General features: G+C 49.6%; 3 protein-coding genes and 1 pseudogene across 7 annotated transcripts; 3 read left to right on the forward strand and 1 right to left on the reverse strand.

Annotated features, from left to right (window-relative positions):
• The first annotated feature begins 20,497 nt into the window (after positions 1-20,497).
• On the forward strand, positions 20,498-159,912 carry LOC138528724 (zinc finger protein 585A-like). Of its 2 annotated transcripts, none has more exons than XM_069640587.1 (5): positions 20,498-20,649; positions 68,556-68,751; positions 113,260-113,499; positions 116,493-116,717; positions 151,432-159,912. In XM_069640587.1, the coding sequence occupies exons 1-5, from the start codon at positions 20,626-20,628 to the stop codon at positions 153,906-153,908; spliced, it is 3,162 nt and encodes a 1,053-aa protein (XP_069496688.1). In that variant the 5' UTR covers positions 20,498-20,625; the 3' UTR covers positions 153,909-159,912. The 2 variants fall into 2 exon arrangements, with proteins under 2 accessions (XP_069496688.1, XP_069496689.1); XM_069640588.1 differs by having other exon boundaries at positions 151,435-159,912.
• Positions 159,913-241,728: 81,816 nt separating this feature from the next.
• LOC138528725 (zinc finger protein ZFP2-like) lies at positions 241,729-431,478 on the reverse strand. 4 transcript variants are annotated; one of them, XM_069640590.1, is made up of 6 exons: positions 431,256-431,478; positions 404,443-404,560; positions 370,876-371,080; positions 312,357-312,488; positions 277,118-277,325; positions 241,729-244,635 (listed from the first exon to the last, which is right to left on the reverse strand). In XM_069640590.1, the coding sequence occupies exons 2-6, from the start codon at positions 404,529-404,531 to the stop codon at positions 243,443-243,445; spliced, it is 1,827 nt and encodes a 608-aa protein (XP_069496691.1). In that variant the 5' UTR covers positions 404,532-404,560; positions 431,256-431,478; the 3' UTR covers positions 241,729-243,442. The 4 variants fall into 4 exon arrangements, with proteins under 4 accessions (XP_069496691.1, XP_069496692.1, XP_069496693.1 ...); XM_069640591.1 differs by lacking the exon at positions 431,256-431,478 and adding an exon at positions 425,697-431,238; XM_069640592.1 differs by lacking the exon at positions 404,443-404,560.
• A 17-nt stretch (positions 431,479-431,495) lies between these two features.
• Positions 431,496-883,873, forward strand: LOC138528241 (zinc finger protein 729-like; annotated as a pseudogene).
• A 185,268-nt stretch (positions 883,874-1,069,141) lies between these two features.
• LOC138528728 (zinc finger protein 85-like) lies at positions 1,069,142-1,104,184 on the forward strand. Its single transcript, XM_069640596.1, has 2 exons — positions 1,069,142-1,069,276; positions 1,098,229-1,104,184. Exon 2 carries the CDS (start codon positions 1,098,600-1,098,602, stop codon positions 1,099,698-1,099,700), a length of 1,101 nt encoding a protein of 366 aa, XP_069496697.1. The 5' UTR covers positions 1,069,142-1,069,276; positions 1,098,229-1,098,599; the 3' UTR covers positions 1,099,701-1,104,184.
• Positions 1,104,185-1,153,433: the final 49,249 nt, after the last annotated feature.

Raw genomic sequence — 1,153,433 nt, forward strand, 5'->3', positions numbered from 1 at the left:
TCCTTGGAGACACAGCAGCCTTTAGATCGTGAAGGAGAGCCACGGCAATCCTTCTCCTCCAGCAGGGCCTCAAGGTCAAGCGTCAGTTACTCCAGTTACTCGTCGTAGTGGACTTCAGCTTCTGAACAATTTCTAGTGGTGAGAGGTCCCCAGATATACTATTTGGTCTCTCATCCACACTGCTGGCACACACTCAGCAGCCAATCGTACAGAAGGGCATTCATGCAGTCGGTCAGCCAATCAGGCACGCAGGGCATTCAGGCCACTCTTCTCCCGCTCAGACACTCACAACAAGGAATGTGGATTGAGACAAGTACTCAGCCATTCAACTCTACATACTGCATTCAGTCCAGTTTCGGGCAGGGCTGTCTCAGTCTTTGTCTCTCATGGCAGAAACCAGACAGCCACAACACGGAGTGCATATTGGTCACACTCCCCATTCACCCAGGTCCCACCCACAGGCGGTACCCACAACATACAGTCAGCGGGAAGGCTCCAGTAAGTCTAGCTGGGCCTTCACAACAACACCATATACGGAACTTCCACCCAACAGCCAGTCAGGGGGAAGGGACAGAGTCAGGGCTTCCCAGGACTTTGGGAAAACAAGGTATCAGGCGATAGAAAGCAAGAGGCCACCGGGGCCATCTTGTTTCCTATCGGGAATCAACTGATTCCAATGGCAGGGCCGGGGTACCCTAAAATGGCGGATACCCAGTGCACCTGTCAACGTCAGCATGTAGCTGCCACCAGCCCATACCCAGCTCTGTGGGCCACCCACGGGTGCCCAAAAACATACACTAGGGGCACAGGGTTGCACCCCTACCCATGGGTGCCCTAAGGGTATCCCATGGGTCTGTTCACCAAACCAAAAGAGAGAGCTGCACCGCCAGGAGTCCCGCAGGGACTTCTGCGCGGAAAACACGACAGAACACACGATAAGAACAGAAAAAGGACAAGGATACGGAGGCCCTGTCCCTCCGATGCATTTCCAGCATCACAGTCCCCCTGTCCTGCTCTCTGCATGTCTGCCACTCCTGTGCCACTTTCCCACTCCTCGTCCCCCTGTCCTGCTCTCTGCATGTCTGCCACTCCTGTGCCACTTTCCCACTCCTCATCGTCCTGTCCTGCTCTCTGCATGTCTGCCACTCCTGTGCCACTTTCCCACTCCTCGTCGCCCTGTCCTGCTCTCTGCATGTCTGCCACTCCTGTGCCACTTTCCCACACCTCGTCCTCCTGTCCTGCTCTCTGCATGTCTGCCACTCCTGTGCCACTTTCCCACTCCTCGTCCTCCTGTCCTGCTCTCTGCATGTCTGCCACTCCTGTGCCACTTTCCCACTCCTCGTCCCCCTGTCCTGCTCTCTGCATGTCTGCCACTCCTGTGCCACCTTCCCACTCCTCGTCCCCCTGTCCTGCTCTCTGCATGTCTGCCACTCCTGTGCCACTTTCCCACACCTCGTCCTCCTGTCCTGCTCTCTGCATGTCTGCCACTCCTGTGCCACTTTCCCACACCTCGTCCTCCTGTCCTGCTCTCTGCATGTCTGCCACTCCTGTGCCACTTTCCCACTCCTCGTCCCCCTGTCCTGCTCTCTGCATGTCTGCCACTCCTGTGCCACCTTCCCACTCCTCGTTCCCCTGTCCTGCTCTCTGCATGTCTGCCACTCCTGTGCCACTTTCCCACACCTCGTCCCCCTGTCCTGCTCTCTGCATGTCTGCCACTCCTGTGCCACTTTCCCACTCCTCGTCCCCCTGTCCTGCTCTCTGCATGTCTGCCACTCCTGTGCCACTTTCCCACTCCTCGTCCACCGTCCTGCTCTCTGCATGTCTGCCACTCCTGTGCCACTTTCCCACACCTCGTCCCCCGTCCTGCTCTCTGCATGTCTGCCACTCCTGTGCCACTTTCCCACTCCTCGTCCCCCTGTCCTGCTCTCTGCATGTCTGCCACTCCTGTGCCACTTTCCCACTCCTCGTCCCCCGTCCTGCTCTCTGCATGTCTGCCACTCCTGTGCCACTTTCCCACTCCTCGTCCCCCTGTCCTGCTCTCTGCATGTCTGCCACTCTTGTGCCACTTTCCCACTCCTCGTCCCCCTGTCCTGCTCTCTGCATGTCTGCCACTCCTGTGCCACTTTCCCACTCATGGTCCCCCATGTCTGCCACTCCTGTGCCACTTTCCCACTCCTCGTCCCCCTGTCCTGCTCTCTGCATGTCTGCCACTCCTGTGCCACTTTCCCACTCCTCATCGCCCTGTCCTGCTCTCTGCATGTCTGCCACTCCTGTGCCACTTTCCCACTCCTCGTCCCCCTGTCCTGCTCTCTGCATGTCTGCCACTCCTGTGCCACTTTCCCACTCCTCATCGTCCTGTCCTGCTCTCTGCATGTCTGCCACTCCTGTGCCACTTTCCCACTCCTCATCGCCCTGTCCTGCTCTCTGCATGTCTGCCACTCCTGTGCCACTTTCCCACACCTCGTCCTCCTGTCCTGCTCTCTGCATGTCTGCCACTCCTGTGCCACTTTCCCACTCCTCGTCCCCCTGTCCTGCTCTCTGCATGTCTGCCACTCCTGTGCCACCTTCCCACTCCTCGTCCCCCTGTCCTGCTCTCTGCATGTCTGCCACTCCTGTGCCACTTTCCCACACCTCGTCCCCCTGTCCTGCTCTCTGCATGTCTGCCACTCCTGTGCCACTTTCCCACACCTCGTCCTCCTGTCCTGCTCTCTGCATGTCTGCCACTCCTGTGCCACCTTCCCACTCCTCGTCCCCCTGTCCTGCTCTCTGCATGTCTGCCACTCCTGTGCCACTTTCCCACTCCTCATCGCCCTGTCCTGCTCTCTGCATGTCTGCCACTCCTGTGCCACTTTCCCACTCCTCGTCCCCCTGTCCTGCTCTCTGCATGTCTGCCACTCCTGTGCCACTTTCCCACTCCTCGTCCCCCGTCCTGCTCTCTGCATGTCTGCCACTCCTGTGCCACTTTCCCACTCCTCGTCCCCCTGTCCTGCTCTCTGCATGTCTGCCACTCCTGTGCCACTTTCCCATTCATCGTCCCCCTGTCCTGCTCTCTGCATGTCTGCCACTCCTGTGCCACTTTCCCACTCCTCGTCCCCCTGTCCTGCTCTCTGCATGTCTGCCACTCCTGTGCCACTTTCCCACTCCTCATCGCCCTGTCCTGCTCTCTGCATGTCTGCCACTCCTGTGCCACTTTCCCACTCCTCGTCCCCCTGTCCTGCTCTCTGCATGTCTGCCACTCCTGTGCCACTTTCCCACTCCTCGTCCCCCTGTCCTGCTCTCTGCATGTCTGCCACTCCTGTGCCACTTTCCCACTCCTCGTCCCCCTGTCCTGCTCTCTGCATGTCTGCCACTCCTGTGCCACTTTCCCACTCCTCGTCGCCCTGTCCTGCTCTCTGCATGTCTGCCACTCCTGTGCCACTTTCCCACTCCTCGTCCCCCTGTCCTGCTCTCTGCATGTCTGCCACTCCTGTGCCACTTTCCCACTCCTCGTCCCCCGTCCTGCTCTCTGCATGTCTGCCACTCCTGTGCCACTTTCCCACTCCTCGTCCCCCGTCCTGCTCTCTGCATGTCTGCCACTCCTGTGCCACTTTCCCATTCATCGTCCCCCTGTCCTGCTCTCTGCATGTCTGCCACTCCTGTGCCACTTTCCCACTCCTCGTCCCCCTGTCCTGCTCTCTGCATGTCTGCCACTCCTGTGCCACTTTCCCACTCCTCGTCCCCCTGTCCTGCTCTCTGCATGTCTGCCACTCCTGTGCCACTTTCCCACTCCTCGTCGCCCTGTCCTGCTCTCTGCATGTCTGCCACTCCTGTGCCACTTTCCCACTCCTCGTCGCCCTGTCCTGCTCTCTGCATGTCTGCCACTCCTGTGCCACTTTCCCACTCCTCGTCGCCCTGTCCTGCTCTCTGCATGTGTGCCACTCCTGTGCCACTTTCCCACTCCTCGTCCCCCTGTCCTGCTCTCTGCATGTCTGCCACTCCTGTGCCACTTTCCCACTCCTCGTCCCCCTGTCCTGCTCTCTGCATGTCTGCCACTCCTGTGCCACTTTCCCACTCCTCGTCGCCCTGTCCTGCTCTCTGCATGTCTGCCACTCCTGTGCCACTTTCCCACTCCTCGTCGCCCTGTCCTGCTCTCTGCATGTCTGCCACTCCTGTGCCACTTTCCCACTCCTCGTCCCCCTGTCCTGCTCTCTGCATGTGTGCCACTCCTGTGCCACTTTCCCACTCCTCGTCCCCCTGTCCTGCTCTCTGCATGTGTGCCACTCCTGTGCCACTTTCCCACTCCTCGTCCCCCTGTCCTGCTCTCTGCATGTGTGCCACTCCTGTGCCACTTTCCCACTCCTCGTCCCCCTGTCCTGCTCTCTGCATGTGTGCCACTCCTGTGCCACTTTCCCACTCCTCGTCCCCCTGTCCTGCTCTCTGCATGTGTGCCACTCCTGTGCCACTTTCCCACTCCTCGTCCCCCTGTCCTGCTCTCTGCATGTCTGCCACTCCTGTGCCACTTTCCCACTCCTCGTCCCCCTGTCCTGCTCTCTGCATGTCTGCCACTCCTGTGCCACTTTCCCACTCCTCGTCCCCCTGTCCTGCTCTCTGCATGTCTGCCACTCCTGTGCCACTTTCCCACTCCTCGTCCCCCTGTCCTGCTCTCTGCATGTCTGCCACTCCTGTGCCACTTTCCCACTCCTCGTCCCCCTGTCCTGCTCTCTGCCACTCCTGTGCTACTTTCCCATTCATCGTCCCCCTGTCCTGCTCTCTGCCACTCCTGTGCTACTTTCCCATTCATCGTCCCCCTGTCCTGCTCTCTGCCACTCCTGTGCTACTTTGCCATTCATCGTCCCCCTGTCCTGCTCTCTGCATGTCTGCCACTCCTGTGCCACTTTCCCATTCATCGTCCCCCTGTCCTGCTCTCTGCATGTCTGCCACTCCTGTGCCACTTTCCCACTCCTCGTCCCCCTGTCCTGCTCTCTGCATGTCTGCCACTCCTGTGCCACTTTCCCACTCCTCGTCCCCCTGTCCTGCTCTCTGCATGTCTGCCACTCCTGTGCCACTTTCCCACTCCTCGTCCCCCTGTCCTGCTCTCTGCATGTCTGCCACTCCTGTGCCACTTTCCCACTCCTCGTCCCCCTGTCCTGCTCTCTGCATGTCTGCCACTCCTGTGCCACTTTCCCACTCCTCGTCCCCCTGTCCTGCTCTCTGCATGTCTGCCACTCCTGTGCCACTTTCCCACTCCTCGTCCCCCTGTCCTGCTCTCTGCCACTCCTGTGCTTTTCCCATTCATCGTCCCCCTGTCCTGCTCTCTGCCACTCCTGTGCTACTTTCCCATTCATCGTCCCCCTGTCCTGCTCTCTGCCACTCCTGTGCTACTTTCCCATTCATCGTCCCCCTGTCCTGCTCTCTGCATGTCTGCCACTCCTGTGCCACTTTCCCATTCATCGTCCCCCTGTCCTGCTCTCTGCATGTCTGCCACTCCTGTGCCACTTTCCCACTCCTCGTCCTCCTGTCCTGCTCTCTGCATGTCTGCCACTCCTGTGCCACTTTCCCATTCATCGTCCCCCTGTCCTGCTCTCTGCATGTCTGCCACTCCTGTGCCACTTTCCCACTCCTCGTCCCCCTGTCCTGCTCTCTGCATGTCTGCCACTCCTGTGCCACTTTCCCACTCCTCGTCCCCCTGTCCTGCTCTCTGCCACTCCTGTGCTACTTTCCCATTCATCGTCCCCCTGTCCTGCTCTCTGCCACTCCTGTGCTACTTTCCCATTCATCGTCCCCCTGTCCTGCTCTCTGCATGTCTGCCACTCCTGTGCCACTTTCCCATTCATCGTCCCCCTGTCCTGCTCTCTGCATGTCTGCCACTCCTGTGCCACTTTCCCACTCCTCGTCCCCCTGTCCTGCTCTCTGCATGTCTGCCACTCCTGTGCCACTTTCCCACTCCTCGTCCCCCTGTCCTGCTCTCTGCATGTCTGCCACTCCTGTGCCACTTTCTAACTCCTCGTCCCCCTGTCCTGCTCTCTGCCACTCCTGTGCTACTTTCCCATTCATCGTCCCCCTGTCCTGCTCTCTGCCACTCCTGTGCTACTTTCCCATTCATCGTCCCCCTGTCCTGCTCTCTGCATGTCTGCCACTCCTGTGCCACTTTCCCATTCATCGTCCCCCTGTCCTGCTCTCTGCATGTCTGCCACTCCTGTGCCACTTTCCCACTCCTCGTCCCCGTCCTGCTCTCTGCATGTCTGCCACTCCTGTGCCACTTTCCCACACCTCGTCCCCCTGTCCTGCTCTCTGCATGTCTGCCACTCCTGTGCCACTTTCCCACTCCTCGTCCCCCTGTCCTGCTCTCTGCATGTCTGCCACTCCTGTGCCACTTTCCCACTCCTCGCCCCCCGTCCTGCTCTCTGCATGTCTGCCACTCCTGTGCCACTTTCCCACTCCTCATCGCCCCGTCCTGCTCTCTGCATGTCTGCCACTCCTGTGCCACTTTCCCACACCTCGTCCCCTGTCCTGCTCTCTGCATGTCTGCCACTCCTGTGCCACTTTCCCACTCCTCGTCCCCCTGTCCTGCTCTCTGCATGTCTGCCACTCCTGTGCCACTTTCCCACTCCTCGCCCCCCGTCCTGCTCTCTGCATGTCTGCCACTCCTGTGCCACTTTCCCACTCCTCATCGCCCTGTCCTGCTCTCTGCATGTCTGCCACTCCTGTGCCACTTTCCCACTCCTTGTCCCCCTGTCCTGCTCTCTGCATGTCTGCCACTCCTGTGCCACTTTCCCACTCCTCGCCCCCGTCCTGCTCTCTGCATGTCTGCCACTCCTGTGCCACTTTCCCACTCCTCATCGCCCTGTCCTGCTCTCTGCATGTCTGCCACTCCTGTGCCACTTTCCCACTCCTCGTCCCCCGTCCTGCTCTCTGCATGTCTGCCACTCCTGTGCCACTTTCCCACTCCTCGTCCCCCTGTCCTGCTCTCTGCATGTCTGCCACTCCTGTGCCACTTTCCCACTCCTCGTCCCCCTGTCCTGCTCTCTGCATGTCTGCCACTCCTGTGCCACTTTCCCACTCTTCGTCCTCCTGTCCTGCTCTCTGCATGTCTGCCATTCCTGTGCCACTTTCCCACTCCTCGTCCCCCTGTCCTGCTCTCTGCATGTCTGCCACTCCTGTGCCACTTTCCCACACCTCGTCCTCCTGTCCTGCTCTCTGCATGTCTACCACTCCTGTGCCACTTTCCCACTCCTCGCCCCCCGTCCTGCTCTCTGCATGTCTGCCACTCCTGTGCCACTTTCCCACTCCTCGTCCCCCGGTCCTGCTCTCTGCATGTCTGCCACTCCTGTGCCACTTTCCCACTCCTCATCGCCCTGTCCTGCTCTCTGCATGTCTGCCACTCCTGTGCCACTTTCCCACTCCTCGTCCCCCTGTCCTGCTCTCTGCATGTCTGCCACTCCTGTGCCACTTTCCCACTCCTCGTCCCCCTGTCCTGCTCTCTGCATGTCTGCCACTCCTGTGCCACTTTCCCACTCCTCGTCCCCCTGTCCTGCTCTCTGCATGTCTGCCACTCCTGTGCCACTTTCCCACTCCTCGTCCCCCTGTCCTGCTCTCTGCATGTCTGCCACTCCTGTGCCACTTTCCCACTCCTCGTCCCCCTGTCCTGCTCTCTGCATGTCTGCCACTCCTGTGCCACTTTCCCACTCCTCGTCCCCCTGTCCTTCTCTCTGCATGTCTGCCACTCCTGTGCCACTTTCCCACTCCTCGTCCCCCTGTCCTGCTCTCTGCATGTCTGCCACTCCTGTGCCACTTTCCCACTCCTCGTCCCCCTGTCCTGCTCTCTGCATGTCTGCCACTCCTGTGCCACTTTCCCACTCCTCGTCCCCCTGTCCTGCTCTCTGCATGTCTGCCACTCCTGTGCCACTTTCCCACACCTCGTCCTCCTGTCCTGCTCTATGCATGTCTGCCACTCCTGTGCCACTTTCCCATTCATCGTCCCCCTGTCCTGCTCTCTGCATGTCTGCCACTCCTGTGCCACTTTCCCACACCTCGTCCTCCTGTCCTGCTCTATGCATGTCTGCCACTCCTGTGCCACTTTCCCATTCATCGTCCCCCTGTCCTGCTCTCTGCATGTCTGCCACTGCTGTGCCACTTTCCCACACCTCGTCCCCCTGTCCTGCTCTCTGCATGTCTGCCACTCCTGTGCCACTTTCCCACACCTCGTCCTCCTGTCCTGCTCTCTGCATGTCTGCCACTCCTGTGCCACTTTCCCACTCCTCGTCCCCCTGTCCTGCTCTCTGCATGTCTGCCACTCCTGTGCCACTTTCCCACACCTCGTCCTCCTGTCCTGCTCTCTGCATGTCTGCCACTCCTGTGCCACTTTCCCACTCCTCGTCCCCCTGTCCTGCTCTCTGCATGTCTGCCACTCCTGTGCCACTTTCCCACTCCTCGTCCCCCTGTCCTGCTCTCTGCATGTCTTCCACTCCTGTGCCACTTTCCCATTCATCGTCCCCCTGTCCTGCTCTCTGCATGTCTGCCACTCCTGTGCCACTTTCCCACTCCTCGTCCCCCTGTCCTGCTCTCTGCATGTCTGCCACTCCTGTGCCACTTTCCCATTCATCGTCCCCCTGTCCTGCTCTCTGCATGTCTGCCACTTCTGTGCCACTTTCCCACTCCTCGTCCCCCTGTCCTGCTCTCTGCATGTCTGCCACTCCTGTGCCACTTTCCCACTCCTCGTCCCCCTGTCCTGCTCTCTGCATGTCTGCCACTCCTGTGCCACTTTCCCACTCCTCGTCCCCCTGTCCTGCTCTCTGCATGTCTGCCACTCCTGTGCCACTTTCCCACACCTCGTCCTCCTGTCCTGCTCTATGCATGTCTGCCACTCCTGTGCCACTTTCCCATTCATCGTCCCCCTGTCCTGCTCTCTGCATGTCTGCCACTCCTGTGCCACTTTCCCACACCTCGTCCTCCTGTCCTGCTCTATGCATGTCTGCCACTCCTGTGCCACTTTCCCATTCATCGTCCCCCTGTCCTGCTCTCTGCATGTCTGCCACTGCTGTGCCACTTTCCCACACCTCGTCCCCCTGTCCTGCTCTCTGCATGTCTGCCACTCCTGTGCCACTTTCCCACACCTCGTCCTCCTGTCCTGCTCTCTGCATGTCTGCCACTCCTGTGCCACTTTCCCACTCCTCGTTCCCCGGTCCTGCTCTCTGCATGTCTGCCACTCCTGTGCCACTTTCCCACTCCTCATCGCCCTGTCCTGCTCTCTGCATGTCTGCCACTCCTGTGCCACTTTCCCACTCCTCGTCCCCCTGTCCTGCTCTCTGCATGCCTGCCACTCCTGTGCCACTTTCCCACTCCTCGTCCCCCTGTCCTGCTCTCTGCATGTCTGCCACTACTGTGCCACTTTCCCACACCTCGTCCTCCTGTCCTGCTCTCTGCATGTCTGCCACTCCTGTGCCACTTTCCCATTCATCGTCCCCCTGTCCTGCTCTCTGCATGTCTGCCACTCCTGTGCCACTTTCCCACTCCTCGTCCCCCGTCCTGCTCTCTGCATGTCTGCCACTCCTGTGCCACTTTCCCACTCCTCGTCCCCCTGTCCTGCTCTCTGCATGTCTGCCACTCCTGTGCCACTTTCCCACACCTCGTCCTCCTGTCCTGCTCTCTGCATGTCTGCCACTCCTGTGCCACTTTCCCATTCATCGTCCCCCTGTCCTGCTCTCTGCATGTCTGCCACTCCTGTGCCACTTTCCCACACCTCGTCCTCCTGTCCTGCTCTCTGCATGTCTGCCACTCCTGTGCCACTTTCCCATTCATCGTCCCCCTGTCCTGCTCTCTGCATGTCTGCCACTCCTGTGCCACTTTCCCACTCCTCGTCCCCCGTCCTGCTCTCTGCATGTCTGCCACTCCTGTGCCACTTTCCCACTCCTCGTCCCCCTGTACTGCTCTCTGCATGTCTGCCACTCCTGTGCCACTTTCCCACTCCTCGTCCCCCTGTCCTGCTCTCTGCATGTCTGCCACTCCTGTGCCACTTTCCCACACCTCGCCCCCCGTCCTGCTCTCTGCATGTCTGCCACTCCTGTGCCACTTTCCCACTCCTCATCGCCCTGTCCTGCTCTCTGCATGTCTGCCACTCCTGTGCCACTTTCCCACTCCTCGTCCCCCTGTCCTGCTCTCTGCATGTCTGCCACTCCTGTGCCACTTTCCCACTCCTCGTCCCCCTGTCCTGCTCTCTGCATGTCTGCCACTCCTGTGCCACTTTCCCACTCCTCGCCCCCCGTCCTGCTCTCTGCATGTCTGCCACTCCTGTGCCACTTTCCCACTCCTCGTCCTCCTGTCCTGCTCTATGCATGTCTGCCACTCCTGTGCCACTTTCCCATTCATCGTCCCCCTGTCCTGCTCTCTGCATGTCTGCCACTGCTGTGCCACTTTCCCACACCTCGTCCCCCTGTCCTGCTCTCTGCATGTCTGCCACTCCTGTGCCACTTTCCCACTCCTCGTCCCCCTGTCCTGCTCTCTGCATGTCTGCCACTCCTGTGCCACTTTCCCACTCCTCGCCCCCCGTCCTGCTCTCTGCATGTCTGCCACTCCTGTGCCACTTTCCCACTCCTCATCGCCCCGTCCTGCTCTCTGCATGTCTGCCACTCCTGTGCCACTTTCCCACACCTCGTCCCCTGTCCTGCTCTCTGCATGTCTGCCACTCCTGTGCCACTTTCCCACTCCTCGTCCCCCTGTCCTGCTCTCTGCATGTCTGCCACTCCTGTGCCACTTTCCCACTCCTCGCCCCCCGTCCTGCTCTCTGCATGTCTGCCACTCCTGTGCCACTTTCCCACTCCTCATCGCCCTGTCCTGCTCTCTGCATGTCTGCCACTCCTGTGCCACTTTCCCACTCCTTGTCCCCCTGTCCTGCTCTCTGCATGTCTGCCACTCCTGTGCCACTTTCCCACTCCTCGCCCCCGTCCTGCTCTCTGCATGTCTGCCACTCCTGTGCCACTTTCCCACTCCTCATCGCCCTGTCCTGCTCTCTGCATGTCTGCCACTCCTGTGCCACTTTCCCACTCCTCGTCCCCCGTCCTGCTCTCTGCATGTCTGCCACTCCTGTGCCACTTTCCCACTCCTCGTCCCCCTGTCCTGCTCTCTGCATGTCTGCCACTCCTGTGCCACTTTCCCACTCCTCGTCCCCCTGTCCTGCTCTCTGCATGTCTGCCACTCCTGTGCCACTTTCCCACTCTTCGTCCTCCTGTCCTGCTCTCTGCATGTCTGCCATTCCTGTGCCACTTTCCCACTCCTCGTCCCCCTGTCCTGCTCTCTGCATGTCTGCCACTCCTGTGCCACTTTCCCACACCTCGTCCTCCTGTCCTGCTCTCTGCATGTCTACCACTCCTGTGCCACTTTCCCACTCCTCGCCCCCCGTCCTGCTCTCTGCATGTCTGCCACTCCTGTGCCACTTTCCCACTCCTCGTCCCCCGGTCCTGCTCTCTGCATGTCTGCCACTCCTGTGCCACTTTCCCACTCCTCGTCCCCCTGTCCTGCTCTCTGCATGTCTGCCACTCCTGTGCCACTTTCCCACTCCTCGCCCCCCGTCCTGCTCTCTGCATGTCTGCCACTCCTGTGCCACTTTCCCATTCATCGTCCCCCTGTCCTGCTCTCTGCATGTCTGCCACTGCTGTGCCACTTTCCCACACCTCGTCCCCCTGTCCTGCTCTCTGCATGTCTGCCACTCCTGTGCCACTTTCCCACACCTCGTCCTCCTGTCCTGCTCTCTGCATGTCTGCCACTCCTGTGCCACTTTCCCACTCCTCGTCCCCCTGTCCTGCTCTCTGCATGTCTGCCACTCCTGTGCCACTTTCCCACTCCTCGTCCCCCGGTCCTGCTCTCTGCATGTCTGCCACTCCTGTGCCACTTTCCCACTCCTCGTCCCCCTGTCCTGCTCTCTGCATGTCTGCCACTCCTGTGCCACTTTCCCACACCTCGTCCCCCTGTCCTGCTCTCTGCATGTCTGCCACTCCTGTGCCACTTTCCCACTCCTCGTCCCCCTGTCCTGCTCTCTGCATGTCTGCCACTCCTGTGCCACTTTCCCACTCCTCGTCCCCCTGTCCTGCTCTCTGCATGTCTGCCACTCCTGTGCCACTTTCCCACTCCTCGCCCCCCGTCCTGCTCTCTGCATGTCTGCCACTCCTGTGCCACTTTCCCACTCCTCATCGCCCTGTCCTGCTCTCTGCATGTCTGCCACTCCTGTGCCACTTTCCCACTCCTCGTCCCCCTGTCCTGCTCTCTGCATGTCTGCCACTCCTGTGCCACTTTCCCACTCCTCGTCCCCCTGTCCTGCTCTCTGCATGTCTGCCACTCCTGTGCCACTTTCCCACTCCTCGTCCCCCTGTCCTGCTCTCTGCATGTCTGCCACTCCTGTGCCACTTTCCCACTCCTCGTCCCCCTGTCCTGCTCTCTGCATGTCTGCCACTCCTGTGCCACTTTCCCACTCCTCGTCCCCCTGTCCTGCTCTCTGCATGTCTGCCACTCCTGTGCCACTTTCCCACTCCTCGTCCCCCTGTCCTTCTCTCTGCATGTCTGCCACTCCTGTGCCACTTTCCCACTCCTCGTCCCCCTGTCCTGCTCTCTGCATGTCTGCCACTCCTGTGCCACTTTCCCACTCCTCGTCCCCCTGTCCTGCTCTCTGCATGTCTGCCACTCCTGTGCCACTTTCCCACTCCTCGTCCCCCTGTCCTGCTCTCTGCATGTCTGCCACTCCTGTGCCACTTTCCCACACCTCGTCCTCCTGTCCTGCTCTATGCATGTCTGCCACTCCTGTGCCACTTTCCCATTCATCGTCCCCCTGTCCTGCTCTCTGCATGTCTGCCACTCCTGTGCCACTTTCCCACACCTCGTCCTCCTGTCCTGCTCTATGCATGTCTGCCACTCCTGTGCCACTTTCCCATTCATCGTCCCCCTGTCCTGCTCTCTGCATGTCTGCCACTGCTGTGCCACTTTCCCACACCTCGTCCCCCTGTCCTGCTCTCTGCATGTCTGCCACTCCTGTGCCACTTTCCCACACCTCGTCCTCCTGTCCTGCTCTCTGCATGTCTGCCACTCCTGTGCCACTTTCCCACTCCTCGTCCCCCTGTCCTGCTCTCTGCATGTCTGCCACTCCTGTGCCACTTTCCCACTCCTCGTCCCCCTGTCCTGCTCTCTGCATGTCTTCCACTCCTGTGCCACTTTCCCATTCATCGTCCCCCTGTCCTGCTCTCTGCATGTCTGCCACTCCTGTGCCACTTTCCCACTCCTCGTCCCCCTGTCCTGCTCTCTGCATGTCTGCCACTCCTGTGCCACTTTCCCATTCATCGTCCCCCTGTCCTGCTCTCTGCATGTCTGCCACTTCTGTGCCACTTTCCCACTCCTCGTCCCCCTGTCCTGCTCTCTGCATGTCTGCCACTCCTGTGCCACTTTCCCACTCCTCGTCCCCCTGTCCTGCTCTCTGCATGTCTGCCACTCCTGTGCCACTTTCCCACTCCTCGTCCCCCTGTCCTGCTCTCTGCATGTCTGCCACTCCTGTGCCACTTTCCCACACCTCGTCCTCCTGTCCTGCTCTATGCATGTCTGCCACTCCTGTGCCACTTTCCCATTCATCGTCCCCCTGTCCTGCTCTCTGCATGTCTGCCACTCCTGTGCCACTTTCCCACACCTCGTCCTCCTGTCCTGCTCTATGCATGTCTGCCACTCCTGTGCCACTTTCCCATTCATCGTCCCCCTGTCCTGCTCTCTGCATGTCTGCCACTGCTGTGCCACTTTCCCACACCTCGTCCCCCTGTCCTGCTCTCTGCATGTCTGCCACTCCTGTGCCACTTTCCCACACCTCGTCCTCCTGTCCTGCTCTCTGCATGTCTGCCACTCCTGTGCCACTTTCCCACTCCTCGTTCCCCGGTCCTGCTCTCTGCATGTCTGCCACTCCTGTGCCACTTTCCCACTCCTCATCGCCCTGTCCTGCTCTCTGCATGTCTGCCACTCCTGTGCCACTTTCCCACTCCTCGTCCCCCTGTCCTGCTCTCTGCATGCCTGCCACTCCTGTGCCACTTTCCCACTCCTCGTCCCCCTGTCCTGCTCTCTGCATGTCTGCCACTACTGTGCCACTTTCCCACACCTCGTCCTCCTGTCCTGCTCTCTGCATGTCTGCCACTCCTGTGCCACTTTCCCATTCATCGTCCCCCTGTCCTGCTCTCTGCATGTCTGCCACTCCTGTGCCACTTTCCCACTCCTCGTCCCCCGTCCTGCTCTCTGCATGTCTGCCACTCCTGTGCCACTTTCCCACTCCTCGTCCCCCTGTCCTGCTCTCTGCATGTCTGCCACTCCTGTGCCACTTTCCCACACCTCGTCCTCCTGTCCTGCTCTCTGCATGTCTGCCACTCCTGTGCCACTTTCCCATTCATCGTCCCCCTGTCCTGCTCTCTGCATGTCTGCCACTCCTGTGCCACTTTCCCACACCTCGTCCTCCTGTCCTGCTCTCTGCATGTCTGCCACTCCTGTGCCACTTTCCCATTCATCGTCCCCCTGTCCTGCTCTCTGCATGTCTGCCACTCCTGTGCCACTTTCCCACTCCTCGTCCCCCGTCCTGCTCTCTGCATGTCTGCCACTCCTGTGCCACTTTCCCACTCCTCGTCCCCCTGTACTGCTCTCTGCATGTCTGCCACTCCTGTGCCACTTTCCCACTCCTCGTCCCCCTGTCCTGCTCTCTGCATGTCTGCCACTCCTGTGCCACTTTCCCACACCTCGCCCCCCGTCCTGCTCTCTGCATGTCTGCCACTCCTGTGCCACTTTCCCACTCCTCATCGCCCTGTCCTGCTCTCTGCATGTCTGCCACTCCTGTGCCACTTTCCCACTCCTCGTCCCCCTGTCCTGCTCTCTGCATGTCTGCCACTCCTGTGCCACTTTCCCACTCCTCGTCCCCCTGTCCTGCTCTCTGCATGTCTGCCACTCCTGTGCCACTTTCCCACTCCTCGCCCCCCGTCCTGCTCTCTGCATGTCTGCCACTCCTGTGCCACTTTCCCACTCCTCATCGCCCGTCCTGCTCTCTGCATGTCTGCCACTCCTGTGCCACTTTCCCACTCCTCGTCCCCCTGTCCTGCTCTCTGCATGTCTGCCACTCCTGTGCCACTTTCCCACTCCTCGTCCCCCTGTCCTGCTCTCTGCATGTCTGCCACTCCTGTGCCACTTTCCCACTCCTCGTCCCCCTGTCCTGCTCTCTGCATATCTGCCACTCCTGTGCCACTTTCCCACTCCTCGTCCCCCTGTCCTGCTCTCTGCATGTCTGCCACTCCTGTGCCACTTTCCCACTCCTCGTCCCCCTGTCCTGCTCTCTGCATGTCTGCCACTCCTGTGCCACTTTCCCACTCCTCGTCCCCCTGTCCTGCTCTCTGCATGTCTGCCACTCCTGTGCCACTTTCCCACACCTCGTCCTCCTGTCCTGCTCTCTGCATGTCTGCCACTCCTGTGCCACTTTCCCATTCATCGTCCCCCTGTCCTGCTCTCTGCATGTCTGCCACTCCTGTGCCACTTTCCCACTCCTCGTCCCCCGTCCTGCTCTCTGCATGTCTGCCACTCCTGTGCCACTTTCCCACTCCTCGTCCCCCTGTACTGCTCTCTGCATGTCTGCCACTCCTGTGCCACTTTCCCACTCCTCGTCCCCCTGTCCTGCTCTCTGCATGTCTGCCACTCCTGTGCCACTTTCCCACTCCTCGTCCCCCTGTCCTGCTCTCTGCATGTCTGCTACTCCTGTGCCACTTTCCCACACCTCGCCCCCCGTCCTGCTCTCTGCATGTCTGCCACTCCTGTGCCACTTTCCCACTCCTCATCGCCCGTCCTGCTCTCTGCATGTCTGCCACTCCTGTGCCACTTTCCCACTCCTCGTCCCCCTGTCCTGCTCTCTGCATGTCTGCCACTCCTGTGCCACTTTCCCACTCCTCGTCCCCCTGTCCTGCTCTCTGCATGTCTGCCACTCCTGTGCCACTTTCCCACTCCTCGCCCCCCGTCCTGCTCTCTGCATGTCTGCCACTCCTGTGCCACTTTCCCACTCCTCATCGCCCTGTCCTGCTCTCTGCATGTCTGCCACTCCTGTGCCACTTTCCCACTCCTCGTCCCCCTGTCCTGCTCTCTGCATGTCTGCCACTCCTGTGCCACTTTCCCACTCCTCGTCCCCCTGTCCTGCTCTCTGCATGTCTGCCACTCCTGTGCCACTTTCCCACTCCTCGTCCCCCTGTCCTGCTCTCTGCATGTCTGCCACTCCTGTGCCACTTTCCCACTCCTCGTCCCCCTGTCCTGCTCTCTGCATGTCTGCCACTCCTGTGCCACTTTCCCACTCCTCGTCCCCCTGTCCTGCTCTCTGCATGTCTGCCACTCCTGTGCCACTTTCCCACTCCTCGTCCCCCTGTCCTGCTCTCTGCATGTCTGCCACTCCTGTGCCACTTTCCCACTCCTCGTCCCCCTGTCCTGCTCTCTGCATGTCTGCCACTCCTGTGCCACTTTCCCACTCCTCGTCCCCCTGTCCTGCTCTCTGCATGTCTGCCACTCCTGTGCCACTTTCCCACTCCTCGTCCCCCTGTCCTGCTCTCTGCATGTCTGCCACTCCTGTGCCACTTTCCCACTCCTCGTCCCCCTGTCCTGCTCTCTGCATGTCTGCCACTCCTGTGCCACTTTCCCACACCTCGTCCTCCTGTCCTGCTCTATGCATGTCTGCCACTCCTGTGCCACTTTCCCATTCATCGTCCCCCTGTCCTGCTCTCTGCATGTCTGCCACTCCTGTGCCACTTTCCCACACCTCGTCCTCCTGTCCTGCTCTATGCATGTCTGCCACTCCTGTGCCACTTTCCCATTCATCGTCCCCCTGTCCTGCTCTCTGCATGTCTGCCACTGCTGTGCCACTTTCCCACACCTCGTCCCCCTGTCCTGCTCTCTGCATGTCTGCCACTCCTGTGCCACTTTCCCACACCTCGTCCTCCTGTCCTGCTCTCTGCATGTCTGCCACTCCTGTGCCACTTTCCCACTCCTCGTCCCCCTGTCCTGCTCTCTGCATGTCTGCCACTCCTGTGCCACTTTCCCACTCCTCGTCCCCCTGTCCTGCTCTCTGCATGTCTTCCACTCCTGTGCCACTTTCCCATTCATCGTCCCCCTGTCCTGCTCTCTGCATGTCTGCCACTTCTGTGCCACTTTCCCACTCCTCGTCCCCCTGTCCTGCTCTCTGCATGTCTGCCACTCCTGTGCCACTTTCCCATTCATCATCCCCCTGTCCTGCTCTCTGCATGTCTGCCACTTCTGTGCCACTTTCCCACTCCTCGTCCCCCTGTCCTGCTCTCTGCATGTCTGCCACTCCTGTGCCACTTTCCCACTCCTCGTCCCCCTGTCCTGCTCTCTGCATGTCTGCCACTCCTGTGCCACTTTCCCACTCCTCGTCCCCCTGTCCTGCTCTCTGCATGTCTGCCACTCCTGTGCCACTTTCCCACACCTCGTCCTCCTGTCCTGCTCTATGCATGTCTGCCACTCCTGTGCCACTTTCCCATTCATCGTCCCCCTGTCCTGCTCTCTGCATGTCTGCCACTCCTGTGCCACTTTCCCACACCTCGTCCTCCTGTCCTGCTCTATGCATGTCTGCCACTCCTGTGCCACTTTCCCATTCATCGTCCCCCTGTCCTGCTCTCTGCATGTCTGCCACTGCTGTGCCACTTTCCCACACCTCGTCCCCCTGTCCTGCTCTCTGCGTCCTGCTCTCTGCATGTCTGCCACTCCTGTGCCACTTTCCCACTCCTCGTCCCCCTGTCCTGCTCTCTGCATGTCTGCCACTCCTGTGCCACTTTCCCACACCTCGTCCTCCTGTCCTGCTCTCTGCATGTCTGCCACTCCTGTGCCACTTTCCCATTCATCGTCCCCCTGTCCTGCTCTCTGCATGTCTGCCACTCCTGTGCCACTTTCCCACTCCTCGTCCCCCGTCCTGCTCTCTGCATGTCTGCCACTCCTGTGCCACTTTCCCACTCCTCGTCCCCCTGTCCTGCTCTCTGCATGTCTGCCACTCCTGTGCCACTTTCCCACACCTCGTCCTCCTGTCCTGCTCTCTGCATGTCTGCCACTCCTGTGCCACTTTCCCATTCCTCGTCCCCCTGTCCTGCTCTCTGCATGTCTGCCACTCCTGTGCCACTTTCCCACTCCTCGTCCCCCGTCCTGCTCTCTGCATGTCTGCCACTCCTGTGCCACTTTCCCACTCCTCGTCCCCCTGTCCTGCTCTCTGCATGTCTGCCACTCCTGTGCCACTTTCCCACTCCTCGTCCCCCGTCCTGCTCTCTGCATGTCTGCCACTCCTGTGCCACTTTCCCACTCCTCGTCCCCCTGTCCTGCTCTCTGCATGTCTGCCACTCCTGTGCCACTTTCCCACTCCTCGTCCCCCTGTCCTGCTCTCTGCATGTCTGCCACTCCTGTGCCACTTTCCCACTCCTCGTCCCCCTGTCCTGCTCTCTGCATGTCTGCCACTCCTGTGCCACTTTCCCACTCCTCGTCCCCCTGTCCTGCTCTCTGCATGTCTGCCACTCCTGTGCCACTTTCCCACTCCTCGTCCCCCTGTCCTGCTCTCTGCATGTCTGCCACTCCTGTGCCACTTTCCCACTCCTCGTCCCCCTGTCCTGCTCTCTGCATGTCTGCCACTCCTGTGCCACTTTCCCACTCCTCGTCCCCCTGTCCTGCTCTCTGCATGTCTGCCACTCCTGTGCCACTTTCCCACTCCTCGTCCCCCTGTCCTGCTCTCTGCATGTCTGCCACTCCTGTGCCACTTTCCCACTCCTCGTCCCCCTGTCCTGCTCTCTGCATGTCTGCCACTCCTGTGCCACTTTCCCACACCTCGTCCTCCTGTCCTGCTCTATGCATGTCTGCCACTCCTGTGCCACTTTCCCATTCATCGTCCCCCTGTCCTGCTCTCTGCATGTCTGCCACTCCTGTGCCACTTTCCCACACCTCGTCCTCCTGTCCTGCTCTATGCATGTCTGCCACTCCTGTGCCACTTTCCCATTCATCGTCCCCCTGTCCTGCTCTCTGCATGTCTGCCACTGCTGTGCCACTTTCCCACACCTCGTCCCCCTGTCCTGCTCTCTGCATGTCTGCCACTCCTGTGCCACTTTCCCACACCTCGTCCCCCTGTCCTGCTCTCTGCATGTCTGCCACTCCTGTGCCACTTTCCCACTCCTCGTCCCCCGGTCCTGCTCTCTGCATGTCTGCCACTCCTGTGCCACTTTCCCACTCCTCGTCGCCCTGTCCTGCTCTCTGCATGTCTGCCACTCCTGTGCCACTTTCCCACTCCTCGTCCCCCTGTCCTGCTCTCTGCATGCCTGCCACTCCTGTGCCACTTTCCCACTCCTCGTCCCCCTGTCCTGCTCTCTGCATGTCTGCCACTCCTGTGCCACTTTCCCACTCCTCGTCCCCCTGTCCTGCTCTCTGCATGTCTGCCACTCCTGTGCCACTTTCCCACACCTCGTCCTCCTGTCCTGCTCTCTGCATGTCTGCCACTCCTGTGCCACTTTCCCATTCATCGTCCCCCTGTCCTGCTCTCTGCATGTCTGCCACTCCTGTGCCACTTTCCCACTCCTCGTCCCCCGTCCTGCTCTCTGCATGTCTTCCACTCCTGTGCCACTTTCCCACTCCTCGTCCCCCTGTCCTGCTCTCTGCATGTCTGCCACTCCTGTGCCACTTTCCCACTCCTCGTCCCCCTGTCCTGCTCTCTGCATGTCTGCCACTCCTGTGCCACTTTCCCACTCCTCGTCCCCCTGTCCTGCTCTCCGCATGTCTGCCACTCCTGTGCCACTTTCCCACTCCTCGTCCCCCTGTCCTGCTCTCCGCATGTCTGCCACTCCTGTGCCACTTTCCCACTCCTCGTCCCCCTGTCCTGCTCTCTGCATGTCTGCCACTCCTGTGCCACTTTCCCATTCATCGTCCCCCTGTCCTGCTCTCCGCATGTCTGCCACTCCTGTGCCACTTTCCCACTCCTCGTCCCCCTGTCCTGCTCTCTGCATGTCTGCCACTCCTGTGCCACTTTCCCACTCCTCGTCCCCCTGTCCTGCTCTCTGCATGTCTGCCACTCCTGTGCCACTTTCCCACTCCTCGTCCCCCTGTCCTGCTCTCTGCATGTCTGCCACTCCTGTGCCACTTTCCCACTCCTCGTCCCCCTGTCCTGCTCTCTGCATGTCTGCCACTCCTGTGCCACTTTCCCACTCCTCGTCCCCCTGTCCTGCTCTCTGCATGTCTGCCACTCCTGTGCCCCTTTCCCACTCCTCGTCCCCCTGTCCTGCTCTCCGCATGTCTGCCACTCCTGTGCAACTTTCCCACTCCTCGTCCCCTGCACTCCTGGGCCCCTCCTGCCGCCCCTCTCCCTGTCCTGGGCTCTCCCATTCACCCCCTCTGCTTGGCTGCCCCTGGCCCCCTGTGCTGGGCAGGGCCCCCCGGGCCCCGGGGCCTGTGCTGGCGCTGCCTCTCTTCACCCGGATCCGGAAGTGGCTCCGCGTCCTGCTGCTGCTGCTGTTCCTGCTGCTGCTGCTGCTTCTGCCCGCAGCAGAGGCAGGCAGGGAGGGCGCTGGGGGCTCTCGCTCGGCCCCTCCCCGTGTGCAGCGCCCACCCCCGAGCCCGCAGCAAGAGAGGGGCCAGGACATGTGGGACCAGCGCTGCGCCCAGGTAGGAGACCGCCAGCAGCGCCCGCCCCCCCCCCCCCGCCCCCAGAACCAAACTTAGTGCGCGTGGAGGGGACCACCCCCACTCATGTGTGTGCCCGTGTTGATACGCCCTTCCTAGTGATGTGTGTGCCAGTGTAAATGCAAGCACAGGACCACCCCTAGTGATCAATGCAAGCACAGGACCACCCCTAGTGATCAATGCAAGCACAGGACCACCCCTAGTGATCGATGCAAGCACAGGACCACCCCTAGTGATCAATGCAAGCACAGGACCACCCCTAGTGATCGATGCAAGCACAGAACCACCCCTAGTGATCGATGCAAGCACAGAACCACCCCTAGTGATCAATGCAAGCACAGGACCACCCCTAGTGATCGATGCAAGCACAGGACCACCCCTAGTGATCAATGCAAGCACAGGACCACCCCTAGTGATCAATGCAAGCACAGGACCACCCCTAGTGATCGATGCAAGCACAGAACCACCCCTAGTGATCAATGCAAGCACAGGACCACCCCTAGTGATCAATGCAAGCACAGGACCACCCCTAGTGATCGATGCAAGCACAGGACCACCCCTAGTGATCAATGCAAGCACAGGACCACCCCTAGTGATCAATGCAAGCACAGGACCACCCCTAGTGATCGATGCAAGCACAGAACCACCCCTAGTGGTCGATGAAAGCACAGGACCACCCCTAGTGATCAATGCAAGCACAGGACCACCCCTAGTGATCAATGCAAGCACAGGACCACCCCTAGTGATCGATGCAAGCACAGAACCACCCCTAGTGATCGATGAAAGCACAGGACCACCCCTAGTGATCAATGCAAGCACAGGACCACCCCTAGTGATCAATGCAAGCACAGGACCACCCCTAGTGATCAATGCAAGCACAGGACCACCCCTAGTGATCGATGCAAGCACAGAACCACCCCTAGTGATCAATGCAAGCACAGGACCACCCCTAGTGATCGATGCAAGCACAGAACCACCCCTAGTGATCAATGCAAGCACAGGACCACCCCTAGTGATCAATGCAAGCACAGGACCACCCCTAGTGATCAATGCAAGCACAGGACCACCCCTAGTGATCGATGCAAGCACAGAACCACCCCTAGTGATCGATGCAAGCACAGGACCACCCCTAGTGATCAATGCAAGCACAGGACCACCCCTAGTGATCGATGCAAACACAGGACCACCCCTAGTGATCGATGCAAGCACAGAACCACCCCTAGTGATCAATGCAAGCACAGGACCACCCCTAGTGATCGATGCAAGCACAGGACCACCCCTAGTGATCGATGCAAGCACAGAACCACCCCTAGTGATCAATGCAAGCACAGGACCACCCCTAGTGATCGATGCAAGCACAGGACCACCCCTAGTGATCGATGCAAGCACAGAACCACCCCTAGTGATCAATGCAAGCACAGGACCACCCCTAGTGATCGATGCAAGCACAGAACCACCCCTAGTGATCAATGCAAGCACAGGACCACCCCTAGTGATCAATGCAAGCACAGGACCACCCCTAGTGATCAATGCAAGCACAGGACCACCCCTAGTGATCAATGCAAGCACAGGACCACCCCTAGTGATCGATGCAAGCACAGAACCACCCCTAGTGATCAATGCAAGCACAGGACCACCCCTAGTGATCAATGCAAGCACAGGACCACCCCTAGTGATCGATGCAAACACAGGACCACCCCTAGTGATCGATGCAAGCACAGAACCACCCCTAGTGATCAATGCAAGCACAGGACCACCCCTAGTGATCGATGTAAGCACAGGACCACCCCTAGTGATCGATGCAAGCACAGGACCACCCGCAGTGATCAATGCAAGCACAGGACCACCCCTAGTGATCAATGCAAGCACAGGACCACCCCTAGTGATCGATGCAAGCACAGAACCACCCCTAGTGATCAATGCAAGCACAGGACCACCCCTAGTGATCGATGCAAGCACAGAACCACCCCTAGTGATCAATGCAAGCACAGGACCACCCCTAGTGATCGATGCAAGCACAGGACCACCCCTAGTGATCAATGCAAGCACAGGACCACCCCTAGTGATCGATGCAAGCACAGGACCACCCGCAGTGATCAATGCAAACACAGGACCACCCCTAGTGATCAATGCAAACACAGGACCACCACTAGTGATCAATGCAAGCACAGGACCACCCCTAGTGAAAGCACAGGACCACCCCTAGTGATCGATGCAAGCACAGGACCACCCGCAGTGATCAATGCAAGCACAGGACCACCCCTAGTGATCGATGCAAGCACAGGACCACCCCAGTGATCGATGCAAGCACAGGACCACCCCTAGTGATCGATGTAAGCACAGGACCACCCCTAGTGATCGATGCAAGCACAGGACCACCCGCAGTGATCAATGCAAGCACAGGACCACCCCTAGTGATCAATGCAAGCACAGGACCACCCGCAGTGATCAATGCAAGCACAGGACCACCCCTAGTGATCGATGCAAGCACAGGACCACCCCTAGTGATCGATGCAAGCACAGGACCACCCGCAGTGATCGATGCAAGCACAGGACCACCCGCAGTGATCGATGCAAGCACAGGACCACCCGCAGTGATCGATGCAAACACAGGACCACCCGCAGTGAACAATGCAAACACAGGACCACCCCTAGTGATCAATGCAAGCACAGGACCACCCCTAGTGATCAATGCAAACACAGGACCACCCGCAGTGATCAATGCAAACACAGGACCACCCCTAGTGATCAATGCAAACACAGGGCCACCCGCAGTGATCAATGCAAGCACAGGACCGCCCCTAGTGATCAATGCAAACACAGGACCACCCGCAGTGATCAATGCAAGCACAGGACCACCCCTAGTGATCAATGCAAACACACAACCACCCCTAGTGATCAATGCAAACACAGGACCACCCGCAGTGATCAATGCAAACACAGGACCACCTGCAGTGATCAATGCAAGCACAGGACCACCCCTAGTGAGCAATGCAAGCACAGAACCACCCCTAGTGATCAATGCAAACACAGGACCACCCCTAGTGATCAATGCAAACACAGGACCACCCCTAGTAATCAATGCAAGCACAGGACCACCCGCAGTGACCAATGCAAGCACAGGACCACCCCTAGTGATCAATGCAAACACAGGACCACCCGCAGTGATCAATGCAAACACAGGACCACCGCAGTTATCAATGAAAACACAGGACCACCCGCAGTGATCAATGCAAACACAGGACCATCCCTAGTGATCAATGCAAGCACAGGACCACCCCTAGTGATGAATGCAAACACAGGACCACCCGCAGTGATCAATGCAAACACAGGACCACCCCTAGTGATCAATGCAAACACAGGACCACCCCTAGTGATCAATGCAAACACAGGGCCACCCGCAGTGATCAATGCAAACCCAGGACCGCCCCTAGTGATCAATGCAAACACAGGACCACCCGCAGTGATCAATGCAAGCACAGGACCACCCCTAGTGATCAATGCAAACACAGGGCCACCCGCAGTGATCAATGCAAACCCAGGACCGCCCCTAGTGATCAATGCAAACACAGGACCACCCGCAGTGATCAATGCAAGCACAGGACCACCCCTAGTGATCAATGCAAACCCAGGACCGCCCCTAGTGATCAATGCAAACACAGGGTCACCCGCAGTGATCAGTGCAAACCCAGGACCACCCCAGTGATCAATGCAAACACGGGGCCACCCCTAGTGATCAATGCAAACCCAGGACCACCCCTAGTGATCAATGCAAGCACAGGTCACCTCTAGCAATCAATGCAAACACATGACTACCCCAGTGATCAATGCAAACACAGGACCACCCGCAATGATCAATGCAAACACAGGACCACCCGCAGTGATCATTGCAAACACACAACCACCCCTAGTGATCAATGCAAACACAGGACCACCCCTAGTGATCAATGTAAACACAGGACCACCCGCAATGATCAATGCAAACACAGGACAACCCCTAGTGATCAATGCAAACACAGGACCACCCACAGTGATCAATGCAAACACAGGACCACCCGCAGTGATCAATGCAAACACAGGACCACCCCTAGTGATCAGTGTAAACACAGAACCACCCTAGCGATCAATGTAAGCACATGACTACCCCAGTGATCAATGCAAACACATTGATCAATGTGATCAATGCAAACACAGGACCACCCGCAGTTATCAATGCAAAGACAGGACCACCCTAGTGATCAATGTAAACACAGAACCACCCTAGCGATCAATGTAAGTACATGACTACCCCAGTGATCAATGCAAACACAGGACCACCCGCAGTGATCAAAGCAAAGACAGGACCACTCTAGTGATCAATGTAAACACAGGTCCACCCTAGCGATCAATCTAAGCACATGATTACCCCAGTGACCAATGCAAACACAGGACCACCGGCAGTGATCAATGTAAACACAGGACCACCCCTAGTGATCAATGTAAACACAGGACCACCCCTAGTGATCAATGTAAGCACATGACTACCCCAGTGATTAATGCAAACACAGGACCACCCGCAGTGATCAATGCAAAGACAAGACCACCCTAGTGATCAATGTAAACACAGAACCACCTTAGCGATCAATGTAAGCACATGACTACCCCAGTGATTAATGCAAACGCAGGACCACCCGCAGTGATCAATGCAAAGACAAGACCACCCTAGTGATCAATGTAAACACAGAACCACCTTAGCGATCAATGTAAGCACATGACTACCCCAGTGATCAATGCAAAAACAGGACCATCCGCAGTGATCAATGCAAATACAGGACCACCCTAGTGATCAATGTCAACACAGAACCACCCCAGGTATCAATGTAAGCACATGACTACCCCAGTGATCACTGCAAACACAGGACCACCCGCAGTGATCAATGCAAACACAGGACCACCCTAGTGATCAATGTAAACACAGAACCACCCCAGCGATCAATGTAAGCACATAACTACCCCAGTGATCAATGTAAAAAATGGACCATCCGCAGTGATCAATGCAAAGACAGGACCACCCTAGTGATCAATGTAAAGGCAGGACCACCCTAGCGATCAATGTAAACACAGAACCACCCCAGGTATCAATGTAAGCACATGACTACCCCAGTGATTAATGCAAACACAGAACCACCCACAGTGATAAATGCAAACACAGAACCACCCTAGCGATCAATGTAAGTACATGACTACCCCAGTGATTAATGCAAAAACAGAACCATCCGCAGTGATCAATGCAAAGACAGGACCACCTGCAGTGATCAGTGCAAACACAGGACCACCCTAGTGATCAATGTGAACACAGAACCACCCTAGCGATCAATGTAAGCACATCACTACCCCAGTGATCAATGCAAACACAGGACCACCTGCAGTGATCAATGCAAACACAGGACCTGTGACATTTTCATGTAAACCAGCGGTCTTACAAATGTAGGCTTGGCCCCAAAGGGGAGCCTATAGTATGTCAGTGGTGAAAAGAGACAGGGAACTGCTTTACTGGAAAATATAGGTGACTATCATTTTGTGAGACCTAACAAACGTGTGGGTCAGCAACTGATGTAAACACAAGACCACCCTACTGATGCACGTGCCCCCATGAATGTAAATGCGGGACTCCTCGAGTGATTCATGTATTAATGCAGAGACAAGAGCCACGTAGTGCTTTATATGCCATTGTTAACATAAACACAGGACCGTGTTAACGATATTTGGACTAACTTTCTGTTTTAATCATTGGTCACCGTTAAGGTAATTGCAGGACTGTCACAGTAATTTTGCTTCTCCACTCTTTCTGACTGCTTACTCTCTGTTCTCTCCTCCTCTCCCTTTTTCCCTTTTCCTATCTCCTCCCCCTTCTTTCTTCTATGCAATTACTCTATCAGAATTGTCCCTGGATCTAGTATGATAGCAACCTCGTCTGTCTCCTCCCTCCTCCCCTGACTTGTCACCCCCCAACCCCCTCTATCACTATCTGAAATGTCGTTTGGCCTAGTACGATAGTTGCTTGTTTTGTTCCTCCCCTCCCTTTCTGCACCCTTCTCCCTCACCTTTTGTTTTTCTCTGGCGCTACCAGAAATGTTGTCAGGCCTAGTACGGTAGTCGCCTGTCTATTTCCATTTCCTTTCCACTTTCCCCCTCCCTTCCTTGGGCCTCATCACGACTTGGGCGGTAACGGTAACGCTATTAACGCGGGCGGTATTAGCCCTACCGCCGAACTCCCCGGCGCTAATAGCGCCGGATCACGAGTTCGGCGGTAATGTCAATCCCCATTCCCCATTGAGCCCATTCGGGAATGCCCCATTCCCCATTGGGCTCAATGGGGAGATTTCACGCTAATACCGCCGGCGGATTTCCCGCCGGCGGTAATAGCGCAAAATTTCGGCAGATTTCCCCCCAGCTCAGAGCTGGGGAGAAATCCGCCGAAGTCCTGCTTTGGCGGACCCTTAAATCCGGCAGTAATAGCGCTACCGCCGGATTTAAGGGTTACCGCCGAAGTCGTGATGAGGCCCCTTATCTATGTTTTAGCTCTTGCACTATCTGAAATGTCGTCAGGCCGAGTACGATAGTTAATTTCACGTCCTTACTGTTCATGGCCTGTAAGAATGTCATTGTATTTTCCCTGGTTCCCTCACTTCCCTTGAAGCGCTTTGAAACACATTGTGTATAGGCGCTATATAAATAATCAAATCATATCATGGTAACACGTCTGGTTTTATGATGTTTATAGACATGATGAATTTCTGTTTTTCATAATTATTTTTGTGCACTTATTTTTTTTCTTTTTACTCTTAAAAAAAGAATCCACAACTAGATATATCCAACTCTTTATTTTTCATTCTTTCCTTCAAACACTGAAATTGTATGTTTAAAATAATCTCAAAAAAGCAAGTAGGATAAATGCCAGTGTTTATGTGTTTAGTAAAAATGAACAGACATGGAACGTCCTCTTGTTCTCAGTCTCCAGTCCCCACAAAGCCTGCTAAGGGGCATGGCCAGCCCTCATATGCCCAAAAGCATATATTGCAGCCCTATGGCCTGTGACATTGTTTTCCCTGGCTGTACAATGCCCGCTCGCAGTTGTCTCTTTAAGAAGCATGGTTCGCCACTGCGTGTGCAATAACAGATCTAACTAGTCACTGTGTGCCAAGGAGTAGCAGCCCATTTGCCTCTGTCTGCTACAGTGGAGATCTTGTGTTCTTAGTTGGTTTCATATAGAGCATCCTCTGCCATGTTCATGGTCTCTTGGTGTGTCCAGTCCTCATTGCTAAGCTGCTGTGCAGGCGAGCCCGCATCCTAAGAGCTTTACATACCGGTTTCAGTGGTCCAAGTGACTGCTCTTGTGTGCCCTTTGTCTTGATTGTCTATGATTAGGCGTTACCATGAGCCTCTTATCTCCACCTCATTTGAGGCTGTGGAAATAGATCGCTGGTCATCAGTCATTCATGTCAACACTCACCCTAGGCTGTGTCTCAGCGCTAAAAGACAGGCATGCCTAGGTTCCTGTGCTTATCACCATGATTAAACATATACAGTCAGGAATTGTAAAGTTCTTGGACTCAAAGAGATACCACTTGGATGCATTACTCTGAATCATACACTTGACACAGGAGTTATCATGTTAATGCATTTAATATCACCCCCTAACTTCTGAGGGTTCTTATTTTCATTAAACAATCTAAAGCAAAAGCAGATATAACATAACATCACACCTACGAACAAGATTGCCATGTGGGCAAAGTGCTTGTTTGAATAGATAAATAATAGAACAAGTGGTGGTTTTAGTTTAACAGCATGTGTAACCTTCCTCTCTCATTAAGCTATGCTACACTATACTATACGCCATTAGTCTCAATGCACACAGCAAGCCCCCATCTGTCACTCACTGAAGGTTAGAGCGGAGTGTGCTTCAAATGAAACAGCTCCTTCTTGGGCTGACAAGTTCTGCTTAGCTGGGCCTGACTGGCTCGCTCCTATGCTGCTCTGAACTCCTTCCCAGCCCCTCCGCTTGAATGGACTGGCAAGTCTGCTGGGCTTCCTCCTTTTCCCCTTTTTGTGCTGGGCCTTATATGTATCAAATAACATGGTTTCCCTGCACGTGTGCGTTCACCATATCCGCTATTTGGAACAGTAAAGGCTAGAGCTAGCGTGTCACTGTTTTCGTTCGATTTAGGCCTCCTATGTAAAACTACATTAGGTGGGTTTTTGCACCTCTCAGTGAGATCTCTGCAACCGTTTAGTAAATGCCTTCACTGTACTCTGTCATTCATGAAGCTCTGTAGTATTACGCATGGTAAGCGTCTGTGGGCTATGATATTAGTCGGCTATCTATTATCAAGAGATATCTCTCTCACTTGTCACTCAGTACTTTATATGGCGCCCTATGGGCCTTAACTGTGCAAATGTGCACATTGTTTCTGTTTGCAAATCCTTATCAAATGGGACGCTCCCCGTGTGAGGTCAAACGACTGCTCTCAGATAGCACCTAATGATGTGAAGTCAAAGCTAACACCTAATGGTGTGAAGTTAAAACAGGCTGTTAGCTGTCATTTTGTGGTTGGCTCATCTGCCAGAACAGGAAAGCACCACTTCCTGGACATCGGCTGCTCTTGCAAAGCCTACAAATATTTGTTAAGCAAGTACTGCACACTAACCTTCTGTGTTAAAGTGTGCTGTATGTTTGAAGAACATCTTTCATTGCTTCAATGGCGATAGGCCACATGAGGTATGAAAAGCTGTCTTAAATTAGGCTGAGTTCATGTCACCCCCTTCAAGACAGTTGTCATACATAAAAGATTTGTAGCACTGTGAAGCCATCATTAAACCTTCTAGGAGCTAAATTTGCAACAGGCCCCCTATATTGGTGGCAAAAATAAAGTATACACATCCTGCAATGGTGAGTAATGATTACTGCATGCAAAAGTAAACGAGTTGCTTGGTGAATACATGAGCGCCTAGAAACATATTGTAGGTGCTACAAACAAAATCAAATGAATATATGTTATGTTATGTTATGAAGGTGGACACCCAGACTGAGTTCTGGCTGCGTTAGGCCTGAGGAGAACTCCTACGCTAGCCGGTATGTGCTAAGCTAGCTGTGTTTTATTAGGATGATGAGGTGTTCATGGGGTCATGTTAGTATGAGAAAAGCCAGGCTGAATTTTGTCATAGTATACCTGTGTTCTAGTTGAATGATGGTGTATAGGAGAGAGTGAGCGTAGTATTGTGATATGGTGGTTATCAGTAAAGCGCCTGCGACCAGGCACGAGAGCAGGACAGGGGGGTGTACATAGCGGCATACATATATAAAGCGACAGGATGGATAGGGGGTAAACATTTGATACAGATAACATGGGGATACAGGTATTTAGCATATATACATTTTGATTCTATTAGTTACAATCAACGATGCTGGGAACACTTCCTAAATTCAACTTTAACACTGTGATGCTATTAGGCACACTACCTAAATTCAACTTTAACACTGTGATGCTATTAGGAACACTTCCTAAATTCAACTTTAACACTGTGATGCTATTAGGCACACTTTCTAAGTTCAACTTTAACACTGTGATGCTATTAGGCACACTTCCTAAATTCAACTTTAACACTGTGATGCTATTAGGAACACTTCCTAAATTCAACTTTAACACTGTGATGCTATTAGGCACACTACCTAAATTCAACTTTAACACTGTGATGCTATTAGGAACACTTCCTAAATTCAACTTTAACACTGTGATGCTATTAGGCACACTTTCAAAGTTCAACTTTAACACTGTGATGCTATTAGGCACACTTTCTAAGTTCAACTTTAACACTGTGATGCTATTAGGCACACTTTCTAAGTTCAACTTTAACACTGTGATGCTATTAGGCACACTTCCTAAATTCAACTTTAACACTGTGATGCTATTAGGCACACTTCCTAAGTTCAACTTTAACACTGTGATGCTATTAGGCACACTTCCTAAGTTCAACTTTAACACTGTGATGCTATTAGGCACACTTTCTAAGTTCAACTTTAACACTGTGATGCTATTAGGCACACTTTCTAAGTTCAACTTTAACACTGTGATGCTGTTAGGCACACTTTCTAAGTTCAACTTTAACACTGTGATGCTGTTAGGCACACTTTCTAAGTTCAATTTTAACACTGTGATGCTGTTAGGCAGACTTTCTAAGTTCAACTTTAACACAGTGACGCTGTTAGGCAGACTTTCTAAGTTCAAACTTTAACACAGTGACACTATTAGGCACACTTTCTAAGTTCAACTTTAACACAGTGACACTATTAGGCACACTTTCTAAGTTCAACTTTAACACAGTGACACTATTAGGCACACTTTCTAAGTTCAACTTTAACACAGTGACACTATTAGGCACACTTTCTAAGTTCAACTTTAACACAGTGATGCTATTAGGCACACTTTCTAAGTTCAACTTTAACACAGTGACACTATTAGGCACACTTTCTAAGTTCAACTTTAACACAGTGACACTATTAGGCACACTTTCTAAGTTCAACTTTAACACAGTGATGCTATTAGGCACACTTTCTAAGTTCAACTTTAACACAGTGACACTATTAGGCACACTTTCTAAGTTCAACTTTAACACAGTGACACTATTAGGAACACTTTCTAAGTTCAACTTTAACACAGTGACACTATTAGGCACACTTTCTAAGTTCAACTTTAACACAGTGACACTATTAGGCACACTTTCTAAGTTCAACTTTAACACTGTGATGCTATTAGGCACACTTTCTAAGTTCAACTTTAACACTGTGATGCTGTTAGGCACACTTTCTAAGTTCAACTTTAACACTGTGATGCTGTTAGGCACACTTCCTAAGTTCAAACTTTAACACAGTGACGCTATTAGGCACACTTTCTAAGTTCAACTTTAACACAGTGACACTATTAGGCACACTTTCGAAGTTCAACTTTAACACAATGATACTATTAGGCACACTTTCTAAGTTCAACTTTAACACAGTGATGCTATTAGGCACACTCAATGATGTAGGGAACACTTTCTACATTCAAATTGTAACACATTCTAGATGTGAGATTCAACACATCAAGGCTCTTAGGGCACACTCAATGATATTTGGGCACGTTTTCTAGATGAGAAACTCAACACAGTGAAGTAATGTGGGCACACTATCAAGATGTGAAGCTCACCAAGTCAAACGATTTGGGCACACTCAATGCTCTTGGGCACACTTTCTAGGTTCAGACTTTAGCACAGTGCCGGTATTAGGCACACTTTCTAGGGTCAGACCTTAACACACTAAATGCATCACACTTCGAAACAGCGGTTATGGCCAACACAAGCATAAATGAATACATATATTTAGCAGTGAGGTATTCAGGATAAGTCCAATATACTGTTACTGGAACTAGCTAAGAATGCATGAATTAATGCATGTAGTTAATGTGAGGTATTTAGGTTAATTCAAACTCCTTACTGGCAATAGTTTCAAGGTAAGACAAGTGATTCTTTGAGAATCCATTAGAAATGAACAACCAGCATATTTGGCTTCTGACTTTCTGACCTAATGCGATTTAGAACGTGTGATCTTGAGCTTATAACCACATGTGTAAACTGTCCACAGTTTAAATTGGTGTTCCTTAAGTAGACCAAAATGTGAGTGCCTCTGTTACCCACAGTGATTTGCAAGTGGAGGTCATCCAATACGTATGTATGCTGTGTGCACACACTTGTATCTTGAGGTATGATGCAGTATATTTTCAGTTATGTTGCCCCTGATTGTGATGCCAGCAGTGGCAGAGTTCGCAGAATTTCAGGCTTTCTGAACTCGGGGTTTGCTGCTAATCTTATTTTGATGTGCGTTAGGAAGCAAAATGGTGAAGGAAACAAGATTTGCATATCAGATTTCTGCAAGGACATGTGCATTGGGTCATTCGGCATACACTCCTGGAACCAGAGGTATCCCTTGTCTCGACTGTGGAATCTTCCTGGGCCCAGGGTTTGAGAGTTTCATCTTGTGTCAGCCTTGAATCAGGCTTTGCGACTCGAGGCTCAGCTGTTTCACTTGCTGGTGTGTTGGTCTCACGGGAGACATCTGGACATAGTCATCACTTTTGTCTTACTCTGAGCAGTTTCATTTTCCTTGACATTCTCCCATGCCGAACCGTGGCTTCTGGGGGGGTGTCAAGTGTTTCCAGGAAATCACAGTAGAACACTTGAGGGAATAATCTCTGGAGGCCACACGCAAGCTCTGTGCACGGACAACGTTTTGCCAAGTCTGGTATGCCACAATGCAAGTTTGTATGATGAGACTCTGACCCCCACGTTCTTGGCAAGAAGTGATTCCTTGGCACAAACCATGCATCTGGCAATAGCTGATACCGCTGACTTCTTCCTGATCAATGAGAAAATTAAATGTTTTTGAAATTGAGCACATTGCTGGTACCCAAGGTGTCTGCATAGCTCAGCTCTGAGCCGAAAATGAGTTGCTTCAAGGTGCTTCATGTTGCAAACATTCATAATTCAGTGTCTACAGCAACATAAAAGAGAGATTCCAATTATTAGCAGCATTCCACAAAATGAACTAATTGGCGAATAAGTCAGTGTTTTAATGAATGTGTCCAGCGTGGACAGCCCTTTTCAAAGAGCTTTTTTTGGCAGCCATTGTAACCACAGAAAAAACAGTATTCATGCCAGTTAACTCAATTCTGTCTTCGGAGGCAAGTAGAGATGCCATCTGTTTGACCACTGTGGAGTGTGCTTCAAGATAATACTCTTGGAAATTCTAATGGTCGTTACTTGCGACTAGCCTAGTATACGAATTTGAATTGTGATGGCCTGGGTGGATTCAGAATACACCCACAGCACTTAACTTGTGTACTCACAGTGACCAGGGTTTGAACCCCAATTGCAACATGACAACAGGACTCATTTAATTGCACCAGATATGAGCCATTAGATAAGCTGCGTACTTGACTGTGAAAAAATGCAATTGGTGTAACATGAAGTGTGCATTTTTGTGTTACTGTCACAGGAATTCACTGACTCAGCATGCGCGCAAACTATGTGAGTGGAGCCTTTGCATTCACGTAATGAATACAGTGTTATTTCAGGACTTGAAGGTGACAGACATGCATGTGATTAAGGCACAACATAGCCTTCCCTAATCCAAGTGTCATTAACCAAGTGCACATTACCCCAGGAATGCAGATCCTGACATACCATGGAAGGTGTCGCCTGAAGGGGAATGTGAAACACAACATGCAAAATCCAAATAGTTGAGCCACGGTACCCAGGCAGATGATGCTGACGTAGAGCCTGACATTGCCTGGCGTATTGCAACCTTGTACAAGTTAACTGCATTTATTTGTCCTGGCCATAAAATAACATTCCAATCTGGGACTCCTCTGCTAAGAGTGTCCACAAGATCTGTTACCACAGAAAGACTTACTGCGGCTTCTTGGTTGCTTCTAATCATAATCTGGTAATTTTTAACCAATCGCACTACATCTGTAATGACAACTCTTAGCGCTTGATCATTAGAATCTGATGCATGAAATCCTAGCCGTACTGCCTCACTTTCAGTCTGCAGGATTAGCTTTATTGCTTGTGACCAAGTGTAAGTTCTACCTGTTATTGACGCTTGTCCCACCTCACAAGGTACTCTAGGTTTAGAGCTTGTGCAGGTAGCTGATCGCCTGGCACGCCCAATCTGTGTGCACCTCAGAACAGTAGCTGACTGCATGATAGCTGTCAAATTCTCTTCTTTTATGAAGTTATCTAGAGATTGTATCACCTCACTCAGGTGATACTGCGAAAGCATTCCTTGTGTAAGGAACTCAGTGGCAACAGTAAAGACAGACAGAAGTGATCACAGTTCAAGGTTGTTTATTAATTAGAGGTAGGTTGGAAAAACACCTAATCTAAACCTTGATCTAAGATGGGAGCAAGCTAAGACCATCAAATAATAATAAGGCAATCCTAGTGGCTGTTTGTCAAATAAAAGGGACTAGATGAAGAAAAACCTATTGCCAGTCCTTACAACTAAATACAAAAGAGTGTCGGATAGGATTCACAGCAAAGAAAGAAGGATTCATAAATGATAAGTCAGGAGGTGGTAGCCAGGGGTCTCCCTTCGCCACGTTTTGAGCACGGGACAATGCAGGACTCCTGAGCACAGGACACACTCGAGCTTTCCCAGCACGGGACTACAGTTCCGTTCTCAAGCATCAGGATCTTCAGTGGTTAAGTCTCTTTTATACAAAAAAGCCTCTTTCCTTCGAGGACCTGATGTGTTCAAAATAGGCACGTTGGGTGAGGACTTTTCACCCCTGGATCTCCCCCTTCCAGACTCAGATCCACAAAAGTTCCTAGCAATATCAGGACCTTCAGTGGTTAGATCTCTTGCTTCTGAGGGCCTGGTAGTTTCAAAATAATAAACCAAAGTTCCTTTCTGAATTGTACTTGGGTGATGATTCTTCACCCATGGGTCCCCCTCTTCCGGGCTCAGACCCCTCTCGAATATGAGCCTCCCTCCGTCGGGTTCGCCCTGGCTTGTATTCAAAAGATTTCTCTGTTGCATTCACATGTCGGTGGGGTGATGGTTTTTCACCCCTGGATCCCCCTCTTCCGGGCTCAGACCCATCTCAATTCAGTCTCCCTGCATCAGGATCACTATGGATTTTTTGGTGGGTGATGGCTTTACACCCCTGGATCCCCTTCTTTCGGGCTTAAACACTTCTTAAATGTGTGCCTCCTGCTGTTGGGTTCACTACAGCTTTATTCAACTCAATTTCACTTCTAGCATTCACAAATCTTAATGTATTTTTAAACAGTTGATTGTGGACATCCATCTGTCGGGTACACTCTTGTCAACACAGTGTTCTTTGGGACTTTAGGCTTCGTCCCATTCCATCGGCATCCCTCTGTTGGGTTCACTCTTGCCAACCTCACGGTTCCTTCTATTTTCTTATGATACAGGATTCAATTCCCTTGGTTTTTCACTGGTTTGTTGGTCAAAGACTTTCGACTGTACAGGAGATTTTGCTAGACCCCTGGATGACCACTTTGACCTTTTTCCTGCGGCTCTCCTAGGGCCTTGTGGTATCAGTAGTTTTAACAATCAATCAGAGTCTCTTGATGAGCACCCACACGGTGCCGGGCCCCCACATGGTGCTGGGCCCCTCTGCAGCTGGATTTCCCTTAATGTTAAAAGATCTTTTCTGCCATTTTGTTACTTTCATTCATCACAGTTCAGTTTGTTATCAGTTCTCCCCTCGAACCGCTTGGCATTTTTTGTCTCTGGAGTCAAGGACGGTACCTCGGTAGCAAATGTTTCTCCCTGGGTTGGTTATCAGCGGAGGAGGGCTCTGTGTACTGCTTGCATCTGCTGCAACACACGTCAGATATTGTTTGCGATCTTATGATTCCTTCCACAGACGTTTTGCAGGTCTGGGTCCTAAAGGGCAAGGTTGCGTCCCTCCTTGTCACACTTTCGGTTGTTACCGCCTTTTTCCTCCTCTTGAACTGCCGTGCTTGGATAGCTCTCTCATCGTGCGGTCTGCTTTGCTCGTAGTGTGCTCCGTGTTCCACCTTTTATCCCTGTGGGGAAAGGAAAGGGCCGTCAGTGTGATTCTGATCATTTGCCTGACTTTGCCTCACCCTTGGGTTGGGACATGTCAGGTGAAGAGTTTTTGTATTAGTCTGTTGTCTTTCATGGGGTAAGAAAGTGTTTGTGTCGGAAAGGTAGGGGGTGGGGGTTGAGTGTCTGAGTGTTCTATGGAGTAGGATGGGGAAAAGGTGTTATATGGAATTACAACCCTTGTACTAGGGTGGGGTTGATAAACTCAGAAGGATGGGATTGGTAAAGTTTGTGAAACAAACAGGAATGACCGGGATTGCTATCGTGAAATGAACAGAGGGGATTGTGGGAACGGTAGTGTTTTGGTAAAGTAGACTGGGTGTTCAGGAAAGAATAATCAGAGGGACGTGGAGAAGAACGATTGGGAGTTTTTGGTTAGGAAACAGGAAAACAGGGAGTCTAGGAGAGATAGTTTCTGGGTGGAACAGGGTTTGGGGTCCTAGAGCATTTGTTATATACAGAGCTGTTGGTCAAGAGAGATTTATAGGCAGGATGGTCTCAGAGATCTCGTCCTCCTCTCCTTCGTCTCCGGTATAATTCTGCACCTCACACAACCCCGGGCTCCCCTACCCAGGTGATCCTCCCTCGCTCGCCCAACCCCAGGGCTGGAATCTGACAGTGCCAGCCCTTCCCTGGCCACCTGAATAAGGGATTCTCGAGGTCTACTCGGGAGAATACCCTCAGGTTTCTCACACTTGGCACAGGTTACCTACCAATCTAGCTTGTGTCAGGGAAGTGTTGTGGGAATTCCAAGCCCTATATGAGCCCACACTGGTTCCTGCCTTTCTTTTATTGCATTAGTTTGCTTGAAAGCCCCATAATACAGGCCTCCCTGATGCATAGGTAATATGTTTGGTGCCATTGCGTTCTTTTTCTTCTCTATAGGGCGCACTCCAGAACTCACCTTCCCTCTTCCATTCTGGGTAGAAGCTCAAGTTCCTACTTTGCCATGCTCCAAGCCAAAACCAATACCAAAAAAAGCCACCTGTCTGACTCTTCGGGCAACCCCCCTACCTACAAACCCACCCCACCTAAACATTACTTCAAGCCCTTTAGCTTCACACCCCTCACTATCAATGAGGTTGAAAAAATTATCCTGAAGCTCAAGCCCTCCAACTGCCAAGGTGACACTTGCCCGGGACCGATCATACAGGACGCTGCACATGATCTCGCCCCATTCATCACCTCTCTCATCAATGCCTCCTTCTTATCGGGCACTGTTCCTAACAATCTCAAGGATGCGTGGGTCATCCCGTTAATCAAAAAGCCTAATTTTGATCCTAGCAACCCTTCCAACTATAGGCCCATCACCACTGTGCCTTACCTTCTAAAAATCCTTGACCGAGCGGCCTATCTTCAAATACAGGACTACCGTTAGAGCAACAATCTACTTGGGCTTAGGCAGTCCGCTTTCCGCCCCAGACACATCACTGAAACAGCCCTGATTGATTTGAAAACCCAAATCGAGGACCTGAAAGACAAGGCAAACAGGTGTTCCTGCTCCTCCTTGACCGCTCAGCAGCCTTCGATTTGGTCGATCATCAAATCCTTTGCCACCACCTTAAGACTGCTGCCCATTTCTCTGACGCAGCTACATCATGGATCAGCTCATTCCTTGCAAACAGAACCATGAGGGTCTTCTCATCCTCAGCTGCAGCTGACCCAGCACATGTCCTGTGTGGAGTCCCACAACAACTATGATGTTGATTTATGTTAAATCTATTTTTCTAGAGAGCTCTCCTGATGAGCCACTGGAAAACAGTGGTGAACCACGTGTAGAGAGATAAATGAAATTGGATACAATAAACAAATTGAGAAGGAATTTGAAGAGAAGTTGACTGTTCATTTGATTTACTATACCAGCTGGCGCACAAGACTAATACCTTTGGTTATGAAACCAGTCCTGAGACCACCCTCAAAGCAGAACATTGAGTCCTGGAGAAGATTCATGATAAGAGACTGTTTGGCCCGTGCTACAGACCAGCGGTGCAAGGAATCAGATTGAAAGGTTCCAGAACTGCTGTCCTGCCCACAATACCCCCCAAGAGAAGCACCGTTTCAGTGGATCACCTGAAACCCACTCCAGATGGTTACCACAATGTTTCCACGCAATCCTCCTCTTCCAGGTGAGGAGGCAGAAGAAGAGATGGAGATCCGACAGATGATGATGATTGGCGTTCAAGACGAGGAAGCATGTGCCGCTCATGACTACAACTCCACAATTCAGGGAAGTACTGCAGGGCTGCCAATTTGGAATCAGAAAGTCTTTCTGGTTGCTAAAGTGATGAAAGAATTCTTTTGGACAGACTTTATGAAACGGTTTTACATAATTCTGGCAGTAGATTTCCTTCTACTGTGGCTGAGCCTCACTGTGTTTCTCATCTCACTGACTTCGGGCATTTTCTGAGCAAGGTTTCCACTCCACCTGCAAGAAAAGAAGTTGTTCTAAAGCCTTTAAGGTCTCACACATGTTAGAGAAAAGAGAGCTCCAAGAGTTAGGAACACAAGCCTCAATACAAATGTTTCCTCTAGCCATGGATCATGTGTTGATGCTATCATTTAAGAGGTTGAAAGGCCCAGCCAGGCAGCTGCAAGTCCACACTCTTTCTGTGATTGATGAATCCAGACTGTTTGCACCCAGGAATCCTGTGCCCAGAACATATAGAGAACTGTTAAGAACTAGGCTCCAGACATTTGCGCAAAATGCGTTGTTTGATGTTTTTGAGGATCCCCATGAGATGGGGTCCCATGTGTGTTATGTGCGATATTACAATGCCTTTTTACTTGTCAAGCGTGAGCCCAGCCTGTGGCCCAAATACACTTTCTGGGAACACTGTGCAGTACCTTTCCAAATCGATAGTCCTGAATTCCAAGCACAGTTCACATATATTTCACTGAGACCATACCAAGCAGGGGATTACATGTTTGAAAATCAGTATAAATTACCTCCAGAGCCAAATGGTGCACAGCACATGTATGCTGCAGATTCAGTCGTTTTTGACAGAGAATACTTTTCAAACATGACTGAACAAATATGGCGGGAAACTGTCCCTCTGTGGTCTTCTTGGGGTGAGCAGATGTGGCAAATCAAAGGTGTTCTCATGTTAGACATGGCATGTAGGTTCCCACATTTGATGTATTTTTTAAATTATACACAGTTCCAAACCACTTGCAGTAGTATTTGTATTTAGTTTATTTATATTGCGCGCCTTGCCCCGGGGCATCTGGGCGCATGTTTTGTGGACAGTTACAAGTTAAATGTTACAGGTATATACATTGTGCAATTTACAGGTTATATTATACAGTTTCAGCATATACCATTTAGACATATTTACAAGATAATATTAAAGTGAGGAGGTGGCCTGGGCATCCCTTTCATGTAGCCACTGTTTGGTTTTGTGTTTGAAAGAGTGGAGATGTTGAACAGTTCTAAGCGTATTGGGTAGGGAGTTCCAGAGCCTAGCTGCAAGGACTGGGAAGCTCGAACCTCTTGTGGTGTGAAGCTTGAAGCTAGGGATAGTGAGGGTGTGAGCCTGGGCAGATCTCAGGGGTCTGGATGCTGTATGTTGTGTGAAGCGCGAGGATGGGTATGCAGGTGCTGCATTGTTCTGGGCCTTGTGAGTAAGAACTAGAGCTTTGAGGGATATGCGATGGGCAATGGGGAGCCATTGCAGGTGGTTTATAGTGATAATACCGAACTTTAAAATCTCGAAAAAAAAAGGCCGAAAAAAAAATATCGAATTTTTTTTATGACGTTTTTTTTTCGAAATGGGGGGGTTCCCCCCCAACCCCCCTTTTTTCTATTTTATTTTTTATTTTAACCCTTTTTTTTACTTACCTGACCCCAAAAACACATATAAATATATAAATAAATAATTCGAGATTTTTTTTTTCCGAGATTTTTGTAATTCAGTATTATTTTTTCGGCCTTTTGACTGACCACCATTGCAGGTTACGTCTGGTGTGGGCAATGTGGGATCGCCTGGGAATGTTAAGAGCCGCCCGTATGGCATTGTTCTGTGTGACATGGAGTTTATCGAGGTGCCTTTGACTTGTCCCTATGTAGAGGGCGTTGCAATAATCGATTTTGGACATGATGAGGGTTCTGGCGAGGATCAGGCAGTTGCCTGTTGTCAGAAAGGGACGGCATGCTGTGATCAGTTTGCAAGTGTAGGCTGACGCTGAGTCTACAGAATTGGTTTGTCTATTGAGAGAGAGGGTAGAGTCTAGGTAGATTCCGAGTGTTTTTGTGATGTTAGAGACTTTGATATCATTTCCGTTGATAGAGAAGGATTTGTATTTGGGATCAAGTTTGGCGAGTTTGGAGTGGGAGCCTAGGATGAGTAGCTCCGTTTTTTCATCATTGAGGCAGAGCGTGTGATAATCAGATGTTGGAGTGATGCCAGCACGTTAATGCTGCATAAGCGGCAACATCGTTTATCGCGACTGAGGCCTATCCATGCGCCCTTTGTCTCTAATGCTTCTGAGACGTTAACTTTCATGATTACATACGTGCAAAATGTTCTCACGCTAGGGTAAGCCTTAAGATACTCTGGTGTTTGCATACGGATGGCCCTAATAACACAATACAATCGACTATTAGTCTTAACTGCGAGTGCGTTCATATATGTCTCTTGTCCATAAGTTCTTAGGGCCATTTTTAACTTAGATTTCAGACTTAACTTCATAAGGGGAATTGAATTGGCCACTGTCCGTTGCACATAAAGGAGTTGCAGAGTACAAATTAACCCATGGGGCTGCCTACCCTTTAAGCTCATAAGTGCTTGAACAAAGGGTGCTAGGATCGTCTCAGTTTGAAGAGTACATAAGTCATGAAATAATACCAATTGGCTTATGTAGTCTTCATTTACACCTTTTAATTCCAATTCTAAATAAATATATTTGATTGAAACACTCGCAATAACTTGCGTAACATTTTAGCTTCAAAGGCCACTAAACGTTTACCATACTTATGTCCCCAAATTGCAACGGCATACATTAAAACAGCTCTCACAACGTCAGTATTACCATGACAGAGTGACCTACATTTTGCCCAATGAATACACTCAGTGCATTATTTGCCAGCATGCAGCGGTCTTTAACAGCTGCCCAATGTGCCCCAACTCAATCTCTTGTCAGTGATAATACCGAGATATTTATAGGTTCTTACTTGTTCTAACCTGAGGTTATTTATTTTCCACACGTAGTTCTTAGAGGATTTATTTACAGGAAAAAACATTATATTGCTTTCTGATATATTTATCCCTAGCCCATTATCTCTGGACTATATAGGCAATGTATCTGGCATATTCTGCAGGCCTTTCGGTATAAAGTCCAGGATCAACAGGTCCTCGGCATATGCCAAGGAACCCATGATGACTGAGCCTATTTTAATGGAATTTGCCAGAGTATTAGCAAAAGCTTCCTGCATGTCAGCCAAGTACAAGTTGAATAAGATGGCAGGGACTATGCAGCCCTGTTTTACTGTGATAATTGTGGGCATTAGTCCTGACAAGCTCCCTTTAGCATTGAGGCGGATCTGAACATTAGTGTCATTGTACAAAAGCATCAACATTCTCAAGAGACCTTGTGGTATATTCCAATTACTGAATGTTTCTCTGGACCATATCGAAGGTGGCTGAGAAATCGATATATGCACCATATACATTTAATTCTCTATTAACTCTTGCATGTTCTAACACAGATGCTAACAAAAATAGATTGTGCGTTGTGCTGGATTTTGCCCAGAAACCTATCTGATTTGGAGGCAGGATTTCTTTCGCAGTAATCCACTTGTTGAGTTCAAATAACAATACACGTGCAAAATGTTTTGATATATACGGGTTTAGAAAAGTGCAGCTCTGATCCCCAAACCTCTAATGCCTTTCTCAGGACCCGCCCAGCGAAAGCTGGACCATTATCAGCATGGAGCGTTTCAGTTGCTGCCATGGCTACTACACCGCGAAGTGCCTGTATGACTGATTTGCAGTCTGCTCTCTTTTGAGGAATCATCCAGGTAAACCTAGTGTAAGAATCCACTATTATTAGAATATATTTGTACTTTTTTATTGCTGGTAGTGGGCCTATATGATCCAGATATTGAATCTCAAAAGGCGAGGTTGCCTTTCTTGAAGGAGCAGCTTTAGGTTTTTTGCTGTGGTCCACAGTTGTCTTCAGACATGTGTCACAGTTTTCTATGTATACTTTAACCTGTTACCTTAATCCTGGCCACCAATACCTGTCAAGGAGCAGCTGTGCAGTTGCAGTGACCCCAAAATGGGTAGATGCAAGACCAGCTGGTGTGGCTGCTTTTAGCTTTTCCCTGTCTGCTCTATTAGGGATTCATCTTTGAATAGGATCCCCTTTTTTCATAGGAATTGTGACTACTGCTTTAATATTATCAATGTCATAAATGAATTCACTTGGGAAACCTTTCGGCCTGGGTATAATACCCAAACAAGCTTCTTGTATTTCCTCATCCATTGCAGTTGCTGAGCGAGTTATGGGCTGCTGTTGTTTTTCTCATTGTGTGCTCTTTTGCATATCTGTCCGCTTATGCATTGCCAGTGCTATGAACGTGCCCTTTAGTATGTGCTCTTGTGTGTATCACCCATAGCAAAGGGTAAGTCTGTTTAAGGTCCCACACTTGTTTCCGGAGTTGCCTGGAAGCAATAGTGTTATGCCTAATGTCTCTAAAGTAATTTGTATCCACCAATGCAAATCGGTGTTATAAATCCTGACAATGTAATCTGAATCTGAGACTACTAGTGCAGGCTTCCCCGAGTCTGCTTGGCGCAATGCAAGCAACAATTCATGCAATTCGGCAGTCTGGGCAGACATGCTCCCAGGTGCTTTTTTGTAATATCAGTGTGTATAAATGCTTCTTCATGTGCAAAATGTCCTACCGCTGCTGCACACGCAGCAGCATATTTGGAACGTGTTCCAACAGCTGGTATGGCGGAGCCATCACAGTAAATTATTTGGAAAAATCAAACAATGGCGTGCCAGGCAGGGAGGTGTCTGGTTCTGCATCTATTGGCTAAGTCAATCCACTCATTCTTTGCAATTCTACTTTATAATTATACTTTGCATCTGGAGCATGTTGAGATGCTGACCGTTGAATCCATCTAGTATGTAATGCCTTTGCATTGAGCACGCTAGCTTTTGTGGTAAACTCATGATGAGCTATTCTTGTGAATGACTCGATGAGTGTGTGGGCTCTGAGTTCTGTAAGAGTGAACCCTAAGAAGGTAACCTCATGATGAGCTATTCTTGTGAATGACTCAATGAGTGTGTGGGCTCTGCATTCTGTAAGAGTGAACCCTAAGAAGGTAACCTCATGATGAGCTATTCTTGTGAATTAATCAATGAGTGTGTGGGCTCTGCATTCTGTAAGAGTGAACGCTAAGAAGGTAACCTCATGATGAGCTATTCTTGTGAATTACTCAATGAGTGTGTGGGCTCTGCATTCTGTAAGAGTGAACGCTAAGAAGGTAACCTCATGATGAGCTATTCTTGTGAATTACTCAATGAGTGTGTGGGCTCTGCATTCTGTAAGAGTGAACGCTAAGAAGGTAACCTCAAGATGAGCTATTCTTGTGAATTACACAATGAGTGTGTGGGCTATGCATTCTGTAAGAGTGAACCCTAAGAAGGTAACCTCATGAGCTATTCTTGTGAATTACTCAATGAGTGTGTGGGCTCTGAATTCTGTAAGAGTGAACCCTAAGAAGGTAACCTCATGATGAGCTATTCTTGTGAATTACTCAATGAGTGTGTGGGCTCTGCATTCTGTAAGAGTGAACGCTAAGAAGGTAACCTCAAGATGAGCTATTCTTGTGAATTACTCAATGAGTGTGTGGGCTATGCATTCTGTAAGAGTGAACCCTAAGAAGGTAACCTCATGATGAGCTATTCTTGTGAATTACTCAATGAGTGTGTGGGCTCTGCATTCTGTAAGAGTGAACGCTAAGAAGGTAACCTCATGATGAGCTATTCTTGTGAATTACTCAATGAGTGTGTGGGCTCTGCATTCTGTAAGAGTGAACGCTAAGAAGGTAACCTCAAGATGAGCTATTCTTGTGAATTACACAATGAGTGTGTGGGCTATGCATTCTGTAAGAGTGAACCCTAAGAAGGTAACCTCATGAGCTATTCTTGTGAATTACTCAATGAGTGTGTGGGCTCTGAATTCTGTAAGAGTGAACCCTAAGAAGGTAACCTCATGATGAGCTATTCTTGTGAATTACTCAATGAGTGTGTGGGCTCTGCATTCTGTAAGAGTGAACGCTAAGAAGGTAACCTCAAGATGAGCTATTCTTGTGAATTACTCAATGAGTGTGTGGGCTCTGCATTCTGTAAGAGTGAACCCTAAGAAGGTAACCTCATGATGAGCTATTCTTGTGAATTACTCAATGAGTGTGTGGGCTCTGAGTTCTGTAAGAGTGAACCCTAAGAAGGTAACCTCATGATGAGCTATTCTTGTGAATGACTCAATGAGTGTGTGGGCTCTGCATTCTGTAAGAGTGAACCCTAAGAAGGTAACCTCATGATGAGCTATTCTTGTGAATGACTCAATGAGTGTGTGGGCTCTGCATTCTGTAAGAGTGAACCCTAAGAAGGTAACCTCATGATGAGCTATTCTTGTGAATTACTCAATGAGTGTGTGGGCTCTGCATTCTGTAAGAGTGAACGCTAAGAAGGTAACCTCATGATGAGCTATTCTTGTGAATTACTCAATGAGTGTGTGGGCTCTGCATTCTGTAAGAGTGAACGCTAAGAAGGTAACCTCATGATGAGCTATTCTTGTGAATGACTCAATGAGTGTGTGGGCTCTGCATTCTGTAAGAGTGAACCCTAAGAAGGTAACCTCATGATGAGCTATTCTTGTGAATGACTCAATGAGTGTGTGGGCTCTGCATTCTGTAAGAGTGAACCCTAAGAAGGTAACCTCATGATGATTCTTGTGAATGACTCAATGAGTGTGTGGGCTCTGCATTCTGTAAGAGTGAACGCTAAGAAGGTAACCTCATGATGAGCTATTCTTGTGAATTACTCGATGAGTGTATGGGCTCTGCATTCTGTAAGAGTGAACCCTAAGAAGGTAACCTCATGATGAGCTATTCTTGTGAATTACTCGATGAGTGTGTGGGCTATGCATTCTGTAACATTTGCAGGGATGCAGTGTGTTTTTTCTCAACTTTCACGTCCTTCCCCTCAGTTTTAGAATGGTCTGGCATCTTTGCCTGTGAGGAACGAGATGCACTCTCATCATTGCAATACTTTTGTGTACTCTTCATTTGTCTCCTGTCTCTGAAGTCATAGTCAGTTGGTCTAAACTGGGACTGCCCCCTAGGTTCACCCCAAGATCATCTACCCCTGTGAGTGCCTTGTAGGTTTCTCATTCTTTGGCACATGCTCTGAGTATTTTTCTTCCTCTATTGGTCAAAGCTGTCGTCTATGTATCACCCTTTTTACCTTGAAACAATCCCCTTCCTTTTGAGGGTCTCCCTTCCTGGTGTGTCTCCTTGTCTGGCTTACTATCCCTGTTAGCCTTCTCCTCTGCCTCTGCAGGTCTCCTGCATAGGTTGATCTCTGCTTAGCGATTGATAAGTGGATGTCACTATATCCCAAATTGCTCCCTGTTTTCTTGCTCATTTAAGTGGGACAATTTGCTTTGAACCTCTAACCTTGCAGGCGCTCCTTTCAATAAGGGTAGAATTATGCACTCAACCATTTGATAAATATTGGATGCTATGGCGACAGCAGCAGCGCCGTGTGTTCCTATGATGTCTGCCGATATTGATGCTAAAGATGTGCTGCATGGAGTGCCTATCACCTGTAGATAAAGCCCGTTATACATTGAGATCCAGCTGTCACAGCCCACTAAAGGCGGTGTGCAGCCAGAGGGAAGGGACATGGCTAGTGCCCTATCCCTATGCTGTGGTGTAACCTGGGCATAGGCTGCTTGCAGCTGTCACAGCTTGCTAAAGGCGGTGTGCAGCCAGATGAAGGGACATGGCTAGTGCCCTATGCCTATGCTGTGGTGTAACCTGGGCATAGGCTGCTTGCAGCTGTCACAGCCCGCTAAAGGTGGTGTGCAGCCAGATGGAAGGGACATGGCTAGTGCCCTATGCCTATGCTGTGGTGTAACCTGGGCATAGGCTGCTTGCAGCTGTCACAGCTTGCTAAAGGCTGTGTGCAGCCAGAGGGAAGAAGCAAGGCTAGTGCCCTATGCCTATGCTGTGGTGTAACCTGGGCATAGGCTGCTTGCAGCTGTAACAGCTCGCTAAAGGCGGTGTGCAGCCAGACGGAAGGGACATGGCTAGTGCCCTATGCCTATGCTGTGGTGTAACATGGGCATAGGCTGCTTGCAGCTGTCACAGCTCGCTAAAGGCGGTGTGCAGCCAGAGGGAAGGAGCATGGCTAGTGCCCTATGCCTATGCTGTGGTGTAACCTGGGCATAGGCTGCTTGCAGCTGTCACAGCCCGCTAAAGGCGGTGTGCAGCCAGATGGAAGGAGCATGGCTAGTGCCCTATGCCCATGCTGTGGTTTAACCTGGGCATAGGCTGCTTGCAGCTGTAACAGCTCGCTAAAGGCGGTGTGCAGCCAGATGGAAGGGACATGGCTAGTGCCCTATTCCTATGCTGTGGTGTAACCTGGGCATAGGCTGCTTGCAGCTGTCACAGCTCGCTAAAGGCAGTGTGCAGCCAGATGGAAGGGACATGGCTAGTGGCCTATGCTGTGGTGTAACCTGGGCAGAGGCTGCTTGCAGCTGTAACAGCTCGCTAAAGGCGGTGTGCAGCCAGAGGGAAGGAGCATGGCTAGTGCCCTATGCCTATGCTGTGGTGTAACCTGGGCATAGGCTGCTTGCAGCTGTCACAGCCCAGTAAAGGCGGTGTGCAGCCAGAGGGAAGGGACATGGCTAGTGCCCTATCCCTATGCTGTGGTGTAACCTGGGCATAGGCTGCTTGCAGCTGTCACAGCTTGCTAAAGGCGGTGTGCAGCCAGATGAAGGGACATGGCTAGTGCCCTATGCCTATGCTGTGGTGTAACCTGGGCATAGGCTGCTTGCAGCTGTCACAGCCTGCTAAAGGCGGTGTGCAGCCAGATGGAAGGGACATGGCTAGTGCCCTATGCCTATGCTGTGGTGTAACCTGGGCATAGGCTGCTTGCAGCTGTCACAGCTTGCTAAAGGCTGTGTGCAGCCAGAGGGAAGAAGCAAGGCTAGTGCCCTATGCCTATGCTGTGGTGTAATCTGGGCATAGGCTGCTTGCAGCTGTAACAGCTCGCTAAAGGCGGTGTGCAGCCAGACGGAAGGGACATGGCTAGTGCCCTATGCCTATGCTGTGGTGTAACCTGGGCATAGGCTGCTTGCAGCTGTCACAGCTCGCTAAAGGCGGTGTGCAGCCAGAGGGAAGGAGCATGGCTAGTGCCCTATGCCTATGCTGTGGTGTAACCTGGGCATAGGCTGCTTGCAGCTGTCACAGCCCGCTAAAGGCGGTGTGCACCCAGATGGAAGGAGCATGGCTAGTGCCCTATGCCCATGCTGTGGTGTAACCTGGGCATAGGCTGCTTGCAGCTGTAACAGCTCGCTAAAGGCGGTGTGCAGCCAGATGGAAGGGACATGGCTAGTGCCCTATTCCTATGCTGTGGTGTAACCTGGGCATAGGCTGCTTGCAGCTGTCACAGCTCGCTAAAGGCAGTGTGCAGCCAGATGGAAGGGACATGGCTAGAGGCCTATGCTGTGGTGTAACCTGGGCAGAGGCTGCTTGCAGCTGTAACAGCTTTCTAAAGGCGATGTGCAGCCAGAGGGAAGGAGCATGGCTAGTCCCCTATGCCTATGCTGTGGTGTAACCTGGGCATAGGCTGCTTGCAGCTGTTACAGCTTGCTAAAGGCGGTGTGCAGCCAGATGAAGGGACATGGCTGGTGCCCTATGCCTATGCTGTGGTGTAACCTGGGCATAGGCTGCTTGCAGCTGTAATAGCTTGCTAAAGGCGGTGTGCAGCCAGATGGAAGTGACATGGCTAGTGGCCTATGCTGTGGTGTAACCTGGGCATAGGCTGCTTGCAGCTGTCACAGCTTGCTAAAGGCGGTGTGCAGCCAGAGGGAAGGGACATGGCTAGTGCCCTATGCCTATGCTGTGATGTAACCTGGGCATAGGCTGCTTGCAGCTGTCACAGCTCGCTAAAGGCGGTGTGCAGCCAGATGGAAGGGACATGGCTAGTGCCCTATGCCTATGCTGTGATGTAACCTGGGCATAGGCTGCTTGCAGCTGTCACAGCTCGCTAAAGGCGGTGTGCAGCCGGATGGAAGGGACATGGCTAGTGCCCTATGCCTATGCTGTGGTGTAACCTGGGCATAGGCTGCTTGCAGCTGTAACAGCTCGATAAAGGCGGTGTGCAGCCGGATGGAAGGGACATGGCTAGTGCCCTATGCCTATGCTGTGGTGTAACCTGGGCATAGGCTGCTTGCAGCTGTAACAGCTCGCTAAAGGCGGTGTGCAGCCGGATGGAAGGGACATGGCTAGTGCCCTATGCCTATGCTGTGGTGTAACCTGGGCATAGGCTGCTTGCAGCTGTAACAGCTCGCTAAAGGCGGTGTGCAGCCGGATGGAAGGGACATGGCTAGTGCCCTATGCCTATGCTGTGGTGTAACCTGGGCATAGGCTGCTTGCAGGTGTCACAGCTCGCTAAAGGCGGTGTGCAGCCAGAGGGAAGGAGCATGGCTAGTGCCCTATGCCTATGCTGTGGTGTATCCTGGGCATAGGCTGCTTGCAGCTGTAACAGCTCGCTAAAGGCGGTGTGCAGCCAGATGGAAGGGACATGGCTAGTGCCCTATGCCTATGCTGTGGTGTAACCTGGGCATAGGCTGCTTGCAGCTGTCACAGCTCGCTAAAGGCGGTGTGCAGCCAGAGGGAAGGGACATGGCTAGTGCCCTATGCCTATGCTGTGATGTAACCTGGGCATAGGCTGCTTGCAGCTGTCACAGCTTGCTAAAGGCGGTGTTCAGCCAGAGGGAAGGGACATGGCTAGTGCCCTATGCCTATGCTGTGGTGTAACCTGGGCATAGGCTGCTTGCAGCTGTCACAGCTTGCTAAAGGCGGTGTGCAGCCAGAGGGAAGGGACATGGCTAGTGCCCTATGCCTATGCTGTGGTGTAACCTGGGCATAGGCTGCTTGCAGCTGTCACAGCTTGCTAAAGGCTGTGTGCAGCCAGAGGGAAGGGACATGGCTAGTGCCCTATGCCTATGCTGTGGTGTAACCTGGGCATACGCTGCTTGCAGCTGTCACAGCTCGCTAAAGGCGGTGTGCAGCCAGAGGGAAGGGACATGGCTAGTGCCCTATGCCTATGCTGTGGTGTGGTGTAACCTGGGCATAGGCTGCTTGCAGCTGTCACAGCTCGCTAAAGGCGGTGTGCAGCCAGAGGGAAGGGGCATGGCTAGTGCCCTATGCCTATGCTGTGGTGTAACCTGCGGATATGAGGCTTACAGCTGTCCTATCTTTTCTGAATACCACTTGGCTATGTCCTAATTTCTGGAAGGGCATGACCCTAATATAATTCTCAATTTCTGTACTCCTCCCACGTCTTTCTATCTATGTGGCTGCTGGGCAGGCGCTATGCCGTGCTGCGCAGCATATTGCAATGCAAGGTTACATACGGTGTCACGATGTGCAGCCAGCAGTTGATAGTCTGTTTGTAAGAAGGGGCCTCTGCAGTTTGGATGAAACCTGGCAAACATTTCTAGTGACAGGTTGGGTGTGGCTAAAGGTCCATGTCTAGCATTTGTTTGTGGATAAACTAGATTACCTCAAAACCAGTTGACATAATTTGTATGTGTTAAAGCCAATTCAGGAAACTGGTATGGGCGATATTGGATGATGTGTAAGTCTCGCCTTATCAGGAGAGTTGCATACACGTTATTTGCCTTGTTGGCTGGGGTTTTCAAATAAGTGAAGAGCGATTCAGCGGGCAGCCCTCCCAGTTGCCCAGTCGCAACTGTACATTTTATATTAACAACCTGACAGTGTTATGACCTAAGCCAATAATAAACCGGTATTCTGCAATGGATGGGAATATTTATTTCCTGATGGGCCATCTTCTGTACCCACCCAACCTCCTTTGATTACAAAGCCTTTTAGAAAAAATAGGTTTGCCTGGTTTGTTTATTGTGACTGGGGCCTGAGGTTATTATTAGCAATGCTACGTCATCTCTAAGAAGACCCATCTCCTTTCGGTGCCACCTGTCTTGATTGCCTATGATTAGGCGTGACCATGAGCCTCTTATCTCCACCTCGTTTGAGGCTGTGAAAACAGACCCCTGCTCATCAGTAATTGATGTCAACACTCACCCTAGGCTGTGTCTCAGCGCTCAAAGACAGGCATGCCCAGGTTCATGTGCTTATCAACATGATTAAACATATACAGTCAGGAATTGTAAAGTTCTTGGACTCAAAGAAATACCAATCTGATGCATTACTCTGAATCATACACTTGACACAGGCGTTATCATATTAATGCATTTTATATAACCCCCTACCTTCTTTTTTCTTTTTAAAAACTTTATTTAACCTTTCAAAAACAAGACAAACAAGATACAATATGAATATATTCATATCATCAGTGAATTACATTCCGGGTACATTATTTATATCAAATAATCTAATCTCTATAATAACCGTATTCATATTTTGTAATATTATCCACTATAATGAAATCTATGACAATCCAATACTCATAACAAAACCAGACAGCACACCTCTGACAAACACAGACAAACAACAAATAGCAATGTTTATCAGTCCCCTCTCCTTTCACATCATATCCCCTATTAGCCTAAGAATGCTAGCATCAACCATACAGTCCATTAAATGATCCCCATAACTCAGAATAAAAGTCCTTCCGCTTCTGGTTTTTTAGCATAACTCTCTCATAACTAGACAAAGTACGCAAGCCTAACAGCCATCCCTCCACTTCGGACTTTTTTCTCGACTTCCATACCTTTAGAATTTGCCTTGCTGCCTCCATCAAAACTCTGTTAATCCATCCACTATACTCTCGAGCCACAACACATCTCCCAGCATCTGACAGCAAAATTGTAGAACATGGCATCCTTGACAGTGCGACTCAAAGTATTAAATCTAATCTGTTCAGCGCATCATCCCAGAAACCAACCACTCTTGGACAGTCCCATAGCATGTGTAAAAGGGTAGCCCCATGTCGGCCATTACCCCAGCATAAGTCATCAACAACCAAACCTAAGCTAGCCATCCGTGCTGGGATCGAGTACAGGCAACACAAAATCTTTTGATGCACATATCGCAAGTTCAAATCCATCTTTGATTTTGTGCCAGTTCTCACCAGGCTATCCCACTCCTTAACAGATATATATTTCCCTAATTCCTTCACCCATGCATTCACACAAGTATCATTTTCATATAATTCGATACCATATATGGAGAAGGTTGGAAAATGCTGCAGACCATTGGCCTCTCAGCCATAGAGCTACACGACATCCCCTGTCTTTCTGTTAGGAAGGACTCCAATTCTTTACAGCACCTTTGCTCTCTTTCCCCTAATCCAACAATTCTTCTGATTAACTCAAATGGGATCATTTGTCCCTCCTCCTTAACCCAGGTCCGCCAGCACAAGGTCTTATTTCCAATCTGTAGCCTCATAATGAATCCGAACATTTTCTCCTCGATCTGTCTTAAAAGACCTCAAAGCATCTGCAGTCGATTTTATAGTGGGTAGTTTGATAACTACATTGGGCATCTTCCCCAATGTATACACATCTTGCAAAGTGTATGGTAAAAATGTCTCTTTCTCTATAAATGTCTATAACGGCATGTCATCATCCCTCCCATCAAAGTAATGTGCTGATTTCTTCAGTACAAACCCCTTACAATAATTCTACGAATTAGGGTACCCAAAATCCCCCTCACGCACTGCCCTTATTAGAATGTACCGTGGAATCCTAGGTCTTTTGCCCTCACCCCAAAGAAAACGAAAAACGAAAAACATTGTCAATGCGTTTAATAATCTTCTTTGTAAATCGTAGTGGAATAGGCTGAATAATATATAGAACTTTGGTCAAAAGTAAACATTTTATTGCATTGATTTTCACCCAAACATTAAGTACTAACCAACCCCATTTTAATAGGTCCTTCCAGAGTATCTCTATTATCGTACATACATTAAATTCCACCATTTTATTCAGATCTCGAACTAGATGTATAACCAAATACTTCACAGTTCCTGTATTCCACTGACAATTCCACAATTGTAAATCAGTCCTAGGTTGGGTAACGTCCAACGGGAAAACCACTGACTTTTCCCAATTAATCTTGTGACCAGGGAGGTGTCCCACCTCCTCAAACATACTCCAAAGTTTATTCCCCCTCCTTAGGATTAGACAATAGTATTGTCGGTGTCCAGTCAACTCGTCGAAAAAAAACTGGTCGACTGCAATTTGGTCGACGCAATTTGGTCGAAAACCATTTCGTCGAAATTTTTTTTTTATTTATAGATTTATTTTTTGGGTTTTCGTTTTGTTAAAAAATGGGTTTTTAGAGAAAAAAAGGGGGTTGGGGGGGGACCCCCCCAAAAAAAAAAAAAAAAAGGGTTAAAATAGAAAAAAAAAAAAATTCGACGAAATGGTTTTCGACCAATTTGATTCGACCATTTGTCTGGTCGACCAATTTTTTTCGACGAATTGACTGGCAACCGTATTGTCATGTCATTCTTATAACATAACACTTTGATTTCCTTTTCCCCCAACTCTGAGCCCCTGTATGCCTTGTTACTGTCTAATATAGGCTATTAATGGTTCAAGTGCTAGGTTAAAAAGATAGGGAGACATCGTACAACCCAGTCTGGTACCCCTAGTCAAAGGAAAGGAAGCTGTAATGCTCACCTGATTCCCACGGAGGTGCAGGTCTGGCTTCGAGTGCTGATGCTTCTTCAATGGTGAAGCGCAGGACTCTGAAGATGGACAGGAAGGGCCCCTCTACTCTGGCTTCTCCGGCTCGCAGGAATATTCCCCTGTGCGTGGAAAGGGAGTATTACCTACTGACTGAGTTATGCTCAAGCCTCCCACTCTCTTCCAACCCTCCACGATACCCTTCAACGATTCCCCGTGAAGTCTCACCTTAGGGTCAGGAAGGATGAGCTCTCCATCCTGCTTCTGATGCAGGGGCGCGTTAAAACCTAGTTTCTTCACTGGATTGAGGATTGATGGGAGTTCAGGTAAGCTTGACTATTCAGGTAAGGCTCTGTAAAAGTTCTGTTGCAAGTTCAAAAGTCCAAGCTTAATAATAATGTTCATTGTCTTTTTCCCCTTAGGGGCCGGGGTTCGGAATGCCAGAGATATGGCGCCGACCCGAAGTGACACGTGCTGTTCCAGTAAATGACAGGTAAGTTCTGGATGAGCGCTCGGGTAATGTCTTTGCATTCGCTCATTCAATGTCTTTGTCTTTTTTCCCCATAGGGGCCGGGGTCTGGATGCCTGGGAGCGGCAAGACCCGAAATGAAATGGGAATGACCCAACAGGTAAGTCTTAGAAGGAAACTGAGCTTTTCCTATTCCCTTCCTACTCTCACCTTGTTCTTGTCTTTTTCTCTCTAGGCTCTGGGAAGTGGCTGTGGATCCGGATGATCGCTGCTGAAGATGGTGGCGTCCAGGAAAGGTGAGTGAAATGCAGCGCTGCAGCGATCGTAGCGAAATGCTTTCAAAATGATGTCTTCCTTTTCAGGATCGTCGGTGTGATGTCTCTGTGGTGCTGAATTAGCAGGTAAGGTCTTTTGTCTCCCTTTGCAGGCGACCCAGGATACTGACCGGCGTGGCTGAGGTCCAGATGCAGGAGCTGACACGGTGAGCGTCCAGCTGCGAGGAGCAGAACAACGCGAAGTGTGAGTTGCTGATCGGGTGTGGTTTAAATAGCTTTGGAAGAAGTTCCAAGTGTGTATCCTTCCTCCGATTAGGTATGTATCCTTCCCCGACCACACCCGGGTGGAAAGTAGTCCCACAGGTAAAGTTGTTCCATTCAGGCCTCAAGAGGGCCTGGATGTGGCAGCATGGTCTGCATCAGGTAAGTGCACATTAAAACACTTGCACACATGTCTAGCTTTATGAGCCTGGCGCCTAAGGTGCCAGGACAGAGGTCCAACATGAGCCTGGCACCTAAGGCGCCAGGACTGTGTCCAAAGGGCCCCAGCTTGGGCCCGCTGGCACTCCCCTGGGGGAAATGATGCCTGCCTCTGGGGTTGCTGGGTCGGACCTGGCTCCTTGGAGGTAGGCATCATGACAGTACCCCCCCCTCAAGGCCCCTCCCAAGGTTCCTCCCTCCGGGGGTTTTGGCTTGTACGGAAATCTCCGGTGAAACCTTTGTACTAATCGAGGTGCGTGGACATGGTTACTAGGCTCCCATGATCTCTCCTGAGGTCCATATCCCTTCCAGTCAACAAGATAGAAGAGTTTCGACTTTACCACCTTGGAGTCTAAAATGTCTTTAACTTCGAATTCTAATTCCCCTTCAATTTGAACTGGATCTGGAGGCTTGGACAATCGGGTTCCTGGTTGTACGGGCTTCAAAAGTGATGCATGAAAAACTGGATGAATACGCATGTTGGACGGTAGATCCAGTTTCAAGGCCACTGGGTTGATTATAGCCTTGATGGGATAAGGTCCTATGAATCTGGGATTGAAGGTTTGCGGGCCCTTGAGGGATAAATGTTTAGTTGCTAGCCATACCTGGTCTCCTACTTGGTAAGGAGGAGTTTTACTTCGGTGCAAATCAGCGTTTTCTTTATACTTTTTCTTGGCTTGCTGTAAATGAGTTGCAGCTTCTTTGAAGGCTCGGGTTATTGTGGAATGCAGATGATTTACTGCGGGCATTTCCAGGGTCAGAGGTGGATCTAGGTCAGAGGTCCGAGGATGGTGACCATACAAAGTATAAAAGGGGGTTTGTCCGGTTCCAGAATGCACTGAATTGTTGTATGCATATTCTACGATCCAAAGGATGTCTTTCCAATTTAACTCGAATTGGTGTAACATGCACCGAAGATATTGCTCGAGAGTCTGATTGGTTCTCTCGGTTTGTCCGTCGGTCTGGGGGTGGTGGCTGGTGGATAACCGCACATCTATTTGTGCTAGTTGGCAACACTTCTTCCAAAAATGGGAGATAAATTGACTTCCACGATCCGAGACTAATATGGAAGGGAAACCATGTATGCGAACTATATTCTCCAGGAATTCCTTGGCCAAGGTGGAAGCAGAAGGCAAACCCTTTAAAGGGATAAAGTGGGCCATTTTGGTGAATAGGTCCACAATTACAAGGATTGTGTTGTAACCAGCACAAGGAGGCAGGTCGGTTATAAAGTCCATTGACAGGGTGTGCCATGGTGCCGGTGGAATATCCAAGGGTTGAAGTAGGCCGGCTGGCCTTTTCTTTTGAGCCTTGTTTTGGGCGCAAATTCCGCAAGACAGAACAAAGGACTTTATGTCTTTTCTCCAAGAAGGCCACCAGAAGTGACGTTTGATTTTTTCCTCCGTTTTAGCGATACCAGGGTGTCCTTCCATTAAAGATTCATGATGATGGGCAATAACAAGTTCTTGCAATTCTTTACTTGGCAGAAACAACCGCTCCTGGAAGTAGGGTAAATCATCCTTAACGGTGTAATGAGGACCCTTCTGACTCCATTTCAGTAAGGTTGAAGAGTCTAGAAGTTGTTTTACTTGCGTTTGGATATCCTCAATAGTTTGCAATGAAGTTAAGCCTAAGATTCTTTTCTCAGGTATGATGGGCACAGGTTCTAAGCTCGAATTAGGTTCTTCCATGCCAATCCGGGATAAGGCGTCTGCTTTTCCATTCTTGCAGCCAGGGCGATAGGTAATTACAAAATCAAATTCCGCAAAGAATAGAGCCCATCGGAGTTGTCGTGAAGATTGAGCTTTGGCCGTCTTTAAATACTGTAAGTTTCTGTGGTCCGTAATTACGGTAATTGTGTGTCTTGCCCCGAGAAGGTAGTGACGCCAAGCCTTGAAGGCAGATTTGATGGCCAGTAACTCTTTATCGGTAATTGCGTAGTTGATTTCAGGAGGTGAACATTTTCTGGACCAAAAGGCCACTGGGTGTAGCTGATTAGTTTTTGGGTCTCTTTGCAACAGGACAGCTCCCATGGCCGAACTGGATGCATCGGTTTCCACTATGTACGGGAGATCTGGGTGCGGGTGTTTCAATACAGGTGCAGAGGTGAATTTGGTTTTCAGAACCCTGGAAGGCTTGTTCGGCCTCAAGAGTCCATTCGAAGCGTTTGTTTTTCTTTAGGAGAGCGGTGATGGGTTGGACTGTTTGGGAAAATTCCGGGATGAATCTTCGATTGAAATTGGCAAAGCCGAGCATGCTCTGAACCCCCTTCACCAAGCTAGGAGATGGCCATTTGAGGATGGCGTCCACCTTTCGCGAGTCCATTCGGACTCCTTGAGGTGTCAGGATGAATCCGAGAAACTCAACTTCTGTGGTATGAAAAACGCATTTTTCGAGTTTTGCAAATAGTCTGTGATGGTGCAATTTCTCAAGAACTGCCCTAACATGTTTTCTGTGATCAGATTCTGAAGAAGAGTACACCAGGATGTCGTCAATGTAAACAATGACACAGACATCGATAAGTTCCCGAAGAACATCGTTCATAAAGTACTGAAAGGTGGCAGGTGCATTGCACAACCCAAAGGGCATCACCTGATATTCGAAGAGCCCAAATTTGGTGCGGAATGCATTCTTCCATTCGTCGCCTTCTTTTATGCGCACCAGGTAATAAGCTCCTTGGAGATCTAACTTGGTGTACACACAAGCGTCTTTCACCTGGTCGATAAGCTCAGGGATCAAGGGCAGAGGATAACGATTCTTAATCGTTATTTGATTTAGGGGGCGATAGTCTATACACGTTCTAAGGTCGCCTTCTTTTTTCGACACGAAGAACAGAGCTGAAGAGACAGGAGACTTGGACGGGCGAATAAAACCATTGGCTAGGTACTGATCTAAATACTGACGCAAATGCAGGTTCTCAGGTTCCGTAAGAGCATAAATCCTACTACAAGGTAGTTGAGCATTGGGTACCAGATCGATTTGGCAATCATAAGACCGATGGGGAGGTAACATGTTAGCCTGTTCCTTCTGAAAAACGTCTTGGAATTCTTGGTATTCTGACGGTAGCTGTACAGGGGTGGAAGTTGCTGAGGCTAGACCCATAACTGGATTTCTTGGATAACAAGTTGGTTCACAATCAGGAAAACTTATCTTCTTTGCTCGCCAGTCAATTCTGGGATTATGTGTTTCTAACCAAGGAATTCCAAGAATTACTTGAAATTGTGAGGCCTTGATCACATCAAACACGATTGCTTCCCGATGTCCATCCTGACCCACCAGAGTCACTTCAACAGTGGAATGCGTTACAGGCCCTGAGGCTATTTCGGTTCCATCTACTGTAGTAATGACATCTTGGGTTACTTTCGGGCGGAGAGGAAGCTTAATCCTGGAAGCCAATTCACTGTCTATGTAATTTCCAATAGCTCCACTGTCGATGTATGCTTTTATAGCATGCAACTGCTGAGGCTGTTTTGGGTCCACGAGCACCATCGGCATGACAAAATGCGAGGTCAAAGAGTTAGTTTTCAAGCTCGGCAAGCGGACCCCTACGCTTGTCGGGCTAGGTCATTTCCCGAATCAGGTGTCAATAATTCGTTATCAGAGCTCCAACCACCTTCTTAAGTGGTTTAACTGGACAATTTCGAAGAAAGTGACCGGAAGTCCCGCAATACAGACAAAGTTGCATTTGTCGCCTTCTCTCTCGTTCTTTCTGCGTTAATGGTCCTTTAACACCACCGATTTGCATAGGTTCAGATACGTCGATACTCTTGGAGTTAGCGTGGGTTTTGATCGGTACTCAGTTTTCATACTTGAACCGATCTGCTTTTCTATTTTGAAGTCTGTGATCAAGTTGAACCACCAAGTATATGTAGTCTGCGCAGACCTGGGGTGGGTTTAAAATCTGAGCTAGAACATTCTTAAGCTCTCCGCGCAGGCCTCGATGAAACAATGTGATCCTTTTGTTTTCAGGCCATCCAGTTTCCACAACCAGTCTGTTAAAGGTGGCAATGTAGGACAGAAGATCCTGATTACCTTGTCGTAAGGATAGCAGTTCGTTATCAAGGGCCTGTCCTTGAGAGTGTCGAGCGAACAATCTTTCCATGCTGGCCTGGAAGCCCTGAAAATTCTGGAGAATGGGATCATCCTGATTTACCAATGGAATAGACCAATCGGCAGCACTGCCACTGAGGTAAGATAGTATAAAGGCTACCTTGGTCTGGTCGTTAGGGAAGGCCCCGGGTCTGCATAGAAAGTGTAAACGACATTGGTTCATAAAGACGGCATATTTCTTGGGATCCCCCGCAAAACGTTCAGGCGGGGCCAAAGGCATGTGTCCAGGTAGATTGATTTTTACCGGGTTACTCAAACCCATTGATGTGGAAATGTCTCCGGAATTAGGTAAAGGAGTGTGCCCTGCCTGGGCCTGTAGTAACCTTTTGGCTAGGTCATCTGTTCTTTCCTTGGATAAGATCAGTTCTCTTTTGAGAGCGTTAGTCTCCTGGCGGGCTGAGTGCACCTCCGCCCGTAATTCCCCCAAAAGCTGGGCCAGCTGGTCAGTCTCGGAAGTCTCCATAGCGCCCGGGTAGGAAATTGTGGGTAAGCTTTGCGTTCTGTAACGCTCACCTGATTCCCACGGAGGCGCAGGTCTGGCTTCTAGTGCTGATGCTTCTTCAATGGTGAAGCGCAGGACTCTGAAGATGGACAGGAAGGGCCCCTCTACTCTGGCTTCTCCGGCTCGCAGGAATATTCCCCTGTGCGTGGAAAGGGAGTATTACCTACTGACTGAGTTATGCTCAAGCCTCCCACTCTCTTCCAACCCTCCACGATACCCTTCCACGATTCCCCGTGAAGTCTCACCTTAGGGTCAGGAAGGATGAGCTCTCCATCCTGCTTCTGATGCAGGGGCGCGTTGAAACCCAGTGTCTTCACTGGATTGAGGATTGATGGGAGTTCAGGTAAGCTTGACTATTCAGGTAAGGCTCTGTAAAAGTTCTGTTGCAAGTTCAAAAGTCCAAGCTTAATAATAATGTTCATTGTCTTTTTCTCCTTAGGGGCTGGGGTTCGGAATGCCGGAGATATGGCGCCGACCCGAAGTGACACGTGCTGTTCCAGTAAATGACAGGTAAGTTCTGGATGAGCGCTCGGGTACTGTCTTTGCATTCGCTCATTCAATGTCTTTGTCTTTTTTCCCCATAGGGGCCGGGGTCTGGATGCCTGGGAGCGGCAAGACCCGAAATGAAATATGAATGACCCAACAGGTAAGACTTAGAAGGAAACTGAGCTTTTCCTATTCCCTTCCTACTCTCACCTTGTTCTTGTCTTTTTCTCTCTAGCCTCTGGGAAGTGGCTGTGGATCCGGATGATCGCTGCTGAAGATGGTGGCGTCCAGGAAAGGTGAGTGAAATGCAGCGCTGCAGCGATCGTAGCGAAATGCTTTTAAAATGATGTCTTCCTTTTCAGGATCGTCGGTGTGATGTCTCTGTGGTGCTGAATTAGCAGGTAAGGTCTTTTGTCTCCCTTTGCAGGCGACCCAGGATACTGACCAGCGTGGCTGAGGTCCAGATGCAGGAGCTGACACGGTGAGCGTCCAGCTGCGAGGAGCAGAACAACGCGAAGCTTGAGTTGCTGATCGGGTGTGGTTTAAATAGCTTTGGATGAAGTTCCAAGTGTGTATCCTTCCTCCGATTAGGTATGTATCCTTCCCCGACCACACCCGGGTGGAAAGTAGTCCCACAGGTAAAGTAGTTCCATTCAGGCCTCAAGAGGGCCTGGATGTGGCAGCATGGTCTGCATCAGGTAAGTGCACATTAAAACACTTGCACACATGTCTAGCTTTATGAGCCTGGCGCCTAAGGCGCCAGGACAGAGGTCCAACATGAGCCTGGCGCCTAAAGCGCCAGGACTGTGTCCAAAGGGCCCCATCTTGGGCCCGCTGGCACTCCCCTGGGGGAAATGATGCCTGCCTCTGGGGTTGCTGGGTCGGACCTGGCTCCTTTGAGGTAGGCATCATGACAGTAGCAGAGAGTTCTCCATTGTCCCCTATTTTTGCACTAATTAAAGTGTGTAGAGCTTTAGTGGTTATCAAAAAGGCATCCCCAAATCGCATCTCCCTAAGTGTATAGTCCAAAAAAAAACAATTGACCCGATCAAATGCCTTCACTACATCCAAAAATATTAGCATGTTCTTTACCTTATCTTTGGGAAACCCCAGTATCTCCATGATAGTTCTGATGTGATCATAACCATGCCTCCCACGCATAAACCCAACCTGAGAATGTCCAATCAGTCCACCAATATGCATGTCCAACCGGTTAGTCAATATTCTAGTAAATATTTTTGCGTCCACATTTAATAGTGATATTGGCCTGTAATTTCCACATTTTGTGTGATCTCTGCCTGGCTTTGGGATTACTGTGGCACACGCCACTTGCATCGTTGGGCACATAATCCCTTTCATCATAAAATCATTATACAAACTACATAGTAATGGAGCTAATTCAGGTCCAAGAGCCCTGTAAAACTCCACTGGCAGCCCATCCAGGCCCGGCGATTTACCTATGTTAAGTTAAGATATACGATATCAGTCTCCATGCACACAGCAAGCCCGACCTGTCACTCACGTTTAGAGGGGAGTGTCCTTCAAATGAAACAGCTCCTTCTTGGGCTGACGAGTTCTGCTTAGCTGGTCCTGGCTGTATCACTCCTTTGCTGCTCTGCTCTGCACTTCCCTCCAGCCCCCCCAGCTTGAATGGACTGGCAAGTCTGCTGGGCTTTATATGTATCAAGCAACATGGTGTCCGTGAATGTGTGCATTCGTTATATCTGCTATTTGGGAGAGTGAGGGCTGGAGCTAATGTGTCACTGTGTTCGTTTGACTTAGGCCTCCTATGTAACACTACATTAGGTGGGGTTTTGCACCTCACAGTGAGATCTCTGCACCCGTTTAGTAAATGCCTTCACTGTACCCTATAGCATTCATGAAGCTCTGCAGTATTACGCATGGTAAGCATCAGCGGGCTATGATATTAGTCGGCTATCTATTATTAAGAGACATCTCTCTCACTTGTCACTCAGTACTTTGTATGGCACCCTATGGGCCTTACCTGTGTGAATGTGCACAATGTTTCTGTTCGCGAGTCCTTATCAGATGTGGCACTCCCTGTGTGAGGTCAAACGGCTGCTCTCAGATAGCACCCAATGGTGTGAAGTTAAAGCTAACACCTATTGGTGTGAAGCTAAAACAGGCTGTTAGCTGTTATTTTGTGGTTGGCTCATCTGCCAGAATAGGAAAGCACCACTTCCTTTACATCGGCTGCTCTTGCAGCGCCTACGAATATTTGTTCAGCAACTGCTGCACACTAACCTTCTGTGTTAAAGTGTGCTGTATGTTTGAAGAACATCTTTCATTGCTTCAATGGCTACAGGCCGCATGAGATATGTAAAGCTGTCTTAGATTAGGCTGAGTTCATGTCACCCCCTCAAGACAGTTGTCATACATCAAAGATTATTAGCACCGTGAAGCCATCATTAAACCTTCTAGGAGCTATATTTGCAAAACAGGCCTTTATTGGTGGCAAAAAGAAAGCAGACTAGACACTCGAAGGAAGCAGTAGGCCTGAGTGGGGATGATGGACACAGGTATCCATTCTGGAAAGATCAACACCACTCCCACTGCTGACCCGTTGGGCCTGGGCACAGAGTGGATCTTGTATCCTTCAGGTAGGAGTGTGTCAAAGCACGTGACAGAGCTGTCCTTGAACCATGTCTCCGTGACGGTGAGCACATCTAGATCCATGCGTACAAGGAGGTTGCAGATGTCAGACGAGTGTTTGACAGCAGAGCGAGAGTTAAGCATGGCAATATAGAGCAGCTTGCCTTCATTGAAGGTCTTCCACGGGGGGGCAAAGGGGATGGTGGTCCCCCCACCCCAAGGGTGGCAAGAGAGCCAGAGGGATGGTGGAGGATGGCAGAGGAACCAAGGCCGACAATGGAGCCGGGTCAGTGAGGCAAAGCAAGGGCGTCTGTGCAGAGGAGGAGGGAGGCACAGTAGACAAGGGAGCCTGTGCAGATGCGGAGGAAGGCTCAGCAGGCAAGGAATCCTGTGCAGAGGAGGAAGAAGGCACAGCAGGCAAGGGAGCTTGTGCAGAGGAGGGGGAAGGCACAGCAGGCACAGGAGCCTGTGCAGAGGAAGAGGAAGGCACAGCAGGCAAGGGAGTCTGTGCAGAGGCGGAGGAAGGCACAGCAGGCAAGGAAGCCTGTGCAGAGGAGGCGGAAGGCACAGCAGGCAAGGGAGCCTGTGCAGAGGCAGAAGAAGGCACATCAGGCAAGGGAGCCTATCCAGGTGAGGGGTAAGATTTTAGAGGCGAGGTAGGAGCCTGTCAAAGAGAAGAAGGTTGGATTGAGGACCCTGAACCATGATGGTTCCATTTCGATAGACATTTATGATGACCCTTGTCGTGCTCTGAAACACTTGTGTACGAGCGCGATAGAAATAAAATATCAATCAATCAAAAAAAAAACTGGAAATCTTCAGAGGACGTCCTTGTACATGCCTCTTGTGCCAGCATGTATGATTCACAGACATTTCCTCTTAAAGAAATGTACGATGGTGAATGTTCTGTACAGCAGAGCTTCCTGAGTATGCGAGAAGAGTCCACTACAAAATGTCTCCCGCTTCCAACAGGGGACACAGTAAACCAAGATATCACAGATGATTCTATGTTGGCCCCAAATTGAGAAAACGAGTCCGAATGTAATTAGGGCCTTGGACACAAGGTGGCATTGAAGACGTTAACCTCTTTGGGGTAAGATCTACTGGCAGGAATATGCCATATACTGCTAAGGAGGGTGACAATTTCCACCCTCTACCGCTACCTAGTGCATCTTTTAATAATCCCTCTGTGGGTAATGACCTTCAACAGTTTGAGGTGACTCAAGAGCTTGCGGAAGGGGAAAGAATATGTTTAAGCCTGGTAGATACAAATCCACTATCACTGCCACTGCAAGAAGCTTCCCAAATTGCTTTTATGGGAGCCTCTATTGCTCCCAATGAGTTTGAGACGGCAGAGCAGTCTTTCCCTATACTATCAAGGATTTTAAATTTGCTCGATGAGGGCCATGAGTTTACCCATACAGAAATAAGAGAATTGAAACAACTAAATATGGAAAATCTTGCAGAAATCAGTAAAATAGAGAGGTTTCTTTTGGGGAAAATTAATCGCCCTGTAACTAAGGATAATAAAATAGTGCCCGGTGGAAATAGTATTGCAACATCCCAGAGCACCCAAACACAGCAAACCAATTTCCAGTCTAAAACTGTGCAAACCAATCTATCTGAGAAACCATTTGCGGTATCATCGAGATCATATGCTAATGATCTTAACAAGAACCCAACGATGAATAAAAGTACGCAAGCCGAATCACCTCATCAGGAGAAATCCCCTATCGAAGAGATAAACAACAAATTGGAGGTGATGGAGAGCTTGATAATAAAGCTGGTAAATAAGATTTCTCAAGCTTCCACTAGCAGTTCCACGTATAATTCGATAACCGGGACACTTCCTGGTACAGAGAAAATGGATAGCCCGTCTGCTCTAACCGATCTGATGAAGCAGGAGGAAGCTGGTTTTGCTGTGGTAGATGAAGCAAACATTTCACAACTTGAATGCTCCATAGATCATAGTGATAACACGGGGCATACCTCTGGCCCCTATATGTCTCAAATGCAAAAACGTACTTATATGAGAACAATTAAAAGAAATACTCGAATGAAATTGGAGGTGAAGGTAGTACCAAAAAAAAAAGAAAAACATGCAGCAAAGTAGCATTGGACAGAAGTCAACAGTAGGTGCTTGCAGTGATATACTATCAGAAGATGGGGTGTTAGACCTAGAACAACTGGATGATGAAAGCAAAAAAGCTCTCCAACTATCTGACATACCAACCGGAGCATCGACTGTGTTTACTAAATCAAATGACCCTGGAAATGGCAAAGAGGTCAAGGAGGCCCTCCCAGTGTGTGCCACCATTAATGGGAGAAGAGGCGATAGGAGAGAGAAAGGCGACCATGTACTGGGTCCATAGGTCGGTTGAGGTAACGACAAAGAGGATGTCTGCGAGAGTCTCTCTGGCGAATGCGGTGACATAGGTGTCCGCAATAGGAAGGCCTGGGTTGGAGCCCAGTATATCCTTCTTGAGTTTCTTCCAGCCATATTTAGTGATAGGAGAGGGATAGGAACTAGAGAAGCAGCTAGAGAACATAGGAGAGATAGATAGCAAAATAGCTGGCTGCAATGGTGAGGAGGACACTTAACAAGGCTAATGTACTGAGGCACCTGGAGGGTGGGGGTGGGACAGAAACACAGGGGGTGGGGGACAAGAGGATACGAGGGGGGGCACTGAGGACTGGGTTGGACATGCAGGACATTAATGCAGGATGTACTCAACAGCAACCGCTGTTTGTAAACATGTGGTAGGCAATGGTTGTGCACCCAGCAAGAAGCGATTTTAAGAATGGTAACAGCAAGTACACAGCCAGTTTTGGTTTTAGCTAAGGCATAAAGAAGCACAAGGCAGCTAGTGCACACAGCCAAGTTCGAATTATAGCTAAAGCAGAGAGAAACTCAAAGAACAGCAGTATGGTGAAAAATACAGTTTTGAACCTGATCCACTTGGCACAGTGGCAAACAGGCACTTTCAATGATGCGGACTGGCACAGCTAAATACGATTTTCAAAGCAAACAGGCTCTTTCAATGACCACTATCATGGCCCAGGGCTCTCAGCCCAACCTCCTTTTTCTTGACGGGTGTCTTCCGTCTCTCATTAACGTCCTCCCTTCTCCTGTCACTGCTCTTTCTGCCACTGCTCTGGTCTCTTCGCCCCCACCAACGGGTGTATCTTGTCCCTGTACCCCACCTCGGAAGACCTTTTAATGTTGGCAACCTGTTTCACCTAGCTACCCTCAATTCTCGCTCTGCTGTCAAACACTCCTCTGGCATCTGTCACCTCCTTGAAGACTTTGACTTTGACTTCTTTACTCTCACTGAGACATGGTTCAATGCCAGCTCTGTCACAGCTTTTGCTACTCTCCTTCCTGAGGGCTACAAGATCCTCTCCAAGCCCATGTCTAATCAGTCTGGAGGCGTAGTTGCCCTGGTCTTCACTGAATGAGTCCCTGATTCCATCATACCCACTCAATCCTACTCTTCCTTTGAATGTCTTGTCTGCAAGCTTTGTGTCTCTCCTACCCTCTTGCTCACTCTCGCTACCATCTACAGGACCCCTGGGCCGATCTCCCTCTTCCTCTCGGAGTGGGCCGACCTCGCCTCTTCTCCTCTGACCTCTACCTCTCCTCTCCTCCTCAGAGACTTCAATATTCATCTAGATTCTCCTGATGCGGCCCCTTTACTCTTCTGCTTTCTCTGCGACTCTCTTTCCCTCACCATTCTACCCTCTGGTCCAACCCACTCAGCCGGGCACACCTTTAATGCACTCATCTCAGCTGATATCTCCTTTTTCAACCTTCTCACTACTCCTCTCTCCTGGTCCGATCATGCTCTCCTCTCCTCCCATCTGAAACTCCTGGGCCCCCCAGCTAAGCCTCTGCCTGAGCTACTAGTCTGCTTCGCCATCATTCGACCGATGAAGCAAGTGTCAGAGCTAATTTTGCTGCATCCTACACCCCCCCTCCTCCTATTGACCTCTCCATCTCCAAGACCCTTGATATCTCTGCCCTTGAAATGAGGATCTGTATGAAGACTGCTTCCAAGTGCAATAGCTGGTCTGATTCCGACCTTGCCGTTGTGGAACGGAAGTGGCTGGCTTCTAGCACAACCTCTAACAAATTGACCTGGCGCCTGCTCCAAAGGCAATACAGACTCTAAATCCGCTCCAAGAACTGGGCCCATATCCAAGCCCGCATCTCTGCACCTGTCTGCAACCACTTGACAGGTTGCAGGTGTGAGTCCCCAGCCTCAACTGCCTGACTCCAATTAGTGGAACCTTTTGGACATGCCTGACTCTTACACCAGTTAGCAGGCCTCTTCCTCGTCTCAGTACTAGAGTGGTGAACTGACAAGTTAGTATGCATTGCTCTTAGTCACCTCTTACTCGTCCCAGTACTATGATGGTCTGGATGAGGGGAAAGGGTATAGAATAGCCCATAAAGTCAGGGGGAGGAGGAGTTTGGTTCTCAGTAGGGAAAAGGGGATAACATGTCTCGCCTGTCGATATACTCTCCCCAATGCCCAAGGATACTCCACCCAGTTTATCCATCCTCGCTTCTCCTCCCCTAGGGTCAGGTTCCACAGACGATGGCCTTGCACTGGCCACCTAAGCAGAGGATCCAAGGGGAGTAGCTGTGAGGATACCTTTTGAGTTTCTCACACATCCAAGTGTTCAACAACTCCCTTGATTATTGACTGATTGCTGCATTTGACGCATTCGATCAACACCCACTTCTCACACTCCTTGCAGAGAGAATGGGATTCTCTGTCAATGTCTAAAATAGTCAATATCCCACTTATATTGCAGACACCAGGCTGCCGAGATGGGCTCCCTCAAGTCCGAAGGCCATCCCATCACCTCAGGAGTCCCCCAGGGTTTCAATCTCTTCCTGGCCATCTTTTACCTCTGTATGGGACTGCTCGGCTCCCTCGTAGGCTACCCCAACATTGTGATACACCAGTATACAGCTTATACATTGTTCTTCTAAACATCAGTGGCCCACGAGATATCACTTACCTTTGCCATTGCATTCAAAATATTCAAACATGGATGACAAGTGCCTACTTAAAGCTTATCCCCACCAAGAAGGAATTTGTTCTCACTGGCCACCACTGCAAACAGGAACTCACTAAAAGGGGGCAGACGAAATGTGCTTGGACAGGTTCAGCTCTCACCCACTGAGCAAAATCCCTAAGCTTCATTGTGGATCCTTCCAACAACGTATAATACAAAAGGCTGATATGGCTTGGCATCTGATCGCTCTATTCCGCAAGAGAAAGCCCTTCTTCCTGCCCCAATGTTTTCCCAGCAGTGATTGATGCCCTAGTGATCTTGCTTGTCGGCACGGGGTATGCCCTCCTTGCAGGGCTCCCGGCTGCTCACCCATGCATCACCGGCACTAGGATACTTGATACATCACACCCGCCTTGTGCAGATTACGCCGATTCCCCAATCCCGGCTACGATCTGGTTGAACACCACATATCTCATCTACAAGGCAATCAAAGCTGGTACGGCAGACTACCTGTGCACACCCCTATCCGTACATTGTACTGTGATAAGTATTACTAATCTTTACTTGATGACTTCCTAAACACTCTTATCAATGTTTTGCTCTCTAAACTGTACAGTGTGCCGTTGCTCCCTCGCTAGATACATGATAGCAGTATAGAAGGACCTAGCAGCAGTGGCTGAGAGTGGGTGATTGGAGATGGTTGTGGTGAATGGTGAGACAGTATTCGGGTACAACAAAATAGAATGTGCTTAAGGAGAGAGACAGGTTCCTGTGTGAGAGCAGAAGTTGGTAACAGAGGAGGTGGTGGTGGTGGCAACTGAGGGGCAGGAGTGTGTGCCAGAGGAGGAGCTGACGGCACGATTGTGCCTTTTGCCTCATAGTTCAGATTGTGTAGTCCACTACACAGCACTATTATTGATGCTGGAATTTGGGGCAGCACTGCCCTGGCAATAGAGTGGGGTTACCTTTAGGGACTTCCCAATTAAACCTGCCCATTTCATAAGCGTATCTCCATCCCATTGACCTTTCAAACCCCCCCACTTACATCCCAGTCTAGATACCACTGGCAGTGGCACAGTACTGTGCACTGGTGGAGTATAAAAGCTGTTTGACATAACATCTGCATCTGCCACCTGTGTCCAGACCTCATCCTCACTTTTCAGCAGCGTATCTGTGGGCCTCCAGCGTCACTGGTGCCCAGGAGCTGAGGGCATGTGTAATTCACAGCAGGTGCTTCTGTGCCGCATCTGTCGGGTCATTGCCATTGCTTTCATCTCGCTCTTGCTCGCAGTCCGCTTTTCATGCTCAACTGTTTCCACTACTTCCTGCAGATGCTGAGCACCGGGACCAGCACCATGGATGAGCTTGGACATGAGAAGAAGCCGAGCCTCCTGGACCTCCAGACGAAGCTGTGCCACAATGTGCTGAGCATGAAGGAAGAAGCGCCAGAGCCCATGGGTAAAGACCTCCAGACGAAGCTGTGCCACAATATGCTGCGCATGAAGGAAGAACCGCCAGAGCCCATGGGTAAAGACGGTCTTATTTTTCATTAGCCCTGGGGTGCATCTCAGAATTTGAGGTTTATAAAGTCTTTAGTCCTAAAAAACAATGTTAGCAGCAAAAAGGTCAAATCATTGTGATGTGGTGGGTGTTGCAAGTAGAGTGATGGCAATGCAGCCGCTGAGCTGCCCAGTATTCCTCTACCCCTGCCTTTATGGGCACACTCAGTGAATCTGAGTAATGGGGTGGCAAAGGGTTGGGGTTGCCTCTTGAGCACATGGGGAAAAGCTGTGTATGGAAGGCAAGTGCACTCCTGGCATATTCTCAGTTATAGACTCATTATCTTGATCTGTTCTGTCTAGATGAAGCCCAGGCGGCGGGGAACAGCTATATATTTGAAAGCAGTGGGGCACATCGAATCAGGGACTGCGGGCTGTTTCTACATTGTGGGGAGTTGCACACATTAATGATATATTTTTTTGTTTATCATTGGGAACATAGTGCTCTGAACAGAAAACAGTACAAAGTACCTAACGTGAGTGCAGGGTAATCTTGCTACGTGCCTTACAGTAGCGGGGTAAAGTGGGCCCAGTTGAACATAAAACGGGTGGTAATGACGGAGTGGAACTGTGCAAACGGGGATAACGTTTTAATGATGGATCTATGAAAAGCAATTGTCAAAGAGCGTAGACCATAGGAATTCAGTGAAAATGTCCTATTCTTCTTTTGCCATCTTTCAGTGGCAAACCCTGTCAATCTGCTCCATGGTCTCTGTATGGTGATTTTACACCCTACATGCCTCGCTGACAACCATCAGCTGCCCTCCCACCCCCCATTTCTCTAACCAGAAAGCCAAACTGCCTGACAACCGCTAGGCTTATCTCCCCCCTTTTGTGTAAGCAAGGGAATCAGCCAGGCACCCACTAGACCACCCCAGCTCCAACTACATTTTCTCTCCCTCCAACCTCTTTTCAGGCGGCAGCAGACCAGAGAGACTAGGCAGCTCCCTCTGTATGTGAGGCAACCACTCAAAAGAGTCACACTCACTAGAGGCTACTATCACCTTCTTGCTTCTTTCAGGAGTCAGGCAGACACTTTGCAGAGGACCATATTAGTTTAACAAATACCAATCATTTCCAAACTGACTGGGGTAAAGTAACCTCCTTATTTAGGCAATGGACTTGTGGGAACAACAGGGGGTCAGAAATGCAATCATCCATTTAGTGAGAGCCGCACAGAAAGCAAATACTAAACTCTAGTGTGGGGGAATAATATTTCGACTGAGGCTCAGTTTAGTTTAGTTTATTTGATTTCTTATATAGCACAACACGCCCATAGGCCTCATTGCGCTGACAAAACAGAGAAACAATAATACAAAAACATAACATGATCAGTCAATAAAGGAACAGCAGGACAGGAAAAAGTACAGAGATTTACAGGACCATGTACAAAAAATCAGTTCACAATTCTTCAAAAACAGAAAGTCCTGAGCAGGAAAGGAGAGAATACCCTGAGCTGGAATAAAAGGGATCTGAGTAGAGCCTCCTACTGAATCCTGAGTAACTGGCAAACTGGTGAGGCGGAGTGCCATCAGCCTGGGGAAAGGAGAGAATGCTGGAAGAAAAGGGATCTGAGGAGAGCTCCCTACTGAATCCTGGGAAACTGGCAAACTGGCGACGTACAGTGCCTTCAGCCTGGGGAAAGGAGAGAATGCTGGAAGAAAAGGGACCTGGGGAGCGCTCCCTACTGAATCCTGAGAAACTGACAAACTGGCAAGGTGGAGTGCCAGGAGCCTGGGGAAATGAGAGCATGCTGGAAGAAAAGGGATCTGAGGTGAGCTCCCTACTGAATCCTGAGAAACTGGCTAACTGGCGACGTACAGTGCCTTCAGCCTGGGGAAAGGAGAGAATGCTGGAAGAAAAGGGACCTGGGGAGCGCTCCCTACTGAATCCTGAGAAACTGACAAACTGGTGAGTTGGAGTGATGTTAGCCTGGGGAAAGGAGAGAATTCTGGAAGAAAAGGGATCTGAGGTGAGCTCCCTACTGAATCCTGAGAAACTGACAAACTGGCAAGGTGGAGTGCCATGAGCCTGGGGAAATGAGAGCATGCTGGAAGAAAATGGATCTGAGGTGAGCTCCCTACTGAATCCTGAGAAACTGGCGATGTACAGTGCCTTCAGCCTGGGGAAAGGAGAGAATGCTGGAAGAAAAGGGACCTGGGGAGCGCTCCCTACTGAATCCTGAGAAACTGACAAACTGGTGAGTTGGAGTGATGTTAGCCTGGGGAAAGGAGAGAATTCTGGAAGAAAAGGGATCTGAGGTGAGCTCCCTACTGAATCCTGAGAAACTGACAAACTGGCAAGGTGGAGTGCCAGGAGCCTGGGGAAATGAGAGCATGCTGGAAGAAAAGGGATCTGAGGTGAGCTCCCTACTGAATCCTGAGAAACTGGCGATGTACAGTGCCTTCAGCCTGGGGAAAGGAGAGAATGCTGGAAGAAAAGGGATATGAGGAGAGCTCCCCGCTGAATCCTGAGAAACTGGCAAACTGGCGAGGTGCAATGCTGGGAGCCTGGGGAAAGGAGAGAATGCTGGAAGAAAAGGGATCTGAGAAGAGCTCTCTATGGAATCCTGAGAAACTGGCAAACTGGTGAGGCGGAGTGCCATCAGCTTGGGGAAAGGCGAGAATGCTGGAAGAAAAGGGATCTGAGGAGAGCTCCTTACTGAATCCTGAGAAACTGGCAAACTGGCGAAGTGCAGAGCTGGCAGCCTGGGGAAAGGACAGAATGCTGGAAGAAAAGGGACCTGGGGAGCGCTCCCTACTGAATCCTGAGAAACTGATAAACTGGCGAGTTGGAGTGATGTTAGTCTGGGGAAAGGAGAGAATTCTGGAAGAAAAGGGATCTGAGGTGAGCTCCCTACTGAATCCTGAGAAACTCACAAACTGGCAAGGTGGAGTGCCAGGAGCCTGGGGAAAGGAGAGCATGCTGGAAGAAAAGGGATCTGAGGTGAGCTCCCTACTGAATCTTGAGAAACTGGCGACGTACAATGCCTTCAGACTGGGGAAAGGAGAGAATGCTGGAAGAAAAGGGATCTGAGGAGAGCTCCTTACTGAATCCTGAGAAACTGACAAACTGGCAAGGTGGAGTGCCGGGAGCCTGCGGAAAAGGAGAGCATGCTGGAAGAAAAGGGATCTGAGGAGAGCTCCCCGCTGAATCTTGAGAAACTGGCAAACTGGCGAGGTGCAGTGCCGGAAGTCTGGGGAAAGGAGAGAATGCTGGAAGAAAAGAGATCTGAGAAGAGCTCCTTACTGAATCCTGAGAAACTGACAAACTGGGAGGTGCAGTGCCGTCAGCCTGGGAAAGGAGAGAATGCTGGAAGAAAAGGGATCTGAGGAGAGCTCCCTGCTGAATCCTGAGAAACTGACAAACTGGCGAGGTGCAGTGCCGTCAGCCTGGGAAAGGAGAGAATGCTGGAAGAAAAGGAATCTGAGGAGAGCTCCTTACTGAATCCTGAGAAACTGACAAACTGGCAAGGTGGAGTGCCGGGAGCCTGCGGAAAGGAGAGCATGTTGGAAGTAAAGGGATCTGAGGTGAGCTCCCTACTGAATCTCCTGAGAAACTGGCAAACTGGTGAGGTGGAGAGCCGCCAGCCTGGGGAAAGGAGAGAATGCTGGAAGAAAAGGGATCTGAGGAGAGCTCCCTGCTGAATCCTGAGAAACTGGCAAACTGGCGAGGTGCAGTGCCGTCAGCCTGGGTAAAGGAGAAAATACTGGAAGAAAGGGGATCTGAGGAGAGCTCCTTACTGAATCCTGAGAAACTGACAAACTGGCATGGTGGACTGCCAGGAGCCTGGGGAAAGAGAGCATGCTGGAAGAAAAGGGATCTAATGAGAGCCCCTTACTGAATCCTGAGAAACGGACAAATTGGCAAGGTGGAGTGCCGTCAGCCTTGCAGAAGGAGAGAATGCTGGAAGAAAAGGGATCGGAGGAGAGCTACCCGCTGAATCCTGAGAAACTACTAAACAGGTGAGGTGTAGTGCCATCAGCCTGGGGAACGGAGAGAATGCTAGAAAAAAAGGGATCTGAGGAGAGCTCCCTGCTGAATCCTGAGAAACTGGCAAACTGGCGAGTTGGAGTGCCGGGAGCATGGGGAAAGGAGAGCATGCCGGAAGAAAAGGGATCTGAGGTGAGCTCCCTACTGAATCTTGAGAAACTGGCAAACTGGCGAGGTGCAGTGCAGTCAGCCTAGGGGAAGGAGAGAATGCTGGACAAAAAGGGATCTGAGGAGAGCTCCCTACTGAATCCTGAGAAACTGACAAACTGACGAGGTGCAGTGCGGTCAGCCTGGCAAAGGAGAGAATGCTGGAAGAAAAGGGATCTGAGGAGAGCTCCCTACTGATTCCTGAGAAACTGTCAAACTGCCAAGGCAGAGTGGTGTCAGCCTGGGGAAAGGAGAGAATGCTGGAAGAAAAGGGATCTGAGGAGAGCTCCCTACTGGATCCTGAGAAACTACTAAACCGGGGAGGTGCAGTGCCATCAGCCTGGGGAACAGAGAGAATGCTGGAAGAAAAGGGATCTGAGGAGCGCTCCCTGCTGAATCCAGAGAAACTGACAAACTGGCGAGGTGGAGTGCCGTGAGCCTGGGGAAAGGAGAGCATGCTGGAAGAAAAGGGATCTGAAGAGAGCTCCCTACTGAATCATGAGAAACTGACAAACTGGCGAGGTGCAGTGCCTTCAGCCTAGGGGAAGGAGAGAATGCTGGACAAAAAGGGATCTGAGGAGAGCTCCCTACTGAATCCTGAGAAACTGACAAACTGGCGAGGTGGAGAGCCTCCAGCCTGGGAAAGGAGAGAATGCTGGAAGAAAAGGGATCTGAGGAGAGCACCCTACTGAATCCTGAGAAACTGACAAACTGGCCAGGCAGAGTGCTGTCAGCCTGGGGAAAGGAGAGAATGCTGAAAGAAAATGGATCTGAGGAGAGCTCCCTACTGAATCCTGAGAAACTACTAAACCGTGGAGGTGCAGTGCCTTCAACCTGGGGAACAGAGAGAATTCTGGAAGGGATCTGAGGAGCGCTCCCTCCTGAATCCTGAGAAACGGACAAACTGGCGAGATGGAGTGCTGGGAGCCTGGGGAAAGGAGAGCATGCTGGAAGAAAAGGAATCTGAGGAGAGCTCCTTACTGAATCGTGAGAAACTGACAAACTGGCAAGGTGAAGTGCCGGGAGCCTGCGGAAAGGAGAGCATGTTGGAAGTAAAGGGATCTGAGGTGAGCTCCCTACTGAATCTCCTGAGAAACTGGCAAACTGGTGAGGTGGAGAGCCGCCAGCCTGGGGAAAGGAGAGAATGCTGGAAGAAAAGGGATCTGAGGAGAGCTCCCTGCTGAATCCTGAGAAACTGGCAAACTGGCGAGGTGCAGTGCCGTCAGCCTGGGTAAAGGAGAGAATGCTGGAAGAAAGGGGATCTGAGGAGAGCTCCTTACTGAATCCTGGGAAACTGACAAACTGGCATGGTGGACTGCCAGGAGCCTGGGGAAAGAGAGCATGCTGGAAGAAAAGGGATCTAATGAGAGCCCTTTACTGAATCCTGAGAAACAGACAAACTGGCAAGGTGGAGTGCCGTCAGCCTTGCAGAAGGAGAGAATGCTGGAAGAAAAGGGATCTGAGGAGAGCTCTCTACTGAATCCTGAGAAACTGACAAACTGGTGAGGCAGTGTGCCGTCAGCCTGGGGAAAGGAGAGAATGCTGAAAGAAAAGGGTTCGGAGGAGAGCTCCCTACTGAATCCTGAGAAACTACTAAACAGGTGAGGTGTAGTGCCATCAGCCTGGGGAACGGAGAGAATGCTAGAAAAAAAGGGATCTGAGGAGAGCTCCCTGCTGAATCCTGAGAAACTGGCAAACTGGCGAGGTGGAGTGCCGGGAGCATGGGCAAAGGAGAGCATGCCGGAAGAAAAGGGATCTGAGGTGAGCTCCCTACTGAATCTTGAGAAACTGGCAAACTGGCGAGGTGCAGTGCCGTCAGCCTAGGGAAAGGAGAGAATGCTGGACAAAAAGGGATCTGAGGAGAGCTCTCTACTGAATCCTGAGAAACTGACAAACTGGCGAGGTGCAGTGCGGTCAGCCTGGCAAAGGAGAGAATGCTGGAAGAAAAGGGATCTGAGGAGAGCTCCCTACTGATTCCTGAGAAACTGTCAAACTGGCGAGGTGCAGTGCCGTCAGCCTGGGGAACAGAGAGAATGCTAGAAAAAAAGGGATCTGAGGAGAGCTCCTTACTGAATCCTGAGAAACTGACAAACTGGCATGGTAGACTGCCGGGAGCCTGCGGAAAGGAGAGCATGCTGGAAGAAAATGGATCTCAGGTGCGCTCCCTACTGAATCCTGAGAAACTGACAAACTGGCGAGGCAGAGTGGTGTCAGCCTGGGGAAAGGAGAGAATACTGAAAGAAAATGGATCTGAAGAGAGCTCCCTACTGAATCCTGAGAAAGTGACAAACTGGTGAGGTGGAGAGCCTCCAGCCTGGGAAAGGAGAGAATGCTGGAAGAAAAGGGATCTGAGGAGAGCACCCTACTGAATCCTGAGAAACTAGCGAGGCAAAGTGCTGTCAGCCTGGGTAAAGGAGAGAATGCTGGAAGAAAAGGGATCTAAGGAGAGCTCTCTACTGAATCCTGAGAAACTGACAAACTGGCCAGGCAGAGTGCTGTCAGCCTGGGGAAAGGAGAGAATGCTGAAAGAAAATGGATCTGAGGAGAGCTCCCTACTGGATCCTGAGCAACTACTAAACCGGGGAGGTGCAGTGCCATCAGCCTGGGGAACAGAGAGAATTCTGGAAGGGATCTGAGGAGCGCTCCCTCCTGAATCCCGAGAAACTGACAAACTGGCGAGATGGAGTGCCGGGAGCCTGAGGAAAGGAGAGCATGCTGGAAGAAAAGGGATCTGAAGAGAGCTCCCTACTGAATCCTGAGAAACTGGCAAACTGGCAAGGTGCAGTGCCATCAACCTGGGGAATGTAGAGCATGCTGGAAGAAAAGGGATCTGAGGAGAGCTCCTTACTGAATCCTGAGAAACTGGCGAGGTGGAGTGCCGTCAGCCTGGGGAAAGGAGAGAATGCTGGAAGAAAAGGGATTTGAGGAGAGCTCCCTAATGAATACTGACAAACTGGCACGGTGGAGTGCTGTGTCATGCCCACCAACAGGATAGTCCCACCGGTTTACACCTTCCCATCACCTACGATCAGGTAGGCTGGGCATTCTCACATATTCTCCCCTTCCATAGGGCACTTCAGAGGACAGTGGAAAAAAACTGGGAGGTTCCTGATACTGCTTTTGCTGTCAACAGTAATTTTCCGAAGAAGTACAGAACTGCGAGTTCTGACCCCCATTACTTAAGGAGGCATCCCACTCCAGAAAGTCTGGTTATTCAGGCAGCAACTTCGTCAAGACAAACAGCCTATCCATCTATCCCCCCGGATAGAGAGGATAAGGAGGTGGATGCTTGGGCCCGTAAGGTCTTTACCTCGGGTAGCATGCCTCTCAAGTCTACAAATGTCACCTGTACCCTGGCCAGGTTCACCCATACCCTGCGGGACTGCATTTCGGCGGCAGCTGATCATATTCCGGAAGGCAAGGAAAGGGAAGGCTTCCTGAATATTGTCAAAGACGGAAAGGAGGCAATGGGGGAATGTCTCCAATCTGGACTGGATACTGCTGAGAGTATCAGCAGATCCATGGCTGTAAGCACAGTGCTATGCAGATTTGCGTGGTTGAGGAAGTAGGGGTTTGAACCAGAAGTGCAGGCCAGACTTCTCAACATGCCTTTTGATGGCTTGAGGCTGTTTGGCAGTAAAGCTGATGAAAGCCTAAAAAAACTGCAGACCTCAAAAGCGGCAGATAAATCTCTCAGCGCCTCCATGCGACGGCCTCAGAAACCTTATTCGGGCTCATCTTCCTGGAGAGGTCGTTCTTTTGATAGAGGAAAAGGACAGGCCATACAAAGAGGTAAAAGAAATGTCGCTCGTGGTGGACGAGGAAAAAGTGGAAAACCAGCCTCCTGAATGGCATCTTTGCCCTCAGCCGCTCCTGCAGCCGCCTCAAGTCACTCTGAGGCCTTATCACACAAAACCCTGGTGGGAGGCAGAATCTCACAGCATCTGAAAGAATGGCGGGGCATTACTTCAGATGCTTGGGCACTGGAGACAGTAGCTCATGGTTACTGCCTTCCCTTACTAAAAAGGCCTCAGGACCATCCACTGGGAACCAACTCTTTCAAAATTCCAGATCTGCTCCTTGTGCAGGAAATTGTAACTCTGCTAGAGAAAGGTGCAATAGAACATGTACCTGTAGCGGAGAGGAACAAGGGTTGGTATTCCCCCTACTTTCTCATCCCTCTGTGCAGGGAAAGAATGTCCTGATAATGACGGACAACACGGTGGCCATGTACTACCTCAACAAGAGAGGAGGCGTAGGATCACAACCACTGTGCAGAGAGGCAATGCAGCTCTGGTTCTGGGCAATAAGAGAAGGAATCTCTCTATCGACATTTCACCTAGCCGGAGAGCAGAACACAACGGCAGACGCTCTGAGCAGGCAGAGCACAGTCTCCCACGAGTGGGAACTAGCTCAGGAAGTCCTTCTGGAGATCTTCGCCCTTTGGGGAACCCCTCAAGTGGATCTGTTCACGACCATGTTCAACAGGAAGTGCGAACAGTACTGCTGAAGGGAATTTCCTCCGAGAGGAGCTCTAGGAGACACGTTTGTGGTGGACTGGAAGTTTCCACTTCTGTACGTCTTTCCTCCAGTCCCCGTGATTCCTCATGTAATCAGGCGGTTGAGAAAGTTCGGGAAAACCATGATCCTAATTGCCCCGGATTGGACCAGAAGGACGTGGTACCCAGACTTTCTGGACATGTCCATCTGCCCTCCAATACGTCTTCTGCAAAGAGAGGATCTCCTCTCGCAAGAGGAAGGTCGGGTTCTCCATCCAGAGGTCAAAACACTCAACCTTCATGCATGGTTTCTGAGATGTTGGTATACAAGGAACGGGATCTTCCGGATGACGTAATGGAGATTTTGCTTTCAGCCAGAAGGCCAGCAACTAAATCCCTGTACTGATGTTGTTGGAATAAATTCAGTATCTGGTGTAGGGATAAGGATGTGGACCCTTTTCAATGTGGCACCCCAATGGTGCTTCCTTTCCTATTACATCTAGCCAATCTGGGACTCCAACTCTGGGCAATTAAAGGATATCTTGCTGCGCTGTCCATTTTCAAGCGCTCCTCGGAAGAGGTTTCCTACTTCAGAATTCCATTAATCATTCAATTCTTGAAAGGGCTTACTATTGTGTACCCTCCAGTCCCTTGTATGTCCCAATTTGGGATTAAAATATGGTACTTAAGTTTCTAACTTGTATACCTTTTGAGCCTCTGCACTCCTGTCCCTTGAGGCTTCTAACATTAAAAATTGTCCTTCTTGTGGCCTTAACATCAGCCCGCAGGGTTAGTTACCGGCTCTCTCATGCAAACCTCTGTATACTACTTTTTACAAGGACAAAGTTAAACCCTCTTTCTTACCAAAAGTAGTTTCTGACTTTCCCTTGTCCCAAAAGATCATATTACCAACGTTCTTCCCTCCTCCTCATTTGGGCAAAGAAGAGGAGAGACTGCATAGACTGGACCCTAAAAGGGCTCTAAGGTTTTACATTTCAAGAATGTCAAAATTGCGTCAGGATGACCAACTTTTTGTAGGTTATACAGCCATAAATTGGGATTAGCAGTGACAAAACAGACCATATCCCACTGGATCATCTGGGCTATAATTGAGTGCTACGGATTGGCAGATAAAGGACCCACCGGATGGGCTTCAAGCCCATTCCACTAGGGGGGAAGGCTACTTCTGCGGCTCTGACGAGGGGCGTCCCTGCAGCAGATATTTGTTCAGCTGCAACATGGGCATCAATGCATACCTTCATCAAGCATTATTGCTTAGATGCTTCTTCTTCCAATGAAGGCTTATTTTCCAAAGCAGTACTCCATTCCGTCCATGACAGATCTAACTAGTACTCCCACCTCCAAAATTACCACTGCTATGGGAGTCTATCATAAGATGAGGAATACATCGGAGGACACAATCCATTCGAAGAACAAGTTACTTACCAACTGTAACATTCTTTTGATTGGATGTTCCTCCCACGTATTCCTCATCGCCCCTCCCATCCTACCCCGCAGTACAGTTTACGTTAGTTACACTTCTCTCACATGAACGGTCTTTCAATCATGAGGCACACCTGGGTGTTCCTCGAATATTTCCTCGAAAAAACATAACTGAAGCCAATGGGCGCGGCACGAGCTACTTATACTGATGGTGACGTCAACACGGTACGGTGCCCGTCGAGGGACATCGACGCCACAACCTCGTGCACAGCGCCCTCTGCCGAGAATATTTTTTCCGAAGCAGCGAAGCTGGCGGATACGAAAATCATAAGATGAGGAATACGTGGGAGGAACATCCAGTCGAAACAACGTTACAGTTGGTAAGTAACTTGTTCTTCCCGGCTGGTGTAGCATGGAATAGCAGGTGAAAACAAAAAAAACGCAAAGAACACTGCATGCGACTAATGTGGTCCAAAAAGTTCTACGTTGGCAGTACTATACTGTTAGCTATTTCTGCAAAGTTTATCCACATGCAAGATTAAATAATACAACTGCTTTAAATCTTCACAGTGTGTATCAGTGTGGGTACGATCAGACTGTGTGAGTGCTTGTTCCTACTAGTCCTCTTGTAACAGACGTGAGCTAAACCAACACAACCTAATCCTAGTTACCTTGGTGTTAGGCAGAAACCTGTGCAGTTCCCTCTGGGACCACTGCAAAAGATTTAGAACTACAGGTGTTTGGCAGTAAACCCACTTGGTAGCAGTCTGTACCACACAGATTCACTTGGTAGCTGTGGCTGAACAGTCAGACTTCCCTCAAGAAGAGTTAGGCAGTATACAGAGTATTCACAATAGGTCAAGAGAACACAATAGAACAAGTAAACACTGACCAGGGCTTGGTGTAAAAGAGATATAATTATTTATTTAAAACCACATCTAGAAAAACACACAGGCACTAATAGTAAGCAATTCAAAAACATGGTCACTAAAAGATATACACTCCCTTGAAAGAATATTACACAAGTCTTAGGTAAAGCCCCACTTATTTTCAGACAGCGGTGAGCGCTTAATGTAGATGGTACGCTAATAATTCGTTTTAAAAAGGGAGAGAAAAGCAGAGAATAAATTGAAACAGATCCCAACACTTTTTCATGAACACAATAGAGAGGAAGGCAAAGTAACACCAAGAATTCAGAGTCAGTAGGCCGGATCCGCTTTAAGAGGATCAAAACAAAATGTGTCCAAGGTCACACGGTTGCAGTGCACAAAAGTCTTGTAACGGTTCAAAAAGGAGTTGGAGGGTCAAGGCGGCCAGCCCAGTCCAGAAGGTTAAGGGGTTATTATTACCTTGTAGCAATCTTTAGAAAGGGAGGCCTGGCGGACACGGTACCTTAAAGTGGTGAAAACACTCCAGCGGGGGCAGTTGTTCCTGGCAGCGGATGCAAGTCAGTGCTTCGTCCGGGGGAAGAGAGGATCTCGTCGGGGAGGAAGACAGGAGTCCGTTGCACTGCCAGGGAAGAAACCAGCCGCAGAGTTTCTCAGGTACAAGGCGCGGTCCGTTGATTCGCGGTTCTGTGGTAAGTGGCTATCCGGCTGCCGGAGTGCTTCGCATGGGCAGTTCGACCACAAACCGGTCTGGGGTGCGAAGAAAAGAAGAAGTTAACTGGTTGTGCCCACCAGTCAGGGGAAGAAGCCTCTCCAGCCGGCAGATCTTCTCTGTCGTCGGGAAGTGGTGAGTTGGTTCCGCAGGGCTCCACCGGTGGTGTCGTCGTGGTAGGTCGGCTCAGCTTCTCCCTCGTTGGATTCTCAGGTCCTGTGGCGACTTCTGAAGTTCCAGTCCCAAAAGCCCTGCTTTTATGCAGCATACCCCCATTCACTCAGCCTAGCTGTCAATCAAACATGCTAAGTGGTGAGCCGGCCGGCTCACTAATTGGGCCAATCACACAAGAGTGCGACTTGAATTACCAAGGTAACTCAGTCCAGGGTGCCTAAACCCCCTCCGACAACCCCTGTGGTACCCAGACAGAGTGGCACCACTTTTGGAGGCTTCTGTGGAGAAGCCCGCCAAAAAGTGGAACAAAGGGATCGACTTGGGTTGGAGTCACAGAAGAGAACACAAAAGCCATTTTAGAATCAAGTCCTGGCAAAAAATACCAACCGGCGATTTAATATTAAATAAATAAATCGGCGGTATGTTCGAGGCTATGAGAATTAAATAATTAAAGTTGGTAGCCTCGAACAATGGGAAAATCCCATAGGGAAATATTTGCGGTCGAATATAAAAAGTAGTATCCACTGCCACCAGCCAAAACTCGATCAGGGGGGACGGAGATGTGCCCCCTCGACTAACAGACCCCGGGGCAATCGAATTGCCCCGACCAGTACGTCCACAATATGATGGTTTGTACTGGTTTCTGTTAATAATTTGGGACTAGTAAAGCCAGTGGTGACTTTACATGCCCTGGGCGACAGTAGTCAGTCCCAGGGAATGGAGTCTATGGTGGGGTGTCACTATGACACCCCTGTGTTACTGCACAGAGGGTGCTGTGTAACACACATAGTAAAAACACATGAGACCCTATGGAGTAAAGGACCCCATAGCCCATAAAACACATTAACAGTCAAAGAAACACCATAAATCATGTTCAAGAGTGGGAGAAAAAGAGTCTCACTCTTGGCAGGAGAAATAAACAAACTCCAGAAATCCAGCAAAGCTGCTGGGGGACTCACTAGGTTAGGAAATTCAGCGTAAAGAGAGAATTCTCCCTAACACTTGGAAACGCCATAACAATCTTTACTGGGTGTGTAAAGGGCAGAGTATTTAAATGGAGGCCAGCGGGACCGGCGAAGACCGGCTTGGCAATGAAGCGTTGGCGCTGAAGCGCCTGACGTTCCAAATAATGGGAAGCCGGGGCTCCTGGGCGTTGTAGTTCCTTGGAGCGTTGCTATTCAGTAAATATAATTCCAGCCTGGTGTAGCGCGGCATAGCAGGTGAAAACACAAAAACCACAAAGAACACTGGGTGCGACTAATGTGGTCCCAAAAAGTTCTACGTTGGCAGTACTATACTGTTAGCTATTTCAGCAAAGTTTATCCACACGCCAGATTAAATAACAGCTGCTTTAAATCTTCACAGTGTGTATCAGCGTAGGTACGATCAGACTGTGAAAGTGCTTGTTCCTACTAGTCCTCTCGTTACAGATCTGAGCTAAACCAACAGAGCATCAATGCGCTCAAAACCTAATCCTTGTTGCCTTGGAAACGCCCTAACAAACCTTCCCATGCCATCCCACTATAAGTGCCTATCATAAGGCAGAGGACTTTGTCACAAGTGACATTGTGACTACTGGAAACAAGTCAGCAGAAATGTTCACAGGTCGAAATTATTACTGGGTAAATAATGGCATAAAACACGTGCAAACGGTAGCACCCATTTGGGCGTGAGAGAGGGGCTGGTGCAGGTTTAAGTGTACAAAGTACAAGGAGTTTTTGAGAGACGCAGAGATTGAAGGTAGAAGTACAGTAGGGAAATGCCTGTCTGTGACTAGTCACCGTCAGGTAAAACGTGACTGTTTGGGATGTGCTGTGAAATGCATTGTAAGTGTTGTAAAAATTGTATCCCACAACAAGGTATGGATTTCAGGAGAAAAGATGTGGCAGCCAGGAGTACTCAATATGAAGGTGAGAGATGTCCCTGTGCTGACCGTTTTGTAGAATCTAGATTTAGCTCTAATAAATGCACAGAACAGGAAGGGTGATTATTCTGCATACTCGAAATGAGACTACTACCCTACCCCCGGAAATGTTCGAAGTGACAGAAGTTGCTCCTAGCCCCAGTCCCAGGCTGACACAAGAGAAAGAAAAAATCCCCAAAATCTAAGGATATAAGGGGCGACGTTCACTCTAATATGTTGGAAATACAACAAAATGAATCTGTATTTGACCCGACTACTTTGGGGTGTGGCGCGTTAAAAGAAGGACACTGGTTCTTGTTAGACATTTCACTGGGTATCAGTGGTCGAAGTGAACAGGAGCGGATGGGAGCGGTGTTCCTCTACTTTTTTAAATTAAATTTTACAGCTCCTATACTTTTATTTTTAAAAAGAAACCATTCCGGAACGGTTTTGTTTTAAAATAACAGTGTAGGAAGAAGCTGAAACTTGCACTTTCAGTGTACTGCACTGACCATTCCCTTAAACAGCAGGCAAATGTGTTTGGGAGTTTGTATTGTGTGTGGGAGGGGGCAGGGCAATGGGGTTTGTAAGGAGCGGGGCAGGCCAGCAGGGAACATAGTTCCGCTACTTCTTTTCTTACACTTCGACCACTGCTGGGTATGTTTTATTAAATAATAAGTTAGTCGTTGCAGAGTCTTTGGAGTTGCAATAAGTGAGCGGAGCATGTGGCGCTTTCAGTGTGTAATGGACTTTGTTCTTAGCAGAAGGAGTCTTTTGCTCTGTTTCATTAGTGGAGGCGGAGCTGATCATCCAAAGACCCCGACCCACTGAAGAGCGGCACAGAGTCGGTGCAGAGTCTTTGGAGTTGCAAGAAGTGAGCGGAGCGTGTGGCATTTTCAGTGTGTACTGGACTGTGTTCTTGGCAGAAGGAGTCTTTTTCTCAGTTTCATTAGTGGAGGCAGAGCTAATCACCCAAAGACACCGACCTACCGTGGCGCGGAGTCGGTGCAGAGTCTTTGGGAGTATTTGGGAAGCTATGTGGGGACATAACAGCGGGATCCACTAACTTTTGAGAGAGGAGGTGCCACCCGACTACGAGGATACAGAGCTCCGACACCGAGTAAGACACAAAGCTTAATGTAAGCTGTGTTTTTTTTCCTTCCTGTGAGGAAGCTGAGGCACCTCAGAGTCAATTGAATAGTGAAACACAGTCAAATCCCCATGGTTCCAGGAAGAGTGAGCTGCAGGAATGATGTCATAAAGGGGTCTTGGAGGGAGGGCCTTCCTCTTTGACAGACAACCAAGTGCCTCAATGGGAGAGAGAGTGAGCTGGGAGTAAAGGTGCTTTGCTTTAATACTGGACTTTTGATGTGGCTGTTTTGTTTTGTGTTGGTAGGCGATGGAGAAGGGCGAAGAAGAAAAGGCCCTTTCGGAAGAAGAGCCAGTTTATGAGTGGGCCTATTAAGTAATCCTATTCCGTGTTAAGATGAGGTACGTTCCGGTTGAACGCCTCGTGAAGAATATTGTATAAAGTTTAAGAGAAGCCGAGAAGTTATACGGGGAAAGACAGTGTGGAGAAACCAGGAAGCTGCTAACCGACAAGTGTCTCACAACAGTTAACGTCGATCAGCTGTCGACCCGTTCGAAGATAGAGGTAGTATAGCGTCTGGAGGCCTGAAGCAGCACTGGGTCAAGCCCCGATGTAAAGACTGGTACTGCGCAGCTGCCGGAGTTGACAGATCAGCTGTGAGGAGGGGGGCAGACAGCACCCGCTTTGCTTCAGCTCTTGCCAAAGACGAGCTTGCAGCGAGCGCATAGATCAGCTGGAAGGAGCGGCTGCTGAGTGTCGCGCTGATCGGAGCCCCCACCTTTGCGGGGGCGGAGCTTGCCTGGGAATGAGGAGCCGAGCCCCCAAGAGGCTTAGTGGAGCCGCAGCGATACGCATACGATAGAGGCACAGAGCCTCTGAAGACACAGAAGTCCGCGAAGGAATGCTGTACACTGTCAACCGGACAAGGAGCCTGGAAGCCATGTAACGAGGTGAGAGGCGTGTACCGAATGCCTGAGTGCCTGGTCTTACAGAGCCAACGCTTACACATGGAAAACAAAGAGAGTGATTGGTGGAGCCCAACAAAAGGAAAGAACATTTAGACTGATTTCCTGATAATCTATGTTGGGTGAAGGAGAGGCCATTAAGGGAACAGCCGGATACTGTAGGACGTGAAGTCCTAGCACGAGACATTGCTTGACAAGTGTAGTTAAAGGCAAGAGGGGAGAATATCAGAAGACAAGTCATATGGTCTTGGCAGAACACCTAAAAGACTAAGGATTGTCCATTTGAAGCACAGGGACTCTTCCCTCTGATCTACAGTGCTGGTGGTTAAAATATCAAGGCAAGGAAGCCGGGCAGGCGAATTTAAGACCCAGCAGTTGCACATACTGTTAATCTTTTCTGTTATGAAAGTGAAAGGAGTTAATTAATAAAAACAGTTCAAATAAACCGTGTAGTGTCTAGCATATCTCTATCTGCTCTATCACACTTCCCTTTTGTTTTGATTTGGCACCGCCTGTTAGTAAGTCCTCAGGTGGGCGTTCAGACTGTTCATATGAACTAACATAACTCTTTACACTTCGGTTCAGAGCAATTTGCCCAAGGGACTTAACGCAAAACACGCTCGAACATTTTCTTTCCTCATTGCTAATTGAAGAGTTTAGGTTCTGTTGGAAAGTGTGCATAATCAAAGTATCCGGAGAGAAAAAACACTTATAGTCCCGCAACCTAACAGCTGAAAATGACTTCCAGATACAATCTATGGAGTGGTTTATTGACAGATGATTTAAGGGCTCCAGAATGGGAGGGCTCATTTCTAACTAAGCTCCAACTCTGTGAAGGCAGGTCAGACTTCCAAATGCAGCAAAGCATACCGGCTGGGCAGGAAGTGGTCGTCTTTGCCCAAGTACATAATATGGCCAATATTCAAAGGCCACTGGGAGGCACTGTTAACAGGGTCATAACATTGGACTCCATCCTAAAGGGTGGGAAAGACTATACCCTCACAGCAACAAACATCAAAGAAAAAATTAACCAATGCTTCTGTAGGCAGAGACACAGGAGCATGGGTGACCTCTAATACTCGACTGTATACGATCAAATGAGGGGAGAAAGCCTTGGGGGTCGGGAGCCTCAATGTCAACGGAAGAAGTAGCATTTTTGATGACACTCCGCTCTCAGAGTCGGTATTGGAGGAATTTCACCGTTTGGCTCATGTGGTGGATGTTGATTCCTGTGGAAAAATCACTTGCAGTGAGTACAAAACCCCACCCCAAGATCAGGAAGAAACTGAGTGGGAGGGAACCTGGAAAGAGAGCTCTCAGCAAACATCTAGGGGGAGAAGACGGGCTAAAAGGAAACTAAAGAAAACCGCCTTAAGTGCCCCACCTCCTGCGACCTTTCGGGAGAAGAAATCGGAGAATATGAAGATGAAAACGCTGAAGAATTCAGGCGCAAATAGTTCCATCAACGGCCGAAGTTCCTTTCCAAAGAAACAACGGGCAGACCAGTCTGAGTTGCCTCAAAGTGGGTCAAAGGAGTGCTCGACTAGATCATCAAAACCAAAAAAAAGTCAAAGCTAATCTACTCGGAAAACAGGGTCTGCTGACATAGAAATGGTTAAGGTGACTATAGGCATTCGAAGAGACGTTACCAAAGGGACTAAAACGGGTACCCCTACCACTGGACTATTAAAGCCCGCTAGGATGGCTGACCGTGAGCCAAGAGATGCAGTCAATGGCAAAAAAGAAGCCATTAGGATGGGAAGACCGGTGAAATTGGCTCTGATTTTTCTGCCAAAAACGAAGCAGGAATTAAAACACAAATCCAAGAATGGCAAAACTATGAAAGTGGCACTGATATTTCTTAGATGGAACAAGAAAGAGAAGACCCTAGCCCCGACGGCTACGAGCATAGAACAGCCATCCTGTATGGTCCATCGGATCTTGATATAGCGGGGGGGAGTCACTATGGCCTCCAAGGATAATGATCATCAGAAGGCATCTGTTATGGGAGCCGAAAAACTCCCAAACCATCCAGTAAAGGATACCAGTTTGAGAAACAAGGTCTCGGATGCTCGCCAGGAGGAACTGCCAATGGAGGAACTGCCACGATTCGCAGTACTGAGACTTTGGCTATCGTGCCATGAACATAAACTCAACACCACATTTTTGAATCGAAGAGCTATTTTGTCTTTCTTTAAGAAAATACCAGATTTGTATCTTTTTTCAACCACAGATATAGAATATGTACAGTTTCCTGATTCTCAAATAGATTATGTGACAGAAATAGGCTTTACTTCAAAATTTGGGGCCAAAGCTGTCCTTGCTGCTGTCAGCCTCCTTCAGCAAAAAGGATTAGAGGTTTATAAATCTTTGCCTCATCCAAATGGGCAAGGTAACAGGGAAGGCCCAGTAGAAGAGGGTGGGCCTAAGGAGAAGTTGGATCTAACTAAGAGGATGGTAAATAAAGGCCAGGGTGATCCGGGCTTTTCGCCAAGAGAACGCTATCTATGCTACCAGAGATTATAACACAGGTCTTTCAGAAGGTACGAGTGGGCCAGGACTGTCTTTAGTTGGGGAAAATTGAGGTTTGTGAGTTGGAACACGCAGGGCTCCAGTTTGTTCAAAAATTTGATTTGATAATGAGAAAGGAGGTTTTTGGCACTAATGATATGGTTTTCGTTCAAGAATCTTGGCGAGTCAATTCCCCACAACTGGTGGGTCTCATAATTTTCCTCCAACCAGCAACCTCCTTAGGGAGGGGAAGACCGAAAGGAGGGTTGCTAATAGCATGTAAGACATCTTTAATCAAGGAGGCGGAACTTGTTCCTTGTAAGCAAGAGGGGATTTTAGCAGTAAACCTCATGCTACCAACGGAAGAGGGCTTAAAGAAATTGATAGCCATAAACCTATACTGGAACCCCACCTGCGTAAAACTCTCAGATTTCTTGGAGTCCCTGGCCATTCTCCTGACACAGGTGAATTTGTCCAACTCAGGGGCTCATGTCTTAATAGCAGGCGATCTGAACTTGCAATGTGTTCCCCAAAATCGCTCGTGAACATGTTGGTATCTCTCCATGAGGGCAACATGGTCAGAATAAGATGAAACACTGATGGTCAACTCTCCGAACATGTCGAAGTAGGAAGAGGTGTCCGACAAGGTTGTATGGTCGCCCCATTCCTATTTAACGCTTATCTGGTGGACTTTGGAAGGGAAATAGACTACGCAGCATTGGCAAGTCCAACGATCGGTCTTAATTCCATCAAATGGCTAATGTATGCGGACGATATTGCCCTGTTAGATAATACAGCAGTGGGTCTCCAGAGGCTTTTGAATTCTCTGGCTGTATATATGCAGAGGAATGATTTGACCATCAATCCAGAGAAATCAAAAGTAATAATCTTGGGTGAAATGGGCAACCATGGTCACAAGTTCCCTTGGTCAGTGATATGATATGATATGATAGGTTATTTATAACGCGCTTAATACCCAGAGGTTTCTAAGCGCGGACCCAGGGATCGAACCTGTGTTGCTCCGTGTCGTCTTGTTTCCAAGTCGAGCACGCTGCCGCTGAGCTATCCTCCTGGGAGGTCCCACGATTCCAGTAGAGGAGGATGTTGTTTATCTGTGTTACACTCTGAATGCGCTTCCAACAGTGGGTCAAAGGTCATTAGACTTTACATCTCAGGCTCTCAGCTAACATCTGAGGTGAAGATGATCTTTGGGCTTCACTGCAGGTTTTCTTTGGTTCCTGCAATAAGATTCTATGGGCCTCATTACGACCCTGGCGCTAAGTGAAAAACGATGGCGGTAAAAGATTACCGCCATCGTTTTCCGCTAGGTCCGATCATGACCCCTGACCGTTAACTACGATGCCATTAGCGGCATCGTAGTTAACGCTGCCGGTAACTGCACCAAGGACGCGCGCATGCGGCATCCCACACCGTAATCACCGCCATGGCGGAAAGGTACGCGAATGCCGACCCAAGCGGACATGTACCTAACGCCATCACCCAGCCCGTAAAGTAATTTACCGCCATGGCGCTAGTAACGCCATCGCGAACCAACCGTAAAGGGCCTTGTGCAGTGAATCCAGCTGCCACAGGTGCACAGAATCAGCACAGGTGGAGGCAATACAGACTCAGGAAGTAGAAAAAGAGCACACCCAACCCCTTCCCAGACCCAGTCACACTCCACAATGATACCAATAGGACTAGCAATGTTGGGGCAGGAGGACCTGATAGCAATGCAAGTGCTACAACTTCAACTACAACAACAACAACAACAACAACAGGCTGCACAGAGGAGACGCAGGAGGAGAAGGAGGGCAAGGCAGGGCCAGCAAGCCCCACCAGCACAGCCAGTGCCACCACAGAGGCAGCCCCCAAACCCACGCATCAGAGCCAGTCCATTCAACCTCACCGCTGAGCAGATCCACACCCTGTACCGACTGGACCGGGACACCATCACCACCATTGTGGACATGATACACAACGACATTGTCAGCATGATTGAAACACCCACCGCCATCCCCCCCTACTGAAGGTAGTGTCTGTGCTCCACTTCCTGGCCACAGGCACCTACCAGCACACAGTGGGGCACTTGCATGGCATATCACAACCATTATTCTCACGTGCACTGATCCAAGTGCTCGATGCCCTCCACAAGCACACAGACGACCACATCTCGTTGCCACGGTCTGCCCAGGAGATTGCTAACACCAAAGTGGGTTTCCATGCACTAGCTGGCATACCTGGTTGCATTGGTGCCATCGACTGCACCCATGTGGAATTGGTGGTCCCACATGCCATGGAGGTACCGTACCGCAACCGTAAACTATCTAACCAATCAACGTGCAAATGCTCTGTTACTCCAACAGGATCTTCACACATTGTTGTGCCCGATTCCCCGGATCAACCCATGATTCAATGGTCCTGAGGAACTCCACAATACCACGCTACATGGAGCGACATGCAGGCCCAAGATCCTGGCTACTCGGTGAGTCTAATGTCATGACCATGGAAATGCAAAGTGGGTAGGTGATCGACGTACCAATGCATACTTCACCTGGCAGAAAGGGGGGGATGATGCATACTTCACCTGGCTGCGGCTAGCAGTAGCCAGACCATACCCTGAGGCAGCACTTACGTCATCTGACAACTGTATACATGATGCCTGACCTAAGCAGCCCTAACATGGGAATGAAGGTGTGTCCCAACCATGACACAACCATCTGCAAGTGTATTGTACAAAATGTGACAACATTGACTCCAACGAATAGCAGCTACATGCACATCACCAAACACCATCTACTGATAGGCCTGTCCCCCATAACTGCGCACAAAGGAGGCACATGACGGACAGGAACATCAATACACCTCAAGACAGACAGCAAGGCCCACAAACTGTCCACATTGACATCAGTATTGTTCACTGGGGTCATAATGTGCCAGACATCAATGTTGCAATCATGTGAGCGTTGACCTCACAGGACACGTGCCAGGTCACCTGAAATACGGCCTGAACGGACACAGTGGATGTGCACTCACAAGGCACTTGTCACCCCTTCATTGTGACTTGGCATGCAAAACAGTACATGAGAGCCATGAACATATACCGGTTGCATAGTGTGAATCCATTAGTGCGACTAAAAGTGGTGCAAAGTAACAGTCTAATGCAAGGCATGGCGTCACGTCATGTTCAGTAATCATTCTCATCCCTGACACATACATTGTTGTCCACTTACAGGTGATGCAGGCTATCCCCTGAAGAGGTGGCTCCTTACACCAGTCCGGAACCCACAGAACCAGCATGAGGAGGACTTCAACCGTGCCCATGCACGTACCCGTGTGGTGATAGAGCAGGCATTCGGCCTACTGAAGGCACGTTTCCGCTGCCTCTGCAGGTCTGGCGGGGCACTCCTGTACCGCCATGAGAAGGTTGCGAAGATTGTGATGGCATGTGTCATGCTACACAATATGTGCGTCAGACGAAATGTGCCCCTGCCCCCTGACGCAGACCTGCAACCACCTGGCGATGAGGATGATGAGGGTGGGGATGGTGCAGCACCTCAAGGAGGCAGCGATGCACAGGAGGGGCGTGAAATGCGTCAGAATCTCATTGACCAATGCTTCTAGCACACACGTCGTGTGCGTGTGACATGGAGAGGGCACTCGGGCCAATGTGTGTGTCTTGAAAATGCACACTGCGGACTATTCAACAATAAAGCACACATACGCAATGAGCAATGTCCACACATATGATTTGTGCAAAACGAAAAAGTGTATTGTGATTTCAAAAAGGAATGACACACCCCCTCCACCCTCCCACCTCCCCCCTGAACACCCCAACACACCCCCTCCACCCTCCCACCTCCCCCCTGAACACCCCAACACACCCCCTCCACCCTCCCACCTCCCCCCTGAACACCCCAACACACCCCCTCCACCCTCCCACCACCCCCCTGGAATCCCTATGAAGGTGTGGTACTGTCTGTGCAGCAGTGTGTGAAGGAGTCCTGCTCAACTGTCCAGGCACTACTGACAGTCCCCTCCCATGACCCCCGGGACACCCCTGCCCGTGCTGCGCAGATTCCTCCCAGATCTGCGGATGGGGCTGCTCTGTGCCGAGCTGGTTGATGAGGAGGGTCCTGGCTGCACGATTGGACGCGTGTCCCTAATACCCTGTACTAGTTCTGTGAGGACGTGCCGCACAGCAGCGAGCTCTGTACAGATGTCCTTTGTGGAGGACTCAATGGCATCCGTGACTCGGTCCGCACTTCTCTCCATGGCAACACTTGCACCCCCACACTCTGCTACGTGTTCATTAAGGAGGGTGGATAGCTGCTGCTGGCGGGTGACTATCTCTTGCAGGGTCTGCTGGTTGCGCTGGCTCATGCCCAGTGGCATTGCCATGTCCATTGGGCTGCTCGCCTCAGGCTGTGGGAATGGGGTGGCTGGCCAATCCTCGGCCTCCGAATGCCCCTGTGTGGCATCCGCCTGCAGGGGGCTTAGGGATGTGTGGGGGGAATGTGGGTGGGCAGTGGGGCTTCCATCATCGATGTCCTCGATGCTCCCTGTCTCACTGTCTGAGGATGCTGCTATGGCAGCAATTTCCCCCAGGGTGCTGCTCACAGCGGAGCCTGTCCCTTCGGTGGGCACAATTGTTGACGTGTGCGGTGCTGCTGCTGCGTCTCCGAAGACTGTTGTGGTGGCTGTCACTGGCCTGGCCTCTTCCCCTGGCAGGGTTTGTGGCTGCTGGTGGGTTTTTCCAGGGACGGCTGAGGTGTAGGCTTGCGGCCTTGCCACTGTTGTCCTGACCCTCTTGGTGGCTCTGGAGGCAGTGGTGTCCTCATCTTGGAGGTCTGAATCAGAGCCTGTGGTGGAGCAAAGGTGGGATACTGTTATTGATGGGTCTGCGGACATTGGCCGTGCATTGTGACGAGTGACATCTTAACAGTAGGTACATGCAGAACATTTCCGGCAGGGGCATACAGGTTTTGTGCCTTTTGTGTGGAAGTTGCATGGTGGTATGTGGGTGCCAGCAGTTAGGGTGTGCATGCTGCATGTGTGCAGGGTGTATTCCGGATGTGTCTGTGGGCATTCTCCTGCCGATGTGTTGCATATGCACTATGGGTCAACATGGTACTTCACATGATTGAACTTTGTTGCTTTTAGCATGGCTTGATTTGGCCACCTACCCGCATCTCCAGATGTCGGGACTCCTCTCTCCATCCCTCCGACTCCTTCGATGCTCTCCATCCCAATGGTGGAGGCACATATTTCTTCCCATGCCTGAAGCTTGATGGGGGATTCTGATCCACTCCCGGTTGCCGTCCCCAGGTTCCGGTTTGCTGAGAGTATGCTCCGGACCCGTAGCCTCAGATCGTCCCAGCGCTTCCTGCACTGCTGTGCAGTGCGGGGTACGGCCCGCACCGCACTGACACGCTGTGCCACCAAGGCCCATATGGCCTTCTTTTGGACTATTGCCGGCCTGGTCATCTGCGTGGAAAATACTACTGCAGCATTGTCCTGCAGTGTCTCGGCAAGCATGGTGAGCTCCTCACATGTAAAGCGGTCCTGGCGCTGCCGGTCGCATGCCTTCTTCACAACTTTCGGCATTTTTGGGTGGGTAGTAGGGTGGGTGATGGGTTTGGAAAGGTTTCAGGGTCGGATCTGGTATGGTTGGGGAGGATGGCAATGGATTGTGTTTTTAAAGATGGCCGCTGTGCTCCTTCCCGTTCCGCCGCGATGACGCTACTTCCGCTTCCGCTTAATTGCGGTCACCGTTAATTACGGTCACCGCTAATTGCGGTCACCGCTATGATGGGTGGCGGTAGTGCACCATGCGCAGCCTACGATGCCGGTAGGGGCCATTACGGCATCGCGTTCTTTGCATTACCGCCATGGCGTAATGCTTGTGCGCGATGGGTCGGAATGTACCGCACTTTACGGCATCCGGCCATGGCGTAAACGTTAATTACGCCATGGCGGTAATGTTCGGTACTTAGCGCCAGGGTCGTAATGAGGCCCTATATGTCCAAAGTTGTCCCCGTACTCATGTACGGGTTAGAAGCTAGACCCTTGGCCTGGGACATGAATGGCAGAAACCAGAGGGTAATATCTGGAAGAAAGTTCTGCTTGCCCAATAGTTTATCAACTGTAAGCCTGAGATATGAATTAGGCCTAAGATTACTCAAATCACGGGGCAGACTGGAGGCTGCTTTCCCTCTATAGATGGATAACGGACTCTCAAGTTAACATGCTATATGAGGATTTACTGGTGCATCTTAAATCTGACCAGTCATCAGTTCTGAGGAACATAGAGATTTTGGTGCAAAGAATTCTCGTTAACTGTAATAATGATCTTGATACCCTAATTTCCAATCCCATGAAGACCAAGAAGGCTCTGGTAACTATGGACTGGATCAATACAATAGATCAAATGCGGGGATCGTCCGTAGCGGCTTGGTTTTTCCCTGCGATAAGAAGTTTGGCTCTCTCCCGAAGTATTTACTAAAGTTCCCAGATGTTAAGATGAGGAGGAACATTTTGAGAGTCTGACTTAACGTAGTCCAAATTGGAGCGGTTCTCGAACGCTGGGGCCTAAAGGAGAAAGCAAAAATCCTGTGCCCCGAATGTGAGGATCCAAAAAAACAGACTATTGAACATCTGTTGAGAGCTTGCCAGGGGACGTGGGAGGCTAGAGAGAAACATCTTGGTCGTTATGTTGACTCTGCTGACCGTCTGTTGACAGAAATGTTCTGGGAAAGGCTGATTGCTGGACACGAGACAGCTTTGACAATAAATGTGGTCCGCGTCCTACAGCAGACAAGGTTAATTTCCCCAGAGCATTGTTGAGAAATTTGTGCAACCTTGAGAGCTGATTTGTCTAGGTCAATTTGGGGGTTGGTTGAGCACTCGGAATTGTGGGTTGCTGCGCCCTGGGTCTCAGATCTCTGGTGCACTAGCAGCCGGTGGGTAGAAACTGGGAGGCCCGTGCTTGTGGTGCCTGTTCTGTGTGTCCTGGTAGCTTGGTTTTAGTTACTACTCCAATGGTGCTTGTGCTGTAATTAATGTACAAGGTGCTTCGTATCCCCACTCAGCTGAGTAGGTGGTAGAGTCCACAAAATTCATTGTTACTCATGGGTTTTTATTGCTTAGCTCGATCAATTTGTTGATGAGTTTAATACAGTAAACTCTTGCAGTTTAAAATGCATTGTTTAGCATGTAGTGCCTTGGTTTAATCAAATTCCTGATGAGTTTAATACAGTAAACTCTTGTGGTTTTAATTTGCATTGTTTAGCATATGGTGCAGACATGTGTTTCGACCATACAGGGTATTGTACATATCAAGGCTGGTTGGTGTCAGTCCATACTTGGATTGTGGATTCGAGCAAGGGGAATTTGCTTCGGAGCTGGAGGGTGTCCAGGTTTCGTTCAGCGGGTCAAGATCCGCCCACGCTCCTTGGAATTGTGCAGGTTGGACTAATATTAGACGAGCAACGCTGATGGACTAACATCAAGCTGATCACAGGTACCAACCTGGACAATTCAAAGGAACGTGGGTGGATCTTGACCCACTGAACGAAACCTGGACACCCTCGAGCTCCCAAGCAAATTCCCCTTTCTTGAATCCACAATCCAAGTATGGACCGACACCAACCATCCTTGATAAAGACATGTATGGTCGAAACACGTGTCGGCACCACATGCTAAACAATGCAAATTAAAACCACAAGAGTTTACTGTATTAAACTCATCAACAAATTGATCGAGCCAAGCAATAAAAACCCATGAGTAACAACACATTTTGTGGACTCTACCTACCTACTCAGCTGAGTGGGGATACGAAGCACCATGTACATTAATTACAGCACAAGTGCCATTGGAGTAGAAACTAAAACCAAGCTACCAGATTTGTCTAGACTCTGGGCCTCATCATGAGTTGGGCGCTAACCCTGGCGGTATTAGTCCTATCGCCAACCCCCCGGCGCTAATAGCGCCGGATCACGGGTTTGGCAGAACGGTAAGTCCCCATTGTGCCCATTTGGGAATTTCCCATTCCCCATTGGGCCCAATGGGGAATATTCGGCGCTATTACCGCCGAAGGTAATAGCACCGAAAATCGGTAAAATCGCAGCAGTTTTGCCCCCCAGCTCAGAGCTGTGGGAAAATCCGCCAAGCCTGTGATTTGGCGGACCCTTAAATATGATGGTGATAGCGTTACCGCCACATTTAAGGGTTACCGCCAAACTCGTGATGAGGCCCTCTGTCTTAACTCTACATTTTTAATTTTCTCTTATTCCTTTTCATTATCTTTTGGAAAATTTATCAAGGGAAATGTGTTCTTAATGTTTTGGGAAAAATAATGAAATGTATATGTAATCATTCAATTTTGTATTTGTATTTGTGAAAAACCAAAATTTGGTTGTACCACAATAAAATAAAAATAAATGTAAGAATAAGTTAAACGCCTACTATTATGGGATATTTCCTACATAACATGTACAGCGCTTTGGCGGAAGGCGCTTTATAAATCAACAAATACAAATAACAAAACTAGCTAAGGTGGTCATCAGTCATCAGTGAATTGTCTTAAAAAGAATCTGTCCACTGTTCCTACTAACCTAACTGACCCTACCACTATTGATACCACCTTAAGACAGACGAATGGCTCTCTTCTGTGTTCCTGCTCTTCGCAAAGTTATGTTCAATAACTGATCTTCAAATAGTTCCATGCAACATCTTTGATTAGATCACACAGTTCTTTTAGCACTTGGTTACTCTTCCTGTCCTCTTAATTTGTAACTCTCTTGATTTCCTATTTATATGTCTCTTCTTGTAAGTGTCTTTTATTGGCCAATTACTTTCTTCTTTAACTTTAATTCCAATCTTTATTCTTTTCTCCGACCAGGGAAGGGTTATCCAACCTGTATATGATTCTCTGTTGCTTTCTTTACTGTGACCATTATAAGTCTGATTATTCTCAGAGGGTTTTTTCCTCAAACTCTTTGTCCTTCCTGATTATGTTTGCAATATCTTTACTGAGACGAGTAGGAATAGTTGTAAAACAATTCCCCTTTCCTTTTATTATTCTCAACGCTGTATTTTCATGATCTCGACTGTGATGAGTAGGAGTACTCTAATAATGATCTTCTCGTCCTCTTCTCCAGGTTATTTCCTGGGTATCATGACTTATTCGTATAAGGATATTGTTATCTTGTTTCTCAGTCACTTCTCTTCCTGATTGATTCCCAGTATATTGACAGGGATGAATATGTTATGTTATAAAATGTGTAGCACGTGCATTCCCAGAGGCATCGAACCCAAACAGGCAGTGCCACCAGACAGCTCAAATAAGAGTCTTCAGGGCGCACCTAAACATGAGCCGATTCCCTATGATTCCAATATTTTGTGGCAGAATGTTTCATTCACTTATTTTCTTCTTACTGATAGACTCTTATTATGTTGACTAGGACGAGTATGAATGTCCATATAGTGATTTACTGTCTCCCGATTTCCCTGTTACCTGCTTCTCTCGCGGATAACGTCACCGGGTTTCCGTTTCGTTTGGGTTTTTCCTTCACTCATCTGCAGCCTCTTTCTCTTGCATCCTCGCGTTCTTGGCTTTGTCCACTCTGATGAGTGCCTGGTGTCTCTGTGTCTGGTTTGCAGTTTCCTCCACACAGCGGTATCAGCATGCTTGAAAGGACCCCCAAACCTCCATTGCTTGGTGTGGCCACGCCATGGCTTACTACTTTCTCTTCTGTTGTGGTTAAGATAAGGCCCCCTCCCAAGGGCTCCCCTTGGCATCAGCCTCAGGTTGCAGCAAATAAGACGATCAGGCACAGACTGCTGATAAATAAAGCTTATTGTATTAGATAGAAGTGTCCCGGCAGTCAGCACACTCTCTCTCCTCCCCACAACTCCAGAGTGCCGGTTTATATATCACAACGGCGGTGCTACTTGCCACAATATTGCAGACATTTGGAAAGAACTGTCGACTTGTCACTTGTGACCTTGTGACACAGCCCTGCGGGACATTGTGTTTTATTATGAATAAGCACCATTTGCAGAAACCCTACTGTTTTCTCCCAAATATGGGGCTAATGCTATTCTTGTATAGAATAAGCAGAAGGGAAGGTCTGTTGTGTCCTCTGCTCTAGGAGTGGTTTTGGCCTGTCCGGGATGCTGCCTGTAGATGAAGCAGAGGGAAGTGACATGGAGGGTCTGAGCCCTAACTGTATGGGAGAGCCTAATGTAGCACACCATAGCATAGCATTGCATAACATGGCATAGCATTGCATAACATAGCATAGCATAGCATAACATGGCATATCATTGCATAGCATAACATGGCATACCATTGCATAACATGGAATAGCATTGCATAGCATAACCATCCTGCCACATCAACCTCCCCACTGTTTGGTCGTCCCTGAGACAGGGCATAGACTACAAGAGCAGGATTGGTGCATAATCACAATCAAAGAAACCCAGGTATATGGGTGACATAAGGATAAGGTGGAGCGGCACAGGGATTGCTACTGAAAGGATGTTGTTCCTAGAGACATAGATTGTGGGTCTAAAATGTCCTAATTCCAAAATTCAGCCCAATCGGTGTTGGACATTTATCATTTCCTGTTAATGTGAGGCGTCCTCCGTAATATGAGATGTCTCGATTTCAAGTGGCAGCAGTCCGGCCTCGGTGGGCAAGTGTGAGACACCCGTCTAGTTCAGCATGACAGAAGGCAACAAATATGAAAAGCTATCATTGCAAAGGTGACCATTATAACAACAATAATACAAATACCATGTAAAATGGAAGAGCCCAGTTAACCAAAAGTGTTTGAAAGCCATGAAAGAGATCAGATTGTGTGTAATAAATGTGGTTGGTTTCTTGGGTGGTAAATGGGGAAAAAACAGAAATACTACGGCTCCAAACAAGCCTTAAAAAGACTTGACAACACATACAGCTCCTTCACCATTGAAGACACAATCATTACAACCTCGGCCTCTGTGAAAACCTTAGGCGTCTACTTAGATTCCACTTTATCTATGGATAGGCGAGTCAGCTCAATCTCATCAGCAGCTACACTCGCCTCAAAAATCATAAATGCTGTGAAACCCGACCTATCACCAAAGAACTGTCTCAACATTGCCAGAGTCATAATAGGTGCAAAACTTGACTATTGCAACGTCCTACTCCTTGGCACATCCGCAAATAACATCCACCGACTGCAGCTAGCACAAAACAACGCCCTCAGAGCTGCTCTTAGCATTACCAGGAGAGAGCACATCACTCAGGCTATAAGAGACGCATAACATTCAAAGCCCTCCCCATCACACACAGATGCCTCTCCCAAACTGCCCCAGCCTACCTAGTAGAAAGAATACACCCAGCACCAACCCACAGACCAAAACAAAATAAATACTCACACCAACTCTCAGTCCCAGCCTTCCACAGAGCAAAAGCTGGCAGGTCCAGCTTTGAAGTTCTAGCCCCCAAAGCATGGAACTCGCCACCACCCTGCCTAAGGAGTGAAGAATCACTCTCTTCGTTCAGAAGAGCCTTGAAAACAAAGTTGTTTAACTAAATCCTATTGTCACCTTGCACTGCCTATAACACTGTTCCTCTGTAACCACGGAACACCTGCTCGACATACTTATCTGCTGTAACCAATGTTGTTTAACATGTACTAATTCAAATATTCTGTAACGGCGCCACAATGCCTCTGGGCCGCTGGGCGCTTGATAAATCCAAATAAATAAATAAATAAAGTATTGGCGTAGCTGAGGTAGACAAGAATCCTTGGGGAAAGGCATGCGTCATATTGAGACAAGAAGAGTCACTTGATTAAGAGGTCATAACACCATTCATCCAGATTGAACCGTACAGGGATGAAAGGAATCCCCCCACTGGTATACACAGGGGAATGGGAGCATACATAGCAATCAGAGGCATTCCTTAGGTCAGCGTAGACCCAAGACAAGTTGGTGTTGGTGTCTGGGTGTAAGATGGTGGGTGTAAGATGGTGGGTGTTGGGTGAGGCAGAACAAATACCCTGGTAATGAACAGCAACATGGTGCAAATACTTTTACGTTTGCAATAGTAGCGCTATTCCTAGCTTTAGCAGTCCAACCCTACAAAGATTGGGGCCCTATGCCCAAAAGTTCCAAAGAGTGTCAGTCGTTATAGGACCCGGTAGACAGGAGAGACAATGATGCAAAAGTTCAGGATCCCTGCCAGGATAGTAATGACAGATGCGTAGAGCTGGAAGAAATCAGCTGCCGCGCTTGGCCTATTCAGCTGGCCTCCAAAACCCCCTTGGGCTGGAGCACTTATGTACCTATCCCCAGGTGCGGAGCGTTATAGTGGCTGCTTGGTGACAAAAACCTTTGAGAGCAATGGGCCACCAGCTGGAGACAAGGGTAGAAAAAGCTTGGGAGAGGTAGCAGAACTTCGTTGTCGAGGAGTGCCTGAAGTGGAGTAACCAGGGTTTTAGCCCTGCAGATTGCAGCTTTGCTGTGTCTTTAGTGTTGGTGGACGGAGGATTGGCTTTGTCCTGGACCTCCTGCTGTTTTTCATTGTTGAGTGGAGGTGCTGTTTTCACACACTGGCTGGCGTGGACCCATAAGTTATGGCCTCTACACCGTACAGCGGTGTGGGTTGTCTGCAGGATCTGGAAAGGACCTTTCCAGCGAGGATGCAAAGATGATTTTCGCTGATGCATTTTCAGGACCACCAAGTCCCCAGGCAGGAGGCTGTGGCACGGTGTTTCAGGTGGTCGAGGCAGAGCTACTTGGATTTGCTGGAAGTGAGAACAGATTTGCAGGTGAGCAAGGACTTAACATAAAGGCGTGGTGTTCCGTGATGGTACCAATAGAAACAGACAATGCATTAGATACCGGGTGTGGGATAGTGGTGTTAGATGTGCCAACAACCATGACAATTTTCTTTGAGACATCCACGTAGAGAAATCCAGCAGCTTGCAGCATGGAGCGCCTGGCACCAGTGTCAATAAAACAGTTCACCTTTCCATTGGATGTCACATTTGAGATAGGGACCGGACCAGTCCAGTGGTAGCACAGCAGCAGACAGCATGGCAGGGTCCCTCTGGCAGTGTTATGGTGGACCATAGGAGATCTGAATGTCCTGGTAGCCCCTGTTAGGAGAAGTAGGAGGGGCAGGTAGTGTGGGTGTAGGGTAGCAATTGGAACTGTTAGGAGGAGTAGTGGGATTATATTTCCATGGTCTGGAAGGTTTGGTAAGACATTGCTGGATGACATGGTCCATCTGCTTGCAATATCTGCAGAAATGGGTGTGCAAAGGTCTGTTGTGGCTGGTGTCCCTGGTGAAAAGGCAGCAGAGGATTCCTTATTTTATTTTTTATTTTATTGCACATTTCTATGGCGCCTATACACAAGTGTTTCCAGGCACCAGAGCACAAGATGGGGTGTGGCGGGCTGAACAAGGGAATAACAGCAACCAAAAACGGTTATATTGGCCTTGTGACAATCCTACCATGCAAGATCTTGAGAAGGTGGTAAGGGGGTGAGGTGGTAGAGGGAGAAGTCCAGGAGTGGGGTGCCCCAGAAAGGGGTCAGGGAAGTGATGGGGGGGCATAGAAGCCAAGCGCCAGGGGAAAAATGGGGGAAAAGGAGGAAGAGCGCAGTGGGCATGATGGACAAGATGGGCTAGTCCGGGAAAGGGGGCCTGAGGCAGGGTCAGACTGCAGTATAAAAGTGTCTCGTGTACCAATGAAAAAGTGGACCATAGTTGCAAAAGGCAATTAATTCTTTTTGTGACTGACCGCTTGGTGAAGTAACTTATCAAAGTGGCCCACATTTGTCATAAAAGTGGTCCACTTTGACCCAAGAATCTGGTCCATACTATCATTTTGCGTTTTTGGTTCGGGCATTGGCCTATTGCCCTATAGGCAAGTCCGAGCCTGGCCCAAGGGCAAGTGCTGGCAAAGGGTGCAGGGGGACTGGTGGGGGTTGGTCTGGTCCCTCTATGACTCATAGTAGCAGAGGGAGAGTTAGCAAGTGAGGGGAGAGGGAGGGAAGAGGAGAAAAGGAAAGCCTTGAGAAGTTTCCAGAACTTTAGAAGATCCAGCTTAAGTCGGAGGGGTGAAGGAAGGACATTCCAGAGGGAGGAGCCAGCCGCGCAAAGGGATCTACCTCCCACTCTCTGCTTGGAGAAATGTTTGACCTGCAGAGAGCTGGAGCCAGAGGACTCTGGTCGGGAGGGATTTAGGAATGGAAAGCTGGATGTAAAGAGGTCCCTGGCCGCAGACATCCTTGTAGATGATGTAGAAGGTCTTGAATGGGATCCTTGCGGTCACCGGGAGCCAGTGGAGAGATTTTAGGGCAGGAGAGATGCGGTCCCTGGGCTTGGGCCAAGGATAAGTCTTGCAGTCCTATTCTGGATTAGTTGGAGTGGGTGAAGGGAGAAGAGAGGCATATTGAGGAAGACGCTGTTGCAGTAGTCACGCCTAGAGAGATCCAGGGCTCTGGAGACGTTGATCTTCTGGGGGAAGGTGAGGAAAGGTGAATGCCCCTGAGAAGATGGAGCTGAAAGTTGGACTTCTTGGCAAGGTTCATGATGTCTGGAGAGAAAGAGAGAGAGGAGTCAAAGATGATCCCAAGGTTTTTTTGCCTCAGAGGTGGGTGAGGAGATGGCACTCAAGGAGTGTGGCCAGAAGGGACACCTGGGGCTTTCTTGTTGTTTACTTTATTAACAAGGTCTCTGTAGAAATCCAGAGGCCTGCCACTTCCAGATCCATTTTGTTCACTGAGTACTTTTTATAAGGATGAACACAGTTTCAGTGGGCTGAGTTTAGATAGACTGCAGACGTCCATGTTTGAATGGTGTCAGGACAGATTCTGAAGGGGTTCCCTGTCTTCCGCCGCCAGCAGCTTGAGTCTGTTGCTTTACTGATACAAATCGATGTTATGTCTGCACAGAAGCTCTCCTAGAGTTTCAAATGTAGATTGCAAAGTAGATGTGAAAAGGATGGAACCTTGAGGGACTCTACTTTTGCTAGTGGAATGCCTTGTCTGTTGTGGGGGGAATGAGGTGAACCAGCAGGGAGCATTGTGCCTGCACTACCCATGTGTCAGAAAATATTGGTGGAAGAGCTTGATGACCTACCGCGTTGAAGGTTGTAGAGATATCTAGGTGGACCAGAAGAGAGAGGTAGTCCTGTCTTGGTTCTTCTGTCACTGCTCTTCAGGGAGGCATCAGCAACTTGAGTCATGGATATGCCTGTACTTCGGCAGAGACTAATGTCGGGTTTGTAGGCTTGCAAAACTATGTTGTGATTGATTTGGTCTTGTAGTTGGGTTAGCACAGCCTTTTCCAGCACCAACAAATGGTAGGTGGGTGATAGGGTAGTTAGAGGGCTTCACTGGGGACCAATGAGGTTTCTTAAAAAGGGGAAAGAGTTGGCTGGATTTTGGGGAGGAGTTGAAATGGCTTTGCAGATGACATGTTCATAATGTTCAGGGATGCGGAGGGCAACATGTATGACGCCTTGTAGTTGGGTTAGCACAGCCTTTTCCAGCACCAACAAATGGTAGGTGGGTGATAGGGTAGTTAGAGGGGTTCACTGGGGACCAATGAGGTTTCTTAAAAAGGGGAAAGAGTTGGCTGGATTTTGGGGAGGAGTTGAAATGGCTTTGCAGATGACGTGTTCATAATGTTCAGGGATGCGGAGGGCGACATGTATGACGCCTTGTAGTTGGGTTAGCACAGCCTTTTCCAGCACCAACAAATGGTAGGTGGGTGATAGGGTAGTTAGAGGGTTTCACTGGGGACCAATGAGGTTTCTTAAAAAGGGGAAAGAGTTGGCTGGATTTTGGGGAGGAGTTGAAATGGCTTTGCAGATGACATGTTCATAATGTTCAGGGATGCGGAGGGCGACATGTATGACGATTTTAACAAGTGGAAGATGAGGGCATTGAATATGTCCTGTAGAGAATCAGCAGTCAGGTGCTGGAATGAATTCAATGTGTGGATGTTGCAGCATTGACAAACCTAGAGGCTGTCATCATACGTGCTCGGAGGATCAGTGGTGTTGCATATGGTGTTTATTTTGTTCATGAAGCATAAGAGGATATTGGCAGTATGTATAGCAGCATGTCGGGTGATAGTTTGTGGGGGCGATCAATTGCAGTGGTTGACCAAAAGACGGCTCTGCTTTCACTGTCAGTCTTTGGAATGGTGAGGTACAGTTGTCAGATTAAGCTGTTGGGAGAAACCTGAAGGTGTCTCACCCGCTAGTCCCTGGGAATCGGCCATCGCTTTTGGATCCAGTTCTTGTGGGTGGACCAGGATGGGAGAATCACCTGGATGATGGGTCTTTGGAGAGTGAAAGTGGGACACCGGATGGTGAGACATGGTATCCCTTTCCTGTACCACCTTTTCCCCATCCTAACAGGTAGGATCCATAGGAACTCAACCCCCACCCTCTTTCCCGACACAAACACTTTCTCATGGACAGATCACAGTGAGCGAAAACGGACTAACACCAGAGCCGTATACCTGTCATGTTCCAATACAATAGTTAGGTAGGGTTAGGCAATTCCTGATCATTACACACACCTGACTTCCATCACACTTCCCCCACACGGATAAAAGGCGGAGCACAAAAGCACACACTGAGCAAGGCAAAGCACATGAGGAAGCAGCAGTTCAAAGATGGCACTTTAATACGTGGAGAAAGACGGCGAGACCAGAGAGGGTTGCAAGGAGGGAAGTGGCCTTGACCTTTTCAGACCATTACTTTCATGAGCCTTGGAAAATAAGAAGCCTAAGACCTGTAATTAATGCTGAAGAAACCTGCATTGTGTGACTGAGGTACCCGGGGCTCTCCTGCATTGATAACCAAGGCGTGGAGGAACGGCTGCCGCCGTGGACTGTCCTTGGCTCCTGCAACAAAGCAGCGGCAGTAAAGTCGGGGAAACTGATACCAGACCGGCCTGTGTTAGAACCAAGGTTGCAAGCGGCAACATTGTATTGAGAAATCGAGAGAGAACAGCGTGTGAATCGTGTGTGACGAGCGACGTGGATATAATTGAATAACAGAGGAGTGACTGAACTTTTGAAGGCAAGAAAGATACCGTATAAAAAGGGAATCAGACCAGTCTGCACCAGTACACCAGTGTGAGAGGACGTGCCTCTGTGCTTCTCTGTTTTGGACGGCTGCTGCTTTAAGGAAAAGAAGCTCCACTGCCTACAAAAACCTACCTACAGCGTGGAGCGGGCGGAGGGGAGGGGAGGGGGCTTTGCCCCCCTGGATCATCCGCAGGGGTCATCCGCTGCTGCCCTGGCACGATCCACACGATCCACACGGAGGTGAGGTGAGGTGGGATCCACTATTTCTCTATTCCCCTCATTGTTGGAATTTTTCTTCCCGTCTGTTTGCACCTGCCACTTTTCCTGAAGCACTCCGGTTTCGTTGAATATCCTGCTGAACATCCTCCTTCAAGCCACTCTTTCCTACACGCCCCCTCAACCCCCGCCTTTGGTGACCGCGGTGTCATTCTATCTGCATTCCAGTACCTGAGTCTGCATTGCCCTATCTCCAGCTGAGAATGGAGGAGGATGCCGAGCAACGCTGTCTCAGAAGCCATTTGAAAAAAAAATACTGTGTCCACGCCCCATTCCCAGCTTCCTAACTCTCACAACTTTGTACCGACGCTTAAGCTAGGACCTGCGCAGGGCTCAGTCGGCTCAGTCATACCATCACGTCAGACGCAGACACCCATGGCCGCGCTGGGATCTGGAGGTGCAGAGGGATGTGCCTCTCTCGCCCTGGCACCGGAGAACAGTCGGATGATGACTCCGCCTACCCGCGCCATCGACCTCCCTACCGCTCTGGCGAGTGGCCCTAACATCGAGCAGATCGGAGGAGGGCGGTGGCAAGGGGGCGTGGAGTTAATCATTCACCCGCACAGGAGCCACGGACGACATTTTTGGGGCTCATGGGAAAATCTCCAGAAACCCAGATAATCAATCCTGCTAGTATGTCTAGCGAAGGCGGTCCACAGGCGGACTTGAATGTGGCGGCGGAGATATTGGAAAATCACAGTTTACGGAATCTGGACCCCGGAAATAGGGGGACCTCCTCCCAGTCGACCATAATGGCCTTGGTTCACTCTTTGCCGCAAGAGATTATGGCTCATTCTCCTGAACAAAGTCTCAAAGAAAATGTATCACCGTCAACTGCTCTGTTATCACGCCATCTTGAGGAAACTCACACATCGATTCCGCAGTCAAATGATGATTCATTAATACAGATCTCTATTTCACCTACAGAAGACCCCACCTGCCCTCAAACAGTAGAGGTCTCAAATAACCAAACCTCACCTTCCATAATGAGCCTAGACTCAAATGCTGATCTACAATCCAAGGCCTTGGACACTTCTAACCCTAAACTGAATTCTCTGCCTAATAAGAAAAGAATTCAATATAAAAGAAGAGGCAAGCTGCCTCCGCCACAAGGAACTAATGACCAAACATCTATTCAAAAAAGAAAAGAAGATGATGATGTTAAAGAAAACAAAACGACCAGAAGAACTGGGTCACAGTCTTTGACCAAAAAACGAGGGCTGGGGAAGCAGTCCCTGCCAATTCCGCTGCTCTCTAATGCCCTCTTGAACTTCTTTAAGATACAAGGAAAACGGAAACTCTCTCAGGACTCCGAACTTTCAGATGCAGAAATTCTAGAAGCATTGGAGGAGACGCCCCCTTTACCAAAATGCAGAAAACTAACATCTGGCCAATTAAAACAGTTAGAGGTGATCCCGACGGAAGACATCCAGCCTCAACCTACGGATGGGAACGTAACCAATACAGCGCACTGCTCCCCAGCATCAAAAAACAGAAAATCAGTACCTGGCCGCAAAATACAGAATGATGGGACGCTGTCAGATGACATCTATCCTCAATTTATCGACGTGAACACCAGCGATACAGAACAGTGCACCCAATCAGATCGTCTGTCTACGAAAGGGGTCCATACAGTTCCATATACTCGACAAATTAATTCAGGCATATTGGATCTACCTGGACCTGAACCGCCTATATCCGTTCAGCCTACCCAAATGCAACAGCCAGAAATGCAGACAGATCAGATAGGGCTCTCGCAACCTGTTCTGTCCTGCCCGAATTATAGGAAGCAAAGTCAGGCCACAGAGCCGCAGTCAGGGAGTGGCAGCCACTTGGACCGAAGAAATATGGACTCTATAAGAGAGTCTACAGCGCCTGAAGATCATCGGCATCAACAGGGAATACTGGACATCTTGGATCTGCTCCAACCTAAAGTATATCCCTCTCAGACACTAATGAGCCCACAACCCTGGGCAAAAATTCATCTTCCATCCTCCAATCTTCGGTCTACCCCACAAGACCCCACTCTTGATTCTGTGCCACAACGTAGCTCGATTAATGGCCCATGGAACTCCTCGCCCAGACTACCAAATCTTCCGGAGACTGAGTACACCACAACGAGACGCCGGCACTCAGTTTCGAACACTCTACCCACAGAGGGTAGAGACACCTCATCAAAAAACGGAAGACCACCTGACTCGCAAGCATCAACACATAAAGATTTACCAAACAACAAGAGAGACATGACTACGATCATGTCAGCAATAACTATTGCGATGGCTCCCTTTTGCAAACTATATGAAACCTTAGGCGAAACATCAAGAGATAACACAGCTACCTTAGCAATTATCCAATCAAAGCTGACTTTCCTTGAGGGGTTTATATCGGCAATAGATCTGAAATACGATATTGCCCAAAGGAAAAGAGAGGAAATTGATCTAGATTTTGAAAATACGACGGCGATCAAGTTTCAAAATCCCACTGCACCTGTCCTTGTGGAACAAAAATCCACACAGACTATATCTAGGAAAGGAGACGATGAATTAGCATCAATATTCAAGCCAAAACCAGCCACAATGACGAGCAGAACTAACCTGAAGACTACCACACTCCCGATACAAGAAAAAAAGGCCCTTACACTAACAGAAAAAGCGAAAAAAGATCCACTGCGACGACCGCCCTCTCCAGTCAAGTCAGCATTGGCCACACAGGCAATCATGGCAGGTAAAGAAATTACGGCCAAAGGGAAAGCAATGGCTGTATCAGCGACTGACTTAGCTCAATCGCCCAAATCAACTGCTGATTTCTTGGACTCTAGCATCTTGAACAATATGTCTGTCCACAGTGAACAAGATCTATCTCCTAAGCCTAAAGAACAGCATGAGACAGAAATCAGTCCCTTGACAACCTCAATTCCGCCTCTAGCTAAATGTGCTATAGTGGAAGGTCCCGTGATACTACACACAAATGAGGATGAATGCGCCACGACACATATAGACGCTGCCCCACAAGGGCGGCACATACCCACCCCCAATGCAGGCGCAAAAGGAACCCGGCAGACGCATCCTAGCCGGCCAGATATACCAACACAAATATCAGAGGCAACGGCTAAAGTAGAGAAACCAACTCGACTCTTCAAACTAGAACAAATATCGAGCAGAGATAAATACATGGTCCTTAACCGCAGAACAGTCCTAAAGATAACATCGTCCATATCCAGCCTGAAGTCTCTGAAAACGGAAGACTTCAATTTAATAGAGCCATATCACAGAGACAACAAGGCTAAAGCCTATCTCCATATTAAGGCAGGCGCAATTCAAAATCTGAGTCAGGAAGCGGCAAAAGAATTAAAAACTGCTGGCCTCCTCCTAACCGAAATTACAACCCAGGATCCGTCATGCAAAAGAGGAAATCAGAAAGAATCGTATACTAACAAACGGAAAAAGGAAGCTAATTACGACGAGCAGTACTCCGCTCGAAGAGCAGAACTAAAAAATCATTTCCAGGTCGAGCCAGACAGGAAACAGGAGACACATAGGGAAGATCTCAACACAGCACGAAGAATGGAGCCGAGGGTCAATCCGGGGAAGCGCGAAGATAAACACAATCGTAAATACTCGACTGATACCTATGAAGTCTTTCCGTCCCAAAACTATCAAGTAAGATCAAGAATTAGCCCGGACAAAGCGACTCTAATCAGACACCGTGGATATCAAAGAAATGAAAGGCTACGACATGGCTCTCCGCAACGAAGAAGACTCGACTCTAATAGAAATCGCACGCACTACTCCCCGAATAAGCGACACTATGATCCTCCGGCTAAGATAAAGAAAGATACATCTTCAGGTGGTCCGTGGAACTGGCTAAAAGGAGCTCTCAGCTCTAATAGAAGCAGATAGCAACTACTTAGCGAAGCGAAAGAACCCACCCCCCCTAAGGCGGTGACGCTAGCCTCATGGAACACCAGAGGTCATGCACATTTAACCGATCCTAATAGTGAAGACCTGGGCCGCTTCGACATTCTCTGCCTCCAAGAGACATGGCTCCTGGAAAAACCGAACATGGATGGATTTGAGATAGAGACCTCCCCGGCAGTTAGAGGATTCCTAGGCCGGCCTTCGGCTGGCCTTCTGATTGCCGTAAGGACAGGACAACATCTGAAAATCATCAAAACGTTTGTTAAAACCTATGGGATCCTGGCAATTCTTATACAATGGACTCACTACTCAGAAACCACCAGACTTTGGATAGACACCTCCCTTGCTGTCATTACGACATATTGGAACCCTCAAAGAACGTCCACCATTGCCTTCTGTCAATCTATGGCCGAAACGATTGACGCCATTGTGATTGAATCAAACACGACGCATATCATAATATGCAGGAATTTGAATTCTAAGTGTCCTCATCCGAAAGAGGCTGATCTAAAAACAGTCCCGACCACGCAAACTGAAGTGAGAGGACAGGCCTGGATGGAATTGATGGCTTCCAGAAACTTACACAATGTAGCATGGATGAAGGACTGGCAAACCCAAATTCCGACCTGGGAAAGAGGCTCTTCCACAGCCACGCTCGACTATATTTACACCTCTAACGCTATGACTTTAGAAATGGAATGTTACAAGGTGATCAAAACCCTCGCGAGCGATCATAACATGCTTACCATAAGATGGACTTCTATCGCCAGGGAAACCAGAACTTACACCCCTTCGATTGAGTGCAATCCCCAACAGACTCGATTGCGCATGACAGCTGCCAGCGTTCGAGCTATGACGCAACAATACTACACTGTGGGGGCTCATGCAACTTTTTCTGAGACGGGCTCAAGACCAAACTATATCCCGCTCCTGGCAAAGTTCAAGACGAAGCAGAAGGAGCCTAAGGTCAACCAGACCACCTATAATCACGCATATGACAAAATTGTAGCGGAAAAGAAAAAGACAGTCATAAAATTGAAACGACGCGCCAAAGTGGAAAACTCCATTAAGGGGTGGGCACTTTGGACAAAAGAACTCAAGAACTATAAAGCCTGGGTTAGACTACGCAGGGCAGCTCTTTACCAGAATGACGCGGAAACTATGATGAGAGCCTTAGTGTCCAAGAAATCAGCTGACTTCTGGGCCCTGATTAACAACTCGCAGGGAAATACACGAATTAATATGATCAATTCAGTCCCCGAAGCCGCCTGGGTAGAATTCTTCACCGATCTTTTTTCCTCTCCCACAACAAATATAATGTGTGATCCGGAGCCAAGACTGGCTCCATGGATTGATTTATCCGAAAAGGCAGATATAAGTGAGGCAATTCGAAAGCTAAAAACATCCAGAGCGCCTGGTCCAGATGGCCTCACGAATACTGACCTAAAAAAACACATTACCGAATGGACGGACTTCATCAGTCTTTTGTTCAAGCACTGTACCTCCAGTAGACATATTCGCGTCTCATGGACAAAAGCCACGATTATTCCCATATTCAAAAAAGGAAATAGAGAGGACCCGTCTAACTATCGGCCGATTGCCCTATTGGATATCATGGGCAAATTATTTGCCACGCTCCTTCTCCAACATTTTCGCAGTTGGGCAAAAGTCGCGCCGTGCGATGACCCATTCCAAATGGGCTTTAAGAAAAACGGGGGCACTGCAGTGAATATTCTCATATTAAGTATTCTAAAGGCCAAAATAAAACAAGGAGCACCAACAGTTTACGCAGCCTTTATTGACCTCTCGCAGGCGTTTGATAGAGTCGATAGAACGCTTCTCTGGAACAAACTAAAACGCTGGAGCTGTCCAGAAGAAATTCTCCAACCTATCATAGCTCTGCATTTGAATACCACTCTTCATGTCCGCCTAAATCTACAAGGCACACTGACTAAAGAAATTCATGCCGACAGAGGAGTGAAACAAGGCTGCCCCCTGGCTCCGGCCCTCTTTGTAGCCTTTCTTGGAGACTTTAAGGACTCGGAGGAAGCCGTACGTAGTTTCCCACCGAAGTTGGGCGCAATCAAGATGTCCCGTATGCTATATGCTGACGACATGATACTCTTAGACCAGACCCCTATAGGTCTCCAACGTCAGCTGGACAATCTGGGAAAATACATGGATAACAATAACCTCACAATAAACAGCAATAAGACAAAAATCATGATCTTCGCCAAAAACAAGCAACCGAAGAATCCTTCTCACTCCTGGTCAGTGAACAAATGTCGAATCGAAGTCGTCCCCCACTTTAAATATCTGGGAGTCATCATTGATGGAACAACGCAGGAGAGAAAAATGCAATTATATCTGTGGGACAAAGCTAAAAACTTGTCCTCCCAACTGCGGATGATTGATCGAAAGTTCGGGAAATTCTCGATGATCCCAGCCATAAAGTTCTACAAAGGTAAAATAGTACCCGCACTAACTTACGGCATGGACGCTACCATCACTATGCCCAATCTATTATGGCAGAGACTGGAGGGATACATCTGGAGAACGGTTCTAGGTCTACCGAACTCGATCCCGATGGCGGCCGTCAGAAGAGACCTCGGTCTCCTGTCACTGGAAGCCACTGTTAGCATTTCGTCCCTGGCCATGTACAGAAAGACGCTCATTCAAGATGGCCTTCCCATCTTTAATACCATCGCCAAAGAGCTCGAACTGACGAAATGTAAGCAGATTCAGAACTGGATCAGACGACAGGAACATAAACTGGAAGAAGTAGCCTGTACCAGTGAGGACTTAATATCTTGCCCTCAGAGAGTGACCCAGAAGCTGAAAAATTTAGACTGGATAAAGACCGGTGAGAAAATTAGTGCGCTCAAACTCTTACAACACCTTCCGCCTACATATAACAAGTTAAATTCCCCGCTGGAGTACTGTAGAAAATTCCCAGACAAGAAACTTCGAACTAACTTCTTAAGAGCACGTTTAAATCTCCTACACACCAGAGAGATTCTGGGGATAAGAAGTTTAACTAGCGATACAACATGCAGACTGTGTCATATCGAGGACTCTAAAGAAACAGTCCGCCATCTTCTGTTAAACTGCCCGTCTCTTAACCATGAACGCACAGCCATATTGTCGCCTCTGTGGGTGAACTCTGTGTTGCTGGAAGAAGATACATGGTGGTGTCGTCTCATCTCCGGGGAAAAGGCTCGTTGGGCAGTGGCTACATGTAAACTAATGGAAGCCGCATTTGCTAAAATAAACGCAAAAGGATCCCAATGATCAATCACTAACCAACCTAACCAGGACCAACAATAACAATATAACATAAACAGGTGGTTTGGTTTATGCTGCAATTGTATCCTCAACGGATGCCCGGAAGTCAATGGACTTAATGGAACTAAACCAATAATCTACTGTTATCTTCACACGGAAAAAATTGTACCTTGCTTCCTTGTAAAAATCATCTTTCTTTTGATTGTACACAAGTAATAATAAAAAAAAAAATTAAAAAAAAAGGGAATCCAGTTTGAAGAGTGAATCTTTTGAATTGAGTACTTGTGAGAGGAAAATAACTTTTCGTTTATTTTTGTACATTAGACCCTCTGAATCAAGAGATGTTTGAGAAGTAAAGAGACTTGCGTACAGAAGGCCGTAATACTGGTAATTGAACTGTGTCCTCGTGCCGAAGAAGCCAAAGAGTGTGCTATGCTCGAGTGAACTGCCTTGTACCGTGCCGAAAACATGGAGAAGGAGGCCAGCGGCCTGAACATCCTGACATATAATTTTGAACACTTATTTTTTTCATAACATTATTCCCTACGCTATTTGTATTTAGAGGTAAGGATTGGCAATTGTTTTTTTTTTAGTTTAGGCCCTTTTATTTGACAAGACACCACTAGGACTGCCTTCTTTATTATTTGATGGTCGTGGCTTGCTCCCATCTGTAGATTTAGGATTAGATAGGCGTTTATCATACCCTCTTTGAAGTTCTATAGATTCCCTTGAACTGTGGTCACTTGTGTCTGTCTTACTGTTGATACCAGGCCTTCCTTACACTGAGCAGAGATTTACTTTGCTCATGGTGGATTTGATTTTGAGAGTTTGGTTCTTTTGTTTTTGGTCCAACAGGATCAGTAGTTCTTGTTTGATTTCCATATGAAGCATGTTGGTGTTCAGTTCTTTTGCATGCCATGGTGCTGAGGGGTTGGCACTGATCATTTGCTGGAAGGGGGTTGATGAGTGTTTGTGCAGGTGCATATGAGGGATTTGAGATTAATCAGGAGAGGTGGTGGGAGTGTGGGTGTCTGTCTGTGTTTGTCCGTCTGTGCTGCTTAGCGACAACATACATGGACTGTGTGGTGAATGCAAGTGTAATGTTATGGGTGATGTCTTGTCCCATGGATGTGTGCTTTGAGAGCTGCTAGAGTGATGTCGGATCTCGTGGTCATCTGAAATGGCTTCACCAAAGACATTTGACTAGGTGGGTGTGGGCCGGGTGTCTTTATTGAAGAAAATATCTTAGTTGTGCTGTTTATGGCTAGCTGAGCCATGCACCAGTTAAACGACTAGATCATGGAGAATGTCCGTCTCCATTAGATGTAATCTTAAATTGAAGAACTTTGTGGATGTCACAGATGTAGTTTAGACATTCCTGTTGTAGGTTACCCCACTGGTTCCACCAGTTAAATGCTTTGTAACATATGTGTTTGATTGTTTTTATAAATGACCACACCTCTGCACACTGTGAACAGCGACATCGTTCCTCTTATGTGGTATGTTGTGATCGCCATTAGTGGTGAAATAAATTAGATATTATTTTTGTTTTTTGTTTGACCAGAGTTGGACAGTTTCCGACCAAGTGTGTTCTTGTTAACCAAGGAAGAGGAGCACTCACCTGTTAAGGTTAAGCTAGAATCCCAGGACGGGCAAAGCTTTGAGGAACAGGAGTCCCTGCCACTGCCTACCATTGGTCACCACGACTTTGAGGGGAGCTGGTGGTCCAACAAGAAGTCTGAGGGTGGTGCCAGCATTAGCCAGGATTCTGCAAACACTGAGAGTGTTGAAAAGATCTCTACAGGTGAGCAAGTAACGCAGCAACAGCAAGCCTCGTTTACTGTTGCAGGCACGTTTAATGTAATTTTCAAATTCTCTGTCGCCATCTGCTCCATCTGATGCAGGGAAGCGTGGTCATGCCTCTTCCTGGGTCTCCCATAACCCTCTGATTCTTCCTGTGTGTTCTTGTGATAACAAAGAGATCATCATCTCTTCAATGGGTAATCCATTGGTCTCCATGTTGGTCCTCTTCCCAGTCCTCCCCCTTTCATCACACCCCTGGAGTCAGTTTCTGAGGCTTTTGCAAGATATTTTGTGTGTTTTTCCTTTAATGTTTTTTGAGAGTTTCCTATGCCTGCCTGTACTGAAAAGGCGAGCAATTGGTGCTAAACCCATCCTTAACATGTTCTTGCACAGCTGAGTGAGTGAATATATGTGAGTCAGCATTCACCATAATTACGAAACTACAATGTTTTTATTCTTTATTTGTGCAAATAAAACAAAGGATACAGGGAGGACATATGAAACACAGTTTTTACCCTTCACAGCAGTACAGTCTAGTCCAGAAAAACCACAAGGACCAGTTAGAAGACACATTTAAATTAAATGTCAAACTTTCTCCCAGTCGACGTAGAAGGAACTAAAAAGGCCTCTAGTGGGAGAAGAGGGTACAGAGAGGTGCACAACTGAACTGCAAAGCAAGAAAGCGCCCAATGCACAGCACCTATGAGGGTGTCGGAATGGGTTTACTCAAAACGCTGGAAGAGTCTGCCTAAGGGACCACCACACCTTTCTGGATTCCTTACTCTAATACATAATATGAATGATATAGCTTCCTTCTCACTACTTGACTTCTTTGTCCTAGGGAAACAGCGTTGTGCTTGCTTCTTTGCAACCGGGGGATATAGCTCTGTGCTTGCTTCTTTGCAACCGGGGGATATAAGCTCTGTGCTCACTTCTTTGCAACCGGGGGATATAGCGCTGTGCTTGCTTCTTTGCAACCGGGGGATATTGCTCTGTGCTTGCTTCTTTGCAACCAGGGGATATAGCTCTATGCTTGCTTCTTTGCACCGGGGGATACAGCTCTGTGCTTGCTTCTTTGCAACCAGGGGATATAGCTCTGTGCTTGCTTCTTTGCAACCGGGGGATATAGCACCATGCTTGCTTCTTTGCAACCGGGGGATATAAGCTCTGTGCTTGCTTCTTTGCAACCAGGGGATATAGCTCTATGCTTGCTTCTTTGCAACTGGGGGATATAGCTTTGTGCTTGCTTCTTTGCAACCGGGGGATATAGCTCTGTGCTTGCTTCTTTGCAACCAGGGGATATAGTCTGTGCTTGCTTCTTTGCAACCAGGGGATATAGCTCTATGCTTGCTTCTTTGCAACTGGGGGATATAGCTCTGTGCTTGCTTCTTTGCAACCAGGGGATATAGCTCTGTGCTTGCTTCTTTGCAACAGGGGGATATAGCTCTGTGCTTGCTTCTTTGCAACCGGGGGATATAAGCTCTGTGCTTGCTTCTTTGCAACCAGGGAAACAGCGCTGTGCTTGCTTCTTTGCAACCGGGGGATATAGCACCATGCTTGCTTCTTTGCAATCTCAGTCCTAGGGCTATAGCCTGCTGATATCTTCTTAGCATGCTGTGGATATAGCATCCTTTCACTCCTTGGCAACCTCAGTACTAGGAGTATAGCCCCCTGCTCACCTTTTAGCAATCCATGGTTCTAGCACTCTTTCCGCTTGTTGATTTCACCTTCCGGTGAGTCATCCTCCCTCTTTGCTTTAGGGTTCAGATGTTATCGACTACCTGGACCAGCAGCAACATCTTTCACTTTCCTACCAGCAAGTATTTCTTCCCCCTTGCTTAGCGTTTTTCTCAGGCTCTGCTCTTTTGACTCGCCTGCTCAGGGACCTCTGCTCTCTCTTAGTGTGTGGTCTCTTCCCATAGTCTGGCTCTCTCTCAGGTTCTTGTTCTCCCCTTGGGTCTTGCTCTCACACTGGTTCTGATAGATAGTCCTCACTAGAGTGATGGATCTTTCACTCTTGCTGTTATAGGGTGTCCTGCTCTCCATAAAGGGAGCATGGTGTTCTGGCATCTGCAGAGTCTCCATTTCAATGACACATCTGAGTCTTCTTAGTACTCCTGATCCTTCAAATGGATCTGCTCTCGCAGCTCCCCAATGTACAGCCGCATCCCTGCTTCCCATCTCCAAACATAGGAAACAGAGCCTCCTTCATAGTACCTGTGCCGGGTGCTTGCCTCCCGATTGGCCAGAATGTTTGGGTCTTTACCGGGAGCAATCTGTTTTTGCAGTGTGCCTTTGTAATTCATAACTTGGGTGGAAGGGTTTAATAGGGCTGGTGGATATTTTGAATTCATGACATGTGCTTTTGCTGTTTTTTTCTGCTGAACAGCCCGCTACCCTCTGTCCTTGCCTTTAAGATTACTGGGGGCTGTTTTCTTCACTTTTCCCTGGGAATGTTATCCCCATGTTCACTACAGGGTTTTAGGGCCATATACGTTTTGGATGTGAAAGCCCTGCTGCTCATCGAGGTACAGAGGTGTTCCTCAGTGCTTGCCGTACCTTACCACTAAATGTCCAGGAAGGTGTCCTCAAGATGACCCAGTAACAACTGGTCCCAGATACCCAATACGCAAACAGAGAGTGGCAGGTTATTGAGCGTGTGGTATATTGGGATATTGTAGCTTAAGCCCTTTACAGGGTTACACATTGCCAGGAGCTGGCAGCTATTTATCTCATGTTTGTAGCTTAAAGCCTGGAAAGCTTGACTCCATCAGCGACCTCAAGCTACTTTTGACTCCCCAGACTAGTCAGTGACATAGAAACATACCTGTTTGATATTAATTCTAGGTGTTTGAGAATGAGTCTGGAGGAACACTGGGGCATAGCTAGAAGACATTGAAATTATAATGGGAGGGTTAGCAGTAACACTAACATATTGAGCGCATGACCACCGTCTCTATCATCAACATCATCATTGTTGCTTTTCTTTCCTAGGGTTGGTCACTTGCAAACCAAAGACCGTTTTGGTGACTGAGGATGGCCACAGTCCATTTGTTCAGATTAAGCAAGAGCCCCAAGATGAACTAAGCTTTGGAGAACAAGGGCCGCTGTCTGCTGGTGGTCACCAAGACATTGCAAGGAACTGGTGGTCAGATGAGGGATTTGACAGCGATGGGCAGGATTTTGCAGACCATGAGCACATTGAGCACCCTCATGCAGGTGAGAAAGGAACTCTAGCACACTAGAATCCATCATCTCTAAGGCCAAAGGCAGCGCAATGATGTAGGCATATGCCTCTGTTCTCGTTGTTTTGCACCTCCATGCCAGTTTGGATGGGTTCTACGTAATTTTGCCGTGGGATTTTTCGTCGCTGTTTTTTTATCTCGAAAAAATGTTTTTTTTTTGTTTTTTGTTGGTGGGTTACCCCCCAAACCTCCCTTTTTAAAAAAATGATTCCCTTTCACCCACAAATATTTATTTCATTTTGAAACCCCCCCCCCCCCAAAAAAAAAAAACCCACGGCAAAAGAACTGTATACCTTTGGATGCCATTGTGCAGTGTGTCTTTTAATTTAGGCTCTCTATTTTCTCTTTTTATTGATTTTTGCATATAAATACAGATGGAAACCACTGAGCTTCCTGTCAGTATTTATTTGTAAATGTTATATCAGATCTGTACCACCCTCTGTTGAGAATACTGCAACCACGAACCCTAAATGGAAGCCAAACCTCTCTTAGTGTAGGTAAGGTGGCTCTCAGGTAGGGGTAGTACAATCAGGCCACACACAGCTCTAGAAATTACACCACTTCAATATACTGGAGAATACATCCTTTCATAAAGTAGCACATATACAACTATTAGGTCAGTACTATGGACCGTAATACACAGAGTTAAACATTATAAGAACAGTAATGCGTATACATGGATCTCCAACCCCAATGTCTATAAGTGGCCCCTCTACCAGAGGCGTGCACCCAACATAAAATAACAGAGAGGTAGGGAGAACCAGGAACCCATACAACCTACAATCAGGGAAGTACACTAACTAGTGCAGTGTCCTAAAGACACCACCCGACCCTAGTATATGTGCAAGACCCTTGACCTGATGGCCTGCACCAAACAAATGGGATAAAAAAGGGAAACACACTATTTAACCAACAAGAAATGTGGGTTAGCAATTCGTAAATCCTAAAACACCACTCACCATTCATTTAAACTTGCAAGGGCACTTTAACGATATTAATGCACAGCCACATATAGTAATACATGAAAGCCAAATAGAAGCAGTCAATCACGGCTAAACTGTTGGTGCCTTCCTGTTTTGCCGTCCTTTTTCCCTTCTTAAGCAGCCCTACCGCCTTTTCCTTTGCAGTTGGTGAGCAGGTGCAAGTGATCTAGGTCACGCGGCATAAGCCCCAACCACCTTCTTAGCCCTGCCTCTTCCTTTATTCTCTTAACTCTTACATCAGGTTTGTCTCTTACCTGGGTGCCCGAAAAAAAGGGCAGAGGAAGATAATGGCAATTCCTGTTTGGACCGAGAGGATCCAGGGCCCGAACCCCTGCTTGGACAGCAGGTAAGCATGCACCGACGTGTGTTTTCTCACTCGGTCCCCACAGGCCATCCCCTCCATCACCAAGCAACGCCAACATCGGCCCTCCTCTAAGGCATGTACTTTGCAATGTAGCAACCTCCGCCACATCAGCCTCAAGCCCATCAGCACCCCCTCACTGTCCACAACACAGAGGTTGATGTTCGCCAACATCCACTCAATGTCAGCGTCATTCAGCAGACATCGCCGACCTCATCACTACACACAACCTTGACACCATCTTCATCATGAGAACTGGCTGACACCCACCTCCACCTGCATCCTAGATGTGCTTGTCCCCAACGGTTACAGCATCCAACACAGAGACCGGCCGAACAAGACAGGTGGCTCGTCTTGACGTCGACAATGTTGGCTCGTTCGAAATCCTCTCCTGCCACTTCCAGCTCTCCCCGACGGACACAATCACCTTCCATCTCACCTACAGACCAGCAAAACCCAACACTGCCTTCATCTTAAACTTCATCAACCTGGCCACCACCATGTCCCTCACGCACAGCAACAACATCTTCCTAGGCGACTTCAACCTCCCAGGCACCAAACCGATGAAGGAAGCTCTCCTCTGCCTTCTCAACGCCCTCAGCCACACAAACAAGAAAGACCCAACATACAAGGAAGGTAACATCCTCTGCCTAATTGTTAGGCAAGATTGTATGCAGTACCCCTTGGGTGCACTACAACAACCATGACCTCCTGTCAATAGGAACCCAACCTTTGGCATAAGTCTGTACTACACAGGTTGGTAGTGTGGTTGAGTAGCCAGGCTTATCTCAAGAGGGGTCAATATGAGCTGTAGGGGAGTTACACAGAGATCCAAAGTGACTCAGTTCACAGTAAACCCTTACACACAACGTTTCTTGATTAAACAGTTATTAATTTATTTAACAGTCAGTTTGAATAAGCCTTCTTCAGAAGGGAGCAATGTAAGGCAACACACAAACAAATACACTTAAAAAAATACACACTATTAGTTTTCTGAATCACAAATACCCATTTGGGATGGCTCACAGACACACACCCTCAGGTGACTTCAATAGCTAATGTGTTGTGGACATTTATATGCTCTTGTGAGGAGTGCCAAAGAAAAGAGGTTTCAGAATAAGACAAGTATTCACACAATTATTCTTAACCAGGTAAGTACTTTAAAAAAATCCCCAATGCAAAGTCAGTTAACCCTTTCCTGGAAGGAAGGTAAAACACATCAGCAGAGGAGAGAAGAGTAATTCAGGGAGCCAGGCCAGCCAATGTTAAGTTAGCAAAAGTCAAGGTGAACTGAAGCACTTCTTGCAGGTATGTAAAAGTCTTGCACAATGTTTTAGAAATCTAGTAAAAAGAGAATCAAATGTAGGGTCACAAGCTGTTAGGCCTGTGAGTAGTAGAAGATGCAAGCAACTCTACCAGAGCAACCGAGAAAGACATGTCTCAACTGAGATCAAGCAAGGTGGCACAACAAGAGGTAAGTTCTCTTAGACTATACAGTGCCTTTAGGTTGAAGAAAAGTGCAGAAGATGACTTTTGTTCCTGTGCAGCTCTGCAGATCCTGGTGTTCCTGTGCCTCAGTCGTGGGAACAAGAGGGAGGACTTCTGAGGACTCCTGCACAGCAATTCTCAAACAAGTGGCACTTTGGCGTTTCAACTCCTCGCGTCGAAATGGGCTTTCCTTGCATCTGGGGTCCAGCACTCTGTTGAGGTGGCTCAGGCTTGGTCAGTCCTGCTTCCTCGGAGTCCGGAGGATCTTCCTGGAGCTCTTGGCCAGCTTAAAAGCAACACACACGATCCTGTGTTCCTCTGCCTGGCTATTCAGTTCCAGCAGCGACTGCAGTGTAAATTCAACCAGCTTCGAGAGAATGTCCAGGTGGCTTACTTTGGAGTTGATCGGTGCCACCAACTGAAAGGGAGAAGTCATCCTTGTGGGCTTCTCTGTCTATACGAATTTGGAGTTTCAGCACAGCAGCATGGCTTCACAGGGCAAACCAACGGTCCAGGAGTTGCAGCAGGCGTCTCTTCCAAGTTCTTCTTCGGATTCCTTCGTCCAGTGGTCGACTCTGCCTTCTAAGCCAAACAGCCTTGCCTTTTATGCAGGTTTCTCTCATTCTGTCCAGCCCAGCTGTCAGTCACCCAGCAGGGTGGCTGTCCTTGCCAGACAGCCTGCCAGCCAATCACCTAAGAGTGCATTCCTGTCTCCTAGGAGATTAAGCACAGGGAGTTTCTGGCACCTCCCTCGCTTCCTGCCCCCACCGGACACCCTGGGGCTCAATGGGAATGGGGAGTAATTATTACTGCCACCTGGCAATGGGGATGTACCGGGTCTGTCGGTGCTGGAATGCCCCGATACATCCCTTTGCCGGGTGCCGGTAAAAAAACGACTCCAGCGACAGCCGTGCCGGTAATTACCGGCAGGGCTACCGCCGTAGTCGTAATGAGGCCCAATGTAAAAGATGATGCCTATGGAGTTTGTCAGACTCCACAACCAAAAGAAACACAGTGTTCAAATAGTGGGAGAAAATGGTCTCACTCTCTCCAGGTTAAAAATTAAAAGTCCTAAAATCCAGCAAAGTTGCTGGGGGTCTCTAATTTAGAGAGGTATTAGCACATTTCTGAGAATTCTACCAAAAACTAAACATCACTGCACTGCCTTCTGTAAGGAAGGCATGGTATCAAACAGTGAAGACAGACACAAGTGATCACAGTTCAAGGGTGTTTATTGAACTTCATCTGACACCTATCTAACCTAAATCTAATGATGGGAGCAAGCTACGACCATCAAATAATAATAACGCAGTCCTAGTGAAGTCTCTGTCAAAATAAAAGGGCCTATACTAATACACCTATTGCCAATTCTTACTTCTAAATACAAAAGTGGGTGGGACAATTCTGTATGCAAAAAGAAAAGTATTCAAGAAACAATATGTCAGGTTGGTTGAGCAGTTGGCTTCCCTTACCCACTTTTTCAGCACAGGGCAAGATGGCACACTCGAGCTTCACACGCACTCTGGCTTCTCTGCCAGGGAGATACAGTTCAAAGCAAAGGTATCAAGGCCTTCTGCTGAAGCCTCTTTTCCAATTACAGTCTCTTACCGCAGAGGGCCTGTCGTAACAAACAAATATCAAAGTTCCACTCTTCTCAGGATCTTCACATGCACAAGTTCTCTCTTTCAGTGTTCATCATGGGTCTCCCTCCTTCAGGCCTGGACCCACTTTTGACCAGAATGTTTACACTTGGTCTCCCTTGTTCGGGCTCGGACAATCACTCGGAGTCTCACTTTCTACGGTTTCCTCTTGATAGCAAAATGAAAGACATTTGAATGTGCGATGGGTTTTGTTTAAACCGTCGCAGGACCACTTTGATTAACTTTGTACGATGTTCTGATCAATCTTGCGTTTCCACCACTTCTTGGTGGGATGCCTTACAGAGATCTTCGATTGAGCACATTCACGGTGCTGGACCACTCTGTTAACGGTATTGTACCTTTCATTCATCAGTCGTTTAGCTTTACTCCCGTCTTTCATCACGCACGATCAACAATGATCGTTCCAGCGCACGTTATACAATGTTGCTGATTGCAACCTTGACTTCAAAACAGACCGGTCTTGCATCAGTCTCCCCAACTCACCGGCTGTGTTGATCTCTCTGGCGCTTCTTTGTTCTTGAAGCCAAGGACGATACCACGGCGGCTGCTGCTCCTCCCCGCCTTAGTCAGTTACGCGGGAGGGCCTCCAGTATCTCCGACACACAATGCAGGATTCTTCAGGCTGGTTTCCTGGCCTTATGCTTTCTAACTCAAAGGTTTCTTGAAAGTAACGGTTTCTTGCGGAAAATGTCCAGGGTATTTACCTCCTTGCGAAGCCTTCTTGGTTTGCCGTCTTTGTCCCCTCGTTCAGCTGCCGACTCAAAACTGCTGTTCCTTTGTGTGCTTTGCCTCGCTCAGAGTGTGCTCTCCTGCTCCGCCTTTTATCTGTGTGGGGAGGTTTAATGGAAGTCAGGTGTGAGTGATTGTCAGTAATTGCCTGACTTCGTCTGACCATAGTATCGGGACATGTCAGTTACACTGCTCGGGTGTGAGTCTGTTTTCTCCCAGAGCGGGCTGTCCATGTGGAAGTGTTTGTGAAGGGAAAGGGAGGGTAACATTCCCACATATCCTGGTAGGATGGGTTAAAGGTGTTACTGGGGGAGCGATACCCCGTCTCCCCATCCGAAGTCCCACTCCCCAAAGACCCCTCACCCAGGTGATTCTCCCGCACTGGTCCACCCCCAGGGTCTGGATCCAAAGGCGATAGCCGTGGCCCTGGCCGCCTGAGCCTGAGAGAGAGATCCACAGGGACTAGTGGGTGAGACACCTTCTGGTTTCTAACATATCCTTCCACTATGCGATGTAGCCGCATCTGTTTCACAGGGAAAGCGGGAAAGGAAATTGACGTTCCCCTGGTCTTTGCCTTTGCGGTGTTCCACAGTGAAACAGTAGGGTTGCAGGTCTAAGGACCATCGCATGACTCGGTTAGAATCTTTTCGTTGACTTATCCATACTAAACGTGAGTGGTCTGTGACAAGGGTGAACTTCCTTCCTTAAAGATAGTACCTTAGATGGGTGATTGCCCATTTGATGGCAAGGGCCTCTAACTCCAACACAGAGTATTTTCACGAGGGAAGAGTTTTCGACTAGTGAATAGGATAGGGTTTTGTAATCCATCACAAATGTGTGATAAGACTGCTCCTAACCCTGTCAGAGAGGCATCAGATTGTAAAGCAAACTCCTTTGAAAAGTCTACCACCTTTAGGATTGGGTTCTGGCACAAGGTTTGTTGTAAGTTGTTGTAACATATATCGTCCTCAGTCCAATGAATCTTCTGGGGTTCAGAGTTCTTTAATTTGTTGTTTAACCTAGCTGGTTATCTGTGAAATTAGGGATAAACCTACGATAATAACCAATCAATCCTAGGAATGCCCTGAGGTCTCTCTTGGTCTTAGGCATGGGGGTATCTAGGGCGGCTTTCACTTTTTCTCTTTGGGGCTGAACACTGCCATTTGCTACAAAGAAACTGAGGTATTTTACAGCTGATTGGCCCAGCTTACCTTTAGATTGATTGGCAGTTAGGCCGGCTTCTCTGAGGGTTCTCTTAATAGTAAACAGATGGAAAAGACGGTCTTCCCAAGTCTTACTGTAAATTAATATGTCGTCAATTTAAGCCCCACAGAAATCAGAGTAGGGCTGTAACATCCTGTCCATTAGCCGTTGGAAAGTGCCTAGGGCCCCATGCCGGCCAAAAGGGAGGACCTTAAACTGCAATAGCCCCCAGGGGTGTCGAAAAAGCGATCTTCCTTATTAGGTCCATGTACGGGGACCTGCCAATATCCCTTAAGTCTAGGGTTGATAGAAAGATGGTACTTCCAAGTTTATCTATTAACTTATTAATGCGCGGCATAAGGAAGGCATTGAAGGTTGGAGTTGGCATTAACCTGTCTGATGTCTATGCAAAAACTCCAAGAATGATCAGGTTTTGTTAGCAATACTATAGGGGAGGACCATGGGCTTAAAGAAGGCTTTATAATGTTTGCCTCAGCATTTATTTCACTTCCTCTACCATTATTTGTTTTTAGGCTTCTCAGAGTCTATAGGGTTTTAAATGGACCACTTTTCCCTTTGGCGTTCTGATATAATGATAAGTACCATGTACTCTCCCTGGTTGTTTGTAGAGTACATCAGGGAATGCCATGACCAGGTTGTTTAAATCTTCTTGCCTTTGTCTAGATAGTACTTGGGGAATAAGCTCTGAATTGTCTACGTCCTCCGGTATCAAACAAGATAATATCGAGGTTGAGGCAGTGGATGGATTTTCTTTCCACTCCTTTAAGAAATTTACATGATAAAGGTGGGTTTTCTGCTTTGTATCAGGTTGGGCTATTTTACAATTACAGGTCTTTGTTTGCTCTAGTACCTCATAAGGCCCATGCCACTTTGAGACAAGTTTATTTTCAGAAGTAGGTAAGAGGCCTAATACCTTTTGTCTTACTGAAAAGGATCTTACATTTGCTTTCTTGTCATAGGTTGACTTCTGTCTTTTTCCATGTGAGTGTAGACTAGATTTTGAACAAGGTTCATATGCTCTCGTAATTAGGTAGCTGTTTGTGAAAGGGGAATAGGTGCCTCTTCCCTTTCTTCCCAGATCTCCCGGAGCATGTCTAGGACATCTCTTGGTTCTCTACGGTAAAGTAGTTCAAAAGGAGAGAAACCGGTGGATGCCAGAGGGGTCTTTCTAACTGCAAATAGGACCCAAAGGATGATGCTGTCCCAGTCTTTTCCATCCTGATCTACCAGATTTCTCAAAATCAACTTAAGGGTTCTATTAAACCTCTTGACCAGTCAGTCCGTTTGGGGTTGGTAAACTGAGGTTCTTAAGCTGGAGATATGTAGTAATTCCTTGACCTCACTCAGCAACTTGCTCATAAAATTGGATCCCTAATCCATTAGAATTTGCTTGGGGATACCAACCCTAGAAAAGAATGGTAGACGATATTTCAAAATCTGTTGGGTTGTATTGCTCTGCATGGGGAACGCCTCCCGGTATTGGGTAGTGTAAGGAAGGAATGGCATCAATCAGTAAGACAGACACAATTCAAGGGTGTTTATTGAACTTCAATTGGGTTTGAAAAACGCCTATCTAATCCTAAATCTAAAGATGGTAGTAAGCTATGACCATCAAATAATAATTAACGCAGTCCTAGTAGAGTCTATCAAAATTTTAAAAAAGGGCCTATACTAATGAACCTATTGCCAATAAATACAAATAGTGTGGGAAACAATGTTATGCAAAGAAAAGTGTTCAAAAAATGATATGTCAGGATATTCAAGCCGTTGGATCACTTCTCCATGTTTTTAGCAAGTGACAAGGTGGCACACTCGAGCTTAACACACTCTCTGGCTGCTCTAGCACGAGGATGCAGTTCAAAACCTCAACATCAGGGCCTTCTGTGCCAAAGTCTCTTTGCCATTCAAAGTCTCTTATTTCAGAGGGCCTGATGCAACACGAAAAACATGAAAGTTCCTTTCCTCTTAGGATTTCACATATACAACTTCTGAGGTGATTTTCTGTTCACCCCAGACCCCCCTCCGCTGGGCTCAGACCCCTTTAACACAAAACCTTTAGTGGTCTCCCTCCGTTGGGATCAAACCAAATGGATCTACTTTTCTAAACTTTCTTTACTTCATCAAAATCAAAGATTTTCAACTATGCGCAGGATTTTGCTTAAGCCGTTGCAGCTCCACTTTGATTCACTATTGCTCCTTCTCTTCTTGATATAACCCTTTTCTAACTTTCACTTTTGCCTCTACTCAGCTGGATTACTTTACAGAGACCTTCGATTGAGCACCATCATGTGGTGCCAGACCACTCAGTCAAAGGTATTATATCTTGCTTTTAAAGTTCAATCACTTATCAGCAGCTCAACTTTACTTGCATCTCTTGCTTTCTTTCCTCCTCTCCCCAGCTGAATTTCTGGCTGATACTGTACTGGTTACCTGGCCACCCTCTGATCTTGGGCCCAGGTCCCCTCCCCCACCAGTTACACACCTGCACTGCCTGCCCCGCAACCCCTGCACTTGGGAATGTTTTCTGTGTCCCTACAGTCCCTCACCAGCACTTGAGACCTCCTGATGTCTGCACTTACTCCTGCACTTGCCACCAGCTGGCCCTACTTCTCTTATTGTTATTTATTCTATTACCTCATGTACTGCACTGTCCCCTTCCCACTTCCCACTCCGCACTTGCACGATCTGAATGACACCTGGCCTTGTAGGATCGCTGTCTCTGTCTTCCCTCTGTTCCCCCTCCCTTGCTGCGTCGCGCCTTGAAACACTTGTGTATAGGCACGTTATAAATGCTATATCATATTATGATCACACACGTTTTAACAATGCCGTTCCAGCGCTCGCCATACAATTTTGCTGCTTGCAGCCTTGGCTTCAACACAGACCGGTCCTGTATCGTTCTCCCCAGCTTACTGGCTCTGTTATTTCATGGACACTGCTTTGATCTTGGAGCCAAGGACGGTACCACAGTGGCTGCTGCTTCTCCCCGCCTTGATTATTGACGCTGGAGGGTCCTGGGTATCTCCAACACACTGTGCAGGATTCTTCGGCCTGGTTTCCTGGTCTTAAGCGTTTTATTCTTGAGGTTTCCTGGAAAGTAACAGCTCCTTGTCAAAAAGGTCCAGGGAACATCCCTCCTTGCGATACCCTTCTCTTTTGCCATCTTTCTTCTCTCGTTCAGCTGCTGGCTTGAATCTGCTGTTTCCTCGAGTGCTTTGCCTCGCTCAGAGTGTGCTCTCGTGCTGCGCCTTTTATCTGTGTGAGGAAGCTTAATGGAGGTCAGTGTTTGTGATGGTCAGTAATTGCCTGACCTCGCCTGACCATTGTATTTGGACACGTCGGGTAAACTGCTCGGGTGTTAGTCTGTTTTATCCCATAGCGGGCTGTCTGTGTGAAAGTGTTCTTGTTGTAAAAGGGGGGGGGGGAGAGTAAAGTTGCTAAATATCCTACCTGGTAGCATGGGGTAAAGGTGTTATAGGGAAGGGGATACTGCGTCTCGCCATCCGCTGTCCCACTCCCTGAAGGCCCCTCACCCAAGTGATCCTACCACACTGGTCCACCCCCAGGAACTGGATCCAAAAGCGATGGCCGTGTCCTGGCCACCTGGATGACAGATCCCCTGGGACTAGTCAGACAGACACCTGGTTTCGCACAGTAGGGTAATCAACGATTACAAGGACATATTTATTACCCCATCTAGAGGTTTCCAAAGGCACAATTATAACCGCCCCAATTCGTGAAAAAGGGACTTCTACAATTGTTCAGGGGTTTGGAGGGGCAGGCAAGGGAATATGTGCACTGGTTTTCTGGCATATTTCACATGTCTGAATGAGGCTGATTATGTCAGCATGGATACCGGGCCAGTAGAATTCCCCAATGATGTGAGCTTGAGTTTTAGATTGTCCTAAATGTCCCCCTGTCAAATGACCATGTGCAATCTCTAAAACGATCTTACGATGGGTGTTGGGGATTACTAATTGAACATTACTTAGGCTTTCTCTGGAGGTTTCCTTTCTATACAGTAATCCCTGTTTCAGGAACAAAAAAGGGCTCCCCAATTCCCGTCCTTCTCCCTCAGGAATCACTTGTACGAAAGCCTTTGCGAGTGCTGGATCATTTCGCTGGGCGAAGGCTAAATCGGGGAGGATGGTAAGTTCTTCTTACCTCTTTGTCTCAATTATAGGTGGTTCATCAGCCTCTCCAAAGCCTAAGCTACCTCTGTTTCCTCTGGTTCACTCTTTTCCTTAAAACAGGGAAATATAGCCTTCTCAAGAATTCCCTGTGCAATTTGGTTATCCACAGCGTATTTCAAATGGAGTTTCGGCCATGATTCTGTAGGAGAACCTTTGTCTCCCCGGAAGTCAGGATCTATGATGCCTGCTAATACATCCAGACCAAACTTCCAGGCTATGCCACATTTTGGGGCCAGTCTTATACAACAACCTTCAGGGGGTATTAGGATTAAGTCTGCAAGAACCATCGTTCTCTTCCCTGGAGGGATAGTAGTGTCTCTACTGCTACAAATGTCAAAGCCTATGGATTCTTTTGTGCTGGTAGAGGTATCTGAGGCTCTGTGACTAAGTTTCTGGGATTTTAGGGTCCCCCAATGTGTCTTAATTGAGTCAATTCCCATTCTGACACCACATTTTCGTAAGGCATGGTATCAAACAGCGAAGACAGATACAAGTGATCACAGTCCAAGGGTGTTTATTGAACTTCAATGGGTTGGTTGAATGCCTATATAATCTAAATCTAAAGATGAGAGCAAGCTACGACCATCAAATAATAATAACGCAGTCCTAGTTAAGTCTCTGTCAAAATAAAAGGACCTATACGAATACGCCTATTGCCAATCCTTACTTCTAAATACAAAAGTGTGTGGGACAATAGTGTATGCAAGAAGAAGAGTGTTCAAGAAACAATATGTGAGGCTAGTTGAGCAGTTGGCCTCCATTCCTCATGTTTTTAGCACATGGCAAGGCAACGCACTCAAGCTTTGCTCACACTCTGGCTTCTCTGCCACGAGGATACAGTATCAAGGGCTTCTGCTAAAGCCTCTTCTCCAATCACAGTCTCTTACGGCAGAGGGCCTATCGTAACAAACAAATGTCAAAGTTCCACTCTTCTCAGGATCTTCACATACACAAGTTCTCACTTTCAGTGTTCATCATGGGTCTCCCTCCTTCAGGGCTGGATCCCCTTTTTATCACAATGTTTACAATTGGTCTCCCTCGTTCGGGCTCGGACCATCGAGTCTCACTTTCCATGGTTTCCTCTTGATATGTGTTGTTTAAACCATTGCAGGACCATTTCGAATCGCTTTGTAAAATGTTCTGATCAATATTCTACTTTCGTTTCTACCACTTCTTGGCGGCATACCTTACAGAGACCTCCAATTGAGCACATTCACAGTGCTCGACCACTCTGTTAACGGTATCGTATCTTTCCTTCTCAAGTTCAAACATTCATCAGTCGTTTAGCTCTACTCCCGTCTTTCACCACATGCGTTCAACAATGTTTGTTCCAGCGCTCGTTATACAATGTTGCTGATTGTAACCTTTACTTCAAAACAGACCGGTCTTGCATCGGTCTCCCCAACTCACCGGCTGTGTTGATCTTTCTGGTGCTTCTTTGGCCTTGGTCAGTTACGTGGAGGGCCTCTGGAGGGCCTCCGGTATCTCCGACACACAATGCAGGATTCTACAGCCCGGTTTCCTGGCCTTATGCTTTCTGACTCAAAGATTTATTGAAAGTAACGGTTTCTTGCCGAAAAGGTCAAGGGTATTTCTCTCCTTGCGAACCCGTCTTGGTTTGCCATCTTTCTCCCCTCGTTCAGCTGCCGACTTGAAACTGCTTTTCTTTCGTGTGCTTTGCCTCGCTCAGAGTGTGCTCTCGTGCTCCGCCTTTTATCCGTGTGAGGAAATTTAATGGAAGTCAGGTGTGAGTGATTGTCAGTAATTGCCTGACTTTGCCTGACCATAGTAGTGGGACATGTCAGGTACACTGCTCGGGTGTGAGTCTGTTTTCTCCCAGAGCGGGCTGTCCGTGTGGAAGGGGTCATGTGGAAGGGTTTGTGAAGGGAAAGGGGTTGGGGAGGGGTTTGGAGGGGGGAAAGTTCCCCCGTATCCTACCTGGTAGGATGGGGTAAAGCTGTTACAGGGGGAAGGGATACCACATCTCGCCATCCGGTGTCCCACTCCCCGAAGGTTTGGATCCAAACGCGATGGCCGTGCCCTGGCCACATGAGAGAGAAATCCACAGGGACTAGTGGGTCAGACACTTCCTGGTTTCTCACACTTCCCTCCACTACAGCTCTTCTCTCCCGCTTGACTGGTCTGACCACCTTGCGGTACCTTTCAACATCCTGCACACCACCCCAGTCAGGCCCTCCCAGCAGAAACCCATCAGACAACCCTTCAGGTCCTTCTAAAACGTCCTGGTGGAACCCCTCACGGAGGAACTCACCAGCCTCCCCCTCACATTGACCCAACACCCCCTTCAGAAATGCAACACTCTACTGGAAGCACTCAACACTACCCTCTCATCCCCCATCGACTGACAGGTGCCTCTGAAACAACGCACTTTCAAACCGAAACCATCAGCACCCTGGCACACGTAACAACTGAACCTCAGGAAAAGAGTCATCGGGAAACAAGAGAAAACCTTGCGCTGCTCCAGGTCCCTATCCGACCTGGCGCTTCTCAAGGAACTCTGAGCAACCTGCAGACACCTAATCAACACAACCAACGCCTCCTACTCTCAGAATACAATAGCAGGAACCGACAACAACAGCAGAGCCCTCTTCAAAGCGGTCAATCGCCGCACCAACCCACTACCCGAACCAGCTATAGCACACTCCTTTGAAAAATCCACCGCCATAAACCACTTCTTCATCTACAAAATCAGCAAGATTCACCAGCACATAGACGCCAGCTCTGCATCCACAGACCCACCTCATGTCCCTCCTAGCGAAATTGCCACACCCTGGACATCATTCAAGATACTCTACAGAGGACCTGTTAGAAACCCTGGCCGCCCTCAAAGCCACATCGTATACAGACAACATCCTCCCAGCATCCATCCTCAAGTCCCTCCCCGTAGAAGCTCTTCTTCCCTAACTGGAGATCATCAGCAGCTCCTTAACTCAAGGCACCTTCCCATCGACCCTAAAGACAGGACAAATACTCCCTCTACTAAAGAAACGCACTCCGGATCACGACAACCTTGGTAACTATACCCCATCACCCATCTTCCCTTCCTAGGTAAGATCGAGAAAGCGGTAGCTGCGCAACTGCAGCAACACATTGACACCAACAATCTCCTCCAAACCTACAACTCCATGTTCAGACCCAGATGCAGCACAGAGACGGCAACCATACAGGTGGTCGACGACACCCTCAACATCCTTGATGACGGCGACCCCTACCTCCTGGTTCTACTCGACCTCTCTGCCGCTTTTGACACTGCAGACCACCAGGCACTCACAGACACCCTACATCGGCGCATGGAGATCAGCAACCTTGTCCTACGCAAGTTCAGGTCCTACCTCGCAAACCGCCAGCAGTTTGTTCAGATGGACTCCTCTAGATCGCCAATGCTACCCGTCACCTGTGGAGTCCCGCAGTGTTCCATCCTCTCCCCAGTGATCTTCAATCTAGGCATGGAGCCGCTGGGAGCCACATCCACCAATATGCCTGTTAGGACAGTTGTTCTGAAGTCAAACCAAGGGCTTAGTAAAATCATTCAACTGATACAGTACAAGACTCCACTCTTAGTATGAGGCTGTGCCACCTGAGTTCATGGTAGCGTAGACAGAGCAGCCAGGCTTATCTTAGGAGGGAGAGAGGGCTCTAGAATCAGTAGAAAGAAATTGTATTATACATATGGTCCAATACAGTGGGCCTCATTACAAGTCTGGCGTTAACCCTGCCGGTGCTACCGGGGGGTTGCTGCTGGATTTGCAATATTTACCAGCGCCTGGCTTGCCGGAATCACCAGGGGATTACAACCCTGGCGTTCCGGAAAGTCAGGCGCTGGTAAATGTTAATCCCCATTCCCATTTGAGTCCTGGGGACCACGGAAGCACCGGCACCGTTAATAATGGTGCTGGTGCTTCTGTGAAACTCTGCAGGTGGGTGCCGTTCCGCCCACCAGGTCTAACCCTGGCCGGCGGAAACCTCCCCGCTGAGTCGTACTATGCCGGTCCGGTAACAACAGTGCCAGTAGGCTTACCGGCACCGTTGTTAACATACCGGCATACTTAGAATGAAGCCCAGTATGTATTGTAAAAATAAAGGATTTATTTTATATAGAAGCTGACCAAGAGATTCTTGGGTAAGTAAGTACTATCATAATGCATATAAACACATTGTAAAGACACAACAGTATGCTTTAAATACACAGATCAAAGCACATACCTTATTTAGAACGCCTAACAGTATTTCTAGGGGGGTAAGACATTGATTACTTTCAGTAATACAAGGGTAGTAGACCTTGTCGGTTATGTGTGTAGTGACACTCAGCAATGAAATCAAATAGTCAACCAACTTGCAAATATACTTTTCTAAATAGTGGAACACAGATTCAAGCAACAGCTACACCTAAAGGAACACTTTTCAGGAATGGCACACAGCTATTCTAGGCACGTAAGGCCTAATGTTGTAATATTGTATTACAGTTGGTTTTTAAGATCAGTGGAACACAGATTGAGATAAGCAATAACTCTTTAACTTGTTTTAGGATGGCACACAGCTAACCCAAGGTAAGTAAAACCTATATACTTTATAAAGGAGCTATCAGCAATTTAAGAGGTATGTATTACCTAAGGCAGACTTATTCTGGACAGGCTAACAACAGGTCAGGGGAAGCAAGACCCAGTTGGGGACACTCATACATTTATCCTAACAGGAAAGTAAAGTAAAATCAACAGCATTACCTCTGGGGAAGAAGCACAACCAATTCACAGGTGAGTAACTTAACCTTATATGTACTTTTCAGAATAGAGCAACACCCATTCAAGGTAAGTAAGAACATTTGTAACTGTGCACTCTGAGTTACAGTTACCAACCAACTTTTTTTACAAGTAAGCAACTTGTGTACGCTTTTTATTATTTTCAGGTCAGAACCCTTTTCTTATCCAGTCCTTCCCTTATTCTATAGCAGGAGTTCTCAGCGGCAGCAGATGGACCATAGTGGTCTAGGTGTCAGTAAGTATTTCCCTTTAAGGTTCGTTGAGGGTCCAGGCACCTCAGAGAAGACACACTAGGAGGATTCCACAGTGGGCCTTGGTGAACTGGATGAGTGGCCTCCCAGTCATAGTACAGGTAAAATACCCCAGCCAACACAGTACCTTAGCACAGAAGAAGAGTTGCAGCAGGAAGACTTTCGGATCTGCAGCCAAAAACCCGGTCAATGGATTCCTTCGTCAAGAAGACGCAAGATAGGACTTTGGAAGGACTTTTGCAGCAGGGATCACAGGAGAAGGCTCCAGGCAAGAGTGTCCTTGTGGCTGAATGCGGCTCTGTGGATTTGGTGCCTTTTCAGGAGCACAGAAGTAGACAGAATATCGCTGGTCGGATTCTCGCCGTTTGCCAGGTCCAGCACTCTGATGAGAGGACTTTCCGGATTTGATTCACGTCTCTGGAGATCCAGCTGGATGCCCACAAAGTTTCAGCAAGATTTCGAAATTCAGAAAACCGTGCACTCGAGGTCCCAGGGCATTGGGGTATTGCAGCCATGCAAGGTCGCAGCACAAAATGCAGGTCGTCTTGATTCTGGTGAGTCTCACCAGGCTCTGGGTCAGGGTCGTAGTTTTCAGAGTGCCCAGGTTAATTGGAAGTAAGGGCTACAGCAGACTCCAGTTACACTGCAGGCTCTCCGGTCGCTGGAAATCATCTCAGCTGCGGTTTCTTCATCTTGCTCTTTTGGTTTCAGTGGTCAACTACCTATTCAGCTTCCAGGATCAGACTTTTATTCAGGAAGCCCGCCAAAGGCAAAACACACAAAGGGCTCACACCTGGCTCAACGCACAGAGTAAACCCCAAGAAAGACCTCACAAACAGAAAATGGTGAAAAAAGAAGACCAGGCCATTTTGTCGAAATGGTCACCCCTAGGTACTATTCTACAGCTGAGGATATAGCCTGTGGTAGAAAAGCACTGTGGTAGGAAAATTAAGCCATTGCCATCAGCTATTTAAAGTATGGAGGGTAACATAAAAAAGTTACATGATAATGTAGGATACAGCGCTACTAGGTAACTCCCCAGCACGCCACAAAAGATGGGGTGTGCTGGACCTACCAAGAGGAAAGGTAAGTAAAGTCAATTTCACTTTACTATTCTTGGGAACAGTAGTATACACAAAGGAAAACGTATTTAAATCTTATGAGAAATCTAAAGGATTTCTCTGTGACACTACAGTGAAGGAGCTTTGTGTCACCAAACAACACATGAGAGAGTAAGAAAAAGGTCTCGCTCACTCCAGGGTTAGAAATTTAAAATTCCTAAAGTCCAGAATAGCTGTGGGCCTCTAACGTTGAAGGGAATTAGCACAGAAATGAGAATTCTCTCTAACATCGGGTATCCTCCTCCCAATCCCTCGTGACCCTCTAACTCAGGTGATCCTCCGTTGCTTGTCCACCCCCAGGGTCAGGATCCAAAAGTGATGGCCCTTCCCTGGCTAGCTGAATGGAAGATCCCACGCGAGTGGGTGGGAGAATACTGGCATACCTCTCACACTAGGTAAAACAACAGGCAGCATTGTGGCGAAATCTCCAGTTATAACTCTAGATGGAACATTTAAGGGTTGTTTAAATATATCAGTTCTTCTAATGTGAACAAGCACACCAGCCGGCAGCAAGCACTGAGCTTCATGTGCTAATAAACTGTCCATTCAATTATTTGCCATCTACTACACATGCATGGCATCTGTGTTCCACTATTATTCTTTGGCCCCTTTGCTTCTTCCCCAGATACATCCAATAAATCCTCCCTAATAAGAGATTTTCAACTACTCACCTTTCGGACCTAGTGCGGAGCTTTGTTAACTAACTGCTCTCTGTTTTCAGTGTGAGTTGGTAGTTTAGGACCATCCAATACATCTATACAATCAGAACCTGGACCAGGCCTCCTCTCCTCCCACCTAGCGCCTCTGCCAGAAGCCTGACGGAAAGGATAAATCATGCGCGCCCTTTCCCGAGCAGGCCCTGGGTGCAGAAAGTATATCTTAGATAAGATCTTCTCTGTGAGAGAGACCCGCCTTCCCCTTTATCTAGGCCCTGTAATATAATTTCCAGCCCATGCAGGTGTTATCCAATCGCACCCCTCTGTTATATAAGAGTGGGAGAATGGAATGCACCTCAAGGGGATCAACTCGAAGAGATCTACTAGTTAAACACACTAAATCCCACCAGGGATTGGAGAGCTGTCACTTCCCACCCCGTCTAGACAACATATTTCTGCAATACTGAGTTGAAATGGCTCAACGTAGTCCAACTGGACTTCTGGATAACAGGAACCAGGAGGGAATTGCTAGAGCTCCATCCTGCACGCAGCCATCTGGCCGCCAGTGGCGACTGCAGGATGTTTGGGGGCTCGGGCGGGATGTGAGCCTGGAGAAAACTAAATCGATGTATGCAGGGGACATTAATATTACTACTCCCCAGCATGGTAGCAGGACAGGGGGCCAAAGCCAGTTTTCTGGGCCAAAGCTAGGTTTGGCATGTGCACCCATAGTGGACCTTTTTCCGGTAATGCCCACAGTGTTAGTAAGATTGGCTGCCAATGCAGCATTGCCCAACCATTCAGAACGGTGTCCTTGGTCTTTGCCATTTTGAGCAAACCCAACACTACTCCTTTCTCAAGTCTACATAAATGGGCATTCAAGAGGAAACCATACTAAGTTAAAAGGCAGTTAAACATTAGTGCTCTAATTCAGATTCCAGCTCTTTCTGTCGTAGGCTTGGTGCCTCTGGCCAGATGTCTGGAGAGTAGCGCACTTGTCGTGTTTGGTGCACCCACTCCTTCCTCCAGCTAGCTTCCGGCACCTCCACAACGCAGCCCCGATGATTGACCAGGGATGAATGCAATCAGCCATATGTCAGAACTGGTCAGGCTCCAGACCTTAGTTGCCACCGGATCATCTGCAGCCGAGGTACGGTGGTCAGTGCAACAGTAAATATGCCCATTTGAATGAATAATGGAAGTATGACAGGTACCCGGATGCATTCTTAAACCTGTGATTGGAGCCTCCTCAGTGACCTCTATATTTGTGGCTATAAGCTACTCACCACCATGCACACTCACACATCTACTTGTGGAGGCCATGGATAGACCAAGAGGGAAACATGGACTTGAGAAGGGTATGTGCTAGGGGCTCAGCCACGGCAATGGGCTGCGGTTGCACCTGTAACCAAATGATGTTTCCAATAACTGACAACAAGCGGAAGAGACTAGGCTATGCTCAAGAACCCTCACCCCCCCATTAAGATGGCACTGCACACTGTGGCAGTAACAGTTACATACCATACAGAAGTACACCAAGATCCTATTTTGACACTATTGACAGACAAAGGGGTTTGCTTCATGTAGTCCCGCTCTGTTAGCTCCTACTGTCACAACAGTACAGCATACCTTTTCACTGCACAGTACAGCATACCTTTTCACTGTCACAGTACAACATACCTTTTCACTGTCACAACAGTACAGCATACCCTTTCACTGTCACAGTACAGCATACCCTTTCACTGTCACAGTACAGCATACCTTTTCACTGTCACAGTACAGCATACCTTTTCACTGTCACAACAGTACATCATCCCCTTTCACTGTCACAACAGTACAGCATACCTTTTCACTGTGCACAGTACAGAAAACCTTTTCACTGTCACAGTACAGCATACCTTTTCACTGTCACAGTACAGCACCCCCTTTCACTGTGCACAGTACAACATCCCCTTTCACTGTGAACAGTACAGCATACCTTTTCACTGTCACAGTACAGCATACCCTTTCATTGTGCACAGTACAGCATACCTTTTCACTGTCACAATACAGCATACCTTTTCATTGTGCACAGTACAGCATACATTTTCACTGTCACAGTACACGATACCTTTTCACTGTGCACAGTACAGCATACCTTTTCACTGTCACAACAGTACAGCATACCTTTTCACTGTCACAGTACAGCATACCCTTTCACTGTGCACAGTACAGCATACCCTTTCACTGTGCACAGTACAGCATACCTTTTCACTGTGCACAGTATAGCATACCTTTTCACTGTGCACAGTACAGCATACCTTTTCACTGTCACAACAGTACAGCATACCTGTTCACTATCACAACAGTACAGCATACCTGTTCACTGTCACAGTACAGCATACCTTTTCACTGTCACAGAACAGCATACCTTTTCACTGTCACAGTACAGCCAACCTTTTCACTGTCACAACAGTACAGCATACCTTTTCACTGTCACAGTACAGCATACCTTTTCAAGGTCACAATAGTACAGCATACCTTTTCACTGTCACAGTACAGCATACCTTTTCACTGTCACAACAGTCCCGCATACCTTTTCACTGTCACAGTACAGCATACCTTTTCACTGTCACAACAGTACAGCATACCTTTTCACTGTCACAGTACAGCATACCTTTTCACTGTGCACAGTACAGCATACCTTTTCACTGTCACAGTACAGCATACCTTTTCACTGTCACAGTACAGCATACCCTTTCACTGTGCACAGTACAGCATACCCTTTCACTGTGAACAGTACAGCATACCCTTTCACTGTGCACAGTACAGCATACCCTTTCACTGTGCACAGTACAGCATACCTTTTCACTGTCACAGTACAGCATATCTTTTCACTGTCACAGTACAGTATACATTTTCACTGTGCACAGTACAGCATACCTTTTCACTGTCACAGTATAGCATACCCTTTCACTGTGCACAGTACAGCATACCTTTTCACTGTCACAGTAAGGCATACCTTTTCACTGTGCACAGTACAGCATACCTTTTCACTGTCACAACAGTACAGCATACCTGTTCACTGTCACAGTACAGCATACCTGTTCACTATCACAACAGTACAGCATACCTGTTCACTGTCACAGTACAGCATACCTTTTCACTGTCACAGGACAGCATACCTTTTCACTGTCATGGTACAGCATACCTTTTCACTGTCATGGTACAGCCGACCATTTCACTGTCACAACAGTACAGCATACCTTTTCACTGTCACAGTACAGCATACCTTTTCACTGTCACAGTACAGCATACCTTTTCACGGTCACAATAGTACAGCATATGTTTTCACTGTCACAGTACAGCATGACTTTTCACTGTCACAGTACAGCATACGTTTTCACTGTCACAGTACAACATACGTTTTCACTGTCACAGTACAGCATACCTTTTCACTGTGCACAGTACAGCATACCTTTTCACTGTCACAGTACAGCATATCTTTTCACTGTTACAGTACAGTATACATTTTCACTGTGCACAGTACAGCATACCTTTTCACTGTCACAGTACAGCATACCCTTTCACTGTGCACAGTACAGCATACCCGTTCACTGTCACAGTAAGGCATACCTTTTCACTGTGCACAATACAGCATACCTTTTCACTGTCACAACAGTACAGCATACCTTTTCACTGTCACAACAGTACAGCATACCTTTTCACTGTGCACAGTACAGCATACCTTTTCACTATCGCAGTACAGGATACCTTTTCCCTGTGCACAGTACAGCATACCTTCACACTGTCACATGTCACAACAGTACAGCATACCTTTTCACTGTCACAGTACAGCATACCTTTTCACTGTCATAACAGTACAGCATACCTTTTCACTGTCACACTACAGCATACCTTTTCAATGTGCACAGTACAGCATACCTTTTCAATGTGCACAGTACAGCATACCTTTTCAATGTGCACAGTACAGCATATCCTTTCATTGTGACAGTACAGCATACCTTTTCACTGTCACAGTACAGCATACCCTTTCACTGTGCACAGTACAGCATACCCTTTCACTGTGCACAGTACAGCACACCTTTTCACTGTGCACAGTACAGCATACCTTTTCACTGTCACAACAGTACAGCATACCTTTTCACTGTCACAGTACAGCATACCTGTTCACTGTCACAGTACAGCACACATTTTCACTGTCACAGTACACGATACCTTTTCACTGTGCACAGTACAGCATACCTTTTCACTGTCACAACAGTACAGCATACCTTTTCACTGTCACAGTACAGCATACCTTTTCACTGTCACAGTACAGCATACCCTTTCACTGTGCACAGTACAGCATACCTTTTCACTGTCACAGTATAGCATACCTTTTCACTGTGCACAGTACAGCATACCTTTTCACTGTCACAACAGTACAGCATACCTTTTCACTGTCACAGTACAGCATACCTGTTCACTATCACAACAGTACAGCATACCTGTTCACTATCACAGTACAGCATACCTTTTCACTGTCACAGAACAGCATACCTTTTCACTGTCACAGAACAGCATACCTTTTCACTGTCACGGTACAGCATACCTTTTCACTGTCACGGTACAGCATACCTTTTCACTGTCACAGTACAGCCAACCTTTTCACTGTCACAACAGTACAGCATACCTTTTCACTGTCACAACAGTACAGCATACCTTTTCACTGTCACAGTACAGCATACCTGTTCACTATCACAACAGTACAGCATACCTGTTCACTGTCACAGTACAGCATACCTTTTCACTGTCACAGAACAGCATACCTTTTCACTGTCACAGAACAGCATACCTGTTCACTATCACAACAGTACAGCATACCTGTTCACTGTCACAGTACAGCATACCTGTTCACTATCACAACAGTACAGCATACCTGTTCACTGTCACAGTACAGCATACCTTTTCACTGTCACAGAACAGCATACCTTTTCACTGTCACAGAACAGCATACCTTTTCACTGTCACGGTACAGCATACCTTTTCACTGTCACAGTACAGCCAACCTATTCACTGTCACAACAGTACAGCATACCTTTTCACTGTCACAGTACAGCATACCTTTTCACTGTCACAACAGTCCCGCATACCTTTTCACTGTCACAGTACAGCATACCTTTTCACTGTCACAACAGTACAGCATACCTTTTCACTGTCACAGTACAGCATACCTTTTCACTGTGCACAGTACAGCATACCTTTTCACTGTCACAGTACAGCATACCCTTTCACTGTGCACAGTACAGCATACCTTTTCACTGTCACAGTACAGCATATCTTTTCACTGTTACAGTACAGTATACATTTTCACTGTGCACAGTACAGCATACCTTTTCACTGTCACAGTATAGCATACCCTTTCACTGTGCACAGTACAGCATACCTTTTCACTGTCACAGTAAGGCATACCTTTTCACTGTGCACAGTACAGCATACCTTTTCACTGTCACAACAGTACAGCATACCTTTTCACTGTCACAGTACAGCATACCTTTTCACGGTCACAATAGTACAGCATATGTTTTCACTGTCACAGTACAGCATACCTTTTCACGGTCACAATAGTACAGCATATGTTTTCATTGTCACAGTTCAGCATGCCTTTTCACTATCACAACAGTACAGCATACCTTTTCACTGTCACAGTACAACATACCTTTTCACTGTCACAACAGTACAGCATACCTTTTCACTGTGCACAGTACAGCATACCTTTTCACTGTCACAGTACAGCATACCCTTTCACTCTGCGCAGTACAGCATACCTTTTCACTGTCACAGTACAGCATATCTTTTCACTGTTACAGTACAGTATACATTTTCACTGTGCACAGTACAGCATACCTTTTCACTGTCACAGTACAGCATACCCTTTCACTGTGCACAGTACAGAATACCTTTTCACTGTCACAGTAAGGCATACCTTTTCACTGTGCACAATACAGCATACCTTTTCACTGTCACAACAGTACAGCATACCTTTTCACTGTGCACAGTACAGCATACCTTTTCACTATCGCAGTACAGCATACCATTTCCCTGTGCACAGTACAGCATACCTTCACACTGTCACATGTCACAACTGTACAGCATACCTTTTCACTGTCACAGTACACCATACCTTTTCACTGTCACACTACAGCATACCTTTTCAATGTGCACAGTACAGCATACCTTTTCAATGTGCACAGTACAGCATACCTTTTCAATGTGCACAGTACAGCATACCCTTTCACTGTGACAGTACAGCATACCTTTTCACTGTGACAGTACAGCATACCCTTTCACTGTGCACAGTACAGCATACCTTTTCACTGTCACAGTACAGCATACCCTTTCACTGTGCACAGCACAGCACACCTTTTCACTGTGCACAGTACAGCATAACTTTTCACTGTCACAACAGTACAGCATACCTTTTCACTGTCACAGTACAGCATACCTGTTCACTGTCACAGTACAGCATACCTTATCACTGTGCACAGTACAGCATACATTTTCACTGTGCACAGTACATGATACCCTTTCACTGTCACAGTACAGCATACCCTTTCACTGTGCACAGTACATCATACACTTTCACTGTGCGCAGTACAGCATACCTTTTCACCGGCACAGTACAGCATACCTTTTCACCGGCACAGTACAGCATACCCTTTCACTGTGCACAGTACAGCATACCTTTTCACTGTCACAGTACATCATACCTGTTCACTGTCACAGTACAGCATACCTTTTCACTGTCACAACAGTATAGCATACCTTTTCACTGTCACAGTACAGCATACCTGTTCACTGTCACAGTACAGCATACCTTTTCACAGTCACAGTACAGCATACCTTTTCACCTTCACAGTACAGCATACCCTTTCACTGTGCACAGTACAGCATACCTTTTCACTTTGCACAGTACAGCATACCTGTTCCCTGTCACAGTACAGCATACCTGTTCACTGTCAAAACAGTACAGCATACCTGTTCACTGTCAAAACAGTACAGCATACCTGTTCACTGTCACAACAGTACAGCATACCTTTTCACTTCACAGTACAGCATACCTTTTCACTGTCACAACCGTACAGCATACCTTTTCACTGTCACAGTACAGCATACCTTTTCACTGTCACAGTACAGCATACCCTTTCACTCTGCGCAGTACAGCATACCTTTTCACTGTCACAGTACAGCATATCTTTTCACTGTTACAGTACAGTATACATTTTCACTGTGCACAGTCCAGCATACCTTTTCACTGTCACAGTACAGCATACCCTTTCACTGTGCACAGTACAGCATACCTTTTCACTGTCACAGTAAGGCATACCTTTTCACTGTGCACAATACAGCATACCTTTTCACTGTCACAACAGTACAGCATACCTTTTCACTGTCACAACAGTACAGCATACCTTTTCACTGTGCACAGTACAGCATATCTTTTCACTATCGCAGTACAGCATACCTTTTCCCTGTGCACAGTACAGCATACCTTCACACTGTCACATGTCACAACAGTACAGCATACCTTTTCACTGTCACAGTACAGCATACCTTTTCACTGTCACAGTACAGCATACCCTTTCACAGTGCACAGTACAGCACACCTTTTCACTGTCACAGTACAGCATACCTTTTCACTGTCACAGTACAGCATACCTTTTCACTGTCACAACAATACAGCATACCTTTTCACTGTCACAACAGTACAGCATACCTTTTCACTGTCACAGTACAGCATACCTGTTCACTGTCACAGTACAGCATACCGTTTCATTGTGCACAGTACAGCATACCTTATCACTGTGCACAGTACAGCATACATTTTCACTGTGCACAGTACAGCATACCCTTTCACTGTGCACAGTACAGCATACCTTTTCACTGTCACAGTACATCATACTTGTTCACTGTCACAGTACAGCATACCTTTTCACTGTCACAACAGTATAGCATACCTTTTCACTGTCACAGTACAGCATACCTGTTCACTGTCACAGTACAGCATACCTGTTCACTGTCCACAGTACAGCATACCTTTTCACCGTCACAGTACAGCATACCTGTTCACCTTCACAGTACAGCATACCCTTTCACTGTGCACAGTACAGCATACCTGTTCACTGTCCACAGTACAGCATACCTTTTCACCGTCACAGTACAGCATACCTTTTCACCTTCACAGTACAGCATACCTTTTCACTTTGCACAGTACAGCATACCTGTTCCCTGTCACAGTACATCATACTTGTTCACTGTCACAGTACAGCATACCCTTTCACTGTGCACAGTACAGCATACCTTTTCACTGTCACAGTAAGGCATACCCTTTCACTGTGCACAGTACAGCATACCTTTTCACTGTCACAGTAAGGCATACCTTTTCACTGTCACAACAGTACAGCATACCTTTTCACGGTCACAACAGTACAGCATACCTTTTCACTATCGCAGTACAGCATACCTTTTCCCTGTGCACAGTACAGCATACCTTCACACTGTCACATGTCACAACAGTACAGCATACCTTTTCACTGTCACAGTACAGCATACCTTTTCACTGTCACAGTACAGCATACCCTTTCACTGTGCACAGTACAGCACACCTTTTCACTGTGCACAGTACAGCACACCTTTTCACTGTGCACAGTACAGCATACCTTTTCACTGTCACAATACAGCATACCTTTTCACTGTCACAACAGTACAGCATACCTTTTCACTGTCACAGTACAGCATACCTGTTCACTGTCACAGTACAGCATACCGTTTCATTGTGCACAGTACAGCATACCTTATCACTGTGCACAGTACAGCATACATTTTCACTGTGCACAGTACAGGATACCCTTTCACTGTCACAGTACAGCATACCCTTTAACTGTGCACAGTACAGCATACACTTTCACTGTGCGCAGTACAGCATACCTTTTCACCGGCACAGTACAGCATACCTTTTCACCTTCACAGTACAGCATACCCTTTCACTGTGCACAGTACAGCATACCTTTTCACTGTCACAGTACATCATACCTGTTCACTGTCACAGTACAGCATACCTTTTCACTGTCACAACAGTATAGCATACCTTTTCACTGTCACAGTACAGCATACCTTTTTACTGTCACAACAGTACAGCATACCTTTTCGCTGTCACAATACAGCATATCCTTTCACTGTGCACAGTACAGCATACCTTTTCACTGTGCACGGTACAGCATACCTTTTCACTGTGCACAGTACAGCATACCTTTTCACTGTCACAACCGTACAGCATACCTTTTCACTGTCACAACAGTACAGCATACCTTTTCACCGTCACAGTACAGCATACCTTTTCACTGCGCACACTACAGCATACCTTTTCACTGTGCACACTACAGCATACCTGTTCACTGTGCACAGTACAACATCTCTTTTCACTGTCACAGTACAGCATACCTTTTCACCTTCACAGTACAGCATACCCTTTCACTGTGCACAGTACAGCATACCTTTTCACTGTCACAGTACATCATACCTGTTCACTGTCACAGTACAGCATACCTTTTCACTGTCACAACAGTATAGCATACCTTTTCACTGTCACAGTACAGCATACCGGTTCACTGTCACAGTACAGCATACCTTTTCACCGTCACAGTACAGCATACCTTTTCACCGTCACAGTACAGCATACCCTTTCACTGTGCACAGTACAGCATACCTGTTCACTGTCCACAGTACAGCATACCTTTTCACCGTCACAGTACAGCATACCTTTTCACCTTCACAGTACAGCATACCTTTTCACTTTGCACAGTACAGCATACCTGTTCCCTGTCACAGTACATCATACTTGTTCACTGTCACAGTACAGCATACCTGTTCACTGTCACAACAGTACAGCATACCTTTTCACTGTGCACAGTACAGCATACATGTTCACTGTCACAGTACAGCATACCTTTTCACTGTCACAACCGTACAGCATACCTTTTCACTGTCACAGTACAGCATACCTTTTCATTGTCACAGTACAGCATACCCTTTCACTGTGCACAGTACAACATTCCTTTTCACTGTCACAGTACAGCATACCTTTTTACTGTCACAACAGTACAGCATACCTTTTCGCTGTCACAGTACAGCATATCCTTTCACTGTGCACGGTACAGCATACCTTTTCACTGTGCACAGTACAGCATACCCTTTCACTGTCACAGTACAGCATACCTTTTCACTGTCACAGTACAGCATCCCCTTTCACTGTCACAACCGTACAGCATACCTTTTCACTGTCACAACAGTACAGCATACCTTTTCACCGTCACAGTACAGCATACCCTTTAACTGTGCACAGTACAGCATACCTTTTCACTGTGCACACTACAGCATACTTTTCACTGCGCACACTACAGCATACCTTTTCACTGCGCACACTACAGCATACCTTTTCACTGTGCACACTACAGCATACCTGTTCACTGTGCACAGTACAGCATACCCTTTCAGTGTCAGAACAGTACAGCATACTTTTCACTGTGCACAGTACAGCATCCCCATTCACTGTGCACAGTAGAGCATCCCCTTTCACTGCCACAACCGTACAGCATACCTTTTCACTGTCACAACAGTACAGCATACCTTTTCACCGTCACAGTACAGCATACCCTTTAACTGTGCACAGTACAGCATACCTTTTCACTGCGCACACTACAGCATACCTGTTCACTGTGCACACTACAGCATACCTGTTCACTGTGCACAGTACAACATCTCTTTTCACTGTCACAGTACAGCATACCCTTTCAGTGTCAGAACAGTACAGCATACTTTTCACTGTGCATAGTACAGCATCCCCATTCACTGTGCACAGTAGAGCATCCCCTTTCACTGTCACAACTGTACAGCATACCTTTTCACTGTCACAACAGTACAGCATACCTTTTCACCGTCACAGTACAGCATACCCTTGAACTGCGCACAGTACAGCATACCTTTTCACTGTGCACACTACAGCATACCTGTTCACTGTGCACAGTACAACATATCTTTTCACTGTCACAGTACAGCATACCCTTTCACTGTGCACACTACAGCATACCTGTTCACTGTGCACACTACAGCATACCTTTTCACTGTGCACACTACAGCATACCCTTTCACTGTGCACAGTACAGCATACCCTTTCACTGTGCACAGTACAGCATACCTGTTCACTGTGCACAGTACAGCATACCGTTTCACTGTGCACAGTACAGCATACCTGTTCACTGTGCACAGTACAGCATACCGTTTCACTGTGCACAGTACAGCATACCTGTTCACTGTGCACAGTACAGCATACCCGTTCACTGTGCACAGTACAGCATACCCTTTCACTGTGCACAGTACAGCATACCCTTTCACTGTGCACAGTACAGCATACCCTTTCACTGTGCACAGTACATCATACACTTTCACTGTGCGCAGTACAGCATACCTTTTCACCGGCACAGTACAGCATACCTTTTCACCGGCACAGTACAGCATACCCTTTCACTGTGCACAGTACAGCATACCTTTTCACTGTCACAGTACATCATACCTGTTCACTGTCACAGTACAGCATACCTTTTCACTGTCACAACAGTATAGCATACCTTTTCACTGTCACAGTACAGCATACCTGTTCACTGTCACAGTACAGCATACCTTTTCACAGTCACAGTACAGCATACCTTTTCACCTTCACAGTACAGCATACCCTTTCACTGTGCACAGTACAGCATACCTTTTCACTTTGCACAGTACAGCATACCTGTTCCCTGTCACAGTACAGCATACCTGTTCACTGTCAAAACAGTACAGCATACCTGTTCACTGTCAAAACAGTACAGCATACCTGTTCACTGTCACAACAGTACAGCATACCTTTTCACTTCACAGTACAGCATACCTTTTCACTGTCACAACCGTACAGCATACCTTTTCACTGTCACAGTACAGCATACCTTTTCACTGTCACAGTACAGCATACCCTTTCACTCTGCGCAGTACAGCATACCTTTTCACTGTCACAGTACAGCATATCTTTTCACTGTTACAGTACAGTATACATTTTCACTGTGCACAGTCCAGCATACCTTTTCACTGTCACAGTACAGCATACCCTTTCACTGTGCACAGTACAGCATACCTTTTCACTGTCACAGTAAGGCATACCTTTTCACTGTGCACAATACAGCATACCTTTTCACTGTCACAACAGTACAGCATACCTTTTCACTGTCACAACAGTACAGCATACCTTTTCACTGTGCACAGTACAGCATATCTTTTCACTATCGCAGTACAGCATACCTTTTCCCTGTGCACAGTACAGCATACCTTCACACTGTCACATGTCACAACAGTACAGCATACCTTTTCACTGTCACAGTACAGCATACCTTTTCACTGTCACAGTACAGCATACCCTTTCACAGTGCACAGTACAGCACACCTTTTCACTGTCACAGTACAGCATACCTTTTCACTGTCACAGTACAGCATACCTTTTCACTGTCACAACAATACAGCATACCTTTTCACTGTCACAACAGTACAGCATACCTTTTCACTGTCACAGTACAGCATACCTGTTCACTGTCACAGTACAGCATACCGTTTCATTGTGCACAGTACAGCATACCTTATCACTGTGCACAGTACAGCATACATTTTCACTGTGCACAGTACAGCATACCCTTTCACTGTGCACAGTACAGCATACCTTTTCACTGTCACAGTACATCATACTTGTTCACTGTCACAGTACAGCATACCTTTTCACTGTCACAACAGTATAGCATACCTTTTCACTGTCACAGTACAGCATACCTGTTCACTGTCACAGTACAGCATACCTGTTCACTGTCCACAGTACAGCATACCTTTTCACCGTCACAGTACAGCATACCTGTTCACCTTCACAGTACAGCATACCCTTTCACTGTGCACAGTACAGCATACCTGTTCACTGTCCACAGTACAGCATACCTTTTCACCGTCACAGTACAGCATACCTTTTCACCTTCACAGTACAGCATACCTGTTCCCTGTCACAGTACATCATACTTGTTCACTGTCACAGTACAGCATACCCTTTCACTGTGCACAGTACAGCATACCTTTTCACTGTCACAGTAAGGCATACCCTTTCACTGTGCACAGTACAGCATACCTTTTCACTGTCACAGTAAGGCATACCTTTTCACTGTCACAACAGTACAGCATACCTTTTCACGGTCACAACAGTACAGCATACCTTTTCACTGTGCACAGTACAACATACCTTTTCACTATCGCAGTACAGCATACCTTTTCCCTGTGCACAGTACAGCATACCTTCACACTGTCACATGTCACAACAGTACAGCATACCTTTTCACTGTCACAGTACAGCATACCTTTTCACTGTCACAGTACAGCATACCCTTTCACTGTGCACAGTACAGCACACCTTTTCACTGTGCACAGTACAGCACACCTTTTCACTGTGCACAGTACAGCATACCTTTTCACTGTCACAACAATACAGCATACCTTTTCACTGTCACAACAGTACAGCATACCTTTTCACTGTCACAGTACAGCATACCTGTTCACTGTCACAGTACAGCATACCGTTTCATTGTGCACAGTACAGCATACCTTATCACTGTGCACAGTACAGCATACATTTTCACTGTGCACAGTACAGGATACCCTTTCACTGTCACAGTACAGCATACCCTTTAACTGTGCACAGTACAGCATACACTTTCACTGTGCGCAGTACAGCATACCTTTTCACCGGCACAGTACAGCATACCTTTTCACCTTCACAGTACAGCATACCCTTTCACTGTGCACAGTACAGCATACCTTTTCACTGTCACAGTACATCATACCTGTTCACTGTCACAGTACAGCATACCTTTTCACTGTCACAACAGTATAGCATACCTTTTCACTGTCACAGTACAGCATACCTTTTTACTGTCACAACAGTACAGCATACCTTTTCGCTGTCACAATACAGCATATCCTTTCACTGTGCACAGTACAGCATACCTTTTCACTGTGCACGGTACAGCATACCTTTTCACTGTGCACAGTACAGCATACCTTTTCACTGTCACAACCGTACAGCATACCTTTTCACTGTCACAACAGTACAGCATACCTTTTCACCGTCACAGTACAGCATACCTTTTCACTGCGCACACTACAGCATACCTTTTCACTGTGCACACTACAGCATACCTGTTCACTGTGCACAGTACAACATCTCTTTTCACTGTCACAGTACAGCATACCTTTTCACCTTCACAGTACAGCATACCCTTTCACTGTGCACAGTACAGCATACCTTTTCACTGTCACAGTACATCATACCTGTTCACTGTCACAGTACAGCATACCTTTTCACTGTCACAACAGTATAGCATACCTTTTCACTGTCACAGTACAGCATACCGGTTCACTGTCACAGTACAGCATACCTTTTCACCGTCACAGTACAGCATACCTTTTCACCGTCACAGTACAGCATACCCTTTCACTGTGCACAGTACAGCATACCTGTTCACTGTCCACAGTACAGCATACCTTTTCACCGTCACAGTACAGCATACCTTTTCACCTTCACAGTACAGCATACCTTTTCACTTTGCACAGTACAGCATACCTGTTCCCTGTCACAGTACATCATACTTGTTCACTGTCACAGTACAGCATACCTGTTCACTGTCACAACAGTACAGCATACCTTTTCACTGTGCACAGTACAGCATACATGTTCACTGTCACAGTACAGCATACCTTTTCACTGTCACAACCGTACAGCATACCTTTTCACTGTCACAGTACAGCATACCTTTTCATTGTCACAGTACAGCATACCCTTTCACTGTGCACAGTACAACATTCCTTTTCACTGTCACAGTACAGCATACCTTTTTACTGTCACAACAGTACAGCATACCTTTTCGCTGTCACAGTACAGCATATCCTTTCACTGTGCACGGTACAGCATACCTTTTCACTGTGCACAGTACAGCATACCCTTTCACTGTCACAGTACAGCATACCTTTTCACTGTCACAGTACAGCATACTCTTTCAGTGTCAGAACAGTACAGCATACTTTTCACTGTGCACAATACAGCATCCCCATTCACTGTGCACAGTAGAGCATCCCCTTTCACTGTCACAACCGTACAGCATACCTTTTCACTGTCACAACAGTACAGCATACCTTTTCACCGTCACAGTACAGCATACCCTTTAACTGTGCACAGTACAGCATACCTTTTCACTGTGCACACTACAGCATACTTTTCACTGCGCACACTACAGCATACCTTTTCACTGCGCACACTACAGCATACCTTTTCACTGTGCACACTACAGCATACCTGTTCACTGTGCACAGTACAGCATACCCTTTCAGTGTCAGAACAGTACAGCATACTTTTCACTGTGCACAGTACAGCATCCCCATTCACTGTGCACAGTAGAGCATCCCCTTTCACTGCCACAACCGTACAGCATACCTTTTCACTGTCACAACAGTACAGCATACCTTTTCACCGTCACAGTACAGCATACCCTTTAACTGTGCACAGTACAGCATACCTTTTCACTGCGCACACTACAGCATACCTGTTCACTGTGCACACTACAGCATACCTGTTCACTGTGCACAGTACAACATCTCTTTTCACTGTCACAGTACAGCATACCCTTTCAGTGTCAGAACAGTACAGCATACTTTTCACTGTGCATAGTACAGCATCCCCATTCACTGTGCACAGTAGAGCATCCCCTTTCACTGTCACAACTGTACAGCATACCTTTTCACTGTCACAACAGTACAGCATACCTTTTCACCGTCACAGTACAGCATACCCTTGAACTGCGCACAGTACAGCATACCTTTTCACTGTGCACACTACAGCATACCTGTTCACTGTGCACAGTACAGCATATCTTTTCACTGTGCACACTACAGCATACCTGTTCACTGTGCACACTACAGCATACCTTTTCACTGTGCACACTACAGCATACCCTTTCACTGTGCACAGTACAGCATACCCTTTCACTGTGCACAGTACAGCATACCTGTTCACTGTGCACAGTACAGCATACCGTTTCACTGTGCACACTACAGCATACCTGTTCACTGTGCACAGTACAACATATCTTTTCACTGTGCACACTACAGCATACCTGTTCACTGTGCACACTACAGCATACCTTTTCACTGTGCACACTACAGCATACCCTTTCACTGTGCACAGTACAGCATACCCTTTCACTGTGCACAGTACAGCATACCTGTTCACTGTGCACAGTACAGCATACCGTTTCACTGTGCACAGTACAGCATACCTGTTCACTGTGCACAGTACAGCATACCGTTTCACTGTGCACAGTACAGCATACCTGTTCACTGTGCACAGTACAGCATACCCGTTCACTGTGCACAGTACAGCATACCCTTTCACTGTGCACAGTACAGCATACCCTTTCACTGTGCACAGTACAGTATACCCTTTCACTGTGCACAGTACAGTATACTCTTTCACTGTGCACAGTACAGCATACCTGTTCACTGTGCACAGTACATCATACCCTTTCACTGTATAAGGGCGGTATATTATGCAATGGTGCATCTAACCATCTTGGCTGACCTTGTCTTTGATTTTCCATCTCTCATATTAACTTTGAAAATTTAAATTGTTTCTTTATTAACATGTATTATTTCACTTTTGCCAATGTTCACCGTTTAATTTGTTTTTCCTAATCTTTGATGCAGTGTTTTGTTTTATTTCAGTATTATCATATCTATCATATTGGGCATGTCAAACATTTATTCTTTTGAAACATGCTAATCAAAGCCCTATTCCAAATGTCTGTGATTTAATAATTGATTTTGTAGCCGTTACCTGTGGCCTTGTCTTAATTATTTCTCAGGTCACCTGACTTATTACTGGCCTTTCCCAATGGCGTGTGAGAAGTAAGCGCTCACGCGGAATGTGAGACATCTTAAGTTTCACTTATTGATCATGTAAGAAGACATTTTAGAGGTCTTCTTAAAGACCTTCCTAATGGGTTCCATAGATAGTTGTAATGCTGTGAGAATCCTCTCCTTTCTTGAGAAAAGATGGATTTATCAGTAATTAAACAATGCCCTGTCTTTTTATCCAGCAGGCAAGAAATCCAGGGTCAAGCATGAGCAGCGTCATCGAGACGCCTCCAATGACTTGGAATCCTATCAGACGGTGTCTGGTTCCGCCAATGAAAGAGCAGAGCAAGCGGAAACTGGTGAAATGCAGAGCACATCGCAAAGGTTTCTTAATGAGAACGAACTGCATGCACCCCTTGAACATGAAGGAGAAATCCCCAAATCCATGAACCCCAGCAACGAGCAAATCACGCAAACATCACTCATGACCTACATATGCAACAAATGCGGCAAATGTTTCAGTGACGCCTCCTCCCATATAGTCCATTGCAGCTGCCCAAAAGACAAGCTATACACATGCGATGAATGTGTGGAGACCTTTCTTGACTCATCATCACTGCTGGCACACCAGAAGATTCACATACAAGAAAAACAAAATACATGCAGTGAATGTGGGAAAAAGTGTGTTTCCGCACTCTTTCTATTCAAACACCAGGAAAAAAAGCACCCCGGATTAATTCCAAAGAAGGAAGTGTATCAGTGTCATAGGTGTGTAACATGTTTCTCTGACTTAATAAGCCTAAGGATGCATGTGCAGGAACACGCAGGGAAAGAAATCCTATATCAGCCTGCCGACATGAAGCCGGAAAAGAACAATCTCAGCCTGGAACATATGAACATACGTGAGAAAGTGCACTCAGCTAATGAGTGCAGAGAAGGCTGCACTGATGCATTGGGCCCAAGGATCCACATGCAAGAGCTCACAGGAAAGGAAATCATAACCCAGCCTAGTGATATTGTGCCCAAAAGGGAGACTCTCATAGTGAAAGAAATAACCAATAGTGAGAAAGAGCACTCGTGCAATGAGTGTGGGAAATGTTTCTGTGACTCACTGGGTCTGGGGATACACAGGCAGGAACACAAGGCAAAGGAAATCCTACCTCCGCCTGGTGACACTAACCCCAAAAGCGAGACTCTAAGCCAGGAGAAGGCAGACCTGGGAGAGAAACAGCACTTGTGTACTGTATGTGATAAAACTTTCTGTGACTCAAAGAGCTTAGGTATTCACCAGCAGGAACACCCAGGGGAGGAAATCAAAACTCAGCCTGATCATATTAGGCCCAAAAACGAGCGATTCACCTTGGAGGACGTACATTTGACAGAGAAGCAGCACTCATGCAATGAGTGTGAGAAAACCTTCTGTGATGCACTGGGCCTCCGTATTCACCAGCAGGAACATACTGGAGAGAACATGTTGACACAGGCTTTTCCCATTAAGCTCGAAAGAGAGGATTACAACTTGGAAGACACAAACGTGATTGGGAAAGAACACTCGTGTAGCGACTGTGGCCAAACCTTCTGTGACTCACAGAGCCTAACGGAACACCAGAAGGAGCATGAGAAAACTGAAATGGTAACCGTGCCAGGCGAGAGTCGGCCCGAAGGAATGAATGCCAGCGAATCAAGCCAGAAGGAGAAGCAGCACTGCTGTACTGAATGTGGTAAACGGTATAGATATGCACCGCAGCTTGCAAGTCACCTGAAAATACACACCGGGGAGAGACCATTTCCATGCGGTGACTGCGGCAAGACGTTCAGGGACACAATACTACTAAGAAAACACCAGCGAATACACACAGAGGAAAAACCATATTCATGCGATGAATGTGGGAAAACCTTCAGTGTGAAAGGCTATCTCTTCAGGCACCAGAAAATCCACACAGGAAAGAAGCCACACATCTGCAAGTTGTGTGGGCGAGGCTTCACACATGCATCGACGCTTATCAAGCACCATCGGACGCATACAGGTGTGAAACCGTACAAATGTGAGGAGTGTGGGAAGTGCTTCAGTGAAACCTCATTAGTAGTGAAACATCAGCTGACGCACACAGGAGAGAAACCATTTACTTGTAGTGATTGTGGGAAGAGTTTTGGTCGTTCTTGCCATCTCATCAGGCACCTGAAAATGCACAGTGGGGAGCTGCCCTATGTTTGTGGTGAGTGTGGGCAGAGCTTCGCCGACTCATCCTCACTGACTAAACATAGGCTAATGCACACTGGAGCAAAACCGTACACATGTGACTTGTGTGGGAAGAACTTTGGACGTGCCTCTCATTTAATCCGTCATCAGCAAACACACACAGGGGAGAAACCACATACATGTGATTTGTGTGGCAGAGGCTTTGGTGCCCTGTCGACTCTACAGAAGCACAGGCGAGTACACACTGGGGAAAAGCCATTTATGTGTAACGAGTGCCAAAAGTGTTTTCGGGACGCCTCAGCATTAAAAATACACAAGCGAGTCCACACAGGTGAAAAGCCGTACGTGTGCGCAGCATGCGGTGTTAGCTTTAGCCGCTCGGTCTACCTAAAAAGGCACCATGTGCTGCATACAGGACTGAACTCCTATACGTGCGACTGTGGGAAGAGTTTCCCTAGTGCTTACCTTCTTAGTGAACACCAGCTGAAACATACAGAGGTTGTGACTCACACCCTCTGAACAAACACTGGTGAAGTCTATGTAACCCTGAAAAACTCACAAAAATGAGCACAGGTTGCTTTGAGCCCAGTTATTGGTCCTAGAGACTGTGAAGCTGGAAAGACCTCGAGAAAGCAGGGGGAGCACTTGAAGAACTTCACCGTACAATGTTTAATCAGGAGATGCGTTTGACATGAATGGGTAATGCAAGTAAGTTATTGGAAAATATTATCACGTGATGGCAGGCATGGGTGATGAGGAGAGCAGGGCTGTCCTCCGAGAGGTGAAGAACGAAGAGATCATGTGGAGCGACAAGTATGGCAAAAGCTGCAATGATTATGCCTTTAAGCAGCAAGAAAGTAGCATTCTGAAATCTAGTCTAACCTCTTTCAACAAAGAGAGATAGTTTGATCGGAATTGCTGATGTATTTCAGGTGTAGCCCATACCATGGGTCTGCCACATCAGACTAGAATCCGTTTTAAAACACTGATTTTGAGTTTCTGAAATGTACTTAATAGTGGGACTTTGAGAAGCATTTTTGTGTCAAACGATTCATCAGGTTTACTATCAGAGATGATGTCTAAAGGAGAAAAGGACTTGAGGATTGGTTTGGGAAGCGAGGAAAGGAGTTGTGTGGGCAATAACAAGCAGCTTTCGAGGTTAACTGTGGTTGAATGTGTTTAGGCAAAGAACACTTCTCCGTGCACTTGAGGATATTCCTTGTATTTTTTGTGTTCAAGCAGCATTTAGTCCACGACTAACCATAGCCTTACCATAGCCTTTCATCTATTTAATTCTGCAGATAGTGAATCATATTATGTATTTTTATATTGCTGTTGCTATGGAAGTTTTGCTGCCTTTTTTTAGCCCTGTAAATAATGTGTATATTGAAGAACCATTCAATGGTACTCATTAGCGTTGGAAGAAGAAAACGCAAAGCTTTAATCCTTTAACTTTCAGGCACACACAAACCTCAGTAGGGTGTGCTTAATTTACGTGCTCATCCCAGCGAGTCCTTGCCCATCTGAGTTTAAGTTAAGACCATGATGTAAACTCTATCCATCAGTTTGAGTTCATGCTGCCCGAATGTTCTGAGTATCCTGAGAGGGGTTAAGACCTCTCAGTGGCTGCTCCTCAGGCGTGCATGTTTCAACGATGGAGGGGCGGCCTGCATCCCACTCGCTTCTAGTCGGTTCATACCACGCAATTGGCACAGTGGACACCCACATCATTCAAGCAGATCTGCGGCCCAGAATCATTTGGATACTAGGATAAGTTGGGATAGGATACGATTATGGACCACAATGGCGAGGTCAGCACTGCGCATCACCGATGGCCCCTCCTGAGTTTGTGCAACACTTTGGAAGTCAGGCGGAAAGGGGGAAATGCGTGAATGCGTTGTCTGGGTATATCATGAAATCAGGGGTCAAGCTGTCGGCCGCTGTCTCCATACCGCCTCAAGTGAGTGCAGTCTGTCAAACGTTCATTTCAAGCTCTGGATCCTGCGGAAAGTGCTTCCTTTTCTTCCCTCTGCACTCTGTCCTTTGGTTGCAGGCTCTCCTGACTATTGTAACTCTCTTTACCTGGGCCAACCGAGTTACCTGCTCCATCGTCTTCAGCTTCTCCAAAACCCAGCGGCTCGCCTATCCACTGGTGCCCGCATCTTGCTCCTGCCTTTGCTGTTCTGAAATCCCTGCACTGGTTCCCGTTAGCCAGTTGGGTCAAATGTAATGCTCTCTGCATAGTGCACTGTGCCTTTACAAAATTGGCCCAAAATATTTGCAGAATAAATGTATTTGCTATGTTCCACCACCCCGTTCTGCCAGTGCGCTGTGCATCGGTGTGCCTTGTGTCAAGAACTCCCATGTAGGGGGCTGCTCCTTTTCTGTTTCTGCAGCTCTCTTGTGGAACTCTCTCCACTTCTCACTTCTTAGCATCCATGAATATCTGTCATGTAGCTGCGCTGTTAAAACATTATATTCTCGGCCTGATTTCTTCTTTCTGCTGCTTTTCTCGCTTTCCTTCTAGTTCTTGCCTTCAGCGCCATGATGCCCCATCTGGTGTAGATTTGCGCTATACAAGTGTTTATAACATATCAAATCCTGAGCTCCCTAATACGCAAACGTCAGCCACTGTGCACGACCCACTGAAGGAACCTCTGCGGAAATAATCGCAGGGAGACCGCTTCCCCTGGTTCTGTACATAACATATGGCACCAGTGTTCTCTCTGGGGACTAGAATTCATCTGCCCTGCACTAGAGACAGAAATGCTTTCAGTGCCCATGTGTTGGTCTTCAACTCTGATATGTTCATGTGGAGCTGATTGTCCTCAGAGGACCACACATCTTATTGTCCATGGCAGCACACCAGCTGTAGTCCGATGAGTTAGTCGTGAGGGCCCCATGGTTTGGATGCAAACTCCTACAAGAACATAGGCACTTTCTCCACCACTCTACATCTCTAAGAATCTCCTGTGGGTGGGATCATAGTTGAGAAAGTACCTCCTCTTGACATCTCAGAGATGTAAAACACAGCTGCATTCTCATTCTGGCATTCATGACCACCTCGAAGCACATTACCAAGCCCATAGGTATCTATACCTGCCAGAGGAGACCACCTGCCGAGAATCAAACCAGTGTAAGTTCGACATTCCTCTTCTATTGAGACAATGCCCGGGTTGTATTGCAAACTTACCTGATCAATTGGATCTTCTGAGTCAAGGGCAGAGTGGATCGGGGCGCATTGAAGGCCAAACCCATTGTGAGGAGAAGCCATAAGGTAGAATCCTGTACGTGAAGTAGGAGCTGTTGGCTGTAAACCCCAGAAACCTTGAATGGAAATGCCATGTTGGGATGCAATAACATGCTTCCTTGAAGTCTGTTTCTTATAGCTTGCCACCTGGCTGTTTGTATATTAAGATTTGAGCCCCGATACAATGTTCACCTGCTGTCCGGAAAAGGACTTGCTTTTTGCAATGGAGGTTGAAAATCCAATGGGACACATGGAAAGTAAAATCCATGCATCACCCCCTGAAGTGGATCTGGTCCCACTTCTCTCTTCCATTACCCCATGATTACTCATGACCACGCTCCAGACCTGGAGGAGAAGTTTATGCTTCTGCCGAGAAATGCTCTCATGCCCGTACCGGGGTATGACATCCCGAGTCTGGCAGAATGCAGCGCCAAGATGCCTCTGGCAAACGTTGCGCATCTTTCTTTCATTCATTCATTCATGGAAGTAAACCTGAGAAAATCAAATCGAGAAGAACTTGAATCTTCCAAATGTCAGTCCTTTCGACCAGATGGTTCTCCTCAAACTTTTAAGTGGCGTTCAGTCAAAAAGTACTGATTGGACAGGTGCAATGTTGCAAACCAGGGATGAAACGTTCAGGGGAACTCAGCCACAAAACTGATACAGTTTACGTTTTCTAACTAGAAGCAGAGTTTTTGAAAGCCTCGTTCAGAGAAAATTAAAGGATTTCCAAAAAGGTACATAAACAATACATGTCTGTCCTTACTTCGGACAGACTGTCCTTTCCTACTGCTGGTGCAGGAGGGATAAGAACCATAGGACAGGCCTTCTCTGTCTAAGACCCAAGGCTCTGGAACCTCCTCCCGTCAACATCAGACTAAACCCCTCGCTTTTACAGTTCAGGAACGAGCACAAGACCCTATCTTCAAAGAATGGCTCCTCCCTAACTCCTAGCTCCACACAACCTCCACTCCCCGCCATACCTAAGACTGGGTAATCTGCCTCCCACTGTTTCCTCCCCTGGTTGCTTGTTGATCCCTTTCTGCAAATGTACCCCCCTTGCCAGCGCCATAGATTCTCTGCTCGCCTCACCGGATTCTTCCCTCCTAATTGTAAAGTGATCCATTACTTCCCGAAGCTAGGTCTGCGCTCAATAAATAAAAAGCACACAGAGAGCAACTCCTGGTGTCAGCCTCCCTTCTGCAGGGTAAAGCTGAAACCTCTAGCAGGTCCATCAATCATAATTATAAAAACAGCAAAGAAAAGCAGAAGGTTTGCACTGTCCTCTGTATGAACCACCCTGTGCAACCTGGTAAGTAGTCTACTTTTTTGGGCTATGACCTTAAATAGGATAAGTAACGTTATTTTCTCTATGTAGCTGGCTATATACAACTGTTTCTCAGAGCCGAGGGTGGTTGTGTTTCAGAAACCTTTCAACACTGTTTGGTGTTGCGATTGATGAGGGACCTTCGAAGCATTTCCAGAGATGGATATTCCATCTGACAGCTGGTACCATTGATGGGGAGGCCACCCGGCAGCTGGTACCATTGATGGGGATGCCACCCGGCAGCTGGTACCGTTGATGGGGAGGCCACCCGGCAACTGGTACCATTGATGGGGATGCCACCCGGCAGCTGGTACCGTTGATGGGGAGGCCACCCGGCAGCTGGTACCATCGATGGGGATGCCACCCGGAGGCTGGTACCGTTGATGGGGAGGCCATCCGGCAGCTGGTACCATTGATGGGGATGCTACCAAGCATCTGGTACCATTGATGGGGATGCCACCCGGCAGCTGGTACCATTGATGGGGATGCCACCCGGCAGCTGGTACCATTGATGGGGAGGCCATCCGGCAGCTGGTACCATTGATGGGGATGCTACCAAGCATCTGGTACCATTGATGGGGATGCCACCCGGCAGCTGGTACCATTGATGGGGAGGCCACCCGGCAGCTGGTACCATTGATGGGGAGGCCACCCGGCAGCTGGTACCATTGATGGGGATGCCACCCGGCAGCTGGTAACCGTCTTGCTTCAGCTGATCAGCGATGTGTGCTTTTTCACGTTGTTCCTGTGGTACAAGGAGTCGAAGACAACGGTTAGGAAGCTACTTTAATTCTGCATCAAACTCAGGAGAAATATAGAAGTGATCATTTGTAAAAACCAAAATATAAAATACTAAATTATGAATCCCAAATACTTACCTTTAAAATCTTTATTCTGAAATAGTTTTAACCACTTATTGAGAGAGACTGCTAATCAGGGTATGTAACCAAGCGTGGTCGTCCTTGTGTATAGGTAATATGGACGGATTTTTAGGAGACTGGTCAGAAGGGGTGCCTATGTAATGCAATACTTGTAAAACCTGTGAGTCAATGATGTTTCTCATCTTCTGCTTGTCCGCCATCTCACTCTAATACTGATTAGGATCCCTTCCGATGGCATTACTCTGGCACACGAAAGAGGTTTAACAAATTTACTGTTGGTTTGTGGTTGTCATGGTCCCCAAATGGTTTCAGTTGTACCTATTGGTTCTTTTGTGCAAATGTAAACTAAGCGCTGATTTGTTAAAAGCCCCCCTAGTTCATCACTCCTTTGGAGATCTACTCATGGACTTTTACACCTGTCGATCAGCGCCTTCTAAACTGATATGATGATTTGAAGTGGCTCATTGTATATAGCGTGCGTGGTGCCACCATAGGGAAAGCCGTGCCAGTATACACACTACAAGCGATGATAATTTAGCAGCCCAACAGATAAGCTGTGTACCAACCACCTTTACTCCATACAAACAGGCACTTTCACCGCAGCAAAACAGGGAGTACAACACCTTCTAACAGATAATAGAAACCAGCAGAGTAGAGCCACTTTATAAGGTAGGATGATTCCTCTAATGTTCATGAAGATCTAGGCGCAAAGAAGTGTGGATTACAAATCTGTTCCCCTCCACCTAAAAAAGCGCCCATAAAGAATGGAAATTACATTTTTACTCTAAAACATTGTTGCATTCCCAACTTTCGAAAAAAGGGAGTAGATTATCTTATCCTGAGCCCTGAGTTCATCCCTTATTGCGTAGCTTCACTGTGGGTAGTGTGGGCATAATACTGTGTGGTTGTGTGTGCACGCGTGCGCGTATATATGAACTTTGGTCAATAGAATTTGCTTTTATTGTAATCATGCCATCTTAATCTAAAGTGTCTATATTTCTTTCTTATGAATTGTTATTGTTAGGGCTACACTAAGTACAATAAACTGACAATTGTAATAATGTATAGTTTGACTTTGTCACACTAAATGCATGCTCATTGCCACACGTGTTATGTTTACGTGAAAGGCTTTTCACTAGAATAGTGTCAGCATGCATGTATGCTGAATATAGATAGCTGTTTAGGTTATGTTAAAGGATATTTACACCGCTCACTATCACCATCGGAGTGGTCCAATGCCGCTCTGGGGGATTGAAAAGCAAGAGGGTAGGGTAAGTTAGTAGGATTGAGTGGGAAAAACACAAGAGAGCTGTGATGTGCTGTTGGCAGCTTCAGTTTGTTTTACAACGCTCGCTGGGAGTAGGTGTGTTTTCTTTCGGTCGTTACTTGTCATGTGCTATTGTGCAAGGCTATGTGTGGTGTGTTTCGTTCTTGCGGTGTAGTGAATTGTGTGCAGTTTGTTGTGAAATATAGGTATGGTTGTGTTATGTTTAGAATTTCAGAGTTGTGAGCAGAGGGATGTGATTTTACCGGGTTGGTTGGTGAAGAGATTTCTATTTTTGTCAGAATTTAGACCAATTTCACCATTCTGGTCATTCATAAATCTCTGACCGCAGTAGCATAATGGACATGTTTGAAGTCCTTTAAGCATTTCTCCAACTTTGATGTTTTTTACTGATCGGACTGTGATTAGCCTCCTGGAACCGTCTGCCAATCCACCCGGCTAAATGCCAGCATTTTGGCAGGTGATCTCTACGCACAGATGCCATTCTGAAATATGGTTGAGGCTTAAAACTCATCCCGTTTCTGGTGTTGCATCTTGAAGAAGGGACACCATCAGCACCAAGACGAGACCATCGACCTGCACCGTCCCAACCGACTCCTACCGATTCTCCTTTCACTTGATATCTGGTAAGTGCTCTATAAAGGCCAAGGAGGATGCACCTTGTACGAGAAAACAAAATTCAATGAGAAGACCCGCAGGGTGGCTTGTTATCTGTTTGTGATCTCTAGTGTGTTGTGGATTCCATATCAAGTTTTTGTGTCACATTCAATCGTTTGCACTTTCTACGTGCAGTTTTCCTTGATTTTACCTAATTTTTTCGGTACATGTGAATATTTGTGTATGGGGACAGAGTGTGCGGGAGTGCGGGTGTGGGCTAGAATTCGGTTATAATCAAAACGAGTAAAAGTGCACAAAGAAAGTACACATGAGGAAATCGAAGGGGAGGAATAAATGTAAAACTGTGCTTGCTTTCATTTATATTGTCTTAAGTATTGTATATGTGTACAGATATATGTGGATCGTCTTGCAGTGGCTGGCCTTTCGGGTCAGGTTTTGGCTTGGTTCACCTCTTTTTTGGCTGACCGTAGTCAAACACTGATGCATCGCTTTTCGGCCACTTTAGGTGGTCCCCCAGTGATCTGCCTTGTCCCCGGCCCTTTTTAACATCCACATTCAGCCTCTTGTTCTGCTCTCACAGTTTCCATTCCATCCAACCTGACCTATCGTATCAGCTTAGGACGTGCCTGCGGGCTGTGAGTAAGTGGATGGGTGACAATTGGCTGAAGCTAAATGCGGACAAGACTGAGGTCCTGGTGGTCATTCGGTCACTCTATCCCCAGCCCCAATCTGGTCTCCGGCCTTTTGACCCTCTGAGCTTGGCTCCTGTCCCTCTCCAGTGTCAGAGGTAAAAAACTTGGGGAGTGATCTTCTCAGCCTCCTCGTCTGTGGACACCCAAGTTGGGACTATCTGTAGGGCTGGGTTTTTCCAACTTCGAGTTCTTCGTAAAGTTCTACCATTCCTTCCTATCCAGTTTAGGCCCATTGTAACGGCCTCTCTAGTCTTAAATCGGCTGGATTACTGCAATTCTCTTTTTCTGGCTCACCCTTTGTATCTCCTATATCGTCTGCAGCTCCTCCAGAACTATGCAGCCTGCATCTGCACAGGTACGCCGTATGGAGCCCATATTTCTGCCATTCTCCGGTCTTTACATTGGCTTCCAGTTCTTCAGCGGGTTTGCTTCAAATCGTTGGTGATAGTTCACTGGGCTTTTTATGGATCAGGCGCTGAATATCTGCAGGAACGGTTCCGCCCTTACATACCTACCCGCAAACTAAACTCTAAAGGCTCTTGCCTTCTTCCTATTCCTCGTCATCAGTTTCAGCGTGTGGGCGGCCGCTCCTTTTCTGTTGCGGCCGCAAAATTATGCAACTCCTTGCCTGTATCATTTTGGGCTACAAAAAACCATCTTACTTTTCACCGGCTTCTAAAAATCAAGCTGTTTTAAATGGTCCTTTTTGCTAGTCAGTTTTTAAAACACCCTGCATCATTTCTAGTGCCAAGATGCTTCGGCGTACATGCGCTTTATAAATATAATTAACATAACAAACATAATGAATAGACATGTCATTCTATTTGTTGAACGAGTTTCTAGTTCTGCTTTATGTTCCTCATATCACTTTTTAATCTTTTTGGCTTTCACGTTATTTTCCAAAAAGGTGTTCTCCTTCATGTGGATCTTCTTTTGATGAACAATTGCAGTTAGTGCTACAATCTCGCTACAACTAACAAATACCAACAATCCACAGTTATCAAAACGTCCCAGAGGCATAGCAGTGATAACATCAAAAATGTCAGCTTAATAAATCGCTGAAAAAATGATTTTGAAATTCAAACATTAAATTCTTACAGGTATCACTTCTTCTCTGGGAAAACTGCAAAATTCTGACAATTGACAGTGTTATGAATCCGATCGTGTCATCACTCCTTTTCCAGCAGTAGCCTCTACCCATGTGGACTGGGGAAGGTAGCCGCTACCTGACCCTGGGGGTGGCTATATGACATGGGGGCAACCCTCAAGGGAGTGTGAGAAACCAGAGGGTGACTCTGTACTCCTGCTCTCTATATGGCAAAGTAGAAGCACAGAGCACCCCAGAACAGGATTCTCTATTGTTGGTAGCAATGGACGAGCAATCAAGGCTTAGCTCTCAGGAGGTGATGCGGGCTGGTTCTTAAGTATAGTGTACTCCCCAAACACCCACAAAGGAATGTCCAAACACTATGTTAGTGATGAGTTCTTTATATAAATACGGTTCACGTTATATACACAATCACATTAACACACTTTGTACCCTGGCAATACTATAATAGCAAATATATACAGGTCTACGTGGTACCGCTCTTAACTATCGATTCCTTTGAAATGCATCAACTGCTAACAGTTCAAATGGCATACGAATCAGATCATAAAATGAATCAACGATAGACACAGAAAGAAAGCAAGTTAAATCAAGTAATGGCAGAACAGCCTCCCGTCTACCTAGAGACAGTTCTGTGTGAGGATCCCCCCACTTGGGCAACCTGTAAATAAAGCGTATTGATATGATATTGTATTTATAACGCGCCTATACACAAGTGTTTCAAGGTGCGTATTAACAAGCCCAGTCCAGATATTCTTAATGTAGTCTCAATTCCTTCTAAAGGTTCAACAACCTCAATGTACCTGGTTTCGTAGAGTTCTTCGATGAGTCGTTGACGGGACCTTCTATAATGAACTCCCTTTAAGGCAGGAGCCACGGGTCATTGAGATTCCTTGGTGAATAAAAGGGGACGTTGTTGTTGGGGAAGCAGCTTCGATCCTCTCGGTGCTCGTTGGCGAAAGCTTGTGAACGTCCTGTGAAGATGAGGCGTGCGGTGCACCTCGATGGCAAGAGTTTGTTGCTGCAAAGAGTCAATGAAGAACTTCGGCTCAGCACCGGCGTTGGGTCGTCCGCGTCTGTCGTCAGCAATCGGTATATGACCACGGCTGGCTCCTTGCATTTCGTCGGCGTCTTTGAGGTCTTTGGGTGGCGTGAAACCCACCGGCAGATTCTCTTCGGTCGTCAACGACCTTGACTTTCTCCAGCCGGACAAAGTGGTTGACGATAATGAGCAAGGGAGTTCTTGGATCAAATGTCTTAGGCAATGGAGCGCTGCGGCTCCGGTCGTTGAGCAGCACAACATCAAGTTGTCCCCGGGTCTGGGCACACACTTCGACGGGCTTCCAGCGGTTATAGCAAACCTGCAAACCCTGGTCAACGACGATGGATGGATGTCCGGGTGTTTCACTTTGGATTCCGTGACGGTCCCCTTCTCTGGTCAGCAGCCTTTCGAGGGTCTCACTTCCAGGGAGCCTTGGCAAAGATCAGCTGGTGCACGATGGTCCCTCGTAGCTCGGGAAGAGGTCTCCTAGCCAGGTCCTCTCTTGGATCAGTTTCTTGAAGGTACAGCAGCTTTCAGATTGCATTGAAGGGAAACAGCAGTTAACCTTCTTCTTCCAGCTCGCCTCAGAGTAAGCATCAAGTATTGACTTCAGCTTCTGAACGATTTCCATCAGTGAGAGGTCCCCAGATATACTGTTTGGTCTCTCATTCACTCAGCTGGGTCACACTCAGGCAACCAATCATTCAGAAGGGCATTCAGGCAGCTGCCAATCAGGCTCACAGTGCATTCAGGCCATTCTTCTCCATCCAAACACTCACAATGCAGAATGTGTATACGGACAAGCACCCAGCCATTCAGTACTCCACACTGCATTCATACTAGTTTCGGGCAGGGCTGCCTCAGTCATTGTGTCACACACCAGATACTAGACACTCATAACGTGAAATGCGTATTCGTCACACACTTCTTTCACCCAGGTCACACCCCACGGGCGTACCTACAACATACAGTCATTGGGAAGGCTCCAGCCAGTCTGGCCTGGACTTCTCCACAATACCATATATGGAACTTCCACTCAACAGCCAGTCAGGTGGAAGAGACAGAGTAAGGGTTTCCTGGGTCTTCCGGAAAACAAGTTAACAGGTGATAGAAAGCAAGAGGCCACAGGGGCCATCTTGTTTCCTTTCCCTAACCAACTGATTCCAATGGCAGGGCCTGGGTAGCCCAAAATGAAGGATACTCAGAGCACCTGTCAAATTCAGCATGGAGCTGCCACTAGCCCATACCCTGCTTTGTGGGCCACACACAGGTGCCCAAGAACATACACTAGGGGTATCAGGTTGAACCCCCACCCATGGGTGACATAAGGGTATCCCAAGGGTCTGTTCACCACAAGCAAAAAGAGGAAGAAATGCACCACCAGGAGTCCCACATGAACTCCTGGGCGGAAAACAAGACAGAACATACATGATAAAAGGACTACAGGACAAACACGTGGAGGCCCTGTCCCTCCAATGCATTTCCAGTATCACTGTGTCTCACCCACTAGTCCCCGGGGATCTTTCTCTCAGGTGGCCAGGGCACGGCCATCGCCTTTGGATCTAGACCCTGGGGATGCAATCTTGAGTCCAACACAGTCCTGCCCACTCTCAGGTACGTCCCACTCACCAGCTGTGTTGAACTCACTGGCGTTTGTTTTACAGCAGGAGTCAAGGACGGGGCCACGTGCGACAGGGTTCCATGTACCGCTGACATCTGTCACGCCACTCCCCCGTTGCGATCCCCGGTCTTATGTTTCTTTTATCGGAGGCCAAATTTGCGGGTCTGGGTTGAAAAGGGCAAGGGCAACTCCCTCCTTGACCTCCTTTCAGTTCTCACCGCCTTTCTCCTCTGTTTGAACTGCTGTCCTGGAATAGCTTCTTCCTCGTGCGTTTGGCTTTGCTCAAAGTGTGCTCTTGTGCTATGCCTTTTATCCTTTGGGAAAGGGCCGTCATGTGTGTGTAGTTGTTGGCAATTACCTGACTATGCCTGACCCTTGTGTTGGGACATGTCAGGTAAACGGCTCGGGTATTAGTCTGTTGTGAGAAAGTGCTTGTGTTGGAAAAGGGGGTGGGGGAAAAGAGTTTCTAGGTATCCTACTGGGCAGGATGGGGAAAAGGTGCCATAAGGAAGGGGATACCGCGTCTCACCCTTGGGTGTCCCACCTCCACTCCCCGAAGACCCCCCCCCATCCAGGTGATCCTCCCGCACTAGTCCACCCCCAGGAAATGGATCCAATAGTGATGGCCGTGTCCTGGCCACCTGGATGACAGATGCCCGTAGACTAGCCGGTGAGACACTTTTAGGCAGAATCCTGTGCAGTGCCCTTAGGGACCACTACATACAATTAAGACCACAGGTGGCAATACACGTTTTACATATCGTACAAGCCTATACCGCTATGTCAGAGTGGTAGCAGCGGCAGAGCAGCCAGGCTCATCTCAAGAGTATATGAGCAGTAGCAGAGATTACACAAAGGGACCACAATTACTGTGACTCAAGCAAACACTGACTCAAGGTTTCAGGTAGAAAAATATAAGTACATTTATTTTTAAACCATTCATTATAAACACAACACTTCTATTAAACTTAAACAAAAACCACACGTTAAATATACTACAACTAACCAATTCACTTTGTACAGTAAGTCTCAAGGTAAGTACCCTGTGTTTGAATGAACCGGTGTTACGAACAAAATACGTTACCGTGAATACGATTGCGATCACTTTTTGACCGTTCTGTCTACTAAATAAACGTGTATCCGTGACATGAAATGCTACCGGGGCAAAAACACACTTAGCACCTGAGATACCCAGAGGGAGTTGGAGGCAAAAATCACAGGCAATATTTTGGTTAGGCAGACAGAATCGAGAAACACTCAGGGACAGGAGTTCAAATGTCAAAGGGCAGGAGCCAGGGTCAAGTGACACCGGGGCCTGTTGCCGAAGATCACACAGTGAGACAGTTCACGATTCAACGTAGCCATAGGTACTTCGATATTGTCAATGTTCGGAAGCAAAAGTTATAAGAAGGAGGGAAGACAAGGGCAATCCTTGGAGATGAAGAAAAGGGGATCACCCAGTTTCCTCAAGCAAAAGACAGTACCTTATTCCAATGGTGCAGCTGGTGCCCTGGCAGTTGTTCATGTTGGTTTCCCGCAGACCCACGGTTCCTGGAGCTTCGTTGTGAAGGAGGACGTCTGAAGGGGGTCTGCACCACACACGGATGAGGCCAGCAGCAGCGACGAGGAATAAAAGGTGTGCTCCTTAAAAACAGGAGAGGCTCTTCAGGCGGCTATCCGGACCACTACAGCAGCGTGCAGCGATTTCGACCAAGGAAGAGGATCCTCTGGCTGTGGAAGATGAGCTGGTTATCCTCACCAAGCTCAAGGGAAGAAGACTCCGGACTGGATCTTCTCTTAGTTGTTGAAGGGAAGATAGCTCAGGACTGCAGCAGGGCTTCACCGGGACGGGGTAGTTGCAGCAGCCGTCGTTCTCTCCGCTTCTCTTCGGTTCCTTGTAGTTCCAGTGGCGACTCGCTGACTTCTAGCCCAAGAGACCTGCCTTTTATGCACAAAACCCCCATTCACACAGCCTGGCTGTCAATCCCCCAGCAGGGGGGTTGTCCAGCCTGGACAAAAACCTCAGCCAATCATGGCAAAGTGTGACTTGGGTTTCCAGGATACCCTGTGCAGGAGGTGACTACACCTCTCCCTCACATTCAGCCACATAGACACCCAGGTGCCTGGTGGAGGGCTTCTGAGCAGATGCCCGCCAAAAGACGGTGAACAAAGAAGGCAAACCTAGTTCGCCGCGCAAAGTAAAACACAAGAAGGACTTTAACAAAAAGAAAGGGCGAACAAACCCAATCGGAGCTAAAAGAAAGACAATTTGGTCAAGCGGGTTTATGTTCGAGGCTAATATAATAGCCAAGAACAGTACCATGTTTATCTAATATAATCGTGGTAGAAAAGTTAGGGTAGATACCACTGCCACCAGCCAAGTCTAAATGTTAAAAGAGGGAAACAATGCTCTAGGAGGTACAGATAACAAGGGATACGAATGAACCCTTTCCAGTACTCCATGGAAGGTCGGGTGTACTGGATCTGTGGTAGATTGACTAAGTAAAGTTAATGGCAACTTTACCCTTTTCTGGGGGACTGTAGTCAGCCTCAGAAATGGAGTCGGGGAAAGTCTCAAAGACAACCCTGTGCCACGTCACTGAAGATGCTGGGTGACACACAAAAAGAAGGGGGCTGCTGAAGTGGTGTACTTCAGAGTCTACAATCATAGAAACAGAGAAATACACATGGCAAAACATAGGTAAGAGTGGGGAAAAGCTCACACTCTTACAAAGTGGAAAAAAATGAACTGCTGGGGGACTCACTAGGTGAGGGAAATTAGCCATAAATGAGAATTCTCCCTAACACTCGCCCCCCCCCCCCCCCAGACTAAGGGACAGGAGGATTTAATCCACTCCTGGATGGGCCTCCTACTTCTAGTCGGCAATGGGATGCCTGAAGATCCACTGCAGGCTTATTGCAGTAGAACCGACACACCCATCCAGAACAGAACCGCAAGACTTCTCCCTGGCCTGAAGCCCAGGGACTGCATCTCTCTGGCGCTGAAATCCCTTCACTGGCTCCCCATGGCTGCAAGAATCAAGTTCAAGACCCTCCACAAGGCTTTCTGGGGCCTGGGACCTACCTACCTGCGATGTTGCCTACCTAAATAATGATAATGATGTGTTATTTATATAGCACATTTGTCCAAAGCGCTTTGCAGAGCACATATTTACATACAATATCACCCAACCGAAATTGGTACTCATTTATCAACCTCCGAAGGATGAAAGGCTGAGTTGGCCTTGCCGGGATTCAAACCTGCGACCTGCAAATCACGCTCAGATCGCAGCAGGGAGCGCTCAACCCGCTCAGCTATCTTACCGGCTTAAATACTGTCCCTCACGAGCCCTCCGCTCATCTACCTCCAACCTTCTGCGAGTGAGCTGATTCTCCAAGCAATGATTTGGAGGGAGATCCTTATCCTCAGCAGGTGCCTCCTTCTGGAAAAGCCTGATCTTCTTAAGTTCCAGAAACTCAAGACCTTCCTCTTCTCCTCTTCCTTCTCTCCTTCTTTCCTGCTAACCTAGCTCTCTGTTCTTGCCCTCCCTCCTCTTCCTTACAGCTTGCTGACTTACCAGCTATTGTACCACGAAGAGACTCACAGGTCCCAGGCACCCACGCCAGTCCACTCTCGCACTTGCCTCAGGGCCCTGCACCCCACCCACCTTCACTGCGCATGAAAGTGGCTCTGTCTGCACTTACCCCAGTCTCCACCGAATGCGTGCACGTGGACCTCCCCCTTAATGTAACCTTCTGTGCACTTGTACGATCCGAATGCACCATGCCTGAAGATCATGTGTCTTTTCTCCCTTGTCCTCACCCCTAATTACACTGGTAAAACTGCAGAATCATTGTCAGGCCTATTTGCTGTGTCTCAACTGTTACATGTATTCTATGCACTCCCTCTGCCTCTGCAGACTATTATCATTTCAGAACTTCAAGGGCTCTGAGTGACTGTTGTTTTTTCCCCATGTTTCCCACTCTCCTTGAGCGCTTTGTAAATAAACAATACCATACCCCACAGATAGCCGGTGAGTCCCACGAAGGGAAACTGGGGCACCGGGGCATGTCGCCAGCCCTAAAGAAGGGGAATCAGAGTAAATAATGTTCCAGCGCAACTAAAGCATAGGAGAAAGAATGGGAGACTCGATATTCCCTAATGAAATATAACAGGATGAATACAAAATATTAAGTTTGCAAGTATGCCCAGTAAAACATATGAAAAAGTTCTGCCAGGAGAATATACTAAGCAGTTACAAGTTGCAAGACTATTGAGTGAAGTACATAAAAGTGCCCTGGTAAGAGATTAATACCAGGCAGATTCAAATTGCAAGTGTGTTAAGTAAAGCACAGAAGAAAGTCCTGGCAGGAGAGATTACCAGGCAGATTCAAGTTGTAAAAGTGTAAAACAAATTACATGAGGGAATCCTGATAAGGATACATCAACTAAAGCAAAAACTGTATTGAAATCATGCTAAAAAGGAGAAGAAACTTGGCAGGAGAGTATACCAGGTATTCTACCAAAATTAGGATTGACAGCCAAGTTGTTTTGCATACAAGTTGTTTTGCGGACCAAAAGAAACCCAAGGAAAACAAATGTCCTTAAAAGTTTAAAGTACAGTAAAGAGAAATTCAGGGGAAGGGAGTCATCTTCTGGAACTGTGAACTTTATCCATCTGGAACATTTGTGTTGGAGTTACGCCTTTTCATTTTTGAACATTTGTGCACCTTTCAAGGCCAAAGACATTCCCCCTTTTCACCTTAGAGTTAATTTATAGAGAGTCCGAGCCATGATAGTATTTCCGACACAGGATGTTTTTGCGTTGGACAGCTTGATAATGGACAGAGTCTTAGTTTTGTGTTAGGCAGGGAAATATCTTCTAGAATAGGGATAGTGAGGCATGTTCCAGCCCCTAGTTTCAATAAAGGTTCTCTATGTCAGCGTGACATTCCTGGCTCCTTATGACATCTTTTTCCTTACTCATACTTGCTGCCATTTCAGAACAAACGTGACGAACAACATTCTTCTTTGTGGCCCTGCTTTCCAGAGATAAGCATCTGTCTGAGAGGTGTGTGGAATTGGGAGGAAAACAGTGGGGCGCAGCCACTTCTTTGCTCTTGCCAGGTTCTGTCTTAGAACGGTTCCATGTCATTTCATCGTGGGATGTTTTTTCGCAGGGTTTTTTACCGCAGATTTTTTTATGAAACAACTCATCGGATTGATTTCTTTTTTATTTTTGGGGGGGTTCTGCCTTCAAACTCCAAACCCCTTTAATTTGTTATATATTCCTGAACACCCACACCCAATTTAAATATTTTTGACCCCCCCCCCCAAAAAATTTAGATGAGTTTTTTGGGGCAAAAAATGTCTGGTAAAAAACTCTGCAAAAAAACATCCTGCAATGAAAGGACGTCATACCCTTAGAACATACATTTTGAAGGCCAAAACCTACTCACATTTGAAAAGAGTTGGGAGGCGATGGCAGAGCAGACACGTTCTCCTGTGGGACTTGGGGTGGGTTCAATGAAATGGGAGATACAGAGAAGAAGATTGGAGGAGCAATGATTCCTGGGTGGGGAATATTGATGCAATTTAGAACAAATAAAAGGTCACCAGGTGGTAGTAGGCATATAGATTTGAATTTGATATGTTTGAAGCCAATGAAGAGAGCACAGAGCAGGGATTGTGTGGTCGGGCCCTAAGGAGGACCGAAGCATTTTGGTTGCGTTGCAGTACATGGATAAGCAAGGCAGGGCGACTGACATTTTCCTGCTCCTGTAATCCAGGCTCCAGGGGATGTGGCTCTTTGTTGTTGTTTCCCACTATCAATTGATTTGCAGACCACCGACTCCTCTGCGTGGTCTGGGTCAATAGTATTTCACACTTGATCAAAGGTTCTGGAAAGGAAAAGAAATAGTGGGGAATTAGTTTGACGAATGGCATGAGCTTTAAGTGATCTGCACTGATACATGCTGGCACCCGGGAAAGGGTTAGAAATTGGGTCTCACCCCCCCAGCCATCTTCCCCTTCAGGGCCAGGGCTGTCTTTGGAATGTTTTGTTGCAAACCTCCCCCTCCTGACAAGACCAGGCTACTGGCCTTATATATTGAACAAGTGGACCTCCCACAAACAGGAACAATGACCAGCACTGGACTAAAGTAAATTTAAAGAGCTGTCCAATGATCACATTCCTTATCTAAAGTGATCCCTTATCCTGAAAGGGTGGAGATTAAGCAATGGGAAAGGCATTCTGTGAATAGGTCTTTAGAGTTAAAAAAAAAGCATGCTGCTTGCCAAAAACCCAAAATGATCTGGATGAGAATTTACATAGGAAATGATGTATGAAGCTTCCTGATCACCACAGTTCTGTGTCACGAGGCTCACGGACCAAAGGCATGCCCGCAAGTGGTGGGAATGAGAGCTAGGGTAGCCAATTGTTTCAGTATACCCCTCTCCCATGGCCACATTCTGGCTTCTGCCACCTGAATCAGTTCTCTCGCTTCCATGATACAAGTTATTTTTGATCTGAAGTGGCACTGATGGAACAGGTGAGTCAGAGGCAGGCCTCCATTAAGGAGCATGCTCAGGATCTAAAGACAAGCACGAAGGATGTAAATAATCAGAATCCAAGATTGAATGCACCAGGGACTCAGTGACTGGGAGTCATTCCTAGACAATGATGGGAAGCTGGTGTGAAGTTCAGTAGACAAGGGCAGACCATCAGCCCTTTAGCCACGAGTGGACAATTGTGAGGCTTAGAAGCTGAAGACAGGTTGACAAAAGGCTGAAGACCTCACGTTGGATACTCTTGAGCTGAAGTCAGGCAGTTGGGAGTAGTTGCTTGTGCAGAAAGCTGTTAGTCTGATGGTCCCCCTGATGCGGAAAGCAAGCAGGCTGGCTGAAGGTGCTTGTCAAGCAGACGGCTGGAATTTGGGAAGACTCTCTAGAGATGAAAACCAAAAATGCATCAGGATCTGAAACTGTAGATAGGCATGTCTGAATCATTGGCTCTGAGGACAGACATGCCGCAGGTGGCCCATGCGCTGAAGGCAGACATGCAACAGGATCTACGACTGAAACTAAGCATTTTGCAGGATTATTGGCCGAAGATAGATGTGCCGGAAGTGTCTCAGTAGCTAAAGACAGGCAACTGCTTGCAGCTTTCTCATAATAAGACATTTTATGTAAGTAACAGTTTTCAAATACAGCCTCACTTTACCGAGGAATTCCCTACCTAGTCTAAAGGCTAAGGGAACAATCTCTAGCATGGGAGTAAACTGGCGCTCACTCTAAACAACCAACATTCAAAGAAAATTATAAACAACACAAGACAATAAACAATATTGAATAATATCTGGATGACCTTCACCTTTCCTGGGTAAATAAAAGTCTTGAGCCAGTTCTTATCAGTTCCCAGTCAATGCAAATGTTTATCAAACAAAAATCCTCTGGTATCAATTCTCTGGTTTTGGTTGAAAAGATCCCCTTCCAATTTCAGCAAAGAAAGTAGCACCAATGGTAATCCTGGTTATATTCTCTTCAAGAGTATTTGTCACAGTTCAAAAGAATAGTTACTTTTAGGACATCTGCAGTATTATATCATCATCATGTTTATTTCGGATATGCATGGAAACAATCCACAAAAACAGTATAAAATGCAAAATTACATACCAATTGTAACACAATAAAACATGATCATAAAAACCTCTCCAGAATAAGAAGAATCTCAAACACAGATCATTAAAAGTTGTACATAAACTCATTTCAGGGCGGTATACTTTGCAGTAGCTTCCAGAGGTAAAGTGCTGTTTCAGATATGTGAGTAAGGACAATCCGACACGTGGCGAGTCCACCCACAGCAGACATATTAGGGCATGGCCATATTGTGTAAAGGCCAATGCCTGCAATAGAGGTCGTATAAGCCGTCCTCTGGCTTGTGCATAAGCAGGACAAAGGAATACCAAATGGGCAAGGTCCTCGTTGGGTGCTTCACACAGCGGGCAAGGTGGGTCTGCACTCCCCTCCGGACCACGCTGCCACCAAAGCCCTTAGGGGGATGCAGTTGAACCTTGCCTTAGAATTGAGAATGTGATCCGCGGGGAACTCCGCCCTTAGCAAATAGCACTGGACACCCGGGGGCATGATGGTCATTAACCCACGGTTCTTTGGCCTCAGTGTTTCTGTACTTTCTCTATCCATACCCACAGACTCTTAACAGCATGCAGTCCATCTGTGTATCCCTCCCCTAGAGACCATACTACAGGGTGAGTACAGGTGCGTGATGTTAATCGCCCTCAGCTGTTTTTTGATGTGGGACAGCCATGGGACTTTACCTCCCGAGTCCTTGTCTATCAGAAAGATGATAAATTTGTGGGCGAGAGACACTTTACCATTAAGCCAGAGCCAGTGTAATACTGGCTGCAGGGAGACCATGGGCCTCATTACAGGTCTGCAAGTAACCCTGCCATTGCTACTGGTGGGTTGCTGCCGGTCCCATAATAATTTACCTGTGCTCGACTTTCCGGTGCCACCGGCTCAATATGAGTCTGGCGGGCCGGGAAGTCAGGCGTGGAAAATGTTAAGTCCCATTCCCATAGAGTCCTACAGAACTCTGGGAGTGGGGACATGAAAGCACTGGCAATATTGCCAACGGTGCTGCTGCTTCCGTGAGCAGTCTGCCTACCTTGGCCACAGCGCCCGGCAGGGTCAGACCTGTCGGGCACACCAGCCATGGCAGACAGACTCAGAGTTTGCCGATCTGGAAAAAAGGGTGCCAGTGAGCTTACCGGTACCCTTGTTTCTGGATTGGCAAGCTCGTAATGAAGCCCCATGTCCCCCAATTGGTGTGCAACCCAATTCCATATGTACACCAAAATTCTGAGCCGAAGCTGACAGCCCCAGCATATTCTTGAGGAATTGATTCTCTGTAGTCTGGACCACACTGACATTTGAATAGCCCCATAATTCCCTCCCAAATCTGGCAACCAAGGCCGCTTTATCGATGTACAGCTTCAGCAATGGAGCAATTGGTTTTCCTCTAAACATAGACATGGCCCTGGAGACCCACTCAAAGCATGCTGAACTGCCAGGCCTGTTTGGTTACATGGGCCGTAACGCCAACATTAGCTGAGAATATAACCCCTAAGTAGTCAAATAAATCAACCCTTCAGATAACACTTTTCCTGCAGTGCATGGCCCTAAAAATGATCCTCTGTCTCCCCTTTCACCAAACCATCACTGCCGACTTCACTGAATTTACCACAATTGTTGTATTGTGTTGTATTTCACGAACTCCTAATTAGCTTGGACCTCGACATCTTAGCCATCACCGAGACTTGGCTGCACAGCGCTGCAGGACCAGCCCTCAACCTTACTATCCCACAGGGGTACGCCATTATCCGGCAAGACCGCCTCTCCTCAGTAGGTGGTGGGGTAGCATTCATCCTGAAAGATCACCTCGAGGCCAGACAAATCACCTCCAATCTAGGTGACACCATAGACTCTCTAGCTATAAAAATTGCCCTCTCCCCTAACTCCACCATCACCTTCAACCTAGTCTACCGCCCGCCCGGCCCACTAACAGAGTTCCATGAGAACCTTGTACACCGCCTAACAGAAAACCTAAAACTCACCTCCAAAAGCATCCTTCTAGGTGACCTTAACCTGGGATATAACGACAAAAAGGACAAGCCAGCTAAATCTCTTGCACTAGCCTTAAAAGAACTAGGCTTCGACCAAAAAATAACCTCACCCACACACAACAAAGGCCGTATCCTGGACTGGATAGCTGACCACAATTGTCACGTCGACATTAGCTCCATCACCCCGACTCCTTGGTCAGATCACCACCTCATTCACTTCTTTATTCCCGCCGTATCTAACACAAACAAACCTAACCCCATCCCCCCAGCACTGGCAAGATGTGTAAAAAATCTCACGAAAGATAAAATTACACCCCACCTTCACATCCTCTCCACAGACCTCAAGTCATCTGACCCGTCAGAATTAGCAGATATCTACAAGAGCACCATAAGCACCGCCATTGACGCCATTGCCCCCTTGCAGACCAAAAAAGCCAAAACTATCAAACACTCAAATACCTGGTTCTCCACTGAACTCAAAGAACTCCGCTCACAGAAAAGAAAAGCACTAAACTCCTGGCAGAAATCGCCTTCCCCAGCCACCCTATCCTCCTACAAAAAAATCACTGCCCAATACAAAAAAGCCATAATCACAGCTAAATCAGTCTCTTATAATGACAGAATTGCTAATGCAAGCTCCGAATCCAAAGAACTCTTCGCCATTTTCAACGAACTCACCACACCGGCCTCCAAATCACAAGACATTGTTAAAGACCAAATCTGGTGCAACTCCATACAATCTGCCTTGTTAAATAAAATTGAACTCCTACAAACAAAAATTAACGAGCACCACAAAAACCTATCACTGCACCTCAAATCTCCCACCACCACGAGCCACATGCCCACCCCTAGCTCGGGAACCACATCCACCAAAGCCCCCACTACCCCGTTCAAATTCAGGGAAGTCACAGAACACGAAGTTATTGAGATAATGAAAAAGATCAAACCATCCAATTGTAAAGGAGATCCCTGCCCCGCCAGCCTGATCAAAGACTGCACTGAAACACTCGCCCCTTTCCTTAAATCATTCATTAATGCCTCTTTCAAAGCCAATACTGTCCCTGACAGTCTAAAAGAAGCTTGGGTGCGCCCGCTTCTAAAAAAAACCACCCTCGACCCTGAAGTAGCTACCAACTACAGGCCCATCACCACTGTGCCTTTCCTGCTCAAGATTCTGGATAAAATGGCCTACACACAAATCCAGGATTATCTCGAAACCAACCATATCCTAGGAAAAAGACAGTCAGGCTTCCGACCAGGTCACGGAACAGAGTCAGCCCTACTTGATCTGAAAATACAGCTTGCAGACACTATGGACAAAGGCAAACCGGCACTCCTTCTCCTACTGGATCTATCTGCCGCCTTTGACCTTGTCAACCACGATATCCTAGGCATGCACCTAAAAAATGAAGCACACTTCTCCCCGGAAGCCATTGCATGGGTGGCCTCTTTCCTAAATGGCAGACGCATGAAAGTCTTCTCAGACACTGCCTCGGCAACCCCTACCATCATCCACTGCGGCGTCCCACAAGGCTCCTGCACCGCCCCCACTCTCTACAATATATTCACCCTTCCTCTCTTCAATGACCTCGACTGTCGTAACATAGCGTACACCAACTACGCAGACGATACGCAGGTACTACTCCCTCTAACTGGGACCTACGAAGAAGATGCGACAGCATTAACCAAAATCTACACAGCCATCCAAACCTGGATGGCGGCCAACGGCCTCTGCCTAAACGGGGACAAAACCGAAATCCTCATAGTAGGGACCAATGAAATTCTCAACAAACTCCCCCCCCAATACAAATCCTTCAACATCGACAACTCCACCATCACAGTCTCCAAGACTGTTAAAACCTTAGGCGTTCACCTAGATGCCTCACTATCTATGTCTCGCCAGGTCAACGCCATAGCCTCTTCCTCGGCACTTACCACCAAGATGATAAATGCTGTCAAGCCTTTTCTCTCCGCTAAAAACTGCCTGTCCATCGCCAGAGCCACTATAGGTTCAAAACTAGACTACTGTAATGCCCTGTTCTTAGGCACCTCCGCCCACAACCTAAAAAAACTCCAAATCACGCAAAACAATGCGCTCCGGGCAGCACTGTCCATTCCAAAAAGAGAACACATCTCGCAAGCAAGGAAAGATGCTCACTGGCTACCCGTGAAGGAACGCATACTTTTCAAAGCCATGACCATCACACATAGATGCCTATCCCTGGATGCCCCACCCTATCTCGCAGAAAGAATCACACCGAAAGCCTCCATCAGACCCACCAGAGCTCACCGCACCAACATGATTGATGTCCCCACGTTTCAAAGACCCAGGGCGGGAGGAACCAGCTTCCAACACCTCGCACCTAAAAACTGGAACTCCTTACCTACCTCACTAAGGAACGAAAAATCATACCATACCTTCCGTAAAAACCTCAAAACCCTCCTATTCCGCTAAAGTCTACCACATGCACTCTCATGCTTGCATTGTAACCACAGCATAGCATAACCTTTAAGCTCAATGTTTATTACCAATGTGAAATGTACTCTGTAACTCGGTTTACATCTGTAAACACATTCCTATGCTTGTGTTCATGACTAAGTCTGCTGTAACAGCGCCACGATGCCCCAGGGCAGTTCTGTGCGCTTTATAAATGCAAATAAATAAAATAAAAATAAATATTGTAAAGTTTGTTGTCTTGTATTGCTATCCGTTCCACTTTTGATGTTTGCTCTTTTGCTTTCTTCCCTTACCGGTGATCTTGCCGGCCCAGCAGAAGCTGCGGAGCTCGAGGCGGCAGCCGGAGGGAATGAGGAACGAAGCTGTAGCGGTACAGTAGCTGGTAAATTGTTAACTAGGGGGCGTGCAGGGTTCAAATGCGGCGCAGCCCTAGGACGGGTGTTCTAACCTTGTCTTTCTTCTTCACAGGGTCTGGGTTTGTGGATGCGGAGTGTGGTGCTGCGGCGTCAGGATCAAGATAACTGGATGTCAGGAGATGAGTCTGCAGATGAAGCGATGAAGCACCGGTTTCCTGGAAGTGGGTATGCAGGAGAACGCCTGGTTTCAAAAGGTAAGTAAACTGGTCCAAACGACAGTGAGCGTCACGTTGCACGCGAGTGCACAGTAACGCGAAGCACCGGCCTTAAGGATGGAGCAGCTTATATAGCTGAGCTTCTGAAGCCACGCCTACCAGGTTCAGCCTGCCTGCCACACCCGATGAGTCAGCACATGAAGACCAGGCCTACGGAGCCACACCCGATGAGTCAGCACATGAGGATGTTCTCTGGAATAAAGGCGTTCAGCTCCTGGAAAGTTCTTGTAAAATAAAAGCACTCCTGCACTGAAATAAAGTGTTCCTGCTCACATCTCTATATGAGCCTGGTGCCAGGTCTGAGTCCAACCAGGGCCCCTGTGTTTATGGGTCCCAAAGGGACATAAGTGTGTCAAGTGACCCATTGCCCTATCACTAGATGGTGTGGTTGTTGTGTTCTGGGGCTTGTGGCCCTGACAGTTATACATTGGGACCATTCTGTGATACAACTACTGAATTTAAAACAGTAGATCTCAACCACCCTTTATTGTTTCTTTTAAGCCTCAACCCACATTGTCGGTCACTTCAATATACAATAAATGCAGTAAACAAAATCACCCTTCTCTAGGAAAGACATAGGGCCTCATTACACGGATGGTGGAGAACCATGGTGCTATTAGCGCCATGGTTCATGCGGGTAAAATACCGGCACCGCCTTGGTGGAAAGGGGAATTACCGCCCCATTCCAAGGGTGGCGGGGCGGTAATGAGGCCCACATATTCGGAATCAATAAATTCATATCTTTATTCATATTGTCAAAAAAAACGCATAAAAAGTGCAATGAATCACACCTCAAGAAATGTTAAAAAAAAGTGTTTTGCTGTGCAAAACATCAAAATCACTAAGTACAACCACATAGCAAAATACATAAAAAGACTGACATCGTTGGTCAATAAACACAACTTACTTTAGTAAATAAGTCTAATCGACTAGTTTAAATCTACAATTAACGGATATCTCTACTAGGTCCTAATACAATTCAATACCTCAGTATTACTGCAATGTTGAAAATTAAAGTGGTTACAACTTATCCCAACATGTTTCGGTCTTGAACTTTGTTGTATAATATTATGGAGAACTTTCACACAGTACCGGTGTAACACTATGTGCAGTTAGAAAAACCGTTGACAGTCTCTTCACAACAGATTAATTGGACGAGGCTATAGAAACAATCCAAACAGCGTGAATTAATGGTGCTGTTTTCTAACAGTCTACTACTAATAGGTAATAAATACCTATAGGGATACTCACTGTTAACAAGTCCACAAGGAGTAGATTCACAGTGTAGTTAAGACGCCTGATTAGTAGGCTGCAATCTGGAAGAATGTGACGAGACACCGTGAGTTTGAGGCAGAAGGCATAGGGAAAAGGATTGGGGATCTATGTATGCAAATAAGGGAGAAAGATGGTTACAAAACCAAATAAATTATCGAAGGATCACCACCAAAAGAAGCAGGAGAAAAATTGGATGACATATTGATGGACGAGCATAGAACACTGTCCTTAGATCTTGATGGCGAGGAAAGGGACAGAGATATGAATTCTGAAGAAACCACAGTGTGAAGAAAATTGAGGTGTTTGACGACCAGATGGGGCAATGTAGAGAGGCAGATGTACACGTCATTTCTACTGCCCACACCCTCACGTCTGTCATATTGGGAGAATAACAAAAAGGTACTGTGTTTGACACCTGGTATCATCCCAATAACGCATCGCAGATATGAAAGACGTTATGTGCTCAGACAACCATATCAAATGTACCCTCACACTGACGTGGTAGAAGGAAGCCTGCAGACACAACTGAACATAGAAGTACTATAAGTATCTGTAACGCTCACCTGGCTCCCACGGAGGCGCTGGTCTGGGTTGTTGTGGCCTCTTCAAGCGTGATGCGCAGAATTCAGACCACCGATTGAACAGGACCCTCAAATCTTGCTTGTCTGGCCCGTAGGAATATCCTTCTGCAGATGAGAAAGGGGATTAACTGTCTGCTGAATAGTGTGCTTGCTCCCCCCTTTCCCCCTTCGTTCTTGTCTGACTTCCTCCAAAACCCCCGGTTTAAGCTCACCTTATGGTTTGGAAGGATGAACTCTCCATCCTGCTTCTGGTGCAGGGGCGCACGTTCGTCCAGTTACTTCACTGGTTTTCAGAATGGCACTGGCACATCCACTTGACTTTTCTGAGCGATACGCCGTAAATATGAAGATGCAAAAGTTCAAGTGTGAGCCTCCTTTTATGTTGTTTTTTCTGACCTTTATTTGAGGTGCAGAACAAAGGCGATGCGTTGAGGGGTTAAATTGCCGGTGGTAAATCAGGTGAGTTAGTGATAGTTATAAATGTCTTTATAATTCCCCAGTAATGTCTTTTGTCCTTTCCCCATAGGGGCCGGGGTGCGGTACCTGCCAAAGATGTGGCGCCGACCCGAGATGTGGAATGGTTCACCAAGAAAAGCCGGTAAGTAATATGGCTGAAAATTCGGCTTTCCTCTTGTGTTCCCTTGCTCACCTTTTGTCTCTTCTTCTCTCCCCTAGGTGCAGAGATGTGGCGACTGGTGCTGAGAGCCGCGATGGAGCCAGGCGGCGTCTCGGGAACAGGTGAGTGAAGCGCGGCGCTGCAGCGAGCAACGCGGTGCTTTTAAATGGAAGTCTTCCTTCAGGAATGCTGGCGTGAAGATTCCGGATGCAGGTAAGAAGGTTGAATAAGTTCTTGGTTTTCACCTTTCTCTTCTCTTATTCCCTTACAGGTGTTCCAGGTTCGAGGTGGGCGTGGCTGGAGTCCAGGAGCAGGAGCAGACACGGTGAGCGTTCAGCTGCTGGGATGCAGAACAACGCGAAGCACGTGTGGCTGTCCGGGCGTGGCTTAAATAGCTTTGGAAGAAGTTCCAGGCGAGTATTCTTCAACAGCACCACCCTAGTAACAAAATAGTTCCTTCAGAAAAATAGTCCCTCCTAAGCCTCATTTGGCTTGGTTCTTCATGCAGCATGGTCTGCATCAGGTGAGTGTGCAGCATGGTCTGCTTCAGGTAAGTGCACCAAACACTTCCCCTTATGAGCCTGGCGCCTATGGCGCCAGGATTGATGTCCAACATGAGCCTGGCGCCAACGGCGCCAGGACAGAGTCCAAAGAGCCCCTATAAAGGGCTGCTGGGCTTTTACCCGGGGGCATGATGCCTGCTCCCGGGGGTGCTGGGCCTGGCCTGGTGCTCCGGGGGTAGGCATCATGACAGTATCTGACGAATGTAAAGTAAGGTCATGAAGAAAAGACATGAGGACACACTGAAACAATATGCAAATACTTAAAGAAGAAAGATGTGACTGAAGTAACATGCATAACTGAACATGCAAATACGAAGAAATCATATATACTAAGAAGATAAGTGAGAAGAGACGCAGTAGATGTGCATATGCAGAAACACAAGGTAGAAGCTTTCTGCAGTAGAAAATATAGCACGGGTAAAGCGACCGTGATGAAAAGATGGACGTCAGTTTCGTATATTAGTAGGTTAAGAAGGCTGAAAGAGAAGGACCATGGTTGCATAAGCTGACAGGCGCTGGAAAACAGTGTTGTGCAAGGAACAAAGAATGTCTGGCTTGGGATCAAGGATGCCACATCAAGAGGTAACTGCAAGGCACAAGAGGAGTTGAATAGGATAAGCTAAATACGCATGACACAATTCTCTTAGATTAAGTAAAGGAGTGAACATTTTCAAGTGCCAAGTATTGAACAAAGATGCAGAAAGCATATGCAAGACGGAGCAACCAAGTCTCCAGAGACCAAGAGGAGTAATAGCACCCAGTATAACTGAATCACATAGCACTAAATTGAAGGTTAGAATGGACAAAATCGTGGTCTCCACGCATTGTGCAAGACTGGAAAACAGGCTTATTTATTAAGCTCCAGATGAAGATAGCAATGTACCTTCACTCCCTTACAAGTCCCAAGGAAGAGAACAGTCAGCAAGGTCAACTACAAGGAAGAAGCCTTGGCTCGGGCCTAACTGAAGAGAGATGGTAGGTGTTACGCTCACCTGATTCCCACGGGGGCGTCGATCTGGACTGGTCCGCTGTTGCTTCCACCAGAGTAATACGTAGAGCCGAGATGACAGACTGGACAGACCCACTTAGCTTCGTTTGTTGGGCTCGTACCAATATCTTTCTGCAATGGAGAAAGGGAATTAACCTCCCGTAATCTGAGCGTTAACCCGCCTTCCCACTCCCCTTGTCTGCCCACAGAACACTCCTGAAGTTCCCTCTTAATCTCACCTGAAGATTTGGAAAGATGAGCTCTCCATCCTGCGTCGAGCACAGGGGCGCGTAGACGACCAGTTACTTCACTGGCGTGGAGGAATTGGTGAGTTCCAGAATTGACTAAGTCCAATTGTTCGTAAGAGTTCAAAAGTCTGATCTTCACTCTGCCAGATTGCTTGCAGGTTGCGGATTTAAACCACCAGAAGAGTTCCAAGTGGCAATTGGTAAGATCCTGGTAAGTCTATTGTGGTTCTCCCCTTTGGGGCCGGGGTACAGCGATGATGCAGAATTAACTGTTCCGACCCGAAATGAGGCGAGTACCCCCCTGTGGTAAATCAGGTAAGTCTTTGGGGTTAGGTTGTATTGTCCTTGTTTTTTCCCCTTAGGGGCCGGGGTGCGGCAGTGATGCAGAATTGACTGCGCCGACCCGAGATGAGGTGAGTACCCCCCTGGTAAATCAGGTAAGTCTTTGGGGGTGGTTTGTATTGCCCTTGCTCACCTATCTGTTCTTGTCTCCCCCAGGTGTTGAAGAATGGCCTGGAGATGCTGGGTTCGCGATGAAGTAAAGGAATGCAGCCCCGGTTGGTGAGTTCAGCGCGGCGCTGCGAGGTGCGTGGCAATGCACCCGAGAAGGCTTCTCTCTTCCAGATCGACGATGTGCTGGATCAAGGATTGAGGTAAGGGTTTTGTTCTGACCTCTTCTCCTTCTCCTTTTCTTGTTCCAGGGCTGAAGCGGGCGTGGCTGAAGACTGGAGCTGCTGAAGACACTGTGAGCGTTACGCTGCAGCAAGCAGAATAACGCGAAGCACGTGTGGCTGTCCGGGTGTGGCTTAAATAGCCTTGGAAGAAGTCCCAGGTAAGTATTCTTCCACAGCCCCACCCGAGAGGAAAGGAGTCCCTGAGGTAAAGTAGTCCCTCTAAGCCTCATTTGGCTTGTGGCTTCGTGCAGCATGGTCTGCATCAGGTAGGTATGCAGCATGGTCTGCAACAGGTAAGATTTCTGTAATGAGCCTGGCGCCCATGGCGCCAGGACTGACTTTATTCTTATGAGCCTGGCGCCATAGGCGCCAGGACTGTAGCCAAAGAGCCCCTAACTGGGGTTTTTGGGCATGCTTCAAGTGGCATGATGCCTGCTTCCGGGGTTGCTGGGCCTGGTCTGGCTTTCCGGGGGCAGGCATCGTGACAGTAGGCTAATTGACCAAGTGGGCAGTGGTCTGAAGTTGTTCCCCACACCTGGGTTTCGTTTTCCTTACATGCTGCTAATAAGCTCAATGTCCAAGGTTTGGTGAGAATGGTAACCAATCATGAGGGCCTATGTAGCAATGCACCATGTATTGTTGCAGAAGCAAATCCACTGCTGTTATTCTGCTATTAAGATGTATTATACATACAGGTAGTTCAAGGCATGCCTGCCAAATAGGGGGCAGACAATTGTGTTACTAACACCTAAACAAAATATAGGTATATATGTTCCCTTAACCAATCCCTCCTTTCGATAGGTTTTTACTGTTTGCCACATAGGATAATGCCATAGCTGACGTACATCGAGGTATAAAGCTTTTGTGCAATAGAAATGTACTTGAGAGTGAGTGAGCTGCAATCTGTTTTTCATCAGGTTTTCCCCTACTTTATTGAGCTGATAATAAAGTAGTATTTTGCCATATTCTTTGAGTCTGTCTGGTTATTTGGGTTCAAGATGGTTTATTGACATTTCGGACACAAGGACGGCTTTTGATTTCTGACACAGACCGGTTTTTAGGTAGGGAAATTCCTCTTAGAGCAGAGTAAGAGGGGCATGTTCCCAACCTTTTAATGTTAATAAAAGTCTAACAAATAACATGACAACTTTGTGTCCGGCTTTCATTTCCGACTTGCCCCGTCCCTCTCTTTGCAATCCCTCTCTTAGTGTTCACCTGTTGTAAAAAAGGAGTGATTCACAGTTCTTGGAGGTTGGATTGCTGCCCCACATGTTTTTTGGGATGGTTCATCATTACTGTTAGGATGTCGTATGTTTGCTTCTCATAATTATCACTGAGTCTGCGTCTCATCCTCATCGCAATGGTGCCCAGCCAGACAAGGTTGGGCTAGTCCTAGGGGACAATAAGTGAAACCCCTCGTTGGGTGGCAAGAGAATTCAGGTCAAGAGCCCTGTCAGAACTCCCCCTCTGGGCCAAACTTTCTCCTCCCAATATTCAACTCCCCACTCCTTCCTCTACGTTCTCATGTTGTATCTTCTTTATTTATAAAGTGCCACAACTGGCCTGGAGGCATAAGGGCGCTGACACACACAACACAAGACACAACAAACAAAGCATACAGCATGCATGAGATGTTAATCAGAGGCAACGGGGATACCAAAATTGACAGAAAAGTGCATTTTTAATTTATGCTTGAATGTGCCCAGTAAGGCCACGTCCCTCAAATCCGGAGGCAAAGCATTCCGCAGTCTTGGGAGGCGGCAAAACCATTACTCGCCATTGCTAGTTTAGGTCTAGGGATCACAAGAATTTTTGAGTGGTAAGATCTTAATGTTCTACGGTATGTCAGGCTTTCAGCCAAGTAAACAGGACCCCTGCCACATAGACACTTATGCATGGTCAAAATCCGGTGCACAATTCTGGCTTCTATGGGAAGCCAATGTAGATCCTTCCCTGCACGTGAGACATGGTTGCGGCTGCCCAAACCCTCCACAGCCCTCACATCGCTATTTTGAATCACTTAAATCCTGGCACAATCTTTCTTACTAATGCCCTAAAGGAGGTCATTACAATAATCAAGTTTGGTACCAATAATGGCCCTAGTGATTGTGTCACAATTCGTTTAGGTCAAGAAGGGCGGAATTTGAGTGACAAGTGCAATACAATATGCTGAGCCTGGCACAACATCCTGGTCATCGATTGGTAAAAATAGACTCCAAGTGTTTTAACCTTTGATCATGTGCTAAGCTTACAGCCTGAAATGATGAGATATTGGTATTCTGGCCCAAGCTTGCGTTGCTCACTAGCTGTACAGTATTATAAGCTCGATCTTCTCATCATTCAAGGCTAGCCCATTTTTTTACCATCGATGACTGAAGCAGGTAATACACTCAGTTAACCTCCTCTGTATTCATAAACCCCAGACAAGGGAATCAGGCACTGAGTGTCATCAGCATAGTTGGTGAAAACAATTCCCTTGTCCCCTAGGACTTGAAACAATGGCAAGGTAAAGAGGTTACACATAGGGAACCGGAGAGACAAGACCCCTGCAAGACTCCAAACTGAATCTTAACTGGGATGGCAGCTGCATCATCGCTGCAAACCCTGGCAGAGTGGTTTAACCCAGTCCGCTGCTGAGATGGAGAAAGCAGTGACTTGTTAGAGTCTCTCGGTCAGGATATGATGGTACACTAAGTCAAACGCAGCTGAGAGATCAAGCAGCATTAATAACACCACCCGTCCCTTATCCAAATACGTTGGAATGTTAGTTTTCAGGTCCGGCCGTGCTGCTTCAGTCCCAATGGTGGGTCTGAATCCGGATTGCCTTTTGCTCAAGATGTTATTTCTGCCCAGATGGTCTGGACCTGCAAATAGGCCGCCAATCTAGTATCTTAAGCAAAAATGGGACATTTGTTAGTGGCCTCTAATTGGAGGAAATAAAAGGGTCAAGTCCAGGCTTCTTCAGTAAAGGTGTGATCCAGGCATGCTTCACACAGCCTGGAACCTGGCTCTCCGCAAAGGATACCATGACGAACTTGGTAATGGTTTGGATTAGTGATGGTAAACATGCCTTCACAGCCAATGCAGGGATATTATCCCCCTTGCATATAGTGGGCTTCAATTGAGAGATGATTGTCGTCATCTCAGCCTCTGTGACCGATCTCAACTCAAAGTTTGAGGGGCCCCCGACTGATGAGAGAAATTAGTATCTGGAGCCAACATATCCAACACTGAGTTTTCTGCATCAGACGACACCCGGTTGACCTTGATGTTCTCCTGAATTTCATATTGCTTATTGGATAAGACCAATAATTGCCCTTTATTATATCAGAGTCCTCCCTTAAACAGGGTTTTTCCAAATCTTTCAAGATTTTAAAGAGTTCTTGTGCATCCGATGCAGCATTAATAATCCTAGTGTTGTACTCCGATTTCCTGGCCTGGGTGACGGCTATTTTATAATCCTTTGCTGCTTCGGTATAGCTCTCTCTGTCTTATGCCAATTTCAGGAAACATTTCCTCTTGAGTATTTTCAGACCATGTAATTCAGGAGAGTACCATGTGTTTTATTTCTTAGAGGGGAAAGATCCAGTTTTCAGCGGGGCCATTGAGTCTACTGCCTTAGAGAAGGTCTCATGTCCAAGCAGTGAAGGACCCTCTGTTGACTCTGTAATAGCTGTGTTTTCTGCAAGTGGAGCGATGAATGCCTCCAGAGAGTCCGCCGTGACCGTCGCGTCTAACAGATTTTGGACTTCTTCACTAAGTCGTCAAGAGATCGGATACAATAATAATATGGTCGGACCATGGACATGGCGGAACAGTGGGCATACTGACTTGGATATTAATCGTCAGCCCAATCCAGGATATTACCTTTAAAATGCGCTGCTTTGTGTAAATGATGATCAGATCTTCACTCACTAAGAGAGGACTTCAATAGAATGCTGTTTGATCCGACATGTCATCCATCCAAGGACTGAAATCACCCAACAGAGTAAATTTGGAGCTAACATGTTCAATAGCTGGTCCGAGATGCCAGGCATGGATAAAGGTTCTCTATACAACAAAACACAGTTCACAGGACTATGTGGGTCTGTGTGCACCTTAATATATATTAGCTCACAGACACTGGGTCTTTGAATAGCCACCACATGGACTTTCAGGGCGGCATTACAGATAAAAGCAACCCCACCCCCTTTGCCATTCCACACCCCACTATAAAGGACAAAGCCTGCAGGAATGGTCAAAAGGACCAGCAGCCTTATTAGGCAAAGCTTCAGTAATAGCACAAAGATATGTCTGCTGTGCTCTGTGTAATGGTTTTATAACACACCACACTCCCGCCAGGGACTCCTTCCACTGACAATGAATCTGGCGCACAATAAAAACGCTTTTTTATCTGTAATCAACCACGGTTTCTTTATTTAAGTAGGCCCCCCAACACGTCTCGCACTAACAAACATCCGGTGTCGCAATGGACCAGGAACCAGGCCAGTGTGTAACAGTAGGATATTTATAAATTTGATGGTCAAATGAAAAATTCAAACAATTGGGCAGCAGCAGTGCCTCGATGCCCTTTGGCTATAGCATGGTTTACAAATTCAAATAAAAAATAAAAACCACTAATGTTGTGGCAATACAAATGCAAAAAACCCCACGACACAGTTAATTCAAACTCCTACCATAATATACAGAAACCTTTAATAGCAAGCAAAAGAGAAATCGTTTTTAAAAGCAACAGATATCGTTCCAGTTAAGCACTCCCCTGCACACTCACCCCAAAACTCCTGCTAATTACATTCTTTGTGGATGGAAGGCAGTGGCATGGAGTCAGAAGGACGAGGGAAAAAAAAAAAATTTGGATTTTTAATTCAGCCCACCACCCCAAGATGGGAGGACAGAAACGAAAATGAAAACCTTATTCATGAGTAAAACAGCAGGTTCTGATTTCACTTGTTACTCGCACAGCGGTTTACAACGGCAGCGGGATAGCTAGGACAGAAATTCTTCTTGCTACACTTGTGAGATAAGGAAGCTTACAGACTAATAGCAGGGCCGTGAACACAGGTAAGGAAATCAATTTGGGAATGAAAACAAATGCAAGAGAAAACACACGTGGCAGAATGGCAATTCTTTTCTACACAGGACTTGGGATGACAGGCAGCCACAGAAAGGGCTGGGCTATCAATATCGATTTTTAGGACAAGGAACAGAGGCATATAACAAATAGGATTCTGACAGAAGGGGATTGCTTTCAATGGGACTACAGTTTGGGTTTTTCTATGGGGCAGAAGCAAATCGGAATTTGTAGAAGGCACACAATGCACGGGCAAATTCGTTTTTTTTTCTATACAGACTAATCCCATTTAGGCTGTATTATAATGACTATAGTTATTTAAAGGAAGACACTGAATGCAAGGGGGTTAATTTCTCACCAGCTTGCACCGTGAATTTTTTTTATAGGGGAATTACTTAAATTACTTCAAAATGGTACTAAGGTACCAAGGATTACACAGATAACAGAAAGAACTATAAAGAAATACGCTAAAGACACAGGCTAATACAGATTCTTCTATGGAAATAAGAATGGATCATACTGGCAATTTGGGATTTGAATGAGATTTCAATGGGGTGCAAGGGTCAAAAGGAGCAGGATATGCAGTTTTGGGAACTTGCTACTTAGAATGTAAGCTTGAGTTTAGGATTTGGGAAAGCAAGCGAGGTCTCTGGACAGCTAGGCCACGGGATCTGGTCACTCTGGACAGCTGGGCCAAGGGATCTTGTCACTGGGCTCTCCTGGATGGGATGCTGGACAGCTGGTCAAGGTCTGGTCACTGCACTCTCCAGGATGGGATCAGTTGCCTCCTCTCCTTTCTCCCTGGATCCTTGGGTGTGCCTGGATCTGGATGAATGGATGGGTCTGCCTGGATGTATCTGGTTTCTTGGATCTTGAAGGGATTCTGCGTCTTGAGTGAGTGAGTCTTGAGAGTCAGTCCCTTGTGTTTCTCTGTCTTCCCCTTATATAGCCAAAATGACATTAATCAGAATTTACAACCTGGTGTTGCAGGGGGTGGGAGGGATGGAGTACTCTGGAATTATTCCTCTCCTGGGATAGGACAGCCTACCGGTCTGCCCTCCTTCCCCTGAGCCGATTGGTTCAGGGGAAATGACATAATTTATGTGTTTGCATTTATGACCTTTCTTTGTCTTTCCAGTCTACTTTTTACTAAAAATGAGTTATAGATCAAAACTTCAAACTTATACTAGCCACTGCCATGAGAAGTAGATATGCGGATTCACTAGGTCACAGGGAATTGGACAATCACTAGGTCACAGGGAATTGGACAATCAGACCACCGACTCTGTGCGAGGTCGCATCGCCATTTGGCACTTTTTGCCATTTTTATGAAATGCATAATGCTTAAAATTCTGCCAATGACTAAACATAGTTCCAATAACAATTTGCATCATCCCATCTAGTTTCATATTTGTCCCATTTATATTTCACCCCGGAATGCGTCTTTCATGGCCATTTCAGTTCACCAAGTGCTAGAAACATGTACTTGGTCTCTTTACATTTGTCCAACAATCACATGGAAAACTGGCATCATACAAAATCCTTACTTATTCAGGGTGCTGGGAGAAATGTCTTAAAATACTGCAGTCCTTTAATGTCAATGGGGTGGATTTGTAACATGGGTGGGTGGTACTGCAGACCCCCCCACAGCAAACTGCCTCTGCCAGACTTGGCTTACAACAAAGGACTTTTATGATGCCCTTTGAAGGAGGAACTGTCAAACTTCAAAGGGGTGCTGGAGGAAATCGCACATCTCGGCCATGCACCAGCCCTACTGGCTTCTATTGTTCCTTCTGACAGGGCTGCCTGCCAGTCTAGCAGGGCAGTGAATCCTCACACTCTCAGCCTTTTCATATGTCATTGTGGGCTGGGTTCACTTATCGATGCGACTCTTCTTTCTGTGGGAGGCAGGGCTGGTCATTGAATTCAGTGCCTGGGCCAAAAATCCAGTTTTACTGGTTTCGGAGTCCTTTCTATGTAACTAAGTCCTGTGGGGACAAATATAATGTACATTATATAGCTAAAACCACCACCCACATATTCAATCACATTTCTGGGCGAGCAAAAGCTGTCATTTGACATTAGCTCTTAAACAGCATTTCTCTTACTTTCAAAAGAGCAGATTCACCCGTGTGTTCATTTCCTTTCATGTCAAGTTTACAAATGCGGTTTCCTCAGGTAACAGGATGGTTTTTTAATTAATCTTCTGGGGTTTTGCATATACTGTTGATTTATGGACTCAAAAGGATGCTGCACAGGATTTCTTTGAAATTGACATGAAGTAAAGTAATGCCACGTTATTTCTTTCATTTACTGCAATTTGAGCGCAATGGTTCACTTTAAAAAGGAAGCAAAAACTGTGATGAGTGAAAAGCAGAATTCGCTGCCTCTCAAGTGATTTATAAGTAGACAATGCCGTTCTTGGGCGGTATTGCCCATCTTTTTGGCAATCAGATGACATAAAGCACACAGGGGTACGTTTCCATGGAGGGCACAACTTTATGATGTTTTAAAAGAAAGAAAAATGCAGGGCCGTCTTGAATGCAGTGCGCAGCTTTAGTATTCAGGGGACAGAACAGCAAATGTGGTGCCGTTCTGAATTCAGGTCATTTTGTTATGATTCAACTTGAAAGAAAAACAAATGCAGAGCCACTCTTTCGGTGGCAGTGTTCAATGCTCGCCACACGTGCCAGGTAAAGAAAAGCACAGCCGTTTTTGTGGCATTATTTCAATGCGGTTTTTGGTTTGAAGGGAATTTCTGCTGAGGGCCTTAAATGTACCCCACAGATAATATAATCTGCAGCCACTGCAGCATGCTTTATTAAGGTGTGTGTGCTTAGCAACATACATTAAATGAACTTGGAACTGCCATATCCGCTATTGGCCTCACTTTTCTGCTGAATAGTTTTACAGACGAAAGAACCTTCTGCGACTTCAGGAAGAATTCCCTCATTTACGGGACAAACCTTGTCTTGAGCTGTCTGATGCAGCTGTGTTACAAGCATGCCAAGAGACATGGCTGCCCGCCTCACAGGTGGGCCAGCTTCCTGAGTTGACCCTATATAATCCACTATGCTCACATTGGGCAAATATGGCGAGTCAGTATCTGAGACCACGCCATAATCACTTCTACCCTCATACTGTGGCGCATCAAATGTCCGCCAAGGCAATCTCCAATCCAGAATTCTTTCCCACACCTACCATCCCTTCTAACTCCCCTCCATTTCCGGTGCCGCCGCAGACACATGTCTCAGTTCCCCTAGACAATCACCACCCAGCAGCATACCGCTACTACTTTCGAGGAGCATTCTGTGTGAAACGATGGGGGGACTGAATGCCATCAATAGGTAGCATTGTAAAACACTATCAGCCCTTTTAGAGTTGAGGGTGATCCTGCCCACAGGAGTAAATAGAGAAGCCGAGATTGCCACCATCCAGAGCAACATTGCCGCAGAAAGCCACAGGTGACATTGTGCTAACAATCCGAGGAATCCGTTCATGAGTGCAAGCTAACGAGAACATACCTTATAACATGAGCTACTATTGCGCGTCGAACCGCTTCAAGCAGTTGCTAACCATTGCCTAACCAGCCGCCCCAACGCACAGTCAATGTCAATTAAAAGGCAGCCAAAGCTGCTGGAGCTTGTAGTTTCCCATCCTGATAGCTAACTAGGCTAAAACAGAATTCCAAAGCTCAAACTAACTGGAAACAATGCTGCACACTTGAACAGTACACCACACAGTCTGAGTAATACATAAAAGTGATTTGTGACAAATCCTGGGATATCGTCATTTCTCCCCAAGGGAGAGCCCCTTCCCATGAGGCCAGGGGATTAAGCCATTACCCGATAGCCCCCCTGTGGGAGGTGCATAGTGGGAGGATCTCATGGGGGGGCAGGAACTCCCTTCTGGAGACAAGGATGACCATCTACGGGAAACAGTATAAATCACCTCCAAACCAACCCTGACATCCACACTCTGACACCCCAACACCATACCTTGTCACCCCATGTACATGTGTAGGGTCATAGGTCTGACACCTACTGGAATGAAGAAGAGTCCAAACTACCTAAGTGATTCTTATGGACTAAGTACTGGGACGGGGAGGAGGTGCTGAGCCATGAAGAATGCTATAACAAGAGGTGCTAATTCCAGTTGTTCACAAACATCAATTTTATAAACTGTAATAAATACCGACAAGGGACTAAAGAGTTTGTCAGCTCCAGCCAGGACGGACAGCGAGTAGTGAAAATCTCAGGCGTGGGAGTTTCAAAGCCTCCTGGGGCTGAGGAACTTGAAAAAGTGAGGACGGACGTTGGAGCGGAGTCGCCGCAGCCGTTCTACTTGGGCAATGCAAGAGCAGTCCTGAAAGATGGCAAGAAGCTTAACCGTGTGTAAGCAACCACTGTGTTGCTGTGACAGATGCAGAGAGAAACCCAATGAAGCCAAGCTGCAGAGGGAGACTGTACAGCCACCGCAGACACGGGGAGAACTGAGGGAAGCTGAGTCGTGTAGCAGACACGGAGAGAAGCCCGAAACAATGAAGAGGTGAACCCTTGTCCCTGGAAGCCCTGGCTCCGTAATTACACCCTTGTGCGGGTAAAGGGAGTTATGTCAGACCCGCAGTGGACTTGGGGTTAGAAAGAGAGTCATTAAAGATTTTTCCTGGCCCAATAGTTGGGGCACTCAAACTGGCTCTCATGTGCATCAGATCTACCTAAAAGCTCCTCTTCCTCGTGTCAGTGGATGGCAGAGTCCTACTGACCAGCAGAGAAGGAACAAGGCTCCAAACCCAAGTAGAACACAAGAAATTAGAGTCAGTAACCCTAACCCAGATAATACAAGCCAGAGGAAGAGACGCCTGGGTCGAGACCCCAATTTACAGAGGGACACAAGTTATCTTCCTGGTGGCAGTAGTTGGTAGACTATTGAACCAAGTAAGCAGTCAAAGAAGAGAAACACCTGTTGAGGACCCCAATTCAGAGAGTGATATGCGTCGTGGTTTTGCTTGCTGGCCCACACATTGGACACACCTCTGACCCTATGGTGCTCCATGATTTTGTGTAGGATGCTGTTTGCAGAATCTCCAGCCTCAGTGGTAGATATAGTGATCGCTCATATGGTGGTGAAATATTATCAAGATAGGGGTTATACCTGTCCCTCGTCCTGAGCATGAGGTACTCTTATCCCATTTATAAGTGCACTGCTTTGGCTTCATGCTGCTCCCTTGCTCTAAGGCTTGCATTGTTTTTCAGTCTCTTAGAAGCCAAGCCCATTTGGTCTGCCTGGCTATCCCATAAACCTCTTGCTCCTAAATCAAAGATAATCTTCTTCACATGTGTGACCCATTTGGAGCGTTTGCCCCCGCTGAGTGACTGGATGACAACAAACAACCTCAAACTGAATCCGGCAAGAATGGAAATAATGGTCTCGGCCACAGAAATCAACTCGCCCAACCCACACAACTGGACTGGCTGACATGGCATGGCATGGAATGACAACAAAACCAGAGACCTTCAACTTTGTAAATAACCTAGGAATACTTATTGACAACAGGCCATCTCTGGAACCACAAGTCAACGCAATCATCACAAAAATGCCTCTTTCTCCTAAGACTACTTAGTGGACTACTGCCATTCCTCTCATTTGCTCACAGAACCCTCACAATCATATCCCTGATACTTACAAGAATTGAATATGCAAACAGCCTCTACCCAGGAATGCCGAAAAGACTCACCAAGAAACTCCAAAGGGTGCACAACACTGCAGCCAGGATTCTACTAAGATTAAACAGAAGGGGCCACATCAATCGAGCTCTGAAAAGCCTAAATTGGCTAACAGTAAAAAAACACATTTAATTCAAAACACTCTGTATTGCTCACAAAGCCTTACACAGACAAGGAGCCAAATTCCTCCAAGCCAATATCAGCCACAACCAGCCAAGAAGGTACCTAAAATCAAGTGACACCCTACATATAGAGACAAAACAATATTCTGAGGAACAGTGTTTTCCTGTCTTATTGCTAACCTCTGGAACAACAACATACCCAAAGAAATTAGCACCGCAGAAGACCACATCACCTTCAGGAAATGACTCAAAACCTGGTTATTCAACAGACAATGACAACTGCAAAGGGACAACATGCAGCAATAACATTGTGAACCCAAACAAGAAAAGAAATACACTAAGGGACACAATTAAAGATAACAGCAGCATTATCTTAGAGGACAAGAACACCACACCACCCCCTACCCCTCACCCGCCCCCAACCAAGCCCACCAACTAGAGTGATCAATGAAGAGAAGACCACCCAACCAACAGACAGATACAGGGATAACACCATGCACTATATTACACACCAAGGAAACTCAGACAGGTAAACCACTAAAACCCAAGTATAACCCCAACCTGCCCACCCACAACTAGGGCCTCGCTAACCTGCCGACCCATAACTATGGGTGCCCAGCTAAGCACCTCCCCCCTATAGCTATCTTTATAACTCCTGCTGCACACCCTTTCGCAAACCGTTCGGACATCAAATCCACACCAAACGACCACGACTAACCTGGACGAGTAACCAGGAACACACTAAGGTACAACCATCCACCTGCGACCATAACCCGCAGGGAGGTCAGCACCCTGACCAAAAGAGTTGGATGGGTTACTGAACCACAACCAAGAACGTTGGCAGATACCATTAAGTGGCAAACAGACTCCCACAGGAGACTTCACGAAACCGACCGACTTATTAACCCATTTCCCCTTCCTGCTCCTCCAACAAATCCAAATACACTTGACTAGGGGCTAGCCCCATGACACAAACGCACATACAATCAATCTAATGCTTACACCCTACCATCTATCTGATATTCTGGAAGCAAACCTAGAGGGAACTCCCCGACAAATAGTTCATAAATCCATCAATTACTCAAATACACACCAACACAAGAGATAGACATAGACCAAAGCCATCAGTAACTCTGGACTCCTTATGGATACAACTAACCAGTGCACACAACCACAATCCACCCGAACATCACATGACAAACACACCAACACAAACACTAGCACACATCTGAGGCACTGAGTCCTACCCATACAGTTACAACTGTGAGAAACCTGAAGGTGTCTCACCCACTAGTCCCCGGAGATCTGTCATCCAGGTGGCCAGGAGATGGCCATCGCTTTTGGAGCCCGTTCCTGGGGGTGGACCAGAGCGGTAGGATCACCTGGATGAGGGGTCTTCGGGGAGTGGAAGTGGGACACTGGATGGGGAGACATGGTGTCCCCTTCCCTCTAACACATTTTCCCCATCCTACCAGGTAGGATACCTAGGAACTCAACCCCCCCCACCCACTTTCCCGACATGAACACTTTCTCACGGACTAATACCAGAGACGTATACCTGACATGTCCCAATACAATTGTCAGGCAATTACCGATCATTACACACACCTGACTTTCATAATACTTCCCCACATGGATAAAAGGTTGGATCATGAAAGTATACTCGAGGGAGGCAAAACCCACAAGGAAATAGCAGTTCCAAGGAGAAAGACGGCAAGACCAGAGAGGGTTGCAAGGAGGGAAGTACTCTTGACCTGTTGAGACTGTTACTTTTGTGAACCTTGGAAAGTAAGAAACTTAAGACCAGGAACCAAAGGTGATCAAACCTGCACGGTTTGTCAGAGGTACCCAGGGCTCTCCCGCGTCGATAACCAAGGCAGGAAGGAGCAATTGCCGCCGTGGTACTGTCCTTGGCTCCTACCACAAAGCAGCATCAGTAAAGACAGCACATCTGGTGAGTGGGAGAGACTGATACCAAACCAGCTTGTGTTTTAACCAAGGCTGCAAGCAGCAACATTGTATGAAGATATCTAAAGAGGACAGTGTGTGAGACGTATGTGACGAGCGATGTGAATATAATTGGAAACCAAAGGAGTGATTGAACTTTGGGAGGCCAAGAAAAGATACCGTAGACGGACTGGTCCGGCACCATGTGGGTGGTCATTCGAAAGTCGCTGTTAGGTATCCAACTGATGCTAAGTATGAGAAAAGGGAATCTTGAGATAGAAGTGGTCCTGCAATGGTTCAAGCTAAACCCTGTCACATTCAAAAGTCTTCGATAGTGTAATGTACACTGAAATTGGTCCAAGCTGGCTGATGGGGACTAATTGGGTAAATGAAAGGGATCTGAGTCACCCGAGAAAGAAGATTCTCTGAACATTGTAATAAGGGAATGTGAGTCTGGAAGAGGGGGATCCAGGGTGAACCCCCGAAATTTGAATACTTGTAAGAAGAAAATAACTTTAGCATCTTGTTTTTTTACATCAGACCCTCCGAGTCAAGAGACTTTTTAGAAGTAAAGAGAGTTGGACACAGAAGGTCCTGATGCTGGTAATGGAACTGTATCCTCATGCCGCAGAAGCCAGAGCGTGTGCTTTGCTCGAGTAAACCGCCTGCCCCATGCTGAAAACGTGGGGATGGGAGGCCAACGGCCCGAACATCCCGACATATGATTTTGTGAACGATTCTTTCTTTTTCATGAACATTACCCCACATTATTTGTAAATTAATTGCACGGATTAGCAATAGGTTTTTTTCAGTCCAGGCCCTTTTATTTTGACAAGACTCCACTAGGACTGCATTATTATTTGATGGTCATAGCTTGCTCCCATCCGTACCTTTGGGTTTAGATTAGGCGTTTATCACACCCTTTTGAGAGTTCAATAAACACCCTTGAACTGTGGTCACTTGTGCCCGTCTTACTGTTGATACCATGCCTTCCTTACACTACACACAGTCTCCCGAACCAACTGCCAAATGTATTTATTTATAAAGTGCCAAAACCTGCAAGCATCAGGGCCCTACACGTACACATAGGACTTGAAAAACAGGATAACATAATTCATAGGGACATGTATCTAATAGGGGAAAGGGTGTGATCAATCAAACAGGCAGGTTTTCAGCAATTTCCTGAAAACTTGCTGTTTGGTTTCTAATCTCAATGCAACTGGCAAGGAATTCCAGACCTGAGCAGATAGTAACGTCAAAGGATCTGCCCAGGCCACTTCTTCTTTTACTCCTGGGCACCATCAGCATGCCTCCATTACTGGATTGCAGTTGCCTAGCATGGATGTAGGGTTTAATTTTCTCCTTTAGGTAAGTAGGGGCATTTCAATGAATGAATCTGTGTGTTAGAGTAAGTATTTTGAATCGTATTCTAGCTGACAATGGTAGCCAGTGTAGGTTTCTTCTGGCACTGGTGATATGCTCTCTCCTGGGGCTGTCGTAGATGACGCGTACAGCCTTGTTCTGTGTTAACTGTAGTTTTTTAAACTGCAGGCATTTGCGCCAATCAGGAGGGCATTGCAGTAATCGATCCTATTCTTTTGTGATAAAAAGGGTTTGGCCTGCCGCAGTACTTTCAGATGGTATTGGGTCTTGTTGATCACCCTGTCCACATGTGCCTCCGAGCTCACTGCAGCATTAATGTAAACCCCCAGTGTTTTAACTTTGTCTTGGATTTTAATGAGGTTATTTCTGATATTCGTGGAATATTTCAGACCAAGTTTGGATCTGGCCATTGATGAGCCAAAACTCATCAGCTCCGTTTTAGCTGGATTAAGACATATTGAATTTTGCGTCATTGATCAGACTATGGGCCTCATTACACGGATGGCGGTAAGGATTTACTGGTACTGGTAAAATACCGGTACCAGTAAATCCTTACCACCTTACTACGAGGTCCCTTTGCGGGTTGGGGGATTTAACGCCTGCTTTTTGCAGGCGTTAAAATCCAACCCGCAAAGGGACCTCGGAGCTAATTACGGTACCGCAAAATTGCGGTGCCGTAATTAGCGCCTTCCCCATTCCCATAGAGCCCTATGGGGCAGAAATGGGAATGGGGACGGGCAATGGTGGAAGGGGGATTTACCGCCCCTCAAACCTTGGAATGGGGCGGTAAATCCCCTTTCCACCAAAGCGGTGCCGGTATTTTACCGGCATGAGCCATGGCGCTAATAGCGCCATGGCTCACCGCCTACCGTGTCATGAGGCCCTATATATGTGATTTAAATGACACAAGTCATATTCATGGTTTCCGCTCAGTTCCATAAGGAGCTGCGTGTCACCCACATAGTTTGAGAAACGTAAGTGTAATGTCGTCAGGAGGTCACAGAGGGGCTTGAAGTATAAGTTAAACAATGTGGGGAATAGGCACCTTGGGGAACACCATCACACATGGGTTCAGGTGCTGAAATTGCCTCACCCCAGCACACTCTTGATTTCCTGTTTTCAAGGAAAGAGCCAATCCATTTGATTGTTTCTTAGGAGCATTGCCCAAAGGTTCTTAGACAATCCAGGAGGCGAGAGTGCTCCAGCAGATCAAATGCTGCAGATAAGTCTAAAAGTATCAATAAGGCTAGTTTCCCATCACCCATAGTGCTTAGCATATGGGGTTGTAGATCAATTAATGCCATTTCCGTGCTGTGGAAAGCCCGGAAATCAGAAACAAATATTGGACTTTTCCAGATGTTGTTGAAGCTGCTTGGAGACAATTTTGTCAATCACTTTTAGCAAGAAGAATGTATTGGGAATGTGACGCAGATTACTCGGGTTGTTCTAGTCCGGCCCAAGCTTCTTAAGAAGAGGGGTAACTACCACCTCCTTGAGACTGTCTGGCACATTCCCGTGACTGAAAGAGGAATTCATGACACACACTAGGAACGAGGCAAAGATACTAGGATTTTGTAGTGGGGGTTTGGAAGGTAGAATCTCCCCAAAACATGATGTGGGACGCATAGATTTCAGAGATTTAAGCATCTCTTCCTTGGATACAGGTGAAAAAGAGAAGCAGGTGTTTTACGGAGCTTTGTATTCTGAAGATAGATGCTGCTGAGAAGGGTTTTGTTTTAAGGAGTCCGACATCTTTACGCAGGCTAATGCAATTTTGTTTGCAAACACCTGCCATACCTTTTTGCAGTTTTCGATCGTAGCTGTGAACTGCAGAGAAATTTGGGTTTTTCCAGATTCTGTTAGATTGCCATCCATGCCTGGATGATGAAGTACACCCTGTTCACCAAGGCCAAATCATGGTTGTAATCTCCCGTCAACGGGATGAGGATCTGTATATCATCGGCATAGTTAGTGTAGGGGACACCCAGGCCATCGAGATCATCAAACAGGGGCTTCGTGAACACGTTGTACAGTGTGAGGGAGACACAAGATCCCTGAGGGACTCCGCATGTGATGGGGATGGGGTCGGCGGCGGCTGAGGTGGAGAAGACACGCATAGATCTGTTACTTAGGAATGACTCGATCCAGCCGATGGCTTCTTGGGAGAAGTGGGCAGCAGAGTCCAAGTGGTTGCATAGAATTTTGTGATCTACTAGCTAGGGCTTCCTTTTATCTATTGTCTAACTCTTGCTCTCCCTTTGTGGTTTCTCCAAGACCTTCTCTTTCAGCACTTCCTTTATATTTAATTATTTATTTATTTTGCATTTGTATAGCGCACACAAACCTTCAGGCATCAGGATGCTTGTGGAAACCAGTTACATGTGGCCCATGTGCAGGTAGAGTACATATTCTTTTTGTAATACTTTTTTATTTTTATTGCATTTGGTGTAAAAAAAACTTTTACAAAAAAAGAACAACTTATACAAATTAATACATAAAAAAGAAACAACCAAAATTAGAATCAATCGCCAAATTTCTTTTCCATACACATTTTAAACTTTCAATATTAAGATATCACATTCTGCCCCAGTGGACCTTTAAAAACGTCCATATACATCACATCCTTCCAGGCTAATCGGTATGCAGTGATAAAATTGTGGCAAAAATGTTGCCTGTACAAACAATTGTGGCAAAAATGCTGTGGTTTGATGCATTAAAGGTGTACCCCATTACAACATTTAAGGGGAGCAGGGGTTGTCGGGGTGTACCCCGTGGCCATTAAATGCTATAATGGGTTTGGGGGTTGCGGGGGTGTCTCCTGCATCCTTTACATGGATTGCAGCGGCAAAACCACTGCCTTTTTGCCGCTATATTTTGTGTCCACTGACATTTTAGCTGGGATTTTAACACATGGAACCGGCTAATCATAATCCACAGTTCAAAACCACACTATATCTCCTCCAGAGAATCATGCCCCTTTCAATTCAGAGTACAATGTTACCTCTTTCCAACATCTGAATCAGAGCTATTGTCATTCCCTGAGAGTAGCCAGAAATCAGCCTGTCCCAAAACATTTCCGGTATATAATGTGTGGATTAAAAGCCGAATTTTCCAAAAATAAGAGACCTTAACATGCCATGTAACTTCACAATCCATTAGTAGAGGCCCGATGGATTGCTCTTCAGGATTTTTGCAGACCTTACACAGTTGGATGGCTGAATTTCCAAGACCTCTTTTTGCAAGGACCTCCCCTATGTGTATACCATTCAAATACAATCTCAGGAATTTCTTCCTTATCCTCCAGTCAGGGTATTTCACCAAATATTTAAGTACCCCAATTTTTTGTCAGCTTTAAACAGTGGATTAGGATTGACCACAGAACGCACTTCCTGGATAGTATTGATCCAATCCATCTCAACCCATCGTTTTTTTGCTTTCACCGGGTTCTCAATTAGGGTCTGGATATCTATGTCACTCTTCTCCAACAAACTTTTACCTCGGTGCATAGATTTATTAGCATCTTTGATCTATTATTTTCCAGGGGCGCCTTTATATCTAGATATAATGTTCCTTCTTTGGCTATATGAATGAGTCCGAAGAGGAAGACTATTTTCCACCTTGCTTGGGCCTTTAATGAATTTAAGCCCAATTCAAACCTAATAATTGCAATCGAAAGACACATTGGTAGACCAAGGACATTTTTCCAAAGTAGTCCCTACCATCTATTGCCATATAACTTTCCAAAGATAAGGTTCTGCTTCCGCCCCATATAGTATGACTGGAATTACCTTTGCCTGATAGAATTTAATTAATGGTTAAAGGAAAAATCTACAGTCTCTCATCGATACTTTTTTCATCTGAGCAGATAGTTTTTAATTTTCATAAGAATGTCTTGTTCTGCTTTGTAGGCTGCCGGCGAGGCTTAGATTTTATACCCCAAATATAGCAATCATTCTACCCTTGGGATTTGGTTGCCTCCCAACACCCACTGAGGGAACACAACTTTTTTGTTCTTATGTCTGAAAACCATTATCTTCGATTTATTAGGATTCAAGGCCAATCCATTTTCCTCAGCATAACAATATAATTTATTCAGGAGGTGCTGCAGCCCGATTGCCGCCTTATCAAGTAAGACGACATCGTCGGCATATGCTAGCCAGTGTATCTTAACACAATTCAACGTTGGAGTACATATTAAAAAACATAGGGTTTGCAAAGTATTAGATTCATAATGAAGGCGTAACGTACATATATCAGAGACAAGCAAGTTACTTACCTATGGTAACGTTCTTTCGACTGAATGTTCCTCCCACGTATTTCTCATCTTATGATATTTCCATATCCAGCTTCAGCTGCTTTGAAAATAAAGGGCACTGCGCGTTGATGCCTGTTGACTTCGGAGGCCACCATGTGTCCTCTCACGTATTCCTCATCTTATGATAAACTCCTAAAGCAGTGAAAGTATTCCAGGAGGAGGGATTCAGAATGTTCAGGCTCATGATAATTTAGGAGTTCCTTCATAAGATTTTGTGCAGGGAATGTAGCGCTGCCAAATAAACCTTCCCAGCTTGAGGAAGAGTCCAGATTATAGTGTTTGGTAAGAATGTACGGATGATCATGTGGCTGCCGCACAAATATCTTTAATTGGGACCAAACCCTATATAATGCAGAGGAGGAAGTCATGCCCCTGCTCGAATAAGCTCCAAGACCCTTCGGGGGATCCTTTCCCGCTAATCTGTAGCATTTCAATATTCCTAACATGATCCATCTTGACAAAATTTGTTTCAAAATTGCCATACCCAACTTGTGGCCCGTGTAACCTACAAAAAGTTGGTCATCGTGCCTTATTTTAGACATCCTGGAGATGTAAAATGTCAGTGCACGCCTTGGATCAAGCCTGTGTAACCGCTCCTCTTCCTTTCCAGGATGAGGAGGATAAAATGAAGGTAAAATTATTTTCTGAGTTAAATGGAACTCAGACACAAGGACCACCTTATCCATATAGAAGATTGTATAAGGAGGCTTGCAGGACAAGGCCTGAAGTTCACTCACTCTTCAGGCTGATGTAACTGTCACTAAAAGGGTGGCCTTAACGTAAAAGGGCAGGTATGGATAGCCTCACAAGGAGCACACATAAGAAATTCCAACACCAAGTTGTGGTCCCAAATTGGGACTGGGGGGAATGCATTTGTTAGTCCTTTTAAGAATTGTATCACAAGTGGGATCTTGAAGAAAGATACTTCTTCAGAGGAGCCCTTAAAAATAGAGCAATGCCAAATACCCCTTAATTGTACCAACCTGGAGCCCCAAGTTGGCTAAGTGTAATAAAAATTATAACACCAACACCATAGGTTTATTGCATGGAAATCGATCTCTACACCAGCTGCAGAATTTGTTCCAACGGCAGCAGTGCAAAGACTTTGTTGCTGGCCGAAAGCAAAGTATCTGTGTATATATATATATATATAGTAAAAAAAAAACGTTGTTAAAAGGACGTTATGGTTACAAGTAAAATCTAAAAACCCCTGAAATTCGCCAGTTATGGTAAGCTAAGCAACCATAACTCGCGCCACCGCCGTGCCCTGCTAAGACTAACACCCAGGACATCAATGATGACATCACAAATATCATTGATGACATCACTGATATCACATGTGCATTTACTTTTCATACAAGGGGTTGTGAATGTAATGTTGGCAAAAAAGTATCAGGGATTATCGGGAGATGTGTAATAAACTACATTCTTCATCAAGCAATGTAGTGTCATAAAGAACATCCCATTGCAGTGTTCTTTCTAGTACAGGAACCCACTCATACAGAAATGTAGGTATGGGCTGCAGCACACACCACAGAGGTGCTATATTTGTCATTTTCCAAAGTTATATAATGAAACAGTGAATGCTTCTGTATCAGACTTTTCCGTACTGTGAAACATGTACTAAGTTGCTAATAATGCATCACTTACTACATATTTCTACTAATACCCACAAAACATAAATAGACTACAATGCATACACATATGGGGCTTATATATGGAGAGTAAAGTAAGCAAACCAGAGGCAGCATCATTAGCATCTGTGTATAATCTACATGATTGTATTCACACACAAAAATGATTGCTGTGTTTCAGGGCTGCTTCTTCCCCTATATATGTACATCATAAGATGCAATTAAATTCTAAGGAAAGTAGTTTAAGAACATGTGAGATTAGCAATATCTATAAATGTAATACCTTTTGAAAGTTAAGTTTCTGACTGTCAGTAAATAAACCCACCTGGCCTAGATATGGCAGTGAACAAAAAGAAAGGGCTAGACATGCGATGTCCTCAGTGATGTCATCAATGATATTTGTGATGTCATCATTGATGTCCTGGGTGTTAGTCTTAGCAGGGCACGGTGGTGGCACGAGTTATGGTTGCTTAGCTTACCATAACTGGCGAATTTCAGGGTTTTTTAGATTTTACTTGTAACCATAACGTCCTTTTAACAACGTTTTTTTACTGAATTTCATAGGTTTTTATTAGTGCAACTTAACCATAATGTCCCTTTAAGAACGTTTTTTTGCTAAAGGTCATCGGTTTTTAGTAGTGGCATGTACCCATAATATAAAGGAACTTCTGACTTAATTACACACCTTGCGGAGAATGCCACATGACCATATGCTGGCGTACAGCACGGTGACGTGTCCGAGAATCCGTACACATTTAACAATAAGATGTATGCCTCGTGGACAGTGTGGAAATACATTTTATATTGATGTAGGAATGTCCACCTTCAACATTTCCCTTGCACAGCTCCAACACGTATTGGTAGTCAGCCATTAGCAATGTAGCACACATTACATACTTTTAGCAAAAGTTCTAGTTAACTGAAAACGACATCAGCTAAGGCCATCCCTCCTCCCCAAGAAAGAGCACCACTGCTGTAATGAAGGAGCATGAGAAACACTGCCCCTACCTTACAAATAACAAACGCACAACATTGTTTGCCGTCCACCTACCCTCCCATATTACTGTTTGGTGCCTCTTTCCTCATTTCCGTTCGCAAATTTCCTCATTAGCTGTCCTACCAAAAGAAAGAAACGCCATCCGTAAACAAAGCAAATGTTCCTGTAAGAACCACCTTTCACAGTGTAAACATATATTTTTTTTAAATGGCATACACTCCATCTACTTTATATTTCTAAGTAAAGGATATAGATGTAATAAGATTTGCAATTAACAATCTAGATTTGCAAAGCAGTAACGTGTGCTACTAAAAAATAGGATTTCTGTTATAATCCGGACCGCCTGCGGTGTCCCAGATTACAAAACTAAATCCTTTTCCAAGATGCCCACCAGAGAAAGGGGAGGTGGTTGTTCCATAGATGGCCCCTCTTCGCTTTCCATGGCAGCCTGCAAAAAGCAAAACTACGTGCCGTAGAACCTGAACATGAACATAGAGCAACATACAACGTAGCACGTTGCATTTTGAAATAATACACTGGTTTTTAAAAGAAAACATTAACATTTTAGAATTTGTAAAGTCGTTTTTTTTACAAGAAACTGTCCGAGACCATGGGACTATTCCCATTTTCAATCAAATTGTAACATTGTTTCTATGTGCGTCATCGAAAATGTTAATGGGGAGGCACACGTTGCTCTTTTCCCATAGACAAAGTATGCGTTTTCGATAAAGCAACAGCTTTGTTCGCACAGTGATTTCCAAGACATCGCCATGACCTTCGGCCTACACCACCATAAAAGATGTTATTTTACTCCTAATGGCCACTTTAGCGTATGGACAAAGGGGGCCGACACGGTCATCCCACAAAATTGTGACGGACAGGCACCCGGTCGCGATCAGTTGCATTTGGCGTCCAAAGAAGCCATCACTCGGCATCTGGAATCCATGGCAAGCACAGTGAGGCAGGATGTAGCTGGTCGGAAAACGTAAGAGAAAGTACGCATCAATACCCAGCCTTCAGCAAACAATTTCAAAAAAGACAAAAAGAATGTGGAAACTAATACACAAATCGAAGTGTTCATACATGAAATTTTAACTAAATATTAGTGTTGAACATGGGTAAATCTAGTGACAGGCTACAAACGCCGAGAAGCTGCACTCTCTATAAGTGACAACTGCACAGAAAGATGGTGCTTCAGTTACAAAGCGAAAATTAATGTTCAAGTAACAAAAAATTGCATCTCATGATTTCAAAAAAGACCAAAAGAACGTGCAAAGTGATACACAAAGCGATGTGGTCAAACATGACATTTTAAAGAAGAAATTTTAGCGTTGACCAAAGGTAAGTCTAGTCATAGCCTGGAAACGCGTAGAATCTGCACTCTGCGTAAGGGAAAAAAATGACAACTGCACAGAAAGACCGCGTACACCAAAACACAAACAAAAGATGGCGGGCGCAGCGAAAGAATCTAACGCACTTCACACTGTTCCGCAACCAATCAGTGAACGCGTCACATGTCCGCAGACATGACGCTACGGATTAGCCAATTGATTTCTTGTCCGCGGAGCGAACAGGGAACTGTGACCGCGGAGTGGACATAGATATCACTAATTTTTTGAGACATACTTTTTGGTCGTTTTAAAGGAAACTAGTGGACGGATTGTCACCAAATTTACAAAAGCACGCTTTCAGGACCAAGCTCCTGCCGCAAATTTGGTGAAAATTCGTCCAACGGTTTGGCCTGTAGTCAAGTTTTTCCCCCATTCAGTCTATGGGAAAAAAATACGTTTTGGGACCCCCCCCCCTATAACATTTCCCCCCCTGGACCAAACATCACCAAACTTTGCAGAAAAATTCAGAGTGGCCCATATACTTTTTTACAAAGTTTGGTGAGGATTCGTCCAGGGAGAGCGGAGTTATAAGCCGTCCAAAAAGTGCTCTTCCTATGGCAACAGCAACTTAACCATAACTACACAGCCACTACTGTGGCTATGTAATATATATATATATATATTGTATATTGTATTTGTATCGCGCTCGTACACAAGTGTTTCAGCGCGACAAGGCAAAGCGAGGGGAACAGAGGAGAACACAACAACGAACTTACTAGGCCCAGTGACATTGAGAACACACAAGTGCAGGGGAAAGGGAAAGGGGAAAAGTGCATGGAAGGGGGAGATTGGAAAGTGCGGAGCGGAGGGGAACAAATAAATAATAATAAATAAAAATAAATAGATGATGCAGGCAATAAACATTGGTAGTGCAGCCAGCAAGTGGCAAGTGTGGTGTTAATGGCAGCAGACTGGGTAAGTCTGATAAGTGCAGAAAAAGAAGAAAATTGAGGGTGTGGGGGACTATATGGATACAGATACAGTCCCCAGTGCAAGGGGTGGCCAGGAGGCAGTGCAGGAGGATGGCAGGGTGAGCAGGTACCTGGGTGCAGGGGACAGAGGGTGGCCAGTGCACAGTGCCAAGAGAGCAGATCAGCAGGGGAGAGGGGGAGCGAAGGCAGAAGCAAAGAGGAAGGTCTTGAGGTGCTTCCGGAACCAGAGATGGTTCTCATGGAGTTTAAGAGTGGCAGGGAGGCTATTCCAGAGGGAGGCCCCAGACGAAGATAGAGATCTACCCCCAGTTCATTTCTTTGAAAAGCGACTGACCCGGATGGGAGTTAGAGGACATTGTTAAAGGGACGTTATGGTTAAGTTGCACAAGTAAAAACCTATCCAATTCAATGGAAAAACGTCATTACAGGGACGTTATGGTTACAGGTAAAACTGAAAACCTCCAGAAATTCACCAGTTATGGTAAGTTAAGGAACCATAACTTGCGCTACCACTGTGCACTGCAAGGACTATCACCCATGACATCAAAGATGACATCACAAATGATGACATGATATGATAAGGCATTTATAACGCGCCTATACACAAGTGTTTCAAGGCTCGACGGGGAAAGGGAGGGGGAACAGAGGGAAGGACAGGCAATGATCCTACTAGGCCAGGTGTCATTCAGATCGCGCAAGTGCATGGGAAGGGGGGAAAAGGACAGTGCAGTACAGGGGAATAGATAAATAACACTAGGTAAAAGTAACGACCAGCAAGTGGCAAGTGCGAGGAAGTGCGGACAGCAGATGTCAAGTGCTGGAAGGGGGACTTGTAGGGATACAGAAACAGTCCCCAAGTGCGGGGGTTGCCGGCAGGCAGTGCAGGTGTGAGAGATTGGCAGGGGAGGGACCAGGGCCCGAGATTAGAGGGGGTCCAGGTGATCCAGTGCAGATCCTGTTACACCCAGGAGGTCAGCAGAGGAGAGAAAGCAGAAGCAAAGAGAAAGGTTTTGAGGTGTTTCCGGAACTGGAGATGGTTCTCCTCAAGTTTAAGGGAGGCAGGGAGGCTATTCCAGAGTGAGGCCCCAGTGATGAAAGATCTACCACCAACTCGTTGCTTGGAGAAGCGACTGACCCTGAGGGAATTGGAGGCAGATGAGCGAAGAGCTGGAGAAGGGAGAGTTGAAGGTATTGAGGCCCCAGGGCCCTAATGCTCTTGTGGATAATGCAGAGGGTTTTTAAGTTAATCTTCGCAGCCACTGGGAGAGAGTGCAGAGATGTCAGTCCTGGAGAGATACGATCCCTGGGCTTGAGGCCAAGGACAAGTCTCGCAGTCCTGTTCTGGATGAGCTGCAGAGGGCAGAGAGTAGAAGCAGGCAGATTTAGAAAGAGGCTGTTGCAATAGTCCAGCCTAGAGAGAACCAGAGCTCTGGAGACTGAGAGCTTCTGGGGGAAGGAGAGGAGTGGATGGGTATGTGTATATGTAGTTTTCATGAAAAGCTTCCACAAGGGATGGTCATTGTAATGTGGGCAGAAAACTATTAGAGATCATTGGAAGAACTATCAGGAGATAAATAGTGTATTAAGCAATGCTTTGCTATAAACACCATTGCATTGCAGAGTTATTTCCAGTACATGAACCAACTCATGTAGAAAAGTAGGCATTGTCTGCAGCATGCGCCATAGAGGTGCAATATTCACAATCTTCCCATGTTGGAGAGTGAAATGATGAATGCTTTCGTGTCAGAGTTTTGTGTACTGTGCAACATGTGATAAGTAGCTAAGCATGCCTCACTTACTACATAATGGTACTACTATACACAAAAACATAAAGTGACCACAACGCATACAAATATGAGCATATGCATGGAATGTAAAGTAAGCAAATGTAATGTCATCAATGACATTTGGGATGTCATCTTTGATGTCATGTGTTTTAGTCCTTGCAGTGCACAGTGGTAGTGTGAGTTATGGTTGCTTAGCTGACCATAACTGGTGATTTTCTGGGGGGGGGGTTGGTTTTACCTGTAACCATAACATCCCTGTAACAACGTTTTTCCATTGAATTTCATAGGTTTTTACCAGGATACCCATAGTTTGTAAAGGTGTCCTGTACAACATGAACCCGCTGGCACCATATTAATGCACACAGCAGTCGCGGACTATGCGTCTGGTTGCGGACATCGGGTGGCATCCAACCTGCTCAGAAAGTCAGGGGCTCTCATACATAGTGGTACCATTCAGGAAACACAAGGAGCATATACAAACCGCACCATGTACATGAATTGCAAGCGAAAATAGAGTAGGTCTGCAAACTGTGCACTTATTAAACCAACAGCACAAAGGCTTAGGGAGTACACCATTAACGTAATGCACCAACAAGAGAAGTGACGTCTGCCTTCAACAAACTTACCGCACTGCTGCTTTGCATATGAACAAAGAACCAACGGCCAGAGTAAGGACTGGAAAGAACCAAGACCAGAACGTCACTACAACGTAGTAAGCACACTAAAGTTTGTCTGATAATTGCACAAGTGGTGCAGTATGCAATAGTAGATAAACATAACGTTTCTTTTTTTATGCAGCAAAGACAAGCACCTTAGAGTGGCTGGAAGAGAATTTCCCTCATGACGAAATGACTAACGATAGTAACCCCATTGGTACGCACCGCAATCTGAAATGTAAAATATTTCATATCCATTGCTTCATGTACACCCAACTTTTTTTTTCTTTAAAAGAACATATTGGAAAGTAAAGCAAGGCAGCACAAGCGGCACCCCTTCCACAACTGCATACGGGCACAGAAAAGGCATGAAACACTGTAAATAGCAAACTGGACAGCCTGGAAGCCAAAATGGAACAATTGGTGAACAATTTAGCCGCTTTAAAAGGTAACGTACAAGAACATATTATGGAAAAAATAAAATACCACTGCCAGACCTGCATGTGTAACCCTTCCACATTTCACAACCCGCCATCCCCTCAAAATCTGTGTAATCAGAGACGTTACGATGATCCCTCAAATCCCTTCCTTGCCTCATAACCAACTTGTACAAATCCCCAATTCCTCACAATATGTTCTACTTCTGCTACCTCTTCTCTTTCCTAATAGTATGTATGAATGTGTGGAAGTAAAGTCTGATATTTAAAGTGTTGCTGATTGTATATGTGGCTTTTACTTTGTTTTTAAAATGCTGTTATGACTCAGTGGCGCACAGTAATGGTGGGAATGACCGCAATTAAGCATAAGAGAGGTGTGTCCTACAGACATCCCACCTGCCCCGCCGATTCGCAATCACAATGAAGGCATCCGTACGACGCCAGTACGACCCGTATGTCTGCATCTTGTGAACCATCTATAATTAGTGGTGGGAACGGATGTTTGTCCGTTGCACAAGTACGTGCATGCGTATCCCTTCCTCTATCTCCTGGTGACACCGCCCCTGTCCAGCATATGCAAACACACTTGTGAAAAACTTTAATTAGTTTGAACCGCACACCCACATCTTACAAGTAGCTGTACACAAACATCCCGCCTGCTATACCCTATAAACACCCAGCTTGTCCCAAAATGGTCGGCGCATGTATGTCAGACTATTAATCTGCCCAGAGATCCCAACGTTGTGCATAGGACACCTATGCACATGCGCACAAACTATTTGCCCAAAACGCGTCCTGCAGACAGCCGTCCCAATCGAGAACATTTGCAACTTCATCATGCGACCGCACCCACGCTGCGCCTGGGACCTTATCTTGGCGACATCGTCCGGACCCTAGGACAGCGGAAAAGTACAGTGTTCTCCAATCTACGGAGTGTTATTCAGAAAGTACACGCTTACAAACACCCCACAATGTGCCATTGCACATGTGTGTATTTGTTTGAACTATGTAGGCCTGTTTTCCAGGTGCAATGTCTCCACAACAGCTCTACAAAAGGCCACACCCCAGAGCAGCTCCGCAATCTGTTTGTAGCTTTTCAGAACAGAGTAGTGGCTCACATAGCTTTGAGCTGTAATTGATGTTGCGCCAAATCTGCTGTGCTGCATTACCTTTGCAAGTAATGGCAACCATTTCAGCCTGGCTCACTACGCACAGTAATGGAGAAAAGTGTTAACACCCCTTCCTGTGAACCACACCCTCAGTACCGATAATCCCCACTGTCCGATTCCCATGGGTAGAATACTGGAAACGTTAGTATGCGGCATGTGCGCTTCCCCAAGTACCGCGAGGGCCACACCCCACTAAAGCTGAAACAGTTCTTCTTCCCTTTCCACAATCTTCATTTCCTGCACGCCCTATTGGGTACTGTTAAATAGTCACACACGAATCCACCACTCACATTGAAGAGCTCTCCATGTAACAGTATCAGTTCTGTGCAACAGTCCTCTGTGTACACACCACACCCAGAAAGGTTATTGCACAATCCCTTAGCCTCCAGAGTCCCATTGCCATGCCCGCCATCCTCAAAAGCCTGCATGTGCTTTTTCGTACTGTGTGCGGACGTGGGGGAATTAATTGCAACCAGGGTAACGGATTTCGTCTCTAGTGGTGGCTCCGAAAAGAGCCTTTTTTTGGTGCTTCTAGAGAAACACATTGTTTTGGTTTTTATAGCATTTTTTGTTTTCTTCTCCTAGCATTCTTACAGTAAACTCTTCAACGCATCCTGTAGATGGGCAAACAAAACAGCATCACCAATGGGCAACAACAAAATGCCATTTGCATGGAAAAACTCTGCATTTCAACAACTAATAATGTCATTGTTACAGAAGAACATCCCACGAGCGGACAAAAAAGTACACATGCTTCTGTTGATGAGACACATTCCAAACTCTGGCTGGGAACAACATACATTACCATTGTCCCATACTCTCCTTGGTGGTATGGCTGAGAAAAGCACTTGGGCAGTGGGAAAAAGCCTCTTCACTGCATTCTGCAACCTCTTCAGTTCATGGAACAAACTTGAACAAGCCACGTAACCCAAATGCATGCCGCCATAGTGCACGACGACAACATGAACAGTAGCAACACTGGCCACTTTTTTGCAAAGGTCAAGCATAACACCGAAACTGCGGACATGGACAGCGCACCACAATGCGTCCACACCTTCCAAACCAAAATTGCCATCAAAGTGTCTTTCCTGGGCTTACTTGTGCAGATCTATCACAAAGAGATCACCCAAAATCAACACAATGCGTCTCTCAATGTCAGCCTGCCTCACTACGCAGAGTAATGAAAAACAATGTTACCGCCCCTTCCTGTAAACCACACCCTCAGTACCTGATTGGATAATCCCCACCGTCCCATTTCCATTGGCCACCATGGTGACAAGCTCAGAATGTGGCATGTGCACTTCCCCCAAAGTACCACGTCCCTGTAAAGCAGGAGCAGTTCTTCTCTTTCCACTTGTTACGCTCACCTGGCTCCCACAGGGGCGTCGGTCGGACCCGGACAGCTGCGGTCTCCACCCACGTGATGCGTAGTGCAGCGATGACTGACTGAATCTGCACTCCTAATCTTGTCTGCTTAACCCGTAGAAATATTATCCTGCATGTGGAGAGATGGATTTAGCCACTTGTGGATTCAAGTGATGGCACCCCCACAGTCCTCCCCAACTAATCACCTCCGAAATGCCCTCACAGCAATCTCACCTTATATTCTTGAAAGATGAGCTCGCCATCCTGCGTGGATTTGCAGGGGCGCAACAATTCCAGTTACTTCACTGGTTTGAAGGCTCAGGAGAGTTCCGTAGAGTATTGACTCTGAGGTTCCTGATGAGGACCAGTAAGTATTAAGTTCATAGAGTTCAATATGTCCGATGTTCACTCTTGTCCCCCCCCCTTCCTTTCTTGTCTTGCAGCTGGCTCGTGAAAAGATGCTCTTGTGGCAGCTGGTGGCGCTCAGGTAAGAGTCTGTATTACCCGGCGCTGTCCGGTAAATGTTGCACGAGGAAAACATGTTGTTTTGTCTCTCTTTACAGATGCGGCACGTGAAAATATGGAGAGTCACAAAAGGATGCCTCCGGTGGTAAATCAGGTAAGTATATGGTGGCAAGAATTATATTTGTTGGTTCCCTCGGCTCACCTTGTGGTTTTCTTTTGTCTCCTAGGTGCCGAAGAAATGATGGAGGCAGCGCCGACCCGAAGGATGCTGTAAAGACTGGCGAGTATGGCGCGGCGCTGCCGCTGGAGGTGCGGCGCGTGCAGAAATGATGTTCTTTACAGGTCCGGAGACAAGATGGATCCAGAATCGGGTGTGGAATAGAAATCAGTTCATTTTCTAACCTTGTCCCTTTCTTTCCTCTTTGTTTTAGGAGCTCCGGATTCGAGGCGGGCGTGGCAGAAGACTGGATGCAGGCTGCAGGCACGGTGAGTGTTACGCTGCTGGATGAAGAATAACGCGAAGCGTGTGTTGCTGGTCGGGCATGGTTTAAATAGCCTCAAAAGTAGTCCCAGGTAAGAAGTCCCTAGAACCACACCCGAGTAAAAAATAGTCCCTTTCAGGCTTCATGTTGGATTGGAGTCATTTGCAGCATGGTCTGCCTGAGGTAAGTAATGACTATGAGCCTGGCGCCTAAGGCACCAGGACTGAACCCAGATAGCCCCCAGCCGGGGCTGCTGAGGTTTTACTAAATGTCTAGATGCCTGCTCCCGGGGCTGATGGGCTTGGTCCGGATGCCTGGGGGTAGGCATCATGACGCCACTATTTTTTGTCCAGCACTACCTCATTGGGTGCTGTTAAATAGTCACACATGCATCCAAGACGTCAGCATCCAACACTATCAGTTCTGTACAACACTTCATGTGTACCGTTACACAGTCAGACTGCAAGTGTCGTGTGAGTGATTCAAAAGCACGTCCAGTAGAAAGTTCAGTAAAACTATAAAACTATGCAAGATTTCTGCATCCACATTCATCTACATAGGCACCCATAAACACAAAGTAGAGGTATGATTAGTTTTCCTGCAGTATGTTTACAACTCTGTTATTAGTGCCTCTGAGCACGGTGTCTGCCACTGAACGTCCATTACATACTTAAAATACATAATGTTTTTTCTCCCATCACCTACCATCAAGTGGCCCTTCAATGGTATATGTTTTCAATGTTTTCATTTACCCATATCAGCCATTGCAATATCCAAACTGCAACTGTCTTCTTTCCTTCCTCCAATGCTACAATTTCCTTTCCGCACTAACCCATCTCCTACATAAATCGTACAAATATCAAACAAAAGCAGCACTGAATGTATCTTAGGCAACCTAAACCAAGTTTCCAAAAGCTCACTCCCTCCACAGCTGTGGGTCTTTGTAGGCTGGACTATTGCAACAGCCTCTTTCTAAATCTGCCTGCTTCTACTCTTCGCCCTCTGCAAGGCACCCAGAACAGGACTGTAAGACTAGTCCTTGGCCTCAAGCCCAGGGATCGTATCTCTCTGGGACTAAAATCTCTGCACTCTCTCCCAGTGGCTGCGAGGATTAACTTCAAAACCCTCTGCATTATCCACAAGAGCATTAGGGCCCTGGGGCCTCATACCTTCAACTCTCCCTTCTCCAGCTCTTTGCTCATCTGCCTCCAACTCCCTCAGGGCCAGGTGATTCTCGAAGCAATGAGTTTGTGGTAGATCTCTTTCTTCGGCTGGGGCCTCCCTCTGGAACAGCCTCCCTGCCTCTCTGAAACTTGAGGAGAACCATCTCCTGTTCCGGAAGCACCTCAAAACCTTTCTCTTTGCTTCTGCTTTTTTGTCCTCCTCTCACCTGCTGACTTCCTGGCTGAAACTGATTCTGCACTGGTTACCTGGGCACCCTCTGATAGCAGGCCCAGGCCCATCCCCCCACCAGTCACACCCTTGCACTGCCTTTCTGGCAACCCCCGCACTTCGAGACTGCTTTCTGTATCCCTAACAGTCCCATCACCACCTGATGTCTGCACTTACCCTTGCACTTGCCACCAGCGGCCTGTATTTTTACTTATTGTTATGTATAATTTTTTCCATGTACTGCTCTTTCCCCTCCTCCTACCCATGCACTTGCGCGATCTCAGCGACACCTGGCCTAGTAGGATCGTTGTCTCCGTCTCCCCTCTGTTCCCCCCTCCCTTCCCTAGTTGTGCCTTGAAACACTTGTATATAGACGCGTTATAAATGCCATATCATACCACATCATATCACACACACATTGAATGTATAACAGGATGCCTACCAGGTACCTTGCACACTTCAACCATAGCCTTCTGCATTTCTCTGTACAAATACACCTTCTTCCACAGTTGTTGCGTACACACCACAACCAGAAACCTTATTGAGCAATGCCTTAGCCTCCACAGTCCCATTTCTATGCCTGCCGTCCTGAAAAGGCCCGGATGTGGCACGTGTAATTCTGAAACTACTGCAGAATCCACCGAGTTAGCCTGCTAGCAACGGGAAGGGGTGGGGGGGGGGGGGAGACATGTGAAACAGGGTAAGGGATTGGGTCTTTAGTTGTGGCTCTGAAAAGGTTTGATTTTTTTCATGCTTTTTTTAACGTCCTTGCAAACAACCTTTTTTGTTTTTTCTCTTTATGAGTTTCTGTTTGCTTCTCCTCCTCACATTTTTACCGAATTCTATTCAACGCTTGTTGCACAGTGTAAAAGAACATAGCATTGCCAGTGGCGGTCAAAGAAATGCCATTTCCATGGAAACAGTGCATATTTTGCCACTTCATTATCTCATAGTGGGTGGAGAACATCCCATCAGTGCACATAAAATGCACACATGCTTCTGTTTATAAGACACCTTCTGAGCTCTGGCTGAGGACAAATTACACCGGCATGGTCCCATGCTCCTCTTGGTGGTATGCATGAGAAAACTACCTTGGCAGACGGAAAATAAATCTGCATCACTGCATTCAGCAACTTCTTGGTGAGGGAGCAAACATCCACACGACATGTAACACAAATGTACACTTCCATAATGCACCACAACAACATTAACAGTAGCGACAGAGGCCACGTATCTGCAAAGGTCAAACATCCCGTCGAAACTGCACTCAGAGACTGCGCCACAAAGCCTCCACTCCTTCGAACCCGAAATTAGCAGTAATGCCTCTTTGCACGGCATACCTGTGCAGATCTTGCACAAAGGTATCACCCACGATCAGCACTGAGTGTCTCCATCTCTACGAACCTCACTACACACAGTATTGGGAAAAAAAAAATAGTACTGCCCCTTCCTGCGGAACACACCCTGAAAACCTGATTGGATAATCCCCACAGTTCCATTTCCATGCCCACCATACTCTTCCCAGCTAGAGCGAGGGCCGCACCCCAGTAAAGCAGGGACAGTCCTCCTTCCCATTCCACTGTTCTTTTTTTTTAGCACTCCCTTATTGGGTACTGTGAAATATTCACACACGCATGCACTAATTACATCCAAGACCTCTGCATCTCTAACACTATCATTTCTATACATCACTCATTTACCGTTGAACATTCTGAATGCACACTGCGTGTGCTTCCAAAGCACCACCAGTAGAATGTTCTGCAAAAGAATCCACAATTTCAGCATCCAAAATCACCCAGAGCAGCACCCATCACGACTTTGGCCATGCACACAAGAGTCTAGGCCTTGCCCACACCCAGCACAACATAATGAAGCCATACATGCTAACATGTGGCAAGGTACTACAATCCACAAAACTTACATAGCCAGCAGCACTTCTACCCAACCCCTTCACCATAACACAGCGATGCATGGAAACATGTAACAGTTAGCAGAATCACTAAACATACCCACTTCCATTCACAAAGTTTTGTGTCAAACCAAACCACAAAATCTTCACAACATTGTGCCTAATCCCAGCAATGTGCACAAAGCAGAGTACCCAAGCACATAGAAGATCCAGTTCAACCCTACCCTCTTCTATACTGACAGTGTTCCAACACTGCACCCAGTGGGCACATTGCACCATCCCCAGCCATACACCCAAAAATGTAGGATGTTCCAACAATCACCACACCCATGTAACCAACAATATACGTATGTCAGCTCACTTCCGGTGCTCTATGAAGTCTAAAATGTGCTCCACAACCATTCTTTAAAGGTCACCACCCTCTGAGAGATGCAGAGTTAAAACTGCATTGCTGCGGTGGGTATGCTCAAGGCCTTGGCTCGTGGGTGCATGGCCTACGGCCTTTGGCAATGCACCCAATAGTCTAGGCCTTGGCCACACACACTGCTACGTAATGCAGCCATGCATGAGAACATGTGACCAAGTACCATGATCCACAAACGTACCACAGCCTCCGGCACCGCTACCCACTTTAATTCACATACTATGGTGTTACTGCCAACCAAACCAGAAAATCTTCACAACAGTGGCCCTGCTCCCAGCACTCTATTCAGTGCACAAAACCAAAACTTCATAGTTCAGTACAGTAGTCAGCACTCAGCTCAATGGACACTACCCAAGCCTACAAAATATGCAGTTTAACCCTACCCACTTCTATGCACAGACTATTTGCACAATTCGCCCACTTGACACACTGCAGGAGTGTTCACACCATCAGCTCCAGCCATGGACTAAACACTGCAGGATGTGCCAACAATCACCATACCCATGGAACCAACAATGTATGCAATGCTGACAAACCACACACAAGGCAACAATGTCAAACCTACTTGCAACCAAGGCACATAGTTGTCGGGGCAAGGCCTCCAGCCATGCATGGAAGGGGCTACGGGCTTACCACATGCAACACAACATAGTACACGCTATGTTAAAATGTTCATGTCATGTGCAATGCACTCCCCTTCTGCAATTCACCTGCCACCAGTCACCGCAGAAAGAGGTTGCCGCACAAGCTATTGTGCCTTAACGAAAGCTGCCTGCATTCACCACACAAGGTAGTTGCCTGTGGAGGTACCCGCTATTTGGCACAGTATGCACGGATACTGCAGGCACACCACAGTCTTCTTCCACCTAATAACGCAATAAATCTGATGAACCACTTCTCACTCCCCCACCCTTTCCATCCCTTCAACCTTTGCCCTTTCGGCGCCGCACTGTCCAAGGATAGAACATGGCAGCGTAACCCAAAATGTTGACGCACAACACGCTTTCTTCCAGCCAACCACCGGCCGGCGTCCAATGTTTGCTGACAGCATGGCATACTGCAAGCCAAAGAGACTTTTGACCGCGGAGCGAACAGGGAAATGGGCCCGCGCAGTGGAGCCAGATATCCCTAATTTTTTCAGATGTACATTTCAGTTCTTTGCAACAAAAGTATTGGTCGGATTTCCACCAAACATACAAAAGCATGCTTTTGGAACCAAGCCCCCGCTCCTGCAACAAATTTGATTAAAATCCGTTCAGGCGTTTGGCTGTAGGCATGCGCACATTTGGTTAAAATCAGACCAGGCGGTTGGGCTGTAGGCGTGCACAAAGTATTTGCCCATTCAGTCTATGGAAAACAAAATAAGTTTTGGGCTCCCCCCTATAACTTTGCCCCTGCTTGAAGAAACCTCACCAAACTTGCCAAATACATTCAGAGTGGCCCATATACTCTTTTTTGCAAAGTTTGGTCAGGATTCGTCAAGGGGGAGCAAAGTTATAAGCCGCCCAAAAAGAGGTCTTCCTATGGGTTTAGCAACTTAACCATAACTACAAGCCCGCTAACACGAGCGGAGATAGAGATTATATATATATATATCGTGGCCTGCGGAAGCGGCCATGTAGTTATGGTTAAGTTGTTAAACCCATAGGAAGAGCACTTTTTGGCCAGCTTATAACTTCGCTCCCCCTGGATGAATCCTCACCAAACTTGCAAAAAAAGTATATGGCCCACTCTGAATTTGCAAAGTTTGGTGAGGTTTGGTCAAGGGGGAGAAAAGTTATAAGGGGGTCCCAAAATTTCTTTTTTTCCCCATAGACTGAATGGAGAAAAACTTTGCTCATGCCTAGAGCCCAAATCGCTGGACAGATTTTCACCAAATTTAAAGCAGGAGCGGCGGCGTGGTCCCGAAAGCGGGCTTTTGTTAATTTGGTGTAAATCCGTCCAGTTTTTTTGTTTAAAATGACCAAAATGTAAGTAAAATAAATTAGTGATATCCATGTCTGCTCTGTGGACACACTTCCCTGTTCGCTACGCGGACAGGACTCTGATTGGCTTAGAGGGCAACGTGGTGTCCGCAGACATCAGATGCATCATGGTGAAAAGCATGAAGTGCGTCAGATTTTTGGAAACACCCGCCATCTTGGATCCACTGACATTGCGGTCAAAACATATTAAAAAACACAAATAATCTCTGGGGAGGTGAGGGGTGATGAGGATGGGATGCGATATGGCTGCAAGAAGCAAAAAAACTGGTGTTTTTCGCCACAAAAGTCCGCGAACAGTCCGGATGTTCGCGAACAGTCCTGTAAAGTTCGCGGACACCTCTGCTTTATAGGGTTGGTGAAAAGCAGTTCTTGAATGGCTTATAACTTTGGCGCCACTTAATGAAACTGCATGAAATCTTGCAAATTTATTCCTGACCTGATTCTGAATGAGTGTGCAAAGTTTGGTGGGATTCTGTCAAGAAGTGGAAAATTAGAGGGAGTTCCAAAATAATGTAGAGGCTTATAAATGAGGTGCCATTTGACAAATCAACACTTATTTGGTAAACTGATAATAGATCTAGATATTAATGTTTTTGCAAAGTTTGGTGGGAGTTTGTCAAAAGGGGGCAAAATTAGAGGGGGGTCCCAAAATATTGTAAAGTCTTATAAATGTGGTGCCATTTATCAAATCTACACACATTTTGCAAAAAGATTATCGATCAAGATATAAATGTTTGTGATGTCATCGTTGATGTCATGGGTGTTATTCTTAGCAGTGCATGGTGGTGGCGCGAGTTATGGTTGCTTAGCTTACCATAACTGGCGAATTTCAGGGGTTTTTTGGTTTTACTTGTAACCCTAACGTCCTTTTAACAAAGTTTTTTCATTGAATTTCATAGGTTTTTATTAGTGCACCTTAACCATAACGTCCCTTTAACAAAGTTTTTTCATTGAATTTCATAGGTTTTTATTAGTGCAACTTAACCATAACGTCCCCTTAAAGTATTTTCATTCTACATATATATATATATATATATATATATATACACACACACACACAGATGGACATGTCCGAAGGTCCAGGTACCATATCCTCCCGGCCCAATCCAAAGCAATTAGAATCATGGATTTCCTGAACCATCTCAACCTCCTGATGACTTGAGGAATGACGGGGACTGGAGGAAACACACACAGGAGTAGAATCTCCTAGTCCACTACAAGTGCATCTCCTAGAGCTCCTATTAGGGGAAATTCCCTTGAGCAGTACCGCTCACACTTCGGGTTGCGAAAAGATCCACTTGGGAGTTCCCCAAATGGTGAAGATCTCTTGAAGGACTTTGTGAGCTAGTTCCCACTCATGGGAGAATGTGCTCTGCCTGCTCAGAGTGTCTGCCGCTGTATTCTCCACTCCGGCTAGTTGAACTGCCAATCTGCCCAGTACAAGAGCTGCATTGCTACTCTGCACAGTAGTAGTGGCCCTACGCCTCCTCTCTTGTTGAGGTAGTACATGGCCACTGTGTTGTCCGTCATTATCAAGACATTCTTTCCCCGCACAGAGGGCAGAAAGGCCTTCAGCGCTAGTCTGATTGCCCTCTGCTGCAAAAGGTTGATCTGTAGTTTGGACTCTCATGGAGAAAAGCTTCAGCTGATTGTCAGATCGTTGGCATATGCTCCTCACACGGTGACTGAGGCATCTGTTACTACTGTTATCTCCGGCCATGGCTTCCAAAAAGATACTCCCTTCAGAATGTTGTCCTCGCAGGCCCACCACAGGAGATCCTGTCCGACCCTGCTTGGAACCTGAAGGAGATCTGACATCCTGCCTGAGAATTGAGACCATTGAGTCAGGCACGCCTCTGGCACCAGAAAAATGCAGGATGCCATGAGGCCGAGCAATGTCAAAGTCGAAGGCCGGGAGACACTAGGCACTTTGGAATTTGGTGACCATCTGCACAATGTCTTGAGCACTCATCACTGGTGGCAAGGATTTTCCCCAAGGATGCATCTAGGACTGCTCCAATGAATTGGGAGCCTTTGAGATGGTATCATGTGGGACTTCTTGAAGTTGAGGGAGAAGCCCAGTTTGTGAAGGGAGTGACAGGTGGAGCCGAGATGTTCCAGGGCCCGTTCAGGGGAAACTGGCCCTGATCAGTCAATCATCCAAGTAGGGGTAGATGTGAATTCCCCTCCCCCCTCCTGAGACTCGCTGCAACCACTGCCATATACTTGGTGAAAACCTTTGGGGCGGAGGTCAGCCCAAATGGCAGAACTCAAAACTAATAATGAGAACCGCCAACGGCGAACCTCAGGTACTGTCTGTGCTTCTGATGGATCGGCACATGAAAGTAAGCATCTAGAAGGTCCAATGATACCAACCAGTCCTGAAGCTGGAGAGCCTAAAGGCTCTGAGAAATGGTAACCATTTTGAACTTGTCCTTCCTGACGAATTCGTTTAAGTCTCTTAAGTCCAAAATGGGTCTCAATCCTCTGTCCTTTTTTGGAATTTGGAAGTAAGGGGAATACCAACCGTTGTTCTGCTCCGCTACAGGTACTGTTCTATAGCACCTTTCTCTAGCAGGGTCATGATTTCCTGCATAAGCAGATCTGGAACTTTTTGAAAGAGGTTGCCTGGTGGACGATTCTGGGGCTTTTTAGAAAGGGAAGTGGAAGGGAACCGTTTCCAATGCCCAAGTATCTGAAGTAATGTCTAGCCAATCTTTCAGATGCAGTGAGAGTCCTGCCTCCCACTGTGGTCTTGTGAACTAAGACCTTCGAGAGGTTTTGAGGCATCTGGAGCAGTGGCTTATGGTAAAGTATCTGCTGCTTGGGCGGTCCTAGCACCTCTTCCCCGTCCACCACAGGGAAATCTTTTCCGACCTCTTTGATTGGACAGTCCTCTCCCCCTTCCAACTGAGTAGTAAAAGCGAAAGGACCTACCCCTCCAAGGTGTGCCAGTGGGGTGGTTTGGTGGCTGTATAATAGCAGCACCAAGGGATTTTGCTGCTGCTTTGGAGGTCTGCAGTTTCTCCAGGCTCTAGTCAGCCTTTTTACCAAATACATTTGTCATTGATGATATAAAGCACGCAAAGCTGCTTTATGAAGAAGTGGGCTGCTGAGTCCAGGTGATTACATAAGACTTTGTGGTCCACCAAGTCGAACGCAGCCGAGAGGTCAAGAAGAACTAGTAAGGCAGACTTCCCTTTATCTCCAAGTATGTCTATTTGGGCCGTGAGGTCGATCAGTGCCATTTTGGTCCATTATTGGGGCCCGAAACCTTACTGACGAGTGTCTAGTAGATGGTTATGTTCCAAATACTCCTGTACCTTCAGGGCATCATGTAGAAGATTCTCTTTGGTGAGTTTCCTGGAACTGCGAGCTAGTGACAACGGTGGCTGCTTGGCGGGGGGTTTGGTGTGCACAAGAAGAGGGATTGAGAAGTTAATGATGTGGTTGTCTGACGAAGGACATGGAGTGTTGGACTCAATTGAGATATTACAATTGAGGTCTGCTAGCCAGTCAAGAGCGCGCCCTTTTAGTGTGTATAGGGTTACTGATTACATTTTCAGCCTTTTTCTCCTCTTCCTCAATGGTGCTTCCACGCATCTCTTTTGTCACCACGGCCCAACACTTAGACGATTTGATGCAAGAAGAAGAAACACTTTGGCAGATACAAACCTGGGCAAGGACTAGAGCTAGACGAGAACAAAATTAAAAGTTCGATTAGGCATATTGGGCCTCATTCCGAGTGTATGGGCCGTAGCACACGGCTGATCTGACCCTGCCGGACGCATCGGCCCCAGTAGGCAGAGTCATCACGGAAGCACCGGCACCGTTAGTAACAGTGTCGGTGCTTCAGTCTCCCCACTCCCATGGAGTCCTATCAGACTCCACGAGAATGGGGAGTCACCAATTCTGCCGCCTGGACTTGATTTGTCCCAGTGGCACCGGGAAGTCAGGCAGCGGATTCAGTGTTTTGGGGGTTACCGCCGACCTCGTAATGAGGCCCATTGTCCTTTCCTTACACTAGGTACTCATTGTGAAAGTTTGGACTGATTTTGGCTAATGATTATATGCCTCGGCAAATTTTGAGAAGCACTTTTCCAAATTTGTAGCCACACCCGGACAAATGATACCACCTAAGCTGTTCTTCTATGATTTCCATCTGTACGTGGCACACACTTACCCTATATCAACTCAAGGTGATACACTTGTTATTGCATTGCTTAAAAGTGCCAAAGGATGGGTTGGCTGGGAACTCACTGACTCACTATTACCACAGCAGAGCTTGACTAATGCAACAAAAGAGTATTGATGCATTTCAAATACTTTTTTTCAAATGGTCTCATGTACTCTATGGACAATATAATGCCTTTTTACAGACCAATCTGACGTTCTCCCCATTTAGGCATTTCTCTCACTCTCCCGGTGTCCCAAATCTAGGAGCTACTACGTTTTACTGTCTACTGTGGTGTTAAGACTGATTTTCTATACTCTGTCCTGGGGGACAGATGTATAGAAGGCCAACCTATATTGTGACCAGGACAACTCTGGGAGCTGTAGCCAAACCAGTTTAAGGTAGCAGTGACGAGTGGTCTCAAGAGGTGGTGAGCTTGTAAAGGGTCCACAATGAGTACCCACAATGGGAGTCACAAATTACACTCAGACAATATGTATAAAAATACAGTTACTTATTTATGACCAAACAACACTATGAAAAATTACCACTAGCAGGTAGAAGTATCACACAACACTAAAAATAGGATAAATATAGAGAGTCACTAAAGTAGGGCATAATACAGATCAAACCCATGTAAAGGAAAGTAAAGATTAGATTATCCACAGCGAATTAGCCCTAGCTTCAAAAGTCCTTCCCTAAATTGTCTGGGGCCTTATGCCCAAAAGTTCAGGAAAAGTTCTGACATAGTTTGTAACTCTGGAAAAACCGAAGGTAGGGTACCTGGTGACCAGTGAACAATTCCAAGGGTTACAGGACAGGTTATTCTACCTAACAAAAGTGTCCTCAACTTTTGGAAGGCTTGTGCAAGCAAGCAATGGCAAAGCCAAAGTGTTATATAAGTTTGTAAAAGTTAGCAAAACTTTTAAAGGGAGTTTAGGGGACATGTAAGAACCACTGTAACTCACCCCCCATACTGCGCTTCTTCACAGAACTTGGCAGGTCGATGGAAGAATGTCCAAGGTCGCTTTTCCCGCTGTCTGCCTCTGCCCTTGATTCGCCTGTGTTGCAGGTTCAAGCAGATCTCTCGTTGGCGTCTTTAGCTGGTGCAAGGACTCTTGGTTGAAGAATGAAGCAAAGCACAATGCAGGACCCCTTTCAGGACTGGACTCGACTCAGGTTAGCTGTTTCGGATGGTGGTCAGCTCAGCATGGCAACGCAAATGGACTCACTTGTCACGATTGGACTTTCCCTTATCTCGGGTCCCCTTTATGCTAGAAATCAGAAATTCTGCTGAGGTAATGCGCAACGGTGACAGCAGCACGGTAGCTCAAACTCAGAGCTGGTCAGCCACAAGTTAGTCGTGGGGCAAATCCAAAGGCTCTTCTTCGCAGGGTAAGACTGAGATTCTACTCATCGGCATACCCACTCCCTCCTTCCCTGCAGCTCTCTGGCCGGCCTCTCTTGGCCCTCTTTCTGCTCCTACCTGCAAGGTAAAAAACCTCAGGGTCATCGACCCCACACTCTCCTTCTCTCCTCACATATCCGACATCTCTAAGAAGTCACACTACCAGCTCCACCTCCTCCGAGGTATCCTTCCTTTCCTCTCCTTCCCCCAGAAGCTCACTGTCTCTAGAGCCCTGGTTCTCTCGAAGCTGGACTACTGTAACAGCCTCTATCTAAATCTGCCTGCCTCTACTCTCCGCCCTTTGCAACTCATCCAGAACAGGACTGTAAGACTTGTCTTTGGCCTCAAGCCCAGGGACCGTATCTCTCCAGGACTGAAATCACTACACTGGCTCCCAGTGACTGAGGATCAAGTTCAAATCCCTCTGCATTATCCACAAGGCCTTCTGGGGCCTTGGACCAAAATACCTTCAATTCTCTCTTCCTAAATATCTTCCTTCTCGAGCTCTTCGCTCATCCGCCTCCAGCTCCCTCAGGGTCAGCCACTTCTCCAAACAACAAGTTGGGGGCAGATCTCTCTCCGCTGCAGGGGCCTCCCTCTGGAACAGCCTTCCTGCCTCCCTGAAACATGAGGAGAACCATCTCCGGTTCCGGAAGCACCTCAAAACCTTCCTCTTTGCCTCCACTTTCTCTCCCCCTCTCCCCTGCTAAACTTCTGAAACTGCACTGAATCTGCAACTGGGCCACTCACCGTTCTCGGTCCTTGGCCCAGCCACTCCCCCCTGCACTGCCTCCCTGGCTACCCCCTGCACTGCGGGACTGTGTCTGTATCCCTACAGCCCCCCTTCCCAGCACTTGTCTGCACTTATCTCGCACTTGCCACTAGCTGGCCCTTGTTATTTATCCTGTATGCTATTAACCATGTACTGCACTCTCCCCTCTCCACTTCCCCCTTCCCCCTTGCACTTTCCCTTCCCCTCTACCCTTGCACTTGCGTGATCTGAATGACACCTGGCCTTGTAGGATCGTTGTCTGTCTCCCCTTGTTACCCCCCTGCCTCGTCGTGCCTTGAAACACTTGTGTATAGGCGCGTTACAAATGCAATATCATATATCGAGCAGACATCAGGAATGGATGTTCCCTCCACTCCAAGGGTTGCAGGTCCCTTGCAGGACTGCTGGAGATTGACAGCAAGACACGTCTCTTCCAGCACAGCAGCAGACGTTGGTTGCCAGGCCTCCTTCAGACAGGTCACCAGTCTCCTCACAGGTCTCATAGCTGGACAGAAGTCTTGGCTCCTTCAGGTTTCTCCAGGATCTATCCAGAGTGGGTGCAAGGGTCCTCTTATCCCAAAAGCCAGGTAAGAGCAGACACTCCCACTAACCAACAGTAGAACTAGCCCCCACACACACCCCAGCAGTCAGGACAACTGGCAGGAACACTCATGCATATCACTCAGTCACACTGAAATCAGTTTGTGGATTGGGACCAGAAACTCCCAGCCCACATCCTGCCAGCAAACACACATAGCCCACCAAAAACCTGCAGTACCCCCCTTTTAGGCAACCCCCACTACCCTCTATCCAGGTGCCCAAACCCGATCCTAATACCCCGACCAGTTGCCCAACACCAGTTTGTACACATCTAGTGTGGTAACCCAGTTGGACATGCCCCCTCTAGTCAGTCACATAATCCGATGTACCTTTCCCACAGGTTAGACACCATGCCACACACTGGCAAAATCAGAGCCATACGCTGGCGCACCAGTAGGCCTGACGAGACTCACCACAGCCTAACTCAGACATCCTGAGTGCACAGCCCATCATCCCAGTCTTCCTGCTACACCCTCCAAGCAGATCTCGCTCAGCTCAATCAAGAGCGGCAAGATGGAGAGCGAGAGCAGAACACATCGACCCCCGGAATACTCAATACTGCTCAGCGACCCAGGTAAACCAACCTTCTCACCCTACCCCTATCTACTCACCTGCACCCTTTGCTTGCACCTCGCCCGAGCACCATTGCACCCACGCTTCCTTACTTTTAGTGCAGCAAGAGCAGCCCGGGCCAAAACCCGACCTCCACAGTCACCCCCCCACTCTCACCCACACCCCATGGCCTGCCCAAAAGTCAAGGGAAGGTACAACCCTTGACCCTGCCAACACACTATAGGTCCCATCCGCCCCGCCAGCACCCAACCCGGTCCTAGCCCTATTCCCCTCTTCGCTCATCCCCTGGTACAACTCTAATTCCGTATACATCCTCCACACACCCTTAACCTCCCACCCCTTTGCTCGTACCCTCCCCAGCCAACCCCTTTTCCTCAACGCCACCATGCCCCCTGCTCACACCCTCCACCTGCTAAAACAGGGCAGCCTTCTTTTCTTCTGGCCAACCTGTTTCTGCCATCAGTTGATTAAATCGGGCGAGATAGGCGAACAGGCTCGTATCCCCTTGCCGCTCTAGTAATTCCAAATCAGTAGCCTGGGCTTTGTAACGGGTATCAAAAACGCGTGACATGGCTTCAATTAAGGCATCACAATCGTAAAACAAGTGGCTCCTTTGCTCCAACAGTAGATTTGCCCATATAGCAGCCGTACCTCCCAAATAAGACAAAACAAATGCTGCTTTGGTAGTTGCGTCCGGAAAGAAGGAGCGATGGCACAAGAAATGCAGACGACACTGATTAATGTAAGTCCGGAACGCTTTGATCCCAAAGAACCTCTCCAGAGGGGCAAGAGGGAATTAGGCGGCCATAAATACTGGGGCATTCTCTTGTCTGGTAGACGGTGCCCCTGACCCAGAGGCAGAGGACCCTGCCGCTCCTGCCTTTATGCCCATCTGTAAGTCATGAATCTGGCGTTGTGTGGCATCATACACAGCCGTCATGTCTGCTCGCAAGCCTGCCACTAACTGAACCAAAGCAGCCAGCGGCTCGTCTGTGGGTTCCATTATATGGCTTCTGAATATGTAAGAACTGGTCTGGGAATACCGAGTAGTTTTGTTCCGGCAATTGAACCCGTTGTGTAGCCGAGGGATTCTTTCTGCCAATGTACCTCCGAGTAGTGCATAAGGACTAACTGAGATGTCTATTGACCCAAAGATGGGAAAACACCACAGGAAACCGCTGACCTGCAAAGGAAGGCACAGTTATAAAACCAGGTAGTTCAAAAATGCCAATAACAAAGAACGAAAATAGTAAGTTATACCTTGGTAAGCAAAATTGTGGACAAGATATCAGCAGTTAGCGTTTCCCAACAAGGGGGACGTTATCCTGCAATAAGGACAACATAAGACTAATATGAGTATACCAAGAACTAAGATAGGTAAGTATAAAACAGGTGCAAATACGATAAGGGACTCACCACAGAACTAGTGAAGAGATGAGTGTGAAAAAACAGGGTCAGGAAACAAGACTGATGAAGGTGCTTCTATCCTCGATGGCACGAGGACACGTGAAAAATCCCCAGAGTGTCTCTAGTCCAAAAATGTTGCAAACCTATCACCGCCAGCACGAGGACGCCTGAGTGTATTCCAATAGGCAGTCTCTAGTCCGGAACACTGAGGAACGGTGCAGCTTGGAATGTCGAGAGCTGAGATGAATGAAGAGGAGATTTCCCAGATGATTCAGATAGGAGAGAGTCGGATTTCAAGAGCAGAGATGATAAGGAATGCAATCCAAAATGCAGTGAAAAAACAAAGTCCAGAACGGTCCAAAGTCAGCAACATGCGGGCAAAAACAAAACACACTCCATAAGCAAAAACGGGTCGGATGCAGTCCGGATTCGGCAACATGCGGGCATCAGACAGGGTAATTTCCGTGGGCAATAGCATGACAGGAGAGCGAGCCGGGGTCAGATTACCAGTTCAGAATATGACGGTACCAAGAGAAAAGCACAAGACGGGTCGTACAACGTAGCCAAGGTCAATAACAGAATCGAGTGCAAGAACGGAACGCTGCAGAAAAACGCATTCAGAAGCAGCGAGTGTTCTTACAGGCGGGGTTTAAGAATGAATGAATGTCACATGACTAGCAGGAAAAACGCGTCAAACGTGCCGGGACACGTGACCCACGGAAAACAGAGCGCCAGCGTTTCCAGGATTACCCCAACGCTCCTGAAACGACTGGCGATGTGTTGGAGCATAATAACAGCTAATGGGTACGGTTGGTCTGCATGTAACAGAGGGATAGGTTGCACCATGTGTGGAGGAGGGAGATAACAATCTACGAGATGGTACGGCAGAGTTCTAACACATAGGCGATTTCCTGACAGATACCCACCCACACTGGAGGTCTCACCCGCGATGCGATCTTCACCACTTCAAACTTATCCACACGGCCCCCATGCCCTCTATCATGGACGGATCACTCATAAATCTTCTCTGCACCACTAACCACCCTGGCTCGCACCCAAGGTCACGACCGACCACCAACCACCCCACCTCTCATTCCGCTATGGAATAAAGTCAGTATAAAGCCAACTCCCTCATCTCCTCTCCCCCAACACTATCCCCATGCAGGAAGGGCCACCACATCAAACTCTTCGACCTCTGGCTCTCGAACGCCCTTACACCACTCCCCAACAAAACAGTCCTCTCAGAAATCAGGAACCACACCCAGGTGGTACACCACCAACCTTAAATCACTAAAAACCCACAAGAACCATCTGGAACAGACCTGGAGAACCATCCCTATGGCCCGGAACAAAACCACCCTAGCACGACTAACCAGAGCATCCAGAATAGAAATCAGAAAAAGCAAGAAAGCATTTTATGGGAACAGAATCTTAAAACTCTTGGAACCCGAGCAACGAACTACATAGAATCAATTTCGAATTCAACACCCCAGCCTGCTCCAACCCACCTCCCAATCCCTATATGACACCTTATTAGAACACTTCCACAATGTCACTATCGACAGACACTCTGCATTCATCGCTAAATTGGAACACATGCACCCAACCCTTACACACCCACAGCCCAAGCCCTGTCGAAAAACCCCACTTCGATACAAACTTTCACCTCTTTCACTCAAATCATACACCAGGATGTCCTCTTACTCCTAGCATCCACCCTCCTCAAAAACATCCTAGCCTCAACCTGTGCAGGCAGCTTTGCAAGTTCAATCCTCAACCACTTCCTAACATTGGGAACTTTCCTGGATGCCCTAAAACCCTTCTACATCAAACCCCTCCTCAAAAAACCTACACTGGTCCCACTCCTCCCCAAGAACTACCGGCCTATCTCCAACACCCGCTTCATGGCTAAACTCATGGACCGCACAGCATACAAGCAGCTTGGCCTTTCATCAAAGCCAACAACACCCTGGACGCTGCACATCTGGCTTCAGATCGCTCTGAGGAACAGAATCCTCCCTAGTGTCCGTCTGGGACGACCTAAAAAGAACAGCTGATGCAGAAGGCTGCGCTGTACTCTTACTTCTTGACACCTCTGCCACTTTGGATACCATGGATCACACCATCCTCCTAGACCGGCTACAATTATTAGGAATCAAAGACACAGCCCTCTCTTGGATCTCCTCTCATCTCATCCCTAATTGCTCACAAATCATGCTCCTCTAGGGGTTCACCTCCACCTCACGAGCAGTAACAATAGTGGTCCCAAAGGAGCATCCCTTTCTCCCCTGCTCTTCAACATCTATCTAAACCCTCTGCCCGCACTCATCTGCTCCCACAATCTTACCTGCTACAACTATGCAGACCACACGCAGATCATCAAAGAACAAGTTACTCTCTAACCTGGTAACGTTCTTTCGATGGGATGGTCCGACGACGTATTCCATATCTATGACAGTAATCACCACAGCTGTGCTGCTTCGGAAAATCTTTCGGCGTCTGCGTCCTGCATTGATGACGTTGATAGGCCGTCCTCGAGGGCCTCCGTCGAGCCGACGTCACCGGATGTTATAAGTAGGACGCACGACACCCGTAGCCTCAGTTGTAGTTTTTTCCCCAGAACGTGTGGCACCAAACCACTGCCAGTATGACCACAGAAAGCCTTGCAGAAACGTAAGCTGCAATCACATAAGAAATTCTGTAGTGGGGCAGGCAGGGAGGGAGTGATATGGAATACGTCGTCGGACCATCTCATCGAAAGAACTTTACCAGGTAGGAGAGTAACTTGTTCTTCGAGGGGATTGGGTCCTCTGACGTATTCCATATCTATGACAGACTCCCAAGACACTACCAACGTATGGAGGAGGGAAAACTAATTTAGAATATAGAAATTTAGAATGCCCAATCAAATTGCATAGTAAAGGACCGCCTTGCCAAAGGCCAGATCCTGCCTGTGGATAGAATCTAGGGAGTAGTGTCGTACAAAAGTATGGACCGAAGCCCATGTGGCTGCTTCACAGATGTTACGAATAGGAACACCCCCCTGCAGGGCAGTAGAGGCAGCCATACCCCTAGTTGAATGGGCCCGTAAGCCTACTAGAGGATCTATATCTTCGCCAGGCGGTAACATTCCGAAATTTCCAAGACAATCCATCTAGACAGAGTCTGCTTAGTTAAAGCTTGTCCCAAATGCCTTCCAGCATAACCAATAAAGAGATGATCGTCCACTCTGACCCGGGACATGCGTGAAATGTAGAAACTTAAATCTCTCCTAGGATCCAACCTATGGAGCCTCTCCTCTTCCTTACTAGGATGTGGAGGAGGATAAAATGGCGAAAGAACAACCTTCTTAAATGAAATTCCGACACCACCTTCGGAAGAAAGGAAGGACGAACTCTAAGGACAACCCTGTCCTTATGAAACACAGTGAAGGGTGGCTTAACTGAAAGTGCCTGTAACTCACTCACTCTGCGAGCGGAAGTGACCGCAACTAAAAATACAGTTTTCAGGGTTAACAGTCTCAAAGGACAAGAATGCAAAGGCTCAAATGGAGCACCCATTAGAAACTTGAGAACAAGGTTCAAATCCCAACCGGGCACCTGGAAAGGTGACTGAGGGAACACATTAGTGAGCCCTTTCAGAAACTGAGAAATTAAAGGAATTTTAAAATAAGAACACTCCTCAGACGAGCGCTTAAATATAGACAGCGCCGCCAGGTAACCTTTAAAGGTACCCACTTGCAAACCCCTGTGGCCTAAAGAAAGCAAAAAAGACAGAACCACAGGAATGTCACATGAAAAAGGATCCACATTCTGAACCATGCACCAGTCAGGGACTTTGTTGCCGGCCGTCTGGTCGAAAGCAACACCTCCAGCACGTCGTCAGGGAGGTCCCAAACCTTATACCTCAACCTTTCATAAGCCAAGCGTGAAGGTTCTAGGGATGGGACCTCTGGACGGAGAACCTGTCCTCACCCCCGTGAGAGCAGAGCGTCTCGGTAGGGAAGACGACGTGGAGGGCAGATGGACAAGTCAAGAAGGTCCGGGTACCAAGTCCTCCGGGCCCATGCCGGAGCAATGAGGATCATCCGGGAACCGAACCTCCGTAACCTCCTTAGCACTTGCGCGATGCTGGGGACTGGAGGAAACGGGTACAGCAGTGGGAAGGACCACTTCACCACGAACGCGTCTAAGGCACCTTTTGGAGGAAATTCCTGCAAGCAAAACCTTTCGCACTTCCGGTTGACACTGGATGCGAAGATCCACTCGAGGGGTCCCCAAAGGGCAAAGATCTCCAGGAGAATCTCCTGAGCCAACTCCCACTTGTGAGAGATTGCGCTCTGCCTGCTCAGAGCGTCCGCCATCTTGTTTTCGTCTCCGGCCAGATGAACTGCTGAGATCGAAATTTCCTGCTGGATGGCCCAGAACCAGAGCTGCATCGCCTCGCTGCACAGAGGAAGTGACCCTGCCCACCCCTTTTTGTTGAGGTAGTGCATGGCCACCGTGTTGTCCGTCAGAATCAGGACATTCTTCCCTCGCACAGTCGGCAGAAAAGCCTTCAGGGCAAGCTTGACGGCCCTCAGCTCCAACAGATTGACATGGAGTCTGGACTCAGACGGAGACCAACGACCGCTGACTGTCAGCTCGTTGGCATGAGCTCCCCATCCTGTGAGGGATGCGTCCGTCACGATCGTCACCTCCGGCCAGGGCAGCCAAAATGGAGCCCCTCCTCATCAGATTGCCTTCAACGGCCCACCACAGAAGGTCCTGGGCGACCGAGGGCGGCACCTGAATGGGGTCCGACAACCTGCTGGAGGACTGTGACCACTGAAGCTTGAGGGCCCATTGCAGAGATCTCATCCGCAACCTGGCCTCTGGCACCAGAAGAATGCAGGATGCCATGAGGCCGAGCAACCTCAAGAATTCGAACGCTGGGAGGCCCTGGGCATGCTGAAACTTGTGCACCATTTGCTGAATGTGTTGAGCCCTCACCTGGGGAGGAAAACACTGCCCCAGGGATGTGTCGAACACTGCTCCGATGTACTGGAGCCGCTGTGTTGGCATCAAGTGGGACTTATTTAAGTTGAGGAAGAAGCCCAGCTTGTGAAGGGAGTGATCAACCAATCGTCCAGGTAGGGGTAGACGTGAATTCCCCCTTTCCTAAGATGCGCTGCCAACACCACCATGAGCTTGGTGAAGACCCTCGGGGCGGAGGTCAATCCGAATGGCAGGACCCGAAACTGAAAGTGCGAGTCGCCAACCCCGAACCTCAGGTACTTCTTGTGCTTTGGCTGGATCGGCACATGAAAATAAGCGTCCTTGAGGTCGAGAGACACCAACCAGTCCTGAAGTTGAAGGGCCTGGAGGACTTGAGAAAGAGTAACCATCTTGAACTTGTCCTTCCTGAGGAGCTTGTTCAAACCGTGCAAGTCCATGATGGGTCTCAATCCCACGCCTTTCTTCGAAATCAAAAAATAAGGGGAATACCATCCCTTGTTCCTCTCCGCTACAGGCACCAGTTCTATGACGCCTTACTCCAGCAGGGATTGAATTTCCTGCGCAAGGAGCGGATCCGGACTCTTCAAAGAGATTCCCTGGTGGATTGTCGTGAGGCCTCTGCCGGAAAGGAAGACAGTAGCCGTGGGCTATGATCTGCAGAACCCACACATCTGAAGTAATGGCACGCCAGTCCCTAAGATGCTGTGCCAGCCTTCCCCCAACCGGAGAAGCATGGGCCTCATGACTGAGCTGAAGCGGCAGTGCCTGAGGGCAAAGAGGCAACTGCTCGCATGGCCTTGGCACCTCGAGTACCTTGTTTTCCACTTCTGGCACTCCTACGGTTGCCCCTTTGACTTGCAGCTCCTCTCGATTTACTAAAGGACGAGTAATATCGAAAGGAACCTCCCCTCCATTGCTGTCTCCTAGGACGAAAAGGCAGAGGTTGGTGAACTGCAGCGCCCAACGACTTCGCTGCAGCTTTGGAGGTCTGCAACCTCTCAAGGCTCTCGTCAGCCTTGCTGCCAAAAAGATGGCCAACATCAAAGGGCATGTTGAGGAGCCGGGCTTGCACATCAGGAGCAAACCCCGACTTCCGCAACCGCGCAAACCTGCGTATCACGGTGCTCGCCGCCATGGAGCGGCTGACGCAATGAACCATGTCCAGACCCGACTAAACAGACTCACACATGGCATCCTTGGCATCCTGCACAATAGCAAGGAAACCATCCCGTTCCTCCTCGTCGGGGATATGATCAGCCGCTAGGGAAATACAGTTCCACAGAGTGTGCGTGAAACGAGACGAGGCACAAACGAAGTTGGCAGCCTGAAGCACCATACCCCCAGAAGAAAATACCTTCTTCGCCCAGCCGTCAAAACGTTTGTCGTCCCTATCAGGAGGGATGGTAAGATACGACACCTGCTTTGCTGGGGCCGTAGCCGCCTGCACCACCAAACTCTCCGGAGTAGGGTGCCTGGTCAAGTAGCAGGGGTCGCCACTCGTTGGGCGATATTTCTTCGGCAAGGATTTGCTCACTGCCGGGAAACTCTACGGAGAAGTCCAAGCCGCAGCCACCCTTCTCTGCAAGGCCATATGTAAAGGCAGGACCGGGTCAGTTGGGGGGCCTTGGTCGAGGATATCAGTCAGGTCATCCTGCTGAAAATCCCCAGGGGGGGGCAGACCACCCCAGGTAATCCGTGACCCTCGACATCAGGCGCTAATAAGAGGAGTCGGCATGCTCAGGCCTACCAAATTCCACATCCGGAGAGGTGTCGAGCCCACTGGTGTCATGCAATGACTGGTGCAGGTCCTCAAGCTGCTATGACCAGAAAGGAGGCCATCAGGAACTTCTGCAGGAACCTCACCTTCCTCAGACCCCTCATCCACCTCCGAAATATAATCTAGAGGCTGGAAAGAGGGAATTGAAAAAGGAACAAAGTCATGTTTTGCCTTAGCCAGAGCCTTTCTGGGGGGTTCCCCCGTACCACGAGGCATCCCTGACAAAGCCGCCTCGAAAGGCTTTGAGGGCGTCGATGGAATCGGCGTCGACGTCGAGCGCGGCGCCGACAGCTTTGACGGCGTCGACACAGGCCTCGAGGGCAGAGCCCCGAGCGTGTCTCTCGACAGCCTGGGTGCCGATGGCGTCGACGACTTCCTCGGAGGCGGGCCTCGAGAGAGTCCGTCGACGACCTCGGCGCCGCCGGCGTCAAAGTCTTCCTTGAAGACTGCCCAGGTTCTCACGGTCTCGAGGGCGTCGAGGACCGGGACCTGGAAACGGGCATGCCTGGAGCGACCATTCTTGTCCGACCGGGACCTCGAAGGCGCCCGGTGGCCACGACGACTGCTCGAGCCCGAAGGCGGACGAGCAGTGTCTCTAGCATGGCCATGACCGGCGTCCTCAGACGGCGCGGACTGCCCGGAGCTGTGCGATTGAAAAATCACCAACATCTCCTTTCGGAAGGAATCCCATTCCTCAGGAGTGGAATGCTTGTTGGGACAAGTGACCCGCCGACGGGCGGAGTTCTTAGAAGAGGATGGGGAAGGCGACCTGTGACGGCGCTTCCTGGAGTGCCTCGACGAGGTAGAGGAATGGCAGGACCGACTCCAAAACCGAGAACCCCCGGACTCACGACGAAGATGCAGAGAGTCACCCCTTGAATCGTCCGTCGAAAGACCAGTGGAATGGAACTTCCGGAGCTTGGCCACCTTACCGACCGACAGCGTCTTCTTATGCTCCCGCAAGGCCTTCGTTGTGAGCGATTGGCAGTCGACACAGTCGTCCGTATCATGGTCCTCCCTGAGGCACCAGAGGCAAGCGGTGGGCGTATTCGTCAGCGACATCTTGGACCCGCACACCAGACACTTCTTAAACCCGGACCGCGGGGTGGAAGAAGCCGAAGACGACATGCTCACAAGTAGCAACGAATAAACAGGTTCAAAGAACCGAAAGAACAGGATTCAGTAGAATCGAGGCACGCCGAGCTCTCCGAAGCGAACACGTTCACGGAAAAAACGGAACGGAGGCTACGGGCGTCATGCGTCCTACTTATAACATCCGGTGACGTCGGCTTGACGGAGGCCCTTGAGGATGGCATTATAGGTAAGTATAAAATTAAAAATAAAATAAAAAAAAGACTGCGGGGGTGTTCCTCGCAACACCCTGCTCACTATACTGTGTGGTACAGTGAGTGGGATGTTGCGGGGGACAGCCCCGCAACACACCTGCAAAAAATTAAAAAAATGTAAAAAAAACAGTGGGGCTGCAGGGGTTTCCCCCGCAACCCCCGCTCACTATACTTTATAGTATACTGAGCAGGGGTTGCGGGGGAAACACCTGCAGTACGTAAGTGTGTTCGCATGATCAAGGTGCTAACATTTGGTAGTTCTTACCTTTCTCATGCGAACGATTTGCCCGCGGTAATTTCAGCCACGGGCAAATCACTCGGATTCGTATTAACGCATGAAGAGGTAAGGGAATTACTCTCATATCTGGGTGCTTAGGTGATGGGCACATCACGCTTAAGAAGTGTTGTCATTAATGAGACCTTTTCTCTACTCATTTGGTGGTTTTCAGAACGTTTGCTCTTTTAGGATTGGACCTGCTGATTAAGTTACTAGGGAGCATCTGGAACTCCCTCATCACAGGTGCAAGCATTAAGGCACATACATACAGGTACATTGCTATTAATACTATGGGATGCCATTGTGTGGGATCTTAAACACGAGATAAGGGAACACTTTTATCTGTATGCTATACCTATATACATAAATCCTTCTTATACAGGATTTTATGTTGAACACCGACTCTCACAACCCTAGGTGTCCCAGGTGGATCCTGCATGGGCCACGAGGTATAGAGAAAAGAAAGGTAATTGGAGTTTGATTGGTCATTTATGACTTGTGACTAATGCCAATAGGGTGATTTGGATTGATACAAGCAAAGACACAGGATTAAACTTAGACATAACTGCCTGCTGCCCATTTGTAGACTTATTTTTAGTGTCACTGGTTTAATCGGGCACTTTGGTGTTTTGTGACAATGGTGGTGTGGACACAGACTTCAACAATGGTGAATGTTATGTAATGGGCAATAGATATGAGCACTGGTTTGGGTGTTGCGGTCTTTGTAAATATTGGATTAATGATGAATATGCAACTAAGTATCTTTACCCTCCTCTTTTCCCCAACCCTGTGACCTCCCTTGTTCCCATGCTTTGATCATTTCTAACATCACTGTGGATGTCTCGGTCCATATGCCATGTAAATACAAAAAACATTCGTAATGTATCATAACATTTATTTTTTATTATTATTTTGTTACCCTTTTTCATATATATTACATGTGTTGTGTATTATCAATATTGTGTATGATTGGGATTGCTTAGCCCTGAGGAACACCTGTATGCTTATGGGTCGAAACACGTGTTGGCTAACCATTACAAACTGAAGTGGATTAACAGCCCTAAGAATTTTATTGAACTTTGATTAATAGAGATTAACTAATACTTAATATATTAGGGTGATATGATATGATATGGTATTTGTAACGCGCCTATACACAAGTGTTTCAAGGCGCGACGAGGCAGGGAGGGAGGGAAACAAGGGGAAGACAGACAAACGATCCTACTAGGCCAGGTGTCATTCAGATCGTGCAAGTGCAGAGGTAAGGGGAAAAAGGAGAAAGTGCAGGGGGAGGAGGTGGGGGGGGAAAGTGCAGTACAAGGTAAGTAGCGTAATAAAATAATAAATAATAAATAATAAATAAAAGGGCCAGCTGGTGGCAAGTGCGAGGTAAGTGCAGAGCAAGTGCTGGGAAGGGGGCTGTAGGGATGCAGTGACAGTCCCACAGTGCAGGAGGAGCCAGGGAGGCAGTGCAAGTGGAGAGTGGCTGGGCCCTGGACCGAGGTCACAGAGTGGCCCAGATGCAGGTTTAGTGCAGACTTCAGTGGGGAGTTTAGCAGGTTTAGCAAGGGAGAGGGAGAGAGAAGGCAGAAGCGAAGAGGAAGGTTTTGAGGTGCTTCCGGAACCGGAGATGGTTCTCCTCAAGTTTCAGGGAGGCAGGAAGGCTGTTCCAGAGGGAGGCCCCTGCTGCGGAGAGAGATCTACCCCCAGCTCGTTGCTTCGAGAAGCGGCTGACCATGAGGGAGTTGGAGACGGATGAGCGAAGGGCTCGTGAAGGCAGATATTTAGGAAGAGAGAGTTGAAGGTATTTAGGCCCCAGGCCCCAGAAGGCCTTGTGGACAATGCAGAGGGTTTTGAACTTAATCCTCGCAGCCACTGGGAGCCAGTGAAGAGATTTCAGTCCTGGAGAGATACGGTCCCTGGGCTTGAGGCCAAGGACAAGTCTCGCAGTTCTGTTCTGGATAAGTTGCAGAGGGCGGAGAGTGGAGGCAGGCAGATTAAGATAGAGGCTGTTACAGTAGTCCAGCCTTGAGAGAACCAGGGTTCGGGAGACAGTGAGCTTCTGGGGGAAGGAGAGGAAGGGAAGAATACCTCTGAGGAGGTGCAGCTGGTAGTGTGACTTCTTAGAGACGTCAGATATATGAGGAGAGAAGGAGAGTGTGGAGTCGAAGATGACCCTGAGGTTTTTAGCTTTGCAGGTAGGGGCAGGAAGGGGGCCAAGGGAGGCCGGCCAGAGAGCTGCAGGAAAGGAGGGAGTGGGTGTGCCGATGAGTAGAATCTCAGTCTTACTGGCGTTAAGGCAGAGGTCGTTGGCGGCACACCATTCCTGGATAGCAGACAGACAGTCGGAGATGAGGGAAGGAGAGGAGGAGGCCGAGGGTTGCCTGAAAATGAGCTGGGTATCGTCCGCATAGCACTGAAAGTGGGGGCAGAGAGCGGCGATGCGGTGGGCAAGGGTGAAGCGCTTTGGTTACTTAACATCTTACAGGCTGTAATGTAATGTGATAAGGCTTTTGTATAGCACCTACTGTCATTGGTAGGACCTCAAAGCAATGTGGTTGAACGGCCTTGGAGGACCGAAGTCCAAGGTATGAGAGATTGGTCAGAGGAGATTACAATGCGTGTGAGCATTTTTGCCAGCATGAAGATACTTAGGGGTGACTAAGTCCCTGCTGGCGACAAACGTAGAGCTGGCTTGTAAGCGGGTGCTGTGAAGGCTGTAGGGAGAGTTTGCAAGTCAAGGAGACTGTGTCCAGCTAGAATGAATTAGTGTTGTGGGACTTAGCTGCATTCTAGTGACATGGTGTTGTGCGATGTGCCATTGATTAGCACATGATTGCATGTGTGCGTGCAAGTGGGTTGCCTTGCCTGGGGCTACTTTCCATAGGAATGGAGTGTGATACTCGCTAGTCCTGGGTGGTTTCTTGTTTCGTTGACTTGGTGTGGATCCTGCCCTGCGGTCTGCTGGAGTCCTTTCTGCGTCACTCGGTGCATTCGATGAGGGGCTCATGGATGCCCCACCTAGCTGAAAGTGGGTGCAAAAATTATGACGGGCAGATGAGTTAGTCAGGACGCAGAGGGGAAGAGCCATGTCTTGAAGGCTTTCCGGAAGGCAAGGTGATCGTCTAAGCGGCAAATGCTGAGGGGAATTTGCACTCCAGATAGTGGGTGCGTGGACAGAAAAGGATGATCCCCATAGTCAATTTGAAAGGGGGGGATGATGAGGAGGAGTGCAGTGCCCGATGTCAGGTTTCTATGGGGGGGGGTGTAAAAACTGAGCAAGCTTGTGCTGTAGGTATTCTGAGTCAGTCTTGTGCAAAGCTTGGTGGGAGAGGCACATAGCTTTGAAAACGGACCACCACCCGATAGGGTGGCAGTGGAGCACTCTGAGGGCGCAAATGATGTGCTCTCTGGGGCCAAGGACTCAGCGGAGCTTAGCTGTGGAGTTTTCTGAGTTGAGATGGAGGGGCGCCCAGGTATTGGAAGTTAGCATAGTCAAGGCGAGAGGACGATATTCGGGTTTGCTGTGACTCTGAGGGTAGGAGATGGAGGCGAAGATGCAACGGAGAATGCAAAGGTGTAGATAGCACGATTTAGAAACCGCGTTGATGTTGTGAGTGTTTATTTATTTGTAACGCGCGCCAGACCCGAAGTATCAGGGAGCGAAGATAAGAATACTTTAGGTCAGATCTGCGTCCATGGTACATCCCAAGTTCTTTACGGAGTTGGATGTAGTGGGTGGAGGGCGTGGAGAGGCCGGCCAGGGGCAAAATTGGTGGGAAAAGGGCAGTCTTCCCACAGATCATGATTTTGGTTTTTCCAGGGTTGAGGAGTAGGTATCTGGCCGTCATCCAGTGGTTGATTTCTGTGAGGCTTGAGGAGAGGTCAGGGGGTGGGTTGGAAGAGGTCTTAAGGATCTTGAAGATTATCTGGTTGTCATCTGTGTAGTTGTAACCAATTAGGCCATGTGAGCGAATGAGAGCGGGGGGGGCTCAGGTAGAGGTAAAAACGCAGGGGGGGATAGTGAGGCACCCTGCAGTACTCAGTTTATGACAGGACGTGGAGTCGAGCAGAACTACCTTCAGCCCGTTTCCTCTCACAATGGTTCTATATTCCTCTCTGAGGAACTAGCATTCTTCACTTCACCTCCACTTACTTCCTTCCTTTGTTGCCACTTTCTCACGCCCTCTCTCCATTATTTTCATCACTTCCTCTCCTCTTCCTTTCTCCGTCAGTGTTTCCTCTCAATTTATAGTTCACCACCTTCTTTCCTTTGCTTTCCATTGCCATTTCACCTCACTCCCCCTTTTACCTTTCTTCTGTGCTCTCCCCTCCTTCTCTGTACTGTTCCTAATAAAACAAACTTTCTTGTCGTGTCTCTTCTGCCACGTCTCCTCTTTTCCTTGGTCTCTCTCTATATACTTCCCATCGCCAGGCTCTTTTTGCAGCACATCTTCTCTGGGTCTCTGTTTTAATCTCACCCTTGCCTCCTCTCGCTTTCCCCCTCTTCACTGACTTGCCCCTTATTTTTGTTGTTCTCCTTTCCTCCCCCATCCCTTCTCTCCATCATTATTCTGCTCTCCTATATTTAACCTTCTTTCAATTTCTCATTTTGCACGACCTCTCTTCACGGTTTTCTTTCATCCCACCTCTTCTCATCTACAGCCCCTCCTCTGCCCTCAGTTCCACTCTACCTCCCTGGCTGCTATGCCATGCAATGACTCACTCATTCACACTCACTCATTCACTTCCCAACTCCTAACTCCATGGACACTGAGCATGGAGTAGTAATTTGTATAGTTTATCTGACTGTGCCATTGATTTGGTGATCGACTTACTGGTTTTGGTGTGGAGCCAGGACAACTGAACTACCCAAGCAGAGTGATGAGGGCTATAACAGTAGTGAGGTGAAGGCAGTTTGTTGAGTGGAACATGGTACTCATGTTGACCCGATTCACATAGCAGATAGCTGCTGGGTCAACAGTCACTTCACTCTGGCTTCTGGAAGCCTGGTCCCTTTCAGTCTCTGTTTCTTCCAGAAGAATGGTCAACTAGTTGGATAAATGGATAAACTCAAGGGATCAGCTGGAGTTTCTGACTGGAGCTATTACATTCTTGGCTCTGTGTAAATTTAAGGGGCACATAGGTCATGTGTTCTGGTGGTCTCAGTATCAGATGCAGGTGGTTCTTTGAGTTGAAGGAGCATTGGCAGGACATGGGAGGAGGTCCAGTGCAGTGGCTGTACATTGCAGAGAATTCCAGTGGCGCAGTAGCCTCCATTTCAGAGTTATGGAGGTGGACACGAGCAATAGGATGCAGATATGGAGGGGCACCTTGACATCACGGTACAGTACTAACAGTTTATCTTGTTTAGGAAGATGCATGGCTCTGTCAGCAAATGCACATCTCTGTACCCTGTGAAAGCCGTGCTTGGCCTGGTCACCATGCGGATTACGATGGTAAAAAGGAGTGGGCAAGAGAACCAAGAGTAAGGGTGGTGTCCAGGTTGGTCCTGCCGAGAGAGAGAAGGAAAGTACCTCCTTCACCACCACGTGGTTGTTGGAAGTCTAGTTGGTGAATTCTAGGAACAGACCTGGCCAAGACAAAGTGGAAAATCAGCTGGGACAAAATGCGATGCAGAAATGCACAGCATGACCCGTTAAAGACTAAATCATTCCCTGGGGATCCTTTCTAACCACCGGCTTCCACAACAGCTGTTTCCACTGTTCAGAGAGGATACAGAAAGAGCCCTAGACTGTCAGAAAAAGGAAGAGAGACGTGAGAGAATGATAAAGGGAGACAACACATTGCCAAAAGGATACCATGTCTCATCCATTCATCCTCCAAACAACCTGTGCCCAAATGGACCTTTCTCTGCCTCCTGAATTTAAACTACAAAGCACAATCATACACCTATTTGTTTGTTCAATTTACAGTATTTATTCTTACCAAAAGAACAATAGTTACACATTGGACAGATTCCGCACTCATAATTCAGTAAGTCTCAGAAAAGACAAAATGAAATACAATTTGGAATCTTAGAAAGTCTGAACATGAAGAATCATGTCGACCCGGTTGACTTAGATTGGTTGTTTTGGTTCACTTTGGTTCTTTTATTTGATTGATTTCCTGAACAGGGATGCGCTTCTCCATTAAGGTATGTTCCTTCCCGCTTTTTAAAAAACATTTTGATGATTATTTTCTCTCAGTTGTAGGAGATTCTTTGAGCAGCCTTGGACATCTGGGAGACTTGTGTGTTCAAGCGCAGGTTTTTGTTCTGTCCTGTAATACTGTCTCAGTGTGTTTGCGTCTTTTGTGCGCTGGATCTTAGGCCCACATCTATCAGGCTTCTGCATCCAGCTGCCCTGGTGATATCCTTTAGGTGATTAGTGACTACGCTGAGAGAAACATTTGCTGCTCTTACTTTTAGATTATTTCCGCTTTCAGAGATGCAAAGGAATGCAATGCTGAGGAATAGCTTCTACTTTGTAGCCCCGATGTTCAGTAACTGCCAAATATTAGAGGAGTCATGTGTAGGAATTGTGAGGAGCCACTGCTGCTCCTTTGCGCCATCAAAATGTGCTTGACTTACGCCCATTGCCAGATTTAAAATGGTCATTTTCACCTGGAACGAACACTGTCAGACGGCATGTAGTGCCAATGCTCCAGAAAACAAGAATGGCTCATTCTATTAATTGTGATTTGCAAGAGGAGCATCTTTATATCATTTGTAGGGTATCATAGTTGCGTCCATATGTCTTAGGGCACTGGCAGGTATCCTAGTTTGGTGTCATGTTATTGTGACTGTCTTTAGATACAAAACTGTTGTTTCTTTCACGTTGATCCTGGCATTGCGATACCTCGTGATATCAGTAGCCTTCTTCCTTTGCCTTCAAAGGACAGAGGCTGGAGTTCAGCACATTCACCTCAATGGGTGCGGAGATGTACTTCGGATAGTATCTCTAATTTGCTTTTCTCTTCTAATTCCCACCAGAACATGAATTATTCTAGTTAATAAATAACATCTTGCATGAATCTAGGCCTATAAGTGGAGGAGCTCCTTTTCTTTTGAAGGCTAGGTAGAACATAATAGTTTTTTGCAGGTCATTAAATGTCACTCTGGTGGGAAAAAAGAAACTGAATGTTGTTCATCAGGAATCAAGACACAAATAATCTCACTTTTGCTGGCGTCCTTTGGATTCTCTCAACACCTTCCTTTCGAGTAAGGTGGGCGTACTCACAGCTGAGAATCCTCCATTCTTCTTTAGCTTTATCTATTGCTTGGTTATATATGCAATGTCACATGGAATTATGCTCTCTGATTTATCCTTGTATAAATCACTGTATCCGTTGGGTAGAAGTGCATCTTCTCTTTAGTTAGTGTCCATGGAAAGGACTGCATTGTGTCTGCTTATTTTACAAACCCCCAAACTACTGCAAGTACCTACATCAGTACACACGTGACAAAGCTTTCTGAGATGTGAAGAGGTCACAATTATGTGCAGAATATAGGTTTAAGCATTTCTCTTGCCATCTTCCTTCCACATGTGCAATCACAAGAACAGACCCCATTCTTCATTCATAGCCTGGGATATGCAGTAGCTCACAGCCAGCTTACACCAAGTGGGTTTCACTTTAATTCGATTGTCAGCCTTTTTTCCTCGGCCATAACAACGTTTGCATGTTTTCTCTCATGACGAGTCACATTGATTTTACTAGTAAAGCTTTTCCCACATTCAGTGCACTGAAAAGGTTTCTTCCCTTTGTGAGTCAGCCGATGTCTGCTCAGACGTAGAGTGTCAATGAAACTTTTCCCACATTCAGGACAGGTGTAGGGTTTTTCTCCTGTATGAATTCGATTGTGTGTTTTCAAGTATGATACTCTAGAGAAACACTTCCCACATTCACTACATATACACCGTGTCTCCCCTGTGTGTATTTTCTGATGGACCTTTAAATAGTCAGCCAGACTGAAACTTTTCCCACACTCGCTGCACTGAAAGGGCTTTTCTCCAGAGTGTGTTTTACGGTGTCGTTTCAAATCAGACGTCCCTCTGAAGCTCTTATCACACTGATTACATTTATAGATCCTTTGTTTCGAATGCATTTTCTCATGCTGCATACGATAGGCAAACTGACTAAAGACTTTCCCACATACCTTGCATGCATGCGTGTTCTCTTCTGTGTGAACCTTTTCATGTCTGATAAAATATTTCTCCCTGCTGAAGCTTTTCTCACACTGACTGCACTGATATGGTTTGTCTTTCTTGACTCTACGCCTCTCCGGTTTAACGTCACTTGGGGTTACGTTCTCATTGATGGATTCAGATTTTACAGTTGCTGTAACTGGGTGCTTGCGTTGGTGCACCCTTAAAGTTTTTAAAAAGCTGTAACTCTTTCCACATACTTTGCACTGGAATTGTTTCCTTCCTATGCATCGTAACTGTTTCCTGGTCGGCCTGGAACATTTGCTACTTTCAAAGTAAGGATGTGGTTTTGCTTCTGGGGTCGATTCCTCTGTGCAATAGTTCTGATCTTTTTTCAGAGCCAATTGTTCATCAACTTTTAAACCAGGCTCTTTACACGATCGAGCAGTTTCATCGTTGTGTGTTCTTAGCTGAACGGCAGAGCGAAGACTTCCGTCACCATCAAGGGATGAGTTCAGCTTATTTTCTGGCAAATATTTATTAAGTTTGCAAACGGGTTCTTGCTTCAGACCATGTATAACCATGTCATTCGATGTTGCAGATGCCGGATTCAGAAGCAGTTTGACAAAAGAGTCTTCTTGATTATTCTCTTGTGATATTTTCAGCAGCTCAGCCCCTGTAGGATTGAAATAGATTTTAAATTAACAGATCTTGATAGATTCATGATATTACATGTGCATTTTGAACACTGCCCAAAACACACGCAGTAGCAGTAAAACAGAGCTTAACAACATATGTTCAGTTGTACTACTGCTAAACAGTGCTAGGAGAAAAACAAAGCATAGGGGGGCTCCATGGCAGCTGACCTTCTCAAATGTAGGAAAGGGACAGTTACAGGCAAAATGCATGCCTAGTGGCTCTAAATGATGACATGACAAATATGTCAGACCACTGGTGGACCATCCAACCCACATAATCGACACTTCACCACTTAAGATCTCAGGACAACGTCCGTAATGCTTGGAGAAGATAAACAATACGGAGCACCAAAGGCAAAAACAGGGACCAATCAACACTGTAAGAGGATAACAACACAAGGACAAGAGCCTAAGAATGGAATGAGATCCACATATGAAGCCAGCGGTTAATCCATAACAAAGACATTAGACCCCGACAACCTAAATGCTAGTTTCCACAATGAATGAAAGAGAGGTTACAGTGTGCAGAAGCAGTAGCTAGAGGCTCATTGGGTAAGAATCCATAGTAATGGAAAATAGAACCTGGTGATTTAGAAACATGGTGATCGTCATGGCACTCAAGTTTGTAGGTGCTTTGGTGATACACGTATAACATGACACTCTATGGCTGAGATACACATCCACACAGAGTTCTCACATTGCTCCCACAAAAACAGTTCAACATATGCATTCCTGTAGGCGACTGCTTATGGAATTCACAGCTTAGCAGCCACATACCAGTGGATTCGGCACATGCTTTAATTTCACATTCCACAGGTGGTGGCATTTCTCAGTGTCATGGAAGCTACTGCATTCAGAAAAAACATACAATTCTGAAAAAAGACACCTAGCACAATAAAGAACATCATGCATAAAAACACTTGAACACAATTGGTTGTGAAAACCTGTTACAGTTGGTTAACGATAAATGTCACATCTTGTACTCCAACCCTTCTGCAGAAGAAACCACAACTCCATTCATGTGTGCGTGCACACATGCCGTATGATAGAGGAAAGAACAGAACAAGAAGCATGCCACATGCCTTCTACGGGACATTTTGTTACTTTCATTCTACAACTAACTTGTGTCTATCCCAGTCAAAAAGGAAAAAGAAATGTACCAACATGACACCCATACAGAAAGTAGGTAATGAACCCTCTGTGGCAAAGCCTGTGAAGGCCAAGGGCGCAGTGTTGAGCGCAGCAGGTCCACAGGTCACGCTGCCCAATCGACGCTCATTGCGACTATGCCATGCTTTCTTATTCCACAACGTTGATGCCACCAGGCCTTTAAAACTGGCCTACCAAGCCATCTGTGGCAAAGCCTGTGAAGGCCAAGGGTGCGGTGTTGAGCGCTGCAGGTTACACTGCGCGATTTACACTCGTTGCAACTACACCGCGCTTTTAGGGCACAACATTGAAGCCTCCAGGCCTTTTAAACCAGCCTACCAAACCCTCTGATGTCTACATCAGTGCTTCTGCCAGACAGAATCTCACCGAAATCCTCTTTATCGTTCCCTCACCAGACCTATGGATCCTTCACATGGTCACAGATCTCTCTCCTATCTCTTCCTCTCCCATTAACGGTGGCACTCAGTGGGTGGCCCTCTTGGCCTCCTTCCACGGTCATCATTAACCCGAATGGCACTGTCTTGGCCTAGGGCCCTCAGCCCAATCTCCTCATGTTTGATAGGCGGCACCCGCTTCTCATCAGGTTTCCCTCTTCTCCTGCTACTTCTACTAGCGCCTGTCTGGCTCCTCTGTAACTCCATGCTTCCACCTCTGCCCTCTCTCGGGCCCCTCTTCCACCGAATGCACTGCTAGCCTGTACTCCACCCTGGAAGACTTTCAAATGTGGCAACCTGCTAAACGCCGCTACTCTTAACTCTCGCTTTGCTGTCAATAACTCCTGACATCTGCCACCACCTAGAAGAACTTGACCTAGATGTCCTTGCTCTCACCGAGACATAGTTCACAGCCAGCTCTGTCACGAGTTGTGACACTCTCCTCCCCGACGTCTACAAGATCCTCTCCGAGTCCATAACCAACTGACCTAGAGGTGGATTGGCATTTCGGTGCTGGACTGCCCATGTGGGCAGAACAAAGACTGAAATGCAAATGGATATATCCCTTCTGTGAGAGGTACAGTGAGCTAAAGTGTGGCTGTGAACTCTCGAGTGGGTACCTTCCCATAGAACAGGTCATTTAGCTGTGTTCATTCTCCCGCCCATGACAATTTCCTTTTGTATGCATGAAATACCTTAGCGAAGGGGAGCTAATAAATATTAAGAGGAGAAATAGCGAACCCCTGAGGGACCCCACAAGAGAGGAAAAGAAGCAGAAGAAAAAAAAGGGCCACCGAAAGAGATTACGCCCTGTCTGACAAAGAAAATTTAAACCATTCAAAGACCAGGCCACCAATACCAATCTCCCTTAAGCGTTGACAAAGAAACCCATGGTCAATAGTATCAAACGCTGCACAGAGGTTTAACAAAATGAGAACACCTACAACGCCCTGATCTAATAAAAGGGAGCGGCCATCGTTGGCTGAGACCAATACTGATTCTATGCCAATCAAGGGGCGAAACCCTGATTGAAAGGGGTCTAGGATGGCATGAGATTCCAAAAAGTTTCTCGGATGTGGGGTCGAAATGGTTGCAAGAATCTTCATCAGAGCATGCAGAAGCGAGATTGGGTGAAAATTAGCTGGGACATTCAGATCCATGGAAGCCTTTTTCAGAGGTGGGGAGTGGGGGTGAACCACTGCACGCTTCAAGAAAGCCGCAATGGGACGTGGGCACCAGTTTGAAGAAGGCATGGTAAAGGGGCCTATGAATACTACACCAGGGAAAATACGCAGCCATTGCATGTGCTGGTTGCAGTTTGATTGAGAAGGGATTTCGTGGGTAGTGGCAATGACAAATAATGGTAAAGGAAGACCTGCAGCTGCTCCGGTGCATTATGGGTATGATACTGCTTTGGAACAAAGCTGATCACAAATATCATTGTTTCCGAAAAATGTCTCAGACAGGGGTACAATAGGATCCACAGAATCTGATGAAGAAGGGACCTTACTCTTCAGCTGTTAGAGGACCTCTTCTTGGGACTATGGCCCAGCTACAAATGCTTTGTAAGAATGGGGGGTCAGGTTTCCCTTTCAAATGCAAGGGCAAACATTCACCACATTTTGAGGCCATGCCATGTCCTTGTTAGATGCAGGGAGCTGGACGTCAACAAAAGACGCAGAAGCCTCAGGCAGGCCTCACAGGTTAGCCCATAGGTTGAGCATGATTCATAGAGAGGCTAGAGAAGGTAGAGACACCGTCCCGCCCAAGTCCAATCCAACCGACTCACTGTACATTCCCTCAGACAAATCTCCCAAAATTCCACTTGAACCCTCTGTCAAATTGTTTTCCATCACCAAGACCAATTTGAAAGATCCCAGCGGGACAAAACACACAGGGAACAGAACCTACTAACCATCGAACGTTTCATCCATCCTCACTCAGCACATGCTCATTAATCTCACCCACACAAGCGGCTAAACAAAACCCACAAGCCATAACAAAACAATTACAGCTAGACACCTCACACATCAACTTGTAAACTTGATCTCTGCTTAAAACTTGCAGATCCTCCCAGACACCTGAGGTCTCCCATCAGGAAACAAAAGGTTTCCAGTGTAGAACTGCGTTACAACCCAGGGAGTCCACCTAGACTCTGAACTCACCATGTTCAGACACGTAAAGGCTGTTGCCTCCTCTGCTACCTAGGCCACTAAACCTATCAACCACTCCAGAAAATTCCTCTCCCCAAACTTCTGCCTCACTCTGGCGAGGGCCATTATCAGCAGCAAACTGATTATTGCAACGCTAAACCCACTGGAACTTCCAACAAAAACCTAACTAAATTACAATTGATCCAAAATAACGTCCTTCGAGCTGTCTGGGGCCTAAAAAGATCTGAAAACGAATAGCACCTCAGGACACACTGAGGTGACAACCTGGTCACTCCAAGCAAGGACATAATCCTCTTCAATAAAGTATCATAGCATGTGAGGATACTTGCCATAAATTTCACAATTATATGGTGCAATATTTTTCAAATAACACAATTACATTTTTTTTATAACAGTCACCTATAAAACTCAACTGAACACTTCCCAGAATAAATCAGAGTACAGAATTCAACACGAAATAATATTATTATACTGTAATTTGTTTTAATTGAAGAAATGTATACATTTATTTTTGTAATTGATTCAAAAACATTAAAAAAATATATAATACAATCAAGTAGCAACCCTATGTTGATCTAACAATATTTCCTTCATATTGGTCATCAAAAAGTCGATCAACACTTCATACGACGCGAAAAGATCTGACCACATCTCCCGAATGAGACGTGAAGCTCACTGGCTGCCCATCCAGGCACGTATTGAGTTGAAAATCCTCTCAATCACAAACTGCTGCATCCACAATACTGCACCCACTTAGCTCACCGCGCACATCTCCAAAAAACAATCCCCGCAGATACCCTCTCCCCCCCCCTACGAAGCCTAGATCCTAGATTCACCAGACAAAGAGCGGGAGGAGCCGCTTCACATTTAATGCTCCCCCTGATATGATGTGACATGGCATGGTATGGTATTTATAACGTGCCTATGCACAAGGCCCGCCATTTGTTATTTTGAATACATCAGGTCCTCGGAGACCAGAGACTTTTTTTTTCATGAAAGCGACTTATCTACCGAAGGCCCCGATAGCTGAGAACGGAACGGTCGTCTCATGCTGGGAAAGCTCGAGAGCTTGTTGTGCCCAGGGGTCCCGCCTGGTCCCGTGCTCAAAATGTGGGGAAGGGAGACTCCGGTTACCACATCCTGACTTATCATTTGTGAACACTTCTTTCTTTCTTGTGAACATTATACCACACCCTTTTTGTATCTAGTTGTAAGGTTTGGCAATAGTGTTTTTTTAAAGTATAGGTCCTTTTATTTGACTAGACGTCACTAGGACTGCCTTATTTTTATTTGATGGCCGTAGCTTGCTCCCATCTTAGATTTAGGTTTAGATTAGGTGTTTATTTCCCCATTTATACAGTTTAATAAACACCCTTGAACTGTGATCACTTGTGTCTGTCTTTACTAACTGGGCCGTCAACAATTAAGAATTAATTGCCATTTAGAAATGGCATATTAGAGGTCTTCTAACTGATGCCGAGAAACAATTCTTAAATGTTGACGGCCCAGTGATTCCTACAGCCTACTTCCTACCCAAGATACATAAATCTTTTACGAAAATACCTGAAGGGGGACCAATCCTGAGTGGCGGCAGTGGCATTTTTGAGCCGATCTCAATCTACATCAATGAATGTCTTGCACCACATGTAAATACCATCCCTAGTTACATTCGAGATACCATGCATATCCTACAAATTTTAGACCAGCTCCCAGTGCTGCCAAATAAGTTATTAGTGACGCTTGATGTTAGAACCTCATACACCTCAATTAACCACCAACAGGCAGTTGACAGCGTTGATTATATTTTCCGTGAACATTCGGCCTCATTTTTCGAACATATTGAATTGGTAAAGGAATTGCAATTATGTGCACTCACTAATAATGTGTTTTTATTTAACAAAACCTACTATAGACAACTAATAGGTATAGTGATGGGAGCCAGCTATGCTCCTGCCCTCGCAAACGTTTTCATGCATCCTTATGAGCAACAGTTTGTTTTTTCCAATGCTACATTCCTGCCACATATCCACGCATGGAAAAGATAAATAGATGATGGGATTCTGATTTGGAAGGGTTCTACAGATGATCTTAATGAATTTGTGTCTTACCTTAACAACAACCATTGGGGCATTAAGTGTACACACACCTCCAGCTACAGTAGTATCCATTTTTTGGATCCCTCTATCAGCATATTTGATAACAAATTTGCAACCAAGACTTAGCGCAAGTCTACATCAGTTAAGGCTGTACTCCATTCGCCCAATTGTCACAAGAAATCAGTCTCCAAAAACATATCTAAAGGTGAATTTGTCCGTGCCAGACGCAACTGCTCATTAAATGAGGATTTCACTATGGAATGTGCCCTAATCCGACAGATTCCCGGCAAGAGGGTATGATAAAAGCCTCCTCGATAAAGCGGAACGGGAGGTTAAATCCACGATGAGAGAGGACCAGCTTACTCCTAAAGTATTTTCTACAAGCTCACATGGCAACAAACTTAAATTCATCACAAGATACAATGCAGATAGTTTTGGTCTGTACAACAGTCAAAAGACATTGGCATATTCTCCAGCTTGATAGAGATATCAGTCCATGGCTGGATGCCTCACCAAACTTTATTTATACCAAAATTAACAACCTCAAGAACATCCTTTCACCTTCCTTTATGTCTAGCTGACAACACAAACATACTTGACTACATCAACCACTTAATAATGGGTTTCATAAATGTGGTGGTTGTTCGATGTGTATTTTTTTATTTTTGCATATGAAATTTCTAAAATCGAATTTGGCCACTTCGGCACACACAAAATTAATGCTTTCATTAATTGCAACACTAAATTTTGCGTATATTGTATCTTATTTATATGTGGACAACGCTATATTTGCAGTACTATACAACCTTTGAAAATTCGTATGAGGGAGCACTTGTCATCCATTTCCCAAGTTGATTCTAAATATCCCTTGTCTGTATATTGGCAACAAGTCCATCAGATGGACGACAAAGCACTGATCAAATTTGCAGGGATGGCTAAAGTGACCTTACCCCAACGAGGGGGAAACCTAGTCCTCAACCTGAGGCAACTGGAAGCCCGCCTCATCTGCCAATAGAGAACTGTCACACATGGCCTCAATACGGACCATGAATTATCTGTATTCTTGTGACCAAGCACTTTATGCTCTTCTCAAACCAGGCTCCCTATACTTTTTTGAAATTCATTGTCTGTAATTACACCCAATGTTGGCCATCCACTTAGTTCAACTTGATTATATAATTCTCATAGCCACCTCGCAGATCGGCATTGATCAGGCACATACAATTGGCATACACCCGTATATACCACCACCCCAGTGCAAGGTATTTATGTCCCCCTGAGATGAACCTAATAATCCGTTGATCATCTGGCATATGTCCCCCTGAGATGAATTTAATAATCCGCTGGCCATCTGGCATATATTGTTTATCTAGAGCATATATATTTCATTCATGATGATACCTACCCCTTTCCATGCAATTATTCTTCGGCTCATCTCTTCCCATACGAGGTGTTGTCCTGGTTGTATTCCAACCCTTTGCTTATTCACATTATTAATTATATACAAATCTCTACAATAGCAATTCTAATTATAAATACATTTTTCGAGCCCCTATTCTCGCAACCCATTGCATCATTTATGTTCCTGGTACTTCCTTGGTATCAAGTACTTTGCACGAGGTCATTGTTGTTTTTTGTAACTTTCAATTGGTCACAAACGCACTCAAGATGGCAGTCTTGTCAGCCCGCACGGTCGTACGCGGCCATGCTACAACGCGGTTGCGTTGCAATATTGCTCACCAGGAGTCACGAACGCCCGGCTCCTGTTTCATTCGTACAGCGGATACGCTGGTAAGTCTTACACTTTCGCGTGGACCCCTAGAGTGGTCTGAGGGTCCTCGCGCACAAGATTGACCGTCTAGACGGCCCTTAATTTTGCTAATTGAAGTGCTTTGTTTCTTTCCCTTCCTGCCTGGTCCGGCTGACCGCCGATGGCTTTTCGCATGCAACTACTGATCCCAGCGAGATCGTAGACACGATTTATATATATGCCTGCCTTGCAACTGCGATTCAAAAGGTATGTTGCTTGCAATTCTTTTAACCCACAATTAAATGAAGTACTATTATTTTCACCGATCTGACCCATATATTTGATCAAATTGCTTTACAGTGAGCCTACGGTAGAATTAATTCTTTTCATAACACATTTCTGGGTAAGTGTGACCATATAACTTGCTGCTTACACTTCACCTACATGCAAGGCGCTAATGCTCAATTGGTGAGACCTTAAACACAATGTCATTTCTTTGCACTTAATCTAATATCTAATGGCCGCTGCCTAAAATGTTCTTCACTCATATTGTCTTCCCTTCAGTGCTTTCAAAGGAAATTCCGGTTTCCAGGTATTTTTCAATGACTTTCCATTCAATTTGACTAAATGTATGGCCAACTTTACCCTACAATGCTAATGAAGCTCTTTTATTTTCATTCCCTTTATTATTTTTCTTTCACCTTCCGGCAATGCCCAAATTCGATAAGCGTACACAAGATAGGTTGTATAATTTTTGTTTCTGCAACTTGATTTATATGTCAATATGCCTTGACTTGTAATTTTCTCTTGACAATTTATGCATTGAATGATTATTTGTTACGGTCGGGTTCTGACCATTGAACTGCCTTGTTTTGTGCTCGGGTCCGCCATACCGGTTATGTATTTATCAATTGTACACTTTTATTCAATTGTACAATCAACATGCAGCCTCAGTAGAAGAGCAAGTCGCTCAAAACACGTGTCGGGCTGCATCACCTTCGGATTAAATTAGAATATAAATCAATTGATTTTTATGTTGTTTGTGTGCGCAATGTGTTTGCAAAACAACTCTTGACTTGTATAATCGCACATACGCACCTCAGCAAAACATGGTAAATGAGCAGTGGGCAGTGCTTCTTTAGTAGTATAGGGAGACGTGGTGCAGTGCCGCAGGCAGCTGCCCAGTCATAGAACTTTCAAAGAAAGGATTAATTAAAACAGGAAATGGCAATTGACAAATTGACAGGTTTGCACTTGTCTACGCCCAGAGGTTCCTCTGAAGTTCCTGGAGTGAGCTTATGATTTGCGCTGGTACATGGGGTACTGTGGAAGGGGGACTGCATTTTGCATCTTGGGGGCTCTGTTCCCCTCTAGAATACTAAGGCTGGGATTCCTTCTCCTTTACCCCAACTGCATCGCTCAACCTATGTGCAGTTTACAATGAGCCACACTTGTAACAGGAAGACACTCCAACCTAAGTAATGGAACGGCATTTTCTCACAACACAGTATAACATCGGGTCTATACCCAGTCTCGAAAGAACTCTCAGGCATTACATAAATCCCCGAGAGCAGACGTAGGACGAAGTGGACTAACACCACAACTGGCAGACACACCACTGGTGTCCACAAGGATACACCATGGTGTGCATATTGCAGTGCGGTTTGCAACAATTTGCATCTCTGTACCCCAGGATATACCTTTACATTACTCAGACTTCATCTTTAAGTATTGAATCTTTGTGCTTAATATTAGAACCCTTGCCCCATTGTACATTTGTATGGATGCATTGTGCGTATCTCTATAACTCACCTAAACCGGTTTTACTAAAACTAAAAGTATGAAAGGCAGCTGACAGGGTACAATCTTGTTCCATCGAGTAATTGTGGTCCCTTGCCCACAGAGATACAATGGTCACACGTGGCCATCACATAGGTATCTCTCACCAGTATACCTGTCCTTCCAATTCTATGTCTATTAGTAGCTAGCCTGCAGGACTTAGACCATTGTGATGTCCCTTTGTTCAACAGTTCAAAGGGGTCTTAGAGCACTTGTCAGCCAATTATCAGTCACCAGTGTGAATTGGTCCGGGTTTCATGTCATGCTGGGTCCTTTGCAAGCACGACCAGTATCCAGGGCAACCCTCAGGCTCTTCATGTGCACGGATGCGGTATTCAGTGCGGCAACATTAAGAAGGGAGATGCAGGGCTTACCTCGAACACAGTGAGGGGGCCTCATTGCCACGTTCACAGACTCTCACTACCGGAAACTTTGAGCTGAGCAGGTCGCGCTTAAGAACAGTCGACTTTGCATGTGCTGACCATTCAAAGGTAGGCAACGCTCGAGGGCAGCCTGAGGAGGTAGGCTTGAAGGCTGTTATACCATTAAGTAGTGTGAGAAACCCAAGGGTATTCTCACTTCTTTTTCCCCTGGATCCTCTGCTCATGTTGTCAGGGCATGGCCATTCCTTTGGATCCAGACCCTGGGGGTGGACCAATGCGGAAGGATCACCTGGGTGGAGGGACCTTGGGAATGGGATGCCCACAGGTGAGATGCAGTAGTCTTCTTTCTGCAATTACCAAACATCCTTTTCTTTCCAAACCATAGCGCGATATTGTGAATCTTACCATGTCTCCTCCCCAGCCCCCCAATTCGAAAACCACTGGGACGAGGAAGAAGAGGAACAGAGCTACAAAGATTTCCCATAGGAACCAATGTACCACGGATTGCTATGTGCAATCTCCATTTTGTCCCAATAATGAGGCCGAGCAGGGTCAGGCCTCCCTTCTCAACCATTCCCGTCTCCACCTAAAACCTGCTCGATATCCCAGACAGTATAAAAGACAAGAGTACATAGACACACTTTGAGCGAGAAGCCAGAGAAAAACCAGGCGAGCTGGAGAGAACCTGGAAGGACTGGAGGAGGAAGAATTGCCCAAACACTGGACCTGTGAGTGCAGGGGAGGCTGCAGTGTGGAGTGGGAGCTGTGCCTGCAGGGAGCCGAATTAGGGGCAGCTCGGGTTGCCTGACGGCAGCCACATCAGAGCTCCTCCCCTGGGAGAAAAAGGAGTGCCCGACTTCAGTAAAACACCCCCTTATAATCCTTTATCTCCCAAACCGCAAGAATGCCATTTTCAGGGAACTGATGAAGTGGGAGTAACATACAAGGAATTGCATTCTGGGACTGGAAGTCCAAAACCATTTCTTTTTGAAAACTGAGAGGGGTCAGAGCCCAGCTGCGGGAGTCCCTTGTGTGAACATTAAGGAGGAGTTCAAGGGGTAAGAACTTTCGGGGAGAAGTGGAGAGCAAGGAGAGAACCTGGAAAGCCAGAGTGCAGAAAGAAGCCTTGAGAGACTGCAGGGGAATGTGGGGCTGAGACGCTGACTCAGTGCTGGAAAGAGGCTGTGGCATGGCCAGGGAGACATATATCCAGGAAGCAGGGAGAAGGCTGGGTGCAAGCTGCTGGTGATGCCCTGAATGAAGGCGAAATACAGGAGAACTGTGAACACGGCAACCAGTGAGTTTCCGAGAACAAAAGAAACCTGGTGCGTGCAAGTGTCAAAGGAGGGATAAAATAAGAGTGGTCCGGCACCGCGGGTGTGCTCAGTCGAAGGTCTCTGTTTCTGGTGTATCGTATCAGAAAGGAATGAATGTGAAATACATCAAAATGGTCATGCAGAGGTTAAGCAAAGGCACGCATAGTCGAAAGTCTTTGATTAACTACGGAAGAAGGAATTGTGAATGACGGGTCTGAGCCTGGCTGTGGGAGACCTATTGGGAACATGTGTGAGTGTCTGAGCCCGGGTGAGGGAGACCCATTAGAAACTGTGGACACAAACTTGTGAACTGTAAAGAAAACCTGAAGAAGAGAAGGAACTTGGTTTGTTTTGTATTTGTCCAGGCATCTTGCGAACAAGAGACTTTGTTTTGGGGAAAAGACATTGTTGTGGAAAGCACTGACTTATGTCCTGAATTACATCTGAGAGCCAGAGAAGCTAGAGGGTGTTCAAAGGTCGAGTGTGCTGCCTTGTCCCATGCTGAAACGTGGGGAACGGGAAGTTTACCATTCAACTATTCTGACCTATTATTTCATGAACACGACTTCTTTTGCATACATCACTTTCCCACACCATTTGTATTTAGAAGGATTGGTGATAGGTTTTAGTATAGGCCCTTTTTATTTTGATAAGACTCCACTAGGACTGTATTATTTATACTTTGATGGTCGTAGCTTGCTCCCATCTTTAGACTTGGGGTTAGTTAGGAGTTTTACCAACCCATTAAAGTTCAATAAGCACCCTTGAACCGTGTACCACTTGTGTCTGTCTTCACTATTGCGACCATTAGCTCCTTACAGCAGACAGCACTGAGAGGGGCTTCATAAGTGGGAGCAAGGGGCCGGGGCAGGATTGGTGAGCCCCTCAAATCTTCTGTATGTGCTCTTTTCTCGTGCTGCCACCAATAGTCCATGACGAGGCAGCTCTACAGCAAGAAAAGAGTAGCTGCCACACAAATACCTTGAATGATGTTGTGGTTCAAGGCTGCTTGGGGAGCTGTATGGTGTTACATGCATGGTTGGTACTGATGTGTGCCGATTGAGAAGCAGTGTCTCACTAGCACTGCACTCTGTGATGAATCCTGCGGAGTCATCACAGAATCCCAATCTAAAGCCGCCTCCCATGTGGCCAAGAAAAGGCAGCTGCTAGCTGATCCTACCCTGGGGGTGGTGTTAGGATGGAGGATCACATGGGAGGAGAAGGATGTCAAGGTAATGTGGTGACTCAGTCAGAGGAGACGCAGTGTTCATCCTCTTCTGAGGATGGGGTTTCCATGGCGCCTGAATATTTAATGGAATATTGTCATAGTAAAGTTTCCCCTCCCAGATTTACCCAAGTTACCAAACATGAGAACCCTTTTTGCAAACATGAAAATGAGATATATATATCTATATGTCAGGGAGTTAATACTACTCATCTTCGGAGTGATGGTTCTGCATTGTGTTCAGGTTATAGACCCAAGAGAAAACCAGTCCTCACTTTGAAATCACCCCCTAAAAAATATATCATGTAAATCCCCTAAACAAAGTGGATTAAATAATAGAAAACCAAATACGAACATTATGGACTTCAAATCTCTTAGTACTGAGACGAGAAAGAGGGGCCCAGAGTTACCAAACTGTAAGGAGCGGTTTAGTTATTATACTGACCCACACCCGAGCGGGACCTTTAACATTTAAAGGCCTTTCAGGTGCAGGCAAGGGAGAGCATCAGGAAGTCACAGAAGTTGGAGTCAATGCTGTGCTGGCAGTGGGACGCCGTGCAGAAACCATGTTTGATGTTGGGATTCCTGTGGCATGCAGAGGATGCTCAGCGGGAAGCGGTACTGAGGCCAGCTGTCCTGAGGAAGAGAGAGAAGCTCTGTATGTCCTGTATCCCGCTCTGGTGTAAGGTTTCTACTGCAGAGCGTACAGAGCTGGGAAAGGTCCACTGAGAGCCAGCGCGAGCAGCGGACGACTGACCAGACCCATCAAATGCTGAGGGAGTGTAAGTGTTACGCTCACCTGACTCCCACGGAGGCGCTGGCCTGGTTCGCGCTGCTGACCTCTTCTAAGGTGATGCGCAGGGTTCGGAAGACGGACTGGACCGGGCCCCCAAATCTGGCTTGTCTGGCTTGCAGAAGTATCCTTCTGTAGGTGAAAATAGGGGATTAACTGTCTGCGGGGTAATGCAATCGGCCTCCCACTTTCCCCTCTCACCCTCCTCGAAACCCTTCTGTGATTCCTCGTAGCGTCTCACCTTAGGGTCTGGAAGGACGAGCTCTCCATCCTGCTTCTGATGCAGGGGCGCGTTGGTATCCAGTTACTTCACTGGATTTTCGGATTGGTGAGAACCAAACTTGCTTGGCTTCCAGGTAAGTTTTTTGATAAGAGGTTCCCCTTGTGTCCATGCATTAATGTACTAATGCTAGTGTATTTTTCCCCATAGGGGCCCGGGGTACGGAATGCCGGGGAACAGGCACCGACCCGAGATGAGAGGTGAAATCATTGTAGAAATCAGGTAAGTCTTTAATGAGCGTTTTTTGGTAATGTTTTTTCATTCGCTCATTAACGCTGATGTCTTTTTTTCCCCTTAGGGGCCGGGGTCCGGAAATGCCAGGATGCGGCGCGGAACCGAAATGAAGAGGGAATGAATCAACAGGTCAGTCTTAACATGGAGATTTACCTTTCCTTATTCCCTTCTCTCTCTCACCTTTTGTTCTGGTCTTTTTCTCCCTAGGCGCTGGGGCGTGACTGCGATTCCGGATGATCGCTGCTGAACATGGAGGCGCCCTGTAAAGGTGAGTGGAATGCGGCGCTGCAGCGATCGACGCGATGAGCTTTTAAATAAAAGTCTTCCTTTTCAGGATTGTCGGCGAGATGTCTCCGGGATGCGGCTTTAGCAGGTAAGGACTTTTCCGTCTTCTGTTCTCTTCTTCTCTTCCTTTGCAAGTGATCCAGGATGCTGGCAGGCGTGGCAGAAGTCAGGATGCAGGAGCAGACACGGTGAGCGTCCAGCTGCAGAACAACGCAAAGCACATGTGGCTGTTCGGGTGGGGTTTAAATAGCCTTGGAAGAAGTTCCAGGTATGTATCCTTCCCCGACCACGCCCGGATGGTAAATTAGTCCCACAGGTAAAGTAGTTCCTTTCAGGCCTCAAGGAGGCCGGGATCCTGCAGCATGGTCTGCATCAGGTAAGTGCACCCAAGCACTCCCATAATGAGCCTGGCGCCTATGGCGCCAGGACTGATGTCTTTTATGAGCCTGGCGCACACTGTCCAAAGTGCCCCTATATGGGGTTGCTGGGTCCTTCCTTGGGGACTGGATGTCCACTTTCGGGGACGCAGGGCTTGAACCGACTCCCCGGGAGCGGGCATCATGACAGCACTCCCTCCCCTCCCAAGGTTGTTCCCTCCGGGGGTTTTGGTTTGTCTGGGAAGAGTCGGTGGAATTTCCTGACTAATCGAGGTGCATGCACATGGTCGCTGGGTTCCCACGACCTCTCCTGAGGTCCGTACCCCTTCCAATCAATTAGGTACAACAGTTTTGACCTAAACATTTTTGAGTCTAAAATGTTCTTCACTTCGAATTCGGGCTCGCCATCTATTAGAATAGGTTCTGGAGGTTTGAGTAGTCGGGTTCCGGGTACCACTGGTTTCAGAAGCGACACATGAAAAACAGGGTGAATTCGCATACTAACTGGTAAATCAAGTTTAACAGCCACTGGGTTAATTATTGCCGTAATAGAATAAGGTCCCAGATATTTTGGGTTAAAAGTTCGAGGCCCTTTGAGTGGTAAATGTCTGGTAGCTAACCACACTTGATCCCCAATCTGATACGGAGGTGCTTCACTCCGATGTAGATCAGCATTCTCCTTGTATTTTCTCTTGGCTTGTCGTAAATGCATAGTTGCCTCTTTGAAGGCTTGGGTAATTGTAGAATGCAGATGTTCTACTGCAGGCATTCCGAGGTTCTGAGGTGAGTCAAGGTTTCAGGTTCGAGGGTGATGCCCAAACAAAGTATAAAAAGGACTGTGGCCAGTTCCAGAGTGTACCGAATTAATATATGCATATTCAGCTATCCAAAGAATGTCTTTCCAGTTGCTTTCAGATTGCTGTAACATACACCGTAAGTACTGCTCAAGGGTCTGATTTCTCCTCTCGGTCTGACCATCGGTCTGAGGGTGGTGACTGGTCGATAATCTTACGTCGATCTGCGCCATTTGACAACATTTGCGCCAGAAGTGGGAAATGAATTGGCTTCCCCGGTCAGAGATTAGTATAGATGGGAATCCATGTAGCCGAACAATATTTTCGAGGAATTCTTTGGCTAGGACAGAAGCTGAAGGTAAACCTTTCAAAGGAATAAAGTGGGCCATTTTGGAAAACAAATCCACAATTACCAGAATAGTATTGTACCCCGAACAAGGAGGCAGGTCCGTGATAAAATCCATTGGTAGGGTGTGCCAGGGTGCTGGCGGTATGTCTAGAGGTTGAAGGAGACCAGCTGGTCTTTTCTTTTGACTTTTATTTTGGGCGCAAACACCACAGGACATCACAAAAGATTTAACATCTTTTCGCCAAGAGGGCCACCAAAATTGTCGTTTCACCTTTTCCTCTGTCTTGGCAATACCGGGGTGTCCCTCTATTAATGTATCATGATAACCGGAAATAACTAGTTCGTGTAATTCCTTATGTGGCAGGAATAAGCGTCCTTGGAAATAAGGTAAACCATTATCTATGGTAAAGTCTGATCCCTTTTGTATCCATTCCTGTAAGGTTGTAGGGTCCAGGAGTTGTTTCACTCTGGCTTGAATGACTTGAAGCGTCTTTAACGAAGTCATGCCTAGAATCCTCTGTTCGGGAATTATTGGTACTGGTTCTGAGTTTGTATCAGATTCTCCCATTCCAATTCGGGATAAGGCGTCTGCTTTGCCATTCTTGCAGCCAGGTCGATAGGTAATCACGAAATCAAATTCAGCGAAAAACAAAGCCCATCGGAGCTGCCGTGATGACTGAGCCTTGGCGGTTTTCAAATACTGTAAATTCCGGTGATCAGTGATCACTGTGATGGTATGTCGAGCGCCAAGCAGATAATGCCGCCAGGCTTTAAAAGCGGACTTAATGGCTAACAGTTCTTTGTCCATGATTGCATAATTAACCTCGGGTGCCGAGAATTTTCTGGACCAAAATGCTACGGGATGCAGTTGGTTGGTTTTGGGATCTCTTTGGGACAGGACAGCTCCCATGGCTAGGCTGGATGCGTCTTTCTCAACGACATAAGGGAGATCTGGACGCGGGTGTTTCAATATAGGTACGGAGGTAAACTTAGCTTTTAAATCCTGAAAGGCCTGCTCGGCTTCTTCAGACCATTCAAAACGTTTATTTTTCCTCAAGAGTGCAGTAATGGGTTGTACCACGCATGAAAATTCCGGGATAAACCTGCGATAGAAATTGGCAAAGCCGAGCATGCTTTGAACCCCTTTTACAGAGCTAGGTGATGGCCATTTGAGGATGGCATCCACTTTTCTTGAGTCCATTTGGACTCCTTTGGGTGTCAGGATGAAACCTAGAAACTCGACTTCTGTGGTATTGAAAACACATTTCTCCAATTTAGCAAATAGTTTGTGTTGGCGCAGTTTTTCAAGTACTGCCCTGACGTGTTTTCTGTGATCAGATTCCGAAGAGGAGTACACCAGAATGTCATCGATATATACGAGAACACGAACATCGACGAGTTCCCGAAGGACATCATTCATGAAGTATTGGAAGGCAGCCGGCGCGTTACACAATCCGAAAGGCATCACCTGGTACTCGAATAATCCGTATTTAGTACGGAAGGCAGTTTTCCATTCGTCGCTTTCTTTTTTGGGCACGAAGAACAAAGCCGAGGATGCCGGGGACTTTGACGGGCGAATAAAACCATTAGCTAGGTATTGATCCAAATATTGTCTCAAATGCAGATTCTCAGGTTCGGTAAGGGCACCGGGCACCAGATCGATTTGGCAATCGTACGATCTGTGAGGAGGTAACGTGTTGGCCTGTTCCTTTTGGAAGACGTCCTGAAAGTCTTAGTATTCCGTAGGTAGTTGCATGGAGGCAGAGGTTACAGATGCTAGATTAATCTTCAGGCTTTCTGGGTAGCAGGTTTGTGTACAATCCGGGAAGGTTATTCTCTTAGCTCGCCAATCAATTCGAGGATTATGTGTCTCTAACCAAGGGATTCCAAGAATAACCTGAAACTGTGAAGCCTTGATTACATCAAACACAACACCTTCCCGATGGCCGTCGGGACCAATAAGAGTCACCTCAGTAGTGGAATGAGTTACCGGTCCAGAGGCAATTTCAGTTCCATCGACTGTGGTGATGACATCTTTGCTGGTTTTAGGACGGAGAGGGAGGTTAATCCTAGAAACCAATTCACGATCCACATAGTTTCCAATAGCCCCACTATCGATGTATGCCTTTATTGCATGCAACCGCTTAGGCTGTTCTGGATCTACGAGAACCATTGGCACAATGAAATGCGAGGTCTGAGAGTTAGTTTTCAAGCTCGGCAAGCGGACCCCTACACTTGTCGGGCGGAGTCGTTTCCCGAAACAGAGTCTTCATGGTTTTTATCAGCAGCTCCTACCGCCTTTCGGGGCGGTTTTGCCAGGCAATCTCGTAGAAAGTGTCCAGAATTCCCACAATAAAAACATAATTTTAACTTCCGCCTCCTTTCACGTTCCTTTTGAGTTAAGGGTCCTTTAACCCCTCCAATTTGCATAGGCTCAGAGACATCAACTCCCTTGGGATTAGCATGGGTCTTGACCAACACCCGGGTCTCAAACCTGGACCGATCTGCTTTTCTGTTTTGAAGTCTGTGATCCAATTGGACCACTAAGTCTATATACTCTGTGCATTCTTGGGGCAGATTTACAACTTGGGCCAAGACATCTTTAATTTCTCCGTGTAGGCCTCGATAAAACAATGTGACTCTTTTATCCTCTGGCCATCCCGTTTCCACAATTAGTCTATTAAAGGTTGCAATATAGGATAGGAGGTCCTGATTGCCCTGTCGCAGGGATAGAAGTTCGTCATCCAGAGCCTGCCCCTGAGAGTGTCGAGCAAATAACCTTTCCATGCTTGCTTGAAACCTTTGAAAATCACAGAGAATCGGGTCATCTTGAGTAACCAGTGGAACTGACCAATCGGCAGCGCAGCCGCTGAGATATGACAATACAAAGGCTACCTTGGTCTGATCATTAGGGAAAGCCCCAGGTGTGCATAGGAAGTGCAAACGACACTGATTGATGAATACGGCGAATCGTTTGGGGTCCCCAGCAAAGCGTTTGGGTGGGGCCAGCGGCATGTTTCCAGGTAGATTAATCTGCACAGGGTTACTGGAAGCCACAGGAGCAGGATTCCCTCCGGAACCGGGTAGAGGAGTTTGCCCAGCTTGACCTTGCAAAAGCTGTCTTGCCAGGTCATCAGTTCTTTCCTTTGATATTATTAATTCCCTCCTGAGGGCATTAGTCTCTTGACGAGCGGCATGTACTTCGGCCCGTAATTCCCCCAGTAATTGGGCCAACTCTGATCAGTCTCAGAACTTTCCACAGCGCCTTGGTGGGAATTTGTAGGAAGGCTTCGCGTTCTGTTATGCTCACCTGACTCCCACGGAGGCGCTGGCCTGGTTCGAGCTGCTGACCTCTTCTAAGGTGATGCGCAGGGTTCGGAAGACGGACTGGACCGGGCCCCCAAATCTGGCTTGTCTGGCTTGCAGAAGTATCCTTCTGTAGGTGAAAATAGGGGATTAACTGTCTGCGGGGTAATGCAATCGGCCTCCCACTTTCCCCTCACCCTCCTCGAAACCCTTCTGTGATCCTCGTAGCGTCTCACCTTAGGGTCTGGAAGGACGAGCTCTCCATCCTGCTTCTGATGCAGGGGCGCGTTGGTATCCAGTTACTTCACTGGATTTTCGGATTGGTGAGAACCAAACTTGCTTGGCTTCCAGGTAAGTTTTTTGATAAGAGGTTCCCCTTGTGTCCATGCATTAATGTACTAATGCTAGTGTCTTTTTCCCCCATAGGGGCCGGGGTACGGAATGCTGGGGAACAGGCACCGACCCGAGATGAGAGGTGCAATCCTTGTAGAAATCAGGTAAGTCTTTAATGAGCGTTTTTGGTAATTACTTTTCATTCGCTCATTTTCGCTGATGTCTCTTTTTCCCCTTAGGGGCCGGGGTCGGGGTCCGGAAATGCCAGGATGCGGCGTGGACCCGAAATGAAGAGGGAATGAATCAACAGGTAAGTCTTAACATGGAGATTTAGCTTTCCTTATTCCCTTCTCTCTCTCTCACCTTTTGTTCTGTTCTTTTTCTCCCTAGGCACTGGGGCGTGACTGCGAATCCGGATGATCGCTGCTGAACATGGAGGCGCCCTGTAAAGGTGAGTGGAATGCGGCGCTGCAGCGATCGACACAATGAGCTTTTAAATAAAAGTCTTCCTTTTCAGGATTGTCGGCGAGATGTCTCCGGGATGCGGATTAAGCAGGTAAGGACTTTTCCTTCTTCTGTTCTCTTCTTCACTTCCTTTGCAGGTGATCCAGGATGCTGGCAGGCGTGGCAGAAGTCAGGATGCAGGAGCAGACACGGTGAGCGTCCAGCTGCTAGATGCAGAACAACGCGAAGCACGTGTGGCTGTTCGGGTGGGGTTTAAATAGCCTTGGAAGAAGTTCCAGGTATGTATCCTTCCTCCAATCAGGTATGTATCCTTCCCCGACCACGCCCGGATGGTAAATTAGTCCCACAGGTAAAGTAGTTCCTTTCAGGCCTCAAGGAGGCCGGGATCCTGCAGCATGGTCTGCATCAGGTAAGTGCACCCAAGCCCTCCCATAATGAGCCTGGCGCCTATGGCGCCAGGACTGATGTCTTTTATGAGCCTGGCGCCATAGGCGCCAGGACACTGTCCAAAGGGCCCCTATATGGGGTTGCCGAGTCCTTCCTTGGGGACTGGATGTCCGCTTTCGGGGACGCAGGGCTTGAACCGGCTCCCCGGGAGCCGGCATCATGACAGTAAGGAACTCACGGTGGCCACTGTAAAGACATACACAACTGATCACAGTTCAAGGGTGTTTGTTAAACTGTGAATGCAGGGTGGGAAAACGCCCAACCTAAACTTAAATCTGAGATGGGAACAAGCTTTGACCATCAAATGTAAAAAAGGCAGTCCTTGTGGTGTCTTGTCAAAATAAAAGGCCTATACTAAAACAAAAACTATTGCCAAATCCTTACAACTAAGTACAGAAAGGGTGTGGGATAGGGGTTTCAAAAAGTGTTCACAAATAATAAGTAAGGATGCGATTGCCAGGGGTCTTCCTTCCCCAAGCTTAGAGCACGGGACAAGGTGGATCTCCTGAGCACAGCACACACTCTAGCTTTCCCAGCACGAGCCGACAGTTCCGTACCAGCTATCAGGGTCTTCAATGGTTGAGTCTCTTTCAAAAAAGAGTCTCGTGCCTTTGAGGGCGTGTTGTATTCAACAAACAGTTCTGTTCTACATATACGTTGGGTGATGGCAGAACCCTCACAAATCGTATCCAATCGAAAAAAAAACTGTTCCTTTCTCACTTGACTTTGGGTGATGACTTTCCACCCCTGGATCTCCCTCTTTCGGGCTCGGACCCCTCTCGGACGTCAGCCTCCCTCTTTCGGGTGCACTATGGCTTTTCTTGAATTCAAAAATCTTAATGTCTTTTTGAACAGTTCTTCGGTTTCACCCCTTTTTGCTTCGCTAAACAATTCACTGTGGACATCCCTCGCTCGGGTTCACGACTGTCAACACACTGTTCATAGGGATTTCAGGCTTCGCCCCTTTTTGTCAGCATCTCTCCGCTGGCTTCACTCTTGCCAACTTTATCAATCGTGCCTTTCTCATTCAATTCTTATGATGCAGGATTCACTTCCCCAATTCTTATGATGTGGGATTCACATCCCTTAACTTCACAATCATCTGTTGGTCAAAGTCTTTGGATGAAACACAGGATTTTACAAGACTCTAGTATGACCACTTTGACTCCCTTTTTGCCTCTTTTCCTTAGACCTTCTGGGTATTGCAGTTTCAACAATCAGGTAATTGTGAGAGCACCCACATGGTGCCGGACTCCTCCGTTACTGGTTTTCCCCCTTCTAGCATCAATAGCTTTTTATGCTTTCACAGTTCAATTAGCAGCTTGCTACTTTTCGTTCAACACAGTTCGGTTTCTTAGCGATTTTCCCCTCGACTGACCAGCTGTCAGGAACCACTTGGCTTTCCTTCTCTTTGGAGTACAGGTTGGTACCACGGAGATAAGCGCCTCTCCCCGACTTGGTTATCAGCAGAGGATGGTCTCATGTACCTTTGACACCTGCAGCAACACACTTTGGCTATTGTTTGCGGTCTTGCGATTCCTTCTGCTGAGGTTTCACGGGCATGGATCGAAAAGGGCAAGGTCGCTTCTCTCCTGGTCACCCTCTCGGTATGCGCCGCCTTTCTCCTCCTCTTGAACTGCTGTGCTGCGTTAGCTCTCATGTCGTGCGGTCTGCCTTGCTCGTACTGTGCTTTCATGCTTTACCTTTTATCCCTGTGTGGAAGGGAAATGGCTGTCAGGTGTGTGTGTGTGTGTGTGATTCTGGCCAATTGCCTGACTTTGCCTGACCCTTGTAACAGGACATGTCAGTTAAACGGCTCTGGTGTTAGTCTGTTGTCTTTCGTGTTGTGCGAAGTGTTTGAGTCAGAAAAGAGGGGCAGGGGAGCAGTGTTTTCGAATATCCTACGTGGTAGGATGGGGAAAAGGTATCGAAAGAAGGGGATACCGCGTCTCACCCATCAGTGTCCCACTCCCCAAGGACCCGATCCAGGTGATCCTCCCTCACTGGTCCACACCGAGGAACTGGATCCAATAGCGATGGCCGTGTCCTGGCTACCTGGATGACAGAATATTGTAACCTGCATTGCCAAATCCAAAGATGGGCAATAGTAAATCAAAGGGGACCAGACTTTCCTAACGTGGGATATCCAATAAGACATGCATTACTTACCGTAATAGCATTTCTGATGATTGTATCTGCTTAGATTCACATGCTGTGCATATGGTCTGACATCCAGTGGTAACCGCGGAGTATTGCATCTTGTCTTTCGGGGACCAAAAGGGGACGTCGGCATAGGCGTGTCTGTAACACTATCCCGATCATGATGTGTAGTATACCCAAAATCCCTCACGCGCCGAGGTCCCTCCAATTGTATTTTTTCTTCCATGAGGGAGCCCAAGGCTACTGTGAGGGAGTACATAAAGAAGAGAGAAGTAGTAAGATGTCTATGTTCCTTCCACCCCGAGCGGGGAGGTAGGGAGGGCGCATGTGAATCTAAGCAGATACAATCATCAGAAATGTTATTACAGTAAGTAATGCATGTCTTCTGATGCTTGTTAATTTGCTTAGAATCACATGCTGTGCACAGACTAGCGAGCAGTACCCGGAGTTTGAGGTGGGTTGTGAGAAGGAACAGTAGAGAAAAGATGTCTTAGTACTGCTTGTCCCACCTGAGAATCAGACCTAGAATGAGTGTCTAGGCAATAGTGTTTTGTAAAGGTGTGTACAGAACTTCAGGTTGCCGCTTTGCAAACGGACTCAAGGGGAACATTTGCAATGAATGCTATGGATGCCCCAGTGCCTCGAGTAGAGTGTGCTCTAGGCTTTAGGGGCAGTTCTCTCTTAGCAAGAGTGTAACAGTGTGATGCATTTGACAATCCACCTTGAGATAGCTGATGTCGAGACAGGATCCCCTTCTCTACCAGCTGCCACTGAAACGTAAAATTGGTTTGTTTTCCTCAGTGGTTTAGTTCTTTCCAGATAGAACATGACTGCCCTGCGCACATCTAATGTGTTTAGGCTTCTTTCGGCCATGCTAGTGGGATTCTGGAAAAAAGTAGGTAGTTCAATCGATTGGTTCACATGGAACTTTAGGCGCAAATCTGGGGTGAGTGCACAGGACTACCTTATCCCTGTGGACTGTAAAAAAGGGGTCTATAACAGAAAGCCTTCTAATAGAAGTGATAGCCACTAGGAAGGCTGTTTTATAGGTCAGGTATTTTAGACTTGCTTTGTGCATTGGCTCAAAGGGAGCTCCCATGAGCCTGGTCAAAACCACATTTAGGTCCCACCCAGGAGCTGGGTGAGAAATGGGAGGATAAATCCTCTTAACCCCTTCCATAAAGGCCTTGATCACTGCTATCTTCCACCACAACACCTTCTGTTGTGATGCGGTGTCGGCTGAGAGTGCAGCCAGATGAACCTTTAGGGAATTGAAGACCAACCCAGTGTCTAACAGATGGGTAAGGTACAGCACAATGTGTGTGGGTGAGCAATCCATGGGATTGATGCCCTTGAAATTACACCAGATGACAAAACGTTTCCATTTGCTGACATAGCAATAACGTGTGTTAGGTTTCCTAGCATCCCTGAGTATGTCCATGCATCTCTGAGGGAGCTGTAGGTGTCCAAACTCTAATACCTCAGGAGCCAGGCTGCTAAATTCAGAGTTTCTGGGCATGGGTGTAGGGTCTCCCCCTGTCCCGAGACAACATGTTGTACGGGCAGGGTAGTTTTACTCGTGGGGAGAGGGACATTTCCATCGGATGAGCGAACCAGGGTTGGCAGGCCCACATGGGGGCCACCAGTATCATGGCAACTGGTTCCTGGTGAATCTTGTCCACTATCTTGTTGAGAAGGGAGTCGGGGGGGGTGTAAAGCGTAGACAAGTTTCTGTGACCATGTTATCCAGAGACCGTTCCCCAGTGGTTCTGGGGGTACCTGGAGGCGTAGTCTTGGCATTGGGTGTTCTCTTCAGTTGCGAGCAGGTCGATCTCTGGGAATCCCCATTCTGCAAAGACGTTGGACACAATGTCTTCGTGCAGATGCCATTCGTATTCTTCGGGCAGCGGAAAATCTCTGCTGAGCACGTCTGCCAGAAGATGGAGTTCCCCTGGAACATGGTGGGACAACAGGAACATCTTGTGTCTGAGAGCCCATATCCAAATGTTTTGGGACAAGTTGGATAGCCCTGGAGAGTGAGTGCCCCCCTGTTTGTTCAGGTAATACATGGCTTTAGTGCTGTCCGTTACAATCAGCACTGTCTTCCCTTGTATTTGCATCTGAAAGGCCTTTAATGCCTTGAGCACCGCTAATAGCTCCAGTAAATTTATATGGTTGGATGCTACTTGAGGGGACCACACTCCATGTGCTGTCTGCTGAAGCAGGTGAGCCCCCCCACCCCGTGAGAGATGCATCTGTCGTGAGAGTGGCTTCCACTGCAGGGGTGGTGAAGGTCTTCCCCTTCAAGAGGTTTTCTCTTGACCACCACTGCACAGAGAGAAGAAGGGCTGGCGAGACAACTACCAGATCTTCCCATTGTCCACTGGCCTGACACCACTGGCTGTTGAGCCACTCTTGCATGGGACGCATGCGCAGTCGCGCATGGGGAACTGAGTATATGCACGACGCCATCATTCCTAGCAAACCCATGGCTTTACGCACCGTCACCTCCTGACTGGCTACATATTGAGGGATCTGGAAAAGCATGTTCTGAACCCTCTCATTGGAGGGGAAGACGAGGCCATTTTCCGTTCGAATTAGAGCTCCCAGAAATTGTTTTGTGGGACTAGGCTGTATTTCTTCTCGTTGATAGAGAAACCCAGACTGAAGAGAAAATCTACTGTTTTTTGGGTGTTCGAAAAACATGTGTTGTACGAGTCCCCTGTTATGAGCCAGTCGTTGAGGTATGGGTAAACTGGGACGGATAGTCTGCGCAGGTGTGCTGCCGCCACTGCCAGGACCTTCGTAAACACCCTTTACGCTGAGGCGATGCCGAGAGGGAGCACCTTGAATTGGTAATGCCTGTCCTCTATCATGAACCTTAGATATTTCCTGTGCGCTGGCAACATTGAAATATGTAAGTATGCATCTTTCATGTACAATGTTGCCATGTAGTCCCCCTGGTTCAACAGTGGGATCACCTCCTGTAGCGTTACCATGCAAAACTTTTGAGGTTTCATGAACTTGTTCGCTGGGCGCAGGTCTAGAACAGGGCGCATGGTGAGGTCCTTTTTGGGTACAAGGAAGTACACTGAATAAATACTCTCGTTTATCTGAAGAATAGGGACGGGCTTCTATGGCGTTCTTTCCCAGCAGCGCTTCCACTTCTTGATTCAGGATTTCCAGATGGTCCGGTGAAAGGCGCAGCGAGTGTGGTGGTCTGAATTGTTGAGGTCGGGCGAATTCCACGCAGTACCCGTGGGCAACCGTCTTTATGACCCACTGGTCTGATGTTATCCCCTCCCATGCCGTGAGGAAAGATGTTAATCGCCCCCCGACCGGGGAAACCTGGGAGGGGACCTGGATCTGATGGTGATTTCTGACTGGAGGCTGCGGCTCCTCTAGGATTGGGGCCTCTACCTCTCCCTTTGCCGCGTTGCTGCCTTCTTGAAGGGTAGTATGCGGGGCTTCCTGAAGTTGGTCCTGTATTGAAAGCCCCTCGTGCCATAGTTACTTTGATTCGCACAGGACTGCCCTCAAAAGGGCCGCCAGTAGTTATTACCTTTCTGGGGGGAAGGTTTTTGTGTGATCTGTTGCAGAGACTTCTCATGCTCTTTTTTGGCTGTTTCTAAGGCCTCATCAACCGCTTTCCCAAAGAGGTTAGCTTCTTCAAAAGGCTTATTGATGAATGAGGCCTGTGTTTCGGGTTTAAACCCTCAGGTACGCAGCCAAGCGTGCCTTTTGAGTAGGGTGCCTTGGGCAAGAGACATGCCTGCTGTTTCAGTCGTGTCCAGAGTGTTCTTTATCACATTCTGGTTCACCTGCCTTCCCTCTGCTACAATAGAGAGAATTTGGACTTGGCGGGTTCTGGACCTCCTGGAGGCCTTCCTGGAGTAGGTTCCACTGAGCGTCAGCATAACTTGCCAACAGCGTGGTATTATTTGCATAGTGTATGCGGCAGCCGAGGTGACTCGTTTGCCTAAGGCATACAGCCTTTTGGATTCCCTGTCTGGGGGTGCCTCTTTTTCGGGTGGTAGTCACTACCAGAGAATCGGGGATGGCGTGCCCTTTAATGTATTGTGGGTCAGAAGGAGACGGCAGAAACTATTTTTCCACTCTTGGGGTCACTGCCCGGGTTTGAGCCGGTGATACCAAGGAGGGAGCCAACCTTCTCTTGATGGAGTTAAGGAGGGGAATGGCTTGGCTAGATGGAGGCTTCTGCTTCTCCTTAAGAATATTCTCTACAAAGTCCTGCTCAGGCACAGCCTCTTGAGTAGAGATCTCACAATGTTCAGCTGCCTTCTTCAACATCTGGTCATCTACAGGCAAGGCCTGACGAGCCAGAGTGGACGGAGGGGAATCCAGACAATACATCAGTGTCCTGATCTTGATGGGGAAGTGTCCATGGGTCCGTTCCCTCTTGCTGGGTTTCCACCCAAGTGTCTGTGGCACCCGCCTGTTCCTCCTCATAATTCTGTAGAAAGGAAGTTTCTTCCTCTTCATCGTAAATGTCCCTATAGGTGTCCATGTGGACAATGTCGTCCTGCTGGATTGGGACAGAAGGCTGATCTTCCTGATAATGAAAAGTAGATTGAAGGTTAGGCTCTCCACGAGACCTTTTCGGGGAATGATGATCAGAAAAACTGATAATTCTCTCCAGACAGTCCATACGGTGTCCGGTCATCATTTCGAATTCAAAAGGATCGAATGCAATACATTCGAATCAAAAAGACCGAAAAAAAGAATTTTGGTTTTGGAATAGGTACAATTTTTAGTTTTTGGCCAAAAAACAGGGGTTTGGGTGGGGGGACCCCCCCCAAAAAAATAAAAGAAATTAAAAAAAATAAAGTGCATTCCATTCTTTTTTTCCCTGTCCTTTTTTTTCGAAAGTATTGCATTTCGAAACTTTGTATTCGAATCTTTGACCATGAACCAGTCCATACACCCTTCGAATTTCTCCCTCGTCTATTTGGAGGACCCAGGAGGGCCTATGGGTGGAAAAACGTGGTCTTCCACCATACGTCACCGAAAAGTGTCTCTTAGGGTGTTGGACAGAGGCTCTTGACTGTCCTCATAAGGATTGTGAGAATCGGGGCCCCATGGCGTATCAATAGATTTGTCCGCAGCTTGCCCCATGATTTTCAGCAGAACCGGGATAAGTCCCACTGCTGCAGTAATTCTCTTGATGCTGTCCTCAATAAACGCTGAATCGGCCCGAGATAAAAGTTCCGATGGTCTATCGGTAGGTGTATTGCCTGCCGCGACGTTAGGGGGCATAGCCGTCGGTTTTTTCGACTAGAGGCCTAGTTGTGATTTTTGGGCCTACCACGGCCTACAGGACCGTTGTAGCGTCGGATTTCCACGCTTCGACGTGTGAAGTTTTTGGAGTAGCGCCCTTACTTGTTTTTGATTGCCCAGTCGCAATACGCTGCTGCGGATGCGGGGAAGGCTTTGAATCGGCACCATCTGAGGAAAGCGCCAAACTTTGACGCCCCTGCTGGCGCTTTCACATTTTTGTGAAATAGTCGAACTAGGCATAGGGGTTGTGGGCTTAGTGAGATGCGCTTGTACGCCCCTGTCGCCAGGTGTTGTCCCTGAAGCGAGACCAGAGTCAGACCGAAAGGGTAAAGAGGGGGAAAGAGGAAAGACATACTGAAAATATGGCCACCCTGACCCCACTCTCCCTACTGTAAAGGTCGGCCAGAGGACCCGACCATGTGGAAAGTCCGGCCGCTGGATATTAGGCGCCGAAATCCACCACCGTAGACGAATTCCCCCGCAGTCTTCGTCGAAGATGTTCCTGTGACCAAAGTGACTTAACTGGGAATAACCGACAAGTCGGTATAAGATAAACAATGTCTCTTATGTAAGAGCTCTGCTATAGGGCGACCAGTTATCTGGGCAGAGAAAAACAATCTGCGGGACCTCGGCGCGTGTGGGATTTTGGGTACACTACACGTCACAATAGGGATAGTGTTACAGACACGCCTATGCCGACGTCCCCTTTCGCCCCCGAAAGACAAGATACAATACTCCGCGGTTACCACTGGATGTCGCACCATATGCACAGTATGTGATTCTAAGCAGATTAACAAGCATCAGAAAGGGACATTATAACCCTTATTGACAAAGCCAAAGAATGTGGAAAGTGATACCAGGGCAATAGGAATCCAATAGGCCCAGAGAAATATTCCCTGTGGGAGAAAGCTGAAAGTGATACCAAGGCAATAGGAATCCAATAGGCCCAGAGAAAGATTCCTATGGGAGAAAGTTGTAAACCACATTGCCAGCAGCCAATAAATTGTGTAAATAGAAATCAGAGACTGCAGGAGAAAAGCCCTCCTTGTAAAAAGGATAAAAAGGTGGAGAAAAATGTAACCTGCACTGCTTATGGCAAACAAATGAATGTGGTCATCAGTGTCATTTTGTGCAGTATACTTGTGGAAGAAGCTGTGAGCCAATTGTGTTGAAAGTCAAGAGGTTAAACCTAGAAGCAGTTGTTGGTTTAACTCTCTTCTTTGAGGATTTAAGTGTGGAGAGTTTCACCACATAGTCGTTTTTATCCTGGCAGGCGAGTACAACCAGGAAAGGGACAAATAGTGGTTAGTCATGGCAGGCGAGTGGAGCAGGAAAAGGAGAACCTGAAGTACTATGAATATGGTATAAGGTTGTGGCAGCAAAGAAGTGGAAATTCCACTACCGTGTTTGGACTAAAGTTTTGCTTGTTGACTGAACCATCCTGACTACGGTGTTGCTTATGGAGGAGCAATACAATGTTTTACAAAAGTGATTGATCTTCAAAGAAAAGAACATTTACGCTGACTTTTGACTTGAGATGTAAAGAGAAAGTCCTTTTGGTTTGCCAAGCAGAAGATTGTGGAACTTTATATATTCGAGTGTGAAAACGCTTTGGAACAGAAATAGTCACTTTGCCAAGTGACGTCCATATTGAATGAAAAGACCTTTATATTGTACCTAGACGGATACTTGGCTGGTGAGAATTACTTTCCTGACATTGAACTTTGGTTGGAAACATCCTGAACTGATCCAGGGGAAGGGGATCCAACCCTGGTCACAAGGACTCCCTTTTATGATCTTTAGGTTTGAATTTATGTTACTTTGTGAAGTTTAAACACCAGATAATTCCTGTATGATGTTATTGTATGTATTAGTGCGAGGGACAGACACCTTTGGACATTAGGTCATTTTCCTTTAGCCTTAGTTTGTTAGGTAGGAAAACCCTTGTTAGGCTAGGGAATGATGGGCGTTTGTCTCACCTTTTATCATTTAATAAAAATGGCGACTTGTGAAAAAACGATACCTAAGCATCCGTCTCGCATTTCTGACCCTTCACACAACGCTGGTTGCATGTTTGGGTTAGAATCCCAATCCGCACTGCCAAATGCGGAGGGCAGGTCATGGGCAAACGACTCCGGAGCAACAGGTTCTTCTAACAGCTTACTTTATTCAAGTTTCATCTCAAAGGTCATAGGCTCAGGATGATTCACAAAAAGGGGAGAGGGCGGAGATACACAGGGAACAGGATCACATTCAGTGCACGGGCACCCAACATTCACTCAGTCAACACTCTGAACATTCCACTGAACTCTATGCAGGGCTGTCATACGCAGAATGCAAAGTTAGACCATGTAATTTCACGAGGAAGGTCTCAGGACAGCTTATAAAAATCCCACACACCCAGCCATTTCCTGACGGATGTTCATGCTTCTGCTGAAAATGCTGGGATAGGTGGCTTGGTAAAAACAACTTTGGTAACTGGATTCACTCTGCTCCCCCCATGATGCCCACAAGTGTCTGAGATGCAACACCACCAATACATAATTGCATTGGTTGGGGGTAGAGCACCACAGACAGAGGCAAAGAAGATTCTCTTTTGGTGAAGTGGGGGTGTGAGTAGGTTCTCCTGCCTGGGACCCAAAGGTTCTTTCTGTTATGGGAGTTCTGATCAAGTCTACCAACAGGCGAGACTCTATAAAACTATTCCTTGGTATACAGGCCCCAAACGTTAGTATAAGTCTATACTACCCAGGCTTGGTAGAATGGCAGAGCAGCCAGGCGTATCGTAGGAGGAGGATGATGTGAGGTGTAGGTAAGTACAATGAACTCAGTAAAGACATAGGCCCAAAGAAGCCCTGACACACTTGTAGGTATAGTAAAATAGACATTTATTTTATACACACAAGGCAAAGTTATATTCAGTTAAATACTATTTAAACTAATCAACTCAATAGACAACATCAGCAATACTTCAGATGAGGAAACTAATAGCAGTGCAATGTACAGGTTAATCTAAATGGTAAGTACAATCACTTCTTATAGTCACTCAGAAAACAATCTGTTGTAGGAATAAAAAGGGTTATTTAACACCAGCAATAGCAGTTCAATACTTTGATAGGCTTATAATACTTTTCAAAGGCCACAGGGCTTTAGCAGTCCATTCCTAACTAGTTGTGAGTTCTTCAGTCCGTATGGAGGGAATGCAAGTCAGACACAGCAGCAGACAAGGCAAAGTTCCAAAGGATACTTCGATTATAAGTAGAATGCTTTCGTTGGTCAAAATGTTATCAGGGACCTTATAAAGGGCTCCCTATAGGAGTACACGCATTAGGCATGGGCGAATGGTATAAGTGAACACCCAAACACCGGAATCAGATCTCCAGTAACTCAGGAACGACAAAATGGCTTGAGGTAAGTACTACCCGGAGTCCCACAGTACCTGATGAAGATGCAGCTAGTTTCTTTCACGGGGCAGCAGCGGTGGACCCGGTCTCCTGTTACTTGGTCGTGCTGACTAAAGAAGGCACTCTGGAAGGGAAGTTGAGAGAAAGGACTCGCAGCAAGGAATTCTTCGTACTCACACACATCAGTCGCAGTTTTGGTGCCTTTTCACAGGCTCCAAGGGTGAAAGTTTACCACCCGGTCAAACAGCCTTGATTCTTCGATCCTGCACTCTGGTGAAAGGACTGCGGAGAGGGGAGGTCCAACTGGAGCACACCAAAGTTCTGGGAGGATTAATTCCCGGGAAGACGATATACTGCAATTGGTTGTAGGTCCCCTTGCATTCGCAGTTTGAATCCCAGGAAGGTCACAGCATGTCAGGGCATGGCTCGTTCTGCAGGTCATCTTGAGTCTAGTTGGTCCTACCAGCCAAAGGGAACGAGTCAACCTCTTCTGAGCTCCTCTGACAAATCAAAAACGGGGTCAGGACAGCAGTGCTCTGTTTGCGGTAGGCATCTCTGGCCGTCTTCTTCTTTGGATCTTCTGTTCCAGTGGTCGACTTGCCTTCTGCCTCACTCACCTTTTATTAGGATTTCACACTCCTGCTCTGCAAACTCTCCCTCCAATCCGGACAGCCAGCCCCCCAGTGGGAACTGGTTCTGTCGGGCACAACAGAAGACAAAGTATAGCTTCCTGTCCTCGCAGACACACTGGAGCCTCAGATACACAAAGGGTTCCCACTGAACACAAAACTCAAATCAGGACCTCCACCTGCCAGGATGGTAGAAGGACCAAGAAAAAACAATCACACAAGAAATGGAGTAAAAAGAAAGTAGCCACCATGTTGGAACAAAGGTGGCTCTCCCATGCATAGTCACAGCTGTGAATACAGCCTGCGGGCAAAAACACAAAAGTCAGTAGAACACGTCCACTGCCACCAGCCATAACTATAGGGTTTGTTACTGTCAAATAAATGTTATCATAGCTGAGAGAAAGGGGATACTGGGTATCATATCAGCACTCCCCATAGGGTGGTGTGTGCTGCTCTCTCAAAAGGAAAAGCTAAGCAGGATACTAAGTGGCCCTGGAGACCAAAGGGTTGCTGTGTGCTGCAAACGTGAAATACAGAGGAAAGCATGACTCCATAAAAATAAAATAAAACACAATCAACAGGGTTGCCATGATCAGAGCATGAAAGAATGAATGAGGGGGAAAAGGCTCCCCTCATTCAGAAGAACAAGAAAAAGGTCCAGAAGTCCAGCAAAAAGTGCGGGGGTCTCAGTAGGAGACGGGATTAGGCATAACACTGATACATCTCCGTAACACTTTCATCCACCTTTCAGGTACAAAACAGAAATTTGACAATCTTACTAATGCCAATTTGGCACAAGAATGGCTTTGCAAACGAATAGCAATCACCGCCCCTTAATGCGGGTTATTAGTATTAAAGAAAGGACGGCCCTGGCACAAGATCCCAATGCCCGCTTATGACCTGTTCAAGAAATCCTCACCAGAGTCTTCCTGAGATGCCTCCGCAGGCTGTTCGTGCTTCTGCTTTCGCTCCAGTTGCATGACGAGCCAGCACACACGATCAGTCAGTCGGCTTTCCCGCTTCTTGACATTTCTTAGTCGCTTCAAGAGCTTCTCCTCCGTTTGCAGCAACTTGTCGAGGGTGAGCTTCAGAGATTTGGAGCTGCTGGCACAGAAGTAATTGTGATCCTAAAAAAAAGTGTCACTGATGAGAACTTGTGTCAACAACTCGACTTAACACTGGACTCTGTTGCCAAAAAAAGACCATGTCGAAGTTTAGTTAATATAGTGCTGATAACGCATGAGGTCATTTTTACAAACACCATAAAAAAATGCAAACTTTCCTGGAAACATCAAAGGTGATATAGGTGGACGACTGCTAGTATCACCCCCTACTTGCCTGCTCACTCGCAAATCCTCCATGGCCTGTAACTTTACTCGCACTATAGATCCATATTGAGCACAAGCTGCCTTGCCTCAGCAGCCATTTCCAGGGGCAATCTAAGCACTCCCCTACACTGGTATTCTTTCAATTTTGGAGTTCAGAAAAGCTGTCATCTACGAACTGTTTGACCTGGAGGAGGTAAATTTGATATTTTCCAGAGCTGCTCCTTCTGCTCCAGTCTGTAATGTACTCTCAAAGACCGATACTGTTAAAACACTCCAGCATGGACAGTTGCCCTCCCAGAAAAGTGAACCCTTTTCTCAATTCCCGGATCCAGGGGATCCAGGCAGGACCTCCCAAGACCCAGGCAGGCTGCAGAAGAATCCCCTCTGCTCTGCAGAACTTCCATTTCAAGCAAGGAACAGCTCTACTTCTCTAAATGGAATCACCGCCCCCACTCGCCAGGAGACAAGTGGCAAGAAATGCTGTGCACTAGTCAGAAGCGATGGAAAACAGACCTGCGCACGCCCCTCACAAAGTAGAGCCCCCACTCCTTACCCTGCCAGAACAGAGGGTTTGAAATTGAGGGGAGCTGGGAGCTATTTAGCGCTTGCTTGTAGCTTACAAGAGCCTGGTTGGCTTGACCCCAACAGCTAAAAGGAGCTACATCAGGCTCCTCAGTGCAAATGATGTCAAACACACACCTATGTGAATTTAACTCTTCAGTTTTGGGCAATCTATAAATAAACATTAGAAAACCTATATGACATGTAAAGCTTAAAGGGTAATCAATATTGGACAACATGATACATTTGCATCTTATGCGGAAATTAGATTTGCATAACGCTATGAACTAGCTACGTGTTGCCCAGTGGAAGCTCCTGGTCACTGGTTAATGCGGTATACACAGCAGCTGATTTTAGCTCCTGCTTATCCAATCTGAATTTTGAACCCTGCAGATCAGCGCCGTGCGGAACCTCAGCCAATTGCAACTCAGCTCCAGGGCTTGGGCATATGCATACAAACAAAATATGGCACTATAACAGCACTGGAACCCTCAACTGAAAATTTCCAAGGGGCGGGGAAGTGAGCAGAACCCACCCATATGAAGGTTCAGCAACTAGAATGCTCAGATTGCTAAAAGCTAGAAAAGTGGCTGGATGCTAGAACCCCGACACAGTGCTGAACCTTCAAGATCTGGGGTATAGGGGCAGAAGAGGTAGGAAACCAGCATCCCCACTTTATGCTTTGACTCATCCCTTTATGCTTTGATTCTTCCCATCACTGCTGAGAGAAAATCATTCCAAGGAGGTGTGAGGAGTCAGGAATGAAACTCAGATACAAGTTAGTAATTTTGGATCAAGACTTATTGACAATAAAAGGGGTTGGAAAAATGCTGTCTGTCCCTGCACTAAGGATCCAGCTGTGTTAGAATGTCCCAAGAAAAACCTGTGCCAGGTCCAAAGTTATATTCTGACCCTCACACTATAAACTAAATGGTTTTAGCCAAGCCAGATGTTGGGTTTTAGAACTATTTTGATTGGATCGAGCCCCCCTTGGCCCGGGCCCTGTTTATCAAGTTTAGATTAGGCTCTTTGCAGGCGGTTACATTTACCGCCTCGTGGAGACCAGAGAATAGGAGTGCTTGCACCCTGTGCTACGCAAGTGAGGTGACCGTTGTGCGTTTCATGTTCCTTTGCCCCACTATGCAGGGACTGAGAAAGTTGTATTTATATCCCCTTTTGAGATCAGCTATTGTGTGTCCACAGAGAACAAAGCTCTTTTTTCGTGAAACAGTTTTCTACTAATGTAAAGAATAACGTGTTCAATACCATCAAGACCTTGTGAAAGAACTGCTCCTAAAAGCAACGTGTGAAGCTTCCGTCTGTAAAATAAACTCACTGTTGAAATCTGCCGCCTTCAACATGGGTTCACTACACAAAATGTGCTCGAGTCCATCAAAACACAGTTGGTCTTCCTCTTTCCACTTCACCTTATGGGGCTCTGCATTTTCAGCTCATCAGTGAGGCAAGACGTGATGGATGAACAACCGAGGATGAATCATCTATAAAACCGCACTAAACCGAAAAAGGCTCTTAGGTCTTCCTTTGCTTTGGGTACTGGCGTTTCCTCGACTGCTTTTACTTTCTCCGTCTGGGGTTATACTAGCCCATTGTCAACAAAATATCCAATATACTTGATGACTGTCTGTGCCAAGTGACACTTCTTTGGATTTGCTGTGAGCCAGGATTTTCTTAATGCCCTGGTAATAAGGTATAGGCGATGTAAATGTTCTTCCCACGTCCTACTGTGGATGATATCAACGTATGCTCCACAGAAAAATGCGTAATGCCGAAGGACTTGGTCCATTAACCTTTGAAAGGTGGCCTCGAGTAGCCCAAAAGGTAATACCTTGAACTGAAATAGTCCAATGGGGGTGGAAAATGTGGTATTCTCCTTGTCCTCTACATTAACAGGGACTTGCCAGTATCCCTTTGTCAGATGAATCATGGAGAGGAAAACGGTGGTTCCCAATCGATCAATCAGATGGTTTATCCTTGGCATAGGATAAATGTTGAATTGGGAGACGACGTTTACCTTCCTGAAGTCAATGCAGAATCCCCACGATAGGTCTGGCTTGGCAACAAGTACTATCGGAAAGGGCCGAGGGCTCTCAGAAGGTTTGATGAGATCAGTTCTCAGCATGTTTTCTACCTCCTCTATGATCAGATCGGTTCTAGTCTCGAGTCTCCGGTAGGGGTTTAAATGGACCACTTTCTCTGGGGGTATACGGATAGAGTGAATTATCCCCTTAACTCGTCCTGGCTCAGTTTCAAAGACATTGGGGAATCGTTCTGAAGTGGGAGAATGGAAGACCAGGCTCCCGTCCTTCACCTCTCGCGCTTGGCCTAGAGGGTCACGGCCCAGACACCCGCCGCGAGAAGAGTTTGTCCAGTTACCAGACGACCAGGTACCATGGTACAGGAACATACGGATGTGTCCACCTGTTTGCCCAGCAGCCCGCACTGGCCATGCCGACACCTGCGGCTCGGATCAGCTAGACTAAAAACCACACGTCGTTAGAGATGCCATGAAGACCTAGACAACTGGAAGCACATCTGTACAAATATACACACCTAACATTCCCACAACAATCTACACGAAGAACATACTCAGTGCTCTGACGTAGGCGACAGGCATATTCACGGACGTGCATCTTTATTATTTTTACATAGGCTTTCAGAATGCAGAAACGCAAGATGCATCATGAACTCATCTATAACGCCGCTTGCTCACGCTTCTCTTGAAACCCGTTACCACCATGAGAGGTATAATAGAAACACGATACTGGTCATGGAAATATACGCCACTATAACCTAAAGCACCCATGCCCGAAATGGATCACTTATACACCAGGCCCAAGTAGGCCTCAGGCAAGAGTTCCCGTGGACATTAACAAAGCAAAAGTCAGGTTGCTGATCCCGCAGAATGAGCCTGGTGGAGCAACCAGCCAAGGTCGCAATGTTGCAAACCCACATCCAAGAACAAATCATCAAAGGCATGATGTTGCAACCTTGCACTCCGCGTACCAACGTTAAAGTCATATCTACAAATTAAACCAGACACACAGTGGAAAAGCAATATTAATTGTGCAGAATTCTGCCTCAAACACGGTCCCGCCTCACGTGACCAAGCCGAACCTGACGAGATGCCAAAGCCCAGGAGAAAGAAAGGCGTCTGGGTCCCTCGCTACGAGACATAGGCCGATACACTTGAAAGGCTCAATGGACATCTGCTACAGTGGGAGCGGTCAGCCTTCCACCTATGAATAAATCCTCACATTGTCTGCACGTACCCATATTGAAACATTGTTGCAAACACAGGTACACCGAGAGCTGGGAACAACGGTGGTCCCAGGCTGGGGAGCTCACGGATGCACCAATCAGAACATGGGGCTCTTATCTCAGACGTCAGTAACATTAGCCAATCCTCAGGAGTCTTCATGTAACAATTCTTATGTATCTAATTATAGGGACAACCCAGATATACCACCTGACTACACCTTGACCACTAATATCATTCTCTATATGTGTACTATACTAACCCTACCACTCGAGCAACCAATTAAGAGTGGCGATAGGTTTTTTGTTAACTTTTTGAAGTGACGCAAGTAGCGCGTCATATTACAGTAAAAAGGGCCTGCGAGCCCCACGATTGTGTGTGTGTCAGGACGAACGCGTACGCTCCTTGACCCATCCCTGCCGTTTGCATAATAAACAGCAGAAGTTGCCTTGCTCCTTGTGTGTGCCTCATACTCTGTCTCGATCCGAGATATACACGGGAGGAGTTGGGGCCTCCCTGCCCGGAGGTCTGCGGACGGCCCGGCCGACCCCGGCAGAATTTCCCCCCGACAAGTTGGAGGCACTGCTGAGATCTGTTTAAGATCGACTTTTATTTTTAATTTTTCCAGGCACTCCCGTTGCGAGGAGGCCCGGCGGCGCGGCCCCCTCTGCCGTTGCCCCCTTCTGAGGACTACAGGACCATCGCGGAGCTGCGAGAGGACCGGACAGCGCAATCCGGATATTGGCCCTCGGAAGCCGGTTGAGAAGTATCCCGCCCGCGGTCGGCGAGTGTCCAGACGTGGTCCAGACGAGGGGAGGTGGCGAGCCGCTTGGAGGGGTGCACGCAGTCGAGCGGCCCTGCATCGAGAGAACTTGGTGAGCATGACACGCATAACAAGCAATGCGAAATTGTGAGGGAGGGGGAGGAAGTAAATAAGGGAGGAGGGAGGTATTGTAAAGCGGCGAGGGTTTAATTGAGTGTTGCTAATGGAATGAATGGTAGCGAAACGAGTGCGAGAGCAGGCGGCTAACGTTACGCGAAAGAGGGGGGCGGGGCACGAAAACATCACGTGCAGCCGCTCGTAACAGTGAGCTAACGTTACGCGAAAGAGGGGGGCGGGGCACGAAAACATCACGTGCAGCCGCTCGTAAGACACTGATTGGCCTAAATCGCGACTACGTGTGAGGGTGGGTGTGTGGTTTCCTACGATTTGATATTTATTATTGAATGAGTAGATGAGGTTCCCTATTGTTCGAGCAAGAAACTCGATAGGTAGATGACGTTTCCCTGTGGGCGGTGGCTAGTTACGTAGTTGCCCAAAACGGAAGATAATTGGCTGGTTAAGCCCTCCTGTTGAGGGGCGTATCACACGCGAGGCGACGCAGCGTGCGCAGTCCGGTTATAGTATTGATGAGATTACCTTGTTCCAGGAGAGACAGGAAGACAGCTGTAGGGTTAGCGGGGTAGATTACAAGTGTATTTTGAATTTAAAGAACATAACACGAATATACCAGTAGCTCGAAGAAATCGGTGACGTCACCAGTAGGGATTTAATAGGATATCGCGAGCACAAGGAACATTGGGTTTGAGAGTGGTGGGGAGGAGAAGCATGATAAAGGAGCTGATACGGAGATAAACTATAAACCAGTGGATCGAAAGAAGAAGGGGAAAGGGGCGTGGCTGCGCACGGAGAACGCCGGCCACGGCAAGTGTAAAAGGGGGAGGAGAACGGAGAAACAGGACAACTGTATAAGATCGTCGTAAGGGGTACGCAGCCGCAGGGGGCTGCGTGCGCTTCGGCCGCAGGGGGCCGTAGGGGAAGGAATATAATATAACATCACATTTATTACTATTGCATAATTTGTCAAAGGATTGTCGTAAGTCCCCACACTTGCGGGGCGAGGTAAGCAATACAAGGTTGTATATTGTAAATTGGTAGTAAGGGGAAGGGTAACAAGGGGAGTACAACCATGTCATACGGGAGAGGGTCGGGAGGGTGGGGGAACACCCTCACTACCCCACTACAGCACATATGCACCACACTGCCACCACACAGGGAGAAGTTAATTAAGTACAGCATAGAGTGGACCCAGGGGACAGACAACAAAATGTTAACACCATGGCCGCCTAATGGTAGTTTCGATCCATATGCCCAACACTCACTACTGAACCATCTGCACAATACATACAAGGGGAAGAAGTTGGCAAACCACGTGGAGGTGTTTAACTTATGGAGGATGTTCCAGGGGTCTCGACCAGGACCAAATGGAATGTTCACTATGGGGGAAACACCGGAAGAAAAGGAGATTAAGAAAGAAGGAACGGGTGGGGAAAAGGAGTGCGAAAGCACAAAAAATACGGGGAACGAAAGACAGGGAGGAGAAAAGGTTGATAAATCAGACGACATAAAAAAGGAACCGAGCAATGAGATACCCATAACACCGGGAGTGAAAACAGAGGGAGGAGGGTTGTACCCTTTAAGAGAATTAGGAGAAATAGAAGGACAGTTAAGGGCGGCCGAAGGATACTCAAACCCGGCATACAGCCCTCCACCATATGTGGCTCATGGGAAGATACCAATGGGGGAAGGGAGGATTAGAGAAGAGCAGACTGTAGAGATAGGAGACGATGAGTGGGTAGCTGCACAGATATTGTTGAAATTACGAGGCTCACTAACTGGAGAAGAAAGGGAGGCGGTAAGGAGAACAAACGAGGATAGTGCCAGAGAGAGTGAAATGAGGGGAGAGGAGCTACTACGGCAGAAGGAAGAGATTTTGGAGGAAAGATTAGCAAAACTAAGGGATGAGCAGAATGAACTGATCAAACAACTTGAGAGGGAGGAAAGAGAGAGAGTGAGGAAAAGGAAAGAAGGTAAGGACGAATTGGAAAGATTAAGGGAACGAAGCGAGGAACAAAAGAGAGAAGCTGAAAGGGTAAAAGCAGCAGCAGATAGGGTATCAAGAGTAGTGCTGAGAGAGAAGAAGAAGGAAGAAGAAGAAAAGGAAAAAGAAATGGAAATATGGAGGAGGAGGATAATATCTGAGACAGCTAAAAAATATGAAGAGGGGAAGGTAATAGAGAGTATAGTAGAAAGAGAAAGGGTGAAATGGGAAAGGAAGAGGGAGGATGAAAGGATATTGGAACAGATGAGCAACGAAGTAATGGAGGAATTAAAAAGGAAAAGAGAGGAAAATAGTAGGGAAATGGAGGAGAGAAGTGAAGAAGGAAGAGAAGGGAGGGGTAGGGAGAGTGAAAGATGGGGAGATGTATATAAAAGTAGGGAGGTAGCAACGACATCAGCACTAGGGGGGACAGTTGGCAACAACGAAAGGGGAGAAAGAGACCTAATAGATTTAAAAACAGTAACAATAAAAGGAAAAAAGGCAGAGTGGGGGGTGCCATTTATAAATGATTTTTGGAGTGAGGAGGAAGAAGGAGTGGAGAAGGATGGAAGAGAGAGTGAAAGGGAAAGCTTAGATAAACTGTACCTCACTAGAACAAACATAGATTCGCCCTGGATAAGTAGAAGAGGGGAGGAGCTGGAGAGAAGTAAGGAGGAAACGAAAAGAATAGGGGAAACACAAACCAATGAAACCACGCCACCCACATCTCCATCACGCCGCCCTCCCACGTCACTACCTACATGTTCAACCACCGCACGCTCTCTGCACAGAATAAAGCTCGCGCCCTTCATGAACGAACTTACACCGTATGCATGTCGGCTTAGGGACCTCCCTAGTCGCAGGCAAGACAGACAAATAAACATACCCATATTGAACACAGGAAATGATGAAAGAAGGGGAAAGGAAGAAGAGGGAGGTAGGGGCAGAGGTAGTAAGGAAGAATTTGAAGTAGTAAAAGAAATGGGGGAAGAGGAGGGGTGTGAAGACTCAATATCATGGAGGGTAAAGGGTGACAAAAGACAGAATTTAATGCCACTGCTGGAGAGAGGAGGGGTTAGACCACAGTATGTACCTTGGAAACATACGGATAAGGAAAATATAAAATGTAGGCTCCCATCACTAAGTGGAGGTGCGGGTAAGTGGATATATGAAATGGAAAAACACACCGCAGGACAGAAACTAGCAGTAGGAGATGTGATGGGCCTGTTAATATCAATATTAGGGGATAGAGCGGATGACATTTGGAAAAGAGCGGGATTCCATGGGGTAACAATAACAAACACATCGCATGATGGGGCACCATTTGCAAACTGCAGACATGCGCTATGGCAGGCACTGAGAGTGCAGTACCCAGACACCTCAGACATAGGAGCCATTACTTCCCGTAAGATGGGTGAAAATGAGGATCCTGTTGATTATATCCAGGACATTCAAGAGAAGTGGCGCATGGAAACTAGAGAACAATGGGACAAAACACCAGCCATATTTTATCATATACTAGTACAAGGGCTCCCAGAAGGAGTTCAGAAACAGCTAAAGAAAGTAGTAGGAATGGAAGCAAAACCATGGCCAGAAATACAACTGACTATAGTACATCACTGCAGGACATGGCAAGGAAAGATGAAACAAAAGGAGGAGGACAACAAAACAGAAGAGGCCAAATTAGTACAGAAAAAACTTACTAAATATACAATGGAAGGGGCACTAATAACTACGCCCACACCAATGGCCCAAAGCCCAACGCAAGTAGTGGCTGCACAAGATCCAGCTCAAATAGCGCCCCCACAAGGTGTAATACAGCAAGTGCCGCCTCTGCAATTACACACACCGAACATGGGAGGAGGGTACCCAATGCAAGGAACTGGGTATTATAGTTATAACAGAGGAAGAGGAGGGGTTATGAGGGGGAGAGGATATGGATATAATACCCAGCAACAGGGGGGGGGACTCAGAAATTACTACCCCACAGGGCAACCCGTATACCAGGACAACACAGGGAGCTTCCCATGGCAAAACGGGGAACCACCCGTGTGTTGGAGCTGCGGACTATTAGGACACATGTCACGTACATGTAGGGTCAGGCCAGGAACACCAGCATGGAATGAACAAGCACAACCTAGGACCTCACAAGAACAGCAGGGCATGCAACAACAGCAGATGTCACAACAAGGGAGTGACCAACCACAACAAACACGACAGCAACAAACCTATTCACTGCCACAACAACAAATAACACAGCAACTGACGCCGCCACAACAACAAGTGGCGTTAATACAACCACCACCCCAAACTGAACGAACACAATTGGGTGGGGTGTCGGTGTTGGGACACAACCCTTACACAGGGAATGGCCAATCATTGTACCCCCAATAGGCCAGCCCACAGACGGCCTTGGTGTGTCCCATCCTGTCAGTAACACCTAATAGTGCGGAGGAGCCACGCATAGAGGTAACGATAGGTGACAAAAAATTATCATTTCTTGTTGACACCGGGGCAACCCGGTCTTGCATAAGGGAAGGTAAATTTAAGATGTCAGGCGAAGCCATGAACACCCAAGGATTTTCTGGGGCTAAAGGGTTGGTTCCATTTACTGATAACGTTCCCTTATCTATTGGAGATTATGATCTGTCAGTCCCACTTTTGTATTATAGTGCCTCGCCAGTAAACATACTGGGGAGAGACATAATGAACAGGTTGAATATGACGATCTCCTTTACAGAGGATGGCATAATTTGCTCTACTCCAGGGATTAACATGCTCGCAGCACGACAGATTTTGCAAGCATACTGTGGACAGACAGCGATTAGGGCGGAGCCACTGGATGGCGAGATATTCCAATATGGCACAGACATGGCATTTGCATGGATGCCAGGGATAGAAGGGAAAATATGGAGGAGGCCAGCAGCCTATCTATTCCGACCAGAAACACCAGCTAATGAACTGGAAGGGAAGGTGTTTGCAGTGGACATTGAGAGCATTATTGCAACAGCTGATTATGTTGCTGTACACGCCCAAGATAAAGAAGGGAGAGCCTGGAGGGCGGTGATAGCACTAGCAGAAGGGTGTAGGCTGACCCAGGTGTCAGATGAAGAGCTGTTTTCAGAAGAAAAGGAAGAAAATGAAATGGTGTTCATGATGAGTGTAGAAATATGGCTAAGAGTGGCTCACAAACAAGTAGCACAGAAAATTGCAATGGCACTTGAGGCACCCGCAGGCACCCCAGTCCCATTTTTTAAGGAGGATATGTCAAAGGTGCCCAAATCATTATGGACTATTAGCCCTTATGACGTGGGATGCATAAAAAGCATAGGGGGTGTAAGGATAAAATTGAAAAAAGGTGCCATATTACCAAGAGTGAAACAGTACCCATTGTCAAAAGAGGCAGATGAGGGCATATATGAAACCATAACGGCCCTTATAAACAATGGCATATTGGTCCCCTCAGAATCACCATGTAACACAGCTGTGTACCCGGTGCGCAAGGCTAAAGGGGGGTCTTGGCGCTTCATACAGGACCTCAGACCCTTGAACAACATAGTAGAAGCAGAGTATCCAGTAACAGCAAACCCGGCCACAATATTGTGTGGCATTCCAGCAGAAGCATCACGATTTACAGTGATTGACCTTAAAAATGCTTTTTTCTCAATACCATTACACCCAGACTCACAAGATTTGACAAGCTTTACTTACCGAAATACAAAGTGGAAACATACCAGATTACCACAGGGGTATTGTGAATCACCCTCAATTTTCAATAGAGTAATACAGATGGATTTGGGTAACGTTGAGGTGGAAAGCACAGTGTTACAGTATGTGGATGACTTAATAATTTGCAGTACAAACGAAAGCAAATGTAGAGAGGACTCCTTAAAAATGTTGACAATATTGGCTGAAAAGGGGTATAAGGTAGACATGGAAAAGATACAATACTGTCAGGAACAGGTACTTTACATTGGCCAACTGATATCTCAACATGGAAGAAGGATTGCACCACAAAGAGCACAGGCCATCTCAAGCACTCCCGTGCCACAGACTGTGAGAGAACTGCAGCAATTTCTGGGGCTGTGCAACTACTGTAGAGCATGGGTATTTGATTACAGCTCATACATAGGACCCCTGCTTGAGGGTTTGAAGGAAGCAAATAAAGGGGAGAAAAAGTTGGGATGGACTATGGAAATGAGGGAGGCATTTGACGAATTAAAGGACGCGATATCAACTGCTCCAGTACTGGCATCCCCAGACTATGAGCGGCGCTTCTTTATATTTTCACATTGCGACTCAGCAGTGATGAAAGCAGTGTTGGCCCAAAAAACTAGCATGGGCTATAAACCAGTAGCATTTTACAGCGGTCACTTAGACCCTATAATGTTAGGCCACTTCTCTTGTGAACAAAGTCTCGCTGCAGCTGCTTTTGCAGTAGAAAAAGCATCAGCAATAACTATGGGGTGTCCAACTACACTATTTGTGGAACATGCATTATTTGCGATATTGAATAAACCTAAGTCCACACTAACAACACAGAGGGCATCAGGTTATGAGATTATTTTGTCTAAAGCTGAACTAGCAATTGTTAGATGTAGCACGGTTAACCCTGCAAGGTTCCTAGTTATTGAAGAGGGAGATTACGCCCACGACTGCACCCAAGTAACTGAAATGTACTCATGTACTAGGAAAGTTGAAGAAAACGCACTAGAGGGAGGTGAGCTTTTGTTTATTGATGGGTCATCAACTATTGATCAAGGAGATGGGATACGAAGGACTGGGGCAGCAGTAGTAAAAATGATGGAGGCGCCGGTGTGTGTGGCTATGAAGTGTGTACAATTACCACAGCATTACTCTGCTCAAGCCGCGGAACTCGTTGCACTAATATTGGCATTAAAGGAAAGTTTTAATAAAAGAGTAACTATATATTCTGACAGTGCATATGTTACATCAACTGTCCACTCAGGGCTATCAAAATGGAGAAGAAGAGGGTTTAGGAGAGCTGATGGCACTCCAGTACAACATGCCCTCTTGTTGGCTGAACTAATTGAAGTAATAAACGACCCCCAAGAACTAGCCCTGGTAAAATGCACCGCACACACAAATGGAGAAGACTACGTATCAAAAGGAAATGCAGCAGCAGACGCACATGCGAAATATGCTGCATATTTTGGTGAGATATGGAACCCCACAGACTCACAGAGAGGGAGAGGGAGGGGAATAGCTAGGGAGATGTTAATAAGAGAAGGGTACACCCATCTCCCAGCCACACAGATTATGGAACTACAAGCGGCTGCACCAATGGCCGAAAAAGAAGTATGGGTGAAAAGAGGATGCACAATGTCACCAACTGACGCACTATGGCGCCAGGGTGGCACTGGGAAAGTTGTAATACCGTTGGCACTGTTAAATACCGCCCTGAGCCAATTACATCACCCTGCCCATACAGGCAAGGAAATAATTGCAGCACGAATTAGAGAAGATTGGTTTTGTCCCGAGTTAACCTCTCATGTGTCAAATTTTATCAGCAATTGCCTCACATGTCAACAGTTTACGGCCGGTCATACTTTAAAAGTGATAAGAGGTATCATACCCCGGCCAGAAGGACCTTTTCGGCACCTTCACATTGACTATGTTGATATGATCAACATATGTCAAGGTAATAGGTATATGATTGTAGTAGTATGCCCATTTTCTAGGTGGATTGAAGCAGGGCCCTGTTCACACCCTGATGCGTTTAGAGCAGCCAAATTCATAGTAAGGGAGGTCTTCCCCAGGTGGGGAGTGTGCGAGGTGTTAAGATCAGACAACGGGCCCCATTTCGCAAACGAAATGTTCCAGCATATCACATCCCTGCTGAACATTAAACACAAATTTGCATGTGCATACCACCCACAGGCTAATGGTGTATGTGAACGCCTGAATGGCTTATTGAAGGAGGCAATTGCTAAAATACAACAAACAACAAAGAAAAGTTGGTTGTATTGCCTTCCGTTAGCATTGTTTGAACTTAGAAACAGGCCAGGGTCCGACCACCACCTCACCCCACACGAAGTGGTTACTGGACGCCAAATGCGCCTTCCCCTAACACCAACGTCAAGGGCATTCACCGACCACGAAAGTTCAGCGAATGTGTTAGGTGATGAAATGTATCAATATGTGTCTTCTTTGATTACTAGTGTCGTGTTTGTGTCTCAACAGCTCGAGCGCACACGGGGCGGGTCTACCAGCAACCAAGAAAAAGACGAAAATACAGAATTGGGAAAGGAGAACTTGTGCAAACTTGCCAAAGGTGACCACGTACTACTTCGCAATTTCAATAGGAAGTGGAACCAGAAGAGGTTCACTGGCCCCCATCTGGTAGAGGACGTATCAACAAGAGCAGTAAAACTAAAGGATAAGCGTGCCTGGAACCACCTACATGACGTAAAGATCTACAAACTGCAGACCCGCCCCAGCGCCAACGACAGATCCATTGGAAGAACAGCAACCACATCCCCTACAGCGGAAGAAAGTTCCACCACAGACAACGACCCAATTGTTCCCTCGGAGACAATAACTGACGAAGAAGGGAGTGATCCCCATACTGCCCACCCCATGATCACTCGCTCAAAGAGTAAAAATACTTCCGCCATTTGAGCACAAACCCCCCCATTGACTACCAAGTACAGTTGTAACTAAAACTGAAGGACATGCTTGCACTAATACACATGTAAACACGTGAATGTTCTCTTTTTTCTCTCGCACATACAGGAACTGCGTAATATTGTATTGTTAAGAAAGCTAATTAACAAATTCAGTGTGCAGGTGTAGATGGTGCTGCCAGACGATAACTACCCAGAAGAATTGTCACACCAGTTCGTATACGAAATAAAGAGGCCAACATACTTAAAAAGGAGAAGGGTACGTGTCTACTACACAGCCTTCCTCCTGGCCATAGAATATCACATGCCCCACCTCCACCCATACTTGCCGGTCTTAAGAGACCCATCACTTAGAGTAGCGTGGGAGCAGCTCTTCGCCTGGGCACTGAATGACTACTTGATAGGGAGAGCTTAAAACTAACATTTAATAACAAGCACTTTTGAGAATTTTTAGGCGGGCAACTGTAACGTCGCAAGAATAAGCTGCCAGGACTGCAGCAAGGTAAGAGCAAAATGCCGGTGAAATTAGCATATGTAATAAAAATAATAGGGATTTTTATGATCACCGGGTTCTTGGCTGCCTCTGTCTGGCAGTACAGCTATGCTATCGATTTTATTGCTGCGCACAAACTTAATATACCCCCGCCCTCTGCTGCAACAGGTGTTACGTCAGGTGGTAATAGTAACATTGCACCCAAGCAAAATAGAGTTAAACGCAGCACATACTCAGACAATAAAGGTATTGATAATTATGTACAAGATTCAGCACACGTCACAAACAACATATGGTACCAGCACATGACCCGCATTGGTAAGCAGACAACTGAGGATAGCTGTTACGTTTGCTCATTAATACCATACGCCATGAGCGCCTCACGAACATTTGTTGCCACAGAAATAGATGAAAAAACAGCACAGTGCATAATATATTTGGCCCTGTTCCAAACGAAAGGAAGATTTCAAGGAACAGTAGTGCACATGACATGGAAAACGCGAGACTCATACCCATATGAAAACAACTTCCTCAAGACCTATCTGAGTTATCACAAGACCAGTTTACATGCCGAAGCATTCAGGTACATAACAAGTGGCCCTGCAAAAGGAGAAACAAAGAAGGTAACACTGCAGTATCTACCATGTGATTGGTACGCCACTGAAGTTCCGGGTAAACAAGGATGCTGGGAAAGGCCGCTACTGACGATAACAGGAAAGGTGTATCTGGACAACAGCTGGGAGATAGGAGTAATTGGCAGCAACATGGTAACAAAAGAAACTATCTCAACCATCGAGACACACAATCATCGATGTTGGACGACGTGGATCAAGTACGTACCAATGCTCACGTGGGTAGAAGAAGATGAAGACCCAATAACAATATTACCATTGACTGCGCCCAAAGTATGCTACCAGCATAAAGGAGAGGTGGATGTAGGATATAACACCAATTGTGCAAGTGTGATGGAGTTACCTGAGGGGGGTGCGGGAACAGCAGTAATAATGGACCATTATTGGGCCTGCGGAGAAAAGGCATATCATACACTGCCTCCCCTGTGGAATGGTGTGTGCACAATGGTACACGTCAATGTACCATCACTAGTGGTACCTAAGAAGCATGTCAATGTGGCGAAATTTCCTAAAATGGATGAAGGGGATAAGAGACGAAAGAGATCTGCACCACTCCAGAAGGAGCAAGAGAACAAGACCAACAGCGAGGATACTGTCCTAAATAGGAGAAAACGACAAGGAGAGCCACTGACAGGAAATTACCTGTGGGGAAGGTCGGAAACGGAACTAACGTCAATACCGCCAGAACACAGACTATTCAGCAGAGCAGCAATGTTTTTCTCCTCAATAATACATCCGGGACTGCAGGCATACGCAAACGCAAAATGGCTCCAAATAACAAGATGGGAACTAATGATGACCATCAATTCAACAGTAAATGGGTTCAACGCAATTAAAGAGGAGCTGCGAGCTGTAAGGATGGTAGCACTACAGAACAGATATGTACTGGACCTTCTCACAGCAATGGAAGGAGGAGTTTGTGCAAAGATAGGACAATCTTGCTGCACGTTCATACCTGCCAACGATGCCGACAATGGTACACTGACAGAAGCAGTTTCACAATTGGCCCAGATGCACTCTAAAATGATGGACGAGAGTAACGGTGTAAACAAGGATAAGAGCTGGTTTTCACTATTATGGTCATGGATGCCATCTTGGCTGTCGGATGGACTGAAAATAATAGTGGGGTGTACTATTTTGGCTGGAGCTACTCTGATCATAATTAGATTTTGGAAAGCCCGAAAGGCACGCACGGCTGACGAGTTGCTGGAAATGGTGGGAATGCACCCCTTGATGCCAGCAGATGATGGTCAGCATACAGGGGTGATAATACAAGAGAGGGAGAAGCTGCGCACACAAATCATCACCAACCATCTAGATCCACCATCAGTGAAGATCGAGAACCCAAGGAACCCCAGGAGCTACATAGGAAGATGGGTATACTGTACTCCTGGAGGAACATGTGAATACATGTATTGGTCGTTTGAAGATCATGTAAACCATTATGGACATCTCGGAGGGATAACTAAGATATGGAGGGTAAGAGGAGATAACGAGAAGGATATGTTTGTGGTCGACAAGTCGACCAGAGGGGGGACTGAAGTGGGAGAATGGAAGACCAGGCTCCCGTCCTTCACCTCTCGCGCTTGGCCTAGAGGGTCACGGCCCAGACACCCGCCGCGAGAAGAGTTTGTCCAGTTACCAGACGACCAGGTACCATGGTACAGGAACATACGGATGTGTCCACCTGTTTGCCCAGCAGCCCGCACTGGCCATGCCGACACCTGCGGCTCGGATCAGCTAGACTAAAAACCACACGTCGTTAGAGATGCCATGAAGACCTAGACAACTGGAAGCACATCTGTACAAATATACACACCTAACATTCCCACAACAATCTACACGAAGAACATACTCAGTGCTCTGACGTAGGCGACAGGCATATTCACGGACGTGCATCTTTATTATTTTTACATAGGCTTTCAGAATGCAGAAACGCAAGATGCATCATGAACTCATCTATAACGCCGCTTGCTCACGCTTCTCTTGAAACCCGTTACCACCATGAGAGGTATAATAGAAACACGATACTGGTCATGGAAATATACGCCACTATAACCTAAAGCACCCATGCCCGAAATGGATCACTTATACACCAGGCCCAAGTAGGCCTCAGGCAAGAGTTCCCGTGGACATTAACAAAGCAAAAGTCAGGTTGCTGATCCCGCAGAATGAGCCTGGTGGAGCAACCAGCCAAGGTCGCAATGTTGCAAACCCACATCCAAGAACAAATCATCAAAGGCATGATGTTGCAACCTTGCACTCCGCGTACCAACGTTAAAGTCATATCTACAAATTAAACCAGACACACAGTGGAAAAGCAATATTAATTGTGCAGAATTCTGCCTCAAACACGGTCCCGCCTCACGTGACCAAGCCGAACCTGACGAGATGCCAAAGCCCAGGAGAAAGAAAGGCGTCTGGGTCCCTCGCTACGAGACATAGGCCGATACACTTGAAAGGCTCAATGGACATCTGCTACAGTGGGAGCGGTCAGCCTTCCACCTATGAATAAATCCTCACATTGTCTGCACGTACCCATATTGAAACATTGTTGCAAACACAGGTACACCGAGAGCTGGGAACAACGGTGGTCCCAGGCTGGGGAGCTCACGGATGCACCAATCAGAACATGGGGCTCTTATCTCAGACGTCAGTAACATTAGCCAATCCTCAGGAGTCTTCATGTAACAATTCTTATGTATCTAATTATAGGGACAACCCAGATATACCACCTGACTACACCTTGACCACTAATATCATTCTCTATATGTGTACTATACTAACCCTACCACTCGAGCAACCAATTAAGAGTGGCGATAGGTTTTTTGTTAACTTTTTGAAGTGACGCAAGTAGCGCGTCATATTACAGTAAAAAGGGCCTGCGAGCCCCACGATTGTGTGTGTGTCAGGACGAACGCGTACGCTCCTTGACCCATCCCTGCCGTTTGCATAATAAACAGCAGAAGTTGCCTTGCTCCTTGTGTGTGCCTCATACTCTGTCTCGATCCGAGATATACACGGGAGGAGTTGGGGCCTCCCTGCCCGGAGGTCTGCGGACGGCCCGGCCGACCCCGGCAGAATTTCCCCCCGACAGTTCTAGGAAGTCCAATAGATCTTCCTTCCAGTTTTGAGGCAGCTCAGAAGGAATCAGGCTGTTACTATTTGATTAATTGGAATGCACACTCGTCAATACTACTGTGAGATCTTCTAAAGGGTTCTCCCTCCACTCCTTGAGGAGATTTACACAATAGATATGGGTCTTAATTCTTCGGTCAGGTTGTGATACTCGATAATCATATGGTCCTGTTCTATCACTTCATAGGGACTATACCATTTGGGAAACATCATATTCTCAGCTGAAGGAAGGAGAACAAGGCCTTGTTATCCAATTGAAAAGGACCCAAGCAAAGCTTTCCTATCATGGTAACTGTTGGGGCAGACCCCCAATTATCTATGCCCAAACTGGGGTCCACCACGTTTTGTACGTAAAGTGAGGTTTATTGTACAAAAATCCGGGGAGCAGATGGATAGTCCCGTGGAACCAAACCAACTCAAGTCTCAACGGACCACATCAATTGATATTTGTATACATTATATCACAAGTTAAAACACACCCAGATATGTTTTTACTACCCACACCTCAAACATGATTGGGAAGAATATTTACAAAGAGCTTCTATCTTTTAGATATTCATTGTCTCTAATTGGTTGTTAACAATCCTGATGACCATCTTCAGATCATATTCAAAGTCCACCTTTGCTGGGGATTGGTCCGTGGTAGGTCGTGACATCATGAAACATTTACATATAACATAGTTCACTACTTAGTAACAACTGGCCTAGAGCCTTTAACCTTAAGTGCGATTTGCACATTGTCCACTCGGATATTGTAGCAATATGAGGAAGGGTTGAACAAACAGGTTTTCTTGTGATCTCATCCGCCCCAGACGCCTGGCTCCTCTTAAGACATACTAATGTATGCGACTACTACTCCAGCACATAAAGCCTCTAGTTTCAACCTGGGAAAACAATTGACCACCAGACATGGCTGTTAGGCAGAAACCTGTGCAGTTCCCTTGGGGAACACTGCAAAAGATTTAAGACTACAGGTAGAGCAGTAAACCCCTTTGGTAGCAGTCTGTACCACCCAGATTTACCTGGTAGCTGTGGCTGAGCAGTCAGACTTCTCTCAAGAAGAGTTAGGCAGTATGTAAAGTATACACAATATGTACCAAAACACAATAGCACAAGCAAACACTGACCAGAGCTTGGTTTCAAAAGTATATAGTTATTTATTTAAAATACACATAAGTTAAAAACACTCTAGCAAAAATATAGTAAAAGCACTTCAACACAGTTATAATGAAAGTAGATTCAATCCTTTCTCCTATCTAGACAACTCTAAGTAAACACCACTTAATTAAAACAGAGGTGAGTGCTTAACGTTAGATGACACTCTAGTAGTTTCCAAGAAAGGGAGAGAAAAAGCAGAAATGGTTTAGACACACCACTCTAAGGTCCAGAGCACTTGCAATAGGCTTAAAGAAGAATAAAGTCACAGGTGAGCAAAAGTCACTAGGCAGGGCCCACTCTTAGGGTAGCCGGAGCGAAAATGTGCCCAAGATCACACTGTTAGTTAGAGATTCAAAGTCTTGCAAAGAGTCAAAAAGAGGTTAGAGTGGCTCAGAAAGTTTAGCCAAAGTGTCCCAGGCACTCCCAGGTTCGAAAGCCGGGGACTAAATCTACCCCGTACAGTCGGTAGCAAGGGAAGCCAGGCAGAACACAGTACCTTAAGCGGAAAGGATCCTCCAGCGGTGGCAGTTGTTCCAGGCAGTGGCAGCAGGGCTCGACGTCGGTCAGGGGAGAAGAAGTTCTCGCTGAAGAGCAGAAGAAGAGGGTCGTTGCACTGCCCGGGAAGAAACCAGCCGCGGAGTCCTCCGGTTAAAGGGTTGGTACCGACTTTCGCGGTATGGGGGTAAAGTGTGGTATTCCGGTTGCCGGGGTGCTTGGCACAGGCAAGGCGGCCACGAGATACCTCAAAGAACGGAAAGAAGGCGAAAACTGGTTGTCCCCACCAGTCAAGGGAAGGAGCCACTCCGTTAAGAGTTCTCCTCGGTCGTCGGGAAAAAGTGGTGAGACGGTTCAACAGGGCTCCACCGGGTGGTGTCGTCGAAGCAGGTCGGCTCAGCTCTTCCCTCGTCGGATTCTTGGTCCTGTGGCGACTTCTGAAGTCCCAGTCCCCAAAGCCCTGCTTTTATGCAGCAAACCCCCATTCACCCAGCCTAGCTGTCACTCAAACATGCTAAGTGGTGAGCCGGGCGGCTCACCACTTGGGCCAATCAGGACGGAGTGCGACTTGAGTTACCAAGGTAACTCAGTCCAGGGTGCCTAAATCCCCCTCCCCCCCTCCTAAGTACCCCAGACAGAGTGGCACCACTTTGGAGGGCTTCTGTGGAGAAGCCCGCCAAAAGTGGAACAAAGGGCTCCACTTTGGGTCAGAGTTACAGAGGCGAACACCAACGCCATTTTAGAATCAAGTTTTGGCAAAAAGTCCCAACCGGAGTTATAAAAATAAATATATAAACCGGCGGTATGTTTAAGGCTACCGTAAATAAATAATTAAATGTGTTAGCCTAAAACAATGGGAAATCCCATAGGGAAATATTCGCGGTCGAATATAAAAAGTAGTTTCCACTGCCACCAGCCAAAACTCGATCAGGGGGGACGGAGACGTGCCCCCTCGACTAACAGACCCTGGGGCAATCGAATTGCCCCAGCCAGTACGTCCACAATATGATGGTTTGTACTGGTTCTGTTCAGGATTCAAGACTAGCAAAGTCTTTGGTGACTTTACATGCCCTGGGAGACAGTAGTCAGTCCCAGGGTATGGAGTCTATGTTGGGGAGTCCCTAGGACACCCCTGGGTCACGGCACAGAGGGTGCTGTGTGACCCACATCACAAAAATACATGAGGCCCTATGGAGTAAGAGACCCCATAGCCCATTCAACACAAGGTTTAACCAAGAAAACACACTTCAACATGTCCAAGAGTGAGGGTAAAAGAGTCTCACTCTTGGCAGGAGAAAAAAATTAAACCCCAGAAATCCAGCAAAGCTGCTGGGGGACTCACTAGGTAGGGAAATTCAGCCTAAACAGAGAATTCTCCCTAACACTCGCCCCCCCCAGACTAAGGGACAGGAGGATTTAATCCACTCCTGGATGAACCTCATACCTCTAGTCGATGATATACATCCTAGAGAGTCCATCAGCATTTTGATGGTGACACCTTGACCTTTGCTTAAGGGAGAACTCAAAGGTTTTCTTTTGCAAGCTAAAGGACCTACAAACCCTTTGAGGAACATCAGTCTTTTTGTTATAGGGGATCTGGTTGACCAGTCCCTCAGAAGTTGGGACAACTTCTGAACCTATGTTAGGCTTTTTGAAGGGGTCCTTATAAAGGATTCCCTTAGATCTAGAGGGGCCTCCAAGGTTCCTCACCACCTCTCTTGTGGGAGCAGGTTGGGTCTTAGGCCTCTTGGTTGGAGGGGTTGGGGTTAGGCAATGTACCTGCTTCCCCTTCCTCTTAGATCTACCCTTACCTATTTTTGGAGTTTCCCCCCTAATATTAGGATTTGAGTTGGGGTCTTCAGTAGAAGGTCCAACAGTCTGAAGGTTTTTGGCCTTAGACTTTTCTTTTCTGGTTTTCCACCAGCACTGAGAATTACCAGTTCTCTCGGGTCTAGATAGGGGCCTAGTTGGTCTATCCACCTCTTCCTCAGAAGCAGGGGGAGTCAGAGACTCTGAGACTAGGGGAACAATGATGGAGCTTGGTTGGGGCGCCCATGTTCCTAGCATACTATCCTGAAATGTGCCTGGGTTAGAGGTCAACTTACTAACACCAGGGCTTGTAGTGGGGTTCTCAGTAGAGGGTCCCACAGGCTTAGAAGGGTCCTTCAAGGTAGCCTTCCTAGCCAATTTGGTTAAGTTCTGCTTCTCCATACTGGGAGGCCTGGGGGTATGTGACACTACTCCTAGAGTTCTTAGGTCATTCCCTAACAGGACCTTCCCAGGTACCTCAGCCTGAACACTGACAGGGATCCTTACTGTCATGTTGTTACATTGAATGAGGGCTGGTAGAATAGGAACCATTTGGACAGGGCCTCCAGACATCCTAGTGGGACCTTTGGGTGCTTTGGCCACATCTTCAGGTTGAAAGAAGCTTTCATCCACTACTGTTCTGCTGGCCCCAGTGTCTCTCCTGGCAGGAGTATCCTGGCCATTGACAAGAACACTGTCCACATAATACACCTTAGAGTTAACAGGTAGGGAGTTATACACAACCCTATTCTGGGGACTAACCAGACCCATAGGCTCTAAGTTTACAGTTGCTTGAAGACCCAAGGGCTCTTCAGCAAAGAGTTCAAAGTGGGCACTAGCCATCTGTACTTCATCCTCAGGAGTGAAGGCTAAGGAGACTGTGCTGATCCCTGCAGGTTTACCCTTGCACTTGGGATCTCCTTTGATATGGTCAGTACCCTGACAGACATAGCATTGTCCAAATGCTCTATGGAAGGGTGGCTTGTTCTGACCTCCTTCTGGCTTGTGGCCAGAAGGTACAGTAGCCTGACTAGGTTTCCCATGTGGCTTACCCTGGTTATTTTGTGGTTTGGGGCCCTCTTTGGGATAGGAATTATTAGAATTCTCTTTGGAGTCTTTTTTAGGCTGTTTTTCCCCATCCTTCTTCTGAGTTACCCCAGAATCCTTGTGAGTGGCCCTGTTGGCAACCCACAAGTCAGCAGCCTTAGCTAGCTTCCGGGAATCTAATTCCCTGGAATCAGCCAAGTGTTGTCTGAGCTCAGGAGAGCAGGCATCATAAATAGTCTCCAACATAAACAAATTCTTCATACCTTCATAAGTGTTCACCTTGTAACCCTTAATCCATCCCTCTAAGTTTTTCAAACATTCATTCACCCAGGTAGCCCAAGGGGTACCATCATGCTTTTTGAGGCTCCTAAACCTCTTAAGATACTGGGAAGGGGTCTTCCCAAACCTAGCTATCAAAGCTAGTTTCACACATTCATAGTCCTTCCTATCCTCCTCCCCCATCTCCATTACCACATCAGTTGCAACAGGGGGAAGCCTAGAGAACAACCAGGTGAGTAAGTCATTTCCTGTGATGTTCTGGAGCCCATGATTGTATTCAAACAGAGACAACCAATCCAACACATCCAACTTAGGCTCATACATACCAACCAATTCTTTAGGCATCCGGGGTCTTTTAGGACTGGAACTTCTAGAGGAGCCAGAGAGAGAAACATTCTCAACAGATAATTTCTTCATTTCTAAGTCATACTTGAGCTCCATTTCCCTTAGCCTTAGTTCTTTGTCAGTTTGAGCATTCAGTTTCTTATACTCCAATTCTAGCTTCATTTTCTCTAGTTCAAAGTACTGAGGACTAAATGTGGGACCTGGTAAAGGTCCAGTAGGCACAGCAGGTAGAGCAGGCAGAGGCCTAGGGGGGACAGTTACAACAGCCTCACCCTCCTCTTCTGACTCTTCCTCAGAAACATCAACATTTTGTTCCATGTTAACTTCAACACTGTCATCTACAGTTGCTGGAGTGGTAGGTTCCTCTGAACCATCACCCAGACTTTGGTTAGCTAACAATCTTTCAATCAGCTCCATTTTCTTGCCCTTAGTCAGGAGATCCTTATGTTTACAGAGCACTCTTAAACAATCAGCAGTTTTGGCTGCAAGGGACTCTTGACTATAGCTTTCTATAACTGACATGTTAGAGGTTTTACTTTTTCAGTGCTAAGCTTTGTGGTTAGTTGCACTAAGGTATCTAAAGCACAATAAAATGTATACTCAATACAAATCCCACCGCTGTACACCAGTGTTAGGCAGAAACCTGTGCAGTTCCCTTGGGGAACACTGCAAAAGATTTAAGACTACAGGTAGAGCAGTAAACCCCTTTGGTAGCAGTCTGTACCACCCAGATTTACCTGGTAGCTGTGGCTGAGCAGTCAGACTTCTCTCAAGAAGAGTTAGGCAGTATGTAAAGTATACACAATATGTACCAAAACACAATAGCACAAGCAAACACTGACCAGAGCTTGGTTTCAAAAGTATATAGTTATTTATTTAAAATACACATAAGTTAAAAACACTCTAGCAAAAATATAGTAAAAGCACTTCAACACAGTTATAATGAAAGTAGATTCAATCCTTTCTCCTATCTAGACAACTCTAAGTAAACACCACTTAATTAAAACAGAGGTGAGTGCTTAACGTTAGATGACACTCTAGTAGTTTCCAAGAAAGGGAGAGAAAAAGCAGAAATGGTTTAGACACACCACTCTAAGGTCCAGAGCACTTGCAATAGGCTTAAAGAAGAATAAAGTCACAGGTGAGCAAAAGTCACTAGGCAGGGCCCACTCTTAGGGTAGCCGGAGCGAAAATGTGCCCAAGATCACACTGTTAGTTAGAGATTCAAAGTCTTGCAAAGAGTCAAAAAGAGGTTAGAGTGGCTCAGAAAGTTTAGCCAAAGTGTCCCAGGCACTCCCAGGTTCGAAAGCCGGGGACTAAATCTACCCCGTACAGTCGGTAGCAAGGGAAGCCAGGCAGAACACAGTACCTTAAGCGGAAAGGATCCTCCAGCGGTGGCAGTTGTTCCAGGCAGTGGCAGCAGGGCTCGACGTCGGTCAGGGGAGAAGAAGTTCTCGCTGAAGAGCAGAAGAAGAGGGTCGTTGCACTGCCCGGGAAGAAACCAGCCGCGGAGTCCTCCGGTTAAAGGGTTGGTACCGACTTTCGCGGTATGGGGGTAAAGTGTGGTATTCCGGTTGCCGGGGTGCTTGGCACAGGCAAGGCGGCCACGAGATACCTCAAAGAACGGAAAGAAGGCGAAAACTGGTTGTCCCCACCAGTCAAGGGAAGGAGCCACTCCGTTAAGAGTTCTCCTCGGTCGTCGGGAAAAAGTGGTGAGACGGTTCAACAGGGCTCCACCGGGTGGTGTCGTCGAAGCAGGTCGGCTCAGCTCTTCCCTCGTCGGATTCTTGGTCCTGTGGCGACTTCTGAAGTCCCAGTCCCCAAAGCCCTGCTTTTATGCAGCAAACCCCCATTCACCCAGCCTAGCTGTCACTCAAACATGCTAAGTGGTGAGCCGGGCGGCTCACCACTTGGGCCAATCAGGACGGAGTGCGACTTGAGTTACCAAGGTAACTCAGTCCAGGGTGCCTAAATCCCCCTCCCCCCCTCCTAAGTACCCCAGACAGAGTGGCACCACTTTGGAGGGCTTCTGTGGAGAAGCCCGCCAAAAGTGGAACAAAGGGCTCCACTTTGGGTCAGAGTTACAGAGGCGAACACCAACGCCATTTTAGAATCAAGTTTTGGCAAAAAGTCCCAACCGGAGTTATAAAAATAAATATATAAACCGGCGGTATGTTTAAGGCTACCGTAAATAAATAATTAAATGTGTTAGCCTAAAACAATGGGAAATCCCATAGGGAAATATTCGCGGTCGAATATAAAAAGTAGTTTCCACTGCCACCAGCCAAAACTCGATCAGGGGGGACGGAGACGTGCCCCCTCGACTAACAGACCCTGGGGCAATCGAATTGCCCCAGCCAGTACGTCCACAATATGATGGTTTGTACTGGTTCTGTTCAGGATTCAAGACTAGCAAAGTCTTTGGTGACTTTACATGCCCTGGGAGACAGTAGTCAGTCCCAGGGTATGGAGTCTATGTTGGGGAGTCCCTAGGACACCCCTGGGTCACGGCACAGAGGGTGCTGTGTGACCCACATCACAAAAATACATGAGGCCCTATGGAGTAAGAGACCCCATAGCCCATTCAACACAAGGTTTAACCAAGAAAACACACTTCAACATGTCCAAGAGTGAGGGTAAAAGAGTCTCACTCTTGGCAGGAGAAAAAAATTAAACCCCAGAAATCCAGCAAAGCTGCTGGGGGACTCACTAGGTAGGGAAATTCAGCCTAAACAGAGAATTCTCCCTAACAATGGCCTCGGGCACCATCTTTATTGATGACCTGAGCAAATGGTCCACTCCCTCTAAATGACTTCAATGCAATGAGTGAGAACACATCTGTTCCTTTATGGAACTGTTAAACCATAAACCTTTGTCGTGTTCGCAAGCTGACCTTCTACTGGATGACTCATTCTTTCTTCCGTCAAACCCCAAGCCCGAAACGAGAAAGGCTCAGCTACGTGAAATGCATCCGTCAACTGCTAGTTGCAAAGTCTGAATAAACTCACAAAACCTCACTTACGTGCAGATTTATGTAAACCCTTTTAAAACTTTTTTCGTGTGTTTCTCTGTGTGATCAAAAAAGAAAATATATATATGTGTGCATGTTTTACAAATGTTATTTCTTCTTTACCGCAGGAACTCAGGACAAGCCCCACTCCAAATGTGCATTGAAACCCTTTCCATCCCCCAGTTTCTATGTACTTTCGAGCACCCCGTGTAGATTGTGTTCATGCTACATTTGCGGTTTTAACCTTGTTTCTTTCTGCACGCGTGCAACTCTAATATGTATCAATTCTAGACACACAGTACCACTAAGCAGTAACATATCCCATCCATAATTAAATACACTCGATACACATATATTTGCAACATCGCACCCAGTTCACCGCCACCCCAGTCATTAATACGGCGCACGTAACATGAACCCCTCATAATCATGGGGACCCTTCCTGATCACCCCCAACATAACTTTTCTGATGGCTTCGTTGGACATGACAAGTGCATTTGATTGACTGGTAAGTTCTATCCTGTGGACAAAACTGTTAAAGCTGAATGTACTGATGAAATTGGTACAGCTGGTGGCACTATTGCACAGAAATACCGCGGTCCAGATACGTTTAACTAGTGAGGGAGCACTGTCTAGAAAAATAACAACAAAAATAGGACTAAAACAGGGCTGTATTCTAGCTCTGATCCTATTTAATTTATGTGTCACTGATGTGGAATTATTGTGGAATGTGTCAAATACATTTGCAGCCAGGTTAGTATTTTCAGATGATTTTTTATTTTTTTTGATAGAACTGCTCGGGGTCTAAAACAAAAGCAAGGCAAACAATCTGCATCCAAATGGATCAAAATCAAACAGTTGGGACATTGAACAATGAACGACTAGAACGAGGACCTACCCTAAAATATGTGGAATATAATCTTTCTAATACAGCTTCAAGGGAGATGTGGAAGAAGACACTAGATGGAAAACTATGCATGTTGTCTTCACAATATCTTTTTAATCGTGTCTGTACATTTTCCATTTGACCTATTCTCAAATGTTACACTATGAAAATTGAGCCGGTTCTTCTGTATGGCTTAGACATGTGTCTGATGGATCTGGTTACGCTGCTGAATACCATACAAAGAGGTGCTTGTTCTTTCATCGAGTGTTCCGAATGCAATTATTCGTCATGAAGTATGTCTGGTATCTCTCAGAACTGTTTTTTTAATGGAGATAACTAACAAACTATGTGAAGATCATCTCACCAATGGTAAATTCTCTGTATTGGGATATGAGCAGAATTATGAGAGAGGGCACTTTGGAATCGACTAAATCCTTTGAAGCTAGTATGCTGGATCTTTTGATGGCAATTGGAGCATCAGAAGAAGAGCTTGTGCACCGTCCAGGGAGTGCTAAGCGGAAACCTTTTAACTATGATTGGTCGATTACTATTGATAGGATAAGCACCTATTCCACCTATGTAGAGTATGCTAGCTTTCCCCATAAAAAGAACTTGCATCCAATATATTTGAAACGATGCCCATGTAATACGGTGCAGGCTTTATATATGCGCTTTAGATTAAACCAGCTACATACGGGTGAAGAAATCAAACATTGGAAATCGCAACAGGCACTATCCCCCTTTACATGTACATTTTGCACAAGAAACGTTAAGGCACTGCATCTCCATCTGCCTGTATGCAATCTATCGAGGTTACAATTCTTTAGAGCTCTTATTTAAGTAGGATCGGAGTAGGCAGCTCATTTATTATTCTGGTTAAGATTGATGTGGGGATGTGGGGTTAAAATGTGTCGTTAATAATCGCACTGTATAATTTTCTTAATATAATAATGGATAAATTGTTATGAACATGGAAGGAATAATATGAGTGAGACTGTTTTATGAGGGAGAGATTGATGCAAGATTGATTTTATAAATATTTGACTAAATTAATTTTTGTAAATGTATATTGTAAATACTGCTGTGAATATTTGGTATGTTTTATATTTTCCTAAATCCTATGTGTGTGTATATGGGTAGAGGTTTAATTGAAACCAACAGAATAAAAATTTAAAACAATTAAAACATAACCTTTCCGATGTTCTTGGGCTTTGACCATATGAGTTTGAACTATTTTCCTAACCACAGCCATGTGTTCCTTTAATCGTTAGTCTGCCGCACAATATCAAGGACATCCTGTGGTTCTCTGCCATAGAATAGTTGAAATGGAGAGAATCCTGTTGAGGATTGTGGTGTTTTACGGGCGGAAAAAAGGGCCCCAGGTGTCATAATAGCCCAGTTTTGTTTTTGTTGTCAGCTTCAACTAATTTCTTTAAGGTATGTTTTAAGGTATTAAACTGTTCCACTAATCAGTCAGTGTGTTAGGCAGAATTATATGCAGTACCCTTTGGGAACACTACACACAATTAAGACTACAAGTGACATTACAACTTCACCTTTGGTACAAGCCTGTACTGCACAGTTATAGTGGTAGCAGTAGCGGAGCAGCCAGACTTATCTCAAGAGTAAGTGAGCAGTACAAATAGTTACACCAAGGACAGCAATTACTATGATTCCGGCAAACACTGACTCAAGGTTTCTAAGTAAAAGAATATATATTTATTTACTGAACAGTTGTAGAACATTTCACTATTCTAAGCAAGATCGAAATCACAATCATAAATACACCACACCACTTCCCTTGAATTCCAGACAAGTTAAGCTCACAAAATGAAGTGGGAGCAAAATGGCACTCCAGCAATTTAAAAGGGAGGGAAAGACAGTTATTAGAAATTAGGCAAGACCAACAAGTACGTACTCTGGGCAATAGAACAAGAGGGACTACAGTGAGGAGATCAGCTAGAAAAGGCTTAGGGCCAAAGTCAATGGGTCAAAAGTCTTTTGCTCAAGATCACACAGTTCAGGGTAGTTTGCGGTAAAGATTCCGGAGGTGGTTTGTTGGTAGAAAAGTTAGTTCAAAGAGAAGAGAAGGACAAGCCCTCAGATTAGAGAAAGATTTAAAACACTTTCAACGCAGCTGAGCGAAACGCACAACCTGATTTGCACAGTACCTCAAAACGGAGAGGGGGCTGTAGCTGAGGAAGACGTTCCTGGTGGTTCCTGCAGGCTCACAGTTCCTGAAGCGACTGTCGGACTGATCAGAAGTAGGAAGACCGGAGGGTCCTGCACTACCCAGGGAAGAAACCAGCAGCAGCGCCAAACAATGAATAAAAGGTGCAGACCTTAAAACCCAAGCAGGGCCCGACCTTCCTGGTTATCCGGCCCACTGTAGCTCTGTACACCGAATTAGACCAGAGGAGGGGTCCTGGCTTGTAGTTTGGGCAAACTGGTTGGTCCCACCAGCTCAAGGGAAGAAGTTTCCTGGAGGATCTTCTCTGTTGTCGGATTTGGAGATTCAAACCTGCAGCAGGGCTTCACCGGGTGGTTCAGTCGTTGTAGGGGTCCTCTTCTTCCAGTTCCTCCTTGGTTCTTCTGTTCCAGTGGCGACTCTGCTCTTCCAGTCCCAGAGACCTGCTTTTTATGCAGTTTTCCCCCATTCATACAGCCTGGCTGTCAATCACACAGCAGGGTGGCTGTCCAGGCAAGACCAGTCCCCTTAACCAATCAGACAAGAGTGCGAACCCATGGCATGGGTCCGAAGATCCCTGCCTCACATCCTGCCTACCTAGACTATCAGGCGCCTTAAGGAGGGCTTCTGTACAGAAACCCGCAAAAAGACCACAAACAAAGGATTCATCCCCGGTTTGGTGTGCAGAGAAAAGCACGAGAAAGACTTTAACAAAAAGAAATGGTGACTAAACCCAGCCGGAACCAAAATAAAATGTATTTGGTCAAGCGGGTTTATGTTCGAGGCTAATATAATAGCCTAAAACATTACCACGTTTATATAAGATAATCGCGGTAGGAAAGTTAGGGTAGATACCACTGCCACCAGCCAAGTCTTAATGTTAAGGGAGCGAAACAAGGCTCCAAGAGGCACAGACAAAAAGGAATGAGTTAACCCTTTCCAATACTTCATGTAAGATGGGGTGTACTGGGTCTGTGGTTTAAAGTGACTATATAAAGTTAATGGCAACGTTACCTGTTTCTGGCGGACAGTAGTCAGCCCCAGAAAAATGGAGTCAGGGGGAAGTCTCAAAGACAACCCTGTGTCACTGCACTGAAGGTGCTGTGTAACACACAAAAAATGGTCCACATGGAGTAGGTGGGGCTCCAGTGCCCAAGATCACACAGAAAGTAGAAATACACATAGCAAAAACCATGTAAGAGTAGGAACAAAAGGCTCACACTCTTACCAGGTGAAAATAATAAATGTAGGTAAGGGAAATCAACTGTTTATGAAAATTCTCCTAACACAGTGTTAGGCAAGATTGTGTGCAGTAACCTTGTCCTCCTGGCAATAGGGAACCCAACCGTTGGTATAAGTCTGTACTACACAGGTTGGTAGTGTGACTGAGCAGCCAGGCTTATCTCAAGCGAGGTCAATGTACGCTGTAAGGTTGTAACACAAAGTTTCACAGTGACAGTTATTCAAATAAACACTTATACTCATGTATTTAACAGTCAGTTATATAAGCCTTCTTCATAAGAGAGCAACACATTAACACTTCTAGTACACTTCAAAAACACATTCTGTTTCTCTAAATCAGATGATACCCATTGGTGATGGCACACAGACACTTCCTACACCCTCAGGTGACTTAAAAAGCTAGGACACACAAAGTGAGAGGTAAGAAGAGTCTCTCAGGGAGCCAGGACAGTCAATTTTAGTTGAGCAAAGTCTAGGAGAGCTGAAGGTCTTCTTGCAGGTAAGTAAAAGTCTTGCACAATGTTTTTAGAAAGGTCTGTAGAAATAAGATACACTTGAAGGGCACAAGCTGGGATGCTTGTGAGGAGCAAAGCTACAAGCAACTCTGCAATGGAAACCAAGATAAGTCTCAACTGAGAGCAAGTAAGGCTACACAATGAGAGGTAAGTCCTCTTAGGTTTAAAGTACCTTTGGTTAGAATAAATTATTCCAGCTGGCTTCTGTACCTGTGTAGCTCTGCAGATCCTGTTGTTCCTGGGCCTAGTCGCAGGGACAAGTGGAAGGACGTCTGGGGACTTGTGCACTACAATGGGAAGGTCGGCGGCAGCAAAGGTCAAACTTCAATTTAGCGGGTTTCAGCTCCTCGCGTCTATAGCAAATAGCACCACTCCGGTCTCTCGAATACCACTGTAGACTTTCTTTGCATCTGGGGTCCAGCACACTGTTGAGGTGGCTCAGGCTTGGTCAGTCCTGCTTTAGGGAAGTCTGGAGGATCTTCCTGGAGTTCAGGTCCACCTTAAAAGCGATGTACTGGATCTGGTGTTCCTCTCCCTGGCTCTTCGGTTCCTGCAGCAGCAATGGAAGCACAGCCAGCTCCGAGAGGATGTCCAGACAAGTTCACTTTCGGGTTGATTGGTCCCACCAACCCAAGAGGAGAAGTCATCCTTGCAGAGCTTCTCTAGTCGATGCAAATTTGAATTACACATATGCTAAAATGAATTTAATGTTAATAAAGTTAATAAATGTTCACATTTTTGGAAATAAATAATTCTCTTCCCTTAAAGTGCAGGGCAAGATATAAGCAGATGTTTTCAGGAACTCCCTGCGACTACTTCCCTTGCAGAATCTACACTCCGCCGACTCAGGCCACAGCGAGCCATATCTCACCAAGACTTCTCTAGTTAAGACCAGGTTCCATTTAAATCTTAGGAAGCTCAGTCTAACCTTATCTGGATAGATTGCAAGGTACGATATGCATTTCCACCATAGTCACGGCCCAGTCGCTTACGTTGAGGACCTGCTTTACTCGCTCAGGATTCTCCACTAAATCGCCATATGATAAACCAGGCTGGTGCAAAGAGCGGCAAATTCAGAAATAAATCTGTCCCCATTCTCATCCAAAATAGTCTTTCAATCACTAAAAAGAGATTCCTTTTTCCCGGGACTAACATTTTATAGAAAAAAGATAAAAATGTCCATTACGTCCTATATTTTAGAGAGTACACACCAATCACATCTAACAGCAGCTCCGGACCCGAAGGGCTCTCCTCCAAATCACGTATGGCAAGAAATCTAAAGTCCAAGCCGCATAATCCTCTATACCATATAACTTTTACGGGACTATTTTCCCCTCATAAAATGTCAGGATGTTACCAGCGAGATTAATATCTCCTCCTCGTTTCTGCGGGGTTAGTTGCTGGATGGAAATGGCCTGGAAATCCCATTCAATGGTGAAATTGATGTGGACAATGAGGAGTCACACGAACTGCGAGAGCAAGTACGTCATTTATGTCATCAGATGCCCATGTGGATCAATGAGCACAGATCCTGCCTCAAAAACTCTGTTCAAGACAAGCCTTTGGTTGAGCATTTTGCCAAAAAAGGACACACACATGAACAGTTTACATGGACCGTCCTCCAGCAACTAACCCTGCAGAAACGAGGAGGAGATATTAATCTCGCTCTCACCAGATTGGAGCAGAAATGGGTCCACAGACTTGACACTGTAAAGAATGGACTCAATATTACAGTAGAATGGAAACACTTCTGGGACTAGTCCCCTAGAATCATGACTAGTACCCCTTGTGTGGGACCCTTTACCAACCACACCACTTTGGTCGCGTGCCAACAATAGGTTAGAGTTGTTGTCACAAATGCAAAAATATGCAACAAACACAAATGGTTTTATGCGCCTGAATGGTTCATACACGTTGCCAGCAAGAATCTGTGGTGTTGCACTGTTTTACTTTCTCTGCAAAATATGTACGTGAATACACATGTGGTAATATCATACACGTGCATGTTCAGTTTGCTCTGGTTTTTCTCCCAGAATGAGATATATATGGATATGTATAGAGAAAACTTGGAGTTATTGCTTGTGTCATCACTGTCCTCCTACTGCACGTGACCACAGGGTCATGTTGATTCACACAAGCCCCTCACCAGCGGGCTCGCTCGCCTCTCTTACCTATCACCCATGCCCTCCCAGAGACTACCTTTCCCATAATACATCCCAGTGTAGTTCCTTTACTCTATTCCACACTGGATGCATACACCGCAGACACGGGATGGCTCCCGTTGAGTAACAGTACCAAGAAGCCTATCATAGGGTGCACACGACACCTTCACGAGTCCACCACACACCCCCACTGGGATTGGCCCAGCACATGGTGGGCGTGTCCACCCCCCCCCCAGTCATATCTGCTGATTCCCGGCAGGCAGCCATTTCCATCGCCGCCGTGAACCCAGGAAGAACTAAAAGAATGTGAATCAGGTAAGCCAGGCCCCGGCTGGCCCCAGAGCCCCATCTCTCCTGTACATTACAAGACTGTTGCACTTTTGACACGTCGATTTTCACCAACTGTACTTCTCGCCACCATAGTGCTCCGACAGGGGCATACTTTTGTGTCTCCCTCTCTCTAGATCAAGGGCTAATCATAAGCCCAGCGCAGTTTGTATCTGGTTTCCCCGGCACGGCCGATCTACACTCATTGGTGTATCTTTTCACACCACCAGACCTAGGATTTCACCCAGGTCTTTTGACAGCATACCGCCTCACTCCGGTCGGACGGTAAGCTGCGTTCTCCAATACACCACTGGTGTATTTCTCCAGCACCAATAAGCAGTTATTTACTAACCCTTAATTCATTATGTACGTTTTGAGATCCTCATAGTTCTCCGCCCTCCCACAGATCTTACCCACGGACAGACTCCTCAACTAGTCTCTCCTGATGAAGGCCACCACAACTACCAGCTTCTACTAAGCCATCGTGGCTGAAACACAACTGTGTCGATCACTTGTGGCACAACTGTGAAAATACCCTTTGTTGTGTGTTTCTAATTTCGTGTTGTGTACACTGTTTTTGTTTAAAACCACACCCGGGTAGAAGAACAGCCTCGGGCAGCACTGATCTGAGTTACTTGTGTCACCTACTTCGTATACTCACATGTGCTTGTCACTAGGGTACTCATCCTCTACATCCCGATGAGGGTGCACAACTGCACTTCCCTATGTTTTTATTGAAAACTGTCCGGTATCGCTTTCCTGCTTAGCGAAAGTTTGTAATAATTTAAGACACTGGTTTTTGAGATTTAAATAAATATGTCCAAAAACTATGGATTTTTGTGAGGATCTCGCATCCTGATTATTTGTGTTATCAATATATATACCCACCTGGGCATATCAGGTCCCCGCCAGGCGCCCTTTATTTTCTCTTCCACTGACCCTGCAAGACTCCCTCAGTTGGCAAAAATAGCATTTGTAACTTGGAAAAGTCCTGAATTTTGGACTCAAGGAAACATCGGATAAACAGACAGAAGTGAACAAGTTCAGCGGCACAACACAAAGCTGCAGCATACCATTTCTCTACAGCACATGTGCTGTGTATCCAGGTACATGCTGTAGTCCTTCTCTTCTCAAAGCAGTACTTTAGCCAGTAAAAAAGGCCGCCCTGATGTGGACACCAAGATCAGAAAGATGGCTGATCCCCCCCCCCCCCAGACCCTCACACCCTTTCCACAGCAGAGCACCCAATGTAAGGTTTGAGGGCAGTAAAGGTAACAGAGTCATTCGCTGTAGATGTAAATGAAAGAGCAGCCTCAGAACTGGAGGCCCCACAATAACATATAGTGTGCATCTTAACGAATACAACAGACACAGTGTTGTTTTTTGTTCTCACTCTCACATGGAAACTAAGGGCCCATTTTACTAGCAAGAACCCAGTGTGAAAAGCGAGGATGTGCTCCATTTTATACTTTGCTTGTAAGGACCTAGCTGCCACACAACCAACTAGTGATGACCAAAGTGGGTCCCGACTACGATAGGGCAGCACAGGACATGTTTGACCATATGGCATTCTCATGCAGCATATCATCCTCTTCTCTAGGTAGATTCTGGAGATCTATATGTTAGCCCATGTTTCACCTATAGACAAATGCCAAAACTTAATGGTCTACATGGAAGCATCTCCGCTCGGCGTTAAAGGTCAGGTCTTCACAAGTAACACACACACACACACAATACCTTGTCCATAGCCTCCTTGATCTCTCTTCTGGACTGTGTAAACTCTTCCATGGCACTCTCGGTGCAGTCCGCCAGGGGAGCCGTCTCCTCTCTACTTGAAATATCTGGAGGTTTAGGCTTGATTGCACGTCTCTGTGTTAAAATAAAAAGTAAAAGAGCAAAATGAATTAATAAAGGGAATGCGGTTCTATAATCATCAATGAAATGGTTCCTCACAAACCACAAGCTGAAGGCAAAATAATCAAACTATCAAGGCAACTGAAAATAAAAAACAATTGCTTTCACAGGCAGTCGCTTTACAAACTCTGCTCCAGCCCAAATCGCCATTGTTGCCCAGTGTGTTGCACATTTGCAGAGCTGGTAACAGAGAGAGTGGGAAAGGCCAACGCTAAAACCCCATGTTAGGCAGAATTATATGCAGTACCCTTTAGGAACACCACACACAATTAAGACTACAAGTACAAATTCACCTTTGGTACAAGCCTGTACTACACAGTAAAGTGGTAGCGGTGGCTGAGCAGCCAGACTTATCTCAAGAGTAAAGTGAGCAGTATCAGAAGTTACACAAAGGACAGTAATTACTATGGTTCAAACAAACACTGATTCAAGGTTTCTGAGTAAAAGAATATACATTTATTTACACCATCAGTTGTAAAACAGTTCACTAATATAAAGCAGCAGAAAACCACAATCTTAATACACTACAATAACCCCCAATCAATTCTGGACAAGTTAAGCTCAAAATGAAGTGTGAGCAAAAGGGCACTCCAGTAATTTAAAAGGGAGGAAAAGACAAGGTGATCAAAATCAACAACACCAACAAGTGATAGGCAGGGCAATCTAGAAGAGGCTTACTACAACTAGGATTCAAATCAATAGGCCTGGCCCAATGTTAATGGTTCAGAGTCTTTGCAGAGGATCACACAGTTCAGAGTAGTTCACGGTTAAGTCTTTGCCAAGAGTTCAAAACGAAGTTGGTCGGAGGTAAAGTTATTTAAAGGAGAAGAGAAGGACAAGCCTTCGGAGAGGCGAAAGATTTCAAACACTTTCACCGCGGTTGGACGGAACAAATGACCGGATTTGAACAGCACCTTAAATGAAGAAGAAGGATGTAGCTGAGGCGGTAGCTCCTGGCAGTTCCTGCAGGCTCACGGTTCCTGAAGCGACTGTCATGGTGAGAAGAAGGAGGAAGACTGGAGTGTCCTGCACTGCCCAGGGAAGAAGCCAGAGAAAAGTGTTGAATAAAAGTGCGCTCCTTAAAAGCACAAATGGACTCTCTCTCACTGGCTATCCGGTTTCCTGTAGCACAACAAATTTGACCAGGCTGAAGAGGGGGTCTGGTCCAGGGGCTTTGTGAGCTGATTGGTCCCACCAGGCTCAAGGGGAGAAGACTCCTTGCGCATCTCCTCTGTTGTCGAAGTTTCAGGCGATTCGGACCTGCAGCAGTGCTTCACCGGGACGTCCAGTAGTTGCAGCAGTCGTCTTCCTTCAGCTCCTCGTTGGTTCTCTCGTTCCAGTGGCGACTCTGCCTTCCAAGTCCCAGAGACCTGCTTTTAAGCAGTTTTTCCCCCATTCACACAGCCTGGCTGTCAATCACACAGCAGGGTGACTGTCCTGGCAGGACAGTCACCTAGCCAATCAAACTAGAGTGCGACTTGGGTCTCCAAGGAGACCCTGTGCAGGGGGCCTAAAACCGCTCCCTCACATCCTGTCCACCCAGACTCTCAGGCGCCTAAGGAGGGCCCCTAAGGAGGGCTTCTGTGCAGAAGCCAGCCAAAGGACGGCGAACAAAGGAACCAAACCTGGTTTGGTGCGCAGAGTAAAACACAAGAAAGACCTTTCCAAAAACAAATGGCGAATAAACCCAACCGGAACCAAATAAAAATAAACGAGGTCCAGCGGGTTTAAAAGCGGTACAATAAAAATGCTAGATACCAATGCCACCAGCCAAATCTTAGAGAAAAGGGAACAAAATAATGTTCCATGAGAAACAGACAAAAAGGGATAAATATGAACCCTTTCCAGAACTCTATGGAAGATAGTTTGTACTGGGTCTGTATATTTAAAAAGACTAGTAAAGTCAATGGCAACTTTACATGTTCTGGGAGACAGCAGTCAGTCCCAGAAAATGGAGTTTAAAGTGGGAAGTCTAAAAAGACAACCCTGTGTCACTGCACTAAAGGTGCTGCGTGACACACAGTAAAACGATGATGCCTATGGAGTAGGCGAGACTCCATAGTCCATAAGCACAAAATGTACAACATACAGAAAAACACATGTAAGAGTGGGAAAAAAGGCTCACACTCTTACCAGGTTAAAAAAAATCCTAGAAATCCAGCAAAGCTGCTGAGGGACTCAACAGGTAAGGGAAATTAGCCATTCTGGAGAATTCTCCCCAACACCCTACATGTTAAGGCAAAACTCCATTTTTGTGGGCCCTTTTTAGGGACCCCTTAACCTTTCGATTTTCCTCCTTTTGTTTTGGATCTCTGATCCACTTGTGTGGACACAGGGACTTCTACTGAAGCCCCCACCCCACCGCCACTGCAGCTGTTTTAGAGTACACATTCCCATGATAATCCATGCAGCTCCTGGGACAGAGGTACTTTTAAAGCTCCTCTTTGGGTCCTAGGGTGGTCTTATCCTTCCCCCCTGATGGGTTCGCTGGATATATAGTGTTGTTTTGATATCCTTCCCTCTTAGATTAATAACAGGGACTGGACAAAGATGGCCTCTCTTTACGGCTCTTTGCATGCAGCATGTGAGAGACTATTACCTACTTTTGTTTTGGCTACCCCTTGTATGCCAGATTAAGAATTAATGGCTGAAGCCTTTCCAACAATGCTCTGCTGTGGGTAAAAACACAGAATTGTAAGCACTGGTTTTTACTATTGTTCAGAAGTGATCAAGTTCAGCGACAACAACACAAAACAGCAGCCTAACATTTCTGTACAGCACATGCACTGTGTATCCAGGTACATGTTGTAGTCCTTCTCTTCTCAAAGCAGTACTTTAGCCAGTAAAAAATAAATTCCCTGGTGTGGACACCAAGATCAGAAAGATGGCTGATTATCATCGGTCGTACCTCAAGATATCCTCCATTGAAGACATCCACAGGCTCAAGGCTGGCCTCTCATTGATCCAGTTATGGCTGTCTAGTGCTTACCTGAAGCTCAGCCCAAGATAGAGTTCCTACTCCCGACCACCTGCCTCTGCTGGGCATCTCAAGGGCTTTACACTGCAGCTGGCCACCTGTGCCAAGCCCCTTGGGTTCGACATCGACAGACACATCGCTTTTAAACAGCACTCAGCAAAGAAGACACAACAATGTGAAACCAACGTTCTCTCCTCTGGAAAATCAAGCCCTTCCTCACAGAAAACAACTTCAGATCTGCAGTCCAAACTTTGATCCTCTCCCACCTGGATGATGGCAATGCCCTTTTGGAAGGCTACCCTGGCACACCTGAGATGTGTCCTGCAAGCTGCAGCAAAACATGTTGAAGGATTCCACAAAAGAATGTAACCACATCTCCCCGACCTTCATCAAACTGTACTGACTCCTGCTGCAAGCCTGCATCATCTTCAAATCCTGCTTTATCCTCTACAAGGCTGTCAACCTGGACTCCACAAGCTACCTCAGTGGGAAGCTCTGCGTCTTCAGAGGCCTCCGATACACCAGATGAACGCAAATGGACAGGCTTGAACTAACTCTGCTGGTGTAGGAGGGAAAGAACAAGACTGTCTACTCCCTAAGACACTGGAACCACCTCCCTGCCAACATCAGACACAACCCCTCGCTTCTACAGTTCAGGAAAAAAAAAATCACTCAATGGCTCCTCCCTAACATCTAGTTCCACACACCCTCCGCTCCCCACCTGAGAATGCGTGATTTGATCCCCACCCGTTTCCTCCCCTGGTTGCTGGCTGACACACTGCCCACCTTCCCCCTCCCCTGCAGTTAGCTCCCAACTCCCTTGTTCTCTGCTCCCCTCACCGTGTTCTTCCTCCTATGAGTGTAAAGCAGTCCATTGCTTCTCGAAAGTTAAGTCCACGCTCAATAAGTACTGTGAGGGGTCAGCAATGCCAGGCAGACAACTGTTAGAAGATTAATAAAATTGAATATTTTGAACAAAGTATAAATGAAGTATAAAATTCTGAAGACCAGATTATTTGTGAGTCTTGGCCCTGGTTGTTATTCCAGGAAGAATGTTGACCCTGTCCGAAACCGGAGCCCCTTTGGGAATTTTTGGCCACAAAACCAGAGAAAATTGCTTCCGCCCCTCTGGCCACATTATCTGCGGCATCTAGATTATTTTTAAGAATGCAGCTGGAAGTTGCGTTGCTGTCAGCCGCTGCCAGGGCAAGTTGGGACTTTAGAGGTTCGGGAGCAGAAGCTATTAGGGTAGTTATTTCGTCCAATTTGTGGCAATTAGAACAGTGTGGAGTTGTGGATGATTCTAGTCTGAAAAGCTGCTGAAATCACTAGCTTCCTCCCTGTAGTAGAGGGCGGTTTGCTTTCCTTATCTGGGGTGCCACTGAAGAGGCTAGTGGTGTCCTGGCCCTTTTACGGGTTGTGGTAACCACGAGCGAATCCGGCTTAAGCCGGCCCCCGATATAGAGCGGGTCAGACAGTGCCGGGCGGAAATGTTTCTCTACCCGCTGGTTTTCTGCCTGTGTCTGGTTAGGTGTCTCCAGGGAAGGTTGAATCCTTCTTTGGACACACTGTACAATTGGGATGAATTTGGTGGCAGCCTTCTTGTATACCAAAATGTCCTCCACAAAGTCTTTGTCTAGCTGTGTTTCTTGTGTCTGGATACCAAAGTGTTCAGCTGCTTTGATTAACAAATCGTTATGGAGAGGCTGATTAATCGGCCCCTGGTGAGTCCTGATGAATTGGCGAGGCCAGGGTATACACCTCTGCCTCATCGTCATCATCATAATAATGATCAGATTGTTGGTAGTCTTCATCATCACCTCAGTGTCGGTATGGACGTCATACAAATCAACTAGTACTGGATGGACTGTACTGACCACGGGTAGTGACGAAGGACAAGCTCTTTTAGCTGGGGGCTGGGAGCTGGAAGCTTCAGTAGTTGTAGGAGTAATCTGAAAGTTTTGGTAAGCCTGTTGGGTTTTCGAGGGGGGCGTGGCTATGAAGCCATATGAGCAGACGTGCTTCCCGTTGGGCTCCTGGTGATCCTACAATGATCCTTTTATAAAGTGCAGTTGCACTGGACTGGTGGGCACGGAAACATAAGCATCAGCTTATGAATATGCAGTGAACACTCGGTGTTCGTGAGTTTGCGCGACATCTGGGAGAGCTGCTGGAGGCATGCAGAGTCTGGACGAAATGTGGAACGGGATAACCAACATGGCGACCCGCTGAGGCGAAGAAGAAGGCATCGCCGGCTCAGCGGTGCCGTGCACTGGTGGATGGGCTCGAGTGCTGGTGGAGCTGTAAGTACGCACAGCTGGAGGTGTGCCACCGGAGTGCCCAAGTGCTGCGGGCTGCCTGGCATCGAGAGAAGAATCCCCGCGGACAGCGAGAGACAGAGGGGCGGGCAGGCGCTAGGACCGCGCCGGAGCCGTGGGAACAAAGCGAACCCCGCGGCCCAAACAAGAAGATCGCCCCGTAGCATCCAGAGGACGAGGAGGAGAGGCGGACCCCAGTCCTGGGCGGACCGCCGAGTGCTGGAGCCGCGGCGCTGGGATTAAAACGCCCGCTTGCGGGCTCTTCCGAGCCTGCGTGCGTGTGGCAGTCTGAAGTAGGCAGGGGAGCTGTGATTGGCATCGGCCCGGCTGTGCATCGCGGAGCCGGCGAGTGGCAGGCGGGCAAGCTGGATGAGGGAGTGGCTGTAACGCCTCTCCCTGCAGAAGGCCTGCATTGACTTACAAGCAATTTGCTCTGTGCCGCAATACCTCCTAGCACACACACATGATATCTACTAGTGCGAATCCTGGGGGCAGCACAACGTATCCATCGAGCGTGTAGCCCAAGTATATAATCAAAGGGCCACGAGTCAGCTGGCCCGAGAGCCTTGCATATGGTGGATTAAGAGGGTGAATTGAGGCGGAAGGTCCATTTGTGTGGCCTGACAATTGAAACTGGGGCCTGTAAGTGTGGCAGTCATCCACTGGTGATCCGGGCACGGGCCAAGGGACATCCCCGTGGAAGTATAAAAAAACAGAAAAGGGGGCTCATGTGATCACGTGGGAGAGCACAATCCATCGCTGTGAATAGGGCTGGAACATCTCTGAGGTATCCTCCTTAAACGCGAGAGACTGTAGCGGGTTGCCCCCGTGGGAACCGCAGACCACAAGTGGCGGGGCTGCCCACTACCTTTAGTGGTAGCGCCATGTCCAATAAACCTCTGAGAGCAAAGGCGAAACAGCCTATGCTGGACGAATATGCCAGAACCCGGCCCGGCCCCGAAGGGGCCAGAAGCAAGGACAGGCCCCCTGGGTGTAGCATTGCAGTCAGGAGCACGAACCAGGAGGTCCTGGCTGCTATTGCAGACTTGAAGTTGGCCTGGGAAGCGAAGTTGGAACTGGCTGTGAGTGAACTTAAGACAGCACTGGACCGCAAGGTGGGAGAGGTGCAGGAAGAGGTGAACCTTCTCCGGCAGGATGTCAGGTCCCTGGCGGAGCGTACTGATAACCTTGAGAAAGAGGTGAGCCCGAACACGGCAGATTGTGCGTCACACAAGTCTGAACTACACGCCCTGGTGCAACGGGTGGGCAAATTGGAGAACAGGGCGGAGGAAGCAGAAGGACGCGCCCAGAGAAATAACATTCGCATTGTGGGCTTACCGGAGGGAGCAGAAGGGCACAACCCCACAGAGTTTATTGAATCCATGTTGCTGCAGGAGATACCTGGAGGGGCGCTGTCTCAGGGGTTTGCGGTGGAGAGGGCGCACAGGGCTCTGATGAGGAAGCCGCCACCGGGTAACCCGCCTAGGCCAGTGATTGCCAAGATCCTTAATTACCGGGACCGTGAAAGGATACTTGAGCACTTCCGCAAAGGAGGAACAATTCAAAGGGGAACAGCAAATATAACAGCCTACCCCGACTATACCCTGATGGTGCAGCGAAGTCGGATGAACTTTGGGGCGGTTAAGAGGAGATTAAGAGAAGCGGGCCATAAATACATGCTGCTTTACCCGGCGAAATTGAAAGTCTTTCACAAGAACAGAGCTTTATTTTTTGAATCTCCAGAGGATGCCATGGGATGGCTTGATATGCAAGGCTGCCCGCAGGAGCCGGACATCTAGACGAAAGGAGGAGATGGAGGAGATAAGTAATGCGCAGCGGACGCACCTGCAATGGGGGCGGTATGGAACTTGACTATAGTCAGTGATGTGGCCCGGCGGCCGGTAAAACCTGGTTGTAATAGAAAATGAGTCTGAGCACTGTGATTATTGCTCTATAAAGGAGCCTTGCAGAGCTACCCTGCACACCCCCATTTAGAGTTTAGTTAGGTCACCAATAGTGTGGCGACACCCTGCTGGGGTCTTGGCCTAGGGTTCCAGGGGAGGTCCAAACGCGGGGGAGCCTGAGATCCAGGGATGGAGCTGGGCATTTTTTGGGGTGAGGGGAGGGAGGGGGTTGTGTGCAGTGGTTTGGCATAGGTGGGATAAGGGAGAGGATGAGGAGTTTGGGGTGTTCAAGTTTAAACATGAGCCTTTGTGGAAGAACTAGAATCAGGAATCTGTTTGGTGTTGGGGGGGGGAGGGCTGTTTGGAAGGGGGAAGGGGAACTACCGATGAACCATGGGGGACCTTAAGATATTAACGTGGAATGTCAGAGGGCTCAACAGTTATTTGAAGCAGAATAAGGTCATGCTGTATTTGAAGCGGCAGAAGATAGATGTTGCTCTGCTACAGGAGACGCATCTGACGCGCGAGAAAGTGGAGTTGGTGGGGAGGAAATGGAGAGGGATTGTGGTGGGTTCGTCGTACTCTGCCTATGCAAGGGGAGTACTTGTCTGGGTGGCGCCACATGTCCCATTTAAGTTGATTGAAGAAGTGGTGGAGGCTAGGGGTGTCACGGTATTAGTTTTATGACGGTATGATAACCTTCTTGCCAAATGACGGTATATCATGGTTATCGCGCTATAGCAGGTGGAGTTAACTAATATTAACAAATATTTTCTTAAAAGGTCATAAATTGTCAGATTTACCATCACAAATGAAACCAGGCACCCAGGGCCAGAATTGGGCTTTTCAACATACTTTCCACTGAAATGCCACCTCTTGCTTCCACCAAACACACGTGTGGAGAGGAGGAGGAGGAGGAGGGGGGGGGGGGAGCCCTGCTGCGACTGGCAAAGCAAACTGAATAGCTTTTCTTAAGTGGTCATTTAGGCTTTTAGCTCCTCCACCGTCTACTGGTGAAGATGAACATGTTGCCATATTGATAATCTGCATGCCCCAGATCAGTGGAGGCTGATGGTAGTATGCGCTTGTGCGCATACAGGCACACGCACTCTCTCTCTCTTTACGTTACATCCTTTAGTGTTCAGTAATCACAGACATTACCCTTTGGTATGACGGCAGCAGGGAATACCCACAGAGATGAGTGAATTTTGCAGTGTGACTTATTATGTGTTAGTTCAATGATAGAACCAGGGACATCCCCCATTGTCATATGTTTAGCAAACATTATACATTATAAATATATATAAACCCCAAAACCCCTTTCCTTCTTGGCACTGTATTTATTCTTCCTATTGCTAACATAATGATTTTGTGTCAGGCAGGTGTAGTTTATGGAATGGAATTCAAAATTGCTCCAACTGAAATTACTTGGCAGATGGCACATCCAACAGTGCAAGACCAAGACTGCGCAGCACTTGCTTACTGCAGCTTTCCAAATCAGATTGAAAAGCACACTTAACGGTATACCGGTATAAACAATGTGACGGTTATTATTGTTCAATTGAGTGGTTCACGGTATCTTTAACGGTATACCGTTATACCGTTACATCCCTAGTGGAGGCGGATGGGAGGTTGGTCATATTGAGGGGGCTGATAGAGAACAAAGAAGTATGCATTGTGAATACATACACCCCTAACCAAAACACGACGGCATACTTTAGGACGTTGTGTACCAAACTAAGTGCGTGTGTGGGTGGTGTGATGATCTGGGCAGGGGATTTTAATTGTGTATTGAATCCCAGGGTAGACAGGTCGGATGATAGGATGGACAGGCCCAACCCAGCGGCTAAAGCATTGCAGACGCTGCTGGCGGACTTTGGCCTGGCAGATGTGTGGAGAGAGAAACACACCGATGAGAGGCAATACTCGCATTATTCGGCTCCGCATCAGCTGCATACGAGGCTTGATTATATCTTTGCCACTCCGGATGTAGTCGCTGAGAGCATCTATATAGATTACAAACCGAGAGTCCTCTCAGATCACTCGCCCCTGGTCCTCGGGTGGTAATATTGCCCTCCGAGGGCGCGAAGACCGACATGGAGCCTCCGGGCAGAAGCGCTCAAAGATCCAGTCTTCAGAGAGGACATAAGAGATGAGATTATTGCGTACTTCGAGGTGAATACTGGTAGTGTAACGTCTGCGGGTACTTTATGGGAGGCTTTTAAGGTTGTGATGCGAGGGGGGGGTCGCCATTGCAAAGTCGAAGGGATTGCTGGGTGGAGTGCTAGCTGACCTACATAAAGCTGAGATCGAGCTGGAAAGAGTGTTAGAAGGGGGCGGGGCTGATACGGAGGTAGTACTCAAATTACAGCAGCAGTGCGCGGAATACTGGGATAGGCTCTGTAACCTTAATTATAAAAAGTATATAGAGAGGCAGCATGCAGGAGGGGATACAACGGGCCGGCTTCTAGCGTGGTTGTACAAGAGCGAAACCCCTAGATCCCCGATTCGGATTGTGACCAATGAAGAGGGCGAGACGGTAGACACCCAAGAAGGTGTTAATAGGGCATTTGCGGAATACTATAAGGTGTTATATGAGGATGAAGAGGGGGGGCAGCCAGGAGGAGATAAATGAGGTACTGGAAGATATTTGCCTGCCCAAGATCAGTGACGAGGAGAGAGAAGAGCTGGATGCACCGGTCACTTTGGAGGAACTGAAAGAGGTTGTAAGGCAGTTACCCACTAGCAAGGCTCCAGCAGCAGACGGGTTCCCTAGTGAATTTAATAAAGTGTATGGGGAGGAGGTGCTCCCCCCATGCTAGAAATGCTTAACGAGGCATTTGAGGTGGGACGGTTGCCGGAGTCACTGAGGGAGGGCATCATAATACCGCTCCCCAAGCCCAATAAACCGAGACACAGTTGTGGCTCCTACAGGCCCTTGTCGATGCTGAACCAGGACAGTAAGATACTGACAGCTGTCCTGGCCAACATAATGCGAAGAGTAATTGGCAAATTAATTCACCCAGACCAAACGGGCTATGTCCCGAGCAGGAACATCACTCACAATCATAGACGACTCCATCGAGTGGTCGAATGGGGGTGCAGTAATGACGGCGAAATGGCGATTGTGGCATTGGACGCGGTTAAGGCGTTCGACTCTGTTAAGTGGCCGTGGTTGTTGGCGGCCCTAGGAGGATATGGAGTGGGGCCATGTTATATTAAATGGGCTAAGATGCTATACAATGAACCGTTGGCCAGAGTTTGAAAGGGTTCAGTTGTGTCTGAGAGATGGCAGCTTGGCAGAGGCACTAGGCAGGGGTGCCCCTGGTCCCCGATGCTTTACATCTTAGCCCTGGAGCCCTTAGCAATATATCTCAGGCAACAATATGACCCAATCGGTATTGAGGTGGGAGGGGGAACGACACCTTATATCCTTGTATGCAGATGACTTGTTACTATATCTGAAATACCCGGAAGAAAATCTTCAATACGTTTTGGAGGTAATGGAGAAGTATGCCAGGCTATCCGGTATAGCGGTGAACCCCCAGAAATCTAGCATATTCCCACTGGGTAGCTATGCGGATATTCATGTAGAAAGGTTGCCGGTGTTGCAGGTTCCGTGGGCAGCAAGCTCTTTTCGCTACCTGGGAAAAGATGTGTATCACACGGCAGATGAAGAACATAAGCGCAATACTGAAATAGCCATTGGGAAAATCAGGAAATGCATGAGGTTCTGGGAGAGGTTGCCCTTAGCGATGATGGGCCGAAGTGCTATGCTTAAAATGGTGGTCTTACCTAGGCTTTTGCATTATTTTAACAATATTCCAAACATGATACCTAAGAAGTTTTTTGTTAAGCTGAATAGTATGTGCAGGGAATTTATGTGGCATGGTACCCGGAATAGAGTTACATTATGGAAGCTGCAGAACTTTTACGAGAAAGGCGGTATTAAACTGCCTAATTTTGAGGCTTACTATGTAGCGGCGCAACTGCAATATGTGGCTAAGTGGCTCTCTGATGAAGAGACCCCTGAACACAGGGTGTTTGGGAGGAACTGTACTCCTTTTTACTTGCGGGAAATGATTTGGGTGGCTAGCTCAGAAATGAGGGAGCGCCCTAGAATGCGGTTGTTGGGGTGGAATATGTGGCGTCGAGCATGCCGGATGATGGGGGGACCCTTTCCCGTGTGTTCCGCAGATACCGTTGGTCGCACTGGCAAAGGGGGATAGGCAGCTGAGGTTAATTATTAGGACCTATTGGGAATCAGTGGGACTAGTTACGTTGGGAGACATTTGACAAGACGGGACTATTATGGCTTTTGAAGGACTTGTGGAAGAGGCGGGATTACATGTAGGCCAATATGTCACTTATCATGGAATAGTGCAGAAGATTCGAAGTATGTGGCCTGAAACTATTTTGGCGGAGGAACCGGATGCTTCAGTTAGGGCAATATATGATATATCGGAGGGTGGGCAGGAGGTCTCTAGATTGTATGAGATGCTGATGACTAGGGTTGGGAAGGACCTGGTGCATTTGAGATTAGAATGGGAAACTGAGATGGGAGCCCCGATGGAAGATGGGATGTGGGACCGTGCTTTGGGATATCATAAGAGGGTGTCGAGGAATGCCAGGTTCAAACAAATACAGCTATATATAACGCACAGGGCATACATGACCCCTCTGAGAATATCGAAGTTCCGAAATGTTGGGCGCCAGGCGTGCCCCAAGTGTGATGAGGAGAATGCCGACATGATACACATGTTCTGGGCGTGCCCGGTAATTGAATGCTACTGGGGCAAAGTGGCATAAAAGCTAGCGGGGAAGGGGGTCACGCTCATAATAGACTCGGCCTGGGCCTGCTTGCTGGGAGGGTATCCCAGAGCGCGGAAACTTAAACATGTGGGGAAATTGAAAGATTTGGCATATGTGCTTGCGAAACGAAGGATTGCCATGGGATGGAAGGAGTGTCATAAACCACGAGTGGAGGTCTGGTGGAAGGACCTACACAAATGGGCGGAGGCTGAAACAGTGGTGTGGCAAGAGGCTAGTAACATGAGTGGGGATGAAGAAATGGGCTCCCTCATGGCATGGAAACTATTGATAGCTGAAATGTTTGGAGCAGTATCGGATCCAGCTGAATCTGAGGGCAGCGATACCCTGCCACACGGGGCAGATACTGAATGTGAAGAACAAACAGGCTCATAAGGGGGGGGGACTGGGAGTGCAGTGTTTATGTTGTTAAATGTGTTTATTCGAATTACCACAAGTTCTACTGCTTTTTTTGTTGTTTTGTTGTTTGGTTTGAATAAAAAAATTAAAAAAAAGCCTGTTGGGTTTTCAAAAAAAGTGGCCATAAAGGTTATTCTAGTCATGAGCCCGTCTATGTGTTCCGCAGTCCAATGGCCTGAACTGGGACTGACACCAGGGTACTGTGGGGTAGGGACCTGTCCTAGGGGTGTAGAATGGCCCTGGGGTGTGGATTGTCCCTTGTTCTGTAAGGCTTCAGCCAACGAAGTTTCCCCCTGTGGGACAGAGTGTGTTTCCTAAGAAGTAGGGATAGACTTGTCCTTATGAGACTTATCCTTATGATTGGGGCTCTTGGTGGAGTGTTTCTTGGAGTGCTTAGACTTTAGCAGGCTCTCTGGGATGTGCTTTTTGACTAGGTGGATTAAACCAGTGTTTTTCGACCCTACAGCCGATTTCGACGTATGATGTCGACTTTCGGTAATGGAACGGACCGCCGCCTCATCTGACAACTTTGGGCCAATGATGATTTAGGGACGACGTATTCCTCGTCTTTAGACTTATGGGGCGCTCAGGACCTCGAGTGCCCAGAGGACAGGGATTCTGTAGACCTCCCCCTTGACGCCGTACTTGTGCGTTTGGTCGACGACACTTACTCCCTGCCCCGGGATGTGTGTTTAGTGGTGGGGGTAGTGGTAGTGCTTTCGCCTCCGGGTGTCGTCCCCGTAACAGAGCCATTGGCCTGTCTCTTGGGGTCGGGGGCCTGCACTCGGGAACCTGCCGGATCCCAGTCGCCCTCCGTCTGAAAAGACGGCGACACTGCCATCACTGGAAGCTCCCTCCACGTCAATGAAGGCCTCAGCCTGCATTGCGTGATGGGCCCAGTATTTGGTTCTTCAGTCTTTACGAGTCTTTGTTTTGAAGAGCTTGTAGACTCGACAATGCCCCTCATCGTGGTCGCGGGCCAGACACAAGTTACACACTCAGTGTTTGTCTATCCACAGGAATTTTTTATCACACGTGGGGCAGAATTTAAATGGTGTTCTATCCATGTTGAAGGGGAATGGTGGCCAGGCGAAAATGGGAAGGGAAGGAAAACTGCATTGTACAATGACCCCTCCCCTACTCTCCCTACTGTAACGGCCTATTCTCGGTGAGCATTGCAAGGCCGACACGGTCCGTCGAATCTTGAATTTGTCCGACGGTTGTATTTTCTACTGCGTCGATGGATTCTTCAAGGTCGGTAAGGAAAAGGACAGAAGGAATATGCTTTTTTTAATTTGTCATAAGCAAATAGCATTAGCGTGAAGGACCATGGGTACAGAGGACGTCACACTAGGGATATTCTTACTGCCACACCCTGTCGACGTCCCTTTTGGAGTTTCGAAAACAACAACTATAATACTGCAGCTTTCACTAGATGTCTGCCTATGCATAGCATGTGATCTAAGCAGATTTCACAAGCCTCAGAAATATATATTCATACTTGGCTACAAAATAACCCTATTGTTAATGGGAATTACTTTTTAACACTGGCAAGAAGTTATTAAACCTGCATAAGGGCAGGGCCTGCAAGCCCTGAATGGGTGGGTGAAAGCGATACCTTTGGACAATTAGCCTTAACTCAAATTCAAGCGTGGTAAAATAAGCTACAGCCAGCTAGAAATCCATGGCTTTATCGTCAAAGAGTAGTCACTCCTCTCAGACCCTTGCCAACTACTTCTACACATTAAAGCAGCCTTAAACAACCCAATGAGAACAGCCCCTCAAAACAAGATGTACAACCCCACTCCCCACACATTTTGCTGGACATTGAAGAGTAGAGACTAAACCACCTCTATTCTTCCTTTTGACGAACTAAGAAACATGGCCAGTCCCTTCTTCAATACAACGTATAAGCAGGTGCCGGCCCACACAAAGCAAGCTGCCATACTGCTACACAGCATACCGGCAGCTGACCAGGTGGTGCTGGGGAATCCTGGGAAGAATAACCGCGTGGACCTGCCAGCCTGTGCCATAGCCGCCATCCGCAACACTTTTCATTCCGGATATTCACGCTAGCCATAACAGAAGGATTTCTTTTGAACATATTTTTCTATGGATTTTTTTATAATAAAATAATAATAATAATAAAATTAATATACATTTACTTTTCTCAGCTCCTGTGAAATGTTTCATTTATAGTCGTCATGTTGCTGAATTTGCATGATTGCATTTTAGGAATGCATACGGGTGTTGGAAAACTATTTTATGGCAGGGTAGAGAACTTTGAAGTGGGAGTAACCTTCGTAAAGATATGGCCCTCCTTCAAATTCACAAATAAGCAACAAACGCGTCGCAGAGTTTGAAAGTTTTACCTTCCTGAAAAATTGTGTTGAACATGTATCAACAAAAATGTTACCGCTTAGTGAAATGTCACGATTTTCATTAACTGTAAAGCACATGGATAACAGTTTTTCAATAATATTTTCCACTCCTAAATAAATGTATCATTCTGGAGATGTCCATTTGTGTGTTAAAGACAGTGTTAGACAATGTTAGTCGTTTTAGCAATGGCATGGTTGCGTGCTTAATGCTCCTGCACGTTTTAAGCATGTTTCTGAAATTCCCATCAATTGCTTTTTGGGGTAGCTTTTGCTGCAAAATAATATGTTTTTAATGATCAGAATAGGTATAAAGCAAACATTTTGAACCCTTCTTGAATTTTTGGAATTTGTGGTTTTGCAACTGTCCAGTAATGTGTTGAGTGTGGGCATGGCGTAACTGGTCGCAAGCTTGAATATACATGTTTATAGTTTAGTTTGTTTATTTATAAAGCGCGTCCGAACCCTCAGGTAACTGGGCGCATAATCATGTGCACAGCAGAGTTACATATCGTTACACAAACACCTTAATACACCAGTCAAAGCATACATTAGTCCAAGCTCTGAGTAGTTACATACAAGAATAGAGTATACAGAGAACAGGGTACAAGATGGTTGCAGTGGAGAGTGAGGACCGGGTTACAGGGTGGTCCTGAATCGGATATAGGCAGGGTGAACATTACTACCTGGTGGAGAGCGGCGGCTGGCCGAACGTGTCATTGAAAGATTAGATGTTTAGGCTAGTAGCCATGATTTCACCACGGCTCTGAATGGCCAGAATGCGGCTTCCGATCTAATTGCAAGAGGGGGGGTATTCCAGCATTGTGCTGCGAGCACTGGGAAACTGGAACCTCCTGCTGTTTTTAGGTTGTAGTTGGGGATCTTTAGTTGGTGCAGGTAGGGGGTTCTGGTGGGTCTAGTGGAGCAGTGTCTAGAGAATTTGTCTGAGAGGTAACGAGGGGCGGTGCATGACAGGCACTTATGGGTGATGACCAGGGTTCTTAGCTTAATTCTGTCTTGGATCGGGAGCCAGGGGACGACTTTGTTAGCCGTGGATATGTGAGCCTTGCACGGGAGGTTAAGGGCACATCTTAGTGCATTATTTTGCAGGATCTGGAGCCTGTTCAAGTTTTTTGTGGTAGTGCCTAGGTAGAGTGTGTTGCAATAGTCTAATTTAAACAATATCAACGCTCTAGATAAGGTGAGGCAACTAGAGGTGGTGAGAAAAGGCCTGCAGGCATTGATCAGTTTATTGGTGTAGGTGGTGGCTGAGATGGTGGAGTTTATTTGTTTTTTTAGTGACAAGGTGGAGTTGAGGTACACACCTAGTGTTTTGACCTCTTTGGAAACTTTTATGATGTTGCTGTCAATGGTAAAGGATTGATATCTTTGGTCTAGTTTGTTGAGGCAAGCCTGGGAGCCTACGATAAACAGTTCTGTCTTATCGTCGTTGAGGCAAAGACTGTGTGTGGCAATCCAGGCTTGGATTTCTAGGTATATTTCATTAAGCTTTGCAACATCCTCTTCATAGCTGCCAGTGAGAGTGATGAGGACCTGGGTGTCGTCTGCATAATTAGTGTAGCTGACACCAGATCGTCAAGACGGTCAAAGAGGAGCTTCGTGAAGATATTGTAAAGTGTGGGGGAAATGCAGGAGCCTTGGGGCACTCCACATGCGATTGGTATAGGGTCCGCAGCCGCAGTAGGGGCAAAGACCCTAGTCGACCTGTCAGACAGAAATGACTGGATTCACTTAGTGGCCTTCTGAGAGAATGCAGCAGCCGAGGAGAGGTGTTGAGTGAGGATCTGGTGGTCAACCAGATTGAAGGCAGCAGATAGATCCAACAAGAGCAAGATGGCCAGTTTGCCCTTGTCTTTGGCATCATCCATTTGGATTTTTAGATCCAGGAGGGCAGTTTCAGTCCCGTGCCTTGGTCTAAAGCCGGATTGTCGCAGGCCTAGGAGGTGGTTGTCTTCCAAATGTTGTTGTATTTGGAGGTAGGCTACCCTAAGATTTTGAGGAGAAATGGGACTGTGGTGATGGGCCTGTAATTTGTGGGGATGTTGGGGTCTAGGTTGGGTTTTTTGAGGAGGGGTAGGACCCACGCTTCTTTAAGGTTATTGGGGACCACTGAGTTTTTGAAGGAAGCATTGATCAAGGAGGTGATGAGAGGGGCTAACTCATTAGCCCCGTCTTTGATGACGGAGGCGGGACAGATGTCCCCTTTGCAGTTGGATGGTTTGAGACTGGCGATTATCTTGATTACTTCCTCTTTTGTGACTGGTGAGAAGTGGAAGGAAGGGCAATTAGGGGTGGGGTGGTTTATCATGCTGATGGGATTCTGTTTGGAGGCAAGATTGGCTTTTTTTGCTTCTATCTTGGTTTGTAGGAGGGCAATTTTATTAGTGAGGGCCAGCTGGATAGTATTGCACCAGGCCTTGTCTTTAATGCAGTCCTCTGAAGGAGGCAGTGGTGATTAGAGTTCCCTTAGTATAGAGAATAACTCTTTAGTGCCAGATTTGGCGTTTTGTATTCTCATGTTATAGATCTCTTTTTTTGCATTTAAGATGGCAGATTTGTATGTGGAAGCTGCTGAGGCGAACTTGTCTTTAGTGGAAAGAGAAGGGGCTTTTCTCCAGCTAGTTTCTGCAGTTCTTTTGATATTGCAGAGAGCCTTTAATTCTGCTGAGAATCATTTGTTGGAGTGGGCAATGGGGTTGGCTTGTCGTTGAGGAGCTATCTGGTTGAGAGCTAGTTCTAGGGTATTGTTGTATAGGTCTACAATGGCTGATGGGTTGTCATTTTGCGTAGGTAGATTAGCTTTACTGATAGGCATGAGAAGAGGTCTAAGGTTCTCTATAGTGATGTTGCGGTTATTTCTGGAGATTATTTGAGGTAATCTAGTGGGTAGTGTGGTAGATGGTATGGATCTGGGTAGAGAAAAGGTAATAAGGTAATGGTCAGTCCAAGCACAAGGAGTGATGTCGGTCAATGAGAGGTTGCAGTTGGCGTCTGCAAACCAGTCCAAGGATCTTCCTTTTGTATGTGTAGGTTTATTAATGTGTTGGGTGAGGCCTAGATGAGTAACAGTGTCATTAAGGGAGGTGGCCTGATTGTCATTGGGGTCATTAAGTCCCAAGTTGAAGTCACCCAAAATGATGATTTGTGATTTAGGTTTCAGGTTGGTAGTGAGTAAGAGAGCGATATCTTCTTCAAAGGTGGAGGGGGGTCCTGCAGGTCTGTATATAATGTGGAGAGGGATAGTTTGGGTGTCAGATAATGGGAGTTTGACGGATAGGAGTTTGGCTGAAGGTAGGGTTGTGCTAGTTACTTCTCTGATGTTTAGGGTGGATTTTGCAATAATTGCTATTCCTCCTCCTATTCCATTTTATCTGTCAGCTCGGATGACGGTGTAGTTATCCGGGGTGGCTAGAGCTATTGTGGGGCCGGCTGTGGGTGGAGCCATGTCTCTGTGATAGCGATAAAGTCTAGGTGGTTGGTGGAGATAATGTCGGCGACATCAGTAGCGTGGGCTACCAGTGAGCGTGCGTTCATGAGAGCTCCCTTGATGGAGGACAGTGGAGGGTTGACTTTCGTGTGTGGTGGCAGGTAAGGTGTTGCAGGATTGTGACTCGGTGGAGGGTCAGTAAGTGGGGTGGGCTGCGTGAGGTTCCTAGACAGATTAGTGAGCATTCTGGTGAGTTTTACATCAGAATTAGTGCGATGGCTGAGTCTAGCGTTTCTAATCATGGTCGGTGGGGCTGTGTTCAAGAAGGTGGTAGAGGGTACAACAAGGCGAGAAGCTAGTCTTGTATTTCTAAGAGGTGTGGGACAAGGTATGAAGGGTGTAGGTGGGCTGGCAAATCTGTTTATCCAGTCCGCTGTAGATAGCAAGTCTGGGTAAAGTGGTGTGGTTGTGTAGGCACGGTTCTGAGGTGAGATATTCTGGAACAGAGGGAGGAGAGCAGCCATAGTTAGAGTGGCACCTCTAAGTGAGGCTATCATGGGTAATTTGGCTCTGGAGATAGAGGCAGTGAGCTTCATGAATTATTAGCAAGAGTAGTTTGTACACTCAGTTAACGTGTGTGTGGACGCTAGTCAGGCGTTTCAATGGCAATAAACATAGGCAACAACTCAAATTGCAGTGTGCAGAGGGCAGTGTGGACACTAGAAGGGCATTTCAATAGTAGTAAGCATGGGTAGTAACACAGCAGTAAGAGGTTGCAGCGAGCAGTATGCAGTGTGACAGAAGTACACAATTACAGTCACGGTAAGGTGAACGCTTATGGATGCTATGCAACAGGGGGCTATTAGTGTTGTTAACAATTGCTACGTAGAGCTAGCTAGGTATGTGATGTGCCAAAGTAGACGGATAAGATGGGCACAGCTAATCAGGGATTCTCAGCGATCATCACTCATCAGATGCGGTAAGTCAGCAAGAATACAGGCAAATATGCTATGTAGTATAACTTAAAAACACAAAAACTTAAATGATATACTTTGAAAAATTAAAAAAGCTGCGAGAGAGAGAAATTTAGTCACTTAGAAGAGGCCATGCAACAAGGAAGGACGTGGTTGGTGGAAATGCTTTAGAAAGAAACATCAGAAATTCTAAAACTGCATGCAAATGCAGATGGAGCTGTGTCAAGAACTGGTTTAGGAGTCGGAAATGGGTCTCAAATTGAACAAAAGAAAGTGACCTCTCATCTGGACTACCATACTATAATATTGATACTATTTTCCAACACAATGGAGACCGCGTCAGTCGGGTCAACTTCACTACCAACCAATTGATCACAGGCAAGTAGGTCATGTTCTATATTAAGGTCAGTCCATAGGAAACGTAAGACCTACACGCCTTGCAGATGTAAGATAGCCTGCCCAAGGACATCTTCAGCTACATGATCAACTGCTCAGTTGCATAGACGTGGGGCAAACCATTCTCATCTCGATGGCCATTTGGTCATTAGCCACTGGACTTTTAGGTTATACAGAACTTACTAAGAGCATCTTCCCTCCGAAGGTTAATAAAGACAAATATTATTATTATTATTTTTTTATATTTATTGACTTTAGTTTGAGAAGACAAACTTTTTTGTCACAGATTTTCATCATTACAATCTAATTTCTTGAGAAGGAGCAAGGACTCAGAAAAGTGACCGGAGCAGAAAAAGGAAGAAAAAGAGCAGAGCCAAGGAAAGGGAAGGAAAGAAAAGGAAAGGGAAGGGAGGAGATTACGTAGACGTAGACGTGGAAACAAAGAAAAATAGGCGTGGAAATAAATGTTTCCTATAGAAGGTAAAGTAACACTCCAGCGTACTCTGTTGAGTTCTTTGCTGATGTTTGTCCTTTCCAGACATCAATTCCGACATCGTCTTATCGATCTCGATTCTCACATCCTCTATTTGATTCTCTTCACCTGCTCCTTTTATTTGAATTTGGTGCTTCACGTTCCAATTTTACTCAACATCATTTGGCATGGCAGCATCATGTCAACGAAATTAATGATTGAGCATGTGAAGTTGGCGTTTGTCCCCGATATTACGTAGTTCCACCATTCAGCCATGTTTCCATTCTTTTGCGAAAAACGCAACAAGTGCAATGAACGCTGGTTGGCAATCTTTAGGCAATCAATTATCAAATGTTTCAGTGTTTCAGTCTCTGTCATACAGTAGCGACAGATTACACTTGTTGTCACCGGATCATTCCTTTTCATCAAAATCTCACAAGTGTGGTAAAGATTAAGTCGCAGTCTTAAGAATTGGTATTGTGATGGAAATCTGGTAAGATACTTAGGTAAGTCTCCTACTTTTAGCGAAGACATACCCAAATCAATACTTGTTGACAGTGAGACCCTTGTGTTGTTGTTGATGATCCAGTTCCATTGATTAAACTTAACTTTCTCCAGTAGTGGAGTATTCATTACTAGTGACATGTTTATGTCTGCCGCTGCTAGAATGGACAACAATTTCTCTTCCCAACTATTTAGCAAATATGCTGATGGATCTTGGCTTTTCTTGTTTAAAATCGAATAAGGTTTTGCTTCGGATGTTATCCTCATTTTACAGAGCAAACTTATTGACTTCCACAGAACTACAGAGTGTAGGGAATGGAGTCCCAGCTCATGGCGAATTCCTTCCATTGAGGTACACTGTGGTAATTTAAGCACTTTGCGCCAAAATTTGCCTTCCATTTGGCTCCAAAATTTTGCATCGATGTTCCAGCTTGTTTCGCTGCCAAAACATACTATTGGGACCACTTTTTGTGAGTAGAAAGTGATTATTGGCTGTAAAGAAAACTTCCCGTATGTGGCGCGTAGTTTTGCTCCTTGTAGAGCTAGAATTTTAATTTGCGAAGCTACTTCATTTGTCCAGCTCCACTCTCTTATCGAGATATTAAACACAACTCCCAAATAGCGGACTGTATCGGCTTTACACAGGACTTCGTTATTTATTTTCTGCGTAAAACATTTATTTGTCTTGTCATTTGTTTTTGGGCCCAACGCAATGACTTGCGATTTCTTAACATTTATTGTCAACATATTTGCTGAAAGATATGCCTGCAGAGAAGACAACAATCTTTGAAGTCCAATTTCCGTGCTGTCTAATAGTACTACATCATCAGCATATACTACATGGCTTATCTGGTTTCCGTTTATTTTTGGAGGGAAGCACCTTGTTTGCCCCCCCCCCGCTAGGGGACAGCCTTGTTTTACGCCCTTTGTAGTTTGCATTTCTTCTGTTAAGTCCCCTTCCATGTTTAAATGTACTCAAATGCTGGTATTTGCATAAAGTGCCATTAGTGGAGCTAAAAGTTGCTTTGGGCAGCCCTAGTTTTTCAATTTGTTCCAGGAGTTGGCGGTTGATGCTGTCGAATGCTTGTTTTAAATCGACAAATGCCAGAAACAGTCTCTTCTTTTGTTTTAAAGCATTCAGTTTGGCCATTTTCAATATCACTAGATTTAATTCCACTCCAACGCCTTTGGTGAAGCCTGTTTGTCTGCTGTCAGATATTAATGCATCTTCAGCCCATTGAGCAATTTTTTTGGGGAGAAAAGTGGCAAAGATTTTCCCCATAGTGTCTAGCAGCGCAATAGGGCGGTAGTTCTCTGGATCACCACGGTTTCCCTTTTTAAAAATTGGTACTACCACCGCGCTAGTCCAGGATACAGGGATCTTTTTTGTCAAGGCAATGTGCTCGAATAGAGTTTTAATGAATTTTGCCCAATTTTCTTTCTTTGCTTTGAGCATTAGGTTAGAGATGCCATCTGGTCCAGCTGCTCATGAAGATGTCAATTTCTGAATTGCTGATTCGATATCTTCCACAGTTTCGCTGACGTTCCAGCTTTCTGCTACGACCAATGGGTTAGATAACTTCATACTATCCTCGTCGTTGAATACCGCTGTGAAATGGTATACCCAACTGACCGCATTTACCCCACTTGCTAGTGCACTGGTCTTGTTTAATTTGCCAGTGTTTATAATTTGCCAGATGTTACGGCTGTCTTTTTTGAATTAATAGACGAAGCATCAGTTCAGCTTGTTCTTGTGTTCGTATGTGATTAAATGACTTCAGCCAATTGTGATATCGCTGTCATCTTCCCTTCAACAACTTTTCCCTGGGTCCACCTTCTTTCTTTATCTGCTTCAGATCTTTTTGCATCTGTTTCTTTGCCTCGTCTAAGGCTGGACTGAATTGATGCACATTTGAGACACTTCCTGCTTTTGGTTTGTTTGTGTAGGTGTACTTCTTCAGTAATGACATATATTCCACTTGATTCTTCCACTTCTGTGTTTGGGTATACCCAGTTGTTAAAGGAGAGTTCCGGGACTTTTTTTTTATTGTCCCTACGGGTCGGCCATGTGTTTGTAAGCATAAATCGGTAGATCGTAGGAAACTTTCCTATGGACCTTACCCGACTTTTCGCCCATTATCGCACTCGAAATCAGCCTCCATTTTGTGATAATCCTATCATTCCGCCGCATCGACCTGGCTCACCTGCCTTTGCGGCACTAAATCAAATCCCCCGCCCCTGAAACAGACTTTATCAAAACATTCATATTCCCCGCCTCTATCCGTGACGTGACTGTGCTGCGTAGGCAAACGCGCCCAGGCGTCTTCTACGCGACTCCACACAGACCCCGGAAATCAACACAGATCAGCTCACAATACAGCGCACCACAATTCGGAATATGAAACTGTACTTTGAAATCAAACCGCAAGATTGTAAATGTGGTAAAGTACATTTATTTGACATCAAATGTTTAGAGAATATTCAGCGATTTGCATTTTTATTTGCTCATGTTCCAAAAAGTTCGTATTGAGGAACGCGATGGTCCTTTGCTGTACACAGGGTCTTAGAGCATCTCACAATACAGCACCACAATTCGGAATGTGAAACCGTGGTTTAAAAGCAAACGGCAAGATTGTACATTTGGCAAAGTACGTTTATTGGACATCAAATGTTTAGAGAATATTCAGCGATTTGCATTTTTCTTTGCTCTCGATCCAAATTAGTTCGTCTTGAGGGAAGCGATGTTCGTGTGCAGTACACAGGGTGTTGGTTTACGATAAAAATAAGCTCTTCTGTCGCACTGATAATCGCATGGCTGTTCCAACAACGAGGCACTAGGCCACCACAACGGTAGGTATGTTGCATCTAACCGTTAGTACCGCGTAAGGGCATACTTGTACTTGGCGATCGTCCCATAAAATGGTCAGGGTGGTAACGTTGTTCACGCGGAGAAGCAACTGGCGGCTGTAGAAGCCGTCCGCCGGTGTCTGGTACTCGTGACACAGACAGTAGTGAATGATGTACCTAAAAACATAAAAAATGAAATTAGTCTCACCATCAGATCCTTATTAAAATTATTCATTTCATAGCGAGGACAGCGCTACTGGGTGTACACAAGTGTTTAAAGGCGTGGCGAGGCATGGAGGGGGGGGAGTGGAGTACAAGGTAAGTAGCATAAAATAATAAATAAATAGGGCCAGCTGGTGGCAAGTGCAAGGTAAGTGCAGAACAAGTGCTGGGAAGGGGGGGCTGTAGGATACTGAGACAGTCCCCCAGTGCAGGGGTTGACAGGGAGGCAGTGCAGGTGGAGAGTGGAAGGGCCCAGGACCGAGGTCGCAGACAGTGGACCAGTTGTAGCAGGGGAGAGGGAGAGAGAAAGCAGAAGCAAAGAGGAAGGTTTTGAGGTGCTTCAGTAAAAGCAGATGTTTCTCCTCAAGATAGTGCGCGGTAGAAAACAATATGCCACATAGAACGAACAAGTACAACTGAACCGGTCTTTAAAGCCACTGTATAGTAATGAAATTGCGGTATAAACTCATCAAAAGTTACTTACATTATATTTGCATTTTCCATTGTGTCTCTGTGTAGGGCAGACCCGAAACACCACTCCTTCTTTGCCGACGTTACTTCTTCTAATGAACGTGGCTCATCGTTTCGTTTCTGAAATTTTATTCATTATCTTTTCTTAGTCTTTCAGGATGGTCCCGGCCTGTCAAGGTCAAATCACAATAGAACCTTATATTGGGTCGTGGGCCGTTCCGCCACCCGAGCAAAACATCAAAGCAGCTGACCTTCACTTTGAGCGAGCACACATTTCTAGTTAGCTCCAGTTAGTGTAAGGGCATCTTGTCTGCGTGCCTTTTTTTTTATTGTCCCTATGGGTCGGCCATGTGTTTGTAATACGGAAACATTCTATAATTTTTGTAAAAATGATTTATATTACTGTTTGGTTTAATTGCAATGGGCCTGCAACATGAGGAGACTCGAGAGAACAGACAATCGAATTACAATCATTTAAACCGTGATGTGTATTTCTCAATGAGCTCTGCTTTTGGTGGACATGGAACAGAGGCAATGTTGGGTGGCAATGCAGTTGTCCCCTGCATAGGTTCGTTCACCACTCCATGTATGTGCCTATCGAGGACATCTACGATAAGTCTCTCAATAAACTCATATTGCATATCCTCAAACACTGGTTTGATCACCCATTGTTTACTTCTTTTAGTGAAGGCCTTATTGTAGCGAAGCGTCCCTAAAGTTCCGGTCGTCCTACTTTGTTGACGGCCAACATTATGGTTATGTGCCAAGACCGCTAGAAGAGTCCGATTTATCATGCCTTCCATGCCAAAATGCAATCTTTTGGGCCTGTACTTTAGGCACATATTGTGGAACACCTCCAAATCTCCTGTGTGGCAGAATTCCGTGAGTCCCCTCAAATCTCTTGTTATAGTTTTATCAAATACAATCTTTTCAATGGCCTTGTGAGTGGGTGATGAAGGAATCAACCACTTCTTCTTCCGTGCCTCCTCTGTGGACAAATGGCCATGTTCACATTTGTGGAAATGCTCATTTGTCGACCATTGATGTACGTTGCTACAGTGCAACATTACTGACCGCCATTTTTCCAGTAGAATTTCCAACGACCCTTCACATGTTTTTGAGCTCCACCAAAGATGGTTGCTGATTGACTTGGACCACTGTGAAATACCTTGCATATCTTTTTTTTTTCCTGCAGCCGACAATTTTTTATTGATTGTTTTTGCAAGATGCCATACGTCAAATTGGTGATTTATATTTTTGTACTGTTCTCTCATTGTCTTGGCAATTGAAACGTGTCTGTCCGTGGCTATCAGGTCAATCACCATTCCCCGCGATTGTAGTTCTTGCAATGATGTCACAAAGCCAACTTTCTCCATGGCCACTGAGGATGTACTTTGTGACACCTGCACGACCACCGAACTCACAATTTTCTTACTTTCCATGTCCTGAAAGTGGTAGGTGCAGTACTTGGCTGAAAATCCTGGACTGTCGCATTGTCCATCACCGGCTAGCCTGAAGCGTTTGCCCGCGAATGTACTTTCCATTGACATTTTTTCCATTCTCCAAGCTTCGCTGATGGCTGGAAATAGATAATCGGTTTGGTATTTGTAGAACTGACTTTTCGCAATGAAATGGATTCCCACAAACTGAAAGAAATACTGTAACTTTTTAAAACTTGAACCACTAAAAAGTGCGGCCGCTGCACAAAGTAGATTGCCTGCTGGCAGTTGCCCCAGCATGGGTTGTGCAGACCATGCGAACGGATGATATTGTGTACAGGTGGCATGTATTTTAAGGTTAGTGCCTCGAATTGCACGAGTCACATTAATCAATGGCTCCCCACATACTTCCCCACCAACCCAATGCCCACATTTCATCATCATAATAATATCCATCAAACAGCTATCGAATACAATGAATTTGGCCTCTTTCCTTATACTGTCACTCTGCATCCCAGCTGGTTCGGCCTGTAACGTTGAGGACATGTCACTCGCATGAAAGGTACAATCTCTGATATCGTCTTCCGCTATGCTGAGTGATATTGATGGTGTTTCATTGTCGTCCACTTCATTCTCTTCCATTGCAACATCTGTTCCTTGTCCGGAGATGGGAGAAAAAAACAATGTCTTCAACTTTCGCGTGCTCTTATTTTTTGCGGGTGTGGATTCTGTGAATTGATCTACGACTGCATCCAAACTACCAGGAGGACATTCACTATCAATGGCTGGTGGTGGTATAGCTCCGTTGTCAATCACTTCATATTCTTCCCATTGGCACGATGCATCTCCAGTCTCAAGTCCCTGCCAAAAGGTTTGACAAGCAACATCTCTCGTTCGCTTCACTGTCTGTGTAGATCTAGTTCTTACACCCACTCGCAACTAGAGGACAGATTAGAAAAGGGATGTTCAGTTTAAACACAACTTACAGTATTGAACTATTGACAGTGAAAGACAACATAATATAGTGAACAGGACACTAACCTTCTTTTGCTTTCTTTTCTTTGAAACTTTCTTTCCTCGAACTTCAACATCTGGACGCTGTTGCTCCGACTCGTGTGTGCATGTCTCCACTTCCTCTCGCGCTGCAACGACTATACTTTCATGATAAGCACATCCATCACTCACTGAGGCTCCATCGACTCGCTGAAACATAGAACTTTCATTAGTATGTATAATAATATTGAAAACACAAAATGTACTTGGGGACCAATACCCATACGTACATCTCAATAGCAAAACACGAATGAACGCATTGTGTAGAACATTCAAACGACAATAGTTCACGCATTGTTGATCTAGTTAGATTGAACTGTCAAGATCCATACCTCGGGCTCCGCATAGACTTCCATTGATGATATTATTGAAGATGACGCTTCAGCAACTCCCTGAAACACAGTAATTGCATTAGTATGGTTTTCTATTTTGTTTAAAAGAACATAAACTTTCTGCAGGCGTCAACGGCTCATCTAAATAGACCTGCACAAATGATCAGTTGTCTAAAATAAATAATGGATATCTAAATATGATTCGATTTGCTCCATCGTTGGAAGTGTCACCACCCAGAGATCTGCATCAACTACTAGGGGTGATGTTCTTGTTGAAGAAGCTCCGTCAGCTCCCTGAAACATAGTACTTGCGTTAATAAAGAAGGAAGTATAGCGGATGTAATCACGTCATTTGATCTCGCATGATTGATCTGTCAGTATCCATACCTCGAAATGCATAAGAACATCAAGGGACGCTGTAACTGCGGTGCACACTTCTGCAAGCTGTTGCGCCGACCCGTAACTGCATGCTCCCCCTTCCTCTTGGACTAATGCTCCATCGACTCCCTGAAACATAGGACTTTCATTAGTAATGAACACAATATTGAAAAAAGAAGACACATAGGAGGGCGACGACAGAAGGACATACCAATGGCTAAAAACGAAAGAAACATGGTGTGCAACAATCACGCTACAAGAATGCAAGATCTGATGATCTCCATCGATGGAACTGTCCGGAAACGTACCTCGAGCATCTGAGTGACATCTACGGTTGTCGTCAATGCGTTGGACTCCTCAGCATCTCCCTGAAAGACAGTACTTGCATTATTTTGGATAACAATAATTATAACTGAAAACAAAGACTAGAGGACGAGTACTGTGGTGTACCATTAGGTAAAATAATTACACGATCAATTAAAACTATTGATTTACATGCCTAAAACAAGTCAGTGTCAGAATAGCTAAGTAAGATTACCCGATAGGCGCTTGAAGTGGCTGATGACTGCAATAACGACACGGATGGAGAATCTTCAGCCTTCATATTGAGTGGATACATAAATGGGGAAATTATTGTTAGCTAATGCTACACACTACCGCAATGCCGAGAGATAAATACGTAAACTTGACTCACCAGTGGAGGGATGTGGACGAATAGAGTGGGAATAGCGGTTGAGAGCAATTTTCGCCTCGCTCGCGGTGTTTTCGTCCTTATTAGCAATGATGTGGAGTACATGTCTGGGCTAAAGTGCCTGCTGCAGATGCGGTATCGATCACCCCTCTTGTCCGCAAAGACTTCTAGGACTCTACTTTCTATCTCAGAGGCTGGATATCCGCAATATCGGACCCATTCTCTTATCTGATCTATTGTCTTAGGGAAAACATGCATTATAGTACCTTCAGATTTGTTATGGGTCTTCGAAGGGCAACCGCCAATGGAACAGGCAGGCATTATGGAAAGTTCTGAAAAGTAAAGATCAACAATTCTCTATGAATACCAATGTGTTAAAACATTAAATGACACATAAAAGGTTCAATGCAAGGTCCGTTTTGGTTCTTGGAACTATACATGTTATTCACATGCGGATAAGTATTTCAATAACTTTCAAAAAATAGAAAAAGTAATTTGACTAAACTCAGAACATGTGACTAGTTCCTTGCATGTACTGTCGTGAACGAAAAGAAAACATGGATGCAATTTGATGACTACTAGCAAATAGATATAAATTAAAAAATTGGACGCAAAATGATTATGGTACATGGACTTACCTTGACGAACAAACAGTTAGATGCAGGGATCAGAGTAGTTTCTTGTCGTAGAACAGGGAGCAGTTCACAGGTTGCAAACTGACGAGTTTGCTCAAAGTGGTCACGGAAGTTCACAGAGACGAAGAGCAGATAACCAGCACCTTCACGGGTTGACTAGCAAAGCGCAAAGAAGTTCTCATTAGAAATATGAAGTGGGTTATAAAGAATTCGAAACAGGGGTGTGTTTGTGAATGAATGACGTGTATATGTCGTGGCATTATGCGGTCTGCAGGGGGCCGTCCAGCGTGAGGGGGGATGCTTGGCAGGAGACACGGGGTCTGGAGGTAGACATGGGAACAACAACCCATGCTCTATAGACCACTTTGAAGTGTACATGGTCTTTGGCACCTCTTGGCCTTTATCGCTCCCTGACAGCTCCACTTGCCAGCACAAGTACCCCGGTGCGAACTGCCTTTGATAGGGCGGGGGGTGGATCGGGGCGGTGGTCGTGCAGACAAGACACAGGAAGACTCGTGAATGGAGACACACTTATGTGGATTGCAGGGGGCCGTCCAGCGTGAGGGGGGATGCTTGGCAGGAGACACGGGGTCTGGAGGTAGACATGGGAACGACAACCCATGCTCTATAGACCACTTTGAAGTGTACATGGTCTTTGGCACCTCTTGGCCTTTATCGCTCCCTGACAGCTCCACTTGCCAGCACAAGTACCCCGGTGCGAACTGCCTTTGATAGGGCGGGGGGTGGATCGGGGCGGTGGTCGTGCAGACAAGACACAGGAAGACTCGTGAATGGAGACACACTTATGTGGATTGCAGGGGGCCGTCCAGCGTGAGGGGGGATGCTTGGCAGGAGACACGGGGTCTGGAGGTAGACATGGGAACGACAACCCATGCTCTATAGACCACTTTGAAGTGTACATGGTCTTTGGCACCTCTTGGCCTTTATCGCTCCCTGACAGCTCCACTTGCCAGCACAAGTACCCCGGTGCGAACTGCCTTTGATAGGGCGGGGGGTGGATCGGGGCGGTGGTCGTGCAGACAAGACCCGTTTGCCGCAGGGCCTCACCAAGGAGAGGCCATCTAACTGAATGTAAGAGGATGGCTGCAGGATCTACTACATGGAATGCAGGGGGGTGAGTTTATAAATACCTCACCCTCCCAGGAGAATATACACTAGATTCATTTAAAAAATCAAAACAACCATTGTTAAAATATATGTTGGGCTTTATTTTAGATTTTAATTAAACATAAATAATAAACATTACACATTGTAAAGTTGAGGTTGCAGCACATCGAGGGAAAATCCGCGGTATTGTCCACTGTCACTGGGGAAATGTTGTCTAATGGCAAGTACCGCACAGGCAGGTATTACTCTCCGAACGCGGTGTCCGAGCCTCCCGTGAAGCCACCAAGTGAAGCAACGATAGGCCACCAGCCTGTACCACCTGTGAAAAAAAAAGATGCAAACTGTATTAAACTGACCAAACTTTCTTATCAATGTCGATTCAGGTAACACATGTCATTTTTCTTAGAAAAAAATTATATCTAGAAAATGCACTATATGGAACAAATTTACATGCGTTCGAATGATATGTAAATGTAATTTTATATGTGGGAGACGACCATGAAATAGTGGTGGCATCACTGACATCACAAACAGAGTATACTTACTCGTTACTCGGATTACGCGGACGAACAGTGCCGCGAAGTTCGTGCATAAGCACCATCATCATCCTCAACACGGTCCGTGAGAGGCAGGCTTCCCTGAACTCTGGCAGCTCGGTGATGCATTGCGGACTTTGCTCGCCTTCCTGCAGACTTTGCTCGCTTTCCGAAATGTAGGCCAAGCACCCGGAATTTTCACGGCAGCAGCAGTTCTCCTCCTCAGTTGGCATTAGCTCGCACCGATTGCACGTGCACCAGGTGGAGACGCCGTCCATGCGACATGGTCCAGGCTCTTCATCCGTTGACTGGTCCTCCCAACTGCCGTCCGAATCCCCATCGTTTTCGCGTGCTTGACTTTCCAGTAGTTCTTCCTCGGTGTACTCGGGCTCGTACATATACGGCATTATTGTGGCCATTGTGCGGTAAAGATAGTAAAATAATTTACAGAGATGGTACAGGTGTTCACACGGGCTACAAGCGGCGAAGGTAGCTGACCAGAGCACTGAAACGAGTCACAGAATACTCAAAGTAACACAGAGAGAGGAATGGAATCGAAAATCTGCTGCTGTGTGTTGTGAAACGGTCTGTTTATACTTATTGGGGAAAGAGGCGTCCTGCCATTTCCATGGCAACACGTCAATAGCTGAGGCGCAGCGATTGTTGACACGAGACGTGCTTGAAATGGGCAGTACGCGTCTGCTGATGTCAGGCTCAGGGGCGGGGGATTTGATTTAGTGCCGCAAAGGCAGGTGAGCCAGGTCGATGCGGCGGAATGATAGGATTATCACAAAATGGAGGCTGATTTCGAGTGCGATAATGGGCGAAAAGTCGGGTAAGGTCCATAGGAAAGTTTCCTACGATCTACCGATTTATGCTTACAAACACATGGCCGACCCGTAGGGACAATAAAAAAAAAGTCCCGGAACTCTCCTTTAACTTGCCGATCTGCTCGCTGTTAATTCGTATTCGATTTTGGGCATTATTGGTGCCTAGTGGGAATATATATCTTTGCAGCTGCTTGTTGTAAGGGTTCTCCCACGATAGCACTAGCGGGTCGTGGTCACTTTTAGTTGTCTTCCTTATTGCAAGATTTGTAATATAGGGATGAAGATTTTCAGAGGCCCAAATATAATCAAGGGTTTTTGACGTATCCCCTCTATGCCACTTGTCTGCTGCGGTGATGTCCCCATTGATTACACCGTTCAGCATTACACAATCCCGCGCATCAGTTGATATTCCCATTTTGTGCCACGGTCGTCAAGCTCTGATGGACATTTTAGTATTTCGCTTGACTTTCGCCTTTTTAACTTATCAAACCATGTGTAGTTTAGATCTCCACACGCTATTATGAACGGGTCCGAAAAAGATGCGTGGCATTTAACTATTTCCAATGTAACAGCATCCGGAAATACGGTTTCAGCAATCATCGCTGGATTGCAATAAAGACAAATAAGAAAGATTTTACCTCTCAAGTGGAGTCAAGTTCAAGAAAGCCAAGTGCTACATTCGTACTGTGAGGAATTGGATTCCTTGTCCAGACATCATATCTGTAGCCTTCACTTCACCCGCGTTCTCTGAATCCAGCAGCACCAAATGCTCTCGACTTTCGAGCTCTTAACTTGGACCTTACAAGGCCTAAATTGGGCATTCATTGGCCTCTGTGTCACATACATCAATGCATCTAGAGCACTGTCCCCAACACGCTCTTACACACAAATCAATCCTTAGTGAACAATCACACTGCCTAGACAAAGTACATTTGGTTTACTTGCACTCCGAAGAACTAAGAGAGCCCTAGAGCACCTTCACAAAAGACAACCCACACATACCAACTGTCAGAATGCTGTCAATGCCTGTATAACCTACAAGAAAGCAGTCGATCACCCAAAATGCAAAGTCATAGGACACTAGAATTACCAATGCTAGCTCGGATTCAAAGGAATTGCTTAATCTTCTAAGAGAATTGGAAAACCACACTAGTTCCAACTCCCATACAAAGTCTGACAAAACATGGTGCACCACCATTCAAGATGCCCTTGGCAACAAAATGGACTTACTAAAGAAACAGAATTATCGCCAGAAAGTCCCAACTTGCTACTAAATCTCCCAAACCTACCTCCCTGTCACCATTCAAGCTCCCCAAATCCATACCACCAACCCCTTTTTCCTTCTCCCAAGTCTCCTAAGTGACAGTTTTAGAGACCATCCAATCACTCAAAACTTCTAATTGCAAGGGTGGCTCCCGTCCGGCCCACATTTGTCAAGCTTTGCACTCCCACATTGACACCCATCATCTCCAAGTTTGTCAATGCTTCCTTTCAGACTAATAGCATACCTAACAGTATTAAAGTTGCATTGATATCCCCTCTGATTAAGAAATCACTGGATCCTGCAATACCCACCAACTACCGTCCCATTACCACTGTCCCCTTCCCAATCAACATTTTTGACCGCATTGCTTACTCCCAACTCCAACAGTTGCTTGATCCCAGGCTTTTGTTACTTTCTTCTTGACCCTGGAGTTTCCCCCTGCACCTGGTGGCCTGGAGGCCCTGGGTCCCTTTTTCTCCTGCTACTAACATTGAAGGTAAGCCCCTTGGGCTTTTGTTGTGTACTGCATGTTGTGCAGTGAGCGCATGGTCTGGGAAAATCACATCTGCACGGAGAAATGTTTATTTACAACTTTAACATTGCTAACATGATCTGCTCCTCGGTGTCTGCCTGCTCGAGCAGCTTTTGTTGACTTTAACATGCTTTGGGTTAATGTGATCAGGCCCTCCAAGATGGCTGACCCATTTCTTTGTTTGTAGAGCTGGCCCCTCTTCACCATGCCTGCCCGCCCCGATTGGTTCTCTCACTCAACATTTTAGCCAAGCAGGCCAGCCGGCAGGAGAATGCCAGCCTGCCTCCAAGGCCCGAGAGTAAGGCCCCTATCTGCTCCCAGTCTGCTTCATAACACTGCCCGCTGTCCCTCCCCATGCCCCTCAGGTCCCCAGTGATGTCCGTCGTCTCCCCCCACCACCCTTTGGCCCCCCCTATGTCCTTACCCCTCCCCCCATGCTCTCCTGCTCTCTTCCTTTTCCCCCTTCTTCCACCTCCCTCCCCCTCCCCATCACCTATTCATTGCAGGAGTTCCGGACTCACTATGGTTTCTCACCATCTCTGACCTGTTGCCAATGCTTGGTTTTGACTTCATGGACACATTGACCTTGGTGCCTCACCTTCTCAATTCTCATGCTGGACCTCCCTGGATCTCCCACTCAGGTTGGTACTGAATCATGCTGTGCCCATCGTCTTCTTGAATGCTTACCTACATTTCTTGTTTGTAATTCGCTTTCCTCTGCTTCTCTGCTCTTGTTCCCTGTTTTATTCTCTGCTCTCTCCTGCTCATCCATCTTTCTACCGCTCTCCTCCCTCCCTTGCTTTTTTCTCTGCACTTAATCTATCAGAATTGTCCCTGGACCTAGTACAATAGGAATAATTTGTTTTGTCTCCTCCTCCCTTCCCATTCTTGTACCCTCCACCCCATCCAGCACTATCTGAAATGTTGTCAGGCCTAGTACGCTAGTTGCTCGTTTTGTCCCTCTCCCTCCTTTTATCCTCTCTTCTCCCTCACCACTTGTAATATTCCGGGTCTACCAGAAATGTCGTCTTGCCTAGTACGGTAGTTGCTTGTCTGTTTCCCGTTTCCTTCCTATCCGTGTCTAAACTCTTGCACTATCTTAAATGTTGCCAGACCGAGTGCGATAATTTCACATTTTGTTCATGGCCTGTAATAATGTCATTGTGTTTTCCCTTGTTCCCTCCCTTGAAGCGCTTTGAAAACACATTGTGTATGGGCGCTATATAAATAAACCATCATATCACAGATTGCGTAAATCAAGCACTCAACAGCAACAGGTTCACGCAATGTATTATTAGTGTGTTGCAGTTCAATGCAATAAGTCAGATCAAGATCATACAAAATATAAAACTCCTTACATACAACCAACCTCTTTCCTTTTAAATAACCCTCATAATTACATATTCGTTAAAAATCCAATTGTGGCTCTTTTATACACATGGACATTGTCTTGCAAAGAGATATCCTATTGTCTACCAATACACGGCACTTAAATCATGGATCATCTTTTCCCAAAGCATTGTGGATCCTATTCGGCGTTGCACCAGTGCTGAATACAATAACCATAATAATACATGTGATAAAATAGAGCAGAGTGAGCCTCATTAGAAAGTCAAATCTCCTCAAATGGGTGCAAGGGGATGATACCAAATATGCTTGTGGGCACAATTAGCAATGAGGAACGACAGTATACTCCTTGAGGGATGTTAGGGTCGCTATGTTTTCGTAATTTTTATTCCAGCCCCAAATTTCAATTCTTATCCAAAGGTTACTTTAAGCTGTTCGCATTCCATCTCCAAATTTGGGGTCCAGCCAACTGATTGAAACAGGCCTTCAATTAAATGTTTTAATTTGTTAAATGACTGCCCAAGCCATTGCGCCATAGCCATACACAAGACTGGGCATACCATGTCCTTTTTGGCTTTAATGTAGAACATTCCCCTCCCTCTTTAGCAGTGCTAGTCCCTCCAATAATAATAATAATTTAGCATTTATATAGCGCTACAAACTCTCGGGCATCCGAGCGTTGCTTATTATTACCCACCGTGTGTGGTGCTCATTTATCAACCTTGGAAGGATGAAAGGTTGATTTTGGCCTTGCCAGGATTTGAAACTGCGTCAGCAGGCTCTGCACTGAAGTCAAAGCAAGCGCTCTACTCGCTGTGCTTTTCTGACCGGCTAATAAGGTCAAACCCAGCTCCAGCCTTATGGCTTCCATCGAGAAACATTGAGGCAAGCATAATATGCGCTGCGAGGATTTCCCCTCAAGGACCTCTAACCAAACATAAGGGGTCATTACAAGTTTGCCGGTCCGGGAACTACGGTACCGCCAAGCTAGCTAGTACTGTAGTTCCCGGACCGGCAAACTACGAGTTCTGCTCGCGGGTGCCATTACCGGCACCCGCGAGCAGAGCATTTCGGATGCAACGGCACCATTCCTAGGTGCAATTCCGCCACCCATCTTAGCGGTCACCGTAATGAGCGGCAACCGGAAAGTACGGTGACCGTAAACATACGGAAACGGAAGTAAAAACATGGGCCCGGAACGGGAAACCGCACGCCGTACACCTATAAAATCAGAATTCCCACACAACCATTAAAAATACTACCCTGAGACACATCCCAACCCGTCATCCACCCCAGTGAAAGCAATAGAAATGGGAAAAGTAGCGAAAAAAGCGTGCGACCGCAAGCGGCAGGTCCACTTCTCCCGTGAGGAACTCACCGTGCTTACAGAGACCCTCCAGGAGAATGCTGCCGTCGTCTTCTCCACGCAAATGACCAGGACGGCACTTGCGAACAAGAAGGCCATATGGGCCCTGGTGGCACAGCGGGTAAGTGCGGTGGGGACCGCACCCCGCAACCCACAGCAATGCAGAAAGCGATGGGACGACCTGCGGATACGCGTACGGAGCATACTATCCGCCAATCGCAACATTTCCACAGCTACCGGGGGAGGATCGGAATCACCCATCAAGTTGACCCCCTGGGAAGAAATCTGTGCCTCCACCATTGGAATGGAGAGTATAGAGGGAGTCGGAGGGATGGAGAAAGGAGTGCAGACATCCGAAGAATCCGGTAGGTGGGCCAACTAATACAATGCCAAATCCACAATGTCCAATCATGTGAAGTACCATGTGTCCACATAGTGCAACAGTAACACATGTCCAGGAGAACGTCCACATACATTGGCCTGACAGCGCACTTTAAAACTCACATTAAATACATAAATAATTAAAAATCCTAAAAACACCCTCTACACGTGCAGCAGGCACACCCTAACTGCAGGCTGCAAAACAACTGCATCCTCATTCCACACAAAAATGAAACCACCTCCAAGGCCCCGACCCAAATCACCCTCAGGTACCACCCCAATGCATGTGATACATTGCCATTCCAATTTCAACAGACCCATGAATAACGCTCGCCCTCCTTTACTCCACCACAGGGTCTGATTCAAACGACGAGCTCCAGGACACCCCTACCAGCACACCTGCAAAGAGGGCCAAGACCAACGGCCAAAGACCCTCCACCTCAGCTGCACGCATCAAGACACGGCAGCAGCACAAATCAAGTGGCAGCACACAGGAGGGAACTTCAACAGGCACCCCAGCAGCCAGCATGCCCACAACAGCACCACCACAGGTCCCCCCAATGGATGCCACAGAAGGCACTGCCTCTGGTGGCAGCAGCACCATAGGTGACACTCCATTAATGGCAGCATGCTCCGACACAGAAGACGGGGATGTCGAAGTAAGATCCATCCATGACCTGTCTCAATCCCCCTGTTTGTTTCATCCCGTACACCATGAGGATACCACGCAGGGGCACCCACAAGACGACGACTGGCCATCCCCCACAAGCCCTGTGGCAAGGCAACATGAGGTGACCAGCCCCTCTGTGACACCACCGCAAATGGCCATGGCACAGCAGAGGCAACAGTCCCTCGACCAGGTGATCGTGCAACAGCAGCAACTGGCCACGCTCCTCAAGGACCATGCTGATGAATGTGGGGGTACTAAGGCAGCCATAGAAACATCAACTGAGACGCTTAGGGCAGAAATGGAGAGAAGCACCGAGAGCCTGAGAGTACAAATGGAGAGAAGCACCGAGAGCCTGAGGGGGGAACTGCATGCGACGTCCAAAGACGTATGTGCTGAACTTGCCGCTGTGCGCCGTGTGCTCACTGAGCTCTCACAAACCCTTAGGGACATGCATGGACGTGAGCAGGCAGAGACATCATCCGTTGCAAGTTCCGTCCAGGGCAGCCCCCAACGTAGATCTGGGAGGAACCTGCGCTCCACAGGCAGGGGTGCCCCTGATACCCGGAGAGGGGGCTTGCAATAGCGTCTGCCCACTGACAATGAGCATCTTCGGACACTGGTGTTCGGGGGGGGAGGTAGGAGGGTGGAGGGGGTGTGTTGGGCTCACTTGGGTGGCGGGTCGATGGGGTGTGTAACATAATCTCACATATGCTATAAACAATGCACGATCATCCAATGAGATGTGTGGACATTGATCTTTGTGTACGAGGCCTTCATAGGCGTACAGTCCATATTGTGCATGTTCCAGACACACACAGTGCCACAAGTCCTGTGTCCATGTATCAGCCACCAGGCGTGAGTGCTAGAAGCATGAATCAATGAGAATCTGACGAATGTCACGGCCCTCCTGTGCCTCGCAGACTCCTTGAGGTGCTGCCACATCCCCACCCTCATCATGACCATCTTCAGGTGCTTGCAGTCCTGCGTCAGGGGGCATGGGCACATTTCTACGTACGCACATGTTGTGTAGCAGGACACATGCCATGACCATCTTTGCAACCTTCTCATGGCGGTACAGGAGTGCCCCGCCAGACCTGCTGAGGCAGCGGAAACGAGTCTTCAGTAGGCCGAATGCCTGTTCTATGACTACACGGGTACGTGAGTGGGCATGGTTGTAGTCCTCCTCATGCTGGTTCTGTGGGTTCCGGAGTGGTGTAAGGAGCCATCTCTTCAGTGGATACCCGGCATCACCTGTATGTGGACAATAAAGGATGTTTGTGGAATGACATTGCTACGTACGCACCCCCCCCCCCCTTCCTGCCAGGTCATTGCCGCATCACATACCCCACATTATCATGCATGAAATGAGACTCACCGAGTAGCCAGGATCTGTTCCCTGCGTGTCGCTCCATGTAGCGTGGTATAGTAGAGTTCCTCAAGACCATAGAATCATGGGTTGATCCAGGAAATCGGGCACAACAATGTGTAAAGATCCTGTTGGAGTCACACACCATTTGTACATTAAGGGAATGAAATTGTTTTCGGTTGCGGTACTGGGCCTCCATGGCATGTGGGACGACCAGTTCCACATGGGTGCAGTCGATGGCACCAATGCAACCCGGTATGCCGCCAAGTGCATGGAATCCCACTTTTGTGTTCGTAATTTCCGGCTCCGAGCGTGGTAGAGAGATGTAGTCGTCTGCGTGCTTCAGGAGGGCATCGAGCACTTGCAATAGTGTCCGTGAGAACAGTGGCTGTGAAATGCCATGCAACTGTCCGACTGTGTGCTGGTAGGTGCCTGTGGCCAGGAAGTGGAGTACAGACACCACCTTCAGTAGGGGTGGGATGGCGGTTGGGCTATCTATCATGCAGACAAGGTCAGCCTGTGTCATGTCCACAATGGCGGTTATGGTGTCCCGGTCCAAACGGTAGAGGGTGTGGATCTGCTCATCAGTGAGGTTGAACGGATGTGCTCGGAGGCGTGGGATTGCGGGCTGCCTGCGTGGTGGTAGTGGCTGTGCTGGTGGGCCTTGCTGGCCCTGCCTTGCCCTCCTCCTCCTCCTGCGGCTCCTCTGTGCGGCCGGTTGTTGTAGTAGTTGGCGTTCGTCTTCTTCCTGAAGTTGGAGTACTTGCAGTGCCATCAGGTCCCCCAGGGACAACATCGCCAGTCCTGCCGGTAGCATTTTGGAGTGGGTGTGGTAGGGAGTTGGGTGTGCAATTTATGTGTTTTCAAGCTGTATTGCCTCCACCTGTGGTGATAAATTCCACCTGTGCAAGCTGCAATCCCCTTTGGGCGAGCACGTCCCGCACACAATGCTGCAATTCGACGCATGGCATCTTGCCATTGCAATCATGTATTTCATCCCGATGGCAGTGTGATATTGGTTCATATGTTCATTCTGCTATGGTCCCATTTGCTTCACATACTATCTTTGCAGTCGCGAACAAACTTGTGAAGGGTCAGTGGAATGTAGTACTCGATTAACGGTGGACCCTCATGCAGCACTGTACCGAGGTTCACCGACGGGCGGGGCGTCCCATTTGTGAGTGAAGCCAGTTGCCATTTTCACACACTGCCGCACTACATAGATGAATTTGTGATTTGAAGCGGTCACAGATGCCTTTTCGACGTGATGTTGCAAATGAGGAATTCGAAGGACAGCGCTTTCGGTTTTCAGCTAGCGGCGAGGAGACGCCCACAGGTCTGACTGCAAATATAACGTTCTATTGTTTAATGTCCTTGGGACAGGGGCCATGGCGAGAATGCTATGATTGATATGAATAGTATGGGATGCGCAATAGCGTAGTGGACGATAAGGCAGGACGTTCCCAAATACATGTTACTTCACAACACTAGAATTCCGGGCTGGAGAACAGTGGATTTTGCAGACTGCATTACGCACAGACTCAATGGAAGTTTCAAATGTGATGTGAGTAAATAATCAGGCGTTTTCATACCGGGATGAGGGAATGATGTATGGATGCATGGACAGATGATTTGATGGAGAGTTTGCCATGTACAGGGCTTTTTGGAATCTATCCACCTCCCCTGCGCTATGTCATGCAGAGCTGCCATAGTGGGACCATCGTCTTTCTGCCCTTGTTGAACCCTCCCTGTCTCGACGCGCCTTCAGGCACTTGTGTCTATGCACGTTACTAATCCCATCTAATGGATTCTGTCTTCACAGACGCATGCACACAAACACTCGTTTGTAATGGTGTTTTCACCTCGATTTTTATGGTTGTGATTCACAAGTGATTTTTGGGTGGGTATAATCCTTTTGAGTGGGCTAGCATGCATATGGCTGTAGATTTAGTGTGATCATTGAAGTGAGTTATACAAATGTAGTTCTGATGGCCATACTATTCTTTTTCATTTCATTTGGGTGACAGGTATCTCCTCCCCTTTTGCCGCTGCCATCTGTATGCCACTCCTGCAGATGGCTTTTACTCCCGACACCTGCTGCTTCGTGTCAATCAGTGGAGCACCATTACGATCTTATGGGACGATCGCCAATGGGCCACATGCCCTTACGCAGTGCTAGTGGCTAGGAGCAACATATCGTCCTTTCTGCTGGACTAGTGCCTACCTAATGGGACGGCCCTGCGGTTCTAGGCGCTTCCGTGTTGCCTTTTTGAACGTGAATGTAGCCCCTGTGTACCATGATGGAACAGGGCGTCACACAAGCAGAAGCTGGTCATTTATTGCGGATGCAGCCCACAATACTGGAATGTATTTTGGAGTTCATGACCTAATGGCTGTATGGCCTTGGTGGTTTTGTGGTGCATTAAATTTCTATTCTGTTTTTGTTTGTCTCATTTTTCTGCTCATGTTGCTGTACTTGGACCTTCACATGCCTGTGCTGCATCAGTGCGGCAATGGTGCCATGGCAGATATGGATGCCCACTCACAAGGCACTTGGAGCCCCTGGATTCATTTGTTAGTTGGCATGCATGGGTGACTTGTACATTTCACTGGTTGCATTGTGTGACTTCATTGCACCTACGAGGAGTTGTGCAATGTGGCCAGGGAGTGGTGTACAGGCACTCAGTAGGGCCGTTTACGGTTGATTCGCGATGCCGTACTTCTCACCATGGCGGAATGGTACTTTCCGCCATGCTTGCTGGCGTTAGGTACATGTCCGCTAGGGTCGGAATTCGCGTACCGTTGCGCCATGGTGGTAATTACGGTTTGGCATGGCGCGCGTGCGCGTACTTGGTGCAGTTAGCGTTGGCGTTCGCTACGGTGTCGCTAATGGCATCGTACTTTACGGTGACGGGTCATAATCGCACCGAGCGCTATTCGATGGCGGTATTGCATTTCCGCCATCGTTTTTCGATTTCCGCCAGGGTCGTAATGAGGGCCATGGTGTTTTACATAGGCAATCACAAGGCCATACAATATGTAGTACTGCTTGTACATCAAGATAACAGCATTCATACTGTAGCCAGCCGTTTGCTCAGTTACTTTCTTAATCATGCTTTTCGTACCATTGCCTTTCTACGTTTGTTAGTAAGCACTTTAGTGTTCTTTTGCATACCAACATTGTATGTGAGATAAGAGCAAGAGGACACTTGTTCCCTCTATGAGTCATACCTCTGCAGCGCCAAAGTACATATTTTTTGACTTGTGTGAGAAACGAAAGGGTGTCACAATTGCCAGTGCCCGGGGATCTCTCCCTCAGGTGGCCAGGACATGGCCATCGACTTTGGATTCCAGTCCCTGGGGGTGGACCAGTGCAGGAGGATCACCTGGTTGGGGTGGGGGGAATCTTCAGGGAGTGGGGGTGAGGCAACTGATGATGAGACGTGGTATTCCCCCCCCCTTTCCCGTGCCCATACCCCATACTATTTTATAGGATTCTCCAACGTTCCATTCCCCCCCCTACACAAACACTGAGCTGAGGAAGAGGAGGACTGAGAGTAAAGAGGCTAATACTTACAATCATTGGATATGTCCAGATAATAAGGGCAGGCAAAGTCAGGCATTTGACCTTAATCACATAAATCTGATATCCTTTAGCTCCAGCCACACGGATAAAAGGCGGAACATTGGGAGACACTCCGAGCAAGGTGAGAGACGAGGAGCAAATCTTCTGAGGCGAAGCCAAACCCATTGGAGCAGGATGACTGATCGAGGGACAAGAGCAATGGGTAGGGAAACACTGAAGATCCCTGCAGGACGTTGCCTCTGGGAAACCGTGAAGGATACCAGAGAAAGCCAAATCACAGACAAGAGACCATCCCGGATGAACAGCAGAGTTGGGGAGGCGAGGCCAAGCCTGTGGTATTAACCTTGACTAGTGAATCAAAGCTGCAAAGACAAGAAATGAATGCACACAACCTGTGAGTTAGTCAAAGACATGAAAGGCCGATTTGTGTCAAGGAAAGATGGAAGCTGCAACAGTATCTCACGATTGAAGGTTGCGAGCATGCTGATGAGACACGAAAGAAAGCAAACGAGTAGTGAACTTTTCAAAGTTACTGATAACCGCAATGCTAGTGCTCCAGAGTAGCGGAGTGGTCCAGTGAAAGGAAATAGCCCACTCTAAAGTCTCTGCGAAATGTTTGATGTCTTGTTATAAAGCTACAAAGCAAACAAACCATGAAATGTGTGATGGTCAAGATTAAGCCCGTCGAAAGGGGAAGTTAAAAGGTGATTGCTTTAAGTGAAAGATGTCTTTGAACTTTTCTGAGTGTGCTATGGAACTACCAAGACCAAGAGACACTTGGGCAAATAACATAAGGAAGAGCTGAATTGAAAGTCGAAATGGTCCTGCAGAGGTCTATGGATAAGGCCTTGCACATTCAAATGTCTGACATCAGTGAAAGGTCCAAACCCGAATGAGGGAGACCGGAAGCATGAAAGAAGTTAGAGAAAGGGAACCCCTAATGAATGTGAATGAAGCTTGGGGAAGGGAACCCCTGCAAGTGCTGTGCTTGCGAGGTCCGAACCCGACGGAGGGAGACCTACGTGAACTTTTGTTGAACTGTGAAAGAAGTGACTTTAACGTGGAAGGGCAAGGGGGCCTCAATGCACATTTTGAACTGCCTTTTTTTGATAACCTGAGCCAGAGTGTGTCATCCTGTCTACGGAGGCCACTTTACTCTGTGCTGTCCAACGTGGGGAAGAGAGCCGACTCAGTCACCTTGATCCTTTATCTTATAACAACGACTTTCCTTTGCATACACATTCCCCTTTACACAATGCAGGCATTAGATTTTGTTAGTATAGGCCATTTTGATTTGACAGACTAACTAGGACTGTGTTTTCTTTATTATTTGATGGTCGAGACTACTCTTATCATAGCTATAGGGCAAAGTAGGAGTTTTTCCAAACCCCGAGAATTTAATAAAGGTTTTTAAACTTGTAGCTCTGGTGTCAGTGTCATACTTGTGATACCATGCCTCCCTTACACTTGTCAAAATTAAAGCACCAGCCCGTTTTATTGGCATAAGTGATCAATTCCCTGGCAACTGTCTTTAATCCTATATAAGTGTGATCAGTGTGAAGGCATCATGAAGTAGGACAGACTTAAAATTCAAACAAAAGATTTTTATTAACTTAACTAGGATGGTTGAAGGCCTAACTTGCCTGTCAAATCGGTAACAAATTGCACTAACTTGGGCAGACTGCGACCCGGAAAGGAGACAACTGGCGGATGTCGTGGAAATGGATGAATCCCCGTGGAGTCCTGCTTCCCAGCTCCCTGAATGATAAACCAGTTAGTAGGAGGAGAGCAGGATCCCCAGGGAAACCCTCCTGGGGGGAAAAAACCCTGAGCTGCTGCAACTCTTCGGAACGGGAGGTGGAAGTCTGGACGGATCCTCTATGCGCGCTGGACAACGAAGAGGGTCGGAGACCTTTCCAAGGAAACAAGATAGAACAGGTAAGTTCCAGGAAGACTGGTAGCGAGAAATAAGTGAGAGTGGGAAGTGTGAAACCACGTACAAGGGATTAAGGAGGGTGTCCTCTAAGGAAAGAGACTGCTCTCGGAAGTGTCTGAGGGCTTGAGAAGCCGGTCCTGTTCCGGGGATGTGGTGGCGCTAGCAAACAGAGAATAGAAAGTAAGCTTTAGAATGCCGGGAGAGAAATCTACTGAAGGGAGATGAGTCTGATTGTACTCACTTAACACGGGCGGCCAACCCGCCAGAAAACCCACCAATCTTACCAAATATGGCCAGCAGCTGAGTCTAAGCAAGTGAATATAAATCAGAACAGTCGTAAGGAATAAGGAGAAACTCTGAGTCAGTAGAGGAAAGGAGTGTGAGTCCTAGAAGCGAACTTACGGAGCGTCCACAAAGGCAGTAGCGACGTGTATACAGACAGCACTTCCTTCCTTTTCAGGAGTCATGTGACCTGGCGCGAGTGCGTCAGATGTACGTGAAACAACTAGACCGTTGTTGTCTCTAGGAAAAGTCGCCGTTATGGGAGCCTGCATTATCACGTTATGCGCCATTCTCCCTATTCTAAGGCTTTGCCACCATGACCAACGTTGATAATGTGTAACATTGCCCTATGCTAAATTTGGATTTCCCTACCTTAACAAAACTAAGGAAAGTCTGAGTCAAAGAGTTCAACTTAAAAATGTAAGGAACCTTAAGGAGAGTTCCTCCATTCTCCCCAGTCACACCTGAAGAAGTTACCAGAGTTGTCCACTCCATGAAGGTCTCTTCTAAATAGGTTTCTACTTGCTTATCCAGGACCATCAAGGATAACATTGGCTCTCTTGCCCCTGCTCTTGCCGATTTCGGCGATCACTCTTTTGTTACTGGATAAAGCAGTCCATTCTGAGCCCACTCCCGAAAAAAAACATCCTCTGACCTTACTTTCCCTGCCAGCTACTGCCCTATTTCCATCACCCCCTTCCTGGGGATGGTGCTTGAGAAGCTGGCCTTGCCCCACTTCAACACTCACAATGAACTTGTTGGTGGTCTCCACGACTATCAATCTGCATTCCGAGAATCCAGAGGCACAGAAACTGCTCTTCTGAACACCTGTGAAGAACTGCTTGCATCTCTGGACTCCCAACTACCCAGATGTCCTTATCCTTCTCATTCTTTTCTCTACCTTTGACACAGTCGACCATTCCATCCTCATACAAAGGTTCCACGATACCCTTGGTATCTCGAAACGGGCACTGGATTGGCTGACCTTTTTCCTCATTAACCGCTCTTCCCAAGACATCCTGGGCACCTTCTCCTCTCCCACTTCCCTCTCCACCTGTGGTATCCCTCAGGGTTCTATACTCTCCACCTGGCTCTTTAACATCTAACTTGCCCTCCTTGCACGCCTCATTGCCTCTTTCTTCTCCAACTTTCAGTGTCATGCAGATGACACACAGCTCTTTTTCAAACTCCCTGCTGACCCTCTTGCACCCTCCATCATCTCGGACTGCCTTTCTGCCATCCAGTCCTGGTGCACCTCGACCGATCTTTGCCTCAACGCCTGCAAAACTGAAATCCTTCCCATCGGGACCTCGGCTCCCTCCTTCTTCCCCGCTCTCTGGTTTTCCTCCTTGGGCTCTTCTCCTGCGCCAACAACTGAAGCCAGAAACCTTGGAGTCATCTATGACGCCTCTCTCTCTCCTTCTTGCCTCGCACTCAGGACATTGACAAGAAGTCCCACTTTCAGCTCTTCCTTCTAAAAGGAATTTCGACCAAAGCCCTGGTTCTCTCTAGGCTTGACTACTGCAAAATCCTCCTCCTGAATCTACCATCTTCCACTCTGCGACCCCTCCAGCTAATCCAGAATAGGGCAGCGAGAATGACCCTTGGCTTTACACCCAGGGACCACATCTCTCATGCACTAAAAAGTCTTCACTGGCTCCCGGTTGCTGCACATATTAAATTCAAATCCCTCTGCATCATCCACAAGGCTGTTTGGGCCCGGGGACCACAAGATCTTCAATTTCATCTCACTAAATATTCTCCCTCTAGACCACTACGTTCTTCTGGAACCAACTCTTTGTGCGTAAAGTGTTTCACTAAACAGAAGGTAGGTGGTTGTTCACTTTCCTCAGTGTGCTCCCTCCTCCCACTCCCTCTGCGCCTTGAGCAGGATCTTCTTAAATTCCGGAAGCTCCTTAAGACTTTCCTCTTTTCCTCCTCTTTCCCTTCTGCTCTCCTCTGCTAATGCCACAGTTGCTGAATCGGTATCCGGGGACCTTATGCATCCTTGGGTCCCCTGACCTCCCTCACCAATTCTCCCCAGCTCGCGTCTATCCACAGCACTTGCATCTACACACCCTCTGCACTGGAGATTCGCACTTACACCTCCGCTGCGCCAGTTTGTGCAGCACTCAACATTCCTAGTACTTCCTCTGTGCTCACCCATGAGCTTGGACTTACCCCCCCTTCACTCTTCCTTGCTGCACTTGCACATTTTGAATACTCACAAGGCATAGTAGGTATGTCCCTCTATCTTTTCCCCGCCACTGCTCTTAGTTTTTGTGTTTTTAAATGCACTTCCCACCCTTGCAGCCTTCCCTGCCCTGTGGGCAGTTTGAAACAGTATTTTCTTATTGTATAAGCGCCTAACAAGCAAACAATAAATAAACAAATAAATAAAAGTCTGACGGTGTCCAAAGTCTATGCTTGCCATCACAATTAAAAGATAAACAGTGTGTAGGGCTATCAAAAGTCAAAAAGAAATGAGTGTTCACCACAAAGTTCTGAGCTGCTTCCAGCTCTCGGATTCTTCTTCAGCTCCCTTCCCCAAGTTCAAGAAAGTTCCACAAAAGTCTTAGAATTACCTTACTGCAACTCAAGGTAATACAGTTCCACACAATCCTCAGGGTGCCCTTCCCCGGGTTCCAAGCAATAGAGTTCAAAAGGAAAGTGATCTCAAACCTTTGCCCCAAGACAACAGGTTTAATGTCTGACATCATAGGGCTCCCTTGCCCAAGACTTCACTCCGGCGGCTGTAGTTCTTTCAATCTTTCTAACAAAAAGGTTAACAGAATTTATGGTCAGCTGGACCATATTCTTGGATGGCCTCATCCATTGACTGGCAGCACCCCTTCTTAATATTCCACCATGTCTTTTGGTTCTCGCAGCTCAGGGCTCACTGGTCTAGGCGCAGTTGTGGGACCACACAGTCCACCCACCACAGGTCACACAACCAGGATCCCTCTCCTTATTGCCTCTCGGCTTTATGTATAATATTTCCACTTCTTTGGCTTCTCCCTGGTATTCCCCAGGCTCTGCCAGTGCCACACACCTCGTGTCAGTCTTTGGCCTTGCCGCACTGCAATTGGTCATAACATTCACTTTGTGGTGGTCTTACATCTGTCTCACCGTTTATGGCCCTCTCTCATACTGATGTAGTTTCTTAGATGTTGTTACTTGGGCACTTTCCCTTAGGCAGTCTTTTTTCACTTGCTTTGCCCATAAAGCCTCCTTTCATTTTATATTTCACAAGCTGAATTGTGTGATTTCACTCTGCTCGGTATTGATCAGATATGCAATGTGCACAATGGTTACGTTTCATTCAGTTCATTGTTAAATAAATGTTCAATATGCTTAATCACAAATTCCCATTTGGTTCGGCACTCAATATGCATCTAGCAGCTTTAATTGTATGTTTTCCTTTCGTTCGGTAATGTATTACTGCTTCGCACCCGCCAGGAATGCACCTCCAGCCCCATCGGCTGCCGAATGGCTCTACTGACACTCACCGGTCTGCGTCGAGGTTCCACAGTGGCTCCCGCTTTCTCTTCCTAGCATCGCAGGTCGGCAGGCCCGCTGGTACGGGCCTGTTCGCATTCAGGGGCTTGTCTCTGCCCCGCTGAGTGCTCCACTGCCACTGACTGGATGTGGACAGTGTCCCGCTCCCTCCGACGCTTCCGCAGCTCCTGCTGCACATTTCTTGTCACAGGGGCTCCTGGATATTGGACTTCCGGCCGGTGTCCTGGCTATCCCACAGGTTACAGCATGGCTGCCTTTTCCAAACACAGGCCTCCTGTTGGTCTCCTTCCACAGGTCTCCCTGTCTCTCTCTTGGCTGCATATTGTCTGCCTTTATACACTTGCAACCTTTAAACAGGTTGCTGGTGTGTATTTCCAATTGGATTTGCCGGACCATGATTAAGAGGACATGTCGACCTTCAATACTCTTTACAGGCATCTTCATCCCAGTACAAAGTAGTGACATGGTCTAGTGTGCATTACTCTGTGTCCTCTTCCTCGTCTCAGTACTGTAAAGTGTCACATGTGGGGAAATGATAGGATAAAGTTCGGGGGCGGGTTAGGTTGGTCATCAATGGGAAAAGTGGGATGCCATGTCTCGTCCGAGGGCACCGCACTCCCAATCCTCAAGGACCCTCCACCCAGGTGACCCCCCCCCTTCTCTTCCCCCAGGGTCAGAATGCAAGAGCGATGGCCTTTCCCTGGCCACCCGAGAAGAGGATCCAAGGGGAGTAGGAGTGAGAATACCTGCAGGTTTCGCACCATCAGCCAATATCACATTATCCGCATCTGACAAGCAAGGGGATGTGAACTTCGCCCATTTCTGGTGGCACAATCCTCAACCCCATCAGGCGTACTGGGAGATCGGCCAGGAAGAGGTTAAACAGCATCGGCACCAACAAACATCCCCGTTTAAGTCCTTTAAAGGTAGGGATGTACTCTGTGCCCATTCTGCTCAACCTCACCTATACACTGGTATCGTTGTACAACTGGATTAGTAATCTGAGCAGATGTCTAGGTAATTATTATTATTTTATTTTTTTATAACGCGCCTAATACCCTACCCGAGTTCGGTTTCTAAGCACGGATCCGGGATTCGAACCTCTGTTGCTCTGCGTGGTCATGCTTACAAGAACAGCGCGTTGCCCCTGTGCTATCCTCCGTTCACAAGCTTTTTCCTACTTTCAAGCTTTGACCACAAAATGTGCCAGTCCACCAAATCAAAGGCTGCCTTGAAGTCCACATGTAGACATACAGAGGAGGGTTGGAACATTCTGGGCAGCACGTATCAAAGTATTTAAAGTAAGGATATTATGGGACGTGGCTGAGCCAGCCAGCCCTAAAACCAGTCTGAAAGATACTTAATTTTCTGAATTCCTCTCCCCACTTCTGGAGCTCCCTTAGCACAAAGGTTGTCAATATATTACTGGGAACAATCAATAGGGAGAGTAGCCTATAAATGTCAGGGGCCATGCCGGAGTTCTGTTTATAGACCGGTATTAGTACTGCTTTTTTCCTAGACCCTAGTATATCCTCCTCCTCACACACTTTATTGAAGAAGATATGTAAGATGGATGCGCAAGTCAAAATGCACCTAACCAATGAAATGGTGAGCAGCATCCATTTTCCGAAAGAACACATCGGCGCTCAGTTGGCAGACAAATGATTGCAACACAAATTAGAAATGTAATAAACTTAACACTGCTTGTAGAACATTTTAATTTGCAGTACTTAACAGTTATTTTAACAGTTATCTAGACCACATGCAATTCTTGTAAAGGACATTTCCAAGGCCTTTAACCTCATTTGACAAGTGGTTGTTTACATGAAATGCTCAGGAAATTGAGTGGTTAGTAGAACATTTTTAGACAGGATCAGTCAAGTTGATCAAAAATATAGTGGGACTAAATAAACATTAGCAGGGGTTTCAGTTTCTCATGCAAAATATTTTTAAGAAATGCAGTGCAAATGTTTGGACAGTGAAATTTGACACAAATGGAGCACTATTTCCAGGTGTAATTTGGGATTCTGGCCAGGGATTAGTGGCAAACAGTGCATTTCTAACCATACAAGATCAGCAATACTGTTCCACAGTCATTGAATACTGTATTGTGGATTTTTTCTTCAGGAATGCTATGAACATTGCATTTCTGATTGAACAAAGAATAAATGCTATCTTCTTGAATTCATTTTCCAATGGTAGGGTGTCTGAGAGCCGCTTGTTGGTGATGCCGAAGCTCAACAAGGAGGCATTGGAAAGAATGAATAATTCACAAGAAATGTAAATATTCTCTTAAAACTGTAAACAGTTTAGAGGCTACAAAAGGAGAAGTCTTTGGTTGAAACTATCCGGGACAGCGCTATTGGCAGACAGCATCTCCAAGTTCAGGTGGTCCAGGTTACAGAAAGGGATGCCCATGGTTCGATGCAGAATGTAGAATCTCGAAAAGGAAATCGAACCATGTTTTAAAGGGGTAGTTTGGTCAGAAATGTTATTGCCCAATCGATGGGGCATGTATTTTAGATGATACATCGATCGTTCTTAAAATAAAAAAAAGAATACCAAATGCAATTTACCGAGTTTTTCTCACTTTAACACTTGAGAAAAAGACGGATTGGGTACCGCTATCTTGTGATAATCTTATCCGTTGATCCATTGACCTAAGTTCAAGTGCTCTCGCGGCCCTACTTCAGATCATCCGCCCCCAACTCTGACATCACTAGACGCTCATGCCCCATTTCACAACGCCAATGCACGTCTCATATCAAAGTCATCTGTGCGCAATCTATTGACGTGATCTATTTGTCAGCTTCAGAGTTGGCGATAAGTGTTCAGGGACTTCACAGAAGGCTCCCTATAGGTGTTCCAGTGTAAGGCTTGAACGGTATGGGTGAACTCCAAAACACACAAATCATCCACCGAGATCGACCCAAGACTTAAAGTATTGCCCAACCCAACACAGTACCTCTGCAGAAAAGAAGAGCTTATGGATGGACGACTTCACGATGCAGCAGCACAGGACTGGGTCTCTGGAATCTCGGTCTGGTGACAAAAGAAACAGACACTGTGTTAGGCAAGAATTGATGTAGTAACCCTGGGGGAGACTACACAACCCTTGTCCTCTTGGTATTAGGTAACCCATCTATTGGTATAGGTCTGTACTACACAAGTTGGTAGTGTGACTGAGAAGCCAGACTTATCTCAAGAGGGGTAAATGCGAGCTGTAGCGATGAAATCCACCAATACAAGTATCCAAGTAACACTTACACTCAAGGTTTTTAGTTAAAATAATTATTTATTTAACTGTTATTTTTAAATAAGCATTCTTTAAAAGGGCAATGTGCACTTGAATACTTTCTCAGAACCAAGGCAAGCAAGTAGATAATCTTTAGAGATGCTTCATACACACTTCCTACACCCTGAGGTGACTTCACTAACTAGGACAGTAATGGCATTTATATATCACTTGTAAAATTCTGAGGTAAGCAAAAAGGAAAGGTTAAGGGAAGGAAAAAGGTTAAACAGGTTCTCAGAGCATGTGAGCACTTTATATCTTCCAATGAAGTCTAGATAAAAACCTTTCCCAGAAATATTAGTTTAAAACCAATATATCTGTGAAAGATAGTGAGTTAAAGACTCTGGGTAAGGTTCTTGTAATCAGGACTCATGTCTGGCAGAGAGTCTCCCAGGAGTCCCCTTGTTATTTGCATAAAACCAATGCATCGCCTCTGAGGGACAGTAAGAATCAAAGTCAATGGACCAGAAGAATCTGCAGGGAGCCAGGACAGCCAAAGTCAGCTGTGTAGCTGAGGCACTTCTTAGATAGTAAAGGTCTTGCACAAAGTTAGAGAGTTTGTCGATGAAAAATAACTGTAGGGTCACAAGCTGTTACACTTGTGAAGGTTTGAGCTGAGATCAACTCTAGAAAACGCAGCTAATGCAAGTCTCAACTGAGAAGAGCAAGCTGCAGACAATGAGAAGTACCCCAAAGTCAGAAAAGTTCCTTTTGTTAGAAGAAGAGGGTCCAGCTGGCTTCTGTCTGGTTGCAGCGATGCAGATCCTGGGCCTCAGTCGTGGGGACAAGAGGGAGGACGTCTGGGGACTCCTGCAGCAGCAATTTGATGGTCGACGGCAGGTACGGGCTCGGCAGGTATGGGCTCTTTTTGGATCAGCAGCACTTTGCGGTTTCAGCGCTCAGTAAACAGCCCCACCGCAGATCTTGGACACGGTTGGGCTCCCTTCACTCCTTGAGTCCTGCACTCTGGTGCAGTGACTCGAGCTTGGGTCGTCCTGCTTCGGGAGGGTCCTCCGGAGACTCCTGGAGCTTTTAGCCATCTTACAGACATTGCATTCGACTACGGATTTCTCGACCCCTGGAACTCAGTTCCTACAGCAGCAAAGAAGTACAGCCAGTTGAGGAAGGCCTTCCAGAAAAGTTCATCTCTGGGTTAGTTGGTCCCACTAACCCGAGAGAAGAAGTCGTCCTTTCCGGAGCTTCTCTTGTCGATCAGAAAGAGGAGTTGCAGCAGAGCAGCAGGGCTTAACCGAGCAGTTCAATGGTCCAGGAAGATGCAGCAAGCTTCGTTCACGGTGTCCTTCCCAGTGGTCGATTCCATCTTCAGTCCAAGAAGCCTTGCCTTTTAGCAGGTTTAAGCAGGTTTCTCCCATTCATGCACAGCCTAGCTGTCACTCACACGACAGCCAGCCAATCTGGACTGGGTGCATTCAGGTAACCATGGAGACAAAAAGGTCAGGGAGTTTCGGGTACCTCCCTCACTTCATGCCCTTGCAGACACACTGGAGCCAGAGGCGGGTTTCAGTACTGAAGCCCGCCAAAGGCAAAAAGAACAAAGGGCTCAAACCTGGTTTGGCGCGCAGAGTAAAACCCAAGAAAGGCCTCACAAACAGAAAATGACGAAAAAGGAAGACCAGGGCCATTTTGGACACAATAGTCACTCAGGGGTGCTATACTGCAGTTGAGGATTCAGCCTGTGGTAGAAAAGCACAATGGTAGGAAAATTAAACCACTGCCACAAGCCATTTAAAGTAGTGAGGGTAACATAACATTTTTTACATGAGTAAGTAGGAAAAGGGGCTACTAAGTAACCCCCCAGCACTCCACATATGATGGGGTGTGCTGGACCTACTAAGAGAAAAGGTAAGTAAAGCCAATTTCACTTTACTCTTCTTGGGAACTGTAGTTCACCCAAGAAAAGGTATTTAAACCTTAAGAGAAATCTAAAGGATTTCTCTGACACTGCACTGAAGGTGCTGTGCGTCACCATAGAAAAAGTAGATGCCTATGGAGTTTGTCTGACTCTAAAATCAAAGTAAACAGATAATTCAAATCAGATCAAAACACATGAGAGAGTGAGAAAAAGGGCTCACTCACCCCAGGGTTAAAATTAAAAAGTCCTAAAGTTCAGCAAAAGAGCTGGGGGTCTCTAAGGTTGAAGGGAATTAACACAGAAATTAGACTTCTCCCCAACACACTGAATGGGAACTTGCAGCAGCTGTCGACATACAAGGCTCAGAACAAAGAATTCTTCAAGGATTCTCGAGGCTCTGTGGATTTGGCGCCCTTTTACAAGTACATGATGAATAACGGAAATCGCCGGACAGATTCTCTTCACTTGCTAGGTCCAGCACTTTTGTGAGGGAACTTTAGGGATTTGAATCGCATCACTGAAGGTCCAGCAGGAGTCCACCAAAGTTTCATCAAGAATCGGATTTCGGAAGACCGTGCACTGTACACTGGTTTGAGGTCCCCTGGTATTGGCAGTTTGCAGCCCAGCAAGGTCCCAGCACTTCGTGGGATGGCTCCAAGTGCAGGTCTTCTAAAGACTAGCAACTCTCCCCAGCCTCTGGGTAAGAGTCGCTGTCTTCGGGACCCCCCACTTCTATTGTAAGAAAGGGTTAAAACAGGCTCCAGTTACACAGCAGGCGCTCCGGTCGCTGGAATCAGTTCCAGCCATCGTCTCCTCATCCACTTTTGGATTTGGTTCCAGTGGTCGACTGGTCAGCAGCTTCCAGAATCTGTCTTTTATTCAGGAACCCAAGCACAATTTCCGCAAACTCTCACTGCAGGTTACAGAAATGGGAGGGTGGCCGTCCAATCAGGACCATTCAGGCAGGCTGGAAGACAAAAGGCTGCTCCTTCTTCGCTTCCTGCCTTCAGAGACACTCTGGCGCCTCAGTGGGAACCACAAAGGGTGAAGGGTGAAGGGTGAAGACAAGACTTCAAACGGAACCCCCTCCCCCACCTAGGATGGCAGAGGCAGACCCAAGAAACAAGCACCACAAAGGGTGAAGGGTGAAGACAAGACTTCAAACAGAACCCCCACCTAGGACGGCAGAGGCAGACCCAAGAAACAAGCATACTTAAAAATGACGGAAAAGAAGGAACCCACCATTCTAGCAGAACTGCAAACAAGGTGGGGTCTGTTGGTCTCACATATACAATGTAAAGGGCATGAGAATTCCACTTTACCCTTGGGAACAATAGTTCAACCTGTGGAAAAAAGGGAAGCCCAAAGGCACCCAGCAACACTACACATAAGATGCTGTGTGCTGACATTGTAAAATACATACAGCCCAAACATTATACGGAACTATAAATCCAATCACACACTATGGAGAGACATAAAAAGGCCACCGATTAAAAAAAAAAAAATAAAAAAAAAATAAAAAAAATAAAAAAAAAAAAGAGTAAAAGAAAGGGTTAGAGGGGGAAAAAGATTCCCACTCACCCAGGATCAAAGGAAAAATAATCACCAATAATCACCAAGTCCAGCACAATGTTCTGTGGTTGACCCAGGTCAGGAAGATTTATCATGAATATAAAAATCTTACCTAACAGGGTCCCTAATTGATTATGAAATCTTATCCAACTGTGATCTGCAGATATCTAGGCGTCTGTCCGATATACAAGAGTGGGGAATTATACATAGTTTTCCCCCCACCAATAACGGCGAAAAGCAGGATTTATTTATTTGGTGCGCATTTGTATAGCGCTTATACATTAAGAAATAGTGTTTCAAAGCACTCGCAGGGCAAAGGGGAGGGAACAGGAGAACAAAAAGGCAAATAAAATAACAATGATGAACAAAGACATAGGTGGTCCTACTAGGCCTCATGAACATTCGGAATGTGCAAGTGCAGACAGAGAGAAGGGGCAAGGGAAAGGAGTAAGTGCTAGAGGTTCCACAGGGGTGCGGGGGACGTGCCAGAGAGTCTGTTGCAGGCAGAGACCACTTGGTAAAGAAAGATAACCTGCCAATGCAATAAGTGCAGGCCAGTGGAACAACACAGGTCAGCGGGTGGCCAAAGGCAAGTGCTGGGGTAGGGCGGAATCTGACAGGTTGTTGCACGGAAGGCCAGGACCCAGAAGGACACAGGAGGGCCCAGGCCACCAAGCTCAGCCACTGTGGGGTTTAGCACGGGAGGGAGAGGGGGAAGGAGGAGGTGAAGAGGAAAGCCTTGATGAGCTTCCAGAATTTGAGATGATCCGGCTTAAAACGGAGAGGACGGGGGAGGCTGTTCCAGAGGAGGGAACCAGCCGAAGAAAGAGATCGGTGACCAGCTTGCTGCGTAGAGAAGCTCTTCAACGCAGAGAGTTGAGTCGTAAGAACGTAAAGATCAGGAGGGAGAGCATTTGGTGAGAGTGTTGGGAAGGAAATTAACTTTTCCCACCCACCTAGGCGCTTTAGAGTGAGGCAAGTCCCATAGATAGACGTGCAATGTACCAGCCGTGCTAAGAAACCCTACAAGAACACAATATTGCATGAATTACAGATGTATAGACTTAGTGCACACGTATAAAGAGACGTCATTTTGAAGTTATGGTAGACACATTCAGTCCTGCATGGCCGCACGGGATAACCTATGCTCGATGGAAAAATTCACACAGGCCCACGCGCGGATGGTAGAAGGACCCACGCTGCCAATTCCCAAAGAAGCTTCCCTTAGTTCCTTAACTGTTGCAATGACTTTATCCCGAATAGGAATGCGCCCTGCAAGGCCACGAGACAGCACCAGGGTCCTCGCTTCGCACATTCATCACAGCCAGGCCACCAGCAGACCTCCAACCCCCACCCAGCACACCAGGAGTAATGGCACCCACAAGTGACCCAGTTCAAGACCCCTGAATTCCGCAATAGTATGTGACCTCAGACCACCAATCATAAAACCAGTGTTCATAAAAGATCTTAACAAACATGACCATTTCACCTCATCCCATAATGACACACTTTGTAATACGAGGTACAGGGAGGAATACATTATAGTCCAAAGCAAGGGTGGAAGCCTTGGGTGCGTAGAGTGCAATATGAACTGGGCAAAGAATGTGTGGGTCAGCATGATTGTGTACCTCCCCCTGTGCCAGTCCCAGAGTTTCCCAGGTGCATGCCATAATGATAAAGTAGAATTATCTTGGAATAGTAACTCTGTAATAGAACTTACGAGGAGCATGACCGTCAGTCCCTGGAGAGATGAGCCCAGCTGACCCCACGTGATGAAGACGGACGGACGAGGCTGGGACCAATCACAGCCTGGCATCCCTTATGGAGCAGGCCCATGTATAGAGTCTCACCAACCAGCCACGCAGGTTTTTACTGTAAAGTGATGACGATGTGCTGCCTTATAAGCTTCTGCTTTTACTACTTTTAGGCAGAACGTTCGAGCAGCAGAGTTCTTTGCTTGCATCCTTATTTTTGTGCGATTCAAATGTATCTTTGTAAGAAATCTATTGGCCTTTTTTCCCTACAGGTTTGTATTTTTTCTGGTGTGAGCATACAGGGGTGTGCCTTCAATCGCAAGTTGTTGATAGTGTGGTCATATGGATGATGCAGAGGGATTTGAATTTGATGCTTGCAACAACTGGGAGCCAGTGGAGTGATTCTAGGGCTGGAGAGACAGTCCCTGGGCGTGATGCCAATGTTAAGTCTTGAAGCCCTATTCTGGATAAGCTGGAGGGGGGAGAATGGAAGAGGGTAGATTAAGGAAGAGGCTGTTAAGGTACTCCAGGCTAGAGAGCACCAAGGCTCTAGAAACATTGAGCTTCTGGGGAAAGGTGAGGAAATGAAAGTTACCTCTGAGGAGGTGAAGTTGGAAATTAGCCTTATTGGCAAGGTCCGTGATGTGAAGGAGGAAGGAAAGAGAGGAGTCAAAGATGATGCCAAGGTTTCTGGCTTCAGATGCAGGAGAAGGGTATGAGCACTTAGAGGGTGGCCAGAGTGAAGGGAGGAAAGAGGGCGCAGGAGTCCCAATAGGAAGGATCTCCGTCTTACTGGCATTGGGGCAGATATCATTGGAGGCGCACCAAGACTGGATAACAGATAGGCATTCAGGAATGTTAGAGGAAGTAGGGAGAGGATCAGAGGGAAGTTTGAAGAGGAGTCGGGTGCCGTCTGCATAACACTGGAAGTGTGAGGCAAAAGTGGAGATAAGGTGAGCAAGCTGGCGAGATAGAGGTTAAAGAGCCAGGGTGAACGATTGGAGCCCTGGGGAACACCACTGCAGGAGATAGAGGTGGGAGAGGAAAAAGAACCCAGGATAACCTGGGAGGGATGGTTAGTGGGGAAGGAGGTCAGCCAGTCCAGTGCCCGCTCCGAGATACCAAGGGCATCATGGAGAAGTTTTAGGAGGATTGAGTGGTTGAACGTATGAAAAGCAGAGGAGAGATCAAGTAGAACAAGAACAGTGGGTGAGTTTGAGTCAAGAGATGCAAGCAGTTTCCGTGCGTCTGGATGCTCAGAATCCAGATTGATGGTTGTGTAGGCAACCAACTAGCTCAGTATGTCGGGTCAGTTGGGGGAATTCCAGCTTCCCCAAAGGTTTCCCAATAAAGGGAGTCAGTCAGCCCCAACTTATTCCTTTCAGATGTGGATTCTAGTGCTTCTCTTAGGAAGCATGCTTCTTTAGGCCGAAGACACAGCTATTTGTGACTTAGCCAGGCATGTCTCCACAGGGCCAGCTAAACACAATTGACCATTCTGGGAACTATGGTTTGAAATTAATATGATGAAAGCAATAATTATGGTGTTGGTAAAAAGGTGAACCTTGTAGATAGTTTTGAATGAACGTAGAGATGAGGGAGCAGTAAATACACAAGCAGCAGCCTGTAGAATGGGACAAATCACCCACAGAAATCTTGCACCTCCAGTTCAAAAATGTACTTGGTGTACATAGAAACGGCACAAATCATGGGTGCAGAACAGAACTGGGGTGATTCCCCCAGCTGCTTTACATCCATAGCATGACACCCCTGGTGTCATATCAAGAAAAGTAACACAAACTCCCTCCACTACCAGGCACTTGATGACCGAACAGTAAACCCCTTGAACAATGCAGATTACAGTACTGCAATGTGGACCTTTAGCAAAATAATCACCAATTAAGAGAATGGAACATTTTAAGCAGTGTAAGTATTTACTTTGCCAATATTTGTCATGCCAATAAAGTACTTTGGATTGTATTATACTATTGCCTTGGCTGGGATTGTGCAGTCCATAGTTAGGGTGTCCATTCCATGGATAGGGCGTGCAGTGCGGACGCCATGTGCAGAGATTGTGCAGGCCACAGAGTTCAGCAGCTGAGGATGCGGAAAGCAAGAGTAGCAGCTCTACATAGAAGGACTTTGGTGCTTTAGAGGGACATGGTACGGGCCGAACATGGACATCACCTGTAATATGATTTCAGGAATCTATACTTAGGACGATGGAAACCAACAATAGTCCTGAGTTTCAGCATATCCACCTGGTGACTGAAGACGTACCCGATTCAGGATTCTACAGAGAAGTGCAAAATTTCAACCAACTGATATGGTCATAATAGGCTGACACTGTGAAAGGTTAAACTCTGGCCTACAGACATTTCTGGAAGTCAAAGGACATTGCAAAAGCTTCTATGACACACCAACAAACACCACTGACCTTCAGGCGTTTCCACAGGTTAAAGAGCGTTGGGATGGCACCTTTGTGAATGCGAACAGCTTGTCCTGAGCGGTCAATGCAGTCTTCCGTGAAGTGCGCCGAACACAGCCTGCTGAACCGAGAGGGCTTCCAGAGAGCACCACCAGGGCCTTTGCGATGTACTGCCAGCGCCCACTGCTGGCGGGACTCAGGGTCTTTTGGGAATCTAAGAGAACGAGAGAAGAATGAGCAGCATGAGCCCTGCCGCCTAGGCACACAGCATGGATGGCTTGATTGTTCAGCTATGGTCCATGGCCTCTGGCACTTGGGGGACTTTTTAGAATCTAAGAGAGGGGGGGAGAAGCACAGCCTCATGGACAAAACACATTTAGTAACATAGCACAGTGATCAGAGATGTATTTACAACAGGGCCAAATAGGCCCTGGACCAGGGCAGCAGACTGACAGAGGAACTGCATTTTATAGCAGCTTACACAATAATACGTGAGTGATATTGAATTGTTAGCAGTCATTCCGCTCTACAACTGAAGTCTTTGCTGGCCAAACTTCTATGTACTTGCCATTTTAAAGCAATTTATTGGTAGAGTGACTTTTGTTAAGAAACCCAGCGCGCCTTAGATATTTAAAGATTCAGTCATACAACTCACGGCCAGTTTTTGAGGATAAGGAGAAATTGTAAAACATCCAGAATATATGACTGTAACAGCAAAGAACTCGGGAACTGTCTAACTGTACACGGATACACTCCACAGATTATACGAAGAGCATGTAAAACAGCAAGAAACACTAGCAGGGAGACATGTTTGAGTAAACACCTAAGAGAAGAACACAAAAGAGAAAATGACGTGTGTAACCACTTTCACTCCAATATGTAATGACATCAGAAGAGTCATCCTAACAAACTGGAACATTTTACAAACGGATACCTTCAAACCGGAAATACCTTAATTTGCTTTTAAGCAAAGCCACAATTTAAAAGACCCATTAGTCCATACATACCCAGATCCTACAACTAAGAAATTCTCAAACCAACTTGTGGATCCTGCCCCCAGTAGTAGGGCATTTAAGATGCGGGAAGTGCTCAGTCTGCAGCCTGATCCAAGACCAAAAAAAAGTCTCCCTAAACGGAATGATGTGGAAATCTAGAAGTTTTACTAACTGTTTGACGAAGTGGAGTATCTATGCCATAAAATGCCAATGCAACCTTGTATATATTGGAAAGAGCAAACACGAGATTAGACAACGCATTTGTGAGCATAGGTCATGCTTGAAGGACTCAATCGAGGATAAACCGATGGTGGTGCATTTCAAACAAAAGAAACACAAACACACAGAACTATGCTGGTTTATCATACAAACAGACAGCAAAAAACCAAGAGGAGGAGATTGTGATCTAGCACTGAGGAAGCTAGAACAAAAGCGGATTCACCGTCTAGACACAGTAAAAAATGGTCTCAATGTATCCATAGAGTGGAATGTGTTTTTCTAACAAATTAACAAACACACCCATTTGAAAATCCTTGAACTTAATAGATGGGTGACAAGGTTAACAAACACCATAGAGTATACAAGTGAGCCTAAGTAATCAGGGATGCCCCTATAACTGTATGCTTTGGAGCAGCAATGAAAAGATTGCAATGAATAGTAGTGGTGATGTGCTAGCAATATACATGTTTAGAAGGTACATACTAAGTAATTTCGTAAAAGTCAATCTGTCATCTGATGTAACTAATGCAGAGAGTGAACAAGATACCTGTATTTTGCTGTTTTCTGCTGTTTTTTTACTTTCACTGTGGTACTGCACTTAGACAGACATCCATGGTAGCACGGTCAGACAGCCCTGACTGATGAAGAGCAAAGCGCCAATATACTTCTAAATAACTACAATGACATCCCTGTAGTGACAAACCACGGTGTAACAACAAAAATAGTAGGGCTTAAGTGCCAACAATTGTTCTTGAATTTATTTTTCAAATGTGTGCAACTGTCCTGAATGAACAAGCAATATTTGTTCAGTTTTCCTCAAAACAAAAAATACTAAAAGCTGTCACATCTCGCGGTTTTGATTTGTCACAGATGTACAGATAAAACAAGATACGAGTATACTGTTTTACTATACTAAGTCAGCCATCAATGTTATTGCAGGCAGGCTGCCTTGATTAAGAAACGCCAGTGTAATCAAACAGGTACAACTGTAACCCTTTTAGGGACAAGCTAGTCATTAACATGTGTCAAAAAAGACTGAGCGAGAAGACCCGAGTGCATGGTGCAGAAAATATTTAACAAATACATTTGTTTGTGGTTGTTTTTTGGATTTAGCCCAGCACTTTTGTCAATATTAGTCTGGCTATAAGACGTCACTACATGGGGAGGTTTGCTCGCTCCCTTGCCATACACAAAGTTGTCAAGAGCCTAGCTGCGATCCAACCAAGTCCTGATCACAACTAGGTGTGCAGCGCAGGAACATCCAATCAGGTTTTAAAGGAAGAGCTGAGCCTCCTTCCCGAGAGCGCAAGTGTGAAATTCGAGGAAGCAGTATACTGCGTCCGAATTCCTTGTCAAATCACTTTCAAAATTAACTGGAATACCGACGAAATAAAAGACTTGGATTTAATTCTAAACTGTGTCTATCGCAGTATAAGTCTGCCGTCATGTAACAACACTATCTACTTCGTGTCGATGCAGTGCGAACACAAACCGCCTCGTAAAATAGCGAGACCTATTGCTTAGCAACGGTGCTCGAGTCAACACTCCAACCCCCCAGAGTATTGCGCTAGCTACACATATCTACCACGTAACAATGTGAACACCTTCCTTGCACGCAATTAGATTTGCCAAGATAGATTAAGAAACAATTTACACAGTTAAGGATTTACATGTACAGCAGGCATTTTTGCCTCGGTCACCAGACAAAATGGTGGTTTTAGAAGAAATGTATGCACAACACAATTGGTACAGACATGATATTTAGTCCATGGTGTTATATTCACAGAAAAATGTCGTCATGACAAAAATTCAAGTCGTCATCAACATAGAAGATTGATCCTAACAGACATGGCACAGACAAATAGGTTTTGGTGTATGCAAGACCCCTAGCGCAAGAAATACGGCCCAATACACCGGAAATACAACAACAGGTAAGAATAGTACCCACATGTTTTAGCTAATCAAATACGCATGTAGATACACCTAGCCCTAATGGCATCGTTTGAATTTATTTTAGACGTGGAACCTAACCAAGAGGGTTTTTTGGATGAGCAAGACAACATCAAGGTCCCCTTCCCCTCTTTACCAGTCCTGAAGAAAGCATGAGAACAGCTACCGTAACAACTGTAGAGACTTTATTCATGCTGGAAACACGAAATGTGCGGACTTGAAATGTGTATTGGAATAGGAGCAACACAATGAGTCACTATCAACTACTAACCCCTCTCACTGCGTCTTAAGCACCTCATAAGAGCATTATGTGACTGTATAATATAGTGCTTTTTTATAGTGGTTTTTTGGGTGCCAAGCAAATTGATTGTACAAAAATGTGCATATGTCAAAACCTGAGAGCCTGCAAGTAAGACGAAAAATAAAAGTATACCTTTTTTGGAGTATAAAATAGTGGTGATCTGCTAAATGAAAAATACAGAAGAATACAGTAATCTGTTTGAGTGGTGTACAGCATACCTGCATGTGTAAAAGGGAGGGGTAGCCTGTGTTCTTTCTATATATATATATATAATACAACTCGCACATACATATTTGACAGGTATAAAGCTCTTTGTTCATTCTTATGCTTCCAAAATGCCCGTCAATAAGCAAACCAGTCAGAAACGTGTTGGTTGTATTGGTGTCACTCCCCTTTATCACTGGAGTTCTTTTTATTCAAAACACACATACACTGTGATAAGCCATCAGTTTTATGTTCAACTACAAATTACATGTATTTTTTTTTTAAACAGTTACAAACATTTGGGTTTTTCCTTCAGAGAAGTTAAGGTTAAAACAAATGCATTTGTTTATTATGTTAAATGCATGCCTAGGTTTAAGTCAAGCAGAGAGTTCCCAAGGTTGGGCACTCAAATGATGTTCAGAAGCAAGCACTACATCCGCACGAGAGCCCTGCATTTTGGAGGACTGAGGCCATCCAAAGGTGCAAGCATAGAGCAGATCTTAAAAAGAGGCATCAAGAAATCAAGAATCCTGTGAAAGCACAGGTGAGAGAGAACAACAATGGTATGCCAAAGGTACACACTGTTTCACATCTGCATAGAAGGTGTCCTGTCATGAAATCCATTCAGCCATCTTTTCAGAAGCTGCCCGTGCTATACCGAGTCAGACAGGTGAGCGAGAACAACAACGGTGTGCCAAACAAAGGTACACACCGTTTCACAGCTACAAAGAAGGTGTCCTGTCAGGATATCCATTCAGCCATCTTTACAGAAGCTACCCGTGCTATACCAAGTAGCAGGTGAGAGAGAACAACAACGGCGTACCGAAGATACACACCGTTTCACAGTGCTAAGCAGGCAAATGGCTGCTGGGCTTATCATGAATCTTTGTTGGCCTTTGCACGCTCTGCACTACCAGCAGCAAAGCATGCCACACATCGCATAACAGTTACGTTAACAAGTAACCTTCACATGAATTAGATTTGAAATACAAGGTTGGACTTTTATTGTTCAACAGCATCTATTGCTCCACTGTGAGAATGCACACACAACAAAAGTTTCCAAGAAATTTCTGGTGTGTGTCCGTGTGTCTCCGCGTGTGTCCGTCCGTCTGTGTGTCCAGGCCGATTTTACAAAATTCACTGGACTAAAAAAACAACGTGGCGGCATGGGCACCGCTGATCAGTCTGATCTTTAAGGAATGCAAAGCCCATAAAAGAGTCCCTCCCTCCTGGAAGACAGCCAATATTGTGCCGATCTTTAAAAAAGGAGGAAAAGATGATCCCAAGCATTACAGACCAATAGCGCTCCTTGACGTTATTAGAAAGCTATTGGGATCTTGAGTTTTGGAGGGCCTACAGAGTTGGCTAAGAGACTCCGACTGCATCGACCATCTTCAGACAGGTTTCGTAAAAAACATAGGAAACACAGCGAACATCCTACTGCTGAGTAGCCTGAAAGCCAAAATTCATCTAGGCAGCCCGAGAGTCTTCATGGCGTTTGTTGACCTCACACAAGCATTTGACCATGTTAACAGGAACCGCCTTTGGGTTACACACCAAGAAAAAAAATGTCCGGAAGATCTGCTGGAGCCGATCAAAGCCCTGTACAAAGGTACAACGATGAGAGTTAGATTGAACAGGGCCAGTGATCTATCAAAAGAAATTAGAACGTCTCGGGGAGTGAAACAGGGATGTCCCCTGGCTCCGACGCTCTATGACGCTTACACCGCAGATCTCCAGGAGTGGGCCAAAAACATCAGACGCTCCCCCACCTCGCCCCCCCCCCCCGACAATAGGAGAATCAAAATTGCCACAGATCCTATACGCGGACAACATTATATTACTTGACCAAACGGAAGTTGGCTTACAAAGACAACTGGAAAGACTATTGGAATATCTAAAGATAAACAACCTGGAATTGAACAGGGAAAAAACAAAATAATGTTTGAAAAACCTTCCAGAACATCGGGAAAAGGGAAAGGGTACATTGAGGATGAAAAGCTGGAAACAGTAAAAAGCTTTAAATACCTAGCTGTGACAATGAGCAACAGTAACACAGAGGTACCGATGCAAGAGGTTTTGAGAGGGAAAATGAAAGCTCTGTCAGAGCAGGCCAAGATGGTGGATAGGAAGTATGGACGTTTCTCCCTTATTCCGGCAATAAAACTCTTTAAAGCAAAAGTCGGCCCAAGCGTGACATATAGAACTGAAGCCATGCCCCGCCTGCCAAAACAAATTTGGGATAAACTAGAAGGCTTATTCTGGAGATGTGTGTTGGGCCTCCCACAATCGACCCCGACAGCGCTAATCAGAAGAGAACTGTGCTTAACTTCTTTGAAAGGCACGGTCGTAAGAAACAGCATGATGTAATACAGGGAGCCAATTATGGCGAACAGCCCTTAGATCGTCGAAATCCTAAAAAAAAAAAAGAGCTGGACGGAGGTAAGAACACAATGCTGGCAAAATGGGCGGTGGATAACAGCATCCTGCTGGAAGAAATAGCTCTGTCTGAAGACACCCTTATAAGGAACCTGGTGAAGGTTGCTAAGAAACTGATGGAACTAGACTGGATAAAAACTCAGGAGGAGGCCTCAAGATACAAGGCTGGGAATATCTATCCAACCATCCCGATGAAATCAATGAGGTGAGAGGCTAACTGGAAAGGTTTCCAGAGAGAAAGCTTAGCCACACTTTCCTGAGAGCCAGGCTAAATTTGACGAAAACAAACAAAATAAAGGCAACCAGAGAAAGCGGGAAATCCAATCAATGCCACTTTTGTGAGACAAAAGCGGTAGAGACAGTAAGGCACCTACTTCTCACATGCCTGGGCACACAAGGAATAAGCGACACCTATCTAATGAAAATATTGAAAAATGCAGCCCCACAGATAAAGAACTACGGTGGACACAGCTTATGGGAGGCGAAATAACAAACTGGCAGTGGCAATCTTTATAGAGAAACTTGGACTTTGACGAAGATTGCTATTCGGAGCGTACAGACGAAAGAAGTTGGAAATGGTTGAAATGACCTTTACCTGAGAGTGCTTATGCAGGCGGTATGCACCTCAAAACCTTTTTTAAAAATTGTAATACAATTAAATCAAATAAATAAAAATAAAAAAATTCACTTGTGATTTTGACATCTTTTTATGGATTTCCAGCTCAAGGGATTGGAGGGACATTGGCTGCAGCAGGTAACTTGTCTTAATCCCACTCTGCCCCCTGCTAACAGCAGAGCTGTTGCGACAAAAAGGGAGTTGAATTCTGCATACAGTTTTTATAAGATGCGCCTGTACCACTTGCATATATTTCATATGTAAACTTTACAATTTGACAAGACCCTATGTAGAAATGTAGCTATGTTGCCTGAAAAAGTTCTATTACAGACGAGTCTATGTGCCTCTCATGGGGCGACACAAGACATTAGCAGTGAAATCAAAAATCCCAGTCCAACCTTCTCTTACTTGTGTCCAGTTGGCAGACAGCTTATGTTCTGATCACTTTCTCTAAAAGATGGTTTCTGACCTAACCGAAAGTAGACAATTGGCCTCAACAAGTACCTCTAGTGCTCGCAACTGTAGAACACACTGCCTTCTCCAAATCTTGGGCAGCAGAGATCACAAAACACTCTTTCCAATAACATAACAAAGGAGAACAGGCTTGAACAGAGTGGAAGCAATACCTTTCTAATGCTTGCATCCTTAAGACCGCTGTTATGTTGTCATGGAGACAAAATGGGGGTGTAGTTTGGCCAAGGCGTACAGAGTCTGTTGAAGGGCAGGAATTTGGTGAAGGTGCAGAGAGTAAAGTTGGGGGGTGCATGCACTTAGTTGAGCCTAAGGTAGCAGAAAGCCTTAATATGCCACTGGCAACTAGGACCCACACCGCCCACCAGAATAAGGCTTCGGCAAGCATATAGGGCAATGTGGCAATGCCTGAAGCGCTGGTCCAACTGGCTAGTGTGGACAGTTTTGTGGGCCACTTTCTTCATTTAAAGCACTGTACTGCTGGTAGTTATGACCAATGCTACAGGTTCAGATGTTTTTAAAATGCACCATTTGCCACAAAAATTTTCCTAAAAATTGCACCCTAGTCTCTAGCAAATTTTAATTTGCGGATGTGGCTTCAGCACAATAAAAGAGGTGATGTCTGGAAGGTTTAGAATACATCTTAACCTCTAACATTACTCTGGGCAACCGTCCTATCCATCGTTCTTTGCCTGCCAAGCCATTACAGAAAGGGGAAAGACTATATGCAAATCAGGCTTGGCCCCGATTGGTTTGCGGATGCGAGTGACATTCTTTTAGGTTTGCAGGTCTATTTATTTAACCAAGTCCGGCTATGCCCTCTATGGGGGTTAAATCAACGGTAGAGCTGGCTCTTGACTAGACTTGTGTCAAAGCAGAGCCTCGGCATTAATTCCTGCACATACGTTCATATAACAATCGGTTGCCACTGCACTCAGGGTTATAACATAGGCAAGGCCCAGATCCTCTGGCACTATGGGTCCTTTAACAAACTAAAGTAGCTACGCTGGGTGGGCATTAGCATAGCCTCGTCTGATGATGTCATCACTCCATTCTAAGGGAAAGCCACTCCCCATGTGGCCTGGGAACGGCAACAGCTACCTGATCCGGACCCTGGGGGTGCTATTTGAGGGAGGACCACATGAGGGGAGGTGACCCTGAGGGGGGTGGAAAGACAATCAGTTAAGGTATCCCCCCACCTTTCCTTTCAAGGACACCCCTAATATCCCTCATGCCCTGATGGCATATTGTGACACTAGCCTACAATAGCACACATACTGGACTTCAAGAATGTAGATCACTTGGATAAAGCAAGGTGAGCAGTCTAGTGCTTTGAAGAATCCGATTGGTTCTGAGCAACAACCTTTCTCAAAGAGCGAGTTCAAATACGGCACCTCTGACAGGAGAAGGAAGATCCCACCGGCATGTTACTACTGGGGAAACCAAGCTGTCAGCCAGATAGTCGAGCATGGAGTCGGAAAGGGAACGCGAAGAATACTTCCCAGCTCAGGCTGGGAATGAAATTAAATATTTTATTTATATCGCGCTCGCACACAAATGTATCATGACCGCAAGCAGGCAAAGGGAGGGGAACAGGTGAGAACAAATTACTAGGCCCAGTGACATTGAGAACGCACAAGGGCATGGGGAAGGGAAAAGGGGGGAAGTGCATGGAAGGGGGGATAAATTGGAAAGTGCAGAACAGAGGAGAGAACAGAATAAATAATAATAAGTAACATAAATAAATAAAGGCGATAAACAGTGGTAGTGCAGCCGGCAAGTGGCAACGTGCTAGGTCAGTCGGATATGGTGTATCTGATAAGTGCAGAAGAAGAGTGGGTGGGGGGCTGTATGGGTACAAATACAGTCCCCAGTGCAAGGGGTGGCCCAGAGGCAGTGCAGGAGGATGGCAGGGTGAGCAGGTACCTGGGACCGCAGGACAGAGGGTGGCTAGGTGCACGGTGCCGAGAGAGAAAGCAAATCAGCAGGGGAGAAGAGTGGCAAAGGCAGAAGCGAAGAGGAAGGTCTTGAGGTGCTTCCGGAACCGGATATGGTTCTCAAGTTTCAGAGAGGATGTCCCAAAGGGAGGCCCCAGCCGTAGACAGATCTACCCGAGCTTGTTTCTTTGAAAAATGACTGACCCTGAGGGAGTTAGACGTAGAGGAGCGAAGGGCTCGAGAAGGGAAGGTATTTACGGAGGGATAGTTGAAGGTATTTTGGACCCAAGCCCCAGAAAGCCTTGTGGACAATGCAGAGGGTTTTAAATGTAATCCTTGCATCCACTGGGAGCCAATGAAGGGATTTCAGAGCTGGAGAGATACGATCACAGGGCTTGAGGCCAAGGACAAGTCTCGCAGTCCTGTTCTGGATAAGTTGCAAAGGGCGGAGAGTAGAAGCAGGTATATTTAGAATGAGGCTGTTGCAATAGTCCAATCTAGAGAGAACCAGAGCTTGGGAGACAGTGAGCTTCTGAGGGAAGGAGAGGAAAGGCAGAGTACCTCTAAGGATGTGCAGTAAGAAGTTTGACTTTTTGGAGACGTCAGAGATGTGTGCGGAGAAGAAAAGTGTGGAGTCAAAGATGATCCTAGTTTCTTAGCCTCGCAGGTAGGGGCAGGAGGAGGGCCAAGGGAGGCCGGCCAGCGAGTGAGAGAAAAGGTTGGTGAAGGTGTACCAACGAGGAGGATCTCAGTCTTGTTGGCATTTAAACAAAGATCGTTGGCGGCACACCAATTCTGAATGGCGATTAGGCAATTAGAGATGAGGGAAGGAGAGTAGGTGGCTGAAGGAAGCCTGAAAATGAGTTGGGTGTCGTCAGCGTAGCACTGGAAATTTTAGCAGAAAATGGAAATGCAGTAGACGAGAGTTGCCAGGTATTGGTTGAAACGCCAGGGCGAGAGGTTAGACCCCTGGGGAACACCACAGGTAGAGAGGGAGATAGAAGATAGGAAGGCCCGAAGTTGTACTTGGGAGGGTCGATCAGAGAGGAAAGAGGCCAGCCAGGCCAGAGCCTGATCGTTGATACCCAGATTGAGCAGGGTGGTATAGAAAGCAGAAGAGAGATCGAGTAGGATGAGGACAGAAGGGATGTATGTTAGGAGTCAATGTTGGAGAGCAGGTCTTCACGAATGTTCAGGAGAGCGGTTTTTTCGTGCTTCTGGCAGCCCTGAAGCCAGATTGGTGGTCATGGAGAGAACCAACAGAATCAGAATGAATGTTAAGCTGTGATATGGCCAGCTTTTCCAGGAGCTTACCCAAGAAGGGAGTAATGGAACTGGGTGATAGTTAGCCGGCAAGAAGGAACAGCTGTGGGTTTCTTGAGCAGAGGAATGCTTCAGAGGGGAGGGAAAAGATCCAGAGGCAAAGGAGAGGTTGCAGAATTCGGAAATGGCCGGAGCAAGGGTATCAATGTGGTCCTTAATGGTTTTAGAGGAACAGGGATGGACCTTTTTTGATGAGGCTTTCAGATTGGACTTGTCTAGCGACCTCATCAGGAGAGAAAAGAGGAAAGCAGGAGAAAGGGGGGGGGGTAGCTGAAGGTAGGTCAGAAAGCAGAGAAGGAGAGGGTAGAGGAGGGGGAGTGAAGGAGGGGGTGGACAAGATGTCCTGGGATTTAGAGATAAAAGGGCATTGCAAAGAGCCTGGGAGGTGAGAGGAGGGGTGGAGACTGCAGCAAAGTTGGCCAGCTCCTTGCAGATTTTAAAGCGTTCAGCCGAGTTGTTAGATGCCGCAGAGACACAGGCTTGAATGTGGACTCGCTTCTTGGTGCGGACAGAGAGTCGGTATTGCCTTTGGAGCAGGCGGCTGGCCAGTTTGTCAGAGGATGAGCAAGAAACCTTCCATTTCCTCTCGGCTGCCCTACACTTAAGTGTAGCTTGTGTGTGGGAGTGAGGGGTTGTTTGGGCCCCCCCTCACACATTCAGCACAAAATAACCCACTTGCTCATGCAGTAGCAAGGGACGCCTCCATTGCCTGTATGCTAACATTAGCATAAGTGGAGCTATTGCGGGATATATCTGGCTTCCATTTTGTGTGCCCTCGACTCCATCTTTGGACTAGGCCTCACTTCGATCGTACGAAAAGGCTTCTCTCCCCTCAGCAGCGCCGCGCACACTGCGCTCATGGCCCCCACCTTTTCTTCCCTGTCTGAAAGCTTCACAATTCCCTCTCTCACGGATGCGCCGGGGATAATTGAAACAAATAATACAATGCATCATCTCACTCCATCACTGTCCTGTGTATGAACCGGCTCGAACCATGCCATGTAGCTCGTCCATCTCCACAAAACCTGCTCTTGCCCTCTTTTCCCCGCTGTTGGAAAACTACTGCTAATGTAACCCTGTGCCCTCCTACGGTATTTTCTTGATGTACCAGAAGTGTGACCCTGCTTTGCAGCCCACCCCACAGTGCCCCCTACTAAACCCATACCTCTGTCACAGTATATTGTGCTCTACAACTAACATATGTAATTAAACTCCCCACTTGCCTTGACGTGCTAAGAACTGCCCAGTCGCCCAGGTTATCAAAGAGGGCAAGCCCTATAAGCCCTGTACCCCATAGAATTCCCAATGAAAGATGCTGTAACCACATGTATGCAATTTATAGGTTTCCAAGATTTATTCAAAGGTATATTAATGATTGTTGTTTATTATATGTCTAGTGGTAGTTTCTCATGCCAGCTTAGTTAGTGTCAACTCTACCTCGCAGTGACCTAACCCTCACCCCTCCCGGACTAGCCAGCTGGACATTGTGACGCTCACCCTCCCGCCATCTGGGTAGCCAATCCAGAAGAAGCAGCGCCTACACCGACATATGTGCCTTCACCTTCCAGCCAATCCTGCACTGTTGTAGTACCAGATGTTAGTTGCGTCATTTATAACGCTATTTTCCTTTATAATACTCTGTAACTGTATTGTTTGCCAGAGCGCTCTCGAGGCAGCAGAGTTCTCTGGATGCTAACTTTATATAAGCATACTAATCTTGCAACCTATTCTCCTAGTCTCATTCCCCACTGGGGTGTGTTGCATTTTATTATTCTGTATTGTTAAGACAGCGTGTGAGCCTTTACATTTGGTGACCCCTGCGACGTGATTGAGAAAGGTATGCCGAGAAAGAGGCCCCCGTGCCGTGCAGCGAGATCCGGGACGCCCCCAGCAAAACCATTGCCTCCGCGGTTGACTAGTGTGCACACAAAAAGAAAGGTTGCAAGGGTCCCCGTCATCTTTGCAAATACGCAACTGCTTGCCGAGCCGGTCACAACTGGGTTGCGGTGCGGCCCAGATTGTGAATAGACCGTGAACGGAGGCTCTCGGACCACCCCGCTGAACACGCGAGTACTGGTTGCGAGATTCTCAAAGGAGGGGAAAAATTGAGAAATAATGGTGTAAAAGATAAGGGTGATGAAATAGTGGTAAAGTGGGTATTGGAAGTTGGGGTTAGGGCCTGTGTGAGTGAAACTGTGAGACTTTTTCTTATCTATCCTTTATATGGCCATTAGGTTGTTGTGGGGTAGAAGGCGGTGCCGCGTAGCATTGTCTCGACCAGTGCAGGATAAAAGTGGAAATAAGGAAAAACGTAGGAGTCTCACATATTTAGTAGGCTCAGAAGTAGTAAGTTAGAATATTCTTTTTCCGTGTGAGCCGAATTCTTCAAGGAGGTAGCCTAAGGGGGCTCAGAGGTGTGGAGTGAATGGGAAAATAAGAATAAGGGGTAAGAAACCAGAACAAATAAGGGGGCGATCTAAAGCAGAAGATAGTACATGTTACGTCTTACATGTTCAATGTTGTTGAAGTAATTTGTGTTAGTCGGTCGGCAAAACGTATATGTGTCTATGGTGTCTATGCAATAAGTATTGATAAAAAGTGTTTTATGGTTTTGCGGCTCCTGAAAAAAGCTGTAAGTAAAAAAAGGTATCGACATTAATGGTGGTGCAAGTGAAAACGTATTGGATAAAGGTATCGGAAAGGGGGTCTTTTATTACTTGCATTGTGTAGCACACCCAGTATAGAAGCAAAAATACACTGAGAATCAATTAAGACGTCATGGGAGGGATTACACCACTAGCACATATTTGTCAACACCTCCCTCTGTACAGTGAGAAAATACAGAAGTATCATGAACAATGGCTCACAGAAATAAAAGGAGAGGGCTCGTCCCAAATAAGGCCAGAAGGAGGGTCCTTTGAGAAAAGAGTGTTAGATCTTGTAGCAACTCATTTGTTAGCCAAGTATTGAGGTAAACAATTACAAAACAGGAGCAAAGTACTAGATCTGTGGAGAATGTTTGAGGAAGCAGCCCTGAGCGGCGATACAAATAAGGAAAGGCCGTCAGAAGGACCAGCGGCCAAGACGGAGGGCTTTACCCTTTAACTAGGGCCGCAGAAGGGTACAGTGAGCCCAGGTATGTGCCTGCGGTGAGTGCCCCGGCCACCACAGATGCCACGGCAACGCCACCTTATTATACAAGAGGGCTATACAGCCCACTAGCGCCCCTCCGGTAGATCTAGCACGACTTACTGGGGATCTAAAAAGACAACTTGCTAATACTCAAATGGAAATAACACAGCTAAGAGCACTGTGTGATAGGGAACAGATGCTGCCAGGGGTAGGAGAAGTACCACCCAGTGTAGCGAGTGACGTAACACCTCCACCCAGCGTAGCAGGGGGTAGGGGGGTGGGGAGAGTCTACACCCTCTCTGCCGCCACAAGGGAGTGTGCCGAAAGGACCAGAACATGAGTGGCAATCAGGAGAGTTTTTTTTCCATTGAAACGACAAGCCAATAAGAATAGTTCGAGCAGATGACAAAGGAAGAGAGGGACAGGGAGAAAGAGTGTCAGAAGAGGAAATAGATGAGTTCTGGAGCGATTTGGACGAGTACGAGGAGGGGGCGGCAGCAGCAGGATTTTCGCTCCCATTACGAATGGACCCAGAGGATGGGGGAGGGCTCCAGAGGTGGCAACAGAGAGGTTGGGACAGAGAGTAGGAAACATGTTGGTAAGTAAAACAAAGAAGGGGACGGTAAGTAAAAAAGGAGGTAAGGCTAAATTACAGATGTCTCCGATACATAAGGGAGCAGGGAGACCACACTACATCCCATGGGCAAAGATGGACAAAAATAACCAGTTGAAACTCCCCCCCTCCACTTTCGGGTGGGACGGGGAAGTGGATACACACATTTGAAAAGAACACTGCTGGGGTACCATTGGCCATAGGGGATGTAAAAAGTGTATTAGTGTCCGCCATCGGTGATCAAGCAGGCGGGGTGTGGGTGAAGGCCGGCTTCCCAGGAGTAACAATTAACTGTGACCGCCATGATGGGTCATCATTCAACAATATAAGAGCACAAGTATGGGATGCATTGCGAAGAAACTTCCCAGACTTACATTTATTAATGCAATGCACTATGGGAGAAGAGGAAGAGGCTACGCAATTCATCCTTCGAGTACAAGACATGTGGAGATCAGAAACGTGCACGGCGTGGGACCAATCCACCACCCTATTTTACTTCATAATTAAAAAAGGGCTACCGAACGAGGTACAGAAGGCCTTGGATAAAATAGCTGGGATAGAAGCCAATGGCTGGCCAGAGATTCAGAGCATAATAGTACATCATTGTAGGAGGATCAAAGAAAGAGAAGGAGCGATAGCACAGAGAAGGTTGGCAGACAAAGAAAAGTTGGTTCAGAATAAATTAGTGAAGGTCGCGGCAATGAATTCAGCACTACCCATTGACAGGCAGGGGGAAGGAGAGGAGGGGTCAGGAAATACACCAGCGAGGATGACAGCAACTTGGTCTGCAAACGGACAGGAGCAATGGGAGGGAGAGGAGCAATACAAAGGCCCCCAATGGCAGGGCAGACCCGCAACAGGACAAGGTGGGTACCGGGGACAGGGAGGAGGATTTGGGGGAATGGGAAATAGAGGATTTGGAGGGCAAGGAATGAGGGGAGGGCCCCAAGGGTCGTGTTGGAATTGCAGGAGGTGGGGACATTTTTCTAGAGAATGCCGAATGCAACCAATGGGATATTACCAGGGGCCACCTCCCATGGGGAACGAACAACAGTGTGGTCACCCATATCCAGGTAGTCCATATGGGTTACCAATGGGTGGGAGTGGGCAGAACAAACAATGCTATAATGAGCAACAGCAGAGAGCACAGCAAATGCAACCCAGACAGCAACCCCAGCAGCAAGGTATGCAGAAACAGGTAGCACGTCAGAACACAATGGGAAACGCAAACACTAACATTTTTGCAACAAATGCAAATAGCGCGCCGGCATCTTTTCACGGCGCAGCAGTAGTGGGGGTATAATGTCTTTTCTGTCCCGGGAACAGAAACATACCCAGACTAGGACAGCCCAAAGAAAGCACTTGCTTGTCCAGTCCTATAAACTACCCTATGTGCAGAAGAGGAACCACTGGTGGGGGCGGAGATAGGCATCAAACAGTTCATCTTTATGGTGGACTCGGGAGCTGAGAAATCGTGCCTCATGGAAGGCCGATTCCCGCTCTCAGGGAAAAAATGTGGAAACGCAGGGGTTCTCTGGGGCTATTTCAAAAGTTCCTTACACAAAAGATCGACATAACGGTGGGGAGAAAGACAGTGCGAGCACCCCTACTATATCATGAAGACTCGCCAATAAATTTGTTGGGACGGGACCTCCTGAGTAAATTGAATATGACCATTTCCTTTACAGAACGAGGGATAGTGTGCTCTACTCCAGGGGTGTGCCCAGTAAGAGCAATGTTGATGATAAGCACTATGACAAATGAAATTGCAGGAAGAGGGGTGCCCATAGATTTAGACATGTTCATTTATGGTATACGGGTACTTGCGAGAGTAGTGCCAGAGAGGAGAACACGCATGGAGTGGAGAGTGCCATCTGATTTTGTTTTCCGCCCAATTGTAAACTCAGATATTGTGCCAGGTACAATAATGTCTATTGACTTGGAAGGGGTACAAGTTTCAAGCAAACGTATGCGGTAATAGGACTGGACAGCATGGATGTGAATGGAGAACAGTGCTGTGTATAGACCCGAATGTAGCTCTGCATGATTTGACTGATGAGGAATTGTTCACTGACAATAACACGGCTGGGGAGATTATAATGGAAATAAGTGTACCATGTGACAATGATTCAGCACCAAGAAATACACAACCCTCTCATGGCTAGAGTTAGTGCACCCCCCCACTATATTTGATGAAGATATGGAAAAGGTACTGCCAGGATTATGGACTACAGGCCCACATGGCGTAGGGCTATTGCAAGAGGTTACGCCCATAAAAATAAAATTGAAACCAGGTGCAATTCCGCCTAGAGTAAAACAGTACCCATTACAAGAGAAGCAGAGGAAGGAATAAAAGAAACTATAAACGCATTGTTGCAACAAGGTATAATAGTGCCATCAAATGCACCTTGTAATACGGCGATTTATCCGATCAAAAAAGCGAGGGGCGGGGCTTGGAGGATGATACAGGACTTACGCCCACTTAATGACATCTTACAGTTCCCTCTAGTGCCTAATCCCGCATCCATTTGATGTAGCATACCAAAAGAAGCCACTTGTTTCACTGTCGTAGATTTGAAAAACGCCTTTTTCTTAGTACCACTTGACCTCAGCTGCCAGTATCTTACCGCATTTACATTGGGGGGCAACAGATATGAACATTGTAGATTGCCACAGGGATACTGTGAGAGTCCAAGCATCTTTAATAGGATTTTGCATGAAGATCTTGGCAATGTGGATGTAGAGAGCACAATTATCCAGTACGTGGATGATCTCCTCATCCACAGTAAGAGTGAAGAACAGTGCAGAGACAATTCAATTTCATTACTAAATTTACTGCCCACAAAAGGATACAAGGTGGACAAAGGTGAACTGCAGTACTGCCTAGCAGAAGTGTTATACTTGGGACAGTTGATTTCAAAAGATGGTAAAAGAATTATACCCGACAGAGCAGCAGCAATAAGTCACACAATAATACCAAAGACAGTAAAGGACATGCAGAAATTTCTTGGCATTTGTAATTCTTGCTGTGCATGGATACTGGACTATGCATCAAACACACGGCCACTATTGCAAGGGTTAAAAGAAGCACAAAAGAACAACACCCCCATAAAATGGTCACAAGAAATGATGACACAATATTTCAAACTAAAAGACCTCATCTCACACACACCAGTCTTAGCGAACCCAGATTATGACCGGGTGTTCTACCCGTTTTCACATTGTAATGGAATCTTGATGACCACAGTTCTAACACAAAAGATATCCTTAGGCCACAAGCCATTGGCCTAGTACAGCAGCACGTTAGATTCAGTGATGCAGAGCCACTTTGCGTGCGAACAAGCTCTCGCAACAGCGGCCTTCGCGATAGAGAAAAGCTCCACCATTGTGATGGGCTTTTCTGTGAAATTGTATGCGGAGCACTCACTGTTTGCCTTTTTAGAAAGGTCTAAATCAACTCTCACAACACAAAGGGCCACAGCATACGAGATCATAACATACAGTCCAAACGTCCATGTGGTCAGATGTAAGACAGTGAACCCAGCAACATTCATTACTGAACCATGAACAGTAGAAGACATGCAGGCACTTGATTACGCCACATATGAAGGAGAAGAGGACGATACTCCAAAAGCAAGTGAAAATGCCCTCGAGGAGGTGGAAAATATACTTTGTAGATGGGTCAGCAACAATCGACAGTGAGGCAGGAGAAAAACATGTAGAGGCAGCAGTGGTTAGAATTGAAGGGGAAGAGTACGGAATTATTGTGCAGAAACACCTCCCCTCATACTATTCAGCGCAGGCAGCAGAACAATTACCATTAATTGAAGTCCTACATACAGCCAAAGGGTGTACATTGACAATATATTCTGACTCGGCATATGTGACAACAGTGCACTCGGGTTGTCACGATGGCGAAGAAGAGGGTTCAGGAGGGCAGACGGCTTGCCGGTACAGCATGCAGCACTGTTAAATGACCTAATTGAAGCACTAGCAGAACCGTCAGTGGTAGCATTGGTAAAGTGCCAAGCACACACCAATAACACAGACACGATCTCGCTCCGGAACGCAGCAGCGGACGCTGCCGCAAAAGAAGCAGCATATTTTGATGTCCCCCAATCCCTAGAGTGTGTTGTAAAAACAACCAGTTCAGAAGCACAGGAAGAAGGATACAACTGCATACCAATTATGCAAGTAATAGAATTGCAAAAACGGGCACCATTAGAAGAACAGGAATTATGGGGAAAAAGAGGATGCAAACAATCACCAACAGCTTTAAAATGGGGACAGGAACTGACAGGGAAGTGAGCGATGTCAGTAGAATTGTAAAACTACATTTTACAACACATGTAACAAAACAACACATTGCAGCAGAGATTAAGGAAAAATGGTTTATCCCAAATTTGCACAACACAATCGAATACACGACGTGACCAAACATATAGTTCAGGGATGGCCCTTAGAACACTACGAGGAACACTGCCACGTCTTGTGGGGCCTTTCAGAGCGCTCCACATTGACTATGCAGATATGGGAGAAAGGTGTAATGGAGCAAGGTATCTAATTGTAATAGTTTGTCCATTCGGACGGTGGGTGGAAGCTGGGCCATGTCTCCACCCGGACGCGAAATGCACAGCAAAGTTTTTAGTGCAAGAGGTTTTCTCCAGGTAGGGTGTATGCGATGTGAGCAGGTTAGACAACGGCACCCATTTTGTAAAGGATCTCTTCAACGAGGTGACCACCTTGTTAGGTGTAAAGCACAAATTATGTTCGATTCATCACCTGCAAGCCAACAGGATGGTAGAAAAAAATCAAGGGCCTGCTCAAAAGTAAACTATCCAAATTGTGTAACACACTTAAAAAGAACTGGGTGTATTGCTTACCTCTAGCACTGTTCCAACTGAGAACCCAACCGAGTAAAGACCACCATTTGAGCCTGCACGAAATAGTGACGGGACGGCGCATTTATACGCCACTATCACCAGTTAGAAGAGCATCAGACGCTCACAGAGCTGCCACAGTGCTGGGGGATGAAGTTAAGGAATACCTTACCCAATTGATACATGCAGTACGCAGTATAGCAAGACAAACAGCACCACCATTTACACAGAACAGTGAGACAGATACAACAACACCACCACAAATAGCCCAACAGGACAGTTAATGCCACGAGAAAATGTGTATGTACACAGTTTTGTACGTAGAATGAATTCGCTGCAATTTCATGGCCCATACGAGGTCATTTACTGCACGCCGACCGCAGTGAAGGGGTTGAAGTATTGGGTGCATCTCTCAGATATAAGAAGGGCACACTATAGCACAACACATGCAAGTGGTTAAAATAGAGAACTGAAACATGAAATAGAAAACAACATGATTTGAGCGAAAATGCGATGAAGAAAGTATGCAACAATAAAGGAAAATGTATAGAAAATAGTGTCAAAGAAGCTTACAGCCTACATCTCTCTCTCTCTCTCTCTCTATCTCTATCTCTCTGTCTCTCTCTCTATTTCTGTCGCTTGCTATTTTCATTTATGTATTTTTATTGAGTTCATCTTTTCTAAGCACCTTCATGGGCTGTAATAGAAGTTAAAGTAAACATAGCAATGTGAATATCAGAAGAATTAAGTGTTTTCTTACTAAACAGTTTTTGTTTACTTAAAATAAGATAAAGATTACAAGTGGATTTATAAATGAGAATGTGCTCTTTTATGGAAAACTAATGCGTATAGAAAAATATAAAGTATTTTATGATGTACTGAACCATTTTATATCGCCCATTTAGGTGGAAATATGACGGAAAGGAGGGCCCTCACAAACAACGACTCCAATTTAGATGGTGATAGGGTAGATAACAGAGTTAATAGATAATACAATTACGAATGCGGCCTATATTTTGCCGCAATAGTGTTTTCTGTAATGTTATTTTGTCTTGGCCTGTACTGGAGCGTGTCTTTCATAATTGGGGATTTGAAAGAGGGGGGCCTGGGGTAAACCTAACACGAGAAGGGTCAAGCCTTATATGGACTGGAGTTAAGGTAATTTGGTCGCATAATGCCTCCCTAAATGATAATCTTACAACATTGCATAAAAACCGAACCGTCAAAACCCCCGTCCCTACCTATGCTGCTAGGGGGTTTGCTAATGAAATTAACATGTATGATGGTGATTATTCCCTGTTCGGGGCGCCTGACCTGACATTCGCAAACACACATACAACCGTAGAACCTACCTTATATGGCACTGATATGCACCTTAGCCCACATGTCCCAACCACCCAAGACCCCTTGGTATCATAGTCCTGGCAAAACGATAATGAACGGGATGATGCAACATGGGCGAACATTTTTCCTATAAAATACCAAAGAGTAAAAATGTTATATAATGATCAAGGGGGGGGGAGCAGGAGACGAAAAAGGGGGGCAGGAGGGAAAAATTATGATGCATACCATGGTCTGGGATTACACGAAATTGAAGACCCCTGCCACCCGGACCAATCCAACAAATGGTACTCAGACATGAGCGCCACCGCCAAACAAGCCACGAACGAGAGCGGTTACGTTTGCTCTCTCATTCCTCATGCCTCTGGCACACCCAAAGTTCTTATACCTCAAGAAGTACCCTTGTCAGATGCCCAATGTTTAGTTCATCTAGTATTGTGTAGGATTCGAAGCACCTTCCAGGCACACACCGTTACAATAGAAATGCTGCAGAATGAAAGATCCTGCACAAGTAAACCACAAAGAGTGATTTGCATCAAAGAACCCTTTTTTGTTATCCAAGGGACACTGTTCACAGAAAACAAGTGGCATGACGAGACTATGACATGCAAAGCTGAGGCATTGCGAGGCCTAACGGAAGAGAACTTTCAGTGGGTCAAAGAGACATGCACTCCGGTCTGGTCCCAGCACACCACAAAGCACGTGGGTTACAGCTCTCGAGAAACCCATTAAAACACAGAAAGAAATTGGACATGAACTTTGTTTTCATGGCGAAGGGAAGGTACAGATGGGCTCTAATGGACAATGCAACAAAACGATTATCATTGCAGACATGAAAAAGGGTGCAGCAGCAATCATGGACATGTATTGGGTATGTGGCAAACAAGCATACCTGCATCTCCCACCATCGTGGAGGGGTACCTGTGCCCTGGCCAAACTGCATTCAGCGCTAATGGTGATTCCAGAAAGTCATATTCAAGGGGGGGAAAAAATTCAGCTGACATATCAGCAGCACCCCAGCCAGCAACAACAGAGCCTTCCACATACGACATTCTGTCTGAAAACGAACTACAAGACAGGGTGTCTCGCAAATGACGGTCATCAAACTATATCTCCAGCAAGTCATCAGACCTCCTGGCTGAGATTACAGATAAATACAAGCTCTTCAACTCGCTGAAACATGTTTTGCTTCCCTCCTGGTGCCAGGACTTCTGGTGGGCACAAACGCCAAATGGCTGCAGATCGTGCGCTGGGAGCTGATCCAACTGGCAAACGACACTGAAGAAGGGTTCAATGTCATAAAGGTGTAACTTTGCGCCTTGCACCCAATGATGATGCAGAACCGGTACATCCTGGACTTTCTCACAGCAATGGAGGGCAGGGTTTGCCCAAAAAAATCGGGAGTGCCTGCTGTTCATTCGTACCTTCTGAAGACGCAGACAATGGGACCCTTTCCCACGTAATCTCGGCGGTGCATAGTTTGGGGTAAAAAATGCGTAAGGAAGGAGGAATAGAGCCGAGCAACTGGTTCGCCAACATATTTTATTGGATACCATCCTGGTTCAGTGCGATGATGAAGATTTTTGTCCCAGTCATCGTTTTTCTTTTGCTATTTTTCTGTGTTTGTCAGATGGGCATTCGATGTTGTGCAAAATCAATGCCTAGTTCTGCAATGATGATGGTAACAATGGGCAAATCGACAATAGTAGCAAATGTGACAGATGCTCAAATACAAACAGGGGAATCAAACCCCCCTAAGTATCGCCTGAGAGCAGTATATCATCGGCGTGGGGACAGGGTGGATAACTTATACAACACCACCATAAAAGAGCCACGGAAATTACAATGGTACAGGCAGGTGTGGGTGGACCTGGATGGGGACGGAGGAATATCCATGACATGTACAGCTGATGAGTACGCCAGGAGAGGGCAAAGCTTACCAGGTGTTTGCAGGGCTTGGATGCCAATAAAAGGGACTCCCGCATGGGACGAGGCAGTCCAGGAAGCAGAGTACTAGCGGAGTGAAAATAGTAATAGGATTAGTTTGTTACTTTAGATGTAACGAAAGGGGGGAATGTGTGGGAGTGAGGGGTCGTTTGGGCCCCCGCTCACACATTCAGCACGAAATAACCAACTTGCTCACGCAGTAGCCAGGGACGCCTCCATTGCCCGTATGCTAACATTAGCATAAGTGGGACTATTGCAGAATACACTTGGCTTCCATTTTGTATGCCCTCGACTCCATCTTTGGACTAGGCCGCACTTCGATAGCACGACAAGGCTTCTCTCCCCTCTGCGGCGCCACGCACCGCACGCTCACTGCCCCCACCTTTTCTTCAGAATCATAGCAAGAATTACACTTGGCTTTGGACTTCAAACAGATCCTCATGACAGGGGCAAGAGCATCAAGAGTAGCATAAATAGAGGAGTACAGCAGAGACAGGGCTGTGTCAGGGTGCAAGTCAGCCTGGGGTGGGGGAGAAGGTGGCAGCGAAAGCCTAGACTGATACACACTTCCTGAGCTAGGTGTCCGAGAAGGTGGGTGGCAATCTTGGGGTAGGCTTGGCTTGAGGGGAGGTGATGGAAAGATGGGAGGAGCGGAGGCAGTGATCACTCCAGGAGACAGGAGTGGTGAGGGAGTAGAGAGGGGGAGGCTAGAGGAGATCAAGACATCAAGTGTGTGACCAGCACAGGGAGTGGGGCCGGACGGGAGGATAGAGAGGGATAGTAAGTCGCAGAGGTTGGAAAAGAGCGCAGATCAGGAACAGGGAGAATCAAGATGGATGTTGAGGTCACCATGGAGGAGGAGCTGAGTGGGTGAGGCCAGGAGGGAGGCGGAGAGGTCTGCCCACTCGGAGAGAAAAGAGGTGATTTGACCAGGGGGCCGGTAGAGAGTAGCAACAGCAAGAGTGGCTGAGAGAAAGAGAGAAAGAGAGACTGCAGACAAGGAATTCGAAAGAGGAGTAAGTCTGAGTGGGGATGACAGAGGCAGGAATCCACTCAGGGAAGATCAGGGCTACACCCCCTCTGGGCCGGGTGGATCTGGGGGAGGAGAGGATCTTGTAGCCGTCAGGGAGGAGTGTGTCAAAGCTTGTGACAGAGCTGGCCTTGAACCATGTCTCGGTAAGACAGAGTACATCAAGGTCACGTTCTTCTAGGAGGTGGCAGATGTCACGAGTGTTTGACAGCAGAGCGAGAGTTTAGAGTGGCAATATGAAGAAGGTTGCTACAAAGACCTACAGGGAGTGGTGAGCAAGGCTAGGCAGCGGCACAGAGAGGTCACGGTTCCAGGTGGCTGGAGGATTTGGAGCTGCTGGAATGCTAGGCTACATTGATGTTGCCGTTACGCTTTCGCTGCGTTTTCTTGCACGCGGTCTAGTCTTGTTTCAACATGGCCACCGCCGGGAACCTTTAATTCAGTTTGATCCCCGGCGGCCGGCACGTTGCAACTTGTTAGGTATTCCTCTCTGCTTTGTTGCACTAGCTCACTAGTTTTTCCGCTTGGCGGTGCTCCGCCACTGTTCTATCCTTCCCTGCGTTTTCTTTCTCTCGTTTCCTCCCTACATCCTTGTTTACACTCTCTCCGGCTCTCTTGCTGGCTTAACCCTTGCTCGCTTTTCGCAGGCTTCTTACCTTGCGCAGCGTCCCTCTCCTGCCCCCTTCTCTGCTTTCCTCTTCTTCCTCTGTCCTATCTTCCCTTGCTTTCCTCTTAGCTTGCTCTCGGTGACAGGACACTTCTTCCTTGTTTGGTTTTGTTATTGCTTGCCTTCCTATTGCTGGCAGTCGCTATTTGGTTGCTTGGAGTTTGCTTCTTTCAGGACCCAGCGTGGTTCTGTCTTCATTGCCTCCTCTTCTCAGCATTTCAACGGAACCCTCATTCTTTGCTTCTCGAAGGAATACTCTGCAGGTCTACATTCCGCTGCACTACCGACATCCTGTCACAGGGGATCCGCTTTCGGACTTACCAGCATCTCGTCTGGAAATCACGGATCAGCTTCTCTCTAGGGTTTTTTTATGCATTGTGGCTTGTTTCCCTCTACTCCAGCTGTCCCGGAAACGAAGTCCCTGCCCAGTCAAGGTGGCTTCTTTTCGTGGCAGACCATACCTCCTACAAAAAAAAAAAAAAAATAAGGATTCCCCTACGAAGAAAGAAGGAACCTTCGCCAGAACCCAGTACCTCAGGTGAGGAGAAGGAGGGGGACTTTCTAAATGCATCTAACAATTCTGAAGAAGGGGAAATTGATCAAAGTGACAAGAGAGAAGGGTTGGTGGCATCTGCCCAGAGACGCATCCCTGAAGGCACCAGATAGGCCGAACGGGCCATGAGGTAACAGAGATGAGAAACCAGGGCATTGCACTGACAACTGTCCGCCGCCAAACCACCAGCAGCAGGAGAGAGAGCGAACACGAAGAAGGACCCAAGCAAGGTCAGAATAGCCAGGGAAGACATCCTAACGCTGGTGAGCCCACGTTGGGGAGTTGGGACACCGGGTTGGGACCGGAGAAGGTATTCTCTATCGAAAGCAGGAAGCAAAACCCCACGGCTTGCATCAGAAGTGTTTTTCAAAGTCCCAGCACTGGGCTGGAGGGGGGCAGGGTTGAAAATACAAGTACACTGGTGTTAAGAGGAACTTGGGGAATCTACATAACCCCTTGGTTCTTGATGTGGATGAGCGTTGTGAAAGTCCCCATTACCTAAATTGAAAGCCCTGACCGGATAGTGTACCAGGTAGGCTGGAATGATTGCAAAGAGACAGAAGGGAAGAGCCATGCCTCTTCTTGTATGAACTATATAAAGACCTGGCAGGGGGGTACACCAGGTGCTCTGCGAGTCTGGGACCCGAAACCAATTGCGTTATATGGATGAGAGAACTCAAGGGATGACCCATTCCCCCATGAGAAGTGAACTTTGTTGCCTTTAACAAAGAACCAGGGGAAGGGAGTCATTCCCCTTGGAGCGGTGAAAAGGATTGAGACGTCAGGAGGAGCGAGACATCCTCCTGGCTTGAACTTTAAATTTTGCTTTTGATAAAGAACCAGAGGAAGGGAGTCATTCCCCCTGGGTTTGTGAACACTGTTGAACTAGTCTGCTAGACATTTTTGGGACACTGCACTGCCGAGAGGGAGTCATACTCTTGGCACATTGAAAACTTGGTTATTTTTGGAGAAAGACTAGGGGATGGGAGGCAGTCCCCATGGAACTGTGAACATTGCTTTGAACTTTGTTTTGCTCAGCACCTTTGTGCTTTGAACATTATTATAGTCTTGAGTTAAGAGACATTTGTCCTCATCGCTTTAAGATTCGTTTTAGCATGTGAGGGACAGAATAGATTTTGGACACAGGGCAGAGAATTTAGCTTTGGGACATTCCGACAATGATGGATCCATTAGTTAGTTTTGATGAAGAAAGGCAGGGAAACCCCTCTAGAGTTAGGGATAGTGAGGCGTTGAGGCAGGGAAAACCTTCGAGTTAGGGATAGTGAGGCGTTGAGGCAGGGAAACCCCTCTAGATTTAGGGATAGTGAGGCGTTGAGGCAGGGAAACCCCTCTAAAGTTAGAGATAGTGAGGCGTTGAGGCAGGGAAACTCCTCTAGATTTAAGGATAGTGAGGCGTAGAGGCAAGGAAACCCCTCTAGAGTAAGGGATAGGGAGGCTTTTTCCAACCGTATTTTCTTTAACAAAGGTTTATGACCACAAACACGGCCACCCTGTGTCCGCATCTCACTCCTGGTTTTCCACACTCAGGAATTAATACATCGGATAATAGCACAGCCAGTCGACCTGCTAGCCACACCTCATTACAAGGGGACTTGAATCCTCGACCAACTATGACCAAAAGGAGGAAATGACCCTGGTACCAATGAGGATGACCCACCAGGCAGAAGCAGCGAGAGACAACAGAGCAGAACAGAGATACCAGACCAACAGTTCAGGTCACCTGAGGGTGCCAGATGGCGCAGCAAGCCAGCAATGGTTGGAGATGACCCGAAAAGGCCTAAGATGTAGCCGTCAGCCACTCATCCAGGCCAGGGAGACTCCTTACCTCAAAGCGCTTGGCCCAGCAGGATTTTGCAGGAAGGCAACACTGTAATGACCAGAGTATGATCCAAAGATGGAACAAGCAAACCACTCAGGAACAGGTTTGGGGTGGATTGGATGAAGAATAGTTTAGGAGGGGCTTCCAGAAGCTTTATAAGACAAGAAACCTGGAGCAAGGAAAGAGGCTGGGTGGAGCCAATATGGCCAAACCAGGTCCGCAGCAATATAATATGATATTTTATTTATATTGCGCTCATTAAAAAGTCTTTCCTAGCGCAACAAGGCGAGGGAGGGGAACAAGGTAGAACAAAACAACGATCTTACTATGCCCAGTAACATTGAGAACATGCAAGTGCATGGGAGGAGAAAAGGAAAGTGTGGAACAAGGGAGAAAACGGTTGAATAATAATAAATAAATAATAAAGGCAACAAGCAGTGGTAGTGCAGCCAACAAGTGGCAAGTGCTGGGTTTAAGGCAGCAGACAGGGCGTGTCAGATAAGTGCAGGAAAAAGTGGGGGTGGGGGGGAAACTGTATGGGAACACATACAGACCCCAGTAAAAGATGTGGCCCAGAGGCAGTGCATGAGGGTGGCAGAGTGATACAGTACCTGGCCCGGAAGACAGAGGGTAGGCTGTGTGCACAGTGCCTAGAGATAACAGAATCAGCAGGGGAAAAGTGGGGTGAAGGCAGAAGTAAAGAGAAGGGTCTTGAGGTGCTTCCGGAACGGAGATCGTTCTCCTCAAGTTTCAGAGAAACAGGGAGGCTGTTCCAGAGGGAGATCCCAGCCAAAGATAGATCTACCACCAGCTCGTTTCTTTGAGAAACAACTGACCCTTAGGGAGTTGGAAGCAGAGGAGTGAAGAGCTCGAGAGGGGAGGTATTTGTGGAGGGAAAGCTCAAGGTATTTTGGACCCAGGCCCCAGACAGCCTTGTGGACAATGCAGAGGGTTTTGAATTTAATCCTTGCATCCACTGGGAGCCAATAGAGGGATTTCAGAGCTGGAGAGATACGATCCCGGGGCTTGAGGCCAAGGACAAGTCTTGCAGTCCTGTTCTGGATTAGTTGCAGAGGGCGGAGAGTAGAGGCAGGTAGGTTTAGAAAGAGGCTGTTACAATAGTCAAGCCTAGAGAGAACCGGAGCTTGGGAGACAATGGGCTTCTGGGGGAAGGAGAGGAAAGGAAGAGTACCTCTGAGGAGGTGAAGTAGGAAGTTTGATTTTTTAGAGACTTCGGAGATGTGGGCGGAGAAGGAAAGTGTGGGCGGAGAAGGAAAGTGTGGGGTCAAAGATGACCCCCGAGGTTCTTAGCTTCACAGGTAGAGGTAGGAGGAGGGCCAAGGACGGCCAGCCAGAGAGTGAGGGGAAAGAAGGGTGAAGGTGTGCCAATGAGGTGAATCTCGGTCTTGCTGGCGTTCAGACAAAGATCATTGGTGGCACACCAATCTGAATGGCAGTTAGGCAATCAGAGATGAGAGAAGGAGAGGAGGTGGCCAAGGGCAGCCTGAAAATGGGTTGTGTCATCAGCATAGCACTGGAAATTGGAGCAGAAAACAGCAATGCAGTGGGCGAGAGTTGCCAGGTATTATATAATAGCAGACAGTCTTCAGCAGCAGTCATCTGGCATTTTAAGTGAAGATCTGAGGAATGACCAGGGTGTCCGACTGATGCACATTGGGACTCCTAAGCATACCACAGGGCCGTAGACAAAAGGTAATGGCTGCTAGCCAACCTAAAACCTACCCTACACACATGGGGCCACCCACACAAGATGCAGATGGAGATTGTATGAGGCACTTTATACCAATCTGGTAAGTACCATTATGGCATTGCCAACCAAATGCCCATCCCCAAGCCTGCACAAAAGCCCAAAAAACAAACAAAAACACACACACACACACACACACACACACACTTTGCACTTTACTATACAATAAATACTTACTTGAAATGTGTTTAGTCAGTGTGAGCAGACAAGCTACTCCACACATAAGAAGGTGTGGTACAAAGATTTAAGATTTCAATTGAACTGTTGCATGTTTGTCGAGTACCGCTTGGCCCTAAAACGTAGGGAAAGACTGTTGAGGCAAAGGTCTGCAACATATGGCACATCTATATGTTTTGGGCTACACCTCCAATCAGCCTTAGCCAATAGAGTTGAAGGTGAGAGATCATGGAAGTCGTAGTTCAAAACATCAAGAGAGCTTTTGGCTGCAGAACCCAGATCTAAGGCAACATTCAATGCCATGCTAGGAGGGAATGGGACCAGTTTAAGACCACTCCTCTCAAATGTTGAAAAGGAGCTTAACAGAGTGAGGAGCAGCAGAGGCCTACACTGCGCATCACCAGGGGACGACCTATTCCCTGGCCTCCTGGCCTGGAAGCAAAATATTGTCCATGAAGAGAATGATCATGGCACGTTGGCCAAACTCAATGACGGGCATCTGGTTAGGGAACAACCAAAGACTGATCAAAAGGCAGTACTGGCGATATGTATGTGCCAACAACGACACGATCACAGAGCACATTAGGTCCCCTCTGCTCCATGTTCAAATGCATAAAAGCTGGTGCAGCCATGCATATCATGGGGCCCATCCATGATCCTTGGACCGGAAAGGCCAGCCTTAGTCTTCTAACCAACTATTTCCAACGGTCTGGTGACAACTGACTCTGGGTTCCATAGTCGTAAACAGCAGGATATATTTCACACCCTCGGATATGACGCATTTCTAGGTGGCCTCGTAGCAGTTCTATAGGATTACACCGACCACAGTTAGTTTGTGGTCTTTTAGTCTGACTCACATAAGTTGAATTTTATTTGTATTTCTTTTAATGGTATGGTTCCTCCCGTACCTCACTTCCTCATACTACCCCTACAAACACACACAACAAAGAAATAAAAAGTCTGCAAACTAATTGCAATGACTAATCACTGTAAACAATACGTAACTGCACCAGAGCAGCTCAATACAACACTTGAGCCCAATACAACAGTCGAGCCGATGAAAGGGTTTGGAGGATGTGCTGCTCGGTTACAAGAAGTACTCAACAGTATTTGATCAAAAGCCTTCCATTTCTATTTCTATATATTTATAGCGCGCCAAAGCCCTCAGGCATCCAGGCGCTACATAGAAAAAATAGACGGACAACAAGACTGAAGCACAAGATCAGGACTCTAAGCAAATAATCTGGTCTTCAGAAGTTTTCTGAAGATGGAGTGGTTTCTCTCCTTCCTTAGTTCCACCCAAATATGAAAGGAACGCCCATTTCCCAAAGCTCTCTTAAACCGATTAATCTTAAGAGTACAGGCCTCCGCAGAACGCAGGCTCCTACTTGGTTTATAGATCTCCAGTTTTTCCTTTAGGGGCAGCCCCAAAGAGGCGTTTGTGTCCCGGAGTCAGCATTTTAAAATTAACTCTAGCTACCACGGGAAGCAAATGAAGTTCCAAGCGGGCCGTAGTAACCGAGTGTCTACTTGCGATGTTGAAAATTGTCCGTACTGCTTCATTTTGGAGTTTCTGCAGTTTATGTTTACATGAAACACTGTGTATAGGCATGTTATAAATGTCATGTCATATCATATCATATAGCTACATTCCTTGCTGGCTCCCCCTACCAGGGAGTTACAATAGTCGAGCCGTGGTAAAATGAAAGCCTGCACCAACTTTTCACGAATGTCCGTCAAAATCATTGGACAGATCGGTCTCAAAAACTCTCAGATAATAATTAGACTTCCCGACTACATAGTTCCGGTGAGCATCTGCATTAAGCAAGGCCTCCATGAAGGTACCAAGTGTTTTAACCTTACCGGCCACTGGGACAAGGCCTCCATCTATGTGGAAACTAAGATATTCCTGTCCCAACCTCTCACGAGCACGTTTGGACCCATACACCATGAACTCTGTTCTAATGGCATTTAAACATAGCCAGTTGGTGGACATCTAGCTTTTGATGAACATGTAGAATTCCTTTAGTTTTCCTTGGTCCTCTGGGTAATCTCCACTGAGGTCAATGGAGAACTGAAAATCATCAGCATAATTATTGAAAAATACTCAGAGTGTCTCTCACATAATGGCTGGATGTAGATATTAAGGATACCGTAGAAGTGAGCGTATCACTATAGAGGACAAGGGTCCATCTTAAGCGCAAGTCTAATCCTTCACAAACAACAAGGGAATGGCGCATCCCCAAGGTCATACCAGGCTGGATCCTCAGAGAATCCAGTGTAATATCTGATAAAATGAGGATGCCTGGGTTTGTGATCATTAGAATCATCATTACCTAATCATTACCCTTTGCTATGGAATCATTCCATTATTGCATCCTGTTTAGTTCTGATTAGTACATGAAGAAGTAGCATCATTACACTATCCATATATTAGACTGCCACTTTGTATGCATTTGCAATTTGCTTATAGAATGACATGTTATGCATTTGAAGAGAGAAATAGGCCCCGTTATATGAAGGGTTTGCTTAGTTATGTTATTGCCATATACGATTGAAAGAGATGCTTTTAGAATGATATGTTTGCATTTTAGCGCTTGCCATTAAGAGGGAGACCTGCTAGGCACTAGAGAGAACAAATGAGGCCTGAAATGACACTGTCATATTTGAAAATGGCACGTAGAGCCATTTAGAATGACACATCGTTATGCTTTGTAGTGATATGTACACATGTATGCATGTTGAGTGTGCACTTAGAATTTGCATTATGCTTTGAGGATAGTGCTTGGTATTGGTTGGGTGTGTTAGGCACTATATTCCAGAATAGAGAAAGCATTTAGCTGGCATTTGAAGCCATTCCGATGGAGACAGAGGGGCACTGGGCTCAGTGTGGAGATGTTATGGAACACTGTGAGGAGGGATTTGTAACAGTAGCTTTGTAGGCAGACAGATAACACGAACCCTTGCCTTAGTGGAGAGACGGCCTGGCTAATCAGCATGGCTTGGTGTGCCGCAGAGACAGCAACGGTGGGAGGGAGCGCGACATGGGGAGATGGGAGAGAAGCCTTTTCAGGCAATGAGATGCTTTGAACACGGGCACAGAGAGAGGATTTCGTGATGCAAACAGTGGAGTGAATGGAGAAATGGAGGAATAGATGGCGTTTTGCACTGCACACAGAAGGCCAAGGCAGAGATATGATGTCCAATGTCATTTGACACAGAACAGGTAGTGACCAGAACACAAAACAATACGCATAACACAGACTGGCAGGCGTCGTTAAATGCTGACAGAGAAAGAGACATTCTTAGCTTAGAGAATCATGTAACCATGGAGAAATGAGTGCGTCATTGGATTAGTATAAGCAGAGGTGAAGAGAGAGCAGAGTCCCTAGTTGTTGGTAGTCGCTGTTGGAGAATGGGATTAGATACAGATGGAGTTCGTTCGAGTTCATTGCTGATGTTTTGGATGGAGCTGCTTCCTGAGAATGAGGGAGAGATGTCTTGGTGCAGCAGAATCCGATGGCTTTGGGGCAGAGCAGTTCGAGTGACCAGATCTTGAGGGGCCTGCCACTGAGTGACTGATCGCAGAGTAGCGGGAAGAGGAGAGATCTGGCCCTGACAAAGACAGAGCTGGAGACAGAGAGATGCACAAGCAAATGGGAAGTATGGTTCATAGCCTAGACAAATTGATTACAATCAGTGGGGTAACTTTGCTGATGGGTTTGGGGAGGACATGGCATCTGAGGGGAGGTGCCCGAGCCAAATGAGTGGGGACAGAATGGTGCGCCATGGAGGTTGAAAAAGGGGGGACAGGTATCCCTGCCCCCCCCCCCTTAAAATTACGCCCATGATTAGAACAGACACTCACACAAAGAGCTTTGTGTTTGGGAGAAAGGGGAGATCAGAAAGGGATTGTCTTAAGAGGGTGAGTGTGAAGTCTGGTTTGGATTGGTGTGGATTGGAGAGGTTTGATTCTGGATGAAGGTGAGGATTGTTGGACGTTTGACGCTTGCATTAGACTGCATTAGAATCACAGGCTTGCATTAGAAACTTGAAAGGCTTATAGTTATTGCATGGTAGATTTGCACCAGAAGTATAAAAGGTGCAAATTCGGTATTGGCTAGAGTTTAGAATTGTCTGCATCATGCTTTGCTGTGCATAAATAAATGTATTCTATTGTTATAATTGAATCGATTCATGTGTTTTCTTTGTGTCTTGCGTTTTGTGTCCATAGAAGTAAGATAGGTTTATGTTATTAGGCGTAAAATAGGAGTAACACAGCGCACAAAGGCCCTAAGATACAAAAGCAGGGGGGGGTATAGTGATCCACACCCCCCCTAGGAGATTGTCTAAGACTGGTGCATGGTTGCCCAGGGGGGGCAAGACGATGGTAGGGATTAGTTTTCAGACTAACAACAGGAAAAATCATTCTACTCCACCTGAAAGACAGGCATGCACCATCAAACCTGCAGACAGGAACCTGCAGTACCAGACCCATATCCTTAAAGTTCACAGCACTAAAGGGACCACTTGAAGTTCATAACTGCAAAGGAGCAAGTCCAAAGAACTTATAGCATTAGGCATTCAGCACAGAGTTAAATGCATCAAATCCACCTCCTGCTACATCATGGAACCACATCATGAAAGAGCGAGAGTTACACGCACCAAATCTACCTCCTGGAGGTTCACAGCTACAACATGGAATACTCTACATCCTGAAGACACAGAGCACCAGACCTACCCTTTGGGAGTTCCAAGCACCAAAGCCACACCCTGAGTGTTCACGGGCACAGCACCCAAGACACATCACGAGAGTTGCCAACACTGGACCAACCTAGCGAGAGTTTGATGATATGGAAGCAGAACCATGCCATGAATTTCCTACATCAGACACACATTCTGAGAAATAGTAGTTACACCACTGCTCTCACACCCTAAATGTTTACAGTGCTTTAACCTGCACCCAGGGAGACTATAGCAATAAACACATGACCTGGGAGATGGCAAGTACAGCAGGAGAGCAATAGCACTGGGCCCACATCTGACAAAGGTCATAGCTACAGCATCAGCTCTATGTACTTTGGACTCCATGACCACAGCATAACCAAAGAGTGACAACACATTGCATCACGCCCGCATAGACAGTACAGATATATAAACGTTAAGTACTCACAAATGCAGTGTGATGGGTCTGCCCTGTGCATCCACCTCTGACGAAGCACCTGCATTCTTGCAGTTCACAGCCACGCAACATGCAGGCATCCCAGCGCAGCACAGCACCTGTCAAAGAACTGGAGGAAGAAAGGCACGGTCTATAGGACAATAGTGCTTTGTTAAAAGGACCAAAGTGGAGTTGCATCAGTATTTATCTTATAAATTCATGACACAAGGGTAACAATGTGAGGTTGCAATCTAATAGACCTAAAATGTCTCTTGCCCGCTCAGTTCTCCACATACACAAAACACACAATCTCTTGCTCGCCAAGAGTTCATTATCACTCGCCAGTGGCGAGTGTAAATATTAGGGCGTAGTCACGAGACATAATGGATATGGTAAACATGCTATTCGGGGTGTCCATATGCTGTACTGAGGGTATTTATCACAGAGCATCCCACTGCACTGTACACGTGCCTCCAGGCAAAGGACTTAACTGCAATGTCATCTCTCACCAACAGAACACAATGTTTCACCAAACAAACACTTGCATCCAATGAAAAGCACAATGTATCTCAACCTAAACAGTACACAATATTCTTTCCCAAAGCATGAAATCTCAATCCACAGTACGTTTCTCACTGAACATACAGCAAGAGTAGATCACCAGGGATCGAAATTTGGATTTGTTGACCAGGATCAAAAAGCAGCACCTGGGTATCGGCATCACCCGTTAGGTAAGAGCTCCCTTTGAGAACCAGGAGCGAGTACAGAGTGCACAACAAATCTAACCTTGGGAAAGGGAAAGATGGAAACTAACGTTTTGGCGATTTCCTGTTATCCACTATGCTCCATATGCCCCTTAAGTGTGTTCTGCATCGTCCTTTATATACATTCCCAAACACACACAGTTAAAATCACACTGCTAGATTTGTATGGCAGAACTTGCCCCAGGAGTCAAATGTAGCTCCTAGTAGGTGTTAGCTTCAAGCTAACCAGGCTCCCCTTGGCTATAACCAAGAGCTAAATAGCTTCCAGCAATTTCAAACCCTGTATTACTGCAAAGAAGGGCTTCTCACTGCACCAAAACGTATGGCTCACTGAACACTAGACCAACTCCACAGGACACAGAAACTACCCGGCCTTTGCGTGTACTTCCCTTAATCCTACTGACATTTCGTTCCCTGTCTTTGCGTAACATTAGGCTCCCCCCTCTCAGTGGTTAGCCGTACTTTGTGTTTTATGTGCATCTCCCACTCTACTAGTCACTGTTTCTCTGTGAATGTGTGTCCCTTTAGGCTTTCTCCCAATTCTAGGTCCCCTCTACTGTGATTTCTGTTGCACTGTGAATCTGTGCCCCTTTAGGCTTTCTCCCACTTCGAGGTCCCCTCTACTGTTGTTTCTGTTGCGCTGTTGTAGTAGCTGTGAATCTACTGTGGTTTCTGTTGCACTGTGAATCTCTGCCCCTTTAGGCTTTCTCCCACTTCTAGGTCCCATCTACTGTTGTTTCTGTTGCACTGTTGTAGTTACTGTGAATCTACTGTGGTTTCTGTTGCACTGTGAATCTCTGCCCCTTTAGGCTTTCTCCCACTTCTAGGTCCCATCTACTGTGGTTTCTGTTGCACTGTGAATCTCTGCCCCTTTAGGCTTTCTCCCACTTCTAGGTTCCCTCTACTGTGGTTTCGGTAGCTCTGTGAATCTGTGTCCCAATAGGCTCTCTTCCACTTCTAGGTTTCCTCTACTGTTGTTTCTGTTGCACTGTTGTAGTTACTGTGAATCTACTCGTCATGCCTGCCAGTCCTCGCTTACCTCCTTCTACACGGACTTCCCCCAGGACTATGACGCTGCCTTCCCATACTGCCAACCGAACAGCTAGACCGTTCTACACTTGGTGGAGGCTGTTCGGTACCTTGCCCGGGAAGCAATCTCCACTGCAATCACATCTATAATGTCACGTGGTACGCGAGCAATCACGTGATCTGTGTGCGTCGATAGCAGTGCGCGTTAATCCGCTCGCTGCTTCTGATCATTATTCTTTCCTGGCGTTTCGGAGCTGCATACGCATTTCTACTTCCCACGACTTCACCTTTGCCTTTCAAGGCTTCCGACCGCCGTTTTTTCATCTCCAGCGGTGCGTGCATACTTTGACTTCGTTCCAAACGAAGTTTCCGTTTTCATTCCACACGGAACGGATTATATGTTCTATCCGATCCTCTTTGTGCTGACTTCCTATCAGCACGGCAATTTAGCCTGATGGCTTGCTTTCATTGCGGCGTTCCCACTATAGTTCATAGGTGGTTACTCTTGTGTGCTCTCAGTGGCATAGTCTTAGCAGGGACATGATTCCTTTTCCTGCTATTTTCCTCACGCAAGACCAACCTAATACTTTATATAGGTTATCCTCTGCAAGGGCATTTCACTACTCCTTCCAGTACATCAAAGACTTTGAACAACAACTTCTTGTTTAAACATCTTATTTCAGAACATCCTATAGGAATCTTCTTTACTTCTGGATACATGCACAGGACTTCTTGGACGCTATCCTGGGTGCACCAACCCGACACTAGTGCGGCCCTCGTGCCGTTCGGGATTAGCTCCCCTTCTAACTACCCTTTCATTGCCGTTGTTTCCATTTGGAATACCTGGTGTTCCTATGAAGACTTACCTGAGACTGTCTTTTATCAACAGGTCAGTGTCTTGTTGAATCGCCCATACTCTTAAAATAGGCATTAGATTAGTCATTAATTTAGTGTTTATTTGTTTTGCAGTCTGGCGAGTTGTTGTTTCTTCCACGCCCTTTCCACTGATTACTCACTCTTGCTGTCAGGTTTTACAGCCAGAGAGTGACATCAGTTGGAATGTCTAATTTGATTGGACGCCGTCCAGACCTCAGACCACTCCTCAGGATCACGGCTCTCATCCTGTATCCTTTAAAGTGTTACACAACCTGTATCCTTTGTTTGGTGTACTATTGCAGTACGATCTGATTACTACTGTGGTTTGTGTAGCTCTGTGAATCTGTGTCCCAATAGGCTCTCTCCCACTTCTAGGCCCCCTCTACTGTGGTTTCTGTAGCTCTGTGAATCTTTGCCCCTTTAGGCTCTCTCCCACTTTTAGGCCCCCTCTACTGTTGTTTCTGTAGCTCTGTGAATCTGTGCCCCTTTAGGCTCTCTCCCACTTCTAGGTTCCCTCTACTGTGGTTTCGGTTGCTCTGCGACTGTGTCCCAATAGGCTCTCTCCCACTTCTAGGTCCAATCTACTGTGGTTTCTGTTGAACTGTTGTAGTTACTGTTAATCTACTGTGGTTTCTGTAGCTGTGTGAATCTGTGCTCCTTTAGGCTCTCTCCCACTTCTAGGTCCCCTCTACTGTGGTTTCTGTTGCACTGTTATAGTTACTGTTGTACTGTTGTGTGCCACCTGTCTGCTCCCTTGTTGCGTGTTGCGCCCCCCCCCCCTGTACCTCCCCTTGGGCCTCCTGCATTGGGCAGGGGGCCGGGCATCTCTCCCTTCTCTTTCACTCCCTCTTCTTCCTCCTCTCCAAGCACCCTCTATGGCACTTCGTTTCTCCCATCTTCTCTAACTGCTACTCTACATCTTACCCCACCCTCTCACTAATACTGGAAGGAAGAAGTTCAAGAGGGACATCCTAGTCTCCAACTCAGGCCTCCCTATCACTGATATCTACATTAGTGCTTCCTCCGGACAGTGCATCACTGACATCCTCTTTGTCGTTCCATCACCACACATATGGACCCTTCATATGGTCTCAGCTCTCTCTCCCCCATCTCTTCCTCTCCCATTAATGGTGGCACTCAGTGGGAGGCCCTCTTGGCTTCCTGTCACTCCTCCAAGGTCATCATTAATGTCCATATGAATGGTAGTCTTGGTCCAGGGCCCTCAGCCCAATCTCTTCCTGTTTGATAGGCGTCTCCTGCATCTAATCGTTTGTCATCTTCCTTCTGCTATTCCTACTAGCACTCCGCTGGCTCCTCTGCCACCCCTCGCATCTACCTCTGTCCACTCTTGGGCCCCTATTCCACTTCCCCTGGGTGCACCTCAAGCCTGTACCCCACCCTGGAAGTCTTTCAAATGTGGCAACCTGCTCCACGTTGCTACTCTCAATTCTCACTCCACTGTCAAACACTCCTCTGACATCTATCACCTCCTCGAAGATCTTGACCTGGTTGACCTCTCTCTCACCAAGACATGGTTCATGGCCAGCTCTGTCATGAGATTTGACACTCTCCCCCCTGAGGGCTACAAGAGTCTCTCCGAGACCAGAACCAAGCGATCCGGAGGGGGAGTAGCACTGATCTTTCCCGAGTGGATCCCTGCTTCTTTCATTCCTGTACAAGCCTACTTCTCCTTTGAATGCCTTGTCTGCAGGCTCTCTATGGCCAGGCTGCCCTCTTCCTCTCAGAGTGGGCTGACCTCTCATCTTCTCTCCTTGCCTCTACCTCTCAACTTCTCCTCCTCTGAGACCTCAACATCCATCTGGATGCTTCGAATCCCTCCAATGGGTTTTTCTGCAACCTCTGCGATCTCTGCGACATGCTCTCTCTTTCCATTCTGCCCTCTGGTCTGACAGACTCTGCCGTACATACTTTGGATGTTCCGATCTTCTCAGACATTTCCCTCTCTACCTTCTCACCACTCCTCTCTCTTGGACTGACCACTTTCTACTTTCCTCTCATCTGAAACTCTCTATCCCTCAGCCAAAGCCCCCCCCCAGCACTGCCACCTACCTTTGCAGTCATTCGGCCCATGAAGCGTTTTGCAGCAGATGCCTTTGCCTCTACTTTCTCTGCTCCTCCTACTCCTGCAACTGACTCATACTCTTGACACAGACCTCTCTAATCTGCATCTATCTATCTCCAACACTCTGGACATCCTTGCCCCGTCATGAGAATCTGGCTGTAGCCTACCTCCAAGTGCAACTCTTGATATGACTCCAACCTTGCTGTCCTGAAACGCAAGCGCAGTGTGGCTGAGAGGAAGTGGAGGGCTTTGGGCGCATCCTCCAAAGGCAATACAGACTCTCTGTCCTGTCCAGTAACACTGAATCTGTGCGTTGTCTCCATGACCATCAGTCTGGCTTCAGAGCTGCCAGAGGTATGGAAACCTCTCTCCAAAACACCCGTTAAGATCTGCTCTCTAACCTCGATTCCAGCATTCCTTCTGTCTTCATCCTCCTTATCTTTCCTCTCCCTTTGACACAGTCAACCAAGCCATCCTGATCAATAGACTGTGAGAACCTGGGTATCACAGATCAGGGACTGGAGTGGGAGTCCTGCTTCCTCTTGGATTGCCCCTCCCAGGTCCAACTTGGTTCCTTTCTCTCTGCCAAGTCTTTCTCCACCTGTGGCGTTCCCTAGGGCTCTATCCTCTCACCGTGGTTTTTCAACCTCTGCTTGGCCCCTTTGGCCCGCCTGATCTCTACCCTCTCCTCAAACTTTCAGTGTTATGCGGACGACACTCCGCTCTCCTTCAGGCTCCTCTCCTCTCTCGCTCATTCCTGAAGGTCTATCCGCAATTAAGGCTTGGTGCGCCTCCAACAATCTCTGCCTAATGCCAGTAAGCCTCCAGTCTCCAGACTTCACTCTCTCCCTTCTCTCCTCACATCTCGGATGTCGCCAAGATGTCCCATTACCAGCTCCACATCCTCAAAGGGACTCCTCCCTTCCTCACCTTCCCCAGAAGCTCACTGTCCCCAGAGCCCTGGTTTTCTCTAGGCTGGACTACTGCAACAGCCTCTTTCTCAATCTTCCCCAGCACTTGTTCTGCACTTACCTTGCACTTGCCACCAGCTGGCCCTATTTATTTATTACTTTACGCCACTTACCTTTACTGCACTTCCCCCCCCTCCCCTTCCCCTTCCCCTTCCCCTTGCACTTGCACTTTTCCCCCTCCCCCACCCCTGCACTTGCGCGATCTGAATGACACCTGGCCTAGTAGGATCGTTGTATGTCTCCCCTTGTTCCTCCCCTCCCTGCCTCGTCGCGCCTTGAAACACCTGTGTATAGGCGCGTTACAAATACCATATCATATCATATCAATCTGCCTTCCGCTTCTCTCCACCCTCTGCAACAAATCCAGAACAGGACTGCAAGACCTAGCCTTGGTCTCAAGGCCAGGGACTGTATCTCTCCAGCCCTGAAATCTCTCCAATGGCTCCTGGTGGCTGCAGGGATCGAGTTCAAGACCCTTTGCATTGTCCACAAGACTTTCAGGAGCCGGGGCCTGCACTACATCCAACGCTCTCTTCCTAAATACCTTCCTTCTAGAGCCCTTCGCTCAGCTACCTCCAACTCTCCAAGGGCCAGATGCTTCTCCAGGCACAGAGTGGGGGGGCTGATCTCCCTCCTTGCAGGTGCCTCCTTCTGGAATGGCCTTCCGGCCCCTCTCAAACTTAAGCCAGACCACCTTACGTTCCCAGAAGCAGCTAAAAACTTATATTTTCTCCTCTGCTTTCCCTCTCTCCCTCCCCTGCTGACCTACCTGTCTGCTGTACCGACTGGTTGCTTGGCTACCCTAAGAGTCTCACGGGTTACGAGGTTCTTTCTTGATTAGTCTCCCCTGCACTGCCTCTGTGCCTACCATGCACTTAGTGGCTGTAACTGTAACCTCTACAGTCCTTTGCTACCTGGCACTTTCCCAGAGCCGCGCTGCCCTGGTTGCACTTACTCAGAGCAATCCTGCCCCGTTTCCCTTCCCTCTCCTTTGCACCACCACTTCCCCTTCTCGGTCTTGAATGATCTGAATGACACAAGGCCCAGTACGATCGTTTGTCTTATCCTCCCTCTGTCTTCCCTCCCTTATCCTGTCACGCCTAGAAACACATGTGTACAGGCGCTTTTATCATATCATATAAGGGCTCCATGACACCGAACACATTGATAAAGCCCATGCCTCAGCAGTCCAAGCCATATAAAACAATATCTCAATTCACAGCACCATACATGACCTACCCCCTTACATATCACTGCATAGAACAGAATATCTTATTACTTAGCAATAATGGTGTACTGCACAGACCCTCATTTCCTAATAATCACAGGCCTGTAACTATCTTCAAGGACACAGGCCATGACTGCAAAGTACAGGGTTTCACCTCACTGCATGGAACACGTCACTTCAGCAAGCAGAGCCTTAAGCTTCACTGTACTGAACACTGCATCCCTCAGCTCACACCACAGGGTAATGTGGCACCCAACAAATCAGCTCTTCAATCAACGTCATCACACAAAGGGGTCAAAAAGAAGGTCTGGAATAGCCCAAACAGTGGATCACCATTGACAGACAACTAACCCAACCATCGGAAATTGCCAGGTTTAATGTGTGCCACATCTACAGGATCGAGCTGCTCACTGATCCTATTCAAAGAATACATGGCCCTGATTAGGCATAGAATTCCACCAGAAAGTGGAATTCTATGTCTTCACAGCTCTACCCAAGGCTAATGGATTGCCACCTGAGCATACGACCAAGCTGCAAAGAAAGCCTCCTTCAACCAACTCTGGCTCTCAACACTTCTCCAGGCTGACAGCTGGCATTGTACAACTTCATTAATTTGATGGAATTCAAAAAGGTTTAATGGAAAGAACGTCGAGAGGGTACAACTAGTCCAAAGTCAAGCAGCCAATCTCCTCTTTGGCCCGAGTCAAGCTTGCTGGCCTTAAAATCCCAGCAGTAAATGCCTCATAAAGCAAAGTCGAAGGTCCCTTGTCTGTCCCACAAAGTATTACACGGCACAAAGAATGACCAGCTGCCTGGGATTCGTTTAGCACCAACCAGCCTAAAAAGGAATGTTTGGCTGGGCAGTCTCCCAACTTTCATGACTCATCAGCCTGTACCTGTACTCTATGAGGCTGCATAGACTGCTCCATCCCTGAAGCCTATCAACTCGTCAACAACGTTACTTCCCTGGCTCCCTTCTCACCACTGCTCATACTACATGAATTATTTGAAAGGGCCTCGGCCCTTAGACACACTTCGCACAACTTTAAATTCATGAACACTTTAACATTCGTCCCAATACAACAGTGGTATTCTAATGTTTTCAAACCCCCGGAATGCCTTCCCCCACACCCGACCCCACTTGAGTAAAAATATTCCCCCCACCTACGGGATGCCCCCAGGGGCCCAGATGATGTCCAGGGGTCCCAGGCTCTTAAACATATTAGCAGATTGTCTACTGCTTATATTTTCTATTAAAAAGCAGTCACCTTAATCCTTTTTTATATTGAAAACAGTCATCTTAATCCCAAGAGTCTGGGGACCCCGCTGGACTTCCTCCGGGAACTCTTAGGGCGGGCCAGCCCCCCCAGTTTAAAGACCAGTGATAAGGCATGCTCTTCCCCTCATATATACTATTTGCTTCTCTGTCCTTCAGGGTGGGATGTTGTGTAGTATGTTGCAGGGGTATGGAAGTGTGCTGATACTGCAGGCATTATAAGATAGGTGGTGTGCTTGTGTGTTCTGAATCCCCTTTTGGATAGTGGGACTGTGGCTGACCACTGGGGGGCTAGGGAGAGGGCACTCGGAGAGCAGCACCCATGGGTCTTAAGCACACTACTACACAAACCATCACCACATACTGAAGCAATAGAGGAAAGTAAATGTACCCTGGAGAAACGCACAAGACCACACTCCTACCCATCACCCATGTCCAAGCACAGGTACAATAATCTCAAGACTACCTTACCTGGCACCAGCCGGGGGCTCGGTCAGACCAGTGCCAACCTCCCAGTAACGGAGGTCTGGGAAACTAAAGAGCCACCTCAAGTTGTGGAGGGTGGGCAAGTGTTCCCGTTGAAGCAGACGGGAATGCTATCTTTTTCGGCAAATACACAAAGAGGGAGGACCTGAGGCCACCATGGATAACATCAGGGTGAATTTAGATACTCCCGCTCCTTGGTTTAAGAAACGTAAAGGGATACGTAGCACAGCATTCCCCTTATACGACAAGGAATGGAGAGATACCAAAATAGTCCACCCCTTGGAGACTTTCTACGTGAACTCCCCAGGCAATGTGAAGGTGGGTGCAGTCTGGGTATCCCAGAAGCCAGAGCCCGCAGAGGCCCTAAAAGGGACACGCTCAACTAAAGCAAGCTGCTACTTTGCATGTGAAGCCCGTGTAGTGCTCGCTGCCCATCACCATTGACAGGCAACCCCATCAGAGCCACTTCAGGAGGTCATGGAAAGCCAACGCTTCCAGGAAAAGCTTCCTGATTCTACCCTATGGAGGCCCTCACCTCTTGGGTCACATCTAGATACATTCCTGGAGAAGGTAGTCAATAACAGAAAATATGCCACTGGTTACAGAGGGAGCTCAAGATCGCTAGTAACTAGAATAGAAAAACTAAAATGGGTCTGAGCGGTACGGTGTCACGCCACATGTGGTATACTTTTAGTTGTGGGCTTGAGAATTGAGAGTTGAGAATGCTATAGACTTGTTGGTATCGTTCAAAGCACCTGGTACCCTGTATTCACACAATGACTAGTCAATTGGGCTCGGCTCAGAAGGCATACACACGGAATGCTAAGAGCAATGTGTTTGCAATGCACCAAAGAAAATGGACCAGACTCAATTAACTAATAGGTTACTGAACAATCAGGGAACACACAGGTACAGCCATTTTTTAGCCAAAGCTACAAGATTAGCCATTAACAGAAAAAGCCTGTAGAATGAAACACGCGCTGGCACATGACATACAATTGTACAGACCAATAAATCACTGAGTGTAAAATCACACATACTTTATGAATTGTTATTCGTAAGATAAGGAGTCGATAGTACCTCTGCCTGCAGGGAGAAGCTCTTCTGCCCTGAATGCCGCCAATGTGAATACACGATAGTAACTCTGCCTGCAGGGAGAATTTCTTCAGCCCTGAATGCCGCCAATGTGAATACACGATAGTAACTCTGCCTGCAGGGAGAATTTCTTCAGCCCTGAATGCCACCAATGTGATAGTAACTCTGCCTGCAGGGAGAAGCTCTTCTGCCCGGAATGCCGCCAATGTGATTGTAACTCTGCTTGCAGGGAGAAGCTCTTATGCCCTGAATTCCGCCAATGTGAATAATATATAGTAACTCTGCCTGCAGGGAGAGGTTCTTCTGCCCTGAATGCAGCCAATGTGAATAATCGATAGTAACTCTGCCTGCAGGGAGAAGCTCTTCTGCCCCGAATGCCGCCAATGTGAATAATCGATAGTAACTCTGCCTGCAGGGAGAAGCTCTTCTGCCCTGAATGCAGCCAATGTGAATAATCTATATTCTCTCTGCCTGCAGGGAGAGGTTCTTCTGCCCGGAATGCCGCCAATGTGATTGTAACTCTGCTTGCAGGGAGAAGCTCTTCTGCCCCGAATGCATCCGTCCAGTGTACTTTTTTATGGCAGATGAAGTGGCTATGCAGGTATACAAAGAACCCAGCGGAACACTTGACGCAACAGCCTCCGAAACCACCGCAAACTAAGGTATAACTATGCATCCTTTCAGGTCGATCGAGCGGCGGTGGAGGGTGAAGAGAAGGCGGGGGGGGGAACAGCAAATTCAGATGATGTCCAATACAGGTGGGTGACAAAGGGGTTGCTTCTGGCTATGCCAGAGAGCTTATCTAACTCCCACCACAGATCAGTCCTCTGGCTACTCACCTGCCACAAGAGGGGGTGTAGTGGAAAGCTTTTTCCAAAGTCAATGAGGAAGACCAAAAGTGGTTTATTTCTTCATCTTGTTTCGAGCCAGGAAACGCACAGTGGAGCACAGACCACTGATGGATCTGAAGGCCCTAAAGAAACACACCCGTTACCAGATTTTCAAGTTGGAAACCCCAAAACAAGTCATCACATGCATTCAGACCAATTATTGGTTAATATCATTGAAGTTGGCGTTTGGGATTCATTCTAAACCTTCCAGCCATCACATCTTCTGTTTTGCTAAAGTCACCCAGAGTGCGATGGGTATGCCCAGACGTGGGTCACGTGCCTGCTGGGCCTAAAGACCCAAGCTACTCCTCACTGATGAGGCCCAACAAGGCTGTAACATATTTGGGGATGCTTGTGGTCTTGTGCAGACAGGATGTGATCTAGCAGTTTGGGCTGGACTGCCCTTTTTGGGAGTGGGACCAATCCTGATGAGCATATGGTCTTTCTCCTTCTGTAATGGCTTGGCAGCCGAAGGGCTGTGGTCTGGAGGGTTGCCCAGAGCAATGCCAGACGTGAACTTTCATTCTAAACCATCCAGCCATCACCCCGTGTGTTTTCCTAGAGGATGCCTACTGGCATATCCCTATACTTAAAGGTCATCATCCACGTCTATGCTTTAGGACTGATTGTGAGACATACAGTTAAGTGTGCTGCACAGTTGGATGTGAGCCACTCCAAGTCAGATCACCATAGACTTGGCCCCCACCATTCTGGATGGGAGTCCTCCATGCAGAAAGCCGAGTGCATCCATATTTGGACAACCTGCGTGTCTAGGTCTTTTTTGGTCTAGAATCAGCAAAAACATTTCCCAAAATCACATGTTTACCTAACACAGGAACTTGCTTTCATTCGGGATATTCTTTCTAATAGCCACGAACAAGGCATGGCTTCCAGTGGCCAGGGCAGAATCTCTTCAGTACCATCTGGATTGCTTTCTATAGACCAATCATTAGCAAGCCTTTAGCTCAGATCCCATGGTAATATGGCAGTCTGTATCAGCATAGTCCCCTGAGCCAAACACATATGTGTCCGTTACTGTGACACCTGAGTAGGCACGTGTCTTCAGGTTTGGGACTCCAATCAACCGACGTATGGGTCAAGTGGCCTTACAGTGGAACTACAGTGGTGACTCGACAACAGTAGGCAGTAAAGCTGGATCTTTCCTCCCTGATCATCAACACAACACATTTCAGCCCTCTTGATTGGGGAGTGGCATTGGGAGACAGGACCACGGAGGGAAGGTGGAACTGGACGCAGTCAAGGAAACCTTCCAATTGGAGGGAGATGCAGGCAGCCAAGCTAGCCTTACGGTCTTTCAGGCCCTGGATCCCAGGAGAACATATATTGACTGGAACAGACAAACATGTCACCAGAGCATACTGAGATTGTGGGAGGTCGGGGGAGGGTGGGGAGCATGCAATTTAAACCTTTGGAGGAAGCCGCGGCAGCAATAGTGGACTTGACCAAGAAACACCTCCCCTCCTTTTTTGGCAGTTTAGCTGGCAAAAATGTCTGTCAGTCTGTCAGCAGCAGCATGCCAGTCACTTCGTCTGCGAGCATTAGCCGGAGCAGGCATTATTATATATGTAGTCACTGGCACCAGAGCAGGGTCTGTGCAGCAGCTGCACAGCAGTCGCTGCATCTGCGGGCATTAGGCTGCGCAGGTATTATTATATATGTAGTCACTTGATCCAGAGCAGGGTCCGTGCAGCAGCTGCACAGCAGTCACTGCCTCTGCGGGCTTTAGCCTGCGCAGGTATTATTATATATGTAGTCACTTGATCCAGAGCAGGGTCGGTGCAGCAGCTGCACAGCAGTCACTGCCTCTGCGGGCTTTAGCCTGTGCAGGTATTATTATATTTGTAGTCACTTACTCCAGAGCAGGGTTTGTGCAGCAGCTGCACAGCAGTCACTGCAACTGCGGGCTTTAGCAAGCGCTGGTATTATATACACAGTCACTTACACCAGGGCTGGGTCTGTGCAGCAGCTGCACAGTACTCACTGCGTCTGCGAGCATTAGCTGGGGCAGGTATTATATATACACAGTTATTTGCACCAGAGCAGGGTCTGTGCAGCAGCTGCACAGCAGTCACTGCCTCTGCGGGCTTTAGCCTGTGCAGGTATTATTATATTTGTAGTCACTTACTCCAGAGCAGGGTTTGTGCAGCAGCTGCACAGCAGTCACTGCAACTGCGGGCTTTAGCAAGCGCTGGTATTATATACACAGTCACTTACACCAGGGCTGGGTCTGTGCAGCAGCTGCACAGTACTCACTGCGTCTGCGAGCATTAGCTGGGGCAGGTATTATATATACACAGTTATTTGCACCAGAGCAGGGTCTGTGCAGCAGCTGCACAGCAGTCACTGCCTCTGCGAGCATTAGCCAGCGCAGGTATTATTATAGATGTAGTGACACCAGAGAAGGGTCTGTGCAGCAGCTGCACAATAGTCACTGCCTCTACGGGCATTAGCCAGCGCAGGTATTATTATACATGTCCTTATATATGTAGTCACTGACACCAGAGCAGGGTCTGGGCAGCAGCTGCACAGCAGTTACTATCTGCAAGGATTAGCCAGCGCAGTTATTATTATACATGTCCTTATATATGTAGTCACTTGCATCAGAGCAGGGTCTGTGTAGCAGCTGCACAGCAGTCCCTGCATCTGCGGTCATTAGCCAACGGAGGTATTATATATGTAGTCACTTGCACCAGAGCAGGGTCTGTGAGGCAGCTGCACTGCAGTTACTGTCTGCAAGGAATAGCCTGCGCAGGTATTATTATTGATGTATTCCCCGACACCAGAGCAGGGTCTGTGTAGCAGCTGCACAGCAGTCACTGCCTCTGCGGGCATTAGCCAGCACAGGTATTATTATAGATGTAGTCACTTGCATCAGAGCAGGGTCTGTGTAGCAGCTGCACAGCAGTCCCTGCATCTGTGGGCATTAGCCAGCACAGGTATTATTATAGATGTAGTGACACCAGTCTGTGCAGCAGCTGCACAGCAGTCACTGCATCTGCAGGCATTAGTCTGCGCAGGTATTATAATATATGTAGTCACTTATACCAGAGAAGGGTCTGTGCAACAGCTGCACAATAGTCACGGCCTCTATGGGCATTAGCCAGCGCAGGTATTATTATACAGGTCCTTATATATGTAGTCACGGGCACCAGAGTAGGGTCTGTGCAGCAGCTGCACAATAGTCATGGCCTCTATGGGCATTAGCCAGCGCAGGTATTATTATACAGGTCCTTATATATGTAGTCACTGACACCAGAGCAGGGTCTGTGCAGCAGCTGCACAGCAGTCGCTGCATCTGCGGGCATTAGCCTGCACAGGTATTATTATATATGTAGTCACTTGATCCAGAGCAGGGTCGGTGCAGCAGCTGCACAGCAGTCACTGCCTCTGCGGGCTTTAGCCTGCGCAGGTATTATTATATATGTAGTCACTTGATCCAGAGCAGGGTCGGTGCAGCAGCTGCACAGCAGTCACTGCCTCTGCGGGCTTTAGCCTGCGCAGGTATTATTATATATGTAGTCACTTGATCCAGAGCAGGGTCGGTGCAGCAGCTGCACAGCAGTCACTGCCTCTGCGGGCTTTAGCCTGTGCAGGTATTATTATATATGTAGTCACTTACTCCAGAGCAGGGTTTGTGCAGCAGCTGCACAGCAGTCACTGCAACTGCGGGCTTTAGCAAGAGCTGGTATTATATACACAGTCACTTACACCAGGGCTGGGTCTGTGCAGCAGCTGCACAGTACTCACTGCGTCTGCGAGCATTAGCTGGGGCAGGTATTATATATACACAGTTATTTGCACCAGAGCAGGGTCTGTGCAGCAGCTGCACAGCAGTCACTGCCTCTGTGAGCATTAGCCAGCGCAGGTATTATTATAGATGTAGTGACACCAGAGAAGGGTCTGTGCAGCAGCTGCACAATAGTCACTGCCTCTACGGGCATTAGCCAGCGCAGGTATTATTATAGATGTAGTCACTTGCATCAGAGCAGGGTCTGTGTAGCAGCTGCACAGCAGTTACTATCTGCAAGGATTAGCCAGCGCAGTTATTATTATACATGTCCTTATATATGTAGTCACTTGCATCAGAGCAGGGTCTGTGTAGCAGCTGCACAGCAGTCCCTGCATCTGCGGTCATTAGCCAACGGAGGTATTATATATGTAGTCACTTGCACCAGAGCAGGGTCTGTGAGGCAGCTGCACTGCAGTTACTATCTGCAAGGAATAGCCTGCGCAGGTATTATTATAGATGTAGTGACACCAGAGTAGGGTCTGTGCAGCAGCTGCACAGCAGTCACTGCCTCTGCGGGCATTAGCCAGCACAGGTATTATTATAGATGTAGTCACTTGCATCAGAGCAGGGTCTGTGTAGCAGCTGCACAGCAGTCACTGCCTCTGCGGGCATTAGCCAGCACAGTTATTATTATAGATGTAGTGACACCAGAGTAGGGTCTGTGCAGCAGCTGCACAGCAGTCACTGCCTCTGCGGGCATTAGCCAGCACAGGTATTATTATAGATGTAGTCACTTGCATCAGAGCAGGGTCTGTGTAGCAGCTGCACAGCAGTCCCTGCATCTGTGGGCATTAGCCAGCACAGGTATTATTATAGATGTAGTGACACCAGTCTGTGCAGCAGCTGCACAGCAGTCACTGCATCTGCAGGCATTAGTCTGCGCAGGTATTATAATATATGTAGTCACTTATACCAGAGAAGGGTCTGTGCAGCAGCTGCACAATAGTCACGGCCTCTATGGGCATTAGCCAGCGCAGGTATTATTATACAGGTCCTTATATATGTAGTCACGGGCACCAGAGTAGGGTCTGTGCAGCAGCTGCACAATAGTCATGGCCTCTATGGGCATTAGCCAGCGCAGGTATTATTATACAGGTCCTTATATATGTAGTCACTGACACCAGAGCAGGGTCTGTGCAGCAGCTGCACAGCAGTCACTGCCTCTGCGAGCATTAGCAGGTATTATTTTATATGTAATCACTCACTCCAGAGCAGGGTCGGTGGTGCAGCAGCTGCACAGCAGTCACTGCCTCTGCGGGCATTAGCCTGTGCAGGTATTATTATATATGTAGTCACTTATACCAGAGCAGGGTCTGTGCAGCAGCTGCACAATCGTCACTGCGTCTGCGGGCATTAGTCTGCACAGGTATAATTATATATGTCGTCACTTACTCCAGAGCATGGTCAGTGCAGCAGCTGCACAGCAGTCACTGCGTCTGCGAGCATTAGCCTGCCCAGGTATTATTATATATGTAGTCACTGACACCAGAGCAGGGTCTGTGCAGCAGCTGCACAACAGTTCCAGTCTGTAATCAGTAACCTGTGCAGCTATTATTATACATGTAGTCAGTTGCACTAGAGCAGGGTCTGTGTAGTAGTTGAATAGCCACTCTCCTCCTTTGCTACCACTGCCCGACCAGTCAATACCGGAGTTCGAGAAGGAGCTTGCTTATCAGCCCTCCTGTTCAACATCTATATATCCACCCTCCCAAGAATAATCGGCTCGCACAATATCCTGTGCTACAACTACGCAGACAACACCCAATTAATCCTAAAACTCCTCAACTCAAACCCCAACTGTCAGCCCGACCTCGCTGCCTGCCTCCTTGACATTGATTGTTGGATAACCACAAACCACTTCCTCTTAAACCCCACCAATACTGAAATCATGGTGTGCGGCAACACCGAACTTCTCCCCCACCCTCTACCCTGGCCGTTATCCATGGGCACCTCAACCACAGTAAAAAACCTTGGATGCACTCTCGACTCTGAACTAACTCTCTCTCGCCAAATCAAAAAGTCCTCCCATTACCACCTCAAAATTTTTAGATGCATTTTTCCATACATCTCCTTTCCCAACAGACTTGCTGCTGTCCAATCTGTCAAGACTGGACTATGCCAACTCCCTCTACCTCGGGGTTCAAGCATACCACCTCATTAAACTACAAAGAGCACAAAACGCTGCAGCCAAATTGCTTCTAGCACTTGGCCCAAGAGATCACACCTCTCTAGCGCTCAAAACTTTACACTGGCTCCCGGTTGGACAAAGGGTGACTTTCAAAACCTTATACATCTCCCAACGAGCAATGCATAAAATCGGACCTCTATACCTTCAGGACAAGCTAAAACCCTCCCACCCACCACACACTCTAAGAACGAGCTCAGCCCTCCTCATAGTGATACCAAACAGCAACTCAGTCAGATTAGGAGGATCATCATTCTCAGCCTTGACCCCGACTCTGTGGAACTCGCTTCCACCCCACATTCGACTTGCCGAAAACTACATGTCTTTCCGCAAACTACCAAAAACGTGGCTCTTCCCTTAAAGAACCGATGCTTAGAACAAATGGAATAAATAGCCACAATAAACAAACTCAAGGTCGTCAAACAAAGAAAACAAAGAGCAAAGGGAATCGATCGAAGAGATAATAAGACTAAGACGGATAGACTGAGTGCAAAGAATGAGGTGGATGAAACGGATAGAGTAGATGGATGGAACAGATGGAGTGGATGGAACAGATGGAGTAGATGGAACAGATGGAGTAGACGGAACAGATGGAGTAGACGGAACCGGATGGAACGGATGAAGTGGATTCAACTGATGAAGTGGATAAAGTGGATGGAACGGATGAAGTGGATTGAACGACTGCTATGTACCTGTACCCCCTGTAATCCCCATGTTATCCTATCCATCCTGTCGCTTTATATACGTATGTACGCCCCCTGTCCTGCTCTCATGCCTGGCGGCAAATGCTTCACTGATAAACCACCATATCACACTACTAAGCCTACTCTCTCCTATACACCATCATTCAACACAGCTATGCCATGACACATTCGGCCTAGCTGTTCTCATACTAACATGACCCCACGAACACATCATCCTAATAAAACACAGCTAGCTGAGCACATTCCGGCTAGCTTAGGCGTCTCCTCGGGCCTAACGCAGCCAGAACTCAGCCTGAGTGTCCACCCTCCAGACTAAACACAGCCAACTCATTTGTCAGCACCACACCTACCGCTAAGACGCAGCTTTCATGCAACAACCATACCAGCTGCACACATATCCGGTGCACCCACACACCATACCACACTCTCTCTCTCTACTGACTTGAACTGTGATTCCCGAGGGCGTTCAACCTACCAGCGCTTTGAGATCATACCAATGATACATAAGGCGCTATATAAATGCCAAGTAACATAACATATAACATGTAGTCACTTACTTCAGAGCAGGGTCACTGCATCTGGAGCATTAGCCTGCGCAGGTATTATTATATATGTAGTTACTTGCGCCAGAGTAGGGTCTGTGTAGCAGCTGCACAGCAGTCACTGCATCTGCGAGCGTTAGCCAGCGCAGGTATTATTTATATATGTAGTCACTTGTGTTAGGGATAATTCTCATTCTATGGCTAATTTCCCCTACCTATAGAGTCCCCCAGCAGCTTTGCTGGATTTGAAGGTTTTGTCTTTTTACCTGCTAAGAGTGAGACTCTTTTTCCCACTCTTAGGCATTTTTTGCTATGTGTGTTCTAGGCTATTTTTGTGTTTAATGCCTATGGGATTTTCTCTCCCCCATAGGAACCATATTTATTCACATATGTTACACAGCGCCCTCAGTGCAGTGACACAGGGGTGTCGTAGCGACCCCATAAACATAGACTCCATATCCTGGGACTGACTCCTATCTCCCAGGGCATGTAAAGTCCCCATTGACTTTACTAGTCAAATCTCATGAACTTAACCAGTACAACCCATCTTACCATGGTGGTACTGGAAAGGGTTAATAGTTTTTCCCTTAGGTTCATTTTCGAGGGGGTACCGTAAAGTCCCTCTCTCTAAAGTTTCTGGCTAGTGGCAGTGGTTACTACCGTAAATATTCGACCGCAAATATTTTCCTATGGGATTTTCCCATTGTTCGAGGCTACCACTTTTTCTGACAGCCTCTAACATACTGCCAGTTTATTTTATTATTAACTTTACTCCGGTAGGTTTTATTTGCCAGAACTTTAATATAACTTCTTTCTCTTGTCTTACTCTAAACTCCTAACCCAGGTCGGGGATCCTTTGTTAGTCCGTTTGGCGGGCTTCTGCCAAGAAGCCCTCTTTTCGGCGCAACTGAGTCTGTGGTGGGTCCATTGTGTGGGAGGGGGTGTAGGACCCCTGGACAGGGTTGCCTCCGCAACCCATGTCGAACTCTATCCTGATAGGCTGGAGGGTCTCCCGCCAAGATGACCACACCACTGTGTGGGTGACAGCTAGGCTGTATGAATGGGATTTATTTGCATAAAAGCAGGGTCCTGAGGACTGGAAGGGCAAGACGTCGCCACTGGAACTACGGAACCGAAGGGGAGAGAAGCCACTGACATCTTCAACATCTTCAGCACCTGCACCACCGGTGAAGTCCTGCTGCAGCGTCTCACCACTTTTCTTCCATGCGACGAGAGGAGATCATCTTCGCAAGAGCCTTCTTCCCTTGAGCTGGTGAGACCAACCAGTTCGCTAATTGCTTCCTCGGACCAGCCTTGGTCGAATCGCCAGTGCCCAGCACTTGGAGGCCGGATAGCCAGGCAGCCATCCACCCGGACCGCGATTTAAAAGCAGCGTACCTTTTTTTTCGTTGGGCAGCACCGCGGCTGGTTTCATCCCTGGGTAGTGCAGTGACTCGAACCTTCCTCCATGACGAGAGCCTCTCTTCCTCTGCTGGATCCCCCAAACTGCAGGTACCGCCACCGCAGGAGCCACTTCTTCATTCAAAGGTACTTTGTTCCGCCAGGCCTCCCTTTTTGCCCGGAAGCCCTAAAGGTGTTTTAAATCCTTTATCTACTGGTTGGGTAGGCCGCCCTTTCGTCTAACATTGTCTTTCGCCTTGCATGTACCTTTTCAATATTCGTTAACCAAAGACTTGACTGCAGCTACAAGAACATTTTTGCTCCTAAACTCTTGGTCCTGTATCACTGACTCTGGCTCAGGCCTATAGAGTCTGGCAGATTTGTTAGATCTGCTCTCACTGGATTGATTCTCAATAAGAAATGTGTTGATGCACCTGAATCTTCTAAACCCCTCTTCCTTCCTACTGTTTCTTGTGAAGTGCCATTTTGCTCAGTTTTCAATTACTTATCTTTCTGCTAAAGTATTACTGTGCATTACTTGTTCACAAAACTTCAGGGAAGTGTTGCTAGGGGGTGTCTAAAGATATTTCGGTTTAACTTGTATTTTCCCTCCCTTTCGCTAGTTTTCACTCTACCGCAAACTTGTCTACAATTGACTAGGGAGTTGTATATACTTTTCCTTGACTAATCTTAACTTGCTTTATCAACTGTGATTTATGTGTTGAACTAGATGTGTATAAAATAAATCTATATATTCTCTTTTAATACAAAGCTTTGGTCAGCGTTTCCTTTGCCAAAATACTGTGCTACCTATTATGTAAACCCTGAATACTGCTCATCTCCCTCTTGAGATACGTCTGACTGCTTAGCCACAGCTACCAACTAAATCTTTGTGGTACGGAGTGATACCAAAGGGGATTTTTCTTGATTATACCTGTAGTCTTAATCTTCTGTAGTGCTCCCTAAGGGAACTGCACAGGATTCTGCCTAACACTTGCACCAGAGCAGGGTCTGTGTAGCAGCTGCACAGCAGTCACTGCCTCTGCGGGCATTAGCCGGCGCAGGTATTATTATATATGTAGTCACTTATACCAGAGCAGGGTCTGTGTAGCAGCTGCACAGAAGTTCAGGTCAGTAATCAGTAGCCTGCGCAGCTATTATTATATATGTAGTCACTTATACCAGAGCAGGGTCTGTGTAGCGGCTGCATCGCAGTCACTGCGTCTGCGAGCATTAGCCTGTGCAGGTATTATTATATATGTAGTCACTTATACCAGAGCAGGGTCGGTGCAGCAGCTGCACAGCAGTCACTGCGTCTGCGAGCATTAGCCAGCGCAGGTATTATTATATACACAGTCACTTGCACCAGCACAGGGTCTGTGCAGCAGCAGCAGACCAGTCACTGCGCCCCCTCCCGCTTCTTCCAACTCCTTGCTCCGTTCCACTGGCACCGCCTCCCCTTTCACATCCACTCTTCTCGCTCCTACCCTTCCTTTCGCTCCTCTCTAAAATCTTACCTCTTCCATTCTCCTCCCTAGAACCCCTCCGTCTCTACCTCCTCCCTTCCCCTTTACCCACACCTCATACTCCTCCTCCTCCTCCTCCTCCTCCTCCTAACCCTCTCCATCCCTTCGTTCCCCTTCCTCCCCACCCCCTGCTTGATTCTGGTCTCACTTTCACCTACCTTCTTCCCTCACATTCCTGCTCTTTCCCCCGTCCTTAACTCCTCTTTCACCTACCACTCCCATGTTCACCTCCCCCCTCCTACACCCTTCTCCCCGCTGTAAAATTGTAAGTTGTTCTTTATGCTGTTATCAGGTTGTGGTCAATTGTCATTATGCTTGCTGTATGTTTACTTGTTCTCATGTAAAGCAATTTGGAGTAAAGGGCTATATAAATTAAATAAAATACAAATAAATATACACCTAGTCACTTGCACCAGGGCTGGGTCTGTGCAGCAGCTGCACAGCAGTCACTGCCTCTACAGGCATTAGCCTGTGCAGGTATTATTATATATGTAGTCACTTGCACCAGAGCAGGGTCTGTGCAGAAGATATACAGCAGTCACTGCGTCTGTGAGCATTAGCCAGCGCAAGGTATTACTGGATATGTAGTCACTAGCACCAGAGCTGGGTCTGTGTAGCAGCCGCACAGCAGTTGCTGCGTTTGCAAACATTAGCCCGTGCAGGTATTATTTTATATGTAGTCACTGACACACAGGGCTGGGTCTGTGCAGCAGCTGCACAGCAGTCACTGCATCGGTAAGCATTAGCCTGCGCAGATATTATTTTATATGTAGTCACTTGCAAGAGAGCAGGGTCTGTGCAGCAGCTGCACAGAAGTCACTGCGTGTGCGAGCATTAGCCTGTGCAGGTATTATTATACATGTAGTCACTTGCACCAGAGCAGGGTCTGTGCAGCACCTGCAGAGCAGTCACTGCCGCTGTGAGCATTATCCTGTGCAGGTATTATTATATATGTAGTCACTTACACCAGAGCAGGTTCTGTGCAGCAGTCGCTGCGTCTGCGAGCATTAGCGTGTGCAGGTATTATTATATGGTCACTTACATCAGAGCAGAGGCTGTGCGGCAGCTGCACAGCAGTCACTGCCTCTGCAGGCATCATTAGGGTAGTGCGGCAGCTGCACAGCAGTCACTGCCTCTTAAGGCATCATTAGGGTCTGTGCGGCAGCTGCACAGCAGTCACTGCCTCTGCAGGCATCATTAGGGTCTGTGCGGCAGCTGCACAGCAGTCACTGCCTCTGCAGACATCAGGCTCTGCAGGCATTATTAGGGTCTGTGCAGCAGCTGCACAGCAGTCATTGCGTCTGCAAGCATTAGCCGGTGCAAGTATTATTATATATGTAGTTACTTGCCCCAGAGCAGGGTCTGTGTAGCAGCTGCATAGCAGTCGCTGCGTCTGCGAGCATTAGCCTGTGCAGGTATCGTTATATATGTAGCCACTGACACCAGAGCATGGTCTGTGTAGCAGCTGCACAGCAGTCACTGCCTCTGCGAGCATTAGCCGGCGCAGGTATTATATATGTCACTTGCACCGGAGGAGGGTCTGTGCAGCAGCTGCACAGAAGTCACTGCGTGTGCGAGCATTAGCCTGTGCAGGTATTATTATACATGTAGTCACTTGCACCAGAGCAGGGTCTGTGCAGCACCTGCAGAGCAGTCACTGCCGCTGTGAGCATTATCCTGTGCAGGTATTATTATATATGTAGTCACTTACACCAGAGCAGGGTCTGTGCAGCAGTCGCTGCGTCTGCGAGCATTAGCGTGTGCAGGTATTATTATATGGTCACTTACATCAGAGCAGAGGCTGTGCGGCAGCTGCACAGCAGTCACTGCCTCTGCAGGCATCATTAGGGTTTGTGCGGCAGCTGCACAGCAGTCACTGTCTCTGCAGGCATCATTAGGGTAGTGCGGCAGCTGCACAGCAGTCACTGCCTCTTAAGGCATCATTAGGGTCTGTGCGGCAGCTGCACAGCAGTCACTGCCTCTGCAGGCATCATTAGGGTCTGTGCGGCAGCTGCACAGCAGTCACTGCCTCTGCAGACATCAGGCTCTGCAGGCATTATTAGGGTCTGTGCAGCAGCTGCATAGCAGTTACTGCGTCTGCGAGCATTAGCCTGCGCAGGTGTTATTTTATATGTAATCACTCACTCCAGAGCTGGATCTGTGCAGCAGCTGCAGAGCAGTCGCTGTTTCTGCGAGCTTTAGCCTGTGCAGGTATTATATATTTAATCACTTACTCCAGAGCAGGGTCTGTGCAGCAGCTGCACAGCAGTCACTGTGTCTGCAAGCTTTAGCCTGTGCATGTATTAAATATGTAGTCACTGACACCAGAGCAGGGTCTGTACAGCAGCTGCACAGCAGTCACTGCGTCTGCGAGCATTAGCCTGTGCAGGTATTATTATATATGTAGTCACTCACTCTAAAGCAGGGTCTGTGCAGCAGCTGCACAGCAGACACTGCGTCTGTGAGCATTAGGCTGTGCAGGTATTATTATATATGTAGTCACTTGCAGCAGAGCAGGGTCTGTGCAGCAGCTGCACAGCAGTCACTGCGTGTGCGAGCATTAGCCTGTGCAGGTATTATATATGTATTCACTTACTCCAGAGCAGGGTCTGTGCAGCAGTTGCTGCGTCTGCGAGCATTAGCGTGTGCAGATATTATTATATATGTAGTCACTGACACCAGAGCAGGGTCTGTGCAGCAGCTACACAGCAGTCACTGCATCTGCAAGCATTAGCCTGCGCAGGTATTATTATATATGTAGTCACTTACTCTAGAGCAGGGTCTGTGCAGCAGCTGCACAGCAGTCACTGCCTCTGCGAGCATTAGCCTGCGCAGGTTTTATTATATATGTAGTCACTTACTCTAGAGCAGGGTCTGTGCAGCAGCTGCACAGCAGTCACTGCCTTTGCGAGCATTAGCCTGTGCAGGTGTTATTATATATGTAGTCACTGACACCAGAGCAGGGTCTGTGCAGCAGCTACACAGCAGTCACTGTGTCTGTGAGCATTAGCCTGTGCAGGTATTATTATACGTGTAGTTACTTGCTGCAGAGCAGGGTCTGTGTAGCAGCTGCACAGTAGTCACTCCCTCTGCAAGCATTAGCCGGTGCAGGTATTATTATATGTAGTCACTGACACCAGAGCAGGGTCTGTGCAGCAGCTACACAGCAGTCACAGCGTCTACGAGCAAAAGCCTGTGCAGGTATTATTATATAGTCACTTACACCAGAGCAGGGTCTGTGCGGCCGCTGCACAGCAGTCACTGTCTCTGCAGGCATCATTAGGGTCTGTGCGGCAGCTGCACAGCAGTCACTGCCTGTGCAGGCATCATTAGGGTCTGAGCGGCAGCTGCACAGCCGTCACTGCCTGTGCAGGCATCATTAGGGTCTGAGCGGCAGCTGCACGGCAGTCACTGCCTCTGCAGGCATCATTAGGGTCTGTGCGGCAGCTGCACAGCAGTCACTGCCTCTGCAGGCATCATTAGGGTCTGTACGGCAGCTGTATAGCAGTCACTGCCTCTGCAGGCATCATTGGGGTAGTCACAGCGTCTACTAGCATTAGCCTGTGCAGGTATTATTATATAGTCACTTACACCAGAGCAGGGTCTGTGCAGCAGCTGCACAGCAGTCACTGCCTCTGCAGGCATTAGCCTCTGCAGGCATTATTAGTGTCTGTGCAGCAGCTGCACAGCAGTCACTGCCTCTGGATGCATTATCAGGGCAGTCACTGCCTCGGCAGGCATTATCAGGGCAGTCACCGCCTCGGCGGGCAGTATTAGGGTCTGTGCGGCAGCTGCACAGCAGTCACTGCCTCTGTGGGCATTATCAGGGCAGTCACTGCCTCGGCAGGCATTATCAGGGCAGTCACCGCTTCTGCAGGCATTATCGGGGTCTGTGCGGCAGCTGCACAGCAGTCACTGCCTCTTCGGGCATTATCAGGGCAGTCACTGTCTTTGAGGGCATTATCAGGGCAGTCACCGCCTCTGAAGGCATTACCGGGGCAGTCACTGCCTCTGCGGGCATTCTCGGGGCAGTCACCACCTCTGCGGGCATTATCAGGGTCTGTGCAGCAGCTGCACAGCAGTCACTGCCTCGGCGGGCATTATCAGGCTAGTCACCGCCTCTGCGGGCATTATCAGGGTCTGTGCGTCAGCTGCACAACAGTCACTGCCTGGGCGGGCATTATCGGGGCAGTCACCACCTCTGCGGGCATTATCGCGGCAGTCACTGCCTCTGCGGGCATTATCAGGGTCTGTGCGGCAGCTGCACAGCAGTCACTATCTCTGTGGGCATTATCAGGTTAGTCACTGCCTCGGCGGGCATTATCGGGGCAGTCACCGCTTCTGCGGGCATTATCGGGGTCTGTGCGGCAGCTGCACAGCAGTCACTGCCTCTTTGGGCATTATCAGGGCAGTCACTGCCTTTGCAGGCATTATCAGGGCATTCACCGCCTCTGAAGGCATTACCGGGGCAGTCACCGCCTCTGAAGGCATTATCAGGGTCTGTGCGGCAGCTGCACAGTAGTCACTGCCTCTGCGGGCATTATCAGGGCAGTCACCGCCTCTGCGGGCATTATCAGGGCAGTCACCGCCTCTGCGGGCATTATCAGGGTCTGTGCGGCAGCTGCACAACAGTCACTGCCTCGGCGGGCATTATCGGGGCAGTCACCGCCTCTGCGGGTATTATCGGGGTCTGTGCGTCAGCTGCACAGCAGTCACTGCCTAGGCGGGCATTACCGGGGCAGTCACCACCTCTGTGGGCATTATCGCGGCAGTCACCGCCTCTGCTGGCATTATCGGGGCAGTCACCACCTCAGCAGGCATTATCGGGGCAGTCACCACCTCAGCAGGCATTATTGGGGCAGTCACCACCTCAGCAGGCATTAACGGGGCAGTCACTGTTTCTGCTGACATTATTAGAATCTGTGTGCATTATCAGGGTCTGTTGGGCAGGTGCACGCCAGAGCCTGTACTTCCCCCTGGATGAGCTCCTGGGCAGCTGCTGCTGCAGTCACTGCCTCTGCGGGCATGATCAGGGTTTGTGCGGCAGCTGCATAGCAGTCACCGCCTCTGCAGGCATTATCGGGGCAATCATCGCCTCTGCGGGCATTTTCGGGGCAGTCACTGTTTCTGCTGACATTATTAGAGTCTGTGTGCATTATCAGGGTCTGTTGGGCAGGTGCACGCCAGAGCCTGTACTTCCCGCTGGATGAGCTCCTGGGCAGCTGCTGCTACAGTCAGCGCCTCTGCGGGTATTATCGGGCAGTCACCGCCTCTGCAGGCATTATTGGGGCAGTCACTGCCTCGGCGGGCATTATCAGGGCAGTCACTGCCTCTGCAGGCATTATCAGGGTCTGTGCGGCAGCTGCACAGCAGTCACTGCCTCTGCGGGCATTATCGGGGCAGTCACTGCCTCTGCAGGCATTATTGGGGCAGTCACCGCATCTGCAGGCATTATAGGGGCAGTCACTACCTCTGCAGGCATTATCAGGGCAGTCACCGCCTCTGCAGGCATTATCAGGGCATTATCGGGGCAGTCACCACCTCTGCAGGCATTATCGGGGTACCTCTGCGGGCATTATTAGGGCAGTCACCGCCTCTGCGGGCATTATTAGGGCAGTCACCGTCTCTGCAGGCATTATCGGGGCAGTCACCGCCTCTGCGGGCATTATCGGGGCAGTCACCGTCTCTGCAGGCATTATCGGGGCAGTCACCACCTCTGCGGGCATTATCAGGGCAGTCAAAGCCTCTGCGGGCATTATCAGGGCAGTCCCCGCTTCTGCGGGCATTATCAGGTCCTGTGCGGCTGCTGCTGCCTGCGGCGTCCTTGGACAGCCCCAGTGAAGGCTGGGGGCGGTGGGGGCGTGCATCTGCAGGGGCGCAGCGCCGAGAAGCGTGCCAGTGCATGGAGAGCGCCGCAGCTGCACTTCCCGCAAGAGCTGGACCGCGCGCCTCACTCACCTGCTGCCGTTGCCTGGCATCCGGAAGTGGGCCTTTCGTAAACGGAAGCCGCGCCGAGCTTTCATTATCAATCGGACGCTTAAAGTCCCCACCAGACCGCATTGCATTGCGTGTCTGGTTAAAATTCTGCCGACAGTCTCTGCTATGCCTTTACAGTGTCGTGACGTCGGCACGTATTTCTGTTAAGTCTCGTGACCTTGTGGCGTAGGACGTGTACGTGCTGATGCGGAAGAGAATCATCTTGCAGGAGGTGCCCTCCGTGCTGGGCGCGGGTCTAGTGCCCGTTAATGAGGCGCCTCCACCTCCCGGGAGAGCTTCGAGGCGCCAGGTGCATTTAGGTGCCGGTGGGCTTGTCTTCAGCAGCGGGTCTTTGGGTGCGCCATCTCCCTTCGCCCTGTCCTGCGCAGCTTTCGCTGATCAAACAGCCACGAGCTCCGCTCACCCAGTTACAAGTCAAGCCCCGTGTGGATCCCATTGCACCACAGCCCACACCTGCCTAGGTCTGAAAATCACAAACCCGGAGACGTGTGCCCCGCCCCCAGGCGTGCAAGACCCCGCCCCCTTCCACAGGGCCCCGCCCCCAGGCGCGCGAGGCCCCGCCCCCAGGCGCGCGAGGCCCCGCCCCCAGGCGCGCGAGGCCCCGCCCCTTCCACACGGCCCCGCCCCCAGGCGCGCAAGGCCCCGCCCCTTCCACACGGCCCCGCCCCCAGGCGCGCAAGACCCCACCCCCAGGCGCGCAAGACCCCGCCCCTTTCCACACGGCCCCGCCTACGGACGCTCAAGACCCCGCCCCTTTCCACACGGCCCCGCCCACATCCACACAAGACCCCGCCCCTTTCCACACGTGTTGTGATGGGCAAAGTGCACAGCACTGTTATGTATTTACATACCCTTGTAAGTTGGTTCACGAGGGTACTGTGTTGTGTGTATTTCTTACAGAGCAGCTCTATTATGAGTCATAGGGTTCTAAGAATGTTTTATTTTGATGTGCCTGACTGGTGCAGTAATCTCAGTTCAGTTGGGGCTGCCGCTTGGTTAGGTGCCTGCTGTCGTGTTGATCTTAATTAATAAACTCCCGTTGGAGTCTTGTCTGCCTGGAGTCCTTATTCCACATTGGCGACGAGGTTTGTCGTGCGGCCGGCTCGCTTTCTTTCCGCTGCCGAGGCCGTATCAGATCACCGCCTGTTCATCCTGCGTCCGTACGCGACAGCAGGCGGAGCGGAACAAGCCATGATGAAATATATTGAATCTTAATAAAATTGTGACATTGAATTTCCACTTTTTGATGTGGGAAGAGTGTTTGGTGACACCTGTTTGAATTCCGGACATTCTTTTTGTAGATAAAAGTGTATGCTCACAGAGCAAGAAGTCTGTTTATCCCTACCTGTGACTCAGAACCGTTTTGAGAATAGAGGAAGCAGGATCAAGACCAGGTCAGGAGGCATACCCTGGAGGGTGGGGGCTGTGTGTGCCTTCGCGCTGCGCTTCCGAATTCAGAGCGCGCTTGCAATGCAATGTTGTTGCGGCCCTGCTCGAGACTGAACGTCAGTCAATCCACGCGCCTGCAGTCTCGTGAGCTCGCGCACCAAATGAGGAAGTGGGTGTTTCCCTCTGACGTGGAAAGAGCTCCTCTCTCATGCTGACATTGTCATTGGGTTGCTAAGCAACACCCTTTCATTGCAATCTCCCTGCCCTCAGGGAATTGGGCATTGTGACATACTCACACTGAACTACTGAAAGAGTTCGCTATCAATCAAACGCTCCGTTCTCTACTGTATTATTTCGCAATGTGCTTCCTCGAATGCTCATCACTCTGACAGTGCGTCTGCTGCTCACACGTTACACAAGTTGTTGTGTATTTGTGCCCCTTTTATTTTCCATTATTCTTCCGATCTCTGCATTGTTGCCTCACACACATAGGCACAGTTATCTGCCGTGACATGGCGGCAACAATACCCCCACCTGTGCCTTTCCTGAACGAGCCTGGCCGTCGCCCCATCAGGTGGGACAGGTGGAAGAACATATTCGAGTTCTACTTGGTGGAGATGGGTGGAGAGAGATTCAGTTCGGCTCGTAAGAAGGCATTGTTACTTCATAATCTGGGAATAGAAGGGCGCACTGTGTTTGATGGACTAAGCAGAAGTCAAAGTGCCGAAGCCGGAGAGGTGGATGAGTATACATTCGCCCTCAAACAATTGGAGGATCATTTTGAACCGAGAAAGAATGTGACTTTTGAGAGTCACAGGTTCTTTCAGCGCGTGCAGGAGCCATCTGAGTCAGTGGAATCATACATAGCCTCTTTAAGGACTCTAAGTCCCTCTTGCGAATTCGAACATCTCTGACTCACTCATCAGGGACCAGCTGGTGAGGTGTACGAACAATATCAGAATTCAAGAAAAGTTGCTAGCCAAGGACATGAAGTTGGAGGAGGCTGTGGATCTAGCCAGGAGTATACAGCAAACGTCAAAATATGTTAAGGAACTGAGAATTGACAAACAAAGTGCTCAAGCTGTGTGTGCGGTTGATCAAAAGAGGAAACTGAGTGTCAGCATGAACCGGAAGGGAGCGTCGAGCACGAAATGCACCAGATGTGGCAGTCTCAGACATGGATCAAATTACCCTTCTTGCCCAGCAAAATTTGCTGAATGCTTCAAGTGCAAAGGCAGAGGACATTTTGCTAATGTTTGCAAGGGCTGATCGATCTCCTGGAATCCAGGAACAGCAACGAGGAAAGTGTTCGTTTGGGTTACAACATACAGGAACTGTCCACTGCACAGGACTCAAGTCCCAGGCATGTGTTTGAAGTATCGGCCATTGGGGGAGAGAAGGAGGGGCCGGTGGATGTGTTCATGATTCATGGTCAAGAAATAGTTATGAAATTCGACACATGTTGTCCCTGGACCATCATATCGAAAGACACCTTGAAGAAAACCCTGAAGAAAGATGAAACAATGTTGAACCCACCTGACATTCAACCCTGTGGTTATGGAGAGTCTCCAATTGAAATTCTGGGTCAATTTTCTGCAAGAGTTGCATACAAAGGGAAGGAATGCAAGGCAAACATTTTAGTCGCAAAGAAGGGTGCCTCCCTATAAGGTTGGGAGGAACAGAGGAATCTGAGGGTCAGGGTGCAGGCCAGTGCTCTTGAACCCGTTACTATTGCTGAGATTGATGATGTATGGTCCAAGGAGTTTCCGGAGGTTTTCTCTGAAAACTTGGGCAGGCTCAGGCATTTTGAGCATCATATAAAACTGAAGAAGGATGCTCAACCTATTGATCATAAAGTGAGGCATGTGCCATTAAATATGAGAGCGCAGCTTCGCAGTGAACTGGATGATTTGGTCTGTAAAGGTGTGATTGAGCCTGTGGCGGCCACGGAGTGGTTGTCACCTCTAGTGCTTGTGGCTAAAAACAATGGGAAATTGAGGTTGTGTGTAGACCTATGTAGTCTCAATCATAACATATTAGTGGAAAGGCATCCTTTGGCCAATATTTCGGAAACACTCTCCACCCTTACTGTTATGTATTTACATACCCTTGTAAGTTGGTTCACGAGGGTACTGTGTTGTGTGTATTTCTTACAGAGCAGCTCTATTATGAGTCATAGGGTTCTAAGTATGTTTTATTTTGATGTGCCTGACTGGTGCAGTAGTCTCAGTTCAGTTGGGGTTGCCGCTCGGTTAGGTGCCTGCTGTCGTGTTGATCTTAATTAATAAACTCCCGTTGGAGTCTTGTCTGCCTGGAGTCCTTATTTCACACACTGCCCACAGACACGCAAGACCCCGCCCCTTTCCACACGGCCCTGCCCACAGGCGTGCAAGACCCCGCCCCTTTCACACGGCCCGCCCACATGTTAGTGGAATGCAACACCCAAAGTGCATAGGACGAATTGCACACGCCTTCCATAAAAGCAATACACACACGAAACCAAGAGAGGATATTTTCCTTCAATAGTGTTTTTTAAAAGGTGTGCATGTTTTAAACTCCAAGAACTCATACATAGGTTTCCCCTGAAACTTGCAGTGCCAGAATGGGACATTTCACCTTTTAGTTGTTCATTGTTTTTCATCAGGTTATTTAGTGCAGTGGTGAGGTGTCCAGCCTGCAAACCTGATGGCTGTGGTTCAATCACTGAGGTTGGCTTTAATTCATGAATTCAAAAAGGACCTTCAATGTTTCTCACTTTAGCGGAGGGGGGTCCACCCTCTGAAAGAAGTGGGTGGACTCTGTCCACCCACGTGTACCCTCGACTTGAACCCTGGCAAACTGGCCAAAAAGAATGAAAGCTGACGAGTAATACTGCTTTCAATCTGGTGTCATTGAAAGCAGTATTACTGCATTTATTTTGCTTAAGCTTTCATTCTTTTTGGCCTGTTTCCCTTCAATAAGGCAAACTGCCCAAAAAGAATGAAAGCTTAAGCAAAATAAACGCGGTAATACTGCTTTCAACACTGGATTGAAAGCAGTATTCAACTTTTATTTTGCTCCAGCCTACATTCTTTTTTGGTCCCGCCAAAACCTGGAGACTCCAGGGTCTTCCCCCAGAGACCCAGAGAAGAGGCTCAAAACCTGAAGTCTCCGGGGAAAAACCCAGAGATTAGGCAGGTATGCCACAGCCAGCATGCTTGCTTCATTTTCTGCACTGCTACGACTGCCTGAAGTTCTCTTGGCATTATTTCTGTAACTTTACTGCCTTTAAGAGGGGCGAGGTTCGGATTTGAGCATTGCAGGGAGATATGCCTACCTTTACCGCTCAGTGCCGCTAGGCAGTGCATTGAGATGTACTGGCCATAGCGAGGACAGCCCACAACTGTGCCTCCCATGGTTTTGGCACCCACCCCTCAATCAGCCTCCTGCCCTTCCTCCCCAATCAGCTCCCCCCACACCCCCAAGGACCTCTTGAGTATTCACCGTAATAAAGGAGGAGGACCAGGTTTCGAAGGTGGAAGTTGCAAATGCTGCAGCAAGCTTTATTGAACCATCAAGTCAGGAGTGTGATCCATTTCTCCACCACACCTCAGGAATATTCTATGCTGGGTGTGGCTTCTTAAGCATTATCCCGCCCCCCCCCCCAGTAAGTGTCCAGAGGACCCTGATAGGTAGACCCATCCCTCCCTACTCATTCGAAACACTTGTGTTTAGGCACGTTATAAATGCCATATCATATCATTCCCTCTCTACCCATGGCCATTTTTATTTCCTTTTACTTTTTCATTTTGTTACTTTCTTTTCCTAACTTTCTAATCATTCATTCTTTCTTCACATTACATCATTCTATTGCTTAGTTTCTTCACATTGTACCCTTCATGTTATTTTGCTTCTCTTTCTATTACCCCATTTCTTTCTTTCCCCACTCTGTGCCCCTCCCCCCGTCTAACCCATCCCTCCCCCTTCTGTCATTCCCAAGTCTCTTCTTCCTCCCCAAGAGCTTTCACCCACTTTGGTTTTGTCCAAATTATTGCCGCCCCTGGTTTTCCGTACTCAGTTCTTTCTATTTTCTATTCTCCAAGTGCCTACCCATTCCCCACAGCCCCCAAGTTCTTCCTAGGCCCCACCTCTTAGTTCCCCAAATGCTTTGCCTGCCCCCCTAACTCCTTCTATTGGTAGTCTATTCCAGTCCCCTCATTCTTCTCATCCCCTCTTCCAGTACCACCATCCCCCAGCAAGTCTATTCAAACCCCTAATTCGTTCAAGACCTGAAAATCCTTACTCCCATCTAGGGATGCAACGGTATTACGGTATACCGTTAAAGATACCGTGAACCACCTAATTGAACAATAATAACCGTCACATTGTTTATACCGGTATACCGTTCATACCGTTAAGTGTGTTTTTCTATCTGATTTGGAAAGGCTGCAGTAAGCAAGTGCTGCGCAGTCTTGGTCTTGCACTGTTGGATGTGCCGTCTGCAAAGTAGTTTCAGTTTGAGCAGTTTTTAATTCCATTCCATAAACCACATGTGCCTGACACAAAATCAATGTGTTATCAATAGGAAGAATAAATACAGTGCCAAGAAGCAAAAGGGTTTACTTTTATTTTTTTAAAGCGCTCACACAGCCCGCGGGCATTGAGGCAGTGTTAAAGAAATTGTTTATTTAGTTGCGTAATTGTTTTTGTCTTAGTTGCGTATTTATAACGCGCTTAAACACCCAGAGGTTTCTAAGCGCAGACCCGGGGATCGAACCTGTGTTGCTTCGTGTCGTCTTGCTTCCAAGGCGCGCACTTTGCCACTGAGCTATCCTCCCGGGACTTTGAGTTGGCGGCTTTGGGGTTTATATATTTATAATGGATAATGTTTTCATATGATTGTCTGGTTCTCTCATTGAATTTACATATGATAAGTCACACTGCGAAATGTACTCATCTCTGTGGGTATTCCCTGCTGCCATACCAAAGGGTAACATGTCCGTGATTACTGAACACCTTTTGGCCCGGAAGTAAACTAAAGGCTGTAATGTAAAGAGGGAGGGAGGGAGGGTGTGTTTGTGTGTGTGTGTGTGTGTGTGTATGTGTGTGTGTGTGTGTATGCGCACAAGCTTATACTACCATCCGCCTCCGTTGATCCGTGGCATGCAGGTTATCAAGATGGCAACATGTTCATCTTCACCAGTAGCCAGTGGGGGAGCTAAAAGCCTACATGACCACTTAAGAAAAGCTATTCAGTTTGCTTTGCCAATCGCAGCAGACCCCCCCCCCCCACCCTCCTCCTCTCCACACGTGTGTTTGTGTTTGGTGGAAGCAAGGGGTGGCATTTCAGTGGAAAGTATGTTAAAAAGCCCAATTCTGGTCTTGGGTGCCTGGTTTTGTTTGTGATGATAAATCTGACAATTTATGACCTTTTAGAAAATATTTGTTAAGATTAGTTAACACCACCTGCTATACCGCGATAATCATGATATACCATCATTTGGCAAGAAGGTTATTGTACCGTCATAAAACTAATACCGTGACACCCCTACTCCCATCCCCCCAGGTGCCTTTCTGTCCCCTCACTCTTCCCATTCCCCCAATTCTTTCCTTACCCAATTCCTTCCTTATCCATTCTCCAAATCCTTCGTTCCTTTACCCAATTCTTCCTGTAACCAAATTCTTCCCATCCCCCCTACTTCCCCTACATTTCCCCCGTTTCCATTCTCCCATTACTTTCCCACATTGAGTTGGAAGGACTTCCAAGCCCCCTAACCCCTCCCCTTTTCCCTGAGTGTAGTACTCTTGGGCGCCGTACTTCTAAGCTATTGGCTGCGCAGTCCCCGTTGGGATCTGCCAGCGCTTTCCGTGGGATCACCATGTAACATCCGCTGGGCCGCTCTGGAAGAGGAAACAACAACAATGCATTTCAAGACAGTAACATGACCATGCCTCAGCAGTGGGAAAGGTGGGCGGGTTCCTCTGAGCAGGGGTGGGGAAGCAGGACCAAGAGGGTGCACTTAGAGGCCAAGGGGCTTTATATAGCCCCCCCCATGGTCCTGTTCCCCTCTGTCACCCCCCCTGGTGACATGCTCCCACGGTGGGTGGGGGCCGTATCATTCTCCCTCTTCCTTTCCTTTCCATCCCTTGCTCGGCTGGGTGGGTGTCCAAACTAAGGGCGGGGACAGCCCACAACTGCACCTCCCATGGTTGTGGCATCCACTCCTCATTCAGCATTCTACCCCTCCCCCCCCCCCTCCCGCAAGGACCTCTTGAGGATTGCCCGAAATAAAGAGGCAGGACCGGTTTTCAAAGGTGGAGGTCAAAAATGCTGCAGCAGCTTTATTGAAGCATCAAGCCAGGAGTTATCTTACAGGTGATCCGTTTCTGCACCACACCTCAAGAATATTTTACGCTGGGTGTGGCGAGGACCCTGCCGGGTAGACCCCCACCCATTCCTTCTCTATCAATGGCCATTTTTATTTACTTTTTCATTTTATTTTATTTTCTTCTATTCATTAAATTTTGTTCCATTCTAACTTACTAATCATTTGTTCTTTCTTCACATTCCATCATTCTATTTCTATTGCTTAGTTTCTTTCTTCACATTCTACCCTTCTTCATGTTCTCTTGCTTCTCTTTCTATTACCCCATTTCTTTCTGTCCCATGGCTTAACCCTTGGCACTAAGAAATACCTCCTACTTTTATTCACTGTCCTACTGCTTGGTGAGGGCGGATTGGATTTCAGGCAGGGGGTGGAAGAAAGAGACTGGGCTCGGCAGTCCCCTGTCTTGTATCCGCTCCTTGGAGCCCAGCCGGATGTGGCTGGGCCCGAGGACACCCCTCCCTCCTAAGGAGAAGGCCAGGATGGAGTACCCCTCCCGCCTCTAATTGAATCTCACTGTTAATTGCCTGCACATTTTGGGAGTTTCACAAACCATGGCCCCACTGCCCTGTGTAATCCCATGGACATCCCAGTTATTCCTGACCCCGTCCTCGCTTGCCTTGCTCATATCCCGTCACCCAAATCGGGGGCTCTTATCTGTCACGACTTGTGTACGGTTACTGTGTTAAAAGCACTAGCTTCAGATACATGGCCAAGTCTGCCTCCCCCCAAATTATGTGACATTACTCCCAATGAAATTAGGAAAGAACCTGTATGGCCTTTCCCCCTCACCACACCATGAGTATGTTGGGCCCAGTCGCCCTTTACTGCAGGCCCCCTTATGCTAAGGTATCAATAACTAGTCACAAGGAAATATTACCGAAACCTTTTGTTTAACCGCTGGCCTGAGTTTGTCCACTTATAAATTGATCTCATTGGGAAACTGGGTTGCATAATCTCCCGAAATCTGCAGTGCTCCCTACCTTAAATCGTTGGGGGTGTACTCCTCCACCACTCCCAACACTTATTTGGGGCACTGACTAAACCTAAGCCCTAAAGTGGCTCAGCACACAACCCCACTTACCTGGCCTGTGACCCCATGTGAAGGAACTTTATTTAATCATCAGCAAACAAACTGCAACTGGTGGTGCCCGATACGTCAAGAATTCAACAAAGCCACTGAGCAACCCCAGAAGTGGAACAATGTACTGGTACTCCGAACAACTGGGATCAGAAGGAATCGTAGCTTTAGGAGACCACTACAACCCATTGTATTTGAAAACGCCTTCTGTTGACAAGAAAATCTTGCCTATGAACTTCTCCCTTCCGCCCAAGTCACGTACTCACATTTAACAATTTATGTTAACCATCATAGCAGTATTAGATTGGCAATTAGAGCTCCTTCCCGGGGTTTCCGTCAGTGTGTGCCACCAATTCGAAACCCACTGTGACAATGGAACCCCCCATACACCCATTTGTTTGTGCTGCATTCTCTTGTTTTTTACGTAGCAGTGCAGTGCCTTTTGTACGGATGCCCTAGTGTTTATAAATCATGTAAATTGCTCCTGGGAAGGTAATTATATTCCATTGCGTTTGTTATTTATTTTTTATTTGTATATAATCTTTTTAGATTTTTACAAAGACGTTTTCGTAGATACAGAGAAGTTTCGAAGGGTAGGACGTTTTGAGTGCTTTTACTGTTTGTGAATAGCAGGGTTAACACAGATGCCGTGAAGAGATAAAGTTTCAAGGTCATTTTCTACCTTGGTTAGTTTTCCTGTTGAGGTTGCGGTTGAAATTGATTGGCCTTTTCCATGGTGATGCTTGAGAATTTTGCTGTTGGTATTGGCCATCTAGTTTGGGCTCCTGTGATGAGACGGTGCCACCATGTGTCTTCTGTGTCTTCATCGTGGACAAAAGTGTTTGTGAACAGCGGGCCGAAAAAGGCATTTCTGTCTTGTTCTAATGCCAGACATACCATCAGGAGGTGTCTAATTGATTCTGTGGTTGCGTTTGTTTGTGTGCTTTAGCTAGAGCTTGTTTGCATAACTCCACTCGAAGTAAATGTGGATGCTCCATGAGTAAGAGTTGCCTCTGAGGCTAGGTGAGCCCCTCGTGACTTTCCTTTAGCTGCGGATGCACGTTTCCACCTTGAAAACAAGACAACATGTATTAGTACAGGTCATGACAGATTAAACCACTTCAAAACATGATTAGCCGGATCCTCCCAGGGACCAGTGACCTGGCACAAAACAGTGATAAGGGCTGTGTGACAACCTTTGCAAAGCTGGAGTCCGGTGTCGATGGAGCTTTCACAAAATGATCACGTGACATCGTTTCATAGATGCCCACATTAAGTACTTTAAGAAGTTGAAGCAAATGAAATCGTAGCAAGTAGTATTCTAGAAAATGTGAAAGGCACGTTATTTATTACACGTGCAGTGGATTACATGAACCATAACTACAACCACAAGAATGCACAGCGAAGTACACTTGTGTTACCAGAGAATGAATACAAAATTCTCCTAAACCGAACGTTTATGGTTTTACTCGTCATACCTTGTGACTATTCCAATTACGGGCTTGTGTCTGTAGGTTCTGTCTTTTATTTCTGCCTAACACTATCTGTCCCCACTGGTGGCCTATGCTCCATCTGTGTTGTGTTATGAATCTATTATTGTGTCCTCTTAATTCCCCTGTCTGAGGGGAGAGCCCATGCTTTTGTTTGGGTTATTTTGCATATGCAGTGATAGCAATGTTAGGGCCGTGGATAAGATAACACCAGATTCTTTGTACTCTTAGTACACCCATTTGCAATGTGTATGTTGCCGCATTTTACTGCTCCACTAATTGGTTTTGATGAGCCTAACGCGGCCCCCTCAGCCATGCCCCTGTAGAACAGTCGCATCAGGCCTCTTCATTTAGCATCTAGCGGTACCCCAATTTGCTCGGGAACCCGTGACCCTGTTCACACCATTTTTGGCGCTTTTTAATGCTAACAGTCATCGGGAATCGGCATTGCCATAGTCCAAGTAACCAAGACTCCTATTGCAACTTTCCCCTTGAACAAGGACATGAATTGTGGCGTTGGCCCTTTAAGGACATGCACGCGACGGGGTGACGTTCACCCCGTCGCGTGCGCAGTTAAATAAACGGGGCGTGCCCGGTGACATCACAACCACCGGGGAGCCCACACTAGCAAGATCGCTGTCTCCGTGTCTCTGTGTCACGGGGGGTGGGGGGCTCACGGACGGCGGAGTCCGGACACCGCCAACAGTGGCGACGAGTGCCGGGATCACTTCCTGGAACAGGCGGAGACATTCGCTCGTAGCGTAGATGATCCTACATGAGCGCTTCAGCGAATTCTGACCGCGGAGAGGGGAGAGACGCACGCGGCCGGCGGCCATTTTGATGAATAGGCCTCGGATACTCACGGCTTCATAACGAAGCGCCGGTGAGCCATCCGGGCATAATTTTTGGACATTCCAGCGGCGGACAGCCTCTGGAAACAGCACGTGTCAATTTTAAAATGAATCATTGACATTTTCACTGTTTTTCACCGAGTAGATGGGTGAGACTCCATTGGAAGCCTGCTGAATGCACTCGGGGTCTTTCCCCCTGCTCAATTTTTGGACGCTTCATTGTCCTGCCTGCTGGCTGGAGCGGTACATCCACGAGGGGCGCATCTGGAGAGAGGCAGAATTTAGACCGTATCAGGAGGCTGCTTGCTGGTGGTGAGTTGCGGCCCCATTAATCATATCATCTGGGGTGCCTGTGCGCTATCCACCATGAGTCAAGCTGCTGCTGCTGCTGCTGCTCAGCCTCCGCCCGCCCTCCCGCTGAAACCACCTGGGTCCCTACAGCCAATGCCTGCGTTTGATACCTCGGGCGCTCCATCAAGCCTGGGACAGAGGTGGAAGATGTGGATGGATAGACTCGAGATGTATTTCAGGGCCACGATGGAGACGAGTGACGACAGCAAGCTGGCCACTCTCCTGTACTCTGCTGGCCCGGAAGTGCATGAGATTTTTCTGTCCCTGCAGCCAGCGGATGGGTCGTTTGCGGCGGCAAAGGATGCACTCCATAATCATTTTCTGCCAATGGCCAATGCAGATTATGAACGTTTTCTCATGGGGACGGCTCGACAGAAGGATGACGAGACTCTAGATGTATTCTACGGGCAGCTGCGGAGACTGGCAGCGCCATGTGCGTGGAACGACCCTGAAGTCATGATTCGCAATCAACTCATTCAGGGGTGCGCCTCTGGGAAACTGCGGCGTCAGATATTGCGTGAGCCTGGTATCACCCTTCCCCGCATCTTAGATCTGGGAAGATGCCACGAAGTGTCTGAACTGCGGGTGACCAGAATGGAAGCTAGTGCCCGCCCAGGCAAGGTGGAGGAGGTCTGCGCGGTCGGATGAGGCCATGGAGCGACGCGCCCATGAACACCCAGGGCCCGCGCCCGCCTGGGACTACCTCCTCGTGCCCAAAGTGTGGGTACGATCTCCCGCACCCGGCTGAATGCCCTGCAACTGGGGTGAAGTGTGGTAGGTGCGGAGGCGCGGACCATTTCGCCAGGATGTGCCGATCTGCAGCTCCCAAGGTAGTGCCTAAGGGGCCTGTTCGAGCCGGTTTCTTCCGACCCCAAAGGGCGTCCAACGTTGCTCAAGTGGACCAGGGTGACGAAGGGGCCCCTCAGGAGGGGGAGGAGGAGGAAGAGGATGATGAAAACATTTTCTTTGTGTCCAGTGTAAGCATGCTGAAATCCCGCTCCAAGAGACAGCCCAGGTGCAATGTGCTGGTCAATGGAGACTCTATACCAATGCTAGTAGACACCGGTGCGTCCATGAATGTGATGGCCAGACAGCACTATGATACCATGCAGGCCCCGCCCACGCTGACCGCGCCGAGAGCACGCATTTTCGCTTTCGGCAGCGACCAGCCCCTTCCCTTGGACGGCGTGTTCGTGGCTGATGTTCAATATGGCGACTCACACATCCGGGCCAGGTTCTATGTCACACCGGTGAGCGACAACACACTTCTGTGCTGCGGCCGAAGCTCTGGGAATTGTAACATTCGCATATTCAGTGTACCTAGACGATATTCAGGTACTCCTGGCCAAACACAGCTCCCTGTTCGAAGGCATTGGACAGTTGGTGGGTGAGCCGGTCCGGCTCCACATCGATGAGTCGATCCAACCAGTGGCGCTGAAGCACCGGCGAGTTCCTTTTCATCTCAGGGATCTGGTGGATCGAGAGCTGGACAATCTTGTAGGGCTGGACATTATTGAAAAGGTTGAGGGCCCCACCCCATGGGTGTCTCCCATTGTCATCGCACGCAAGCCCAAACAGCCCGACGCGGTGAGGATCTGCGTGGAAATGCGACTCCCCAATAAGGCCATAAAGAGGGAACGGCACTTGACCCCTACCATCGATGATATTATAGCGGAACTGCAAGGGGCGAGGTTCTTTTCTAAACTGGATCTGAGAGCAGGCTATCACCAGGTGGTCCTGCACCCCGAGTCCCGCTACATCACAACGTTTACCACTCATCGAGGTCTTTACCGATATAAGAGGTTAGTTTTGGGGTGTCTTCCGCGGCGGAGGTGTTCCAAAACATCATAAGAGGAGCACTGGCTGATCTGGATGGAGTCCTTAACATCAGCGACAACATCCTGGTGTATGCCAGGTCGGAGACGGAGCATCTGGCACGCCTGGCCAAGACCTTTGAACGCCTTCGCTCGCTGGGACTCACCCTGCACAAGGACAAGTGCGAATTCCTGAAAACAACGATCGATTATTTTGGATTCGTATTTAGGGTGGATGGGGTGTCGCCGGACCCCCGCAAAGTGAGGGACATAAAGGAGGCGCGTCCGCCAGAAAATGTTGCAGAGGTGAGGAGCTTTTTGGGCATGGTCACTTACTGTGGCCGTTTCATCAGGAATCTGGCGTCCCGTTCAGAGCCGCTGAGATCTCTCACAAAGAAGGACACCGTCTGGCAGTGGGGCCCCCTTGAGCAGGCGGCATTCGATGATATCAGAGGTGCCTTGGCGGCGGACGACACCATGGCGTTCTTCGATCCGAGGCTGCAGACAGAGATCGTAGTGGATGCCAGCCCCTATGGCCTGGGGGCAGTGCTTACACAAGTGGGGAGTGACCAGGAGATTCGACCCATAGCATACGCCAGTAAGGCGCTCTCCGACACCGAGCAAAGATACTCCCAGATTGAGAGGGAAGCCCTGGCGGTGCTGTGGGGTTGCAGACATTTTCGCCTCTACATTCTGGGGCGCCCCGTGACTGTGGTCACGGACCACAAACCGCTGTTGCCGATCATGGTGGGCTCATCATCCCGTCCACCAGTGAGAATAGAGCGCTGGATGCTCGCCCTGCTCGAGGATGGAGTGTCGTTGACATATCTTCCAGGGGCTAACAACGCGGCGGACTATCTCTCTCGACACCCAAGAGGGGACTCGCAGGAGTCTACGTCAGCTGAAGAGGCCGACGAACATGTCCCCCTGGTCGTGGAAACGGCCACCCCAAACTCCATGCAGGTGGAGGAGCTGGAGCTCGCGTCAAAGAGCGACAAGTGTTTTGCCATCCTGAGGGAAGCAATGCAGCGGGGCGCCTGGAAGACGGTGCTGGAGGCGGTGGAACGCAGGACATGTGAAGCCAGAGTGGCTCTCGAGCAGTTATGGAGAGTGAGAGAAGAACTGACATTCTCGGAGTCGGGGCTGCTACTAAGGGGTGAGAGGATCGTGGTGCCCCAGGCCAAAGTTGCACAGGTCATCGCCTTGGCACACCAGGGCCACCAAGGGGCGCCCAAAACAAAAGCTCGCCTCCGCCAGAAGGTGTGGTTCCCGGAGTTCGAGCGGACGGTGGAAGCATTTGTGGCGTCTTGCGTATGGTGCCAGGCTGCGGCACCGGCCCAGCGGGAACCGTCCATTGAAACGATGCCAAGAGGGACCAGGCCATGGGAAGTAGTGCACGCAGACTCCGGGTCCACGTCGAGAGGCACTCACTTCCTAGTTGTGGTGGACGAGTGGTCTCGATACCCGGAGGTCGAGTTCATAGAGTCCGTCGCATTTGAGAACGTGGTGGTGGCGCTGGAGAAGATTTTCGCCACCCATGGCCTGCCCTCCGTGCTGTGCTCCGACAACGGGGCACCATTCCAAGGCGAGAGTTTTGCCTAGCTCATGAGGGAGTATGGCATTCAGCACCGGCGGGTAACCCCACTGTGGCCCCGGGCCAACGGGGAAGCATAGCGCATGATGCGCACCCTTAACAAAGTCTTCAGGATTTCCCACGGAAAAGGCGAGTGCTTGCAGAGGGCCCTGTATGTCTTCCTGCGGGGATATCGGACCACACCTCACTCCTCAACGGGTGTAGCACCGGCGGAGGCTCTCTTCCAAAGATGCCCGAGAGACGTCATACCGGAGGTGGGGGACAGGGACCCCGCCGTCATTGACAATGAACAGGTCGAGGAGGACAGACGAACAAGGACGCAGATGGAAAACATCCGGAGGGGCCTGAGACCCCCCCACATCGCGCTGGGGGATGAGGTGTTGGTGAGGAATCGCCACCCACAAGGCAAGTTATCCCTCACGTATGAACCCGCTCCCCTAGATGTCGTGGCGGTGAAGGGCTCTATGGTGACAGCCTCTGATGGGACGTCGTCCGTGACTAGGAATGCTTCCTTCTTCAGGAGAATCGGCGACCCGAGAGTGGACAGCCCGGACAACCGAGAGGGTGAGGATGCCTTGGATGAAGGTGGGGGTGAAAGCCCTGCCGTGGACTCTCCGGCTCGAGGCAGACCAGGTCAAGAGACACCGGCCAGGGACATTGGCAGGAGGTACCCCCTGAGAACAGGGCGTGGGAAACCTGCCCGTCTCACAGACTATGTAATGGACTGAGCTGGGGAGGCTGACCTGGGGTCAATGGTCAGGCCGTGACAGGCACCCTCAGGGGATCCAGGGTGGCTGTTAATAAATGGGGGTTTTGGTATGCACATAGTTGCGTGCTTTATAAATGTGTGATAGTTAGTCCCTCCTGTTTCCAATTAGTTGTTATGGAAAAGGAGGAGTGTGGCGTTGGCCCTTTAAGGGCATGCACGCAACGGGGTGACGTTCACTCCGTCGCGTGCGCAGTTAAATAAACGGGGCGTGCCCGGTGACATCACAACCACCGGGGAGCCCACACTAGCAAGATCGCTGTCTCCGTGTCTCTGTGTCACGGGGGTGGGGGGCTCACGGACGGCGGAGTCCGGACACCGTGAACAAAACGAGCACTGGTTAAACAGTAAAACAATAAAAGCCATGGTATACCACTCCTGGCAATTCCCGTTCACTTCAACCTGTCTGGCAATTGAGAAGCAGACGATGCGCGCCTTCAGTCACTTGGGAATGGACCCCTGCGCTCGTACTAAGAAAGAGCCAATAGCTGTACCTAGAGCTGGTCCATGGATTTGCGGAATGAAATTCTAAACTATTACATTTAAATTGCTTAATGCTTAGCTTATATCACCTCGAAATCGCATGAGATTGCAGATCTTCCGCGCAAATAAGTGGCGGGCACTGCATTTCCGGTGTCTTGTGTAGCGCCAACCTCATTTCAAAAGGCACATTCTATATACCCCAACACAATGGATGGCACTCATTTGGGTTTCATAGGGACCTTGTCGAGCTAAGGTGGGCCAGCGCCAGCCATTTTCCTTCTACTAGTTTCCTTGTCTGTCTTAACTGTCCAATTTATCAGTCACTGAAATCTCCCCGCAGAAATAGTCGCCCCAGGCATCTCCCGCCTGCCCTCGTGCATCTCCCTTGCATTTTTACTTTGTGGCCCCTCAACTGATCCTCCCCGAACTGACCCTACGACCTCAGCTGTTAGCTGCCAACTTTTTGACACTGGCGGGGAAACCTCCCCGTGGCACTGTACTGTGTCACCCCGGACCCCACTTCCAATTGCCTGCTCGTGTCAAACCGGTGTATTGGCCCGCTCTGCGCGCCCCCTTAACGGCTCTTATTCCAGAGCTCTGTTGTGTGGTGCGACCCTGCTCATCCGAGGTTACCTCTACAACGTCCCATAATGGAAAACTAGCAGCAAATCGTCTCAAACCATAATATCATACTGTAACCAAAAAGATGTAGGATTTTCATGTTTCAAAAATAATACTTTGCATAACAATTACATCACAGGAAAATACAAAACATTGTTGGCACCACTGGGGCATTCTAAAATATACAACCCTTAACACAGCAGAGCATGGAAAGATGTTCATATGTTTAAAATGTATAATTCTGAATGGGAAGTTAACACTGAATTCAATTACCTGACTTTCACAGAGGGTAATCACACGGAGCTCGTAGGCAACGTTTGCCACTGCTCTGTAGCAGCAGCCCAGGCAATACATATGTATTCCTGCAGTGCAAGATAAGTAACTGAACAACATGGAGACTTGATACCCTCCACAGTCTTGATACCCTCCACAGTCTGATATGCAGATGCTGTGTGATAGTGGTGCGTTCTGCCATGTGCCTTCACTGGTGGTTCACCTAAGGCCTATCCAAGTCAGAGTGGGGCCGAGTAATGTAGCTGTCGGGTCACTGCATTGGTCTGAGCCCATCACTCAAAGTAACCACTTACCCGCCCACCGCACAGACAGACTGACTAATGTGTTGCATGCTTCGTTCTGGGCTTGTCTCAAGCCGCCTGCCTTAGACGCAGCCTGCCTTTGAGTCACATAAATTACCTGTCCCCGTAAAAAGAAGTAGGATCTGTCACCCAAATCTGGAATCGGTAGGGTTGGCAAGTATGTAATACGCAATGCGGCTGGGCGCTGTACGGAACACACGCTTTAACGATTCCCAGCAAGTAGGAGTTGACCGTGCACTGCTCCCCCGCCCCCTTCCACCCAATGGTCTCCATGCATATTGCTAAATTAAAACACCCCCGAAGTTAAATACATGAACCTATTCTGGCATACCATGGCAATACATTCAGAAACATGCATCCCACACTGGTACCAAGCAAAGAGAGCATTGGGGCCACCTGTTGGGTGGTAAAATTGCCATGCTGAATCCCGGTCCCTGCTAGTGCCTCACTGCCAATGATTGTTATTTCGCAGCACCCATAGTTGTTTTTGAATCTTGATTACACCAACAAACCGTTGAAACTGGCCCGATGGCCAAAAAGACAGCATTGACCCCTTTCTACCGTATACCAATACAAGCTGAAGCACTGAGCGCTATTCCAATCATTACGGCGCTTTTAAATACCCCACACGTATCGCGCTGAGCTAGTCACCGCAGCCCCACCAGGTGCATGCAATTCCACCAATAAACAAATACACATGTTTACATTTAAAACTATATAGTTTGAGCTCGTGCTGCACCCCCCCGTCCGTGCAACACCACCCCACTATCGCTCCCAGCACTGTACATCCACGACGCACCTGTGTTGAACCTCCCCTAGACCTCCCATGCGCCACGAGCCTCTCCAACATGCCCTCATCACTCCACACTCCCCTTCCCCCCAAACATCTCCTGCAGTACACACCGACAACTCTGCTAATGCATCTCACACAGCAAGTTAAACGCACATTACAATGTTCCTATTACTAACACCACAGATACATACATTCGAAAATGTACATTTGGAATCGCAAGTGTCTCCAACATGCCCTGCCCACTCCCGCCCTGTTACCCACATATCTCAGAAAAACACCATACCTAGCTCCTCCAAACATCTCTTGCAGTACACAATGCCTATTCTACTAGCGCAGGGGTCTCCAACCTTATGTTGGCTAGAGCTACTTTCAGTCGAGGGCTAATAGGGGAGAGCTACTTGCGGCCGATATCGGGGCTGGGGAATGTTCATGAACATCGCAACTTGTACCCTTTTTTTTTAAGCTGATTTCCCTTTATAAATAGAGGGAATAACATGCATTTGTGATTTATGTTAATAAGTTCAAAAACCTCTTTATTGCATTTTTAAAAAAAATGAAAAGCCGTATCATAAAGACTTTCACAATGTAGGAAAATGATTGGGACATTCAATGTGAAGGCTGACTCTGCATGCCACCCACCAGTGCTCTGCAGTCTGGTGTATAACTTGATACAGCAACTCGGATGGAGCCACTCAGATGCTCATTGATCAGGCGGGTACATTCAATGTGAAGTCTGACTCTGCATGCCACCCACCAGTGCTCTGCAGTCTGGTGCTGGTGTATAACTTGATACAGCAACTCGGATGGAGCCACTCAGATGCTCATCGATCAGGCGGGTTCATTCAATGTGAAGGCTGACTCTGCATGCCACCCACCAGTGCTCTGCAGTCTGGTGTATAACTTGATAGAGCAACTCGGATAGAGCCACTCAGATGCTCATCGATCAGGCGGGTTCATTCAATGTGAAGGCTGACTTTGCATGCCACCCACCAGTGCTCTGTAGTCTGGTGTATAACTTGATACAGCAACTCGGATGGAGCCACTCAGATGCTCATCGATCAGGTGGGTACATTCAATGTGAAGGCTGGCGCTGCATGCCACCCACCCTTTGCTCCAGATAAGATTTTGAGGTGGGAGTATTTTACGCATGATTTTTCAAATTAGAACGTAAATGCAATTTCAAGAGAGTAAAAATTAGTTTTCTCCTCTGCAAGAGAGTAAAGCACCCTTACCCTACACGGGCACCCAGCACAACAGCATCTGAATACAAATAGCTCAAGTACTATTTACAAAATCACCTTCAGAGAGCCTGGGTACTTTGTACACATGGCATTACAGCACTCTGTATTGCATTTTCCCTGTCACTACTCACCAAACCAAACTCATTTCTTAGGAATCCTGGTTACCCATGCATGCTGTGGCATGGCCTGGGGGCCCCATTTCAGAGGCTGGCCGCAGCGGATAGAAGGATAAAATGTCAACACTCTGCACACAATCACCTTTAAATAGCCACACAACAGTAACATCTACACCAGGCTCGTGTTTTTGCAACACACTGTGACACAGACACACATGACCAATACTTTTTGTAATACGTGCAACTCAAGTGTACGTTTACAGATCACAAGCGTGGGAAGCCCACTCTCTCGTGACCCTGTGCAGGGCAGAGCTCTCGGGCCAGAGACGGGGCCCTGGCAGAGCCGCCTGCTAGCCGGATCTCCACTATGGACCAGGGCTGGCAGGTGTACTGGCAGGGCTTCACTCAAGGTGCCACTGGCAGCTGCTGGGCAGGAGGCAGGGATTCCCTGCAGGGGGCACTAGCAGCCGACAGGCAGGTGCTCTGCTGTGGCCTCGTCCGAGCTCCTGCTCATTTGTTTAGTATTACTATGAGAGATGGGAGTCCCCGGTGGACGAGTTACTCTGTGGGCAGGCACATCCTGGTGTGCCTCTGCTATTCTTAGACCTGCGTGCTCTCCAAACTTGAAGCTACACAAATAAGCAGCTTTTATTCCGACAGGTTCTTAGGCCACACCCACGCGGAAAGGGCACAGGTAAGGAGAGGCATTCCTACCAAGACTAGGACACCTACTCGATGGCAGTGACGCTGAAACATTGCTCGTGGCCGGTGCTTTCATTGGCAAGTCATATTTCCTGACCTGTTTCACTAGCAGCCAGCACTACTATTTTTTTTTTTACAATATACATATTTATTTGTCCTTTTAATCAAATGTGCAAGAGAATTCTTGTTGCAGAATGATGTAGGGATTGTGTTCACAACATTGTATATATTTCAAATGGTAATTGGGCATGCAAAGTTTTCTGGTAAAACAAAATATACATTTCGAGCATGTGACACTTATGACATGACAAGTATTGGCGAATAAAGATTCAAAAAAGCAAAACAGTTGTGGAAGTCTCAACCCCTACTTTGGTCTAGGACTTTGCAGCCATGTGCAGGTCACTCATAGGCCCTATGCGTATAGAGAATGTTCTTACTGTTCCCTTCAATGGCGTTCATCCCATGTAACACCAATTAATGCTTAATTACAAGGACAATGCTAAGACCTTATACACACTACAGGCATGAGAGAAAAAATGAAAACTATGCCCATCACTTTCTTATTTTCGTTTTTTCAACCTTCAACGAAGACTGCAAAAAAAGGAATATGCGAAATACCCTAGTCTGTTGTAATTCTTTTGTGTTTCTCTGTGCATCCATTTGGAAGCATTTACAGTGCACGATGGCAGGGCCAGACTCGTTCTACTCCTGCTTGCCGATCCACGTTTGCTGGAAGGCGGACAAAGATGCCAGGATGGAGCTGCCAATCCAGACAGCGTGATAACCACTGTGTAATCCGGCTCTAAATGGAAAAGGGGGAACACATCCCTACGTTCATCACACATAGCTGGATCCATCTCATGGGATTGGAAACTGCCGAGTTTGCTTAGTGTGAAGACTGCTGACGCTGCATGCCACCTACCAGTGCTCTGTAGTCTGGTGTATAACTTGATACAGCAACTCGGATGGAGCCACTCAGATGCTCATCGATCAGGCGGGTTCGTAATTTCGATTTGCAGAGTTCATATCTGAAAATGCAGATTCACAGAGATGGGTGGAACCAAACAGAGTCACTTTCTAAAAAATAAATTTGTTTATTTATAAATCGGCCCACAGGAGAACAAATGCATTAACGGTGATTACATCTCACAGAGCATATCAGACAAAAGTGTCCCATCCCCCACGCCCAAGTTCCCGAATAGGCGGTGATACGTGCCTCATTCGGCCTGGGCAGGCGGCGAGTCCTCACCCATCGTATAGAGGGCTCTTGCGATCAAGCGTGGTTTGAAGGTCAGGGCCGGGTATTTCTGGTCATATTCCAGGACTGGGGCCCAAATGTCGGTAAATCGGTGGAGCAGTCCCGCTTTGGCTGCCGTGACCTTTTCTGCTATCAAAATGTCCCATAGTTTAAGCCACCAGAGGGTCATCAGTGGTCCTTCCGCGGACCTCCAGGTGCGAGCCACTGTGATTTTGGCAGCCAACAGGAATTGGGATATCAGCGCCGCCTTCCTCCCCGTTCTCGGGTACGAGTCCGGGAGTGGGATCCCCAGGAGGACCTGCTTGGGCGTTAAGGGGATTTCAACTTCAGTGATGTCCCCATACTGCTGTGCAAAGGTTACTGTACTCCTTGTAATCAACAAGGCTCCAGAAATCGGTGTGAGATTGTCTGCTTTTCAACTGAATGTCCCCTTGCAGGCTGACCATCTTCATTTCCATAGCAAAACTGTTCAGGTTAAACAGCGCACTCATTTGTTATGTAAATTCACTTCCATGAAGGGGTTTGTGATGAACATCACACACGGTTCGATCGTTTGAATTCCCTGAACCGGTCACTGAACTCTTTCTTAAACCTGCTCGGGAGCCTGCTGTATTTGTCAATGTTCAGGAGTTCAGCACTAGCTGTATTCTGTGAGCATTTGGATTACAGTAGGAACATTATGCATTTTCCCTTTCACCACTTGTTCACTGAAAAGGGTAAGTTTGCAATTAAATGTCTTTATTGTGCTAATCATGTCAGAAATGGTTTTAACTTTTGCCTTGCAGTTCACAGTAATCAAGTAGCCAAGAAATGCTACACAATTGGCCGATGTCTACATTTCTTGACCCCATGAAGTCTTTCATTTCTGGCAAAAGTGAAAGAAAGTGACGTAGTATTTTCCCCTGCTAAGCCATCGGATTCCCGTGTGTCGTAATAGATCACCATGTGCGGCAGATAGTTCTTCCAGGAATATTATTTTGACCATTCTGTGCTGTTTAGCATTTCCATGAATTGAATTAATAATTCACACAACAGGGGCCATTAAATGATCAAACCCCATCACTTTGGCACAAATTGCCTGCTGGTGGATGATGCAGGGAAATCAGGGCCGGCTTTGCAACACGCAACAAAACCAGAATGACGCCCGATCATTGCTGGCGCACCATCAGTTGTTATTGCCACCAACTTGTTTAATGGAATTTTTGTTTTGACAAAATAATTGACCTCATTGTAAATATCAACACCTCTGGTTGTGGATTACAGAGGCAACAAGGTCCCGAATTCCTCTTTGTTGGTGAAGTCTTCAAACACCATTCGAGCAAACGCTGCCAGCTCTGCTGTATCACTCGCATCAACTGATTGATCACACTGAACGGAAAAGAAAGTGCATATGCTCAAATCTTTTTCTAACTGCCCCTTCACATTGCCTGATAGTGCAGCTACCTTCCTTGGCATTGTGTTTGCACCGAACTGCACATCTGAAATGGCAGGCATCATTTTAGGGCAGTTTTAAAAACCTTTTTAAACGGCCTCGGCCATGAGAGCCATTGCACCTTTCACAACTGCACCATCTGTAAAAGTGCATTTGTGTTTTGCTAAATAATTTGCACCTTTGAAGGATGCCTCTGTTGCAGCATTTGCTTTCTTTACTGGTTGGGTAAAGATGTAATGTTGCATCTGCACGGGAGCTTTTAGTTCAGCTACTTTTTGGGATCGAAGGCGGCTACCTTTAGGAACATTCTTTATTTGTATGCAATATCCCAAAATGCCTCTCGACATTACACGTTTTTTTTTTTTTTTCTTTTCCCAGTGCAACTTTGGCACAGATTAAACAAACACACATCCCTTTTACGCTTGTGAAAAAGAATATCGTTCTCCCACTCTTGATGAAAATGATACGTCGCCTACCTTTTGTTGGATGGTCCGCCTACTTCTGCATCCATGATTTCAACAAGTGTCGTTTGTCCATTTCTTTTGGGACTGCACGCGCAATGTAATCTGAGGAGGATATCAATGTGTTATTATGCTTTTAAAAATAATTGAGCACACAAAGTTCGACTTAGTCAAAAAATTAAAACCAATGGCATTTTAGCACATTCGCCATTCCTGCAATTATTAACTTGTGGCATGCCCCTATGCCAGAATTTACCCAAGGATTATGAAGGTCAAAGCCTACTTGACTGGCCTTAAAAGTCCTAAAGTCAAAATAATTGATGAAAAGAATTATCATAGCAGGAAAGTAATGTTGGCCCTGCTGTGTGCAGAGATCTCTGGCATGAATGGATGGTGAGACTATCTGCCTGTCAAATCCAGTGATATGGGGCTACATGAGGGCCAGTGCAACAATAAAGCAATTGTATGAATAGGCTCATGAGAACACACCATGTTGTCCCTAAAATCAATACATCTGCCTCAATATAAGGGCATGCAAGCCTGCATTCTAATGAGATAATTCTAGTGACGCTTCAATGTTGTAAGCAGTTACCTTTCTCCTTTACATATGAAGCAGCACTTAAGGACTGCTGTGAGAATTAGCTATCTCCTATCCCCCTACCCTTCAGTTTCAATATTGATGAAGCAGCCTTCCCACTGTTAATTGAGCAGCAGCACTTGCTAATTTTGCAAGATGCATGCTAACCCATCACTTAATCTCAGCCCAGCAAGAGGGAAGAGGAGTGGGGGGGACACAAACCCTGTTACACCAAGTAAATTAAAAGCAGAGCACCCACACCTTTTTGTTTTCGTTTTCGGTGGCAAACCTGCAGAATATGCACAGGGGCAAAATGACACTCCCACCCAGGCTCAGACAGGCCTATAGGGCAATGGGCGAAACACAAAATCTCAGTGTGGGCCAGTTTGATAAGTTACTTCACCATGCAGCTAATAGTTTTGATCAGTACTACTGGATAAATCTTCCTTAAAATGCATAATTTGTATCACATTTGATCAAAAACCGCCCCCTTGGGTACTGCTCAGTGTTAGAAAAGGAATGAATTGCCATTTGCAAGTGTGGGCCACTTTTACATTAGTGCCCGGAATTGCTAAAAATGTACGCATATGAAAGGAGGTAATAACAATGAAAATGACCCCAGGATGAGGCAGAGACATTTAGCTATCATACTTAATGTCTCGCATGGGCTCATTTTCAGTTCCAGGAGCAGCAGCCTCGACTGGCCTATAGGGCAGTAGGCCCATGGTTGAACCAAAAACACAAAATGCGGTGTGGGCCCGTTGTGGGGGTTACTTCCCTATGTGGCTAGTATTTTTGGCAAGTTGTGGCCAGTGTTTCAGAAAATGTGCTCTTTAAAATGCACAATGAACATCACATTTTATTTGAAAAATCTCCCCCTTGGGTACTTTAACAACATTGTCACAAATGGAATGAATTGCCATTTGCAACTGTGGGACACTGTTTTTTCTTTTTGCAAATTAATTTTTTATTAACATTCAAGTTATAACATTGTCAAATAACACAACTGTCATAATGTTACACTCAATGTCAATTATAACATTTCCGACCCCCCCCCCCCCTTCCTTTTCCCCTTCTTGGCCATGGACCAAACATCACTAGTTGCAACAAGGGTCGGACACGTTGTGAGTCAATTCACTCTTAACTCAGGGTAGCACTAACACATTTGCTCAAACGCTGGGCACGGCCCCTTCAATTTATCCTCAGTCATCACCAGCGATACTTTCCCCCTCCAAAATATCCTCCCTGAGGCCCAGCGAGGACCTGGTCCCCCCCCCCGTATGGGTGTCCTGGAGTCTTTACGCAGATCGCCCATATTTATCAAAAAAGGGGAACCACAAGCCCTCGATGCTGGTCCTATATTCATCTACTAGGTGGGTCAAAAATTCCATATTGTAGATCGCACGCAGTTTGACAATCAACTTTCTCCCCAGGCTTTCGCGATGAGCCCAGCAGCACCCAACATAACCTCTAACGTGATCATGTGACACAGTCTGGTCTCCTTCAACATCAATTAACAGTAGCCATGGAGACAAGGATCTCTATGCCGTCCACCCCCTTATCCAAGATATGACCTCACTCCAGTACGCCTGCACCACCTGACACTTCCACCACATGTGCACTTCCAGCAGTGAGGGTCGTATCCCTCCCTCCTCTGAGCTATCCTCTGTGGGGGATGGTGCCATCGATGGAGCAATTTCAAAGCTTGGTGGCGATATTGGAGCGAGGCCGTTGAGCGGTTAGTCTGCCTACACATGGAGGTCCATCTCCTGTCGCTAATGGGCTCGCCTAGGTCCTTTCCCCATTGTACCTGGGCAGGGGAAGGGTCTCGCAGGGTCGCCAAGAGGAGGAGTCTGTAGAGTCTGGATATCACTCCTTTGTGTCCCTTGTATGAGATCAAAAACCTCTCCAAATCTGTTAGGTCCACCCCACCTATCTTCGGTAAGAGCGCCCTTTTAGCTGGAGGTAATGAAAGGGCAAGAGGTTGGCCAGGCTCAGGGCCTCTTCCAATTCCTGTAGGGACATAAAGACTCCCCACCCCCCCAACCCACAGCTGCCCTGCCCTACAGAGGCCTGCCTCATACCAGCTTTGTAAAGCAAGTGGGTCGTCAATCCTATCCATGAGCGGAGGAGCCCAGATGCAGCTTAGGGGCGAGGGCCATGTTGTGAGCCATCTATAATAACCCCCCTCTTTCCATCACCGGATGGCGCAACACCCTACCCGGGATACAAGTCTTGGGTACCCACAACCATTCATCAAGCGTAACTGGGGAGAGGACCGCGTTGTCCATTGCGACCCACTGCTTTCTTGTGTCTGTCGCAAAGTGGTCCACCAGGACTCTTAATTGGGATGCCCTATGGTATGTCTCCAGATGTCAACAGATCCGGGAATCCCACTCCACCCTCCTCTTTTGTCCTTGTTAATACATCATAAGAGATTCTATGGCTCTTTCCCGCCCAAAGGTAACGCAGTAGGGCCCATCTAACCTCCAGAAGGAATGGTCTGGGTATTTGTGTTGGAAGCATCTGGAACAAATACAGAAACTTGGGGAGAATCACCATCTTTACCGAGTTGAGACGTGCCATCCATGAAAGACCGACCTCGCCCATCGCTCAATATCTCGCTTGATAGCCGACCACAACGGAAGGAAATTGCTAGCCAAAAGGTCTCCCAGATTCTGTGTCACTTGTATTCCAAGGTACCAAAACCCACCCGTCTGCGTTTTAAACGGAAGGCCCTCTACATATTGTTTTTCCTCATCTGAAAGGTTTCCTGCCAAAAACGTGACTGACCTCCCCAGATTGACCTTCTAGCCCGAGAGGTTGCCATAACGTTCCAGACTGTCCAACACTCGTGGCACCGACTGGGTTGGGTTGGCGAAATACATCATCGGCAAACAGGCTGATCTTACAGTTCGCGCCTCCGATGCGTATCCCGTTGATCTCTTCATTCCCTTGAACCGATATCCTCCATGACTTTTCTAAGAAACGAGCTGGGGGTAGATCTGTCTTCGGCTGGGGCCTCCCACTGGAACAGCCTCCTTGCCACTCTATAACTTGAGGAGAACCATCTCCGGTTCCGGAAGCACCTCAAGACCTTCCTCTGCCTTCGCTCCCCGTCTCCCCTGCTGATCTGTTCTCTCTTGGCATCGTGCACCTGGCCACCCTTTGGGCCCAGGTACCTGCTCATCCTGCCACCCTCCCGCACTGCCTCCGGGCCACCCCTTGCACTGGAGCTGTATCTGTACTCATACAGCCCCCCCTTTTTCTTCCTGCACTTATCAGATCTACCCTGTCTGCTGCCTTAAACCTAGCACTTGCAGATTGCTGGCTGCATTACCACTGTTTGTTGCCTTTATTATTTATTTATTGTTATTTATCTGTTTCTCCTCTGCTTTGCACTTTCCACCTCTCCCCCTCTCCCATGCACTTGCACGTTCTCAATGTCACTGGGCCTAGTAAGATTGCGGTTTTGTTCTCCCCTGATCCCCTCCCTTGCCCTGTCGCGCTTTGAAACACTTGTGTACGAGCGCGATAGAAATAAAATATCAATCAATGGCTCCATTACTAGTGCATATATAAGCGGAAAGAGAGTGGGCACTCCTGTCTTGTTCCCCTGCCCAGTGGGAACGCTCCCGATTCGTTGCTATTCACTACCACCCTTGCTGAGGGGTCAGAGTAAAGGGCCGACATCCAACCCAACCATCTCGGGCCATCCCCAAAGAGACCAACACCTCCCCCATGAAAGCCCAACTCACCCTGTCGAAGGCCTTCTCCTCATCAAGCAACAGAAGAAGAGCCCCCTCCATTCAAACTGCCCTTGAGCTCAATACATGGATGGTTTTACGCATGCTGTCCGCTCCCTGCCTGTTCAACGCAAAACCCGCCTGGTCTGGGTGAACCAGTCGGGGAGATACCTTTCCAGACGTGTCGACAGGATTCTGGTGAAGATCTTTGCGTCCGCATTCAGGAGTGAGATGGGCATATATTAACCGCATTCGGCCGGGTCCTTCCCTGGTTTGTGTATCACTGCAATCTGGGCCTGGAGGAACGTCAGTGGTATTGTCTCTCGACCCCTAATCTGGTTAAACAGCTTCGTCAGTGGCCGTACCAAAGCCGATTTATATTGTTTAAAAAGTCAGCCGTGTAACCATCCCTGCCCGGTGACTTTCCCGCCTTCAACCTTTTAATAGCTCCCTCTACCTCTTCTTCTGACCCTCCAGGGCCTCCCGTTCTGATTCCCTAAGTTTAGGAAGGGGATGATCCTCGAGATATTTTTGGATATCCACTAAAGACCCACCCTCTTGTCTGGCGTATAACTCCCTATAGAACCCCGTGAAACACTCGGCTATATTTTGTCTCCTTACACATCTTACCTGCCCTATCACAGACACCCCCAACCCGCCTTTCCACCTTACTCCCTCTCGTCCTATGCGCCAGCAAGGTCCCAACCCTGTCCCCTTTTTCGTAGTACCTCTGTCTTGTGTAACACATTTCTTTGACCACTCCCCCAATCAGAACTGTATGGAGGGCCTGCCTCATTTCTCCGAGAAGAGCCTCGCGATTCTCATCTTTATGGGTGAGCCGCGCCCTCATGGCATTCAACTCCTTGCAAAGTCTGGTCTCTATAAGCACTCTCTCCCGCTTCCTTCTTGAACCCTCCGCAATGAGGCGGCCCCAGAAGGTAGCCTTCGCTGCCTCCCACCCCATTGCCATTTCTACTTCCCCGTGTCGTTCATCTCAAAGTAGGCCTCTATTTCGTTTCTCAGGAATTCTTTAAACACTGGGTTCCTCAGGAGGGTGTCATTACAAGGAGTTCATGGTCTGACCAGGTGATGGCCTCCACACTCGGGACGCCTACCTCCCCTCCTCCCTCCTCTGCAGGTTCATTCTTGTGTATGTTTGATTTGGGCGGGGGAGAACGTGTACCCACCCGGGCCGTGCAAAGTCTTGCACCACGCATCAATCCAGAAGTATTCCTGTAGGAGATCTTTCATGGCAAGGTTCTCTCTCGTGGGCTCCCTCCCCTTTGCTGACCACGAATCCAATTGGGGGTCGGTGATGAGGTTAAAGTCCCCACCCAGTATCATGGCCCCCTCCACCCCTCATCCATGACCCTGAACACCCTGCGCAAGAATTTTATCTGGCCTATGTTAGGTGCATAGAGGGTGGCTAGTGTGATCCGTGTGCCCTGAGAGAGCCCCAGAAACCTACCGCCGAAACCCCTCTTATCTCCACCTCAGTGAGGTGTATTGATTTCCCCAAAAGAATGCCCACCCCCTCCTTTTTTGAGTATTTATTCGAGGCCCAGAAGTTCCTACCGATCTCCTTCCCTTTTATTGTCGATTCGGCCCTCCGCTTGTAGTCTGTTTCTTGCAAGAAGAGGATTATCAATTTCTGTTTACAGAACATATTGCTCGTGAGAGACCGCTTGTTCTCTGAATTCAGGCCTTTAACGTTGAGCGTGCCAACCCGGCCCTCGGCCATGATCGTTGTTACCCCTGCTCTCATAGCTTTCAACGTTTCCCCCTTGTTCTAAGCTCTTCGACAACTTACAGGTCCATAGCTTAATATATCTGTCCCATTCCCCCCCTTCATCACTCCAACTGGCCCTTCCCCAGACCCCTCCCCCTCCTCGCCATCCCCTCCCCCTAAACCCCAACATTGAGACGTCCACCTCCCTCCCCCAACAACACGGCTCGGCCAGTGAACCATCAGAGGCTCGTTCCCCAGCACCGGGTCTATGATCTAGGAGAAGACCCATCCCATCAATGCTTCGTGAGGCTCCTGTGTATGCCGTTCAGATTTTACAGTACCCCCCCCCCCCATTCTGGGCACTCCAGGAGGCCTCCCCACCCTCCTTGCTGTCCTTCAGTCACCCAATCGCACGGCCCACCTCTCGGACCTCAAGATGCACAACCACACCAAACTCGCCTTAACCAACGCAACAACCTTAGATCACGCCTAGAAGGAAGAACCAAGCCAACCGTGGCTACACATTCAGGGTGATGCGCGTCCCATCCAGTCCTGCAGATCCCTGTGAGGACCACAGAGGGAACACCAGGACGAAGGTCAACTTCGAGGCAATCTCTTTACACTCATGGGTGCCCCCTGCGGCCGGATGGTGGATGCATGGTTTTCGGGAATTTCCTGGTCCCTTTCACCCTGTGTTTCCCACCACCCAGAGCGGGGGTCCCTGTCTCCCCCAGCTCGCTCCTCTAACGTGCCCGCATGGGGACCAACTAGGTCTGCCGTGACCCTTTGGATGTCTTCCTCGGTCACAAGGTGGTGCCTTTCCCCTTGCCATTCAAAGGCCAGGTGGAACGGGTGTCCCCAACGATAGCGACCCCCTTCTCCTGCAACCATCTGGTGAGGTTCCCACATTGTTTCCTCATCGGTGTGAAGACCACAGGTCCTGGAAAATGGCCACCCTGGAGTTTCCATATTGTATGTCTCTTAAGTTCCTTGCCCTCTCCAGTATCCTGGCCTTGTCCCTGAAGTAGTGCAGCCTTGCCAGGACCGAGCGCGGGCCTCTTTCCTCCACCCCGCCCCACCATCCCGGTGAACCCTGTAAATCGCAACCGTTTCACCAAAGTCCGTACCCAGGACGATCCTAATAATATCCTGCACCTTGTCTTCCAGGCCCACCTGGGTCTCGTCCTCCACCTTCGCCAGGCCAAAGAAATGTAGGCTGTTCCTCCTCTTGCAGTTTTCCATGACATCCACCTTGAGACGAAGCTCCTCCTCACGGCAATGTATTTCCACAAACCTTGCCTCCATCTGGGTCTCGTCGGTGGATGCCTGATTATTCTCCACCCCGTCCAATTCGGTCCTCCAGCGTGGCGACTTTGGCTGTGGGATCGGCCAACTTAGCCCCCATGTCTGCTCCCATCCCCCTTATGTCCTCAAGAATCATCTGGATATTACTCTGCATGGTGTTCATGTCTGGTGCGAGCACGGGAAGGGGGTGGGGGGCGTTCCATCTCCATGTTTCCCGGCTGTTAGGAAAGATTTGATAGTTGCATGCAATATTCCCTCCATGTGTCAACCCCCAAACCTTTTGAATTCAACAAAGGTAGCAGGCGCCCTTCTCTCGGAAGAACAAGGCATGATAACCTGTTCAGTGGTTGTTAACCACATTGAGAGTTCGCAGCCAGCTGCATTTTGCTCACTGTACCTTTCACAGATGGGAAATATCCATTTGCATATCAGTCTTTGTCCCGCCCACATAGGCAGTCCAGCACCGAAATGCTATGGCAATTCCTCTCTGATCAAGAGTACCACCAGCAACCCCATACACGTGTTTCAGCCTTGTTGGGCATCATCACACCTTTTGCTTCTGTTTGGACAACATTGACCGACTTTGCCAGAGAAGCACAGCCTTCAGCTGCACTACTCTGGGCTTTTTTTATGGGGAGACTGACATGCCCTTAAGCCAGTCAGTACTGGGAGACTTAATTTCCCTTAGTCCTTTTGTCATGTTGCAACATTTGTGCAACATGTAACAAGTGTGCAATGTATCTTACCATACAGCACACTTGGGTCTATAGTCATTTCCAAAGGCCGTAGATACTCTTGCTGGACTTTTTTTGAACTGTGCAGATGTGTCATGGACAGGACTGGTGGCAGCTATCGTTTCGCATTATTTCTTAACCCTTTCCTGCCATGTTAACTGCATTTGGCACGAATAGGTGGCCTGGCTCAAAAATGGCCATGCCACAAGGTTCTTTGTCCTATCCTTTGGCCATCTTGCTCCTTCACCTTCCCCAGGTCGAGTCGACTTGGGCCAGTCCTTATTTGGTCATGCACTTTCCCGCAAATCCCAATGCTTTTGCGGGCTTCTGCATGCCTTGTGTGTGTGCCTCCAGGATGTGGGATGGGATGTCTGGTCCCAATACACATCCTGGGTGCCAGAAAGTCTGGAGTGTCCTGAATGCCTGAGACCACCGTGGTCTGTGATTGGTCCACTTATGGAGTGTGTGTTTGTGAGCAGATCTCCCATTGGGTCCTCTCTGTTTTGGCGCGAAGGGAACTTTGGATAAGAGGAGGCTGGAAACGCCACTACCAGGTCGATCTCCTGAATTCTCACTGAACAAAGGATAGGATCCAAGTATCCTGTAACTACTAAGCTGAGTGGAGGAACCGCTGGTGACCCGCTGGAAGGTTTGGCACCCTGAGCCCGCTGTCGTCCCGTGGGACCCCTCTGCATCTGGTCGTCCTAGAAGGTCTGGGAAGACGCTTCTACCCATTGGAATAGTGGGACCAACTATTCTTGGCACCTTCACCAAAACCTGAAAGTAAGCTTTCTCAGAAGTGTCCCTGGGCCAACCAGTGGGCTGACCAGCTTAAGCAGGACCTTTGCTCTGTCTCCGCCGTCGTTTCGAGGAGGCCCTCGAAACTTGGTAAACTGCTAGCTCTGTGTCCACGGCACCTTCACACCGAATTTCGTACACTTGGCATTCCCAGGTCTGAAGTAAGACGAGTGCGCCCGGTCCGGAGTAAACGTGGTTACCGTGTTGCCCTGCTGCGGCAACATCCTTTGCAAGTCTGCTGCATTTGTGACCCTCTTGTCCCTGAATCCTGCTGCAGTGAAACTGGGGCGATTCATCCACCCGGAGCAGAGACATTGCCACTGTCCCGTTTGGGAATCATCGCTGAGAATCATCGCTGGATCTCAGGAACTAAAAGGTGCTGAGATGTCCTTTTTGCCACACTCGAACCTGTAAGTAAATTGGACTGACCTGCCGAAGTTTGGGTCTCCTTGCCTCAGGGGCCGGTGAGTAATCAATACCCCAACCGGTGGCCCCTAGCGCAAGAGCCCATTTCTACACACGAGTGGCCCCTGGGCGCCCCTCTTCTGTCCACCGCTATTGCGCAATAGCAACTCCATCCCGAACTCTTGAACGGCCTCTGCCTTCCTTCAAGTGGAGGTCCTTCTTGAATAGTGGGAACTTATTCTTCATCGCCTTATCCACCTTCCCGAGCTGCTAGAGACCCCTGAAGAGACCCTATTTTGCCCATTGGAACAACCGCGTGCGTTTGCATCACATGTACTATTGAGCACAAGGCTCCCCTCTTAGGGCTTGGACTGCCTCTTAGGTAAGTGAATAACTGATGTTGAACTGGGCCTAAAGATTAACTGCACTGCCTGTTTCCTTCCCATCTAGGTTGTCGACATATTTCGTGCAGTCACCCCTTTAGACCCCCCTGGTCTTGTATATATGTTGTATAGAGTGTGATATATTGGTTTACTTGGTGTTACTGTGATTCTTTGCTATGGTCTATGTTACAAAGGCCTTGTAATGTGTATATATTTTTGATATAACACCTTTCTGGAGTAATTTGTAAGTGTCCTTGCTCTGTGTGCTCATTGAGGTCCTTCAGTCACCCTCACCCCTCCTGAGGTTTAGTCTTGACCGCCTGCCCATAGCTACCCTGATTGGTCTGGCTTGTCCAGAGGTTACCCTGGTCCAAGAAACTAGGTTGGACTTCTGAACCTCTCCCCCTCCTGGACAGAGTTCAGAAATCCTTCTTAACACCGGCATAAACTGAAACTTCACTAGAGCCGCTTTCCAACTCGTGAGCCGCCCCACCCCAGTGCACCGTGTCCCCCTGGCGCATCCAGCACTGTTTCAGCTGCAGTGGGTATGAACCGTGGGGGTAATGGGCCTGTGCTGCCGTGCAGCTCCCGTGGTAGTCCAATCCTCAAGGCCCACTCCGTTTGTTAGGGGCCGCTGCCAAAAGCTTATCTGTATGTCCCCTGCCGCAACCCCTTTCCTTTTTTTGCCCTTCTGCTTGAGTCGAAAGTGGGGTGCCATGCGTGGGCAGCTCTGTTCTACGCGGAGAGGGCCTCAGCGCGGTCCACCCCCTCTTCTCTGTCTCACCGGATCTCCCCCCCTTCGCACTGCCCCTCTGGTGCTCCTCCAAATAGGCCAGACCCGTTTGGGTCTCTCCAGCGGTCTTCCCTCCTTCCGATACCAAGGTTCTGGGAGTCCCTTACACTGTCACTGGAGAGAAGGCCCAACAACCCCCGTTTGCTCCATTGAACCTCTCCCTGCCACCCAAGTGTCTCCTTGGTGCGTGTCCAGACCGTCGTTCTTGGTGGCCTTGGTTTGTGGGTCTCTGGTATCCGGACAGAAATGTAAATGTGAAGGGGACTGGCCAAGAGGGGCGCCTCTAGGCTTCCAGCCTCACCCCGGGGGTGATCTTGCTTTCCAGGGGTACCACTGTGGGGAGATCCCAAAATCACAGGGGTGGATCCGTAGTCCCCAACGACTCCTTACCTCGTGTACGTGGAGGTTGGCGGGAGTCCCATGCCACTGTGCCCCGAGCGTGCTCCCGCAGCGGCCCGGGTGGGTGGGGGTGTGGCCAGGCAGCCCCGACCGGTGTTTCGCTGCAGCAGTGGAGTGTCCCTCACGGTGTGTCCCCAGTGTGTGGGGGGTCAATCAGGGAAGTCCTGGTATATCTCCGATCCCGCAGCGTGTCTCTGCATTCTGCCAGACCCTCTTCACCGGATGTAGCCATCGGTGTGTGTGTGGATTGACTTCCCCCCCCCCCACCCCCCTGCTTGTAGCGGGACTGGGGGGGGGAGGGGCGGTCATGGTGTAGTAATCACCTCCTTCGATGCGGAGATCTTCACTGGCCCGTCTCCTCCGTATCCTTGGATGTGGCGCTCCCCTGTGCCCGGCCTCGGGCGTGCTCCTGCGTTGACCCAGACCAGGGAACCCCCTTGACGCGAGCGCAGAGGCTGTGCCTCAGCAGCCACTCAGGTGGAATACAGTCTATCGTCAGGGGTGTTGTCCAGGGCCTCTTCAAGTGTCGCCACGTATCGGGTGTTGCACCCTGCACTGGAGCCCGGGCGCCCAGTGTGGCTCTGTCACCACGTCACTTACCTGGGGCAGGGGGCGCGCCTGTCCCCGGCGCCCCCCATCCTGGCGCTTCTATCCCCGCTTTCGGCTGGGAGGACCGCAGTCTTTTGCGGCACTCGCCGCTTCCGAGTTTCCCCTGCAGCTGGACTTGCGCATACGCGGAAGGCCGTGTTTCTCCCTTCGCACATGCGCCGTCCACAGAGTGCTTGGGAAGCCGTAAGCTTGCTTCCCAAGCCTCGTTTTGGGCACGGCACAGATTTCGGTAGGCACCCTTTCTCGGGCCGCCGAGCACCATGGGAGCCACTCTCCGTGTCGTGTGGAGCCCGGCCAGGGGGAATGGTGAGCCTGCGGTACAGGGTGAATATCGAGGCACAGGGCACCTCCAGATGACGGGATTAGACCCTCAGACGGACCTCAGGTTCCTACAACAGCTCGTTGACCATTAGTGAGGGATGATCCTCTCTCTCTCCTCTATATCTCTGCAAGTTGCCCAGGGCCTAGGTCAGAGCCGTAGGTTCAGGCAGCCATTTTGCCGGCACCCCCTGGTGGCCTCTGTGAGATTGGTGCTGGAGACAATTCTAAGGGCCAGTCTGACCCCCGAGGAGCAGGAGCAACATTAGGAATGGCGGGGCTCTGTGCGCAAGCCCTGCTCATTTCCTAAGTGTGGCAAGCTGAAGGGTGTCCATATGCCTGTCTTTCACATGGACACCGTTTTAGCCTGCCATACTTGGAAAAGGGGCAGGGCTTTCTCCTAGAGCCCTGCCGTTTCCAGATGTAGCTGCTGTGACAGATAATGAGCCCAGGGTGAAACAGAGGCATTTAGCTATCGTGCTTAATGTCTGATTTGTCCTGGTTGAGAATCCTGAATAGAAGTAGCAAGGCCTAGGTTTCACAATGCAATTTGAGATACTGAGACAGTGCAATTTTTAAATACTGATACAATGCACATTTTAAAAGACCGGAGAAAACGCACATAAGTTTGAGAATCCTGAAAAGAGGGAGAAAGGCCTAGGTTTCACGATGCAATTTCTTCTCTATTGAATATCCTGCCCTCCTCACTAAATCTGGTAGGAAGAAGTTTAAAAAGGACATCCTGGTCTCCCACCCAGGCCTCCCTATCACTGACACCTATACCAGGACCTCCTCCAGGCAAACATTCACCGACATCCTCTTTGTCGTTCCCTCACCTGACCTATGGACTCTCCATATGGTCTATGTGCTTTCTCCTTTCTCTTCTTCTCCCATTAATGGTGGCACCCGTTAGGAGGCCCTCCTGGCCTCCTTCCACTTCTCTAAGGTCATCATTAATGTTTATGTGAATGGCGCTGTCCTGCTCCAAGGCACTCAGGCCAACCTTCACCTCTTCGACAGACGCTTCCACGCCTCATCAATTTCCTTTCTTCTCCTGCTGCCCCCTGTCCCCCCAACATGGCCTCCTCACCTCCCCCTGATGCCTCCTCCTCGGCTACCTTGCCCTCTCCTTCCCTCTCTGCCCCCCCTCAGGTTCCTTCTACATCTCCGCAGGGTGTACCTCTGATTTGTACCCCTCCCCAGAAGTCTTTCAAGGATGGCAACCTTATCCATATTGCCACTCTTAACTCTCGCTCAGCTGTCAAACATTCCTCTGACATCGGCTGCCTTCTGGAGGAACTTGACCTCGATGTCCTTGGTCTCACAGAGACATGGTTCCCAGCCAGCTCTGTCACAAGCGTTGACGCACTCCTCCCTGACTGCTACAAGATCCCCTCTGTACCCAGGCCCAACCGCTCAAGAGGGGGTGTAGCCCTGATCTTCCCTGAGTGGATTCCTGCCTCTGTAATTCCTACGTAGGCCTACTCCTCCTTTGAATGCTTCGTCTGCAGTCTCTCTCTCTCCCGTAGCCATTCCCTTACTGGGGCTACTATCTATCGGCCACCTGGTCAGATCTCCTCCTTCCTCTGAGTGGGCGGACCTCTCCTCTTCATTCCCGGTCTCGACCACCCAACTCCTCTTTCTTGGAGACTTCAACATCCACCTGGATGCCCCCTGTCCTCCCTCTGGACTCTTCTATGACTTCTGCGACTCGCTCTCACTCTCTATTCTCCCCTCTGGGCCGACTCACTCTGCAGGGCACACCCTGAATGTTCTGATTTCCTCAGACCTTCCCCTTTCTGTCCTGCTCACTACTCCTTTCTCCTGGAGTCATCGTTTTCTCCTTTCCTCCCATCTCACCCTCTCTACCCTTCAGGCCAAGCCACTTCCATCGGTTTAGGTTGAAATGATCACCAAAAGTTCGATCCTTTGGTGGTAGCATTTAATAAAAACAGGGGCTTCAGGGGTGTCCCCTGCATTGCCCCGCTCACTATACTGCAGCCGTCCGTGTTAAAAAAAAAAATAAATAAAAAATAAAGGACCCTGCAGCACCGGTTCCCGATCACGGAAGTGAAAGGGAACTGGTGCTGCAGGAACCAGCGTGGGGTTTGTTTATGTTGGTGGTGTGGGTGGGGGTGTGCTGAGGGTGTGGATGGGGGGCGGGGGTGGGGATGTTATGGGTATGTTGTGTGTGTTTGAGAATGTGTGTTTTTCGGAATTATCGGGTCTGAAAATGACCGAAAACAAAGTGTTCGAACTTTTGGTCATTCGAACACTTTGTTTTCGGTCATTTCATTTTCGATAATTTGACATTCGGTCAAATCACTTGGATTCCTTCCATCACTGCCACCCACCTTCTCGGTCATCCGACCCATGAACCGCGTGTCAGTTGAGGCTTTCGCTGACACTTTCTCACCCCCTACCCCTTTGGCTGACTCTCACTCTGACACAGCCCTTTCCCTGCTCCACTCTGCTATATCTGACAGTCTTGCCCCTGTCCTGATAATCCGCCTGAAGCCCAAAGCTAAGTGCAACTCGTGGTTCGACTCAGACCTTGTCACCCTTAAACGCAAGTGCAGGGTGGCAGAGAGGATATGGCATGCTTCATGTACATCCTCTGAAAAACTGGCCTGCTGCCTCTGTCGTCACCAAGAAGAGAGCTGTTATCCAAGCCCGCGTCTCTGCGGCATCCAACAAATTGGTTGGCTGAACGCTTTAAAATCTGCATGGAACTGGCCAATCTTGCCGCAGTCTCTACCTCTCCTGTCTCTTCCCAGGCCCTCTGAACGCCACTGGCTTCTCACTTCATCTCTAAAACACAGGACATCCTGTCCTCACTCTCCTCCCTCCCTCTACTCCCTGCTCTTCCTCTGGCCCTTCTGCAGCCACCTCTCCTCCCTCCTTCACTGCCTTTCCCCTGTTCTCCGAAGACAAGGTTTCTAGATAAGTCCGATCTATGAAAGTCTCATCACAACAAGTTCACCTCTGTTCCTGTTCCTCCAAAACTATCAAGGACCACATCGACTCCCTGGCTCCTGCCCTGGCCGACTTCTGCAACCACTCCTTCGCCACTGGAGTTTTCCCATCCCCCTGAAGCACTCCCTTGTGCACCCTCTTCTTAAACCCTCTGCCAAACCCTCTAGCCTGGCTAACTATCACCCAATCTCCAGCACTCCCTTCCTCTAGAAACCTCTAGAAAAACTGGCCATCTCCCACCTTAATCTCCACATTGAATCTGTTGGTTGTCTTCATGACCATCAGTCTGGCTTCAGAGCTGCCAGAAGCACGGAAACTGCTCTCCTGAACATCTGTGAAGACCTGCTCTCCAACCTTGATTCTAACACACCCTGTGCCCTCATCTTGCTTGATCTCTCTTCTGCCTTTGACATGGTCAACCATGCCAACCTGCTCAAATGTCTCAGTGATAACCTGGGTATCACTGGTCAGGCCCTGGCGTGGCTGACTTCTTTCCTCTCTGACCGACCCTCCCAGGTCCAACTTGGGTCCTTCCTCTCTATCTTTTATTCTACATGTGGTGTACCCCAGGGGTCTAACCTCTCTCCTTCGTTGTTCAACCTATCCCTGGCACTTCTTGCCCACCGCGTTGCCGCTCTCTGCCCCAACTTTCAATGCTATGCGGATGACACTCGGCTCATTATCAGGCTACCTTCGGCCATCTCTTCTCCGTCTTTCATCTCTGACTCTCGATCTGCTGTCCAGGAGTGGTGTGCCGCCAATGATCTCTGCCTTAATGCCAGTAAGACTGAGGTTCTTCTCATCGGTACACCCGCTCCCTCCTTTCCTGTCGCTCTCTGGCTGGCCTCTCTTGGCCCTCCTCCTGCTCCTACCCGTGAGGCTAAAAACTTCAGGCTCATCTTCAACTCCACACACTCCTTCTCTCCTCACATCTCAGACGTCTCTAAGAAGTCACACTACCAGCTGCACCTCCTCAGAGGTATTCTACCTTTCCTCTCCTTCCCCCAGGAGCTTACTGTCTCCAGAGCTCTGGTTCTCTCTATGCTGGACTACTGCAACAGCCTCTTTCTAAATCTGCCTGCCTCAACTCATCCAAAACAGGACTGCGAAATTTGTCCTTGGCCTCAAGCCCAGAAATCATATCTCTCCAGGACTGAAATCCCTGCACTGGCTCCCAGTGGCTGCAATGATCAAGTTCAAAACCCTCTGCATTGTCCACAAGGCCTTCTGGGGCCTGGGGCCTCAATACCTTCAACTCTCTCTTCCTAAATATCTTCCCTCTCGAGCTCTTCGCTCTTCCGCCTCCAACTCCCTTAGGGTCATTTGCTTCTCCAAGCAACGAGTTGGTGGTAGATCTTTCTTCGGCTACGGCCTCCCTCTGGTACAGCCTCCCTGAAACTTTGGGAGAACCATCTCCGGTTCCGGAAGCACCTAAAAACTTTTCTCTTTGCTTCTGCCTTTTCTCCTCCTCTCCCTTGCTGGCCTCCTGGCTGAAACTGAATCTACAGTGGTTACCTGGCCACCCTCTGCTCTCTGGCCCAGGTGCCACCCCCACCAGTCACACACACCTGCACTGCCTGCATGGCAACCCCCGCACTTGGGGACTGTTTATGTATGCCTACAGTCCCACTACCAGCACTTGACACCTGATATCTGCACTTACCTTTGCACTTGCCATCTGCTGGCCGTTACCTTACCTATTGTTATCATTCTATGCCATGTACTGCACTGTCCCCTCCTCCCGCACTTTTCCCCTTCCCCCATCCCATGCACTTGCGTGATTTGAATGACACCTGGACTAGTAGGATCATTGTCTGTCCTCCCTTTGTATCCCCTTTCTTGCTGCGCCTTGAAACACTTGTGGATAGGTGCGTTATAAATGCCATATCATGTGTCAAGTTCACGTCTCAGCTGCTTTTACAGTGCACGGTGTACACTCTCCTGGTTTCCCAGTGTTAGATCCTGCTTATTAGCTGATACCTAAAATCCAAGAGCTGGTTTTAACCCTGCTCATCTAATCTTGAAGTCTCAGGTAGACCCGTGTGTCCTTGACTAACTGATAGTTTTCATTGCAGCAGCATCACTGCAGCAGATTTGTTGCAGTAGCATCGCTCCAAGCGTTGGTGTGTCAACCTAACCACCTGTGTTCCAGCAAGAAAAATCCAGTGAAGCACTTGACCCAGTCACGCAGGAAGGTAGTTATTTCTTTTCCCTATGTACCATTGGTTGAGTAAAATTCCTGAAGGTTTTTATTGGCCCTGTGCAATGTGCATCCAGGTGTGGTTTTCGCTGCCAATCTGAGGCCTATTCCAGGACCACACTTCAAAATAAAATTTGAGCTAGAACTTCACGATCTGAACAGGGTGTCTTCTGAGACTTGTATTAATGTGGTGTTTTTTTTAATCTACCAGTATATCGGACCCATTTATGCAGAGTTGTTTTCCCCCAAGCTGTTCATATGTTTCCTTTTGAGTCTTTGCATGTGGTGTTTACCATTGTTTCAATCTTTTGGGGACGTTAAAAAAAATGCCCCCAGGCTTTTTGCATAGTTCGTTTTAAATCTTTGTGTGTGGTGTTTGCCATTTTAAATCTTTGTAGGCAGTTTTAATTTTAGAAAACTTGAAATGGTTTTAAAAACGAATGTGACGTACACTAAAGTGGGTGTTTGCAATGTTTTCACAGATTCAGGCTCCTTTTCTAGATGGATCGTTGGTACAAAGTGAAAAGATCTTTTTCACTTTTTCACTGTACCGATTGGGTGGGGGGGTCTTTCTAAATCAAACTATCATACTTGTCAAACCCCTGCCGCACACGAGGGGCTGAAAGGTTCTCTGAGCCCCAGCCGAGTTGTCACAGGAGGCAGAGGTGAGTTTTGGACTGTGTGTATGTGGGTAGGATGCTGGTGTTGATGCTGGATGGGGGTGGTGGGTGGGAAAATTGGTGGTTTGCAGGGTTTAACCCCCCCCCAATTAACAAGTGAATGAGCGGGTGGTGGCGGGCTGTATGTGATATTTCCACATATTAAACCCAATTAAAAAACGGCTGAAAAAATAGGTCTTTTTTGTGTTTGAGCTTTAAAATGCAGAAATATCACATAGAACCAGATCGTTTCCTAGTGCGTAAAGATGGTAGGAGCCTCAAACTAAAAGCAGAAGGAGAGGCGGAAACGGACAAAAGAAATGATGCAGAAACAGAGAAATATGTCTCCTATTTGGACTTTTGATTCACATGGATAGCAGTTGCTGGAGAAGTTAAGCTGCAATGTGTGGTTTGTGGCGCTACATTAGCAAGCCTGAAGTCAACACAATTAAGGCGGCATTTGGAAACAAAACCTGCCGATTTAGCAAAAAAGACCAGGGATTTCTTTGTATGACAGTTGCAAGGCATACAAAAGCAAATGCTTTGGAAGCTTCTTACCACATTATCTGGGCAAACACAAAAACCTTGTACAGATGCTGAGAAAAAATTCTGTCACAATTCTCGCTGTCAACCGTGTACTGCTTGGTGACAGCGCAGCAGAGTAATGCAAAAGTATCACTATGTCTGACACCACCATTTTGTGCTGCATCACTGACCTGTCCTCTGATATCAGTACAGAATTGATATCGCGCTTGACACGGTCAGTTTGCCCTAAAGTTGGATGAGGCCACGGACATTTCAAAAGAAGCACATTTCATTGCTTATGTGAGGTACTACTATGGAAAAGAAATATTGGAAGATTTCATATTAAACTAATTCAGAACAAAGCAACTGCATCTGTACTCTTTGACATTGTTAACTACTTCCTAAGTTCCCACTGCATTGTGGGAGGCGTGTGTTGGTATTTACATGGATGCTGCTCCTTCTATGTAATGTTATGTTACTTTGCATTTATATAGCGCCTTATGTACCATTGGTATGGTCTCAAGGCGCTGGTAGGTTGAACGCCCTCGGGAACCGAAGTTCAAGTTAGTAGTGGGAATAGAGAGAGTCATAAGGTGTGTGTGAGCACCGGATATATGTGCAGCTGGTGTGGCATGTGTGTGACCGCTGCTTCTTAGCGGTAGGTGTAATGGTTGCGAGATTAAGAGTATGTGTTCGTTCTGGCAGGTTGTTATCCAGACCGATTCTGGCTGCGTTAGGCCTGAGGAGAACGCCTAGGCTGGAAGGTGTGTTACCAGCAGTGTTTAGTTAGGGTGATGGGGAAGTATGAGGCAAATGATGGTATGAGAACAGCTATACCGAATGGTGCCATAGTATCTCTGTGTCCTAGTTGAGTGCTGGTGTTAAGAAGAGAATAAGCGTGGAGATGTGATCTGGTGGTTTACCGTAGGAGCTTGAGATCGAGCCCACTCCAATGGTTCCATGTACTCATCCGTTCCATGTACTCCGAACTGTTCATGTATTACGACCGTTTCACTCGGAACCAATTCTTTCAAACGTTCCATGCACTCCAAGCCGTTCCATGTAAGTCACGCCGTTTCATGCAGTCCAATCCGTTTCATGCAGTCCAATCCGTTTCATGCAGTCCTATCCGTTTCATGCAGTCCTATCCGTTTCATGCAGTCCTATCCGTTCCATGTACTACAAGCCATTTTATGCACTGCTCCTTTAATTCGTTCTACCCACGTTACCTTTCTCCATGCATCGTCATACGTTCCATCCACTTCACTGGTTCCAGCCATTTCACACGTTCCATCCACTTCCCTCGTTCCACCCACTTCACCGGTTCCACCCACTTCACCGGTTCCACCCACTTCACCGGTTCCAGACACTTCACCGGTTCCAGACACATCACCCGTTCATCCACCTACTTCATCCGTGCTACCATTTCACCCGTTCCACCCTCTTCATCCATTCTACACCAGTTTATCCGTTCCTTCCACATACTTCACCCGTTCCTTCCACATACTTCACCCGTTCCTTCCACATACATCACCCGTTCCTTCCACATACATCACCCGTTCCTTCCACATACATCACCCGTTCCATCCACATCTATCCTCATACTTCGCATTTTCCAACCCCATACTTCCTCCGTTCCAACCACATTCTTCACTTTGATCCATCCACTTCACCCGTTTCATCCACATATTTCACTGTTCTATTTAAAATATTTGACTCATTATTTTTGTACATTTTTTCTTTTTTTAAATTTATTTTTGCATACTTACCCGTTCCATCCTTATACTTTACCCATCTCGTCCTTCTACATCATCCGTTCTTCCAGATCCATCATCTGTTCCTGCTTCTCACTTCTCCTGTTTCTTCCCCCTACTGTACCCGTTCCTTCCAACCACTTCACCCGTTTTACACCCGCTCTGCACTCTACACCCGCTCTGCACTTCTTTCATCTAGCGTTACTCTCCATAGTATAGATGGTCTACATGATTTCTCTTATGTCATTGGCAAAGCGCTATGGGTTGAATGCCCTCGGGTACCGTAGTCCAGGTCAGAGTATGTGTGCAGCTAGACAGAGTGTGGGTAGCTGCATGGGGAGGGAGGGAAAGTGCCAAGGAGCGCAAGAATAAGCAAGAATACAAGGGACAGATAGGATCGCGCTCAAGGGGAGTCACTTACCCCAGTGTACAGCTCAAGCAAAACTGTTATATTGATAGTCACATTAAAATAGTCACATTATGAACATTCAGCTTGCCTTTTTCATACCCACAGCCAAGAAACTATGTATTAAGACACAAAACATTTGACGAAATAATGAAAACCTATTGTGATGCAGAGGGACTAATTGAGGCCTTAAAAATAAACTGTTGTAATCTGAGAAGCGCTGGAAAGCTTGAGTGTTGTGTGAACTACAAGAAGATGCAGTGAAAAAAACTAGATAATTATATTGTAAAAGCTGATGGGTGGAAACTGACTACTCCCAAAAGCTCAAAAACCCAAGTCTTTTGGCAGGGATGGCTAGTTCTACATTCCTTCCTCAGAACCAGCCTCTGTTACTTCACTTGGACAATTGAAAGACACTGCAGTAAATCGGCAGATGTCTCAGTGTAATGTTGCAGTTCCCAAAGATGTAGCTGTGCAACAACTACAACATATTGGACTATAAAGTAACACGATCAGCAGGGCGGAATGCAGCATTGCTAGTGAACAGTAGCCCCTCCAAGAAGGTGGGAGGTGCAAGTATGCCAATAGTAATCCATCACCCAATAGAACTCCATCACTGTGGTACTGCCTTTCTTGAGGTCGGGTACTATGACGGTTCGATTGCATTGTTCGTTTGACCCAACAGCCACTGTTCCTTCACTGAACAAACAAAGTTCGTATGATTTTTGTACCTTCACTGGTTTCTCGAGGGCTGCAATCCAAGTTAACTTTGTGATATGTTCTGTCCATGTTTGCTCACATGTCTGCTCCACAAGTATTGCAATTCTATCAGATACCCCCAGGAGTCCTTCGTCCCTGCAGGCATGTGTTGTTTTGCCATTCGTTATAGACATATCTTGGTACTTCGATTTGGTTCTTTAAGACAGTTAGGTTTCTGGAACTCGTTTTGCACTTCTGGGGGGGTCAGGATCGATGAGTTCTAGGTGGATGTTGCTTGCCTTGAAAGTGCCTATGATCCTACATAGTGCCAAGTGAATCAGACGTGTTTCTATCATGGGTACTTCTTGGGGTAGTAAGACCTTGGGTGCCCCAGATGCATGCAGTATTAAGGAGCAAACGTAGCAACGCCCATTAGTTCGTCTTCCCATTGCACTCATGCTGGTTTACCAACTGTTTGAGTGCTCGGGGTGGCGAATGTCTCCCACCATATCTATTCTTGGGCCATGATCTGCATCATATTTATGTTGGCACGCTTGCCTTCTATCACTGTGCAATGTAAGCCCTTTCCTTACTGCTAGTGTTTCTTCAGTACTGTGAACGTTACATGGGGTTGTTTTACTCCTGGCATCAATAGTTTGAACATTGTACTATTGTATATTGTGGTTTGGGAGCTGCTACTAGTTGGAAGGCTTTATATAGTTTGTATCATTTGTTGGCATTATGAAAACCTCAGTTGTTGCTACTGACATACTCTCATTCATTCATTCTTTCATTCAAATCAGGAAAGTGGGTAGGGTTGATTTTTAGCTTTTGTAGACTACTTAAAAATAGAACTGGGGACACTGTGTGGTATTGCAGTTACATTTAAGAGAGCTGCAGTATCATTGTAAAAGCATTTTTGTTTCATTCAAATCAGGACTTTTAATGTTCAAGGGTGTACTCCTATTCCAGGTCCATTTGAACCCCTCACCTTCTTTTAGATGCCCGGGCCAGATAAAAGATGACCCCCAACAAATAGCCAAAACAAACATACATATTATGAACAAAATTGCTGTAAAATGGAGGCCACAGTCACAGCTGTAGGCCCTAGTAAAACGAATTCTACTACTATGTACAGTTGAAGAATCTCTTAGTGGTGCCATCTCCATCATTGTTGCACCTGCGGAAATTTGAAAAAACGGGGAAGGTAGGAGATGGGGAGAAGAGGAACAGTGAAGGGAGAGAGAGTTTTCATTTATGTAGCTCGTGCTCTTACAGCAATGCATGCACTGTAATCATTTTCACATGCACACATATGGTCAGTGTAGAGCTACTGTTTTGAGGTAGCATTGTTTTCTGTCTGGGCGCCCAACGTGGCATCCTGCGGTGCCCTACAAACATCAGAGCGGTGCATCCAAAATATCTACCCCTTCACTGCAAGAGGGGTGGAAAATACCACGTCATAGGGCTCATGGCACCTAGGTGCATTACATTTTCAGACAAAACTTCTGACATAGACCCATTCCCGAGGTAACAATGGTTGGGCGGGGGTGGTGTTTGCCAGTGGGGTACTCGTGGTGCGGTGCCATTGTTTTGAGATGCACGTGTGAGTTGGCTTAGGTACGGTTTGAACTCTTCACCCAAAATCTTAGCTGTTCTATTAGCATCTGATGCTCTTCTTACTGGTGACAGGGTTGTTTGCATACGTCGGCCAGTCACTATTTTGTGGGGGGCAGGGGGAACAGGTGGTGGTCCTTACTGGGCTGTGTGTGCAAATGGAATAGTGCTAGGGGCAGGCAATCCACCCAATTATTTTTGAGGGGGGTGCATCATTTGGAAAGTCTGCTTTAAGGAGGCCGTTGATTCTCACCACCACTCCTTTTGCTTGTGGGTGGTAAATGGAGCACATACAGTGCTTAATTCCCCAACAGAGTAGTCGCCTCAAAGTATTTATTGAAAAAATGTGTCCCATTGTCTGATCGTAGGACATTACACACCTCCCCACCCCCACCGGGGGAACCCCTCCCTCATGAGAAATTTTGCAGCACACTTGGCATCTGAGTGGGCGCATGGGCCCGCCTCAACCCATTGGGAAAATTGACACACCACCACAATTAGATATCGTGCCCCATTGCACCTTTCTCCCATGTCTGCATAGACAGTGTGCAGCTCACGGAACGGACTTATTGGGCGAGGCAATGTCCCTCTCAAAGTTCAGTCATTCCTGTACTATACACTTCACAAGTACATCTTTGTCAGGTGTTCCTGTAAATTTGGGATAAACCAATCTTCCCAAAGGTCTGCTGCAAAGTGTAGTTTAGAGCTGTGTGATGGGAAATGCAACTGTTCAAACAGTTTTACATGTGGCCTGCTGTCTCCACAAGAGATCTGTGGATGATTGCATGCATCCACATTTGAGCCATAGATCCTGTTCTTTTGCGGGTGCCCTGCGTTGTAATTTGATGATTTGGGCAATGGGAAGGGCTGTGTATGCATCTGTGTTCTATGTTGGATGTGGCCATGACCTATTCTGCTGATGTAGGTAATGAGAGGTATGCTGCCTCCTTGTCTGCCGCATCGGCGGCTACATATCCCAATTATATTTAGTCTGTGTTGTGGGTGTGCGCTACACATTTAACAATTGCCACCACAGAGGGCTCTGTGAGGGCAGAGATGAAGGAGTTGAGTAAGGCGATGTGTTGTACTGGTGAGCCATCTGCTCTTCTGAACCCTCTCCTTCTCCAGCACGACAGACCTGCATGTACCGTGGTGGTGACATAGGCAGAGTCTGAGTAGATGGTAATGTGGCACCCTTTTGAGGCATGCAGGGCTTCTACGAGTGCAATGAGTTCTACTGCTTGGGCAGAATAATGCTTGGGTAATCGTTTCCTGACCAGTGTTAAGTATTCTCCCTCTTCTAGGCACCCCACTGCCTCCCCAACATGTTTTTCCCGTGTGTCCTGGTGAATTGATGCTGACTCATAATCTAAAAGCACTACTCCCTCCTCTAATCATCGGAGAACAACCTGCACAAACTCCAAATTGTCCAAAACAACGCCCTGCGAGCGGCACTAGACATCAAAAGACAGGCCCACATTTCGGAGGCTAGAAAGTCAGCCCATTGGCTCCTTGTCAAAGACCGAATTAAATTCAAGACTCTCTCAATCACATACAAATGTATCTCCAGTGAGGCACCACAGTACCTTGCGAACACCATCACATTTATTTTTTCTTCCAGACCTACCACACTTGCCTACAAACACCACCTGATCACAGCTTGCTTCAACAGGGTAAGAGCAGGTGGTGCAAGCTTCATAGCCCGAGCACCAGCCCTCTGGAATGAACTCCCTGCTCACTTGCAAAATGAGCCTTCCTACCATTTATTTTGGAAACCCCTCCAGACCCTTCTTTTCAATTAAGCTATTAACAATTTACCATGTGCCTCCCATCCCATTTCTCCTATCGCAACCAGTGCGAGATACCTGAAGGCTTTGTGCGCTCATACAAATGTCCAAAATAAATTAAAAAAATGAACTCTGAGACAAGGACCAGGAGTCGTCCTGCTGTTGAAACAGGGCCATTGAAGAATCTGGAGAAAGCTGTCAAACTTGGAAAGGCGAGGTCCATAAGTGGTACTCGGGAGATTGTGATGTCTACGCATGCCTGCTGAATCCTGGGAAAGGTCTGAAATAGTAAGATGAAAGTAGGGGCCTGAAGGAGAGGCCAGACTCTGAGTAACTGCATCAAGAACCTTTCCAGGAGGATTTTAATTTGTGGCATTAGTATAGGGATGACTATCTTTGCTCCCAAGTCGTCCTTAGGAGTCCATGTGTTTGCAGATTTCTCTGCTGTGCTTTGTAAGGAACTCATGGTGGCAACAGCAAAGACAGACGCAAGTGATCACAGTTCAAGGGTGTTTATTAAACTGTATAGGGAGGTTGGAAAAACGCCTAATCTAAAACTAAATCTAAGATGGGAGCAAGCTACGACCACCAAATAATAACAAAGCAGTCCTAGTGGCGTCTTGTCAAATAAAAAGGGCCTGTACTAAAAAAAAAAAATGATTGCCCATCTTTACAACTAAATACAACAAAGACTGTTGGATAGGGAGAAGTGTTCATGAATGATAAGTCGGATTTTATAGCCGGGGGCTTCTCCCTTCCCCATGCTTTGAGCATGGGATAAGGCAGGGCTCCTGAGCACAGCACACTCTTGGGCTTTCCCAGCACAAGGCTACAGTTCTGTTCTCAGGTATCGGGATCTTTGGTGGTTAAGCCTCTTTTCTACAAAGAAGTCTCTTGCCTCAGAGGACAACATGTATTCAATATAATAAAACACAAGTTCCTCTTCCATATGTATGTTGGGTGATGCTTTTGACCGCTGGGTCCCCCACTTCCGGGTTCAGACCCCTCTGGAATGGCAGCATCCCTTGGTCTGGTTCACTACAGCTTTGATTAAAAAGATTTCCTCTATTTCTCCAGCATGGGGTCTGGCATGGATTCACATGCTCTGAATATTCCCCGTCGTCAGGCTGGGAATCCTAAGTAAAGAAAAAATCAGTTTCAGTTTCACATCTGAACTGTCTTTCTCCTAACAACCAATCACTGGTCTCTGCCCGCAGCCAATGACTGCCCTCTACCTAAGGCCCTTCTCTGGCAGCCATCTTCAGATTTTTACCGCACAGTCAAGAGTTCTACTCCCTTTTTTATTTTATTTTTTTCCAGTTAATCTAGCCTCAAGCTCAATCGATCCACCTTCCGATTAACGGGGCCCCTTTTTTGGATTCTTCAGCGCGCCTCAAAGGCGAATTCCGTCGAGTTTATTCTTGGAGGATTCCAGAAGCTTCTTCAAGGCCTACACCGCATGGACATGGCGGATGAAAAGAAGGACTCGGCACCTCTCTTCAAAGTTTGCCCCGGCTGCAATCTACGGAATGTCTTTTCGGACGACAGACATTCCATTTGCCTTTACTGCCTGCACTCGGACCCGACGCATGTGGAGGAGGACTGCACGTCTTGTCAGGGGATGGTACCCTGCATGCTGAACGATCGACGCAGGCGTCTCAACCAGTGGCTGCAGGCAAAGGCCCCTGCTCTGGGTGAGTCCCGGCAGCATGCCTCCCCTGCCCAGAAGAACAAAGTTGAGCGGTCTTCTAAGACCTTTGAGGGCGCCCCGCCTGCGGGGGCCCAATATAAGGATACACTGTTGCAACGGGCTCCATGGCAGTCAGGGCGAGTACAGCGTCTCCAGCACCTTCGACCACGAGCCAAAGCTCAAGTTCGTCTAAGAATAAGTCAGAAAGGCCCTACGGAGAAGGCCTAGGGGGAGCAGGGCTCAGATCTTCCCCCTACGGTAAGGCCTCAGGCTCATTTGACGAAAGCCCCCTTCCATCGAAGGAGTGGTGGCATCAGAGTATCCCTGCCTGCCAGGAGGGAGTCCTCTTTTCAACTCTTCAAAAGGACACCGGAGAAGATGCCTATAATTTCCCCGAAACCGCCTCCCTTGGTCGCAGAGAAGGGGGGGGGGGCATGGTAGCCCTTCAGGGCTACCTCCGGTCCCTCCAGGAGAAACGATGCGTCTAGAGTAGGCCCTACGGGAAGGATCCCAACGAAGGCGATGTTAAAACGGATTTCTGGACTCCGTTTTGGAGGAGCAGAGGTTCAGAAGGCCAGCCTAGTTTCTTGGAACAGGGTAACCTCTGGACAAGCCAGACCAATCAGGGTAGCTATGGGCAGGCGGTCAAGACTAAGTCTCAGGAGGGGTGAGGGTGACTGAAAGACCTCAATGAGCATACAAGGCAAGGACACTTACAAATTACTCCAGACAGGTGTTATATTAAAAATATAGACACATGTATTACAAGGCCTTTGTAACATAGATCATAGCAAAGAATCACAGTAACACTAAGTAAACCAACACATCACAATCAATACTATATATATATATATATATATTTCTGAGGCTTGTGGAATCTGCTTAGATCACATGCTGTGCATAGGCCGACATCTAGTGGAAGCTGCGGAGTATTACAGTTTGTTTTTCGAAGTCGAAAAATGGGCGTCGACACAGGGCGTGCCAGTAATACTATCCCTAGTGTGACGTCCCCTGTACCCATGATCCCTCACGCGTCTAGGATCCCCAGATTGTTTTTTTCCGCCATTCTGGTCGGAAGCACTTCATCGGAGTTCCCTGGCTTTGCCATATTTTCACTCTAAACTAATTCTAATTTGCCCCGTTTGGCCAACCTTTCGTCGATCAACATCTCGACGCCGAACCGGGGAGGAGATCAACGTCGAATACCCGACGGATTGGGCCTTGAGGCTTCCGCCTCGGCTCGGGCCTGGGCCGCTGGCCTCGGCCCTACAAGTAGGGAGAGTGGGGGTGGTACACTTCCACACTCGACACCTTATTACCTACACACACTTGCCCGCTGCCCACAGGCGCGTATGGAGGGTACGCCCTTTCAGTTTTGCCCCAAGTGTAATAAGAAATACCCTTGGGTAGATAAGCACGCTACGTGCAACCTTTGCCTACCCAGAGACCACCCCGAGACGGGTTGCAGGGCCTGTAGCAGGTTTAAGGCAAAAACTCTTAAGGACCGCTCCACCAAGCGTTGGGCCCACCACGCCAAGCTAGCAGCTATGGAGGCGGAGGGTACCTTCAGCGACGGCAGCGACGCCGAACTTTCGGACGGCGAGGGCACCAAGGCGTCGAAGGACAGCCGAACGCACGTCCCCGGCCTCGGAAGGTCGTCCGTCCCGGCGACTATGGGGAAGTCCCCCGGCGACAAAAGCGTTACACATACACACGCTAAACACAAGAAATCCACCCGAGATTCGACGTCGTCGAAACCTCGGAAAGAGGCACAGAAGGAGCGGTCCGAAAGGACGTCCTCTGGGCGGTCCCGGTCGAGGTCGCCGCACGACGTCAGGCAAGCCTCCACACTTGCACAGAGTGCCTCAACCATTAATATCCCGGAAGATCAATCGTCCGGAGACGAACACGACTTCCACCCCCAGACTGCACCCCAGGAAAAGGGTACATTACTTGGGAGTAAAGAGGGGCCAGTTTCGAAGGCTAGTTCGAAAGACAGGGATTCCACCTCCGATCCTCAACGCCAGGCGTCGAAAGATAAGGGAAAGGGGAAACACACTTCCACCCACGGGGAAGGGGGTAAACAGCAAAGGAAACAACCCTTGCAGTCCTCCACTACAAATGAACTGACCAAGTCTTCTCAGGGCCAATCCATAGAAAGTCCCAGCGAGGTCACCCCAAGCTCAAAACTCTGGTCATGCGAGGACATTGACAGAGTAATGTCAAGGATGTCTTCCTTGGCGAATTTTTTCGAAAGACACCCTGAACAACTCCTAGCTTTAAACCCTCAGGAACATTCTCCCTCAGGGTCAAGGGACCCTATCCCCTCAAATAAGAGACCCCGGGTCGAGACACCATTTAGGCCTTTAGACCCCATCGAGGTCCAACCCTATTCTTACCTCTTCCCTACAGACCAAAGAAACTCTTCCCTTATAGAAGGTCAGGAAATTGACACGCCAGAAGATCCTGCAGGATCAGATTATTACGGCGAAGACGAAGACGAGGATGAGCCAGAAAATAGCCCAGATATTTTCAGAATGGACTCACCAGTCGAAAGGGAAGCCCCAGTGTCTGACTCCCCAATAGATAATCAGCCCCTCTTGAATGAACTGCTCTTTCGGGCAGCTAACCACTTCCACATAGACACACAAGGTGTCCAGGAAGAAAGGGACTTTGCGGAAGAACTAATAGGGGAAAGGAAGCCAGTGGCCCAGACCATTCCCATCCTAAAATCTGTTCAACGCAGAATAGCACCATCCCTTGTCAACCCAAACCTGACAAGACCTGTAAATCCGAGAGTGGAGAAGCTGTTTAAAGCAGCCCAGTCGGACCCCCTATATATTAGAGGTCAACTTAAGCCAGACTCTCTAGTAGTAACCAACACCCGCAAAAGAGCTGGTACACCATTATCTTCCTCTGAGGCTCCCCCCGACAAAGAAAGTAAAAAACTTTATGGTTTTGGCAGGAAAGTAGCTTCCACGGCAGCCTACCAAGCCAGAATCGCGAATTCCACCACACTGTTGGCTAGCTACAACTGTCACCAGTGGGAAGAAGTGGCAGCACTAATAGACTCTGCTCCCGAACCCCTTAAAAGCCAGCTAGCTCGCATTTGTGCGGAAGGAAGGAACGTGTCAGGCTGCACTGTAAAAGCAACTCTGGACGCCGCTGACAATGCGGGTAGACTTATAGCAGAGGGGACTGTCATCAAAAGGCATGCTTGGTTGAGGCAGTCGGGATTCAAAGCAGAAACACAAGCTGCGCTCTTATACAAACCAGTGGAAAGTGATCTCCTGTTTGGGAAGGCAGTCGAGGACGCTCTAAAAAACGCTAAGGAAGAATTCGACACCCTCAAATCCCTTGGCCAGTTAACTACCAAACCACCTAACCAAAGAGGGAATGGCAATTTTCGTCGCCCCCGCGGCCAAAATTCCAATAGAGGAAATAGCTACTCCCACACCCAGGGTACACAGTGGAACACCAGCTCACAACAGTCTACCCAGGCGTATGGTAGGGGTAGTAAAAGAGGACGTGGTAGAGGCAGAGGCAGCCCCAGTAAAGGAGGAGGCACGCCTCCACCAAAGCAGTGACGCTCAGTTCAGGGTCCCTTCCCATGCAACCCCAGTAGGGGGACGAATATCAAGTTTCACCCAGGCATGGGAAGGGATAACTTCCGACAGATGGGTGCTGTCAACAGTATCCAATGGGTACTGCATAGAACTACTGCAACGTCCCCTAAACCATCCTCCAAGACAAAAAGTCCACTCTTTACAACATCAGAAAATCCTCCTCGAGGAGATCGCCATTCTGCTAGAAAAGGACGCGATAGAACTTGTCCCGGGACACCAGGTAAACAAGGGTATCTATTCAACTTACTTCCTTGTGCCAAAGAAAGATTTAACAATGCGCCCAGTTTTAGACTTACGGCCTGCCAACAAGTATGTCAAGCCACAAAAATTCCGTATGACCACACTACAAGAGGTAATCCCACTCCTAAAAAAGGGGGATTACATGGCAACCTTGGATATGAAAGATGCCTATTTTCATATTTCCATGCTCCCGGCGCACAGAAAATACTTGCGCTTCAAGGTAGACAGTCGCCACTACCAATTCAAGGTACTGCCCTTCGGGATAGCTTCTGCACCAAGGGTATTCACCAAGGTACTGGCGGTGGCAGCTGCACACCTATGCAGGGAGGCAATCCCAGTGTACCCTTATCTGGACGACTGGCTCATAACGGGGGAAACCCCAGGAATCTGCAGGTCAAACATTCAGAGGACCATCGACCTCCTCCACGAATTAGGCTTCTCCATCAACGAGAAAAAGTCAAGTCTGGTGCCAAGCACCTCAAAACAGTTTCTAGGAGCTATCCTAGATACTCAGAAAGGATTGACCTTCCCTTCGGAAGAGAGAATTCGGAACATACTTCTGCAAATTCCGCATTATCAGTCAGGTCAACAGATAACAGTACGCAAAGCTATGCGGTTACTCGGCATGATGGCGTCATGCATTTACCTGGTCCCCCACGCGCGTCTGCGCATGCGTCCCATGCAGGAATGGTTGGCGAAACAGTGGTCTCAGGCAAGTGGTCAGTGGGACGATCTAGTGGTCGTTTCGCCAACACTTGTACAGAACCTACACTGGTGGACAAGAGAGAATCTCGCAAAGGGGAAACCCTTTTACGATCCCGAAGTACAGGCAGTGGTAACTACAGATGCATGCCTGACGGGGTGGGGAGCTCACCATCTCCACCACACAGCTCAGGGTCTCTGGTCTCACTCAGTAGCCAAGAACCACATCAATCTGCTAGAGCTTCTGGCAGTATTCCGAGCGCTGCAGGCGTTCGAGCCCCATCTACTAAACTTGTCGGTGCAGATCAGGACAGACAGCACGACAGCCATGTTCTATCTGAACAAGCAAGGAGGGACTCGTTCGCCAAATCTGTCCAAGCTTGCCCAGAAAATATGGAGATGGGCACTCAGACGGAACATCTTCCTGTCATCGCAACATGTTCCAGGGGAGCTCAATTCCCTAGCGGATGCTCTAAGCAGAGACTCCCTCCCAGAAGAACACGAATGGGTCCTTCACAGAGACGTAGTAGAAGATCTCTTCTCTCAGTGGGGTTTCCCCACTATAGACCTATTCGCCACAAGAGAAAACCAACAATGCCCAGGATTTGCATCCAGGTTCCCACAACCGGACTCCCAGGGGAATGCCCTGTGGATGAACTGGTCAGGAATGTTTGCGTACGCTTTCCCACCAACTCCTCTCATCAGGAAGGTGGTGTACAAGATGAACAAGGAATCGATGACGCTCATCCTAGTTGCTCCCATGTGGGCGAGACAACCATGGTTTCCACACCTACGCAGGATGGCGGTATGCGAGCCCATCAGACTCCCAGCCTGGTACAACCTTCTGTCCCAGCAACAAGGTCAAACAGTGCATCAGGAACCCAACTCTATGAACCTAGCAGCATGGCTCCTGAAGTCATAGAGTTTGGACATCTCAAATTACCACAGAGGTGTATGGACATTCTAAAAGAGTCTAGGAAACCAAATACAAGGCACTGTTACTTTGACAAGTGGAAAAGATTCGTTATCTGGTGCCAGTGTAAACAAATCAACCCGGTTGATTGCACTCCTTCCAACGTTGTAACATACATGCTCCACCTGCTGGATGCAGGGTTGGTTTTTAACTCTCTGAAAGTACACCTGGCAGCCCTCTCAGCCTACACCACATCCCATAACAAGGTTTCGTGGTGGAAAGTACCAGTGGTTAAAGCCTTCATGGAAGGAGTAAAGAGACTTCACCCTCCTATCTCGAACCCACCGCCAGGATGGGATCTCAATGTGGTGCTATCTAAGCTCATGGGGCCCCCCTTCGAACCCATGCATAAAAGTAGTCTCAAACACCTGACTTATAAAACGGCCTTCTTAGTAGCCATTACCTCCATAAGAAGGGTCAGTGAAATTCAGGCTCTGTCAGTGCAAGATCCTTTCTTTACTATCCACAAGGACAAACTGGTTTTACGCACACACCCTAGATTCTCACCAAAATTCATATCCAAGTTCCATGTAAACCAGTCCATCGAGCTTCCGGCTTTCTTCCAAAACCCACAAAGCTCAGCTGAGGTGAAACTACACACCCTAGATGTGCGTAGGGCGGTCTTATACTATGTAAATAAAACCAGACCGCTAAGGAAAACAGATCAACTGTTTGTCTCCGTAGCTACAGGCAGAGAGGGGGATCGCGTCTCTAAGGGCGCTATCTCAAAGTGGATTATCAACTGTATACAGCTGTGTTACTCTCTTTCTGAAAAAACTCTGCCTTTTACGCCAAGGGCCACTCTACCAGAGGCATTGGGGCCACTCTGGCTTTCATTGCAAATGTTCCCCTTGACACCATTTGCAAAGCAGCTACTTGGAGCTCTATTCACACTTTTACTCAGCATTACTGCATTGACACTCATTCCAAGGCAGATACACAAGTGGGACAAGCGGTTCTAAGACACCTGTTTGCTCATGACCCTTCTCACATCCCACCTCCTTCTTCTGGTACTGCTCGCTAATCTATGCACAGCATGTGATCTAAGCAGATTCCACAAGCCTCAGAAGGGATACATTACTCACCGTAATCGTATTTCTGATGCTTGTATCTGCTTAGATTCACATGCGACCCACCCTTCCTCCCCTCTGAGAGAAGGCGCATGGTTGCTTGTAGTCTTACCTTTCTGTCTATCTGCTTGGACTATCTGTACTCACGCTACTCCTCATGCTACCTCATGTCAGGAAAAACACAATCTGGGGATCCTAGACGCGTGAGGGATCATGGGTACAGGGGACGTCGCACTAGGGATAGTATTTCTGGCACGCCCTGTGTCGACGCCCATTTTTCGACTTCGAAAAACAAACTGTAATACTCCGCAGCTTCCACTAGATGTCGGCCTATGCACAGCATGTGAATCTAAGCAGATACAAGCATCAGAAATACGATTACGGTGAGTAATGTATCCCATATATAAGACCAATGGTGTCTAAGGGGTTAAACGCACAAAATATGTTGATAACGTAGAGGGGAAGAAAACAGGCAGTACAGGTAATCTTTAGACCCAGTTCCACATCAATAACACACCTAACTGAGAGGCAGTCCAAGCCCTACGAAGAGAGGAGCCTTGTGCTCAATAGTACATGCACGCGCTTGTGCCAATGGGCAGGATAGGGTCTCTAGCAGCTCAGGAAGGTGGATGAGGCGATGCAGAATAAGTTCCCACTATTCAAGAAGGACCTCCACTTGAGGGCAGAGGCAGTTTGAGAATGCTGGATGGAGTCGCTATTTGGCAATAGCCGTGGATAGCGAGGGGCCCTCAGGGGCCACTCCTGCGTAAAAATGGGCTCCTGCGCTAGGGGCCACTGGCTGGGATAAGGACTATACACCGGTTCCCGACGCAGGCCGACCCAAACTTCGCCAGTACAGTCCACTTCGCTGGCAGGTTCGAATGCAGCAAAAAGGATGTCTCAGCGCCTTGTAGTTCCCAAGATACAGCGACGATTCCCAAATGCTCTGGGAGGAGGAATTGACCCAGAATCACTGCAGCAGGTGTCAAGGATGGCACTCTATTAAGGATGGCACAGGACACCCAGAAGAGTTTGGGTGCTGAAATAAAGTGGACAGACAAGTACACACACAGCAGAACGGAAATAGAACGAAGAGTAGGAAAGAGTAGCAAGGGAAAAGGTACAGAATGGATACCCTCTTGGGGTGTATGCAGAATAGGAAAAGAGTATTCCACGAACCTTGGAAATACTCTAGCCTTCTGCACAGTTTGCTATAACAGAGGCCCACGCTGTTTGCTCATGACTTGGAACAGCAGCTATGGGTGTCTGTAATGTAGAAACAAGACAAAGGAAGGGGCAGAGGTTGACTGATGGGGAACCAACAGACAAGCTCTGAACAAAAGGGTCGACAAACGGTACAAGAGATGTTACAACAGACAAATCCAGGAAAGGAGGTGATAGCAAACTAGCAGAAGGAATAGAAGGGAAAGTCGAGTAACAGGATAGGATAGCAGAGGACAGTAAGGTACAAAGTAGAGAGCTCAGAGGAGCAGGAAAGTAGTGAGTAAACCCACAGGAGTAGGACGGTATGGTAGAAAGCCAGAGGAAAAGGGTTTAGGGCAGCCGGAAAGAGGTAGGCTGTAGAGCAGGGGGCCCAGGGTACAAGGGCTAAGGCAGCCGGAGGGAGGCAGGCTGTAGAGCAGGGAGCCCAGAGGACAAGGGCTAAGGCAGCCGGAGTGAGGTAAGCTGTAGAGCAGGGAGCCCAGAGGACAAGGGCTAAGGCAGCCGGAGTGAGGCAGGCTGTAGAGCAGGGAGCCCAGAGGACAAGGGCTAAGGCTGGAAAGCAGCAGAGCGAGATCAGCTGCAATGTGGAGAGCCCGCAGGGCAAGGGCGGAGGCTGGAAGGCAGCAGAGCGAGATCCGCTGCAATGTGGAGAGCCCAGCAGGGCAAGGGCGGAGACTGGAAGGCAGCAGAGCGAGATCCGCTGCAATGTGGAGAGCCCGGCAGGGCAAGGGCGGAGACTGGAAGGCAGCAGAGCGTGATCCGCTGTAATGTGGAGAGCCCGGCAGAGCAAGGGCGGAGACTGGAAGGCAGCAGAGCGTGAGCCACTGCAATGTGTAGAGGAAGGGAGCCTGGAAGGCTATGGCTGGAGGCAGCAGGGGGGAGCAAGCAACAAGGCAGGGAGCCCAAAAGGCTAGGGCTGTAGGCAGCAGGGTGTAGCAAGCAACAAGGCAGGGAGCCCAAAAGGCTAGGGCTGTAGGCAGCAGGGTGTAGCAAGCTGCAAGGCAGGGTCCAAGCAGGAGTGATGATTAACAGCATACAAGGAACCGAAGTCAGAAGCGAAAGGAGGAGGGAGGACTCTCAGATGCAAGAGGCTGAGCCACTGCAGGCAGCAGCCTTTATACTGCCTAGCCCAGCACAGAGGCAGGCTAATTGGTTGCACCTGGCGAATCACACCTGCAGGCAATCGGCCACCTCCCTTTCTGTTCCTGGGCTGGTGGAAGCAGGACCAGACTCTAAGGCTTCTGGGGGTGTAGTTCCATAGATAACCAATAGGAACGGCCAGGAATCAATGCTTGCGGCCAGGTGCATTATGGTATGCGTAGTTAGTTGAAAATAATCATTAAGCAGCAAAGTCTCGCAAATGGGAATTAAAGTTCCCAAAGTAAATATGGATGGACCCAAGAGTCTATTGAAAATAAATGATAAGCATAAAGTCCAAATGGAGCATAAATGGATGTGCCCATGGCGCAGGCATGACAGCAGGCTTCAGGGGCAAGAGGGTCACAATTGCAGCGAACTTGCACAGGTCGTTGCCGTGGCAGGGCAACACGGTAACCACGTTTACTCCGGTCCTGGCGCACTCGTCTCACTTCAGACCTGGGAATGCCAAGTGTACGAAATTCGGTGTGAGGATGCTGTGGGCACAGAGCTAGCAGTATACCAAGTTTCGAGGGCCTCATCGAAACGGCAGTGGTGACATAGCAAAGGTCCTGCGTAAGCTGGTCAGCCCACTGGTTGGCCCAGGGACACTTCCGAGAAGGCTTACTTGCAGGGTTTGATGGAGGTGCCGAGAATAGTTGGTCCCACTATTCCAAGGGGTCGAAGCGTCTTTGCAGACCTTCTAGGACGATCCGATGCAGAGGGGTCCCACGGGACGACAGTGGGCTCAGGGTGCCAAACCTTCCAGCGGGTCACCAGCGGTTCCTCGACTCAGCTTCGTGTTGCAGGATACTTGGCTCCTATCCTTTGTTCGGTGTGAACTCAGGAGATCAACATGGTAGTGGTGTTTTCAGCCTCCTCTTATCCAAAGTTCCCTTTGCACCAAAACGGAGAGGACCCAATGGGAGATCTGCTCACAAACACACACTCCATACGTGGACCAATCACGGACCATGGTGGTCCCAGGCTTTCATGGCATTCCAGACTCTCTGGCACCCAGGATGTGTATTGGGATCAGACATCCCAGCCCACATCCTGGAGGCACACACACCAGGCATGCAGAAGCCTGCAAAAGCATTGGGATTCGCGGGAAAGTGCATGACCAAATAAGGACTGACCCAGGTAGACTCGACCTGGGGAAGGTGAAGGGGCAAGGTGGCCAAAGGACAGGACAAAGAACCTCGTGGAATGGCCATTTTGGAGCCAGGCCACCTATTTTTGCCAAACGCGGCTAACATGGCAGGAAAGGGTTAAAAATAATGCGAAAAGAAAGCTGCCACCAGTCCTGTCCATGACATATCTGCACAGTTCATAAAAAGTCCAGCAAGAGTTTCTAGGGCCTTGGGAAATGACTAGAGACCCAAATGTGCTCCATGGTAAGATACATTGCACACTTGTTACATGTTGCACAAAAGCTGCAAAATGAGGAAAGGACTAAGGGAAATAAAGTCTCCCAGTACGGACTGTCTTAAGGGCATGTCAGTTTCCCCATAAAAAGTGAGCGAAAGCCCAGAGGAGTGCAGCTGAAGGCAGTGCTTCTCTGGCAAAGTTAGTCAATGGTGTCTAAACGGCAGCAAAAATTTTGGGGGTTGACACATGGAGGGAAAATTACATACAATTATGAAATCTTTCCTAACAGGCGACGACGAAGGTGGCGACGAGGAGACTGACTAGGAGCAACAGGGTGTTGAGGTCTTGGAGTACCAGCCTAATCCGCAAAAGCCCTCGCCGCCGCAGCCACCTCAACAACCACCTGGAGATATCTCGGTGGACATTCTCACGGCTCTGCATACCCTATGCTCGGAGATCTGGACGAGAATGCCTCTTGTGCCAGCGTCCCCACCCGCGGTGCCGGGACCATCGGAGGAACCACCATCCAAAAAGAGGAGAGTTCTCCAGCATGGGGTCTGGCATGGATTCACATGCTCATGAATATTCCCCGTCGTCAGGCTGGGAATCCTCGGTAAAGAAAAAACCAGTATCAGTTTCGTTTCTGATCTGTCTTTCGTAGTAATAACCAATCACTTGTCTCTGCGTCATACTGACCACAGCCAATGACTGCCCTCTACCTAAGCACCGCCTCTGGCAGCCATCTTCAGATTTTTACCGCACGTTCATGTGTTGGGATCCTCGTGCTATTGCTCTCGAGCGTTAGTGCTATTTTTCGCGCTTTTTCACAAAAAACTTCAATTCTTTCGGTCAAAAGAGCCTCAAGCTCCACCGATCCTACATCCGATCAACGGGGACCCGTGTCGGATTCGTCTGTGCCCCTCAAGGGTGAAGATTTCGTCGAGCTACACTTCGGAGGACTCCAGAAGCTTCTCAGGCCCGGTCTCGGAGATGGCCCAGGAGAAGGGAAGCTCGACGCCCGGAAAGCTGTTCAGGGTCTGCCCTGGATGCCAGCTGCAGAACGTCTTTAAGGAAGACGAACACTCTTTCTGCCTTTACTGCCTTCATGAGGACAAAACGCACGTGGAGAAGGACTGTGCGTTTTGCGGCAACATGTCGGAACGGACCATGAAGGACCGTCATCAACGTCTCGCCAACTGGCTGGAGGGTAAGAGCCCGTCTGGCGAGAAGAAGAAGAAATCCGAGCGGTCTTCTAAGACCTTTGAGGGCGCCCCGGCGACGGGGGCCCAACATAAGGCCAAGCACCGCGAGTCCGCTGGCACCGGGAGCGCCGAACGGTCGGGCTCTACGGGCGCCAGGCAGGGCGCACCCTCCCCGGCACCATCAACCACGAGCCAACGCTCTGGGTCGGGTAAGAGGAAGGCCGAGCACCCGGCGAAGCTCCTGGAGAGGCCCCGGTCGAGCTCTAAGGCAGAGGAGGAGCGTGGCAGTGCCCCCTCCCTCAAGGATAAGGCGGTGAGCGCACCTAAGGTGGTGAAGGCCTTGATCCATCCGACCAAGCCCTCTATCGAAACGGTTGCGGCGGCCCTGGCTCAGCCTGTGGAGGCTGCGCCAGTGGTGGCGACCTCAGGGCCCAGAATCTCCCTGCCTCCTCGGAGGGAGTCTTCTTTTGTGCCCATCGATAGGACCCCCGTGAAACCCTCCGTGGGGAAGAAGAAGGGGGGGCAGGGCGTCGTCGTAGATTCGGCCTCAACCTCAGAAGAGGAGCTGATCGAGGTCTTAAGCCACGGCCTAGGCGTGGAACAAGGCCAGCCCGTCGGAATGGACCCCGACGCGGGTGACGACGACGACATCGTCGAGGATACCGACGGGGCCCCTGCTCGCCCGTCGGATTCCCCTCTGCCAGCGCCGCGAGACAACTCGGCGGCCATTTTGTTGGCCATACAGTCCTTATGCACCGAGATAAGGACGAGGCTACCGTTACCGACGGAGGAACCTCTCCCGTCGGGGGATCCAGAACCGGGACCTTCTGGTGTTCCCCCTACCAAGAAAAGAAGGATCCATCCTCCACCTCCTTTTCAACCGTCGCGCCCCGTCCAGCCCTCCTCCCCGTCCACCCGAGGGGATGATACGGGGACTGACACGGCAGCGACGGGTACGGACGACGAGGCATACGACGAGAATTTTCCGCCCCCCACCAGGGCTTCTCCGCCCGACGAGATTGGATCTTTCCACTCCATGATCTCCAGGGCTTCCGAGCTTTTCCAACTCTGCCCTGAGGAGAAGAAAAAGGAAGGCTTCCTTTATCAGCGGCGCAAGGCCAAGAGGAAGACGGTCCTCGCAGTGCCTCTGTTGGACGACATTTGGGATGAGGGCCTTTCCCTCCTCAAGAACCCTTCCACTACGCCAGCTAGAAGAGACCGGTACGAGAAAAAGTACCGGGTCCCGGACACGGCCCCCCTATGCCTCCGGGCGCAGCCTACCCCGGACTCCGTCGTCTCCGCGGCAGCCAGGAAGAAAGCGGGGGGGGGTGCGGCCTCCACATCGACTTCCCCGCCGGACGGCGAGGGAAAGAAATTGGATGCTATGGGACGTAGAGTCATCTCGTCGGCAGCGACGACGATTAAAGCGGCCAACGCCTTGGCTATCGTGGCCCGCTACGACAGGGAGCTCTGGTACAAGATAGCTCCCCTGCTGGATTTTCTGCCAGACGACAAGAGGGCGGAGGCCCTTGAGATCCTCCAGGAAGGTGAAGTGGCTTCTGACCACGCCATCACCGTGGCGACGGACATCGCCGACACTGGGTTCCGCCAGCTGGGCAACGGCGTTTGCCTTCGACGTCGTGGATGGCTCAAAGCTACGGACTTTCGGCAGGACGTCCAGACCAGAGTCCTGGACATGCCCTTCGACGGGAACAACCTGTTTGGGAAGACAGTGGACGATTCCCTTCAGGCCATCAAGGCGGATACTGAGACGGCCCGGGCCCTTGGAGTCCTGCAGCAACGACGGACGCCCTTTCGGAGCGGCGGAGGCAAGGGCGCCTCCAAAGGTTCCGGCGGCGGTTTCGCTTCCTACCGTCAAGCGGCCCGCTCGTCGTCGCAAGAGGCCTACAGAGGACGAGGCAAGTCTAGCGGACCCCGCCGTCGTCGCCAAGGAGGTCAAGGCGGCAAGGCCGCGTCCAAGCAGGATTGAACCGGCCGTGGGGTCGGGCCCCCACCGAAGCACCCCGGTGGGAGGCCGGCTGGCGGGCTTCGTCAGCGTGTGGGAGTCCATCTCCACCGACCGTTGGGTGCTGGACGCCCTGGCCCGGGGCCACGCGCTCGAGTTTCAAAGAAGGTGCCCGCGCGTCCCCCCCGTGGCCAGGAAAGAACTTCACGTCCCTCAACTTCTCCTGGAGGTAAAGGCGATGCTCAGAAAGGGCGCCATCGAACTCGTCCCAAAGAGGCTTCGGGGCTCCGGAGTCTACTCGCGATACTTCCTCGTGAAGAAGAAGACGGGAGGATGGCGCCCCATCCTGGACCTGCGACGGCTGAACAAGTTCATCAAGGCGCAGAAGTTCCGGATGGTCACCCTCCAGCACGTCCTGGGTCAACTGGAGGAAGGAGACTTCCTATCGTCGTTGGATTTGGAGGATGCCTACTTCCACATTCCCATCCTAAAGGGGCACCGAAAATTCCTCAGGTTCGTGGTCCAAGGGCGTCATTACCAGTTCAAAGCCCTTCCCTTCGGACTACGGTCGGCACCCAGGGTATTCACCAAGTGCCTCGCACCGGTGGCGGCGCAGCTGCGCCGCGAGGGGATTCACGTCTACCCCTACCTGGACGACTGGCTCATCCGCGCCAAGACGAAGGAGCTCGCCGTGGTCCACACGGCAAGGACCGTCCAACTCCTCACGGACCTGGGATTCTCCGTGAACTACGCCAAATCCCACCTGGTGCCCGCGCAAGTCGCACTGTTTCTGGGAGCGAGGCTCGACACAGTGTCCCTTCTGGCCTCCCCGTCGGAGGAGAGGACCAGGACCATCTTGGGCAAGGTGCAACGGATGTTGGTGGCCGACGCGGCCAAAGTGAGATCCATCAAGTCCCTCCTCGGGATGATGTCTTCCTGCATCTACCTCATTCCCATGTGCAGGCTCCGGATGCGCCCGTTGCAAGAATTCCTGGATGCGCGCTGGATCCAGACGACGGGCAGCTTCGAGGAAAGGATCAAGCTCGACGAGAGTTTCCGACGAGCGATACGGTGGTGGGGCACCCGCGCGCATCTGACGGCGGGCATGGACTTCCAGACCCCAGCCCACCAGGAGACTGTGACCACGGATGCCTCCCTGGAAGGGTGGGGAGCGCACACCGAAAATCTGCACGCGAGGGGACTCTGGCTCCCGACGGAGAAGTCCCTGCATATCAACGTCCTGGAGCTCCGTGCAGTGTTTTGGGCCCTCCGGTCCTTCCTTCCGTCCCTCAAGGGCAAGGTGGTGAGGATCTTCACCGACAACACCACCACCATGTTTTACATCAGGAAACAGGGCGGAACCAGGTCCCCAGCGCTGTCCAAGGAGGCGCAGGACCTGTGGCATTGGGCCGTCGCCCAAGGGATTTTTCTGGTGCCGTTTCATCTGGCAGGGATAAAAAACACCATCGCCGACTCACTCAGCAGGGAGCTGCGCTCGTGCCACGAGTGGGAACTACGGCAGGATCTGGTGGATCGCCTCTTCCGACGGTGGGGCACACCCCAGATCGACCTGTTCGCGACGGCGACGAACACCAAGTGCCGGAGGTTCGCCAGCAGGTTTCCCCAGACGAGGAGCATGGGCGATGCTTTCTCGTTCCCCTGGGAGGGCCTGTTCCTCTACGCGTTCCCTCCCTTGCCTCTGCTAATCCGGCTCGTCAACCAGCTCAAGAGGTCACGGTGCAGGATGATCCTCGTCGCACCTGCGTGGCCGAGGCAGATATGGTTCCCGGACCTTCTGGACTTGTCAGCGTCCCCGCCGATCAAGCTGCCGGCGGACGCGGATCTACTCTCCAGGGAAGGAGGCGCCATCCTCCACCACGACCCGAAGTCGCTGAACTTGCAGGCCTGGCTCCTGCAGCGCTAGAGTTTGGAGGATACGACATACCGGCCGATTGCAGAGAGGTTCTTGCAAAGGCCAGGGCGTCCTCGACTCTTAAATGCTACGGACACAAATGGAAGAGGTTCTCTGTCTGGTGCCACGCACAGAAGATTAACCCTCTACGGATTACGGCTCCCCAAGTACTGCCATACCTGCTGACGCTGGCCAAAGCTGGTTTGGCACACGCGTCCATCAAGATTCATCTTGCTGCGATCTCCCGATACACCAGAACCACGGGGCGGACGTCCTTGTGGTCTCATCGTCTGGTGAAAGAGTTCATGAAGGGACTGTTCAGATCGTTCCCGCCGGTGAAGGCTCCGGCCCCGGCGTGGGAGCTCAACGTGGTGCTGACCAAGCTCATGGGACCTCCGTTCGAGCCTCTGCACTCGGCCCCGTTGAATTTTCTATCGTGGAAAACAGCTTTTCTTGTGGCCATCACCTCTGCACGACGAGTGGGAGAGATCCAGGCCCTTTCCTGCAAGGCCCCGTACTTGACTTTCCACGACACAAGGGTAGTGCTCAGGACGCACCCCTCCTTCATGCCCAAGGTACCGTCGGACTTCCATCTCAACGAACCCTTGGTGTTACCTGTGTTCTTCCCGTCGCCTTCGTCGCCGGCTGAGAGGACTTTGCACTCGCTGGATGTGGCTAGAGCGCTGAAGTTCTACGTGGACCGCACGAAGGGGTTTCGGAAGACGTCACAACTCTTTGTGAACTTTGGACCTGTCAATCAGGGGAAGGCTCTCTCGAAGGCTTCCATCTCCAGATGGCTCTCCGGCTGTATCATGTACTGTCACCGGTTGGCAAACCGACCGCTGCCTGGCCGTCCGAGAGCCCATTCCACCAGAGCGATCGCAGCTACCACGGCGTTCCTATCTGGTGTGCCCCTGCTGGACATATGCAGGGCTGCTACGTGGAGGTCGACGCACACCTTCACGAAATTCTACTGCGTCGACCGGGATTCCAGGGAGGAGTCCAGGGTCGGCCAAGCAGTGCTGCGCAACCTGTTCGCCTGAGGTGAGCCTGGTGAGGAGGTAAGATGCTTAATGTTGAGTTGATGTGATGCTTAATGTTGAGCCTTTGCCACCTCCCGTGGTTGTGCATGTGTGTACTGCTATGTATTCTTTATTCATGAGCATGTGAATCCATGCCAGACCCCATGCTGGAGAAGGAACAAGTTACTTACCTGTAACTGTTGTTCTCCAGCATGGGTCTGGCATGGATTCACATGCGAACCCTCCCGCCTACCCCTCTGCGGCTCTTCACTTGGTCATACTGCCACTTCACGTGCTTCCAAATCTGAAGATGGCTGCCAGAGGCGGTGCTTAGGTAGAGGGCAGTCATTGGCTGTGGTCAGTATGATGCAGAGACCAGTGATTGGTTATTACTACGAAAGACAGATCAGAAACGAAACTGATACTGGTTTTTTCTTTACCGAGGATTCCCAGCCTGACGACGGGGAATATTCATGAGCATGTGAATCCATGCCAGACCCATGCTGGAGAACAACAGTTACAGGTAAGTAACTTGTTCCTTCACCCTCTGCCTCCTTTTCACCCTTAGCCTCCCTCTCCCCCCCGAGGGATGATACGGATCTATACACGGCTGGCACGGGCATAGATGATGATGATGATGACGACAGCGGTTTGGGGGATCTCCCGTCTCAGTGGCCCATAACTTCACTGCCCGACGAGATAGGCTCGTTCCACGCCATGAAATTGAGGGCCTCAGAGCTGTTCCAGCTTGTCCCCAAAGAGAAGAAGGAAGAGGGTTTCCTTTACCAGCGCTGCACGGCGAAGAGGAAGACCGCACTTTGGATCCCGCTCTTGGATGACATTTGGAATGAGGGGTTGTCCCTCATGAAGAACCCTTCCTCGTCCCCTGTGAAGAGGGACCGTTATGAGAAGAAATACAGGGTGCCGGACTCTGCGCCCAAGTGCTTAAGGTCCCAGCCGTTTCCGGACTCTGTGGTTTCGGCAGCGGCCAAGAAGAAATCGGCCGCCTCCTCGCTGGCAGCCTTCTCCTCTCCCCCGGACAGTGAGGGGAAGAAGTTGGATGCCATGTGGCGAAGAGTTATCACATCGGCAGCGCCAACCATCAAGGCCACAAATGCCCTCGCCTTCATGCCACGTTACAACAGGAAGCTTTGGTTCAGCTCCCCTCCTCGACTTCCTTCTCGACGACAAGAGGGCGGAAGCTTTGGAGATCCTACAGGAAGGCGAGGTGGCATCGGACCACGAAGGCGGACACTGAGACAGCTCGTGCCTTGGGCACGCTCCAGCAATGGCGGGTGTCCTTTCGGACCTCTGAAGGAAAATCCCAGAGTTCTTCCAAAGGATTCGGGGGAGTTGCTTCGTCGTACCGTCAACCAACCCTCCCGCTAGTCGGCCCAGGAGACGTCCAGGGTCCGTGCCAAATCTGTAGGAGGAGGACGTCGTCGCCGCCAAGGCCCCCAAGGCGGCGCTTCGATGTCCAAACATGATTGAACCGGCCGTGTCGTCGGGACCCCACCCCAGCACCCCGGTGGGAGGCAGGCTGGCGAACTTCGTCAGTGTGTGGAAGACCATCTCCACCGACCGTTGGGTGCTAGATGCTCTCGCCCACGGACACACCCTAGAGTTCCAACGGAAGTGTCCCCGTATACCACCAGTGGCCTGGCAGGAAAACTAAGTCCCTCAGCTTATGCTGGAGTTGCGAGCCATGCTAAGAAAGGGTGCGATAGAGCTCGTCCCAAAGAGGCTGCAGGGTTCCGGAGTGTACTCTCGTCAAAAAGAAGACCAGCGGTTGGGGGCCCATCCTGGACCTCCACCGTCTGAAAGTACATCAAGTCTCAAAAGTTTCGGATGGTGACTCTTCAGCACGTGCTGGGACAGCGGGAAGAGGGGGATTTTCTATCGTCGCTGGACTTGGAGGAAGATGCCTATTTTCGCATCCCCTTACACAAGGGCCACATCAAGTTCCTAAGCTTTGTGGTTCAAGGGCAACATTACCAGTGCCAAGGGTTTTCACCAAGTTCCTGGCGCCGGTGGTAGCGATACAATGGTGGAGAGTGCGTGCACATCTGTCCACAGGTGTGGATTTCCAGACCGCACCTCATCAGGAGACGGTCACGATGGACGCCTCCCTGGAAGGATGGGGAGCACACACCGAAGTCTTCATGTAAGAGGCCTGTGGCTACCAGAAGAGGAGAAGACGTTGCACATCAATGTGTTGGAGCTGGGGGCAGTGTTTTGGGCCCTCAATTCCTTCCTTCTGTCCCTCAGGGGCAAGGCGGTACGGGTCTTCACGGACAACACCACCACGATGTTCTTCATCAGGAAGCAGGGCGCTCTCCAAAGAGGCGCAGGACCTTTGGCACTGGGCCGTAGCCCTGGGGATGTTCCTCATCCCATTTCATCTGGCAGGAGTGAAGACCACCGTCGCCAGGGCTGTGCAGAGGGCCCGGGAGGCGACAAGAGACGTAGAGACTGCATCAGTATTGACCAGCTGCACTCTTGCCATGATTGGGAACTTCAGCAGGACCAAGTGGATCACCTGTTCTGCAGATGGGGCAATCCCCTGTTTGCGACGAACACCAAGTGCCGGAGGTTCGCCAGCTGGTTTCTCCAGCCGGTGAGCATCAGGGGACGCATTCTCTTTCCCCTGGGATGGACTGTTTTTGTATGCATTCCATCCGTTGCTGTTGCTTCTTCGATTAGTCAATCAACAGACGGTCCTGTTGCAGGATGATCCTCGTCCCACCGGCGTGGCCGAGGCAGATATGATACCCGGACCTTCTGGACATGTCAGCGTCCCCTCCAGTCAAGCTTCTGGCGGTCGCACATCTTCTCGCCAGAGAAGGAGGCGCGATTCTGCACCACGACCCAGGATCGCTGAACCTGAAGGCCTGGCTCCTGTAGCATTAGAGTTTGAGGGCTACGATCTCCCAGCGGATTGTAAGGAGGTGCTCGCCAAGGCCAGGGCTTAGTCTATTCTCAAATGGTAAAGGCACAAGTGGAAGAGTTTCTCCGTTTGGTGCCGTACTGAGAAGATCGACCCTCTACGAATCACTGCTCCACAGCTGCTTCCGTATTTGTTGTTGTTGGCCAAGGCAGGACTGGCCCATGCTTCATCAAAGTTCATCTGGCGGCTATCTCCCGCTACACCAGATCTCTTGGACAATCATCCTTATGGTTGCTTTGATTGGTCAAGGAGTGGACTATTTCGTTCATTTCTCCTGGTGAAGGCCCTTGGCGCCAGCGTGGGAGCTCAATTTGGTGCTGGCCATCACCTTTGCATGATGAGAGGGAGAGATCCAGGCCCTCTCTTGTAAACCACTTTATTTGACATTCCATGAGACGAGGGTAGTGCTACAGAGCGCACTACTCCTTGATGCCCAAGGTGCCGTCTGACTTTCATCTAAACGAGCCCTTGCTGTTACCTGTGTTCTCCCCGACTCCTTCGTCGCCGGCTGAGAGGACTTTGCACTCGCTGGATGTGGCTAGAGCGCTGAAGTTTTATGTGGACCGCAAGAAGAGTTTCCGGAAGATGGCGCAACTTTTGGCTCTACGGCTGCATCACCCATTGTCACTGGTTGGCAAACCGACTGTTGCCTGGCCGTCCGAGAGCCCACTCGACCAGAGCGATCGCTGCAACTACAGCGTTCCTGTCTGGACGTGCCCCTGCTTGACATCTGCAGGGCTGCTACGTGGACGTTGACGCACAACTTCACGAAGTTCTACTGCGTCGACTGGGATTCCAGGGAGGAGTCCAGAGTCGGCCAAGCAGTGCTGCGCAAACTGTTCGCTTGAAGATGAGCCTGGTGAGGAGGTAAGAGATGCTTAATGTTGAGCCTTGCCACCTCCCTTGGTTGTGCATGTGTGTACTGCTATGTATTCTTTATTCATGAGCATGTGAATCCATGCCAGCCCCCATGCTGGAGAAGGAACAAGTTACTTATATGTAACTTTTGTTCTCCAGCATGGGTCTGGCATGGATTCACATGCGGACCCTCCCGCCTACCCCTCTGCGGCTCTTCTCTTGGTCATATTGCAACTTTACGTGCTACCAAATCTGAAGATGGCTGCCAGAGGAGGGGCTTGGGTAGAGGGCAGTCATTGGCTGGGGGCAGTATGACCCAGAGACCAGTGATTGGTTGTTAGGAGAAAGACAGTTCAGAAGTGAAACTGAAACTGATTTTTTCTTTACCGAGGATTCCCAGCCTGACGTGGAATATTCTTGAGCATGTGAATCCATGCCAGACCCGTGCCAGACCCATGCTGGAGAACAACAGTTGAAGGTAAGTAACTTGTTCCTTCGTCACCTTGGGTGATGGCTTTCTCCCCTGGGCCCCCCTCTTCCTGGCTCAGACCCTTTTTGACTGTTGGCCTCCCTCTGTCGGATTCACTACGATTTTTATTCCAAAAGATTTCCCTTGTTTCATTCACAATTCTTAATGTCTTTTTAAACTATCCACTGTGGACATCCCTCTGTCGGATTCACTCTTGTCAACAAAATGTTCATTGGGGCATTATGCTTCGCCCCGTTCTTCAGGCATCGCTCAGCCGGGTTCACGTTTGCCAGTCGCACAGTTCCTTCTACTCCCTCACAACCAGTATGGTTCAGGAAACAACTGGTCCTCAGAACAGGGAATCTAACACCACCACCACATATCCACCTAGAGGACAATGCCGTGGGAAAGGTAGGCACCAGAATTCCACCCCAAGAGGCTCCCCGGCCTCAGGTCAGAAATGACCCTCCGATCCGAGTTCCCTCCTATGCCTCCCCGGTCGGAGACGTCTAACTCATTCCTTCATGCATGGGAGGGGATAACAGACCAGTGGGTGCTCAAGACCCATCACCCATGGGTACTGCATCGAGTTCTGCTGGCCACCTTGATTCAGACTGCCGAAAGCAAGACGCCTGACGCCAGAACACCTAAGCATCCGCTTTCCTTATAGTCACACTCCTTTCCCCTGCTCTTCCCAACCAATACACACCCCCGGGGTGTGATCCAATCAGGAAACAAGTTTGTCCGTCTTTACGTGACACACCCACGGCACGCATTGTTCAGCGTTGCCGTTTCCAGGGATACTCCCTTCGTTCCACAGCCTGCAATCACACGACACTAACGCTGCTTCAGCGCTGAGTGGTTCCCAGCGCTGATGGAGCAGCGTACTATGGCAACGCACAACGCGGCTCGCTCTACACAAAAAAAAATAATTCCCTTTCATGTTCTTTCACCAAACAGCTGAGGTGTAACACTGGTCCTTCTATTTTTCTGTTGATTTTCCCATACAGCTCCCGGTATGCTGTAAGCCCTAATACCTACACAACGTGAGAGCAAATACTTTGCTGACCCAGGTCCAAACATGGCGACGTCTTTCCAGTTCGAATACGCATGCATCGCGTATATGCCTAATTAGGTGAGTGCTCACCTTGCTCCTTCTGGTTGCACACCAGCTACAGTCTATACTTCCATTTCAGGAAGTAACCAAGTTCCCTGGTATTTCTCTATTCACAGCCCTGAACTTGGGTTATGTCCAATTGCAAAGTGAACCGGTAAACTTTTCCGATCAGCTGAGCTTCCAGAACACCCTTTTGTGAACTACCACCTGCATTTGGCGAATCTACAAATTACCTCACCTTTCTGTTCCCACCACAGGGATTACAGCTTGCATCCTGTTTGATGTATACCAGATCAAGATAGTGTTTTTTTCTACCATATCTCAGTAGTATTTCCACTTTTTAACACAGAATTCTTTATATTTTTCTTCCCCTCCCTCCTCTGTCCTCTGTTTCCCCTTTTCCCTTCCCCCTGGTGTACTTCGCTTCCCAGTGAGTCGGAGCCTAGTCCATGACTCTTTGGTCATTCAATATAACTGATGTCAGCCTGAATAGTGTGGAGGTCCCAGGTTTTTCTGGAAAGGCTCCACAAACTCCTCCTGTCCCTGAAACCCATACAGGGTGAGTCAGCAGCATGATTCATATGTTGTAACCTGAGAACACGCCTAGTAGAAAGCGTTTTTAGCCCGACATTGCTCTATTTTCTCACTACACCTGCCCTGAGGAAGGCTCTACCACAGATGCCACAAATATTGGCCCGCCGGAACATGTTTCCTTTCATGGTTCCTTTTTTGTTTAGGATCAGCATTGCAAATTGTGTTCTGAATACTCTTACACGTAGGCAGATAACAAAAATCATGCATACTAAATCAATTATGCTTGATATCGATTACTAACCTACCAGGGTAATTTTTTATACACCCAAGTAGTTCTTTCTGCAGTAGCAATTTGTCTCCCGCATACCTATCAAACCAATTTGGCTAAAACCATTTCAATTGTTTTACAAGGATGTTTGATTTCTGTTTTTTTATGATTCATGTATAGACTGTGATTGTTTCTTTTTCTTTTTTCAATTGTGTTACCAGATTCATGATAAAAAAAGATTTTTATTTTGGAAGCAGACAAAAATCAATACCTTTTTTTCTACTTTTATATTAAATTCAGCTTGCATTCTCTTCTTTTGAAAATTATTGAAACTGATGACATGAGTGATATTTGCCATAAAACGTGGGCATTTTTCTGTTTGAATATTGAGCGGGCAACATCCTGTAGGAAAAGGACACCATAGAAGTTGTCCCTCTTCTACAGTTAAACGAGAGTATTTCATCAGTATACTTCCTTGTACCCAAAAAGGATCTCACCATGCGCCATGTGCTAGACTTGTGCCCAGTGAACAAATTTGTCAAACCTCAAAAATGTTGCATTTGTCACATAGCCGAAGGTAATTCCTCTGCTGACGCAAAGGGATTACATGGCAACATTGGATATGAAAGATGCATACTTGGTTGGCCACCAGGGGGCGCACGGATGTAGACTTCCTCCGTGTGAGCTCCGTCTCGCGGTCCCCCAAAAGTGCTTTGAGCCCCCACTTTTGGCCCCCCCAGCTTCACGACGACGACGAAGAACCTCCATAAACTTGACCCCCACCCGGTGTGCGCAATTCCGGAGAAAATCGGTGAGACTTTCACGACGAAGAGTCCTGCGGCCTAGACACTCCCGCGCGACCTTCCACGCAGCGCCTTCCTGGAAACTCACAGACGCTGGAGACACGCGACGTTCCCGGACTGTGCGGCGGCTTCACGTCCAGGCTCCCCCCTTGGCGCCTTGCCTGCCGGCTCCCGCGGACTGGGTGAGCCCTGGGCAAGCGCTGGTGCCCCTGCCGCCCAAGTTGAAGTGGAGCCGGATCACCGAACGCGGCTCGGTCCAGGGCGGAGAGCGATGTGGGTAAGTGTTGCCCCCTAGCAATACGCAGAACTTCCCCACGGCCCTTCCCGTGTGACCCTGTGGGTATCCTACGGCCCACCTCTCGACCACGGGCACCGCACCTCCGGACCCTGTTTCCTCACTTGGCCTGAAGGCCCCCGTGGACCCCTGTACAATCGAGCTCCCGCGGCCCAGAGAATCTCCCCCACACCATGTGACTACCGAAACGGCACGCCTTAACATCTCTCCTTTCTGGCAACCGTGCCCCATAAACAGGCGCCACTGAATCTCACGGCCCGAAAGACAACACGATCGAAAATGGAGGGTTGGGCCCCTGACTCCAGGGCGTGTGCCTCCTCCCACCACAGCAATCTGGTCCCCTGGAGCACCAGAGTTATCTCCCTCTGAAGCATATCAAGTGCGGCCTAAAACAATAGTGCACGAGATACCGGCACACGAAGCCACGAAGGTACCGGACGTACCGGCCCCACGTAATACCACGGGGGGAAAAACTGAATTCCACTGGATCCATTGGTGTGGGACCCTAGGCGGATCGATGGCACGGAAACACTGGCACCGCGGAGGGAAAGGCCCCCTCATATACTCTACTCCGGACGAGGCGTAGAGGAAAAGGGCAAAGAAGACAGGGGCGTGTGCCTCCTCTGTGGTGCCGAACATTCCTGAAACCAAAGGCACCTAAACGCATGAACGCCCGACAGAAGCTTGCCGCCTACGCATATAAATCGCTTCCTCGATCTAGCGCCGAACCCGAGATGGCCACACCATCGACCATGGACAAGGAAAGTGCTGCCACGAAAGGGGACATAGCGGACTTATTAGCCGAAATAAGGAACATGGGAGACAGTATTGGAGGGAAGATCGACAAACTCACACAGCGCCTTGACAGCATAGAGGACAGGGTCGAGAATAACCAGGCCTCAATCGATGTCCTCGAAACACAACTGGACCACAGAATAACCGAACTCGAGCGAAGGGAACAGGAATTTCGACTTAAGATGGATGACCTGGAAAACCGCGAAAGGAGAAACAACCTGCGCTTCTTCGGGATTCCAGAGAAAGAAGGCGAAACAGAAGAGGAGCTGAAATCGACTCTTCACGACATCATTAAGCTTCTCGTCGCAGATGATAACATCGACGAACCCAAGACGGAACGTATTCACAGGGCTGGCGGCCCCCTGGAGGCCCGCGATCGGTCCTCGCAAGATTCCATCGCTACCAGGATAGGATGAGAGTGCTGGAAAGGGCGAGGAGTGGGGGTACTATCACCCTTTGCGGAGCGCAAATAACTATCTTTCAAGATCTTTCGTCCCTGACCTTATCCCTACGGAAAATGTGCAGACCACTCACTACCTGGCTTAAGAGTCGTGACACACGCTACAGGTGGGGATATCCCTTCTCTCTCTCCTTTGAACATGAGGGCACGCGAGTCAGACTAAACTCTGAGCAAGACATTAAGGCATGCATCTCTGACCTACTGGGCCAGCACGAGCAAGACGTCCTCGCGACCAACCACCCAAGAGCCAGGGCCCAAAGAGGAGGAAAGTAAAGGGCTCAAGGAAGTATCGCAGAGGAAATGGCTCTCCAGAGGGAGGCAGCTGACAGCGGACGTGTATGGTACATTTGAGCTAAATTGGCATTTACCATGGAAAAGTCAAAGTTACGCACTGTGTGAATGTTTCTGAAACTCCCGTCTATATGTCGCCTATCTGATTATCCTCAGGGGAAGCCTGTTGGGGGCTCATTGGACATTTTTTGATGTTTTATTAAGTATGGGGACCGTGAGGTAACGGTCTCCTCTGGTGGTTCGATTCTGGGCCAGTGTTATTAAACTGGGCTCAATCGGACGCCACCGATCTCAGGGAGGGAAGGGGGGAGGCGGGTGGGATATGGGGAAGAGAATAAGTGTCAGGCTTAGGGAGCAATTCAGAGTCCTAGAAATCGAAGTACCCATGAGGTTGTCCAAATATCAAGGGGAGAGGTTGCAACGGTCACATAGCCCACACGAGCATCCGAAACATTGCTATGCTGACCGCTGAATCATGCACTAAGGGCGTCATGAGGGTGGGAACGCTCAATGTTAAGGGTCTCAATTCACCTACAAAGCGATCGCTTGTCCTTAGAGAATTTCGAAGGTCGAAAATGGATATGCTTTTTTTACAGGAAACCAAGTACATGAAGGGAGAGGAAAGATCAATCCTGAGTAAGAAAACTGGGCTGGAATTTTGGGGCTCTGGACCACTGAAAAAAGGGGGAGTGGGAATACTCATTAGAAAGGGCCTAGACTTTAGACCCACGAAAGTTTGGTCCGATGCAGAGGGTCGGGCCCTCCTTGTGGTCGGGACCATTGGAAAATTGTCCATCACAATCGCCACGATTTACTCCCCCAACGTGGGACAACTCCGATTCCTCTCCAAAACAATCCCCAAAATAATGCTAGAGGCGACAGGACACGTCATCCTCGGTGGTGACTTTAACACCTGGGCAGACCCTGACTTGGATTGGCACCCTGGTAACCCAGATACACACGACACACTTTGTGGGGATCAAACCAGATTCACAACAATGATGGAATTATATGGTCTAGTTGATATATGGCGTTGTATGCACCCCATGGAGAGAGGGTACACCTTCTTCTCGACCCCGCACAATACACTCACCCGTATTGACTACCTTTACTCTTCGAGCGATCTATTCCGCACAGCCACACACTCCCAAATCACGACCATCTCAAGGACCGACCACGACATGGTGTCTTCAGATCTAGTCTGGGAGTCCTTACCCGTCAGATGCGGGCAGTGGAGGTGTAATGAGACACTGTGGAAAGACCCCGTTTTCAAGCTGGAGATGGAAACCGAGATTGAAGAATTTTTTCGATTGAACGATAATGGGGAGGTCTCGAAACAGGGGGTCTGGGAGGCCGCTAAAGCAACGTGGAGGGGAATCCTCATGCGGGAGGGAGCCAAAAAGAAAAGGGAGAGGGCCCTAATTGAAAATCGAATCCGTGAAGAAATCACCCAATTGGAGAGGGATGCGAATACAGGAGACACTACTGACTCCGTCAAAGTCCTAGCAGCCAAGAAAAAACGAGAAGAGTTACGCCTTTTAGAACATGAACAAGTAACCCGCAAGCTCCTCTTCTTGAAACAGAAATTTTATGAGAAGGGAGATAAGGCTGACGCGTTATTGGCAGCCAGACTCCGTGCCCAACAGGCACAACGCAGGGTTCAGGAGATACTGCACGGAGAGCCCGGCTTGGAAATGCCTAGCCCCAGTATCCCAGAATCCTTCGCGGATTTCTATGAGACCCTGTACTCTCCGGAGCACGACCCAGACACCACTAGCATTAGATCCTACTTAGACGACATTACTATGCCCAGATTAACACGAGCTGAATCGGAATCACTTGATACCCCTATTACGGGTGAGGAGATTCAGGAGGCCATTAAGAGACTCACGTTAGGCAAATCCCCGGGAGAGGATGGGTACACAGCCGCCTTTTACAAAAGGTTTGCCCCGCAACTCACGCCTTTCCTGGTTGGTTTATTCAATCGAATTTTAGAAACAGGAAACCCCCCAGACTCATTCGTCAAGGCACTTATAGCAGTTATCCCGAAGGAGGGGAGGGATCCCAAAAAGTGCGGATCGTACCGTCCCATTTCCCTACTCAACATAGACGCCAAAATATATTCCAGGGTCCTGGCGGCCAGGATTGAATCCTTCATGCCCCGCCTCATCCACCCCGACCAGGTGGGTTTCATACTTGGCCGTCAGGGCGCGGATACCATGCGCAAGACATTGCACCTGGTACACGCTTCCCGCAATCTAAATACCAATCCTGCACTCCTTTCCATCAACGCTGAGAAAGCGTTTGACAAGGTGGATTGGGATTTCTTAATGGAGGTCCTCAAGAAATTTGGAATGGGCCCGAATCTTATAAGGGGAACCCGAGCAATATACTCATCACCCATTGCTGCTGTATTTGTCAACGGAGAATATTCCAGGTGGTTCCAACTGAGGCGGGGTACGAGACAGGGATGTCCCCTTTCTGCCATTTTGTTCGCCCTGTCCCTCGAACCGCTCGCACACAAAATTAGGAGGGACGATGCTATAGAGGGGATCCATCTGGGATAAACGGAGTACAAGTTGGCCCTATATGCCGACGACATCCTCCTACATGTGGTAAACCCTGAGAGGTCAGTCCCCCGAGCCATTCTACTCCTGGAAGAATATGGTCGCCTTTCGGGCTTCAAGATTAATCGTGCTAAATCCACGCTCTTTCCCCTCCAAGGAGATGCTGACGCAAACACAGTGAAATACTCCTCCCTAGGGCTCTCAATCGAACACGATAAAATGCAATACTTAGGGGTTCAAATAACGAAACAATTGGGTTCCTTATTTGAAGCAAATTTTCCACAGCTTCTCGCCAAGCTCCGCTTAGACTTGACCAGGTGGGACAAACTGACGATCTCATGGCTTGGCCGGGTCAACGCTGTCAAAATGTCCGCTCTCCCAAGGTTTCTCTATCCCTTTCAGATGCTCCCAATCAAAATACCAGACCAATATTTCACAGAGATCAAGAGAGAAATCTTGAAATTCCTGTGGAAGGGAAAAAGGGCCAGGATAGCCTACTCGGTATTGACACTCCCCAAGGATAAAGGTGGGGTAGGCCTCCCCGATCTCCAGAAATATTATATCGCAGCTCAATTGCGTGTGTTTGTCCCCCATTTCCGCGGTCATAAGGAGCCACAGTGGATAGAAATGGACAATCATTACCTGGCCCCGGCTACACTCGGGGAATGGTTATGGGCCCCACGAAACCGGGTATTGAGAAGGACGAGAGACCACCCGCTCTTCGCTGCCATATGGGATATATGGCAAGAGGGCCCGGCAATGATGGGAATCACGACCTGGCCGTCCCCATTGAGTCATCTATGGTCCCGGGGCATCAACTACCATATCCCCAATGTCGAAAGGTTTCAGGCGTGGTTTGATGCGGGTTTAGAAAGGGTGGGCCAACTCCTCCGAAGGGACTCGTTCATTACTCTCCCAGAGCTTACAGAGGCCCTGAATATTGGAGTCCTTTCCGCCTTCCATTTTTTACAAATCAAAGGAGTTCTGACCAAACCACAGTGGAAGGAAAAACTAGCTAGAGATCTCACCCCCTTCAAAACAATGCTTGACTCTAAGACAGATAGGAAGGGACTGATCTCCCTCATATATAAATTGCTTCTGGGAGGAAGTAGTGACCCTATAGTCAAACTCAGACGACAGTGGGAAACTGATATGAAAATGGAAATAGATGATGATGTGTGGGATAAAATGTGTGTCATGGCCTCACGTACCTCAATATCATGCCAATACAAACTCCACTCCATTAAACTTCTACATCGCTGGCAATACGACCCGTATAGATTATCCAGGATGTACCAATCCTCCTCCCCCTCCTGCTGGCGTGAGTGTGGACAAGTTGCAGACTATTGGCATATGTGGTGGGGGTGTCCGAAGATAAAGATTTTTTGGGATGAGGTCCTGGGATGGATCAGGCACATTGACGGCATCCATAGAGCGGCTGACCCACACCTAGTCTTGTTCGGTCTGGAAAAAAACGAGGACGAATGGTTAAAGGTGCGTGGCCTGACCCCCCACCTATTGCTTGCGGCGCGAGCTTTACTCGCTGCAAAATGGAAATCCCCCACAAGCCCGTCCAAACAAGAGTGGATCAACGTGGTGTTAAACATTTGCACCATGGAGAAAATCACTGCATCCCTCCACGGCAGAACGACACAATCTGAGCTCCTATGGTCAGATTTTGTAAGAGCTCACACGTCTACTCAACACCCAACACCAGATACTGACGACCCCCCCATCGTGAATATTACAGCCTTGTTTCTTGATGGACCTGCGCTGTTTCCCGCTTCCCTGACACACACCCGCCCCTCGCTCACCACCAGTATATAAACACCACCCAGACAACCTGGAGCGATCCCCCCACATGTTGACCCCTTGAACGCAAACCGCCCGATAAGGACTTAACCCTTGCTGTCTACCACAACACCTCACTCCCAACACGACACGTCTCTCTTTCCCGGGGTAGGGGTGGGGGGTGGGGGAGAATTGTTAACATTTGTATGGAATGTCCAAGGTTCTGCCTTTATATCTGCCTTATTGTTTGCTTATTATGCTTGCACATTCCTAGTTCTACAAACTGTATACCAATTTTTACTGCACTACGTGAAACAAACGATGAAGATATTTCTTTTTCCTTTCTATATTCCTGTATGTAACTGTTTCTTCGTTTTGCCTTAATGGTGAATGTTAACGTTGAAAATCCAATAAAAACGAATAAAAAAAAAAAAAAAAAAGATGCATACTTGCATATTTCAATATTGCCGGTGCACAAAAAATACCTAAGGTTCATGATAGAGAACAAGCACTATCCGTTCAAAGTAATCCCCTGCAGCATTGCCTCAGCACCAAGGGTGTTTACAAAGGTACTGGCAGTGGCAGCAGCGCCCCTGCGCAGAGAATCCGTCCCAGTTTACCCTCACCTCGATGACTGGCTCATAACGGGATTCCTACGGAACATGCCTGTCAAACACTCAAGACTATAGATCACTTATTCAGCCTGGGATTCTCCATCAACAAGAAGAAATCGGGGGCGTGGCTAAATGGCCGCGTGGGAGGACGTGTCCGTGAGGAGCTCCCAAAGATCCGACATTGATCCTCTGAAAAAACAAAGTTTCCAGCAGACCATGCACGCTGGCAATATAGCCATGGGTGCATGAATATCTGGTGCATGCTCCGAGTGCTGGAAGGGCCCGTTTGGTAGCCGGAGCGGGGAGTTTCGGCCAGAGAAGAGAAGCAGGGTGCCCACGACTGAGATACTGGCAAGATGGTGGATGGGGACCAAGGGTCATACACTGACCGCAGTGCCGCACCGGGAACACTGGCGGCGGTGTTCAGGCCCGCTGCTGCCATATGGGACAAGCGATGCCCAGCCCGAATGCTAACTCGCAGACCCAGCCGGTGGAGGGGCCTGCAGGACCAAGGGGCAGACATCGTAGCCCGCAACGGAACAGGAGGGACAAGGGTTCCCGTAAACTCAGACCGCGAGCCACTGCGCAGGGCTGGGGCAGACGCCTCTGGATGCGCTGCTGCCGGCGGACGCGGCGGGCGAACCAGCTGGCGTTGAGCGCCCGGAACCCTGCTGCTGGATCGGGGGCCCCTGGAGGAGCGGCGACCCCTGCAGGGTCCGGACCCGAGAAGAGGACTCCGGCCCACACCGAGATCCGACGACCATCAGGAGATACCAGAGCATCCCTCGCACTGCTGCAACGGGCCCCACAGTGAACAGAACATACAGGGGCTAGGTTCGGCCTCGCACAGACCCGACACTCTTGGAAACCGGTCAGGGAAAGTGCGGGAGGGCCTGGAGAGGAGATCCCCACGGGATCTTGCAGACAACGGGAGTACCCTGCGGGCAGTGCCTAGCCAGCTCCCTGTGATGCACCCGGTTTGAGCGCAGGAACGCACACCCAGAACCGGACATTCGTGTGGGCATAAGCCCCCAGCGGGACACGACTCCTGCACTGACCGAGCGGCCGCCGGCGCAGGCAGAGGAGAGGACGCCTGAGTGCCCAGACCTGGCAACTGACGTGGGGTGCCCCGGGGCTGGCAGACCCGTGAGTAAAGTGCCGGCCGGCACCAGAGCACTCAGCCCGGCAAGATTTGCCGGATACGGCCACTTGGGGCCAGAGCCCCCACATAAGCAGCTACGTAAATCCACGGGCCAGAGCCCCCACATAAGCAGCTACGTGGATCCACGGGCCACCATGACTTGGTTCCGGTGAGGAGAAACTTGCTGGGGCACCTGCAGTATACACGAGGGGGCAGCACACGGGCCCGGTGGGCCGCACTGGCACCGGGGGACCGACCTGGGTCTTGTAAAGAAGGATTGCAACCACATACGATCGGGCTGGGCCCTAACACTCTGGGTAACTTAGCACGCTCGAAAACAGGGCCGCACGCTGTGGGTTCAGCCCACTCGTCCCCGAAGCATCAAGATGTCTAATAAACCCCTCCGACAGAAAGGCAAGCAGCCCACACTGGACGATTTTGGTAGAACGCCACCAGGCGCTGAAGGGGCCAGGGAGAAAGACAAGACCCCCAACGAGGGCCCTGGCCCTATGGGCAACCAGGAGGTACTAGAGGCGATCGCAGACCTGAAGGTGGCCTGGGAGACCAAACTGGGCCTCGCAATGGATGAACTGAAAGCCGCACTTGAGCTCAAGGTGGGAGCAGTGCAGGAGGATGAAACCTTCTCTGGAAAGACCTAAGGTCATTAGCTGAGCGCACGGGGGCCCTAGAAAAAGAGGTGGCCCTGAAACACGGCGGCCTGCGCGGCTCATAAATCAGAACTTCATGCCCTAGCGCAACGTGTGGACAACCTGGAGAACAGGGCGGAGGGACGCGCTCGAAGAAACAATATTCGCATTGTCGGATTGCCGGAAGGTGCTGAGGGAACCAACCCTACCGAATTCATCGAGTCCATGCTACTGCAGGAGTTACCTGGGGGCGCCCTATCCCAGGGGTTCTCTGTAGAGAGGGGTCACAGGGCCCTGATGAGGACGCCGCCGCCAGGGAATCCCCCTAGGCCGGTGATCGCCAAGATCCTAAATTACCGAGACTGAGAAAAAATACTCGAGCACTTTCGGAAGGGAGGCATGATACAAAGGGGAGCCGCGCACATAGCGGCATACCCGGACTATACCTTGCAGGTACAGCGCAACCATATGAACTTTGGGTCGGTGAAAAGAAGATTGCGAGAAGCCGGCCACAAGTACATGCTGCTCTACCCAGCTAAACTGAAGGTATTCCACAAGAGCAGAACTTTGTTTTTCTACACTCCTGAGGACGCCATGGGATGGCTGGACGCGCAGAGCTGTCCACAGGAATCGGATATCCAGGAAAACGAAGGTGAAGATAAGTAACATGTTTCTGGAGCTTCCGGGTGCTTTAGCTTGTGACAATGGGACTTGAATATAGCATTGTATATAACTGGCGGGGGAGCATGCCTGGAGCCACAGTTATAAATACGATCCGGGGCACTGGAAACATTGATATTAACAGGGGAGCTACATGGAGCCTGACCTCATAACCCCATAACGAGAAGTTTAGTTAGGTTACTGGCAGTCCGGTGACACCCTGCTGGGCTCTGGGCCTGGGTTTCTAGGGCAGAGCCAAACGCGTGGGAGGCCTGAGATCCAGGGATGGAGCTGGGCATTTGTTGGGGTTGGGGTTGGGGTCGAGGTTGGCAGGGGAGGGGGCGGCTGCGGGGGTGTGCAGTGGTTTGAAGTTGGGGAACCGGGAGTTGGGATGTGGGTGGGGGGGGAGTTGGATGGGAGGCAAAGGGTAACGAGCCAAAACGTGAATCTTAACAGGCGGAATAATAGGCGGAGGAGGAGGGCGGGACACTAGTTATGGCGCCAGGGTGCCTTAGAGTGGTCACCTGGAACGTCAGGGACCTAAACAGCTATCTGAAACGAAACAAGGTGATGATGTATCTGAAAAGGATGAGGATCGATATAGCATGTTACAGGAGACCCACCTCACTAGGGAGAAACTAGAGGTGGTCAAGAAGAAATTGGGGGGGTGCATTGAGGGAGCCACATATTCGGCCTATGCTAGAGTAGTTATTACCTGGGTGGCACCGCATGACCATTTCAGCTGCTCCAGGTCACGGCGGACCCTGACGGCAGACTGCTCGTTATGAAAGGGATATTGGAAAACCGGGAAGTGTGTATTGTGAATTTGTACACCACTAACCAGGACACAGCGGCTTACTTTAGGACGCTATATAGTATAATTAGCCCCCTGCTGGGTGGCGGGATCCTATGGGGCGGAGACTTTAACTGCGGGCTTAATCCTAAGGTAGACAGATCGGATGGTAAAATAGACAAACCCACCCCAGCAGCAAGGGTGCTACAGGCCCTCCTGAGAGACTTTGACTTAGACGACGTTTGGAGGCTGCTGCATCCTGTAGATAGGCAATACTCGCACTATACAGCACCGCACGACCTTCACACAAGACTGGACTACGTGTTCACCTCCACGAAGCTGGCAGAAGAGATTGAAGGTGCAGAATATAAAGCCAAGGTGCTCTTAGACCACTCCCCCCTGGTCCTGGAGTGGCGACACCAGCCCCCCAGGGCGTGGATCCCCACCTGGAGGCTCAGGGCCGAGGCTCTGCAGGACCCAGGATTCTGGGAGGATTTAAGAGAGGCGATCATTGAGTACTTTGAGATCAATACTGGCAGCGTTAGCTCCATGAAAACCATGTGAGAGGCGTTTAAGGTGGTTTTGCGGGGGGTCGCCATATCGAAATCTAGGGGACTCCAAGGGGGCCTAGAGCAGGAGTTGAAGGGAATTGAAGAAGAGCTGGAGGAGATGAGTGTTAGGCAGAATCCAGGGCAGTTCCCTTAGGGAGCACTACCCCAGATTAGGACTACAGGTGAGAGCAATAAATCCCCTGTGGTATCAGTCTGTACCACAAAGATTTAGTTGGTAGCTGTGGTTGAGCAGTCAGACTTATCTCAAGAGGGAGATGAGCAGTATTCAGGGTTGACGCAATAGGTAGTACAGTACTATGGAGCAAGGAAACACTGACCAAAGTTTTGTATTAAAAAAAAGAATATACATTTATTTTATACACTTCTAAGTCAACACATAGATCACAGTTAATGAAGTAAATTAAGTTTATTCAAAAGAAAAGCATATACAACTCCCTATTCAATTGTAGACAAGTTTGCGGTATAGTGAAAACTGAGCAAAACGGCTCAGTGAAAACCTACTACAAATGGCACTCTCCCAATTCAACGAAAGGGAGGGAAAGTACAAGTTAAACCGAAATATCTTCAGACACCCCCGATCAACAATTCCCTGAAGTTTTGTGAACAAGTAATGCACAGTAACACTTTAACCAAAAGACAAGTGAATGAAAACTGAGCAAAATGGCACTCCACAAGTCAGTAGCAAGGAAGAGGGTTTTAGAAGATGTAGGTGCATCCACACATTTCTCATGGAAAACGAATCTAATGAGAGCAGATCTAACAAATCAGCCAGAGTCAATAGGCCTGAGCCAGAGTCAGTGGTACAGGACCAAGAGCTTAGGAGCAAAAATGTTCTTGTAGCTGCAGTCAAGTCTTTAGTAGAAAACTTTTGAAGAGGTAGATGCAAGGCGAAAGACAATGTTAAGAGAGAGGGCGGCCGACCCCACACGTAGTTAAAGGATTTAAAACACCTTTAGGGCTACCACGGAGAAAGAGCGGCCTGGTGGAACAATGTACCTTAAACGTGGAGAAATGGCTCCTGCGGTGGCGGTTGTTCCTGGTAGTTCCTGCAGGTCGAGGGGTCCAACAGAGGAAGAGAGGCTCTCGTCGTGGAGGAAGGTTTGAGTCGCTGCACTACCCAGGGATGAAACCAGCCGCGATGCTGCCAAACAAAGTTTAAAAGGTACGCTACTTTTAATTGCGGTCCAGGTCGATAGCTGCCTGGCTATCCGGTCTTCAAGTGCGGGTCCGAGGATGCGATAGGTGAACTGGTTGTTCCCACCAGCTCAAGGGAAGGAGGCTCCTCCGCTGAAGATCTCCTCTCGTCGTGTGGAAGAAAAGTGGTGAGACGATCCGGCAGGGCTTCACCAGTGGTGTAGATGCTGAAGATGTCTCTGGCTTCTCTTCCCTTCGGTTCTGTAGTTCCAGTGGCGACATCTTGCTCTTCCAGTCCTCAGGACCCTGCTTTTATGCAGAAAGAGACCCATTCATACAGCCTAGCTGTCACTCACACGGTGGAGTGGTCTTCTTGGCGGGAGACCTGCTCTTCCAGTCCTCAGGACCCTGCTTTTATGCAGAAAGAGATCCATTCATACAGCCTAGCTGTCACTCACACGGTGGAGTGGTCTTCTTGGCGGGAGACCCTCCAGCCTATCAGGTTAGAGTGCGACCTGAGTTGCTGCGGCAACTCTGTCCGGGGGTTCTACTCCCCCTCCCAAACAGACCCACCCCAGACTCAGTGGCGCCGAGAGGAGGGCTTCTTGGCAGAAGCCCACCAAAAGGACGAACAAAGGATCCCCGACCCGGGTTAGGAAAATGGAGTAAGACTCGAGAAAGAAGTTTTATCAAAGTTCTAGCAAATAAAACCTATCGGAGTAAAGTTAATAATAAAATAAACCAGTTGTATGTTAGAGGCCGTCAGTAAAAGTGGTAGCCTCGAACAATGGGAAAATCCCATAGAGAAATATTTGCGGTCGATTATAAAAGGTAGTAACCACTGCCACCAGCCAGAAACTTTGTAGCGGGGGACTTTAAGGTACCCTCTCGAAAATGAACATAGGGGAAAACTATTAACCCCTTCCAGTACTTCCATATTAAGATGGGGTGTACTAGTTAAGTTCATAAAAATCGACTAGTAAAGTCAATGGGGACTTTACGTGCCCTGGGAGACAGTAGTCAGTCCCACGGTATGGAGTCTATGTTTGGGGGTCGCTACGACACCCCTGTGTCACGGCACGGAGGGTGCTGTGTGACACATGTGTATAAAGATGGTTCCTATGGGTGAGAGAAAAGATCCCATAGGCATTAAACACAAAAATATCCTAGAACACACATAGCAAAAATGCCTAAGAGTAGGAAAAAGAGTCTCACTCTTAGCAGGTAAAACGAAATGGCTGCTGGGGGACTCTATAGGTAAGGGAAATTACCATAAAATGAGAATTCTCCCAAACAATGATGCGCAGAGGGGGAACCTCTAACCATGATAGAGATAAGATAAGGCAGCTACGACAAGCTAGCGGGGAATGCTGGAATAGGCTATGTAATATAAGCTACAAGAAATACGTGGAAAGACAGCATGCAGGGGGAGATAAGCCAGGCAGGTTGCTGGCCTGGCTATACAAGAGCGAGACGCCGTGATCGGTGATCAGGGAAATTGAAGGGGGAAGGAGGGCAGACCCAGAATACCCAGGAGGGGGTGAACAAAGATTTCCTGAGATATTACAAACATCTCCATGAGGACCCTGGCGGTTCGAGAGACCATGCAATCCAGGAAACGCTGGAGGACGTGGGCCTACCCACCCTAGACGATGCAGAACGTGCAGACCTGGATGCCCCTATTACAATGGAAGAACTTGAGCTGGTGGTTCAGCACTTGCCCACCTGTAGGGACCCTGGGTCGGATGGGCTTCTGAGCGAATTCTACAAAGCTTATAAACAGGAGCTGCTTCCCCCGCTGCTGGCCATGCTGAATGAGTCGTACGAGCAAGGCAGGCTACCAGAGTCCCTACGGGAGCGGTGATTATTCCGCTTTTGAAGCCGGGCAAGCCTAGCGCAAACTGTGGGTCGTACAGACCCCTTTCGATGCTCAACCAGGACAGTAAAATCCTCACTGCTGTGCTAGCGAATAGGCTAAAGGCTGTTATTGGTAAACTGATACACACTGACCAAACGGGCTACGTCCCGGGCAGAAACATAACTGATAACCTCAGGAGACTGCACCATTTCATCGACCAAATAAAATAAGACCCAGAGGAATTAGCTATAGTCCCTTTAGACGCGGTGAAGGCCTTTGATTCAGTTAGATGGCTCTGGCTGACCGCGACCTAAGAGGGTTATGGAATAGGACCGGGGAATCTCAGGTGGGTGAAGATGTTATACAGCTCCCCGATTGCTAGAGTTAAAACGGGTGCTATCATTTCGGATAAATGGCAGCTAAGCAGGGGTACCAGACAGGGCTGCCCATGGTCTCCCATGTTATACATACTAGCGCTGGAACCACTGGCCATCTGTCTAAGACAGCAATACGAGGAGATAGGCATCCGTACTGCAGGGGGCATGCATCTTGTTTCCTTATATGCTGACGACCTACTGTTGTATCTGCGCTACCCAGAAGAGAACATGCAGTACATTCTGGATGTGATAGAGCAATTTGCCGCCCTCTCCGGCATAGCGGTTAACCCCAAGAAGTCTAGTGTGTTTCCCCTGGGGAGGTACAGGCATGTCCGGCCCGAGAGCTTGCCAATATTGCCAATACCCTGGTGCACCAAGTCGTTCCGATACCTCGGAATTGACCTGTACCATACGGCAGGAGAACAACATGCACATAATACGGTAAAGGCAGTGGCAGGAATCAAAAATAGCATGGGATTTTGGTCCAGGCTACCCCTGGCTATGATGGGGAGAGCTGCTCTGCTCAAAATGGTAATCTTGCCTAGATTGTTGCATTTTTTTAACATCCCACATGTAATCCCGAGGTGTGCCGGGGCTTCATTTGAAACAACTCCAGGAACAGGGTGGCCCTTTGGAAATTGCAAAACTCGTGTGATAGGGGGGGGATAAACCTGCCGAACTTTGAACTGTATTACCTGGCAGGACAGCTGCAGTATGTAGCGAGGTGGCTATCTGATGATGAGACGGCAGAATCTAGGCTGCTGTGCGGGGAACTGGCTCCCTTCTTCCTCAGAGAAGTGGTGTGGCTGTCCAAACCAAGGGTCCGGGAGATGGCGGGGCTTCTAGTACTGGGCTGGGAGGTGTGGCATAGAGCGTGGCAGATAACGGACATCCGGTTCCGTACTCCACGCAGGTGCCACTGGTGGCACTATGCAGAGAGGATCCCCAGCTGATACAAGGGGTCCGCAGGTACTGGGAACCAGTATGCCTGGCCAACCTGGGAGACATATGACAAGAGAGGGAGGCATTGGAGTTCCCGAAACTGATAGAAGATATTGGGGCAGTATATCATTTACATTAGAATTGTAAAAAGGGTGCGAGCAAAGTGGCCACCAGCGGTGCTCACGGAGCAACCGGATGCCACCATGGAGACGATATATGATATCTCAGAGGGTGGGCATGCAATTTCCCGCATATGAGTTGCTGGGGACCAAGGTGGGGAAGGAATTGACCCTATTGAGACAACTATGGGAAGAAGAGATGGGAGAGCCCATGTCGATGGGCTCTGGGAAAGGGCCCAATGATATCATAAAGTGTTCCGGACGCAAGGCTCCAACAAATTCAACTGTACGTCACGCATAGAGCATACCTCACCCCCAGAAAGATCGCCAGGTTTGGTGGCCAGATGACTCAGAAATGCCTTAGGTGCGGGGAGGTGGAGGCCGGGCTGCTACACATGTTCTGGGCCTGCCCGGAGGTGGGAAGGTTTTGGTCAGAAGTGAAGACACGCTTAGCAGGATGCAGGATTGTTATGGAGGTGGAGTCGGTCTGGGCATGCATGTTGGGGGGGGGGGGTTTCCCTAGGCCACGTAACTTAAGGCACATAAGCAAAATGAAAGACCTAGCAAATATATCTTGGCCAAATGAAGGATAGCAATGGGCTGGAAAGCGGCCCAGAGACCAAGGACAGAGGTGGGCTCACCTCTTGAAATGGGCAGAGGCAGAAACAACTGTCCGGTTTGAAATGGTATGCAGGGGAGGAGAGGAGGAGGTAGGACCCCTAATTGAATGGAGACAGCTAGTGGCCACTATGAAAGCCCCCCCCCCCTCAGTCCGATCATAGTGATGCTGAGACGGATAACGAGACGACAAACCCGCCTGAAGAATCACAGGCCGATGACATGGACAAATTGGCTCATGTTGGGGGGGTGGGCGGGTGCGGGACTGAAGAACGCTGCTCGTAACATTATGATGTTGAACTGTACACGGATGTCCCAAGTTTTGTAATATTTGGTGTGTTGTTATAAAATAATAAAAACTGTTTAAAAAAAAAAAGAAGAAATCCAGCCTAGACCCCAGTCAAGTCAAGCAGTTTCTGGGGGCTCTAATTCGGACAGAAGACGGCCTCATCTTCCCCTCCAACGAGAGTGTTCAGAACATGCTGTTTCATTTCCCTCAGTATGTAGCCGGTCGAGAGGTGACGGTATGCAAAGCCATGCGACTGTTAGGCATGATGGCGTCCTGCATTTACTTAGTTCCTCATGCGTGTTTGTGCATGCGTCCCATGCAAGAGTGGCTCAACAGCCAGTGGTGTCAGGCCAGCGGACAATGGGATGATCTAGTGGTTGTCTCGCCACCCCTCGTTCTATCTCTGTAGTGGTGGTCAACGGAAAGCCTCTTGAAGGGGAAAGCCTTCACCACCTGCAGTAGAAGCCACTCTCACGGTGGATACCTCTCTCACGGGGGGAGGGTCACCTGCTTCAGCAGGCGGCGCACAACGTGTGGTCCCCGGAAGTAGCATCTAACCACATAAATCTGTTGGAGATGTTAGCTGTTTTCAAAGCACTGAAAGCCTTTCAGACACAGCTGCAAGGTAAAACGATACTGATCCTCAGACAGCACCACGGCCGCGTACTACCTGAACAAGCAAGGGGGCACACACTCTCCAGGGCTATCCAATCTGTCCCAGAGCATTTGGAAATGGACTCTCAAACACAGGATGTTCCTGTTGTCCCAACACGTTACAGGGGAACTCAATCTTCTGGCAGACGTGCTCAGCAGAGACTTCCCATTGCCCGTAGAGTACGAATGGCGACTACACGAAGACATTGTCTCCAATGTTTTCGCACAATGGGGCTTCCCAGAGATCGACTTGTACACAACTCTGGAGAACGCTCAATGCCAAGATTACGCCTCCAGGTACCCCCAAAACTATCCAAGGTGAACGGTCTCTGAATAGCATGTTCAGGAAAATTGTTTACGCTTAACCCCCCTGCAACCCCCCGACTCTCCTACTCAACAAGATCGTGCACAAGATGCACCAGGAACCAGTCACCTTGATATTGATGGCCCCAATTGTGGGCCCGTCAACCCTGGTTCTCTCATCTGATGGAGTTGTCCCTAGCTCCTCCAATGAAACTGCCTTGCCCATACAGCATGCTATCTCAGGACAAGGGGAAAACACTTCACCCATGCCCGCAAACTCTGAATTTAGCGGCCCGGCTCCTGAACCCCTGAAGTCAGAGTTCAGGCACCTCCAACTTCCTCAGAGATGCATGGACATACTTGGGGAGACGAGGAAACCTAACACCCAAAATTGCTACTCCAGTAAATGGAAGTGCTTTGTTGTCTGGTGTAATGCCAAGGGGGCGTCAATCCCATTGACTGCTCTCCTACTCACATTGTATTGTACCTGGCGCGCTTACTAGACTCGGGCCTGGTTTTTAATTCCCTGAAGGTTCACTTAGCTGCTCTCTCAGCCTACACTACGTCACACCAGAAGGTGTTGTGGTGTAAAATACCAGTTATTAATGCTTTCATGGAAGGGGTTAAAAGGATTCATCCCCCCATTTCTAACCCGGTTCCCGGATGGGACCTAAATGTGGTATTGACTAGACTCGTTGGATCGCCTTTCGAGCCTATGCATAAGGCAAGTCTATAGGATCTTATCTATAAAACAGCCTTCCTAGTGGCTATCGCTTCTATAAGAAGAGTTAGTGAACTCCAGGCCCTCTCTGTACTAGACCCTTTTGTTACAATCCACAGAGATAAGGTAGTTCTGTGCACTCGCCCTCGATTTGCGCCTACATTTATTTCCAAGTTCCATGTGAACCAATCAATATAACTTCCTACTTTCTTCCAGAACCCCACTAACGTGGCCGAAAGAGGCCTACACGCATTAGATGTGCACAGGGCAGTCATATTTTACCTGGAAAGAACTAAACCACTAAGAAAGACAAACCAGTTTTTCGTTTCAGTGGCAGCTGGTAGAGAAGGGAATCCTGTCGCTAAATCAGCCATCTCAAGGTGGATTGTCAATTGCATCACACTTCGTTACACTCTTGCTAAGAGAGAACTGCCCTTCAAGCCTAGAGCACACTCTACTTGAGGCCTTGGAGCTTCCATTGCATTCATTGCAATTGTTCCCCTAGAGTCAATTTCCAAAGCGGCAACCTGGAGTTCTGTACACACCTTTACAGAACACTATTGCCTAGACACTTATTGTAGGTCTGATTCTCAGGTGGGACAGGCAGTACTAAGATATATTTTCACTACGGTTCCTTCTCACAACCCACCTCCAACTCTGGGTACTGCTCGCTAGTCTATGCTCAGCATGTGATTCTAAGGAGATTAACAAGCATCATAAGACATGCGTCACTATGGTATCTGCTTAGATTCACATGCGCCCACCCTTCCTACCCGCTCGAGTGGAAGGAACATGGACGTCTTACTACTTTCTCTCTTTTTATGTACTCACAATAGTCATTAGGCTCCCTTATGGCAGAAAAATTACAATCGGAGGGACCTCGACGCGTGAGGGATTTTGAGTACACTACACGTCACGTTGGGGATAGTGTTACAGGCACACCCATGTCGACGTCCCCTTTCGATCCTCGAAAGACCAGATGCAATACTCTGTGGTTACCACTGGATGTCAGACTATATGCACAGCATGTAAATCTAAGCAGATTCAATCATCAGAAATGCTATTGCAGTAAGTAATGCGTGTCATACCTAGGAACTAACCAACACAATCTAATTAAGCTGCAAGCACTCCAAAATAATGCACTTAGATCGGCAATGAACATCCCTAGATCGCACCATATATCTGAGCAGAGACGCAATGCACACTGTCTATCAGTTGAACGGAGAATTGCATTTAAAACCTTATCACTCACGCACAAATGTCTGTCAAAACTAGCGCCTAAATACCTCATTGACAAATTTACACGAAACCTCTCTGACCAACACCATCCGCACAACTAGACTGCCTCAAGATCCCTAGCTTCAAGCATCAGAAGGCAGGGGGCAGCAGCTTCCTGGTCTTAGCAGCACAAATGTGGAACACACCGCCATCAGCCCTAAGAGCAGAACCTTCCTACATCAATTTCAGGAAAAATGAAAAGATGTGCTCACCAGGCAGGAGACATAATAACTTGTACCTCCTAAGACCATGATCAGCTCTGTACCCATCTGTTATGCACTTTATTCATTGCCTGTATTGTCTCAACTATATGCAAATATGTAACACTTGTAACTTTGAAATGCGCCCAGATACCCAAGGGTTTGACGTGCTATATAAATGCATACATTGGGCCCCCTACTTGTTTCCATATATATTATCTTTTTCCCCATCCTCACACTTCTACGTTGATGGTTCTTAGATCGTTCTTTCTCTACATTCTCTGACTCTTGTCACGCCTCTCTATCATCATGCCTTTTTACTGTCCAAGGCTGGATGCATTCCCACTTTCTTCACCTTAAATCCTATAATAACGTAGTTTTTTAAAACTTTTCACCTGCCCCTTCTACACCTCTTCCCCTTTCTGGTCCTCTTTTCCCCTTCTCTTCTTCCCTTTGCCTCCTCTGTGCATAATCCTGGGCATCATCTTTGACCCTTCACTATCCTTCTCACACATTTCTTTGCTCTCTCCTGTTGCTGTCATCTCTTATAACATTGAAAAAACATTTCTCTCTCTAGAATTCTTTAAACCTTCTCTCAATTCACCTACCTATTGGACTATCTTCTTCCCATCTTCAGCTTTTATTGCATGCACAATACCAGAGACCAGTCTCTAAGCGCAGGACTGAGATTCAAATCTCTGTTGCTCTGCGTTGTCTTGATTCCAAGACAAACGTGTTGCCCTTTAGCTATCCTTCCATCTTACTTCTCTACGTTCTGTGTTCAATTCTGCTATTCGTCTTTTATTCTCCCTTACCCTCTCTCGCTCTCCTTTCTGGTGACTCTAGACTTTTTTCATTTTGTTTTTATTGTCGTCTTGTTAGCATGGCCTTTCTCCTCCCTATCTTGATTCACATTTCTCCCTCTATTCTTTTTCACACTCTATCCTCCCAGCATCTTCATCTTCTTACCAACTGGAAGCCTCCTTGTGCCCATTTGCGTTTTCATTAATTCTCTCTGGCTCCTAAATTCTTTAACACTCTTCCACCGCCGGGTGCAGAAATTGAAATTGTAGCATAGCCGCGCTTCCCCTTTTTGCCAGACATTTTGCTTGTATCAAGTCACATCTGATTTCTTTTAACTTCCTGTAGAGGATCAGCTGAATGCCTCAGCAGGAAGTCCCACCCCTTACCTCCTGTATGTTGGAAATCTGAGGTTGTGCCATGCTTGACACCAACAGTTGTGACCATACCACAGAGAATATTCAAAAGAAGGTATCCTCTTAGAAAGCCTTATCAAATTAATTCCTGAAGAGACGACAATCTGAGGGAAAAACTCCCTGAAGAAATATGAAAAGGAGCAAAAGAGGAGCTAGTGATGTCACAAGACACGAGCGTGACGCTCTAAGAAGACTGACTGAAGAAAATGCATGGACCTTAAAGAAACTGATGACGAAGTTATGAATCTAGTAAGCTTTCATATGGAAAAAGAAGATTGCAAGTGTGTGACGCACTGCAGAAAATGCAAGCTGTTCAATAATTTTACAGATGCAGTAACACAAGTAGACTAAGTGATCATAGAAGCTGGCTATACGTAGTGAATCAATTGCAGGCGGAGCCCCCATTGTATAGAAGCTGGACGTCAGTGTCACAAATTTAGTAAGCCCAGACCCATGAAGAGGAAAGGCCGAGAGCTGTGTGGCAGCAAGAATTAGCTGAGCTTGTGGACATAAGTGGCGAGGTTGTCTGGCCTGGTACCAAAGCTGAAGGTGACAAAGGCCGGTTATCTATTCTTGAAGGCAGTAAACCGTGAGAAGCTGAATCATCCCTTGTTAAGGTGCAAAGAAAGAACACCAAGCCTGCCAAGTGTTATTCATTTAAGACATTTAAATGCTGCAAATTGGTCCAAATCGTGGTCTCCTGTCACGTGAGCCAAGGCCGAAAATAGAATTGGCATTGAGTTCCAGAATTATATTCCTAGAGACAACAATACTCGGTAAGGCCAAGTTCAAAGACGATCTTCATGGCAGAAAGCATGGGTGATGAGAGACGTTAGGCTAATTAGGTGGGGGAGGTAAAGTCATGTCCACCTCCAGGCACCTGGACATGAGCTTACGTGCTGCTAAGTGAACCGAATGTTCCAGACATGGCACGAGCGTGCCAACCAATTACAGAGGGCCGTGTAACAAAGGGCCTTATAGTTTGAGAGCCAATTATATATTGTGTACTTAATAAGTGTTGAAGAGGACTTGCAGTAGAGGTAGGCATAAGTTGTCCACCTGACAGTAGAAATCCAATCACAATTCCACCCCTTTATAGAAAGTATACTAATATGTTCCCCTTTAGCCTATCACAATCCCTAGTAGGTTTTTCTCATTTGCCACGTAGTATGTCACTTACGACGATTATTTTGTATAGTTGTTTTATTTTTCTAAAATGTACTGAGAGAACTGAGTGAACGTCCGTTGATGTCCGTTGTAACTCCCTGTTTTAGATAATTGATATTAAAACAGTAAACTTTGCCATCTTCCTGAGTTGGTTCAATTTTTTTGGTGTCAGTTATTCTGCATTCCATCCACTGCATGCATGTTGCCAAACGGGCTCTAAGCTTACGTGGTAGCATTACGGATGGTTCAAGATCCAAACTAGTTTTGCTCCAGAGTTTTGGACGATCGAGTATCCTCAGCCATTAGATGGAAGATCGCAGGAAGAACCGGGGCGGTGGGACGAAATCCCTGCCTGGTTTCCTCGGGTGCTCTATAGGCAGAAGGCGAAGTGGTTGGTGGATTGGGGGAGGAGTTGATACCGAAGGCCTCGAGTTGATTAACGAATGGTGAGTAGACTAAGGGGAATGTCAAATGAAGGAGATGGGTTGTAGTAATTTTTTGAGTAACAGGAAATATTGTGTGAAGAGAAGAGGTGGCACCTAGAGTCCTGGCTCAAGAGTTTCAGAAGAAGTTTCAAACTCCATCGGGAGTAGAGTGAAATATCTAACGCGTAAACAAGCTTACGTAAGGTGCCGCCTTAAACCCTTTACTGAGAATTAAGAAAAGGCGAGGGAGAAAAAGTGTGATCACGATGTTTATTAATGTGTAAAGTCGACTAGTCTGTTTGTTTTGTTGAGTAAAAATATCGAAGAGCGATAGAAGTAATTGAAAAAAGTCATGGAGCTATAGAAACGTTAGTTCCTATCCAGAGGTAGAGATAGCTAATTAAGGAATTAGAGGCATTGAAAAAGTGGTGATTTAAGTAAAAGCATAAGAGTCCTTTTATAAGCCTGGTAAGTATTGACAGTCAGTTGAGAATAGTCATCATGGGAGACACTCCTCTTATGCACTCATGCAAGACACTGCCAAAACACATCTCAAACAGTATAGTGCGGAATGGGTGAAAGGCACAGCAGATAAGATGTTCATGCCGTGGCTGCAAGTGGGATCACTGTCAAACGCGGTATTGCAACACATGACCACATACTTGCCCGCTGCGTACATAAGGAAGACATTGGAGAAAAGCTTAGCTATTTTGGAGCTTTGGAAAATGTACCAGGACGAGAGAGAGGATCCGCCACCTGAGTGGATGCTTAGTCAGCATAAGGAGGAAGGTGCTGAGCCCTCAGATCTCCTTACCTCGCCTGAAGTAAAAGATGCTGGTATGGAAGAAATAGGGTTGCATCCTTTAACCCCCTTTAGTGCCAAGGACGAGGTATCTCGTCCTTCACATTCCCTCCAGGTTGCCATGGACGAGATAGCTCGTCCTTTTAGGCACTCTGTTTTGAGCGATCACCCCGGGCTATGTGAGGGGGAGGTCCCTCCTCACTACCCAGGTACCGGATTACCTTCAATTTCACGTCGCAGTGCGTAATGCACGCCGGCGTGAAGTAATTTCACTGCGGCAGCTATTTCGGGCTGCTGCGGTGAAAAGAGAAGGTAAGCTCACTTCTCCCTCACCCTCGATCTTCGGCTGTATTTCAAGCTGGAGATGGAGGGAGGTGTTGTTGGAAAGGGGAGAAACTCCCCTTTCCAATGACACCTTGTGTGACAGCATTGCTGATCACTGATCGGGCGCAGAGCGCTCGATCCGTGGCCAGCAATGCCACTAGACACCACGGATGCATTTTGAATGCCGGGGGGGAAGTCGGGGCTGCTTACAGTACAGCCCTCTTTCCCCCCGCCCCCAAAGCATGGGGGCACATATGGATAACCCTGGTGCAGATGGCTGATCATTGCCCCCAGGGAAGTGGGGGAAAATAAAAAAATGATGAAATGAAACTGGGTGAGGGGGCCACTAGGCACCAGGGATTTATTTTGCCCCCCGAGAGGGTGGTGGCCCTCCCCCTCCCACACCAAATGGACAGGGGGTCACCCCTTGTAGCCCTCCCTGGGGGCAGATTTCTGCCCCCAGGCAGGAGTACATGAGGTGGTCCCCCATCCAATTGGAGGGGGGGCCCACCAGGAATACGTGTGCAGGCCCCCCAATGGATGGAGCCTGCAGGTTAGGGCCCCCCCTGGGGGCAGATGACTGATCATCTGCCCCCAGGGAAGGGGGCAAAATAAAAAAAAGAAAGGAAAAAACAAAAGGGAGATTTGGGTGGGGGTGAGGGGGCCACTAGCCACCAGGGATTTATTTTGCGGAAAAAGGGGGTGGTCCTCTCCCCCTCACCCCAAGGGGAAATGGGGGCACCCCCTGTAGCCCTCCCTGGGGGCAGATATCTGCTCCTAGGAAGGGGCATCTGACCCTAGGGAGGGCTGCATGAGATACCCCCCTCTTATCCGCCCCCAGGAAGGGCTGATTGAGATGGCCCCCCTTTCATTTGGTGTGGGGGGGGCAACCCCCCTTTACATTGGAAAATTCCCCAGAGGTTTAGGGTGCCCCTCAGCACGCCCTAAAGTGTAGTGTACCATTTTCAATTTTTTTATTTATTTACCAAACTTCCCTTTGGCGCAGATGGCACATTAGTGTGCCAATCTGCTCCCAGGGTGTCCAAACCTTACTGCCCCACCCACTGGGGGCCCTGAACCACAATTTTTGGTGGCCCTCTTCCCCCCCACCCCAAATGGAGGGGGGGTGTACCTCACACAGCTGTTCGTAGGAGGTCCAGGGAAGCCTGCATGAGGTGCCCCCGCCACCCGTTTGGGGGGAGAGGGCCACCACAAAATGTCAGACAGGCCCTCCCCATGGGTGGGGCAGTAGGTTTTGTTCACCCTGTGGCCAAAATGGCACACTATTGGGCCCGTCTGCGCCAAGGGGAGCTGGGTAACCAAAGGAAAAATGTGAAAATGGTAGACCGCATTTTAGGGGGGGCTGTGGAGCACCCCAAACCGACATGGAATTTTTTAATGGGAAGGGTAATAGATTCTGTGCCGATTTGTGCAAGTCAGTCCTCTTTTTCGGAAATGCATGGGGTTCCCAGTTTTCCTTGGTGGCTTGGACACCATAGGCCCACATCTGTCTGGTGTGCCCTTCTGAAAAAATCCTGAAATTCAGCTGTCGGAAATTACTTGGGGTTAGCCGTGTTTTAGGCTTTCCCCTTGGTGCCCAGGTAGGTGCACCCACACATGTGAGGTACCGTTTTCATTGGGACACGTGAGGGGCCGCGCAAAGGTAGGCCATGTGTTGTTGGCGGTGTGTTTCGGTGGGTGGCCAGAGCGAAATGTCTGAAAATTATCTTTATTTCCAGCCAATGTTAGAGACATTTCCCTCTGTCCACTCACCGAAACACGTCGCCAACAACAGATGTCATACCTTCCCACGTTCCCATAGGTGTCCCGACAAAAACGGCACCTCACATGTGTGGGTGCACCTACCGGGGCGCAAAAGGAAAAGGGTAACCCACTGATAACCCCAAGCCTTTCAGCACAGCACATTTTGTTCATGTGGGCAACCTACAGATTTGGGCCTAGGGTGTCGAAGCCAGCAAGGAAAACAGGGAACCCCATCCATTTCCCAAAAGAGGACACCCGTGGGAATCCACAGAGGTCTGACTTAAGCAAATAGGCCCAGAATTTATTACCCAGAACCCCCGGCAAAGACCCACATGGGAGAAGGGTGCCCAAGGCCAGGGATATTACCGCCGACTTTGCTGGAGCTCTGGCTGCCCTGCGTTACAGCTTCTCCCCACCAGGGAGTCCCGGCAGTGTGCCAATACCTCCCCGAAGGGAACAGCTATAACGTAGCACAGCCTGAGGTGCAGCCTGGGCTTGCAGACGGACAACCCACATGGGAGGCATCCACTCCCAGGGAAACACCAATGTTCTGCTGGCATGGGGGACAATTTGTGGCCTGCCCTTGCAATTGTGTCCCAGCCCATCAAAATATCTGCCCAGACGGCCCATTCCCACCCACACCAACAATCCAGTACCAGTCTCACCCACCCCACTGACAGTGGGCCCTAACCATAGAATAATTAAAAAACAGTACTCCCATAACGTTGTAGCTGCTTGCGTAGAAAAAGCTCTAAACAAAACAAAAAAACATGTTACCTACAGTCACCCAAGCAAAAACAAATCTACACTCATACTTTCCAAGCATGCCCCCCCCTGGCAAGCCATCCCTGGTGGTCTACTGAACCCCCCCCAGTGAATTTGCCCCTTCCTACGGGCAGATATCTGCCCCCAGGGAGGGCTGCATGAGGTGCCCCCCCACACTCCATTTGGGATTGGGGAGATGTTTGGAGAGCTCTCAGGGTACAGTATCCTGATACATCAGATATGGGTGCAATTATGACACATCAGATATGGGTGCAATTATGACACGTAAAATGAAGGAAGATGAAGACCCTATTGCTTACATTCAGGACATTCAAGAGAAATGGCAACTTGAAACTCGCGAAACCGCGGGAAAAAACAGTGACACTATTTGGCCACATTTTATGTCCGGGGTTGCCTGAGCCAGTATAGAGAAAAATGAAGAAACATGTGGGAATGGAAGACAAACCGTGGGCTGAGATACAACTGACGATAGTTCATCATTGTCCGCTATTACAAGAGCAAAATGGGAAGAAAGATGAGGCTAGGAAAATTGAGGAAGACAAGTTAGTTCAGAAGAAATTGTCAAAATATGCCATAGAAGGGGTGGTGACAAGCGGAAAAGAATTGGGAGTACACGAAGCAATGGGTACATCGCAGGAAAATAATCAGCGCTCAATGGACTAAGGTGATATGATAGTTTATTTATATAGCGCCTATACACAATGTGTTTCAAAGCGCTTCAAGGCAAGGAAGGGAACAAGGGAAAATATAATGAGATTCTTACAGGCCATGAACAGTAAGGATGTGAAATTAACTATTGTACTCGGCCTGACGAAATTTCAGATAGTGCAAGTGCTAAGACATAGATAAGGGAGGGGGAGATTGGGAAGGAAACGGAAACAGACAGTCGACTACCGTACTAGGCCTGACTACATTTCTGGTAGAGCTGGAGAAAAACAAAAGGCGAGGGAGAGGGGTGCAGAAAGGGAGGGGAGGAACAAAACAAGTGACTATCCTACTAGGCCTGACAACGTTTCAGATGGTGCTGGAGGGAGGGGGGGGCAACAGTAAAGGGATAGGGGAGCGACAGACGAGGTTGCTATCATAGTAGTTCCCGGACAATTCTGATAGAGTAAGTGCATAGAAGAAAGTAAGGGCAGGAGGGGAGGAGATAGGAAAAGGGAGAGGGGAGGGGAGGAGAGAACAGAGAGTAAGCAGTCAAAAAGAGTGGAGAAGCAAGAGAGGAGAGCGAATACAATTGCAGAAGTCAGTAGTAACACATAATTTTGCAAGCCAGGATACAAGATGAAGATGGAACAGCATGATTCAGGGCCACCATGAGCACAAGATGCAAAGGAAGTCCAGCATGAGAGTTGAGAAAGGTGACGCACCTTGAATCAATGAAGTCCATAAAAGTAAAATCCAGCATTGGCCACAAGATGGTGATGGTGAAACCAGAATGTATCAGGACAGACTCCTGTGTGCAGGAAGGGGGTGGGGCGCTGCACAAGGGAACAACACGGGGGGACCAGAGAGGGTGGGGATGGCCTGTTGGGACAGATGTTGTAAACACATGTTGGTGCATGCTTACCTGCTGTCTTAGCAGGGGGTCAGACCCTGGATCCTCCTGGTCCGAACAGGTCCAAACAGCAATAGCCCTTCACTTTGGACGCGCGGGCGAGAGACGCCCTTCATCTAAGAGTTAAGAGCAGGAAGGAAGAGGCAGGGCTAAGAAGGTGGGCGGGGCTTAGGCCAGGTGAGCTATATCCACTTACACCTGCTCCCCAGCTGCAAAGGAAAAGAGGCTGGAGTGCTCCTTAAGTAGGGAAAAGAGCGGCAAGCAGGAAGGCACCAGGTGGGCGGGGCTTGCTAAGTGGTGAAAAGGAGCGGCAAGCAGGAAGGTACCAGGTGGGCAGAACTTGCTAAGTGGTGAAAAGGAGTGGCAAGCAGGAAGGCACCAGGTAACTGGTGAAAAGGAGGATATGGGGTTTGTGCCACGAGGCAGGGGTATGTGCTATCGAGGAAGAGGAGGATTTCAAAATAATGAAGGTAGGTTTCAGAATGCGAATTGGAACACCCAGGGAGGATTTAACAACGGAGGACTTTTCAGATGAACACCCATGGTATGTTGGACTTGTGGGATGACGGGGCATATTGCGCGCATTTGTGGGAGCCAAGGGAGTGTAGCCAATTGTCAAGAGGGGAGGGGACAGCTTATCCTCCACCATATAGCACACAAACTAGGGAAGGGTTTGCCCAAGAAGTTGTAGAGACAATAGCAAGAGCGAGGACAGATGAATGCACCACAAGGGCAGTCGCAACAAGCCCTCATGCAGACACTGCAGTATGTAAATACTGGACAAGCATTGATACCCAGAATAGGAGGCGTCACTGTGGTAGGAGGAAACCCTTTCACAGGGACAGGGATGAGCCTGTACCCAGAATAGGACAGCTCACAGGGTGACTTGATGTCTTTAGTACTATCTGTGACACCAGAACCCCAAGAGGAACCAAGGGTCAATGTGATGATAGGAGACAAATCTTTTTCTTTTCTAGTAGACCCTGGGGTTACTCGTTCATGTATACGAGAGGGAAAATATCCAATGTCGGGGAATTGTGATGAATGCTTAAGGGTTCTCTGGGGCTACAAGTAGAGTTCCTTTTACTGATGAATTACCAGTCTCTATAGGAGAATGTGACATGTCTGTTCCTTTGTTATATTCACAACAAGAGTTAACGTTTTGGGAAGCGATTTGATAACAAAACGTAACGAGACCATTTCATTTAATGATGAAGGGATGGTGGGTTCCACTCTAGGAATGCACTATTTAAACGTGGGCAAATTTATACTAGCGTTCACAGGGCAAATGGCACTGCGAGGTGTTCCAGTAGACCCAGATGTTTTTCTATATGGAGTGAGCATTCTACTGACATGGCTACCTGGCTTAGTGGGAACCGTTGGGAGGATACCTGATGAGTTCTTGTTTAGACCACAGATACCTATGGGCTAAGAGGGGGGACATGCAATCCATATAGAATTAGAAGCAGCCATAGTACGAAGGAACATGGCAAAGCTTGAAGGAATGGACGATGAGGGTAGACCATGGAGAACAGTATTAGCTCTCGAAGAGTGGTACAGACAGACAGAGTGACAGACTGACATTACTGATGATGATCTGTTTAGGGAAGACCGAACAGATGATGAAGTAGTGTGCTTTATGAGCATCACAAACTGGATAAAAATACAAGAGGGAAGTCCCACAGGGAAGGGGAGGATAGCTCAGGGGTAACGTGCTGGCCTTGGAAGCAAAACTACACAGGTTCGATCCCCGGATCCGCGCTTGGAAACCTCTGGTTATTAAGCGCATTATAAGTAACATATGTCATATCACAGCGAATGGCGATAATACGGCACCGTCAAGCGTACTTTCAGGAAGACTTGGAGAAGTGCCAAGCGTCCTTTGGACCACAGTCCCCTATGATGTAGGCCTATTAAAGGGAATAGGGAAGGTTAAAATAGAGCTGAAACCAGGAGCGATTTTACCTTAAGCAAGACTGTACCCCATGTCTCGAGAGGCAGATGAGGGTATATTTCAGACTATTTCAGCACTGATGAAACCAGGAATTCGTGTGCCATCAGAATCGTCTGTGTAATACTGCAGTGTTCCTATTAAAAAAAATCTAAAAGAGGGCGTTGAGATTTGTACAATATATGTGACCGATTTACCAGGTTGTAGAGGCAGTTTCCTTGAGTCTAAATCCAGCGACGATACTGTGTAGTATCCCAGTGGAAGCTTGATATTTCACGGTGATGGATTTGAAAAATTAGTTTTTCTCGATCCCATTACACAAAAACTCACAAGACTTGACTTCCTTTACGTTCCGTCACGCTCGACTGAAACATACTTGTTTGTCCTTGGGGTATTGTGATTCCCCATCGATCTTTTAACAGAGTCCTACAGATGGATTTAGGCAATATTGATCTTAAGAGTGCGGCAGTACACTAAGTATGACATTTTAATTTGTAGCACCATGGAAGATGAGTGCAGACAAGATTCATTTCAGTTGATGACTATTCTAGCAGACAAGGGATATAAGGTAGACAAGGGGAAGTTATAATATTGCCCAGAAGAAGTGTTCCACATAGGGAAGCTGATTTTACTTTAAGGAAAGAAGGTGACACCTAAAAGAGCTGAGGCAATTATGAAAACCTTGAAGCCAAATACAGTGGAACAGATGCAACAGTTTTTGGTATTATGCAACTGTTACATTCATACACGAGACCTCTTTTGAAAGCTTTAAAGAAAGCACAAGTAAATAAAGTAAAAATAAAAATGGAATGAGGAAATGGAGGCAGGGTTTGAAGAATTGAAAAAATCAATTTGTACGGCTCCTGTTTTGGGAATTCCCAATTATGCAGAGCAATTGTATTTGTTTTCACACACAACTGGAACAGTCATGACCGCAGTACTCAACAGAGGACTACATTGGGGTACAAACCTTTAGCATATTATAATGAGATTTTTTTCCGTTATGAGAGGACTTTTTCCTTGTGAACAGGTATTGGCAGCCGCCGCATTCGCAATTGAGAAGTGTACAAGTATTGTGATGGGCTGCTCTATGAGATTCTTCGTGGAGCATGCTCTGCCATTTTAGAGAAACCCAAAGGCACATTGACATCCCAAAGAGATTCAGGTTCTGAGGTAATGATTTCAAACCCAACGATTGAAATGGTGAGATGTAAAATAGTGAATCCTGCCACATCTATAGCTTTGGCAATAGCAGATGGCGATCATGTGCATGACTTTGCTAATCATGGTGAATTTTATGATGATATACCCCTGAGTGAAGGAAAATACTTTATCAGGAGGGGAAATTCTCTTTATTGATGGTTCTTCAAAAATTGATCAGACTAGTGGGAAAAGGCATTCAGGCATAGAAGTGATCAGACACAATTTAATGGAGAATTTGAAGTTGTAGCAAGTGCAAGGCTACCGGAATTAGTAGCGCTTATTGTTGTACTTTGGCAACACAAAGGGCAGGAAGTGACGGTGTACAGTGACTCCGCCTACTTAACTTCAACTGTACACACAGGATTGTCACGTTGAAAAAGGAGGGGCTACCTCTGTGTGGACGGCACTACAGTGCAGCACGCATCCCTATTTGACAGGCATATAAAGGCACTACAACTCCCAGTAGCCATAGCAGTCGTTAAGTGCGCAGCGCACACTAAACTAACAGATTTCTTCTCTTGCAGGAACAAAGTTCCAGATGTAGAAGCCAAAAGGATTGCACATACCCCTGATATTTCGAGTTTTGACACTGAGACTATTAAAGAGAAAGTAGTTATAGCCATGATAGTGCAAGAAGGATGTAATACATTTTTGATAACCCAATTTGTGTAGATTCAAGGAAGTGCACCGCAGGATGAGCAGGAATTGTCGAAACAAAGGGGGTGTTCCTTATCACCCACTGAATCGTTTTGGCGACAAGACGACACTTGAAAGCCGGTGATGTCAATAGCATTATTACAGGTCGCGCTTGAGCAGCTGCATTATCCTGCACATGTAACTAGGGAGTGTTTTGCTGCAACGATTGCGAAAGACTGGTTAATTCTGAATTTGTTGGAACACGCTGCAGTCTTTATGTTAAATTGCATCGTTTGTTAAAAATGTACTGCTGAGAACCATTAGAGAGGTAATGCAGCATTTACATATTTACTATGTTAATATGCTGCAAGTTTATAATGGATACAGGTATCTATTAGTGGTGGTGTGTCCCTTTTCTAGGTTGATTGAGCAAGGTCCGTGTACGCACCCTGATGCCACTAGTTTTAGGTACGAGAAGTCTTTCCAAGAGGGTGCGGGGGGGGGTAGGTGTGTGTGTGTGTGTGTGTTTGATCCGACAATGGGCCACATTTTGTTAATGAGGTGTTTGAACAAGAGGCTCAGCGGCCTCCTTAAAGAAAAGATTGCCAAGCATAAATTGACGTTGAAAAAGGGATGGCTCTATTGCCTATCCTTAGCTTTATATGCCCTTCGGAATTCGCCTGGTTCAGACCATCACCTCACCCCGCACGAGTTAGGGATAGGACGGCGAATGAGAACGCCACTTAAACCTCCTTCTAGGAGTAGAAGTGATGCCCAGAGTGTAGCTAAGACTTTAGGTGATGAGCTGCATGATTCTTTGACATGTATGACCTAGCACCTCTCTCATTTCAGATCAAATCAAGCCTCAGGGGGGTCGGTCTCAGAATACAGATGAACCTCTATCAGCACCCAAGTTGTATGTTGGGGATTTGATCCTTATAAGAAACTTTACATGCAAGTGGCATGAGCTACAGTTTCATGGTGCCTTTTGTGTTGAAAATATAGCCCCTTCAGCTGTGAAGGTCCAAGGAAGACGAGCTTGGCTTCACTTGGGCGATGTGAACGTTTATAAAGGTGAGAACCACCCTCCCACCATTGCCGATTCAGTAGCAAGATGAGAAGAATTTCAGCAAATGCAGACTCACTCGATGACAAGAAGGATGATAAGACGACTAGCTGATTAATGCAGATTTTGTATTTGCACTATGATTCGAATGAACACTCCTTATAGATATTTTAGCAGGAGTGCAAACCCTTGCTGAGAATCATCGGAATTTTGAAAAATGAACGTTAGAGATACAATAAAACATCAAAGTTATGCTTAAACGTCAGTTCTTGATCAGATATTGGAAACAAGCTCAGTATCAAGATTCATTTCGTGGTGCATACTTGTTCTAAGCAGTAAACTCTATGGTACTTACAAACAGTGATGTGCATCGGCTTGTGCTTTCTGTTTTTATATTTATACTTCAAGCTTATCCTGCTCTTGTCAGAAGAGACGTTGATGTTTGCACTTTTTTTTTACAGGATCCTAAGAATGGCCCTGTGATAAGGAGACTCCTAATCGCAATAATTGAACAGATTTTACAATTACAAGTATAAAGTAATTTAAGGACTGTGTTACAAATGAGAAATTTAGAAACTGGTACAGTTGTAGAGGGTGAACAAACGCCAGGACGGTGCAAAAGATGGATGATAACGTTTTGGTGCATATTATATGCCTGCACGATTACACTTTGTCTTTCTGGTGCTCCTCTTTCACAGTCTGTATCACATTAGTACTTCCACTGAGGCAGAGGCCACAATGGTCTCCCCTCGTCTCTCCCCCCCCCCCCCCAACTACGGGAACTACTCTTGATTTACTTATTTTCACTGAGATCGCGGTTCGTATGGTCCCCCCCCCCACTAGGAGAACTCTTGATTTGCTTTGTGAGTATTACACAACCTTTACATTTGTGAGACATAAGAGAAATGCAGAGGAGGATAATGATGGGATAAATACATACCTAGATAATGCAGCACACTTGTGTAATAACATGTGAGAAAGGTGGGAGAGAAAACATCTAAGGAAAGTTGCTACGTCTACGCTCTCGTACCCTATGCCATGAATACAGGGCACACTTTCGTTTCCAGGGAAATCCCAGAACATGATGGCAGGTGTCTCGTTCATCTTGCAGCATGCATGACCACAGGACAATTTCAAGGAAGTTTGGCCACATTGCGATGGAGATCGAAATGGTTGTTTCCGTTCCAGGATGATTTATCAAGACTTCACAGATGGAAAATAAACCCAGATGGGAGAGCAAGATGTGTATCCTGCAGACGGATAGGAAGTAGTTGTTCTAAGGGACATGAAGAGAATGGAATGCCCTGATATAACCGAGGTAGCTGGATCGCCTGGGTGTTGGGAACAAACTCAAGTCTTAGATTATGGACAAGTAAAATCCAAGAAGGGATGGGAAGGAGGACTGATGTGCTGTGCGCCTCATGTATTGAATTCAGAATATGTGCAAGAGGTATGGAGAGTAAACAATGGGTGTTTGAAGTCATGGGCTAAGCATGCCAAACTGCTGACATGGGTAGATGATGAATCGGGTCCAATGGTTGTGATTCCACTGGCAAAAGCGACACACTGCTTCCGAAGAGAAGGAAAGAATCATGTGGGAAACAACAGAGACTGTAAAACTACAGTTGATGTTCCCAGGATGGGAGCAGGGACAGCTGTCCTCCTGATGGATCGATATTGACATCCTTGCATAATAATAAAAATGGAAGACGAGACAGAGGACATTGCTGATGCCAGTTAGTTTGCATCCATATTTTCATGGATTCCGCAGTGGATGGCAAACATCTTCAAGTTTCTTGGAGCACTATTGCTCATGGTGATGTTAGGATTCTGTATACTCAAGATAATAATTGCCCAATGTAAGAAGACAGCAAAGAAGGCAGTAGGAATGAAGATCATGATCCATGACAAATCGGGGTTTAGGGCCAAGGAATTGACTGATGAAGATATCCGAAAATACATAGAGGCCAGCAGAGTAGTGTCCTTTGTTGTACGTTGTAACTCCCTGTTTTAGAAAATTGATATTAAAACAGTAAACTTTGCCATCTTCCTGAGTTGGTTCGATTATTTGTTGTCAGAGTTGCATCCCAGTCACTGCATGCGTGTTTCCCAAAGGGCTCTAAGCTCATTCCTAATACTTCCTCCTAAATACTGCTTTTTTAATTTCGAACCATCATTTTAGATTGTTTTTCTTTTCTTTTTTTAACTTTTTTGGTACCGTTTTGTTTTCTTATGTGTGCAACGCTCTGGTGAAAGTGCTTTTATAAATCAAAATAAAATACAAATACTTGAGGCAGGCCTGGGAAGTGGTGATGGGTCCAGCAGCAGATGGGTTGCGGGGGTGAGACAGCTCGGTGGTGGTGGGCAGTGCTGATGTTGCCATCGAGGTGTAAATGGTAGAGATGGCAGATGCTCCTGGGTACAACTTGGTTCATGCTTTTGCGGCAGGGGTCTTGCCGTGGCTGGCTGATGTATGGAGTGCAGGGCTGACAAGAGGTGTTTAGGTTGATGGTGTCATTTGGAGGCACTGGCACGGGTACCTTCACCATGGTTGCCTTGTGTGTCTGTAATGAGAGGAATGACCTAGAAACAGTTGTCATAACCAGCTAGAAAAACATGTGTTTGAACTGTCTGTCATGTTAGTCAGTTTACTGCTGCTCGTAAAAATGACATCCAAACATTTTGTTCAAACACGAACAAGCTGTATTTGCGTTAAAATGGGGATGGAGGGTGTTATATTGATTGTTCATGTTGTAAAACTAATACAAATATGTTTTAAAAAAAATGACCACTTTCAGCGGCCTATGCCCAAATGCTATTTTGCCAATACATTTTAGACATGTCATCATCAGGGCTATTGGCTCCTCAGTTTCAAACCCTGACTTAACGCTATTGTCTAGTATTCGCTGCCAGCAAAGCCCCAATACATACCTCTCAAACACTGCCAGCAGAGACCCAATACTGATGTCTAAGAAACACTGGCAGATAGGGCTGGACGATCTGTTGAGTTTTGGATTTATTGCGATATATTTTCAATATCGATCTAGGAAAGAAACAATATAGTTAACATCAAGCTATATACATATATGCAAAATAAAGGGGGGGGTCTGGGAATCTCTCTACCAGCACGAACACAACCCAATGACCTGTTCTTGGGTGATAACCCCTGGGAGAGACTCTACCAAGTCTTTAGCTCACTGTCCCTTTCACAGAGAAGACATTTCCCCGCATATCAGCCTTTGTCCTGCCCAGGGGCAGACCAGCGCCGAAATGCTAGTCAATTCTCCCCTGAACAAGAGTACCAACAGTAACCCCATACACGTGTTTCAGTCTTGTTGGGCATCATCAGTGAGGTGAAACTGTTGCCTCTCTAAGAACAGTGAGCAAGGGGTCCACGTCTGGATCGCCCTGTTAACTTAGGGTGAAACCCAAAGTTAATTTATGCAAAACAAAGGGGGGTCTGGGAATCTCTCTACCAGCATGAACACAGCCCATACATATATATACACATTACATAGGCTAGTTTTTATTTACATATTTACATTTTGATATTTACACAGCTGTGTGTATTCTCAAACAAGAGGAACCCTGAATTTGCACTTTATTTTGATAAATGTCTTCTAAATAAAGATGTTTGTGACATATCACATGTAGTTGGCGGCTTACAACTGAACATTTAATCCACATAAACAATATCAAGATATATATCGTATATCGCGATTCAGCCCAAAGATATTGATATATGACTTTTGATCCATATCACCCAGCCCTACTAGCAGTAGAGACCGAACACTGGTATCTGAGACCCTGCCAGCAGATGAACAGCCATGTCTCAAAGAACTGTCTCAATGCCTCAAAGAACTCTACAACTGGATGAACACAAATAGCCACAAACTCAACCCATGCAAGACAGAAATCGTGGTTCTATCCCAAAACATGGAAAATAACATGTATATCCCATGGCCGACAGCTAGGAACAGCACCCACACTATCGAAAATAGTAAAAAACTTTGGAATCCTAATGGACAACACGCTAACATTAGAACCACAAGTAAACGTAATAATCAAGGAATGATTCTTCCTCCTACACTTGATCAAAAGAATCCTACCGTTCCTGTCCTTCACTCATAGAACACTGACAATCATCGCCCTTATCATGTCAAGAATTGACCACGCAAACAGCCTCTACCTCGGAATGCCAGAACACCTGCTGAAGAAACTGCAACAGGTCCAAAATGCAGCGGCCAGACTCCACCTTAAACTATCACAAAGGGACCACATCACCCCAGCGCTAGAAATTCTAGACTGGCTGCCAATCAAACAACTAATCACGTTCAAAACGATGTGCATAACGCACAGGGCAATCCACGGCCAAGCAGCAGACTAGGTTGAGATTGTTGCAAAAGAAAATGACCATTTACCAACTGACAAGAACACTCAGATTAAGCAATGACATCTGCCTGGAACCAAAACCATACACAAGAAAAAAACTTGGGGATCCTCTTTTTCCCACCGGGCAACAAAAAAGTGGAACACACTTCCAAAAGAGGTATGTAATACAAAGGAACACCTCAAATTTAGGAAACGACTCCAAACCTTGTTCTTCACCTCAGAACCACGCAGAATCAATTTAACAGACACCAATGGTAATAGAACAGGCCAGAAACGTGCGCATGTGGCAAGAAGTAGCAGGTGAAGGAGGAAACTCAGGATTCAGCCTCTCCCAAGCCCTCCCCACCACCCAAGTCAAAACCCTCTGCTAAGCAAAGCCCAAGGGACAGGCACCGTAGCTGAAGACGAAGGAGCACTAATTGTTAATCATTAACTAGCACCCAACAACAGGGGGGCCCTTAGGATTCAGAAGCTCAGGGAGGGGAAGGGCAGGCACTGTCAACCAAAGAGCAAACCACAACCGTACCGATCTCAACCCTTGGGAGGGGAGGCCTCCACTACCTTCCCTCCCATAGATCACCAGTCAGTCACAGAGACATGCCCGCTGCCTTGGGCAAAACCAGGCAAATGTACCGCCAAAGGAACAACAAGGGCAGAGACGCCCAACACAGATGTCCGAAACAACAAGGTAACTCCACTAAACCATCTGCTTAAAAAATCTCATCTCTCTTCTTACACATCTCACACCCGAAAGAAACACAACCACTTTCTCCCACAGCAAACTGCACACACTTCACTGCACAGTATAAATATTCTTGAACATTAACCAGGAGATACTACTAGTCGAGACCTATTACTAATCTCTAGAGGACACTGCCAACAGAGACCCAACACTACCATCTAGTAGTTACTGCTGGCAGAGACTCAGTGCTGACAACTAGGAGGCAGTGCCAGCAGAGAGACAACTCTGACATCAAGGCGATGCTGCCAGCAAAAACCCATCTAAAGGACACTGCCATTAGAGACCCATCACTGATGGTGGTGACCGCTAGATGATCGAGGCCCAATACTGAGATCTAGGAGACTTTCACCAGAAACACAACACTGACTTCTAAAAGACACTGCAAGCTGGGAGAGCAACACTGATTATTAGGAGACGCTGCCAGCCGAGACGGAACACAGTCATTTAGAAGACACTTTCACCTCCCAAAAGGGGCTTCAATTGGGCTGAGAGCAATACAGAGCTCTTCACAACCGCACCAGAGGCACTCTTTATCATCTGCCTGAGGTTGAGGGCAGAGGCAGTTTGACACCCCCACTAAATGTGGCATCCTCCGTCCAGCCCTCTCCCCTCAGCCACCTGCACCACCATGAAGCAACGACCATCCTGGCATGTAGCCGTGCACTGGTGATCCCGCCTCCACTTTCTGCTATTGGATGCTCCTCACCACAGTATTTGACTCCTTGCTTTGAGGCGACTCTGCCCTGGGCAAAAAAGCAAGGGGCAAACTGCTAAGGGCGACCTTGCACCCTTCCCTCCAGCCTCTTTACCTTTGAGCTATTGCTTTGCTGTGTACTGCTACATGCTTGTGAGTACCAATCACGTCTTTGCCCTCCCTCTCTTCCTATCCATATCATTTATTTTCCTTGACTCCACCCTCTTCTCGCTCCCCTACATTGTCTATTCACAAAACATCCAACCCTAACTTTAATCACACTTCCTCTTCTCGCATTTACCCCCAACTCCTCTCTACTTCGCAGACTCCACACCAGTATGCTTCTACATGGCCCTTTTTATATTGCTCTTTCGAATGCTAAATCTGTCTGTACAAAACTTCCTTTACCTCTGACTTCCATCTTTCCAAATCACCCTCTCTTGACCTTCTTACCCTTACAGAAAATTGGATTTCCCCCTCAGACTCTGCAACCCTTGCTGCCCTTCACTGACCCTGCCCAACTGGTAGGGGCCTTTGGTGTAGGGCTGTTGGCTTCTTCCAAACTTCCTATGTCTCCTATTTTGCGCTATTACTCCCTCTTTTGAATACAATCTCCACAATCACTGCTCTCTGGCATTCACATTATATCTCATCAGCCACATGGTCCCACAATGTAGTGACCGCCTCCCCAACTAACTGTCCCCTTCCTCCCCATCTCCATCCCATTGTCAATTGTGTCTGTATATGTACACAAAAAAGAAAAAGCATGTCCTTATGGTGATGTCTATGCCACCCTTAAACATAAATACAAAACATAAATGTTGTATCAAGAGAAAATATAATTTTATTGTAAAATACACCTAATTTCTAAACGGACAATAAAGTTATAAAAAGGGAAAATGCTGCATCTGCTAGACATGGACACATCTACATACATTGACAACAAATACATATTTCATTATTATATGCAGAACACATAGGCCATGGCACCAGCACGGGATGCTGAACTGAGAGACGCTTTTCCATGAAGCACGTGAAAATAACGATATAACTGGACAACACATTGTGTAAGGCTTGGTCATTCCGGGCGAGTTTGAAATCTATTATCAGTGGCTGCTGGTGTGGGTCATCTGACGAGACCCTTTTTGAAGCTACAGAGTTGCCCTATTGATGAGGAGCAAGTGTGCACCTAAGAGAATTATAGAGCAGTAGGAGCAATGTTTCGGGTGTGGTCCTACGGTCGTGGCGACCAGTGTGCATCTGTCAACATATAATCTGTGGGTGGGTGAGCCCCTGAAGAAGGTCCCATTAAGCAAGTCCAGGGACTGAAACATGTTGGGCGGTTTGTATTAGAACACACTTGGGCCAACCTTTTGATTTGTTTGCTATGACGTGTGTTCTGCATATAATCATGAAATATTTGTTGTCAATGTTTGTAGATTTTTCCCTGTCTAGTGGATGTGGCATTTTCCCTTTTTATAACTTTATATTGTCTTTTAAAATAATTAGGTGTTTTTACAATAGAATTATATTGTCTCAGGATTTTTATGTTTGGTATTTGTGTAATGATGGGAAAGACATTATGTACACTAGATAGAGCTGGCGACCAGAAGATATTTGCTTCCAGGCCAAACCCTGTAAAGACCAAGAGACTGACAGTGTCACAGCCCAACCAGGAAACACTGATACCAGAGAGAGCCAAGGCTAACGAACAGGAGACACTGTAAAAAAGAAAGGAGACAGAGCACGACACAGCCAGCACAACAGGGACAAACAAAAGACAGTTTGACCCATCGCAGCAGTGCTAATTCCTCCATATTACCACCCCTGGTAACCAGTATTATGGATTGTGGTTAGTCCCCATTCTGGATGCCGATATGACTTCATGGGACAATGAAGGAATTTCTCCCAGAGGTAAATCCACTTGTGATAATTCCTTCGTTGTTTGGAGCGAATACCTCCACCCATAGTCTCAAAATCACAAAGGCTGAAAACACCCCGGTTGTTGGTTTCCTCCAGATACTCAATGGGGCAAATGCCCCCAGCACACATTGTCAATCCAAAACTGACCACCAGGAGAAAATATAAGCCCCATGGATAAATTAGTTTTCAAAAATTGATTAGCAGAGTTTGCTAATTAGAATATTCTTAATTGACAAACCCATTTGAGTCTTTGTATTAATATCTGTAATGCCGAAAGAAGTTATTTGTAATCATGACATAACAGTAACAATACAGGATGTTTATTTACCGCTGATGTAAGACATTAGTGAGATGAGTCTGGTGTTGCAAATTCTTTAAAATTCTGCTTGACCTGCACATTTAGTAGCTTTGTTTACCTACTCAACCTATGAGGAATGTACATGACCCATGGCAACGGATACTAAAAAATGTAAATCTGCTTTCTTTAAAATAGTGCATATCACTGTAAACCCACTTTGGCACACTGCTGCCACCCAGGGGCCAGCCACACACAGTGATACGTTTATTTGACATTTACTGCAAACCAAGTAAAGGTTAAATACAAGTTTGACACATGCCCTGCAAATGGTACTCACCTAGAATATGCGAGTGGGCAAGTAGACTTTGCAAGTCCTGGATGAGAGTCTGTAAAATACTGCATGAATGGGCACAGATGACTACATAGATAAAACGGCTCCGTAAACTGTTTGGCAAGCACTCGCCTGAAGGTGCATAAAGCAATCATAATCATAGAGCAAAGTGAGCTCTGGAGGCTAACTACAGTGTATTGCAGTAGATCTGTAGATGAACAGACTGGATGGAACTATTGATCACTGCTTTGCATAAACATCTAGTTCAATTTGTGTGTTCATGATGTAAGAGGAACGAAAGTAAGAGACTAAGCAGAATGGATGGCGAAGCAGTTGGAGAACATGGCAAACTATAAAGCAACAGGGTGATAAGACTCTGTCAAGAAGTATTGGAATCCTCTCATGGTTTTAGCACCAGTTGCACAGATGGATGCAACCAGCAGGTCACATACCTAGGTTTGCCATCAAAATCGTTTGGACATGTGATCATGTCGCAGATCTGATGCATCTTCCCCTGCAAAATGAAATAGTTGACCCTATAAGATTTAGCTACACTAACCTAACCTTTATGGAGACAATGCATTGTTTCACAGTAGCAATACTATAATTATGTAACAATTTACATTTTTCGGACTGGAGTTGCAAGATTGTCATTGTATTTGGTTATTTATATAGCGCTCTTTCCCCACTTGTGTGGCCTCAATGCGCTTTGTTCGGTTGGAACGCCCTCGGTGACAGTAGTCAGTGTGGTTGGAAAATTCAAAGGAGTTTAGTTTAGGAGATGCACATGTGCATGTTGCCGGTCTAGGGTTTAGGTGGCTGGCAAGGCTCGACTAAGCAGCCCAAAGAGAGGCCAGGCACGTGGGTGGGCGCTGTAGATGGTTTGCCATAGATGGCTATTGTTGAGAGAGTCAATGTGTGGCCAGCTGTACCATGTGCCTTTTGGATGGTGTTCGCTGTATTCTAGTCGCAGAGGTGTTGAGGTACGTCCGGTGTTTCAGTCTGGACGGCTACGTGTGGCGCTAGACCGGATGAACATAGCCATAGCAGCATTCTACCATGCATGGATGCTTGGCCTAGCCTATGGCCTGTGTCCACACTGGTGGTGTGAGATGTACGTACTGTAAGCTTCAAAATTGTTTGGCTGGGTCGATCGTTGTCTAGTGCAGCTGAGGAAAAGGCCTAGATTTGAGTCCTATACCATTGGGGGAGCCTAGGTTTTGAATACATTTTGTTTACGGTATAAAGGCATTTATTGGTGGATAGGATTAGCTTAAGGGATCCTGTATGTAGGGTTTCACAATACAATTTGGGTAAAGAGGCTACACCTAAACCTGAGAACCCTGCATAGTGGGAGAGCGGAATTGGTCTTACAATGCAGTATGTTTTGCCATGTAATAAACAAAGATGGAGGCTACACCCAGCCCTGAGGATCCTGCACAGTGGGAGAGGTGCCCGTGCCCGTGTCCTGCGATGCAGTAGGTTCTAACATATAATAAACAAAGATTGGGGCTACAACTAGATCCAAAAGTCCTGTTTAGTGTGAGAGAGGCCCAGGCTTCACAACGCAGTATGTCCCACCATAAAATAAACAAAGATGGAGTGCACACCTACATTTGAGAATTCTGTGTAGTGGGAGAGAGGCCTATGTTTCACAATGCAGTAGGTATCACCATGTAATTAACAAAGGATTGGGGCTACACCTAGATTCGAGAATCCTGTATGGTGGGAGAGAAGCCTAGGCTTCACAATGCAATAGGTTTCAGCATATAATACAGTACGTTTCTGTAATATAACAGACGTAGATGCTTTATTATATCTAGATTTGAGAGTACGTTTGTGGTGGGAGATTGTTAATATTGAGTTCCCTATGCGAGCAATGGATTTTAACATTAACAGTGATTCCTTAGTGATGGTTGTGTGCTACCCTGGGCTACTTACCTCATTGCTTGTGGTTTCTATTGTGGACAGACCTAGTGGGGGGGTGTGCCACAGCAAAAGCTGCTGGCTTACCTGGAGTACTTGTCGGGTGGGTGTGTTGTGTAATTGGCGATGGTGTGTCAGGTGAAACCGCTGCGAGAGCTGCCGGCCCCTGTTTTGTGATTGATGCAGGGGTGTTTTTATTAGTGGTGTATTCTCGGGCTGCAATGGATTAGGAGCGTGTTGGGAAAAGCCAGGTTTTAAGGGCCTTCCTGAATTTCAGGTGGTTTTCAGTGTTACGAATGTGTAGCGGTAGGGAATTCCAGATGATTGGCGCTTGGACAGAGAAGGAGGAACCGCCATGCCTTGTGGAGCTGTGGGATGGGATCACTAGCCGAAATGCTGTGCGAGATCTGAGGTTCCTGGAAGGTTGGTGGTGGACAATTTTGTCTCGGAGGAATTCTGGGCTGGTGTTGTGGACTGCACGGTCGGGAATACACATGGCTTTAAAGGTGGTGAGTGGAGCAATAATAGGGAGCCATTGGAGGACTATCAAGGTAGGGCTGATGTGTTCTCTGGCGGGCAGGTTAATGAGCAGGCGTGCTGGCGCCTTTTGGATTCTTTGGAGATTCCTTAGTTGGGATGCAGGGGCTCCTAGGTAAAAGCAGTTTGCGTAGTCTAGGGGGGACAGGTTGATGGCCGAGAAACGGTGAGGTAGGGGAAAATCGGCCTGAGAATCCGTAGGTGGTAGAAGCAGGTTTTGTATACACTGCTGGTGTGTTAGGCGAGGGATAAATCAGTGTCCAACTCGTATCCAAGGTTTTTTTACCACGTTAGAGGGTGTCTTACTCACCGCTCCGATGGTAGGTCAGGAAAGCTGGATTCTAGGACCTTGGAGACGATGGTAATACAGGAATCAATGTTCAGCCTCCAATGTTCCTGCTCCCCTGAATACGAAGATTCAGGCTTCCTCAAAGAGGGGCTCTTTTCTACAATGTACCTCTCTGCTATTTCGACCTGAACAGACAGAGGTGTCAATTGGATAAAAGAGCGGAGAGAACACACACCGCCAAAACCCAAAATGCTGAAAAGGAATAAAAGAGGATTAGCAGTGTTGAAAAGAACCAGTAATCAAACTCCAACAGTAGCAGAGAATATGCCTAGATATGAGTTGGAGCGGATTTCCCCAGGGATGGAATTTGTCTACAAAGGAAAGTAAACCCAATTATGAGGTGTAATTAGAAGAGATCCTTTTTATAGAATGCCAACTAAGGAACAGACCTGAGTTGTGGGATTTTCAAAGGTTAATGAAGTCCAGGACGAAGCAAAAATGACAGGAAAAAATTATAAACAGGTAAGTGTCATGGTCTCTGCTTCCAAAAGGTCAGGGCTTTCCCAACTCCCTTGGAAGCAGATCCATAACCCAGGTTCCGAGTGCCAACCAGTCCCAATTGGGACCTTTTGGACCCAGTCCTGGCGCCAGTGGCACCAGGCTCATAAATATGCCCAGTCCCAGCGCTGGAAGCGCCGGGCTCATAATGCTTGGGTGGACATACCTGCAGCAGACCATGCTGCTTACTTGCCTGCCAGTTGAGTCTCTGATCCTCTTCTGTTTGGAACTACTTTTCCTGTTGGGTGGGGCTGGAGCCACTCCCTAGATTCAGAACACTGGAACTCTTCTGGAAGGCAGGAACTCTTTTCTTACTTAGGCGTGGCTGTGGAAGGAGACACCTAAGCACTACAGGAGGCTATTTAAACCACACCCGGTGGATGAATCTTGCTTTGCGTTATTCTGCACCCTCTGCAGCAGAACGCTCATCGTGTCTTCTGCATCCGGTCCTGGGCCTAAGGAAAAAGGCTTACCATCCTGAATCCAGTCTTCAGCAACTCCTATAAAGACCAGAAAGAACAGGTTAGCATTCCGGCATCTGAAAGGCAAAGGCTTACCTACTCTTCGTGCGCTCCGGAGGTCTTCACACTGCATTCCGGCATCTGAAAGACAAAAGCTTACCAACTCTTCGCACGCTCCGGAGGCCGTCGGCGCTGCATCCCGCATCTGAAAGACAAAACAAGGTGCGTTTAAAGACATTGGGGAACTTTAATACTCACGTGCCATTACTCCTTTCCACATCTAACCCAGTGGGTATCCCGGCACCCTGCAGCCGCTCCGAACTTGTACCTGCAAAATAAAAGACAGTTAGAGCGCATCGTGAAGCTGGCAACAAGCGCTTACTTACGTGCTTCCAGGCGCTTCTATTCATCACACGGGCTCCATCTTCAACTCACTTCAGCCCGTCATCCGCCATCGCCGGAACCCTGCAAAACAAGAGACATCATTATTAAAGACTTTAAAGACATTTGAGTTACTTGAAACTTACCGTTCGTGCAGTAAACGACGGACAGCAGTCCTCTGAAGTCAAGAGGCCTGCGCTACCTATCCAGTGAAGGAACTGGTTACAGCACCCTGCCCCGAGGCAGATGGAGAGCTCGGCATTCACTTACCTAAGACATCCTCTCTGCACGTCAGGCATACAGGGCACAGAGGTCCAGCCCAAAGAGCCAACCGGGTGCTGCACATCACCTTTGAAGATACGGTAGTCGCCCAGTCAAGACCGGCGCCTCTGCGAGAATCAGGTGAGCGTTACAGAACGAAAACCAACCGCAAAACTCTCGCCCAGGCGCTATGGAAACCTCGGATACTGACCACCTAGCCCGGTTACTTGGGGAACTAAGGGCAGAAGTGCATGCAGCCCGTCAGGAAACGAACGCTCTAAGAAGGGAACTGATTATTTCCAAGGAGCGAACAGATGATCTCGCTAGACAATTGCTACAGTCACAAGCCGGACAGACCCCGTTACCCGCATCTGGGGGAAATCTTCCTTCTACATCCTCTATGAATCCAGTGCAGATCAACCTACCTGGGAATCTACCTCTGGCTCCGCCTGAACGATTTTCTGGTGACCCAAAGAGGTTTGCGGTATTTATCAATCAGTGCCGGTTGCACTTCTTATGCCGGCCAGCAGCCTTTCCAACTGATCAAGCTAAAGTAGCTTTTGTACTTTCGTACCTTAGTGGCAATGCGGCAGACTGGTCGATCCCTCTAGTTAATCAAGATGATCCGGTTCTCCATGATTTTCAAGCCTTTCAGCTTAGTATGGAAAAACTGTTCGCAAGACATGCACAGGGGCAGGCCTTGGACAATGAGCTTCTTTCGTTGCGACAGGGTAATCAAGACCTTTTGGCTTATATTGCATCTTTCAATAGACTAATAGTGGAAACTCAATGGCCTGAGGACAAAAGGATTACGCTGTTTTATAGAGGTCTACGTGGAGAGCTCAAAGACGTTTTAGCCCAAGTAGTGAATCCCCCACAAGACTGTTCGGATTATATAGACTTGGTCGTTCAAATAGATCACAGACTGCAGAACAGGAAGGCCGATCGTTCCAAGTTTGATGCTCGAGTATTTTCCAAACCGCCAACTCCATCCAAAGGAGTAGACTCCGGGGAACCCATGCAAATAGGGGGTCTGAAAGGTCCTCTAACACAAAGGGAGCGGGAAAGGAGAAAACAGTTGCAATTATGCCTATATTGCGGAAACTCAGGGCACTTTCTTCGAGACTGTCCGGTGAAACCTGCCAAGAAAGCAGTAGGAGCTGCAGTTACCACAGTTACAAACTCTGAGCAGGGAAACGACCGCGCCCGACAAGAATAGAGGTCCTCTTGCCGAGCGTGAAAACCAGTTCCGTGACCTCGCATTTCGTGATACTTATGGTCCTCATTAGCCCTGATAATCCGGATCGATTACATGCAATTGAAGCTTACGTCGACAGCGGTGCCATCGGCAATTATGTGGATCATGAAATGGTTTTGAGGATGAATCTAACTCTTTGTCCCAAGGCTGTAAAGGACGTCATTACTACGGTGGATGGTACGGAGATGGCCTCCGGGCCAGTAACGCATACCACTCAAGAGGTGACGCTAGTAAGTCAAGATGGACACCATGAGAAGATCGTGTTCGATGTGATCAAGGCCCCTCAGTTCCAGATTATTCTAGGAATACCTTGGTTAGAGAAACACAATCCTCTGATCGATTGGCGAGCAAGAACGGTCCAGTTTCCAGAATGTGTCTCTACTTGTCACCCTCCACCTGGTGTTGCACTAGCAGCAATTTCTTCAGAGACTCCCCAGTTACCTCCCGAATACCTAGAATACCAAGATGTTTTCCGGAAGGAGCAGGCTAACTCTCTACCTCCTCATAGGTCTTATGACTGCCAGATAGACCTGATACCTGGATCTACTCCTCCTTGTAGTAGAATTTATGCCCTCACCGAGCCTGAGAACCTTCACCTTCGACAATACCTGGATCAATACCTGGCAAATGGGTTTATTCGTCCTTCCAAGTCCCCTGCCTCTTCAGCTTTGTTCTTCGTTCCAAAAAAGGAAGGAGACCTTAGAACTTGTATCGATTATCGCTCCCTGAACCAGATCACCGTTAAGAATAGATATCCGTTACCTTTGATCCCTGAACTCCTGGACCAAGTCAGAAAAGCATGCATATATACAAAGCTGGATCTTAGAGGAGCTTACCACTTGGTACGAGTAAAAGAGGGCGATGAATGGAAGACGGCCTTCCGCACCAAGTATGGGCTATTTGAATATCAGGTCATGCCCTTCGGACTTTGCAATGCCCCAGCCGCCTTTCAATATTTTATGAACGATGTCCTCAGAGAGCTCATAGATGTGTGTGTTGTTGTTTACATCGACGACATTCTCGTTTATTCTTCATCGGAATCTGAACATCGGAAACACGTGAAAATGGTCCTCGAAAGATTGCGTCAACACAAACTTTTCGCTAAGTTGGAAAAATGTGTTTTCAACGTGACTGAAGTTGAATTCTTGGGATTCATATTATCACCTGGCGGAGTGCATATGGATTCAAAGAAGGTCGATGCAGTTCTCAAATGGCCATCACCATCCTCCGTAAAAGGTGTGCAAAGCATGTTAGGCTTCACTAACTTTTACCGCAGGTTTATCCCCGAGTTCTCTCGAATAGTCCAGCCCATCACTGCCTTGTTAAAGAAAAACAAACGTTTTGAATGGTCTACCGAGGCGGAACAAGCTTTCCAGGATTTGAAGACTAAATTTATCTCTGCACCAATCTTAAAACACCCTCGCCCCGAACTCCCCTACATCGTGGAAACTGATGCTTCAAGCCTTGCCATGGGGGCAGTTCTATCACAAAAGGACCCGGTAACCAATCAGTTGCATCCCGTGGCATTTTGGTCCCGCAAATTCTCGCCTCCTGAAGTCAATTACACGATTACTGACAAGGAACTTCTGGCTATCAAGTCTGCCTTTAAGGCTTGGCGGCATTATCTGCTGGGGGCCCGACACACCGTTACTGTGATTACAGATCACCGAAACTTGCAATATTTGAAAACCGCAAAAGCCCAATCCTCTAGACAACTCCGTTGGGCATTATTCTTTGCCGAGTTTGACTTCATAATTACCTATCGACCTGGTACAAAGAACGGTAAAGCCGATGCCCTTTCTCGGATGGGAGTGGAAGAACACTTGATCAACCCTAAACCTGTACCAATCATTCCCGAACAAAGAATTCTGGGTGTAATCGCCACAGAATCCATAGAGGAAGTTAAGGATAAAGCCAGGCAACTGGTAACTCCAGCAGACATACAGAATTGGCATCTGCAGGGAAAGGACTTTGCAGTAAAGGACAACTTATTGTATTTCCAAGAACGATTATACCTACCCAGCACAGATTTACAGAAAAAAGTAATCTCTTGTTATCACGACTCTTTAATGGAAGGTCATCCCGGTATAGCCAAGACCTCAGAAAAGATCAAGCGCTACTTCTGGTGGCCGTCTTGGAAAAAAGATATCAGAGACTTTATAATGTCCTGTGGAGTATGCGCCCAAAGCAAGAGTCAAAAGGAAAGACCAGCAGGCCTCTTACGCCCTATTGACATCCCACCTCGCCCTTGGCATACGCTTTCTATGGACTTCATCACCGATCTACCTCCATGCTCCGGATACAATACGATTCTAGTAATCGTGGACTTATTCTCCAAGATGGCGCATTTCATTCCGCTCAAAGGCTTGCCAACAGCAGCAACTCTGGCCCGAGAATTTCTCGAAAACATCGTCCGACTGCACGGTTTTCCTTCGGTTCTAATTTCGGATCGAGGTAGTCAATTTATTTCTCATTTTTGGCGAAGTTGCTGTCGGTCGGCTCAAATTGATGTGAGACTATCGACCAGTCACCACCCTCAGACCGACGGACAAACCGAGAGGACCAATCAAACTCTGGAACAGTATTTACGCTGCATGCTGCAACAAACTGAAAAAACTTGGAAAGATATCCTTTGGATAGCCGAGTATGCCTACAATAACTCTGTCCATTCGGGAACTGGGAAAACCCCGTTTTTTCTTTTGTACGGCAGTCACCCTCGAACCTCGGAGTTGGATCCCCTCCAAGATCTTGAAACACCAGCAGTAGACTACCTGCATTCTACAATCACCCAAGCCTTTAAGGAAGCTGTTTCTCACCTTCAAAGGGCTAAAGAACAATACAAGAAAGGAGCAGATCAACATCGGAAGGAAGCCCCTCACTACCAAGTAGGGGATCAAGTCTGGTTATCCACCAAATATCTATCTCTAAAAGGGCCACGCACATTCAACCCAAGATACCTTGGTCCCTATTCCATCACTACCATAGTAAACCCAGTAGCGGTCAAGTTGGACTTGCCACCGCACATGAAGATACATCCGGTCTTCCACGTCTCTCTATTAAAACCCGTGCAACCTCAAACCCGACTAACCAAATCTCCAAAACCTATCCTAGTTGATGGAGAACTCGAGTTTGAAGTCAAAAGCATTCTGGACTCCAAGATCTCCAAATCTAAACTATTCTACCTAATTGACTGGAAAGGCTACGGCCCCCAAGAGAGATCCTGGGAACCTGCTGAATATGTCCACGCTCCTCGCCTAATCAAAAGATTTCACCAAACATTTCCTGACAAGCCAAAACCCCCGGAGAAGCCCGGTTTGGGAGGGGCCTTGAGGGGGGGTACTGTCATGGTCTCTGCTTCCAAAAGGTCAGGGTTTTCCCAACTCCCTTGGAAGCAGATCCATAACCCAGGTTCCGAGTGCCAACCAGTCCCAATTGGGACCTTTTGGACACAGTCCTGGCGCCAGTGGCACCAGGCTCATAAATATGCCCAGTCCCAGCGCTGGAAGCGCCGGGCTCATAATGCTTGGGTGGACTTACCTGCAGCAGACCATGCTGCTTACTTGCCTGCCAGTTGAGTCTCTGATCCTCTTCTGTTTGGAACTACTTTTCCTGTTGGGTGGGGCTGGAGCCACTCCCTAGATTCAGAACACTGGAACTCTTCTGGAAGGCAGGAACTCTTTTCTTACCAGGAACTCTTTTCTTACTTAGGCGTGGCTGTGGAAGGAGACACCTAAGCACTACAGGAGGCTATTTAAACCACACCCGGTGGATGAATCTTGCTTTGCGTTATTCTGCACCCTCTGCAGCAGAACGCTCATCGTGTCTTCTGCATCCGGTCCTGGGCCTAAGGAAAAAGGCTTACCATCCTGAATCCAGTCTTCAGCAACTCCTATAAAGACCAGAAAGAACAGGTTAGCATTCCGGCATCTGAAAGGCAAAGGCTTACCTACTCTTCGTGCGCTCCGGAGGTCTTCACACTGCATTCCGGCATCTGAAAGACAAAAGCTTACCAACTCTTCGCACGCTCCGGAGGCCGTCGGCGCTGCATCCCGCATCTGAAAGACAAAACAAGGTGCGTTTAAAGACATTGGGGAACTTTAATACTCACGTGCCATTACTCCTTTCCACATCTAACCCAGTGGGCATCCCGGCACCCTGCAGCCGCTCCGAACTTGTACCTGCAAAATAAAAGACAGTTAGAGCGCATCGTGAAGCTGGCAACAAGCGCTTACTTACGTGCTTCCAGGCGCTTCTATTCATCACACGGGCTCCATCTTCAACTCACTTCAGCCCGTCATCCGCCATCGCCGGAACCCTGCAAAACAAGAGACATCATTATTAAAGACTTTAAAGACATTTGAGTTACTCGAAACTTACCGTTCGTGCAGTAAACGACGGACAGCAGTCCTCTGAAGTCAAGAGGCCTGCGCTACCTATCCAGTGAAGGAACTGGTTACAGCACCCTGCCCCGAGGCAGATGGAGAGCTCGGCATTCACTTACCTAAGACATCCTCTCTGCACGTCAGGCATACAGGGCACAGAGGTCCAGCCCAAAGAGCCAACCGGGTGCTGCACATCACCTTTGAAGATACGGTAGTCGCCCAGTCAAGACCGGCGCCTCTGCGAGAATCAGGTGAGCGTTACAGTAAGTTAGTACAGGGAAGATACCCTGGCCGGCACGAGGGTCGCACTAGGTCCGGGTTGGTGCAATCTCTGGAAAGCGTCAATATTGCACTTAGAAAGCGTTTGAGAAATGAGTCTTAATGAATGTTCCAAGAGTTCAGCTAACTGGGGCTATCTGGAGAGGTCCAAGTACTTTCCGCAGGTGTGGTTCTTGAACAGGTGGAGAAATAGCAGATGGATGAGACTAGCAGATAATCAATACATGAACACAATAGCACCTCAGGGTGTAGAATAGAAGCCTATCAAAACATCTGCAGGCTTCTGATGTACTCTGCGAGTGGACTTTAAAAGGTGGTTGGGCGAGTAAACAATGCAGAAACGTACCGTGTTGTTCCCTGTGGCGACGGCTACAAGCAGGCGGAGAGAGGTGGCAATCCAATAGCGGTCCAGGTCAGTGCCGTAGAAGAGTAAAGAAACAATGCCAGATCGGAAGCGGAATCAATCCAGGAGACGGGCGAGGGTCGGAACCAGGGAATCAATCAGGAGAATGCAGGCAAGTAAGCAAATGGGCGTAACCGTGGCGGCGAGCCAAGCTCAATTAGCAGCAATGAGCACACGGAAGACGGCAGCTTTTAAACCGTAAGGGGGCGTGGCCTACATGCACGTTTACTATTTGCACGGTGAGTCAGCTGACCTGAAAAGCGCTGAATGTTACACAGGCGCCATGTCAACCTGTAGCGATCCCACAAGGATGTCTTTGAGTAAGCAGCGGTACGCAGAGGAGCCAATCCCTGCCGAACCGTAACAGGGTGCCAGTGTTTTGGGCCACGGGATTGGTTGGGGGGAGGAGCGCTGTTTTCCCACAGACAGATTTCGGTTTTCCCTGGGTTGATGATTAGGTGGTTGGTTGTCATCCAGTGGTCATTGTCAGAGAGGCACGATGACGGATCCGGGCTGCCAGAGCCTTCAGAATTTGGGATTTTGAGGATGATCCGAGTATCATCTGCTTAGTTGTAGCAGGTAAGGCTGCACAAGAGGATGATTGCGGGAATGGGTTGTATGTAGAAGTTGAAGATTAAGGGTGATGTGGATGCTCCTTGGGGGACACCTTTACATACTGGTCATGATAAGGATGAGAACCGCGCAGCCGTCTGCGTCGGCTGTTCTTTTTAGGTCGTCCCAGAAAGAGACTAGGGAAGATTCACTTCCCCTTAATGGTCTGAAGCCTGAATGAGCTGGGTCTAGGAGATTGTTGGCTTTGGCAAATTGGCCAAGCTGTTTGTAAGCCGCTCGGTCCATCAGTTTGGCGATGAAACGCGTATTGGAGATAGGACGGTAGTTTTGGGAAAGGAGTCGGTTGAAAGTCAGTATTTTGAGAATGGGTAGGGTGGTTTTAGGGCTTTCGGGAAAGATCCTAATGTGGGTGAGTGATTAAGGATTGTGCATGCGACGTTACCCGCACAGGTGGAGGTTAGTATTTCTTTAAGCATTGAGGGTCGGCACGGGTCTACGGGGAGCCTGACGGGCGGCTGACTGCTACTAGCGAGAGGAATTCTTGGTGTGTGATGGGAGAGAACGAGTCGAATTGTGTCTGTGGGCAGTTTTGGGTGGAAGACTGTGGGTGAGTGGGAGTTGGCGGTAAGTGTTTTAGTTTAGCGATGATGGCGATGTGTCTTTCGTTGGCGGCATTGTGGAAGTGGAGCGAGAGGGTATCGCATAAGGCTTGGGAGCATGGAGTGGGCAAGCGTGAGCATGAGGGGTATTTGAATTCTGCTATGATTTTATGTAGTTCCTTATTCAGGTTGCAAGCATTTTGGATTTGGTTCCCATAAAATGATTTCTTGTTTTTTTTATTTCCGATCTGTAAATTCTGGTTGTCCTTGCTAGGGCGGTTTTGTTCTGGGCTGACGGGTCGGCTCTCCAAGCCCGTTCCAGTCGGTGCTTGAGACTCTTTAGTGGTTTGAGTTTGGAGGTAAACCACCTCAGCGTTGGTTCAGATCTCTGCAAGGTAGGTTTTGACGAGGCAAGAGGCGTGAGGGAATTCGTAAGCCAGAGGTCGAAGGATTCTATTGCTGGGGATCCTTCCTGGAGGAAAAGTGAGTTGAGGGAGTTGCAGAGTGAGAATTCAAGATCTGGGGTGATTACGACTTTGTTCCGTAATGGGAAAGAAGGGGGGGTTGGTGGTGGTTGTCTGGGGCCTTGACCACTGACCTCAGTACTCAGCGGTATGGAGAAACACAATGCTGAGTGATCAGTCCATGACAGAGGGCGCGGGGGCTGGGTAGATATGTTTGCGGTGCTGAATATTGCGTCAAGGTGTGACCTCTCATGTGAGTGGGAGTGGATGTGTGATGTTTCAGGTTGAGTGGTTCTAGATTGTCTGTGAGTGACCTGGTCATAGAGTTTGATGGGGAGTCAAACTATATGTTGAAATCTCCTAGGATGGTGAGGGTTGGGTGTAGGATGAGGTTGGTGGGCAGTGCTTCACCAAATGTTATAGTCGAGGGGTCGAGTAGGAAGCTGTGTGAGGTGGAGTGTGCGAGTTGAAGTTTTACCAGGAGGGATTCGTAGTCTGTGGTGCTGGTGGCGGTGTCCTTGGTTATTAGCTTGAATTTGTCTCTGTGTAATATTGCAAGCCACCCTCCCCTTCGTGATCTGATCCGGATGGTGAGAATGTAGCCAGCTGGGAAGGTCTTGTGCGCAAGGGGTTCATAGTCATCGGTGAACCAGGTCTCAGTAATGAATATGATGTCTGGGTTTTCATCCGTGATGAGGTCATAGATGTGGAGTTTATTTTTGGAAACTGACGTGTGGGTTTTGGTGGGATGCCCTTGTGGGTAGAGCGTGGGTAGCTTTGGGGTGGGGGACAACGAGGTCTGATATGGGGACTGGCAGTGTGGAGGGAGTGACACAGTGGGAGGTGGAGTGTGGAGATGAAGGAACTATTGGAATGGGGGGACAAGGGGCGGAGGGTAAAAGATCTTAAGACTGGGTTAGGTGTGGGCGGTGAGGTTTCCCTTGTATACTGCGGTGGCAGTGGTTGCAAACTATTTATAAATAAAGCTCATACATACTGGTCTTTGACAGACAGGCTCTAGTTAGCTTAATAAAAGTATCACCCCTGATTACTTCTGGTTTGCGATTATTTAAAAAGGAGAAACAAATCTTGCTTAGAGCTCCCACACAGGCCTTTGGTACTTAAGAGTGGATGATCTGATTACTGCTGCATCTCTCCATTAGCCCCTTTGAGGGTGGAGAAAGCCCACAGGGAAAGAGGGGGAATAACTGGTGAGCTGTGATTCCATTGAACAGGGTAACTGTAATAGTTAGCTTTTGCTACATAAGGGTCAATTTAATCAGAAAACCAAGAGAATTGCATAGCTTATTTTATGCTTTGAGCCCAGAGTCGATCAGTGAAAAAACACAGTATGAACCTTTAGCCTGATGTTCATGTCCAGGACAGACTGCCAGTCTAGAGCACAGCAATGCCCACCTGGTGATCACACACGCCCAGGATCTTAAAGTGACCAACAAGAGACAGTGTTGGCCTGTATCCTAACACTAAACTCCAAGAGACAGTCCAGAGCTCAACAATGACTACCAAATCATCATACAATCCCAGGATCCAACACTGGTAAACAAGAGGAAGTGTGGTCCCATAGACCTGACACTAACATTGCCCACTAGTAGAAACTGCCAGCCCAGATCCCAACAGTTACCCTGGAACATGACGGCAAATATAAACCTAACTCATTGGAAACCTTGGGAATGACTTGATAATCGTGGTGCACATGCATACCTGCCACAGAGGTATAGCTGGCATTAAATACATTGCTAGATCTTTAGTGATATCTACCGATTGCATTGAAGTGCCAACTGTTCAGAAATACTGCTGGTGCCACAGAATGGTTGTCAGAAACAGCACATTAGTGACATAAATGTGAGTAGGACGTGGTTTGAGCCACTGTTGTATTTTGGTTCTTTCTGGGAAATAGCCTCTGTTTAGCACCGTCATGAATTTATGCAGATGGGGAACAAGTATGCCAGGGTGAAGTAAGATAGACTGGTGACCTGATCTGAGGTACGTGGAGAATGCTACAAAAAAATCACAAAGTCTCAGATGTAAGAGCGCCTGGCAGGGGTTGTGCTTTCCCAGGTCTCCACTCAGCTTAATTGTGCTTCTAGGCACAAGATGCAGCACAGAGGCAGTAATCTACGTGTGCTAAGACGAATGCCACAGAGTAGCTGCCCAGCCAGGTGATGGCCTACCTTCCGAGGTGACCTGGGCAGTCTCCTTTCTCTCATTTCACAGGCCTTGTAGCGTATGAAGTGATTCTCTCAGTGGTCGTATGTGGTCAGCTTAGCAAAGGGATTCCATGTGGGTTCCCCAAGCCCAGGGAAGGGGAGCTACCGCCCTCCCGACCGAGCAAGGCTCAGTTGATTTGCTTCTACCACCTGCCATAACATACTGCTGAATAGTAAATCGGACAACGTCTCGATTTGCTTAACATGGAGGGCAGGCCGGGTGTAGGCTGGTCAAAAATGTAGTCCCTAACGGTACGGTAGGTAGCTCCCCTTCTAGTTTTTGCAGTTGCGTTTCTGTTAGTGGATGGTAGTATTTGCCACAACATGATCTAATTTGGATCCAAAGTGTGTTGGGGGGACGTGGCAAAAAACCATACCTCTTCCCAAAGACCATTAGCCTTTTGGCCATACTATGTTGAAGGATACTTATACCATGCACTATCACCACCGCAGTGGTCCCCTGGCACTCTGGCGGATCGGAAAGACAGGGGGGTAGGTTAGGACACATTAGTAGGACAAAGTTTGGAGAAAGAGCAAGGGAGCTTTGATGTGCTGTTGGCAGCTTCAGTTCGGTTAACACAGTTCGCTGAGCTTTTTGGTGTGGTATCCGATTGGAGTCCATCGTGTGCTGTTGTGTAAGGCTCTGTGTGGTTAGTTTGTTGTTGCAACTATAATATAAACATATGCTTCTTTCAACAGAGTCCTTGCCAAGTGTCTGAAAATAACAAAAGATAAGAGATCAGGCAAGAAAAGGAATCCTACAGAAGATGGATGTTGCCAGACTGCGGAGCATGCAGTGAAATCGACATCTTCTTGAGGACGCCTAATACTCGGCACATATTTGAGAACCCACACAAAGACGAAAGCATTTGTCTGCATTGTTTGTTGTATGTGTTTTTTGCTGGCAGGTCCGTTCAAATCACACATATGACGAAGAGGCACAATGAGTGATCGGAGTATCGGAAAGTATTCTCAAAAAGTTTGGATCTCTGCAGATGACTAAGGCAAAAGACTGGGGAGAAACTGTACGTCTGCACTTAAGATAAAATGTCATAATAAACAATGAAGAGAACCCTGTGGGAGCATGGAAAGTAATAAGCACTATAATCTGACACTGCACCCAAAGCAAAATCCAAGATTATAACTGTGCACAGACTGCGGGAAAATCTTCAAACGGTTCTCACATCTGATAAACCATCAGAATATCCATATGGAGGAAAAGCCCCATGAATGCACAGAGTGTGGGAAAAACCTCAGTAGCTCCGCGGATCTGAAAAAGCATCTCATTATCCATACTGGGGAGAAGCCCTACACGTGCGCAGAGTGTGGGAAAAACTTCAATCAGTCCTCAGATTTGATAATTCATCAGAGGATCCATACTGGCGAAAGGCCCTACAAGTGCAAAGAGTGTAAGAAAAACTTAATTCGATCCTCACATCTGATAATCCATCAGAGAATCCATACAGGGGTGAAGCCATACAAGTGCACAGAGTGTATGAAAAGGTTCAGTGACTCTTCATCTCTGAGAAGGCATCAAATGATCCATTCTGGGGAGAACCCCTTCAAGTGCACACAGTGTGGGAAAAGCTTTAGACAATACTCCGATTTGATAATCCACCAGAGAATCCATAATGGGGAGAGGCCCTGCAGGTGCAGAGAGTGCAAGAAAACCTTCATTCAGTCCTCAAATCTGATAAGCCATCAGAGGGTTCATACCGGGGAGAAGAATTGTAATCAAGTTCGGGTAGTGAGACACATTTTCTGTTATGTTTTCAAAACAGATACATTCTGCCATTCTGTGATTGTCATCGATTCCAGATGCCAACTGACGGCTTTTTTAATCGGCAGCTGCAGATCGTTGTAAATAACTGTATCACAGTGATTATATTTTGGTACGATTGCCATGTGCCCATATGTCCTTACGCTGTACTAGCGATTAGGAGCAACATAACATCCTTTATGGTGGTCTAGGCCCAAGTTGATGCAGAAGCACTGGAATTCACTGTGCGACCCAAGCGCTTCTTTTACCGAAAACGAACATCTTGTGTACACAAAAAGAACAATGCGTGCCTCACGATAAACATTTTGGATCGCGAGTGAAGAAACAAATTTGCAATTTGATTGAATATGGCAATAGTCGGATGTTCTCGGAGCGTTTATTGTGAAATAAAAGTACTTTACAAATTGTACAGTGTTGTTGTTTCCTTTTAAAGTACGGTTTAATATTCCGAATTATGACGTGCTGTGTTGTGAGTCGATGTGTGTTGATTTTCGGGTTCTGCGTCACGTAGGTGGTTATGGGCACGTTTGGCTATGCTGAGGAGGAACGTCACCGAGAAAGATGGAGAATATCACTAGGTTTGGTGATGTGAGGCTCAGGGGCGGGGGATATGATTTAGTGACGTCAGGGAAGTTTACTTTAGGCCGATGCAGCAATGGATAAGAATAGCACAAGATGTACGCGCCCTGCTGCCAGATTTCGCATGTTTATAAAAGAGGAAAAGTCAGCTAAGGTGCATTGGAAATGTTTGCGATAGATCAACGTATGTATAAAAATACATGGCCGAACCCTCGGGACAATAATATTTTCTAAGCATTGCACTTGTCAAACTTATCAAATAATCTCTGTGGAGGTGAGGGTTGATGAAGATGTGATGGGATATTTCTGACCTGATTTCGAATGAGTTTACAAAGTTTGGTGGGATTCTGTCATGAGGGGGAAAATTAGAGGGGGGGTGCCAAGATAATGTAAAGGCTTATAAATGTGGTGCCAATTGATGAATCTACACTTCTTTTGGCAAACTGATAACAGATCTAGATATAAATGTTTTCGTAAAGTCTAAATGGATTTTGTGAAGTGGGGGCTAGGTTATATGACGATTGTATGTGCATGTACATTTGACACTTTTGAAAAAATAAAACGTGGATGAATTTCCAGCAAACTTGCGTAAGCCGCATTGGCAAGGATCTACAAGCATGGTTTTGCAAATGTGCCAGTGTTTTATTATTTGACAAGTGTCATAATGTAGTTACAAAAAATAGCGGTATACCTTTAGTGACGGAGGGGTAGCCTGTGTCCATGGGCAGTGGCCAGATTGTCTGGTTCATGGAATAAGGTCATGATCCGGACAATCAGGCTACTGGCCATGATCACAAGGGACAAAACAGGAATTAAAGTGGCCATGTCTACCTGGGACCGGCTTTGTGGTGAAGTTATTCGAAATTAGGATAGAGCTGAAAGGGAAGAAAAATATGTTCATGGTAATATGGTCATAGGGTTCTCTTTTTGCCTTCTGCAGGCTGCCATGGAAAGCAAAGAGGGCCCTGTATGGAACCCTCGCCTTCTCTTTCCATGGTGGCCATGTTGGAAAAGGATTTTGCTTCCTACACGGGACGCCAAAGCTACTTATTACATATTTCACAGTACACAAAAATCTATTAAGAAAACATTATCATTTCATTATTCAACATATTAACATTACGAATATCATACCTTCATCATGTACGCTGCACACAATGTTATGTTTTTGTATGAGTAGCTTAGTATACTAGATAGAACCCCATAATAGGATGCTACTTATATCAATGCATCGTTCAATGCACTTATTAGGGTATATTTCTTGCAATGATTCTTGACACTTTTTTCGCAACATAATAAGAATCCCTTCTACACATATTTCATGAGAAGTACATACACATGTGATGTCATCAGTGATGTCATCAATGACATTTGTGATGTCATCTTTGATGTCCTGGGTGTTAGTCTTAGCAGTGCACGGTGGTGGCGCGAGTTATGGTTGCTTAGCTTACCATAACTGGCGAATTTCAAGGGTTTTTCGGTTTTACTTGGAACCATAAGCGCAACTTAACCATAATGTCCCTTTAACAAAGTTTTTTTCACTGAATTTCATAGGTTTTTAGTAGCGCAACTTAACCATAACTTCCCTTTAACAAAGTTTTTTCACTGAATTTCATAGTTTTTTAGTAGCACAACTTAACAATAATGACTTTGACTTTATATACATGTCATATGGAACTGACTAGATCTCTTCTTATGAACTTGATGTCCGCGAACTTATTTAATGTTTGCGGACATGTTCGGAGAACAGTACCACTACCTAAAAACTGTGGGGGTGGGGGGTGGTGGGGTATGTTTGATTGTTATATCATAATATAGGAACATTTAACAAATTCAAAAAGCAGCACACAAACACATTATATATAGTAATACATAAGAAATGTAACCCATATATGTAACACACTAACCATTCATTTAAATACAATATGTTCTGAAATGGAATATACCACAAGAAGATAAATTGGCTTCCAACATAATTACCTCACAGACACAACAGAACTGAGAACAAGACCAGACCCGCTGAATACATAAGACTTATCTTACCAGAAATAGTAAGTGTACTTCATTTTACTCATATAGTTATAAACTTTCTGTATTAGATTATAAAATATATTATCTATTTTTTTTCTCACAGAAATGTCTAGTACTCTGGAATGGCTAGAGGACAATTTCCCACATGAAGAAATGTCACAAGATAGTGAAACTAATGGTAAACACTTTATAATATAAACCATTTATTTATTATTTCTTTTATATAGATTTAACATATATATTATTTTTTTGTACAGCGCATACCAAAATAGAAAAAACTTCAGAAAACCCTGTTATGAATAACAGTCTTCACAATATAGAAGACAAAATGGATGTATTGTTGGCTAATTTTAATAATTTAAAAAACTTTTGTAGAAAATCATTTCAAACCAAAAACCTCGTACCATTGCCCCACATGTACTTGTCCCTCCTCACCATATCCCAGTCAATTATCCCCAAACCCTCTCCATAATCCAAAATGTTTTGATGAGACTTCCATCCCTTCTTCACCTAATACCAATCATGTTGAAACCCCAAATTCTCCTGTTTTTGTTTCTGTTTCTGCCTCATCTTCTCTGTCATAAATTATTAATATATGTTAAATAAAGTTTAATTTTTATATTGTATTGTGAATAGTTTCCGTTTTTTTTTTAAAAAACAAGTGTCCGCGGACAGTGCGAGTGTTCTGAAATGTTCGTACATAAACGAAAATGGAGGTGTCCTGAAGAACACCACACCTGTTCGTACTGTTCGCTAGCAAGTTGAAACTGTTCTAAGAACACACGTGGTGTCCTGAAATGTTCGTAAAGAAACAAAAATTAAAGTGTTCTAAAGAACACTATATCTGTCCGTAATGTTCGCTATCAACTTAAAACTGTCCTAAGAACACAATTGGTGTCCTGAAATGTTCGTAAATAAACGAAAATGATGTGTCCTGAACAACAGTACAACTGTTCGTAGTGTTCGCTAGCAACATGAAACTGTACTAAGAACACACGCGGTGTCCTGAATTGTTCGTAAACAAACAAAAATTTAAGTATCCTAAAGAACACTAAACCTGTCCGGTACTGTTCGCTAGCAAGTTCAAACTGTTCTAAAAACGCTATTGGTGTCCTGAAATGTTCGTACGTAAACGAAAATAGAGGTGTCCTGAAGAACACTATACCTGTTCGTAGTGTTCGCTACCCAATTGAAACTGTTCTAAGAACACAATTGGTGTCCTGCAATGTTCGTACATAAACGAAATTACACGCGTCCTGAAGAACACTATATCTGTCCTTACTGTTCGCTACCAAGTTTAAACTGTTCTAAGAACACACGCAGTGTCCTGAAATGTTCGTTTCACGTGTGACACACTTTTAATTACTTCAGAACCCGAACAGTGTCCGTAGGACATCAATGCACATGCGCTAACCAATCTCCGTGCACTTGGTGTCCTGCGGACAGGCGCTTCCTTCGCGGACTAGTTCGCGAACGGATCATATGACCGCGCCCACGCTCATCGTGTGTCCTGAAATGCGGACACTGTTCGTGTCCCCGAACAATTTAAAAGTACATTTTCAGTTAATCCATAATATTTTTCAATAAAATCTCACCATGGCAATCTTGAGTTTCTATATACCTTTTGAAACTTTCCGATCCTTTTTTTGTGTTCGATCTGTCCGCTGACAGTGCGCATGTCCGCGAACCGCGCACAAGCACCCCTATAAAAGACCACGCCCAAGAGCTTATTCCCATTGTGTTTCTGGCTATTCTTCAGAACACAGTGATTTTTGCTGCCACCTGCAGACTACACCATCATCGAGATGGCATCCTTGGCTGCTGAACTGCCACTTGGTGCTGCACCTGCTTCAGCACCACTCCCACCCCCTCCACTACCTCCCCAAGGGCCTGAAGAGGGGAACAGGAGTGAGGATGCGGAGGAGGAAGAAGAGGATGATGAGAATGAGGTAGAGGAAAACCCTACTACCCGCACTAGGCGTGAGTCTTGGGTGTGGCGGTTATTTACCATTCATGGTAATGTTCCTAAGGCTCGTGCAAACCGTGTTACCTGCAATGAGTGCAAAATGATACTCAGTCGCGGGAAGCACGGTAAGTACAGCTTTGGGACCACTACTATGAAGCGACACCTGAGGTCATTTCACTCCGGGGCTATTCGCAGGGTTGTACCTTGCGAAGAACGTAGCAGGTTGATTTCCTCTACTTCATCCTCTGTTTCTGATCCTGTCACCACAAGGACCACCTCTGTGGGACAGCGTCTTCCTCAAGCTGCCTCACAGGCCATACAGAATGCTGATGACTCTTACCTTTCGAGGGTCACAGTTGTATGTATGTACTGTGACACAGTACTCTGCAGGGGGAAGCGACTTCGGAGTGCTTTTGAGACTATCGTCTCAGAGCACGAGAAGACCTGCTCACTACCCAAATAAAACCCACTCTAAATCTTCCTCTCTCAGCTCGCCCTTTGTTATCCCTGTGGTTGGTGTCCCCCCTTTACCCTCCTCTCCTAGTGTGTCGTGTCTGAAAAACCAAAAAAATTACAAAAATAAAAAAAAAATAAGGCTCTTTTCCCAGTTAAAAAATAGAAGTGAAAATAAATGAAGCCGGGCGCTTTGTATTTTTTAGAAGTCCGCAGACAGTTCGCGAACATTAAAAAAATTGGGTTGCTACTCAATCACAAACATTGTAATTTTCTCTGGAAAGAAGTGGTGGCTCTGAAAAGAGCCTTTGGGTGGTGATTGTAAGTCAAAAATTGTAAATGCTTAACATCTACTTCAAAATCGTTGTTGTAATTCCAAAAAAGGTCGCAATGCATTTTGTACATTTCTCAGAAAAATCTGATTGCCAGCATAAGTAAGATGGACTCCATCTCTGCGAAAAATGTATGTACTACAAAACATAATATTTTCATTGTGAAAAGAAGACATGCCAAAATCCCTTAGAAAGGCACAAACAGCCTTATTAACATTGTGCCTTGCTTTTTCCATTTGTGGACCAAATGAAGAAGAACGAAGCCACATTTGAAAATATCACTTGAGAATAAGGAAACATGTCCATAACCTTCCTAAGTCCTTCTTTCATAGCAAATTGCAAAAAAATTCCAGTCACATGTCCTAAACTGTTCCCTCCACAATGAATTACAATTATGTCTGGATGTTGCTCTGTCTCCAAAGTAGCACAGAGAGGTAGCAAGTCCAACCACTTCATTCCACGTACTCCATGCCAGTGTACTTCCACATGTGGGAATCCAAGATCTACAGCTACTCCACAGCTTTCTGCATGCACCTTCAACCAATGTATCCACGAATCTCCTAAAATCCAAACAATCTGTTTTCTGAAACACACAGCCATAGCTATCTTTTGTTCTCTCAGCAAAAAGAGTATCTGAGAAAATCTCTCCTGGCACAACACACCCACCAAACTTTCCTGACCAATCCCTTTCAGTGCTTATTCTCATTTGCATGACTTCTGAACCCAAAAATCCCCGGATGTAACTCCCGATGTCCGCGAACTACCGCCATGTCCGCGGACATATCTTAACATGAACAGCCCTTCTACCATTTCCACTACACTCTCTCTGCCATTCCCTCATTGGATGTACCTCAAAAATCACATGACCATGCACCAATCACATTCAAGACCTCTACATCTAACTGCATCTTCATAGATCAGCACTGCAAATGTACTCTGAATCTCTCTGAGTACAAGTGTCATATCATTGGCAAGCAGCATCTACCAGAAATACTGTACAAGTGTTCAAGATTTCTACTTGCAGCTCCATGCATATCCATATGCATGAACACAAACTTCAGGTATGCATATTTTCTGTATAGTAGATGAACACATTTTCAAACAGACTTTTACCTTGTAAAATCTGTAAAATGAATTTACTGTACTTTTCTCAATTTCCTAAAATCAACTATCACTTATAAACCTTTATACTATTTACTTTCTTTATATACACACACTCAAATCATGTTAAACTAACATTTTTTAAATGAAATATATAGACTACATATATTCAAACAAAATTGCATGCAAACACAATCTATGTTTAAACCTTTATAAAAATACTTATACAATTTCATATTTTTTGTTTTTATTTATTTATTTACTTAATTACTTTAAATTAGACATGACATTGAGGCGCTATTACCTAGAACAGTTTACTTACAGAAATAGTGGTATTCACTAATATATTATAAATTTCACAAGACATAGTAAATATATTTTTTTTTGCTACAGTTAGTCATTCAATACAATTTGTTCAGTAAGAACATATCATATGTACTGAACTGATGCAATGTATCTTATGTAAATAAATTAGTTTAATGGTTTTAAAGAAGGTACTGAGGATTTCAATTAAAAAAATCAATATATAAATTAAAAACAGTGCTATATACAAAAAAAGTTACTAATTTGAAGCTTTTACAATTGCAGTGAAGACCAGTTTCCTGAAAAGAAGCAGCCAAATTCGAAGAAGAAAGAAAAACTAAGAAGTTACCTGTTAATTTTAAAAAAAAGTAAGTAAAATATCACCATAATATTTGTATTATTAATCAAATATACTATAACGTTAATACGAGCTATTTCGGTTTCTAGAAATAGAGATTTTGTACCATTTTGTCCAAAAATTTCCATGTCTTAAACAGCTATTTACAGCCAGAATGGCCCACAAATTTCTATTTTTGGACACACAAATTACCCAACTGAACCACTACAATTTTCATATTATAGAACAAACAACTGTTTTAATTGTATACATTAGATTTACTATTTGTACTTTTCCACACCACTAGCTTACTTTTTTTTTGTCATCTGAACCCCAGTTTAGTAACACATAAATTCAAGAATACCTATCCCTACTAGTTTTAGTTCCCAATGCACAATCACACACCATTACATACATCTTTATCATCTTACTCAAACACTCATGCACACAGCACACATACATTCCAGAACACCCCAACCCATATCTTCTTTATTTTTTTCAACAGACCCTAAAGAATGCCTACCAAAGCAACGCAAAAGTAGAGCAAATGAAAATAAAGGTGTCCAACATAAGCATCCATCTCTAGCAGAATTTGTAAAAAAAGTTGAAACAAAACAGCTAATACAATCATTTAGTGAAACACAAGAAGTTTCAAGTACAACAACTTTGCTTCCTCTATCAAAATGTAAAACAAACCAAAAAACAATTAACAGAAAATCAGCTATCAGTACAGATAAAACTACTTCTTCAAATTTTAATATAGTGCAAAGTAAGTATACCAAGAAAAGTATTTTAGCCAAAATATACCGTCACAAAGTCCTTCAAAATCTTATAAAAACAGGAGAGAAATCAGGTTCAAAGCTTAGGAAATTAATCTTAGAAGCATTGATGGACAGTGCAATTCTTCTCAAAAGAAATGTATTTATTTTACTGTTAAACAAAATGAAACCACTAACAAAACTAATAACTAAATTACAAAAAAGACTTCTCAATAAGCGAAATATCAACAGAAAGAACTTCTTAAGTATCAGCGGAGGTGAATGGAATCACACTACAAGCACAGAACCATATTTTAATGAAGAAGCGTGCAAACAAAAGCAAATGAATGCAATTGCCATACATAGCAGTGGTCGAGGTTATGAAAAAGTGAATAATACCATAATGGAACAAGAAGTACTTCTTACAAAAATATGCCCTGAAAACTTAGAATTACCCCTCCATTCAACTGAATCAGAACGTCTAGTGTACAAATGGCCATGCACGTCAATGTGTAACATTCCCAAACAATGTTTCAAATCTTTACGCCAATTCCTCAATGAATATGTAAAAAGCAAAGACAAAATCAAAATTAAATTACTGCAAAATATAGATACCTGTCCAGTGCGCAAGTACACAGGACTACAAGGACATTCATTGGCCTGCATTACAGGACCTACTTGTAAAACCACTTTCCATGATATCAAAAGGATATCAACACATCATTGAACTATAAGAAATCTAGTCTATAAACTGTACTATGCTAAAAGTCCTGCTTTAGCACTAGCAAAGTTAAATAACATCCTTCTACATGGTACAGCAAAAGACCTACTTGAAGAAATTCACTATATCCAGAAAAAATATTTTGGAAGTGAAAGCTATTTACAGAATGAAATAGCCTTAAACCAATTAAGCAACAATTCTACAAATGGCAACCTTTTGCTAAACACATACAAAAAAGAAATACTAAAATTTAAAAGTACATCAGCTGAAGTACCAAACCATGTATGTGTATGTTGCTGTAGAATTTTTTATAAAAGTAACACAAAAACTGTGGACCTATCATACAAAATAGAAGACAATGAAGATTCTAAATGGTTTGAATTAGCTCTCTACCTTGTAGCAGAAAACAAATATGAAATAACTGAGCCCTTAATATTTTGCAGTTATTGCACTAAAAAACTTGACAACAGCCAAACTCCTTCACGTTCTATCACAAATAATTTGGAATTATACCCAGTACCAAAACCTCTACAACAACTTAATTTATATGAGAGCATCATAATTCAAACAGTACACCCATTTCAAGCAATAATACGCCTTCAACCAAAAACAGCAAAATTACCTCCCTCTGAATTGGTAAAAGGCATTTGTGGAAAAGTAGTTTATTTACCATTAAATCTAAAAGAAAATGTGCATACTCTAGGAGTGCAACATCCAATGCAGCAATCTTTAATTATATTAGTAAATGGAGTACCTACAAAAGACAAAAAAATATGGCAACAGCTGGTAGATTTATATAAAGTTAGACAAGCCTTCCAATATCTTAAAGAGAATAATGAATATTACAAAGAAATTAATATTGAAGAAAACTTGAAAGATACAACTGAAATAATTCAAGAAACACAAGAAGCTGGTCAATTTGAGCTACTAGATCCTGCTACAATATCAAATACTTTAGACCATTATACAATTCATCCTTTGCACTGTAATGACACCCTACAAGATGTACTGGAAACTTACCAAATGCGTCAAACAAAAGGATCGCCAATCAGTATATGGGAAAAAAGTATAGAAGCACGTGCTTTTCCTCTACTCTTTCCTACTGGCAAAGGAGGAAGGTATGATGATAGACCTATTCAAATATCAGCTTCAGAATACCGCTCATTACGGATGTATTCTGAAGATCCCAGATTTAGACAAAATGTGGAATACATATTCCACCTACTCTTTGAAAGTGAACTAGCAGCTTTATGTTACGGAGTTGCACACATATTAAAATCAGGATCACACTTTCAAAATATGACAGCTACACAATTATTAGAGAAAGTGCAACAAAAGGATGAGGTTTTACAATCAAATATTACAAATCTATTAGCAAATATGCGTGGTACTAAAGAGTACTGGTTTCGACGTCATGGAGATGTACGTTGTATGATCAGAAACCTTGGCCCACCCACTTGGTTTGTTACATTAAGTTGTGCAGAATATGCATGGGAAGATTTACATGATTTCCTAGGCATATCAAATAAAAACAAAACAAACATAGATATTCTAACACCTGGAGAACTTTGTTCTTTGAACCTGTTAATGTTTCAAGATATTTTCACCATCGCTTCATTGCTATGCTACATTTTATTTGTAATAAAACTGTTCCTCCCCTTGGAGAAGTGCAACACTTCTTTTGGAGAAAAGAATACCAAGCCAGAGGAGCACCACATATCCACATGCTTTTATGGATTAAAGATGCTCCTAAATTTGGTCAAGACAGTGATGCCACTGTTTTACAGTTTATTGAAAAATATGTCACTTGTGAAATTCCATCAGAAGCCACAAATAGTGATCTTCATGCACAAATTTTACAATTTCAAAGACACAAATGTGGAAAATATTGTCGTCGCAAATACAAAAACAAAGGCAAATACTACACCAAATGCCGATTTGGTTTCCCTAGACCAGTTACAAATACAGGTCAAGTAAACAACCTCATGTCTTCAGTTAGACATAGTGTTAAAGGTAAGTCACCTAAAAATACATATTACATAAAAAGAAAAGAAGAAGAAAAATATATCAATGATTATAATGCAATCATTGCCCACTTATGGAATGCAAACATAGATGTGCAGTACATTGCAGACAATTCTACTGCAGTTGCACGATATGTCACAGCATACTTAACTAAAGCAGAAAAGACAGAGCTCCAAGACCTCTGGCATGACCTGTCATCAGATAAAACAGTATCTCAGAAATTATACAGCTTGGGCATAAAAATGCTCACCCATAGAGAATGTGGATCTTATGAAGCAGCTGATCGTTTAACTGGTACTTCATTGTATGGTAAATCTGAAAATATAGTATGGCTAAGTCTTGGTCCAGCTAAATCTAGAAAAAGAGTTCTAAAATCATATGAAGATATAGAAACAATAGCCAAACATGATCCCAGCAGCCAAGACATTTTAAAAAACAATTTATTGGACACATACTACCCAAACAGAAGTAATACTTTGGAAAACATGTGTCTATACCAAATAGCCCAAAACTACACATACAAAAATAATATGAAACCTGATGAAAAAAAAAGGTAAATATAGAGTGACAGACTGTGAAGGCAGCTTAGTTAAACTCACTAAACCAAATTTAATTAATCATATCAAATTGTCATTGAAGACTCCTCAACATAAAGAAGTATATTACATGTCCCTGCTACAACTCTTCAAACCATGGAGAAAAGAAGAACAATTACTAGATAACTATGACTCATATGAGGATGCTTTCAAAGCAAATGAAAGCACTATAACTGATGTAAACTTTACACAGTACAAAACAATGTTGCACAATGAACAGCAACATTAAGAAGAACTCCAAGCCCAACTAGATAAGGATACTCCTGACAGTAGTCAACCTTCTGTAACAGGAAGCCAAGAACCACTGGGAGAACCACTAATAACAAATGAGGCAGAATTAGCTATGATAGAAGTAGAAAACACCATGTGTCAGTATGAAGATAAGGAAGACTTAACTATACTACAATCAAAACTAAACAATGAGCAAAGTAGCATTTTTCAAGAAATAACAAAACAAATTGCACATGGTGTAAAACATGAAAATAAAGAATGTTCCTGCCATAATTATAAACCTATACTACTGTACTCAGTGGTGAAGCTGGTTCTGGCAAAACATTCCTAATCAAAATCATTAGTAAGTTCCTTCAACAATTGACAAACAACAAACTGTCAGCTGTTGTCACTGCCCCCACAGGTTTAGCTGCCTACAACATAGGTGGTGTTACATTACACCGATTACTACTATTACCAGTAGAACACCAGAACAAATTAGACTATTACAAACTTTCTGCAGAAGCTGCAATGGAATTACGCAGAGTATTGAAACAAATGAAAATGCTACTAATAGAGGAAGTGAGCATGGTCTCCAACCTGATGTTAGCTTTGATTCACCTCAGATTACAAGAAGTACTCAAAACAGACTATGAAGAGCTCTTTGCAGGAAAACACATTATTGTTTTTGGAGATCTGCTTCAATTAACACCAGTAAAAGGTGAACCTATTTTTAAAAATTAGGCACAAACTCTGCCGTAAAACTGTTGGCAGCATTGGAAATGTCAACCTTTGGCAACATTTCCAATACAGAGAATTAACAGAAAACATGCGCCAATCTGCAGATCTAACTTATGCCAACATTTTAAAAAGTTTGAGAGTTGGTATACTTTCTAAAGAAGCAGAAGCAACATTAAAAACCCGGCACATTAATGCACTTTATGGCGATAATGCATGTGCTACAGATGTTATGGAACAATTAGCCCACAAAAATGTCAATTGTATGGCCTTAATGCCAACTCTTGCAAGCTGTCTCAAATTCAATGAAATAATGTTAAGTAAAGAAATGCAACCAATAATGGAAATTAGCGCCACAGACAAACTAGATGTACATGGTATGACACTACCCATGTGTGACCAAGCCACAACAAGACTAAATAATTTAGAAAAATCAATCTCAAACACAGCAGGCTTAGAAAAGATGTTAAAATTATCCTTAAATTGCAGAGTAATGCTTAAACGTAACCTTGACGTGGACCAAGGACTAGTTAATGGAGCACTGGGTACAGTTGTTGGCTTTCAAACATACCCACGTGACAACAAAATTCACTTTGTCAATATACTCTTTGACAAACTTTCAGAAGTAAAACGGATAGGACGCTCAACAGCTAGATTCCTTCTCTTCAAAGATATGTATGTAGGCAGAGAACAATTTTCTCTAACTCTTGCATACGCAGTCACGATTCATAAATCACAAGGTCTTACCCTAGACAAAGCAATGATAGATATTGGTAACACAGTATTTAAAGAAGGCATGGGCTACGTAGCACTATCACACTTACGTACACTTGACAGTCTATTTCTAATCAACTTTGATGCAAGTAAAGTAAACGCTGATATTCCTTGCATTTTAGAATATAATAGACTTCGCTCACTATACACTCCCCATCTAAACACATATTCTGTTCCACAAAAACTAAAACGTTGTAAAAGAAAACTAAATCAAATAGAAATGCAACAGGACGTCACTGCAAATCCTCCAAAGAGAGTAAAAGAAACTAATACTTCATCAAGTACCACAAACAAAAAAGAATCAATTAGAGAAAGTAAACCAGGTACTTCTTTAAAGAAGGAAGACAAACTCCAAAAAAAGCAGTTAGATACAGAACTACCTGGTCCATTTAAATTCTCAAATATAGTTGGTGTAAATTGCTATGCAAATGTAGCAATGAATATTCTATTTCAATTACCACCAATTGTTGACAACATTTACTTACATTTGCATACACAATGGGTCTCTAAAGTGTTAGTACTTCATAGAAACGCAAAAAACAATCCTGACAACACATATAGTGTTTATGGAATAAGACAACAATTGGACTACTGTGCTGGAATGGTGAAATTCACTATAAATTCACAGGAAGATCCACAAGAATTTCTAATTTACTTACTATTAGTACTGGAAAACAAAAACATACCTATAAATGAAATCTTCCAGATTTCATACATGTGGAAACATACATGCACTCTGTGCAACAATGTGACACAAGACGAAATCCCCAATGAACGCTTCATATATATATCCATACCAAATTGTGAATCCATTCCATTTCAGCAACTTGTACAAAATGCAAACCATGGTAGATTATGCTCTACCTGGAATTCAGATAATCGCTCCACGTTAGTAATACAAACACATAGTAAATACGTAATACTAATGCTTCTACGTTACAATGCAGATGGTACCAAAAACAACTGCAAGCTGACTGGATTCACACATAGTCAAATATCACTTGGTAAAAAAACCTTCACAACAATAGGTCTAATCTACCACGCAGGAGCCACAACCAATTCAGGGCACTACACGGCATATATAAAAAAGAAATGTGGATGGTTTGAATGTAATGATAGTACCATTACTCTAAAGCAGAGATTACCAGCAAATCTTACAAACGCTTATTTGATGTTCTTAAAACCAAAATTTGATAAATAAACTGTATTTAAACCTTTAAGTAAATTTGTGTTAAAAAAATATAAACTGTTAGAATACTCCAAAAGCTATCTAACTGCTCAAAGATTCTACAACAACTAATCAGATAAATGAATACCACTAAATTAGGCCATAAAATACACAGTTAGAATACGCCAATTGGTATCTAACTGCTCCAAAATTTTTTAATATCAAAACAAATGAAGAATCTGTTACTGCTCCAAAAAAAATACAACAAAGCAAAGTATAAAGCATTAGCCAGAAACAACAAGTGAACACTGAAAACAAACACACAAATAAACTGTAGCATAACAGAAAAGGGTTTTTTTTTTAATCCAACATGGATTTTTTTTCTCCCACAGACCCAATGATTTTAGCAACAAATACAGAAACTGAGCAAATTGCGCACAGCACTCTGATTTGTACTCTACTAAATATGAGGGTCGAAAAAAAATAAAAGTATATTGCTTATACAATGTAATAAGTCATTACAAAATACTAATACTAACATGCTATTTTCTTTTATCACAGAAATGAAGAAGAAAAACATGGACTCCCATTACTAGACAAACAGTAAGTATACAATAATAAGGACAACCATAGCAGCATATCACATCCATAGTATCTAATACCTTTGTTCCTTATACATTTGTTTTTCACCCAAAGTTATAAGCAAATATGAATGTGATATGCTGCGGTGGTTGTTGCCAGGGCATACAGTCTTGGGTGCATGGCCAAATGGCCATGCACCCAAGACTCTATGCCCTGGCAACAACCACCGCAGCATATCACATCCATAGAGTCAAACATTTCAACTATGATCTATGGGAAACTTTTAATGTCCGCGAACAATGTGAGTGTTCCGAGGACACTTTGAACTTGCCAGCGAACAATACGGACACCGTTTTCAGGACACTGTCAGAAAGCACCAAAGTATTAACTGAAAAGGATACGGTACTCAAAAGGATACCGGTGGTAGGGTCTTCCGGATCCCTGTTCAAGCGTTTTGATAGTTGTGAAGTCAAGTTAAGACCTTCCAAATGATACAACTCTCTGACTGGTAAAACAGGCAGAGCGATGGATCACTGGAAAGGGCGTGGGTAAGGTATAAGAAGTCAGCCTAGAACAAAATAAAGTATCATGAATAACTGTCCCAACCTGGGTATGATGGAATAGGAAATGTTATGGATGCACACACTGACCTTGAGTCTAGGGCAGATGAATCCAGCAGAGTCTCTTGCGGAATCCAAGGTAGAACAAACGACAAGGAAGGGAAGGTTAGTAAGGGAGACTTATCCCGAACGGAACGAGGCTCACGCTAGATACCGGGTTGATGCACCACAGGATAGCGTCCAAAGTACTGTTCACTGTCACCTTCCACTTATCCTTGAAAGTTTCCTTCCCACGTAGTGTAAAGTATAGAAGTGAATCAATCCCCCTGTTAATAACACAGGTGCAGGAGTTGGAAATAGCGCTCTTTTTAGGGTATAAACAAAGTACACGCGGTTCTGGACAGCCGCGGCGAAAAGAGCGTGTGCGTGTGGATTTACACGCGATTAGGATTCAGGCAGTCCAGGCCAGCAGCGCTTGAAGACAACATATGCGTGTGGAGTTACACGCGAGCAGGATCCACGCAGTCCAGGCCAGCAGTGCTTGAAGATAGCATACGCTTGTGGATTTACACGCGAGCAGGATTCACGCAGTCCAGGCCAGTCGTACTTGAAGATAGCGTGCGCGTGTGGATTTACACGCGAGCAGGATTCACGCAGTCCAGGCCAGCAGCGCTTGAAGATAGCGTGCGCGTGTGGATTTACACGCGAGCAGGATTCACGCAGTCCAGGCCAGCAGCGCTTGAAGATAGCGTGCGCGTGTGGATTTACACGCGATTAGGATTCACGCAGTCCAGGCCAGCAGCGCTTGAAGATAGCGTGCGCGTGTGGATTTACACGCGAACAGGATTCACGCAGCCCAGGCCAGCCGCGTTTGAAGATAGCGTGCGCGTGCGGATTTACACGCGAACAGGATTCACGCAGCCCAGGCCAGCCGCGTTTGAAGATAGCGTGCGCGTGCGGAATTACACGCGAACAGGATTCACGCAGCCCAGGCCAGCCGCGTTTGAAGATAGCGTGCGGATTTACACGCAACCAAACAGCTCCAGGAATCAGCGTGTGGCGGAAAACACGCTATAGAAGGCCAAAAGGTAGCTGTAGTAATCAGCAAGGATGCAGACCGGAGGTTCAGCTACACAACGCCAAATGATTCGATCAGAAGCAGCGAGTGAAGTTTCCACGCTGCTTAAATACGCAATGCCGTAGTTCACGTGACAAAGCAGAATACACGTGAGTTAGCGACGTGAAAAGTGCAAACGTCGTTTTCCCAGCAACGTGTCGAACAACCGCCATTTGGAATAGAACGGTCTAGCTGTTCTACGAGCGTAGGAGGTAGGACCACGTCCAGCATGCATGACAGTGCCATCCCCCAAAGGAGCAACCTCTCCCCTTCTCGTGTGAAAACGCTTCAATAAAGCAGGAGCATGAATATTAGAAAGAGGTTCCCAGGATCTATCTTCGGGACCATAGCCCTTCCAGTCCACCAGATAAAACGGCCTACCAGAACGTAGTCTCATATCCAGTATGTCCTGTACCTCGTATTCATTCGAACCCCGCACAGAAATAGCAACAGGCCGCACAGGCAATCTAGTAGCTTCAGAACATGGTTTAATGAGTGACACGTGGAATACGGGATGCACTCGCCATCGTTGTGGCAAAGCCAGACGGACAGCAGCCGGATTAATTACTTGGAGCACTATATACGGACCAATGTATTTAGGCAATAATTTCTTTTTGCCCGGAATTCTCAAGTGCTTAGAGGACAGCCATACTTTCATACCAGCCTTGTAGACGGGTGCGGGTATTCTATGAGCATCGGCATAGAACTTGTCGCGTCTTTTAGCCTGCTCCAATTGCTGCTTCACCTTCCTCTGTAATTTCTTCAGATCACGAAAGGTACGGCCTGCGGCAGGAGTATCCAAAGACAAGCTGGAATCCAAAGGTATTGATCGAGGGTGCTGTCCATAAAGCGCATAGAACGGTGAAGTGCCTATGGCACTATGATAGGAGTTGTTATAGGCGAATTCAGCTGCCGGCAGGACCGTGAGCCAATCCGATTGGTACTGCAGACACAGACACCGCAGATATTGTTCCATAGTGCAGTTGACTCTTTCGGTCTGTCCATCAGTTTGAGGGTGATAAGCACTGGACATCCTATCATCAATCAGTAATGCAGAGGATAGTGCTCTCCAAAAGCGTGACGCAAACTGTGAGCCCCTGTCTGTAATGATTACTGACGGTAGACCAAAGAAACGAAATATATGGTGGATGAATAGGTCAGCCAGAACAGCAGTGGTTGGTAAACCATTACAGGGAACAAAAAGAGCCAATTTAGTGAAATAATCCACTACAACCCATATGGTATCGAACTCCTGGTTTGGTGGGAGTTCTACCACAAAATCCATAGATGATATGTCCCATGGTTTGTTAGGGACAGGTAGGGACTGGAGTAAACCCACTGGTTTACCAGGAGTGCTTTTACATTGGATGCATACAGAACAAGTAGATACATGATCTATGACATCTTTTGACATGGACGGCCACCAGCACCATCTTTTGAGTAGTTCTAGTGTCTTCTTCCGTCCAGGATGGGCTGCGATCAAGGAATCATGATTCCACTTGAGGGCTTTATTCCGCGTTGAAGACGTCGGTAGGTAGAGCACTCCTTGTGTGAATGGTAAACCGTTATGTACGTCCAGATTCATATCCTGGATAACTTGTGGATGACTTTTCACCCACTCTTGTACTTCGGTTTTTAAGGATGGTTGAACAGAACAACTACATATTACATGATCTGCCAACAACTGATTCTGTACTTGTGCTTCTTCCTTCGCCTCTTCACTCATACGGGACAATGCGTCCGACTTAACGTGTTCTCGGGCAGGACGATATGTGACCTGGAAATCGTATGGGGCAAAAAAGACATGCCATCTGGCCTGTCGGGCTGTAAGGCATTTCATGGATTTAAATGCTTGAAGATTTCTATGGTCAGAGTACACTAACACCTGATGTTTGGCCCCAAGAAGATGGTGACGCCATTCTCGGAAGGCATCCTTGATAGCCAGCAGTTCCCGCTCAGTGACGGTGTAGTTCCGTTCATATGGGGTAAGTTTGCGAGAGAAGAAAGCCACTGGGTGCTCCTCCTTGGTTTCTGTGCAAACTTGAGAGTACCGCTCCAGTAGCGACACTGGATGCATCCGCTTCAACGATAAACTGGCGATCTGGATCTGGATGTTGAAGCACGGGTGCAGTGGTAAATGCCTCTTTCAACTTTTCGAATGATGTTTGGGCATTTGGGTTCCAACAGAAAGGAACTTTAGAACTAGTTAAGGCCGTCAAAGGGGCTACTGTTTTGGAGAAGGAATGAATAAATCTGCGATAAAAATTCGCAAAGCCTAAGAAAGACTGTAATGACTTGACATTGTGCGGAACCGGCCAATTCAATATGGCCTTCACCTTGGAACGGCTCATTCGAGCACCTAGATTGGTAATGTCATAGCCCAGGAATTCCACTTCCTGTGAATGAAAGACGCATTTCTCGGCTTTCACATAAAGAAGGTTCTCCCTGAGTCTTTGTAGGACTGTAGAAACGTGTTTGACGTGTTCCGAAAAAGATGATGAATAGATCAGGATGTCATCCAGATAAATCACCACAAACTGGTCCATTATGTCCCTGAATATATCATTCATGAAGAATTGAAAAGTGGCGGGAGCGTTGCACAGACCAAAAGGCATCACTAAATACTCGTAAAGACCATACCGCGTCTTGAAAGCGGTCTTTCATTCGTCGCCTTCACGAATGCGAACTAAATTGTATGCTCCTCGCAAGTCCAATTTGGTGAAGTAACTGGAGGTACCTAATTGATCCAATAGAACGTTTATCAGTGGTAAAGGATATTGGTTTTTTATGGTAATGTCGTTAAGTGCCCTGTAATCAATACAAGGCCTTAGATCACCCTCTTTCTTCGGAACAAAGAATAGAGGAGACGCAGCAGGTGATTGTGATGGCCGTATGAAACCCATCGCTAAAGCTTTGTCAATGTATTCTTTCAACACAACGTCTTCTTTTGGGGTCAGTGAATATAAACGACCTGTAGGGATTTTGGCACCAGGAATTAGTTCAATAGGACAGTCGTACTGTCGATGGGGAGGCAATTGTTCTGCCTGGCCCTTGTCAAAGACATCAGCATACTCAGCGTATTCGCATGGTATGGTAGCGTCGCTTTGATGTACCACGCTGATAGTTGAAGCTCCCACCAGAGAGGCCAATATGTGTTGCTTGATTGACACCTCTTGACTGGTGAAGCAATGTTCATTGCAATGATTCGAAGGATACTGGAGCAATCCCGAAACCCAGTCAACGGCGGGATTATGAAGGGTTAACCATGCAAGACCAAGTATGATCTCGTACTGCGGAGCAGCTATGACATCGAAGATGATTTCTTCCGAATGGTTATTCGATAATGTCATCTGAACAGATACCGTCTCCTGGGTTACCATACCCGAAGTCAAAACAGATCCGTCCACGGTATTAACCGTTTCAGGTTTGTTTTTGTTTACAAGGGGTATGGAACAGTTCTTGGCATATGTGATGTCTATGTAATTGTTGGTGGCTCCGGAATCAACCATGGCCTTGGAAACCAATTCTCGTTCCCCACAACGTAACGTCACCTCAACAATTACGGGTGCGTGTTTAGGAATGGTACTGGAGTCCGATGAAACACTCGACATAGGGACTCCTGCTATTGTCGAGTTTTGGCGTTTCCCGAACGCTTGATGGGTTTTTTAGGACATGTCGCCAATAAATGCTCGGATGAACCGCAATACATACATAAATGGTTCTTTCTTCGGTTCTCTCGTTCTGCATTGGACAAACGGCCTCTCACGACGCCAATCTGCATGGGTTCGGGGTCGTTCGAGAGGACTGCCGGTGTCTTTGAACGCCCCGAGGCTTGCATGAAGGGCTTTTTCTCTCCTTTCCGAGCATTCCTTCGGGCATCGATTTGTAAAACCAAATCGAGCAGCTCTGTGAATCCCGTAGGAACCACCGGAACTGTAGATAAGGCATCTTTCAGTTCTTCTGAAAGACCCTTGTAGAAAACAGCCGTTTTCTTGCCGTCAGGCCATTGAGTTTCGGCCGTTAGTTGATTGAACCGGGCAATGTAAGGCAAAAGAGGTTGATTGCCTTGTTGTAGATTAAGCAACTCCAGATCCATAGCTTGAGTAGCATAACGCATGTCAAAAACTTTACTCATAGCAGCCAAGAGATCGTCACAGTCGTACAACAAAGGGCTATTTGTTTCCAACAAAGGGTTAGCCCAAGCAGCAGCTGTGCCCCCTAAATGGAAAAGCACGAATGCTGCTTTTGTGGTTAGGTCAGGAAAAGATGTAGGACGGCAAAGAAAATGGAGTCGGCACTGGTTAACAAAGGTTCTATAGGTTTTGGGATCACCAGTGAACCGTTCCGGAGGGGCCAAGGGAAACTGAGTGGGCATAACCACATTAATAGTTTCCTGTGGGGGTGTCATGGTCCCAGGTCCAGATGCAGTGGCCATTGGAACCTGTGCTCCCTGAGGAGTACCGTGCATGGCGTCTTGCATAACGTCCATACGGTGCCGTAACATGTCCTGTGCCGTAACCATTTCATTTCTCAAATCGCTGATCAACTGAGTCAAAACAGCTAAAGGATCCGTACCCTCCATGGCTTCTGATTCTGTCAGAAAGCACCAAAGTATTAACTGAAAAGGATACGGTACTCAAAAGGATACAGGTGGTAGGGTCTTCCGGATCCCTGTTCACGCGTTTTGATAGTTGTGAAGTCAAGTTAAGACCTTCCAAATGATACAACTCTCTGACTGGTAAAACAGGCAGAGCGATGGATCACTGGAAAGGGCGTGGGTAAGGTATAAGAAGTCAGCCTAGAACAAAATAAAGTATCATGAATAACTGTCCCAACCTGGGTATGATGGAATAGGAAATGTTATGGATGCACACACTGACCTTGAGTCTAGGGCAGATGAATCCAGCAGAGTCTCTTGCTGAATCCAAGGTAGAACAAACGACAAGGAAGGGAAGGTTAGTAAGGGAGACTTATCCCGAACGGAACGAGGCTCACGCTAGATACCGGGTTGATGCACCACAGGATAGCGTCCAAAGTACTGTTCACTGTCACCTTCCACTTATCCTTGAAAGTTTCCTTCCCACGTAGTGTAAAGTATAGAAGTGAATCAATCCCCCTGTTAATAACACAGGTGCAGGAGTTGGAAATAGCGCTCTTTTTAGGGTATAAACAAAGTACACGCGGTTCTGGACAGCCGCGGCGAAAAGAGCGTGTGCGTGTGGATTTACACGCGATTAGGATTCAGGCAGTCCAGGTCAGCAGCGCTTGAAGACAACATATGCGTGTGGAGTTACACGCGAGCAGGATCCACGCAGTCCAGGCCAGCAGTGCTTGAAGATAGCATACGCGTGTGGATTTACACGCGAGCAGGATTCACGCAGTCCAGGCCAGTCGTACTTGAAGATAGCGTGCGCGTGTGGATTTACACGCGAGCAGGATTCACGCAGTCCAGGCCAGCAGCGCTTGAAGATAGCGTGCGCGTGTGGATTTACACGCAAGCAGGATTCACGCAGTCCAGGCCAGCAGCGCTTGAAGATAGCGTGCGCGTGTGGATTTACACGCGATTAGGATTCACGCAGTCCAGGCCAGCAGCGCTTGAAGATAGCGTGCGCGTGTGGATTTACACGCGAACAGGATTCACGCAGCCCAGGCCAGCCGCGTTTGAAGATAGCGTGCGCGTGCGGATTTACACGCGAACAGGATTCACGCAGCCCAGGCCAGCCGCGTTTGAAGATAGCGTGCGCGTGCGGAATTACACGCGAACAGGATTCACGCAGCCCAGGCCAGCCGCGTTTGAAGATAGCGTGCGGATTTACACGCAACCAAACAGCTCCAGGAATCAGCGTGTGGCGGAAAACACGCTATAGAAGGCCAAAAGGTAGCTGTAGTAATCAGCAAGGATGCAGACCGGAGGTTCAGCTACACAACGCCAAATGATTCGATCAGAAGAAGCGAGTGAAGTTTCCACGCTGCTTAAATACGCAATGCCGTAGTTCACGTGACAAAGCAGAATACACGTGAGTTAGCGACGTGAAAAGTGCAAACGTCGTTTTCCCGGCAACGCGTCGAACAACCGCCATTTGGAATAGAACGGTCTAGCTGTTCTACGAGCGTAGGAGGTAGGACCACGTCCAGCATGCATGACAGACACCCCCTACGAACATTTCAGAACAACGCGATAGTTCTTAGAACACTTTCAACTTAACAAAGAACAATACGGACAGCGTCCTTAGGACACCCCCTACGAACATTCCAGGACACCGGGAGTGTTCTCAAAAACGTCTTCAGAACACCCCCATTTTGTTTATTTGCGAACATTTCAGGACACAGCGGGTGTTCTTAGAACACATTCAACTTGACAGAGAACAATACGGACAGCGTCCTCAGGACACCCCCTACGAACACTCCCCGGACACTGCGAGTGTTCTTAGAAGCGTCTTCAGAAAACCACCATCTTGTTTATTTGCGAACATTTCAGGACTCCGCCAGTGTTCTTAGGACACATTCAACTCGACAGAGAACCATTCATTTGTTTTTCACCCAAAGTTATAAGCAAATATGAATGTGATATGCTGCGGTGGTTGTTGCCAGGGCATACAGTCTTGGGTGCATGGCCAAATGGCCATGCACTCAAGACTCTATGCCCTGGCAACAACCACCGCAGCATATCACATCCATAGAGTCAAACATTTCAACTATGATCTATGGGAAACTTTTAATATCCGCGAACAATGTGAGTGTTCTTAGAACACTTTGAACTTGCCAGCGAACAATACGGACACCGTTTTCAGGACACCCCCTACGAACATTTCAGAACAACGCGATAGTTCTTAGAACACTTTCAACTTAACAACAAACAATATGGACAGCGTCCTAAGGACACCCCCTACGAACATTCCAGGACACCGGGAGTGTTCTCAAAAACGTCTTCAGAACACCCCCATTTTGTTTATTTGCGAACATTTCAGGACACCGCAGGTGTTCTTAGAACACATTCAACTTGACAGAGAACAATACGGACAGCGTCCTCAGGACACCCCCTACGAACATTCCAGGACACCGGGAGTGTTCTTAGAAGCTTCTTCAGAACACCACCATCTTGTTTATTTGCGAACATTTCAGGACACCGCGAGTGTTCTTAGGACACATTCAACTTGACAGAGAACAATACGGACAGCGTCCTCAGGACACCCCCTACGAACATTCCAGGACACCGGGAGTGTTCTTAGAAGCTTCTTCAGAACACCACCATTTTGTTTATTTGCGAACGTTTCAGGACACCGTGAGTGTTCTTAGGACACATTCAACTTGACAGAGAACAATACAGACAGCGTCCTCAGGACACCCCCTACGAACATTCCCCGGACACTGCAAGTGTTCTTAGAAGCGTCTTCAGAACACTCCCATTTTGTTTATTTGCGAACATTTCAGGACACCGCGAGTGTTCTTAGGACACATTAAACTTGACAGAGAACAATACGGACAGCGTTCTCAGGACACCCCCTACGAACACTCCCCGGACACCGCGAGTGTTCTTAGAAGCGTCTTCAGAACACCACCATCTTGTTTATTTGCGAACATTTCAGGACACCGCGAGTGTTCTTAGGACACATTCAACTTGACAGAGAACAATACGGACAGCGTCCTCAGGACACCCCCTACGAACACTCCCCGGACACCGCGAGTGTTCTTAGAAGCGTCTTCAGAACACCCCCATTTTGTTTATTTGCAAACATTTCAGGACACAGCGGGTGTTCTTAGAACACATTCAACTTGACAGAGAACAATACGGACAGTGTCCTCAGGACACCCCCTACGAACATTCCAGGACACCGGGAGTGTTCTTAGAAGCGTCTTCAGAACACCACCATCTTGTTTATTTGCGAACATTTCAAGACACTGCGAGTGTTCTTAGGACACATTCAACTTGACAGAGAACAATACAGACAGCGTCCTCCGGACACCCCCTACGAACACTCCCCGGACACCGCGAGTGTTCTTAGAAGCGTCTTCAGAACACTCCCATTTTGTTTATTTGCAAACATTTCAGGACACCGCGGGTGTTCTTATAACACATTCAACTTGACAGAGAACAATACGGACAGCGTCCTCAGGACACCCCCTACGAACACTCCCCGGACACCGCGAGTGTTCTTAGAACAGTTTCACTTTGCTTGCGAACAATACAGACACATATTGAGTCCTTAGAACACCCCCCAGTCAGTTTATTTAGAACATTTCAGAACACCCGTGATGTCTGCAAATAAACCGAACACAAAAAGAACATCTAACACATAAAAAACACAACTTTCATCCTATCTCATACACTCCCACCCTCCCCAAACACTCCTACACACCAACACACTCTACTAAATACACATTTTGAACAAAGTTTCACCGCGCTGTCCGCGGACGTCCGCGAATCCAAGATGGCGGGCGCTACCGAAAAATCTGACGCGCTTCACGCTCCACGCTGTCCAATCAGCGAACACGTTGCATGTCCGCGAACATCACGCAAGACGATTGGCCAATCAGGACACTGTCCACGGAGCGAACAGGGAAGTGTGTCCGCGAACTGAACACAGATATCACTAATTTTTTTTGACCTACTTTTTGGTCATTTTAAAAAGAACTACTGGACGGATTTTCACCAAATTTGCAAAAGCACGCTTTCGGGACCAAGCCGCTGCTCCTGGTCCAAATTTGGTGGAAATCCGTCCAGCGGTTTGGGCTGTAGGCGCAAGCAAATTTTTTTTCCCATTCAGTCTATGGGGAGAAAAAAAAGATTTGGGACCCCCCTATAACTTTGCCCCCCCTGGACGAATCCTCACCAAACTTTGCAAAACAATTCAGAGTGACCCAAATACTTTTTTTGCAAAGTTTGGTGAGGATCCGTCCAGGGAGAGGGAAGTTATAAGCCACCCAAAAAGTGCTCTTCCTATGGAAACAGCAACTTAACCATAACTACATGGCCACTACTGTGGCCATGTAATATACATATATATATTCAGTGAAAAAACTTTGTTAAAGGGACGTTATGATTCAAAGTAAAACCGAAAAACCCCTGAAATTCGGCAGTTATGGTAAGATAAGCAACCATAACTCGCGCCACCATGCACTGCTAACACTAACACCCAGGACATCAAAGATGACATCACAAATGTCATTGATGACATCACTGATGACATCACATGTGCATTTACTTTTCATAAAAACTCTTTACAAGGGATTCTTATAATACTGACCAAAAACTGTCAAGGATCAGTGGGATAAATATCATGAGCTAATTAGTGCATTAAGCAATGCATTGATATAAATAGCATTCTATTATGAAGTTCTATCCAGTATACTAAGCTACTCATGCAGAAACATAGGCAGTGTGTGCAGCATACATGATGAAGGTGCCATATTCATAATCTTGCCATGTTGAATACTGAAATGATAACTGCTTTCTTATTAGAGTTTTGCGTACTGTGAAACATGTAATAAGTAGATAATAAAACCCACTTAATACATAATTATTACAGACAAAACACAAAGAGACAACAACACATACAAATATGAGTATATACAGGGACAGTGAAGTAAACAAAAAAGCAGAAGTAGTAATAATAATAATAATAATAATTTGGCATTTATATAGCGCTACGAACCCTCAGGTATCTGAGCGCTGCTTATTATTACCCATGGTGTGTGGTGCTCATTTGTGATGTCATCTTTGATGTCCTGGGTGTTAGTGTTAGCAGTGCACGGTGGCGCGAGTTATGGTTGCTTATGTTACCATAACTGCCGAATTTCAGGGGTTTTTCGGTTTTACTTTGAACCATAACGTCCCTTTAACAAAGTTTTTTCACTGAATTTCATAGGTTTTTAGAAGCGCAACTTAACCATAACGTCCCTTTAACAACGTTTTTTTTACTGAATTTCATAGGTTTTTAGTAGCGCAACTTAACCATAACGTCCCTTTAACAAAGTTTTTCACTGAATTTCATAGGTTTTTAGTAGCACAACTTAACCATAATATCTCTGACTTCATATACATGTAACATGTAACATAGAACATACTAACCCCCTCGTAGTGATTTTCATGTCCGCAGACTACCGCCATGTCCGTGGACACATCGAAAATCTGAGCGTGGTGAATGTAAATTTAAATAGTGTGCCACATTTCCTCTTTGAAGTTAGCTCTGAAAAGAGCCGTTTTTTTTTGTTTTTTTTTTTTACAGATGCTTGACAGACACCTGCTATTTTGTATTTTTTTTCTTTTTTTTTTTCTTACTTTACTCCTAAAATCTTCACATAACCTTCTCCAAAGCAACCCTTACATTCCAAAATAGAAAGGCATTTCCCGTAAAAGATAAAGAAATGCCATCCTCTTTAAAATTAACAGCATTACTGGCATCAATATTCTCATTGTTACAGAAGAACATACCAGCTCTAAGCATGAAGGCACATATGCCTCGGTTGATGACACACCTAGCAATATTTTGCTGAGGACAAAAAACTGAACTATTGTCCCATATTGCCCTAGGTAGTAATCCAGAAAAAATTACTTTTGCATTTGGAAGGATCTTCATTACTGCTTGAACCAAGCGTTCCAAATCAGCCAACAAAGTAGGGGCACTGACGTTGCCCAAATGGAAAGCACCATAGTGCAAAACTACCACATGCGGACTGTTCATCGTGGCCATATCCTCACAAACTTGTACAATTCCCTGTACATTGCAATCAGGCACACTGCTCCACACCACCTCCACTCCCTTCACATCAAAGTTCTTTGCAACATGCCTGCATTCAGCGTACTGCTGTAAACCATGCACAAACATATCTCTGAGCACCAACACCCTGACTTTCTCCACTTCTGCCATCTTCACCACACACAGTCTCTTTCAACACAAATCCACAACCTCGACATCTGATTGGCTGATCCGTACAGTCCTCTTTCCATGTTGGATTTCCTGGAAAAACCCGGATGTAGCACGCCCTGTCCACGAACAGCCACGGTGTCCGCGGACGGCGTCCACTTTACTCTCTGTGCCATTCCCTCATTGCATGCAGCTAAGCAATCACACAATACAAATAACGTCCTCAGAACAACCCCATTTTGTGAATTTCCGAACATTTCAGGACAATTATTATTTCATTATTCAACATATTAACATTACAAATATTATACTTTCATCTTGTACTCTGCACACAATGCTATGTTTCTCCATTAGTAGCTCAGTATACTAGATAGAATCCCATAATACAATGCTATTTATATCAATGCATCGTTCAAAGCACTAATAACGGTATGATATTTATTGCAATATCCTTGACACTTTTTTCGCAACATTATAATAAAAATCCCTAGTACACAAATTCCATGAAAAGTACATACACACGTGATGTCATCAGTGATTTCATCAATGACATTTGCGGTGTCATCTTTGATGTCCTGGGTGTTAGTCTTAGCAGTGCACGGTGGTGGCGCCAGTTATTTTTCAAAGCTTACCATAACTTGCGATTTTCAGGGGTCTTTCGGCTGTACTTAGAACCATAACGTCCTTTAAACAAACTTTTTTTAATATCACGCAAACAATATACAAACATGGCGTGCAAAAACCAACTTCTACAGATGGCTTTACACAGAATGTTGCAAAGTAAGAATTTATGCTCGCTCACAGTGAAGGTCAGCTGCTTGCACAACTTCTACAGATGGCTTTACACAGAATGTTGCAAAGTAAGAATTTATGCTCGTTCACAGTGAAGGTCAGCTGCTTCCATTTTTTTCTCGGGGCCCGGAGAGGCTCACGAAGCGGACTATAAGGTTGTATTGTGTTTTGACCTTGACAGACAGAGATTGTGATGAAAGACTTCTCTTGAAGGAGTGTTGCTAAAACGTAAGAGAAGATAAAGATGAAATTTCTGAAGCGAAACCACTTTTACATATTATATCACTATGCGAAAGATCGTTGGCACACGCGGAGTCGTATTTTGGGACTGCACCACTCGTAGACAATGGAAATTGCAATTGTACTGTAAGTAACCCTTTAGATTATTGTATACCAAATATAATTACAGTAGCGTAGCATTAAAGACCGCTCAAGTTGAACTTGTTCGTTGAAAGTGGCATAATGTTTTCTACCGCGCACTATCACCGCCGAATTGATCCCCTGTCGTTTAGAGGGCTCTGAAAAAGGCAGACAACACAGGGTGGGTTAATAGAAATAATTTAACCGGTCTATAGGCGGTCAAACGCTCTACTCGCTGTGCCACTTCACTGTAGCCTGTCAAGTGGCACAGCGAGTACAGCGCTCGCTTTGACATCCGTGCACAGCTTGCTAACGCAAGTTTGAATCCCGGCAAGGCCAAACTCAGCCTTTCATCATTCCGTGGTCGATAAATGAGCACCACACACTGTGGTTAATAATAAGCACCGCTTAGATACCTCACGGTTCTTAGCGCTATATGAATGGGAAAATATTATTATTTTATTATTAACATACTCTGTTGCACTATCTTCGATAGCAAGTAGTTTCACGCCCTAATAAATAAAATGATGATTTTTAATGAAGATCGGCTGGTGAGACTAATTTATGTTTTTTAAAACAGGTATGTGGCTCCATTTTGCCTATGTCACGATTTACAGACTCAAGCGAATGGGGTCTTCAACTGCCAGGTGCAGGTCCAAATATGCAACTTCATGACCCTCACCATTTTATGGGACAATCGCCAAGGACCAATATGCCCTTACGCAGTACTAGCGGCTACAAACAACATACCAACCAATAGGGTGGTCTAATGGCTCGTTGTTGGAGCAACCTTCCGATTATCAGAGCGACCATTTACTGCTTTTATCATAAACCAACAGCCTATCTACCGCAAAGGAACAACGCGTGGCTCCAAATAAACTTTTGCTGATCGACAGCAGAGACAATAGCAAATCGCTGAATATTCACTAAACATTTCATGTGAAATAAATGTACTTTACCAAATGTACAATCCTGCTCTTTACTTTTAAACCACAGTTTCATATTCCGAATTGTGGCGCACTGAGTTGTAAGCTGATCTAACACCCTCTGTACCGCAAAGGAACATTGCGTGCCTCAACATGAACTTTTGCGGATCGACAACAAAGACAAATGCAAATTGCTGAATATTCTCTAAACATTTGATGTCAAATAAATGTACTTTACAACATTTACAATCTTGCTGTTTGCTTTTAAATCACTGTTTCATATTCCAAATTGTGGCGCGCTGTGTTGTGACATAATGTGTGTTGTCTTCCGGGTTCTGTGTAAAGTCGCGTAGGACTGGAGACGACTGGGCGCGTTTGATTACGCACCCTGTAACGTCACAGAGAGAGGCGGGGAATATGAATGCTTTGATAATATCAGGCTTAGGGGCGGGAGATATGATTTAGTGTCGCAAAAGCAAGTCAGCCAGGTCACTAGCGCCGGTCATAGGATTATCACATAATGTCGGCGCACACCAGCCGGATTTATCGTTTCTTTTGTGGACAAAAAGTCGGTTGATGCCCCTAGGAAATTGTACTATTAGCGGACAAAAGGAGTGGTCTTAAAACACTTTCACCCTAACAACGAACAATACAAACAACGTTCTCAGAACACCCCCATTTTGTGTAATTGCAACCATTTCGGGACACTGCGAGTGTTCTTAGAACACATTCAAATAGACAGATTACAATACGGACAGCGTCCTGAGGACACCCCCAGTTTGTGTATTTACGAACAATTAAGTACACCGCGAGTGTTCATAGCTCATTTTTACCTTCCTTGCGAACAAAAATGACACATACTCCGTCCTCTAAACACCCCACCATTTAGTTTATTTACAAAATGTCAGAACACCCGTGTTCTCCGCGGACAAATCGAACGCAACAAAAACGTCTAGCACATAAAAAAGCAAAACATTGAACCTATCTCATACTCCCCCACCCTCCCCAAACACTCTTACACACGGCACTAAATACAATTTTTTATCCACGTTTCACTGCGCTGTACGCGGTCGACTGCGAATACAAGATGGCGGGCGCCACAGAAAATCTGACGCGCTCCACGCCCCTCGCCCCTCGCCGTCCAATCAGCGAACACGTCGCATGTCCGCGGACATGACGCAAGGCCATGGGCCAATCGGGGTGCTGTCCGCGGAGCGAACAGGGAAGTCCGTCCGCGAAGCGAACACAGATATCACTAATTTTTTTGCCTTACATTTTGGTCATTTTTAAAAAAACTACTGGACAGATTTACACCAAATTTACAAAGGCACACTTTTGGGACCAGGCCGCCGCTCCTGCCGCAAATTTGGTGTAAATCCGTCCAGCGGTTCGGGCTGTAGCCGTGCGCAAAGTTTTTTCCCATTCAGTCTATGGGAAAAAAAAAAGTTTTGGGACCCCCCCTATAACTTTTCCCCCCCCTGGACGAATCCTCACCAAACTTTGCAATTCAGAGTGACTCAACTACTTTTTTTTGCAAAGTTTGGTGAGGATCCGTCCAGGGAGAGCGAAGTTATAAGCCGCCCAAAAAGTGCTCTTCCTATGGAAACAGCAACTTAACTATAACTACATGGCCACTACCGTGGCCATGTAATATATATATATATATTTCTTTTTTTTTTTCCTTGAAACAACTTAATTAAAGGGACCTTATGGTTAAGTTGCACTAACAAAAACCAATGAAATTCCATGAAAAAACTTTGTTAAATGGACGTTATGGTTACAAGTAAAATGGAAAAACCTCAGAAATTCGCCAGTTATGATAAGCTAAGCGACCATAACTCACACCACCACCACCGTGCACTGCTAAGACTAACACCCAGGACATCAAAGATGACATCACAAATATCATTGATGACATCACATAGCTGGGCCACTTGTTTTTGTCCACCGACATATCTAGGCCAGGTGGTTTTGTTCACCAAGAGTCCGAATATTAAAATTCAAAAGGTGCTATATATCTAGACGTTAACCTGGTCATATGTTCTTAAAGTACTTTCCTTAGGTTTTGGTCTCAGCTCATGGTGCACACACAGACTGGACTACTGCAACATCCTCTTTCTAAATCTGCCTGCTACTACTCTCCGCAACTCATCCAGAACATGTTACACCATTCCGGCGCTGGTCTCTTTGGCAGTGCAGACGGCTATGTGGATCAATACGAATGAATACGCCCAATATTGCTGCCGACTTCTTTGACTGGGCAGGAGATAGCGGTCCAGTCAATTCACGTGCACAAGGGACGTTACCGGTTGATCACGTGAGTCCATATACGGATGGTAGGACAGCACCCGATGCATTGCTACTGTGTATAGCAGCGCACTGTAAATTTGTCCCCAGGTTTCAGCTTTGTTTCCACTAATATGTGAACTTTCTCCTTTCTAAACTTACTTGTCTGTCTCTTCCTACATCTAGACTTTCGCAACGGCATTCTTCATCTGTTTCGATCCCAAAGCGGCTTCCGTTCCTTATGCTCATTCTACCAAATTATTCATGTTCATCCATCTACCACTTAGAAAATTGCAAATTTCTCACTTTTCATAGGAAAGCGAGTCTTCATTTACTGCCAATAGTTCCCTCATTAGATCTTCATCCTCTGTCCTCTGACAGTAACGCTTTCTCTCTCCTTATGTTTGTTTTTCTTCCAGCTCTTCTGGACATAGGTGCTCTTATCTGCAGCAATTTGGGTCTGTGTATGCACTTTAGCAAACCCCATTTAGGATTTCTAAGTAAGTGTTAGTTTTCCTACCTTTCCTATTTTCACTTCGCCTACTCCTTTCTGAATATTTACCAGTTCTGTCTCTCATCCTTAGAGAATCTATCACAGCCATCACACCTTCCATACTCCAGAGGACTGTGACCTATCCCAAAGACCTGATCCTGAAGTCCTGCTGCCTGTGCCTACACAGGGTTTTTTCCCCCCGGAGGGTTTCCCTGAGGGCCTTGTTCCTTCCCTCGCTGGTTTTATTATTCCTGGTGAGGAAGGCACAGGACTGCCTGGGAGATCTTTCAACTCTGCGTTTGTTTCCTCCACTGGATTTGCTGTCTGACCAGGTTAGTGTGTACTCTGAAGTTATAGTTATTGTTAACAAATTAAGAGTTAACGACGCCAGTGAAAGAGAGGTCAGACAGCATTGGAAATGGAGCAACAAATGCAGCAGTTTATGGCAGCTTTGATGTCAATGCCTCCGGAAATGCAGTCCCTAAAGCAAGATAATGCTCAGTTGAGACAGCAAGTCGACCAAGCATTTTCAGACACACCCCCAGTTACTTTGCACACGGGCAAGTATGATGGGGATCCCCACAAACTGAAGGAGTTTCTGGATAGCTGCACCGTCCAGTTTACCTTCAAGTCCCGTTTCTTTCCAACTGATAGGGACAAGGTTGGCTAACTAATGTCACACTTATCGGGACCAGCCTTAGCTTGGGCCACCCCATTAGTCACATCAGGCAATGCCATTCTTGACTCCTATCCGGCTTTTACTAACAGTCTAAGATCATTGTTTAGCCGGAAATCTCGGTAACTACCCAGGAGAAGCTTCTTGATCTAAAACAAGGGACCAAAGACCTTATGTCTTATATCACCCAATTTAAACAGTTGTCCTCCGAAACGGGATGGCCTGATGACGGACTTCTCACATTATTCCGACGAGGACTCTCGGAAGAACTCAAAGACGAAGTCTCTAAAGTTCCTCTGCCAGCAAATCTGGCAGACATGATTACCCTCACCATGCAGATCGATTACCGCCTCCAAGAACGGTCACATGAGAGGAAGAGAGGGAAAGGGGTTTGACCACACACAGAGTATCCTCCAACCGCTAGCAAGCCAATACCAGTGGAAGAACCCATGCAGATAGGATCGGTGAGAGGTCCGCTTTCTGCTACTGAGAGAGAAAGGCGTAAGACTCTAGGGTTATGCATGTATTGTGGGTCATCTTCACATATTCTATGGGATTGTCCGGTAGTTCCTCCACGCCGTGCACGAATCTCTGTGCCGGGAAACGCCAAGCCCCTGCCGTAGGGGGAACCACAGCAGGAGTACACAAACAGGGTTATCCTCATAGGATCGGTTTATCTTTGGAATCTTCCACAGTCAATCAGACTATGATAGTTCTATCCCTAACTATACTACTACCTGACCAAGTTATGCAGGGTATACCTGCGGTTTATAGTCATAATGTCGAAAAAAAAATGTCGACAGACAAAAATTTCGAAAAAAAAATTTCGAAAATAATAATGTCGACATCCTATACTTATAATGTAAAAAGTCATTTTTTCGAAAAAAAAATGTCGACATTTTTTTTTTTTACATTATGACTATAAACCCTTAAAACTATCAACACATCACCCAACACCCCCCTGCCACCCCCCCCCACACCCCCCAACCACCCTTTCACCCCTCATACTCAACACATACCAATTATTTATTTATTTATTTATTTATTCAATAAATAAATAACCTAAAAAAGGATCATTTACTATGGGGGGTCCCCCCCCAACCCCCCCTCACCCAACACCCCCCTGCCACCCCGCCACACCCCCCCAACCACCCTTTCACCCCTCATACTCAACACATAACAATTATATATTTATTTATTTAGTCAATAATTAAATAAATAAAAATAGTATTTACTATGGGGGGGTCCCCCCGCAACCCCCCCTCACCCAACACCCCCCTGCCACCCCCCCCACACCCCCCCAACCACCCCTCATACTCAACACATCATATATATATATATTTATTTATTTATTCATACAATAAATTAAATTTCGAAAAAATATAGAAAAATGTCGACATTTTTGTTTGTCGACATTATTGTTTTTCGACATTAATTTGTCGACATTTTGACTGTCGACATTATTGATGTCGACATTATGACTGCACACCTATACCTGCGTTAGTTGATTGCGGGGCAGCTGGAAACTTTCTAGATGACCAATGGACTCCCAAGAGAGGGTTTGCTAGAGTTGCCAAATCGTACGTTACTCCAATTCAAGGAGTAGACGGTAGCCCCTTGTGCTCTGGGCCCATTCTGGAACAGACCAAACCAGTAACATGTATGATTGCATCTCATAAGGAGACCGTAGTCTTCGATCTGATAAAGGCCGCTAATTTCCCTGTTATATTAGGTCTTCCCTGGTTACGGACTCATAACCCCCTTCATAAACTGGACGGCGGCTACTCTTTTTTGAAAAAAAAAAAATGTTAGGCTCAGAATATTGTGTAACTCATTGTCTCTCCCAAGATTCTGTAGGGGTGCAGATTCCATCAGAGGTGGCCCCTTCCTCTGCTGTTCCTTCCATTAGTCAGTTAGGTTTTGTACCAGATTGTCACTAACAATATCAAGGTGTGTTTTCGACACCCACATTTCCCACATTACCTCCTCACCGGAGAGACGACTGTCACATAGATCTACTCCCGGACAAGCCAATTCCATTTGGACGTATGTATGTTCTTTCTCAACGAGAAAAGACAGCTCTCAAAGACGGCTCTCAAAGAATATCTTCACTCCAACATCCAGAATGGACTCCTAACGGAATCCAAATCTCCTGCTGGTGCCTCCCTATTCTTCATCCCCAAGAAGGACTCAGAGGAACTTAGACCCTGCATCGACTACCGAGGCCTCAATAAGATCACTATAGCTGACAAATACCCTGTGCCTTTGATAACTGACATTTTATAAGCGGTTCGGGGGGCGTCTCTTTACACTAAGTTTGATCTATGAGGTGCGTATCACCTTATCCGGATTGCTGCTGGTGATGAGTGGAAAACCGCCTTTCAGACACCATTTGGCCATTATGAGTACCACGTTATGCCGTTCGGGCTGGTCAATGTGCCAGCAATCTTCCAACGGTTTATGGATCATTTATTTGCAGATATTCTCCTCCACTCATTTACTTAGATGACATTCTAGTCTTTTCTTCAAACAAAGAAGAACACATACGACATGTCAACATCGTCTTGGACCGCCTACAGTCCAACCAACTATACTGCAAGGCAGAAAAGTGCAAATTCCACCGAGAACGGGTTACCTATTTGGGATTCGTGTTGTCTGCTCAAGGAATCTCTATGGACCCCAATAAAGTGTCTGCAGTATTGGACTGGCCATCTCCGACGACCATTAAGGAAATACGATTTCTGGGTTTCGCCAATTTCTATCGTAAATGTATTCCCTGTTTCTCAGAGACAATTCTTCCTATCACCAGACTCCTAAAAAAGGGGGTTTCATTTTCCTGGGATAGGCAAGCTCAAGAGGTCTTTGAGACTCTGAAGACTTTATCTACATCTGCCTCTATTTTGTCTGCTCATGACCAGGCTAGGCAATTTATTGTCGAAACGGACGCCTCCCACCATGCCTTAGGGGCAGTTCTCCTACAAAGACCTGATCAGGGGGAGGAAAGACCCGTTGCTTACTTGTCGAAGACCTTTAATCCATCAGAAGAAAATTATTCTGTTCTCGAGAAGGAACTTTTAGCCATCAAAAGGGCATTCGAGGAGTGGAGACATCTTTTGTTGGGCTCACCTTTGCCGGTGGAAGTTCGTACAGACCATCAAAACCTCAAAGTACTTCAGCAAGCTTATATCACTAATAGCAGACAGGCACGATGGGCCCATTTTATTTTACCCTATCGGATTGAATTCACCTTCCTACCAGGGAATCAAAATCTACGAGCAGATGCTCTTTCTTGTAAGGATCCTCCCACTAACAGATTCTACCCGGAAAGATTATTTCCAAAAGCTAAATTTGTTGCTGTGATCAAAGACTTTCTTCAAATGCTAAAACAAGATACTACCCAGCACTGGCAGTTGTGCAAGAATCTCGCGTCTACATCTCAGCTCATTAAAGATCGAGGATATTACTTTTACAGAGAACAAGTCCTGGTTCCTACCCCTTCTCTTCAGAAGGAAGTGCTTCAAATGTGCCTTGATTCCCGGGCTGCTGGTCATCTTGGTTATCCTCCCACCCTCAATCTAATCAAACATCATTTCTCTGGTGGCCCAATCTCCAATCCGATGTACGAGACTATGTAGCAGCGTGCATGATTTGCTTACAAGCCAAGACTGCACGATCTCCCCCGTTTGGGCTGTTAGCCCGTATGCCTATCCCGGATAGACCTTGGCAAGTGATATCTACAGACTTTATAGTGGATCTTCCTCCTCCTTCTTCTCATCACACCGCCATTGTGGTCACTATAGATTATTTCACTAAACTGGCTCATTTTACCCCATTGCTCAAAATTCCAGGGGCTGCTCAGATGTCCAAGATATTTATCTCTGCAGTTTTTTCCTGACATGGCCTTCCAGATACTATTGTGTCAGATAGAGGACCCCAATAGACCTCTCTCTACTGGAAGGACGTTTGCCACATCCTGGGAATCAAAAGAGCACTTAGTTTGGGTTATCACCCCCAGACCAATGGGCAGACGGAACGCCTTAATCAAACGCTAGAGTGCTACTTACGTTGTTTTGTTTCAGCAGCACAGAATAACTGGGTGGACTTACTACCATTAGCGGAATACGCATACAACAACGCTAGTCATTCGGCTCTGAAAACTAGTCCCTTTCACTGTTCTTATGGGTATCATCCTTCATTTGTACCTACAGTAACCTCACCCTCCTCCTGTTGTCCTGGGGTGGACAGTCTTATGACCGATATACAGAATGGGCATCAGATTGCTCGTTTATCCCTTCAAGCGGCACAAGACCGAGCAAAACGCTATGCAGATCGCCATCGCCACGAGATACCAGCTCTGAATGTGGGACATTCGGTCTTGTTGGCCTCACAGTTCCTTCCCAAGCATTAAGTCCCTTCTAAACTATCACCAACATTCTTCGGTCCTTTCAAAGTGGTGGCTTTGGTGGGAACAGCCGCAGTTCGTTTGGCATTACCCTCTTCATGGTCTCGCATACATCTGGTCTTTCATCTTTCATAGATCAAGTTGTCATTGAAAGACCATTTTCTGCGGACAACCACGGCTCTTCCTCCTCCGGTGGTGACTGAGACAGGACCTGAATATGAGGTGGCCAGCATCTGTGACTCACGATATCATAGGGGTCGCCTTCAATTCCTCATTGATTGGAAGGGTTATTCACCGGCTGAAAGAACCTGTGAACCTGCTTCTGGAGTTTACGCTCCCCGATTGCTGCAACGATTTTTCCAGCTCCACCCTGGGAAGCCGGGGTCGCCACCCTTGAGGAGGGGGCATACTGTTACACCATTCCGGCGCTGGTCTCTTTGGCAGCGCAGACGGCTATGTGGATCGATACGAATGAATACGCCCAATATGGCTGCCGACTTCTTTGACTGGGCAGGAGATAGCGGTCCATTCAAGTCACGTGCACAAGGGACGTTACCGGTTGATCACGTGAGTCCATATACGGACGGAAGGACAGCAACCCGATGCGTCGCTACTGTGTATACCGGCGCTCCATAAATTCGTCCCTAGGTCTCAGCTTTGTTTCCACTAATATGTGAACTTTCTCCTTTCTAAACTTACTTGTCTGTCTCTTCCTACATCTAGACTTTGCCAACGGCATTCTTCATCTGTCGCAATCCCAAAGCGGCTTCTGTTCCTTATGCTCATTCTACCAAGCTATTCGTCTTCATCCATCTACCCCAAAGCGTATTGCAAATTTCCCACCTTTCATAGGAAAGTGAGTCTTCATTTACTGCCAAAAGTTCCCTCATTAGATCTTCATCCTCTGACAGTAACGCTTTCTCTCTCCTTAGGGATGTTTTTCTTCCAGCTCTTCTGGACATAGGTGCTATTATCTGCAGCAATTTGGGTCTGTGTATGCACTTTAGCAAACCTCATTTAGGATTTCTAAGTAAGTGTTACCTTTCCTATTTTCACTCCGCCTACTCCTTTCTGAATATTTACCTGTTCTGTCTCTCATCCTTAGAGAATCTACCACAGCCATCATGCCTTCCATACTCCAAAGGACTGTGACCTATCCCAAAGACCTTATCCTGAAGTCCTGCTGCCTGCGCCTACATAGGGTTTTTTCCCCCGCAGTGTTTCCCTGGGGGCCTTGTGCCTTCCCTCGCTGGTCTTATTATTCCTGGTGAGGGAGGCGCTGGACTGCCTGGGAGATCTTTCAACTCTGTGTTTGTTTCCTCCACTGGATTTGCGGTCTGGCCAGGTTAGTGTGTACTCTGAAGTAATAGTTATTGTTAACAAATTAGCAGAACAGGACTGCGAGACTCTCCCTGAAATCTCTTCATTCGCTCCTAGTGGCTGCAAGGATTAAGTTCAAGACCATTTGCGAGTCCACAAGCCCTTCTGGGGCCGCAATATCTTCAACTCTACCTTTGGAAATACCTTCCTACTCTAGCTCTTCGCTCCTCCACCTCCAACTCCCTCAGGGTCAGTTATTTCTCCAAGCAACGAGTTGGGAGTAGATCTCTTTCTTGTAAGCCTTTATGTCCCACATGCTTACCTGTACCAAATCATTTCTATGACAAACTAGGACTCTTTCCGTTTATCGCCCTCTATCTACAAACTACAAGCTAGACGCAGAGTGCAATTGCATATCAGAAATGTGGGATGATTTAGACCAGTTCAGGTTGTTTTGGCATTTACTTCACTGGTTTTGGCAACAGGAGCAGGAGAATAATGAACTGGCATTGCTGGTAGTGGGGATTCGTTTTCAGCCAACGTTTTTGAATACTCATCGTCTACCAGTTCGTGAGGATGTGGCAAGGGTAAACAACCTGTCCTTCTTTGCATTTTGCAGGGGAAGGATTCATCTAAAAAGCATGTCCACTCCACATTCCCAAGCCCCTCCCAGATCCTCATGTACCGCCTGTGATACCAGAACAGGCGGTACCAAGATATCTTAAATTGTCACCACATCTTTCAAGTTAACTTTTGTTCATTTCCTGACTCAACTTTCTAGTCCCTTCAGGGATTCCAAAACCGAAGTTCATTGAGAAACCTAGGCAAATACCAAAGTCCTGCTAACATGTTAACTGATAGCACCTTAAACTCCATTCCCTGGTGACCCACTCCTTTACAGTGGGTGACGTGCACCCAGCTGGCAATCTCTCTTACCTTAATTGCTGTGTCTGTACACAAAATGACTTGATATGGTCAAAGTGACCTGTGTGCTAGTGTGATTTTCCTCTGATGCTTTTTCGCCATAAATACTGGCCAGTCTGAATGGAGTGGCAATCTTCTTCAGGCTTCCTGGGTAATGTTTCTCAGACTTGTGTATACAGAGACTTAGTAGGAGCCATAGGTTGTGTGCAATAGTCCAATAGAACATCATCTGTCAGATGTATGTTGCTATAAGAACTCTTACAGGTGGTGCTGAGCCCGTCCCCATAACAGATGCTAAAGCACAAATCATCCGGTAAATGTCGCAGTCAGCAAGGGAGAGCCCAGTGAGACCGACAGGAGACCAATAAAGCAGGCCAACGTACCACAAAGTTGTGCACAAGGGGAGAATCAGTTGCTAGGCTACAAAAGTGCCGAACCGACAGCTCTGGCCAATAGACATATAGGCCCGCTAACCCAACTGACAGCTGAGGCGGAGGGCTGGCTGGAACCAGCTCCCCCCTCCTAACAAACACCAGGAGGCCTACTGTCTGGCAGGTGACGCTGCTGCCCAGAGTGTGACCTGGGGGGAATCTTGGTCACCAACGTAGCATCACAGCACATTTCAAAACAGCGAGCTAAGGGCGCACCAACCTGAATCTAAAACGAAGTGAACAGGGCATCACCTGCCAAGTACCCTCATCACAACCCACTGAGTAGATTGATAAGAGCTTGGAACTTGCAGCAGCAATCAGTACCGGCCTGGGACGGTCCCCGGACGCAGCACCTTAACGGAAAACACTTTGAGAACCCGTTCCCCCTAAAGGAAAAGCTGAGCACCATAACGGACTGCCCCAGTTAGAGACCGACAACTGACAACCAACAAAACAGACGACTAGGTTCAGAGCCGCTCGCGCCTGCCTGCCACTGAGACAACATACAATTGAATCCACACATTTGCAGCACAGGAGAAGACAAGCGTCTTTGACTATTGGTATTGTCCCTGGTCCGACCATATCAGCCCAGAGACTAGACCGCAAAATATGGGGAGTTCAGATAAATCACAGCAGAAACTCAATTTCAAAGCAGATCCTCTACCAGAACACCTGGACCACAACTGCAGGAGGAGCTGACTGAACCAATGGGAGAGTCTGAAGAGAGTGCCGCCCAGGCCCCTGAGTTGGATATCCGCAAGATCCTGTTAGATCTCAAGACGGGCATTGGAGGCCCTGACTCCAAATTAGACTCTTTATCTTCCAAAGCCGACCTGTTAGAACATCGGCTTGATAAACATGGCGACCGCCTGGATGCAGTGGAGCAGAGAATATCTGGGCTTGAGGACAGGAATACCTCACTTGTTTCCAGAGTGTCATCACTCGAAGTTCAGATCAAATCGGTTACGGCTAAAATCGAATCGAAGACTTGGAGGAAAGAGCACACGATTATATTCACCTGGTTGCACTTCCCAAAATGGAAACATTTGTGGAGACCATGTGTAAGGACTTGTTCGGAGGACCAGCACTGTCTTCAATGTTTGTAGTCGAGGGAGCCCACCGCATACCTGCATCCCGTCCAATACCAGGAGCAGCCCCCCGCCCGACTATCGCATCCCTCCTAAACTACAGGGACCGCATTACGATCCTCCGATTGGTAGAGAAAAGATCGAACTCCAATTCGAAGGCGACAAGATCCAAGTATACCCAGACTTCTCGGCGGTGGTGCAAGCATAACAAAGGTCCTTTGCAGGAGTGAAAAGACGCCTGAGAGACTGCAACATCCTGTACTCCATGTTATTTCCAGCACAGCTTCCAATCCAACATGCGGGGTGGACACAGTTCTTCACCACACCGGAGGCAGCCAGTTCCTTTCTTGACGAGATTGGCATGCGCTCTCACAGAAATGGCCAGAGACCCTGCAGAGACGACCGAGACCAGAGAGACCCAGACTGAGGTATAAACTGGTACACAAGGGGAAGCAACATTGCAAATGCAAATAGACTGTTCGCACCTCTAATATATGTATTAAACATCTCAGGTGCACACATGCCTCAGCTAGTAAGGGAGCTCGCAGACTCTGCCAGGCACTAGTGCCCTGAGTTCTGCACTGTATAAGGGAAATGGGATAAGGTGGTGGGTACTGTTAACAGGCGGGTTGGGGATTGCCTGTGGGGGAAGGAGGAGGCAAACAGGAGGTAGAAGGGGATAGTTTAGGGGTAGTTATTTGTTTTGGAGAGTCCAGTCCTCGCCAGTTCACTCCACTGACATGTCCTACAAAACGAGCAGCACCTATCCACAGCAAGAGGATAAAGGTTGGGATGAACCGAGTCTCATTGCTTAAACACACCGGGGGCCACTGGGGAAAATAAGAGGGGGGGAATAATCCTGTAAAGATTCTAAGAATATCTCAGTGTCTTAAGAGACACTGCATCGACGTGACATTAATCCAAGAAACCCATCTTACTTCTCCCTCCGAGTGTAAATGGGGCAGGCTCAGGGGGATGCCATATATACTTCTCCTCCTATGCCAGAGGAGTAGCAATCCTGATAAGTAGAGGACGTTTCAGATAATATCGGTGGCTAGAGCCGACATTGGGAGGACATCACTGGTGCACGGAGTACTTGAGGGGACACTGGTCGTCCTGGTAAATTCATACAGCTCAAATATAAATAGTAGAAACTCATTTGACTGGGTTATGACGCAACTAGCTGGATTCCGCACATACATACTCATCTGGGTAGGGTACTTAAATACCACTCTGGACCCCATGTGGGACAGATCAGGCGTGACCTTGGGTGGGATGACCAAAGCAGGCCTTCAAATACGAGAAATTTGCTCGACATATAACCTAGTGGACGCATGAAGACATCACCTAAAGGTTCGAAATTTCACATACTACTCCTGGATCCACGGCTCAAGGTCCAGATTAGACTACCTCCTAGTGTCCCGGGAAGGAGGACTCCACTGGGGGGATAGTCACAGTCTCCCTAGAACGCTTTCTGACCATTCCCCATTGATACTTGAGTGTACACCGGAAACAGGCGGCAGGGGGGGATACTCCGGGAGGTTAAAGTCAGGTGCACTCCAAGACCCGGTATTTACCCACGAGTTGCGGGAAGAGAGCCAGTCCTTTCTCCAACATAACGGCTCTGTCTCCTCTGGTGGAGTTTGTGGGAGACCCTCAAGTGCTATGTCAGGTGTCTGCATGTCCAAAGAAAAGAGAATTCTAAGGGTCATCAGAAGAGAACTCGCTGATGGGGAATTCACCATGATGTAGATCCAGATGCTGATGGTTATACACATGGACACAACCCTGGAACCTGGGCAGACCAGTAGACCTCTACTGCTCAGTTGTACAGGTGATGGATTAATTGATCGAAAGAGCAGTGTGACATTTCATTTATGTCACAGACACCAGCTGAAAACCAAAGAACAGGTATCAGCTGAGGTATACCCAAACTAGTCAGTGTAGCACCAAACAGTATTGGACTAACCTGTATCTTCAGATAACCTTCTCCGGACCAGAATGCTGATCGTTTGGTTTGCGGGACGGGCTGTTGGCTTACTGGCTGAGACGATTTATGAACAGAAAACAGGTAAGAGGCAATGCGGATAATAGGCTAATGGAGGGTGCGAGGAGTGTCCCTTACCTATGTGGTAAAAGGCAGGAATTAGTAACGCGCTATGGTTGTGGTAATCCAAAGGTTGAAGCCAGAGGTAGCAAACAACGGCAGAGGAAGGAAGGTTAGTAAGGTTAGTGGGCCTTATTCCAGGGTCGGCACGAGGGCGCACTAGCAACGGCATATAGTACGTGGAAGAGGCAGGATAGTGTCTTTAGTTCTGTGCTCAGATGAAAATCAAGAAGACACAATCTGAAGGATTCCGTGAAGGAGGTTTAGCAACGTGCCAGCAGAGATGATACCAAACGGTCAGCAAGCAGAGTACTAGGGCTTGGAACCTATTTCCTCAAACTGGTCTCACTGCTTTACAGGAACCCTTCAGCAAAAACTATAATGGGGAGAGTGCGATCAGCGCAATTGGATATAAAGAGGGGACCAGACAAGGCTGTCCTCTGTCAGCATTATTGTTTGCTCTCACGATTGAACCGTTTGCTGTGGGTTTAAGAGAACGACAAATTGGGAGAGGACTTAGCCTGGGACCACACATGCTAATCATATCATTGTATCCCGACGATGTGGCCCTCTTCATTAGAGATCCAGAAATCAACTTGAATCCGGTGATGCGGGACGTTCTCAGGTTCGGGGTATTCTCAGCTCTCAAAATTAACCACAGCAAGTCCGTAGTGATCCCCCCCTCACGGCAGAAACAAGGGAATACCGAGACAAATTTGACCTTGGGTGGGAGTCCTCCGGCATAAGGTGCCTTGGGGTGATGCTATCCCGAAACCGTCAGGAACTGTTTCACAACAACTATGGGAGGACTATTGAAACGCTCGGTGAGAAGATAGCAAGGTGGCAACACTTTCAACTTACGCTATTAGGTTGTATATCCATAGTCAAAATGATTATGTTGGCCACATTTCTGTACCTATTTGTTAACGTTCCTTTGATGTTATTGGCAGGCTTTTTTCAGCGCCTGCAAGTCTTGATCCTAGACTTACTGTGGGCTGGGAAACCCGTAAGAGTGACCTATACAACACTCGTACAACCAACGGCAAAGGGAGGCTTAGCCCTACCAGACTTAGAACGCTACTACTGGGCAGCTCACGCACAATTCCTGGGACACTGGTACGGCACTCACTTTGTGCAGGTGCATGTTCAAGTCGAACGAGCCTTGATGACCCCCAGCTTGCTATGAGCAGTGATTGTCAGTGAGCTTAGAGTCCCACCGAATACACTGAATGTGATCCTGATCATTTATGCGATATGGAGAAAGATGGCAGCGAAAGGAGGCATTGCCAGCCGATACTCACCCCTATTACCAGCAAAATATATCCCTGGGCTGCCCATAACATGTGAGCAGGTATATCTGCAATGGGCAGATAAGCTAAGAGTAGAGACCCTGAGTGACTTGTTCGTGTGTGAGGCGTAAATTACGACCCAACAAGTAAAAGAGCGGGGTGCTGAAGTCCTTTCCCTCATTCCCAGACAACCACCAATAAGGCAGTTACTGCATGAGGTGATTCAATCACAAGGGGGAGGCCGGTCGGTCTAATGAATCTATAGCGACCGGATGGTGGATGGGACAGGAGGGATGGGAACCCAGAGGAAAAGGTAGGAGACCCCATTGAAGAAGAGGACTGGGCCTACATACTGAGGCAGACCCAGAATGTTTCCCTCAACTACAGGTATAAACTTATTTACTTTAACTTCGTACACCAGGCGTACCATACCCCAGCCAGGCACACAGACACTGCCAGTCTATTCCAGAAGCATGCACTAGATGCAGCTACACCCCAGCAGGCTCCCTTCATCTAGCGTGGGATTGTCCAAGAGTCCGTCAGTTCTGGTCGGAGGTGTTGTCCACGATCTCACTGATCATTGGGGAACCTCTGGCGGTGAGCCCGCTTACAGCACTATTGGATGTACGAAACCCTAACAGCCCGCCAGCGGGACTGCTATTAGTACTGGCACGTAGGAGGGTAGTTATAAAATTGGGGAGGGGCCGCCCACCCAACGCACGATTGTAGCTCCAAGATGTCACCTACTGCCATGATATGGAAACAGCGTTCATTAGGACCCTGCCCTTACATTCGAGGCCTGTATATTCATTATCTGATGACTGTTGCAGACTGATAAAATGTCACAAAACGGAGAATGTCAACTAATTCCTTACTTGCCTGAGACTGTGCTTCAAATGTGCTGCATGGAACTGTATATTTCTTGGGGAATCAGGGGATGGGGGGAACCAGACTCCATGTTGTATTGTTTGTTGATGTTGACAAATGCAAAAATAAAGTATAAAAAAAAAGAAAATGAAAGTTTGCTTCCTGGTTTTACTTAGGGTGAGGGCTCTTCACCCCTGGGTCCCCCTCTTCCGGGTGCTGACCCCTGTTCCTCGTGGTGTTGGGTCATTGCTTTTCTTTTTTTTAAAACTTTGGTTTTTATTAGCATTTTGTGATACAAGGATCAGAGAAAAGAATTGTACAGTAACCCAAACCCCCCCTCCCTTCAAGAACTCCCCCCTACCTCCCATGTCCAATTCAAACATTAAAGCAGTAAAGAGACCAAACTATCTTGTAATTTCCTTGGTCTTTGAAGCAATGCGACGTGTGACCAACTCAGTAGCTGGCTTGGGGCCGACGTTGCCCCGGGTCGTGGGGACTCCCACTAGGTGTTGTCCTTCTCAGTGCCGATCACGCCCCGGCCATCCAGGGGCACGATCCTGGATCTAATGGACGTTCCATCCCCATGTCTGCTGGACCCCATACCAGTCAGCGAGGAATGAGCATGAGTCATTGTTCACAAAGGCAGTCAATTTGTCCATCAAGAACATGTTCTTGAGTTTTTTCATCCAATCTTCTTTAGAAGGTGTTTCCCGGCTCTTCCACTTCTGGGCCAGGGCCACTCTGCCCGCTCTCAACCTAGTTTCCCACATCCTTGGGTACCGGTACAGTTCCGCTGCCTCCGGGGGGAGGCCCAGCAGCATGGTCAGCGGGTTAAGGGGAAGAGGGACCTCCGTTACCTCCACTATCCAATCTCTCACTGCTTCCCAGTAGGACTGCACTTTCGGGCATAGCCACTACATGTGTCCTCTGGTCCCTACCTGGCTGCAGCCCCTCGGGCATTCTGGAGACACCCCTGTGAACATTTTCGAGAGTTTTGCCGGATCTCTGTGCCACCCCTGCAGGATTTTAAAGTTGTGTTCCTTCCATGTCCGAGGTGAAAAGATTGCCATGAAACGATATCCTGAAAATACGAGCCCAGGCATCCTCTGATATCTCCTCCCCTGCCAGACCATTCCAAAACCCACAGAAGCCTCTACTAGTCTGAAGGTTATGGGTGTTTAGGACTGTGTGCATACAGGAAACTGCGCCCTTTCTCGAGGTTGCTGAGTCAAGGAGTTTCTCAAAGGTAGTTAGTTGTCTCCGCAGGTTTGGGCCCCATGAGGGGTCGTTGAGGATGCTCTTAAAACAGACGTAGTCAAAAATGGAGAGAGTTTCACCTCCCAGCCCATCCCTGAGGTCCTCATAACTCAAAAATTCTCCCTCCCTGAACAGCTGGCCCGCCCATTCCAGGCCCGCATCAGACCAACGCTGGGATTGTCTAAACCCTCTGCTGCCCAGTTTCAGGGGGGGTCCCCACAAGGAGGTCATGGGGGACGGCCAAGAGGAAAGATGAGCTGTCCGGGGGCACTCCCTCCAGGTATCCCAGAGAACCCCCAGGGTCGGGTGGGCCAGTACCTGTTTCGGAATTGACCTGCGAGGGGCCCACAGGAGGTCCCAGACTTTAAGGGGGTGGACGTCCATGTCCTCTAAGTATGACCAATATGTCCGCAAGCCTTCCTTCATATGTTCCAGGAGCACCCGCAGTTGTGCTGCGTGGTAATACAGTTGGAAATCTGAGAGACCAAATCCCCCCTCCTCCCTTGGGAGCGTCAGGGTGGCCCTCCTGACCCTCGGGGCCCTCCCCAGCCAAATAAAATCTCGGACACCCTTGTGTAAGTTTATGAAGGTTTGAGCTGGTACCCGGGTAGGGAGGGCTGTAAAGAGGTACAAAAACCGGGGCAGAATATTCATTTTGATTGCCGTAATCTACCCATACCATGAGAGGATCATCCTTCCCCCATCTCCTCAGGTCAGAATTGATCGCAGCCAATATGGGGTCGTAATTGGAGGCTCCCAGTACTGATAAGTCCCTAGTGAGGAGGACGCCCAGGTATTTTATGGTGTTTTTGCCCACAGTTATCCCATGAAACCTGGTCAGGGGGTCCAGCGTCGGGTCCGCCTGGCGCATTGGAAGGAGAACGGATTTAGTTGTGATAATTTTCAGGCCTGAGAAACGCCCAAAGGAGGTGACCAGGGACAGGAGGGGAGGGATCGAAGAGCCTGGGTCCACCAGGTATGCCAGGATGTCGTCGGCAAACAGGGAGAGCTTGAATTCCACCTCTCCCCTTCTAATCCCCCTGATGTCTGGGTGGGATCTAACTGCTATGGCCAAAGCCTCCATCGTGAGGACATATAGCAGGGTGGAGAGAGGGCAGCCCTGTCTAGTCCCTCGGGTAAGAGGAAAGGGCTTTGACAGCAATCCGTTCACCTGAACCCTTGCGGTAGGAGCTCTATAGAGGGCGGCCACTCAGCTCAGGATATACGTCCCGAAGCCCATTCGCTGGAGGAGGAGGGTCATGTATCTCCACTAAACTCTATCGAATGCTTTTTCCGAGTCCAGGGACAGGATGCATGCATCAAGATTTGAGATTTGGGCAAAATGTACTAGGTCAATTGTTTTGCGGATATTGTCCGAGCCTTGTCTGCCCCTAATAAAACCCACCTGGTCCCCATGGACTAGCTTCTGCATTATCCCCTCCATCCGCCTGCCCACCACCTTGGCCAGGATCTTGACATCGATGTTGAGCAATGATATGGGCCGGTAGGACGAACATTCCCTCGGGTCCTTACCTTCCTTAGGAAGGACCACTATAATGGCTCCCATCATGGAGTTGGGGAGAGTACCCCCTCCAAGACCGAGTTGAAGACTTTCGCCAGGTAGGGAGACAGGGAGGATCGAAACCTCTTATAGAAATAAACCGAAAAGCCTTCTTCCCCCGGGAAGGTCCCCACCTTCATCCCGCTGATCGCCTTCTCCACCTCCTCCTCGGTCACCCGGCCCGCCAGCCCCTCTGCCAGCTCCCGGGGAAGGGACAGTATCTGTATAGAGTCGAGAAACACCACGATCTGGGCATCGCCACCGTCATTTTCAGATGCGTATAATGACTCATAGTATTGGCGAAAAGCTTCACTTACATGGGGAGGGTCATAGCCTAGTGTTCCCCTGTTGTCCCTCACCTCTCTTACCGTCCTGCTTCTTTGGACCTCCCTCACTTTCCAGGCCAGGATCCTATCCGCTTTGTCCCCCTTCTCGTAGTATTTCTGTTTGACCATTTGGAAGCTCCTCTCCGTTTTGTGGAGGAGCAGGTCTTTTAATTGGAGCCTGTAGTCCTCCAGTGTGGCCACGCGGTCATGCTCCAGGGTCTGTACCGGGGGATCCCCTGGTTGGAGGCTCGCTATTTTTTCCCACAAAGATCTCTCCTGGGTCTCCCTTTCCCTCTTCTGCCGAGAGCCTATTTTAATGAGTACTCCTCTTAGGGTCACCTTGAAGGCATCCCAGAGGGTATGCATGCCCACCTCCCCGTTGTAGTTAAACTCAAAGAACTCTGAAATGGCGTCCAGGACGGCCTGGGCATGTACCTCATCTCTAAGTATGGCATCGTTACATCTCCAACGTCCCCTCCGTCCTCTACACCAGTTCCCTGCCAGGGTGACTCTGACCAAGTCGTGGTCCGACCAGGGAACGGGGTCTATCCTGTAACCCGCTACGTGTGGGCGGAGGACCTCGTCCACGAGAATATAGTCTATCCTGGAGAAGGCTTTGTGAGTGGAGGAATAGTATGTAAAAGAGGGAGTTCCTGTTCGTGGGGTGGGCATCGTGTCTACCATGCTGTCATGGGCGCTACTCCCGAGGGGCCAGGACTGGCCCAGCGCCTTCGGAAGCAGACCCGTCTTCCACTACTCCGGACCCAGCAAACCCCTACATGTGCCCTTTGGACTTTCTCCTGGCGCCTTTGGCGCCATGCTCCTGAAGGGTTTCAGTCCGGCGCCATAGGCGCCTGGCTCATATTGATAAACAGTGTAATAATGCTTGGGTGGACTTACCTGAGGCAGACCATGCTGCATATTTACCCAGAACAATCCAGTCTGGTTGAAGTCCCCAGCCATCAGGGCTGGGAGGAACTATTCCCTCCATTCAGGAACTCTTTTCTTACCTGGGTGGAACCGGTGGAAGAACACACACTGGAAGCACTTCTCTGCTATTTAAACCACGCCCGATGGAAAACACGTGCTTCGCGTTATTCTGCAGCAGCAGCAGGACGCTCACCGAGTCGGCTCCTGCATTCCAGGTCCAGAGTCATCTTCAGCTTCCGCGCAGCAACCTGTGGATGAAGAAAGACACAGAACAATACTTACCAGATCCCGGAATCCAGTCACCGGCAAAACCTGCAAAGAATAAACATAAGGTTAGAAAAGTGCAACTCGCTCGCAGCCGCGCCCGCTTACCTGATCCATCCGTGATTGCAACGGAGCTAACCGCGGCCTTCTCTTCGGCAGCTTCTCTGCACCTGAAAGGCAAAGGACATAATTAAAAAGGGGTTCGGGTGAAGGCAGTCGCATTCATCTTAACTTACCAGTTTTTGCACACGCAGTAGCGGCCGCATCAACCTCAGCATCCCGGCACCTGAAAAACAGGAAAAAGACATTATTTGAGGTGCCATTAAAAGCGGCCAACGATCATTATACTTACGTGCATCGGCACGTGCAGCGGCAACGGAAAACTACGCCCACAGCATCCCGAGGCCTGAAACAAAGGAAAAGGGACATTATTGAGGTGCCCGTCTTTTAAAGCCTAAAGACTACAGTATACTTACAAGCATCCGCTCGTGCAGTAACGGCGGCATCGCTCTTCGGCATCCCAGCACCAGTGCCACAACTAAGGCCGTAAAAGACTTGAGCCTCAACACTGAACTCATCCAGTGACGTAACTGGAATCCACGCACCCCTGCACCAGACGCAGGATGGAGAGCTCAGCATTTATACGCCTAAGGTGAGAGCTCGCCGAGACAAGTAGAAAGCTAGGCTGTGGGAGAAACTGGCGATTGGTGGGAGAAGGAATCCCATCAAACGGTGATTAACCCTTTTTCTTCCACCTGCAGAAAACTTACCCTGCAAGTCAGACATTCGATAAGAGGAAGCCCAGTCCTGAGAGTCGTCCGAGCTCTACGCTTCTCAATTGAAGAAACGATAGCAGCCCAGCCGGGATCAGCGCCTCCGTGGGAATCAGGTGAGCGTTACAGAACGCGAAGCCCACCAATAACCTCCTACCCAGGTGCTATGGAAACTTCCGACACAGACCAACTGGCCCAGTTATATGGGGAATTAAGAGCTGAAGTTCATGCTGCCCGCCAGGAAACAAATGCCCTTAGGAGGGAATTGATAATATCAAAAGAACGAACTGATGATCTCGCCAGACAGTTATTACAGACACAAGCGGGGCAAACCCCGCTACCTAATTCAGGAGGGAGCTATAGCCCAGCGGCTTCAGCCAATCCTGTTCAAATCAACCTACCCGGAAATGTGCCATTGGCACCGCCTGAACGCTTCTCTGGTGACCCTAAAAGGTTTGCGGTGTTTATAAATCAATGCCGATTTCACTTTCTTTGTAGACCTGCAGCCTTTCCGACTGACCAGACTAAGGTAGCCTTTGTGCTTTCATATCTTAGCGGCAGTGCCGCTGATTGGTTGATCCCTCTGGTTACACAGGATGACCCGATCCTTCGTGATTTCCCGACCTTCAAGGCAAATATGGAAAGACTTTTTGCAAGGCATTCCCAGGGGCAGGCCCTGGACAACAAACTCCTTTCCCTACGACAGGGCAATCAAGATCTTTTGGCCTACATTCCATCATTCAATAGGCTAATCGTGGAAACCAGATGGCCTGAGGACAAAAGAATCACGCTTTTTCACAGGGGTTTGCGTGGCGAACTCAAAGACGTCCTTGCCCAGGCAGTGAATCCTCCTCAGGATTGTTCAGAGTACATTGATTTGGTGGTCCAATTGGATCACAGACTACAAAACAGAAAGGCGGATCGATCCAGGTTTGAAACACGAGTGTTCCCTAAGCCTCAAAGTCACACCAAAGGAGTTGAAGCCGTCGAACTTATGCAAATTGGGGTTGTAAAGGGTCCCCTAACCCAGAAAGAACGCGACAGGAGACGACAAATGCAACTATGCCTCTATTGTGGAAATTCAGGACATTTTCTTCGAGATTGCCCGGTGAAACCACCTAAGAAGACAGTGGGAGCTTCTGATAAGAGTTCTGAAAAGCCTGAGCCGGGAAACAACCTCGCCCGACAAGTGTAGAGGTCCGCTTGCCGAGCATAAAAACCAGTTCTTTGACCTCGCACTTCATAATGCCAATGGTCCTCGTAAACCCAGAGCAACCGGATCGTTTGCATGCAATTAAGGCATACATTGATAGCGGAGCAGTTGGAAATTATGTGGACCGCGAATTGGCTTCCAGGATGAACTTACCTCTTTGTCCAAAGGTGGTTAAAGACGTCATTACCACGGTGGATGGGACGGAAATCGCCTCCGGACCAGTGACCCATACCACTACTGAAGTGACGATACTAGGCCAAGACGGGCATCAGGAGGTAATTGTGTTCGACGTGATCAAGGCTCCTCAATTCCAAGTAATTCTAGGGATTCCTTGGTTGGAGAAACACAATCCTCAGATTGATTGGCGAGCAAAGACGATAAAGTTCCCAGAGTGCACACCAACTTGTTATCCACGACCCAACATTGGCCTACCGTCAGTAACGGCTGACGGTCCACAATTACCTCTAGAGTATCGAGAGTTCCAAGATGTTTTTCAAAAGGAACAGGCTAACACCTTGCCACCCCACTGATCATACGATTGTCAGATAGATTTGCTACCCGGTGCAACTCCCCCTTGCAGTAGGATTTACGCCCTTACCGAGCCTGAGAACCTTCATCTGCGACAGTATTTAGACCAGTACCTGGCCAATGGCTTTATCCGTCCGTCGAAGTCCCCTGCATCCTCGGCTCTGTTCTTCGTACCAAAAAAAAGAAGGTGACCTCAGAACCTGTATAGATTATCGTGCTCTGAACCAGATAACAGTAAAAAACCGGTACCCTTTACCTCTGATCCCGGAACTCCTTGACCAGGTAAAAAACGCCTGTATTTATACTAAGCTTGATCTCCGGGGAGCTTATCACTTGGTACGGGTCAAGGAAGGAGATGAATGGAAGACGACCTTTCGCACTAAGTATGGGCTATTTGAATACCAAGTGATGCCCTTTGGACTATGCAATGCACCGGCCGCCTTCCAATATTTTATGAATGATGTCCTCAGAGAGCTCATTGATGTCTGCGTTGTCGTCTACATAGATGACATTCTTGTGTACTCATCTTCAGAAGCTGACCATCGGAATCATGTTAGGGCAGTCCTTGAAAAACTTTGCCAACATAAACTTTTTGCCAAGCTCGAAAAATGTGTTTTTCATGTCACTGAGGTCGAATTTTTGGGATTTATTCTGACACCCAAAGGAGTCCACATGGACTCGAGAAAAGTAGACGCTATCCTCAAATGGCCGTCTCATACTTCCGTGAAAGGCGTTCAAAGCATGCTAGGCTTTGCCAATTTTTACCGTAGATTTATTCCAGAGTTTTCATGAGTGGTACAACCCATCACCGCCCTCTTAAGAAAAAATAAACGCTTTGAATGGTCCGCAGAAGCAGAACAAGCCTTCCAAGAGCTAGAGGCTAAATTCACCTCGGCGCCAATACTGAAACACCCACGCCCGGACCTCCCTTACATTGTTGAAACCGACGCCTCCAGCTTAGCAATGGGAGCAGTCCTATCACAAAGAGATCCAGAGACTAACCAACTGCATCCTGTGGCATTCTGGTCACGGAAGTTCTCGGCGCCTGAGATCAACTACACCATCACAGACAAAGAGCTTCTAGCGATTAAATCAGCCTTTAAGGCATGGCGGCATTATCTCCTCGGGGCCAGACACACCGTCACAGTGATCACCGATCATCGAAATCTGCAGTATCTGAAAACCGCCAAGGCTCAATCCTCCAGACAGCTTCGCTGGGCTCTATTCTTTGCTGAATTTGACTTCGTGATCACTTATCGCCCCGGCAACAAGTACGGCAAAGCGGATGCTCTTTCCCGAATTGGAATGGGAGATAACGTTGCCAATCCAGAACCTGCACCAATAATTCCTGAACAAAGGATCGTGGGTCTGATTTCTTCACAATCCATTGAGGATATTGAAGAAAAAACTAAACAACTTGTAACCTCACCAGACTTACTGAACTGGTTACAAAAAGGAAAAGATTTCACCGTAAGCAATGACTTGCCTTATTTCCAAGGACGATTGTTCCTACCACACGCCGATTTACAAAGACAGGTAATCTCCTGCTATCATGATTCATTAATTGAGGGTCACCCTGGCATTGCCAAAACCACAGAAAAGGTGAAGAGACACTTCTGGTGGCCTTCGTGGAGAAAAGACATAAAGGAATTTGTGATGTCCTGCGGTGTGTGCGCTCAAAACAAGGTTCAGAAGAAGAGGCCGGCTGGTCTTCTGCAACCATTAGACATCCCACCGTGTCCCTGGCATACCCTTTCCATGGACTTCATCACAGACTTACCCTCCTGTTCCGGGTACAACACCATTCTTGTTATTGTGAACCTGTTTTCTAAAATGGCCCACTTCATTCCACTAAAAGGCTTACCTTCAGCATCAGTCCAAGCCAAAGTATTTCTTGAAAACATCGTCCGGCTACACGGCTTCCCGTCAGTACTAATCTCAGATAGGGGGAGTCAGTTTATTTCCCACTTTTGGCGTAGCTGTTGTCGATTAGCTCAAATCGATGTAAGACTTTCGACCAGCCATCATCCCCAGACCGACGGGCAAACCGAGAGAACAAACCAGACTCTCGAGCAATATTTACGATGCATGCTACAACCGTCGGAGAGTAACTGGAAGGGCATCCTTTGGATAGCTGAATATGCTTACAACAATTCAGTTCATTCGGGTACCGGGAAAAGTCCCTTCTACATCTTGTATGGGATTCATCCTCGAACCTCCAACCTTGATCCACCTCAAGATCTTGGAACACCCGCCGTGGATCAATTGCACACCGTTATTACCCAAGCTTTTAAGGAAGCGACTGCACATCTACAACAAGCTAAAGAGAGGTACAAAAAAGGAGCAGATCAACACCGAAGCAATGCCCCTCAATACCAGGTTGGGGATTGTTAAGACGGATTTCTGAACTCTGTCCTGGTGGCGCAGAAGTTCAGAAGGCCAACCCAATTACTTGGAACAGGGTAACCTCTGGACAAGCCAGACCAATCAAGGTAGCGATCGCGGCGGTCAAGACTAGGTCTCAAGAGGGGTGAGGGTGACTGAAGGCCCGCAATGAGCACACAAAGCAAGAGCGCTAACAAACTACTCCAAACAGTTGTTATATCAAAAATAGATACACATTTATTTTAAGGCCTTTAAAATAATGACCGTAGCGAGAAAATCACAATATCACAATATTAAGCCAACACATACCATATCAACACAATATATATACAAATACACAGTCGCAAGCGTTTAAAGCACGAAATATGTAGTCCACCTGAAAGGAAAGGAAAACAGGCAGTGCGATAACGCTTTAGACTCAGTTCGCCTTCAGAGGCACCTAACTAGATGGAAGTCCGAGCCCTGCGAAGAGTGGAGCCTTGTGCTCAAAGTACCTGCCACGCCGGTGCCAACGGGCAAAAGGGGAAGCTCTTCGGAGGAAGTCAGGCAGTTCGGGTTAGTGCCCAGCAGAAGGAAAACAGGTTCCGCAACTCAAGCGCAGCCTCCACAGCGGGCAGAAGCAGAGCGCGAGTACGGCCAAAAGGGTGCTGTTTTTACACAGCAGGGAAAAGCAATGGGATACTGCAGGAGGGCGACCAGATCCTAGCTAAACTACTCACCGGTCCCCGAAGCAAGCAGACCCAGGCTTCTCCACGTTAGTTTCAGCAGCTGGCAGGTTCAGAAGAGCAGGGAACGCCTCGTAGTCGTGTAGAGCAAAAAGACGTCCCAATCGACGAAACCAGCACAGTTTGTTGCCGCAGCAGGACAACGGAGCGGCCGTGTGTATTCGAGCCAAATGTACACTCCTCCCTTCAGACCTGGGGACGCCAAGCGTACGAAGCGTGGGAGAGTGACAAGGACTCGAAATACAACACAACCTGGCGGCGGTTACAGAGCAGGACTCCCTTGTAAGCTGGTCAGTCAACTGGATGGCCCAGAGACACTTCCGAAGGCTTACTTGGCAGGAGTTGATGAAGTCGCCGGGAATAGCTGTTCCTGCTATTCCAAAGGTCGAAGCACCAGTACAGGCCTTCTGGTTCGATCCAAGGAGGAAAGGGTTTCACAGGACGACAGCAGTGCAAAGGAGGATTCCTTCAGCGGGTCACCAGCGATTCCTCGGTCCAGCCTCTTGGTTGCAGGATACTTGGCTCCTGTATTCCTTCGTTCGTGAGAACTCAGGAGATCAACATGGTAGTGGTGTTTCCAGCCCCCTCTTATCCACGGTTCCCTTCGCGCCAAAACGGAGGGGAGCCAATAGGAGATCCGCTCATCAAAACACATAACATACGTGGACCAATCACGGACCACGGTGGTCCCAGGCATTCACACCACCCTAGACTCTCTGGCACTCAGGATGTGTATTGGGACCAGACATCCCAGCCCACACCCTGGAGGCACACAAACGACATGTAGAAGCCCGCGAAAGCAACCACGTTTCGCGGGAAAGTACATGCCCAAATAAGGAAGGCCCCGGGTCGCCGGACCTGGGGAAGGTGAAGAGAGCAAGACGGACAGTGGACAGGACAAAGGAGCCTCGCGGCCTGGCCATTTTGGGAGTCAGGCCACCATTTTGGGTTCAGTGCAAAAACGTGCTCAGAACGCCAAAAGGAGCTCAAAATAAACAAAACGATCGCTGCCACCATTCCAGTCCCTGAATGACTTGCACCGATCAAATACCATCCTAAAAGAGTATCTAGGGCCTGTAGAAGGCTAGAGACCCAAGAGAGCTGTAACTTAGCTTACAGTGCCCTCTTGTGTCGTGTTGCACTAAAGCTGCGACACGATAAAAGAAACTACGGGAAACCACGTTCCCCGGTACTGACTGTCTTAAGGGCATGTCAGTTTCCCCGTAAGAAAGGAGCGAAAGCCCAGAGAAGTGCGGCAGAAGGCTGTACTTCTCTGGCAAAGTCAAGAACAAGGTTAAAAACAATAGCAAAAAGTTTAGGGGTTGCCACATGGAAGGAAAATTCCCTACAATTACGAAATCTTTCCTAACACTCGCCCCTCCCAGACTATGGACAGGGGGACCTAATCCACCCCTGGATGAGTCTCTTGTTCAGGTCGGTTAAACATTCTATACAACCCATCAGCATTGCTATGTTGGACACCTGGCCTATGCTCAATAGTGAAGTCGAAGCCTTGAAGACTTATGGACCACCTAAGCAACTTTGGATTCTCCCCCTTCATGTTCATTAGCCACTTTAACGGCTTATGGTCAGTCTGCACAGTGAAGTGGGTCCCATAGAGGTAGGGCCTCAGCTTCCTTAGGGCCCACACAACAGAGAAACATTCTTTCTCTACCGTGGACCACCTGAGCTCTCTGTCCTTAAGCTGGCGACTAATAAAACCGATAGGGTGTTCCTTACCCTTCTCATCTACTTGTGATAGTACAGCTCCTATCCCAGTGTCAGAGGCATCCGTCTGCACGATAAAAGGTCTTTGATAATCAGGGGCCCTGAGCACAGGGGCCTGGCACAAGGAGTCTTTTAAGCCATTGAAGGCCTTCTCACACTCGTCTGTCCAAGTTACCTTCTTGGGTTTCTTCGGAGTTGTGAGGGCAGTCAGAGGAGCAGCTATGGTACCATAGTCTGCCACAAAATTGCGGTAATACCCCGTGAGTCCTAAAAAGGCTCTCACTTGGGTTTGCGTAGTGGGGGTAGGCCAGTCTTGTACTGCTTGTACTTTACTGGGTAGAGGCTGTATCCTCCCTCCACCTACTTCATGTCCAAGGTAAACCACTGAGCCTTGTCCAATCTGGCACTTACTAGCCTTTATGGTCAAGTGGGCTTTCCGAAGAGCCTGGAGCACAATCCCGAGGTGTTTCACATGGTCTTCCCAGGTGGCACTGAAAACTGCTATATCGTCCAGATATGCAAGGCAGAATTCGTCCAACCCATTCAACACATGATTCACAAGCCTCTGGAAAGTGGCAGGTGCATTCTTCAACCCGAACGGCATTACCCGGAATTGGTAAAGGCCGTCTGGAGTAGAAAATGCCGTCTTCTCCCTGGCATGTTCTGCTAACGCTATTTGCCAATAGCCAGCAGTGAGGTCAAACGTGCTGAGGTACTTGGAGGCACCCAAAGTATCCACCAGCTCATCTGTTCGAGGCAAGGGGTGTGCGTCTGTCTTGGTGACAGCATTCAGAGCCCTGTAATCCACACAGAACCTCAATTCAGAAGTGCCTGCCTTTGGAACCAACACCACAGGACTGGACCAAGGACTACTAGAGGGTTCAATCACCCCAAGATCTAACATCTTGTTGACCTCTGTCTTAATATAAGACCGTACTTTATCTGACATCCTGTATCCCCTACTTTTGGTAGGTACACTGTCTCCTGTGTCAATGTTATGTTTGCACCAAGGTGTCAAACCAGGGGACTGTGAAAACAGGGGGGAAAACTGCCTAAGCAAACTTTTCACCTCAGCCTGCTGATCAGAAGTCAGGTGAGGGGCCACTCGGACACCCTCAACGGAGCTATCTGAAGGACCGCTCTGGAACAGGTCGGGGAGAGGTTCAGACTCCTCTTCCTCAACGTCTGACGCCAGTAGCAGTGCTGCGATTTCGACTCTTGGGACGAAAGCCTTCAGCCTATTTACGTGAAACACTTTTGGAGCCTGTCCAGGCCTTCCAAGGTCCACTAAATAGTTCACCTCACCCAGGGGCTCCACCACTGTGTAAGGGCCTGACCATTTGTCCTGTAAAGCGCGAGGCCTTATTGGATTCATGATCAGGACTTGCTGACCAGGTGTAAAGTTGATGAGGGAAGCTTTCTGGTCGTACCAATGTTTCACCAGCGCTTGCCCTGCCTTCAATTTATCACTAGCCAAGCCCATCAGAAGTACCATCCGTTTTCTGAGCCCTAGCACATAGTCAACTACATTGGTAGTAACAGGGGGAGTGGGCATCTCCCATCCCTCTTTGACAATGGCTAAGGGTCCCCGTACGGGATGACCGAACACAAGTTCGAAGGGGCTGAAGCCAACACCCTCCTGTGGTACCTCTCGGTAGGCAAACAGCAAGCATGGTAAAAGAAGATCCCATTTTCTTCTCTGGGGCTCCTCCAGAGCCCCAATCATGCTCTTTAACGTTCTGTTGAAACGTTCCACCAGACCATTGGTCTGGGGGTGGTATGCAGAAGAGAACTTGTAGGTGACCCCACATTCTTTCCACATAGCCTGCATATACTTCGACATAAAGTTGCTGCCACGATCTGACACAACTTCTTTAGGGAAGCCAACCCTAGTAAATATGCCGAGTAAAGCTTTTGCAACTGACTTGGCAGTTACAGTTTTCAATGGGATGGCCTCAGGATACCTGGTTGCATGGTCGACCAGCACCAGGATAAACCTATTGCCCGAGGATGTTTGCGGGTCAAGGGGACCGACGATGTCGATCCCTACCCTTTCAAATGGTACCCCCACAACTGGGAGCGGTACCAACGGAGCTTGGATTGTCGCGCCAACCTTACCAGACAACTGGCAGGAGGCACAACTCCTGCAGTGACTTTCTACTTGCACCCCCATCTTGGGCCAGTAGAAGTGCATGGATAACCTTTGCTTGGTCCTCTTCATACCAAGGTGAACAGCAAGGGGAACTTCATGCGCCAACTGCAGGAGGAAGGGTCTAACAGCAAGGGGAACCACCAACCTCCTATGGTCTCCTTCTGTAGACTCTGTGGGCTCACTATACAGGAGTCCACCTTCCCAATAAATCCTATGCTTCCCAGGAGGTTCACCCTCAAGCTGGGAGCAGGCCTGTCTCCTTAGGCCTTCCAGAGATGGGCACTCACGTTGGCCTTTACTGAATTCGTCCCTATCAGGACCTCCTTCAACTAACAAGTCTTTTAGTTCAGGATGATCGTTGGGGTCGAATACTTCAGGCATCGCCACCTCCTCGTCAGGCTCGGGCGATTGACCAACTTACTCCACCGCAGTGGTAGGCGAGCTCGGGGGAATATTCTCTTTCCCCCGTCTTGACTTGTAGACTCCTTTCGCCTTGGGTTTCCCCTTCGGCTGGGGCGGCGTATTGGACTTGGCCAATGCTGCCCGTGCTTGAGACCGTGTGTAGGGTCGTTCGGCAGTGTCTCCTACGAGCCCTAAAGCTCTGAGATCATTACCTAATAAGACCTTTCCCGGGACGTTTCTCTGAATGCTCACTGGAATCCTGACTGCTGTACCATTTAAAGTTAGATTAACAGGGATCACGGGAAACATACGGAGGGGGCCGTCAGCCAACTTAGTGGGCATCAGAGTAGCTCTGGCAACTTCCTCTGAGTCTACCAAGGTAGAATCCACTACAGTTCGACTGCACCCACTATCCCTAAGAGCTGGAAAATCCACTCCATTGATCAGCACACTGTCTTTAAAGTAGTGCTTGGTATTATCCGGAATCCTAGCATACGCCTCTGCGACTTTAGGCTCCCAGGAACCCAGGGACACTAAAACTACCTCGGCCTCTATTCCGCTGGGAAATGAGTCCGAGGAGAAGGATGCTCCTGTAATCTCTTCTTCCTCGTAGGAGGAGAAGGCCAGATTAGCGGAGTGGACCCCCAAAGGTCTAACCTTACAACGGGGATCCCCCTTCACATGGTCAGTTGCTCCACAAGAAAAACAAGCCCCAGTGGGTCTGTTTACGTAGGGAGGCTTATTGTAACCAGAGTTCTGTTTCGGAGGCGCACCTCCACTACCCTGTGAGTTCTCTTGTGTCGTACCCTTGTTTTTCTTTTTGTGGCCCTTTTGGGAAGAAGATTTAGCAGATTCCCCACCCTCCATATCTTTGGACTTTTTCCCCTCCTCCTGCTTACCAGGATGAGTTTTGTCCTTATGGGACACTCAATGTGACACCCATAAGTCTGCTGCAATGGCCAGCTTCTTAGGATCTATCTCCTTCGAATCGGCCAAATGCTGCTTAAGCTCCGGGGAAGAAGAAGCAAAAATGTGTTCCAGCATGACAAGATTTATCATGCCGTCGAAGGTAGAAACCTTATAGCCTTCGACCCAGCCAGTTAAGTTTTTCAAAGATTCAGCGACATAAGATACCCAAGTACCACCTTCCTTTTTCTTATACTCTCGAAAACGCTTTAAATATTGGGCCGGAGTCTTCCCAAACTTTAAAATGAGAGTCTGCTTTAACATTGCGAAATCAGCCCGCTCAGCCTTCGACATTTCCATAATGGCACTACAGCCAGAATGGGGCAGTCTACTGAGCAACCACGCAATCTTATCAGCATTGTCAACTTCCTGGACCTCGCATGCATACTCAAACGCATTCAGCCAGTCCATAATGTCATTCCTCTCTTCATACACACTGAGCAGATCTTTTGGAAACCGTGGATGAGAGGAGGCCCCAGACCCATGTCCAGGACCCTTGGATCCATTTGCAACCTGAAGCTTGGCCAGTTCCAACTGGTGATCCCTGTCTTTTTGTTTTTCTGCCTGTTCGATTTTTAGTTTGGCTATGCTGAATTCAAGCTCCTGCTGCCTAAACCGCAGCTCTTGCTTCTTGAATTCAAGCATAGCCTCCCCATCAGCACTGGCAGAGGAAACATTAGACAGCTCGTCCTCCCTGTCCTCGTGGTCGCGGTGGAACAGTGCGGCGGCAGAACCGTCGGTTCTACCAGTGAGAGCAGCCCCACCACCTCCTCTGTCCTCTGAAGTAATAGCGTCAAGCTGCGCTTCTTGCCACGCCACGATTCTTTGGATCATTTCCAATTTCGTGCCTTGAGAGGAAACACCTCTCTCCGCACACATCTTTTTCAGCGTTTCTGATTTGGAAGCATTTAAAGTTAACAACGTACTTGTTTCCATACTGTTTGATAGGACTATGGCCTTTTTAAAGTTATACTATAACAATTCACTACGTGTACTGTTTGGAATAACCTGAAATGCCTTAGTTCGAGCGCAACACTGGATACCTTCAGTCGTATCCCACCGCTGTACACCAATTTGTTAAGACGGATTTCTGAACTCTGTCCTGGTGGCGCAGAAGTTCAGAAGGCCAACCCAATTACTTGGAACAGGGTAACCTCTGGACAAGCCAGACCAATCAAGGTAGCGATCGCGGCGGTCAAGACTAGGTCTCAAGAGGGGTGAGGGTGACTGAAGGCCCGCAATGAGCACACAAAGCAAGAGCGCTAACAAACTACTCCAAACAGTTGTTATATCAAAAATAGATACACATTTATTTTAAGGCCTTTAAAATAATGACCGTAGCGAGAAAATCACAATATCACAATATTAAGCCAACACATACCATATCAACACAATATATATACAAATACACAGTCGCAAGCGTTTAAAGCACGAAATATGTAGTCCACCTGAAAGGAAAGGACAACAGGCAGTGCGATAACGCTTTAGACTCAGTTCGCCTTCAGAGGCACCTAACTAGATGGAAGTCCGAGCCCTGAGAAGAGTGGAGCCTTGTGCTCAAAGTACCTGCCACGCCGGTGCCAACGGGCAAAAGGGGAAGTTCTTTGGAGGAAGTCAGGCAGTTCGGGTTAGTGCCCAGCAGAAGGAGAACAGGTTCTGCAACTCAAGCGCAGCCTCCACAGCGGGCAGAAGCAGAGTGCGAGTACGGCCAAAAGGGTGCTGTTTTTACACAGCAGGGAAAAGCAATGGGATACTGCAGGAGGGCGACCAGATCCTAGCTAAACTACTCACCGGTCCCCGAAGCAAGCAGACCCAGGCTTCTCCACGTTAGTTTCAGCAGCTGGCAGGTTCAGAAGAGCAGGGAACGCCTCGTAGTCGTGTAGAGCAAAAAGACGTCCCAATCGACGAAACCAGCACAGTTTGTTGCCGCAGCAGGACAACGGAGCGGCCGTGTGTATTCGAGCCAAATGTACACTCCTCCCTTCAGACCTGGGGACGCCAAGCGTACGAAGCGTGGGAGAGTGACAAGGACTCGAAATACAACACAACCTGGCGGCGGTTACAGAGCAGGACTCCCTTGTAAGCTGGTCAGTCAACTGGATGGCCCAGAGACACTTCCGAAGGCTTACTTGGCAGGAGTTGATGAAGTCGCCGGGAATAGCTGTTCCTGCTATTCCAAAGGTCGAAGCACCAGTACAGGCCTTCTGGTTCGATCCAAGGAGGAAAGGGTTTCACAGGACGACAGCAGTGCAAAGGAGGATTCCTTCAGCGGGTCACCAGCGATTCCTCGGTCCAGCCTCTTGGTTGCAGGATACTTGGCTCCTGTATTCCTTCGTTCGTGAGAACTCAGGAGATCGACATGGTAGTGGTGTTTCCAGCCCCCTCTTATCCACGGTTCCCTTCGCGCCAAAACGGAGGGGAGCCAATGGGAGATCCGCTCATCAAAACACATACCATACGTGGACCAATCCCGGACCACGGTGGTCCCAGGCATTCACACCACCCTAGACTCTCTGGCACCCAGGATGTGTATTGGGACCAGACATCCCAGCCCACACCCTGGAGGCACACAAACGACATGTAGAAGCCCGCGAAAGCAACCACGTTTCGCGGGAAAGTACATGCCCAAATAAGGAAGGCCCCGGGTCGCCGGACCTGGGGAAGGTGAAGGGAGCAAGACGGACAGTGGACAGGACAAAGGAGCCTCGCGGCCTGGCCATTTTGGGAGTCAGGCCACCATTTTGGGTTCAGTGCAAAAACGTGCTCAGAACGCCAAAAGGAGCTCAAAATAAACAAAACGATCGCTGCCACCATTCCAGTCCCTGAATGACTTGCACCGATCAAATACCATCCTAAAAGAGTATCTAGGCCCTGTAGAAGGCTAGAGACCCAAGAGAGCTGTAACTTAGCTTACAGTGCCCTCTTGTGTCGTGTTGCACTAAAGCTGCGACACGATAAAAGAAACTACGGGAAACCACGTTCCCCGGTACTGACTGTCTTAAGGGCATGTCAGTTTCCCCGTAAGAAAGGAGCGAAAGCCCAGAGAAGTGCGGCAGAAGGCTGTACTTTTCTGGCAAAGTCAAGAACAAGGTTAAAAACAATAGCAAAAAGTTTAGCGGTTGCCACATGGAAGGAAAATTCCCTACAATTACGAAATCTTTCCTAACAGGGATCAAGTCTGGCTGTCCACCAAACATTTATCGCTTAAAGGGCCTCGCACCTTCAACCCCAAATACCTGGGACCATATCCAATTACGGCCATAATTAATCCAGTGGCCGTTAAATTAGAATTGCCAACCCATATGAGAATACATCCTGTATTTCACGTATCTCTTTTGAAACCCATGCAACCTGGAACCAGATTGACCAATCCTCCAGAGCCCATTCAAGTGAATGGGGAGCCCGAATTTGAAGTAAAAGACATTTTGGACTCTAAAATCATCAGATCGAACCTATTCTACCTAATCGACTACGGACCTCAGGAAAGGTCATGGGAACCCTATCACCACGTCCATGCTCCTCGTCTAGTCCAGATATTTCACCGAACCTTTCCCGATAAACCAAAACCCCCGGGGAGGACAAGTTTGGGAGGGGCCTTGAGGGGGGGTGCTGTCATGGGCGCTACTCCCGAGGGGCCAGGACTGGCCCAGCGCCCTCGGAAGCAGACCCGTCTTCCACTACTCCGGACCCAGCAAACCCCTACAGGGGCCCTTTGGACCGTGTCCTGGCACCTTTGGCGCCGGCGCCTTTGGCGCCAGGCTCATGAAGGGTTTCAGTCCCGGCGCCATAGGCGCCGGGCTCATATTGATAAACAGTGTAATAATGCTTGGGTGGACTTACCTGAGGCAGACCATGCTGCATATTTACCCAGAACAATCCAGTCTGGTTGAAGTCCCCAGCCATCAGGGCTGGGAGGAACTATTCCCTCCATTCAGGAACTCTTTTCTTACCTGGGTGGAACCGGTGGAAGAACACACACTGGAAGCACTTCTCTGCTATTTAAACCACGCCCGATGGAAAACACGTGCTTCGCGTTATTCTGCAGCAGCAGCAGGACGCTCACCAAGTCGGCTCCTGCATTCCAGGTCCAGAGTCATCTTCAGCTTCTGCGCAGCAACCTGTGGATGAAGAAAGACACAGAACAATACTTACCAGATCCCGGAATCCAGTCACCGGCAAAACCTGCAAAGAATAAACATAAGGTTAGAAAAGTGCAACTCGCTCGCAGCCGCGCCCGCTTACCTGATCCATCCGTGATTGCAACGGAGCTAACCGCGGCCTTCTCTTCGGCAGCTTCTCTGCACCTGAAAGGCAAAGGACATAATTAAAAAGGGGTTCGGGTGAAGGCAGTCGCTTTCATCTTAACTTACCAGTTTCTGTACGCGCAGTAGCGGCCGCATCAACCTCAGCATCCCGGCACCTGAAAAACAGGAAAAAGACATTATTTGAGGTGCCATTAAAAGCGGCCAACGATCATTATACTTACGTGCATCGGCACGTGCAGTGGCAACGGATATAAAGCCCGCAGCATCCCGGCACCTGAAAACTAGAAAAAGGACATTATTAGAGGTGCCATTAAAAGCGGCCAATGAACATTATACTTACGTGCATCGGCACGTGCAGCGGCAACGGAAAACTACGCCCACAGCATCCCGAGGCCTGAAACAAAGGAAAAGGGACATTATTGAGGTGCCCATCTTTTAAAGCCTAAAGACTACAGTATACTTGCAGGCATCCGCTCGTGCAGGAACGGCGGCACCGCTCTTCGGCATCCCAGCACCAGTGCCACAACTAAGGCCGCAAAAGACTTGAGCCTCAACACTGAACTCATCCAGTGACGTAACTGGAATCCACGCACCCCTGCACCAGACGCAGGATGGAGAGCTCAGCATTTATACGCCTAAAGTGAGAGCTCGCCGAGACAAGTAGAAAGCTAGGCTGTGGGAGAAACTGGCGATTGGTGGGAGAAGGAATCCCATCAAACGGTGATTAACCCTTTTTCTTCCACCTGCAGAAAACTTACCCTGCAAGTCAGACATTCGATAAGAGGAAGCCCAGTCCTGAGAGTCGTCCGAGCTCTACGCTTCTCAATTGAAGAAACGATAGCGGCCCAGCCGGGATCAGCGCCTCCGTGGGAATCAGGTGAGCGTTACACAGGCCCAGGCCCTCATTCACCCTCTGAAAGCAGCGTGACATGGCGTCTCCTGCGGGTCTGGGATTTAGAGCGCCCACCCGCTGTCTATCTCTGGATGGGTGGAGGACCATATTAAAATCACCTTCCACCACCAATGGACCCTGGACAAAAGTTTTCAGCCTTTCCCCCACTCTCTCCCAGAATTGAGCCTGACCCTCGTTTGGAGCGTATACGACTACCAAGGTTATGGGCGAGCTCTGTAGGGAACCTCGTACAAAGAGGTAGCGGCCTTCGGGGTCCCTGAGAATGGAGTCTTTCTCGAATCCCAGCCCCCTAGCGATCAGGATTGCAACCCCTCTTTTCTTTCCTTTGTGGGATGCATAGAATATCTCCTCGATACCACCGCCCCGCAGCCTGGGCTCCCTCCCCCTCGCCCAGTGCATTTCCTGCACGAAGAGTAGGTCCAGCTTTGCCCTCCTAAACTCTCTGCTAATTAGGGATCTCTTCGTGGGGGTGTTCAGGCCCCGTACATTCAGGGTTCCCACCCCTACGGCCGGTCGGTCATCAGCCATAGTCACTGTCACCTTCCCCCTTGGTCACCGAAGTTGCATTGTCGCTCCCTCCCTGCTTTCTGAATTTCCTTGTTTGGTCATTTTTGAAAACTTTCCCCAAGTTACCCCCCAACTCATTCCCCACCCCTAAACCCCCCACTTGTGTACGAACCCCCACCCCCCTCCCCGGCGTCCAGCCATGTAATTCCTCCATTCCTGGATTGTCGGCTGGACCACCAGCCTGTTCCCTACAGCCAGGCGTCAGTAGCAAAGCACGCTGCGTGAGCCCCCCCCTCGAGCACCCCAGCTCGATCACTGCTTGAGGGGGAACTGTAATTGTCTTCCCCTCCCAGTTGTCAAGGCCCGATCTGTAAATGGTCCGATCTGTCCCCTCCGCCCAATAGGCGACCGTCCCCTGGGCCCCGGGTGATACTTCTCTCAACACCCATGGTTGTGTCCCCCCGGATGACCCCTTATACTTGCAGGTCGATGGGGTGCAGCGAGCGAAGCGTCCTTAGAGTCCTCCTGTTGTCTAGTCCCGATGATCCTCGTAGGGTCGCTGTTGTCACCCCTCCGATTCGACATGTTCTTCCTCCATTGGTGTTTGTGGAGTGTTCAATTTCTTGAACTTTCTAGAGCCGATTTTCCTTCTTCTGGAGTTAGGCTGGCCGGGGGTGCCTCTGCTGAGCGCTTCGGGCCTACTGGCCCCCTCCGGGGGGGCGGGATCGCCCACATAGTACTGAATAGCATCCTTAATGTCCTCTTCCGTTACCAGCGAGGTGCGTTGGCCTGAATATTCGAAAGACAGGGAGAAGGGGTATCCCCATCTATACCGAACGCCCTTCTCCTTCAGTTGTTGTGTCAGGGGGTGGCGCATCCTTCGTTTAGCCAGGGTGTAAGCTGAGAGATCTTGAAAAATGGAGATTTGGGCGCAGTTGTAAGTTATCACCCCCGCCTTCCTTGCAGCCTCCTGAACTTTGGCTTTTTTCGGTGTAATAGTGGAAACGGGCCAGAACCGATCTGGGGCTCCCTGTCCTCCCCCCGGCCCTGTGCACTCGTTCGAACGTGAGTTCTGTTGTCATTTCTTCCGCAAACAGGAGGGTGATAATGTCTGTCACTACTCGGGTCAACTCTCTCTCCGTATCGCCTTCCGTTTCCGGGATCCCAAAGAACCTTAGATTGTTCCGTCTCTCCCTATTTTCATAGTCGTCCATTATCCTGGCTCTCTCCTCGTACCTCTTTTCCAGAGCCGCAAGCCGTGTGCTGAATTGGACCCCCTGAGATGTAGAGGACAATTGATAGTTTTCCACTTGTAGGACTCTGTCCTCGATTTTGTCCACTCTCTGGTCCAACTTCTCGAACTTCTCGGCGATATCGGATCTCATTTCTCTGATCTCCTGGAGAATGGAGGCGAAGCCTCTTTGCATCGTCATTGCGGGTTGGCCTGTGGGTTCAGGATGGGCCATTGTTCCGGAGAGGGTAGGAACCTCAGTAATGATCTCTGTTTCTTGAAAGCGGAACGTTTGTAGGGTCTTCCTCCAACTCATGTGGTCCTGCTGATCCCCTGCTGCAGAGTCCGCTGCGGTCTGGGGGGCCCTTGGGGGAATACCGTGCCGCCCCGGGGCCAAACAGTTATCTGTTTCGCCAGTGGAGTTTGTAGACGGTGGTTTATCCCCTGCGGGGGGCAGAACAGCCCACCAGGTGGGCACTCGCCCCGCCAACCAAGGACGGGGACCTCTCACCTGGGTTGCGAGCAGCCAGCGGGTTCGGAGCAGGCCGTGGGTCCGATGAACTTGGGGACGCTGGAGGCATTTTCCAATCCGCGAGAGCGTTGTGGTCGTAGGGTCTTCCGCCAGTCTATGAGGGCGTACTGACCCCCAGCTGTGTGGTCCGTTGCGGCCTAGTGGCCCTTGAGGGTGTGCTGTACTGTCCCGGGGTCGTACCGTTATGTGTTGCTCAGGTGGGGCTTGCAGGCGCGGGCTTTAACACCTGTGGGGGATGGGGTAGCTCCCCAGGTGGGCACACGCCCCGCCAACCGCGGACGGGGGCCTCTCACACGGGTTGCCGAATCGCTGTCTCCTCCCGGGGTAGTTCCCCTGGGGTTTTCTGTCGCCTGGCGAGTTCACACCTCGGGGCCCGGCCCGGGGTCCTCCTCCTGCTGATCCCGAGGTCGTGAGGGTCTTCGCCGTCGGTTCTCCGGCTAGGGGTCGCTGTTGTGGCTCCCGGTGAGACCCAGGCTGGGGCAGCTCTCCCTGTTCCACCCCGTTGGGACCCTGGAACAGGCTTGGGTGTGGGGCCTCTCCGTGGGGGGCGGCAATGTCAGTCGCCTCGGTCTTTGCGGGGGGGGGAGATCCACCTCTCCCCCGAGGCGGAGCGTTACCGGGGGCCTCCTCTCCTGGGCCCCCTCTGATGAGGCCTGGCCTCCGGCGTTGTCTCCTCGGGTCTGTGCCGCCGCGCCGTGGGGCCCGGAGCAGAGTCAAAAGATGTTTGTTTCCTCCGTCCGAGGGCGGGCGGGGAGCTGCCGCTGGTCCCCGCCCGGGGAACGCAACCTCCTCGCCACACGCCTTCCACCGCCGGGGTCGGCGGGGGGCCTGGATCGTCTCCCCGACCTTCTTGCTGCGGAGGGCTCCTCCACTTCCTGCGCTGTTGAGAACGGCGTCAGCCCAGTCGCGCACTGTCGCTCCCAGAACTCCGGTTCCGCTCGGAGTTGGAGGTCCGTTCTTTCGAGCGGGGGCGTCGCGGGGGATCACCAGCTCGTGCCACTCAATGTGTTCGCTTGGGGGGTTTCGGCGGGGCGGGGGCTCAATCCCCTGAACAGGCCCAACCTCGGCGGGAACACCGCAATCAGGCAGCCATTACCTGTGCGCCCCCTGGTGGCTTCCTCGGGTCATTGCTTTTCACCCCTTTGATCTCCCTCTTCCGGGCTTCCTTTCAATATCAAGACCTTCGGTGGTTGGTTTCCTGGTCCTGAGGGCCTGATAGTTTTACTATACGAAAAACGAACAAACACAACATTCTATTTTTTGTATTTCTCAGGTGATTGCTTCACCCATGGGTTCCCTTGTCGTCTCTCAGCCTCCCTCCGCCGGGTTTACTATGGCTTTCTCGAGTTCCTTCTTTCACAAATCTCAATGTCTTTTAAACAGTTCCAGTGGACATCCCTCAGTCGGGGTTCACTCTTGTCCACACACTGCTCCTTGGCACTTTAGACTTGCACCCTTCTCGTCAGCATCCCTTGGTTGTGTTAATTTTTGCCAACTTCACATTCCCAAATGTTTGTGGGATTCACTTCCCTTGCTTTCTCACAGTTTGTAGGTCAAAGGCTTTTGACTGTATGGGGATTTTGCTTGACCTCCTGTATGACCACTTTGACCTAACTTGGCGGCTCTCCTACGCCCTTCTGGTTTCTGTAGTTTCACTCAAAAAGACCAGAGTCTCTCAAGTTAGCACCCACATGGTGCCGGTTCCCTCTACAGCTGGTCTCCCCTTAACATTTGTACAGTTCTTTGAACTTATTTCAATTTGCAATTTTGCGTCTTTCATTCAACACAGCCCAACTCTTAATCGGATCTCCCCTCGACTCACCGGCTGTGATGAACTACTTGGCGTTCCTCGTAACTGGAGTCAAGGCCAGTACCACAGTAGCAGGAGTTTTCCTCGCTCCTGCTTATCAGCGTCAACACGCTCCATGTACCATTGACATCTGTTGCAGCACACATGGGCTATTGTTCTCAGTCTTACGATTCCTTCTGCGGAGGTTTCGCGGTCTGAGCCCGGAAGAGGGGGATCCAGGAGTAAAAAGCCACCACCAACCATCAAAAGCCATAATGAACCCGCCAAAGGGAGGCAAACATTTGAGAAGAGTCTGAGCCCGAAAGAGGGGGATCCAGGGGTGAAAAGCTATCACACACCGACACGTGAATGCAACAAAGAAAATCGTTTGAAAATAAGCAAGAGTGAACCTGAAGGAGGGAGGCTGATATTCAAGAGTGGTCTGAGCCCAGAGGAGGGGGACCGAGGGGTGAAGAATCACCACCCAAGTGCAGTCAGAAAGGAACTGTTGTATATGGTTTTGAACATACCACGCCCTCGGAACCAAGAGAACTACCGACTAAAGGTCCTGATATCGCAAGGAAGATTTTTTTGGATCTGTGCCCGGAAGAGGAGGATCCAGGGGTGAGAAGCCTTCGCACAATGTACATACGGAAATTAACTTTTTGTTTGTTATTTTGATTACATCAGGTCCACAGAGGCAATAGACATTTTGTAGAAAAGAGACTTAACCACCAGAGGTCCTGATACCAGATAACAGAACTGTTGTCTCGTACTGGGAAAGCTCGAGTATGTGCTGTGCTCTACTACATCCAGACTTATCAGTTGTGTACACATATTTCTTTCTTGTGAACACTATCCCACACTCTTAATCTTTTGGATTTAGTTGCAAGGATTGGCAATAGTTGTATTTTTTATTTTTTCTATAGGTACTTTTATTTGAAAAGACGCCACTAGGACTGCTTTATTATTATTTGATGATCGTCGCTTACTTCCATCTTAGATTTAGGTTTAGATTAGGCATTTTTTCCAACCTTCCTATACAGTTTAATAAACACCCTTGTACTGTGATCACTTGTGTCTATCTTTACTGTTGCCACCATGAGTTCCTTACAGTTGTTTATCAAAAGATCTCTCTGGTTAATGGATCTCGCTGTGGTTCCTATTTAAAGCGACAGGTCTCCCTTGAAGCTGTGGCAAGACCAGACTCTCTTGTTCCTACAAACCACAATCTCCTGCCTTATGAATGGGGTCTCCCTACCTGGATAGCCTACAGTGAACACACAGTTCTAGACATCACTGCTCAATGTCATTGATACTTAGGTGTATGTACACCCATTGTGCGGGTGGTCGAATTCCTCACAGTGCTACACAGTATCCATGGGATAGCCTTGTGTCACTTGAGATCTGTTTCTGCTGAGGGTTTTTCCTAACCCATTCTTGATCACACCTTTCTGTCTTTCCACTGCCCCTTCAGATTGAGGATGGTGGAGGCAATGGAGTTGGTTATATTGGTAATGTTGTACACAGTTCCTTTATTACTTGGACAGTAAAGTGGGTGCCTCAGTCACTGTTTATACATATGGGCACTCAACTCTTGGGATGAAGTCTCTCTCTTATAAGCAACTTTGTGACTGTAATAGTATCAGCTCTACATATTGGACCATCCTTGGTTTAGCCTGAGAACGTGCTCATGATGACCATAATCTATAGGTAATTATTGAATTTTTGGAGCTGATTAATATTGACCTTTAAGTTCAGCAATGGTTCCATAAGTTCTGGTGTGTGCTCCTGGCTTTGCCGTTAGTCTGTCATACATGCTTTTGCTAGTAGATGACACTCTCATCAATAATCTTGCGTCATAGAGGGAAAATCAGGGACATAACAGTCATGGCTCAATGCAGCAATAATATCCCCCTTCTTTCACACTGTACTGGCACGTAGGAGGTTAGCTATAACATGGAGGAGGGGCCGCCAACCCAACGCACGATATAGGCTCCAAGATGTCGCCTACTGCCATGACATGGAAACAGCGTTCATTAGGACCCTGCCCTAACATGCGTGTCCCCCAGAAATCTGGGGCCCTTATATTCATTATCTGATGACTGTTGTAGACTGATAAAATGTCACAAAACAGAGAATGTCAACTAATTCCTTACTTGCCTAAGACTTTGCTTCAAATGTGCCAATGTTTACGACATGGCAAGGGCAAACAACTACTACTACCAATTGCCCTTTTCCTCAGATGGCCTTAATAACTACCAGAATCCGAAAAACTTTCAAGGGTTCTTATTATAGGTTCTTATTATAAAAATATAGAACTGGTTTGCTTTGATTCTGGTTAAGTTACGGGCTGGGTTCAGTAATGGGCTTCTCCCTCTCATCCTCCCATGGACTCACACCTCCTTAACCCCAGATTTGTGAACTAGCAATCGGCATGCCTACTATTGTAAAGCTAGCAACATGTGAGGACCTAAAGGGAAAAGCCTTGTTTATCTGACTCTGGGGTACCTCTGCTAAAACTTCAAATATTTCTCAATAGGAAAGACTGGCACTCTTCCTCGCTCTACTTTCCTTGATCTCCCTACTTTGGCACACTCTCTGCTGTACTCACACTTGCTCCTCTCCCTCTTCTGTCAATCACACCCTCTGGTCTTCTCCTATGTCCACACTTCTCTTCTCCTACCCCTCCTCTCTCTGCTTACCTTTCTCTTATCCACCCTCCACACACTCTCACACACACTCCACTGTGCCCTAATCTTACCATATGCTCTCCACCTATCCTACCTCCACCAACTACCTTGCTACTGCTTTACTCCGCCCTCACCACTACTACCTTGCACTCTCTCCACATCTCCTACCACCGCCTTTCTCTCACCCCAATACCCTTTATGCTTTCTCTCCCCCTCTCTATCTTCACTCTCCCCTCATGCTAACTATTACCACTCACTTTCACAATTAAAACTTCAACTGCACTCTGACTCACCTCTGCCTTGTCTGCGGGTCCACTTCTTGACCTCACCCCTACAACTCACACTCCCCCATTCACTCTCCATTCATACTGTTCTCTTTCTGGTTCTAGCCAGAGCCCTTCCATTGGTTCAGGCTCTCATCTGACTCTATGGGCCCATCTGTGGCTATTCTTTCCCCCCAAGACCCTGTCGCACCTTACCCTCTGCTGAACACTCAAACATTTGCCAGTGCCAGCACTCTGTTCAACTGAGGCGTAGGGGGTGGGGGGGGAGCACAGGCTGGTCAGTGGCTTAGACTCTACCAAAGCTGGTAGTGGCTCTTTTTCTAAATGTTGCCGACATGACAGTTGGTGCTTCCCCCAGTTCACCAGTCTGCCCAATTAGATTCCTGGGCACGAGCAATGGCCTGTAGGCAGGGGCAACCCGGTGAAAGCACTTCTGTTAGGAGGATTGCACCAAGCAGCGCCTTGAGTGATGGTCTATGAGCTCAAGATGGACAGTCTCCTCCATCCCCATTCCCAGGACTTATATAGCCAAAAAGGATTAATTTGAGTCGGGCGTACGTGTGCAGCCTAGCAAAGGGTATCCCTTTAGGTTCCTCAAGCCCAGGAAAGGCGGGCTACCATCCCATCGAAGCTGACCTAAGCAGTAGCTTTGTTACCACCATCTGCCTTCACTAAATTGAGTGGAGGTCCTGCTGCCCAGTTTAGTTAAGGTTTAAGGCAGGCAGGACGTAGGCTGCTCGGAAATGTAGCCACGATCAGAGCTGCTCCCTATACATTTTCAGAGCCATTTGTGTTGATGGATGGAGGCATTCACCAACTTCAGCCTGCATCTAATTTGGTTCCAATGAATTCGTAGCCTTCCACACAAATCATACATATTTTGGATGTACATTGATTTGAAATAATACCTGGAATCTCTGCTTCTTTCAACAGATCCCTGACAAGAATCAAGTGTCTGAAAATAATCACAAGATGAACAGTGGCACACTAAAGCACTTGTAGAGAAATCACACACCTCACAGGAAACCCAACACACTGCACACCTATGAGGATTGATACAAATGAGAAGGCATCTGACTGACTTGATTGTGGTATGTGCTTTTCTCACTGGTCCATTTAATCATACGCAAGAGCTCCCACATGAGCGTGAGACACAATGAGTGTCTATAGTGGAGGAAAGTGTCAATACTAGGAAGACCAGCATATGCACAGAGGGAAAGATAAACATAACCGGCTTTTGGGTTTGAGGAATTCATTGCATCATGGACTATAATGAGGAGAAGTCGCATCAGAGCCCAGAACATGGCAAGGACTGTAAGCTGGCATTGCAACCAAGGAAACAGCTGGGATTATTCCCTTGCACAGAGTGCAAGAAAAGCTTCAGTCAGTCCTCACTTCTGATAAGCCATCAGAAGATCCACACCGAGGTGAAGTCCTACAAATGCACAGAGTGCAAGATGAGCTTCTGTGAAGCGCCATCTCTGAGAAAGCATCTCATGATCCATAATGGGGGGAAGCCCTACAAGTGTACAGAGTGTTGGAAAAGCTTCAGTCAGTCCTCACATTTGATGAGCCATCTAAGGATCCATACAGGGGAGAAGCCCTACAAGTGCATCGAGTGCAAGAAAAGCTTCAGTCAGTCTTCAAGTCTGAAGAGCCATCTAACAATCCATACAGGGGGGAAGCCCTACAAGTGCACAGAGTGCAAGAAAAGCTTCAGTCGGTACTCAAATCTGATGAGCCATCTAAGGATCCATACAGGGGTAAAGCCTTACAAGTGCACAGAGTGCAAGAAAAGCTTCATTCGGTCCTCACATCTGAAGAGCCATCTAAGGATCCATACAGGAGACAAGCCTTACAAGTGTACAGAGTGCAAGAAAAGCTTCAGTCATTCCTCAAGTCTGATAGGCCATCAGAGGATCCATACAGGGGAGAGGCCCTTCAAGTGCACAGAGTGCAGGAAAAGCTTCAGTAAATCTACGTCTCTGAGAAGCCATCAACAAATCCATACTGGGGAGAAGCCCTATGAGTGCACGGAGTGCAAGAAAAGCTTCAGTCGGTCCTCAAATCTGATAGTCCATCAAAGGATCCATACTGGGGTGAAGCCCTACAAATGCACACCATGCAAGAAAAGCTTCACTGAATCTTCATCCCTGAGACGGCATCAAATGATCCATACTGGGAGGAAGCCGTACAAGTGTTCAGAGTGCGAGAAATGCTTCAGTCAGTCCTCATATCTGATAAACCATCAGAAGATCCATACTGGAGAGAAGCCCTATAAATGTACACAGTGCAAGAAAAGCTTCAGTGAATCTTTACGTCTGAGAAGACATCAATGGATCCATACTGTGGAGAAGCCCTACAAGTGCACAGAATGCAAGAAAAGCTTCAGTCAGTCCTCCAATCTGAGCAGGCATCAGAGGATCCATACTGGGGTGAAGCCCTACAAATGCACCGAGTGTGAGAAAAGATTCAATGACTCATCATCTCTGAGAAAGCATCTCATTATCCATACTGGGGAAAAGCCCTATAAGTGTATAGAGTGCAGGAAAGGTTTCAGTTGGTCCTCACATCTGATAAGACATCGAAGGATCCATAGAGGGGAGAAGCCCTGCGAGTGCACAGAGTGCAAGAAAAGCTTCTATGACTTGTCATCTTTGAGAAAGCATCTCATGATCCATAATGGGCAGAAGCCCTACAACTGCAAAGAGTGCAAGAAAAGCTTCTTTGACTCTTCATCTGTGAGAAAGCATCTCGTGATCCATACTGGGGTGAAACTCTACAAGTGCACAGAGTGCAAGAAAAGCTTCAGTCATTCTTCAAATCTGAGAAGGCATCAGAGGATCCATGCAGGGGAGAGGCCCTTTAAGTGCACAGAGTGTAAGAAAAGCTTCAGTCAGTCCTCACATCTGATAAGCCATCAGAGTATCCATACAGGGGAGAGGCCCTTCAAGTGCAGTGAGTGCAAGAAAAGCTTCAGTCGGTCCTCAAGTCTGATAAGCCATCTAAGGATCCATACAGGGGGGAAGCCATACAAGTGCACAGAGCGCACAAAAACCTTCAGTCTGTCCTCAGATCTGAGAAGGATCCATACTCGGTGGAAACCTTTCTATTGTACACCGTGTAGGAAAAAAGCTTCAGACAATCCTCCAATCTGAGAATGCATGTTGCTATACATAATGAAAAGACCTACAAGTGCACAGATTGTGATAAACACTTAAATCTGGTGTCTACTCTGCTGCAGCATCAAAGATCGCACATAGTAGAGACATTACACCAGCGCATAATGCAGTGGTCTTCAAACCTTTTAGGCCTGGGCTCCCCCCGAGCAAAATGGGGCAGGCCAGGCCCCCCCAAAAATGCCAAATGGCTATGAACTATCGCACGCCGTCACTGCACCATACTCCCAGTATAGTCCAGGGGCACCCCCACCTGCTCCCCTCACAGTCTCTGGACTTCCTTATCCTACTCCTAGCCCAGTCGCTGTGCTCTCCCCACCCCACCACCCTGTCTGTTCCTCATGATGTCCAGTAGCCACACCGTCTCTGAGCCCGCTGTAGGTGCAGCCCGCGCTGCTTCGAGATGCAGAGAGGAAGAAGTAATCTCCAGGCATAATATCAGCGGCCTCAGAGCCCTCGTTATCCTCACAGCACATCTTCGCCTCATCCGCTCTAAAATTGCTTTTATTGAAGAGCACCTGTCCGCTATACTCTACAAAGGCTGCTCACCTTACTTACCTGCAGACTCCAAGCACATATTGCCCATGTGTTTGCATTCCACTCGAAATTCGTTTGTCAGGCAATTTAAAGATGCCCGCCGTAATTTAAAGATGGCCGCCGCGCTTTGGTCCCCCCGCGCCTGACCTTGTCCTGAATGCCTGCTTGACCTGGACCCTGCATCCTGCCTCCGGATTGGTGCTGACTGGCAACATATCGTGACTCCAATCACCGGCAGGCGAGAGCCGGCCAATGAGGTAAGGCCCAGAGAGAAGGCCATCCCCCTGACTGAGCTGCCCGAGCGCAGCCACGCAGCCAGGCGACGTTTTTATGCCCAAAAACTTCTGCAATTCATCTTGCCTCTAGTGCCCCTCGGGCTAACTCAACCAGCAGTGCTTGACCACCTGCAATGGAAGGTAATCCACGCTACCTGCACCACCTTTAATGTACTTTATTGACTCTGAGATACAGCGCTCTCCTTACCGTCTATAGTGCTCGCCCCCAGTTTGCTACCAACGTGCTCACCTGCAGCACCCCTGTGTAACACCTGCCATACTGCCTATGCTTTACCTGCTATGCTCCCTTATTGCGCCTGCCTCAGACTAATGTGCGCGATTCTTGAGTTAGTCTGCCTACCTCCTGCATATCCAAACCTGCTGCGCACATATTCTGATCTGCTCCACATGTATGCTACATCGCTCTTCTGCCTGATAATGCTCGAGGTGCAATGCCTGTTTGACGTGCCACACTTTTGAATGGTGCCCTGTGTACTCTGCACTGCTCCTTACTTGATGTAAGTGTAGTGTACTTGCATAACCTAACCTGCTGTGCCTCACTACGGATTGGTGCCCCATGTATGTTGCATTGCTCTTTGCCTGATATGCCCACATTTGCTGCAAGCCTGGTATCTGCTTTGCCTTTTGTACCTCTGCTATGAATGTGCCCATTCATTCACCCAGTACTGCCTAGACTGCCGCATTGCTACAACTGTACCCTGTGACCTTTTTGAGACCCTTTTGGTCGCCTACCATGGCACCCTGTGACCTATCCGAGACCCTTTTGGTCGCCTACCATTGCACCCTGTGACCTATCCGAGACCCCTTGGTAGCTTGCCACTGCATCCTGTTACCTATTTAAGACCCATGGGTCGCCTGCCTTGCACGTTGCTAACTACTCTAAGTCATGCATTTTAGTTCATATTGTGATTCTTGAATGTCATGATTGTTAGGGAGAATTCTCTGTTTAGGCTGAATTTCCTAACCTAGTGAGTCCCCCAGCAGCTTTGCTGGATTTCTGGAGTTTGTTTTTTTCATCCTGCCAAGAGTGAGACTCTTTTCCTCCCACTCTTGGACATGAATGTGGTTAATTCCTTTGGATGTCAATGTGTTCTATGGGCTATGGGGTCTTTTACTCCATAGGGCCTCATGTGTTTTGCTATGTGTGTTACACCGCACCCTCCGTGCCGTAACACTGGGGTGTCCTAGAGGATCCCCACCATAGACTCCATACCCTGGGACTGACTACTGTCTCCCAAGGCATGTAAAGTCACCATTGGCTTTACTAGACCTAAATTTGCTAACAGAACCAGTACAAACCATCCTATTGTGGACGTACTGGTAGGGGTAATTCGATTACCCCTGGGTCTGTTGTTCGAGGGGGCACTGTTCCGTCCCCCTTCGTCGAGTTTTGGCTGGTGGCAGTGGATACTACTTTTTATATTCGACCGCGAATATATTCCTATGTGATTCTTCCCATTGTTGGAGGCTAATACTTTTTCGCGTTAGTCTCTAACAAACCGCCGGTTTATTTGTCTTAAATAAATCCACCGGTTGGTATTTTCTGCCAGAACTCGGTTTTTAAAATGGCGTATGTGTTCGCCTTTGTAACTCCGAACCAAAGGTTGAGCCCTTTGTTCCACTTTTGGCGGGCTTCTGCACAGAAGCCCTCCAAAGTGGTGCCATTCTGTCTGGGTACCACAGGGGGTGTGGGCGGGGGTGTAGGCACCCTGGACTGAGTTGCCGTGCCAACTCAAGTCGCACTCTGGTGTGATTGTCCCAAGTGGTGAGCCGCCCCGCTCACCACTTAGCGTGTTTTGATTGACAGCTAGGCTGAATGAATGGGGGTTTCTGCATAAAAGCAGGGCTTTTGGGACTGGATCTTGAGAAGTCACCACAGGACCTAAGAATCCGACGAGGGTAAAGCTGAGCCGACCTGCAACGACGACACCCCCGGTGGAGCCCTGCTGAACCGACTCACCACTTCCCAACGACAGAGGAGATCTCCCTGCCGGAGAGTCTTCTTCCCCTGACTGGTGGGAACAACCAGTCCCTTTGCTTTTTCTTCGCTTCCAGGATGTCTAGTGGTCGAATTGCCCATACTGAGCACCCCGGCAACCGGATAGCCACTAACCACTGGACCGCGACCAAAAGGTGGTGTCTTGTGACGGAGCACTCCGCGGCTGGTCTCTTCCCTGGTGGTGCAACGATCTTCAACTTTTCTTCGACGACGAGATCATCTCATCTTCTGGCAAAGCCCCGACTTGCATCCACCACCAGGAACAACTGCCACCGCCGGAGCTGTCTCTTCACTTACAAGGTACTTTGTCCACCTGGCTTCCCTTGTGACAGTTAGCCTGAGGTGTCTTAAATCCTTACCTTTCCATTGGGTCGCCTCCAGAACTTCTTAACTTTCGTTCTGAAACTAGTCCAACCTTTCTGTGACATTTTGCTACAAAGACTTGAAGTGCATTTCCACTGTGATACTTTTGGGACATACCGCCTTGCCTCTCTCCGAGTGGGCCTGGCCTCTGAACTTTGTGATCTACAGTAGACCCTGCCTTGCTTGCCTTGCATTTGCTTCGTAAAAGTGTTGGTACTGAGTTGGTTTCATACCCTGCCTTTTCTCTCCCTGTCTAACGAATATTAGAGTGCCATCTAGGTTAAAGCATTCATCTCTGTCTGCAAATAAGTGGTGCCGTTGAACCTTGACTTGTTGAAATATTGTTAGGGGGATTGATATACTTATAGTAATTGTGATTGAAGTTGTTTGCCGTATTAGTGCCAGTGTGTTTTTCATAGATGTGTTTTTAAATAAAACATTATATATCTTTACACACCAAGCTCTGATCAGTGTCTGCTTGTTCTACTGTGTAAATTGCCCTATCTTGTATACTCCAAATACTGCCTAACTCATCTTGAGAGAAGTCTGACTGCTCAGCCACAGCTACCAGGTAAATATGGGTGGTGCAGACTGCTACCAATTGGGTTTACTGCTAACTCCTGTAGACTTAAACTTTTTGCAGTGGTCCCAGAGGGAACTGCACAGGTTTCTGCCTAACAATGATCCATATCACTAGATGAACCCCTGGCTATAACTAGCCACCCGCAATCTATATTGCGACACCCTAGCCAGACATCCTAGGGAAGTAAGGGAAGCAACTTGAACCATTTAACTACTCTAACTACCATGTGTAGAAACCTGACCTCCCTGACCCTCCTAACTACAATCATGGCCTTTTCTACCTACAGCACTAGCCCCCCCCCCCACAGACAGAAAACTGAGACATAGGGCAAGACTACCTTGCATTTATGAACCCAAAAGAAATAGCGCAAACAATACTGTTAGATCCCCAACTATACAGACGCACTTGGATAAGCAAATTCAAGCCACGAAACCCTCAACTCCGACCCCGAATCCTACTCACTTTCATAAAAAGAAACACCCGAGTAGAAACAAGCACACAGATAAATCTGCAAGCTATCCCATTCCTAAGAATACTTTATCACTTACTGGATCCCTTATCAACGCCAGATCCATGGTAGCCCATGCAACTGAAATTGCTGACATACTAAACAACAGCAGCATCGACCTCCTTGCCTGGCTCCACGAGGCAGCAGGACCCTCCCTGATGCTAGCCGTACCTGACAATTACCAGATCCACAGAGTAGATAGACCCAATGCTAAAGGCGGTGGCCTAGCCATCATCGCTAAAACTACTTTGCTTATCAGATTCACCACCTCACCTCCCTGTGCTTCCTGCAAAGTACTCTCAGCAAAATTGCAACTCTCTAATAACCGCACGCTAACTATTGACTTGATCTATAGGCCCCCAGGTCCCTTGGGAACCTTCGAAGATGACCTTACCACCCTCATAGCTAACAATACCCCAAATCACTCCGCAAACGCTGTTGCTGGGCGACTTTAACATTGGCTTCAATGAGCCAGATAATAAAAATGCCTTCTCTATAACAGCTATCCTAAACGACCACGGCCTTACCCAAAAAGTCCTCACCCCCACACATGTTAAAGGTAGAACCCTTGACTGGGTATCTGAACTTAACTGCAACATAGTCATTACTGACATCATCCCTCAACCATGGACCGACCACTATCTAATAAATTCCACTACCACACTTGACCTCCTCAGCCCTAAAATTATCAAAATGATACCACCACTCCCCACCATCCCCCTCCTCCTGCCTACTATCAATGGCCTGGAGAACAATACTGACCCAGACACCCTAGTAGACACCTTTAATAAAGCTATGTCTCATGCACTAGATACTATTGCACCACCAGAACTACGCAAAGCTAAACAAGAAGCCCACCTTAATGCTTGGTTCACACCCCAACTTAAGGACCTTAGAAAGCAGAAATGAAAACTCCAAACTATCTGGCACAATTACTGACGACAACAAAGTTAACTTAACCCAATTCACCAAATATTACAAGACAGAAATTATCAATACAAAAAAAATGTATTCAATGACAGAATTACTAATGCCAAATCTAATACCAAGGAACTTTTTGCCATCCTCTGGGAAATGGAATCCCGCATCCAACCAACTGACACGGTCCCCAAGGACAAGATATGGTGCACTAACATACAGAACGCCCTATTAAATAATATTTCCACCCTCCAGCTTAAAATAACTAATAAAAGGATGCCCTCTCTCCTACTGATCAACAAGCACCTCTAGTGACTGAGCCTAATACTATCCCCCCTTTTAGCTTCAAACCTATCTCCATCATCGACACTGAAAAGGTTATCCTCTCACTGAAGCCTTCCAACTGTAAGGGCGACAGTTGCCCAGCTCAAATAATAAAGGACGCAGCCAGAGATTTAGCCCCGTTTATCTCTAAGCTCATTAACTCCTCTTTCAAATCCCACACAGTGCCAGCTAACCTAAAAGAATTTTGGGTCCTCCCCCTTCTTAAGAAACAAACCCTTGATCCATCCATCCCAACTAATTATAGGCCTATCACCACTGTACCTTTCCTACTAAAAATCATCGATAGTGTAGCCTATCTCCAAATTCAAGATTACTTAGAAGCTAACCATCTACTAGGCTTGCGCCAATCGGGCTTCCGCCCTCTCCATGGCACTGAAACAGCCTTGATAGATCTTAAAACTAAAATTGAGGAATTCAAGGATAGTGGGAAAACAGCGCTGCTACTCCTACTGGACTTGCCAGCAGCTTTTGATTTGGTGGATCATGCAGTTTTATTCAACCACCTCAAGCTCGCTGCCAATTTCACAGGGGAAGCTATAGCATGGGTCCAATCCTTTCTAGCCAACCGGACCATGAGAGTCTTTTCCACCTCTACCTGTGCCGATCCCATCCAAATTACATGTGGAGTCCCACAGGGCTCCTGTGTCTCACCCACTATGTACAACATTTTCACCAAGCCATTGTTCGACAAGTTGGACAGACTGGGTGTCACCTACACAAATTATGCAGATGACACCTAGATCCTCATACCCCTTTCGGGCAACTATGAAGTGGACCTGGCTTTGGTGAATAAAATATACATCCTCATTCAGGCATGGATGGCCACCCATGGCCTCTACCTGAACGACGATAAAACTGAAATCCTTCTCCTCGGATCAGACCATAACCTAACTAAACTCACCCTGGACTATGCCTCATTTAACATTGACAATAATACTATTAAGGTTATGCGAGAGGTTAAAACTCTAGGTTTTTACCTCGACTCAGCTCTCACCCTTAAAAAGCAAGTGAACTCCCTCGCCTCTACAACCACTTACACGTGTAAACTCATCCGTGCTGCCAGACCATTCCTGTCCAGTGCCAGCTGCCTCACCTTGGCCAATGCCCTTGTCATGTCCAGACTGGACTATTGCAACGCCCTATACTCAGGTGCAAATAAGTCGGTCATTGACAAACTCCAGAGATTACAAAACAAAGCCCTAAGAGCAGCTTTGAATATCCTACGTAGAGAGCATATCTCCAAACATCGGACTGAGGCCCACTGGCTAAAGATAAAGGACAGAATCCTCCTTAAAACTATTTCTCTCACATGCAAATGCCTCAACAATCAAGCACCCCCCTACCTAGCTGAAAGAATCAACTGGAGACCCTCAAACCGACTGATGAGATCTGCCAACACCTTCTTACTTGAAGTCCCGAGATTCAAATTTACCACAGCAGGTGGATCTAGCTTCCCTGTTAGAGCTGCACAATCATGGAACACACTCCCACCTGACCTCAGACGCCCATTACCCTACACTAGATTTAGATGTAACGCTCTCAAATGGCTGCACAACAATGACATGTAACGATATTCACCCTCATCTAGCTGATCATGCTATACATATGTTAAGACGGTATTCTTCTACGCTTACCCATCATGATCCTATATGTACTGTATCACTTGCATCATTTGTTGTAAGTTACCTCTGTTTTGTAATAGCCTGTGTCAGGCACTGTAACTAAGTTTCGAGTCTACTTGTATTGTTGCGCCCAGCTGCCCAAGGGCTTGGAGCGCATTATCAAATAAACAAACAAACAAACAAACAAACAAACAGACTCTGGGCTCTCCTAATCCGGCTCTCACCACTATCCCATTGCTCTCACCGATCTAGCTCTCATCACAGTCCCTGGAGGGCATAGATATTTCAACCAGATATGCCATAGCGACCGAGGATCATCAACATGATTGAGTGTATGCAATGCGCTGGGGGGCCAGGGGGGAAAGCATGATATTTTTGACTGGACATCTATGATAAATATCCAGTAATAAAATACCATCCCTGTCCCCTGGGCTCCACAGCTCCTCAGAATGAGAGCTGATTTTGGCAGGTGGGTAGGGGGATTGTGCAACAAAGGCTTTTTTTAAATGCCTTTGTTGTACAACCCTCCTTCCCCTTCTACTCCCCACTCGCCAAAATCAGCTCAAAGGACCAAAACAAACACACACACATTCGCACAGCAATCACTCTATCATTCACACGAGCACCCATCACCATACACTCACTCATAACTCAAGCATATATGCATCCATACACATAGTTAAATAAAAAATAAATTAACATAAACCTACCTTTTGCAGGGGCCTGCACATGGGTGCTGAAACACCCCGCTCCAGGAAGCTCTTTCTGTATGTGTGAGGAGGCATAGGAGCTCCCACATACAGACATTCAGTGCCCCAGCCAGCATTTCCAATGAGCTATGCAAGGCTGGCAAAGCAAAACGCCCTCAGCCTGGCATGGCTCAGTGAGCATGTTTGTTTGTTTTTATTACTTATATTGCGCACCAGACCCAGGGGTAACCGGGCGCATTTTATAAGACAACTCAAAGCTTGGTTACAGGATCGCATGGCAAATAAAGCAAACAGGAAACATATGAAGTAATAATATACCAAATATACAGGAATATACAACAGGTGAGAATGCGGATGCATGTATTTACAGTCCTAATCAGAAGCTCCTGGGATAAATAAGTCTAGGCAGTGGATGCTCTATTGTGTGTCTGTATGTTTGATCCACGTTATGAGGTTGTGTCGGAAAGTGAGGAAGGGTTGAACTGTCTTCAGGGAGGGTGGAAGGGAGTTCCAGAGTTGAGCTGCTTTTCACCTGTTGGAGTTGGCAGATCTGGTGAGTCTTGTAGGTTTTAATCTCGTGAATCTCGCAGAGAGGTACTGCGGTGCGGCGCTGTTTAGGCATTTGTGGACCAAAGAGGCGACTTTTAGTTGGATTTTCCCCTGAGTAGAAAGCCAGTTATTGGCTCGTCTAAATTCGGTGATGTGGGCTCTCCTAGGAATAGTAAGTGCTGCTCTAAACGCATTGTTCTGCAAAATTTGAATTCTTTTGATGACTTCCTTATTAGCCCCAATATAGAGCGAATTGCAGTAGTCCAGTTTTGATAACACGAGCGCTCTCGCGAGAGTGATACAGCTGTTGTTCGATAGGAAGGGTTTGCCTGCTCTTATCAGTTTACAGGTATAGGCGGTTGCGGAAGCCAGCGCATTGACCTGCTTGTTGAAAGAGAGGGTGGAGTCCAGGTAGAAACCCAGAGTTTTTACTGTGTGAGCAGTTGTAATTTGGTTGTTGTCAATGTTAAAAGAGGAGTAGTTGGGGCCCAGTTTTTTTAGGGTGGTGGGTGTGCCCAGGATGATGAGCTCTGTTTTGTCATCATTCAGGCATAGACCGTGTGTGGCCATCCATGCCTGGATGATGAGATACACTCTGTTCACCAAGGCAAAATCCTTGTCGTAATCACCGGTAAGTGGTAGGAGAATCTGAGTATCATCTGCATAATTAGTGTAGGTGATACCCAGAAGGTCCAGATCATCGAAAAGGGGCTTTGTGAAGATGTTGTAGAGTGTAGGAGAAACACAGGATCCCTGGGGCACACCACATGTGATGGGGATGGAGTCTGCTGCCGCAGTAGTGGAGAAAACTCTCATGGTCCTATTATTGAGGAAGGATTGGATCCAATTTGTGGCTTCTTCTGAGAAGTGCGCGGCTATATCCAAGTGCCTACAAAGGACCTTGTGGTCAACAAGGTCAAATGCAGCTGATAAGTCCAGGAGGAGGAGTAAGGCTGGTTTGCCTTGATCCCTTAGCTAGTCAATTTGCGCCTTTAGGTCTAAGAGGGCAGTTTCAGTCCCATGCTGGGGACAGAAGCCAGACTGCCGTACTCCTAGTAAATTGTTAGATTCAAGGTGGTTCTGTATTGGTGAGTACGCCACTTTGTCTATGATTTTTAGGAGGAATGGCACAGTAGTGATTGGGCGGTAGTTTGTGGGTATGGCAGGGTCTAGCGTCTGTTTTTTAAGCAATGGGAGTACCCAGGATTCTTTTAGGTTACTAGGTATGGAACCTGTTGCGAATGAGGCGTTAATGAGTTTTGAGATAAAGGGAGCCAGGTCTCTAGCTGCGTCCTTTATCAGTTGGGCTGGACATTGATCTCCCTGGCAGTTAGATGGTTTGAGTGAGAGTATGATTTTTTCTGTCTCAATGATAGATACTTTAGTAAACTTAAAGCGAGGGTTGTTGGTGTTATTTTGCAGCTGGGGAACTGAACTGAACTGTCAAAGGGAAACCGTGTTTCCGTTTGCCAGTTCAGCCTGCCCAGGAGCACTCCTACAGCTGGAAAAACCAGCTGAGTGAGTGCTTGGTGTTCTTGGTGTTTCACTAGGCTGGCTCCTCCATAATGGGAGACAGGGCCACTGGGTGGCTCTTCCTCCACTCGATAAGCTGAATGCCTATCTGAGGATCTGTTGCTACTTCCATCACCCGGCAATCAGCCCACACTCAGGTAGGAGGTCGCTTGGCCTTCTCTCAGCAACAAATTCATCCCTCGCATTGTTTTTTGAATATTGAAGGTTGAACAGAAAAAAAGAAAAATCATCATTTTTATTTTGCAAAAAAAAAACAGATAATTTTGAAGAAATACTCGAAAGCACAGCGTGTTTGCTGCCTCATTTTTTCCATGGCCACCCATTTCTGATGCCTGTCTGTTGAGTGTCTGCCATCCCTCTGTGCCTTTCCTGCCGCCTCGTGGCACTTACAAGAGAGCCGCTGTACTGTCTGCCTCCTTTTGAGGCAGCCTGCCTGTGTGTGCTTCATTACCACCAGCACACGGATTGGCCCTTTGGGCTGCTAAAGCTGCCTATCAGAGACCGGCAGGCTTTAGCCAGCCCACTTTCTAAGGCCCCTGTTTGCTCCCTGTCCATTACCTGGGGTATTTTCTGCACCACACCACCTGACCTGAACTTCCATAATGTTGCTACCTCAATCTTCAAAGAAATCCAGACTACCATGACATTTACACCTCCTTAATTCTGGGTTAGTTCTCTCCTTCTGGACACACTCATACCCTCCTTTGACTTTCACTTTCCTTCTCTGCTTGTTCTCCCATGTTTACATTCTCAATTGCTTTGTGTTTCTGTACCCACTTGTAGCATCTGAAACCAACTGTAATTTCAAATCTAGCTGTGCTTTTGGTTTTAAATCAAACTTAGCTGCTGTTTGCATTTTAGTTGAAAGTCAAATCTAACTGTGCTTTTGGTTTTAAATCAAACTTAGCTGCTTTTGCATTTTAGTTCAAAGTTAAATCTAGCTGTGCTTTTGGTTTTAAATCAATTTAGCTGCGTTTTGCATTTTAGTTGAAAGTCAAATCAAGCTGTGCTTTTTGCTTTAGGATCATTCTAGCTGTGTTCTTGTGCAAACTTGCCCTGCCCTTTGCTTGTATTGAGTGCTTCTCTGTAACTTCCTGTCCCAGTGATTGCTCCATAGCGCTCTACTTGTTCTACTCTTCCCACTGTCCCTCTCTCTACTCACCCATGGCGCTTTCTGTTTCTCCTATCGTCTCCAACTGCTTCTCCATCGACTATCCTTCCCTTCTCACTAAGTCTGGCAGGAAGAAGTTCAAAAATGATATTTTGGCCTCCAACCCTGGTCTCCCTATTGCTGACACGTATTCCAGCGCTTTCTCCAGACAGACTCTCACCGACAACTGTCGTTCCTTTGTCATTTCTGCAACCTCTCCTTCACCTCGGGAACCTTCCCCTTTCCTCCCATCTTAAGCACTCAAAAAACCCACAGCTGACCCTTTTTGCCCAGCAAACTATCGCCCAATCTCTATCACTCCCCTCCTGGGAAAACTCCTGGAAAACCTGGCCATCTCGCAGCTTAATCTTCACTCTGATGCCGTTGGCTTTCTCCATGACCATCAGTCTGGCTTCAGAGCTGCCAGAAGCACGGAAACTGCTCTCCTGAACATCTGTGAAGATCTGCTCTCCAACCTTGACTCTAACATTCCCTCTGTCCTCATACTACTCGATCTCTCTTCTGCCTTCGACATGGTCAACCATTCCATCCTGCTCAACCGTCGCCTTGAAACAATTGTGTATAGGCACGTTATAAATGCCATATCATATCATAACCGTCGCCGTAACAAACTGGGTATCACTGATCAGGCTCTTGCCTGGCTGACCTCTTTCCTCTCTGATCGACCCTCCCAGGTCCAACTTGGGTCCTTCCTTTCCTTTATCTCCCTCTCTACCTGTGATGTTCCCCAGGGGTCTAGCCTTTCACCCTGGCCTTTCAACCAATACCTGGCAACTCTCGCCCATCGCATTGCTGTTTTCTGCTCCAATTTTCAGTGCTATGCGGATGACACTCCACTCATTTTCAGGCTCCCCTCGGCCACCTCTTCTCCTTGTCACATCTCTGATTGCCTGTCTGCTCTTCTGGAGTGGTGTGCTGCTAATGGTCTCTACCTGAATGCCAGCAAAATGGAGATACTCCTCATCGGCCCACCCTCACGATCCTTTCCTGTCACCCTCTGGCCGGCCTCTATTGGCCCTCCCCTTTCACCCACCTGTGAAACTAAGAACCTCAGGGTCATCTTCAACTCCACGCTTTCCTTTTCTGCCCACATCTGATGTCTCAAAAGTCAAACTGACAACTGCACCTCCTCAGTCCTCAGAAGTATTCTGCTTTTCCTCTGCCCACAGATGCTCACCGTCTCTCGAGCCCTGGTTCTCTCTAGATTAGATTACTGCAACAGCCTCCTGCTTCTACTCTCCGCCCTTTGCAACTCATCCAGAACAAGACTGCAAGACTTGTCCTTAGCCTCAAGCCCTGGGATCATATCTCTCCAGCCCTGAAATCTCTTCATTGGCTCCCAGTGGCTGAAAGGCTTAAATTCACAACCCTTTGCATTGTCGACAAGGCTTTCTGGGGCCTGGGTCCAGAATGCCTTGAACTTTCCCTCCGTAAACACCTTCCCTCTCGAGCGCTTCGCTCCTCCAACTCCTTCAGGGTCAGTCATTTCTCAAAGAAACGAGCTGGAGGTAGATCTCTGTCTGCGACTGGTGCCTCCCCCTGGAACAGCCTCCCTGCTACTCTCAAACTTGAGGAGAACCATCTCTGGTTCTGGAAGCACCTCACGACCTTCCTCTTTGCCTCTGCCTTCGCTTCTCTTCTCCCCTGTTGATCTGTTCTGCTTCGGCACCGTGCACCTGGTTACCCTATGATTTCGGGCCCAGGTCCCTGCCCACCCAGCCACACACCCGCACTGCCAAATGGCAACCCTTGCACTTTGGTCTATATCTGTAACCCTACAGTCCCCCCCTTTTTCTGCACTTATCAGACACCCCCTGTCTGCACCTTAAACCTAGCTCTTGCCACTTGCTAGCTGCACTAGCACTTTGTTGTTTTTACTTTGCCTTGCTTAGCACTTTTTCCCCTCCCTCATACACTTTTTCCCTTCCCTCGCCCCTGTCCTTGCATGTCCTCAATGTCACTGGGCCTAGTAAGATCGTTGTTTTTTGTTCTCCCTTGTTCCCCTCCCCTGCCTCGTCACGCTTGTATGAGCGTGATACAAATAAAATATCAATAGCATTATGGATGAGCTGCCAGGCTCGGACTGACCTATAGGGTAATAGGGCAATGCCTGTACTAAAAATGCAAAATGCTAGTGTGGGCCAGTCAAAATGGGCCACTTTCTTGGCCAATGAGGACCATTCAGATGAGTTACTTCACTATGCAGGAAGTATTTTTGACAAATGTTGCTGAATATTCTTTAAATATCACAATTTGCTTACGTTTTAACAAAAAACACCCCCTTGGTTACTATTCAAACAGTCTGTGACTAAAGGAATGAATATTCATTTGAAACTGCGGGCCACTTTTTCATTGGTGCCCGAGACAGTTTAATGCTCCAGCTCCAGTCCGACCATGTGAGCCGCCCCCTCCAATCTGAAAAAAAAGTTTTTTTCCATTTCATGCGGGCCTCTCGCCCCCCGGGACCCCTGCTGGGGATGCGGCCGCACCCCCCTGGCGGGCACACCCCACAGTTTGAAGACCTCTGGCATAACAAAAGAGCCCCACTCCCATAGAACAAAATGAACATCTTTGCTGAAGAGAAGGCTCATTGAGAAGGTCTACAGCGCCTTACAGGAAAGCAATGCAACATCTACTCCGCCCCAGGTGCAAGTGAAATAGAACTTTGTTCTGTAACAGACGAAAAGACGCCCTAGAGTATTAAAAATGAAATACAAACATTACATTGACTTCTCATATTGCGTGTTTTGCTGGATGCCAACCTCTAAGCACGCGACCAGGATTTGCACCTGTGCTGCTCCGTGTCTTGCTTCCAAGTCAAGAACGTTGCCCCTGAGCTATCCTTCTGGCCCAATAAACAATAAAGCTGTCTGGATTTAAAGAAGTTAAATATATGGAAACGAAATCGGATGTGTAGGAAGCTGCAACCAATTCTAACAAAATGCAGCACAAAGTAACCCAAAAATGGCGATGGATGGAGCATTCCCACTACTAGAAGCTAAGATATCGGCTGTGCACGGAGAGAAATAGGGACAGAAGAAATAGGCATAGAAGATCCAATGAAATAATGGCGGAACAATAGGACAACGAAAAAACTTTTTTATAAAACTAAAGACGAGTCCATTCAGAATGCTTTTCAACAGAATCAACTACAACAAAACCCCCAATATTAGCAAAGTCAGGAAGGATTATGAAACAGTATTTCACATTATACCATCTGTGTGTGTGTGTGTAGTGCATCGCTGTCCAGGGACGGGCTAGGTTGCATTGAATTATGAATAGGGGGAAGGGAGAGGAAGAAGTAACGAGGGGTGTTCAACAAATTGTTCTCAGAAGGGGCTGGATCTCCAGTTCCCTCCCGAGGAGCCGGACAGAGGGACATTCTGATATTCAATGGTAAGTTATTGCTGGTTCTGGAAGCGCAGCATACAATGTTTTCACTTCTGGCTTTCCCTTTTTTTACAGTTTCTGTTTGCTGATGATGTGGCTTCTGATGATGGGGGCCCATTAGGGGCCTTTCCATGGGATCTGTGAATTGTCGTCTTTGTAAAAAGAGGGGGCTGTGTGAATCTTTAAAGGACTTCGTGATTGAGTGTCCTGCTATTTTGCCTCTTCGATCTGAATTATTAGAGAAGTTTATGAATAGCTACAAGGATTTAATGACTCTGATTTTCTGGGAACGCTTGATGAGTGGGAACCTGAATTTGCTTAACATGGCTTTGGTTCATTATTTGCCTTCTTTAATTAGGTTTCATTCCCTTTTAAGATAAAATGTGTATTTATAAAACACGTATTTAGCTGTAATTGTTTTATGTAATTTATGTTTCTCTTTAGCAGATCTCTTTTTCTCTTTTATCCTGTTTTATACATGTGTATTTCAAGTAATATCATTTTTTTCATGTTCGTATGTCATTGTTTTTACTTTGTATTTTAGTGTAAAAGTTTAAATAAACTGTAAAAACTTAACAAAAATATTGAAATAAAATGAAGAAAAATAAACAGACTTTGCTACTGGTCACGGTACTCGTGTATATATGCAAACAACCATAAATGCAAGAAAAATGTGCCAAGTTCACATATGCGTTAAGGGAGAGTGGGACTTGCCCCACTACAACTTGGAACCAGTCTCTGCTCTGAGGGAAAATTCAGCCAGGGAGAGTGCAATCCATACCCCTCCCCTTTGTGCCGATCTACAGGTCAGCAGTACACCTTTGTCTCACTCCATGCCTCTTTGGCCAGATACTCACCAGTCTTTCTCTTCTATATCTAGAAATGAGCAGCAGAGTGCCAAACCTCAACTAACAACCAATGTCCGCGTCACAATCACAGAAACTGAGAAGCCTGACAACAGAAGCAACCCTTCCGGGTGCCGTACATCTAATGTCCCATGGCGGCAGCAAGGAGAGCCTGGGAGAAGAGAGGGCGGTGTCGACGGACCTACGCAAGCACATTCCAATGTGGGGCCTGCTTGGGTATCTAGGCAGTGCACGGCCAGAGACTCACGTTCATTCCTCGACAACAAAGCACATGGAAGGGGACAGACACCTCTGAATGACCAAAACTATCACCAGGGAAACCCTGACACGCGCTGGAACAATAAGCTGGCAGACCCACCATGGTCGACTTGGGGTGGCTTGGCATGGAGATAGTGGGCATGGCTTAGTCCCATTCTAAAGCCTTTTTCTGCACATAGACGCCCTAGGAGGGAAAAGAGGAACCCAAATTGGCTAGAGAAAGAAGGAGAATGTCAGGCAGAGGGGAAAGTATAAAGCAGGGAACAGAAATGTAAGGGTGAGTTCGGAGGAGGGGAAAGAGGCATTCCAAGAGACCAGCAGGAGGAAGCGGTGGACTGTGGCGGCCATCATTTGAAAAGATGAGGCATTGATTTAGTGAGTGGAAGGGTACTGCAGTGTGAGTGTTTAGGGTGGCTACTGTACAGAGAGATTTTGATGAGCATATGACGTGCAGCGTGAAAGTATGGTGTTTCAGTAGTAGTTGTAGAGAGGAGTAGACTGGATGAGGGAGCAGTCGAGTGGAGGAGGTGGAGGATAGCTAACCTTAAAGGGTGGAGGCGATGGGAGGGAGACGGGAAGAGGAGTAGAGGTAAGTGAAACCAGCCTCGCAAGTACAAGGAACTCTCCTTATTCCCTCAGAGCACTAACAGCTGGATTGACTAGGGACATATAGGACGTCCCTTAGGAGAGCCAGCACCTTAGGGAATCATCCATACCTATAGACAGAAAACGGACAGTAGGGGTTACTGATCAATAGTACTAAGCTTAGGATGGGCCTCCCACTGGAGACGAGAGAGTGACAATCCTAGTGCCCACAAAACTTTAATAAAAACCCTTGGACCTTCCTTGACTCTCAGGAGTGATGTGTGTGCCAGTATGAAATAGATTTTCCTCAGAGAGCGATATTAGAAATGGAGCTCCTTGTTTACCACTGGTGCAACAATTCTTTACCCATAGCAATCAGGACATAGTGTTTGGTTTATCAGTTTTGAAACTTGCAAAGAATGAATGGCCTGACATACGAAGCATCTTAGCTACTTTGGTGCAAGGATAAATTGTCTACCTTGGAACACATGACCGCGCACTAAATTAATCTGTGGCATGCCTGCAGTCTCTAACTAAGATATGCCAGCTAGGATTGCATAGTTGGAAAGCCAATCGAGTGCCTACTCTAGAAGTCATGCATTACCCGCTCACACATGTATTAACATAAATTATTATTATTATTATTATTATTAGAGGGGATACATTCATCAGGCAGAATGGAGTGTGACGAGTTCCCTGAACTAAGTCTGGGGACTGGCAGAAAGGTGGCATGGGGCTGGATGCCACCCCAAACCATTGTGTGCTGGGTCCTGGGGTAATGTGGTGATGATCCTCTTGTTACGTTGCCTGGATCCCCATCCTGCCAGGGGACTCACATGACCTTGTCCAGGCCTGCCTGAAATTGCACCTTTCCCAGGTAAGAGAGCACAAAGCTCTCCCTTGTCAGACCTAAATATACAACACTGAAATATAATGCTCTTGTCAAGTATGTTGGCAAAAGGTCTGGAAGCTAAGCAAATCTCCCTATATCTCCCCACCAGGGCTCCCACGAGACAACAAAATCCTACTACTTCCCTCCCTATCCTGGGAGCCAAAAGGGGGAAACAGGCTCTGGAAGAAACATGGCAGCCGGCCTTGCCTTGAGAGCCAGGGTACACTTCGGAACTCCAAGGTGGCAGAAAGAATTACACAGAGTGATTTAGAGCCCTCTCCATCCGGCCCTTAATCCTATGCCTTCCCAGCTTCCTGTTTCCCTGCTGTTCATGAGGTTCTTCGATGATTGTCAAAGAGCTGTGTAATATCCAAGCTGGGGAAATGGATGCTCCTTTGGGAGCTAAAGTAGTGTCCATCTCTTGCATCTTGTGTTCTTTCGGCAGGGGTGGTGTTTGTAGTATTGTGGGTGTAGTTATTGTTGCCTATGTTATCTGGAAAGTATATATTTCTTATCATCGACCCTTGATTGGAAATCCCTTTATTTTGGACTGTTGTACTTCGGGGTTCAGGTCACCACTCTTTCACGTCCACACCCAGCTTAAAGGTACAACCTGCCCTTACCCCACATTGCCACAAAAGGAAAAGCTTTATCTGTCTGTTGCACTGTAATGATTGGGATCACTCTTTTTCGCAGAACTATGAGGGCTGAGCGGGTGCTTTGGCTTCTACGCATCCTTGTACTCCAGCAGAGCAGAAATAATGTGGTCACACTGGTGGAAAAGATTGGGATTTGACGGACTGTGCCTACAGCTTAGTCATCAAAAATAAAAAGTGTGCCGTTAATGTTAGAATCACTGGCAAGCATTTTGTAATTGCTATAATGGGACTTGACATGAGTTACCACCCACCTTGTCAGTGGGTGAGCTGCGTTTGGATGACTCCCCTACAGTGGTATGGTTAAGATGACTGAACTCTTCATGTTAAAGGACATTCGTATCGTGCACTATCACCACCGAGGTGGTTCCCTGATGCTCTGGCGGATCTGAAAAGCAAAGAGGGGTGGGGAGAGTTAGTAGGACCGAGCGGGAAAAGTGGAAGAGAGCACTCATGTGCTGTTGGCAGCCCTAGTTCGGTTAACACTGTTCGCTGAGCTTGGGTGTGCTTTTCGGTTGGTAGCCGTTGTGTTCTGTTGTGCAAGGCTATGCGTTATTTGTTTTGTTGTTGCGGTGTAGTGAAGTACGTGTGGTTGTGTTGAGTTTGAGAGGTGTATGCAGAAAGGTTGGTTAGTGCCATCACTATCTAGATGTGATGAATGCTCATTTCCAAATTCTTTCTCGATGTAGCGCAGGCTAATATTTACAGTCCTGTCTCGATGCGACACATGCTAATATTCACAAGTCTATCTAAATGTGGCACTGGCTAATATTCACTATGCACCCTCGCTATCCTATCTAGATGTGACACCTCTGTGCTTTTGAGGAATCTAGGGGGTTGGAGGGCTTCCCGGGTTCAGTAGCGATACTGAACCCCTAGCTCCGGAACGGCATAGAGCGGGAGGGGCACTGCAATAGCGTTTCCCACCACTTTGCCCAGAGAGAAGGTAGTGTTGTCTTCCAGAGGTCTCAGAGATCCCATTGGTTTCATACCTCAGTCATTGCCCATGTTTTAATGGAGTCCAACACTTCCGCTAGGTCCCGAGTGAGCCACAGTGGGGACATGGTAGCCAGGGCCGTCACGAGGGAGGTGCAGGGGGGGCCAACTGCCCCGGGCCTCGCGCTTGCGGGGGGGCCTCGCGGCCCCCTATCCTAAACAGAAGGCAGCACAGTCCACCCGTGTCCTTTTATTCACACGGAGGACTGTGCTGTCTGCTCTCTGCCCCTGCAATGATTTTGCTCTTTGTTGCGAAGCCGTTTGGCTCCGCAACAAACAGAAAAATAATGGGAGACAGCAGGGCTCAGAAGTGAGCTCGGCTGCCTCCCGTTATTCAGCTGACACCGTGGATATGCTGCCTGACAAAAGAGGACTCCTCTCCTGTCAGACAGTGTGTTCACGTTGCTCAGCATGACCACGCTGACTGATGGGAGAGGAGTTCTTTCTTGTCAGTCTGTGTGTTCACGTTGCTCAGCGTGACCACACTGATTGATGGGAGAGGAGTTCTCTCTTGTCATTCAGTGTGTTCATGTTGTCAGCGTGATCACACTGATTGATGGGAGAGGGGTTCTCTCCTGTCAGTCAGCGTGTTCACGTTGCTCAGCGTGACCACGCAGACTGATGGGAGAGGAGTTCTCTCTTGTCAGTCAGTGTGTTCACGTTGCTCAGCGTGACCACGCTGACTGATGGGAGAGGAGTTCTTTCTTGTCAGTCAGTGTGTTCATGTTGTCAGCGTGATCACACTGATTGGTGGGAGAGGAGTTCTCTCTTGTCATTCAGTGTGTTCATGTTGTCAGCGTGATCACACTGATTGATGGGAGAGGAGTTCTCTCTTGTCATTCAGTGTGTTCATGTTGTCAGCGTGATCACACTGATTGATGGGAGAGGAGTTCTCTCCTGTCAGTCAGCGTGTTCACGTTGCTCAGCATGACCACGCAGACTGATGGGAGAGGAGTTCTTTCTTGTCAGTCTGTGTGTTCACGTTGCTCAGCGTGACCACACTGATTGATGGGAGAGGAGTTCTCTCTTGCCAGTCAGTGTGTTCATGTTGTCAGCGTGATCACACTGATTGATGGGAGAGGAGTTCTCTCTTGTCATTCAGTGTGTTCATGTTGTCAGCGTGATCACACTGATTGATGGGAGAGGAGTTCTCTCCTGTCAGACAGTGTGTTCACGTTGCTCAGCATGACCACGCTGACTGATGGGAGAGGAGTTCTTTCTTGTCAGTCTGTGTGTTCACGTTGCTCAGCGTGACCACACTGATTGATGGGAGAGGAGTTCTCTCTTGTCATTCAGTGTGTTCATGTTGTCAGCGTGATCACACTGATTGATGGGAGAGGGGTTCTCTCCTGTCAGTCAGCGTGTTCATGTTGTCAGCGTGATCACACTGATTGATGGGAGAGGGGTTCTCTCCTGTCAGTCAGCGTGTTCACGTTGCTCAGCGTGACCACGCTGACTGATGGGAGAGGAGTTCTCTCTTGTCAGTCAGTGTGTTCACGTTGCTCAGCGTGACCACGCTGACTGATGGGAGAGGAGTTCTTTCTTGTCAGTCAGTGTGTTCATGTTGTCAGCGTGATCACACTGATTGGTGGGAGAGGAGTTCTCTCTTGTCATTCAGTGTGTTCATGTTGTCAGCGTGATCACACTGATTGATGGGAGAGGAGTTCTCTCTTGTCATTCAGTGTGTTCATGTTGTCAGCGTGATCACACTGATTGATGGGAGAGGAGTTCTCTCCTGTCAGTCAGCGTGTTCACGTTGCTCAGCATGACCACGCAGACTGATGGGAGAGGAGTTCTTTCTTGTCAGTCTGTGTGTTCACGTTGCTCAGCGTGACCACACTGATTGATGGGAGAGGAGTTCTCTCTTGCCAGTCAGTGTGTTCATGTTGTCAGCGTGATCACACTGATTGATGGGAGAGGAGTTCTCTCTTGTCATTCAGTGTGTTCATGTTGTCAGCGTGATCACACTGATTGATGGGAGAGGAGTTCTCTCCTGTCAGACAGTGTGTTCACGTTGCTCAGCATGACCACGCTGACTGATGGGAGAGGAGTTCTTTCTTGTCAGTCTGTGTGTTCACGTTGCTCAGCGTGACCACACTGATTGATGGGAGAGGAGTTCTCTCTTGTCATTCAGTGTGTTCATGTTGTCAGCGTGATCACACTGATTGATGGGAGAGGGGTTCTCTCCTGTCAGTCAGCGTGTTCACGTTGCTCAGCGTGACCACGCAGACTGATGGGAGAGGAGTTCTCTCTTGTCAGTCAGTGTGTTCACGTTGCTCAGCGTGACCACGCTGACTGATGGGAGAGGAGTTCTTTCTTGTCAGTCAGTGTGTTCATGTTGTCAGCGTGATCACACTGATTGGTGGGAGAGGAGTTCTCTCTTGTCATTCAGTGTGTTCATGTTGTCAGCGTGATCACACTGATTGATGGGAGAGGAGTTCTCTCTTGTCATTCAGTGTGTTCATGTTGTCAGCGTGATCACACTGATTGATGGGAGAGGAGTTCTCTCCTGTCAGTCAGCGTGTTCACGTTGCTCAGCATGACCACGCAGACTGATGGGAGAGGAGTTCTCTCTTGTCAGTCAGTGTGTTCATGTTGTCAGCGTGATCACGCTGACTGATGGGAGAGGAGTTCTTTATCGTCAGACAGTGTGTTCACGTTGTCTGCATGATCAAGCTGACTGACGGGAGAGGAGTTCTCTCTTGTCAGTCAGTGTGTTTACGTTGCTCAGCGTGACTACGCTGACTGATGGGAGAGGAGTTCTCTCTTGTCAGTCAGTGTGTTCATGTTGTCAGCGTGATCACGCTGACTGATGGGAGAGGAGTTCTCTATTGTCAGACAGTGTGTTCACGTTGTCTGCATGATCAAGCTGACTGACGGGAGAGGAGTTCTCTCTTGTCAGTCAGTGTGTTCATGTTGCTCAGCATGAACACGCTGACTGACAGGAGAGGAGTTCTCTCTTGTCAGTCAGTGTGTTCATGTTGTCAGCGTGATCACGCTGACTGATGGGAGAGGAGTTCTCTCTTGCCAGTCAGTGTGTTCACGTTGCTCAGCGTGACCACGCTGACTGATGAGAGAGGAGTTCTCTCTTGTCCGTCAGTGTGTTCACGTTGTCAGCGGGATCACACTGACTGATGGGAGAGGAGTTATCTCTTGTCAGTCAGTGTGTTCACATTGTCAGCGTGATCACGTTGACTGATGGGAGAGGAGTTCTCTCTCGTCAGTCAGTGTGTTCTCGTTGTCAGCGTGATCACGCTGACTGATGGGAGAGGAGTTCTCTCGTCAGTCAGTGTGTTCACATTGCTCAGCATGACCATGCTGACTGACAGGAGAAGAGTTCTCTCTTGTCAGTCAGTGTATTCACGTTGCTCAGCATGACCACGCTGACTGACAGGAGAGCACTCCTCTCCTGTCAGCCATTGTGTTCATGTTGTCAGCGTGATCACGCTGACTGATGGGAGAGGAGTTCTCTCTTGTCAGTCAGTGTGTTCATGTTGTCAGCGTGATCACACTGATTGATGGGAGAGGAGTTCTCTCTTGTCAGTCAGTGTGTTCACGTTGCTCAGCGTGACCACGCTGACTGATGGGAGAGGAGTTCTCTCTTGTCAGTCAGTGTGTTCATGTTGTCAGCGTGACCACACTGACTGATGGGAGAGGAGTTCTATCTTGTCAGTCAGTGTGTTCACATTGTCACTGTGATCACGCTGACTGATGGGAGAGGAGTTCTCTCTTGTCAGTCAGTGTGTTCACGTTGCTCAGCGTGACCACGCTGACTGATGTGAGAGGAGTTCTCTCTTGCCAGTCAGTGTGTTCATGTTGTCAGCGTGACCACGCTGACTGATGGGAGAGGAGTTCTATCTTGTCAGTCAGTGTGTTCACATTGTCACTGTGATCACGCTGACTGATGGGAGAGGAGTTCTATCTTGTCAGTCAGTGTGTTCACATTGTCACTGTGATCACGCTGACTGATGGGAGAGGAGTTCTCTCTTGTCAGGCAGCATGTCTATGTGTCGGCTGCGTGGATGCTTTTTCAGGGTGCGTGGAGGCTTTTTATTTTAAATTAAAAGTGTAGATCTGTATTGAAATTAAATTAGTATGTGTATGTGTATGTATGAATGCATGCGTGCATGTTGGTGTTTGTGGCAATGCTGTGTTTGGTTTTATGTATACATGCATGTATGGAGTTGTGTAACTGGTGGATGAATGCATGGGTGAAAGTGTTTTTTGTGAGTGTGTGTTCAGCACCACCCCTAAATGTAGCCGCCCTGGGGGCCACTTCATTACGGGGTGGGTTCATGGCATCAGAGGTCCAACTAGGCTAAAATGTCATGGCGGAAAGGGGACGAACACTTCAAATGTTGGGAGAAGCGCTAACGCCAGAGGCTGTGAGGAAGGGGCAAACTTCCTTGTGTGGGGGCACCTAACATCTTTCCACATTTTGAATGAGACTATTCTGGTGAAGCTTCAATGTTACAAGCAGCTACCTCTTGCCTACATTTCTGAAATGTCACACTTAAGGACTGCTGTGAGAATGAGATGTCTCATGTCACCACTTCCCTTCTAATCACTCCCCTAGCACGCAAGTGATAACCCCACATCACGATTTCAATTACGTAAAAATGTATGGATATGAATGCAGGTGCTAACAGTGAAATTACTTCTCATGGCCATGCTAATCCCTATGGCAATTCTCACCCAGTTCCTGCCCTCTCCACCCAAAACACCTCCTCACTGGAACTCTTTGAGCTAGCTTTAAACATGCCTTGCCATCAAACTTTGCCCTCGATGTGCCTGCAAGTGTTTCCTCAAAGGAGTCTTCTGAGAGTTCATGACTTCATTGGAGTTGTAAACACGTAGCTGGTGTAATAAAAATGTCTCAATCAAGTCTGCCTTTGGCCACTCAATTTAAAAACACCCTGCGTGTCTTTCGCTGAAGTTCTTTTAAAAATAAGCATTGACAAAGCCAACAGTTTTGGCTTGTGTATAAGTATTAGGCATTTACCAGGCACTGATATCAGCTGCTCAGGTACTCAAACCATTTTGCACTGGCACTATCAATGGCCAGCTAATACCAATACAGAAGTGCCTTTGCCATGCCAACACGAATGCCCAAACTGTTAGCATTGCCAGTGCTCTTTTTCCTTTACCCTTGATGCACAGGACTATGCATCAAGGTTAAAGCAAACATACTACTTGGCTAAATTGGCCCACATTGAATGTAGGCCAATCTAGCCAGTAATAACACTTATGGTACACAGTCAGCCTGGTTATACTTTCTGTGACATGGCATTTTTACTGGCTGGGAGTCCGTATATGGTAATAATGGCATATATTGATGCAGTCTGCATCGACATAATTAGAACAACCAGCATGAAAATATTTTTATACTAGCATATCTCGTGTGGAAAGGCGGCATGAAATGTATTGGAGAATGTTCCTATGCACAATTTGTGATTTGCAACTATTGGGAATTTCCATGTGCTTCCATACAAAACCAATTGCAAACTGTATGGATTTCTACCCAATTTTGCAAAGAAAGTGCTGTAAAATGCATACTTTTAACCCAACGTTTCAAACATTTTCTTGGGAGTGAGAACCCCCTTCAAGCAACCCTTGTTTAGTTTGGGCTCCCTCACTGGGCTCTGTTGATCCTGCCTAATCGGCACAAATATTTAAGCCTCTTAAGTTCAGAAATGTACCAGCCTCCACTGTACATCATTTGTTACTGTGTATGATGTGTGTTTTAATGCGCACACAGGGGCAGGGTGCTCCTTAATGATATGATATGGCATTTATTACGTGCCTGTACACAAGTGTATCTAGGCACGACAAGGCAAGGAGGGAGAAACAAAAGTAGGACAAAACACAGATCTTACTAGGCCTTGTGTCATTCAGATCGCGCAAGAGTAGGGAAGGGGAGAAGCGCCGAGGGTTGGGTAGGATTCAGAAGTGCAGTAACAAAGGAGAAACAAGAGTTCAGCCAACGGGTGGCAAGTGTGGGTACTCATAGGTGCAGCCAACGGGTGGAGAATAAGAGCAAGAGCGGGGACTGTAGAGTTACAGATACAGGCCACAAGTGCACGCTAGCCAAGAGGCAGTGTGGGATTGCAACAGGACAGGCAGGGTCCTGGCCCCGAATTCAGAGCTTGACCAGGTGACCAGTGCATGGATCAGGCAGGTGATCAGCAGGGGAGAGGAAGAGAGAAGGCAGAAGCAAAGAGACAGGTCTTGAGGTGCTTCCGGAACCGGAGATGGTTCTCATCAAGTTTCAGCGAGGCAGGGAGGCTGTTTCCAGAGGGAGGCCCCAGCCGAAGAAAGAGATCTGCCCTCAACTCTTTGCTTGGAAAAGTGACTGACCCTCAGAGAATTGGAGGTGGCGCAGTGGAGAACTCATGCCATCTTATATATATTTATTCATATGATAAAAAAAGTTAGTCTGGCATGAACCTTTCTTCAGTAGAGCACTCTAGCTTTGCTGTAGTTGATGTGGAGTTGTAGTAATAAACCATATTTGGGATCTTGCACACAAACTCAAGGGTAGATTTCTCGAGTCTCCTGTTTGCGGGTGTGCCGCCGCTGGCCGAGTGCAAATAATTGTAAGGGGGCCTCACCAAATGTTTTGCCCCGGGCCTCACCACATCTTCTGACAGCCCTGATGCTAGCTGATAGGAAGCTCCTTCTCAATCAAAGGAAGTTGGCCTAAGAGGAGCAGAAGCAGAGATATGTTGTTACTGTGCAGAATGGAACTCGAGAACCAGAGGGAGACGAGGAGAACTTCCAGTGGGTAGAGAAGCATCTCTAGCAGTAGTACCCAAAGCAACCTACTCTCCACATTCCAAGGACTTCATCCCACTATATGGCACATCTTTGTTTGGTTTAAGCTCACCTTCAATCTTCACAAGATGGAAGAAGAGTTTGGGGTTGCACCCCATATAATTCTCGCCTCTCGACAGCTGGGACTGATGTTGTTATTCTGGTAACTCATGAGGAAAGGTCTACGCATCAGAAGGCGAAGGAAATGATGAATGTTCAGCATTTCTGGGGCTTTTGAGAGCTCTCAAAGGAAGATGGTCAAATCTTTGAGGCACTTGCACATCAATCTTTGAAATATCTTTGTGGTTGGGCTGCATTTAATAAAGCGAACACTTTTGAATGCATGTACAATTTGTAGGGAGATGGAATTAAACCAGTGGGAGCTGGCTTCAGGTTGACACAGATGCATATCAAAGGTTGTGGTTGTTTTCCTGTCTTTTGTTCACCACTGCAGCTAGGTCCCAGTTGACAAGAGTATCACAGACCCAATGGAGGTTGTGAAGGCTGCTTACAAGTATAAGAGCACTGGTGTCCAGTAAAAAGGCACAGGCAGCCTCTTCTAAGTCAGATGAAAAAGCCATTGATAAAAGCAAATCCAAGGAGGGTTTTACCATCCTGCCAAGGAAGGGCCTCAAAGGTGCGATTAGAAATCCTGGCCATATGGCATGCCAACTCCCACAGAATCCACATCCCCAAGAGCCTGCTTCCTATGTGGAGATATGACCCATAGCAGAGGAGATCCATCGTGCAAGGGTAGACGCAAGCAGGCCATAGTTAGTGCTGCCCTCATGGAAGAGGAAACTGTAGTCCATGTGGGCATCTTGGATGATTACTACTAGGCCTGTATTGTCATATCTCTACGTGGGAAGGGCACTGAGCCTCCAACAGAGGCGCAGTTCCTGCTAATACTGAGCTATTTTTGGATCACATATTGATATGGGAACAACGCCACAGCACTTCTGCTGTCCGACAGTGGTTGCAAGAGGACCAGATCATCCCTGGTTCTGACAAACTAATTAGGGTGTTTTAACGGCCTTACCCTGATGCTCATTGGCTATCGTGGAGTTCAGTTGAAGAGGTGAAACATCTCAACTCTGCATTACAATCAAGGTCTCAATTCCAATGGACTGTCTTTTAGGGAATACCCTGCCCAACAAACACATCCTTGCTGTGGTCACTGGATCTAGAGCCAGGAAAGCAGCATGGGAATTGGCCCTGGTTGCCATGCACTCGGGGGCACATCCAGGTGAAGATGGCAAGAGACTAGCACCACCAGTACTGACCAGTCCAGATCAAGAGTCCACAGAGGCACCTGCTCTTGTGGGAGTGGGGCTAGTGTCTGCTAAGGTGTCTACTGCAGTGGCACCATACTGAGTGATCACAGAGTTGCCTACAGGTAGGTAGAACCACAACCTGGGGTGACGGAAATGGTCATTCCAGATCTCGAGGGTCTGCCAGAACTAGGTGATTTGTCCTTGGCTGGAGACCAAAGTGAACTGGGGTGTACGACCTATCCCTTTAAGACGAGGTAGCAATACTTAGAGATGGAAGGTGATGCAGGAGATACTCAAACATCAATGATAAAACTGACTCAGGAAGTTGGTAAAGTTTAACTGTTTTAATGTCACTTATCTAAAACAGAGCACAACGAACATCATCTGACGCCGCACAAGCAATCTCAAACATAATATGGAAAAACAGCATTCCTATACTAACAATTCATCATTACTGACATAAATCTATGTGGCAAACTACAAAAACCTACTTGGGGATGCAATAGGCTTACAGGGAACATCTAGGTATACGTCCCATACTGATCAGGGAAGATGATTGGGTAACATGAGTGGGAGCCTGGTGGAGGGTGCCCCTGGATGCTGGGGGGTGGGGGTGCAGGGGGACATGTGTTGGACATGAATGGGGCCTGGTGGAGGGTGCCCCTGGATGCTGGGGAGTGGGGGTGCAGGGAGACATGAGTGGGGGCCTGGTGGAGGGTGCCCCTGACTGCTGGGGGGTGGGGGTGCAGGGGGACATGTGTTGGACATGAATGGGGCCTGGTGGAGGGTGCCCCTGGATGCTGGGGAGTGGGGGTGCAGGGAGACATGAGTGGGGGCCTGGTGGAGGGTGCCCCTGACTGCTGGGGGGTGGGGGTGCTGGGAGACATGGGTGGGGGCCTGGTGGAGGGTGCCCCCGGATGCTGGGGGGTGGGGGTGCAGGGAGACATGAGTGGGGCCTGGTGGAGGGTGCCCCTGGATGCTGGGGGGTGAGGGTGCTGGGAGACATGAGTGGGGGCCTGGTGGAGGGTGCCCCTGGATGCTGGGGGGTGGTGCTGGGAGGCATGAGTGGGGGCCTGGTGGAGGGTGCCCCTGACTGCTGGGGGGCGGGGGGTGGGAGACATGAGTGGGGGCCTGGTGGAGGGTGCCCCTGACTGCTGGGGGGTGGGGGTGCAGGGGGACATGAGTTGGACATGAGTGGGGCCTGGTGGAGGGTGCCCCTGGATGCTGGGGGGTGGGGGTGCAGGGAGACATGAGTGGGGGCCTGGTGGAGGGTGCCCCTGACTGCTGGGGGGTGGGGGTGCTGGGAGACATGAGTGGGGGCCTGGTGGAGGGTGCCCCTGGATGCTGGGGGGTGGGGGTGCAGGGAGACATGCGTGGGGGCCTGGTGGAGGGTGCCCCTGACTGCTGGGGGGTGGGGGGGAGACATGAGTGGGGGCCTGGTGGAGAGTGCCCCTGACTGCCGGGGGTGGGGGTGCAGGGGGACATGAGTTGGACATTAGTGGGGGCCTGGTGGAGGGTGCCCCTGGATGCTGGGGGGTGGGGGTGCTGGGAGACATGAGTGGGGGCCTGGTGGAAGGTGCCCCTGGATGCCTGGGGGTGGGGGTGCTGGGAGACATGAGTGGGGGCCTGGTGGAGGGTGCCCCTGGATGCTGGGGGGTAGGTGTGCTGGGAGACATGCGTTGGTGGGCAGAAGTGCAAGGTGACATGTGGGTTGTCTGGGGGGCATGGCCAAGGTGGATGGGCTGCCTGCGGGACATGTGCAGGGGTGCAGGGTAGTCCCCTGTGGTGTGGGCCGCCTGCAGGGGCCGTGGAGGGTGTAGAGGGAACAGCTGGGAGGACCCACACGGCCAATTCACGTGTAGGACTCCCCGGCACCCCCGAAATACACGTAGGCTGCTGGATTCGCGTGTGGAATTTCTCGCGCACCCAGAGTACACGTACCCTGCTGGAATCGCGTGTGGAACTTCACGCGCACACTAAAATACACGTACCCTGCAAATTCACGTGTGAAACTTCCCGCACACCTTGGAATACAAGTACCCAGCTGAAATTGCGTGTGAGACTTCACGCACACCCCGAAATACACGTACCACGGACAATCGCGTGTGGAACTTCCCGCGCACCCCGAAATACACGTACCCAGGCCAATCGCGTGTGGAACTTCCCGCGCACCCCGAAATGCACGCACATGCTATTTTTCACACAGCGGGTGTCCGTGTTTGTCTGACCAGGGCTTCATAAGAGAGGAAATGGTTACTTTCCTGAAAAGGAGTTGCAGGGGGGCAGGAATATACTCACCTGTATCTAGCTTAATGAATATGAGGCTGGGGCAGCTCCTCCGTGTGCGTTGAGTCAGGAGAAGTGCCGTCATGGAATGAAATGGAGCTGCTCTTAATGTATTTAAAAGCGCATGCGCGTCTAGACAGTGTCAGGGCGGGTGCGCATGCGTGGAGCGGGGCAGGCGAGTGTCTGTGGTGCACGCACGCGCGGTGTGTAGCACAAGTGCTCGGCGTCCATGTGTGACGCAGAGCGGAGGCTAATGTCCTGCAAGTGGATGCGCAGGCGCAGGGGGCCATGTGGCAATGGCACCGAGCCGGGGCCTGGAATGGTTCCAGATTGGTAAGTGGGGTTCAGCGAAGGGGTCGCAGGGCTGGGGCGGCAGAAACGCCAGGGATAGGTGAAAACTACCTTCATATGTTGAACTAGGGTGCCCCCCGGGGGGTGGTGGGGGAAGGGTGAGGCTAAATACATTCAAGAAGCAGGGGTGGAGGTGAATGGGTCCCTGCTGCTGGGAGCTGGGAATGGTGCCTTACTGGTGGATGTGATAATCCACACATATAAAGGGACCAAATGGATGGCTACCGGTCCATCAGGGTGGGGAACTGGACCTGTCAGGGGAGACCAGTTCTGGTTGGTAAAGTTCACAATGGAATGCCATGGATATGCTTTCAGGTTGTGGCCTGATAGTCCATGAGGGCTGCTTCATTGAGACCGTTCGTCAAGGTCTGTAATTTGAATATCCACCAGGATTCCTTGTATTTAAGGGAGTTGGATATGTTGGTGGTGCCTAGGACTCGGTCAATCACCCACCATTTGAAAGAGACAACCAACTACCCTGATCTATACTCTGACACTGTCTAGATGCGCATGCGCCTTTAAATACATTACGAGCAGCTCCATTTCATTCCATGACGGCACTTCTCCTGACTCAACGCACACGGAGGAGCTGCCCCAGCCTCATCTACATTAAGCTAGATACATGTGAGTATATTCCTGCCCCCCTGCAACTCCTTTTCAGGAAAGTAACCATTTCCTCTCTTATGAAGCCCTGGTCAGAGCACCAGCTCAACACATGGCAATGTCATTCACTAATACAGCTCCACCTTGCCTTTCTTTCTTTTAAATCCTTATCCACAGGGCCGCTTTAATCGACCCGAACACTCAGGCCATTATTGGGATGTAATTTACAGCCTGCTCAGACTGCGACTCCCACGCACAGCCTATGATTAATCACCCCCACAGAACTCTGGAAGCACAGGTGTTTCCACGCAGCTTCTAGGACAGGTCAGTTACTGGACTTTGAGGACCCACAGCCCTTCACTTTTCTATTATAGCACCAGCAATATGATGCTTTTTATCCTTCCACTTGTAATTTCTATTTCTACAGAAACACTTGGTACTCTCTTCTGAGTGGACACTTTTGTCTTTGTCTATCTTTAGGGAGACCTGCATATATAAGGCCCCAGAAGAAGATTGTGAATTAGAACAATGGAAACGTCAGTGATCCTCGTGGGAAATCGATTGCATACCACATTTAAGGACCACACTGAATTTTCTCCACTGTTTAATAGACGTCGGACCAGTCCCTCTTGGTCAGGGATCAGCTACAGCTGACCACATTTTCTAACCATTGTCACATAGACAAATATAATTGTCTCTATCCACAATAACCTGGTCAGGGCATTATATCTATGCCTCATAACAAAAAGGACTTTGTGCTTTCCTAACCTTACCGGTCTGTCTGAATGTATTGCGAAAAAATAGGAATTGAATACAATACTACACAGCATTGAAACTATGAGATTGTGACCTCTATGAAGTAATATTGTGTACACCTCTAGTTCAATTATAACAATTACAAAGAATCATTGCATATTGTTTACACAGACCTGAGAAGAATTGCAGTTTTTCTGCTTTGTTCATCTTTGTCTTTACCTATATATACACACAGTTGTTGACCTGTTTTTGACCTAGCTATGTCAAGTTAAAATCATGGTGTTTCTCTGTGTTGTCTCGTTTTATCTGAACACTTGATTCTTTCTTTTTTAAGAATAAAACTCATAAGACTAGCCACCAAAATAATAAAGAGGCTACCAAAAAACCAGTCATAGTTAATGGTTGTTTTTTCACCACATGATTAGGGATTATCACTAATGCATGGGTCCCTTGGGAAGGTTTAAATCACAAACTGCTCAAAAGTGACTGCAGTACGGAATTAGAGAGGACAGGAACACCTAATGTTCCATCAACTAGGCACTAGTCCATCGTAAAGGTTGATATGTTGCTTCTTGCCACTAGTACAGCGTAAGGGCATGTGGGCCCTTGGCGATCGTCCCATAATATGGTTAACGTGCTCCATTTGTTCACACGAAGCTGCAGGTGTCTATTGAAGAATCCGTCTGCCGGTGTCTCAAACCGATGACAGTAGCAGAACGGGATCAAATACCTGTTATGAAAACAAAAAAATAATTTTATTTATTACGGCCGATCAGAAACTATTTGCTTGCAAGGATAGTTCAATGGAGTATGTTCGGCTCTAAAATCAATGCAAAAAGTAACGAAATAAATCGAGGCCAACACACAATGAGAAACAACAGTTAGTCTACATGCGTGTGGAATGATATGATATATGATATGGCATTTGTAACGCGCCTATACACAAGTGTTTCAAGGCGCGACGAGGCAGGGGGAACAAGGGCAGACAGACAACGATCCTACTAGGCCAGGTGTCTTTCAGATCGCGCATGGGGAAGGGGAGAGGGGGGTAAAAGTGCTGTACATGGTTATAGAATACAAGATAAATAATAGGGCCAGCTGGTGGCAAGTGCAAGGTAAATGCCGGGAGAAGGGGCTGAAGGATACAGAGACAGTCCCGTAGTGCAGGTAGGCAGTGCAGGGAAAAGTGGCTGGGCCAAGGACCGAGATCAGTGAGACCAGTGGACCTGCATGCCCATGTGCCCACTACGAACACTTTTTCCTTGCTTTTCCTAGCTCTTCATTCATTCATTTATTCATGCATCCATTCATTAATTCTTCATTCCGGTATAAAAGCGTCTAAAGATTTACTCACATTATATTTGAAATTTCCATTCTGTCTCTGCGTAATGCAGTCTGTAAATCGGACCGTGCTCTTGACAACGATTTTTCGTATATTGAACTAAAATGAAACTCGGTCTATTTTCTGAATTTTCTGCCTTGTCATCTCTTACGTTATTGCGCACCCCCATCAAATTAAGTTCTTTCGGCATGGTCCCTGTCTCAAGGTAAAAAAACAATAGACCCTTATACTTCCAGTGAGACTTGTGGGCCTCTTCTGGCCGCGAGCTGAAAACCAAAGCCTATGTCCTTCGCATTCTTTATTTGCAACATCCCGTAGTAAAGGCATCTGTGAGAACTTGAAGTTTAGAATCCCTCTATGTAGTGCGCCACAATGTGCAAATGCGAACTGGCTTCTCTCCCAAATGCCACGGCCTGCTTGGCGCGTTCTAAGGCCCCAAATTTTGTGCCCGTTGTCTGCGACATTTGCAGCCCAAATGGAGACATTTAATTTTTGGCGGAAGGTCACGGAAAGTATAAAGTACCACAGGAGTTGAGTTAAAAGTGAGATTTATTGTTTGTTTGTTTGTTTTATTATTTGCAATACGCAAGCCTCCCCTACGTTAACAGTGCGCAGCAGTGCGCAGCATTTACATTTACATGAGATGAGACATGAGAAAAATATATACATACACATATATGAGGTGAATAGAGAGAATTCAAAGATGACACCCAGCTTGTTCGCCACCCATGATGGTGAAGGTAGGGTTTAGGGTTACAGGTACACTGTACAATAACCTTTATTTACAAAAAGACAATCGTATTGCAATTATTTAAACCGGATTTGTACTTCACAAACAGCTGTGCTTCTGGTGGACATGGCACAGTTGCAATGTTCGGTGGCAATGGATCACTGCTCTGCACAGAAACGTCCAAAATTCCATATCTGTGCTTCTCTAACACAGCAACAATGAGGCCTTTCACAAAGTCGAACTGCATTTCATCATAGACTGGTTTGATCACCCATTGCTTACTTCGTCTTGAAAACACCTTAGGCATCCTTACTTTACCCCTAGTCCTAGATTGTTCACGTCCGACATTGCTGTTATCGGCCAAGACCGCTAGTAGAGTGCGATGTTTCATGCCCTGAAAGCTAAAATGCAAGCGCTTTGGCCTGTACTTTAGGCACATATTGTGGAACACCTCCAAATCTCCTGTGTGATAGAATTCTGTCAGTCCTCTCAAATCTCTTGATAGATTTTTGTCGAAAACAATCTTCTCAATGGCTTTGTGTGTCAGTGAAGATGGAATCAACCACTTCTTCTTCCGTGCCTCCTCTGGGGACAAAGGGCCATGTTCACATTGGTGGAAATGTAGGTCTTCTGTCCAGCGGTGAACGTTGGTACAGTGGTGCATCAGTGACCGCCATTTTTCAAGTAGTATTTCCACTGACCCTTCACAAGTTTTTGAGCTCCACCAAAGATGGTTGCTGATAGACTGGGACCACTGTGAAATACTTTCAAAACCTTTTTTTTTCCTGCAGCCGAGATTTTCTTACTGATTGATTTAGCAAGATGCCATACGTCAAATTGATGATTAATAAGCGGGAACTGCTCTCTCATTGTCTTGGCAATTGAAACGTGTATGTCCGTGGCTATGAGGTCGATGTGCATTCCCCTTGATTGTAGATATTCCACTGATTTTATAAATCCTAGTTTCTCCATGGCCACTGAGGATGTACATTGTGTTACCTGCACGACCACCGAACTCACAATCCTGAAAGTGGTAGGTGCAGTACTTGGCAGAAAATCCAGGGCTGTCGCACTGTCCATCGCCGGCTAGCCTGAAACGTTTCCTTCGAATGTACTTGCTAGAGACGATTGTTCAATTTTCCAAGCATCACTAATGGCCGGAAACAGATAATCACGTTGGTATACGTAGTACAGTGATTTAGAAATGAAATGGAGTCCCACAAACTGAAAGAAATCCTCTAACTTTCTAAAACTGGAGCCACTAAAAAGTGATGCAGCTGCACACAGTAGATTGCCTACTGGCATTTTCCCCAGCATTGTTTGTGCAGACCATGAGAACCTATGATTTAATCGACAGGCGGCATTTATTTTGACGTTACTGCCTTTTATTTGACGAGTTACATTAATCAATGGCTTCCCACATACTTTCCCTCTAACTGAATGCCCACATTTCAGCATACTTATAATTTCTATCAAACAACTGTCGAATACAATGTATTTGCTCTCTTTCATTAGACTGTCATCCTGCGTCAACGTTGTTTCGGCCTGTGACGTTGCAGAGATTTCAACACATTGGAAAGTAATATCGCTGCTATCAAGTTCTGATGTGTCTATGGATGCTGCGGCTGGTTCATTCTCTGTCATTTTGACATCTGCTACTTCAACATTGATGGGAGAACACAACAATGTCGACATGTTTTTGGGTGGCAATTTTTTGGCGGGTGTAGATTGTGTGAATTGATCTGCAACTACTTCAGAGCTATCTTCAATACATTCAATACCATCTTCTTGTGGTGATGCGGTCGCACTGTAGCAATGGTCCAATGCAACTTTGCTGTATTCTCCAAACACAGTTAATTCATGTTTTGGCCATTGGACATGAGCATCTCGAGCCTGAACACGCCTCGCCTCAATTAATAGTTCCTCCATAGTGTACATGGTCTGGCAAGCAACATCTCTCATTTGCTTCACTGTCTGTGTATGTATAGTTCTGACACCCACGGGTAACTAGAGAGATTTGAAAAGGGATGTTCAGTTTAAACGCAAGATAAACTGTAGTCCAATTGACTGGAAAAAAACATACAATAGTCCCCAACAAAAACATTTTTTAAAGTTATGAACTGATGAACTGTTTGTAACTAACCTTTTTTGTTTTTTTTTCTTTGCAACTTTTTTGACTCGATCTTCAACATCTGCACGCTGTAGCTCTGATTCGTTTTCGCATGTCCTCCCTTCCTCTTGCGCTGCAACGACTATATTTTTTGTATCCGCATAGACAGCACGGAATGAGGCTCCATCGTCTCCCTAAAACATAGTAATTTCATTACTATGTATCAAAATATTGTTAGCATAAAACACACGGGAGGACGAACACACAGGTACATCTCAATAGCCAAACACTATTTAAACATTGTGTGCAACAATCAAACGACAAGTATTCCACCTGTGATGATCTATTTCGATGGAACTGTCAGTATCCATACCTCTGGCTCTGGATGGACTGCCATGAATGGTTGTATTGGAGAGGAGGCATCCGCATCTCCCTGAAACACAGTACTTGCATTAGTATGCTTTTCAATATTGGAAACATAACACACACTTGGGGTCGACGGCACAGGTACATATAAAGAGATAACCACAAATGATGCATTGTCTAAAACAATCAAGGAAAATATAAATATGCAGATTTCATCGACTTATTTCTCCGATTCCTTTACATCTGCATCATCAAAATGGGATTTTGTGATTGTAGTGGAAGCTCTGTCGTCTCCCTGAAACACAGTACTTGCATTAGTATGGTTTTCAATATTGGAAACATAACACACATTTGGGGTCGAACGCAAAGGTACATATAAAGAGATAACCACAAATGATGCATTGTCTAAAAGAATCAAGGAATATCTAAATATGATCACATTTCATCGATTTATTTCTCCGATTTATTTACATCTGCATCATCTAAATGGGATGTTGTGATTGTAGTGCAAGCTCCGTCGTCTCCCTGAAACACAGCACTTGCATTAATAGGGAAGAAAGTATAGCAAATGGAATCACGTTATATGATCACGCATGATGGAGCTGTCAGTATCCATACCTCGTGCTGCTGAAGAATATCTATGGATGTTGCAAATGTAGTGCGCACTTCCGAAAGCTGTTGCGCCGATTCGTACACGCATGGTCCCGCTTCCATTTCCCCTGGAATTACTTGAATGTCAGGCTCCGCATCAAGGGCAGGGGTTGACGCTCCATCAACTGCCTGAAACATAGTACTTGCATTAGTGAGGATTACAATAGTGAAAACATAACACACACCTGGGGTCGACAGCACAGGTACATATCAACGGCTAACGACGAATGAAACATTGTGTAGAACAATCAAACAACAAGAATTCCAGCTCTGATGAAGACGCTCGATGGAGCTGTCAGTATCCCTACCTCCTGCTGGTGAAGAACATCTAGAAATGTGGTAGATGTGGCGGACGCTTCAGCATCTCCCTGAAAGACAGTACTTGCTTTAGTATGGATAACACTAATTATAACTGAAAACAAACACCATCGGACGATAACTAAGGTGTATATCAATTGGAAAACACTAACCAAACATTCGGTAAAATAATTACACGATAGAATAAAACTATTACTTGACATGCATAAAACAAGTCTGTAGCGGATTAGCCTAGTAAGATTACCTGATACGCGCTAGAAGTGGTTGATAACTGCGACCACGTCAAGGATGTAGAATGTTCTTGCTTCAGATTCAAGGGATAGTCAAGAAGTTGTAAAGGTAAATTAATGATTGATAATGAAATGCCAATATTAAAAATAGCCATGTAAGGCGACAGAATACTTGAAAAATGCTCAATACAGCACAGTTCCCTGTTCCCATATATTTACATTTCGTTTGTGGGTTATGAAATTGAAAAAGAATATATTAATAAATGTCATTATTCAAAACGCTATACACTCATATCAATATCGAAATTATTACAAGGGATAGAACACCTAAAGTATCAATTAATCCATTTGGCTACCTACACACTACTGCAAGGCCTAAAGCTAAATCTGGACACTTGACTCACCAGTGGCGGAATGTGGACGAATAGAGTGGGAATAGCATTTGCGAGCAATTTGCGTGTCATTCACCGTTTATTCTTCTTTGTTACCCAAGATGTGGTGTACATGTCCAAGGAAAAGTGCCGGCTGCAGATGCGGTATCGATCACCCCTCTTGTCCTGTAAGACTTGTTGGACTCTACTTTCCAGCTCATCCAGTGGATATCCGCAATGTCTGACCCATTCTCTTATTCGATCAACAGTTTTCGGGAATACATGCATTGTAGTGCCTTCAGATTTCACATGGGTCTTCGAAGGGCAACCGCTAATCTAACAGGCAGGCATTGTTGATAAATCTGAAAAGTAAATATCGACATTATTATACAATCTTCATGAATACAGATTTGATACAAAAGTAAATTAATCATACAATGATCAATGCAAGGTTTGTTTTGGTCGCAGGAACTATACCAGGTCATTATGTGTGGCTTAGTATTTGCATAAGTTGCAGAAATGTATAATTGATGTGACTGAAATCTGAACATGTGACTCGTCCCTTGGATGTTGTCTTGCACGAGAAGGAAACATGCTTACATTATAGACTGGACCCCCGAAGGATGCAATTCAATGACAATAGACAAAGATGAAAATAAATAGATCTATTGATAGCATAGCGATGGAAACTCAAGTCAATAGCAATGAGACCATTGAACATAGCACTATTGTGTACTCTACTTGCAAATAGATAGAAATTTTAAAATCTGCGAAATATGACTAGGATACATGGCCTTACCTTGACCAACAAACAGTTGGATTCAGCAAGCAGAGCAGTATGTTGCAGGAGAATAGGTGGGTGGCCACAGGTAGCACACTGATGGGTTTGCTCTAAGCAGTCACAGAAGTTCACGGATAGCACAACGACGAGCAGATTAGCATAGATCTCAGTGGTTGCCAGGTAACACGTTCAGGAGTTGACTTGCAAAGCACAAAGATGTTCTCATGAGACATATCAAGTGGTTTATAAAGTATTAGAAACAGGGGTGTGTTTGTGAATGAATGACGTATGTATGTAGTGGTCTTATGGGGGCGGCCTGCTTCAAGCGGTGGCCTTGCTGGAGACACGGGGTCTGAGGAGGCCATGTGACCGATGGCCCCTGGGCGTGGGATACCTTTTGAAGTGTACATGCTGTTTGGCACCTTGGCCGTTTGCGTCCGTGACAGCCCCCCAAGCCAGCGCTCATCCCCGGGTGCGAACCGCCTTTGATAGAGGGGGTGGGATGGATGGGCCGGGGGCGTGGAGATAAGGCACAGGAAGACTGCTGAATGGAGACACACTTATGTGGATTGCAGGGGGGCGGCCTGCTCCAAGGGGTGGCCTGGCTGGAGACACGGGGTCTGAGGAGGCCATGTGGCCGATGACCCCTTGGCGTGGGATACCTTTTGAAGTGTACATGCTGTTTGGCACCTTGACCGTTTGCGCCCGTGGCAGCCCCCCAAGCCAGCGCTCATCCACGGGTGCGAACCGCCTTTGATAGAGGGGGTGGGATGGATGGGCCTGGGGCGTGCAGATAAGGCACAGGAAGACTGCTGAATGGAGACACACTTATGTGGATTGCAGGGGGGCGGCCTGCTTTAAGGGGAGGCCTGGCTAGAGACACGGGGTCTGAGGAGGCCATGTGACCGATGGCCCCTGGGCGTGGGATACCTTTTGAAGTGTACATGCTGTTTGGCACCTTGGCCGTTTGCGCCCGTGACAGCCCCCCAAGCTAGCGCTCATTCCCGGGTGCGAACCGCCTTTGATAGAGGGGGTGGGATGGATGGGCCTGGGGCATGCAGATAAGGCACAGGAAGACTGCTGAATGGAGACACACTTATGTGGATTGCAGGGGGGTAGCCTGCTTCAAGGGGAGGCCTGGCTGGAGACACAGGGTCTGAGGAGGCCATGTGACCGATGGCCCCTGGGCGTTTGGATACCTTTTGAAGTGTACATGCTGTTTGGCACCTTGGCCGTTTGCGCCCGTGACAGCCCCCCAAGCCAGCGCTCATCCCCGGGTGCGAACCGCCTTTGATAGAGGGGGTGGGATGGATGGACCTGGGGCGTGCAGATAAGGCACAGGAAGACTGCTGAATGGAGACACACTTATGTGGTTTGCAGGGGGGCGGCCTGCTTTAAGGGGAGGCCTGGCTGGAGACACGGGTCTGAGGAGGCCATGTGACCGATGCTCCCTTGGCGTGGGATACCTTTTGAAGTGTACATGTAGTTTGGCACCTTGGCCTTTCGCGCCCCAGACAGCCCCACATGCCAGCGCTCATCCACGGGTGCGAACTGCCTTTGATAGTATATCGTTGCTTATCAATAACAAATGCCACATGCCGGAGATTCTTGTGAGCACAGACCCACATTTCAACCGGTGTATTATAGTGGTCAAGACCCTTAACCTAAGGCCTGTATAATCCAATGGTAATTGTTAGTATAGATATATGTGTGACTTTTATAGAGAAATAACCTACTGAAAGACTTTGAACAAGTGTTATTTAGTGCATGCATTGTCGAGATATGTTATGTCAGCTTAGATAGATAGTGACCACCCTGCTTCACAGCGACCAGACCTTCACCCATTCGGAGCACAGATGTCTGACGTCCATCCTTGAATGGAGACACACTTGATTCATTTAAAAAATCGAAACAACCGTTGTTAAAATATATGTGGTGTTTTATTTTGTATCTTATTTTCATGACACAAAAATACAAGACTTTAAAGATTATACAGGTCAGGTTGCAGCACAGCGAGAGAAAATCCCCTGTACTGGCCGCTGTCACTCGGGAACGTTTCTCTTATGGCAGGAACGGCACAGGCGGGTATCACTCTTCGAACGCGGTGTCCAAGCCTCCCGTGGAGCCACCATGTAAAGGAACGATAGGCCACCAGCCTGTACCACCTGTGAAAAGGAATGAAACAAACTGTTTTTAAATGACCAAGATAAGTTTAATAAACGTTTGTTGTCAATGACAATTCTTGTAACTAATGGCATTCTGCACGGACAAATGCTATCTAGACAATGCACACTATTGAACGACTTTCATGCTTTACAATGATATGTAGATGTAATTTTGGATATAGTAGAAGAACATGAAATAGGAGTGGCATGACAAGCAGAGTATACTTACTCGTTACTCCGATTACGAGGACGAACAGTTGCGCGAAGTTCGTGCATAAGCACCATCATTATTCTCAACACGGCCCGTGTGAGGCAGGCTGCCCTGAAGTCTGGCAGCTCGGTGATGCATTGCGGTCGTGGCTCGCCTTCCAAAATGTAGGCCAGGCATCCCGAGTTTTCTCGGCAGCAGCAGTTCTCGTCCTTGGTTGGCATTAGCTCGCACCGATTGCATGTGCACCAGGTGGAGACGCCGTCCATGCGACTAGGCCCAGGCTCTTCATCTGTTGAATCGTCCTCCCAACTGCCGTCCGAATCCCCATCGTTTTCGCGTGCTTCCCTTTCCAGATGTTCCTCCTCGGTATACTCGGGCTCGTACATGTAGGGCATTATTGTAGCCATTGTGTGGTAAACAAAGTAAAATAATTTACAGAGATGGTACAGGTGTTCACACGGGCTACAAGCGGCGAAGGTAGCTGACCAGAGCACTGAAACGAGTCACAGAATACTCAAAGTAACACAGAGAGAGGAATGGAACCGAAAATCTGATGCTGTGTGTTGGGAAACGGTCTGTTTATACTTATTGAGGAAAGAGGCGTCCTGCCATTGCCATGGCGACACGTCATTAGCTGAGGCACAGCGATTGTTGACACGAGACGTGCTTTAGCGTTGGGAAATGGGCGGTACGAGTCTGCTGATGACAGGCTCAGGGGATTTGATTTAGTGCCGCAGAAGCAGGTCAGCCAGGGCGATGCGGCAAGTGATAGGATTATCACAAAATGGCAGCTCCCTGGTGCCTGTTTTCGCAATGCGTTTAATGGACGAAAACTCGGGTAAGGTCCATAGGAAAGTTTTCTAAAATCGAGCCACTTAGGTTTAAAAAAACATGTCCGACCCGTAGGGACAATAAACATTTTTACTGGACCATGCCTTTAAAGAATACTTTATCTTCTTGCATTGCTGCGACTCTACAATTGTAAGATTACTTGACATCTTCTTCGCTATTTTCTGTAGCATGAGCATCTTCATCTCGAGCCTGAAATGTTGCTTATCTTTGACACTTCCTCTTAGGTGCCTATGGATCATCTATGTTCTCTCATCTCTGCATCTCCTCTGGGTGCATCAGCTTTGCTCTTTATGACATCACCAATCTGCATTTTTTATAGTCTTTCCCACTTCCTTGGGGATTTCATTCAGATGGCCATCATATTGTCGAAATGCATCTATGGCTTTCTTAATGGGTACCTTGCTTCCATGATCCTCTTCAGTATTGGTATTCTTACTGGTATTGCATTTCTCCAGCATGGGGTCTGGCATGGATTCACATGCTCATGAATATTCCCTGTCGTCAGGCTGGGAATCCTGGGTAAAGGAAAAATCAGTTTCAGTTTTGTTTCTGAACTGTCTTTCTCCTAATAACCAATCACTGGTCTCTGGGTCATACTGCCCCCAGCCAATGACTGCCCGCTACTTAAGCCCCTCCTCTGGCAGACATCTTCAGATTTGTACCACACGTTCAAGTGTTGGGAGTCCTCGTGCTATAGCTCTCAAGCTTTTACTGCGTTTTGCGATTTTTCAAAGAGTTAAACCTCACTTTTTCGGTCAATCGAGCCTCAAGCTCCACCGTTTGTACTTCCAATCAACGGGGACCCGTTTAGGAATTTTCTAGGCCCCTCAAGGGTGAAGTTTTCATCGAGTTTCGCTTCTTGGAGTATTCCGGAAGATCTTTGAGGCCTACCCCACGTGGACATGGCCCAGGACAAAGGAAACACGACGCCCGGATCCAAGCTGTTCAGGAGCTGCCCTGGATGCGGATTGCAGAATGTTTTCAAGGAGGATAAGCATTCTAGATGTCTCTACTACCTTCACAAAGACAAAACGCACGTGGAGAAGGACTGTGCGTTTTGCAAGAACATGTCCGAACGGACTATGAGGGATCAGCGTATCCGACTCACCAACTGGCTGGAAGGGAAGAGCCCATCAGCAGGTGAGAAGAAGAAGAAGTCCGAGCGGTCTTCTAAGACCTTTGAGGGCGCTCTGGCGACGGTGGCCCAACAAAAGCCAAAGCACTGCGAGTCTACGGGCACCGGGAGCGCCGATCGGTCGGGCTCCTCGGCTGCCAGGCAGGGCACACTTTCACCGACGCCATGAACTACGAGCCAAGGCTCTGGCTCGGGGAAGAGGAAATCGGAGAACCTGGGTAAGCTTCGAGAGAAGCCCCGGTCGATCCCGATGGAGACAGCCGAGGGGGAGCGAGGCGGTGACCCTCACCCAAGGTGAAGGCCTCAGGCGCACCTAAAGTCACGAGGGCCCTGATTCACCCGGCTAAGACCTCTATCGAGGGAGTCGTGGCGGCCCTGGTGTATCCTGTGGAGGCTACCCCAGTGGAGGCGACCTCGGGGCCTAGAGTTTCCCTGCCACCGTGGAGGGAATCCTCTTTTCAGCCCATCGATAAGACCCCCATGAAACCCTGGGTGGAAAAAGAGGGGGGGCCCAGTGGCCATTACGGACACAGATACCGCTGGCTGGAGTCGCAAAGATCCTGAACAAGAAGTTCGAGGAGGTCCGGCCCCACGGGAGGGATCCCGATGAGGCGGATGAAGAAAGCAACGGTGGTGCCAAGGAGGAGCCCACGGAGGTGGAGGATTCCACTCCCCAACCATCGCGCCCGTCGCAGCCGGTGCCTATGCCACAAGACAACTCAGGAGCAATCTTGATGGCGATCCAGGCCTTGTGTACGGAGATAAGGACAAGGTTGCCCTTTACCCCAGCGGATAATCTGGCAGAGCCTGAACTGTCGGGAAGCCGTCCAAGCAAGCGGAGGAGAATTCACCCCTTCCTCCCTTCCAGCCTTCACGGCCTTCGCAGCCTTCATCTTCTCGTGATCCGAGGGATGATACAGGAACTGAGACGGCCACGACGGGGACGGATGACGACGGTGGTGATGACGGGATGGGCCTTCCATTACCACCACCTCGGGCCTCCCTGCCCAACAAAATTGGCTCCTTCCATGCCATGATCGCCAGGGCATCCGAGCTCTTCCAGCTGTGCCCCGAAGAACAGAAGAAGGAAGGTTTCCTCTATCAACGGCGTGAGGCCAAGAGGAAGACGGTCCTCTCGGTTCCATTACTGGATGACATCTGGGACGAGGGGTTGTCGCTCCTGAAGAACCCGTCCATGACTCCTGCCAAGGGAGACCGGTACAAGAGGAAGTACCAGGTCCTGGATTCCGCCCCCATGTGCCTTAGGGCGCAGCCGACCCCGCATTCGGTCGTCTCCACGGCGGCCAAGAAGAAAGCGGCAGGGGCGACGGCTTCAACTTCGACCTCCCCGCCGGATGGCGAGGGGAAGAAAAGACACCATGGGACGGCAGGACATCTCGTCGGCAGCGCCGACGATTAAAGCAGCCAACGCCCTCGCGATTGTGGCTCGCTACGACAAGGAGCTGTGGTTCAAGATCGCTCCACTGCTGGACTTCCTCCTGGACGACAAGAGAGCTGAGGCCCTAGAGATCCTACAGGATTGCGAGGTGGCTTCGGACCACGCCATAACGGTGGCCACGGACATTGCTGACACCAGTTTTTGCCAGATGGGCAACAGTGTTTGCCTTCGCCGGCGTGGTTGGCTCAAGGCAACTGATTTCCGCCAAGACGTGCAGACCAGGGTTCTGGACATGCCTTTCGACGGGAACAACCTGTTTGGCAAGACAGTGGACGAGTCACTGCAGGCCATCAAGGCCGAAATGGAGACGGCTCGGGCCTTGGGTGTTCTTCAGCAACGACGGCTGCCCTTTCGGAACTCTGCAGGCAAGCAAGGTGATTCCAAGGGATACGGCGGCGGCCCCTCGTCGTACCGCCAGGCGGCCCGCTCCTCATCACAGGAGGCCTACAGAGGATGCGGCAAGACAGGAGGATCTCGTCGTCGCCAAGGAGGCCAAGGCGGCAAGGCCGCTGCCAAGCGGGACTGAACCAGCCGTAGAGTCAGGAGGCTGGCTAGCGAAGTTTGTCAGCGTGTGGAAGTCCATCTCCACCGACTGTTGGGTGCTGGATGCCCTGCACACTCTAGAGTTTCTAAGGAAGTGTCCCCGCATTCCACCTGTGGCCAGGAAGGAAAACCACATCCCTCAACTGCTGATGGAAGTAAGGGCGATGCTGAAGAAAGGAGCCATCAAGCTCGTCCCAAAGAGGCTCCGGAGTTTACTCTCAATACTTCGTCGTAAGAAAGAAGACCGGCGGCTGGTGACCCATCCTGGACCTTCGTCGTATAAACAAGTATATCAAGTCCCAGAAGTTCCGGATGGTCACCCTCCAGCACGTACTGGGACAGCTGGAGGAAGGTGACTTCCTATCGTCGCTGGACCTGGAGGATGCCTACTTTCACATCCCCATTCTAAAAGGACATCGAAAGTTCCTGTGATTCGTAGTCCAAGGGCGACACTATCAGTTCAAGGCCCTCCCCTTCGGATTGAAGTCAGCGCCCAGGGTGTTCACTAAGTGCCTAGCACCAGTGGCGGCGCGGCTGCGCCTGCAGGGGATCCACGTCTACCCCTACCTGGAATAGCAAAGCAAAGACAAGAGAACTCGCCGTCGAGTACACAGCGAAGACCGTCCAACTGCTCACGGATCTGGGATTCTCGATCAACTTCGCAAAATCCCACTTGGTACCGTCGCAAGTCGCCCTGTTCCTGGGATCCAGGCTCGACCCAGTGGCGCAATTGGCTTCTCCGTCGGAGCAAAGGACGAAGGCCAACTTGGGCAAGGTGCAACGCTTGTTGACCATGGACGTGGCCAGGGTGAGGTCCATCAAGTCCCTGCTCGGCATGATGTCCTCGTACATCTACCTCGTGCGCCTGTGCAGGCTGCGGATGCATCCACTGCAAGAGTTCCTCGACGCCCGTTGGATGGAAGCAGCAGGCAGCTTTGAAGACAGGATCTCGCTCAATGAGACCTTCCGCCAAGCGATCCGGTGGTGGGGCACCCGTGTGCATCTGGTGGCGGGTATGGACTTCCAGAACCCGGCACATCAGGAGACGGTGACGACGGACGCCTCCCTGGAGGGATGGGTAGTGCACATGGGAGATCTCCATGCAAGAGGCCTTTGGCTCCCGGAGGAGAGGTCACTACACATCAATGTCCTGGAGCTCCGAGCCGTGTTCTGGGCCCTCAGTTGTTCCTTCCGTCCCTCAAGGGCAAGGTGGTGAGGATCTTCACGGACAACACCACCACGATGTTCTACATCCAGGAGCAGGGAGGCATCAGATCCCTAGCCCTATCCAAGGAGGCCCAGGATCTGTGGCAGTGGGCCATCACCCATGGGATGTTTCTGGTACCCTTCCATCTGGCAGGAATAAAGAACAGCATCGCCGATTCAATCAGCAGGGAGCTGCACTCGTGTCACGAGTGGGAACTGCGGCAGGATCAAGTGGATCTGCTATTCCAACAATGGGGCAATCCCCAGATTGACCTATTCGCTACGGCGAAGAACACCAAGTGCCGGAGGTTCGTCAGCAGGTTTCCCCATCCGGGGAGCATGGGCGATGCCTTCTCATTCCCCTGGGACGGCCTGTTCCTGTATACGTTCCCACCGTTGCGGTTGCTGCTGCGACTCATCAATCAATTCAGACAGTCTGGGTGCAGGATGACCCTCGTCGCACCGGCGTGGCCGAGGCAGATCTGGTTCTCGGACCTTCTGGACATGTCACTGTCCCCCCCAGTCAAACTGCTGACGGACGCGGATCTTCTCGCCAGAGAAGGAGGCACCATCCTCCACCATGACCCGGGGTCGCTGAACTTGCAGGCCTGGCTCCTGCAGCACTGGAGTTTAGAGGGTACGATATCCCGGCGGACTGCAAGGAGGTGCTTGCAAAGGCCAGGGCGTCCTCGACCCTCAAGTGCTATGGACACAAATGGAAGAGGTTCTCTGTCTGGTGCCGTGCACAGAGGTTTACCCCTCTGTGGATTATGGCCCCTCAAGTACTGCCGTACCTACTGTCACTGGCCAAGGCGGGGCTAGCTCATGCCTCCATCAAGATCCATCTAGCAGCGATTTCCCACTACACCAGAACTCCGGGGCGATCATATGTGTGGTCTCATCGCCTGGTGAAGGAGTTCATGAAAGGACTGTTCCGATCATTCCTGCCGGTGAAGGCTCCGGCCCGGCGTGGGAGCTCAACGTGGTGCTGAGCAGGCTCATGGGTCTGCCATTCGAGCCTCTGCATTCGGCACCGTTGAAGTTCCTATCGTGGAAGGCAGCGTTTCTTGTGGCCATCACTACCGCACGACTAGTGGGAGAGATCCAGGCCCTCTCTTGTAAACCACCCTACCTGACATTCCACGAGACGAGGGTGGTGGTGAGAACGCACCCCTCCTTCATGCCCAAGGTGCCGTCGGACTTCCATCTCAACAAGCCCTTGCTGTTACCTGTTTTCTTCCCGTCGCCTTCGTCCCTGGCCGAGAGGACTTTGCACTCGCTGGATGCAGCTAGAGCGCTGAAGTTCTACGTGGACCGCACGAAGAGCCTTCGGAAGACATCACAACTGTTTGTGAATTTTGGACCTGTGAACCAAGGGAAGGCCCTCTCAAAGGCTTCCATTTCCAGATGGCTCTCCGGCTGCATCATGCACTGTCACCGGTTGGCAAACCAACCGTTGCCTGGCCGTCCGAGAGCCCATTCAACCAGAGCGATCGCTGCTACCACGGCGTTCCTATCTGTTGTGCCCCTGCTGGACATTTGCAGGGCTGCTATGTGGAGATCGACGCACACCTTCACGAGATTCTACTGCGTTGACCGGGATTCCCGGGAGGAGTCCAGAGTCGGCCAGGCAGTGCTGCGCAACCTGTTCGCCTGAAGGTGGGCCTGGTGAGGAGGTAAGAGATGCTTAATGTTGAGTTGATGTAATGCTTAATGTTGAGCCTTGCCACCTCCCGTGGTTGTGCATGTGTGTACTGCTATGTATTCTTATATTCATGAGCATGTGAATCCATGCCAGACCCCATGCTGGAGAAGGAACAAGTTACTTACCTGTAACTGTTGTTCTCCAGCATGGGTCTGGCATGGATTCACATGCAAACCCTCCCTCCTACCCTTCTGTGGCTCTTCTCTTGGTCCTACTGCCACTTTATGTGCTAGCAAATCTGAAGATGGCTGCCAGAGGAAGGGCTTAGGTAGAGGGCAGTCATTGGCTGGGGGCAGTATGACCCAGAGACCAGTGATTGGTTATTAGGAGACAGTTCAGAAACTAAACTGAAACAGATTTTTTCTTTACAGAGGATTCCCAGCCTGACGACGGGGAATATTCATGAGCATGTGGATCCATGCCAGACCCATGCTGGAGAACAACAGTTACAGGTAAGTAACTTGTTCTGTGTCTCACACTCTGGCTCCCAACATATAGGCCACATGGGCGAGGTGATTTGGGTGGGGGTACTTGGCTCCACCTTTACACCCTGCCCCCCCCCCCTGGGCGATTCCTAGACCACTCTCTTATCCATCTTCACATCCAGCCATCCTTGTCTGAAGAAAGGCTTCTTTGGGACCCATATCTGTATGACTCCTTTCAAGCATCCAGCTGATTTCACATGCTCATCACTACTCCAGGACATAGGCATGCATTGTCCATTGGGACTACAGTAGATCCATTTCCCCACATATTTCTCGTGGTTCTTCGAATAGAGGAACTTCGTTCCCTCAGGTGCGTAATTGCTGACCTTCATGTAATCTCTGATTTCTTCATCTGTCAGCTCCTTGGTTTTCCATCCTGATTCGACATCAATCATTATCTTCATTTCTACTGCTTTCTTTGCAGTCTTCTTGCATTGTGAGATGATTGTCCTGATCAGACAAAATCCAAGCAGGATTCCAAGCTCCTAGGAACTTGAACATATCTGCCATACATTGTTGAACCCACAAGAATACTGATCCAAACCAACTGTCATCAGCAATGTCTTCTACTTCATCTATCATCTGGCTGTGTACCTTCATCAGCATCGTTATGGCCTCTGTCAAGGTGCCATTCTCATCATCATGAGAAGGTATAAATGTCCAACATTAATCTCCAATTTTGGCACAAACACATCCATCCATAGCTGTGATCATGTCCAAGACATATCTGTTCTGAAGAGTCATCAGTCGTATGGCTCTCAACTCTTCCTTGATAGAATTGAATCCCTTTATGGTAGTGTTGATCGTCTGCAACAGTTCCCATCTGGTTATTTGTAACCACTTAGTGTTTGCATCCGTCTCGATCCTGGGCATGAAGATTATCGTGAATATCAATGAAGTCTTGAAGGACAATTTATGCTCATATGGGATAGAAACAAAAGCTTCTATTGACTTGGCTGAGAAATATTTCTCTCTTTTCATTCGATTCAGGAGTTCAGCAGATCTCTTCTTCCTTAGGTGAGGATCTGCTTTTGGAAACCCACCAATGTCCAGGTCACTTTCCGGAATCACCAATGCTGGAACATGGACATTTACTATAGAACATAGTTCTCCCCAATCCTTGGGCACCTTCATATAAGCTCTGGATCCACAAGCCCAGTAGTGATCCATTATCGCTGCTGTTCCAATGCTCATTCCTGGTACGTCAAAGATTCAGCCACAATTCTGATTTTCTCCAAGTTTTCTTGTGCCATTATTTCTGAAGCACAGCTGTGCACTATCCAGAGGCGCTATCTGCAAGGGTCGTCCTTTATCTTCAACCCATGTCAGTAGTTTAGCAAGTCTTGGCCATAGAGGTTTGCATTCATTTTGGACTAGGTCAACAGTTCATTTGTGATAACCAATTATTACCCAGGCTCTGCATATGACCACTCCTTCCTCCCATCCATCTAGAGAAAGTACTGATCCCCAAATTTGCATTTGGCCTCTTTCCTTCCATCTTTCAATTTCTTCTGCAGTTTTTCCTGGACTCGCAAGTCTTCTGTTCACTTCCTATCTGATTCCAGCCCCTTTCACTCCAGTCTGTTCATATCTTATCACATGATTCCAAGTGCATGTCCTTGCTCTTGTCTTTGTGTCTCGCACATAATCATCTTCATCTGGATCTGTCCATTCTGTAGCCCATGCTAGATAGGCTGTTCGGCCCATGAAGTGACGTCTTGCTCTGCAGAGTGCAATGTGAGACAGACAATGTGCTGTCTGAACATCTATTTCAATAGCTATGAATATTTTAGACTTCCCTATAATATAAGGCAAGAGTGCACATACATCGCATTACTCCTCTGAGGCCCTACTTCCCACCTCTTTCATGTGCTGATACCATACATTGTTCCCCAAATGTGCTGTCTAGATAATTATTTAGGTCATGATCATTTTCTCTTGCACCTCTCTTCGCCTCATGAGCTCTTAAAATCATCTCATTAAATATATTAGCATAAATCCTCCTCACAGACGGAATCATAGAGACATTTGTCAGTTTAATTGGTGTTGTTATATGTGCTACTGGTGTAGGATCAGTCTTTCTTCTGGCATTATACGAGGGTAACCAAATATCATGAAAAACTTGCAACCCTGTCCTCCCTCCATAAGGACCCTTAGACGTATATGTTACAGGACTAGGTTCTTTCATATGTACCACTGGAGTAGGAACAATCACATAAGGCCTCAGCTGCCTTGTAGTTGCCACATCTGTACCCTCCTGCTGCATCGGAAGATATACAGGAACTACTGCTTTGTTGGATCTACATAATAGACAGTATATGTGTCGTAAGAGAAAGAAGAACAACAATGAACATAATGCATGTGCATATAATGTACCAGTAGGTTCACCTGTGCAACAATAGCTTCTTGCACGTCGTGGTGCTCTCTCGATGGTTGCCACATTATTATTGCTATCAATATTGCCCATATTTGCTTACTATTACTTTTGAGGAAGGAAAAAACAAATTTTATTCGGGCAATCTCATGAAATTCTCTGGCAACTTCAGGACGGTTAATATGGTTCCTGATGAACACAAAAGAGTTATCTTTTCGCCAGACCATGTGAGGATGTTCTTCCAGCAGATAATAAAAGACTAAGGCAAGTAAGTTATGTAGATCCTCATTCGTCAACACCATCAGGAAGCTCACTGCGTTGTCTCAGACATGAGACAGACTTGCTCAATGATATCTCCTAGCAATTGGTTGATTGCAACAAGATTCCTAGGATCTCTCAGGAATGAACAAACGTCGGTTTGTCTTCCAACAAGATGCGGGCATTCTTCAATTAAGTAGTAAAAGACCATTCCAACTGGTCTATGAGCGTCATCATCAGATAGGGGCATCAATACTTTCCATACGATAATCAGGAAGTTGGAGGATTTGCTCAATTATAGCTGTGAGCAATCTCCTCATGATTGGACCATTTTTAGGATTTAGCAAAAACAAGTGAACGTCAACAGTTCTCCCAACCAGTGCAGGGTAAGCACGAAAAATGAAGAGGAAAACAGCAAAAATGATCCGATGAACGTTGCCATTAGGCACCACCATGGGCACTTACAAAGAGAAACTCAGTAAGAAAGGAATCCGTACATTGCTCCCTCTTCCAATTGCTGGCAGGAGAATCCAGCATTCTTCGCTTCATCCCAAATAGCCTCTGATCAGCACACTTCTGTGGCTCACGAACAATAGTTTTCTTCACTTCTTGTTTTAGCAGCTACAAAGAGTGTCTCAAACGAACCACAGTCCAATGAACTATTGTCTGTCTACTGGACAGCCCCTGCGTCTTTCTTCCTAGAGTAGAGGAGGAGCCAAGTACCCCCACCTTCAACCAAAAAAGCATGCCCATGTTCAATACCGTGTTTCTGCAGCATCAAACAATTTGGCCGAACTCTTTAAAATCTGCAAGGAGCTGGCCAACCTTTCTGCAGTATCCACCTCTACTCTCGCCTCTCAGGCTCTCTGCAACAACCTTGCCTCACACTTTATCACTAAAACTAAGGACATCTTGTCCACACTCTACTCCGCTCCTTCTCCTCTCCCCTCCCCTCCTCTGCTTGTTGATCCCCCCTCAGCTTCCCCCTCCCTCTTTCTCTGCCTTTCCTCTTTTCTCCCCTGATGAGGTTGCTAGACAAGTCCGATCTATGAAAGCCTCATCAAAACAGGTCCATCCCTGTTCCTCTAAAACCATTAAGGACCACATCAACACCCTTGCACCTGCCCTTGCAGATTTCTGCAACCTCTCCTCAAGAAACCCACAGCTGATCCCTCCTGTCCAGCTAACTATCGCCCTATTTCCATTACCCCCTTTTTGGGTAAGCTCCTGGAAAAGCTTACCATCTCTCATCTTAACCTTCATTCTGACTCCGTCGGCTCTCTCCATGACCACCAATCCAGTTTCAGAGCTGCCAGAAGTACGGAAACTGCTCTCCTGACCATCCGTGAAGACCTGCTCTCCAACCTGGACGCTAACATTCCCTCTGTCCTTATCCTACTTGATCTCTCCTCCGCCTTCGGTACGGTCAACCACACCATCCTGCTCAATCGTCACCTTGACAACCTGGGTATCACTGATCAGGTTCTGGCTTGGCTTACCACCTTTCTCTCTGATAGACTCTGCCAGGTACAACTTGGGACCTTCCTCTCCTCTATCTTCCTCTCTACCTGTGGTGTTCCCCAAGGGTCTAACCTCTCGCCCTGGTTGTTCAGCCAATACTTGGCAACTCTTGCCTACTGCATCTCCATCTTTTGCTCTAACTTCCAATGTTACGCTGATGACACTCAACTCGTCTTCAGGCTTCCCTCTGCCACCTCCTCTCCCTCCCTCATCTCTGACTGTCTAATCACCATTCAAAATTGGTGTGCCGCTAACAATCTCTGTTTATATGCTGATAAAACTGAGATACTCCTCATTGGCATACCCACTCCATCCTTTCCCCTCACTCTCTGGCCTTCCTCCCTTGGCCCTCCTCCTACCCCTTCCTGCAAAGTAAAGAACCTCGGGGTCATCTTTGACTCCACACTAACCTTCTACTCACACATCTCCGAAGTCTCTAAAAAATCCAACTTCTTACTACACCTCCTCCTTCCTCTCCTTCCCTCAGAAGCTCACAGCATCCCAAGCTCTGATTCTCTCTAAGCTGGACTACTGTAACAGCCTCTTTCTAAATCTACCTGCCTCCACTCTCTGCCCTCTACAACTAATCCAGAACAGGACTGCAAGACTTGTCCTCGCCCTCAAGCCCTGGGATTGTATCTCTCCAGCTCTGAAATCCCTCCATTGGCTCCCAGTGGATGCAAGGATTAAATTTAAAACCCTCTGCATTGTCCACAAGGCTTTCTGGGGCCTGGGTCCAAAATACCTTAAACTATCCCTCCGTAAATACCTCCCCTCTCGAGCCCTTCGCTCCTCTTCCTCTAACTCCCTCGGGGTCAGCCGTCTTTCAAAGAAACGAGCTGTGGGCAGATCTCTGTCTTCGGCCGAGGCCTCCCTTTGGAACTGCCTCCGTGAAACTTTAGGAGAACCATTTACGGTTCTGGAAGCTCCTAAATACCTTCCTCTTCGCCTTCGGGCTCAGTTGCCTGCCCACCCGTACACCCTCTTGCACTGCCCCCCCGGCCATCCCTGAACTGGGGCCTTTATCTGTACCCATACAGTTCCCCCCCCACTCCTCTTATGCACTTATCAGATTAACCCTGCACTTTACCCATCACTGGCTGCACAACCACTGCCCGTGATCATCCTTATTTATTAATTTATTTATCCACTAACGTATTATTTATCTTGTTTCTCCTATGCTCTGCACTTTCCATTTCCCCCTTTTTTCCTTGAACTTTCCCCCTTTCCCTTCCCCATGCACTTGCGTGTTCTCAGTGTCACTGGGCCTAGTAAGTTCGTTTGTTTTTGTTTTCTCCCCTGCTCCCCCTCCCTTTGCCTGGTCGCGCTCTGAAACACCTGTGTATGAGCGCGATATAAATAAAATATCATATCATATCACTTCACCTATATCGCCTATGTTGCCTATAAACTTTGTACCGAAATACGAGACATACACAGAGCAGTTGAATCGACGAAGCGCAGAGTATGGACTCTGTGCCGTACTAGTGAGATTACCAATACCTAAGAGAATATGGGAGACAAGGTTCCCATTGAGAAAGCCATACCTTCTCACAAAAAAGCATGACAGTCATTTAAATGAGACTCCTGAAGAAACAGAGCAGATAAACGGCAAGGATGAATGGTGATGTCACGCTGAGCTGAGGTGTATAGAAGAGATGCAGAGAGCAGAGAATGCAGATATTCTATAAGGCATCAAGAAAGTATCAAGGATAAGTGACATCTTGGGATCAAGGTGAAGAAGCTTATGCCACAGAAACGATGAAGATATAAAGTTAGTTTACACGTGTACGGATGCAAGAAACGCAAGCAGCAAAGTAATCATGAAGTTAGCCTTATGCTTTATAGAGTGAATAGATTGTGGCAAGCACCAATATATACATATATGCAGATGAATTAGTAGAGGATGGATGGTTCCACTAAGCATTCTAGCAGTGCTGAAAAGTAACAAGAAGGCCTCATTCTAGTGTGTCCCAGTTAAAAAGCAGTTGTATTAACAAAATTAATCTCAACAGACAAGGCTGGATGAGCCAAGAACTTATCAAACCGGAGCAAACTGACTTTGGATACAAATTGTGTGAAAGAACAGAACTCCTGTTCTGTAGATATGGCCAAAAACAAAAGACGTCAGTGGTCTATTAAGAATTAGTATTTTAAATGCACCAGAAGCTCGATTACATGGTCTCTAGTCACGTGGAAGGATGAAGCTGGACGAACGAGGTGGTCACACCTACGCACGAGAGCAGACTGTGCTTTCACTCCCTAAATTTCCTAGAGCCAAGAACACTCTCAAGGCCAAATTTCAAAGCCCTAATTGACACTAGACCATTGAGGTGATGATGGATTGGTGGGAAGCTGGTACTAAGGCGAGCTCACCAGCACCTGGATGTTCAGCCTGCCTGCTTCTAGACGTAGGTGGAAAGTACCGACGGAGGTTAGAAGCCAACCAATTGTAGAGGACAGCATAATCAGGGGTCCTATAGTTTGTGTAGCCAATGGGACATTTTATATTTAGTGAAGTTCATAGTGGCCATTTTGAGGGGAGGGCTTAGTTGCCCCACCTGATGTTAAGTTCCCTATCACTTTCATTCACTGATTCATGCTTGTATAGAATGTATGCTTAGATACTCACTGAGAGCCTATCATTACTGTGCATAGGTTTTGTAGTTTGCCACGTAGGATGACGTTGGTAGTAACGCAGGTTAAACGTCATTGATGATTAATTCTGGGTACAAGAACCCAGTTTTTTATAATATGCATCGAGTGAGAGGATCGAGCGAGTGCGCTGATGTTCTTTGTACTCCCTGTTTTAGATCATTGAAAATAAATCAGTTCACCTTTTGCCAAACTACCTGAGTCATTTTGATTATTGATGTATGAATAAAATCTGCACCCCCATCCATCTCCAGGATATTGCTACTCGCCCTAAAGGGCTGGAGGGATTATCCAGTTCACGTAGTAGCAGAGGATGGTTTTGTAAAAAATCCATCTCCATAAGTAAACTTTAGAGTCCCGGCAATATCACACAACCTTTGCCATTCGGCTAGTAGGACGTGAAGCTCCCCGTAGATAGTGGTTAGTGTAAAAAACTAAAGCCCTTGCAAGGCGGGTGTGACGGGTTCCCTGATATGATCAATAATCCCCTCCCACGTCTACGAGCAGCTGAGCGGACGAAAGTTTGAAGAGGTGGTAAAAGAGGCATACGATTCCGAGAGTCGTAAGAAGAAAAATTGCGAATGGTGAGTAAAAACTAAGGAGTATGGCAAATTAAGGGAAAAGGAGAGTAATGGAGGGAGGTGGGATAAACGTGACATAAAAATATTAGAGATATTGAATAGAACTTGACTCGAGTGTTGCAGAGTAAGTCAAGAGACATCGTGAGAGAGGCCACGATAAAGAGGATACGCCCTGTACCTAAACTTTACGTTCCGTGAGGAGCAATTTTAGAGGGTAAGACAGACCCTGAGAAAAGCACTGTAGAGGGATATATAAGTGACCGGTCAAGTGTGTTTATTCGTCTGTTCGTTTTATGTATTCATGTGTTTGTGACGTCATAAGTAAAAAATTGGCGTTAAAAGAGAAGTGCGAAAGTGGACAAAAAAATTAATTGTTTTTTAAATTGAACGTGATGGTTGTTTTTAGCAAGATTAAAGTAAAAACTTGTGATAGAAGGGATTGGAGCTGCAACGATTGGTGCACACTCGTGTTGTGTTAAGTTTTGAAGCAAAGTTTTCAAACCTGTGATAAAAGCAAATAACTGTTAAGAGTTAAAAAGTGAATGGGTTACGAATGGAGGAGATTACTCCACTTGTGCATCTCTGTAAGCAGCTGCCCAAACATGCACCCAAGCTTAAACAGTACAGTGCAGAATGGGTTAAAGGAACCGCAGATAAAATGTTTATGCCGTGGCCGCAAGAAGTGGCACTATCGAAGGCAGTTTTGCAGCACATGACGTCATATTTGCATGCAGCGTATACTGGGAAAAAGCTAGACAAGCGACTTGCAAGCTTAGAGCTTTGGTAAATGTACCAACAAGAGAATGATTAGCAGTCTCCTTTCGATTGGATACTAAATATATGCAAAGAGGGGGGTGAAGAGCCCTCTGCTCCACCCACCCCAGTTGAAATGGAAGGCGAGAATAAGAAAGATGATGGGTTATAACCATTGAGGGAGCTTAAAGCAGCAACAGGATATAGTAACCTGACATATGAGTCGCCTGCACATAGCAGTGACGTGGGCACAGAGAAAAATACTGAGAGAGATGTAATCTCTAAAGTCCCGAGGGACAAGGAGAGACGTGATAAGGAGAGAAGCAATCGTTCAAGAACATCTCTAGATCTAGGAAGAGAAATTAAGAGATAGAAGGGAGAGAAAGATAAAACATAGTGAAAGGGGCCCCTAGGGGACCCTGACGTCTATGGAAACAAGGCGGGCCACCACACACGATAGAGACGCCAGACACGAGGTTGTATTCCCAAAGCTAGGGTTTTATTGCAAAGCAAAAGTCTCAGTTGGCCAACTCGGTCTCACGCCCCGCGATGTGTATCTCTAGACCTCGAGGGACGCAAGAGAGTGAATTACGTACATCAGTTACATATATACAAAATGCATATCAAACAATCAGCTATGACATGTTTAACACCCCTCTTTATTGGGTTTCTTTGAACTTGGTGTGATGATGAACATCTCCGACCACTATGACACCTTCAAACATCTATTCTAGTAACAATTTGCAATTTGTGAGTGCGTAGGCATCTTTCGGTTATTGAAAAGAACATGGCGCTTCTGTTCTTGGAAGAGAACCACATACGGGGGGAGTTGCATTCCGGACCTTGCTATCTATCAGGTGCTATTCGCGTCCTGGGAGCCGACATGCTCTTAGCGGGCTCAGCAAAGGGGGCCGTTAGAAAAGCATAATTCAAGCCTTTAGCTGTATTATTCTAACATATTCTACCATATAACAAGACTGGCTGGCAGCTGTGATATGATTAAATGCCCTGCAGCTCTGCTTCAAGGCTACATTAAGGAGGGAGCCGGGCATTCTTCCTGGCGCTGCCTATGTTTGTGTTTCAGCAAACTCTTGTTATCCTCACGGCCCTGTGGCCCTGTCCTTTTCACATTACGGACAACAATGTTCCACAGTCGACAAGTGTAAGCGGAAAATATACTGCGAAGCAATAGGAACAGAAAGCAATGAGCAATGGTTTGAAAACAAAATGTCGATTCTTGTTACATCAAAATGGTCGTTCATTGGCAAACTCGAAAACCTATATTCTGTCGTATCGTGCATGAGACGGTTGGTCCACGGCCACCAAAATGTGTTTGTGGTCTCAAAGTAGAGGTATCCGTATTTCTAGACTGACAAACCCTCCTTTGGCCGTATGCCAAACGTCTCATCTATTTATTGAAACCTCCTCTAGTGATGATGAATCTGAAGTACTTATGTCTGAGTCTCGCATGCTATCGTGGTCATCATTGCCTTCAGTAATATCTATTGCCATCAACTCTTTCACTGCTCTCATCTCATTTGGGTCTGGGTCAGTTCGATCATGAGGTTGTTTTTTCTTTGTTATCATATGCCTGCATCCTTCCGTACATCCCTCAGTTACCTCAGCGCAAACTATGGGTAAACAATGTATACAACAACAGCACGTTAGGAATATTCCGAACACCACTACTAATATTGAGATTAACTTCCATCCCCAAGATCGTAATATTCCCCAAAACCAAGATCCTATTCCCCAGCTCCCTTCTCCCGTGGGGAGTTCAGAGCTTAGAATGTGCATTTTCTTTATTGCTTCGAAGATCATGGGGGAATAGTCATTGACATAAACACAACATGCCGATCCCACTATTTTGCAAATTCCCCCACGATCAACCAGGATTACATCGAGAGCCATTCTATTTTGCAGCGTCATTAACCTGATTCCTCTTTCTTCCAACGTCATGGTAAATAATATATCTGTTGTTGTGTTTATTGTATTCTTTAGGATTCTGGACAGTCGCCTTATATTATAGGAGTTCACTATCTGTCCTAAGAATGGAATGAATGATTTCGCTACATCAGTTGCTATTAAAACACCTTTGTCAGTCCTTTTGACTTTAGTTCTGGATAATCTGGCCATGGCTGCTGTTTCTAAGAGGAATACTCCTGGGAACAGTAGCCCTAGGTAACATGTACCTCCCCAGTTTCTGAGCAACCAAGGGTATGCTTTCTCTCCACATATAAAATAAACTGGATCACCTACGTATACTGGTTCTATTTCCCATTTTAGTACCACTGTATTCATACAACCAGTATATGTTCCGACTGAAAAAGAGCCTTTCTTTTTTAGACAAAAAGGGACAGTTCTTGGGCTATAATTCACCATGTAAGATGGGGGAATTGCATCTTTGTCCCCTTCTGTTCTTACACGAAACGTCATTACAGATGTTTTTTCTGGCGGGGACAATCTATCTCGTCTATTTTTGTCGTGTTATCTTCCGTGTACTTTTCCTCGTGGGCTCTGGGGCTATTACTTGTGCTTTATGGAAAATGGAACAACCCACGGGCTTCCTTATTATCTCCTCAAACTCATTCATGTTGGTTCTGTCTAATTGACCCGTATTACTCTCATTCCACTTCCCATAGAACATTGCACCTAAAGATGCACTACATGCAGAACTTAATGGTAATGGCTGCGCATACCACCCTATTCCTCTCCCAGCATGCTGTGGTAAATGGGCACATACCCAGCAGTTTGTTTTCTTCAGGATTGCATGTGTCATGTTCATTATCAGTAGTAAGGTGTTATTTCCAAAACCTTCCCTGTGTTTTTCTTCCATTGGGGGTAGGGTATAAGTGATCACCTGAACCGGGCATTCAGTAGTGGATACATTAATTATTGGTAAAAACATTTCTAATGGGTGTATTGTTTCTACCCACCATAATATTAGGGCTGTCGATATTGGTGCTACCACGCTCATAAAGCATATTATTATCGTTAGTGTCAGCATACAATTTGTTTTACCATGCGTTTTTCTTAAACTTATAGGGCCTCATTACGACCCTGGCGCTAAGGGATTACCGGTACCGGTAAGGGTACCCGTACCGGTAATCCCTTAGCGCCTGATTACGAGTTCCCTTTGTGGGTTGGAGACTTTAACGCCTGCTTTTTGCAGGCGTTAAAAACCAACCCGCAAAGGGACCTTGGTGCTAAGTACGGTGCCGCAATTTGCGGCACCGTACTTAGCGCCTCCCCCATTTCCATTGAGCCCTATGGGGCAAAAATGGGAATGGGGAAGGGCCATGGCGGCATGGGGAATTACCGCCCCGCCATCCTCGGAATGTGCCGGTAATTCCCCATTCCGCCATGGCGGAGTCGGTAAGTTACCGGCATGGACCATGGTGCAATTAGCACCATGGTCCAACGCCAGGGTCGTAATGAGGGCCATAGTCGATTATAACTGACTCATTCTCAGCGGTTGTAGTGCAGGAGGAGTCTGGAACCGGTCCCGGCATGTTTCTCGTCGTCCTTCTTCTTCCTTATCACAGTTCGTTGTGGATAACTCTCTTAGTCGCGCTTGCTCTGATGTCTATAAGTTCAATGGAATTCTCACAGTTCAGTTTTGCCTGTCCTTTTTAGCCTGCATTCGATTATTCGTTTTTAGGCGAGATCACTTGTCCCTTCTTATACTGCTCAGAGGACCTTTGATCAGTTATCGCCTCAGTATCATGTGCGCCCAGCTGTCCGCTCTGGTTCCGGACACATGTACTGTTAATCAATTATCTAACTTGCCATAGTACCATGTGCTGGTTCAGGACACATGTACTTTTTATGAACACACCGAGGAGCCGCGAGTCTTGAATTGTCCGATTTGCACAATTCTCACGCTTCTCTCCTCTACACCCCTGGTTCCTTCTCCGTCCACGAGCTGAACCAGAGGTTGACATAAACACCAAAAAAAAAGAATGCGGATCACTTTGTCTTCCGAGGCCGCAGGTTGTATCGCCTTGCTCCTGTTATCGTATGATCCGTGAACAGTGCCAGTGCACTTTCAGATTGAGGCTTGAAGTCAGCCTGTGGCGCTACTGCAGGTGCTGGTGTGCCCCGTGCCAATGATGCAAATCTGTTTTTTGGCGTGCTGGCAAGTGCTGGTGGGCGCCAAAGGGGTACACGATTTGGTTTTGCTGGTATCTGCAAGGCAGATTTCACATCGGTCAGCAGTGATGTCGATTCTGCTGGGCAACGTTGGGGCACTTTTTGCCCTTCCCCCTTTTTGGCAATCGTCTCAGGCTTTGTTTCGAGTTTCACTTCACGTTTTGGCAGATTAGGTGGCTGCTCACTGGCAACAGTTTCTTCCGTTTCTGGGACCGCTGTCTCTTTCCGGTCAGCAGTGTCAGGCAAGACTTTCAGTGGAGTTGGAATCTTTTTGGCATGGGTGGCATGGATCCACGACTTCCTTCCATCCACCCGTATTGCCGTCTGCGCCGCTAATAGTACTTGATGGGGCCAGCGCCCCCTGGGTGCTAATGATGACTTTCTTTCAAAGTTTTTTAGCAGCACCCAGTCTCCTGGCTCCAGCGCGTGCCCCGGACCGGTATACCGTGCTGGTAATGCCTCCCGCACATGCTGATGAATCAAACGCAATTTCTGCATTAAAAGGCCACAATAAGTCCTAAGCACACGATGTTCTATCTCACTGAGTCGTTTTGGCTGAGGTGCGCACCAAACATTTGCCGGCCTCCCCATTACGATCTCGTATGGGGAGATCCCAGTTTTAGCCTGTACAGGCGTACGCATACATAAGAGTGCTATTGGTAATGCATCCACCCAACTCAACTTGCTTCCCGCACAAATCTTGCTAATCTTTGATTTAAGAATCCCGTTGTGCCTCTCCACAAGACCGGCAGAACTCGGATGCCTTGAACTATGGAATCTCTTATCAATCTGGAGACCAGCACATATCTGTAATACCACTGCACCCACAAAATGCAGTCCATTATCAGACCATAGGACCCGGGACAAGCCAAATCTGGAAAAATACTCCTTCAACATTACTTTTGCCGTAGTCATTGCTGTGCAATCTTTTAAAGGATATGCCTCCACCCACTTACTGAATGCACAGATTACCACCAAGACGTATTTTAAGTTTTGGCACCTCTCCATCTCTATGAAATCAAAATGAACTACCTCAAACGGCATGGAGGGTGGGCCAAAACTGCCTGTTGGTGTCACTGTTCCCTTTCCTACATTGTGTTGTAAACACGTGATACAGTTCTGCACCAACCTCTCTGTATTCTTTTGTATGTTTACATTCTGCCATACTGTAGAAAGGTGCTGTATCATTTTCTTGGCACAGATGTGCGTAGGGCTGTGGGCCATTGTGACCATTGCAGTCACATATGAATTTGGCAACATCCAGTTTCTAGTTCCCTTGTCCACCCAACAACCCTCCAAATCCAACTCAGCAGATCCCTCTGCCCATCCCTGTATTTCATCGGCCGTAGCCTCGGCCTACATTTCTTTGACAGTCGCAACTCCATCTTCTATCATACAGGGTACTTCCTCTGTCTGAACCGTCATCATCTTGGTATTCAAATCAGTGGCAGTTTGTTTCGCAATTCTGTCTGCAAACGCGTTTCCCTCTCCTATTTTGCATGTTACTTTTTTATGTGCCTCGCATTTCACTATTGCTAGGCGCTTTGGAAACGTGAGTGCAGACACCAATCGTACAATCAAAAGGCCATGTTGAATTCTGGCACCATGTGATGTCAGAAACCCTCTCTCAGCCCAGAGTCGACCAAAGTTATGAACCACTCCATATGCGTACTGACTATCAGTATATATATTCACATTCAAATCTTCAGAAATCTCGCAGGCTCTGGTTACTGCTTTTATTTCCGCGGCTTGTGCTGAATTATATGGGATTCTTCTACTTTCTACAACACTCTCTAGGGTAGTGATAGTGTATGCGGCAGTTGTCGTACCATCTGGTAATTTAAAACATGAGCCGTCACAAAATAACTCTCCACCCGGCTCTTTCTGTGGAATATCACTTAAATCAACTCTCCCCTTGGTTTCTTCCTCAGTGACCATTAAGCAATCGTAGGGGGGTGATTCATTCTTCCCAATTTCTTTTATGGTTAGTGGCATGAATTCTGCAGGATTCAAAGCGCTACACCTCATAATTTGGATATGGGGCGCAAATAAGATAATTTCATATCTTGTCAGTCTAGCAGAGGTAAGGTGTTGCGTCTGTATCCTATTTAATAGAACGTCTATGGCATGTGGCAACATCAAAATTAAAGTGTGCCCCAATACCACCTCTTCCGTTTGTTTCACTGTGTCACCCGCAGGCGTTCCGACTGGCTGTTTCTTCCGCGCTGGGTTTTGGGACGTAGGTCCGGGAGGTACTAGTCCCTTCTTTGTGTCCGTTACTGTTTCCTCCTTGTAGCGCGGGGCCGCTGGGAGTATATCTTCTCTCCCGGCCCAGCGGTCCCTGCGTTGCAACTATCCTTTGGAAGCTCTCGCTCTTCTGGGTTTCTTCGCTCCTGCCTCGCTCTGTACAGGCTCCAGTCCTCGCGCTCTCCAGCGAGTGTTCTTCTTGCTTTCTCTCCCCTCCAGTTTTCTCTGCTGCCGCCGCGCCCCGGCGGTTTTCTGTTTTCTCTTATCTTGTGGCCCCGTCCCCACGGATAGGCGCCGCCCCTTTCCCTGCGCTTTTCTTTTCTCTCTCCGCTACTTGCCTGGCGCTTTTCTCCTTTGCTTCCTCTCCTCCGGTCCTCGCCCCGCTTGCGGCCTTGGCTGGTGGGTGTTCCGGCTCCCACGACAGGACTCCCCTGTTCCGCTGCAGTGTTATCTTCAGTTACGCTTACGGATCCAGTCTACTATTTTCCTCCTACCCATCTGAAAGTCTACTTTCTGCTGGAACTACGCCTTCCGTGCTACAGACCAGAGGAGTCCCAGGGTTTTTCCCCATTCGGGGGTTTTTCCCCTATTTCGGCTTGGTTCCGGAAGGGAGGTCCTCGGACAGCTGTTCTCTTCAGCGGTCACGGTGGCCTCCCTCTGTGACAAGCAAGCTCATCGGAAAAAGGAGAAGGATTATCTACTTCGACGGCATCTGCAGGACCCCGACAGCGATTCTGGCGGTTCAGGTGAGGAGAGTTCGACAGAAGGGGGAGAAAAGGGAGACCAGGCAATTAAACTGTCACACACTGACGCAGCAGCCGTCGCGACAGATTGCAAACATCGTGGTAGTGCGCTCGCTACAGGGTCCAGCGCGGAAGAATAATAGCCGCACGGCTTATTTCTTCCACCTTGTTCCTGTGTCAAAACCACCAATGCACATCCTTCACTTTCACACACAAATAGTCTAAAAATGTTCTCATAGTTCGGCGTACCCAAAACTGGAGCCGAGCAGAATCCAGTTTTCAATCCATCAAATGCTTTCTGACATTCCTCATCCCACTGCAAAGGCATAACCGCATCTTTTCTAGTCAAATTCACTAATGGTTTCACAATTAACGCAAAATTACCAATCCATTGTCGGCAATATGAAGCCATGCCTATTATGGCTCTGACTCCTTTTTGTGTCTTTGGAATAGGCATACAAGAAATGCTTTCTATGCGTTCTGGCGTTAGTCTTCTCCCTCCTTTCGAAAGTAGGTAGCCCAAATAAGCCACCTCCTTTCGATTATACTGAAATTTCTTCAAACTAGCTTTATGGCCATGTGCCACTAGGTGTGACAGTAGTAATACAGTGCTTTCTTTACAAATCTCCTCTGTGTCTGCAGCTAGCAATAAATCGTCTATGTATTGCAAAGGTACACAACCCACCGGTAATTCCAGCATGTCTAGCTGTTCTTTTAATGCTCTACTGTAAATACTTGGACTTTCCGTATAACTTTGCGGAATTCGCGTAAATGTAAATGATCGTCCTCCTAATGTGAACGCAAACAAATATCTACTGTCCTTGTCCACTGGAATACTAAAGAATGCGTTTTTCAAATCTATTACACTAAAATATTCTGCTGAAACAGGTATCATTGTCAATATTGTAGTGACGTCTGGCACTAGAGGAAATTGCGGATCTACTACCTTATTCAATGCGCGTAGATCAATTATGAAACGGTATGGTACCTCATTACCTCCTTTTTTATAAACCGGAAGAATGGGGCTGTTGCAGGTACTGCCTGTGATTTCCTCGATTACCCCTAATTTCACCAAATCAGTAACAATACTCTTCAATCCTTTCTCACCTTCAACCAAAATTTTGTATTGGGGTATTCGCGGTAGGGTAACACCTTCTTTTAAAATAATCTTTACTGGCTCTATCTTTAAACATCCCACATCGTTGTCATGCATTGCCCATATACAGGTTGGTACTTTACTTAGTTCCCCTGGTAACGCTTCGGACATGAATTCTGACACAGGGGCATCGTGTGGCCATATCGTTAGAAACATTGCCGTGCAATGTATAACAGAACCTAGTTTTTTCAACAAATTTAATCCCCACACATTTTCTCCACAATTTTCTGTTAGAAGGAAAGGACAATGTTCGGTAAATGGTCCTATGGTAACTGGGACTGGTTTGGACACTGGATTTATGACTGGTGTACCTGCGAACCCTACGGAAATATTCTTTTGCCCTGACAGTGGTATATTCGGAACCAAGTGATGGTCTATTGAACACTTCTGTGCTCCTGTATCTACAAGAAAGCGGTGCTCCTCATTCCCGACTCTCATTTCTACGTAGGGTCCTCTCTGATCCACGGGAATAGACACTGGTTCCGACCCCTGTCCTGGGCTGTCCTATTGGGGAAATAACACATCGTCCGATGTGTAATCATTACGATTACTGTAATACGTGTTTGGTGTGTATCGAAAACATTTCCACTCTTCCCTCTATTTCCCCCACTCTGATTTCCATATTGTTGATTTTGCTGTCCCTGACTCTGGTTTGGGACATTTTGGTTTTGGCCTTGGTTTTGATTACCTCTGTTATTACGATGCTGCTGCATACTATTCCTATTTGGTCCATTCGCTCCTGGGTGTCCTCTATGCTGTTTCCTCTGACCAGACCCATTTCTATTCTGTAGATGCGGGCATTGCGCTCGCCAATGTCCTTCCTCTTTACAATATGCACACTGATTCGGCCCCACTGTTCCCCCATGCATATTCGAACTACTCCTTCCTTGTGTGTTCCCTCGCCCTCTATTATGTCCTACTACTTGCTGCATTAATACTCGTGTCTTTAGATTTACCCTATCCCTCTCTTCTTTTTCTTTTCCTGCAGTCACTCTGCACTCATAATATTGGGCCATATGCAGTACTTCGCCCAATGTTTTTGCTTGCCATGCACTCTCTGATGTCATTATTAGATCCTGAATTGGAGGTTTTATCCCCTAACATATTTGTCAACAAATAACCTCTTTCCTGCTTCTGAACCCACATCCTGCCTGCTGAAGTCTGTGAATACTTCTTCAAATCTATTAAAATAATCTGTAGCCAACTCATCTTTGCCTTGTACACATGCAGTCAATTTGTCCCATTGGATTCTTTTCTCTGGGACAATTGTTTTGAACTTCTGTACTATACGTGCTGGTAACGCCACCAGGTTCGCTCCTGGTGTCCCTCCAACCGCTTTATTTCTATCTTCTATTATCAAGTCCGCCCATCTGGCGCCAAAGGCAGTTGTGTCATCTACCTTCCTTATTTGTTTCCATATGTCTGCTGGCAGGATCACCGGGAATATTAGGTCTATATCACCCATGGTAAGCACGGATGACTGTAGGCAGGACTCTACTTCCTTGTAAAACCCTGCAGGATTCTTTCTTATATCAGGAATCGTCTGCTTTATATTGTTCACCTCCTGTCTGGAAAAGGGGACATGCACATATTGGGCGGTGTAATGGGCTGGTGTTACCTGCGCGGCTACATTGCTCACTGCTGGAACCTCCACTTTGGGCACAAAGGTAGGTGGGACTTCTCTCATAGGAAATGCCCCACTTACCGTCCCTCCCCCTTCTCTTAGATATAACAATATTCCCAGATCCAATGATAGGGCTGTTTCTCCTGTCCCTCGCTCTAATGCTCTTCTATATACTGCCATTATTTCGGGCAGGCTGGCCTTATCGTTTTTTATATCTTTATCTAATAAATGTTCAACCATCGATTGTAGCGCTTTTCTTTTCATAGGCATGGAATATTCATCAAATATTTCGTGTATCGCCATTGTGGAAATACTAGGATCTGACATCCATCTAAACGCTTCTCGCATACATACTTTTTTTTTTGTCAAAATCTTTTTTTTATTGAAATATCAGTTCACAATGTAATCTTTAACAGTATAAACAAAGGCAAGGGTATTTGAGTGCAGTTCAACATTACATCATATTGTTATTCTTCTGCCTAGAGCTCAGCGAGTAGCACTGAGGCTAATTAATTTAACAGTGGGTTGACATTTCATTTTGAGCATTATTATTCCTTTGTAACATCGTAGTTACTCTCAGGGATGTATTTCTGCAATTGTGTATAAAAGAAGAAAAGAAGGGAGGAGGAGGGAGAGGGAGAAAAAAAAAAAAAAAAAAAAAAACACCACATTCTTTTCCACCTGCTCCCCCCGTGGTCCGGGTGTTGTTCTTAGTACCCGATATTCTCACGTTCTGGTGCTAGATCAGTCATGTGCCTTGTTTTTAGCAAGATTCTCAGGGCTGGAGGAGACATTTGATTAGTTTTGTTTGGAAGAACATATGTTCCCTATCTTCCACATGGTCTAGAAATGGGCCCCAGATTTGTCGGAATTTGTCCGTTCGATTCATTAATGTGGCTGTTAATTTCTCCATTCCCAAGATTTCCCAGATTTTGACCCACCATTGTGCAATACAGGGGCCCTCCGGCTCTTTCCAGAAGCGCGCGCGCGTAAGGCGGGCTGCCATCAGGAGTTGGGTAATGAGCTGCACTCTAGGGCCGGACTGCGGGTATGATCCATCCTCAGGGGAATCTCCCAGCACCATCACCATGGGGTCCAGAGGGAGGAGGGATCCGCAGATGTCTTTGATTTTGGAGCGAATCTCCAGCCAAAAGGATTGGATGATCGGACAGTGCCACCACATGTGACCCAGGTCCCCTTTTGCCCCGCACCCGTGCCAACAAGTCTCAGGGTATTCAATATTCATAGCATGCAGTCTCTGCGGAGTGAAGTACCATCTGTAGCATATTTTGAGTGCACATTCCCTCACTGTCGTGCATCTGGAGGACTTGTGTGCTCTGGCCCAGATTCTCTGCCACGCCTCAGGAGGGATCTCTTTCCCCAGTTCGTTCCCCCATGATACCATGTACGGTAGTTCCTCCTCCTCTGGGGCTATTTCTGTAAGACGATAGCATGTGGCTACATTATGGGCACGTTGACCTTCGGTCGCAGTTAGTTCGAGGCCTATGGGGGGTCTATTGGTGGCTTTCCTAACTAGTGGGTTGGTGATCCAGTGCCTAAGTTGAATGTATCTGAACCTTTCGGATTCTGGGAGGTTAAATTTCTCCTTGCACTGTTTGAATGTTAAGGGGATCCCGTCCGCATATGTCTCCTGCAGTCTCAAGATTTTGTTTCCCGACCATTCATGATAGGATCTAGGTTGAAGCCCCGGGGTAAAGATAGGGTTTTGTGTGATCGGAGTCATAGGGCCCAGACCCGGGGTCAGTCCTCTTAGGGTGAGCTGTCTGTCCCAGCATCTGAGTGAGGCGCACGTGGTTGGGAGGAGTGGAACTTGGGAAGCTCGGGCATCCCGCGGCAGAAAAGGGAGATGAGATAGGGGGGTCGTAGTGAGTGTCTGTTCTATATCTCGCCATTTAGGGGGGTCCTCTTGGAGCGCCCATATCAGGATAGGGGCTATCTGAGATGCACGATAGTATCTTACCATAGACGGGAGCCCTAGTCCGCCAAGCTGTCTACTTCTAATGAGGATCTTGCGCTGGATTCTAGGTGTTTTACCCTGCCAGATGAATTGGGATATGGCTTTCTGAAGGTCTTGTAGGTCTCGCTCTGGGATATAGACTGGAAGCGCCTGGAATACGTAGAGAAGGCGGGGTAGTAGGGTCATTTTAACAGCTGACATTTGCCCCAGCCAGGAAATTTCCTGGGGGCCCCATTTTACTAGTGATTCCTTTGCTTTTTTAAGTAGTGGGGGAATATTGGCCTTCACCAGACCAGAGTACCTCGCGGTCAAATACACTCCCAGGTATGTTATTTTGGCGGTCTCCCAGCTGAGGGAGAATTTGTTCTGTATGGCGTTTAACACCTCCGGGGTTTCGGACAGGTTCAGCCCCTTCGATTTGGCCGCGTTTATTGAGAAGCCCGAGGTCTGCTCAAATTTGTCCAGCAGGGCCATGAGTGGGGGGACTGAGGTCTGGGCCTCTCGCAGGAAGCAGAGCACATCGTCTGCGTATAAGGCCACTTTGTGCGTCTGATCTTTCAGTTTGAACCCTTGGATTTCGGGTTGTAGGCGGATATGTTGGGCTAGTGGTTCCATTGCGAGCGCAAACACCAGCGGAGATAGGGGGAAGCCCTGCCTGGTCCTTCTGCCGAGAGGTATCCGCGTCGTCCACAGGGCGTTGACTCGAACCTGGGTGGTGGGGATCTGGAAGTTGGCTAGTATCAGCTTGGAGAAATGCGGGCTAAACCCAAACCCCTTCAGGACCGAGTGTAGGTAATTCCATGACATGCTGTCAAAGGCACGATGGGCGTCTAGTGACAGTAGGGAGAGAGGAGCTGGTATGGAGGGGGCAAGGGCTATCAGGTCAATTGCTCTTCTGATATTGTCATGGGCCGATCTACCCTGGATGAAGCCCGTCTGGTCTTGATCTATTAACTTAGGTAATACTTCCCCCAGACGGCGCGCTATGATTTTACGGAAGATTTTACCGTCAGTATTAAGCAAAGCTATGGGCCGATAGGAGGTGCAATCAGCTGGGTCTTTTCCAGGTTTTAGTATTAGGGTGGTAAATGATTCAGCCATGGATGTGGTGACTGATCCCACTTCCCACAGGGTATTAAACAAAGTGGTTAAATGCGGTGTGAGTTCCTTCACAAAGGTTTTATAGAACTTGTTTGTAAACCCATCTGGGCCCGGGGCCTTCCCGTTGGGGAGAGATTTGATGACTGCTTCTATTTCTTCCCCGGTTATTGGAGCTTCTAGGGAGTCCTTCAAAGATCGGGGTATTTGTGGGAGCTCTGCTTTGTCTATGAACTCCTCAATGAGGGCCGGGTTCCCTATGTGCGGGGTAGCCGCATACATACTTTTAACTTGTCACCCCTTTGTACTGATGACATCGAATGTCGTCGCTTTATATATGGCTCTACAGTTTCCTTTCTATTTCTCCCGATATCTTTACTCCTGTACCCAGGTGCAGTAAACATTTCGGCATAGTCATTATCTAATTCATCTTTAAGCTCAAAAAGTCTATACACATGTTCTCTCACTTCTTCATCCCTCTCCCTACAGCGTGCTAATGCATTAAAATCTAACAATCGCTGCGGTGGTAATTTCCCAATTAGCTGTTTCCATCTCTCTACCAAATATTCACCCATGCATTCCAACACTACCTGTCTTTCGTTGCTTCTACGAAAGTCATATATCGAAGCCAATGTTGCCATCCCATCATTCCCGTCTACATATATCTCTGCCTGTTGCTGCAATTCCACCTTCTTTTCTTTGCTGATTGCGCTGCGTGTTACCCTCGTGCACTCCAGTTGGTCAGTCGCCTCTTGCCCCCGCGGTTTCAACTTCAACCCCGGGAGGAACGGATGGTACTGAGTCTGTGTCTAAGGCAGGAGGTGCGGATGGGACAATGGGAACAGGGAGTGTCTGTTGTGGGCCTAGTTGGCTAATAGGAAGTGTTACGTGCGCGGTCTGTGGCTGTGGGAGGGCTTGAGCTACCGGAGGGGGAGCTTGGGCTACGGGCGGGGTCTGGGCAATAACTACTGACGTGTCTGGTCTTACTTCTGATCTTGGGCCTTGTTTTGTATGGGTCAATATAGTTTCTATCAATTCATCTGCTATGTGTAATTCTCGTTGTGGGTATATCTTTTCTATATTCAACTGGTCGCGCCTGCCTGCCCTTCTTAGACTCTCAGTCCACTCCTCCTCTTCTTTTTCTTCCGCTACCTCACCTTTTGATTTAGGCCTGCGCGCATGCTTTGCTCTGCTTTTAAATCGGAGCATTGCTTCCTTTCTCCAGTCTTTAATAGTTTCAAATGCTGCAGGACGCGCTTTCTTTCTTATCAACACCCTTTCCAAGTTATCTATCCTCGCCATCTCAAAACTGCCATTAATCAGCCACTGATGGTGTTGTTGCTTTCTGGTTTGCCTATGCCAAGTCTCACAGAATATTATCGCACCCACTCCATACTTCACATACATCTCATACGCCGGCGTTCCCCCAGGTGGTACAATTTGGCCATTTTCCAAAGATTGTCTACCACAGCGGAAAAACCCCGCTAAGGTGGACAATACCCCAGGCATGTTTCAACCTTCCCCCTGGTTAATCAACCTTACCTAGGGCGTTTGATTTTGCAAAGTCAACTCTCAACCAATATCAGGATACTTTGAATCGGGGAATGACTCACCTGATAAATCAAGTCATCTGTATACTGACGCACCAAAGGACGTCGTGTCTGCGTTTCTTGGCTTCCGCCTCGTTTCGGGACCCTCGCATCCTTGTTCTCTAGCCAGGCACGTCGATCAGGGATCAGATGTGTGCAGATCTGCAAAGGAGTCTCTCATCACGTTTACAGGGCGCCCCGATCACCTCTTGATCCCGGCTTGATCGTCCCGTCCTCGCCGTTCTCTGCCTTTCTCAATTAAAACGTTATGCGAAGGAACAAGTGGGGGAGGGTCCCTATTCGGGCGGCATCTTGAAAGGGGCCCCTAGGGGACCCTGACGTCTATGGAAACAAGGCGGGTCACCACACACGATAGAGACGCCAGACACGAGGTTGTATTCCCAAAGCTAGGGTTTTATTGCAAAGCAAAAGCCTCAGTTGGCCAACTCGGTCTCACGCCCCGCGACGTGTATCTCTAGACCTCGAGGGACGCAAGAGAGTGAATTACGTACATCAGTTACATATATACAAAATGCATATCAAAAATCAGCTATGACATGTTTAACACCCCTCTTTATTGGGTTCCTTTGAACTTGGTGTGACGATGGACATCTCCGGCCACTATGACACCTTCAAACATCTATTCTAGTAACAATTTGCAATTTGTGAGTGCGTAGGCATCTTTCGGTAATTGAAAAGAACATAGGCTTCTGTTCTTGAAAGCGAACTACATACGGGGGGAGTTGCATTCCGGACCTTGCTATCTATCAGGTGCTATTTGCGTCCTGGGAGCCGACATGCTCTTAGCGGGCTCAGCAAAGGGGGGCCGTTAGAAAAGCATAATTCAAGCCTTTAGCAGTATTATTATAACATATTCTACCATATAACGAGACTGGCTGGCAGCTGTGATATGATTAAATGCCCTGCAGCTCTGCTTCAAGGCTACATTAAGGAGGGAGCCGGGCATTCTTCCTGGCGCTGCCTATATTTGTGTTTCAGCGAACTCTTGTTATCCTCACGGCCCTGTGGCCTTGTCCTTTTCACATTACGGACAACAATGTTCCACAGTCGAGCAGTGTAAGCGGAAAATATACTGCAAAGCAATAGGAACAGAAAGCAATGAGCAATGGTTAGAAAACAAAATGGCGATTCTTGTTACATCAAAATGGTTGTTCATTGGCAAACTCGAAAACCTATATTCTGTCGTATCATGCATGAGACGGTTGGTCCACAGCCACCAAAATGCGTTTGCTGTCTCAAAGTAGAGGTATCCGTATTTCTATACTGACAATACGAGTTAGTGCTTATACAGAACAAATGGATGGGCGGTCAGATTTTGCTTAAGCTTGATGGTAAAAGCATTGAGGAGGTAAGGCAAAGGGAAGATCAAGATGAGCAGGACAGAAAAGATGAAGAAAGCGGAGCGATTAAAAGACAAAGGGGCGAAAAGAAAAGATAGAGACGAGAGCAGTTGTATCAAGATGAGCAAGTTAAAAAACAAGAGAAAGCAGAGGAGCAGAGAAAACGTGACAATAGACAGATCGCAAACGAAGAACAGGAAAGGCATGACACAAAAAGAATAGAAGAGGAAGAGCAAAAATAAGGGATAAAAGAATACAGAGGCGAAGGGATGAGGAAATAAAAAAGGGAAAATGAGAGAAGGGACGCAAAGAAAAAAGAGGAAGACAGAGTGAGAGAGGAAGCAAGAAAGCGAAGAGAATTTGATGATGATATAGAACGCAAATGAAGGCAAAGACCAGGCAATCTTGATTGCCTGGAGAAGGAAGTAAGGAATCCGGATCCAGACGTTGCATGGGAAGATATAGAAGAATTTTTTCCAGAATACTAGTCATTACCAGGCCTGTCTAGAGTAAATCTAGAAGACGAGTTTGACTCAAGGAGCATTGGGGAAGCAATCAACAAAGTGCATCATGAAATGAGAACCCAGAAAGAATTAAAAGGGAAGTGAAAAAATGATTGACTCGAGAGTACACACCTGTGCGTACCAGAGGGAGCCTCATGTAGCACGAGGACAAAGGAGCTGTCTTTAGATAGACGGACTCTGAACAGAGATGAGGAGGAGAGAACCTGCCCCAGTTGGGCACCGGAAATGTCAGACGAAGATAGAGATACTTTCATGGGGAGGAGAGAGGTGACGCATGCGGCCCTGAGGGATGTTTTTCAATCGATAAGGGAGTAAGATGGTCAGATTTAAACGCACCTATACCTGGGGCGTTAGAACCATTGTCCCAGTCAGAGCGACTGAAAGGGCAACTCCATGGTGAGAGGGGGGAATCGCCACCATATGTGCGCAGGCTGAGGTCATTGCCAGGTAGAAGGCGTTACGGGATTATCACCCCAGAGGTGGATAGACAAATGATGAGAAATGAGAACGAGTTTGGGGCTTCTCAGTTTCCCTTGTTAGAGAAAGGGGGAGCCAGATCTCAGTATATACCATGGCCTCAGATGGATAGAGGTCATTTAAAATTTAAACTCCAGAGTCTGACTTCTGGCGCTGGAAAATGGATACATGAATTAGAAAGAATTACAGGAGGAAATACACTAGCTATGGGGGACAAAAGGTTTTCCTGGGACCTGCTATTATCTGGCGGTCCCTGGGTTTGGTTTGCCTTCCACGTGAGGGACCCTTGGATCACCTTAAGTATTCTTGTTGAGCTGCCTGGGTCTGTTCCTATCCTTAGTACCTGCTTCTTTGGCATGTTCCCGATTGATCTCTGTGAAGATACCCCCCACACTCCTCTTTCTTCCTTGGCGGGTCGCTTATGATTCTTCATGGGAGGGTCACTACTTCTGCTGTGCAGGAGAAGGCCATTCTTTTTCAGTCCAAGTGTGTGCTAGTCCAATCCTGGATCTATGGAACACTCCAATAAATATACACTGTGATTAGAAAGAGGGGCGTGGATGCAATGCTCTGATTACTTACTGTTAATCTTCATTACTCTGATTGCTACTCGTCCTCGTCACAGAACTGATGCCAGTCTCCCCCTCCTCAGTGGTGTGATTGTCCCTTTTCCTTTGGTATAGACAGGAAGCTTCTTAGACATGTCAGGTGCTTTATATCCCGGGCTGTGAGGGGCTACATCTCTGAAAACAAATATGGGTATGGGTCCTATCGGAAGGCAGATCGCTTTAAATAAGTACTGTGACAAGGAAGAGTTGGTCTAGGAGTAATGATGATTGACAGTAAGTAATCAGAGCATTAGTGCAAGAATTGCAATAAAGGACCAGGGTGCTAGACCTTACTGTGTATGTTGGCATTTGAATTTTGCTAAAAGTGAAATATACCCCATTTCTTCTATAAATGGTTTCAAGAGACAGGCCTTTGAGGGACACCGGTCAAGATCTTTCACAGGGCCCCCCACTCTTTCTGTATAGTGTGCGGTCTGACTGACTGTGTAGGAAATTGAGTGATATATTATGTTAGACTCTAATGCACTTTTAACCGGGTGTACCATGTGCTAAATTATCACTGTTTGATGCCTCTACTTTGTGTCCCTGCTCCTATCCCCTCCTCTCGTTCAGAGATTCAAACGTGTTCGGAATTCCCACTTAGTATAGCCAGTATGTGCTCTACTCTAATACTCAATAAGTATTGGTTTGATCATATTATGGCACTAATTTCGTGAGCCTTATTTATTTAAATATAACATTAGGTTTTCTAACACCACTGTAGGCTTTGTTAGGCCTCTACAAAAGAAAATGTCTTTGAACCGAAAGTACAGTTTGCTATTTAAAATGTTATTGCATTTAGTTACTGTCTGAGTGAGAGTATTATTGCTTTATTCATTTGCTCATCTTTACTTACAGAGATGTTGTTGGTTTTAAGAACAATTATTAAAATGTTTTATTCCTAACAGAAAGTAGTACAAGTTTCATAATCTAATAAATTGTTAACCAGGTTTTATCTACTTCTAAAAATCCAAAGTTAATGTTCATGGCATTTATAAGGCGCCTATACACAAGTGTTTCAAGGTGCAACGAGGCAATGGCGGGGAAAACAGGGAAGACAGAGACAGCGATCTTACTAGGCCAGGTGACATTGAGATTGCAGAAGTGCGGGGGAGTGGGGAATGGGAAAGTGTGGAGGAAGGGGGAGTGGGCAGTGCAGTTCAAAGGATCAAGAGTGATAAATAAATACATAAATGGAAGAAAGAAAACAATAGGTGCGGCCATCTTGTGGCAATTGCAGGGGTAAGTGCAGACATCAAGTGTCAAGAGCTGGTGGGGCCTAGGGATACAGAAACAGCCCTCTAGTGCAGGGGTTGCCCGGGAGGCACTGCAGGTGTGCAGCTGGTGGGGGAGTGGACCTGGGCCCGAGACCAGAGGGTTGCCAGGTGACCAGTGTAGTTACAGTCAGAGGTTCAGTAGGGGAGAGAAAGCAGAAGCAAAGAGGAAGACCTTGAGGTGCTTCCGGAACCGGAGTGGTTCTCCTCAAGTTTCAGGGAGACAAGGAGTCTGTTCCAGAGGGAGGCTCCAGCCGAAGAAGTTATCTACCACCAACTCGTTACTTGGAGAAGCGACTGACCCTGAGCGAGTTGGAGGCGGATGAGCGAAGAGCTCGAGAGGGAAGATATTTAGGAAGAGAGAGTTGAAGGTATTGCGGCCACAGAAGGCCTTGTGGACGATGCAGAGGGTTTTGAACTTAATCCTTGCCGCCACTAGGAGCCAGTGCAGAGATTGCAGTCCTGGAGAGATACGATCCCTGGGCTTGAGGCCAAGGACAAGTCTTGCAGTCCTGTTCTGGATGAGTTGCAGAAGGCAGAGAGTAGAGGCAGGCAGATTTAGAAAGAGGTTGTTGCAGTAGTCCAGCCTAGAGAGAACCAGAGCTCTGGAGCCAGTGAGCTTCTGGGGGACAAAGAGGATGTTATTGATATATTTGAAGAGGAAAATCTGTGTTTGTGAAAAAGAAACTGGTCACAGATACACAGGTTACTCAATTGGTTAATTTTTTTTATCATGATGGGTCAGAGGATATGGGATAGACGACACCAGGCAGTCCGATAGTGTGAGCTCTTCAAGTCCATATGTGAAGTCAGGTCATTTCCTGTGATGTCATGAGGTCAGAGTTCACGTGACATTTTTTTTATTGCAATTGGTTTAATCAAACCTTTACAATTTAAGAAAAATAGGAAAAAATACATACATCAGTTACAAAATTAGTTACATCAAACCAAATAACATACAGAGTTCTTAATACATTCTGAAAAGAATAAAGAATTGAAATGACACTCCACACAATGTATGGTATGGTTGATGGAGTGGTTTATTGAGTATCATCTGGTGCCCACCGGCTCTGTCAGCAACACAACTGTAATAAACCCTGAACATGCCTCCTAAGCATGTTTCCCTATACATTCCATAGTCCATGTTCCACAGCTGCTCATGATGACACTGCTATGTTTGCACAGTAAGATATTACACACCTCCCTTCTTTAAACATAAAACACTGACCTTGAAGAAATGAACCTACCCTTGGCAATTGAAACCATTACACCTAACAAAATAAATGAAATAAATAAAGTTGTGGAAAACAAAACAAGTACTAAAGCATGTTGAATATACATGAATCACCTACAGTAATACTGATACAAGTTTGCTAACCCTGTATACACAGTGTCCTACTGATAAACACAGCAGTTGGAAAGTTTAACTCACATAGGCCCTCATTACGACCCTGGCGGAAATCGAAAAACGATGGCGGAAATGCAATACCGCCATCGAATAGCGCTCGGTGTGACTATGACCCGTCACCGTAAAGTACGATGCCATTGGAAAGTCCTTTAAATATGATGGCTTAGCACATACACGTGTCATGCGTTCGTTTGTTGCCCCTTGTAACTGATTTCCCTTTCCGTCCTTAAAGTACCTTCCACATTCTGTGTTCTTATCATCCGACCTCTTTCTCACAGATACTGGGTTATAAGTCTTGCATACCCTGTTCACATTCCATACCCTACCACAGAAACTCTCACAGAACCATGGAACCTCTCCTTTACCTGTATGGGTCCTGACCATTTGACATGAATACTAGAGGAAATTTGGGGAAGTTTCACTCTCACCCAATCACCCACCTTTACATTGCATTCCTTTACCGCCTTTCTAGCATCAACATATCTCTTATTCTTTACCTGTGTGTGAAATATTTTGTTCTTCACATCCTTGAAGTCAATGTCCTTCTTTTGAGCTCTACCCAACCAGGACGGACACATTCTCGTATTGGGTTTCCTGCACCTCAGCATCTCAAATGGTGATATGCCTGTGGTAGAGTGTGGTGTAAACTTGTGGGCAACAATTGTATCTTCCACAGCTTTTTTCCAGTCACCATTCCTTCTAAAGATCCTCTAATGCTATTCTTTATTAAATCTCTCAACAATCCCATTAGCTTGGGGATGATATATGGAACTGGTTTTGTGCACAATGCCATTGCATTTAAGAAATAATTTCATCTCTTCTGACACTAGCTGTACACCGTTATCAGTGATGATGGTGGTGGGATATCCTTCGCTTCTGAAAATCACATCCAAAAAAGAGATAACTTTAGAACATACATTTTTAACCCATTCAATTTCCACCCATCTGGATAAAATGTCTATGAGCACTATAAAATACTTCAAAGTTCCTTCACTTCTTACTGGACCTACAATGTCCAACCCAACGTGTTCCCATGGAATACTAGGTATAGACATCACTGTCATCGGTTCTTGTCTAGTGATGTACCCTTTGGCTGAATTCTCACACTCACAACATTCCCTAATGAGTCTCTCCACCTCCAGATGCATACTGGGCCACCAGTAATCTTGTCTAACAAGTTGTTTAGTCTTTGTCATAGCCTGGTGCCCTTCATGAGCAAGTTGAAAAATTCTATTTCTTACTCCAACAGGAGGATACACTTCATCACCTCTAAAAACGATATTGTTTTTCATATGCATTTCATCAATTACAAGTCTGACGGCTTCAGGAGCATCACCCTTCCTAATTTCATTGCTCTTCACACCATTCATCAAATGTCCTTTAACTTTCTCTAATACTTCATCAGATGCCATTGCTTGCATCCACTCTTCCTCTGACACTATCTCCTGATTGACATTCAATATTTGTTCCTCCACATTTCAACATCATCAGAATCATCAATCACATTTGTTAGCCTGGATAGACAGTCAGCAGACCTGTTCCTGACACCAGGGACATATTCTACCTCCCAATTGTACTCTTGTAGCCCTGCTAACCACTTACTAATTCTGGAAGAAACCTTGTCCAACCCTTTGGTCATGAGAATTTCTTTTAGTGGTTTGTGATCCGATCTCACAACAAAATTTGTACTCCATAAAAATGGTCGAAATTTTTCAATGGACCACTTGACTGCCAACAATTCCTTCTCTATGGTTGAATAGTTGCATTCTGCCTCTCTCAAAACCCTTGAGGCAAATGCAATAGGATATTCGTCTCCTCCTTCAATTTGGGATAAAACAGCCCCTACGCCCTGATTGCTGGCATCTGTGGTAACAATGCTTTTTTTGTTGGGATTAAATGATTTCAAAGTGGGAGCATTATTAAGATCCACCTTTATCTTACTGAATTCAGATTCACATTGTTCGCTCCACTCAAACTTCACATTTTTCTTGACCAATTTCCTCATGTTACATGTCTTGCTCGCTAAATCAGGTATAAACTTTGCATAATACTCTGCCATGCCCAAAAACAATATCAATTTATCCTTATTGGTGGGACTGGGAAAACTAATAATGGTGTTTACTAACTCTACCTTGGGCCTGATACCCGTGTCTGTTATTTCATGACCTAAATACTGTATAGATGAGCTATTGAATGTGCGTTTGTCCTTGGTGAGGGTAAAACCATCTTCCTTGAATATGTCTAAAACTTTGTGAATCCTATTTTCATGTTATTCTTGGTTTTCCCCATATAGCATGCCGTGTTCTTTCGAGAGAGGGGTGCCTGCTACCTTTTTTGCATTTTTTGAAGGAGCTTGGGGTTGGTCACCCTAAGTTACCTGGGGGCAACCAGACCTGGATTCCCAGCTCACTGTCCTCAGAGAGGCACAGCTTTAACTCACTGATGAGGCCCAACAAGGCTGAAACACATGTATGGGGTTGCTGTTGGTACTCTTGTTCAGAAGGGAATTGCCATAACATTTCGGTGCTGGACTGCCCATGTGGGTGGGACAGAGACTGATATGCAAATGGGTATTTCCCATCTGTGAAAGGTACAGTGAGCAAAAAGCAGATGGCTGTGAACTCTCAAAGTGGTTAAAAACCACTGAACAGGTTATCATGCCGTGTTCTTTTGAGAGAGGGGCGCCTGCTACGTTTTTTGCATTCCCCATAGACAAGTAAATCATCCTGGAAACATAAGACACCTCCATCTGATGAAATAGCTGGTACATTATCCTCTGAAAAACAGCTGCCGCAGAAATAAGACCAAAAGGCATCCTTGTGCACTGAAATAACCCTTCTGTAGTGATAAAAGCCGTAATGTTCCTAGATGTAGGGTGTAATTTTATCTGATGGTACGCAGATCTTAAATCTAGAGTACTCATTACTTTGGCGCCCTTAATGGTGCCTAACATCTCCGTTTTATTAGGTAATGGATGCCTGTCTGGAATCCCACACTTATTAACACATCTAAAATCAATGCACAATCTTAATTTCCCATTGGGCTTCTGCACAATAACCAAAGGAGAAACCCATTTTCAGGATTCCTTCACTGCAGTTTTGATGGCCAACGGGACTGGTCTTACTCTTTGGACCACCCGAACGGCACCATCTTTCATTCTAATCTTGTGGTAGAAGTTCTTCAAAATGCCAAGTTCCTCACGAAATACCAAATGCTGTTCAAGTAATCTCGGTGATGCAACTTCATCCACAGCATATACAGTCTCCAAAGCACTTGGGTCTTATTTTATTTTAAGTCTCCTTTGATGCGACCAGCTTAGCAAAGGAAGTCTCCCTTTCTTGGAGACATAGGCCTTTCCCTTTGCCAGACGGTCTTTGAATTTGAAAGTTGATCAAAACCAACCTTCTCGTTCAATCCGCCTGCCACCATATGCTACAGGTCTGATATCTACTTCTTCTAAGATGGTATTGTTTTTAAAATCCTTCTCAAACAGAACCTTTGTCAGTAATGTATATTTTGCTCCAGAATCTATAACCTTAATTAAGTCTATATGATTCACTTCTATTGTTGCCATTGGTTTTCTAAATCTGCATCATCATCCTCAATTTCATTCATGTTCGAATCTTCGATGGAAAAGTACATTCTTCCATACCTTTGCACAGTTCCTCAATGCAATCTATGTTTTCTCGCTTTGTTGTACAGCAGTGGGTGAGATGTCCCTTCCTGTTGCATCTCTTTCACACCTCCTTGATTGCCGGACAGTCTTCACTGCTCGCCAGGTGATGAATGCTATCACACTTGTAACATTTCCTGCGATCTTGAAACTCTGTTCCTTCTTTAAGTCTTGTCGTTTTCTTCTTTGTATGTGTAGAATTTTTCCCAACATGTTTTTTCCTGGTTACATTCTTATTTTGAACCACTAATATTTCGGGCACTTGCATTGCTTCCTGCTTCTTATCCTCATTTACTGTTCTCCTTTCAAGTTCTCTCACACATGTAGACGTATGCCCCACTTCCTTTGCAATCCCAAGGACTTCTTCCAATGATGGATTACCTTTGGACCATAACGCTTCCCCCACCTTACCATCGGCACATTCAAACATAAATTGATCTCTCAGCCTTTCATCCATATTACTTCCAAATTCACATGATGTCGCTAAACCTCGCAAGGCAGTGATAAATTGTTCCACTGTTTCATCAGGTTCTTGCTTTCGTTTACCGAAATTATACCTTTCGAGGATGATGCTGACAGACTTTTCATAGTTCAAATCCAACATTTCCAGACACTTTTCACATTCTGAGAGTCCTGCTGCCTGTTCCTCTGATAGAGATGGAAGATTTTCGAATTGCTCCTGATCATAGTTGCCTAAACAATGTATGAGTAAACATTTCTTCCTCTCATTGGCAAAAAACGTAATGTTCAAAGCGCTTCTTCCATCGTTTCCATGGTAGAGCAGGCTCTCCCCTTGTGTCTAAAAAATACTGTGGAGGTGGTATGCCTTGTATTATACCCACTGTGTCATTGTGGGATTGCTTGTTAGTTGCACAATTAATGTATTACCTCATTACAGATAGCCCTCACTGAGTGTGGGGAATCTGTCCTTAGGTGTAGAGGTGGGGTGCTGTCTATCCAGCTGGGCAAGAAACAAGGGGGGATACTGTCCCTAAATTTGCAATATCTAGTGTAATTAGAAAAACCTCTTGGTGACAGTGAGGTTGAAGCGGTGTCTCAAGTACTGGGGCCACATTTCTATGAGGAACTATTTCACATGGGTCGTAGACCCTTCCTTCTTTAATCGTATTTCTTCAAGGAGTGACCATCCTGATGTGAACCCGGAACACTGTAAAACTGTGTTTGGCTGACACAGAGCGCGATTTCCATATTCCAGGCTCTTCAACAAATAAGGACTGCGGATCATAGTCGCAAATGTCATAATAATTATACGTGGAAGAAGGGTCAGCTAGCCAGTGTGTTAGAAGAACTCCTAGAAGCCTCTGGAGACACTGGAAGTTACATCAACCACGATATACTCAGTGGAATCCAAGATGGCGGCTCCTTGATAACATCTCTATCCACTAACAATACAGGTCTAGTCTTTTTCTTTCACCTTGTCCGTCCTCTCTTTCTACCAATTGTTCGTACTTATTCCCCGCGAACAAACTGGTAACTGCGTTGCTACTCTATTCGCATTGCTCCCTTGTTGTTTCTCGCTCGTATCTTTTTGGTACCGGCTCCCACTCAAACCTCCTTCTGAGTCCTCCCTCTTTCCTCCTCCTTTTTCCCTTCCTTCGTCTTTTACCGTTTCTTCGGTTTTTCCCAAATTTCCTTTCCTCCCGCTCCCGACTTTTCCGCGCAGAGCTTGTCTCATTAGCCGTCCTCGGCACTGTTTTCTGCTTTCTGTCTTTTCCGCCGTCCTTGGCATCCTTTCCCTCCGTGTCCTTTTTTCGCCGTCGCTTGTGGCCTCTGTTTTTTCCAGCCGTTCGCTGCTATTTCTAGTGCTTACCTTTCCTGCCGACCTCTGCATTTCTTTTCCTCGGCTTCGGTAGCCTCCGTTTGCAGCTTCTGTTTTCAGCCGCTCGTGGCTTTATTCTGCACTTACCTTTCCTTCTGGCTACAGCCGTCTAAGTGATCTACTGCAGTCAAGAATCTTCAGTCAATTTGCACCGATTGGATTGGAATCATCTTCATCCTTCTACCTGACACTACGGACATTGTGCATCTGATCCTCCTCTACATCTGCACAGTTTGGGTTTTCTTCCCCGAGAGGGTTTCCCAGGGGGCGGCCCCCTGGGGAGCACAGAGCACAGATTATCTGGCCTCTGGACCTCCGGGGGGACGCTTCTTACCTCTTCACGTCAGATCTTGGAATCCGAAGAGCCGTGTGTACCCCGTCTGAGTACCACAGTTGTAAGAGGTTGTAAGAGATAGCAACGCCCTACAAATAGAAGCATGGATCAACAAATCCAGCAGTTGATGACTGTGGTGCAGACTTTGAATACAGAAATGCAGGGATTACAGAATGAAAACACCCTGCTCCGCCAAATGGTAAATACAAGGACTGAATTACCTCCAGGACCCTTACCTATGGGAAAATATGAAGGCAACCCCAGGAAGCTTAAAGAATTTATAGATTCTTGTTCAGTACAATTTACGCTGAAACCGGGATTATTTCCTACAGAACGGTCCAAGGTTAGTTTTATTATATCTAACCTCTCTGGTAGTGCTCTAGCTTGGGCTACTCCCTTAGTCACCACAAACAATCAACTCTTAGACTCTTTGGCAGGCTTTCTCAATAGTCTACACGCCATGTTTGGTCGCAGAGAATTAGTGGTTACAGCCCAGGAAAACCTTCTTGATTTAAAGCAAGGAACCATGGAACTAATGTCTTTTATAACACAATTCAAGCACTTGGCTAACGAGACAGCATGGTCCGATGATGCCCTCTTAACCATATTCAGAAGAAATGTTAACGAGGAATTAAAGGACGAGTTATCTCGTGTTCCCCGCCCACATAATCTTGCAGAGATGATCACTCTTGTTCTTCAAATGGATTATCGCATCCAAGAACGAAATACGGAGAGAAGGAAAGGAAAGGCAAAAGGAATACCATCTTCTCTTAGAAGCGATACACTCAAGACATCCCGTTCCACCGAAGATGAACCTATGCAAATAGGCACTACTCGAGGCCCTCTTACAACAGATGAGAGGAACAGGAGACGTACTCTGGGGTTGTGCATGTATTGCGGATCCGACAAACATGTACTTAAAGACTGTAACCTGGTTCCTCCACGGCGCTCGGGAAACGCATCCACCCGTTCATAAGGGGAACCGTGAACGGGTCCATTTTGAAGCGTTCCCTCAACTGCGTAACTAATGCCCCGCAAATGGTAGTGTTACCGTTAACCATCCAATTCCAGGACACTATAATCGAAAAGGTACCAGCACTGGTGGATTGTGGAGCAGCAGGTCTTTTTATGGACATTGATTGGGCATACAAACATAAGATACCCCATCTATACAAGACCACCGCTATACCAGTGGAAGGAGTAAACGGAGAACCACTGTCCTCAGGCTTCATCAAAGAAAATACTTCGGTTCTTACTGTGAAGATAAACACACATCAAGAAGAGGTGATCTTTGACCTCATCAAGGCCGCACATTATCCTATTATCCTAGGAATTCCTTGGTTATCAAAACATAACCACTATATCAACTGGAAGGCCGGAACTTTGTTTTTGGGATCTGAGTACTGCATTGCAACCTGCTTACCCCACTGTGACACTGACCTACATATCTCCCAAGCTCAAGTGGCACCACAGAATTCCTCTTCTGTAGTACTGAATCTAAATCTGCTGCCTGAGACCTATCATAAATTTCACAGAGTCTTTTCCAACGAGGAATTCAAGGAGTTGCCTCCCCACAGACGAGAGACTGCGCCATTGAGTTGTTACCAGATGCTCAAATTCCATTTGGAAGAATGTATACTCTTTCTAACCCAGAAAAGGAAGCCTTAAGGGAATATTTACAAACTAATGTATGCAATGGATTGATAACCGAATCCAAGAGTCCAGCAGGGGCTTTCCTATTCTTTATACCAAAGAAGGATTGCAAAGAACTTCGACCCTGTATAGACTATAGAGGTTTAAACAAGGTCACTTACAGAGACAGATACCCCTTGCCTCTTATCCAAGACATCCTCGAAGCAGTCAGGGGTGCTTCAGTCTTTTCGAAACTGGATTTACGTGGTGCGTACCATTTGATTCGGATAAGAAGCGAAGACGAATGGAAAACCGTGTTCCGCACACCATTTGGCCACTACGAGTATCGTGTGATGCCATTTGGATTAGCGAACGCTCCTTCAGTTTTTCAGAGGTTCGTTGACCATTTGTTTTCTGATCTACTCCTCCATTCCTTAATCGTCTACTTAGACGATATATTGATATTTTCAAAAAATCTACAAGAACATGTAGGCCATGTGTCCGAGGTACTCCACCGTTTACAGGACAATCACCTGTTTGCTAAATTAGAGAAATGTTCGTTTCATCAAACTAGTATCCCTATTTGGGTTTTATCCTCTCTGCTGAAGGGACTTCCATGGATCCACGAAAAGTTCATGCCATACTGCAATGGAAGGCTCCTCAAGGGGTTAAAGAACTCCAAAGATTTCTGGGATTCTCGAACTTTTATCGCAGATATATCCCTAACTTCTCAAAAACCATCAAACCCTTGACCACTCTTCTTCAAAAGGGTAAGAAATATATATGGACTACCGAGACACAACAAGCCTTCGACAAACTGAAGACTGCCTTTTCTACTGCACCTATCCTGAGATTACCAGATCAAACAAGACCATTTGTTCTCGAAACCGATGCCTCACATTCAGCTATTGGGGGTGTGTTAAAACAGGCCTCCTTGTCGGGCTTCGAACACCCCATAGCATACATGTCAAAGACCTTACTCCCTTCGGAACAAAACTACACAGTTCTTGAGAAGGAACTACTCGCTATTAAGAAGGCATGCCAAGAGTGGAGACATCTCTTAATAGGAGCAAGACATCCGATCACCATCAGAACTGACCATAGTAATCTGAAGGTACTCCAAAACTATGAATGTCAGAACAGTCGCCAAGCCCGCTGGGCCTACTTCTTTTCCTCCTTTGACTTCATCATTACTCACATTCCTGGAACCAACAATCAATTGGCGGATGCCTTATCCCGGAGTCTACAAACAGAAGAGAACCACATTCAAGAGAAGATATTACCTCAAGCCACTTTTATCTTTTTGGTATCCACTTTTCTTCAGAACATCCGCAAACAGCTCCATGGAATCAATGAAATGGATATCCAAAAGTACCAACTCCAGAAAGAACAAGGATTGTACTACCACAACACAGAGCTTTACGTGCCTACAGAGTCCCTCAGAAAACAGGTATTATACATGTGTCACGACCACAAAATCGCAGGACATAGGGGAATAGCCAACACCCTCGAACTAGTAAATCGACATTTCTGGTGGCCATCTGTTTCTTCGGACGTAAGAGACTACGTTACAGCATGTCCTGTATGTCTTCAAGAAAAGACACCAAGAAGACTACCGATAGGAAAGTTAGTTCAACCTCCCATTCCTAATCAACCTTGGGAAAGGATTTCGACTGACTTTATTGTGGAATTGCCTCCTTCCAATCGCAACACCACCATTATGGTGACCATTGATTCACTGACTAAAATGGCGCATTTCATTCCCATGGTTAAACTTCCAACGGCTGCCCAGATGGCATCATGCTTCCGACAGACTATCTTTCGTTTACATGGCCTACCTAAGAACATCATCTCGGACAGAAGGCCACAATACATTTCCGCCTTTTGGAAGAATCTTTGCCAAGCTTTAGGCATACACCGGAATCTTACCTCAGGTTACCATCCACAAGCCAATGGTCAAACCGAAAGATTAAATCAATCATTAGAACAATATCTCAGATGCTTTGTATCCGCTACACAGGATAACTGTGATGAGCTGTTATCATATGCTGAAATTGCTTACAACAACTCTCAACATTTTGCCATCAAGATGTCCCAATTCTACTGTAACTATGGGTTCCATCCTGTGGTTGTACCCATCACAGCCTCTCGGATAACAAACTCCCCCTATGTAGAGGAGTGGGTGGCACACATTCAATCTGGTCATAACATCGCTCGTACCATCCTGAAAGACACTCAACAGAGAACCAAGGTCCAAGCGGATAAAAGAAGATCCCAAGAACCAATGTACAAACATGGGGATCTAGTATAGTTGTCATCTCGTTATTTACCTAAGAGATTGATACCCTCCAAACTATCTCCCAAATTCTTTGGTCCTTTTCAGGTACTCAAGGCTATTGGAAAGGTTTCATATCAGATGCAATTACCACCTTCTTGGTCGCGAATACACAATGTATTCCATGTCTCCCAATTAAAGACTCATGTATCTGACAGATTCTGCAGACAAGGAGTGATAGCACCCCCTCCTATTGATACACCAGAAGGACCGGAATATGAAGTTTCCGCCATAGCTGATTCCAGGTTTCACAGAGGTACCCTACAATACTTGGTTGATTGGAAGGGGTACGGTCCATCTGATAGAACTTGGGAACCAGCATCCGCAGTTCATGCACCTGCTTTGGTGAGGAGATTCCATCGATTCCATCCTTGGAAACCCGGTCCTTTCCCCCCACGGGGAGGGCATACTGTTAGAAGAACTCCTAGAAGCCTATGGAGACACTGGAAGTTACATCAACCACGATATACTCAGTGGAATCCAAGATGGTGGCTCCTTGATAACATCTCTATCCACTAACAATACAGGTCTAGTCTTTTTCTTTCACCTTGTCCGTCCTCTCTTTCTACCAATTGTTCGTACTTATTCCCCACGAACAAACTGGTAACTGCGTTGCTACTCTATTCGCATTGCTCCCTTGTTGTTTCTCGCTCGTATCTTTTTGGTACCGACTCCCACTCAGACCTCCTTCTGAGTCCTCCCTCTTTCCTCCTCCTTTTTCCCTTCCTTCGTCTTTTACCGTTTCTTCGGTTTTTCCCAAATTTCCTTTCCTCCCGCTCCCGACTTTTCCGCTCGGAGCTTGTCTCATTAGCCGTCCTCTGCACTGTTTTCTGCTTTCTGTCTTTTCCGCCGCCCTTGGCATCCTTTCCCTCCGTGTCCTTTTTTCGCCGTCGCTTGTGGCCTCTGTTTTTTCCAGCCGTTCGCGGCTATTTCTAGCGCTTACCTTTCCTGCCGACCTCGGCATTTCTTTTCCTCGGCTTCGGTAGCCTCCGCTTGCAGCTTCTGTTTTCAGCCGCTCGCGGCTTTATTCTGCACTTACCTTTCCTTCTGGCTACAGCCGTCTAAGTGATCTACTGCAGTCAAGAATCTTCAGTCAATTTGCACCGATTGGATTGGAATCATCTTCATCCTTTTACCTGACACTACGGACATTGTGCATCTGATCCTCCTCTACATCTGCACTGTTTGGGTTTTCTTCCCCGAGAGGGTTTCCCAGGGGGCGGCCCCCTGGGGAGCACAGAGCACAGATTATCTGGCCTCTGGACCTCTGGGGGAACGCTTCTTACCTCTTCACGTCAGATCTTGGAATCCGAAGAGCCGTGAGTACCCCGTCTGAGTACCACAGTTGTAAGAGGTTGTAAGACAGTGAGTGTAGTACCGTGCTTGTAAATCTTTGTTAACTAAGGCGAGACTGTCTTTTAGACTAATGTTTTTGTTTGATGTCTTTAGGGAAACTATAGATTTTTGTAAAGGTTTCTTAACCCGAAAGGAAAGCATCTTTGGTCTGTGTGTGCCTTTCCTGCCAATGGAACAAGAAATGTTTGGCTCTTGCATTCTGTCACGGATGGCACTCTGTTAAGAGTGGCACAGGACACCCAGGAAGGGTTTGGGTGGTTGTGCCGAAGTAAGGTGGACAGATAAGTACACACACAGCTGAAAGTAAAGAGAACGAAGAGTAGGCAAGTGTAGCAGGGAAATAAGGTACAGCAGAATGGATTCCCTCTTGGGGTGTATGCAGATATAGGAAAAGAGTATTCCACGGACCTTAGGAAAAACTCTAGCCTTCTGCACAGTTTGCTATAACAGAGGCCTACGCTGTTTGCTCATGGCTTGGAACAACAGCTATGGGTGTCTGTAACGCAGAAACGAAACAAGGGAAGGGGCAGAGGTTGCCTGACGGAAACCAACAGACAAGCTCTGGACAAAGGGGTCTACAAACAGTACAAAAGAAGACACTAACTGACAAATCCAGGAAAAAGGAAGTCGATAAACAAACTAGCAGAAGGAAATGAAGGGAAAGCCGTATAACAGGATTGGATAGGGATAAAGAACAGAGGGTTGAAAACAAGGAAGAAAGCAAGGGAGCAGCAGTCAGGAAACAGGGGGACTGCAATAACAGAAAGTAAATAATGTAATAATAACAATAATTTGGCATTTATATAGCGCTACGAACCCTCAGGTATCTGAGCGCTGCTTATTATTACCCACGGTGTGTGGTGCTCATTTATCGACCTCAGAAGGATGAAAGGCTGAGTTTGACCCCTCCGGGATTCGAACCTGCGTTAGCAAGCTCTGCACCTATGTCAAAGCGAGCGCTCTACTCGCTGTGCCACTTGACCGACTGAGGTGAACTGTTGTGGATAGCAGAGGATGGTAGGGTACAAGGTTGAGAGCTCAGAGAAGCAGGAAAGCAATGAGCAAGCCCAAAGGAGCAGGGCTGTAAGGAAGGGAACCCAGAGGGAAAGTGCTTAGGGCAGGGGAGTGAAGCAGGCTGCACGGCAAGGAGTGAGCCCAGAGGAGCGGGGCTGACTGTAGAAGGCTGCAGAGGACTGTAGTGGGCTGCTAGACTGGAAGCCCAGCAGACAAGGCTGTAGGTAGAAAACAGCGGAGCGTGATCGGCTGCAAGGCAGGAAGCCCCGAGGACAAGGGCTGTTGACAGCGGAGTGAAGCAGGCTGCGCGGCAAGGAGCCAGAAGGGCCGGGCAGCAAGGAGTGAGCCCAGAGGAGCAGGGCCGCTGACTGTAGAAGGCTGCAGAGGACTGTAGAGGGCTGTTAGGCTGGAAGCTCAGTGGACGAAGGCTGTAGATTGAAGGCAGCGGAGCGTGATCGGCTGCAAGGCAGGAGCCTTGCAGACAAGGGCGGAAGGTAGCAGCGGAGCGTGATCGGCTGCAAGGCAGGAACCTGGAAGACAAGGGCGGAAGGTAGCAGCGGAGCGTGATCGGCTGCAAGGCAGGAGCCTAGAAGACAAGGGCGGAAGGTAGCAGCTGAGCGTGATTGGCTGCAAGGCAGGAGCCCGAAAGGGCAAAGGCGGAGGTTGGAAAGCAGCAGAGCGTGATCGGCTGCAATGCAGAGAGCCCACCAGGCCACTGGATCCAAAGCAGGAGTAAGGAGGAACCGCATACAAAGACCCGTAGCTCGAAGCAAAAAGATGCTGGAAGGACTCTTAATGCAAGAGACTGAGCCCCTGTAGGCAGCAGCTTTTATACCGCCATGCCCAGCACAGAGGCAGGCTAATTGGTCGCACCTGGATCAGCACACCTGCATACAATCCGCCTCCTCCCTCTCTGTTCCTGAGCTGGTGGAAGCAGAGCTGATCCCTAGGACTTCTGGGGATTGTCGTTCCGATGATGACAAATAGGAATTGCCAGGAATAGATAGTTATAGCCAAGTGCATTGTGGTAAGTGTAGTTTGTTGGGAAAACTAAAAAAGCACCAAAGTCTCACAAATGGGAAACAAGGTCCAAAAAGAGAACAACGGTTGATCCAAAAGTTCTCTGCAGATAAATGAATAACAATTAGTCCATATTGATCGCCAATGTATGCGCCCATGGCGCAGGCATGACACCCTATGCTAAAAAAATCAATATTCGGCAATTCTTTACATAAAACAAAATATAGAATAGAAATTTTAAAAAGCACACTTTCCCACCATATTATGAATCCTAAACAACAGAGTCAGAGGATAACATCACAATTTAAGGATTATCCAGGGAGAACACTTATATATTCTCTAGTTAAATCCATACCCTACCCCATCTTTATGCTCTTCAGAAAGACTGAAAGGGCCAGCCCTTTACGTGCATTTCGTACATTAAGACAGCGTCTCCATATTGTGTCAACAGAAGAGTAAGCAAAATGGTTTTTTAAAGTACCCAGGAAAACGTGCCTTAGATCGTCCAATGCCATACAATCCATAATAAGGTGTCTCGCTGTTTCATCTTTTGCATCACAGAATCTCCAGTTACTTTAATTCGATGGTATTTGTTTCCTCCTAATTAATATCTGCTTTGTTGGCAAAATATTCCATCTCAGCCTCAGTAGAATACCACAGTAATATCGGTTTGGGAATAAGAGTAGGATTTTAGAGTCGGATCCTCGTATCTCATGTTCATGAATTAAGTGGCTCATTGAGCTGTATGCATGGAATTGTTCTGTCGTTCAAATACAGTCATGTTCGACCAACCGCTTTTTGGTTAACATAGGATTGTCGATCAACGTTTCCAAGTTAGAATCAATATTGTGAAGAATAAGTTCACAATTGTTTTTAAATTTGAGCAAAGATGTACTGCGCTCTATGTTGTTACCTATCAGCTCATATAAGGTATTTGTTAAAGGAGTCATCAATTTTGCATAGAGGGTTAACATCCTCCATTGGACACGAGCCCAGAGCGAGACTTAACCCAACTCAAACCTAATAGCTGCTATTGGAACAGCCTTAGGGATACCGAGGATCCTCCTCCAAATACTACCCTCTAGTTTGATCAACGTATTTCTTGTCACACTAGGGCACAGCTCTAAACCATATGTTAATTTAGGTACAATTGTACCTTAAAAAAACATCAATGCCGGTTTGAGTGAGAACCTACCGAATTTTCAGTCTATTTTTTTTAATTTGGGATTCCAGGACCTTTGCTTTGTGTATAAGGTTAGTCAAGAGGGTTTTTATACCCATATGTGAACCAAAAAAGAAACCCAAGTACATCCGACTGTTGGAAGTGCTCACAGGAGCTCCTTCAATATGCCCCGTTGGGTGCAGACTTTTACGTTCCACCTTAGTGAATGATGGAATTTTGTTCGGGTTAATAATTAGAGCATTTTCTTTAGCGTATATTGCGAAAGTATCTATAAGCCGTTGTAGACCCACTCTTGTACAATCAAATAATAGGAAATCGTCTGCATACACTAGCCAAATGATTTTATTTTGGCCAGCTCTCTGTGCTAATAACCCTTCATTCCTCAGGTATGCAGCCACATCAGACAATTATTGATTAACGATCCAGGGCGCGAGGACACATCCCTATCTAACCCTTCGATTAACCCCAATTAACGCAATCAAATGTGTCCGAAAGATCGACTGAGGCCATAAATGTTTGTCCCCTCTCTTTAGTCCATGTATATTCCTGGAGACATTTGAGGATCAGCCCATTAACATTAGTTGAATGACCCCTGTGGAACCCAGTCTGAAAAATACTAAGCGGGTGGTGATGTTTTTCCCATTCTAATAGATGTGTTAGTAGGAAAGCCGAAAAGATTTTACAGCTGGCATCTATCAGGGCAATAGGCCGGTAGTTTTTAGGATCCAACCTGCTTCCACACTTAAAAATGGGTACTACATGTGCAGTACTCCATGATATTGGGGTAATTCCTGTTTTGAGAATATCCCTAAACTCAAAGTATAGAAGATTTGGCCAGAGAATAGTGCCTGACTTAAAGGTGTTATTTGTAAGGCCATTATGGCCTGCCGCCTGAGATCTTTTGGTTTTTCTAATTGGGTCCACTGCGAGGTGAATGTCTAGTGGGGGTCCCATCTCTCAAATACTATTTTTTTCCAATGAACTTCCTCCCCCTCAACTTCTGTACCTGTTATAAAGAATACCAACCAATCCTTCTCCGAGATTTCATTGAATTACGAGACCACAAAGTCAGGGTCCCGACCATTTACCAGGGACCAAAAGGAACTAACTTGAGCCTTAATTAGAATCCCCAGCATAGCTTCAGCATCATGTTCTAATAGCTGATTATTTATAGCTTTGCAGAAGTTTCTAAATGTTTGTTTCATTAACCTGATACAATTTTTTTGGGAAGTGTCATCTAGTTTGAATTTCCTGCTGTCACGCACCTCTCTCCTCATGGTAATTTTTGCATGTGGTACCACTTGATTGTAGCAATGGATCGGTCGTATATTAGGGCCACTTCTCTTTGTAGCTGAGCCAATATCAAGGATCACAGCCCCATTCAATTTCTGGATTTCATATGCATTAAAGTTGTTCAGCTTCCAGTCCATGGAAGTAGTATTTAAAGAAACCCATTACCCGACATTGTTGCAACCAGCTTAGTTTGAGCTCTATATTCTCTTTTAGTTACCCTAAAATCAAAGGACTCAGTCAATATGGAGTGATCGCTCCAATCATTTGGTGCAACCATAAAGGAAGTATTTTTATTCCTTAGATAGTTATCAAGGAAAATATAATCCAGCATAGATTAAATCTTTCCGCGATGTCAGGTGTGCCAGGAAGTGGCCCCAATAAATAGGGTTCTGAGACCCCACCAGGGGCAAAAGCCCAGCATTACCCAGTCCCACATACCAGATTTTTCCCAATCTTCCTTTTTGATGATGTTCCCCTTTGGCTCATATCCACATCACAAGTTTCCCATGGGGAATTCTCATAATGACATTCTGTATTTAAATCGCCAGCAACAATAATCCCACCCTTCTCATGATTCAACATCCATTCATTTATAACACTACATACCTTTTGCTACAAAAGCCTCAGCTGGGGATAAGCCGGTATGCCAATATATGTTCACTACCAGGAGCCTAGTGGATCCGTCCCTTGAGAAAAGGTATAGCACCAACGCCACAAAAGGAAGGCCATCTAGGGTTCCACCAGGCCCAACTTGTTTTCTATTGCAATAAGTAGGCCGCCAGAAGGTCTCCCCCCAATTCTAGTTTTAGCATATTTATCATGTATCCTATATCCATCTAGAAATGGGGACGAAATCAGCAATGTCTCCTGTAGACAAATAATACTGGCCTCTCTTAGATTGGCGAGGCAGCTAGGGTTACTAATTAGATGCTGATGGCCTCTTGTGTTCCATGACTTCAAAGATAGTTTAATGTATTTATTACCTCCAGAAAGGGGTACCTTTTCTTTATGGGACCACTTTCTGCCACAAGGTAGAGATTATAGCAGCCCAGTCGATATCTTTGGCCGAGCCCTTCCCCAGCTTGGTGCAGTCTTCACTCCTCCCCTTACCCTTCAATTACCTAACAATACCTTCATGTGGGACTGCTCTCTTTGCGGATTAGGGGAGTCCCCCTCCCTCGATGTCCTTGACTCGATTTCTAAACCCATGTTCCACAGAATGTCTTTTTGTGTCACGATGAGTTCTTTGACCAAGGGGGAGTCAAAGGTCATATGACTTATGTCAGAGCAAATTTTGTCCAGAAACGCCACTATAGAGATATCTCTGGAGCCCACTAGCACCAGAGCTGGTATTTCAGCGAATATTGTCGGAATGTTAGCCCTATTTAGACAGGTCATTTCATCAGGGCCCAATAGACTTCTTATTTGTATTAGATTTTCTAGGTCCCCTCCTCTTTCTTGGTCATTTATTTGCGCCTTTCAATTTTTTTCCTCCCAGCAGGCCTGCCTTCCTCTATTGCCCAGTACTTATACCACCTCCCTCAATCTGGTTCTGCGGTCTTTGTAGCCTGTTTAACTGGTCTTTTATACCTCAGGCAATTCTAGGGTAGGCAGTCGCTGGGGGTATATCATGCACCCAGAGTTTACCCTTACCATGGCCCCTTTCAGTCAATTCTTTCACCACCTCTGAATAGAGCGGTTTAGTTACTGACATAGAAACCCCCTCTACAGGACCCCAGATGGAAACGGGAGCAACTACATTCCTAGGGCTCCAATTGAATGACGTGGGGGGGCTTTACCTGTGTCCCAGGTATGCTCAGGGGTAGCAGTTTTACCTAGGCCACATTGTCCCACCGGCATTGTTGGCCCCCAAGAATTAATACATAGGTCTGATGTAATTACCCTCTTTCTACCCGACAATGCAAGATTCTTAGATTTTCCCAATCCACAGCCCGATCCCAGTCTTATTTGCAGGTTACCATCTTTCTCTTCATTTTGTAGATTGGGTTTTATGCCCTTAGAAGAGCGACCTGGGATTATCAACCGTGCTCCTCTCCCACTCACCCCGAGGCTGTTATTGACCTCATAGTGATCACTACTGATCATATCTATTCGTACTGTCATGTCCACAGACAATGGTTTCATGGTTGCAGCCCCCCGCCCAGTACGAGTTACACCAAATGATGTCTGGGTAGTTCTAAACGGCATGGTATGAGCGGTTTTAGCTGCTGAAGTACGCTGTCTTTTTATCATTAGATTCCACCTAGTTTGTCTCCCTTTTTTCTGGGGGATGGGGTTATCGCGCCGCGGCGGGTCATCATTATCACCATCCACCCTAGATCTCACATCCCACACAGGATTAGCGAAATTACATGCCAATGCATCACAGCTCACATTGTCATGTGTTGCGGGTTTCACCCTCATGCCCCTCAAGGTTCACATCCACGAGCACCAGGGCATCCTGCGTTCTGGGCACTGCACACCCCACCAGTACGAATGAGCAAGTGATGCTGCCCGCGCAGGGCTGGGTAAAGTTAGGGGACCCAACTCTGTGGAGGAGGTGCTAGGTGCTGTCAGGTTATCCGAGAAGGTGGCTCCCACCACACACCTGTGACTCCAGCCCAGCATTGCCAGCTAGATAAGAACTGGTGCACTGTAACAGCAATCTAAAGGGAAGGCCAACCAGCATGGACGTGATCACATCTCGGCACTGCGCCATCGGAACACAAGCCATCCTGCCTGCCATGGGAGTGGCCTGACTGCCTGCCACTAAGCACACCCTGGCTGCCTGCCACTAATGACACCCTGCATGCCATGCAATCGAAAGACCAGGCTAAATGTGGCTTGGGGGAGATACCTGCCGGACCCCCTGAGTTCAGCCGACAACTTGTGTCCGACCAACGAACCAGGCAGCCCTGGGCACCAACACCAAGAACCGGTCCATCGGGCAAGAAATGGTTTGCAGCTCATCATGAGTGCTTGCGTGCCCACTGCGCTCCTGAAGGAAACAGACGCTCCAGACTAGGGGAACGTCGCCAAAAAGGGGGTTAGTGATGTCCTGTCACCCCGTGCCATATCAACAGTACCGTGCCCTATCAACAGCCCTTGGAACAGCCTGGGTGCCCTGCGACCTGTGTCTTGCTGCTCTGCTATGAACATCAAGGGACTATGTCGAGGTGGCCCCTGGTACGCGCCAGGTGAAGCTTTGCCGGCCGTGAACTGTACCATCAATGGACCTGGACCCGGGACATGACTCCTGAACGGACGCTGATGGAAGACAAACTGGTCTCCTGCAGTCCTGCAATTGCTTTAAGAGGACTCAGTAATCTTGTGTGTTTTGATGCTGGGAACCTGCATAGTACCTACATGCCTAAAGTGGTCTCAGTAAAGAGAAATAATGTGAGGCTGTTATCCTGCAGTTGCGAGGTGTGCATACAGCGCCAGCCGCCAACCATGGCGTCTGTTTCTGTAGTTGCAGTTCCGAACCCCAGGTTAATAAAGGGTTTTGTAAAGTGTGGTAGAACGGCCCACATTCCACCGGCAGTTCACCGACCACGAATGTCACCTGCTGAGTATGCTTAGAATGGGTTAGTACGTGTTAGGTCTGTAATTATTTGAGTTCGCTATGTATGTGTCAGTGGCATATCCTACTATCTGTCTATTCCATAAGTTCTAAAGTGATAAGTATTTTGTCGTTCTGTAACGGGTGGGATGCAGGTTATGTCTCAGCAACGTTGAATTTGTTCCTTATGAAAAAGGAGTGTTATGTATGACCCTCCTGTGTGTGTATTGCCCTTTAAGGGGATGTGTCCCTCCCACGTGTATTGCCCCTTTAAGACAAGCCATGACTGTGTCATGGGCCAAGTTAATAAAAGGAGCCCCTTCAGGCACGTGAGACAGAACAGCTGCAGATTCCAGAAGAGGAGCTCCTGAGTCCGTGTCTCATTCCATGTAGGCTTCAGGCCTACACGTGGGGGCACCGGCCTGCATGCCCTGATGCTGTGGGACCCTCGTGCCAGCACGGTGGCAGAGGTCCGCATGGTCAGAGGTACAGCAGGCGCGGCTTCCACCCCCGATGGTGCTTGTGGTACCTAGCACCATGGGGCCTGCCGGATGACCAGGGCAGGCCCCAACCCCCACAGGCACTGGGCCTGTCATGTGCTGATGTGAATGGCACTCTGGGTGCCTGCCGGATGTCCATGGCAGGAAACCCCCAACACTGGCGACGAAGAAGTCGTTCTCTCAAATTGAAAGGAAAGGAGAGATGACGATGAGCGCACGAAGTGCAATACATGCGGCCCTCTTGGACTCGGGTAAATGGAAGGTGGCAGAGCGAGAAGCATGCGACCCACCGCAGGTCTAGTTTGGCCTACGCCTCACCGCCTTAGCTGCGTTGCAGGCCCGGGCCACCCTGCGGTGGGGCACACCCTCACTGCGTTCTGCCGAAAAGAAAAGGAGTGTGTGGCCCCGTCTGTCGCCGCGAGCGAGGTGAAGCCTCCCGTCTGGAAGGGGTGCAGCGCGGCTCTCCAGCCCACCGGAAAGAGCCTGATGGCGAGATACCTGCGGGTGAGCCCCCCCTGGCCGTGTGCCTCTGGGTGGAGGGAGCCATCCTGCCCCCTGTGGCATCTGCGGTGCTAGGAGAAAGAGAGGGAGCCAGCCTGCCCCGGCGGCATCCGTCGTGCCGATAAAGGAGAAGTAATACCTCCGCCGGGGGTGAGTCATGCTGCGCCCCCCCCGCGACACTCCTGCCGCGGGGAAACCGATTGTGTGCCCACCCCCCCCCGGGAGACGTAATGAGCGGCATCCGCCGCGAAGGGAGAAGCTGTGCTGGCCCCGCCCCCTACCCCACAAAGAAGCGAAACAGCTGCTGCTGCGGCGAAAGGAGGAGTGGAGATGCCCTGAGGTCGCCAAAGACGGGGGGGCAGAGGAGCCCTGTCTGCGATCTTCCCTGGCGGTGGCCCTCTGCAATGAGGGAGCTTGTGCGGCCGGGGAGGGAGCCGTCCACCGCAAAAGACAAAAAAAGTGAAAGCACGCGCAGGGCAGTTTCTAGTCCATGCAGTTTCTAGTCCATTTGGTGCCAAGGGCGAAACACAAGAAAATGTGCCCCCCCGACCGCACACGACATGCGCCACTCCCTAACTACACTCCATGGTTAAGTAACTCCTACCCAACGTCAATTAATCATTGCTATACAAATGAAACAGGTGTCGGATTACAGAAACCATCATGAAGGATTTTGGTGCAACACTACAACAAAATGGTGGCCTGTGTTTAGAGAGCCTCACATACTGCCCTCTACTCACCCAGGGGCAATCGCCCCAACAGTGAAATTTCGCCTCCCAGGGCAAAAGCGCCCCCAGGGGCAATTGCGCCCCAGGCAGCTGTCCGCTTCGTCCGGGCCAAGAAACGGGCCTGCTGACAACCTTCCATCACCTAGACACTGTGCTGTTTGTGTGCACTTTTCCCTTTGGTAGGCTTGGCTCATGCGATCCTGTTGAGTGTGGCAGCATGCTCAAGGTTTTTGTGGGAACACACCACTTGCATCCGCTTTTCCTTGGTATACGTGCTTCTTTCCCGTTTTACGTCACTTCCTCTTAATTCTCATTGGGGTTATTCATGAATGTTCACCCACTGTGCATGCCAGTTTAGCAAATGTGAGTGCCATGCTTCTCAACACATTTGCGGGTGTTATCTTGCATATGACCAATACAGGTTTAATAGAATCGGGACCAATGCGTGCTTTTTTAATTAGCTTGTTTCATCAATATGTGTCTAATAACTCCCAGGGTCGCTGCTGTTAACACAGATTGCTGGATTGTTTCTCCCCGCAGATTTTTAGTATTTGTTTTTCTTCAGAAATATGAAAACGCCTTTCTGCAGGTTTGCACCTATATTTTGCAGAGGTGGACTGCCTCTACTGTGAAAGCAACTCTGAATAGCCCTGTGGATCACGAGGTCCACTCCGGGTCCTGCAGGGTACAGCAGTGCAGAATCTGTGAGTCGGGGTGGCGCATGGCCAACATGTCGCCAGTGCAAAAAAAAAAAAAAAAAAGCCAGAGAAATTAGATGTGCCAAGATTGCCTTTTATTTTGTTTAACCCAGCAGAAATATGCGGCAGACCGCTTTAATGTCACAATTTCAACAAATACCCAAACTGAATAAAAGCATTTAATTTATGAGCTCACTAATTGGGATGCATGCCTGGCTACAGGGCAGTTTCTAGTCCATAGGCTACGGCTCCGAGCCAATGAAACTTTGCAGCAGTGCTCAACGCTGCCGATTACACACGGGGAAGGTAACTCCTAACATTACTGAAAAAGGAGTTCACTTCCCGGTGGCTTATTGTTTCTTCACTTCCCCCGCAGTGGCGCAGAGTCTGATAGTGACCCCTGCTGCTAATAAGATTTAGCAGCAGGGAGTGAAAGGAAGAAGGCTGAAGGGCCGGGATGTCAATTGGTGGTCGTTTGTGCATGATTGCTCCAGTAGTTCATGTGCTTACGGTAGGTGCCGGGGCAGGCACCTAACTTGAGCACATCGAGGCAGTGCCAGCACCTGCTGCCTCTACTCGAGCAATCGCGCACAGCCCAAGGCAATTTAGCTCGCCCCGTGGAAAGTCAAGCCCTCACCAGTCTGGGCTATTACGCCCCCGGGGTGATTGCGCCCGGGCCAAGAAACGGGCATGAGCTGTCGTGTGCAATCCCAGACCCTGCTGGCCATGAACAAGTGAATGAAGCGCGGCATGGCCGTGCAAAGCACAATACATGCTGGGGGGAAGAAAGGAAATCCCCAGCAAAGACCCCCGGGATAATGGTAGTAAACATCGAAAGTGCTCCCATGCTGTGGAGGAGTGGCTCCCTGCGTGGTTCCCAGGCCTCTGGGGGTGATGGAGGATGCAGCTCTGTGTGCAGAGTGGGGAAAACAGGAAAGCGCCCCAAAAGCAGGTCACTGGGCCTGTCATGTGCTGATGTGGATGGCACTCTGGGTGCCTGCCGGAAGTCCATGGCAGGCAACCCGCGATCCACACCTTTCATGTTGAATAGGTGAAAATCATGTTTTAAGTAATTTCCACTCCCCCCGTCAATATCTGGTGTCTTGCAGGAGCTATCCCGGTATTCCGAATAAAACGCTAATTTTACTCTCAGCCACCCAAGATCACCCAGATTCCTGCTGCAGGACAGGGGTGCAAGGTCAGAAGGAAAAAAAAAAGCTGAATGTCTTTCCAAAACAAGCGGACTGAAGTAAAGGAGGCAGGGCACAGGAATTACGTTCAGGAGCTTTATTGTAGGGCCCCCGCAGGTCGGACTCACAACAACGGAATCGCAGAGAACGTGCTGTTCTCAGAGATCTGAACTCTGTCACAGAGCTCTATGAACCGCGTGACAACTATCATTATACAACATCTCCCTTAATGGGAGAAAACAAAAGAGGAAAGGATGGGGAAGGGGAGGCGAGGAGGAACAGGGGGGAACAGAAAGAGAGGGGAACGGAAATACATTGTCAATATATTATGTGAAAAGAAAATTGGCAAACAGTGGATAGATTAGTAGTAGATGTAGTCGCTGTTGAAGTTTCGGATGATTTTCCGATTTCTCCTCGATAGCCCTCCAACTGAGGTTTCGTCGATGTTTCCATGTATTTCATTTTCCTCCAGTTGACTGTGATGGAGTGTTCTTCCGGGAGAGGAGTTTTTTCCTGATGAAGTTTCGTATGCCATATGCTCGGATGTACTGGGTCTGTGAATATCTGTTGTTATTTTTACCAGAGCATCTCCCGACCACTTCTTCCCATCGTCTAATATAGCAGATTTGCCTCGACAACAGATAACGTTTTGTGGAGATCTGAATTTGGTTTCACCCTTGAGCGTCTTTTTTGGTTCTCTGACACAGACCCAGTCTCCTTCTCGAATTTGCATTCCTCTTACGGCATTTTTTGAGTCATAGTATGTCTTGTACTTTGCCTGCTTCTCGTGCACTCTTTTCTGAATTTGTTCCATGTCTAATTTAGCTTCTCCGCTGTCCATGAAGATCCACGCTGGTCTTAGACAGTTGGTTGCAGCTCTGCCCCACATCATGGTGAATGGCTCAATGTTGGTAGTGGTATGTGGCGTTGTTCTGCACGCACACAGGGCCTCTTTGAGTGGTTCTCTCCATGGGAGAGTATTAGCGATAGCTAATTGGACTATGCTTTTTACTAGTCTGTTCATTCTCTCCACTAATCTGTTGGAGATTGGGTGGTACAAGGACGTGCTCACATGTTTGATGGATCTGTTTTTGAGGAATTCTTGAAATTCAGAAGATATAAACTGAGACCCGTTGTCTGAGACCACTTCCTTGGGATCTCCTTCTCTGTTGAAAATTTCTGTCAGGAACTCTGTGACTTTTCTGGTGGTAAAATTCATTTCGGCAATTCCCCATTCTGTCCATTTGGAGGTATAGTCTACGAGTACTATTATGTATATTTTCACTGCTTCAATGTTTTCAAAGGGACCCATAATGCCTATAGCAATTTTGGACCATACATTTTTGGGCGGCTCTATAGGTTGTAGAGGGGTCTTTCTTAGAATTTTCGATTTGTCACTCATGGCACAGGCGGAACAGTTTTTAACCACCTCTTCAGCTTCCTTCCACATGTTCGGCCACCAGTAGTTGCTTCTCACCCTATTTTTTTGTCAGACTTCTCCCTAAATGACCTTCATGGGCCAAATCAAGTAGTTTTTTCTGAGTGGTACTGGTGGAATCAGTCTGTCACCTCTGAAGATATGTTTCTCGTCCATAGTTATCTCATCTTTGACAGGTATGAATTCTGCCAGGGCTCGACTAGGCTCAACCCAGTCGTTGACTATGGCTTTTCTGATTTCTTGTTGCTCTACATCGGTGCTGGCAATGTTTATTCAGTCATCTTTGGGAATGGCAGGATTGAGGGTAGCTACAATGTCCTCATCGGAGTATTTGATCTCATCCTCTTGGTTAGTGGACAACCTGGAGAGGCAATCGGCCGCTTGATTTGAGGGACCAGGAGTATAGCACACTTGGAGATTGTACTGCCTGATGTCGAGGAACCAATGCCTTATCCTTGGTGAAATGAGGTGAGGTGTCTTGGACTGGAGGATGTTTACCAAGGGTTTGTGATCTGTTTTGAGTATTATGGGTAAGCCCCATATTAAGTTCCTGAAGTGCTGTAGAATCCACTTCACTCCCAAAGCTTCTCTCTCAATGGTGGAATAATTTAGTTCTGCACCCCTCAGTACTCTTGAGGCGAAGGCGATAGTCACTATGCCCCATTTTTGTTGTTGCTCAAGGACGCCGTCAAGTCCAATCTTGCAGGCGTCCACGGAAATGATGGTTTTTGCTTGCTTTACAGTCAAACACCGCTAGGGCAGGAGCTTGATTGATGTTGGACTTGACTTCTTCAAACTCGCTCTTACATTCCGTGGACCAGACAAACTTGGTGGCCTTTTTCATGAGGTTTCTCATATGTTTCGTCTTATTGGCATAGTTGTTTATAAATTTGGAATAGTATTCGGTCATGCCGAGGAAGCTCCTGAGCTGGTCCTTGTTTTCGTGTTCGGCGATTTTTAATATGGCATCCATGAGCTTTTTCTTGGGGCTGATCCCCTTAGCATCGATGGAATGGCCAAGATAGGATATTTGATTGCATTTTATATTGCATTTTTCTAATTTGAGAGTGAGTCACTTTTTTGGATCACCTAGAGGACACCCATGAGTTTTGCATCGTGTTCATCTTCTGTACTGGCACATATGAGGATGTCGTCTTGAAAACAGTGTACACCATCAAGACCTCCGAACAGGTGTGACATTAGCCTCTGAAACACTGCTGCAGCCGAGGCGAGGCCAAAGGGCATCCTGTTGAACATGAACGCCCCCAGAGGTGTGACAAAAGACGTGAGGATCTTTGAGGTCACCTCTAAAGCAATCTGATGGTATGCTGGCGAGAGGTCGAGAGTACTGAAATACTTAGCTGGTTTCATGGTTGATAGAAGTTCAGATATGTTAGGAAGAGGGTGTCTATCAACCCATATGTTCTTGTTTAAGTCTCTCAAATCAACGACTTTATGTCGGTGGACTCTATGTCAGTGGCATCACTGAGCACACTCAACACAGGGATTTCTTCTCCAGGGTGGATTCTTATTCGCAAAGTGGCCTGTTCTTCCCACCCTACAACTGAAGAGCCGTTCTTGGCCACGAAAAGTTTGCAATATGTCTCTCTGTCATGAAATTTGAGTCTCACCCATGTGTATCCAATTATTTCAATGGGAGTTTTCCCATAGCCCGTGGCTCTCACGGGGGTGTGTCGCAGGTCTTGCATCTTCTTTGGATAGTGTCCCTAAAAATGTCTGGATGTTCACCATTGTGTAGGGGGAGCCTGTATCCACCATTACTTGCAATGGAGTGTCATCTATGTACATGTCGACCCAAGGGCCTTTGGGCTCTTGTGGAGAGGTGATGGTGAGTATCTGTATTGGTAGACAAACTTGGTCAATGAGCAACATATCATCGTGACCCTGATCATTTTCTATGATTCTCACAGACCCTGATCTGCTGAAAGGTCTTCTGTTGTACCTATCAGGCCTACCAGGCCTTCCTCGCTGTTAGGACACCTACCTGTCCGAGACCAGGGAGACCCACACGCTGACTCTGGTCCTGGAGACTGTATCCCCATTTCCAGTGGTCGGGTCCACGCTCCGGACTGTCCTCTGTTGCCAGAAGCAACGCTGCGGTCGGCTTGCGCATGCGCAGTAGGCCGCGGCGCGTCGGCTTGCTTGTCAAGCCTTGCTTTTGCGCCCGCTTGCAGACGCAAGGTTGGCAGCCTTTGCGCATGTGCGTTGCGGCGGCAGCGCGTCGGCTTGCTAGTCAAGCCTCGTTCCCAAGCACACTTGCTGATGCTGATTGGGTAGGAGGATGTTGCGTTTCAGCCCTCGGTCTCCCGCTGACACCTTATCAGGCAGGCTGAATTGGAACTCAGCGCGTCTCAACGCGGCTTGGTTCCTCCATCCGCTTCGCTCCTATTCCGGTATTGTTCCTGTGCCTAGTCCCTTGTGCCTTTTTCTGTTCCTGTTGCCTTGATTCCCTTGACTTCCAGCCTTGCCCCTGAGGTCCCTGGGATTCCCTGGGTTCCCTCTGCCTGGGTTCCTTTTCTCCTTTAGGATCCTTGCTCCATTCCTTGTTCTTGGTCTCCCCTTCTTTCCTGGTCCTGGGTTCTTACCTAGCCTTAGTGTCCTGCTCCCAGTTAGGAGACCCTTTTCCTGACCTTGTTTGCCTCTGCCTCCAGCCAGGGTACTTGACTTGTGGACTGCTACCATTTCTTCGGATCTACTGGAAGCAACATCTATCAACAGATCCTTCCTTCAGCTGGAAACGGCCTTGCCTGTCAGTGCTTGCACTGTTCTGGCGCCACGTTAAAACACAGGGAAGCGTCCATCCATGGCGTCAGGAACTGGTTCCCCTTTTACCCTGTGCAGTTAGGGTGGAGGTGGGGCTGGTTCTTTGCGTTACCCATTGTCAAGACATCAGTGCGCCATCAACCAACGTGACAGACTGGCTGCACCTCAACGAACACCTTCTGGAAATTCAGGTACTCAGCGTCCCCGGGACGCATATCTCAACACTCGCATGTTTCTGCAGACTTTTGCAAAATGTCCAAACTGGCCACACTTGTAGCACTCAGCATTGTTTGCAGGACACGTCTTGTCAGCATCCTCGTGTTTAAACCATCCACACCTTTGGCAGTGAGCAGAGTCTCTGTTGTCACTAGCCGAAATCCTCCCTCTTCTGGGGTTAAATCTTGAGCCTCGGGAGGGCGGAGCTCTTCTTCTTACTAGGGCTAGCAAATTTTTGGTGGGGTCGATTTCAGGATTGGTTTCGACAGACTTGACCTCAATGCTCTCTCTTTGGGTCAGCCTCTCCTTCATGCAGTGATCACAAAATTCCATGCTTCTGGCTATCTCGGTGGCTAGGTCTAGGGAGGGGTTTCTTGTTTGCCATAATTTTTGTTGTATGCGTGGGTCTGCCACATTGAGGACAAGCTGATCCCTCAAGTAATCGTCACCGACCCCAGTGAATTCACAAGTTGACATTAGTACTCTTAAGGATGCGATGTAAGAGTCGATTGACTCACCTTTTAATTGTTTTCTGGTAAAGAACCTGTACCTCTCCAGTACTATGTTGGTTTTGTTGCCAAAATGCCTGGTGAGTTTGGCCAGAGCTGTGTCGAACTTGCGGTTGCCATCACCACCGGTATCATCTGGTTCTGGTAGTGCCCTGAATAGTCTTAGAGCCTCGGCTCCTATGCAATTCAAGAGAGTTGCTTCTTTAAGGTCATCATTGAACTTATTGCCCCTGATAGCTCTAAGGTAAACGTGGAACCCGTCAATCCACTGTTCCCATGGGCAGGTTGGAGTTCCAGGGCAAGCAAGGAACTTAGTAGGGTGAGGAATGTTCTGCATGGCAGTATTCACGTGTGGCGAGGGGGGTGACTGTTGAAGAAGGTCTGGAGTCGTGGGAGTAGTCTCTGTGCTGTGGCGATGGCGAAGCACAGCTTTTTATGATCTCTTGGGGATAGTGTAATGACTCGCAGGAAATTTGTGAGGTTCAGTGGCTCTGGAGGGTGCAGGGATGGGTTGCAGTGCACACTTGGGTTGGGTTGGTTTCAGGTTTGGGGTTATAGTCCCCTTTTTTTTAGTTCATATATAAAACATTTTTTTTTTTTGCCGGATCTATTGAAGATGGGAGCTTTCACTTGATCGAGACTAGGCTCGGTGACATTGTTGTCATGGCTACTGCAATCAGGAGGCAAAGATGGGCGTGCGTAGTCCCACGCACCAAGGTCCTTTCCTCGAATCGCCGTTAGTCGGCGAGTCGTAAAATGCTTTACTGCGGCGAACGGAGTCGTCAGAAATAGGAAAGAGTACCTCTGGTGAGCGCCGGGATGCTGGGCCGGTCTGCTCTGCTGGAGCTACCTCACTCCTCTGTGTCACAGGTGTTAGATTTGCCAAGAGAGGGGCACGGCGGTGGTATGTGGGCTGTCGTGAGTGGCCGATGTTTCTGTTGCGGGCTGCTGGATGGCACACTCTCACTGCTGGGGGGGCTGCTTAAGATCCTCCACGCTGCTCTCTCGGGGCTGGGGAGAAGCGCGGCAGCAGCGCACGTAACGCTTCCCCGCAGCGGGTGCTGCTCGCCGCTGCGGGCCGCGGTTGGCAGGCAGCACAGTCCGGTGCGCTCCGGGGGCCAGGGTTCAGTGTCTTGCCACCAAATGAAGTAAAGAAGGCAGGACACAGAAATTACATTCAGGAGCTTTATTGTAGGCATAGCTCTCAACTCACACGCTTTTGGCGGGTGTCACCCGCCTTGTAAAGGGCTGACTCACCCGCCAAGCCTCCTGCACGCCCATTCATTCCAAAGGGCGTCTCACCCGCCAAAAACAAAATCGGGTGATTTCACCCGCCTTTGCGACACAAATGGTTGAGAGATATGTTGTAGGGACCCCGGAGGTCGGACTCACAGCAACGGAATCGCAGAGAACATGTTGTTCTCAGAGATCTGAACTCTGTCACAGGGTTCTATGAACCGCGTGACAACTGTCATTATACAACACGGACTCCATCCAAATAAGCAGAAAGAACAAGCGCACACCCAAAAGGTAGTGCATAGGTCTTATAATGTAACACAATATCATAAACATACATACAACACAGACATATTGTGTTAGAAGCAAAATATTTTACTATTATTATATTTGGCGGACATTTAGAATCTCTTGCTTCCATTTGTGCTTCGCGCTCCCGCTCACCAAAAGTGCAATGATGACGTAGTTGGCACGTGCATGGCAAGGCACGCAACGTGCGCAAAGTCACGTGACGAAGAGTAGGCGGGGCGTTGCTATGGACCGTGCATGGTGGGGAAGCGATGTGCCCAAAGTCACGTGAGGAGGAGTAGGCGGGGCGTTGCTATGGACCGTGCATGGTGGGGAAGCGACGTGCCCAAAGTCACGTGAAGGAAAGTAGGCGGGGCGTTGCCATGGCCCATTTCCCTGATGGGAACTACACACTCCCTTACCGAGGGAGGAGATGACGTCAGGCGTTACGTGGCCACAGTCACGTGAGGAAGAGTAGGCGGGGCGTTGCAGTGGACCGTGCATGGTGGGGAAGCGACGTGCCCAAAGTCACGTGAAGGAAAGTAGGCGGGGCGTTGCCATGGCCCATTTCCCTGATGGGAACTACACACTCCCTTACCGAGGGAGGAGATGACGTCAGGCGTTACGTGGCCACAGTCACGTGAGGGAGAGTGGGCGGGGCGTTGCCATGGTGAGTTTCTCGGGGACCCAGCAGGGAGGCAGTACAGGTTGCATTGTTCGGGAGGCGCCGGGACCTGACGTCCGCACTGAGGGTGAGTGAGATCCTCCTGCACGCGTGTGGGCCCGGCCCGGGGCGATGCTGCGTGTTTATGAGGGTGCAGGGGGGGTCTGGGCACTGTGTATTCCTGGGGGTGCAGGGGGGACTGGGCACTGGGTATTCATGGGGTGCAGGGGGGCACTGGGTATTCATGGGGTGCAGGGGGGGACTGGGCACGAGTATTCATGAGGTGCAGGGGGGGCGACTGGGCACTGTGTATTCCTGGGGGTGCAGGGGGGACTGGGCACTGGGTATTCATGGGGTGCAGGGGGGCACTGGGCACTGAATATTCATGGGGTGCAGGGGGGCACTGGGCACTGAGTATTCATGGGGTGCAGGGGGGCACTGGGTATTCATGGGGTGCAGGGGGGGACTGGGCACTGAGTATTCATGGGGGTGCAGGGGGGGACTGGGCACTGGGTATTCATGGGGGTGCAGGGGGGGGACTGGGCACTCGGTATTCATGGGGGTGGAGGGGGTAGTGGGCACTGAGTATTCATGGGGGTGGAGGGGGGGTCTGGGCACTGGGTATTCCTGGGGGTGCAGGGGGGGACTGGGCACTCAGTATTCCTGGGGGTGCAGGGGGGGACTGGGCACTGGGTATTCATGGGGTGCAGGGGGGCACTGGGTATTCATGGGGTGCAGGGGGGGACTGGGCACTGAGTATTCCTGGGGGTGCAGGGGGTAGTGGGCACTGAGTATTCATGGGGGTGCAGGGGGGGGACTGGGCACTGGGTATTCATGGGGGTGCAGGGGGGGACTGGGCACTCGGTATTCATGGGGGTGGAGGGGGTAGTGGGCACTGAGTATTCATGGGGGTGGAGGGGGGGTCTGGGCACTGGGTATTCCTGGGGTTGCAGGGGGGGACTGGGCACTCAGTATTCCTGGGGGTGCAGGGGGGGACTGGGCACTGGGTATTCATGGGGTGCAGGGGGGCACTGGGTATTCATGGGGTGCAGGGGGGGACTGGGCACTGAGTATTCCTGGGGGTGCAGGGGGTAGTGGGCACTGAGTATTCATGGGGGTGCAGGGGGGGGACTGGGCACTGGGTATTCATGGGGGTGCAGGGGGGGACTGGGCACTCGGTATTCATGGGGGTGGAGGGGGTAGTGGGCACTGAGTATTCATGGGGTGCAGGGGTGGACTGGGCACTCAGTATTCCTGGGGGTGCAGGGGGGGACTGGGCACTGGGTATTCATGGGGGTGCAGGGGGGGTACTGGGTATTCATGGGGGTGCAGTGGGGTACTGGGTATTCATGGGGGTGCAGGGGGGTACTGGGCACTGGGTATTCATGGGGGTGGAGGGGGACTGGGCACTGAGTATTCCTGGGAGTGCAGGGGGGACTGGGCACTGGGTATTCATGGGGTGCAGGGGGGGACTGGGCACTGAGTATTCATGGGGTGCAGGGGGGCACTGGGTATTCATGGGGTGCAGGGGGGGACTGGGCACTGAGTATTCATGGGGGTGCAGGGGGGGGACTGGGCACTGGGTATTCATGGGGGTGCAGGGGGGGACTGGGCACTCGGTATTCATGGGGGTGGAGGGGGTAGTGGGCACTGAGTATTCATGGGGGTGGAGGGGGGATCTGGGCACTGGGTATTCCTGGGGGTGCAGGGGGGGACTGGGCACTCAGTATTCCTGGGGGTGCAGGGGGGGACTGGGCACTGGGTATTCATGGGGTGCAGGGGGGCACTGGGTATTCATGGGGTGCAGGGGGGGACTGGGCACTGAGTATTCCTGGGGGTGCAGGGGGTAGTGGGCACTGAGTATTCATGGGGGTGCAGGGGGGGGGACTGGGCACTGGGTATTCATGGGGGTGCAGGGGGGGACTGGGCACTCGGTATTCATGGGGGTGGAGGGGGTAGTGGGCACTGAGTATTCATGGGGGTGGAGGGGGGGTCTGGGCACTGGGTATTCCTGGGGGTGCAGGGGGGGACTGGGCACTCAGTATTCCTGGGGGTGCAGGGGGGGACTGGGCACTGGGTATTCATGGGGTGCAGGGGGGGCACTGGGTATTCATGGGGTGCAGGGGGGGACTGGGCACTGAGTATTCCTGGGGGTGCAGGGGGTAGTGGGCACTGAGTATTCATGGGGGTGCAGGGGGGGGGACTGGGCACTGGGTATTCATGGGGGTGCAGGGGGGGACTGGGCACTCGGTATTCATGGGGGTGGAGGGGGTAGTGGGCACTGAGTATTCATGGGGTGCAGGGGTGGACTGGGCACTCAGTATTCCTGGGGGTGCAGGGGGGGACTGGGCACTGGGTATTCATGGGGGTGCAGGGGGGGTACTGGGTATTCATGGGGGTGCAGTGGGGTACTGGGTATTCATGGGGGTGCAGGGGGGTACTGGGCACTGGGTATTCATGGGGGTGGAGGGGGACTGGGCACTGAGTATTCATGGGGTGCAGGGGTGGACTGGGCCCTCAGTATTCATGGGGTGGAGGGGGTCAGGGCACTGCGTATTCATGGGGTGCGGGGGGCACTGCGTATTCCTGTGGGTGGAGGGGGTAGTGGGCACTGAGTATTCATGGGGGTGGAGGGGGGGGTCTGGGCACTGGGTATTCATGGGGTGCAGGGGGGGTCTGGGCACTGGGTATTCATGGGGGTGGAGGGGGGGTCTGGGCACTGGGTATTCATGGGGGTGCAGGGGGGGTACTGGGTATTCATGGGGGTGCAGGGGGGGTACTGGGCACTGGGTATTCATGGGGGATGCAGGGGGGGGGGTCTGGGCACTGTGTATTCCTGGGGGTGGAGGGGGGACTGGGCACTGAGTATTCATGGGGGTGCAGGGGGGACTGGGCACTGGGTATTCATGGGGGTGGAGGGGGACTGGGCACTGAGTATTCATGGGGTGCAGGGGTGGACTGGGCCCTCGGTATTCAAGGGGTGGGGGGGGTCAGGGCACTGCGTATTCATGGGGTGCGGGGGGCACTGCGTATTCCTGTGGGTGGAGGGGGTAGTGGGCACTGAGTATTCATGGGGGTGGAGGGGGGGTCTGGGCACTGGGTATTCATGGGGTGCAGGGGGGGTCTGGGTACTGGGTATTCATGGGGGTGCAGGGGGGTACTGGGCACTGGGTATTCATGGGGGTGGAGGGGGACTGGGCACTGAGTATTCATGGGGGATGGAGGGGGGGGACTGGGCACTGAGTATTCATGGGGGTGGAGGGGGGGTCTGGGCACTGGGTATTCCTGGGGGTGCAGGGGGGGACTGGGCACTCAGTATTCCTGGGGGTGCAGGGGGGGACTGGGCACTGGGTATTCATGGGGTGCAGGGGGGCACTGGGTATTCATGGGGTGCAGGGGGGGACTGGGCACTGAGTATTCCTGGGGGTGCAGGGGGTAGTGGGCACTGAGTATTCATGGGGGTGCAGGGGGGGGACTGGGCACTGGGTATTCATGGGGGTGCAGGGGGGGACTGGGCACTCGGTATTCATGGGGGTGGAGGGGGTAGTGGGCACTGAGTATTCATGGGGGTGGAGGGGGGGTCTGGGCACTGGGTATTCCTGGGGTTGCAGGGGGGGGACTGGGCACTCAGTATTCCTGGGGGTGCAGGGGGGGACTGGGCACTGGGTATTCATGGGGTGCAGGGGGGCACTGGGTATTCATGGGGTGCAGGGGGGGACTGGGCACTGAGTATTCCTGGGGGTGCAGGGGGTAGTGGGCACTGAGTATTCATGGGGGTGCAGGGGGGGGACTGGGCACTGGGTATTCATGGGGGTGCAGGGGGGGACTGGGCACTCGGTATTCATGGGGGTGGAGGGGGTAGTGGGCACTGAGTATTCATGGGGTGCAGGGGTGGACTGGGCACTCAGTATTCCTGGGGGTGCAGGGGGGGACTGGGCACTGGGTATTCATGGGGGTGCAGGGGGGGTACTGGGTATTCATGGGGGTGCAGTGGGGTACTGGGTATTCATGGGGGTGCAGGGGGGTACTGGGCACTGGGTATTCATGGGGGTGGAGGGGGACTGGGCACTGAGTATTCCTGGGAGTGCAGGGGGGACTGGGCACTGGGTATTCATGGGGTGCAGGGGGGGACTGGGCACTGAGTATTCATGGGGTGCAGGGGGGCACTGGGTATTCATGGGGTGCAGGGGGGGACTGGGCACTGAGTATTCATGGGGGTGCAGGGGGGGGGCTGGGCACTGGGTATTCATGGGGGTGCAGGGGGGGACTGGGCACTCGGTATTCATGGGGGTGGAGGGGGTAGTGGGCACTGAGTATTCATGGGGGTGGAGGGGGGATCTGGGCACTGGGTATTCCTGGGGGTGCAGGGGGGGACTGGGCACTCAGTATTCCTGGGGGTGCAGGGGGGGACTGGGCACTGGGTATTCATGGGGTGCAGGGGGGCACTGGGTATTCATGGGGTGCAGGGGGGGACTGGGCACTGAGTATTCCTGGGGGTGCAGGGGGTAGTGGGCACTGAGTATTCATGGGGGTGCAGGGGGGGGGACTGGGCACTGGGTATTCATGGGGGTGCAGGGGGGGACTGGGCACTCGGTATTCATGGGGGTGGAGGGGGTAGTGGGCACTGAGTATTCATGGGGGTGGAGGGGGGGTCTGGGCACTGGGTATTCCTGGGGGTGCAGGGGGGGACTGGGCACTCAGTATTCCTGGGGGTGCAGGGGGGGACTGGGCACTGGGTATTCATGGGGTGCAGGGGGGGCACTGGGTATTCATGGGGTGCAGGGGGGGACTGGGCACTGAGTATTCCTGGGGGTGCAGGGGGTAGTGGGCACTGAGTATTCATGGGGGTGCAGGGGGGGGGACTGGGCACTGGGTATTCATGGGGGTGCAGGGGGGGACTGGGCACTCGGTATTCATGGGGGTGGAGGGGGTAGTGGGCACTGAGTATTCATGGGGTGCAGGGGTGGACTGGGCACTCAGTATTCCTGGGGGTGCAGGGGGGGACTGGGCACTGGGTATTCATGGGGGTGCAGGGGGGGTACTGGGTATTCATGGGGGTGCAGTGGGGTACTGGGTATTCATGGGGGTGCAGGGGGGTACTGGGCACTGGGTATTCATGGGGGTGGAGGGGGACTGGGCACTGAGTATTCATGGGGTGCAGGGGTGGACTGGGCCCTCAGTATTCATGGGGTGGAGGGGGTCAGGGCACTGCGTATTCATGGGGTGCGGGGGGCACTGCGTATTCCTGTGGGTGGAGGGGGTAGTGGGCACTGAGTATTCATGGGGGTGGAGGGGGGGGTCTGGGCACTGGGTATTCATGGGGTGCAGGGGGGGTCTGGGCACTGGGTATTCATGGGGGTGGAGGGGGGGTCTGGGCACTGGGTATTCATGGGGGTGCAGGGGGGGTACTGGGTATTCATGGGGGTGCAGGGGGGGTACTGGGCACTGGGTATTCATGGGGGATGCAGGGGGGGGGTCTGGGCACTGTGTATTCCTGGGGGTGGAGGGGGGACTGGGCACTGAGTATTCATGGGGGTGCAGGGGGGACTGGGCACTGGGTATTCATGGGGGTGGAGGGGGACTGGGCACTGAGTATTCATGGGGTGCAGGGGTGGACTGGGCCCTCGGTATTCAAGGGGTGGGGGGGGTCAGGGCACTGCGTATTCATGGGGTGCGGGGGGCACTGCGTATTCCTGTGGGTGGAGGGGGTAGTGGGCACTGAGTATTCATGGGGGTGGAGGGGGGGTCTGGGCACTGGGTATTCATGGGGTGCAGGGGGGGTCTGGGTACTGGGTATTCATGGGGGTGCAGGGGGGTACTGGGCACTGGGTATTCATGGGGGTGGAGGGGGACTGGGCACTGAGTATTCATGGGGTGCAGGGGTGGACTGGGCCCTCGGTATTCATGGGGTGGAGGGGGTCAGGGCACTGCGTATTCATGGGGTGCGGGGGGCACTGCGTATTCCTGTGGGTGGAGGGGGTAGTGGGCACTGAGTATTCATGGGGGTGGAGGGGGGGTCTGGGCACTGGGTATTCATGGGGTGCAGGGGGGGTCTGGGCACTGGGTATTCATGGGGGTGGAGGGGGGGTCTGGGCACTGGGTATTCATGGGGGTGCAGGGGTGGTACTGGGTATTCATGGGGGTGCAGGTGGGGTACTGGGCACTGGGTATTCATGGGGGTGGAGGGGGACTGGGCACTGAGTATTCATGGGGTGCAGGGGTGGACTGGGCCCTCGGTATTCATGGGGTGGAGGGGGTCAGGGCACTGCGTATTCATGGGGTGCGGGGGGCACTGCGTATTCCTGTGGGTGGAGGGGGTAGTGGGCACTGAGTATTCATGGGGGTGCAGGGGGGGACTGGGCACTCGGTATTCATGGGGGTGGAGGGGGTAGTGGGCACTGAGTATTCATGGGGGTGGAGGGGGGGTCTGGGCACTGGGTATTCCTGGGGGTGCAGGGGGGGACTGGGCACTCAGTATTCCTGGGGGTGCAGGGGGGGACTGGGCACTGGGTATTCATGGGGTGCAGGGGGGCACTGGGTATTCATGGGGTGCAGGGGGGGACTGGGCACTGAGTATTCCTGGGGGTGCAGGGGGTAGTGGGCACTGAGTATTCATGGGGGTGCAGGGGGGGGGACTGGGCACTGGGTATTCATGGGGGTGCAGGGGGGGACTGGGCACTCGGTATTCATGGGGGTGGAGGGGGTAGTGGGCACTGAGTATTCATGGGGGTGGAGGGGGGGTCTGGGCACTGGGTATTCCTGGGGGTGCAGGGGGGGACTGGGCACTCGGTATTCCTGGGGGTGCAGGGGGCGGACTGGGCACTGGGTATTCATGGGGTGCAGGGGGGCACTGGGTATTCATGGGGTGCAGGGGGGACTGGGCACTGAGTATTCCTGGGGGTGCAGGGGGTAGTGGGCACTGAGTATTCATGGGGGTGCAGGGGGGGGGACTGGGCACTGGGTATTCATGGGGGTGCAGGGGGGGACTGGGCACTCGGTATTCATGGGGGTGGAGGGGGTAGTGGGCACTGAGTATTCATGGGGTGCAGGGGTGGACTGGGCACTCAGTATTCCTGGGGGTGCAGGGGGGGACTGGGCACTGGGTATTCATGGGGGTGCAGGGGGGGTACTGGGTATTCATGGGGGTGCAGTGGGGTACTGGGTATTCATGGGGGTGCAGGGGGGTACTGGGCACTGGGTATTCATGGGGGTGGAGGGGGACTGGGCACTGCGTATTCATGGGGTGCGGGGGGCACTGCGTATTCCTGTGGGTGGAGGGGGTAGTGGGCACTGAGTATTCATGGGGGTGGAGGGGGGGTCTGGGCACTGGGTATTCATGGGGTGCAGGGGGGGTCTGGGTACTGGGTATTCATGGGGGTGCAGGGGGGTACTGGGCACTGGGTATTCATGGGGGTGGAGGGGGACTGGGCACTGAGTATTCATGGGGTGCAGGGGTGGACTGGGCCCTCGGTATTCATGGGGTGGAGGGGGTCAGGGCACTGCGTATTCATGGGGTGCGGGGGCACTGCGTATTCCTGTGGGTGGAGGGGGTAGTGGGCACTGAGTATTCATGGGGGTGGAGGGGGGGTCTGGGCACTGGGTATTCATGGGGTGCAGGGGGGGTCTGGGCACTGGGTATTCATGGGGGTGGAGGGGGGTCTGGGCACTGGGTATTCATGGGGGTGCAGGGGGGGTACTGGGTATTCATGGGGGTGCAGGGGGGGTACTGGGCACTGGGTATTCATGGGGGTGGAGGGGGACTGGGCACTGAGTATTCATGGGGTGCAGGGGTGGACTGGGCCCTCGGTATTCATGGGGTGGAGGGGGTCAGGGCACTGCGTATTCATGGGGTGCGGGGGGCACTGCGTATTCCTGTGGGTGGAGGGGGTAGTGGGCACTGCGTATTCCTGTGGGTGGAGGGGGTAGTGGGCACTGAGTATTCATGGGGGTGGAGGGGGGGTCTGGGCACTGGGTATTCATGGGGTGCAGGGGGGGTCTGGGCACTGGGTATTTATGGGGGTGGAGGGGGGGGTCTGGGCACTGGGTATTCATGGGGGTGCAGGGGGGGTACTGGGTATTCATGGGGGTGCAGGGGGGGTACTGGGTATTCATGGGGGTGCAGGGGGGTACTGGGCACTGGGTATTCATGGGGGTGGAGGGGGACTGGGCACTGAGTATTCATGGGGTGCAGGGGTGGACTGGGCCCTCGGTATTCATGGGGTGGAGGGGGTCAGGGCACTGCGTATTCATGGGGTGCGGGGGGCACTGCGTATTCCTGTGGGTGGAGGGGGTAGTGGGCACTGAGTATTCATGGGGGTGGAGGGGGGGTCTGGGCACTGGGTATTCATGGGGGTGCAGGGGGGGTCTGGGCACTGGGTATTCATGGGGGTGGAGGGGGGGTCTGGGCACTGGGTATTCATGGGGGTGCAGGGGGGGTACTGGGTATTCATGGGGGTGCAGGGGGGGTACTGGGCACTGGGTATTCATGGGGGTGGAGAGGGACTGGGCACTGAGTATTCATGGGGTGCAGGGGTGGACTGGGCCCTCGGTATTCATGGGGTGGAGGGGGTCAGGGCACTGCATATTCATGGGGTGCGGGGGGCACTGCGTATTCCTGTGGGTGGAGGGGGTAGTGGGCACTGAGTATTCATGGGGGTGGAGGGGGGGTCTGGGCACTGGGTATTCATGGGGTGCAGGGGGGGTCTGGGCACTGGGTATTCATGGGGGTGGAGGGGGGGGGGTCTGGGCACTGGGTATTCATGGGGGTGGAGGGGGGGGTCTGGGCACTGGGTATTCATGGGGTGCAGGGGGGTCTGGGCACTGGGTATTCATGGGGGTGCAGGGGGGGGACTGGGCACTGAGTAGTCATGGGGGTGGAGGGGGGGACTGGGCACTGAGTATTCCTGGGGGTGGAGGGGGGAACTGGGCACTGAGTATTCATTGGGGATGCAGGGGTCTGGGCACTGGGTATTCATGGGGTGCAGGGGGGGACTGGGCACTGGGTATTCATGGGGTGCAGGGGGGTCTGGGGCACTGGGTATTCATGGGGTGCAGGGGGGTCTGGGGCACTGGGTATTCATGGGGTGCAGGGGGGTCTGGGAACTGGGTATTCATGGGGTGCAGGGGGGGACTGGGCACTGAGTATTCATGGGGGATGCAGGGGGTCTGGGGCACTGGGTATTCATGGGGGTGGAGGAGGGTGTGGGCACTGAGTATTCATGGGGGTGCAGGGGGGACTGGGCACTGAGTATTCATGGGGGATGCAGGGGGTCTGGGCACTGGGTATTCATGGGGGATGCAGGGGGGGACTGGGCACTGGGTATTTATGGGGTGCAGGGGGGGGGGACTGGGCACTGGGTAGTCATGGGGGTGCAGGGGGGGGCTGGGCACTGGGTATTCATGGGGGTGCAGGGGGGGGCTGGGCACTGGGTATTCATGGGGGTGCAGGGGGGGGCTGGGCACTGTGTATTCATGGGGTGCAGGGGGGACTGGGCACTGTGTATTCATGGGGGTGCAGGGGGGGGACTGGGCACTGAGTATTCCTGGGGGTGGAGGGGGGGGACTGGGCACTGAGTATTCCTGGGGGTGGAGGGGGGAACTGGGGGACTGGGCACTGAGTATTCCTGGGGGTGGAGGGGGGGAACTGGGCACTGAGTATTCATGGGGGATGCAGGGGGTCTGGGCACTGGGTATTCATGGGGGATGCAGGGGGGGGGCTGGGCACTGTGTATTCATGGGGGTGGAGGGGGGGACTGGGCACTGGGTATTCATGGGGTGCAGGGGGGTCTGGGTGCAGGGGGGGGTCTGGGCACTGGGTATTCATGGGTTGCAGGGGGGGTCTGGGCACTGTGTATTCATGGGGTGCAGGGGGGGTCTGGGCACTGTGTATTCATGGGGTGCAGGGGGGACTGGGCACTGTGTATTCATGGGGGTGCAGGGGGGGGACTGGGCACTGAGTATTCCTGGGGGTGGAGGGGGGGGACTGGGCACTGAGTATTCCTGGGGGTGGAGGGGGGAACTGGGCACTGAGTATTCATGGGGGATGCAGGGGGTCTGGGCACGGGGTATTCATGGGGTGCAGGGGGGACTGGGCACTGGGTATTCATGGGGGATGCAGGGGGGGGACTGGGCACTGTGTATTCATGGGGGTGGAGGGGGGGGACTGGGCACTGGGTATTCATGGGGTGCAGGGGGGTCTGGGTGCAGGGGGGGGGTCTGGGCACTGGGTATTCATGGGGTGCAGGGGGGGGGTCTGGGCACTGGGTATTCATGGGGTGCAGGGGGGCACTGGGTATTCATGGGGTGCAGGGGGGGACTGGGCACTGAGTATTCCTGGGGGTGCAGGGGGTAGTGGGCACTGAGTATTCATGGGGGTGCAGGGGGGGGGGACTGGGCACTGTGTATTCATGGGGGTGCAGGGGGGGACTGGGCACTCGGTATTCATGGGGGTGGAGGGGGTAGTGGGCACTGAGTATTCATGGGGGTGGAGGGGGGGTCTGGGCACTGGGTATTCCTGGGGGTGCAGGGGGGGACTGGGCACTCAGTATTCCTGGGGGTGCAGGGGGGGACTGGGCACTGGGTATTCATGGGGTGCAGGGGGGCACTGGGTATTCATGGGGTGCAGGGGGGGACTGGGCACTGAGTATTCCTGGGGGTGCAGGGGGTAGTGGGCACTGAGTATTCATGGGGGTGCAGGGGGGGGACTGGGCACTGGGTATTCATGGGGGTGCAGGGGGGGACTGGGCACTCGGTATTCATGGGGGTGGAGGGGGTAGTGGGCACTGAGTATTCATGGGGTGCAGGGGTGGACTGGGCACTCAGTATTCCTGGGGGTGCAGGGGGGGACTGGGCACTGGGTATTCATGGGGGTGCAGGGGGGGTACTGGGTATTCATGGGGGTGCAGTGGGGTACTGGGTATTCATGGGGGTGCAGGGGGGTACTGGGCACTGGGTATTCATGAGGGTGGAGGGGGACTGGGCACTGAGTATTCCTGGGAGTGCAGGGGGGACTGGGCACTGGGTATTCATGGGGTGCAGGGGGGGACTGGGCACTGAGTATTCATGGGGTGCAGGGGGGCACTGGGTATTCATGGGGTGCAGGGGGGGACTGGGCACTGAGTATTCATGGGGGTGCAGGGGGGGGACTGGGCACTGAGTATTCATGGGGGTGCAGGGGGGGACTGGGCACTCGGTATTCATGGGGGTGGAGGGGGTAGTGGGCACTGAGTATTCATGGGGGTGGAGGGGGGGTCTGGGCACTGGGTATTCCTGGGGGTGCAGGGGGGGACTGGGCACTCAGTATTCCTGGGGGTGCAGGGGGGGACTGGGCACTGGGTATTCATGGGGTGCAGGGGGGCACTGGGTATTCATGGGGTGCAGGGGGGACTGGGCACTGAGTATTCCTGGGGGTGCAGGGGGTAGTGGGCACTGAGTATTCATGGGGGTGCAGGGGGGGGGACTGGGCACTGGGTATTCATGGGGGTGCAGGGGGGGACTGGGCACTCGGTATTCATGGGGGTGGAGGGGGTAGTGGGCACTGAGTATTCATGGGGGTGGAGGGGGGGTCTGGGCACTGGGTATTCCTGGGGGTGCAGGGGGGGACTGGGCACTCAGTATTCCTGGGGGTGCAGGGGGGGACTGGGCACTGGGTATTCATGGGGTGCAGGGGGGCACTGGGTATTCATGGGGTGCAGGGGGGACTGGGCACTGAGTATTCCTGGGGGTGCAGGGGGTAGTGGGCACTGAGTATTCATGGGGGTGCAGGGGGGGGGACTGGGCACTGGGTATTCATGGGGGTGCAGGGGGGGACTGGGCACTCGGTATTCATGGGGGTGGAGGGGGTAGTGGGCACTGAGTATTCATGGGGTGCAGGGGTGGACTGGGCACTCAGTATTCCTGGGGGTGCAGGGGAGGGACTGGGCACTGGGTATTCATGGGGGTGCAGGGGGGGTACTGGGTATTCATGGGGGTGCAGTGGGGTACTGGGTATTCATGGGGGTGCAGGGGGGTACTGGGCACTGGGTATTCATGGGGGTGGAGGGGGACTGGGCACTGAGTATTCATGGGGTGCAGGGGTGGACTGGGCCCTCGGTATTCATGGGGTGGAGGGGGTCAGGGCACTGCGTATTCATGGGGTGCGGGGGGCACTGCGTATTCCTGTGGGTGGAGGGGGTAGTGGGCACTGAGTATTCATGGGGGTGGAGGGGGGGTCTGGGCACTGGGTATTCATGGGGTGCAGGGGGGGTCTGGGCACTGGGTATTCATGGGGGTGGAGGGGGGGTCTGGGCACTGGGTATTCATGGGGGTGCAGGGGGGGTACTGGGTATTCATGGGGGTGCAGGGGGGTACTGGGCACTGGGTATTCATGGGGGATGCAGGGGGGGGTCTGGGCACTGTGTATTCCTGGGGGTGGAGGGGGGACTGGGCACTGAGTATTCATGGGGGTGCAGGGGGGACTGGGCACTGGGTATTCATGGGGGTGGAGGGGGACTGGGCACTGAGTATTCATGGGGTGCAGGGGTGGACTGGGCCCTCGGTATTCATGGGGTGTGGGGGGTCAGGGCACTGCGTATTCATGGGGTGCGGGGGGCACTGCGTATTCCTGTGGGTGGAGGGGGTAGTGGGCACTGAGTATTCATGGGGGTGGAGGGGGGGTCTGGGCACTGGGTATTCATGGGGTGCAGGGGGGGTCTGGGTACTGGGTATTCATGGGGGTGCAGGGGGGTACTGGGCACTGGGTATTCATGGGGGTGGAGGGGGACTGGGCACTGAGTATTCATGGGGTGCAGGGGTGGACTGGGCCCTCGGTATTCATGGGGTGGAGGGGGTCAGGGCAATGCGTATTCATGTGGTGCGGGGGGCACTGCGTATTCCTGTGGGTGGAGGGGGTAGTGGGCACTGAGTATTCATGGGGGTGGAGGGGGGTCTGGGCACTGGGTATTCAAGGGGTGCAGGGGGGGTCTGGGCACTGGGTATTCATGGGGGTGGAGGGGGGGTCTGGGCACTGGGTATTCATGGGGGTGCAGGGGGGGTACTGGGTATTCATGGGGGTGCAGGGGGGGTACTGGGCACTGGGTATTCATGGGGGTGGAGGGGGACTGGGCACTGAGTATTCATGGGGTGCAGGGGTGGACTGGGCCCTCGGTATTCATGGGGTGGAGGGGGTCAGGGCACTGCGTATTCATGGGGTGCGGGGGGCACTGCGTATTCCTGTGGGTGGAGGGGGTAGTGGGCACTGAGTATTCATGGGGGTGGAGGGGGGGTCTGGGCACTGGGTATTCATGGGGTGCAGGGGGGGTCTGGGCACTGGGTATTCATGGGGTGCAGGGGGGGTCTGGGCACTGGGTATTTATGGGGGTGGAGGGGGGGGTCTGGGCACTGGGTATTCATGGGGGTGCAGGGGGGGTACTGGGTATTCATGGGGGTGCAGGGGGGGTACTGGGTATTCATGGGGGTGCAGGGGGGTACTGGGCACTGGGTATTCATGGGGGTGGAGGGGGACTGGGCACTGAGTATTCATGGGGTGCAGGGGTGGACTGGGCCCTCGGTATTCATGGGGTGGAGGGGGTCAGGGCACTGCGTATTCATGGGGTGCGGGGGGCACTGCGTATTCCTGTGGGTGGAGGGGGTAGTGGGCACTGAGTATTCATGGGGGTGGAGGGGGGGTCTGGGCACTGGGTATTCATGGGGGTGCAGGGGGGGTCTGGGCACTGGGTATTCATGGGGGTGGAGGGGGGGTCTGGGCACTGGGTATTCATGGGGGTGCAGGGGGGGTACTGGGTATTCATGGGGGTGCAGGGGGGGTACTGGGCACTGGGTATTCATGGGGGTGGAGAGGGACTGGGCACTGAGTATTCATGGGGTGCAGGGGTGGACTGGGCCCTCGGTATTCATGGGGTGGAGGGGGTCAGGGCACTGCGTATTCATGGGGTGCGGGGGGCACTGCGTATTCCTGTGGGTGGAGGGGGTAGTGGGCACTGAGTATTCATGGGGGTGGAGGGGGGGTCTGGGCACTGGGTATTCATGGGGTGCAGGGGGGGTCTGGGCACTGGGTATTCATGGGGGTGGAGGGGGGGGGTCTGGGCACTGGGTATTCATGGGGGTGGAGGGGGGGGTCTGGGCACTGGGTATTCATGGGGTGCAGGGGGGGTCTGGGCACTGGGTATTCATGGGGGTGGAGGGGGGGACTGGGCACTGAGTATTCCTGGGGGTGGAGGGGGGAACTGGGCACTGAGTATTCATTGGGGATGCAGGGGTCTGGGCACTGGGTATTCATGGGGTGCAGGGGGGGGACTGGGCACTGGGTATTCATGGGGTGCAGGGGGGTCTGGGGCACTGGGTATTCATGGGGTGCAGGGGGGTCTGGGGCACTGGGTATTCATGGGGTGCAGGGGGGTCTGGGAACTGGGTATTCATGGGGTGCAGGGGGGGACTGGGCACTGAGTATTCATGGGGGATGCAGGGGGTCTGGGCACTGGGTATTCATGGGGGATGCAGGGGGGGACTGGGCACTGGGTATTTATGGGGTGCAGGGGGGGGGACTGGGCACTGGGTATTCATGGGGGTGCAGGGGGGGGGCTGGGCACTGGGTATTCATGGGGGTGCAGGGGGGGGCTGGGCACTGGGTATTCATGGGGGTGCAGGGGGGGGGCTGGGCACTGTGTATTCATGGGGTGCAGGGGGGACTGGGCACTGTGTATTCATGGGGGTGCAGGGGGGGGACTGGGCACTGAGTATTCCTGGGGGTGGAGGGGGGGGACTGGGCACTGAGTATTCCTGGGGGTGGAGGGGGGAACTGGGGGACTGGGCACTGAGTATTCCTGGGGGTGGAGGGGGGGAACTGGGCACTGAGTATTCATGGGGGGTGCAGGGGGTCTGGGCACTGGGTATTCATGGGGTGCAGGGGGGGGACTGGGCACTGGGTATTCATGGGGGATGCAGGGGGGGGGCTGGGCACTGTGTATTCATGGGGGTGGAGGGGGGGACTGGGCACTGGGTATTCATGGGGTGCAGGGGGGTCTGGGTGCAGGGGGGGGTCTGGGCACTGGGTATTCATGGGTTGCAGGGGGGGTCTGGGCACTGTGTATTCATGGGGTGCAGGGGGGGTCTGGGCACTGTGTATTCATGGGGTGCAGGGGGGACTGGGCACTGTGTATTCATGGGGGTGCAGGGGGGGGACTGGGCACTGAGTATTCCTGGTGGTGGAGGGGGGGGACTGGGCACTGAGTATTCCTGGGGGTGGAGGGGGGAACTGGGCACTGAGTATTCATGGGGGATGCAGGGGGTCTGGGCACGGGGTATTCATGGGGTGCAGGGGGGACTGGGCACTGGGTATTCATGGGGGATGCAGGGGGGGGACTGGGCACTGTGTATTCATGGGGGTGGAGGGGGGGGACTGGGCACTGGGTATTCATGGGGTGCAGGGGGGTCTGGGTGCAGGGGGGGGGTCTGGGCACTGGGTATTCATGGGGTGCAGGGGGGGGTCTGGGCACTGGGTATTCATGGGGTGCAGGGGGGGTCTGGGCACTGGGTATTCATGGGGTGCAGGGGGGGTCTGGGCACTGGGTATTCATGGGGTGCAGGGGGGGACTGGGCACTGTGTATTCATGGGGTGCAGGGGGGGATTGGGCACTGGGTATTCATGGGGTGCAGCGGGGGATTAGGCACTGGGTATTCATGGGGTGCAGGGGGGGGTCTGGGCACTGGGTATTCATGGGGTGCAGGGGGGGGTCTGGGCACTGGGTATTCATGGGGTGCAGGGGGGGGTCTGGGCACTGGGTATTCATGGGGTGCAGGGGGGGTCTGGGCACTGGGTATTCATGGGGTGCAGGGGGGGGTCTGGGCACTGGGTATTCATGGGGTGCAGGGGGGACTGGGCACTGGGGTATTCATGGGGTGCAGGGGGGTTCTGGGAACTGGGTATTCATGCGGTGCAGGGGGGGGGACTGGGCACTGGGTATTCATGGGGTGCAGGGGGGGGGACTGGGCACTGGGTATTCCTGGGGTTGGAGGGGGGACTGGGCACTGGGTATTCATGGGGTGCAGGGGGGGACTGGGCACTGAGTATTCATGGGGGTGCAGGGGGGGACTGGGCACTGAGTATTCATGGGGGTGCAGGGGGGACTGGGCACTGAGTATTCATGGGGGTGCAGGGGGAGACTGGGCACTGGGTATTCATGGGGGATGCAGGGGGTCTGGGCACTGGGTATTCATGGGGGATGCAGGGGGTCTGGGCACTGAGTATTCATGGGGTGGAGGGGAGGACTGGGCACTGAGTATTCATGGGGGTGGAGGGGGCACTGGGCACTGCGTATTCATGGGGGTGCAGGGGGCACTGGGCACTGCATATTCATGGGGGTCAAGGGGGGAACGGGCACTGCATATTCATGGGGGTGCAGGGGGCACTGGGCACTGCATATTCCTGGAGGGGCACTGGGCACTGCGTATTCCTGGGGGTGGAGGGGGTAGTGGGCACTAAGTATTCATGGGGGTGCAGGGGGGACTGGGCACTGGGTATTCATGGGATGGAGGGGGGGACTGGGCACTGAGTATTCATGGGGGGGAGGGGGGCTGGGCACTCAGTATTCATGGGGGTGCAGGGGGGACTGGGCATTGGGCACTCAGTATTCATGGGGGTGCAGGGTGCACTGGGAACTGCGTATTCCTGGAGGGGCACTGCGTATTCCTGGGGGTGGAGGGGGGACTGGGCACTGAGTATTCATGGGGGTGGAGGGGGCACTGGGTATTCATGGGGGTGCAGGGGGGACTGGGCACTGGGTATTCATGGGATGCAGGGGGGACTGGGCCCTGAGTTTTCATGGGGGTGGAGGGGGGACTGGGCACTGAGTATTCATGGGGGTGGAGGGGGGACTGGGCACTGAGTATTCATAGGGGGGTGCAGGGGGGACGGCACTGAGTATTCATGGGGGATGCAGGGGGGCACTGAGTATTCATGGGGGTGGAGGGGGGACTGGGCACTGGGTATTCATGGGGGTGCAGGGGGGACTGGGCACTGGGTATTCATGGGGGTGGAGAGGGGACTGGGCACTGGGTATTCATGGGGGTGGAGAGGTGACTGGGCACTGAGTATTCATGGGGGATGCAGGGGGGACTGGGCACTGAGTATTCATGGGGATGCAGGGGGGACTGGGCACTGAGTATTCATGGGGGTGCAGGGGGACTGGGCACTGAGTATTCATGGGGGTGGAGGGGGTAGTGGGCACTGAGTATTCATGGTGGTGGAGGGGGTAGTGGGCACTGAGTATTCATGGGGGTGCCGGGGGGTACTGGGCACTGGGTATTCATGGGGGTGCGGGGGGTACTGGGCACTGGGTATTCATGGGAGTGCGGGGGGGTACTGGGCAGGGGGGGACTGGGCATTCATGGGAGATGCAAGGGGGACTGGGCACTGCATATTCATGGGGGTGCAGGGTGGCACTGGGCACTGAGTATTCATGAGGGTGGAGGGGGTAGTGGGCACTGGGTATTCATGGGGATGCAGGGGGGGTACTGGGTATTCATGGGGGTGCAGGGGGGGACTGGGTATTCCTGGGGGTGGAGGGGGGGACTGGGCACTGAGTATTCATGGGGGATGCAGGGGGTCTGGTCACTGGGTATTCATGGGGGTGCAGGGGGCACTGGGCACTGCATATTCATGGGGGTCCAGGGGGGACTGGGCACTGCATATTCATGGGGGTGCAGGGGGCACTGGGCACTGAGTATTCATGGGGGATGCAGGGGGACTGGGCACTGAGTATTCATGGGGGTGCAGGGGGACTGGGCACTGAGTATTCATGGGGGTGGAGGGGGTAGTGGGCACTGAGTATTCATGGGGGTGCAGGGGGACTGGGCACTGAGTATTCATGGGGGTGCGGGGGGGTACTGGGCACTGGGTATTCATGTGAGTGTGGGGGGTACTGGGTATTCATGGGGGTGCAGGGGGGGACTGGGCATTCATGGGGGATGCAAGGGGGACTGGGCACTGCATATTCATGCGGGGTGCAGGGGGGCACTGGGCACTGAGTATTCATGAGGGTGGAGGGGGTAGTGGGCACAGGGTATTCATGGGGGCGCAGGGGGGTACTGGGTATTCATGGGGATGCAGGGGGGGTACTGGGTATTCATGGGGGTGCAGGGGGGGACTGGGCACTGGGTATTCATGGGGGTGCAGGGGGGGGGCTGGGCACTGGGTATTCATGGGGGATGCAGGGGGGACTGGGCACTGGGTATTCATGTGGGATGCAGGGGGGACTGGGCACTGGGTATTCATGGGGGTGGAGGGGGGAACTGGGCACTGAGTATTCATGGGGGATGCAGGGGGTCTGGGCACTGGGTATTCATGGGGTGCAGGGGGGGACTGGGCACTGTGTATTCATGGGGGTGGAGGGGGGACTGGGCACTGGGTATTCATGGGGTGCAGGGGGGGTCTGGGCACTGGGTATTCATGGGGTGCAGGGGGGTCTGGGTGCAGGGGGGGTCTGGGCACTGGGTATTCATGGGGTGCAGGGGGGGTCTGGGCACTGGGTATTCATGGGGTGCAGGGGGGGTCTGGGCACTGGGTATTCATGGGGTGCAGGAGGGACTGGGCACTGGGTATTCATGGGGTGCAGGGGGGTCTGGGAACTGGGTATTCATGCGGTGCAGGGGGGGACTGGGCACTGGGTATTCATGGGGTGCAGGGGGGTGACTGGGCACTGTGTATTCCTGGGGGTGGAGGGGGGACTGGGCACTGAGTATTCATGGGGTTGGAGGGGGGGTCTGGGCACTGGGTATTCATGGGGTGCAGGGGAAGACTGGGCACTGAGTATTCATGGGGGTGCAGGGGGGACTGGGCACTGAGTATTCATGGGGGTGCAGGGGGGACTGGGCACTGAGTATTCATGGGGGTGCAGGGGGAGACTGGGCACTGGGTATTCATGGGGGATGCAGGGGGTCTGGGCACTGGGTATTCATTGGGGATGCAGGGGGTCTGGGCACTGAGTATTCATGGGATGGAGGGGAGGACTGGGCACTGAGTATTCATGGGGGTGGAGGGGGCACTGGGCACTGAGTATTCATGGGGGTGCAGGGGGCACTGGGCACTGCATATTCATGGGGGTCCAGGGGGGACTGGGCACTGCATATTCATGGGGGTGCAGGGGGCACTGGGCACTGCATATTCCTGAAGGGGCACTGGGCACTGCGTATTCCTGGGGTTGGAGGGGGTAGTGGGGACTAAGTATTCATGGGGGTGCAGGGGGGGGGACTGGGCACTGGGTATTCATGGGATGGAGGGGGGGACTGGGCACTGAGTATTCATGGGGGGGAGGGGGGCTGGGCACTCAGTATTCATGGGGGTGCAGGGGGGACTGGGCACTCAGTATTCATGGGGGTGCAGGGTGCACTGGGCACTGCGTATTCCTGGAGGGGCACTGCGTATTCCTGGGGGTGGAGGGGGTAGTGGGCACTAAGTATTCATGGGGGTGGAGGGGGGGGTACTGGGTATTCATGGAGGTGCAGGAGGGGCTGGGTATTCATGGGATGGAGGGGGGACTGGGCACTGAGTATTCATGGGGGTGGAGGGGGCACTGGGTATTCATGGGGGTGCAGGGGGGACTGGGCACTGGGTATTCATGGGATGCAGGGGGGACTGGGCACTGAGTTTTCATGGGGGTGGAGGGGGGACTGGGCACTGAGTATTCATGGGGGTGGAGGGGGGACTGGGCACTGAGTATTCATGGGGTGGAGGGGGGACGGGCACTGAGTATTCATAGGGGGGTGCAGGGGGGACGGCACTGAGTATTCATGGGGGATGCAGGGGGGGCACTGAGTATTCATGGAGGTGGAGGGGGGTACTGGGTATTCATGGGGGTGGAGAGGGGACTGGGCACTGGGTATTCATGGGGTGCAGGAGGGACTGGGCACTGGGTATTCATGGGGTGCAGGGGGGTCTGGGAACTGGGTATTCATGCGGTGCAGGGGGGGGACTGGGCACTGGGTATTCATGGGGGTGCAGGGGGGACTGGGCACTGGGTATTCCTGGGGGTGGAGGGGGGGACTGGGCACTGAGTATTCATGGGGTTGGAGGGGGGTCTGGGCACTGGGTATTCATGGGGGTGCAGGGGGGACTGGGCACAGTCTTCATGGGGGTGCAGGGGGAGACTGGGCACTGGGTATTCATGGGGGATGCAGGCTGTCTGGGCACTGGGTATTCATGGGGGATGCAGGGGGTCTGGGCACTGAGTATTCATGGGATGGAGGGGAGGACTGGGCACTGAGTATTCATGGGGGTATAGGGGGCACTGGGCACTGAGTATTCATGGGGGTGCAGGGGGCACTGGGCACTGCATAGTCATGGGGGTCCAGGGGGGACTGGGCACTGCATATTCATGGGGGTGCAGGGGGCACTGGGCACTGCATATTCCTGGAGGGGCACTGGGCACTGCGTATTCCTGGGGGTGGAGGGGGTAGTGGGCACTAAGTATTCATGGGGGTGCAGGGGGGACTGGGTATTCCTGGGGGTGGAGGGGGGGACTGGGCACTGAGTATTCATGGGGGATGCAGGGGGTCTGGGCACTGGGTATTCATGGGGTGCAGGGGGGGACTGGGCACTGGGTATTCATGGGGTGCAGGGGGGGACTGGGCACTGTGTATTCCTGGGGGTGGAGGGGGGACTGGGCACTGAGTATTCATGGGGGTGCAGGGGGGACTGGGCACTGGGTATTCATGGGGTGCAGGGGGGGGGGGGTCTGGGCACTGGGTATTCATGGGGGTGCAGGGTGCACTGGGAACTGCGTATTCCTGGAGGGGCACTGCGTATTCCTGGGGGTGGAGGGGGTAGTGGGTATTCATGGGATGGAGGGGGGACTGGGCACTGAGTATTCATGGGGGTGGAGGGGGCACTGGGTATTCATGGGGGTGCAGGGGGGGCTGGGCACTGGGTATTCATGGGATGCAGGGGGGACTGGGCACTGGGTATTCATGGGGGTGGAGAGGTGACTGGGCACTGAGTATTCATGGGGGTGCAGGGGGTAGTGGGCACTGAGTATTCATGGGGGTGCAGGGTGCACTGGGAACTGCGTATTCCTGGAGGGGCACTGCGTATTCCTGGGGGTGGAGGGGGTAGTGGGTATTCATGGGATGGAGGGGGGACTGGGCACTGAGTATTCATGGGGGTGGAGGGGGCACTGGGTATTCATGGGGGTGCAGGGGGGACTGGGCACTGGGTATTCATGGGATGCAGGGGGGACTGGGCACTGGGTATTCATGGGGGTGGAGAGGTGACTGGGCACTGAGTATTCATGGGGGTGCAGGGGGTAGTGGGCACTGAGTATTCATGGGGGTGCCGGGGGGTACTGGGCACTGGGTATTCATGGGGGTGCGGGGGGGTACTGGGCACTGGGTATTCATGGGAGTGCGGGGGGGTACTGGGTATTCATGGGGGTGCAGGGGGGGACTGGGCACTGGGTATTCATGGGGGATGCAACGGGGACTGGGCACTGGGTATTCATGGGGGATGCAACGGGGACTGGGCACTGCATATTCATGGGGGGTGCAGGGGGGCACTGGGCACTGAGTATTCATGAGGGTGGAGGGGGTAGTGGGCACTGGGTATTCATGGAGATGCAGGGGGGGTACTGGGTATTCATGGGGGTGCAGGGGGGACTGGGTATTCCTGGGGGTGGAGGGGGGGGACTGGGCACTGAGTATTCATGGGGGATGCAGGGGGTCTGGGCACTGGGTATTCATGGGGTGCAGGGGGGGACTGGGCACTGGGTATTCATGGGGTGCAGGGGGGGACTGGGCACTGTGTATTCCTGGGGGTGGAGGGGGGACTGGGCACTGAGTATTCATGGGGGTGCAGGGGGGACTGGGCACTGGGTATTCATGGGGTGCAGGGGGGGGGTCTGGGCACTGGGTATTCATGGGGGTGCAGGGGGGACTGGGCACTGGGTATTCATGGGGGTGCAGGGGGCACTGGGCACTGAGTATTCATGGGGGTGCAGGGGGGGACTGGGCACTGAGTATTCCTGGGGGTGGAGGGGGTAGTGGGCACTAAGTATTCATGGGTGTGGAGGGGGGGTACTGGGTATTCATGGAGGTGCAGGAGGGGCTGGGTATTCATGGGATGGAGGGGGGGACTGGGCACTGAGTATTCATGGGGGTGGAGGGGGTACTGGGTATTCATGGGGGTGCAGGGGGGACTGGGCACTGGGTATTCATGGGATGCAGGGGGGACTGGGCACTGAGTATTCATGGGGGTGGAGGGGGGTACTGGGTATTCATTGGGGTGCAGGGGGGACTGGGCACTGGGTATTCATGGGATGGAGGGGGGACTGGGCACTGTGTATTCATGGGGGATGGAGGGGGGGGACTGGGCACTGAGTATTCATGGGGGTGGAGGGGGGACTGGGCACTGAGTATTCATGGGGGTGGAGGGGGGACTGGGCACTGAGTATTCATAGGGGGGTGCAGGGGGGACTTCACTGAGTATTCATGGGGGATGCAGGGGGGACTGGGCACTGAGTATTCATGGGGGTGGAGGGGGGTACTGGGTATTCATGGGGGTGCAGGGGGGACTGGGCACTGGGTATTCATGGGGGTGGAGAGGGGACTGGGCACTGAGTATTCATGGGGGATGCAGGGGGGACTGGGCACTGAGTATTCATGGGGATGCAGGGGGACTGGGCACTGAGTATTCATGGGGGTGGAGGGGGTAGTGGGCACTGAGTATTCATGGGGGTGCAGGGGGACTGGGCACTGAGTATTCATGGGGGTGCGGGGGGGTACTGGGCACTGGGTATTCATGGGAGTGCGGGGGGTACTGGGTATTCATGGGGGTGCAGGGGGGGATTGGGCACTGGGTATTCATGGGGGATGCAAGGGGGACTGGGCACTGCATATTCATGCGGGGTGCAGGGGGACACTGGGCACTGAGTATTCATGAGGGTGGAGGGGGTAGTGGGCACTGGGTATTCATGGGGGTGCAGGGGGGTACTGGGTATTCATGGGGGTGCAGGGGGGACTGGGCACTGGGTATTCATGGGGGTGCAGGGGGGCTGGGCACTGGGTATTCATGGGGGACTGGGCACTGGGTATTCATGGGGGTGCAGGGGGGGACTGGGCACTGGGTATTCATGGGGGTGCAGGGGGGACTGGGCACTGGGTATTCATGGGGGATGCAGGGGGGGACTGGGCACTGAGTATTCATGGGGGTGGAGGGGGGGACTGGGCACTGAGTATTCATGGGGGTCCAGGGAGGACTGGGCACTGCATATTCATGGGGGTGCAGGGGGCACTGGGCACTGCATATTCCTGGAGGGGCACTGGGCACTGCGTATTCCTGGGGGTGGAGGGGGTAGTGGGCACTAAGTATTCATGGGGGGTACTGGGTATTCATGGGGGTGCAGGGGGGACTGGGCACTGGGTATTCATGGGATGGAGGGGGGGACTGGGCACTGCATATTCATGGGGGTGCAGGGGGCACTGGGCACTGCATATTCCTGGAGGGGCACTGGGCACTGCGTATTCCTGGGGGTGGAGGGGGTAGTGGGCACTAAGTATTCATGGGGGTGCAGGAGGGGCTGGGTATTCATGGGATGGAGGGGGGGACTGGGCACTGAGTATTCATGGGGGTGGAGGGGGGGTATTCATTGGGGTGCAGGGGGGACTGGGCACTGGGTATTCATGGGATGGAGGGGGGGACTGGGCACTGAGTATTCATGAGGGATGGAGGGGGACTGGGCACTGAGTATTCATGGGGGATGCAGGGGGGACTGGGCACTGAGTATTCATGGGGGTGGAGGGGGGACTGGGCACTGAGTATTCATGGGGTGGAGGGGGGCTGGGCACTGAGTATTCGTAGGGGGTGCAGAGGGGACGGCACTGAGTATTCATGGGGGATGCAGGGGGGTACTGGGTATTCATGGGGGTGCAGGGGGGACTGGGCACTGGGTATTCATGGGGGTGGAGAGGGGACTGGGCACTGAGTATTCATGGGGGATGCAGGGGGGACTGGGCACTGAGTATTCATGGGGGTGCAGAGGGACTGGGCACTGAGTATTCATGGGGGTGGAGGGGGTAGTGGGCACTGAGTATTCATGGGGGTGCAGGGGGACTGGGCACTGAGTATTCATGGGGGTGCGGGGGTACTGGGCACTGGGTATTCATGGGAGTGCGGGGGGGTACTGGGTATTCATTGGGGTGCAGGGGGGGACTGGGCACTGGGTATTCATGGGGGATGCAAGGGGGACTGGGCACTGCATATTCATGGGGGTACAGGGGGGCACTGGGCACTGAGTATTCATGAGGGTGGAGGGGGTAGTGGGCACTGGGTATTCATGGGGGTGCAGGGGGGTACTGGGTATTCATGGGGATGCAGGGGGGGTACTGGGTATTCATGGGGATGCAGGGGGGGTACTGGGTATTCATGGGGGTGCAGGGGGGTACTGGATATTCATGGGGGTGCAGGGGGGGACTGGGTATTCCTGGGGGTGGAGGGGGGGACTGGGCACTGAGTATTCATGGGGGATGCAGGGGGTCTGGGCACTGGGTATTCATGGGGTGCAGGGGGGGACTGGGCACTGGGTATTCCTGGGGGTGCAGGGGGGGACTGGGCACTGTGTATGGCACTGTGTATTCATGGGGGTGGAGGGGGGACTGGGCACTGGGTATTCTTGGGGTGCAGGGGGGGGCTGGGAACTGGGTATTCATGGGGGTACAGGGGGGGACTGGGCACTGTGTATTCATGGGGTGCAGGGGGGGGGGACTGGGCACTGAGTATTCATGGGGGTACAGGGGGGACTGGGCACTGAGTATTCCTGGGGGTGGAGGGGGGACTGGGCACTGAGTATTCATGGGGGATGCAGGGGGTCTGGGCACTGGGTATTCATGGGGTGCAGGTGGGGGGACTGGGCACTGGGTATTCATGGGGGATGCAGGGGGGCACTGGGTATTCATGGGGGATGCAGGGGGGGACTGGGCACTGTTTATTCATGTGGTGGAGGGGGGGTCTGGGCACTGGGTATTCATGGGGTGCAGGGGGGGTCTGGGCACTGGGTATTCATGGGGTGCAGGGGGGGTCTGGGCACTGAGTATTCCTGGGGGTGGAGGGGGGGACTGGGCACTGAGTATTCATGGGGGATGCAGGGGTTCTGGGCACTGGGTATTCATGGGGTGCAGGGGGGGGACTGGGAACTGGGTATTCATGGGGGATGCAGGGGGGGGGACTGGGCACTAGGTATTCATGGGGGATGCAGGCGGGGGACTGGGCACTGTGTATTCATGGGGGTGGAGGGGGGACTGGGCACTGTGTATTCATGGAGGATGCAGGGGGTCTGGGCACTGGGTATTCATGGGGTGCAGGGGGGGACTGGGCACTGTGTATTCATGGGGGATGCAGGGGGGGACTGGGCACTGAGTATTCATGGGGGATGCAGGGGGGGACTGGGCACTGAGTATTCATGGGGGATGCAGGGGGGGACTGGGCACTGTGTATTCATGGGGGTGGAGGAGGGACTGGGCACTGGGTATTCATGGGGTGGAGGGGGGGTCTGGGCACTGGGTATTCATGGGGGTTCAGGGGGGGACTGGGCACTGTGTATTCATGGGGGTGCAGGGGGGACTGGGCACTGTGTATTCATGGGGTGCAGGGGGGACTGGGCACTGGGTATTCATGGGGTGCAGGGGGGGTCTGGGCACTGGGTATTCATGGGGGGTGCAGGGGGGACTGGGCACTGAGTATTCATGGGGGTGAAGGGGTGACTGGGCACTGAGTATTCATGGGGGTGGAGGGGGGGACTGGGCACTGAGTATTCATGGGTGTGCAGGGGGGACTGGGCACTGAGTATTCATGGGTGTGCAGGGGGGACTGGGCACTGAGTATTCATGGGTGTGCAGGGGGGACTGGGCACTGAGTATTCATGGGTGTGCAGGGGGGGTCACTGGGTATTCATGGGGGTGCAGGGGGGGCACTGGGCACCTAGTATTCATGGGGTGAAGGGGGGACTGGGTACTGAGTATTCATGGGGTGGAGGGGGGGACTGGGCACTGTGTATTTATAGGGGGATGCAGGGGGGGACTGGGCACTGAGTATTCATGGGGATGGAGGGGAGACTGGGCACGGAGTATTCATGGGGGATGCAGGGGGTCTGGGCACTGAGTATTCATGGGGGATGCAGGGGGTTGGGCACTGGGTATTCATGGGGGATGCAGGGGGTCTGGGCACTGAGTATTCATGGGGTGGAGGGGAGGACTGGGCACTGAGTATTCATGGGGGTGCAGGGGACACTGGGCACTGAGTATTCATGGGGGTGCAGGGGACACTGGGCACTGCATATTCATGGGGGTGCAGGGGGCACTGGGCACTGCATATTCCTGGAGGGGCACTGGGCACTGCGTATTCCTGGCGGTGGAGGGGGTAGTGGGCACTAAGTATTCATGGGGGTGCAGGGGGGACTGGGCACTGGGTATTCATGGGGGTGCAGGGGGGACTGGGCACTGGGTATTCATGGGATGGAGGGGGGACTGGGAACTGCGTATTCCTGGAGGGGCACTGGGCACTGCGTATTCCTGGGGGTGGAGGGGGTAGTGGGCAGTAAGTATTCATGGGGGTGGAGGGGGGGTGGGTACTGGGTATTCATGGAGGTGCATGAGGGGCTGGGTATTCATGGGATGGAGGGGGGGACTGGGCACTGAATATTCATGGGGGTGCAGGGGGTACTGGGTATTCATGGGGGTGCAGGGGGGACTGGGCACTGAGTATTCATGGGGGTGGAGGGGGGTACTGGGTATTCATTGGGGTGCAGGGGGGACTGGGTATTCATGGGATGGAGGGGGGGACTGGGCACTGGGTATTCATGGGATGGAGGGGGGGGACTGGGCACTGAGTATTCATGGGGTGGAGGGGGGCTGGGCACTGAGTATTCATGGGGGATGCAGGGGGGCACTGGGCACTGGGTATTCATGGGGGATGCAGGGGTTGGGACTGGGCACTGTGTATTCATGTGGTGGAGGGGGGGTCTGGGCACTGGGTATTCATGGGGTGCAGGGGGGGTCTGGGCACTGGGTATTCATGGGGTGTAGGGGGGGTCTGGGCACTGAGTATTCCTGGGGGTGGAGGGGGGGACTGGGCACTGAGTATTCATGGGGGATGCAGGGGTTCTGGGCACTGGGTATTCATGGGGTGCAGGGGGGGACTGGGAACTGGGTATTCATGGGGGATGCAGGGGGGGGACTGGGCACTAGGTATTCATGGGGGATGCAGGGGGGGGACTGGGCACTGTGTATTCATGGGGGGTGCAGGTGGGACTGGGCACTGAGTATTCATGGGGGTGAAGGGGGGACTGGGCACTGAGTATTCATGGGGGTGGAGGGGGGGATTGGGCACGGAGTATTCATGGGGGATGCAAGGGGTCTGGGCACTGGGTGTTCATGGGGTGCAGGGGGGTCTGGGCACTGGGTATTCCTGGGGGTGGAGGGGGGGACTGGGCACTGAGTATTCATGGGGGATGCAGGGGTTCTGGGCACTGGGTATTCATGGGGTGCAGGGGGGGACTGGGAACTGGGTATTCATGGGGGATGCAGGGGGGGGACTGGGCACTAGGTATTCATGGGGGATGCAGGGGGGGGACTGGGCACTGTGTATTCATGGGGGGTGCAGGTGGGACTGGGCACTGAGTATTCATGTGTGTGCAGGGGGGACTGGGCACTGAGTATTCATGGGGATGGAGGGGAGACTGGGCACGGAGTATTCATGGGGGATGCAAGGGGTCTGGGCACTGGGTGTTCATGGGGTGCAGGGGGGTCTGGGCACTGGGTATTTATGGGGTGCAGGGGGGGACTGGGCACTGGGTATTCATGGGGTGGAGGGGGGGTCTGGGCACTGGGTATTCATGGGGGTTCGGGGGGGACTGGGCACTGTGTATTCATGGGGGTGCAGGGGTTCTGGGCACTGGGTATTCATGGGGTGTAGGGGGGGTCTGGGCACTGAGTATTCCTGGGGGTGGAGGGGGGGACTGGGCACTGAGTATTCATGGGGGATGCAGGGGTTCTGGGCACTGGGTATTCATGGGGTGTAGGGGGGGTCTGGGCACTGAGTATTCCTGGGGGTGGAGGGGGGGACTGGGCACTGAGTATTCATGGGGGATGCAGGGGTTCTGGGCACTGGGTATTCATGGGGTGCAGGGGGGGACTGGGAACTGGGTATTCATGGGGGATGCAGGGGGGGGACTGGGCACTAGGTATTCATGGGGGATGCAGGGGGGGGACTGGGCACTGTGTATTCATGGGGGGTGCAGGTGGGACTGGGCACTGAGTATTCATGTGTGTGCAGGGGGGACTGGGCACTGAGTATTCATGGGGATGGAGGGGAGACTGGGCACGGAGTATTCATGGGGGATGCAAGGGGTCTGGGCACTGGGTGTTCATGGGGTGCAGGGGGGTCTGGGCACTGGGTATTCCTGGGGGTGGAGGGGGGGACTGGGCACTGAGTATTCATGGGGGATGCAGGGGTTCTGGGCACTGGGTATTCATGGGGTGTAGGGGGGGTCTGGGCACTGAGTATTCCTGGGGGTGGAGGGGGGGACTGGGCACTGAGTATTCATGGGGGATGCAGGGGTTCTGGGCACTGGGTATTCATGGGGTGCAGGGGGGGACTGGGAACTGGGTATTCATGGGGGATGCAGGGGGGGGACTGGGCACTAGGTATTCATGGGGGATGCAGGGGGGGGACTGGGCACTGTGTATTCATGGGGGGTGCAGGTGGGACTGGGCACTGAGTATTCATGTGTGTGCAGGGGGGACTGGGCACTGAGTATTCATGGGGATGGAGGGGAGACTGGGCACGGAGTATTCATGGGGGATGCAAGGGGTCTGGGCACTGGGTGTTCATGGGGTGCAGGGGGGTCTGGGCACTGGGTACTGGGTATTCATGGGGTGGGGGGGGGGTCTGGGCACTGGGTATTCATGGGGGTTCGGGGGGGACTGGGCACTGTGTATTCATGGGGGTGCAGGGGGGGTCTGGGCACTGGGTATTCATGGGGGGTGCAGGGGGGACTGGGCACTGAGTATTCATGGGGGTGAAGGGGGGACTGGGCACTGAGTATTCATGGGGGTGGAGGGGGGATTGGGCACTGAGTATTCATGTGTGTGCAGGGGGGACTGGGCACTGAGTATTCATGGGTGTGCAGGGGGGACTGGGCACTGAGTATTCATGGGTGTGCAGGGGGGGCACTGGGTATTCATGGGGGTGCAGGGGGGGCACTGAGTATTCATGGGGTGGAGGGGGGACTGGGTACTGAGTATTCATGGGGTGGAGGGGGGACTGGGCACTGTGTATTTATAGGGGGATGCAGGGGGGGACTGGGCACTGAGTATTCATGGGGATGGAGGGGAGACTGGGCACGGAGTATTCATGGGGGATGCAGGGGGTCTGGGCACTGGGTATTCATAGGGGATGCAGGGGGTCTGGGCACTGAGTATTCATGGTGGATGCAGGGGGTTGGGCACTGGGTATTCATGGGGGATGCAGGGGGTCTGGGCACTGAGTATTCATGGGGTGGAGGGGAGGACTGGGCACTGAGTATTCATGGGGGTGCAGGGGGCACTGAGTATTCATGGGGGTGCAGGGGGCACTGGGCACTGCATATTCATGGGGGTGCAGGGGGCACTGGGCACTGCATATTCCTGGAGGGGCACTGGGCACTGCGTATTCCTGGCGGTGGAGGGGGTAGTGGGCACTAAGTATTCATGGGGGTGCAGGGGGGACTGGGCACTGGGTATTCATGGGGGTGCAGGGGGGACTGGGCACTGGGTATTCATGGGATGGAGGGGGGACTGGGCACTGAGTATTCATGGGGGGAGGGGGGCTGGGCACTGATAATTCATGGGGGTGCAGGGGGCACTGGGCACTCAGTATTCATGGGGGTGCAGGGGGGACTGGGCACTGCATATTCATGGGGGTGCAGGGGGCACTGGGAACTGCGTATTCCTGGAGGGGCACTGCGTATTCCTGGGGGTAGTGGGCAGTAAGTATTCATGGGGGTGGAGGGGGGGTGGGTACTGGGTATTCATGGAGGTGCATGAGGGGCTGGGTATTCATGGGATGGAGGGGGGGACTGGGCACTGAGTATTCATGGGGGTGCAGGGGGTACTGGGTATTCATGGGGGTGCAGGGGGGACTGGGCACTGAGTATTCATGGGGGTGGAGCGGGGGGTACTGGGTATTCATTGGGGTGCAGGGGGGACTGGGCACTGGGTATTCATGGGATGGAGGGGGGGACTGGGCACTGGGTATTCATGGGGGATGGAGGGGGACTGGGCACTGAGTATTCATGAGGGATGGAGGGGGACTGGGCACTGAGTATTCATGGGGGATGCAGGGGGGACTGGGCACTGAGTATTCATGGGGTGGAGGGGGTACTGGGTATTCATGGGGGTGCCGGGGGGACTGGGCACTGGGTATTCATGGGATGCAGGGGGGACTGGGCACTGAGTATTCATGGGGGTGGAGGGGGGGTACTGGGTATTCATTGGGGTGCAGGGGGGACTGGGCACTGGGTATTCATGGGATGCAGGGGGGACTGGGCACTGAGTATTCATGGGGGTGGAGGGGGGGTACTGCATATTCATGGGGGTACAGGGGGCACTGGGCACTGAGTATTCATGAGGGTGGAGGGGGTAGTGGGCACTGGGTATTCATGGGGGTGCAGGGGGGTACTGGGTATTCATGGGGATGCAGGGGGGGTACTGGGTATTCATGGGGGTGCAGGGGGGTACTGGGTATTCATGGGGGTGCAGGGGGGGACTGGGTATTCCTGGGGGTGGAGGGGGGGACTGGGCACTGAGTATTCATGGGGGATGCAGGGGGTCTGGGCACTGGGTATTCATGGGGTGCAGGGGGGGACTGGGCACTGGGTATTCCTGGGGGGTGCAGGGGGGGACTGGGCACTGTGTATGGCACTGTGTATTCATGGGGGTGGAGGGGGGACTGGGCACTGGGTATTCATTGGGTGCAGGGGGGGCTGGGAACTGGGTATTCATGGGGGTACAGGGGGGGACTGGGCACTGTATTCATGGGGTGCAGGGGGGGGACTGGGCACTGAGTATTCCTGGGGGTGGAGGGGGGACTGGGCACTGAGTATTCATGGGGGATGCAGGGGGTCTGGGCACTGGGTATTCATGGGATGGAGGGGGGGGACTGGGCACTGAGTATTCATGGGGTGGAGGGGGGGGACTGGGCACTGAGTATTCATGGGGTGGAGGGGGGCTGGGCACTGAGTATTCATGGAGGATGTAGGGGGGACTGGGCACTGAGTATTCATGGGGGTGGATTGGGACTGGGCACTGAGTATTCATGGGGGTGGAGTGGGTAGTGGGCACTGAGTATTCATGGGGGTGCAGGGGGACTGGGCACTGAGTATTCATGGAGGTGCGGGGGGTACTGGGCACTGCATATTCATGGGGGGTGCAGGGGGGCACTGGGCACTGAGTATTCATGGGGGGTGCAGGGGGGGTACTGGGTATTTATGGGGGGCACTGAGTATTCATGGGGGTGGAGGGGGGGTACTGGGTATTCATGGGGGTGCAGGGGGGACTGGGCACTGGGTATTCATGGGGGTGGATTGGGACTGGGCACTGAGTATTCATGGGGGTGGAGGGGGGACTGGGCACTGAGTATTCATGGGGTGGAGGGGGGCTGGGCACTGAGTATTCATAGGGGGTGCAGAGGGGACGGCACTGAGTATTCATGGGGGATGCAGGGGGGTACTGGGTATTCATGGGGGTGCAGGGGGGACTGGGCACTGGGTATTCATGGGGGTGGAGAGGGGACTGGGCACTGAGTATTCATGGGGGATGCAGGGGGGACTGGGCACTGAGTATTCATGGGGGTGCAGAGGGACTGGGCACTGAGTATTCATGGGGGTGGAGGGGGTAGTGGGCACTGAGTATTCATGGGGGTGCAGGGGGACTGGGCACTGAGTATTCATGGGGGTGCGGGGGGTACTGGGCACTGGGTATTCATGGGAGTGCGGGGGGGTACTGGGTATTCATTGGGGTGCAGGGGGGGACTGGGCACTGGGTATTCATGGGGGATGCAAGGGGGACTGGGCACTGCATATTCATGGGGGTACAGGGGGCACTGGGCACTGAGTATTCATGAGGGTGGAGGGGGTAGTGGGCACTGGGTATTCATGGGGGTGCAGGGGGGTACTGGGTATTCATGGGGATGCAGGGGGGGTACTGGGTATTCATGGGGGTGCAGGGGGGTACTGGGTATTCATGGGGGTGCAGGGGGGTCTGGGTATTCCTGGGGGTGGAGGGGGGGACTGGGCACTGAGTATTCATGGGGGATGCAGGGGGTCTGGGCACTGGGTATTCATGGGGTGCAGGGGGGGACTGGGCACTGGGTATTCCTGGGGGGTGCAGGGGGGGACTGGGCACTGTGTATGGCACTGTGTATTCATGGGGGTGGAGGGGGGACTGGGCACTGGGTATTCATTGGGTGCAGGGGGGGCTGGGAACTGGGTATTCATGGGGGTACAGGGGGGGACTGGGCACTGTATTCATGGGGTGCAGGGGGGGGACTGGGCACTGAGTATTCCTGGGGGTGGAGGGGGGACTGGGCACTGAGTATTCATGGGGGATGCAGGGGGTCTGGGCACTGGGTATTCATGGGGTACAGGGGGGGGGACTGGGCACTGGGTATTCATGGGGGATGCAGGGGGGCACTGGGCACTGGGTATTCATGGGGGATGCAGGGGTTGGGACTGGGCACTGTGTATTCATGTGGTGGAGGGGGGGTCTGGGCACTGGGTATTCATGGGGTGCAGGGGGGGTCTGGGCACTGGGTATTCATGGGGTGTAGGGGGGGTCTGGGCACTGAGTATTCCTGGGGGTGGAGGGGGGGACTGGGCACTGAGTATTCATGGGGGATGCAGGGGTTCTGGGCACTGGGTATTCATGGGGTGCAGGGGGGGACTGGGAACTGGGTATTCATGGGGGATGCAGGGGGGGGACTGGGCACTAGGTATTCATGGGGGATGCAGGGGGGGGACTGGGCACTGTGTATTCATGGGGGGTGCAGGTGGGACTGGGCACTGAGTATTCATGGGGGTGAAGGGGGGACTGGGCACTGAGTATTCATGGGGGTGGAGGGGGGGATTGGGCACGGAGTATTCATGTGTGTGCAGGGGGGACTGGGCACTGAGTATTCATGGGGATGGAGGGGAGACTGGGCACGGAGTATTCATGGGGGATGCAAGGGGTCTGGGCACTGGGTGTTCATGGGGTGCAGGGGGGTCTGGGCACTGGGTATTTATGGGGTGCAGGGGGGGACTGGGCACTGGGTATTCATGGGGTGGAGGGGGGGTCTGGGCACTGGGTATTCATGGGGGTGCAGGGGGGGTCTGGGCACTGGGTATTCATGGGGGGTGCAGGGGGGACTGGGCACTGAGTATTCATGGGGGTGAAGGGGGGACTGGGCACTGAGTATTCATGGGGGTGGAGGGGGGATTGGGCACTGAGTATTCATGTGTGTGCAGGGGGGACTGGGCACTGAGTATTCATGGGTGTGCAGGGGGGACTGGGCACTGAGTATTCATGGGTGTGCAGGGGGGGCACTGGGTATTCATGGGGGTGCAGGGGGGGCACTGAGTATTCATGGGGTGGAGGGGGGACTGGGTACTGAGTATTCATGGGGTGGAGGGGGGACTGGGCACTGTGTATTTATAGGGGGATGCAGGGGGGGACTGGGCACTGAGTATTCATGGGGATGGAGGGGAGACTGGGCACGGAGTATTCATGGGGGATGCAGGGGGTCTGGGCACTGGGTATTCATAGGGGATGCAGGGGGTCTGGGCACTGAGTATTCATGGTGGATGCAGGGGGTTGGGCACTGGGTATTCATGGGGGATGCAGGGGGTCTGGGCACTGAGTATTCATGGGGTGGAGGGGAGGACTGGGCACTGAGTATTCATGGGGGTGCAGGGGGCACTGAGTATTCATGGGGGTGCAGGGGGCACTGGGCACTGCATATTCATGGGGGTGCAGGGGGCACTGGGCACTGCATATTCCTGGAGGGGCACTGGGCACTGCGTATTCCTGGCGGTGGAGGGGGTAGTGGGCACTAAGTATTCATGGGGGTGCAGGGGGGACTGGGCACTGGGTATTCATGGGGGTGCAGGGGGGACTGGGCACTGGGTATTCATGGGATGGAGGGGGGACTGGGCACTGAGTATTCATGGGGGGAGGGGGGCTGGGCACTGATAATTCATGGGGGTGCAGGGGGCACTGGGCACTCAGTATTCATGGGGGTGCAGGGGGGACTGGGCACTGCATATTCATGGGGGTGCAGCGGGCACTGGGAACTGCGTATTCCTGGAGGGGCACTGCGTATTCCTGGGGGTAGTGGGCAGTAAGTATTCATGGGGGTGGAGGGGGGGTGGGTACTGGGTATTCATGGAGGTGCATGAGGGGCTGGGTATTCATGGGATGGAGGGGGGGACTGGGCACTGAGTATTCATGGGGGTGCAGGGGGTACTGGGTATTCATGGGGGTGCAGGGGGGACTGGGCACTGAGTATTCATGGGGGTGGAGCGGGGGGTACTGGGTATTCATTGGGGTGCAGGGGGGACTGGGCACTGGGTATTCATGGGATGGAGGGGGGGACTGGGCACTGGGTATTCATGGGGGATGGAGGGGGACTGGGCACTGAGTATTCATGAGGGATGGAGGGGGACTGGGCACTGAGTATTCATGGGGGATGCAGGGGGGACTGGGCACTGAGTATTCATGGGGTGGAGGGGGTACTGGGTATTCATGGGGGTGCCGGGAGGACTGGGCACTGGGTATTCATGGGATGCAGGGGGGACTGGGCACTGAGTATTCATGGGGGTGGAGGGGGGGTACTGGGTATTCATTGGGGTGCAGGGGGGACTGGGCACTGGGTATTCATGGGATGCAGGGGGGACTGGGCACTGAGTATTCATGGGGGTGGAGGGGGGGTACTGCATATTCATGGGGGTACAGGGGGCACTGGGCACTGAGTATTCATGAGGGTGGAGGGGGTAGTGGGCACTGGGTATTCATGGGGGTGCAGGGGGGTACTGGGTATTCATGGGGATGCAGGGGGGGTACTGGGTATTCATGGGGGTGCAGGGGGGTACTGGGTATTCATGGGGGTGCAGGGGGGGACTGGGTATTCCTGGGGGTGGAGGGGGGGACTGGGCACTGAGTATTCATGGGGGATGCAGGGGGTCTGGGCACTGGGTATTCATGGGGTGCAGGGGGGGACTGGGCACTGGGTATTCCTGGGGGGTGCAGGGGGGGACTGGGCACTGTGTATGGCACTGTGTATTCATGGGGGTGGAGGGGGGACTGGGCACTGGGTATTCATTGGGTGCAGGGGGGGCTGGGAACTGGGTATTCATGGGGGTACAGGGGGGGACTGGGCACTGTATTCATGGGGTGCAGGGGGGGGACTGGGCACTGAGTATTCCTGGGGGTGGAGGGGGGACTGGGCACTGAGTATTCATGGGGGATGCAGGGGGTCTGGGCACTGGGTATTCATGGGGTACAGGGGGGGGGACTGGGCACTGGGTATTCATGGGGGATGCAGGGGGGCACTGGGCACTGGGTATTCATGGGGGATGCAGGGGTTGGGACTGGGCACTGTGTATTCATGTGGTGGAGGGGGGGTCTGGGCACTGGGTATTCATGGGGTGCAGGGGGGGTCTGGGCACTGGGTATTCATGGGGTGTAGGGGGGGTCTGGGCACTGAGTATTCCTGGGGGTGGAGGGGGGGACTGGGCACTGAGTATTCATGGGGGATGCAGGGGTTCTGGGCACTGGGTATTCATGGGGTGCAGGGGGGGACTGGGAACTGGGTATTCATGGGGGATGCAGGGGGGGGACTGGGCACTAGGTATTCATGGGGGATGCAGGGGGGGGACTGGGCACTGTGTATTCATGGGGGGTGCAGGTGGGACTGGGCACTGAGTATTCATGGGGGTGAAGGGGGGACTGGGCACTGAGTATTCATGGGGGTGGAGGGGGGGATTGGGCACTGAGTATTCATGTGTGTGCAGGGGGGACTGGGCACTGAGTATTCATGGGGATGGAGGGGAGACTGGGCACGGAGTATTCATGGGGGATGCAAGGGGTCTGGGCACTGGGTGTTCATGGGGTGCAGGGGGGTCTGGGCACTGGGTATTTATGGGGTGCAGGGGGGGACTGGGCACTGGGTATTCATGGGGTGGAGGGGGGGTCTGGGCACTGGGTATTCATGGGGGTTCGGGGGGGACTGGGCACTGTGTATTCATGGGGGTGCAGGGGGGGTCTGGGCACTGGGTATTCATGGGGGGTGCAGGGGGGACTGGGCACTGAGTATTCATGGGGGTGAAGGGGGGACTGGGCACTGAGTATTCATGGGGGTGGAGGGGGGATTGGGCACTGAGTATTCATGTGTGTGCAGGGGGGACTGGGCACTGAGTATTCATGGGTGTGCAGGGGGGACTGGGCACTGAGTATTCATGGGTGTGCAGGGGGGGCACTGGGTATTCATGGGGGTGCAGGGGGGGCACTGAGTATTCATGGGGTGGAGGGGGGACTGGGTACTGAGTATTCATGGGGTGGAGGGGGGACTGGGCACTGTGTATTTATAGGGGGATGCAGGGGGGGACTGGGCACTGAGTATTCATGGGGATGGAGGGGAGACTGGGCACGGAGTATTCATGGGGGATGCAGGGGGTCTGGGCACTGGGTATTCATAGGGGATGCAGGGGGTCTGGGCACTGAGTATTCATGGTGGATGCAGGGGGTTGGGCACTGGGTATTCATGGGGGATGCAGGGGGTCTGGGCACTGAGTATTCATGGGGTGGAGGGGAGGACTGGGCACTGAGTATTCATGGGGGTGCAGGGGGCACTGAGTATTCATGGGGGTGCAGGGGGCACTGGGCACTGCATATTCATGGGGGTGCAGGGGGCACTGGGCACTGCATATTCCTGGAGGGGCACTGGGCACTGCGTATTCCTGGCGGTGGAGGGGGTAGTGGGCACTAAGTATTCATGGGGGGGGGTGCAGGGGGGGACTGGGCACTGGGTATTCATGGGGGTGCAGGGGGGACTGGGCACTGGGTATTCATGGGATGGAGGGGGGACTGGGCACTGAGTATTCATGGGGGGAGGGGGGCTGGGCACTGATAATTCATGGGGGTGCAGGGGGCACTGGGCACTCAGTATTCATGGGGGTGCAGGGGGGACTGGGCACTGCATATTCATGGGGGTGCAGAGGGACTGGGCACTGAGTATTCATGGGGGTGGAGGGGGTAGTGGGCACTGAGTATTAATGGGGGTGCAGGGGGACTGGGCACTGAGTATTCATGGGGGTGCGGGGGGTACTGGGCACTGGGTATTCATGGGAGTGCGGGGGGGTACTGGGTATTCATTGGGGTGCAGGGGGGGACTGGGCACTGGGTATTCATGGGGGATGCAAGGGGGACTGGGCACTGCATATTCATGGGGGTACAGGGGGCACTGGGCACTGAGTATTCATGAGGGGTGGAGGGGGTAGTGGGCACTGGGTATTCATGGGGTGCAGGGGGGTACTGGGTATTCATGGGGATGCAGGGGGGGTACTGGGTATTCATGGGGGTGCAGGGGGGTACTGGGTATTCATGGGGGTGCAGGGGGGGACTGGGTATTCCTGGGGGTGGAGGGGGGGACTGGGCACTGAGTATTCATGGGGGATGCAGGGGGTCTGGGCACTGGGTATTCATGGGGTGCAGGGGGGGACTGGGCACTGGGTATTCCTGGGGGTGCAGGGGGGGACTGGGCACTGTGTATGGCACTGTGTATTCATGGGGGTGGAGGGGGGACTGGGCACTGGGTATTCATTGGGTGCAGGGGGGGCTGGGAACTGGGTATTCATGGGGGTACAGGGGGGGGGACTGGGCACTGTATTCATGGGGTGCAGGGGGGGACTGGGCACTGAGTATTCCTGGGGGTGGAGGGGGGACTGGGCACTGAGTATTCATGGGGGATGCAGGGGGTCTGGGCACTGGGTATTCATGGGGTGCAGGGGGGGGGACTGGGCACTGGGTATTCATGGGGGATGCAGGGGGGCACTGGGCACTGGGTATTCATGGGGGATGCAGGGGGGCACTGGGTATTCATGGGGGATGCAGGGTTGGGACTGGGCACTGTGTATTCATGTGGTGGAGGGGGGGTCTGGGCACTGGGTATTCATGGGGTGCAGGGGGGGTCTGGGCACTGGGTATTCATGGGGTGTAGGGGGGGTCTGGGCACTGAGTATTCCTGGGGGTAGAGGGGGGGACTGGGCACTGAGTATTCATGGGGGATGCAGGGGTTCTGGGCACTGGGTATTCATGGGGTGCAGGGGGGGGACTGGGAACTGGGTATTCATGGGGGATGCAGGGGGGGGGACTGGGCACTAGGTATTCATGGGGGATGCAGGGGGGGGACTGGGCACTGTGTATTCATGGGGGGTGCAGGGGGACTGGGCACTGAGTATTCATGGGGGTGAAGGGGGGACTGGGCACTGAGTATTCATGGGGGTGGAGGGGGGGATTGGGCACTGAGTATTCATGTGTGTGCAGGGGGGACTGGGCACTGAGTATTCATGGGGATGGAGGGGAGACTGGGCACGGAGTATTCATGGGGGATGCAAGGGGTCTGGGCACTGGGTGTTCATGGGGTGCAGGGGGGTCTGGGCACTGGGTATTTATGGGGTGCAGGGGGGGGACTGGGCACTGGGTATTCATGGGGTGGAGGGGGGGTCTGGGCACTGGGTATTCATGGGGGTTCGGGGGGGACTGGGCACTGTGTATTCATGGGGGTGCAGGGGGGTCTGGGCACTGGGTATTCATGGGGGGTGCAGGGGGGACTGGGCACTGAGTATTCATGGGGGTGAAGGGGGGACTGGGCACTGAGTATTCATGGGGGTGGAGGGGGGATTGGGCACTGAGTATTCATGTGTGTGCAGGGGGGACTGGGCACTGAGTATTCATGGGTGTGCAGGGGGGACTGGGCACTGAGTATTCATGGGTGTGCAGGGGGGGCACTGGGTATTCATGGGGGTGCAGGGGGGGCACTGAGTATTCATGGGGTGGAGGGGGGACTGGGTACTGAGTATTCATGGGGTGGTGGGGGGGACTGGGCACTGTGTATTTATAGGGGGATGCAGGGGGGGACTGGGCACTGAGTATTCATGGGGATGGAGGGGAGACTGGGCACGGAGTATTCATGGGGGATGCAGGGGGTCTGGGCACTGGGTATTCATAGGGGATGCAGGGGGTCTGGGCACTGAGTATTCATGGGGGATGCAGGGGGTTGGGCACTGGGTATTATTGGGGATGCAGGGGGTCTGGGCACTGAGTATTCATGGGGTGGAGGGGAGGACTGGGCACTGAGTATTCATGGGGGTGCAGGGGGCACTGAGTATTCATGGGGGTGCAGGGGGCACTGGGCACTGCATATTCATGGGGGTGCAGGGGGCACTGGGCACTGCATATTCCTGGAGGGGCACTGGGCACTGCGTATTCCTGGCGGTGGAGGGGGTAGTGGGCACTAAGTATTCATGGGGGCGCAGGGGGGACTGGGCACTGGGTATTCATGGGGGTGCAGGGGGGACTGGGCACTGGGTATTCATGGGATGGAGGGGGGACTGGGCACTGAGTATTCATGGGGGGAGGGGGGCTGGGCACTGATAATTCATGGGGGTGCAGGGGGCACTGGGCACTCAGTATTCATGGGGGTGCAGGGGGGACTGGGCACTGCATATTCATGGGGGTGCAGGGGGCACTGGGAACTGCGTATTCCTGGAGGGGCACTGCGTATTCCTGGGGGTAGTGGGCAGTAAGTATTCATGGGGGTGGAGGGGGGGTGGGTACTGGGTATTCATGGAGGTGCATGAGGGGCTGGGTATTCATGGGATGGAGGGGGGGACTGGGCACTGAGTATTCATGGGGGTGCAGGGGGTACTGGGTATTCATGGGGGTGCAGGGGGGACTGGGCACTGAGTATTCATGGGGGTGGAGCGGGGGTACTGGGTATTCATTGGGGTGCAGGGGGACTGGGCACTGGGTATTCATGGGATGGAGGGGGGGACTGGGCACTGGGTATTCATGGGGGATGGAGGGGGACTGGGCACTGAGTATTCATGAGGGATGGAGGGGGACTGGGCACTGAGTATTCATGGGGGATGCAGGGGGGACTGGGCACTGAGTATTCATGGGGTGGAGGGGGTACTGGGTATTCATGGGGGTGCCGGGGGGACTGGGCACTGGGTATTCATGGGATGCAGGGGGGACTGGGCACTGAGTATTCATGGGGTGGAGGGGGGGTACTGGGTATTCATTGGGGTGCAGGGGGGACTGGGCACTGGGTATTCATGGGATGCAGGGGGGACTGGGCACTGAGTATTCATGGGGGTGGAGGGGGGGTACTGCATATTCATGGGGGTACAGGGGGCACTGGGCACTGAGTATTCATGAGGGTGGAGTGGGTAGTGGGCACTGGGTATTCATGGGGGTGCAGGGGGGTACTGGGTATTCATGGGGATGCAGGGGGGGTACTGGGTATTCATGGGGGTGCAGGGGGGTACTGGGTATTCAATGGGGTGCAGGGGGGGACTGGGTATTCCTGGGGGTGGAGGGGGGGACTGGGCACTGAGTATTCATGGGGGATGCAGGGGGTCTGGGCACTGGGTATTCATGGGGTGCAGGGGGGGACTGGGCACTGGGTATTCCTGGGGGGTGCAGGGGGGACTGGGCACTGTGTATGGCACTGTGTATTCATGGGGGTGGAGGGGGGACTGGGCACTGGGTATTCATTGGGTGCAGGGGGGGCTGGGAACTGGGTATTCATGGGGGTACAGGGGGGGACTGGGCACTGTATTCATGGGGTGCAGGGGGGGGGACTGGGCACTGAGTATTCCTGGGGGTAGAGGGGGGACTGGGCACTGAGTATTCATGGGGGATGCAGGGGGTCTGGGCACTGGGTATTCATGGGGTACAGGGGGGGGACTGGGCACTGGGTATTCATGGGGGATGCAGGGGGGCACTGGGCACTGGGTATTCATGGGGGATGCAGGGGTTGGGACTGGGCACTGTGTATTCATGTGGTGGAGGGGGGGTCTGGGCACTGGGTATTCATGGGGTGCAGGGGGGGTCTGGGCACTGGGTATTCATGGGGTGTAGGGGGGGTCTGGGCACTGAGTATTCCTGGGGGTGGAGGGGGGACTGGGCACTGAGTATTCATGGGGGATGCAGGGGTTCTGGGCACTGGGTATTCATGGGGTGCAGGGGGGACTGGGAACTGGGTATTCATGGGGGATGCAGGGGGGGACTGGGCACTAGGTATTCATGGGGGATGCAGGGGGGGGACTGGGCACTGTGTATTCATGGGGGGTGCAGGTGGGACTGGGCACTGAGTATTCATGGGGGTGAAGGGGGACTGGGCACTGAGTATTCATGGGGGTGGAGGGGGGGATTGGGCACTGAGTATTCATGTGTGTGCAGGGGGGACTGGGCACTGAGTATTCATGGGGATGGAGGGGAGACTGGGCACGGAGTATTCATGGGGGATGCAAGGGGTCTGGGCACTGGGTGTTCATGGGGTGCAGGGGGGTCTGGGCACTGGGTATTTATGGGGTGCAGGGGGGGACTGGGCACTGGGTATTCATGGGGTGGAGGGGGGGTCTGGGCACGGTATTCATGGGGGTTCGGGGGGGACTGGGCACTGTGTATTCATGGGGGTGCAGGGGGGGTCTGGGCACTGGGTATTCATGGGGGGTGCAGGGGGGACTGGGCACTGAGTATTCATGGGGGTGAAGGGGGGACTGGGCACTGAGTATTCATGGGGGTGGAGGGGGGATTGGGCACTGAGTATTCATGTGTGTGCAGGGGGGACTGGGCACTGAGTATTCATGGGTGTGCAGGGGGACTGGGCACTGAGTATTCATGGGTGTGCAGGGGGGGGGCACTGGGTATTCATGGGGGTGCAGGGGGGGCACTGAGTATTCATGGGGTGGAGGGGGGACTGGGTACTGAGTATTCATGGGGTGGAGGGGGGACTGGGCACTGTGTATTTATAGGGGGATGCAGGGGGGGACTGGGCACTGAGTATTCATGGGGATGGAGGGGAGACTGGGCACGGAGTATTCATGGGGGATGCAGGGGGTCTGGGCACTGGGTATTCATAGGGGATGCAGGGGGTCTGGGCACTGAGTATTCATGGTGGATGCAGGGGGTTGGGCACTGGGTATTCATGGGGGATGCAGGGGGTCTGGGCACTGAGTATTCATGGGGTGGAGGGGAGGACTGGGCACTGAGTATTCATGGGGGTGCAGGGGGGACTGGGCACTGAGTATTCATGGGGATGGAGGGGAGACTGGGCACGGAGTATTCATGGGGGATGCAAGGGGTCTGGGCACTGGGTGTTCATGGGGTGCAGGGGGGTCTGGGCACTGGGTATTCCTGGGGGTGGAGGGGGGGACTGGGCACTGAGTATTCATGGGGGATGCAGGGGTTCTGGGCACTGGGTATTCATGGGGTGTAGGGGGGGTCTGGGCACTGAGTATTCCTGGGGGTGGAGGGGGGGACTGGGCACTGAGTATTCATGGGGGATGCAGGGGTTCTGGGCACTGGGTATTCATGGGGTGCAGGGGGGGACTGGGAACTGGGTATTCATGGGGGATGCAGGGGGGGGACTGGGCACTAGGTATTCATGGGGGATGCAGGGGGGGGACTGGGCACTGTGTATTCATGGGGGGTGCAGGTGGGACTGGGCACTGAGTATTCATGTGTGTGCAGGGGGGACTGGGCACTGAGTATTCATGGGGATGGAGGGGAGACTGGGCACGGAGTATTCATGGGGGATGCAAGGGGTCTGGGCACTGGGTGTTCATGGGGTGCAGGGGGGTCTGGGCACTGGGTACTGGGTATTCATGGGGTGGGGGGGGGGTCTGGGCACTGGGTATTCATGGGGGTTCGGGGGGGACTGGGCACTGTGTATTCATGGGGGTGCAGGGGGGGTCTGGGCACTGGGTATTCATGGGGGGTGCAGGGGGGACTGGGCACTGAGTATTCATGGGGGTGAAGGGGGGACTGGGCACTGAGTATTCATGGGGGTGGAGGGGGGATTGGGCACTGAGTATTCATGTGTGTGCAGGGGGGACTGGGCACTGAGTATTCATGGGTGTGCAGGGGGGACTGGGCACTGAGTATTCATGGGTGTGCAGGGGGGGCACTGGGTATTCATGGGGGTGCAGGGGGGGCACTGAGTATTCATGGGGTGGAGGGGGGACTGGGTACTGAGTATTCATGGGGTGGAGGGGGGACTGGGCACTGTGTATTTATAGGGGGATGCAGGGGGGGACTGGGCACTGAGTATTCATGGGGATGGAGGGGAGACTGGGCACGGAGTATTCATGGGGGATGCAGGGGGTCTGGGCACTGGGTATTCATAGGGGATGCAGGGGGTCTGGGCACTGAGTATTCATGGTGGATGCAGGGGGTTGGGCACTGGGTATTCATGGGGGATGCAGGGGGTCTGGGCACTGAGTATTCATGGGGTGGAGGGGAGGACTGGGCACTGAGTATTCATGGGGGTGCAGGGGGCACTGAGTATTCATGGGGGTGCAGGGGGCACTGGGCACTGCATATTCATGGGGGTGCAGGGGGCACTGGGCACTGCATATTCCTGGAGGGGCACTGGGCACTGCGTATTCCTGGCGGTGGAGGGGGTAGTGGGCACTAAGTATTCATGGGGGTGCAGGGGGGACTGGGCACTGGGTATTCATGGGGGTGCAGGGGGGACTGGGCACTGGGTATTCATGGGATGGAGGGGGGACTGGGCACTGAGTATTCATGGGGGGAGGGGGGCTGGGCACTGATAATTCATGGGGGTGCAGGGGGCACTGGGCACTCAGTATTCATGGGGGTGCAGGGGGGACTGGGCACTGCATATTCATGGGGGTGCAGGGGGCACTGGGAACTGCGTATTCCTGGAGGGGCACTGCGTATTCCTGGGGGTAGTGGGCAGTAAGTATTCATGGGGGTGGAGGGGGGGTGGGTACTGGGTATTCATGGAGGTGCATGAGGGGCTGGGTATTCATGGGATGGAGGGGGGGACTGGGCACTGAGTATTCATGGGGGTGCAGGGGGTACTGGGTATTCATGGGGGTGCAGGGGGGACTGGGCACTGAGTATTCATGGGGGTGGAGCGGGGGGTACTGGGTATTCATTGGGGTGCAGGGGGGACTGGGCACTGGGTATTCATGGGATGGAGGGGGGGACTGGGCACTGGGTATTCATGGGATGGAGGGGGGGGACTGGGCACTGAGTATTCATGGGGTGGAGGGGGGCTGGGCACTGAGTATTCATGGGGGATGTAGGGGGGACTGGGCACTGAGTATTAATGGGGGTGGATTGGGACTGGGCACTGAGTATTCATTTGGGTGGAGGGGGTAGTGGGCACTGAGTATTCATGGGGGTGCGGGGGGTACTGGGCACTGCGTATTCATGGGGGTGCGGGGGGTACTGGGCACTGCATATTCATGGGGGGTGCAGGGGGGCACTGAGTATTCATGGGGGGTGCAGGGGGGGTACTGGGTATTCATGGGGGGGCACTGAGTATTCATGGGGGTGGAGGGGGGGTACTGGGTATTCATGGGGGTGCAGGGGGGACTGGGCACTGGGTATTCATGGGGGTGGATTGGGACTGGGCACTGAGTATTCATGGGGGTGCAGGGGGACTGGGCACTGAGTATTCATGGGGGTGCGGGGGGTACTGGGCACTGCATATTCATGGGGGGTGCAGGGGGGCACTGGGCACTGAGTATTCATGGGGGGTGCAGGGGGGTACTGGGTATTCATGGGGGTGCAGGGGGGGTACTGGGTATTCATGGGGGTGCAGGGGGGACTGGGCACTGGGTATTCATGGGGGTGCAGGGGGGGACTGGGCACTGCATATTCATGGGGTGCAGGGGGGACTTGGCACTGGGTATTCATGGGGGATGCAGGGGGGGGGACTGGGCACTGAGTATTCATGGGGGTGCGGGGGGGTACTGTGCACTGGGTATTCATGGGGGTGCAGGGGGGTACTGGGTATTCATGGGGGTGCGGGGGGGACTGGGCACTGGGTATTCATGGGGGTGCAGGGGGGGAGTGGGCACTGCATATTCATGGGGGGTGCAGGGGGGCACTGGGCACTGAGTATTCATGAGGATGGAGGGGGTAGTGGGCACTGGGTATTCATGGGGGTGCGGGGGGGTACTGGGTATTCATGGGGTGGAGGGGGGCTGGGCACTGAGTATTCGTAGGGGGTGCAGAGGGGACGGCACTGAGTATTCATGGGGGATGCAGGGGGGTACTGGGTATTCATGGGGGTGCAGGGGGGACTGGGCACTGGGTATTCATGGGGGTGGAGAGGGGACTGGGCACTGAGTATGCAGGGGGGACTGGGCACTGAGTATTCATGGGGGTGCAGAGGGACTGGGCACTGAGTATTCATGGGGGTGGAGGGGGTAGTGGGCACTGAGTATTCATGGGGGTGCAGGGGGACTGGGCACTGAGTATCCATGGGGGTGCGGGGGTACTGGGCACTGGGTATTCATGGGAGTGCGGGGGGGTACTGGGTATTCATTGGGGTGCAGGGGGGGACTGGGCACTGGGTATTCATGGGGGATGCAAGGGGGACTGGGCACTGCATATTCATGGGGGTACAGGGGGGCACTGGGCACTGAGTATTCATGAGGGTGGAGGGGGTAGTGGGCACTGGGTATTCATGGGGGTGCAGGGGGGTACTGGGTATTCATGGGGATGCAGGGGGGGTACTGGGTATTCATGGGGATGCAGGGGGGGTACTGGGTATTCATGGGGATGCAGGGGGGGTACTGGGTATTCATGGGGGTGCAGGGGGGTACTGGATATTCATGGGGGTGCAGGGGGGGGACTGGGTATTCCTGGGGGTGGAGGGGGGGACTGGGCACTGAGTATTCATGGGGGATGCAGGGGGTCTGGGCACTGGGTATTCATGGGGTGCAGGGGGGGACTGGGCACTGGGTATTCCTGGGGGGTGCAGGGGGGGACTGGGCACTGTGTATGGCACTGTGTATTCATGGGGGTGGAGGGGGGACTGGGCACTGGGTATTCTTGGGGTGCAGGGGGGGGCTGGGAACTGGGTATTCATGGGGGTACAGGGGGGGACTGGGCACTGTGTATTCATGGGGTGCAGGGGGGGGACTGGGCACTGAGTATTCATGGGGGTGGACAGGGGGACTGGGCACTGAGTATTCCTGGGGGTGGAGGGGGGACTGGGCACTGAGTATTCATGGGGGATGCAGGGGGTCTGGGCACTGGGTATTCATGGGGTGCAGGTGGGGGGACTGGGCACTGGGTATTCATGGGGGATGCAGGGGGGCACTGGGTATTCATGGGGGATGCAGGGGGGGACTGGGCACTGTTTATTCATGTGGTGGAGGGGGGGTCTGGGCACTGGGTATTCATGGGGTGCAGGGGGGACTGGGCACTGAGTATTCATGGGGATGCAGGGGGACTGGGCACTGAGTATTCATGGGGGTGGAGGGGGTAGTGGGCACTGAGTATTCATGGGGGTGCAGGGGGACTGGGCACTGAGTATTCATGGGGGTGCGGGGGGGTACTGGGCACTGGGTATTCATGGGAGTGCTGGGGGTACTGGGTATTCATGGGGGTGCAGGGGGGGATTGGGCACTGGGTATTCATGGGGGATGCAAGGGGGACTGGGCACTGCATATTCATGCGGGGTGCAGGGGGACACTGGGCACTGAGTATTCATGAGGGTGGAGGGGGTAGTGGGCACTGGGTATTCATGGGGGTGCAGGGGGGTACTGGGTATTCATGGGGGTGCAGGGGGGACTGGGCACTGGGTATTCATGGGGGTGCAGGGGGGCTGGGCACTGGGTATTCATGGGGGACTGGGCACTGGGTATTCATGGGGGTGCAGGGGGGGACTGGGCACTGGGTATTCATGGGGGGTGCAGGGGGGACTGGGCACTGTGTATGCAGGGGGGGACTGGGCACTGAGTATTCATGGGGGTGGAGGGGGGGACTGGGCACTGAGTATTCATGGGGGTCCAGGGAGGACTGGGCACTGCATATTCATGGGGGTGCAGGGGGCACTGGGCACTGCATATTCCTGGAGGGGCACTGGGCACTGCGTATTCCTGGGGGTGGAGGGGGTAGTGGGCACTAAGTATTCATGGGGGGTACTGGGTATTCATGGGGGTGCAGGGGGGACTGGGCACTGCATATTCATGGGGGTGCAGGGGGCACTGGGCACTGCATATTCCTGGAGGGGCACTGGGCACTGCGTATTCCTGGGGGTGGAGGGGGTAGTGGGCACTAAGTATTCATGGGGGTGCAGGAGGGGCTGGGTATTCATGGGATGGAGGGGGGGACTGGGCACTGAGTATTCATGGGGGTGGAGGGGGTACTGGGTATTCATGGGGGTGCCGGGGGGACTGGGCACTGGGTATTCATGGGATGCAGGGGGGACTGGGCACTGAGTATTCATGGGGGTGGAGGGGGGGTACTGGGTATTCATTGGGGTGCAGGGGGGACTGGGCACTGGGTATTCATGGGATGGAGGGGGGACTGGGCACTGAGTATTCATGAGGGATGGAGGGGGACTGGGCACTGAGTATTCATGGGGGATGCAGGGGGGACTGGGCACTGAGTATTCATGGGGTGGAGGGGGGCTGGGCACTGAGTATTCATGAGGGATGGAGGGGGACTGGGCACTGAGTATTCATGGGGGTGGAGGGGGGACTGGGCACTGAGTATTCATGGGGTGGAGGGGGGCTGGGCACTGAGTATTCGTAGGGGGTGCAGAGGGGACGGCACTGAGTATTCATGGGGGATGCAGGGGGGTACTGGGTATTCATGGGGGTGCAGGGGGGACTGGGCACTGGGTATTCATGGGGGTGGAGAGGGGACTGGGCACTGAGTATTCATGGGGGATGCAGGGGGGACTGGGCACTGAGTATTCATGGGGGTGCAGAGGGACTGGGCACTGAGTATTCATGGGGGTGGAGGGGGTAGTGGGCACTGAGTATTCATGGGGGTGCAGGGGGACTGGGCACTGAGTATTCATGGGGGTGCGGGGGTACTGGGCACTGGGTATTCATGGGAGTGCGGGGGGGTACTGGGTATTCATTGGGGTGCAGGGGGGGACTGGGCACTGGGTATTCATGGGGGATGCAAGGGGGACTGGGCACTGCATATTCATGGGGGTACAGGGGGGCACTGGGCACTGAGTATTCATGAGGGTGGAGGGGGTAGTGGGCACTGGGTATTCATGGGGGTGTAGGGGGGTACTGGGTATTCATGGGGATGCAGGGGGGGTACTGGGTATTCATGGGGATGCAGGGGGGTACTGGGTATTCATGGGGGTGCAGGGGGGGTACTGGGTATTCATGGGGGTGCAGGGGGGTACTGGATATTCATGGGGGTGCAGGGGGGGGACTGGGTATTCCTGGGGGTGGAGGGGGGGACTGGGCACTGAGTTTTCATGGGGGATGCAGGGGGTCTGGGCACTGGGTATTCATGGGGTGCAGGGGGGGACTGGGCACTGGGTATTCCTGGGGGGTGCAGGGGGGGACTGGGCACTGTGTATGGCACTGTGTATTCATGGGGGTGGAGGGGGGACTGGGCACTGGGTATTCTTGGGGTGCAGGGGGGGCTGGGAACTGGGTATTCATGGGGGTACAGGGGGGGACTGGGCACTGTGTATTCATGGGGTGCAGGGGGGGGACTGGGCACTGAGTATTCATGGGGGTGGACGGGGGGACTGGGCACTGAGTATTCCTGGGGGTGGAGGGGGGACTGGGCACTGCGTATTCATGGGGGATGCAGGGGGTCTGGGCACTGGGTATTCATGGGGTGCAGGTGGGGGGACTGGGCACTGGGTATTCATGGGGGATGCAGGGGGGCACTGGGTATTCATGGGGGATGCAGGGGGGGACTGGGCACTGTTTATTCATGTGGTGGAGGGGGGGGTCTGGGCACTGGGTATTCATGGGGTGCAGGGGGGGTCTGGGCACTGGGTATTCATGGGGTGCAGGGGGGGTCTGGGCACTGAGTATTCCTGGGGGTGGAGGGGGGGACTGGGCACTGAGTATTCATGGGGGTGGAGGGGGGACTGGGCACTGAGTATTCATGGGGTGGAGGGGGGCTGGGCACTGAGTATTCGTAGGGGGTGCAGAGGGGACGGCACTGAGTATTCATGGGGGATGCAGGGGGGTACTGGGTATTCATGGGGGTGCAGGGGGGACTGGGCACTGGGTATTCATGGGGGTGGAGAGGGGACTGGGCACTGAGTATTCATGGGGGATGCAGGGGGGACTGGGCACTGAGTATTCATGGGGGTGCAGAGGGACTGGGCACTGAGTATTCATGGGGGTGGAGGGGGTAGTGGGCACTGAGTATTCATGGGGGTGCAGGGGGACTGGGCACTGAGTATTCATGGGGGTGCGGGGGTACTGGGCACTGGGTATTCATGGGAGTGCGGGGGGGTACTGGGTATTCATTGGGGTGCAGGGGGGGACTGGGCACTGGGTATTCATGGGGGATGCAAGGGGGACTGGGCACTGCATATTCATGGGGGTACAGGGGGGCACTGGGCACTGAGTATTCATGAGGGTGGAGGGGGTAGTGGGCACTGGGTATTCATGGGGGTGCAGGGGGGTACTGGGTATTCATGGGGATGCAGGGGGGTACTGGGTATTCATGGGGGATGCAGGGGGGGTACTGGGTATTCATGGGGGTGCAGGGGGTACTGGATATTCATGGGGGTGCAGGGGGGGGACTGGGTATTCCTGGGGGTGGAGGGGGGGACTGGGCACTGAGTATTCATGGGGGATGCAGGGGGTCTGGGCACTGGGTATTCATGGGGTGCAGGGGGGGACTGGGCACTGGGTATTCCTGGGGGGTGCAGGGGGGGACTGGGCACTGTGTATGGCACTGTGTATTCATGGGGGTGGAGGGGGGACTGGGCACTGGGTATTCTTGGGGTGCAGGGGGGGGCTGGGAACTGGGTATTCATGGGGGTACAGGGGGGGACTGGGCACTGTGTATTCATGGGGTGCAGGGGGGGACTGGGCACTGAGTATTCATGGGGGTGGACGGGGGGACTGGGCACTGAGTATTCCTGGGGGTGGAGGGGGGACTGGGCACTGAGTATTCATGGGGGATGCAGGGGGTCTGGGCACTGGGTATTCATGGGGTGCAGGTGGGGGGACTGGGCACTGGGTATTCATGGGGGCTGCAGGGGGGCACTGGGTATTCATGGGGGATGCAGGGGGGGACTGGGCACTGGGTATTCATGGGGTGCAGGGGGGGTCTGGGCACTGGGTATTCATGGGGTGCAGGGGGGGTCTGGGCACTGAGTATTCCTGGGGGTGGAGGGGGGGACTGGGCACTGAGTATTCATGGGGGATGCAGGGGTTCTGGGCACTGGGTATTCATGGGGTGCAGGGGGGGGACTGGGAACTGGGTATTCATGGGGGATGCAGGCGGGGGACTGGGCACTGAGTATTCATGGGGGATGCAGGGGGGGACTGGGCACTGAGTATTCATGGGGGATGCAGGGGGGGGACTGGGCACTGTGTATTCATGGGGGTGGAGGAGGGACTGGGCACTGGGTATTCATGGGGTGGAGGGGGGGTCTGGGCACTGGGTATTCATGGGGGTTCAGGGGGGGACTGGGCACTGTGTATTCATGGGGGTGCAGGGGGGACTGGGCACTGTGTATTCATGGGGTGCAGGGGGGACTGGGCACTGGGTATTCATGGGGTGCAGGGGGGGTCTGGGCACTGGGTATTCATGGGGGGTGAAGGGGGGACTGGGCACTGAGTATTCATGGGGGTGGAGGGGGGGATTGGGCACTGAGTATTCATGTGTGTGCAGGGGGGACTGGGCACTGAGTATTCATGTGTGTGCAGGGGGGACTGGGCACTGAGTATTCATGGGTGTGCAGGGGGGACTGGGCACTGAGTATTCATGGGTGTGCAGGGGGGACTGGGCACTGAGTATTCATGGGTGTGCAGGGGGGGTCACTGAGTATTCATGGGTGTGCAGGGGGGGTCACTGGGTATTCATGGGGGTGCAGGGGGGACTGGGCACTGGGTATTCATGGGGTGAAGGGGGGACTGGGTACTGAGTATTCATGGGGTGGAGGGGGGGACTGGGCACTGTGTATTTATAGGGGGATGCAGGGGGGGACTGGGCACTGAGTATTCATGGGGATGGAGGGGAGACTGGGCACGGAGTATTCATGGGGGATGCAGGAGGTCTGGGCACTGGGTATTCATAGGGGATGCAGGGGGTCTGGGCACTGAGTATTCATGGGGGATGCAGGGGGTTGGGCACTGGGTATTCATGGGGGATGCAGGGGGTCTGGGCACTGAGTATTCATGGGGTGGAGGGGAGGACTGGGCACTGAGTATTCATGGGGGTGCAGGGGGCACTGAGCACTGAGTATTCATGGGGGTGCAGGGGACACTGGGCACTGCATATTCATGGGGGTGCAGGGGGCACTGGGCACTGCATATTCCTGGAGGGGCACTGGGCACTGCGTATTCCTGGCGGTGGAGGGGGTAATGGGCACTAAGTATTCATGGGGGTGCAGGGGGGACTGGGCACTGGGTATTCATGGGGGTGCAGGGGGGACTGGGCACTGGGTATTCATGGGATGGAGGGGGGACTGGGAACTGCGTATTCCTGGAGGGGCACTGGGCACTGCGTATTCCTGGGGGTGGAGGGGGTAGTGGGCAGTAAGTATTCATGGGGGTGGAGGGGGGGGTGGGTACTGGGTATTCATGGAGGTGCATGAGGGGCTGGGTATTCATGGGATGGAGGGGGGGACTGGGCACTGAGTATTCATGGGGGTGCAGGGGGGACTGGGCACTGAGTATTCATGGGGGTGGAGGGGGGTACTGGTTATTCATTGGGGTGCAAGGGGGACTGGGCACTGGGTATTCATGGGATGGAGGGGGGGACTGGGCACTGGGTATTCATGGGATGGAGGGGGGGGACTGGGCACTGAGTATTCATGGGGTGGAGGGGGGCTGGGCACTGAGTATTCATGGAGGATGTAGGGGGGACTGGGCACTGAGTATTCATGGGGTGGAGGGGGGCTGGGCACTGAGTATTCATGGGGGTGGAGGGGGTAGTGGGCACTGAGTATTCATGGGGGTGCAGGGGGACTGGGCACTGAGTATTCATGGAGGTGCGGGGGGTACTGGGCACTGCATATTCATGGGGGGTGCAGGGGGGCACTGGGCACTGAGTATTCATGGGGGGTGCAGGGGGGGGTACTGGGTATTTATGGGGGGGCACTGAGTATTCATGGGGGTGCAGGGGGGACTGGGCACTGGGTATTCATGGGGGTGGATTGGGACTGGGCACTGAGTATTCATGGGGGTGGAGGGGGTAGTGGGCACTGAGTATTCATGGGGGTGGAGGGGGGACTGGGCACTGAGTATTCATGGGGTGGAGGGGGGCTGGGCACTGAGTATTCATAGGGGGTGCAGAGGGGACGGCACTGAGTATTCATGGGGGTGCAGGGGGGACTGGGCACTGGGTATTCATGGGGGTGGAGAGGGGACTGGGCACTGAGTATTCATGGGGATGCAGGGGGGACTGGGCACTGAGTATTCATGGGGGTGCAGAGGGACTGGGCACTGAGTATTCATGGGGGTGGAGGGGGTAGTGGGCACTGAGTATTCATGGGGGTGCAGGGGGACTGGGCACTGAGTATTCATGGGGGTGCGGGGGGTACTGGGCACTGGGTATTCATGGGAGTGCGGGGGGGTACTGGGTATTCATTGGGGTGCAGGGGGGGACTGGGCACTGGGTATTCATGGGGGATGCAAGGGGGACTGGGCACTGCATATTCATGGGGGTACAGGGGGCACTGGGCACTGAGTATTCATGAGGGTGGAGGGGGTAGTGGGCACTGGGTATTCATGGGGGTGCAGGGGGGTACTGGGTATTCATGGGGATGCAGGGGGGGTACTGGGTATTCATGGGGGTGCAGGGGGGTACTGGGTATTCATGGGGGTGCAGGGGGGGACTGGGTATTCCTGGGGGTGGAGGGGGGGACTGGGCACTGAGTATTCATGGGGGATGCAGGGGGTCTGGGCACTGGGTATTCATGGGGTGCAGGGGGGGACTGGGCACTGGGTATTCCTGGGGGGTGCAGGGGGGGACTGGGCACTGTGTATGGCACTGTGTATTCATGGGGGTGGAGGGGGGACTGGGCACTGGGTATTCATTGGGTGCAGGGGGGGCTGGGAACTGGGTATTCATGGGGGTACAGGGGGGGGGACTGGGCACTGTATTCATGGGGTGCAGGGGGGGGACTGGGCACTGAGTATTCCTGGGGGTGGAGGGGGGACTGGGCACTGGGTATTCATGGGGGATGCAGGGGGTCTGGGCACTGGGTATTCATGGGGTGCAGGGGGGGGGACTGGGCACTGGGTATTCATGGGGGATGCAGGGGGGCACTGGGCACTGGGTATTCATGGGGGATGCAGGGGGGCACTGGGCACTGGGTATTCATGGGGGATGCAGGGGTTGGGACTGGGCACTGTGTATTCATGTGGTGGAGGGGGGGTCTGGGCACTGGGTATTCATGGGGTGCAGGGGGGGTCTGGGCACTGGGTATTCATGGGGTGTAGGGGGGGTCTGGGCACTGAGTATTCCTGGGGGTGGAGGGGGGGACTGGGCACTGAGTATTCATGGGGGATGCAGGGGTTCTGGGCACTGGGTATTCATGGGGTGCAGGGGGGGGGACTGGGAACTGGGTATTCATGGGGGATGCAGGGGGGGGGGACTGGGCACTAGGTATTCATGGGGGATGCAGGGGGGGGACTGGGCACTGTGTATTCATGGGGGGTGCAGGGGGGACTGGGCACTGAGTATTCATGGGGGTGAAGGGGGGACTGGGCACTGAGTATTCATGGGGGTGGAGGGGGGGATTGGGCACTGAGTATTCATGTGTGTGCAGGGGGGACTGGGCACTGAGTATTCATGGGGATGGAGGGGAGACTGGGCACGGAGTATTCATGGGGGATGCAAGGGGTCTGGGCACTGGGTGTTCATGGGGTGCAGGGGGGTCTGGGCACTGGGTATTTATGGGGTGCAGGGGGGGGGACTGGGCACTGGGTATTCATGGGGTGGAGGGGGGGTCTGGGCACTGGGTATTCATGGGGGTTCGGGGGGGACTGGGCACTGTGTATTCATGGGGGTGCAGGGGGGGTCTGGGCACTGGGTATTCATGGGGGGTGCAGGGGGGACTGGGCACTGAGTATTCATGGGGGTGAAGGGGGGACTGGGCACTGAGTATTCATGGGGGTGGAGGGGGGATTGGGCACTGAGTATTCATGTGTGTGCAGGGGGGACTGGGCACTGAGTATTCATGGGTGTGCAGGGGGGACTGGGCACTGAGTATTCATGGGTGTGCAGGGGGGGCACTGGGTATTCATGGGGGTGCAGGGGGGGCACTGAGTATTCATGGGGTGGAGGGGGGACTGGGTACTGAGTATTCATGGGGTGGTGGGGGGGACTGGGCACTGTGTATTTATAGGGGGATGCAGGGGGGGACTGGGCACTGAGTATTCATGGGGATGGAGGGGAGACTGGGCACGGAGTATTCATGGGGGATGCAGGGGGTCTGGGCACTGGGTATTCATAGGGGATGCAGGGGGTCTGGGCACTGAGTATTCATGGGGGATGCAGGGGGTTGGGCACTGGGTATTATTGGGGGATGCAGGGGGTCTGGGCACTGAGTATTCATGGGGTGGAGGGGAGGACTGGGCACTGAGTATTCATGGGGGTGCAGGGGGCACTGAGTATTCATGGGGGTGCAGGGGGCACTGGGCACTGCATATTCATGGGGGTGCAGGGGGCACTGGGCACTGCATATTCCTGGAGGGGCACTGGGCACTGCGTATTCCTGGCGGTGGAGGGGGTAGTGGGCACTAAGTATTCATGGGGGTGCAGGGGGGACTGGGCACTGGGTATTCATGGGGGTGCAGGGGGGACTGGGCACTGGGTATTCATGGGATGGAGGGGGGACTGGGCACTGAGTATTCATGGGGGGAGGGGGGCTGGGCACTGATAATTCATGGGGGTGCAGGGGGCACTGGGCACTCAGTATTCATGGGGGTGCAGGGGGGACTGGGCACTGCATATTCATGGGGGTGCAGGGGGCACTGGGAACTGCGTATTCCTGGAGGGGCACTGCGTATTCCTGGGGGTAGTGGGCAGTAAGTATTCATGGGGGTGGAGGGGGGGTGGGTACTGGGTATTCATGGAGGTGCATGAGGGGCTGGGTATTCATGGGATGGAGGGGGGGACTGGGCACTGAGTATTCATGGGGGTGCAGGGGGTACTGGGTATTCATGGGGGTGCAGGGGGGACTGGGCACTGAGTATTCATGGGGGTGGAGCGGGGGGTACTGGGTATTCATTGGGGTGCAGGGGGGACTGGGCACTGGGTATTCATGGGATGGAGGGGGGGACTGGGCACTGGGTATTCATGGGGGATGGAGGGGGACTGGGCACTGAGTATTCATGAGGGATGGAGGGGGACTGGGCACTGAGTATTCATGGGGGATGCAGGGGGGACTGGGCACTGAGTATTCATGGGGTGGAGGGGGGCTGGGCACTGAGTATTCATGAGGGATGGAGGGGGACTGGGCACTGAGTATTCATGGGGGTGGAGGGGGTAGTGGGCACTGAGTATTCATGGGGGTGCAGGGGGACTGGGCACTGAGTATTCATGGGGGTGCGGGGGGTACTGGGCACTGGGTATTCATGGGAGTGCGGGGGGGTACTGGGTATTCATTGGGGTGCAGGGGGGGACTGGGCACTGGGTATTCATGGGGGATGCAAGGGGGACTGGGCACTGCATATTCATGGGGGTACAGGGGGCACTGGGCACTGAGTATTCATGAGGGTGGAGGGGGTAGTGGGCACTGGGTATTCATGGGGGTGCAGGGGGGTACTGGGTATTCATGGGGATGCAGGGGGGGTACTGGGTATTCATGGGGGTGCAGGGGGGTACTGGGTATTCATGGGGGTGCAGGGGGGGACTGGGTATTCCTGGGGGTGGAGGGGGGGACTGGGCACTGAGTATTCATGGATGATGCAGGGGGTCTGGGCACTGGGTATTCATGGGGTGCAGGGGGGGACTGGGCACTGGGTATTCCTGGGGGGTGCAGGGGGGGACTGGGCACTGTGTATGGCACTGTATTCATGGGGGTGGAGGGGGGACTGGGCACTGGGTATTCATTGGGTGCAGGGGGGGGCTGGGAACTGGGTATTCATGGGGGTACAGGGGGGGGGGACTGGGCACTGTATTCATGGGGTGCAGGGGGGGGACTGGGCACTGAGTATTCCTGGGGGTGGAGGGGGGACTGGGCACTGAGTATTCATGGGGGATGCAGGGGGTCTGGGCACTGGGTATTCATGGGGTGCAGGGGGGGGACTGGGCACTGGGTATACATGGGGGATGCAGGGGGGCACTGGGCACTGGGTATTCATGGGGGATGCAGGGGTTGGGACTGGGCACTGTGTATTCATGTGGTGGAGGGGGGGTCTGGGCACTGGGTATTCATGGGGTGCAGGGGGGGTCTGGGCACTGGGTATTCATGGGGTGTAGGGGGGGTCTGGGCACTGAGTATTCCTGGGGGTGGAGGGGGGGACTGGGCACTGAGTATTCATGGGGGATGCAGGGGTTCTGGGCACTGGGTATTCATGGGGTGCAGGGGGGGGACTGGGAACTGGGTATTCATGGGGGATGCAGGGGGGGGGACTGGGCACTAGGTATTCATGGGGGATGCAGGGGGGGGACTGGGCACTGTGTATTCATGGGGGGTGCAGGGGGGACTGGGCACTGAGTATTCATGGGGGTGAAGGGGGGACTGGGCACTGAGTATTCATGGGGGTGGAGGGGGGGATTGGGCACTGAGTATTCATGTGTGTGCAGGGGGGACTGGGCACTGAGTATTCATGGGGATGGAGGGGAGACTGGGCACGGAGTATTCATGGGGGATGCAAGGGGTCTGGGCACTGGGTGTTCATGGGGTGCAGGGGGGTCTGGGCACTGGGTATTTATGGGGTGCAGGGGGGGGACTGGGCACTGGGTATTCATGGGGTGGAGGGGGGGGTCTGGGCACTGGGTATTCATGGGGGTTCGGGGGGGACTGGGCACTGTGTATTCATGGGGGTGCAGGGGGGGTCTGGGCACTGGGTATTCATGGGGGGTGCAGGGGGGACTGGGCACTGAGTATTCATGGGGGTGAAGGGGGGACTGGGCACTGAGTATTCATGGGGGTGGAGGGGGGATTGGGCACTGAGTATTCATGTGTGTGCAGGGGGGACTGGGCACTGAGTATTCATGGGTGTGCAGGGGGGACTGGGCACTGAGTATTCATGGGTGTGCAGGGGGGGCACTGGGTATTCATGGGGGTGCAGGGGGGGCACTGAGTATTCATGGGGTGGAGGGGGGACTGGGTACTGAGTATTCATGGGGTGGTGGGGGGGACTGGGCACTGTGTATTTATAGGGGGATGCAGGGGGGGACTGGGCACTGAGTATTCATGGGGATGGAGGGGAGACTGGGCACGGAGTATTCATGGGGGATGCAGGGGGTCTGGGCACTGGGTATTCATAGGGGATGCAGGGGGTCTGGGCACTGAGTATTCATGGGGGATGCAGGGGGTTGGGCACTGGGTATTCATGGGGGATGCAGGGGGTCTGGGCACTGAGTATTCATGGGGTGGAGGGGAGGACTGGGCACTGAGTATTCATGGGGGTGCAGGGGGCACTGAGTATTCATGGGGGTGCAGGGGGCACTGGGCACTGCATATTCATGGGGGTGCAGGGGGCACTGGGCACTGCATATTCCTGGAGGGGCACTGGGCACTGCGTATTCCTGGCGGTGGAGGGGGTAGTGGGCACTAAGTATTCATGGGGGTGCAGGGGGGACTGGGCACTGGGTATTCATGGGGGTGCAGGGGGGACTGGGCACTGGGTATTCATGGGATGGAGGGGGGACTGGGCACTGAGTATTCATGGGGGGAGGGGGGCTGGGCACTGATAATTCATGGGGGTGCAGGGGGCACTGGGCACTCGGTATTCATGGGGGTGCAGGGGGGACTGGGCACTGCATATTCATGGGGGTGCAGGGGGCACTGGGAACTGCGTATTCCTGGAGGGGCACTGCGTATTCCTGGGGGTAGTGGGCAGTAAGTATTCATGGGGGTGGAGGGGGGGTGGGTACTGGGTATTCATGGAGGTGCATGAGGGGCTGGGTATTCATGGGATGGAGGGGGGGACTGGGCACTGAGTATTCATGGGGGTGCAGGGGGTACTGGGTATTCATGGGGGTGCAGGGGGGACTGGGCACTGAGTATTCATGGGGGTGGAGCGGGGGGTACTGGGTATTCATTGGGGTGCAGGGGGGACTGGGCACTGGGTATTCATGGGATGGAGGGGGGGACTGGGCACTGGGTATTCATGGGATGGAGGGGGGGGACTGGGCACTGAGTATTCATGGGGTGGAGGGGGGCTGGGCACTGAGTATTCATGGGGGATGTAGGGGGGACTGGGCACTGAGTATTAATGGGGGTGGATTGGGACTGGGCACTGAGTATTCATGGGGGTGGAGGGGGTAGTGGGCACTGAGTATTCATGGGGGTGCGGGGGGTACTGGGCACTGCGTATTCATGGGGGTGCGGGGGGTACTGGGCACTGCATATTCATGGGGGGTGCAGGGGGGCACTGAGTATTCATGGGGGTGCAGGGGGGGTACTGGGTATTCATGGGGGGGCACTGAGTATTCATGGGGGTGGAGGGGGGGTACTGGGTATTCATGGGGGTGCAGGGGGGACTGGGCACTGGGTATTCATGGGGGTGGATTGGGACTGGGCACTGAGTATTCATGGGGGTGCAGGGGGACTGGGCACTGAGTATTCATGGGGGTGCGGGGGGTACTGGGCACTGCATATTCATGGGGGGTGCAGGGGGGCACTGGGCACTGAGTATTCATGGGGGGTGCAGGGGGGGTACTGGGTATTCATGGGGGTGCAGGGGGGTACCTGGTATTCATGGGGGTGCAGGGGGGACTGGGCACTGGGTATTCATGGGGGGTGCATGGGGGGTACTGGCTATTCATGGGGGATTCAGGGGGGACTGGGCACTGAGTATTCATGGGGGTGCAGGGGGGGACTGGGCACTGCATATTCATGGGGGTGCACAGGGGACTTGGCACTGGGTATTCATGGGGGATGCAGGGGGGGGACTGGGCACTGAGTATTCATGGGGTGCAGGGGGGGGACTGGGCACTGGGTATTCATGGGGGATGCAGGGGGGGGGCTGGGCACTGTGTATTCATGGGGGTGGAGGGGGGGACTGGGCACTGGGTATTCATGGGGTGCAGGGGGGTCTGGGTGCAGGGGGGGGTCTGGGCACTGGGTATTCATGGGTTGCAGGGGGGGTCTGGGCACTGTGTATTCATGGGGTGCAGGGGGGGTCTGGGCACTGTGTATTCATGGGGTGCAGGGGGGACTGGGCACTGTGTATTCATGGGGGTGCAGGGGGGGGACTGGGCACTGAGTATTCCTGGTGGTGGAGGGGGGGGACTGGGCACTGAGTATTCCTGGGGGTGGAGGGGGGAACTGGGCACTGAGTATTCATGGGGGATGCAGGGGGTCTGGGCACGGGGTATTCATGGGGTGCAGGGGGGACTGGGCACTGGGTATTCATGGGGGATGCAGGGGGGGGACTGGGCACTGTGTATTCATGGGGGTGGAGGGGGGGGACTGGGCACTGGGTATTCATGGGGTGCAGGGGGGTCTGGGTGCAGGGGGGGGGTCTGGGCACTGGGTATTCATGGGGTGCAGGGGGGGGTCTGGGCACTGGGTATTCATGGGGTGCAGGGGGGGTCTGGGCACTGGGTATTCATGGGGTGCAGGGGGGGTCTGGGCACTGGGTATTCATGGGGTGCAGGGGGGGACTGGGCACTGTGTATTCATGGGGTGCAGGGGGGGATTGGGCACTGGGTATTCATGGGGTGCAGCGGGGGATTAGGCACTGGGTATTCATGGGGTGCAGGGGGGGGGTCTGGGCACTGGGTATTCATGGGGTGCAGGGGGGGGTCTGGGCACTGGGTATTCATGGGGTGCAGGGGGGGGTCTGGGCACTGGGTATTCATGGGGTGCAGGGGGGGTCTGGGCACTGGGTATTCATGGGGTGCAGGGGGGGGTCTGGGCACTGGGTATTCATGGGGTGCAGGGGGGACTGGGCACTGGGGTATTCATGGGGTGCAGGGGGGTTCTGGGAACTGGGTATTCATGCGGTGCAGGGGGGGGGACTGGGCACTGGGTATTCATGGGGTGCAGGGGGGGGGACTGGGCACTGTGTATTCCTGGGGTTGGAGGGGGGACTGGGCACTGGGTATTCATGGGGTGCAGGGGGGGACTGGGCACTGAGTATTCATGGGGGTGCAGGGGGGGACTGGGCACTGAGTATTCATGGGGGTGCAGGGGGGACTGGGCACTGAGTATTCATGGGGGTGCAGGGGGAGACTGGGCACTGGGTATTCATGGGGGATGCAGGGGGTCTGGGCACTGGGTATTCATGGGGGATGCAGGGGGTCTGGGCACTGAGTATTCATGGGGTGGAGGGGAGGACTGGGCACTGAGTATTCATGGGGGTGGAGGGGGCACTGGGCACTGCGTATTCATGGGGGTGCAGGGGGCACTGGGCACTGCATATTCATGGGGGTCAAGGGGGGAACGGGCACTGCATATTCATGGGGGTGCAGGGGGCACTGGGCACTGCATATTCCTGGAGGGGCACTGGGCACTGCGTATTCCTGGGGGTGGAGGGGGTAGTGGGCACTAAGTATTCATGGGGGTGCAGGGGGGACTGGGCACTGGGTATTCATGGGATGGAGGGGGGGACTGGGCACTGAGTATTCATGGGGGGGAGGGGGGCTGGGCACTCAGTATTCATGGGGGTGCAGGGGGGACTGGGCATTGGGCACTCAGTATTCATGGGGGTGCAGGGTGCACTGGGAACTGCGTATTCCTGGAGGGGCACTGCGTATTCCTGGGGGTGGAGGGGGGACTGGGCACTGAGTATTCATGGGGGTGGAGGGGGCACTGGGTATTCATGGGGGTGCAGGGGGGACTGGGCACTGGGTATTCATGGGATGCAGGGGGGACTGGGCCCTGAGTTTTCATGGGGGTGGAGGGGGGACTGGGCACTGAGTATTCATGGGGGTGGAGGGGGGACTGGGCACTGAGTATTCATAGGGGGGTGCAGGGGGGACGGCACTGAGTATTCATGGGGGATGCAGGGGGGCACTGAGTATTCATGGGGGTGGAGGGGGGACTGGGCACTGGGTATTCATGGGGGTGCAGGGGGGACTGGGCACTGGGTATTCATGGGGGTGGAGAGGGGACTGGGCACTGGGTATTCATGGGGGTGGAGAGGTGACTGGGCACTGAGTATTCATGGGGGATGCAGGGGGGACTGGGCACTGAGTATTCATGGGGATGCAGGGGGGACTGGGCACTGAGTATTCATGGGGGTGCAGGGGGACTGGGCACTGAGTATTCATGGGGGTGGAGGGGGTAGTGGGCACTGAGTATTCATGGTGGTGGAGGGGGTAGTGGGCACTGAGTATTCATGGGGGTGCCGGGGGGTACTGGGCACTGGGTATTCATGGGGGTGCGGGGGGTACTGGGCACTGGGTATTCATGGGAGTGCGGGGGGGTACTGGGCAGGGGGGGACTGGGCATTCATGGGAGATGCAAGGGGGACTGGGCACTGCATATTCATGGGGGTGCAGGGTGGCACTGGGCACTGAGTATTCATGAGGGTGGAGGGGGTAGTGGGCACTGGGTATTCATGGGGATGCAGGGGGGGTACTGGGTATTCATGGGGGTGCAGGGGGGGACTGGGTATTCCTGGGGGTGGAGGGGGGGACTGGGCACTGAGTATTCATGGGGGATGCAGGGGGTCTGGTCACTGGGTATTCATGGGGGTGCAGGGGGCACTGGGCACTGCATATTCATGGGGGTCCAGGGGGGACTGGGCACTGCATATTCATGGGGGTGCAGGGGGCACTGGGCACTGAGTATTCATGGGGGATGCAGGGGGACTGGGCACTGAGTATTCATGGGGGTGCAGGGGGACTGGGCACTGAGTATTCATGGGGGTGGAGGGGGTAGTGGGCACTGAGTATTCATGGGGGTGCAGGGGGACTGGGCACTGAGTATTCATGGGGGTGCGGGGGGGTACTGGGCACTGGGTATTCATGTGAGTGTGGGGGGTACTGGGTATTCATGGGGGTGCAGGGGGGGACTGGGCATTCATGGGGGATGCAAGGGGGACTGGGCACTGCATATTCATGCGGGGTGCAGGGGGGCACTGGGCACTGAGTATTCATGAGGGTGGAGGGGGTAGTGGGCACAGGGTATTCATGGGGGCGCAGGGGGGTACTGGGTATTCATGGGGATGCAGGGGGGGTACTGGGTATTCATGGGGGTGCAGGGGGGGACTGGGCACTGGGTATTCATGGGGGTGCAGGGGGGGGGCTGGGCACTGGGTATTCATGGGGGATGCAGGGGGGACTGGGCACTGGGTATTCATGTGGGATGCAGGGGGGACTGGGCACTGGGTATTCATGGGGGTGGAGGGGGGAACTGGGCACTGAGTATTCATGGGGGATGCAGGGGGTCTGGGCACTGGGTATTCATGGGGTGCAGGGGGGGACTGGGCACTGTGTATTCATGGGGGTGGAGGGGGGACTGGGCACTGGGTATTCATGGGGTGCAGGGGGGGTCTGGGCACTGGGTATTCATGGGGTGCAGGGGGGTCTGGGTGCAGGGGGGGTCTGGGCACTGGGTATTCATGGGGTGCAGGGGGGGTCTGGGCACTGGGTATTCATGGGGTGCAGGGGGGGTCTGGGCACTGGGTATTCATGGGGTGCAGGAGGGACTGGGCACTGGGTATTCATGGGGTGCAGGGGGGTCTGGGAACTGGGTATTCATGCGGTGCAGGGGGGGGACTGGGCACTGGGTATTCATGGGGTGCAGGGGGGTGACTGGGCACTGTGTATTCCTGGGGGTGGAGGGGGAACTGGGCACTGAGTATTCATGGGGTTGGAGGGGGGGTCTGGGCACTGGGTATTCATGGGGTGCAGGGGAAGACTGGGCACTGAGTATTCATGGGGGTGCAGGGGGGACTGGGCACTGAGTATTCATGGGGGTGCAGGGGGGACTGGGCACTGAGTATTCATGGGGGTGCAGGGGGAGACTGGGCACTGGGTATTCATGGGGGATGCAGGGGGTCTGGGCACTGGGTATTCATTGGGGATGCAGGGGGTCTGGGCACTGAGTATTCATGGGATGGAGGGGAGGACTGGGCACTGAGTATTCATGGGGGTGGAGGGGGCACTGGGCACTGAGTATTCATGGGGGTGCAGGGGGCACTGGGCACTGCATATTCATGGGGGTCCAGGGGGGACTGGGCACTGCATATTCATGGGGGTGCAGGGGGCACTGGGCACTGCATATTCCTGAAGGGGCACTGGGCACTGCGTATTCCTGGGGTTGGAGGGGGTAGTGGGGACTAAGTATTCATGGGGGTGCAGGGGGGGGGACTGGGCACTGGGTATTCATGGGATGGAGGGGGGGACTGGGCACTGAGTATTCATGGGGGGGAGGGGGGCTGGGCACTCAGTATTCATGGGGGTGCAGGGGGGACTGGGCACTCAGTATTCATGGGGGTGCAGGGTGCACTGGGCACTGCGTATTCCTGGAGGGGCACTGCGTATTCCTGGGGGTGGAGGGGGTAGTGGGCACTAAGTATTCATGGGGGTGGAGGGGGGGGTACTGGGTATTCATGGAGGTGCAGGAGGGGCTGGGTATTCATGGGATGGAGGGGGGACTGGGCACTGAGTATTCATGGGGGTGGAGGGGGCACTGGGTATTCATGGGGGTGCAGGGGGGACTGGGCACTGGGTATTCATGGGATGCAGGGGGGACTGGGCACTGAGTTTTCATGGGGGTGGAGGGGGGACTGGGCACTGAGTATTCATGGGGGTGGAGGGGGGACTGGGCACTGAGTATTCATGGGGTGGAGGGGGGACGGGCACTGAGTATTCATAGGGGGGTGCAGGGGGGACGGCACTGAGTATTCATGGGGGATGCAGGGGGGGCACTGAGTATTCATGGAGGTGGAGGGGGGTACTGGGTATTCATGGGGGTGGAGAGGGGACTGGGCACTGGGTATTCATGGGGTGCAGGAGGGACTGGGCACTGGGTATTCATGGGGTGCAGGGGGGTCTGGGAACTGGGTATTCATGCGGTGCAGGGGGGGGACTGGGCACTGGGTATTCATGGGGGTGCAGGGGGGACTGGGCACTGGGTATTCCTGGGGGTGGAGGGGGGGACTGGGCACTGAGTATTCATGGGGTTGGAGGGGGGTCTGGGCACTGGGTATTCATGGGGGTGCAGGGGGGACTGGGCACAGTCTTCATGGGGGTGCAGGGGGAGACTGGGCACTGGGTATTCATGGGGGATGCAGGCTGTCTGGGCACTGGGTATTCATGGGGGATGCAGGGGGTCTGGGCACTGAGTATTCATGGGATGGAGGGGAGGACTGGGCACTGAGTATTCATGGGGGTATAGGGGGCACTGGGCACTGAGTATTCATGGGGGTGCAGGGGGCACTGGGCACTGCATAGTCATGGGGGTCCAGGGGGGACTGGGCACTGCATATTCATGGGGGTGCAGGGGGCACTGGGCACTGCATATTCCTGGAGGGGCACTGGGCACTGCGTATTCCTGGGGGTGGAGGGGGTAGTGGGCACTAAGTATTCATGGGGGTGCAGGGGGGACTGGGTATTCCTGGGGGTGGAGGGGGGGACTGGGCACTGAGTATTCATGGGGGATGCAGGGGGTCTGGGCACTGGGTATTCATGGGGTGCAGGGGGGGACTGGGCACTGGGTATTCATGGGGTGCAGGGGGGGACTGGGCACTGTGTATTCCTGGGGGTGGAGGGGGGACTGGGCACTGAGTATTCATGGGGGTGCAGGGGGGACTGGGCACTGGGTATTCATGGGGTGCAGGGGGGGGGGGGTCTGGGCACTGGGTATTCATGGGGGTGCAGGGTGCACTGGGAACTGCGTATTCCTGGAGGGGCACTGCGTATTCCTGGGGGTGGAGGGGGTAGTGGGTATTCATGGGATGGAGGGGGGACTGGGCACTGAGTATTCATGGGGGTGGAGGGGGCACTGGGTATTCATGGGGGTGCAGGGGGGGCTGGGCACTGGGTATTCATGGGATGCAGGGGGGACTGGGCACTGGGTATTCATGGGGGTGGAGAGGTGACTGGGCACTGAGTATTCATGGGGGTGCAGGGGGTAGTGGGCACTGAGTATTCATGGGGGTGCAGGGTGCACTGGGAACTGCGTATTCCTGGAGGGGCACTGCGTATTCCTGGGGGTGGAGGGGGTAGTGGGTATTCATGGGATGGAGGGGGGACTGGGCACTGAGTATTCATGGGGGTGGAGGGGGCACTGGGTATTCATGGGGGTGCAGGGGGGACTGGGCACTGGGTATTCATGGGATGCAGGGGGGACTGGGCACTGGGTATTCATGGGGGTGGAGAGGTGACTGGGCACTGAGTATTCATGGGGGTGCAGGGGGTAGTGGGCACTGAGTATTCATGGGGGTGCCGGGGGGTACTGGGCACTGGGTATTCATGGGGGTGCGGGGGGGTACTGGGCACTGGGTATTCATGGGAGTGCGGGGGGGTACTGGGTATTCATGGGGGTGCAGGGGGGGACTGGGCACTGGGTATTCATGGGGGATGCAACGGGGACTGGGCACTGGGTATTCATGGGGGATGCAACGGGGACTGGGCACTGCATATTCATGGGGGGTGCAGGGGGGCACTGGGCACTGAGTATTCATGAGGGTGGAGGGGGTAGTGGGCACTGGGTATTCATGGAGATGCAGGGGGGGTACTGGGTATTCATGGGGGTGCAGGGGGGACTGGGTATTCCTGGGGGTGGAGGGGGGGGACTGGGCACTGAGTATTCATGGGGGATGCAGGGGGTCTGGGCACTGGGTATTCATGGGGTGCAGGGGGGGACTGGGCACTGGGTATTCATGGGGTGCAGGGGGGGACTGGGCACTGTGTATTCCTGGGGGTGGAGGGGGGACTGGGCACTGAGTATTCATGGGGGTGCAGGGGGGACTGGGCACTGGGTATTCATGGGGTGCAGGGGGGGGGTCTGGGCACTGGGTATTCATGGGGGTGCAGGGGGGACTGGGCACTGGGTATTCATGGGGGTGCAGGGGGCACTGGGCACTGAGTATTCATGGGGGTGCAGGGGGGGACTGGGCACTGAGTATTCCTGGGGGTGGAGGGGGTAGTGGGCACTAAGTATTCATGGGTGTGGAGGGGGGGTACTGGGTATTCATGGAGGTGCAGGAGGGGCTGGGTATTCATGGGATGGAGGGGGGGACTGGGCACTGAGTATTCATGGGGGTGGAGGGGGTACTGGGTATTCATGGGGGTGCAGGGGGGACTGGGCACTGGGTATTCATGGGATGCAGGGGGGACTGGGCACTGAGTATTCATGGGGGTGGAGGGGGGTACTGGGTATTCATTGGGGTGCAGGGGGGACTGGGCACTGGGTATTCATGGGATGGAGGGGGGACTGGGCACTGTGTATTCATGGGGGATGGAGGGGGGGGACTGGGCACTGAGTATTCATGGGGGTGGAGGGGGGACTGGGCACTGAGTATTCATGGGGGTGGAGGGGGGACTGGGCACTGAGTATTCATAGGGGGGTGCAGGGGGGACTTCACTGAGTATTCATGGGGGATGCAGGGGGGACTGGGCACTGAGTATTCATGGGGGTGGAGGGGGGTACTGGGTATTCATGGGGGTGCAGGGGGGACTGGGCACTGGGTATTCATGGGGGTGGAGAGGGGACTGGGCACTGAGTATTCATGGGGGATGCAGGGGGGACTGGGCACTGAGTATTCATGGGGATGCAGGGGGACTGGGCACTGAGTATTCATGGGGGTGGAGGGGGTAGTGGGCACTGAGTATTCATGGGGGTGCAGGGGGACTGGGCACTGAGTATTCATGGGGGTGCGGGGGGGTACTGGGCACTGGGTATTCATGGGAGTGCGGGGGGTACTGGGTATTCATGGGGGTGCAGGGGGGGATTGGGCACTGGGTATTCATGGGGGATGCAAGGGGGACTGGGCACTGCATATTCATGCGGGGTGCAGGGGGACACTGGGCACTGAGTATTCATGAGGGTGGAGGGGGTAGTGGGCACTGGGTATTCATGGGGGTGCAGGGGGGTACTGGGTATTCATGGGGGTGCAGGGGGGACTGGGCACTGGGTATTCATGGGGGTGCAGGGGGGCTGGGCACTGGGTATTCATGGGGGACTGGGCACTGGGTATTCATGGGGGTGCAGGGGGGGACTGGGCACTGGGTATTCATGGGGGTGCAGGGGGGACTGGGCACTGGGTATTCATGGGGGATGCAGGGGGGGACTGGGCACTGAGTATTCATGGGGGTGGAGGGGGGGACTGGGCACTGAGTATTCATGGGGGTCCAGGGAGGACTGGGCACTGCATATTCATGGGGGTGCAGGGGGCACTGGGCACTGCATATTCCTGGAGGGGCACTGGGCACTGCGTATTCCTGGGGGTGGAGGGGGTAGTGGGCACTAAGTATTCATGGGGGGTACTGGGTATTCATGGGGGTGCAGGGGGGACTGGGCACTGGGTATTCATGGGATGGAGGGGGGGACTGGGCACTGCATATTCATGGGGGTGCAGGGGGCACTGGGCACTGCATATTCCTGGAGGGGCACTGGGCACTGCGTATTCCTGGGGGTGGAGGGGGTAGTGGGCACTAAGTATTCATGGGGGTGCAGGAGGGGCTGGGTATTCATGGGATGGAGGGGGGGACTGGGCACTGAGTATTCATGGGGGTGGAGGGGGGGTATTCATTGGGGTGCAGGGGGGACTGGGCACTGGGTATTCATGGGATGGAGGGGGGGACTGGGCACTGAGTATTCATGAGGGATGGAGGGGGACTGGGCACTGAGTATTCATGGGGGATGCAGGGGGGACTGGGCACTGAGTATTCATGGGGGTGGAGGGGGGACTGGGCACTGAGTATTCATGGGGTGGAGGGGGGCTGGGCACTGAGTATTCGTAGGGGGTGCAGAGGGGACGGCACTGAGTATTCATGGGGGATGCAGGGGGGTACTGGGTATTCATGGGGGTGCAGGGGGGACTGGGCACTGGGTATTCATGGGGGTGGAGAGGGGACTGGGCACTGAGTATTCATGGGGGATGCAGGGGGGACTGGGCACTGAGTATTCATGGGGGTGCAGAGGGACTGGGCACTGAGTATTCATGGGGGTGGAGGGGGTAGTGGGCACTGAGTATTCATGGGGGTGCAGGGGGACTGGGCACTGAGTATTCATGGGGGTGCGGGGGTACTGGGCACTGGGTATTCATGGGAGTGCGGGGGGGTACTGGGTATTCATTGGGGTGCAGGGGGGGACTGGGCACTGGGTATTCATGGGGGATGCAAGGGGGACTGGGCACTGCATATTCATGGGGGTACAGGGGGGCACTGGGCACTGAGTATTCATGAGGGTGGAGGGGGTAGTGGGCACTGGGTATTCATGGGGGTGCAGGGGGGTACTGGGTATTCATGGGGATGCAGGGGGGGTACTGGGTATTCATGGGGATGCAGGGGGGGTACTGGGTATTCATGGGGGTGCAGGGGGGTACTGGATATTCATGGGGGTGCAGGGGGGGACTGGGTATTCCTGGGGGTGGAGGGGGGGACTGGGCACTGAGTATTCATGGGGGATGCAGGGGGTCTGGGCACTGGGTATTCATGGGGTGCAGGGGGGGACTGGGCACTGGGTATTCCTGGGGGTGCAGGGGGGGACTGGGCACTGTGTATGGCACTGTGTATTCATGGGGGTGGAGGGGGGACTGGGCACTGGGTATTCTTGGGGTGCAGGGGGGGGCTGGGAACTGGGTATTCATGGGGGTACAGGGGGGGACTGGGCACTGTGTATTCATGGGGTGCAGGGGGGGGGGACTGGGCACTGAGTATTCATGGGGGTACAGGGGGGACTGGGCACTGAGTATTCCTGGGGGTGGAGGGGGGACTGGGCACTGAGTATTCATGGGGGATGCAGGGGGTCTGGGCACTGGGTATTCATGGGGTGCAGGTGGGGGGACTGGGCACTGGGTATTCATGGGGGATGCAGGGGGGCACTGGGTATTCATGGGGGATGCAGGGGGGGACTGGGCACTGTTTATTCATGTGGTGGAGGGGGGGTCTGGGCACTGGGTATTCATGGGGTGCAGGGGGGGTCTGGGCACTGGGTATTCATGGGGTGCAGGGGGGGTCTGGGCACTGAGTATTCCTGGGGGTGGAGGGGGGGACTGGGCACTGAGTATTCATGGGGGATGCAGGGGTTCTGGGCACTGGGTATTCATGGGGTGCAGGGGGGGGACTGGGAACTGGGTATTCATGGGGGATGCAGGGGGGGGGACTGGGCACTAGGTATTCATGGGGGATGCAGGCGGGGGACTGGGCACTGTGTATTCATGGGGGTGGAGGGGGGACTGGGCACTGTGTATTCATGGAGGATGCAGGGGGTCTGGGCACTGGGTATTCATGGGGTGCAGGGGGGGACTGGGCACTGTGTATTCATGGGGGATGCAGGGGGGGACTGGGCACTGAGTATTCATGGGGGATGCAGGGGGGGACTGGGCACTGAGTATTCATGGGGGATGCAGGGGGGGACTGGGCACTGTGTATTCATGGGGGTGGAGGAGGGACTGGGCACTGGGTATTCATGGGGTGGAGGGGGGGTCTGGGCACTGGGTATTCATGGGGGTTCAGGGGGGGACTGGGCACTGTGTATTCATGGGGGTGCAGGGGGGACTGGGCACTGTGTATTCATGGGGTGCAGGGGGGACTGGGCACTGGGTATTCATGGGGTGCAGGGGGGGTCTGGGCACTGGGTATTCATGGGGGGTGCAGGGGGGACTGGGCACTGAGTATTCATGGGGGTGAAGGGGTGACTGGGCACTGAGTATTCATGGGGGTGGAGGGGGGGACTGGGCACTGAGTATTCATGGGTGTGCAGGGGGGACTGGGCACTGAGTATTCATGGGTGTGCAGGGGGGACTGGGCACTGAGTATTCATGGGTGTGCAGGGGGGACTGGGCACTGAGTATTCATGGGTGTGCAGGGGGGGTCACTGGGTATTCATGGGGGTGCAGGGGGGGCACTGGGCACCTAGTATTCATGGGGTGAAGGGGGGACTGGGTACTGAGTATTCATGGGGTGGAGGGGGGGACTGGGCACTGTGTATTTATAGGGGGATGCAGGGGGGGACTGGGCACTGAGTATTCATGGGGATGGAGGGGAGACTGGGCACGGAGTATTCATGGGGGATGCAGGGGGTCTGGGCACTGAGTATTCATGGGGGATGCAGGGGGTTGGGCACTGGGTATTCATGGGGGATGCAGGGGGTCTGGGCACTGAGTATTCATGGGGTGGAGGGGAGGACTGGGCACTGAGTATTCATGGGGGTGCAGGGGACACTGGGCACTGAGTATTCATGGGGGTGCAGGGGACACTGGGCACTGCATATTCATGGGGGTGCAGGGGGCACTGGGCACTGCATATTCCTGGAGGGGCACTGGGCACTGCGTATTCCTGGCGGTGGAGGGGGTAGTGGGCACTAAGTATTCATGGGGGTGCAGGGGGGACTGGGCACTGGGTATTCATGGGGGTGCAGGGGGGACTGGGCACTGGGTATTCATGGGATGGAGGGGGGACTGGGAACTGCGTATTCCTGGAGGGGCACTGGGCACTGCGTATTCCTGGGGGTGGAGGGGGTAGTGGGCAGTAAGTATTCATGGGGGTGGAGGGGGGGTGGGTACTGGGTATTCATGGAGGTGCATGAGGGGCTGGGTATTCATGGGATGGAGGGGGGGACTGGGCACTGAATATTCATGGGGGTGCAGGGGGTACTGGGTATTCATGGGGGTGCAGGGGGGACTGGGCACTGAGTATTCATGGGGGTGGAGGGGGGTACTGGGTATTCATTGGGGTGCAGGGGGGACTGGGTATTCATGGGATGGAGGGGGGGACTGGGCACTGGGTATTCATGGGATGGAGGGGGGGGACTGGGCACTGAGTATTCATGGGGTGGAGGGGGGCTGGGCACTGAGTATTCATGGGGGATGCAGGGGGGCACTGGGCACTGGGTATTCATGGGGGATGCAGGGGTTGGGACTGGGCACTGTGTATTCATGTGGTGGAGGGGGGGTCTGGGCACTGGGTATTCATGGGGTGCAGGGGGGGTCTGGGCACTGGGTATTCATGGGGTGTAGGGGGGGTCTGGGCACTGAGTATTCCTGGGGGTGGAGGGGGGGACTGGGCACTGAGTATTCATGGGGGATGCAGGGGTTCTGGGCACTGGGTATTCATGGGGTGCAGGGGGGGACTGGGAACTGGGTATTCATGGGGGATGCAGGGGGGGGACTGGGCACTAGGTATTCATGGGGGATGCAGGGGGGGGACTGGGCACTGTGTATTCATGGGGGGTGCAGGTGGGACTGGGCACTGAGTATTCATGGGGGTGAAGGGGGGACTGGGCACTGAGTATTCATGGGGGTGGAGGGGGGGATTGGGCACGGAGTATTCATGGGGGATGCAAGGGGTCTGGGCACTGGGTGTTCATGGGGTGCAGGGGGGTCTGGGCACTGGGTATTCCTGGGGGTGGAGGGGGGGACTGGGCACTGAGTATTCATGGGGGATGCAGGGGTTCTGGGCACTGGGTATTCATGGGGTGCAGGGGGGGACTGGGAACTGGGTATTCATGGGGGATGCAGGGGGGGGACTGGGCACTAGGTATTCATGGGGGATGCAGGGGGGGGACTGGGCACTGTGTATTCATGGGGGGTGCAGGTGGGACTGGGCACTGAGTATTCATGTGTGTGCAGGGGGGACTGGGCACTGAGTATTCATGGGGATGGAGGGGAGACTGGGCACGGAGTATTCATGGGGGATGCAAGGGGTCTGGGCACTGGGTGTTCATGGGGTGCAGGGGGGTCTGGGCACTGGGTATTTATGGGGTGCAGGGGGGGACTGGGCACTGGGTATTCATGGGGTGGAGGGGGGGTCTGGGCACTGGGTATTCATGGGGGTTCGGGGGGGACTGGGCACTGTGTATTCATGGGGGTGCAGGGGTTCTGGGCACTGGGTATTCATGGGGTGTAGGGGGGGTCTGGGCACTGAGTATTCCTGGGGGTGGAGGGGGGGACTGGGCACTGAGTATTCATGGGGGATGCAGGGGTTCTGGGCACTGGGTATTCATGGGGTGTAGGGGGGGTCTGGGCACTGAGTATTCCTGGGGGTGGAGGGGGGGACTGGGCACTGAGTATTCATGGGGGATGCAGGGGTTCTGGGCACTGGGTATTCATGGGGTGCAGGGGGGGACTGGGAACTGGGTATTCATGGGGGATGCAGGGGGGGGACTGGGCACTAGGTATTCATGGGGGATGCAGGGGGGGGACTGGGCACTGTGTATTCATGGGGGGTGCAGGTGGGACTGGGCACTGAGTATTCATGTGTGTGCAGGGGGGACTGGGCACTGAGTATTCATGGGGATGGAGGGGAGACTGGGCACGGAGTATTCATGGGGGATGCAAGGGGTCTGGGCACTGGGTGTTCATGGGGTGCAGGGGGGTCTGGGCACTGGGTATTCCTGGGGGTGGAGGGGGGGACTGGGCACTGAGTATTCATGGGGGATGCAGGGGTTCTGGGCACTGGGTATTCATGGGGTGTAGGGGGGGTCTGGGCACTGAGTATTCCTGGGGGTGGAGGGGGGGACTGGGCACTGAGTATTCATGGGGGATGCAGGGGTTCTGGGCACTGGGTATTCATGGGGTGCAGGGGGGGACTGGGAACTGGGTATTCATGGGGGATGCAGGGGGGGGACTGGGCACTAGGTATTCATGGGGGATGCAGGGGGGGGACTGGGCACTGTGTATTCATGGGGGGTGCAGGTGGGACTGGGCACTGAGTATTCATGTGTGTGCAGGGGGGACTGGGCACTGAGTATTCATGGGGATGGAGGGGAGACTGGGCACGGAGTATTCATGGGGGATGCAAGGGGTCTGGGCACTGGGTGTTCATGGGGTGCAGGGGGGTCTGGGCACTGGGTACTGGGTATTCATGGGGTGGGGGGGGGGTCTGGGCACTGGGTATTCATGGGGGTTCGGGGGGGACTGGGCACTGTGTATTCATGGGGGTGCAGGGGGGGTCTGGGCACTGGGTATTCATGGGGGGTGCAGGGGGGACTGGGCACTGAGTATTCATGGGGGTGAAGGGGGGACTGGGCACTGAGTATTCATGGGGGTGGAGGGGGGATTGGGCACTGAGTATTCATGTGTGTGCAGGGGGGACTGGGCACTGAGTATTCATGGGTGTGCAGGGGGGACTGGGCACTGAGTATTCATGGGTGTGCAGGGGGGGCACTGGGTATTCATGGGGGTGCAGGGGGGGCACTGAGTATTCATGGGGTGGAGGGGGGACTGGGTACTGAGTATTCATGGGGTGGAGGGGGGACTGGGCACTGTGTATTTATAGGGGGATGCAGGGGGGGACTGGGCACTGAGTATTCATGGGGATGGAGGGGAGACTGGGCACGGAGTATTCATGGGGGATGCAGGGGGTCTGGGCACTGGGTATTCATAGGGGATGCAGGGGGTCTGGGCACTGAGTATTCATGGTGGATGCAGGGGGTTGGGCACTGGGTATTCATGGGGGATGCAGGGGGTCTGGGCACTGAGTATTCATGGGGTGGAGGGGAGGACTGGGCACTGAGTATTCATGGGGGTGCAGGGGGCACTGAGTATTCATGGGGGTGCAGGGGGCACTGGGCACTGCATATTCATGGGGGTGCAGGGGGCACTGGGCACTGCATATTCCTGGAGGGGCACTGGGCACTGCGTATTCCTGGCGGTGGAGGGGGTAGTGGGCACTAAGTATTCATGGGGGTGCAGGGGGGACTGGGCACTGGGTATTCATGGGGGTGCAGGGGGGACTGGGCACTGGGTATTCATGGGATGGAGGGGGGACTGGGCACTGAGTATTCATGGGGGGAGGGGGGCTGGGCACTGATAATTCATGGGGGTGCAGGGGGCACTGGGCACTCAGTATTCATGGGGGTGCAGGGGGGACTGGGCACTGCATATTCATGGGGGTGCAGGGGGCACTGGGAACTGCGTATTCCTGGAGGGGCACTGCGTATTCCTGGGGGTAGTGGGCAGTAAGTATTCATGGGGGTGGAGGGGGGGTGGGTACTGGGTATTCATGGAGGTGCATGAGGGGCTGGGTATTCATGGGATGGAGGGGGGGACTGGGCACTGAGTATTCATGGGGGTGCAGGGGGTACTGGGTATTCATGGGGGTGCAGGGGGGACTGGGCACTGAGTATTCATGGGGGTGGAGCGGGGGGTACTGGGTATTCATTGGGGTGCAGGGGGGACTGGGCACTGGGTATTCATGGGATGGAGGGGGGGACTGGGCACTGGGTATTCATGGGGGATGGAGGGGGACTGGGCACTGAGTATTCATGAGGGATGGAGGGGGACTGGGCACTGAGTATTCATGGGGGATGCAGGGGGGACTGGGCACTGAGTATTCATGGGGTGGAGGGGGTACTGGGTATTCATGGGGGTGCCGGGGGGACTGGGCACTGGGTATTCATGGGATGCAGGGGGGACTGGGCACTGAGTATTCATGGGGGTGGAGGGGGGGTACTGGGTATTCATTGGGGTGCAGGGGGGACTGGGCACTGGGTATTCATGGGATGCAGGGGGGACTGGGCACTGAGTATTCATGGGGGTGGAGGGGGGGTACTGCATATTCATGGGGGTACAGGGGGCACTGGGCACTGAGTATTCATGAGGGTGGAGGGGGTAGTGGGCACTGGGTATTCATGGGGGTGCAGGGGGGTACTGGGTATTCATGGGGATGCAGGGGGGGTACTGGGTATTCATGGGGGTGCAGGGGGGTACTGGGTATTCATGGGGGTGCAGGGGGGGACTGGGTATTCCTGGGGGTGGAGGGGGGGACTGGGCACTGAGTATTCATGGGGGATGCAGGGGGTCTGGGCACTGGGTATTCATGGGGTGCAGGGGGGGACTGGGCACTGGGTATTCCTGGGGGGTGCAGGGGGGGACTGGGCACTGTGTATGGCACTGTGTATTCATGGGGGTGGAGGGGGGACTGGGCACTGGGTATTCATTGGGTGCAGGGGGGGCTGGGAACTGGGTATTCATGGGGGTACAGGGGGGGACTGGGCACTGTATTCATGGGGTGCAGGGGGGGGACTGGGCACTGAGTATTCCTGGGGGTGGAGGGGGGACTGGGCACTGAGTATTCATGGGGGATGCAGGGGGTCTGGGCACTGGGTATTCATGGGATGGAGGGGGGGGACTGGGCACTGAGTATTCATGGGGTGGAGGGGGGGGACTGGGCACTGAGTATTCATGGGGTGGAGGGGGGCTGGGCACTGAGTATTCATGGAGGATGTAGGGGGGACTGGGCACTGAGTATTCATGGGGGTGGATTGGGACTGGGCACTGAGTATTCATGGGGGTGGAGTGGGTAGTGGGCACTGAGTATTCATGGGGGTGCAGGGGGACTGGGCACTGAGTATTCATGGAGGTGCGGGGGGTACTGGGCACTGCATATTCATGGGGGGTGCAGGGGGGCACTGGGCACTGAGTATTCATGGGGGGTGCAGGGGGGGTACTGGGTATTTATGGGGGGCACTGAGTATTCATGGGGGTGGAGGGGGGGTACTGGGTATTCATGGGGGTGCAGGGGGGACTGGGCACTGGGTATTCATGGGGGTGGATTGGGACTGGGCACTGAGTATTCATGGGGGTGGAGGGGGGACTGGGCACTGAGTATTCATGGGGTGGAGGGGGGCTGGGCACTGAGTATTCATAGGGGGTGCAGAGGGGACGGCACTGAGTATTCATGGGGGATGCAGGGGGGTACTGGGTATTCATGGGGGTGCAGGGGGGACTGGGCACTGGGTATTCATGGGGGTGGAGAGGGGACTGGGCACTGAGTATTCATGGGGGATGCAGGGGGGACTGGGCACTGAGTATTCATGGGGGTGCAGAGGGACTGGGCACTGAGTATTCATGGGGGTGGAGGGGGTAGTGGGCACTGAGTATTCATGGGGGTGCAGGGGGACTGGGCACTGAGTATTCATGGGGGTGCGGGGGGTACTGGGCACTGGGTATTCATGGGAGTGCGGGGGGGTACTGGGTATTCATTGGGGTGCAGGGGGGGACTGGGCACTGGGTATTCATGGGGGATGCAAGGGGGACTGGGCACTGCATATTCATGGGGGTACAGGGGGCACTGGGCACTGAGTATTCATGAGGGTGGAGGGGGTAGTGGGCACTGGGTATTCATGGGGGTGCAGGGGGGTACTGGGTATTCATGGGGATGCAGGGGGGGTACTGGGTATTCATGGGGGTGCAGGGGGGTACTGGGTATTCATGGGGGTGCAGGGGGGTCTGGGTATTCCTGGGGGTGGAGGGGGGGACTGGGCACTGAGTATTCATGGGGGATGCAGGGGGTCTGGGCACTGGGTATTCATGGGGTGCAGGGGGGGACTGGGCACTGGGTATTCCTGGGGGGTGCAGGGGGGGACTGGGCACTGTGTATGGCACTGTGTATTCATGGGGGTGGAGGGGGGACTGGGCACTGGGTATTCATTGGGTGCAGGGGGGGCTGGGAACTGGGTATTCATGGGGGTACAGGGGGGGACTGGGCACTGTATTCATGGGGTGCAGGGGGGGGACTGGGCACTGAGTATTCCTGGGGGTGGAGGGGGGACTGGGCACTGAGTATTCATGGGGGATGCAGGGGGTCTGGGCACTGGGTATTCATGGGGTACAGGGGGGGGGACTGGGCACTGGGTATTCATGGGGGATGCAGGGGGGCACTGGGCACTGGGTATTCATGGGGGATGCAGGGGTTGGGACTGGGCACTGTGTATTCATGTGGTGGAGGGGGGGTCTGGGCACTGGGTATTCATGGGGTGCAGGGGGGGTCTGGGCACTGGGTATTCATGGGGTGTAGGGGGGGTCTGGGCACTGAGTATTCCTGGGGGTGGAGGGGGGGACTGGGCACTGAGTATTCATGGGGGATGCAGGGGTTCTGGGCACTGGGTATTCATGGGGTGCAGGGGGGGACTGGGAACTGGGTATTCATGGGGGATGCAGGGGGGGGACTGGGCACTAGGTATTCATGGGGGATGCAGGGGGGGGACTGGGCACTGTGTATTCATGGGGGGTGCAGGTGGGACTGGGCACTGAGTATTCATGGGGGTGAAGGGGGGACTGGGCACTGAGTATTCATGGGGGTGGAGGGGGGGATTGGGCACGGAGTATTCATGTGTGTGCAGGGGGGACTGGGCACTGAGTATTCATGGGGATGGAGGGGAGACTGGGCACGGAGTATTCATGGGGGATGCAAGGGGTCTGGGCACTGGGTGTTCATGGGGTGCAGGGGGGTCTGGGCACTGGGTATTTATGGGGTGCAGGGGGGGACTGGGCACTGGGTATTCATGGGGTGGAGGGGGGGTCTGGGCACTGGGTATTCATGGGGGTGCAGGGGGGGTCTGGGCACTGGGTATTCATGGGGGGTGCAGGGGGGACTGGGCACTGAGTATTCATGGGGGTGAAGGGGGGACTGGGCACTGAGTATTCATGGGGGTGGAGGGGGGATTGGGCACTGAGTATTCATGTGTGTGCAGGGGGGACTGGGCACTGAGTATTCATGGGTGTGCAGGGGGGACTGGGCACTGAGTATTCATGGGTGTGCAGGGGGGGCACTGGGTATTCATGGGGGTGCAGGGGGGGCACTGAGTATTCATGGGGTGGAGGGGGGACTGGGTACTGAGTATTCATGGGGTGGAGGGGGGACTGGGCACTGTGTATTTATAGGGGGATGCAGGGGGGGACTGGGCACTGAGTATTCATGGGGATGGAGGGGAGACTGGGCACGGAGTATTCATGGGGGATGCAGGGGGTCTGGGCACTGGGTATTCATAGGGGATGCAGGGGGTCTGGGCACTGAGTATTCATGGTGGATGCAGGGGGTTGGGCACTGGGTATTCATGGGGGATGCAGGGGGTCTGGGCACTGAGTATTCATGGGGTGGAGGGGAGGACTGGGCACTGAGTATTCATGGGGGTGCAGGGGGCACTGAGTATTCATGGGGGTGCAGGGGGCACTGGGCACTGCATATTCATGGGGGTGCAGGGGGCACTGGGCACTGCATATTCCTGGAGGGGCACTGGGCACTGCGTATTCCTGGCGGTGGAGGGGGTAGTGGGCACTAAGTATTCATGGGGGTGCAGGGGGGACTGGGCACTGGGTATTCATGGGGGTGCAGGGGGGACTGGGCACTGGGTATTCATGGGATGGAGGGGGGACTGGGCACTGAGTATTCATGGGGGGAGGGGGGCTGGGCACTGATAATTCATGGGGGTGCAGGGGGCACTGGGCACTCAGTATTCATGGGGGTGCAGGGGGGACTGGGCACTGCATATTCATGGGGGTGCAGCGGGCACTGGGAACTGCGTATTCCTGGAGGGGCACTGCGTATTCCTGGGGGTAGTGGGCAGTAAGTATTCATGGGGGTGGAGGGGGGGTGGGTACTGGGTATTCATGGAGGTGCATGAGGGGCTGGGTATTCATGGGATGGAGGGGGGGACTGGGCACTGAGTATTCATGGGGGTGCAGGGGGTACTGGGTATTCATGGGGGTGCAGGGGGGACTGGGCACTGAGTATTCATGGGGGTGGAGCGGGGGGTACTGGGTATTCATTGGGGTGCAGGGGGGACTGGGCACTGGGTATTCATGGGATGGAGGGGGGGACTGGGCACTGGGTATTCATGGGGGATGGAGGGGGACTGGGCACTGAGTATTCATGAGGGATGGAGGGGGACTGGGCACTGAGTATTCATGGGGGATGCAGGGGGGACTGGGCACTGAGTATTCATGGGGTGGAGGGGGTACTGGGTATTCATGGGGGTGCCGGGAGGACTGGGCACTGGGTATTCATGGGATGCAGGGGGGACTGGGCACTGAGTATTCATGGGGGTGGAGGGGGGGTACTGGGTATTCATTGGGGTGCAGGGGGGACTGGGCACTGGGTATTCATGGGATGCAGGGGGGACTGGGCACTGAGTATTCATGGGGGTGGAGGGGGGGTACTGCATATTCATGGGGGTACAGGGGGCACTGGGCACTGAGTATTCATGAGGGTGGAGGGGGTAGTGGGCACTGGGTATTCATGGGGGTGCAGGGGGGTACTGGGTATTCATGGGGATGCAGGGGGGGTACTGGGTATTCATGGGGGTGCAGGGGGGTACTGGGTATTCATGGGGGTGCAGGGGGGGACTGGGTATTCCTGGGGGTGGAGGGGGGGACTGGGCACTGAGTATTCATGGGGGATGCAGGGGGTCTGGGCACTGGGTATTCATGGGGTGCAGGGGGGGACTGGGCACTGGGTATTCCTGGGGGGTGCAGGGGGGGACTGGGCACTGTGTATGGCACTGTGTATTCATGGGGGTGGAGGGGGGACTGGGCACTGGGTATTCATTGGGTGCAGGGGGGGCTGGGAACTGGGTATTCATGGGGGTACAGGGGGGGACTGGGCACTGTATTCATGGGGTGCAGGGGGGGGACTGGGCACTGAGTATTCCTGGGGGTGGAGGGGGGACTGGGCACTGAGTATTCATGGGGGATGCAGGGGGTCTGGGCACTGGGTATTCATGGGGTACAGGGGGGGGGACTGGGCACTGGGTATTCATGGGGGATGCAGGGGGGCACTGGGCACTGGGTATTCATGGGGGATGCAGGGGTTGGGACTGGGCACTGTGTATTCATGTGGTGGAGGGGGGGTCTGGGCACTGGGTATTCATGGGGTGCAGGGGGGGTCTGGGCACTGGGTATTCATGGGGTGTAGGGGGGGTCTGGGCACTGAGTATTCCTGGGGGTGGAGGGGGGGACTGGGCACTGAGTATTCATGGGGGATGCAGGGGTTCTGGGCACTGGGTATTCATGGGGTGCAGGGGGGGACTGGGAACTGGGTATTCATGGGGGATGCAGGGGGGGGACTGGGCACTAGGTATTCATGGGGGATGCAGGGGGGGGACTGGGCACTGTGTATTCATGGGGGGTGCAGGTGGGACTGGGCACTGAGTATTCATGGGGGTGAAGGGGGGACTGGGCACTGAGTATTCATGGGGGTGGAGGGGGGGATTGGGCACTGAGTATTCATGTGTGTGCAGGGGGGACTGGGCACTGAGTATTCATGGGGATGGAGGGGAGACTGGGCACGGAGTATTCATGGGGGATGCAAGGGGTCTGGGCACTGGGTGTTCATGGGGTGCAGGGGGGTCTGGGCACTGGGTATTTATGGGGTGCAGGGGGGGACTGGGCACTGGGTATTCATGGGGTGGAGGGGGGGTCTGGGCACTGGGTATTCATGGGGGTTCGGGGGGGACTGGGCACTGTGTATTCATGGGGGTGCAGGGGGGGTCTGGGCACTGGGTATTCATGGGGGGTGCAGGGGGGACTGGGCACTGAGTATTCATGGGGGTGAAGGGGGGACTGGGCACTGAGTATTCATGGGGGTGGAGGGGGGATTGGGCACTGAGTATTCATGTGTGTGCAGGGGGGACTGGGCACTGAGTATTCATGGGTGTGCAGGGGGGACTGGGCACTGAGTATTCATGGGTGTGCAGGGGGGGCACTGGGTATTCATGGGGGTGCAGGGGGGGCACTGAGTATTCATGGGGTGGAGGGGGGACTGGGTACTGAGTATTCATGGGGTGGAGGGGGGACTGGGCACTGTGTATTTATAGGGGGATGCAGGGGGGGACTGGGCACTGAGTATTCATGGGGATGGAGGGGAGACTGGGCACGGAGTATTCATGGGGGATGCAGGGGGTCTGGGCACTGGGTATTCATAGGGGATGCAGGGGGTCTGGGCACTGAGTATTCATGGTGGATGCAGGGGGTTGGGCACTGGGTATTCATGGGGGATGCAGGGGGTCTGGGCACTGAGTATTCATGGGGTGGAGGGGAGGACTGGGCACTGAGTATTCATGGGGGTGCAGGGGGCACTGAGTATTCATGGGGGTGCAGGGGGCACTGGGCACTGCATATTCATGGGGGTGCAGGGGGCACTGGGCACTGCATATTCCTGGAGGGGCACTGGGCACTGCGTATTCCTGGCGGTGGAGGGGGTAGTGGGCACTAAGTATTCATGGGGGTGCAGGGGGGACTGGGCACTGGGTATTCATGGGGGTGCAGGGGGGACTGGGCACTGGGTATTCATGGGATGGAGGGGGGACTGGGCACTGAGTATTCATGGGGGGAGGGGGGCTGGGCACTGATAATTCATGGGGGTGCAGGGGGCACTGGGCACTCAGTATTCATGGGGGTGCAGGGGGGACTGGGCACTGCATATTCATGGGGGTGCAGAGGGACTGGGCACTGAGTATTCATGGGGGTGGAGGGGGTAGTGGGCACTGAGTATTAATGGGGGTGCAGGGGGACTGGGCACTGAGTATTCATGGGGGTGCGGGGGGTACTGGGCACTGGGTATTCATGGGAGTGCGGGGGGGTACTGGGTATTCATTGGGGTGCAGGGGGGGACTGGGCACTGGGTATTCATGGGGGATGCAAGGGGGACTGGGCACTGCATATTCATGGGGGTACAGGGGGCACTGGGCACTGAGTATTCATGAGGGTGGAGGGGGTAGTGGGCACTGGGTATTCATGGGGGTGCAGGGGGGTACTGGGTATTCATGGGGATGCAGGGGGGGTACTGGGTATTCATGGGGGTGCAGGGGGGTACTGGGTATTCATGGGGGTGCAGGGGGGGACTGGGTATTCCTGGGGGTGGAGGGGGGGACTGGGCACTGAGTATTCATGGGGGATGCAGGGGGTCTGGGCACTGGGTATTCATGGGGTGCAGGGGGGGACTGGGCACTGGGTATTCCTGGGGGTGCAGGGGGGGACTGGGCACTGTGTATGGCACTGTGTATTCATGGGGGTGGAGGGGGGACTGGGCACTGGGTATTCATTGGGTGCAGGGGGGGCTGGGAACTGGGTATTCATGGGGGTACAGGGGGGGGGGACTGGGCACTGTATTCATGGGGTGCAGGGGGGGACTGGGCACTGAGTATTCCTGGGGGTGGAGGGGGGACTGGGCACTGAGTATTCATGGGGGATGCAGGGGGTCTGGGCACTGGGTATTCATGGGGTGCAGGGGGGGGGACTGGGCACTGGGTATTCATGGGGGATGCAGGGGGGCACTGGGCACTGGGTATTCATGGGGGATGCAGGGGGGCACTGGGTATTCATGGGGGATGCAGGGGTTGGGACTGGGCACTGTGTATTCATGTGGTGGAGGGGGGGTCTGGGCACTGGGTATTCATGGGGTGCAGGGGGGGTCTGGGCACTGGGTATTCATGGGGTGTAGGGGGGGTCTGGGCACTGAGTATTCCTGGGGGTAGAGGGGGGGACTGGGCACTGAGTATTCATGGGGGATGCAGGGGTTCTGGGCACTGGGTATTCATGGGGTGCAGGGGGGGGGACTGGGAACTGGGTATTCATGGGGGATGCAGGGGGGGGGACTGGGCACTAGGTATTCATGGGGGATGCAGGGGGGGGACTGGGCACTGTGTATTCATGGGGGGTGCAGGGGGGACTGGGCACTGAGTATTCATGGGGGTGAAGGGGGGACTGGGCACTGAGTATTCATGGGGGTGGAGGGGGGGATTGGGCACTGAGTATTCATGTGTGTGCAGGGGGGACTGGGCACTGAGTATTCATGGGGATGGAGGGGAGACTGGGCACGGAGTATTCATGGGGGATGCAAGGGGTCTGGGCACTGGGTGTTCATGGGGTGCAGGGGGGTCTGGGCACTGGGTATTTATGGGGTGCAGGGGGGGGACTGGGCACTGGGTATTCATGGGGTGGAGGGGGGGTCTGGGCACTGGGTATTCATGGGGGTTCGGGGGGGACTGGGCACTGTGTATTCATGGGGGTGCAGGGGGGGTCTGGGCACTGGGTATTCATGGGGGGTGCAGGGGGGACTGGGCACTGAGTATTCATGGGGGTGAAGGGGGGACTGGGCACTGAGTATTCATGGGGGTGGAGGGGGGATTGGGCACTGAGTATTCATGTGTGTGCAGGGGGGACTGGGCACTGAGTATTCATGGGTGTGCAGGGGGGACTGGGCACTGAGTATTCATGGGTGTGCAGGGGGGGCACTGGGTATTCATGGGGGTGCAGGGGGGGCACTGAGTATTCATGGGGTGGAGGGGGGACTGGGTACTGAGTATTCATGGGGTGGTGGGGGGGACTGGGCACTGTGTATTTATAGGGGGATGCAGGGGGGGACTGGGCACTGAGTATTCATGGGGATGGAGGGGAGACTGGGCACGGAGTATTCATGGGGGATGCAGGGGGTCTGGGCACTGGGTATTCATGGGGGATGCAGGGGGTTGGGCACTGGGTATTATTGGGGGATGCAGGGGGTCTGGGCACTGAGTATTCATGGGGTGGAGGGGAGGACTGGGCACTGAGTATTCATGGGGGTGCAGGGGGCACTGAGTATTCATGGGGGTGCAGGGGGCACTGGGCACTGCATATTCATGGGGGTGCAGGGGGCACTGGGCACTGCATATTCCTGGAGGGGCACTGGGCACTGCGTATTCCTGGCGGTGGAGGGGGTAGTGGGCACTAAGTATTCATGGGGGTGCAGGGGGGACTGGGCACTGGGTATTCATGGGGGTGCAGGGGGGACTGGGCACTGGGTATTCATGGGATGGAGGGGGGACTGGGCACTGAGTATTCATGGGGGGAGGGGGGCTGGGCACTGATAATTCATGGGGGTGCAGGGGGCACTGGGCACTCAGTATTCATGGGGGTGCAGGGGGGACTGGGCACTGCATATTCATGGGGGTGCAGGGGGCACTGGGAACTGCGTATTCCTGGAGGGGCACTGCGTATTCCTGGGGGTAGTGGGCAGTAAGTATTCATGGGGGTGGAGGGGGGGTGGGTACTGGGTATTCATGGAGGTGCATGAGGGGCTGGGTATTCATGGGATGGAGGGGGGGACTGGGCACTGAGTATTCATGGGGGTGCAGGGGGTACTGGGTATTCATGGGGGTGCAGGGGGGACTGGGCACTGAGTATTCATGGGGGTGGAGCGGGGGGTACTGGGTATTCATTGGGGTGCAGGGGGGACTGGGCACTGGGTATTCATGGGATGGAGGGGGGGACTGGGCACTGGGTATTCATGGGGGATGGAGGGGGACTGGGCACTGAGTATTCATGAGGGATGGAGGGGGACTGGGCACTGAGTATTCATGGGGGATGCAGGGGGGACTGGGCACTGAGTATTCATGGGGTGGAGGGGGTACTGGGTATTCATGGGGGTGCCGGGGGGACTGGGCACTGGGTATTCATGGGATGCAGGGGGGACTGGGCACTGAGTATTCATGGGGTGGAGGGGGGGTACTGGGTATTCATTGGGGTGCAGGGGGGACTGGGCACTGGGTATTCATGGGATGCAGGGGGGACTGGGCACTGAGTATTCATGGGGGTGGAGGGGGGGTACTGCATATTCATGGGGGTACAGGGGGCACTGGGCACTGAGTATTCATGAGGGTGGAGGGGGTAGTGGGCACTGGGTATTCATGGGGGTGCAGGGGGGTACTGGGTATTCATGGGGATGCAGGGGGGGTACTGGGTATTCATGGGGGTGCAGGGGGGTACTGGGTATTCAATGGGGTGCAGGGGGGGACTGGGTATTCCTGGGGGTGGAGGGGGGGACTGGGCACTGAGTATTCATGGGGGATGCAGGGGGTCTGGGCACTGGGTATTCATGGGGTGCAGGGGGGGACTGGGCACTGGGTATTCCTGGGGGGTGCAGGGGGGGACTGGGCACTGTGTATGGCACTGTGTATTCATGGGGGTGGAGGGGGGACTGGGCACTGGGTATTCATTGGGTGCAGGGGGGGCTGGGAACTGGGTATTCATGGGGGTACAGGGGGGGACTGGGCACTGTATTCATGGGGTGCAGGGGGGGGGACTGGGCACTGAGTATTCCTGGGGGTAGAGGGGGGACTGGGCACTGAGTATTCATGGGGGATGCAGGGGGTCTGGGCACTGGGTATTCATGGGGTACAGGGGGGGGACTGGGCACTGGGTATTCATGGGGGATGCAGGGGGGCACTGGGCACTGGGTATTCATGGGGGATGCAGGGGTTGGGACTGGGCACTGTGTATTCATGTGGTGGAGGGGGGGTCTGGGCACTGGGTATTCATGGGGTGCAGGGGGGGTCTGGGCACTGGGTATTCATGGGGTGTAGGGGGGGTCTGGGCACTGAGTATTCCTGGGGGTGGAGGGGGGGACTGGGCACTGAGTATTCATGGGGGATGCAGGGGTTCTGGGCACTGGGTATTCATGGGGTGCAGGGGGGACTGGGAACTGGGTATTCATGGGGGATGCAGGGGGGGGACTGGGCACTAGGTATTCATGGGGGATGCAGGGGGGGGACTGGGCACTGTGTATTCATGGGGGGTGCAGGTGGGACTGGGCACTGAGTATTCATGGGGGTGAAGGGGGGACTGGGCACTGAGTATTCATGGGGGTGGAGGGGGGGATTGGGCACTGAGTATTCATGTGTGTGCAGGGGGGACTGGGCACTGAGTATTCATGGGGATGGAGGGGAGACTGGGCACGGAGTATTCATGGGGGATGCAAGGGGTCTGGGCACTGGGTGTTCATGGGGTGCAGGGGGGTCTGGGCACTGGGTATTTATGGGGTGCAGGGGGGGACTGGGCACTGGGTATTCATGGGGTGGAGGGGGGGTCTGGGCACGGTATTCATGGGGGTTCGGGGGGGACTGGGCACTGTGTATTCATGGGGGTGCAGGGGGGGTCTGGGCACTGGGTATTCATGGGGGGTGCAGGGGGGACTGGGCACTGAGTATTCATGGGGGTGAAGGGGGGACTGGGCACTGAGTATTCATGGGGGTGGAGGGGGGATTGGGCACTGAGTATTCATGTGTGTGCAGGGGGGACTGGGCACTGAGTATTCATGGGTGTGCAGGGGGGACTGGGCACTGAGTATTCATGGGTGTGCAGGGGGGGGCACTGGGTATTCATGGGGGTGCAGGGGGGGCACTGAGTATTCATGGGGTGGAGGGGGGACTGGGTACTGAGTATTCATGGGGTGGAGGGGGGACTGGGCACTGTGTATTTATAGGGGGATGCAGGGGGGGACTGGGCACTGAGTATTCATGGGGATGGAGGGGAGACTGGGCACGGAGTATTCATGGGGGATGCAGGGGGTCTGGGCACTGGGTATTCATAGGGGATGCAGGGGGTCTGGGCACTGAGTATTCATGGTGGATGCAGGGGGTTGGGCACTGGGTATTCATGGGGGATGCAGGGGGTCTGGGCACTGAGTATTCATGGGGTGGAGGGGAGGACTGGGCACTGAGTATTCATGGGGGTGCAGGGGGCACTGAGTATTCATGGGGGTGCAGGGGGCACTGGGCACTGCATATTCATGGGGGTGCAGGGGGCACTGGGCACTGCATATTCCTGGAGGGGCACTGGGCACTGCGTATTCCTGGCGGTGGAGGGGGTAGTGGGCACTAAGTATTCATGGGGGTGCAGGGGGGACTGGGCACTGGGTATTCATGGGGGTGCAGGGGGGACTGGGCACTGGGTATTCATGGGATGGAGGGGGGACTGGGCACTGAGTATTCATGGGGGGAGGGGGGCTGGGCACTGATAATTCATGGGGGTGCAGGGGGCACTGGGCACTCAGTATTCATGGGGGTGCAGGGGGGACTGGGCACTGCATATTCATGGGGGTGCAGGGGGCACTGGGAACTGCGTATTCCTGGAGGGGCACTGCGTATTCCTGGGGGTAGTGGGCAGTAAGTATTCATGGGGGTGGAGGGGGGGTGGGTACTGGGTATTCATGGAGGTGCATGAGGGGCTGGGTATTCATGGGATGGAGGGGGGGACTGGGCACTGAGTATTCATGGGGGTGCAGGGGGTACTGGGTATTCATGGGGGTGCAGGGGGGACTGGGCACTGAGTATTCATGGGGGTGGAGCGGGGGGTACTGGGTATTCATTGGGGTGCAGGGGGGACTGGGCACTGGGTATTCATGGGATGGAGGGGGGGACTGGGCACTGGGTATTCATGGGATGGAGGGGGGGGACTGGGCACTGAGTATTCATGGGGTGGAGGGGGGCTGGGCACTGAGTATTCATGGGGGATGTAGGGGGGACTGGGCACTGAGTATTAATGGGGGTGGATTGGGACTGGGCACTGAGTATTCATTTGGGTGGAGGGGGTAGTGGGCACTGAGTATTCATGGGGGTGCGGGGGGTACTGGGCACTGCGTATTCATGGGGGTGCGGGGGGTACTGGGCACTGCATATTCATGGGGGGTGCAGGGGGGCACTGAGTATTCATGGGGGGTGCAGGGGGGGTACTGGGTATTCATGGGGGGGCACTGAGTATTCATGGGGGTGGAGGGGGGGTACTGGGTATTCATGGGGGTGCAGGGGGGACTGGGCACTGGGTATTCATGGGGGTGGATTGGGACTGGGCACTGAGTATTCATGGGGGTGCAGGGGGACTGGGCACTGAGTATTCATGGGGGTGCGGGGGGTACTGGGCACTGCATATTCATGGGGGGTGCAGGGGGGCACTGGGCACTGAGTATTCATGGGGGGTGCAGGGGGGTACTGGGTATTCATGGGGGTGCAGGGGGGGTACTGGGTATTCATGGGGGTGCAGGGGGGACTGGGCACTGGGTATTCATGGGGGTGCAGGGGGGGACTGGGCACTGCATATTCATGGGGTGCAGGGGGGACTTGGCACTGGGTATTCATGGGGGATGCAGGGGGGGGGACTGGGCACTGAGTATTCATGGGGGTGCGGGGGGGTACTGTGCACTGGGTATTCATGGGGGTGCAGGGGGGTACTGGGTATTCATGGGGGTGCGGGGGGGACTGGGCACTGGGTATTCATGGGGGTGCAGGGGGGGAGTGGGCACTGCATATTCATGGGGGGTGCAGGGGGGCACTGGGCACTGAGTATTCATGAGGATGGAGGGGGTAGTGGGCACTGGGTATTCATGGGGGTGCGGGGGGGTACTGGGTATTCATGGGGTGGAGGGGGGCTGGGCACTGAGTATTCGTAGGGGGTGCAGAGGGGACGGCACTGAGTATTCATGGGGGATGCAGGGGGGTACTGGGTATTCATGGGGGTGCAGGGGGGACTGGGCACTGGGTATTCATGGGGGTGGAGAGGGGACTGGGCACTGAGTATGCAGGGGGGACTGGGCACTGAGTATTCATGGGGGTGCAGAGGGACTGGGCACTGAGTATTCATGGGGGTGGAGGGGGTAGTGGGCACTGAGTATTCATGGGGGTGCAGGGGGACTGGGCACTGAGTATCCATGGGGGTGCGGGGGTACTGGGCACTGGGTATTCATGGGAGTGCGGGGGGGTACTGGGTATTCATTGGGGTGCAGGGGGGGACTGGGCACTGGGTATTCATGGGGGATGCAAGGGGGACTGGGCACTGCATATTCATGGGGGTACAGGGGGGCACTGGGCACTGAGTATTCATGAGGGTGGAGGGGGTAGTGGGCACTGGGTATTCATGGGGGTGCAGGGGGGTACTGGGTATTCATGGGGATGCAGGGGGGGTACTGGGTATTCATGGGGATGCAGGGGGGGTACTGGGTATTCATGGGGATGCAGGGGGGGTACTGGGTATTCATGGGGGTGCAGGGGGGTACTGGATATTCATGGGGGTGCAGGGGGGGGACTGGGTATTCCTGGGGGTGGAGGGGGGGACTGGGCACTGAGTATTCATGGGGGATGCAGGGGGTCTGGGCACTGGGTATTCATGGGGTGCAGGGGGGGACTGGGCACTGGGTATTCCTGGGGGGTGCAGGGGGGGACTGGGCACTGTGTATGGCACTGTGTATTCATGGGGGTGGAGGGGGGACTGGGCACTGGGTATTCTTGGGGTGCAGGGGGGGGCTGGGAACTGGGTATTCATGGGGGTACAGGGGGGGACTGGGCACTGTGTATTCATGGGGTGCAGGGGGGGGACTGGGCACTGAGTATTCATGGGGGTGGACAGGGGGACTGGGCACTGAGTATTCCTGGGGGTGGAGGGGGGACTGGGCACTGAGTATTCATGGGGGATGCAGGGGGTCTGGGCACTGGGTATTCATGGGGTGCAGGTGGGGGGACTGGGCACTGGGTATTCATGGGGGATGCAGGGGGGCACTGGGTATTCATGGGGGATGCAGGGGGGGACTGGGCACTGTTTATTCATGTGGTGGAGGGGGGGTCTGGGCACTGGGTATTCATGGGGTGCAGGGGGGACTGGGCACTGAGTATTCATGGGGATGCAGGGGGACTGGGCACTGAGTATTCATGGGGGTGGAGGGGGTAGTGGGCACTGAGTATTCATGGGGGTGCAGGGGGACTGGGCACTGAGTATTCATGGGGGTGCGGGGGGGTACTGGGCACTGGGTATTCATGGGAGTGCTGGGGGTACTGGGTATTCATGGGGGTGCAGGGGGGGATTGGGCACTGGGTATTCATGGGGGATGCAAGGGGGACTGGGCACTGCATATTCATGCGGGGTGCAGGGGGACACTGGGCACTGAGTATTCATGAGGGTGGAGGGGGTAGTGGGCACTGGGTATTCATGGGGGTGCAGGGGGGTACTGGGTATTCATGGGGGTGCAGGGGGGACTGGGCACTGGGTATTCATGGGGGTGCAGGGGGGCTGGGCACTGGGTATTCATGGGGGACTGGGCACTGGGTATTCATGGGGGTGCAGGGGGGGACTGGGCACTGGGTATTCATGGGGGGTGCAGGGGGGACTGGGCACTGTGTATGCAGGGGGGGACTGGGCACTGAGTATTCATGGGGGTGGAGGGGGGGACTGGGCACTGAGTATTCATGGGGGTCCAGGGAGGACTGGGCACTGCATATTCATGGGGGTGCAGGGGGCACTGGGCACTGCATATTCCTGGAGGGGCACTGGGCACTGCGTATTCCTGGGGGTGGAGGGGGTAGTGGGCACTAAGTATTCATGGGGGGTACTGGGTATTCATGGGGGTGCAGGGGGGACTGGGCACTGCATATTCATGGGGGTGCAGGGGGCACTGGGCACTGCATATTCCTGGAGGGGCACTGGGCACTGCGTATTCCTGGGGGTGGAGGGGGTAGTGGGCACTAAGTATTCATGGGGGTGCAGGAGGGGCTGGGTATTCATGGGATGGAGGGGGGGACTGGGCACTGAGTATTCATGGGGGTGGAGGGGGTACTGGGTATTCATGGGGGTGCCGGGGGGACTGGGCACTGGGTATTCATGGGATGCAGGGGGGACTGGGCACTGAGTATTCATGGGGGTGGAGGGGGGGTACTGGGTATTCATTGGGGTGCAGGGGGGACTGGGCACTGGGTATTCATGGGATGGAGGGGGGACTGGGCACTGAGTATTCATGAGGGATGGAGGGGGACTGGGCACTGAGTATTCATGGGGGATGCAGGGGGGACTGGGCACTGAGTATTCATGGGGTGGAGGGGGGCTGGGCACTGAGTATTCATGAGGGATGGAGGGGGACTGGGCACTGAGTATTCATGGGGGTGGAGGGGGGACTGGGCACTGAGTATTCATGGGGTGGAGGGGGGCTGGGCACTGAGTATTCGTAGGGGGTGCAGAGGGGACGGCACTGAGTATTCATGGGGGATGCAGGGGGGTACTGGGTATTCATGGGGGTGCAGGGGGGACTGGGCACTGGGTATTCATGGGGGTGGAGAGGGGACTGGGCACTGAGTATTCATGGGGGATGCAGGGGGGACTGGGCACTGAGTATTCATGGGGGTGCAGAGGGACTGGGCACTGAGTATTCATGGGGGTGGAGGGGGTAGTGGGCACTGAGTATTCATGGGGGTGCAGGGGGACTGGGCACTGAGTATTCATGGGGGTGCGGGGGTACTGGGCACTGGGTATTCATGGGAGTGCGGGGGGGTACTGGGTATTCATTGGGGTGCAGGGGGGGACTGGGCACTGGGTATTCATGGGGGATGCAAGGGGGACTGGGCACTGCATATTCATGGGGGTACAGGGGGGCACTGGGCACTGAGTATTCATGAGGGTGGAGGGGGTAGTGGGCACTGGGTATTCATGGGGGTGCAGGGGGGTACTGGGTATTCATGGGGATGCAGGGGGGGTACTGGGTATTCATGGGGGATGCAGGGGGGGTACTGGGTATTCATGGGGGTGCAGGGGGTACTGGATATTCATGGGGGTGCAGGGGGGGGACTGGGTATTCCTGGGGGTGGAGGGGGGGACTGGGCACTGAGTATTCATGGGGGATGCAGGGGGTCTGGGCACTGGGTATTCATGGGGTGCAGGGGGGGACTGGGCACTGGGTATTCCTGGGGGGTGCAGGGGGGGACTGGGCACTGTGTATGGCACTGTGTATTCATGGGGGTGGAGGGGGGACTGGGCACTGGGTATTCTTGGGGTGCAGGGGGGGCTGGGAACTGGGTATTCATGGGGGTACAGGGGGGACTGGGCACTGTGTATTCATGGGGTGCAGGGGGGGACTGGGCACTGAGTATTCATGGGGGTGGACGGGGGGACTGGGCACTGAGTATTCCTGGGGGTGGAGGGGGGACTGGGCACTGAGTATTCATGGGGGATGCAGGGGGTCTGGGCACTGGGTATTCATGGGGTGCAGGTGGGGGGACTGGGCACTGGGTATTCATGGGGGCTGCAGGGGGGCACTGGGTATTCATGGGGGATGCAGGGGGGGACTGGGCACTGTTTATTCATGTGGTGGAGGGGGGGGTCTGGGCACTGGGTATTCATGGGGTGCAGGGGGGGTCTGGGCACTGGGTATTCATGGGGTGCAGGGGGGGTCTGGGCACTGAGTATTCCTGGGGGTGGAGGGGGGGACTGGGCACTGAGTATTCATGGGGGATGCAGGGGTTCTGGGCACTGGGTATTCATGGGGTGCAGGGGGGGGACTGGGAACTGGGTATTCATGGGGGATGCAGGCGGGGGACTGGGCACTGTGTATTCATGGGGGTGGAGGGGGGACTGGGCACTGTGTATTCATGGAGGATGCAGGGGGTCTGGGCACTGGGTATTCATGGGGTGCAGGGGGGGACTGGGCACTGTGTATTCATGGGGGATGCAGGGGGGGACTGGGCACTGAGTATTCATGGGGGATGCAGGGGGGGACTGGGCACTGAGTATTCATGGGGGATGCAGGGGGGGGACTGGGCACTGTGTATTCATGGGGGTGGAGGAGGGACTGGGCACTGGGTATTCATGGGGTGGAGGGGGGGTCTGGGCACTGGGTATTCATGGGGGTTCAGGGGGGGACTGGGCACTGTGTATTCATGGGGGTGCAGGGGGGACTGGGCACTGTGTATTCATGGGGTGCAGGGGGGACTGGGCACTGGGTATTCATGGGGTGCAGGGGGGGTCTGGGCACTGGGTATTCATGGGGGGTGAAGGGGGGACTGGGCACTGAGTATTCATGGGGGTGGAGGGGGGGATTGGGCACTGAGTATTCATGTGTGTGCAGGGGGGACTGGGCACTGAGTATTCATGGGTGTGCAGGGGGGACTGGGCACTGAGTATTCATGGGTGTGCAGGGGGGACTGGGCACTGAGTATTCATGGGTGTGCAGGGGGGGTCACTGAGTATTCATGGGTGTGCAGGGGGGGTCACTGGGTATTCATGGGGGTGCAGGGGGGACTGGGCACTGGGTATTCATGGGGTGAAGGGGGGACTGGGTACTGAGTATTCATGGGGTGGAGGGGGGGACTGGGCACTGTGTATTTATAGGGGGATGCAGGGGGGGACTGGGCACTGAGTATTCATGGGGATGGAGGGGAGACTGGGCACGGAGTATTCATGGGGGATGCAGGAGGTCTGGGCACTGGGTATTCATAGGGGATGCAGGGGGTCTGGGCACTGAGTATTCATGGGGGATGCAGGGGGTTGGGCACTGGGTATTCATGGGGGATGCAGGGGGTCTGGGCACTGAGTATTCATGGGGTGGAGGGGAGGACTGGGCACTGAGTATTCATGGGGGTGCAGGGGGCACTGAGCACTGAGTATTCATGGGGGTGCAGGGGACACTGGGCACTGCATATTCATGGGGGTGCAGGGGGCACTGGGCACTGCATATTCCTGGAGGGGCACTGGGCACTGCGTATTCCTGGCGGTGGAGGGGGTAATGGGCACTAAGTATTCATGGGGGTGCAGGGGGGACTGGGCACTGGGTATTCATGGGGGTGCAGGGGGGACTGGGCACTGGGTATTCATGGGATGGAGGGGGGACTGGGAACTGCGTATTCCTGGAGGGGCACTGGGCACTGCGTATTCCTGGGGGTGGAGGGGGTAGTGGGCAGTAAGTATTCATGGGGGTGGAGGGGGGGGTGGGTACTGGGTATTCATGGAGGTGCATGAGGGGCTGGGTATTCATGGGATGGAGGGGGGGACTGGGCACTGAGTATTCATGGGGGTGCAGGGGGGACTGGGCACTGAGTATTCATGGGGGTGGAGGGGGGTACTGGTTATTCATTGGGGTGCAAGGGGGACTGGGCACTGGGTATTCATGGGATGGAGGGGGGGACTGGGCACTGGGTATTCATGGGATGGAGGGGGGGGACTGGGCACTGAGTATTCATGGGGTGGAGGGGGGCTGGGCACTGAGTATTCATGGAGGATGTAGGGGGGACTGGGCACTGAGTATTCATGGGGTGGAGGGGGGCTGGGCACTGAGTATTCATGGGGGTGGAGGGGGTAGTGGGCACTGAGTATTCATGGGGGTGCAGGGGGACTGGGCACTGAGTATTCATGGAGGTGCGGGGGGTACTGGGCACTGCATATTCATGGGGGGTGCAGGGGGGCACTGGGCACTGAGTATTCATGGGGGGTGCAGGGGGGGTACTGGGTATTTATGGGGGGGCACTGAGTATTCATGGGGGTGCAGGGGGACTGGGCACTGGGTATTCATGGGGGTGGATTGGGACTGGGCACTGAGTATTCATGGGGGTGGAGGGGGTAGTGGGCACTGAGTATTCATGGGGGTGGAGGGGGGACTGGGCACTGAGTATTCATGGGGTGGAGGGGGGCTGGGCACTGAGTATTCATAGGGGGTGCAGAGGGGACGGCACTGAGTATTCATGGGGGTGCAGGGGGGACTGGGCACTGGGTATTCATGGGGGTGGAGAGGGGACTGGGCACTGAGTATTCATGGGGATGCAGGGGGGACTGGGCACTGAGTATTCATGGGGGTGCAGAGGGACTGGGCACTGAGTATTCATGGGGGTGGAGGGGGTAGTGGGCACTGAGTATTCATGGGGGTGCAGGGGGACTGGGCACTGAGTATTCATGGGGGTGCGGGGGGTACTGGGCACTGGGTATTCATGGGAGTGCGGGGGGGTACTGGGTATTCATTGGGGTGCAGGGGGGGACTGGGCACTGGGTATTCATGGGGGATGCAAGGGGGACTGGGCACTGCATATTCATGGGGGTACAGGGGGCACTGGGCACTGAGTATTCATGAGGGTGGAGGGGGTAGTGGGCACTGGGTATTCATGGGGGTGCAGGGGGGTACTGGGTATTCATGGGGATGCAGGGGGGGTACTGGGTATTCATGGGGGTGCAGGGGGGTACTGGGTATTCATGGGGGTGCAGGGGGGGACTGGGTATTCCTGGGGGTGGAGGGGGGGACTGGGCACTGAGTATTCATGGGGGATGCAGGGGGTCTGGGCACTGGGTATTCATGGGGTGCAGGGGGGGACTGGGCACTGGGTATTCCTGGGGGGTGCAGGGGGGGACTGGGCACTGTGTATGGCACTGTGTATTCATGGGGGTGGAGGGGGGACTGGGCACTGGGTATTCATTGGGTGCAGGGGGGGCTGGGAACTGGGTATTCATGGGGGTACAGGGGGGGGGACTGGGCACTGTATTCATGGGGTGCAGGGGGGGGACTGGGCACTGAGTATTCCTGGGGGTGGAGGGGGGACTGGGCACTGGGTATTCATGGGGGATGCAGGGGGTCTGGGCACTGGGTATTCATGGGGTGCAGGGGGGGGGACTGGGCACTGGGTATTCATGGGGGATGCAGGGGGGCACTGGGCACTGGGTATTCATGGGGGATGCAGGGGGGCACTGGGCACTGGGTATTCATGGGGGATGCAGGGGTTGGGACTGGGCACTGTGTATTCATGTGGTGGAGGGGGGGTCTGGGCACTGGGTATTCATGGGGTGCAGGGGGGGTCTGGGCACTGGGTATTCATGGGGTGTAGGGGGGGTCTGGGCACTGAGTATTCCTGGGGGTGGAGGGGGGGACTGGGCACTGAGTATTCATGGGGGATGCAGGGGTTCTGGGCACTGGGTATTCATGGGGTGCAGGGGGGGGGACTGGGAACTGGGTATTCATGGGGGATGCAGGGGGGGGGACTGGGCACTAGGTATTCATGGGGGATGCAGGGGGGGGACTGGGCACTGTGTATTCATGGGGGGTGCAGGGGGGACTGGGCACTGAGTATTCATGGGGGTGAAGGGGGGACTGGGCACTGAGTATTCATGGGGGTGGAGGGGGGGATTGGGCACTGAGTATTCATGTGTGTGCAGGGGGGACTGGGCACTGAGTATTCATGGGGATGGAGGGGAGACTGGGCACGGAGTATTCATGGGGGATGCAAGGGGTCTGGGCACTGGGTGTTCATGGGGTGCAGGGGGGTCTGGGCACTGGGTATTTATGGGGTGCAGGGGGGGGGACTGGGCACTGGGTATTCATGGGGTGGAGGGGGGGTCTGGGCACTGGGTATTCATGGGGGTTCGGGGGGGACTGGGCACTGTGTATTCATGGGGGTGCAGGGGGGGTCTGGGCACTGGGTATTCATGGGGGGTGCAGGGGGGACTGGGCACTGAGTATTCATGGGGGTGAAGGGGGGACTGGGCACTGAGTATTCATGGGGGTGGAGGGGGGATTGGGCACTGAGTATTCATGTGTGTGCAGGGGGGACTGGGCACTGAGTATTCATGGGTGTGCAGGGGGGACTGGGCACTGAGTATTCATGGGTGTGCAGGGGGGGCACTGGGTATTCATGGGGGTGCAGGGGGGGCACTGAGTATTCATGGGGTGGAGGGGGGACTGGGTACTGAGTATTCATGGGGTGGTGGGGGGGACTGGGCACTGTGTATTTATAGGGGGATGCAGGGGGGGACTGGGCACTGAGTATTCATGGGGATGGAGGGGAGACTGGGCACGGAGTATTCATGGGGGATGCAGGGGGTCTGGGCACTGGGTATTCATAGGGGATGCAGGGGGTCTGGGCACTGAGTATTCATGGGGGATGCAGGGGGTTGGGCACTGGGTATTATTGGGGGATGCAGGGGGTCTGGGCACTGAGTATTCATGGGGTGGAGGGGAGGACTGGGCACTGAGTATTCATGGGGGTGCAGGGGGCACTGAGTATTCATGGGGGTGCAGGGGGCACTGGGCACTGCATATTCATGGGGGTGCAGGGGGCACTGGGCACTGCATATTCCTGGAGGGGCACTGGGCACTGCGTATTCCTGGCGGTGGAGGGGGTAGTGGGCACTAAGTATTCATGGGGGTGCAGGGGGGACTGGGCACTGGGTATTCATGGGGGTGCAGGGGGGACTGGGCACTGGGTATTCATGGGATGGAGGGGGGACTGGGCACTGAGTATTCATGGGGGGAGGGGGGCTGGGCACTGATAATTCATGGGGGTGCAGGGGGCACTGGGCACTCAGTATTCATGGGGGTGCAGGGGGGACTGGGCACTGCATATTCATGGGGGTGCAGGGGGCACTGGGAACTGCGTATTCCTGGAGGGGCACTGCGTATTCCTGGGGGTAGTGGGCAGTAAGTATTCATGGGGGTGGAGGGGGGGTGGGTACTGGGTATTCATGGAGGTGCATGAGGGGCTGGGTATTCATGGGATGGAGGGGGGGACTGGGCACTGAGTATTCATGGGGGTGCAGGGGGTACTGGGTATTCATGGGGGTGCAGGGGGGACTGGGCACTGAGTATTCATGGGGGTGGAGCGGGGGGTACTGGGTATTCATTGGGGTGCAGGGGGGACTGGGCACTGGGTATTCATGGGATGGAGGGGGGGACTGGGCACTGGGTATTCATGGGGGATGGAGGGGGACTGGGCACTGAGTATTCATGAGGGATGGAGGGGGACTGGGCACTGAGTATTCATGGGGGATGCAGGGGGGACTGGGCACTGAGTATTCATGGGGTGGAGGGGGGCTGGGCACTGAGTATTCATGAGGGATGGAGGGGGACTGGGCACTGAGTATTCATGGGGGTGGAGGGGGTAGTGGGCACTGAGTATTCATGGGGGTGCAGGGGGACTGGGCACTGAGTATTCATGGGGGTGCGGGGGGTACTGGGCACTGGGTATTCATGGGAGTGCGGGGGGGTACTGGGTATTCATTGGGGTGCAGGGGGGGACTGGGCACTGGGTATTCATGGGGGATGCAAGGGGGACTGGGCACTGCATATTCATGGGGGTACAGGGGGCACTGGGCACTGAGTATTCATGAGGGTGGAGGGGGTAGTGGGCACTGGGTATTCATGGGGGTGCAGGGGGGTACTGGGTATTCATGGGGATGCAGGGGGGGTACTGGGTATTCATGGGGGTGCAGGGGGGTACTGGGTATTCATGGGGGTGCAGGGGGGGACTGGGTATTCCTGGGGGTGGAGGGGGGGACTGGGCACTGAGTATTCATGGATGATGCAGGGGGTCTGGGCACTGGGTATTCATGGGGTGCAGGGGGGGACTGGGCACTGGGTATTCCTGGGGGGTGCAGGGGGGGACTGGGCACTGTGTATGGCACTGTATTCATGGGGGTGGAGGGGGGACTGGGCACTGGGTATTCATTGGGTGCAGGGGGGGGCTGGGAACTGGGTATTCATGGGGGTACAGGGGGGGGGGACTGGGCACTGTATTCATGGGGTGCAGGGGGGGGACTGGGCACTGAGTATTCCTGGGGGTGGAGGGGGGACTGGGCACTGAGTATTCATGGGGGATGCAGGCGGTCTGGGCACTGGGTATTCATGGGGTGCAGGGGGGGGACTGGGCACTGGGTATACATGGGGGATGCAGGGGGGCACTGGGCACTGGGTATTCATGGGGGATGCAGGGGTTGGGACTGGGCACTGTGTATTCATGTGGTGGAGGGGGGGTCTGGGCACTGGGTATTCATGGGGTGCAGGGGGGGTCTGGGCACTGGGTATTCATGGGGTGTAGGGGGGGTCTGGGCACTGAGTATTCCTGGGGGTGGAGGGGGGGACTGGGCACTGAGTATTCATGGGGGATGCAGGGGTTCTGGGCACTGGGTATTCATGGGGTGCAGGGGGGGGACTGGGAACTGGGTATTCATGGGGGATGCAGGGGGGGGGACTGGGCACTAGGTATTCATGGGGGATGCAGGGGGGGGACTGGGCACTGTGTATTCATGGGGGGTGCAGGGGGGACTGGGCACTGAGTATTCATGGGGGTGAAGGGGGGACTGGGCACTGAGTATTCATGGGGGTGGAGGGGGGGATTGGGCACTGAGTATTCATGTGTGTGCAGGGGGGACTGGGCACTGAGTATTCATGGGGATGGAGGGGAGACTGGGCACGGAGTATTCATGGGGGATGCAAGGGGTCTGGGCACTGGGTGTTCATGGGGTGCAGGGGGGTCTGGGCACTGGGTATTTATGGGGTGCAGGGGGGGGACTGGGCACTGGGTATTCATGGGGTGGAGGGGGGGGTCTGGGCACTGGGTATTCATGGGGGTTCGGGGGGGACTGGGCACTGTGTATTCATGGGGGTGCAGGGGGGGTCTGGGCACTGGGTATTCATGGGGGGTGCAGGGGGGACTGGGCACTGAGTATTCATGGGGGTGAAGGGGGGACTGGGCACTGAGTATTCATGGGGGTGGAGGGGGGATTGGGCACTGAGTATTCATGTGTGTGCAGGGGGGACTGGGCACTGAGTATTCATGGGTGTGCAGGGGGGACTGGGCACTGAGTATTCATGGGTGTGCAGGGGGGGCACTGGGTATTCATGGGGGTGCAGGGGGGGCACTGAGTATTCATGGGGTGGAGGGGGGACTGGGTACTGAGTATTCATGGGGTGGTGGGGGGGACTGGGCACTGTGTATTTATAGGGGGATGCAGGGGGGGACTGGGCACTGAGTATTCATGGGGATGGAGGGGAGACTGGGCACGGAGTATTCATGGGGGATGCAGGGGGTCTGGGCACTGGGTATTCATAGGGGATGCAGGGGGTCTGGGCACTGAGTATTCATGGGGGATGCAGGGGGTTGGGCACTGGGTATTCATGGGGGATGCAGGGGGTCTGGGCACTGAGTATTCATGGGGTGGAGGGGAGGACTGGGCACTGAGTATTCATGGGGGTGCAGGGGGCACTGAGTATTCATGGGGGTGCAGGGGGCACTGGGCACTGCATATTCATGGGGGTGCAGGGGGCACTGGGCACTGCATATTCCTGGAGGGGCACTGGGCACTGCGTATTCCTGGCGGTGGAGGGGGTAGTGGGCACTAAGTATTCATGGGGGTGCAGGGGGGACTGGGCACTGGGTATTCATGGGGGTGCAGGGGGGACTGGGCACTGGGTATTCATGGGATGGAGGGGGGACTGGGCACTGAGTATTCATGGGGGGAGGGGGGCTGGGCACTGATAATTCATGGGGGTGCAGGGGGCACTGGGCACTCGGTATTCATGGGGGTGCAGGGGGGACTGGGCACTGCATATTCATGGGGGTGCAGGGGGCACTGGGAACTGCGTATTCCTGGAGGGGCACTGCGTATTCCTGGGGGTAGTGGGCAGTAAGTATTCATGGGGGTGGAGGGGGGGTGGGTACTGGGTATTCATGGAGGTGCATGAGGGGCTGGGTATTCATGGGATGGAGGGGGGGACTGGGCACTGAGTATTCATGGGGGTGCAGGGGGTACTGGGTATTCATGGGGGTGCAGGGGGGACTGGGCACTGAGTATTCATGGGGGTGGAGCGGGGGGTACTGGGTATTCATTGGGGTGCAGGGGGGACTGGGCACTGGGTATTCATGGGATGGAGGGGGGGACTGGGCACTGGGTATTCATGGGATGGAGGGGGGGGACTGGGCACTGAGTATTCATGGGGTGGAGGGGGGCTGGGCACTGAGTATTCATGGGGGATGTAGGGGGGACTGGGCACTGAGTATTAATGGGGGTGGATTGGGACTGGGCACTGAGTATTCATGGGGGTGGAGGGGGTAGTGGGCACTGAGTATTCATGGGGGTGCGGGGGGTACTGGGCACTGCGTATTCATGGGGGTGCGGGGGGTACTGGGCACTGCATATTCATGGGGGGTGCAGGGGGGCACTGAGTATTCATGGGGGTGCAGGGGGGGTACTGGGTATTCATGGGGGGGCACTGAGTATTCATGGGGGTGGAGGGGGGGTACTGGGTATTCATGGGGGTGCAGGGGGGACTGGGCACTGGGTATTCATGGGGGTGGATTGGGACTGGGCACTGAGTATTCATGGGGGTGCAGGGGGACTGGGCACTGAGTATTCATGGGGGTGCGGGGGGTACTGGGCACTGCATATTCATGGGGGGTGCAGGGGGGCACTGGGCACTGAGTATTCATGGGGGGTGCAGGGGGGGTACTGGGTATTCATGGGGGTGCAGGGGGGTACCTGGTATTCATGGGGGTGCAGGGGGGACTGGGCACTGGGTATTCATGGGGGGTGCATGGGGGGTACTGGCTATTCATGGGGGATTCAGGGGGGGACTGGGCACTGAGTATTCATGGGGGTGCAGGGGGGGACTGGGCACTGCATATTCATGGGGGTGCACAGGGGACTTGGCACTGGGTATTCATGGGGGATGCAGGGGGGGGACTGGGCACTGAGTATTCATGGGGGTGCGGGGGGGTACTGTGCACTGGGTATTCATGGGGGTGCAGGGGGGTACTGGGTATTCATGGGGGTGCGGGGGGGACTGGGCACTGGGTATTCATGGGGGTGCAGGGGGGGAGTGGGCACTGCATATTCATGGGGGTGCGGGGGGGACTGGGCACTGGGTATTCATGGGGGTGCAGGGGGGGAGTGGGCACTGCATATTCATGGGGGGTGCAGGGGGGCACTGGGTATTCATGGGGGTGCGGGGGGGTACTGGGTATTCATGGGGGTGCAGGGGGGACTGGGCACTGGGTATTCATGGGGGTGGAGAGGGGACTGGGCACTGAGTATTCATGGGGGATGCAGGGGGGACTGGGCACTGAGTATTCATGGGGGTGCAGAGGGACTGGGCACTGAGTATTCATGGGGGTGGAGGGGGTAGTGGGCACTGAGTATTCATGGGGGTGCAGGGGGACTGGGCACTGAGTATTCATGGGGGTGCGGGGGTACTGGGCACTGGGTATTCATGGGAGTGCGGGGGGGTACTGGGTATTCATTGGGGTGCAGGGGGGGACTGGGCACTGGGTATTCATGGGGGATGCAAGGGGGACTGGGCACTGCATATTCATGGGGGTACAGGGGGGCACTGGGCACTGAGTATTCATGAGGGTGGAGGGGGTAGTGGGCACTGGGTATTCATGGGGGTGCAGGGGGGTACTGGGTATTCATGGGGATGCAGGGGGGGTACTGGGTATTCATGGGGATGCAGGGGGGGTACTGGGTATTCATGGGGGTGCAGGGGGGGGACTGGGCACTGAGTATTCATGGGGGTGCGGGGGGGTACTGTGCACTGGGTATTCATGGGGGTGCATGAGGGGCTGGGTATTCATGGGATGGAGGGGGGGACTGGGCACTGAGTATTCATGGGGGTGCAGGGGGTACTGGGTATTCATGGGGGTGCAGGGGGGACTGGGCACTGAGTATTCATGGGGGTGGAGCGGGGGGTACTGGGTATTCATTGGGGTGCAGGGGGGACTGGGCACTGGGTATTCATGGGATGGAGGGGGCACTGGGCACTGGGTATTCATGGGATGGAGGGGGGGACTGGGCACTGAGTATTCATGGGGTGGAGGGGGGCTGGGCACTGAGTATTCATGGGGGATGTAGGAGGGACTGGGCACTGAGTATTAATGGGGGTGGATTGGGACTGGGCACTGAGTATTCATGGGGGTGGAGGGGGTAGTGGGCACTGAGTATTCATGGGGGTGCGGGGGGTACTGGGCACTGCGTATTCATGGGGGTGCGGGGGGTACTGGGCACTGCATATTCATGGGGGGTGCAGGGGGGCACTGAGTATTCATGGGGGGTGCAGGGGGGGTACTGGGTATTCATGGGGGGGCACTGAGTATTCATGGGGGTGGAGGGGGGGTACTGGGTATTCATGGGGGTGCAGGGGGGACTGGGCACTGGGTATTCATGGGGGTGGATTGGGACTGGGCACTGAGTATTCATGGGGGTGCAGGGGGACTGGGCACTGAGTATTCATGGGGGTGCGGGGGGTACTGGGCACTGCATATTCATGGGGGGTGCAGGGGGGCACTGGGCACTGAGTATTCATGGGGGGTGCAGGGGGGGTACTGGGTATTCATGGGGGTGCAGGGGGGGTACTGGGTATTCATGGGGGTGCAGGGGGGACTGGGCACTGGGTATTCATGGGGGGTGCATGGGGGGTACTGGCTATTCATGGGGGATTCAGGGGGGGACTGGGCACTGAGTATTCATGGGGGTGCAGGGGGGGACTGGGCACTGCATATTCATGGGGGTGCAGGGGGGACTTGGCACTGGGTATTCATGGGGGATGCAGGGGGGGGGGACTGGGCACTGAGTATTCATGGGGGTGCGGGGGGGTACTGTGCACTGGGTATTCATGGGGGTGCAGGGGGGTACTGGGTATTCATGGGGGTGCGGGGGGGACTGGGCACTGGGTATTCATGGGGGTGCAGGGGGGGAGAGGGCACTGCATATTCATGGGGGGTGCAGGCGGGCACTGGGCACTGAGTATTCATGAGGATGGAGGGGGTAGTGGGCACTGGGTATTCATGGGGGTGCGGGGGGGTACTGGGTATTCATGGGGGTGCAGGGGGGGACTGGGCACTGGGTATTCATAGGGGATGCAGGGGGGGACTGGGCACTGGGTATTCATGGGGGTGGAGGGGGGACTGGGCACTGAGTATTCATGGGGGTGCGGGGGGTACTGTGCACTGGGTATTCATGGGGGGTGCAGGGGGGTACTGGGTATTCATGGGGGTGCAGGGGGGGACTGGGCACTGGGTATTCATGGGTGTGCAGGGGGGACTGGGCACTGGGTATTCATGAGTGGTGCAGGGGGGGTACTGGCTATTCATGGGGGACTGGGCACTGAGTATTCATGGGGGTGCAGGGGGGACTGGGCACTGCATATTCATGGGGGTGCAGGGGGGACTTGGCACTGGGTATTCATGGGGGATGCAGGGGGGGACTGGGCACTGAGTATTCATGGGGGTGCGGGGGGGTACTGTGCACTGGGTATTCATGGGGGTGCAGGGGGGTACTGGGTATTCATGGGGGTGCGGGGGGGACTGGGCACTGGGTATTCATGGGGGTGCAGGGGGGGAGTGGGCACTGCATATTCATGGGGGGTGCAGGGGGGCACTGGGCACTGAGTATTCATGAGGATGGAGGGGGTAGTGGGCACTGGGTATTCATGGGGGTGCGGGGGGGTACTGGGTATTCATGGGGGTGCAGGGGGGGACTGGGCACTGGGTATTCATGGGGGATGCAGGGGGGGACTGGGCACTGGGTATTCATGGGGGTGGAGGGGGGACTGGGCACTGAGTATTCATGGGGGTGCGGGGGGGTACTGTGCACTGGGTATTCATGGGGGTGCAGGGGGTACTGGGTATTCATGGGGGTGCAGGGGGGACTGGGCACTGGGTATTCATGGGGGTGCAGGGGGGGACTGGGCACTGCATATTCATGGGGGGTGCAGGGGGGCACTGGGCACTGAGTGTTCATGAGGGTGCAGGGGGGGACTGGGCACTGGGTAATCATGGGGGTGCAGGGGGGGACTGGGCACTGGGCATTCATGGGGTGCAGGGGGGACTGGGCACTGGGTATTCATGGGGGATGCAGGGGGGGGGACTGGGCACTGAGTATTCATGGGGGATGCAGGGGGGGGACTGGGCACTGCATATTCATGGGGGGTGCAGGGGGGCACTGAGTATTCATGGGGGGTGCAGGGGGGGTACTGGGTATTCATGGGGGGGCACTGAGTATTCATGGGGGTGGAGGGGGGGTACTGGGTATTCATGGGGGTGCAGGGGGGACTGGGCACTGGGTATTCATGGGGGTGGATTGGGACTGGGCACTGAGTATTCATGGGGGTGCAGGGGGACTGGGCACTGAGTATTCATGGGGGTGCGGGGGGTACTGGGCACTGCATATTCATGGGGGGTGCAGGGGGGCACTGGGCACTGAGTATTCATGGGGGGTGCAGGGGGGGTACTGGGTATTCATGGGGGTGCAGGGGGGGTACTGGGTATTCATGGGGGTGCAGGGGGGACTGGGCACTGGGTATTCATGGGGGGTGCATGGGGGGTACTGGCTATTCATGGGGGATTCAGGGGGGGACTGGGCACTGAGTATTCATGGGGGTGCAGGGGGGGACTGGGCACTGCATATTCATGGGGGTGCAGGGGGGACTTGGCACTGGGTATTCATGGGGGATGCAGGGGGGGGGACTGGGCACTGAGTATTCATGGGGGTGCGGGGGGGTACTGTGCACTGGGTATTCATGGGGGTGCAGGGGGGTACTGGGTATTCATGGGGGTGCGGGGGGGACTGGGCACTGGGTATTCATGGGGGTGCAGGGGGGGAGAGGGCACTGCATATTCATGGGGGGTGCAGGCGGGCACTGGGCACTGAGTATTCATGAGGATGGAGGGGGTAGTGGGCACTGGGTATTCATGGGGGTGCGGGGGGGTACTGGGTATTCATGGGGGTGCAGGGGGGGACTGGGCACTGGGTATTCATAGGGGATGCAGGGGGGGACTGGGCACTGGGTATTCATGGGGGTGGAGGGGGGACTGGGCACTGAGTATTCATGGGGGTGCGGGGGGTACTGTGCACTGGGTATTCATGGGGGGTGCAGGGGGGTACTGGGTATTCATGGGGGTGCAGGGGGGACTGGGCACTGGGTATTCATGGGTGTGCAGGGGGGACTGGGCACTGGGTATTCATGAGTGGTGCAGGGGGGGTACTGGCTATTCATGGGGGTGCAGGGGGGACTGGGCACTGCATATTCATGGGGGTGCAGGGGGGACTTGGCACTGGGTATTCATGGGGGATGCAGGGGGGGACTGGGCACTGAGTATTCATGGGGGTGCGGGGGGGTACTGTGCACTGGGTATTCATGGGGGTGCAGGGGGGTACTGGGTATTCATGGGGGTGCGGGGGGGACTGGGCACTGGGTATTCATGGGGGTGCAGGGGGGGGAGTGGGCACTGCATATTCATGGGGGGTGCAGGGGGGCACTGGGCACTGAGTATTCATGAGGATGGAGGGGGTAGTGGGCACTGGGTATTCATGGGGGTGCGGGGGGGTACTGGGTATTCATGGGGGTGCAGGGGGGGACTGGGCACTGGGTATTCATGGGGGATGCAGGGGGGGACTGGGCACTGGGTATTCATGGGGGTGGAGGGGGGACTGGGCACTGAGTATTCATGGGGGTGCGGGGGGGTACTGTGCACTGGGTATTCATGGGGGTGCAGGGGGTACTGGGTATTCATGGGGGTGCAGGGGGGACTGGGCACTGGGTATTCATGGGGGTGCAGGGGGGGACTGGGCACTGCATATTCATGGGGGGTGCAGGGGGGCACTGGGCACTGAGTGTTCATGAGGGTGCAGGGGGGGACTGGGCACTGGGTAATCATGGGGGTGCAGGGGGGGACTGGGCACTGGGCATTCATGGGGTGCAGGGGGGACTGGGCACTGGGTATTCATGGGGGATGCAGGGGGGGGGACTGGGCACTGAGTATTCATGGGGGATGCAGGGGGGGGACTGGGCACTGTGTATTCATGGGGGTGGAGGGGGGACTGGGCACTGGGTATTCATGGGGGTGGAGGGGGGGTCTGGGCACTGGGTATTCATGGGGTGCAGGGGGGGTCTGGGCACTGGGTATTCATGGGGTGCAGGGGGGGACTGGGCACTGGGTATTCATGGGGTGCAGGGGGGGACTGGGCACTGGGTATGCATTGGGTGCAGGGGGGTCTGGGCACTGGGTATTCATGGGGTGCAGGGGGGGACTGGGCACTGAGTATTCATGGGGGTGCAGGGGGCACTGAGTATTCATGGGGGTGCAGGGGGCACTGGGCACTGCATATTCATGGGGGTGCAGGGGGCACTGGGCACTGCATATTCCTGGAGGGGCACTGGGCACTGCGTATTCCTGGCGGTGGAGGGGGTAGTGGGCACTAAGTATTCATGGGGGTGCAGGGGGGACTGGGCACTGGGTATTCATGGGGGTGCAGGGGGGACTGGGCACTGGGTATTCATGGGATGGAGGGGGGACTGGGCACTGAGTATTCATGGGGGGAGGGGGGCTGGGCACTGATAATTCATGGGGGTGCAGGGGGCACTGGGCACTCGGTATTCATGGGGGTGCAGGGGGGACTGGGCACTGCATATTCATGGGGGTGCAGGGGGCACTGGGAACTGCGTATTCCTGGAGGGGCACTGCGTATTCCTGGGGGTAGTGGGCAGTAAGTATTCATGGGGGTGGAGGGGGGGTGGGTACTGGGTATTCATGGAGGTGCATGAGGGGCTGGGTATTCATGGGATGGAGGGGGGGACTGGGCACTGAGTATTCATGGGGGTGCAGGGGGTACTGGGTATTCATGGGGGTGCAGGGGGGACTGGGCACTGAGTATTCATGGGGGTGGAGCGGGGGGTACTGGGTATTCATTGGGGTGCAGGGGGGACTGGGCACTGGGTATTCATGGGATGGAGGGGGGGACTGGGCACTGGGTATTCATGGGATGGAGGGGGGGGACTGGGCACTGAGTATTCATGGGGTGGAGGGGGGCTGGGCACTGAGTATTCATGGGGGATGTAGGGGGGACTGGGCACTGAGTATTAATGGGGGTGGATTGGGACTGGGCACTGAGTATTCATGGGGGTGGAGGGGGTAGTGGGCACTGAGTATTCATGGGGGTGCGGGGGGTACTGGGCACTGCGTATTCATGGGGGTGCGGGGGGTACTGGGCACTGCATATTCATGGGGGGTGCAGGGGGGCACTGAGTATTCATGGGGGTGCAGGGGGGGTACTGGGTATTCATGGGGGGGCACTGAGTATTCATGGGGGTGGAGGGGGGGTACTGGGTATTCATGGGGGTGCAGGGGGGACTGGGCACTGGGTATTCATGGGGGTGGATTGGGACTGGGCACTGAGTATTCATGGGGGTGCAGGGGGACTGGGCACTGAGTATTCATGGGGGTGCGGGGGGTACTGGGCACTGCATATTCATGGGGGGTGCAGGGGGGCACTGGGCACTGAGTATTCATGGGGGGTGCAGGGGGGGTACTGGGTATTCATGGGGGTGCAGGGGGGTACCTGGTATTCATGGGGGTGCAGGGGGGACTGGGCACTGGGTATTCATGGGGGGTGCATGGGGGGTACTGGCTATTCATGGGGGATTCAGGGGGGGACTGGGCACTGAGTATTCATGGGGGTGCAGGGGGGGACTGGGCACTGCATATTCATGGGGGTGCACAGGGGACTTGGCACTGGGTATTCATGGGGGATGCAGGGGGGGGACTGGGCACTGAGTATTCATGGGGGTGCGGGGGGGTACTGTGCACTGGGTATTCATGGGGGTGCAGGGGGGTACTGGGTATTCATGGGGGTGCGGGGGGGACTGGGCACTGGGTATTCATGGGGGTGCAGGGGGGGAGTGGGCACTGCATATTCATGGGGGTGCGGGGGGGACTGGGCACTGGGTATTCATGGGGGTGCAGGGGGGGAGTGGGCACTGCATATTCATGGGGGGTGCAGGGGGGCACTGGGTATTCATGGGGGTGCGGGGGGGTACTGGGTATTCATGGGGGTGCAGGGGGGACTGGGCACTGGGTATTCATGGGGGTGGAGAGGGGACTGGGCACTGAGTATTCATGGGGGATGCAGGGGGGACTGGGCACTGAGTATTCATGGGGGTGCAGAGGGACTGGGCACTGAGTATTCATGGGGGTGGAGGGGGTAGTGGGCACTGAGTATTCATGGGGGTGCAGGGGGACTGGGCACTGAGTATTCATGGGGGTGCGGGGGTACTGGGCACTGGGTATTCATGGGAGTGCGGGGGGGTACTGGGTATTCATTGGGGTGCAGGGGGGGACTGGGCACTGGGTATTCATGGGGGATGCAAGGGGGACTGGGCACTGCATATTCATGGGGGTACAGGGGGGCACTGGGCACTGAGTATTCATGAGGGTGGAGGGGGTAGTGGGCACTGGGTATTCATGGGGGTGCAGGGGGGTACTGGGTATTCATGGGGATGCAGGGGGGGTACTGGGTATTCATGGGGATGCAGGGGGGGTACTGGGTATTCATGGGGGTGCAGGGGGGGGACTGGGCACTGAGTATTCATGGGGGTGCGGGGGGGTACTGTGCACTGGGTATTCATGGGGGTGCATGAGGGGCTGGGTATTCATGGGATGGAGGGGGGGACTGGGCACTGAGTATTCATGGGGGTGCAGGGGGTACTGGGTATTCATGGGGGTGCAGGGGGGACTGGGCACTGAGTATTCATGGGGGTGGAGCGGGGGGTACTGGGTATTCATTGGGGTGCAGGGGGGACTGGGCACTGGGTATTCATGGGATGGAGGGGGCACTGGGCACTGGGTATTCATGGGATGGAGGGGGGGACTGGGCACTGAGTATTCATGGGGTGGAGGGGGGCTGGGCACTGAGTATTCATGGGGGATGTAGGAGGGACTGGGCACTGAGTATTAATGGGGGTGGATTGGGACTGGGCACTGAGTATTCATGGGGGTGGAGGGGGTAGTGGGCACTGAGTATTCATGGGGGTGCGGGGGGTACTGGGCACTGCGTATTCATGGGGGTGCGGGGGGTACTGGGCACTGCATATTCATGGGGGGTGCAGGGGGGCACTGAGTATTCATGGGGGGTGCAGGGGGGGTACTGGGTATTCATGGGGGGGCACTGAGTATTCATGGGGGTGGAGGGGGGGTACTGGGTATTCATGGGGGTGCAGGGGGGACTGGGCACTGGGTATTCATGGGGGTGGATTGGGACTGGGCACTGAGTATTCATGGGGGTGCAGGGGGACTGGGCACTGAGTATTCATGGGGGTGCGGGGGGTACTGGGCACTGCATATTCATGGGGGGTGCAGGGGGGCACTGGGCACTGAGTATTCATGGGGGGTGCAGGGGGGGTACTGGGTATTCATGGGGGTGCAGGGGGGGTACTGGGTATTCATGGGGGTGCAGGGGGGACTGGGCACTGGGTATTCATGGGGGGTGCATGGGGGGTACTGGCTATTCATGGGGGATTCAGGGGGGGACTGGGCACTGAGTATTCATGGGGGTGCAGGGGGGGACTGGGCACTGCATATTCATGGGGGTGCAGGGGGGACTTGGCACTGGGTATTCATGGGGGATGCAGGGGGGGGGGACTGGGCACTGAGTATTCATGGGGGTGCGGGGGGGTACTGTGCACTGGGTATTCATGGGGGTGCAGGGGGGTACTGGGTATTCATGGGGGTGCGGGGGGGACTGGGCACTGGGTATTCATGGGGGTGCAGGGGGGGAGAGGGCACTGCATATTCATGGGGGGTGCAGGCGGGCACTGGGCACTGAGTATTCATGAGGATGGAGGGGGTAGTGGGCACTGGGTATTCATGGGGGTGCGGGGGGGTACTGGGTATTCATGGGGGTGCAGGGGGGGACTGGGCACTGGGTATTCATAGGGGATGCAGGGGGGGACTGGGCACTGGGTATTCATGGGGGTGGAGGGGGGACTGGGCACTGAGTATTCATGGGGGTGCGGGGGGTACTGTGCACTGGGTATTCATGGGGGGTGCAGGGGGGTACTGGGTATTCATGGGGGTGCAGGGGGGGACTGGGCACTGGGTATTCATGGGTGTGCAGGGGGGACTGGGCACTGGGTATTCATGAGTGGTGCAGGGGGGGTACTGGCTATTCATGGGGGACTGGGCACTGAGTATTCATGGGGGTGCAGGGGGGACTGGGCACTGCATATTCATGGGGGTGCAGGGGGGACTTGGCACTGGGTATTCATGGGGGATGCAGGGGGGGACTGGGCACTGAGTATTCATGGGGGTGCGGGGGGGTACTGTGCACTGGGTATTCATGGGGGTGCAGGGGGGTACTGGGTATTCATGGGGGTGCGGGGGGGACTGGGCACTGGGTATTCATGGGGGTGCAGGGGGGGAGTGGGCACTGCATATTCATGGGGGGTGCAGGGGGGCACTGGGCACTGAGTATTCATGAGGATGGAGGGGGTAGTGGGCACTGGGTATTCATGGGGGTGCGGGGGGGTACTGGGTATTCATGGGGGTGCAGGGGGGGACTGGGCACTGGGTATTCATGGGGGATGCAGGGGGGGACTGGGCACTGGGTATTCATGGGGGTGGAGGGGGGACTGGGCACTGAGTATTCATGGGGGTGCGGGGGGGTACTGTGCACTGGGTATTCATGGGGGTGCAGGGGGTACTGGGTATTCATGGGGGTGCAGGGGGGACTGGGCACTGGGTATTCATGGGGGTGCAGGGGGGGACTGGGCACTGCATATTCATGGGGGGTGCAGGGGGGCACTGGGCACTGAGTGTTCATGAGGGTGCAGGGGGGGACTGGGCACTGGGTAATCATGGGGGTGCAGGGGGGGACTGGGCACTGGGCATTCATGGGGTGCAGGGGGGACTGGGCACTGGGTATTCATGGGGGATGCAGGGGGGGGGACTGGGCACTGAGTATTCATGGGGGATGCAGGGGGGGGACTGGGCACTGCATATTCATGGGGGGTGCAGGGGGGCACTGAGTATTCATGGGGGGTGCAGGGGGGGTACTGGGTATTCATGGGGGGGCACTGAGTATTCATGGGGGTGGAGGGGGGGTACTGGGTATTCATGGGGGTGCAGGGGGGACTGGGCACTGGGTATTCATGGGGGTGGATTGGGACTGGGCACTGAGTATTCATGGGGGTGCAGGGGGACTGGGCACTGAGTATTCATGGGGGTGCGGGGGGTACTGGGCACTGCATATTCATGGGGGGTGCAGGGGGGCACTGGGCACTGAGTATTCATGGGGGGTGCAGGGGGGGTACTGGGTATTCATGGGGGTGCAGGGGGGGTACTGGGTATTCATGGGGGTGCAGGGGGGACTGGGCACTGGGTATTCATGGGGGGTGCATGGGGGGTACTGGCTATTCATGGGGGATTCAGGGGGGGACTGGGCACTGAGTATTCATGGGGGTGCAGGGGGGGACTGGGCACTGCATATTCATGGGGGTGCAGGGGGGACTTGGCACTGGGTATTCATGGGGGATGCAGGGGGGGGGACTGGGCACTGAGTATTCATGGGGGTGCGGGGGGGTACTGTGCACTGGGTATTCATGGGGGTGCAGGGGGGTACTGGGTATTCATGGGGGTGCGGGGGGGACTGGGCACTGGGTATTCATGGGGGTGCAGGGGGGGAGAGGGCACTGCATATTCATGGGGGGTGCAGGCGGGCACTGGGCACTGAGTATTCATGAGGATGGAGGGGGTAGTGGGCACTGGGTATTCATGGGGGTGCGGGGGGGTACTGGGTATTCATGGGGGTGCAGGGGGGGACTGGGCACTGGGTATTCATAGGGGATGCAGGGGGGGACTGGGCACTGGGTATTCATGGGGGTGGAGGGGGGACTGGGCACTGAGTATTCATGGGGGTGCGGGGGGTACTGTGCACTGGGTATTCATGGGGGGTGCAGGGGGGTACTGGGTATTCATGGGTGTGCAGGGGGGACTGGGCACTGGGTATTCATGGGTGTGCAGGGGGGACTGGGCACTGGGTATTCATGAGTGGTGCAGGGGGGGTACTGGCTATTCATGGGGGTGCAGGGGGGACTGGGCACTGCATATTCATGGGGGTGCAGGGGGGACTTGGCACTGGGTATTCATGGGGGATGCAGGGGGGGACTGGGCACTGAGTATTCATGGGGGTGCGGGGGGGTACTGTGCACTGGGTATTCATGGGGGTGCAGGGGGGTACTGGGTATTCATGGGGGTGCGGGGGGGACTGGGCACTGGGTATTCATGGGGGTGCAGGGGGGGGAGTGGGCACTGCATATTCATGGGGGGTGCAGGGGGGCACTGGGCACTGAGTATTCATGAGGATGGAGGGGGTAGTGGGCACTGGGTATTCATGGGGGTGCGGGGGGGTACTGGGTATTCATGGGGGTGCAGGGGGGGACTGGGCACTGGGTATTCATGGGGGATGCAGGGGGGGACTGGGCACTGGGTATTCATGGGGGTGGAGGGGGGACTGGGCACTGAGTATTCATGGGGGTGCGGGGGGGTACTGTGCACTGGGTATTCATGGGGGTGCAGGGGGTACTGGGTATTCATGGGGGTGCAGGGGGGACTGGGCACTGGGTATTCATGGGGGTGCAGGGGGGGACTGGGCACTGCATATTCATGGGGGGTGCAGGGGGGCACTGGGCACTGAGTGTTCATGAGGGTGCAGGGGGGGACTGGGCACTGGGTAATCATGGGGGTGCAGGGGGGGACTGGGCACTGGGCATTCATGGGGTGCAGGGGGGACTGGGCACTGGGTATTCATGGGGGATGCAGGGGGGGGGACTGGGCACTGAGTATTCATGGGGGATGCAGGGGGGGGACTGGGCACTGTGTATTCATGGGGGTGGAGGGGGGACTGGGCACTGGGTATTCATGGGGGTGGAGGGGGGGTCTGGGCACTGGGTATTCATGGGGTGCAGGGGGGGTCTGGGCACTGGGTATTCATGGGGTGCAGGGGGGGACTGGGCACTGGGTATTCATGGGGTGCAGGGGGGGACTGGGCACTGGGTATGCATTGGGTGCAGGGGGGTCTGGGCACTGGGTATTCATGGGGTGCAGGGGGGGACTGGGCATTCATGGGGTGCAGGGGGGGGACTGGGCACTTTGTATTCCTGGGGGTGCAGGAGGGGGACTGGGCACTGGGTATTCATGGGGGTGCAGGGGGGACTGGGCACTGAGTATTCATGGTGGTTCAGGGGGGGACTGGGCACTGTGTATTCATGGGGGTGCAGGGGGGGGGACTGGGCACTGTGTATTCATGGGGTGCAGGGGGGACTGGGCACTGTGTATTCATGGGGTGCAGGGGGGGTCTGGGCACTGGGTATTCATGGGGGTGCAGGGGGGGAAAGGGCACTGGGTATTCATGGGGGGTGCAGGGGGGGACTGGGCACTGAGTATTCATGGGGGTGCAGGGGGGACTGGGCACTGAGTATTCATGTGTGTGCAGGGGGGACTGGGCACTGAGTATTCATGTGTGTGCAGGGGGGACTGGGCACTGAGTATTCATGGGTGTGCAGGGGGGACTGGGCACTGAGTATTCATGGGGGTGCGGGGGGGCACTGGATATTCATGGGGGTGCAGAGGGGGCACTGGGCACTGAGTATTCATGGGGTGGAGGGGGGACTGGGCACTGAGTATTTATAGGGGGATGCAGGGGGGGACTGGGCACTGAGTATTCATGGGGATGGAGGGGAGACTGGGCACGGAGTATTCATGGGGGATGCAAGGGGTCTGGGCACTGGGTATTCATGGGGTGCAGGGGGGACTGGGCACTGAGTATTCATGGGTGTGCAGGGGGGACTGGGCACTGAGTATTCATGGGGGTGCGGGGGGGCACTGGATATTCATGGGGGTGCAGAGGGGGCACTGGGCACTGAGTATTCATGGGGTGGAGGGGGGACTGGGCACTGTGTATTTATAGGGGGATGCAGGGGGGGACTGGGCACTGAGTATTCATGGGGATGGAGGGGAGACTGGGCACGGAGTATTCATGGGGGATGCAAGGGGTCTGGGCACTGGGTATTCATGGGGTGCAGGGGGGTCTGGGCACTGGGTATTCATGGGGTGCAGGGGGGTCTGGGCACTGGGTATTCATGGGGTGCAGGGGGGGGACTGGGCACTGGGTATTCATGGGGTGGAGGGGGGGTCTGGGCACTGGGTATTCATGGGGGTTCAGGGGGGGACTGGGCACTGTGTATTCATGGGGGTGCAGGGGGGACTGGGCACTGTGTATTCATGGGGTGCAGGGGGGACTGGGCACTGGGTATTCATGGGGTGCAGGGGGGTACTGGGTATTCATGGGGATGCAGGGGGGGTACTGGGTATTCATGGGGATGCAGGGGGGGTACTGGGTATTCATGGGGGTGCAGGGGGGGGACTGGGCACTGAGTATTCATGGGGGTGCGGGGGGGTACTGTGCACTGGGTATTCATGGGGGTGCATGAGGGGCTGGGTATTCATGGGATGGAGGGGGGGACTGGGCACTGAGTATTCATGGGGGTGCAGGGGGTACTGGGTATTCATGGGGGTGCAGGGGGGACTGGGCACTGAGTATTCATGGGGGTGGAGCGGGGGGTACTGGGTATTCATTGGGGTGCAGGGGGGACTGGGCACTGGGTATTCATGGGATGGAGGGGGGCACTGGGCACTGGGTATTCATGGGATGGAGGGGGGGGACTGGGCACTGAGTATTCATGGGGTGGAGGGGGGCTGGGCACTGAGTATTCATGGGGGATGTAGGGGGGACTGGGCACTGAGTATTAATGGGGGTGGATTGGGACTGGGCACTGAGTATTCATGGGGGTGGAGGGGGTAGTGGGCACTGAGTATTCATGGGGGTGCGGGGGGTACTGGGCACTGCGTATTCATGGGGGTGCTGGGGGTACTGGGCACTGCATATTCATGGGGGGTGCAGGGGGGCACTGAGTATTCATGGGGGGTGCAGGGGAGGTACTGGGTATTCATGGGGGGGCACTGAGTATTCATGGGGGTGGAGGGGGGGTACTGGGTATTCATGGGGGTGCAGGGGGGACTGGGCACTGGGTATTCATGGGGGTGGATTGGGACTGGGCACTGAGTATTCATGGGGGTGCAGGGGGACTGGGCACTGAGTATTCATGGGGGTGCGGGGGGTACTGGGCACTGCATATTCATGGGGGGTGCAGGGGGGCACTGGGCACTGAGTATTCATGGGGGGTGCAGGGGGGTACTGGGTATTCATGGGGGTGTAGGGGGGGTACTGGGTATTCATGGGGGTGCAGGGGGGACTGGGCACTGGGTATTCATGGGGGGTGCATGGGGGGTACTGGCTATTCATGGGGGATTCAGGGGGGGACTGGGCACTGAGTATTCATGGGGGTGCAGGGGGGGACTGGGCACTGCATATTCATGGGGGTGCAGGGGGGACTTGGCACTGGGTATTCATGGGGGATGCAGGGGGGGGACTGGGCACTGAGTATTCATGGGGGTGCGGGGGGGTACTGTGCACTGGGTATTCATGGGGGTGCAGGGGGGTACTGGGTATTCATGGGGGTGCGGGGGGGACTGGGCACTGGGTATTCATGGGGGTGCAGGGGGGGAGAGGGCACTGCATATTCATGGGGGGTGCAGGGGGGCACTGGGCACTGAGTATTCATGAGGATGGAGGGGGTAGTGGGCACTGGGTATTCATGGGGGTGCGGGGGGGTACTGGGTATTCATGGGGGTGCAGGGGGGGACTGGGCACTGGGTATTCATAGGGGATGCAGGGGGGGACTGGGCACTGGGTATTCATGGGGGTGGAGGGGGGACTGGGCACTGAGTATTCATGGGGGTGCGGGGGGGTACTGTGCACTGGGTATTCATGGGGGGTGCAGGGGGGTACTGGGTATTCATGGGGGTGCAGGGGGGGACTGGGCACTGGGTATTCATGGGTGTGCAGGGGGGACTGGGCACTGGGTATTCATGAGTGGTGCAGGGGGGGTACTGGCTATTCATGGGGGACTGGGCACTGAGTATTCATGGGGGTGCAGGGGGGACTGGGCACTGCATATTCATGGGGGTGCAGGGGGGACTTGGCACTGGGTATTCATGGGGGATGCAGGGGGGGACTGGGCACTGAGTATTCATGGGGGTGCGGGGGGGTACTGTGCACTGGGTATTCATGGGGGTGCAGGGGGGTACTGGGTATTCATGGGGGTGCGGGGGGGACTGGGCACTGGGTATTCATGGGGGTGCAGGGGGGGGAGTGGGCACTGCATATTCATGGGGGGTGCAGGGGGGCACTGGGCACTGAGTATTCATGAGGATGGAGGGGGTAGTGGGCACTGGGTATTCATGGGGGTGCGGGGGGGTACTGGGTATTCATGGGGGTGCAGGGGGGGACTGGGCACTGGGTATTCATGGGGGATGCAGGGGGGGACTGGGCACTGGGTATTCATGGGGGTGGAGGGGGGACTGGGCACTGAGTATTCATGGGGGTGCGGGGGGGTACTGTGCACTGGGTATTCATGGGGGTGCAGGGGGTACTGGGTATTCATGGGGGTGCAGGGGGGACTGGGCACTGGGTATTCATGGGGGTGCAGGGGGGGACTGGGCACTGCATATTCATGGGGGGTGCAGGGGGGCACTGGGCACTGGGCACTGAGTGTTCATGAGGGTACAGGGGGGGACTGGGCACTGGGTAATCATGGGGGTGCAGGGGGGGACTGGGCACTGGGCATTCATGGGGTGCAGGGGGGACTGGGCACTGGGTATTCATGGGGGATGCAGGGGGGGGGACTGGGCACTGAGTATTCATGGGGGATGCAGGGGGGGGACTGGGCACTGTGTATTCATGGGGGTGGAGGGGGGACTGGGCACTGGGTATTCATGGGGGTGGAGGGGGGGGTCTGGGCACTGGGTATTCATGGGGTGCAGGGGGGGTCTGGGCACTGGGTATTCATGGGGTGCAGGGGGGACTGGGCACTGGGTATTCATGGGGTGCAGGGGGGACTGGGCACTGGGTATGCATTGGGTGCAGGGGGGTCTGGGCACTGGGTATTCATGGGGTGCAGGGGGGGACTGGGCATTCATGGGGTGCAGGGGGGGGACTGGGCACTTTGTATTCCTGGGGGTGCAGGAGGGGGACTGGGCACTGGGTATTCATGGGGGTGCAGGGGGGACTGGGCACTGAGTATTCATGGTGGTTCAGGGGGGGACTGGGCACTGTGTATTCATGGGGGTGCAGGGGGGGGACTGGGCACTGTGTATTCATGGGGTGCAGGGGGGACTGGGCACTGTGTATTCATGGGGTGCAGGGGGGGTCTGGGCACTGGGTATTCATGGGGTGCAGGGGGGGAAAGGGCACTGGGTATTCATGGGGGGTGCAGGGGGGGACTGGGCACTGAGTATTCATGGGGGTGCAGGGGGGACTGGGCACTGAGTATTCATGTGTGTGCAGGGGGGACTGGGCACTGAGTATTCATGTGTGTGCAGGGGGGACTGGGCACTGAGTATTCATGGGTGTGCAGGGGGGACTGGGCACTGAGTATTCATGGGGGTGCGGGGGGGCACTGGGTATTCATGGGGGTGCAGAGGGGGCACTGGGCACTGAGTATTCATGGGGTGGAGGGGGGACTGGGCACTGAGTATTCATGGGGTGGAGGGGGGGACTGGGCACTGTGTATTTATAGGGGGATGCAGGGGGGGACTGGGCACTGAGTATTCATGGGGATGGAGGGGAGACTGGGCACGGAGTATTCATGGGGGATGCAAGGGGTCTGGGCACTGGGTATTCATGGGGTGCAGGGGGGTCTGGGCACTGGGTATTCATGGGGTGCAGGGGGGGGACTGGGCACTGGGTATTCATGGGGTGGAGGGGGGGGTCTGGGCACTGGGTATTCATGGGGGTTCAGGGGGGGACTGGGCACTGTGTATTCATGGGGGTGCAGGGGGGACTGGGCACTGTGTATTCATGGGGTGCAGGGGGGACTGGGCACTGGGTATTCATGGGGTGCAGGGGGGGTCATGGGGTGCAGGGGGGGTCTGGGCACTGGGTATTCATGGGGGGGTGCAGGGGGGACTGGGCACTGAGTATTCATGGGGTGCAGGGGGGACTGGGCACTGAGTATTCATGGGTGTGCGGGGGGGCACTGGGTATTCATGGGGGTGCAGGGGGGGCACTGGGCACTGAGTATTCATGGGGTGGAGGGGGGACTGGGTACTGAGTATTCATGGGGTTGGAGGGGGGGACTGGGCACTGTGTATTTATAGGGGGATGCAGGGGGGGACTGGGCACTGGGTATTCATAGGGGATGCAGGGGGTCTGGGCACTGAGTATTCATGGGGGGTGCAGGGGGTTGGGCACTGGGTATTCATGGGGGATGCACGGGGTCTGGGCACTGAGTATTCATGGGGTGGAGGGGAGGACTGGGCACTGAGTATTCATGGGGGTGGAGGGGGCACTGGGCACTGAGTATTCATGGGGGTGCAGGGGGTACTGAGTATTCATGGGGGTGCAGGGGGCACTGGGCACTGCATATTCATGGGGGTGCAGGGGGCACTGGGCACTGCATATTCCTGGAGGGGCACTGGGCACTGCGTATTCCTGGCGGTGGAGGGGGTAGTGGGCACTAAGTATTCATGGGGGTGGAGGGGGGGTACTGGGTATTCATGGGGGTGCAGGGGGGACTGGGCACTGGGTATTCATGGGATGGAGGGGGGGACTGGGCACTGAGTATTCATGGGGGGGGAGGGGTGCTGGGCACTGATAATTCATGGGGGTGCAGGGGGCACTGGGCACTCAGTATTCATGGGGGTGCAGGGGGGACTGGGCACTGCATATTCATGGGGGTGCAGGGGGCACTGGGAACTGCGTATTCCTGGAGGGGCACTGGGCACTGCGTCTTCCTGGGGGTGGAGGGGGTAGTGGGCAGTAAGTATGCATGGGGGTGGAGGGGGGGTGGGTACTGGGTATTCATGGAGGTGCATGAGGGGCTGGGTATTCATGGGATGGAGGGGGGGACTGGGCACTGAGTATTCATGGGGGTGCAGGGGGTACTGGGTATTCATGGGGGTGCAGGGGGGACTGGGCACTGAGTATTCATGGGGGTGGAGGGGGGGTACTGGGTATTCATTGGGGTGCAGGGGGGACTGGGCACTGGGTATTCATGGGATGGAGGGGGGACTGGGCACTGGGTATTCATGGGATGGAGGGGGGGACTGGGCACTGAGTATTCATGGGGTGGAGGGGGGCTGGGCACTGGGTATTCATGGGATGGAGGGGGGACTGGGCACTGAGTATTCATGGGGTGGAGGGGGGGTACTGGGTATTCATTGGGGTGCAGGGGGGACTGGGCACTGGGTATTCATGGGATGGAGGGGGGGACTGGGCACTGGGTATTCATGGGATGGAGGGGGGGACTGGGCACTGAGTATTCATGGGGTGGAGGGGGGCTGGGCACTGAGTATTCATGGGGGATGTAGGGGGGACTGGGCACTGGGTATTCATGGGGGTGGAGGGGGGGTACTGGGTATTCATGGGGGTGCAGGGGGGACTGGGCACTGGGTATTCATGGGGGTGGAGAGGGGACTGGGCACTGAGTATTCATGGGGGTGCATTGGGACTGGGCACTGAGTATTCATGGGGGTGGAGGGGGTAGTGGGCACTGAGTATTCATGGGGGTGCAGGGGGACTGGGCACTGAGTATTCATGGGGGTGCGGGGGGTACTGGGCACTGCATATTCATGGGGGGTGCAGGGGGGCACTGGGCACTGTATTCATGGGGGGTGCAGGGGGGGTACTGGGTATTCATGGGGGTGCAGGGGGGGTACTGGGTATTCATGGGGGGTGCATGGGGGACTGGGCATTCATGGGGGGTGCATGGGGGGTACTGGCTATTCATGGGGGATTCAGGGGGGACTGGGCACTGAGTATTCATGGGGGTGCAGGGGGTGACTGGGCGCTGCATATTCATGGGGTTGCAGGGGGGACTTGGCACTGGGTATGCAGGGGGGACTGGGCACTGAGTATTCATGGGGGTGCGGGGGGGTACTGTGCACTGAGTATTCATGGGGGTGCAGGGGGTACTGGGTATTCATGGGGGTGCAGGGGGGACTGGGCACTGAGTATTCATGGGGGTGGAGGGGGGGTACTGGGTATTCATTGGGGTGCAGGGGGGACTGGGCACTGGGTATTCATGGGATGGAGGGGGGGACTGGGCACTGGGTATTCATGGGGGATGCAAGGGGGACTGGGCACTGCATATTCATGGGGGTACAGGGGGGCACTGGGCACTGAGTATTCATGAGGGTGGAGGGGGTAGTGGGCACTGGGTATTCATGGGGGTGCAGGGGGGTACTGGGTATTCATGGGGATGCAGGGGGGGTACTGGGTATTCATGGGGGTGCAGGGGGGGGACTGGGCACTGAGTATTCATGGGGGTGCGGGGGGGTACTGTGCACTGGGTATTCATGGGGGTGCATGAGGGGCTGGGTATTCATGGGATGGAGGGGGGGACTGGGCACTGAGTATTCATGGGGGTGCAGGGGGTACTGGGTATTCATGGGGGTGCAGGGGGGACTGGGCACTGAGTATTCATGGGGGTGGAGCGGGGGGTACTGGGTATTCATTGGGGTGCAGGGGGGACTGGGCACTGGGTATTCATGGGATGGAGGGGGGCACTGGGCACTGGGTATTCATGGGATGGAGGGGGGGGACTGGGCACTGAGTATTCATGGGGTGGAGGGGGGCTGGGCACTGAGTATTCATGGGGGATGTAGGGGGGACTGGGCACTGAGTATTAATGGGGGTGGATTGGGACTGGGCACTGAGTATTCATGGGGGTGGAGGGGGTAGTGGGCACTGAGTATTCATGGTGGTGCGGGGGGTACTGGGCACTGCGTATTCATGGGGGTGCGGGGGGTACTGGGCACTGCATATTCATGGGGGGTGCAGGGGGGCACTGAGTATTCATGGGGGGTGCAGGGGGGGTACTGGGTATTCATGGGGGGGCACTGAGTATTCATGGGGGTGGAGGGGGGGTACTGGGTATTCATGGGGGTGCAGGGGGGACTGGGCACTGGGTATTCATGGGGGTGGATTGGGACTGGGCACTGAGTATTCATGGGGGTGCAGGGGGACTGGGCACTGAGTATTCATGGGGGTGCGGGGGGTACTGGGCACTGCATATTCATGGGGGGTGCAGGGGGGCACTGGGCACTGAGTATTCATGGGGGGTGCAGGGGGGGTACTGGGTATTCATGGGGGTGCAGGGGGGGTACTGGGTATTCATGGGGGTGCAGGGGGGACTGGGCACTGGGTATTCATGGGGGGTGCATGGGGGGTACTGGCTATTCATGGGGGATTCAGGGGGGGACTGGGCACTGAGTATTCATGGGGGTGCAGGGGGGGACTGGGCACTGCATATTCATGGGGGTGCAGGGGGGACTTGGCACTGGGTATTCATGGGGGATGCAGGGGGGGGGACTGGGCACTGAGTATTCATGGGGGTGCGGGGGGGTACTGTGCACTGGGTATTCATGGGGGTGCAGGGGGGTACTGGGTATTCATGGGGGTGCGGGGGGGACTGGGCACTGGGTATTCATGGGGGTGCAGGGGGGGAGTGGGCACTGCATATTCATGGGGGGTGCAGGGGGGCACTGGGCACTGAGTATTCATGAGGATGGAGGGGGTAGTGGGCACTGGGTATTCATGGGGGTGCGGGGGGGTACTGGGTATTCATGGGGGTGCAGGGGGGGACTGGGCACTGGGTATTCATAGGGGATGCAGGGGGGGACTGGGCACTGGGTATTCATGGGGGTGGAGGGGGGACTGGGCACTGAGTATTCATGGGGGTGCGGGGGGGTACTGTGCACTGGGTATTCATGGGGGGTGCAGGGGGGTACTGGGTATTCATGGGGGTGCAGGGGGGGACTGGGCACTGGGTATTCATGGGTGTGCAGGGGGGACTGGGCACTGGGTATTCATGAGTGGTGCAGGGGGGGTACTGGCTATTCATGGGGGACTGGGCACTGAGTATTCATGGGGGTGCAGGGGGGACTGGGCACTGCATATTCATGGGGGTGCAGGGGGACTTGGCACTGGGTATTCATGGGGGATGCAGGGGGGGACTGGGCACTGAGTATTCATGGGGGTGCGGGGGGGTACTGTGCACTGGGTATTCATGGGGGTGCAGGGGGGTACTGGGTATTCATGGGGGTGCGGGGGGGACTGGGCACTGGGTATTTATGGGGGTGCAGGGGGGGGAGTGGGCACTGCATATTCATGGGGGGTGCAGGGGGGCACTGGGCACTGAGTATTCATGAGGATGGAGGGGGTAGTGGGCACTGGGTATTCATGGGGGTGCGGGGGGGTACTGGGTATTCATGGGGGTGCAGGGGGGGACTGGGCACTGGGTATTCATGGGGGATGCAGGGGGGGACTGGGCACTGGGTATTCATGGGGGTGGAGGGGGGACTGGGCACTGAGTATTCATGGGGGTGCGGGGGGGTACTGTGCACTGGGTATTCATGGGGGTGCAGGGGGTACTGGGTATTCATGGGGGTGCAGGGGGGACTGGGCACTGGGTATTCATGGGGGTGCAGGGGGGGACTGGGCACTGCATATTCATGGGGGGTGCAGGGGGGCACTGGGCACTGAGTGTTCATGAGGGTGCAGGGGGGGGACTGGGCACTGGGTAATCATGGGGGTGCAGGGGGGGACTGGGCACTGGGCATTCATGGGGTGCAGGGGGGACTGGGCACTGGGTATTCATGGGGGATGCAGGGGGGGGGACTGGGCACTGAGTATTCATGGGGGATGCAGGGGGGGACTGGGCACTGTGTATTCATGGGGGTGGAGGGGGGACTGGGCACTGGGTATTCATGGGGGTGGAGGGGGGGGGGTCTGGGCACTGGGTATTCATGGGGTGCAGGGGGGGTCTGGGCACTGGGTATTCATGGGGTGCAGGGGGGGACTGGGCACTGGGTATTCATGGGGTGCAGGGGGGGACTGGGCACTGGGTATGCATTGGGTGCAGGGGGGTCTGGGCACTGGGTATTCATGGGGTGCAGGGGGGGACTGGGCATTCATGGGGTGCAGGGGGGGGACTGGGCACTTTGTATTCCTGGGGGTGCAGGAGGGGGACTGGGCACTGGGTATTCATGGGGGTGCAGGGGGGACTGGGCACTGAGTATTCATGGTGGTTCAGGGGGGGACTGGGCACTGTGTATTCATGGGGGTGCAGGGGGGGGGGGACTGGGCACTGTGTATTCATGGGGTGCAGGGGGGACTGGGCACTGTGTATTCATGGGGTGCAGGGGGGGGTCTGGGCACTGGGTATTCATGGGGGTGCAGGGGGGGAAAGGGCACTGGGTATTCATGGGGGATGCAGGGGGGGACTGGGCACTGAGTATTCATGGGGGTGCAGGGGGGACTGGGCACTGAGTATTCATGTGTGTGCAGGGGGGACTGGGCACTGAGTATTCATGTGTGTGCAGGGGGGACTGGGCACTGAGTATTCATGGGGGTGCGGGGGGGCACTGGGTATTCATGGGGGTGCAGGGGGGGCACTGGGCACTGAGTATTCATGGGGTGGAGGGGGGACTGGGCACTGAGTATTCATGGGGTGGAGGGGGGGACTGGGCACTGTGTATTTATAGGGGGATGCAGGGGGGACTGGGCACTGAGTATTCATGGGGATGGAGGGGAGACTGGGCACGGAGTATTCATGGGGGATGCAAGGGGTCTGGGCACTGGGTATTCATGGGGTGCAGGGGGGTCTGGGCACTGGGTATTCATGGGGTGCAGGGGGGGGACTGGGCACTGGGTATTCATGGGGTGGAGGGGGGGTCTGGGCACTGGGTATTCATGGGGGTTCAGGGGGGGACTGGGCACTGTGTATTCATGGGGGTGCAGGGGGGACTGGGCACTGGGTATTCATGGGGTGCAGGGGGGGTCATGGGGTGCAGGGGGGGTCTGGGCACTGGGTATTCATGGGGGGTGCAGGGGGGACTGGGCACTGAGTATTCATGGGGTGCAGGGGGGACTGGGCACTGAGTATTCATGGGTGTGCGGGGGGGCACTGGGTATTCATGGGGGTGCAGGGGGGGCACTGGGCACTGAGTATTCATGGGGTGGAGGGGGGACTGGGTACTGAGTATTCATGGGGGTGGAGGGGGGGGACTGGGCACTGTGTATTTATAGGGGGATGCAGGGGGGGACTGGGCACTGGGTATTCATAGGGGATGCAGGGGGTCTGGGCACTGAGTATTCATGGGGGATGCAGGGGGTTGGGCACTGGGTATTCATGGGGGATGCACGGGGTCTGGGCACTGAGTATTCATGGGGTGGAGGGGAGGACTGGGCACTGAGTATTCATGGGGGTGGAGGGGGCACTGGGCACTGAGTATTCATGGGGGTGCAGGGGGTACTGAGTATTCATGGGGGTGCAGGGGGCACTGGGCACTGCATATTCATGGGGGTGCAGGGGGCACTGGGCACTGCATATTCCTGGAGGGGCACTGGGCACTGCGTATTCCTGGCGGTGGAGGGGGTAGTGGGCACTAAGTATTCATGGGGGTGGAGGGGGGGTACTGGGTATTCATGGGGGTGCAGGGGGGACTGGGCACTGGGTATTCATGGGATGGAGGGGGGGACTGGGCACTGAGTATTCATGGGGGGGGGAGGGGTGCTGGGCACTGATAATTCATGGGGGTGCAGGGGGCACTGGGCACTCAGTATTCATGGGGGTGCAGGGGGGACTGGGCACTGCATATTCATGGGGGTGCAGGGGGCACTGGGAACTGCGTATTCCTGGAGGGGCACTGGGCACTGCGTCTTCCTGGGGGTGGAGGGGGTAGTGGGCAGTAAGTATTCATGGGGGTGGAGGGGGGGTGGGTACTGGGTATTCATGGAGGTGCATGAGGGGCTGGGTATTCATGGGATGGAGGGGGGGACTGGGCACTGAGTATTCATGGGGGTGCAGGGGGTACTGGGTATTCATGGGGGTGCAGGGGGGACTGGGCACTGAGTATTCATGGGGGTGGAGGGGGGGTACTGGGTATTCATTGGGGTGCAGGGGGGACTGGGCACTGGGTATTCATGGGATGGAGGGGGGGACTGGGCACTGGGTATTCATGGGATGGAGGGGGGGACTGGGCACTGAGTATTCATGGGGTGGAGGGGGGCTGGGCACTGGGTATTCATGGGATGGAGGGGGGGACTGGGCACTGAGTATTCATGGGGTGGAGGGGGGGTACTGGGTATTCATTGGGGTGCAGGGGGGACTGGGCACTGGGTATTCATGGGATGGAGGGGGGGACTGGGCACTGGGTATTCATGGGATGGAGGGGGGGACTGGGCACTGGGCACTGAGTATTCATGGGGTGGAGGGGGGCTGGGCACTGAGTATTCATGGGGGATGTAGGGGGGACTGGGCACTGGGTATTCATGGGGGTGGAGGGGGGGTACTGGGTATTCATGGGGGTGCAGGGGGGACTGGGCACTGGGTATTCATGGGGGTGGAGAGGGGACTGGGCACTGAGTATTCATGGGGGTGCATTGGGACTGGGCACTGAGTATTCATGGGGGTGGAGGGGGTAGTGGGCACTGAGTATTCATGGGGGTGCGGGGGGTACTGGGCACTGCATATTCATGGGGGGTGCAGGGGGGCACTGGGCACTGTATTCATGGGGGGTGCAGGGGGGGTACTGGGTATTCATGGGGGGTGCATGGGGGACTGGGCACTGGGTATTCATGGGGGGTGCATGGGGGGTACTGGCTATTCATGGGGGATTCAGGGGGGACTGGGCACTGAGTATTCATGGGGGTGCAGGGGGTGACTGGGCGCTGCATATTCATGGGGTTGCAGGGGGGACTTGGCACTGGGTATGCAGGGGGGACTGGGCACTGAGTATTCATGGGGGTGCGGGGGGGTACTGTGCACTGAGTATTCATGGGGGTGCAGGGGGTACTGGGTATTCATGGGGTGCAGGGGGGACTGGCCACTGAGTATTCATGGGGGTGGAGGGGGGGTACTGGGTATTCATTGGGGTGCAGGGGGGACTGGGCACTGGGTATTCATGGGATGGAGGGGGGGACTGGGCACTGGGTATTCATGGGATGGAGGGGGGGGACTGGGCACTGAGTATTCATGGGGTGGAGGGGGGCTGGGCACTGAGTATTCATGGGGGATGTAGGGGGGACTGGGCACTGAGTATTAATGGGGGTGGATTGGGACTGGGCACTGAGTATTCATGGGGGTGGAGGGTGTAGTGGGCACTGAGTATTCATGGGGGTGCACGGGGACTGGGCACTGAGTATTCATGGGGGTGCGGGGGGTACTGGGCACTGCATATTCATGGGGGGTGCAGGGGGGCACTGAGTATTCATGGGGGGTGCAGGGGGGGTACTGGGTATTCATGGGGGGGCACTGAGTATTCATGGGGGTGGAGGGGGGTACTGGGTATTCATGGGGGTGCAGGGGGGACTGGGCACTGGGTATTCATGGGGGTGGATTGGGACTGGGCACTGAGTATTCATGGGGGTGCAGGGGGACTGGGCACTGAGTATTCATGGGGGTGCGGGGGGTACTGGGCACTGCATATTCATGGGGGGTGCAGGGGGGCACTGGGCACTGAGTATTCATGGGGGGTGCAGGGGGGGTACTGGGTATTCATGGGGGTGCAGGGGGGGTACTGGGTATTCATGGGGGTGCAGGGGGGACTGGGCACTGGGTATTCATGGGGGGTACTGGCTATTCAGGGGGGGACTGGGCACTGAGTATTCATGGGGGTGCAGGGGGGGGACTGGGCACTGCATATTCATGGGGGTGCAGGGGGGACTTGGCACTGGGTATTCATGGGGGATGCAGGGGGGGGACTGGGCACTGAGTATTCATGGGGGTGCGGGGGGGTACTGTGCACTGGGTATTCATGGGGGTGCAGGGGGGTACTGGGTATTCATGGGGGTGCAGGGGGGGACTGGGCACTGGGTATTCATGGGGGTGGAGGGGGGACTGGGCACTGAGTATTCATGGGGGTGCGGGGGGTACTGTGCACTGGGTATTCATGGGGGGTGCAGGGGGGTACTGGGTATTCATGGGGGTGCAGGGGGGGACTGGGCACTGGGTATTCATGGGTGTGCAGGGGGGACTGGGCACTGGGTATTCATGGGTGGTGCAGGGGGGGTACTGGCTATTCATGGGGGTGCAGGGGGGACTGGGCACTGCATATTCATGGGGGTGCAGGGGGGACTTGGCACTGGGTATTCATGGGGGATGCAGGGGGGGGACTGGGCACTGAGTATTCATGGGGGTGCGGGGGGGTACTGTGCACTGGGTATTCATGGGGGTGCAGGGGGGTACTGGGTATTCATGGGGGTGCGGGGGGGACTGGGCACTGGGTATTCATGGGGGTGCAGGGGGGGGAGTGGGCACTGCATATTCATAGGGGGTGCAGGGGGGCACTGGGCACTGAGTATTCATGAGGATGGAGGGGGTAGTGGGCACTGGGTATTCATGGGGGTGCGGGGGGGACTGGGCACTGAGTATTCATGGGTGTGCAGGGGGGACTGGGCACTGAGTATTCATGGGTGTGCAGGGGGGGCTGGGCACTGAGTATTCATGGGTGTGCAGGGGGGACTGGGCACTGAGTATTCATGGGTGTGCGGGGGGGCACTGGGTATTCATGGGGGTGCAGGGGGGGCACTGGGCACTGAGTATTCATGGGGTGGAGGGGGTACTGAGTATTCATGGGGGTGGAGGGGGGACTGGGCACTGTGTATTTATAGGGGGATGCAGGGGGGGACTGGGCACTGGGTATTCATAGGGGATGCAGGGGGTCTGGGCACTGAGTATTCATGGGGGATGCAGGGGGTTGGGCACTGGGTATTCATGGGGGATGCAGGGGGTCTGGGCACTGAGTATTCATGGGGTGGAGGGGAGGACTGGGCACTGAGTATTCATGGGGGTGGAGGGGGCACTGGGCACTGAGTATTCATGGGGGTGCAGGGGGTACTGAGTATTCATGGGGGTGCAGGGGGCACTGGGCACTGCATATTCATGGGGGTGCAGGGGGCACTGGGCACTGCATATTCCTGGAGGGGCACTGGGCACTGCGTATTCCTGGCGGTGGAGGGGGTAGTGGGCACTAAGTATTCATGGGGGTGGAGGGGGGGTACTGGGTATTCATGGGGGTGCAGGGGGGACTGGGCACTGGGTATTCATGGGATGGAGGGGGGGACTGGGCACTGAGTATTCATGGGGGGGAGGGGTGCTGGGCACTGATAATTCATGGGGGTGCAGGGGGCACTGGGCACTCAGTATTCATGGGGGTGCAGGGGGGACTGGGCACTGCATATTCATGGGGGTGCAGGGGGCACTGGGAACTGCGTATTCCTGGAGGGGCACTGGGCACTGCGTCTTCCTGGGGGTGGAGGGGGTAGTGGGCAGTAAGTATTCATGGGGTGGAGGGGGGGTGGGTACTGGGTATTCATGGAGGTGCATGAGGGGCTGGGTATTCATGGGATGGAGGGGGGGACTGGGCACTGAGTATTCATGGGGGTGCAGGGGGTACTGGGTATTCATGGGGGTGCAGGGGGGACTGGGCACTGAGTATTCATGGGGGTGGAGGGGGGGTACTGGGTATTCATTGGGGTGCAGGGGGGACTGGGCACTGGGTATTCATGGGATGGACGGGGGGACTGGGCACTGGGTATTCATGGGATGGAGGGGGGGACTGGGCACTGAGTATTCATGGGGTGGAGGGGGGCTGGGCACTGAGTATTCATAGAGGGGTGCAGGGGGGACGGCACTGAGTATGCAGGGGGGCACTGAGTATTCATGGGGGATGTAGGGGGGACTGGGCACTGAGTATTAATGGGGGTGGAGGGGGGGACTGGGCACTGAGTATTCATGGGGTGGAGGGGGGCTGGGCACTGAGTATTCATAGAGGGGTGCAGGGGGGACGGCACTGAGTATGCAGGGGGGCACTGAGTATTCATGGGGGTGGAGGGGGGGTACTGGGTATTCATGGGGTTGCAGGGGGCACTGGGCACTGGGTATTCATGGGGGTGGAGAGGGGACTGGGCACTGAGTATTCATGGGGGTGCATTGGGACTGGGCACTGAGTATTCATGGGGGTGGAGGGGGTAGTGGGCACTGAGTATTCATGGGGGTGCAGGGGGACTGGGCACTGAGTATTCATGTGGGTGCGGGGGGTACTGGGCACTGCATATTCATGGGGGGTGCAGGGGGGCACTGGGCACTGTATTCATGGGGGGTGCAGGGGGGGTACTGGGTATTCATGGGGGTGCAGGGGGGTACTGGGTTTTCATGGGGGTGCAGGGGGGACTGGGCACTGGGTATTCATGGGGGGTGCATGGGGGGTACTGGCTATTCATGGGGGATTCAGGGGGGACTGGGCACTGAGTATTCATGGGGGTGCAGGGGGGGACTGGGCGCTGCATATTCATGGGGTTGCAGGGGGGACTTGTCACTGGGTATGCAGGGGGGACTGGGCACTGAGTATTCATGGGGGTGCGGGGGGGTACTGTGCACTGGGTATTCATGGGGGTGCAGGGGGGTACTGGGTATTCATGGGGGTGCAGGGGGGCACTGAGTATTCATGAGGGTGGAGGGGGTAGTGGGCACTGGGTATTCATGGGGGTGCAGGAGGGGTACTGGGTATTCATGGGGGTGCAGGGGGGACTGGGCACTGAGTATTCATTGGGGGGGCAGGGGGGCACTGGGCACTGAGTATTCATGAGGGTGGAGGGGGTAGTGGGCACTGGGTATTCATCGGGGTGCAGGGGGGGTACTGGGTATTCATGGGTGTGCAGGGGGGGCTGGGCACTGAGTATTCATGAGGGTGCACTGGGTATTCATGGGGGTGCAGGGGGGGACTGGGCACTGGGTATTCATGGGGGTGCAGGGGGGGACTGGGCACTGAGTATTCATGGGGGTGCGGGGGGGTACTGTGCACTGGGTATTCATGGGGGTGCGGGGGGTACTGGGCACTGGGTATTCATGGGCGTGCAGGGGGGGTACTGGGTATTCATGGGGTGCAGGGGGGACTGGGCACTGGGTATTCATGGGGGTGCAGGGGGGACTGGGCACTGCATATTCATGGGGGGTATAGGGGGGCACTGGGTATTCATGGGGGTGCAGGGGGGTACTGGGTATTCATGGGGATGCAGGGGGGGTACTGGGTATTCATGGGGATGCAGGGGGGGTACTGGGTATTCATGGGGGTGCAGGGGGGGACTGGGCACTGGGTATTCATGGGGGTGCAGGGGGGGACTGGGCACTGGGTATTCATGGGGGATGCAGGGGGGGACTGGGCACTGAGTATTCATGGGGGTTCGGGGGGGTACTGTGCACTGGGTATTCATGGGGGTGCAGGGGGGGACTGGGCACTGGGTATTCATGGGGGTGCAGGGGGGGGACTGGGCACTTCATATTCATGGGGGGTGCAGGTGGGCACTGGGTATTCATGGGGGTGCAGGGGGGGTACTGGGTATTCATGGGGGTGCAGGGGGGGACTGGGCACTGGGTATTCATGGGGGTGCAGGGGGGGACTGGGCACTGCATATTCATGGGGGTGCAGGGGGGACTTGGCACTGGGTATTCATGGGGGGGGACTGGGCACTGAGTATTCATGGGGGTGCGGGGGGTACTGTGCACTGGGTATTCATGGGGGTGCAGGGGGGTACTGGGTATTCATGGGGGTGCAGGGGGGGACTGGGCACTGGGTATTCATGGGGGATGCAGGGGGGACTGGGCACTGAGTATTCATGGGGGTGCAGGGGGGGACTGGGCACTGCATATTCATGGGGGATGCAGGGGGGACGTGGCACTGGGTATTCATGGGGGATTCAGGGGGGGACTGGGCACTGAGTATTCATGGGGGTGCGGGGGGTACTGTGCACTGGGTATTCATGGGGGTGCAGGGGGGGTACTGGGCACTGCATATTCATGGGGGGTGCAGGGGGGCACTGGGCACTGTATTCATGGGGGGTGCAGGGGGGGTACTGGGTATTCATGGGGGTGCAGGGGGGGTACTGGGTATTCATGGGGGTGCAGGGGGGACTGGGCACTGGGTATTAATGGGGGGTGCATGGGGGGTACTGGCTATTCATGGGGGATTCAGGGGGGACTGGGCACTGAGTATTCATGGGGGTGCAGGGGGGGACTGGGCGCTGCATATTCATGGGGTTGCAGGGGGGACTTGGCACTGGGTATGCAGGGGGGACTGGGCACTGAGTATTCATGGGGGTGCGGGGGGGTACTGTGCACTGGGTATTCATGGGGGTGCAGGGGGGTACTGGGTATTCATGGGGGTGCAGGGGGGCACTGAGTATTCATGAGGGTGGAGGGGGTAGTGGGCACTGGGTATTCATGGGGGTGCAGGAGGGGTACTGGGTATTCATGGGGGTGCAGGGGGGACTGGGCACTGAGTATTCATTGGGGGGGCAGGGGGGCACTGGGCACTGAGTATTCATGAGGGTGGAGGGGGTAGTGGGCACTGGGTATTCATCGGGGTGCAGGGGGGGTACTGGGTATTCATGGGTGTGCAGGGGGGGCTGGGCACTGAGTATTCATGAGGGTGCACTGGGTATTCATGGGGGTGCAGGGGGGGACTGGGCACTGGGTATTCATGGGGGTGCAGGGGGGGACTGGGCACTGAGTATTCATGGGGGTGCGGGGGGGTACTGTGCACTGGGTATTCATGGGGGTGCGGGGGGTACTGGGCACTGGGTATTCATGGGCGTGCAGGGGGGGTACTGGGTATTCATGGGGTGCAGGGGGGACTGGGCACTGGGTATTCATGGGGGTGCAGGGGGGACTGGGCACTGCATATTCATGGGGGGTGTAGGGGGGCACTGGGTATTCATGGGGGTGCAGGGGGGGTACTGGGTATTCATGGGGATGCAGGGGGGTACTGGGTATTCATGGGGATGCAGGGGGGGTACTGGGTATTCATGGGGGTGCAGGGGGGGACTGGGCACTGGGTATTCATGGGGGTGCAGGGGGGGACTGGGCACTGGGTATTCATGGGGGATGCAGGGGGGGACTGGGCACTGAGTATTCATGGGGGTTCGGGGGGGTACTGTGCACTGGGTATTCATGGGGGTGCAGGGGGGGACTGGGCACTGGGTATTCATGGGGGTGCAGGGGGGGGACTGGGCACTTCATATTCATGGGGGGTGCAGGTGGGCACTGGGTATTCATGGGGGTGCAGGGGGGGTACTGGGTATTCATGGGGGTGCAGGGGGGGACTGGGCACTGGGTATTCATGGGGGTGCAGGGGGGGACTGGGCACTGCATATTCATGGGGGTGCAGGGGGGACTTGGCACTGGGTATTCATGGGGGGGGACTGGGCACTGAGTATTCATGGGGGTGCGGGGGGTACTGTGCACTGGGTATTCATGGGGGTGCAGGGGGGTACTGGGTATTCATGGGGGTGCAGGGGGGGACTGGGCACTGGGTATTCATGGGGGATGCAGGGGGGACTGGGCACTGAGTATTCATGGGGGTGCAGGGGGGGACTGGGCACTGCATATTCATGGGGGATGCAGGGGGGACGTGGCACTGGGTATTCATGGGGGATTCAGGGGGGGACTGGGCACTGAGTATTCATGGGGGTGCGGGGGGTACTGTGCACTGGGTATTCATGGGGGTGCAGGGGGGTACTGGGTATTCATGGGGGTGCAGGGGGACTGGGCACTGGGTATTCATGGGGGTGCAGGGGGGACTGGGCACTGCATATTCATGGGGGGTGCAGGGGGCACTGGGCACTGAGTATTCATGGGGGGTGCAGGGGGGTACTGGGTATTCATGGGGGTGCAGGGGGGGACTGGGCACTGGGTATTCACGGGGGTGCAGGGGGGACTGGGCACTGGGTATTCATGGGTGGTGCAGGGGGGGTACTGGCTATTCATGGGGGACTGGGCACTGAGTATTCATGGGGGTGCAGGGGGGGACTGGGCACTGCATATTCATGGGGGTGCAGGGGGGACTTGGCACTGGGTATTCATGGGGGATGCAGGGGGGGACTCGGCACTGAGTATTCATGAGGATGGAGGGGGTAGTGGGCACTGGGTATTCATGGGGGTGCGGGGGGGTACTGGGTATTCATGGGGGTGCAGGGGGGGACTGGGCACTGGGTATTCATGGGGGATGCAGGGGGGGGGACTGGGCACTGGGTATTCATGGGGGTGGAGGGGGGACTGGGCACTGAGTATTCATGGGGGTTCGTGGGGGTACTGTGCACTGGGTATTCATGGGGGTGCAGGGGGTACTGGGTATTCATGGGGGTGCAGGGGGGACTGGGCACTGGGTATTCATGGGGGTGCAGGGGGGGACTGGGCACTGCATATTCATGGGGGGTGCAGGGGGGCACTGGGTAATCATGGGGGTGCAGGGGGGGACTGGGCACTGGGTAATCATGGGGGTGCAGGGGGGACTGGGCACTGGGTATTCATGGGGGATGCAGGGGGGACCTGGCACTGGGTATTCATGGGGGATGCAGGGGGGGACTGGGCACCAAGTATTCATGGGGGTGCAGGGGGGACTAGGCACTGCATATTCATGGGGGTGCAGGGGGGACTTGGCACTGCGTATTCATGGGGGGTGCAGGGGGGGACTGGGCACCAAGTATTCATGGGGGTGCAGGGGGGACTGGGCACTGCATATTCATGGGGGTGCAGGGGGGACTTGACACTGCGTATTCATGGGGGGTGCAGGCGGGGGACTGGGCACTGAGTATTCATGGGGGGTGCAGGGGGGGACTGGGCACTGCGTATTCATGGGGGATGCAGCGGGTCTGGACACTGGGTATTCATGGGGGTGCAGGGGGACGACTGGGCACTGGTACTCATGAGAGGGGACGACTGGGCACTGGTATTCATGGGGGTGGAGGGGAGACTGGGCGCTGGGTACTCATGGGGGTGGGGGGGAGACTGGGCACTGAGTATTCCTGGGGGTGCAGTGGGCACTGGGTATTCCTGGGGGTGCAGGGGTCAGTGGGCACTGGGTATTCATGCGGGTGCAGGGGCACTATGCATTCATGGGTGTGCAGGGGGGACTGGGCACTGCGTGTTCATGGGGGTGGAGGGGGCACTGCATTTTCGGGGTGCAGGGGGCACTGCATGTTTATGGGGTGGAGAGCGCACTGTGTATTGATGGGAGGTGTAGGGAGTAGTGGGCACTGCGTGTTCATGGGGCACTGCGTGTTCATGGGGTGGTGGAGGAGGCACTGCATGTTCATGGGGGTGGAGAGCGCACTGTGTATTGATGGGGGGTGTAGGGGGTAGTGGGCACTGCGTGTTCATGGTGGTGGAGGGGGCACTGTGTTCATGGGGGGTGCAGGGGGCACTGCGTGTTTATGGGAGTGGAGGGGGTAGGTGGCACTGCGTGTTCGTGGGGGTGCAGGAGGCACTGCGTGTTCGTGGGGGTGGAGGGGCACTGCCTATTCATGGGGGTGCAGGGGGCACTGTGTTGATGGGGGGTGCAGGGGGCACTGTCACTGCATATTCATGGGGGGTAGGGGCATTGTGTATTCCTGGGGGTCAAGGGGGCACTGCATGTTCATGGGGTGGAGGGGGTAGTAGGCACTATTCATGGGGGTGGAAGGGGTAGTGGGCACTGCGTATGCATGGGGGTGGAGGGGGTAGAGGGCACTGCGTGTTTGTGTTTATGGGGGTGGAGGGGGTAGAGGGCACTGCGTGTTCATGGGGGTGCAGGGGGAACTGCGTCTTCATGGGGGGGCAGGGGGTGGTGACTTGTCAATATGCACTGTTAAATCTGCCCATAATCTAGTTGCCTGAATTGGACGTAAGAAATCGTGAACTCTGGGACTGAACGGCCTTACTAATACCTTTTTAGGGCCGACCCGTTCAACTGAGCTAATGTGCTATTTCTGCATTTGGGAGTATCCTCAACACTGGAGTGATGCCAGATTCTTGGAGCATGGCTAACGTCATACCAATCTTTAAACGAGGTAGCAGGTCTGAGCCCAAAAACTACTGACCAATCGCGTTAATTGATGCCGATTGTAAGATCTCTTCTCTTCTTCTATAATATTCACTTGTAGAAATGGGCTACTCTGCATAGGCTGAACAAATTTCAGACCGGTTTTCGTAAAGGCCACTCAACAAATATTAACGGTCTAACTCTGAAAACTATTTGGCCTCAATAGACTTTTCTGCGGCTTTCGACCGTGTCGACTGCAACATACTGTGGGCCAACCTAGCTGTCTGGGGCACGCCGAATGGCCTTTATGCTCCTTGTGATCGGCCTCTGACAACTTTCGTACCCAGATCGGTTAAACAAAAAAATGTGATTTATCTTGCAGAATATGCTCTTATGTGGGATTAAGACAGGGTTGCGTCTTGGCCCCATAGCTATTTAATCAATACCTTTCTGATGGGGCCGACTGCCTTGCTGAAGCGGGCTTAATTACACCTAAAGTGGGCACCTTGAAAATATCATGGATGGCCTATGCCAATGATTTTCTGTTACTTGATAAATCCACGGTCGGTCTCCAAAGACTCCTGAACACCTTTTCTAAATATGCAAGAGAGAACAGGCTTCTAATCCCGGTAAAAGCAGGATTCTGGCCTTCACAAAGGAGAAGACAAAAAAATGTAGCACATCTTGTGGAAAAGGCAGTGATTAAGGCTAGTCCCAGTCTTATTTACTTAATTTGTGGGATTCTTTTACAAAAAGCATCTCTGCTTCAGAACTAAGTAATTAAGATTGATTGAAAATTCGGGTGATTTTCCCTAAAGCTTGCACTAATATTTTATCACGGTAAAATCGTTCCGACGTATATGGTTTTGAATTATATGGTGAGCCTATTTTTTAAAGTACTGGATCTGATTGAGGCCAAGTTGTGGCGTACGGTATTGAGGGTCTCCAATACGATTCCCTGTAGTGGCTATTACATTTGTTTTAGGAATTGCCTCCTTAAGAGCTTGCATTGGATGGCGCTTATTACTACAAGGTTTTGGGTGCTGCACTCAAGAACACAACTGGCTTCCAAAGGAATGCACAGTTTCTGGCTTAGTTTGGGCCGAAATGTGAAGTGTGTATTTATTTATTTTTTCTCCATAATCTCATTGGATAAAGACACGTCAATTGTGCATCCGACTAAAGTTAAAGGGCTCGGTTTGATTTAGATTGGGTTGCCACAACCAATCTCTTCCACTCTTATCCATCCATGAGACACTTAATCCCTCGTCTTTTATGCTTATGGACTATCTCCACCCTGTTTTTACAGTTCCTGAATCGGTATTACAGGACAATTTTGATGCAGCTTCGTTGGAACTAGTTTCCAAAGAAGGAAATTTTACTTGGGAGAAATGTTATTGCTGAAATCAATAGCGGCTGCAAATTCTGTAATTTACGATTAAACATTTGCTTTTAAATAGTGAGGCCTTAACTGTGTTCGTACGATGACGTTTATGGGGAGCCTTCGGGTGTACCATTCCTGGTTGACAGATGGATTTTTATGGATGAGATGTTTGAATATCCAGAAGGCCCGGGAAAGTCTTGCGGTTTCTGCATTCATCAAGAGTACGAATTTGATGTAATGTTATCAGGGTTGGACTTATTTCCCTTTTTATTGTTAATTGTGTTCAAAGTACATTTTTATTTTCCTAACTCTGTGCACTTTATCATTATGAAACTATTGATGCAATGTTTCTGATTTGATGTCTTTTTAAAAAAAAAATATTCTGTTTTTCAATGGTTTGTTCTAACCCAAATGCAAAAAACAAAAAAAAAACATCCACTAAAAAAATGCCTACCTCGAATTTCAAGAATGGTTACATAATTTCTGGTGTGTGCTCCTTGCTTTGCCGTTATAGTCCACCTTACATGCTTTTGCTAGTCTAGAACACACTCTGGTTAATCTTGTGTCATAGAGGGAAAATCTGTGGCACACCTGTCAAGGCTCAATGCAGCAATCACATCCCCATTCTTTCACACTGACAAGGTTTACGACCTTGCATGGACAATACATTTACTACCACCAATTGCCCTTTGTCACAGATGGCCTTAATAGCTACCAGATTCTGATTTTTTTTTCTCAAGGGTTTTTATTTTAAAAATAAAGAACTGGTTTGCTTTGACTCTTGGTTAGGATATGGCTGGTTTCACTAATGGGAATGGGCTTCTCCCTCCCATGGTTTCCCTAATCCCATATTTGTGAACTAGCAATTGATATGCCTACTATCGTAAAGCTAGCTACGTGTGAGTACCTAAAGGAAAAAGCCTTGTTTATCTGACTCTGGGGTATCGCCACTAAAACTCCCAATGTTTTTCAATAGGAAAGTTCTGGCACTCTCCCTCTCTATCTTTGATCTCCCTACTCTGCCACACTCTGCTGTACTCCCACTTGCCCCTCTCCCGCCTTCAATCACACCCTCTGGTCTTCCCCTCTCTACACGCACACGCACGTGCCCTGATCTTACCACGCTCTCCGCCTACCCTACCTCCACCAACTACCCTGCTCCTGCTTTACTCCTCCCTCACTCCCACTACCCCTTTGCACTCTCACCACACCTACCACTCCCTTTCTCTCTCCCCCTCTATCTTCACTCTCCCCTCGATTTATACTGTGTAAAACTCATGACTCACTTTCACCACCAATGCCTCGCCTGTGCTCTGCTCCAACTCTGCCCCAAACTCTTCCACCCTCCGCCTTGTCCATAGTCACCTCCTGGCCTCGCCCCTCTAACTTGCACTCTACTTTTATACTATTCTCTTCCTGATTCTGCCCAGTCTCCTTCCATTGGTTCCTGTTCTATTCTGACTATATGGGCCAGTCTGTGGCTATTCTCGACCTCCCCCCGCCACCCAAGACCATGTCACAGCTTACCCTCTGCTGATTATTCAGTTTAGAGCACTGGCACTGCCAATTGATTGAGGCGGAGGGGAGGTGGGGCACACGCTGGTCATATTTTGTCGATATATGTCACACAAATTGTGCATATTTTGTCTGTACATTGATCTACAATAATACCTGAAATCTCTGCTTCTTTATACAGAGCCCTGACCAGGATCAAGCATCTGAAAATAATCATAAGCTGGTGGGGATGTACAAAGGAAGGAGAGGGAGCCTACAGAAGGTTAACAGTGCCACACTACAGCACTTGTAGAGAAATCGCCAACCATGCAGGAAACCCAACACCCTGGACTCCTGAGGCTTGATGCAAATGAGAAGGCATCTGACTGACTTAATTGTGGGATGTGCTTTTTGTCACTGGTCTATTTAATCCTACGCAAAAGCTCCCCCATGAGAGAATCAGTGAATGCCCATAGTGTGAGAAAGTGTCTATACTAAAGAGAAGACGAGCGTATGCGCACAGGGAGAGCTAAAAATCACCTGCTTTTAAGTTTGAAGAATTCATTGCATCATGGACTGTAAGGAGGAGAAGCCACATGAGAACCCAGAACATGGGAAGGACTATAACCTGGCATTGCCACCAAGGAAACAGGTGGGATTATTCCCTTGCACAGAGTGCAAGAAAAGCTTCAGTCAGTCCTCATATCTGAGAAGCCATCAGAGGATCCATACCGGGGTGAAGCCCTACAAATGCACAGAGTGCAAGAAAAGCTTCTACGACTCGTCATCTCTGAGAACGCATCTAAGGATCCATAATGGGGAGAAGCCCTACGAGTGCAAAGAGTGTGGGAAAAGCTTCAATCAGTCTGCAAATCTGATGAGCCATCGACGGATCCATACAGGGGAGAAGCCGTACAATTGCACAGAGTGCAAGAAAAGCTTCAGTCATTCCTCAACTCTGAAAAGCCATCTAAGGATTCATACAGGGGAGAAGCCGCACAAGTGCACAGAGTGCATGCAAAGCTTCAATGACCCTTCATATCTGAGAAAGCACCTCATGATGCATACTGGGTTAAAGCCGTACAAGTGCACAGAGTGCAAGAAAAGCTTCAGTCAGTCCTCACGCCTGGTGAGCCATCTAAGGATCCATACAGGAGAGAAGCCCTACAAGTGCACAGAATGCACACAAAGCTTCAGTGACTCTTCAACTCTGAAAAAGCATCTCATAATGCATACTGGGTTGAAGCCCTACAAGTGCACACAGTGCACGAAAAGCTTCAGTGACCCGACATATCTTAGAAATCATTTTGTGATCCATACTGGGGAGAAGCCCTACACGTGCACAGAGTGCAAGAAAAGTTTCAGTCGATCCTCAAATCTGGTAATCCATCGGCGGATCCATACTGGGTTGAAGCTCTACAAATGCACAGAATGCCAGAAAAGCTTCATTAACTCTTCATATCTGAGAAAGCATCTCACAATCCATACTGGGGAGAAGCCCTACAAGTGCACAGAGTGCAAGAAAAGGTTCAGGTTGCCCTCACATCTGATAAGCCATCAAAGCATCCATTCAGGGGAGAAGCCTTACGAGTGCACAGAGTGCAAGAAAAGCTTCAGTCGGTCCTCACATCTGATAAGCCATATAAGGGTCCATACTGGGGAGAAGCCCTATGTGTGTATAGAGTGCAAGAAAAGCTTCAGTCGGTCCTCACAACTGATAAGCCATGTAAGGATCCATAGAGGGGAGAAACCTTCCTAGTGTACAGCATGTGGGGAAAAGCTTCAGGCAATTCAAACCGAGAAGCCCTACAAGGGCACTGATTATAAACCCCTAAACCTGGTGTCTACTCTGTGGCAGCATCAAAGATCGAACATAGGACAGAGATTACACCAGTGTGTGGAGGAAGAAACTGTGTAACCACTCCTCCGCTCTTATTTCCAATTAGACAATATATACTTTGAGGAATGGACATGTTCATTGCTATTAAAAGGGAGGTATTGGATGGAAACATTATAATGAAATCCACAATTAGGAAACCAATACTTATGAAGTCAATTTGACTCCTTACTGGAGATTTAAATGGTAAAATCAAACTTACTCCAATAATGCAGCCAACTTAATTATAAAAAGTGGAATGGTACCAGTGCTGAAAACCTAAAGCAGCAATAGGAAATGCAGCCCCACGACAAATAAGCAATGGAGATCGGAACAAGAACAATGTGGATCCTGTGAAAGATTGGGGTGCTGAAGAATGGGCACCCCACCGTAACTAAGGAAGAGATTAACTCTGCTCCCATAGAACAAAATTAACATTTTTGCTGAAGACTCAATACCTTGAGACTGTTGTACAGAGCCTTACAGGAAAAAAATTCAAATTCTAATCAGCCCCAGGTATAAGTGAATTAGAATGCTGTTTGGTACCAGGCAAAATGACGCTATAGAGTATTAAAAATTAAATTCAAAAATTAAAAGTTCTTCTATCACAGTTTATACCAGAGGCCAGCCTCTAAACATGGGACCGATTCAGACCTGTGTTGCTCTGCGTCTTGTTTCCAAGTCAAGAACATTGCCCATGAGCTATCCTGCCGGCCCAATAAAGAATACAGCTGTCTGGATTCAATGAATTAAAATCTATGGAAATGAAATCAAGTGGCTATGAAGCTGCAACCAATTATAATGAAATCCTGCACAAAGCAAGCCAAAAATGGTCATGGACAGAGCATTCCTACTACTAGAAGCTACGTTCCAACAATCTATCCTGCTTCAAGATATGAACTGTGGGTAGAGAAATATGGACAGAAGAAATGGGCATGCAAGATCCAATAAAATAATCGCGAAAGAATAGAAGGGCGATTAAAAACAATTGTATAAAACTAAAGATTAGCCCATTCAGAATGCATCATCCTGGAAGGGTTATTAAACAGTTTTTCACATTATGTCACGTGTGAGTGTGTATGTAGTGGATTGCTATCCAAGGGAGGGGTAGGTTGAGTTAATAAGAGGGAGGAAGGGAGAGGAAGTAGTGGGCGGTGTTCAACGAGGTGTTCTCGGAAGAGCTGGGTCTTCAGTTCCATCCTGAAGAGTCAGACAGAGGGCCATTCTGATATGCAATGGTAAGCTGTCGCTGATTTCTGGGAGCACAGGAGAATAAAGTTTCACTTCTGGTTTTGTCTTTATTGCAGTTTAGTCTGCTGAAGTTGTGGCGGATGTTGCATTGGTCTTAAGGTCTCTCGCCAGTAGAGTAGTGTTTTGCCTATCATGGTGTTGACTATGATGCAGGCTGGTTTAAAAAGAGGATGGGGGCTAGAAGAGGAAGCCAGTGTAGATCCTTGCGAATGACGGAGAGGGCTTCCTATGATTACTGCTATCAGCGAGGATGCGGGAATGGCGGCACAGTGTTAGCTATGGGACCTGTGGTGTAGAGCAAGCTGCTGTCCCGATCTCTGTGTTGGCTATGGGACCTGTGGTGTAGAGCAAGCTGCTGTCACGATATCTGTGTTGGCTATGGGACCTGTGGTGTAGAGCAAGCTGCTGTCACGATATCTGTGTTAGCTATCGGACCTGTGGTGTAGAGCAAGCTGCTGTCACAATATCTGTTAGCTATGAGACCTGTGGTGTAGAGCAAGCTGCTGTCCCGATATCTGTGTTAGCTATGGGACCTGTGGTGTAGAGCAAGCTGCTGTCCCGATATCTGTGTTAGTTATGGGACCTGTGGTGTAGAGCAAGCTGCTGTCCCGATATCTGTGTTAGCTATGGGACCTGTGGTGTAGAGCAAGCTGCTGTCACGATATCTGTTAACTATGAGACCTGTGGTGTAGAGCAAGCTGCTGTCCCGATATCTGTGTTAGCTATGGGACCTGTGGTGTAGAGCAAGCTGCTGTCCCGATATCTGTGTTGGCTATGGGACCTTCAGAGAAACGTTGCTTTTAGTGTTGAATCCATGAATTATAATCGCAAGTCCCTGGGAATGACAACACTGACAGAATCAAGGGAATAAATGAGAATAGGGATGGTGATGCGCTCTACACCATTACAGTAATGCAAAACACTGGCAGAATCAAGGGAATAAATGAGAATGAGAATGGGGATGGCGATGCGCTCTACACCATTACAGTAATGCAAAACACTGGCAGAATCAAGGGAATAAATGAGAATAGGGATGGTGATGCGTTCTACACCATTACAGTAATGCAAAACACTGGCAGAATCGAGGGAATAAATGAGAATAGGGATGGTGATGCGTTCTACACCATTACAGTAATGCAAAACACTGGCAGAATCGAGGGAATAAATGAGAATAGGGATGGCGATGCGCTCTACACCATTACAGTAATGCAAAACACTGGCAGAATCAAGGGAATAAATGAGAATGAGAACAGGGATGGTGATGCACTCTACACCATTACAGTAATGCAAAACACTGGCAGAATCAAGGGAATAAATGAGAATGAGAATAGGGATGGCGATGCGCTCTACACCATTACAGTAATGCAAAACACTGGCAGAATCAAGGGAATAAATGAATGCAAAACACTGGCAGAATCAAGGGAATAAATGAGAATAGGGATGGCGATGCGCTCTACACCATTACAGTAATGCAAAACACTGGCAGAATCAAGGGAATAAATGAGAATGAGAATAGGGATGGTGATGCACTCTACACCATTACAGTAATGCAAAACACTGGCAGAATCAAGGGAATAAATGAGAATGAGAATAGGGATGGCGATGCGCTCTACACCATTACAGTAATGCAAAACACTGGCAGAATCAAGGGAATAAATGAATGCAAAACACTGGCAGAATCAAGGGAATAAATGAGAATAGGGATGGCGATGCGCTCTACACCATTACAGTAATGCAAAACACTGGCAGAATCAAGGGAATAAATGAGAATAGGGATGGCGATGCGCTCTACACCATTACAGTAATGCAAAACATTGGCAGAATCAAGGGAATAAATGAGAATGAGAATAGGGATGGTGATGCGCTCTACACCATTACAGTAATGCAAAACAGTGGCAGAATCAACTTGTGAAGTAAAAACACTGGCAATGCCAGCAATTATGGCTTTTCTGGAGGCAGATGCTTCCCCTATTCAGAAATGTGTAGCTTTAGGATATTGCAATTTTATACAAATAATCTAAATGAAATGAATAGCATGTTACTATTCTTTGCAAAGGAAATCATGAGCACATAACTACTAGCATTTACATTGCATTTTCTATCGAAAGAATTAGACCGTCTTAATGCTTTGCTTCGATGACGCCTGATGGGATGTGCTGCATTGCCAAGGAATCTCTTGGCTGAAGGTAACTTGTTTAAAACATTGTATTTATAACAGAAGCTGCTTGATAGCTGCCAATAATCCATTGCCTTACAAACATCACCTAACTCCAAGCCACAATTAACACATGCTCTTTTAGACAACTGTTTGTGCAGGCACATATAACTTGTAAATGTTAGGGTGTTTGAGTACTAGTTGGAGAGAGAAGTACACTGGAGGAGGGAGCGGTGGAGTGGAGGTGGGAGGATGGCTAACATTAATGGATGGAGGTGATAACTAGGAGGCGTGAACCATCGGAGGGACAGCACTGGTGGGAGAAGTAAGCAGAAGAGGGAGACGGTGAGAGAAGAGGAGTAAAGGTACCTGTGTGAAAAAGCTTGGACCCAACCTAGCAAGTACAAGGCACTCTTATTGCCTCAGAACTAGATAGAGTAGGAACATATTAGAAGTCCCTGAGGCAGCATCTTGGGGAATCATCCATATAGCCTAATGTTGCATAACTTTTATAAGACGCAACTCGCCCGGAGGCCTCAGTGCGCGGCAAGTCAAAAAAGGGTCAGAAACCGAGGGGACACCAGAAATCGATGCAAAGTCTAATCATTAGAGTTTAAGAAATCGCTTAAAACATATCTTTAAGAAAAAGGCATCAGAGCAGAACACCAGTAGATCTGCTCTGGAGGGGAGCAATAGAGTTAAAACTATTGCTGCCAAAATGACAAAGGTTGTGATAGGGTTGATCAAGTCTTTTTGAGTTAATGGATTGGAGGGGGCAAGAGTGCTTGATCTTTCCTTCAAATAGACAGTCGTGTTGTCAGTGGGGCACTTATATGTGAAAAGTACGACCTTAAAAGTGACGCTGTGTTAAATGGGGAGCCAGTGAAGAGTTGCACGTGCCCGATTCCTTCTTGTAAGGCCACGAACCGGTCGAACAGCATTATTCTGAGTCACTTGGAGCGTGTCAAGATTAGATTTCGATGAAACTGGCACTTTCGCCATATCTTCATCAAAATATTCAGGAAGCTTTTGTGCTATCATCATTTTCGGAGGGACTTCTCTTTTAATTGTTTTCACCCTTATTAAGGTAATGAGGCCCTGTGTTCTAATCAATTCGGTACAAATCATTCTTCCGCAATAGTTGCTGCGAGGCTTTCCCTAGTGACATGCTCAGGGTGGTGTAGCTGTTCTAATGCCACTCTTAATAAGGCTACAGGCATCACCGGTTTACCAGTGCTTCAGTTTACCAGTGCTTTCCTATCACCACAATGCCTCAGAAGGGGATAGAGAACACCCGGTCCATGTCCACAGATCCTTTTCATCCTGCAGTGTTTCACCTTGGACTTCCATCAACTGTGTTTTCGATTTATTATTATTATTAATAATAAAGCTTTCATTTACAATCATCATCACCATCATTCTTTCATTCACATCGGGCGCATCAAAGCTCATAATATCTGTTGAATATGCAACCATTTTGGCTTCCTCGTCTGCTGCTTGGTTTCCACGTAAGAGATAAAGTCTGCTCTCAGTGTGCACTGCGCACTTAACTATCGCGATGGCTACTGGGTGCTGTAGTGCTTTAATGAGTCTGTCCAATAAGGCAGCGTGTTGTACTGGAGTGCCATCAGCTCCGAGATAGCCCCTCCTTTTCCAATGTAATCGTGCACTTATCAAAACTTCTAACTCCCCATTAGCTGTGTGCCTTACAACAGCGGCACCTGAATATCTTTGCCCATCAGTTTGATCGATTTTTGAAGAACCATCAATAAAGAGTATCCCCCCTGCTGCCAAAGCATTTTCTTTCACCCTGGGGATCTCATAGATTTCTTCATAGTTTGAGCAATCATGTGCATGCCCGTCCTCTGCCAGAGGTTCAGCTACAAAAGTGTCTGTGTTCACTGTTTTACATCTCACTATTTTAATCGCCGGATTCGATATAACCACCTCATAAGCAGAAGCTCTTTGAGATGGGTGTACCCTTGGGATTTTCCAAAACCGCAAAAATGCATGCTCCACAAACATCATCATGGAACACCCATTACTATGCTTGCCGACTTCTCAATAGCAAACGTGGGTCCAATATCCTACTGTAATATGCTAAAGGCTTGTACCCCAACGTAGTTCTCTGCGTGAGTACTGCTGTCATTACTGTTCCATTCGTGTGCGAGAATAAAAAGTATTCCTCAGAATAATTAGGAATCCCTAGAACTGGAGCCATACAAATTGCCTTTTTTAATTCATCAAATCCTTCCTCCATTTCCTCAGTCCATACAATCTTTTCTCGATTCTGCTGTTCCTTTTTTAGGGCCTAAACAATGGCCTTGTGCATGAACTATAAATGAATGCCCATGCTCTCATATAGTTGCACAGTCCCAAAAATTGTTGCATGTGCTTTATCGTGTGTGGTTTTGCAGATTTCAAAATTGCCTCAGCCCTGACTTTCTTTTCTGCCTGCAAGATTAACTGGCCTATATATAACGCCTCTTCTTGGCAATACTGCAATTTCTCTTTATCTCCTTGATATGCTTTCTCTGCTAGGATAATCATTCGCTGAACTGAGTCGCGTCTGCACTCTTCCTCTAATAGTCTGCAGAACACTATCATCTATGTATTCCAGCATGACACTTGGAAAATCAATATTGCTTAAGTTTGAAAATTGATGGCTACTTACAATACCCTTGAGGTAATTTTGTGCTTTTCAACTTAGTCCGATGAAACGTGAATGACGTCAGATCCTGAGAATCTTTATGCAATGGGTTTGAGAAAAATGCTTTTTTTAAGTCGATCACAGTGAAATATTGTGCCTCAACAGGGTTACTACATAGAATTGTCGCCGACTTAGTAACTAAAGGAAACTCGGCCTCTACAATCTGGTTAATTGGGCGCATGTCTTGCACTAAACGCCACAACCCCCCCCCCTTCGATTATTTCACAGGGTGCACTGCTGTATTGCATGGTGACTCTGACGTCACTAAAATGCCTCGATCCATCATAGCGGCTATTGTTTTAAAAATACCTTTGTCTGCCTCTCGAGACATGGGATACTGTCTTGCTCGAGGTAAAATTGCTCCTGGCTCCAATTTAATCTTTATTTCTCCAACCCCCTTGAATAGGCCTACGTCATAGGGGCCTGTAGTCCATAAAGAAACTGGCACTTTTGCCATGTCTTCATCAAAAAATGTCGGACGATGCCGCACCATCATCATTTCCTGTGGCACCTCGCATTTTTCTGCTCTAACCCAATATGTAATGCTCCTTTCAAACACATCTTCGTCATCAGTGGGATCATCTTTAAACATGTCCTGATCAGTGATGTTGGTTATTCTGTAGCCTTCTCCAAAGGTCGATCACTGTGCTCCATGATCTGCCTTTATCATCCAATCCTATGAGCAAAGCCAAATCTCCTTGTGCTACAGCTGCTTGTAACTCTGTGGGGAAATATTCGTCCCCCCTCTTCATCCATGGGGATTTCTGGCCGAAAGAGAAATTCATCAGGTACTCTCAAAATTTTTCCCACTAAACCAGGCAGCCATGTCAACAGAATGTGCACCCCATAATGAAAGACTTCTGGTTCTAACGGTACTCCGCGGATGGCTATTTGTCCTGTAAATGCCATGATAAATTCGCTCACCTTTAAATAATGTATTCCTGGTGTTAACCCTTTAAGTGCCAAGGACGAGGTATCTCGTCCTTGACAGTGCACACGCAGTGCCAAGGACGAGATAGCTCGTCCCTTTCGGCACCTTGTTTTGAGCGATCCCTGCAAAGCAGGGATCGCTCAAAACTGTAATCCAACCCCCGGGCTATGTGAAGGGGAGGTCCCCCCTCACTGCCAGGGGGCTGGATTACCTTCAGTTTCACGTCGGCGTGAAACTGAAAGTAAATCCACCGCAGCAGCCATTTTCGGCTGCTGCGGTGGATAAAGAAGGTGAGTGCCCTTCTTTGTCAGCCTCGATCTCCGGCTGTATTTCAAGCCGAAGATCGAGGCAGGTTTCGTTGGAAAGGGGAGATTCTCCCCTTTCCAACGATACCAATTGTGTGGCATTGCTGCCCGCGGATCGGGCGCAGGGCGCCTCGATCCACGGGCAGCAACGTCACGGATTAAATGAAGATCCGTTTGTGACGCGGGCGGAGGGGGGGTGCTTACTAGGTAAGCGGCCCCCTTCCCCCGTGGCCCCAAAGCATGGGGCCACAGCACCAGGGACCCCTGGGGGCAGATGATCACTGCCCCCAGAGGTAAAATAAAAAAAAACACCAAAAAAAAAATCGAGGGAGGTGGGAGGGGTTTTGGGGCCCACTGGACCACCAAGGATGGATCAAAAAGTGGTGTCCCTGGAAAGGGGACTTTCTCCCCTTTCCAAGGACACCACATGAGGCATTGCTGCCCGTGGATCGGGCGCAGGGCGCGCGATCCGCGGGCAGCAATGCCAGTGGATCAATGCAGATCCATTTGTGACGCAGGGGGTTGGGGGGCTGCTTACTAGGTAAGCGGCCACCCTCCCCCAGTGGCCCCAAGGCATGGGGCCACAGCGCCAGAGACCCCTGGGGGCAGATAATCACTGCCACCAGGGGTGAAAATAAAAACACCAAAAACAAATCGAGGGATGGAGGGAGGTGGGAGGGGTTTCGGGGCCCACTGGACCACCAGGGATGGAACAAAAGTGGTGTCCCTGGAAAGGGGACTTTCTCCCCTTTCCAAGGAGACCACATATGAGGCATTGCTGCCCGCGGATCGGTCGCAGGGCGCGCGATCCGCGGGCAGCAATGCTAGTGGATCAATGAAGATCCATTTGTGACGCAGGGGGAGGGGGGGCTGCTTACTAGGTAAGCGGCCCCCCCCTCCCCCTGTGGCCCCAAGGCATGGGGGCCACAGCGCTAGAGACCCCTGGGGGCAGATAAACACTGTCCCCAGGGGTGAAAATACAAATAAATAAAAGCAAAAAAAAATCGAGAGGGGGTTTGGGGCCCACTGGAGGGATTGATCAAAAAGTGGTGTCCCTGGAAAGGGGACTTTCTCCCCTTTCCAAGGACACCACATATGAGGCATTGCTGGTCACGGATCGGGCGCAGGGCGCGCGATCCTAGGAAGGGGCATCTGACCCCAGGGAGGGATCCAAGAGGTGGGGCCCCCCTATCTGCCGCCAAGAAGGGGGGCCCCCAGGGAGGGTTGCATGAGGTGGGGCCCTCCATTTGGGGTGGGGAGGCTGAGGGCCACCCTCCGTTTCAGTACATCATTCGCTGCCAATTTAGGGTGCCCCTCAGCCCCCCCTAAAAAGGCTATGAATTTGTATTTTTTTTTTGTTTACCCAACTTCGCTTGGTGCAGATGGCCACATTAGTTTGGCTATCTGCTCCCAGGGTGCCCAAACCCTACTGCCCCATCTATTGGGGGTCCTGCCCCACCTTTTGGGGTGGCCCTCTCCCCCCTCATCCCAAATGGAGGTGGGGTGTACCTCACGCAGCCGTTTGGAGGAGGCCCAGGGAGGCCTGCATGAGGTGTGTCCCCCAGCCATTGGGGGTGGGGGGGCACCCCAAAAGGTGGGGCAGGACCCCCAATAGATGGGGCAGTAGGGTTTGGCACCCTGGGGGCAGATAGCCACACTAATGTGGCCATCTGCACCAAGCGAAGTTGGGTAAACAAAAAAAATATACAAAATCACAGGCTGCTTTTTAGGGGGGGCTGAGGGCCACCCTAAATTGGCAGCAAATGATATACCGCAACAGGGGGTGGCCCTCAACCCCCCCACCCCAAATGGAGGGCCCCACCTCATGCAACCCTGCCCTACCTTTTGGGGTGGCTCTCTCCCACCCCAAATGGAGGGGGGGTGTACCTCACGCAGCCGTTTGTAGGAGGCCCAGGGAGGCCTGCATGAGGTGTCCCTGCCACCCATTGGGGGTATGGGGGGGGCACCACAAAAGGTGGGGCAGGACCCCCAATAGATGGGGCAGTAGGCTTTGGGCACCCTGGGGGCAGATAGCCACACTAATGTGGCCATCTGCACCAAGCGAAGTTGGGTAAACAAAAAAAAATATACAAAATCATAGGCTGCTTTTTAGGGGGGCTGAGGGGCACCCTAAATTGGCAGTGAATGATGTTCTGCAACGGGGGGTGGCCCTCAGCCCCCCCCCGACCCCAAATGGAGGGCCCCACCTCATGCAACCCTTCCTGGTGGCAGGTAGGGGGGGCCCCACCTCTTGCATCCCTCCCTGGGGTCAGATGCCCCTTCCTAGGAGCAGATATCCGCCCCCAGGGAGGGTTGCATGAGGTGGGGCCCTCCATTTGGGGTGGGGGGGGCCTGAGGGCCACCCTCCATTGCAGTACATCATTCGCTGCCAATTTAGGGTGCCCCTCAGCCCCCCCTAAAAAGCAGCCTGTGATATTGTATATTTTTTTTTGTTTACCCAACTTCGCTTGGTGCAGATGGCCACTATCTGCCCCCAGGGTGCCCAAACCCTACTGCCCCATCTATTGGGGGTCCAGCCCCACCTTTTGTGGTGGCCCTCTCCCCCCCACCCCAAATGGAGGTGGGGTGTACCTCACGCAGCTGTTTGTAGGAGGCCCGGGGAGGCCTGCATGAGGTGCCCCCGCCAGCCATTTGGGGTAAGGGGGGAGAGGGCCCCCAAAAATGGTGGGGCAGGCCCCCCCAGTGGGTGGGGCAGAAAGGTTTGGGCACCCCGGCGCCAGATTGGCACACCAATGTGACCCTCTGCACCAAGGGGAGTTGGGTTACCAAAGGAAAAAAATGAAAATGGTGGAACGCTTTTTAGGGGGGGCGGTGGGGCACCCCAAAGGGTCAGGGAATTTTCTGCTCCTAGGAACGGACGCCTGAGCCCAGGGAGGAGTGCAGGACAGCCCCCCCCACCCCCCTTATTTGCCCCCGGGGAGGGCTACATTTTGCTGGTGTGATCGTAGGTAACACATGTTCTTTGATTTGTTTACAGCTTTTTCTACCCGAGCAGCTGCAACGTTATGTGAGTACTGTTTTTTATTCTATGGTTAGGACCCACTGTCAGTGGGGTGGGTGAGACTGGGGCTGGATTGTTGGTGGTGTGGGTGGGAATGGCCCGTCTGGGCAGATCACCTCCAACTATCCTGGAGTTGCGGCTGGGCTGCATTACAGCTTTTCCCTTCGGGGAGGTATTGGCACACTGCCGAGACTCCTTGGTGGGGAGAAGCTGTACCACATGTGTCCACCACCGCTGAAAATGTGACCCCCAGTGTAAAATTCTACCACCATTTTGAATGCTAGTGTGCCAAATGCTATACCACATGTGTCCACCACCGCTGAAAATATGACCCCCAATGTAAAATCTGTGATTTGCATCTCCCCTAACACCCAGAGCTCAACCCCCCCTCCACCAAACCCTCTCTCATCATGAACCCCCTCTCAGGCACTACTGAACCCCACATGAAATGCGCCATGATTAACGCCAGGTCCATCAATGCCCACGCCCTAGACATACACGACCTCCTAACCTCCCACAACCTAGATCTACTCATGATCTCAGAAACATGGCTACATGAGGCCTCCGGCCCGGCACTATCCCTCGCCCAACCCCCTGGCTATTCCATAACTAGACAAGACCGCCTCTCCAAAGGTGGAGGTGTAGCAATTATTGCCAGAGACTCGCTCTCTATCAGAAAGATAGAGAAATCCCTGACCAACAACAACAGCGACTACCTCCAAGTCAAAATAACCCTCTCTCCCCACTGCACCATTACTGTGCACACTGTCTACCGCCCTCCAGGCCCAACAGGAGACTTCCAAGCCTCTCTCATCCACCTCCTCTCTGACAACCTCAAAAAACAGTCTAAAGCCATTTTCCTCGGGGACGTCAATCTAGGGCTCCGGGATAGTAAGGACGTAGCAGCCAAATCCCTTGACTCTGCCCTCAATGCTCTAGGCTACAAGAACACCATCCTTAGCCCTACTCACACTCAAGGCAGAACGCTTGACTGGATAGCACAGCATAACTGCCCACTCATCATTACAGGTAACAATCCCACCCCGTGGTCTGACCACCACATCATCACCTTTAGCATCCTCACCACTAGCTCCCCTGCTGCCCCCTTGCCTCAACCGCTCCCTCCTTGCCTCGCCAGAAGCTCCCACCAGCTCACCATGGAAAGGCTACTGGCCTTCCTCCAAGGCCCAGCCTTCAGACCACCTTTTTCATCAGACCCAGAAACACTCGCAACAACCTATGATACTGCCATTAAAGCAGCTATCAACTCCATTGCCCCTCTTAAACCACGCAAATCCAAACCCACTACCATTTCCAACTCTTGGTTCACACCTGAGCTCCTCAAACTCTGCAACGAGAAAAAAGCTGCACTCACACAGTGGCAAACGTCCCACTCTGAAAAAGACAAGATGTTCTTTAAAGCCCTATCCACCAAATACAAAAAGGCAATCACCCAAGCAAAGGCCAAATCCTTTGAATCCAGAGTCTCGGAAGCCCAATCTAGCACTAAAGAAATCTTCGCCATTTTCAGAGAGCTCGAGACACCCACTCCCGCCCCCCAGAATCTCACCAAAGACAAAGACTGGTGTGACGAAATACAAACGGCCATGCAAACCAAATTAAGCCTCCTCAAAAGCAAAATACTAGCCACTAAACAAGCCCTACCCAGTAGCCATATCCCTATCCCATCACCCGCCCCGGATCCCCCCTACCCTTCTCCTTCAAACCCATCCAAGAAAAAGACATCATCCACATTATGAGGAACATCAAGCCCTCTAACTGCAAAGGTGATGCATGCCCAGCCTCCATTATCAAAGACTGCACGGAAGCGCTAGCTCCCTTCCTAACAGCCTTCGTTAATGCCTCCTTTACCACAGGGAAAGTCCCCGCCTCCCTCAAGGAAGCTTGGGTCCGACCTCTCCTGAAAAAACCAACTCTCGATCCCACCTCCCCCAACAACTACAGACCTATCACCACTGTCCCATTCCTCCTCAAAATATTGGACAAAGCAGCCTACTTGCAGGTCCAGCACTTCATTGAAGAGAACAAACTCCTTGGACTCCGCCAATCTGGCTTCCGCCCCAGATACGGGACTGAAACCGCCCTACTTGACCTGAAAAACCAGATGGACGATGCTAGAGACATGGGTAAACCAGCACTTCTCCTACTCCTTGACCTATCCGCGGCATTCGACCTCGTGGATCATGGCGTCCTATGCCACCACCTCTCCTCTACTGCCAAATTCTCCCCAGAGGCCACAGCTTGGATCACCTCCTTCTTACAAGACAGAACCATGCAAGTATTCTCTGACCTAGCCACCGCATCAACAACCATTATACTTTGTGGTGTACCCCAAGGCTCCTGTCTCTCCCCCACCCTATACAACATCTTCACACGACCCCTCTTCCTCGACGCTATGGGCATCTCATACACCAACTACGCCGACGACACCCAGATCCTCCTCACTCTCACAGGTAACTATGACACCGACTCCCTGACCCTCAACAACCTCTACAACACCATGCAAGCCTGGATGGCTGACAACGGACTATGCCTCAACTCTGACAAGACAGAACTCCTCCTGGTAGGTTCCTCTGACACGCTAAAAAACCTAGATGTCCAATTCAGCCACTTCACCATTGACTCCATTAAAATCCCGGTCTCCGATTCTGTCAAAACTCTGGGAGTCTACCTGGACTCCAGCCTATCCATGGATAGACAAATCAACGCAATAGCATCCGCAGCTGCATATCATGCCAAACTTATCAACGCAATCAGGCCCTTTCTATCCAAAGAGAACTGCACCAACATAGCCAGAGCCATCACCGGCTCCAGGCTAGACTACTGCAATGTACTCTTTCTAGGAACCTCCAACAAAAACTTAGTGAGACTACAAGTAATACAGAACAATGCTCTCCGGGCAGCCCAAGGCATTGCTAGAAGAGAACACATCTCTGAAGCCAGAAAACTAGCCTACTGGCTCCCAATAAAGGAAAGGATCATATTCAAAGCCCTGACACTGACCCACAAGTGCATTCACTTCACTGCTCCTGCTTACCTTTCTCAAGGGATCCACCCTGTCTCCACCACCAGGCCAACCAGATCCCCGTACACCAACATGCTCTCTGTGCCACTAGTAAAAAGAGTAAAAGCGGGTGGGTCCAGCTTCCCCTACCTCGCGCCCACCCTCTGGAATGCCCTACCTCCCACCATCCGTGGCGAGGACTCCCTCACCACCTTCCGCAAAACACTGAAAACTACCCTCTTCACATAAGGACCGACACATCAGCACAAATACTTATCATTTATGTTTGTAATTTACGCCCAAATGCAATATTTGTAACAACAGTATGACTTCCTGTACTACTCATAATGTGTCAACAATCGCTATCATATGTACCATGTAACTAAGTTATTGCAAGTAACAGCGCCTCAATGCCCCTGGGCTGCTTGCGCGCTATATAAATTTAAATAAATAAATAAATACAGGGCAGCCAGGGCTCCAGCAAAGTCGGCGGTAATATCCCTGGCCTTGGGCACCCTTCTCCCATGTGGGTCTTTGCTGGTGGTTCTGGGTATTACATTCTGGGCCGATTTGCGTAAGTCGGACCTCTGTGGATTCCCACGGGTGTCCTCTTTTGGGAAATGCATGGGGTTCCCTGTTTTCCTTGCTGGCTTCCACACCATAGGCCCAAATCTGTAGGTTGCCCACATGAACAAAATGGGCAGTGGCGAATGGCTTGGGGTTCTCAGTCGGTTACCCTTTTCCTTTTGCGCCCCGGGTAGGTGCACCCACACATGTGAGGTACCGTTTTCATCGGGTCACGTGTGGGGACGCGGGAAGGTAGGCCACGTGTTGTTGGCGGTGTGTTTCGGTGGGTGGCCAGAGCGAAATGTCTGAGAATTGTCTTCATTTCCGGCCAATTTCAGAGACATTTCCCTGTGTCCACTCACCGAAACACGTCGCCAACAGCAGATGTCATACCTTCTCGTGTTCCCACAGGTGTCCCGACGAAAAAGGTACCTTGCATGTGTGGGTGCACCTACCTGGCCGCCAAGGGGAAAGCCTAAAACACTGCTATCCCCCCCCAAAGGGTTTGGGGAGGCAACCGACAGATTTAGGCCTGGGGTGCTTCAGCCACCAAGAAAAACAGGAACCCCCATGCATTTCCGAAAAGAGGACACCCGTGGGAATCCGTAGAGGTATGATTTGCGCACATCGCCCCAGAATTTATTACCCAGACACCCCCGCAAAGTCCGGGGCACATTTCGGACTTTGCAGGGGTGTCTGGGTAATAAATTCTGGGGCGATGTGCGCAAATCATACCTCTGCGGATTCCCACGGGTGTCCTCTTTTCGGAAATGCATGGGGCTCCCTGTTTTCCTTGGTGGCTTGGACACCCGAGGCCCATATCTGTATGTTGTGCCGGTCGGCAGAATGGCTGAGATTCCCCTCTGCAAACAGACTGGGGGTTGCTTGCGTTTTCGGCTTGCCCCTTGCCAGCCAGGTAGGTGCACCCACGCATGTGAGGTACCGTTTTCATCGGGACACCTGTGGGAACGCGGGACGGTAGGCCATGTGTTGTTGGGGGTGTGTTTCGATGGGTGCGTCGAGCAAAATGTGCGGAAAATGCGTTTTTTTCCCCAAATATCGGACTTTGCAGGGGTGTCTGGGTAAAAGATTCTGGGGCGATGTGCGCAAATCATACCTCTGCGGATTCCCACGGGTGTCCTCTTTTCGGAAATGCATGGGGTTCCCTGTTTTCCTTGGTGGCTTGGACACCCGAGGCCCATATCTGTAAGTTGTGCCGGTCGGCAGAAGAGATTTTGCTCTGAAAACAGACTTGGGGTTACTTGTGTTTTTAGGCTTTCCCCTTGGCGGCCAGGTAGGTGCACCCACACATGTGGGGTACCGTTTTCATCGGGACACCTGTGGGAACGCGGGGCGGTAGGCCATGTGTTGTGTTTGTGTGGTTTTCATAACGTTTTGACCAATTTGCTGGTGCCCTTTGTCTCACAACCCTTTCTTTTCCCAAATGTGACCTACATTTAGTCGCTGCTTTAGCCACCATACACTTTTGTAACCTGCACAAGTCACCTACCCTTGAAAAGGTCTGCCTGTGCTCTTTCAAAAAATGTATGGCTGCCGTTCCTCACCACATTGGTTTTCCCAATTTACATATGCTAAGTGCGTCTGGTCAGGCCGTGAGCATAAAACTCCTGTGTACCATGGCTCAGTGTTTGGCTTTGGTATTGCTTGTTTTGTAAAAACACTACAAAAATTGTATGCTCTCCTAACTGCAAGAGTCGGGGGAATGTAGCGGGGCATTGCTTTTCTCAAAATTCATAGAAGCCATTGCCGTACCAAGCCAACCATGTCCAACACATACCTTTTTTTTCAGTCATTTTCCCCGCTTTTCCCCCATTCGATGGCAGTTTCACCTACCTAGTTGTTGCCTGACCTATGCAAATCACCCCTGCCTAAACTTGGAATTTTGTCTTCTTTTCAGAAATATATGCCTTTCTGTCCTCCAATTTGGCTTTCCTGCCCTTTTCTTCCATTCCGTCCATGCATGTCCAATTGGCAAAAATGGCAAAAATCGCCTACCTCTCACAAAACGGTTGATAACCACATCAAAATATTTTTTTTCCATTTCCACTCAACCTGTTCCTGAAAGCCAACACATTGGGGAACTCAGCACAGCAAACCATTTGTTCCTAGCTCTTACAAGGAAAAAACCACAGGCTTCTTTGTACATCATTTTATTGGCATTTTTTTTGAAAAAACCCAAACTTTTCGCACTTTTTCCTTATTTTCTCTCACCCCCCTACAGCAACCTGGGATTCCTGGGTGGCGTTACGACCGCCTACATGTGGGAAAAAAAGGAGCCAAATTTGGCCGAGATATCTCATGTAACAAAAAAGTTACAAGCCATTGAATGGCCACATACCAAAATCACCAAAAAAGGCTCTGGCACTGGGGAGAAATACCCATGGCACTTAAAGGGTTAAACACACTATGCCTTAATCAGTGAAATAAATCGTCATATTTCACTTTGTCATTAAATCTCGAACCAGTATATTAACTGGTGTCTGTTTTGAATACAACAGAACAGACATCACATTTTCCTATAGAGACTGTCCATTTTTCAGTAAAAGGAACTCTACTTGTAGCTTTAATGTCATGGCATTTCCTGACATTAAAAATGATCCCTCTCGTATACATGAGCGAGTTGCACCTGTGTCTACTAAAACAGAAAATGATTTGCCTCCTATCTTGACATCCACCCTTGGTTCCTCTTGAGGATTAGGCGTTACGGATAGTACTGAACACACCAAGTCCCACCCACAGTGAGCTGTCCTATTCTGGGTATATACTTATTCCTGTGCCTGTGAAACGTTTCCGACTCTCCATGGTGACGCCCCCTATCCTCTGAGTCAATAACTGTCCTGAGTTTGCGCTCTGCTGTATCTACATGGGTGCTTGCTGTGACTGCCCTTGTGGTGGACTCAATGGCGCTTGCTGTGATTGCAAAGCCTGGTGCGTTGTCGGCGCTTGTGTCTGATACACTGTTTGATCTTGGGTAAATCTATCCCTACCTTGTGAGCTATATGCAGGAGGATAGACTGTTCCCCCTCTCTCGACAATTGCCCATTCTGCACATACCCTTAACTTCCACATGTTCTTGCTATGTGTCCTGTCATTCCACATGTCCAACATACAGGAGGAAGTCTTCGAATCCGCCCTCCCTGCATACCCTGATTATCATTCTGTACAGGCTGAAACCCACCCTGGTTATTCTGGAAGTTTCTGTGATTATTCTGAAAACCTCCACTTCCGCAGAAGTTTCCCCTTCCTCGAGATACAAATCCATTCCCTCCTTGTTCGAACTGCCGTTGGTTATTCAGCTGTGGAATACCTGCTGCTTGCTGCGATCCTGGCTCTTCTTCACTAGTTAGCATTGCTCCTTCTATAGCATACTTCGATAGTTTTTTCTGTACCAACTTAGCCTCCTCAAGCTTCCTACCCTCTTCCTTTTGATTTTTCTCTTGCAACAATCGGCAATGATGCGCGATGGTCAGCTAAATCTCTGGCCATGCTTTCATCTCCATACCCACCAGCTTCTTGAGCTGCCCCTGTACCTTATCTGATAACCCCTGACATAATATATGATAGAATACAGGTATAGACTTTTCCCATGGCTCCTGCGTTTCCAAGCTCCATTGCTCATGGAAACTTTGAATGTAAATCAACAGATCCTCCCCTTCCTGCAACTTTCGTGCCATTATAGCTCCTATATCAGACGTGTCTGGATACTGTACTCGAAGCGCTTTCCAGACTGCCACTCTGCAATTATTAAATGGTGCTCCATCTTGAGCAGTGTTCTGAGCAGTGACACCAGCATATCCTGCTCTCGACCAAATGTCTTCTGCTCTCTCCCCAAGTATAGCTGATTGGAGACCCTTAATGTCCGCTATAGCCAGATTATTTCCTCCTGTCATTTTCTCTAATTCATAGATCCATTTTTCTGCACCAGACGTCAGACCCAGGAGTTTATACCTTAAATTATCCTTATCCACCTGGGGCCAAGGATACTGTGGTCTGACCCCCTCCTTTTTCTAGCACTGTCAAATCTATCTTTTTTTCCCTTATTTTTTTTATCCGCTTTTGGTCCTCATTTCATGATATACCTTGTCAATTATTTCTCCTACAGCTCCTATATCATAATCATCCTCTAGGTCTATTCCAGACAGTCCTGGCAATGGCTCATATGTCGGGAAAAATTCCTCTAGGTCCTCCCATGCTAGTACTGGATAAGGCTCCATTAATTTCTTTTTTATACGATCGAGATCGCGTGCCCTTTGCCTTCTTTTTCGTTCCATCTCTTCATCAACTTCCCTGCGCTGTTTTGATTCTTCTCTAATCTGGTCCTCTTCCTGTCTTTTTATCTCCCTTCTCTCGTTTGCTCATCCTTGTGTCATTGAATTCTTTTATTTCTCAATTTCTGTTCTTCGCTTCTCTTTTCTAACCTATCTCGTTCTTCAATTGCTCTCTGTCTGTTATACTTTCTCTGCTCTTTCTTGCTATTTCAGCTGATCATCTTGAATACAGCTGTTCTCGCCTTTGCCCACTTTTTCTTTTGGCCTTGTCTATTTTCAATCATTTCTCTTTCTTTATATTTCTTATCTTGTTCATCTTTATCTTCCTTGATACTTTTTCCATCGAGTTTGAGCAATATCTGACCGCCCATCTATTTGTTCTGTATGAGCGCTGCGTCATCAGTTGTGTCTTTCTCTCCTTTCCATCTCTTTATTTCTCTCTATGTCCAAAGACATACCTGGTTCTTCCCTTCTCTCCTTGTCCCATTTCTCCCTGTCCCATGGGACTTTAGGGATTATGTCTCTTTCCAGAGTCTTTTCCGGACTCTCGTCACTGCTGCATACAGGTGACTTATACGTTGGGTTACTATATCCTGTCGATGCCTTAAGCTCCCTTAAAGGATATACTCCTTCATCTTTCGAACTATCGCTATTTACTTAAGGCGCGGTAGGGGGAGCAGAAGGCTCTTCACCCCCCTCATTACACTGGTTAAGCATCCAATCCTCAGAAGGCGGGTCTTCCCGTTTCTCCTGGTACAAGGAAGCTGCCAATATACTGGCAGCTTATTATTGTCTTTGTTCCAGCTGCTTCTTATTATTAATATACTGGCAGCAATATTATCAAGGAATCACGCATCATACGTCTCCAGCACTGTACCTACCAACCTGAAAGATGTATGGGTACCCCCTCTATTAAAAAAAACATTGCTAGACCCTAACAACCCTGCCAACTACAGACCCATTCCTACCGTCCCATTCCTGTTAGAAATGATGTATCATGCAGCGTACCTCCAGATTCAGCAATACTTGGAAACTAACAACCTACTGGGATTAAGACAGTCAGGCTTCAGACCTAGACATGGGACTGAAACAGCTCTCTTGGATTTAAAGACCCAAATTCAGACGCTAAACGGAAATCTGCCCTACTCCTACTACTCGACTTATCGGCGGCATTTGATTTAGTGAACGATGAAATACTTTGTAAACACTTGCCATCTGCCGCAAACTTCTCAGACAAAGCCAATTCATGGATCAAATCATTCCTCAGTAACAGATCTATGAGGGTCTTTGCACCTTCTGCTTCAGCTTCTCCCACACCAGTCTTGCGGAGTCCCACAAGGTCCCTGTGTGTCCCCTACTCTCTACAACGTATTCACCAAACCGTGCTTTGACATACTTGACTATCTGGGTGTCACATACACAAACTATGCAGATGACACCCAGATACTCATCCCTATCACTAGTGACTGCGCCGTAGACAGTAAAATATTGAATGATATCTACAGTACCATTCAAATATGGATGGCTAAGCATGGTTTATGTCTAACCAATGACAAAACCGAGCTAGTACTCCTTGGCACCCCAACTAAACTAAAGAAACCAGGAACTTCTTTCAAATCCTTCAATATCGGCGGTAACATTATTAAGGTAGCCAATGACATAAAAACATTCGGTATCTACATCGACTCTGCACTTTCATTCACAAGACAAACCAATGCCTTCGTCTCCTCAACAGTGAACACTTGCAAGCTTATCACAGCTTGCCATCCTTATTTGACCACAACAAACTGTATCTCACTCGCAAGAGCATTAGTGCTATCAAAGCTTGACTATTGCAACACGCTTTATTTAGGAGCTTCCCAAGACAATATCAATAAAATGCAAGTCATGCAAAATAATGCAGTTAGATCGGCTTGTAACATTCCTAGGAAACAGCATATTACTACAACCAAACAGAATATAAATTGGCTTAACATTAAGCAAAGAATAGACCTTAAATCACTCTTGCTTACCCACAAGTGTCTCAATAACCAGGCACCCACATACCTTTGTGACACCTTGTCACGACATACATCACTGCGACCTAGTAGAATAGCGCAATCACACTGTGTTGTCATCCCATGATTTAACCAATGAGGGGCAGGTGGAATCAGTTTCCCAACCCTTGCAGCAAAGAAATTGAATACGATGCCTATCGCCATAAGAGAAGAACCCTCCTTCCGCAATAAGGTCAAAGCATGGTACGTGGATCAAGACCATATGTGACCTATTTCATAACACATACTACTCTGAGTATGCCCTGTATGACATTACTGTATATATGCCTTTAAAATGTGTATTCTCTGCCTTTCCTTGTGCATACTTGCCTGAGCAACATGCCTTGTCCCAGTATTTTACCATTCACTTTGTCTATTTTGTATTGCTACTTCTTGTCTGTATTTCATGTAAGCTGCAGCGCCCAGATGCCCCAGGGTTTTGGCCGCGCTATACAAATAAATAAATACAAATACATCTTCCAGAGCTCTATGCTCGCTAGCCTTTTTTCCAACTTTCCCTGCATATGCAAATATGTCATCATATGCTGCAAAACCGCTTTACACAGTGCTCCCCCTTGTGGCCATGGCATGTACATTTTATCTGCCATGCCCTTAACCCATTCTGCACTGTACTGCTTCAACTTGGGTGTGTATTTTGGCAGCAGTCTGCACAATTGTACAACCAGAGTAATGTCCTCCAACATGATTTTGATCTTAATCAATTATCACAGTTTTATCGTTATTTCACACAGGTAAATGCTTTCCAGAAAAATAAAACGATATGAGTGTGCACCAGTTGTCGCAGCTCCAAGCCTTTATACCACGTTTTACTTCAATCTATTATTCACTGAACATCAGTCACTAAATAAATAATTAACTTTCAAATCTTGATATTTCTATCAGTCTATTTCTTTCTCATTTTTTCAATATTTCATTTTCTTACCACATACACCATTTACAGTATACAGTCAAACAGGACAAACTTGATAGACCGGCCAGCCCACATATGCTTTTGTCAATGCTGCTCGTGAATTCTCTGCCCCTAAAAATTACTCCTCCGGAGTAAGAACCGTCCACTTTAATGATACCTCGATCATTTGTAGCCTAAATTCGTCCACTTGAACTTTAGGACAGGTTCCTTCTAAACGTCCTTGATGTAGGATTCTGGGCTCATTATATAGAACGCTCCTTGTCTATATACCTTAAATGGTGACGCTCTTTGTCTTAACTATTACGCTCATCGTCTTAAAATAAAAGACCCCTACCAATCCTCTGTTACTCCTCATTTTATCACTTTTCCCACTCAATACTCATTCAGTTTGCCATCTCACTCAGCCTACTCAGCATTCGCGTTTTCAACTTCAGACCCTCGGGATCGTCTCCTCCACAACCAGCCTCTTCAGCCTTCGGTTCGTTCAGCTTCTTGTAGAAGTCAGGAGGGGAATTCCGCTTGAAAACGAGGGACCCGTCACACTTAATCTAACGGCTGCTATCTACAAGGAGCTTCACGTTCTTTCGGCTAAATTTCGGAAGACATCTGATATTACCGGGGACCCCAAAGCTTACTAATTCGATGGATTTTTAACCATCAGCTCTACTACCATGTGAACTGGGGTGTCCAACCCAGCCCTTAAGACGAGGTAGCAATACTTGGAGATGGAAGGTGATGCAGAATATACTGAAACATCAATAATAACTGACTCAGGAAGTTGGCAAAGTTCAACTGTTTTAATGTCAATTATCTAAAACAGGGAGCACAACAGACATCATCCGACGTCGCACAAGCAATCTCAAACATAATATGAAAAAACAGCATTCTTATACTAACAATTCATCATTACTGACGTAAATCTACATGGCAAACTACAAAAACCTACTTACAAAAACCTATTTGGGGATGTGATGGGCTTACAGGGAACATCCAGGTATATGTCCCATACTGATCAGGGAAGGTGATTGGTTATCTAGCATCAGGTGGGCAACTAAGCCCTCCTCTAGTGCAGGTCATTATGAACATCATCAAATTCACACTGTTCCATTGGTTAAACAATCTATAGGGCTCTTAATTACGTGTCCCTCTATAATTGGTTAGCACTCTTGTACCCCTCTGCAATATTCCACATGCGTAAGCAGCATGAGGGCTGGCACCCAGGTGCTTGGTGGGCTGGTCATAACCATAGATTCCCACCAACTAGCCTACTATCCATCATCACTCTGCTGTCTGCCAGTCAATTAGCCGTTTGAAGATTGGCCTTGAGGTTGTTCTTCATGCTTGGGAATAAGAGGGCGTAGAGGCATCCACTGCCTCCCAGTTTCGATTCAGCTCAGTCCAGTGTCTATTTCCATCTGACCACATGACTGCAGACCATGATTTTGAGCATGAACATCTTCATCTCGAGCCCGAAATGTTGCTCATCTTTGACACTTCCTCCTATGTGCCTATGGATCATCTATGTTCTCTTGTCTCTGCATCTCTTCTGGGTGCGTCAGCTTTGCTCTGTATGATGTCACCAATCTGCATTTTTGCTCGTCTTTCCCACTTCCTTCGGGATTTCATTCAGATGGCCATCATATTGTCGTGAATGCATCTATAGCTTTCTTAATGGGTACCTCTTCGGTATCAGTATTGTTGTACTTACTAGTCTCACACTCTGGCTCCCAACATATAGGCAACATGGGGGAGGAGCTTTGGGTGGGGGTACTTGGCTCCACCTTTACAAAAATCAGGCTGACTTTTTCGAAGGACAGCACAATTGCACAATCCTGGAAGAACTGCATGAGAAGGCAGAGCAACCAACTCTGGGAGTATCCCCTGGGATGTTCCGATTGTACTCGGAGAATGGTCTCCTGTACAGCGAGCTCAAGAATTCTGAGACTGGGCCAACCTGAGGTGGTTGTATGTCTTTATTAACCTCTCCACACAGGCACTTCATCACTTTGGCTTCATCTGCCTTTCACTTCTGAAGAGCATTGTTTGCATTCGCTCTGCATTCCCCTCACCCGTTTCTTATTGTCACTCCTTCGCCACTTCCGTATCGGAGTAAACCTGATATAGAAACAATACATTATATCGCCATTACTGGTATGTCGTTTTAATTCTGTAGTGTGACCTTGCAATATAAAAAATACTTTCGAAGGGATTGTGTCCTCCGACGTATTCCTCATCTTAGATATATCCTTCCAGCTCTGCTGGCCTCGGAAAAATTTTTCTCTAGAGGGCGCTGCGCGTCGACGTCCCTCGGCAGCCGCCGTATCGACGCTCAACGTCATTCTGCCTATAAAGACCGCGCGCAGCGTCCGTTGCTCAGTTCCGTTTTTCCGCGCTTACTCGGTGCCTCGGAATACCGTTGCTCAGTTCTTAGTCAGATTAATCCTATTTTCCTCGAGTTATTCGATCCGTACTCGATGGCTTCCTCGTCGGAACCGACAACTCCTCGATCCGGCTTCAAAAAATGTCGAGATTGTGGGAAAAAGATGTCGTTGACCGATCCTCACAGAATTTGTCTGTGGTGCTTGGGAGCTGAACACCATTGTTCGGAATGCGAGGACTGTATGTCCATGACAGCTAAGGCCCTGAAGGAGCGTAGGGGGAAGCTGGAGAAAGGTAAGACTTTTAAAGCTTCTTCTTCGTCGACGAAGTCGAGACATTCGTCTCCTCGTCACCATTCACGCTCCAGGTCTCGGAGTGGGCCTCATCACTCCTCGAGATCGAAGCACTCGAAGAGGAGACGTCGAAGATCCCCTTCTCCGTCTTCCTCTTCCTCTGTTTCGCCAAAAAGAATCCCTTGCCCCACGAAACATAGTTCCCGGGCTGAATGGGAGGAATTCCGAAAAAATATGATGAGCGTCTTCGAGAAAGCGGCCTCGACCCCCTCGAAGACTGCCGAGAGTGATGCTCTGGTCGAAAGACCCGAAGGTCAAAAACGCCACGAGTCGCAGTACCCGGCGAAAGAAACCTCTCGAGCGCGTCTCGAACCCTCGAGCAGGACTATGACCTCCAAACCTTCCTCGCAGGTACCGTCGACGCCGTCGACGAAGGTTCCGTCGAGGTCGATGTCTTCGACGCCGTTGTCGAAGGGACCTTCGACACACGGGTCTGTCGACTCGACGCCGGCCTCGACACCGGCGTCGACGCCAAGAAAAATCACGGTGACCACACATCCAGTGACGATCCCCAGGCCCTCGACGTCGATGGCGTCGATATTGTCGAGTAGAATTCCAATTCTGTCGAGGTCCTCGAGGCCTCCACCTCTGTTTTCGACGCCACGCTCGAAGCCTTCGACGTCGGCGTCGACGACATCGACGTTTTCGAGGCCAATAATGACAAGTTCGGCACCCCCTGCCTTGGAAATAGGATTTACTCCCTTTATGAGTTCAGAACAATTGAGAACTATATCCTCAATTTTAGAAGAGGGTGATTTGTCTGAACAAGACACTTTTGAGTTACAGGGACCTGTAACCCCAGTTAGAGAGGAATTTTCCTCTAAAGAGCGCAGATTAAAGGATCTTCATGATTCTTTACATGAGGCAAGTGGGTTAGACACTTCCCCTGAGGTGGATTTTGCTAAGCCAGACCCGGGGGAGCATGCTGAAACCCCCTACAGAGCCTTAATGGCCAGGATTACAGAGTTCATGGGGTGGTCTACACCTTCACAATCTTTCCAGCAAGATGACCTCACGGATATTCTCGACAAAGGCCCACAAGAGGATCCTGTGGTGCCCTTTCATAAAGCTCTTCAGAGAAAGATCATGACAAACTGGGAAACCCCAGATGTAATACCAGCAGTAAATAAAAAACTGTCTGCAAAGTACAGGGTATCTTCCACAGACCCAGAGTTTTTGTCTAAACATCCATCCCCAGAAAGTCTGGTGGTACAAGCAGCATCCTCTACCGATGTCAAGACGGCTTATCCTACAGTCCCACAGGACAGGGACGATAAAAAATATGATGCTATAATAATAAATAATAATTTGGCATTTATATAGCGCTGCGAACCCTCAGGTATCTGAGCGCTGCTTATTATTACCCACGGTGTGTGGTGCTCATTTATCGACCTCGGAAGGATGAAAGGCTGAGTTTGGCGCTGCCGGGATTCGAACCTGCGTTCGCAGGCTCTGCACTGATGTCAAAGCGAGCGCTCTACTCGCTGTGCCACTTGACCGGCACTTGAATGGCAAAGAAAGTCTTTTCAGCATGTAGCATGGCATTAAAGTCTGTTAATGCTACTTGCACCCTTGCTAGGTTCAGCCATACACTTTGGGAGTGTGCTTCTACAGCGGCTGACTGCATCCCGGAGGGAGAAGAAAGGGATGCGTTCCTGAATATTATACAGGACGTTAAAGACGCTATGTGCGAATCCCTCCAGACGGGCATTGATTCGGCTGACAGTATCAGCAGAGCAATGGCGGCAAGTACATCAACCAGGAGATTCGCTTGGTTGAGAAAGTCACGTTTTGCCCCAGATGTGCAAGCCAGGCTCTTGAACATGCCATTTGATGGCTCTTCTTTGTTTGGGAAAAAGGCGGATGACAGTTTAGAGAAACTGCAAACTTCAAAAGCTGCAGCAAAATCCCTAGGAGCTGCAATCCGTCAGACTCCTTTTCGTCCCACAGGAACCTCTGCGAGGGGCAAGTCCTTTCGCTTCTACTCCGCATTCGGAAGAGGTAGAGGACGACCGGCTCAAAGGGGTCAAAGAAGAACTACCCGAGGTGGACGGGGTAGATATTCTAAAGCCGCAGCAACAGCAGGTGCCTCTTTACCATCGGCATCTGCATCAGCCGCCCCAAAACCACTCTGAGGACTCCCCTCACAGGACACCTGTAGGAGGCAGGTTGACTCAACATCTGACGGTATGGCAGGCTATCACGTCAGATGCTTGGGCATTAGAAACAGTCGCCCAAGGTTACTGCCTGCCTTTCCTACGTATACCTCAGTCATCCACCGGGGATCAGCTCTCAGAAAGCTCCAGATCCGCTCCTCTTGCAGGAAATTTTGGACCTGCTAGAGAAAGGTGCCATAGAACCGGTACCTGTAGCGGAGAGGGACAAGGGCTGGTACTCCCCTTACTTTCTCATTCCGAAGAAAGACGGAGGACTGAGACCCATCTTGGACTTGCGAGAATTGAACAAATTCCTCAGAAAAGACAAATTCAAGATGGTCACTCTTTCTCAGATCCTCCAGGCCCTTCAGTTTCAGGACTGGTTGGTATCTCTGGACCTTCAGGACGCTTATTTCCATGTGCCTATCCATCTCAAACACAGGAAATACCTGAGGTTCGCAATTGGCAACTCTCACTATCAATTTCGAGTACTGCCATTTGGGCTGACCTCCGCCCCGAGGGTCTTCACCAAGTTAATGTCGGTAGTGGCTGCAAGTCTAAGGGATGGAAGGGATTCACGTCTACCCCTACCTGGACGATTGGCTGATCAGGGCTGTTTCTCCGGAGCAAGCTCAGATCCAGCTAAATCACGTGTGCCATTTCCTTCACAGACTGGGCTTCTCCCTCAATTTAAAGAAGTCACAAATGATACCATCGCAGAGACTCCAGTTCATAGGAGCGATCCTAGATACTTCCCTGGGAAAAGCCTCGCCACCAGAGGTGAGTGCTCAAGATATTCTACAGATGGTTACCAAGTTCCAGCATGCCCAACGTCTCCCAGCCTTCGACTTTTTGAGGTTGCTAGGCCTCATGGCATCCTGCATTTTCCTTGTGCCAGAGGCTCCCCTGAGAATGCGATCCCTCCAGTGGGCACTGAGGACTCAGTGGTCACAATTCTCAGGAAGAATGACAGATCTTCTTCAGGTTCCCGGCAGGGTAGCTCGAGACCTTCAGTGGTGGGCCTGTCAGGAGAACATTCTGAAAGGAGAACAGTTTTGGCAACCCTGGCCGGAGATAACAGTAGTCATGGATGCCTCACTCACGGGGTGGGGAGCCCACGCCAACGACTTGACCATCAGCGGTCGTTGGTCTCCATCGGAGTCCAGACTACACATCAACCTGTTAGAGCTGAGAGCCATCAGACTTGCGTTGAAGGCTTCCCTGCCAGCTGTACAAGGGAAGAACGTCCTGATAATGACGGACAACACGGTGGCCATGCATTACCTAAACAATAGAGGAGGCGTAGGATCACTACCCCTGTGCAGAGAGGCGATGCAGCTCTGGTTTTGGGCAATCCAAGAAGGAATCTCTCTTATCGGCAGTTCACCTAGCCGGAGAGAAGAACTTGACAGCGGACGCTCTGAGCAGGCAGAACACAGTCTCCCACGAGTGGGAGCTAGCTCAGGAAGTCCTTCAAGAGATCTTCGCCCTTTGGTGAACCCCTTAGGTAGATCTGTTCGCCACCAGCCTAAACAGGAAATGCAACCTGTTCTGCTCAAGGGAATTTCCTCCGAGAGGAGCTCTGGGAGACGCGTTCATAGTGGACTGGGAGTTTCCGCTTCTGTACGCGTTCCCACCGGTCCCTGTCATTCCTCAAATGATCAGGAGGTTGAGAAGATTCCGGCGAACCATGATCCTAATTGCCCCGGATTGGGCCAGGAGAACGTGGTACCCGGACCTTCTAGACTTGTCCATCTGCCCTCCAATTCGACTTCCTCTCAGAGAGAACCTACTCTCACAGAAGGGAGGTCAGGTTCTCCATCCAGACATCAAAACCCTCAACCTTCACGCTTGGCTTCTGAACGGCTGAGGTACAAGGATTGGGACCTCCCTGATGATGTTATGGAGGTGTTGCTTTCGGCAAGGAGGCCAGCAACAAAGTCTTTATACCGCTGCCGTTGGAACAGATTTTGCAGCTGGTGTAGAGAACAGAATATCGACCCATTTTCATGTGGTACACCAATGGTTTTGTCCTTCCTACTATATTTGGCAAATTCAGGCCTTCAAGTTGGCACCATTAAGGGCTATCTCGCAGCGCTATCTATCTTTAAGCGTACTGCGGAAGAACCATCCTATTTCAAATTACCCTTGGTAATACAGTTCCTAAAGGGGTTAACCAATGTTTATCCCCCAAGACCATTCCAAGTTCCCCTATGGGATTTAAACTTAGTACTAACTTTCCTGATGGGTACACCTTTCGAACCTCTCCATTCTTGTTCGTTAAGATTCCTTACCCTTAAAACTGTTTTATTAATAGCACTTACATCTGCTAAAAGGGTGAGCGAATTACAAGCTCTTTCTTGTAAACCCCCTCATACAATATTTCACAAAGACAAAGTTGTCCTGCAAGTAAAGCCTAATTTCCTCCCAAAGGTGGTTTCTGAATTCCATATCACTCAGAAGATTACCCTACTATCTTTCTATCCTCCTCCTCACCCGGGGAAAGAGGAAGAGAGGTTACACAGACTAGACCCTGGGAGGGTTTTAAGTTTTTACATTAGCAGACTAGCCAGGATAAGACAGGCAGACCAGCTGTTTGTAGGTTACGCAGGTCACAAGCTGGGGTTACCAATAACTAAGCAGACCATTTCCAGATGGATCATTCTAGCCATTCTGGAATGTTATAAACTGGCAGGGAAAGAGCCCCCTCAAAACCTTACGGCTCATTCGACCAGAGGTATTGCAGCTTCATCGGCCCTCAAAAGAGGCGTGCCGGTTAAAGACATATGTGCGGCCGCTACATGGTCGTCCGTCCAGACCTTTACACGTTTTTACAATCTGGATTCCTCCTCCAGTCAAGAGACTAGGTTTGGAAGGGCTGTACTGCATTCTATTCATCAATAGAAGACAGCGTGAAGTCAGTACTCCCTCCTCCGAATATAGAATACTGCTATGGGAGCCTATCTAAGATGAGGAATACGTCGGAGGACACAATCCCTTCGAAGAACAAGTTACTTCTTACCTTGTAACGTTCTTTCGACGGGATGTTCCTCCGACGTATTCCTCATCGACCCTCCCATCCATCCCCGCAGTTCTACTTCCCTTGTTGTTGCAGCTTACGCTCCTTCAGGGTGATTAGTCTAGTCCAGACAGTAATACTGTGGGCTACAAAACGGAACTGAGCAACGGACGCTGCGCGCGGTCTTTATAGGCAGAATGACGTCGAGCGTTGATACGGCGGCTGCCGAGGGACATCGACTCGAGGGACGTCGACGCGCAGCGCCCTCTAGAGAAAACATTTTCCGAGGCCAGCAGAGCTGGAAGGATATATCTAAGATGAGGAATACGTCGGAGGAACATCCCGTCGAAAGAACATTACAAGGTAAGAAGTAACTTGTTCTTCTAATGTCATTTATAAATCTGCCTGCACGTGTGTAAAGACTGGTAGGGGGTGGTCTGTACTTCTGCTCTCTATATGGTAGAGGGGAGGCACAGAGGACCCCAGCCTAGATTCTCTATTCGGTAGCTATGGTCGAGCAATCAAGGCCTAGCTTCTCAGGAGGTGATGCAGGCTGGTTCTTAAGTACAGTGTAGTCCCCAAGCCCCCACAAAGGAATGTCAAAACACTGTATTGGTTAGAACACAGTCTTTATATAATCAATATTCAAGGTTATGTACACTTATCATAATAACTCACTTTGTACTTAGGAAAATCAACAATGGCAAATATATACAATTCTAAAGTGGTACCACCCTTTGTATTAGATCTCATTAAAGTGCATCAACAATACTGTAACAATGTCACACAGATCAATAGAGTGAAATCAGCAATAGAGAGAGAGGAGAGAAAATAAGATGGTTGAGCAATAGGCAGAATACTGGCCCCTACCACTAGACACAGTTCTGTGTGGAGATCCCCCCAGCTGGGCAACCTGTAAAATAAAGATATAGCACATGCCCAGTCCATATATTGTTCGGCAAGTCTTATTCCCTCCTATAATGTTTTTACCCCCCCAATGTACCTGGTGGAGTCGAGTTCTTCGAAGAGGCGTCGACAGATCCTTCTTGAGCGACCCCCTTTCAAGCAGGAGTCACGGATCGTCAAGGAACTCAGCGTTTGGCGTCGGGGAATCGACGACCCTTCTTGAGTGCCTGCCCTTTAAAGCGGGAGACACAGGCCGTCGAACGTCCGACGGAGACCACGGGTGAACGGCGTCGATGAGGCGGTGCTCGTCGGCGTCGGAGCGTCGGCGTCCTGCAAGGAAGAGGCGTGCGGGGCACCTCGGTGACAATAGTTCTGGACCGCAAAGAGTGTGAGGAACTGTGGCCCAGCAAGGGCGTCGAGTCGTTCGAGTCTTTGTGGTCTTCGGGTGGCGGGAAACCCACCGGTGGATTCTCCTCGGCGCGTTGGTCGTCCTCGACTTTCTCCGGCAGGACAAAGCGGTCGACGATGCGGGCGAGGGAGTCATTCGATTCGAATGTTCTTAGGCAAAGGAGCGGGCGGCTCCGGTCGTCGGCGGCACGGCGTCAAGTGGTCCCCACAGCTGGGCAACACAACTTCGACGGGCCTCCAGCGGTTACACAAACCTGCGAACCCTGGTCGACGGCAATGGACTTCGACAGCGGTGATGTCCGGGTGCTTCACTTCGATCTCCTCGGCGGTCCCGTCTCGGGTCGGCAGCCTTTCGAGGGTCTGACTTCCAGGGCGCTTCGGCGAAGATGGAGCGGTGCTCGATGGTCCCTCGGAGCACGGGAAGAGGGCGCCTTACCAGGTCCTCTCTCGGGTCAGTCTTCGACGATTTCGGCAGCCTTCGGATCGGTCGAAGCAAATGCAGCAGCAAGTCTTCTTCTTCCAGCTGGACGTCGAAGATCAGCAGTTCCAGTTACTCTTGAGTGGAGACTCAGCTTCTGAACGCTTCTGAACAATTACCAGTGGTGAGAGGTCCCCAGATATACTATTCTGTCTCTCATCCACACTGCTGGCACACACTCAGCAGCCAATCATACAGAAGGGCATTCATGCAGTCAGTCAGCCAATCAGGCACACAGTGCATTCAGGCCACACTCCTCCCTTTCAGACACTCACAACAAGGAATGTGGATTGGGACAAGTACCCAGCCATTCAACACTACACACTGCATTCAGGCCAGTTTTGGGCAGGGCTGTCTCAGTCTTTGTCTCTCATTCCAGAAACCAGACAACCACAACAAGGAGTGTATATTGGTCACACACTCCATTCACCCAGGTCCCACCCACAGGAGGTACCCACAACATACAGTCACTGGGAAGGCTCCAGTCAGTCTAGCTGGGCCTTCACAACAACACCATATATGGAACTTCCACCCAACAGCCAGTCAGGGGGAAGGGATAGAGTTAGGGCTTCCCAGGACTTTGGGAAAACAAGGTAACAGGCAATAGAAAGCAAGAGGCCACAGGGGCCATCTTGTTTCCTATCAGGAATCAACTGATCCCAATGGCAGGGCCTGGGTATCCCAAAATGGAGGACACCCAGAGCACCTGTCAAATTCAGCATGGAGCTGCCACCAGCCCATACCCTGCTCTGTGGGCCACCCACAGGTGCCCAAAAACATACACTAGGGGCACAGGGTTGTACCCCTACCCATGGGTGCCATAAGGGTATCCCATGGGTCTGTTCACCAAACCAAAAGAGAGAGCTGCACTGCCAGGAGTCCCACATGGACTCCTGGGCAGAAAACACGACAGGATACACGATAAAAAACAGCAAAGGACAAGGATTCAGAGGCCCTGTCCCTCTGATGCATTTCCAGCATCACAACGTGATAACATGAAGCTCATTGCTGTCAGAGGCTCACAGGGGGAACATGAGATGAGAAGTTGTGCTTCCACGCTGTGAGACACCTGAAGGTGCTCTCACACCTACTCCTCCGGATCTACTGTTCAGGTGGCGTGGAAAGGGCCATCACATCACATGTTTTCCCTAAATCTTTGGCTACCTGACTCCCTAGGGGTATTCCAACTGTCCCTGTCCTAGCTCGCTTAGTAAATTTAGGGAGTTAGGGATGCTGCCTTCTTCCGCCCAGTATCATGTTCACTTAATTCACACCTGCTCATACCTAACCCTTTCTATATTGTTCTCTTTAAGATGTTCTCCTCCCACCACATTACTGTCCCTTCGATCCTCACTCCGCCTCCACCCATTGATCTTACTTCTTTTCTTACTCCTGTTCTCACTATTGCTTCTGTCTCTGTTACATCCTCCTTCCTCTCACTCTCTACTTCCCCGCCTCTCACTGTTCCTCTAGCTATTATCTGATTCACTCTACACCATCCGAAAACTGACCTAGTTCCTTTTCTATTTCAATGGCGGCCAGATGGGAGGAGATTGTGGACTGGAGTGCAAGGCTCCGGTCCCACAGGCAAGTTGAGGTGGGGGGAATGGGAATTGGGTTTTTCTAATGAAGGAAGACAACAGGGAGAAGCTCCCTGTTGCATCCCCACGTTAGAAAAAAATGTACCTCCACGCAAGGCCCTCGGGTGGCTGGAACAGCGGGTGGGGACTGTGTATTCTTGTCCGCTGTTGCAGGCACCTAATTAGCTGAGCGCCCTTCCCCAGGTACGAATAACTATATATTAAATAGAGTGGTCCTGAGGAGTATTTCCTTGTAATGTTGATTTCCTACGCTAATAGGCAAACATAAAAACAAAGTAGGAGGTTTGCCAGGCGAGTGACACAAGAGGGAAAGGCATACAAGGTAAGTGCAAATTAAGTTTTTGGGAAGAAGTGAAGGGGGGGGGATACCACCAGAAGTTTTTGTCCCAGTGCCACAGGAGGTTCCTACTGGACTTGGCTCACAACATTCCTTTTGCAACTCACTTAGTAGAGACCAATAGAGGGGGCGGGTCGTCCGCCCATTTTTACTGGCCCCAGATGAGTGTAGAAATAATGCATTTTTTCTGGTCCTGTCAAACTTGCCAAGCTTCCGGTAAGTCTTGAGGAGCAACGAAGGCCCACTTAATTCAACCGTTGGGCAGCATTTTAGGAGAATAGTCATGGACATTGTGGGACCATTTGATCCTCAGACCACCTCAAGAACAAGTAAAATCGGGACGGGAGAGTGGACAACACAGAAATGACACCCAACTTAAGACTAAAGGAGCAAATAAAGAAAAAGTAAACCAAACAAAGAATACGAAAAACATGGCAGGTGAGCGAAAATATAAATCAAATGGAAGCAAGAGCTTCATTAAAAATATCACATGCCCGCCAATTAGGTAATTAGAGCAAAAGGTCATAAAAGTGGGGATAGTACCCAAGAAACCGGAAGAAATGGTACCATTGGAGAATCCACAATTGGTGGAGGATGATCAACAAATTGATTTGTTGGACTTGTCCATGTATACAGTTACAAAGTCAGAACAATCGTACAAATCTTCTACAATAGAAGAAGAATCTTCGTATGAACTGGACTCCACGGATAGTGAAGAAGAAACACAATTGAATAGGAACCTAGAGTGGACAGGCTGATCAACTGGCCTGAACACATAAGGCAGAAATAAAAATCTAAGAGGCCCAGACACAGAGAAAACGAAGGAAGCATCCTAACTCCAAGCCCAATATCATTCAATAAAATGGCAATCACACAAATGATGAACAAAAGCTCCTAATTGAAATCATCGAAGTTGAAAACAAAATAACATCAGTCGGAGCACTAAAAAGAGAAAAAAAGAACGGACCATAAACGAGAGGGTCAGATCTATATCAAAAGAGAGAGAAAATGAGAAAATAGAGGAGAACGTGAAATACATTATATCACCTCTAAGAATAACAAAGAAAAAGAGCGTAAATATGCAGCGAGACCCTGAAAGGGAAGACAAAATTGAAGAACTAGATATTTCTGATCTGCGGCTGATGTTGGAAAGACTTATGCCAAAGAATGATGGCTTCATTATGAATAGGGCAAATGTCGTAAGACTTACATACCAGCACTGAGATTGATGACAATTGATTGATGACAACTAACGACTTAGCCACGATTGAATTTCCAAAAGACGAACAAATGGACAGAGTGATAGTGCATCTAACAAGTGCCCTGATAAAACATTTATTATTAAGAAAAGCCACTAAATTGAGACCGTTAGGCTTTGAGTTGACCCAAATGAAAAATGACAAAGCACATGAAGGAATGGCGAAATAAAAACTATGAGGACTGGAAAGAGAACGATAAGGGTCGAAAAACTACGAGACAAGAAGTAAAACAACAAGAGCATCGAAAAGACAGTAATAAACATAAAAAACTAGCAGACTGAAGAGGAAGGAACAGAAGAGCAATGGAATTGGCTGGCAGGTCTTTTAGTGACAAAGATGAATAAATCATAGATCTGACAGCCAGTAGCAAAAGACAATATTACGCTGGGAAGTTGGAACACACAGGGGTTCATACATTTATATCAAGCACAAGCGGGTTAAGAAATGGCATATGATTTCATATGCATGCAAGAAACATGGATAAGAGAACCCCCGGTAATAGGGTATGTAACATACCTTAACCCAACAATAAAGGGGCCTAAAGGCAGACCCATGTCAGGTCTATTGACTGCAATTAAAAATATGGTACAGTTTGAGAGGCTGGAAATACACAACCCTAATCCATACATACAAATGTTGATAGGAAGATTACCCATAGAAATTTAAAAAAGAGGAAAATAAATACTAGTAATACTAAACCTCTACTGGAATCCGGTAAAAAAAGAGCTAGAGGATTTCCCAGATCAGGTGACAGACCTGGTAGACAAACAAAGAGGGAGGTGGAATAACTCACACTTTGTCATATGTGGTAACTTGAATGCCAATTGCTGGACACAGGACGGATATGACACTGAAGATGAGCCTGTAACGATATCTGCATCAACCCAAAAAGATTAGCCTGGAAGAGAGTGATGATTTCAAGAAATCTCTATTCAATGACAGATAATATAGATGAGAAAAAACCTGGAAAGATAACATGGAGAGGTAGGAAAAAAAGGCCAAATCCTAGATTATGTATATGTCTGAAAGCATACTGAAAAAACAAATATTAATGGAAGTCATAGAAAAAACACAAAGTGACAACAATTAACTGAAAAGAACTTGGTGGTGTGAAACAGAAAAAAAGGCATTTGGAAAATTTAGATCTTCCAGTGGACCCAGGCCGAAATCTTCTAAGTATAAATAAGGAGCAGATCAAAAAACTCAAATCAAACCTGGAATCCTTAATAACTGAAACGCAAGGTGTGGAATTGGCAAATACAGCTGATTATATGACATTGATAAGGAATTTGAGTCAAAAAAACATAACAAACAAACCAATTATCAAACATAAATATAGGTTTGACTGAAATAATGGTAAAGAAGAAACATAAAATAAAAAATTTGACAAAAATAAGAAAAGCTGCATGGAGAAAATGGACAAATGAAAGCCAAACAGATTAAACAAAAAAATATAAAAATTGGCTGAGGAATCATAACAAAATGTTACAACAAATGGATGGTGAAACTATGCTATATAAAAGGAAAAAAAACACAGATGAGATCTGGACCCATATTAACAACTTAGAAGCGCCACAGGAGGGAATCTTGCCAAATCAAATTTTGGCTGAAAAGTGGATCAATTATTGGACCAAATTTTATGATCCCACAGCAGACAAGAACCAAGCACGGAAATCCACAAAAAATACTTGGAATACGCTAAAAACTAATACTGAAACACTGTGGGAAGCCATAAAAAAACTAAATAAATCTAGAGAACCCGGGCCAAACTAACTCCCACCTGAAAGAAAATCCTGAACAATGGGCGGAAATTCTATCAATTTTGTTTGATCATGTTATTAATAAACAGGCGATTCCACAAAGTTGGAAACTAGCAATTATAGTTCCGATATTCAAAAAAGGTGCTAGATCAGACCCCAACAACTACCGGCACATCGCATTGTTAGATGTGGTGGGCAAGATATTTGCTACAATGGTTGCGAACAAGCTGACCCAATGGAGTGAAGAGACTAACCAACTGGATATGTGGCAAAGTGGATTTATCAGGGGGATTGGTACCTCTTAACATACTCCTACTAAATTTATTGAAAGCCCAAACACCAAGAACTAAAGGGAAGAAATTATACATTGTTTTTATAGACCTAAGTGAAGCTTTTGATTCTATAGAACGTCCGAAACTCTGGGCTAAATTAACTCAATGGAACTGCCCGACACCAATCTTAGAGGCAATCCAAGACTTGTACTCAAAAACCTCAATTCAAATTAAATTGGATCGAGCAAGTACTTTAACAGAAAACATCAGAACAAACAAGGGGTTAAAGCAAGGCTGCCCTCTAGCAGCAGGCATTTTCAATATGTTTATCTCGAATATGGATCTAGTATTTGAAGAGAACAGATGCTTCACTCCAAATATTGGAGGAATGAAGATAACCAGATTACTCTATGCTGATGATGTAGTCCTACTGGACCAAACACCAGTAGGACTACAAAGGCAATTGGAAGCACTCCATAAGTACACCCAAACAAATGGATTGAAGATCAATCCGCAGAATAATGAGTTTTGGAGATCGCAACAACATTAGAAAAAAAAGGATCAATAAGTGGCACTTAGAAGGAAACATGATTCCACAAGTAACAGCGTTTACTTATCTGGGGGTGGTAATAAATACCTCTAAAACTGACGTACATCGCTTCATAACTTTGAATGCTAAAGCCAAGAATTTGGCAAATCAGGGGAAAATCTTAACGAAAAAATATTGTGGATACGCAATAAAACCCCTGATTGAATTCTACAGACTAAAAGTAGTTCTGATTCTAACACATGGAGCAGAAACGGTGTAAACAGGAAAATTGGATCGTCATTGAAGGTTTTTTTGGAAGAGAGTTATGAGAGTGCCCCTAAGTACACCAATGCAAGCACTGAGGATGGATCTGGGTTTGACTGCATTAAAACCATAGTAAAATGGAAAACGCTAACATTATATAGGAAATGCATAAAAGAGCATTTAAGATAATTTCCCAGGGAAAAGAGCATTTAAGATAATTTCTGAAGCTATGAAAAATAAATGAGAAGATACTCTGAACGAATGGTAGATGATATGCTCCTGTATAATCAGTGACTTGGGTGACACCGAAGAAACACTATTGGGAAACCCTGAAAATCGAGATGAAATTCTATAGATCAGACTGGATAGCAACACAAGAAGCGAGACAAGATCTAAAAGGCTATGGAAAACCATTTGAAGATAGCTGGAAACTGAATACTTTAACGCGTTATTTGGAACAATTTTCAAATTGGATTTTTAGAGATCAATATCTACGGTTCAGAATGAATCTATTTTCAACAGGTGAAATAGTAAGTAGATGGACAACCCAAATAATGAAAATCAGATGCAGATGGTGTAATGACGCAAATGTGGAGGAAACCCTCAAACATCTCGTAATGTTCTGCCCGGCGTTGAAAGACAAAAGAATCAACTTGTCAGATACTACAAAATATTATGTTGAAAGAACGTACAAGGAATGGTGGTTGGAACTGTTGCAAGGATAAAGAATCATTCTTCCTAGAGAAACTATTAAGAGACATTTTTAACGAAACGAAAGAAGACAACATTGAGCAATAAAACAATGAAGAACATTACGAGATTACTAAACAAATTGGACGTTATTTTTTTTAAAAAACAAGTTTTTAAATGAGGTGCGAAAATGAAGTGCTATGAACTGGTATAAGGTTTTGATTGTAAAAACTAACAAAAGCCAATAAAAAAAAAAGAATTATGTTTTTGGGAAGAAGTGAAAGGGGGGATACCCCCAGAAGTTTTTTCCCCAGTGCCACAGGAGATTCCTACTGGACTTGGCTCATAACATTCCTTTTGCAACTCATTTAACAGAGACCAAGGTTGTCTGCCCATTTTTACTGGCCCCAGATGAGTGTAAAAATAATGCAGTTTTTCAGGTCCTGTCAAACTTGCCAAGCTTCCGGTAAGTCTTGAGGAGCAATGAAGGCCCACTTAATTCAACTAACGATTGGGCGGAATTTTGAGAGAATAGACATTGACATTGTGAGACCATTTGATCCTGAGACGACCTCAAGGAACCGTTACACCTTGGTCATCTTGGACAATGCCAACTGGTACCCTGAGACAGTACCCTTGATAAGCACCATATCCTTTGTGGTGGCGAAAGCTTTGATGGGGATATTCCCTTGTGTGGGCTTCCCTAAAGAGTTATTTCTGACAGGATACATCTTCATATCTGCGTGTATGAAGGCCATGTGGAATGAATGTGGGGTACCTAGAAGTCCTCCACAGACTTTCTCCCACAAACCAATACACTTGCTGATCGGTTCAACGAGACCCTGAAAGCCATGATAGCTGGCTTGGAAGAGCACCCGAGGAGAAGATAGGATATTCTCCTGCCATACCTGCTGGACGCCACCTTGGAGGTGCCCCAGAGTGGCAAAGGGTTCAATCCATTTGAGTTTCTGTTTCGCCATCCCGTTACGGTTCCACTAAACCCATACATGCCAACATTCTGTGACCAAAAATCTGTAGGAATCTTAAAGTTTCAAAAATAGTCCGGCGAGGAGGTAATGATAGGGATAGGGCACGTCAGCAGCCCATTGTCATTGAATGAGCACGCCGCAGCGGGTGCATTGAATGACAATGAGGCGCCTGCCATGCCTTCTGCCACCACGCCAGCTCGGGGGAGCCCTTGAAAGACTCCCCCGAGCTGGCGTGGTGGGGGGCTAATGGCGCCTTTTGTCAAAGGCACCCGCGGCGGAGGGGCGCCTTTTACATCAAAAGCCTGCATGCCGCGCCTTCTCCCGCTACGTCAGCTCGGGGGAGCCCTTGAAAGGACCCCCCCCCGAGCTGGTGTGGTGGGGGCTAATGGCGCCCGGCTTGCCCCCCTAAGGCCAGCTCTGTACCAGAGGAAGCTGATCATGCTGTGCCGGGCCTCAGGCAGCCAGGTGAAAAAAAAAGGAGCTACTGTATAAATGTGCAGGGAAGTATGGATGTTGGATGGAGAAAAGGAAAATGAAATAAGGATAGGATAGTAAAAGCAAGCTTGTTTAAGTGAGGGATGGGGTGCAGGGTGGGAGATGGAAAAGAGGGAGTGGTGGAGGGATTTGATGGGCAGAAGGGAGTAGGTTGTTTCTCTGATAGTGGGAGGTGAAAGTGGTGGAGAGAAGTGACAAAGAGGACGATGTGGAGTAGTGGTTAGGAGAGTAAGAGTACAGCACTAGAGTAGCCAATTGGAAGCAGCATACTCACTAGCTAAGCTTATTAGAGGGCGTGCAGGAGCAACGATAAAAGCAATAACATGACGAAAACGGTAGAGAGATTGCAAGTGATCACTGGATGGGTGTGAAGGTGAGAGAATGAAATAAACTGGAAGAAGGAAGAAAATATGAATGGTAAACAGTGTATTTATTTTTTTGAAAAGAAGGACTTGAAGAGCAATTTCACTCCTTATGAATCACTATATGGCAAATCTGGAACTTCCCTACATTTATTTTCATTTCTCAAAGTAATGTACATAAATTCAGCTGCATTCATTAAAACGAGGATTCAGTAAGCACAATGGAATTAGAAAAGCATAAATGACAGCAGCCTAATAATACCTGCAATTCCTGTGTCTTCTCAAAAGCGGGGAAACGTCTCTAATGACCACCCACACAAACACAAACCTCCTTTTCAGTAAACTCGGAAAACACATGTCCCACAGGACTTATATTTATTGCAATGTAAAAACGCAATCAGTCGTTGAATGTATGCAGACTTCAGTGCCTGGATTCTGCATTTACTTGGATATTACACTATTGGATTGGAACGTAAAGGACTATCTAAATACGTGAAAGAAAATCAAATAATGCTTTGGGTAATTTGGAAAGCTGTCGCTCCGTTATGTAAAAATGACCTACAAATTTAACACTGATTCACATTTAGAACTGCACCTTTGCGTAAAGTATGTACACAGCGACATGATAGCACAAACAGAATGTCCTCTTCTGATCGGAGAGCCAGGTTAAAGTTCGAATTTAGCTCCTTTCTCCCTCTAGTAGCCAATGCGATGTGTTTTAAACATTGGAAATCCTTTGTCTTAGTAAGTCTTTCTTGCACAGGGACGTCATTTGGAAGTCGCCATGGGTCGCAATTGCGACCCCCCCTGAGATCTCCCTTGCTACCCTTTTGGTCTCCCTTGCTACCTCTAAAACAAAAAAAATATATATATTCTTTTTAATGGAAGCTCCTCGGCTGTGCCCAGCGCCATGTGGCTCATTGTTTCTGGAGTGGCTGGCATTCTTGTTTAGGCCTCTTACAAAAACAGGGGGTTCCACAAGTGTAACACTTTGAGCAGTGAGCCTAAATAAGAAAGAATAGGAAAAACAAATAATTTGACTTTCTGAAATTCTATACAATAATTGCTACACTCATTAAAGATTTATTTCAGACACACTTCAGGTGGTGAGTCACTGATTTAGTCTGTCTTAAACACTTCACATTCACAATGCAGACACAAACTTCCAAAAAGCATTTAGAGTAGTTTAAGCATCCATTTTGGACTATGGGCCTCATTACGAGACCGGCGGTAACCTGCCGGTTTTTCCGGCTTGGTTACCGCCGGACTCGTCTTACCATTCCGCCTCCATGATTCCCGGAATTACTGGGGCATTACAACCCCGGTAACCCGGGAATTCCGAAAGGCGGAATGGTGTAAATCCCCATTCCCATTGAGTCCAGTAGGACTCAATGGGAATGGGGACCATGAAAACACTGGCACCATCTCGTGATGGTGCCGGTGTTTCCTCGTCCGCCTGCAGGCGGGCGGTGTAAAACCTGCCAGGTCAGACCTGGCGGGAATGACCCCTCCGCCTGCAGGACTCGTGATCACCCGGTATGGAAACAACAGTGGCGGTGGGTTTACCGCCACCGTTGTTTCCATACCGGGCGAGTTGTAATGAGGCCCTATGTATTTTGCTTTTCGGAAGTTGCAGTAATAGCATGTTTTTTCTACCGTTGTCTCTGTTAAGATCATCATCTGTGTCCTCGGTCACTTGACAAAATCCTTGTGCCTAAAAGCTTGTGTACAGTGTAGAAATATTTGACCATAACACATCAAGTGGCCCTTGATTCCATTGTGCCACAATGAATGCGTTGTTGTAATGTGTCTATCTTTCCAATCTCCTTGGCATGCTGTTCAGGATGTTTGTTTGCATGTACGAGGTAAAGAGTGCCCTGAGTATGGGATGTCATGTGAGTGTGCTGCTTTCCCTATTTTGCCAACCTCTGAAGCCTGAAAACAGGTGTGTTGCCAGGTCTGGAAAAGACCCGGGGATACGCTAATGTTGGAACAGTCAGGACTGGAGGCTAGTTAGCCTTTTGGCTGTAGCTCCTGAGAATCTATCCGGGGCTACAACCAAAAGACTAGGGGCTATAGCCCCCTTAGCCCCCCCTAGCGACGCCTCTGCCTGAAAAGTAGATCCACACAGGCTTCACATGTGGGCAACTTTGCACCAGACCTGCAGATGAACTGGCCTGCTGTTAAATCTCAGTTACCAGTTTAATGGTCTCCACTACAGAGTGTAATTTGCTTTCTGACTTTGAGAACATTCAGACATGTAATTGCTCATTTTACTATAGCTGTAAGATAGCTCAGCGGGTTGAGTGCTCTCTGCGGCAATGTGTTTGTGTGATCTGTAGGCTGCAAGTTCGAATCCCGGCAAGGCCAACTCAGCCTTCCATCTTTCGGAGGCCAATAAATGAGTACATCACAGGTTGGGTGATATTGTATGTATATTTGTTCTATATAAAGAGCTTAAGTGTAAGTGCTATATAATAACACATCATTATGATTTGGCCTTGGATGTCTGCTTACATTCACAGTAATTTGGTAATATGGGCCTATACACACTGATATTAACGATACATATTGCGGGCAATTCTTGTTTGAAATGTATATCACATTAGCGATATTGTAACCATATTTTTCGTAGTGTACTTAGGAACAATGCTAGGTGATGCCAGTTCAGGTTTTTTCAAGGAGTGGACGGTTGTGTTTCATCGCTTCCCGTGATGTCACTTTGGGTGAGGTCAAATGACATTGCTTCCTGTGATGTCATCAGAGGTCATGGGTTATGTGATGACTCTTCCGCTACCCCTGGCATTTTGGTGAAATGACGTCCCTGTTCTTGCAGGTGTTTCAATGAACATTTCTATCCCTTTTCTGGACAAGTACAGCAGCAGTTCTACATTCAGAACCAGGAATATAATGTGAAAAATCTACATTTCATTATACATAGCTAAAAAAATGATGGCACGAAACCAAGTTGGTAAAATATTATAAATTATTGATTTTGTTGAGCAACACTAGACGAATGAAAATAATGCCACATTTACATGATTTAAAACATCGCATTGGCTACTAGAAGGAGAAAGAAGCTAAATTCAAACTTTAAAAAAACAAACATGGGGTTGAAGGAGGAGGGATTCCCCTGGCAGAAAAAGAGGCATACACTTTCATTTCATGTTCGTCACCGTTGAAAATTCCCCAAACTTCAACTAACATTTTGTTTTAATTTTGAAAAAAAATCCTCCAATTAAATTCGAAAATTGAAGGGTGCAGAGTGAACTTGCTCTTTAGATTTTCAACAATGCCTTCAGCATGGGCGTTGGTGCGTTTAGGAATTGCAGGAGAACGTTTGGTAGCTTCAAGGCACATGGGCTTTGGCTAGGCCATTTTTAGATCTGGCAGGCAAGGGGTATTTCATTTCCCCTTGTCTTTAGTGGATCAGCAGAGATGTGTGGCATCAGGGCAGAGTTTGGTGCAAGTCTGCTTGTCAACTCTACCGATTTAGGCGGTAGGATACTGCTTTTTAAGCAGCCCTACCGCCCTACCGCCTACCGCTTTAGTGGCAACAAATACCGATATTTGAAAAAAAAAAGTTTTCTTTCAAAAATCGGTATTTGTTGCCACTAAATCGGTAGGCGGTAGGACTGCTTAAAAAGCGGTATCCTACCGCCTAAATCGGTAGGGTTGGCAAGTATGTAAACCTGGTGCAGGAAGAATGAGTGGGTGATCCCCAAATTCCTTCCCATGACATAGTGGATTATGTGCTTGGCTTCAGATCCAAGATGGCCAAGTACAGAAAGCAGAGCACCCAAAACCTAAAGATCAAATATGACCTCATGTCGCACTGGCATGACCAGACGGCCACAGTCAGTGTACGCAGTATTCCACAAAAACAGCTTCCTCCCTTCAAGCTATAAGGTTGTTCTCAATATCCCCCTGACACTTTCACAAACACCTGTTCAACATGAATTTAGGTGAGGATACATGGATTTCAAAACATATACATATTTTGATGTTTATAAAACACAATCAATAACAAACAAGTGCTTAAAAATCTAAACTTGATTGACTAATCTGAATCGTGTGTCTAAAACCCAAACAACATTTAATTCTGGTATATATGCATGACAAAAAGAAGAATTTTCGGTATTGTCAATCTTTGAAAACAAATTATACAATCAATTAATCATGTGCCTTTGTAAATATCTCCTTCGGGAGAATCAATGTGCCATCCCGAAGAAGAGATATTTACATTTAGAATGTAGCAGGTGCATTTTTCAGTCTGAAAGGCATTACCTTAAACTGGTAGAGGCCTGCTGGGGTTGCGAATGCAGTTTTTTCCTTGGCATGGTCTGTCAGTGCTATTTGCCAAGTTTATCCACCATTTCAGCTGTCCTTCTTGGTAAAGGGTGGGCATCAGTCTTGGTGACTGCATTAAGAGCTCTCTAGTCCACACAGAATCTCAACTTCTTGCATCCTGCCTTTGGTACCAGAACAACTGGACTAGACCATGGACTGGTAGAGGGCTCTATTACCCCGAGATCAAGCATCTTGTTGACCTCCTCCTTTATGTGGGATCTTGCATGATCTGACATCCTATAACCTCTGCTTTTAACAGGTAAACGGGCACCAGTTTGAATATCATGCTGGCCCCAAGGGGTCAAGCCTGGTGAAAGTGAAAACAGTGAGGGAAACTGATTTAACAGAAACTTGCACTCCTCTTGTTGTTCAGGTGTCAAGAAGAGAGATTAACTTCTATTTTCTCGTCTAAAGGCTGGCCTCTAAGTAGGTCAGGTAGAGGTTCACTCTCCTGCTCCTCTTGTGCTGAAGCTAGAATCAAAGCTCCTACTTCTGGTCTTGAGACATAAGCTTTTAGGCGGTTGGTGTGAAAGACTCTGGGAGCCTCCTTAGGATTGCCTATGTCCATCAGATAGTTGATCTCTCCAAGTTTACCCACAACCTTGAAGGGTCCTATCCATTTGTCCTGTAAGGCCCTCTGCCTTGTAGGTACCATAACTAGAACTAGCTGGTCTTGAGTAAACTCAACCATGTTGGCCTTCTAGTCATGCCAATGCTTTACCAGAGCGTGACCTGCTTTTAAGTTATCTGATGCTTCTGCCATCATGTGTGACATTCTCCTCCGGAGACCTATCACATAGTCAGTGCCTCTCACTGGCTTGGGGGGGAAGGAGCACTCTATAACCCCTCCTTAATTAGGGCCAAGGGGCCTCTAAATGGATGGCCATAAAGAAGTTCAAAGGGACTTCTCTATATGCAAATAGAAGGTCCCACTTTCTTCTAAGGGGTTCCTCTAAGGCACCTATCATGCTCTTCATTGAACCTCTACCAATCCATTTGTCTGAGGATGGTAGGCAGTTGAGAACTTGTAAATTACTCCGCAGTTTTTCCACATGGCCTGCATGTAGTGGGACATAAAATTGGATCCCCTGTCAGAGATAACTTCCTTAGGAAAACCTACCCTGGTAAAAATACCACGTAGGGCCTTAGCAACAGGCTGAGCTGTGACAGTCCTCATAGGTATAGCTTCAGGATACCTAGTAGCATGGTCTACTACAACCAGGATAAACCTGTTTCCTGAAGATGTTGGAGGGTCTAAGGGACCAACAATGTTGATTCCTACCCTCTCAAAAGGGACTCCCACCACTGGGAGAGGCACTAAAGGTGCCACATTCTTGGCTCCACTCTTGCCAGAGGTTTGGCAAGTGTGACAGCTCCTACAATGTTTGTCTACATCAGACCCCAGTTTAGGCCAGTAGAAGTATAGAGAGAGCCTTTCCTTGGTCTTCTTAAAACTTAAGTGACCAGCCAAAGATATCTCATGGGCTAATTGTAGGAACTGGAGTCTGCTTTCAAGAGGCACTACAAGTCTTCTGTAGTCCCCTGGGATAGACTCAGTCGGTTCACTGTAGAAGAGGCAATCTTCCCAGTACAACCTATGCTTCCCTGGCTTTTGCCCTTCCAGCTGGGAAGCTGCCTGCTGGTGAAGACCTTCAAGAGTAGGACACTCTCTCTGACCTCCGCTGAAGTCTGCCCTACAGGGTCCACCTTCTGCCAGTAAAGACTGCAGCTCAGGAGGGTCTGCAGGAACCGGATCTCCAACAAGAGCAAGGTCCACTTCCAGCTCCGATTCCTCAGCAGCTGATTCAATCACACAAGGTTGTTTCACACACTCAGCCTCAGCTGGTGGAGGAGTCACAGGTGTGACTGTGGACAGTCCTCTCAGGAATGTCCTTGTTGGTAGCACATGAGTGCAGGCTGGTTTCTTCCTAGACGTTTTAGGTTTCCCTTTTTCCTCTTTCTTCTTAGAAATTGCAGTCAGTAAATCCTGTGTACTGGGAGTTATAGTTCCCTCTATAATTTCCTCTTGAGAGCCCCTCAAGATACTCTCTCTGGCCTTCCTAGTCAGCTCCTGTTTCCTTTTGCTGGGAGGCCTGAGGGTGCTTGATACAATTCCAAGAGTTTTTAAGTCATTCCCCAACAGGATTCTCCCAGGTACTTCACTCTGCACACTTACAGGTATCTTGACAGTCATGTCATTGCACTGGATTAGAGCTGGTAACTGCGGAAGCATTTGGACAGGGCCTCCTGCAAGCTTAGTTAGGAATTTGGATGCCTTAGCAACATCCTCAACCATGAAAAATGATTAATCAACTACAGTTATGCTGGCCCCAGTGTCTCTGATGTCTTTGTAATACTCTTTAGTATTATCTGGAATAGAGTTATGCACATCTGAATTCTGTTGTTCCCACAGACCCAGAGATACTATAGAAACACTGGCTGATACTTTAATGGATTCCTCAGCCAGTAAGTGAAAGTTCCCACTTGCCATTGGTACTTCATCCTCTGGGGAGAAGGCTAAGGAGACAGTGTGGATCCCTGAAGGTTTACCCTTACATCTGGGATCCCCTTTCACATGGTCAGTTCATCCACAAGCATAATATTTTCCAAATGTCTTTATGAATGGGGGTTTGTTCTGACCTCCTTCTGGTTTGGCACCGGGAGGTACACTAGCCTGATTTGGTTTCCCTGGTGGCTTACCCTTGTTATGTTTGGGGCCCTCTTTTGGATTGGAGGTATTAGAATTCTCTTTGGTATCTTTCGTGTGCTGCTTCCCCTCATCCTTCTTCTGAGTTGCCCCAGAATCCTTGTGAGTAGCTCTGTTGGCAACCCACAAGTCAGTAGCCCTGGCTAACTTCTTGGGATCAATTTCCTTAGAGTCAGCCAAGTGCTGTCTCAGCTCAGGAGAGCAGGCATCATAAATAGATTCCAACGTAAACAAATATCTCATACCTTCATAAGTGTTCACTCTGTAACCCTTAACCCATCCATCTACGTTTTTCAAACATTCAGTCACCCAGGTAGCCCAAGGGGTTCCATCATGCTTTTTGAGGGTTCTGAACCTCTTAAGATACTGAGAAGGGGTCTTCCCAAATCTAGCTATAAAAGCTAGCTTCACAGTTTCATACTCCTTTCTGTCTATATCCCCCAGCTCCATTACCCCATCAGTTGCAACTGGGGGTTGCCTAGAAAAGAGCAAAGGAATCAACTGATTCCCTGTAATGTTTTGAATCCCATGGTTATATTCAAAAGCAGCCAACCAATCCAAAATATCAAACTTAACCTCATACATACTTACTGCATCTTTGGGCATGCATTGCCTCTTAGGACTGGAAGACCTAGAGGACTCTGGGAGACAACCAATTTCACGAGACAACTTTTTCATTTCAAGTACATGATTCAATTCCATTTCTCTGAGTCTAAGCTCTTGATGTTTGCTTTCAGTTTGAGCTTGGATTCTTTTAAATTCTAACTCGTCTCAATTTTTCGAAAGAGACAAATTCAGGACATAGGTTTGGACCTGATGGGGTACCTGTGGTCCAAGATTGAGGCCTATGAGCAGGTAGAGGTAAGACAGGGCCTACATTGTGATACTCTTCCGCCTCATCTAACTCATCCATAACATTTGAGTTACTCTCAGAAACGTTATCATCCTCATCAAGATTTTCCACATTTGCTGCAGGTGTGGGGGTTTCAGACCCACTCCTCAGACTTTGGTATTTTAACAACTTTTCTATCAATTCACCCTTTTTGCCTTTTGCAGTGAGATTCCTAGCTTTACACATATCTGTCATGGTCATCGGGCCATGGACACAGACCCTACAGGGTCACACACACAGAGGGACCGGATGGACACAGTCCTGGCGCCTTTGGCGCCAGGCTCATAAGGAACAATAAATAAGACATTAATTTGGGGCAAAAAATACCTTTATTATGGACATAGCACTGTGTATTTAACATTGGAACTTTCCTCTTTAAAGCAGCCCCACATGCACACTTGGGTGGGGCTACTTGCTATTGAGTGGGCTGACACGTGCTGACTCACTTGGAGTGGCAGGCAAGCCAAGCCTAGTGGGTGTGCCCATGAGCACAGCTATATAAGCTGCTCAGATCCCTGCCTGGGGTTCCACTTATTTTTAGAAGTCCTGTCATCTGCCTCCATACTTACCACCTGGGGGATTCTGCTCTCACCTGTGCGCATCTTCATGGTCATCTCAGCACATCATCTTCTTGGCACCGGCTCACCTTCATCTTCTGGAGCGCAGGCATCGTCATTTGGGCATCGCGGCTCACCTTCAAACATCTGCCGGAGCGCAGGCATCATCATCTGGCACCGCGGCTCATCTTCCATTCTCCAGGGACGCTGAAATCTTCATCCTGATACCGCAGCACGACGTGCTCCACCCGCGACCGCAGCACCTACAAATAAAATTAAAGGCAAGGTTAAACACTTAACAGACATTAAGTTTAAGGTTGTGCTACCATCAAACCTCACGCTTTCCCTTAAACCATCATTTACCAGTTGTCGGACGTTGCGGTTTCATCCATCTTCATCCCGGCTGCATTCCACGTCTCCACAGCTGCTGTTGGGCCACAATTCCACCTATCAAGAAGAAAGCAGAAGGGAAAACGTTATTCAGGAATTAATAACATTGAGAGCAACAATACCAAGACAGAAAATAGAAAGAGGAAAAGACAAGAAACATTAAGAGACACTTACCACCAACCAGGAGGAGCATAGTAACAGCTGGACTGAACTATACCTATCAGGGATCACTGAAGCAACTAGATCCCATACACAACCGCCCCTGCCAGAAGTAGCAGGACAGAGAGCTCATCCTCCATTCTTACCAGGTGAGCTTTATGGGCCAGTATGTGCCCACAGAAATCGCACCTTGGATCTAAGTGTTTGGGAGGTACAACGGTTACCAATCAGCGTACTCATGTTTTCTCATATCCACGCACGAGCAGTGCCACCAATTATGGCTGCCCACAGCTTGTCGGCAGGGGGAGAAACCTGAAGGGGGTGATCTAACCACTGGGAGGGCTGCAACTGTACCCCAACGCCTCCGCAGAGACCAGGTGAGCATAACAGAATGCAAAGCCTCTACAACTCTCTGCCTGTGCCTTATGGAAACTTCAGAGACAGATATGTTAGCCCAACTACTGGGGGAATTACAGGCTGAAGTACATGCTTCAAGACAGGAGACCAGTGCATTAAGGAGAGATCTTATTGTAACTTGAGAAAGAACATATGACTTGGCAAGACAGATGCTACAGGCACAAGCAGGACAGGTTCCCTTGCCTGGGGTAGCCCACACTTCTCCGCCACAGCAATCAACACCGGTTCAGGTGGTTCTACCAGGGGCAGTGCCTCTAGCCCCGCCCGAACGCTTCAATGGCGATCCAAACAAGTTAGCCATATTCATGAACCAATGTCGCTTGCTTTTCTTGTGCAGACAAGGAGCCTTTCCTAATGATTAAGCCAAAGTTGCATTTGTACTCTCATACCTAGGAGGCAACGCAGCGGACTGGTCAATACCGTTAGTAACCCAAGATGATCCTTTGCTTCGGAACTTTGGGGATTTCCAACATGAGATGGAGATTTCTTTTGCCCGACATACACAAGGACATGCTCTGGACAATGAGTTATTGTCAATCAGACAGAGGAATCAAGATCTATTGATCTACATTGCAACCTTCAACCTCCTTGTAGCCCAAAGCAACTGGCCAGAAGAGAAAAGAATTATGCTCTTTTATTGAGGGTTACGTGGGGAACTTAAGGATGTGTTGGCTAAAGTTGTGAACCCACCGGAGGGGTGTGCAGACTACATAGACCTAACAGTGCAACTTGATCATAGGTTGCAGAATAGAAAATGGACCGAGCCAGAACAGAAGGAAGGACAGTGTTTGTGCGATCCCCCGAAACCCACACTAAACCACATGAACAATCGGAACCAATGCAAATCGGTGGGTTACACAGCCCTCTGACCAAGATGGAAAGTGAGAAAAGAAGACAGCAACAACTCTGCTTATATTGTGGCAAAGCAGGCAATTTCCTCCGCGATTGTCCGGTGAAACCTCCCAAGACAATGGTTGGGGCAACGGACAAAAACATCGAGGAAGAGGAAGTACAGGACTCAGGAAACTCCAATGCCCGGCAAGCATAGGAGTCCACTTGTCGAGCGAGATAAAGGAATGCGTACAGACCTCACACCTAGTCCTTCTGGTACTTTTGGTGAATCACATGCAGCCGTCAAAGATACATGCCTTGGAGACATACATTGACAGTGGGGCAGTGGGAAGCTACACTGACCAAGATCTGGCAACAAAAGCAGAAATCGGAAAAAGTCACTGCAGTGGATGGATCTCAGTTATCATCCGGCCCGGTGACACAGCGCACAGAGAAAGTCAAGCTTCTGTTGCAGGACGGGCATCAAGAGGACATTACCTTTCGATCTCATCGGTGCTCCTCAATTCCAGATGATATTGGGAATGCCTTGGCTTGAGACCCATAACCCTAGGATCGACTGGCGAAAACGAGTTCTGACCTTTTCTCAAGACTGTGCCGACACCTGTTACAACAAAGATGCCATCAACCTGAAACCCAAGAAAGGTATCGTGCTGGGCCTCACAGGCTCTTTACCACCTGAATATCTAGATTATCAGGATGTCTTCCAAAAGGAACAAGCCAACGTTTTGCCCCCGCATAGACCTTACGATTGCCAAATGGACCTTGTGCCCAGAGCCCAAATTCCCTGCAGCCGGATTTACGCTCTAACTGAGCAAGGAAACCAACATCTTAAAACCTACCTGGACCAGTACCTGGCAAACAGTTTTATCTTTCCATCCAAGTCCCCTGCTTCCTCGCCCCTCTTCTTCGTGCCTGAGAATGAGGGGGACTTATGGACCTGTATTGATTACAGAGCAATCAATCAGCTCACAGTAAAGAACCAATACCCCTTACCACTCATACCAGAGCTCCTGGATCAGGTGAAACCTGCTCAACAAAGTTGGATTTGTGAGGGGCCTACCATCTTGTGGGAGTCAAAAAAGGAGATGAGTAGAAGATGGCTTTTCGCACAAAGTATGGCCTCTTCGAATACCAGGTCATGCCTTTCGGGTTATATAACGCCCCTGCCGCGTTACAATTCTTTATGAATGACGTGCTCCGTGAGTTACTGGACGTTTGCACACTTGTCTACATAGATGACATTCTCATCTACTCAAATTCCAAGGAAGAACATGTCGGTCATGTCCAAGAAGTCTTAGAGAAACTTCGACAACACCAGTTATATGCCAAACGGGAAAAATGTTTTTTCCATGTGACCAAAGTCGAGTTTCTCGGTTTCATGCTCACTCCACAGGGCGTACATATGGACACACGGAAGGTGGACGCAATCCTCCAGTGGCCCTCACCAACATCCACGAAAAGAGTACAAAGTGTGCTCAACTTCTCAAATTTTTATCACCGATTTATACCTGGGTTCTCACAAATTGTTCACCCAATCACTTCTTTGCTGAAGAAGAACAAGAAATTCCATTGATCCACAGAAGCTGAAGAAGCCTTTCAGAAGCTGAAACTCGCATTTACCACAGCACCAGTTCTTCGACACCCTCGACCAGACCTACCATACGTGGTTGAAACAGACGCTTCAAACATAGCCATGGGAGCGGTGTTGTCCCAAAGGGACCTGGAAACAGGACAGTTACATCCCATCGCATTCTGGTCTTACAAATTTTCTGCCCCTGAATTGAACTACGCGATCACGGATAAAGAGCTATTGGCGATCAAGGCAGCAGTCAAGGCATGGAGACACTATCTTCTTGGGGCAAGACACACAGTCGCCGTTATCACGGACCACCGTAACTTCAAATACTTGAAAACTGCCAAGGCACAATTCTCGCGCCAACTTCGTTGGGCGCTCTTTGTCGCAGAATACGACTTTGTTATCTCCTATAGACCTGGGGTACAGAATGGGAAAGCAGACGCCCTATCACGTATGAGTGAAGAAAAATAGGCCTTTACAACTTCCGATCCCGTGGCCATCATTCCCGAAGAATGAATCCAAACCACGATCACTGCTACCACGTGTATAGATGACTTAAAAACCAGTTTGCAATCCCAGATGGATCAGACAACACGACAGGAATGGCTTTTGAAGGGAGACCGGTATACCATCAAAAACAACCTACCATATTTTCAAGGACGGTTATATATCCCGGACAAGAAACTACAAACTCAAATCATCACAAACTATCATGATTCACTAGTGGAAGGGCATCCCTGAATAGCCAAGACGCAGGCTAAGATAAAGCAAAACTACTGGTTGCCCACTTGGAGAAAAGATATTGCCCAATTTGTTGCAACCTGTGGTGTCTGCGCACAACACAAATCTCAGAAGCAAAACCCTGCTGGTTTACTACGTCCTTTGAAGGTACCGCTAGCACCTTGGCATACACTGTCAATGGACTTTATCACAGATTTTCCTCCCTGCAATGGTTACAACACCATCTTAGTCGTTGTGGATTTATTTTCTAAAATGGCCCATTTCATCCCTCTGAAAGGACTTCCAACTGCATTGACTCTCGCTACTGTGTTCTTAGAACAAATTGTCTGGTTACATGGATTTCCATCAATATTGATATCGGATCGTGGGACTCCATTTGTTTCCACCTTTTGGAGAAGGTGTACAATTGCCAAAATTGACCTCCGGTTGTCCACTAGCCATCCCCCTCAAACTGATGGACAAACCGAACAAACTAATCAGACGTTAGAGCAGTATTTAAGGTGTATGCTACAGCACTCCGAAGACTCCTGGAAAAATATACTCTGGATAGCCGAGTATGCATACAACAATTCGGTTCACACAAGTACAGGGAAAACTCCATTCTATACTCTACACGGAAGACATCCACGAACATCAGTGTTTGATCCACCTGATACTTTGGAAATGCCAGCAATAAAAACCTTGCATAATACCATCACTCAGGTTCTTGAGAAAGCAACGGGACACTTGACTAAGGACAAAGAAAGACAAAAATTGTTTGCTGACCGGCACCGAAAAGAAGCTCCCGATTACCAGATTGGGGATAAAGTCTGGTTAGCATCCAGACACATACCATTGAAAGGACCACAGGCCTTCTGCCCAAGATATTTGGGTCCCTATACTATCAAAGCAATAATCAACCCTGCCGCCATGAAATTGCAGTTACCATCTCACATGAAGATTCACCCAGTATTTCATGGCTCTCTCTCAAGCCAATGAAACCGGATACTCGGATTAGTCCTCCACCAGAGTCAGAGTCACTAGATGGGGAAACAGAGTATGAAGTTAAGTCCATCTTGGACTCCAAGGTAGTTCGGTCCAAATTTTATTACCTTATGGACTGGAAAGGTTACGGACCTCAAGACCCTTGAGAGGGGCCTTGAGGGGAAGTGCTGTCATGGTCATCGGGCCAAGGACACAGACCCTACAGGGTCACACACAGAGGGCCCGGATCGACTCAGTCCTGGCACCTTTTGTGCCAGGCTCATAAGGAACAATAAACAAGACATTCATTTGGGTCAGAAAAATACCTTTATTATGGACATAGCACTACATTTTGGGTGCACCGTGTATTTAACATTGGAACTTTCCTCTTTAAAGCAGCCCCATGTGCACACTTGGGTGGGGCTACTTGCTATTGGGTTGCCTGACACGTGCTGACTCACTAGGAGTGGCAGAGTGTGGCAGGCAAGCCAAGCTTAGTGGGCCTGCCCACGAGCACAGCTATATAAGCTGCTCAGATCCCTGAGGCAGACGCTTCGCGTTATTCTGCATCTACACGCAGCGTAACGCTCACCGCCGCCTGGGATTCCACTTACCTTTAGAAGTCCAGTCATCTGCCTCCATACTTACCACCTGGGGGATCCTGCTCTCACCTGTGTGCGTCTTCTTGGTCATCGCTGCACATCTTCTTCTTGGCACCGGCTCACCTTCATCTTCCGGAGCGCAGGCATCGTTATTTGGGCATCGCGGCTCACCTTCAAACATCTCCCGGAGCGCAGGCATCTTCATCTGGCACCGCGGCTCATCTTCCATTCTTCAGGGACGCTGGAATCTTCATCCTGATACCGTGTCATGCCGCCGAGTTCCTGGCGTCTGTGGGGCCGCTGGCGACAAGGATCTTAGTCCCGTTCACCCAGCTGCGAACAGCCACGCCCCCTTTCCCTGGTTTCACTTTCTTTCTGTTTTCATTGGCTGGAGCGTTCCGCGACCCGGAGTTTTAACCAGCTCCTTCCGGGTCGCGGACACGTCGCAATGCTTCCGTTTTTGGTCCGTTAGCACTGCTTGCTGGCTGTCACTACACTCCGTGTACCAGTCCTCAGCCTGTATTCCGGATTGCTTCTCGTCTGCTGTTTGGATACCTCTGCCTTATTGATCCTCCGTGTACCATTTCCCTGGACCGCTTACTGGACTGCCTGTTTTCTGCGGGGTACAATTCCACGTGATACCTCCAGACCCTATCGACCAGCCAACACCCTGCAAGGATTCCTGGTTCCACTCCTCTGAAGATCACTGTGATAGCACAGGGGTTTTTTGTGCCTATGGGCTTTTTCCCCTCCTGGTCGTTCCCAGGGGAGGGGCCCCTTGGTCTCCCTTTTGGGGGGCATGGTGGCTTCCTCCCATGGTCGTCCCTATTTACGTAAAAAAAAAGGTTTGATCACGAAGAAAGGAAAAGAAGGGCTCTTGGAAGGAAGAAGGTGAGGAGTCGGGGGAGGGGGAGATCTCGGAATCTACATTGTCGGACAAAGATATCACCGAACCCGGTGACAGTTTGCGACGCCCAAAGGAGATGGCCACCCCACAGCAGGTACAATAACTCGCAGCCGCTGTACAAAGCCTGAATCTGGAGATGCAGAACCTTAAGACAGCTAACGCCACCCTACAACAGCGTCTGACGGACAGAGAAAGACCCTCAACTGATTTACTCCCACTTCCCCCTGTGTCAGGGAAGTTTGATGGCTCTCCTAAAAGGCTCAAGGAGTTCCTGGATGCCTGCAATCTTCATTTTTCGTTTCGCCCCCAGACCTTTGCATTGGATCACGCTAAGGTGGGGTTCATGATTACCCACATGACCGGGAATGCCCTGGCCTGGGCTACCCCTCTGGTAAATCAGCCGGACCCGGTTTTGCAGGACTACAACGCATTTAAGGCTCTGATACAACAAACCTTTCTGCGAACAGAAAGTACCTTCCTGGCCTCGGAGGATCTCCTTGATATCTGTCAAGGAAGCTCTGATCTCCTGACATACATCACCACCTTTAAACAGGTGGCAGCTGAAGCAGGTTGGCAGGAGCAGGCCCAGTATGCCATATTACGGCGGGGTTTAAGGGAAGAACTGAAGGACGAGTTAGCTCGGATTGAAAGACCTGTGTCCTTTGCTGAACTCCTGACCGCTACCCTCCGAATCGATTTCAGAATGAGAGAAAGGCGTCAAGAAAAGAAGAGAACCAGGTTAAGTTTACCCCCTCTCTTGGATACTCACTCACCTACGTCAGTGCCCTTCCAACGAACCGTTAAGGAAGAACCCATGCAGATCGGAACTACCCGTGCCCCACTCACACCTGAAGAAAGGAAACGGCGCAGGGAGGGCTCCCTGTGTATGTACTGCGGTTCTTCCTCTCACCTACTAAGAGATTGTCCTGAAGTACCGCCCAGAAGGTCGGGAAATGCTCGCCCTCGGTAAACATTGGGATGCATTACCGAGGGGCTGGTTTTAGTCCCTACGCTCCTCTTTCTGTATCCTCCACAGAGATGTCCGAGGACTCCCGGTTGATGGTGCTCACGGTCACTCTCAGAGTAGACACCAAAGAAGTTACTACTTTGGCCTTACTCGACTGTGGGGCAGCAGGGAACTTCATGGATACACATTGGGCAGAAAGGCAGGGAGTGAAGAGAATAGCTAAACAAGATCAGAAGTTGGAAGGGGTTGAGGGCGAACCTTGAAGCTCAGGCTTGATCACCCACACCACAGAAGCACTCACCTTGTCCATCCAGCAACACATCGAAAGTATCACGTTCGATATCATCAGAGCTGCACACTTTCCCATAATCTTGGGTATATGTTGGCTACGCAGACACAACCCCAGTATCGACTGGTCTAGAAAGTTGCTGAGTTTTCAGTCTTCTCTCTGCAAATCGGAATGCTTACCAGAGCCAAAATTTGAGACCGTCAAGTCCACAAACAGCTGTGAAGTCAGAACGGTACACTGCCTGCCACACTATCTTAAGGAGTTCAACGAGGTAGTAACAGAAAAGACACCCATCGAGCTCCCGCCGCACTGGCCCGAGGACTGCTGTATTGATCTGACCCCAGTAGCACTGGTACCTTTCGGTAGGATGTTTTCACTGTCGTTGGAGGAGAAACAATACCTCCGGAAGTATTTGGACAGTAACCTGGAAAACGGACTCATAAGACCATCAAAGTCTCCTGCAGGGGCATCCTTGTTTTTCATCTCAAAGAAAGACTCGAAAGAGTTGAGCCCGAGTATTGACTATCGCAGCCTAAATAAGGTCACCATCAAAGATCGGTATCCCATGCCGTTGATCACTGAAATCTTACAAGCAGTTCATGGAGTCCCTATTTTCACTAAGCTCGACCTAAGGAACGCTTATCACCTTCTCCGGGTGCAGGACGGTGATGAATGGAAGACGGCATTCCGGACTCCATTCGGACTTTTTGAGTACCAAGTAATGCCGTTTGGGTTGGTAAACGCCCCGTCGGTATTCCAACGGTTTATGGACAGGCTGTTTTCGGACCTACTGTGCCAAACCACTTTGGTGTACTTAGACGACATCCTGATTTACTCCCGCACTCCTGAAGACCATGTAGAACACGTCAGAGAAGTATTCCGCAGGCTCAGGAACAATCATCTGTCTGTTAAACCTGCCAAATGCGTGTTTGCAGCCTCCTCCATTCCCTATCTAGGATACATCCTATCCGACCACGGTATATCCATAGATCCACACAAGGTGTCCTCCATCATTGAATGGCCTTCACCTACTTCAGTCAAAGAGATTCAGAAATTCCTGGGTTTAGCAAACTTCTATCGGAGATTTATCCCCAATTTTTCTCAAAAGATATTACCCATCACTTCTCTCTTAAAGAAGTCTACAACTCCATTCAGATGGTCGCTGGAGGTCAAAAACAGCTTTGGGAATCTCAAGGAAGCCTTCTGTTCTGCGTCCATCCTGCAACAACCTAACCAACATCTGCCTTTCATTCTGGAGACGGACGCTTCCTCCGCCGCAATAGGGGCTGTGCTTATTCAAGAAGTGCAGGGTGTCGAACATCCGGTGGCTTACTTCTCTAAGACCCTAAACACCAGCCAAAGGAACTATTCGGTCATAGAACGAGAGCTATTAGCCATGAAGGCAGCTTGTGTGGAATGGCGCCACCTCCTCCAGGTAGGTAGGTTCCCGTTCACCATTTGGACCGATCATAAGAACTTACAGGTTCTCAGACAGTTTGAGTGTTACAACACTCGACAGGCCCGATGGGCCCACTTCTTCGCTCAATTCGATTTCCATATCACATACATCCCAGGCAAGGTGAATATCGTGGCCGATTCTCTCTCCTGCCGATGCGATTACATGCCAGAGACTGATACACCTCCCGAACGGATGTTCTCCCTGGCCAAGACCGTCAGAGTTATTTCAACGTTCCTTAAGCAGGTACAGGAGGATTTCGGAGGCCGCTTCGAAGTGGAAAGACATTCTAAAGATCTGGTCTATGAAATCAGGAACGGCCTCTACCTTGTTAAAGGAAGACTCTATTTACCCACTCCAGCTTTCCGCAAGACGGCACTTGCCTGGTGTCATGACTCCAAACTTGCTGGACATAGGAGTGCGGCCGGTACTCTCGAATACCTGCAGCGACATTTCTACTGGCCTAAGATGAGAAAAGATGTGGATCGTTACGTTCAGTCCTGTATCGTCTGTCTGCGGAGTAAGTCATCTCGCCAACGACCGATCTGCCTACTTGAACCATGTGCTGTACCCAAGGGTCCTTGGAGCACAATCTCTACAGACTTCATAGTGGATTTGCCCCCGTCTCAAGGATGCACATGTGTAATGGTGGTTGTGGATTCATTTACTAAGTTGGCTCACTTATCCCCATTGCCCGGGGTTCCCACGGCGGCCAAAATGGCGGAAGTGTTTCTCCAAGACATCTTCCGGTTGCACGGTATGCCTAACAAGATAATATCCGACCGAGGAAGCCAGTACACCTCCCGGTTCTGGAAGGCGCTCTGTGTCAGACTGGGTATTGAAAGAGCTCTCACTTCTGGATTCTACCCGCAATCCAACGGGCAAACAGAACGCCTGAACGGAACCCTGGAGCAGTACTTAAGGTGCTTTATCAACTCCCAACAGGACAACTGGTGCACGTTACTCCCTCTAGCAGAATTCTCCTATAATAACTGTACACATTCCGCTCTTGGGTTTAGTCCTTTTTTTGGTACCTATGGTTACCATCCTCACTCCATTCTTCCTGTCTCTGGCCTTTCTACTAGTCTACCTTCCGTTGATTCCTCCCTCTCACTCCTCAGAGAGACACACAAGAAGGCAGAGGAAGGCATTAAGTCGGCTCAAGCGCAGTATTGCATCCAAGCCAACAAACACCGCCGACCTGTCCCGGGGTGGGATGTAGGAACTAGGGTCATGCTTTCCACTAGATACCTACCTCGTTGGATCCAGCCCTCCAAGCTGTCTCCCAAGTACCTAGGGCCATATGAGATTATACAGAAGATCAACCCAGTGGCCTTTCGCTTGAAACTACCCAACAACCTCAAAAGGGTCCACCCCGTTTTCCATGCCTCTCAACTCAAGTTTTTCCATGCGCACAGCTGGGCCCGTCAGGCTAGACAGGCCCTGGTTCCTCAGGGTTCTACTCAGGCGGAATATGAGGTCGCCCAACTCTGCGACTCAAGGTATCGTAGGGGCAGGTTGGAATAGCTAGTTAGATGGAAGGGATACCCCTCTTCAGAGAACTCTTGAGAACCTATCACTCACATAAATGCTCCTGCCTTAGTTCGCAAATACCACTTCTTTCATCCAGGAAAACCAGGGGGAGGAAACTATCGAAGGGAGCATACTGTCATGCCGCCGAGTTCCTGGCGTCTGTGGAGCCGCCGGCGACAAGGATCTTAGGCCCGTTCGCCCAGCCGCGAACAGCCACGCCCCCTTTCCCTGGTTTCACTTTCTTTCTGTTTTCATTGGCTGGAGCGTTCCGCGACCCAGAGTTTTAACCAGCTCCTTCCGGGTCACGGACGCGTCACAACGCTTCCGGTTTTTGTCCCGTTAGCACTGCTTGCTGGCTGTCACTACACTCTGTAGTTCTTTGCCTTTTTCCCCGGTGGGGTCCTTGCGCCCAGTCCGGCTCCCTTTCCTTGTTTCCCTGCTCTTCCGCTGCTTGCTACGCTTTTCTCGCTTCCTTGCTAATCTCTGTTCCCCGCCTTCTTTGCCCTCCTTCCAACTTGTGCTTAGCCTCCCCCCTTCCCATCTTCGCTCTTACCGCTTTCCTTCCTCTCGGCTGTGTTTCTGCTCGTTCGTTAAACAGCCTTTCTGCTTCCTTCTTTCTTCTTGCTCTGCGCTACTCCTCCCGTGTACCTGACCCCTGTTTGTCCATTTGATTGCTCTTGCCAACCGTTTTGGACACTGTGCTGTAGACTTCCCATGTACCAGTCCTTGGCCTGTATTCCGGATTGCTTCTCGTCTGCTGTTTGGATACCTCTGCCTTATTGATCCTACGTGTACCATTTCCCCGGACCACTTACTGGACTGCCTGTTTTCTGTGGGGTACAATTCCACGTGATACCTCCAGACCCTATCGACCAGCCAACACCCTGCAAGGATTCCTGGTTCCACTCCTCTGAAGATCACTGTTATAGCACAGGGGTTTTTTGTGCCTATGGGCTTTTTCCCCCCTCCTGGTCGTTCCCGGGGGAGGGGCCCCTTGGTCTCCCTTTTGGGGGCACGGTGGGTTCCTCCCGTGGTCGTCCCTATCTACATAAAAAAAAGCTACAATCACAAAGAAAGGAAAAGAAGGGCTCTTGGAAGGAAGAAGAAGGTGAGGAGTCGGGGGAGGGGAAGATATCACTGAACCCGGTGACATACCGCCACACGACACGCTCCACCCGCAACCACAGCACCTGCAAATAAAATGAAAGGCAAGGTTAGACACTTAACAGACATTAAGTTTAAGGTCCCGCTACCATCAAACCTTGTGCTTTCCCTTAATCCATCACTTGCCAGTAGTCGGACATTGCGGTTTCATCCATCTTCATCCCAGCCGCATTCCTTGTCTCCACAGCTGCTGTTGGGCCGCAATTCCACCTATCAAGAAGAAAGCAGAAGGGAAAACGTTATTCAGGAATTAATAACATTAAGAGCAACAATACCAAGACAGAAAATAGAAAGAGGAAAAGACAAGAAACATTAAGAGACACCACCAACCAGCTGGACTGGACTATACCTATCAGGGATCAGTGAAGCAACTAGATCCCATCCACAAGCGCCCGTGCCAGAAGTAGCAGGACGGCGAGCTCATCTTCCATACTTACCAGGTGAGCCTTATGGGCCGGTACGTGCCCACAGAAATCGCACCTTGGGTGGAAGGGTTTGGGAGGTGCAACAGTCGCCAATCAGCACACTCACGTTTTCTCATATCTACGCAGGAGCAGTGCTACCAATTGTCACCGCCTGCAGCTTGTCCGCAGGGGGAGAATCCTGAAGGGGGTGATCTAACCACTGGGCCCCAACCGTGACCTAACGCCTCCGCAAAGACCTTGTGAGCGTAACACTACCTCTCAATTGATCAGCAGTTAAAGTCACTAAGGTCTCCTGTCTGTAGCTTTCCATATCAGTCATGATAAAACAATTGGTTTACTAGTGTTGCTTAGCCTTGGGAGGACTATTTGACAAAGGTAAAAGTAGCACTCTAAATGTAATAAGTATACTTTATCCCACCGCTGCCACCAGTGTTAGGCAGAATCACCTGCAGTACCCTTTGGGAACACTACAGGCAATTAAGACTACAAGTGTAAGCACAATATCACCTTTGATACAAGCCTGTACTACACAGTAAAGTGGTAGCGATGGCTGAGCAGCCAGATTTATCTCAAGAGTTTAAGTGAGCAGTAGAACAAGTTACACAAAGGACCAACTAATACAGTGATTTAAATATACACTTTCTCAAAGTTTCTTGGTAAAAGAATATACATTTATTTACTCAGTCAGTTAGACAACATTACACTAGCATAAGCAGCTCAATATCACACTATAATATACCACGGAAATACAACCACTAAGTAAATGAACAAGTTTAGCTCCAATGAAGTGGGAGCAAAATGGCACTTCAGATACTTATTAAACAAGTAAAAAGACAAGGTTGTAAGAATAGATAGTCCAAATACATTCATAGGCAGGGCAAAGGGTTTCAGTTAACTACAACCAGCAATTCTTCTCATAGGCCTGGGCCTAGTCAATGGTTCAGAGTCTTTGTATAGGATAGCAAAGTTCAGGTAGATAACGGTTAAGTCTTTGCCACAGAGTCTAGAAGAATTTGGCTAGGCGAAAAGTCTGACGAATGTTTAGGGAAGGACAAGCCTTCGAAGTTGAGGAAAGTTGCACGCACTTTCTCGATGGCCGAAAAGATTTCCGGACCGCATTTGCACAGTACCTTGTCAATGAAGAAAGCTGTAGCTGAGGCAGTTGTTCCTGGCAGTTCGAGTAGATCTCGCTGTTCCTGAGCTTCAGTCGTGGGGACAAGAAGGAGGACATCGGGAGGTTCCTGCACTGCCCAGGGAAGAGGCCAAAAGATGTAGCAAGACGTCGGTTTAAGGTGTGAGTGCCTTAAAGTCCACAAGCTGGTTTCCTTCCCTCTGGCTATCCGATTTTCAACAGCACTCTGATGAAAATTCGACCAGATGGCGATGTGTCCAGGTGGCTTGCGAGTTGGTTGTTCCCACCAAACTCAAGGGAAGAAGTTAACCTTGAAGGGCTTATCTGTCGATGGAGTTTCAGGAAATTCAGACCTGCAGCAGGGCTTCACCGGTTGTCCAGGAGTTGAAGCAGTCCAACTCCTTCAGCTCATCTTCGGTTCTTTCGTTCCAGTGGTCGACTCTGCTTTCCAAGTCCCAGAGACCTGCTTTTAAACAGTTTTCCCCCATTCATTCCAGCCTGGCTGTCACTGCCGGACAGCCAGCTGACCAATCACACCAGAGTGCATTCCGGTCTCCTAGGAGACTAAGCACAGGGAATTTCGGGCACCTCCCTCACATCCTGTCCACCCCAGACACTCAGGCGCCAGAGTAGGGCTTCAGAACTGAAGCCTGCCAAAGGCCAACGAACAAAGGGACCACACCTGGTTTGGCACGCAGAGACAAACACAAGAAGGACTTTTCCTAAAAGAAATGGCGAAAAAAGGTGACCGGAGTCTGTTTTTACAGACAGGTCTGGGGGGCCATATTGAAAAACATGGCTGACCTGATTTTTAGCTACCATTGTTAGTGGTCGGGAATAATCATGGTAGTTGATCTAAACCACTGCCACCAGCCATTTAAAGTAGGAAAAGGTAACATTTTACTGTTACATGAGTATTTTGACTCAGGGGAAGCGAAGCAACCCCCCCCCCCCCCCAGCACTCTATAGTGAGATAGTGTGTGCTGGGTCAGTACATTTAAAGAGACTAGTGAAGTCAATTTAACTCTACATGCTCTGGGCGATGGTAGTCAGTCCCAGAGAAGGTATTTAAACCTTGGGAAGTCTGAAAGACACCCCTGTGCCACTACACTGAAGATGCCCTGTGACACACAGAAAAAGATGATGCCACTGGAGTTGTTTTAAAACTCCATAACCAAAGAACACAAAAGTAAAACACACACAAAATACATGGAAGAGTGGAAAAAAAGGCTCTCACTCTTCCCAGGTAAAAAAATCAAATCCTAGAAATCCAGCAAAGTTGCTGGGGGTCTCAAAAAGTAAGGGAAATTAGCACATTTTGAGAATTCTCCCTAACAAGGGGCAGATCCCAGACCTGTTATATGCAGAGTCTACAGAGTGGTCTCTAGAGAGAGTTCAGATTTCCTCATACCTAAGCGAACAGCAGTTGCGGTACTGCTGACAGCTGCTAGGCCATTATGCAAGTATTTTCTCACTGATTTCAGGTAAAATGTACTGGCACATCCATGACATTGACACTGGTTACAGCAAGCTGGTGAAGTTGCATTCACCAGATTTCTGACAAGGTAAAGGACACCATCAGGGAGGAGGTCGCCAAAATGTTGGCGTTAGGGGTGATTGAGCCTTCCCACAGTTCCATGGCAAGCCCTGTGGTACTGGTACCTAAAATGTCCAGCAGGGGTGAGACAGAAGTCTGCTTTATGTGACTACAGATTGCTCATGTATGTCGCCAATACAGATGCACACCACATACATAAGGCAAATTAGCTAATTGACAAATGGGGCCTCATTCTGAGTCTGGCGGTAAAAATCTGGTGTTACCGTGATGGTGGCCCTAACGGGTCCGCCAACGCGTGGTGCCGGAAACAAAGTAGGATTATGGCTTGTCGGCCGCACGAATCCCTTATCAGCAGAACCAGTGACACCGCCATCACAGTAACACAGATGTAGACAGATGTACCATCACCAATATTGGCGGTGCATCTGCCTCCGGTGCGTGCATGCCGGACCTAGCGGCACCGCTTATACGGAGCCAGAAACACCAGAACCGGAAAGAACGTGATCGCCGGAACTGGAAAGAGCCCGGCGGCCATTACAAAAATCACAATCCACTATATCCCTGTTCTTGAAGCCATCCAGCCTTACAGACTGCCACAACATATCCAGGGATATGTCATCGAGGATTCCCCAAACCCGGCAGTGGAAGCCACGCTTCAATTAGCAGAGCGCAATGCAATCTGGGCAGAAGCAGCCCAGAAGGCGACAGCTGTGGGGATGACGGCACAGAGTGTGAAAGACTGCCAAAAGCGGTGTAATGACCTCCGGCTAAGGGTGGGCAACCATCTAGCTGTACACTGCCGCAAATGCACAGCTACAGATGGCAGACCACCCTCACCCCTGAAGCTGCTTCCCTGGGAGGATAGACGGAGTTGGTGCAGCAGAGGCAGGAGCTGAGACACCTGTCGAGGCTGGTGAATAGAGAAACTGCACAAATATAAAGCTCACACAAGCATATCCTGCCCCCCACCCCTATCATCAATGCACATAATTGCCCATAGCATTGGCCACATCACCCCAACCAGACCCAGAACTCCCATGCCCCATCATTAAATTTAGTGCAAAGCAAGTCACATGTCCTGCCCCCAAGCATGCCCTATACATAACCACATGACAATGCACCACACATGACTGCATGTGAACTGACACGCTGGTGCCTGTAAGCAGACCGCCACACATGTGCCGCACATGTGACTGTGAGGGCAATAGTGTGCAGTCTAACATTGCAGAGACAATGGCACTTGCCCTACAGACTATCATGTCTCGACTACCGCGTGAAAACACACCAGTGCCCTCCACCAGCACCACGCCTGCAAGCTCCCAGGCAGGCAGCCCCAGAAGGACAAACCTGCCGCCAAGCGAGGCCGGAAGTAGTGCAGAAACATTGACACTTGCTCCACATGTGAATAGTTTGGGAGGGGGAGGATGGTCCATAGTTGGGCTAGATAGTTGGGGCCTGGGAGGTGGGAGGGTACGTTTGCGAGGGTATTGCTGTTGCACCTGTTTTCAATTGTCTTCATTATAATACACTGGGTGGTGCATATCAATCTCGACTGGACTACTTTTTCTGCGTAAGTATTAAATATTTAATGGAAGTGTTCAAAATTACGTGCCAGAAATTGTGCACCATGTGCTTTTGAGGATTGTTCCAAAAGAATTGTGAATCAGTATGTGAATCCCGTGCATGTTGACCATCCATGGCATCCCGCCGGGGTCGCACTGCCATCCCATCATCGTTGTCATCCCCATCCTCCTCATCTGCAGGGTCCATGTGATGATAAAGCCGAGATACTGATCCTGGGTTCAGAGGCGAACCTAAATAAACTCAGCCCCAGCAACGCCTCTTTCAACATTGACGGCAACACAATCAAGGTGATTCCCAAAGTAAAAACTTTAGGCTTCTATCTTGACTCTATGGGTGCCAATAAATACACCCTAGAAAAAATCCAAAGGTTACAAAATAACGCCCTAAGAGCAGACCTGAACATCGCCAACAGAGCACATCTCCGAATTCAGAAGACATTTCCAATGGTTAAAAATAAGTGACAGTATTCTTCTAAAAACAGTATCACTTACCTCTAAGTGTCTGAATTACATAGCACCCCCATATCTGACAGAAAGAAAACAGGAGAACTTCAATTTGTCCTATCAGATCAGCCAATGCCCACCTTCTAGAGATTCCTAGATTCAAACGAACCAAAGCAGGCAGCGCCAGCTTCCCAGTCAAAGCGGCCTTAACGTGGAATGCACTCCCCCCAGCACTGAGAACTGAACTACCCTACCCAAAATTCACGAATAAATGACCACTAATACCGGATTCTAGTCTGGCCTTGGCCGTTTCCTGGACGTGGACACCCTAGCGATGTTCTCAAATTTGTTGTTATAGAGTACAGCTGGCCTATGGCTATACTGTATTTACTATATCTATTGTAACTGAGCTATCTAGCCCCACTGTACTAGGTGACCTCAATATGTGACCCATAGCACCACTGCATCACTGTAACCCGGAAATGGTAACTAAGGTTGTCTTACCATGCTGTATTTATTTTATTTGTATCGTATTTGTTGTAACTAAGCTGTAAATATACTTGTATCTGCTGCGCCCAGTTACCTAAGGGTTTGGTGCGCATTACCAAATAAACAAACAAATAAACAAACAAACATGTCCGGGGCAGCGCAATGTTCCGTTGAATACACATAGTGTGCAGCCTGGCGCATGACAGGACAATTTTGCCAACCTTGAAGGGGCTATACATTAGTGCCCCACCGGATCTGCTGAGGCAGCGGAACAAGGCCTTGAGCAGTCCAAAAGTCTGTTGTATGATGGTGCGTGTATGGATGTGTGCCCCGTTGTAGTCTTCCTCATGCCTGTTCCGTGGGCGTCTCACGGTTGTCATCAGCCATGGCGTGACGGGGTATCCGGCATCACCTGCATGGGAGTGACAGAATGGTGATTGAATGTTTGTGGTGTAAATTTCATGTCAGTGTTGAGAGCATGTACACATTTCCAGGATTTAATTAGCACACAACATAGTACATGCCACAGATGGCCCAATGGATTTTTACAATGTCGCATGTGACAACATTTCCATATTCTGATGTTTGGTCACCCCTTCCATCTGAGACTGTTTGGCCTGCTCACTGTCTGCAGTCATGATATGGCCTTTTGATTGGCCGGTACATGGATTCCTGTGACATTGCAACCTGTCATGGACCTCATGCAGCGGTAAGACAGGTGCATGTAAGGTGTGCCTATTTACCCCCCTCCCTCACTACACAGGAGTCATGCATTGGTCAGTCTACTCGCCCAACAGCCAGGTGCACTCTGGTGAGCACCCATCTACCCCCCCACTACACAGGGGTCATGCATTGGTCAGTCTACTCACCCAACAGCCAGGCGCACTCTGGTGAGCACCCATCTACCCCCCCCATTACACAGGGGTCATGCATTGGTCAGTCTACTCACCCAACAGCCAGGTGCACTCTGGTGAGCACCCATCTACCCCCCCCCCCCACTACACAGGGGCCATGCATTGGTCAGTCTACTCACCCAACAGCCAGGTGCACTCTGGTGAGTGCCTATTTACCCCCCCCCCCACTAAACAGGGGTCATGCATTGGTCAGTCTACTCACCCAACAGCCAGGCACAATCTGGTGAGCACCCATGTACCCCCCCCCACTACACAGGGGTCATGCATTGGTCAGCCTACTCACCCAACAGCCAGGTGCACTCTGGTGAGTGCCTATTTACCCCCCCCCCACTACACAGGGGTCATGCATTGGTCAGTCTACTCACCCAACAGCCAGGTGCACTCTGGTGAGTGCCTATTTACCCCCCCCACTACACAGGGGTCATGCATTGGTCAGTCTACTCACCCAACAGCCAGGCATAATCTGGTGAGCACCCATCTACCCCCCCACTACACATGGGTCATGCATTGGTCAGTCTACTCACCCAACAGCCAGGTGCACTCTCTGATGTGACGTGACAGTATACACACTGGCAACGTGGAATTCCGCAAGACCATAGTCATGTGTGGATCCCAGAAAAAGTGCAGAGCAATGGGTGATGAGGTGTTCAGCTTCACAGACCATTTGCATATTGAGGGAGCGGAATCGTTTGCTATTTCTATACACTGCGTCAATGTCATATCTGGTCACCAACTCCACATGGGTGCAATCTAACTCGCTTATGAAATTGGGCATGCCTGCAAGGGCATGGAAGGTCAATTTGGTGGCATTGACCTGGACAGGGGTTCGGGGTAGGGCAATGTGGTCTGACATATCGCGCAGCAGTGCACCCAGTACCTGGAACAAGACCCTATAAAACAGGGTTGTGACAGCCTGTGCAGCTCACCCACGGTGTGCTGGTATGTGCCAGTTGCAAGGAAGTGCAGTATCGACACTACCTTCAGCAGGTGGGGCATTGCAGTCTGTAGGTTTATTATGCTGCTGATGTCATCATTAATGAGGGTGACTATTAATATTATGGTCTCACTGTCAAGCCGGTAAAAGGTGGGGATTTGGCTTGGGTTCCAGGGTGAGGCCCTGATGCGCGGTATTGCTGGCTGCCTGCAGGGTGCAACCTGCAGGACATTGAGGTTAGGCATGGCAAACTGGTTCGTCATTCGCCTCCCGCGCCTACGCCACCGCCTCTGCCTCTCTGCTACTTCAGCCTCAATAGCTCCTTGCAGGTTCCCCAGCCCAATTGCTGCTACAGCGACTGCCAGCATGGTTGTGTTGGGAAGTGGGTTGGGTGTGGGTGTGCTCCTTGTGTGCATTCGCAGAGCTCAATGGTGTGCAGGTGGGCTGACCTGGTACACATGTGGCCTGTTTGCCAACATGGTTGTGTTTGGGGGTGGGTTGGGTGTGGTCCTTTTCTGCATTCTCAGTGGTCAATGGTGTGCAGCTGTGCTGGTTTGGTACACCTGTGGCCTGTTTGCCAGCTTGGTTGTGTTATGAGGTGGGTGGGTGTGGGTGTGCTCATTTTGTGCATTCACAGCGCTCAATGGTGTGCAGGTGGGCTGACTTGGTACACCTGTGGCCTGTTTGACAGCATGGTTGTGTTGGGAGATGGGTTGGGTGTGGTTGTGGTCCTTTTCTGCATTCTAGGTGGTCAATGGTGTGCAGCTGTGCTGGTTTGGTACACCTATGGCCTGTTTGCCAGCTTGATTGTGTTGGGAGGTGGGTTGGGCGTGGGTGTGGTACTTTCTTGCATTCTCAGTGGTCAGTGGTGTGCAGCTGTGCTGGTTTGGTACACCTGGGGCCTGATGCTGCTCACCTGCCACTGTGGTCACAGTGCCACCTCCATTTTTATGGCAGTGTTTCTGTGTAGACGGAACTCTGAATGTGCCTGTACTTCTGCTGTGCAGGTAATTCAGGGACATACAGCGACTCTTGCTGCTGTTTGTGGTCACGATGCTACCGGGTGCGGTAGTACCATGGGTGCCACTTTGCAGTGGCAGTGTTTCTCACTTGTGACTCTGAATGTGCCGGTCGGGTAAATGGTTCTGGTACGGTGCTACCGGCACTGCTATTTCCGGACCAGCATGCTTGTAATGAGGCACATTGTGTGCTGCCAAGTGGAGTTCATTGTTGCATTTTTATCTCATTGCGGGTTGGCCTGACTGACAAAGCAAAGGAGAGGTATGCATTTTTCACTCCAAAAGGGCACTACCAGTTTGCTGTTATGCTCTTTGGGATAAAAACAATTCCCTTGCCACCTTTCAGAGGATAGTGAATCTGATCCTATTTGGGTTAGAGGATTGTAGCATTGCTCATCTAGATGATGTTTCTGTATACAGCTGTATTCACTCCCACTTAAACTAGCTGCTTCAAGTCATGCAGGAGGCTGGTTTGACTATCAAGGCCTGCAAGTGCCATATCGCATAGGGTACAGTTACTTACCCAGGACACCCAAGTGGGTGGCGGTAAGAAACAGCCTCCCCATGCTAAAGTCCAGGCAGTGGTGGATTGGGATATCCCACTACCCAGTGTGGTGAGGTGGAGTAAGGAGGCAGACCAGTAGATAGCATTTTGGCTATAAACCTTCATTTAAATGAAATACAAAGCACCATTCTTTCCCTACTGCTTAAGGGTTTATACCTAAACAAAGAATATCTTGGGCGTTTGTCATCAGGATGCTATGTCTAAACCAAAACTAAAAATACTGTCCTCTGTCCAAACCAGCTACTCTAGCCCTACCACTAATAACTAAACACAAACATCTTATCAGGCTTCTTAATCAACACATCAGGAGAATGACTCCTCTTTCCTGGTGACAGAGTCTAACCTTAGGATTACTCTAGAACAGTTGTTTGTTGTAGGGTCTGATTTATCAAAGCACTCAGACCAGGAGAATGACTCCCTTCATGCAATTGTGAAATGGTTACTCTTGGATACTCTTTTGTACACATCCTTGAGTCTTCTGACTTCCCAGGGGCTCCTAAAGGCATGTCTTCGTGTTCCTGTAGGTCTCTCTTGCCTTGGGTCTTTCTGACTTCCCAGGGGCTCCTAAAGGCATGTCTTAGTGTTCCTGTAGGTCTCTCTTGCCTTGGGTCTTTCTGACTTCCCAGGGGCTCCTAAAGGCATGTCTTAGTGTTCCTGTAGGTCTCTCTTGCCTTGGGTCTTTCTGACTTCCCAGGGGCTCCTAAAGGCATGTCTTCGTGTTCCTGTAGTTCTCTCTTGCCTTGGGTCTTTCTGACTTCCCAGGGGCTCCTAAAGGCATGTCTTCTTGTTCCTGTAGGTCTCTCTTGCCTTGGGTCTTTCTGACTTCCCAGGGGCTCCTAAAGGCATGTCTTAGTGTTCCTGTAGTTCTCTCTTGCCTTGAGTCTTCTGACTTCCCAGGGGCTCCTAAAGGCATGTCTTAGTGTTCCTGTAGGTCTCTCTTGCCTTGGGTCTTTCTGACTTCCCAGGGGCTCCTAAAGGCATGTCTTAGTGTTCCTGTAGGTCTCTCTTGCCTTGGGTCTTTCTGACTTCCCAGGGGCTCCAAAGGCATGTCTTAGTGTTCCTGTAGGTCTCTCTTGCCTTGGGTCTTTCTGACTTCCCAGGGGCTCCTAAAGGCAAGTCTTAGTGTTCCTGTAGGTCTCTCTTGCCTTGGGTCTTTCTGACTTCCATGGGGCTCCTAAAGGCATGTCTTAGTGTTCCTGTAGGTCTCTCTTGCCTTGGGTCTTTCTGACTTCCCAGGGGCTCCTAAAGGCATGTCTTAGTGTTCCTGTAGGTCTCTCTTGCCTTGGGTCTTTCTGACTTCCAAGGGGCTCCTAAAGGCATGTCTTAGTGTTCCTGTAGGCCTCTCTTGCCTTGGGTCTTTCTGACTTCCCAGGGGCTCCTAAAGGCATGTCTTAGTGTTCCTGTAGGTCTCTCTTGCCTTGGGTCTTTCTGACTTCCCAGGGGCTCCTAAAGGCATGTCTTAGTGTTCCTGTAGGTCTCTCTTGCCTTGGGTCTTTCTGACTTCCCAGGGGCTCCTAAAGGCATGTCTTCGTGTTCCTGTAGGTCTCTCTTGCCTTGGGTCTTTCTGACTTCCCAGGGGCTCCTAAAGGCATGTCTTCGTGTTCCTGTAGGTCTCTCTTGCCTTGGGTCTTTCTGACTTCCCAGGGGCTCCTAAAGGCATGTCTTCGTGTTCCTGTAGGTCTCTCTTGCCTTGGGTCTTTCTGACTTCCCAGGGGCTCCTAAAGGCATGTCTTCGTGTTCCTGTAGGTCTCTCTTGCCTTGGGTCTTTCTGACTTCCCAGGGGCTCCTAAAGGCATGTCTTCGTCTTCCTGTAGGTCTCTCTTGCCTTGGGTCTTTCTGACTTCCCAGGGGCTCCTAAAGGCATGTCTTCTTGTTCCTGTAGGTCTCTCTTGCCTTGGGTCTTTCTGACTTCCCAGGGGCTCCTAAAGGCATGTCTTAGTGTTCCTGCAGTTCTCTCTTGCCTTGAGTCTTTCTGACTTCCCAGGGGCTCCTAAAGGCATGTCTTCTTGTTCCTGTAGGTCTCTCTTGCCTTGGGTCTTTCTGACTTCCCAGGGGCTCCTAAAGGCATGTCTTAGTGTTCCTGTAGTTCTCTCTTGCCTTGAGTCTTCTGACTTCCCAGGGGCTCCTAAAGGCATGTCTTAGTGTTCCTGTAGGTCTCTCTTGCCTTGGGTCTTTCTGACTTCCATGGGGCTCCTAAAGGCATGTCTTAGTGTTCCTGTAGGTCTCCCTTGCCTTGGGTCTTTCTGACTTCCCAGGGGCTCCTAAAGGCATGTCTTAGTGTTCCTGTAGGTCTCTCTTGCCTTGGCTCTTTCTGACTTCCAAGGGGCTCCTAAAGGCATGTCTTAGTGTTCCTGTAGGCCTCTCTTGCCTTGGGTCTTTCTGACTTCCCAGGGGCTCCTAAAGGCATGTCTTAGTGTTCCTGTAGGTCTCTCTTGCCTTGGGTCTTTCTGACTTCCCAGGGGCTCCTAAAGGCATGTCTTAGTGTTCCTGTAGGTCTCTCTTGCCTTGGGTCTTTCTGACTTCCCAGGGGCTCCTAAAGGCATGTCTTAGTGTTCCTGTAGGTCTCTCTTGCCTTGGGTCTTTCTGACTTCCCAGGGGCTCCTAAAGGCATGTCTTAGTGTTCCTGTAGGTCTCTCTTGCCTTGGGTCTTTCTGACTTCCCAGGGGCTCCTAAAGGCATGTCTTAGTGTTCCTGTAGGTCTCTCTTGCGTTGGGTCTTTCTGACTTCCCAGGGGCTCCTAAAGGCATGTCTTCGTGTTCCTGTAGTTCTCTCTTGCCTTGGGTCTTTCTGACTTCCCAGGGGCTCCTAAAGGCATGTCTTCTTGTTCCTGTAGGTCTCTCTTGCCTTGGGTCTTTCTGACTTCCCAGGGGCTCCTAAAGGCATGTCTTAGTGTTCCTGTAGTTCTCTCTTGCCTTGAGTCTTCTGACTTCCCAGGGGCTCCTAAAGGCATGTCTTAGTGTTCCTGTAGGTCTCTCTTGCCTTGGGTCTTTCTGACTTCCCAGGGGCTCCTAAAGGCATGTCTTAGTGTTCCTGTAGGTCTCTCTTGCCTTGGGTCTTTCTGACTTCCCAGGGGCTCCAAAGGCATGTCTTCGTGTTCCTGTAGGTCTCTCTTGCCTTGGGTCTTTCTGACTTCCCAGGGGCTCCTAAAGGCATGTCTTCGTGTTCCTGTAGGTCTCTCTTGCCTTGGGTCTTTCTGACTTCCCAGGGGCTCCTAAAGGCATGTCTTCTTGTTCCTGTAGGTCTCTCTTGCCTTGGGTCTTTCTGACTTCCCAGGGGCTCCTAAAGGCATGTCTTAGTGTTCCTGTAGTTCTCTCTTGCCTTGAGTCTTCTGACTTCCCAGGGGCTCCTAAAGGCATGTCTTAGTGTTCCTGTAGGTCTCTCTTGCCTTGGGTCTTTCTGACTTCCCAGGGGCTCCTAAAGGCATGTCTTAGTGTTCCTGTAGTTCTCTCTTGCCTTGAGTCTTCTGACTTCCCAGGGGCTCCTAAAGGCATGTCTTAGTGTTCCTGTAGGTCTCTCTTGCCTTGGGTCTTTCTGACTTCCCAGGGGCTCCTAAAGGCATGTCTTAGTGTTCCTGTAGTTCTCTCTTGCCTTGAGTCTTCTGACTTCCCAGGGGCTCCTAAAGGCATGTCTTCGTGTTCCTGTAGGTCTCTCTTGCCTTGGGTCTTTCTGACTTCCCAGGGGCTCCTAAAGGCATGTCTTCGTCTTCCTGTAGGTCTCTCTTGCCTTGGGTCTTTCTGACTTCCCAGGGGCTCCTAAAGGCATGTCTTCTTGTTCCTGTAGGTCTCTCTTGCCTTGGGTCTTTCTGACTTCCCAGGGGCTCCTAAAGGCATGTCTTAGTGTTCCTGCAGTTCTCTCTTGCCTTGAGTCTTTCTGACTTCCCAGGGGCTCCTAAAGGCATGTCTTCTTGTTCCTGTAGGTCTCTCTTGCCTTGGGTCTTTCTGACTTCCCAGGGGCTCCTAAAGGCATGTCTTAGTGTTCCTGTAGTTCTCTCTTGCCTTGAGTCTTCTGACTTCCCAGGGGCTCCTAAAGGCATGTCTTAGTGTTCCTGTAGGTCTCTCTTGCCTTGGGTCTTTCTGACTTCCATGGGGCTCCTAAAGGCATGTCTTAGTGTTCCTGTAGGTCTCCCTTGCCTTGGGTCTTTCTGACTTCCCAGGGGCTCCTAAAGGCATGTCTTAGTGTTCCTGTAGGTCTCTCTTGCCTTGGCTCTTTCTGACTTCCAAGGGGCTCCTAAAGGCATGTCTTAGTGTTCCTGTAGGCCTCTCTTGCCTTGGGTCTTTCTGACTTCCCAGGGGCTCCTAAAGGCATGTCTTAGTGTTCCTGTAGGTCTCTCTTGCCTTGGGTCTTTCTGACTTCCCAGGGGCTCCTAAAGGCATGTCTTAGTGTTCCTGTAGGTCTCTCTTGCCTTGGGTCTTTCTGACTTCCCAGGGGCTCCTAAAGGCATGTCTTAGTGTTCCTGTAGGTCTCTCTTGCCTTGGGTCTTTCTGACTTCCCAGGGGCTCCTAAAGGCATGTCTTAGTGTTCCTGTAGGTCTCTCTTGCCTTGGGTCTTTCTGACTTCCCAGGGGCTCCTAAAGGCATGTCTTAGTGTTCCTGTAGGTCTCTCTTGCGTTGGGTCTTTCTGACTTCCCAGGGGCTCCTAAAGGCATGTCTTCGTGTTCCTGTAGTTCTCTCTTGCCTTGGGTCTTTCTGACTTCCCAGGGGCTCCTAAAGGCATGTCTTCTTGTTCCTGTAGGTCTCTCTTGCCTTGGGTCTTTCTGACTTCCCAGGGGCTCCTAAAGGCATGTCTTAGTGTTCCTGTAGTTCTCTCTTGCCTTGAGTCTTCTGACTTCCCAGGGGCTCCTAAAGGCATGTCTTAGTGTTCCTGTAGGTCTCTCTTGCCTTGGGTCTTTCTGACTTCCCAGGGGCTCCTAAAGGCATGTCTTAGTGTTCCTGTAGGTCTCTCTTGCCTTGGGTCTTTCTGACTTCCCAGGGGCTCCAAAGGCATGTCTTCGTGTTCCTGTAGGTCTCTCTTGCCTTGGGTCTTTCTGACTTCCCAGGGGCTCCTAAAGGCATGTCTTCGTGTTCCTGTAGGTCTCTCTTGCCTTGGGTCTTTCTGACTTCCCAGGGGCTCCTAAAGGCATGTCTTCTTGTTCCTGTAGGTCTCTCTTGCCTTGGGTCTTTCTGACTTCCCAGGGGCTCCTAAAGGCATGTCTTAGTGTTCCTGTAGTTCTCTCTTGCCTTGAGTCTTCTGACTTCCCAGGGGCTCCTAAAGGCATGTCTTAGTGTTCCTGTAGGTCTCTCTTGCCTTGGGTCTTTCTGACTTCCCAGGGGCTCCTAAAGGCATGTCTTAGTGTTCCTGTAGTTCTCTCTTGCCTTGAGTCTTCTGACTTCCCAGGGGCTCCTAAAGGCATGTCTTAGTGTTCCTGTAGGTCTCTCTTGCCTTGGGTCTTTCTGACTTCCCAGGGGCTCCTAAAGGCATGTCTTAGTGTTCCTGTAGGTCTCTCTTGCCTTGGGTCTTTCTGACTTCCCAGGGGCTCCAAAGGCATGTCTTAGTGTTCCTGTAGGTCTCTCTTGCCTTGGGTCTTTCTGACTTCCCAGGGGCTTCTTAAGGCATGTCTTAGTGTTCCTGTAGGTCTCTCTTGCCTTGGGTCTTTCTGACTTCCCAGGGGCTCCTAAAGGCATGTCTTAGTGTTCCTGTAGGTCTCTCTTGCCTTGGGTCTTTCTGACTTCCCAGGGGCTCCTAAAGGCATGTCTTAGTGTTCCTGTAGGTCTCTCTTGCCTTGGGTCTTTCTGACTTCCCAGGGGCTCCTAAAGGCATGTCTTAGTGTTCCTGTAGGCCTCTCTTGCCTTGGGTCTTTCTGACTTCCCAGGGGCTCCTAAAGGCATGTCTTAGTGTTCCTGTAGGTCTCTCTTGCCTTGGGTCTTTCTGACTTCCCAGGGGCTCCTAAAGGCATGTCTTAGTGTTCCTGTAGGTCTCTCTTGCCTTGGGTCTTTCTGACTTCCCAGGGGCTCCTAAAGGCATGTCTTAGTGTTCCTGTAGGTCTCTCTTGCCTTGGGTCTTTCTGACTTCCCAGGGGCTCCTAAAGGCACGTCTTAGTGTTCCTGTAGGTCTCTCTTGCCTTGGGTCTTTCTGACTTCCCAGGGGCTCCTAAAGGCACGTCTTCGTGTTCCTGTAGGTCTCTCTTGCCTTGGGTCTTTCTGACTTCCCAGGGGCTCCTAAAGGCACGTCTTCGTGTTCCTGTAGGTCTCTCTTGCCTTGGGTCTTTCTGACTTCCCAGGGGCTCCTAAAGGCACGTCTTCGTGTTCCTGTAGGTCTCTCTTGCCTTGGGTCTTTCTGACTTCCCAGGGGCTCCTAAAGGCACGTCTTCGTGTTCCTGTAGGTCTCTCTTGCCTTGGGTCTTTCTGACTTCCCAGGGGCTTCTAAAGGCATGTCTTAGTGTTCCTGTAGGTCTCTCTTGCCTTGGGTCTTTCTGACTTCCCAGGGGCTCCTAAAGGCATGTCTTAGTGTTCCTGTAGGTCTCTCTTGCCTTGGGTCTTTCTGACTTCCCAGGGGCTTCTAAAGGCATGTCTTAGCGTTCCTGTAGTTCTCTCTTGCCTTGGGTCTTTCTGACTTCCCAGGGGCTCCTAAAGGCATGTCTTTGCGTTCCTGTAGGTCTCTCTTGCCTTGGGTCTTTCTGACTTCCCAGGGGCTCCTAAAGGCATGTCTTAGTGTTCCTGTAGGTCTCTCTTGCCTTGGGTCTTTTTGACTTCCCAGGGGCTCCTAAAGGCATGTCTTAGTGTTCCTGTAGGTCTCTCTTGCCTTGGGTCTTTCTGACTTCCCAGGGGCTCCTAAAGGCATGTCTTAGTGTTCCTGTAGGTCTCTCTTGCCTTGGGTCTTTCTGACTTCCCAGGGGCTCCTAAAGGCATGTCTTCGTGTTCCTGTAGGTCTCTCTTGCCTTGGGTCTTTCTGACTTCCCAGGGGCTCCTAAAGGCATGTCTTCGTGTTCCTGTAGGTCTCTCTTGCCAGGTAGTGATGTTCAATGTCCTCTTTAAGACCTGAGTTATTCATGTAACGGGGGATACTTCTTTTAGGTTCTTTGTTCTTTGACTATCACCAGTATAATGAGAGAGATGACTTCTGAGGCTCTCGGTCCTCAGCGTGTCATCCCGACACACTCTTGGTTCAACGTTCTATAAAGGTCACCACTGGGATGAGGGAGATGACTCCCAACAATTTCTTGCATCAGGGTTCTTTGAATGTCACCTCTGTGACGGGGATGAACACATAGGAGGCTGCTTGTTACTGGTACCAATCGCCTACCGGGACTTCCATGCCTCCTGTTATCTGCATTTGCAGCCAGAGCACTTCACCATTTCTTCCTGAGGATATTGACCTTGGCTGCAGCTCCCGTGACTTGCTTCTTCTTCCTGTTGCGTCCCGCTGTGGCTCTACGGTCTCCTATGCTGCACTTTAGTATCCGTGCTGTTTCTGGACCGCCCGGTCCAACTCATCGAGGTCACGCCACTGTTTGCTTTCCTGCAGCTCAGGTTCACCGTTGCACGACTGGGTAAGGACCTCTGTAATCTCCCGACAGCGTCTCTCTCCAGGCTGTGTGGCTCCTTCCACGATCCGGTTTTCCTATTTCGAAAATCCCAGGCTCTGCACCTGCTTCCCCTTTCTATTAGTCCTTCTGTCAACACCAGGCCTTACATCTGCTGCCTTTGTTTTTTTTTTTTTTACAAAATACGGCCTACCGTCCGATGAAGCCACCTTCCCCTGGAATGATACCAACAGGCTTGGTGGCCCCAAGGACAGCAGCCAATAGAGGGAAAAATCCTTTAGGAAAAAAAAACCTCTTCTGGGAGATTGATCATCCAGAGGCAAGGAGGTACCACTGGATTATTTCCTGGTGACAAGGAGGTGGATGACTTAAGGCAGCATCAAATGTTAAGGAGAGGAGAGTACAATATAGAGAAAAAAATGCAGGCAAGTACATGGACTGGAAAAACAAGGAGCAAGTCACAAGGAGAGAGGCCAGGAGAAGAAAAAAGGCAAAAATGAATGGAAGATCAGAAATACAGAATAAATGTGAGCAGCCGGAGCAAAACAATGAAGGAATGGAATAAGGCGCAGCTCATCGTTCCGTGTCTGAAGTATTGTCTGGAGCGCTTAACCAGAAGTGGAAACAACGACATGTGAGAATGGGCGTCGCGTCTGCTGCAGCCGTCATCTTGTGATGGCAAGGGAGCGGTAACTGCGCAAAGCATATGAAGACCGCAAAAGGGTCATAAGCGCCAGCCTCTGTGGCACAGACTAAGGTAAGGCATGACACTTTTGTCTGTTTTCATTTGGTCAGGCTGGGCCTTCCCCCAGCGTAACCTCAAAGTCCTTCATTGACTTCATTGATCCGATCCTTATGCTTCAAGATTGCCACCTCTTCCCGGTACATGACAGGTATGCATTTGGCATAACTCCTTCAGTACTCTTCTTCTTCTCAGTACTTCCAGAATAGGAATTCGGATGAAATGGAATATTTGTACTGATTTCAGATCTTACAGTAGGAAGATGAGGATTATAACAAAAGCATACATTAGCATTGTCTGTGTCATTTTTCACAGGGACCCACGATTTCATGGTCCCATAAGTATTGTAAGCGTGCAAAAGTACGCCTTACAAATGCCCAATAAATACAAATAAAATAGACTGACACACAGGTGCCATGATGGTTGCTAAACACATATATTTTTAAGAAAATAAAGGGAAAACCCTACCTGTCCCTATTACTAAGAGGGGTTTCCCTGCCTCAACCAAAACTAAGGATTCCGTCAGGATGTCAGTCTAAAGCAAATAGTCCACCGTCCTGTGGCAAAACCTATTTACGTCCCTTATACTCTAAACTAAACTAAGAAAAGTGGTGATCTTCTTGGTCCAGAAGAATTACTCCCTTCTTATGGGTGGTCAATCGGTGTTCATCTCCAGGTGATGATGACCAAAAGTTCTTTACAAAAAGGCCAAACCAAGTTTTAAAAGATCCCTCAGGTTGTTTCTTCACTTAAGGCAAATATTCAAAATTGTTAGGGAGATGACTCCCTCCCCCGAACCCTCTTCAGGCTATTCAATATATGTCCCACGGTCAGGAGTAATGACTCCCACCCCCTGGCCTGTCTCAGGCTTCACAGTGCAGTTTGCAAGATAATGGGGAATGAATCCCTTCCCCAGGCCTTTCCAGGCTTTTGGGTTCTGCACCCAGGTTTGCTTAACAACATTTTAGTGAATATATATATATATATATATCAGGTAATCTACAGGTGACCCGTACCTCAATAATAAACATTGATGATGAAAGATGACGTTTTCATGATTTCACAGCGTTTAACAACAAGTGGTCGAAAAGTTATGGGAAATTTTGTTAACTAGAAAGACTTCTGAATTTCAGAAAGACAATTGAACTATTTTTTGCTCCTGAAGAAGAGAGAACACAGCTTTGTACTTAAATTGTTTTATTTTGTTTATTGAGAATTATCAATGTTTCTTACCTTTTTGTTGATTTCTATAAAACTGAATTTACTTGGATAAAAAGTCCTATGGAAGATTTGTGTATTTATACAAAAACAAGCAGATGAATAATTGATATTAAGTTTTTTTGAAAATATAGCAACACCAGATGCACTAAAAAGTCTATTTTTTTAATTGATTAATGTTGACATTTTCAAAATATCCTTGAAATTGTATAAAATTTGATTGGAAAAATCTTTTTTCCATTACCTTATGGTGTGCAGGGGTCGTGAGTTCCTATTACTGATAGGAATTCTACTGTGTTTACTATAATAGGAAATAACATTGAAAGAAGACCTGATACATGCGATATATCAGGCAGTGAGCCTTTTGGGGAAACAATTTCTTGCAGGAGAGTACACCAGGGGATCTATAGAACCCAGATGGGGATGCCTGGCAGGAGAGTATACCAGGGTGTCCACTGAAAGTATATGAAAGAAAGAGACATTGTACAAAGATACCTGGCCAGAGAGTATATTCCAGGCGATTGGAGGAAACTATTGGAGAATTCCTGGTAAGGGAGTATGCCAGGAAGTCATCCGTAAAGCAGTTGAGTAAAAGAGACACGTTGCCATCCTTCAAGCAGTCGTGTAAAAGAGACATTTTGGCATCTGTGAAGCAGTTGTATAAAAGAGACTTTTTTTGGTAACCTTGAGAAACTGTTACTTGGGAGGGACATTCTTGATCTTCGTAAGTAAACATTATTTGGGAAAGTCATTTTTGCCATCCTTCCTGAAATAATTCAGTGGAAGGGAATTACCCTCTGGATCCACGTACCTCTCCTTTGGAGAAACTATTTTTATTGGATTTGTTTCACCTTTGAACATTTTGATTAAATATAAGTCAGAGATACTTTTTTCTTACACTTATTAGTTCATTTTAGTGTGAAGGTCAGATATGTTTTGGACACAATGACAGTTTATATAATTTTGGTGACAAGACATAATCTGAGTTTTAGTTTTAGCGTCCTAGGCAGGGACCCTTATCCAATGCTTTCCTTTTAATAAAGATGTCTGAAGTTGAAAGCACTACCACTTTGTGTCCGTCTCGTATTTCTCTTATTTCTGACCCCTCACAGTAGTTAGCAGGCGTAGGGGGTGAGGAGCGAAGAAGGCCAATTGGGAGCAAGTGTTTGGGTGTTCCAGGAGAGGCAACAATGTTCTTGACCTTGCCAATGTCCACAAGACATATTATTGGTCAGGTTGGTGGGGTGCTCTTGCTCGCACCCTCTCCAACAGAGGGGTATATGTTTATCAAACTTGCATATTGAAGCATGCAAACCAATGACAATGTTTTTTTGCCAGTAAGCAGTTGCTAATGTAATTGAGGGGTGGTGTGGGTGGCATCATGATATCATGATGGGGTGTTATGTTTTGTGTTCCAGGAAATATTTTGTCCACTTAGAATGAACAATGTACAGGGTTCTCTATGGGCCTGATGACGAGCACCCTATCAGTAGGGTAGAACCACCCCAAAAATGTAACCAATGTGAATTATGCTAATGTGTGGTTTTGTCTCATAACTATTGTATCCCGCATGGGTTTGTTCGAGAATGTTTTTCCAGTTCAATTTCAAAGAGCTGTCTGAATTCTTCTCCCAGCTGATTGTACAATAAAGCGGTGTTCTTCCTTGCAAGATATACACTTCTTTTTGATTACTTTTGTATTTTTCTTGGATTACCCTTTTGGAACTGCACTTCAACTAATCCACTTGCCAGCCCCCGCTGTGAGGGAGGTAAAGGTGCGCATTATGTTCTCTTTATCCATGTTTGGCCAGGGCACATAGTGAGATCTCCCAGGAAGTGCATAGGAAAGTCTTAAGGAGCTTCCGGAATTTGAAGAGGTCCGGCTATAGAGGAAGAGGAAGGGAGAGGGTGTTCCACGTGAGGGAGCCATCAGAAGCAAGAAAGCGGCCTCTGGCACTCTCGCTTCACACACACACAGTTGGTTCCGGATGAACGTAGAGGTCTAGAGGGACAATATTTAGTAATAAAAAGTTGCAGATAGCGTGCTCTCTAGCCCATAAGCCTTGTAGATGATGCAGAGGGATTTGAATTTCCTCTGTGCAGCACCTGGGAGACAGTGGAGAGTTTTAGGGCAGGAGAGATGTGGTGCCTGGGCTTGAGGCCAAGGATAAGTCTTGCAGCCCTATTCTGGATTATCTGGAGGGATAATAGAGAGGAAGAGGGTAGATTCAAGAGAAGGCTGTTGCAGTAGTCAAGCCTGGAGAGAACCAGAGCTCTGGTGAGATTAAGCTTCTGGGGGAAAGTGAGAAAAGGGAGAATTCCTCATAGAAGGAAGAGTTGAAAGTTGGACTTCTTCACAATTTCCTGGATTTGAGGGAGGAAGGATAGAGAGGAGTCAAAGATGACTCCAAGGTTTCTGGCTTCAGGTGATGGAGAAGAGGGAGAGCCCATAGAGGATGGCCAGGGTGAGGGCAAGAAAGAGGGTGCAAGGGTCCCAATAGGAAGGATCTCAGTCTTGCTAGCATTAAGGCAGAGATCATTGGAAGTGCACCAGGACTGGATGCCAGATAGGCAGTCCGGAAGGATGGAAGAAGCAAGAGAGTCAGCAGGAAGTTTGAAGAAGAGTTGAGTGTCGTCTGTGTAGCTATGGAAATTGGGGGAGAAGGAGGAAATGATGCCTGCCAGCGGAGCAAGGTGGTAAGTGTTAAAGAGTCAGGGGGAAAGGTTGGAGCCCTGGGGCACACAACAAGTGGAGATGGAGGTAGGTGAGGAGAAGGTGCCCAGAATAACCTGGGACAGATGATCAGTTAGGAAAGAGGTCAACCAGGCCAGTGCCCGCTCAGAGATTCCCAGGGTATTATGGAGTAGTTTTATGAGGATAGAGTGGTTGACCGTGTCAAAGGCAAAGGAGAGATCAAGTAGAATGAGGACAGCTGGAGAGTTGGAATCAAGAGATGCGAGCAGTTCCTCACAGTTGTTGGGAGACCAGTTTCGGTGCCTCTGGATGCTCTGAATCCAGATTGATGGTCATGGAGACCGCCTACAAGTTCAGTGTGTGAGGTCAGTTGGGTGAAGGCTAGCTTCGCCAGGAGTTTCCCAAGGAAGGGGGTGATAGAAATAGGGCGGTAGTTAGCCGGACAAGTAGGAGCTGCTTAAGGTTGTTTCAGGAGGGAGCGCACAAGGGAGTGCTTGAGGGGGGAGGAGAAGGATCCAGTAGCAAAAGAATGGCTGCAGTAATCAGCAAGAGGGTGGGCAAGAGAGCCAATGTTGTCCCTGATGGTTCTGGAGGAGCAGGGGAGACCTGTTTGGAGGAGACTTTCATAGAGCGGACAACTCTAGTACCCTCATCAGGTATGACAGGGAGAAGGAGGAGAGAAATGAAGGAGTGTGAAAGGCCATAAGTGGCAGGTGGGGGAGAAGGGATGGGGTAGTGGGTAGCAAGGCTGGTGTCTCTCTCTTTCTCTGGTGTTCCCTTGGGCTCTTCAAAAGGGTTTGTAAACTGGGGGTTTGTGTACCTCATGGCTGGCTGGAGAGGACAGAACTCATAAGGGGGCGGAGCATTTATCTGTCCACGCACCTGATTGGTACACCGTGCACCATCATCAGGGACCCTTTCTTCTTTCACATACATTTTCCATGAATCAAGTATGACCTACCTATTTCTTAATTGCTTTCCTTTGTAAGTTGACGGCAGGTATGTGTGCATATGTTCTAGTACATCTTCATCGAACATGCCCTCTTCAGGTCAAGATTTAAACAGTTTACCCACCATTCCCTGTACCATCTTGCAGTGGTATTTTAAAAACCTTTTCCTTGTGTTGTGGAAGTGCTTTACACAAGTGCTCTAACGGAATATTCATGATACCTTGAGGTTCCAACCTCACTAAAAAAACCTACAATCTGCAGGAGCCGATCCAACGGTGCCTTATTTTCAAAACTACAGTTTCATAATCCAGTTTACTCGCACAAATACCAAACCTCAATGTCACAAAATGTAATTGCAAAGAATCCTTTCTTACCACAAACACCTTTATATTCAATGTGCACCAACAAGGCCTTAAAATCCAACCTCTATATATGCAGCTGCCAACAATACCTGCAATGATGCACAATTATTTACACAATAGTAGACCCTTCCTCTGCCACCTTGCGTCGAAGCAGTGTATTCAACCCTCCTCAAGTTCTCTTTACTCTATAATTGCTGGTTAACCTATCCTCTTCATCATAGGACCACCTTGTATATACAGTGCTGTCTTTCCTCATCTATTGAGCTTACCAAATCAATACAACTCTTTTAATTTAATTTCATCTTTCCCCACACCAAGGGGAGATTCACCTCCATAATTCATCAATTCTTATCCAATACTACAATATTGTCTTTCCTTATTAAAGAGGAGCTTTTCCCCAAGACTTCATTTACGCTCAAAACAATAGCAATTCACAAGCAATGTCGACACATAGAGAAAAATAAAAATAAAACAGTTTCACACAAACTGCACCTACGTACCTTTTAACTGCAGGCACCCCTGACCTCCAGAAACCAGACAGATGTTTAGCGAACAAGGTGTCTGCTCACTTAATCCATTTTTGTGCGTACTTCTCACTGTAGTCGGGGGGGGGGCAGGGCGCACAACCTGTGGCAAGGGGCTGCTGGAGCCCATGGATCACTGGAGATTTTTTCGGCAAGTCACCAAAAAAGTAGAAAAATCCCTCTGGCTCCAAATAAATCCAAGAACACAATAACGAGTGGACAGGATGCAGAAAAAAACTACTTTTATTGCAATGCAATACTGCTGGGCGGTCAGGTGGCCCTGAGACCAAAATCCCAAGAGACTCTACACCGGGCAGCCCACAAACCCACAAAATGAGACTTCATTCAAATCGACAAATTAAACATTTCAGATTATTATGTGAGTTGTAGAAGTATGAGACTGACAAGGAGGTGTCATGTTTGTTGCTATAGACTTTTATTAGTATAAACAAAACCTAACTATCCTAATTTCTATGAGGGGTTTTCCCTGCCTCAACCCAGGAAAAGTGTGTGTGTGTGTGTGTCAGTGGCAGAATGTCAGTCAAAAGAATATGCTTCTGTCCTCTGTCAGAATCCTACGCTCTATCCCTAACACTTCAACTAACGATTCCATAAGCAAAGTAAAGTTCCTTCACCAGGAGAATGACTCCCTTCTCCTGTTGTCTGGTTTCTTCTGTTGACTGGTTCTTTCAATGTCCATTCAAGACTGTGCAGGGAAATTACTCCCTTCCTGTGGTTTCTTTAGAGTTCTCCAAAACGGTCTTCTGTTAAGGTCAGCTCTTCTAACTCTCTCCAACCTGTAGCAAATTTCCCTGCTACCTTTTTTGTATTTGTGTGACTGTTTTGTGACGGCTTTGACCCAGATGGGCATCCTTGCCCCATGTGGGGAGCCTCTTCCTATGATGTCCTTCTGCATATCACCACCCCTAGGGGGATTATTGTGCAGCAGTCTCACCGTCTTAGCCCCATAAGAAAGGGTTCCCCCCGGGGGTGGGGGCGAGTGACGACTTCTAGTGAATCATCACAGAGTGTACACCCCTTGTTGCCTACTGGCTCTCACCAGGTTTACACCTAAACAATGACCTATACACTTCTACATCATTGGTCAGCACCTATAGGTTACATCATAAGAACAACTCCTTGTGACATTTCAAGATCACCCCCTTGGAAATGACCTGACCCGTCTGTAGTATGCTTAGTGCATTTATTATCACTGCCAGCATGTTGTGTGAGCCATGGAACCTGAAGAACTTGTCTGTACCAGGTTTGGCGGTTTAGCTGGACATTCAGGATGGAAGCTAGGCCTGTGTGAACGTCATGATACTGCCTGTTCACTACCTATTCTATACCCTGTAACGAATAAACCAAGTTTCCTTTTCATACTTACCTGTCTCCCGCTTCATCCCTGCTCAGAGTGTAACTTACCTGATGAAATAGGGTGCTTCACCATCACGTGACATCCTGAAAGTATCACCGTGCAGATGACCTAACCGCAGTTAGTGGAATTAGTACCTTGTGGCACAGTAGTTGACACTCTAGCATCCACTCCCATGACTTCAGCCTCTTGCAACCCATCATGCGTTTCTGCTTGTAGCTCCTCACAGTAACATATTTCTGCACCTATCATATTGGAACATGGTCTTTGTATTCCGTGGGACCAAACTAGGGACTGAAACTGTTTATCAGTCAGTGAAGGTCTTATGAACAAAGTGCATGCAACAGACCTGACTCTTAGGCATAATTACTCAGATTTTCTGTCTTACCAGGCCGCTCTGTTCATATGTGAAATAACTCGGAAGACTTCTTGTGGCCAGTGCAACTTCGGGCCGACTTCAGTTGTTTTGGCAGTGTCTTCACTCAAGGCCCTGTTCCCACAAATTCATGTCTCTTTGCAACTTGTGTATTTGTTTCTTCTTACTGCTCAGGACACATGACTCATTACTCTCCAATGTGTTCTGATATCCTGGGAACAGCTTCATGAGACAAGATAGCAAAGTCTGCTTTTTGCAACAGAACAGAAGATTGTGCCACTTCCAGGGATGCCTCCTGCTATAGGAGCGAGTCCACGGGAAGCTGAATGTGCATCAAAACATATAGCTGAATTCTGCATGCCAGGCCTTTTAAAATTAGTGACGCCACGATAAACAACAAAGAAGAGCCCTTCCTGGGCTCACGAGATGTCTGCTGACATGCCCTGGAAGGAAGGCATGGTATCAACAGTAAGACAGACACTAGTGACCACAGTTCAAGGGTGTTTATTGAACTTCATCAAGAGTGAGATAAACGCCGATCTAAACCTAGATCTACAGACGTGAGCAAGCGAAGACCATCAAATAATAATAATGCAGTCCTAGTGGAGTCTTGTCAAACTAAAAAGGGCCTATACTAAAAAACCTATTGCCAATCCTTACTACTAATTTACAAATAATGTGGGGGAGAAGTTAATGAAAAAGAAAGAAGTGTTCACCAAATGATAAGTCAGGATGATTGGGCCGTTGGCCTCCCTTCCCCACGTTTTCAGCACAGAGCGAGGCGGTTCTCAAGCCAAGCATGCACTCTGGCTTCTCTGGCATGAGGATACAGTTCTATTTTCACAGTTCAGGACCTCCTGTGTCCGAGTCTCTTTGCTTCTTGCAAGTCTCTTGACTCAGAGGGCCTGTTGTAAACAAAACAACACATAAACCATTTTTTTCCTTGGATCCCCCCCTCAGCCGAGCTCGAATTCCCTCGATCCCCCTCAGTTAGGCTCAGATCCCTTTAAAAAAATAGTTCAAACTATTCTTTCATGGGTGACTCATGGTTCACCCCAGAACCCCCTCAGCCGGACTCAGATCCTTTTTAACTCACAAGTTCCACGTTGGATCTCCCTCTTCTGGGCTAAGATCCCTTTGTTCACTAATGTGTGAGAGTTCTTTCATGTGTGACTCATGGTTCACCCTGGATCCCCCTCAGCCAGGCTCAGATCCCTTTCTTTTGGACCAATTGCGATGTACTTTAAACTATTGAAGACTTTAAAATGTGCACCTGATTTAGCAAGACCTTTTGCATGACCACTTCGAACTCAGTGCTCCTTGTCCTCACACTCAGTATCAGTTCGATACCTAACAGAGACCTTCAAATTAGCACCCACTTGGCTCCGGACCACTCTGTGCACGGTATCTTTTCTCCCAAAGTTCAATCACTTCTGTGGTTCCAATAAATACTTGCGTCGCTCATCGCCAACGCCTCACACACTGTTCTCTATATACAAAGTTGCCCCTTGCAACCTTGGTTCAAAACACATGCCAGTTTGGCATCAGTCTCTCCGACTCACCGCCTGTGCTGTCTTTTCTGGCACCAATTTGATGTAGGAGCCAAGGACAGTACCATGGCGGCAATTGCTCCTCCCCGCCTTGGTTATCGACATGGGAGAGCCCCGGGCAGGTTTGATCAGCCTTAGTTCCTGATCTTCGGTTTCTTACTTTCCAAGGCTCATGAAAGTAACAGTATTTAGAGGTCACATGTACTTCCCTCCTTAACCTCTCTAGTCTGCCATCTTGGGACTGCTGTTTCCTCATGTGGTTTGCCTCGCTCAGAGTGTGCTTTCATGCTCCACCTTTTATCCGTGTGGGGAAGTGTGATGGAAGCCAGGTGGGTGTAATAATCTGTAATTGCCTGACCTTGCTTGTCCATGGTGTTGGGACATGTCAGGTATATGGTTCTGGTGTTAGTCAGTTGTCGCTCACAGTGAGTTGTCTGTGAGAAAGTGGCCGTGTTGGAAAAAAAAGGGGTGGTGGTTGAGTTCCTAAATATCCTTCCTGGTAGGATGGGGTAAAAGGTGTTACTGGGAAGGGGATAAATCAGGTGTCCCACTTCCACTCCCCGAAGATCCCTTCATCCAGGTGATCCTCCCGCACTGGTCCACCCGCAGGAACTGGATCCTAGAGTGATGCCCGTGTCCTGGCCACCTGGACGATGGATCCCCAGGGACTAGTGGGTGAGACATCACAGCCCCCACTGAGATGTCTCCAGATTGGCATGCTGCTTACCATATAACTCCCAATGATCATAGCTGACAGGGGGAGCCGGCCGTTTCCAAAGGCTGTTACCTAAGGCTAATGGCATTTGTCATGTCATCTTTGATATCCTGGGTGTTAGTCTTAACAGTGCATGGTGGTGGTGCGAGTTATGGTTGCTTAGCTGACATAAAAGAAAGGGGCTAAAGATGTGATGGCGTCAGTGATGTGTGGTGGCATCTTTTATGGTCGGGGTGGTAGTGGTGGCAGTGGAGAGAGCTGATGGGAGAATGGGTGATTACCCTACCATAACTCCCGAATTTCAGGGTTTTTTTAGATTTTACGTGTAATCATAACGTCTTTTTTTACAAAGTTTTTGTACAGAATGGCATAGGTTTTTAATAGGGCAACTTAACCATAACGTCCCTTTAACAAAGTTTTTTTTGTAGTGAATTGTTGACGTTTTTAGTAGGGCAACGTAACCATAATGTCCCTTTGAGAAACGTTTTTTGAATGATTTGCATAGGTTGGCAGTACTGTAAGTGATTCATAACATAAGTTGACCAACATTTTTATTGAGCATTTAGAAGGATTCCAATAGTAACACAAGCATACTGTAAAACAATATTTGACTTTACTGCCCATCTTTCTACGAATTGCACATTAGCACATGCTGTTGCACAGCATGGGCACATAGTGCAGAACTCATACACACTGCACAGTAATATGGGTGAGTCGTTGATAGCGCGGAAGGACTTTGTAGATTGTTGTACGAACTTGTAACTGCAACACTTACCGTTCACAACTCAACAGGGCAAGTTTGCACCACAATAGAAGCAAGAGTCCATACCGAGCTCTTTGATTAAGTAAACCCCATTCCACCCTCAGAATATGGGAGCTGAATGCCATTACCAATACAGATTTTACGGCACTAACCCATTGCACCAAACTAAAAAAAATATTTTTTATCTTCAACCGGAACGCCTCTGGTGTTCCCGTTTGAAGAAAAGAAATCCTTTTCCAAGATGGCCACCATGGAAAGGGAAGGCGGCTGTTGCATAGAAAGTCTTTTTCTGCTTTCCATTACAGCTGCCAGACAGTAAAAAAGGAAACCGTGTGACCGTACAGGGCGAAGAAGATTTGTATTTGTTCAAAAATGTGTGGTTATGAGCAGTACCTTTAACAGAAAGCCAGTGCTTATGGTCAGTAAGCATACCTATAGCTTACCCTTCAGAGACGAAAGGCTTACCGTTCATGTGTTATGTACATTAGGACACTAGCGAAGTACGAAAACAGTACCACATGTAAAACAGAAAGGTGTTTGTGCGCAATATCCTTTACATAATTGTGTGGAAAATATAGGGAATATGTGTGGGAAAAATGTTCGTACAGAAGGCAAAGAAGTACTCCTCTAATGTGTGGACAAAATGACAAGAAACCCTGTGAAGTGAAGTGCACTAATGGCAAGAAATATTGCAATCAACACCATTACCACTGACCTGTGCACACATTTTTGTGTAAGTGCCACATGGTGAAATGGGTGCATACATTTGCACTGAGAAGGAATAAGGAAGCATGGCTTTTGAAACGTTTGTGTACAGCAAACACTTTCACTGCACCTGATCTAATTTTTCCACTTTTAGAAAGATACCAAATCTGACAACATGGCGTCTTCATGCAGAACTCATCTTGGTAATTGGGGCATCTGGGTAACAGAAAGTGCCCTAACGGCACGAAAGCATGAGACACGACCCTGAGCCTTATGTTGCCAAAGCAAGAAGTGTGCAATAGCGTTCTGGATAACGTACTTTGGCAGCGTAAATAAATGAGTCCATAAAGACTTACGTACCATGATAAGGCACCTATTAAAGAACATAGTACAACCTGCAACGTAGCATGGCAGATTGTGAAGGGGAACATGAAATGGTTAAAGATAACACTTACATGTAAGGTACTTTTATTTCACAATGCACAGCGCTAAATCATCGCCCTTTTCTCAGTTGCAAAGAAATTGGAACTGTGTGTCTCTGTAGCAAAATGCAAATGCAGATGTTAATTTTGACGGTCACGTTGATGTTTTCCCACAGTCACCATGCGTTGGCGCAACAGTTTTTACCACACACAGTATGCAGTGGCGACACAGTAGTCGGTTTCCTCGCACTTTCACTGCAAGACTGCGTCAATCGCTGTGATGTAGGCCATCAGAAAGTATGGTATGTGACTTGTAAGTTTACTGCCAATGGTGACGTTGTTTAACCACACTGGAATTATGCTTTGTTGACAGAGTAGGCATATTCTTCTCACAGTGATTTACAAGGCGACGTGAATGGCTGCGAACTATGACACCAGAAAGGAAGGTATGTTGCTTCTTACTGCTACAACTGCGTATGGACATAGAGGTCCGATGCGGTCATCCCATTCAATGATGACGCACATACAACCGGTGACGAATATCTGCACTTGACGATTAAAAAAACGTGTCACTTGGATGCTGCAAGCCATGACATTCGCAATACGGAAGGAAGTAGCTGAGGGGAAAATGACGAAAAGAAAATCTATCAATACGAAGCCTTTGCAGAAAGGTAAGGCATAACACATAACATTTCTATACACAATTAATGTTATACGGGAAAATGTACTGGCTCCCTACAAACGGCAACATTGTACAATCTGCATAATAGGTAAAAAAATAGCAATGGCACTATGCGGACGCTGCAAGCCATGACATTCCCAATACGGAAGGAAGTAGCTGAGGGGAAAATGACAAAAAAGAACAATACGAAGCCGTTGGGGAAATTGTAAGGTGTAACACATAACATTTCTGAACCAAATTAATGTTATATTGGGAAATGTACTGACTCCCTACAACGCCGACAATGTACAATCTGCATAATAGGTAAAGAATATCAATTCCACATAAATTTCATAGGTAACAGTGGTAATTATAGTACCATCGTAAAGACGGCGGTAATGGGCAATCTGAAATTTTAACGGCACACAAACTTCCAAATGCATAACCAGTAATAATTCTTTTTTTTCAGACTAAATAAATAAAGGTAGTGTGGTCACAGGGGTGAAAAATAGGCTTACATAATATGCACCGGCTCCATTTCGGCCTCCGCAATCACACAGTAGTTGTTTGCAAAAAGACGTCCGTGGGAACTGATATTTCATGTGCCTCACAAACCTTTTTGAAGCATAACTTATCAAAGGGAATGTTTCACAAACTGTAACTCCCTACATTCTTTCTGTCTCTGTTCCCTGTACGTCAAGGTCGAAAAACAATTGACCCTTATGAGGTTTGGTACATATGCGACCATACTGAGCGCCTACCGAAAAAAATGAATTGAAATAAACTGACCTTCACTCCGAACGCACATACATTCTCATTTTGCAACAACGTTTCAGCAGTGAATCATGAGAACCATTACTCCCGACCACGTGCAGACGCGCAGTATTTAGGAAACCGTGCAGGTGGCTGCCTCAGATTTCAAAATATAGGACGCCAGTCTAACCGCTGTACTTTTGGTGGAGGCTTCTTACATAGACGCAGTACGGCCGTGTCGTACATTGCCTACAAATTTTCACTGCACGTTACGATAGTGGTAACAAGAATAAAGCACTGTTTAACTTTATACTGCCACATATAAGTAATGCTTACCTTTCGATACAGTGTTCCATAAGGGTTTGTTTGCAGGGATTTCGGCATACAACACAAAAACTAAATGCCCATGGCGGCCGTATTAAAAGAATGCTATGCACTTGACTCTGTGGCTGAACCAATTGGTGAAAGCGCAATATCTTGACGTACAGCATGCCATAGATTAGCCAATAGAAATATTCTGACCGACCGAACAGGGAAGTAGGACCGTGGAGCGGACATAGATATGACTGATTGTTAGAGTGCTACTTTTTGATCGTTTTAAAGGAAACTACAGTATGATTTCTCACAAAATGTACAAAAGCACGCTTTGGGGAACAAGCCCCTGCCACAAAATTGATGACAATCCGTCCAGTGGTTTTGCCTGTAGCCGTGCGCAAAGTTTTTGGCCCATTCAGTGTATGGGAAAAAAAGACGTTTTGGGACCCCCCCCCTATAACCTTGCCCCCCCTAGACGAATCATCACCAAACTTTGGAAAAGAATTCAGAGTGGCCCATATACTTTTTTTTGCAAACTTTGGTAACGATTCTTCCAGGGGGAGCCAAGTTATAAGCCACCCAAAAAGTGCTCTTCCCATGGAAACAGCAACTTAACTACCGTGGCCATGTAATATATATATATAAATATATATATATTCAGTAAAAAAAACTTTGTTAAAGGGACGTTATGGTTCGAAGTAAAACTGAAAAACCCCAGAAATTCACAAGTTATGGTAACCTAAGCAACCATAACTCGCGCCACCACCGTGCACTGCTAAGACTAACACCCAGGACATCAAAGATGACATCACAAATATCATTGATGACATCGCTGATGACATCACATGTCTAGCCCCTTCTTTTTTGTTCACTGCCATATCTAGGCCAGATGGTACTGACAGTCAGAAACTTAATTTTGAAAAGATATTACATTTATAGATATTGTTATGCTCACATGTTCTTAAACTACTTTCCTTAGAATTTAATCACATCTTACGATGTACACATATAGGGGAAGAAGCCGGCCTGAAACACAGCAATCATTTTTGTGCGTGAATACAATCATGTTGGTTATACACAGTTGCTCATGATACTGCCTCGTGTTTGCTTACTTTACTCTCCATATATAAGCCCCATATGTTATGCATTCTAGTCTATTTATGTTTTATGTGTATTAGTAGAAATATGTAGTAAGTGATGCATTATTAGCTACTTAGTACATGTTTCACAGTACGGAAAAGTCTGATACAGAAGCATTCACTGTTTCATTATATAACTTTGGAAAATGACAAATATAGCAACTCTGTGGTGTATGCTGCAGCCAATACCTTCATTTCTGTATGAGTAGGTTCCTGTACTAGAAAGAACACTGCAATGGGATGTTCTTTATGACACTACATTGCTTGATGAAGAATGTAGTTTATTACACATCTCCCGATAATCCCTGATACTTTTTTGCCAACATCACATTCACAACCCCTTGTATGAAAAGTAAATGCACATGTGATGTCATCAGTGATGTCATCAATGATATTTGTGATGTCATCTTTGATGTCCTGAGTGTTAGTGTTAGCAGTGCACGCTGGTGGCGCGAGTTATGGTTGCTTAATTTACCATAACTTTAGAATTTCTGTTTTTTTTTGGTTTTACTTCGAACCTTTAACAACATTTCTTTCACTGAATTTCATAGGTTTTTAGTAGCGCAACTTAACCATAACGTCCCTTTAACAACGTTTTTTTCACTGAATATAAATATAGATAATGGAAATGTGACAAATGTTTACTAAGACTCCCTTACCTTACATTTATGTAACATAGAAAATACTAAACCCCCAGCGCCGCTAGTGATATTGATGTCCGCGGACCGAGCACATGTCCGCAGGCGCACGCGGTCACCATCAGCACTATCCAAAAACTTAGAGGGTATCTTCCATTATTGTATCATGCAATAAAAACACACAAACATATTCAAAAAGCACCACATAAATACATTACATTTAAATAAGAAGTGGAAACTGTATATGTAAGACACCAACCATCCACTGAAGTCGCATTTCCAATATAATGGAATATACCAAAACAAAATAAATATGCCTCCAACTGAATTACCTCAGAGAAACTGCACAGCAAGAAGCAAGAGCATACTTACACACCAGTAACAGCAAAAGTAGTAAAGGTTGCAATGCATTTTGTATATTTCGCAGAAAAATCTGATTGCTGGCATAAGTAAGATGTACTCCATCTCTGCGAAAAATGTGTGTGCTACAAAACATAATGTTTTAATTCTGTAAGAAGACATACCAACATCTCTCAAAAAGGTACAAACAGCCTTGTTAACATTGTGCCTTGCTCTCTCCATTTGTGGACCAAATGAAAAAGAATGCAGCCACATTTCTCCCTGCGCAATACGGGAAAAAATTACTCTGGAGTTTGGATACATGTCCATGACTTTCCCAAGTCCTTCTTTCATTGCAAATTGCAAAGAGATTCCAGACACATGTCCTAACATGTTCCCTCAAAAATTAATAATAATAATGTCCGGATGACGCTGTGTTACCAAAGAAGCACAGAGAGGTACCAAATCCACCCACTTCATTCTCCGCACTCCATGCCAGTGCACTTCCACATGAGAGAATCCAAGATGTGCAGCCACTCCACAGCGATCTGCCTGCACCTCCAACTAATTTATCCACGAATCTCCCAAAGTCCAAACAATCTGCTTTCTGACACACACAGCCATAGCTATCTCCTCTCCCCTCAGGAAAAAGACCTACTGACAAACTCTCTCCTTACACAACACACCCAGTAAACATTATTGACCAATCCCTTGCTCTGCTCAGTTTCATTTGCATGCCACTCAACCCCAAAATCCCTGTGTGTAATACGCGCTGTCCTTGGACAACCGCGCTGTCTGTGGACAAATCGGAAAATCTGAGCGTAGGGGATGAAAAATTAAATAGTGTGCCCTATTTCCCCTTTGACGTTGGCTCTGAAAACAGCAGTTTTTTGTGTTTTTTTGTGCAGATGCTTCAGAAACACCTTTTATTTTCAAATTTCTTTTCTTATTTTCCTCCAAAAATCTTCACATTAGCTTCTCCAAAGCAACCCTTACGTTCCAAAACAGCATGGCATTTCCCATAATAGATAAAGAAATGCCATCTTCCTTCAAGTAATCAACATTACCAGAGTCAATGTTGTCATTGTCACAAAACAACATGACCGATCTAGTCATAAAACCAAACATGCCTCGGTTGACTAAGCACCTAGCAACATTTTGCTGAGGGCAAAACACAGATTTATTGTCCCATTTTGCCCTAGGTGTCAACCCAGAAAAAATAATCTTGGCATTCGGAAGGACTTTCATAATTGCCTGAACCAAATTTTGCAAATCTTGCAACAAAGTAGGGCCACTGACATAGCCCAAATGCACAGCACCACAGTGTAGCACAACTACATGTGGACTATGAAACCTAGCCACATCCTGACAAACTACTAGAATTGCCTGTAAATTAAAATCAGGCACAGTGCTCCGCACCAAATCCACTTCCTTTGTGTCAAAATGGTTAGCCACATTCCTAGATTTTGCATAGTGCTCCAAACCATTCACAAACATATCTCCAACCACCAAAACCATGACTTTCTGCACCTCCGCCATCTTCACTACACACAGCCTCTCTCAATACGAAGCAGAACCTCAACACCTGATTGGCTAATCCTCAAAATACACTCCCACTTCATGCTCGGAAACCCTGAATGTAGCATGTCCTGTCTGCGAACATCTGCGCTGTCCGTGGAGCGCATAAGTAACACTAAGGCAGCCCTTCTACCCTTTCCACTGCACTCTCTGCACCATTTCCTTATTGGCTACTGTTAAGCAGACACACAATCATCCACCAATCACATCCAAGAACTCTATATCTAACTCTGTCATCACAGATCAGCACTTTGGATGTACTATTGATCACTCTCAGTAAAATTCGACTGTCACTGCAAAGGACCTACACCAACAACTACTATAAAACTTCTCAAGATTTCCACTTGCAGATTCATGCACATCCACATACATAAGCACAGACTACAGGTATGAATATTTTCTACATAGTACATGTGCACCTCTTCTAGAAATACAATACACCCCGAGAGCATAGCTCAGCGGCAATGGGTGCACCTTGAAAGCAAGACGACACGAAGCAACACAGATTCGATCCCCGGGTCCGCGCTTAGAAACCTCTCAGTGTTTAAGCGCGTTATAAATACGCAACTAAGACAAAATAATTACGCAACTAAAAAGCAAACAATTCCTGTATCAGTACCTCGATGCCCGCGGGCTGTCTAAGCACTTTAAAAATGTAAAACAAAATAAATAGAAATATGAACAGAGTAAATGCCACTGAGCCTGTATAAACTGTAACATGAACGTACAGTCATTTCTCCCATCTGCTATGATGAAGTGTCACTTGCAAAGCTTTCACCTCTCCAAATTTTTGTTTACACACACACCTATCTAAAAACATATTGTTTCATATTATGAGATGTGAAAAATAACAGTATAAATATGAAAAAAGACTGTCCAGTGTGTTATAAAATTACACGCAGGCAGGATGAGTACATACATCTTCATTCAAGCACACACACAGACATTATCATTAGAAAAGCTCCCGGATCAAACAACACCACTGCCTCTATATCAAATTCTTTTGCTTTATTACCCACACCTTCACAAAGGCATACATTGAATGGTTTTATGTACAATCTCTGCCATTTACCCTGCAAAAAGAGCACAAAATGCATATGGTTATTTCTTCTGTCTCTTAACATCCATTAACATAACATTAAAAAAACAACTGTGCTCTATACGTTTACTATTAGACTCATTCGAAAAACATATTCAACTAACAGATTATAAATAAAATATACAATTATTTTTTACCAAAGATGTTCTGCCACGGAGTTCTTCAGAACCTTTTAAAAACAGGAGAGAAATCATGCACGACCCTTAAAACCTACATTAGAAAATTAATCTAGATGCTCTCGTAGACAGTGCAATCCTTCTCAAAAGGAAGTTATTTATTTTAGTTTTAAACAGGATGAAACCACTAACAAAACTAACTACTAAACTACAAAAAAAGACTTCTCAATAAACGGAATATCCCCAAAAATAGCTTCTTGAACATCTGTGGAGGTGACTGGAGTCACACCACGACCACAGAACCGTATTTTAATGAAGAAGCATATAAACAAAAGCAAACAAACCCAATTGCCATAGATAGCAGTGGACGAGGGTATGAAAAACTTAATAACACCATTATGGAACAAGAAACTCTGCTCACAAAAATATTCTCAGAAAACTCAGTATCACCTCCCCAATCAACTGAACCAAAACGTCCAGTCTACAAATGGCCGTGCACGTCAATGTGTAACATTGCCAAAACAGCTTTCAAATCTTTACGCCAGTTCCTCAATCAGTATGTAAAAAGCAAAGACAAATTCAAAATGAAACTACTACAAAATATGGATGCCTGTCCAGTGCGCAAATACACAGGCCTACAAGGACATTCATTAGCCTGCATTTCAGGACCTATTTGCAAAATAACCTTCCATTATATCAAAATGATATCAACACATCATTCAACTATAAGAAATCTAGTCCAAAAACTCTACTATGCTAAAAGTCCTGCTTTAACACTAGGCAACTTAAATAACAATCTTGTACATGGTACAGCCAAACAACTACTCGAAGAAATAGACCATATCCAGAGAAAATATTTTGGAATTGAAAGCCACTTACATAATGAAATAGATGTACAACAAACTAGCAACTACTGTATGACTAGCAACCTTCTATTAAACACATACAAAAAAGAAATACTAAGGTTTAAAAGTACCTCCGCTGAAGTACCAAACCATGTGTACGTGTGTTGCCGCAGGACTTCTTATAAAAGTACCACAAAAACTATAGACATAACTTACAAAATAGAAGACAATGAATATTCGAAATGGTTCCAATTAGCTCTCTACCTTATAGCAGAAAACAAATACAACATTACTGACCACTTAATACTTTGCAATTACTGCACTAAAAAACTACACAACAACCAAACGCCTTCACGTGCTATCACAAATAATTTGGAATAATTCCCACTACCAAAACCCCTGCAACAACTAAATTTATATGAGATATGGGAGCATCATAATTCAAACAGTGCACCCATATCAAGTAATAATACTGTCACATTCCGGTCTAACTGGTGTTGGTTGCCGGGGATACGGCTGAGCCGCCATTAGAATGTTCCACCACGTTCCCCTCTGAACGGCTGCAATGCTCTAGTGTTTTTCCATCAATGCCGCCGCTGGGATTACTTAGTTCCTGTTATCCGATCGGTCGGCACATTGCAACCGTCCGGATCGGCTATCTTGCTCTTTTCGGTTCCGATGCTAGTATTCACTCTGTAACCTCCGCTTAATACCGAAGCTCTCATTCTTGCTCCCTCCTTTGCTCTCGCTTACCGCTTTGCTCTTGTTGTCTTTTCCTTCGGTACGCCCTCTTCCTAGTGCTGGTACTCTCTCTCGTTCCCTTTTCTCACTCTACTCACCAGTTCTTTGGAGCTCCTCTTGCTCCCTGTGGTTACGCATCACTTCATTTCTCTCCTCCTAGTGCAGTTAGGCTCCCGCTACTCGCTCCAGCTTTTTCTTACCTTGTACTTTGGAGCTGTCTCCACCGCTTCGATTGTTGCCTTCCTCTTTACTCCTATTGCTTAGGAAAGTTTCGCCAGTAGCCTTACTTTCTTGTACCTACTTACCATCGGAGCAGGCTTACTAACCAGGGTTTTTTTTCTGCCTTTTGGCTTTTTCCCCCCAGATTGCCTGTGCCCGGGTCTGGAGTCGTGGTGTGGTTTTGTCTTAAATCCACCACAGCTTCTACCCGTGTCAGGCCACACACACCAAAGAAGGAAAAGAGTTATCTGGCCCACCGGCAAGGCATCAGCAAAACTACTACTTCGGATTCTACAGGTGAGGAGAGTGGTGCTGAGAGTGGGGAGGAGGGAACCCCACGTCTTGGGAAAGAAGGTTCTTCGGGGGAGACACAGGACAAATATGCATCCAACCAAAAACAGCAAAATTACCTCCCTCTGAATTAGTCAAAGGCATTCGTGGCAAAGTAGTTTATTTACCATTAGATCTCACAGAAAACGTACACACTCTAGGAGTGCAACGGCCAATAGATCAATCTTTAATTGTCTTAGTAAATGGCGTACCTACAAAAGACAAAAGAAATTGGCAACAACTCATAGACTTACATAAAGTTAGACAAGCCCTGCAATACCTAAACAACAACAATGAATACTACAAAGAAATTAATATTGAAGAAAACCTAAGAGAAACCATTGAAATAATTCAAGAGTCACCAGAAACTGGTCAATTTGAACTTCTAAATCCTACTACAGAATCCAATATTTTTGACCATTATACAATTCATCCTTTACACTCTAAAGATACTATAGATGATGCACTTGAAACGTACCAAATGCGACAAGCCAACGGATCTCTAATCAGCATATGGGAAAAAGTATAGAAGCACAGGCCTTTCCACTACTCTTTCCTACTGGAAAAGGAGGAAGGTACGATGATAGACCCACACAGATAACAGCATCAGAATATCGCTCTCTACGAATGTATTCTGACGACCCCAGATTCAGACAAAACATGGAATACATATTCCACCTTTTCTTTGAAAGTGAACTAGCAACTCTATGCTACAGAGTTGCACACACATTAAAATTAGGTACCCATTTTCAAAATATGTCAGCTATGCAATTATTACAAAAAGTGCAAGAAAAAGGTGAAGTTTTACGGTCTTACAAATCTTTTAGCAAACATGCGTGGTACAAAAGAATACTGGTCCCGACGTCACAGAGATGTACGCTGTATGATCAGAAACCTTGGCCCACCCACTTGGTTTGTAACATTAAGTTGTGCAGAATATGCATGGGAAGATTTACATGATTTCCTACGCATAGCAAACAAAAATAAAACAAACATAAATATAAAAACACCAGGAGAACTCTGCTCTCTAGATCCTGTAAATGTATCAAGATATTTTCATCATCGCGTCATTGCTATGCTACACTTTATTTGTAATAAGACTGTTCCTCCCCTCGGAGAAGTTCAGCACTTCTTTTGGAGAAAAGAATACCAAGCCAGAGGAGCACCACACATCCACATGCTTTTGTGGATTAAAGATGCTCCTAAATTTGGTCAGGACAGTGATGCCACTGTTGTGCAGTTCATCCAAAAATATGTCACATGTGTAATCCCTTCCCAAACAACACATAGTGACCTTCATGCACACATTTTACAATTTCAAAGACACAAATCTGGGAAATATTGTTGTCGCAAATATAAAAAATAAAGGGAAATACTACAACAAATTCCGCTTTGGTTTCCCAAGACCAGTTTCAACAACAGGTCAAGTAAACAAATTCATGTCTTCAGTCAGACATTGGGGGTCATTACAAGGTTGGCGGTAAGGGGTTAACGGCGCCGGTAAAGGTGCTGGTGCTGTTAACCCCTTACCACCGCATTACGAGGTCCTTTAGCGGTCCCACTAAGGGCGGCTGGTTTTACCAGACGCCCTTAGTGGGAGCCGCTAAATGACCAGCATGCTAACAACGGGCCTGTTGTTAGCATGGTCCCCATTCCCATTGAGCCCTATGGGGGCTCGAATGGGAATGGGTTCCCTGAATGGGGATAAAACCTGGCCCTTCAAGGTTGGAATGGCCCGGTAATTCCCCATTCAGAGAACCCGGGCCCAGTATGCGGTAAGGGGGTAGCCATGGTGCTAATAGCTCACACACAAACACAGCTGGTTTTGAGAAAATATTAAAATTATCTTTTAAACTGTAGAGTAATGCTTAAACGTAACCTTGATGTGGTGCAAGGTCTAGTTAATGGAGCACTTGGTACAGTTGATGGCTTTCAAAACATACCCACATGACAACAACATTCAATTTGTCAATATTCTCTTTAACAAACTATCATAAGTTAAAAGGATAGGACGTTCAACAGCCCGCTTCCTTCTTTTCGAAGACATGTATGTATGCAGAGAACAATTTTCACTAACTCTAGAATACGCAGTGACCATTCACAAATCACAAGGTCTTACCCTAGATAAAGCATTAATAGATATTCGTAGCACAATCTTTAAAGAAGGCATGAGCTACGTAGCACTATCACGCTTATGTACACTTGACGGGCTATTTCTAATCAACTTTGATGCAAGTAAAGTAAATGCTGATATTCCTTGCATTCTAGAATACAATAGACTACGTTCACTCTACACCCCCATCTAAAAACCTATCCTGTTCCACAAGAAGCAAAACGTTGTAAAAGAAAACTACTTCAAAATGAAACGATACAGGATATCACTACAAATCCTCCAAAGAAAAAAAAAGAAACTAATACTTCATCAAGTACCACAATCAAACAAGAATCTAGTGGTCAAAGTAACTCAACTACTTCTTCAAAAAAGCAACACAAACTCCAAACAAATTACTTCCACACAGAACTATCTGGTCCATTCAAATGTTCAAATGTAACTGCTGTAAATTGCTACGCAAATGTAGCAATAAATATTCTATTCCAATTGCCACCAATTATTGAGAACATTTACTTACACAGTACAGACCAATTGTGTTTGCAAATGTTAGTCCTTCATAGAAATGCAACCAACAATCCTGACAACACTTACAGTGTTCATGGAATAAGACAAGAATTGGACTACTGTGCTGGAATTGTCAAATTCACTATAAACTCACAAGAAGATCCACAAGAATTTCTAATATACCTACTACAAGTACTGGAAAACAAAAACATACCTATAAATGAAATCTTTCAGATTTCATACATGTGGAAACATACATGCACTCTCTGCAACCATATGGCACAGGAAGAAGTCCCCAATGAACACTTTGTGTATGTATCCATACCTAACTATGAATCCATTCCATTTCAGCAACTTGTACAAAATGCAAACCATGGCAGATTATGTACTACCTGCAATTCAGATAATCGCTCCATCTTACAAATACAGACACATAGGGCCTCATTACGACCCAGGCGGTAAGGGGTTAACGGCAGCGTTAACAGCGCCGACCCTTACCGCCTGAGTACGAGGTCCCTTAGCGCCATGGCGCTTTTAACACCTGCTTTTAGCAGGTGTTAAAATCCATGGCGCTAAGGGACCATGGAGTTAATTACGCCACCGTAATTTACGGTGGCGTTATTAACGCCTTCCCCACTCCCATTATACCCTATGGGGCAAAAATGGGAATGGGGAAGGGTAAATGGGGATTGGGGACTTACCGCCCCGCCAAGGTCGGAATGGGGCGGTAAGTCCGCCAACCACCATGGCGTAAACGTAGTTTACGCCATGGTGGTAAAGTCACGGCCCAGGCGGTAACTTACCGCCTGGGTCGTAATGAGGCCCATAGTAAATACATAATAGTAATGCTTTTACGTTACAATGCAGATTGTACCAAAAACAACTGTAAGCTAACTGGATTCACACATGGTCAAGTATCACTTGGTAAGAAAACCTTCACAACAATAGGTATGATCTACCACGCAGGAGCCACACCCAATGCAGGTCACTACAATGCATATATATAAAAAAAGAATTATGGATGGTTCGAATGTAATGATAGTACCGTTACTCTAAAGCAGAGATTGCCAGCAAATCTTGTAAACGCTTACTTAATATTCTTAAAAACAAAATGTAATACGTAATCTGTGTATGAACCTAAGCAAAACTTCAACTTCAAAACTGTGCACAGTTAGCGTACACCAACATGTATCTAACTGCCTCAATATTCTGCAACAAGCAAACAGATAAATAAATACCACTAAAATGTAACAAGAAATACACAGTTAGAATACGCCAACAGGTATCTAACTGCCCCAAGATTCTGCAACAAGCCAACAGATAAATAAATACCACTAAAATGTAACAAGAAATACACAGTTAGAATACGCCAACAGGTATCTAACTGCCCCAAGATTCTGCAACAAGCAAACAGATAAATAAATACCACTAAAATGTAACAAGAAATACACAGTTAGAATACGCCAACAGGTATCTAACTGCCCCAAGATTCTGCAACAAGCAAACAGATAAATAAATACCACTAAAATGTAACAAGAAATACACAGTTAGAATACGCCAACAGGTATCTAACTGCCCCAAGATTCTGCAACAAGCAAACAGATAAATAAATACCACTAAAATGTAACAAGAAATACACAGTTAGAATACGCCAACAGGTATCTAACTGCCCCAAGATTCTGCAACAAGCAAACAGATAAATAAATACCACTAAAATGTAACAAGAAATACACAGTTAGAATACGCCAACAGGTATCTAACTGCCCCAAGATTCTGCAACAAGCAAACAGATAAATAAATACCACTAAAATGTAACAAGAAATACACAGTTAGAATACGCCAACATGTATCTAACTGCCCCAAGATTCTGCAACAAGCAAACAGATAAATAAATACCACTAAAATGTAACAAGAAATACACAGTTAGAATACGCCAACAGGTATCTAACTGCCCCAAGATTCTGCAACAAGCAAACAGATAAATAAATACCACTAAAATGTAACAAGAAATACACAGTTAGAATACGCCAACAGGTATCTAACTGCCCCAAGATTCTGCAACAAGCAAACAGATAAATAAATACCACTAAAATGTAACAAGAAATACACAGTTAGAATACGCCAACAGGTATCTAACTGCCCCAAGATTCTGCAACAAGCAAACAGATAAATAAATACCACTAAAATGTAACAAGAAATACACAGTTAGAATACGCCAACAGGTATCTAACTGCCCCCAAGATTCTGCAACAAGCAAACAGATAAATAAATACCACTAAAATGTAACAAGAAATACACAGTTAGAATACGCCAACAGGTATCTAACTGCCCCAAGATTCTGCAACAAGCAAACAGATAAATAAATACCACTAAAATGTAACAAGAAATAGACAGTTAGAATACGCCAACAGGTATCTAACTGCCCCAAGATTCTGCAACAAGCAAACAGATAAATAAATACCACTAAAATGTAACAAGAAATACACAGTTGGAATACGCCAACAGGTATCTAACTGCCCCAAGATTCTGCAACAAGCAAACAGATAAATAAATACCACTAAAATGTAACAAGAAATACACAGTTAGAATACGCCAACAGGTATCTAACTGCCCCAAGATTCTGCAACAAGCAAATAGATAAATAAATACCACTAAAATGTAACAAGAAATACACAGTTAGAATACGCCAACAGGTATCTAACTGCCCCAAGATTCTGCAACAAGGAAACAGATAAATAAATACCACTAAAATGTAACAAGAAATACACAGTTAGAATACGCCAACAGGTATCTAACTGCCCCAAGATTCTGCAACAAGCAAACAGATAAATAAATACCACTAAAATCAAATAAGGAATACACAGTTAGAATACGCCAACAGGTATCTAACTGCCCCAAGAGTCTGCAACAAGCAAACAGATAAATAAATACCACTAAAATGTAACAAGAAATACACAGTTAGAATACGCCAACAGGTATCTAACTGCCCCAAGATTCTGCAACAAGCAAACAGATAAATAAATACCACTAAAATGTAACAAGAAATACACAGTTAGAATACGCCAACAGGTATCTAACTGCCCCAAGATTCTGCAACAAGCAAACAGATAAATAAATACCACTAAAATCAAATAAGGAATACACAGTTAGAATACGCCAACAGGTATCTAACTGCCCCAAGATTCTGCAACAAGCAAACAGCTAAATAAATACCACTAAAATGTAACAAGAAATACACAGTTAGAATACGCCAACAGGTATCTAACTGCCCCAAGATTCTGCAACAAGCAAACAGCTAAATAAATACCACTAATATGTAACAAGAAATACACAGTTAGAATACGCCAACAGGTATCTAACTGCCCCAAGATTCTGCAACAAGCAAACAGATAAATAAATACCACTAAAATGTAACAAGAAATACACAGTTAGAATACGCCAACAGGTATCTTACTGCCCCAAGATTCTGCAACAGGCAAACAGATAAATAAATACCACTAAAATGTAACAAGAAATACACAGTTAGAATATGCCAACAGGTATCTAACTGCCCCAAGATTCTGCAACAAGCAAACAGATAAATAAATACCACTAAAATCAAATAAGGAATACACAGTTAGAATACGCCAACAGGTATCTAACTGCCCCAAGATTCTGCAACAAGCAAACAGATAAATAAATACCACTAAAATGTAACAAGAAATACACAGTTAGAATACGCCAACAGGTATCTAACTGCCCCAAGATTCTGCAACACGCAAACAGATAAATAAATACCACTAAAATGTAACAAGAAATACACAGTTAGAATACGCCAACAGGTATCTAACTGCCCCAAGATTCTGCAACAAGGAAACAGATAAATAAATACCACTAAAATGTAACAAGAAATACACAGTTAGAATATGCCAACAGGTATCTAACTGCCCCAAGATTCTGCAACAAGCAAACAGATAAATAAATACCACTAAAATCAAATAAGGAATACACAGTTAGAATACACCAACAGGTATCTAACTGCCCCAAGAGTCTGCAACAAGCAAACAGATAAATAAATACCACTAAAATGTAACAAGAAATACACAGTTAGAATACGCCAACAGGTATCTAACTGCCCCAAGATTCTGCAACAAGCAAACAGATAAATAAATACCACTAAAATGTAACAAGAAATACACAGTTAGAATACGCCAACAGTTATCTAACTGCCCCAAGATTCTGCAACAAGCAAACAGATAAATAAATACCACTAAAATCAAATAAGGAATACACAGTTAGAATACGCCAACAGGTATCTAACTGCCCCAAGATTCTGCAACAAGCAAACAGATAAATAAATACCACTAAAATGTAACAAGAAATACACAGTTAGAATACGCCAACAGGTATCTAACTGCCCCAAGATTCTGCAACAAGCAAACAGCTAAATAAATACCACTAAAATGTAACAAGAAATACACAGTTAGAATACGCCAACAGGTATCTAACTGCCCCAAGATTCTGCAACAAGCAAACAGATAAATAAATACCACTAAAATCAAATAAGGAATACACAGTTAGAATACGCCAACAGGTATCTAACTGCCCCAAGATTCTGCAACAAGCAAACAGATAAATAAATACCACTAAAATGTAACAAGAAATACACAGTTAGAATACGCCAACAGGTATCTAACTGCCCCAAGATTCTGCAACAAGCAAACAGATAAATAAATACCACTAAAATGTAACAAGAAATACACAATTAGAATACGCCAACAGGTATCTAACTGCCCCAAGATTCTGCAACAAGCAAACAGATAAATAAATACCACTAAAATGTAACAAGAAATACACAGTTAGAATACGCCAACAGGTATCTAACTGCCCCAAGATTCTGCAACAAGCAAACAGATAAATAAATACCACTAAAATGTAACAAGAAATACACAGTTAGAATACGCCAACAGGTATCTAACTGCCCCAAGATTCTGCATCAAGCAAACAGATAAATAAATACCACTAAAATGTAACAAGAAATACACAGTTAGAATACGCCAACAGGTATCTAACTGCCCCAAGATTCTGCAACAAGCAAACAGATAAATAAATACCACTAAAATCAAATAAGGAATACACAGTTAGAATACGCCAACAGGTATCTAACTGCCCCAAGATTCTGCAACAAGCCAACAGATAAATAAATACCACTAAAATGTAACAAGAAATACACAGTTAGAATACGCCAACAAGTATCTAACTGCCCCAAGATTCTGCAACAAGCAAACAGATGAATAAATACCACTAAAATCAAATAAGGAATACACAGTTAGAATACGCCAACAGGTATCTAACTGCCCCAAGATTCTGCAACAAGCAAACAGATAAATAAATACCACTAAAATGTAACGAGAAATACACAGTTAGAATACGCCAACAGGTATCTCCTCTGCCCCAAGATTCTGCAACAAGCAAACAGATAAATAAATACCACTAAAATGTAACAAGAAATACACAGCTAGAATACACCAACAGGTATCTAACTGCCCCAAGATTCTCCAACAAGCAAACAGATAAATAAATACCACTAAAATGTAACAAGAAATACACAGTTAGAATACGCCAACAGATATCTAACTGCCCCAAGATTCTGCAAGAAGCAAAAAGATAAATAAATACCACTAAAATGTAACAAGAAATACACAGTTAGAATACGCCAACAGGTATCTAACTGCCCCAAGATTCTGCAACAAGCAAACAGATAAATAAATACCACTAAAATCAAATAAGGATATACAGTTAGAATACGCCAAAAGGTATCTAACTGCCCTTAAAAAATCTGCAACAACCTAACAGATAGATGAATAGCATAAAAGTAAAAATAACCAATTAGAATACGCCAACAGGTATCTAATTGCCCCACAAATCTACGACAAGCCAAAGATAGAAGATTAGCAAGAAACAAGAAATAAACAGTAAAACAAATGAAAGAAATGTATTGTACCACACTATAGAAGGTTTTTTTTTAATCCAGCAGGGATTTTTTTTTCCACAGACCCAATGATTTAGAAAACAAACCCAGAAACTAAGCAAATTGCGCAGTACACTGGTTTGAACTATAGTACTCCTAAAGTACTAAATATAAGGGTCTGAAAAATACAGAAATGTCTATTATGCAATGCAATAACTCATTATGAACTACCTGCTCTAACATATGATCTTTTCTTTTATCACAGAGATCGAAAAAATATGTTTGGTCCAGTTACCCATGTCATGAAAAAACTGCATACAACCACAAAAAACTCAACCACTAAGTATCCAATAAATAAACTCAGAAACACTGCACTCCTTGTTACAAACTCTACAATCTCAACTGCATCACCTAGCCAAACCTTCACATACAAACTCTACAAATGAAACAGTACACAAACCTTGGTGTTGTGGATATTTGATGGGTGTTTGATTCTATGGGTGTGTTATGCTGCGATGGTTGTGGCCAGGGCCTAGAGTCTTGGGTGCATGGCCTACGGCCTACGACCTTCAGCCATGCACCCAAGACTGTAGGCCCTGGCCACAATCACCGCAGCATAACACACCTATAATACCAAACATTTTGACTGTCCTCAAGGGAATATACTCAGTAATCCAAGCCTGGATGGCGCATCATGGACTCTGTTTAAATGACGAGAAAACTGAGATACTAATACCTGGCTCCCGTTCTAGACTGAACAAACTAGACCCTTCATTCAAATCCTTCATTATTGATGGCAACACTATCTCGGTTTCCAATAATACAAAAACTCTCGGCATTTACTTAGATGACACCTTATCCTTCAATAGACAAACCAATGCTGTTGTTGCAGCATCTGCCTACACCTGCAAGCTTATTACTGTGTGTAGGCCTTTCCTCACGACACCCAACTGGATCACCCTGGCTAGAACGTTAGTTATGTCCAAAATCGACTATTGTAACTCACTCTTTCTAGGGACTAGCCTTAGAAACATGTGCAAATTACAAGTGACACAGAAAGACACTATCAGGGCTGCCCTTAACATCCCAAAGAAGTCACACATATCCGATATAAGACGTAACCTTAATTGGCTATCTGTCAAACATAGAATTGCTCTCAAAACTCTAGCCTTAACACACAAAGCCAGAGCCCTCCTTGCCCCAACTTACCTTTCAAACAGACTCCTGCCACACACTTCTTCAAGGCCCCTAAGATCGGCCCAAGCCCACACGATATCCTTTCCCAGATTCAAGCTGCAGAACTCAGGGGGTTCTAGTTTTCCTGTCCAGGTGGCTAAGCTGTGGAAAACACAGCCGACGTCCATTAGATCGGAACCATCCTTCCATATCTTCAAAAGAAAATCTACACACAGGTTGCATGAACTTGACCGCCAGGCGCCTCTTGGCATTTACTAGCATGTCTGCGGCTGCGGTTATGCCCTTTGCATTTTGATTGCACTCATCCTTGTGTCTTGCTTATTGTTGTTGTAACTATTTAATTGTGTAACTGTACTATCCTATGTAACTGTACTGGTTAAGAGCTTCATAGCTGTAAGATATGCGCCCAGCTGCCCCAGGGCTGGGTGCGCTATACAAATAAATAAAATACAAAAAAATACAAATACAAATACTATGGTATGTGGTCATGCTGCAGTGGTTGTGTCCAGGGCCTAGAGTCTTGGGTGCATGGCCTACGGCCTTCGGCCATGCACCCAAGACTCTAGGCCCTGGCCACAACAACCGCAGCATAACACACCTATAATACTAAACATTTTGACTTTGGTATATGGGCTGCTTATAGAGGATATTAATTATAATCAATGCTGTACTAACAACCCAAAACCAACATCATACTAAACTAAAATAGCTAGTAGTTCATTAATTATGTCCGTGGACAGCCGCTACAACTGCGGGCATGGCGAACACATCAAGGGCACTTGCCACCTAATAAACAAATACAATATTTGACCCATCTCTTACTCCTCAACCCTCCCCAAGCACTCCTGCACACCAACACACTCCCCAAAATTACATTTTCCCTCTGTTCGCCACCACGCTGTCAGCGGATCCAAAATGTCAGGCACATCGAAACAATGTGAAGCACCTTACGTTTCACCCCAGCCAATCGGCGAACACGTTGCATGTCCGCGGACAAGACGCAAGCTGATTAACCAATCGGTGTCCTGTCCGCGGTGCGAACAGAGAACTGTGTCCGCGGAGCGGCCATAAATATCACTAATATTTTTGCCTTACGTTTTGGCCATAAAAAAAAAACTACTGGACGGATTTACACTACATTAACAAAAGCACGCTTTCGAGACTAAGCCGCCTCTCCTGTCGCACATTTGGTGGAAATCCGTCCAGCGGTTTGTGCTGTAGCCGTGCGCAATGTTTTAAAAAAAAAATGTAAGAACTTTATTTTTGGCTTGCATGTCACAGTACACTTTGTCTATTTTGCATCCACATTACACAGATTCGCATTACAAAATTTCCAACCCCACTGCCCCTGCAATCAATTACATCAGGTGCATGTCCACGTATATACCCACAAAGTGAGGTCACGTATGGCAGACTGAGTGGCATGGCCCATCTTCCACGCTATCATTGTCCGAGTTTTCAGTGTCTGTGGAGGTTTCATCTAAGTATGCTCTGAACGGGGCCCAAATGTCTTTTGGTTTACACGGAGCAGATATCATATTAACATAGTTTTCCTCACATTCATTCACATAAGTGAGGGTCGCAAGGAACTGTTCTGTTGTTGGAGCCTGGCCGCTCTTCCATTTTTGGAGGATGCATTTCTTCGCTACTGCGCAGGCGACGTCGTTTTTTCCGGGGGCCTTGCCAATGTCTCCAAACAGATATTTAGGTGGATTGAGGTGTGCAGGGATTTGTGTTATTTCTTCAAGGATGTTGGCCACTGCGAGCCAGAAACCTGCGATCTGAGGGCAGGCCCAGTACATATGAAAGGAATCCGCGCCAGGGGCGTGGCATTTCGGGCAATTGTCAGGGGTGGTCTTATAGAACCTTGCCATTTTGGCTGGCGTGTAATGTAGTTTGTTCAGTACTTTGAATTGTATCAATCTCGGCCTGCATTGAGTGAGGCAGTATCTGGCCCATTTCCCCTCTTCGATTATAGTACCCATGTCTTTTTCCCACGATGCGTTGATGGTGTTAGATGATTTTGTGTGGGCCTGCAGGATATTGTATAATTTGGACACCCCAGTGCCTGTCTGAGAATACAATGATTGGTAGCATGCGTGCTCGGGGGGTTCATCTGGGAATGATGGCCACCTTTCTTTGAACGCGGCTTTCATTCGATGGAACTGTAGGGTGGCTAGTTGACTGCTCCCCACTGTGTTTGCGAAGTCTTCAGGAGTTACAAATTTACCATTGGGGAACATGGTTTTCATTGTGAATTCATATTTGGGTAGCCAGTTTTTCTGGATGGCAATGTCATACGTCGGCTTAATGCCCGGGAAGTTCCAGAGCGGGGCTTGGGAATCATAAGGGCAGTCTATGTGCAGACGCTTGCCTATTGCAGCCCATGCCGCAACTGTGCAAGAGGCGGGGATCAAACTTGCAATCATCTTTATGTGACTTCGTAAATATGATGGATCTCAAATCGGTTGGGCGGACCGAATGACGCTCGATGGGTATATGTGGTGTGTTATCCGAAGGATCCTGCCAGAACTTTGCATAGTGTGCCTGTGCCACATAGTAGTACAATTCGAAATCAGGGGCGGCAAAGCCTACCATAACAATTTGCTCCATTTCATTCTATTCGCGCCACCGTTCCACACGAAGGTGGTGGCCATGGAACGCAAATTGTCAAAAAAGGGTTTTCCCGGCCATATAGGCACATTACAGAAGATGTATAGGAGTTTAGGGAGTATCGTCATCTTGAGGACCGCTATCCGGCCAGCAAGAGATATGGGGAGTTTGGACCAGAGTTGAAGCTTAGTGTGTATGGTTTGTAACGTGGATTCATAGTTATCTATATAGAGAGAGTTCTTGTCGTGGGAGACCAGGATCCCCAGGTATCGAATGTGATCGGGAGCCCACGACAGGCCATGAGTGTTTGTGGGGCAAGCAGTGGCACGTGTCAACAGAAAGATTTTGGATTTAGATGTATTTATCTTGCAGCCAGAGTGTGTAGTGAATTCGGTAATCATTGCCAAAATAGGGGACAGGTTCTTTTTTGGTTCCCGAACATATAGTAATGCATCGTCTGCATACAATGAAATTGCTTGGTATACCCAGGCCATTTTAATACCCCTAAGGTCTTGTTCAGCTCTGATTGCAGCCGCCACTGGTTCAATGGTGAGGGCAAAAAGGATGGGTGAGAAGGGGCATCCCTGCCTAGAACCCCTGCATAGCGTAAATCGATTGGATAGGGTATGGTTGGTCAGAACTCTGGCCTTGGGAGAGGAGTAAAGTAATTTGACGCATCCTATCAGGTAAGGGCCGAATCCGAATTTGTGAAGAACCTCGAACATGTGCAGCCACAATACCGAATCGAACGCTTTTTCGGCGTCAAGAGAAATGGCTGCTGCTTGTGCCTCTGGTTTAATCTGTGCCAGAACACTGAACAGTCTGCGCAGATTCAGGGCCGTGGATCTCGTTGGGATAAATCCGCATTGGTCGGGGTGGATTAAGGTGGTCATTTCAGGGAGCAGTCTGGTGGCCAGCACCTTTGCGTAGATCTTGGCGTCCGTGTTAATCAGGGACAAGGGACGGTAGGAGGAGCGTTCGTGTGCCGGGCGTCTAGGTTTCAGGAGCACTGTGATGACTACATCTGACATGGACTCTGGGAGTGAGCCAGTGTTCATAGCCTCCTCCCAAACAAGGGACAATATAGGGGCGAGTATCGGAGAGCATGCCTTATACAGGTCGGCGGTTAGGCCGTCCGGCCCTGGAGTTTTACCCGCTGCTAGTGTCTTGATCGCTTCAGCTATTTCCTCAGCCGTCATGGGTTGTTCAAGGGACCAGTTATCTTCTAACGTTAAGCTAGGGAGGGAGATCTTACCTAGGTACGACTTCACGTCGTCCCGTGTGGACCTATCATGGTTGGCGTAAAGATTGATATAATAATCCGTGAACTCAGAGTTTATTTCATCCTCCACGTGCACAGCCAACCCCCCATCTGTTAGAATACTCGCAATAGGGGTGTGGGTATGGTCATTGCGGAGTATCCGAGCCAGGTGGTGGCCCGCCCTGTTGCCCTCCCCGTATTTGCGTGCCCTGGTCGGGATGGCCATGTATTGTTGTTCTTTGGTAGCCAGATCGTTGAAGGTTTGGAGGTTTAGACTAATGTCTGTCAAAAGGCGTTTGTCATGGGTCTTACTGTAGGCAGATTCGAGCGATTGCAGGATTGATTCTGTGTTGCCCAAGGCGGTTCTAACGGTTCTGAGGAGACCAGACGTCTTGGACATAAGGTTGCCTCATACCCACACCTTAAATGTTTCCCAGATGGAAGCCCAGCTGCCCACAGAGCCCTTATTCAGTTGGAAGAACTCCTCTGTCTCAGTGTATAGAGCCTCCACCACATTCAGGTCTTTCAGTATATTGGGGGGCATCCTCCATCGTTGCACAGGGCGACGGATGTCGGGGAGCAATATATTAAGACTGACGGGGGAATGGTCCGAGAGGGTGTGCGCGGGAGAATGTCACAGCATTCCATGGAGTTGATGAGGGGGGAGGGGATGAGCCAGTAATCTATTCTGGATTCAGAGTCATGGACCGAGGAATGAAGGTGTATTTTCTGTCTGTAGGGTGGGTCCCCCTCCACGCATCGGACAAGGCTAATTCCTCCTGGGCTTGGTGTATAATGTTGGCTGTTTTAGTGAGAGCCCTAGGCTTAGTTGAGGACCTATCTAGCATAGTATCAGGGATAGTGTTAAGATCTCCTCCCCACAACACCCAGGCTTCCGTTGTAGGACCAATTTTTGCAAGGAGGTGTGTGTAGAATTCTGGCTCATCCAGGTTTGGTCCATATGTATTGATCAAAATGAATTTTTCGCCAGCCACGGTACCCCAGACCACAACATATCTGCCATGTGGATCAATTATAGTTTTCTCGGTGGAGAACCCTAGGGATGGATGTATTAGCGTGATGACGCCTCTGTTTTGGGAGGAGTATTCCGTGTAATACCTATTGTTTCCCCACTGTCGTAGGATACTGTTGTTGGTGGGTTTTAATGCATGAGTCTCTTGGAGCATGGCTATATGTGGATGGTGCCCGTTAATGTAGGCTCCTACTTTGCTGGCTTTCGCCCTGTTGTTTAACCCCCGGATATTCAAGGTGAGCAGTTTTAGTTTAAGCCCCCCGAGTGCATTAGTTTTTTGCGCCATTTCCGTGTGTCATACAAGAGCGTGGGGAAGTAAATTGTTTCGTAGTGGAGGACAGCAATTGAAACTGTGAGTGCAATTTTAACAATGGTTAAGCCAACCGAACATTGTGCCAGGTGCCCAACAGGGGCCACCTGCAGCGTTAACTCAGTGTTCGAACAATGAAACAGTCCCCTGTTGCCCATACCCACCCCCCCACACCATCGTACCAAACTTGATGATGAACCCTTTAACTAACTTGTGGACGTTCCCAAGGAAGGGGACGAGTGCAGCAACTCCGCTTCGAGGATGAGCGCATCTCATCCGGCGTTGCTGAAAGGCAGGGGGGTTCTCCGTGCTGCATCCTGTTTCCAGCGTTCACAGTAGCAAATACAGACCAGTCCTGGCTGTGGCTGGGATCAATGTGAAGGAACGCAGGTTACACGGGTTGTTGCAAGTCGTTCTGATCAAGTTCCTGTCTCCCGGGCGGAAGGGGTATCGAGGCCTCCATGTAGGCCAAAGCTGAGGCAGGAGATTCAAAGAAGTGTGCTCTTCCAGCATGTTGTATACTAAGTTTTGCTGGAAAGAGAAGGGCCTAGGGGACCTTTCTCAGACGTAGCTAGCGCTTGACAGTTTCGTAGGATCGTCTTTGAGTCTGGACCCCTGCGGAGAAGTCCGGATATACATGGATGTTGTCGTTGCCGAGCCGAAGGGGTCCTTTCTCTCTCGCCAGTCTGAGGATGGTGTCCCTGTCCCTGTAGTTCAACAGTTTGGCAATCACTGTGCGGGGAGGAGCCCCTGGTCTGGGTGGTGGAGCGAGGGTACGATGTGCCCGCTCGACAAGGAACTGGGATGAGAGTGCCTCCTCCCCGTGGAGAGATTTCAACAGGTCTTCGATGCGGGACTCCATTGGGCCTTTGCAGAAGTTCTCTGCGAGGCCAACTATGCGGATGTTGTTCCGTCAGGATCGGGATTCCAAATCGTCGCTTTTATCACAGAGTTTATTCATTTCCCCTCTGAGGAGTGCGATATCGTGGGTGTTTTGCCGAGTAGAGTCCTCATTCGAGCCAATTCTGTTTTCCGCCTCTGTGATTCTGGCACTTTCCTTGTCTAATCGAGTTTTTAGGGAGCCAATCGTGGAAACAATATCATCAAGTCTGACGGTGATGGCCAGGAAACCATTCTGAACTGTTGTCAGCAAGTGATCAAATTTTGTATCTTCCGCATTTAGGGGTGAGGCCGGGGACTGCTGGTCCGGGCGTCCAGGAAACGATTGTGAGCTAGTAAAGGAGTCCATCGGTCCCGTCTTCCTGGACTTGGGTCCATTCTTACCAGACATCGTGGAAGTGTAGAAACGGCCTGTGCCCGGCCGAGTGAGAGGGCCGTGTGTTAAAGGAGAGCTCAGGAGAGAAAAGGCGTGAATTTTCCCGGTGTAATTTGTTGGTAGAAGCACCGAGCCAGCCGTGGGGGGGGGTACAGGATATGTTCGAATCGAGTCAGAGAGTCCCACACGTGCCCCGCATCCAGCCGCCGCGTCAGCCCAGTCTCACGTAGCTATCACCTCGGGAACAAGGGATGGGATCGGGAACGAGCGCCTTCCACCCAGGGAGGGAAGGACACAGTGTGTCCAGAGCACGTGTGGCGCAAAGTGTCGTGGCCACAGTTCGCTGGTCCCGCCCTGTCCACCGCGAGGCCCAGCGTAAGAGGGAGCCGCGGCGCTCTCGTCGATTCTCGTGGAACTGCGAATTGGCACGAGCCTGCGGTCACAAGGTCCACCAGGGTTCCCCGGCCGGGGAAGTCCGATTTCGGTCGGGATTTCGCCTGCAAGGTCAGGATGTTCTCCGGGAACAGCGCAGGTAGCTTAGGAGGGTCGATGCGATCCGGAAACGGGGGATAATTCAAACAGGATTCATGCCGGAGAGGAGCTCCTCGCTCAAGCGGCCATCTTGTTGCGCAGCAGCGCCCCCTTTTCCGTGTGCAATGTTTTTCCCCATTATGTCTATGGGAAAAAAAGAAATTTCAGGACCCCCTATAACTTTGCCCCCCCCAGAACCAAACCTCACAAAAATTTGCAAAAGAAATTCAGAGTGGGACATGTACTTTTGTTTGCAAAGTTTGGTGAGGATTCGTCCAGGGGGAGCGAAGTTATAAGCCGCTCAAAAAGTGCTCTTCCTATGGGATTAGCAACTTAACCATAACTACATGGCCACTACCGTGGCTGTGTAATATATATGTTTCTTTATTGTGATATTGGCTACCAAAGCAACTTTACACCAAACCATATCCAAGAATAAAAAAAACAGGTTAGAAAAAAGACAATCCTCACTATAAAAGAACAGAAACACATATTAAAAAATTATACAAAGACTTAAAAAAGCGATACATCACAGCCCCACATTAACCTAGACCAGAAAAGGTTGATAGAAGAATCATATTCTCTCTGAGCATTGTGTTAGAAACATCTTTCTCTATTGCCCCCAAAATACAGACAGTGACCCAATGTTTAAGGGTTTTCTCCTCATCCGTATTGTCACAGAACCTACAATAGATGTTGTCAAATTGTGTCTGATGGCCTTTCCAATGTATAATTCGTTCTTTAGAATTAAACTGATTAAGCCGAAAGTATTATTATGCTCCCTTCCATATATAAGGCACTCTATAGTGTGATGAAACTAAGCCTGATTCAGAAAATGACAAGGAAACAGTCCTAATGTCAGTGCTTCATACTAATAGACGTTTTGCAGCCTGTATTTTTCTTTACGCTTAGAATGCTACGTTGGCCTCGTTTGAGGATCAAGGAAAGAGACACGGACACAGAGGACTCTGTGATGAATCCTGCGTAGACATCACTGAACCCAAGCCTAAGATCTCCTCCCATGTGGCCAGGGGAAGGCGGACGCATGAGGGAGGATCACATGGGAGGAGATGGATGTCATGGGGAAGTGGCTACTCCCTTGGGAGAGACACAGTATTCATCTTCTTGTGAGGATGAACGCCCTGTCATCCCCAAATATCTAATGGCATGCTTTCATTACAATCCCTCACATGAGGAACCCAAATAAACTTCTATGAAAAGTTACCTAGGCAGAATAAGTTATATACCTTGGAAGTTCCAGAATTAGATGTGACATACTCTGATGGCCATGATTCTGTCCTGGGTAGAAATCGTAGCTCTAATGTTTAGTCACACATCCCTCATATAACATCTAACTGTAATGTCACCCAGTGCAATCAAACAGAAATGAGTAGAGATAAAAGACTTCAATCCATAATGCATGTGCTACTGGGACGAGGAAGAAGGACTAAGGGCCTCATTCCGAGTTGGGCAGTAAGGGTTAACGGTCACCGGTAATGATGCCGGTACCGGTAAACCCTTACCGCCCAATTCCGAGGTCCCTTAGTGGGTCCCAGCAGGAATGGGTGGTCTGACTACACGTTCTCTGTGGTTCCCGTTAAGGGACTTTGGAGCTAATAACGGTACCGCAATTTGCAGTACCGTTGTTAGCGCCTTCCCCATTCCCATTGAGCCCTATGGGGGCTAAAATGGGAATGGGGAATGGTTTACTGAATGGCCTGGTAAGTCCCCATTCAGCCAGACCGGACCGGGACACAGTATTGGAGGCATTGGAGGCAGCCTCCAGCCTCCTATTGGATTATTCTGGAAGTAAACAGACCGCTCTAAGATATAATTTAATACCTATGAATCTCACATGCGGCTGCCGGAGCGGCTGCATCTCTCTTCCCCCCTGCATTCTACGTGCTGCCTGCTCGCACGTGTCGGACTCTGGTGCTAAGGTAAGCCCCATTCTATTGGGCTCCCACGAGAGGCGCGCATCGGCGCATCAACATGGATAAACATATTAATAACTTTGCTTGTTTAGCACATCATCCGCATGAATGTACTGACATTTTGGAGCCTCAATACCGCTCCGTTGTGTGCCACCTTGCATTGCACCATGCCTTTTCGTTTGTTAAATCGCCATTCAAAGATGGCCGTTTCACTGTGCCTGCACCGGAGTGCTGAGCACACTGCTGCTGGGGGTACGGGATTGGCTGTGGGCGCCTACATCTTGCCCAATGGGAAGGCCGGCAGGCTTGGCCGGCCCTCCTCACAAGGCCCACTCCTAAGGCCCTGTCTACCGCTGTCCACCGCGGTACGCCGGATCGCCGGCCCCTCCGTGCGTGAGTGTCTGTGTGACCCCCTGCCCCTCTGTGAGTGTCTGTGTGACCCCCTGCCCCTCCGTGAGTGTCTGTGTGAGCCCCTGCCCCTCCGTGAGTGCCTGTGTGACCCCCTGCCCCTCCGTGAGTGTCTGTGTGAGCCCCTGCCCCTCCGTGAGTGTCTGTGTGAGCCCCTGCCCCTCCGTGAGTGCCTGTGTGACCCCCTGCCCCTCCGTGAGTGTCTGTGTGAGCCCCTGCCCCTCCGTGAGTGCCTGTGTGACCCCCTGCCCCTCCGTGAGTGTCTGTGTGAGCCCCTGCCCCTCCGTGAGTGCCTGTGTGACCCCCTGCCCCCTCTGTGAGTGTCTGTGTGAGCCCCTGCCCCTCCGTGAGTGTCTGTGTGAGCCCCTGCCCCTCCGTGAGTGTCTGTGTGACCCCCTGCCCCTCCGTGAGTGCCTGTGTGACCCCCTGCCCCCTCTGTGAGTGTCTGTGTTACCCCCTCCCCCTCTGTGAGTGTCTGTGTGCCTTCTGCCCCTCCGTGAGTGTCTTTGCGACCTCATCCTGCTTGCTCCCCCCCTCTTTTGCTCTGCGTTTCACCCCCTTCCTGCCTCCTTCCCTTCCCCCTCCTCACTTCCATCCTCTTCCACTACCTTCCTACTCCCCCTTCTATATTCTCCATCCTCTCAGATTTCCCCCTCCTAGCACTTACTCCTATCATCTGTTCCGTGACTCTTGATAGCAGCTTGTCTGTCTCCCCTCCTCCCCCCTTGTTCTCTCCCTCCCCCCTTCCCTGCTTTTCAAATTTGTCACTGACATTTTTGCTCAGTAGCGTGCCTTGTTCTCCTTCCCCCCTCCATCCCCTACCCCGCTCCCACCCCGCCTCTTGTTACTACCTGCACTGCGTAAATTGTCGTCAGACATAGTAATGTTACTGCCTGCTATGTTCTCCTTCCTATCCATTACCTCTTGCCTTACTTGTTCTATGCACTTGCACTATCAGAAATGTCGACAGGCCTATTATGATAGTTATTTTCACATTCTGTATTGTTTCAATGACTTTTGCTGAATATAACTGTATTTTCCTATGTCCCCTCCCTCCTTAAAGCGCTTTGAAACACATTGTGTATAGGCGCTATATAAATAAACTATCATATCATATCATATCATATCATATCATATGGCCTCATTACGACCCTGGCGGAAGACCATGGTGCTATTAGCACCATGGTCCATGCCGGTAAGTTACCGACTCCGCCATGGAGAAAGGGGGAATTACCACCCCATTACAAGGTTGGCGGGGCGGTAATTCCCCCTTCCTCCATGGCCCTTCCCCATTCCCATTTTTGCCCCATAGGGCTCAATGGGAATGGGGAAGGCGCTAAGTATGGTGCCGCAAATTGCGGCACCGTAATTAGCACCAAGGTCTCTTTGACGGGTCCCTACTTTAACGGCTGGTCTACACCAGCCGTTAAGGTCGGGTCCCGCAAAGGGACCTCGTAATTAGGCGCAAATAGGTTAACGGCGCCGCAGCCTTTTACGGCGCCGTTAACCCATTAGCGCCTGGGTCGTAATGAGGCCCCTAGTGTCGTTTAGCCTGGAGGCAGTGCATGGGGCACGATATATATGATCGTGAAGGAGCCTGTTTGAACTGCAGTAAATCTAATTGAGGAAGGTGACATAGCCTCGTGGCTGGGATTACCATTGGTGCTATTTGGAAGAAGTGGAAAGTGGCTATTTCACCAAGAAGAAGAGATTTGCTAGTGGAACTTTGGTTAACAAAATTTTCCATTGAGCTGTTTTAAGACATTTCTTTCATTGGTTGAATACTAACAGATCTGACTTTGAATCCTGGGGAAGGGACATCACCCGGAGATTATACAATTGTTCAGAGACTGTGAATGTTGATTATGTGATGTTGCATTTCCATATGGTTTCTTTGTGTATTTGTTGCTTAGTGTGGGGGCAAGTTATCCTGTGTTAGAGTGTGTTTCCTTAGCTTTAGTTAAGCATGGAATTTGACAGAGTAGGGACAGTGAGGCATTTGTTTACATAATTTCTTTAATAAAATGGCAGATGTTGGTTAATCAACAAGCATTACCAGACGCGGTCAACCACCAACGTCCTTGGAGTGCTCTCCCTCTGGGTCAGTAATGTGGATTTGAATCTCCTGTGTTTGCTGATCAGCATACCTGCAACCTTGTGAGGCTGCCTGTGACCGCCTCCCTGTGTTTAGTCCATTGTCTATCTTTATACAATGTTGCCAGCTCTCTCTAGGCTCATTGTATAAGTCCTTTGTTTTTTTTCGCTGGACCTATCTTCTTTACTCCGTGGGGCCCACTCGTCCCAGCATTTAGATTACATGGGCTCCTGTGGTGGTTCTTCTTCCCAGTACTTTCAAGGGTCTCAAGATATTCAGCCTTACCACAGTACGTAGGTCTACTGTCTATAAGAAGGTATAAGAGGAAAGAGGAGCTGACGTATGTGGGGGTGAGAGGTGTTTACAAGGGATGTACCCTAGATGGTCGTCCTTATCCCCGGGGGCGGGGGCGTCCCATGAGATCCTCCTGCATTACACCCACCCTGGGGGACTATCGGGTAGCGGCCTCACTTCCTTGGCCCCATGCAAAGGGCCTCCACCTCAGGGAGGTGACAACACCTAGTGCTTCATCACATAGGACTCTCCTATGCCAGCAATGAGAAAGTACAAAATTAAGTGCAGTTCGTTCTTACATATCGGGACCTTGTGCCTTATACATCATTGTGCCAGCAAGCATGCACACTGAGTGATGCAGGCCACCCCAGGGGGCTTAGACCTAGCATCAAAAGTGCAGGGAAGGGAATAGATTTGTTTGAGGGCCATCCATGAGTGGAGTAGGGGGAGAACTTAGTTGATTACCAACTATTTTTGGTTCCCCATACCCAGAAGACCTGACCCATCCCTCTTGAGACACAGCCCCATCCCTCCAGACTAACTCTCCCACTGCCATCCAACTATACGCATACCCATCATTCCCTTGAGACCCGCATGCAACCAACCTTCCCTCTAGGCTCACATGCCACACCATTCCATTCACACCTAGGTACTGTGAGAAACCTAAAGGTGTCTTACCCGCTAGTCACTGGGGCTCTGTCATCGAGGTGGCCAGGACACGGCCATCACTTTTGGATCCAGTTCCTAGGGGTGGACCAGTGCGGGAGGATCACCTGGATGAGGGCCTTCGGGGAGTGGAAGTGGGACACTGAATGGTGAGGCGTGGTATCCCCTTCTCTGTAACACCTTTACCCCATCCTACCAGGTAGGATACTTAGGGACTCAACCGCCCCCCTTTCCCGACACACTTTCCCACAGACAACTCACTGTGAGCAAAAACAGACTAACACCCGAACTGTATACCTGACATGTGCCAATACAATGGTCAGGCAGGGTCAGGCAATTACTGATCATTACACACACCTGACTTCCATCACACTTCCCCACACGGATTAAAGGCGGATCATGAAAGCACACTCTGAGCGAGGCAAAGCACACGAGGAAGCAGCACTTCCAAGATGGCAGTTTAATATGAGGCGGAAGATGGCAAGACCGAAAGAGGATTGCAAGGAGGGAAGTCTTTCATGAGCCTTCGAGAATAGGAAACATAAGACCTGGAATTTAATCTGAACAATCCTGCATTGTGTGTCGGAGGTACCCGGGGCTCGCTGTCCCTGGCTCCTACAACAAAACAGCACCAGTAAAGTCAGCACAGCCGGTGAGTTGGGGAGACTGATACCTGACCGGTCTGTGTGGAAACCAAGGTTGCACGCGGCAACAGTGTGTGAAAAAGATTATTTAAACAGCAGATGAGTGAATGAACTTTGAAGCTAAAATATGACAACGTAGACAGCGTGGTCCGGCATCATGTGCTCATTTGAATGTTTCTGTTAGGTATCCAATCCAAATGGTCCGAACGTTAAAATAAAGAGAATTGTGAAATGGAAGTGGTCCTGCAGCGGGTCAAGCCAAACCCTGTGCACATATAAATGTCTTTGATACTTGATGTAAAATTGACATTGGTCAGAGCCCGGCTGAGGGAGACTAATTGTGTTGAAGGGATCTAAGCCCGTCTGAGGGGTATCCGGGGTGAACCGTCAGTCACCCAAAAAAGAATACATTACAAACATTGTGTGATAAAGTGAAAGACAGGCTCGAGCCCAGCTGAGTGAAGCCTGTGCAGAACTTTATACTATAAGGATCTGAGCCCGTCTGATGGGGATCCGGGGTGGAGAGTGACTCACATGATGTGAATACTTGTGAAAATCTGAAGAGGAAAAGAAACTTATTTATTTGCTTTCATCAGGCCCTTTGAATGAAGAGACTTTGAGAAGCAAGGAGATTTACACTCCGAAAGCCCTGATGCTGATTGAACTGTAACCTTGTACTAAAGAAGCCAGAGACTGTGCTACACTTGAGTGAACTGCCTTGTTCCATGCAGAAAACATGGGGAAGGAAGGCCAACTGCCTGAAACCCTGACATACAATTTTAAACTTTCTTTCTCTCTTTCTTTCTTTCTTTCTTTGTTTCTTTCTTTCTTTCTTTCTTTCTTTCTTTCTTTCTTTCTTTCTTTCTTTCTTTCTTTCTTTCTTTCTTTCTTTCTTTCTTTCTTTCTTTCTTTCTTTCTTTCTTTCTACCTTCCTTCCTTCCTTTCCCCACACTATTTGTATTTAGAGGTAAAGACTGGGAATAGGTGTTTTATTATAGGCCTTTTTATTTTGACAAGACCCCAGACTGCATTGTTATTATTTGATGGTCGTAGCTTGCTCCCATCTGTAGATTTAGGTTTAGATAGGCCTTCATCATAGCCTTCTTGAAGTCATCCTACTTGTTGCATTACCCTGATCTTACTAGTCAGTACTCCCAACCTCTAGCCTGTGCTATCGTCTATAGAATGGTACAGTAGCTTATTTGTTTGCGCTTCTAACCCAGATACTGTTAGTACAGTTTCCTCATTACCTGAATGTAACACACATAGCTCAGCATACCAACAAGCATATAGTTTGGTATTATATATGCTCCCTACTCGATCTGCCCTAGACATGCAAACATAGGTTTATAGGCCCAGCCAGGAGAACCAGCCTACTACCCTACTGTATTGTTTATATTCCAGCTATCTATCTCACTGTACTGTTTTATTTTCCAAATTATTGTTGTGAAACGTATGGTCCAACTACTGCTGTGAGGCTGCGTGCCCCCCTACAAAGTGCCCGCTTCACATAAGCCTGTCCACCGTGTCCGCCCGTGTGGAGCCTAAGCTGCCTAGCTCTGATAAGATTCCACCTGCTTACTTCCTACAATATCACAACTGCCCCTCCTGGTAGGGCACCTACGGTAGCTCCTAACACCTCACTCCATTCAATCTCTAATCCACACAGGATGCAAGGTGCTGCGGCCTATACCTTGCTCCCTGAGAAGCCTACGTCTAGGAACTCGTTGTGGATACATTTCACCTTCATCCACAAAGTATCAAAGAGGGCAAATTCGCTTTTTGGCCACACCCACATCCACACCTAGGGTGACCAGCCCACCAGGATATTAGCTCTCAAAAGCCCACAAAAAACAGAAAGACCTTCGCACCTAGAGTCAGTCAAATCCAATGTGCTCTTATTAATGCACGTTCCATACCAGCACATGCACGTTCCATACCAGCACATGCCACAGAGATGCATGACTTGATTATAGACTTGGATCTGGATGTTCTTGCCATCACAGAAACATGGTTACATGAGCCATCCGGACCAGCCATCTGTGAAGCCCTCCCACTGGGGTATGCCTTATTCCGCCAAGACAGAACCTCTAATAAGGGAGGGAGTGTCACCCTCCTTGTCAAGGAATCATTGAATTCCAGACAAATAAAATCCTCAACAGCGGAGAACTTTGATGCCTTATCAATCAAAATATCTCCCTCACCGAACGAAACTGTAGCTCTCCACCTCATCTACCGCCCCCTGGACCTCTTCTCGACTTTCAAAGTAATCTCCTACACCTCTTAGGAGAAATTCTAAAAAATAACACTAGAGCAATACTTCTAGGAGATTTCAATCTGGGGTTCAATGACCCAAAAGATAAGAAAGCCAAATCCTTTGCCAAAGCCCTCCTAGACATGGGTTTTATACAAAGAGTCACTAACCTGACTCGTACCAAAGGGCGTATACTAGATTTGCTAGTTGACCACAACTGTGCAGCTTACATCAGATCTAATACACCACGACCCTGGACCGATCATCATCTCGTACACTTTCACCTACCAGCTAGAGTCACATCTAAACCGAGCCCACTGGTGCCGTCAGCCCTGGCTAGATCTGCACGACTCCTCACTAAAGACAGGATCCTCATTACCTAGATGCCTCAGCTCTAAAAAAACATTTCGCCAACAACCCCTCGGAGCTTGTAGATATCATCTAACTCCACTCTCAAAGCAGAAATAGATACCATTGCCCCATTGCAGAGAAAAAGAGCTAAAACCATTAAACATTCTAATTCATGGTTCACCCAAGAGCTACTTGATTTAAGAGCCCTTAAGCACACTGTGCTTACCAAAAGGCATTCCTGCCCTAAAGACTCTACGCTAGATGCCTACAGAGCCATTGCTAAACAATACAAAAAGGCTATTACGGTAGCTAAATCCTCATCCGACAACCTCTGTATATCCAATGCCAAATCTGAGTCCAAAGAGCTGTTTGCTATATTCAATGAACTTGTCACACCCCCATTCGACGCACAACAGACTGTGAAAGATGAAGGGTGGTGCAACAATATTCAACAGGCCATGTGGAACAAAATAAACACCCTCCAGAATAAAAGTAACGCTCATTTCAATGCCCTGCCCAAACCCACTGTACCCCCCAGCGCAAGTCGACACCCTGGGGAATAAAGACCCAAAGCCCTTCGCTTTTAGAGAAATAACTGAGGCAGAATTCCTATTGATCATGAAACGGATCAAGCCGTCTCTCTGCAAGGGCGACATTTGCCCAGCCAATCTTATCAAAGATTGTGCAGATGCACTAGCTCCATTTCTCAAAGCGTTTATCAATGCTTCTTTCTCCTCTGGTATCGTCCCGCCTTCCCTCAAGGAATCATGGGTTCGACCGTTGCTAAAAAAAAACGTCCCTTGATCCCGACTCTCCCAACAGTTACAGGCCAATCACTACCGTGCCTTTCCTGTTAAAAATCCTAGATAGAGCTGCATACTAAATCCACACTTATCTAGACACGAATAACATCCTGGGGAAAAGGCAATCCGGCTTCCGTCCACGCTATGGCACTGAGTCAGCATTGCTTGACCTCAAAAACCAGTTTGAAAGGCAAACCTGTCATGCTCCTTCTCCTGGATCTGTCGGCCGCCTTCGATCTGGTTGACCACAAGATCCTCTGCAGACACCTCATGGAGGCGGCACATTTCTCCAATGAAGCTACTGAATGGATCACCTCCTTCCTGGAAGGAAGAGCCATGAGAGCCACTTCTACCCCCTCTCCCATCCACTGCGGAGTCCCACAAGGCTCATGCCCTTCCCCTACTCTATACAATATTTTCACCCTACCCCTCTTCAATGACCTAGACGAGCATGGCATAGCATTCACAAAGTATGCCGACAACACTGAAATTCTCGTCCCCCTCTCCGGCTCCTATGAGTAACACTCAAACACCCTCAAGGAGACCTATGCCCTCATCCAGGCTTGGATGGCGGCTAACGGTCTATGGGCCTCATTACGACCCAGGCGGTGAGGGGTTTACGGCAGCGTAAACAGCGCCGACCCTTACCGCCTGATTCCGAGGTCCCTTAGCGCCATGGAGGATTTAACACCTGCTTTTAGCAGGTGTTAAAATCCATGGCGCTAAGGGACCTTGTTGTTAATTACACCACCGTAATTTACGGTGGCGTAATTAACGCCTTCCCCACTCCCATTATGCCCTATGGGGCAAAAATGGGAATGGGGAAGGGTAAATGGGGATTGGGGACTTACCGCCCCGCCAACCTCGGAATGGGGCGGTAAGTCCGCCAACCACCATGGCGTAAACGTAGTTTACGCCATGGTGGTAAAGGTACGACCCAGGCGGTAACTTACCGCCTGGGTCGTAATGAGGCCCTATGTCTCAATGGGGACGAAACAGAAATCTTACTGGTAGGTCCCATGGAAATCCTGAACACCCTAGACAGTCAATACAGTACCTTTAGCATTGAGGATACCGTAATCACGTCTCTGCTGCAGTCAAAACCCTGGGTGTATATAACAAGCTAGACAGTCAATACAGTACCTTTTATCATTGAAAATACTGTAATCACGCCTCTGCTGCAGTCAAAACTCTGGGTGTATATAACAAGCTAGACAGTCAATAAAGTACCTTTAGCATTGAGGATACCGTAATCACGTCTCTGCTGCAGTCAAAACCCTGGGTGTATATAACAAGCTAGACAGTCAATACAGTACCTTTAGCATTGAGGATAGCGTAATCACGTCTCTGCTGCAGTCAAAACCCTGGGTGTATATAACAAGCTAGACAGTCAATACAGTACCTTTAGCATTGAGGATACCGTAATCACGTCTCTGCTGCAGTCAAAACCCTGGGTGTATACAACAAGCTAGATATTCAATACAGTACCTTTAGCATTGAGGATACCGTAATCACGTCTCTGCTGCAGTCAAAACCCTGGGTGTATACAAAAAGCTAGGCAGTCAATACAGTACCTTTAGCATTGAGGATACCGTAATCACGTCTCTGCTGCAGTCAAAACCCTGGGTGTATACAACAAGCTAGGCAGTCAATACAGTACCTTTATCATTGAGAATACCGTAATCACGTCTCTGCTGCAGTCAAAACCCTGGGTGTATATTTGTAAATCCACACTCTCAATGAAGCGACAAGTCTGTGCCATCGCATCATCAGCAGCACTTACTACTAAAATCATTAATTCAGTAAAACCATACCTCTCAGCCAAAAAATTGCCTTAATATAGCCAGGGCCACCATTGGGGCCAAGCTGGATTATTGCAATGTCTTTCTCCTAGGCACCTCAACAAAAACCCTCAATAAACTGCAAATCACTCAAAATAACGCCCTTAGAGCAGCACTAAGCATTCCTAGGAGGGAACATATCTCCCAGGCCAGACGAAACGCCCACTGGTTCCCAGTCAAAGAGCGTATAATCTTCAAGACCCTCGCCATCACCCACAAATGCCTCTCTAACTCGGCACCCCTTTACCTGGCAGAGAAAATACACCACTTGAATGCAAGCAGGCCCAAAAGGGCTCAGTATGCAAACCAGCTCATAGTCCCGGCCTTTAAAAGAGCCAAAGCTGGAGGGGCTAGTTTCTCGGTGTTGGCACCTAAAAACTGGAACGCACTGCCACTCACTCTCAGAAAGGAAACTTCTTTCACTGTGTTCAGAAGAGCCTTGAAAACAAAGCTCTTTAACTAGATTGTACTAAAGGTAGTTCCCCTGTAACCTTGGAACATACCTACTGTAACTTTGCAATGAATTATATGATTGTCTCTATCGCACTTCGCGTGCTTATGGAATTCTGTATCCAAGCTAATCCTCTGTAACAGCGCCAAGATGCCTCAGGGCCATTGTGCGCTTTATAAATTCAAATAAATAAATAAAAATATATCATTTGAAGGCGGTGCACCTGACATCCTACAGAACCCTTTCCCAATTTTATTTCATAATCCCACCTCCCGCTACAGCCTGGGGTTTAAAGCACATTAGACGTCCCAGAATCCTCCTGTCTTCTTCCCTGGTTTTCCTGATTGATCTCTGTGAAGGATGCCCCACACTCCTCTTTCTTCCTTGGCGGGTTGCTTATGATTTTTCATGGGAGGGTCACTACTTCTGCTGTGCAGGAGAAGGCCATTCTTTTTCAGTTCAAGTGTGTGCCAGTCCAATCCTGGATCTATGGCACACTCCAATAAATAAACACTCTGATGGGAAAGAGGGGTGTGGATGCAATGCTCTGATTACTTACTGCTAATCTTCATTACTCCTATTGGTACTCTTTTTCCGTCACAGTAGTGATTCCAGTCTCTCCCTCCTCAGTGGTGTGATTGTCCCTTTTCCTTTGGTATAGACAGGCAGCTTCTTGGACATGTCAGGTGCTTTATATCCTGGGCTGTGAGGGGCTACATCTCTGAAAAGAAATATGGGTAAGGGCCCTATCGGAAGGCAGGTCGCTTTAAATAAGTACTGTGACAAGGAAGAGTTGGGCTAGGAGTAATGATGATTGACAGTAAGTAATCAGAGCATTAGTGCAAGAATTGCAATAAAAGACCAGGGTTCTAGACCTTACAAAGGACTTCTGGGCAGACCACTGTGTATGTTGGAATTTGAACTTTGCTAAAAGTGAAATATACCCTATTTCTTCTATACATGGTTTCAAGAGACAGGCCTTTATGGGACACCGGTCAAGACCTTTAACAGCCCCCCCCCCGGGTCTTTCTGTATCGTGTGCGGTCTGACTGACTGTGTAGGAAACTGAGTGATATATTATGTTAGACTCTAATGCACTTTTAACCGGGTGTAGCATGTGCTAAATTATCACTGTTTGATGCCCCTACTTTGTGCCCCAGCTCCTATCCCCTTCTCTCATTCACAGATTACAACATGTTCAGAATTCCCACTCAGTACGGCCAGTATGTGCTGTACTCTAATACTCAATAAGTATTGGTTTGATCATATTATGGCACTAATTTTCTGAGGCTTATTTATTTAAATGTAACATTAGGTTTTCTAACACCACTTATACTTTTGTTAAAAATGTAGGCTTTGCTAGGCCTCTATAAAAGAAAATGGGCCTCATTACAACTCAGGCGGTAAGGGGTTTATGGCGGCGTGAACAGCGCCGACCCTTACCGCCTGAGTACGAGGTCCCTTAGCGCCATGGAGGTTTTAACACCTGCTTTTAGCAGGTGTTAAAATCCATGGCGCTAAGGGACCATGGAGTTAATTACGCCATGGTAATTTACGGTGGCGTAATTAACGCCTTCCCCACTCCCACTATGCCCTATGGGGCAAAATGGGAATGGGGAAGGGAAAATGGGAAAATGGGGATTTACCGCCCCGCCAAGGTTGGAATGGGGCGGTAAATCCGCCAACCACCATGGCGTAAACATAGTTTACGCCATGGTGGTAAAGTCACGGCCCAGGCGGTAACTTACTGCCTGGGTCGTAATGAGGCCCAATTGTCTTTGAACTGAAAGTACAGTTTGCTATTTAAAAAGTGATTGCATTTAGCTATTGACTGAGTGAGAGTATTATCGCTTTATTAATTTGCTCGTCTTTACTTACAGAGGTGTTGTTCGTTTTAAGAACAATTTTTAAAATGTTTTATTCGTAAAAAAAAAGTAGTACAAGTTTCATAATCTAATAAATTGTTAACCAGGTTGTATCTACTTCTAAAAATCCAAAGTTAATGTTGAATTATATTGTCATGATATGATATGATATGGCATTTATAACACGCCTATACACAAGTATTTCAAGGTGCAACGAGGCAATGGAGGGGAAAACAGATGGAAGACAGAGACAACGATATTACTAGGCCAGGTGACATTGAGATCCCGCAAGTGCAGGGGAGTGGGGAAAGGGAAAGTGTGGGGCATGGGGGGGAGTGGGCAGTGCAGTACAAAGGATCAACAGTGATAAATAAATACATAAATGGAAAAAATAAAACAGTAGGTAAAAGAGCAGCCAGCTTATGGCAATTGCAGGGGTAAGTGCAGACATCAAGTGTCAAGAGCTGGTGGGGCCTTAGGGATACCGAAACAGCCCTCTTGTGCAGGGGTTGCCTGGGAGGCAGTGCAGGTGTGCAGCTGGTGGGGGGGGACCGGGGCCCGAGAACAGAGGGTTGCCAGGTGACCAGTGCAGTTACAGTCAGAGGTTCAGTAGGAGAGAGGGGGAGAGAAAGCAGAAGCAAAGAGGAAGGTCTTGAGGTGCGTCTGGAATCGGAGAGGTTCTTATCAAGTTTCGGGAAACAAGGAGTCTGTTCCAGAGGGAGGCTCCAGTCGAAGAAGCGCTCTGCCACCAACTTGTTACTTGGAGATGCGACTGACCCTGAAGGAGTTGGAGGCGGATGAGCAAAGAGCTTGAGAGGGAAGATATTTAGGAAGAGAGAGTTGAAGGTATTGTGACCCCAGAAGGCCTTGTGGACAATGCAGAGGGTTTTGAACTTAATCCGTGCCCTCACTGGGAGCCAGTGTAGAGATTACAGTCCTGAAGAGATACGATCCCCGGGCTTGAGGCCAAGGACAAGTCTTGCAGTCCTGTTCTGGATGAGTTGCAGAGGGCAGAGAGTAGAAGCAGGCATATTTAGAAAGAGGCTGTTGCAGTAGACCAGCCTAGAGAGAACCAGGGCTCTGGAGACAGTGAGCCTCTGGGGGAAGGAGAGGATGTTATTGGTATGTTTGAAGAGGAATATCTGTGTTCATGAGAAAGAAACTGGTCACAGATACACAGGTTACTCAATTGGTACATTTCTTTATCATGATGGATCAGAGGATATGGGATAGACCACACCAGGCAATCCGATACTGTGAGCTCTTCAAGTCCATATGTCAAGTGAGGTCATTTCCTGTGATGACATGAGGTCAAAGTTCACGTGACATTTTTTTTTATTGCAATTGGTTTAATCAAACTTTTACAATTTAAGAAAAATAGGAAAAAATACATACATCAGTTACATCCAACCAAATAACATACAGAGTTCTTAATACATTCTGAAAAGAATAAAGGATTTAAAAATAATTAATCCAAATCTATTCAACAAATCATCAAAATTCATCTTTAAATTCAATCCTATACTAAAACAAAATCCATATTCAGCAATTCTTTACATACAAAAAATAGAATAGAAATGAAACAAACACATATTTTCTCACCATATTATAAATCCTAAACAACAGAGTCAGAGAATACAATCACAATTTAAGGATTGGCCAGGGAGAACATGTATACATTCTCTATTTAAATCCATACCCTACCCCATATTTATGCTCTTCAGAAAGCCTGAAAGGGCCAGCCCTTTACATGCATTTCGTACATTAAGACAGCGTCTCCATACTGTGTCAACAGAAGAGTAAGCAAAATGGTTTTTTAAAGTACCCAGGAAAACGTGCCTTAGATATTCCAATGCCATACAATCCATAATAAGGTGTCTTGCAGTTTCCTCTTTTGCATCACAGAACCTGCAGTTACTTTCATTCAATGATATGTGTTTCCTTCTAGTTAATATCTGCTTTGTTGGCAAAATATTCCACCTCAGCCTTAATAGAATCCCACAGTAATATCGGTTTGGGAATAAGAGTAGGAGTTTCCAGAGGGATCCTTGTATCTTAAGTTCATGGGTTAGATGGCACATTGAGCTATATGCATGGAATTGTTCTGTCGTTCGAATCCAGTCATGTTCGACCAACCGCTTTTTGGTTAACATAGGATTGTCGATCAAAGTTTCCAAGTTAGAATCAATATTGTGAAGAAGTTCACAAATGTTTTTAAATTTGAGCAAAGATGTACTGCGCTCTATGTTGTTACCTATCAGCTCATATAAGGTATTTGTTAAAGGAGCCATCATTTTTACATAGAGAGTTAATATCCTCCATTGGACACGAGCCCAGAGCGAGACTTAACCCAACTCAAACCTAATAGCTGCTATTGGAAAAGCCTTAGGGATACCGAGGATCCTCCTCCAAATACCACCCTCTATTTTGATCAACATATTTCTTATCACACTAGGGCACAGTTCTAAACCATATGTTAATTTAGGTACAATTTTACCCTAAAAAAACATCAATGCCGGTTTGAGTGAGAACCTACCGAATATTTGGTCTATTTTTTGAATTTGGGATTCCAGGACCTTTGCTTTGTGTATAAGGTTATTCAAGAGGGTTTTTATACCCATATGTGAACCAAAAAAGAAACCCATGTACATAAGACTGTTGGAAGTGCTCACAGGAGCTCCTTCAATATGCCCCGTTGGGTGCAGACTTTTACGTTCCACCTTAGTGAATGATGGAATTTTGTTTGGGTTAATAATTAGAGCATTTTCTTTAGAGTATATTGCGAAAGTATCTATAAGCCGTTGCAGACCCACTCTCGTACAATCAAATAATAGGAAATGGGGCCTCATTACAACCCAGGCATTAAGGGTTTAATGGCGCTGTCGGCGCCGTTAACCCTTAACGCCTCATTACCATTTTAACGCCTCATTACCATTTTAACGCCTGCTTTTAGCAGTCGTTAAAATGCAAGGCGCTAACCCGCCTTGGTGCTAATTACGGCACCGTAATTTACGGTGCCGTAATTAGCGCCTTCCCCACTCCCATTATGCCCTATGGGGCAAAAATGGGAATGGGGAAGGGTAAATGGGGAATGGGGATTTACCGCCCCACTCACCTTGGAATGGGGCGGTAAATCCGCCATCCACCATGGTGTAAACAGAGTTTACACCATGGTGGTAAAGTAGGGAATTTACCGCCTGGGATGTAATGAGGTCCGTGGACTGCATGCACTAGCCAAATGCTTTTATTTTGGCCAGCTATTGGTGCTAATAACCTTTCATTCCTCAGGTATGCAGCCACATCAGACAATTATTGATTAAAGATCCAGGGCGCGACTACACATCCCTGTCTAACCCCTCGATTAACCCCAATTAACGCAATCAAATGCGGCCGAAAGATCGACTGAGGCCATAAATGTTTGTCCCCTCTCTTTAGTCCATGCATCTTCCTGGAGACATTTGAGGATCAGCCCATTAACATTAGTTGAATGAGCCCTGTGGAACCCAGTCTGAAAAATACTAAGCGGGCGGTGATGGTTTTCCCATTCTAATCGATGCAGTCACGGCTCGCTCCCTTCGCTCCCGTTCCCGCCACTTGGGGGCATGTTTTGGGGTTTATTCCCTACTGGACTGTTAGGCAGAAACCTGTGCAGTTCCCTCTGGGACCACTGCAAAAGATTTAAGACTACAGGTGTTGGCAGTAAACCCACTTGGTAGCAGTCTGCACCGCACAGATTCGCTGTGGTAGCTGTGGCTGAGCAGTCAGACTTCCCTCAAGAAGAGTTAGGCAGTATACAGAGGATACATAATAGGTACAGAGGTACAATAGCACAAGCAAACACTGACCAGAGCTAGGTGTAAAAGTATAAACTTATTTATTAAAGGTACACTCATAAATTACACTAGCACATTAGAAAAGATAAGAAAGTCAAACACAGTTACTATTACTCATATGTACATCCCTAAGCATTTGTTGGACAATTCTAAGTTAACACCACTTATTTCCAACCAGAGGTGAGCGCTTAACGTTAGATGGTACTCCAACAAGTATTACCAGAAGGGAGGGAAAAGGCAGAAATAAAGAGAGCAGTTAGGTAAAACACTTTTCACATAAGGTTGGCAAAGACAGTCAATAGTGGAACAAGGGGAATTAGTTCGGGGCCCGCGTTAGAGGGAGCCAGGCGAAAATGTGCCCAATATCACACAATGTCACAAGTCTTTGCAGGTGAGTAGAAAACGGTTTTACTATGGTTCTGAAAAGTTTAGTTAGGGTGTCCCAGACCTACCCAGGTTCGAGAGCCGAGGGCTAAATCTACCCCGTACAATCGGTGGCAAGGGAGGCCGGGCGGATCACAGTACCTTTAAAAGTGGAAAGATTCCTCCAGCGGTGGTAGTCGTTCCTGGTAGTGGGTGCAAGTCACGGCGTCGTCCCGAGGAAGAGGTGATCTCGACGGGGAGGAAGGCTGCAGGTCGTTGCACTACCAGGGATGAGGCCAGCCGTGGAGTTCTCCGGTCACAAAGGATTTTTACCCCTCTTTCGCGGTTGAGGTAAAAAGTGGTATCCCGGTTGCCGGGGTGCTTGGCACAGGCAAGGCGGCCACGAGATGCTTCGGGACGGCGAAAAGAAGGCAGCAACTGGTTGTCCCCACCAGTTAAGGGAAGAAGACTCTCCGGCGGGAGATCTCCTCTGTCATCGGGAAAAGTGGTGAGACGATTCTGCAGGGCTTCACCGGTGGTGTCGTCTTGGCAGGTCGGCTCGGCTTCTCCCTCTTCGGCTTCTTAGGTCCTGTGGCGACTTCTCAAGAACCAGTCCCAAAAACCCTGCTTTTATGCAGCAAACCCCCATTCATACAGCCTAGCTGTCACTCAAACATGCTAAGTGGTGAGCGGGGTGGCTCACCACTTGGGCCAATCACACTAGAGTGCGACCTGAGTTGGCAAGGCAACTCGGTCCAGGGTGCCTAAACCCCCTCCCACACCCCCTGTGGTACCCAGACAGAATGGCACCACTTTGGAGGGCTTCTGTGCAGAAGCCCGCCAAAAGTGGAACAAAGGCTCGACTCGGGTTCAGGGTTACTGAAGTGAACCTAGACGCCATTTTGGCGGCGAGTTCTGGCAAAAAATCCCAACCGGTGAATTTATATTAAATAAATAAACCGGTGGTATCTTTAACATTGCACCAAAAAGTGGTGCATCAAAAACCAATGGGAAATCCCATTGGGAAATATTCCGGTGTAATATTTCCGTGGTATCCACTGCCACCAGCCAGAACTCGGCGAGGGGGGACGGGACAGTACTCCCTCGACAACAGACCCAGGGGCAATCTAATTGCCCCTACCAGTACTTCCACAGTAAGATGGTTTGTACTGGTTAAGTTCCTAAGTTAAGACTAGTAAAGTCAATGGTAACTTTACAGACCCAGGGAGACAGTAGTCAGTCCCAGGGTGTGGAGTCTATGTTTGGGGGTCTCTAAGACACCCCTGTGCTACTGCACTGAGGGTGCTGTGTAACACACATTCAAAAACCAATGATGGCCTATGGGGAAAATTACCCCCCCAGCCCATAAGCACATAGCAAGTCACAGAGAACACTCTCAAGTCATGTCCAAGAGTGAGGATAAAAGAGTCTCACTCTTGGCAGGAGAAAAAAATAAACCCCACAAAATCCAGCAAAGCTGCTGGGGGACTCACTAGGTTAGGAAATGCAGCCTAAACAGAGAATTCTTCCTAACACTCGCCCCCCCCCCCAGACTAAGGGACAGGAGGATTTAATCCACTCCTGGATGAACCTCATACCTCTAGTCGATGACATACATCCTAGAGAGTCCATCAGCATTTTGATGGTGACACCCTGACCTGTGCTCAATGGTGAAATCAAACCCTTGGAGGCAGATTGACCATCTCAATAGTTTTGGATTTTCCCCTTTCATTTGCATTAACCATCTCAAGGGTTGGTGGTCAGTCTGAATGACAAAAGTAGAACCATACAAGTATGGCCTAAACTTCTTCAGTGCCCACACAATAGCAAAGCATTCTCTTTCGATTGTTGCCCACCTTGTTTCAGGATCCTTCAGTTTTCTACTGATGAAGCAAATGGGGTGTTCCCTACCCTTCTCATCCAGTTGGATAAGAACTGCACCTATACCTACATTGGAAGCATCAGTTTGTACAATGAAAGTTTGGTGGTAGTCAGGAGCTCTGAGTACTGGAGCTTGGCAGAGAGCTTTCTTCAGGTTTTCAAAGGCCTGATTGCATTCCTCAGTCCATTTGACCTTCTTAGGGGAATTTTGGAGAGGAGATCACATTCAGAGGAGAAGCTATGGTCCCATAGTTCTCAATGAAATTCCTGTAGTACCCAGTGCGGCCTAAGAAGGCTCTCAGCTGGGTCTGAGTAGTAGGTGTTGTCCAATTTTGCACAGCTTCAATCTTGCTGAGCAAAGGCCTTATTTCTCCACCTCCTACCTCATGTCCAAGGTAGACCACTTTACTCTGACCAATTTGGCACTTGCTTGCCTTTATGGTCAGATTGGCCTGCTCAAGAGCCTGCAAAACATGTCCTAAGTGGGTCACATGTTCTGCCCAGGAGTGGCTGAAGGCTGCAATGTCATCCAAGTATGCCATGCAGAAATCCTCCATCCCAGCCAGAACTTGGTTCACCATCCTTTGGAATGTTGCAGGTGCATTTTTCAGTCCAAAAGGCATAACCTTGAATTGGTATAGGCCAACTGGGGTAGAAAATGCAGTTTTCTCCTTGGCATGGTCTGTCAGGGCTATTTGCCAATAGCCTGACGTAAGGTCCAGTGTGCTGAGGTACTTGGCTGCACCAAGTTTATCCACCAACTCATCTGTCCTTGGCAAAGGGTGGGCATCAGTCTTGGTGACTGCATTAAGAGCTCTATAGTCCACACAGAATCTCAACTCTTTGGATCCTGCCTTTGGTACTAACACCACTGGGCTAGACCATGGACTAGTAGAGGGCTCTATTACCCCGAGATCAAGCATCTTCTTGACCTCACCTTTGATGTGGGTTCTGACATGTTCTGACATTCCATATCCTCTGATTTCGACTGGCAGACAGTCTCATGCTGTCCCCAAGGGGTCAAGCCTGGTGAAAGTGAGAACAGGGGGGCAAACTGATTTAACATCGCTTTGCACTCCTCCTGTTGCTCAGGGGTCAGATCTGAAGAGAGATTAACTCCTTCAACCTTTTCGTCCAAAGGTAAGCCTCTCAGGAGGTCAGGTAGAGCGTCACTCTCCTCCTCCTCTTCCGATGAAGCTAGAAGCAATGCTCCTACTTCTGGTCTAGAGACATAGGCTTTGAGGCGGTTGGTGTGGAAGACTCTGGGAGCTTCCCTGGGTTTTCCCAGATCCACCAGATAGTTGACCTCTCCAAGTTTTCCCACAACCTTGAAGGGTCCCATCCATTTGTCTTGCAAGGCCCTCTGCCTTGTTGGGAGCATAACTAGAACTAGCTGGTCTTGAGTAAACTCAACCATGTTAGCCTTCTGATCATGCCAATGTTTGATCAGAGCTTGGCCAGCTTTCAAGTTATCACTTGCTTCTGCCATCATGTGTGACATTCTCCTTCGGAGACCTATCACATAGTCAGTCACTCTGACTGGCTTGGGGGAAGGAGCACTCTCCAACCCCTCCTTAATCAGGGCCAAGGGGCCTCTGACGGGATGGCCATAGAGAAGTTCAAAGGGAGAATAACCTACTCCCTCCTGAGGGACTTCCCTATAAGCAAATAGAAGGCATGGCAGTAGAAGGTCCCACTTCTTCTTAAGGGGTTCTTCTAAGGCACCTATCATGCTCTTCATGGTTCTGTTAAATCTTTCTACCAACCCGTTGGTCTGAGGGTGGTAGGCGGTTGAGAACTTGTAGGTAACTCCGCAGGTTTTCCACATGGCTTTCATGTAGTTGGACATACAATTTGTCCCCCTGTCAGAGATCACCTCCTTAGGAAACCCAACCCTGGTAAAGATACCAAGGAGGGCCTTAGCCACAGCCTGAGCCGTAACAGTCCTCATAGGAATTGCCTCAGGGTACCTAGTAGCATGGTCTACTACAACAAGGATAAACCTATTGCCTGAGGAGGTTGGGGGATCAAGGGGACCAACAATGTCAATCCCTACTCTCTCAAATGGGACTCCCACAACTGGGAGAGGCACTAAAGGTGCCACATTCTTGGAACCAACCTTACCAGAAGTCTGGCAGGTATGGCAGCTCCTGCAATACCTATCTATTTCAGCCCCCATTATTGGCCAATAGAAGTAGAGAGAGAGCCTTTCCTTGGTCTTCTTGAAACTCAAGTGACCAGCCAAAGGAATCTCGTGGGCTAGTTGCAAGAACTGTTGTCTGTTCTCTTGGGGCACTACCAGGCGTTGGTATGCTCCAGGTTCAGATTCGGTTGGTTCACTGTAGAGGAGGCCATCTTCCCAGTGTAACCTATACTTCCCAGGCTCTTGCCCATCAGCCTGAGAAGCTGCCTGCTGGCGGAGACCCTCCAGAGTTGGACATTCTCTTTGTCCCTTACGGAAAGCTGTCCTGCTGGGTCCACCTTCTGCCAGTAAAGACTGCAGCTCAGGATGGTCAGCCGGGTCCAGGTCTCCAATAAGTTCTGGACCTCCTTCTAGCTCTTCTTCAGAGTCTAGTTCAACCAAACAGGGTTGTACCTCCCTCTCAGCCTCAGCTGGAGGTGGAGTTACAGGTGTAACTTTGGACAACCTCGGGGAAGTCCTTGTTGGAAGCACTGGAGTGCTTGCTGTAGCTTTTTTCTAGGAGGCTTGGGTTGCCCCTTTGCTCCTGATCTGGTAGTTACTGCAGTAAGTTGCTCCAGTGGGAGAGGAGTGATTTCTGTCATCTCCTGAGATAAACCTTGCAGGGTTTTCTCTCTTGCAGACTTGGTGAGCTCCCGTAACCTTTTACTAGGAGGTCTGGGGGTATGTGACACAACTCCAAGAGCTTTCAGGTCATTTCCCAGCAGAACTCTTCCTGGCACTTCACATTGTATACTGACAGGTATCTTCACAGCCATATCATTACACTGGATGAGGACTGGTAACTGGGGACACATCTGCACAGGCCCTCCAGCTAACTTGGTGAGGCATTTGGGTGCCTTAGCAACATCCTCTGCCTTGAAAAATGATTCATCCACCACAGTTATGCTGGCCCCAGTGTCCCTGATGGCAGGGTTCTCCTGACCATTCACGTGGACACTGTCCTTATAATACTCTTTAGTATTATCTGGGATAGAATTATACACATCTAAATTTTGTTGTTCCCACAACCCCAGAGAGACTAAAGAAACACTGGCTGAGACTCCAGTGGGTTCATCAGCCAGTAGTAGAAAGTTTCCACTTGCCATAGTGACTTCCTCCTCTGGAGAGAAGGCTAAGGAGACAAGTTGGACCCCGGAAGGTTTACCCTTACATCTGGGATCTCCTTTCACATGGTCAGCAGCCTTACAAACATAACAGGCCCCAAAGGTCCTTTGGAATGGAGGCTTGTTCTGACCTCCTTCTGGTTTAGCACCAGAAGGTATTCTACTCTGCTATGGTTTCCCAGGTGGCTTACCCTTATGGTTTTGTTTGGGGCCCTCTTTGGAATTAGGATTATTAGAATTCTCTTTGGAGTCTTTCTTAGGCTGTCTTCCCTCATCCTTCTTCTGAGTTACCCCAGAATCCTTGTGAGTAGCCCTGTTGGCCACCCACAAGTCAGCAGCCTTAGCTAGTTTCCTAGGATCTAATTCCTGTGAATCAGCCAAGTGCTGTCTGAGCTCAGGAGAGCAGGCATCATAAATTGACTCCATCATTACAACATTTCTCATTCCTTCATAAGTGTTCACCTTGTAACCCTTAATCCATCCCTCTAAGTTTTTCAACCCTTCACACACCCAGGTAGCCCAAGGGGTACCATCATGCTTTTTGAGGCTCCTAAACCTCTTAAGATACTGGGAAGGGGTCTTCCCAAACCTAGCTATCAAAGCTAGTTTCACACATTCATACTCTTTCCTATCCTCCTCCCCCAACTCCATTACCACATCAGTTGCAACAGGGGGAAGCCTAGAGAACAACCAGGTCAGTAACTCATTACCTGTGATGTTCTGGAGCCCATGATTATACTCAAACATAGACAACCAATCCAACACATCCAACTTAGGCTCATACATACCAATCAATTCCTTAGGCATCCGGGGTCTTTTAGGACTGGAACTTCTAGAGGAGTCAGAGAGAGAAACTTCTAGAGGAGTCAGAGAGAGAAGCATTCTCAACAGACAATTTCTTCATTTCTAGCTCATACTTGAGCTCCATTTCCCTTAGCCTTAGTTCTTTGTCAGTTTGAGCATTAAGTTTCTTGTACTCTAATTCAAGTTTCATTTTCTCCAGTTCAAAGTATTGAGGGCTAAATGTGGGACCTGGCAAAGGTCCAGTAGGTACAGCTGGTAGAGCAGGCAGAGGCCTAGAGGGACTATCTACAACAGTTTCATCCTCCTCTTCTGGTTCTGACCCAAGATCATCAATACCTTGTTCCATATCAAGATCATTGCTGCTTTCTACATTTGCTGGAGTGATAGGTTCCTCTGGACCATCCTCCAGACTTTGGTTTTCTAACAACCTTTCTATTAGCTCTATTTTCTTTCCTTTAGTCATGAGATTCTTATGCTTACAGAGAAGTCTTAGACAATCAGCAGTTTTTGTAGCAAGGGACTCTTGACTATAACTTTCCATAGTAGACAGGTTAAAAATGACTTTTTCTTTCTTGTGCTTAAGTTTTGTGGTTAGTTGCACTAAGGTATCTCAAAAGTACTCTAAAGTGTATACTCAATACAGATCCCACCGCTGTACACCAGTGTTAGGCAGAAACCTGTGCAGTTCCCTCTGGGACCACTGCAAAAGATTTAAGACTACAGGTGTTGGCAGTAAACCCACTTGGTAGCAGTCTGCACCGCACAGATTCGCTGTGGTAGCTGTGGCTGAGCAGTCAGACTTCCCACAAGAAGAGTTAGGCAGTATACAGAGGATACATAATAGGTACAGAGGTACAATAGCACAAGCAAACACTGACCAGAGCTAGGTGTAAAAGTATAAACTTATTTATTAAAGGTACACTCATAAATTACACTAGCACATTAGAAAAGATAAGAAAGTCAAACACAGTTACTATTACTCATATGTACATCCCTAAGCATTTGTTGGACAATTCTAAGTTAACACCACTTATTTCCAACCAGAGGTGAGCGCTTAACGTTAGATGGTACTCCAACAAGTATTACCAAAAGGGAGGGAAAAGGCAGAAATAAAGAGAGCAGTTAGGTAAAACACTTTTCACATAAGGTTGGCAAAGACAGTCAATAGTGGAACAAGGGGAATTAGTTCGGGGCCCGCGTTAGAGGGAGCCAGGCGAAAATGTGCCCAAGATCACACAATGCCACAAGTCTTTGCAGGTGAGTAGAAAACGGTTTTACTATGGTTCTGAAAAGTTTAGTTAGGGTGTCCCAGACCTACCCAGGTTCGAGAGCCGAGGGCTAAATCTACCCCGTACAATCGGTGGCAAGGGAGGCCGGGCGGATCACAGTACCTTTAAAAGTGGAAAGATTCCTCCAGCGGTGGTAGTCGTTCCTGGTAGTGGGTGCAAGTCGCGGCGTCGTCCCGAGGAAGAGGTGATCTCGACGGGGAGGAAGGCTGCAGGTCGTTGCACTACCAGGGATGAGGCCAGCCGTGGAGTTCTCCGGTCACAAAGGATTTTTACCCCTCTTTCGCGGTTGAGGTAAAAAGTGGTATCCCGGTTGCCAGGGTGCTTGGCACAGGCAAGGCGGCCACGAGATGCTTCGGGACGGCGAAAAGAAGGCAGCAACTGGTTGTCCCCACCAGTTAAGGGAAGAAGACTCTCCGGCGGGAGATCTCCTCTGTCGTCGGAAAAAGTGGTGAGAGGATTCTGCAGGGCTTCACCGGTGGTGTCGTCTTGGCAGGTCGGCTCGGCTTCTCCCTCTTCGGCTTCTTAGGTCCTGTGGCGACTTCTCAAGAACCAGTCCCAAAAACCCTGCTTTTATGCAGCAAACCCCCATTCATACAGCCTAGCTGTCACTCAAACATGCTAAGTGGTGAGCGGGGTGGCTCACCACTTGGGCCAATCACACTAGAGTGCGACCTGAGTTGGCAAGGCAACTCGGTCCGGGGTGTCTAAACCCCCTCCCACACCCCCTGTGGTACCCAGACAGAATGGCACCACTTTGGAGGGCTTCTGTGCAGAAGCCCGCCAAAAGTGGAACAAAGGCTCGACTCGGGTTCAGGGTTACTGAAGTGAACCTAGACGCCATTTTGGCGGCGAGTTCCGGCAAAAAATCCCAACCGGTGAATTTATATTAAATAAATAAACCGGCGGTATCTTTAACATTGCACCAAAAAGTGGTGCATCAAAAACCAATGGGAAATCCCATTGGGAAATATTCCGGTGTAATATTTCCGTGGTATCCACTGCCACCAGCCAGAACTCGGCGAGGGGGGACGGGACAGTACCCCCTCGACAACAGACCCAGGGGCAATCTAATTGCCCCTACCAGTACTTCCACAGTAAGATGGTTTGTACTGGTTAAGTTCCTAAGTTAAGACTAGTAAAGTCAATGGTAACTTTACAGACCCAGGGAGACAGTAGTCAGTCCCAGGGTGTGGAGTCTATGTTTGGGGGTCTCTAAGACACCCCTGTGCTACTGCACTGAGGGTGCTGTGTAACACACATTCAAAAACCAATGATGGCCTATGGGGAAAATTACCCCCCCAGCCCATAAGCACATAGCAAGTCACAGAGAACACTCTCAAGTCATGTCCAAGAGTGAGGATAAAAGAGTCTCACTCTTGGCAGGAGAAAAAAATAAACCCCACAAAATCCAGCAAAGCTGCTGGGGGACTCACTAGGTTAGGAAATTCAGCCTTAACAGAGAATTCTTCCTAACATGGACATTTCCTCCAAACCTTATACTACAGTGCTGTGATGAATTGGGAGCGCTAAAACCTTATTTTCCAAGGTACTTCCCTTCCGGATCCATTCCAGGTTTTTGGCAGCCAGCATGCTACGTTAATCTAATGACTATGCTACCCAGAATGCCTGGGTCACTGCTTCACCTCCTCCCTTGCAGGACAAGGTTGGGTGGAGGATAGGCAACACCTGTGGCTGCAGGTGCAGCAGGCGGCACACCTGAGGGGTGTGCTCGTGAAGCAGCTCTAAAAGCCTCAGTTTGCTTCAGTCCAGCGCTGGTCATTGTTGCAGTGTTCCTGTTGTGACTGGTCCCTTGTTCCTTGTTCCTAGCTTTTGTGCCTAGTTCCTAGTTCCTGTTTCTTGTTCCTCCGCCCTGGATTTCGGATTCATGTGCTTAATTGATTTCTGCTTTCTGGATTTCCCTTTCTGTCTTCCTATGTCTGCAGGCAGCATTTCTCTGTGCTTTACCCTTTGATGCAGCCCAATTTGCCTGTGATCTCTGTTTCTTTGATGCTGTCCTTTGCTACTGAAAAACTTGATGCATTAGTCTTTCCCTTTATAGATGTAGCTTCCTGCCTTTTCTCCTTGGATGGGTGGGAAAGGTTTCCTTTTGTGATATAATTTTCCCTGCTCCTGATCCTTACTTTCTATTGGGATCCATTCCATGTTTTCCATTGCACTTCTGCATTTATTTCCCATTGCTTATTAGGTATGGGGTGCTGTTGTAACTAGTCCCTGTGCGAATGCCTTTAGTTTTCCTCACTATTCTATAATCACAATTCCTACTTGCCCCTTGACTTGGGTCTTATGTATTTAGTTATCCTCCACCCATTGCTGTTATAGCCTTCTGGGTCCCTGTTTGATCAACTGGGTTTGTGGGTTTACTGACATTCAAGTGGTCTTTCCGGTCCTCGTGAGTACTGTTTCTAAGTTCCTTATTCAGTATCATCCAGAGTGTCAGCTCACAGATCCTGTCCTTGCTTGCCCTCTACGTGGGCTTTGCGCTGTCAGTATCTGTAATAGCATAGTGGGTAAGGCGTTTGCCGACTTTCCTTTCAGTCATAAGGAGGTTTTAAGTGCTTACCCCACATCCCTTTTCAGATATTGGTATTATTGTTTCACTCTATTTGCACTCCTGGGTTTTAGTATACACGAGTCTTGGGTATTGTATGCACGTTGTTAGATTCAAAGTTGTTCACTGTGCGATTCCGTGCACATTTCCCTTGCCATATTCATTGCCTCTTCCTTTCTTAACAGATGCGTTAGTAGGAAAGCCGAAAAGATTTTACAGCCGGCATCTATCAGGGCAATAGGATGGTAGTTGTTAGGATCCAACCTGCTTCCACACTTAAAAATAGGTATTACATGTGCAGTACTCCATGATATTGGGGTAATTCCTGTTTTGAGAATATCCCTAAACTCAAAGTATAGAAGATTTGCCCAGGGAATAGTGTCTGACTTAAAGGTGTCATTTGTAAGGCCATTAGGGCCTGCCGCCTGAGATCTTTTGGTTTTTCTAATTAGGTCCACTACGAGGTTAATGTCTAGTGGGGGTCCCATCTCTCAAATACTAGTTTTTTCCAATGAACTTCCTCCCCCTCAACTTCTGTACCTGTTATAGGTCCAAATCTGTTTGTAAAGAATACCAACCAATCCTTCTCTGAGATTGAATTGAATTACAAGACCACATAGTCAGGGTCCCGACCATTTACCAGGGACTAAAATGAACTAACTTGAGCCTTAATTAGAATCCCTAGCATAGCTTCATGTTGTAATAGTTGATTATTTATAGCTTTGTAGAAGTTTCTAAATGTTTGTTTAATTAACCTGATACTCATTTTTTGGGAAGTCTCATCTAGTTTGAATTTCCTGCTGTCACGCACCTCTCTCCTCATGGTAATTTTTGCATGTGCTACCTCTTGATTGTAGCAATGGATCGATCGTATATTAGGGCCACTTCTCTTTGTAGCTGATCCAATATCAAGGATCACAGCCCCATTCAATTTCTGGATTTCATATGCATTAAAGTTGTTCAGCTTCCAGTCCATGGAAGTAGTATTTAAAGAAACCCATACATTGTGGTTTAATATTTCAATATTTCGAGGTGACCATCTCAATGCGTTACCCAACATTGTTTGAGCTCTATATTCTCTTTTAGTTACCATAAAATCAAAGGATGCAGTCAATATGGAGTGATTGAGCCAAGCATTTGGTGTAACCTTAAAGGAAGTATTTTTATTCCTTAGATAGTTATCAAGGAAAATATAATCCAGCATAGATGAACTCTATCCTCGATGCCAGCTGTGCCAGGCAGTGGCCCCAATAATAGGGTTCTGAGACCCCACCAGGGGCAAAAGCCCAGCATTACCCAGTCCCACATAACAGATTTGTACGAATCTTTCTTTTTGATGATGTTCCCCTTTGGCTCATATCCACATCACAAGTTTCCCATGGGGAATTCTCATAATGACATTCTGTATCTAAATCGCCAGCAACAATAATCCCACCTTTCTCATGATTCAACATCCATTCATTTTAACACTACACACCTTTGCTACAAAAGCCTCAGCCGGAGATAAGCCGGTATGCCAATATATGTTCACTACCAGGAGCCTAGTGGATCCGTCCCTTGAGAAAAGGTCTAGACCCAACACCCCAAAAGGAAGACCATCTAGGGTTCCACCACCAAGGCCCAACTTGTTTTCTATTGCAATAAGTAGGCCCCCAGAAGGTCTCCCCCCAATTCTAGTTTTAGCATATTGATCATATATCCTATATCCATCTAGAAATGGGGACAAAATCAGCAATGTCTCCTGTAGACAAATAATACTGGCCTCTCTTAGATTGGCGAGGCAGCTAGGGTTACTAATTAGATGCTGATGGCCTCTTGTATTCCATGACTTCAAAGATAGTTTAATGTATTTATTACCACCAGAAAGGGGTACCTTTTCTTTATGGGACCACTTTCTGCCACAAGGTAGAGATTATAGCAGCCCAGTCGATATCTTTGGCCGAGTCCTTCCCCAGCTTGGTGCTGTCTTCACTCCTCCTCTTACCCTTCAATTACCTAACAATACCCTCATGTGGGACTGCTCTCTTTGCGGATTAGGGGAGTCCCCCTCCCTCGATGTCCTTGACTCGATTTCTAAACCCATGTTCCACAGAATCTCTTTTTGTGTCAAGATGAGTTATTTGACCAAGGGGGAGTCAAAGGTCATATGACTTATGTCAGAGCAATTTCTGTCCAGAAAGGCCACTATAGAGATATCTCTGGAGCCCACTAGCACCAGAGCTGGTATTTCAGTGAATATTGTCGGAATGTTAGCCCTATTTAGACAGATAATTTCATCAGGGCCCAATAGACTTCTTATTTGTATTAGATTTTCTGGGTCCCCTGCCTCTTTCTTGGTCATCTTAGGGGTATTTGCTCCTTTCAATTTGTTTCCTCCCAGCAGGCCTGCCTTCCCCTGTTGCCCAGTACTTATACCACCTCCCCCAATCTGGTTCTGCGTTCTTTGCAGCCTGTTTAACTGGTCTTTTATACCTGAGGCAATTCTATGGTAGGCAGTCACTGTGGGTATATCATGCACCCAGAGTTTACCCTTAGCATGACCCTTTCAGTCAATTCTTTCACCACCCCTGAATAGAGCGGTTTAGTTACCGACGTAGCGACCCCCTCTACAGGACCCATGATGGAAACGGGAGCAACTACGTCCCCAGGGCTGTATTTGAATGACGTGGGGGGGGGCTTTACCTGTGTCCCAGGTACTCTCAGGGGTAGCAGTTTTACCTAGGCCACATTGTCCCACCGGCATTGTTGGCCCCCAAGAATGAATACATAGGTCTGATGTAATTATCCCCTTTCTACCCGACAATGCAAGATTCTTAGATTTTCCCAATCCACAGCCCGATCCCAGTCTTATTTGCAGGTTACCATCTTTCTCTTCATTTTATAGATTGGGTTTTATGCCCTTAGAAGAGCGACCTGGGATTATCAACCGTGATCCTCTCCCACTCACCCCGAGGCTGCTATTGACCACATAGTGATCACTACTGATGATATCTATTCATACTGTCATGTCCACAGACAATGGTTTCATGGTTGCAGCCCCCCGCCCAGTGGGAGTTACACCAATTGGTGTCTGGTTAGTTCTAAATGGCATGGTATGAGCGGTTTTAGCTGCTGAAGTACGCTGTCTTTTTATCATTAGCTTCCGCCTAATTTGTCTCCCTTTTTTCTGGGGGATGGGGTTATCGCGCCGCGGCGGATCATCATTATCACCATCCACCCTAGATCTCACATCCCACAAAGGATTAGCGAAATTACATGCCAATGCATCACAGCTCACATTGTCATGTGTTGCGGGTTTCCTCCCCAAGAGAGGTGGCCTCAATTTTCCACCTCTACATTGTGAACTACAGAAATGTTGTTATTGTCATAAATCACCAAAGTATCAACTGAAAAGGATACAGTAACCAAAAAAGGATACAATTTGATAGGGCTTTTCCGGATCCTATCTTCACACGACTTGATTGAAGGCAGGTCAAATTAGACCTTCCAAATGATACAACTCTCTGACTGAATAAAACAGGCAGAGAGATGGATCACTGGAAAGGGCGTGGGAATTGTACAGGAAGTAAGCCTAAAATAGATAAGTATCATAAGACACTGTCCCAAATGAAATACTAAGAAACACAGAATTGGGATTAATTCAAACACTGACCTTAAGGCTAAACTGAAGAATTCCAGGACAATATCTTGAAGAGTTCCAAGAGTTGAACAAACAACAAAGGAAGGGAAGATTAGTAAGGGAGACTTATCCCGAACGGCACAAGGCTCTCGCTAGATACCGGGTTGGTGCACCACAGGGTAGCGTCCCATGTACAGTGCACATTCACCTTCCAATAGTTCATGAAATACTTCCTTTCCCACAAAGAACAAAATAAGAATCTCACCTGTTGACTGTCACAGGTACCAAAAGTTCGAAGAAGTTCAGAAAAACACGTGCAGGATTGCACGCGACAGCATACACGCAGCCAAGCCAGCCGCGCCTGTAGACAGCATTTCCGCGTGAAGAATTAGACACGCGAACAGGATTCACGCAGCTCAGGACAGCCGAGCTTGCAGACAGCGCCCGCGTGGAGATTTGGTATGCAAACTGGATTCACGCAGCTCAGGACAGCCGCGCTTGCAGACAGCGTCCGCGTGGAGATTTGGCACGCGAACAGGATTCATGCAGCTCAGGACAGCCGCGCTTGCAGACAGCGCCCGCGTGGAGATTTGACACGCAAACTGGATTCACGCAGCTCAGGACAGCCGCGCTTGCAGACAGCGTCCGTGTGGAGATTTGGCACGCGAACAGGATTCACGCAGCTCAGGACAGCCGCACTTGCAGACAGCGCCCGCGTGGAGATTTGACACGCGAACTGGATTCACGCAGCTCAGGACAGCCGCGCTTGCAGACAGCGTCCGTGTGGAGATTTGGCACGCGAACAGGATTCACGCAGCTCAGGACAGCCGCGCTTGCAGACAGCGCCCGCGTGGAGATTTGACACGCAAACTGGATTCACGCAGCTCAGGACAGCCGCGCTTGCAGACAGCGTCCGCGTGGAGATTTGGCACGCGAACAGGATACACGCAACCCAGGAATTAGCGTGTGGAGGAAAACAAGCTCAAATTAGGCCAAAGAAGTTTGCTGACAGGAATGCGAGAACGCAGGTCCGGGGTTCAGCTACGAACGCCAAAATTGACTTAATCAGAAGCAGCGAATGGAGTTTCCACGCTGCTTATGTACGCACTGCCTTGATACACATGACGGACCTAAGTCACGTGAAAATTAACGACGTGAAAAATGCAGATGTCGTTTTCCGGGCAATGTATGGAACAACCTCCATTTTGAGTAAAAAGGTCTACTGGTTCTGTGGGCGTAACTCATCTTGTATGGAAAAGTTGTTCCTGGTCCAGGGGTATGTCCGGCAGGCATGACAGTGCCACCCCCCAAAGGAGCAGCTTCTCCCCTTTTCGAGTGGAATCGCCTTAATAAAGCAGGAGCATGAATGTTCGACAGAGGTTCCCAGGATCTATCCTCGGGACCATAACTTTTCCAATCTACCAGATAAAATGGTTTTCCAGACCGTAACCTCATGTCCAGAATGTCATGCACTTCATATTCGTCAGACCCTTTCACTGAAATAGCAACAGGCCGTACAGGTAATCTAGTAGCATCCGAACACGGTTTGATGAGCGATACGTGGAAAACGGGATGCACTCGCCACCGTTGTGGCAAAGCCAAACGGACAGCAGCCGGATTTATAACTTGGAGAATTTCATATGGCCCAATGTATTTAGGCAACAATTTCCTTTTGCCGGGTATTCTCAAGTTTTTTGTGGACAGCCATAACTTCATTCCTGCTTTGTAGACAGGTGCAGGAATTCTATGAGCGTCGGCATAGTACTTGCCTCGTTTTTTAGCTTGTTCCAATTGCTGCTCAACTTTTTTCTGTAGACTTTTAAGATCCCTAAAAGTACGTCCTGCTGCAGGAGTATCCAAAGACAAACTGGAGTCAAAAGGAATGGAACGTGGGTGTTGCCCATACAAAGCATAGAAAGGTGAAGTACCTATAGCACTATGATAGGAATTGTTATAGGCGAACTCTGCTGCCGGCAAAACATTGAGCCAATCTGACTGAAACTGCAAGCACAAACATCGCAGATATTGTTCCATAGTGCTATTGACTCTCTCAGTCTGTCCATCCGTTTGAGGGTGATAAGCACTAGACAACCTGTCATCAATTAATAAGGCTGAATTTAGTGCCTTCCAAAAACGTGATGCAAATTGTGATCCCCTGTCAGTGATGATCACTGAAGGTAGACCAAAAAACCGGAATATATGCCGGATGAATAGATCAGCCAGACCAGCAGCTGTTGGTACACCAATACAGGGGATGAAAAGCGCCAATTTTGTAAAGTAGTCCACCACCACCCATATGGTATCGTAGCCTTTATTTCTTGGAAGTTCAACCACAAACTCCATTGATATCATGTCCCATGGTTTTCTGGGAACTGGTAGAGACTGGAGTAAACCCACTGGTTTGCCAGGAGTAGTCTTGCATTGACTGCATATTGAACATGTTGAAACATAATTTATAACATATTGTGTTATAGACGGCCACCAACACTATCTTTTCAATAGCTCTAGAGTCTTCTTCTGTCCAGGATGGGCGGCAATCAAAGAATCATGACCCCAACTGAGGGCTTTTTTCTGAATGGTATCAGTTGGTAGATAGAGTACTCCTTTTTTAAAAGGCAAACCATTGTATAAATCAATGTTCAATTCTTGGATCAATTGTGGATTTAGTTTCACCCACTCCTGTAATTCGTTTTTTAGAGACGGTTGTGCAGAACAACTACATATCACGTGATCTGCCAACAGCTTATTTTGTACCGATGATTCTTCTTTCACCTCTTCACCAATGCGAGACAAAGCATCAGATTTGACATGTTGTCTGGCAGAGCGATAAGTAATTTGAAAATCGTATTGAGCAAAGAACACATGCCATCTGGCCTGTCTAGCTGTGAGACATTTCATAGTTTTAAATGACTGAAGGTTTCTATGACACCATCACCTGATGTTTGGCCCCAAGAAGATAATGTCTCCACTCTCAGAAAGCATCTTTGATTGCAAGTAATTCACGCTCAGTGACAGTATAGTTCTGTTCATAAGGGGTAAGTTTACGTGAAAAGAAAGCAACTGGATGCTCCTCCTTAGTTTCTGCACAAACCTGCGAGAGTACTGCTCCTGTAGTGACACTGGATGCGTCTGCTTCAACGATAAACTGACCATCCGGATCAGGATGCTGAAGTACAGGTGCAGTTGTAAATGCTTCTTTTAACTTCTCGAAGGAAGCTTGGGCATTTTGGTTCCAACAGAATGGAATTTTAGAGCTAGTTAAAGCTGTCAATGGGGCCACTGTTTTGGAAAAAGAACGAATAAATCTGCGATAGAAATTTGCAAATCCTAGAAATGACTGTAGTGACTTGACATTGTGTGGGATAGGCCAATTCAATATAGCTTTCACTTTAGAATGACTCATTCAAACACCATTATTGGTAATGTCATAACCCAGAAATTCCACTTCTTGTGTATGAAAAACACATTTCTCGGCTTTAACAAAAAGTTTATTCTCTCTAAGTCTTTGTAAAACAGCTGAGACGTGTTTAACATGTTCTGGAAAGGATGATGAATATATCAAAATGTCATCCAAGTAAATCACCACGATTTGATCCATCATATCTTTGAAGATATCGTTCATGAAGAACTGAAATGTGGCTGGCGAGTTACAAAGACCAAAAGGCACACTAAATATTCGTAAAGGCCGTACCGTGTCTTAAAAGCGGTCTTCCATTCGTCTCCTTCACGAATGCGAACCAAATTGTAAGCGCCGCGCAAATCCAATTTAGAGAAGTACTTGGAAGTTCCTAATTGGTCTAACATGACATTAATCAAAGGTAAAGGATACTGATTCTTTATGGTGATGTCATTAATAGCCCTGTAATCAATGCAAGGCCTTAGGTCTCCTTCCTTCTTTGGAACAAAGAATAAAGGAGAAGCAGCCCGCGATTGAGATGGCCGTATGAATCCCATATCCAGAGCTTTATCGATATATTCTTTCAAGACAGCATCTTCTTTGAGAGTCAAAGAATAAACTCGACCAGTAGGAATTTTAGCTCCAGGAATCAATTCAATTGGACATTCATATTGCCTACGTGGAGGAAGCTGTTCTGCCTGACCTTTGTCAAACACATCGGCAAAATCTGCATATTCACTTGGTATATGCGTACCTTTCTGATGTACCACATTGATAGCAGAGATTCCCTCAATAGAGGCCAACATATGTGATTTATTTGATACCACCTGGCTGGTAAAGCAATGTTCGTTACAAAAAACGGAAGGATATTCGATCAATCCCGTAACCCAGTCTATGGCGGAATTATGAAGAGTCAACCAATTAAGTCCTAGTATTATTTGGTATTGAGGAGCCGCAATGACATCGAAGACGATTTCCTCCGAATGACCATTTGATAAAGTCATCTGAATAGGTACAGTCTCCTGAGTTACCATACCGGAAATCAAGATTGATCCATCCACTGTATTAACAGTTTCAGGTTTGTTCTTGTCTATAAGGGGTATAGAACATTTCTTGGCATATGTGATATCAATGTATTTATAAGTGGCTCCCGAGTCAACCATAGCCTTGGAAGCCAAGTCTTGATCATTGAAACGTAACATCATCTCAACAGCTATCGGTGCATGAGCTGGAAATGTAATGGAGTCCGATGTAACACTCGACACAGGGACTCCTGCTACTGTTGAGTTTTGGAGTTTCCCGAAGGCTTATTTGGTCTTTTAGGACATGCCGCCAATAAATGCTCGGAGGAACCGCAATACATACATAAGTTATTTCTCTTTCGGTTCTCTCTTTTGGCTTTAGACAACCGGCCTCTCACTGCGCCAATTTGCATTGGTTCAGGATCATTCGAAGAATGTGCCGGTGTATCAGAACGAACTGATGCCGGAAGAAAAGGTTTTTTCTCCCCTTTTCGGACATTTCTTCGGGCGTCAATTTGTAAAATTAAATCAAGAAATTCTGAAAAACCTGTAGGAACCACTGGAACCGTGGACAACGCGTCCTAGAGTTCTTCTGAAAGACCTTTGTAGAAAACAGCCGTCTTCTTGTCTTCCGGCCATCGGGTTTCGGCCGTTAATTGGTTAAATCGCGCAATGTAAGCCAACAGATGTTGAGTACCTTGTTGTAAATTCAACAACTCCAGATCTGTGGCTTGAGTAGCATAGCGCATATCAAAGACTTTGTTCATAGCCGCCAGAAGATCATCGCAATCGTACGACAAAGGGCTATTTGACTCCAATAAAGGATTTGCCCAAGCAGCAGCTGTACCCCGCAAATGAGAAAGCACGAATGCTGCTTAAGTAGTAAGATCAGGAAATTAATTAGGCCGGCAAAGGAAATTAAGTCGGCACTGATTAACAAAGGTTCTATAGGTTTTAGGATCACCTGTGAACCTTTCCGGAGGAGCCAAGGGAAACTGTGTGGGCATAACCACTTTAAGAGTTTCTTGTGATAATGATGGTGTCGTAGTCCCAGATCCAGATGCAATGGCTGCTGGAATCTGTACTCCCTGAGGAGTGACTTGCATGGCATCTTGCATAACATCCATTCGATGCCGTAGCATATCCTGTGCCGTAATCATTTCATTTCTCAAGTCAGAAATTAACTGAGTCAAAACAGTTGTAGGATCCGTACCCTCCATGGCTTCTGATTCTGTCATAAATCACCAAAGTATCAACTGAAAAGGATACAGTAACCAAAAAAGGATACAATTTGTTAGGGCTTTTCCGGATCCTATCTTCACACGACTTGATTGAAGGCAGGTCAAATTAGACCTTCCAAATGATACAACTCTCTGACTGAATAAAACAGGCAGTGAGATGGATCACTGGAAAGGGCGTGGGAATTGTACAGGAAGTAAGCCTAAAATAGATAAGTATCATAAGACACTGTCCCAAATGAAATACTAAGAAACACAGAATTGGGATTAATTCAAACACTGACCTTAAGGCTAAACTGAAGAATTCCAGGACAATATCTTGAAGAGTTCCAAGAGTTGAACAAACGACAAAGGAAGGGATGATTAGTAAGGGAGACTTATCCTGAACGGCACGAGGCTCTCGCTAGATACCGGGTTGGTGCACCAAAGGGTGGCGTCCAATGTACTGTGCACATTCACCTTCCAATAGTTCATGAAATACTTCCTTTCCCACAAAGAACAAAATAAGAATCTCACCTGTTGACTGTCACAGGTACCAAAAGTTCGAAGAAGTTCAGAAAAACACGTGCAGGATTGCACGCAACAGCATACACGCAGCCAAGCCAGCCGCGCCTGTAGACAGCATTTCCGTGTGAAGAATTAGACACGCGAACAGGATTCACGCAGCTCAGGACAGCCGAGCTTGCAGACAGCGCCCGCGTGGAGATTTGGCACGCAAACTGGATTCACGCAGCTCAGGACAGCCGCGCTTGCAGACAGCGTCCGCGTGGAGATTTGGCACGCAAACAGGATTCACGCAGCTCAGGACAGCCACACTTCCAGACAGCGCCCGCGTGGAGATTTGACACGCAAACTGGATTCACGCAGCTCAGGACAGCCGCGCTTGCAGACAGCATCCGCGTGGAGATTTGGCACGCGAACAGGATTCACGCAGCTCAGGACAGCCGCGCTTGCAGACAGTGCCCGCGTGGAGATTTGACACGCAAACTGGCTTCACGCAGCTCAGGACAGCCGCGCTTGCAGACAGCGTCCGCGTGGAGATTTGGCATGCGAACAGGATTCACGCAGCTCAGGACAGCCGCGCTTGCAGACAGCGCCCGCGTGGAGATTTGACACGCGAACTGGATACACGCAACACTGGAATTAGCGTGTGGAGGAAAACAAGCTCAAATTAGGCCAAAGAAGTTTGCTGACAGGAATGCGAGAACGCAGGTCCGGGGTTCAGCTACAAACGCCAAAATTGACTTAATCAGAAGCAGCGAATGGAGTTTCCACGCTGCTTATGTACGCACTGCCGTGATACACGTGACGGACCTAAGTCACGTGAAAATTAACAACGTGAAAAATGCAGACGTCGTTTTCCGGGCAATGTATCGAACAACCTCCATTTTGAGTAAAAAGGTCTACTGGTTCTGTGGGCGTAACTCATCTTGTATGGAAAAGTTGTTCCTGGTCCAGGTGTATGTCCGGCAGGCATGACAGTTATCAACAGTTATATTTTCAGGATCTGCCACATCGGAAATCTCAATTATCTCCATACAGCTCCCAACCATCATGGGGTTTATTTGGTGACCTCCCCCCTCCTCTCTAGTCGTGATCGGGGCTGTAATTAATGGCCTTGATCTCAGTTCAGAAACAATATAATCCAATTTACTGTTGACCTCAGCCAGCAGCACTGAACCAATGCAATCAACTTTAGTATTAATCTCCATCATAGCTAGCTGTGTTGATTTTAGTGCAGCTCAAATGTTATCATAGAGTTCTACAAATGAGCTCAACACTGCATTTAATGCAGAGACAGTAGGATGAGAAAGTCGTGTCCTCTCATTAACTTTTTGAAGCGTGTGATGTAGATTCGAAGGCTCACAGTTTGTCCTTGAATCATCCAAGATATCATTACAGACTTCCACTTCATCCTCCAAGTTATTTTCTTGTCCATTTCCATTTCTTCCAAGATCTTCGTAAGAGCAGAGGGCATATCGTGGACCGATGCATCACATGTCTGCTGCATTACACATTCAGTATTCCCATCCATTTTATCATTGCCCAGTGCTTTATCTGCACATTCTATGATATTGATGTCTGTAATATCATTCTGTCCCCCAAAAAAAATCATGATTGGTCATGGCAGAATTATCTAACATTGCATTCCCTTTAAAAATTTGCGGGAGTTTGAGTTCAGTTCTGGTTGTTCCGGGTTTTATTATGCAATGTTCCATAAATCTCTGATCCTCTATGGGTAATAGGTAAGAGTTTAGGAGGTAAGGTCTGAGTATCATTAATTGGTATGAGCAGGCCTCCAGTGTTGTGACTTGAGTGTCGTGTAGGCAGAAGAGGCCTCCGTCCCCAAATGCCGCACAGAGAGAACTTAAAGCCACTCTCTGTGCAGCCATTGAGGCCACAGGCGAAGATGTTCAAGTCCGGGACCGCGAACCTCTGGGACCCCACACTGCTGCAAGAAAATGCGGATTAAGTACCAAGCAAGAAACAGTAACCACAGTGTTTAAGAAAAACGGAAAGGGGGGGGCGTGGCTTGGAGCGCCATCGATGTGGTCGCTCCTCTGAGGCCGCCCGTGGGATGTCCGACGCCGCCGTCGAAATCTGGCGGTTCTAGGCGGGGTTTCGTGTCGCTAATGCCATCTACAGCGACCGGAACCGACATGGCATAACCTGGTTAAACATCGTCTTCGACCGTGGCGGCGTTCTACTAGAAATTTGAAGCTGAACTTCTCTCCCGTACCCGACGGACGAAACTAAGATGGCCGCCGCACTGGGGCTCGGCAGCACGCTCCTGTCGGTAGCGGGACCTTAGGAGGCAGAAGAGCTGGAGAGGGGGAGCAGTACCTAATATAGAACCCCCTGATTCCGGTTGGGCAGCCTGGACCCCTTCTGGGTTGCTACCGGGAGCAGCTCCCCACTCCTCTCCCTACTTTGCGGATCAAGTCGGGACCACTGCGGCCATCTTGGATCAGCTCTACCGAAGTCCTTCCCCCCGTTCCACCCTTCCTGGGGCGCCCCTGCCCACCCATCTTCTCCAGCTGCCATCTCCCACCGTCCTGGGCCTTGCCGCTAGTCTCCCGACTGGAACTGTTTGGCGTGGGCAACATGTCGAGACAAACAAAAGTGAGCAAAGGTACGGATATCTCTGCCATGTTTACGGCTACAGAGAAACCCAAGAAACAGGAACCTCCCAAACTGACCCCACAGAAGCAACAAGAGGACAGGGGCGAGCTTGCCACTAAAGGAGACCTAATAGCCCTCATGGCGGACATCAAATCTGAGTTCCGCGCTTGCCTCTCGGAACTCACCACCAAAGTTGACCAAACAGATCAGAGAGTCACAGAACTCGAGCAGAGGTTTGGAGAGATCGAAGATCATGCCCAGGAGCACACCACCGCTCTGGGGGAAATGCAAAAATCGATCGATTCCCTGCATCACAAATGCGAGATCATGGAATTTAAACAGGAAGATCTCGAAAATAGGGCCCGACGCAATAATCTCCGCATCCGGGGCATCCCATCCTCCGTCCCCGATAACAAGCTAGCGCACTACGTGGCAAACTTCTTCGAGGCTCTACTTCCAGATCTGGACAAATCTCGGCTCATATTGGACCGCACCCACAGGCTTCGCCAGCGCCGCGGGACAGATTCGGACCCTCTTCCAGACGTGATCACTAGGGTCCACTTCTTTACAACGAAAGAAGCGATATCAGCGATCAGCCGCCAAGGTGAAGAGATCACTTTCCAGGGCACCCCTCTTCAAATTTACCAGGACCTTTTCGGCACTCACACTCCAGAAAAGAAGAGCACTTCGGCCTCTGACATTATTCCTCCAGGAGCAACAGATCCGTTAAAGATGGCTGTTCCCGACAGCTCTTCAATTCACATATAATGGCACCCTACGCCGAATCAGCCACCTGGAAGACGCGGAGAAAATATTGCACTCGACCGCTCCCCGGGACTCTCCCACGCCACTCTCAGAGGGGACTGAGAACCCTGGTCCGCCTCCCTCCCCCAAAGCTAAACGCACGCCTTGGTCGTCGATACAACGAAACAACAAGAAATGATGAACGTGGACGCCTCCACGGTCCCAGGCTCCGTCAATGAGCTAGCCGGGACACAGATATGCTCATCTGAATCAGAACCCGCTACCTACATGCCAACCTCTTTTAAGTACACGACGGCGGCGGGGCATTCCCATGGCTCATACCCACCCCAAGGATACTTTCCATCTTTTGTTCCTTGGGAACCCACAATATGGGACAATTGGCCCTGTTGGCCCTAGGTATGACCGTACTAACAAAGTCGGTCTATCGCCTTGTTAAAGTTGAGATCCCCCGTTGGGATTTCGTGTTAAAACCTCAAGCGCAGAATGATTTTGTGAGTGCTTCCGTCAGTCATGGCAGTTGAACCTCCACCCCGGGACCCCCCCCCCTAACGCAGGGAACGGGGAGTGAGCCCCCAGAGGACTTTCAGTCGCTTCGGATCCTCTCCCTGAATGTTAATGGCTTGAATTCTCCTAACAAGCGAAAGACAATTCTATTAAAACTCCGCGATGAGGAGGCTGCGATTGCCATGCTTCAAGAGACCCACCTGTTGCCCGCTGATGTATCCCGCCTTCGGTCTCGGCTATTTCCGCTTCAATTCTTTGCCTCTGGCACAAGCAAAAAAGGAGGCACAGCGATTCTCTTCAGGAAAGACTTGAACCCACAGATTCTGGAAACAAAGACATGCCCAGAAGGCCGATTTATAGCGATCAAATGTCTCCTGTTGGGAGACCTGTACACCCTCGTTTCAGTATACGCCCCCAACTCTGGACAATCACATTTTTATGACGCCCTGGGCACATCGCTCGCCAACTTCGTGGAGGGCCAAACGATCGTCGGTGGGGACTTCAACGGGGTCCCTGACCCCACTAAAGACCGATCACACCCCCCGACCCCAGGCGACTACGCCCAAGCACTCAGCCTCCTTCGTCTTTTTAGGACCCTGGAGATAATAGACTCATGGCGGGTGTTTCACCCTGATGATAAGGACTCCTCCTTTTACTCGTATGTCCACCGCACCTTCTCAAGGATTGACCTATTCCTGATTTCACCTCACACGTTCCCTTCAGTTAAGAAGGTCACTATCGGCACAAGAGCGATCTCCGACCACGCTCCAGTGCTCCTGGAGCTTCGGGTTCAGAACCCTGACCCCACCACCCCGCGCAAATGGATGCTATATGACCCAATCCTCAACGACATGGCCACCAGAGACAAGATCGCAACGGAAATAAAGAACTTCTTTGTGGAAAACCTGGCCTCAGACACCTCATTAGCAAACAACTGGGACGCCATGAAGGCAGTAATCAGGGGCTCCCTGATAGCCCAGGGTGCGGCCTACCATCGAGATAGACGACGAACCCGGACAGCCCTGGAGTCCGAATTGAGAGAGGCCGAGGCACTCCACAAGGAGAAAGGCTGGTCCCCCAGAACACAACGGGCCATTCGCACGGCACGGAAAAGGCTGGAAGCCCATTACGCGGAACAAACCGCCCAACTAATGGCGAAGGTCAAACAGTCGTATTATGCGAAGGGCAACAAAGCCAACAGGTTCCTGGTGGCCAAATTAGCCAAGCAAAGACGCAGCATCGCGATCATGGGCCTGCGAGACACCAACGGGGTCGTACTATACTCAGAACCCGAGAAGCAACGCCTCGCAATTGAGCACTTGGCCCAAACCGCGAAGGCAACCCCACGAAACCCAGCACAACAGAAGGAATACCTTCGGCAGTCAGAGGTGCCCCAGCTCTCCGACGCAATGAGAGATGAACTGGAGGAGCCCATCACGGGGGAGGAAATTGAGGACGCCATCAAATCTCTCAAATCACGGGCCCCTGGCCCGGATGGCTTCTCAACCAGGTTTTACAAACTATTCAGGTCGCAACTGACCCCCCATCTCACCACCCTATTCAACTCCTTCAGGGAAACGGGGGCGGTGACCCCATCGATGCAGAATCGACCACCATCCTTCTGCCTAAACCTGGAAAAGACCCAAGAAGCATAACTTCTTATAGACCCATCGCACTCTTGAACATAGATGCAAACATTTACTCAAAAATGTTGGCGACCCGCTTGAATCGCATCCTGCCGAATATCATTCATCCAGACCAGGCTGGGTTCATCCGGCACCGAACCGCAGGCGATAATATCCGGAGAACCCTGAACCTGGTGGACCTCGCCTCCTGGAACTCCCAAAAACTAATCTTGGTGGCCCTCGATGCAGCTAAGGCGTTTGATAGGGTTGATTGGACGTTTATGGGACACACTCTAGGGGCCTTCGGCTTCGGACCGGCGTTCCGAACGATGGTGCTGGCCAACTATGATCGACCTACAACAAGCCTGAGGATCAACGGCCATTTCTCGGCTCCAATCCCCTTGTCATGCGGGACGCGGCAGGGCTGTCCGCTGTCGCCCTTGCTTTTTGCACTCACCATGGAGCCCTTCGCACAAAAAATTAGGCGGAATGACCAAATCAAGGGCATAACAAGCGGCCCTTCACATCATAAACTTGCCCTGTATGCGGATGACATTTTACTTACGATCTCGGAGGCCCCCTCATCGCTTGAACATGCGATTCGCGAAATCACCAGCTATGGCGAAGTCTCGGGCCTCACCATAAACTTTGATAAATCTTCCGCCTTGGGCATTGGCCTCACCCCAGCAGAGCGAGAGCCGCTGACAAGGATGTGCCCGATAATATGGGAAAGGAGCGCCATCCCCTATTTGGGGGTTTACATTCCGGCTGATCCAAAAGAGACGTACAAATCCAATTTTCCCCGATTTCTCAAGGAACTGGAGGGCGATTTGAAACGATGGGGGACCCAGGAGATTTCGCTGCTTGGACGCATCACGGCATGCAAGATGAACCTTCTCCCGAGATTTCTATACATATGCGCCTCACTGCCAGTGGCAATCCCCACTCCGATTCTCCGAGGGATCCAGAGGAAAATGCTGAACTTTATCTGGAGAGGTAAGAAAGCGAGAATCCCTCTTAGAACTATGTTGGGGAGCCCCAAACTGGGGGGACTGGGGGTTCCAGACCTTCAGGCCTACAGAGTGGCAGCCCAACTGGCCCGGGTCCAGGCCTGGCAAAATACGACGGACCGCCCGAGATGGGTGGAGCTGGAACAGTCGCGGACCCCCCTGCCTCTGCGGTTTCTGCCATATATCCCGCCCCCCCTCAGGTCCCATGGGGGAGAGCTCCTGCTGTCGACTAAACACACCCTTAGCACTTGGGACTGGGCGCTGAAACGAAAGGGAGTGCCAAGAGGACTGAGCCCACGCTCCCCGGTCTTTCTCAACCCAATGTTCGCACCGGGCATGCATCCCCGCAATTTCCAAAATTGGACCAAAGGTGGGCTAGAAACTATAGACCAGCTGTATACAGGGGAGAAACCGCTCACATTCGCCCAATGTAAGGAGAAGTTCCAACTTCGGGAATGTGACAGATTTACTTATATCCAACTACGCCACTGGTGCTCACACCCCCAAACCTTGCAAGCAGCGACCCGTCCTCCCACTGCCCTGGAACTCACCCTAGGAGACCTCCCGACTCGCGGCAGCGTATCCACCCTCTACAGACGCTTCTTAAGCGACTTCCTAACCACAAGAACCCGATGTATGGCCCAATGGGAAGCGGACCTGGGACACCCGATAGAGGATCAAACCTGGGTGGACATATGGACCCGGACACATACCGCATCCACCTGCATCACCAACAGAGAATGCGCATACAAAATCATGCTGCGATGGTACTATTCGCCCCTCAGACTCCACCATATGAACCCCCAGATAGACCACGCTTGCTGGAGAGGATGCGGCCTCCCTGGCTCTTTCTTCCATATGTGGTGGGACTGCCCGAAGATCCGACCGTTCTGGAAAGCTTGTCTAGAGTCTATTTCGCTGATTACCGGAACAATGATTCCCTTGAAACCGGAGCCGATCCTGTTAGGAGCTCCAATTCCCGGGATATACCCGCGCTCCGGACCCAGAGCGAAACTATTGACTCACTGCCTACTGGCAGGGAAAACGGTGGTGGCCCGAACCTGGAAATCCCCGGAAGGCCCCCACATTGCTCAATGGTGGACCAAAGTATGGGACATTCTGATAGCGGAGAAGGTAACGGCAGCACGAGCGGGGATGCTACACCGCTTTCAGAACATCTGGGCCCCAGTCCTGGAATTCGACCAGCGCTTCCCCGCCCTGACCTATAGGCCAGCCAGAGCCCTCTGGATCTTGACGAACCAGGCGAGCCCAGAGGGAGACTCCTGACCGCTGAGACGCCGGCCAGACCGCCCGGGCGGGAGGAACCCGCTTGCAGAGCTTGTGGGACTGATAATCCAGGGAGGAGGACAGAGAGAGAAGACACAGGGGGGGTCTAAAGACTGGGTGTCAACTTGCTGAGATAACCCTTGCATGTAATGTCTGTATTTATCATTCTGCCTTGATTTAAAATAAACAAAGTTAAAAAAAAAAAAAAGAAAAACGGAAAGGCCTTACCAATCAGGGTCAAGGAAGAGGTAGTGAACCTAGTGGAGAGGTCCGGGACCCACGTGGACGGAGGTACCCCAAGAGGAGTAATTCTCAGTAGTTCACCTGTTAGCAGGAAGTGTGGAGCTGTGGAGCTGTGAGGCAAGAAGTCCAGAGAGCCAAGGTACAAGGTACAAGAGGGTGATCCAGGAGGTAGTCCAATAACAGTCCGTGGTCGAGAGCCGTGTATCACTGTGCAAACGAATCCAAAGGGGCAAATCCAAGAAGAGTCCAGTAAAGCAAGCCAGGTCGTTTCCGTGAGGGATCGAAAGGTGATTCAAGGTTCGTAACGCCAGACAGAATGCAGAGCACAGCTGTGAAGCAACGAGTACCCGGGTTTCTGAGTTTAAGTACTCGAACTTCTGGTCACGTGATGCGCGGCTGGGTCACGTGATCGGGCAAGAGCATCGCGTGACTTTACAGTCCCGCGACGCGGAAGCTCAGGGCTAGCCCTTCGCGATCCTAGGCGCCAAGGCAATTGCCAATGTAGGAACGGCCGTAACTTGACAGCCGTCCTGTTACGGACCAGGCGCGGGTGTGCTCGCAGGACGTGCGAGAGTCCACGTGAGTCCCGGGGAAGGGGGGAAGAGAGGGAAGGGCGAGACGGGGGATGGGGGAGTGCCTTGGGGTCCACATGATGAGGGATTGTGACATCCAGATAAGGTGAGTACTAGGCCTTTTTACGCATGAAAATCTTGTAAATACGACAGCTTTGTTATTTTCCTGGGAACATTTACACACAGGTTTAGAGCAGAGGGCAGTGCAAAGGTCGGGTTACTTGGCAAAAATCAGAAGGCTTCTTTTGATGTTTATCTACATGGATGTAATTGCAAGCCACCTCTGAAACAGAATGTATTTCTCTGAAGCCTTTCAAAAAAATAAACTGCACACTGTGATAAAAGGAATGGTTCTTTCCATTCAGCTTCAGAAGCACTGTGCATGTTTTCCTAGAATTTTAGGATTGTATAACTAATCAGATGGAAAACTAAGTTGCAATTGAGAATTCATTTTTTTTCCAGTGAAAGCAAACCAGTATTGCACAATTGTATTTCCGGTGCCGTGGGCATAATCATGTGGAGGCAGATCATTTTTACACTTATAATTTAACTTTGATCTCTAATTATAAAAACAGTGTGTAAAATGATGACTATGCACAGTCTAGTTTACACCCATTCAACCTCGCAGTCAATGGGGTACATTACTATAAATGGTCAGTGGAAGCAGAGTCTTTGCTCAAGGGTGAGTGATTGTCATTACACTGATAACAGGTGTTATAGCCTCTCAAATCTTCAGGACTACAATTAAAATATCCGAAACCTGACTCTCAAGGAAGTGCAAGCGCTGTTCAAAAACAAACAAATTAAAGTCACATTGGTAATTGAAATAGAAACTCAGCAAAACCTGTCCCTGTGATAATCAAGATAGGTATTTAACTTTATTTACCACTTCATGAATGGCTCGTCATACATCTAGGTACTGTGATTATTATACCTCAGTCGATATTCAGCTAACCAACCTCTGAAGGATGTTAGCCAATAAGATAGCTCAGCCGGTTGAGCACTCGTTGCTGCAATCTGTACGTGATCTGTAGGTTGCGGGTTCGAATCCCGGCAAGTCCAACTCAGCCTTTCATCCTTTCGAGGTCGATAAAGGAGTACCGACTTTGGTTTGGTGGTAATTGTGATAAATATGTTCTATGCACAGCGCTTTGGCAAAAGAGCTATATAAATGACCATTTGACCACTAGATTAGATATAGAATTTAGCATGGAGTCCTTTCCTCTCTGCACTGTTGTATCCTAACACTGGCATACCATTAGGTAGTAATAGCTCTAGGAAATTAGGACTTTCATTAAACATCAAAAGACAATTCTGCTATCGAATCTCAAAACACACAATACAATTCATGTTTGCTTTATTATATAATTGGCTAGGTTTGAGTGATTTCAACATTTAAATATGTACAGGAGAGATCAAATGGCCAGAAATAATGAAAGGTGTATTCACAATGCAGAAAGCTGCCGCATAGTAATGATTTCCATACAGTTTTTGCACACCTCGGCTGGATGTCGCATTCATTTTACTCTCTTGCAAAGGAGAAAAGTCATTTTTACTCTCTTAAAATCACATTTACTCTCAAAGTTTAAAAATAGAGAGTAAAATACTCCCACCTCCAAAATCTTATCTGGAGCACTGGGTATGAGTTCCCGATTAGCATGAACTATAACTTTCCGGATTTGCACCGGGTTGAATTGATTTGTCCAATTTAAGAGGTTGGGGGACTTGTTGGGTATGCTCGGCTAAATCTCCCTGGCCACTGCCCAGTGGCTTTTCAGCAATATTGCTTATGGGGGAAAGTCTGCACAGAGAGGATGATACCGCAGGTTGAATGTGCTGTTTTTTTTAGAACCTGTACAGTCCCCCTTTCATCAGGATTCAGCATCTCCTCGTCTGGGATAGTGATGATAGTCATATTTCATAGCCCCTTGGCTTCGTAGGCCAGATCGCATAACTGGCGCTGGGTCTTGGGGTTCTTAAGCAAGATATTTGTAGCAAGGTGATTATGTTTTGCAGATCAAAGGTTGCGGCAGTACATCACTCCCCACAGTCTCTGGCTATTTGCCCAGTAACACGACTCATATCAAAGCACTTGCCCCCTAGGGACTATCCTGCAGTCTCTGAGTTGTTTTAGCAAGCAGGGCAAGAGTAGTATAGAGGTGTAGTTCTTTCCAGTGGAGTAACTTTGCTGAAAATGTTGGGGGGGACATGACATCTGAAGAAAAGGTGCCCCAGCCAAATGAATGGGGACAAAATGGTGTTCCATGAAAGTTGGGGGGGACAAACGCCCCTGTCCCCCCTAAAATTACGCCCACTTTCTCCTTACCCTCTAAATAAAGTACCACAAGCTGAGTGTGTCAGTGGAGACCCATCTTAAACAAACTTTTTATGTGTAGCTGGCTTCCGTAGATAAGTTAGACAGAAGAAAATTACTAAGAGAAAGTACCTTCAGTGCGATTTATTGTGATGCTGAAATCCGGAACCCCAAAGGCGGGTGACCGATCAAATGGTCGAAAATAAAAGATCGAATGACCATTTGATCGAAAGTCAAATGGTCGAAAAAAATGGTCGAATGTTTTTATTTATTTATTTATTTATTTATATATTTTTTTAGTTTTGTTTGGTAAAAAAAAAATTAATATAGAAAAAGGGGGATTGGGTGGGGAACACCCCCATAAAAAAATAAAAAATTCAAAAAATAAAAAATATCGAGCATTTTTTCGACCATTTGACTCGATCAAATGGCATTCGATCATTTGGTTTTCGACCAAATGACTTACAACCCCAAAGGCGCTGTGGACTCAGCGGTCACACGGTAACACAGTAACACACTGTGCACACCACGCGCTCCGCGTGTCTGGAGTTTTTATGTCCCTCCTCCAGACCGCGGCATGTGTAGAAAAGAAAAGAAGGCCTTGCTTTTCCACATCCAGCAATATTGCAGTTCCCATGGCTTGCAGTAACAACGTAGCGAAGCAAAATCACGAAGCAGCCACAGCCAGTCACAGTAACACACTGCGCACACGTGACATAATTTTTTGTGATGCATGCCCTGTCATTTCATCGGGTCAAGTTGATGTGACATAATTTCCTGTGATGTCATCATTATTCTAATTACTATCTTTGAAATATTAAGATTCCTACAGATTTTTGGTCACAGAATGTTGGCATGTACGCTTCTCTATTGTATGTACAAACTGTCCAACATCCTGATTGTCCGAATGTATTTGAACAATGTATTGTCATTTTTAGCGCTGTAATACCTCCAGATCTGGACGCTACCAACAAATGTAATAAATAAAGTAAACTGTTCCTTTTCTCCGGTGTTATGTATGACCCTCCTGTGTGTGTATTGCCCCTTTAAGAGGATGTGTCCCTCTCACGTGTATTGTCCCTTTAAGACGGGCCATAACTGTGTCATGGCCCAAGTTAATAAAAGGAGCCCCTGCAGGCACGTGAGACAGAACGGCTGCAGACTCCAGAAGAGGAGCTCCTGAGTCCATGTCTCATTCCATGTAGGCTTCAGGCCTACATGTGGGGGCACCGGCCTGCGTGCCCTGATGCCGTGGGACCCTTGTGCCAGCACGGTGGTAGAGGTCTGCATGGTCAGGGGTACAGCAGGTGCGGCTTCCACCCCCGATGGTGCTGGTGGTACCTAGCATGACCAGGGCAGGCCCCAACCCCCACAGGCACTGGGCCTGTCATGTGCTAATGTGAATGGCACTCTGGGTGCCTGCCAGATGTCCATGGCAAGCAACCGCCCACACTGGCGACGAAGAAGTCGTTCTCTCAAATGGAAAGGAAAGGAGAGATGACGATGAGCGCACAAAGTGCAATACATGCGGCCCTCGTGGACTCGGGTAAATGTAAGGTGGCATAGCGAGGAGCGTTCAACCCACCGCAGGTCTGGTTTGGCCTACACCTCACTGCCTTAGCTGCAGTGCAGGCCTGGGCCACCCTGAGGTGGGGCACACCCTTGCTGTATTCCGCCGAAAAGAAAAGGAGTGCGTGGCTCCATAAGGGGAGAAGAAGATACGCGTCCATCGACGCGAGCGAGGTGAAGCCTCCCGTGTGGAAGGGGTGCAGCGCGGCTCTCTAGCCCACCGGGAAGAGCCCGATGGCGAGAGACCTGCGGGTGAGCCCCCCCTGGTCACTGACCACTGGGTGGAGGGTGCTCGTGCGGCCAGGGAGGGAGCCATCCTACCCCCTGTGGCATCTGCGGTGCTAGGGAAAAGAGAGGGAGCCAGCCTGCCCTGGCGGCATCCGTCGTGCCGACAAAGGAGAAGAAGTAATACCTCCCGCCGGTGGTGAGTCATGCTGCGGTCCCTCCCCGCGCAGGACTGCTGCCGAGGGTAATACGATTGTGCGCCCACCCCCCAGTAAAAGAAATGAGCGGCATCCGCCGCAATTGGAGAAACAGTGCTGGCCGCGCCCCCTGCCCCATGAAGAAGCGAAACGGCTGCTGCTGCGACCAAAGGAGGAGTGGAGATGCCCTGAGGCAGCCAAAGACGGGGGGCAAAGGAGCCTTGTCTGCGATCCTCCCTGGCCGCAGCCCTCTGCAATGAGGGTTCTTGTGCGGCCAGGGAGGGAGCCATCCGCCGCAACAAAACAAAAGGTGTAAGCTTGCGTGTGCGATTCCGGGCCCTGCTGGCCATGAACAAGTGAATGAAGTGAGGCGTGGCCACGCAAAGCACAACACATGCTGGAAGGAAGAAAGGAAATCCCCAGCAAAGGCCCCCGGGGATAATGGTAGTAAACATTGAAAGTGCTCCCTTGTCGGAGCTTGTGAGGAGAGGCTTCCTGCGTGGTTCCCAGGCCTCTGGTGGTGATGGAGGATGCAGCTCTGTGTGCAGAGTGGGGAAAACAGGAAAGCGCCCCAAAAGCATGTCCCTGGGCGCCACGCCAGAAGAAGCATGTGCTCAGGTGGAAGCCGAACGAAAGTAAAAAACGGTTCCAAGGCAACACAGGCTTATGACGTGATCCTATCGGCGGAGCAATTTTTCCAGACCCCCGCCCCCAGTGGCTGCGAAATGGACACAAGTGCTCCATGCCTCCACGGGCGGAGAAGCTCCATGGGGAAGACTCTGTGCACAGATTCAGCACCATACATTAACACACTGCTGCCAAGGTGTACCTCCTACCCTGATGCTCCCCAAGAAGTACCAGCCATGTGCTTCTGAGTGTCCTGCACTCCGCGCTGCAAAGTGCCCTGGCTCAACCATACCTGGCATGCTGCACGAAAGGACTTAACAAGGGTAATTGCCGCGGAGGGTAATAGGCAGCAAAAAAAGGACCTAGCATCAAACCACGAAGGTTCCTGTACTGCCTCCCATTACCGTCACCCTGCCTACACGTTAGGTGGCCCCAACATCGAGCAACTGCAGTCACCCAGCCTGCCCTCCAGGGGCTCTGACTGCCTGCCACTGGCCAGGAAAGTGATGAAATGCTTTCAGTCTGGAGCAGTACAGCTGTACAGCTGTAGGGCACTCCAGACCAAAGCAGAAATGAGGAGGCAAGTTTGCTCCACAGGCACCAACATGGAAGGCAGGCCGGATGAGCCTGATTCATCCAGGGGAATGGGAGTAATTGCGTACTCCATGTCAACCCATGCCACAGTACAGAGCTAATGCACCAGCACCACATCCGAACTCCAAGCCCAGGGTACGTGAGCACACTGCACTCTGCGCATCGTATACCTCGCTACTAGTGCAATGCCTAAGATGCTGCACGTGATGGACAAATAACTCTGTTGTGCACCAAAGACCGCCCTGTGCAACTGAAGTATGGCAGTGACCCAGCACCAACAATGGCCTCAACGTGGCTGACGTGGGGTTTTCAAACCTCATGCCCCTCAAGGTCATGTCCACGAGCACCAGGGCATCCTGCGTTCTGGGCACCGCACACCCCACCAGTACGAATGAGCAAGTGATGCTACCCGCGCAGGGCTGGGCAAAGTGAGGGGCCCCAACTCCGTGAAGGAGGCGCTAGGCGCTGTCAGGTGGTCCGAGATGGTGGCTTCAACCACACACCTGTGACGCCAGTCCAGCCCAGCGTTGCCAGCCAGATAAGAACTGGTGCACTGTAACAGCAATCTCAAGGGAAGGCCAACCAGCATGGAAGTGATTACATCTCGGAACACAAGCCATCCTGCCTGCCATGGGAGTGGCCCTGACTGCCTGCCACTAAGGACACCCTGGCTGCCTGCCACTAATGACACCCTGCACACCATGTCATCGAAGGACCAGGCTAAACGTGGCTTGGGGGAGATACCTGCCGGACCCCCTGAGTTCAGCCGACAACTTGTGTCCGACCAACGAACCAGGCAGCCCTGGGCACCAACACCAAGAACCGGTCCATCGGGCAAGAAATGGTTTGCAGCTCATCATGAGTGCTTGCGTGCCCACTGCGCTCCTGGAGAAAACAGACGCTCCAGACTGGGGGAACGTCACCAAAAAGGGGGTGAGTGATGTCCTGTCACCCTGTGCCATATGAACAGTACCGTGCCCTATCAACAGCCCTTGGAGCAGCCTGGGTGCCCTGCGACCTGTGTCTTGTTGTTCTGCTATGAACATCAAGGGACAATGCCGAGGTGGCCCCTGGTACCCGCCAGGTGCGGCTTTGCCGGCCGTGAACTGTACCATCAATGGACCTGGACCCGGGACGTGACTCCTGAATGGACGCTGATGGAAGACAAACTGGTCTCCTGCAGTCTTGCAATTGCTTTAAGAGGACTCAGTAATCTTGTGTGTTTTGATGCTGGGAACCTGCGTAGTAGCTACATGCCTAAAGTGGTCTCAGTACAGAGAAATAATGTGAGGCTGTCATCCTGCAGTTGCGAGGTGTGCATACAGCGCCAGCCGCCAACCATGGCGTCTGTTTCAGTAGTTGCAGTTCCGAACCCCAGGTTAATAAAGGGTTTTGGAAAAGTGTGGTAGAACTGCCCACCTTCCACCGGCAGTTCACCGACCACGAATGTCACCTGCTGAGGATGCTTAGAATGGGTTAGTATGTGTTAGGTCTGTAATTATTTGAGTTCGCTATGTATGTGTCAGTGGCATATCCTACTGTCTGTCTATTCTGCAAGTTCTAAAGTGATAAGTATTTTGTCTTTCTGTAACGGGTGGGATGCTGGGTTATGTCTCAGCAACGTTTAATGTGTTCCTTATGAAAAAGGAGTAGTGTTATGTATGACCTTCCCGTGTGTGTATTGCCCCTTTAAGGGGATGTGTCCCTCCCACGTGTATTGCCTCTTTAAGACGGGCCATGACTGTGTCATGGGCCAAGTTAATAAAAGGAGCCCCATTAGGCACGTGAGACAGAACGGCTGCAGACTCCAGAAGAGGAGCTCCTGAGTCCGTGTCTCATTCCATGTAGGCTTCAGGCCTACACGTGGGGCCACCGGCCTGCGTGCCCCGATGCCGTGGGACCCTCGTGCCAGCACGGTGGCAGAGGTCTGCGTGGTCAGGAGTACAGCAGGTGCGGATTCCACCCCCGATGGTGCTGGTGGTACCTAGCATGACCAGGGCAGGTCCCAACCCCCACAGGCACTGGGCCTGTCATGTGCTGATGTGAATGGCACTCTGGGTGCCTGCCGGATGTCCATGGCAGGCAACCCCCCAACACTGCCGACGAAGAAGTCGTTCTCTCAAATGGAAAGGAGAGATGACGATGAGCGCACGCATGCAGCCCTTGTGGACTCGGGTAAATGTAAGGTGGCAGAGCCAGGAGCGTTCGACCCACCGTAGGTGTGGTTTGGCCTACGCCTTGCTGCGGTGCAGGCGCGGGCCACCATGCGGTGGGGCACACCCTCGCTGCGTTCTGCCAAAAAGAAGTGTGTGGCCCCGTAAGGGGAGAAGGAGATAAGCGTCTGTCGCCGCGAGTGAGGTGAAGCCTCCCGTCTGGAAGGTGTGCGGCGCGGCTCTCCAGCCCACCGGGAAGAGCCCGATGGCGAGAGACTTGCGGGTGAGCCCCCCCTGGCCTCTGGGTGGAGGGTGCTCATGCGGAAAGGAAATCCCCAGCAAAGACCCCCGGGGATAATGGTAGCATACATGCCAACATTCAGATACACCTGGGAGGGAGATTTCCGCAGGGAAATCGGGAGATGCATATTTCCCAATAGGAATGCATTGGGGCTACACTTATTTTAGGCGGGAGACCGTGAAAAATAGTTATATTTTTCACCTAAAAATCAGGAGTCGCCTGCCTAAATCGGGAGGGTTGGCATGTATGTGGTAGTAAACATCGAAAGTGCTCCCGTGTCGGAACTGTGGAGAAGAGTGGCTCCCTGCGTGGTTCCCAGGCCTCTGGTGGTGATAGAGGATGCAGCTCTGTGTGCAGAGTGGGGAAAACAGGAAAGCGCCCCAAAAGCAGGTCCCTGGGCACTGGGCCTGTCATGTGCTGATGTGAATGGCACTCTGGGTGCCTGCCGAATGTCCATGGCAGGCAACCGCCAACACCCGCGATCCACACCTTTCATGTTGAATAGGTAAACATCAAGTTTTAAGTAATTTTCCACTCCCCCGTCAATATCTGGTGTCTTGCAGGAGCTATCCCGGTATTCCGAATAAAACGCTAATTTTAATTTCAGCCACCCAAGAGCACCCAGAATCCTGCTGCAGGACAGGGGTGCAAGGTCAGGAGGAAAAAATAAGCTGAATGTCTTTCCAAAACAAGCGGACTCCATCCAAATAAGCAGAAAGAACAAGCGCACACCAAAGAGGTTGTGGATAGGTCTTAAATGTAAGAAACATAACACAATATCACAGGCAGTCCAAAGATCTATCTTGCTTTCATTGACCTGGTCCAGGCTTTTGACCAGGTCAACCGTGAAATCCTTTGGGAAAAACTAACAACAAGAAATTGCCCGGAAAGCATTTTAGGGCCTATTAGAGCCCTGTCATGATCACTGCTTCCAAGGAGTCAGGAACAGCCCAACGTCCTTGGAAGCAGGCCCCTAACCGTTATCTTAGGCACCAGCCGGTCCCCACTGGGACCTTTTAGACCTTGTCCTGGCGCCGGTGGCACCAGGCTCATCAAAGCCATCGGTCCCGGCACTGGAAGCGCCGGGCTCATAATATGTATGAAGATGCTTGGGTGGACTTACCTGCAGCAGACCATGCTGCTTACTTACCAGCCACATAGGAATCCTCTGTGAACAGGAACTACTTTCTTACCTGGGTGGGGCAAGCTCCACTCCCTGGATACAACACGGGAACTCTTCTGGAACTGGAACTCTTTTCTTACCTAGGCGGGGCCGTGGAGGAAGACGCCTCATCACTCCAAGGCTATTTAAACCACACCCGATTGAACAAACGTGCTTCGCGTTATTCTGCATCTGCAGCAGAACGCTCACCGAGTCTGTTCCAGCCTTTCTTCCTTCCGATCCTGAACCTGCAAGAACAATACTTACCACTCCTGTATCCAGTATTCAGCAGCACCTGCAAAGACAAGAAACAACAGGTTAGCACTGCAACCTTTACACGCAGCGCTTTCCTCACCTGATCCATCGGCAGCGAACATTTCTTCACGCTGCACCTCCGCCTGTGAGGACAAAAGCATTGTTATTACTTACCGGCACTCCGCGAATTCAGGATTTCTTCAACGCTGCAACCCAGCATCTGAAAGACAAACGAAGAGACATTAGACAGGTATTTACTCACGTCCATCGCGCTCGCCACAATTGAACGCCTGCAAATACTCTGGCGTTTTCCAGCATCTCTTCAGCGCGAACTCACAGCTGCAAGGGAAAAGAGACAGTTAGAGCGCTTGCATTTACTTACGCATTTCCAAGCGCTTCATTCCAAGGCTCTGGCTCCAACTTCGGCTCTCTTCACACCATCTCCTATCTCAAGAGCCCTGCAAGACAAATAGGAAAAAGCATTATACAGAGTCCTGTTCTATATTAACGTGCCCACGCACCTAAAGACTATAAGGACTAAAAAGGTGTCCGGAAACTCACCGCTCGTGCAGTTAACGACGGTAGCGATCCTCTGATGTCAAGAGGCCTATGTTTCACCAGTGAAGGAACTGGCAACGGCACCCTGCACCAGACGCAGATGGAGAGTCCAGCATTCACCTATCTAAGGTGAGCACGTTGACCTGGGGGCTCTACGGAGAAGCTAGGAAGAGAGAGAGAGAGAGGGACATTCAACAACCCAGATCATTAACCCCCATATTCTTTCACCTGCAGAAATCTCACTCTTCGAGTTCGACACACAGTGCGAAGAGGTTCGGCCCCAGAAGCAAATCAAGTCCTGCACATCACTTTTCGGGTCACAGACACCTTCCTGCCAAGACCAGCGCCTCCGTGGGAATCAGGTGAGCGTTACAGAACGCGAAGCCCACCGCAAAACTCCTACCCAGGCGCAATGGAAACCTCAGACACTGATCAATTAGCCCAGTTACTTGGGGAACTAAGAGCAGAAGTACATGCAGCTCGTCAGGAAACAAACTCTCTAAGAAGAGAGCTGATAATTTCCAAGGAGCGAACAGAGGACCTCGCTAGGCAATTGCTACAAACGCAGGCAGGACAGACACCTTTGCCCGCTCCAGGAGGAAGTTATCCTTCTGCATCATCCTTAAATCCAGTGCAAATCAATCTACCCGGCAATGTGCCCTTGGCTCCGCCCGAACGCTTTTCTGGTGACCCAAAGAAATTTGCAGTGTTCATTAACCAGTGCCGCCTACACTTCTTATGTCGACCAGCTGCCTTCCCAACAGATCAGACCAAGGTGGCTTTCGTGCTTTCTTATCTCAGTGGCAGCGCCGCAGATTGGTCGATCCCTTTAGTCACTCAGGATGATCCGGTTCTGCATGATTTCCAGGCCTTCCAGTCCAGCATGGAGAAACTGTTTGCAAGACATGCACAAGGGCAGGCCTTGGACAATGAACTTCTTTCGTTACGACAGGGTAATCAAGACCTCTTGACTTATATAGCCTCATTCAACAGACTTATAGTGGAAACTCAATGGCCTGAGGATAAGAGAATAACACTCTTCTACAGAGGCCTGCGTGGAGAGCTCAAGGATGTGTTAGCTCAAGTCGTGAATCCTCCACAAGAATGCTCAGACTATATTGACTTAGTTGTCCAATTGGACCACAGATTACAGAACAGGAAGGCTGATCATTCCAAATTTGATACCCGAATGTTTTCTAAACCACAGACCTCTACTAGGGGAGCTGACACTGTGGAACCCATGCAAATAGGGGGCATGAAAGGACCTTTAACCCAAAAGGAGCGGGAAAGAAGAAGACAGCTGCAATTATGCCTCTATTGCGGAAACTCGGGGCACTTTCTTCGAGACTGTCCAGTGAAACCAGCTAAGAAGGCTGTAGGAGCCGCAGATACCTGTACCACAAATTCTGAGCAGGGAAACGACTTAGCCCGACAAGTGTAGAGGTCCTCTTGCCGAGCGTTAAAATCTGTCCCGTGACCTCGCATTTCGTGGTGCCTATGGTCCTCATTAGTCCTGAACGTCCGGATCGTTTGCATGCAATTGAAGCTTACATCGACAGCGGAGCAATCGGTAATTATGTGGACCGTGAAATGGTATCAAGGATGAATCTACCTCTTGTCCCTAAGGCAGTAAAAGACGTCATTACTACAGTGGATGGCACGGAGATAGCCTCCGGACCAGTAACGCATGCCACCCAAGAAGTGACGTTAGTGAGCCAAGATGGACACCGGGAGAAAATAGTGTTCGATGTGATCAAGGCCCCTCAGTTCCAGATCATTCTGGGAATCCCTTGGTTAGAGAAGCACAATCCTCAGATCGATTGGCGAGCAAAGACGGTTCAGTTTCCAGAATGTTTTACCACTTGTTATCCTCAGCCTGATGTTTCACTGGCGGCAATCTCTTCTGAGGTTCCCAAATTACCTCCCGAATACCAGGAATTCCAAGACGTCTTTCGGAAGGACCAAGCTAACACCCTGTCTGCTCATAGGTCTTACGACTGTCAAATAGATCTGATACCCGGAACAACTCCTCCTTGCAGTGGGATTTATGCCCTCACCGAGCCAGAGAATCTTCACCTCAGACAATATCTGGACCAATACCTAGCTAACGGGTTTATCCGTCCTTCAAAATCTCCAGCTTCCTCGGCTTTGTTCTTCGTTCCGAAAAAGGAAGGAGACCTTAGGACTTGTATAGATTACTGCGCCCTGAATCAAATCACCGTTAAAAACAGATACCCGTTACCTTTGATCCCTGAACTCCTGGACCAAGTCAAAGACGCATGTATATATACAAAGTTGGATCTCAGAGGAGCCTACCATTTGGTACGAATAAAAGAGGGCGATGAATGGAAGACGGCCTTCCGCACCAAGTATGGGCTGTTTGAATATCAAGTTATGCCCTTTGGACTTTGCAACGCTCCTGCCGCCTTCCAGTATTTTATGAATGATGTCCTTAGAGAACTCATTGATGTGTGTGTTGTTGTCTACATTGATGACATCCTCGTCTATTCATCATCTGAAGAAGAACATTGGAAACACGTTAGAGAGGTCCTCGAGAGATTACGTCAACATAACCTTTTTGCTAAGCTCGAAAAATGCGTTTTCAACGTAACTGAAGTTGAGTTCCTGGGATTCATATTGTCACCTAACGGAGTCCATATGGATTCAAAGAAAGTCGATGCAATCATCAAGTGGCCTTCACCAACCTCTGTAAAAGGAGTCCAAAGCATGTTAGGCTTCGCTAACTTTTACCGCAGATTCATCCCTGAATTCTCTCGAATAGTCCAGCCCATCACCGCTCTGTTGAAGATAAACAAACGTTTTGAGTGGTCTACCGAGGCAGAACAAGCTTTTCAGGACTTAAAGACTAAATTCATTTCTGCACCTGTTCTAAAACATCCTCGCCCAGAACTCCCCTACATCGTAGAAACAGATGCTTCTAGTCTTGCTATGGGGGCAGTTTTATCACAAAGGGATCCGGTCACACACCAATTACATCCTGTAGCCTTTTGGTCCCGCAAATTCTCGGCTCCCGAGATCAACTATTCAATTACAGACAAGGAACTTTTAGCTATCAGATCGGCCTTTAAAGCCTGGCGGCATTATCTTTTGGAAGCCAGACACACAGTCACTGTAATGACTAATCACCGCAACTTACAGTATCTGAAGACAGCCAAAGCTCAGTCTTCCAGGCAGCTTCGCTGGGCTCTGTTTTTGGCTGAGTTTGACTTTATAATTACTTATCGACCAGGCAGTAAAAATGGAAAAGCAGATGCCCTCTCCCGGATGGGAATAGATGAACATTTGACCAATCCAGAACCAATACCCATAATCCCAGAACAAAGGATTTTGGGCTTGGTCAGCGCTCAATCCTTTGAAGACATTAAGACTACAGTCAAATCACTTTTAACTCCGGCCGACTTACAGGACTGGCAATTAAAAGGAAAAGAATTCTCAGTGGATCGAGACCTACCATATTTCCGAGGACGATTGTACTTGCCCAGTGAGAAAATACAAAAACAGGTAATCTCCTGTTATCACGATTCACTAATGGAGGGTCACCCTGGCATAACCAAAACCATGGAAAAGGTCAAAAGACATTTCTGGTGGCCATCATGGAAGAAGGACATTAGAGACTTTGTAATCTCCTGCGGTGTGTGTGCCCAGAATAAGAGTCAGAAGGAGAAACCAGCCGGTCTCTTACACCCACTAGACATCCCTCCCTGTCCATGGAATACCCTGTCCATGGATTTCATCACGGACTTACCTCCATGCTCAGGGTATAATACCATTTTAGTAGTCGTGGATCTATTCTCCAAGATGGCTCACTTCATTCCCCTGAAGGGCCTACCTTCAGCTTCAGTATTAGCCCGAGAATTCTTAGAAAACATCGTTCGGTTACACGGTTTCCCCTCGGTTTTGGTCTCCGATAGGGGAAGTCAATTCATCTCCCACTTTTGGCGAAGTTGCTGTCGTTTAGCCCAAATTGATGTGAGACTTTCTACCAGTCACCATCCCCAAACTGACGGACAAACCAAGAGGACAAATCAAACTCTAGAGCAATATCTACGTTGCATGCTCCAACAAACTGAAAACCCTTGGAAGGACATTCTTTGGATCGCTGAATACGCCTATAACAATTCGACTCATTCTGGAACCGGGAAGACTCCCTTCTTCCTATTATACGGACACCATCCTAGAACCACTAACCTGGATCCTCCCCAAGAATTCGAAACACCTGCTGTGGATCACTTGCACTCGGAGATCACTCGTGCTTTTAAGGAAGCCACTGCCCATCTGCAAAGAGCTAAAGCTCAATTTAAGAAAGGAGCAGATCAGCACCGTAAAGAGGCCCCTCACTACGCAGTGGGAGATCAGGTCTGGTTATCCACTAAGCACCTACCTCTAAAAGGACCCCGCACTTTCATCCCGAGATACCTTGGACCCTATCTTATCTCTACCATAATTAATCCGGTGGCTGTTAAATTGGAATTGCCTTCGCATATGAAAATACATCCAGTATTCCATGTCTCCTTACTAAAACCAGTGCAACCAGGAACCCGATTGACCGAACTCCCGGAACCTGTGTTAGTAGATGGAGAACTTGAGTTCGAAGTAAAGAACATCCTAGACTCCAAAATCTCCAAATCTAAATTATATTACCTGGTTGATTGGAAAGGATACGGCCCCCAGGAAAGGTCTTGGAAACCATCAGAGCAGGTCCACGCACCTCGTCTGGTCAAGAAATTCCATTTGAATCACCCCGACAAGCCAAAACCCCCGGAGAAGACACGCTTGGGAGGGGCCTTGAGGGGGGGTGCTGTCATGATCACTGCTTCCAAGGAGTCAGGAACAGCCCAACGTCCTTGGAAGCAGGCCCCTAACCGATATCTTAGGCACCAGCCGGTCCCCACTGGGACCTTTTGGACCTTGTCCTGGTGCCGGTGGCACCAGGCTCATCAAAGCCATCGGTCCCGGCACTGGAAGCGCCGGGCTCATAATATCTATGAAGATGCTTGGGTGGACTTACCTGCAGCAGACCATGCTGCTTACTTACCAGCCACATAGGAATCCTCTGTGAACAGGAACTACTTTCTTACCTGGGTGGGGCAAGCTCCACTCCCTGGATACAACACGGGAACTCTTCTGGAACTGGAACTCTTTTCTTACCTAGGCGGGGCCGTGGAGGAAGACGCCTCATCACTCCAAGGCTATTTAAACCACACCCGATTGAACAAACATGCTTCGCGTTATTCTACATCTGCAGCAGAACGCTCACCGAGTCTGTTCCAGCCTTTCTTCCTTCCGATCCTGAACCTGCAAGAACAATACTTACCACTCCTGTATCCAGTATTCAGCAGCACCTGCAAAGACAAGAAACAACAGGTTAGCACGGCAACCTTTACACGCAGCGCTTTCCTCACCTGATCCATCGGCAGCGAACATTTCTTCACGCTGCACCTCCGCCTGTGAAGACAAAAGCATTGTTATTACTTACCGGCACTCCGCGAATTCCGGATTTCTTCAACGCTGCAACCCAGCATCTGAAAGACAAACGAAGAGACATTAGACAGGTATTTACTCACGTCCATCGCGCTCGCCACAATTGAACGCCTGCAAATACTCTGGCGTTTTCCAGCATCTCTTCAGCACGAACTCACAGCTGCAAGGGAAAAGAGACAGTTAGAGCGCTTGCATTTACTTACGCATTTCCAAGCGCTTCATTCCAAGGCTCTGGCTCCAACTTCGGCTCTCTTCACACCATCTCCTATCTCAAGAGCCCTGCAAGACAAATAGGAAAAAGCATTATACAGAGTCCTGTTCTATATTAACGTGCCCACGCACCTGAAGACTATAAGGACTAAAAAGGTGTCCGGAAACTCACCGCTCGTGCAGTTAACGACGGTAGCGATCCTCTGATGTCAAGAGGCCTATGTTTCACCAGTGAAGGAACTGGCAACGGCAGCCTGCACCAGACGCAGATGGAGAGTCCAGCATTCACCTATCTAAGGTGAGCACGTTGACCTGGGGGCTCTACGGAGAAGCTAGGAAGAGAGAGAGAGAGGGACATTCAACAACCCAGATCATTAACCCCCATATTCTTTCACCTGCAGAAATCTCACTCTTCGAGTTCGACACAGAGTGCGAAGAGGTTCGGCCCCAGAAGCAAATCGAGTCCTGCACATCACTTTTCGGGTCACAGACACCTTCCTGCCAAGACCAGCGCCTCCGTGGGAATCAGGTGAGCGTTACAGCCCTTCATCAAGACACTTCTATCAGAGTGTGTTTAAATCAAGGGGGGGATGCTATCTGAGTTAATTCCAATGGCAAGAAGAGTGAAACAGGGCTGCCCTCTTGCACCAACTTTGTTTAACTCATATCTCTGGGAAGTTGAAGAAGCTGACCAGGAGAACCGGTCTTTCCCACCTACAGTAGGGAAGGTTAAGATCCCGAGACTGCTCTATGCGGACAACCTCATTCTGATGGACTATACCCCGAGTGGTCTTTAACGCCAATTAAACGAGCTGGCGATATACATAGAGAAGAACAATTTAGAGCTCAATAAGGCCAAAACTAAAGTCATGATCATGGAGAAACAAAACACCCGTAACTAGAACTTTAGTTGGACCTTGGAAGGGGAGAAAATAGAACAAGTGGTGAAATTCAAATACCTGGGGGTAATCTTGAGTAACAACAAATGGGAGCGTCCAATGCAAGTCCATCTCTTGGAAAAGGCAATAAAATTGGCAAGTCAAGCGAAAGTAATCGACAGAAGATTCGGCCGATTTACAGCAATCCCATTGTTGCAATTTTATAAGGGTAAGGTAGTTCCGTCCTTGATCGATGGTGCGGATGCGATGCCAACTATACCGCAAGATTTCTGGAAACATCTAGAAGGTGTGTTCTGGAAACACACACTGAATTTACCGCAATCAACACCAACAAAGACCATATGCCATGAACTCTGTCTGCAATCACTGGACTCAATGGTAGTCATAAATTCATTAATGCTATAAAGGAAGTCTTTGATCGCTACCTGCTTGAATGTAATGTCTATCATTTGCACGGAAACTAAAGAACAGAAAAGTAAAATTCTGACGTGTTGGATGAAAGAACATCAAAAAACCTTAGTAGAACTAAATAGTTCTGAAGAAGAACTCATTCAAAATCCGAGCAAAGTAAAACAAAAATTGCAGGAACAAGATTGGATACAGACGACATCTTTGGACCAGAGAAGCAAACTGATAAGCCATTTGCCACCAACAACAAGAGGCTTAAATGACTTACCGAACTACCTAAAAAAATTCCCAAGTAAGATACTTCGAGACACCTTCTTACGAGTGCGAATGAACCTCCTGCCATACGAATGAGATCAGAACTATAAGGAAACTAAAAGAGAAAAAAAGCCCTCCTGTCGCGCTTCTCAAAATTAAGTTGTTGACACAAGTGGTAGGTTTAAAAAAAGATATGGTATTTTTAATTTCCAGTCTTTTTAGATATAAACACATAAATGGCAGTTACAATTTAAAGTGGTTATAAATGTCAAAAGTCTTTGTCCATACAAAAATGTATTGTCCTCAGTTGGATTTCACTAAGTCAATGGTAGAGTCCTGGTTGGCTTGTTTCCTCTAATACTATGATTAGATCAAGTCAATTTCAATTTTGTTATCCTTAGTTATTTTCACTAAGTGTTGAAATTGTATGCCAGGTTTCTAAAGAAAAGATTTGTAAATTGGTTGATCCTTGGATTATCCTTAGTTGCATTCACTAGATTTCAAAGAAGTTAATTTTGTTGCAAATAAGCTGAGGCTTGAAGAGAGTACTTAATTGCTGTCACTAAGTCGAAGTTCCAAAGAAAGAATAATAAGTTTGGCTGTAGCCTCTACATTTAGTTGATCCTGAATTTCAAATTTGATGAATTAATCTGTTTGATTGAGATGATCCTTTGAGAGGATGGTCCTGTGATGGAATATACTGAGCAGTGTAGGGCAGAACAGAGTTGGTTCTGTAAAAACAAGACCCACACAGAGTCACTTCGACATTTACTACTGGCCTGTGTTATGTCCAGCCGAGACTAGCCCCGTCGTGTAGCCGAGGAGGTCTTCCCTGTAATGTACCCCTCTAACTTGACAAAGCAAATAGACAAGCTGAGGGATTCACTATATGAAAGACAGGATGCAAGACGAGACACAGGAGGCGCAGGCCTGGAACACGGGATACCGCGGTTCCGCTGTTACAAATAATAAATTTATCAACAGACGTTTACCATCACAAGACAACAAGACTGATTGGTAAACAAGCGTAACCACACCGTAATTCAAGTAACCACTGACCTGATACACACAAGATGCGGAAATAACCAGGTAGGTTGACGTCTGTGCAATAGTTTCCTGTCTGGATGGTGTAGAGAAAAGATGTGCAGGAAAGAAATGTCCAAGTGATTCCAGTTATGCTGAAAACCCCAGCTGGCTATTCCCGACGGCACGAGGACGCCTCTAGACTTATGGCACACCAATTTGAAGTCTCTAGTCCGTGTGCCGAAAACCCAAAAGTCACTGATTGGTTTTGTGAATCCTAACAGGAAGTTCAAAGGCAATCCGTATGTGTTCCGTAGTCGGCAGGAGGCGGGCAGCAGAGAAGGCAAAACGTGTCCAAAAGTAGTCCGTTTGGAGTTCCGTAGTCGGCAGGAGGCGGGCAGCAGAGAAGGCAAAACGTGTCCAAAAGTAGTCCGTTTGGAGTTCCGTAGTCAGCAGGAGGCGGGCAGCAGAGAAGGCAAAACGTGTCCAAAAGCAGTCCGTTTGGAGTTCCGTAGTCGGCAGGAGGCAGGCAGCAGAGAAGGCAAAACGTGTCCGGAGACACTCCGTGAGCAAGCTGGATACGAGGCAGGGAAGGTAGGAGGGCAGGATAAGGACAGGTAGGAACAGGAGCAAAAACGGGAAAACAGGAAGCAAGGAATTTCAAGGGACCGAGGCAGAATAGCGCTAACTGTTCGCAACGAGATTCAGAAGCACCGAAACAACAATGGGAGGTGCTTAAGTCACATGAACCGGCAACCACGCTCGAGTCGAACGTGTCACGTGAGGGAAAACAGGCTGCCAGCGTTGCCATGCCAACTTCCAGGCGCCTGGCTGAGAACGTGGAATTCTTTGTTTACTATACACAGGGACGCCTGGATTACGGTGTTTATAGGGTAAAGCCCGGGCTGCCATGAAGCATGAGGGCAGCTTGACAGATTCCTCCCCCAAAGATGGCTTCCCCCTCCGGGAGGACCAGAACTGCGACAGAAGAACCGGGGCATGTATGTGATCAAAGGGTTCCCACGTACGCTCCTCGGGACCATAGCCTTTCCAATCCATGAGATAAAGGCGTTTGCCCCTCCGAACTTTAGTGTCCAAGATACCAGCCACCTCATATTCATCAGAGCCCTGCACCTGTACAGGAGGGGGACGCGACGACAGTCGGGTCGCAGGGTGACAGGGTTTTACCAAGGAAACATGGAATACAGGATGGGTCTTCCATGAAGAGGGGAGTGCAAGACGAACCGCCACGGGGTTGACGACCTCCGTGATCCTGTAGGGGCCCACAAAACGCGGAAGAAGTGATTTGCGACCCGGTAATCGGAGGTTGTGAGTAGACAACCATACCATCATGCCTGAGTGGTATATTGGGGCTGGTAAACGGTGACGATCGGCACCTGTCTTGGTTCGCTCCTGAGCCTTCAGCAGATGTTCCCTTATTGAGAAGTGTAGTGCAGACAAATCCTTAACGCAGGCAAGAGCGGCAGGAGCATGTAGGGGAAGCTCAGGACTCAAGGGCAAGGAACGAGGGTGCCTCCCATACAAGGCGAAAAAAGGGGAGACCCCTGTTGCGGTGTGCAGAGAATTGTTGTAGGCAAACTCTGCCAGTGCCAACACCGACACCCAAGTGCCCTGGAGTTGCAAGGTGAGGCAACGTAAGTACTGTTCCATGGTCGAATTTAGACGTTCGGTCTGACCGTCAGTTTGGGGGTGATAAGCGCTAGAACACCTCGCGTTGACACCCAAGGCAGTAGTCAATGCCCTCCAAAAGCGTGAGGTGAATTGCGGCCCCCGATCCGTGACTATGATAGAAGGCAGCCCAAAAGACCTAAAAACAGTCCCCAAGAATAGGTCTGCTAATTTGGGAGCCGAAGGGATACCCCGACAGGGAACGAATAAGGCCAACTTGGTAAAAAAATCTATTACTACCCATATGGTGTCGTAACCGTCCACCATAGGCAGTTCGACGACGAAATCCATAGATATCATTGTCCAAGGTTGATCCGGAACAGGCAGAGGGTGCAGTAATCCAACGGGTTTGCCATGGGATGCCTTGCACTGTGCACATACTGCACAAGTGGAAAGGTACTCAGTAACGTCCTTCTCCATTGAAGGCCACCAGCACCAGCGTTTCAGGAGATCCATCGTTTTTCTGATACCTGGGTGTGCGGCTGCTGCTGAGTCATGACACCATTTCATTGCGGTAAGCCTAGTGTCACGATTTGGCAGGTATATTTTACGCTGTCTGTAGGGGAGTGAATGGTATACCTTTAGGCCATGTTGAACCACCTCAGAAGGGTCGGTTTTTAGCCAATCTTGTACCTGATCCTTGAGAGACGCACCTAGAGTACAGCCGCAAACCACCTGATGGGGTAACACTATTTCCCCTTTATGGTGGGTTGTGCCAGGGCCTCCGTATATACGAGACAAGGCATCCGCTTTGGAATGCAGTGAACCAGGACGGTAAGTTATATTGAAGTTAAACATCGAGAAGAACTCATGCCAGCGGGCATGCCGAGCCGTAGTGCACTTCACTGATTGGAGTGCCAATAGGTTCCTATGATCAGTATATACTTGAACCGGATCAGAGGTACCTAAAAGATGATGTTGCCATACCAAGAAGGCATCGCGGACCGCCAGTAATTCCTTCTCGGTGATGGTATAATTCTTTTCATATGAAGTGAGTTTTCTTGAATGGTAAGCAACAGGATGCAAACCACTGGCGTCCGGACATTGTTGTGAGAGAATGGCTCCTAGAGCCACATCCGAAGCGTCGGCCTCCACAATATATGGTAAAGCGGGATTAGGGTGTTGGAGCACAGGAGCAGTGGTAAATGCGGTTTTGAGAGTATCAAAGGTTTGCTGAGCCTGGTGGTTCCACCGAAATGTTCCTTTGGGACTGGTTAGAGCAGTGAGGGGGGAAACAATGAGAGAGAAATCTTGGATAAACCGCCTGTAAAAATTGGCGAAACCCAGAAAAGACTGCAGGGCCTTAAGACCGTTGGGTATCGGCCATTGAAGAATGGCAGACACTTTGGACTGGCTCATTTGGACTCCCCGACTCGTGATGTTATAACCAAGAAACTCTACCTCTTGGACATGGAACAAACATTTTTCCAGTTTGGCATATAATTGATTGTCCAATAAACGTTGCAATACATTGGTAACATGGGATACATGAGTCTCATACGAGGGAGAATAGATGAGGATGTCATCCAAGTATACTACCACATACTGGTCTAGCATATCGTGGAACACATCGTTGATGAAATACTGAAATGTAGCCGGTGCGTTGCAGAGTCCAAACGGCATAACGCAGTACTCAAAAAGGCCGTATTTGGTTTTGAATGCGGTTTTCCATTCGTCTCCCTTGCGTATGCGCACCAGGTTATAAGCCCCTCGCAAATCCAACTTTGTGAAGATCACTGAGGATCCTAACTGGTCCAACAGTACAGAAATAAGAGGGAGTGGATACTGATTCCTGATCGTAACGGCATTTAACGCACGGTAATCGATACAGGGGCGGAGATCTCCTTCCTTCTTAGGTACAAAAAACAAAGGAGCTGCCGGGGGGGACCGGGAAGGACGAATGAAACCGGAGGTCAAGGATTTGTCGATGTACTCCTTTAGAATGATGTCTTCGTTTTGGGTCAATGAATAGACACGCCCAGAGGGTATCTTGGCCCCTGGAACCAATTCGATTGGGCAATCATAGGGCCGATGGGGTGGCAGGACCTCAGCCCCACCAGCATCAAAGACGCCTCTCAATGCTTGATATTCTTTAGGAAGTACATTGCTGACCACTGCCCCAATCGTGGAAGCAGAGTCCAGAAGAGCGTGACTAGGACTAGAGGACTCCTGGTTAGTACTGAAACATTTCGCTTCACAACACACAGATGGGAAGCTTACCTCCCCTGTGAGCCAATCGATAGTAGGATTGTGTAACCGCAACAAGGGAAGGCCAAGTATAATACGGTATTGTGGGGCAGTGATTAGATCAAACTGTATGTTTTCCTGGTGGCCGCATATTGTTGCCATGGTTACCTCCACAGTGGAATCCGTAACAGGGCCAGACACTAACATGGTACCATCAACGGCTTTAATCAATTCAGGGCATGGTTTCGTGACAGATGGGATCCCTAAATCATGAGCATAGGCACTATCGATGTAGTTGCCCGTGGCACCTGAATCAAGAACGACCGAAACACCTGATTTTTCCTTCCCAGAAAAGGCAAGAGTGACAGTCAAACAACAGGGAGTTAAACAAATGGAGTCGCTTTTCGGAGTACCCGGCAATACGACTCCCTCTATTGCCGGGCTTTGGAGTTTCCCTGTTTCTTGACAGGTTTCTTGGGACAGGCACGTAATAGATGGTCTGATCCCCCGCAATAGAAACACAAGCCATTTTTCCTTCTATGTTCTCTTGTTTCTGCTGACAAAGGACCTCGTATGGCACCTATTTGCATGGGCTCTGAGGTACTTGGGGCAGCGGCCGGAAGACCGGTTGGTGTTAAAGGAAGTGGCCGTTTTTCCCCTTTCCTCTCTGCGCGCCTTGAATCTATCTGTAGAACAAGATCCAAAAGCTCAGGAAAAGCAGTGGGTATGATCGGCACGGTAGCAAGGGTGTCCTTCAATGGATCAGACAACCCTTTGTAGAACAGGGATGCCTTTTTGTCTTCAGGCCATCCTGTTTCAGCTACTAATTGGTTAAACCTTGCAAGATAGGAAAGGAGAGGCGTGTCGCCCTGTTGAAGCCCAAGCAACTCTAAATCTGTAGCTTGTGTGGCATACCGGGTGTCAAAAACACGGCTCATCGCCTCAATTAGGGCATCACAATCGTAGAGGAGGTGACTGCCTTCTTCTAGTAGTGGGTTAGCCCAAGCCGCGGCAGTTCCCCCCAGATGGGACAATAGAAAGGCGGCCTTTGTAGTGGAGTCAGGGAAAGAAGCCGGACGACACAAAAAATGAAGTCTACACTGATTCAAGAAAGTTCTGTACGTTTTTGGCTCACCATTGAATCTCTCTGGTGGTGCCAAAGGAAACTGAGCGGTCATATACACCGGACCGGCGTCTTGTCGAGGTGGGAGTACCCCTGACCCAGAAGCCATGGCCTGTGGTGATGCATCAGCGCCAATGGGCGCCTGGAGCCCGACCTGTAGGTCGTCTATGCGCCGTTGCGTAGCCGTATGAGCTGCAGTCATATTGTTACGTAACTCTGCCACTAATTGCAAAATAGTGGCCAAGGTCTCGTTTGCATCCATGGTATATAAGGCTTCTGAATATGTTATGTCCAGCCGAGACTAGCCCCGTCGTGTAGCCGAGGAGGTCTTCCCTGTAATGTACCCCTCTAACTTGACAAAGCAAATAGACAAGCTGAGGGATTCACTATATGAAAGACAGGATGCAAGACGAGACACAGGAGGCGCAGGCCTGGAACACGGGATACCGCGGTTCCGCTGTTACAAATAATAAATTTATCAACAGACGTTTACCATCACAAGACAACAAGACTGATTGGTAAACAAGCGTAACCACACCGTAATTCAAGTAACCACTGACCTGATACACACAAGATGCGGAAATAACCAGGTAGGTTGACGTCTGTGCAATAGTTTCCTGTCTGGATGGTGTAGAGAAAAGATGTGCAGGAAAGAAATGTCCAAGTGATTCCAGTTATGCTGAAAACCCCAGCTGGCTATTCCCGACGGCACGAGGACGCCTCTAGACTTATGGCACACCAATTTGAAGTCTCTAGTCCGTGTGCCGAAAACCCAAAAGTCACTGATTGGTTTTGTGAATCCTAACAGGAAGTTCAAAGGCAATCCGTATGTGTTCCGTAGTCGGCAGGAGGCGGGCAGCAGAGAAGGCAAAACGTGTCCAAAAGTAGTCCGTTTGGAGTTCCGTAGTCGGCAGGAGGCGGGCAGCAGAGAAGGCAAAACGTGTCCAAAAGTAGTCCGTTTGGAGTTCCGTAGTCAGCAGGAGGCAGGCAGCAGAGAAGGCAAAACGTGTCCAAAAGCAGTCCGTTTGGAGTTCCGTAGTCGGCAGGAGGCAGGCAGCAGAGAAGGCAAAACGTGTCCGGAGACACTCCGTGAGCAAGCTGGATACGAGGCAGGGAAGGTAGGAGGGCAGGATAAGGACGGGTAGGAACAGGAGCAAAAACGGGAAAACAGGAAGCAAGGAATTTCAAGGGACCGAGGCAGAATAGCGCTAACTGTTCACAACGAGATTCAGAAGCACCGAAACAACAATGGGAGGTGCTTAAGTCACATGAACCGGCAACCACGCTCGAGTCGAACGTGTCACGTGACGGAAAACAGGCTGCCAGCGTTGCCATGCCAACTTCCAGGCGCCTGGCTGAGAACGTGGAATTCTTTGTTTACTATACACAGGGACGCCTGGATTACGGTGTTTATAGGGTAAAGCCCGGGCTGCCATGAAGCGTGAGGGAAGCTTGACAGCCTGCTCTTCTTTGTCAAGCTTGAGAATGGTACATTTGGGTCACTTATTCAAGGAGTCAAGAACCTGTAATGAAGAGGAATGGTGGAACCGCTTAATAGAGGGGGACAATATCTCCTACGTGATAGTGGTCTCACAGTTCTTCATAAACTTGAAGCTCCAAGACCACAACCTGGAATTAGGCCGGGGGCTGTAAAATTGTAAAAAATCAAGAGATTTACTTGTGGGCCAGCTTGGACTTCAGATATAACCGTCAGATGAAGAACTTGGAGGGAAGGAGTTGAGAACAGTATTCTCTTCTCTTCTTTTCTTTTTCTTGTACATTTGTTTTGTAAATTGTAACAAGTAAAATACAAAAATAAAAAAATATCACAAACATACATATAACACAGACATATTGTGTTACAACAGAAATATTTTACTATTATTACATTTGTCGGACATTTAGAATCTCTTGCTTCCATTTGGGCTTTCCCGTTCCCGCAGCCGCTCACCAAAAGTGCAATGATGACGAAGATGCCATGTGCATGGCAAGGCACGCAACGTAGGCAAAGTCACGTGAGGAGGAGTAGGCGGGGCGTTGCTATGGACCGTACATGGTGGGGAAGCGATGTGCCCAAAGTCACGTGAAGGAAAGTAGGCGGGGCGTTGCCATGGCCCATTTCCCTGATGGGAACTACACACTCCCTTACCGAGGGAGGAGGTGACGTCAGGCGTTACGTGGCCACAGTCACGTGAGGAAGAGTGGGCGGGGCGTTGCTATGGCCCATTTCCCTGATGGGAACTACACACTCCCTTATAGAGGGAGATGACGTCAGGCGTTACGTGGCCACAGTCACGTGAGGAAGAGTAGGCGGGGCGTTGCTATGGACCGTGCATGGTGGGGAAGCGACGTGCCCAAAGTCACGTGAAGGAAAGTAGGCGGGGCGTTGCCATGGAGCATTTCCCTGATGGGAACTACACCCTCCCTTACCGAGGGAGGAGGTGACGTCAGGCGTTACGTGGCCACAGTCACGTGAGGGAGAGTGGGCGGGGCGTTGCCATGGTGAGTTTCTCGGGTACCCAGCAGGGAGGCAGTACAGGTTGCATTGTTCGGGAGGCGCTGGAGCTCGTGTGGCGCTTCCCGCGCCTTCTGCCGGGACCTGACGTCCGCACTGAGGGTGAGTGAGATCCTCCTGTACGCGTGTGGGCCCGGCCCGGGGCGATGCTGCGTGTTTATGAGGGTGCAGGGGGGGGACTGGGCACTGGGTATTCATGGGGTGCAGGGGGGGACTGGGCACTGAGTATTCATGGGGGATGCAGGGGGGGTACTGGGTATTCATGGGGTGCAGGGGGGTCTGGGTATTCATGGGATGCAGGGGGGACTGGGCACTGAGTATTCATGGGGGTGCAGGGGGCACTGGGCACTGAGTATTCATGGGGGTGCAGGGGGGGACTGGGCACTGGGTATTCATGGGGTGCAGGGGGGGACTGGGCACTGAGTATTCATGGGGTGCAGGGGGGACGGTGCAGGGGGGACTGGGCACTGAGTATTCATGGGGGATGCAGGGGGGGTACTGGGTATTCATGGGGTGCAGGGGGGTCTGGGTATTCATGGGATGCAGGGGGGACTGGGCACTGAGTATTCATGGGGGTGCAGGGGGCACTGGGCACTGAGTATTCATGGGGGTGCAGGGGGGGACTGGGCACTGGGTATTCATGGGGTGCAGGGGGGGACTGGGCACTGAGTATTCATGGGGTGCAGGGGGGACGGTGCAGGGGGGACTGGGCACTGAGTATTCATGGGGGATGCAGGGGGGGTACTGGGTATTCATGGGGTGCAGGGGGGTCTGGGTATTCATGGGATGCAGGGGGGACTGGGCACTGAGTATTCATGGGGGTGCAGGGGGCACTGGGCACTGAGTATTCATGGGGGTGCAGGGGGGGACTGGGCACTGGGTATTCCTGGGGGTGCAGGGGGGGACTGGGCACTGAGTATTCATGGGGGTGCAGGGGGGGGTCTAGGCACTGGGTATTCATGGGGGTGCAGGGGGGACTGGGCACTGGGTATTCATGGGGGTGCAGGGGGGGACTGGGCACTGAGTATTCATGGGGGTGCAGGGGGGGGTCTAGGCACTGGGTATTCATGGGGGTGCAGGGGGGACTGGGCACTGGGTATTCATGGGGGTGCAGGGGGGCACTGGGTATTCATGGGGGTGCAGGGGGTACTGGGCACTGAGTATTCATGGGGGTGCAGGGGAGACTGGGCACTGAGTATTCCTGGGGGTGCAGGGGGGACTGGGCACTGAGTATTCCTGGGGGTGCAGGGGGGACTGGGCACTGGGTATTCATGGGGGTGCAGGGGGGACTGGGCACTGGGTATTCATGGGAGTGCAGGGGGGGGTCTGGGCACTGGGTATTCATGGGGGGACTGGGCACTGGGTATTCATGGGGTGCAGGGGGGGACTGGGCACTGGGTATTCATGGGAGTGCAGGGGGGGGTCTGGGCACTGGGTATTCATGGGGGTGCAGGGGGGGGACTGGGCACTGAGTATTCATGGGGTGCAGGGGGGGACTGGGCACTGTGTATTCCTGGGGGTGCAGGGGGGGACTGGGCACTGGGTATTCATGGGGGTGGAGGGGGGACTGGGTATTCATGGGGGTGCAGGGGGGGACTGGGCACTCATGGGGGTGGAGGGGGGACTGGGCACTCATAGGGGTGGAGGGGGGACTGGGCACTGGGTATTCATGGGGGTGCAGGGGGGGACTGGGCACTGGGTATTCCTGGGGGTGGAGGGGGTAGTGGGCACTGAGTATTCATGGGGGTGCAGGGGGGACTGGGCACTGAGTATTCATGGGGGTGGAGGGGAGGACTGGGCACTGAGTATTCATGGGGGTGCGGGGGGGGACTGGGCACTGGGTATTCATGGGGGTGCAGGGGGGGGACTGGGCACTGCATATTCATGGGGGGTGCAGGGGGGCACTGGGCACTGAGTATTCATGGGAGTGGAGGGGGGGTACTGGGTATTCATTGGGGTGCAGGGGGGACTGGGCACTGAGTATTCCTGGGGGTGGAGGGGGGACTGGGCACTGAGTATTCATGGGGGTGCAGGGGGGGGACTGGGCACTTGGTATTCATAGGGGGGGGACTGGGCACTGGGTATTCATGGGGGCGCAGGGGGGACTGGGCACTGAGTATTCATGGGGGTGCAGGGGTGGACTGGGCACTGAGTATTCATGGGGGTGCAGGGGGCACTGGGCACTGCGTATTCCTGGGGGTGGAGGGGGGGACTGGGCACTGAGTATTCATGGGGGTGCAGGGGGCACTGGGCACTGCGTATTCATGGGGGTGCAGGGGGGACTGGGCACTGAGTATTCATGGGGGTGCAGGGGGGGACTGGGCACTGTGTATTCATGGGGTGCAGGGGGGGGACTGGGCACTGGGTATTCATGGGGGCGCAGGGGGGGACTGGGCACTGAGTATTCATAGGGGGGGACTGGGCACTGGGTATTCATGGGGGCGCAGGGGGGACTGGGCACTGAGTATTCATGGGGGTGCAGGGGGGGACTGGGCACTGAGTATTCATGGGGGTGCAGGGGGGACTGGGCACTGGGTATTCATGGGGGTGCAGGGGGGGACTGGGCACTGAGTATTCATGGGGGTGCAGGGGGGGACTGGGCACTGGGTATTCATGGGGGTGCGGGGGGGACTGGGCACTGCGTATTCATGGGGTGGAGGGGAGGACTGGGCACTGAGTATTCATGGGGGTGCAGGGGTGGACTGGGGACTGAGTATTCATGGGGGTGCAGGGGGGACTGGGGACTGAGTATTCATGGGGGTGCAGGGGGGACTGGGCACTGAGTATTCATGGGGGTGCAGGGGGGGGACTGGGCACTGGGTATTCATGGGGGTGCAGGGGGGGACTGGGCACTGCGTATTCATGGGGTGGAGGGGAGGACTGGGCACTGAGTATTCATGGGGGCGCAGGGGGGACTGGGCACTGAGTATTCATGGGGGTGCAGGGGGGACTGGGCACTGAGTATTCATGGGGGTGCAGGGGGGGACTGGGTACTGGGTATTCATGGGGGTGCAGGGGGGGACTGGGCACTGCGTATTAATGGGGTGGAGGGGAGGACTGGGCACTGAGTATTCATGGGGGTGCAGGGGGGACTGGGCACTGAGTATTCATGGGGGTGCAGGGGGCACTGGGCACTGCGTATTCCTGGGGGTGGAGGGGGGGACTGGGCACTGAGTATTCATGGGGGTGCAGGGGGCACTGGGCACTGCGTATTCATGGGGGTGCAGGGGGGGGACTGGGCACTGCGTATTCATGGGGGTGCAGGGGGGACTGGGCACTGAGTATTCATGGGGGTGCAGGGGGGGACTGGGCACTGTGTATTCATGGGGTGCAGGGGGGGGACTGGGCACTGGGTATTCATGGGGGCGCAGGGGGGGACTGGGCACTGAGTATTCATAGGGGGGGGACTGGGCACTGGGTATTCATGGGGGCGCAGGGGGGACTGGGCACTGAGTATTCATGGGGGTGCAGGGGGGGACTGGGCACTGAGTATTCATGGGGGTGCAGGGGGGACTGGGCACTGGGTATTCATGGGGGTGCAGGGGGGGACTGGGCACTGAGTATTCATGGGGGTGCAGGGGGGGACTGGGCACTGGGTATTCATGGGGGTGCAGGGGGGGACTGGGCACTGCGTATTCATGGGGGTGCAGGGGGCACTGGGCACTGCGTATTCCTGGGGGTGGAGGGGGGGACTGGGCACTGAGTATTCATGGGGGTGCAGGTGGCACTGGGCACTGCGTATTCATGGGGGTGCAGGGGGGGGACTGGGCACTGCGTATTCATGGGGGTGCAGGGGGGACTGGGCACTGAGTATTCATGGGGGTGCAGGGGGGGACTGGGCACTGTGTATTCATGGGGTGCAGGGGGGGGACTGGGCACTGGGTATTCAGGGGGGGACTGGGCACTGAGTATTCATAGGGGGGGACTGGGCACTGGGTATTCATAGGGGGGGACTGGGCACTGGGTATTCATGGGGGCGCAGGGGGGACTGGGCACTGAGTATTCATGGGGGTGCAGGGGGGGACTGGGCACTGAGTATTCATGGGGGTGCAGGGGGGACTGGGCACTGGGTATTCATGGGGGTGCAGGGGGGGGACTGGGCACTGGGTATTCATGGGGGTGCAGGGGGGGACTGGGCACTGCGTATTCATGGGGGTGCAGGGGGGGACTGGGCACTGCGTATTCATGGGGTGGAGGGGAGGACTGGGCACTGAGTATTCATGGGGGCGCAGGGGGGACTGGGCACTGAGTATTCATGGGGGTGCAGGGGGGACTGGGCACGGAGTATTCATGGGGGTGCAGGGGGGGGACTGGGTACTGGGTATTCATGGGGGTGCAGGGGGGGACTGGGCACTGCGTATTAATGGGGTGGAGGGGAGGACTGAGCACTGAGTATTCATGGGGGTGCAGGGGGGACTGGGCACTGAGTATTCATGGGGGTGCAGGGGGGACTGGGCACTGAGTATTCATGGGGGTGCAGGGGGGACTGGGCACTGAGTATTCATGGGGGCGCAGGGGGGACTGGGCACTGAGTATTCATGGGGGTGCAGGGGGGACTGGGCACTGAGTATTCATGGGGGTGCAGGGGGGGACTGGGTACTGGGTATTCATGGGGGTGCAGGGGGGGACTGGGCACTGCGTATTAATGGGGTGGAGGGGAGGACTGGGCACTGCGTATTAATGGGGTGGAGGGGAGGACTGGGCACTGAGTATTCATGGGGGTGCAGGGGGGACTGGGCACTGAGTATTCATGGGGGTGCAGGGGGGGACTGGGCACTGAGTATTCATGGGGGTGCAGGGGGGGACTGGGCACTGTGTATTCATGGGGGCGCAGGGGGGGGACTGGGCACTGAGTATTCATAGGGGGGGACTGGGCACTGGGTATTCATGGGGGCGCAGGGGGGACTGGGCACTGAGTATTCATGGGGGTGCAGGGGGGGACTGGGCACTGAGTATTCATGGGGGTGCAGGGGGGGACTGGGCACTGCGTATTCATGGGGGTGCAGGGGGGACTGGGCACTGAGTATTCATGGGGGTGCAGGGGGGGACTGGGCACTGTGTATTCATGGGGTGCAGGGGGGGGACTGGGCACTGGGTATTCAGGGGGGGACTGGGCACTGAGTATTCATAGGGGGGGACTGGGCACTGGGTATTCATAGGGGGGGACTGGGCACTGGGTATTCATGGGGGCGCAGGGGGGACTGGGCACTGAGTATTCATGGGGGTGCAGGGGGGGACTGGGCACTGAGTATTCATGGGGGTGCAGGGGGGACTGGGCACTGGGTATTCATGGGGGTGCAGGGGGGGGACTGGGCACTGGGTATTCATGGGGGTGCAGGGGGGGACTGGGCACTGCGTATTCATGGGGTGGAGGGGAGGACTGGGCACTGAGTATTCATGGGGGCGCAGGGGGGACTGGGCACTGAGTATTCATGGGGGTGCAGGGGGGACTGGGCACGGAGTATTCATGGGGGTGCAGGGGGGGGACTGGGTACTGGGTATTCATGGGGGTGCAGGGGGGGACTGGGCACTGCGTATTAATGGGGTGGAGGGGAGGACTGAGCACTGAGTATTCATGGGGGTGCAGGGGGGACTGGGCACTGAGTATTCATGGGGGTGCAGGGGGGACTGGGCACTGAGTATTCATGGGGGTGCAGGGGGGACTGGGCACTGAGTATTCATGGGGGCGCAGGGGGGACTGGGCACTGAGTATTCATGGGGGTGCAGGGGGGACTGGGCACTGAGTATTCATGGGGGTGCAGGGGGGGACTGGGTACTGGGTATTCATGGGGGTGCAGGGGGGGACTGGGCACTGCGTATTAATGGGGTGGAGGGGAGGACTGGGCACTGCGTATTAATGGGGTGGAGGGGAGGACTGGGCACTGAGTATTCATGGGGGTGCAGGGGGGACTGGGCACTGAGTATTCATGGGGGTGCAGGGGGGGACTGGGCACTGAGTATTCATGGGGGTGCAGGGGGGGACTGGGCACTGTGTATTCATGGGGGCGCAGGGGGGGGACTGGGCACTGAGTATTCATAGGGGGGGACTGGGCACTGGGTATTCATGGGGGCGCAGGGGGGACTGGGCACTGAGTATTCATGGGGGTGCAGGGGGGGACTGGGCACTGAGTATTCATGGGGGTGCAGGGGGGGACTGGGCACTGGGTATTCATGGGGGTGCAGGGGGGGACTGGGCACTGAGTATTCATGGGGGTGCACGGGGGGACTGGGCACTGGGTATTCATGGGGGTGCAGGGGGGGACTGGGCACTGCGTATTCATGGGGGTGCAGGGGGCACTGGGCACTGCGTATTCCTGGGGGTGGAGGGGGGGACTGGGCACTGAGTATTCATGGGGGTGCAGGGGGCACTGGGCACTGCGTATTCATGGGGGTGCAGGGGGGGACTGGGCACTGAGTATTCATGGGGGTGCAGGGGGGGGACTGGGCACTGAGTATTCATGGGGGTGCAGGGGGGGGACTGGGCACTGAGTATTCATGGGGGTGCAGGGGGGACTGGGCACTGAGTATTCATGGGGGTGCAGGGGGGGACTGGGCACTGAGTATTCATGGGGGTGCAGGGGGGGGACTGGGCACTGAGTATTCATGGAGGTGGAGGGGGGACTGGGCACTGAGTATTCATGGGGGTGCAGGGGGGGGACTGGGCACTGCGTATTCATGGGGTGCAGGGGGGTCTGGGTACTGGGTATTCATGGGGGTGCAGGGGGGGACTGGGCACTGAGTATTCATGGGGGTGCAGGGGGGGGACTGGGCACTGCGTATTCCTGGGGGTGGAGGAGGGGACTGGGCACTGCATATTCATGGGGGTGCAGGGGGCACTGGGCACTGCATATTCATGGAGGTGGAGGGGGGACTGGGCACTGAGTATTCATGGGGGTGCAGGGGGGCACTGGGTATTCGTGGGGTGCAGGGGGGGTCTGGGTACTGGGTATTCATGGGGTGCAGGTGGGGGAATGGGCACTGGGTATTCATGGGGTGCAGGGGGGACTGGGCACTGTGTATTCATGGGGGTGCAGGGGGGGGACTGGGCACTGTGTATTCATGGGGGTGGAGGGGGGGACTGGGCACTGGGTATTCATGGGGTGCAGGGGTGGACTGGGCCCTCGGTATTCATGGGGGATGCAGGGGGTCTGGGCACTGGGTATTCATGGGGTGCAGGGGGGGTCTGGGTATTCATGGGGTGCAGGGGGGGGACTGGGCATTCATGGGGTGCAGGGGGGGGACTGGGCACTGGGTATTCATGGGGTGCAGGGGGGGGACTGGGTATTCATGGGGTGCAGGGGGGACTGGGCACTGTGTATTCATGGGGGTGCAGGGGGGGACTGGGCACTGAGTATTCATGGGGGTGCAGGGGGGCACTGGGTATTCATGGGGGTGCAGGGGGGCACTGGGTATTCATGGGGGTGCAGGGGGCACTGGGCACTGAGTATTCATGGGGGTGGACGAGGGGGACTGGGCCCTCGGTATTCATGGGGGTGCAGGGGGGGGATTGGGCACTGAGTATTCATGGGGGTGCAGGGGGGGATTGGGTATTCATGGCGTGCAGGGGGGTCTGGGTACTGGGTATTCATGGGGTGCAGGGGGGTCTGGGTACTGGGTATTCATGGGGTGCAGGGGGGACTGGGCACTGAGTATTCATGGGGGTGCAGGGGGGGACTGGGCACTGTGTATTCATGGGGTGCAGGGGGGGACTGGGCACTGAGTATTCATGGGGGTGGAGGGGGGACTGGGCACTGAGTATTCATGGGTGTGCAGGGGGGACTGGGCACTGGGTATTCCTGGGGGTGGAGGGGGGTCTGGGCACTGAGTATTCATGGGGGTGCAGGGGGGGGACTGGGCACTGAGTATTCATGGGGGTGCAGGGGTGGACTGGGCCCTCGGTATTCATGGGGGATGCAGGGGGGGACTGGGCACTGCGTATTCCTGGGGGTGGAGGGGGGGACTGGGCACTGAGTATTCATGGGGTTGCAGGGGGCACTGGGCACTGCGTATTCATGGGGGTGCAGGGGGGGGACTGGGCACTGCGTATTCATGGGGGTGCAGGGGGGACTGGGCACTGAGTATTCATGGGGGTGCAGGGGGGGACTGGGCACTGAGTATTCATGGGGGTGCAGGGGGGGACTGGGCACTGAGTATTCATAGGGGGGGACTGGGCACTGGGTATTCATGGGGGCGCAGGGGGGACTGGGCACTGAGTATTCATGGGGGTGCAGGGGGGGACTGGGCACTGAGTATTCATGGGGGTGCAGGGGGGACTGGGCACTGGGTATTCATGGGGGTGCAGGGGGGGACTGGGCACTGAGTATTCATGGGGGTGCAGGGGGGGACTGGGCACTGCGTATTCATGGGGTGGAGGGGAGGACTGGGGACTGAGTATTCATGGGGGTGCAGGGGTGGACTGGGGACTGAGTATTCATGGGGGTGCAGGGGGGACTGGGCACTGAGTATTCATGGGGGTGCAGGGGGGACTGGGCACTGAGTATTCATGGGGGAGCAGGGGGGGGACTGGGCACTGGGTATTCATGGGGGTGCAGGGGGGGACTGGGCACTGCGTATTCATGGGGTGGAGGGGAGGACTGGGCACTGAGTATTCATGGGGGCGCAGGGGGGACTGGGCACTGAGTATTCATGGGGGTGCAGGGGGGACTGGGTACTGGGTATTCATGGGGGTGCAGGGGGGGACTGGGCACTGCGTATTAATGGGGTGGAGGGGAGGACTGGGCACTGAGTATTCATGGGGGTGCAGGGGGGACTGGGCACTGAGTATTCATGGGGGTGCAGCGGGGACTGGGCACTGAGTATTCATGGGGGTGCAGGGGGGACTGGGTACTGGGTATTCATGGGGGTGCAGGGGGGGACTGGGCACTGCGTATTCATGGGGGTGCAGGGGTGGACTGGGGACTGAGTATTCATGGGGGTGCAGGGGGGACTGGGCACTGAGTATTCATGGGGTGCAGGGGGGGGACTGGGCACTGTGTATTCCTGGGGGTGCAGGGGGGGACTGGGCACTGGGTATTCATGGGGGTGGAGGGGGGACTGGGTATTCATGGGGGTGCAGGGGGGGACTGGGCACTCATGGGGGTGGAGGGGGGACTGGGCACTCATAGGGGTGGAGGGGGGACTGGGCACTGGGTATTCATGGGGGTGCAGGGGGGGACTGGGCACTGGGTATTCCTGGGGGTGGAGGGGGTAGTGGGCACTGAGTATTCATGGGGGTGGAGGGGGGGGGACTGGGCACTGGGTATTCATGGGGGTGGAGGGGGGGGGACTGGGCACTGGGTATTCATGGGGGTGCAGGGGGGACTGGGCACTGAGTATTCATGGGGGTGGAGGGGAGGACTGGGCACTGAGTATTCATGGGGGTGCGGGGGGGGACTGGGCACTGGGTATTCATGGGGGTGCAGGGGGGGGACTGGGCACTGCATATTCATGGGGGGTGCAGGGGGGCACTGGGCACTGAGTATTCATGGGAGTGGAGGGGGGGTACTGGGTATTCATTGGGGTGCAGGGGGGACTGGGCACTGAGTATTCCTGGGGGTGGAGGGGGGACTGGGCACTGAGTATTCATGGGGGTGCAGGGGGGGGACTGGGCACTTGGTATTCATAGGGGGGGGACTGGGCACTGGGTATTCATGGGGGCGCAGGGGGGACTGGGCACTGAGTATTCATGGGGGTGCAGGGGTGGACTGGGCACTGAGTATTCATGGGGGTGCAGGGGGCACTGGGCACTGCGTATTCCTGGGGGTGGAGGGGGGGACTGGGCACTGAGTATTCATGGGGGTGCAGGGGGCACTGGGCACTGCGTATTCATGGGGGTGCAGGGGGGACTGGGCACTGAGTATTCATGGGGGTGCAGGGGGGGACTGGGCACTGTGTATTCATGGGGTGCAGGGGGGGGACTGGGCACTGGGTATTCATGGGGGCGCAGGGGGGGACTGGGCACTGAGTATTCATAGGGGGGGACTGGGCACTGGGTATTCATGGGGGCGCAGGGGGGACTGGGCACTGAGTATTCATGGGGGTGCAGGGGGGGACTGGGCACTGAGTATTCATGGGGGTGCAGGGGGGACTGGGCACTGGGTATTCATGGGGGTGCAGGGGGGGACTGGGCACTGAGTATTCATGGGGGTGCAGGGGGGGACTGGGCACTGGGTATTCATGGGGGTGCGGGGGGGACTGGGCACTGCGTATTCATGGGGTGGAGGGGAGGACTGGGCACTGAGTATTCATGGGGGTGCAGGGGTGGACTGGGGACTGAGTATTCATGGGGGTGCAGGGGGGACTGGGGACTGAGTATTCATGGGGGTGCAGGGGGGACTGGGCACTGAGTATTCATGGGGGTGCAGGGGGGGGACTGGGCACTGGGTATTCATGGGGGTGCAGGGGGGGACTGGGCACTGCGTATTCATGGGGTGGAGGGGAGGACTGGGCACTGAGTATTCATGGGGGCGCAGGGGGGACTGGGCACTGAGTATTCATGGGGGTGCAGGGGGGACTGGGCACTGAGTATTCATGGGGGTGCAGGGGGGGACTGGGTACTGGGTATTCATGGGGGTGCAGGGGGGGACTGGGCACTGCGTATTAATGGGGTGGAGGGGAGGACTGGGCACTGAGTATTCATGGGGGTGCAGGGGGGACTGGGCACTGAGTATTCATGGGGGTGCAGGGGGCACTGGGCACTGCGTATTCCTGGGGGTGGAGGGGGGGACTGGGCACTGAGTATTCATGGGGGTGCAGGGGGCACTGGGCACTGCGTATTCATGGGGGTGCAGGGGGGGGACTGGGCACTGCGTATTCATGGGGGTGCAGGGGGGACTGGGCACTGAGTATTCATGGGGGTGCAGGGGGGGACTGGGCACTGTGTATTCATGGGGTGCAGGGGGGGGACTGGGCACTGGGTATTCATGGGGGCGCAGGGGGGGACTGGGCACTGAGTATTCATAGGGGGGGGACTGGGCACTGGGTATTCATGGGGGCGCAGGGGGGACTGGGCACTGAGTATTCATGGGGGTGCAGGGGGGGACTGGGCACTGAGTATTCATGGGGGTGCAGGGGGGACTGGGCACTGGGTATTCATGGGGGTGCAGGGGGGGACTGGGCACTGAGTATTCATGGGGGTGCAGGGGGGGACTGGGCACTGGGTATTCATGGGGGTGCAGGGGGGGACTGGGCACTGCGTATTCATGGGGGTGCAGGGGGCACTGGGCACTGCGTATTCCTGGGGGTGGAGGGGGGGACTGGGCACTGAGTATTCATGGGGGTGCAGGTGGCACTGGGCACTGCGTATTCATGGGGGTGCAGGGGGGGGACTGGGCACTGCGTATTCATGGGGGTGCAGGGGGGACTGGGCACTGAGTATTCATGGGGGTGCAGGGGGGGACTGGGCACTGTGTATTCATGGGGTGCAGGGGGGGGACTGGGCACTGGGTATTCAGGGGGGGACTGGGCACTGAGTATTCATAGGGGGGGACTGGGCACTGGGTATTCATAGGGGGGGACTGGGCACTGGGTATTCATGGGGGCGCAGGGGGGACTGGGCACTGAGTATTCATGGGGGTGCAGGGGGGGACTGGGCACTGAGTATTCATGGGGGTGCAGGGGGGACTGGGCACTGGGTATTCATGGGGGTGCAGGGGGGGGACTGGGCACTGGGTATTCATGGGGGTGCAGGGGGGGACTGGGCACTGCGTATTCATGGGGTGGAGGGGAGGACTGGGCACTGAGTATTCATGGGGGCGCAGGGGGGACTGGGCACTGAGTATTCATGGGGGTGCAGGGGGGACTGGGCACGGAGTATTCATGGGGGTGCAGGGGGGGGACTGGGTACTGGGTATTCATGGGGGTGCAGGGGGGGGACTGGGCACTGCGTATTAATGGGGTGGAGGGGAGGACTGAGCACTGAGTATTCATGGGGGTGCAGGGGGGACTGGGCACTGAGTATTCATGGGGGTGCAGGGGGGACTGGGCACTGAGTATTCATGGGGGTGCAGGGGGGACTGGGCACTGAGTATTCATGGGGGCGCAGGGGGGACTGGGCACTGAGTATTCATGGGGGTGCAGGGGGGACTGGGCACTGAGTATTCATGGGGGTGCAGGGGGGGACTGGGTACTGGGTATTCATGGGGGTGCAGGGGGGGACTGGGCACTGCGTATTAATGGGGTGGAGGGGAGGACTGGGCACTGCGTATTAATGGGGTGGAGGGGAGGACTGGGCACTGAGTATTCATGGGGGTGCAGGGGGGACTGGGCACTGAGTATTCATGGGGGTGCAGGGGGGGACTGGGCACTGAGTATTCATGGGGGTGCAGGGGGGGACTGGGCACTGTGTATTCATGGGGGCGCAGGGGGGGGACTGGGCACTGAGTATTCATAGGGGGGGACTGGGCACTGGGTATTCATGGGGGCGCAGGGGGGACTGGGCACTGAGTATTCATGGGGGTGCAGGGGGGGACTGGGCACTGAGTATTCATGGGGGTGCAGGGGGGGACTGGGCACTGGGTATTCATGGGGGTGCAGGGGGGGACTGGGCACTGAGTATTCATGGGGGTGCACGGGGGGACTGGGCACTGGGTATTCATGGGGGTGCAGGGGGGGACTGGGCACTGCGTATTCATGGGGGTGCAGGGGGCACTGGGCACTGCGTATTCCTGGGGGTGGAGGGGGGGACTGGGCACTGAGTATTCATGGGGGTGCAGGGGGCACTGGGCACTGCGTATTCATGGGGGTGCAGGGGGGGACTGGGCACTGAGTATTCATGGGGGTGCAGGGGGGGGACTGGGCACTGAGTATTCATGGGGGTGCAGGGGGGGGACTGGGCACTGAGTATTCATGGGGGTGCAGGGGGGACTGGGCACTGAGTATTCATGGGGGTGCAGGGGGGGACTGGGCACTGAGTATTCATGGGGGTGCAGGGGGGGACTGGGCACTGAGTATTCATGGAGGTGGAGGGGGGACTGGGCACTGAGTATTCATGGGGGTGCAGGGGGGGGACTGGGCACTGCGTATTCATGGGGTGCAGGGGGGTCTGGGTACTGGGTATTCATGGGGGTGCAGGGGGGGACTGGGCACTGAGTATTCATGGGGGTGCAGGGGGGGGACTGGGCACTGCGTATTCCTGGGGGTGGAGGAGGGGACTGGGCACTGCATATTCATGGGGGTGCAGGGGGCACTGGGCACTGCATATTCATGGAGGTGGAGGGGGGACTGGGCACTGAGTATTCATGGGGGTGCAGGGGGGCACTGGGTATTCGTGGGGTGCAGGGGGGGTCTGGGTACTGGGTATTCATGGGGTGCAGGTGGGGGAATGGGCACTGGGTATTCATGGGGTGCAGGGGGGACTGGGCACTGTGTATTCATGGGGGTGCAGGGGGGGGACTGGGCACTGTGTATTCATGGGGGTGGAGGGGGGGACTGGGCACTGGGTATTCATGGGGTGCAGGGGTGGACTGGGCCCTCGGTATTCATGGGGGATGCAGGGGGTCTGGGCACTGGGTATTCATGGGGTGCAGGGGGGGTCTGGGTATTCATGGGGTGCAGGGGGGGGACTGGGCATTCATGGGGTGCAGGGGGGGGACTGGGCACTGGGTATTCATGGGGTGCAGGGGGGGGACTGGGTATTCATGGGGTGCAGGGGGGACTGGGCACTGTGTATTCATGGGGGTGCAGGGGGGGACTGGGCACTGAGTATTCATGGGGGTGCAGGGGGGCACTGGGTATTCATGGGGGTGCAGGGGGGCACTGGGTATTCATGGGGGTGCAGGGGGCACTGGGCACTGAGTATTCATGGGGGTGGACGAGGGGGACTGGGCCCTCGGTATTCATGGGGGTGCAGGGGGGGGATTGGGCACTGAGTATTCATGGGGGTGCAGGGGGGGATTGGGTATTCATGGCGTGCAGGGGGGTCTGGGTACTGGGTATTCATGGGGTGCAGGGGGGTCTGGGTACTGGGTATTCATGGGGTGCAGGGGGGACTGGGCACTGAGTATTCATGGGGGTGCAGGGGGGGACTGGGCACTGTGTATTCATGGGGTGCAGGGGGGGACTGGGCACTGAGTATTCATGGGGGTGGAGGGGGGACTGGGCACTGAGTATTCATGGGTGTGCAGGGGGGACTGGGCACTGGGTATTCCTGGGGGTGGAGGGGGGTCTGGGCACTGAGTATTCATGGGGGTGCAGGGGGGGGACTGGGCACTGAGTATTCATGGGGGTGCAGGGGTGGACTGGGCCCTCGGTATTCATGGGGGATGCAGGGGGGGACTGGGCACTGCGTATTCCTGGGGGTGGAGGGGGGGACTGGGCACTGAGTATTCATGGGGTTGCAGGGGGCACTGGGCACTGCGTATTCATGGGGGTGCAGGGGGGGGACTGGGCACTGCGTATTCATGGGGGTGCAGGGGGGACTGGGCACTGAGTATTCATGGGGGTGCAGGGGGGGACTGGGCACTGAGTATTCATGGGGGTGCAGGGGGGGACTGGGCACTGAGTATTCATAGGGGGGGACTGGGCACTGGGTATTCATGGGGGCGCAGGGGGGACTGGGCACTGAGTATTCATGGGGGTTCAGGGGGGGACTGGGCACTGAGTATTCATGGGGGTGCAGGGGGGACTGGGCACTGGGTATTCATGGGGGTGCAGGGGGGGACTGGGCACTGAGTATTCATGGGGGTGCAGGGGGGGACTGGGCACTGGGTATTCATGGGGGTGCAGGGGGGGACTGGGCACTGCGTATTCATGGGGTGGAGGGGAGGACTGGGGACTGAGTATTCATGGGGGTGCAGGGGTGGACTGGGGACTGAGTATTCATGGGGGTGCAGGGGGGACTGGGCACTGAGTATTCATGGGGGTGCAGGGGGGACTGGGCACTGAGTATTCATGGGGGAGCAGGGGGGGGACTGGGCACTGGGTATTCATGGGGGTGCAGGGGGGGACTGGGCACTGCGTATTCATGGGGTGGAGGGGAGGACTGGGCACTGAGTATTCATGGGGGCGCAGGGGGGACTGGGCACTGAGTATTCATGGGGGTGCAGGGGGGACTGGGTACTGGGTATTCATGGGGGTGCAGGGGGGGACTGGGCACTGCGTATTAATGGGGTGGAGGGGAGGACTGGGCACTGAGTATTCATGGGGGTGCAGGGGGGACTGGGCACTGAGTATTCATGGGGGTGCAGCGGGGACTGGGCACTGAGTATTCATGGGGGTGCAGGGGGGACTGGGCACTGAGTATTCATGGGGGTGCAGGGGGGACTGGGCACTGAGTATTCATGGGGGTGCAGGGGGGGGACTAGGCACTGGGTATTCATGGGGGTGCAGGGGGGGACTGGGTATTCATGGGGGTGCAGGGGGGGGACTGGGCACTGCGTATTCCTGGGGGTGGAGGGGGGGACTGGGCACTGAGTATTCATGGGGGTGCAGGGGGCACTGGGCACTGCGTATTCATGGGGGTGCAGGGGGGGGACTGGGCACTGCGTATTCATGGGGGTGCAGGGGGGACTGGGCACTGAGTATTCATGGGGGTGCAGGGGGGGGACTGGGCACTGAGTATTCATGGGGGTGCAGGGGGGGACTGGGCACTGAGTATTCATGGGGGTGCAGGGGGGGACTGGGCACTGAGTATTCATGGGGGTGCAGGGGGGGGACTGGGCACTGAGTATTCATGGGGGTGCAGGGGGGGGACTGGGCACTGAGTATTCATGGGGGTGCAGGGGGCACTGGGCACTGCGTATTCATGGAGGTGGAGGGGGGACTGGGCACTGAGTATTCATGGGGGTGCAGGGGGGGGGACTGGGCACTGCGTATTCATGGGGTGCAGGGGGGTCTGGGTACTGGGTATTCATGGGGGTGCAGGGGGGGACTGGGCACTGAGTATTCATGGGGGTGCAGGGGGGGGACTGGGCACTGAGTATTCATGGGGGTGCAGGGGGGGGACTGGGCACTGCGTATTCCTGGGGGTGGAGGAGGGGACTGGGCACTGCATATTCATGGGGGTGCAGGGGGCACTGGGCACTGCATATTCATGGAGGTGGAGGGGGGACTGGGCACTGAGTATTCATGGGGGTGCAGGGGGGCACTGGGTATTCGTGGGGTGCAGGGGGGGTCTGGGTACTGGGTATTCATGGGGTGCAGGTGGGGGAATGGGCACTGGGTATTCATGGGGTGCAGGGTGGACTGGGCACTGTGTATTCATGGGGGTGCAGGGGGGGGACTGGGCACTGTGTATTCATGGGGGTGGAGGGGGGGACTGGGCACTGGGTATTCATGGGGTGCAGGGGTGGACTGGGCCCTCGGTATTCATGGGGGATGCAGGGGGTCTGGGCACTGGGTATTCATGGGGTGCAGGGGGGGTCTGGGTACTGGGTATTCATGGGGTGCAGGGGGGGGACTGGGCATTCATGGGGTGCAGGGGGGGGACTGGGCACTGGGTATTCATGGGGTGCAGGGGGGGCTGGGCACTGTGTATTCATGGGGGGGACTGGGCACTGAGTATTCATGGGGGTGCAGGGGGGCACTGGGTATTCATGGGGGTGCAGGGGGCACTGGGCACTGAGTATTCATGGGGGGTGGACGAGGGGGACTGGGCCCTCGGTATTCATGGGGGTGCAGGGGGGGATTGGGCACTGAGTATTCATGGGGGTGCAGGGGGGGATTGGGTATTCATGGCGTGCAGGGGGGTCTGGGTACTGGGTATTCATGGGGTGCAGGGGGGTCTGGGTACTGGGTATTCATGGGGTGCAGGGGGGACTGGGCACTGAGTATTCATGGGGGTGCAGGGGGGGACTGGGCACTGTGTATTCATGGGGTGCAGGGGGGGACTGGGCACTGAGTATTCATGGGGGTGGAGGGGGGACTGGGCACTGAGTATTCATGGGTGTGCAGGGGGGACTGGGCACTGGGTATTCCTGGGGGTGGAGGGGGGTCTGGGCACTGAGTATTCATGGGGGTGCAGGGGGGGGACTGGGCACTGAGTATTCATGGGGGTGCAGGGGTGGACTGGGCCCTCGGTATTCATGGAGGATGCAGGGGGGGACTGGGCACTGCGTATTCCTGGGGGTGGAGGGGGGGACTGGGCACTTGAGTATTCATGGGGGTGCAGGGGGCACTGGGCACTGCGTATTCATGGGGGTGCAGGGGGGGGACTGGGCACTGCGTATTCATGGGGGTGCAGGGGGGACTGGGCACTGAGTATTCATGGGGGTGCAGGGGGGGGACTGGGCACTGAGTATTCATGGGGGTGCAGGGGGGGACTGGGCACTGAGTATTCATGGGGGTGCAGGGGGGGGACTGGGCACTGAGTATTCATGGGGGTGCAGGGGGGGGACTGGGCACTGAGTATTCATGGGGGTGCAGGGGGGGGACTGGGCACTGAGTATTCATGGGGGTGCAGGGGGCACTGGGCACTGCGTATTCATGGAGGTGGAGGGGGGACTGGGCACTGAGTATTCATGGGGGTGCAGGGGGGGGGGACTGGGCACTGCGTATTCATGGGGTGCAGGGGGGTCTGGGTACTGGGTATTCATGGGGGTGCAGGGGGGGACTGGGCACTGAGTATTCATGGGGGTGCAGGGGGGGGACTGGGCACTGAGTATTCATGGGGGTGCAGGGGGGGGGACTGGGCACTGCGTATTCCTGGGGGTGGAGGAGGGGACTGGGCACTGCATATTCATGGGGGTGCAGGGGGCACTGGGCACTGCATATTCATGGGGGTGCAGGGGGCACTGGGCACTGCATATTCATGGAGGTGGAGGGGGGACTGGGCACTGAGTATTCATGGGGGTGCAGGGGGGCACTGGGTATTCGTGGGGTGCAGGGGGGGTCTGGGTACTGGGTATTCATGGGGTGCAGGTGGGGGAATGGGCACTGGGTATTCATGGGGGTGCAGGGGGGGGACTGGGCACTGTGTATTCATGGGGGTGGAGGGGGGGACTGGGCACTGGGTATTCATGGGGTGCAGGGATGGACTGGGCCCTCGGTATTCATGGGGGATGCAGGGGGTCTGGGTATTCATGGGGTGCAGGGGGGGTCTGGGTACTAGGTATTCATGGGGTGCAGGGGGGGGACTGGGCATTCATGGGGTGCAGGGGGGGGACTGGGCACTGTGTATTCATGGGGTGCAGGGGGGGGACTGGGTATTCATGGGGTGCAGGGGGGACTGGGCACTGTATTCATGGGGGTGCAGGGGGGGACTGGGCACTGAGTATTCATGGGGGTGCAGGGGGGCACTGGGTATTCATGGGGGTGCAGGGGGGCACTGGGTATTCATGGGGGTGCAGGGGGGCACTGGGTATTCATGGGGGTGCAGGGGGGCACTGGGTATTCATGGGGGTGCAGGGGGCACTGGGCACTGAGTATTCATGGGGGTGGAGGAGGGGGACTGGGCCCTCGGTATTCATGGGGGTGCAGGGGGGGATTGGGCACTGAGTATTCATGGGGGTGCAGGGGGGGATTGGGTATTCATGGGGTGCAGGGGGGTCTGGGTACTGGGTATTCATGGGGTGCAGGGGGGTCTGGGTACTGGGTATTCATGGGGTGCAGGGGGGACTGGGCACTGAGTATTCATGGGGGTGCAGGGGGGGACTGGGCACTGTGTATTCATGGGGTGCAGGGGGGGACTGGGCACTGAGTATTCATGGGGGTGGAGGGGGGACTGGGCACTGAGTGTTCATGGGTGTGCAGGGGGGACTGGGCACTGGGTATTCCTGGGGGTGGAGGGGGGGTCTGGGCACTGAGTATTCATGGGGGTGCAGGGGGGGGACTGGGCACTGAGTATTCATGGGGGTGCAGGGGTGGACTGGGCCCTCGGTATTCATGGGGGATGCAGGGGGGGACTGGGCACTGAGTATTCATGGGGGTGGAGGGGGGACTGGGCACTGGGTATTCATGGGGTGCAGGGGGGGACTGGGCACTAAGTATTCATGGGGGGCACTGGGTATTCATGGGGTGCAGGGGGGGTCTGGGTACTGGGTATTCATGGGGTGCAGGGGGGGACTGGGCACTGGGTATTCATGGGGTGCAGGGTGGACTGGGCACTGTGTATTCATGGGGGTGCAGGGGGGGACTGGGCACTGTGTATTCATGGGGGTGGAGGGGGGACTGGGCATTCATGGGGGTGGAGGGGGGGACTGGGCACTGGGTATTCATGGGGTGCAGGGGTGGACTGGGCCCTCGGTATTCATGGGGGATGCAGGGGGTCTGGGCACTGGGTATTCATGGGGTGCAGGGGGGGGTCTGGGTACTGGGTATTCATGGGGTGCAGGGGGGGACTGGGCACTGGGTATTCATGGGGTGCAGGGGGGGGACTGGGCACTGGGTATTCATGGGGTGCAGGGGGGGGACTGGGCACTGGGTATTCATGGGGTGCAGGGAGGACTGGGCACTGAGTATTCATGGGGGTGCAGGGGGGCACTGGGTATTCATGGGGGTGGAGGGGGGGGACTGGGCCCTCGGTATTCATGGGGGTGCAGGGGGGGACTGGGCACTGAGTATTCATGGGGGGTGGAGGGGGGTCTGGGCACTGAGTATTCATGGGGTGGAGGGGGGTCTGGGCACTGAGTATTCATGGGGGTGGAGGGGGGTCTGGGCACTGAGTATTCATGGGGGTGGAGGGGGTTCTGGGCACTGAGTATTTATGGGGTGCAGGGGGGACTGGGCACTCAGTATTCATGGGGGTGCACGGGGGACTGGGCACTCAGTATTCATGGGGGTGCGGGGTGGGGGGACTGGGCACGAGTATTCATGGGGGTGCGGGGTGGGGGGACTGGGCACGGAGTATTCATGGGGGTGCAGGGGGGACTGGGCACTCAGTATTCATGGGGATGCAGGGGGGACTGGGCACTGTATTCATGGGATGCAGGGGGGACTGGGCACTGCGTGTTCATGGGGTGCAGGGGGGGGACTGGGCACTGCGTATTCATGGGGTGCAGGGGGGGACTGGGCACTGCGTATTCATGGGGTGCAGGGGGTAGTGGGCACTGAGTATTCCTGTGGGTGCAGGGGGGACTGGGCACTCAGTATTCATGGGGGTGACTGGGCACTCAGTATTCATGGCGGTGCAGGGGGGACTGGGCACTGCGTGTTCATGGGGTGCAGGGGGGGGACTGGGCACTGCGTATTCATGGGGTGCAGGGGGGGACTGGGCACTGAGTATTCATGGGGTGGAGGGGGTAGTGGGCACTGAGTATTCATGGGGTGGAGGGGGGACTGGGCACTGAGTATTCATGGGGGGACTGGGCACTGAGTATTCATGGGGTGCGGGGGGACTGGGCACTGCGTATTCATGGGGGTGCTGGGGGGGGACTGGGCACTGTGTATTCCTGGAGGGGCACTGTGTATTCCTGGGGGTGGAGGGGGTAGTGGACACTGAGTATTCATGGGGTGGAGGGGGGACTGGGCACGAGTATTCATGGGGGTGGAGGGGGGACTGGGCACTGAGTATTCATGGGGGTGCAGGGGGCACTGGGCACTGCGAATTCCTGGGGGTGCTGGGGGGGACTGGGCACTGAGTATTCATGGGGGTGCAGCGGGCACTGGGCACTGCGTATTCATGGAGGTGGAGGGGGGACTGGGCACGAGTATTCATGGGGGTGCAGGGGGCACTGGGCACTGCGTATTCCTAGAGGGGCACTGGGCACTGTGTATTCATGGGGGTGGAGGGGGGGACTGGGCACTGAGTATTCAAGGGGGTGCAGGGGGGGACTGGGCACTGGGGGGTGTTCATGGGGGTGCAGGGGGGGACTGGGCACTGAGTATTCCTGTGGGTGCAGGGGGGACTGGGCACTCAGTATTCATGGGGGGGACTGGGCACTCAGTATTCATGGCGGTGCAGGGGGGACTGGGCACTCGGTATTCATGGGGGTGCAGGGGGGACTGGGCACTCGGTATTCATGGGGGTGCAGGGGGCACTGGGCACTGTATTCATGGGGTGCAGGGGAGGACTGGGCACTGCGTATTCATGGGGTGCAGGGGGGGACTGGGCACTGCGTATTCATGGGGGAGCAGGGGGGACTGGGCACTGAGTATTCATGGGGTGGAGGGGGTAGTGGGCACTGAGTATTCATGGGGTGGAGGGGGTAGTGGGCACTGAGTATTCATGGGGTGGAGAGGGGGACTGGGCACTGAGTATTCATGGGGGTGCGGGGGGGGACTGGGCACTGAGTATTCATGGGGGTGCGGGGTGGGGGGACTGGGCACTGAGTATTCATGGGGGTGCAGGGGGGACTGGGCACTGCGTATTCATGGGGGTGCCGGGGGGACTGGGCACTGAGTATTCATGGGGGTGCAGGGGGGACTGGGCACTGCGTATTCATGGGGGTGCCGGGGGAGGACTGGGCACTGAGTATTCATGGGGGTGCAGGGGGCACTGGGCACTGTGTATTCCTGGAGGGGCACTGGGCACTGTGTATTCCTGGGGGTGGAGGAGGGGGACTGGGCACTGAGTATTCATGGGGGTGGAGGAGGGGGACTGGGCCCTCGGTATTCATGGGGCTGCAGGGGGGGGGATTGGGCACTGAGTATTCATGGGGGTGCAGGGGGGGATTGGGTATTCATGGGGGTGCAGGGGGGGACTGGGCACTGGGTATTCATGGGGTGCAGGGGGGACTGGGCACTGAGTATTCATGGGGGTGCAGGGGGGGACTGGGCACTGTGTATTCATGGGGTGCAGGGGGGGACTGGGCACTGAGTATTCATGGGGGTGGAGGGGGGACTGGGCACTGAGTATTCATGGGTGTGCAGGGGGGACTGGGCACTGGGTATTCCTGGGGGTGGAGGGGGGGTCTGGGCACTGAGTATTCATGGGGGTGCAGGGGGGGGACTGGGCACTGAGTATTCATGGGGGTGCAGGGGTGGACTGGGCCCTCGGTATTCATGGGGGATGCAGGGGGGGACTGGGCACTGAGTATTCATGGGGGTGGAGGGGGGACTGGGCACTGGGTATTCATGGGGTGCAGGGGGGACTGGGCACTGAGTATTCATGGGGGGCACTGGGTATTCATGGGGTGCAGGGTGGGTCTGGGTACTGGGTATTCATGGGGTGCAGGGAGGACTGGGCACTGAGTATTCATGGGGGTGCAGGGGGGCACTGGGTATTCATGGGGGTGGAGGGGGGGACTGGGCCCTTGGTATTCATGGGGGTGCAGGGGGGGGACTGGGCACTGAGTATTCATGGGGGTGGAGGGGGTCTGGGCACTGAGTATTCATGGGGTGGAGGGGGGTCTGGGCACTGAGTATTCATGGGGGTGGAGGGGGGTCTGGGCACTGAGTATTCATGGGGGTGGAGGGGGTTCTGGGCACTGAGTATTCATGGGGGTGGAGGGGGTTCTGGGCACTGAGTATTTATGGGGTGCAGGGGGGACTGGGCACTCAGTATTCATGGGGGTGCGGGGACTGGGCACTCAGTATTCATGGGTGTGCGGGGTGGGGGGACTGGGCACGAGTATTCATGGGGGTGCCGGGGGGGACTGGGCACGGAGTATTCATGGGGGTGCAGGGGGGACTGGGCACTCAGTATTCATGGGGGTGCAGGGGGGACTGGGCACTGTATTCATGGGATGCAGGGGGGACTGGGCACTGCGTGTTCATGGGGTGCAGGGGGGGGACTGGGCACTGCGTATTCATGGGGTGCAGGGGGGGACTGGGCACTGAGTATTCATGGGGTGGAGGGGGTAGTGGGCACTGAGTATTCATGGGGTGGAGGGGGGACTGGGCACTGAGTATTCATGGGGGGACTGGGCACTGAGTATTCATGGGGTGCGGGGGGACTGGGCACTGCGTATTCATGGGGGTGCTGGGGGGGACTGGGCACTGTGTATTCCTGGAGGGGCACTGTGTATTCCTGGGGGTGGAGGGGGTAGTGGACACTGAGTATTCATGGGGTGGAGGGGGGACTGGGCACGAGTATTCATGGGGGTGGAGGGGGGACTGGGCACTGAGTATTCATGGGGGTGCAGGGGGCACTGGGCACTGCGTATTCCTGGGGGTGCAGGGGGGGACTGGGCACTGAGTATTCATGGGGGTGCAGCGGGCACTGGGCACTGCGTATTCATGGAGGTGGAGGGGGGACTGGGCACGAGTATTCATGGGGGGGGCACTGGGCACTGCGTATTCATGGGGGGTGCAGGGGGCACTGGGCACTGCATATTCCTAGAGGGGCACTGGGCACTGTGTATTCATGGGGGTGGAGGGGGGGACTGGGCACTGAGTATTCAAGGGGGTGCAGGGGGGGACTGGGCACTGGGGGGTATTCATGGGGGTGCAGGGGGGGACTGGGCACTGAGTATTCCTGTGGGTGCAGGGGGGACTGGGCACTCAGTATTCATGGGGGTGACTGGGCACTCAGTATTCATGGCGGTGCAGGGGGGACTGGGCACTCAGTATTCATGGGGGTGCAGGGGGGACTGGGCACTCGGTATTCATGGGGGTGCAGGGGGCACTGGGCACTGTATTCATGGGGTGCAGGGGAGGACTGGGCACTGCGTATTCATGGGGTGCAGGGGGGGACTGGGCACTGCGTATTCATGGGGGAGCAGGGGGGGACTGGGCACTGCGTATTCATGGGGTGGAGGGGGTAGTGGGCACTGAGTATTCATGGGGTGGAGGGGGTAGTGGGCACTGAGTATTCATGGGGTGGAGGGGGTAGTGGGCACTGAGTATTCATGGGGTGGAGAGGGGGACTGGGCACTGAGTATTCATGGGGGTGCGGGGGGGGACTGGGCACTGAGTATTCATGGGGGTGCGGGGTGGGGGGACTGGGCACTGAGTATTCATGGGGGTGCAGGGGGGGCTGGGCACTGCGTATTCATGGGGGTGCCGGGGGGACTGGGCACTGAGTATTCATGGGGGTGCAGGGGGGACTGGGCACTGCGTATTCATGGGGGTGCTGGGGGGGGACTGGGCACTGAGTATTCATGGGGGTGGAGGGGGCACTGGGCACTGTGTATTCCTGGAGGGGCACTGGGCACTGTGTATTCCTGGAGGGGCACTGGGCACTGTGTATTCCTGGGGGTGGAGGGGGTAGTGGACACTGAGTATTCATGAGGGGTGCAGGGGGCACTGGGCACTGCATATTCCTGGAGGGGCACTGGGCACTGCGTACTCATGGGGGTGGAGGGGGCACTGGGCACTGCGTATTCCTGGGGGTGGAGGGGGCACTGGGCACTGCGTATTCCTGGGGGTGGAGGGGGCACTGGGCACTGAGTATTCCTGGAGGTGGAGGGGCACTGGGCACTGCGTATTCATGGGGGGTGCAGGGGGCACTGGGCACTGCATATTCCTGGAGGGGCACTGGGCACTGCGTATTCATGGGGGTGGAGGGGGGGACTGGGCACTGAGTATTCAAGGGGGTGCAGGGGGGGACTGGGCACTGGGGGGTATTCATGGGGGTGCAGGGGGGACTGGGCACTGAGTATTCATGGGGTGAAGGGGGGACTGGGCACTCGGTATTCATGGGGGTGCAGGGGGCACTGGGCACTGTATTCATGGGGTGCAGGGGGGGACTGGGCACTGCGTATTCATGGGGGAGCAGGGGGGGACTGGGCACTGCGTATTCATGGGGTGGAGGGGGTAGTGGGCACTGAGTATTCATGGGGTGGAGAGGGGGACTGGGCACTGAGTATTCATGGGGGTGCGGGGGGGGGACTGGGCACTGAGTATTCATGGGGGTGCAGGGGGGACTGGGCACTGCGTATTCATGGGGGTGCCGGGGGGACTGGGCACTGAGTATTCATGGGGGTGCAGGGGGGACTGGGCACTGCGTATTCATGGGGGTGCCGGGGGGGGACTGGGCACTGCGTATTCATGGGGTGGAGGGGGTAGTGGGCACTGAGTATTCATGGGGTGGAGGGGGTAGTGGGCACTGAGTATTCATGGGGTGGAGAGGGGGACTGGGCACTGAGTATTCATGGGGGTGCGGGGGGGGGGGACTGGGCACTGAGTATTCATGGGGGTGCGGGGTGGGGGGACTGGGCACTGAGTATTCATGGGGGTGCAGGGGGGACTGGGCACTGCGTATTCATGGGGGTGCCGGGGGGACTGGGCACTGCGTATTCATGGGGGTGCAGGGGGGACTGGGCACTGCGTATTCATGGGGGTGCTGGGGGGGGACTGGGCACTGAGTATTCATGGGGGTGCAGGGGGCACTGGGCACTGTGTATTCCTGGAGGGGCACTGGGCACTGTGTATTCCTGGGGGTGGAGGGGGTAGTGGACACTGAGTATTCATGAGGGGTGCAGGGGGCACTGGGCACTGCATATTCCTGGAGGGGCACTGGGCACTGAGTATTCCTGGAGGTGGAGGGGCACTGGGCACTGCATATTCATGAGGGGTGCAGGGGGCACTGGGCACTGCATATTCCTGGAGGGGCACTGGGCACTGCGTACTCATGGGGGTGGAGGGGGCACTGGGCACTGCGTATTCCTGGGGGTGGAGGGGGCACTGGGCACTGCGTATTCCTGGGGGTGGAGGGGGCACTGGGCACTGCGTATTCATGGGGGGTGCAGGGGGCACTGCATATTCCTGGAGGGGCACTGGGCACTGCGTATTCATGGGGGTGGAGGGGGGACTGGGCACTGAGTATTGAAGAGGGTGCAGGGGGGGGACTGGGCACTGGGGGGTATTCATGGGGGTGCAGGGGGGGACTGGGCACTGAGTATTCATGGGGGTGCAGGGGGGACTGGGCACTCGGTATTCATGGGGGTGCAGGGGGCACTGGGCACTGTATTCATGGGGTGCAGGGGGGGACTGGGCACTGCGTATTCATGGGGGAGCAGGGGGGGACTGGGCACTGCGTATTCATGGGGTGGAGGGGGTAGTGGGCACTGAGTATTCATGGGGTGGAGAGGGGGACTGGGCACTGAGTATTCATGGGGGTGCGGGGGGGGGACTGGGCACTGAGTATTCATGGGGGTGCAGGGGGGACTGGGCACTGCGTATTCATGGGGGTGCCGGGGGGACTGGGCACTGAGTATTCATGGGGGTGCAGGGGGGACTGGGCACTGCGTATTCATGGGGGTGCCGGGGGGGGACTGGGCACTGAGTATTCATGGGGGTGCAGGGGGCACTGGGCACTGTGTATTCCTGGAGGGGCACTGGGCACTGTGTATTCCTGGGGGTGGAGGGGGTAGTGGGCACTGCGTATTCCTGGGGGTGGAGGGGGCACTGGGCACTGCGTATTCCTGGGGGTGGAGGGGGCACTGGGCACTACGTATTCCTGGGGGTGGAGGGGGCACTGGACACTGAGTATTCATGGGGTGGAGGGGGGACTGGGCACGAGTATTCATGGGGGTGGAGGGGGGACTGGGCACTGAGTATTCATGGGGGTGCAGGGGGGACTGGGCACTGCGTATTCATGGAGGTGGAGGGGGGACTGGGCACTGCGTATTCATGGGGGGTGGAGGGGAGGACTGGGCACTGCGTATTCATGGGGGGGTGGATGGGAGGACTGGGCACTGCGTATTCATGGAGGGGTGTGGGGGGGCTGTGCACTGCGTATTCCCGGGGGATGCAGGGGGTACTGGGCACTGCGTATTCATGGGGGTGGAGGGGGGACTGGGCACTGCGTATTCATGGGGGTGGAGGGGGGGACTGGGCACTGCGTATTCATGGGGGTGGAGGGGCTCTGCGTATTCATGGGGGTGGAGGATACTGGGCACTGCGTATTCATGGGGTTGGAGGGGGGACTGGGCACTGCGTATTCATGGGGGTGGAGGGGCACTGCGTATTCATTGGGGGGGTGGAAGGGGGACTGGGCACTGCATATTCATACACACGGGGCATGGGCGGGGGGAGGGGAGAGACACGGGCATGAGTGGGGGGCAGGGGGAAGGGGAGAGAGACATGGGCATGAGCGGCGGGTGGGAGAAGGGGAGAGACACACGGGGCATGAGCGGGGGTGGGGGGAAGGGGAGAGAGACACGGGGCATGAGCGGGGGAAGGGGGGAGACACGCGGCATGAGCGGGGGGTGGGGGGAAAGAGGAGATACAGACGGGGCATGAGCGGGGGTTAGGGGGGAGACACGGGCGGGGGTGGGGGTAACACAGGGGAGACACGGGGCATGGGTGGGGTGGAAGGGGAGACACACGGGGCATGAGCGGGGGGGAAAGGGAAACGGAGCATGAGCGGGGGGTGGGAGGAACACACGGAGAATCAGCGAGGGGGGGGTCATGGGAGACACGGGCCATGAGCGGGGGTGGGGGGAACAATAGAGAGACACGAGGGCCTGTGCCTCACCGCCTTTTCGTGGCCGATGCATGGCCGACGCAGGCAGCAGATTCCGCTCCGATAAACAAAGATGGCGGGCGTCTCTGAAAATAAATGCACTGCACGCTTCGCGGCAGCCAATAGAAAAGCACGTCAGATGTCCGCGGACATCACGCAAGCTACTTGCCCAATCACCGTCCTGTCCGCGGAGCGAACACAGATATCACTAATTTTTTCTGACCTACTTTTTGGTCATTTAAAAAAAAATACTGGACAGATTTTCGCCAAATTTGCAAAAGCATGCTTTCGGGACCAAGCCGCTGCTCCTGGTCCAAATTTGGTGAAAATCCATCCAGCGGTTTGAGCTGTAGGCACAAGCAATTCAATTCAGAGTGGGCCATATACTTTTTTTGCAAAGTTTGGTGTGGATTCGTCCAGGGGGGGGGGCGAAGTTATAAGCCGCCCAAAAAGTGCTGTTCCTATGGAAACAGCAACTTAATCATAACTACATGGCCACTACCGGTGCCATGTAATATATGCTATGCCTGTGATGACCTGTAACTCCAATTTTTGCCTTTATTTTTTGATCCTTCCACTTGCCATGTGCAACCTACTGTTGTAACTACTGTAACCTAAGCTGCAAGCCTTCTTGTAACCACTGCACCCTGATACCCATGTGTCCGGCGCGCAATGCAAATAAAGAAATCTTGCATGCTTTTGCTAGTCTAGGACGTACTCTCATTAATCTTGTGTCATAGAGGGAAAATCTGTGGCACACCTTCATGGCTCAATGCAGCATCACATCCTCCTTCTTTCACACTAACAAGGTTCACAACCTCACATGGAAAATACCTTTACTACCACCAATTGCCCTTTGTCATAGATGGCCTTAATAACTACCAGATTCAGAAAAAAATGTAAAGGTTTTTAAAAAAAAATAACAAACTGGTTTGCTTTGACTCTGGTTTAGGTTACGGCTGTTTTCACTAATGGGCTTCTCCCTCTCATGCTCCCATGGAAACCCCTCATTCCTCACCCCCTAAATCCTCTTCATCCCCTCCCTAACCCAGATTGAAAAGCATTGTTTATTTGACTATGGGGCATCTCTGCTAAAACTTACAATGTTTCACAATAGGAAAGACTGGAACTCTCCCTCACTCTTTCTTTGATCTCCCTACTCTGCCACTCAGTTGTAATTGCGTCTCTCCCTCCGCCGCCTTCAGTCACACCTTCCGGACTTCCTCTTGCACACACTCTTCTATGCCCTTATCTTACCACGCTCTCCACCTATCCTACCTCTACCAACTACCCTGCTCCTGCGTTACTCCACCCTCACCATTACTCACACTTTGCACTCACCACACCTACCGCTCCCTTTCTCTCTCCCTCTCCATCTTCACTCTCCCCTCCAGCTATACTGTGTAAATCTCATACAACTCACTTTCACAACCAATGCCTCACCTGTGCTCTGCTCCAACTCCGCCCCAACCCTTCCACTCTCTGCCTTGTCGACCTCCTGACCTCACCCCTATAACTTGCACTCTCTTGTACACTCTACTTTTATACTATTCTCTTCCTAATTCTGTCCAGTCTTCTTCCATTGGTTCCTGTTCTATTCTACTCAATGGGCCAATCTGGGACTATTCTCTCTGCCGCCCACACCCGAAGACCATGTCACAGTTTACACTCTGCTGAATATTCAGTTTAACAGAGCACTGGCACTGCCAATTGATTGAGGCAGAGGTAGGTGGGGCACACGCTGGTCAGTTGCATAGCTTTCACACAGTGTGCATATTTTGGTTGTACATTGATCTACAATAATACCTGAAATCTCTGCTTCATTATACAGAGCCCTAACAAGAATCAAGCGTCTGAAAATAATCATAAGCTGATGGTGATGCACAGAGGAAGGAGAGGAAGCCTACAGAAGGTTAACAGTGCCACACTACAGCACTTGTAGAGAAATCACCAACCATGCAGGAAGCCCAACACCCTGCAATCACTCCTATGAGGCTTGATGCAAATGAGAAGGCATCTGACTGATTTAATTGTGGGATGTGCTTTTGTCACTGGTCTATTCTATCCTACGCAACAGCTCCCATAGAGAAAATCAATGCATGTCCATAATGTGAGAAAGTGTCTATACTAAGAAGACGAGCATATGCACACAGGGAGAGATAAACATCACCTGCTTTTTGAGTTTGAATAATTCATTGCATCATGGACTATGAGGAGACACCACATGAGAGCCCAGAACATGGCAAGGCCTATAACCTAGCATTGCCACCAAGGGAACAGCTGGGATTATTCCCTTGCACAGAGTGCAAGAAAAGCTTCAGTCGGTCCTCGTATCTGAGAAGCCATCAGAGGATCCATACCGGGGTGAAGCCCTACAAGTGCACAGAGTGCAAGAAAAGCTTCTACGACCCGTCATCTCTGAGAACGCATCTCCGGATCCATAATGGGGAGAAGCCCTACGAGTGCAAAGAGTGTGGGAAAAGCTTCAATCAGTCCGCAAATCTGATGAGCCATCGACTGATCCATACAGGGGAGAAGCCCTACGAGTGCAAAGAGTGTGGGAAAAGCTTCAATCAGTCTGCAAATCTGATGAGCCATCGACGGATCCATACAGGGGAGAAGCCGTACAATTGCACAGTGTGCAAGAAAAGCTTCAGTCATTCCTCAACTCTGAAAAGCCATCTAAGGATTCATACAGGGGGGAAGCCGCACAAGTGCTCAGAGTGCATGCAAAGCTTCAATAACCCTTCATATCTGAGAAAGCATCTCATGATGCATACTGGGTTAAAGCCGTACAAGTGCACAGAGTGCAAGAAAAGCTTCAGTCAGTCCTCACGTCTGTTGAGCCATCTAAGGATCCATACAGGGGAGAAGCCCTACCATTGCACAGAGTGCACGCAAAGCTTCAGTGACTCTTCAACTCTGAAAAAGCATCTCATAATGCATACTGGGTTGAAGCCCTACAAGTGCACAGAGTGCAAGAAAACCTTCAGTAACCCAACATATCTTAGAAATCATTTTGTGATCCATACAGGGGAGAAGCCCTACCATTGCGCAGAGTGCACGCAAAGCTTCAGTGACTCTTCAACTCTGAAAAAGCATCTCATAATGCATACTGGGTTGAAGCCCTACAAGTGCACACAGTGCACGAAAAGCTTCAGTCGGTCCTCACATCTGATAAGCCATATAAGGGTCCATACTGGGGAGAAGCCCTATGTGTGTATAGAGTGCAAGAAAAGCTTCATTCGGTCCTCACAGCTGATAAGCCATGTAAGGATCCATAGAGGGGAGAAACCTTCCTAGTGTACAGCGTTTTTGGAAAAGCTTCAGGCAATCCAAACTGAGAAGCCTTACAAGTGCACTGATCATAAACCCCTAAACCTGGTGTTTACTCTGATGCAGCATCAAAGATCGAACATGGGACAGAGATTACACCAGTGCATGAAGGAAGAAACATTGTAAACACTCCTCTGCTCTTATATCCAATTAGTCAATATATACTTTGAGGAATGGACCTGTTCATTGCAATTTAAAAGGGAGGTTTTGGATGGAAACATTACAATGAAATCCAGTTAGGAAACCAATGCTTATCAAGTCAATTTGACTCCTTACGGGCGATTTAAATGGTAAAATCAAACTTACTCCAATAATACAGCCAACGTAATTCTAAAAAGTGGAATGGTACCAGTGCTGAAAACCTAAAGCGGCAACAGGAAATACAGCCCCACGACAAATAAGCAATGAAGATTGGAACAAGGACAATGAGGATCCTGTGAAAGATTGGGGTGCTGAAGAATGGGCACCCCACCGTAACTAAGGAAGAGATGAACTCCACTCCCATAGAACAAAATTTACGTTTTTGCTGAAGACTCAGCGCCTTGAGACGGTTCTACAGAGCCTTACAGGAAAAATTCAAATCCTACTCAGCCACAGGCATAAGTGAATTAGAACGTTGTTCAGTACCAGGCAAAACGACTCTATAGTGTATTCAAAATTAAATGCAAAAATTAAATTGGGTTCTTATATCGCGGTTTATACCAGATGCCAGCCTCTAAGCATGGGACCGTATTCAGACCTGTGTTGCTCTGCGTCTTGCTTCCAAGCCGATAACATTGCCCCTGAGCTATCCTGCCGGCCCAATAAACAATACCGCTTTCTGGATTCAATGAATTAAATCTATGGAAATGAAATCAAGTGGATATGAAGCTGCAACCAATTATAACGAAATAAAGCACAAAGCAAGCCAAAAATGGTGATGGACAGAGAATTCCTCCCATTAGAAGCTACAGTCCAACGATGTATCCTGCTTCAAGATATGAACAGTGGGCAGAGAAATATGGACAGAAGAAATGGGCATGTAAGATCCAATTAAATAATTGCGAAAGAATAGAAAGGCGATTTAAAAATAAAATAGTATAAAGACTAAATACGAGCCCAATCAGAATGCATAATCCTGGAAGGGGTATTAAACAGTATTTGACATTATGCTACGCGAGTGTGTGCCACGTGTGAGTGTGCGTGTAGTGGATCGCTATCCATGGGAGCGGTAGGTTGCGTTGAGTTAATAAAAGGGAGAGGAAGTAGTGGGCGGTGTTCAACAAGGTGTTCTCGGAAGAGCTGGATATTCAATTCCGTCCTGAAGAGTCAGACAGAGGGCCATTTTGATATGCAATGGTAAGCTGTTGCTGATTTCTGGGAGCACAGGACAAAATAAAGTTTCACTTCTGGTTTTGTCTTTATTGCAGCTTCAGTCTGCTGAAGTTGTGGCGTATGTTGCATTGGTCTCGAGGTCTCTCGCCGGTAGAGTAGTGTTTTGCCTATCGGTGTTGACCATGATGCAGGCTGGTTTAAAAAGAAGATCGAGGCTAGAAGAGGAAGCCAGTGTAGATCCTTGAGAATGACGGAGAGGGCTTCTTATGATTACTGCTATCAGCGAGGATGCGGGAATGGCGGCACAGTGGTTCTGAAGCAGAACTGGGGGTGGGGGTCTTTTGTGGTGTAGAGCAAGCTGCTGTCCCGATATCTGTTTAGCTATGGCACCTGTGGTGTAGAGCAAACTGCTGTCACGATATTTGTTTTAGCTATGGGACCTGTGGTGTAGAGCAAGCTGCTGTCCCGATATCTGTTAGCTATGGGACCTGTGGTGTAGAGCAAGCTGCTGTCCCGATATCTGTGTTGGCTATGGGACCTGTGGTGTAGAGCAAGCTGCTGTCACGATATCTGTGTTCGCTATGGGACCTGTGGTGTAGAGCAAGCTGCTGTCCCGATATCTATGTTAGCTATGGGACCTGTGGTGTAGAGCAAGCTGCTGTCACAATATCGGTGTTAGCTATGGGACCTTCAGAGAAACGTTGCATTTACTGTTGCATCCATGTATTTTAATCGCAAGTCCCTGTGAATAACAAAACTGGCAGAATCAACTTGTGAAGTAAAAACACTGACAATGCCAGCAATTATGGCTTTTCTGGAGGCAGACGTTTCCCTTATTCAGAAATGTGTAGCTTTAGGATATTACAATTTTCTACACATTTTCTAAATGAAATGAATAGTGTGTTACTATTCTGTGCTAAGGAAACCATGAGAACATGTTAGTAGCATTTACGTTACATTTTCTCTAGAAATAAATTAGACCATCTTAATGCTTTATTCATATGACGCCTGATGGGATGTGCTGCATTGCAAAGGAATCCCTTGGTGGAAGGTAACTTGTGTAAGACATTGTATTTATAACAGAAGCTGCTTGATAGCTGCCAATAATCCATTGTCTTACAAACATCACCTAACTGCAAGCCACAATTAACAAATTATCTTTTAGACAACTGTTTGTGCAGGCAGGTATAACTTGTAAATGTTAGGGTGTTTGAGTGCTAGTTTGAGAGAGCAGTAGACTGGAGGAGGGAGCAGTTGAGTGGAGGAGGGAGGATAGGTAACCTCAAAGGGTGGAAGTGATAACTAGGAGGCGTGAATCATTAGAGGGACAGCACTGGTGGGAGAAGTAAGCAGAGGAGTGAGACTGAGAGTAGAAGAGGGAATGTATGTGTGTGAACCAGCTTGAACCCAACCTAGCAAGTACAAGGCACTCTTATTACCTCAGAACACAAACTAGATAGAGTAGGAACATATTGGAAGTCCCCGAGGAAGCATCTTAGAGAATCATCCATAGCCTAATTTTATATAACATTTATAAGGCGCAACTCACCCGGAGGCCTCGGTGTGCAGCAAGCCAGAAAGGGTCAGAAACCGAGGGCACATCAGAAATCAATGCAAAGTCTAATCATTAGAGTTAGATATTTTTTAAGCAAGTTCTTAAAGGAAAAGGCATCAGAGTAGAAGACCAGTAGGAATTGAGTTCCACAGGCGGGGAGCAATGGTCTCAAAACTATTACCACTAAAACGACAAAGGTCGTGACAGGGCTGGTCAAGGTCTGGATCGCAGGGGTCAAGAGATTCAACCTTTCCTTCAAATAGACAGGCGTGTTGTCAGTGAGGCACTTTTATGTGAAAAGTACGACCTTAAAAGTGATAACAGTGAAGAGTTGCACTTGCCCCAGTGACATGATTCCTTCTTGTAATGCCACAAACTGCTCGAACAGCATTATTCTGAGCAACTTGTAGTGTCCAGATTAGATTCGATGTGCCAGCCAACAGGCTGTTGCCATAGTCCAGTTTAGAATTGACCAAGGCAAGGGCAGCAGTATTGGCCTCATAGTGAAAAGGTTTGCTTTGCGTAATAAGACACGTAGTATAAGTACAGGGTGCCTTTACAGGGTGACATGTTTTTTCATATTGAGTGTGGAGTTCAAGACGCCCAGGGTCTTGACCCAAGGACTAGTTTTTATTGCAGAGCCAGCTATATGAAAAGTTGCAGATCGAGAATCCAGTTTGACGAGACAATGATTGGTGCCAACCAGCATACGCTCGGTTTATTCCCATTGAGCGCAATGGAATTATCATCCATTTCTCGATTTGAGTGTAAATTGTTATAAGGTCCTTCTCATAATTACCAGTAAGATTAATCCATGTGAGTATCACCAGCGTAGTTGGTGTAACCCACACCAATGCTATCCAGAAGATAAAAGGAAGGACTGTTGGGGAGAATTCTCAGAAATGTGCTAATTCCTTTCTACCTTAGAGACCCCCCACTCTAGGACTTTATAATTTTTAACCTGGAGAAAGTGGGACCTTTTTCCCACTCTCTCGTATTTTTCTGTGATTTGAACTCTGTTTCTTTTGGTTTTTGGATTCTGAAAAACTCCATAGGCGTCATCTTTTTACATTGTGGCACACAACACCTTCAGTGCAGTGGCACAGGGAAGTCTTTCAGATTTCCCAAAGGTTTAAATACCTTTCTCTTGGATAACTACTGTTCCCACGAGCAGTGAAGTGAAATTGACTTTACTTACATTTGTAACTTTCTAGACCCAGCACACACTATCTTACAATAGGGTGCTGGAGGGGTTACTTGGTATGAACTTTGTCTAGGGGTGGTGAGGCTGTCGGCAATGGTGAGGCTTGCTTTCTTGGACTCGATTTTTGTTTGAAGCATGGCAATTTTGCCTAGAAGTGCTACTTGATGCGTGATCTCTCTTCCTACCTGCCTTGGGCGTGGGTAGGGTTGTCATGGCTGAGATTAAGCTTTCTCTTAGAACTACACTAACAGTGATGTATACCTATTGTGTTTAATCTTATCCTTGTATCCATTTATAACCAGTTCCATTTATTTTGTAGTGATATGTATACTAATTGGATGTGAATAAAGGGCCTGTAAAGAGCCAAATATTTTCAAACTACTGGTCTAAGTGTACATCATTGCCTTCCTGAGTCCAAGAACTTTTAGTCCGTGTAATAGGGTAAGTGCTGAGATCATTACACATGCCTGAAAAGCAAGACAGCAGGGAGAGAGCCTAAGCAATGGATGCGCCCTAATAGTGTCACAACTGTGAGAGGTGGAGCCAAGCAGAGCAGCAGAGCCCACATCTTTCAGAAGTTTTCCCAATGCAAGACAAACACTTGAGGCCCAGTGTTTACATGCACAGGAGAGAAGAGACGATGGCAGCCAAATCCTGCTGGTGGCATGACCACCACAGTTTGTGATGGGCAGTGTACCCGTCCAATGACACCGACATCCCTGTAAAGACTGGAGGGGGTGCCTGTACTTCTGCTATCTATATGGCAGAGGAGAGGCACAGAGGTCCCCAGCCAAGATTCTCTATTATTGGTAACGTAGTCGAGCAATCAAGGCCTAGCTTCTCAGGAGGTGGTGCAGGCTGGTTCTTAAGTACAGTGTAGTCCCCAAGCCCCCACAAAGGACTGTCCACACACTGTATTAGTTAAAACAGTCTTTATATAATTAATATTCAAGGTTATGTACACTATGACAATAACTCACTTTGTGCTCAGAGTCTACAAGGGCAAATATATACAGTTCTAAAGTGGTACCACAATTATCAGATCTCATTAAAGTGCATCAACTATACTCTGGTCAAATGTCACACAGATCACTTAATAAAGGCAACCAACAATAGACATAGGAGGAAAGCAGTTGGTTAGAACAATTGGCAGAATACTGGCGCCTAACAACTAGACACAGTTATGTGTGAAGATCCCCCCCCACTTGGGCAACCTGTAAAGCAAAGATGTATCACAAGCCCAATCCATATATTGTTCTAAGAGTCTGATTTCCTTCTATAAGGTTTCTACCCCCCCCCCTCCCTCAATGTACCTGGTAGAGCAGAGTTCTGCGAATAGGTGTCGATGGATCCTACTTGAGTGACTCCCTTTAAAGAGAGGCGTCGAAGAAGGTGAACTTGGCGTCGATGAAAAGTTCGAGGGTGCCGAGACCACAGCGTCGATCCAGGCGGTGCTCGCCGGCAATGTCCTACAAGGATGAGGTGTGCGGGGCACCTCAGCGTTTGATAGTTCAGGACCACAAAGAGTTTCTGAAGAACTGTGGCCCGACAGGGGCGTCAAGTCGTCAAAGTCTTTGTGGTCTTCAGGTGGCGGGAAATACACCGGCAGATTCTCCTCGGCGCGTTGGCGTCCTCTACTTTCTCCTACGGGATAAAGCGGTCGATGGTGCGGACAAGGGAGTCCTGCGATTCAACAGTCTTAGGCAAAGGAGCGGGCGGCTCCGGTCCCCTCTTCTGGGCAACACGTCTTCGACGGGCCTCCAGTGGTTACGGCGATACTCCGAACACTGGTCGATGGCAATGGACTTCGATGGCATCGATGTCCGGGTACTTTACTTCATTCTCCTCGGCGGTCCCCGTCTCCGGTCGGCAGCCTTTTGAGGGTCTGACTTCCAGGGAGCTTCGGCGAAGGTCAGCGGTGCTCCATGGTCCCTCGGAGCACGGGAAGAGGGTGCCTAAGCAGGTCCTCTCTCGGATCAGTCCTCGATAGCTTTTGGATCGGGTCGAAGCAAATGCAGCAGCAGTTCTTCTTCTTCCAGCTGGGCGTCGAGGATAAGCAGTTCCAGTTACTCTTCAAGGGTCAACTCAGCTTCTGAACAATTTCCAGTGGTGAGGGGTCCCCAGATATACTATTCTCTCTCATCCACACTGCTGGGTCACACTCGGCAGCCAATCATACAGAAGGGCATTCATGCAGCCAGTCAGCCAATCGTGCATACAGTGCATTCAGGCCATACTCCTCCCTCTCAGAGACTCACAACAAGGAATGTGGATTGGGACAAGTACCCAGCCATTCAACACTACACACTGCATTCATACCAGTTTCAGGCAGGGCTGCCTCAGTCATTGTGTCAAACACCAGAAACCAGACAGCCACAACAAGAAGTGCATATTGGTCACACACTCCATTCACGCAGGTCCCACCCATAGGGTGTACCCACAACATACAGTCACTGGGAAGGCTCCAGCCAGTCTGGCCTGGACGTCACAACAACACCATATATGGAAATTTCACCCAACAGCCATTCAGGGGGAAGGGACAGAGCCAGGGCTTCCCAGGATTTTGGGAAAACAAGGTAACAGGCAATAGAAAGCAAGAGGCCACCAGGGCCATCTTGTTTCCTTTCAGGAATCAACTGATTCCAATGGCAGGGCCTGGGTATCCCAAAATGGAGGATACTCGGCGCACCTGTCAAATTCAGCATGGAGCTGCCACCAGCCCATACCCTGCTCTGTGGGCCACACACAGGTGCCCAAAAACCTACACTAGGGGCACAGGGTTGCACCCCCCACCCATGGGCGCCATAAGGGTATCCCATGGGTCTGTACACCAAATCAAAAAACGGGAAGAGCTGCACTGCCAGGAGTCCCACATGGACTCCTGGGCAGAAAACAATACAGAACACAAATGAAAAAGGACTACAGGACAAGGACAGGGAGGCCCTGTCCCTCCGATGCATTTCCAGCATCAGTGCCCCTCTCCCCCCCAGACTGAGTTTAGGGTGCCTGTTAGGCAGAATTCTATGCAGTTCCCTTAGGGAGCACTACAGAAGATTAAGACTACAGGTATATGCAATAAATCCCCCTTGGTATCAGTCTGTACCACACAGATTTAGTTGGTAGCTGTGGCTGAGCAGTCAGACTTATCTCAAGAGGGAGATGAGCAGTATTCAGGGTTTACACAATAGGGCTACAATACTATCGAACAAGGAAACACTGACCAAAGCGTTTTATCAAAAAGAATATATATATATTTATTTTACACACTCTGATGTTCACACACAAATCACTATCATTAAAGCAAGTTAAAACGGTCAAGAAAAGTATACACAACTCCCTATTTAAATTGTAGACAAGTTTGAGCAAGAGTGAAAACTGAGCAAAACCGCACAGTGTAAACCATAACAATTTCTTCAGCGGGAGGGAAATGACAAGTTATACAGGGTTAGACTCCTAAACACACCAGCAACACTTCCCAATTGGATGTGAACAAGTTAGTCAAGGCAATTCTTTAGTATAAGCAATACTTTGGTCACATTCAACTGCAATTACAAGCAAAGGTATTTCAAGGCATAAATTAGTCTTGCAAAATTGATTAGTATAGGCTGCTAAATAACAATATTTTGATTAGCAATTCAACGTATATGATTAGCAAATTTGTATATCCTTACTTTTAATCAGGGCCAATGCAAGACATTATACCCCTGTATGGTGGTAGAGGGCCTAGGGACCTTGCAGGCTTGTTTAGCCACTGGTGCTATAATTAGGATGCCTTTTGTTGGACATGTGACCGTACACTGCTACTCTTGAAAATTCAACTGAGCGAACTCCTAGTGCTTTGAAAATAGTCAACAATTCCGAGAGCTGCCTACGCCAACCACATCCCTCCGCCTAAATTCAAGAGGACCAAACCTGGAGACTCTAGTTTCCAAGCCACAGCTGCCAAACGCTGGTCCCTTCTCCCTCCCACCGACGTGCTGAACTCTCCTATTGGACTTTCTGAAGAACTCTAAAAACACTACTGTTTGCCTGAATTCTGGACACAGGCCCTTAACTGGTCTGAACTTCGAAACTACAGTCACCTTTACTAATAACTATTGCACAGTGCTTATCCCAATGTCTGTACATTTCTGAGTAACTGGTCATGCAACAGTGCCTTGATGTTCTTGGGCATAGTGCGCTATACAAATGTAAAAATGAATAAATAAAATAAACACACACTTATCTATCGGCAGGGCCTTTAAATGGCAAGCTCCTAATTAGTGGTGGTTCATTGATGAACCATTGTTTCTGATAAGTGTTCACTTCCCCTTAACATGATATGCAGTAGCAAGCATGATTCTGTCAAACAATGACTACAAGAAGGTGACCTTATCATTCAATACCTTTTATGTGTGTCTAAGTCTTAAATGTACATTTAAATGCCAAATCATATCATAACATACCAAAATCATAGGATATTTTTTAGCTTAACATTACTTTGCGTTCTTGTTGTTTTCCATTCAAGAATGAGTAAATAGACATTTTATTGGAAGTGTGTTTATTGTTTAATTAATGACTATCCTATTGTTTTTGTGGAATTAACCCACAATAAAGTAAAATACCTTTACTTAAAATTGCAGTTGAATGTGATTAGGCAAGGTTTGCCAAACATGTAGCCAAGTCTTGTTCTTCAATCTCTGAGGAACCTTTCTGTTAAATGTATTATTTTTATGACATGCTTATGTAACTTGTATTTAGGCAGCATTCAACAAGTTAACTTCCTAAAGTCATGGGAGCTGATTCACAAATACCTGTTAACTTTTATTTACTCCTGGATAGACTGACAATGAAGTTACCAGCAGTGGTGGCTGAGTCATATGTGCTGCAAGGTGGACACTTGGTCCCGATGCTCTGTATGCGACTACCAGGTGATGTAGGGAAGGGCAGGTCTGTGTCACACACTCCCACATATCTCCATTCAGATCTACATGCACCCGCAGTCATTCTAGCACACTCGCATCAACTTTCAGTCCAGCTCTCACACACAGTCACGCACGCACACATACCTTCAACATACCTTGACTGTGGCTCCCGCCCTGGCGTCTTCATCCTTGCTGACGTCTGTATCCAGCAAAGCCCAGGAGATTGGCTTTCCCGCGGACACAGATCCCACCTGGGCACCGCCATGATCATTTCACCATGTGTGCGTGGCGGCCTGGCTCCCGTGCATGCATGGTGTATGCCAACCTTGAGGGTCTCCGTGGTAAAGTTGTGCTGCCGGCCTCGTTTTCAGAGAGGGAGGTGTATTTAAAACCCTCTCTCTCTCGGCTGAGCATGTATCTATGCGCTCAGCCAGTTCCCTGCAGGCATTGTTCTGGCTTCTCCTTTGTAAATTCCAGCCTTACTTTTTTCCCTTTCCTGTTTGCCTTGACTAGTCTCCCTTTTTATCTATTCCCGCCTTGTCTCCTCCTATTCCAGCCTCTCATGCCACCCTGCTCGCACTTGGATCTTGCCCCTTCCTTGTCCTGGATCCTTCCCCGCGTCCTGTTGGTACAGGCTCCTTTTCACATCCTCATTGTTGCATGTCTGCTGCTGCTTCAGTTGGATTCCTGCTACCATCCTTCAGAGCCTCCACCACCATCATCTGGCAAGAACAGTCTGCTTCTCCGTTCAGTGTTCATACTGTCCTTGCATTCTGGTAATCAGGGGGGCAATCAGATGGTGTGGGGATTTGGTCCGGTATCACCAGGTACCCATGTTCTTGTGGCTGCCATCCTGAATTCCTGTGTCGCCTGCTCGCTTTGGGAACAGCCACTAAAAACACCAGGATGACCGAAGACAAGAAACAGGTATGCAGTCAAAGTGATGCACGGTTATTGACAAGTACTACTGTTGGATAGGAGGTTGTGGGATGCCAGGTATAAGGGTGCAGAAGACAGAGACTGACACGAGAGTGGCATGAGTAGGGTTAAAGACTTTTATTCACGTAAAAGTAAAGAGAAAACCTGACTATTTCTATCCATCGGAGGGGGGATTTCCCCACCTCAACTAAAGAGATAAGTTGACTGTCAAATAAAAGTGTCCCATCTGTGTCAAGAAAACCTTACTTCTGTCCCGCACACTACTAACTATAAAATAAAGCATCCACGTTCTTGTCCCAGGAGAATGACTCCTTTCGCCTAGGTTTAGGGTTATTGGTTTTCACACTCTTGTGTCTCAGATGTCATCAGTCGCAATGACTCCCTTTCACTGATGGTTAAGTTCTCAACACAACTTTAACTCTCCTGGATGATCCAGAAGAACGCCACGCTTCTACTGGTATTCAGTTTCACACAGCCTGTGGGAATGTCTCCCTTCCCTAGGCTTGGTAATGTTCTCAACACAACCATTTATACTGCTTCTGGATGGACAAGGAGAATACCTCCCTTCTCCTGGTGTTTGGTTTCACACAGTCCAGGCAAAGGGCTCTCTTCCCCAGACTTCTGGACTTTCCTACTAGTCCAGTTTACCAATAGATGGCTCAATTCTCATGGGATTAGTTTTTTACAACCAGGGGGAATTACTCATATCCCCTGGTTTTCTTTTTCTACAACTTCACTCTTAATCTCTGGGCTTTTGGAGGAGACTAGGACCCTTGTTACTCTCCTACTTTGGTCTGCCTTTCTTGGTACAGATCCCTGCCAAGAACTGCAACGAGGAAGAAGACTCGTAGTTTGCGTAGGGTCCCTAACCCTCCTTTGGTTGTCAGTGGGCTTCTCTCTGCCACTGTTGTGAGGGAGTCTCCCTCGCTGGGTCTCTTTATTATGCTCAGGCTCTTCACCCCTTCTCTGGAGGTCATTAGGATTTATTCTGCCAGGGTGATGAGGAAGAGGGGATTATTTATGCCTCCTGCCCTTGCTGTGCCACCCAAGCATAGTAATTGCCCGGGGCTGTGGGACAACTGCATGCACCCTCTTATTGAGCAGCCCCATGTCCCCTCCAGATCTCCTGTGCCACCCCTTACCATGTCTGTGGTCTCAGCACACCACTGGGACGTCCTGGACAGGTGGGCATTCGAGTCTGCTTCTGCTGTGTCTCAATTCCTCCGCTGTTCCATGACAGTGTTCCCGGTTGCCATCTGTGTTCCTTCCTCCTTTTAGCAGCACCAAGCGAAGGTCTGATCCTGCAAACTGGAGAATCCTAAGGATCCCTCACTGAAACCCTACCTAATGTCTCCTCCCAGGTGGCCAGGGAAATGCAGATCCTTTCTGATCCTGACCTTGGGGATGGTGTACTGCGGGAGGATCACCTCGGAGGAGACGGGCCCAGGTTGGTGAGGAGATCCCATAGGATAAGACTCACTATTTTGTCCTCTGAAAGGAAGTACTTTTCTGGGTTGCTAAAACAGGTGATGGCATATTGCCATTATAGTGTCCCGGGCTCACATGTAAGATCTATGACTTGGGATACAAGCTCTTAAATCTGAGCGAACCTTGTTAACAGAAAAGCCCTTTAAAAATAAATACCCACTTTACTCCCTAAGGCATAATATAAAAGGATCCAGGGAAAATGCCTTAAATTCTATATTTTCCTCTTTCACAGCCAATCCGAACAGTTCATCTTTTAAGAAGCTTAAGGGAAATAAATATAACCTTAAAAATAAGTCAAAAGTTGAAAGAATTAACTTTGTTGAAGGGGACTACAAGTCCCATATTCCCAGAGTTACTGGGATGATGAAGACGGCTAAAGGGAATGATGTAGCAGTAGTCCGTCAATTAAGCCTAACAGACCACAGCTGAAGGGACCTGGTAGGTATAAAAGGCCCACTCAGGTGCAGGCATAAGGAAGGAGTGGAAGGAGCTGGATTCGTGACGAAGGCGAGCTGTAGTAGTAGTAGTAGCAGCAGGAAGGCAGCACAAGGCTGGCAAACCAAACAGGAGTCGCACCGGAACGTGGAGACAGCAGATTTCACCTGCTTGTTCTGTGAGAGTCCTGTTCCCCCAAACTCTGAAGTGCAGAGGCTGCACAAAGGAAGACGTGCAGGAGAGCAGTCTTTTTACCTGTGAGCCTAATTGCCATAGTTGCCGAGCTGCAGACGTGCAGGAGACCGAGCCGAGAAGTTGTTATCCAGCTGTGGGTCTTGGGAGTGAAACGAGCGCCAAAACAGTGTTGCAGGACCAAAGACACCTTGTCTGGAGAAGGGTGTGGGTCCCCAGTGAGGCAGAAGCCGGTGAGTGAAGCGTCGCGTTCTAACACATTGCGCGAGCCTTGCCGGCAACAGTATCGAGCTCCCGGTCAACTCGCGTAAAACATTATGCGAGTAGAAGTTGTTTGTTGCTTCTAAAATTACATTGAACATTGGAAACGTAGCACTCACGGATAACGGTAATAACTCCAAACTCGCGTGAGAAGCCAAAGTGACTAAAACCCATTGTTCTGCTATTCGAAGACTATTATTGGTTGAAGGAGTGGTCGTGTGTCCCTAAATAAGGAGAGGGAATGCTGCTGCGCCCATTACGGAATAATTCATGTTAACAGGCCAAGAGATACAATCTTTAACTTGTAAAAATGATATCAGTGAATGGTACCGTGTGCCCAATTTTGATTCCCAAAGGAGACAATTAAATACTGATCTTTAAACCCTGAAAACTATACCAAGAAGTGGTTGTGTGTGCCTAATTCTGAATTTCAAAGAAAGATTGAATTCTAACATGGCATACAAGTCATTGTGAGAGGTTTAAAGTGTATAACCATAGAAGAAGAAGACAAGCAGTGCCCAAGCCAAGAGGCTCGCCATATTCACACTGAAACCCACCTTTTCTAAAGCGAAGAAGCAATCTCGCATTGCCAACTCTAACTCAAGCATGAAGGAACGCTTCTCCATCCTGAAAGAACTTGAGTCTCCCATTGCCACACCAGATACCTGTATTAAGGACCAGACCTGGTGTACAGATATCCAAACTGCCCTAGCAAACAAAATTACCACGCTGCAAAACAAAATCCAACTAAAAAAAGAATCCTTAAACCTCCCAAATAAGCCGCCACTCAATGACACCACCAACGACCCTACTAACAAATTCTCCTTCACTAAAACCGCCACCTTAGAGGTAGAGAAAACTATCCTTTCCCTCAAACTGTCAAGACTATCAGACTCTTTTACTGGATTGACCACAGAATCTGCTATGTCCTCCTCACTGCTAGAATTACTGCACACCCCCAGAATCCCTTCCTCCTCCTCACCTGATGAGGTAGAATAGTTCAGCTTCTTTCTTCGGGGGTGTCGCCCTGGAGTCTTCTTCTTTGTGAGCAGATACGGTCTGCCTCGAAAGGAAGCCACTGTGACTCTATATAGAGAAATTCACAATGACTCCTCTCTGTGACAGCCAGATATGTTTAAGGGGAAAAAGCCACGAAGGCATAAAAAAAACCCACGATGCTTCAAAGAGGACTGTCGATAGGCTGATCGGATTAGAGGTAACTTTCCGTTACTGAAGCAGAAGTCTCCGGAGGAGCTCTACAAAGACGGGAGTAAGGATGCAAAACACAACTGCCACAAACCAGTAGAACGAAGAAGGTGGAGAGGCAGGGAACCAGGTGGAAGAGGCAAGGAAACAACGGGTAGACTGGTAGCAAGTATGGAAGCGGGGGAAAGGGAAAAGAAGGCGGACTAAGACTGCAAAAGGATTCACAGGAAGGAGCGCACGCAGCACGGGAAAGCACAGTTGCAACGCGCTAAGCCGCCGAGTAACGAATGGTTAAATACGTGACGGGCGGCCATGTTGGAAAAAGACTAGACCGCGGGATAGCGTTTTCGAGGAAACGTGATGGAACAGTCTAATGGCGTCGGAGTTTCCACCTCCGCCAGACTCGCCAGCTGCCTGCAGTCGTGACAGTATGCCCCCTTCGAAGACCCCTTCCATCCGGTTTACCCGGATGAAGTCTGTGAAACTGGAGTAGAAGTCGGGGGCATGGACCTGAGTCGCTGGTTCCCAAGTATCCTCTGAGGAGGGATAGCCTTTCCAGTATATGAGGTGCTCAAGGCGCCCTCGGCGGTACCAAGAGAGTCACGGATTTGTGAGACTTCGTATTCATCCAAGGCAGAAGTGGGCTGGATCATTAACATGGGCGAGATTTGCTTCCTAGTATCCGGTACAAAAGAGCGTAAGAGAGAGGAATGAAATACCGGATGGATCCGTCTGAGGGTCTTTGGCAACTTTAATCGGTAGGCAACTGGATTGACTCTGGACTCTATTTCAAATGGTCCGATGTACCTAGGAGATAGTTTGGAAGGGCGAACCCAAGGGGGCAAGAACTTTGTGGATAGCATAACCTTTGTGCCAGTATCCCAAGTAGGCACTTGACTCCGATGTTTATCTGATTGCTTCTTGTACCGTCTGCTGGCCTCCTGTAGGCTTAGTTTAGCTGTGTCGTGAGCTTCCTTAAGCTGTTTGAGTGTAGTCTCCAAAGATGGGATGTTGGTCTCTTTCCAGATGGTAGGTATTATGGATCGATGATGGAAACCATACGTACAATAAAAGGGGCTGAGACTCGCAGCGGAATGTACTGCATTATTGTACGCAAATTCAGCGGTAGGAAGTAGGGCTACCCAGTTGTCTTGTTGTTGATTGACAAAGCATCTCAGATACTGTTCCAATGTTCCGTTGAGCCTTCCGGTCTGACCATTTGTTTGGGGATGAAATCCTGATAAAAGGTCTCTCTCCATGCCCAAAAGTTTACACAAGGCCTCCCAGAATCAAGAGGTATATTGGGTACCTCGATCCGACACGATCTTCTGGGGCAAGCCGTGTAGCCGAAAAACATCTTTGAGAAAGACTTCCACCATGACAGAGGCTGCCGGTATCTTGGACAGCGGAGAGAAATGAGCTAGTTTAGAATAAGAGTCCACAGTGTCCATAATGCATGTACAACCCTGGGAACTAGGCAGTTCAATGATGAAGTCTGTAGAGATGGACTTCCAGGGACCCAAAGGGATCGGATCTTGGTGTAATAATCCCAATGGTCTGGGTGGAATGCTTGTTCTGCTGACATACTAAACACAATTGTTCGTAGGTCTGTGTATCTTTTTTCATGTTTGGCCAATGGAAAGAACGTTTAAGCAATTCCAGCGTTCCTCGTATCCCTCGATGTCCGGCAGTTTTAGAGTCATGACACCATCGAAGAACCTGTTGGCGGAGTTTTTGTGTGGGTAAGAAGAGTCTTCCTTGGACAAAGCATAGACCATCTTTACAGCTGACTGGCAGACGACTACTAGTATCCAGTGTTGACCCATTCAGAGAGGCTTCTCTCACCTCCTGCACAAAGGAGGACACCAAGGTGATTATTCGGGTGTGTGGGAACATCATCTCTTTCCTGTAGGTCGAGTTAGTGTCATCTCGGCGGGACAATGCATCCGCAATCTGGTTCTGGGTGCCAGGTATGTAGGTCATGGAAAAATCGAATCGGGCAAAGAAGTGAGCCCATCTGGCTTGTCTGGTGTTGTAACATTCTTGTTGTTTGAGGATTTGTAGATTCTTATGATCTGTACGTATTTGAAAGGGATGAAGACTCCCTTGGAGTATATGTCTCCACTCAAGGCAAGCCAGTTTCATGGCAAGGAGTTCCCGTTCAATGACAGAATAGTTCAGTTGACTTGGGGTAAAAGTCTTTGAATAGTAAGCCACAGGATGTTCCCAGCCTTGGTCAGATTGAAGGAGAACAGCACCTACGGCCGCTGCTGAAGCATCGGTCTCCAGGATAAAAGGTCTTAGTTGATTTGGCTGCTTTAAAATGGGTGCAGAACAGAAACTCTGTTTCAAGCTGACAAAGCTGTTCTCAGCTTCTTCTGACCAAATAAAAGGTCTGGAAGATTTCTTTAACAAGGAAGTAATGGGAAGAGTAAGTTGTGAGAACTCTGGAATAAACTTCCTATAGAAATTTGCAAGTCCCAAGAAACGTCGGATTTCTTTGATGGAGGTGGGTGACGGCCAGTCCAGTATGGCTTTGACCTTTTTGGGATCCATTCTGATTCCTTGCTCAGATAGAATAAATCCCAGATATGACAAGGAGGACTGGGCAAAGGTACATTTCTCCGGCTTTACCAAAAGGTGGTGTTGTAATCTGTGTAAAACCTCTTTAACTTGGGGGATATGGTCTTCCTGATTACGGGAATACACTAGGATATCATCCAAGTAGACCACTGTGTTTTGTCCCAATAGATCCAAAACAAACGGTCCAAGAACTTTTGGAAGATCGAGGGTGCATTAACCAGGCCAAACGGCATCACCTGTTATTCATACAGGCCGTAGGGTGTGTGAAAGGCCGTCTTCCATTCATCCCTCGCTCTGATCCGAAGTAAATGGTAGGCATTCCGTAGATTGAGCTTGGTGAAGACTACTGAGCCTTGGACAGCTTCCAAAATTTCGGAGATGATGGGCATCGGGTAGCGGTCCTTGATGGTCACTTTGTTAAGTCCCCTGTAGTCGATGCACGGCCTCAACTCCTTGCTGTCTCGCTTGGGGATAAAAAACAACGAGGCTCCTGCAGGTGATTTAGAAGAATGGATCAGTCCATTAGCTAGATTGTCATCGAGGTAACGCCCGAGTACAGCCTTTTCTGACAAAGATAGGGGATACATCCGTCCGAAAAGAACCAAGGCCTGAGGGACCATGTCAATACTACAGTCCTCAGGTCTATGCGGAGGAAGTGCAATGGGTACCTGTTCCTAAAATACTTCCGAGTATTAAGAAAAACAACCTGGAATACAATGAATGGAACTCTTCTCCATAGCGCTTACCGTTTTAACGGTTTCATGTAATGGTTCCGGTAAACACTCCCTTTGACAGTACTTGGAGTGAAAGCTCATTAGGTTGTTAGTCCAATCCACCGTGGGATTGTGCTTCCGAAGCCAACCAATACCCAAAATGACGGGGAAATGAGCAGCACGGATAATGTCAAACGGTATTTGCTCTTTGTGTTGCTGTATAGAGACTTGTACCATCTCAGTGGTGTGGGTTATGAGTCCAGAACATAAGGGAGTACCGTCCACTCCTTCAACCTTCTGATCTTCTTTCTTGGCAATTCTGAGTAGACCCACCTTATCTGCCCACAGGGTGTCCAGAAAGTTACCTGTGGCTCTGCAATCGAGTATCGACTTCCTTATCTCTGAAACAAAGTTTGATTCCTATTACCATCAGTCATAGGTCTTCGGATGTCTTTGCAGAGGTTACTGAGAGTGTGGTGTAGGAACAAGGGAGAGTCCCTCGGTAGTCTGTCCCACCAACTACCGAGGGTGTTCGTTTCCCGACCTTCTGGGAGGCACACCTGGGCAATCCCTCAATAGATGATTTGCCGAACCGCAATCCAAACAGAGATTCTCCTCTCGTCTCCTTTTCTTCTCTTCTGCGGTCAAAGCACATCTGGTGGTACCGATTTGCATGGGTTCCTCTCAGGCATTCCTGGTAGCAGGTGAGGAGGCAGGAGTGTGAGTGTCCGGGAATGAGGTAGAGCTACGACTCTTCTTCCTTTCATTCTTTCGTTCGGTTAAACGGAAATCAATCCGTAGAACCGCTGCTAGTAGATCTGAGAAAGAGTCAGGACGAGGAATCTTGGCAAGTTCGTCTTTAAGCTCTTCCCGCAATCCCCTGTGGAAAATCGTGTACTGGGCTTGTTCTTGCCAACCAGCCTCAGTAGCCAATTTCTTGAAGGTGGATATGTAGGTGAGTATGTCGGAGTTCCCTTGGCGAACATCCAGTAAGTCCTCACTGGCAATGTGTGCACATTCCGTCCGAAGAAAGGTCTGTTTCAGGAGGTCTTTAAAAGCAGCGTAATCTTGTAGGACTGGATCGGACTGGGAAACCAAAGGGGTTGCCCATGCCAAGGCGTTCCCGGTTAAATGCGTTATCATAAAAGCCACCTTAGCATGGTCCGTGGAAAAGGCATTTTGTCTGAATTTGAAATGTATATTGCAGGCTTCTAGAAATTCCTTTACCTTCCTTTCGGAGCCATCAAACTTCCCTGACACCAGGGGTAAAGGGGGTAAATCCGTAGACTGTTTTTCTCTAGCGGCTACTCTCTGTTGGAGAACCGCGTTATCGCTCTTGAGTGTCTGGACCTCAACCTGGAGGTTCTGGACCGCTGTCACCAGATCTTGTAATTGCTGTGGTGTGGCCATGTCTTCACTTAGGCCTTGCAATCTGTCAAGACTATCAGACTCTTTTACTGGATTGACCACAGAATCTGCTATGTCCTCCTCACTGCTAGAATTACTGCACACCCCCAGAATCCCTTCCTCCTCCTCACCTGATGAGGTAGAATAGTTCAGCTTCTTTCTTCGGGGGTGTCGCGCTGGAGTCTTCTTATTTGTGAGCAGATACGGTCTGCCTCGAAAGGAAGCCACTGTGACTCTATATAGAGAAATTCACAATGACTCCTCTCCGCGACAGCCAGATATGTTTAAGGGGAAAAAGCCACGAGGGCATAAAAAACCCCCACAATGCTTCAAAGAGGACTGTCGATAGGCTGATCGGATGAGAGGTAACTTTCTGTTACTGAAGCTGAAGTCTCCAGTGGAGCTCTACAAAGACGGGAGTAAGGATGCAAAACACAACTTCCACAAACAAGTAGAATGAAGAAGAAGGTGGAGAGGCAGGGAACCAGGAGGAAGAGGCAAGGAAACAACGGGTAGACTGGTAGCAAGTATGGAAGCGGGGGAAAGGGAAAAGAAGGCGGACTAAGACCGCAGAAGGATTCACAGGAAGGAGCGCACGCAACATGGGAAAGCACAGTTGCAACGCGCTGAGCCGCCGAGTAACGAATGGTTAAATACTCGACGGGCGGCACCAGTTTCCCCGTGCTAGCCGCTAAATGGTGGAATGCCCTGCCACACAATTTGAGAATAGACCAACCTTTCTCACACTTTAGAATGAATCTTATCAAACACCTCAATGACAAAAATATGTAATGTACTGTTAGACACTTGTGTTATGCTACTTTATCTGAATGTATATATGTATTATTAGAGATTTATCGCAAATGTAAATAATTTTAGCAACATTGTGTATAACTGACCGCCTCGCTTTATAGCAATGCCTCTATCTTTTGATCAGATCTGCTTCCTGCTAAGTCTGTACATACCTATCTCTCTATCACTGTAAATTATGTAACATTGTAAGTCTATGTAACACCGTAATTCTATATAACACTGTAAGCTTTGCATATTCTCTTCACTGCGCCCGGTTACCCTTGGGTCTGGCGCGCATTATAAATAAATAAATAAACAAACAAACAATCTCACTATACTGATAAGAGTTCATTGGCCTAAGATACGAGTGTGCAAACATTACTACCTGAAACTAAGAGAGTGGCACAAAGGCTTCTGGGTAGTTACTTGGGCTGATAATGGGAAGAAAGTTGCAGGTAACATTGGTGAAGGGAGACTGGCTGTTTGTAAAGACTATTTTGAAGTTGACACAACTTGTAGTGCCACAGACTGGGGAAGACAGAGAGTAGTGGGTCTCTGAGGCAAACCTGGGTTGTTATTGTTGTGACAGACAGACACAACCGGAAGCGCCGGAGCCCCAGAGAGAGGTTGGAGCCTCTTGCACTGCAGGAGCAGTGCGTGCCCGCACCCTGCATCTTCAACATGCCCAGGTGAGCCCGTGGGCTCTGCGAGTATTGTCGGCTGCTCACAGCTGATCCTTGCGCGAATGCGGTGAAATCCGCATCTAGTCACAGCCTCATCCACATTTTACTACGACCACATTGCACGCTGTGCAAACGTTCTCCCAGGCTGCTTGGCCTGCATTTTGTCCATTTGGGCAAACTACGCTCATTGTGCCCCATGAGGACCACCACAGGCCAAGATGGCCGCCCTGCACCTCGTCTGATCATTGCTGGCCTACATCCCGCCCCCGACGCCTGATTGGTCTGCTGCGCAGTCTCCTCCTCCAACCAGACGCCGGCAGCCGGCAGCCGGCTCCCCAACGAAGGTACACCAACAAAGGTGCCTGTCGTGAGCCTGTCTGGAGCCACAGGAGCCAAGGGCCAGGATCCCTGCCCGTTCTGCTCCAGGTAAGCCTGCAACAAACATAGCCCCAACTACTGACCAGAACCATCTAATTCTATTCACATCTCCCTCGCTCCTGCCTAATCTACGCCACCATCCCGCACGGCTGCACACACGTGTGCTGTTCATGCCCCTAACGTGCCGCGACACCCGGATACATCGTATCCCACCACCTGACTCACCCTCGTTGAACGTCCTTGCCACCCATTCGCAGCTATAATTATTATGGACCACATGCTTTATACCTACTGCTGCACACTGTGTTTCTCTTATCTGCACTTCTCCTCCTGGCCTCTCATTACAGCCCCCATGTGTTACCAGTATATTATGTATGCCATTCCGATTGTAGATGCCTTGTATTGTGCCTAGTGAACTGTTCTGCATTGCTACTAGCCGCCTAAATTGCGCCATTGTCAAAACTAGATGTCCCTGTACTGTGCTTATTGACAGGATTTGCACTGCTGTTGGCTGCTTATCTCTGCCATTTCGAATTTAGATGTCGTCGTACTATGCACTGCTGTTGGTTGCCTAATTGTGTCATTGCTGTTGGTTGTCTAATTGTGCCATTTCGAATTTTGATGTCCCCGTACTGGGCCCACTGACCTGATTTGCACTGCTGTTGGCTGCCTAATTGTGCCATTTCGAATTTAGATGTCCCCGTAATGGGCCTACTTGACCTGATTTGCACTGCTGTTGCCTGCCTAATTGTGCCATTTCGAATTTAGATGTCCCTGTACTGTGCCTATTGACAGGATTTGCACTGCTGTTGGCTGCTTATCTGTGCCATTTCGAACTTAGTTGTCGCTATACTATGCACTGCTGTTGGTTGCCTAATTGTGCCATTCCGAATTTAGATGCCCCTGTACTGCGCCCAGTGACATGATTTGCACTGCGGTTGGTCGCCTAACTGCGCCAGTTCAAATTTAGATGTCCCTGTACTGTGCCTATTGACCAGGTTTGTTTTTCTGATGGTTGCTTATTTGCACCACGTTATCTCTTCATACCCTGTGTCTAGAGCCCATATATCTACATCCTCAGTCCCTGAGAAATACAAGCTGCGACATGCCGCTAAGAACCTTTGCCAGCACTGTCCTTATACTCACAGTCTTTTTAGGACTGTCAGCTTGCACTGCTGCCAGCTACCATACAAGCACCTCTAGGACTTCCCATAACTGCCAACCTATTCTCCCTTCAATCATGCTTCACTATCCTGACCCTCCACCAAACCCTTACCTCAACGACCCAGCCCTTTGGCTCAAGCACTTTGCCACTAAACCTACTCCAAACATTCCATGTACTCTACAACAGAGGAACTGTAGATTTAGAACTAGACTACCCAGACCACCTTGTACCTTGCACAATCGCTCTGCCCCCTCACTGCCCAACTCAACCGTAACGCCTAGTACTCCACTCGCCACCACACCCATCTCAGCACTAAAGGGAGCCCTTATCAATGCAAGATCCCTCACGGCTCATGCCCTTGACATCATCACCGTCCAGAACTTTGACTTCCTAGCTATCACCGAAACTTGGTTACATGATGCCTCTGGCCCACTCCTCGCCCTATCACTACCCAAGGGTTATACCATTATCAGAAACGATCGCCAATCCAACCTGTCGAAAGGAGGAGGAGTCGCTTTTATACATAGTGACAAAATTGTTATGAGAGTTGCTCCCCACATACAACTTAGTTCTGCAGAATCTCTTTCAGTGAAACTATCGCTCTCTCCTACCAACACAGCAACACTCCACCTAATATACAGACCGCCAGGCCCACTGGGCTCATTCATTGATGATGTTGCCTCTACCCTGTCGACTAACACTAAGCCTAACTCTCAGATACTGTTACTAGGCGACCTTAATCTAGGTCTCACAGATCCCAAGGACCACATGGCCGCTGAAGTAGACACCACCCTTTCCAACCTAGGCTTCCAGCAGCGCATTCGTGATCCTACACACATCAAAGGTAGAACGCTTGACTGGCTAGCTTACCTTAACTGTAACACCAATGTCATCTCTAACGATGACTGCGCCTGGTCCGACCACCATGTTATTACCTTCCTTCTGCCAGCCACCAACCCCCAACCCACACCCACCATAGCCCCCGCCATACCGACTAGAAACATAAAAGATATCACCAGGGAAAAACTGCTTCCTCTTATCCTCCCTTGTTTAAACACTCTTGCCTCACAGCACAAGCACAAGGACAATGACCCTACTGTTTTAGTAGACACCTTTAACAGCCTAATGACCAATGCCATTGAGAGCATAGCTCCACTAAAGATCCGCAAAGCCAAACAACAGTCCCACTTGAACTCTTGGTTCACCCCGCAGCTCAACGCGCTGCGCAAAGAAAAGTGCAAGGCTGAAGCTTTGGAAAAGTCACCCGAGCGCAACTAATAAAGCCTCCCTTTTGATCACCTCTCTTAACTATAAGGAGGCCATATTACAAGCCAAAAAGGAGACTTACAACTCTCGCATAGCCCAGGCAGAATCGAACACTAGAGAATTATTTAAAATCCTCAAAGAGCTAGAATCTCCCTCACCTGCCCCGGACACGTGCGCCAAGGACAGCACCTGGTGCAACAATATACAAAATGCCCTTCTTAATAAAATATCCACCTTGCAATCCAAAATCAACGCCAAACAAAATACCCTCCACACACACCCCTATCTTTAGTAATACCAGGCCACCTAAAATAATTACCCCTGACTCCCCGGTGCCGTTCAGCTTCACACCATTCACTGCTCTGGAGGTTGAAAAAGTCATCTGTAACCTAAAACCCTCAAACTGCCAAGGGGACGCCTGTCCAGCCCCGATCATCAAGGATTCGGCTCATGACCTCGCCCCTTTTATCACCACTTTTATCAACGCCTCCTTTCAATCGGGAGTGGTCCCCAATAACCTGAAGGATGCTTGGGTCATCCCTCTCCTAAAAAAACCCACCTTAGACCCGGAGGTTCCAACCAATTACAGGCCCATCACAACGGTCCCATTTCTGCTAGAAATCTTGGATAGAGCAGCCTATCTACAGATACAGAACTATCTGGAATCAAACAACCTATTAGGCACGAGACAATCTGGCTTCAGACCTAAGCACGGTACGGAGACAGCCCTCCTCAATCTCAAAACCCAAATTGAGGATCTCAAAGACAAAGGTAAACTAGCCATGTTACTACTATTATACTTATCTGCGGCCTTTGATTTGGTTAATCACCAAATCCTCTGTCACCATCTAAAAACTGCAGCTCATTTCTCCGATACGGCCACAAACTGGATTCAATCCTTCCTGGATAACAGACAGATGAGGGTATTCTCGCCCACCTCCGCGGCTGACCCTGCACCAGTCCCCTGCGGCGTCCCCCAAGGATCGTGTATCCCCTACCCTCTACAATGTATTTACTAAACCCTTATTTGATGTGCTTGACTACCTGGGTGTCACCTACACGAATTATGCTGATGACACCCCGATACTCATCCCCATCACGGGTGATTACACAGTAGATTCTAAAGCCTTAAATGACGTTTACCACGTCATTCAAACATGGATGGCCCAACATGAGCTTTGTCTCAATGATGACAAGACAGAGCTCCTCATCCTAGGTACTCAGCAAAGACTAAACAAGTTGAACCCTATGTTCAGTTCCTTCAACATTGGTGGAAACCTAATAAAAGTCTCCAAAGATACCAAAACGCTTGGAATCTACCTCGATTCCACCCTCTCCCTTCACAGACAAACCAATGCAGTTGCGGACGCCGCCGCTTATACCTGCAAGTTGATCACAGCATGTTGCCCTTTTCTTTCCACGCACAACTGTACTACCCTTGCTAGGACCCTGGTCATGTCCAAACTGGACTATTGTAATGCACTGTACCAGGGCACTAATCAGGGTAACCTAGACAAGCTCCAGATCATACAAAATAACGCCATCAGGGCAGCCCTCAACATCCCCAGATCCGCACACATCTCGGATACCAGGAAGAGCCTTCATTGGTTGTCAGTCACCCAAAGGATCTCACTAAAATTGCTCGCCCTAACATACACATGTATGAATAACCTGGCCCCCACTTATCTCTCCTCTCGATTCTCGCTGTACACCCCAGCTCGCTCTCTTAGATCTACTTTGAACCAGAGCTTACTGATACCGAGATACAAGCTCCAAACAGCTGGTGGATCGAGCTTCCCAGTCCTGGCAGCTAAAGTGTGGAACACTGTCCCCTTGACTATCAGAAACCTCCCCTTCCTCAACCTATTCAAACACAGAGCCAAATGTTGGCTAGTCTCCTCCACTGCCCGAGCTACACTCTGAAACGTGACGCGATAACCTTTGTCTGTTTGTAATCGACAAATCATGTATCGTTGTACTATCTACCTATGCCTTCTTTGCTATATTTATTGATTGTCATGTAATCACTGTATGCAACTTATGTAACCATTGCTTTCAAGATATGCGCCCGGTAGCCTCCGGGCCTGGTTTGCGCTATACAAATACAAATACAAAGCGAGGCAAAGAGACTGCCCCTTCTTGAAGAGAGTTATTCAGAGGAAGAATGCCTTGCCTAACGGACGTTGTTGAACATATTGTCAAAGCCTGTCTAAAAGTACAAATCCATGAACTAAACCCGTGGGTGGAGTGTCGGAAGCGGCCTCTGAAACGTACTGCTGTTGACGAGCAGAGGTGCGGCTTGACACGTATGTGGTGTGCGACGCACGGAGCAGGAGCGAGGGTCCTCTCCTCTAACTGAACGTGCATAGCCGAAAGATGCGAAGGAGCAGGCGGAGTCGAGCTCCGTGGTACAGCGATCAGGGAGCCTTTTGCTGTGCGGGTGCACCCTGTTCTGGGCGCTGCCGGCTCTTAGAAGGACGACGCGAGGAAGGAGCGGTCCTCTGAGTGTGCGGTGCTGGGGAAGGGCCGCGACGAGCTGGGCAGAGCTGGATAGAGTTGCTCAGTGCACCTATTAGGTGAGGAGGTTTTACAGCCAGAAGGGGCCTTGGAGGTGCCTGGTGTGGGAGCGGCACCTCCCTTCTTTGCCTTGTTGGTGTTCCTACCTAGTGAGTGCAGGGATTGACCTCCCTCACTGTATTTTTGTGGGTGACCCTCCCCCCCCTTTTACCCTGTTGGTGTCCCCGCCTAGTGAGTGCAGGGATTGACCTGCCTCATTGTGCTTTTGTGGGTGATACAGAAGTAAGGAGGAGGTGAGTGGAGGGCGGGGGTGGAGGACTATTGTTGCTCCCTCCCGTTCAGCCTCCTTGTTGGGCTCCGGAGGTGTCTGTACGACGGAATCCTCCGTGTACGAGCCTGTCGGGGTGTGCTGGGGATTGATATTTGGTGCGCATATCCATAAGTCCCCTTTTGTACGCCCTGACTAAGAAGCGAAAAGGGGTATATACGCCGGGGACTGCAGGCTACGGCCCTTGACCCGGTATTTACTGCTAACGGTCTCCCCCTTATTGGAGGGTTGGGGGTAACGTTGGACAAATCCTCCCCCTCCGTACTGCAGGGTTGGACCGGGTGATAGCAGTTCTTTCCCCTTTTTGGCTTTAATTTTACTGGGCAGTGCCTTTTCAGCCGGCTCAGCATTTAGCCGTTTCAAAGAGTGAGACAACGCAGAGATGCAGCGGGGTAAAAGAGCGCAGCATTCGATCTATAACTTACGGAAAAACAGGACCCCTGCTATAAAAGAGCCAAAGGAGACCCACAGAAAGGGAGGTAAAGCTAAGAAAAACGCTAAATATGCTCTACCTGTAGTACAGGGAGCTATTACGGAGTTCTTCCCTGTGAACCCCCCTCCAGAGACCAATTCAACTACAATTGAGGAGACGGCTGAACCGGCAAATACAGGAGGCACCTCTCTAAATTCTTTCAACTTTGATGACATTGATAATAATTCTCTTTTGGATCTGTGTTTGACGATACAGAGAGGGATGCAGACACACACGCCACAGATAATATCCAAAGTCTTTTTGCCCCAGACAGAAAATAACATGAATATTGATTCAGGGGGACATAATATAGCTGGAAGTGGGGAACGTCTATCCCTCTCCCCGAACCTTGCAATGGCCTCAATGGAGGACGAGCCGGACCACGAGATGGTGGAGAGCACTGGTTCCCAACCCAATGCTACACAGCTAGCTGAGCTCCAAACGTCTGTAGCTTCCCTCCAATTTGCTTTGAAGATACTGCTACAGATGACTGGACGTATCCTATCTAACACCAATTCTATTTCCACGACATTAAACTCGAAGGATATTCTGCGAGAAGAAGCCGAAGTTAATTTATCGGACGCTCTCCAAATAGCCGAGGAGATGGAAGAACAAGCAGAAGAGAAGGTGAGGGAAACGGTGCAAGGGAAACCTCATAGCAACATCTTAATTAAGATACTCCCACAGAGACAGAGGAACAAGATTTGGAACATCGTCCCCAAGCCCCCCTCACACGCAAACAACGTAGATTGGCCAGAAAGGCCCTCAAAAACAAGTCAGATATAATACATGCCCCATCTCCGACGGCAGGGTCAGGACCTATATTCGAAACTCGCTCAAAAAAAGCCAGGAAAAGACTGACGAGAGCCGCCTTGCGAGCAGCAACAAAAAAAGGTCTGCTTACAGATTGGTTAATCCCTGAAGATAAGTCCCAGGTCATGGACCTAGAGGAAGCTGCATTGGAGGACTCGGTGCTTGTCTGTGAAGTAAGCACGCCCTCCCACCTTGAGCCTGCTCCGGAGACACGGTCCTCGGAGGATCCGACTGAGCATGTTCTCTTGGAACAGCAGAAGCTAGTGCCTGAAATTAAGACTAATCGCTTATGCTTCATCAAGAATCTGTACCCTAGGAACAAGAACTCTTGGTTGGCACGCTCTGAGCTATTAACTCGGCTACACCACATTCCGCAACTCCGTGTTTTAAAATCTGATGACTTTCTTTTCATTGAACCTCTGTCGGGTCCTAATCCTAATGTATCTGCCCTACATTGTACTTTTTTAAATATTGTGCAATTATTGAGAAAATATAAAGAAGAACTGAGAGCGGTGGATATTGATATTGATGTGGACCCGCAGGAGAAGGATCTCTCAGTTATCTCTGAGGAATCAGTTGGGATAGCATCTTCTGGAAATGAGTGCAATACAGGAGTAGGAGATAGTCCCCTATTGGTAGAAGTACAACTAGCACTCAAGTCCTTGTTAGATTCCTTACCCCAGCTGTTACAAAGTCATTGATATCTATCATTACTTTCATGGAACTGCAGAGGTTTCTCACATCTTTTGAGGACAGATGGTTCTTCTGCCTTTCTATCGCAACATAGCTATATTTGTCTGCAGGAGACATGGTCATTGGACTCCTTAGTGTTAGATGGTTTTGTTACACATCAATCACCTGCGAAACGAGGCTGTAAGGGTCGCCCTTTTGGTGGCCTATTGACGGGGGTTATCAATACTATCAAGTCCCGGAAAATACAGTGTAAAGCTGAAGACCAGTTATTGGCGGTGGAAGTAGAATATCCTACTGAAAGTGGCTGTAGCAGGTTTCTATTAATTAATCTGTATAACCCTCCCGGAGCAGTAGCAAGGGACACCTTACAAGAGGCCATACAGGATTTACTGTCTACCTGGACATTAAGAACTAGTAATGTTGCTATCACTGTTGTGGGGGATTTTAATTGCCACATGTCTGACGATATTCTTATACCCACCAATTCAGGTCTCAGTGCAAAGTGTTTGATGACCCATAGTAAGAGGGAGAATGAAGGACTTGGGTGGTTACAATTGTTCGAAACTTGGGACTTGGCGATGATTAATGGCCGCACTTTTGGGGACAGACCAGGGAAGCATACTTGGTCAAATGGATCATCACTTAGTACATTAGACTATATATTTATGAGCCCCGAGATGCAGTCCAAAGTAAGGGATATGTGGGTTAAGCCTAATGGATGGAGTGACCATGCTGCGCTGCATTGCTCAATATTTATACCGATCCCCCTCACTCCCCTAGCGCATATTGAAGATATTCAATCTAATTGTTCAGGAACTAGAATTATATGGTCAGAGAAAAACATCAGAGCGGCATCTGAAGCTCTCAAATCTACCACCATACAGGGCCTTTATGATTTTCATGATATGACGATAAACGGAATTGAAAACTGGATATCGGGCTTCTCAGGTCAACATGCTTCAGCCAAAAAGGGCCACATGTTAAAAACGGGAGGCACTCTACCCCCTTTTAACAGAGAAATCAGAGATGCCAAGAGAGGGCTCAGAAGAGTGATCCGTGGTTTAAAATCTTTGAATCTTTCTGAAACCCAGTACCGCGAGAAATTAAGAACTGCTAAAACTCTATATAGAGCTGAGATTAAAAATATCAAGAGAATAGAGCGAAATAACAGGGATCAGCGACTCATAACTACGATTTGTGCTAGGAATTCACGCAGCATTTGGGCACTTCTCAATGAGAATAGAGGGAAAGTCAAAGGCCCTATGGTCAACCCAATTGACGAGAATACTTGGGTAGAGTTCCTATTAAATCGTAATACGAAAGAAGAGGAGTCCTGGAGTATATCTATTGAGAAGGCCCCGATTCTTCCCCCTTTTGATGTCTCTTCGGAGTTAATTCTCAATAAAATTGCCTCCCTTAAGTCTTCGAGAGCTCCTGGCCCAAATGGGCTAGCGAATATTGTGATCAAAAATAATTCTGTATTCTGGGCGGAGTTATTTTCCTTACTCTTTAACAAGATCTTAGCCCAGGGAACTATCCCCAGTTCCTGGCAAACTGCCATTCTCATTCCAGTATTCAAAAAAGGTAGGCGCTCAGACCCCAACAATTATAGGCTTCTATCTATGTTAGATATCACAGGGAAACTTTTCGCCTCTTTACTGTTAACTGAGCTGCAAAAATGGGTAGATAACACTAATATACTTAGCAGATTCCAATGCGGTTTTAGACGGGATTTTTCTACATCACATAATCTACTGGTAATGGATATATTACGCACTAGAGCGCTTAGCAGAGGACAGCCCCCGTTGTATGCCCTCTATATTGACTTCAAGGCCGCCTTTGATTCCATCCCTCGTGAGCGGCTCTGGGCCAAGTTGGAAACAATGGGATGCCCATCAGGATTATTATACTACCTTAGATTACTCCATCATGATACCTCGGTGTGCCTTAGACTTAACCAAGAGGGCTATACGACTAGAAATGTGCCTCAAAATAGGGGGGTTAAGCAGGGCTGTGTTACAGCACCTCTTATTTATAACTTATATGTTTATGACATCCCCGCGGCACTTACAGATGTGGACAATTGCCCACCAAAATTGGGGGACGTACTGTGTGTCGTTTTGGCCTATGCTGATGATCTGGTAGTCATAGATAACACCATAGGTGGCCTTAGGCGCTCAGCACATATTCTTTGGGACTATGCTAGGACCAATGGTTTGTCCATTAACCTGGATAAAACTAAAGTACTTAGATTTACCAGGAAAAGGGTAGCCCGTGTGAACCTGGTGGTACATAAAAATCTTATCCTCTATGCCCCTTCTTACTGTTATTTAGGAGTGGAAATAGAACCACTAGGTGATTATACATTATGCAAACAGGGGCGGACCATTCGTGCATTACAAGTAATTTCATTAGTCTCATCTTTCACTAACAAGCAGGGCGGTTTCACTCTATGGGGGACTCGCCATCTCTATATGCAAGTCTTTGTCCCCATGGTTATATATGGCCTCGAGTCGCTGTTAACAGCTGACTTAGAGTGGCTTCAAGTGATCGAGGGCAAGTTTTGGAGACGTATGTTGGGTCTTCCCCCGGGTGTGCCGATGGCTGTGATAAGATTGGAATTGGGCCTTCCTTCATTGAAAGCGTTGATATTGAAAAAAAGAACTGGGTTTTATCTGAAGATGATAAGTGGCTCCTCTAATCCCGTATTGTCGGTTATTCAGCAGGAACTGACTAAAAAACATACTACCTCACCTTTTTATAAAGATATGAGCAAATTCTTTGCCGACATTGGCTGGACTCATAGAGGGGCTTGTGTATCTAATGAAACTTTAAATGCACTTGAGAAAAAAGTAGAACTTTGGGATTGGTTAGAAAATTTTTCCCATTTGAGTAGTCTCAAGTCATATAATTTTGTGAAATACCGAATATATCAGTTTATGAAACCACAGGCCTATTTATATCTCTGCCCTACCAGAAGACTTCGACGATTTATCATTCTGCTTCGGTTAGAACAATTGCCTACTCTAACCAATAGAGGAGCTTGGAAAATATCCCTGTTAATGAGCGGACATGTCGACTTTGTAAATCTTTGTCGTGTCCAGAAACAGCTAGGCATCTCTTGACGCAATGCCAGGCTATGAAGGAGCCGATTATAAACTTTTTGGGTGAATTTGTGCATGATCTATTAGCTATCCATGAACTGTCGTTCTGGCATTACTGTACCAACACTTGCAACATGCACCTATTCATAGCACTTTATAATGTCTGGCAACAGATTGAATTAGGCTTAGGTCTCTAATTAGATCTGAATTATAACTCCCTAGTCATTTGTTTATTATATTTTAAATTTAATATGTATTGTATATTGATGAATTTCTGATTCTTGAAATAGATTTAATATTTGATGTTGATATTTATGATTTTATTTTTATGTTATGTTTGAAAATGAAATATGTGTAAAGTTTGAATTTATTTTCAACCTATATCACATTAAAGAATTTACACAAATCCATGAAGCTGTGGTAGTAGTCCAAAATACTGAAGCATTAGTGGTATATCTGTTGGTCAGTGGATGCAGTGTTGTAATAGTCCAACTCAAGAGGAGTACTATGGGACAAAAGTGGCTTTTCCCATAGTAAATTAAGTAGAAGTGAAGCTGTTAAAAGTTGAAGCAGCAACACTATTAAGTCATCCTGACAACCATACGATTGTGAATCTCAAAACTGTAATCAAGAGAATACAAACTGTTAACAAAGAACTGTATATCACTGGTGTTACTGGATATTACATTACATTTCTCTTTGAACTGCAGTAAATCTAATTGAGGAAGGTGACATAGCCTCGTGGCTGGGATTACCATTGGTGCTATTTGGAAGAAGTGGAAAGTGGCTATTTCACCAAGAAGAAGAGATTTGCTAGTGGAACTTTGGTTAACAAAATTTTCCATTGAGCTGTTTTAAGACATTTCTTTCATTGGTTGAATACTAACAGATCTGACTTTGAATCCTGGGGAAGGGACATCACCCGGAGATTATACAGTTGTTCAGAGACTGTGAATGTTGTTTATGTGATGTTGCATTTCCATATGGTTTCTTTGTGTATTTGTTGCTTAGTGTGGGGGCAAGTTATCCTGTGTTAGAGTGTGTTTCCTTAGCTTTAGTTAAGCATGGAATTTGACAGAGTAGGGACAGTGAGGCATTTGTTTACATAATTTCTTTAATAAAATGGCAGATGTTGGTTAATCAACAAGCATTACCAGACGCGGTCAACCACCAACGTCCTTGGAGTGCTCTCTCTCTGGGTCAGTAATGTGGATTTGAATCTCCTGTGTTTGCTGATCAGCATACCTGCAACCTTGTGAGGCTGCCTGTGACCGCCTCCCTGTGTTTAGTCCATTGTCTATCTTTATACAATGTTGCCAGCTCTCCCTAGGCTCATTGTATAAGTCCTTTGTTTTTTTTTCGCTGGACCTACCTTCTTTACTCCGTGGGGCCCACTCGTCACAGCATTTAGATTACATGGGCTCCTGTGGTGGTTCTTCTTTCCAGTACTTTCAAGGGTCTCAAGATATTCAGCCTTACCACAGTACATAGGTCTACTGTCTATAAGAAGGTATAAGAGGAGCTGACGTATGTGGGGGTGAGAGGTGTTTATAAGGCATGTACCCTAGATGGTCGTCCTTATCCCCGGGGGCGGGGGCGTCCCATGAGATCCTCCTGCATTACACCCACCCTGGGGGACTATCGGGTAGCGGCCTCACTTCCTTGGCCCCACGCAAAGGGCCTCCACCTCAGGGAGGTGACAACACCTAGTGCTTCATCACATAGGACTCTCCTATGCCAGCAATGAGAAAGTACAAAATTAAGTGCAGTTCGTTCTTACATATCGGGACCTTGTGCCTTATACATCATTGTGCCAGCAAGCATGCACACTGAGTGATGCAGGCCACCCCAGGGGGCTTAGACCTAGCATCAGAAGTGCAGGGAAGGGAATAGATTTGTTTGAGGGCCATCCATGAGTGGAGTAGGGGGAGAACTTAGTTGATTACCAACTATTTTTGGTTCCCCATACCCAGAAAACCCGACCCATCCCTCTTGAGACACATCCCCATCCCTCCAGACTAACTCGCCCTCTGCCATCCATCTACACACATACCCATCATTCCCTGGAGACCCACATGCAACCAACCTTCCCTCTAGGCTCACATGCCCCACCATTCCATTCACACCTAGGTACTGTGAGAAACCTGAAGGTGTCTCACCTGCTAGTCACTGGGGCTCTGTCATCGAGGTGGCCAGGACACGGCCATCGCTTTTGGATCCAGTTCCTAGGGGTGGACCAGTGCGGGAGGATCACCTGGATGAGGGGCCTTCGGGGAGTGGAAGTGGGACACTGAATGGTGAGGCGTGGTATCCCCTTCCCTGTAACACCTTTATCCCATCCTACCAGGTAGGATACGTAGGGATTCAACCGCCCCCCTTTTCCGACACACTTTCCCACAGACAACTCACTGTGAGCAAAAATGGGCTAACACCCGAGCCGTATACCTGACATGTGCCAATACAATGGTCAGGCAGGCTCAGGCAATTACTGATCATTACACACACCTGACCTCCATCACACTTCCCCACACGATTAAAGGCGGATCATGAAAGCACACTCTGAACGAGTCAAAGCACACGAGGAAGCAGCACTTCCAAGATGGCAGTTTAATATGAGGCGGAAGATGGCAAGACCGAAAGAGGATTGCAAGGAGGGAAGTCTTTCATGAGCCTTCGAGAATAGGAAACGTAAGACGTGGAATTTAATCTGAACAATCCTGCATTGTGTGTCAGAGGTACCCGGGGCTCGCCCACGTTGATAGTCAAGGTGGGGAGAAGCAGTTGCTGCCATGGTACTGTCCCTGGCTCCTACAACAAAACAGCACCAGTGAAGTCAGCACAGCTGGTGAGTTGGGCAGACTGATACCAGACCTGTCTGTGTGTAAACCAGGTTGCACACGGCAACAGTGCGTGAAGAAGATTATTTTAAACAGCAGATGAGTGAATGAACTTTGAAGCTAAAATATGACAACGTAGACAGCGTGGTCCGGCATCATGTGGGTGCTCATTTGAATGTTTCTGTTAGGTATCCAATCCAAATGGTCCGAACGTTAAAATAAAGAGAATTTTGAAATGGAAGTGGTCCTGCAGCGGGTCAAGCCAAACCCTGTGCACATATAAATGTCTTTGATACTTGATGTAAAATTGACATTGGTCAGAGCCCGGCTGAGGGAGACTAATTGTGTTGAAGGGATCTGAGCCCGGCTGAGGGGTATCTGGGGTGAACCGTGAGTCACCCGAAAAAGAATAACTTACAAACATTGTGTGATAAAGTGAAAGACAGGCTTGAGCCCAGCTGAGGGAAGCCTATGCATAACTTTATGCTAAAAGGATCTGAGCACGTCTGATGGGGATCCAGGGTGGAGAGTGACTCATTTTATGTGAATACTTGTGAAAATCTGAAGAGGAAAAGGAACTTATTTATTTGGTTGCATCAGGCCCTTTGAATGAAGAGGTTTTGAGAAGCAAGGAGACTTGCGCTCCGAAAGCCCTGATGCTGATTGAACTGTAACGTTGTACTAAAGAAGCCAGAGACTGTGCTACACTTGAGTGAACTGCTTTGTTCCATGCAGAAAACATGGGGAAGGAAGGCCAACTGCCTGAAACCCTGACATATCATTTTAAATGTCTTCTTTCTTTCTTTCCTTCAAGACTGGGAATAGGTGTTTTAGTATAAGCCCTTTTATTTTGACAAGACACCAGACTGTGTTGTTATTATTTGATGGTCGTAGCTTGCTCCCATCTGTAGATTTAGTTTTAGATAGGCCTTAATCATAGCCTTCTTGAAGTTCAATAAACACCCTTGAACTGTGGTCACTTGTGTCTATCTTACTGTTGATGCCCTGCCTTCCTTACATGTGGTGTCAGAAGTGGAACCCTATGATTCAAGCCAGTTAGTCAGAACCTCAGAACCCTCTGTTGCAATGAAAGAATCAATAGGATTTGATATCTGTAGCAGCAGAGAAGCTACTATATCTCCTCGGAAAAGAGGAATGATTCCCACAGATTTAGGGCCTCATTACAAGTGAGGCAGTAACGGGTCAACGGCGCCGGTAAAGGTGCTGGCGCCGTTAACCCCGTACCGCCTCATTATGAGGTCCCCTCGCGGGACCCGCTCTGGACATTTGGTCAGACCAGACGTCCTTTGCGGGTCCCGCGAAGGGACCAGCATGCCAACAACTGGCCCATCTTTAACGGGCCCGTTATTAGCATGGTCCCCATTCCCATTGAGCCCTATGGGGGCTCAAATGGGAATTGGGATGGTCCTAGCTCCCTGATACTGTGCCCCCCCAAAGTCGGAATGGCCCGGTATTTCCCCATTCAGGGACCACAGACCCAGACCCGAGTTTGGAGGCAGCTATCCCCTTATCATTATTAAGGGCATGGCTACCTCCAAACTTGTAATGAGGCCCTTAGTCTTGATACCCTCTCTGGGGTATTATATAAGATTGGCCCCAAAATCTGGCATGGCCTGGAAGTTCAGTTTAGACGTTCTAGCAGGCATCGTTGCTTCCGACTTCCGGGGAGACATAAAGGTTCTCTCACAGAACCATGGTGAAATTCCATTTGCACAAGGAATTCTTGAAAAGGCTCTAATTCCTCATTTTAAAGAGAGTGAACCAGAAGAAACAGAGAGAGGTACCTTAGGCTTTGGGGAAGCTGATGAACCATCTACCACTGAAGAGAAAAGAGAAGAAGAGTTTACCATCTATCCCGACCTAGCCTTCACCCAGCGAAATGACCCAGCCCTTGCTGAGGCTTTCTTACAAGCAATTACGAAAGGAGAGGGAGTAGAGAAGGGAAGTCCTTTTTTGTTCTTAAAGCAAGGATTGCTATATAGAAAAAGAAACATCCACAGAAGGCCTAAGTAAGACTCAGTTAGTGATCCCCAAAACCCATAGGAAGATCGTACTAGAAATTGCACATTGCCATCTGACAAGTGGACGCTTAGGACAATCCAAGACACAGGCACACATCAGTGGGACGTTTTACTGGCCAGGTATCCATTCTGATATAAAACCCTTTATTCAGACATGTGAAATATGTCAGAAAACCAGTACCTATATCCCCTTGCCTGCCCCTTTGAATCCTTTACCAATAATAGAATTCCCTTTCTCAAGAATTGGGATGGACATCATTGGACCTTTAGAAACATCCAGACTGGGTAACAAATATGTCCTCATGATTGTCTACTACACGACCAGAGACCCCAAGGAATTCCCTATGCAGAACAACACCACCCAGCAGATTCTAAAGCACCAGGGTTTTCTTTCCTAAGGAAATCCTGACGGATAAAGGATCCAATTTCATGAGCAAGCTCATGGGTGTAGTCAAGGAGCTGCTCCATAAAACCACCATGCAAACTTCAGTTTACCATCCTCAAACAGACGGATTGGTAGAAAGATTCAACAAAACCCTCAAAATGATCCTAAGAAAGTTGGTAGGTAAGGATGGGAAGGACAGGGACTGTACGATCCCCTGGACACTATTTCTAGTAAGGAAGCCCCTCAGGCATCCACCCGATTCTCTCCTTGTGTACTACTTTATTGTAAGGAACCGAGAGATGTGCTGGACATGCTCCAGGAGACCTGGGAAGAAAGAGAAGAGGCACCCATTCCCCTTTTGCAAACTGCTACCAGGATGCAAGAGAATATGAGAATTGTTTGAAATCTAGGCTATGCCCAAATCCAACAAAAGTCCATCTATGACAAAAGGGTAAATTTAAGATTGTTTTCCATAGGACAAAAAAGTATTGGTCCTCTTGCCTACATCGGAAAACAAACTTGTCTCTAAATGGCATGGTCCAAATGAAATATCAGAACAAACAGGAACCTGTACTTATAAGGTAGCACAACCTGACAGGAAACAAAAGATCCATATATAACAAGTAAATCTCTTAAAACGGTGGAAAGAAAACCCGTCTGTCACCAATGCCACGATACTATCCTGCTTGGTACCAGAAGAAATAGATAACTTTAAATTAATTCCTTAAGAGCTATCTAATCAACAACAAGAAGATTTAATAGATTTAGTTATATAATTTCCTGATCTAGTCTCGGAGGAAGCAGGAAGAGTGAAAGGCACGTATCACTACATTAGAACACCCAAGGGAAAAGTAGTCCATCTGAAACCATATAGACTCCTGGAAGCTCATAAACAAATGGTGGTTGAGGAAATGAATAAAATGTTGAGAGCAAATATTATCGAACCCTCTTCAAGCCCATGGTCCTCCCCTATAGTATTGGTCACCAAACCTGACCATTCATGGGGGTTCTGCATAGACTTCGCCAAGTTAATGCCATTTCCGATTTTGATGCCTATCCCATGCCGCGCATTGACGCCCTGATTGCTAAACTCGGAAATGCCACTTTTCTAAAAAACCTAGAATTAACAAACGGGCACTAGCAGGTCCCAGTGTACGGACCTGATAGGGAAAAGACCCTGGGACTGTTCCAGTTTAAAGTCCTCCCTTTTGGCTTACACGGGGCTCCAGCAACCTTCGAATGACTTATGGACAAAATATTACAGCCCTACTCTGGTTTCTGTGGAGCTTATATTGACAATATCGTTTATAGTAAAACTTGGAAAGACCATCTTTTTCATCTCTTTGCTAATATGAGAGCCCTCAGAGAAGCTGGCCTAACTGCCAAACCATCCACATGCAGACTGGCCCAATCAGATGTGAAATGCCTCCGCTTCTTTGTAGGGAATGATAGTGTCCAACCGCAACATGAGAAAGTGAAGGCCGTCCTAGATACCCCTACACCTATAACTAAAAGAGATCTCAGAGCCTTCTTGGGGTTAATCAGTTATTACCGTAGGTTTATCCCAAATATCTTGGACAGGACAGCCAGGGTGACAGACAAATTAAGAACGCCAAACCCCAGAAAATTCATTGGACTGATGAAGACGATGTATGTTACAACAACCTAAAACAAACCGTGTGCCAGAACTCGATCCTAAAGGTAGTAGATTTCTCAAAGGAATTTGCATTACAGATGCCTCCCTTAGAGGGCAAGGAACAGTCTTGTCACAAATTTGCGATGGATTGGAACATCCCATCTTATTTACGAGTAACAAACTTTTCCCACATGAACAGAATTACTTGCCATCAAGTGGGCCATTACCCACCTTAGATACTACATTTTTTGGAAGCAAGTTCACACTTGTCATGGATAATTCTTCACTAGTTTGGATCAGCCAATGGAAAGATTCTACCCTCAAGTCTTGCGATGGTTCTTAGACCTGCAACCCTACTGTTTCACTGTGGGTCATCGAAAAAGCAAAGATCAAGGGAACGTGGATTTCCTTTTTTGGTTCCCTTGTGAAACAGATGCGTCTCACCCGCTGGTTCCATGGGATCTGTCATCCAGGTGGCCAGGACACGGCCTTTGCTTTTGGTTTCAGTTCCTGGGGGTGGATAAGTCCGGGGCTCTCCTGCGCCGATAGTCAAGGCTGGGAGAAGCTTTTGCCACTGTGGTACTGTCCTCATCACCTACAACAAAGCAGTACCAGTGAAGTCAGCACAGCTGCTGAGATGGGGAGTGTAAAGATGGCATGGTATCAACAGTAAGACAGACACAAGTGACCACAGTTCAAGGGTGTTTAAATGCCTAACTAATCCTAAATCTACAGATGGGAGCAAGCTATGACCATCAAATAATAATAATGCAGTCCTAGTGGAGTCTTGTTGAAATAAAAGGGCCTCTACTAAAAAACATATGGCTGATCCTTACCGCTAAATACAAATAGTGTGGGAAAGTGTTCATGAAAAAGAAAGAAGTGTTCACGAAATTATATGTCAGGAGGTTTGGCCCGTTGGCCTCCATTTTCCACGTTTTCAGCACGCGACAAGGCAGTTCACTCGAGCAAAGCACACACTCTGGCTTTTTTGGCATGAGGATACAGTTCCATTACTAGCATCAGGGCCTTCTGTGCCCAAGTATCTTTACTTATCAAAGTCTCTTGATTCAGAGAGCCTGATGTACCAAAACATAACACAGAGTTCCTTTCCTCTTGCAAGTATTCAATTACAGTGATTCACTCTGGATCCCTCTCAGATGGGCTCAGATCCCTTTTACTTCACAATCGCTACTGTGGATCCCCTCCAGCCGGGCTAAGATCCTCTTTTGTTTACACAATTAGTCTACCTCAGCTGGGTTCGAACCAATTTCAGTTCACATTAAACGATCAAAGACTTTCAAATGTGCACAGGGTTTTGCTTGACCCATTGCAGTACCACTTCCACCTCAAAATTTGCTTTTCCCAGTGGCCAATTAGTTGGATACCTAACAGAGACCTTCGAATGAGCACCCACGTGTTGCCGGACAACTCTGTCTACGGTATCTTTCTTGGTATCTTTCTTGGCCTCTAAAGTTCAATCACTCCTCTGGTTTTCAATTATATTTGCGTCGCTTGTCTCATACGTTCCACACACTGTTCTCTTTAGATTTCTTCCTACAATGTTGCCGCTTGCTGGCTGATCGGGTATCAGTCTCTCTGATTCACCAGCTGTACTGTCTTTACTGGTGCTGCTTTGTTGTAGGAGCCAGGGACAGTACCACTGCGGCAAACACTCCTCCCCACCTTGGCTATCAATGCGTGAGAGGCCTGGCTACCTCCGACACACAATGCAGGATTCCTCAGCTTTAGTTTCAGGTCTTCTTGTTTTACAACGTTCACGAAAGTAACGGTCTGAAAAGGTCCAGGGCACATCCCTCCTTGCAACATTTTCTGGTCTTGCAGTCTTTTTCCTCTTTCTCCTCGTATTAAACTGCCATCTTGGAGCTGATGCTTCCTTGTGTGCTTTGCCTTGCTCAAAGTATGCTTTCGGGCTCCGCCTTTTATCCGTGTGGAGAAGTGTGATGCAAGTCAGGTGTGTGTGTGTAATGATCAGTAAATGCCTGACCTTGCCTGACCAGTGTATCGGGACATGAGAAAGTGTTTGTGTCAGGAAAGGGGGCAGGCGGCTGAGCTCCTAAGTATCCTACCTGGTAGGATGGGGAAAAGGTGTTACAGGGAAGGGAATAACATCACTCCCCATCTGGTGTCCCACTCCCCGAAGACCCGTTATCCAGGTGATCCTCCAGCACTGGTCCACCCCCAGGAACTGTTTCCAAATGCGATGGCCATGTCCTGGCCAGCTGGATGACAGATCCCCGGGGACTAGCGGGTGAGACAAGTTCAGGTTTCTCACAGGTGTCAAGACAGTGTGACTCGCGCACAAATTGGCACCAGTTTTGTACTATTTCATCTCCATCTCCATAATACTCCCTGGACAATACCTATTCATATTTTTGCCCTTACTTTCCGTTTGCAAGACCTTGGCACTTTGTTATTTAATTTCACAAACTACATGTCCCATAATGCACCTTGAGTAGTTCTCAGAAGCTATATATACACATTGGGGAGCCTCAGCCTGCAGCCGTGAGGCTTAAGCTAATGAACACTTCCCATTTCCGTGCATGCTTCGCTGAGCGGACATGCGCAGAGAATCGAGGAATCACGAGAGCAGCTTTCAAACAACCCCGCCTCTACTCCCTCCAGCTGGTGTTAGCTCCACCTCCACTCGCTGGTGTTGGCTCAGTCTCTATGGTCCACATCTGGTGTTGGCTGAGCCTCTACTGCCCGAGCTGGTGTTAGCTCCACCTCCACTCGCTGGTTTTTTCTCAGTCTCTATGGTCCACATCTGGTGTTGGCTGAGCCTCTACTGCCCCAGCTGGTGTTAGCTCCACCTCCACTCGCTGGTGTTGGCTCAGTCTCTATGGTTCACAGCTGGTGTTGGCTGAGCCTCTACTGCCCCCGCTGGTGTTAGCTCCACCTCCACTCGCTGGTGTTGGCTCAGTCTCTATGGTCCACATCTGGTGTTGGCTGAGCCTCTACTGCCCCAGCTGGTGTTAGCTCCACCTCCACTCGCTGGTGTTGGCTCAGTCTCTATGGTTCACAGCTGGTGTTGGCTGAGCCTCTACTGCACCCCACTGATGATGGCTCAGCCTCTGCTGCCCCCAGTTGGTGTTGGCTTGGCCTCTACTGGAACCATTTGGTGTTTGCTTAGGCTCTACTGTGCCAGCTGGTGTTGGCTCAGTTTCTACTGCCCCAGCTGGTGTTGGCTGAGCCTCTACTGGACCCAGCTGGTGTTGGATCGGTCTCCATGGCCCCCAGCTGTTGGTGGTTCAACCTCTGCTGCACCCAGATGGTGTTGGCTCCGCCTCTACTGGATCCAGTTAGAGCATTACGTTGAACCCAGTCAGTAATAGCAACTCACATGGTGCTTACCCCACCCTACCCTACACAGTCAGGAAGCACACACTGGCACTGTGAGGAAGTGGCGACAGGTTTTGCAACACACTCGTGGAGGGTGGAAGGAAGGGGGCTGGGCAGGAAGTAGCAGAAGGGGGTGGGGGAGGGCGATCGAGGATGGAGCTCAGCAACGGAAGAAGGCAGGGGCAACGGGTGGGGCAACAGCGTCCCAGCGCAGGTCTCGGGGCACGCAGGGTCACTTGGAGAGGCGGAGGGAGCAGGCTGCAGCATGCACAGTGCCACTTCCAGGTGAGTGCCAAGCCACGGGCACGGTGCGTGCTGTGTACACCTGTGCCACATGGATATAACTTGCGACTTATGCCCTGCGCTGAGTGGGACATCGCCTCTTCGTGCACACAGGGTGCCTGTGGGCAGTGCAGCATGCAGAGTGCCCCTGCACACACCTGCTTCTCGGGCATTCTGTGGTGCTGGGCAAAGGAAAGGGTATATTGCGACGAAACCAAGCGACCCAGCCCCACTGTTGCCCATACACAGCATGCCTTCTAATGAGCAGAGTGCGTGCCCAGGTGGAGGGTTGTACCCAGGGCGGGTGGGGGTGGGGTGGGGGGGGACGGCCAGTCGTGGGGGGTTTAGGTAGTGGGATGAGGCCGGTGTGGAGGTATACAAATTCAAAATTGAAATGTACACAATAATTTAACCACCCCTTTCCTCTGGGTTTTGCAAATATAAGACTTCCCAGCATGGAGGTGTAGGTGGGCATGGAGGTGTCTGCAGGGTATGGGCGTAAGGTGGGCATGGAGGTAACTGCAGGGCCTCGGGGGGTAAGGTGGGCATGGAGCTGTCTGCATGGTCTGGGGGTAGGTGGGCATGGCGGTCTCTGCAGGGCCTCCTTGAGGGCGGGGATCTGTAGGCACTTGGGAGAGGGGGGTTATCTGCAATGTATCTCTATCACTGGAACATCTCGAGCGCCGCCATTATTTCCCTCTTATGGCCAACATGCATGACCATCAGGCCCTGCCATCACCCTAGCCCTTCCATCAGGGTACTTCATCCTTAGAGAGGACAGGACCTCCAAAACTAGAGGGGGGCGGGGGGTTGCACTTACCTACAAAGAAACCCTATCCATTAGGCCAATCCTTCACGTATGGGAGGGTAACATAGATATCTTATTAGTAAAACTATCGCTATCACCCAATAATACAATTAATATCCACCTCCTATATCGCCCACCAAGACTCCCTGCAGACTTCAAGGGACCCATCACCCACTTACTGAATGACAATCTTAAAAAATCCACTAAATCCTTACGTTTAGGAGATCTAAACCTAGGATGCAATGATTCCAACGGCAAAGTCGCAAGCACACTTGCCAAAGACTTCTCAGATCTAGGTTTCACCCAAATAATAATACAAAGTCCCACCCACTCTAAAGGTCGCATTCTTGATTGGGTTATTGACCACAACTGTAACTCTTCCATCACATCTAACATCGCCTACCCATGGACAGACCACAATTGCATTCAATTCTCTATTCCCACAGCCTCATGCACTAAAATCACCACGTCCACACCATCCACTCTAGGTAGAAGCTCTAAGAAGCTTACCGCAAATAATATCCAACCATATCTTAACGCTCCAGGCCTATCACCTCCCTTCTCACAAGACCCCACTATCCTAGCCGATATCTTCAGGGACACCCTCACCAATGCAGTTAACGCCATAGCACCATTAGAATGCAAGAATGAAAAGAAGTCTTACCACACAAACTCCTGGTTCACAGAAGAACTTCAGACCATGCGATCAAATAAAAGGCAGATGCTAAAAATATGGCAATCTAACCATAGTGAAGCCACCAAAGATAACTTTAAATCAGCTGCCTTGCAGTATAAACAGGCCATCTTCTCTGCCAAATCGAATGCTTTCAATCTACGAATAGCTAATGCTAACTCACACACTAAAGAACTATTTGCCATCTTTAAGGAACTCACCACATCCCCTACCAGCACTGATGAAATCATCAAGGATGACGCCTGGTGCGCAAGCATTCAAGCTGCTATGCTGATCGAAATTGACCTCTTACAAAATAAAATCCATGCGCACTTCAAAGCCCTATTAAGCCAGAATGGGCCTCCTCAGACTGTGCACGATCACATAGTACACCATCTCCCAAAATTCTCCTTTAAGAACATCTCTGAATCCGAAGTCGTAGACCTCCTCAAACACCTCAAACCTTCCCTTTGCAAGGGAGATATATGCCCCCCTAAGGCATGGGTACATCCCCTCCTGAAAAAACCTCCACTAGATCCGGCCCAACCAAACAACTACCGGCCCATAACCACGTCCCATTTCTACAAAAAATACGGGACAAGGCGGCGCACAGCCAGATCCAACTACACCTTGAGGCCAATTCTATCTTGGGGAAAAGACAATCTGTGTTCCGTAAAGGGCAGGGCACAGAAACCGCCTTATTAGACCTAAAAAACCGAATCACTCAAATACTAGATAAAGGCAAGCCTGCCCCCCTCCTCCTCCTAGACCTCTCGGCTGCCTTCGACTTGGTAGACGAAAAAACACTCACCACTCACCTCACGCAAGCAGCACAATTCTCCACTCAAGCAACTTCATGGATCTCCTCCTTTCAAGAAGGCAGAGCAATGAGAGTATTCTCTAACATAGCAAATGCAGCACCCACCACCATCCATTGGCTTGAGCGATCAGAATAAGGGGAGTGTAGGGACGAGGAGGGGTCCTGAGTGGCTGGGGCTGGAGGCACTGGTTGCGGGGTATTGTGGGCGGAGAACTGTATAATCTGCCTGTGTCTCTGGCTGCGGTTCTGGAGGAGGCCCTGCTGTGGTGTTAGCAACCACTTGGTGGTTGTCCTACCTAGGAATCTACACAGGGGCGTAATCCATCATAGCACGGCAGCTCCAGCACACCTTTGCACTTAGGGGGCACCGGTAGAGAACCGGATCAGTGTGTTACGGCCCGGAGACTGTGGGCATTTGCCTTTGACCCGGGCTGGTAGAACGTAAACGCTGTGTCTGCAATACCAGGACGCCTTAGTGTGAAGAACCACTGTGGGAGTGATTGTTGGGACCAACTTCCTCTCCTCTCTAATCACTGTGCTGATATTCACTTTTGCCAGTGGGACAGGATCTAGGTAAAGTAACTCTCAACGGCTAGTGTAGCCACTCTGCAGTTATGCAGCGGGGGAAAAGAGCTCCCCATTCGATTTACAATTTGTGGAAAATCAAGGCAAAACCTGTGAAGGAATGTAAGGCGAACAACAAGAAAGGCGACAAACGCAGGAAGAATGCAAAAAATTCCATACCGGTTGCGCAAGGAGCTATCACAGATTTCTTTGCTGTGAATCCTCCCCCGAAATAAACTCTACCATCAACGAGGAAACCGTGGTTCCAGGCCTAAGTGGTAATATTTCTTTAAATACCACTAACTTTGACGACATAGACAACAATTCATTGCTTGACCTTTGCCTAGACATACAGAGAGGAATGTTGTCACAGATTCCCCAGAAGGTATCTAGCAGCATAACCTCTCCTGAGGAAAACATTAGCACTCCTTCGGGTGTGCATAATCCCAAGGGTAGCAACAGTCGCCTGTCTGCTTCTCCAAATCTAGCGATGGCTTCCAGGGAGGACAGACCTGAAAATGAGGTTGAGGATGACAATAGACCGCATCCAAGTTTAACTGCGATAGCCGAGCTTCAATCTTCGGTGGCCTCCCTTCAATTTGCGCTTAAAATACTTTTGCAAATGTCAGGACGCATTTTGACAAACAACAACACCATCACCATGGCGCTAGATCTTAAGGATTTCCCTCAAGACGATGCGGAAGTGAATCTATCTGACGCTGTACACATAGTGGAAGAGACGGAAGAGCAGGAAATTACTCCCGAGGAAGCTGCTGAAGATTCCACGCCTTATGGGAGTACCCAAGAGGAGGATGCACCAGCAGTGTGCGTAGAGGACCAGGAGCTTGCGCAAAGTCCTTGGGCTCCCTCTCCTCCTTCACGGAAACAACGTAGATTGGCCAAGAAGGCACTTAAAAATAAGAAAGCTACAATGAGTGCCCCGCTACCTACTGCTGGCCCACGGACTGCCCCAGAAACTTGCTCGGAAAAAGCCAGGAAAAGACTTGCGCGAGTGGCGGCCCGAGCGGCAATGACAAAGGTTCCCCTCTCAGACTGGCTAGTACTGGGAGAGAAGTCCATTGTGGCGGACCTAGATGAAGCCTCGCTGGTGGACCCTGAGCTAGACCTTGATTTCAGTACTCCTATATGTCCTGAAGAACTCTCTGGGACGGGGGCAGCAGGAGAACCACCAGAGCCGACACGGCATGGCCAAAAAAGCTTAGCGGAGGAGTGCAATGAGAACCGCATTTGCTTTATTAAGAATCTTTATCCTAGTGGAAAAAATCCCTGGCTGTCACATTCTGAGTTCTTAACCAGACTTCATTACATTCCTCAACTTCGAGTTCTGAAATCTGATGACTTCTTGTTCATTGAACCCCTGCAGGTGCCTAATTCACACGTCTCGGCCATACATTGCACTTTTTTTGGCCTCTGCGCAACTAATCAGAAACTTCAAAGAAGAATTGAGGACAGTCGACATTGACATTGATGTAGATCCGCAGGAGAAGGATCCACACGACGAACTTGAGGTTATTGCTACATCTGCTCCCCCAGCCACTGAGCCCAAATCTGTGGCAGCGGATAACTCTGCGTTGGTTGAAATACAACAAGCTCTCAAATCACTTTTGGAATCCCTCCCGCGAGTACTACAGAACCACTGATGTTTCTCTTTAATTTCTTGGAATTGTCGAGGCTTTACGCATCTTTTGAGGCCAGAGGGCTCAGTAGACTTATTGTCCAAACACAGCTGTATCTGCCTCCAAGAAACTTGGTCATTGGACCCCCTATTACTTGATGGTTTTGTTACATATCAGTCACTTGCTAAAAGGGGTGACAAGGGTTGCCCTTTTGGGGGTTTACTTACAGAGGTGGTTAATACGGTCATCTCACGAAAGATACAGTGTAAAGTTGAAGACTATCTGTTGGCGGTAGAGGTTGATTACTTAAATGAAGGTGGTCTGTGTAGATTCCTATTGATTGACCTGTACAACCCCCCTGGTGCTGTGACAAGAGAACCTTTACAAGAAGCAATTCAGGATCTATTGTCTTCTTGGTCACTGAGGCCTGGCAACATTGCGGTAGTGGTTATGGGGGATTTTAATTGCCATATGACAGGCGACCTCCTTGTATCTCCTAATCCCGACCTCAGTACAAGATGCCTGATGACCCATGGAAGAAGGGAGGGTGAAGGGTTAGGCTGGCCGCAACTGTTTGACTCATGGGATCTTACCATGATTAATGGCCGCACACTGGGAGATCGGCCTGGGAAACGCACTTGGACTAATGGTACATCGTGCAGTACCCTGGACTACATATTTATGTGCCCCGAGATGCAGTCCAGAGTTGCTGACATGAGTGTAACTCCCAATAAATGGAGTGACCATGCGTTGCTTCTTTGCTCACTCCGCCTCCCTTCCCCTTCTACCTCTCATTCTAATATTGGCAGTATTCAAACCAATTGCTCTGGCACTAGGATAGTCTGGTCGGAGAAAAACATAAGAGCGGCCTCTGAAGCGCTTAAACCCGCCGCTTTATGGGGTCTTCCTCACTTCGATCTCATGACTGTAAATGACATAGAAGACTGGATTCTGGGATTCTCTGGCTTACATGCCACTATAAAAACGAGGCACATGCTAAAGATTGGGGGCATAAATCTCCCCTATAACAAGGGAATCCGGGAGGCCAAGAGAGGGTACAGAGCTGAGATTCGGGGTTTCAAGAACATGAACTTAGTGGGAGCCGACTACTATGAGAAAGTCAGAAAAGCTAAATATAGATATAGAGCCTGCATTAAGAGCATAAAAATGTCAGAGAGGAATAACAGATATCAAAGGCTCGTACAAACCATCTGCTCCAGAAATTCTCGTAGTATATGGTCACTCCAAAACGAGAATAGAGAGAAGGTTAATGGACCATTAGCCAACCCTATTGGCGAAGAAGTATGGATAAAATTTCTATTAGGTTGTAACTCTGGAGAGGCGGAGGCTCCTAGTATATCTCAAGTGAAGGCTCCCTCCCCCCCGCCGTTTGATGTTTCAGCGGAGGACATTCACAACAAAATAGTCACCCTTAAGGCCTCTAGAGCCCCTGGCCCTAACGGGCTGGCTAATGCAGTAATTAAGAACTACCCTGCATTTTGGGCACACCTCCTTTCTATTCTCTTCAAAAAGATCTTAGCTCAGGGGACTATTCCCTGCTCCTGGCAAACGGCTATTCTCGTCCCTGTGTTCAAAAAATGTAGCCGCATAGATCCTAACTACAGGCTCCTCTCTATGCTTGACATCATGGGCAAACTCTTTGCCGCATTACTGCTTAGCGAGCTGCAGAAGTGGGTGGAACAGACCAACATACTTAGCAGATTCCAATGTGGTTTCCGGCAAGATTTTTCCACCTCTCACAATCTTTGGGTGATGGACATGCTTCGCACACGGGCACTTAGCAAGGGGCAGCCTCCGCTTTATGCCCTATATATTGACTTCAAGGCTGCCTTTGATTCTATCCCTAGAGCAAGGCTATGAACTAAGCTGGAAACAATGGGTTGCCCGCCTGGTCTTCTATACTATCTAAGACAGTTGCACCATAATACCTCTGCGTGCCTCAGATTAAACCAGGAAGGCAGTATGACTAGACAGGTGATCCAGAACAGGTGGGTAAAGCAGGGATGCGTAACTGCACCCCTCATTTACAATCTTTACGTACATGACATCCCTGCAGCACTTGCCGAGGCTAACAACTGCCCTCCAAAAATTGGTGAGGCACCATGCACTGTCGTAGCATATGCTGACGATCTGGTTGTATTTGATAATACCATAGCTGGACTTAGGTGCTCTGTGGTCGCTTTATGGGATTACGCTAAGTACAATGGCTTGACTATAAACCTAGATAAGACAAGGGTACTCGGATTCACTAGGAAAAGAGCATCCCGAGTCAAATTATGGGTACATAATAACCATATACTTTACGCTCCAACCTATCGGGGGAGGGGGACTAGACACCTATACATCCAAGTGTTTGCGCCCATGTTTACCTACGGCCTTGAGTCTCTTCTCTCTTTTGATCTTGCCTGGCTGCAAGTGATGGAGGGTGAATTCTGGCGCCGGATACTGGGATTACCTCTGAGTGTCCCAGTGGCCCTGATTAGGCTTGAATTGGGCCTTCCCTCACTCAAAGCATTGGTACTCAAAAGGAGGGCAGGATTCTATTTTAAAATGAAGGGCAGCCCTGCCAATCCGTTACTGGCTGTGATCCATCAAGAAGTGAGCAAAAAACACACCACTTCTCCCCTCCTGAAAGACATGACCAAATTTCTCATGGATATAGGCTGGACGCACAGAGGGGTGATTGTCTCTAAGGATGTTCTAAAAGCGCTCGGCAAAAAGGTGGACCTATGGGACTGGTTAGAGAATTTCTCACACCTGAGCAGCCTAAAGACCTTTCATTTCGTAAAATATAGACTTTATAATTTTATGCAACCACAAGCATATCTGCATCTCTGCCCCACCAAAAGGCTCAGACGTTTCATTATTTTGTTCCGTCTGGAGAAATGACCCACCCTGTATAACGTAGGAGCCAGGGAAAAGATCCCTGCCAGTGAGCGAGTTTGCCGCTTATGCAAATCGCCTGAATGTTTGGAGACAGCCAAGCATTTGTTGACTGAGTGTTTGACTTTGGAGCGTTCAATCTCTAAATATCTTGGGGGAATTTGTACACGATCCTCTAACCATTTGTGAAACTTCATTCTGGCTCTATTGCACTAACACCTGCAACATGCATTTGTTTATTGCATTGTATAATGTGTGGCAGCTGATTGAGAAAGACCCGGGCTCCTTGATCTGAAACATCTCATTATGATGGGTTAAAGATTGCTTGTGACACTATGATCAGGCAGGGGTTTCACACCTATTGTACCTTTATTTCGACTCCGAGGCAGGGTGTCTCTTGGTGAGACGTCTAATGCTTGCGTATATGGCTAAGACTGTGCTGATGTGTAGGCAAAGATTATAAGCTACACACAATAGTTTTTATTTGAGTACTTTGTTTTTCTTTAGGTTGTAAATATTTTAAAGAATTTTGCTTCACCACATATTATTTTTTTTCTCTGCTTATATTTGCTGATTTGTTTCTCTTAATGAGTTAATATTAATGTATGCAATTTGTATTATGTGTAAAGTTTGAATTTATTTTCAATCTGTATCACATTAAAGAATTATTATTATTAATTATTATTATTGCGGAGTCCCACAAGGGAAATTCACTGCTCCCACGCTATACAATCTCTTCACAAAGCCCCTCTTTGACAAACTCGATGCTCTTGCGATTCCATATACCAACTTTGCAGACGATACACAAGTAATCTTACCCCTAACCGGCTCATATGTCCAAGACGCTGCAGCACTACAGCAAATCTACGCCACTATCCAAGCCTGGGATGTCCGAGAATGGCCTCTGCCTCAATGGAGACAGAGATTTTCATCCTCGGTCATATGTCTACTCGAACCAAGCTAGACCACAGCTATTCCAACTTAAACATTGACAACTCCATCATTCCTGTTCTATCTTCCGTAAAAACATTAAGGGTTCAGATTGACGCCACGCTATCCATGGATAAGTGTATTTGTATTGTGGTGTGAGCGGGCAGGCAGGGGGCCAGGAAGGGGGTTTGTATTGTGGTGTAGGCGGGGAGGCAGGGTGACAGGTAGGGCATTTGTATTGTGGTGTGGGCGGAGTGGCATAGTGGCAGGTAGGAGATTTGTATTGTGGTGTGAGCGGGGAGGCAGGGTGCCAGGTAGGGGATTTGTATTGTGGTGTGGGCGGGGACGCAGGGTGCCGGGTAGGGGATTTGTATTGTGGTGTGGGCGGGGAGGCAGGGGCCAGGAAGGGGGTTTGTATTGTGGTATGGGCGGGGAGGCAGGGTGCTGGGTAGGGGATTTGTATTGTGGTGTAGGTGGGAATGCAGTGTGCCAGGTAGGGGATTTGTATTGTGGTGTGAGTGGGTAGGCAGAGTGCCAGGTAGGGCATTTGTTTTGTAGTGTGGGCAGGAGGCAGGGTGCCAGGTAGGGGATTTGTATTGTGGTGTGGCCTGGGAGACTGGGTGCCAGGTAGGCGATTTGTATTGTGGTGTGCGCGGGTAGGCAGGGTGACAGGTAGGGCATTTGTATTGTGGTGTGGGCGGGGAGGCAGGGTGCCAGGTAGGGGATTTGTATTGTGGTGTGGGCTTGGAGGCAGGGGGCCAGGAAGGGGGTTTGTATGGTGGTGTAGGTGGGAAGGCAGAGTGCCAGGTAGGGGATTTGTATTGTGGTGTGGGTGGGTAGGCAGAGTGCCAGGTAGGGCATTTGTTTTGTAGTGTGGGCAGGAGGCAGGGTGCCAGGTAGGGGATTTGTATTGTGGTGTGGCCTGGGAGACTGGGTGCCAGGTAGGCGATTTGTATTGTGGTTTGGATGGGGAGGCAGGGTGCCGGGTAGGAGATTTGTATTGTGGTGTGGGCGGGGAGGCAGGGTGCCAGGTAGGGGATTTGTATTGTATTGTGGTGTGGATGGGGAGGCAGGGTGCCGGGTAGGAGATTTGTATTGTGGTGTGGGCGGGGAGGCAGGGGGCCAGGAAGGGGGTTTGTATTGTGGTGTGGGCGGGGAGGCAGGGTGCAAGGTAGGGTAATTGTTATGGTGTAGGCGGGGTGCCAGGGTGCCAGGTAGGGGTTGTGTTTTGTTGTGTGTGCGGGGAGTCAGGGCTTCAGGTACAGTATTTGTATCGTGATGTGGGTGGGGAGGCAGGGTGGCACGTAGAGGATTTGTGTTGTGGTGTGGGTGGGGAGGCAGGGTTCCGGGTAGGGCATTTGTTTTATGGTGTGGGTGGGGGTGGCAGGACGTCAGGTAGGGGATTGTAACGATGTGTGAGCTGGGAGATAGGGTGCCAGGTAGGAGATTGTATTGGTATAGGGTTTAGGTTTCACTGGTGCAAGGTCGGGCAGTCTCACACTCACTCAGTATGGGCAATGCCCCTGACCTGGCTTCAGCTGCTGTGGTGATGTAGTGATGTAGTGGGTAGTCAATGTCTGCCCTGCATTGGCGAGAACATTCCTTAGATAATGGGGTATAGGTTTCACTGGTGCAAGGTCGTGCAGTCTCACACTCACTCAGGATGGGCAATGCCGCTGTCCTGGTTTCAGCTGCAGTGGTGATGTAGTGGGGAGGCAATGTTTGCCCTGCATTGCACCAGAACATTCCTTAGATAATGTAGTGGAATGGTAGATCCTGTGGCACACGTGTCAGAAAAGTACAAGAGGAGTAAAGACCACAGAACACACAGCAGTCCTGGGGCAAGTGCCTGGAAGCTCCAACAGTGCCAGGTCCCTAACAGCAAATGGACCACTTCACAACACATCGTCAAGCTGCCTGTGCCCAGAGTCTCATGAAGTCTCTCTCAAGAATGTATTCCATCTCTGGTCCCTGCCATGCTGGCTGTGCCCAGAGAGTCTCAGGAAGTCTCTCTCAATGTATGCCATATCTGGCCCCTACCATGCTGGCTGTGCCCAGAGAGTCTCAGGAAGTCTCTCTCAATGTATGCCATCTCTGGCCCCTGCCATGATGGCTGTGCCCAGAGAGTCTCAGGAAGTCTCTCTCAATGTATGCCATCTCTGGTCCCTGCCATGCTGGCTGTGCCCAGAGTCTCATGAAGTCTCACTCAAGAATGTATGCCATCTCTGGCCCCTGCCATGCTGACTGTGCCCAGAGTCTCATGAAGTCTCTCTCAATGTATGCCATCTCTGACCCCTGCCATGATGGATGTGCCCGGAGAGTCTCATGAAGTCTCTCTCAATGTATGCCACCTCTGGCCCCTGCCATGCTGGCTGTGCCCAGAAAGTCTCATGAAGTCTCTCTCAATGTATGCCACCTCTGGCCCCTGCCATGCTGGCTGTGCCCAGAAAGTCTCAGGAAGTCTCTCTCAATGTATGCCATCTCTGGCCCCTGCCATGATGGCTGTGCCCAGAGAGTCTCAGGAAGTCTCTCTCAATGTATGACATCTCTGGCCCCTGCCATGCTGGCTGTGCCCAGAGTCTCATGAAGTCTCACTCAATGTATGCCATCTCTGGCCCCTGCCATGATGGCTGTGCCCAGAGAGTCTCAGGAAGTCTCTCTCAATGTATGCCATCTCTGGCCCCTGCCATGCTGGCTGTGCCCAGAGAGTCTCATGAAGCCTCTATCAAGAAGGTATGCCATCTCTGGCCCCTGCCATGCTGGCTGTGCCCAGAGTCTCATGAAGTCTCTGAAGAATGTGTTCTCACTCTGGCCCCTGCCATGCTGGCTGTGCCCAGAGTCTCATTAAGTCTCTCTCAATGTATGCCATCTCTGGCCCCTGCCATGCTGGCTGTGCCCAGAGTGTCTCAGGAAGTCTCTCTCAATGTATGCCATCTCTGGCCCCTGCCATGCTGGCTGTGCCCAGAGAGTCTCAGGAAGTATCTCTCAATGTATGCCATCTCTGGCCCCTGCCATGCTGGCTGTGCCCAGAGAGTCTCAGGAAATCTTTCTGTGTATGCCATCTCCGGCACCTGCCATGTTGGCTGTGCCCAGAGAGTCACAGGAAGTCTCTCTCAATGTATGCCATCTCTGGCCCCTGCCATGCTGGCTGTGCCCAGAGAGTCCCATGAAGTCTCTCTCAAGAATGTATGCTCACTCTGGCCCCTGCCATGCTGGCTGTGCCCAGAGAGTCTCATGGAGTCTCACTCAAGAATGTATGCCAGCTCTTGCCCTTGCCATGCTGGCTGTGCCCAGAGAGTTTCATGTAGCCTCTCTCAAGAATGTATGCCATCTCTGGCCCCTGCCACGCTGGCTGTGCCCAGGGAGTCTCGGGAAGTCTCTCTCAATGTATGCCATCTCTGGCACCTGCCATGATGGCTGTGCCCAGAGAGTCTCAGGAAGTCTCTCTCAATGTATGCCATCTCTGGCCCCTGCCATGATGGCTGTGCCCAGAGAGTCTCAGGAAGTCTCTCTCAATGTATGCCATCTCTGTCCCCTGCCATGCTGGCTGTGCCCAGAGAGTCTCTGGAAGTCTCTCTCAATGTATGCTATCTCTGGCCCCTGCCATGCTGGCTTTGCCCAGAGAGTCTTAGGAAGTCTCTCTCAATATATGCCATCTCTGGCCCCTGCCATGCTGGCTGTGCCCAGAGAGTCTCAGGAAGTCTCTCTCAATGTATGCCATCTCTGGCCCCTGCCATGATGGCTGTGCCCAGAGAGTCTCAGGAAGTCTCTGAAGAATGTATGCCAGCTCTGGCTCCCTGCCATGCTGGCTGTGCCCAGAGAGTCTCAGGAAGTCTCTCTCAATGTATGCCATCTCTGGCCCCTGCCATGATGGCTGTGCCCAGAGAGTCTAAGGAAGTCTCTGAAGAATGTATGCCAGCTCTGGCTCCCTGCCATGCTGGCTGTGCCCAGAGAGTCTCATGAAGTCTCTCTCAATGTATGCCATCTCTGGCCCCTGCCATGCTGACTGTGCCCAGAGTCTCATGAAGTCTCTGAAGAATGTGTTCTCACTCTGGCCCCTGCCATGCTGGCTGTGCCCAGAGTCTCATTAAGTCTCTCTCAATGTATGCCATCTCTGGCCCCTGCCATGCTGGCTGTGCCCAGAGAGTCTCAGGAAGTCTCTCTCAATGTATGCCATCTCTGGACCCTGCCATGCTGGCTGTGCCCAGAGAGCCTCAGGAAATCTCTCTGTGTATGCCATCTCTGGCACCTGCCATGTTGGCTGTGCCCAGAGAGTCTCAGGAAGTCTCTCTCAATGTATGCCATCTCTGGCCCCTGCCATGCTGGCTGTGCCCAGAGAGTCTCATGAAGTCTCTCTCAAGAAGGTATACTCACCCTGACCCCTGCCATGCTGGCTGTGCCCAGAGA

Source organism: Ambystoma mexicanum, chromosome 7q (assembly GCF_040938575.1).
Source record: "Ambystoma mexicanum isolate Mex_15411 chromosome 7q, UKY_AmexF1_1, whole genome shotgun sequence".
Lineage (NCBI taxonomy): Eukaryota > Metazoa > Chordata > Amphibia > Caudata > Ambystomatidae > Ambystoma > Ambystoma mexicanum.

Coding starts and splice junctions, on each gene's coding strand:
- LOC138528728 (XM_069640596.1), top strand. CDS start 1,098,600: ATGGACTATGAGGAGACACCACATGAGAGCCCAGAACATGGCAAGGCC.
- LOC138528725 (XM_069640592.1), bottom strand. CDS start 431,362: ATGCAATGCGGTCTGGTGGGGACTTTAAGCGTCCGATTGATAATGAAA. Junction 312,489..370,875: donor ACCTGTGGAAACGCCTGAAG/GTCAGTGGTGTT, acceptor ATTTTAACACAG/AGACGTGCAATCAAGCCTAA. Junction 244,636..277,117: donor GGCATCTCAGGAAGACTCTG/GTGAGGATTTCT, acceptor TCAATCCTACAG/GGGCTGAGCTGCTGAAAATA.
- LOC138528724 (XM_069640587.1), top strand. CDS start 20,626: ATGTGGGACCAGCGCTGCGCCCAG. Junction 68,752..113,259: donor AGAACCGCCAGAGCCCATGG/GTAAAGACGGTC, acceptor TTGTTTGACCAG/AGTTGGACAGTTTCCGACCA. Junction 116,718..151,431: donor CATTGAGCACCCTCATGCAG/GTGAGAAAGGAA, acceptor CTTTTTATCCAG/CAGGCAAGAAATCCAGGGTC.